The following is a 1,153,433-nucleotide window of genomic DNA, read 5'->3' as shown; positions in this document are numbered from 1 at the left end:
ACTGTAGCTTCTGGGAAACCATTCATAATTAGAACAGTTTAATACCCATAATAAGTATTTGTAGTATAAATTATTTGATGTATAATCCTGTTTATTATAAAATTATGTTCTTCATGCATTTTTGACTAGCTTTAGTGACAGTTAGAAACACCAAAATATTAATGAAATACAGTATGCTATAAACCAGCATGTTACACTGAACTGTACATTTCTTTGAGACATGGTCAGAGGCAACTGGCTTAGGTGACCCTACTTGAGCAGAGGATTTGGACCAGATGACCTCTAGAGGTCCCTTCCAACCACAATCATTCTGTGATTCTATGAATTAAACATTATAACTAATAGTCTAAGTAAAATGTCTTTCTGTTCATTTGTTGATTGAATTTCACAACCAGTACATAAAAGGAAAAAATAACTACATAGCAATGTAATGACAAGAAATAGTGTTTCAAAGAAAAATATGAAATTATTATACGTAGTAAATCAGAGAGCTTTTGCTTACCAAAGATACATTATTTTCACTCATCACCAAAGTTGCTTTATTAAGCAAGATTTTTCTAGCCACAAAAAGGACTACAACATTGCAACACTATGTTTGTGTTGGTATTGTATCCATATTAATTGTTAATATACTTTGAATGTTTCATATTTTGGATATTTGTGAAATGGTCCACACTTAAGTATTTGACTAATTTTTCTTGCTTCTTTTAACTTCCTTCTCAAACATACTGTCTGATTTGTTTTATTTCTTTTAGTGGAATATTCCATTTTGGTATCTAATTCAAAATACACGTTTTTATTTCTGTTCTTATTGCTTCTTCTTGATGGAATACTTCATACAATATTATTTTACATTTCAAATATATAGTTATGATTATTAATTGCCTTGGTGATGAATGTGTTGTGTACCTGAGGGACAACTGTGTATATTTTCCTGATGTATTGATGGAGATTATAATCTGTCAGGAACATGCTATATATAAGACCTTTACTGGAAGAAAATGCCAATAATGAACATTATGAGAACAGTAAAAAAATAATAATTTTAAAAATCTTTAAAGTTTCTATTACACATTTATTTTTTCAAGACAAGTTCATTAAAAGGTCCACTACAATGTTGCAATAGAAGTCTGCATCTTTAGGTCATCTTAACATTTCTTTAACACACCTTAGCAAGAGAAGCTCACTGCGAAGATGAAGGCACAAATACATTGATCACAGCAAACAAAGCTGAGATTTACCGTAGATGTCACAGAGGATGAAACCCCCAAAAGTTAGCTGTGATGATAAAACAGTGTTACAGCTCCTCAGTTAGGAACTGTGGAAAAGGTGGCTAACATATCCATCATTTATATTTCAAAGGAAAAGTACTAAACCATTTTCAGGTCTCTGGCAGATAGTCCAGGCCTCTGGACTGGCAGAGTTGAAATAATCAGGTGGCTAAGATTGAGGGAAGAATTTCAGGCACACCCTTCTACAGCATTTCTGTCTTAATTGGCTGCTCAACATATGTTTATAAGTTACATTTCTGAACAGTTAAACTCTTTCTTTCTGCCAAACAGATAGACTAGGGACCTAACTTTCTGCTCTGCTTTCTACATTAGGTCCAAGGTAGTTGAAACATATATAATTTTTGCTATCATAAAATTTATAATTTTTAAAATAATAAATATTTTCTCAGATCTCAGCTGCCATTTAAAGAATTCAATAATAGCACCCTGTAGAGACATCCCTCCCTTTTCTTTAAGGGTCATATAATGACCATATTCATATCAGAAAGCAGTTCTTTTCATGAGCAGTCCCCATACAATTAAGTGCTTACAGCCTGGCACTGAAAGAGGAGTACAACAACTGTGTCCTAGATTTTTCAACTAGAATTCAGTTTAGTTGTCTTTAAAAGAATTGTCTTGTGACACACTTCTATATTACTTACACTTTCTTCCCAAGAATCTTTAGATTTTATAGTGCTGGCTCTGATAATACTAAAAGAAATACAATAGATGAAGAGAGTCACTTGGTAGGTAATAAGTATGAACAGAAAAGCATTGTGAAAAACTGCACTCTTGTGTAACTGGCATCTGTTGCATGAGCTGACAGATCCACTGAGCAGAGCTCTCACCTGAGCTCGTCTCTGATTGTACGTTCAGATGGGTCAGGTCAAGTGTGCTCACCACAGCATGACTTTGCATATTTTGTGGCTCAGTTCTGGAAATCTCTCTTATGTCATGTCCAACTAATTTTATCAATTTCTCATGAAGTTTCTGCTGCATTTTTTCTTAAACTTTCGTCTCTTGCCTACTGACAGCATGTTCAACCTTTTAATTCTTGTAACTTAGGTCTTAGATGAGCAGCTTGTATTCTAACCATTAACAGCTAGGACAGTAGCACACCTTAGCAATTTCTTACAATGAAGTTAAGACTAATCAGTATCTCAGAACTGGCAACATCAGTGCTACCATTCTCTCAGCCTTGCACTTTCTCTGGCAGTAAGGCTTGCAGCTATTTCTGCCAATTCGGGAAGTATTGTGATGGCATTTTTTGTTTTGTTTACACAAAAATTGTTTTATTATCTTTTTATTTTCCTTGTCTTGTAACATTTCTTCCTCACATGTTACTGAAGATATAAATTAATGCTGAATACTAGTTTATACTGAACAGCTCAGCAGCTTATCTGCAAATTAAACTACAACACTCTTCCTTCAGAGATCCATGCTAAGGGGAACCACAGCCTGCTAATGAGCACTGAGGGACCATTTGTAGTGTCCCAAGAAAATCAGGGCACTCTGCTGTTTAAACTTGTGAGTATAATCTTCATAAAGCGTTATAAGCTGTTGCATGTATTGGGGCATATTAAATCTTAAAATAACCCTTTTTAAATCACTGGAACTACTCCAGGGATGCATGCAGTCTATTGTGTATGATTTAGGTGATTCATCACTTAAAAAAAAAAAGTTTTACTGTAATTTGTTTATTTTTTTTTTTAATTCACAGCACAAATATGCAAATGGGAAGGGATCTAGGGCCTTTATTCCTCTTTTTCTCCTTAGCACATGGTTTAGTATACAGATACCTGAAAGAGTTGGTAACATATTTATATAGTTCTTTATAAATTTTTTTTTTGTTTTAGATAACATTTTTATAATGAGAAAGTTCTGTTCTTAAGAATCTTTTTTTTTGTGTTTTGAATGGGAAAGAAGCCAATTTTGTCAAAACTTCACTAAAGAAACTCACTTTTGGATCCCAGATCCACTTTTGTTGAAGAAAAAGGGGTTAGTGGGGCATCCATTGGAAATATAAGAGAGGTAACTTAATTTTCCCTGCTATATTGTAGGATGTGTGTAAGATGTGAAGATCTTCTTCAGTAAGGAGCCACTGTGAACATGTCTCTTTCAGTCTCACTAACAGGAACTTTCATTTTAAAAAATCTTGAGTTACTTTCAGGCCATAGAGAGACCTTAAAACCAAATTATTAGGGCACCAGAAAAATAGAAGCTCAAGTTCTTTCTTAACCTACTACAGCACTACCATTTTGCCTTCTTGGATCTATTCAGTCAGCCTAGCCATGTGTGAAAGACCTCTGAGCAAAGTGATGCTTTAAGCTGGAATTGCTTGACCTGATCCCTAAAATGAGGACCATAAACCCCACCAAAATAGCCTCTAAAGGCTCCATTCAGTTTCCTAAATAGGGGCATCTAGAGCTATTTGAGATTCCCCAGGAACTTGAAACACCTACAAAGAGCCATAGAAAATATAAAACCATTATTTACTGGCTTTCACAGACAACATAGATCTAAAATTTAAGAAGCTATTAGCCTCATCATTATTGTGTTCACCAGTTCTGCTAAGGCATCTAAAGGGTCTTTGTTGGCCAGGCAGCCACCGGTCAGAAGAACCTCCACTGCTCCCTGGGATAGATCCACGATGTGGCTGAGTTGCCATTTTCCACCAACAAACAAAATTCAGCTGAAGCTAAGATGATTGAAGGAAAAGAAGGAAGAAGGGTAAAAAGAAGAGATTCTAAAGGTGTGTTAGTGGCAAGAAGTAGTCTAGGAAAAGTAGACAACCTAATGAAAGACAATATGGAAAAGGGTCGATTATTTGACTCTTTTTTTTCCTTAGTTTTCAAAAGCAAGTTATGCTCTCAAGTTATACTCTTATTTCACAGCAATTAAGCAGGGATGTAAGGCAATCATTTGGCATGCTGTCGTAGTTCAGCCCCGATCGGGACCAGACTACGCAGTCTCTCTCTCGCTCCCCCCACCCTCCGAGAGAATAGGAGGAGATGATATAAGAAAAATGGCTTGAGGTTTGAGATAAGGACAGGGAGAAATCCTTAAAGTTACCGTTACGGGCAAAACAGACTCGACTTGGGGAAAAATACTCATTTATTTCTAAAATTAGCAGGAGAATGAGACAGGGAACAAGATAACCTCCCCCCACCCCTCCCTCTTCCCAGGCTTAACATTATCTTTACTACCTCCCCTCCTGAGTGGCATGGGGTGGGGGAGGGAGGGAATGGGGGGTCGTGGTCAGTTCATCACACGTTGTTAAATGCCACTGTGTCATCGTCGGGGGAAGAACTCCTCGCATTCCTCCTCTGCTCCATTGTGGAGTCCCTCCCACGGGCCACAGTCCTTTGTGAAACTGCTCCAGCGTGGGTCATCTCTTCCATGGGGTGCAGTCCCTTCAGAACAGCTGTCCCAGTGGGCCCTCCACAGGCCACAGCCTCCTTCAGGCCTCCACCTGCTCCGGCGTGGGGTCCTCCACGGGCTGCAGGTGAATCTCTGCCCCTCCGTGGACCTCCATGGACTGCAGGGGGACAACCTGCTCCACCACGGTCTTCACCACAACCTGCAGAGGAATCTTGGCCAGGAGCTGCATTACTCCTCCCCTTCCTTTTTCACTGACCTTGGCGTCTGCAGCCATTCCTCACAACAGGCTGGCAGACCCCTCTCAGGATCCTTTTTACATCTTATTCACTTCAACTTGTCATCTCCTCTCCACTTCTTGCAGCCAGGCCGGGCCGAGTTGGGCCCAGTCGGCTGCCCAGCGGGAGGCCAGAGGGTGAGGCCTGCAAGGCCCACAAGGCTCGTGCCTCCCCCTCTCTGTCCCCCGCTCAGCTGCTTCACACCTCTCCCCCTTTTCCTGTTTTCCCCTACTTAAATACCTTATCGCAGAGGCATTATCACGGGACATTCTGCTACCAATCAGCTCGGCCTTGGCCAGCAGCAGGTCTGCCCTAGGCCCGGCCAAGTCCACTGAACAAAAGGGAGCAACTTCTAGCAGTTTCCTACAGAAGCTACCACCTTAGGCCCCCCCTCACTAATAAAACCAGAACACATGCAGAAGATTGAGGGCAGAGCCCCAGTTTTCCCTGAACTATTCCCTTAATTGCCTGGAGCACAGTTTCTGGGTCACTTTCATGTCCACAGTTGAGCAAACTGCCCCTCTGCCTATTAATTTGCTCTGTTGGTCATGCTCCCACTTACCAGTTAAAGAGATGTCCAGACAGACATTGCTGACAGAAAGTTAGTTTTTCAATAAAAACAAAAACTAGGAAAAAAAAATCAGATGAATAAGTGAACAAGTTCCACAGAAACTTCAGGATGTAGTGTCAGGGAAGGGGGAGAAAAGACGTGGAAAAACAAAGTAGAAAACCCACTCCACAAGAAAACTTCAGCTAAATAAGTAAATACATTAACAAAACACAAAGGAACTGATGAAATCCATCAGGAGAAAAAATATACCCACTCACCTCTCACCGCATCATCTGCTAAAAAGCAGAGGAATAAAAACCAGAAAAAGCTGCCCAAAACCCCAGTAACGACTTCTCCTGCCACAAAAAAAAAAAAACAAACCAAACAACCCTTTGGTTATTTTGCATAGTGGAAGAAAAAAAAAGTTTATTTTTACAATATTTCAATCTACTTCTTTTTCCGGGATAGACCCTATAACATTTCACTCTTAAGAATATATGATATTCTTTGTTCATTGCTTCAAAGGGTGTTTTAATTGTACATCATAAGCAGAGTATCTTGGTACAGCTGGTGTTCAATTGTTGTACCAAGCACTTGTTCTTTTAACTTTGATCTGTGGTAAATAATTGTTCAAGACTGCTGTTGACCTTCTGACATTGGTTATGCTTCTTCCAAAACACTAAATCTGATTCTGAATTCAGTCTCAGTCATTTCAGACCAACTGCCTACAAAAGCAGTGCTGACACTGCAAGCTGTCATCTTACACCTTTGGTCAACACTGAACAAAGAATCACATTGAGGTTTGTATGTACACAAACAAAATAAGCCAAAGTGTCAATAGTCAGTGGAGTGAAGGTAGGTCATGTAGGCAAAATGTCCCTGGAACTTCCTTATATTTCACATTAAAGGGCTGCTTAGGCACTTCAAGCAAAGCCTGTGGTGGATCTTAAATTGAACTTCGGGTCAACTGTTTCATTAAAGAGCTGCAATTTTATCTACAGAAGTTTTAGAGATAGATTTGAAGTTGAAAGACCCAATGACTGCAGTCATACCTAAGTAAAACTTATACTCAAATCTCAACTTTCATACACACACACACACATATATGTATATAAGTAGATGCACATATACATGTATGTCTTTGTAACTGCATATAAAAATATGTATATACATATATATTTGTATATACAGACATACCTTTATCTTTGTCTTTCAAACATTACAAGTACAGCAACATTAGGGACAGTCCTGGTGGTATCTGGGAAGATAATGTTTGTGGGTTTTAGTGGTCAAATGCCTACTCGTTATGTACATAATTCTTACTCATGTCCCAGAAACAACACAATAATAAGATCCAACATATATAATAGTCCCATTAACATGCTATGATATTAAGAAAACAATAGTTGTCACACTTCAGAATTTTCTGTAAAAGGTGTTCTTTAAATAATTTGCTTTCGCCTTTCAGAGTCTTTACTAGAAAACCTGTTTTGTTTAGATTTATAGTTGTTTGTGCAACATTTTTCTTTCATGTAGCATAGCATATTGACTAGATTGGTGACCAAACTCTTTAAGAAAAATGTTAGTTTGGGACTAGGTGTCTGACAGAAAGCTCAGTGGTAATTGAATGTAAAGAACAAACAGCAACAAGTAATTTAAAGATAAAAGGCTAAAATACATATTGAAGTCTTTCTACTCTTTTTGGGTAGTTGAAGAAATCTTGTTAAGGATAACCATTTTCTTCACTTTTATATACTCCAAAATTACTTATACTCCATGAGAAATATATGTTCTTGGTGCAAATGCCTCTTCTGCTATGTTGTAGTCATTTCAAATTTTATCTGGCTAAGGCTCTGTTTAGCAGGATTTTAACACAGAATAAGTGCTGACTCCCACACAGTAACTTTTTTATTTTATAAAATGCAATTATTGACAGTCTCATCAGTCAATGTGGAACTTCATCTACATGACTGTACTCTATAGCTTCATCCTCTATCTTTACCAATGTATTCATATATGCTGCTGTGTATGCTGTTAGCCTTGTCTTTATTTCCAGTTACTATTTAGATAAAGAGACAATGTATTTCAGGAATACATAACCATACCCATTTTCCTTTTAATAAATTATTTAGCCTATGTTGCACATATTAGAGGAACAGTAATCATTGCCCATCAGCACCCCTTGTGTTTTTGTGGCACTTAGAACTGGAACGCATGTTTTACTGCAGAAAACATTACAACAACATTTATATTTTGTATTGTCAATGTCCTTGGTGAGGAAAATTCTGCTAAAATTGCACCTTTGTAATCACTGGAGTGTAAAGCAAGAGATAAGTCATTTTACATAGATTATTTTTTTATTTAATTCACCAGTGCAATTCTTAATTACTTCATGATCTTTTGAAGTAATCTGCTTGCAAGAGTCAACAGCTTGTGCAGTGAGTGTTTCTGTGAAAGCAAGAGACCTATCTGGTAATAGAGTTCAGTAAATAACATTCCTATGATCCATATTTCTTCTTCTGAAAAAAGTCTAAAAATGAGAAAACTTACCCCCAAATCAGACTGCTTTTGAGATGTGCCTCAGAGGGATATTACATATTCTGCTCAGGGGAGAGCAGGGCAGGCACAGTGCATGACAACCATAATCCAGGCAGACTAACTTTTGGGGAATACATATTGTCCTCACTGTGGAACTATGCCTCCACCAGGACCTCTCCTTCTGCTTGATATTCATTCAGGGTTGCCTCCTGACCAGCACAGCAGCTTTGCTGCACTCCAGCCATGTTGAGATTCCTGACCCAGGTGCCGCAGCGCACACACGCACTCTGTTTATTCTGTGGGTTGCACACACAATCTGTTGGCTTGAAAACTGGAGTGGAAAGTAACAAGTGGGCTAGTTTTCTCCTTTTCTAAATTAGATCATCTTAATTACGAGTGTTTGTGCAGAATAAAAGGGAAGGCAGAAAATTAGGACAGACTTGGCCTTCAACATAATGTCTGAGTCTACTTCACTGATTTCCTCCTTTTTTGTTGTTTTCCTGTCAGTTCAGAAAATTGAATGAAGAATTATGGCCCTATGTGTGCTGTATGTACACTTGGCATAAGAATATTTTATGATGCTTTTTTTTTTTCAAAAAACAAGCATTCAGTTAAACTAATTCAAGTCTATCTGAAAATCAATATTTGAAAGCTTTTTGTCATTATAACAAGACTTGAATTATAAGGCATCTTTATCTTTATTTCGTATTAGTGTTTTCTGAGAACCTTACCATCCTTTACGTGATTTTATTTCTAAAATATAGCTGATGACACTATCAGGGCTGATGACACTCTTGCAAAAATCCTGTGATGGTTGTTTTGTATGATTTGTTTTTTCCTCATTACTGTCAGCTAAAGCTATTGAGAAAATAAACAGTTCTTTAAGCTCTAAATTGTCAAAATCATAGAATCATAGAATCATAAAATCATAGAATCAATATGATTGGAAAAGACCTCTAAGACCATCAAGTCCAACCATCAACCCAACATCACCATGCCTAGTAAACCATGTCCCAAAGTGCCATTTCTACAGGTTTTTTGAACACCTCCAGGGATGGTGACTCCATCACTTCCCTGGGCAGCCTATTCCAATGCTTGAGTCCTGCAAAGGGAGAAAGGACCTGGTCTAGTAGAGACTTTTTGAAGAGTTTCAGAGAATCACGAGAAAACACATTGTATTTTAGCTCTGTTAAGTAAAAATCTATTGAATTTTCATTTACTTAACAAAGGTAAAATGAATTCATATGTTCTTTCCTTATAACTGGGATACCCAGCTTTGTAGTGCAAAGTTCAATTTATACTGATCCCTGAAGTCTCTTCTAGCTCAGTCTTCACCCACATAATACAACTTACACAGATATGAAATAAAATCAATATTCATAAGAATTTATTTACTCAAAGATTTTTAATTGAATAAGAGTAAATTATTCATCAACTCTTTTGAAATATTATTTTTGCAATTTTTAAAATATCTTCTTTCTGTTTTCTTTCTGAAGGCATTAGACAAAATAGAAATAATAAATAATAAATGGAAATACAATAATACTGGAAATAAAAATTTCCAGTAAAATCTCTCTAATTCTTTACTGAAAAGCATGGATAAGCAGCTTATTGTGGTTCTTTTTGCCAGTTTTTCTCTTTTAAGCAGCAAAAAGGAAACTGCAGACTAAACTATATCAACTTTTAAATTCTTGCTTGTGAGACATTTTTCAATCCCTGCAAAGATGCTTTGTTCCATATAAAGTAATTAAAACTAGAAGAGTTAACTTCCACAGTATTAAGATACTTCAATTGTATTAGCTGCTGACAGGAGGATAATATTTTTAAGTAACATAAAATCAGCTCACTGATTGACAGAGCACACATACAATAAAGTAAACGTAAGAGAAATTCAAAGTCGAGGAAGTCATAACATTCAAGCAAGCTAAGAGGATTCTTTTTTTCTGAATAATCATCAAAACTGTAGGCAACTAGAAGGCTAAAAAGAAACATATAGCAAAGAAAGTATTGTGGAACATATTTTAATGGGATTTTTTTTTCATTTCTTCATTCTTTTCATTTACAATAGCAGTGTTATCCCTAAGACTTTCTCCTCCAGGAGACAAGGAATAGAAGTGTTTTAGTTTATATTGGTTCATCTTGCTTTGTCCTCACAGCAGGTAATGGGTGCGACAAGGCCAATAACTTGTAATCTTTCTTTCAGAAATTGATTTATTTTCAATATAGTTCTGAAATACACGCCTTATGCTCATAAGCATATCAGACTCTCAAAATCTCTTTGAAATCATGTAATGCATGAATAATTTTGTTTTCTTATGTGCTATCTCTTTGTTCAGCCTCTGGAACTCTGAAATTTAGAAAGATATTTGTAAATGAAAGCAAAACATCATTATGATCACAAATCCATAGGTCATAAATGAAATGCCAGGTCTTGTCAGACTAATGAAAACTGCAGGAGTTGAAACTTCTGATTTAGAGAAGTCAAAGGAACAACACATTTTGCCATATTTGATCAAGAAAAGTTACTTCCTTGAATGGAATGCTTACAAAGGCTTCTCCCAGTCATTTTTTTTACGCTAATCCAAAGGCCATCTACAGTCTGTCTCTGGTCAGTAAAATGCTGAAGCTGCCTTTTCTATGCATAGCACTGAAGTGTACATTCAAGATGATCAGCTTAGCAGGCTGAGAGTGGTGCAGGCTGCAACATCTTAGGAATGGCAATATCCATACTTTTCCTTACTTTGTCTTGCTTTCTGTGTGCACACAGCTTGATCCGATCATCCAGATCACTTATGAAGGTGTTAAACAGCATTGGACCCAATATCAGTCCCTGGGGGATCCCACTTCTGATAGGTTGCCAGTTTGAAAAGGAGCTATGTACCACCATCCTCTGGATGCAGCCTGTCAGACAGTTTCTCACCCACTGAACAGACCACTTGTCTAGACTATAATGCATCAGTTTCTCTAGGAAGAGGCTATGGGAAACCATATCAAAAGCCTTGGAGAAATCCAGGTAGACAATGTCCACAGCTCTCCTCACATCAATCGAGCAGGTTACTTTAAAGTTCTTAGAATCATAGAATCTTAAGGTTGGAAGAGACCTCCAAGATCGTCAAGTCCAACCGTCAACCCAACACTGCCATGCCTACTAAACCATGTCCTGGAGTGCCACATCTACATGTTCTTTTACACCTTCAGGGATGGTGACTCCACCACTTCCTTGGGCAGCCTGTTCCCTGATCACTCTTTCAGTAAAGAGGAGTTTCCTTCTTGTTGTAGAAGGCAATCAGGTTTGTGAAGCATGATTTGCCCTTGGTGAATCTGTGCTGCTCTTTCCCAATCATGTGCTTCATTTGACTTGTGATAGCCCTCAGGAGGATTCATTCCATAATTTTCCCAGAGTAAGAATGATGGTCCTATAATTTCCTGGATCCTTCTTTAAGCCCTTTTTGTAGATGGGGGGTGACATTAGCTGCCTTCTACTCTTCTGGGATGTCCTTTGATCTCCATGACTTCTCAAAGATGGAGAATGGCCTTGCAATGACTTCAGTCAGCTCTCTTAATACCCTCAGGTGGATAATGTCAGGGCCCATCAATTTGTAGAAGTCAAGCTCCTGTAACAGTTCACACACCAACTCTTCCTTCACTGATGATGGATCTATGCTTGCATCAACCTGGAATAAAAATAAAGCCCATTGATATAAATAAAAAAAAAAATACATAGAATAAAAAAAAAAAATCCCACAGACCAGTAGAGATAAAAGAGAAGAGTATACACCAGGGAGAATATCTTCAGTATTTTTATAATAACCATCTGAACAGAAGATAGCATATGCTAGCACTTGGGTTTTGTGCCAATGGAGATTATTCCTTCACCAAGAAAAAGGAGAGTTCCTTACCCTTAGTATCTGAGGGACTGTAACCTAAGGAAGTCACAAAACTTGAAATTTCAAGAGACCAGTCTGTTTACCTAACTCCTACATTTACTTGTCTTGGCTGAGGTAAATCATACCTCTACCAGTCCAGTTGCATTTAGAAAGGACAAGAATGACTAGGAACTGTAGAAAATACCTATCTCATTCTCATAAATCAATACAAATAAGTTGGTAAACAGCAGGGATTGGTAGTTTACATTAGGTCACTGGGACCTTGCTGACTTTTTTTAATTTAAACAGTTTCAAAACACCTATTGGTTAAAACAAAGCAATATTATAGATCTTGCCTGTATGCCACTTCATGGCCATGAATGGAAAACTGGGATTAAAATAGTTTCCGTACCAAGTCAGCCTTAAAATAAATGGGGACATTTCAACAAATTGATTTGGGGTTGCCAATAATTCTTTGTAGTCCATTCTATTTTTGCAGATATATGTGTTTGAATAAGACCTTTTCCAGCACAGATTTTGTCTTGACTTTATCCTCCTTGATCCTTCCACATACTATATTGATTAGCATGGCTTTTTTCAGTCTCTGCTTTGCACTGCTGGTTTTGTGCATCTTGTTACCTTAGGATATACTTTCAACAGTACTTCAAATTAATTTATCTCCTGCATTTTACCTTGTATCCAAAAAGTTTTCATTTACCTTCTGATTAGTTTTGGACACACCGTTCATAGGAATACATTGACTAGAAATAAATAACTAACATTTTTGTCTTTTAAGACTCTGCATTTCCTTATTTACCATGTTATTTTAAGGTCTTTTCAGAAGCTGGTGATTTTTTTCATATATTCTCTTGATTCATAGAGCCTAAGATTTGTCACAACTGGATATGAAATGAAAGCTATTTGACTTCTTAAGTTTCCAAATAAAATTGTACTTGACTTTCTATTCCATGTAAGAATAGTGTAGAAATTTCTGGGAAAATATTTTTAGGGTGTGTGCTCTTGAAACTTGTTGCTATCTTGATTATGATTTGTCATATAAGGTACTATTATTTCTACTTTCTTAACCATCTTTGACTTCCTTACTCGGACAGAAGATGCTTGACACCTTTACTTCAAGGTGTGGATATACTTCGTAAGCGCCATTCCCAGGCAGTCAGGGAAGACAATGTCCCTGTGCTAAAGTATCTCCTATTGACTGCAGATATGAGCACTCAAACAAAAAGTTCAATGAACTTAAATTAGCAAGACATTCACAGTTACAGAGAAAAACCTTATCGTTTTAAATGCATAACAAAAAGAGGTGATAAAGAACAGTTAAGTGCAGTTGAGACATGAAGAGTGAGATTTAGTTTCAGATTAAGATACTCATATGTATGTGTTGACATGTGAACAGGGTATCTAATGCTACCATGTACTATCTTGACCGATTGTTCTACGGCAGAAGAGAACACTGTACAACATTCAGCCAGCAGTCACTAAGGGGGCAGGGGAATGAGGGGAGAAGGAATTAAAAAAAAAAAAAAAGAAAATATTTAAGTGATTTGATAGAGTCTTTGTTGAAATGAATGCAGTCTGTTTTGTCAGGATGGCATGTGAGTGCATTAACCAAGAAATCATCTCTTTTGCTACTGCACTCGTATGCCTCTGCTTCTGCTCCAAATGAAGCATGAATCTGACAAAATCTTTCCCTTTGCAATCCTGATTCAGCCCCAGGGTGAACTGGGAGATTGCTGGACATAGTGGAACAATTAAGTAATAAAATCCATACACAGCACATGCACATTCACACAGAGTACAAGAAGGAAGAAATGAAAGGGAGAGGGATTAAGATTATATGCGTAACATTAATTCTGGTATTTTGAACCTGCTATACCCTCACTGGCATTTTTAACTTTTTTTTTGCTGGTTGTGTGCCACTGTTATTTGAGCATCAGCAAAATATCCATATGAGGTTAGCAGATCCCTCGCCAGATTCTTGCCACTTCAGTTAAATGAGTAGTAACAGCAGCAGGCAGATGTCACCAGCTACACCAGTCAGGCTTTCCTTGGGCTCTACAGGTGGTTGCTACTAATAGAGGAAGTAAAGAAAGAGAGACAGAATTTGTTTCATTCCAGACATTTGAATGAATGTGATTTTGTGGATAAAGAGCCTTCAGTCTATTCTCTTCAAGCTTGATCCTTCTGTTGTGCATGCCTTTTACTTAGCTAGGTACCACCAGACCTTTCCTGTATTGTGACTTCTTGGGTGTTTCCCTAGCTTCTTTTTCCAGTGATTACATAACCATCCTTCACATTTATTTCCATTTTTCTCTCCAGTCCTTTTATTTCTGGTTCTCTGGTGCCTTCATTTTTCCATTTCCTTTTCTCCTGGCTGTCTATTCTACTGTATCATTTCCCATGGAATCTTTCCTGTAGGCCCCCTTTAGGTACTGGAAGGCCTCTATAAGGTCTCCCCAGAGCCTTCTCTTCTCCAGGCTGAACAGCCCCAACTCTCTCAGCCTGTCCTCATAGGAGAAGTGCTCCAGCCCGCTTATCATCTTTGTGGCCTTCCTCTGGACCCTCTCCAACAGATCCATGTCCTTCTTATGTTGGAGGCTCCAGAACTGGACACAGTACTCCAGGTGGAGTCTCACGAGAGCAGAGTAGAGGGGCAGAATCGCATCCCTCGACCTTCTGGCTACATTCCTTTTGATGCAGTCCAGGATGCAGTTGGCTTTCTGGGCTGCAAGCGTGCATTGCTGGCTCATGTTGAGCTTCTCATCCTCCATCACTCCCAAGTCCTTCTCCTCAGGGCTGCTCTCAATCCATTCTCTGCCCAGCCTGTAATTGTGCTTGGGATTACCCTGACCGATGTGCAGGACCTTGCACTTGGCCTGGTTGAACTTCATTTTGCAACTGAACACTTTACTGCTACTAGGTGGGCCACCTTCTCTGGTAGACTAGAAAAACCTTTTACTTCTTGTAGCTTAATTTTCCCTGTCCTTTTCAAATATAAATTGGAAAGAAAATTTTTTCTTTCCTATACTTACATTTTCATCACTCTGATCCTGACACTGTACACTGTCATTCTGTTATTACTTCAGGGAAGCTGTGTAGTTTTTTGGGTTTTTGGGTTTTGGGTTGGGTTACGATTTGGTTTTTTTTTGGTCAGATGTTTTCTATGAAACACAAAGAGCAAAAAGAAATTGTTACTTTAATAACAATATTAAAATTTCAGATCCAATGACCAGAGACTTTTCTTAACAGATGTGCTACTATAGCAGGGATTTTGATTAACTACTCTGTTTTTTAAATTCATCTGCCTCCATATTTCTGAAAAAATAATTTGCAGGGTTCTATTGACTCTCCCCACAGTGTCCATGAACACTCTGTCCATGAGAATATTATTCTCTGCTTGATTTTCAGCTCTGTTTTTGTTTATCCCTCAGAAGCAAGCTTTATACACAACAGAATGGCAGCTAGAGCATGTGGCAGACAGCTAATGACTCATAATGACAGCCTCATAAACAAGCTAATGCATGATAGGGAGGGGTTTTTTTTCTTCCAGAACACCCTACCAGAGGCATGCCCTTCCCTATCCTTTTTGCTTGGTTGAGGTTACATGTATAAAGTAGAGGAAAGATACTTTCAAAGTCACTTAGTTTTTGAAGCATGTCCTCCAATTTTAAATGAACATGATACCTGACATATTTGATCAAGAAAACAAAATTGTGCTTTTGAGGTGTGAAGCCTCCCCTCCATCTGGAGTTTTGGTTGGTGGTGGAATAAACCAGCAGGAGAAATGGATCTCAGCCCTGCACAGACAGATCTGTGACAACCACAGACTCCCTTTGAATCTCTTTTGGAAGGAAGAGCATTGCTGCAAGAACACCTCACAGCTGTTGCACAAATATACATCATCAAATGATTTGCAGATAACAATTCCCAGAAATTCATGGACCTATAGATGCACTGAAACAGCACTGCTTTGTACAGTGGATGGAAAAACTGTTGAATATGTTTGTTTTCCATGTAATACTTATATTATTTTATGTCATGCAGTATTAAATTGTTAGTGGCTGAGTACCAGACAGGAAGGCTGCCTGTTTCCTTTGTTGTGCCTGCTGCAATCTGGAGTCCTCAGGAGGAAGGAAAAATTGCACCTCCCCAGGGTGTGATCACTTTGGTACAAGCTGAATGGGCACTGGAAAGCAGTGCCGAAGGAAAAGGTGTGCCCAGCACAGGTAGACTCACTAGCAGGAGAGATTTGTTTTACTTTATTTTAATCTGTGTCCTCAGCAAAATTGATTGTTCTGTCTTTAAAAGCTCTTTTGTGTTTGTGTTCTAGTAAAACATAACTTTAGATACTGAGAACACGATTTTGTTAGTTTTAGCATGCCCACTGTAATGAAAACCTGCAGGTATATTCACCTCAAAGCTTTTGCTCATTCAGGGTCCTCAAAGAAAGATGTCTGGGTACAAAGAGCAGGGAAGCTTTTAATTAGAGACACAGGGACTTGGGGTTTTTTTTCTGACAAAAAAAAAAAAAAGTGTTAGATACTGATAACTGGATCTATGGGCTTTCTTGGCATGTTGTTTCCTTCAGGAGAGCTAATACCAGTAGCCGTCATTCAGAGGAACAGATGGAAGTTTCAAGATGAATTTTGCAAATAAAACCCTCACTAAATTGATAATCTTGAGGCTTAACATCAAGTAACATAAATTCATGAGATTTGAGGTGAAAACATCCATGATCATACAAAAATATAACATAATAAAGAGACCTAAATGGCACAAAGGATTAATGTATCTGTGTCCAAATACCTTTTTATCTCTTTGAACAAGAGGTATTATACAATACACAGCCAGCTTTCCAACTCTTTATATGGGTAGTTTACAAGGGAGAGCCAGATGCTTTATCATGTTCTTTTGCTGAGAGCCAAAGCTTTACAGAATTAAGCATTCAATGTCAGGAAAATAACCTTTGAGCTATTCTTTTTTTTTTATTTCTCCACTCCCCCCCCCCGCCGAATGGAGCAGTTGATCTTGCATAAATAGTTATCAGTTCTCTTTTCCTTCGTTGGTGTTCTGACTGCAAATAAAAGATGCAGAGCCTCCTATCAAAAGCCTTGATGATGAAAAAAAAAAAACCAAGAAAAAAACCCAAGAAAATTAGAACCAGGGCTACAAAGAAGAGGAAAGAAAGGATGTGTTTTCTGGCTAAGCATGCAGGGAAGTCAAGTTCATTGGACATTAATATGAAAGACAGTAGAGGAAGAGGGAGGAGCTATGTTGGGGATAAAGGGTTGTAACGGAACTTGTGAGAGGAAACAACTGTGCACAGTGCTGTTTGGAACAGAAGACATGTGTGGGCAGCAATTAAAAGTGAAAAAAAAAACCAGCAGAAACAGGAGATAAATATCCTAAAACCCACACCCAAAATTATTATCCAGACATAGAGCATGAGAAAAAGAGCAGGCTCAGTAAACAACAGCAACTGAAGAGGCAAGAAAAAGTACCACAATATTTGAAGACCACAACATGAGAGGGAGCAAGATAGAATGTGGTGGTGTAGAAGAAAGAGAGGAAGGACAGAGATGTGGGGATCAAGTTCTGAGTTGTGATGGGACAGAGGAGGTAGTAAGATGTGTGTGGATGATACACAGGATGACAAAAGAAGGGAGCATCACAGTTGTAACATGTCACCAGAAGCATGAAAAAGATGTCAGACTTGTTTATGGAAGTGTAATGTGTGTATATGGAATGGGGAAAAAGGGGATAGACCTGGGAAAGGAAGAAAGCAAAGCTAGAAACAGTCCAGCATGGAAGGGGAAACAAATTAGGCAGTAAGACAGCAAGAAGTGTAAGGATACGGTGGAAGGTTGTGGTGAGTGGCAGGTGATATGAGATGGAAAACCAAAGTATGTGAAAAGTGCTGTGAAAATACAATTATAGTGCTTTACTACACAATCTTGCACTAGCTTAACCTGACATGGATGGGGAAAAAGACTACAAGTTAAGTTGGAGAACAGAAATATGTGCAGGGAGTGTCCTGCTACTCTCTCAGTTACCACTGTCTGGATCTACATAACTCAGGAGAAAAACAAATCCCATCCCACCATCACTGCTACCATTATCCTTCCTCTCACAGGCCATTTCATGGTTGAATGGCCTTATTTGCCTTAGAAAAGCCAACATAGAAGTCAATAAGTACAGTAAGACTTTTTCTGCCAGTGATGGACGGATTTTTCCTTAGTGTCAGTTTGCATTTATAAAAGAATATGAGACATTAAGCCTCTGTCTACTTGTTTTTCTGTAAAGAGAAAAATGATGTGCTTTAAAAGGACATCTCGGAACACCACACTTTTGAACTCCCATCTTTATTTTGAAGTAAGTATTTGCAACCTTAACTCTTCCACTTTCCCTACCTCTGTCACTTTCTGCTCCATTATATTAGCATTTTATCAATGTACGTTGACATTTAAAAAAATGCAACTTTCATGCTGCTCTTCAGTTGACATAGAGCAGACAGGGACAGGGATTAAACTGTAATATGCATTCTCACACAGTTTTCTTTCCTATGAAACAGCCTACACTTGCGCGGAAACAAGACAAACCAAACCCTCAATAAACCAGAAAACCATCCTCGGAGTTGGTAGTGGTACTGTTTCCCAGGGCTTACATGATTAGTACCAGTGTCTGGGTATGTCTAAGGGTTCCTATACAAAAGCCCAAACTATTCTATGATTCCATGATTCTATATCATAACCTCTATGATATTTTTAAGAGAGAATTAGCCTAAGTCTGGACTAATATTGTTTATAAATCAGCAGATTTATAAATCATATATAATCGGATATATAAATCATATACTGTGAGACTAAATATGATCTTACATTATCTTGATTACTCTGTAGGATCTAAAGTTGGAAAAATAAGCACCAAATAACACACTTAAGGGTAAAATATTATAGCTTTGTTTTAATTTCTTTTAAAAATCCTTTTGCACAACAGCTTAGGTGAAACACAGTGTAAAGTCAGATTCAAATAGCACATGTTCAGCATGTAGAAAGATCAGAGCCACCCACATGACCCTACTGAAATCTTGAATAAAAATATTTTGCACCATTAAGCTAAACACACAACATTAAATAAAGACAGAAGAAAAAATTAGACCTGTATAGCTATTCAAATTCTGCCTGCTATTACACTGAAAATCTTAATGCTGTCTCTTAGGAAACAGTCCCATGGTTTTCCATTTATGAGCATAAAACTACTTTAGCAAATTGGTTGCTTATTCAGAATTTGAGGCTGCTGAGGCAGCAGGGGCTTGTGCACCTGAGGAGGCAGTTCTGTGCGACATTAGTCAAGTCTGTCACTACCTGTGACAGTAGCACTATGTGGAGTGAGGCAGGGAGACTGCCTGTTCTAGCCTTTTGGTGTATGCCTCTGTACCTCTAGCAAACAGAGATGAGAGGAACCACAGAATAATAGGATTTGAAAAACGTTCAGAACACAAGCTTCTAAGGAAGGGCAAGCTCAGCCTTTAGTACTGATTTCCTTGTGAACATGCATATGCTGACAGGCCTTACCTGTATGTATGAGTGAATGACCCATACATATAGACTCTTTCAGACATGGAAACATCTGGGTTTCCTTAGTTCAATCTAAGCATGTATCAGTAAGCCTTAAAGCAAATCAGGAGTGAGTTTGCGCACGATCACTTTGTAAGTGTTATTAACGCTATTAGCACTAAGTTATACAACTAACGATGAAAAAAAGCCACACACACACAAAAGAATAAACCTAAGACTCTCAGTGGATTTAGATTATCTCCTCAGAAACAATTGAAGCCTTTGAACTAAGTCTCAGGAATTGAAGCCTGCCACTGCTCTACCCTTTGGGGAAAAACTCTGTATAGTTCAAGGATAAAACAGCTCATCAGAACACATGGAAGTTTTCCATTGGTTTTAATTGACTTCGGATTGTGTCCAAGGAATGAATTTTGTTGTCCTGGTCTATTGATGCCAGCTGTTCACAAATGCTAAGTTTGTTTAAAAAAGCTATGCGCAAACAAGAATATTATGGAATCCAGCTGGAAACCAGGCTTGAACCAATTCCTTTATCTGTTTTTCTCTCCATATATGCCACTGCTCATGGTGTCTTAGTTGTTACTCTTTTTCTTTTTCGAATCTTACTGACTCTATGTTTGCAGTAGGGCTCAAGCAAAACAGGTGCAGTTCATGGGGAAAAAAAAAAAGATTTTAGCATTTGTTTTCCTTCTACACTACAGCAAAAGACTTCTGGAGCTTTTAAAATTTTTCATGGGAAGGGGGATCAAGTCTCTCTGAGGGTAGCTAATAACTTATAGCTGGGGAATCACTTGTCTTGCTGACTCGCAGCATTCTCTAATACTGAACAGAGATCTAAATATGTGTGTCCTGTAAAGCACTCATCAAATGGCTATTTTCAGTAGATTTTGTTCTTGACCAGAACTCTCATCTTTGACTTCAGAAGCCTGATGAAATAATCTATCAACAACACCAACAGTTTTTCAAGAAATGTTCCTATTTCAATCAATTGCAATTTCCAGTTTCATCTAGTATAGTGAAAAAAAATAATAATAATTTTACCACAAGACAGAATGCAGAAGTAAAGAAGGTTTTGCTAGGGGTAAAATATAATAAGTATTGCATTTGATAGGTTTTATTTGCATTTTTGAAGTCCAAGATCTGACCAGTAAAACTCAAGACTTTAATAGTACTCCATATGTCAAGACACTGAGACTTTGAAAGAATATAAAAAGTTACTTTATATTCTTCATTTGCTTTTCTAATAAAATCTATAGTTGCATAGCAAGATATTTCAGCTTCAAAATACTTGCCTGAATTTTTCATGAACTTTTCTACTGATGCAACCTCCATGGCAACTTTCTTGTCATTTTATTTTTTTGTTTTCAGCAGCCTCCTCTCCAATTTATTTTTCCTTTCTCTAGTTCAGCCCTACACCTCTTGTCCACATATTTTGTTGTTCTTAAATATACCTCCATTGCTTTTAAACTGTTTTCCCAAAAGGATAAATTTAAGGTTCTGAGTATTTCCTCTTTGTATCTGAATTTGTTAGATAACTCAAATCTTTTCACAGCTTTCATCTCTAACCGTGTTTGTTCCTTCTCTTTCTGCTTGTCTATTTTATCGCTACCTTTTCACTGTGAAAAGCTGTCACTCTATACAGCATTCCAGGGGTGCCTTAGCAGTGCTGAAAGCAGGTGGCTTCAAACACATCTAATCTCACATTCAGAACTGTTCTTTAGATTATTCTTCTTGTCATCACTATATTCTAAACCCCAAAGGACCAAATCCTTAGCTAGTGCAAAGTGGATGTTCAAATGAATGTAGCTTTATGAATTACACTAGCTGTAGCACCATCTCTGTATCGTTGCCATTTTGTCAAACAGAGTTAAAAGCCCAGTATTCATAACTAATGGAAAATGGTATCTAAGCATATGAGCTCAGTTAATGCAGAATGGTGTCATCAATAATTTTTATCTTCGGAGAGACTGACCCTCAGCTAACAGAAAATGTGCAATGTAGAGAATTTAGAGCTTTCACATGGTTGTTCATTAAAAACTTATTCATGTGAAGTTTGCTGAGTGAAGGGGACACATGGTGATGGAGTATGTTGAGACGCTGATGAGTAACTGTATGCTGTCTGAAGGTAATTGAAGAAGCTGCAAATCTTCACAGCTTTGAGAATAAGGATAGATAGGATTATGACTCAAAGGCACATTCTGCTCAGTAGAAAGATGACAAAAGAACAAACTAAAGAATTTTTGCAGCTTTTGTGCTAGGAACAGGCTACAGAATGACTGAATTTCTAGAAATTTAATGCTGCTCCAGAATAAACTATATTTTGTGCTGAGCAAGTATTTCACTCTCTACATATTGTGACCTTTCAAAGGGCAGAAGCTGAAAGGAATAAAATTTGAGAAAATCTATTTTTCTCATTGCAGCTGTAGCACTATCACAAGGCATATTTTGGGTGATACAGACAAGACATAGGTAGCATATTTGTACAGCATGGACTTTCACATTCCTGCACTCAGTCTCTCTCTGTCTCTCTCTCTCATGCCTGATGAGAAAAATCTCTTCAAAAAACCAGATATTAAACTTCACAACCATGCAGAAAGTGACAGTAAAAATGTCAACAGCATTTTCTTTGGGTACACTAAAACCAAAGTCAAAATAGGATGGAAAATACTCCATGCTTTCTTTTAATTGTTGACATAGTGTAACAATGAACATTCAAGCCATGAAGTCAAATGCTTGACACTGAGAAAAATAAAACATGAGTGAGCCTAGGTACTGACTGAATTTTTGCCCTAATGACTGACAGCTTTCCTATAGTACTAATTACTCAGCTTGTTGCCTCTTGTATTTGAATAAGGCAGTGGTAACACTCTGAAGGAAATGTTTAAGTAATACCTTGAAAATGTTCCCATCAAACATGTCCAGACTTTCTCAACAGAGAACGCAATGGTTAGAAATAAACTGAATGTTAGAAATCCATAAACTCCAAAAGCTGCAATTCAATGTAAGAGTGAGAATAAACTGATTTCACTCAGTGTGGAATTGTTATCAGTATTGTTTTATTTTCTAGAGAATTTGTTTTTTCTCGAAGAGTTTTTAACTATCAAAGAATAAAAGCTTCAAATTGGAAATTCGGTTATCCTTGAATGAAAATGGCTGGATCTAAAGATACCTTTCAAACAAAATCCACAAAAACAACCCCAGGCCACTTGAAGCAGTCATACTCTGCATCTTTAGAACTCAGTATTCTTGGAACTCTCCTGAATCCTCATAAAAAATGGAATATCATGTGCAAATTTCAAACCATAGGAGCACAGCTACTAGAACTATGACAGTACTATTCTACAAAAATTTAGTCTCAGGCTGCCACAAGATTTTGAGACTTTTAGAACATCTGGGTTTTATTCAGAGCAATAGAGTGTCTGTCCTTCCATCTCCCATGGATTCTTCAGAAACGTGCCTGAGTGTTTAGGCATCCTGGAGAGAGGAAAGAGGATCAAAGAAAGAAAATTTGCCCTTCAGAAAAAGGTGCAATGTAGGATCCGTAGCATTATGGATCTGTGGTATGAAGGAACCTGAAGAACTGAGATGGCTCAAGGGAGATGTAAAAGAACCAATGGGCTTGCAGGATATGAATTAGTTTTGAACTCCTGTAATGCTTTACATCTAAAGAAATCACAGTGTTCAGAAACACTTGTACATGTCCACACTTCAAAAGCCTGTAAATATATTGTATCTGAGAAATAATTGGATCTGAGTGGAACACGACTAAAATCACACATCTTAGAAAGAAGTATCTGAACATAAATTAATCCTTATGGTATTCTTGATCCATATATCCATTTCCCAAAGGATAGGCAATGCTTCATACTTGATTTTGTAAAGTCAATGAAAGAGGGAGAGATTACAGCCTAAAACAAGCTCGCTGAACTACAGCTATTTTAAATTCAATTCATAGATTTAGAACTAACTTTTACATTCATCAAGTCAGTGAAAAGCAACTGTTTTAAAAAGGTATGAATCATGCTCTACATTTAGCTATGCATTTCTTGAACTGTGGGCAGAGCTAAGATGCTTCTTCTAATTTGGGTGGGATGTCTACATTTTAGACAAGATTAAGCACCGTGACTTAAACCCATAGGTGATTTACTCTTGGCCACAAAGGAAGTCTGAAACTGAGCTCTGTCCCACAGGCATAAAAAATGTTTCCTAAACATAAGACCATTTTTCTTCCTAACAGTATAGGTAAGAACACACAAGAAAACACATCTCTGGCACTACTTGAAGTTTGAGAGCTTAACCTGAAGTTAACATCTATCTTACCATAAATGTTGCACAGGATTTTGCGTGTTTTTTTTTTTTTTTTAAACATAGAAAAAAGAAAGTCCAAACACAAAAAGATGGGTCTGTACTCCCCAGGATCTGAAGCTTTTCTAGCTTTTGCAGCTTCTTAAGAGAAAGGATCCTTAGAAGGGATCCATTCTTTGAAGTACCTAACAAAGTGTGATGGTAACCCACCCAAAGCCTTTGTAGAGTAAAGAGTTCATGTTATATTTTACACTACAAAGCTGAGAGATACCACACACTGTATACCGTAGCCTTCCCTGTGATTGCATCTTGTTTTTAGTCTCAAGCATTCATACCATTCATTATACATTTACTATATCTGTGGAAAATATATTTAAAAAAAAATTATCTTGGGACAATTTCCTTCATAGGAATATACTTGAGATAAGTCATGCACACACAAGTCCCTTTCTTTTGTGTTGTAGTACATTGACTCCAAGGATTTGTACAAAATCTCTCTACTGGAGAGAAACCTTCACCATAAATTTAACAACTAGAACAAGGATATGTATTCTAGATAATTAAACAGAACACTCTGTACATTTTTGAGATAGGTTATCTTTCTATGCAAAAATTAAAAACAAAAAAGCTTTGTTTGTTTTACTGGCTGTTTTAAATATTTATTTTTCTACATATCAATTACTTATTTTACTCTCCACATCTACCTAAAAATATGGAAAAATGTTTTTCATTACTTTTCTGCAAGAAATTTCTTGCATATACTCTGTGCTTAAAATCAATCAAAGAGATTATTTTTCCAGAATGTTCCATTTTTAAACTTATATTAAATTAATCTTCAGAAGCAAATAAATCATTTTGTCAGAGACAAGATCTTTAATGATGAAACTCAGAATGTGCTATAACCACTAAATTAATTTAAAGCAGAAAGAGTTATGCTGTTTCAGCTATAGCTATTGCAGTCTTTCCTCCTGCACAGCAATTAACACTTGACAAATCTTTCCTGAAGAAAGTTAAATGTCTTTCTTTCTGTCTTACAGTTCAGGAGATAAGTCCAAAAATGCACTGCAATTTTTGCACAGTGAGGAAAAGTACTAAAATATTACAGTGTCAAGTCCTGGTTTTAATTACTAGACTATCCCTAAAAAGGAAAGAGTTATAAGCAGCAACATTAATTTTTCCTTTAGATGTACTTTGAAGATGGAAAAAGGGGCCAGATCCAGAATGCAGGGGCAATGGGGCCAAAGAACAGTGGGACATGGGCTTAAGACTCCCCTGGAGAAAGTGGTTCTACGCAGAAGTAGATGAGTGTGCAACTGGATCTGTCTGTACTCCTGAGCTCAAATGTGCCAGAACTGAATGGTTTTAACAGTAACACAGCTAATTCTCATCCTGTGGTAGCTGAAATTTTTAAGAGACAAATGTGTTTCCAGCCTCTTCAGTTCTAATTCAAAGAGACTGTCGTGAATTTTTCACCATACTTTGCAAACTCCAGGGAGACAATGGAGAGGTGCTAGGAGTTCTTGGAACTGTTGTTGATCCTCAGATATTCAGCATGTGTCTACAACTCTCACTTAGCATTTGAACATTCATTTTCAAATTATATTTGCCTTAGAGGTAAAGAAGATAATTCTAAAATACAATATCTGTCTGAAAGGTCAGTTAAACCCTTTTGCTCCTACTTAGACTTCAATTTTATGATAAATAAGCCTACTTGTAATCTGACAGTTCAGTGAAATTTACGAAAAAACAAGTCTTTATGAAAACTTCTCACGTGACCATCCCAGTGGATGTGAGTACTAATTGGATAAATCCCTGTGCAGTGAAATCTGTTAGCATTACCTTATTGTTTTGATCCCTCTCATTGCCATAACTAGGCCTGGCTTTCCCTCACAGCTAAGGTAAACTAGAAACAAGTGCGTTTACATCGTCAAAGTAATTAAACATCAATCCATGCCAATGGAATGAAACAGAATCTCTGGGTTTTTTTTAAGATCTTTGAGCTTTTTTTTTAAAAAAAAAAAAAAAACAAAAAAAACCAAAACCCCTTTTGTTTTGAAGACAATTCATTTTACTCATTGATTCATAGAATTTTCCTTACATCTTAGAAGCTACTCCAGCACCACTGCAGGATACAATGTGAATAAGCGGTGGTGGATATATTTGTCTCAAATGAGTCATCTTTGCTCCACACTGGAAGAAGGCTGTTCTGTCTTGACTTAACTCTAGACAAGGGCTTACTCTTTCTCTTGATTCTTCAGTAAGAAAAGATGCATGATAAAAGTGAATTAGACCTACACAGTCGTGTCATCCTGTGGACGGATAATCAGTTGTAGTGGGATTTTGTGCTGCTTCTGCCCTGGTAGCTGTATCTATATGTTTTTCATTTAATACAGATACACTCGGAAAAAAATCTGCTAGAATTTACTGGATCTTTCTCAATTCTGTCTTATCGGAGAAAACCTGTATGTCTACAAAAAAATACAATCTTTCAGTTCCAGGGAAAACCAAACTTCTGCCTTACACTGACTGCATTCATTAGGAGAAAACTATGTTGTGCTGCAGATGACTTTTCACTGTCTCATTCTTAAGAATCCTGGTTGTGATCTTTTCTTTCCTCATTAAAGTGATACTATCTCCTTTTCTAAGTGTGACCTATTTCAGTCTTGCAAATGCTGCTACTATTGATCTATTTCTGTTTTGGAGATAACAAGGCCTTTGCATCCAGTCCTGTGAGATTCTAAAACCATCCTGCAAAGTTTGATCTACAGCTGGATCTGAGTGAGTTCTGCCTGTACTGCTGTTTTTCCCAAGTATTTTTGTCAATTGCTGCTTTCAGAGATTTTCAGTGCTTTTAAGAAGTGCCTTTAGTTTATTGGTACTTTATTCCTAATTGTATGACCAAGCTGTATACCTTTGCTTTTAAAGCACATATATTGGCATCCTGTCAGGCAGCACATTGATATTTATACTTGAATTGTTTGTTTTAATGTATAACTTGGCCTTGGATCCAGTTATCTAGAAGAAATATTGATTCCTTCTGAACCCCGTTTTACTCCACAGTCTTCAGATACAAGCTTGTTAACTGCCCCATATCTTAGATAAACAGCTTTGACATAGTTCGCCTTACGGGGAAAAAGGAGGGTGTTACGGTCCTCACGTCTTGAATTTTGTGCCTTTATAGGTTACAGAAGCCTTAGCAGTAGTACTAGCTGTTTCTAAATTGCTGTAAAGATAACTCAGTTCACCTCTACTGAGTTGTGTTAAGAAAAAAAAAAAAAAACAGAACAAAGAAAAATCTCTGCATTACCTTGGATAATTGCAGTATATTTTCTCTTATTGTTACTGCATTGACGATCACTATAATAAAACAATAGTAGATCAAGTACTACAGTCTTTTCTGTCTAAATCAAAGTTATTTCAGGCTTTGACCTACAGAGTCATTGTCTTTCAACTCTGATGGTTCCCCCAGTATGTTCTGTAAGGGTATGCAGACCTGTAAAGGATGTAAAGGATGTAGAAGGTAAGAGTATCTGCTTCACTAAGATTATCTAATTGAGGACTTTTTCAATGCAAATGCAGAAAATAATTAAAGGGGGGAAGCAACAAACAAAATACACAGACACATAGACATGACAGACAAATAGAAACAAGACAAGGACAAGATCAAAACCTCCTCAGTCACACTAATTGATGGGCTATCAAGAAACTGCAGGCAAACTGAGGATTTGTGACCAATGAGGTAGCAAACTTGAAGGTCCACAATATTGGAAGCTGGAGAGTGGTGTTCAGTGGGACTATGCAAACTAATGAAGGAATGTGCAGGGGAAAATAATTGCAGAGAAACAAAGGAGGAATAGACAGAAAGGGGTTATTAAAAGGGCCCATTACATGTAAAATGGAACCAGTCAGTATGCTTGTTTCACTGACCCCTGCAGCTGATCATCGCTGTCTGTCCTATTTTACCAAATCTTTTAATTCTCTGTGTAATCTCACTCTCTGTCCCATGTGTGTGAGTGCTGCAAGGACTAGTGCCAGCTACCGGGGGGACCAATGTGAATAAGCTCCACATCAGCAGCTGGAGTCAGGCTAGGACTGTGGACATCCCTGGCCTGTGATGTCAGCTACTGAAGAGAGTGGAGTCCTGGTGCCAGCTACTGGAATGTGTGAGGGTCTTAGCTCCAGACACTAAACCAGGACTGGTGTGCATCCCGGAAACCAACTTGAATGAGTGAGGTAAATGAGGTGCTCAGTGCTGGTGGCTGGAGCAGGACTATGTGTCACAGTCCATGTGCCTGGTGCTACCTGTGGGTGAAGAACCTACCTGTTCAGTCTGTAAATGGGAAAGCAGCAGCCACGTCCCTCAGCCTGAGCAGAGATATTGGGTCTCCGGGTACCCCAGGCTGGACATCAGTGTCTGGCCAGGAGTAACCCCGGTCCTCAGAGCTACGGGAAGTGGCAGCACATCCTGTAATGGGAACTGTACAGAAACAAGATCCTCTCCTTGTGTATTTGCTTAGTAACAAAAAAAGTCTCCAAACATTGCTAATGCTGCTGTTAGTAATGAAGTGCAGAATTTTCTGAATTTGTGGACTTGTTTTGCATGTTTGAGTTCCCTATTTTAGTGTAATTTTAATATTATATAAAAAACAGAGCCTGAAAGTTCAGATGATATACAAGGTGCTGTAAGTGTACACGCATATTTACATTCTTCTGAACAGGTCCATGAACATATCATACTGTCATAAACTACAAGATACTAGCCAAAGATTGATTATTTTCCATGTTTCCACTCCTGTGACTTTTGGCAGATCCACCTTCTGACTAAAGGGGATTGTTGAATGTCAAGGTTGTTGAAGCAGTAGCGCTATAAAGTTGTCAGACTCTCAGCTGTGCTTTAAAAAATATACATATTTTACATACTCACATTTTGATTTTAACATAATTTCTCCTGAATCATCATTATTTTAATACTTTCTTGGATATGGCAATTTATTTTGTAATGTATTGATCCTAGTAAAGAATACTAAGTTATTTGTAGTTGCCAGATATTTTCATTTCAGAGAAGGAGGAGAAAGAATAATAGGCAAAAACACCACTTAACAAGAAGATAGTATCTTTGTGTGAAAAGATGTCCATATAGAAGGGGATAAGCATGAAGGTGAGGGATAACTGGAAATCCTTGCCAGTAATTTCTCTGCTATCCATTACTTGCTTCGATTCTGTCTTGTTTACTCTTTGAAAGAATGAAATACACTTATTATCTTCTGGTTTCTTTTCTTCTACCAGGTTTTTCTACATGTACACTTAATTAAAAGGTTATTAAGATAAGGTGAATGTATGAAGATCAGATTCTGCACATGTATGCCCACTTATATGCACATTGTAAATCGCATTTCCAGTACAGACGCAATGAAGAAGGGTTAACCATTTCATTGACCAGCATGAGAACACCAAATCAAGATTTCAGTTATATTTATTACACTATTCAGTTTTAGAAAAAGAATAGGTAGTTGCTACTAGAGGACAGGATAAACAATTTATACTGAAGCTTCCATGTTAACAGCAATGTTCATTTAGACAAAATGGATTTTACTTCTGAATTAAAAATTAGCATTTTAAAGCTTAATCTTTACACCTTTTTAAAGGCTAAATACTAAAGTAGGGGATTGGGATAGTCCAATTTGTGCAAAATAACCACTGAAGATTCTATGTGTAGTTAATAGAGATAAATCTGTCGGAGCGAGTCCAGAGGAGGGCCATGAAGAGAGGGGCTGGAGCACCTTTCCTGTGAGGACAGGCTGAGAGAGTTGGGGCTGTTCAGCCTGGAGAAGAGAAGGCTCCAGGGAGACCTTATTGTAGCCTTTCAGTACTTAAAGGGTGCTTATAAGAAAGATGAGGACAAACATTTTATCAGGGCCTGTTGCAATAGCACAAGGGATATCGATTTTAAAGTAAAAGAGGGTGGATTTAGACTAGGTAAAAGGAAGGAATTTTTTTTTATAACGAGGGTAGTGATACATGGAGCTGATTGCCCAGAGAGGGGGTAGATGCCACCATCCCTGGGAACATTCAAGGCCAGGTTGGATGAGGTTCTGAGCAACCTGATCTGGTTGGAGATGTTCCTGCTCCTTGCATGGGGGTTGAACTAGATGACCAGAGGGAATTCTCCAGGGACTTGTGAAAAGCCAGGATTTCATCTTTCTACACATTTTATCTGAAATGCAGGACTCTTGGGAAGAGGTTCATATCAGAAGGAAAACAGTCTCCCCCATTCTGAAATATGTGGGAATTTAAGTTTTGGGAGACCTAGAACTCTCTAGCTAGGAAAGTTAGACACCTGCAGAGGAAGGCAGTCCTGGAGAGACAGCATATTCTTTGATGGGGTTGCCAAAGTTCCAAGTTTCTGGATTCTGTCCTAGTTTTCATCACCTTCTTTTACCTTTTTGTTTTGTAGCTGAATTTCATTGAAGTTCTGTTCTGCATTCAAACATGTAGATATAAGATCTGTAGAATTTTACAATAAAAATACACACTTGTTAAATGTCTTCAAGTGCCATGTGCCATGTCAGTGTTATAATAGTCTGATGTAGTATTGAAAATTGGCAATACATGTTAAAATTTGAAGCAGATAAAGAGTCAGAGCATGATAGCAAGGCAGCAAATGTATTCTGAATGCTGGCTGGGAAAAATAAGCAGGGAGACTGGGACAATGAACAAGAGTGGGTAAAATAATATGCTTCCGGATGTTAGAAAAATACTTGTGGTGGCAACCTGGTATGTGGGAGTACTAAAGAAGCTATTTCTGAAATACCTCCGGGCTTATGAAGAAAGGGATCACTAGCTGAGAAACATCCAAGCATTATGTTATGAAGAAATACAATATTTAAAAGAAGTAAACTAAGTAATTAAGCTCCTATGGCTAAGGTTAGAATAGAATTTCCAGTTTTCCTTTTGGCAAGAAAATCTCAAGAAAATTACTACTGCTTCATTTCACACAATTCTGCAATACCTCTTCCTTTAATTTTTACCTCAATTTACCAAAATTTTTATTGTTACAAGGAAGCCTTCCAACAGATTGCATACACTTTATTTAAAAGCCTATCTTTGTATTACGGGCTGACTTTTATTTGCAAAATAGAATTACTGAGCTTGAAGGATTAGAGCACAGTGGCAGAATACTCTACAAAATCTAAGTGCAGACTCCGTAGGTGAGCCAAGCGTGATGGACTCTTCCCCATTTCTACATTCTGCACAACACGCTTGATGCTGGGACACATGGCAAGACTCTAGTCATGTACTAAGAGAACTGAATGTATGGTTGTGTGAATCATACATACCAGTCTTCCTGCTTATTTTTCCCAGGCATGTGGCATCATGATTCTGAAAACCAGAATATGAAGATAGTTAATGGTTCTACATGCCCAAGAAGTCATGGGATCTTCCTCCAATGCTTTGCACAGATGAATTTGTGAACTGATAACTAGGTACTAGCATAGAAGAGAGACTTTCCCACTACAAGCATTAGAGAAAAACCAAAGCAGTGAAGGCAATGCCTTCTATAGTGATAAATACATGAATTTATGACATTCAAATTGCAAACTTTATGCAGCTGAGATACATGCTTAGTGGTTTTGTCTGTTTCTAGGAGTTTAAGTTATTATTTTCTGCTAGCTAAAGGAAGGATATGTGCATTGACATTTAAGAAAATATGTCAGGTCTTAGTGTTCTTATTATTTACATTTATTGCTAAAAATATATATTTTACTTTTTTTTTTTAAAGAACCCTGAAATATCCCTTATTGAGTAGGTAACTTGGTAAATAGGGTACGAAAAAAGATGCCTGTAAAAATAGGAAGGGGTCAAAGTTGTCTTCTGAATAATTAATTTCTTGTTTGTAAACAAGAAATGAAGTATTTCTTGCTGCCTAGAGGAAAGTTCATAAGACTACAGAGATTAAAAATGCCAAATGATGCACTTTTTGAAGTATATGTGAAGAAGAAACTAAGCTGACTTTCTCTACAACAAAAACTTGATGAAAATGTACTATGAGAAGTTGAGGTCTAAATGTCAAATTAAAAATTTGGTTTGTTTGTTTTTTCCTCTCTCTCCTATTTTGTAGCATAATGCTGTGTCTTGATATTTGTAATTCCAACAAACATAATTCAAAATGATCTTGTTTGAAAAAGAAATTCAGGGTACTGATTTGATCTTAAATACATGTTTTCATAAAATACAAAGTGAGTAGAGATGAGACATTCATTCTAAGAGCAATTCTGTTATAGTAAAAGTAATAACCATATTCCTATTGACTTTAGGGATGTAGAATCAACTACAGTTGACTAAACTGATATCATTTTGTTTTTATTTTTCAGCTATTTCTAGATTTAAAACAGTCTTTTCAATCTGTAACTGGAAATAAAAGAAGCATAGTGACAAGGAGGTCAGAATGAGGTGTTAGTCTACAGAAGGAAGCATTGGCAACCCGGTTTATGAAAGCAATATAACTCAAGTCATTCTCTCCCCTCTTTTTTTTTCCACAAGGTGGTACCTAACACTTTTAGACAGGAAAGTGTTTCTGACTCACTTTCTTTATGTTGCAGATAAAGTGGGAAAATATTAAGAAAGAAGTTGAGGAATTGACTTTATTTGCAAAACATAATAAAAAGGGAATTTGAGGGGGAAAGACACGATCTTGTGCAGATTGAAGAGATACAGTGTCTTCTGTGGTGCACCAGAGATTGGTTGCTATAGGTGTAGGGTAAGGAAAATGACCTTTGGTGCAATGGGAGAACAATGGTATCTGCAAGAATGAACCATTTTGCTAAGATAATTTGGAGCTGATAACTGCAGGTGAATGTCTGGTCTCAGTCAAAAAAAAATCTAATGATTCAGTTAAGACAGAATTTCAGTCAGGGGTATTCCACTCAAGTATTTGCAAATTTTCTTTTCTAACTGCCTCTCAGGCAAAGATACAATCTCAAACCTCTAGACTGAGCAATTATTTTAGGACGAGGGATTGTTCTATCTTGAGGCTATGAAAATAGGGAAAGTTATGATCGTCACTGGGTAACTACCAGTACAGCTACAGACTTTGTGTCACTGCAGACTCCAGGCTAGGTAGGATAGAAAGGTTTCAATCCCCTTTAAGTTGCTTTTCAGCCCAGCAATTCTTCACGTACAGAGGTCTTGTAGGTGTGTTGTAGCCTCATATAATAAGGCATATTAATGTTTTGCATATGTTAACCAAAAAGAAAACTACTAGATATTAACCTGTCAACACTTTTCCTCTGAGATTTAGAAGTATCTTTTTGACACTGTGCTACCAGCTACTCAGATGATCAGACAAAATTGCTACGAGTTGTTCAAATACTTAAATGTAATTGACAAAACAGATGAAAGGAAATATCATAAATACATAGAAATAGAATGGATTTTTTACTCATTAACCAAGCACAGTCATTTATTTGAGGCATAAAAATGTTTGTAGCATATGTAATGACAAAAACATTTTGAAGCAAGGCATTTTCAAGAGAAAAGAAAATAAAAAGTGTCATCAAAAAAAAGAAAAATGAAAAAATGACACTGTCTAAAATGTGGAAAGAAAGTTTTGAGAAACTAGCAATAAGAAATAAATCAATAAATATGATAAAGACAGGAGATAAGATATAGGACCACTCCTTATTTCACATTTACTAATTGCTTATGTGTCAAGAAAAGATAGGGTCTAAGTTTCACATTTGGATTCCAGATAATACTATTTTCGCCCAACCCACAGGTGATCTACAGCATCATATGGTTCACCTGATGTCTTTAAGTGAATTTTTTTATTTATAATAATATTTTTATAATATATAATAATTTATAATTTATAAATCTATAATAATAATTAATTTATAATTTATTATAACAATTTTTATAGTCTTCTAAATTTTTTCCCATAGTCTTAGCTCTTGATCATTCTTTTCAGAGTTTGTTTCATTTAATTCAAGGCATCCATTAAAAGAATAACAGTGTTGCTACCTTGAGCATTTTTCTTCCCAAATGACATTGAATAACTCTCCAAACTGTTTTCAGGGTTGAAATTACAATACAGTTCAATCTTCTCAAGTTGATTATGAGAATTCCCTCAACAATTTGGGTAAAGAGGAATACTGTGTTTGCTTTGCAACCAAGTAAATATTCCTGCCAAGGGGAAAATGGTGAGTGGTTGCTCACCATTTGCCACCTTTTAACTAATAGGCAATTTAAACCTGTGCCAGTCAGGTGCAATAGTGTGTAGGAAGCCTTCCTGGAAATCATCTCTCAAGCCCTACAGGATGAGTGCAGTAACTCTGCTAAGACACTCTAGTTTCTGGGGGCAGAAGTCTTTATTGTGCCAAGACATGATGCTTAGTGCAGCTGATGTTCAGGCCAGCTGAATGACTAGGTTCTTATTTGCACCTTGCTCAGTCATAAGGACTTTGATTTTCAAGTTAAGATGGAGGATTGAGTTTGTGTTTCTGATACTACAAAACAATTCACAAGAGAGGAAAAGTATAACTCTTGAAACGTGTTAACTACTGTGTTACAACACAGTCCATACCATGAAGAAACTGAACAAATAAATCCTAACTCTTCCTTCTATTTTTTCACCAATATATTTAGAGCTGACCTGCAAACCAATTAAAATATGAGCTGACAATATCTACTGATGACACTAAGATGGTCAGTGTAGTATAAATGAGGGGTCACTGTAAAGAAGTATGGCAAGGTGGCACAAGCTACAATAAAAAAGCAACAATAAAGCTACAATTCAATATAAATAAATGTGATATATGTAAAAAAATACTAACTTTACTGTTATTAAGAACACAATGATGGGCAAGTCAAATGCTAAGAATGATTAGATAAGGATAAGGAAACAAGAGAAAACAATCACTATGTCACTGTATAAATTCATCATGGGACGGTACCTTGAACTCTCTGTTTAAAACAAAAAAAAAAGCGTAGAAGAAATAGAAAAGATACAGAGAAGATGTGCTGATTTTGGCTGAGGTAGAACTAATTTTCTTCCTAGTAGCTAGTATGGGTTTGTATTTTGGAGTTGTGCTGAAAACAGTGTTGATAATACAGAGATGTTTTAGTTACTGCTGAGCAGAGCTTACATAGAGTCAAGGTCTCTTCGGATTCACACCACCCCACCAGTGAGTAGGTGGCAGGTACACAAGAAGTTGGGAGGGGACACAGCTGGGACAGCTGACTCCAACTGACTAAAGGGATATTGCATATCATATGATGTCATGCTCAGCATATAAGGCTGGAAGAAGAAGGAAGGGATGGATGCTTGGTGCTTGTCTTGCCAAGTAACTCTTACACTTGATGGAGCTCCAGTAAAACTAGCAGGTTACACACAAAACACAAACTTGTTTCTGTGTAGCTAAGCTGGAACTTCTTTGCCACAAGATGCTGCAGAGGTCAAATGAGTACATGTGTTCAAAAAGAACCAAGTAAATTCATGTAAGAAAACCCCTACCAAGGGTTATTAAATATCACCAAACCCTCTGTGGCCCAAAGAGCTGCTGAACATTAAATCATGGGAACTGAAGGGAGTGTTTTGGGGATATATGACTGTAGTATTGCATTATTCATATTTTCTTTTCTAAGTATTTGTTGCTAGCAAATATTGGAATAGTTTGACCTTTGATTTGACCACTTATAGTCCTTATAATACTAAAATGTTCAAGCTAATAGCTTTTATCAACTGGAGATCAAAGTCTTTCCACAATCATAGAGAAACAGTAAGGAGTTGATTATTAGGACAGCTCAGGCTGTGTTGCGGTGACAAACTGAAATCATATCAGAATAATTTAAAGCACTTTGTCCTATTCAAGTTCATAAATATATCCAGTACTTAAGCATAAGTCTCTCACACTCTGGAAAGTTGGCGTCTAATTTAATTGGAAAAGTTTTTTACACATACTCTTCCTGAATTTCTGCAGTGACTAAAACTTGACTAGACTGACATATTAAAAAGTGTATTCTATGTGTCTGTATCACTTCAAAATCTTTTATGTCATGAACAGTTTAATGGTCAGTATTATAGGAAGAATGGAATCCATCATGATACAATGAACTAAACATTAAGAAGGTAAAGGATAAACACTTCCTCAGACCAATACATCTGTTGGATAATGTCCATTCTATGGTGCTGCACCGTAGTTCTTAAAATTCTTCACAAACAAAACCTGTAGTTCCTGCCTAGTGAAAAGCTGCTAGAGCATATTATCAACTAACTCTCCTCTCTTGCAATATAGTTTAGTATTTTTTCCTCCAAAACCTGGATAGACTATTGTAATAGCAATATATATCCTTCAGATTTACAAATATATGTCAAATACAAAATCATAAATCTCCTCCAAAATGTTAATAAAGACACTGTAAACATCTACAATTCTGTCAAAACTCATTAAAACTTTCATAAATATTTTGGAGCTCCCTTGAAATGTATGACCTTGAGTTAGTTGTAGCAATAAATACTAAACTACTGAATCAAATTCCACCTCAAAAGATCTTTAGAAGATACTTTTGGATTATATTTTTCATTAGGCTTATTAATATACAGTGCATATGTGGGTAATTATGAATTAAAAAAGAGTACTTCTACATCAACAATACTGAAACCATGTGTAAGAGAAAAAGAGAAGAAAAATGTCTTCAGCTAAGGAAATGTAGGCAACTTCAATTATTAATTCAATTAACCAGATTTTGACTGGTGTATTGTATAAGTAGCAACTTTACAGTTCTATTATGACTTTTCATAACACCTAGCCATGTAAAAAAAAAAAGGTATTATTTAGATTTTACTTAGATTTTAGAATAAATACATTTAGCCTATTGAATATTAGCCATCATTGCCGAAGGGTTTCTACTTAATGGTCAGTCTACTGTAAAATTGACTAAAATGTTCAATTTTATTTGAATAGTCTTTGCTTTGAAGTCAAATACATGATTCGCCTGACTGCGATATTTACTTTCTTGTTTTAAAAGGTGGAATAAATTCAGATAATCATCCTCAACAACTACTTCCTTAAGATTGAAAAGAAAAAAAAGAACAACAAATACATCACTGAAAACATTCAAAGATTTTATTTCTTTTGAGTGTGTTTCAGATAAAACTGGGGAAGTTAAAAAGTGAAAAAATATGTCTAGTACCTCTTTATATCATTACTTCATTTCACAGGGAGAAACGTGTTTTTATAATGGTTTATTGGGTTTATTTGATGAGGTGCTGGCAGTGGGGCTGCAAGGCGACCTCTGTGAGGAGCAGCCAGGGCTGCCCCGTGCTGGACACAGCCGGTTACAGCCGGCTCCAACCCATCCAGCGCAGGGCACGGCTGAGTCACTCAGCCAATATGGTGGCACTTCTTGAAGAACAGACTTAAGTGAGGCCAAAAGTGCCTGACAGACAGGAGGAAGGAAGAAAAAAAGAGTGAGAAAACCATGCAGATACCAAGTTCAGTGAAGAAAGAGGGGGAGGAGGTGCTCCACGTGCTGAAGCAGAGATTCACTTGCAGCCCATGGTGAAGATCATGGTGAAGCCATTTGTCCTTCTGCCACCAAAGGACATAAAACAAGTTTTCCGCAAGTCAATTCTGTTTTTCTTGTTACAATAATTGGTAAAAGTGATCTCCCTGTCTTCATCTTGACCCACATGCTATTCCATCTTATTTTGCCCAGGAGGGGGAGTGAGTGAGTGACTGAATGGGCGTGTTGGCAGCCAGCCAAGGCCAACCCACCACAACAGAGTAACCATAAACTGGAAACTTTAGCCTTTATTCTCCAGGGAGAAATTATTTGCAGCAAATTTCTTTACCTGTACAGAAAATATATACAGATGTTGGAGCAAATATAGTGTGATTTTTATTTCACTTTTCATAGGGTCATATTGAGTTTTTGCAATAAACCTCTAGTAAAATACTTGGAGCACTGAGAAGGTGTAAGAGTGAAATATCACTCTGGAAATAAGTGTGAGAATGCCAAGCTATCATGTATTTCCATTCTGTAAGGCACTGAAGTGAGTTTTTAATTTAATTCTTGCTAGTCTGTTAAGATAGCTAAGAAGCGTGTGCGTGTATGGGTGTGTACTGTATCATAACAGGCCTGATTCATCTAACACACTCGAGGGAGAGTTATGAGCTTTTGTGCTGCACCATTTCAAAGAGTTTTAATTAAAATGAAATATTACATGGATGCTGAGGCAGGAGCTGGACTTGTAAAGTACACAATTCTGCTCATTCAGCAATTGAATGTAGACAAAGGGAACTTTTCTATTACTGGTTACATATACTTGTATGATTTTTACCTTACAAGTAAAATAATAAAATAATTATCTCAAGTATCCTGAGTGTCATTAACAATGCTACAACTAGCAGCACAACATAAAATGAAATATTAAATCAAAGATTTCTTTTTCCCTTACTAATGTTTTCCACATGCAAATACTGGTATAAAAAGCAGACAAGGCAATATATGTATTATAGTTATTCAAACATGGATTGCAAATAAATTTAGATATTATTAGGAAACCCTAAGATGGTTTCTTTATTCATTGTACTAGCCAGTATATAGTGGGTGTGAAAAAATGTAGTGACTACAAAGCATATACTTTTATTGCTATGTAATAACATATAGCACAGTGAGCTATTATAATTCTTCTATGGTAGTTATCTTGATTCAATAAGTGACTGAAAATAGAAAGGAAATATGCCGAACACTATCTTAAAATGTTTGTTACTGACAGCTATGCAGGATGACCTATGCTTTAATACCATTCCATTCAGCAGTCATGAAGTGGTTGAGTGCAAACTAGCAGTACTTTAAATAGTAGCAAAATGTAAGGACGAGTTGAAAATTAGGCCAAGGAAAAGACTGCTCTGGGAGGTTAGAAAAGAATTATAGGGTTTCCAGTACTAATGTTTTAAAACCTGAAATTTTATTGAATGGTACCATGTGCCATAGTCAAAATGGTGCTTATTTTGGATGTAAGTAGTAGTAAGTCATCAGGCAGGCCCTCTGCATATGTGCAAAATTTACATAGCATTGTCAAACCTGTCAAATGAAATAAAGATTTTTCATAGAGCTATGAAAATATGTGTGCTGACAAAACTCACCTCTCAGAATTAGAATCCTACCAACCTTTGTTCATAATCTTAAGAAAGGAATTTAAGCCTGAGCAGGAACAGGGCCATTATTTGTCCAAAATGTGATACATATCTGAGGATGCTTTGGTTCTGTCAGTTTCTCTATAGTCTAAATGGAAGGTATGGGTGTGGCACCTGGAACTGCATATTCCAAGTTTCTTTAGCTATCAAGGCAGCAACTCAGGACACGGCATAAAAGAATTCAGCTGATTAAAGCATCACAGTACTATCAACACTTTTTCTGATTATTAGCACAAAGTGAAGCCTGTGATACCGTACCTTCACTGAATTTGCTGTTTGACCTTATTAAAGATGTGCCAAACTACAGGAGGCACCAACAAGTACAAAAATATTTATATGAAAAGAAATCAAATTTGTGAAATGTTTCCCTGATTTACAGGATGACCAAGAACTGCAGAGCATTGCATTTTTATTCTAAAATGGCAAGTTAAATTAGCAATATATACCTTTGAGCAATTAAATTCTTCAGAGGCAACTAAAAGAACACATCAGTGTAAAACACTCAGTACTAAGGCTCTTTTGACAAAGGTATAAAGACGCAAAATTTCTCCTCTTGAGGCAAGTGACCAATTTTACAACCTTACAAAGGCACTTAGAGAATCCCTTTCTAAATCAGTGAATCAAACCTCCAGCCTTTTCCCAGATAGTGTAAATATTTGATGTTCATAGAAATTTTGTTTGATTAAGTAACATAGGATTGGATCGCATTTCATTGACTGTTTCATGCAAAGAGAAGTTAAAGAGATGTTAAACACTGATGTAAGCTGAAATCAGTGAAGACATTACTCTGCAACTGACTGAAGAAATTAATCTATTTAATCTTAAGTGCAGATCAGCAACTTTATGGATTTACTAGTAATATTAAATTAACAATATATAAACCAAATTCAATAATATCAATACTAGTTTACTGATAACCATGATTCATTTTGACGTATATTGGGTAACATCTTTCATATCATTTATTGACCTTATTTTACATATTATTTTATTGCAGAAAGAATTTTTAATAGAGACTTTTTCTGATCTACCACTAGCAAATTAATTTATTCACAGTACAGGACCCAGTTTGTCACTGTTTGGTTTTGTTTCTGGAGATAAATTATTTAGTTCAAACAAATCATTGACACCATTCATGCTTGAAATCAGGGCATAAACTACATCTAGAGATCTTAGAGAACCATAATAAATCACCATATTATCTGTATAAATCTCCACTAATGATCTGATATGTAGAGATGACAGGTCATTCATACAGATTAGAAACAAAAACTGAGTCCAGTCAAGGGCTCTTAAAATCCCTAATAATTATTTAGAGCATCAAAGTCATTACAGATGATAGTATTTCATCTACACGTATTTAAATTACAGCATCACTGCCTAAAATGTAATAGTGAAAATAGAAGTAACTTCTTATACAATGAACTCATATCAGCATTTTTGACTCTATGATATTCAAATTTATTATTCATTATTTCTTTGATTAGAAGTAAAATGTTAAAGGAATTGTTTAATGATGTACTTGTTTGGAAGTTGTTATACCTCTGGACAGAAGTAGCTAAAATTGCTGCAGACAATATGTGTAAGAACTGATGAGAAAACGGAAAGCACTGCAAAGCACAAGGCATGGACAAGGAAGTGGGAGGTAAATCAATGGATCAGTCTCTGCTCTGATTTATACCCTTTGCAAACACAAGATGCTGGATTTCGGTGCTTGTAAATCATTATGTCTCTACTGGAACCAATGGAACTATCCATGTTTAGGCTACTGAAGCTCTGTGGAACATCTATAAGCAGAGTGTCAAGAACTAGTGGACAGAGACAAATTGGGCTCTGTTTATTTTATTGAAGGCCTTGGACATTAACGAAAATACTGCCTGGAAAAAAAAAATGCCTGTGTTTATTTTTATTCCTTTTAATTGGTGACCATCAGTGGATGTAAATGAAAGGCCTGTCTTTTTTTTTCTCCCAGACATTTAATATTACCTTATTTGTAAACTCTAGCATAGTCACTTAAAGTAGAAATACAAATTAATTGCTTAACACAATTTGCTCACTAAGTATGCCAATTCTGCTTCATCAGTAGTCTCCTTCTTTCAATATATACCTGCCAATGCATGCCATCTCCTTTCTTAAAAACTGGAAGGATTAAACATGAAAGAGAAAAACAAGAGATTATTATGGAGTGGCAGTTCAGAGCTGTCTCTATCAATAAAAGACATTATCTGTTTAGGGTTATTACTGGTTTACATCTTTTCTGTTTTACTTTGCAACACAAACACCTCTCCCACCATAAAGAATAGAAAGATTTATTTTATTCTTTCTATGTCTCTATGGTGAAAATAGGGAAAACAGCATGTTTCCACATTCTGACTGAATAGCAATTTGTTCTGAAGAACTGTGATCAAATTACAACCTAAAGTGAGGGGAGGGTTTTCTTTGCAGGAAGTGGCCATCCACGGAAAGAATGCTGATGCTTTAGCACAGTGGCAAAGACTTGTACACCAGGTCTGAACAAGAACCTGTGGTTTCTAAGGCAGTTCAAATCCAGGGTTCAGAGGTGGCTCTGGGAGCAGAACACAGTGAGACCTTTTAGGCTAGGTACAGTAACGAAAGAACTTCATACCCTCAGAGAAAAATACTGTGCCGATCAGGAGATAATGCAAAAATCCTCATCTGCAGATTCCTGGCTTCATTTAGTTTACTTATTGTAAAACTTGATCAAAAGCCAGTAAATAGCATTTTTTTGTGACCGTAGTGGTTTATGTTCTGGTCCCCTGTACTAGGGACCAGTATTTTATCAGACTGAAGGCCAGATAAACAAGAAGTGTTTATGGGCTGCTCTTTGTTTTGGAGTATTCAGACAAAAGGTCCACCCTGAATTACACTAAGAAGGGAACAGCAAGAGAAAATACAGATATTACAGATAGCAAAGGAGTAGTAATGTAAATGCAGCTGGCCAACCTTGACTAGTGGCTAAACTAAGATGACAGCAACATGAGAAATGGCAGAAATTAAAAACTGTGTCTAAAGAGACACATTACCTCACAGAACTGCTAATCAAGGTGGAATTTTCCAGGGCAGTCACATAATGAATAACAAATACGTGTAAAAAGTCAGCAAAACTGAGATCCCTGGGGAAAGAGTAAGTAGGACTAGCTGGCTTATTTTGGAGGGGATGATGGTGGCAAAGATGAAGAAACCAGACTGAGAGAAGAGCTGTAGAAGAAGTAGTAAATCGTGTGATTGGGGCTGATCAGGAGTACATGTCACTCAGCCCGGTGCTTGATCACCACAGTTGGAGCAGGACACTGGAACCACTTTTCACCCTGTTCATGTCTTATTTATCTCCATGACCATGAGGGACACGTGCGATTTTCCTTATCATCAGTGAGGGAATATCAGATCTCTTCCTAACATTAACAAGAGAATGCCTGGAGGATACCACCTACCAAAGTCTTTTCCTCTGCCTAGCACTCTTAATTGAGGAGTTAAACAGAAAATTTGGTGGGGAAAAATAATTAAAAAAATGTGGCTTTAAAAGTGATAATGATGTAGTGAGGGGAATTTAAGTGGTTGACTCAAACAGTTTAGCTTTGAATGTGTAAGACCAATACCTGAATGCTATTTTTTTAACCTGTCTTTTAAAAATATGCTTGTTCACACTCTGACATATTGTAGCATGTAAAAAAAGCTAAGTATATTTTATATTTCAGATTAACAACATGCATCTTTAATTATGTTCTCTTTAGTTAATAGTTTTGAGAATTTTGCTGTATTAAAGAGCTTTAGCCCATCAAAAAGGTTTTCCTGAGCTTCTCTGACTCTACATCATACCAGACACTAATGTCACAAAATCCCTAGGGGATTCTCAGATGCATATACACTAAACTTCCTCCCACAGAGATTTAAAGAATTACTACTTAGTACTTACATTCAAGCTTTGTTTTCCATGTAAAATGTTCAGCTCTGTACCACTCTGTGTTGCTGCACATCAGCTGATAGCCAGTGGGGCTAGATTTTCAGATTAATAGTTATTAGGTCTGATTAAAAGAAGCAGTATTCAAAAGAAGCAATTGCTATCAATGTTGAGCTTCAAATAAACTTCTCTGTATAACTATTGTTCATACCATGATGATCATGCTTTATTGCTACAGTTCTCCATTTCCAAATGATAATAAACTCAAAAGCTATAAAGCCCCCATGTTTATTCAGATCTGCTCTTCTCACTGTTTCTTGGTATACCCACATACATGCAGAGACTTTAAGAACAAGCTATTTGCTCAGCAGGTTCACATATGGAGACACGGCCAGAAATCACAAGTACCAGGTGGTAGACTGAGTTTGATAATGTTAGTTGAGCTTGGATTACAGCCTTCAAGAATGGCCTTGGCAAGCCAGAACAGATAGGAGGTAGGATTATGTTTGTTGTATGGTTTGGAACAGGAGGGATTTCTAAGGTCCTGCAAATTCAAACACCTGCTGAAAGCAAGCCTAACTCTGAAGATAGATCAGGCTGCTCAGGGCATGTCTTGCTAACTTTTCAAAATCTCCAGTGATGTAGATTCTATAATCATCATGGGCGTATTTTTTCAATGCTTCTAGTGCTTACAATAATTAACACTTTTTTTTTTTCCCCCTAATATCTTGCCAAAAATTCTGTTGCAAGTTTGTGACGGTTCCCCTCATCCTTTCAACATGCAGCTGTGATAACAGTCTGGCTCCATATTCTTTACAGACCCTCTTAGGCTGTTGAAGACAGCAATAAAACCCTCTCTTTTCCTTCTCTTCTCCAGGTGAACAAACCCAGCTTCCTCAGCTTTTCCTTGTATGTTGGCTTTTGAGGAAGGCCACTTTTAACAGGCTGCCAGTTAGACAGTGACTTTTATTCACAGGTCAAGCCAGATTTTCAATTACCTTCAAGAAAATAGATTCAGTCCATATCTTCCCAAGTCAGCTACAAGGATGCAATGGGAATTCAAGTATTCTACCCTCACCCAAAAATCTAGTAATCATGAAAGGCACTCATGCTGATTAGGCACAATTTTACCCTTGGTATTTCTGTGCTGGCTGTTCCCTGTCACCTTCTTGTTCTTTATGCATCTGGATATGTCCTTCAAGAGGATTAAATTCCTAGACTTCCCTGGTACTAGAGTGAGGCTCAACTGGGGGAACTACCTGCAGTTCCCCCAGCCTTCCTTCTTGCCTTTTTGAAGATGGAAATTGTATTTGCCTTTTCTAGGTCACCAGAAACCTCCTTATCGGGGACTTTCCCCAATTACTATCACTTTGCAAAAGTGATAGAGTGGCTCTGCAGTGACTGTCCTGGATATTAACCAACTTTCCCCTTTCCTTCCCTGCCCTGCCCTGTGCTCTCCTTCTCCCTTCTAGATTCTTCTAAAACAGTGAAGAGGAGATTCAGTTTAATACTTAAAAAGATTATAAGAATTCACAGAATTTCACTGAAATATATATTTTCTATTATCACCACAGGTATTAGATAAAGTATTCCACAAGTGATGTCTTTTAACACTGTAAAATGGAAAACTCAAATACCAGCTACTTACAAAATAAAGGCATTTGTTCAGTGGTACAAGGTATCTTTGTGTTCTATGTCATCATTAATTGTACCAATATTGCCCCAAGCAGATGTCTATTTTTATGTGCATATGTTTGAAGACCATAGAAACTATTCTTTCTAAAACATTGACTGCTGATATAATGATTCACTTCTGTCCAAAAATGTGTGCACGATAATGAGCTGCAGAACTAAGTCATGCAGTAGACCTGCATAATTGGATCTCATCTTGATAATTTGGCATACAATGCTAGCGACAAAAAAAAACGTGATCGTAATTGCCTTGTTAACTGACATGCTGGACAACTGGTGAAATGGATGGGTACTTGTGTTAGAATAAATATTTTACATATCACAGTGTGAAAAAGAAACAGGTGATGAGATTTTTGTTGTATCTTACAGTAGCAGTTTCATGCTGCAGTAATTCTACTGCACTGCATAATGTACTGCATTGTATTTATCTGGAAAAAAAAAAATGTTCCAGGCTACCATTAAATGGTGCCAGGACAACGGAAAGCAAGATTCAAAACCAGTGTGCAATGTGATATATGCTATCATCCACACATGAAAGCTTTCAATAGATTTCAGTTGACACAGGTAAAAGAATAACTTTTCTATTCATATTCTTCATATTCAATTTAAGTGGCTATATTTTTAATTGTCTTGTAAACAAATAAGCTAACATGAGAAAGATCAATCCTGGCTCTAGTGATATCAATGGAGAAAATTCACTTGCTACACCGCTCATTAATGCACTTTATATATATCCTAATATGAAATAAATCAGCTGCACACCAGGTTGATAAACAAGAGAAGTATGACCAAGAAAAATGAAGAGGCCACAAGCTCCATGTTCTGAAGCTTGTACTTAAAATCAGAGAATCACAGAATACTTTGGGTTGGAAGGGATCTTTAAAGGTCATCTAGTCCAATCCCCTGCAAGAAGCAGGGACATCTCCAACCAGATCAGGTTGCTCAGAGCCCTGTCCAACCTGGTCTTGAATGTTTTCAGGGATGGGGGATCAACCTCCTCTCTGGGCAACCTATGCCAGTGTTCCAGCACACTAATTTCAAATTTTTTTTCCCTTATATTAAGTCTGAATCTGCCTGCCTCTATTTTAAAACCATTACTCCTCATCCTATCACAACAGGCTCTGCTAAAGAGTACAACACAGTATAACCAGCTGGCCAATAGGGGTGATTACCCCACTGTATTCAGCATTAGTACAGCCTCACCTGAAGTACTGTGTGCAGGTCCCACAATTTAAGAAGAATGTTAAGGTACTCGAATGCATCCAGAGGAGGGCAACAAAGCTGGTGAAAGGGCTGGAAGAAATGGCCTGTGAGAAGCAGATATGGGCTTGGCTAGTTTGGAGAAAAGGAGGCTGAGGGGTTACCTCACTGCTCTCTACAGCTTCCTGAGGAGGGGAAGGGGAGAGGGAGATGCTGATATCTTCTTCCTGGTATCCAGTGACAGGACACATGGGAATGGTTTAAAGCTGTGCGAAGAGAGGTTTAAACTGGACATTAGGAAATATTTCTTTACTGAGAGGGTGGTCAAACACTGGAACAGGCTTCCTAGAGAGGCTCACTGGGAATATCAGTGAGATAAACAGTGGGGTTTTGTGTTTATGTCTGCTATACCACCTCCAATTTGCTGCTTTTGCTTCTGTAATGTACAACCGGCTTCTCTCACCTAACATTTTCAAAGTGCTTTGAATACAGTAAGGGGTAGACTAATGCCTCCTGTTCTGGTTATGTAGTGTTACTCAAACAATGGAAATTCTTTCCTAAATTATATCTTCAGATGTGTAGAATCATAGAATCATAGAATGGTGAGAGTTGGAAGGGACCTTCAAAGGTCATCTAGTCCAACCTCCCTGCAAGGAACAGGGACATCCCCAACTAGATCAGGTTGCTCAGAGCCTCATCCAGCCTGGCCTTGAATGTTTCCAGGGATGGGGCTTCCACCACCTCTCTGGGCAACCTGTTCCAGTGTTCTACAACTCTCATTGTAAAAAATTTTTGTCTTAATATCCAATCTAAATCTACCTCCCTCTATTTTAAAACCATTACTCCTCGTCCTATTGCAACAGACCCTACTGAACAGCCTTTCCCCATCTTTCTTGTAGGCCCCCTTGAGGTACTGGAAGACCACTATCAGGTCTCCCCGGAGCCTCCTCTTCTCCAGGATCAACAGCCCCAACTCTCTCAGCCTGTCCTCATAAGAGAGGTGCTCCAGCCCTCTTATCATCTCCGTGGCCCTCCTCTGGACCCTCTCCAACTGGTCCATGTCCTTCTTGTGTTGGGGGCTCCAGAACTGGACACAGTGCTCCAGGTGGGGTCTCACCAGGGCAGAGTAGAGGGGGAGAATCACCTCCCTCGACCTGCTGGCCATGCTCCTCTTGATGCAGCCCAGGAGGCAGTTGGCCTTCTGGGCTGCAAGCGCATTACTGGCTCATGTTGAACTTCTCATCCACCAGCACTCCCAAGTCCTTCTCCTCAGGGCTGCTTTCGATCCATTCTCTGCCCAGCCTGTATTTGTGCCTGGGATTGCCATGACCCAGGTGCAGGACCTTGCACTTGGCCTGGTTGAACTTCATGAGGTTGGCATGGGCCCACCTCTCCAGCCTGTCAAGGTCCCTCTGGATGGCATCCCTCCCTTCTAGTGTGTCGACGTCACCACACAGCTTGGTGTCATCGGCAAACTTGCTGAGGGTGCACGTGAACAGATCTACAGCTGATATAAAAGTCAAGTATAAGCAATGTCTATACTTAGGATTTCTAAATAGCCCCTAGTATAGGGGATTCAGATACAGGATACAGTCCTTCATGGACACAGTCAACTTATTTTGCAGAATGGAACTTAAGACATTTTGCAAGGTTGGTTATGAGCTATTTTCATATCATCATATTATTCTGCTGATAGTGCAGGTTCCTCAACAAAGGGAGACTATCATGCTCCAGTGCAACCAGAGGCTACTTCTTAGGATGCAAGTCTGCTTCTATGAAACAATCAGCAGAATGAAGGCTTTAGACCACATTTCTGAATAAATTGGCAACTGCTCAGCAGAATTCTCCATACAGAGTGAATCGCTACCTTTGTTCTGCCTCCCTGACCATAAAGATGAATATATTCCTACACAGAAACAATGTGAGCTTTGCCTACTCCAGAATGACTTCATAAAAAATAAAGAGGAATCCTTTATATTATGGAAATTTTTAGGATAATACTACTTCTTTTAATAGACTATATAGATGTCTCTTAGCTCTACAATTTCACCTCCTTTAAACGTAAAATTCTGATGTCATAAAATTTAGTGTATTGTTTAAAAGGGTAATAATTTCTATATGAATTTCAGTAATTAAAAAATCAATTATTAACATTTTTAAAATATACAATTTGTATTAAATTTAATTTGAAGATTATACGTGATATTGATAGGTAGCAGGTTTCTCTAATCTATCCAGATCTGTTTATACACAGAAAAAAATTATTTTTTCTGCTATTTCTGTGATGGGAATAAGCATTACAAATTCTATAACTTTTAAAAGATTTAGACAACTAAGATTTCAAGACATATTTTTAGACCTAAAACAAGACTCCTGAAGTGTGTGTGTACATTCTGTTAAATCTTTGATTACAGAATGTTTCAGTTAAGAATTTATACTTTATCTGTTTTCATTTTCAGAAACTATTGCCATTTCCATTTTTGGACAACCTAACTCAGTAAGTTAGGTTGCTTCAGGTAGTTGACTTTAAAATACAAAATCAGACATTTGAAATCTAATGTGTTTCACAGAATAAAATTCCTTTTTGATTATTTTGCTTGCCATTATGCAATTTTATGACCAAGAATTGTAGCAAATTCTTTTTTGTATATTAACATGTGTTAGTGCAGTCACAAACAACAGCACATGCAAAATCAGATAGCTGTAAGCTAAAGACTATATAATGAAAAACTATTTGCACTTTGTAAAAAAAGTCTCAGTATGTCATCATTATAAGGATTACTCCAATATTCCTAACTTCATCATACTTATCACAAACCCAGCAATTATGCAATTCTTATTAATGTAACTAAGAGTAATTTCTATAGCTAAATAATACTTTAAGATCATTGCAACTGGAGAATATCGAGTTAGCTATTTTATGGGGCATGCCTAACCATTTCCCTGTATTAACATCTGATAAATGAAATATCTCCTATAATTCTAAAACTTTTTTGGCAAATGAATAATGATCAGTGACTTGTGACTGCAAGATTAAATTATGGCTCACCTAAAGCTTACTTTTCAGTATTATGCAGTATATGAACGGGATAATTAACTGGAAATGTATTTATCCTCATTCCCCATTAATTTGTGGACAGAATTATGTCTCCTAAGTTTAGCAACAGAGTTATCATCCACAAATAATAACACTTTTTCAATGTTTAAATCATTTGACTGTAGTATACTGTCTATATTTTCAGAGTTCCAGTGCTGCTTCATTACTGCCTTGAAAATCAAAGTAAAGAATGGACTATTACACCTCCAAGTGGGTGGTGATTAAGAAACTTGGAAACATTTTGATATTTGCATGTATTTAAGGCATCAGTGATTACAGAGAAAATTACGTCCTTTTCATATAAGTCTCAATCTAAGAAGATGACCATTTCAACTAAGAGCTTATACATTGTTGGCAATACAGGATAATCTAGTCCTATCAAGATGTGTCATTTCAGCAATGGGCAAATCTTGGAACACAAGATCACTGTTAAGTGATCCATGTGAATGTCTATGGGTGACATTGCAGTATGCTGTTCCTCCTTTTTCTGGCACCAATTTGCTTTTTTTTTTTTTTTTTGTATTTTGGTGATTTATTAGAAATATAAAATATTTTAGTAATTTTTTTCTCAGAAGATGTGTTAGAATTATTTCAATAGTCTTACCCATTCACATGTTGTCTTACATCTGACAGTGCATTATAAGTAGCTGAGAAACTTCTACTTCATAAACTACAGCTCATGACACTTATTCATATAATCACTGAGCCATGCAAAATAATTTTTCTACTTATTCCAGGAAGTTCTTCCTCCTTTAGCAACACTGCCATCACAGTCACTCTCAGGGGCACAGCCTATGTGGGATGCGATCTACCAACTAAAAGCACACAAATGATATATGCAATCTTTGATCAGGATCCTCTTCCTGCTTCCCATCCTGTATTTATGTTATTGAAAGACTATAGTCACTGTATCTTCTTTAGTCTCTCATTAGCATATTATACTGTAAAAATAATCTCTGAGTATTGAAGGAGTGATCATAAAAATGAACTTAGCTCAAATTATTTAAGACAAATTGGGGCTGTTCTGGAAATGCATTTCAAAGTTGTATGGTTTTCTAATAATACAGTTTTTTAAATAATTACTATATTTGACTTTCTTATCTAGCTTTACAGTACAAAACAAGATATCTGGTACACTATTATATTTTAATAGACAAACTCTCAAACAGAAAGATACATCCCTGGTTTTTATTTCAGATGTGCCACACAGAACACTTTCGGTACAACATGAAGAGTGGGTATTTTTTCCTGAACTTTATGATTAGTTTTTATCTAAAGATTAAGGCTTGTATTATCAGATCTGTGACATTATGAAATGAAAGAATGTAAACTTGGACAGGCTTGCCCTTGGTTAATGAGTCTTTAACAAAGATTATCATGTTCAATTTAGAGAGATTTTGTGGGAGTTGGTAGTTTTTTTTAGTCAAAATTTTACAAGCCTTTTCAAATTCAACAGAGAGAAGCTATTTCACTCATCTCAATTTAGTAACCTTCAGCAGGCAATGTAGCACAATCTAGATGTTTTAGTTAAAACGTTGTGGCTCATTATTTTGACAGCTTCTGAAAAGCATAAAAATATTTTTTTCCAGGTAACTGAACAGCATGCAGGGATGTTCAGTATAAGCAAGTAGGATTATAGGTTGAAACAGAAACAAAAATAGAACAAAATAAAAGGTTTCCTGCAGGCCATGAAGTCTAAGTAAAGCTTCTGTACCCCTTTAGCAGGAACTATTTTCCTTCTGTACAGTGACATTTATTTCTCTGCTACCTTTTCCTTGAATATTTCTATCCTAAGAAGTCCCATGTCGTGCTCTATTGTCATTCAGGACTGAACTGGCTGTGCAGGTCTAGTTAATCTCCACTGCTGTTGAATGGCACCAGTTCAATCACATCTATGGCACTTCTTTCACACAGGTCAGCTTTGGCTTTAGATTAACAGCACTTCTTAAATTCCATGAGGATTTTCATGGACTATTGAAATATTGACTCTAGAAAGTTAAAATACATATATATATATATATATATATGCTGGCTGTTTGCAAACATTTTCCATTCATTGATTGTTATGTCAAAATGCTTGTAAGATTGCAGTCTCTGTAGAAAACTTGTGGTTAAAGGATAAATTAGCAATAATTTCTCAAGAAGCTGAAACCTTTAGTCTTCAAATGACTGCTTCTAGAATCTTGCCAAGAGCCATCTGGAAAGGATAAAGCTAAAAATATAATTACAGGAAAAAGCAATATTAGGGCTGTTTTACTGTTACTAGACAAGGTGATGTTAAGCTGTGTTACCAATCAGACTGAAGATGTGGCAGCTTGGGGATCAGATGGTTTAACAAATGAAGAAAATTGTTTATGTTAAAAACAAGATTAAAGAACATGAACTTTGAAGTGGGAATCCAAGTCTTAAATTCAAGTCCTTGATAGTATATGTATGCAATAATAAAAGGTACATAAAGTGGCTCTCAGTCTACAGTCTGGTGACGAACTACTTGGCAGGTACTAGTAGTAGCTTAGCAGTGAGCCAGTATTCTGCACCCAAAATATGGCCTCATAAACTAGTCCTAGGTAATTTTTCTTTGGGTCATTGTAATAAATGTCTTGTATTTTTTCGTGTAGAGATGAGTAGTCACACCCCTGGTGTAAAAACACTGGACTACAAAATAGTCCCATACTTCTTAGTTAGAAAAGTGCTCACAGAATGAGATTGATTTGGTGTTACTGGAGCCTAGATATGTCAGAGACAATGAAAGTAAAAAGGAATGTTAGAAGATCAGAGGAATATTCATGTGACTTCAGGAAGTTACTACTCTACACTTGAAAACTGCTGACTGCCACGGATGGGGTGAGACTGATGCTTTCACTCATAAAAGAGAGACAACAATATATTGTCTTGATATAAGATAGTGAGTCAACAAAGTTTGATAGTAAATGCAGCAGTAGTTTAACAAGATTCGATGACAAGCTACGCTGGATTATTTACTGCATAGAGGACAAGGTCAGACAAAACTGTCAAGGAGACCCTCCCATTGAGTCATGACGTTCAGAAAGGACTCCCTTGCTGTCTAAACAGCAGTTGGATCCAGTCCTAGTCCCAGGCCTGGCCAATTGTTTACATCTAAAGGATTATATGTACACAATCAATCCTTTATACCACTTAGCTGATATTTCAAAGTTTCAATGCTCTTATTCCCAATTCACTTACCAAGTATCTGATACAATATGGATTATCTCAACCTTGAAGAGTAACCTTGAGAGGCATCCCTACTCAAGGAGAAATCCTAGTGTGCAGCCCACTGTGGTGCAGGAGAGCTCAAAGGGCTCTTGGGCTGGTCAATGGAGTAAAGATAACTGACTCATAGTCATAGTTGTGTACCAACTGCAGAAGTTAGTTTCTTCCAAATTTGGACTGAGTTGGACATTGACTAGCTCTGTGGTTAGGTGGGTACATCACCATCCCTTGGCTATTGTGGTGTTATCTGTCTCCCTCAAATCTGCTTTGAGCCAGATGTAGCCATCACGACCAGACATATCCATTACCACCATCACTAACGGTTATCACATGAGCATGGGAAAAGTGGTTAGGTCAGGGGAGGGGGGTATGCACATCGTCAAACTGACCCTCATCTAAGCCTCAGTAACCCCTCCTATTCACATCTTAGTTTACTGTAAATGTAAAACAAAGTGAAGTTGTTTAAAAAACAATTGTTTCCCTCCAGTAAGGGAGCAGCCCTGAGGAGAAAGACCTGGGAGTGTTGGTAGACGAGAGGTTCAACATGAGTGGGCAATGCGCCCTTGCGGCCCAGAAGGCCAACCGCATCCTGGGCTGCATCAAGAGGAGCGTGGCCAGCAGGTCGAGGGAGGTGATTCTGCCCCTCTACTCTGCCCTGGTGAGACCCCACCTGGAGTACTGTGTCCAGTTCTGGAGCCCCCAACACAAGAAGGACATGGACCAGTTGGAGAGGGTCCAGAGGAGGGCCACAAAGATGATAAGAGGGCTGGAGCACCTCTCTTATGAGGACAGGCTGAGAGAGTTGGGGCTGTTCAGCCTGGAGAAGAGGAGGCTCCGGGGAGACCTGATAGCGGTCTTCCAATACCTCAAGGGGGCCTACAAGAAAGATGGGGAGAAGCTGTTCAGTAGGGCCTGTTGTGATAGAACAAGGGGTAATGGGTTTAAATTAGAAGGAGGTAGGTTTAGATTAGATATTAGAAAAAAAAATTTTTACAATGAGAGTTGTAGAGCACTGGAACAGGTTGCCCAGAGAGGTGGTGGATGCCCCATCCCTGGAATTGTTCAAGGCCAGGCTGGATGAGGCTCTGAGCAACCTGATCTAGTCAGGGATGTCCCTGCTTCTTGCAGGGGGGTTGGACTAGATGACCGTTGAAGGTCCCTTCCAACTCTAACTATTCTATGATTCTATGATTCTATGATTCTATAATCTCTGAAGGACACCTTAATCTGAACAACCTCTACCTTGTGATCATGCATACTTGCTCAAAATTTTGGCACTTTGAGCTTTGAAGCTCTACTTATGAACTAGTTTTTGTTCCTAGAAGTCTCAAGATAGATAGGCAGCACTGTGAGTAAGTGTCCTTCCATGACAGGAAAGTGTATTCATAAAATAAGCAAGATTTAACCGTACCAAGAAGTATTTTAGATAAATAATCTTAACTGCTTTTCAGCACTAACATCTGTGGTGATTAGTGAGAAGACAAATATACTAAAACAAAGGCAAAGAGTGACTCTTCAAAATGGAAACAGGCCTATTTGCAAAGACTATTAAATCTGAAAAAAATTACTAATTTGTGAGGGCTGAAGGGACATGGAGACAACATCCTGGAAAGAGTAGATTAATCCCTGTAGCCAATCTGTTAAAAAATAATTTGTTTTCTTGGATGTAATTGTTATATCTGTTACTGTTATAAGATTATTTAATGAGATTGGATAAAAAGTAATTTACTTCACTGGTTATTGTTATCTACATATTATTTCTAGAAAACCTAGATATTTAAAATGATGCCTAGAACTTCTGAGTTAAATACAAATGATGATTTTGGAAAGGAAAGATGCTTTAACTCTTGCAGGCACAAACACTATTAAAAACATTAAAGAAAGACATTTTCCTATCTTTACTTTAGTGACTCCAAATTTAAAAAGAAAAAGAAAAAAAGATTTGCATTTATTTTCATCAAATATAGTAATATAAATACACAAATAATAATACAATGTTGCAAACAGAAATGGAATTGGCAATGCTTAATAGCACTATGCATTCTCAAATTTTGTTCCTGGCTCAAAAACTCCAATTATTTACATGCATGGTCTATTTACATATAAAATTATTTTCTGAAAAAGTAAAATAATTATTTCAGGTAAAAGAAAATATTGTTCATGAATCATGTATAATAACCTGAGTAGAAACAAAAATAAAGCAATTAACCCCAAATCAGTCTGTTTAACTCAACCTGAGACAAAAAAAATGTCCTTGGTTTCTGTTCAAGTTCTCCACAAACCTTTATTCTCTCTCTCTCTTTCAGCTGCTTCTCTCAGCTTTGATGTAGTGATTTCCTCATCAGCATCCATTTGAAAAATAGAGAAAAAGCAAAAAATAAGTAAACATCAGTTTGAACAGCAGAAAATTAAAATCTGGGAAAAAGGAAAAGCAAAGACAGTAACAACACAGAATCTTGAAAGTAGCCTCTTCTGAAGCTAGAATACCTTTCAAAAATATATGACATTATCTTGAGTATTTTGCAAGTCATATCAGCAGTGAAAAAATTACATTTGATTTTAATATGAATGAACTGCATTCATTAGCAAGAGGCTGGAATCTTGCTTAAAAAGACAGCTCATGAAATTACAGTGTTTCAGTTCTGCTTTAGTCTGATCAAGGACCACATTTGGACTCTTCAGTTATTTAAAAAATGCGTCCACTATTATTGACAGAGGGGATTTAGGAAGACAAGTTCTATAAATCTTACATGTAAAGACGATAAAATAAGGAAGCATTTGAATATTAAGATAATTACTATTTAAAATTTGTTTATATTGTAACAATGTGCATATATGTTACCTGAATTTTGTTATGATTTTTAAAATGAATACACACAACAAAGCCAAAGAATTATAGAAATTGTTGAAGAACACACAAAGCAGCTCATTTTAGCACTATTCCTTTCTGTAAATAGTGAGGATCATGATGTCGCGAAGGTTCAGTTAAAATCCTTAAGTTGTATAAAATATCAATCATGACCATGATCGAGTCTCTCCACCTGATGAAACATATGTTCAGAAAACTTTATATGCCTTACAAGTGAAGAAAGAATTCTCTTTTTTACAAATGAGATGTGTATGTTTTAATTTTTATTTTCTAATAGCTTGTAAGTTTTAAAAGATAATTTCATAATTTTCTACTATTTTAAACACAGTCGCTCTAATTCATATTTCATCTTGCCCTTGGAGTAATGTGGGCTTACTGATATTGATCCAGCAGCTAAGTTAAAACAAACAAACAAAACCCTGTTCTGGAGATTGGTACCATTTTTCAAGTCTGTTTTCTGTGTTTCTGAAACTTATAAAAGCTACTTACATTTCATGTAACAATATGTATTGTTATGGTGAAAGTTGCTACTGTTGTAAATATTGTGTTCTCTTTCAAAACCCCAACTTTCATGTTATTGTAAAAACACATGCAGATATTTTTTGTCTCTCTTCAAAGGCAGGAATCATGGCAGGATCACTAGTTGATGCATTTAGGCATTGTCTGGCCACTTCTTTTTTAGGGCTGAGGAGATTTTTAGTTCAAGAGTTAAGTCTACTGATAAGAGCATGGAAGGGAAACTGCAAGCAACAAGTCTTTGAATCTTAAACTAGAACTGCTTTCTGGAATCTGGCTCATTTTTCTGCTTAGAACAAATTCTGTTCCACAGTTGCATGTGGAACAAGCTGTGTTGATTTATCTTCTCAAGGAGGGCAACTGTAACAGGCCATGGGCTCTGCTCTGAGAACAAGACTTTGTAGAGCCATACCACTCTTCCACCATTTTGCTGTGTGCTGTACCTACTGCCCACATATACTCAGAAGACATTGTAAGATCAATATTTTTCTCATAAATTGATTTTCTTAGTGAATTTTGACCAGTGATCTCTGATACTTTCATGGACTGCTACCTCCAGCTCCTTTTCCTTTTCCTTCTATGTTCATCAAAAAATAATAATGGTCAAATATATTTTACATTATTTACATTTCTATTATTTTTTAGACACATTATTTTGATAGAAAGGAATAATACCATCTTAAGGCGACACTGAAAAGATATACAATCATTCCTCATTTTACAAAGAGACTATTTTATTTAAAAATTGTATCAACAAGCTGTGTATGCATGGGGTAGCATATATTTTGTTTCCACTAAAATATCTGATTAGAGAAATTAACTAGTGTTGGATGGAAAGAACAGTTTTACATTATAATAAAAAGAGCTTAGCGAAACAAGCCTCTACAAAGGAATAGGCTATACAGGACTGTGAGTCCAAAACCCCATTCTCCTGAAGTAAATATATTGTTAGTGTTCTGATCAGCATAAACAAGCATGTTAGTTAACTGGCTTATTTTCTTTTCATCCTAGACAGATTCTTGTACTCGAACCTCATAACTGCCAATGAACTGATGGAGTGATTGTCAATGTCTGTATTTGTAGGGCACGAACTTCATAAAAGTAGAATCAACGCTTAGCTTATCCTTAGCTTAAGGATAACCTTACTCTAATGCAGTAATTCGTCCTCCACTGCACCAGCCCAGAGAAGGATCTTCACTTCTTCTAGCTGTGACAGCTCCTAGTTGCAAACATCTGTTCTGAAAAGCTGCAGCACAAACAGAATGGTGACAGCAGATGAAGAGGTTGTAGACTTCTTTGAAAGGCTTCAGAAGCACTAAAAGGAACATCAGAGGGAGACACAGAACTCATAAAACCAGCTATATTGATTCAGGTCAACGATACAAGTAGCTTGTCTGTATTAGCAGCTAAAAAATGAAAAGAAAAGAGACCAGATTCAACATGTACACCATTTTTCATGCATAGTCAATCTACAACCATTCGGTTCTTAGAGGTTTTCTGAGCCATACATCACTTCTGCGTACCATTAGAGTTCTCGTCCTTAAACACACCTATCTCATCCTTGAACTAGTTTAAACTCTTGGCTTTCCTCAAAACACTCTGAATCATTACTACTTGTTCTAGGAGGAATCATTACTTTTTATTTTTAATTATTTCTGATAACATCATTTGTTGCTCTTACTTTTTTGCACTTTGTTCACTCTTCTACAACCCCCTTGACTTTTTAGACCTGTATCGTTCCTCCCTTAATTGCTTTTTTTTCAGACTGACTAGTCCTAGTTTATTAAACTGTTTCTTGGATGCAAGAACGTCCATCCTTTTGATCGATGTAGAGATCTTCTTGAACCTTACTTTTCAATCTGCCATTACATCCCTGAGATAGGGAACCAGTATTTAAATAGCAGGTGAACCATAAATTTATTCAATGACACAGTAATTTTCTATGTTTTGCACTTCATTTCTCTCCTAATAATTCCTGACATGCAATTTACATTTTTTTTTTACTCAATTTGCTTTCTCTAGGACCAGTTGGAGAAAGGTTGACAAAGAATGAAGTTACTGAAAAGATATAGAAGAGAGGGGAATGAAGTCTTTGTTGCCTAACAAAGGTATCTTTGGAAGACAGTGAGATGTATAAATCTGGTATTTTAGTTTTCCTGGCAGAAAAAGAATTGGTGGTTGTGAAGAGAACAGATCATGTTCAAACTTCCAGATTACGGGTTGTAAGTATGTTTCATATTGAAGAAATGACAAGTTGTTGCATGATTTGAATGCAGAAACAAAGAGATTGCTCTATCTGTCCTGACCATGACAGTCCCATGGATCTACTTACTACATACTGATATTTCTTCAGAAGCTAACCCACACTAAAATTATATATTTGTCTAGATACAATATCGAAAAGTTACTGCATTCTAACGAGTTCAAGCCTGTTGACAAACTGATATAATCCAAACAACATCAGAGTTGAATCAGTAGTTATCCACCTTCTTAGAAAGGATGCTGCAATATTGATACCAGGTATGTTGAAAAATGTCCCAACAACTTACTATAGTGGTTAAGTTTCAACCGATATTTACAGACGGTTTCTTTCCCTCTTCAATAAAGAGGGGCCATGAGTTAACGATCTTTTGATGACTAAATTATAAATACCCTTTTGTTGCCCTAAAATTGTTCAGCCACTGTAAGCAATATTTAAAATAGTGTTCCTGGAATGCAGTGGTTTTAGCACTGTGTGTCTTGGAATAGCTGCCTGAAGCTTGCTGCTTAGAGCTCTCTCCACTTGTCTTGTTCCTAAGGTAACTTTCAGTAGATGTCCAAAAAAGGTATCTGAAAAATACACGGATTGAGAAATGTGATGCATAATACAATGCTAAAACAGGAGTTCAATTAGTATACTGTGCTGTTTCAGTTAGCCTAGCTTCTGCACATTTGAAAACTCAACTTCAAATACGACCTGGTAGTGACTAATAACTGAGCTTTGACTGTTGGAGAACTGGAATTGGTATTATTTAAGGTCTTCTTGTCTACATCTGTAGACCCAATAGGACTTGGTTACAAGAACTGACTATACAAATTTGACTGTAGAAATGGAACTTGAAGTGGTACTTAGAAACTCATTCCCTAGGTTTCTGTAGGTGCTTAACACCCAATGACTGTTTGGATCAAATGATATATAAACTGCTTTGGAACTCCTCTGATGCAGTATTATATGGTCTGAATGCAGCATTATGCCTTTGTAGACTTGAAATTATCTATTATAATGATATATTGGCAATAGACAGTAAAATAAAAATCTCTGAAGATGTTTGCCTACATCAAAAAAGTGCTAGATTTTAATCTTCTAAAGAGTTAAAGTGTTATTGTTTCTTAAATTGTTGCAAATAAATATGATTGTAGATATACTCATCAAAACATTATGCTATGGCTTCTGCTTAAGAAAATGTTTTGGTATATATTGCCTTCATGCTGGCTTTTTGAGGGAGATATCAGTATCAGAATAGTCAGTTGGAGTTGGATAGGTCAAGATAGTTTTTTAGTCCTAAATTACAACTTGTATTCTGGGTACTTCGAATTCTTGGAAGGTCAGGCAGTGACAGTGTCTGACATGAGCCTGCCTATGAAAGAAGGGATTGTCTTCCATGAGAGCACCAGCTGTCGGGATCTGAGCTGAAGACAAACTCATGTGAATGAGCTTGTGTTGGTTTCATTTAGTGAGGGGGCTACCGTGGCAGCTTCTGCAAGAAGCTGCCAGAAGTTTCCCCTTTGTCCAGTGACCTCTGTCGGGTCTAGGGTGGACTTGCCTCTGTCCAGGGCCGAGCCAATTGGTCATGGAATGTTCAGTGATAATGCCTCCGTGATAATGTATATAAGAAGGAGGAAAATAATTTTGAAAAGATGTGAAGAAGCTGAAGCAGGGAGCAGAGAGGGGGAGGCGTGAGCCTTGTGGGCCTTGCAGCCCTCACCCTCTGGCCTCCTGCCAGGCGGCTGTCTGGGCCCAGCTTGGCCCAGTCCGGCTGAGAGAAGTGAAGAGGAGATGTGAGGAAAACCTGAGAGGCATCTGCCTGAGCCGATTGTGAAGAATTTTGTGTGAGAGGAACAGCTGCAGATGCCAAGGTCAGTGAAGAAGGAGGGGGTGGAGTAACGTAGCTTCTATCAGAAATTCCCCTGCAGCATGTGGTGAAGACCACGGTGAAGCAGGTGGTCCCCCTGCAGGCCATGAAGCTCCACGAAGGAACAGGCAGATGCCCAAAGGAGGCTGTGGCTCGTAGAGGGTGGGCACTGGGGCAGCCTGTTCCTGAGGGACCACACCCCATGGAAAAACGACCCCCACCAGAGCAGTTCATGAAGGACTGTAGCCTGTGGGAGGGACCCTGCACTGGAGCATGGAAAGAATGTGAACAGTTCTTCCCTTGAGGAGGAAAGAGATGCAGAAAACAACGTGTGATGAACTGACCATAACCTCCACTCCCTATTTCCTCCCCCGTACTGCTCAGGGAGGGAAAGGAGGTAGAGAGGGAGAGGTAGGGGGGAAGTTGCTTTGTTCTCTTTCTCATTATCCTGCTTTAGTTTTAGTAATAATAAGAAATAAATAGTTTTCCCCAATTCGAGTCTGTTTTGCCCGTCAGGGTAACTTGAATGACCTTTCCTTGTCCTTATCTCAAACCCTGAGCCTTTTTGTTATATTATCTCTCACCCATTCCCTCAGAGGGTGGAGGGAGCGAGTGAGAGACTGTGCAGCTTGGTCTTGAGCACGGCTAAACTACAACAGAGCTACATTAAATGGATATGCCCCTCGGTCTCCCTATGAGCAATCTGACTTGATTAGCTGGAATACTGAACACAGATGTCTCTGCTTTTTTCAGAGCCATGTGTGATAGGCTACTCTCAGGTCAATCAGAAGGGCCCTGAACCTGGTGGGAAGCTTTCAGAAGAGTCATCTTTCTACAGGGTAAATTGCTTTTTTTTGAGGGAAGTAATTAAAAGCAATCACTTCAACAACATTGGAAAATGACTTTTTAAAACTTGATTGGTTAGAATTATGTTTTATTTAGCCTTATGAGGTTGGAAAACCATCTATAATTTGATATAAGAATCAGGGTTCTTCTTTGGGAGAGAAAGAAATAATGATTTTTTCAGACTACAACTTAGCATTTAGCTCCTGCTGCTGTTTTGTATTTTGTGAAACTCTCTGGGAAACTGATGTGTGAGAATACAAGAAAATGCTTTATTGTTTCACATTTAAACAAACATTACCTGACAGAACATAAAGGCATTACGCATTTGTGGGAAGTTTCCCTTTTCCTTATTTCTCAGTCTGCCCTGGGAGAAGATATCAGTGTCTCTTAATAAAATAGCCATGCTAAGCAGAATACACAGTTGACACTGGCATCAGATTATTTTTTTTATTGGCACTACAGAGGTATTCTAGAGTAAAAAAAAAAAGTATTTATAATAATAAGGGTTATATTACTGAAGTGCTCTAGTTTTATTTTATCCTAGACAGAATTTCTTCAGTGTTCCCTGTGAATGTAGATGCAATTGTTTATTCAAGCTCTCATAAACTGCATATTGCTGATCCAAACTAAGTAATTTGCGACTTGGCTTTCCACAGGGAATTGTTCAGGAGTTTCACTGTCCCTGTGTCGTAGTTTAGCCCTGCTCAGGGCCAAGCCATGCAGTTTTTCACTCATTTTCCCCACCCTCCGAGGGAATGAGGGAGAGATAATATAACAAAAAAGCTTGAGCTTTGAGATCACGATGGGGGAGAGATCATTCAAGTTACCGTTATGGGCAAAACAGACTTGCCCTGGGGAAAACTATTTCAATTTATTATTAATAAAACTAAAGCAGGATAATGAGAGAGAACAAAAACAACTTCCCCCCCGCCATGCCCTCCCCTCTTCCCAGGCTTAACATTTCAAATTATCTCTACCTCCTTCCCCTCCGAGTGGCACAGGGGGGAATAGGGAATGGGGGTTATGGTCAGTTCATCACACATTATTTTCCACCACTCCTTCCTCCTTGGGAGGACTCCTCACATTCCTCCCATGCTTCAGTGTGAGGTCCCTCCCACACACTACAGTCCTTCATGAACTGCTCTGGCGTGGGCTCCTTTTCCAAAGGATGCAGTCCCTCAAGAACTGGCTGCCCCAGTGCCAGCCCTCCATGGGCTGCAGCCTCCTTCAGGCATCCACCTGCCCCAACATGGGGTCCTCCTCGGGCTGCAGGTGGATCCCTGCTCCTCCGTGGGCCTCCATGGGCTGTAGGGGGAGAGCCAGCCTCACCATGGGCTGCACCATGGGCTGCAGGGGAATCTTGTGAGGCATGAATTCACTCCTCCTTCTCCTTCACTGACCTTGGGAACTACAGCTGTTCCTCTCCCAAGAAATTCTTCACAATCAGGCTCAGGCAGATGCCTCTGATATTCTTCTCACATATCCTCTCTTCACCTCTCTTGGCTGGGTGGGCTGTCCAGGCTGAGTTAGGCCCAAACAGCCACCTGGCAGGAGGCCACAGGGTGGGCGCCACAAGGCTCATGCCTCCCCCCCTCTGCCTGTACTTCTGCTTCCTCTCTCTTCTTTTTTTTTTTTTTTTTTTTTTAATTTTCCCCTTCTTAAATGCATTATCACAGAGGCATTATCACTGTCACCAGTTAGGTTGGGCTTGACCAGTGGCAGGTCCACCCTAGACCCGACCGAGTTCACTGGACAAAGGGGAAACTTGTAGCAGCTTCTTGCAGAAGCTGCCACCGTAGCCACAGTCTCACCCTCACTACAAAACCATCACACCCTGCCACCTCATTTTGGGGTATGAAATCAGGGTTGTGTACGCAGTATGTAATACATACTCATTATTTGGGTCTGTATACTGAGGATTTTGACGAAGTGTCTATAGGTTGACCTGTGTTAGTAGTCACAGCAACTTTTGGTGTAATCATTTTATTAGTATTTTTACCATTATCTTCTAAACCAGCTCAAAAGATTCAGAACAATGGGAATTCAGGCCCTTTAGCTAAGAATTGAGCTCAACATGGAATTATTTGGGATTAATATACCTTCCTAATTAGCTCAGCAGAGGATCTATGTTAAACTAGCACACTTCATCAAAAGAAGAGACAAGCTTAGTGGTTATGGTATAATAAACAGTGTACAGTCTTTAGCTGAGCCTGTTAGTGGCATGAAACAAAACTTCTGCTTTGCAAACATATTAACCAACTAAGCCTCACAACCCTATTATTTGACTTTGCTGAGAACAATTGAAATTAAGACAGTCATTAATCTAGAACAGTTAAAATTGTTTCTCTTAAAAGCAACTGCCACAACTTAAACTTTTGAAACAAGTTGTGTGTGATGCTTTGCATAGTTTTGATTAAATTACAGTAAGATACTAGTATTTGCTGTAAAGTCCAACACTTTGTGAGAGACATTTAATCCTGTAGTAGAAGAAGGTTCAATGCTCTGCAGCTCTGTAGTAATTATGCTGTTCCTATTGATATTCATGGACCACAACCTTGTGCTAGCTTAGCTATATAAGGCCTAAGGACTTGTCTGGCCTTGTCTAGACTTGTCTGGTCTTATTTTAGATATGCTTAGCTGAAGCAGAAAATTGTGCAAGTTAGGTGACTAGAGTTTAACTTGCTGTAAGTATCTTTATTTTAGCTTTATACAACTAGATAGTTTTAGCCTCAAGAAATTCTACCATATACTGCAAATGTCTAAAAACGCCGAAGTTGTGAGTCTAACTGTTAGACACAGCCCTCAGTATAGCCATTAGAGTTCTCCTCTGAGCAGATACCTTCAAGTCAACAAATATTTCACTTGTTCACAGGAATAACTTTGGTTTACAGGACAGTCTGCTAGGAAAAGTGCACAGCTGAAGCTGTTGTGTTGGTTGAATTTTGCCAGAGCACGTGTTCACCAGACATGGCTGATAATGCTTTAAACTGTGACTGTTGCTGAAATGAAATTGCAAAACTGCACAGCTGCTGATGTGTCCTGCCAAAAATACCACAGAGTCGGAACAGTGGGTCTTCTGGGCAGACTGGCTTTTTCTGCTCCAGTCCCTTCTCTTCCTCACCTTTGGGAGATCTCTCATCTTTAAGGGATTTTTTTTCCTGTGTTCTTGAGGCAGCTGCAAGTGGCTAAACATATTGGACTTCCCTGATACTGAAGAGAGAAAGAGGAAGACAGGGTCCCTGTGAGAGTAGGGCAGGTGGCAATGAGCAAAGCTAGAGCTTACTTTAATAGATTTTCACAGCCATGAAGGACTGAATGGGAGAGAAGGAAATAATTGACTCTGCTCTGAGCAGATGGGTTAAATCGTGTTGCCTTGCTCCCACATTTCTCAGCTAGGAAAACAAAATCCTGGACAGCATTGATAGCCTTGTAGTGCCAAGTGTAGCCAAAAGACACACTGAGGGATATTTGCTGCATGCACAGGATAGCACTGTGCCCAAAGCAAAATATACACATTCCCTTTGCCCCAGGCACACACAGCAATAAGTCTCTTCTGGTGAGATCTGAGAAGAAGGACTGGTGATGTAAGACATGAGTCAGATTAAATGGCAGAGCAGGAAGGAGATAGGTATATTCTGACCTCCTTTCTTACATATTTTGAAAAAATACTTATTTTGAACAAGGTTATTTCAATTTTCATTACATTTCCCTGCTCAGCTCTTCCCAAAGCACTGTATACCAGCCAGTAATCCAGGACTGACACAGATGCGTTGGCAAGAAACCTGAGCTGGTAGACCAGAGGTTCTCATGCAGACTCCTTCCTCTACCCTTGGACAGCTGTTACCCGTACCAGGCAATCTTGTACCACTGCTGCAGCCTGAAAAGTGAACACCTGCCTTCTCTCTCTTGCTGCAGAGGTCTTGGGAGCAGTTAGCTGTCCTGTTTAGCTCTCATTAATTCTAGCTTTTAAGAAATTAATAAGGAGTGTAAATAAAACAGATATAGTACAGACTGTCCACCAAGCAATTAGTTTTACTGTGTCTGAGAACTTCACCTGCAGAGGAAGCTCCTCTGTCTTTTAGTCTTCAGAGAGGCAAATGCACTTTACAACCTTTATTAATTTTCTTCCTGACTTTATTCCTTTAAGTGGTATACAATCACACCCCTCAGTGGGACATATTACCTACATCTCTCTGCAGCACAAGGATACAGAGTATTTGGACTCTGTCCTAGCTATATCAGGGTTTTAAAGATGCACAGTATCTCACAAAGTATATCCCAGGCCAGGTCTTCAAATCTGCAGAAACCATCTCTTTTGGCAGGAATAATTTACCAATTCTTTCAAATTATACTTCTATCCCTAATAATGAAGGACCCTATATCCCATGATAACTTTATTTGGTCTTGTTTTGCAGAGAAGTATTTTCTTAGAGTTTTCTTCATTTTAAGAATTTAGATTAATCAGTAATTGGTATTAATCACTAAGATATGAACCCCTTCCTATTTCTTTCTATGTCTTGTCTAAGAAAAACTTGCATTAAAATTTTTTAGGATTTACCTTAATCCTTTTCTTCTGTCCTTGTAATGTAATAGACAGCCCAGGAACTCTGGCACTGAAAGAGAGGTGATTTCTCTAGCTTTAGAGAGCGGAAATCAACTCTAGCCCAGTGTGGTGAACAGGTAACAAAGCCCTCCTGGACCTGCATCTACAACATTGGCGGTTTTGCACAATTCTCAACCTTATCTTTGGGAACTCTGTTTTAATCCTTTAACTTCTGCATGAGGCCCTTTGATCAAGGTATGCCATGATTCAAAGCTATTCAGAGCATAGCAGGGCATCCTGGGAGCATTCCCGTATGCAGCTGTATTGTGATATATTGTTATGAGATACAGAGCCACCCCAAATATCTCTTCTTGACTGGTAAATTTATGGCTATGCCTACATGCCCCTTTATGTTCTTCAGTAAAGTTAGCTGTGAAGATAAAGCAGATTACTGTCAGAACAGGCATCTTCCGCTTTCTCACTGGACAAGTGACCATGGAAGTACATTGCTGGTTGACACTCTGTACAACTTCTTCATGCCAAGAATCTCAGAGGATACCCTTGTGTTAAGTATATCTGAACCTGACTTCAAATTGTGACAGTAGGAGCTGTGAATTAAGCTCTTACTTGTGCTGGCTAGGTCATCTGTGCACATAAGCAGAAGCTTTATAAACTGCTCTGGAAGAGCTGACTAAACTGAAATGGGCAATGACAGTCAGGAACCTTGACACAGAACTCGAACCTAAGCTAGTAGTTTAGATATGATCTTACCTGAGAATGTGCTCTAGAATTCTTTAAAAGTAATGCTGTTTTCATGATCTAAAGCCTTGTTATTCTCATCTGTAAAGTTTTTTGTGATGCAGAAAGGACATCCCAGTGACTTTAGTTTCAACAAATCATTCTTGGTTTTTTTGTTTTCTGAGGACAGGGAGGAAAGGACTCCTGTAGGAATCAACAGCTTTAGGGTGGTGAATATAATCTTCTGTACATGATCCCAAAGTACGGACATTGGTTTTGAACTTAGTTGTGGTATAGAAAGAAAATCTTTCAAGACTGCTGAAACTACTTTTGAAAATGCAACTTGGTTATGATAGCAACTGGAAAACTCTTGAACTATCAAAGTTGTGGGTTTTTTTCTGTGATAAGAAATGCATAGAGGTACCCTGGATATGCTCTGAGTTTTGGTTTGAGTAAAGGGTAACAAAGGCATTCCTTTCTCCTCTGGGAAGAAAACAAACTATGCCTATCTGCCATAGAAGTAACACAGTATTAACCTGTGATTTTGGTTGCTTCCATCAGCAGCTGAGTCTCTTTTCCTGTTGCTAGAGTTTTTTCTTATCTCCTTTCTCACATACCAATTATAGTAACTTTCTGCACTCCAATGTATTGTCAAATTTCCTAATGCTTTTCTGAGTAGCTGCCCAGTAGGGATACCTGTTTTGAACATCTTAGATCCTAGAGTTCTCTGAGTCACTCAAAATACAGGTGTAGTTGGTAGCCATGCTATTGTCCTAAATAAAGAAATTGGAATAGAAAGCAATCTGAAATATATGTGAGTGAAGAAAAGAAGATAAGGTGAGGTGAAATTCTCCAGATACTCATACTGAACAGGTTGTATTACATTACAGGTATGCTGTGAATTACAATATTTGCATGAATTACATATACAATATTTACATTAATTACAATATTTGCACTAAATTTTATTGTTCAGCTTTCATAATTTTAAGTGTTTTTTTTTCTACCATGCAGAGAAAACAGTGAAGAGAAATATGAAAACACTTTAACTTTATTTAAAAGTGTCATCTTCCTCTTGCTGTGTATGTGGCAATAAACCAGAACTTATTCTGATGGTATTATCAGCCATAAGCATTACAAATTGATGCATTTCCTAGTATGCTCAGTGTTATAATGAACTTTAACATACTAAACATTGACATTCAGCCACTACAAAAACACTTTCATTACAGGACATTTTGTTGTGCCGTCAGTCATGTAGACATCTAACAAAAAACAATCTACAGACTTAAGTTTTATTTTGAAATGTCAGTTTCTATTCATAAACTTCAATACAAGATGTTTTTCCTAATAGCATTTGAAGGCAACAAAAATAAGTTCATCTGTGCTTCAGGATGTTATCATCAAGAAATTATCACTTAAAGAAACTACTGAACACACTGTATACTGTAGGTTTGCTCTTTATTTTAAGACATACTTTGTGTACTTTGAGCCTAACCTTTGTTGTTTCTCAAGACTCACAAAAATTGTTCAAATATAAAAAATGTATTGCATTATTTAGGCTACTTGATATAGCAAGACTCCAAGCAGAACTCATAGTCTTGATCTTCTCTCTTCTCACCTAATAATGAGTTCTGTTTCATCTTTCATGGCAGCGTGGTAAGTTCAGTTTTTACAACCTTTATGGAGGAAGAACAGTTTTGAAACAAAACTGATTTATTTGTTCGATCTAAAGGTTGGGATTTATTCTACAGTTACATGTCTTGAACTGGTGTAGTAACAAGCTGAACTGTGTAGGCAGTTTATGCCCTTACTGCAAGACTTTTTGAAAAAATAGGCTAATGACCACGTCTAAATTTGACATTAAAGTGTCAGCTGTTGTTAAATTGAAAGACATACTTTTAAAAATTTATTTATTTATTAGTTCATCCTCTAAAATAAGCTTGAAGATTAAACAAGAAGAGGTAAGGGTAACCATTTTACATTGGTACCTTCTTGAGAACACTAACAACTGACAACTACAGCCAAATTCCCTGAAATAAAAGTTTTGCCTTTTAAAAAATATTTTAATTACTACTTACAAACAAACACTGATTTCACAGGTGTCTAGAGGGTTATGTCAAGGATATAGATCACGAAATTTTTGTACTAGCCTAATGTGCAGTGAGAAACTGAATAAGATGGTGTTAACCAGAAGACTGTCCTATAATGAATCTGTTTAAAGAACCGGATTCCTGTGGAGGGAACGGGCGTGAAAGTAAGAACAGGGACAGTAGTTCAGCCTGGTAGGCCAAAAAGAACTATGCTGGGAGTGGGGATGCGGAGGGCAGAAACAAAGAGGAATGGGCTCATCACTATATCTTCTTCTCTAAATCTTTATTCTTTTACTGTTAACAGTTTGTTTCACAGCAACTCATTTCCTCATGCTGTTGCTTCAAAGGGAGATGCTAACCAGCTACTACTGGTACCTGTTTCTGTAGTTCAGACAGCAGAAATCTCTGCAATAGGTCAGAAGCAGGGAGAATTTTTAGCTATAAAAAGAGTGCCTCACACGGGCCTAACCCTTGCAGCACCTAAATGTATAAATAGAACAAGAAGCACAACCTCTGACTCCCAGTGGGCTGTCTTGAATACAGACACACATACTTTTGCTTGCTTGTCTAGCCCCAGTAGTTTTGAAAATGCTTCTCTCTGAGACATAGAGTAGAACATACTATGGTAATTTTATTATGAAGGTATTTGGCTGGCTTGGGAGACATACAAGTTTGAAATCCCACAAGATAAAGAAGGCCAAGAGCTGAAGACTGCCTAGATGCCAAGCTCCTTTATAAATAATAGACAGCACCATTGTCTCTATCACAATTTTCACCACAAAGGATTTGGTGCTGCTCATGTCCATCCAAGAATATTAGTCTTTCTCTGCCTTCAGGACATAATGCAGAGGAACCTAAATAGACTCATAGATCTCCCTCACATTCCTGCTGCAGATAGGAAGAAAACTGCAAGCTAAGCCCAACCACTATTTTTTTTTAATTACCTTTTATGATCATGGGAGTTTTATCATTCATTTTCTGAGATGCTTAGTTCTCTATCCGATGTAGGAGAGGTCCAGGTTTTGAACCCTGAGTCTAGATTCCTGTGTAAAGTGCCTGCTGATTTCCTTAGAATGTGGTGTTGCAGTGCCTTACTTAGTCCTAAATGCCCGGCAAAGCAGCTAAGTGGATCACTTTTGAAAAATATTAGAATTAAACAACTTTGCATGGTAAAAAGAGCTACAGAAATCTACCACTATAATGTTTAACTTCATAAAGAAAAACTACATCTGTATTAATAAAATAGTTACAATGAAGGTCAGAAAGAAACTGAAGAGTTAATACTTAGAATCATAGAATCATAGAATGGTTAGGGTTGGAAGGGACCTTCAAAGGTCATCTAGTCCAACCCCCCTGCAAGAAGCAGGGATATCCCCAACTAGATCAGGTTGCTCAGAGCCTCATCCAGCCTGGCCTTGAACGTTTCCAGGGATGGGGCCTCCACCACCTTTCTGGGCAACCTGTTCCAGTGTTCTATAACTCGCATCGTAAAAAATTTTTTCCTAATTTCCATACCTAAATCTACCCCCCTCTATTTTAAAACCATTACCCCTCGTCCTATTGCAACAGGCCCTACTAAACAGCCTTTCCACATCTTTCTTGTAGGCCCCCTTGAGGTACTGGAAGACCGCTATCAGGTCTCCCCGGAGCCTCCTCTTCTCCAGGCTGAACAGCCCCAACTCTCTCAGCCTGTCCTCATGAGAGAGGTGCTCCAGCCCTTTTATCATCTTCGTGGCCCTCCTCTGGACCTTCTCCAACTGGTCCATGTCCTTCTTGTGTTGGGGGCTTCAGAACTGGACACAGTACTCCAGGTGGGGTCTCACCAGGGCAGAGTAGAGGGGGAGAATCACCTCCCTCGACCTGCTGGCCACGCTCCTCTTGATGCAGCCCAGGATGCGGTTGGCCTTCTGGGCCGCAAGGGCGCATTGCCTGCTCATGTTAAGCTTCTCATCCACCAGCACTCCCAAGTCCTTCTCCTCAGGGCTGCTCTCAATCCATTCTCCGCCCAGCCTGTATTTGTGCCTGGGATTGCCATGACCCAGGTGCAGGACCTTGCACTTGGCCTGGTTGAACTTCATGAGGTTGGCACAGGCCCACCTCTCCAGCCTGTCAAGGTCCCTCTGGATGGCATCCCTCCCTTCCAGCGTGTCGACGGCACCACACAACTTGGTGTCATCGGCGAACTTGCTGAGGGTGCACTCTATCCCACTGTCCATGTCGCCGACAAAGATGTTGAACAGGGCCGGGCCCAGCACGGACCCCTGAGGGACGCCACTTCTAAATTATCTCAGGCAGGCAGTATAGAAAATGAAAAACCATAGGTGAGGCAAAGTCTCTACAGAATACCTATCTAAAAGGCTAAAAAGACAGTAAACTGTAGATTATAGGGGATTCTTATAAATCAATAAATAAGTTGTTCACATTATAAAAGTTGGGTCCAAATGAAGAACATAGGGGAAAAGAGGATATATGCAGGTGAGTTAAACATTGTAGATTTGAAAAAGTGTTTAGGAGTGACTTACTAAAAACATTAAAACTTCTAATAGAGTTTTTTTAAGCACAGTGAAGTCAGGAAGACTGCCAAAGAATTGATGAGGGTTCAGAGATGATGCAGGTGCTAGAAGAAATATCTAAGGAGGAAATGACCGCAGTAGAACTGCTAAAAATGTATTGCATTTGTGTTCTCCTAATGCATCTCCATAATGGTTTTCATTTCTTTTTAATGAGGGAACAGTCTAAGGAACTGTCTCAAACTGACGTGTCAGTAAATGGCTATTAAGATAAACCAATAAAGAGATTAGAAATAAATTGACATGAAGAGATGATATTCAGCCAGGAACTCTAAAGGTAATCAAATATGAAATTGCTAACTACCAGCTGAAATCAGAAGGATGGAAAGGATCAAAGAGGTCATCAATTTCAAAAACAGTGCAGGAGAGAACTAGAAAATGAACTGGTAAATCTGATTTAACTTCAGGCAAACCGTAAAGATTGGAACTGGCAGGGGAGAAGGAAAGAGAGAGAGAGATGGAAAAGGAGGAAAAATCAATGCATATTCTATAGAGAGCAGTCTTTCCATCCAAAATCAACAAAGTACTGTAAAAAAGTCAATGGCTACTTTGGGAACATTCCCAGGCAGCTGAACTTGATTCTGTTTACTGATAAAATGTTAGAATACTCTATGGCAGGCTTTTGACTCATGCCAACTATCTTTGTCCTGCTTACAATTTAGGAGCTAATGCAATCTGTAGACCATTATCAACATGGAGCCAGCTGGTTTGGAGAATATGAAACATAGACTGTGCCCTACTAGCAAGATCAAGTACCAGACAACAGTTATCGGCACATTAAATGTGTTGATCTTAAGGTATCCTTAGAGTTTGAGGATAATGAAGGGACAATCACTGGAATGTACATGCATTTCCAGGGTTTTAATAAGATCTGCCATCAAAGGTCCCTAAAGAAAAGGAGCCATCTTAGGGGAATAAAAAAATTTGAACCTGTACAAGGAGATAGTAGAAAGGATGGGAGAGGCGAAGTGCTCCTATGTACATATATAATGATAGAATTTAATTTCACTGCAACTGATGTAGGAAATACTTGATATTGTGTAGGATAGCTTAACAGGAGAAAAAAAAAAGATTTCTACTCCCTGAGAGCAGCCAAGAAGGCATGAAAAATTGTTTGGTGTTACTGTAAATCACAGAATCGTAGAATCTTTTAGGTTAAAAAATACATTTAAGATCATCAAGTCCAACCGTAAATCTAACAGTACTAAGTCCCACAAAACCATGCCCCCAAGCTCCATGTCTACACATCTTTTAAATACCTCCAGAAATGGTGAATCAACCACTTCCCTGGGCAGCCTCTTCCAATGCTTGACACCCCTTTCAGTGCAGAATTTTTTCCCAATACCCAATCTAAACCTCCCCTGATGTAACTTGAGGCTGCTTCCTCTTGTCCTGTCACTTGGTACTTGGGAAAAAACATCAACAATCACTTTGCTACAACCTCCTTTCAAGTAATTGTAGGGAACAATAAGATCTCCCCTCAGCCCCCTTTTCTCCAGACTAAACAATCCCAATTCCCTCAGCTGCTCCTCATAGGATTTGTTCTCTAGACCCATCATCAGCTTCGTTGCTTTTCTTTGGACACACTCCAGCACCTCAACATGTTTCTTGTAGTGAGAGGCCCAAAACTGAACACAGTATTTGAGATGCAGCCTCAGCAGTGCCAAGTACGGAGAGACTATCACTTCCCTAGTCCTGCTGGCCACACTGTTCATGATACAAGCCAGGATGCTGTTGGCCTTCTTGACCACCTGGGCACACTGCTGGCTCATATTCAGCCAGATGTCAGACAGCATCCCCAGGTCCTTTTCTGCCAAGCAACTTTCCAACCACTCTTCCCTAAACCTGTAGCATTGCATGGGGCTTTTGTGACCGAGGTGCAGGACCTGGCACTTAGCCTTGTTGAACCTTATACAATTGGCCTTGACCCATTGATCCAACCTGTACAGATCCCTCTGCAAAGCCTTCTTACCCTCAAGCAGAACAACACCCCCACTCAACTTGTTGTCATCTGCAAACTCACTGAGGGAGCACTTAATCCTCTCGTTGAGATCATTGATAAAGTTATTAAACAGAACTGGCCTCAATACTGAGCAGTGGGGAACACTGCTTGTGACTGTCTGCCAACTGGATTTCACTCCATTCACCAGAACACTGGCCATTCAGACAGTTTTTTACCCAGACAAAATATAGAAGAATAGTTGTAAATGTATAAATCTGTATAAATAATTCATTTTTCCTGAATCCTGAGAAAGAGATGTGATTTTCATCCAACCACTTCAAAAAAGGATAAAATATAATTACAAAAGGACAAGACAGATTGGTGTTTTCAGCCTGAAGACGAGAAAACTGGTAAAGGGAAACAACAGAGACACACACAAAAAAAGTGAATGGAATACAAAAGGAATACCATGTCTTAGAATGAAAGAACCTAATAGTATAAACATCAGGCAAAAGGTTTGTTTTGCAGTAAAGGAATTGCTTTCTCACAATTCAGAATGACACTGCAGAATTTCTTCACACAGAAAAATGCCTAGAACAAATTTATAACATTTAAAAGAGCTGAGACAAATTAGGATCATCAATGTGTATTAGAAAGGTTTTTGTCCAGGTGCAACCTCAAAGCGATCCCTAAAGTGATAGCTAACAAAACCTAGGAAGTAAAATTGTCTTATACATGACCTTTTCCCCATGCTTTTACCCCTGTACACAACTCTGTTTGGAAAAAAAATACCAGAGGGCACGAAGCTTTTTTTCTGGGCCAGTAGAGTCTCTGCTAATTTTGTAATGATCTGTCTCCAAAGGAAAAGTACGTAGGAATTTTATGCAAGTATTTTATTATAGTAACACTATTATCATTGCCAAATCAGGTATGGAGAAGTTAGGAAATAACAGATGTGAAACTGGAGTATTTGATCATATGTTGAAAATCACAGTAAAATTACATATACATGACAGATTGAATTAATTTTACACAGTGTCGTAGTTCAGCCCCAATCAGGACCAGACTACACAGTCTCTCTCTCGCTCCCCTCACCCTCTGAGAGAATAGGGGGAGCTAATATAAGAAAAAAACCTGCAACCTGCAGCTTGAGGTTTGAGATAAGGACAGGGAGAAAATCCTTAAAGTTACTGTTACGGGCAAAACAGACTCAACCTGGGGAAAAATATTCATTTATTACTAAAAACAGCAGGATAATGAGACAGAGAACAAGATAACCTCCCTCCACCCCTCCCTCTTCCTGAGCTTAACATTATCTCTACTACCTCCCCCTTCCCTGAGTGGCACAGAGGGGAAGAGGGAATGGGGGTTGCGGTCAGTTCATCATGCGTTGTTTTACGCCGCTGCCTCATGGTCGGGGGAAGAACTCCTCACATTCCTCCCCTACTCCATTGTGGGGTCCCGCCCATATGCCACAGTCCTTCGTGAAACTGCTCTGGCGTGGGTCATCTCTTCCATGGGGTGCAGTCCCTCCAGAACATCTGTCCCAGCGAGCCCTCCATGGGCCACAGCCGCCTTCAGGCATCCACCTCCCCCGATGTGGGGTCCTTCACGGGCTCTAAGTGGATCTCTTCTCCTCCGTGGACCTCCATGGGCTGCAGGGGGACAACCTGCTCCACCATGGTCGTCACCACAGGCTGCAGGAGAATCTTGGCCAGGAGCCGTATTACTCCTCCCCCTCCTTCTTCACTGACCTAGGCATCTGCAGCCGTTCCTCTGACAAGAAAAGGTCTTCACAACAGGCCGGCAGACGCCTCTCAGAATCTCTTCACATCATCCATCTCATCTCCTCTTCACTTCTTGCAGCCAGGCTAGGCCGAGTCGGGCCCAGTTGGCCGCCTGGGAAGAGGCCAGAGGGTGAGGCCTGCAAGGCCCATGAGGCCCGTCCTCCCCCTCTGTGCCTCTGCCCCCACTCAGCTTCTTCACATCTTCTCTTTTTTTTTTTTTTTTCCTGTTTTCCCCTTTTTAAATATGTTGTTGCAGAGGCATTATCACGGAACATTCTGCTACCAATCGGCTCAGCCTTGGCCAGCAGCGGGTCCGCCCTAGGCCCAGCCGAGTCCACTGAACAAAGGGGAGCGACTTCTAGCAGTTTCCTACAGAAGCTACCACCTTAGGCCCTCCCTCACTAAACAAAACCACAACACACAGTGTTTTTAATTCTAGGAAATCTTAATGTTTTCATGCTTGAATTCACAATATGAACTACTCTCTACAATTTTCACCTATAGTTTTTGGATGAGATATTAGATGCATTTTATCTTTCATTTCTATTTCTAGAATGTGAAAATATTTACTCATTATTTAATAGGAAATTTTATTTATTTATTAAAAGATCTTTACTACTGTGTATCATCACAAGATTTAACTTTAAATGTGAAGTTTTGTTTCAATTTTTTTGTGAATCACTGTTCCTCCTCAATTTTAGTTCAATTTCATGTTGCACAATTCAGCTGTACTTCAAGTACTAATGCATAATACTCTTTTTCAGTTTTCATTATTCTGCGGCTTTAGTAGCAAGTATGTAACCATCTGTGCTTGAAGTTGAAGTGGCACTACCCATTTAATATTTATTGAAGATGCCGTATTGAAAACAGCAGATATCATTTTCTTCTTGGTAATCTTTGTAAGTAGAGTTAATGATAAAGGCCCATTGGCCTAATAACCTTGTTATGTGCATCAATGACTTCAGGTTTCTTTGGAGAAACACATTTCTCATCCAGAAATGTTGAATGCTCTTTTATGTGCGATTATTAATTTCTTCTCAGAGGATTAACTCCTCCTATGAATTGCATTCAATTATATGACGAGAACAGAGCAAACCTTAAACCTACTCTTCCATTTTTCTTGACCAAAACTGGTGTGTCATTGATATTTTTGGGGGGTACGGCAGACGAGGATTAATAGTACTTAGTACCATAGATTTAGTTTAACCAAGATAATATAACATGGCATGGTAGGATTCTGTCATGAAAGTGTCTCTAGAGGTCCCTTTCAAGACCTTTTAAAATCACTGTATTTCTGTGAGCAGATGGTATGGTACTGGTTTGATCTGCACATGCACATACAGAGAAACAGCATATTAGTTAAGTGTATGTTTGTGTGAAAAGTGGTTATGAGTTCTCAGCATCAGTTCCAAGGACTGAAATGTGTCTTCAGATCTTCATGCCAGCTAAACCAAACAGGCCCTGAATCTTTTCAATTACTCTTGTCAAAAGCATTGAATAAGAACTATTCTCTCAATATTCTATGATTAATTTGTAATAAATATATTGAAACCCCAACAATCTTGAAATAAAAAAAACTTGCAAACTAAAAATTGATTGGACATGATATTCACAGTGAAAATACCTTTGCATGGCTCTACAGTTTTGTGGTCATATTTTACGAGCTACCAAAAAATATTTTATAAATATGCCAGGATAATTCAGAATGAAATTAATTTAGTGATATCCTAAATATTCCTTTACCCCATGATAGTAACAAGATAAATGAGGCAAAATTAACGTTTTTCATAATCATAGCCAGCAGGACTAGGGAAGCGATCGTTCCCCTGTACTCGGCAATGCTGAGACCACACCTCAAATACTGTGTTCCATTTTGAGCCCCTCATTACAAGAAAGACATTGAGGTTCTGGAGCATGTCCAAAGAAGAGCATCAAAGCTGGTGGTGGGTTTAGAGAACAAATCCTATGAGGAGCAGCTGAGGGAATTGGGATTGTTTAGTCTGGAGAAAAGGAGGCTGAGGGGAGATCTTATTGTTCCCTACAATTACCTGAAAGGAGGTTGTAGCAAAGTGATTGTTGATGTCTTTTCCCAAGTACCAAGTGACAGGACAAGAGGAGATGGCCTCAAGTTGTGCCAGGGGAGATTTAGATTGGATATTGGGAAAAATTCCTTTGTTGAAAGGGTTGTCAAGCATTGGAACAGGTTGCCCAGGGAAGTGGTTGATTCACCATTTCTGGAGGTATTTAAAAGATGTGCAGATGTGGCACTTATGGACATGGTTTCATGGTACTTGGCAGTATTAAGTTTATCGTTGGACTGAATGATCTTAAAGGTCTTTTTCAACCTAAATGATTCTATGATTCTATAATTGATTAGCAAACTGTGATGACAGTCATACAAAATATGCCTAGTTTCTTTTCAAAAGTTACCAACATATCTTATACTGACTGAATTAAAACCATAAGCACTAGGTATTTGTCAGCAATTTATTTTACTTCCTTTCGTGTGTTTTCATCTTACTGCAACAATGACTTTACATTGTGAACTGATCGGGGCAGGGTGAATTTGTAATCCAATACAATAGTGAGTCTTGATCTCAGAAATACTAGTAGCAAATCTTGCATTATTTTGCCTAAGTAGTTGACAGTAGCACTCTTCCTCCAGCGCATAAGCTGCCTTCACTTCATCCTCCTGGAAGCAGCTTCTGACTTATTTTATCCAGTATGCCACTAAAATAAAGCAAGAGTGGTTTCCAAAAATCACAGACAGAAGTGAGAAAAATGGAAACTAAATAAATGGTAATATCTCTGAGGCATGAAAGACAATGCAAGACTTGTCAAAGGTCATATTTCACATCATTACCCTCATCTCACCATATCCACTTCTCACATGTTCCTCAAGAATTAGCTTTAAGACTTTCAGATATTAACAATTCAACTTAGTCTTTAATAATACACAATGAAATTGCCTGAAAATATTTCACAGCTAAGAAACTTTGGGCTAATATCCTCTCTACTAATAACTTGTACCTTCTGAAGATATCGCATAAAGAGCATACTTGGCCCATTCTAGTTTTCTTTTCCTGGAGATGACACCTATAATTTTTCTAGAATTCAATGAACCAAGCAAAGACATCTACAAACTGCCTTGTAACAACAGCTCCTATGATGAGAATAGGAGCATATTTTGCAGTGATAAAAAATGACAGAACAATTACAGTGAGCCTTAACTGTTATAGGTAAATTACACACAACAGATTTTATTAGTTCTAAACTAATGATTGTTATCACCCTGTCCTTTTATTATCTCATGTCTGCTAAACTATCATTCTTCAGTTGATTAATACCTCCCAACTTTCATAGACAACTGTAATATAAAACATAACAGCAGTAACAGCAATTGTACTATAAATACAAATCTAGTACTATTAAAAGATGCTGAATTCATTACTTATATAATGTTTCAGCATTAAAAAAAAAGAATCAGAGACTCACCTCATGGTATAACAAATTACTAGAGCAAATGTTATTTTACTGTTGGTATAGTAATAAATTAAGCTTAGAAAGTATTTCATAGGTCACAAAATCCACCCTCTGCCAATGAAAGATTGTTCTCTACAGGAAATTATGTATTTTTTCCTATCCAATTTAAATGACATTTGTTCTTGAAAGATTTCCTTAATTCCATGGAAACAGTTCCAAAATACGGATGCGTGATCAAACAGGAGGGTAACGTGCATTCCCTAATCAAACGTAGTTCAACTGGCAATAAAAAAAAAATTATTATTCTTCATTAAGGCTTTCTTTGGCTCAGTTCAATAAGTCCATGGTTAAGTACCTAAATAGCAGGATCACAGAATCAATTATAGTTGAGGTTAGAAGGCGTGTCTGGACACCATGAAGTCCGACTCCCTTGCTCAGAGCAGTATCAGCTAGACCAGGTTTCCCAGATCTGTGTCCTCTCAAGTTTTGGATATCTTGATAGATGCAAACTCCACAACATCTTTGGGCAACCTCTTCTAGTGTTTGAATGGTTTATTGTTATGTTAATATAAAATTCTGTTTCTCAATTTATGTAAGAGAATCATAGAATAGTTAGTGTTGGAAGGGACTTTTAAAGGTCATCTAGTCCACCCCCCCCCTGCAAGAAGCAGGGACATCTTCAACAAGATCATGTTGCTCAGAGCCTCATCCAACCTGGCCTTGAATGTTTTGAGGGATGGGGCATCTACCACCTCTGAGCAACCTGTTCCAGTGTTCTACCACCCTCATTGTAAAAAATTTTTTCCTGATGTCTAATCTGAATCTACCTCCCTCTGTTTTAAAACCATTACTCCTCGTTTTACTACAACAATCCCTACTGAAGAGTTTATCCCTGTCTTTCCTGTAGGCCCCCTTTAGGTACTGGAAGGACTCTATAACGTCTCCTTGGAGCCTTCTCTTCTGCAGGCTGAACAGCCCCAGCTCTCTCAGCCCGTCCTCATAGGAGAGGTGTTCCAGCCCTCTGATCATCTTCGTGGCCCTCCTCTGGACTTGCTCTAACAGGTTTATGTCCTTCTTATGCTTGAGGCTCCAGATCTGGATGCAGTACTCCCGGTGTGGTCTCATGAGAGCAGAACAGAGAAGGAGAATCACCTCCCTCGATCTGCTGGCCATGCTTTGTTTGATGCAGTCCAGGATGAGGTTGGCTTTTTGTGTTGCAAGCACACGTTGCTGATTCATGTTGAACTTCTCATCCACCAGTAGCCTCAAGTCCTTCTCCTCAGGGCTGCTCTCAATTCATTCTCCGCTCACCCTCTATTTGTGCTTGGGATTGCCATGACTCATGGCAATCTTGCACTTGACCTTACTGAACTTCATGAGATTTGCATGGGCCCACCTCTCCAGCCTGTCAAGGCCCCTCTGGATGGCATCCCTTACCTCCAATGTGTTGACTGCACCACACAGCTTGGTGTCATCGGTGAACTTGCTGAGGGTGCACTCTATCCCACTGTCCATGTCACTGACAAAGATGTTAAACAGTAACAGTACTGGTCTCAATACCGACCCCTGAGGAACACCACTTGTCACCAGTCTCCACTTGGACATCAAGCCATTGACTGCAACTCTTTGAGTGTGGCCATCTGGCCAATTCCTTATCCACTTAGTGCTCCATCTGTCAAATCTGTATCTCTCCAGTTTAGAGAAAAGGATGTCTTGCGGGACAGTGTCAAGTGCTTTGCACAAGTTCAGGTAGATGACCATTGCTTCTTGGCCTGTCAGTGAGCATCACTGAGAAGAACCTGGCTCCCACTTCTTCATTACCTCCCATCAGATATTTATAAACACAGCTAAGGTCTGCACTGCCCTGTCAGGGCCCCAAACCTTCTGTTCTGCAGACTGAACTGTCTCATCTCTCTCAGACTCTCCTTGTATGAAAGCTGCTGGAGTCCCTTAATCATCTTTGTGGTTCTGCACTGGACTCTCTTCAGTATTTCCATGACTCTTTTCGGCTAGACAGCCCGGAACTGGACACACTCATTAGTGGTCAGTAGAGGAGAAGAATCACCTCCCTCAACCTGCAGGGAATGCTTTTCCTGTTGCTGCCCAGGATGCTGTTCTCTTCTTTGCTGTTGTGGTGCACTTCTGATTCATGGTCAAATTGTTGTCCAACGGGACCACTAGATTCTTTTTTGTAAAGCTGCTTTGTAGATAGTCAGCCTCCAGCATTTAGTGGTATGTGGATTTATTCCTTTCTACATACAGGATTTGGTGTTTCCCTTTGTTCAGCTTCATGAGGTTCCTCTTGCTCCATTTCTTCCGACTGTTTCTTCTTTCTGAATGGCAGCGCAACCCTTTGGTTTGCCATTTTGTATCACCTGTAAACTTGCTGACGGTGAATAAAAAGGTAGATTTTCAAATATTAGGAACCCTTAGTGATTTAGCAAGAGCTTGCTGAAAGTCTACACTCTTTTTGATTTAGGTCTTAATAGGGTAGGCACAATTTGAGCAAATCTATTCCTAGAGGCTTAGATCCTTGGATAACTGTAATCCAAATGATCCACTGCTTACCAAAGATCAGGACATAACTTGAGAATCCTACTAATAAAACTCCATGTGTACAGAGAAGTTTCTCTCTCAAGTCCTGAAAGTAAGATTCAGTTTCCCTGACAAATATTCATCTCCCATTTTCAGATGTTCAGTTGTTCAACATATTCTCTTAGGGCTGGCAGATATGACTCGAAATATCAGCTACAAAAGATCAGCACACTTATAGAAAGGCAAACAGAAATCGACTGGGACACTGTAGCATATCCAACTTGGCACTAAATACAAATACACAGGTAATTAAATCCCATTTCAGGCATCCAAAGTATCTCAGACTCCATGGTAGGTTAGATGGTATTTTCTCAAATCAGTCTTGAATTAGGCTCCTAAGCTTGGCCACCAATGTATCTGATCTTACCAAAGTAATAGAATTTTGTTAGAGCAGGCAAAGAAGTGTTGAATCAAGTGAGATGAGTCCTATGATACAAGCTTAGACATTGTTAATAAATGAATACTTGCGCCTAGGGCAAATTATCTATTGATTGCCACTGTGGAACAAGCCATATTTGAAGACAAATGGGACCCAGTGTTCTAGTTTTATACAGGCTATCTCCTGTACTCATACAGAGTCTGTTCTTCCTCATACCTTGCAGGCTGCAGGATGTGGTCTGTCATATTTATTAAATGCCTCAACAATAAAAATGTTTGTTATTAAAGCAAAACATAAAGCAGATATATGAAGCCTAGAGAGAGAGCAAGCACCTTTTATGGTAGTACTTTCAACACATTCCCTGCAAATGAATCAAACTGGAAAGCCATTTGAATACTGTTCGTACTAAGTCTCTAAGCCGGGAACATGAAAATGCATCTTATTTTCATTTTGGTTATAATAGCTTCAGTGTAATTCTGTTAACCTTGCTGTATTTCAGGATAACTAAATTAGAAGTTCATTTACATACATAATTAATTTGTTTATATTTGAATACTGGTCTTGTCACATTATATATTAATGAAACAGTAAGCTAAGGAGCAGCTTAAGGACTGTCTACCCTACACATCTCTTTCAGAGCAAAATAATCACTTTATTGATATTGTGTCTGTATCAGAGCCACACATATACTTTGGTTTGAAATTCAGCCCTGGTAGTCTCCAGACCTTGAGGGAAAGCAAGTTTGAGTGGTGACTGTAAGCAAAGTGTCAGGACAACTGCAAATGCAAGCTCAGCTGCAAATATGTCTGGTTAAAATGTCTGAAGTTCTAATTTATTTTTGCTTACTTGATGCATGTTTTCTAGCTGTACACCTTAACAGAGCAGTTCTGAATTTTACTTGCATTAGGTCAATTGAAGAAATAAATTTCTGCCCTTGAGTTCAAAGTGAATGGGATTTTAAATTTGAATATGGGAGTGGAGGAACCAACAGTATAAAACATTGGAGCCAGAACATCTTGTGCCCCAAAAAGGGACATGAAATCCTCAGGCCATTTCCTAGTATCTGGGCTCAGATTTAAAAAAGGCATAAAGGTGACCAGAACAGATCCAGCTAACACCAGCTGTGCAGTTAGTTTGTCAGTGATGTGATTATGATGAAGAAATTACACAGAAGCAAATTAAATAGAATTGTTTGCTTTTTGGACATAGCCACTGCTTGTGAATGTAGTCAGGTGTGATCAGTGAGGCCATCAAAGAGGGAATTAAATGAGCCAAATAGAGACTTGACTGGTCATTCGCAGTCAGGACACCTTCAATGATGTTAAGACCCACTCAAATAAAAACCCTCATAAAAATCAGAAGCCAAATTATGCAATCAGAGAAGACATAAAGCAAGAGATTTTATTAAAGCCATTTGCCCTATGTATGGTGATGGAAGTATTAAATGTACTTGGAGAGTTCACTCAGAATGGAAATTAACTGAGGCAGAGGAGGAAGAGGAAGAATTGATGCTCATATTTACAGCCTTTCAGAGCTTAAAAGAGCACTGCTTCTGCTTTTGCCATCTCTTGTGATGTGGAGAATGCTTCACAAACCTGGGTCAGAGGATCTCTTTAACAATATATGCTTTAGAGATTCCAAGCAATATTGAAGCTACAATCTTCACTGATAAACTGTATCAGCATTAATTATCATTGCTACTAGGAATTTTTGTCTTATTTAAAGTTGAAATTTCTAAAATCCCTTTCCACCTGACTTTTTATTCCTTTCTTAATAATGTCAAAAGCTGCCTTCTTTGCATCTCAACTTTTGCTCCATGTTTAAGCACCCACAGTGTTTGATCCAGTCAACTTCTTCAACCTTTTTCCTTATAATTTAATATATTGCCATATTAAGCTATGCAGCCAAAGTCTTTCTCACAGCTTTCTGGATAACTTCAGAATTACTTGGAATTTTTTCTAATGATTTGTTGAGGAGTGGATGCCATACGAGTACATGGCATTGCACCAAAAGACTTACTGACACTGTGGAGCAAGATAATTTCACTTTTGTAGTATTTTCTGCAGCAAATTTTTTTTCTGAGAATTGCACTAAGATTACATAATGAGACAGTAATCTAGCAAAATCACTAAATACTTCTTTGACTCACTCCTTTTTAAGGCTAAACATCCAATTGTGTAAACATAGACTTTTTTATTTGCTCCCAGGTACAACCTAACAGGGCACTTTTTAATGAAAAGGGAAGTAAGCATTTCTTCAAGAGCCTTAAGCACTTTTGTAGGTGTGTTGCACCTCATTATTTATTGAACCTGAATCTGTTCTCTATACATTTTACCGTAAGGATTTCAGTATCATTCTCTAGATTATTTGTAAGAAAGATTTATTAAATATAGTAGAGGACACTTATCTGGAAGTACTTATGAATAGCTCCCTTGTAACACCTTACAGCTTTAGATCCTTCAGTAAGACACTTTGAAGATGTATTATTTATACCCCTCTAATTTAAAATACTGTAATTTTAAATCAAGTGCCATTTTGTGCTAGGTCAGATACTCTAGAGATGCTGAAATATTCTACACCACAGTAGTAGCCTTTATTAACTAGACCTGTATTACTTAGAAAATGGATGGGTTATATTTTAGGTGATGTTTAAAACTTCCAGAACTGGCTCAGTAGATGGTAATTTTAGTCTCAAAATATTTTTTGGCAGAGCCCTGGATTAATCGTGTAATTAAATTCCTTGGGCTTGACATCAGGCTATCCCCACTCCTAATTAGTGTTTTTTCAGTACTGGAAAAACTTACTGGTGCCTTAATCCTTTGAAATTCTCTATTTTTTCAAGACTCATTAAAAGCTATAAAAATTATTTGAATAATTTCCAGGCTAAAGCTTTTAGGACTTTTAGGAGTACATTTTCTGAGATCACTACATGTTAAAATTATTTCAATGTGATTGTTTTCCCTCACATTTTTTTTTCTTTTTTTTTTTTCTTTTTTATGTAAGGTACAGTACTTGAAGTAGGCTTCTGCAGTCCAGGAAGGAAAAGTTCTATATTTTCTGCAGTACCATGTCTTGATTGTTTGATCCTTTATGATTTACACCTGGAGAAAAAAAATGTAAAAATCCAATGGTCTTGATAATCAAAGATGAATTAATGTGGAACAGCATGGATTGCAGATGTGATGGACTTGGAGAAAAAAACAACCAACCAGCCTGTTATTGTCTCATACTGCAGACTCACTACAGAATGCTCTCATTGGTGCAATCCTGTGCTCAAAAATCACCTTCCGTTAAGGAATATGTTTTCGTCTTATTCTGGAGCATTATGAATTATTGGTTTTGAGCTCTGGATTTTTGGTGTAATTTTCATTCTTCTGCCATGATGCTTATTATAGGGAAAAGTAGGAGAAGGGAGGGAGGAAGGGAACCAGTTTGGTGCTCAAATTAATGGATTTGTCTTTTCAATTGAGCTATTGCCTTAAGCAGCATAACTACATAGATTGCACTTCGAGCTCCTTGTTTTTGTATTTCAAGCTCATGTGCATTTCTGACCTTTGCCTGCTTTCCAGAGGAAACAATGTACTGTAATCCAGTTACTTTTCTCTGGTGAGAGAAGACACAGGGGGAGACAGGGAGAAAAGTGACTACAGGGTGAGAGAGACAAAACCAAAAGTGGAGTAGCCAGCTGCTGCAAGGATGTTCCTTGCTCTGGTAACTTCTTGTGTGAGCAAGCAATTCAAGCAAGTTCCTACACGTTAATGATTTTATGAGCTGTAGTGGTCATCCATGCATGCTCCTAGCTTATCCTACTTGTGAAATAAAACCTCTGAGCTTAGGCTACCCTCATCATGTTTCAAAAGTTGTTAACAGTTGAAGTTAACTTACGCACTACAGTTTATCAGGCCAGGAATATATGCATGATCAGTGGATTGAGAACAATTCAGTTTTTGGATCATGTGACCACAGGTTTCCAACAATAACATTTTTAAACAGTAGTGAAACATTTCACTACTTCAGAGGCATCTACTCTGTGGATGCCTCTATACTGTACCTAATGTAAGGACTTCAGATTTGTTGTGAATGAGAGGGTGTTGTACACAGCTGTGTTGTGGTTTAGCCCTTGTTACCACACATTTTCTCGCTCACCCTTCCCCTCCTCAGCGGGATGGGGGAGAGAAATTGGGAAGAAATAAAAACTCATGGGTTGAGATGAAGACAGTTTACTAGAATAGAAAAGGAAAATTACAGTAATAACAAAATATAAGAATACTAAAATATACAAAATGAACAATGTACGTTTTCTCACCACCAGGTGTCCCAATGACTGATACAGCCCGTCCCGAGCAGCAATCACAGAAAATGAAACTAAGCAGCAAGCAAGGGAGTGAAAGGAAGCCAGCAAGGTAGAAGGAATGATGCCAGCCAGCAAGAGAGAGATGGGATGGAGAAAATGGATTCCCCCACCATGGGCTCGGCCTTCATTGTTGTAACTTGTGTTTCAATAGTCTCATTAGGGAGCAAACAGATTAGCATGGAACTTTCTTTAAAAAAAAGAAAGAAAAGTGAGTTTTCCACTGGAAAAATATCACTTTGGCTGAAATGAATCTTACATTAGAAACTAGAAACCAGCTGTGTGAGGAGCAGGAGTAATTTGCCCCACATGTTATCACAGTGCTAACCTGTGACATTTTCATTCAGTTCCTCAAGAGTGTCAAATTTTACAACTTCCCAAGAAGAAAATGACATATGTAGACTTTCGTCTTATCATACTATAAGAATTAAAAATTAAATGAGAAAATGTTTTGACTTTTCTATTTTCCACATGCTATCAATTTTAGGGCACCAGACCTTGAGCAGCTATACAAGCAAATACTGAAATTCAGTTCAAGTCTTAAAGAGTTTTTAGTCAAACATCATTCTTCTGTATCAGCAAAAGAAGATTCTGTCTGAAGTCATTTAAGCCTCAGCTTTAATTAAACGAGACAGTAAGCATTAGTCTGTTTTCTGGTGTTGTAAAGTGAGATAGGAGGAAAGATGATGATATTGGATGAAATGAGAGCATATAGTGAATTAGGCATTAAGCCTACAGCTTTTAACAAGATATTCAGTGACCTAAACATAATGCTATACATTCATTATACATGACTAAGTCACTGAAAGTATTTTCTAGTTGAAGTTTAAACCAAGAAGCTTGTATTTGATATGTTTCTCTTTCTGACTCAATGACCACAAATTACTGTATATGTATTTGCCATTATTAATTTTGAAATCATCTTCTATGTGTTTTCTTTAACATTTGTAAAAAATGCTCTTGGTTTTTTCTTTTTTTTTTTTGCTTCAGCAAACACTTCTAGTCAAGTAGTTAGCTGAGAGAATATCCATAAAAAGTGAATGAACAGAGGTGAGAACACAGCTTAAACAAATTCATTTAAACCTTGAAACCTTTCCTCTCTGAATACCTGAGAGAAACCTTGACTGAAATATTTCAGATAGAAAGAAAATGCATTTACTGTCAGAAAATATTAGTAGTACAAAAGGATATAAATTTTTCTGGGTTACAGCTTTACATATATAAGCACTGCTGCAAAAAACTTGATCAATTAATATCATTTTAGGTAAAAAACGGAGAAATGTTGTGATCTCCAAGTGCTAAAAACAGAAACTCCAAACAAATGTATACTAAAACACAGCCAACCCTGCATGAGAATAATGCATGCAAGTTGCTAGTTAAAATCTGTCTTTTGCCTATGGTATATTTTGTATTCTGAATACAGGTCATATGTGTCCTGCAAATTTGACCACCCCATATTCTCATGGGTGCACATTCTAACAAGCATTGCAATTGAGTAGTTAAATATAAGTCAAATGTAAGTCTTTAATTGGATACAAATTGAAAAAAAAAATCACTCGCTATGTCTAGCTCTTTAGTGCAACTAGGAACTGGATTCAGTGGTAAATGAATCTGCAAGGGGAAGAGAAGACTTTCAGGCTTCACAAATTGAAGGAAGTTCCTATGTACACTCATTTTTCTTCACAGATGAGAAAGACAGAATTCACAAGTAAACAGAATCCGGTGTTTAAATTGAAAGAAACCAGCCATTAATAGTAGCTATTTGGAACAAGGCTGTGCAACATCTTGTATTGACATGGTATTGTGAAGTGAGGCAAGGGGCGGTAATGTTCATTCCTATTAAGTTGAATATTTGAAAGTTTTGGTCTGATGCTTTCCAGTCATCCCTTCATTTATGTCTTGTGGTTCTGTATGGCCTAATAGGCCCTGAGAATTTAATTTCTTTGCTTCATGAATTCATAAATGCTATAACAGAATTCAAAGGGGGTGTTGTATTTGTAATACTATATACCTGCCAAGGATTTTACACAAGAGTCTTGTTTAAACAGGATAATTATATGGGAAATTATTTAGCCTAATACACTTCTATGTCTCTTCATAATGGATTAATGGGAAATGTTATTCAGGAGAGCCTGCTTAGGAGATTTTGCAAATGTGAATTTTTAATTAAAAGTGTGTGGGCATTACTTTTCACTGATTGCTTAACCTGCCCCGCCCCCAGCCCCCATCATGTGCCACTGCATGTATAACATTGTTACTGCTTCTTACTTTCCAGTAGAAATTTGATGCCATTCTACTTGTGATGAGACAAACTATTTCAAGTATGCAGAATACTATTCAAGCCTGAACTCATCTAGATCACCAAGAACTACAATTAAACTAACTAAACTCCTACAATGTGGCATTTTAAATTACTGCAAATGGGTAGAAATCTTTATCTGAATGACAAGGTGTATAGCACAATGTCTTCTCTTTCACTAACTGCAGTTTATATTTGAAAGATTTTAATGAGCTGATAAACTTGTTCTCCAGCACTGTCCAACAAAGGATGCTGTATTTACAAGTCCATATGCTAGAAAATCCAGTAAGAAAAAAGCCATTAAATCCATTATATATTTTTCTTCTACACATTTTCATGAAAATAAGATCAACTACAAAAGATTCTGTTAAACAGTGATATCTATGGGGACAAAACTATAATCATTATTTTCACTTCCATATCTTCTTAAAGTTATATATGTAAGAAAAATATTGAGATATTAGTTGTGCTACTTAGGAATTAAATAAACCCGACATAATTTTCTTATGGTTAGGAAGTAACAAAATGCAAGAAAAGTAAAAGTAAATGCCAGCCATGCATAACACTGGTACAGGACAAGTAGATCAGTCCCTTTCTCCTTCAGCCTTATACTCTGTGGCAAAGCCTCCCAAATGCTGTCACTGTATTAGGGTTTGGGTTTTTTTCCCTCTTAATAGTACTCATCAATCCTATCTTACTTGCAGCCAACATGTTCACATCTCCATTGTAGCTCATAGTTGAACAGGCTTATCGGTATACAGTTTCTGAAGACTTTGAAAGTGTGAACTGACTGTTTAGCAAGACATAAGTGGTACACCAAGAGCCTGAAGCATCAGCTCTGAAATTACAGGCTGTTTCAGCGATTGCATGCAAAGTCTCAGATGTTGTGTTTATGTTACTATGTGGAGGAGCCCTCAGGGTAGCCTCAAGGCCAGCAGAACTGCCCATCTACCCTGTTTGCTTGTTGAAGCACCCCAAAGGCTAGCTCTGGGGCAAACCTGCTGGTATTCCTGGATGGTAATGGGAACTTGCGATGTACCCAATCCCTAGGCAACAACATTTGTATGTAGCCTTCAGCTATTCTATTTGCCATTTTAGTGACATCAAGTAGGGAAAAGAGAAAATAGTCTGGAGATTGTTCCTTGAATGTGCCCTCAGGTCCTTGCTGAGAGAACTTGAAATATTTGCTGTCTTAATAGAAAAGGGATTTCTGGCAACCTTAGTTTAGGTTGCAGACAAAAAATATAATGAATGCCAGATTGTCCTGGTTTCGGCAAGGATGGAGTTAATTTTCCTCTCGGTAGCTGGTGTGTTTTGGATTTCGTATGTGAAGAATGTTGATAAACACACTGATGATATGAGTTGTTGCTAATGAGACCAAAGACACTGTCCAGCTTTCCATGTCTCACTAATGTATAGGCACAAGAAGCTGGGAGAAAGACAGACAAAATAATTCACCCAAACTGGCCAAAGAGAGTATCCTATGCCATAAACATCATGCTAGGTATATAAGTAGGGATTGGTCGGGGGGCGCATCTCCCTAGCTGGCATTGCTCTCTCTACCTTGCTGACTCCTTTTCGCTCCTTTGCTTGCTGCTCAGTTTTGTTTCCATGATCAGGACAGGCTGTATTGGTCATTAGTGGTGAGAAAACGTACATTGTTCATTTTGTATATTTTAGTATTCTTATATTTTGTTATTCTTGTAATTTTCCTTTTCTGTTCTAGTAAACTGTCTTCATCTCAACCCATGAGTTTTCCTTTCTTCCCAATTTCTCTCCCCCTCACCCTCTGGGAAGGGTGAGTGAGAAACTGTGTGGTGACTAGGGCTAAACCATAGCAAGTGATACTTCTTATGGTGAGTAATTTCAAATATCAAATGCATTCAAACAGGACTATGACCTGCGAGGAGGTCATGTCAGTTAAGCTGTTATATTTAGCTGTAATCTGTAAAAACTTTTCCTTCAGAACAAAACCCAGTTGGTATCCTACAGAAAATTAAGGTCGTATTTCCTTTTCCTAGGGGTATTTTATTCAATTTAAGAGCAAGCTGACTTTTTTAGTACTAAAATACCTAGAAAATTCTATTGCTATCAACTGTTAAGTTGATGTTGCCTATGGTTCAAATAAGTCTACTCTTTATTCTGAAAAGAATGCTTGGAGTTACACATCAAGTTTTTAAGTTCATATGAAATAGGCATTTGTCTTTTCTCACTATCTGCAATAAAGCTAGTATAAATTAGTGTCTTTCTAACCGATGAATGTATTTCATTTCTTAAGATCTTTGACTCGTGTCAAGATCTTTCTTCAAAGGCTGTTATCTGTCTTTTTGTCATGAAGTGAATATCAAAATGAGAAACAGAAGGAAATTGCAAAGTATAGGTGAAAGGGGCAGTTACATTTTTGAGCAAGGAGGTAGATCTTTAAACTATCAGTACTGTAAGTTCAGATAAAAGTGGTGAATGGGTAGAAGAGACTTATATGGACTTTTTAGTGCAGTTTGACAGGAAATTAAGCACCTTTATAACTGCTCATCTATCATGCATTCACCTTTATCTCATGACATGTCCTTAGTAAATGGTGACATTTCCAAATGGTTCAGTTAAAGTCACTGTGTTCTGGATAATGCTGCAATCTCTGTGTATGAAATAAATAACAAGTAAATTGCATTGCATAAATATCACTTCTTCTCAAACAGCAAGTAGTATCATGGCATGTATAACAAAGTTGAATGAATTCTGATTAGTCACTTATTTTACAACTCTTCTATGGTCAAAGGTCATTGTAAACTTACAATTCAAGACTCATAAAATTTATGTCCATATCAGAAAGAAGAGTGGAAAGATTAAACTTTTGTGTTAGCTGAAATGTATTGAATGCTAAAAGAACAAAATAAATACATGCTGTTCTCATAGCTTAATCTCATAAAGGCAGAATTTTCCTTATTTTTGTGTTATTTTTTTTTTAAGATAAACTATACTAGAGAAAAGTGTTCCACTCCCTTTGCCTCCTTTTTCCAAAAAAATGACCTGTGAAATATAATTAGAGCAATGTGGGGGGAGGAAGGAATTTTCAGATATTAGTATTAGTATGTACATTCTACTCCACCAGATTTCCTTTCTTGTGATACCGGTAAGGTCTTGTCATTTGTTATGTTCAATGAAGAGGAAACACAGAAAAGCATTATAGACAGGGGTCTGACTAAGAGAATTAAATGGAAATTAAAACACAAGGCACATCAAACTAAAAATCCAAGAAGACACAGCTATGGAATTTCTAGGTCAAAGTATTTTATTTTTCAGTTCGTTATAAAAGACTTGGAAAGCCCCCAAGGAGCAGAAAGGAGGGGGAAGAGAGAGAGAAAGTTTCTTTACGATATTAAAAACTAGGAAGAGACATTTTCTAACTAGTGTACACTTAAAGAGTATTTGCAAATACATGAACAAGACCTTTTTTTTTTCTTTTTAATGTTCTTCAGGGGGCACATATTAAGATGTTTTAGTAAAAGAAAAGTCCATACTATAGGATTGCCAGTATATTTATTACAGAATCTTTATAACTTTCTCTGATGTGCTTAACTCTTGAAGAAGATTCTGGCCAGATGAAGAACACTAAATTAAGAGAGATTTTGAACTGAGCTATCTATTCAATGAGGAAACAATATTGAAAAGATTATTACGTATCACAGTCTGTAAAACTACTTTTCCAAAGAAAGTTTTCAAAGTACTTCCAGTTTTACAAGTATCATAGCTTTTTATTTTCAACCATAGTCAACTGTTCTCCGTCTATGCAGAAGATAGAAATCTGTGTTGTTGGATGTGAAGGTGATATTGCAGATTGGTATATCATGTATATATGGTCAGTCTTTTGGCTATTCAGTCTTCCCAGAATTTGGTATGGATATGCGCAGTAACACTGCAGGTATACTGAGTGTCACATATTAAATGTAAGACTCCAAACACTGGCTCATGACTCACACTGCCTTTCACAACAAAGGATATACCTTACACGTTAATATAGTTGTGCGACACTCCTACACCTTGTTTCCTGATGGCAATTTGATTGAGCTGACAGTCCTTGTCACCTGACTTGTCAGCGTGAACAGCAGGCACAGGGATCTACACGTACCGGCACAGAGCATGTACCAAGGCCCCAAGCTGATTGAGTCCTTCATTTTGGCAGACATCCCAACAACACTTGCTTGTCTTTGCTCATGTGACTTACTACCATCTAAATTAGGAAGTAGAAATTTGATATATCTTTGGTTAGAGCTAGAACTGATCTCTGTGGGGCTCTACAACAATAAGAAATATCTCCTCCCAGTCCTTTGGTTTTGTTAGCCAAGGAGGATCCTCCATAAGAAATCTTCCATTTTGCTCAGTTGTGCACATTGCAAGGACCACTTATATTAAAAAGTGTCTGCTGGACTGAATTCTTATTATCACCCAAGAGTTAAAAGAGGAGTAAGAGAAGCTGATGAGGTATAAAGATCAACACAGATGTGATGTTAAAGCCTGTGAGCTCAAATGTGACCACATTCAATAGTCAGTAGGTCCATGCTGACTGTGCATGTGCTGAGTGGAGATTACAAGCTGAAGTGAGTACCAATCATTGTACAGTGGTACAACATTTTAGCAGTAGAAAAAATATTCAGTGGAAAGTATATACTTGCATTGTTTCAATTGTGTCATCATGGCACCCCAATACTCCATATTATTATTCATAACTTTATGTAAATATATTAAAGGCTCTGTAACTCCATGCTTATACCAATAATTAAAACATACTTCTACCTTATGAAACATAAGATTTATACCTGATTGGTATGAACAAATAAAAATCACAGATCTCTGAAGAAAGCAAATAACCAGATATGTAGACCAAGACACAGTAAAGGAGACAAATCTCTACCAATGAGAAAGTGAGGGCGAGTGAGCTGACTGTCAGGGTCACACCTCCTCCACTACAAAAAACAAAAGCTGTCCAGTGACATGAACTGACTACATCAATTCAGAAACTGAGTGCTTTGAATGCTGAGTGTAAGGGATTACACTCAAAAAGTCTTGCTATATTTTCCAGGTCTTTGTAAGAGATATAATTAAAAAATCTGTGTCCTAGTACTCTGGTCAGCTTTTGCTCTGGTGGTGTGAAGGTGCCCATTATGACACTTCTTATCAGTTAAGTAAATTATAGAAAACTATTAATCAGAAAAAGGACAATCTAAATCTTTTATGTTTTTTGTTTATGTTTCCAGTATGGGTTTCTTATTAAGCTGGTTTTGCTGTTTGTTAAGAAAGTCAAACTGAGATGTACAGCAAGTATTTTTCCCTGTATGGCATATTCCTTCCTTATTATGCCTTTATATACACACCTCAGATCGCTTTTCAAGTGTACTGTTTTTGTGAAGAGGTATAAGTAGAGACTAATGGGTTGTTGTTTTGGATAACTGCCCTAAAAAGGAGATGCCACAGAAACATGGATGATGGTAATTTAGAGGGCACTTTTTTAACCTTCAGCCTAGAGGAAAGTATGGGGGGAAAAAAAAAACCTACAACAAAAACTGGGAGCAGATTTCTTGCAGAAAAATTACAAACCATGGGTCTTTTTATTTTTTACTATTAGTGTAACATTTTTCCTCCCTCACTCCTTCTCCCCTTATTCAGTTCTCATAACTTGCAGTGAGTTTAAAATTAGACTGTCTTCTAAAGTCAGAGAAAGTGTCATTGCATTTGATCTACAAAGCATCCAGCACACTTCAGAGTGCTGTATAAATAACATGGAGGTCTAATTCTGTGCTCAGCCTCTTGAGAGGTGTCAGAAGGAGCAGAAAGATGATTTTAAAGTTATTTTTATGCTGTTCAGATTTTGCTTTGAGAACAGATGACGTGTTTTAACTATTTTTTTCTAATAAGCTGAATGTCTACAGGTTTTAAAGTTTATGGTAAATCTTGCTATACTCTACATGAAGGAGTGCCACAGAAAGAACTGTGCAAGCACCATTTTGCACTAGGTGAATCCTTTGCTGGTGTGTTAAAACATCTGCACTCCACTAGACTGATTTACATGGGGAAGACTTTAAGAGGCCAGGTAGTCCTTTAAAGACCCAGATGGGCAGCTGGCCCTGTTTGCCAAGCAAAATGGGTGCCAGAGATGGGAAACCACATGGCAGCCTGTTTTCCAGCTGGCAGATTTAAAAGGCTTCCAGCTCAGAAAGACGATTAATGCAAAGAGTAGATTATTATCTACAGGACTAAAGAGACTAGCTGCCTGATTTGAAAGATTCTAGAAATTGTTTTCTTTTTGCCTTCTCTAGAGTGGATGGGATTAGTCTCTTTGTTAGCTTGGTGGCTAGTGAAAGTCATCTGTGAATTCATCTGAATTGCTCTGGTACTTATATCAGGCTTTGACAATTGAGCAAACATTGCACCACAGGGTTTTGAATCAATATGTTTTAACTCTGCAGAGATCAGTCACAGAGGCTGGTTTTCTTGGTTTGCTACTCTCACTGAGTTTTCTTTACAATCAACAGAGAAACAAAGCCTCTTCCAGGCAGGGCTTAGAATATCAAAGTTAGGCTGGTGTAGCCACCCCTGAAGGACTTTCTTTTCTTTCTAAAGGAGGTCATTAGATGACTTGTCACCGTCAGCAGAAGTAGGTTCTTCTGGATACCTTTCTCTGTGTAAAGTGCTCTAACAAATGTGATGCTAAATACTATGTTGATATTAAAAGAGCCATTGAAGCAAAATTCTGTGTGCTAAGCTTAACCCTTTAAACTGCCGCCTGTATCTTTTTGTTCAAATTCATAGAAAATCTTACATTTTGTCTAAAGAAAAATATAATTTAGACAAATCAGCAGCATCCAGTCTAGGATTATGAATATAGAAAGAGGTATCTACAGTCTATTTTAATATTCCATATAATCCACTAAAGAATTGTTTTGTGGAATTTTTTAGAGGGGTAGGAGTAGCACTAAAACTGTTGGTTTTATTTCAGTGTCCCAGTGATAACAGAAAACATCAAACCAATTCTGTTTTTTTTTAAAAAAACATACTTTGTTAAATGTCTTGGGTTTTTGTTGGTTCAATCATCTGGCTGGATTCAACTACATAAGGCTGTTAAATGTGAAAATGAAAGATGAGGTGTGTTTCTTTCAGCTTATAAACATTTGTTATGACCATTTTTGTAGTAAACATTTCAAAGAAGAAAATATATTATCCCCTTTTTTGTCTTATGTGGCAACTTGGATAAATCTATTACATTCTTTAATAAAAAGCTCTATCCTAGGAATATGGCTATTTGCCACAACTAGCTCATTATTCTTACCATGTTTACCCTCAACAGTAGACAGTACTTAAAGATTATGAGAATTATGAAGCAAGAAAAAAGACCTGGGGAATCAACAACAGATTACTTCATTCAATTTAACATAATTTCTTAGTTTAGAGCACTTATCTATGAATAACTCACAATCCCAAGCACAGATGTTATGACATTTGTCTCTCTCTTTGTCTTTTGGTAAGTTTTCGTTCTGTGGATGCCACACAATATTCCTATCATAAAGCCCTTCTTGTGAGACTAGTTCTTGTGTGCATGAATTGCTATTAATCTACTGTGACTTTCCCAGAGACCCATAAAAGCCAATACATGACTATCTGAACTTACAGATATTTTTTTGTATGTTTGTACAATTGGTTTCAGTGGAATTCATTGGACCTGTCCACTAGAATTCTATGGTGTAAGCCTCTATGCATGTTCCACTCTACTAAACTTCTTCATTAAAGAACTGTATTTGAATATGTGAACTTTACTCTTTTCACCCATTTCAATAGGAATCTGCTAGAGATGTTAGTTCTGACGTGAAGTATGTAATTAGCATTGTCTTCTAGCGTTTGAACCAAAGTTTTCTAAGTGGGAATATTCTCTGAGAACCATTTTGTTCTGACTGAACTCTTCTCATCTCAGACATTATCAGACAGACAACAAGACTCTTCTGTTCCCCAAATTTCCTTTGGCAATATGCCTTTTTATTTTTTTCCTTCGTGGTCACATGTATCTCCTGCTTCCTATGTCTGTGGAGTTCAGTTATCTCTCAATTCTTTCTTATTCTGTCTGTAAATGATTCTGTCTTGATTTTTCCTCCCTATACTCTGATTCTTTATTGTGTTCATTATCTCTTTTCTCCAGTGGGATTTTCTTGTTTGGTTTTTGTTTGTTTTTCTTCTAGTCCTATCACTTCAAGTCCGGCAAATTTACTCTTGAGCTGTTAGTCTTCTTACTGTCTCTTCCTCTACCATGCATTCATGCTCAATATCTAAGTCCAAAAGTCTGTGCTCTATAAATTTTTCTGCAGTCTTATATCCTGTATATCTTTAAATGTCAATGAGTTCCACAATCATTTTTAGCTTCATCTTTGCTTCCTGAATCTTTACTTTGCTAAACTCTGCCAGATGATACTAAAAATACAAGAAGCTTATATGTTGTCTCTGAATAGAAAATCTCATATCATACTGATTTTTTTACGTCAACTTATTTCTGTTCCTTTTTTTCCCTCCTTAGGTCCCTGCCAGCATTGTATGTGGACATCATCATCTTCCCTTTCTGGCAGTTATCTTTGAAGAGGAAAGATACCAGTTTTAAAACCTACCCTCTAAATCCCTGTTTTAAGTACTTTTTTTTCACCACTCCACATACCTGTATAACTGCATTATTGTACTGAAGCAGAAATTTTCTTCTCAACTTGGCTGGTAGTCATTTGATGGTCCAAACTCTGAGCCAAATTATTTTTGTGTGAACAATTTTAATTGCTTGTATTCGTATTATTCATCAAAATGACTTGTAATAGTAGCCAGGCATATATTAAAATTTCCTTAATGGAGCTTGTCAAGGAATCAACAAACATGTTTAAAGTGAATTTGGAAGTTAAAGGCACTCAGCAGTTTACCCAAACTGTTTGGCTTGAAATATTTATGCAAATTCAAAGTAACTCTTTTAAAAAATAAAATCCTGAGGATTTCACTATTCTTCACCTAGAGAGTTCTAGTCCAGTAATTTTGACATATAATTTGAGGTCAATGGAGCACAGTCCCTGGAAGAAGTTTCCCACACCAACTTTAAAAAATACATTCTTATTTTTCCGTGTATCAAACTTAGTTTAAACATCTTAGCAAAACTTAAGTTAATTTCAGATCTTTAACTAATTTTTTTCCATTTGATTTTCCTTCAAACATGGCAGATAGGTCTCAAAATAAATAAAAGAGTATGGCAACCATCAGTTTCTATCCACAATGCTAACTGATGCATAATCTGGTGGTGGAAAAGCTGGCATTCTCCACTGTGTTATTTAAAATAGTTCTGTTAGTATTGGAAGTCCTAATAAAAGAGCAAACTTATAACTGTGTTACACAAAGCATCACTAAATGAAGTTCAATGCAAATGAAATCATTGTGCATATATAAATATATGTATATATACATTCCTATACATATTTATATGTATGAAAGAGGCATTTGTTTCTCTGTGGTGGGCTTTGGTCAGCTGAATTTCATAGACTTTAAATAATGTTTGGAATCCATTAAAAAATCTAATCTCCTGAATGTAAAGCAAAAAAGAGGGGGAAAGTGAAATCAATGGCTATATTACACTTACTGAGAAAATTTATACATTGACTTTTGAGATTTTATCATATTTTTCATCTCTTTCAAAAAAATCTATATCTAGGATGTCATTGTTTTTGAAGAGGAATAGACTAATTGGGTAATAAAACCAGCTATGTACAAAGGACCGGATCTTAAATCTGCCAAAATCAAAATATATCTTTCCATTGATCTTCCACTTGCTGAAGTGTTACCAGGTAGTCACAGTACAGGTAGCAAGATAGCAGAATAAAAACAGAGATTGCTTTTCTTTTTTGTTACTTAAAAGTGCAACGTGTGACATTTGCAGGTATAAAGCTTTTCTGAGGAGGGGAAGATAGTACTTAAGCTGTCAGAAGCACTTTAATCTCAGCTACTCCTCTCTGTTTTCCCTTACTATAGTTCTAAAGATACTAATAAAATCTGAGAAAAATGTCATGCATTTACGAAAAGAAAACAGTTCTGAGTAAAGACTATTTTCAGTAGGAATATAGTTAAGAGGGATTATACTTTGCAATAACTCTCAGAAGCATTGGAACTCAGGCATGACTTAGTTCAGGTAAGTTCTGCTTTACAAAAGATAATTTTGAAACAAGTATCCTGTACATTACTAACACAATAAATTCAGGTACAGTCAGTGGAGCAAGACTACTTCATATCTTGTAATTAATGTTTTTTACCTTTTCATTCCTTTTTATTCTGATGGAAAGTAAGCAGAAATAGAAATCTGCTTAACAGCTTGTATATACAGAACTGTATTTTACATTTGATCTAATACTTGTGAAGACCTATTGATTTTGGAAACATTATACAAAACTGTAACTCACCTTAGGATTTGAGGTGATTTGATTTGAGATTATTTGATTTATACCTTCTCTACCCATCAGTGCATGTCTTGCCTGCTGGTTAGAAACAAGGTAGAAATGTTTGGAACTGAAGTCTTTTTGGCAATTAGAAGAACACATTCTCAATAAATGTGCTTAGCAGAATCAGTAAGCAGCTTTATGTAAGATATTTAGTTGGAAATCATTCCTTGACACCAGAATAATATGTTAGGCGAGTAAGAAATCCTATTTCAGGCAGTTTTTTGCCAGTGACACTGAATACACAAGATGGGAAATTTCTTTTGGCATGAAAAGCTGCAATAGTTTTACCTCTCCTCCCAAATACACACTCTTACCTCCTTAGCAATTACAGTGACCTTGGCCTGTTTGTTCAGTAGCAAGATACTCTCTCAGCTTGTGCTGAAGTGAAAGACAACTGACATCACAGGATAGATTCTGATGCTATGGAGTCTCTGACAGTATGCCAAAGATCAGTGATATTTAAGTGCTAGTACTCAGTGGTTAAACGGAGTTATTAAAGTAAGTTGTTAAATCTTCAAATCTAGAAAAAATAAAAATCCTCAGATTAGTTAAAATGATGAGAAATAACAGCACTTCGTACTGAGATTCATCATGCCACTTTTCACAAACAGAATGTTTAAAGTTTTTTTTTTGTCTATGCAACTCCTCTGCCAGCATGTATTTTTCCAACACTTTCATGGCCATGTGTCTGCTCTGTTCTAAGAGCACATTCATACCAGCACAGAACAATTTAAGGACAAAAAGACACACGATAAGATCAATTCAAATATCTTGACTACAATCAGATGGTTTAGTACCTGTGAGAAGAGCTTGACAACAGAGCTTTTGAGCACGGAAATAGAGGAAAGAATTTTATTACTATTTTACAGGCATGTTGTCAGGCAAAAAGAGATCTTAAAAATTCTTGCCTTTGTATCTACTTCAGCTGGAAAGCCTCATCAGAGTTTCATTAACCGTCATAGACAAAGTCATCCTAAAAAGTCAAAGCTCCAACTTCATGCCTGATTTGGAGCTTAAAAACCACCCATATTTTCACATGGTATTTGCTTAACATTTTTTCAAATGTTCTTTCTTCCACTGAGAGAGAAGGTCAGAGCTGAAATGTTGAGATGGATTTGTTAAAACTTTCATGGAGGAAACCTTGGTCTTATGCAAGGTCAGAATCAGAAATTTCATCTGCAAAATCCTAGTCAACCTAGGCAAAACTGTGGATTTTGAAGGGAGGGCTGTGAAAGGTCTTTTTGTTGAGGTACAACAGAACTTTAATTGTGTCTGATTTAGATGATGAATTTATTGGCCTGATATTAACTTTATAAACTATCAAATGAAAAAAAATTCCATTGTTGTAATTAAAGGAACAACACTGTAGCCCCGTTAGCCTCACTGAAGAAGCAAAGCAAGATTTGTAGATAAACTGAAAAACACATTAGTCCGAACAATGAAAACAGAATACTAAAATCTCAAACTACCTAATAGGTCTTTAAATACAACTGCAGAAAATGTAACTTCTTTATCATAGGCTTCACTATAGGGTAAATCGCATCTACATCTAAAACCATTACATGCCTCAAAAAACACTCTCTTTTATGTGCTATAAGAAAACAATTCCATGGGATTAAGTATGGTTAAGAAGCATATCAGTAAATCTGACTCAATCTTCAGTCTAGTAGTGTATTTAAATTGTTTACTGGGAGAACCCCAGGAGAAAAAATCAGGAAAAAAAGAAGAAAGTTTAAACTTGTAAAACTTCAAAGTAGTAATTAAGTCTGTTTCCTATATACTACAGTATCATGAACCTGATTCACATAGGACATCTCAGTCAATTTAAAAAGTGTTTGCTCTATCATCTCACAGGAACCATGATCCTCCTGTCAGCATCTTGTTTTTATACCAGTGTCTGTGAAAAATAATGAATTATTCATTTCTTAGCGAATATTCCATATCACCTAATTGTAGGTTTTTACACTGTAGAATAACTGTGGATTAATTTTCCTAAATTACTGTTTAAAAAGGAAATCCTGTTGAAAAAAAAAAAAAAAGTATTCTGAGGTCATAAGTTAGATTCCTCTGGGAGATATTCATTTATTCTGTTACCTCTGTAAGACAATAAACCTAGGCTAAGGCATACTGTACCTAATGGAAGGCAGTATAAATACCCCTCCTAACACTATGTGTACCTAAAACCAGAACTGTCGTAGACCCTCCTGGGCTCTTAAGTTCCCTCTCATCAGATGCAACCATACCATGCAATGCTTTTGATATGATGATCAGCTCCATTTTGTAACTACCTGACTACTAAAATGGTAAAAAACCTTTTTTTCTTACTTCCAGTACAAAATATAGAAAAAGTAACCAGTAGACAGTAAAAGAAAACTCCACCTCATTTAAAACTTGTGTGGAGAGAATGTTAAAACATGTTGAAAGTAGAATACTGAAGTTGTAGGGAAAGGTTCTCCTTCATGTAATAAACTGTTGTCAGGAGGTAACATTTACTGAGCAATCTGAGAAAGCATTCTCCTTACTGGGACAGGACTTATTTCAGCTAGCTTCAGCCATGTAAAAATTGGACAATTAGTCCTAAGCTAGCCAGTATATTCCTTGAGTAGCTACAACAAATAGGTATAGCAGAGTTAGGTTTCATTTTTGTGTTTGTTTTAAATGTCTCCCTTAGAATGGGCTTATATGGAAAATCTCACTCTTTAGAAAAGTTCATTGATGCCTCATCCCCGGAAACATTCAAGGCCAGGCTGGACAGGGCTCTGAGCAACCTAATCTAGTTCAAGATGTCCCTGCTCCTTGCCAAAGGGTTGGACTAGGTGACCTTCAAAGGTCACTTCCAACCCAAACTATTCAATGATTCTATGATATATCCCTTTATATAACAAGTATTTAGAGAGCCTGCTAGGCTCTCTAAGACTAGAAACTTACTATCAAAAAGTTGTAGATAGACAAAATGAATCCCATCATCATATACAAGCTGGCTTGTAGTGGAGGGAGGAGAAGCAAATATAACACATCTGTCAGTGGTAAAGAGATTTCTCAGCATGTACCACAACTGCTATATTCTGTTACATATGTTCCCACAGAAAGTAGAAGTTTCTTCCCAGCTTCTGGAGGTGAATTAATTACTCCATGAGACATATTTTCAATTAATTCCAATATTTCCTTAGATGTCAAAACTACTAAAACTTTATCAGCGAGTATTACTATATATAATTGAGTATTACTCCAGTATACCAGAGCCAAAACTCCACTCTTTAGGTGTATATGCTGGTAATATGTGAGATAAATGCTTTATATACATTAAAGTGTGAGATATCAGGGTCCTGAGAGCATCAAGAGGCCCCTGTGGCCCTGATCAGCCTCTCCTGGAGATGCTTACCCACATCCCTTCTCAGTGGGGCTGCCAGCTGCCAGCTCACCTACCCACACTGGGCAGCCCCTGTGCCCTACCCCTGGGATCCTAAAATATTGATTTCTCTTGCTTGTTTCTCTGAAATATTTGGGTAAATGTCTTTAAATGGGTAAGTTCTGAGGTCAGACTGTATTTATTTATGTGATGCTAATTTCCTTAGTTTACAGTAAAATGTAGCATTCCTGCATTTTCACAGGATGCTGTGAGATTTAAAACCCTCATGAGTGACACTGTACTTCAGACTTGTTCTGCATCTGAATCCTTGGACAGTAGCATAACACTTCACAGAAATGTTTTGTTTATTTACTTCTTAATATAGAAATACTTAGTAATGTAAGCTAGATATAAATGCCTTTGTGACGAAAAGTCACTAAAATGTCCCTGGCTGGTTAATAATGATTACAGTTGGAAAAAAAAAAAAAAAAAAAGAGGCTAAATTTGGGGTAGTGTGGCAGGTGGCAAGGGCCTCAAGAGCTTCACCTTGCATCTAGCTAACATTTTCATTCTGCAAGGGCATGTTAGTGAGAGTGTGTGCTCCAGGGAATCTTCCATAATGAAATAATCCTCTACAGAAATGAACGGAGTGTAATGAGGCTAGCCACTGGGAGATAAAATACCACTCAGTGTCTAATAAGGTTTGCTTGCCAAGATCATTCACCAGTTTTGGACGTCCATGTTGCCGAGTAAACAGGGTTATGGGAGAACACCATTCTTTATTGCATTTCCTTGCCTAAAGGCATTCCTGTCTCAAGACACACAGATCTCTGCTTGCTTGTTGATCCCTACTGACTTTGCTGAAGCCACATAAAAACAGTGCACAGTGTTGTAGCATCAGACTCTGCATAAGCAGAAATGAGTAAATGCTTTAGCCAATGTCAGGCCATATGAACCTTGGTTTAAGATATATGAGTGATCACAAACTCTTCTGAAGGCTACATCTGTGCTAGTGAATAAAATATGATGATTCTTTGGCACTAGAACAAGGAGCAGCACACAGCCCATGTCTATATCATTAAAATCTCATAACTTACAGCACAGAACACTCCTGTGCAAAATAGCCTGATCAGTGGTAGTTCCTGAACAGTGCTGAGGAACTGTTCAGAAACATGTGAGTTGGCTATGGTAGGGATCATCCTAAGAAAATAAAAGTGGCCAATAAGCAGCCTGCTGGACAAGATGCTCCTAGGTAGGAATAAGATGCAAAAGTAGCTCACAGTCTTGTACATCGGTCTTCACTTATTACATTATTTCCAGTAAAAATACTGATTATTTAATATATCTAGTTTTCAGATAATGAAGAGAACTGTAATTTTAAAGAAAAAAAATAAAAATACATGATTTATACCCTTAGAAGAGAAAAACAGAACCAATTTGTCATCACCCTAATTTACAGATTTTATATCTGACTTCTTGCAAGACTGTTCAGCTGCTTGTAATTTATTGTAAACATTACTTCTGAACTGATTATATACTAGTTACTACACAACACAAGTTAGTTTTAATTGAATAAAAAAGCAAATTCTGTGTGGAATTTGGTTCATTTTCAACAAATGCCATTTTTCTGTAGTTGAAGCGATAGTTCTCTTGCACTAGTATTTCACAGGTGGAATTTAGAGTTAAGATGTTGATAGACAGTTTAGTACCACATCTTCCTGAAATCATTTACAAGGTTTCCAATGAATCCTTATGCTTCAGCTCTAAGTCCCATACAAGCATAAAATTGGTTTATCTTGTGGGATATGACCCCTGAATCTCTCTGTTTTCTTTCAACACAACAAGGAGAGGCAAGCTTATTTCTTTAGTATGTTTTATCTAGCTAGCTAGGTTTAACCTTCCTAAATCTTATCCACATTCTTTCTTTGACATCAACTATAATCAAACAAACTTCAAGCACAGAGCTAAGGCTGGATTGAGTCATCTTTATGCTATTCTGGAAACATTGACCATATTTAAAGCTACTTCTTGTGTTTTTCATGAATGACTAGCTTGTCCTCCACCAGCTCCCTATGTGATACTCAGAGCAATGCACAGCCTGGGAAGTAGGAAAGTAATTTGGGTTGTGCTTGTGAACCAGACAATTGCAGTGCTGTGGTACAAATATCAATCATGTTTTGTAGTCTATGTTCCCTGTAGAAATTAATTTAATTAATTAATATAATTAATTTAATGTTATTAACAACAGAGCATGGGTTATATTCAAAATTCTTCCCTATTCTACACTGCAAGGTGCTGTGCAAACACAGATGCAGACATAATTCCCGATCTGGAAATCTTGTTTCACTGAAAGAGACTTATTAATTTACTTTTGTATAATGATGTACCATTATAGACAAAGCAAGTTATTCCATCAATTGGCAGTACGTTTTGGTTTTTTTTTTTTTTTTTTTGGTGAAATATCAAATAGTCTTCTATTTTCTGCTGATTTTCCTAAATATTTTTATATATTTTGGTCAGCACAAAACGGAAAGGCATTTTTTCAAAAAACAGGTTCCTCAAAACTATGCCTATGCTCAATTGTACCCTTTGGAGCTTCTGAACACCTTTACTGAATAAATTCAGTATGTGCACAGAATTTTGGTAAGAAATTCTAACAAATCATAAAGCATAGTTTAAAGGTGAGTGGAAACGTTCTGCCAAAACAGAAATTTTCCAAAACTACTAATTAACTCTAAAATATATTGTTTAAAAGAGTGAGCTTGGCAGAGGCCTGAAGGAACCACTCTAGACTCTATCCTGGACATCAGGAACTTAAAATCTGCAGGGAAGCCTTGGGCTAAGAGTAAATTAGGTAGATACATGAAAACTAAGACATATCCAGACCCATGAGAGACCAGGCTAGCTGCTTTTGCAGGATTTGGGAATCCTGGACATTGTGACTTGATGGGCTTGATAGCCAGCCTTTCTGTAGCCATCAGTGACATTTGAAAATTCACAGGGAAATTAAAAAAACAAATAATACAGCAGTTTGATTGATCAAGTTTAGTTTAAACTCAGCAACTGGAGGAGATAATTTTTCCTATTTCAACGTTATCTACACATACTTTAACCTTAAAACAAAAGGTTTACTAGATGTTAATGTTTTAACTTCTATGATGATACCTGCTAGAAATATTAATTAAAAATTAGTTCCCACTGTGCTGTTTTGCACAAACACAGGAAACAGCTCATGCTCTTCCTCACAGACAGACATAGTACTTGAGAGGAACTTCTAGGAAGTCGTCTTACACTAACGCTGTCATAGATCAGCCCCGATCGGGACCAGACTACACAGTCTCTCTCTCACTCCCCCTACCCTCTGAGAGACTAGGGGGAGATAATATAAAAAAACGGCTCGAGGTTTGAGATAAGGACAGGGAGAAAATCCTTAAAGTTACCATCACAGGCAAAACAGACTCAACTTGGGGAAAAATATTCATTTATTTCTAAAACTAGCAGGATAATGAGACAGAGAACAAGATAAACTCCCCCACCCCTCCCTCTTCCTGAGCTTAACATTATCTCTACTTCCCCCCCCGGCACAGGGGGGAAGAGGGAATGGGGGTTGCAATCAGTTCATCACGCGATGTTTTATGCCGCTGCTTCATAGTCGGGGGAAGAACTCCTCACATTCCTCCCCTGCTCCAGCGTGGGATCCCACCCATATGCCACAGTCCTTCGTGAAACTGCTCCGGCGTGGGTCATCTCTTCCACAGGGTGCACTCTCTCCAGAACGGCTGCCCCAGCGGGCCCTCCATGGGCCACAGCCGTCTTCAGACATCCACCTCCCCTGATGTGGGGTCCTTCACGGGCTCCAGGTGGATCTCTGCTCCTCCTCAGCTGTTCCTCTCACAGGAAAAGTTCTTCACAACAGGCTGGCAGATGCCTCTCAGAATCTCTTCACATCATCCAGCTCATCTCCTCTCCACTTCTGGCAGCTGGGCTGAGCCGAGTTGGGCCCAGTTGGCCACCTGGCGAGAGGCCAGAGGGTGAGGCCGGCAAGGCCCATGAGGCCTGTGCCTCCCCCTCTGCACCTCTGCCTCCGTTCAGCATCTTCACATCTTCTCTGCTCCTTTTTTTTTCCGTTTTCCTCTTCTTAAATATGCTATCGCAGAGGCGTTATCACAGGACATTCTGCTACCAATCGGCTCAGCCTTGGCCAGCAGCGGGTCCGCCCTAGGCCTGTCCGAGTCCACTGAACAAAGGGGAGCGACTTCTAGCAGTTTCCTACAGAAGCTGCCACCTTAGGCCCCCCACCTCACCAAACAAGACCACAACACACGCTTTAGTAAGTAATTTTTTGGAGTTAAGCTGAGCTGACAGAGTTACACACAAGTCAACAATTGACAGTTCACAATTATTTTTACACTATCACATACAGCAGCACTGTGAGAAATTTATTGCACTAGAAGTTTCTTATACTTCCTTGAGATATATCATGACTGCACAGAATCTCTAGCTATCAAGAGTAAGTACTAGCAAATGTGCTTGCAAAATTCTTAAGAATCAACATATAGGCTTTTGCAAGAAAAGCATACTTCATATTTTTGAATTTATGAATAGCATGACATCAATTTCTAGAAGGCTTTTCTTGCTATGTAATAGACACAAAAGCAGCTGCCAGACATAATGTATGGTGCTTAACTTGTACTTAAGGAATACAAATTTGTTACAGAAGTATATCTGGTAAAGCTGAATGGATAATTTGTATTGTGTCTATTTCCAGTTCTTAGTAGGCTAATCATTCTAATCATGTACAAAAGCATGTCAAAGTATAGATACTGTGTTCCTCCCACAAAAATTATTTTCAGTAGTGGAATTTTGACATTTAATCTCTGACTACAAACTTTGTTCTTAGATTCGTATACTTACCTTTTAACTGGATCACTCTTTTTTATGATCTGGTTTCTTACAATTTTTAATAAGTAAGGAATTAGAAACAGGAAAATGCAAAATAAGATAAAAATGAATAAAAATATTAAAAGCTAAATAGGAACTCGTTCTGGTTTTGTTGGGTGAGGGAGGGCCTAAGGTGGTAGCTTCTGTAGGAAACTGCTAGAAGTTGCTTCCCTTTGTTTAGTGGACTCGGCCAGGCCTAGGGCGGACCTGCTGCTGGCCAGGGCTGAGCCAATTGGTAGCAGAATGTCCCGTGATAACGCCTCTGCGATAACGTATTTAAGAAGCGGAAAACAGTAAAAAAAAAGGAGAAGATGTGAGGCAGCTGAGAGGGGGCAGAGAGGGGGAAGCGCAGGCCTCATGGGCCTTGCAGGCCTCACCCTCTGGCCTCCTGCTGGGCAGCTGACTGGGCCCAACTTGGCTCAGCCTGGCTGCAAGAAGTGGAGAGGTGATGACAAGTGAATAAGATGTAAAAAGGATCCTGAGAGTGGTCTGCCAGCCTTGTTGTGAGGAAAGGCTGCAAACACCAAGGTCAGTGAAGAAGGAGGGGAAGGAGTAACGCGTCTCCTGGCCAAGATTCCTCTGCAGCCTGTGGTGCAGCCCATGGTGGAGCAGGTTGTCCCCCTGCAGCCCATGGAGGTCCACGGAGGGGCAGAGATCCACCTGCAGCCTGTGGAGGACCCCACACCGGAGCAGATGGAGGCCTGAAGGAGGCTATGGCCCATGGAGGGCCTGCAGGGGCAGCTGTTCTGGAGGGACTGCACCCCATGGAAGAGATGAACCACGCCAGAGCAGTTTCACAAAGGACTGTGGCATATGGGTGGGACCCCACGCTGGAGCAGGGGAGGAATGTGAGGAGTTCTTCCCCCGGTGATGAAGCAGCAGCATGAAAACAACGTGTGGTGAACTGACCGCGACCTCCATTCCCTTTTCCCCCTGTGCCTCTTGGGGTGTGGGGGGGAAGTTAGTAGAGATAATGTTAAGCTTGGGAAGAGGGAGGGGTGGAGGGAGGTTATCTTGTTCACTGTCTCATTCTCCTGCTAGTTTTAGAAATAAATGAGTGTTTTTCCCCAAGTTGAGTCTGTTTTGCCCATGATGGTAACTTTAAGGACTGATGGCTTCAGGAAAGTTTAGGGAGATGGAGGGAAAAAATTCTAACTCAATTGAGTTATTTATACAGGCAATTATGATTTGATCTGAAGTCTGTACTTAACTTCCTTAATCACATTCTAAAATTCTGAACTTTCTAAAAGGTGACACAGATTCCTTCCCTCACCTCCATTTCTGTCAAAAATTAATTTGATTGTTACACTACTTTTGTGCATAGCGAAACCCAAAGATTATCCTAAATCGTATCCTCTTTTACCCTTTCTGCTTGCCTGCCTTTGTACCATACTGAAGGAAGTTTTGTCTGTGACTGTCAGCTTTATTGATAAATTATTCTTATAGATTTTAGCTCCAAGGGGTAAAATGAACTAAAACAACACAAGTATCACCATGGTCACTGTGATAAAGAAATATTCTGGAAATACCTCAAAACATCAAAAATGTGTAATCCAGTTTTTTTTTTTCCCTAGCATTAAAAAGAAGCTTTTTCAAATTTTTTATTGCTGTATGTATAGCAATCCACATAAGAATCTTCCCATTTGTTGATGAGTATTCTGATAATTCGGGGACTAAATTCTATGCATTTTATTGCTTTGTTAATGAGAAACCTACAAATAAATTCATTGTTCCAGTCACAATTACACTCGATCATTGAGAAGGAATCATCACCTTTTTTTTTTTTCTGAAAAAAAATGCAACCACTTATGGAACTTAATATTGCATTGTAGGTTCTATTGTTGTTCTTGACATTTTATGGTAAAAATGGAAGTTTAATTTAATGTAAGCATAAATGCTACTGACAGGAATGATTTCTAGGTTTCCTTTTGTCACTGAAAACACCTTTCTAATTTGTTTTTTTTTCTCTTGTGTCAGCTTTTACTTTTCCTGAAGTCAGTCTTTCCTGTCTGATATATGATCGTGTTTTCAATATCTTCTTGCTCACTTTTTACATTCATCTGTCATTGTTTGGTCTCCCACTGTAATGTTTTTTAAGCTGATATGCAGTAGGGTGGATAGTCCTTACTTAAAATTAGGAAAAAACCTCTGAAATTATACTGGAAAGATGCGGAGACATGGGATGGACCATACTTCCAATTTGACATCTCCTGTGATTTGAGTGCATGCACTAATTAACAAGATGCAGAGATTGCAGACCCTACACTGCAGCCTACACCATGTCCTCCTGTGTTAGTGCATAGTGGACCATCTTTTATAATATTCTCTCTGTTGGTATAGAAAGACATTCTGCCTGATTTGCATGAGCAAATCTTATCTCTGAAACCACATCTCATCGTAAAATGGGAAGTTACTCTTTTGCTTTCATGTAAGTCACTAAAGTCTGCAAAGGAGAAAATAATATTTTACTCTTGTCATCTATAAACTTTAGTTTGAAGCCACTAGTGAGCGAGCTGGTGGAATACAAACAGATAGAATGGCACCTTCCTGTCAGATAAGGATGAAAGCTAAGCTTGGCTACTACAGGGTGTGAGGGGTGCTTTGTTGAACCCAGTTCAATGGTATGTGTGTTAATTCAAAGATCAGTGACAAATGCCTGAGACTAAATAGCCTTTCTACCAAAGCTGTGCATAGGATTGTATTTAGAGAGGATATCATCTCCAGTATGACTGAGGACTGTTCTTCCTGCCAATATTCTGTCCTTGCCTCCTCAATTTTGTTAAAATAGCCATTTAAGATTGCACACCAAACACCATACCCTCCCTTTTCTAATGCCCAGTCCACTAATGTGTCTATACTCATGCCTCACCTCTGGACCCACTCTGCTCACCTGTGAGTAGTGCAGTGGAGAAGATGAGAGATTTTGTCTTCTTTCATGAATATTTTGACCAAGTACCAATGCAATTCTCTATTACAGTGGTACGAAGAGATCATGACTAGCTGTTCCCTGATTTCCTGAGCATTTCTGAACAATACAATGAGTCTAAAGTTGCTCAAAAGAGAGATTGATTGGGAATGGGGATATAGTTGGTTCACTCGCTCACTCTGTGGCTACTAGAATAACTTGTGCAGCTGTAGGTATGTGTGCATAACTCTGATTTGCTCTGTAGGACTGAATGGGTTTCCAGCCTGAAGCAGGATGAGGCATTTGGGATAATCCTCTTGGGATAAGTACCTCTTGGCCATTGAACTTATGCTAAACAAGACACCTGAAAGACCTCTATTGTTCGGGATATCACTTTCAGAAGGGGGAGCAGTACATAACAAGGAAGCATATTCCAAACCAATCCAGGCTTCTTTCCTCTTCCTTCCAGAAGGACTACTAGGTAGGTGTGCTCTGGAATTTACCATTTTTGAAAAACAATCTTTCTCAGAAAAAAAAAAGAACAGAATAATGGAAGAAAAAAAAATACACCACTGATGATGCTGCTTCCAAGTTAGTAAAATATATAAGCATGTACTTTATATAATCTCTGTTCAGAAATTTGCCCTCACCTACATACTTCCCCTGAAAGAAGTGTGCTTCTGTTTAATCATTCCTCTATGTTTTTTTCCTAGTTAAGAATGAATCACTGAAGTGGCATTTCAGATACAACAGTATGGAGGAAGATGATTATCTGGAGAAAAAAAACGAGGACTCTAAAGAGAGAAACTATTCAAACATCTCTGCATAATGTCAGTGTAGAACATTACTGGCAAAATTTCTTATGCTGGCCAAGACTCAATTCAGTGTGACAAGCAATAAACCCTATATAATATTTGAGCTCTAACCTTCTGCTAAAGCCCCCCTTTAATTACCCAGATACGTCAGGTGGTAAGTCTTGCCACTCTGAACAAATCTGACATCGACAGATTTCTCCTCCTAATTTTTATTTTAATAAGTAAGCCGTACAGCAGCTGTGAAGTTACTGATAATGAATGTTAGGAAATAGGATTACTCAAGTGAGTTAAATCCTTCTGCCTTTTCATTATATGCTATGTAATACTCAAAACTCATGTCCTGAATAGACAGAGAACAAGTAACTGGAACTTATGTATTTGATTCCTATGCCTCTAGCTGAATCACTAAAGAATTCTCAGTTAGCATGTGCTTTCCAAGGGCCATGTTCATGAGAAAATCTGGGATGACAATAGTATCTAAATGTGCTTTTCTGCATTGCTGAGATCAGAAGGTCTCCAGCAGATTGTGGGTGTTTGTGTGTGTACATGTTTATGTGTGTAAGATTACTTTATTAAGAGTAGGCTGATCTTGTTTTGACTTCATGTAGACTATTTTTTAGCATCTATTCACCAATAGTTTGGCACCCAAAAATCCGTGAGACATTTTTGACTACAGTTCTGTAGTTGCCATGGGGCTACTTTATCCACTTTCTGAACTGTCAAGCTGGCTTACCTGCTGCTCTGGTATGCTTTCTCCTTTTAGAGATATGCTGCTATTAGCCTTTTCTTCCCAAGCCTACTTGATAATGGCACTGGATCCAGTCTAACTTTGCTTCAAGTTTGACTACACAGATACGTTAATTTGCGGGGTAGCAGGGAGTCTCATTCCAATAAAGCAAATAACCTCTTTTCCTTATTAAGTTCTACTGAGTTAGGTTGTCTTTTTATCAACAAAGATCAGAGAAATATGATGCAAAGTTTGCAGTCCTATCAGCAACAAAAAGTAGAGCAGACATACAACAAATTACATTGGATCTGGTTTCGTAACAATTCCTGTGCTATTTATTTATTATCAAGAATGCAGCTCAGTCTGGTAAAAATTTCTGCCTTGATAAAGTTATCTTTGTTTTAGTATCATACTATGCCTTGATTTAAACTTGTAGATAATTAACATAGTACATAATGAATGGCTTAAAACTAGCTTGTAGACTGACCATACAGGGTATTTTTGAATGGACAGGGGTTAGTAAATGGGGCTGTTTCTACTGGGGTTCCACACACAGAACACTTTTATTAATTATCTGTATTAGACAAAGTTATGAACCCTATACTAGACATATTTAGGGATGGAATTGTTACTAATGAAGAGGACAAGTGATTGGTTATCTGAGTCACTCCAAAACAAATCATCACAATCTACCAAAATGTATTTTAATACACTTCAGTAAGGGTAATACCAAAGGGAACAAAGAACTACATCTATACCTACAGAACAGACTACCTTGGAAAGTAGTGATTCAGAAAATGACTTTAAATCACCACAGAACCTCCTTAATGTGACCTTTCAGTCTCATGTGGGATCAAAAGGGCTAACACTGTCCATGAATGAATAAAAGAAGAATGTAAATTTAAAGCAGGGAAATAATTTTGACTTAGTATGTGAGAAACACAAAGATGTCTACAAGGTTGTGTCTACTTCCAGCGTGCAGATCTAGACAAATATGGAAATACTGAAGATAGTTCAAAGAAGGGACATAAAAATGCTCTAGGAGTCAGGAAATCAGTCTTATTATTTGAGACCTAAAGATCTCAATCAACTAAACATATCTGCAGAGAAGGTTAAAAGGGATTTAATGAGAATACAGATGTCCATTCAAGTAAAAGAGATGTAATAGTGATGTTGCTCAGTCTTGCAGATAAAAACATGAAGAAAAAAGCTGAACCTGGATGGGTTGAAGCTTGGAAAAGGAATGAATTTTAAAGCAGAGTAATTAATATAAAACTAGATGTGAATAAGAGACACAGCAGCAAATAGACCATTTGTGATACCGTCTAAATGTTGTGCTTAAATCCATCCAGCTTCTAGAAAAACAGAAAGACAACTGACTTATGACAGAGTTTTTCCTTTCTGGGTTTCAAATCTAAGATACTTCATTACTACTTAAAGAAAGGGAAGGAACTCTATATTTTGAAAGAGACATAGGCCAAAAAAAATGCAGCACTTTGGAAACTAATTTTAACCAAAAAAAAAAAAAAAAGGAAAAATTCTTTCCAAAATTGATGTTGAGTGAAGGGAAAATATGGGTTCTTTGAAGTAGGAATATTATCCTTGTACTTCAGTCACAGATGTCAGAGGAGAAGAGGAAGTGGCTGTCCACCTTCTCCAGTGCATTTAGAAATGTCAGGCTTACATTTAAGAATCTAGTTCACTATTTCTTTCCAGTTCCACATTCCAGTCCTGGGAACTGGGAACGCAACCTCCTAAACATGGAGTGAGTATGAACTGATGCTGTGTTCCATCTGTTGAAAGCAACCAGGTAGCAGGAAGAGATGAAAGATCATGTTGGGGTGTTAACTCTGGAAATGTTTTCACTGGAAGATAACTTAAATGTCACCTATTTGCTTCAGAGGATGTTTTCTATATAATCTTTACCAAGAGAGTATTTTTCATGCAGAGTTTTATGTGGGAGAAGCAGACAGATCGTGTTCAGTCTGGCACAGTGTTTTGTAAATTCCCTTAACTTCATCTTTACCAGACTTTTCAGTGCTGTTTTGATTTATTTTATTTAACCAAAAAGGACTGATGTGAGTGTGTGTACTTTGTTAACAGACATAGTTCACTCCAAATTTGGATGGATTCTCACAAGGAAGCAGTGACACAATTGATAGAAATATAGGTTAGCAGAATTTATGTAGCTTGAGTATTGGCCTATCTCCTGTATGTACAAATCAGATTAATTTATCTGTTTTTCTTTATTTGCATTACACTATGGTTTTTATGATATAGGACAAATAGTTTTATTGTACGAACCAAATAGGGGCACTGGTCATTAGACTTTCCTTAGATATCTACAAAATCTCTCAATATAAAGAAGTACTATCCAGAAATGAATAATGAAAGAACAGAAGAAAGGTAAAAAATAAAATGTGGAAAAAGAATATTGTTCTTCATTAAAAAAATACCCATAGAGAGAAAAAGTAGCTCCTGAGGCTATTAGACTTCTCCGCAACCTTTAGTAGGGGTTAGTTCCTATATTCCTATTTGTAGAAGATTAACAGAAGACCAACTCTACTCTTTCCAGTTTCTCAGGCAGAACTCAGAAAAAAAGTAATTGTTCCACTTCTCTGACATCCCATTTCTGCAGACTCCTGAAGGCATTTAAATAGATGTTGTTTCTTGAAGAGTTTCTCACTCATGGGAAACACCATGTGTGAAATACTGTGTACTTAGCTGAATTCTGCGATGTAGCTAACTCTCATCTGATTAATCACTGCTATGATCACAGTAAAGCCATATGACATTTGGTTGTCAGATAGGTAAAAGAAGCTTTGAGACAATCTACCTAGCTATGCTGACTATCATCAATCTCCAGAAAGACTTGTTTTGGTGAAGATATTTGGAAACTTTACTTGTTCTTCCTGGAGAGAAGCTAATCTAGAATCTTTTTTTTCATGTACATCTTTTCTGGGGAAATTATTGGGTGATTTTGTTTGGGTTTTTTTTACAATTTTAAGTATAAAAAGGGCAGAGGCAAGGTAACAGCAGTCAAGAATGACCACTACAGATGATGAAAGTGCCCTACTAACTCAAAGAAAGAGTTAAAAATGTAAAGCACATAATAAAGCTAAAAATACAGTAGAATAAATGGTGTCCTAATTTTTAGGAAGTTTGATTTCTGGTGCTGCTGTGGCTTATGATTGACTGGCACAGACTGGTATCTAAGAAGATGGGAACTTTTCCCACTGCTGAAGAATTTATCTTCTATATGGATATTGTCATGCTGAAGAGGGTATGAAATCTTCCTGTGACCTTTCTATCAGTCAGGAGTGCTGTTCTCTATCTGTCCATTCAGTTTGGTTGAAATTTGCAAAAATTTTCAATGGTTATTTTTGAATATTAAGAAAATTAAAAGAGATGGTAGGAGAAAGAATTGGAACACAGCAATATTTATTTAATTTTTTTTAGAGACAATGTTGCCAGCAATCTAGGAAATGTTTTTCGGCTTCCCTCTCTCCTTCCCCAAACCAATAGTATTAGAAAATCTGTGAAGCATATGAGAGACTTTGCTGTTGATTTAATTTGTAAAATGTGAGATTGACGGGAAGATTTATAAAAAGCTAAGATAGATAATTGCTACCTTTCTTTTTGTTCTTAAAAGCTGACATATTCTCTGCACAAACAAATTTTGTTCACAGGGAATCATTTTCCCTTTCCCCCAACCACATTTACCAGAGTCTTTATTATATCTTCAACTTACGAATGCTTTACTCATGTAGCAAAATGTCAGATTTGGAGCTTACATAAAATTTTCCCCAGTTTTATTGCTGTGCTGACTTGTGTATTTCAGCTATGTCAACTCCAGTAGGTTGTATAATTATTTAAGAACTACTTACCTTATTTAGTTGTGGTAAACATCAGGTCTTTGTTGAACATCTGCAACAGAGAATATACTAGCAAGAAAAGTAAATTTCCAGCTACACTGTTATTGAAACTAACTATTGCTCATCTCAAAATTAGTGGCCTGGGGAATATCTAAATAATCTTGCTGTTAATACTTATTGATTCAAATTGAACCCAACACTAACAGTTGGATAGAAATTAAAGTTGCCTTCTCTATGCAACAACAGACATCTCACCTACTGTATGCTTGAAGTATGACAATTGTGAGTTTGGAATTGTTCCAGAAGATAGTTAATTAACATTACTTCCATTTGCATAATGTTGCTTTTTCTCATACTGCTTGCCTACAGTGCTCTGCTTTGACTGCAAAAGTCTACTCTGCCTGAACGTACTGAACATTCTGACTTTCAGCATATAAGTTCTTGCCAACTGTTTGCTTCAGCCATTTACTGCTAATATTTTATATGATGTGGCTAGTCATGTGAGTCACATGATATTCTTTCTGCTTGGTAACTCAATGAATTTTTCAGAAGAAGATTATATAATGAATTTTTAGTGCAAGAGTTTCATAAGAAAAGCTGCCATATTTTTAAAATGAATTAATATTTTCAGAATCATCTGGCTAGGTATCCAGGGAGTTAGAGGACATGCCTAACAATTCCAGGAATGTAATAGATGCTAAGTTTTAATTCACATATATGTATGTATGCTATGATTAACTTATTCATACATCTTAAGTTCAGCAAATTCAACAATTTATTTGTCAGTAAAAGATGAACCTGAAAAGCTGTTTAAATTCATACAGTGCAAGGCAAAATCCTTTATGCTTTGCCCAGAAACAAAATTTGGGAAACACCTAGCCAAGAACTTCTTATTTTTCCTTGCAGGGGCAATAAAGTGTTAAAGACTGAATGACATTCTTCTTTTTGTACTGCCCTTGCAGTTCATTTATTTTCTCTTAACCATGAAAAGCAATCATGGGTTCCAAGTATTAAGTGTGCAGATCTACAGCAATCACTGTGAATGGGTCTAAATTATTTTAAAAGATCAGAGTGACAATATGTATTTTCCTGATTAAAAAAAAAATTCTGCTTCCAGTAAAAATAAACATTGTGCTAGTGCCAACTGTATACTGAAATAATTATTCATAAAGGAAGGATTTTAAAAGACCTCAGAGTTAGTGAAGAAAAATAGCATTTTGCTCTGAAAATTCAAAGCCAATCACACACAAAGGAGTAAGAAAGAATATAATACACTTTTAGCTTCATGCTTTTTTTTACCTTGGCATTGTGTCTGCCAGAAATTATAATAGTGTGTTATGAAATATGTGCACACTTCTCCCCTTAAAAACTTTCATTTTACTCCAGCATACCTTCAAATGAATCCTTCAAAACTGAAATTGGCTCAACAGACCACTGAGCCTTTCAAAAATAATTGTAAAGTGAAGGTGTTTCAGAACACATTAACAGGTTCTACTGCTGCTCTCACTCAACTGGTTGATGCAAACTATTGTTGCAAGACAAATATTTATATATACAGATATACATGCATCTCTATCTGTGCAGTTATATAATCGTGAATAACAAGAGCAAAGTTATTCTCCAGTACTCCAATTCTGATTTGCTAGCATTTTACATAAGTTTTACATAGGGCTAAAAACTTTTCACTGTCAAAGAAAAGTTGGACCCAATGCCAAATTTAGTTGGTATACTTACATTTTTTTATGTAGGTAGTCTAAAAGAGATAAGTATATTCATAAATAAAAATGTATGCTGAGCAGCTAAATGTAGACTCTAGAGAACTGAAGGAAGGAGAATAAGTTTCCTTAGAGATATGAGCTGGTCTAGTATAGAATAAGATTTTAAAAGGTTATCCACTGTTACATTTAACACCTTTTTTAAAAAAAATATGACTTTGTAAAGTTGAATTTTAGAATCCAAAGAAAATAAAGCTTATGCAGCCATAATTATTACGTATCAAAATATAAAGATGCGCTCCTATCCATTTGCTCCCTTTTTTTTCTCTCCTTCCCTTTTTGTAAAGCTATTGAACATTTACCAGATTTGTCAGAGGAGCACATCTGAAAAATACTAAATTTCCACAGAAAGCCAGCAAAGAGGTAAAGTGTTTTGTAGCATTTACACAGAGGCCAAGAGCAGAAGTCAGACAGGCAATCAGCACTTCTTATTAACTAGCCAAATTTGTATGTGAAAAACTGGCATAATCCAAGAAAGGAGTGCAGAAGAAAGCTTAAAATGCTGTGATGGGAGAATATAGGAAACTTGAGACAGGAAAACATAATGTTGCAGTGCGGTCGTGAAATGCATAGCCATGCTACATTTCTGCTTCTATTGAACAAGTTTCTTGTCCAGTTTACAAGGCCTTTTTCCCCCCTGGAATACAGGAAAGCTACATATGAGAAGCTTTTCTGTCCGTAATCAGTGTTTAGAAAAGGAGGTATCTTTCTAGATTTATATAATACTGCTTATTCTTAGAACTGCGAGAAACTGTTTAACAGTTGGTTGTGACATAATATTTGTAAAGAAGTGTTTATATGGAACTTGTTTAAAATGGAGTTTTATTCATACAGAGAGGTAGGAAAGTATGAGGCAGATAATACAGAAGAATGTGCGTGCAACTTGCCTAGATTCTGGCCAATGCTGAAATACTTTTCAACAGCAGCCAAGAGCCCTCCTTGGAACTACCCAGTAGCACAGAGAGTTAATAATTGTAAGGAATCGAGTTTGAGAGGAAAGATAATACATTAATAAGAAAGTTCAATGAGAATAGCTCTACCTTAAGAAAGATTTCATGGCAATTAATCACCATAAATTTTACTTTTGCACTTAGTGTCCTGTCATCAGAAGAACATTCTGTAGAGGTGGAAGTGCAGCTCCCTTTTTGGTGAATGCATTGTCTGTAGAGTCATATTTCTAATCAAGAGATTACTTGCTTTCTCCTTTCTTGCTTGCCTATGCTTAAAAAAAAAAGCAGCAGAGCAACACAATTAATTAGGATTTAAATCTTGTCAAAAAAAAATGCAGATTTTTTTTTTCAGCTTTTGGAACATTGAAAAGGCAAGACAATGCTGAGCATATTGACTTCTTTCTGTTAAAAGTAGAATACAGTTATTATATTTAAGAGAAATATATTTTTCAAAAGCAACTCATGGCCTTGTGTAGTCATTCTATTGACCTTGGTTTAGGCTGAAGGTTCAGAAATTTGCAACTCCATATTCTATTTAGTAATGTAATGAATAGCATGCAAGATATAGATGACCACTGACAGGAGAAAATTTTTTTCAGGCTTGATGAAAGAGGGCCTATACTTAGTCACATAAGATGGCCACACTGGGTATGGAGCTTCTAAGTTGGAAGAAAAGATCACTTACAGATTTTAAAAAAGCACAATTATCTTTATTTCTAAAGGTTCTTATCTGTAGATATTAAGAGATTTGGTGTGCTGAATCAGCTGTTAGAATGTCAGACAATTGCATCCTGAATATTACTTTATGAAAGCAACCTGTTTTGTAAACCCTTTAAACATAAACCAGGATTGACCTTTGCGCAGAGGCAATCTTTATCTGCTACTGTCTATTCTTCTGAATAGCAACTTTGACCCCAACATATTTTGTATGATTTTATATTATTTGTTCTCAGTTGGGCTCCTGGACTTCAAGAAAAAACAATCCTGAACTAATTGAAATCCAAGTCAAAAGAACTTTTACCTCGAGAAGGGGGAATTAATTTGTATGGGTGACATGAAATTGAGGTGTTTTTGTGAGGATGTTGCATATGTGTTCAGTGTTTGGTCTCTCTTTACGTTAGGTAGAGACCTAGGAACTTAATTTGCCTAAACATTGTCATCTAAAAATATGTGAAGTGCCCCAGGATATGTGATACCAGAGACACTAGCACAGGACTGGTGGAAGAAGGATAGGGCCTACAACAGGCCCACACCTTTACGGGAAGACTGTTACAGGCCAGACCTATGTGGAGGCAACAGATTTGAGCCTACATCCCCATATACTGAAAGGGGAACTTTGATAGATTGCCCTGTAGGGTGAGCCAAATTTAGGTAATTTAATCTGGGGCTGAATCCCACTCTGCCTGTTTTCAGCAGTAGGAGTTACTCCATCTCAAAAGAAATACGTAAGTATTCAAATTTGTCTTCCCTTGAGTTAAGAAAAAATGAAGCACATACAAAACAGATAAACACTAGCAAGATAAAGGTAAACTAAGTGCAGTTTAATTGATTGTTCTGATTTCAATGTGACAAAGCCAGCATTCGATTTTCATTAAAATTTACAAAAGAATGGCAAAGGTTACAAACAGTTCAGAGCAATAATACACCCTCCTTAACAAATTCCTTTTGTGTATTTAACCATATTCACTTAGCATTCAGTTAAAAAGAACAGCAGGGTTCTCTTGAACCTGTCACTAGTGATTTATTAAGTTCATTTTATATTCATTTGTTTATAGATTAAACATGGGGAAGAAAGGCTCAACAATATTGAGCACATTCAACAAAAAAAAAAAAAAGGAAGACTGAGTATTTAACTTTGCATCATGCTAGGTTACACATTTTTAGGACGAAGACAACAATTAAATTTAAGTAACTGGTTTGATCAAGGATAAATGCTCTCTGCCTCTTAAATGCCTCTGAAATCAATATGCCTATTCAGAGCAAGACAATAGTTCCTGAAAAAACATGTCATTGTCTTGGTGGTGGACTGAGTTTTCCCTATGTGTATGGTTTGCAATAGTGAAAAGTGGAAATCAGTTCTGATTTCCTACATGTAGATAACACACGTAAGTGAATCAGACATTGTACATGCTGGAATCATCCCTTGGCTAAAGGCGCACAAATCAGTGTCTAGAAATGTTGTCTACTACCAAAGCATTTATGTCTCATACCAGAATTACTCCTTACTTCAGAGCAGCAGCTGGAAAAACTGCTAAACTACCATTTAAATGCCAATAGTAAAATTTATGAAAATTAATGAAAATATGTTCTTAATTTTACAAGGATTTTCATGGTAATGAAAAAAAATATGGTTCTTGAAGAACTTAAGATTTTAATTACTGTGAAAATATTTTCAATTGGAAAAATATTTTGAGCTTGAAAAATGTATAAATTTTTATTTGAAATGTCTGAAAATCTGGGCATTGCTTAAACTTTTCACAAGAAAAAATAGTTAAGATTTTTTTTATTTCCTCATATGCTCAGTTCCTCAGTGCTGCATCTGACAGTGAGTCCTGGAGGGAAAATGAACTTGCAGCTACAAAGGACCAACCCCTCCAGTGAGCAGAAGTTGATGATTCAGACACACCATTACAGAAACACGTCTGCAAACTTTCCAATTTATTAATTGGATACCAACACACTATATTTCTTTTACTATTCATGTGTAGACTTTTATTTCTCTGATTTTATCTTGTATAAATGTTTCCTGGTTAAACTAGAATGATAGCAACAATGGAACATCAGAGCAGATGTTGGCATTATGAGATTATTTTGCCTGTTTTGGATATTTGGACCATTTTCATATGATGTTTCCTCTGAGACATTATGGAAATGCAATCCTCTCAGCAATGAATGATCAACACTTTAAAACAAATGCTATTTATAACTAATTTTAATATATTGCTTTTATTTTTGTTCCATCTTTACTACCGCATAGAGTTAATTGTGCATTCAATTAGAAAATAAGTAGGTATTCTAGTATAAATGTATGGATATTATAAAACTAGTATAATAACAGATAATTAAAAATACCCTTCATAATAGGCTAAATTGAAACTTGTGCATGTGGGAACCTTTTTAAAAACCCCCATTTTTGGCTGGAGGCGGGATTTGACATGGGAAGAAAACAGTCACTTCCTGGCTAGCAAAAGTGGTCTTTGGGCTATATGTAGGAAACTCAAAGTAAGGTTACAAATTCAAGCAATTAAGGAAAGAATATCTTTGAACTAACTGGAAAGAAAACTCTGCATTAATTTTACAGGAGATACCGGTATATAGCTAGACTTTTCTCCTGCACCAGGTAATATAACAGAGAAAGAGCAAAATTATCTTGGAGTCAGTCTTTAAAAGAAATTCCAGAATCACTCGTACATGATTGCCTAGTGTTTCCTTATGACACTTTGGATATGATTGATAACCACCAACACATGCCTCCTCTACCCCTTCTGACATCTCCCCCTGCCATAATACTGAGATTAATGTTAAATACCTAACCTTAATAATTTTTCTCTCTCTGTCACCCCGTGTGTGAGAAAATCAGAAAAGAAAACATCTGTTCTGGCTTTGCAGCAGCACTTGCTTGAGAGTATGGCTTTGTTTTAAAGAACACCTGAGTCACCATGTTGCTCTCTCAAATACGCTTTAATTTGTTTTTACAATTATTCAGATATGTCCTTGTTTGTGGCTTTTATCTCTGTATTTCACGGGGATTCATAGCTCACAGTACAGTCATATGAAGTGTAATGCTTTATTAGTGTCATAAATTTTACAAACAAACGCTTCAAAGAGCAACTGCTAACAGCACAGAAGTATAAAAAAATGTTATGTTTATCTCAGTTTGAATTGCACTGTGACAGAAAAGAACACTCAGTGATTAATTTGAAAAGAATGAGATCTCCTGGGGAAATTCCATTTTTACTCACCCAATGGTAAAAAGTAAAAAAAAAAAAAAGGGACAGTAAATATAAATGTAAAATTTATGATCTTCAAAATATCAAAAAATACAGTGTATAATGCCATGAAAGCATAAAAATATTTTTAAAAGAGATCATAAGAATAAGTACTTTCTTACTTCATGAAAAATGAACAAGAGATGCATCATTTCATAACAGCACATTCAAATAAAGACTCGGGTTAAACACAGAGAGAATGGAGAATATACTGTTATTACACATGCTATTAAATACAGTCATTAGAAATAACATGAGCAACAACACATTATAAACTCAAACACAACAGGGAGTAGCCATATAAGAACCTAGGTAAGACTGGGTAAAAATTTAAAATACAAAGAAATATGAGATTCATGTCTGATGTCTGAATGAAATGAGGAGCATGGTTACAGCTTCTCAGACTGTCACATATAAAAGATGTACAGAAATTGAAAGGTTAGAAAATCTTTTGTCTTTTTTAAGGATGCTGCTAAAGTCAGTCAAATTATGCGTTCACTAGCTTCTGAAAAGGAGGATTAAAAGTTTCAGGATAACAGCATTGGTCTTTACAACTCTGGCTGACATTGTGGCAGTGGTGGAAAAGACACCTTCATATTCAGCAATTTCTGTTTGACTTCTCACTCTACTTCTAGCAAAGTTCATTTCATTTGAGGAGTTAATAGTTTTGGTCAATACTTCAACAGCTTCTGACCACACAATCATAAATAAATATATTTGAAATCTGACTTAACTCCCATAGTGTTATTTCCCATAGTGCACACTCTCCTTCCATATTTTCTAAATTGTCAATGTATAGTTAGTAAAATAAGGAGTTGCATTAATTTTTCTTCTTCATCTCAATAACTAGTAATTAATGATGGGGTAAGGCTGAGAGACATTTTGGCTAAAACCTTCAATCCTATAATTGGTTTATAATAATTTAATTCACCTAAATATTTATTTGTTTCTTTGACTGTGCTATTGTGTATTTTGGGAAGATGTATCCATACAAGTTAAATTATTATCTCAGAAATAGTTAAGACAGTTAGAAATGGGAAGCCAGAACTCTGCTCAGTTTCAAGGTTGCATTTATCCAGTAGGATTTAGCTTGAAGAGTTTAACATCTGTTAATGATATTTTGTGAATGATTTTGTGTTATCTACACTCAACTTCATTGCATAGGTAGCTTGGATCATTGACACTTGACACTGAAATACAGAATAACTTATCTTCTGATCAAACATTCCTGCAATAAACCATGTTATTATTTTGTCAGTAACTATGCACTCTCAATGACCATTTTTTACTTATGTTGAGGTGCTCTTCATTGCCATTGTTGTGTGAAAAAGTTTAGAACTCTGTTAGTTATTAAGTGAATTTACTTTTGTCTTTACATTCAAAAAGTTAAATTTTGTCCCAAATTAAAATGTGTATAGATGTGAAACTTTATACCTAGCATATTAATCTTTTTTGAGCTCAAAATAAAACCAAAAATAGATCTAAGGGCTTTAGAAAAAAAAAAACCAACCAATCAACCAACAAACAGACAAACAAGCAAAAAACCCCAAACCATTTGAACTCTGTCTTAGCTGAAAGCTTGATTTGACTATACATTGAAAGCCAGTTTCTGTTCAAAATATTGGCTAATTCACACTGTCCTAAAAATCTCTAATCCAGTCTAGATAAGATCTAAACCCTATCTTCATACTCACACCTCTGCACAAATAAAAGAATGAGATCCTGCCATTTTGTAGAGGCAGAAGAAAAATAGCTGGTTCATCTCATTCCCTCTTTTCCTTCCCCCCTGCCCCTCCAAGAAAGAAATTTCAGAATTTCCTCCAATAAATTTCAGAAACTCAGCAAAGATAAACTCAACTCTTTTGCCTTAACTGGGGATACCTAAGATAAGACACCATATGCACTATAGTGCATAAAAAATTGAACAGTATTAAAATTACATTGCTTGCTGCTAACCTGATGCCATTACTGGCCAAGCACTCTCTGCTTAATGAACACGTTTAATTGGAATTCATGCCTGTAGCATGTACAAAACTGTTGTGGTCGGGGCAATCCCATGCACAAATACGTGCTGAGTGGAGAATGAATTGAAAGCAGCCCTGAGGAGAAGGACTTGGGGGTACTGGTGGATGAGAAGCTCAACATGAGCCAGAAATATGCATTTGCAGTCCAGAAAGCCAACAGCATCCTGGGCTGCATCCAAAGTGTGGCCAGCAGGTCGAGGGAGATGATTCTGCCCCTCTACTCTGCTCTGGTGAGACCCCACCTGGAGTACTGCATCCAGTTCTGGTGCCCCCAACATAAGAAGGACATGGACCTGTTAAAGCAAGTCCAGAGGAGAGCCACAAAGATGATCAGAGGGCTGGAGCACCTCTCCTATGAGGACAGGCTGAGAGAGTTGGGGCTGTTCAGCTTGGAGAAGAGAAGGCTCCAGGGAGACCTTGTAGTGGCCTTTCAGTGCCTAAAGGGGGCTTATAAGACCGACAGGCAGAAACTCCTCAGCAGGGCATATTGTGATAGGACAAGGGTTAATGGTTTAAAAATAGAAGGAGGTTGACTTAGATTAGACATAAGAAATAAATTTTTTTACAATGAGGTTGATGGAACAGTGGCACAAGTTGCTCAGAGAGGTGGTAGATGCCCCATCCCTGGAAACATTAAAGGCCAGGCTGGACAGGGCTCTGAGCAACCTGATCTGGTTGGAGATGTCCCTGCTTCTTGCAGGGAGGTTGGACTAGATGACCTTTAAAGGTTTCTTCCAACCTGAACTATTCTATGATTCTGAAATCACAGACAAGTGATTCAATTTATGACAAGTGTCTTGTTTCCCTGATTCAGTAGGTCTGTAGAGTCTGGTCTTGTCTTCTTAATATCTTCCCTATATGTACTGGCAGACTGTTATTTTGTATGCCTGAAGCTGCCTCTTTCCATGCTGAAGAGGACTAGAATTTCAGCCTCTCCTCTCAGGGTCAGTGCTCCAGCTCCCAAAGAGCTTGTGGCCCTCCACTGAAATTGCTCTAGTATGTTGGTATCTTGCTTGAATTTTGAGGTCTAAAACCAGACACAGTATTCCAAATACAAGTGCCAAATAAAAGTGTTAAGTAATTAGTGTCAAGCACATCCTGCTTCCATCTCTGCTATACTGCCTCTTTGCATCAGACTTTGGTCACTTGTTTTCATGAATATAGGAGTGGACAGTATCTGCGCTTGGAAGACGTTGAACTCCTTCGTCCCTCAGAGGTGCTGCCACATGACCACATCCATCAGTTCTTTGGGAAAACACTGGTCTGATGCCATCCTGGCAAATAGAAACTGCTCTCAAATTTACTCAATCTACCATTTGGGTGGTCTGTGAAGTACTTACATCAAAAAAAAATTAGAGAATCCTTTTGTAAAAGTATTTTTAATATTTATTGGCTTTAAAGAAATCTTGAGTCATGACGCATTTAAATGATGAGGTTTATCTGCTTGATCATCTAAGCTACTCATAGCTGGATTTGCAGGAATGCGCATGCGACTGAGATGAATCTCCTCAGGCAACACAAGATAGTGTAGAGTTCATGACTGGCACAGCAAGATCCTCCTCCCACCTCCAGTGCGAAAATCAAACTCCATTCATGGGTCATTTAGTATCTGTGTGCAGAGATAAATATATTTTAAGCATCACTGAACCAAAATCTTAAGTAACAAAATTTCCTTTCCACTTCAGACAGCCTCAATCTCTTGAAACTTGCATTATGCACATTTTATTCTGGTTAATAACTGCAGCTGCAGGTCACAAACAATTAAAATAAGCCTCAGTAACTTCCAGTTCGTTAAAGCAAACAAAGTACCAGAAAAATATTTGGCTTCTTCACAAGGCTTAGACACTCCTAAAATATTTTTTTTTGCTTTGAACTCCAGTTAGTATTAAGAAACTGTAAAGCAACTCTGTTAGTTGTTTGTCACTGTATTTTAAATAATAAAATATACATGTGTGTTTTGATATATACAAATGCACATAGACACAAACACACACCTTTATTTGATAGCCCTCTTTTTAATTGAACAGCTGGTCAATTGGAAGATAGGTTTCCTTGTAAGATCTCATTTGAATTTGGCTCAAAGCTTGAAGTAGGCTTTAAATTCTCTGGTATTATCTGTGCTATTATCAGGTACCTAAACTCACAGAGTATTCTATTGCAAAGGAGAGGAAAAAGGAAGTAGAAATATAAAATTGAAAAACAAAGAAGTTTACCTACATAAAAATTATTATAGTTAGACTACATAGATATTGTAATGTTGGTTAAAAAAATCCTCAAAAGCTGTCTCTGGCTAGAGTTTAAAAGGTATGGATTTGTAAAACCTTTCCATTCATAGATTAAAATATTTTCTTTTCAGAAGGGTGAGCTGAGCTTTGAAATAAATGCAACATGCAGATAAGCACAGAGCAATCCTTACATCCCAAAGTCATTTTTGCAAGGAAATGCTAAAGAAAACTTACTGTAAGATTATTTCAAACATCCCACTCTGTCACGGCTGACTTCCTCACTTAAATAACTTTTACTTATAGATGATACAGTCACGTATTAGAAAAAGCATCTAATCCTGAAGAGTAACTTTTTATCTGCTTTTTGTCCATTAATGAAAATTTCATTTGAATGTAAATCATGTCATAGAGTTATATTTTCAACATATATGTTTAAATAAAATAAAGATTTTTGTATCAGTGGTCTGTAACTCATTGCCTCCCTCCCTGAGAAGAACTGAAGTAAAAGTGACTCTTCAATAGCAGGATGCTTCTGCTGGTCAATGCAAACCTATGTAGTGGAATACGGTTGTTTTTTTGAGAAAATACAGTGAAGTTTAATGAGTGCCCAGGACAACTAGAGAGTGCTGTGATAATTTCAAATAAATGTAGCTGTATCTAAATAGTTAATACAAATAACAAGATGTATTTTCAAATAATAATCTCATAAAATAGTAAACAATTAACCTTTTAAAGGGCTACTAAACCACAAGATCCTGAGATTGTTGTCACATACTACATAATCTTTTCTTCTTTGCAGAAGGGATCTGTTTTCAGCATTTAAGTAATTAAACAGGAAAAAAAAAGGCAATAATATGATATTGTATGCTATATTTTACTCTACTGCTAAATAATGCTGATCAGTACCCTTCATTAAGAAGTTTGCAACCTGTAATAAACTGTTCTAAAACACTCATAGCAGTGTTTGAACTTGCAGGACAATGAAAACTAAGGTGGTGGAACAAGCACTTTCTTTTTATGTTCCATCAAAAATGAGTTTTCAAATTTAGAAATTATTAGACCATCAGATGGACGGTCCCAGTACACATATACACTTCTTTTGGGGTTTTGTACTGTAGTCAAATACAGAACACTGATTTCAAGTTATATTTTTGCCTAGACTTTTAAAATACTAGAAGAATGGTTCAATGCATTATTCTCTTCATTCTCATAATTAATATAAGTTGCTTCAGTTGCATGTTGTTCAGTATTCTCTTTGTTGAGCACAATGGTTGTGCGAGTAGCTGGGTGCATCCACACTACGTTAAAGCCTCATTTAGGTGCAACCTTAGGCTTCCTAGGGTTTTCCTAGGATAGATGTCTATGAAGAAAGCAAGGGGAAAGATACTTTATTTCCCTATTCAACTTCCTCTTTCATATTATAGATCTTATTTTCTCGGTTTTTAATTATCTTAAAAAAAATTCAGAAGCTCACAAGCCAAGTCTCTCTCTCTCTCTCTCTCAGAAATATTATGTAGCAATAGAAGCCTAAGAGAGCTATTTAACAGAGTGTTTCTATACAATCAAATGCCAAAGTACATCTCTTTCCATCAGACAGGATGTTCAGCTTTGAGTTAATTTATTAAGTTAAATGCAATTTCCAGCTCTACTAGCATTTATCAAACCAGGCACATTTATCAAATCTGGATCTCCTAAGTAACTGGACAGCTGCAGTAAGTACTTTGTCTGAATCAGACCAGGATCTGACAGCTGAGGAGAGGGCTAAAAGGGCTTTACCTTTCCCCGTGCACCACCATCTGCTGCTTCCCCGCTGCAGCAGAGTGAACTCATCATTCCCCATATAGCATGCAGCTGCTAACCAGCTCCTTAGGATTGTCTGACGTTGCCAGAGTAAGAGAAGAGATGTGGCGCTGTGCAGCACACACTTCATCCTGTTTGTAGTTCTGTCAGACAGTGGGATGGTTCAGCTCTTTCATTCTGCTACCTCCAGCCAGCCCTGGTACAGAACACCTGGCAGCTTTTTGTCCTCTGTCTCTTTGCTATGTTACATAAGCACTCATTTTTAATAATGACCTTGCACATTTTTTGAATAGTTGTTTTTACTTTTATAACTATTTTCCTTTTTCCAAGACCCCCATTTTATCTCTAAACAAGAAATTAATTCTTCATCTTTTCTGACTTTAATTTCTTCTCCACAAAAATTAAGGAAGATTGTTATTTATTATAAATGTTATTAGCAAAGAACTAATAACACTTGATTTTAATTAATATTACAATATCTGCCAGTAACTTACAATGTCTGATTTTTCCAATATGTATTTTCTTTAGTTGTGTTATGGAGCGAGGTTTCTGGTATTTTTCTCTGTCTCCAATCCAGTTCATTGTGAGCTACGTGGGTATATTCTTGTTTCATAACTGATCACCAACCTTCTCATCCTACAAGCTGCAGTTCTCATGCGTATCTTCTCTGTGCTCCAGCACCGCTGCCAGTACTACTCATGGAAGTAGTGGTAGGGAAGGCAGTAGTAGGTGGCACTCACATATAGGCATAATCCTACAGTTTGTGAGACCCTCTGTTAGGGATCCTCTAATCTGATGGCAAGTGTGTCATAGCTGGTAGGCTACTTAAACTTGTTTTACTAGTTTGATCAGAGAATTTTTTTTTTCGTTGTTTTCAAAAGTGGCTTATGCTAAACTATTTGTTTTAACTGTAGGAAGAAACATGTGATATCCCCTCTCTTCCTTTAAGTGTTAGCACATATTTAAGTAGGCTCCTGAATTCCTCCAACTTGAATTTTCAATCTGCTAAGGAAAATAGGGTAAAAAAAATAAAACAGTACTCAGTAAAATAGTGTTAATAGTTGTGGAATTAATGGTTCACCTGACAAAAGATTCAAAGCCGTTGGGTTGGTTACATTTCAAAAAACCCTTGAATTTTCATGAAGGAAAAATATCTCTTCTTAATGCAGGAAATAGATTTTTCAGTTGTGGATGTTTCATTTTTGCAGCAATTTTAATATACAGTGAGGTTTGACAAAATAGTAAGATTAATAAAGCATCCTGCCATGTCTCTCAAGCTTTTTCTATTCTAAAGCAAAACAATTTCCTCAGAACTGTCATTGAACAGGAACAAGCTATGCTGCATGTCAAATGGAGTAAAAGAGATTGTTCTAATGCCATCCAGTAGAAATCTCAGTTCATATGCTTTCATTTGAACACACTGTGGATTAAATTTTGCACACAGCATTAAGCATGTATAGCAACCATCACTAACAGTTCCTATGTGATTGTAAATTGTATATGTGAATATTAGTAAATTGTATATGTAATTTGTATTTACTTTTGCAAGTAGACTGTCATGATATTTTACTGTGCACTATATGGCTTGTATTCTAGGTTTAATACTGACCTTATGCTACTCTATACCACAGTAACAACACTTTAGGATAAATTTCAGACTTAATGTAACCTTGAGCTTAGATCACAGGTAGATTAGAACCAGCATAAATACTATACATCTGTTTTATCAATTTACTGGCCAGAAGGAAAACAGATATTTACAAATTGAGTACTTCTGAGGTCAAACAATGCCTTAATAAATCAATTAAATCATTGCAGCTTACTTTTTTCTTACAAGTTTTCTTCCTAAGCCTAGTCCAATATTCTCTTATATTTCCTAAAGCAGTGCTGTATCCATTAGTCTTTTTTTCCCTATCAATTGTTGACAGATTTAATGAATTATTACCACTACTGTTTTTTATCACAGATCACTGTGCAATGACAAGCATCAGTCTAGAGTGCAGTGTGAAGGTCCATAGTTGTACTTTTTTTTAGAAACAAAGTGGGGAAAGAAAATTAAGTTTGCTTTTTGTCAGCAAAAACTGTCTATGATTTGAACTTTGTACAGTCATCATGAACCTTAGTTGCAGAAATTATTCTGCCTGTTGTCTCTTTGTCTAGATAAAATAAGATTATAAAATCTTAAATTTGGTGGGTTCAGCTTTGTAATAGTAATTCATCTAACAACAAAAAAAAACCCCAAACCTTAATTTTAACCTTCCCTGAAATTATGGACAGTCACAACTTCAGTGTTCATTTCACCTACATTGTAATTTCTTTTTATCTGCTGTAAAATTTGAAAATATGAATATTGTGTCTCTTACAGGAAAGAATCTGGATAAAGTAGTTGCCTAACACATCCTAGAAATGTAATCCGTACTTCATTTCTATGGTGACATTTATGATGCTAGTTTTTATCTCACTGCAGTACACCTCATGTTACAAAACAATATAACCCAAGCAGAGAAATCACCCACTAAAACAAAGGAGCAAAGCACTTACTGCATTAATTCAATTACATACAGAAGTAAGTTAAAAATACTTGAACACGTTTCTTCAACAGGACCTGGAACACTGCACAAACAAGTCACAAGTAGGAGTAAATTTAACATTATTTTAGAATTTACTGCATTTTTGAGAGATTTACTTATAGCCTCCCCTGGGGCCTCCCTCCACCCTTGCCCAAGGCCCAGAACTCTGTTTCAGCTCAGCCGGAGGCCATCAGCCCCTAGCTGAGGGTAGACAGAGTAGGTCTTCCCTGGTCCTACCACCTTCTGGACCTGGACAAGGAGGACTTGCCTTGCCCACTCCATGGGCAGCCCTCTACTCAAGAACTGACAAGATTATTTCAAGTGTATCTTTAAATACTGAAGACATTCAAATCTCATTAAAGATTTAACTTTCACATACCAGAAGTCTTCAGCATATGTATTTCTGCCTGACATATCACCACAATTAAATTGGGGACTTTTGACAGAAGCATAGCTGTAGGAGTTGTATCCTGAGTCAGCAATGAGAAGAAAAAGAGAGTGTGGAGCCCTGTTGTTAAGATTTGACCTTGTAATTATGCAATCGTTTTGTCATAAAGGCTAGATTTGGCAGTGCCCAAGGCTATCTAAACAATAAGGTCTTGTAAGATTTCCAGCATAAAATTCCCTAAGGTTAGAAAGACAGTATATGTACTGTTACATGGTAAAACAAGCAATGTGTTCCTTATGGCAAGCAGAATAGCCAGGAGGTTTCTGTATGCTGCTTACTGCCACTTCGTCCAGACTATTTTCTGTAGTTTGTTCTGAGGTTGTTTAATTTGTAGCAGAGCGTTGGAAGTGCCATTCCATCAAATTAAATGCAGAAAGGAAAAAAGCAGGGTGAAAACAGTCACTCTCCTTTGGTCTTGCACCAAGCTAAAAACAAGTGCGGAAGTTATTTATCTTCTTTCTCTTAACCTCTTTTAATTACAAAGGTGTTCTTAGAAGCATGCATCAGGAATGACTATCAAGAAACATGCATCAAGATTAATGTGAGATTTGAGATTAACATGAATGTACATGAAGCTTAGCATCTGTATCCAGGGTATTCAGAAATTTGTCCTTTAGGTAAATGAGACATATAGCCAAGAATGCTTCTTTCTACAAATCCTGAATCTAATTTACACGTGAAAATAGAAAAAAAAAAATCACAACAACTAGCAATTTAAGTACTTCACTTCACTGTAGATGAACCTGTGCATTAGTGATGAAAGGGTCGCTCTGTTGAATATGTAATAAACACTTTTCAGTCTCTACATCCCTCCTCATAAGCCTTGGTAAGAGGAAAACAAATGACAAGTCGACAAAGGCCAAGCTGCTGCTGCACACTCAATGGCTGTTTTCTGTGGTCACCTCATTACATGCTAGGAAGAGCATTCAGAAAATGAATAAGCCCAAACCTTAAGAGAGAGCAAACACTGAAAGCTGAAACCCTGAACTACATTTAGAACTTGGAAACAGTCTCCAAGTTTAATTAGGGATTAATCAAAGAAGAGTCTGAACACTTGCACTGCTGTTCAAAATACAGGTCCAAATGCCATGGTCAGTCCCAGCTGATTATTATATATGGTGGTTGGTCAGCCCAGCATCCTGCAAACTTTATGAGCTAAAGTATTGGCCAGGACATAGTCACTGCCAACCCCATTGCATAAAAATATCAAGAGCATAAATATCTTTATGGCCTTTTATTTGCAGTCTATAAAATCAAAAGAGCTTTATAACACAAATGAAAATTAATTGCACAATTACCTTTCTCCTGGGTAGGTTCCAGGGGAAAAAAAAAAGACAACAAAACTCTAATATCATTTAAATGCTTTTCTCTCATGTTCTGTATTGCCTTTCTACTTGCTTCATAACCAGGTAGGACAAAACCAAGAAATTTAGCAAAATTTTTCATTCTTTTTCATGTTGTCAGATGTCCCTTCTGAATCTCACAGTTGAGATTTCTCAGTCAACCTTATTTTTCTTGTGACAAAAATTACCAGAGTTCTTCAGGAAACAATACTAGTAACAAAGGCATAGTCTGAAGTCTTCAGTTTATTCATTTAAATGTCATAAGCTTTAAAGGCTTATATTAGCCGTGGTTTTCTTTCACCTTGAAAAAGTCAATACATCCTCAACATTTCATTTTCTTTACCTATCAAATAAAAATAATAATAAAATAATCTTATTTCAATGATATGGTGTCATGGAGCAGCAAAGGAAAGCTGCTTCTTATAGCCCTCCTCTGAGAGCCAGGCTAGCAAGGGAAGTGCCTGCATCAGCCAGAGTGTGGTCGCACCACATACAGCCAGCCCAGGGATCTCCCGGCAGGGCTGGGGGTCATGCTGAGAAGTCAAGTCCAGATCAGCAGTTACATGGCCATGCACATGCAAAGATATATATCATAGCTGACATAAGGACTAGGATAAGGACATAAGGACAGGGCCCGGCCCTGTTCAACATCTTTGTCAGTGACAGGGACAGTGGGATAGAGTGCACCCTCAGCAAGTTTGCCGATGACACCAAGTTGCGTGGTGCCGTTGACATGCTGGAAGGGAGGGATGCCATCCAGAGGGACCTTGACAGGCTGGAGAGGTGGGGCCGTGCCAACCTCATGAAGTTCAACCAGGCCAAGTGCAAGGTCCTGCACCTGGGTCATGGCAATCCCAGGCACAAATACAGGCTGGGCGGAGAATGGATTGAGAGCAGCCCTGAGGAGAAGGACTTGGGAGTGCTGGTGGATGAGAAGCTTAACATGAGCAGGCAATGCGCCCTTGCGGCCCAGAAGGCCAACCGCATCCTGGACTGCATCAAGAGGAGCGTGGCCAGCAGGTCGAGGGAGGTGATTCTCCCCCTCTACTCTGCCCTGCTGAGACCCCACCTGGAGTACTGTGTCCAGTTCTGGAGCCCCCAACACAAGAAAGACATGGACCAGTTGGAGAAGGTCCAGAGGAGGGCCACAAAGATGATCGGAGGGCCACAAAGATGATAAAAGGGCTGGAGCACCTCTCTTATGAGGACAGGCTGAGAGAGTTGGGGCTGTTCAGCATGGAGAAGAGGAGGCTCCGGGGAGACCTGATAGCGGTCTTCCAATACCTCAAGGGGGCCTATAAGAAAGATGGGGAAAGGCTGTTTAGTAGGGCCTGTTGCAATAGGACGAGGGGTAATGGTTTTAAAATAGTGGGCAGTAGATTTAGATTAGAAATTAGGAAATTTTTTTTTCCAATGTTAGTTATAGAACACCGGAACAGGTTGCCCAGAAAGGTGGTGGAGGCCCCATCCCTGGAAACGTTCAAGGCCAGGCTGGATGAGGCTCTGAGCAACCTGATCTAGTTGGGGATATCCCTGCTCCTTGCAGGGGGGTTGGACTAGATGACCTTTGAAGGTCCCTTCCAACCCTAACCATTCTATGATTCTATGATTCAAAGCACCTCCTGAGCAAAGATAGGGAGCCTGTGCCTCCCGCAGCTGTTTCTCAAGCTGTATGGTTCAAGACCATACAGCTACATCATTTGTTTATCTACAACTTTGTTGTTCCAAGTCTGTCTTTTTCAAAATCTCCACCATCTGTGAATGTACTCAACAGAAGTAGAAGTTCATATATATTTAAAATTTTCAGCACCATAAATAAACACATGTCCACTTATTTTCACTAGTTTCTCTAAATATGTTTGCTTGAAGGGAGATATAGCTTACTTTGGAACCATGTGTGCCATTCAGTTCTGTATTATACTGGAAAAGTTGCTGAAAGATCTAGAAAGGTTACATTGCATATCTATCACTTGTTCTGACCTAATAGATTACATTTGAAATATCAGCTGAATAATCTATTAATGTATTGACATTTGCATGACCAATTTTATGGAAATAAACTCTCACCGTGCTGCAATAGTTTTACCTCATACTAAAGGACTTCCATGCTTATTTTTCTTGGAAGTGTGTATGCATCATGGTTTAGCCCTACTCTACAGCTAAAATACCACACATTCACTCGCTCCTCCCTCACTGGTCCCTGTAGCAGTGGGACAAGGAGGAGAATTGGGAAAGAAAACAAGGCAAAGTCCCCCAGCCACAGCTGCCACCAGCTCCCAGCTCAGGTGAAAATTAACTCTATCCTAGCTGGAATGAAGATAGTGTGTTTGCTTGTTCTCTGCGGCTTTGTGTAATATTTAAAAACAACAGCAAAATTATAAAACAAGCTCAGCTGTTTCTTATAGTTTAAAACCACCCAGTAATAATCTTATCAAAGATTAATGTTATCAACATAGTGACTGGAATTCCTGGAAACCTCATGAAACGGGTATGTACCACTGCTAGTCTTAAGTTGGAGTCTGAAGGTTTGCCTTTACTGCTAGTGTCAACAGCAACAATACATTCATTAAAGCTTTTATATAGTTATTGTTATGCACAGTGCAAACATCCTCTACCCAGCTGTGGCTAAAAGATGAACAATTATTTAGAGTGAGTAAAAAATGGGATGGAAAATGATATGGACAATATTTCAATATGAATCAGTTTGACATTTTTATATGTATGAAATATGTAAAATATTATATTATATATATAAAACATTAAATTATCCATGGATACTGGAGAAACTGCTGGGGAGAGAAACTGAATTTAAAAAAAAAAAAATGAAGAGTCATGTTAAAAATATGCAAAATATGTAGACGAAAAAATCTCGCTATTCATCCTAGCTGCTTTAAACAGAAACACAGATAGAAAAATTAGAAGTATGTGTTAATAAAGCACTACTTCACAGATTAGATAACGTTCATTTGCCTCCTGGAGATGTTATGCCATTTGAAGTGGCCAAGCACATCCTGCCTGATCTCTAGCTGCTTCTCCAGGAGACTGCACCCACTTTGTGGATCCCAGTCCCACATGTTTGTCTTCAGTATATCAGGACATTAGAAATGGCATTAAACACCTGAGACCCGTGTGTGGAAGGTCACAGAAAGTGGTAATCAGGGGAAAGTCTAAAAAAAAGTATTGAAAGAACTGAAAATAATGAAAGAAAGCCAACTAAACTTCCTATTTAGTATTCAGTAAATTTATTTTACTTTAGATACAAGGTTATCACTCAGAATTGTAGTCAATTTTTACTTATAAAGGTGCTTATATATATTCTTATAAAAGCACTGCTTTTTTTTTATAGCTTTCCTTGAGATGTTCAGTGTTTGTCTGTTTGTGTGTCGGAACACATATCTAGATGGAGCTCTGATCAGATCCAGTGCAAACATTTCCATGTTTAGGTCCTGTTTTCTGTTTCCACTCCTTGAGATGCATTTCCTAATTCCTTAGGCTCTGACAGCAAGCAGAAGATCTTACTTGCCATCACGGATGGAGTTAACAGAAGTAGTTCTTCATCTTTCTAGATGACAGCAGAGAAGACTGGAGAAAAATTCTGTGTGTGGGCTTGGAATCTGATACAGGCAGTATACCCCTATGCTGAGTATCCAGCTGAAGAGTGACATTAATCATATGCAGTCTTATCTAAACTCAGCAAAATCTCTGGAAAGTCTTTCATGGATGTCAGTAGCTAAAATAAGATTTACTCCAATGAGAACAAAAAAAAAAATGTATAGACTGACTTGGGAAAAATATTTTTCTTCAGCTTCTTTGTCTGTTACAATTGGTCACATGCTTTGAAATGATACACCAGCATAAACTTTGTTATGTCAGTTGGGGAAAAGCAGAGGTAGATAGAGAATATAATCAGTCATTTTAAAATGCCATGTTATGTTGCTCTAAGAATACCTTTTATGTTGAAATGTTGTCAATTCCAAGCACAAAATACCCTGGAATTTGCATCAGAATGATGCTCTAAGATATTTTCTGGTTCATTGCCCTGCAATGTGGATGAATAGGTGTCTCTAGGACTAAGTCATGAGATGCTTTAGGATATTCTGCATCCTTATTTCCTCTAGCAACATAGGAAGTGATAATCCCATTGAACCTCAAGTAGACTTATGCCACACAGGTCTCATTCAATTATTTTTCTGTTATGCTATATTCAGATGCGGCTGAATTTGTTTTCCAAGAGAAGAGGTCTCAGGTACCAGCTGGCTGGCTGTTTTCACTTACAGAAATCTTTTGATTAGTAGTATAGTGTCTCTACACGATCTACTGTAATGCCCTGTAGATAATCAGAATGTGAGAGGGTTTTTTTGATATGTAACTTTTATTAGTTTCTTCTCATAAGTATATTACAGGAGTAGTGGAAATGGACTAATGTGTGCATATTTAAAAATAACACATTTTCTATAACTCATAACTCTCCTGATTTTTTTTTATTCTATACCATTCCATGAATGGTAACTGTACTCCTAAGAAACTATATAAATATACTTCATCTTTCAGGATCATCCATGAGAAGATCCTTTACTGTATTGAAGTACAAGAAATTAGCAAACTCTTGCTTTCAGAGCATGTCTTAATAGTAATATGAAGCATGAAAAAAAAAATTAGTTATGCAGTGTCCTATTTTCATATTGAGTGCTTGATAAAATCAGCTACTATGTATTTCAGTTCTGTTTCAATGTTTTGGAGTTTACAATCTGTAGTGACATTCTTATTCTGGATCTCTCACCATTTATAAACACATTCTGCATCTGACTCTTCCAGGCTGTGATCTGTGGATTCCACTGAAAGAAAGCAACCAGGTATTCATTGGCTTTCCTTGTACATAGGTTTGTATGTTCAAACACTGGTATGAAAGAGCACAAAGTCTCAAGGTAAGTTACATCAAAATAATTTGAAGTTTATTTATGTGAAACCAACATTTAGAGGTGTAGACACTGGCATGAAATATTTTAGTTGTCATAGAAATATGAAATATTTTATCTATCATAGGGATAATGACTTATTTTACGATACTATCAAACAGGAATGGTATTGTTGCACTACCTAACAACTAACTGTTCATAACAAATACTGAAGTTGCCACTTTTTGGCTACTAAATAGCTTTTATTAAGTAGGATTGCATAGGTGGAATCCACTGGAACACTTGTACCTGTATATATACATGTGTAATACCAGTATCTTAGTCTGAACTAGTCACTGATGGTTTCCTTTAGAAGCAGCAGAGAGGTATGAATGCTTACTGGGTACAATACATCTCATTATAAAACTGCAATTTAAAACACATCAGATGAATTGTCAATATATTTTTACACTTCTTCAGAGACTATAAAGGATGAGTAGCTCAAATGTCACCAACTGCAGGTCAGCAATTGGTGACAGGAATTGCATTCACACTGGTTTACACAAAACCCACTCAATAGTCTTGATTTTCCATACAAATGCAGTCAGGTGGAGTTACTAAGATCACTCATGTGCATAAAATTAGGGTGATGTTGATGAAGTATAGTAGCCCAGTAGTGTACAACGTAGCATAAGATACAAGGAGGGAAAGTATTAACTTTGTTATATAAGGGTAAAAAATGGAAGTTTATTCACAGTGAAATTTCTAGTAAAAAAAGAGATAAAGATGTACTACATGTTTTGTTTTGTTTTGGTTTTTTTTTCTGGTTTTATGCACTGCATCACAGGGAACATGAGTTAGATACTGTTACAACAAAAATTTCAGTACCTTTTTGCACCTGTCCCTGTACAGGTCATCCATTAACTCAGTATTAATTCTGTCTTAAAACACATCAGATAAAGTACATATTCTGTCACATAGCATTAAGCTCACAGGTGTTCAAATTCAAAATGGATTCTGAAATCTAAAAATATTACACATACAGTTTAAAAATCTGGTTTCGAGAATCTAAGAAAGTAATGTGTTTAAGATTCTGACACCTGAACGTTTGCATCTACATTTGAGTGTCTAGAGATCAGTTAGATAACATCACAGTCTAGGGGGTCCCACAGTAGTCAGTTGGAGATGCACTCAGTACTGTCACTGAAGCTTAGAGAGATACTGACTTGAGTGGTCACCAGATGTTTTCTTTAGGGTGAGGTAAATCTTCTTAGCTGAAATGATTGCATTGACTAAGGAAGCAATTTTATTGCCTAAGATAGATGTCTAGCGATATTTAAGATGATGTGATGTATTCTTCCTCACCCTCAGCTACCATATCAGAAAACCACAAGACTCCTTTTAGTCCTATTTCCTATCTATCAACTCCATGCAGATATCTCTGGAGGCCTATATGCATGAAATCAAGAAAAGTTGCAGATCTCCACTAAATGCAATGGAAGTTTAGATACTACCATATATGTTGACACCTACAACACAAGTTCCTAGATATAGGTAATTAACTTTATGTAATAGATCTTCAGATATCTGAGACAACGAACAATGGCTGGCAGATATGACAAAAGACTTACAAAAGACCTGTACTCTTCTGTAGTGGTTGATAGAGTCCAGATATAATGCCCTAAAAATTCTCAAGTGGCACTAGATACTGATATCTAGGCAACTTAGTCGTGTTCTCAGATTTAGACTTAATTTTGTATCTCATTACATTGCATTGTATTTGTAGAGCAACTATATTTCACCTGTAATGTCCAGTAAAGTCAGTCAGTCAATCATTTCAAGATTGAGAAGACATAAGATGGTATAAACTAAACCAGCAATGTTTCAGTTATGAATCACACAAGTCTGGATAATACAGTAAGAGGAAGGAGGACACACACTGCCCAAACAGTTGTGACTAAGGATAAACTGTAATTGAAAACACAGCTTCAAATTTTGGAGGTTCACTAAGCACAAATATGACCAACTAAATATATAGAATCTGCAGTAATAGGATGAGACCTCCACTATTTTGTTATATCCTTAACTTAACAGATGTCAGCTGTCATTGCAGCCTCAGAATCTTGTATGTCCACAAGCAAATGTAATACTATGTATTAGAAAATGAGATATCATATTAAGAGTGATAGGATTGCCATGATGATTGGATATGAAAAAAATGGTTAATGAGGTATGTAACTGGGTAAACTAAGGCATTTTAGGGTAGGGACGTGGAAGAAGAAGTACAGATAGATGGACATACACGTGAGGCAGATGCCCTACGGGACGCTATCAGGAGGGGAAGCAAATTAGATGAACATAGCTATTCTCCCACTATGGAGAGGGAACACTCTCCATATGGGAAAGAAAACACAGCTCAAAATGTTAGCAGTTCTATAAAGTGTAAGGAATAAACTATAATTCAGTGTTTAACTAACATAATTCTATAATCCTGCATTTCTATAGAATCTCTTCTCTTTCATAAAAAAAAAGTACTTACAAATTGTGTTTCTACTTTTATTATTTTCTTGGGAGAGTATCTACAGGTCAGAATGAGAATATGTAAATAAAAAAGATGATCTTTCTCATAGGGTTCTGTTTTCTTCCCATTAAACTTGTCAGTTGTGTTTACATCATAGGTTCTGCAAGGCAGGATGTGTTTTCTGATGGTCAGCTGCTCAGTATCTTGAGCCACTGTTTTCTGATCCTACTCAGACTTTCTGCTTGCTACTGGAAAATAAGTACTTTTAAAATTACATAAATAGGTAGATTCGGACAAACACAGGATATCTGCTCTGCTAACTGGAGGTCAGTCCCAGGTATCAGTCACAGTGTTCCTTGATATTCTAAAACTTGAGTTTTGACATCGACAAGATAAAGTAATGGACCACTGGGCCAAGCTTCCAGAAAAGGAAGCATGTTGCACTGATTAAATGACGTCCCTCTTCCCGTATTGTTGTTGCTACTTATTTTCACCACAGCATGCAGAATGAATCAGCTGCTGAATAAAAATCTGCTTTAAAGGCTTCACAAGACCAAATGGAGAAAGCGATAAACAAGATATACAGTGATGTGAGAAAGAACAGTCATTCACCTTTTAAGTCTTTTGTCAATTTAGCTTTAAAAAATATTTTACAAAAATCAGGGAAAATACTGATTCTCTTTGTGGAACAGATGCTGTTAGAAGAGAAGTACAACCAAGAAAGAAGCATGAGATATAGAAGCAGTAAAAGGAAAGAAAGATTCATGAGAAATGGGAAAGGAGGGTTCAGGAACAAAAAAAAAAGGGAAAAGGAATTACCTCATCTTAATGATTTCGATAGTAGTAGAAAGATTTTTCCAATCAGTGCACACCAGACCAGCTTAGAGTGACCATGCTTGACTTGTAAGGAGGACAAAGAAATACATGTTTTTAAAATCAGCAGTGTTGCTGGAACAATTTTCTAGGATTTCAACTTTCAATTTAACTCTTCCTTAAAATGTGCATATATTGTTTGTTCTATGCTAACATTTAATTCTAAAAAATAAAATACCAAGTTTCCCAGTGAACAACTCATGGATGTGAGTATGCTTATCAGCATTGGAAGGATGTTGAAATCAAGTCACATTCACATTAGGAATGACAGCACGTCTGCTATTATTCTCTCCCTTCCTCTTACTTCTTCCAAAACTTAACTAATTCTACTTGAAGATGTCCCTGCTCCTTGCATGGGGCTTGGACTAGATGACCTTCGAAGGTCCCTTCCAACCCAAACTATTCTATGAGTCTATGAAAAGAAGACGACTTACAATAATCTGACACTATCATCTATTCTGTTCTAATACCACGGGCACCAGCTGAACCAACAAAGATACAAGTCTGGCCAGCTTTGTAGTAATTATCTGTTCACATTATTCCACACCATCACCTGTTTACAACAAAGCACAGTAACCCAGAATATCTGTTATGCCATAATGTTTTATTTTATCAAAAAACAGTGAATCAAATTTTCTGGAAGTCAAGGCCGTGACAGAGTCTGAGGGAGTATCAAGAAACATGCTATTTCTTTGAGTATTTGCACCTATAAAATCACCCAACACACACCTCTCACAAAAACAAAAAAAAACAAAACAAAAAAAACCCCCAGGGCTGAGATTTGTGTTTTTACTGATTTAAGATTCAGAATTCTGAACTGAACCAGAAAACACCATAGCATCTTAAGTGTGTTTATATTTACAAGTAAGCTGATATGTAGGTAGTTGCATAGCTTGCTTACTTTACTGCACAAAAGCTCAGCTAGTAAAATTCCCACAAGCGATAGATTTCAGTGATACCAAAAACCTCTTCACAGGAAAAAGAACCGCAGCTTCTCAGGGAGGTACTTTCAAGTTACAGTACAAATTGACTGCTTGGTTACTCATACCCCTGGAAATTATAATGTCAAATGAGAAATACACAGAGATGCAGAGCTAACGGTTGAGAAACAATATATTAGAAGACTAAAGTTAGTTGTCTTTAGAATTCAAGTAGGATAATTTGAAGCTTTTGCAGAATAAATGAGAGGTAGATTAACTCTTTGTAAATGCCTTTAAAGCAAAGAAGATTTTAAAAATAAAATAAGATGCATATGTTGTATAAAAACTATGCCAAACATTCTTAGTTATTCTGTCAATGAAGAGCTAGCCTTTATCCCTAGGGTGGAAGTCATTGGCTCACAGAAAAAGCAAAGATTTTGTTCCAAGAAATCTGCAAGAATTTATAGAGAAGAGAAGTGGGAATACAAACATACACCTTCTCCCTGGAATATCTCAATCCCATATACCCGTGGTATGTGAAAAGTTTAACTGATCTGGAAAATTTAGAACTAATATTGTTAAATAAAAAGAGGAAAACACGGACTTCAGTGATGTTTTTAATATCGACTAACATTGAGGAAAAATCATACTCACAGATAATCATGCTGTTCTTAATATATTGTTATAATTTCTTTCCCATGTGTATTCACTATTGTATGGGTTAATTGATATATTTAACTTGTGTTACCTCCTAATTAAAATACAGTATCTGTTATTTGATTCTAAGAACTAGAAATTGCTGACTGTCTTCAGGCTTACAACTCAAGAGCAGAATGCAGTCCATTTTTCTGATGCTGCTGACAATGAAGTTCACTTAACTGGTAATGAAAACTATTTCTGATTTTTTTTAATTCACAATATGTAACAAAATAAAAAATTCTATAGCAAGATCATAATATTTTTACTTTTTTAGGAGTGCAGATTTTAAGAGTATTACGGCTATTATATATTTGTAACTTTATACTAAACAATTCAAACCTACTTAAGCAAAATTAACTGACTGACTTACAATATTTAATTTGTATTTTTGTTGTTCCTGTCAGTGGAGCTCAGCTCCTCTCAGGTTTAAATGCATAAGCATTACAGTTCTAATCATGGGAAGTAGCAATTTTTCTTGAATAGTCTAGCTTATGGTTAGTAGTGCATTCATTGAAGTTGTAGTTTTAGTCAATTCAAAATAATTTGCAGAAGTGAATGAAATTCAGAAAATTAGCTGAAAAGATAATTAAAATTCTGTATTGAGTAAGCTTAATTTTTTTCCCTTCATTTTTCCCTCACTTCTTTTTCCTTTTTTTTCTCCTCCTTTTTCTTTTTTTCTCTCTTCTAGAATCAAAGGAAACTGACAAAATGAGAAGATATATTTCTTGTGCACCACACAGGTTACAGCACAAGCTACGGTTAGGCAGCATATAAAAAGCTAAAGGTCAAAACCCTTATGTTGTTATAGAATAACTGATTATCTCACTTCCCAAGAGAATTTTCTGTGCTTCAGGGTATGTAGAGGTGGGTTTTTTTCCTATCACAGCTGTTGACTTCCATCTAAAATAATTAACTATTCTGTGGAGAATGGATGGGAGTCAAAATATGTCACTTATAACCACACATGTATGGAAGAATTATGTTTTCTTCTGTCCAGTCTGATGAAAATTAAGGTATTCTGAATTACGTAGTAGTATTTGTTCAGTATTTACTTAGCAAGGATTTTTATTCACCTAGTATTTATTTAGTAAGCAAGTACTAAAGTATTTCAACAGCTCTGGCTGGTAATTCTGATCCCAGAACATTAGTCTTTGCCTTGTATACCTTTGTAACAAAAGACAATTCAATTCTATTTCTGCCCTAACTGACGGAAAATAGAGGGTCTTGACCTTGAATTTTTTTAAGAGCGTGTTTCAGTTCAGTTGTTTCCACTGCAAGGGAAACAGCTTTGGTTTTCACTTAAGGAAGCCACCAGGCAGCAGTTCTCTGTGCCAGTTCATTGCAAAGCAGATAAAAGAGAGAGGCATTTACAACCTGCCCATCAATGTTAATTTCTATACAAGGTATTAGTATCTTACAAATCTTATAGAACCTTTTACTAAATGCCTGACTGACAGATGAATGTGGGATCTATTGAAAATTTTTGGAATTCATGTTCCAAGCCTTAATGCAACTAGGTTTGGTGTAGCATCTTTAGACTGCAAGATTATATCCACATATTCAAGGCCAGTTCCAAACAAGAGCTCAAGACTTTATAAATTATTTTGAGGAAGCTACATTCTCAAATATATAACCTAAAATGTTATTAAAAGGCCTGATTTTCAATAAGTGATGAAAATTTTCTTCAATACTCATCTGTTTTAGCCTGACAAATAGGCCAGCTCTTTGGTTTTTCAGACATGGTAGAGAAAACACAAGTAAACTGCTTATAAGAGATAAAGTTTTAATCATTTTTTGAAATTACTGATGATAATACACTTGTCCAAAAATGCTAAAAGGAACACAGAACTGGACAGGATCTCCTTAGCCAGCCAGTCTCTTACTCTTACATGAAGTTTTATCATTTTAATCCCCTGCATCACTTTGTCACGATCCACTTAAGAATCAGTTAGTTTCCTCACTTAAACTTTTTGATTGAAAGGCTATTCCATGCTCTGACAGCTGTTAGTTTTCTTCTAAAGATACTTGCTTTGCCACCGACAAAGAGGCAGCTATTAGTAAAAAGTACTGGGTATTGTGAATTACAAGAAAGCAACCCTCATTTGGCTGCTGCTTTTTCTAACAGGTGTGACAACTTTCATCTTGTCTTACCTAAAAAGTTTCTTTTATTAGATCCCTTCAAAAGACCCAGAAATCTCGTGGTTTTCTTTCTATGAACATTTGCAAGCAAAAGAAGATAAATTGGGTAGCTGAAGCATTTTCATAAAACTTATCAAGGGGAGGGATTGTTGCTATTTTTTATAGTGTCTAATGTCATAGTATCTGTTTAAGAAAATGCAAGATATATTTATGTTAAGACCTTAGAAAGTATTTGAACCTACACTTCTGTGTTTTCTGTGTAGAAGGTTGTGAAGATTATTTTCCTGTTATTACTCTTCTATTTAGATATCTGTCCTTGATATCAAAATAAGATTATTCCTTGGTGCTTAAGAAAACAAACATTGAAAAATTCCTGTAGAATCTGAATTCAATAAAAATGCAGGACAGGAACAATTTAATCTACAGACTAAGAAAAAAATCCCTTAAAATAACGTGCTTGCAGTTAAAGACTGAGAACTATGGAAATATTTTTCTTTAATAAATTATAAATTCAAGTTCAGCCTGGACAAATGGAAAATTCATATGATATTAATCTTTTGAGAAAGAGTTATCTTTTACTCTCACATCAGTGAAAATCAGAAATTCACTAAGGGAAATGACAGTATACACTGCTACTGTTGGTTTTACTAGGCAGTGACCCTGTCACTGCTCTTCTTCGAGCTGAGTTTCTTGGGCAGATGGCAGCCCAGTGAGACAAGGAAAATTATACTGGGGGAAGATCATCCCGCAGGTTCTCAGGACTGCCGTACTCAGATCTGGCTGCTGAACCATACAAGCGTGCGGAGACACCATAAAAGGAAGTCTGTGACCAGCAGTGTTCCATCATTTACCAATTTTTAAAAGTTCTTAAATGTGAAAAACAAAAAATATTGTACACGTTCATTTTTTGCCACTGACAACTAGAGATTGAATCTACTGTGTTATGGACTTGAGAAATTACATAAATAAAAATGACAAAATAAAATAGTTTTAACTTGGTTTTCAAAACAGCTATACCAGAGCTGATGACGTAACAAGAGAGTTCCTACTCTAACATACACATAAGAGATAATAAATATTTATTTTGCTGTTGTGGTATTACAATGTACTCATCCTATGTTTGTTAGAGGTAGAAAAGATATATCATGTTGTTATCACACATGCTGCCTGAGAAACTGCAAAAGGAAAATACGCTGTTTAATGTCCATAATGGCAGTATAATAGTCAGCATTGCTTTCTGTTCACTCCTCTATAAAGACTGGTATTTTCTTTCCTCTTTCCTTTTTGACTGACAGTATGCATTAAGAAGACATTTTCACTGTGCTAACTAAATGACACTCATTTCTTTCTTCTCAGAGATTACAATGCATTTACTTCAGCATTTATTTTATTTACATATGGCCAGAATCTTCATAATGAAACCACATATAATCAGAAAATGCCAATTCATTCAGCCAAATTTTAACCACAAACACTATCACTGAGGTCATAATGTAAATGCCTAACAAAAATAGTATTATCTATGTATTTAAGTTCCTTGACAAAATTAGACTTTTCTGATGCTTTTTCTTTAAAATTTGTATTGCCTAGGTTTATTATTTGAAAAATGCAGAGGATCATCACATTAGAATTTCCAATTAAATATTCAAGCAAAGAAATAATATAGTTTATCTTTTTTTTTTACTTTTATGTCTTTTTTTTAATACCTGAATCTTTCACATATGCGTGTTTGTTTCTGTCTGTGTCTGTGTCTATAAACGTAATAGTAGTTCTCAAAGAAAACAGCAAAATTTATTAAATTCCATTAAGTCCAGTTGACCCACCTCTTATAATCCTGAGTAAGAATATCACAGTTGTACCTTTGAAAGCAGATTATTCCTACACCTCTTTGTTTTCTTTTTCCTCTTTTTGTATAGTACATGATTTATGTTCCTTTCTTTTTTTTTTTTTCCAACAGGGTTAGGGTTTTTGTTTCCTGAAAAAAATTTCTTTGACATGTTGCATTACACATGTTGTGCAATTCACAGACTCCAAAGGTGCATGACAAGAGTGAAGAAAATATTGATAATCTAATCAAAATTATTATTAGTGCAATTAAACTGATGCTAATATCAATAGTCCAAATCATACAATTATTACAGCTAATTCATATTAATAATACAGTTAATTATTAGAGTTTATTTTATTCTCACCCTTCCAGTGTGTTGATAGAGCCCTGGTGTCCCAAGTTCAAATAGAGTATGATGGTAATGGTAATGGTAGATTTGGATTCCTCCTTGCTTTTGGGTCTACATGCAACTATTTTTATATGTTTGCCAATACCATCAGTTTGCTTGCTTTGCCTTCACTTGTGCTCAGTTATATTACGTGATTATTTATTTTATGTTGGATATTTCTTCTTTTTTCTCTTTGATCCCCTCAAGATGGTTTTACCAGCTGCTAAATGCCAGGCTGTTAACCATCTGGGGGCTGGGCCTGTACTTTGAAGGCCCTTGTCATTACGCTGTGGCTCCACTCCTCTATGCTACAATTATTTTCTAGTGTCATAGACAGCTCAGCTCTTCCTGCTGAGCACTTCCTGCTACTAATTATTTTTATCTATGTGCTGCTTTTGGCTGGGATAGAGTTAACTTTCTTCATAGTAGCTAGTATAGGACTATGTTTTGGATTTGTGACCAAAATCATGTTGATTACACAGGGATGTTTTAGTTATTGCTAAGCACTGCTTAGACAGTGTCAAGGCCTTTTCTGCCCCTCACATCACCCCACCAGCGAGTGGACTGGGGGTGGGCAAGAAGGTGGGAGGGGACACAGGCTGAGACAGCTGACCCCAACTGGCAAAAGGGGTGTCCTGGATCATAGGACATCATGCTCAGCAATAAAAACCGTGGGGAAGAAGGAGGAAGGAGGGACATTCGGAGTGATGGTACATGTCTTCCCAAGTAACCATCATGTGTGATGGAGCCCTGCTTTCCTAGAAGTAGCTGAACGCCTGCCTGCCGATGGGACATAGTGAATTAATTCCTTGTTTTGCTTTGCTTGCGTCTGTGGCTTTTGCTTTACCTGTTAAACTGTCTTTATCTCAACTCACAAGTTTTCTCACTTATACCCTTCTAATTCTCTCCTCCATCCCACCTAGAGGGGAGCAACTGAGTGGTTGCATGAGGCTGAGCTGCCTACAGAGGTTAAATTGCAACAAGCCATTATTTACATAAATATATCAACACTATGGTAACAGTAGGCATCACCCCACATCACTGGGCAAAGCAAAACCTAAAATAAATATCTAATGATCATCTGGTCATTCTCCAAGTGGATCAAGGAAGTGCAGAGAAAGCCTGATAGGTCCTGAGGCTTTCACTGTTCATACAAAGACTGTGACCTGTTACTAGCAGCTGCAAGACAGTATTTACTGGATTGTGGGTCTACAAATGCTTCTAGAGCTTTATAAGCTTATTATCAATTTCAAATTCCTTTTGCTTTGAAGCTGGGATGTCTTATAGGAATACGTTATGACATTTAGTTCAATTAGTAACCTCCTGATTATATAAATTTTGACTTTAGGATATTGTAAAACATTTTTTTCATCCAATTTCTAGAACGTTCATACATATTTGGCCATAGTCCCTGAGCAGCTAATGCAGTTCCCTATAAAACTCACATTTAATTTTTGTTTCTACTTGGATTTAATAGTAAATTCATTACCAGTTTTAAGGCTCTTAAATATTATGCTGATCACTGCCAACTGTAGTCCTAGGGACATATTTACATAGCAGGTGGAGAAATGCTTGGGCTTATTTTGTGTACTGTGGCCAAAAGAAAATTCAAGATGACTCCTTAGGCTGTAAAGGCAATGCAAAGGTCTTATGAGCTCCCTGGACATGATTACACTGTAGAAAGGTTTAAAGACCTCTCAGATAAAAGAGAAATTTGAAAAGGCCCAAGAGATGCATGGAATCAGAATAAGCCTTGTACAATATGTAACTACAAAATGCATTGAGAAAAAAAAATAAAGTATCACTGAAGTTTAGGAAACCATTTTGAAATAAGTCTCTGAAGAAGTATAAAAGTAAAAATATATTTCTAAGGCTGTAAGACAGTAATTTTCAGTTATACAAAAGACAAAAAAAACCCCCTAAAACCTAGAAAATTTTACTGGAAGCATATTCTTCTATGAAAATATAAATTATGCAGGTCTTTTACCCAGTATAGTTTGGCACATCAGAAAACAGAAACACCAGATTGTCTTATTAGGCATTTACTAATGTGTCAGCTTACACAATTTTGTCTTTTGAATACACAAAAAATGTGATAGGAAGAGGACCAAGGAGTTATTAAAATAGCTAAACATTGCTAAAAGGATCAGAAGCATGTTCATATAAGCAATGATGATAAAATATTGTACTGCCCTTCAAACAAAAAAGGGCATAGTAACATGCAACCTTTGAGCACCATATCATCTTGAATACATTGGTTATAAATACAGTACTTTGTGGAACTTGTTCATGGTAAATATGATTTAGTGTGGCCTACGTCCAGATTGCTTATTGAAATAAACCCAGTAATAGTCACTCCCAAGCCACAGCTGGGAATTTTCCAGATTAAATATGTCCCCAGTTAATCATACCAGGAAGCTTTTTTAAAAGTCAGCAGGAGTTCTTTCTCTGGTGTTGTATCTTCCTTGAATGTCAGATATCATAGCCTTTTCTCTAATCCTGTCTGAGGCATCATCTCCTTTCTGCTCCTCTGTGGAGTCCCTGGATGGGCCCTGGACACGGTTCATCTGTTGCTATGGCTTTGGCTGTTAGTGGACTCCATTACCATCACAGGGTTCAGAACCTGTGGGACTGTGCCTTTTGGTGAGGGCACCACTTATGCTGGGGTCACCTTTGATTTCTGGCTTGTCCCTGTGGGTGGAGCAATCACGTTCTTGCTTCTGCCTGACATTTGGTATCTGTATCAACCTGAATGCTGTGAAAATGGATTAAACAGATGAACTGTGAATGATTCTGAAGTGATGAACTAGTGCTTTTAAGGAACAAGCCTTCTTAGAACTAGAATCTAGGATTTATTACTTCTTTCCAGTTAGCAATTCTCATGTGTGCCTGCAGTGATAATTTTCCTATTCTTTTGGCCCAGAGAACAAGAGTAGAAAACTCAGTGGCTTGATGAGTCTGTAAACTGGCCAGGTTATATGAATATATAGCTATTTTCCTTTTGCATCAAGTGAATTCTTTCATAGATAATGGGGCTGCTTTAGAGCAAACATAATTGACTGCAGAACTTCTATATCCTTGAACCTTACTCATCATTTCTACTAAAACTGGTTCCAAAGTAAAAATTAGTCTACTTTTGCATTCCCATATATTTTTTATGATCACAGGAGGATGCACTGCTTTAAGTCAGAAGAGTGTTGCTGCCAGCAGTGTCTCAAACATAAGGAGCACCCTACATTCAAAGTTCCTTAGATAATACTGATGCTTGCAAGTGTTTGGTCTATGTTCATCTGTTGTGGTGAACAGCTTTCTTTTAGTATGGCAAGTTCTCATCTTGTTTCAGCAAGATTTATATATGAAAAGGGAATATGAATATGATAACTTCATGATCTCTTTGAAGAGCTGTTCCTTCAGCTGAAAGACTGGAAGCAAAACTGTTAGATGTAAATTAAATGGAAAAAAAAGAGAAGCCCCCCTATACTTACAATGAAACCTTAACTGTGTGAGGTTTTCTTCCTTTGGCACTGTCACTGACAGATATTTCTAAAGATAGAATATTTCTAAACAACAAGTTAATCAGAATAGAGAGAGTTTGTGGATGCCTTTAACCTTGAACCATCAATTTGACAGCATTTAGCATTGTCAATAACATTTATTCTGCAAAAGTCAGAATAAAGTGTTCAAGGAAAAGAAAAGTAGCATAAAGAGCAACTTGACATTTAACGCGTATAGGAAGCTTTGGCTCACCTGAACAATTAATATATATATATTTTTATATATTTATGTATTGATTAAGACGGAAATTATTTGAATGGGGTTTTTAAAAACTTTTGTGATAGATCCTTCCAAACAATCATACTTACCTACCTGAATTATAAGACTGGATTTGCAATGCTAACCAGTGCTTTCATACATAAATATCAAAAGAGAAACTAACAACTTCTCTCTTGCAAAAGTCTGCAAATACCAGAGTTTGTGCTAAAATGTAAGGTAAAATCTTACATGTACAGTAACTGATAGCTTGCCATGTGTGAGCATCTCAGTTTAAAAGAGGAAGAGATGCAGAAAGTTTACTTTCTGCAAGGCTTCTTTGGCTTCCAGTGTAAACACTTCAGTCTATTGTTCTACTCAAACAATAGTGTTTCATTTTTTAGGGGATACAAAAAACTCTTATGTCCACAGGCTTTGAAACTGGGCTTGCTGTTCTGTGGTTGGAGGAGTTGTACAATACTCCCAAATAATGAAAGTTGCATTAAAAATAACAGTTCTGTTGCAGGACTTCTTTTACTAGTGTTTTAGTATTTTTTCAGTTGTTTTTACACATAACTATGGTGGCATGGGTTATTTTTCTAATTTTGGCTATGTCATTATTCAAATCAGAAGAAATAAAGGAAAAAATCAGATAACAGTTTTACATTATCTTGAGGGAGGGTTTTGTGAAAGCATTCTTATTGTGAGTGTGAGACAGAAAAATGTGAGATTCTAACAGAGACAGTATATAACATCATAAAAACGATTATACAAAACGTGCTTCTGTTTTATGAAAGGTTCCTTACCTAAATAAAACAATGTCACTACATGATTTATTTAGCTAGTGGCTTTTCTCCCAGTTTCTCAGAAAAATACCAATTTTTTTTTTTATTTTCTGTTCAGTTTTCTGTGGTATTTGGATAAAAAAAACAGTAACATAGTCTAGAAAATAATAGCAAATTATTTTTGCACTCATACTTGAAAGACATGCTGATATTGTAAATATAATATTATTAAGAGTCATTATGAATTACCATGACAATTAAAGTCAGCAGTGAAACACCAGTTCAGGAGTAACTCTCTCATTTTAAAATAATATCATTAGCCCTTGTCATGCAGAGAAATGTAATTAATGTAAATTTAATTTGCATACTCCCTGCTTCATTTCTTTTCCTTCTGTAATCTTATAATCACAAGTAATTTTTCAAAAAGGTGACCTTAATAAATGATTAACATTTTTCTTAAACTCAACATAACAGTTGTTAGTTTATTATTATTAGTGTTACTGTAAACAAACAAAACCTACTTTCTAAAAAGAGATGTTGAAAAAGTAGAGAACCTTAAGATAATGATAAAAGGTGCATTATTTCATTTAGAAGGGTTGAGATAATAATAAACACATTAAAATATACATATGCAAATACAGCCAGACAGTTCACACCTACTGTGAGTCTCCTTAAATAGTTCTCATTGACCAACAATTACTATCATGCTGCCTTATATATTTTTTTTCTTGAGTCTAGGATTAATTATTTGTAATAGATGTATGGGCTAATTTTTCTTCCTTCTTCTGTATGAATTATTCATAATCATATTTCTCAAATATAGTAAATATTCAAAGACTATTTTCTGCAGACAGTGGTGAATAGCATGTTTACTAAATATTTATTGTGAGTGTATTTTAAAGATAAAATAAAAATTCTGTTCTAATTTCCATGTGCATAAATCTGTGGAAATAAATCTTCTTACAACAGTACATAGAAGACCAAAGCAACAGAAGCAACTGGGACACACTAGGAATTCTCTGAAACAGAAAGAATTTCCAGAGCCAGAGAAGCCCAGAATTGAAAGTATAAATATTTAAGTTTCTGAATTCATTATTCATTTTATTTGAATATTCTGTGATTGCTATAGGAAATTATTCTTGTTGGCACATCTTCCTTCCAACAAGTAATTTGCTAGAATATTCACAAAAAAAAAAAAAAAGGCAAAAATAAAGCACTGAGTACAGCACAAGTGAATGGATTCATTGAAAAGAGAATATTCACAGGAAATTATTGACTCAGCTGGCAGAAACAACTGCTGTAGCTAGAAGTAATTACTGGATATCTGAACCATATAGTTTTAGCCAAGACCCAAAAGCCTTTCTCTGCAAAATGAAATAATGGAGCTTGGGATGGTTTAAATGAGTTTTTGATATTTCTTCAGTCATAGTTGCATGTGACGTGGGGCTCCGTTGCTAAACTAAAATAAAAATTCACTGTCTGGATCCAATTCTGCTCTGAGATATATGAATGTTGAATTTATCAATGTAGTAGAGTATAATCACAAGTAACTACTAATGTTGATATGAACTACCAAGTATTTTATTTCTATAAGAATTGATTATCAATAAGCTTGAGAGCTTTGAAACTAGATGCTGCAGTCATAAATTTATACTTCAGTCATAATTTTTTAAACTTGTGATGTGATATATAATGGCAATAATTTGCTAATAGGAAGTTAGGTTTAACAGCAAGCTTCATCATACTCATAGTCAGCGTAAGTCAGATGTTATTTTTTACTTTCCTAAGTGTCATCAAAATGTCCTTGTTTGGTTGCTTTTTTATTTTCCCCAAATGATCTAGGATGTTTCTTGTGATCTTTCATGTTATAGATTTGGATTTTAATGTTCTAATGTTATATAATCCTCTTATAACATTCCTCTCAAATTGCCTGACTATTCCAAGGTTGTTTAAACTTCTTCAAGCAGATTTCGATAATAAGACTTATAATTATTCAGTATTAACATGTGCTTTGCAACAGTGTTAGACTATTTCTTAATGCAATTAGTTGGAGTGTTAACAAAAAAGACATCTGAGAAAAAGTTTTTTAATGAGTTGGCTTTAATTGCTTTAACGGAAAAGTAATATACAACTGCTTCATGTTTTAGAATGAGACTTTAGAATCATGATATTACATCCAGTGCATTAAATTAAGAAATGTAAGGTTTTCCTTTGTCCCAAGTTCCTGTCTTTCAAAATGTCATTCTGTAATCACGTCAACATTACTTTAGCATTTTACAGAACCTGTCTATCTACCTGAAAATTGGCTCTTATCAGCCAGTGTTACTGGTAGCTTATGCTCCAAAAAAAAAACAACCCAAAAAAAACCAACACAAAATTGGAGTAATAGAACTTGTTTAAATTGATACTGAGTTGCAAAAGACTCTCCCACAGTTCCTGCTGGCTTAGTGTAAAAGATGTCACTAAATTACGTCCAACTCAAACAGGTGAAGACCTACCCACTGAATTGCAGAAGCCCAGTTCCTGGACGCTTCTCCTACCACCTTCAGTGTTCTCCACATTCTCTGAATTTTTCAATCAGGACTTGATATCTTCTAGAATATAGTCTTTAAACCAATGAGACTCCAAGGGGAACAAATTCTGTTAATAGAGGGTGTGGCCTGTGTTATTCAAGAAGTCATAACCTCGAGAATCAAAATAGTTGTACTTAGTCACAGACTAGATAAGTAAAATATTTCATTCTGAACTTAAAATATCTTAATCTGAAATTCTTTCAAGATGCTGAAGTATTCAATTTTCAATCCACCAAGAGCGTTTCACAGTTAAAAAAAAAAATGCAGTGTTTACTAAAAGTACTTAAGACAGCTACCAAGGGCTCTTTATGCGCATTTTCTTCTTCCTTTTTAAATGTAGTCCTACATCTTTTGTATCGGATGGAGCTCATTGGTACAGTGTGTCATAAGTAATTTTGCAATAAAGTCTGTAATAAGAACTGGTTCTGTAATAAGCACATTGGCAATAGCTTGATCAGGCATCTCTCTGGGAAATAAAAAGGAAATGCAATATTCATGGTTGTCGCCAGTTATGTTATGTGTTTCTAGTCAAAAGTCTAACAGTGAGAAAGAGGTAAGTGAAGGTTAGATACATATGAGGAGCAGAGAGTGATCTAACTCTTCTCTAACGTTTGCTATTGTACAGAATTCTGTTTTACTGACATGGACACAAAAATAAGGAAAGAAATCAGTTTGAAAAGCCTGAGTAGTTCAGACTAGTAAGAATTTATAAATTCTTTTATTTATTACTATTCTTATTTTGAAATCTTGTCTACAGAGGAATCTTAATTGTTATCCAGATTACATTGGTTAATTCACTTATTGTTAATGTTTATGCAATGACATCACTGAATGTCATACCTAAAGGCTTCTACAGGCATTTGAGAAATACAGGTTCTGGTAAGTGTATTACCAGGAAAAGAGGGATTAATTATCTTAACCAAGGTGAGCATTAAAGACATGTAAGACACTGCATGCTCACTACCTTAATCATCTGGCTGGTGCAAAGCTGCCTACTATGGAAATGAAGTTTCCCTTGAAATTGGAAATGCCATTGCATGCTGCCATCCAAAATAAATTAGGTATAAGAAGCTATCTGTGATGCTTTTTATGAGGTGGGGGAAATAACTCAGACAATTTGTAACTATGAATTCTGTGAAATTTGCAATTTCTTGGTGTGATACCACACTGTGGAGTTGGCCTTTAAAGTTCTAATTCTATATCGTAATCTTATTTTTGTTCTCCTTGCCTCCAAGAATTAAATGGCCCACTGGCGAGCTCATGCCTTAAATAAAGAACTTGTGACAGAGGTTGACTCACAGCTCAGGAATAAGAGTCATAAGATAAATTGTTATTAACACATCAGGTACTCTATTGTGCTCACCCCAGAATTCACATAAGAACTATTTATCTCCAGTTTAACTAGCAACAGAAGCAATCCTCAGCCTCTGTGAAATATGTTTGAGCAGCTACTAGATAACCTTACTGTTTATTAGAAGGTAACCTTCTGCCTCAATGCAATTTTTTTTTAAAGAATTATAGCTGCCAACTATGAGAATTTCCCTGCTATATATTTTAATGATATTCGCAGTTAAAGGACTCATTTGTAAACTTACTGAGCAAAATTTTTATTGCTTTGAAAAAGCACTGTCTCTACAGAGGACACACAGTATCATGTTTTATGTGTAAAGCCATAAAAATCTATTTTACCTTCAACTAGTTCAGGTTAATGATTAACAGTTGTGAACAAAGTAAACTTTTCACTATATTTAAGTGCACAAGCACATTAAGCATTTCAGAAAATGACCATTTACTCTTCTAAAAAAACAGAAGTTCTTCACATTTTCATGTTACACTGTGTTTGTTGTATTAAGAAGCATCATTAAGAAATTATTCCTTCTGCAATAATCAGGTATCTCAGGTACAGATTCAGCCATATGTTCACTAATGAAATAGTTAATTAGTCACAATTTGACATGAATCTGCAAAGTTCTCATCTGATAAAAGAATGGGTTTTGGAGAGAAAAGAAAATACAGATGTTTAGGTCATCCTGAATCCCCTTCTAGGGTAGAAGAAATATTTAACTATGGTAGCAAAGAACATGCTAATATTAATTTTATTTTAATTTATGATAGAAAGAAGCAAGTATTTTATATTCTGTAAAACCGTAACACATCAAAAATAATATAGAACTTTAAAATCACTAGGTTTTCAGAACAACACTTCAATATTCCAGACTTTCAGTGAAGTATTTCATATATTTTGACTAAATTGACTCAGTTCACAGTCTTAAACATGATAGATGAAGCCAAAGTGTCAAAATAATGACAAATTCAGTTCTTGCACAATTGATAATCTAGTAATCTAGTTTTACAGCTTCATGCAAAGAGAGTAAGTTTTTGCACACTTACCACTCCTACTGCTTTCAGCTGTAGACTACGTCTTTTAGGATTGAACTGTTGTTCTATTAGTTTTTCAAATACTCTTGTGACTTTCTGAAGATTGATTTGGTGGCTGAGATCCCAGAACTGCACATTACTTCCTCCCAGGCTTCCCCTCACCTTTAACTCTATATTTCCCATCCACTTCTTTTTGTATACTTTTATGTTTTTACAGGACCTTGGTTGCTGCTGTGTGAAAACCCAAACTGAAGTCAGAGAGACACCACCACCATGCTGTGCAAATACAATTTCACCTGGTAATCACTACCACCCCTTAGGCTCTGCCAGAAAGCATTTGTCTTCAGTAGCCCCAGATAATAATTTACACTGCACCACAGCTATCAAACATAGGTTCTCAGGGTCCTGTCACATTTTAGGACGGGTTGTCTGAGTTTACAATCAAGTCAGGAGTTTTTCTTCACACACATATTTATACCAGAAGTTACAAAAGGAATAGTAATGGCAATACACTACATAAGACTCCTAACCATTCTATTCATACAGGATATATTGATTTGATCCTAAAACTAAAAAAAAAAACAAAAAACAACCACTGTACAAAAAATATCAATTACAGATTGAATGATTAGGTTATTGTTCATCACTTCACTGGTCAGGTTTCCTGCTGCAAGGCCTGGGGGTTTCTGTAGCTTACAAAAAAGTTCAGTTCCCACTTTGCCTGCTGTCCACCTCTGCTTTTTATGCATCCATATTATGCTACCATGTACATGAAATTGACTGTGTTTAAATGTCCTGTCATAAAACACCAGAAGAAACCTAGTACTTGTTTACTTTTTAACTTATTACCCAAGAAATTTTGCATCTGACATGCCATTTTTCACAGTATCTCTTATGCCTTTGCCTTACACTGTCTCACACCAACTGGCGTACAGTATGGCATCCATGGTGATCAAACATCTGAGCTTGATCTGAGCAATGTATTTCTTTGTATTGCTACTACAGAGTAAGAAAGAAAGAGAGGAAGTGCAGTACATGCTCTAGTCATTTAAGCAAAATACATACATAAACAACATCATTTCAGCCATAGTCTAGCCCAAAGAAATTACTGTTTCCTTTCAGTTATAGAAAGTAGCTTTATAGATAAATGTCAAATCTCATACTCAATTTCAAATATTAGCAGATAGAAGTTTGAATTGAGGATTCTTCACTGAAAATTCAGGGATTCCTTAATCACTTGTTATAGGGAGATAAATATTATTCCTTCTCTCCCTCCCTTGGAACAAAGTCTGTTGATGTAGATACAGGTAAGCTATTTTATCTCCTACATACTATGTATGCAATGATTTGTCACTCCTGATGGTTCATTTTACGGAAATTTTAATGGATATTTCCAAGAAACTCAGACATGATGTAGAAGAGCACTGTATAAAAAGCTAAAGGGAGCTGATTCTACAAAATGTATATTTAGATATCATTTATCACTTCCCTTGTACTTCATTTTACATTTTATCTGCTATGCTACAACTATATTACTATTTGAGGCTGCTGTGGCCATGTTCCTACATTCTTAATGGAATATCATAATTTGTTTGCGTTTTCAGGCAGTTATTTTTGGGTGATTAATTTGGGTGTCAATAATCAAACTATTGTCTTGCAGATACTATCAGATTAAGTGGTAACTTCCAGATACTATCAGATTAACTGTGTCATTATCCACAGATATGAGGTATTTCAATTCTAGCCCCTTGCTCAGTCTAGATAATTAAGTTGTCAGTCCTTTAAGCAATTTATTACAATATAGTATGCAATTGTTTTATAACACATGAAAGCCTGTAAAAGGTAGGTTCCTGTCAATGGTTTGCAACTTGGTTATGTGCATGACTGTCAAAAAAAATAAAATAAAATGCATGTCACTATGAAAAAGAATGGGGAAAAAAAAAAGTTAGAAAATTATTTGTAGCATTTCTAGTTACTTTTTTTGATGTTTCTCAGAATTACAATGTCTTCAGCTAATCCAACTTACAGAGATTTTTAAATTTACCCCTGCAGATAATTCTACATGCTAATTGTGAACTTAATAAGTTAACAGGTATTGATTAAATAAACAATTAATAATAGAATATTCAAAACCACTTCTCTCTCTATTGAATGAGACCTCCTTTGTTCAGCTAATTATTCATGAGAGAAGAAAGAGACAAAAAGAAGGAAAAGGCTTTCATAACAGAAGCCATTGTCTGAACACACTGAATTCAAGAATTTCTATTTTTCAGCAAGAATGTTGGCAAAGACAAGTTTGAATCCTATCTCTGCTTCAAATGCACTTTCAATTGCATTTGAATGTCTTCTTTCTCAACTTCTTTGGCCAGTGGTATTTTTGTATAACCAGGACATTTTTCTAGCTGACTTTCTGGAACATCATTTTATAACTGCCTATTTTAAAGTTCTTTTTCCTTCAGAGCAGATGCACGTTGTCATTACTACAGTCAAAAGATTAGCCACTTCAATACTAACTTCTTTACTTTCTAAAAGTTATGTTAAAGTGGGGTTTTTTTTGGCTGGTTGGGTGGGTGAATGGGTGAGTGTGTGGGTTCTTTTGTGCAAGACTGCAAGTTATTTTTTTATTCCAAAAACATTAAAGAATGTTTTGTGTTATCTAGGAATTCAAAGGAAAAAAAAAACAGTTTAATGGATTGTATCAAATCCTATCATAAAGGCATATTTGTGTATGTTAGGTTTTTTCCTCTATTTTCTGGCATTATCAACCACATAGTGGGTGACATTAATTTATATCACTTCAGAGGCTGATCCCTATCCTACATAATGGTTCCCAACACCTGCACAGCTTTTCAATAGGAGAGAAGATAAAGAATGAAATACTTGAAATGTGCAATACTTCAGTGACCTAAGTACTCCACTACATCTATTGGGAGCAGACAAACATGTTTTGAATCAATATTTGGAATAAACATATAAATCTGTGTACATATTCCACTGTTTATGATATAGATAAACACACACGATATTTGTCATTGCATCCAAGAACTATCATCCCTTTGGATGACCTGTAGAGTCTCAAAGGGTTTTAAATCAGTAAGGAGTCATATGAAAGTGGAGAGAAGTAGCAAATGCATTAGAAAAAAAATGTAGTCTGAAAAGACAAAATCAAAAGAGGCCAGGAATGAAAGCAAGTTATAACTACCATGGGACCAAACAAAGCAACATTATTAGTTCCACACTCACCTTAGAACAAAGAGGAAGACTAAGAGAGCTCAGTGCTATTATCTGTTTAAGGGAAAAGTAAACATGGATGGTGCAGGGAAAGCTGAAGTAGTAAATGCTATCTCTCTTCACTCTTCCCAAAAAGAAAAAAAAAAGAAAAGAGAAAAGAAAGAGATTAATTGTGACTAGACTCCAAGGAAAATTAATTTTAACATGCAGACAGGCATAGGCAGGATGCATAAAAAATAGCTTTAAAAGTGTACATAGATCAGATGTGTTCAAATCCACAGGCTCAGATGAAATTCTCCCCAAAGTACTTAAGGAACTAGCTAAAACAATCTTGTAACCATTAGTCATTCTCTTTGAGAAACTACTGAGCATGGGGAAAGTCCCATGGTATTGAAGAAGGCCAAACATAGTATTTATTCTTAGAAGGGGTGTAAGAAAAGAACCAGGAAGTTACAAATATCAGTCTGATTTCAGTACATGGAAAGAGTCTGATTTTTTTTTAAACCCAACATTTTGTAAGCTCCTAGGAGATAATTAGATGTGAAACAAACAGCCAGCATAGCTATGTCAATAACTATATAATTTCTTTCTTTAGCAGAATGACTGCTCTAGCAGACAAAAGGAAATAGTACATGATTTATTGTTTGACTTTTATCTTTCCGGTCATATAGGATATTCTCATAAGAAAATGAGGAAAATGGAGTTCAAATGAATTATTTCTGGAAAAAGCAAGGCTTCTTCTCAATTCTTTACTAAAATCAGGTTAATCCAAAAGGAACCTTATATGGGGATGTTTCAGTATGCTTTTATTCTATAGTTAAATTAACTTAGATAGGGGAATAAAGAGCATGTGCTTGAAAATTGTGAGTCATGCCAAAATAGGAGAAATCGAAAATACCCTTGGGGTGAGGATCAGATTTCAGGATGATCTTTGCAAATTGGAGCTACAGCAAAAATCATCAGGAGGCAATTCAGTCAAGAAAAGTGCAAAGTGCCATTTGCAGGAAGAAAAAAAAATCAAAGTCATCAATGTAGCTATAGGCAGTCGTATGTCAGGGAAAGGTTCTGTAGGACAAAGCTAATTGGGGTCAAGGCTATCATACAGTTTCAGAACGATTCTCTTAGAAGTATTCTGTATAAAACTTAAGAAATTATTCCTCTCAGTGCAGGGAAGGCTTCATCTGTGGTAATATATCGAATTTTGGGAACTACACTGATGCAGAAAAATTGGAAACAGTATAAAGCAGAGAAAGAAATTTAGGAGATATGGTCTAAGATTTGTTTTGCACGATTCTTTCATTCTTAAATAGCAGATTGTGTGGAGAACTTGATAATTATCTTTTGTTTTGTTGCATATTATGAGCAAGGTTTTCATCAAGGGGTTTCCATGTATACTTGGGCAAGGACAAAAGGATATTCTCTTTGATTAACAGTAAAAAGACATTCCTGAATGTCACAAACTTTCTAATACTGTGGCAAGCACTGAAATTTTCAAAGTATGGGAAATTTGTGAAATTTACTTTCATGGAGATTTTTAGCAGAGGTTTAAGGGATAAGAATGGCTGAAACAGGTGACTCGAGAGCTGCAGCTATCCAGGACTTCAGGGGAGACAGCATGACCAGTTAGATGGTTTCCCTGGGGTGAGCTGGAAATTGTTTGCATACTGTCCTGGGGGAGTGTGTGTGTGGCAGTGCATATAAGTGTCTGCCTTAGAATATACACAGAGTCTCCAGCAATTTTTGACTCAGTGAATCATAAACCAGGATTTTTTTGCTCATGTTGAATAGTCTTAGATGGGTTTTTCTTCTCTGGATTTTTCTTGCAAATACATTTAAAGTTTTTAGCTTGCACAACATCCAGTGCACTTTTCACAGCTTTATGTGAACTATCTCCTAATGATTGTTTTAAGCCTTCCACCTGGCACCTTCATTTAATGCCTATAGGTTCTTCTCCTGAAAAAGACCATGAACTGTGTTTTCCTGTTCACCATCCCAGTGTCACTCTCAGTACTCTCTGACATCTTCTCTCAGTTATCTAAAAAGACCAATCATGTTGGATAAATATTTGGTACGGATAGCCTAAGTCACAATGAACCCTCTCATGAGGCAGAGTGTTAGAGTATATGGATAAGTTGCTTGAAACCCTTTTAAAAATCCTGAAAGAAAGTGTTGACCTGTAAGACTCTTCCTGTTGTTGAAATATCATGCATGTTCTCCCTACTGCAATCCAAACAATCTCTTAACTGGGATGTAAATAGTCTGTTTACTAGGATGTGATTAAGAAAACTAGAGTGTTACAGAGCAGCAAAACAGTCTAAATGGCATAAAAATGCCTATATTTTAATCAAAAAACATAAAATATAACTAAAAATTAGATTTTTTTTTTTACAATCATCCAGTTTTCCATTCTGCAGAAAATAACAAGTTTGAGAGATGATTTTATAATAAGTTGGCAAAAAATCACATATAATGTAAACAAAAAAAATTTTTTTGGCAGATATTAAACATTTTCTTCTAATTTTTTCATCAATATTTTGTTAACAAATGTCTTTGTCCTAAAAAAAACCCCACTGAACTTCAAATAAATTTTCTATTTAATCAAGGAAAAAAAAGTTATTACCAAATTTCAATAAATCCTTTAAATTGCCACCTACAAGCTGAATAGAAGCAAAGGATTGATTTCACATACAAAAAAAAAAAAACAACCTTGTTCAGCCTGTATTTCTTGCAAGTAGGTTTGCAACAGCAATTGTGCATCTGAGGTTGCACCCTTAATTGCTTAACAAGATATGTGACACTAGAACTCTCTTTTTTCTCCTTTTTCCATGTTCTTTTAGTGCTAAACTGCATGTTTTACACACAACACATGTAATGAATTCCAACATGTTACTATAACCTTAATTCAATTATATTAATGGATTTTGAACAAATTGAATTGGCAATAGCAGAATGATCATACTATTTTTTTTTAATATTAGGAAGTCCAGAAAATACTAAAACAGTAAAGCATCCGGCTGAGCAAGAAAAACCCTCTATTAATAGCTTTTCCAGGAAAGAATTGGTCTTAGCTGGCATAATGTAGATTTGACAATAGCATTTAGACTATCCCATTGGTCTTAAAAAAATCAAATACATAACTTGTTTTTCTCTTGAAGAAAATAATGTCAATCATGGATCAGCCCCAGAGAGTCTTTCCTATGCTCTGTGGAACTTGTCATTCCAGAAAACATAATATTGTCTTGTTAGAGGCCTTTGGTTGACAAACATGGAGAGACATACAGAAGCAAAGCCTGTTAGTCCTATGTAATCAAAACTGAGCTGTAGTGTTTTTCACATAAGCTTTGAAGCCTTATGAGTGTCTATGAGCAAAGCTGCACTTAAAGAGAATTCTAAAGATAAAGTCTTTTGATTATCATAGAGGACATCAGGGAGACTAAGGCAACACTGCAGATCAGGCTGTTCATGCTTCCACAGTTGTGGTTTAGCCCCACTCAGCAGCTAAAATACCACACAGTCACTTGCTCACTCACTTCTCCCCCTCACCGCACCACCTGTGGGGCAGGGAAGGAGAATAGGGAAGGAAAGGCAGGCAAAACTCATGGTTTGGGATAAAAACAGTTTGGTAGAACAGCAGAGGAAGAGAAAACACAGAATGAAAACAAAACCAATAACAGAATATATTTAAGCATATAGTTTACAGTACAGTAGCTCATGGTGGATTCTGATGCCCAGCTCTCTCCTAAGTAGCAAAAACCATCCCTTACCACTGTCCCCACTTAATATACTGAGCACCATGGTATGGAATAGCCTGTTGGCTAATTTAAGTAAGATATTCCAGCTGTTGGCTAATTCATAAGCTATCTCCAGCTGTGTCCTCCAGCAACACATGCCACTGGCTCCAGTTCCTCTCTCAGCTCCAGCAAAAATTAACTCTATCCTAGCCTGAACCAGGACATCCACATAAAACCAGAAAAGATGTAAGAAATGTTCCTCAGCAAACAGATTTTAAAATAGTTACTATCTTCTTAAAAAGTAAAGCTTAATTTCTGTAAAAGCAAATAATCTTCAGTCTTTAAAAATTTTACAGGTCCTTTATGTACGTAGTGCTAAAACATCACGACTTCTCTCATTAACTCTTCAGCAGCTCTAGAGTATTGCTGCAATGATGCTGATGCACCATTTATTTATCAAATTTACTGCATCTTTTACTGTGCACATATGAGAGACATCATAAGGCTTATACACAGGGATTAAACTTTGCTGCTGATATTCTGAATTTGTTTTGACTAGGCCTATCCTTTTATACTTTTCCTTTAGTAGTATCTTGATAGTCTCTTAATAAACAGACTATTTTTAAAAATACCTTAACAGTATTCATGGTTAAGCACCTCGTACTCATTAGATTTTCAGTAACACACCTATTTGCTAGAATATCAAATGATAATAAAAGTTAATTTACATGAATCTGTAATAAGAATTATTTTTAAAACCCTGTTAGGAAAATGTGTGCAATAATTTTAATTCCTTTCGTTATTTAAATTACACGTATAAATATTTGTTTTTATTGGAAAATTATATTCCACTTTTTCTCTAACACTGTTTATCTTTTAAGAAACTTAGCCTGTTTGTCATTTATATTTTCATTTAAGAAGTTCTGTTCTCATTTATTTTGTGCAAAACCTCAGCTTTGAAACAATGTAAATGAGATCAGAATGTGACCCAGTGAAAATGGTTTGCCATCAAAGGCTTCACACTTCAAGCTGTGTTATGTAGCTTTCCAAAAGTGACATCTGGCCTCTTGGCAGGTTCCTCAGGCAGCTGTGCTGGTGGCTCAGAAACTGCTAATGGGTCTGCCATGTGCAGTACCTGCAGTTTGGCTGCTTCAGGCTTGCTCCAATTCATTGCACTACTGAATAAAATTTGCTCTGAATTATCTTCTATCTGAAAGTATTGGCATGCTATTCCTTTTTTTTTTTTTTTTAATCAGAGATGTGGTCAGAAAGAAGGAGGATTCCAACTTCTGCTACTTCTGCTGCTTGGCTTAGCTAGAGAAAACAACTCTGTGATCTAAGAACACCCCTATGCTGCCAGCTGCTATTAAAGAAATCTCCAGAACCTGACCAAGAGGTCTGTATAACTCACCTAGTGCTCTTGACTATCTGGATTAATTTGTTTCTCTGTACAGCCTATATAGCTCTGGAGTGGCCTGGAATCAGGTAATTTTTTTTCCTGTGGTGCACCTTTTCACAATTTCATGAAACTTTGAAAGTGAGGAAATGTCAATAATCCTGATAGTATTTATAAATATGAGTTGCGTTCAGTTATGTTAATAAGATGAAAAATAGGACAAAAGCTCCAAAGACTGACAAGCATGAGACCACAGAAGGAGTTTCATGTTCCTTAACAGGATGCTTTAATCAAACTGTTTTTCTTCTTTGTCTGTACACAGAAACAATAATTAACAGTTGTACTGTGTTAGCACCTAGAGACCCATACTTATAATAAGGTATCAATTGTGCTAAACTCTGTGCAATCATAGAAGTGAATAATAACATCAATGCCTAGTAACAGTTCGCTGTGTGTTAAGATCCTCTCCACTCCTGCTTCACTTTAAGAACTAGATTCCATGCCCAGATTAGCACAGCAGAGGTGCAGGAAGCAATACATAACTGCTTTGCAAGTGTTTTCAAAGTCAATAGTATAAGATCTGAAATAATCTTTCTAATCATTAAGTTCTTGAAAGATTATAATCATTGTCACATTTCCAGCAGTAAATGTATTAAACACAAAACCACAGAGAGAGATTACTTTCAAAAATTATTTTAAAGTCAGCATGTACTCAGATACACACTTTTTATAAATGTCTCTAAAATAGAGTAGATAAGCACACATTAGCAAGGAAATGGCAAAATCTAGACCATATGTAAAATATAAACTCTACCACTCTGAATGAGGATGACTGTACCGACTATTACAAGTAAGCCTTGCTTTCTGTGCATCTGTATGATGGATGGAGCGTTCTGGGTTGACCCTGGCTGGTAGCTAAGCCCTTACTCAAGGGCTCATTCTCCCCTAGCAGGATGGGGGGAGAACTGGAAGGACAAAAGCAAGAAAAACTCATGGGTTGAGACAGAGACAGTTTAATAAGTAAAGAAGAAACAAATACAACAAGAGATACAAAGACAATCACTCAACACCTCCCACCAGCAGATTGTTGCCCACCCAGTCTCTGAGCAACGGCTGCTTTGGAAAAGTTAGCATAAATTTACAATGAGCAAATCATATCTGACCAACCTGATTACCTTGATTGGATTTGAGGATTGGGAAAAGCAAAGGATGTTTGACTCTCTTGATTTTAGGAAACCTTTTCACATGATCTACTTACATTCTTGCATTCAGATTGGAGTGCTGCAATATAGATGGGTGGATAAGTGGATGGGTGAAAAACTGGTCACTGATTAATGAAATCTACTCTACCCAGTGTGGCCAGCAGGTCGGGGGAGGTGATTCTCCCCCTCTACTCTGCCCTGGAGTACTGTGTCCAGTTCTGGAGCCCCCAGCATAAGAAGGACATGGACCAGTTGGGGAAGGTCCAGAGGAGAGCCACGAAGATGATAAGAGGGCTGGAGCACCTTTCCTATGAGGACAGGCTGAGAGAGTTGGGGCTGTTCAGCCTGGAGAAGAGGAGGCTCCGGGGAGACCTTATAGCATTCTTCCAGTACCTCAAGGGGGCCTACAAGAAAGATGGGGAGAGGCTGTTCAGTAGGGCCTGTTGTGATAGGATGAGGGGTAATGGTTTTAAAATAGAGGGAGGTAGATTTAGATTGGATATTAGGAAAAAATTTTTTACAATGAGAGTTGTAGAACACTGGAACAGGTTGCGCAGAGAGGTGGTGGATGCCCCATCCCTGGAAACGTTCAAGGCCAGGTTGGATGAGGCTCTGAGCAACCTGATCTAGTGGGGGATGTCTCTGCTCCTTGCAGGGGGGTTGGACTAGATTACCTTTGAATGTCCCTTCCAACTCTAACCATTCTATGATTCTATGAGCAGTATACAGCAAGAGTCTGCCCTGGGACCTGTCCTGTTTAATGTCTTTGTCAATGATCTGAGCAAGTAAGAGTATGCACACTTGTCAGGTGTGCAGATGACAACATATGGTAGAGTCTAGTTAATATACTTGAGGACAGGATGAATATTTAGAGCTGGAGGAACTATCCAACAGAGACTTGTTTGAAAATCAACAAATTCAAAGTCATACATCCAAAATGGACTAATCCCCCACAACAGTACAGAATGGTGACTGACTGACTGAAGAACAGTTCTTCTGAAAAGGACCTGGGGATCCTGGTGGGCAGCAAACTGAACATGAGCCAGCAGTGTGCCCTGGCAGCAGAGAAGGCCAACAGCCTCCTGGGCTGTATGAAGGGGAGTACAGTTAGTAGATCAGGGGAGATGATTATCCCCTTTTACTCAGCACTTGTTAAACTGCTTCTAGAATTCTATGCCCAGTTTCGTGCCCCTCAGTACAAGAAAGACGTTGATAACCTGGAGTAAGTTCAGCAGAGGGCCTCCAAGCTGGTTGGGAGGTGCTGGTGAGGAGATGCTGAGGGAGCTGGGCTTGTTCAGCCTGGAAAAGAGGGCGTGACCTGGCAGATACCTCCCCAGCACCTATGGGGAGGTTAGCAAGATGACCAGGGTTTGGTGCATGGAGGGATGATGAGAGGTAAGGGACACATTTTGAAATGAGAGAGGTTCAGCTTGGACATAAGGAGAAATAGGTTCCCCATGAGGACAGTCAAGCAGTGGAACAGGCTGCCTAGAGAGGTTATGAAGTCTCTGTCGTTGGAGATTGCCAAGACCTAACTGGATAAAACTCTGAGAAACCTAGTAACTAACCCTGTTCTGAGCAGGGAGATGGAATTAAGACCGTCAGAGATCTTTTCCAGCCTGAATTATCTGGTGAACTTCTTATTCTGCAGAGACTGTCACCACTGAAGGAGACATCGAAAGTTGCTGTGTAGAAAAGCAAAATGACCACCAAGAGCTCAGTGGATTGGAAGAGAGATAGCTTTTCTTTTAACCACTCTTACTTACCAAACTGAGTTTTCTCTTTAAAAACTTTTTTCCCCTCTAAGTTTGTTACAGTAAAATTTCCCATTAGAGACTGAACACTCTTTTGATGGTTTTGATGTGGTTGTTTCAAGAAATCACAGGTAGATCCACGTCAAGGAACAGGATGTCATCTGGTTCTACAACATTTTAATGGAGATATAATGATTTATAGTATTTTTCACTCCTGTATATTCATAAGAGTCAACTACAGGGTTCTTGAGACCTCCTTTCTGCTCCTGCAATTGTGTGAGGGAATTCTTACCAACAAAATGTTCCTTTAGAAAACAGCTATGAGATTGTCTATGTCAGGAGTATAGTTAGAGGGGAGAATACACTATTTTCCTGAAAATGAGAGTGAAAAGCAGAAGTTTTCTTGTAGTTTCTCTGCTTCAATACAGATGTCCATCAGCTTAGTAGTTTTGCCAGGAATGAAACTGTGTATCAGACCTTGTTATTTTCCTTCATGTACCCAAGCAGAACATTTGTCTTACCTTTCACTTTTTGTGTAAGGTTCCTCTGAGTATTTAAATTAACTTTCTCTGTCTGCAGCGATGTATTATACACTTTCTTTTTACTGATAACACAGTTTTCTTTTAGTACAATACAGAAGATGAAAAGAAGCTTAATACACATATCAGTGGGACTATGTAACCTGATTGCTCATGATTACAGGGGGACTGGACCTAATGAATCTGATAGACCCTGGCAGCATTATGCTCTAGGTTCTTGCTTCTTCACCTCAATGACATATACCTGCTTGCATGGCTAAAACAAAGCCTTCCTTCCTTAAATCATAGGCAGCCTACAGGACTAAGTTTTCTGCTGGATAAGGTATGTATTGGGTCTGGCTGAGACGGCACTAATTTTCACCGTAGCAGCCCTCATAGTGCTGTGCTTTGTACTGGTAGCTAGAAAGGTGTTGATAACACACCAGTGTTTTGGCTACCGCTGAGCCGTGCTCACCCAGTGTCAAGGCTGTCTCTCCAACATTCCCCCTCTCAGCTAGTAGGCTGGGAGTGGGCAAGATCTTGGAGGGGATATAGCCAGGACAGCTGACCCAAACTGACCAAAGGGATATTCCATACCATATGATGCATACTCAGCAATAAAAGAAAAGAGAAAGGAGTGTGGGGGAGGAGGGCATTCGTTATTATGACATCTGTCTTGTGGAATAATGGCTATGCATGCTGAAGCCCTGCTTCCTGGCTGGACATCACCTGCTGGTGGGAAGTAGAGAATAAATATTTTTATTTTCTTTGCTTCCGTCTGTGGCCCTTGCTTTTGCTTTATTAAACTGCCTTTATCTTGACCTACAGTTTTTTTCTGTCTTCTTTTCTTCTTGCCCTATCCTGCTGAGGAGGGGAGCAATAGAACAGCTTGGTGGACACCTGGCATCCAGCCAAGGTCAACCAACCACGAAGTAATAATATATTTTATGTACCTACAAAACTTACTATTTTATTTTACGTTATTCAGAGTTAAAATACAATTTATGTGTTGTCAGTAAAATATATCCATTATACATATGTGTAGGTAAAATGCACACTGTGGACGAACTTTCATACAACCTCCTGTCCTGCACACCATTTACTTTGATATCATGGGCAGTATTCAGCATCTGAATATGCTATGCTTTTATCTACTTATCTGGAAAAGTGGTAAGATAATACAGTATTTTCAATTCATTATTAGTAATAATGTTTATGCAAAAAAAAAATCTAAATATGTATGCTCATTATTAATACATAGCACAGGTAAGAGATTTTTTCCCCTGTGTTTAACTGACTCTTGTTCTGTTCAAGCCAATAGGTTTAAATTTCTTTGGATTTACCTTACGCAACCTCAGTAATATAATTAAGCATTTAGTCTAAACAGTCAAAAAGGCTTAATCAGCAGTAACTGGAGAGCAGGTTATAGGAAGAAAATCAATTTTTAATTAATTTAATTATTTATCAGCTTGTCTAATGCATAAGATATATAAAAATAAAAATATACATGCTATGTTTTAGATAATCTATATTTTACATTGCACATAATGTGTATATATAGTTGCATATGTATGTCTGGATATGCAGCAATATGGACAGAAAGAGATAATATGCCTTCTGAGACACCTTCATGTTAACTCCCTATCAGTAGAGAAGACGGTTTGCTTCCTCAAAGGGACTGTCTCACTGGCCTACAGAGTGGCCTCATTGATTACAGAGAAATCTATATGCCTACTTGTACAAGGTGAACCTCAACATTCCTTTTCTTCTTATTCACATGCAGGATCTGTTTTCTAGGAGGGCTACCTTAAAGGAGCGGAAATTCATACTTCTGATACAAGTGATGATTTTTTCTGCCCCTAACCTGGTGCCAATGTAGAGGCACAATTGGTTGTCTCAACGTGAAGTATAACATACGATGGATATACAGAACTGTTCTTTCCTTAAATCACGAATTTCTAGTTTGCAAGCAACATTTCAGAAGCAAACATGACAGATGGTAATAACTGTAAGTAGCCACTCTGAACCTGCAGTCTCATTATTTTTAAACTAATCTAGCAATGGCATACTGAGAAGCTGTTTTGAGGTAGCTTTTGCAAGATAGGATAAAAATAACTTTTTAAGACAGAAGAATTCTTTCTTAGCTAAGAACTTTGCCTTTGTTACTGAGATTTTTTAGTTTTCTTTCCTATCTGAAGAAGTCTGTTCTTCATGGAGGAATGACTGTCTGTCAACAGAATTACCCCAGTTTGAACTGTCTGATGATCCTTCTGGATGCTAGTAAGCATTTATGTTTTAGGAAGAGTTTTCAATCACAGCAAGCACCTAGCTCTTTGTCCCAGAAGACCATTGCCAAAATTAAACAGCTTTCATGGACAATTATCAAACATTTTACAAAAAGCATAGTGATTTTTATTATTTTATTTGGTTCCATGGACCAGTTGCAGACCTCTTACCATAACCCTAACTAGTCAATAGTCTTTTTTTTTTTTTTCTCTGTATAACTTCTCAGAAGCAAATACTCATATCCAGTTAGGGCAACTAGAAAATACTGACAGCAAATAAAAAGCTGTTTTGAGGTCATATTTTATCAAACATGACCTAACCAACATGTCCTAACCATAGCTATAGCTCCATCAGTAGTACACAAAACTTTTCTGTGGAAAGTTATCATTCACTGAGTGCTATGAGTATAAAAATGGTAATGAATAATCCTATGTTGATTTTTACAGACTACACCAAAGAAACAACTATGTAAATACTGATGATGTAAAATAATGAAATACCACTATAAACCTACAACCCTGCCCATGAATACCACTCCTCATTAATTTTTACTTTCTTGTGAGGTGGGTTCAAGTCTCATAATAGACTCTAAGTTCTTACTTGAAAAAAAACACGATAAAGAAAGCTTTCCAGAACTCCCAAGGAAGCTACTCTGTCCTCCTGAGGCAACTCTGCAAGAGAGTTTCCAGTTCAAGAGATTAAATGAGAAGATGGGAAGAGAGAGGGGCCTGGGCTTTAGCCAGTGAACTGTACCCACTCTTAATTTTGCATAGTGCCTCTCATTCATCCTAGAGATAAACAATTCATACCACAGCCAGTGTCCTAATCCCTCCTAATCAGATATCCTGCTTGTCATCTTAGTCGGCTTTGTCTGACAAACAGCTACACTGCTTTTTCCATATTAGGCAAACATACGCATGATATATTCAGTCTTTATTAAATAACTCAATGATATTCCACCTCTTTGCAGATCTCTCATCTAGAATGTCTGAAATAGTGATGAGGCTAGTAATTTTCTCTAACCTTACCTTAAAAGATCTGTTGGTTTGTTTTTTTTTTTTCCTTCAGTGTATTTGTACAGCTGTTGCCAATGCAACGGAGAAGTTATATTCTAGCTACAGAGTTCTGCGATACCAAAATTCTACTGTAATCTAATGGGAGTTGGACAGATAAATTCTCTACAGTATTTAATGTATACCATCCATGTATAGTATTTGCCACTGCTGTTTCTCCTCAATATCTCCTCATTTGCTACTATTACGTTTACATTTCCTCCCAGTAAAATTGTATATTGTGTTCACATTTTTCCCTTTTAAGAAAACAGGGAAAATTGTGAACACAGGTATGGGTAAAAATTTCAGCTCAGCTCTCTGGACTAGCACAGTTAAATCATCTGATACTTTTCTCTTAAAAAAACACTACATTGGATTTTCAGCCAGTGTAATTTGCTATCAGTCTACAAAACATGAAGAGAGCTACAGTGACTGAGATATTTTGAAATCCTGGCCAGCTATTGACCTTTTCAGACTTTTCTCTGAGAACATGCAATATTGAATGCTGATATTCTTTTGGTTATGAAGAATCTCAGAAATGCTTCAGTTACAACATACTTCATTTAAAATGTAAAAATATTGTATCGTAAGTTACTGGATATAATAAAGTTTTGTATTAGAATATAATTTTTTTCTTATAAGGCAAGGAAAATTAGAGTGAAAATATGATGTTTTAACTTTCCTGTGTACAGAAAATAAATGTGAGTGAATCAATCTGACATGGGAAAGTATGGGCTATTTTTGTTACAGAACTGAATCTAAATCAAAATGTGATTGGTTAAGAAATATGAAGCAAATACTAGAAACCTTATGATCTAATTATCAGATAACATACAATTAAAGAATGACCAATGTGAACAAAATGGAAAAAAAGAGACCAGGTATGGCTAGAAAGAATGAGAAATTAACAACTAAACCAAACCAAAGCAAAAGAAAGAATTACAAAAAAAAAAAACCCAAAGCGTGACTTAATTAGTATCAGGAAGTTCTGGATAGATGCTGATGCCATCAGGCCTACAAGATGGTGACACCAGGGTGCTCAATCCATCAATCCAGAATCCTGCCATCCTACCACTCCTGTCTTCTAGACTACAGAATTGAGTTAATCTCACCTGCTATAGTCGGAACAATAGGCTAGGTTTCTTGCCCTGGTTTAGGCTTCAGTGATCAAAGGCAGGGCTGTCCAGCAAGTCCTCCAAAGACCATCAATCACATGATTTAGATACCTTACTGTCCCTTTTACCATTTTTGATGCTACATTTCACTCTTCCTTTTTTCTTCCCATTGGTTCTTCCTCTGTTCCAAAATTTGATATTTCTGTTCCCATTACCGTCTGTAATGTGAGATAATATCACTGATACTGTTATCTAGGTTGAGTTGGTGATGCAAGATTTTAGTCTTCAAAAAACACTCAGTATTCCCCTCCAATCATTCATGAAGTTCAATCATTTGTCATATAACTTCCTCTTAATCACCCCAGTAGTTTTTACACATTCTTTTCAGTTAGCTTAACTTCAGGACAGGCCCTAGTCACTGGCATGGACCATTTTTTGCAGCTCTGACAGTTACTAGGAGAACAGAAAATATCTTTCAATACACCTTGAGGATGTTCAAATTCAGCTATGACACTGCAATTAACTTCAACAACAGATGGTGTTTCTTCCATGCAGATCGTTGTCCTGGAAGAAACTAACAGTGGGCAGATAACAGTCATCAAGCCTGGACGTGGAAGAGTCCAGGCTTGATGAATAGTAATAGATAGCAGTAATGAATCATACTTAGATAGAGTCTGATATTATGTATCATAAATCACACTCAGAGCTAAAGAGGCATTGATTTTTCAGATAAGGCCTTTCCTTTCCTAGGACTGTCTTAAATGAGAAAAGGAGCACATATGATCCATAAACTGTAAGCTATGAATTCTTGGAGCACACTTTTCTAAATATCTCCCATTCTTATCACTAAGACATCCATGATCCAAAGTAAATTTTAGTCAGGGTGTGCATGCATAGTGACTATAATTTCTGTAGTAGCTAAGTGCCCCTTTTCAGACCAATTTCAGAAAAAGAAAAATACTACAAAGTTTAGGCTCAGTGGAAAGGAGAGAATAAAAAACTAATGACACATTATATCAAAAAGGATGTTTCTAATTTCTATGAATGGATATAAAGAGAGGCTCAAGGAGGAAATGATACCACAAGAAAGATTAATTTCTGTAGTTTCCAAAAACTTCTGAGAAAATAACATTCCTAAAAATAGAAACATGAACATCAGAGAAGAATCTTTCATGCTTTCAGCTATGAGAAAAAAAAAAAACAAAAGAAGTAAAAATAGAAATCTGAGTGCCAGGGAAAAAAAATTAAAAATTATGTAGCTACAGTGTATATACCCACGTCCATGTTTGATATATAAGTGCTTTCAGACAAGTGCACGATTCTGTTTTTAATAAAGCTATCCATAATTACATTAATTGGGAGGTTTATTTTCCAAGAGTTGTAAATATATTACAACAAAAATCTACAAGCTGAGCTCTGTTTGAAAACATTGTGGTGGCAGCCACTTTCAGTTTGATTTAAGGCTCTTTAATATAAGACTAGTTGGAGTATCTTCTACCAATCTGAACAAATATTCTCACATAAATAGTGTAGTCATTGAAGGACTTCAAAACGCTAATTCTAGCAAGACCTAGAAGACACAATTTACCACACATATGATGAAAAAATAATTATACACATATGAACATCCGAAATCTCGGTTGGCAGCCCAAAAAAAAAAGACAGTAATTGAGCACTTACTCCAGGCACTGCGCAGAAATATACAGTAGTAAAGTATCATAGTGCCATAGATCACACATTTTTCTTACCCAGGGGCTGCTCCTGTTGCTATAACCAGAAAACAGAGAGGATGCTCAAGCTGTGCAGTCGGCATGTGTCTCTCAGGAAGAGTAAATGGGACCTGCCCCACAATCTTGCCCTCACAGCTGCGTCACCAGATCCATCACCTTCACCTCTGAAAGGATCTTCCAGTTTGTCCCTCACTTTACGCTTCTTCCCTTCTCCTTTCCTTCTCACGCCCCAACAGAAGGACGATTTAGTCCCTGTGGATGACTCTGGATCCCGGGATGGCAAATGGCATTGCTGAGCTGGAGAAGATGAGGGGCAGCAGGCACCCAAGAAGGTATATGAAACCACTGTTTTCCTCTGATCTCCAGATACCTTGACCACAAGCTATCAGAGAAAACCCTCCATGGATTTCAGTTTCCAGTATGGAGAAGCATTTGTGTTCAAATATCATCTTCTAGGCAGGTGCACCAATCATAACTTTTTACTCAGAAAGGAGTAACAGCAAAACCACTTATTTTTCTTCTTCTAGACAGTGGGACACTCTATACCAGCTGTCACCCCTAAGGTGATATCCATGCTGTTATTCTTCATAGACAGGATTTCTAATGTGTAGTTCTGAATCAGCATGTGTGTCCCAGAGAAGGATGCTACTGTTCTCTCTCACTTATTCTAAAAGCACATCTCAGAAGATGTGGTTTTTCTGCATTGCTCTTCAGTGGTACCTTTTTCTCTGCATTGACTGCAGTCAGATGTATTTAAAATATTTTTATATTTTTAGCCTTCAGCAAGCTTTTCTCAAAATCTTTTTTTTTTTTTGTTGGACTTACACTAGTTTTATTATTACCTTGCAAGAAAACCTGCTGTGTCATGTTTTATTCATTTGAACAAAACTTCCATTTGTTGAAGGATGTCTTTTTTTTGCCTCTATTAACCTCTTTAACTGAGACATTTAATCATTCTGACTGTTTATTTCTCCCTCTTGGAGCCCTTTTCATTTGATGATTTCTGTCTGCTAATATTAGTGTATTAAATGTATGTAAATATTCAAAGCCCTTTAAAATGCAGGGTTTTAGCAACAAGCCTTTTCGTATTATTATAAACTTTATCATTCCACTCTTCCTCTTTAAACATAGGCATTTGACTGTGGTGCATAGAGTATCGTCTCCTCTGCAAACCACAGTTTCCTCTGTAACCAACAGAGACCAAGTGCCAGCTTCTGAGAAAATTAACATCTTAAGTGGGTGTATAGTTGTTTGAAGGTGGTAAGCCTTTTTTGTTGACTATGTAAGGACACTAGAGAGAGTATGTTCTTAATTTAGTCACTATGATTAAGCATGTACTCTTATGTGGCAGGAATCCAGGCCTAAGACCACAGATTTTCAATAGATAAAAAACAAATACAGAAAGTGACTCCAGCTGCCATAAGTATTTGATTCATTTTAGCCATTTTAAAGTATTAGTTTGAACATATAACCTACCCAACATACAAATAAGCTAGAATTATATATAAATTTGATTTCTGTACCATTGATGTTAGTATTTTCACAGGCAGATGATCAGTGTTTAGATGATGCATAGGAAATTTATCTAGTTACATTTAATATCACTATGATTTGTTGTATATATTTAAGATATACCATGACACAGTTCAAGTAAGGTTCAAAATATGGCAAGAATAACACGTTCTGAATCAATCCTGTACACAGCTTGAATAGATTTGTGGAACACTGCTTAGAAAAAAAAAATAGTTTTACATTAAACAATATTGAACTAATCAGATGTAAAATAGATATAGCAGTAGTGATGCAATGGCAGAATGAACAACAAAGAAATTTCATACCCGAGGAAAGCTGCTGAAGGAACTAGGTACTACTGCACGAGCCCTGCTGCTCTGTAATTATTACAAGTATTGCATTACTTCTTGTAGTCCACTTGGAATCAGTAACACAATGTTTCCAGATACAGAGCTTTCTTTAGATTTTTTTTCATACCTCTTTAGAGAAGTACCGGTAGAAAAAAAAAAAATTGCTATGGAAAATCTATCTCACTAAACATTTTGACACAAGACAAAACATTTCAGGATGTTTAGATCCTATTTTGCAAAAAAAACCCCAAACATTTAGGTTGGCTTGATGTTCCAAAAGATAGATGGAGAGCAAGCTGGATGAATTTTTACTAAAAGGAAGGCCAAGTAGAAGACTGCAATCTGTTTTAAACCATGTTGAACTTTTACAGGTCACATGGTTTGTCCTGATCAATCCAGAATGGAACAGCAGTGCACATAAAGGGTCGGCACTGTTGCTCTCAAAATGTGTTCACTCCAGGCAGTTCCATGGTAGAAGTTGCACACTGAGAAGCCACCAAGACAGCCCTAGACACAGCCCCTGTGTCAAGCTTTCAGGAGTTACCACACAATGCATGTGCTCTGCATGCTTAGTGCCAGCAACAGATGTGACCTTGCTTGCTAGCAAATATGCAATGTACACCCATAGCCCTGAGACCACATAGGAGCATAGAAATTAAACCCCAGTTCTTCTTACAACCAGACTGATCACTGGCAATGTATGCACAGAGTCAACCACAAGACTTTCTTCTTGCTGCACTGTAGTGAAGTATTTGTACTAATGGTCTATGAATTTATTGTTAATTTCTCAAAAAGGTACATGCATAATTTAAAGTTAAGGCCTTTGTCTTAATATTTAACATTTGCTTCTCTGTATTTTAACATTTTCTTTTTCTTTCATTCACGAAGCAAGTGGAGATCTCCAAAAAGAAAAAAGTTTTTATTTAGTCCTCAGTAGTTCACATTTCATTCTTCCAGAATAGTGACTTTATAATAGAGTAATCACAATGTAATGTCAACAGAGAGACTGAACATTTCAAGATGAAGGACACATTTCAAGTTGGAGGACAAGGAAAAAGATGTGCAATTACACAAGGATTTGCAAAGGTTCAACAAAAAATCCAGCACAGTTAAAAAAATAGAGTAAAACATGCAAACACCAGGAAAAAAAAACCTTCAAAAAACCTTTTTGCATTCAAACAAGAAAAATATAAATTATTGTGAAAACTAGGGCAAATGAAATATTAAAACATGTCAAAAATTATTTAAGAAGCAACTAAAAGCAAAAAGCTTTCCAGCACACATTTAAAATAAAATATAACTTTAAAAGAAAATAACTAAGTGTAAAAGGAGATCTTAAGGAAAAGTCAACTATATATCCTCCATTTATTCTTTTCTTATCTGAAGTATTTGTAAATGACCATTCTTGTATGCAGAAAAATCAGGCAAAATGGATGTTTAGCCAGGTCCATTGTGTTAAGTTTTTAGTCTGAGAGCTGAACTAGATCAATATGTGGCAAAGTCCTTAACACAGCCTAAAAAAAATCTGCACCAGAAAAAAAGCGAGATCTCTAGTTCTCATTTGAATCAAGAAAAACAGAGAAAACAGACAGAAACCTCAGAATAGAGTATCTCAATGCTAATAAGGTTAATTAAAAAAAAAAAAAAGAAAAAATATATATGCTAATCCAAGTGAGAAACAGTTGAATTGGAGGGCTGTGCATCCCAGCACTAGCTTGATCGTCCAGCAAACCAAAGCACCCTAACTCAGAGAAGTAGCTCTGGCCTTGTAACATCTTAATAACTTTACTGAGAGCACAAGAAATTGTGTTTATAGCACAGCAGAGCCAGCAAAACATTTTCTGGAATTCCTGCGTAAGGAACCAGCCTTTATCATCATACAATTGTTAGACTGATCTCCAAGTCAAAAAGTGCATTTACTTAAGAAATCAGTTTGCTTGCATTATCATAAAAACAATGCCTCTGCTCCTAGAATATGATCATTTTTACCGAGTATTTGAATGGCTCAGAGGGTTCTGAATACTTAATTGAATGAACATTTCATACAAATTCCCTGTGGTACAGTAATTTTCCCTGATAGCTACCAAATCTCCAAAATGAATGCTCAGTTTTTACAGATGTGCAGAGCAGGTAAAATACACTATTGACATGTTTTTAAAGCTGTTTAAGTAATATCTCTTTCATTACTTTTCTTAATTATTTTTTCCTATAAAATGCATTTAAACAATCTAATTAAACATAATGTTTTGCATATTCAGTACTTTTTCCACTGAAACACTGTCCAGCTTTCACTGTCCAGGTCTCATTAATGTGCAAGTACAGGAAGCTGGGAGGGATATAGACAGAACAATTAACCCAAACTGGCCGAAGAGAGTATTCCATGCCATAAATTTCATGCTCAGTATGTAAGTGGGGGTTTGCTGGAGGAGCATCTCTCGCTCTCTCCCTCTTGCTCCTTTGTTTGATACTCAACATTTCATTTTCTGTGATCACTGCTTGGGACAGGCTGTATTGGTCATTGGGACATTGGGTGGTGAGAAATTGGGCATTGTTCATTTTGTATATTTTAGTATCCTTATATTTTGTTATTATTGTAGTTTTCCTTTGCTATTCTAGTAAACTGTCTTCATCTTAACCCGTAAGTTTTCTTTTCTTCCCAAGGGGGACGGTGAGCAAGAAACCATATGGTCACTACTGCTAAATCACACCATACGTTAAAGTAGTGAAGAGCTCTGAGATTAGTTCCTTATCTTATGTTGCAGAAAATGCAAAGTACTGTCCCTTTTGGTCTAGTTCTTATTGCAACAGTTAGCAGACTGTGTGTTCAACATTACTCCTTTAAGCAAAAGTATAGTTTTAAGTTTTATTTTAGGCCCTTTGTGTTCAATTATGTACATGTATATATGGGTTTTGGTTTTTTTTTGTTCACTGAAGCTATTGCTTAGCACTTCTTCTGCCAAATAGGGGCAATATGGAACATATTCAGTAAACCAGCATCATCTTCTTGATATATTGTCACACCCACTGCACTGTTTCAGACTGTTCTTCTGAAAAGTGAAATGCCACATTTCAATTTTGTTCCTTAATCAGTTCTGGAAACAGCTAATGGTAGTACAATTCATTGCTACAAATAATGTATTCACATTTACATTAACAAAGACAAATTTGTTGAGATTTACTTATGTTACATGAAGATATCATTACCCAGCTTATATTCAGAAATGTCCTTCATGTGAATGTTAGAATCATAGAATCATTAATGTTGGAAAAGACCTCTAAGATCATCAAGTCCAACCGTCAACTCAACACCACCAAATCTATTAAACTGTGTCTCAAAGTGCCACATCGACACATTTTTTCAATGCCTCCAGGGATGGTGACTCCACCACTTCCCTGGGCAGCCTGTTCCAATGCTTGACCACTCTTTCAGAAAACAATTTTTTTCCTAATATCCTATCTAAACCTCCCCTGATGCAACTTGAGGCCATTTCCTCTCATCCTATCACTCGCTACTTGGGAGAAGAGACTAACACCCATCTCCCTACAACCTTCTTTCTGGTAGTTGTCGAGAGCTATATCTCCCCTCAGCCTCCTCTTCTCTAGACTAAACAATCCCAGTTCCCTCAGCTGCTCCTCGTAAGACTTGTGCTGCAGTCAGCTTCATTGCCCCTTTCTGGATATGCTCCAGCAACTCAATGTCTTTCTTGTAGTGAGGGGCCCAAAACTGAACACAGTATTTGAGGTGCGGCCTCACCAGTGTCGAGTACAGGGGCACGATCATTTCCCTGCTCCTACTGGCCACACTGTTCCTGATACAAGCCAGGATGCTGTTGGCCTTGACCACCTGGGCACACTGCTGGCTCATGTTCAGCTGGCTGTCTACCAGCACCCTCAGGTCCTTTTCCACCAGGCAGTTTTCCAGCCACTCTTCCCCAAGCCTATAGTGTTGCATGGGGTTGTTGTGACACAAGTGCAGGACTTTGTTGAAGCTCATACAGTTCACCGTGGCCCATCGATCCAGCCTGTGCAGATCCCTCTGCAGACACTTCCTACCCTTGAGCAGATCAACACTCCCACCCAATTTGGTGTCATCTGCAAACTTGCTGAAGGAGCACTCAATCCCCTCATCCAGAGAGGATAAAGATATTAAACAAGATTAGCCCAAAAATGAGCCCTGGGGAACACCATTTGTGACCAGCTGCCAGCTGGATTTAACTCCATTCACCACAACTCTATGGACGTAGCCATGCAGCCAGATTTTTACCCAGTGAAGAGTACATCTGTCTAAGCTATGAGCTGCCAGTTTCTCTAGGAGAATGCTGTGGGAGACTGTCAAAGGCTTTGCTAAAGTCTAGGTAGATAACATCCACAGCCTTTTCCTCATCCACTAGGCAGGTCACTTGGTCATAGAAGGAGTTCAAGTTGGTAAGGCAGGATCTGCCTGTCATGAACCCACGCTTGCTGGGCCTGATCTCCTGGTTGTCCTGCACATACCCCACGAGTGCACTCAAGATGAACTGTCCCATAATCTTCTCTGGTGATGAAGTCAGGCTGACAGGCCTGTATTTTCCCAGATCCTCCTTCCAGCCCATCTTGTAGATGGATGTCACATTAGCAAGCCTCCAGTCATCAGGGACATCCCTTGTTAACCAGGACTGCTGATAAATGGTAGAGAGTGGCTTGGCAAGCTCCTCTGCCAGCTCTCTCAGTACTCTCAGGTGGATCCCATCCAGCCCCATAGACCTGTGAGTGTCCAGGTGGAGCAGCAGGTTGCTAACTGCTTCCTCCTGGGTTATGGGAGGTTTATTCTGTTCTCTGTCCCTGTCTTCCAGGTCAGAGGGCTGAACACCCTGGGGATAGCTGGTCTGGCTATTAAAGACTGAGGCAGAGAAGGCATTAAGTACCTCAGCCTTTTCCTCGTCCTTGGTGGCAATGTTCCCCGCTGCATCCAATAACGGATGGAGATTCTCCTTGGCTCCTTTTTTGTTGTTAATGTGTTTGTAAAAACATTTTTTGTTATCTCTTACAACAGTGGCCAGATTGAGTTCTAGCTGGGCTTTTGCCTTTCTAATTTTCTCTCTGCATGACCTAACGAGATCCCTGTACTCCTCTTGATTTGCCTGCACTTTCTTCCAAGAGTGGTAAACTCTCCTTTTTTTTTTTTGTCTGAGTCCCAGCGAAAGCTCCCTGTTCAGCCAGGACAGTTGTCTTCCCTGCCAGTTCATCTTACGGCACATGGGGACAGGCTGCTCCTATGCCTTTAAGACTTCCTTATTGAAGAATGTCCATCTTTCCTGGGCCCCTTTGCCTTTCGGGATTCTCTCCCAAGGGACTCTCTCAACCAGTGTCCCGTAGAAGGTATAGCTGTTCAAGTGTAGTGGAAGCTAAGTTCAGAAACTCAGATACAAACTAGGTGCTACATAGTTATGTTTTTCATATCTTATTTTCATGGAAATTGATTGAGATTGTGCAGTATTTGTAAGAACAGTGCTGGTTCTTGGAGCTTACACAGATATCAAATGCTTTAATCACAACAGGTGCCTGTAGTATACTTAGTGCAGCCAAAGGAAATAATGGGTTGGCATAAGGAATGTGATTTTAGGAGACCAAGAACAAGAATCTTCCAGCACCAGCTCTTTGACATCCTTGGCTCTTCTGTTTGAAGCAATTGAATGCTGTATGCTACTATTTTCTTCATCAGCGTTTTCTTCATTGAGGTTTCTGTCCACCAGAGCGGGAAAGGTGTCTGTGATTTAAACAAATCTGTGCTCTTACAATTCAGATAAGATGTGGTAGCATACTTCCCTATATTTTAAATACTGGTGAATTCAAGCCCTCACCTAAGTAACAGAGTATGAATGCATAGAAATTACATCTATATTTTCACTGTACTTTCCATCGTATACAAGAAATCCTGGGTAAAGTGGAGAGACAGACAAAGTTAATGTACGTATTTGGTTGGTATATAATGTTGGGATATCTGTATACAGGTGTGTTTAATTGTGTAACCTACTTGCTTGTACAAATCAAAATGACCTTTTTTTCTCACTTGAACATAATTTCATTTAAAGGGAATTCTATCTTTTAAACTTACAAATGTTCTTACGTGCTATTAAGACACTTGAGTTAAAAAAAACCCCAGAAATTAAAGTAATTGTCATTTTTATGCATCAGATTTCAGCTTTAATCTACTGGCTTAAGCTTTAAAATTTAAAGGAAATACAAAATAAAACTTCTGATCAGGTTAGAGTTTTGACAGGGAAGGTAATACACTTAAACTAAAGATGTAAGTTGAAGCACAACGTAAAACAACCACTTTCAACTAGGAAGCTGAAGAAATGGAACTGTATATAAAATAGCTAAACACCTGAAAAAGGAATCAAAATCTTCAGCCCAGCCAACAACTGAATTCAAACTGTTGATGACGTTATGCAGAGGCTGAAAATAGTGACAATATTATAGAGCCTTCCTTGAATTCTTGTCACAAAAGGACTGTCTGATAAGGCTGGAGCAGGGAGATAAGTGCATAACGCTGAATAAGATATGGTAGTCACTGAAAAGCAGAAGCTAGAACTTAATAGTTAATGCCTGAGGGACAGTGCAATGCTTATTTGGAAGATTAATTACCTGAAAAGAAAGACCAAATGAGTATGCAGACACCCTAATGCAGGCAGTAACAAAGAAGAAAGAGAGAGAAGCTAGTGACGCACTGGACAGCTTTGTAGAAGAGGGTTCTCTGTGTAAGCAAGTTTCAAGATAGTAAATAAATTTAATGTGTATGAAATACCGCTGTGCACTTTTTTCTCCCCCTCTGCACGACTGATTTACAGAATCACGTTTAAGTGTCCAGCAAAGATTTTTCAATTTCATTCACTGTGCAGTACTAAGCTGTTCCTTGTGCACTACTAAGTGGCAGTAGGTATCATCACAAACCTCTATGTGGCAGAAGCAAGCAGCTGGGTGTTAATAGCAACGTATCAGCAGCTGATCTGTAATGAGAAGTTCCCTAGAGTACTCACTTCCCAGCACTGTAAATGTAGCAATTTGCATGTTGCTCAATTAATATGTCATTTCTTATTTATGTTTGCAATCTACATATTTTACACACATGACTGATGATGTAGATACAACAGTACAATAAATGCATTAGAAATACCAGATGGGTGGGTGGGTGAGATCAGATTATCATTGCTGTCATCGCCATCACAGATCAACCAGACACACTCTGATCAAACAAGAAATCCACTTCCACTTAATTAGCATAGCGTTACTGTACTATAGTTTATTGGGAGGTACTGTCCCCTGGCACAATTTATTAAGATGAAATGCTATGATGAAACGCTATGAGTGCAGGCTTCATCTGCTCTATTCTTAATATGCTTCCTAGGATGGTCAGACAGACATCAGTATTTTTTGTTTGTCCCCAGACAGTCTGTGTCTGAATCAAGATCCATCAGATTCCTGATCTGTCTCAGTGATGGCTTCCATCAATGCAAATGCCTTCCCAAAATAACCCCAAAAACCCCCACCAATCCATACACTAAATAAGCATACAAACTCTAGGTTCATCTAAGACAGAGAGATGTGAAAGACCTCTCTTGGCCCATTAGAAGGAAGACTTCAACATTTAAGTTGTATATTGTCTTTTTGGCAGGGATAATGACTCAAGCCTTGCACAATTATGCTAGGTAGCATGTTAAATCTTTTTTTTTGGGTTCTACAAAGAAGCCAGTAATTTCAGTAGCACTGCTTCTTGCCATAAAGTGTCTTCTGCTAGCTTCCTGCTAGATGATTAACCAGATCAAAGGAGAGCATGGTATTAACATGCAAAGCTGTGTATGAAAGACTTAATAAAACTATATCAGATTCCAGCACTAAGGTATGCCATACTTGCTAGTCTAAATCTTGGCAAGTGTTCTAAAAAATTGGCCATAATATACAATAATCATTTCTCAGGATATGTAATATTTTTTTCCCCATGAAACCTGTTTGTTTGGTTTTTTTTTTAAAAAAAATCTAAGTCTAGTGATATAAACTAGGCACAGAGATTCCTTTAATAGAGATTTGTGGTTTCTGTAATGCTTTAATCTTTGCTTCCATGGTTTCCTCTCTATCGCATCTTCCTGTTAGAAACCTGTCAACCCATTTCATTCATTTCATTCTCACATTTGCTATAATAATAATCCTATATATATTTAATAAATTGGATGTATGGGAGTGAGAAATCTCCTCATAAGGGGTTGAAGAGAGCTCTTATATCAGACAGAAGATTATTTCTGTCTGTCTCTGTGGTTACAAATATATACCCTCCATTTTCTACTAATACATCTAGGTAATGTACTTGGTTCATATTAAAATATGCAGTATTTTTTTCTCAAATATTTTAGGAAACTTTCCAATTTTACCCATTTCCCTTTCTATCATAAATATTGAGGTATCAACTTGTCTGAACCAAAGACCTATCTTGAGCCAAAATTGTCAAGCCAAAAAAGTCAATTTATTTCAAGATTTCTACATTAAGAGGTATAATAATTTTTGCATTGTGCTAGTTCTGTGTGTATTATAATACAATTAATTATGTGAGTGCATTTGTGTAAATATGTTGTTTAGATATATTTCAGAACCGTCTACTTCTTCACCAGCCTCCTATATATGACCCATTTTTCTGTTAGTAAATGCTGAGGAGGTGAGGATTGGATCCTTTGAATACTGAGCATGTGCCAGGCTAGCAATTTAATGCTAGATGCAGTGGACTCAATCAGAGCATCAGCTGTACGCTATTCAACTCATTAAGCAGGAGTTGCACCTGCCTCACTAGAAATCAATAGAGAGAACAATGTGTGGAGAAAGGCAGCACTGTTGTGTTCAGAGCAACATGAAACCCAGTAAAATGTACCGGGAACCATCATCAGGAAAATGAATCATATTTTTAACATTCTGGGGAAAACATTTTCTTTTTGCTATAGTTCTAGGGTACTGTAGGTGTTCAGACTCTAACAAAAAGTAGGGCTTTTAGGTTTTCTAGGGAAGATGCAGTGCCAAAACATCTTCAACACTTATATCAGCAAAGCCAGCAAGAGAGCTCTACTGTAACGCTGCTCCAGGTAACTTTCCCACTGTGCACACAACCGTTCATAGGCTTAGAAAGACAGATGTATACCTACCATGTGTTAAAGCTGCTATAAGTGGGCATTAATAAAGTAAATATCAGCTCCTACAAAGAAAGGTAGGTTACTGCTGTAGTTATGAACAAAAGGATACTTATCCTTACTGAGTAAAGGTACTTCTTCAGCAGTTCAGCATAATATGCCTTGGCTTTGCTAAGTACAGGAACTTCCTAAAACTGCTGACTGAAGCGGTATGACACTCCGACATACTGCTGAAAGGGAACCCACAGGGGAATTAGCAGTTCCACCTACACACTACATTGATGGCTCTTGCCTAATCCAGGGTACATGGTTATTCCTCTAACTGGATGCCTAAATATCAAATGTAATGAGATCTGATTTTTTCTTCCTGTGAAATAGAAGTACTCAAGGGTTTGAGAAAAAGATGAGGATGAGAGCTAGAAAACTCAGTCTTCTATTTCTCCCTGATGCATTTTCAGTTATACTCGGGTATCCAGTCCTCTTTCTACTCACAGCAATTGGTAGCTGTTGTGATATTGCTCATATTCTAGTTAAGTTAGTAGGAGAGTCTCAGGTTTTTTCAATATGGATATTGATTAGAAGCTGAGATAACCACATATGATAGGCTTTGGAGCCTTTCTAGAACCTCTCCATTACTGGAAAAAAAAAAAAAAGCCACCACTCAAGACAATAAATTACATCTTTTCTGTGCCTCTGCCTTTCTGAGTTAATGGTTCTGCTTTCATACCATCTTTTGGTCAGTTGTGCAAATCCTTCTTTTTCTGCAGCTGTTTCCATAGTTGTTTTTTTATAAGTATGTGAAACTACCACAATGAAGTCAGGTTTTTTTCTCACTCTCTTTTCTCAGATATCTTTTTTTTTCTCCCCTAAAGCAGACAATAAGCAGAGGAAAACTGATGCACTGAATTCGTTGTCTGTCTTTCCTCATTCCAAAATTCAAAAAGTACAGAACAGCATTACATTATGAATTCTATTCCTTTTTCTCTTCTGTTTCAGTTATGTATCTCCTTCAGATAAATACTTTTCTCCATGCCAACTATATACACGTGTATAAAATTTTAACAGATTTGATAACAACCTTAATTTCAATAATGTAAAAAGTGTATTAATGATAAGGCAGCAGATACTGCCCTACCTCTTGCTAACTCAGCATAGAAAAATGCAATCATAGATAAGAAACCACACTTTATCCTATCTGCAACAGCACATTACAGAAATGCTCATTAAATAAATAACTAAATAAATAGCCCATTTAGCAAATAAGAATAGAAATAAGCTCTCTGAATTCCAAAAATACTTTTCTGGAATTATTAGAAGGTAATATATGCTGCATGAAGATAGTGCACTTATCTCACTGTCTCCCCAAACTCCTGCCTTTTGAGTAAATCCTTCAACTTGATGATACAAGCTTGACTTCAAACAGGAGACTCAGGTTTTGCTGGGAATAAAATCTACTAATTCTGAACATGAGATGATGAGAGCAATATATCTAATTGCATTTACTTTGAATATTATAAATTGGCTGTTAGAACGGTACTGAAGTTCAAATCCAGCAATTTGTCATAAGCTTTAGCGAGAATGGTTAAGGGGGTTACATTGTATTTTTTATACACATCGTCCTGAATTGTAGCGAGTGTTACCTTAATTGATTTAGTTGTACCTCTCTCATCCTCATTTCATACTCTAGTTATACGCTTTCACCTTACAAAAAGTGAGCAGTTAAAAACTCCTGCCCTTACTTGTTGTTTGCAGTCCAGAAGGATCCAACCCATTTTGAATTCTTATAGTTTCTTTTGCGACAAATGTCCTTAAACCATCTTCAACTTCCCAACAAAAGAACAGTATAAGGAAATATAGCAGAGCACTTCTACTGCGCTTTGTGTCCAGTTCCCAGTGGCAGCGCACTAAGTCAGTAGGCAGAGAACGAGACTGTTCAGCATGGGTAATGGCATTGGACCCAGGCTATGATTTTGCTATCCTGACCCTCAGCATAAGTTAGTGATCATGGAACATAATTAGAAGTGGCAGGACTAGGCTTTTAATGTCTGTAAAGCTCTTTGAAGCTAAGTGTTCACCATGGCTGTGTTCTACTGATTGTAAGAGTCCTATTAAAGCACAACCAGAGACTGAAAACAGTTTGAGTGTTATTGCCGCTGGTCAAATAGTGCCATAATGCTAAGAAGATAAATGTCTAATGTCTTTCAAATATTAGCCTGGAAGTAATAGGACTTCTGTTAACTTTATTCGTTTTTACTAGCTAAATGTGGGCTTTCCCCAACTCAATGTGACAGATTTTTTGCTTTAAATAGTGATCTGCCCACAGCACCTCATGTAAAAATTGATTTTTCAAGTTGGAATTCTCCCCAACATTCTATAAGCATATTTGTCGCATCCTCCCACTTTCCCAGCTGTTTCATCTACAAGTAGAAGACCATGATTCCCAGCAGTAGCACTTAGACATCAAGCTGACTGAACAGGTTGCCACTACCTAAGCCAGGAGAGTTTACTCATTCTCCTCCCTTTTCTCTTACCTTTTCTTCTCTCTGCCTCACACCTTTGGTCTTATTCTATGAGTCTGGTGCTTGTCAAACTCCCTAAGAGCTAATCTAGTGAAAAAGGAAAGAAAAGTGGTTAGAGAATACGGTCGTGGAGGCTTCTAATACTTTTCAAAGCTGATTTCAGGGAGCTGACAGGACAGGATGAATGGAACTTGTTGGGGTGTAGGAAGGTAAGGTTTGTGAAGAGACAAGACACAAAATCTTCCCTCTTCCATGGTAGAGAGGTTGTTTTGGCTGCTCATCAAAACACAGCTTTTGATTGCCATGATCTATTTCTGTGACCTGCCACAATCCTCCTCCTGTGAATGGTGAAAATTTCTAAATATCTCTGTAACAAGCATCTATTCAGCTAGATATTGAACTGCAGTAAAAGTATACTTATTCCAGCTTTCTAAATACAATAAAATAAACATATGGTCTTTCATAGAAATATATAGCTTCCTAGGCATACAGTATTTTATGCCAATACAAACACTTTGGCAATACAGAGTTCTAGCTTAGGACAAAAAAGAAAAATTATTCTTTTACCATAGAATTATTTGTCTTTTGGAACGTACAAATTATTGAAGTCAATGACAAGACTAAACCAAAGTCATCTCCATTTGGGAGTGTAGACATCAGATGTGTCATGACAGCTAGGTCATTTAATGTCTCTCTCTATCAAATGGGAAGAAGTGCCTTCAGACTATGATTTGTTCTCCCTGTCTTTGGTAAAAAGTGCTACCTGAAAAAGCTCATCACTTCCCAGTCAACATAGAAGAATTCTACATGACGTGCTTAGGTAAGACGCCTAGTTTTTACAAAACTGAGGTGATTTTAAATGACTTCCCCAACTTCTTCCTGTCTGTCTCAAATTCTTTCTGTGACATTCAGTTGACTTCAATACCTTCAGCAATTTCATAACATCAACTGGAATCCATAATCAGAAAACTGACAGTTCCTCAAATTTCCAAATCTTCCTCAAATTCTCCAAACATTTACACTCTTAGCAACCATTATAAACTTTGGATCAGGCCCAGAAAATAGGACATACTTGGAATAAACATGAATGAGTCTTTAACGATGAAAGATAAAAACGTCTTTACTAAAGGTTTAAACACATGCCAATAAATTCAATAACTATTGTTTTATTTAAATTGTTATCCTTTATTTGATTTTGTTTTGTTTCAGAGACTACATAAAAATAAATATCTTGGCACCCAAGTGTCTTCATTACATGTGTATCCTTTCTTTCAGTTTAAGAACAATATGGCAAAGTGACTGTTCACATTAAAGAGTATGTGTCATAAACCTCAAACACTACTGCTTATCAATTAAGACTAAACATACATATTCAAAAAATAGTTTGAATAATATTGTCAAAGGTTTTAGCTAAAACATGAGCTACAGGACATATTTAAAAAATACAAGATGCTGGCAAATAGAGTGGAAACTTGGAACTTCCCAGCCATTATAGATTGAAGCAAAGCGCTAGTGTGCAACTTAGGACAAATATCATTATGCAGCAGTAGAAACAAATATAACTGAAACATTTAAACACACACCCATGCACCAGTTTTATACTCTAAGAGGTATTTGAAAGTTATCTGAACATGGTTTCTCAACTCTCTTTCTGCATTTCTGAAAAGGTAAATAACCAACTGAACATACCGGTAAACAAGACCAATAACTGGCATTATTATGTAGTGGTTAGTAAGGCATAATTAAAAACCTAGATTCCAAGTTTCAGTTCCTGGCTAGGCCACTGACTTTGTGTGAGACGGTTTTTGCCATGTTTTAGCTGATCTAACCCTAAAGCAGGATAAGAATTGTTCCCAGGGCATAGTATTTCAGAGTATAGACTGGGAATTAACAAATTCTCGTGTGTGTGTGGTGTGTCACATTCCTTGAAAGTCTACAATACACTGTTAATGTGATATATTATTATTCCACTGAGGGATTCCATTAAATGATGGCAGGATGCATAACCATGGAGAGCTCTTCAAATCAATGTCTCCCCTGAGCAATTAGGTGGTAAGCAGTGATCATAAATATCTTTTTTTTAATCTCCACTTGGCAAAAACATTATGCCTTTTCCTTTTGCATGTAGATCCAGTCATTATGATTGAGATCTTTATTATTTTTAGAGTGGATGGTTCCAATAGTCGTTGGCTTAGGCTGACACATAGCAGTCAAAGGCACAGTATGACAGGCAAAATCATCACTGTGGTGTTCAGCACTCAGAATAGCAGACTGATTATAAGAAGGTTCAAGTTTTCCCCTGAAATACACTCAAGAATATTAACAACAAGTGATAAAATGCAGATACCAGAATAGATTAAAACTTTGGAAGTAATCCTGATTTCTCTTTGCTCAGAACAGTAGTAGGTTACTCGTGCAGCTTTTTACACAGCAAATTCTGCCTGTTTGACATTTTGTAAAAGAGGGCTGTTGGCATAGGCCTTTTTCAAAGCCAGATACTGATCTTTTGGACAATGAATGCTGTAACACTCCAAACAAACAAGAACACTCTAAATAAGCATCTTAAAAAAACATATATATATATATATATATTTGAAATTTATCTAAACCGCACAGTGGAGAGGAGTGTTGAACTACCCCAGAGGCTACCAGGTGCTTTGATTGGTATAGAATTGTCTCCGGACAGATTTATTTGTGGAACAGAAATTTTAAAGCTAAAACGCCACAAATAGCTCCTTATTACCCACAGAATGATTCTGATTCTTAAGCTGCCTTTGATGAGGGTGTTTAGGTGGCTCCATGAGGTAGCAATATGTGGTGTTGACAGTCTTCTGCACGAAATCAACATTTGAGGTGTTATAATTTGGATGTATATCAGGATGTATAATCTAGTAACACACATACATTTTACAATATCTACACGTTGTGAGATGAAGTTGACTGAATTTTCACACAGTGTTCCTTATTGAAATTTTAGGTGTGTAAACAGTCTGCTACTTCAAAAAAAAAGAAGTCCTTAATATTGTGCTATAATATCTATTAATAAAATCCTAATATTAATATTAATTTTAATATTAATAAAAATTAACTTACCACTTATTCAACTGCTTACTAAAAATATGAGAAAGAAGGGTTTTTAGACAAGTCATCACTAGAAAATTGGCTGTCAGTGAATATAATAATCTCTTTCAACAAAAACAAGTACTTATTAAAAAATGTAAATTACTTCTGCATCACACAATTTTATCCGTGTTGGTTTGAAAATACTAAGCTTTCATGAGCACTTTTCTAACAATCACAAAATTACCTTTACATAATATATTAAAGACTACAAAGACTATTAAAATAAACATTTTAAATTTTATTCTTAATTGAAAATATATAATAAATTTACAGAAGACAGTATTTCCTCCAAGAAAGTCCTGTACGACTCGCAACATCCATTAATCCTTTCTGGTTTTGGTTGCTGTATTCTGAATTGAAGGTCTTTATTTAATTATTCAAAATCTAGATTAAAAAAAATTAGCATGACCTGTATAAAATGTTAATCTCTTCCAGTGTAAATTGACTTATAGGAGGAAAAAAAAGATTCTTCTTCAAAAGGTGGAAAGATTAAAATAATAAAAATTCCCCCTTCAATTCTCCACAGCCACATGGGGTAGGAGAGGGAGAAGCCAGGACAGGTGAAGCCAGCACTTAGGAGTGGGGAGATTGTCTCCAGCAGCAGCTGAAACTAGCAGGAGCAGCAGGATGATCCAGGCTCATCTCAGATCATACACCCCCTCCACGACTGCCACCAACAAATGAAAGCAGTAGCTTGCTGTTGGTTGGCAACTGAATCTGTAAATTATCCTTCTTCCACTGCTCTCTTACCATCTACCACTTCCTCCTTCACCTCTCGGTTAGTCCCTGCCCTCCTTAGGGTGGCTTTTGTGTTGCTCCCTACTGCATGCATAATTAGTTGTGATTCATGAAGCATTCAGAAGATACTTCACTCTTACCCTAGAGATAAAAGCACTTCTGAACTAGAGGTACAGTCTGATTTTGTATCTCTTGTAAAGAAAAAAAATAGCATTTGATTGCAGCAATAGTCAAGACTGATTGTGTTTATAGTCCTTGACCTGGGATAGTGCTGAGCTGCTCCCTCCATGGCATCTCCATTTCTTGGGGAAGAATACTTTTTCCAGTAGCGGTGCAGCTGGTAAATCTGTACTAGTCATAGCTCTGCACAGTACCTCTTCCAAGGGTAGCTCTGCACTTCCCTGGGCAGACCAACTACTAATTGTTCTTAGAATTTCTGCTCTTGGCAGTGAAACTCCTTGTACCCACACACATAAGTTAAGGTCTGGCCACTATTTATTTGTCACATTATCTTGTCTTTCATCTTTTGGCTTCCTTCTTTACATGCTAAACTTGGACTTTTTAGTGTTATCTTTATGTGCTTAATAGCCAGCACAACAGGTGAGGTTTCTAAGCACTACCAGAATAAAAATGAAAGTGAAAGGTATATTCCATAATCTTGTACAGAAACCTTTAAGTTCAAGATTCATGACCATTTCAAGTTAGATGTCTTATTCCGTTAGGCATATTTGGCAATCCTTGTCTTAAAGTATTTCTGGATCAAAGGACCTTGTCTGGCAAGCAGCTAAATGTATAGCCTGAGCAGGCTATTGATAAGAAGCTGGTAATTAAACAGTACAGGTGAAACAAAACGATTATGTAAGACATTTAGTGGTTCATCAGACATTCAAACTAATGTGTATAATTTGCCTTAAGCCCCACACGTCTAGTAGGTTTAGCTTTAAGTTCCAAGCTCATTTCACCTTAAAAGATTTGCTGGCAGTATTCCCACTTTGGTTTTAAGTTAATGCGCTTGTGTCAAAGGAATTTAAAAAAAAAAGAAAAAAGAAAAAGAGGAGGCAATTTGACAGGGCTTTACAGACTAGTTTTACACAGGAACTTAGCAAAAGACTGGATCATGGTGCTTAGAATCGCTAAGTAACTTCCTCTTTCGGGGAGTATTTTTGTGTGATAATGCAATAATTTTAATGCAAAAGATGCTCAAACCGCTCGGTTTTGTATTGGCTGCTTCCCAGCAAGGTTCATTCAGACACTGTTGTAGTAATTTCTTGGTGATGTCTGAAGCTCTTTGTGACTTAAATCTCAAATTTTGTATCTAAATTACAGGAGCATTTTAGACAGAAAGTCTCCTATTGCTCTTTGCTAAACATATATATGTGATGAAGAAGTTGATCTTTCAGAGAAAAAAACGTTGGAATCTCTTCTTTTGTTAAGGTTATTGGCATATAAGCCCTAGTGAATAGTATAGTAACATTAAATGAAAGAAGCAGCTATCTGTTTCAGCAGGAAAGGACTGAAGTGTGTCTCTAATTATTAGAGAAGGAAAGTAAAGAAAAATACTAGTCTTTCTTAGGTTCCTGCCGAAAGCTATGGAAAGCCTGGAATCATAATTTCCTTTTGTTTCAAAGCCTATGAATGGTCAGTATCATAAGTTCATGACAAAGTGCAAAATTGATGTTTTTTCTTTAGTACTGCTTTTCTACAAGGTCGAACTTGAACCAAGTCCTGCTACTGCAAGCAGCATGACAGGGAGGGGTGTTCCAGAAGAATTTTTCCACATCAGCTCCTTGAGCTGCATGGAAGACATTACACAGAGCCTGTTATTGCCATTTTGTTTCTTTGCACATCCAAACGACCTAAAAGAAGGTGAGAAGAGGGATTGGACCAACTAGTTAGATGCACAAAGATTAGATATTGCCCAGTTATTCCCTCTAGCAACATCAGAAGATTTAGAGGGTAGTATTTGGAGGGAGTCTGGGGTCTCCCTCTTTTTTCATTCCTTTCTGAGATCTGTTCTGCGATCCCATGCCCACCCCTGTGCATCAGGTAAGGGATATCAGCTGCCTCAGCGAAAGTTACATAAAATTCTGGTCAACCAGAATGAGAAATCCAGACTGGAACAGATGTAGAGTTATGGGACCAAAAAGCCTTCTGAGGGAAGACTAAATAATAGGTTTGCTTATCTTAGCCAAATATGGAGAGAGATAAAGCATGTTATGCACATTAGAGTGTCATCACCATGTAAATTAAACACAAGTGTGGAAAGCTGGGAACAGAACAACCATATGCAATTTAAAAGAAAGGTTCTAAACCTCAGAGGAAAGAGGTTTTCTTCTGAAACAACCTGACAGTAGTAGCAATGTGAACAAAAGAAAAAACCCTACTGGATTTTAGGGTGGAGTTTATGACTAGGTCATTAAAATGCCTCTGATACTACAAGATTGCTTTTGCCAATCCTAATCTAATCCTCTACCTCATGTTCCATTGACCTAAAGGAAAAGGTGTTTCACAGAGACTGGAAGATACCACAATGCAACCAGCTGCACTCACTGCAGGCAGGAAGCCTACCTGGCACTGCCACTGATGTGGAGAAGAAAAGTACTGGTGGCCCTCGGGGACTGCTCAGCCACCACATAAGGTGAGGTGAGCACATATACTCAGAAAATCAGTAAAAACAGACATGGATAAAGCGCCTTTCCCCCCTCTCTCAGCCAGTAAATCTCAGCCTGGCAGATATAGGCTTCACAGCATTTTTAAGAAGCAACAAGCAATTCCAGTTACTTAATGTTTCATTAAATGAAGAGGTTGTTTTGTTTTGGCTTGTTTTTTTTTAAGAGATGTACTTTTACAGTGCTGGCTGTGTAGAATTGTCCATACGTCAGAGGTAGCAACTTGTTAGCACAGCCAACAGCAGACAAATAATTTTCCAATAGCAAGGAAAAGCAAAAGTCCTTCAAACAGACCTTTCATAAGAAGTCTTAATACAGAAGTCAACAAAGACAGAGGAAAATACAGCAAATCGGAAATAACTTTTAAATGTAAGCATGTGCAAACTGGAAGTCTTGCTGTGGTCTAAACATCTCCCAACAAACGTGTATTTGTATCAGCTGGAAGGGATGAGTCTTAAGGGATAATCAGGCTTTTAAGAGAACCAGATTCCCACTAAAGCAGGCAACAGAGTGTTTTGTTTATTGCAAAGCAGAAGGGTACAACTGGAAGGTTCCTTTTGTAGAAATCATGTATCTTTCTCTCAATAATCTTCCAGTCACTCTCAGCACTAGGTAATTAGACAAAGTGGAAAAAGCCTCACCCAATATGGACCAATTACATGAATTGTTAAATAACAGGATATATAGCTAATATATTTTTAGAATTATAGGCAATTTTTCAAAATGCATTTCCTGAAGAATCCTGGGCATTCAAAAGTGTATTTTTCTATGCTCTTGTTTCTGTTGTGTTCTGAATAAAACGTTGCAGATTTTCTGTCCCAGGTGGAGGCTGTTCCAGCTTCTCAATCAAAATTTTTCTAGATTTCTTAGTCTTTACTGACTGTCTCCTTATTGTTTTCTGCTTCATCCTGATAATTCTGTCTTGAAACTTATCTTTGTCTGTATTTAATGTGCCTACACTGCAGGGAATACTTATCATATTTATCATACAACTGGAACCAAAGATTATAAGGGTAAATGCCTGTAAGGGACATGCTAGGATTTCAATGTTGACTGTCCTGTTATTTCACGCCAAGCTTAGGAACATTGTGTGCTGCCTCGCTTAGGTTCTTTAATGATCACTGCTCTAACAGTGTGAAACTGCCTCCTAAATAGGCATAAAATTTTCCCACTTGGAGACCTCTCTTTGCAATCATTCAAATCAGAGCCAAAGTATAATAGATTCAGTGGAATACAAATACATCCTTGATTTTTTCTGTGAAGATTGAAACTGAAAATAAAAAATACCCAGTGGATGCAAACATACATAAATTATAATAGAAGAAAATATTGTTACTTCCAAGAAAGATAACAGAAGCCTAAACTTGTATTAGAGGCTAGGAAGAACTGCATAGCTTTAGACTTTCCCCTACAGCTGGGAGATATAAGCCATCCTTTGACTAAGTCTGATGACTCTGACTGGTTCATGAGGAATAATTTTCAATTAAGATTTTTCATCATCATCCTACGGGGATCACTTACCCTACTATGTGCTCTTAGTGAAATATGGAAACAAACATTTGTTTTGAAAAATTTAACCTTTTTCAAAATTATTTTTTTCTAACTAGAAAAAGAGATTAATTAAATGTTTCTAAAAACTTATTCAGACATAATATAATCAAAGCAAGCCATTTAGAGCGAGCGTGTGAACTGAGACTGAAGCGTGGCCCATGATATACTGTACAAAAAATGAAACAAAACTCTTTAAAGTTTCAATTTTCCTCATAATGCCACATAAGTAGGTCTTGCAAGACTTTCCAGGCTGCAGTCTACTGAGTGTTGCCATCTGTCACTCGCTGAGGTATTTCAATTGAAGTACTTCAAGAAAGATTTTTCAATAAGTATTTCATTAAATATGAAACATGAAGGCACCTGGATATACTATCATCAGCAAAAGTTTTTTAGTTTATTAAAAAATGCATTCCACATGTAACAAATTTCAGTGATGTCTTTAATTTTGGACTTTGCTGTTATGAACTCTCATGCTTCCATGGTCTTTCACTGAAAATAATGTAAAGTCTAATTTTTGTCTAAGAGATGCAGCAGTAGCTGAAATTTTATATTCATCTCAAGAAAAACATTGGGAAAATTTTTGTTAAAAAACACAGAACAAAATGAAGTTATAAAAATGCATTACTAAGCATACTGTTTGTTTGTTTTTTTTTTTTTAAATAGATTTCTTGTCTCTGTCTCAGATTTTTAAAAAATGTTAGAGTTCTGCTAAAAGTAAAATAATCTGTCTGAAGGAAGGACATCTGAAAGAACACATGAAAAAGAAACATTTTGCTACTGAAAAATGACAGTCAATAATTTCTTCTACATGTGCAATAGGCTCTGCAGGTTTGATTTGTTGTCCTGCACTGCCAGCACATGTATTTGCAGCTGCTCCAGGAGGATGTTAGACCATAACCTTGCACAAGAAAGAATCTCTACAGACAGAGTAAATACTTGGCAATATCAGAAAAAAATGTCAACTCAGCCTTTCTCACATTGTGTACAGCATTTCCATATCCTTTTGGGTCCCAGACTTTGCCAGTCCTTTGGGCACTGTCCATCACTCCAGCAATCATCAATTCCTTCCTGTTTCTGCTAACAATACTACTTCTGCTGGCAGATCGTTGCTGTTAGCAGAAATTCAGCAGATTTCCAGACATCTAAGAAACCCAGGCAAATGGCCAGGACACACATTGCTGCCAATGTAAGCAACTGTACATATCCCTTGCCCAGATTCCCCAGGCTCCCAAGGACTGGAGTCCTAAAGATTTTGCTGCTATGAGAAAGCCATTCCTTCCTTTAAGACATGAGACCACATATTGTCTTATTTTTACTGACTTTTAAAGTCTTCTATGTTCCCCTCTCTCGTCCTGCTACCACCTCTCTAGGCACATTGGGAATTAATAATGTGAACTGGAGGTGTTCCCACCCTCACTTTTCATTCACCTTGCAGTCTGAGTGTAACTGACCAGGGAGCAGAAGCGCTGATGCAGCCTATGCTCACTTGGAAAGGGAGAAAGCAACCAGGTGTGTCAGTCTATATTAGCTGCCACAAAACACTGGAGCTACTCAGTTGACAAAATTTGAGGCGACAGCTAGCCATGAGGCAAAAACCAAGTAAATATGTGTTGTGTGTATCCCCAGCCACCCTAAAAAAAAAAAAAAAAAAAAAAAAAGAGAGAGAGAGAAATAAAGAAATAATATCTAATGGCAAACTAGAGACATTACATACTCAGTCCTCCAATTTCTCTAGCTATTCAGAATTACAAAATAACCCTAGGAAAACAACAGATAATTTATTTTCTTTCAACAAAAATGACCCTCTTTTTTTTTTGTCTTATGTTTGCTCTCTTTGTTAACCTGCAACTTTTATCTCTGCAGTCTGTTGCATTCTTCTTTTCTATTCCTTCATTTCATGTCCTGACAATCCCAGGTGTCTGAAGAGATGTCAATGCTGTAACACTTGGAATCCAGATCCTGAGCTTTAAGCACTCAACGATGCAGTGGAGCGTGTAGGGTCCATATATGAGTTGTATATCTCAGAACAGGGTTAAAAAAGACTTGTATCTTGAATATAGAGGGGCCTAAATTAACATATCACAATGTTGAGAATATTGGCATAGCTTAAATCCTACCCATCTCTAAAGCTTAAGTAGTGAAAGTCATTTGCCTTCCCCTCAATATTTTCCATCCCAAAGCCTCTAGAAAACAAGGCTCTGCGCCACATGATTCTGTTCTTTCAAAACATGAGCAGATGTTGCACTGACTTTCAAAAGGATAGAAAAGATGTCCCTGGTGCTTAATGCAGTATTTTGAATAACTCATCTGAGTTTAGAGCAGTCCTACAGGAAAATCTCTTTTCTGCTTTCTTTTCAGGCTGAAGGTATTTCAGTCTTCAGCATTTCAATGTAAATACTTGTAAGCGAGCTCAGGGTTTTCTCAGACACCACTGTTGAAGGTGGTTACTCATGCCAGTGTAAGTAGGGGAAACCTGAGGGAGAGGAGAATAGAAGATGGATGTAATATCTAGGGGAGAAAGGATATTTTTTTCAGGTACAGAACAGATTTTCTGCGGCCCTGCTGCCAGGGCAAAATATCCACTGGAGCAAGACTATTTCCTGGTGGTTAGGACACTTACTTTGGGGTAGATAAACCTACAGCCTAGTCTCAATTAAATGATTCAAACATGTCTGTATTTCATGTGAATTAGATAAAATGCAAAATTAAGCATCATAGACATGGGAGAGGAGAATACACGTTACAAAATTCTTACGTATTGTGGGATAAGGGTGACATTTCTCTGCTTGGGTGATTTTGAGCAAACCGAATACATGTGTTCAGGTAAACTGCAAAAAAAAATTAGGTTTCTATGGAATTTAGATGCTTCAGGGAACACACGACAGATGTGCAGAATTTTTGAGAATCACCTTTTCAAATTAGATATCTAATGCAGAATTTAGGCAGAGCCTAACTTTGTCTCGATGCATGAATCACATCTTTTCTCATCCTTTCTCTTTGGCAGAGCTGGTTTGTTTGGTTTTTTTTGTTTGTTTGTTTGTTTTCTCCCATGGTTATGTTTCTACAGGAGATGGTTTACAAGGACAAACTAGATAGTGGCTCCATTTTCACCAGAAATTGCTGAAAATGGCTGCTGTGAAAACCACTGACTAGGGGTGTTCCATCCATTTTTTGATGCTTATGTAAGATCCTTACTATTCACAGAGATCATGGTTTCCTCTCCAGAAACCCTGAAACAAGGATTATTCAGCATGACCTGAGCAATTATGCTTTCGCCCACTGTATAACAAGAATCTCTGTTCTAAACCTAGATCTCTTACGTGTATGAGAAAACAGTTTTCTCACGAAGCCAATCATCTATTGAAAGAATATCCTAAGACATTCTATAGTAATAAGTTCCATTCCTGAGAAAAAAAAAAAAAGGCTACCTGAAATTAAGTTAGGCAAAAATAAATCTATTAATATATAGTGTGTGCAGGGAGGTGCAAGAAATAAATGTTACATTGCTTCATTTGTGATAGGAAAACAAAACTAAGGTTAAATCAAACTGTCAAGAATTAAAATTAACACTCTTAAAGGATGTTTGTATGCATCTTTTATGCTGTCAACATCTAAGCGGGATTTCACCTTTTCTGTGTAAGAAGTGAAAGAGAGGAACAAAACCAGCAAACCACCGAATTAATGATTGCTTTTATGTAAATATATCAGCATGTGCACTCATGCACAAGAACATACACACACTGAGTGATAAAAGCATCTAGGCCTGTCACAAATACAAAGATGATATCATTATTGTCCATCTGCACTTAAAATGTGTTTTCTGTTAATACAGAAACTCCCCCAGTACTGACAGTTACAGTACAGCCCTTTCAACAACACTCTAGCTGTTTCTAAAGGTTTGCAAGCAGCCAGGCCTTGCAGAAAATTGTGTTCACAACTTCTGATTTCTGAAAATTCTTTCTATGCTTAAGGTTATCTTGTGAACTTAAAAGAGGTAAAGATGTATTCGGATAAAGTAGTATTATTTACACTCTTGTGTAAGTTTTATTTCTGAGCATCACCGTGTATAGGTCTGACAGGATTATTTTTTAAAATCTTCAGTGGTGTTAGGGAGTTTAATGAGGATTCAAGAAAAGATTGTCTAAATCCCAATAACAGTAGCAAGCTGTGACATTCTACTGCTTCTTGATATTAATCACTCTACCTTTCTATATTTCAAACGAACAATTACAGCTGGCAAAAAAAAAGTAAATTGTAAACCAAAGTCAGGAGAATTATTGTAAACATAAATGTTATACCATATTATATCAATTTGCATGGCAAAAAGGAATACAGGAACTATCATAAAGTCAGGAGTAGAGCTCATTAAGTATTGCAAAATATTATCTCTGAATATTAATTGATTTATACAATTAATCCACATCGTTTCATGTCCTTTTCAAGTATGCTTCCCATTAATATTCTAGCAATGATGTTTGCTTCAGGTTAGAAACTCTTTGTAGATCTATGTATATTTCCTATTCAAGGTTTGAATAAATAAATTGTACTGGGTGAAATATTCATGGGAAGACTTTCAGGATTCTTTTATAAAAAATGAGAGTTTATAATTCTGAACACTCATAGAGGAAATCTAGATCTCAGTCTTTTATTGCTATGCCAATCACTCTGTATCATTCAACCTATATAAATGTAGTGAACAGACAGTGCTGAATTGCAGAAGTATAACATTCAGGAAAGTCACTAATGATGCATCCACCTACAGACTATTTTTTTTTTTCTGTCTGAGGAACTGCAGCCATCACACAGGCTCTGAGTGAACCCCCATAACAGTACTCAAAAGCCTACCCACCTGGACAAAGGAGACCTCACTGTAAGTCCTCAGCTGGAAGTGACTACCTGAATCCATTAGGAGCTAGATAATCCATTAGGTAACACCAAATTCAGAAAGCAATAAATAACTGCCCTCACCAAGGAGGAACATGGAGCTCAGACCTCCAACACCACTTAGAAGCTGCAGTCTGAGAAGAGGAATTGCCACATGAAGGAGCCGAGCTGTCAGCCACAGTCATAGCAAGCCTCCCATTCACAGGGGTCATCTGGATTGCGCTGAGCTGTGATTTGTGTGTGGTCTGTATTTACAGGGCAGGCATCACTGTCTACCTGCTGTATTTGTCCAGCCAACCAAATCAACTTTAGTTTGTGTGTCGCTGACTGCTGTGATGCTTGCTTGAGCAGCCACCATGCCAATCTCTCCATGATATCCAGAAAAGTATTTCACGGCTGAAAAGCAGACAAAACAGATGAGATATGCAACTTCTGGAGTCAGTGACTCAGTCTGCAAAAGACTTAGAAGAGCTTTTTTGTCCCTGAGTCAACAGAGACCCAGAGACAAAACACTGGAAGGAAGTCTATTGCTCATAGGACACTGAAACTAAGGCTAAGGAGTCACAGGGAGCCTAATCTAACACCACAATGGATTACATGTTGCTTAACTGGCAGTGTCTCCCTGAATTATTGTAGAAAATATGTAGCCTCAAACTTGCCATTTAGCACAAGGAATCAGGAAATCCAGCCTTAAAACCTTGCTTAACTACATCCTCTGCAAAGCTTTAGGCATTTCAGTAAAGATAAATGCACAAAACCATGCAGGTGCCCAAACCCTGCCTATCTTCCCCTAAAAATTCATCAGTTCAAACCTTGGTATCCTTAACAACCCAGCTTAACTGGTGTGGACTTTATCAGACTCCACCAAGCTATTTACACAGTAGTTGTCCACATCTGAGCTAGTCATTCTCAGGCCACTTTACAATCACTGGAGAGAAATACGGTGAAGTAGACATCTTTTGGTCTGGTGAAACATGTTTTGGAAATGTCTATTTCCCTCCAGTGACTACCATAGGATGTCTGTCTAACTAGGGTAAATAAGTCCTGGTAAACAGCTAAGTTACAAGCACTAAAATATCTTCATGTTTTTACTGGTCACTTTAAGTGGCTTTCTGTTCAACATGCATCTGTTGAAGGCATTATTCTTTAGTGCCAAGCTAACTGCAAAGACAGGCAACAAAGATGCTGAACATAGGGCTGAGGATGACAAATTAGCTTTCTATCATAAAGGCAGGTGTTAAAACATTGCTGTTAAAATGCTGAGATCTGCCTCTTTGTCTCTATACTCCTCAGATCCTGATCTGTAAAATAGTGACAATGCACTTCTCTGCCTTTCAGGAAACTTGTGAATATAAATATTGTAAAGAGAGCAAAAAAAAAGCAAGAGAAACTCCACTGCTAAGTAGAGACAGAGATATAGTAACAAGCCATTCTCTATTGATAAGTCTGTCTGCTTTTTCTAAAAAAAAAAAAAGCCCTTTCAGTCTTCAGTAATTAGAATAGTCTCTGAGATGATGATAAAACAAATCATTTTCTTTTTTTGCTATATTTTCATTATAATAAGAGTTCAATCTGAAAAAGCATTCAAGCCCAGTTCCTCAGAGGTATTGAGATGGATAATTCATCCTGAAACCAGCCAGAGCTTCCTCTGTAGACCCACGTCCAAAGTATGTAGATATGTTCAGCAGAAAAGCAACTTAATAATTAGTAATGCCTTACTTACCTAACTGAAATGCACTAAAAACAATAAAACGTTAGCCATTTTTTCCATTTACCATTTTCTTCTGCATAATTTACTGAAAGAGTGATCAGGCACTGGAATAGGCTGCCCAGGGAAGTGGTGGAGTCACCATCCCTCGAGGTGTTCAAAGAACGTGTAGACATGGCACTTCAGGACATGGTTTAGTTGGCATGGTGGTGTTAGGTTGACAGTTGGACTTGATGATCTTGGAGGTCTTTTCCAACCTTAAAGATTCTATGATTAGATTCACTGCTATATTTACCTTACATGATGCAAAGTATTTGCATTTTCCAAGTCCAAGTACAGTCAAGCTTTCAAGGGTTACTGCAACATCAGTTATGTAATGCTCCTAATACCTTCTCCAACACCTGTAATGGAGAAGCAGAAATTAAGTGATTTGACCAAGGTCACAGCATAGCTGTTCTACTCTGAGTTCTTACACAGCCAGATTTTTTTGAAAGGTAGAATGGCGCAGTTTTCTTGAAATACATATTGTTTTCCCAGTTTGGTAGCAATGTGTCAGAAATCATGATCAAATGAACCAATATTGCCTACTTTTAAAAACTGGCTAAAGGAAATGAAGGTGAAATGCTACTCAGGAGCTGAGTAGCTGCGTGGCACTGTGGGCACAGGGAGAAGATTCCCAGGTCCCAGATATCAGGCCAGTAGCTACTGCCAGGGAGAGAGAAGGGAAGAACTTAGGAGAAGGGAGAGATCACACTCCCACCAAAGATCATCACATTTCAGGCAACAGAAGGATGGATGAGACTTACGTCTGGGTATGAGTCTAATCTTAATGGAAAGAATAACAAGATACACTCTGTTTTTCCTCCTTTAATCTTCCAGCACCCTTTCAGCAAAAACATCTTAGATCAACAGGTTTTTGAGATCTTGTATTCCTGCCTACTGTCAATTGCCATATCTGTTTGTTAATTTCAAGTTCTAGAGGAGATTTCATCTTCTGGCATTTATGTTTCCTTTTCAGAAGACTTCTGGAATATTTCCTCTCCTCTGGAGCTGCCAGTGCAGCAGACTTTAAGGGAAAAGGTGAGTACCTCTGACTCCTTCCAGAATAAGATCAAACACAGGTGGTCTAAGAAAAAAAAAAGCAAAGAGAAAACTTCAAGAGAGAAAGAAGCAAGGCAAAATAAATTCAGAATATGATTTACATATTTTATGTAACTTCACAAATCATTCAGAAGTTGTTACAGTCATAAAGAGCTCTGATTCATCTGAAGCATTTTGGCAAGTTCTCTTACATTTGTAGGGTTTAATTTCCACCAATTTTGTCCAGGATTCTGGTAAATTTACTGCTTTACCAATTTAAAAAAAAAACAAACAACCCAACAAAAAGAGCTTTCTGTGCTTTTGAGGCCTTTCCCTTTTCTGTGTCTCAAAATGAATCAGGAGTATCAATATTTTTCAACTTTTTCTCAGAGGTTTCTTTGTCTTGATAGGGATAATGGATTGGCCTCATAGGTCAACTTCATTCTCACCCACAGTTTAGGAACCCTGAAGGCTAAAGATAACAAGAAAAAGAAAACCAGCACTCTTTAATCCTGTGGTATCACACAGAAATCACAGTTTCATGTTCAGACATAACTAGGTCATTTTCTTCCAAAAGAAAGATAGATTTGGCATACTGTACTTTCCAAAATAAGTCCACCACTTTATTCATTAGTAACTGCCCTTTTTATTTTATTATTGGCAGTCACAAGGACAAATTATTTCAAAAGCTACCAAGCACTGATGTGTTAGGAGAAAACACAGGATGGCCTCTTCATTTGGTCCAAATGCAGAAGGCCTGCTTTGAAATTACATTACTTTTACAACTTCTTCAATCAAGGAAATTGAAACCAGCTTGTAATGCATCCATTACATTTACCAGCAATCCTTGTCCTAAATTACTTCCTTTCAATCTCAGTGAAGTCAGTTAAATTCTAACTCACAACATTAAGTCAGTTATAATGCTAACCCAAGATTTTTGCTTTCAACAGTGCAATTGGTTCTGCAAAGCATTGGAAAGCTCTCCCAAAACTCACAAGATCTTTTCTGGCAGCTGTACCTACTGCAGCAAATGACTCTTGACCCTGTTAGGCATACAGTGTGTGAAAGAGTGCGTGTGTGTTGTAAATTCACATTTTCATGATAAGGAAATGAGTTGAGATGAGATAGAGATCATAGTAATATTTATTGGAATATATTTTATTAGGCTGTTGTTCTTCAGGGAATCATGCCAATATTATTAATAAAAAGCAGATAATTATTCACACAACATATTTGCTTATTCCCTCCCAGTGTTCTCACACCAACAGGTACGTGCTATCACACAGACACTGACTCACAGGCAGTCACTCACCGTCACTCGGATGGAGGCCAGCCCAGCTGTTTACTCACAGGAGAGAGCCGCACTGGTGTGACATGGCTTCTAGGCAGGTGTGCAGAGTCCCTCACGAGATCTCGTTTCCTCAGCAGCACATGCAGTCCTGGTGCCTCTGATAGCACACAGCTGCCACTGCTACCTCAGATGTGGTCTGAGTTGCACAGCCCCTCATTGGTGCTAGCACGTCCTGGTGGCCTTACACGTGCTGGGCAGACTCTGGGTCTTCTTCCATTTCTTGAAAATACAACAGCATGACAAATCTCCATAGCTTGTTAGTATTTGGTTGACTACCACACATTTCCTCTCAGCACACACTTTTCCTCTGTTCAGCTTGTTCTGTTCTCTTCCACAGGTGTAGGTAGGACCCATTCACACCTGCTTGTGCAGAAGGGGCCTTTATGATACATGAATGGGTGTTTGAGTCCTGACTTCAATCTACTCTCCTCCCTTTAGCAGAACAATCCCATAAAAGAAGCTGTGTCTCTAGTGGACCCTATATTGAAATAATTAACACACCTAACAGGGATTAAGTATAATTGAGGGGGCGGGGGAAGGGTGGAGTTGCGACTCCCAAACTCCTTATTTTATCCTTACATCTTAAAGAAGTGTCAGTAAATAAAGCACCAAATTTTGATGGCAAGTATTGTACTGTAACAGACACAAAAAATGTCTCCTGTGTTACTTACAGAGCCAACTGCACTGTTTGTGATTAAGAAAAAAACTGAGCCCAAGCCCCAGCTGGTGTTTGACACAGTTGCCAAAGTGGAGTATCTGGCCTATTGAAAAAGAAATATTGCAATAGGTCCCCATACAGTAATCTGAAATTATTACTCTGAAAATTGTGGATGTGATAATGTGAAATGAGCAAAAAATTCTTGGTTGAAACCAAAGCACAGTGGATTCTCTTGGGAGAGGATGAGAGAAAAGGGGCCGCAGCTCCATTCGTTAATCTGACTGCACCTAACCACTTGGTACAGTCACAGCCAAGCTGGCTCCTCAGTCTTTTTCTTCTCTGTCCCCTTCCCATCCATGTAAGTTGCAGAGTTTCATATCCAGAGAAGTAGACTGGAGAATGAGCAATGAAATGAGTAATGTAATTTGGTGCTTATTGTCACAGAAGAGGCAGCACGGTGTTGGCTTCTTCCATGTCGACAGCAAACAAAATTCAATTACTGTTTGGATATGATCAATAATTGCCAAAGTACCTGCCAAATCTATTTGCTTTGTTGGCATGAAAAGAGCAACTCTTCCAGAAAGGATGTCAAGTATTCCCATGACAAAGAGTGAAGGCACGGAGAAGAGAAACAGACTATTGAGAAGAGGTACTGAAGGACAATAAGACCATTTTGGGCCATAGTTTTGCTGTGTAAAGCCTCTAAAGTGTGACAGGGAAAGTAGTCTCAGAACAGATCCCAGATGGAGCTGAAAAGGCTATCAGCTGTGCTTTGCAGGCGCTATGCAGTGCCAGGAGAAAAAAATGCCTTGCAGCTGGTCAGTGGAAAAATCACTGCGATGCTTAATGTAAAAATGTCACCAATATTCTATCACTACCACCACGATTTACACACACAACAAACTTTCTCTGAGCCTTTTCAATTGAACTAGAGAAGAAAAGCCAACTGCCTGTGGAAAAAGGCATTCATGTGTACCGAGCCTTTTTAGAATCTGACTGTTTCTCTATTCAGTCGCACAGGGCTGCGAGCCTACTCTACTTACCCATGCAAATATATTTAATCTTCATTTGTTAATTGACATAAACCGGCAAATATCCCATGGAGATACGGTTATATATAGTTTTATTTTAGTAATCTCATAAGTGGTGGTTGCTATGCAGCTTCTGAACTCTGGAAGTTTCAGGTAATGATTTTGTTATGGGAATGATGAATCAAGAAAACAGCGAGAGTCCAAACAAAGACGAGAAAATATAGGTGCTTGTCACTTTCTTACTTTGAAAACAGGGAAGGGATTGAATTGTAGATTATTTTAAGGTAATAAAACCTGAAATACATAGGCAAATCTATACTTAGTCATGTCATTATACGCAAGTGCATCATACTAGAAGATCTCAATTTTGAATAATTTTTTTTTAAAGCTACTGCAGTTGATACTCATGTTTTCTGCATGCATACTGAGGATGGGCTCATATGAAAATTGTAGGTATATGAGCATACTATTTTATCTGACTTCAACATATATGATGTGATTTTTAGAAAGTGACAAGGGTTATAACTTAGAACTCAGAAAAAGTATTATTTACTGTAATGAAATTTTGCAGAGAGCAGTTCTAGAAAAATGAGCTGAAGGCATCATTAAGTAAGTGGTAAATAAAAAGGCAATTTAGCAAGATCATTTATTTACCAAGTAAATGTAAATCTACTGTTGCCTCTATTTTCTACTTCCCATCAGCCTCAAAGAGGTTTTTTGAATATTTAGCCAATTACTTTTATTAGGCAATGATTGGGAAGATACTGATGCTGCCAGACCTCGAACAAGCACTAACGCAGTGATATAAGGTCGCATGATCCGTTAGTCCAAGTTTTCTCCTGCAAGTTAGGGACACCCTTCCCAGCCTCCTGTTTGCAGAAGCAGGTTTGACACTCATGGTGTGGCCATAACAGCACGTTGATTCATTTTCCTAATTTAGACTGCAGTGGTCAAGTGCAGGGCTGCTCAGCAAGAACCTTCTAAGAGTAGTAATTTTGATGTGCAAACATTATTATCTCTTTTCCTGTTTTGTGACCCTCCTTTTCCCCAGCTTTGTACTAGCCTTTTTCCACTTTCAGTCCCAAAGAAACAACTTGCTGATCATTAGTTTATCTCTGCTGGGATATTCCTGTTATCTAGGTGATCTCTGCCTCATGGGTTATCACTGATACCTTTACACTAGGTGCTGCTGGCCTTTGAGGATTTTAATCCTCCAAAGACCACTGGACCCCCAATATCTGGCCATCTCTCCCATAATTCCCATTTAAATACCTGTGGACACAAACAGCCTCGTAGCACTACCTGTAATTTTTTTCAGCTCTTCACCATATTACTGCCATATGCAGCAGTTTCTCATGTTGTGTCCAGTGATTTTCTACACCCCATTCAGTTACCTCAGCCATTAGGCCCAGTCAGCGGCCTGATTGTTATTTGCAGCCCTAACGTCTTCAAGCAGTAGGTATAGAATGACCTGTGAACAATATGTAGTCTATATTGTGTTGTATACATACACTGCATAATGCATTTCTGTCTGCAGAGGATCTCAAACTCCTCCACTGCGTGAAGCAATGAACTGCAGTTTGTATTCCTGTTTTATGTTGTATTGTCATTAAACTTCTAGGCTGGGCGTTATATCAGTTAAAAGAAAATACAGGATGAATCAGAATATAGGGGTTCCTGAGAGTTTGTTCAGTTGTACTGAAGTATATCTTTGTCCACTGATGCTACTATTACCATAGTACACGAGTTAATTGCATTCATATAAGGTAATAAAGAAGACAAATTAATGTTCTAACAAAGCAATTGCTTTTAAGGAAACATGTTTCAGAGAAGCAAACTCCACTGTAAATCTCATAAGAGAGAAATAATTCCATTTCTACTGCCTTGCCTTGCAAAAGAAAATGACAGTATATGACAATGTAATGCACTTACCAAAATAACAGAAAAGCCATGCTGGGCCAGACGAAAAATCTGTTCAGCCCAGTTTTTCAATAATAGACAAATTATGGTTGCTTTTGCAAAACAAATATGAAAACAGCACAAACAAATTCAAATTCCAGTGCATTGTCTTCATTTTCAGCAATTCAAAGCTTAGGGACTTCCTGGGTCCAAGCTTGTATCTTTGTTGCTGTGGATGTTTATACTGATAGATTTTTTTCTTCCCCATGAACTAGCTCTTTAGGGGGTGGAATCAAATACTATCACCATTCCAGCCTATGCATAACATGATAATGTCCTGTTTACAAACTTCTGCAGAGAGTAAAGTGATCCTGAAATGATGATACTCAGTAAATGAATCAGAGGGGAAAATGGTAAGAATCTTCTGCATATAGGAAGTCATTTTAAAAGAAAAGTCCTTAGAGCAACACCACAAGGAAAAGAGGATTTTTTCAGTTCCTTTTTTTTTATTTCCAAACCTTTGTTTGCTGAATTTTTAGTTGTATAACTGATTACAAACAACGTAATCTATCATTTTATGCTGCTTAAACAATATAACATAACTTTTTAAATTATCTTTATTAATACAACATATGGTGACAAGAAGAAGAAAATTGATTCATTTGATGTTATTTTAAAAATTATTACCGTGATAGCAGTAATTTCCCCCCACAACCCAAAAATATATTAAGCATAATCACAAAGTGAAAAATTCTTATCCGATAGATTTTAGATTCTAAAATAAATATGTCCATAAATAATACAAAAGAAGAAAACAAATCCTTAGATAGCATGGAAAAGAGGAAAAGAAAATAAGTTAATTGAACAGGAGATATTTGGCCCCATCTTGATGATAGAGATATAATGCCATGCCATGAATTTTGGGTTAAAAGTCATTATACACCCATCCACACACCTGCCCCCCACACACAGATAAAGAGAAAGGGATGCTGAAATAGTGTTATTAAGATTACAAAAGCAAATGCTAAGATATGAAGATATTTAAAATACTATGGTGAGTTGTACCTGAATGTCTTGTTTTTCCAAAATATTAGAAAAAAAAAAGTCTCTGAAGATTAATCAGAGCTAAATAAGGAGATAAATGTTACCTGTTTATCACAAAATTATAACTGTGAATTTAGAGAGGCAGGGGCCTGTACTGTAGTGATAGGAAGGATCTCTCCATGATTAGGGCAGGTGAATAGTTCTCACTAAACTTTTAGCAGGTAGATGGTAATTATCAACTCCTCTTTTCAGGAGGTTTGACTTGAAAATTGGATCCAAAGTGCTCAGCTCTCACAACTGTGACAAAGTCAAAGGTCATCCTGCTTTGTGTGAAGAGCTCCGACGAGCCAGGTCCGATTTGGTATCTGAGATGACTTGCTTAGAGAAGAGTTTGATGTCGCCCTGTGCGCAACAGCAAAGCTGGTTAATTGAGGTCCCTGACCTACCCTCTCTCTCACTGTTTGAAACCTCCCCCATAACACATTTTACTACCCACTCAGCTAAGCTGATTCAGCTGTGTATGTGGATTCATGCTGTGAGCCAGACCAATGAAACCATCAGTATTAAAAAAAAATAATAATAATACCTTTTTGGCAAGTATTTAGCATTTTCTGTTTGTTTCTCAGCCTCCTAATTCCCATCAGCTGGCTTACAGCATAGCTTCACAAGGAACTGAGGGTGTGACAAATTCAGGCAGGTGCTAGGAATGACTGATTGCACTGGGAAGGGAAGCAAATCGGTGTAACAGATCAGCCACTGGAGAAACTACATAGCACGACGACACCTCACAGTCAGGCCTGGTATCGACACTGAAGACAGTTAGCCCTGCTGGGCTCTGAGCAGTCAGATGTGGAACTTGGTCAGCCGCTTCTCCATTGCACCCACCCGTGCTCCCATTTCCAGGGAAACACGTGCACTGACAGCCCGTGTTGCTGCTGCACGTACTGTGGGGTTGGCTTTCACGGCCTTTGCTGTCCGTGAGCTGAGCCTGAGCTAGCTTTGGAGTCAGCACCGTCTGCAGGCTGCACTGCCTGCCCCGAAGTCCAGCCAGATCCATGCTGGCTCTGCACAAGTTCAGCTTACACATCTGTACATCCATGTCATGCTTAATCTGCAACTGTGATGATCTATCTGTGGAGAACTGAGAGCTGACAGGTATTCAGTTCATTGTTTTGAAGCATTTAGTAATATTGTACAGATGGATGCCATGAAAAACCCAAGAGGAAATGAATGGTTCTGTCTTCAGATCACGATTTGTATGTTTTGCTGTAAGTAAGATGTCCAAACGTGTAGGCGAAAACACAGTGGTGGGTGCTTGCATTTTTAGTTAGTACCAAAAACATATTAATTAAGATTACTAACATTCCCATGACATAGGAACAAAACAAGGTAAGTGAATATTTGCAGGCAACCTTAATTGCAGCATCCTCTGACTTTTAAGGCATCACCATGGCAACCATGATGAAGTTCTTTATATAAGCTGTTTCGTGTTTTTTATAAGCTTATATAGACAGCATCACATTCTGTCATAATCCTGCCATTATATGTGTAGCTACCTGGCTAAGAGTGTGTTATCCAGAAGAATTTTGAAGCATGGAAGATTGTGGTCTGCCACACTAGAAGTAAATTAAAGTTAAGGAAGAGTTTCAAAAACAATATGGAAGAGAAAACAGAAATCTTTTTTTTTACAGTGTGCATGAAGAGCATGTTGGGGTAGGTTGAGCCAACTGAACAAGGAAAAAGGGAAACATTTTTTAAAAGGGTGTCTAAGCACGAGTATATAATTATATATGGCCTTGAGTAAACCATTCAATGGGGATGACATAAGTTGTAATGACAGATTAAAAGATATTCACGCGGAAGGACATGTCATCTACTAATAAGGAGATAGCAGAAAGGCAGGATATAAGGACTTCATTAAAAATTTAAGTTTAGAGGGAAAACATGAGAACGTTTTGAGGCAGAGACAGCAGGATTTAGCAATGCGTTACTTTTGAAGGGGACAAAGGTATACACCTCTGAGGCAGTGACACCAGCAAAGGAGAACAGGACAGCAGAATTGGAGAGCCTGGCACTTTCTAAACTAGCTTACTAGAAGTTAGCTACTAGGCCTATAAATATTCTCTTAAATTAAAACAGCCTGATACTGGAAGGTAGTGAGTAGTTGACATCCCTACTGATTCTGAATGAATTAAGCGGTATCTGCAATTTATTAATCTCAAGGCTAGGATAGGAACTCCGTAAAAAAAAATAGTTGTATAGTTTTCAATGATGTAATCTGAAAGTCAGACAGTGAGCTAGAAGAGAAAGCCAGAGTGTAGTTTGGAGACTTGCATTCAATATATGCTGAAGGGAGAGGAATCAATCTCCTGCACTGTGATTCCTGTGTCAAAATATTACCCAAACAATAAGAAGCACAGAAAAGAGGGCTATGAGATACAAAAAGCATGAGAAAAGAGGCAAGGAGGGCTTCCAACATGGTGTAAAGTAGCAAAGATTTCAGGTGTACAGCTGAGCACTTTTACGAAACTAAGATGTGCAGCTTTCTGTTCAATTTATATCAGGATAAAATAATTAAATCTTGCTTTCTCCATACCTTTAGTGAGTGTGCTAACCTCCAAAATAGTTCAAGTGGTACACTACCATTTATTTCAATCAATGTTTACTGAGAGAAAAAACTTTTCATCATCCTCTGATGGAAGGTTATTCTGATGGCTTGTTCTATGCTTTGCCCTGATCCCAGCTAATAACCAAAGGATGATTAGCTCAACATCAGAGGCCCAGAGAATGACTAAGACTGGTGAATCCTGATCAAAGCACATTTTTTTCTTGGTAGTTCAAAGTAGGACCCATACATCATCCTTAGTCTCCTCCTTTGTAGCATATGTATTTCCTTATTTCAACTAGTGGCTTTTGCAGACGCTCCTCCTGGGTACCATAGTTTACCTGTGACTGACTGGCTGTTGTCAAGGTTTTCAAAGCCTTCCTGAAATTTACATATATTTGTTCTTAAATCTCAGTCACATTTGCTTAGAGATAATGATCTAGTTTACAACCGATTCTGCTGTACAATAGGCAGCCAGCACTTCTCTTTCTAGTAACCACTTTCAGTACAGTATCTATATTTATAGTTTCTATAGCTATAATTATAAGTTCATCAGCTATTGTGCCAGATGTTAAAATTCATGGGCTAGCATTACCAGGAGATATGTTATCCTTGCACTTAAGTACCCCTTCTACTAACCAATGTAAAACACATAATCAGTGGCACCAAGGGATATCTTGCTAGTTATCCATAGGATTTTGCTTACAATAATGTGTATTCATGGCCAACACCGTGTGACTCTGTTAATAATCTGGGATATTTTTTTGTTGATATCTGTTTTAAATCTACTTGAAGTTAATTTAGTATTTTACTTTGAAAAAAGATACAAGTTACTGAATGTGAAAATGGGATCAAATAGTACTATCACCTGAAATAATGAAGTATTGTACGCCGTACTTCATAAAGGCCCCGTGATATATTCTAATCCCATGTACATCCACCCTCCTGTCACTGAACAAAAGGCCATCATATATGATGAGTCATTATAGCTCTATGATCACAGAGAACATTTTCTACAGATATTCAGTAACCTTCAAAATTACATATTTCACAGAAGTAGGTCAAATTAAGCAGTGATTGAAGACTAACATTTCTACAAGTACCCAGCTATTCAGACTTTATCAAGATAATACTGAAGAGAAGTGTTCTGCATATTAAGAATGGGTTAGCTTTTTGTAATAGAGATCTAAAACTGCTGTGGGTAATGCAAAGGTCTTTTCTTTTGTGCCCTCTTTTTTTCTGTTCTTGCTCCCTTCAGGTGCTGTTAACTCATGTTGTACAAGATCAGGGTAAGATCTGAGTCACTGAAGATGTTCATCAGTTCTGCATTAGGTCGAGAGGAAAACAGTGGGGGGACTGAACAGAAAGATTCCTGTGCATGTGGGATCATAGAATCATAGAATGATAGAATGGTTTGGGTTGGAAGGGACTTTAAAGACCATCTAGTTCCAACCCTCCTGCCCTTCCACTAGACCAAATCCTCTGCACACGACGCAGAAACGCACTGGCATTATGCAACTAGATGGTATTAAAGGGTCTACCAGCACGTCAATCAATAGATTTAGATCTATTCTTTACTTCTTAGTTCTATTAAGGGACTTAATTTTCAGACTTTTTTTACCTGTGCATGAGATCACAGGAATATATACTGTAGATTTGTTTCTACTTTTTATATTGCCCTTTATATTATTTGTTAGCCATTTCATTCCACGCTCACATTTCCTTCTAGAGTTAAACAAGTCAATAGTTACGACCTGAGCCACAGTGCTTATGCCAGTAGAAACCTGTAGAGTAAATACAGTTAACAATAGACTTGACTGGATGCACCTGCCTTGGGAAGATGATAGTCCTGGCTCCTAACAGGTGTCACTGACCAGCAGTGACATCTTACATCAGAAAAAGAATTTGGTATCCCAAGAAGATGCAGCTGCAGCTTCCATTACTTAACTCAGACAGTGACTGCAGATGAAAGCGCTAGTGTGGAAGGCTATATGCAAAAAAAAAAATCCAATCAAAAATCCCTGTGAACTTTCTGTAAGAATGCAATACAAGGAGAAAGAGAAGGCTTAAAATAATACAGCAGAATGATCACAAGATAATATGGCACTGCCGCTCAGCTAAAGAAATAGAAATTACAAAACATTAGCCGCTGAACAGTGATCAGATTTTTTGTAGACCTATTAGAGGTGGTCGAGAAAAGAATTCCCATTTTGCAGGAAATTTTGACATTTTGGAATCTGTTCTTATTGTGATTAAAATGAAAAATCCAAATGGAACATTTTCTAAGATACATTTCCAGGGAAATATTTATTTGGAAATGTCAGAATTTCATCACAAGTTTCTTGTTAACGATGTTGAATCATTAAGCTACAAGAGATTATATGTATGTAGATACATCTGCTACTACTTACAATCCATTAAATAGGAAAACATTATTCAGAACAGTCAAAATGAAACCATGATTCATAGTATAAATGAAAGATGATGAAATTGTAATAGTGTTATCATACTGAAGTGAGAAGTCTTCCTGTGACAGTACTTCAACAAGTTTCAGTAATCATGTAGGAATAATATTATGTTTAATGATATTGTCATCTCAGTATGATGGTTAAAATTTGTAAGTCCATTTTATACAAACAAGGCCCGATTGCCTGATTGCCTGATGCCATTTATTTATTTATTTATTTATTTATTGTTACCTCTAAGGCATTCAAACAGTTTCACAGTCAGTGTTTCATAAGCCACTCAGATATGTTTTGCATTGAAAAACCCAGAAATTTGTCTATTGGCAATTAAAATAAGTTTTGATTCCAGTACAATAACCTTAGAACTGAAATGGAATTACTATTAATTTAATTACAATTGTATTACAAGAGTGATTAAATTCTTGCTTTTATATGTTCTTGCATTTATATTTTCACAGCAGCACTTATGGGAATTTAGCTATACAACTCCCATAACTGCACTAAAAATGAATTCCTTGCGGGATTATTTTGTAGTCTTCAATAAACAACAACCTTGAGGTTTATGGGTGAAATATACTGTATCCAGGTTTTTTTTTTTGTCTGCTGGGAATTAATTTATAAAAGAAACAATAGACAATACTTCTTGCGCCTTGTAGCATGCTTAGATGTTGAAAGAGTCTTTTACTGTGGATTTCATTGTTTCTGTGGGTTTTAAAAAGCATTTATTAAATTTACCTGTTTTTTGAAAGGAAATCACAAGATATAGGAGACAGAAATTTCACTTTCCTAAAAGCAGTCCAGTTTGTTAAGGTCCCTCACTGTCCTCATCAGGGCTTATCCCCGATCTGATAAAGTGGTGAGGATCCATCAGACTCGCAGAGGAACTAATTTAGAGCAGTGAGTGTGTGTGTTTGCGTGTGCGTGTGCAAGTGGGTGATACCATTTTAGTCTGTCACTGGGTGCAGGGCAGTGCCCTTGCTGGGTCTGCGCATGGCCAGCATCCCACAGGCAGGCCTTCATGCAGCCAGTGAGACCTGGATGTAAGGTCTCAGGCACAATCTTTGGGTAGTGCTGCCTCATGTGGACAGTCTGCAGTTTGTTCAAAAAAAGGATAAAATTATACCCAAGGACTCAGTGGAAATTAATAAAATCACCAACACAGCAGCCTCCACAGTATTTTTTTTTTTTGTTAATAAACTCCATTTACTTTATTCTATTTCTCTTGCTTTTACCTATGGTATAGAACTGAATGCCATTTGTTAGGTCACACTTGAGACCTCACCACTCAGTTTCCTGAATAAGCCACCAAATGAGAACTCTTGGGCCACTCATCCCATCAGAGCTATTTTTACCAGCCTGTCTAGAGATGCACGCTCACACGTGTGTGCACACACACACAGAGCACTTTTCAAGTTATGTTCCAGTCGCAATTTCAGAATTTTTTTCTGAACCATAAAGGCCATTCAATTTTAGAAAGACTTCTGAACACCAGTCTTGTTATGAGCATCCAAGATGCCAGCAAGTGTCTCTTGTAACTACACCTTGAACAAGCCCTGCTTCCTTTGTACCTGTCTCACCCGCTTTTAGCTTGTAGTACCTCTTCGGAAGTCTAAAGAGGGACATTGCTGTAAATTTATCACCAAACCCCCTTCCTTGTCTCCATGCTGAAGGATGGGGAGAAGCAGCCAGCCCACACCTGTATTTACGTGTGGCCTTTTCTCTTTCCCATCTCCATTTCAACCTCTCAGATGCCTCCATGTACTTCAGCATTGGCAGTTTCATTTACATGCATGTTTCACAGTAGCTCGGTATAACCCTTGTGTTTCTCACAGTTCCAGGGCTTTAACATCCACTTCCCTCAAGAGCAAAGCACAAACACTCCCATTGAGGCTCTTGTCCCTCACTCAGGTTCAGGAATTCCTCGTTAGAGACAGGCAGATAACAACACTCTCTCTGGTTCCTTGTCTCACACAAATACATGCGTACCACGATACTGTCACATAGCATTTGATGCAGCAAATTTTCTCCATAGTTCTCTTGAAAACATATTTCCACTGATTTATTTTAGCCAGTTATCTGACACATCTTTACAGATTTTCTCAGTCAAGGCTTACTTGTGTGTGGAAATTCTGTCCTGACTGTTCCTTCTACTAGTCCTGGCTGGTTTATAACAATTTAACAACATAGTACCAAATTAATCTTTCAGGTTAGTGTCTCCATTTTCCTTAAATCCTACTCAGTGCAGCATGGATAATAAAATCAGTTTATGCTACTGCACAATTCAGAACTGTAGCATTTAATAAGCCCAAATATTAATTTGACTATTATAATACTAGATATCACCATCCTAAGTAATTACACCTGAATTTTTAAAGTATCATTTTTGCAGACAACATAATTATTTGCAGGTTATTACATAGCATAGAGGATTTGTCTTTGTCAAATACTTGTTTTATTTGCTCCCTTTAACCAGTCTCAACAGATCTGATTGCTACCATGCAGAAAAGTAGAAAAAAGCAGATAGGTGAATGACTTTTCAGTTCATCCTAAGTTCAAAAATTCTTCAGGCAAAGATATTAAAAGTACAGATAAATTAAAATGTAATTTAGCATTTTCTTCCACTTCAGAAATTAATGCCTGTGTTCTTTGTTTAGCCCCTATTATTCATATAATGGCAAGTTCTAGGTCACTGCATACAGACGTCTGATATTTAGCAATTGATCTTAGTGGGGTTTAATTGGTTGTCTTGTGAGAATTGTGTGTTTCCTAAATAAAGATCAAAATGCATTCCTACTAGCAAATCCTTGTTTTCCAGAAAAAAAAAAAACAAACAAAACAAAAACATCTATGGGGGAACACTTCAACAAATACAATGAATGCTGGTATTGTTTCTCAGTTTAATTTTTCTTCTGACATAATCCAATTTTCATTAATATTTATGGAAATGGCTGCCATGGACTTCAGGGATAAGTGCATAAAATCTTGTTCCTTTATTTGGAATTTATTTGTTAGAATTCTTTTTGCAGAGTTTAGGTCCTTTATAATAATGTGATCACTTGAAGATTCCAGTCTAAAACTGGTAGGACAAAACAAAACCAAAAATTCTATACAAAGTATAGGGGTTGTTTAATTGCAAAAAGTCAGTATAAAAATCTTTGAACATTCATCTGCCCTGACACCATCTTCTGGAATGCCTCTGGATACTGGCTCCATAAGGTAGCCTTTTGGGAGGGGGCAAAGGGGAGTTTTGTCATTTTGTCATCTTCTCTTTTTTATCCAAGCCAAAATATTAGAGATTTCTCCAACTTTATTTTAGAAATGTTTAATCAGTATAGCTAAATTGACTTATTTCATTTCTATGGACAAACATTTCTTGCTAGCTCTTTTATTGAGAGCTGCAGGTCAGGATCCTCACCCTGTATATCATCTTCAGCTAAAACCATTCTCTCATTCTATATAAAGGATTTTCTTAAGACCTGGAGCCTGAGTGACAGATCTAAGAGACAGCCTGTCATGTCCATTCACAAAGATAAAACTCTCACAACCTTGTATCTCAACATATGAAAGGATTTTTTTTTTTTGTTTCAGATTAGAAAAGACAGTCCTCCCTACTAATAGCCATAGAGATGCTGCTACAAAGATTCTGTTTCTACTCCACCAAATTTTAACAATTACCCATCTCTTCCTCGATTTTGCCTCTATCTTCCTGTTCTGTACTGTGTTAAATATATTTCCCTTCTCTGTATCCAGTCTGTATCCAGTCTTGCCATTGATTTTTCCCTGACTGGACCACAATTTCATTCCCTGTCACCCACCTGGGAAAATTTTAAAGCAAACACCTCTGTACTTGACACTCCCCTTTGTCGTTTGGGAGGAGCTATTTGTACACTATTGTATTTGTCTTTATTTTCTTTTACTAAATCCTTTTTTTTTATTAAATTGCCTGAGGAAAAAAAAATGGCATCAGTCAGGCAACAGATATGGTAGCAGGACTGCCTGTCATATTGATGCACATGGTCTTTTTCTGGCGCTTGTACCTATCTGATGTTTCATCCCTTGCATTTAGAATACTGATTCTTTGCAGAAGAGACCTTTTGTTATTTTTGTTATTAGTTTCTAATACAGTGGCCTACTAGCTCGTGAGCAAGACAGATGCTAATACAGATAATGACAATAACAACATCAGGAATTTACTCAGAACACTCTTATGACTGGAGAACTACAAAAATGAACTTTTTGCTCTCTTTTCCTTTACAGTGAACTCTGGCCTGTCCTCAGTTTGCAACATATGCACCATAAAATTAATTAATATTCTGGTCCAGTGCAAGGTATTACATGTTGCCTACAGGCACTTTATGAAAAATTTATCACAATTTTTCAATTTTCTGTCATTTACAACAATTTACAACTTTCTGTCATTTGTGTTAATGCAGTGAAACCAATATGAGTTACCTACAGTCTTCAGGCAGTCTCTTCTGAGTCACACTGATCTTGTGTACAGTAACAAGACACTGCAACCAGTCATCTGTGCTGTGATTGAAGGATGAGCTGGAGAGCCTTTACACTGCAAAGCAAACCAGAGTAGAGAATATGTAGCTCCATGCTACGTACTGTAGTATGCCACAAGGCACAGCCAATGAACTCTTTTAGTGTATGCCTGGAATTATTTCCGATGACTCTAGGGTAATGTGAAATGTATCAATGGTCACATAACAAGGTCCAAGCATTACAGTGAAGTTCTTCTTTACAGTGTGTTACCACTTTTACTTATTTCTTTGGTGTTGGTGCATCTGACTGTGAACAAAGTAATAAGAATGAGGAAAATCTGTAGTCTTAGGTTGGTTTCTGGGATTGTTAAACACAGGACACGAAGAGGGCACTAGACTCACAAGGCAGACTAAAACCATACAAACTTCAGTAAAATGTGTTAACTTAAGTACCAAGGTGCTTGAGGCAGGCAAAGATTTAGATATATAGGTGTCATCTAACTTCTAGAAATCAAAGGGCATGCTACTACCTAAAGGCCCCTTTGAATATAGGCAAAATTCAAAATTTAAAAATGCTAATTTTTACCAGGAAGATCACCTTCAAGAAGCTACTCTTATTTTGTGTTTAACCTATGTTGAAGAATGCAGGCAGTGTGATAAACAGACCATTTAAGGAGTAGCTTTTACCTTCAGTGAGATTTGCAACATATATTTTTCTCCATGTTCAATAGAATATACTTCAATTCCTTCTCTCAGTACAATGAGGAATGTGAAACTTAAATTGAGGTATGGGAGGACTTCCAAAACCCATTTTCTTACAATGTCACAGGTCTCCAATGTTTAGTATAAGGTTTCTCAAGAGCAATTGCCCTATAGTCCTGTGGTGGTTTAGCCCGAATCACCACACAGTTTCTCACTCACCCTCCTCCTACCCAGCGGGATGGGGGAGAGAAATTGGAAAGAAAGGAAAACTCATGGGTTGAGATAAAAACAGTTAACTAAAATACTAAAAACTACAAAGATAACAGAATATAAGGATATTAATATATACACAATATACAAAATGAACAATGTACGATTTCTCACCACCTGATGTCCGAACAATCGACGCAGCCCATCCCGAGCAGCGATCATGGAAACAACACCGAGCAGCAAGAAAAAGGGGGAGAGCAAGCTAGGAAGGTAGAGGGAACAATGCCAGCAAGCAAGAGAGAAGCAAAGGATGCCAACGGTGCCGGAATGGGTGCCAGAAAGGAATGGATGCCTCCTCCCATAGGCAATCCCCACTTATATACTGAGCATGACGTTTATGGCATGGAATACTCTCTTTGGCCGGTTTGGATCAATTATTCTGTCTGTCTTTCACCCAGCTTCCCACATCTGCACGTTAACAAGACATTAATGAGACTTGGAAAGCCAGACAGTGTCCTTGGTCTCATTAAAAACAACTCATATCATCAGAGTGTTTTTATCAACATTCTTCACACAGGAAATCCAAAACACACCGGCTACTGAGAGGAAAATTAACTCCTCCCCTGCCGAAACCAGGACAAGTTCTTAAAGGCAAGATATAAAAAAGCATTCCAGTATCTACAGTATGTTTTAGGTAGGATTTAGAAACATAAATGCACAATAAAGATCTGTAAGAACACTGATTAACCTAAGAACAGCTTAAGTGTCCAGGAGCCCATGTGGGATTCATGATCTAGATACCTAGATATCTACAGTGTCCATAAGAGTTTCCTCTCACATTATTTGGATCAACAGTGTCAGCATTTAAGACTGAGCTGGTCATTCAAACCTCTTTATAATGACTGACCAAAAATACATAAGGTAAAATTTCTTATTTGGGGCCATTTTAGGCATTGACATTAGGATGAGATCTATTATGCCACAGAACTACCTACTTCACTGACCATAAGAGTCTACTTTGTATACATGCATACTTGCGCAGATGACTCTGACTCGGATGGGTCTGTATTTATTTTTAGGAAAATTAATTCGATGCCTATTGCATGTGCCCAGATTCACCTTCATGGAGTGGTTCAGCAGCTTTTGAGGGCCTCACTTCTACATTAAGCTGTTTCTAATTCAGCAGTATACTTGGATCTCCTGAGATGAGGACTCTAGTAGGCACAATCTGAAACTATCTATGCTAGAGAGACAACAAAGAGCAGATTGATGACGACAGAAATCATACAGACTCCAAGATATGAATGAGGTACATAAGAAAACTTCTTTAGACTCTGAAGTTTTGTCGAATGTAATAAAATAATTTCCTGCTAGATCAGTGGATTGCTTCTTCAGCATGAGGACAGATGTAAACACCCTCTCAGCCACTGGTTTTGTTCTGGATAATCATATATTTCACGCTGACTTGTGACTTCCATAGCTAGGGTCTGGCATGAAGGAATGATAATACTCCTTACTTCTTGTGAAATTTATTTCTTAACTCTCAGTGCTTAATGTTTGGTGAAAAGAGGGTTCATCTACTACAAACAAACCCACTCATGTTCAGTATTACAGAATAGATAAAATTCTTTGAGGGAGGAGGAAGACCCTCATGTGAAACTAACATAAGGCAGTATACTTTTCAGATCTATTAGAAAAAGAAAAATCTGTGGTGCCATGTGCCCATATGCCTATAAATATATGTTACATCTGTGTAGAGTTATCTTTATTTTGAAAGCATTTATCTGACAGAACGGTTCCTGTTCTGGTAGGCCCACCTTCTCTCTATGGAGTCTCATAGTTGTAGTACTTGTCTAGCATAATGTTTTGAAACTACAGATGCTCTAATAGCAAAAACATACTTCTGGGACACCAGAAAGTGGATACAAAGCCAAACATGAAGGGATATATTTCATTTTAAAAACTGAAATAGTCTCCTGTGAAAATTACAAGAATTTTAATGTGTTTGAAATTATTTTTTTCATATCTCAACAATCGAGATAACAGAACAGACACTACATTCATAAAGCAAACAGTAGGTATCTTATCTGTAGGAGTACAAATATATGTAGTATTTACATTCACACTTTCTGAGGCAGCTTTTGCCTGAGGGAGGCTCTCAATTATTCTAGCTGTACCAGCTCCAAGGATCTAAACTAAACCTAGACATGAGGGTAGCATGAGAAAGAGGTATGTACCACTTCTTTCTGTGCCCAACAATGGTAGCATTGCAATACTGGTAATAATGTTGAGTCTAACCACTTGCTTGACACTACTATCTGGTTTACTGTGAAATGACCACGTAGGTAAAAGATGCATTTCCCTTTATCATTGCATTTCATCAGCACAAAGCAATATCAAGAAATCATTCTGCCTAGGAAAATATTCCATCATTATTACTTGCTCAAATTTATTTTTGCATTTAAAGGAACGGGAAATAACCTGTTCATGCTCACTTTTCAAAAAAGTGTGTCAAACATTTGAAGATGCGTGGAGTATGTCATTCACAAAAAAAAAAAATCCTATATGTCACCTGTTGTTTTAAGATTTGATCGTTCCCCTAGTGAATTAATTTTAGTTTACAGAGGAGAATCTCAAAGATAACATTCAGTATTTCCTTGAGAAATTACTGCTCTAAGAGTGATACTTTATCCTGTGCAGTTCAAACAAAAATTCCAGTGGGAAAAGGGCATCACAAATGAAGCCTCCTAATTGCTAATCAAAAATATCAGATTGCTCTTAAGCGATAAGGGAAAAGAACCATGAAAAAAGAGACTTCAGAATCAAAAGAAAATAATGGAGACTAAGGACAAAGGCTGACCAAATTATCTAAGACACTGCTTCCTTCACTGTGATTTGCAGACACAAAGTGGTCCAAGTGTACTCATTAAATTGCTCAGGAAATATTTAAGTTTTATAGTAGCCCACAGTTCAAAATTTCTGAGGAGGATATTCCATGCTGTGGAGGTTTTGGCTTATGGCATGAAAGTAAAATAGAAAAAAAAAGCAAGAAACACACAAGGAAAAATATAAAATTGAACAGAAGTTTGTCTGTAGAGGTGTAATGATTTGAGAAGTGAAAATTTAAAAATTGATAAATATTCCCCACTACAGCAAACTTGCAAGTGTCCTCCATCTCCTACAAAATTCCTGAGGAAAACATCTTGTTAAAGCATATATTCATTGAGTTTCCCCTCCACACAGGATTGTCAGACTAAATCAGACCAACTTCTTAGCGGCACAGTAAACTGGCTAATGAAGGAAGAATCTTATTAATCATTAGGGAAACACTCTTCCGTAAGGTGATTTTATAAATCATTTATCTAGGTGAAATACTAAAAACTTTAGGTTGAAAGCCTGTCAAGGCACAATCGTGGTTTATCTGGGAATCTTACTAAAATGTTGTCTACTAAGAGTACGTGTGTGGGGGATGAGGAGGATTTAACTGGATTTGTGCCTTCTTTCATTTCTGTGAGATGTTCAATAGATCTTAAAGCTTATTAATTTTATCACCTCAGAATGATCTGCATTAAGGAATTCGGTTTTCTCTGGTTTTGCTAGAGGAGACTTGATCCTCATGTCTTTGATCCTTGACATTTGGTCTCAGAGCCAGAAAACTATTTTCTGATTGGATTTTTCCACATTTTGCTTAAATCACTTGGCACTTGCATTTATGTGGTCTCTGACATGGAGGTGGGCTGGGTGGTCTCTGTCATTAGTTTTCAGCTGAAAGAAACAAATGAACTAGACCAATGAATTCTGTAATAGTCTCCTTGACAGCTATAATCTAATTCAGCAGCTCCTAGACTTTGCATTTTATTCACAAGGTCCTATTTGAATTTGCTACTGAACAGTCATGCATTCAAGTATAATTTGTTGTCTAAGGTATATAATTTCTTTAAGCTTCTATTGAGATAATTGGTAGACCTCAGAGAATATAACTTCTGGATGGGAAGCTCGCCTTAAGAATGACATTGTGCTTATGCCCACAGGAAAAAAAATATTGAATGTTGTTCTCTGAACTGAATAGCTAGGTTACAGTCCTGGTTTTCACTACAAAATCTTGACATTTATTGTTTTAAAAAATTCTATTTTCTATGCATCTCTTCACTATATGCAAAGATAAAGATTCAGACGTAGAGTCATCCTATCCTTCAACAGTAATTTTCAAAAAAGCTCAGCAACAAAAACAGACAGAAAACATTCAAAAAACTTTATTCTATTAAAAAACCTGAATTTAGTTCAGACTAGAAAAAGCTGAGTGATGTACATTTTCAAATGTTTAAGATCCTGAATGCTATAATAAATTTTATATTTTCTATGCACCCAGAGCATGTATGAATATGAACCTCTTGGATCATTCAGTCCAGTAATGTAGTACTGCAGGCAATTATATCATGCCTTATATAATAGTTATCTAAATACAACACGACATTTCTGCATCCATTAGGGATGCAAAATCCAGAGGTTATTTGAGATTTGCCCATTAGAAATTTATCCTGGAATGGTAAATAGCAGCTCTGCTGCCCTCTGCTCGGAGGCCACTGGAAGCTGATCCACTGATGCCCTGCAGCAAATGAGAGGCAGCTAATCCCTCTTCCACTAAACGAAAAACTGCTTTGCTTTGTCTTGATTCTGCCAAGAGACTGAGCCTAAATGTGGGCAGACACAGTGAGTGAGCGACCCCTTGTATATGTGGGGTGATAAAAGCCCAGTTGCCTTCCGTGGAAGTAGAGTAATTTAGCTTACATTTACCACTGGAAAGGAGAAGCTTCTTATCAAAGTGCGAGTATCCATGCTTTTATACCTCATTAATTTGGGACAATGAAAAGTACCTTATTCTGAATTTATTTAAACCTGATCTTGTGAATTTTAGAGTCATGTCCTTTTCAGCTGGGTTAAACACAATGATCTGACATCTACCTTAAAATAATGATTTGTGTTCCTTTATAGGGAATTCTTTTCAGAAACCAGATCTCTGATGATTAGATGTTTGGTTTTGAATTTCCTCTGAAATTTATTCATTATGAGTTATCCTTGTTTGTTCTGGGGCTACTATTTCCCTTCAGTTTATGTAACATTTATTCCCCAGTGCATTTACAGGTAGCAGTCTTGTCCCTTCACAGCTTCTATTTTGCTAGACAAGATGAAACTCATTTATCTCACCCTGTTTGTTAGATTCCCTTCTCTGATACAGCTAATAGCCTTTCTTCACATCTACGTTTCAAATTCATCTGCCTTGAACATTTGTACAATGGGCACATTATTACCAGTGAAGCTTCAATAGGGTCTTTTAATAAGGAATTATTATGATCCTATTACATATTCTTCCTAAAGCAACTTCAGATAAATTAACTTTTTCAGTATCAGAGTGTATTAGTTGTCCATAAGTATCTTGTGACTATCCAATACACTAGGTGATTGTCTTCCTGTGTTGCTTCTGCTTACTGATCTCACAGCTAAATGCAAAAAGTCATGGATTTTAATTTTTCTTCTTAAATTCCTGCTTATTTCTATTAGCTCAAGAATATCTAACTTTTCTCATACCATATTCCAGTCCTTCTGTATTGACAATGTCCTTGAACTTGTGTCATTGTCAAATGTCAGTGATGCAAAACAGTTTTCATGCCAATATCATGAGCTCAGGAATGATTACTCATCTCCTCACTTTACATCCTGTTTTCATCACAACCAACTACCTTCTTAACAGATTTCACACTCGTTCACCAATTTCTCTATATCAACCACAAACATCCCTATTTTAATTGTTTTTCCACAACACCGTACAAATTTTTTATTTTCTTTTTTTTTAATCCTACAAGACCAGGCACTTTATCAAAGAAATAGAGAAGACTAGTTTGGCACTCCTACCATGGTAATTTAATTGCTCTTAATCAATTTTTCATAATGCAGTGACTTTGGTAAATTCCTCCTTTAGTAACTGTTCTGTAGCCTGGCATACTATGACAAACTAATGAAGCTATGCTCTTCACGGGCATCACTGGTGACAATAAGTTGATTTTTTTTTTTTTTTTTTTCCCTGAAGAAATAATTCCTGCCTTTTTTCCTGTTTATAGAAAAGTAGAATTTGGTCTTCCTTGGCTTTGCAAGAATATAATCTCAAAAATGTTTAAGATCATTCTTTAGCTGAAGAAGCTCCATTGTTGACATTTTGACAAAGATTTTATGTCGGACAAGGGTGTGTAGAGTACTAGAACTAAACAGATGTTAACCAAACTCCAAACAGTTTAGTCAATATGACTTTTCCTTTTTCAATCATGCAGGACCATTCTGTCTTGTGATTAGAAAGGTAACTCAAAGACTTACAAGATGTGAATATATAACAAGATCCAATAACATTGACTACATTTGGGCTAAAGAACCATTTATAGTGCACTTAAAAAAAAAATTGACTGTTTCTTTTTCATATCACCTGTAGTAATAAATCTGAACAATACATAATGAGGCAATATTAGGTATCAACAAAAAGATTCCCTTGTAAATATCCTATATGATCAGGCAACACTGTGAGAACAATCCATCCAAATACTCTAAGATTTACTAGGTCTTTTAAACTTTGGAGACACATTTGGGTTAACAGGTATATTTTAGATTAATAAACTGTATTTTTAAAGTGAGATAAATTACTGCAAAGAGCTTGGATGGCCTGACCTCTTATCTAGCAGAAACCAGATATTGTCAGTGATCTAACTCCATTAGGTTATACTTGGTTTCTACACTTACATGCAGAATCAAAATCACACTCATGCAAAGCCACTCCACCAGTGCTGGATGACCCAGCTGGTTATAAGGATAAAAGGAAATAATAAGAGGTCAAGTAATTACTCAGTGAAAAGAAAAATGTTGAAGACCCTAGAAGGAAGCTAAAGATGAGATCAGCATTTCGTCTTTTTACTGATATGACATATTAAACATGAACTTAGTGTCTATGATGAAAGCTATCGTAATATCACTGGTAGACACAGAAGAGGCAATTTTAAAGAATGTTTTGAAAGAAAAGCTTAGTTTACAGTGTTCTACAATTCAAAGAAATGAAGTAACATTTCAACTAGTACAGAAAAACCTCTAATGGGGTCACTGCAACAAAACTACCCTTTCTTTCATCATGTGAACCCCACAGACTGTCACAGGAGATACTGGCCCCGGTCATCCTCTTCCTTTAACTTGGTTTATGTCAAGTAAGTAAAGCAAAGAATTGTAGTGCTAAGCTGCTCGACCCAATCTATTCAGCCACAAGTGGAGGCTGTTTATTGCCTGTACACAGCTACTTTAGTTTTACTGACATAGAGAATGTAAACAGGAAGGAAGATGTGTCAACATTTGGCCCTCAGAAGAATCCTTTCTCAGAAAAATGGAGAATGAAGAAGACCGGTTGGTTATTTCTCCAAACAATTGGACAATGTTAGCTAAGGATGACCAGGTTGTCTATGGGCTGTAGCAGCAACTGTCCTCCTGACTTAAGAAGCTTGTAAGCTGACAACGGGACACCCAAGAACAGCTTATGTACCGCATATGGTACTTTCTGTTCTGGAACAGAAAGGAGGACACTGGTTATCCCCAAGCAGGATGCTCAAACATCAAATTGTCCTGTTGGAACAAGACGATGTCAAATCGAAAACAACTACAACAATAAATCCTGCCATCTTTTTAAGTTCAATAGAAGAAGAAGTTCTAAGTCATGACTGTCTACAGACCATCAAACAAGTTTATTCCAGCAGAAGTAACAGAAGAGTGAACATACCTGACCCAGAATTCAAGATATGTACTGATGGAAGCAGCCTCGTGAGAAATGGAAGAAGATTGGCTGGATATGCAATAACAATAACAAACTCTGTTATTGATGCAAAGCCGCTCAACACCTCAGCACAAAAGGCTGAATTGATAACTAGCCCTCATAAAAGCCCTAAAATGGACAGAACATAAAAAGTGAATATATGGACTGATTTAAAGTATGCTTTTGGAGTAGTACATGCCCATGGAGCCACATGGAAAGAAAGAGGAATGCTGACAGCACAAGGAACATCCATTAAACACCAAAAAGAAATTCTGCAATTGCTCCAAGTGGTGCAGAAACACAAAGAAGGTGCAATAATGCACTGCAAAGCCCACCAATTTGGGAATTTCCCAGTGAATATTGGAAATAAATTAGTCAATAAAAAGGCAAAGAAGAGAGCAGAAAAAGGCATCATGACAATAATACCAGTTAAAGAAGTGAAATTTGAACAACAAACCCCAAATTACAGTAAGGTTGATTTGGAATTAGCTAAATCAATTCAAATAAATATGAAAAATGATCATTAGTCCTAAAAATCAAGTTGTGGTCTCACCACAATCAAAGCTAAAAGCATAGAAAAATTCATTGGGAACTAGAGGCAATGATCAGTGATTTAAGAAGACAGGTGATTAGTGTTAGGATGATAAAGCTAATAAAATCAGTAACAAAAAGTGTGAAACTTGTTTAAAGAATAACCCGAGAAATATTAAATAACCACCCCCAGGAACCATATATATGGGAATCTTGCCTGAAAATTATTAGCAGATTGATTTTTTTTCAGAATTGCCACAACAAAATGGATATAGATATCTATTGGTATTAGTAAATATGGCCAAAAGATTTTTTCCTGTTGCACCAATAGGCAAGAGAAGTGGCTAAAAATATGTTAAAAGAAATAATATAATGGTTTGGAATCCCCAAAAGAATATAATCAAATAGAGGTCCTCATTTTGTGTCTGAAATTATTCAAATATTGAGCAAAATTCTGGGAATCAAATTGAATTTACATACTCCTTGAAGGCCACAATGTAATAGACAAGTAAAATTTGTCAGAAAATATCTTTAAAATGGCCTCAAGCTCTTCCTTAAGCACTTCCGAGAATCAAGATTCAATCCAGATCTAGGACTAAAATTAGTCCATATGTTAATGTATGGAAAATCTTATCAGACTCTAACCCTTGTTCAAAATGTGACTGCTACTGGGGATAATGAACTGGAATTGTATTTGATATCCCTTGGAAGAACTCTGATATGGATATGGAACTGCACAGAGCCTCTTTCTTTAGATTCCCCAGTTTGTAATTTTTAACCAGGAGATTATGTGTACCTGAAAATTTGGGAATCAGAAACTCTTCAATAAAAATGGAAAGAACCATATCAGGTGCTTCTAGCAATATATACAGCCCCTAAATTTGAAGATATTGATTCTTGGATTCATTATTTGAGAGTCAAGAAGCACAGCCTCCAAAACAGAAACAATGGATTTCTAAAGAAACATGTCATTTAAAGTTAACAGTCTCTCATTTTTAATGAATTAGACAAAATCATATCAAAAACAATGAAATCTATCAAAGGAATTTTATTAGTAATGTTAATAATACTTTTTGTTTTACTGATTATGGAGATTAGTTATAAGTAAATAAGACTTATTGAAAAAAAATTAAATAAGTCTCAAAGGGGGGAAATGTTACATGACATAAACGTTGAAAATTAAATATCAATATGAGGTGATTCTTGCTAACTGTAGAACTGTAGTCACATAGGTTAAATCTTCATAAAATTCGTTTGTTCCTAAAGGGAGTGGGACCCTAGAGATATTATAATACACATTTGTTAGAAGCTAGCCTAGCATATCTTTAATACAATGGTAAGTCCCAAACACCCCCAAACACCACCTGCAGAAATAGGCCCTGAGCCATCACTTTGGAGCCAGGAAAATCAAGGAGCATCACGACCTGTTCTCAAGACCGTATATGGAGATTTCAAGGAGGAGTTTGACCAGTGAATTTGAGGAGGGGGCGTTTTGACGACCACCAAGACCACCAAAAGACCCTCGACTCAAAAGACTGGGCATGCGCGAGTGGGTGGGGAAATGATGTAATGGTTTCTCAGAAAATTTATGTTTATGCATATTATTTCTTGGAATTTAATGAATATGTATAATTAATGTGTATTTAACCCGTGCTGTTGATCAAATGGGTGTGCACGCTAGGTGGAGCGATCCCCCGTGCGCCCAGTGCTGCAATAAAGAAGTGCCTGCTTCTTAACTTCTCATTGCTGTTAAGGAGTTTTATTCCGGACTTCGGTAACACGGTCATTCTCTTCCTTTAACTTGGTTTATGTCAAGTAAGTAAAGCAAAGAATTGTAGTGCTAAGCTGCTCGACCCAATCTATTCAGCCACAAGTGGAGGCTGTTTATTGCCTGTACACAGCTACTTTAGTTTTACTGACATAGAGAATGTAAACAGGAAGGAAGATGTGTCAGGAAAGCTGCTGTATGCTTCAGTTGTCCCCAGAAAATGGAGCAATGTTTCAGTATCAGTCAGAGATATCCTATGAAGTGGAGCAGCCATGATCTTCCTTAATCTATGTTAGCAGGATGATGGGCTGCCTTTGCTCTGTTTGCTCATGTGGCATGTCCTAGTTTCACTCTGCCCCTTGGCTATACTATGTCAGAGAAAATCCTTGGGACAGATTAATTCATCAAGCAAAAGGATATTAATGGACTTCTGTTAGGTCATTTCCCTTCAGAAGTAAATATCCACAATGTTTTGTAGGCCAAATAGCATATTTTATATGGTTGTTGACAGCATCCCAGGAAAAGTTTTTGTCAGTTGAAGGAGTCTATTATCAAAGTACCCAGTACAGATAAACATATACTTTAATTTCTTGAAAGTTATATATCAGAAAATATTTTCCAGAAGAATAAAAACATCATTCTCAAGGCAGATAGAAAATAAATAAGATAATTTGCTTTCCATCAAATAATAGGAGTATAAAAATACATTAAAGTATTTCTATCTGGAAAGACATTTCAATATAAAAAAAATTTCCCATTTTGAAAAGTCTATAAGCATGAAATGTATGAAACAGGAAAAAAATACACCATCTTGAACATTGAATTTAACTTTCCATTAGCTTATGTTGATGATTAAATTTTGCTGATATGAGGGTTATTGTGCCCTTGAGCCAAAGTTTAACAGTCTGCTTACAGTCTAGTAATAGAGATTTTAAGGAATGATGATTCTGTCATACTGCTGGTGTTATAATAGATATATTTGGATGGCTGTTCATATACAAATGTATTTAAATGAAATAAGCATCGTATCAATCATGATCTGCAACACATCTTGGATTTTTTCTGGCACTTTACCTATTTAAATTGCATCTAAATTATATCTAAATTATAAATACTGTTAATATCAGCAGTTAAAGTAATATTAGCCTAACAACAAAGGAGGTAGATAGCAGAAATATCTTGTTACTTCACTATGACCTATAACATCATTGCATTATGTGATATTACTGCCAGAACCTGCCTCACTATTTTCACTTTGTAGAGATGTCTGCATCGTCCTTAAAATTCATTATGCTGCAGAAGCACAGATCTTTGTTGAGAGGTAACATATCATGTGTCTCCAAACATATACTTAGTGACTGCATGGTCTATAATGCCCTGAAATAAGGTGCCCAATGTTAATAATTTTCATGTAATAATAATTCAACTTTAACATTACAAGGCTTTTTAAAGTCTTTAACATCATAGATGTGAAGAATTTCATTCACTTCACTTGGTTTGACACCTTACCTGCTTGTATCCTACCCTGGTAATGTTTCCTTTAACAAATTCTTTCGAGGCAAAGTGACAATGACTGCACTTCAAAACTATATCCAGTAGCAGGTATATGCCTTGAAATAAAATCTCCTCTTTTCCTAAAGATGTTTTCTATTTTTTATTATTTACAAAACTAGGGGCGGGGGGAAGATCTACAAACTCACAATGCTTTTATTAACAAAAGCTCTAGATAAGTAAAAATGATTCATTATCTAAGTTTTCGGAAAATCTGTCAGACTAAATGTAAGTGTTTATACACAAGAAAAGTCACAAAGTTTTGGAGTAAGCCAAGCTGTTCCTGCTATCAAGTGTAACATGATCTGTGAAACTCAGCAGTGAGAAAAGGGTCAATTGCATATTCTAGATATGCTGAATGGCAAAGAATACACATGGAAAAACAGTATACGTTGGTCTCACTTTCACGTCTCCCTGATCTGAGACTAAATACATATATGAAAGAACAGGTGTGGGTCCCAAAGCCCTGTAATTAGCTAAAACAACCACTGGAGCACAAGAGCAAAATATCACTCTCTCTCAATGTTCTCCCTCTGCCAGTGGCTAAAAGAGGATTCTTGGAGAAGAGTACAGGAAGTATGACCTGTGCAAAGTGATCATTTCTAGAAAACAGTAATTTAGTACCTTGAGCCAAAGGTTGTGGTTGAACCGTAACGTTAAATGTTCTCCAATGGAGCTCAACTTTATTAATTTCTTTTTGAACTTGTTTATACTTTGACCTCCATGAGACCTGTGGCAATGAGATCCACAGTTTAATAACAGAGAAATAGTAACAAACTTTTCCCAGTTTACCTTCTCCACACAATATATGCTTTTATGAATTTCCATTGTCTTTCCTGCCAGCTGTCCCTTTCCAGTCTGAAGCCTCACAGACTGCTTTGTCTGTCTTGACACTTCTGCGTTTACTGCACCCTGTGGCAATGAGTTCCACAGTTAAATAAATGAGGAAACGAAATAAAATAATTCCCATATTTTTTCTCCGCACTATTTACAATGATACAAATTCTTACATTACCTTTCTTTAAATTGTATTTTCTAATTTGATGAGTTCTTACCCATTTTATTGGTAAGCGTCACTTTTTAATAGGAGGTTCCTTCAAGCCTTTAGTAATCTTTGCTATGCTTCTCTGTGCTTTTCTTAGTTCTTCATTTCTTTTTGATGAAGGAAGACTAGAACCCACAGAAGATTTTAAGTTAAAGGCACACCATGGATTCTTACTGATATAGTGATTGCTCTACTTACTTTTTATTCCTTTTCAAATAATCCTAAACAGTCTATTTGCTTTTCCAGCCACTGTGGAGCATGTGATGAGCTTTTCAGATAGCTATCTAACAAGACTTATTTTTTTTTTTGTGTAATTTTAAGTAAAGTATATCATTATGCATCCTTTTTTTTTTACAGCATTGCTTCTCTCTCATCCACACTGAATTTCATTTGCCATTTTTTCACCTAATCATTCAGTATTGTGAGACTGTCCTGTCTCTCTAGGCAATCAGTTGTAGTTTCTACAAGAATATTATTTCAGAGGCAGATAACAAGGGTCAGTTATTTATATCTGTTGTCATGTGAGAGAAGCTAGTTATTGTCTTTTCTGACCTGTATTCAAGAACCAATGATAAGGTACATATAGATATTTATATATATCTTTATGGACAGATTGATATAAAATATAGATTGATATAAAACATATATTTTTATTTGAGTTACACTTTATAATGAAATATACACAATGAGTTAACAAAGCCAGGGTGAGGAGGGAGGATTTACTTCTTGCTAAGGCAAAAGTTGTTTATTAGCTAGGAAAGTAGACAAAGTGACATCTGATTTTAAAAAGGCATATAAGCATTTCCAAGGATGTGAATGAATCCACTTCTTTGGATTAAGAGACATGACAAGCTGTCTGTCTCTTGCAGAAGGAAGATATAAAAAAAAGTTTAGGGGAAAGAGATTATATGTCTGGAACCTTGGAGGATTTCAAAGGAGAGATTGGCTATAAAAGCTAACATGCATCACCGAGACAGGGTGCTCTCTACTAATACAACATGAGGAGCATGACAAGCAAAAATAGAAAATCCCTGACAATCACCTTGTCTGGACAACTTATCACAAATCACCTAAATATGAGGAAAAAAAAGGAAGAAAAAGATAGCTGTTTCTCACCTTAACATTAAAGCAAGCAAGTTAAGCACAGTTTTTCTTTCTTTGCCTCCTTTCTTGTTTTGTAAACTTTTGTAGCTGTTTTGCCTCCTTTGTATGTTGCAAACAAAATAATTTATTCTGCATTTTACTTACCATGGTTTGAGTTAGATGTATGGTAGAGTGAAATACAACTGGTAAGTGGGTAACAATAAGGCATTCCTTATTGTGAAATAAATCTGTTAAACAAGCTTCCTAAGCTGCCCATGACAGAACTCAGACTGCCAGGATATTATTCCGAGGATCCAAAGCATAAAAAGATGTGCCTGTTTTTGTCTACTCAAAGCAGATAGAGGAGTGGCAATGGAAGTGGGATGGGAGGAGGACACTCAGGAGAGGGATTAGTGTTCCCTGTAACTATTGGTAATCAGGATAATTTTCTGTAATGGGGACTCTGGCTGGACCCTGTAAACGTCTTGTAAGTTTTCTTCAGCTGCTTTTTATGACTAGTCACAAGAATTTTTCGCTCCATTATTCTTCACCCTTGTGACTTCATTTAATGAGCTACTGAACAGCAGAGATCGAAGCACAAAATCTTGGGTATAACTTTTCTATCACTGAGAAAACTGTTCATGTATACCCATCTTATGTTTCTTGTTCTTCAGTCATTTTCTAATCCTTAAAAGAGGACCTTCCTCCCCTCTCATGCTTTCTGAGGTTTGTTTAAACCCAAGTTGAACATCTCAGATGCATCAATTTCACACACACTCCGTGATTCCTTCTGATACAGCTGTGTAATGCATCTTATTTCAAAGTCACCTGTTCCACAGTGTGGAACATTATTGCATATGTTTATTCATGCTGTTATTTACTGTGGTTTATAACAAGCTGCCTGATATGGAAATCCGGTCTATAATCCTAAATTAATTATAAAAAAAATTTCATTATTTAGATCCTATTTTTTTTCTCTCAATTCCTTGATTCACGTTTGCTATAAGCAGTAGATTATACCTCAATTCAAAATTTATCAGTTTAATTTTTAAGTGACTCATGAACTTTTTGGATAAATGTCATTAATTCTATCTTTCTCTATTTTTGTTTTCAGCAACATCACGGAGTCCTAAATATCCAAGACAACAGTCACAATTCTGGTCAGAGGAGATCTAATGACCTTTCCTTTTGACCACATTTTTCAGGCTGGTTGCTGACTAGATACATGCAGTGACCACAATATTTCTGTACTGAACTATAGTATTTTATATTATACACCACTTCATCTGAATAAAACAAAAAAAATGAATGTGAATTAAAATGTTATCTTAATAGCAATTAAAGGAAGCTTCTTTTCAAGCAAAGTGGAGAGTAAAAAGTTAAACTAAAATATCATGATCTCTGAGTATAGATGAATTAAATTCTTCACTGCTTCTATATATGCATCATTTAAAGTTGTGAAATAAACCACCGGCCACCTCAGCAACAAGCTTAGAGTGCCATTCTCTTTAATGTCCTAAAGCATCACCAAAAGATGATCCGTCAAAAATCTGAATTCACAAAAATATCAGCGTTCATTATGAAAGCCTAACAAGTTCTGTCTTTCGCTAAAGAAAGATATAGATGCTTCTGTATGGTGAGTTATTCTTTTTCTTGCTGTAGTAGTACTGTTTCCCATGAAAGAATATAGTCCTCTAATTTCTTCTTCTTTTTATTGCCATCCTGAGGTGAGATAGTGGGGTTGTTTAGGAAATTTAGGAAAGGGATTAATTTTGCTCCAAGACTGAACTCTCAACAATATTTTTGCTTCACCATATCTCAGTCTTCCTACATGACAGAGAATACTTTGAATTTTTTTTTACTCTAGTCAGAATGACACAGTTACCAAAAATAACATGGTTTGGAGATGAATATAAAATAGTGAGTCACCTTTCCTAAAATGAATGTCTCTGACAAATCAGACTTTGGAGGTCTATATCAGTCCGGTGAGAGCTTCATTCTCTTGAAGAAGTCATCAGGTGGCTCTGTCTAGTCACTGAACTTCCAACTGAAGTGAGATGAATGGAGTTCTACTCACATAGTTCTGATGGATAAAATGACAACTTTTTCACTTTAACCTATCTGAAGTATACAGCAAGAGGATTGTTTTCTGGCCATACTTGACACCAGAAAAATAATTTCAAGCTGGATGAGGTGAACTGTCTCTCTATTGACTCATAAAAAAAAAAAAAAAAGCTTAACATATTCATGAAGATTTGATGACATTTTTACAAAATTAATTCAAACGATAATCCTTTCACTAGTTGCTAACCATGAATAGTGGCATAAACTGAAAGAGATTTTAGAATTAGTACGAAGAGAACATTTGTATATCAGCTTCTTGCCAGGTAAATGGGGAGAAGTAAAATGGCATGCAAATTGGCAGAGAAACAGCCAGATTAACTGTGAAAATTAAAGCTTTGTAGAACAGTCCTTAGACGAGAATTTATTTTCTCTTTTTTTTTTAATCAAAACTGTTAATGAATTTCTAAGCATTTGACTAAAATACAAATATAATGATTAAATATACAAAGCAACCCCTCAGATTAAAACATTTTAGCAACCAGCCGAGACAGATATAAACAGAAGCATTATAATCACTGATGTAGTGAAGAAAAAAATATTCAGTTTCCACTTTAAAGAAGATTGTGCAATGCCATTGGAAACTGGCTGATGTGGTGCACAGGAAGCAACATATCATCCTTCTAAGCAGAAGGATTTTTAAGCATGTCTGTTTTTTACACCGCCATATATCCAGAGCCATTGCAACACTCAGTCCTGTATGAATTTTTCCCATAAGGCCTCATATAATTTTGTGGAAATCCAAAATTATCTAAATAAATTATTTCTACCTGGTCTTTCTCTCGTCTCAAAATTCAAAGTGCAATTACTATACAAGTGGTATTTTTTTTCTTATGCAAAATAGCTAAAATAGAACAAATAGCAATGAATACAGATATGAGGTAAAATTCATTGCTCTCATGAAAATGTAAAGATACAGCTGGATCCAACCAGGATCCAGTGGTCAAGGAGAGAAACAGGAATTACCAGTGGACAATTTTCTTGGCTGAGGTGGGTATTTGACAAAGGGTAGCTCAATCTCACTTTGTGGTATCCATTTCTCTGCAACAATTACACTAGTAGCCTAAGGAAATTACCTGCACCTAGCTTTTAGATATCTGAATTTAGGTGAGATGAAGCATGTCCTTATTGACTGTTACACAAAGACACTGTAGTTTAATGAAGCGAACAGATAAAAGTGGGTCAATGGGGACAGAGAAGATAACAAGTCTCTAATTCTTTCTTAGGTCACTTTATAGATAGAAGCAAACAAAACAAAACAAAACAAAACAAAAAAACCAATGACTACACTCCTGTCATGGGACTGTGTTACCCTTTACATATTTTGCACTCACATGATGCCTGTTCTGCTTTGATTTTACTGGTGTTGCACTACTACAAAAGTATATTGCCTTTCCCTTTTCCCCATCAACTGAACCATGTTCACGCAGATATTATGTATTGCATGTATTTTACTGGGTATGTGTTGTTAGCATGGGCCTAGTGACTCTGCTTGCAGATGACAAGCAGGGAAGTAACACTACTTGCCTAAGGCCAAATATCTTCACTGCTGTGCTTCTTGGGGGAGAAAGCTGTTTATCATTATATCCTCAGAATAAATTTCTGTAACATGGGGTGTATATATTACAAAGCAATTTATTTACAAAATAACCTTCCTGTCTCTTCTCATGTAATTGCAAACTTCCCTTCTCTAAAGAAGAAGTTGTTTATATATAGATTCTCTGTTTTAGCCGCTGATCTTCATTTTATCCAACACTGTGCAAATCTTGCATTTTGTCTTCCATCACTTATCTCCAGAATCTTGTCCCCTCTGCCCTCCCAGGTTCCTTCAATCTCTTACCGTTACAGCTACGAAGACGTGGAGACCGCAGCTAGAGAGGAGACAGGAACACAGATTTATGCTAAACGTTCAGTACAACTGCTATTTAGACAAAGAATTTGCCTGCAGCTAGTAGGAGAATGAGGTAGATTAAATTGGTTTGATGTTGTAAAGAAGTGAGTGACATTTTTATATTTTAATTAAGTGAGACTAGCAACTAGGAGAGGATAGGAATGCAAGAGCAGGGAACAGAAAAAAAAAAGAAATAAAAAGGCAACTTGCAGGAAAATATGAATAAATAAGATTACTTTTTAGATTCTGTATTGTAAAGCAGGGGCTTATAACAGGATGAATATGAGAACTTGAAGCTAACAGGAAACATAAGCAGGACTTCAATTATAATATGTTTGAAATGACCTTTTTATCCTAGCGTCTGCAACAGAGAATAATCTGTCAATTCACAAAGCTAATTTTAAAAGGACATTCTGGGTATTACTCTTATTTAATGTACCTTATTTAACATCCTGGTTTTTCATCAGAAGTGATATATCATGGGTCAGATTCCACTTCACTGCACATGCTGAATAGTCATTCTTTACTCAGACTGACTTCGAGGAGATAGCTTAGCAAGTAAGATGCTATTTAGTAAAGCTCAGACCTGACCAAATGTTTTTGTACGTCCATCCAGTCAAGGTGCTAACTGTAATACAGGAAAATATTTATTAATTGTGCCCCAAAACCTGACAGTACTCTATTTGACTGTTTTATACAAAGAGGTGCTGGTGTACTTTGACATTAAATCATGGAGATCATGGACTAGATTATTTCTATTCAAATTTAGGCGGGTACAGGAGATCATTGAGCTGAAAAACCTAACAAACCAAAGCTTCTGCATTATTCATATAGGGACAAAAGTTTCAAAAAGGGCTGATTCAGATGCAGTGTAGTTGGACCTCTTCATATTTTCAGCGTGATAGTACAGGCACTGAACTATGCCAAATGGTGTCTGTTGAATGTCCATAAAGGTACATTCTTTCTTTTTAGCATACTACAATTCTGTGTTGGTTTTAATATAAGCTTTTCTCCAATATCTTTGACATTTTTAATATCATAAGCTAATGTTAAACTTTACCTATTAAGTATTCATAGTATTAATGCCGAAATATTCTAGCTTTCTAAGTAGTTTGTTACAAAAAGATCTACTACATTTAATTGATGTAACCAGAATATTATCCATCCAGAAAGTATGAAAGAAAAAATTGCCTTCTGAAGTGCCTATCACTCTCACTACTTGAAGAATAAACTTAAGATGACCCATTTAAATTAATCACCTAACCTGCTGAAGTTTATGTGTGCATTGAGTCTTGCATTATGAGGGTTTTGAAACATCCAATTTTGACAGCCATACAGAAGAAGCAACCATATACAGCATTTAACAGTATCTGACAGATCTGTCAATGGACTTTCCTATGACACAAAAGCTTTGGAACTTGTGTAATGCGAAATGTACTTTTTGCAAGTATGGCCAACTTCTACTCTTCATTTCGTCCCTTATTATCACTGTCAAGGCAAAGACATTCATTTATCAGCACTCTGACCAAAGAGGTACTGAAAGTGCCAACCTTGCACTTTAATTGATCTGGCTTTTGTCACTCCTTCCTCTTTTCTAAAATGTATTTACATTCCTTAATTCTTATGGTAAGTCATATCTCCAAATGATTTCTTGAAGTTGGAACCTTAAATTCAGACATTCTGCTTTAGTCAGAAAATGTGTTAACTTTGACTCAAGTTAAAGTGAAATTATCATAATGTTTTCGATGTAAGCACCACTAGCTAGATTGTAAACACCACAAACACATCTTTGTGCCTTTATTTTATATTTTAGGTGCAGAGACAGAAAGTAATATTTATTTTTCAATACTCAGAGTTTTCAGGGACTTTTTATCCGAATACTTTCTGCAGCCAGAATAGACATTCTTATGACAAGATTATCAGTCTTTCTTTTTCAAATTATCTTTAATATCAGTGTCTGGAGGTAGAAGGAATGTAGATATGCAGATGCAACTATTTATCGCCCTACCGCTACGTGTTTGAAAATTTCTCAGCTACCAAATCAACATAGATTAAACCATGTAAAGCAAAGTGCATTTATGAGGAAGATTTGACCTTCACACATTAATTACAGAGTTTCCTAAGGCAGTAAAACATAATACTGTTTTAATGGTCTTAAATCAATACATATGGTGGATATCAATACATATAAAAGAATTTGTGACAACAGACTAATGGTGGTGATGTTTTTCAAGCTAACATTGTTTATTTCCCCGGCTGGTATATTTTTATCCTTGTAATCTCCACAGTCACGCATTGTGTCTGTGTGCCTGGCTTGTTCTCACAAGAAGATTTCTGTAGAAACCAGACAGTGTGAAGTGCTAAAGGCTTTCTGATTGACTAGACTTGTTTGAGCTTAACTTTCAAAGTAATATTGTACTCCAAAGTTCTTCTACCTCTGTAAGGTAGCATTAGTGCTTTCTGCTGGGTCACAAGCATGTGATTATTTGAATATTTCTCAGTTATTTTGTAAGCTCATTGTGGCAGAAATGTCCTTCTTTGTGCATATCCATACAAACAAGCAAATAGTCATAGCCATTTGTTATGGAGGGTTTTTTTTCCCCCACACTCTTTTTTAATTACAAAGTGATGGCAATTGGTTTGGACAGGATGAAACATATTAGTTTAAGTAGCAACAATAACAAAAGTGTTAAAAGTATTCTTCTGTATGCTCAAATAGGGGTAAGGCATAACGTTTTACTACTTTGTAGAGAGTTATAACAACCATTTTAAATGTAAAGCTGCTGTGAGCTGTTTAGCAACTATGTGAACTCTAGAGAACAATAAAGTGCTTGTAAACTCACTTGAATAAGTTCACAACCTAAAGGGAAATAGCAAAAGTGAGAAAAAAATTTTGAAACATCACCCCAATTACTACAATTCCTAAATGCTCACAGATGTTACTTGCGTTTAGAAAGTCAGTTCACTTACTCATGCCACTTAATATACTTCCTAGCCCTCTCCTTTTAGAATCAATGAATGCAGACAAATGTTTGCAAACACTTACACAATTTGAAATGTAATTTGATACATCATGTTATAATCCTCTGGGAGAATTCAGTGATAGAATAATCCTATTACAGTGCATAAACTGACTGTTTTTCCCCTTTTGATCAATGTATTTCCATCTGCATTCACCTATAGGACAGGAAATAATTGTGTTGCACAGGCATGCAGAGAGTTTGTTAAAAGCTAAAAAACTAATTGTTGTGAGTTAATGCCAGCAGGCAAATAAACACCACAATCTGCCAGTGTCTTTCTTGAATTGTGGGGACCAGAACTGGGCACAGTACTCCAAGTGTGGCCTGACAGGTACTAAGTAGAGTGGGATGATCACATCTCTCTCTCTTTGCTAGGAATACAGCCCAGGATCCAATTTGCTTTCATTGCTGCAGCAGTGCACTGCTGACTCGTGTTCAGCTTGTTCTGCACCAGGACCCTCAGGTCCCTTTCAGCAAAGCTACTCCCCAGCCACATAGATCCCAGTCTGTACTGTACTTTGGTTATGTTTTCCCAGGTGCAGGACCTTACACTTTGCTTTACTCAAAAATCATTGATCACCAGCCTCTGAGTGTGGCCAATTTCCTCCACACCTCACAGACCACCTACCCAATCTGTATCTTGCCAGGTTGTCTAGGAGGAGGCTGGAAAATAGTGCTGAATGCTTTGCTGAATTCCAGGTAAACAACACCCACTGCTCTCCCCATGTTGACAGAAGATGCTATTTTGCTGTTGAAGGTGATCAGGTTAGTCAGACATGATTTGCCTTTGGTAAATCTGTGCTGGCTTTTTCCAATCACTTGCTTCATTTGACTTCTAATAGTTTCTAAGAGGACTCATTCCATTATGTTCCCAGGGATCAAATTAAGACTAACTGGCCTGCAGTTTCTTGAGTCCTCTTTTGGGCCCTTCTTGTAGATGGGTGTGACATTTGCCCTCTTCCAGTCCTTAAGGATATCTCCTGACCTCCACAACTTTTCAAAGACGAGAGGCAATGGACAGCCTTGCAACAAGGTCAGCTGTTTCTCTTAATACCCTGGAGTGGATTTCGTCTGGGCCTATAGATTTATGTGGGTTCAGCCCTTGCAAGAAGACGCACACTAGCCATTCCTCCCCTACTGCTGGGTGAACACATGAGTTGTTGTCGCTACTTAATCCTGTGATCTATGGGCCAGCTATGCCGGTAAAGGCAGAGACAAAAAAGTTATTGGGAACCTCTGCCTTGTCAGCGTTAGTAGTAACTAGTTTCTCTGCACTGTTCAGCAATGGACCTATGTCTTTCCTGTACTTCTGATTACTGATCATGTATCTGAGTAATCCTTCCTTATTGTTCTTAACACCTCTGGGCAATTTCTGTTCTAGCAGAGCCTTAGCCCTCCTGACTGCATCTCTGCAGGCCCTGCCAAAGTCCTTGTAGTCCTCACTGGGACAACAAAGGGACTACTGATTCCTAACATTTAACTATGAAGGCAAAGAATCACCTAGTCAGAAGTTGGTCCAGTGTCTCTAGCCAGCCTATTATGTCATCTTTCAAATGACTGCTTGAGAAGTTCCTGAACCATTAATGGAATTAACAGCTTAAAAACATTGGATGTGTGTACAGACACAGCCTTGATATCCAGCTGTATCACAATTACAACTAAAGAACAAACTTGATTTTCATACTTACAACTTAAATCCCACTGCTCGTCACACTTTGTATTACCCAAATTGTATATGAGATAAAAATGGCTTTCACAGAAGCATAGACTTATACAGGTTAGAAGGGAACTCTGAAGACTGTCCAGTCCAATCTTCTATTCAGAGTAGGTCTAGCTAAAGCAGGATGCTCAAGGCCTTGTTCAATTTTATGTTGATTCTCTCTAAGGATGGAGACCCTACAACGTTTTTGACAGTAACATTTGACTTCCCTCATTATTATTTTTTTTTTTTACTGACATCTAATCAGAATTTCCTGTGCTGTAACATTTTACCATGGCCCCTTTTCAGTATCACTTTGTATTTCTGAGAAGAGTCTAGCTGGTCTTCTCTGCATCTCCTACCATGTAGTCAAATCCAGCAATAAGATAACTGACTTAAGTTTTTCTTCTTAAAGTGGAACAAACCCATGAACCTTCTTGGTCTCCCTCTACGGGACTCATTCCGATATGTCAAAGTCTTTCTTGCACTGAGAAACACAAAACTGGATGAAGTACTCCAGATGCAGTTGCACAAGTGTCAGAGTAATAGGAATAATCACTGCTTTTCCCCTGCTGGCTACTCTTTTGGCAATATAGCCCAGTATGCAGCTGGCCTTCTTCGCTTCAGGGACACACTATTGACTAATGTTGTTTGATGTCTGCCAACACTCCACAGTTATTTCCTAGACAGCTACTTTCTACCTCGTCAGCTCCCAACTGCTGACAGGGTTATACTTCTCCAGGTGCAGAACTTGACATTTGTTCTTTTGAACTTTCTGAAATACCTGCCAGCCCATTTCTCTAGTCTATATAGCTCTCTCAACACACAGCAGACCTGCTCTCACATGATCATCTACAAACTTGTTAACATCCCATCCAATCCCATTGTCCAGACCATTAACAAACATGTTAAAGGTCAGCAAACAACATATCAATCGCTGAGGGATGCCACTGTCCAACCAGTTTTCTACCCAGTTATCCAGTAAATATTTCGTCAATATGGCTCTAAGGATACAACAGGAGAACATGTTGAATGCCTTGCTAAAAGCAATGTAAACAGCATCCACTGCTCTCCATATGTCCACAAAGTCACCTATCTCATCACAGAAAGCTGGATACTTCACCGGTGTTCTGCCTCTTGAAAAGCCACAAATCCACAAAATCTTCTCTTTATATCTTAGAATTCATTTTTCAGTGATCTCCAAAATGATAGGCAAAATTTGATGAAAACACTAATTTCCTTCAGTTTCCAATCATTTTGTTTTAGTTAATTGCCTTTTTATGCATAGGGACCTACTATGATATTGGCAATTATGTCATTAAAAAGATTTAAGTAAATTATAATATGTGAACTATTTATTTAAGCTCCTAATTGAAAAAATATTACCATTATTTCTACCAATTATAAAGCATGCAGTCCATCCTGTAAAACTGATTAGTAATATGCCAAGAAAGACTAATGAGTTTCAATATCTTGCAGTATTGAAACAGATGTGACATTACTCTATTCAGCAAATTTAGTTAAATACTTGCTACTGTTTTGGAAATAGTTCACATCAACCACTTTTTATCATATTTTAATGAATAAAACAACTTTAACTTTTCTGTCGCTGTATGTGCAATAGCATATTCTCATCTTTTTGTTAAGTTTTTAATCGATAGTATAAAGGTAGTTTTGGAAGTCTGGACTATTATTTGTCCAACAGGATTAAAATTGAAAAGTTCACACTGTATCTCCATTAAAAGAAAAAGGTTTTTGTAAATAGTCACCTTGTTAAAATTTTTTATTCTCTTGGACAGCCCAATGTCTTATAATTTACATTGCCTAGTGTAAGAAGAAATGTGTACATGTGTCTTGGAAAGACAGCCAAGCAGCCAGCTGATATAGTCAAGGAATAATGATGGCTGAGTTTAATTCATAGATTTTAAAATTTGGCTTTTGATAATTATTCAAAGCATCTGTAACCCTAGATGTCTATGTTTCAAGTGGAAACAGAAGCTCCTTGCTGGATAAGAGTAACTTGAAAAAACCTGTTTGGGCTAGGATACAGAAGGCTCTTATAAGCCAGTGTTATAAAATTATAAGCCAGTGTTCTTCACCTTAACCAACATACTGTCAAAGGTGAAGATTGAGAAAATCTGAATGAAGAGGACATACTGGTGCTTTTGGGTATAACAAAATTTATTAACTACTATTACAATGACAGGCATGAAGTAATAGATCTCTTCATTCAAACTACTCTTTCGTATGGACATTTTGCTACCAAATGCTCCATGTGGAAATTTCCACATACTCAGATACTATTTTGACACAAACTGAAATAGGTAGATGCTGACATATCTTTGATATTTACATTGTATTTAAACATGTAGTGGTTTGGTTTGCTTTGCAATAAAGAGCTCCTTTTCTGTAATCCAGTCAACTTCTAAATGGTAAAAAATTTTAACAAATGGCCAATGGCCTTCATTATTAATTTCCCCTATTTTTTTTTCTTTAATATCTGGAGTAGTGCTGTCTGATAACTCCAGTGAAGTCACAGCCACTGTAACAGTTTTCCTTACATATATTTTATGTAGCATACATTAAACAAAATCTAAATATCACAGTTATTTAAAACTCTGAAAATACATTCAACAACTATTGCTTTTATTTTCCATTAACTTGTGTTGGCATAGATATTTGTTCAGTTTTTCTGGTTCACAAATCACATCCAATGTACAAAGTTTCTGTTTCATATGATGTCTCCAAAAAAACCTATAATATTATTTTGATTGAAAATTTTTCCAATTTCTGAAAATTAGATTTTGATAACATCCCACTGTAGTGCGCAAATGCTTAGCACATTTACTACAGAGCTGTAGAATTTCTTTCACAGTAGATAAATTTGCTGTTACTGTTCTTTCCCTCCTTCACAGAATGAAAGATATATTCCTTTGCAACTGTATAGAATTCTATATCTTTACATACAGGACACTTGTTCTTTGATTTAGAAGTTGATTTTCGTTTCACAGCTACTTCTTATTTAATCCGCTGCACTTCACAGAGCTTTTTAAAAATGTGTTTCCAATCCATGTTATACATTTGCAGGTGAAATTATTTTTTCACCTACCTATGTGAATTTGTAAAAGAGAGAGTGCTTCCTAATGCCATAAATAAACAAAGACATGTACATGATTTAACTGTTCATATTACTTGAAAAAAAAAAAGAGGCAAAAGCTATTTTTTACCAGGCAAAGTCTGAAGAGGTTAAAGTACATCATGTTTCATTGAGGAAACAGATGTGTTTACAAACACATTTAAACTAAAGACAGAACTAGATTTTGAGAATTTTTGTTTACACTTGAACTTTATAAGCCTGAGATTTCCTAAAGGAACTGAACTACAAAGGCCTGAAATATATCAACAGCACTTTCCTTTTAGCTCTGCAGTGGTACTCACTGAACACCAGAGGGATAGGAGAGTAAGGGTGAAAAAAGGGAAAATCTTGTAAACAGAGTCCATTTGTGTTCTTACACATTTGTTCAACATAGTGCTATAGCTTTGTATGGAACAACTGCTTAGGAGGTGAATACCGGTAAGCTTTTTTAAAAATTTCCTCCCTTTTACAGAATATTTTTCCTAATATTTCTGCCTCCAAATTTTGTATAAGCAGATAAAAAAGAAAACATGCACACTCACTCTTTCTCTATAAATGCACACATAGACACACACACTCACTCACAAATAGATAGACTATGTGTATATATATATATATACACACACGCACGTGTATGTGCAGAGACATAATCAGGGAGAGGCAGACAAAAATTATATTGAATTATAAGTGGAGTTAGTAGAACCAAGAGAATTGCTCAGCTTTCTGCAATATGATCTGAAATCAATGTACAGCTTTCAGTAGAGCCAAAATTTCACCCTCAAGGTGAATTTTTACGTGTCAGGGATTTTATTTATTTTTTTAAATTTTACTTTGATCTTGAAACTGGACTTTTTAAAGAATCTAGGGAAAATATGCATACCCAAACTTGAGAATTTTGCTATAAACATTACTATCTAGCCAGTTTGAAGCAACAACTTTAAGGTGAAAGTATAGTTTTCTTACTAAGGATGTTGTGTCTTTTGTTGATTGCATTAAAATATTCCCCAAGTTGGTTAAACATTAGGACTTTACAATGCACTACCTGACTTTCCAAAACAGAAGTCCAGTTTGTAAAAGTAGGGTAGCCTTTCTTGATCTTTCTTTGTTTATTGAAAGTAAAAAAAATCTAAAAATGTTTACAGAATATTCTGACCACTATTTATTGTCCATCATCCCACAGATCCACCTGTCTGTGACTACTTCAAAGTATCCATATTTCTAAAGACACCAAACATACATGGTTTGTCAGCATCAGAAGGAATGATAACAGTACCCTCTGAGATACTACATTAATTATCCTCCTAGATTTCTAACTATTTCTATTCCAGGAACTTATATCTTTAGCTCCAAAACAGTTCAACTTTCTTCCCAAGTGTCAAGATTATTCGCTATAGGGAACTATAAACTATTCTCTTTATTCCTCCTTCCTCATTATTTTATTTGAGGTAAAAGAATTGAAAAAAAAAAAAAAGAAAAAAAACCTACAAAGAACAACTACTAATTAATATTGCATGTCAAAGATGGAAGAGTTTAAATCAGTTTTGGACAGGAAGGTATGTCACATGGAGACATGTAAACTACTTTAAATAGTGTTTTCTGGAAATAAATGTCAATAAGCATCAATAATCTTTCCTTACTAATTGTATTTCCTTAAAGATTATTATGATTGTCATTTTCCATTTCCACCAAAACAAGTGTTTGTAATGGATGGTTCCTAACAAAATACACCTATTTGGAGTCACCTATACTTCTTACAAAAAAATGACCAGGTAAGGAAAAAAATATTCTTCCCGAGCAAATAAATTCAAAAGTCTACTGGTAAATGCTCATTACGTACCTCTTTTCCCAGATGAACTCTCCACTTCCTTCTCTCTTTCCAGTAGCAGATTTCCATAAACTATGGCTTTAACTGTACTTGATTTTTACAGTGTTCTAGGAAACATGATAGCTCAATGACATTTAATTTGCCACTGTGGGGAACAGGAAGACGGTGGATTCAGAACAGCAGATCTAAATTTAGATATCCCTGCTGAATGCCATATAAAGACAACAGAGGTTTAAGATCTCATTATAATCAGTAATAATCTAGTCAGAACATTTAGTAGAGCCTAGAGGTAAATTCAGTCCCTGCTTAGCTGTCTACAGGTGTGAAAAAATAAAGGCATGTACTGCTGTCTGAGGTGTCCCAACATAAATGAGGCATCCATATGATTCAGCCAGCTATGCCAAAGGCTCTACAAGACACCTACATCCTTCTGGCACAGCAGTTGGCAGGCAGGCAGAGTACCCTTAATCATGAATTAAGCCAGACACCTGCATTTGGTCAGTAGAATCCAATCTGACTGGCTGATAGGATCTATCCATTTTCTAGGGCCTCTATTCAGTGGCCTAAACATAGGCTGTAGTGTCATTTGAGTCAATGCTGGCTATCTACAGGTACTGCAAAGCAGGTTTCTCAGAATCACAGAACATTTGAGGTTGGAAGGAACCTCTTGAGATCATCTAGCCCAACCCTCTGTTCAAGCAGGGTCAGCTAAAGCAGGTTGCCCAGGACCACATCCAGTTGGCTTTTGATTATCTCCACAGATGGAGACTCCACAACACCTTCAGGAAATCTCTTCCAGTGTTTGACCACTCTCAAAGGAAAATAAAAGTGTTTTCTTGTTTTCAGATGGAATTTAGTGTTTTTCATTTTGTGTCGTTACCTCCTGTCCTCTTGGTGGGCACTACTGAGATGAGTCTGACTCCTTCTTCTTCATTCCGTCTCATCATACAGTGATAGACACTGTCAAGATCCCTTCCCCCTCCGTGACCCTTCTGTTCCCAGGCTGAACACTCCGAGTTCTCTCAGCACCTCCTTGTACAAAAAGTGCTCCAGTCCCTTAATCATCTTCTTGGCGCTGTGCTGCACTCCTTTCAGCAAGTCCATATGTTCCTTTTACTGGAAAGCCCAGAAATGGACACAGCACTCCAGATGTGGTCAGTGTAGAGACATTTAAGAGAGGCATACAAGTATGCTGATTCCACAGAACAGCCTTGAGAGGTTTCTCATAAGGTTTCCCTATAAGGTTTCTCATAAGCCTTTGGGTCATTTCTACCAACCCATCCAGTTATCATCTATGAGACTGATTGAGTCAGTAATTGTAGTATCGTTAAGTGCAGGATGTGTTTCTAGAACTACTGAAATCCTCTTGTGCTGGCTGTTGAAGAGACTTTTAGAAGTCTAACAGTCACACTTGGCAGTGCAATCTAAACATAAATTGATGGATAAAAATAAAGGTATATTTTTAAAAGGTTGAAACACTATATACTACTAGCTACAATGAAATAGCAGGCACATTTTTGTGAATTTTGTGGTGCTCCTGAGATGTAGACTAAAAATGCATCTCAGGAATGTATTAAGTACATAGAAAAAAATATTACAGGAACATGACTTAACTTCTACTCAAGGTCATTCAAGGTACATGCTGAAACATTCAGCTGTCTCAAAGACTTCTTTGAACCCAGACCTTTCATTATGCTATAAACACTTTTTTTTTACTCTCAAAATTATGTTAGAAAGTAGAAAATTTGTTTCTTCACCTAGAATATTCTTCCCAGAGGGTCTGAGATTAAAGACAAATTGTGTGCTCTTCTGTCTCTATAATATACTTTCCACAAAACCAATACATGCAATACATGCTTCAGTATTATTTCTAGGGTATTTATGTGTAATATATTATATTGTTGCCAGATAATGCCTTAACATTTGAAAAGAGTAACTGTTTTTCAAGTTCTCTGAGTTGATGAATGTGTCTGAAGGACTGTTTGCAAAAATAGTCCCTCCTTCTCATGCCATGCAGCAATAAAATTCATTGGAGAAAAATAAACACATTGATGTTCTAATGAAATGAGAATGCTGTGTGAGCCACATGAGGAAATAGTCTTGAAAATACATTCTGAATTATCCTATGTAGCACTCACTCAGACAGATGCAGTCCATCATCAGACTTTATCTGGGAAAGACAGGAGCTGAATATATTAAAACTGAAAAGGCACATTTGCAGAGAATATGTAATGAGTTCAAGAAAGATGATTGCAGTCAACTATTGTACAGAACATGTGTAATGAAAAAATCAGAACATATTTCAGGAAGAGATAGAAGGAGTAAAATCTTTATTAGTACTCATAAAATCTAAGTGTCAGAAAGCAGGATAGAAATCAATTAGGTTAACCAAAAGTCAAAAGGCAGATGTCAGGAATATCAAATGCAGATGTGATAGCATAAATGGAAGAATGAGAGGAGAAGGACTTAGGGGTACTGGTGGATGAGAAACTCAACATGAGTCGGTAATGTGCGCTCACAACCCAGAAAGCCAACTGCATCCTGGGTTCCATCAAAAGAAGCGTGGCCAGCAGGTCGAGAGAGGTGATTCTGCCCCTCTACTCTGCCCTGGTGAGACGCCATCTGGAGTACTGTGTCCAGCTCTGGAGCCCCCACCATGAGAAGGACATTAATCTGTTGGAGTGAGTCCAGAGGAGGGTCATGAAGATGATCAGAGGGCTGGAGCACCTCTCCTATGAAGACAGGCTGAGAGAGTTGGGGCTGTTCATCCCAGAGAAGAGAAGGGAAGACCTTATGGCAGTCTTCCAGTACCTAAAGGGGACATACAGGAAAGATACGGAGAAACTCTTTAGCAGTGCCTATTGTGATAGGACAAGGGGTAAAGATTTTAAAATAGAAGGAGGTAGATTCAGACTTGATATGAGGAAGAAATTTTTTACACTGAGGGTGCTGGAACACTGGCACAGGCTGCCCAGTGAGGTAGTCGATACCCCATCTCTGGAAACATTCAAGGCCGGGTTGGACTGGGCTCTGAGCAACCTGATCTGGTTGGAGATGTCCCTGCTCCTTGCAGGGGGGTTGGACTAGATGACCTTTAAGGGTCCCTTCCAACCCAAACTGTTCTATGATTCTATTATTTCTAAAGCAAGCAAAGCAAGTGACGCAAAAAGGTGTATATTGCTAATAGTTGGCAGTTACAAGTTTACAAGGATAAGGAGAAGAGAACTAAATACTGTTCTTCCCACATATAAGCTAAATAAGAACTTGTTATATGGATGAACTTTTGGATAAGGGGTAGAGAGAACATGGAGATAATTAATAAAAATACAAATTTAAAGATAAAAAAAAATACATTTCTAAAATGAGGAACAAGTTTCTACTAGAATGAATGTATTAATCTAGGCCTTTAGTATGTCAATGTAGTTCCATTACCTATGTTGGACCTAGGCACTGATATGGAAACGTGACTGGAGAAAAAAAGCAGCTCTTTCCCCACCAAGTCATGTACCACATCTGCCATCCTGGCAGTACAGGTATAGAATGTCAGCTCTCTTTGCCTCTCTTGTAGGTTCTTATTTGCAAAGATATATTACTTGTATCTAAGGACTTATTTTAAAAAGCTGCATGTATCTTGAAAATAATGTGGTAACATTGAAAGGAAGATAATATCCTTTGCACATGCAAAAAGATTTCAAGCAGAACATTAAAAAAATAAAAAATAAAAGTTGATCAGGATTTTAATGTCAGGAAAACCGAATTCTTCCTTGTCCAGAATTGTCAAGAACAGACTGAATAACATTACCTTTACGTTCCTTTACCTAATATAAACTATTTTCCCCCAAAGAACAAATATTTGACAAATGGAAGAAATTTAGAGGGCCAATGGTAGTATATATAAATATAAACTTATTATAAAGAATAATGGATTATAAAAGAAAACAGAAAATTCATTAAAAGAATAAATAAAATGTTACAACGCAATACCAGTAGATAATAGTACTTTTGACCAGGAAAATATCCCAAGGCCTCTGTCTAGTCATAAATACTTGAGCCACTCTCATTTTTGCATGATACTTGATACGGCAGAATGAGTGCATTGGCTGCATGCTGTTCAGCAGTAAAAACATAGACAATCCGTAATATTCATCTGGAAGACCTGGCAGACCATGTATACAAGGGTAGATTTTAAATATGAACAGGCAAGCTGAGCAGTCCATTTTACTATGGATATTTGTGCGAGTGATAGACTGGGTCAGACTCTGTTCCAAATGAAATCAAAGCATAAAAGTCCCTAGTATTTAACAGACATAAGATCAGGTTTGCTGATAAAAAGAGCCACAGCATATGAGACTTTTCTGTAGAAACTCGTGACAGACTGGTGCCGTTTCCTGCACTGCTGGAAAATGATGTCGCACAAAATGCGACACCACCAAAGACTGCTCTATGTCTATATTATATTAGAGATACAATGCCAAGGAATAAAGGACATTATTCCTTCTCTTGAAAACATGTTTCCAAAAATAGCAAGATAAATGACCTTCAGATTTGCTTAGAAAGGGTACTAGATGGTGAAGATCAGCTTGAATTTAATCCAGTATCATACTGGCAGCATTATAGGGAATGCTACTCAGTAAATAGGCAGAAATTATATCTACTGCATGGATGTGTAAGCAGTAAATTCACACTTGTAAATCACTTCAGGATCTAACATTGTAAGACCAAGTGATAAAGTAAAATGTTGAGTTTCACCAAGTTCAGAGCTGCAGGAAAGGGAAGTTAAAAAAGGTGTGCTCTGATTCAAACAGTATTTTGATTTTAACATATTCTGAGTTTCTTGTTTCTGTGGGAGGTGAGCTCCCCAATATCATAAGAAACCAGTATCTTGGGAAATGAGTTGAACATGTGGCTTGACATGGTTTGAATGAAATACAATTCATATAGATGTTTTTAGAGAATAAAAAGCTCATTTCATGGAATTCTATTAGCTCTGAAACGTCTGCTCACTTTAGTAAGAGCCTGTCATCAGCTTTCTCTTGGAGATTAAAATCAATATAAAAAGCTTAGGCTTTGATGCATGGCCTATAGGGGTAAATATTGCAGGCCTTCTCCACTTTTTATTTTTGTGAATTTAATTTGTAATTGGAAGATAAATTCACTGATATGTTTTGGTTCTTTCATACTTCAGCACTGACACAAAGCAATTTTGAAAAATTCTCTACTGACAAACAGCCATAAACTTAGTTTAAGTGGTAAGTTGTGGTAGGCTTGCAGCTGGTTTTGTACTGCTGAAGGACAGCAATAAACCTGACCCTGTGTTTCTAATTACTGTGTCAGCTCCAAAAATTTTATAACAAAGGCTGAAGAGTACATATTCAACTATACCACAACCTGTGAAATTGTGGTAAATGTCAGAAATAAGAGAATCTGAAAAAAAAAAAAAAAGAATAATAATTTAATCAAGTGTTTCTGTATAGCATAAAGAAATATTCTGTCACATTATTATGAAACATAAACAGGCTTTCCTCCTTTCTCCTCCAGTTTTATCATCACAGCTACCTGAAGAGTTTCTGCTTCTTCAGAAGAATGTAAGCTAAGTGGTGCCCCATGAAACTGGCAATGGAGCCGATTCTTATCTTGACTTTGACAGGAAAACTTATTGAGAATTTTAGAAAAATTTAAGATGAACCAATGCTACTTCATCAATAAATGGAGAAGGTGCTGCTGAAGAGCAATTTTTAAAGTACCTTTTTCATTATGATTCCTTAAACTAAGATAACATTTATAAGCATTGCATTAATCACGATTCCTAGAAGTAGACTTCTGAATAAATTATCTCTATTATAACATGGTGCAGAGAAAATTACTCTGAAATGCTCAGTAAATTATTTAGTGGCAACCTTTAACAATGTGGTTGAAGTGATGACTTTTAAACAGTTTTCAGTCAGAAAAACTTCCTTTGGAAGAGGAAATGCCATCTTTTGCAAAGATCCAACCTTTGCATACAGGTTTATGATGTATATCCTGGATGTGCTCAACTAACATTTGCACATGCAGTCAAAGCTGGAAAAATAAGTGGTCCACCCAGGATAGCATGGCACCATGCCTGCACCATCTGAGACCAGATGCAGTGCCACACCACTGCTCTATGAACAAGTTTTTTTTAGCTCCAGAAGCTGTCAGGTCGAACTGATATTTGTCTGCTACATAGAGCAAAAATATGCTTATTGTTAGGCAGAAATCATATCAGATATGCTACTACATATCCTTTCTACACTTTTTCCAATTTAAAAACATACTCATTAATGAATGATTTAAAGTAAGTTAAAAACTTGAGGCCTTTTAAGAATTTTGGCATCTGTGTCAGTCTTTATTTTGTCCCAAATGATCATAAAGAGGAATAAAACAGATGCTTAGACTTTCTGTCATTAACATTCATTGAAATTTTGTGCACAAACGATATTTGATGAAATTAGCTTGTAATTTAGCTTCTCTCTAATTGTTATGATTACATAAACTATAGACAGGTCAGGCTAACAGCACATGTAACTCAGCAGTGTGACTACTGTGACAACAGAGGTAGTAGCTAGTCACCCTTGCCCTCTTTTAAAACTAATTTGCATGCAGTAATTCAATTTGCTTCAATGAATGACTGCTACTAATGTGCCAAGAATTCTGATTTGGTTTTTCATTCAACTGTTACTGCTTTTTAACGGTTCTGTGGCCAATTGCTTTTTGGGCACCTGGGTATGAACAACACTTTACAGCATTGCTGCCTTGTCAATACTGCTTAAATTACTCAACATCAGGGAAGGAACTGGAACAGCAGCACAGGGGAAATCCTTTGATGCAAGAGGCAGTAAACCTGTTTGCAGAGACATTAGAACCATCTTTGCTCTCTCTTTAAACTATAGATTACCCTAAAAGTCTGGAGAAATAATATGAGGACAATAAAAATGAAAAATCAGATTAATCCCACTTGGGACTACAAACAGTAAAATAAATTAGTTGTCTTGCTGCTGGTATCACAGAAATTAGTTAGGTGAGCACTTCCAGGTTATAACATGCTTGGTTTCCTCTAAAGGTCATTAAGTTTGTCATAATTATAACAGCTCGCCATTAAATTAATGATGAGCATTTCCATTCTAAATGAAATTTTCATTAATTTTTGTTTCTTGAATGATATGGAGCAACACGGTATGTTAGATTCATTATGTTACACAACGTCATATTACTTTCTGTTTTCACTAAATATTTATTTTATGTATAGACTTATGCATTATATATAGCCATTTATATTATGTATGCATGAATCCATATACAATATTTATACACTAATTCAAGTTGCACCCAGAGAAATAGTTTAAGATTTTTCTTCTATTCAGTATATATATTTTCTTAGAGGAAATTTTTACATTTAATTACATTTTAAAAACTTAGAGTTAATGAAATAGCAGTCTGGGAGACTCAAATAAAAAGGCTGATAATTATATAGTTGTTACTGCTTGATAGTCCAGATGGTGCTATTAATTATTATTAATCATCTATATAGTACTATGAACATAAGTGCCATTGTATGAAAGATAAATTCTCTGTACTGTGGAGATCATAATAACAAGTCATACAAAAGAAACAAAGACAAAGCATGGCACGCATGGGAAACTGAAGAGAGAGAATAGTGATGGGTAATAGAGGGAAGATTGCCTAGAAAAACGAATTCTCCGAAAGGGTTTAAAGGAAGAGATGAAGGTATATGGCCTGTTCACAGAGCTGCCAGAGACCTCTTGGGTCAGCTCCCTGCAGACAAATCAAACATGAAATCACTTTCATAAACTCTCCAAGTTCTGTCTTTAAAGCACTTGGGGGTGCATTGCCCTCAGTACTTGTGCCTGGAAGACTGACCCAGAACTGTGCTCTGAGAGTTAGAACCCATCTTCTCATTCCAGTTTCAACTTAGTCATAGCCAGTTGATAGCCATCTGTTCCCAGGCCAGCCTGGTCTTTTATCTTAAAAACCAGTTCTCTCTCAAATACTTGCCCCCATGACATACTCATATACAGTAACAATATCTTCCCTCATGTTTCATTTTGCTGGATTAATCTCTTTTCCTGAGAGATATGCTCTTCGTTCCCCTGAAAAACCCTACATCCCTTCTCTGCAGCTGTTGTGATTTCAGTTCATCTTTTCTTAATACGTTGTCCAAAATGAACTTGGTATTAGAGTTGAGATCTCACCAGGGCCTTTAAAATGACACAGAGGTTTCACCCTGTCAGTTCAGCTCCTGGGACCACCTCTCCAGATACACTATAGAATCACCACTGGATTTTCATGGTCATTTCTCTGTGATAGCAGATAGCTATTCTGTAATCCTGTCACTAGCTAGTAGTACAAGCAGTCATTTCCCAGAGGAAGTATCTCCTAGCAGAAATTCTTGTTACTCCATACATTAAAATGCTTCAGCAAGTGGACAAAATCAGCCTGCAAGAATGCTGTCAGACACCAGGGATGCTATAGTTCCCAAAAAAGCCCTAACATCTGACTAACTCCTCTATATACTGCACACAACTGCAAGAAGATGCATGATTCTGTTACCTCATCCGAAAGCATCATCATCAAAGGGCAGGAGAAACTCAGAACTGAATAGAAGAATCATCATATGCAATTTTCTGTTAGCATGATGCTGTACTGATCTGGTTTTCCTGACTTTTTAGTGTCGAGATTTCATTGTTTGCTAGAGTCCAAGTATTGCTTTCACCAACATGAATCCCTCCTTTCCATTGCATGACTCTCTATTTCCTCTCTTCTTTCTTAAGGAAAAGTTTATTTCCTCTACTGGGTCTGCATCCCTTTAAAAAGTTGTTGCTCCTGTTCCTTAAAGAAACAGGCTCTCATGTCCCTTATCCAGTTCACTTCAGTAACCAGTTTCCCTCAGTGTATCTAATAAACTCTATTTAATATTTAATTTTAGTTACTGGAATGCTCCTATGAGTCTTTCATTTGATTTGCACTCAAATCCAAATCTCATTGTAGGTGCTTTTAGCAGTCGCAGCGTTATCACAGTAAAGCTTCTATTAGATTTTTACACTGTTTCTTTCCACTGTTGGTTTCTCAGATTTTAAGCCTGTTACCTAAATCAGCTCTGCTGCCTCATTCGAGGGTAGCAATTGACTGCTTCCTGCACTCCCTCACACACCTGCTTCTCTGCTACTCACAGCACACGATCTCCAACAGTTTCTGTAAGCTGTGAATTGCAGCCATGCTATCCTTGCTAAACACAACCAAGTCCTTGAGTGTCACTCTTACAATGGAAGACACAGGAAGAAATTTGACACAGAAAACAAAACAGTGTACAAAGTTTACTACAGTTCTATGTCCATACGTCAAATTGTCCATGACACTGTCACCTCTAAGAAATAAAGAAACAAAAACAATATTGGGAGGGGAAATTTTGTGCAGTTACAGAAGACATATCTAAGAGAACACCTAAAGAAATGAAACTGGAAACAATTTGAGGATCCTACACAGAATGTTTTTCATGTAAAAATAAAATTCAAGTTATCATATGATGAAGCATAAGAATTGTCATAGATGAAGCATTCTACAAGCGGTTGGCAGAAGTTTCACAATTGCTAGCCCTTGTTCTTGTGGGAGACTTCAACTTACCAAACGTCTGCTGGAAACATAACACAGCAGAGAGGAAACAATCTAGGAGGTTCCTGGAGTGTGTGAAAGATAACTTCCTGACGCAGCTGGTAAGTGAGCCTACCAGGGGAGGTGCCTTGCTTGACCTGCTGTTTACAGAGAAGCACTGGTGGGAAATGTGGTGGTCAGAGGCTATCTGGGACTTAGCGACAACGAAATGATAGAGTTCTCGATTCTTGGTGAAGTAAGGAGAGGGAGTCAGCAAACCACTACCATGGACTTACAGAGAGCAGATGTTGGCTTGTTCAGGACACTGGTTGAGAGAGTCCCTTGGGAGAGAATCCCGAAGGGCAAAGGGGCCCAGGAAAGATGGACATTCTTCAATAAGGAAGTCTTAAAGGCATAGGAGCAGCCTGTCCCCATGTGCCGTAAGATGAACTGGCAGGGAAGACAACTGTCCTGGCTGAACAGGGAGCTTTTGCTGGGACTCAGACAAAAAAAAAAAAGGAGAGTTTACCACTCTTGCAAGAAAGGGCAGGCAAATCAAGAGGAGTACAGGGATCTCGTTAGGTCATGCAGAGAGAAAATTAGAAAGACAAAAGCCCAGCTAGAACTCAATCTGGCCACTGTTGTAAGAGATAACAAAAAATGTTTTTACAAACACATTAACAACAAAAAGGGAGCCAAGGAGAATCTCCATCCGTTATTGGATGCAGCGGGGAACATTGCCACCAAGGACGAGGAAAAGGCTGAGGTACTTAATGCCTTCTCTGCCTCAGTTTTTAATAGCCAGACCAGCTGTCCCCAGGGTGTTCAGCCCTCTGACCTGGAAGACAGGGACAGAGAACAGAATAAACCTCCCATAACCCAGGAGGAAGCAGTTAACAACCTGCTGCTCCACCTGGACACTCACAGGTCTATGGGGCTGGATGGGATCCACCTGAGAGTACTGAGAGAGCTGGCAGACGAGCTTGCCAAGCCACTCTCTACCATTTATCAGCAGTCCTGGTTAACAAGGGAGGTCCCTGATGACTGGAGGCTTGCTAATGTGACATCTGTCTACAAGATGGGCCGGAAGGAGGATCCAGGGAAGTACAGGCCTGAAGGTAGGAAGGCTCTGTAGAGGGATCTGGCCAGGCTGGATTGATGGGCCAAGGTCAATTGTATAAGGTTTAACAAGGCCAAGTGCTGGGTCCTGCACTTGTGTTTCAACAACCCCATGCAACACTACAGGCTTGGGGAAGAGTGGCTGGAAAGCTGCCTGGAGGAAAGGACCTGAGGCTGCTGTTTGATAGCTACCTGAACATGAGCCAGTAGTGTGGTCAAGAAGGTCAACAGCATCCTGGCTTGTATCAGAAACAGTGTGGCCAGCAGGACTAGGGAAGTGACTGTCCCCCTCTACTCAGCGCTGGTGAGCTGATATCTTTAATAATGTGTTCAGTTTTGAGCCCCTCGCTACAAGATGGATGTTGACTTCTGGAGCATGTCCAGAGAAGGGCAACAAAGTTGGTGAAGGGTCTGGAGCGCAAGTCTTATGAGGAGTGGCTGAGGGAAGTAGGATTGTTTAGTCAGGAGAAGAGGAGGCTGAGGGGAGACCTCATTGCTCTCTACAACTACCTGAAAGGAAGTTGTAGTGAGGTGAGTGTTGGTCTCTTTTCCCAAACAACTAGTGACAGGATAAGAGGAAATGGCCTCAAGTTGTGTCACGAGAGGTTTAGGTTGGATCCTAGGAAAAATTTCTTTCCTGAAAGAGTAGTCAAGCATTGGAACAGGCTGCCCAGGGAAGTGGTGGAGTCACCTTCCCTGGAGGTGTTCAAAAAACATGTAGACATGGCACTTCAGGACATGGTTTATTACGGATTCTGTTGTTGGGGTGACGGCTGGACTTGATGATCTTGGAGAGCTTTTCCAACCTTTTCCAGCTTCTAAAAAGTAAAACAATATGGAGTATGTCTGTTTATGAATATCAGTGATCTCTAGACCTTGTTTAGGTTGTCATTACATACATATTTAGGAGTTGCTTAAATGTGCGAATATAGAATCCCTCCATTAATAAATTTTTAACCCTCTAATAAGGTCTTGATTTAGGCAGAACCTTGCAGGAATTCGTTCCAACCAACCTAAGAGTTGTAAACCACATTTACACTTATTTCTACAGCTGCATCTCTGGTCTATCAAAGCATTTCTCAAACATTAAGGGACTATCCTTTTGCTACGTCACTGTAAAAACTCTCAGGTCTCAGCCCAGTGCCTTAACTGCAAATCCTTCCATAAATCAGGTTGGATTATGAAGAGCTTTCTCAAGCCTTTGATTACAATTCAAATGAAATGGGTCATTTAAAAGGCACTAAAAATTCCAGTTAGTTTAAATGTTTAATTCCTTGCTTTCTTGTTTCAGTTAAGGTCAAAAGCAGAAGCACCACATTCCTGAAAGAAACATTGTGATTTTATTCACCATTTGATTAAATAAGTTCCTGACATGCTACTTACAGTGTTCAGCTTTTCCCATTAGAAACAAGTTAGTGGTATAAGCACATACTGTTACTGATTTTAAAGGGTTAGATGTTGCCATTAGATTTATCTGAGACTACCACTGTGCCATCCAAGAGTTATAACTATATCTTCCAGAGATTTCTAACAGCTATCTTTGAGAACTTGGCAGTAGGATGTGCTAAATTTCTGCTTTACAAACAGAATAGTACTAAATATTGGCTAAAAAAAATAATTGATTTTGTTTTAAAAGTTTGATACTTATATGGAATAGTATTTATTTTCCTTACCAACCACAATGTATGTGTGTGTATATACATATATATATCTACACACCTACTTTTGTATCTAGATCATACTGCCGCCACCCTAGACAATGGAGAAATTAAATCAGACTTCCCTCTAAGGACCATTCAAGGGACACTACTAGGGAACTTGCTCCTTGAAGAATGCCTTAGTTTATCAGTTCTTGATTATCTTTAAGGGAGGATATTCTTCCAGGGGATTTAGGAAGAAGACAAGCTGATGGTTTAGGCCATTGTATACTGAAATTTGGTCTACTTTTCATTTCTTTGTTTATTTTACCTTGTCATTGGTAGTTATTTATCGTAGTTCAGCAATACAATTGTTAAAGCAAATCAACATAGCTTTAGCTTTATGGCCCAGAAATTTGCAAACTTCTAAACTTGTTGTGTGCTTCAGCATTTGTGAAAATGCTACTGAGATTTTCCTGAGCAGTTTGCCACGGAAGAGAAATATCATAGCTAGTACAGATAAAATGTCACCAATAGTCATCTAAGAGCGTGGTACAGCTTGGCCTTTATGTTTGAAGGCCTTCCTGGTCTAGCAGCTAGTGATCTGTGTTTTCAATAGAAACCAGAGTAAATGTTGTCACTGTAAGTAACATGGCTGTGAATCAATGCCAGTAAAATCTTTATCACATCAGCTTGTGTTTTCTTTCTCTTTGTTTTGAAATATATAATTACATTTGGGTGGATGCATACAGTCATGCAATTTTAAAACTTCATAAGAAATGTTTACACCCTCAATAAAGGCAAAAAGTGTAATATTAATTAAATTTATTGTTGCTATGTGACAAAAATGTGACTGACTATTTTTATCATGGTGCTAATATTTAATGTTGCAGCATTACAATGGCTTGCATATAGTTATCACATATTAATTGCCATTTTACTTTGTAGGTGAAAACAGTCAGTGCATCATGTCACACTCTGTTTTAATTTCTGAAGTACATTGTTGTCACCAACTTCCATGTTGAAGCAGAAGTTCAGTGGGAATTTTCTGTGCCTCAAAAGAAGTTATGACCTTGCATTTTTCAACATCAAGTTATTAGGATTCAGCTATCCCAATGAACCAGAGATCTCCATTTGGAGACATGTTCAGGAGTAATCATACAAAATATATTGATATTACAAGAAACTAACATCAGTATGACTTTGCAACTCAAAAATGAGTGCACAGTCCATGAACTTCACAACCAGGCAGGGTGCTATATGATAATAATAAAAAAAGTAATTACTTCTTCTAGAAATGGTGTGCTGCTATACATTTTTATAGTAAGATTTTAAGGAAAAAAAAACCTGTATCTATTATACAGTACCATTCAATATAAAAAAGACTCTCAAAATTCATAGTTATATTTTATCATCAACAGTTAAACATGAAACAAATGAATATATTTTTTCTTTGTAGAAATAGAACACAATGTTTTCCTCCACTTACTCTTTCCTTACCATCATTTTTCATGTAAGAGCTGCCATTTTTAAGTCAAGCTCTGTAATAGAATGGCTTTACATTTGACATAAAACTGCTTTTCATCTATTTTTTTTTATTATTATTAGAAAAGGACAAAGCAGGTTAAAGCTCAACCATCATTAATTAATTTTGTCATTGTAAGTTAAACAAAAAAAAATCTTCAGATGTTATCAAAATAGTGCAGGTAAAATTTTGCATTACAGTACTGTGTTCTACATACATTCACAGACATAACAATTAAGCAAGGTTTTAGAGATATCTGGACTTCACCTTGAGATCTGTGTTTCCTTAAACCTCTGTATCACATGGGAATGCCAGCCATGTAGGACAGGAAATACCATACCATTCAGGGTATTTAGCAATCTTGGGGCTCTAGAGTTTTCAGTAACTCCAGTTAAAGCAGCTGTGTATGAAATGTGAAATCACTTTGTGTATCTGTAGATTAACAGCACATGTATATTCATCTGAGTGTGGGCAGCAGCCCTTTGTGGTGGGTTGACTTTGGCTGGATGCCAAAGCTGCTTTATCACTCCACCACTTCAACTGGAGGGGGAGAGAAAATGTAATGAAGGTTTGAGTCGAGATAAGGACAGGGAGATCACTCAGCAATTGCTGTCACGGGCACAACAGACTTGCCTTGGAAAAAATAATAATATTATTTATTACCAATCGAATCAGAGAAAGGTAATGAAAAATAAAAACTGAATCTTAAAAACACCTTCCTCCCACCCCTCCCTTCTTCCCGGGCTTAACTTTACTCCTGATTTTCTCTACCTTCTCTTCGCCAGCAGTGCCGGGGGATGGGGAATGAGGGTTGTGGTCAGTTCATCACACATTGTCTCTGCCGCGCCTTCCTCCTCAGGGGGAGGGCTCCTCTCATTCTACCCCAGCTCAAGCATGGTGTCTCTCCCACGGCGGCCAGTCCTCCACAAACTGCTCCAATGTGAGTCCTTCCTACGGGCTGCAGTTCTTCACAAACTGCTCCAGTGTGGGTCCCTTCCACAGGGTGCAGTCCCTCAGGAACAAACTGCTCCAGCCTGGGTCCCCTGTGGTGTCACAAGTCCTCACAGTAAACCTGCTCGAGCCTGTGCTCCTCTCTCCACAGGCCCACAGGTATCATGGCAAGCCCAGCTCCAGTGCAGGTTTCCCGTAAAGCCACAGCCTCCTCCAGCATCCACCCGCTCCTCTGTGGGTCTCCAGGGTCTGCAGGGGCACAGCCGGCCTCACCATGGGCTGCACCACCGGCTGCAGGGGAATCTCTGCTCCAGCGCCTGGAGCACCTCCTGCCCTCCTTCTTCTCTGATTTTGGTGTCTGCAGGGTTATTCCTCTCACATAGTCATACATCTCTCTCCAGCTGCAGTTGCTGTTGTGCAACAACTTTTTATCCTTCCTGACTATGTTATCCCAGAGGCGCTACCCCCGTCACTGGTGGGCTCAGCCTTGGCCAGCAGCAGGTCCGCCTTGGAGCCGCGTGGTGTTGGCTCTGTTGGACATGGGGGAAGCCTGTAACAGCTTCTCACAGAAGCTCTCACCTCTGTAGCTCCTCCGCTACCAAAACCTTGCCGCACAAACCCAATACACTCTTCTTTGTGTATTTCTTATTGGACAAATGCCCCATATTTAGCTATGCAGGACAGGAAATACCGTACCATTCAGGGTATTTAGCAATCTTGGGGCTCTAGAACATCAAATTTGACCTATAAGTAGAAGGTAGCATACTCCGTACCATACAATGTCATGCTGAAATTCAGGCCCTTTCATTCGACTTAACCCATTTCCTTTTCTCAAATTTCTGCCTCCCTCAATGCATTTTTCAAATCTTGATGTAAGAACTTTGCTGGGGGGAAAAAAGTGTCAAAGATGAAGCTGTGAGACAAATTAGCATGTTGTATAATTTTCTGTCCTAAAAACAATCTGGTTTTGCTAATATAGTTGCACTTTGGTGAGGTTCCTTGACATTAGGCCCTAAACATGGAAAATCGGGTTTTATGCGTTAAATTTATGGGGTTTTTTGCAGGCTTCCTGTGCAAGTCATTCAACTTGAGTCGTCTTCTGCCACATCTTTAATATATGTATTTGAAAGTTGGGACATTAAGGTTTGCTCATTTTTGCACAGGCAGATACTAAATATTGCAGGTACAAATGTAGGAACCTAACATAAAACTAACATTTTATGTTTCTTGCTATTTTCTATTAGCTGTGATAGTTGTTTTTCCATAAATAAATGTGTTGATTCAAACTTCACATCATTCTCTGAATCATTTATCTTCTATAGAAGATGTCCATTTTGAATGACATCTTTCCATCATCCCTCACTTACCTGTTACTGTAAAACAAAAATAATACAAGACTGAGAAACAAACCAGCCAAGAATCCTTTACACCACAGCCCTTCCAAGGAGCACTCTAGAGGACCCAAAGAAATTTTGACAAGATTGTGTTCCAGGCTGCTTGATCCCCTAGTTCAGGCAAACAAAAATATGGGCCATTTCCGAACAAAATAGTAGGCCAATTTTTTTCACCTCAATTTAGAACTGCACTGTGGTCCTATTTGTATGGAGGTGCAGCCTAATTCAACATAACCCAGTAAAGTGCCCATGAAACTGCTGTGTGGAAAGGTCCAGGCTTGCTGGACCTGAGCCAGATGAGGCTCACGGTAGTGTGGCTACATGAGGTATACCACAGCCAATAAGCTCTGCTCAGAACAGTATTGTCTTTGTTAATGTAAGGTGCCTCTCAAGAAGAACAGATCTTTCTCAATCCTTCCAACAACCATGTGTGTTCAAATTCATTTTTGGAGTAATATTTTTACATTTGAAATTCTATTTTACAGCGATGTCATTACTGATGCAATTTCCATGTATGTAATATTCTACCTGATATGGTCATCCACTTCTGTCCGTTTCATTTCAACTTTATTTTCATGCTTCTAATTGCAACTAATAAGTGTGTCTTCATTATTTCTCCAGGTAGTTCAAACTGTAAATTTCACTGGTCCCAAAGCCTTTCTTTTAACTACAACTTAGCTGTATTCCTCTTTATTTTTAACCTGTGCTTTTCAGTCTGATCATAACAATTGTTAAACTTAATTTTATTATTTTCGTACCATGATATTTTGTATAACTTTTTGGTTCAGTCTGATCTAGAAACAACAAACATAATTACCACCCAATGAAAACATATTTTTGTTGATATCCCATGTGTTGAATTATTTAATTAAAATAAGTTTTTAATATAATATTGTGAGAATTATTCTCTTTTTTTTCTTGCATTTCTGCAAAAGTTTGTACAAACCAGACCCTGTGTCGTGGTTTTGTTAGTGAGGGGGGGGCCTAAGGTGGTAGCTTCTGTAGGAAACTGCTAGAAGTCGCTCCCCTTTGTTCAGTGGACTCGGCCGGGCCTAGGGCGGACCCGCTGCTGGCCAAGGCCGAGCCGATTGGTAGCAGAATGTCCCGTGATAACGCCTCTGTGATAACGTATTTAAGAAGGGGAAAACAGAAAAAAGAAGAGAGAGAAGAGAAGATGTGAAGAAGCTGAGCGGGGGCAGAGGCGCAGAGGGGGAGGCGCAGGCCTCATGGGCCTTGCAGGCCTCACCCTCTGGCCTCTTGCCAGGCAGCTGACTGGGCCCGACTCAGTCCAGCCCGGCTGCAAGAAGTGGAAAGGAGATGAGAAGTGAATAAGATGATGTAAAAAAAGATCCTGAGAGACATCTACCAGCCTGTTGTGAGGAACGGCTGCAGACGCCAAGGTCAGTTCAGAAGGAGGGGGAGGAGTAATGCGGCTCCTGGCCAAGATTCCCCTGCAGCCTGTGGTGACGACCATGGTGGAGCAGGTTGTCCCCCTGCAGCCCATGGAGGTCCACGGAGGAGCAGAGATCCGCTTGGAGTGCTGAACTACGACACCCTGTATATTTTGTAACATTATCTGGAGTCGACATGGGCTAACACCTGCGTTTTTATCTCATTTCCACTGAGAAATATCTTTAATCTCTCAGAAACAGATTGTAGATCATTAACCATAAAACTAACTCTTCAGAAACGACATGCACTTTCAAAGTGAAACTGCTAAAATGTTTTATCAGGCGATGTGACTCCTGTCCAACTTGTCTGAGTAATAGTTATAGCAAGTGCATCGCTGCTTCTCCCTGACAGCCTCCTTCCATGAACCCCATGGCGGCAGTCTGGACCTTTTTCCAGTGGGTACCAAAGAACAAGGTCCTGCTGCCTAATTCCTTGTGGGACAGAACCAGAACATTTTAATTCCTCAGTTCTTTAGATACAATTTTGTTACAAAGAGAATGGAACAAATCAAGGGACATCACAGTATCTAAAAATTCAATTAATTTTAATGTGGTCTGAGCTTTCCCCCAGTATACCCCAGTCCTCCTAGAGCTCAATGATGAGTACAGTCTAATTCCCTAAAGAATATAAACTTTCCATCTCCACCATCTCTTGCAAACTAAAGCAGCTTGCAATGCAATTAGAAAGATGAAGCCCATTATATAAGATAGCAAAGCTGGACAAATTTATCAAATTGACACAATTTCTACTTAGTTTCAGTACAACAGTCCTGCATCTGTTCATTGCTTGTGTGATGAAAAAATGACTGTGTTTTCTTGAATGCTTTTCTCTGAAGAGATCCATAATGCTCAGACTGCACTTTTGTTTGGAGTAGTTTCTATCAAATCAATTCCATCTTCATCGTCAGTGATTTTCTTGTTGCAACTTCAGATCCAATTAAACCAATCATGCCTTTTCAATTAACTACAATTACCTTAATTAGATGAGAATAACAACAAGAAAAAAAAGGAAAACAACTTCCAAAGTTAATCAAGTTAGTGTATCCTTATTTACAGACTGCAATCAAGCCTCTGCATGTTTCAGTCCGGTTTCCAACTTCTGCACAAACCAACCTCAAAGAGCTTTGAAGAACAGTAGCAATACACAGTCAGCTCAATTCAGAGAGGGAAATGATGTGGGTTTTATTAAACCTAGAGACAAAGCAGTGTTTCCTGGCAGTTAGTTGTAAAGCAGGTAACTTTCCCTACCCAGCCAGTGGCAAGAAACCAACCTCAGAGCTACAGTCTGGTCTCTGGAACCTGCTGTTTATTCCTTTGGCAAAGATCAATGGCATATCCAGAAGGATACCTTGTTCCATTTTAGGCTCAGGTTAAAGTTATTTAAATCTTTTGCAACTATGAGAATAAAACTTATTTTAAATGAAAGCCAAGAAGTCAGTCATACTCAAACTCTCCGAAGTCTTATCCGTTTATTCCAAGATTGTAGCTTGCATCATGCAACTCTTCTGTCAAACCCACTATGTGAACCTGCCACTTCCTTCCCACTTTTTTAATTATCTTTCTACAGCATGCGTGACTCTATCACACACATCCCACTATTCTTTCATGGAAACTACTGCAATCTTCTCAGCTGTCTTTTCTTTCTGCTTTCTATACACCTGAAGCGCTGTTTTGGCTTCTCTTGACAGCAACTTCCCATAGAATATGTAATATGTCTTCTACTGAGTTGCCCCCATCAAGTTCCCTGGAGCAAAAATTACTTCCTAAACCTGTTTCAGGAATGCTCTTGATGACTCCTGTGTTTTGTCACAGTAAAAAATTTTAGAGAAATTTTAGAAAAAATTTGCCACAGTGTAAGACAGAATTTTTATTGGGGATCAACTCAAAAGTTGTTGAACATGGTCCAAAATTAACCCATTATCCAAAACTGGATTTTTCTTCCCATGGTTCAGAGTGATGGCATTTTCTTCCCAAGTAAACATCACACATGATGGAGCCCTCTTTTCCTGGATATGGCTGAACACCTGCCTGACAATGGGATATAGTGAATGAATTCCTTGTTTTGCTGTGCTTGTGTGCACAACTTTTGTTTCACCTATGAAACTATCTTTATCTCAGCCCATGAGTTTTCTCAGTTTTACCCTTCTGATTCTCTCCCTCATCGCCCTAGGGGAGCCAGCAAGTGGCTGCATGGGACTGAGCTGCCTGACAGGGTTAAAACACAACACAAGGTGACAAAAGATATGACATACATGCAGTGGGGATGTTCAGTTCATGAGACCAATCTAAACCTAGGCTGGAGCATAACCCTCAAATCATGTATGAAGCAGATGTAAGAGGTGGGTCTCAACACCAACAAAATCAATATATAGATCCATTGAAATGCATTGGATCGCTAGCTAATGGAGACATAGCCCAAGTTTTGGAGTAGTTGGACTGATGAATTGGATATGGCATTGTCTCTTTCCCTGAATAAAGAATGGGAAGTTATGTGAAATGTAATCCAGACTAATACACTAAACCTGTAACACATATTGATGTGACAACGATGAGGCGTAGTGACATTTGTGCGTATCCATCTTTAGACTATCCTTTTCTCATGTGTGCCCTTTTCTCATTTCTTTCCTGGAGAACATAAGCAATTTCCTTTGCCAGCGCAGAAGCTCTCTGAAGTCAAACTGAGAAACAATGTTTCCCCACATCTTTTCACCTAGGATCATGTTCTTACAGCATGTTCCATTAGCCAGTATTGGGCAGATTTTACAGCACAGCTGGTAGGATAATAAAGCTGCAGAATTTTCAAAAGATTAATTTGTTACAGTTGAGATTAAAACAATTAGCTTCATACTACTACTGACCCAACTAGTATGCTGCAAGCATGTAATTTCCCTCCATTAAACATAATTCTTGACAAAAAAAAAGTGAATGGAAGACTGAAAATACATGGATGCCTTTATGAACGCTAAAAAGTGGGCAGAAAGCCTATGAAAAACGCATTCTGTATTCCTGAAACACCTCCTTCATTCATGTGTGTAGAGAAGTTTTGCCTGCCTTTCATTTTAAACATTTTTAGATCACTAGCAATTTATAGCAATTTATAGCCCAATACCAAGTGCTAATTTTTTTAATAACTCAAATTAAATACAGTTGCTTTCATAAATTTCTTCCATATTAGCGTATACTTTACTTGTAGGCATTGCTCATAGAATGGGAGGAGGAGGAGAATGAAAATCAGTCCCTAGCCTGATTTGAAGTAATTTGAAGCAATTTCAATAACCCATTCTTTGTAACTTTCTTAGAGCTAGGTTATTGGAATTACTTTTATGCACTTCTACTTCATTTAAAGAAGAAACTTTATTAACTTTCAGCCATTTTTTTTTTGTTTTCTGTGTAGCTAGGACTCCTTACAAGAGTGGCTAGGAACTGAATTAGCAACTCAATACTCCCACAATGTAAATATAGGTAAAAATAAGATCTCAGGAAAAAAAAAATTGAAAAATTTATTTAGATACCTGTGTTCTAGTTAAGGGAAGGAAATTATTTCTAGGTACTTTGTGGCCTAAAAGGGAGGATGATAAAACCTATTTATTTTGCAAATGTTATTTTTCTTCAGCTCAGGTTATTCTGTTAAACATGACAATGAAGAATTAACAGCACTAGCTAAAGTCACATTTATGCCCAAATCTCTGCCATCAGCATTCAACTCTGAATTGTTCTTCATTTTTATTTTAGTTCTTGGCTTCATCTGAGCAAAGATGAGTAAACTGTGCCAAATTTTATGTTGATATTGAGTGGAAGACAGATGTTCATGGGAAACTAAGTTGAGACTTCCAGATTTATTTCAATGGAGAATAAATTTCATTTTCATTGTTTTCCCAGAGCAATGGTGCACTGGAAGAGTTCAGTCTATAATGCTTTCCCTTCTGCTTTATAAAATATGGCTCTTGATGGTGACACTTTAATAAATAAGTGTAAAATATACCATAGTGATGACTCACACCATCAGAAACTGAGTAGAGAAATTTGGAGTAAGATACATATCAAGTATGCGTGTGTGATTATCTGATAGCATAGTTTATCATAGAGCTGTAGAAGTGAATTTGTTTTTCCAAGTTTCTTTACAGCCTCTGAGAAAAGGGAATGTACCACATATGTTGGTTGGTTGGTCTTCTCCAAATACATGGCTTCCACAGATCTATTTTGTGATACTACATGCCTTGTGCTGCATTAGTGCACATAAAACAAATTCTCACTCCTCAAGTGCCCAGTCAGCCCAGGTTGATTTCAAAAGTAGAGGTCAAAAAACCTTAATAATTTTTTTGTGTGTGTGTCTATCAAAGCAGAGGTAAGCATTCAAGCAAAACAAACAAGGAAAAATAGTTAAAGAAACCCAAGGTCACACAAAAGGCATATCTACACTTTGTGTAGTATAGGTTTGTGTACTTTAGCTATTATTATTGTATTAGCTATTATATAGCTATTATTGTACTACATCTTGTGTAGTTTATATTTCCATATCCATTTAAGCTCACAGGAACAGACAGCTCAAGAAAGAGGGAGGAACTATGATTTCAGATTAGAACATACATATGTAAATGTAAGCACACATCTCTCAAAGCTAATTAGCAGCTTCTCATCAGCATCACAGAAATCACAGGAGTACCTCCCTAATGACTATGTGCTTTAAAACACAACAAAATCTCCCGTGTGCATGGGAGAGTCTAGACAGAAAGAATTGGTAACTCAGAGATTTGGCAGAATTATCTCCTTGAATCTGTAAAGCAATGAGTTATTGATCACTTAGAACTAATATCCTCCTTTCCACTTGTCCTTAGTTACATCTGAGACAAAGAAGTCCAGTAAGTAACTCAGTGAAAGAAAAGGGACAATGAAATCACTAATTCTAGGTTTTGTCTCAGGCAGACATGCTCTCTAAAAAATGTCCCTACCTCTAGGTAGGTTTAATAATTCAAACATCTACATTTTTCTTTCTCTTTTCTTTCCTTGTGTAGAAGAAATGCATGGACTGTTTTCCCTCAAGGACAGGCATAGTATAGTTTCCGTGGCACTGTTTGTTTAAAGTATAAAATGCATTTGGCCACACTTCAAACAGCATGTCATGTATTTCATCTTTCAGTCATTCTGAAAAATGGAGTGCTGATAATGATGAGGACATTTTTGTATATCACTCATTCAGGTGAAAGTTGAAAAGGTGAAATCAAGTGCATAGAGATTCGGAAACGCCAGAGTGAGTAGATGTAATCAGGCTGACAAAATGTCACACCTCAGACCCATTTTTAGGTTGTTAGAGATCAAAGATTGGCCCAGTGCAAGACTTGACAGATAATAAACTAAAGCATGTTGACTCATTTTGACTGGTTTGCAATATCTGAAGATTAGAAATCAATTTTTCATTGTATTCTCTTTTCTTTTGATTCTTTTTTTTTTCCTCAGCATCTGCCATTTAATGCAGGCTACGTGCCAAAGTCATCTTAGAAAGTCTGCTATGCCAGATGTCACCCTTTTGCCCTTTTACTCTATCTGCAGATTTTCTTTTAACAGCATTCGAAACTAAGTTAGTGAGCATACATTTTCCAGTAAAAGAGGTATTATGAATAACACCTTTTGTGTTTCTGAATAACACTCACAAAGTGCAGAACACATTATTCATCAACTACATCAACTATGTCTTCAAGAAAGGTTATGCTTAACTCTTAGCTATGTGGAATGTATACCTTAATGGTGTCATTTTTTTAAATATATAAAACAGCTATGAGGAAAGTTAGTAAGAAGGGTTAATAAAACCCCACAGAGATTAATTTCACAACATTACTTTGACCTGTGCAGAGTAAAGATGAGCTATTTCATTTTTCATATTTCTTGTAAGTTTTTGAGTTTTTTACATGCAAGAAGTCTATTCTATTATTTCCAAAGGAGAAGACTATTCCTACCTGAAATCCTTATACAGGAATAGGACTGTTTTTCTAAGGTTTTGTTCCTTAAAATGTGAATTTCTAGAGAGTAGAAATTCCCATTGCTTCTCAAGTTATAGGCATGAATAAAACCATTTTATTCTCCTTATAAGAAAAAGAGATCTATATAAACTCTAATTTTCTCAGGCCTCTCCCATTCTTCAAGTACCAAGCACTAATCAAACAGTTAAAGACTATTTTAAAATGGGGGAGCAGGAGGGGTGTCTTTCTTTGTAGAAGATAGAATTTTAAATTTTTGTTTGAATATTTAAAAAGATCTCTAAATATGACTGTATATCTGGTTACATCATAGACTCAGACTCATTTGGTCTGGCCACTGCAGATGACCTTTATATGTTGCTGTGAGGAAATGTGTGGGGTGACTTGCTGTTCAGGCTTTATTTCAGTAAAGGCTGGGCAGAGGTTGACTGCCGAGGTGACTCCTTTAGGAGTAACTGTGCAACAAAACAAACTGAAACAGCAACAACAACAACAACAACAAATAATAAACCAGCCAATATATTCACAGGCTGGTTCACTGAGATGAAGGGATGGTAATTTAAATAAAATATCCTGGTGATGCATACACATTGGTGGACATGGGGCTTGAGAGCAGTCCCATGGAAAGAGATCTGGGGGTTGAACATGAGTTCATGTTCATGAACTCATGGCCTAGAAGCCAAAAGGGCCAACCATGTTCTGGGGTACATCAAGCACACTAGATGATCTTTAAGGTCCCTTCCAACCCAAACTGTTCTATGATTCTATGAAGCACATCATAGTTAGTCGGTTGAGGGAGGTGATTGTCCCAGTCTATACTGCACTAGTGTCACCCTACCGCAAGTACTGTGTGCAGTTTTCGGTGCCTCAATATAAGGACATCAGTTTACTGAAGTGTATCCAGAGAAGGGGGATCAAGATGGTGAAAGGCCTGGAGGGCAACACTTACAAGGAGGGGCTAAGGTCAGCTTGTTCAGCATGGAGAAGAGAAGGCTGAGAGGTAACCTTATTGCAGTCTGCAGCTTCCTCAAGGAGGGCAGTGGAGGGGAAGGTGCTGATCTCCTTTCTCTGCTGACCAGCAATAGGACATGAGGAAATAGAATTATGGGAGGTTCAGCTTGGACATTAGGAAAAGGTTCTTCCCTGAGAGGTTGATCAGTTGCTGGAACAGGCTCCCCAGGGAAGTAATCATGGCACCAGGCCTGTCAGAGTTCAAGGAGCATCTGGACAACACTCTTAGCCATATGGTTTAAGTTTAGGCAGTCCTGCAAGAAGCAGGGATTTGGACTTGATGATCCTTATGGGTCCCTTCCAACTTGAGATGTTCTATGAAAATATTGAAATACTCAGATAAATTAAAGGCATTGAACTGTAATTATGTTATTGTTCATACCAGGTCATGGAACTAGTGGTATGAGCTAGCTGTCGAAACTCCCTTTCCACTTAATGGGGAGAAATAAGCACTTTAAGGGCATGCTTTATCTTAGCTTAAAGTATTGTTACAAAATAAAACATAAAAATTATTCTTACACATGTTTATGTTTATTGACTTAATTGACACCTACATTGGCTAGTTCAGATGTAGCCATCTACAGAGTAATGTCCAAAGCTATGTGTGAAGACATTCATTCCTGCGTTGGGAATCCCACAAGCAAAGGAGCACAAGTCAGCACCACCAGTGACACACTCACAAATACCAAAATTGAGGTGCTAGGGAAACTTAACTGCCATATGTATATGTACTTGGGGAATTTAGGACACCACAAGGTTAAGAGTGGTTTTGCACATGTAAATTTTTAGTTAGGTCTGAAAAAAACAAATCACCATCTCTTCCTCTTTATGGAAACAATAACTACTACCCTCTATTGACATAAAAAGATTACTTTACATTGACTAATTTCAAATAAGAACACCTATACTACAGGTGTCTGTAGATGAAATGAATCCAGCTTTTAATGTTCAAGTTAAGCACAATGAACTACCTCAGAAAATCTTTCTGTATTGATAAAAGCAGGAACCTTATTCTACTGAATAAAAAAAAATGTGTGCTGTTCAACCTCTGTTAATGAAATAAGAACAAGTACAGAATGATGTCCAACATAAGGCCATCCAGAGTGTTCCTGTAAGGCTTCCATACAGGCATGTGCAACTCTTATCTTGTTATTTCTGTTACTTTTATTTTTATTCTTTTTATATTACATTTTAGTGGATTTAAGAGAGCAAAGACATGTAGAATACATATGAAAAAATACATAATTTACGCAATGTGTGAAGACAGCCTGCTTCAGGGAAATAAAGCCAAATTTAAGTTCTAAATAGATACAATGTTATATTTTTATGTAAAGTAAAAGGATATGTTATTAATAGAATTACCTGTAAAATAGTCTCCTTTCCACAAACACCTATGATCAAAAATTATCCTTAGGTAAACGTATGGAATTGCTGACTTAAGTAAATTTGTATTTGTTTATAGAATCATAGAATCATAGAATGGTTAGTGTTGGAAGGGACCTTCAAAGGTCATCTAGTCCAACCCCCCTGCAAGAAGCAGGGACATCCCTGACTACATCAGGTTGCTCAGAGCCTCATCCAGCCTGGCCTTGAACGTTTCCAGGGATGGGGCCTCCACCACCTTTCTGGGCAACCTGTTCCGGTGTTCTATAACTCACATCGTAAAAAATTTTTGTCTTAATATCCAATCTAAATCTACCCCCCTCTATTTTAAAACCATTACCCCTCATCCTATTGCAACAGGCCCTACTGAACAGCCTCTCCCCATCTTTCTTGTAGGCCCCCTTGAGGTACTGGAAGACCGCTATCAGGTCTCCCCGGAGCCTCCTCTTCTCCAGGCTGAACAGCCCCAACTCTCTCAGCCTGTCCTCATAAGAGAGGTGCTCCAGCCCTTTTATCATCTTCATGACCCTCCTCTGGACCCTCTCCAATTGATCCATGTCCTTCTTGTGTTGGGGGCTCCAGAACTGGACACGGTACTCCAGGTGGGGTGTCACCAGGGCAGAGTAGAGGGGCAGAATCACCTCCCTCGACCTGCTGGCCACGCTCCTCTTGATGCAGCCCAGGATGCGGTTGGCCTTCTGGGCCGCAAGGGCGCATTGCCTGCTCATGTTAAGCTTCTCATCCACCAGCACTCCCAAGTCCTTCTCCTCAGGGCTGCTCTCAATCCATTCCCTGCCCAGCCTGTATTTGTGCCTGGGGTTGCCTTGACCCATGTGCAGGACCTTACACTTGGTCTTGTTGACTTTCATGAGGTTTGCATGGGCCCACCTTTGCAGTCTGTCAAGAGCCCTCTGGATGGCATCCCTTCCCTCCAGTGTGTCAACTGCACCACACAGCTTGGTGTCGTCGGCGAACTTGCTGAGGGTGCACTCTATCCCACTGTCCATGTCGCCAACAAAGATGTTGAACAGGGCCGGGCCCAACATGGACCCCTGAGGGACGCCACTCGTGACCAGTCTCCACATGGACATTGAGCCGTTGACCACCACTCTCTGAGTGCGGCCATCCAGCCAACTCCTTATCCACCAAGTGGTCCGTCCATCAAACCCATGTCTCTCTAGTTTAGAGAGAAGGATGTCATGTGGGACAGTGTCAAAAGCTTTGCACAAGTCCAGGCAGATGATGTCCGTTGCTCATCCCTTGTCCACCGATGCCGTCACCCCGTCATAGAAGGCCACCAAATTGGTCAGGCACGATCTGCCCTTGGTGAAGCCATGTTGGCTGTCACCAACCACCTCCTTGCTCTCCATGTGCCTTAGCATGGTTTCCAGGAGAATCTGCTCCATGACCTTGCCAGGCACAGAGGTGAGGCTGACCGGCCTGTAGTTACCTGGGTCTTCCTTATTCCCCTTTTTAAAAATAGGGGTTATGTTCCCTCTCTTCCAGTCATCGGGGACCTCACCAGACCGCCACGACCTCTCAAATACGATAGCCAGTGGCTTGGCAACCTCATCCACCAGTTCCCTCAGGACCCGCAGATGGATCTCATCAGGTCCCATGGACTTGTGCACCTTTAGGTTCCTCAGATGATCCCGAACCTGCTCTTCGAGTACAATGGGCGGTTCTTCATTCTCGCAGTCCCTGCTTGCACCTTCTACAGCTTGGGCGGTGGGACAGGAACTCTTGTCGGTGAAGACTGAGGCAAAAAAGTCATTGAGAACCTCAGCCTTCTCCATGTCCTGGGTAACCAGGACACCAGTTCCCTTCTGGAGGGGGCCTACATTTTCCCTGGACTTTCTTTTGTCCCCTATGTACCTATAAAAGCTCTTCTTGTTGCATTTTATATCCCTGGCCAGATTCAGTTCTGCCAGGGCTTTGGCCTTCCTTGCCTTATCCCTGGCCACTCGCGCAGCCTCTTTGTATTCCTCCCAGGCTACCTGTCCCCACTTCCACCCTCTATAGGCTTCCTTTTTTACTTTCAGTTGGTCCAGGAGCTCCTTGCTGATCCACGCAGGCCTCCTGGCCTTTTTGCCCGACTTGTTTTTCATCGAGATGCACCTCTGCTGAGCTTGGAGGAGGTGCTCCTTGAATATAGACCAACTTTCCTGGGCCCTTCTTCCCTCCAGGGCTGCCTCCCATGGCACTTTGCCCATCAGGTCCCTGAAGAGGCCGAAGTCCGCCTTCCTGAAGTCTAGGGCAGAGAGCTTGCCATGTAGTTTCCTTGCTGCCCCGTGGATCTTGAACTCCACCAACATATATACATGTTTATATATCAACAGTCTTTTTTTCGTAACCACATGCACCCTTCCTCATCTTGAAATTGTTAAAAAATGTTTGTGACAAGATTTTGAAAGTTTTCTGTGAACTCTGCCTTGAAAATAGATGTGATAATTAGTTCTTGGAATTCGTGTTTTGAATCATGAAAAGCAGTTTAATAGAGCAACAAGTAGTTGAAAATATTTTTTGAAAGGTCAGATCACTTCTGTGTCTGCTTCGTCTTTCTTTTTGTAAGGATAGTCTAAAAAATGAAAGACGTTAGAACACTATTTGCCATCCTAAGAATAAATGTCAAAGTCATATCTAAAGGAAGAACACTAAACTTTTTACTGAAGGCCAGCTGCCAAAATGCAAATTAACATCTACAGAGAAATATTGGATAATGGCTTTTAATAGTAACAAGACAAATATGAACTTAAAGGTTGATGTCGCATGGAATGTGCATTAAAATAAGCTGAAATACGTTGCATGGTAAGGAACAGAATTTTGATTTTGATCTTCACAGATAGGATAATTGTCCCTTTTCACCTTTTAGTGTTATTCACTTCTTTTAATACTTTGCTAGGCTTCAACACAAGTGCTTTGTTTTCTGTAAACCTGTCATATTCTAGACATCTAATACTGGCCAGCTGCCAGAATGCAAATTAACGCCTACAAAGAAATATTGGACAATTTCTCTTTCCTTTGTAATTTTGCATTATTGCTATGGAACAATGTTGAATTTTCATCTGTCCATTAAACTTCAGGCCATTATTCTATTAAAAAAAAGGGGGTTTTTGTGACATAGGCCTTCCCACAGCATTTTGTCTTTCAGGATTTTTTCCTGCATCAGCTGTAACTGAAAACATATTCTTGTGTCAGTTTGAGGATTAAGACTTTCACATATATATAAAAATCTTGTTCTCTTACAAACTCAGTAACAGATTAATAAACATTACCCTTTAATTATAACTAAAACAATTAAATCTAAAGCCAATAATCTTTGTTGAAAAATGTAGTAATTTCCAAAGTTCAGACTTTCTGCAGCAGGACAATTTAAAAATCTCTTTCTAGTTTACAATTACAGTAGTTTAATTTGTAGTTTCCTCTATGCAATAACAGCTAGTGAAGGAGGCGGTCTTTAAAATGCTATCAAATTCCATGGTTCCAATGTGTGCTTGTTTGACATGCTCTGCTGCAGAATGGAAGATGGTTTCCTTTGATGACTAAATCGCTTAATTTGATATATTATTGCATTACCAGAAAGCTAGCAAAAAGAGAAAAGCATGAAGACTAACATTCAACTGTAGTTCAGTAGAGACATATTGATGTGAAGTCACGCATCTAATCATTCCACATGTTACCAGGTGTCTCTGAGAACAAATTCAGTTATTATGTCACCAGATAATTTAATTGTTTTGACACTTTTTTCTTTTCAGTCACTAAAATTTAACTGCAAGAACTGAATGACCTAAACTTGTATTTTTATCCTATAATAAGTACATCTAGCATAGGATTTTTTTTTCTTTGTCGTTGTTTTAAAGCACCTGTGATATGAAATTTTGGGTATTAGGGAAGATTACACTAAAATTCCAAATACAGAGTATCATTTGCATGAAATCTGATTTGTATATTTTTAAAATTACTTAGTCGCAGGCAATAATCCAGAATTTGGCAGACAATAGAAGTTCTTTCTATCCAGTTCATACAAAAGAAAAATGTCTGAGTATTTCCATCTTTTGGGGGAGGAGGAGAGTGTGGTGGTGGTGGATTTTTTAAATTAATTGTTTTAATTATTAAAATCTTTAATTTTTATTTATTCTTTTAGACTCCTGAAGTCTAAGTTAATTTCAAGGAAGCAGATGTCAGAATTTCATTCACCTAGGGCTATTTCAGGAACATACTCTTATTGCACCTACCAAAATAAAGGTGTATTTTCACACTGTTATTTATTTCTCATTACACTATCACCTTTGTTTATAATATTAATAGTTTTTAGCTGAAAAAGTCAAACAATATTCAAAGACAACTGTATTTCTTTTGAATTTGGAGACACAATTTATTCTGTATATCCTTTTGTTTTCCTTATAGCTTTCTTTTGCTCTCTCTTTTTTCCTTTCTTCTTTTCTTTATAGCAAACACTGGTAAAATGCCAGTCTAATTGAACAGTAAATACAAAGAGTAAGAAGATACTTCTTCTAGAGTGTCAACTAATATGCTAAAGCTAGCTTTAATCATATTTCCTAAAATTCTTTTAGATGCAATGACTAGTAGAATGTTAAAAATTAGATTCATTATTTAACAACTCAGTGGGAGTTCTTCGTTAATTAACTTCAGGAGATCTATCAAAGTCTTAATTTTAAACTTATACTCCCATAATACATATGTTTATTTGCATAAAATACTGCAAAAAACCAAAAGGTACCTCAAATAATAACCTCGCATTTGTTGTTATTCATGAAATAATGTTATGAAAAGTTATAATCAAAGCAGTAACATTTGACCTTAGTGATATTCTCAAACTGTCTGCCTAATTTAGTAGATATCTACTTTTCTTCCACAGAATTTATAGGTCTCACAAATGAACTTTATACCATCATCTCAACAGCACTCACCTGCTCAGCACTTGTCTTCTGTCTATCATATAACAAATGGCTTAATTTACTCATATCACCTCTTGCAGAAATCACTAGAAAATATAGCTGGAAAAGGTGGAGTTGGCAGTGGTGCTTATGATGCTCCAGCCTCCCTTAATCCATGACTTTAAAGTTTACGGTATTTATCAGGAATGGTCCAAATCACCCCTGTCAAAAGGAGTTTGAACGCCTGCTCCAGGGAATGCCCTCATCAGCAACCACGTGACCTGCATAAGCAGAACTCTGTCCTTCCTCTTGTGGCTGTTCCACTTTACAAGAAGGATACATCAAAATACAAGGAGAGATCATGAAAGAATCATTTCATAGCCTGATGGTAATAACTTTGGTTGGAAGAGCAGACCTAAGTCAAAGTTACTGCTTTGGTGAATATGGTGTATGTAATTCTAAACGGCCAGCTGGTTGCATTTCTCTATGAGATAAAAGTATCTCGGCTTGAGTCACATCATTTTCCTTGTCACTTCCAACTATTTCATTAGTCTCAACAAAACAGTTGTTGAGAATTTAAAATTTAAAAGTTTGCAACGTGATTTTCCAGTATGTCTACTTACACTACATTGAAAACTGGGAAATATTGTATACAATTATTCAAATTCCATAGTAGAATATAATGAACTTTTAAAAAATTTCATAAATAGCCTCCCTGAAATTCCAGGAATTGAAGAAAACCAGGAATTAAAGCCTTTTACATTGTGCAACAGCCAAACTTTTTTTTTTTTAAGACAGTCTTTTGAGGCAATTTTCTCTTCCAAAATGGAGTTTTAAATTTTTTTTTTAAAACAATTTCAAAAAAATTACTCGTTAGCAAATCACTTCTTTGATTTGACACTTAGAATATTATAATATTCAAATGTAATGTTTTGATAGAATATTTTCCAAATAATACTTGTATGGGATAAAAGCAGTTAAATTAATTCAAAATATTTATATTTATATTTTTTCATGTTGATTAAATATACCAAAGTAAATGAAATTAGTTTTACCTAGCAAAGTTTCTAAATAAAATACTGAAGTGTTCTATTTATTGTAAAAGATAAATATTTCTGATATATTCTGACTTTTAAAAATATTTTAACTTCTATATTTTATGTTCAACATCACTAATGTGATAGAGGTTTAATTGCTCATTACAAGCATTCATATATTCCTTTGGCAACAACAGTTATGGGAGATATTAACAGAAATTTAAAGACATACTACAATATTTGTTGTATGCCTACCAGTCAATAAACCTGACTGTCCCACTCTGAGCTCAGGGAAGGTTACGCTGCCATATGTCCTGCCATAACACTGCCAAGGTCACCAGGCTTTGTGCTAGAGCTGACAGCTGGTTGGCAACTCCTTGGAAGGAGTGCAGGCTGTGAGTAAGAGGTTTCTTATTAAACCGTAGAGACATGAAAGTTTCTGTGTTATAGGCTAGTCAGGTTTTGTGATAAATTACTGAAAAAAAAATAGATTTAGATATAGAAAAATATTTTAAATTAGGAAGGGTTGCTAAAGCATCCACTAGCAAGAGCAAAGCCACCAATAGTGTACACCTCATCCTAGATGAAGCTAGGGAGCAGAATGGAATCCTAAAATCATGTTTTGGGTTGGAAGGGACATTAAAGATTATCTAGTTCCAAAATCCCTGTTAGGGACAGAGATACCTTCCACTAGACTACATTACTCAAAGTCCCACCCAACCTGGCCTTGAACATTTCCAGGGATGAGACATCCACAACTTCTCTGGGCAACCTGCTCCAGTGCCTCACCAGCCTCATAGTGAATAATTTCTTCCTTATATCTGATCTAAATCTACCCTCTTCCAGGTTAACGCCATTACCCCTTGTCCTATCACTATATGCCCTTGTCGAAAGTCCTTCTCCAGCTTTCTTGTAGGCCCCCTTTAGTTACTGTAAGGCTGCTATAAGGTCTCCCTGGAGCCTTCTCTTCTCCAGACTAAACAATCACAACTCTCTCAGCTTTTCGTCATAGGAGAGGTGCTCCGGCTCTCTGATCATCTTCGTGGGCCTCCTCTACACACGCTCCAACAGGTCGATGTCCTTCTTATGTTCCAGAGCTGAACATAGTACTCCAAGTGCAGTCTCACAAGAATGGAACAGAGAAGGAGAATCACCTCCCTTGACCTGCTGGTCACACTTCTTTTGACATGGCCCAGGATGCAGCTGGCTTTCTGGGTTGCAAGCGTGCACTGCAGGCTTATGTTGAGCTTCTCATCAGCCAGCATCACCAAGTCCTACTCCTCAGGGCTGCTCTCAATCCATTCTCTGTCCACCCTGTATTTGTGCTTTGGATTGCCATGACCCATGTGCAGGATCTTGCACTTGGCCTTGTTGAGTTTCGTGAGGTTTGCACGGGCCCACCTCTCCCGCCTGTCAAGATTCCACCGGATGGCATCCCTTCCCTCTAGCATCTTGACTGCACCACACAGCTTGATGTCATCAGCAAGCTTGCTGAGAGTACACTCTATCCCACTGTGCATGTTGCCAACAAAGATGTTGAACAGGGCTGGTCCCAATACCAGCCCCTGAGGAACCCAGCTGGTCTCCACTTGGACATTGAGTTGCTGATCACAACTCTCTGAGTATGGCCATCCAGCCAATTCTTTATCTATCCATCAAATCCATGTCTCTCCAATTTAGAGACAAGGATGTCATGCAGGACAGTGTCAAATGTTTTGCACAAGTCTACACAATACAGAATCACATCTCGGTGTAGGTACACTAGAAAACAACTTTGACTATCTTTTCATAATAAACATGTATCTAGACATTCACAATGTTCTTGTCAGTAATCTGAACTCAGACTGAGTCAGTTTCAGGCTGCCTGAAAGTCTCATATAGAAACTAATGTCACCGTGTTTTTTAGGAAGGAGCTAATAATGTTGAAAATCCTCTGAAAGAGTTACAGTTGGCTTTTCTGCCTAATTTTGACTTTGCCATTTGGTTAAATGAGTTTCACAGAAGCAGCTAAGCCAGCCTCAAAGTGATTGATGCAATCTTCAAGTGTAGATTACACATCATGCCAGAAATTGTCTCTCCTTTCCTCTGGCATTACCAGTGAATTCATTTCTAGAACAACACTGAAGGTTACCAAGACGGTGTGCAGCTGGATTAATTTATTCCTGAACAAGGTATGAAAGCAATTCTTTACTATGTTATAGTTAAAAGATTAAAAAGCAGTAGCATCTGTCATCATTGGAGATGCAGAAGTTTTCCGAAAAGTGAATGTTAGGACTGAGTTAAGAAAATTCAAGATTTCCCATGAGATACACTGCTGAAGACTGCAAGCTATTCAACTACAACTGTAATATGAGATCAAATGTGAATTGGAGTCTAGCTGCAATGTATTTTTGACTACTTACTAACAGTAACCAAGGAAATTGGATCAAATTTATTCAGAGAAAATGTGTTAATGACTTCAAATGACATGAATGTGTTAAATGGTAGTCAGATAAATTTGTGGCCAAAAATGGGGCTGTTGTAACCAGATAGTAAGGATCTCCCAGGAATTAAAATTCCTGATGATATTTTTGTTGCAATAGAAATAGTGGTCAAGGAAGAAGCAATCCAGAACCACCATAACAAACTGAAATGACTACTAAGCATATTCCAGTAAGAGGCTGCACGCTGACAAGCTGAAACTGAGGACACCTGAACTCTTCTGTTTTGTTTATGTTGGTACCTAGAGAAACTAGAAGGCTGAAAGCTGAGATACAGCATAAGAAATAAATAAAATTCAATAACTTATGGGAATGTTAAATTATTTTTTCCAGTCTACCCACCCATCATATTAGAAAGCATCAGGAGAAAGCCACTACTCAGTACTCTAATTCAGCCTACAATGATACAATGGAAAAGTAAGTCAAAGAAAAGTGGTGTGAGAAGATGTCACATTGCAGACCAAAACACAGACACTTTCCAGACGGCAGTTCTGTAGCACAGGAGACAAGCTTTATCCATGTGGTACAGTTGCTGTGCAGCTCTCCAGAAGGCCCCAAACAACCCCAAAAGACTTTGATGTGAAACTGCTCCATCCATTTAAAAAGTGCATGCTCTAGAATTTAGGATACAATGCTAAAGGCAGTTATCACCTACTGCCAGATAATTTGCAGATGAGCTGTGAATGCAAGATAGCCCTAACCAGTAATGTGGGGGCTGACGTTGAGACAAGCAAACATTTCATCGTTTATTTAAAACAATATGCACGGAGCAAGCCAAAAGTCATGACTACAGGCCATTAATTTGTTAAACATGTATATTGAACAGAATGAAATGCACAACTGTTCAGACATCATAAAACTCTCCAATCTTATTAAATCATGACTTGGTGCTGAAGTGACTAAGGCAGACATCATTTTTACAGGCAGGAGCTCCACTCAATGTTTAGTAAACATTTGTGGACTCAGAGTTGGGAATCAATTGAGAAACTTCAGGCACATTTTTCAAGTGTTTGGCATCAACAACAGAAGAAAACAGAAATTTGTAGCCACTATGTGTGCTTCAAGATAGCTACACAAGCACTCACACAAGGCAATGATGAAAGATTAATCCTGGGCATATAATACGACTAGAACTCAGGGCAGTGGAAATGAAATCAGGTATGCCTGCAGAGCAAAGGCAGGTCAAAAGTCAGAGTGAAGTCAGTGGTTATAACTCAAACAGTTATTTTTAGGAAATAACAGTAAGTTGTTCAGCAAATATGAAGAAACAGTGGTCATGTAGAAATTTGCTGCTGATAAAGGTCATGTCCATATGATACCATATTTGCTAACAACTTCTTGCCTGACTAAGTCAGGAAACACTCGCAGAAGATACAAGATAATTACAGACTTTGCTAAAATAAGGAGGAGTATCTAATTCAATGTAACTTGGAAGAAAGAATCCGGGACAAAAGGCAGCACCAAGAAATCAGCCTTATATGCACATAGCCTGAGTGCTAGCTGCGGTTTTCACCTCTCTGTTGAAGGTCCTTTTATAAAGAGCATATTCAATTCTAAAAATAGTGTAGAAACGTGAGGCAGAGTATAGGCTAGTACTAGTTGTGTGTTAAAAAGTACACAACAAAAAAAAAAAAAAAAAAACCAAACAAAACCAAATCTTAAAGGAATTCTCAGTGTATTACTATGAATTATATGAACATAAACACAACATGAAGCAAGGTTAACTCAGTTTGAAGGTAAGCTATTATTGCAGCATAATAATCATTGCTATTTATTATTATACCACAAAGACACTTACTGGTTCCTGTGGAGATTAGAGAAAGGAACAGCATTATTCCCAGAATATTGAAATTTACACGGTCTAACAGCAAAGTGTTTTAACATGCATTTTAGGTAAAGCCAGCAACCAATCTCCCCTTTTATATTTCTATATTAGTAACAGTCGTAGGACAGAATTACATCATCTGTGAAATAAACTGTTACTGTAATCAATGAGCATTTGGATATTCCCTGGCATCTGCACTGTGCAAGTCTCAAGATACTCCCATATGTTTAAGATAATGGGTGTGAAATTACAGCAAGGAAATAGTCATGCTTAAAGTTTCCTTTTTGAGCAAGGTTCATTAGGATTGGGTAGAAGAATGTGAAAGTATAAACTTGTGGGTGTTAGACAATAAAAATCATTTGCAGTCTCTAGGCAGCAGGTTGAAAATAACAATTTCTGCAATACCACATTGTGTCAAATAATCTACCATCCATAAAAGACACAGTGCTGAATGCAAACTAATGAGGAATGCTGAATCTGGGAATAATTAAACCTGCCAACTAAACCTCACATTGCAGACATGAAAGGTACAATGCTCTCCAGCACAGAGCAAATGCTCTGTAGCTTTTAATGTGCTCCCTCGAGATGAATTTGGTCAATTAAGTAGAATAAATAGTCAAAGGCTTTCAGAAATTTGGTTGGTTCCTGGACTGCAGCCTTCTCAGTGAAAAGTTCAAATAGTCACTGTTTGCTACTTGTTCATCAGATAATCGAGTTCTATAAAAGGGCCTCTATCAATAAAACATGCTTAAATCTGGCAGCAGTCCCTGGATCTAGGAAATGGAAGTGAAGAAAAAGCCAGGTCAGGGTGACCATTTTTAGAAGCCATGCCTCAGGATGTGGAGAGGATGACCAGCAATACGACACAAAAGGCTCACAAAGATTTACTAAGTCTTGGTTAAAATCTTATGTAAGGTCCTGATGAATTTTCTATGGATTTCTATAACTGCACAGTAACAAAACAGATCTTTTTGAAGAAGGTGTTATTTTTGCTATGTTACAGGGCCAAATGGACTGCTTATTACCTCTAATCTGTTTTTTGACAAGTAAAAATGTTTACAAAGTTGCAAACTATAAAGAAAGTTTCTGTTGCAAAGAAGGCTTCTGAAATGGTTTACCTGTAGCTTATGAAAATAGTGTGTTACCTGCTAGTTTATAATAGCAGGAGTCTAGAAATGACAACCCAGAGATAACACCGCAGGCCTAAATTCTGATTTTGTGTTTTACCTGACGCTACACAATGCTCCCCATGGGAACAAATGTGATTTGAAGACAGAGAAGTTGGCTGAGAGCTGGGAAAGAAGTTATTGTCTCTGGCTTTGTCTCTTTAAAAGAATAATTCATTCCTAAAGAAGAATTGTATGAGAGAGTATCAAATAATGCCCTGCATTTTCTGAATAAGCCATAGCACAGTTTAAAATGAAATGTATAAATTGGAAAAACAAAGGCAGCCTAACCTACCTTGGGGCTGTTTCCTCCCTAAAAATATGCAACATGAATGAAAATGAGAGATTTTTGGAAAATTTTATTTGGAAAATCAAAGCCTGTGCTTCTTTAAGCCCACGAGTGTCATTGTGAATGGGTACAACTCGAGCATTTCTAACTAGATTAGGCAGAAGAGCAACCTGAGGTAAGCAGATATGGCTCTCCTAGCTTGTGCTAAGGGGAAGCTGTAACGCTGAAGAAGTCAGATATACCAGCAGAAAGATGTGACCTTGTTGGAATGGAGGTCAGTTGATTTTTCCTGCTCAAAGGAACTTCCAATTACAATGTTTTAACCACTTTACTTAAGCAAGGAAATAACAAACATTTATGCCTAGTTCCTGGGTTGAATCAAGCCATTCTTCTGACAGTCATTCAGATCTACAGAAGAACTTCATCTCATACACAAGAATACTATTAAAATTGCTTTCACATAACCTTTTCATTTCTGGGAGTGGAGAGCAGGATAGGAAAACACTATGAGAAAGGTGTGTGTAAGGTCTGTCTTTTTATCTTACTAAAGGAAGGAAGTATTCAAAAACATGGAAAAGCAGATCTCTGTTGGGTTTTCCTAGTTTTGTATATTACCATTGAAATGAGATTGTCATGTCCTGTGATGCAAAAGATACAGAATTCAAAGAAATAAGCATGAAATGGATTAACTAGTTTGAATCTCACATGCATATACTGTGATGATTTCTGCATAGCGAGGTTCCAAGTTGAGGAACAGTCAGCTGCCTGATGCCCTCAAGCAGGCTTGACAATCATGGGTCATACATTAGGCTATGTTATATAGAGGAGAGTGGTAAGTTTCAAAGAAATGTCTGTGTGCTTAACTGCTAATCAGACTAGCATGAAATGCTTACAATACAAATGAAGTCACTAAACCTTGTGGGCTCCTTAAGGAAGGACATGACCTGTAGAAAAATTATTGATTGTTTAGAATTTTCAGTGAACTTAGAACAATTACTTTTCCTCCATTGGCAGCATTTGATATTTGTAGTTTCATATCATTCTGTTATGAAACTGGACAGTACCTGACTGAGGTGGTTTTCAAAATTTTCCTTTCATTTAAATAAGAGTACCTAAAGAACATGAACTGATATGGGAGAATATTAATACCAGGAAATAGTACTATAAACCCTTGGGAGGCAAAACTGCTGACTGTCTTCCAGCTCAACACCTTGATCAGCCTGAAATGATACTTTGACATTAACTCATCAGTCATGTTAAAATTTAGTCGGATTTATGAAATTCAAGTTTTCTTTATTCCACAAGAATAAATGCCCTTTTCTCAACGTTTTAGATAGAGAATTATTGTAAAGCTCTAAAACTTTGTTTCTATTTTGGAGAACCATGATAGCATTAAACATGGTATGAAACCGTCATTTATGGTAGACTAAAAGGTATTAGATTACAAATGTGTTAGTGCCAATGAAACAACATAATGCAGCTTGGCAAAATGAACAGTCATAACACATCTTCGACAAGAGTTTCCAGGTAACAGAGAAAATAAATCTACTTTAGGGGCCTTACGAAAGACTTATAATAGATAGGTAAATAAAATATGCAAGACTAATATATTTTTTTTTTCTGGAGGCAATCTCTGCTTGCATTGAAATGGAAGACTGCATAGGATGCTACAGTGAAGAAGGAGAAATACGACATCTGGGGAAACAAGCCCTGAGAACCTCACTTTATTAACATTTATGGCTAGGAAAAGCATTTTTTAAAGATAGCTTTACTTAGTCAGCTACCTGTGTATCTTTTCATACTGCACATAACATTTCCTTCAGAAAGATGCATCAGTACAAGCCAGGAAAACATCCTGAGAGTCCTCACAGATAACATTTACTGACTAGCTCTAATCCTTTTAGTTCCATGCAGAATGAGTTCTCAGAACCCTTACGACCACTGCAAACATTATATAGGGTCCAATGGAAAGAGGTAATATGGAAGGGATCTATTTAAATTAGGTCACATTATAGTCTAAGTACTATCAATAGTAATTCTTTATTTAAATTATTCTCATATTTGCACTTATCTGATGAAGGGCTAGAGAATATACCCTACAAAGAAAGACTGAAGGAGTTAAGTCTCTTTTCCCTGGAAAGAGAAGTCCTAGGGGATCATCATCACAGTATTCCAGTACTTAAATGGCAGCTAGAAAGAGGACAGAGGCACTCTCTTCACAAGACCTACATGGACAAGACAAGGGCTGATGGGTAAAAGTTGTACCGGGAGAAGTTTCCTCTCAATATAAGAAAGACAGTGAGAATAATCATTCCCTGGAACAGCCTCCTCAAGGTCATGGTAGAGTTCTCATCACTGGAGGTTTTCAAGATGCAATTGAATAGGGTGCTAGATAATCTCATCTAGGCTTCTTTTCCAAAAGGTTGAACTAGATGATCCTTCAAAGTCCCTTCCAACCTGGGCTTTTCTATGATCCTGCGATTCTATGATCTTCAATACAGATGTAAAATTGAGTAAGTTTTTGAAAACACAGTAACAGACACATTATATTAATATCACAAGCAAATATGATTGCTTTAACCTTCTTAGGTTAAAAAAATCCCCGATGTATTTTGTTTGTGGTATGGGAGGTCCCTTTCCTTTCATTAGTATTTCACCACTAAATAATAGTATTAAGGGTGCCATTATGTAGCACTGAATCACTTCAGAAAAAAACCTCACAAGTATGGTAATCCCAAAATGTAATAGAGGTAACAGAATTTTTTCAAGCAGTTCTATAAGGACCAGAATTTAATCCATCATCTTCTTAGGTGCTAATAAGTGGCAATTAATGCCATCATTTTTACCAACTTGTTTTAAAGATATGCATAGACATTCTATTGCCAATTGAGAAAACGCACATCACAGATGACCCAAGATTTTCTGCCTGCTCCTCAAGAAAATGAATGCAATTTTCTTATATTTTGTAACTTGTAAAATTCGTATGATGGCCTTCCAAACATTTCCATCTGTTCCTGATGGGGAAGAATTTAATATATATCTGAATATTTATACATTATTTAGCAGATAATTTAATAGGTGATTATATTAAATTTAAAGAGGAATAAGCTCAACAAGAACAAGATAATAGATTTTGCCAGCCACCTGTTATAAATGTGTGTAAGTCTACACTATAGGACAAACTGTGCAAAATAAACTACCAGGACATGTGCAAAACATTTGATACTGTCCTGCATGAAATCCTTGTCTCTAAATAGAAGAAAAATTGATTTAATGGATCGACCATTTGGTGAGTACGGAACTGGCTGGACAGCCGCACTTAAAGAGTTATGGTCAATGACTCAATGCCCAAGTAGAAACCAGTGACAAGTGGTGTTATTCAGGGGTCGGTACTGGAACCAGTCCGGTTTAACATCTTTGTCAGCGACACGGACAGTGGGATTGAGTGCACCCTCAACAAGTTTGCTGATGACACCAAGCTGTGTGGTGCACTCAAGATGCTAGAGGGAAGGGATGCTATCCAAAGGGACCTTGGTAGGCTGGAGAAATGGGCCCATGCAACCCTTATGAAGTTCAAGAACACCAAGTGTAAGGTCCTGCATATGAGTCGGGGCAATCCCAAGCACAAATTTTGGCTGGGTGGAGAATGGATTGAGAGCAGCCCTGAGGAGAAGGAGTTAGGGGTACTGCTGGACGAGAAGCTCAGCATGAGACTGCAATGCGTGCTTGCAGCCCAGAAATCCAACCACATCCTGGGCTGCATCAAAAGAAGTGTGGACAGAAGGTTGAGTGAGGTGATTCTCCCCCTCTATTCTGCTCTCATGAGACCCCACCTGGAGTACTGTGTCCAGCTCTGGAACCCTCAACATAAGAAGTATGTGAAGCTGTTGGAATGAGTTCAGAGAATCATAGAATCTTTAAGATTGGAAAAGACTTCCAAGATCATAAAGTCCCACCATCAGCCTAACATCACTATGTCCACTAAGCCATGTTGCGAAGTGCCATGTCTATGTGTTTTTTTAACACCTCCAGGGATGGTGACTCCACCACTTCCCTGGGCAACCTGTTCCAGTGCCTGACCACTCCTTCAGGAAAGAAACTTTTCCTAATATCCATTCTAAACCTCCCCTTAAGCAACATGAGGCCGCTTCCTCTAATCCTATTGCTAGTTATTTGGGAGAAGAGACCAACACTCACCTCATTACAACCTCCTTTCAGGTTGTTGTAAAGAGAAATGGGTCTCCTCTTGTCCTGACTAAACAATCCCAGTTCCCTCAGCCACTCCTCATAAGACTTGTGCTCTAAACCCTTCACCAGCTTCACTGACCTTCTCTGGACACACTCCAGCAATAAAATGTCCTTCTTCTACTGAGAGGCCCAAAACTGCACACAGTATTAGAGATGCGGCCTCACCAGTGCCGAGTACAGGGACATAATAATTTCCCAGCTCCTATTGGCCACACTTTTCCTAATACAAGCCAGGATACTGTTGGCCTTCTTGGCCACTTGGGCACACTGCTAGCTCACATTCAGCTGGTTGTTAACCAGCACCCCCAGGTACCTTTCCAAAGGGCCCAGAGGAGGGTCATGTAGATGATCAGAGGGCTGAAGCACCTCTCCTATAAGGACAGGCTGAGAGAGCTGCAGTTATTCAGCCTGGAGAAAAGAAGGCTCCAGGGAGACCTTATAGCAGCCTTCCAGTTTCTAAAGGTCTCATACCAGAAAGATGCGGCGGGACTTTTGACAAGTGCATATAGTGATAGGTCAAAGGGTGACGGTGTTAAATGGGAAGAGAGTAGATTTAAATTTGATGTAAGGAAGAAATTCTTGACTATGAGGATGGTGAGGCAGTGGAGCAGGTTGCCCGGAGAAGTTGTGGATGCCTTGGCCTTGGAAGTGTTCAAGGCCATGTTGGATGGGGCTTTGAGCAAGCTGGTCTAGTGGAAGTTTTCCCTGTCCACAGCAGGGGGTTTGGAACTAGATGGTCTTTAAGGTGCCTTCCAATCCAAACCATGATATGATTCTATCATTCTCTGAAACTGTAGAGAAAACAAACTTCACCCAAAATAAGTGTACTACTATAGGATTTATAAGTGACAGTGATGAAATAACACTTTTTCCCCAAACCAGATGCAGAACCTTGTGAAAGATAAAAAAATCTTCTGAATTTTACAATTTAGGTTGCATGTTTATAATTCTGATGAGTTATTTCAATGTGTCTGTATGACTCACCCTACACTTGATAGAGTTCATATATAATTTAGAAAAGAAAGAAAAGTAAGACATTGGAGAAAATGAACTACAAATGTGATTTTGACAAGAACTTCATGAGTTATTACCTCTGAGACAGAATACAATAAATTCTTGGAGGTATTAAGATTGGAATTGACAGCATCATTCAGCAATATGGAAGTTACTACACAATCTTTCAAAAGCTTGTTTTTTTCAGTGGAAGCTGCATGAAAATCCACAAACTAAGCTAACTAGAGAGAAAGAAGATAATAAAATCTAAGTTGAGTGGATAGATCTCAATGAAAGCTGAAATAAATCAGCATGGATTAGATGACTCTTAACACTGAATATTAATGTCACCTTGATTTTCAAAAGGAACATGACATAAACAACTTTGGGATAGACTACTTCACAAGGAATTTTCTTTATGTCATTGTCTTTCTAAACCTTCTATAAGACTATTTACTTTAGCAAGAAGGAAAATGCCAGCAAAATATAAGACCATCTGATTCCAGGGAGGGATTAGGCTGTGTGTATATATTTTTTATAAAATAGTATCCTACAGAATCATGAAAATGCTTCAGGAGGTCTAATTTAGATTACATATCTTCTTTCATAGCAGCAAATAATATGCCAAGTAAAAACCAAAAGTTAATTCTATTGCTAGCATAATTGGTGTGTGAAATGTGTAAAAGTAGAGTTATGAACATTGTTGAAACTGTAGAAACAGGATATCTTGAACAATCATTTGTCAGCATTTTTTAATTTTCAGTAACAACAGCCTCAGACAATGTGTTTTAACAGGCAGGCGTAGTACTCAGGAAATGTCACCAATTTCAAAGGTTAGCCAGAAAGAAATAAAGATAAAAAGAGGGAAGCAATCTAATGCACACTGAATTTTAGAGATTATAAATCATATTGAATGCCGTTCTCTTTGTTCTTCGATTATCAGATATCAATTGACTACCAGGTCAGACTGTGTAAATGTGTGCAGAATGATAAGAATAAGGCTAGAAGTTCTCTTCTTCAAATGAGGTAACTATTGCAAGAAAGCGACAATATGCATCTTATGCTACCATCTTCAGTAACACCTGTGAACTCAGAAAGGACTGTAAAATTGTATTTCCTTAAGAATCAGGTCCCATGGACTTGTGTATATACAGTTTCTTTACATGTTCCACAGTCTGAGCTTTCCTACAGCATGGGTAAGGCTTCCTTTCTTCAGTTCCTCTAGTTTCAGTGGCCTGGGAGTCCTGAAAAGAAATCACGGTAGTAAAGACTGAGCAGAATAAAGCACAAAGTACCTCAGCCTTTTCCATGTCCTTTGTTACCAGATCCTATTCAGCACTGTGGTCCCATTTCCATTAGTCTTCATTTTCTGGTTATACACCTGGAGAAGTCCTTATTTCTCTTCATGTCCCTCACCATATTCAACTCTAGATGACCTTGCTTTCCTAACACCATCCTTTATCTCTTGGACACTATCTCTACACATCTGGGTTACCTGACTCTACTTCCACTTCTCATATGCTGCTACTTGATAGTAGGAGATGTCAAGGAAAAAGTTCAATTTAGGATCTCTAACTCCAAGGCAAAGATTAAAATATTCCCTCTAGTAAGGATTCACAACCCTGAGTCAGGAATCAAATGGGATGCTTATTCCATGAGATATGGTGTAAAGGCCCGTTAGCTAGGTCTAGTTAGGCTGGCATAAATATATGGTGGAGGGCAATGCCATGCAGAGATAACAGCTTGAATGCCAAGAGCATCATAAACAATTAACGCAGCAGTAGATGAAAGCTTGAAAACCCTACTTCTAAATATGGTTGAGTAGCGCAGGTGCCACTTTACCTTCATATGCATAAATATTATTTCAGCTTTGGGAGCTAGCTCTATTGGCACTAGCTTTGCAAATATGCTATATTTGGTATAAATATAGTACAAGGAAATAACTTCTTTTTTTTTCCTTCCACAAAACAAAAGCAGAAGAAAGACAAATTTTCATACATATGCATCCACTTATGCAATGCTTAGAGAACTAATTTCAGAAATACTCAAGCTCAAAACTTCCGACTTAAGTGATCTGGAATGAGAATTTGATCCCACATCCTTTTAGCATGCCCTAGATTCTAGACAAAAATACACAACAGGGTTAGGTTTTTTTCCTAAGTTTTTCAGATATTGCTATGTCAGAAGAAAAAGAAGTAGCTGAAGCCTGGTTTTGAGGGTCTTCTAATAGCACATCAGATCACTTTAACTAGCTTGAAATCTGGCTGCTGAAAGAGTGTTTCTATCCTAAAAATCCATGTTAAATTCTCTTTCCTGATGCCTCTGTTCTCCTGCCATTTGTTTTCACACCACTGTGTGAATGTCTGACCAAGTTAAAATTAGAATATTGCTTTTAGGGACAGGCAGTTCCTTCATTAAGCTCAATGTCTAGGCATAGTTACAGTCACTGTAATCTTGCATCAATCTGTCATTCTGCCAAGTATAAACATCCACACACAATGGTCTAATGTAGCTGTTTCAGCCAAGACAAGAAGGAACTAACCAATGCTATCTAGGTTAGAAGTGCAAGTGGGCTGAACATCTCCCGGGGAGACACGACAGTGTTTATTTCTTTGACTTCCACAGGATACTCAGACTTGCAGCTGACTATCAGGAGTAACCAGAAACAGGACTAGACTAGAACATATCCTGCCTCACAGTGAATGGAAAAGAAAGCCACAGTTTCATCCATGGGTAGGGAATGGAAACTCAGGGAAACCAACTTGGGCAGCTGCTCCTTAACTCACAGTAAGTTAGATTTACATAGAAAACTCACAAGCAGAAGTACTTCTTGTTGTGCCTAAGACCGATATTCAAGACTTCAGTAGAAAATCCTTTGTGTATAACAATTTTATGTTTGCCCATATTCCTCTGGTTTATCGCCTCTTTGTCATTTCTGCTACTGCCCATTCACCTATGTACCATCAACTAGCTAGACATCTAGCTTACTCAAAATGTCCATCCATGGGCTAGGATTTTTTTCTCCCTTCCTCTTTTAAGTCTATAGAGTCTGATCTGGTAAACTCACAAAATATGTTATGAAGGAGGGAAACTCATTCATATACAAAGTAAAAACCATGGAGGGATTCATCTGGAAGAGAAAGGCTTCCAACTTGCTCCAATAGCTATTTAATATTCATATGTGAAGCAGAAATTCAGCAGACAAGATCCATATGAATATACTTCATCTACACAATACTCACTAGTTGGAGAAGCTGGAGTCCAACCGTTGCTACAAATCAAACAGAGCAGGGAGTTGCACTGAGTCTTCTGCATTTAGTAGTACTGAAACTACAAGGAAGAAAATATGCTCTACAAATATATGCAGCTGCTAGTACTGTGTGTGAAAAATAAAATATAGCTTTTAAAAACAGTTTTGTAGGCACTTCTAATGCAAACACTCTCACTGGAATTTTTTACTGCTTTGCTCTCTGTGAACATTTGTTGGAGCTCACATTTACCTCCTTAAATGATTATAAATAAAAGTGGTGATGAACACCACCTCCAGCAAAGCAAATTACCAGCTTGCATGTAGAAGAATCACTCTGCTGTTGCGTTTCCCAGCCCTCTTCCACTTCTGCTTTTAAAGACATCACTGTTCTCACTTTTCTAGTAGTAAGAAATTATTACAGACTGTACTCTATAGTGCAGGAGAACTGATTGAGTAGAACTGTTGGAGAGTAAAACTTAGCAACAGGCAGCTGTGACTGTGCCATTTACCTGTCCACTTTTGAAGTCTGTTAATCTTTTCCTGTAATGTCAAAAAATGTTAGCAAAATACTGCTGGTACACAATTTCCCTCTCTTTCTCAGTCTCAATCAGTCACATACCTGTGCACATGCACTTGTACGCACACACACACACACAGAGCAATTCTCTCTTTGTTCAGCTTTGATTGTGACAGTTTTCAGCTAAATTCTCCACAGTATCTTTTTTCCAGTTAAAGGCTTTTCAGGAGGAATTTCATTTGTACAGGCTGAAAACTGGCAGAAACTGTTGTCAGTTGACATCCACAGAATTTTCTGATCTTATTCATCTTTAAACCATTATTGTGAAACCAGTTAAATGGCTTTGAAATTGAAAATCCCAGTCTTTACAGTTCTTCTCCACTTTTTATCTAGTCATTGGTCTCATCGGCATTTTCTACTTAGAAATAAATGCTTTCATTAAGAGGGAATAGATTTTTTTTTAGCTGACTAGAATCTTTCAGACAGTAATTTTAATATACACCTTTATTCTAAGAAGTGAGTTTTCTTAAATAACATCTATTTGTTCTCTGAAAGCACACTAACAGTTTTATACAAGACACTCCATTAGCATGGAAATGGATTTTTGTGTGTAATTTACTTTTCTGCCACTGTATTACATTATAGTTGCAGTTATCAAAAAGAGACTGGAAAACTCTTGTTGTCCTTTAAAGTGTGTAAGATTCCAGCTGTTTTTATTGTACTTGTAATGTGTGTTCTGACTAACAACACACTTTGTAATAAATATAGGAATATATGTATATCAATACACAAATATATTTATTTTTTTTCACATTTTAGAAACATTTAAAGAAATTCAAAGTCAAAATTTTGCAAGAAGTATGTGAATACATAAGCATATCTGACAGATTCATTAACATAACATGTAAACATTAAGAATTAATATTCCAGGAATTATGATTGAGTAGATCATAGAAACAATGGCAGTAAGTATATAGCTACATGACCAAAGGAGGTTATTTCTTCAATGAGATTGCTGAAAATAGTTCCTAATGCAAATGTAACTTCAGAGAACACAATGCTTGGTTCTAACCTTACCAAAGAATCACATTACACTATGTCCTGTTTTTGGCAGGGATGGAGTTAACTTTTCCTCTCAGTAGCTGGTATGTTTTGGATTTCGTGTGTGAAGAATGTTCATAAACACCCTGATGATACCAGTTGTTGTGAATGAGACCAAGGACACTGTCCTGCTTTCCAAGTCTCTCTAATTTGCAGATGCAGGAAGCTGGGAGAAAGACAGACAGAGTAATTGACCCAAACTGGCCAAAGAGAGTATTCCATGCCATAAACGTCGTGCTCATGGGGGCAGGCGAGTGTGGGTATCTGCTTTCCTGGCATCCATCTTTCCTGCTCGTTTTGCTGGCATCGTTCCCTCTACCTTGCTGGCTCCCTTTTGCTCCTTTGCTTGCTGCTCGGTTTTGTTTCCGTGATTGCTGCTCGGGATGGGCTGTATTGGCCATTGGGACATCGGGTGGTGAGAAAACACATATTGTTCACTTTGTATATTTTTAATATCCTTATATTCTGTTATTATTGTAGTTTTCCCTTTTTATTTTAGTAAATTATCTTTATCTCAATCCACGAGTTCTCCTTCCTTCCCAATTCTCTCCCCCATCGCCCTGGGGAGGGGGAGGGTGAGCGAGAAACTGTGTGGTGATTTGGGCTAAACCATCACACACTAGAAAAATACAAATGTGTTGAGGTAAAAAGTGCTAAGCAACTGCGCTTTTCTAGCACTGGTCCTTGATACTATGATAAAATCCTGAATGCTAAAGTTGACTCAGAGGCAGTTTTGGACACTCTAGAACTTTCAGAACACAGCAGTATGCTAATTCAGTCTTTTTTTGTGGCTTTTTTTTTTGTGTCACAGACATCAGATAAGTCTACCATGGCCCGATGACATCAAAAGTATTCCTACTTACCACGTTATTCCATTTTAAGGCTAATACAATCAGCTTTGCTGGGATCTTATTGAGAACCAGAAGTCATGGATATAAACTGGACATACTCAGGAAGCCAGACAGATAATGAATTTGTATGCAGAGCATTCACTGCATGTTGTTCTACTACTGTAAACAAAAATTAAAAGGGTTGGGTTTTGTTTTTTTTTTTCCCCACAATGCTGGTTGAATAAGCTCAGTACTCGCTGTGCATGGCTTAGGCTAATTGTACCAGGCCCTCAAGAGACAAAATGTGTGACTATACCAGGGTTCATAAGCAAAAAGCACCTGGGTTTCAGCTCTCCCATGATGGCAGCATGTCAAGGTGCTAGAAGTTGCAAATGATCAGTCACTTGCTTCCCAGCCTATACTGCCACATGGTGCAGGCTCTGCTCCAGGTGCCGAGTTCTTCATTTCTCCCTGCTGACTATCCTGGCACTGCTGTCATTTGTCCTGAGATTTACAGAGACACTTCCAAACTGGAGCTATTCTCTATGTCAATGACTCTTCAGTTTAGAACTGCCTATGAATTTGCTAATGTTGCACTCTGTCACCAACCTAGTAATCAAAGAAGAAGCTGAACAGTATGAGGCCCAGTACTGACCTCAAGGTACAATGCTCATTCACAGCTATCAGGTACATAATTGGATCTTCTGAGCCTTTCTCAGCCTGTGTACAATTTTCAAGCCACTTAGTAGTTTATTCTTCTAGTCCAGTACATTGCTTCCAACTTAGCCATTCCAGCCTAGTTTCCATGCCATCCTTGTATTGCTCCATTAGATTTAGGCATCTAAATTGCTCACCTACTAGTGTAATAATTATTTTAAATTTTGCTACCTGCAACAACTTGCTGTTTAGGACTTTCAAATTCCTATGCCACATCTGTCTGACTCAGTCATCTCTGATCCTTAAATTTGTGACAGAAAACTGAGGTTATGGTATTTCCATGTGAAATACTGTTGTAATACCTGCAGAAAAAAAAAATATTTCATCCGTTAATTTCAAGAGATTACCCTCACTGAAGAGCTATGTGTATAAACAGTTCACTGCTTTAATCTGCCTTGTACTGAGGGAGGCATACCTTCCACACTTCATGCAATGATTATGATTAATGATATTGCTTCTGAATTTTCCAGTAGCTAAGGCATTAGTTAGACATACAAGACTTAAAGTTTATGAGATACAGCTACTATCTGCAGATGTGTGAAATAAATGCCTAAGATACAAGAGACTTCCAAATATCTAGTCTAACTTAAAACAAACATTTCAGTGTTGGGTTTCTTACAGTAAGCAAAGCTTCAAGAATTTCCCCACTCTTAACCTTTAAGGAAGACAAGCTGCTGCATAATATCTGCTGAGAGCTTTGCATAGAATTTAATAAAAGCAGAGTCAGGCTCGTATGAAATGTTCAGCAGCTGGTAGGCAGAAAGTGTTCCAGAATGGTCTGCTTTTGTTGACATTCCTGATATTTCTATTTCTGATACGTATAAGGTTGCTGTGTATACATCATGTTTGTGCCACAAGCACTCTTAGGAGATGGAGCCAGAAGCACACTCTCAAGCTTCGTATGCCAAGATGAGAAAAATCAACTAATTTCCCAGCACTCTGTAAAGCTGCCAAGGTCAGGAAGATCTCGAGTTATATGCTGCTGTAAGTGACAGTTGCATACATTAAAGGTATTTGCTATGGCAATACATAGTTTTCATATTCTGTTCATAGAGACTAGATTGCTTATATAAACAGAAGGAAAAAATATTGTTAGCATTCCTACTGATCAATATTTTTGTTGCTCCTTCTGCACCTTTAAAATTTAATTACCCTTGAGCTTGTTCACTTTGAACCATATGCAAATTAATGAGACAGAGGCAGACATAACAATTGTTGTTCTCTAACCAGTGCAGAGTTCTGTACAGGCCATGGCATGCACCTTTTCAGTTCAATTCTCTATGCAGCTGCAGACTCCTCAGTGCAATGTGTTTTGAGACTTAGAAGCAGAATAAATATTAGTTTCAGTGGAGCATCCCCTTTAGCAACTTCAGAAGGTGAGAACTGTGTTACAAAGGAGTTTTATTCTAACACAGATGCAGAGCAGGAACATCGTCAGAGGAAAAGTCAGAAGTAGGGGCTTGGGTGGGATGGAGTCATCTTTATTAGAAAAAAAAAAAAGAAGACTGAGAATGCCTTAAACTTCTCTGGATCCAGTTGTGTCATCCCTGTTTGTTTTCCTTCCAGCTCAAACATGACTTGCTCTTCCTCTGTGTCTCTACCACTGTTGAGATAGCCTGGAAGGGCTCAGTAGCTTGGGTTCAGCTTTTCACATGCGCTGCTCCCTCGTAGCTCATTGGGAACCTCTGCTCTAGGAACCAGCAATTCACTCCCAGAGATACCTACTGCTGCCTCATCAGCACAGTCCCAGTCAGGATCCAGAGCAGACTCATGCCCGTGCCTTCACACAGGAGTGTGTGCATGAGTGAGAAGCTCAGTAGAAGCTCTGGGAAGAGCTGTCCCTTCTCCATCCCTTTTCTCTGGGGGTCAGACACTGGAGTGAAGAGCACGTGCAAGAGGAATTAAAAATAATCTTTTGATTGCAAAATCAAAAGGTAGAATCTCTTTAGTCTTTCAGCATACTCTCCACACCATGTCCTAAAGATGGAGACATGCAGCCTGTTTATAAAAGGGCTGCAAGCAGACCCATAAAGTTGAGGCACTTAACCCAGCCCAAAGATACTGAGTTTTCTTGAATATAATCTTAAGGGCTAATTGACATTGCCTTAGGCAGTCTGTAGTGATTCAAACACATTTTACTGCTTCAGTGTAGGACACTGTAGTAGCCTACAAATTCTAACATGGCTTCAAAGACTTTTTTTTTTTTTGTAGTCCATGGACTGTGAGTCCTGTGCTATGCCTGACAAAGGCAACAGGCTTCACCTTGCAGTTCCTGCCAGACCTGGGTTTGTGTTCACAGCACAGTCTTGTGCAGGCACTAAGGAGCAAGGTGGTGCTGACAGGTAGAAAATGTTCTCAGGAAGAAATGGAAGAAACGTTCAGCCTAGAAGTTGGTGACTTTAGCAGTGTTGTAGTGGTGACAGTCAGAGAGGGTGGGGAGGCTCACACATTGGAAGTGCTATTGCAGATATGTAGCAAAGGGAGAAACACTAATTTGTAACATAAGGACTTCATAAGTAGATGAAGATAATATCAGGAAAAAGAACACATTCATTTGTGAAAGGCTTGAAGACCAGGTGTCTCACTTCTTTAAATCAGCATGTCTACATAGATTTCAATGAAACTACATTGATTTACCTCTGTTGGGTACCTAGTTATTTCTACAGTAGAAGAAAGGCTTAATAAATATTACAGATTGCCTTTTCTGTATAAATTGTTGCATTTCTCCTGATATCAGTGGAACTACACTAGATTATAACAGACAAAGGTCAGGCTCAACTATACCAAAGAGCATTCACTCAGTGCTTACTGAGCTTTTGTGGTTCAGCTTCCCTGCGTAGGCACTCTCGCTGTGTGAAGTGCTTTGAGGAGCTGGGCTCCCTACATGAAAAAGGGCGAAGGTAGTCTGCAAAAGGCATTTTAAGATCTTTATGGAAGTTTGGTGCAGAGTAGATGTTGTTATTTAGTCATGCAAATGTAAATCATAGAATAGAACCATAGAGTCTTTAAGGTTGGAAAAGACCTCCAAGATCATAAAGTCCAACCATCAACCTAACACCATCGTGTCCACTAAACCATGTCCTGAAATGTGTCTGTTCCATGTAGAACAACCTGATGACTGAATGTCGTAGTTCAGCCCCAATCGGGACCAGACTACGCAGTCTCTCTCTCATTCCCCCCACCCTCCAAGAGAATAGGGGGAGAAAATATAAGAAAAATGGCTCAAGGTTTGAGATAAGGATGGGGAGAAATCCTTAAAGTCACTGTTATGGGCAAAACAAACTCAACTTGGGGAAAACTATTCATTTATTACTAAAACTAGCAGGAGAATGAGACAGGGAACAAGATAACCGCCCTCCACACCTCCCTCTTCCCAGGCTTAACATTATCACTACCACCTTCCCCACCACAAGCAGCACAGAGGGGAAGAGGGAATGGGCGTTGCGGTCAGTTCATCACGTGTTGTTTTACACCACTGCGTCATCGTTGGGGGAAGAACTCCTCACATTCCTCCCCTGCTCCAGCATGGGGTTCCTCCCACGGGCCACAGTCCTTCATGAGACTGCTCTGGCGTGGGTCATCTCTTCCACAGGGTGCAGTCTCTCCAGAACGGCTGCCCCAGCGGGCCCTCCACGGGCCACAGCCTCCTTCAGGCCTCCACCTGCCCCAACATGGGGTCCTCCACGGGCTGCAGGTGGATCTCTGCCCCTCCATGGACCTCCATGGGCTGCAGGGGGACAATCTGTTCCACCATGGTCATCACCACAGGCTGCAGGGGAACCTTAGCCAGGAGCAACATTACTCTTCCCCCTCCTTCTTCGCTGACCTTGGCGTCTGCAGCCGTTTCTCTCACAAGACAAATTCTTCACAACAGGCTGGCAGACGCCTCTCAGGATCTTTTTACATCTCATTCACATCTCATCTCCTCTCCACTTCTTGCAGCCGGGCTGGGCCGAGTTGGGCCCAGTCAGCCACCCGGTGGGAGGCCAGAGGATGAGGCCTGCAAGGCCCACAAGGCTTGTGCCTCCCCCGCTCTGCTCCAGCTCAGTTCCTTCACATCTTCTCTTTTTTTTTTTCCTTTTTTTCCCCCTTCTTAAATACATTATTGCAGAGGCGTTATCAGGGAACATTCTGCTACCAATTGGCTCAGCTTTGGCCAGTGCGGGTCCACCCTAGGCCCAGCCAACTCCACTGAACAAAGGGGAGCAACTTCTAGCAGTTTCTTACAGAAGCTGCCACCGCAGCCTTCCCCCACTAAATAAAACCAGAACACTGAAGAAGATATTATTTGCATTTAGTTCATTGTGTCTGATATAGAGTTAAAGAAAAGAAAAAAAGTAACTGCCAGTTTGTCAACCTGACATTTTGTTACGACTGTCAAGGTTTGTAAGCTACATCAGCTGCTCAGTTTGAAAAAGCAGCAAAAGGCTGTTTGCAGATGTACCTGGGCTCAAATGTTCATCCCTTGTGACTTTATGTGAGCTGGAAATGTACTGACACAATCACATTTCTTCATCTCAGTTCACAGGTACATCTGCAAGAGTTAGGAACATTTCTGTAAACTTATGAAAACTGTGTGTTCCACCTTGAGATATTACTTGAGGAAGTCACTCATATATCAATTCCTGATGTTGCTGGTTTTAGCAAGATAAGATTTCTAATCCATCTGGTGAATGTTCCTCTGACAAAGATTAAACAGCTTTCATGCCCACCCCTCCCCAAATTAAAATAGAGAAAAAAAGAAAAAAATAATTAATATGTTGACAGATTAAGGAAGCTCTCTTTTCAGAAACAAGCAAATAGCAACAAGACTATTGTTTTCTGTGTCAGTGCCAACTTCTGAAGCTTAAAGACCACTTCTGTCTACAAAGAACAATCAAAAAACCCCAAGTGTGTGGCATAACTCCCTGTAAAACCAGCAAAAATTCACTCAAATCAAATGAAGGGCTTTACACACCCCGCTCAGAGGTGCAGGCTGTTAGCCTACTATGTTTCTCCTTCTCTGTTCTGAAAGCAATAATGCTACTGTGAATTTGAAAGTCCAGTTTGCTCTGACTAACAACCATGAAAATCCAGAACACTCCTTGATAATGAGGAGGTTGGGTCAGCCTGAAACTAGCGTAAGTGAGCACACTTTTGCTTGTTCTTTCAAAAGGCACTGAAGAAACGAAAGTATTTTAGAAGGGACAGTGGAATCTCAGGAGAGAGAGGAGGAGAGAAAAGCGTTACTTTAAAGCCTGGGAAGAATAAGAAAATATCTTCAGCAAGGAATATAAGAAATTTTAAGTATCCAAGGTAGGGAAGAATGCTCATTATCTTTATCATATTTTTTTTTAGTTTTCCCAGTGATTATGGAATGAAAAGTAATGTTTTCAGATTTCTCTGTCTCATGAAGTAAGCATATGAAATTACTTTGTATGATGAATTTGCAGTAATGGATATTTTTATACATAATACATGAATATGTTTTATGCACATATATTTCTTGTTTGCTGACCCTAGTTGGACGGAAGTGAAATAAAAACTTTATATGATTGGTGAAAGTGGAAATTATACACAATAGGAAAAATAAAGAATTATAAAATAGCTGGAGTTTCACATCTGCTCTAAAATGATCTTGAAGACCTTTATCCTTCTGGCTCATAAGTACTTGTAACCATTAATATTCAGAGATATAAACTTTGCCTTTTAAATAGAATTGACATCATATTAAATCAGTAGAAGAGTTCCTATTGACTATAAAGGTGTGGGATGAATCCATATTGTGTGAGCATGAGAAGCCTAGCAAGGTCTTCCAAAACTTAAAACTGGGTATTACTAACCCATTCTAGCCTTGCTGTGGCTTTGGTTTTTACCTTGTAAGAGATTCCTTTTTCAATGTGTCCACATCAAGATTATTTTTGAAACAAACTGATCTTTTATTGGTATACAAGTCTGACTCATCATAGAAATTCTGATCTAGACAACAGCATTTCTGCTGTTTCTGAGGACCTCTCATTTATTAATGGGCTTTAACATCCATATTTTACTCTGGAGCAGTAAAGAAATATTTCACAAAGATTGATACTGAGACAGTAAACTGAGCAGCTTGTTCGAAGAAGGGTCTGAGTGAAGGGAATACAAGCATCCTGATCATCTGTCCAGTGACCAGTGCATTATCTGGATGTTATATCCTAGGTTTCAGGACTAGATTTGGCATATGAATGCCAGCCAAAACTGAAGGAATTTCAGATTAAGATGGAGTTTTGATTTATTTTTAAGACTGTAGTCTGCGAAATAGCACCTTTAGCCTCCAGGATGAGAAACTGAAGAATAAAAAAGAAATCCATTTATTACATCTATGCTTTATTTCTGTCGTAGTTCAGCCCCGATCAGGACCAGACTATGCAATTTCAAAGATTTATGTCCGATTTTCCACAAGTTCTTCTGAGTATAAAAGAAATAGTAGTTAATGGGATATGCAAGCATAAGTAACTACGCAATTATACATTAATGCTTTAGAAAGACTGTATGTGAAGTCATTGCGTTAATAATATCACTTAACCTGAACATGTTTCATTCTCTTACTTTAACCTTCAGGTGTGTAGATTTAATATAACCAACTTTATCAACTACCTCTAAGGTCCTACTTTAGGTTTCTTGTAGACACTCGGGAAACTGTTATGACCCCTTTTAGTCATAAAATAAATTTCTTTATACCAGATTATGCTGAACAAATTATTCTCTGGTTTAACATGGATAAGTGTAATAATTTCAGTGGTACTGCAGTGAAACTAGAGTGTAGCTTTTATAATTTAAACTACAATTATAATTTCTTTAATATAAACTGAGATAAAAATCCAAGAAAAGGTGAAATCTTTACATCTTTTGATTTTTTTTCCCCCATTGGTTTAAGCCTAGGGGAACACTTCAGACTGTAATTATTTTGTAGAGCACTTGAACATTTCTATTGCTTGAAAAGACAGCAATTCATCTTTCCTAACTATAGAAAGTAATGCTGCAGTTTGCATTAATTAAAGTCTGCTGTAGTTATGCATTTTATAATTAGTCTTATTATGGTTCATAGAGTTTAAATTTCCATGTTTTGTTCAGCATCCAAATGCAAAAAGCACCCAAATAATGCAATACTCTATTAAATTATCTTTACATACTAACACTTACTAAAGTTCACCAATATGAATTCTGCTTCAGGACTAAAGCTGACCTTTCCCACATTCATATTCAAAACAAGTAGACATTTAACTAACAACAGACAATAAACCCTCTGGAGTCATCCAAGAGGGTTTTATACTATAACAGGGGAAACAAACTTTGCCTTGTCATCAACATATGGAAACCTGTATCAACCTTCCAAAATTTACTCATGGATTCTAGGATAAGAGTGACTCCAATTGGAAGGCACAGTAGCATGTAGATGTGTCACAGGCAAAACCTGGGACAGCCTGAAGGCGTCTGTGAATTGTGTGTTTTCTGATCTTAGTTTTTAATTGTGTTCTTGTTTTCTTCTGCTCCACACTGAAGATTTTTCAGCTCATGTATGAGCAGCAATATTTATGTCTCTCGAGGTCATTAGAATAACAGAAATTGTTGCCATCAAAGTTTGCCTTGAGATATAAGTTTACTTTACATACTTTAAGATTAGCTTTGAGATCATCTTCCTAAGGTTTCAGCCACCCAGCTCTGCACTTTTGTCTTTCTATCAAAAAAAAAAAAAAGGATGCTCCCCTCATGCACATGAACTGTGTGACTGCTGTCTCATCTGGGATATGATAATTACAGTGTCAATGTCAGTGCTTTTACAGACCAGCAAAGCTTCAGTACTAGGTATTGTATTTTGCCTGTTGCAACTAGGTATTTGCTGAAAACAGCACAGGTGGACATGAACAAGGCATTTACATAGCAATCTGTCCAAATTTTGAAGCCATAAAATTATGACAACAGCAGCATAATATTCCCATGCAAAAACTATTTTTGAGTTCAGACAGTGGCTGGCACTATAATTTGCCAAAGTATTGCTAGCCATGCTTATATACTTCGTGATATCATCAGCAATCACTGCATTTCATTACTAAGATAACAAACCTTGTTGGCAGCTTGAGTCACACGTTATCAGTGGACACTAAGGGACTGTTACAAAGCTACCCTGTCCTGTGGAAAGCATAAATTCTGGGCCTTGGAGTTTTTTGATAGACTGTGAGATCACTGCACGTTTTAGCAAAGCAATCAGTGGTCAATAGGATATCTGCAGGGTATGAGCCATTTATTTTGCATTTCCAGGTTTCAAGAATATGCTGGTAGCTCTCCTTAAATTTATCCATCGACACTGCATCACACACAGTTTCAAATACAAAGTCAATTTAACTTATTTGAAAAAGAAGTAAAGATTTCAGAAAACATCTTTGCTCAGTAAGATGAAGCCTTCTTTCTCATATAACAGAACTGGATACTGCTGATCTACTAATTAGGGCAGTCAAATCAGAACAATTCATAGTATCAAAGGCTTTAGAAGGATTGTGAAAATCACTGAAAAAAAAATTTGGTTTTTGTCAACATGCTTCATTCAAAAGAACAATATCACAGAAGTCTGTCATGGCACTGTTAGAATGGAATCCATGCTGACTTCTACATGTACTTTGACTTCTCTGCAAATTCACTAGGCAAACAGTTTAACAGAACTGACATGCATAATTCCAGCAGCTACTGAATTCTACCACTCATCAGAGAGAGAGAGAGGGCGACATCTGAGGGAGACATCTCCCTCTTTCATAAGCCAACAAGCAGGATAGATTCTTGTTTGGAAGAGGTCAAGGAAGGGACAGAGTGGGCATCTACTTATGAATTCTAAACTAGTCCAGCTTAATTTCTGTCAAAACAGTGACCTTATTTTGCTACCAATGTTCCAAAATGTGTCATAAGATATATACAGTCTATATACAGTCTATATATCCTTTGTTTAGAATCATGCTGCCCTTAGCCCTGAGTCATCTATTCTGTAGTGTGAGATGCCATTAATCTACCATATTTCCATATGGCATAAAAATGAATACAGGTATAGATTAAAAGCTACAAGATCAGTACATTCAGATCCCCTCTAAAGTAAAGGAATATTTGCAAAAGCTATTGTTTGCAAGCCTTGTATCTAATTAATAGGTCTGGGGTCAGAAAATGAAATACACACTGAGCCTACAGAGTCATCTGACCTGGTGGAAATCTGTCCAGGTTAGGGTCTCTTCTAGTGCATTCTAATCATGCTGTGACGCTATGACCACTTACAGGACACTTCTGTGGGAACACACCACACTCAGTATTGATGCTCAGAACTACTATTTCTACAAAGAATGGAGAGAAGACAGGATCCCAGGGTGGGGTTTATAACAGCTAGAATACTTAGTGGGAAACACACAAGAGAGTAAATAGAAACCTCAGATCTTTTGTGCAGAACTTTGACTCTTAGGCTTTTACTTCTGAATTGTATAAAAGTGGGGTACAGAGTCTGATATTCTCTTCATGGCTAAAGCAAGGAAGAAAGCATGAGAGAAGAACTTTGATTAATTTTACAGAATTTTACATTTTATGTTCACTAGATAGAAATTTGAAATCATTTACAGATCAAATCACTAGGATTCCTGTTTTGGAACAAACTCTTCTTCTTGATCCTGTCCAAAATTCTGACCTGATGAATTTTGTGTTCTTGCCTGAAGAGTAGGCTAAAGAAAAGGGTTGTGTTCTTACTTCTAATACCTTATAGTCTAGTATCAGTGCAATAGTCTGATGCAGAAAGAAATCAGGTCACCCACTGCCATTTCCACTGAGCTTTCTGAGCTTTTAAGCTTTCTGAGCTTTTAAGCTTTCTGAGCCAGGAGTTATGTTTGTTATAATAAGTAGCACAGGTTTAGGTACCTAGGAAAATCAGTGCTTGAAATATTAAGCAGTGAAGGCATTGTAGGCATAGTTTTTCTGCACTGCTCTCTTGAACTTGATTTCCCAATTTCCATCTCAATGTCAACTCTAAGATCATTGATATTTTCTTGAAAAAGTCTCCTGAGCTCCCTATTACCATGTTTTTAAAAGATATCAGCAAGCATCTTGAAAAGGTAGTTAAGTTTAAGGGGATTGAATTTATGTAGAAAAGAAGATATAAGTATCTTAAAATTGAAAGTTGAATTATTTACTTACTGGAAAATCAAGACTTAACCTGTTTTGCTGAAATAGGATAAAATGATGTTCAGAGGGAGATCAATGTGCCTTAATCACATTCTGAACAGGGTGTTTTTTTCTCCCTGTGCATGAATGTCAATGGGAGCGTGAGCTTATTGTTTCATGTGTTCTAAGTAAAACTCCATTGTATAAAGGAATGCTTTCAAAAGTTAATTCAAAAAATACATTTCACTTTAAAACAAATATGTCATTAATAACCTTTTTTTTTTCCTTTTAATCTCACAGTGAGTCAAACTTTTTAATACAATTAAAATAAAAATGTGGAAAATACAGGCTCATAGTTCTTTTTCTCAAAGCAGAGCCTTAGGGCAGTGACACTTCAATTTAAGAAGACAGCTATAGTGACACACTGTAGGAGCAAACAGGAGCTCTAGCAGACTTATTTGGTGATCAAAAGTTATATTTATATTTATCATTTCACTTTTATCTGACCAATGATAGGCAAAGTACTCTAGGGCAAAAGAAGTTCAGTAAAGTAAAAACATTACTAGACAAGTGCTTTGCTTATTTTTCTTAGTTTTCCCTACATTTTATATTTAATTGTACTTCTCTATTCTTATATTAACTCACTATCCAACTCAGTACACCCCAGATAAGCACTAGTAGCAGATGTTCAACATCTTGCAAATCAGATTCCCAATAGAGGAAGAAATATTGACAGAGTTTCCTTTTTTTTTTTTTTTTTTTTTTTTTCCCCCATGGGTAACCCTTTTATACAAGTCTTCTAACAGAGATGGAAAGAAACAGGACTCTTTCACAAATCAAAGCAAAAGGCTTCTACAGGATTTGACCTCCATGGATGAATTATGACTTGGGAACAGAGTCTTGCTAGCAACCAAAGTACAGTGCAAACCCTTACACTGATCATATAGTTTCCTCTATCCAGAAATTTTTATAATTCTACTAATAAGAACACAGCTTCTCTATAAAGGGTGAACAGCGGTTACACACCTACAAATATCAACTCAGACACCATCTTGTAATGGCTCCCAGAACATGCATTTTCACAATGTTGCCTAAGAATAAATTGGGTGAAGTGCAGCATCTTGGGAAATTAAATATAGATACACATTCTGAATACATCTGTTACTCCCTTTGGAGTTGTAATACAAGTGCCCTGACAAAATTTGAGTTTGGACATTTAGCTGGTAGGAGCAAAATGAGCACTGGAATAAAAGCATTTACAGATGTTTGCAAATAGTTTGGTTATTTTGCCTAATTGCTCTGTATCTGAGCTATTAGACTTCATACAGTCTAAAGGGAAAAAAAATCCTGAAGCATTGCACGGGAAAAGAAAAAGCCAGGCACATTTTATGTACTAGTATCCTTCCACATAAGCCTAAATCTGAGCAGTCCCTTTACTCATACTAATAAAATAATTATTTAAGCAAATACTGGTTAGAAGAGTCTAACTGTGAATGAGAAAATATGTTGTAATAGTTCAGCCCCACTCGGAACCAAGCTATGTAGTCTCTTACTCACTCCTCTCACTCTCTGAGGGAACAGGGAGAGATAATATAAGAAATAGGCTCAAGGTTGTGAGATAAGGACAGGGAGAGATGCTTAAAGATACTGTTACAGGCAAAACAGATTTGACTTGGGGAAAAAATTGTTTATTTCTTATTATTAGTAAAACCAAAGCAGGATAATGAGAAATAGAACAAAGCAACTGCCCCCCACACCTCCCTCTTCCTAGGTTTAGCTTTATTGTCAGTTATCTCTACCTCCTTCCCCACCCCAAGCAGCACAGAGGGGAAGAGGGAATGGGGGTTACAGTCAGTTCATCACACATCGCTTCACACTGCTGCTTCGTCCTCAGGGGAAGAACTCCTCACATTCCTCCCCTGCTCCAGCATGGGGTCCCTCCCACGGGCCACAGTCCTTCATGATCTGCTTGACTTGGGTTGCTTTTCAATAGGGTGCAGTCCCTCCAGAACGGTTGTCCCAGCATGGGCCCTCCATGGGACACAGCCTCCTTCAGGCATCTTCCTGCCCCTGCGTGGGGTCCACCCCAGACTCCAGGTGGATCTCTGCTCCCCTATGGGCCTCCATGGGCTGCAGGAGCACAGCCGGCCTCACCATGGGCTGCAGCACGGGCTGCAGGGGAATCTCTGCTCTGGCACCTGGAGCACTTCCTCTCCCTTCTTCTTCACTGACCTTGTCATCTGCAGCCATTCCTCTCACAAGAAATTCTTCACAATCAGCTCAGGCAGGTGCCTCCCAGGTTCTCTTCACATCTCCTCTCTTCACTTTCTCTCAGCCGGGCTGGGACGAGTTGGACACAGACGGCTGCCCAGCAGGAGGCCAGAGGATGAGGGACACAAGGCCCACAAGGTTCATGCCTCCACCTCTCTGTCTTCGCTTCAGCTTCTTCACATCTTCTTCTCCTCCTTCTTTTTTTTCTGATTTTTCCCCTTCTTAAATACATTATCACAGAGGCATTATCAGGGGACATTCCATCACCAATTGGTTTGGCCCTGGCCAGCGGCAGGTCCACTCTAGACCTGGCCAAGACCACTTAGCAAAGGGGAAACTTCTAGTAGCTTTTAACAGAAGCTGCCACCGTATCCCCCCCACCCCACTAGACAAAACCAACATGTATGTATTGTTAAAAAATTATTTCTATATGCAGTTAATCAAGAAGTACATTCTTTTGTTTATGCAGATATATTACCTGTTCAGCACCCTTCAGCTCCATTTCTCTGACCTTTAGTCTGCAGACCCTCCATATAGAAATCATTCTTGACATTGTGTTTATGAGAAGTTCCCGTATAGAGTGGCCTCTTGGGCATAACTCTGCTTATGTGCTCTTTACCTGTAAATATTTGCATAGAATCATAGAATATTTTGAGTTGGAGTGGACCTTTAAAGGTCATCTAGTCCAACCCCCTAGCAAGGAATGGGGACACATCCAACCCAATCAGGTTGCTCAGAGCCCCATCCAATCTGGCCTTGAATGTTTCCAGGGATGGGCCATCTACCACCTCTCTGGACAACCTGTTCCAGTGTTCCATCATTCCCACTTTAATTTTTTTTTTCCTTATATCAAGTCTAAATCTACCCCTTCTATTTTGAAAACATTACCCCTCTTCGTATCACAACAGACCCTGCTTCAGAGTTCCTATCTTTCCTGTAAGTCCCCTTTAGGTACTAGAAGACTGCTATAAGGTCTCCCTGGAGCCTTCTCTTCTCCAGGCTGAACAGCCCCAACTCTCTCAGTCTGTCCTCATAGGAAAGGTACTCCAGCCCTCTGATCATCTTCGTGGCCCTGCTCTCCACTTCCTCCAACAGATTCACGTCCTTCTGTTGGAGGCTCCAGAGCTGGATGCAGTACTCCAGGTGGGATCTCACAAGAATGGAATAGAGGGAGAGAATCACCTCCCTTAACCTACTGGCCATGCTTCTTTTGATGCAGCCAAGGATGCAGTTGGCTTTCTGGGCTGCAAGCACACATCATCAGCTCGTGTTGAGCTTCTCATTCACCAGCATCCCCAAGTCCTTCTCTTCAGAGCTGCTCTCAATCCATTCCCTGCACAGCCTGTATTTGTGCCTGGGGTTGCCTTGACCCATGTGCAGGACCTTGCACTTGGTCTTGTTGACTTTCATGAGGTTTGCATGGGCCCACCTTTGCAGTCTGTCAAGAGCCCTCTGGATGGCATCCCTTCCCTCCAGTGTGTCAACTGCACCACACAGCTTAGTGTTGTCAGTGAACTTGCTCAGGGGGCACTCTATCCCTCATATCCCTAACTTAGCTAGGCTTTTTTTTTCCTGAATGATTATTTCATGGACATTATGATGAGTAATAAGATGATGGCTTTTTTAATTTCAATAACTATTTTTCATTAGAGTTCTTAACCTATAAAATAGTTATTCCATATGTGAAGTATGTGAAGTGTTCCTTTAGTACGCTTTATTTAAATGCACTAATACATACAGGAATGTCATTGTTCAATATACCATATATCGTTTGTCCATAGAGCGATTTTTAAACTAAATACATGGATTTTCAGATATTCATTTTGACAATCCAGTGACATTTCAGTGACAAAGGAAGTTAACATCATGAATATTGTTTGTGTGCCTCGCAGTATTGTTCACCATCCGTAATAGAGCACTGAGCATTGATTTCGAGCATTTGTAGCCCAGGGATACATATTTTTCAAAGAAACTACTTGGTCATGTTGAATAATTTCCATTCCACCTACAGTATCTGATTTGCTTTAGAGGCACTTACAGCTCCGTCTGTAAAACTGAGATTGATTAGGACCACAGCATAGGAATACTTAAGGCATGAAACCATGTAATATACTAAGTCTTAACCCTTTTATCCTTTAGATTGTTTTCTTTCACTTAATTTGTTTTCATCTAGATAAAAATCAAACCAATCCATACAAGACCTCTCTTAACCCCAAAGTCTCATTCTGCCCTTCAATTAATTCCTTCTTCAAAAATTTATCCAGCTGACTCTTCAGTTAATTTAAAATTCTTGTTAGAGTTCAAATCTTTGACATGTTCCATGTTTCAACAATGTGTTTATAGACAGACTTGCAGGTCAATGTCCTATTTAACCACTTTCTATGACCTTTCAGTTCTGACCTAGACATTGATTCCAACTCTGCTTATCTGAACAGCCTGTTCTTTTACTCTCAGAATTTAAGCCACTTTATGACATTCCAATTAGTCACCGTTTCATTTCAACTATTAAGGCAAAATCTGTCAAACAAGATATTTTACCTTTAAAAAAATCAACAACAACAAAAAAAACCCTGTTGCAGTTTTTGCACTTTTCTTAGATCATTTTGATAAGATGAGGGAAAAAATTGTGACATTTTTAAAAGAGTAGAAAGACACAGTCTACCTTGTCTATGTAAATTATTCATGGAGGGATTTTTCCCCCGCCATCACATTCCGAGCGTGCTCTAAAACTCAGCTTGCTTTGTTGCAAGTACCACATGACTTATAACTTTGCAGCATTTAACTTTATGATACATTAATACAGAGATGAACAACATCAGGTTAGGTCCATCATGTAACTAGATAATTATATTTTCTTACATGGATACACAAAAATTGAATTTTAAAATGCATTAATATCCAAAAGTACCAGCACTGTGAGAAGAAAAAAAAAAGAAATAATGTTTTATATTTTATTTTGTTAAGAATATTTATTGCTATTTTCAAACTGTTGAATTGTATAATAACATTCTTAGAAAACTCAGAAAATTATTTGAAGATTATGAAAAAAATCAAAGACACATGGTAAAGGAAATCATGTGGGTGCTAAGCAACAGAGTGAAAACTAGGAATATTGAGAATAAATTTTTTTAAAACGGAGAGAGGATTTTTCACCAGTGCCAGTGAGAGTGAAAGTTTGTCATGATCAAAATGATCAGTAGAGTGAAAATAAGAATTATGGACTGTGGCTAATAAACAAAAACTAGCAAAAAGGTTACTAAAATACAATAAGTAGAAGCTAAATATGGGCGTAGGGAGCTCAAAAGCTGTTGACAACTATTTGCCAATTGAATTGCAGTATTGTTTTGTTTCCAAATCGGTGACTGAATTATTTAAAATATGTATTACAAATAATCATAGATGAACTGGTCATAACAGAAGTCACTCTCATGACACTCATCCTTCTTGGTACACTTCCACAAGCTCTCTCCTTAACAATGTTCACAATACAAACTTGTTCTATCTGAAGAAAATGAAGTGTTCCTACCTGAACTGACAAACATTTCCAACCCTAACTGCTGCCTCAGCTCTGGTTCCCCAAGCTTAGTGAAGGTGCCAAGTACTTTTATCAGTTTAAATTTGTTTTGTGCAGTGTCAGCCTTGCTCATTTGCATTTTTGTCATTCTGCAGAGAATCACATCTCTCCAATAACCTGTCCTCAGTCAAGTGTGCAGCTAGTTGAGCAAGAAAGCTGAAGTCTTGGCTGAAGAGTCAGGTTCTGACTAAGCCCAAATGCAAAAAGAAAGTATAGATAAAACAAAAGTGTGACTAGGCTATGCAGAAAAACATAAATTATTCTCCCTCTTCTTCCATGACTGTGGTCAGGGTTTTTTTTTGGTCCTCCTACTTATTACTTGTATCAGTATTTATTAACTGTGTTTTTCAGAGATTTCCCCATTCCTGATTTATATGGGGGTTGTATAGTGTGACCTTCCCTTTTCCCTTTGCCTGGATAATCTCATGCACAAGTGAGTATTCACTACAGTGTCTAACAAGACAATTCACAGACCTATCTCTGTAGCCTAGATCTATCTGCTTCTGTCCATATTAAATTTCTGTCCTCTTCCTCTAGTTTTCTTTTGTGAAAGGCTATCTAAAATTGATGTAATCAAAATACAATGTTCAGCTGTTTTGCCTCCAAGATAACCCTCTGATCTGCCTTCATATGGACAATTGCAGCATCCTTTGTCTACATTCTCAAATCCAAGCTATCTTTAAATCTTAATTTTATACTTTTTGTAATGTCAAACCGCTCTCCACTGAACCCTGAACTGGATCCTATGTCTTTTTCAGTCTAGTTTAAATTAAATTTTGTTAAATGCAGATGGGACATATGCTCAGTTAAATACAAGTTCTCACATGCCATAATTAATTTAACTCTCATAATCATTGTTAACTAAAATTTTACCTAAATTTAGTGAAAGTTGTTTCACTGTGAATTGTGAACAACATGATAATCTTTGGAAAGTCAGAGAACAGACCAAAAAAATCCCATCAAAGTTAATTAAATTATTCAAATAAAATTATAAATATCCATTTCATAGCTATTTTCTTTTCCCTTCTTGAATGATTCAAATTTCAACATTTTAAAACCTTATATTTTCCCTTAAAAATACTTTTGTCTGAAGTCCTCAATGAGAATATAACACTAGAATGGTTTTTCTATCAACTGCTTTTGTGTCAGAGCAAAGTAAAGACTTACATACTGTTCTCTAAGCTTGGGTATTAACCTGTTCTTCTTGATGCCATGCACAAGAAAAGGTACTTAGGAATTAAAGGCCAAATACAAAAATCTTACTTATTAATTTAGTATCTGCTCTGCACTGTAAGGTACCTTACATTTAGCATTACAATCATGCATGCTGATCATAAAACTTGTTCATTATATTTATCTAAATACTCTTCTCTCAGATTCTATTTCAGTATACAGAATTTGTTATTAATTTACAGGACAATCCTCTTGAAATGTCACATACCATAATGTAAAACTCAGCTTCAATTCAAGCAAGATAAACTGAATATAAAGAAAATAATCATAAAAACAAGAGCAACATTGTCTAACACACTTAGTCAAGATCAATACTGTAATACTGTACCTGCTATTTCAGGCAGAAAATCCTTCAGCTTTATGTAATCCACTCTTATTCTTCCTTTTTTTTTTTTCCCCCTAAGCTTTTAGCATGGCAAAATTCCAGAAAGTCCATTTCTTGTTCCATATGCTTCATGTCACTTTCTTTTCATATTTGATTTACATTTACAGTCTCTTCTTTTGCTATACAGGTTCTTCTGTTGCTATAGTGAGTTACTATACCCACTGCTCTTTATTTCTGTTACAACAGACTTATCAAGATAGAATTTCACGTGAAATAAATTTTCCTCTCCAACATTCCTCAGTAATTTTCTCCTGGCTTATCCACTTCCTAAAACTAACCTTTAGTATACATGGAATATTTTGTCTCTTTTGAGCTAATCTGTCCAGGCATTTAACTTTGTCAAGATCATAAAGTTTTCTGAGGTCCACTGGAGTAGGAGATACATTCACTCCTGAACTGTTTTACAATATGCCCAAATGAAAAGGAGGTAAGAAATCCAGATGCCTCTTCATTACTCTCTCTCTTTTTCTTCCCTGATGATTTTTCACATACTTCTTTCTCACAGCGGTGGGATTTAAAAATGTTTCTCTTTTATACATGAGATATGCTCCTGTCTTGAAGAGTGATGGCCACAGTAGGAATATGAAAAGTATGACAAATGAAGTGAAGGACAAGGAATCTAATACCAAACAATATTTCTGATATGTCAGTAGACCACAGTCCACTACATAAGAAAGAGACAGCACAGTAGAAAGCTAATGAGCTAGCAAGTGCATCTTGTATTGGTATCTCAAGCAAAAGCACTAGTCTAAGTCAAACTTTTCTCCTAAAGTTTAAATTAAATAAATTTCAAATGCAGTCTTCTCTGAAAGCATTAATTCTTCCAGAGTTAACTATCTTTTTTTCCACAGGTTTCAGCAAGGGTTGAGATCTGGCCAATGAAATAATAACACATTATGAAAATACAGTTTTATAAGTAATTAAAACAAATATTTACATATCATTTTTCAAATATATTTAAATGGTATTATATTATATATAATATGTGGAACAGAAGAGAATAAAATAATGTGTGCATAGATACATAGGTTAGCCAGGGACTTGCTTGAACTTGAAAACCTGCTGACTTCAATGATATTCAATAGCATGCTTGCCAGTGGTGAAAACTGACAGCACATATCCAGTTTAAAAATACAGGAAACAGCTCAGCTGAAAAACCTGGTAGGAAAATTTTGAAACAACAACTATCAATTGTTGACTGAATGTTACAGATTCAGACGTTAGTGTTTCACAGTCTTCTGAGCTTTTCTTTCCCACTAGGCACCCTGCAGATCTGATCAAAAACAACCTCTTCATTTCTAATTTGTAATCTTTCCTCTCCATATTTTCAGTTGGAATAAAACACTGCAATCTTTTGCAGAAGAATAAAGTTTAAGTATTTGCATACATTTATTTGTTAGAATTGTGTGCCTACTGTATTAATTATGTGATTAAAAAACTAAGGTATGTTTCAGTGGATAAAAAGAAGCAGTATTTGTTAAATTACCCCCATCATTTTCTCAGCTAAATAGTACACACACAAATCAGGGATTTTGTAACATTTCATGTATTCTGACTCTCACAGGTCATTTTAAGCAGAATTTTACTAAATACGTAGTTCTATATATTCCAGCACAAATACTTGGGGAATATTTAATTGCTCAAAGTCATTAAGGATTTGAAAAGTTGACTTAAATTAAGTAATAAATCATAAAAAACTAAACAGAGGGCAAAATTTTCATAAGAAATACATGTCTATAGTTTTCAGAAAATTCATATTTAAAATGCACTTTGCCAGTTAATATCCCAATGCCATCCTGAACAAGGGAATTTTTAATAAATAAAACCTGTTATGTTAGACTTATGAGATATGTGACTGTCAGCATATTTACATAATTGATCACACGAGCTGTGCTTAGGTTCCCAGTGACTATCTGCTATCCTCCAACACTGTGATGTGGAGAAAGTTAAAAACACAGCAGACAACACAATTGAATTAGGGTGAAAGTTTTAAAAAGTAACCGGATAAATATTTCCTGAAGTTAGAGATAAGCATACAGAAGACTATTTTTCTTACATTAACATTATGCTATATATTTTTCCTTTCACTGATCATTTATATAGAAACAATGAAATAATATGTCAGTAAAGTTAAAATGTTTAGATTTGAGTACGTTTTTTAAAATATACTTTTCATTCAAATCACAAAGCTACAATTCAGCTTGCTGTGTTGGTTTTGTTTAGTAGGGGGGGCTATGGTGGCACCTTCTCCAAGAAGCTACTAGAAGTTTCCCCTTTGTCCGAAGGACTTGGCTGGGTCTAGGGCAGACCTGTCGCTGTTCACGGCAAAGCCAATTGGCAATGGAATGTTCCCCGATAACACCTCTGTGACAGTGCATTTAAGAAGGGGAAAAATAATTTTTAAAAAAGGAATAAGATGTGAAGAAGTTGAAGCAGGGGCAGAGAGGAGGAGGCATGAGCCTTGTGGGTCTTGCAGCCCTCACCCTCTGGCCTCCCACGGTCAGCTGTCTAGACCCAACTTGGCCTAGCCAAACCACAAGAAGCGAAGGTTGTTTTTTGAAATGTAAATGTGTATTCAAGCAAGGTGGCTTCTAAGATAACTATGTGATTTGTCCTGTCATTCACAAAGTACCATGGTAAAGTTTACATCAAGATTTAGCACTGATTTTGGGCTTTGTGTTCCCAGTGAACCCCCATGAGCACACAGATTTAGTAGTGAAGACAGCACCCAACACATAATTTCCAAAATCACTGTTAAATACAAAAAAAAAAAAAGAATAATGTTTGCACATGCAAAAAGCATAAAATACTAACACTTTGCCTCTAGTTTACATGCTAGATATAGCTAATTATTGCCAGAGTTTAAAGACTGGTAAAATTACAGAAGAGATATGATGAATGGGAAAGACAAAATGAGAAGCTGTATGTGCGTAATGAAGACACAGTGTAAGCCAAGGCAAGGGATGAGGCAGTGAAACAACTCCCCTCCTACACATGGCCTTCATCTACTCCAAGAGGTAAGTCATTCTGCTTTTGACATGTTATTATTTTTGCCAACAAGTAAAATAAACTTTCTCTGTATATCAACCCTCCCAAGTGTTGCCCTTACATTGCTGGGGGTTCTACTGAGTGAGGACAAGGGCATGGAGCTGTGGGGGCCACAGGTGGTCGGGCAGTAACTCACCCGCTGCGGGCTGGGAAGAAGCTTCAAGCAGAAGCAGTAAGGATTTTTATTTATTTATTGGGTTTTGCAAGCAGACATAGGTCTGCTTAAGATTCCAGGAAGTTTTAAATTTTTTTACATTTATTTCCATTGGACAAGGTGCATTATTCCATCAGACAATGTGCACCCTCTGTAGTTTGCAAACACCAATTTGGGTGGGAGTGTTGATCTGCCTGAGGATAGGAAGCCTCTACAGAGTGATCTGTCTGGATCAATGGGCCAAGGCCAGTTGTATGAAGTTCAACAAAGCCAAGTGCCAGGTCCTCCACTTGGGTCGCAACAACCCCATGTAATGCTACAGGCTTGGGGAAGAATGGCTGGAAAGCTGCTTGGCAGAAAAGGACCTGGGGGTATTGGTTTACAGCCAGCTGAATATGAGTTGGCAGTGTGCTCAGGTGGCCAAGAAGGACAATACCATCCTGGCTTGTATCAGGAACAGTGTGGCCAGCAGGACTAGGGAAGTGATTGTCCCCCTCTACTTGGCACAGGTGAGCTGACACCTCTAATAACGTGTTCAGTTTTGGGCCCCTCAGTACAAGAAAGAGGTGCTGGAGCATATCCAAAGAAGACCAACAAAGCTGGTGAAGTGTCTAGAGCACAAGTTTTATGAGGAGTGGCTGAGGGAACTGGGGTTGTTTAGTCTGGAGAAAAGGAAGCTCAAGGGAGACCTTATCATTCTCTACAACTACCTGAAAGTTGATTGTAGCAAGGTGAGTGTTGGTTACTTTTCCCAAGTAACAAGCAATAAGACAAGAAGACATGGCCTCAAGTTGTACCAGAGGAGGTTTAGATTGGATATTAGGAAAAATTTCTTTACTGAAAGCATTGTCAAGCATGGGAACAGGCTGCCCAAAGAGGTGGTTGAGTCACCAGCCCTGGAGGAATTTAGAAGATGTGCAGAAATGGCGCTTAGGGACATGGTTTAGTGGCGAACTTGGCACTGTTAGGTTAATGGTTGGACTCAATGATCTTAAATGTCTTTTCCAACTTAAATGATTCTATGATTCCATGATTCACTAGCCTATGCTTCCAATACTGCAGTTACCCTGCTCCAAAACCTTTCAATGTAACAGGACAAGGCAGTCATCATCTTCAGTAAATAAGTAGTGAGTATTTAGATGATTTACCTAAATATTACTGCATTTATAGCACAATTACTTTCTGATAATGTTAAACATGAGCTAAATATATGAAATTTTTATTGTGTCTCTCCCTGGAAGACATAGACATAGGAGTTTCTAAATGAAACACAGAGAAACCATTAATTCTTACATGTTTTATATTTTGTGGCTATGAAATAATGATTTCTTGAATATGCATAACAGAATTATTGACAATTCTGTAACTCCAGAATCTTCTAAAATTAAATACAGAAAGTAGGTCAAAATACATGTCTGTGTCTTGTCGCAAATGTCTATATTTTCCTTATGTCGGGAAAAGAAAGCTTCACTTTTCTATCATTCCAGTTCTTTCTCTCTAAATAGAACACTAACTGTCTGCATTAGTTAATGGAATTATCCTATTCCTGTTCAAGCATTGGCAGCTCCTGTAATATGCTAAAACTTCGATAAGGCCCATCAATTTTGATTGCAACGTAAAAGTGTAGATTTTCCCTTGGTAACTACTTAGTTTTATTCATACAGGCACCTTTCATCCGTGCAGATAGAAATAAGTAAAATGTGTATTTGAACCCATTCGTAGGCTTAAGGGCAGATTATTGTAAATAAACACTGTTCATCAGTTCAGTTTCTTCAGTTTCCTTAATTGGCTGCTGTTTAAAGAGCTGGAGCAGCATCAATGCTGAACGTGTGCTTTCTTAATTAATTATCTATAATTTTGAACTTTGCAGTCTATAATTAAAGAGTTTGAATCTATATGCTAATTTAAATTACATATATTTCTATATTTCCATTCTGAAGTTATGTGTTTATATTTTAGACATCAAGTAGGCAGCACATGGTAAGTTTTAAAAAATATAATGTAAAAAATCAGAAATTCCAAGACACTTACATTATTCATATTGAATTTACTTCAGGGAGATGCCCCCAGAAACCATGTCAAGCCCTCCACCATGTAACACTGAGGGGGAAAGAAGGACCCTGATCTGTTACTCAGGTACAGGCAATTCACCAGTCTGTGGGACAAACAGGCATTATGTTTCACCAGCATCTAATGGAAAAATGCAGAATTTCTCCCTTGGTCAAGGCTCTTGTTCATCTCTACCACTTATAAATGCACAATATGATAAATAGTGTATCTGTCTCCAACATATTTACTGATTTTTTAAAAGCAATATTGTAAAAGCTTTCAAGCCGTTACAGCTTTTACTTCAAGGCTGTTGCTGGCACTGCTGATGAGGGAAACTACAGAGACACTCACTGTTCACGGGAATGGGTAGCAGAGGTCAGAGGGCCTGAGGCAGCAGTGGGCAGAGGTTACCTTTTATTAAAAACATTTGCATTCCTCCTCTGTGCAGATGTGTCCAAGCTACAACTGTGCATTTGAGGGTTTTGTGGGGAGGGGTTCATTTGTTGTTTTGTTGTTTCATTTTGGTTTGCTCTTTTTTTTTTTTTTTCCCAAGCAAGAAAAAAGAGATAAATAATCCCAAAGGAGAGAGGGTAAGACTCTCGGAGCAGGCTAGCAAAACCTGCAAACACACAGATCAGAGAGTAGAAATGGCTTTGGCTTTGTAAACTCGAGGAAGGACTTTTTGAAAGGAAGTTGTGAAGGAAAAGTAAGGACAATGTCATTGAGTCTCTGAGGAAATACTCATGAGAAAATATTCCATATTGATTTTTAAAAGTGTAGAGATTAAGAAAATTCTCAGGGAAGAAAAAAAAAATACTTTTACTAAATAACATTGCAGAGTGGTAAGACATTGCAAGGAAAAAGAAAAGATGATATGAAGACAAAATCAAATGCACAGATCATCTATACCAAGATCCAAGAGTCCTGTGAAGGTTACAAACAAAGTTTCTGCTAAAATGCAAAAAAGATTTCATACGTTTTTTGGACAATACAGATTCACGTCCTTCCTGTGGAGCAAATACCAGCTTTTCTGCAAACCTTACAAATATTATAACAGAAGAAAACTGGAGTAGGAGTAGGAAGCAAGGAAAATAGCTATGTTTAGCAACTAATTCCAGCAGATGGTGCAAATAATAGAGAGGCGTCTGCACCCCAGAAGAGCAATGCCTACAAATTGCCTTATCTTTTATCTATATAGGTAAATAAACTGTGTCTAGGACCATTCATTTTCTGACATTGATACCAACGGCCTATATTCACATTATTAAATAAGTTATTATTCTGCAAAGCAGAGTCACTACACTCAAATTGTCTATAAGAATGGTCACAGGCACATGTAAATTCCTGAACTCTGAGTGTTGCTTGAAGAAGTACTAATTTTCCTGAGACAAATCTATGCTTGAGACTCCTCCTAGGCACTTTTAATTTACTAGGATTGAAGGAATCTTAAAGACTAACTTTCCCGCCTTTGTACAATTTGGATATTTCTCTGTTCAGTGTCCTTCAGAAATCTCATTCTTCCATAGTCAATACTTCTTCCCTTATTTGTTGTATAGGGAGCCTGAGTATTCAGATTCAAGGCGTTAACTCAATAAATAAGTAGTGTAGAACTTGAAACTTTTTTGTGATTGTAGCTTTCTGTACCTTAGATATCTACAGGATTAACTAACATCCATGTGCATGTGTGTATGTGTGTGTGTGTGAGAAAGAGAGAGAGAAAAATAAATATGCAGCAGATGTTAGACTCACTGTGCCTAAATGGCAGGCTAAAGAAATTGTGCTAACTGTTAGATGCCCAAATCACTCTTTGGTTTTATCCCAAAATTATTCAGAATAAAAAGTTCCGGTACTTTTCAATCAAGGTAATGCATTTATTTGTGCATTTAAGTATTTTTAGAAAATCCCATCAAAAGTTTCCAGTATGTTTTAAGAACTTTCATCTGTCTGCCCCTGAGAAGAGTTTGTTTCAAATACAGCTTATTAATAGAGAAAAGGTAGAGGAAATAATTTTTTTATTCTGTTAGAAAAAGAGCAAATGTGTTCAGACTTAGTAGTGCACTCTTGCAGTGATTTTCAGCAGTGGTTAGTGATTCGTCAAGTCAAGCATATCATTACAGATGTTTTACAAGGAGAAAGTCCTGATTTTCAAACAGTATTAAAAAGTCAGTCCCTGAAGAACAGACCCTTTCATGCTTGGTACCCAGTTATTCAGGACTGAATGTCAGATTTGGAATTGTGCCATAAGAGAACAGAAACTCTTATTTTTGTTAAACTTGCTAGGTACTACTGTGTTTAGCACAGATTTTAAAAGATTTCACTTACTTACATAATTAATTTTTTATTTAATTGCTGAGATCTAGAACAAATCTTTTTATTTTTTTTTCAGTGAATATTTAAGAAATAAAAAAGTACATATTGTTCCATTTTATCAGATAAAACTCCTGCTAATTTCAAAAGTAGGCAACATGAATGAGATCTCTTAATGATAAGCTAACAGTAAGCCACGGTAGAGCTAACACAAAGCACAAGTTATCTGGACTGTGAACTTTTAAACTCACCTGTAGAGTGATGTTATTCAGATGTTTTCCTTGGGTAAAATGTGATGCAATCAACAGATCCATATAATCTGGCTGATATATGTGAGTTAAAGCAAAATGTCTAATTATTCCTTTCAACACTTCTGTAAAAAAATAAGGTTTGGTGGAAATTACTTTTAAAAGTCTTAAAGTCATTTTCAGCCTGAGTACTCTCCAGCTGTGAATAATCCATCAAGAAAGAAGTCAACACTTGCAGAAACCTGCAGCTACATAATTGTTTGGGATGAAGGGAAGTTCAAAACTAAGCTGTGTAAAATTCAAGCAAAACCAGGAGATAATTCAGCATTAATTTTGACTTATCTACGTTTTCAGATGGAAATCTGCTGTGCAGATTATTAAATTATATAAAAAATCAAGTCTCAGATTCATGGAACGTAACTGAGGCAACAAAAGGCTATTTTAGAGACACTGAAAAGACACTGGAAACTTCAGAGAGTGACTCAATCCACTTAAGTCCTGCAGCGTGCTCTCAAGGGACCTGTCTTTAAAGATCAATTAAGCAGGGCCCTGCATATGAGTACAGCCTTAGTTAAGTTGTTGAAGTTCAATAAGGGAATCTGAATTTAGAAGTTCTATGGAGGACTTTGTATTCTTTCTTCATGAAGTAGCCCTAAAAAGTCCATTTAGATTAGAATCATAGAATCCTTAAGGTTGGAAAAGACCTTCAAGATCACAAGTCCAACCATCAACCTAATACCACCATGTCAATTAAACCATGTCCTCAAGTTCCACGTCTACACTTTTTTTAACACATCCAGGGATGGTGACTCCACCACTTCCTTGGGCAGCCTGTTCCAATGCTTGACCACTCTTTCAGTAAAGAAATTTTTCCTAATATCCAATCTAAACCTCCTCTGGCACAACTTGAGGCCATGTCCTCTTGTCTTATTGCTTGTTACGTGGGAGAAGAGACCAACACCCGGCTTCCTACAACCTGCTTTCAGGTAGATGTAGAGAGCGATGAGGTCTCCCCTCAGCATCCTCTTCTCCAGACTAAACAACCCCAGCTCCCTCATCACTCCTCATCAGACTTGTGCTCCAAACCCTTCACCAGCTTCAATGCCCTTCTCTGGATGCACTCCAGCAACTCAACATCCTTCTTGTACTGAGGGGTCCAAAACTGAACACAGTGCTGAGTACAGGGGCATGATCACTTCCCTACTCCTGCTGGCCACACTGATGGAATCAAGTGGATCTGGATCCTGCCATAAGAGCTGAGGTCTTTCCTTCTTCAAGGGCAGAACCATCTCCAAGGGACAATTATTGTTGTATTTCAGGAGAGAAAACACACAGCTTTATAGTCAGAGAGTGTTAGTCTGCTGTTTACTCAATGCTTTATGTCAGCTAACACCTGATATGAATGATTAAAAGGAGGAAAGAAGCAAATGAGAGATAAGACATTAATTTTATCCCAAGTGTTCTCTGAACTTCAGGCACAGAAGATATCTTTTTATTATGTCGTAGTTCAGCCCCGATCAGGACCAGACTACGCAGTCTCTCTCTCACTCCCCCGACCCTCCGAGAGAATAGGGGGAGATAATATAAGGAAAAAAGGCTCGAGGTTTGAGATAAGGACAGGGAGAAATCCTTAAAGTTAGTGTCACGGGCAAAACAGACTCAACTTGGGAAAAACTATTCATTTATTACTAAAAACAGCAGGATAATGAAACAAAGAACAAGATAACCTCCTTCCACCCCTCCCTCTTCCCAAGCTTAACATTATCTCTACTACCTTCCCCTTCCCTGAGCGGCATGGGGGGGGGAAGAGGGAATGGGGGTTGTGGTCAGTTCATCACACGTTGTTTCATGCCGCTGCTTCATGGTCGGGGGAAGAACTCCTCGCATTCCTCCTCTGCTCCATTGTGGGGTCCCATCCATACGCCACAGTCCTTCATGAAACTGCTCCGGCATGGGTTATCTCTTCCACGGGGTGCAGTCCCTCCAGAACAGCTGCCCCAGCGGGCCCACCATGGGCCACAGCCGCCTTCAGGCATCCACCTCCCCCGATGTGGGGTCCTTCACAGGCTCCAAGTGGATCTCTGCTCCTCCGTGGACCTCCATGGGCTGCAGGGGGACAACCTGCTCCACCACAGTCGTCACCACAGGCTGCAGGGGAATCTTGGCCAGGAACCGCATTACTCCTCCCCCTCCTTCTTCACTGACCTTTGCATCTGCAGCCATTCCTCTCACAAGAAAAGTTCTTCACAACAAGCTGGTAGACGCCTCTCAGAATCTCTTCACATCATCCAGTTCATCTCCTCTCCACTTCTTGCAGCCGGGCCGGGCCAAGTCGGGCCCAGTCGGCCACCTGGCAAGAGACCAGAGGGTGAGGCCTGCAAGGCCCATGAGGCCTGCTCTTCCCCCTCTGTGCCTCTGCCCCCGCTCAGTTTCTTCACATCTTCTCTTCTCTTTTCTTTTCCTGTTTTCCCCTTCTTAAATACGTTATTGCAGAGGCGTTATCACAGAACATTTTGCTACCAATCGGCTCGGCCTTGGCCAGCAGCAGATCTGCCCTAGGTGCGGCCGAGTCCACTGAACAAAGGGGAGCAACTTCTAGCAGTTTCCTACAGAAGCTACCACCTTAGGCCCCCCCTCACTAAACAAAACCACAACAATTATTATTATAACAATGTGAGAAGATATTACCCGTAACACACATGGTTTTCATGAAGAAGTACTTGAAAGATCATGGCGTCTCTTTTCCATTTACCCTCTATCGCTCTAGACCTCTGTCAGGAGGAAAGCACATCTTGATAATTGCCGAAATAAAGTCCAAGGTGTTTTGTTTAAAGCCTAAAAGTGGAGGTTTCCATCTTAGTCATAATTTTTGTCAGTATTTGAGAGCTTCTCTATTTCAAGCTTCACCTTGCTTCTATTTTTAGATATAATTGTTCTTTCCCTTTGGAGACTTAACAACCTTGTTTTCACTGAAAATAAGCTTTAAGAATCAGCTAACCTCTCTACTAGTCCTTAGGTAATGCTACTCTAAATTCTGACAGGCATTTACAGAAATTTATTTATCCCATTGTGGATATTCTTTAAAAAGGTTTATATCTTATCTTGGTCAAAAGTTTAAAGATTCTGTAGTTGAGAGCTCTGTGGCAAAAGATATTTCAGCTTTCCTCTAGCACTTTGTTCCTCACAGCTTTATGTATTTCCCTGAGTATTATTTCTATGCACAGTATCCACTGCTCTCATCTACTAAATCAGTCATTTCTTTGTAGAAGGTTATCCGGTTCATGTCAGCTCTTCAGACTGAGAAAACCTTGAGCCTGAATGTTTTATAGGTGAATATACTAACCATTCAGCTGTCATGCTGAAGATAGTCAGTCTCAGTAGCTTTCTCTCAAGATGTGTTTTAAAATAAAACGAACTCCTGGGACCAGAATATGGTCCCAGGCAATAAATTCCAGTAAGCAGCACTTCCTAGGACTGTTGTAGCCCCACAGAAGCCTAGAGGCCTAATTTCAGTCTTGCCTCCATCAGCTTAGGACACAATTATCAAATACTGCCATTCTTACCCTGCTCCTGTTTTGACTCTGGCACTCCAGAGCATGAGTCTTCCTGTGCACATTTCAGGGAGTCTGAGAGGCATAGATGACAATCTATTTCAAGGCCCATGCATCCTAAATATTAGGGTTTCATATATGTTGACTATAGTCACTACATTTGCACACATGAATCTTTGTACTCTTTAACAGTAACATTCATAAAGTGTAAAACATCATGATAATAATCATTAATATTGGTGTCAGTCTTAATAGGTACTTCTCAAAATGTTTTATGAGGGTAATGTTTTTCCCTCCTTAGTGTGAGTGAACTGAAAGAAAAACATTTCCATTTACCAGATTTGTCAGATAGTGTGGGCCAAGAATCCCACAAACTGAAGCAGCCAACAAAGGGAAGATTACTCGCAACTTAACACAGGAGACAGCACAAACAAACAGAAGTTAAGGCTAAAAATGTCAGTCTTTACTCAGCTGTTTGCTAATTACAAACTGAGACTTTTCAGATGCTGCTGTTAAACTGGGCATTAAACACTTGTATAGTAAATGAGAACATTTAGTTACATTAGAAAGGGTGTAAGATAAGTAAGGATTAAAACTGTCATGTTGCAGGGCATAACATTAACATTAACTGCCTGGCATTGGAAGGCAATTTCCTTTATGCCACGTTATTCCAAACTCTTCATTATAGGAAGTATAACTTACTGACCTTGTCAGGAACAGGTTACTGGACAAATGGACTACTCATCTCAACCCTTAGAGATACTTCATGTCAGATTCAGAAACCATCCATTCATAATGAGGGAAGAGTGCAGGAGAATAAAGGAAATGCATTTCTTTAATTGCAATCTCATCAAAAGCAGGTTAAAAAGTTAAGTATTACAGCCTGATCTTATGTCCTCAGGCATCACATTCCTATGGAAAACTCAGGACCATTTGTGTGATTAGCCCTTGTAATCAAATGGGTAAAACTAGAGGGAGTGCTAAAAAAATGCTGTTATATGTTTCATTTATTAATTGAAATATGTATAAGAAAAATATGAAGATGGTGCATTTTAGCTCCCAAAGGATGTAAAATTCAATTTTGACATTTAATAGAAGGATATGAGAAAAGGTTAGATGTTAAATGAAATGCTGAGACATTTGTGAGTGGGATGAGGAAGCTAGTACATGATGTGGTGTGTTAATATAGTTTCAACAAGTTATAACAAATTAAACACTTTTTTAAATTAGAGGTTTTGTCACTGTATGATCAGGATAACCTGATATTCAGATATAGCTGCTACATTTTTTTAAAATATTCTACACTTTCAGGTTTTTAGTTACTAAATCATCCAAAGGTGAGACAGTCATCCAATAACACTCTTAATAAATTCCAATCAAGAAGATATTTGGGATGCTGACATAGTTTGAGTATTGGCAATATTTTCTGTCTAATGTTCTGCTTAAAAGTGTCTTGAGGTGCAGTTACATAAACAAGCTTCTGGGGCATAATAGATAATGCCAGAACTTCCACAATAGGCTGCACAATATATTTTAAATTTAAAAAGCACTGGAAAAGTTTGTAGTTGTGGCACCAGATTTAATAATCTGCACATTTACCTCACACAAATGAATTACCAAAAAAAAGAATGCAGATACAAGGATGAGGACTTCAGCTCTGCTGTCTCTGAGGTTCCTAGTCTATCCTCTAAGTCATCACCATATGGTTTTCTTGCAGTCTTTGTCCTCCAGTTTCTTTTCTTTTTTCTTAATTGATGAATGAATCAATGAAGAACCACTTCACAACAACCTTTCATGAATTTGAAGATTGTGCCTCAGACTCTCCAGACTAAATAATAAACTCAAGTTCTTACACCATTTCTCATAGGTCCTATGTTTCTGGTTTCTCTTCACTTTGTTGTTTCTTTCTAAAGAATCTAGTTGTCCCTCATTTTTCTTTTAATGAATCTGGTGCCTAAAATCATACCATAGATGAATGAAGCAGAAATATTGTTTCCTGTGTTTACAGTCTGTACTGTACTGCTGTTTACAAAGTGTGGTATTTTCCTTATTCACAACAGCATATTGTTGATTCATGCTCAATTGCAATCCACCGTAATCTCCACATTTTCTTTTAACTTAATCCAGCATGTGTACTGATAATTATTTCACCAGACTGTCTGCTCATCATTATTTAATTCAGATCACTGCAATCTAATATCAGTCTCCAAAATGATGGCAATCCTTACAACCATTGTAACCATTCAAACTTAATAGGCATATTCTCTATTCCATTATGTATATCCCATATAGCAATATAAAGTCATAAATATTTCTAAATATAAATATGCAAATATAGATGAATAAATATTCCTTGAGGCATGTCACAGTTGACTACTTGGGATATTTAAACTTTCATAGCTTGTATAAGGTTATGTGATAAAGTGCTGGTCTCCACACAGACAAAGGAGCCCATAGGAGCAATGGCAGCTGACGGAAGCCAAATAATACCGTGACTTAGTTCCTCTGTGGCTATTACAGGAGCCAGCAGACTGTGAAAGTCTCCTCCTCAAAGCCATGAAGGAGCATGGAAGCATGATGGTGAAGGGAAACTCAGTAACCCAGTCAGAGGGATAGGATCCTGCACCAGCCCTACAGGAGACAGTCAACACCAGGAGTCAGTGGAGAGGCTCTCTGGGTTGCCCCACAGGCTGGTGACACTGCCCAGGGGTATGGAGTTTGCTGTGGGCTGCAGAGAAGAGCATTCAGTACTGCGCAAGACTTGTGAGATGTTTAGGAGACCAAAGTTAGGGAAACAAGGGTGGCTTGAGGAGGATCAAGAATGGAAAAATAGAGGGAGAATGGTATGAAAAGAGCCCGTTGCTCATAAACAGGTGCTGATCTGTCAGTGCCTGAGCCTGATCAATGCAGTCTGTCTCGTCTTCTCATTAAACTCCATTTCTAGTGATTTTCCTGGGTGCAGAGCTCCCTGGTCTGTGTGCATATGTGGGGAGGATCAGAGTGCCAGTGGTTGGGGTGGACCAGGGATGGAAGGTCCATGTGCCTGTGGTGCCAGTATAGGGTGTGATGAGGGTGCGCTGTCAGTAAATGACACTGGTCAGCATGAAGCCAGACCAGCCAGTGAGTGGGGCACATGGCCTACAGGGTGGGGTGAGGGTGTCTCTAGAGGCAATACCACAGATGGCTTTGGCTAACAGAGGCACCATGGGATCCCAGCCAGCTGCCGAAACTGCAGTTCAACTGGGAGACCCATTTGTGTGTGCATGTGTGTGCACAGGGAGAGTGAGGACCCAGGTCCAGCTACTGGATGGACTGGGTGTCTAAGCTCAGCTACTGGATGGATCCACTGGAGGATGGCTGGGGGCTTGTTCGTCCAGGTAGCAGCAAATGGGGAGATTAGGATTCTATGTACTGGGCAAAATGAGTACCTGATGTTGTAAGCATCCACTCTCTATATATTTGTATATATTTCTCACTTAGGTATTTTCATCCTGATTAGGCAGCACGAGGAATAAGATAAGGCCACTGGTGCCACTAGTGTTTATGTGAATACCGAGTGGGTTTGTCTGTGCTCATGTGTGTGGCCAGTCACATGTATAGGGATGTAACACACTATGTCTGCATGTGTGCCTAGCAGGAATGCATGGTTGGCTTTGCTTCTGGATGGACCTGGGGACATGGAGCTGCAGCAGCCTCACCTCTGTTGGGCTGCAAGATCTGACACCCACTAAGAGCTTGCACGCAGCCCCAGGTTCTACCTTATCTGTAATTTTATTCTTACATATCTCTGGATCCTTCTTCTCCATTGGAAAATAAGGTCTGCAGTCCTAAAGAATCTTTTTGGAAATGTAGCTGATACAGACACATTTGGCTGTAGCTTTAAACAACATTAATAGAAAAATATAATTAAGATAATAACTGAGAAACAAATGCCTTTGGTTTTGTTGATAGCTCTCTGGCAATGGTTTTGCAGAATATGTACCAGTAAATCAGAACAGCCAACCAAATTTTCCAGCTTGTCAAAATATGTAAGAATTTCTGCCCGGTTGACACTCAAGAGGCGGAGGAGGGAGGGACTGAACTAGTGGAAAGAAGGGAAGTGAAGATCTGAACAACCGAGAGAAATAAAGCTGATCTAATCTGGTTTTGTTCCACTTCTTTTTATGTTTATCTCTTTATTTCTCCTTTCATGGGTGTCTGTTCGTATCTTTGTCACCAAAATTAATTATGACTGCAGTAAATTTCCTGAACTTATTTCAGTTTTCTTAATTAATTTGAAAAAAAAAAGAAAGATTGCAAACTACTGTTTTCAATCATCCTATACCAATCAAAATAATTGTGAATTTACTGCAATTAACACCCAAACAAACTTCATTAGCTTTAACTAAGATGAGTTCAGAGACCTATGGAACAGCTTTTTGGAACAAAGAAGGATCATGGCAACATAGACAGTAAAGTGTTCAGAGAGTCTGCAGAGCTGGAGCGTTTAAGAAGGTTAGACAGTAATAAACAGTTTTTACAGTGATTGAACCTATTGTCTAACCAATATGCAGATGTGTGTCTTCAAAGAGTGTCGTAGTTCAGCCCTGCTCAGGACCAAGATACAGTCTCTCACTCACTCCTCCCACCCTCCAAGGGAATAGGGATAGGTAATATAAGAAAAAAAGGCGCAAGGTTTGACATAAGGACAGGGAGAGATCCTTAAAGTTACCGTTACAGGCAAAACAGATTTGACTTGGGAAAAAACATTTATTTCTTATAAAAACCAAAGCAGGATAATGAGAAAGATAAGAAAATCACTTCCCCACACCCCTCCCTCTTCCTAGGCTTAACTTTATTTTCAATTATCTCTACCTCCTTCCCTCCACCGAGCGGCACAGGCAAGAAGAGGGAATGGGGGTTATGGTCAGTTCACCTCTTGTGCTTTATGCCACTCCTTCCTCGTTGGGGAAGGAACTCCTCACATTCCTCCCCTGCTCCAGCGTGAGGTTCCACCCATGGGCTACAGTCCTTCGTGAAACTGCTCCAGCGTGGGGTCCTTTTCCACGGTTTGCAGTCCGTCAGGAACCAGCTGCCCTAACATGGACCCTCCACGGGCCGCAGCCTCCTTCAGGCATCTGCCTGCCCCTGCATGGGGTCCTCCATGGGCTGCAGGTAGATCTCTGCTCCTCTGTGGTTCTCCATGGGCTGCAGGGGCACAGCCGGCCTCACCATGGGCTGCACCACGGGCTGCAGGGGAATCTCTACCAGGAGCAACTTTACTCCTTCCCCTCGTTCTTCACTGACCTTGTCATCTGTAGCCGTTCCTCTCACAAGAAATTCTTCACAACAGGCAGGCAGAAGCTTCTCAGGTTCTCTTCACATCTCATCTCCTCTCCACTTCTTGCAGCCAGACCAGGCCAAGTCAGGCCCAGTCGGCCACCCAGCGGGAGGCCAGAGGGTGAGGCCTGCAAGGCCCACAAGGCTCAGGCCATCTCCTCTCAGCCTCTGCTTCTGCTTCTTCACATCTTTTTTTTCCTAATTATTTTTCCCCTTCTTAAATATCTTATCACAGAAGCATTATCAGGGGACATTCTGTCACCAATTGGGTCAGCCCTGGCCAGCGGTGGGTCCTCCCTGGACCCAGCCGAGTCCACCAGTCAAAGGGGAAACTTCTAGCAGCTTCTTGCAGAATTGACACTGTAGCCTCCTCCACTAAACAAAACCAACACAAAGAGCTATAGACTTATTTTCATCTTCTCTGAAGTTCTGATAATTGCATGATTTTAGCTGAAATGTTTAAAGATCCTTTAAAGTACTATCCTATCTGAAGTAAAGTTCAATAAATATGAAAATAAGCTGGCTCATATTAATCTGCAGCTGAAAATATGTAATTTTTCAAGTTCTTTTCACTTACAATATGTGCAGAAAATTTTCTGCATATTCGCTGAGTGTATTCATAACATGAATTATATATGTATAGTATTAATTGTATAGTATTTATAACCTAATTACATAGTTTCAAAGAAATGTAGCAATCAATGCTAACAATGATTTACTATACTTGAGAAATGAATGAAACGTTGCATTCACATACTGCAATATAATTTGTCTACTTTCACTGAATATCTACTTCAGTATAGTCTAGAAGGAATGTTTATATAAAACACTCCTGAAAGATAAATTAAAAACAAGTTATATGTTTAACAATAAACACAAGCTCCATTAAAAGAAAAAAAATATCATTAGCTTTTTTTTTTTAAAAAAAGTTACATATATGATTAACTTTTCAGAAACAAAGGTACCAGTTCTTCAGTATTATCATTTATATGACAATCCAAAGCATATTAAGTGTTTAGTTGTTTCTTTTTCATATGCAGTCAATGATAATAATAAAGGTTCCATTCAGTTACTAAAGAAACAAGCTGGATGTAAGAGATGAAAGTATTTTATTGAAGGTTTTAATGATTTCTTATCCAGGGAAGCACAGGTACAGACATAAGTTGTCAAGCATTTTACTACTCCCAGAAAAACTGAACATTCAAACCTTCTACAATCAATTATTTCAAATCAAAATAATGCACAATGCTCTACTGTTTGAGATTTTTAAAAAACACCAAACAACAAAAGAAAAAAAATAGAAAAACTTTACATTTAAGGTGGCATTTTAACATGAAGATGTCTCATGTATTTGCTGATATGGTACCTGATGTTAAAGCACACTTGTCAAAGCTCTTACGGGTGATGGTATAGTCACTGCAACTCCTCCTGATTAAGCTTCACTTCAGTGTTTTTCCATCTGAACATTTAGATCACTCTTGCTCTCTCTGGAGTGGTTTGCGCTCCGGAGGTAGCATTGGCTGTAACTTCTGCCAGCGTTGAGGAGGCCAGAGGATATGAGTAGCTCGAGCATGTAGAAGTCCAAGTGAAACCTGTAACCAAAATATAAACCAGAGAGATTATTAAATACTGCAAATAAAATAAAATGTGGAAAATATAAAGCACATGATGATTTGCTAGAGCAATGAGAGAATACAAAGCAGAGAACTTTGCATGCATGAGGAGTGTCGTAAGTATTTCCCTGAGGATGGAAATATATTTCTGATTGAATTATTTGAAATGCATCCACAGATCAAATATTTTTGAAGTTCTAGGACAAATTACAATTCATTCAAATTATTTGTAAACATGTTTTAACATTTTATTATTTATTATTGTTTTACTTCAAGAATTTTACTTCACTAATGTTTTACTTCAATTAATCAAAATAAAAATCAATACTTATATTGGTAACAAATAAATCACTTATAGGTGGCGTAGTTTAGAAAACTGAGTTGCTTAGAAAATGTTAAGAAAATTACAAACAAAGCTCTCTTTTCCAATATGGTATGAAATGGCCAGACTAAGAACAACTGAGGATAGAACAGTCACGTTTTCAGATTGAGATAATAAAACAGGCCTTCAATGTCCGTACTTAACATTGACATTACATAATTTGGTATGGAGTTAATCTCAATTCGAAAAGCCTGCAGGACAGACTTCTGCATCTTGAATTATTTGTTCTTCTGGAGACAATAGTGAGTCATAAGCTTCCCATCAACTATAAAGTATCCAGTGCCAATAGAAAAGTTACAAACAGGACAAAAACAGTTAGAAATACTGGAATGTCTCTATACGTGAAAAGATTAAATGATTCAGACTCCTAAAGAGACAACAAGGTCTATAGACTTCTGTCTATAAAATTATGAATGGCACGGATAAAGAATGGATAGGCTGTATTTGCCCATTATGTCACCATTTCTCATAAGAATGAGGAAACATAAGATGATATTATCTTAAAGAATTTTTAAAGCCAACAAAAAGGAAATGCTTCTTCAGAGTGTGCATAATTACATCACACTTGCATACATTATGCAGGATACTGAAGACACCAGAGAAGAATAACAAACTGATTCAGAAAATAATAGTAGAAGCAAAGTCCATCACACATAATTGAACATAAACAAAATATAAGTGTAGTCTCTATACTCCACATTAGGAAACAATGAGGGAAAAATTATATACTTGTTTTGTTCTTATGCTCTAATGATCTGGGACTGGCTGTTGTCAGAGCCAGGGGTTAAATGGATTTCTGGTTTGAACCTGTACATTCCTGCTTAAATTTTTTATGTAAACTCAGTTCTTCAGTTCCATTCCATTACTCATCACAAAAAAAAAAGTGATTTCAGTAAGCAGGTAATTCAGCATTTTATGCAAATAGACACCAAATAGGCCCCTAGGAATATCTTCAGCTAATTTTCTTGATTTAATTTCATAGGATTAATGTATATTCACCAGTCTCTCTCTACTACACAATCAAATCAGTGAAGCTGAAGTGGTCTATATCTAATTTCATATTCTGTAGCTTGATGAAGCAGGTGCTGAATTACTTGAATATAAATGGATTATTTAACAACCCACAATATCTAAAAGGATCTGAAGTAGATCACCAAAATTCCAGTCTAGCATCATATTTCACTTGTTTGATCCCTTGCAGGGATCACTTGTTTCCCTGATTCACTGCAGCTTTTTTCCGACATTTAAGCAAAGGATAGGCCACTAATCAACAACTCTGTTTTGATAAGATTTAGCTACATTTTTTTTAAGTCTTGACATATTCCTGTGTAGTTTGTTGGATATTTATGGAATTCACAATATTCTTTATCTTAATTATCCCATAAAGTGGTCTGCAAATGTAGTATTGCCATGGGGATTTGTTCCCTGAGTATACAGCATGATGGCACACACATTATAGGCTGGTGCCAAAATGTAAAACCACAGCAAACCCCATCACTGCATATAAAATGTGACAGCATTAGTACAGTGTTAAAACACAGATAACATCAAATTTTCAAAGCTCTATGTTTTTCTCAGAGCATTGCTTGTTACTGATGTCAGTAGGAGGTCTACACGCAGACTGAGAATATAATAAATGAATCAAAACTCGTTTGAAGTTGAGGCCCAAAGGATAACTTCTACTGACCATCATCTGACTTGAAATTAATAAAGAAATATCTTTTCTATAAACCTGATTTACAGGACAACACGATTAGTGTTAAAAAGGAGCACCTTGATGTTTGACTTCTGCAAGAAACCTTAATAACTTTTGTCTATTGACTATTATTATTGTGTAGTTACCACAGCAGCCATGAATTTCACTGAGGAAGAACAGAATTGTTCAGAGAATAACCTGCCCTTGTTAATGGGTTTACCCTCATCAAGGTTAGATAGGGACAAACGATGAACTGCGATGCCACACTTTCTGTTGCAACAGTGAAATGCTGAAATAATCTATTAAAAAAAGAGATTAATCATTTTTCTTACAGACATTATTTCCCCTCTTTATTTAAGAAAATAAGTTTATCCCCTTGAAACATAGCCTTAACTATAAGAAAAATCAGTACTTTACAAGCACAAGTTCTTTGAGAACATATTTCAGTTACAGACTTGAGTAAGAGATGCCAGCAACCTAAATAGTTTATATTTCTACGTTATGACCTATTTATTATTCTTGCTGTGGCAACAACAGACACTGTGTTGAATTGAATCCATATTATTCTCCCTAATCTGAGCTGTTTAGGCATTAATTCTGTTTTTTTTTAAATCTTTGAATATTTAATGGAATAACTGAGAAGTCATTCTGTTAACATAGCAATTTTATCTGCAAAATTAGTTTTGAATGAATAATACTGTTTTGACACTGTTACTGTGATAAAAGCATATTTCCTCAGCATCTGCTTGTCGTTAGTATGTTAAATGTATGGAGGCTGATTAGTTCCGGCACTACATTGGGGAAAAATAAGCCTAAGCTTGATAGTGCTATCTGCAGTGGTATTTACAACTGTCTTGCTCATTTTGTCCTAACAGATCAGAATAAATGCACATTTATTCGTATAGAGGTTTATATTACTATAATTTCTCCCAGTTCTAAAACACGTCATTTTAAAATACTCATTGATTTACAGACTGCACTCCCCACCTCTTCTTTCTCTATTTGCCTTTTGACACCTTCACTGTCTTTCACCACAATGCCTTTTCTAATCCCAAATCACAATGGTAAAAGCAGCATTCAGACTGTGCATAAATGCTGTATAGATGTAGTATGCGGTGCACACATCAAAATTTCAATGGAAATCCAGGTCTTCAGTTCGAATTTTAAGAAAAGAGAAAATCCAGATAAGGATGCGACCCTAACAAGGCTATCCTCAGCTTTCTCCGGATGTGTAAAGTCCACGCAACCTGCTAAATTCAGGTGCTACTGCTCCTAGTTGTGAGTTCACTTTATGTTAGGTGCATTCCCTGCAGATTTCTCTTTGCTTCTTTTGTCCTTGAACCTTTGGTGATTTTGCTCTAGTTTAAACAGCTAAGATTTCAAATTAGAAGTAATAATATGACAAAGAGACAAAAAACAATACAAGAATGTTTGTTCAACTGTTATTGTAGCCCTGTGAGACAGTATTGCCATTGCTAGTAACAAAGTGTAGGCCTTGTACCAGCTCTGTAAGGCCTCAAGATTAATTTCTCAGGCTTTGTCTGAATATTCCTTGCCTGCCTGAGTTTGGATTTAGCTTCTTTAGCTGCAATTTTTTTTTCTCGTGATAAAGTCAATATTGGCGAATTTGTACAGTTTTCCTTATGTCCCTTATATTATCTGTTTATATTTGCATAATGTTGTGGTATAATATTTTTTTTTTTTACATATAGAGTAAAAAGTAACTATTCTGCATAGAATGAAATATATATGAATTTAAAATACTGTGGTTTACAAGACTGTAGAAATGGATACAAGACTATAGAAATGGAATAATAAAGGTAGCAAGCCTATAAGAAACTTAGCGATGGTCATTAAAAACAAAAGCTGTATGGGGAGCTGGACAAAAAGAGTTTAAGGCTAACAAAGAGAAAAATTTTTAGAAGAACAAGGAATGTACTAACATAAGCCAAAATATATAACAAATACAGATAAATAAGTGATGTCACCAGTCAATGAAGAAAGAAAAAGGCAAAATCAATATTAGAAAATATACTATATTAGCCCCAGATGGAAGTTAGAATGAGGAAGAAGAAACCATCAACACCACAGACTTCCTAGTGAAGAACTGAGGATGCTAACAGCTCACCAGACTACCCTCTCTCTTTTTTTTTTTTGAGGAGAATGGGTGCTGCCAACCTTAGGACCTAAAGGGGCAGCATAAACACTGAGAAAAGGGCAGATATGTGAAAGTATTTGTGTGACATTTTTAAACTATACTTTTACTGAGACTTGTTGTGCATTAATTTGATAATTGCAGTGTGAATGGTAATGTCATTGTAACTGGACTAACCATATTAAGTCTAAGTAAAATACAGTAAAGAGTTACAATTTTAATGCAACTAACTATGAATTGGTGGCTTTCTGTATCAGGTGTGTTCATCTTTCTGCTCATAAAAATGTTTTGACTCTAACATTACTGCTTTTTTTTTTTAACTGAGATTAAATAAACTGTCATTAAGTGGTGCCAAATACAGAAAGATTATCTTTTTTTTTGGTCACTTAGTATTTCTTTCTTATTTTTCCTAAACAAAAATGGTGATTTTTATGAAATCTTAACAAACACATTTTGGTTTCACTGTTTCTTCAACTTCCAAAAATTAAAAAAAAAAAAAGAAAATTCAAAATTAAAAAAAAAGAAATTAAATAGACTCTTTTATTATTTTCTTACAATATATTTTAATCTAGGGGGAACTGTGAATGAAATTTTACTTAGTTATTTCAATAAAAACATGAAATATAAATTTACACCTTTGTGACAGAATGTCCTGTAATAATCATATTACAATGTATAAAATATTATGACAACTCTATGAATATCTAGGTCAGTTACAGAAGATGGTTTCTTTTTCTATTACTAGAACAGTAATCCTTAACACTGGATCAACACAACGATCCTCTCTGAAGGTGTACTTGAACAAGTACTGGAATATAAATATTCTTCTTCTGAAGAAGAAATACTAAAAAATACTGTCTAAAAAAGATCTTGTTTCATCACGTTTAAGTTTAGAAAAATGTCAGTATTAATTTGTACTTTGTCTCCTAGTTTCATTACCAAATTAAATTGTGCAAATCCTCTAAAATACTACTGGAGGAGAACAATAATAGCTATCTAACAAACTAGAAACAGAACTAAATTACAAGTGGAACAGATTATAATCTGTGTACTTGAGAAATTTCATCAGCAACCATAAAATCACAATTTTAAAGGCATATATCAGCCTTTGGGTTTGAAAAGCCACTTTTGCTTTAGTCTCCTAGGTTGAGTTATATTCTAGATATATTGCACAGGCCTTCCAAATGCTACGGGCAATGATAGACATGCAAACACAAAAAATCTAAATTCTCCCAAACTAAAAAGAGATAAAACAATATGAACAATCAAAGTGTTGCAAATTATGTTTTCTGTTCTCTGAAGTAATACATTCTCTTTTTTTTTTTTTTTTTTTTTTTGTTCATATGCAGGTTAGTAAAGAAGCTTTACATACAGCCTTTCACATGCTCAGCACTATGGAATATCAGCTGTATTCAGAATTTTTTTCTCTTTTTTTTTCGTTTCATAACACAAAGTCATTGCTGATGCAATTCTGTAGCAGTAGAGGTCTATTCAGACTGTATTTTGCTGGCTGGATACTTGCTAATCTCTACAGAGGTTCTGAAAGGTGCAAATACATTAGGTGAAAAATCCTCTAATATGGAGAAATCCTGGGTGATTTACAGTTGGCATCATTTGAGCAGACATACAGCTTTAATGAATTTTTCCAGATCTAGTAGTTCATAGCCCTGCTACCTATATCCTATTAGCCAATTAGCTAATTGACTACACTGAATTCTGGAAGTTTGGGAATGTCAAATTTGTGTAAAAGTTGAAAATTGTGTGTAAGTGAGAAAGGAGAGAAAAAACTTCTAGAATATTTCAGCCAAAATCTCAAAGAAAATCTCAGGATAGAAACACTTAGGCAACGGTGTAGTGGCTCAGCTATAATACTAACAGAAATATATAGCGTGGGATAGCTATCTGTGTCAAATTAGATTGCTTGTCTTTAAGAAAGGTTGTTGCACTGGGTTTTGATATTAGATTGTAAGTGTAAAACGGTCTCACAGAGAATTCTCCCAGTAAATTAGTCTCTTCAAAAAAATCCATACTTTAATAGAAAGTAAACATGATTGCTATTACATTTCATTTTCTGTACATGGTTGAACTTTGAAACAAATACTATCAAGTGCAGTAGCAGGAAAAAGGCTCAATAAAAATAAAATCTTGTGGATTACAGTCAAATCCCAGAGAAACCACTTCCTCTAGTAGAAGTACCTGGGATAATGAACAATGGCAGAAGAAACAAATATCTTTGACCTCCTTCTTTTATGAATGTAAGAATAACACAAAGATGAGAGTCAATAAATTGTTTTGTAAATAAAGCCATACCGCAACAGATCTTCTTTAACTTATATCATTGAAGGCTAGCATAACAAGACGCTAACTAGCTCATGAATACAAAAAAAAAAAGTGACAGATTCTTTTCAATTATGTAGCAGAATACTAGCGTCTTCATCATTCTTTCTTCTCATCCCTGAACAAATCAGACCTAATGGAGCCATACAGATCTAGTGACAAAGAAAAGAATGCAGCCCATTAATTTTGTTAGTAAGTGTTCCATTACGGTTCCATTAATTTGATAGCTGAAGCAGCAACTCTAGCTATGGATAAAACATCCCGTATGTGTTTTCGTTCACAGAGCTACTGTATAATCAGTAAAGGTCCTTATTAAAGTAATCAAATTCAGAAGTGTTCATTTAGATAGAAAATATATTAAAAAATATGAAAACGTATAATTCTTTTATGAAAAAATTCTCTTATGAAAGTTTTAAACAGTGCAAATAGACACTCAAAAGGGATGCACATATACTACACATATATGCGCAGACATAATCACAAAATAAGATGTAAAAGAAATATATTTCAAATGCAATGGATGATTCCCAGAATGAATAAAATTTGCATGTTAGTACAGAGTAGCTGTCTGAAATTAGTATAACAATTGTGACTACTCCAATCCAACATGTTTCAATTTAAGCTATTCTTATCAGAAGAGGAGAGGACAGCCACTGCATTATAGTAAAAGCTCAGGCTATTGATTGAATTGAAAAAAAATGTTATTTACTAAATAACAAAATAACTGAGTTGCATTCTCATTTGTTCTATCATGTCTACATGTCTATGTTAAACCTAAAGTTACAAAAGAGGTAAAGGAAGGAAATGGTCACTGAAAATAGAAGATTTTTCACATGTAAGATTTTTCTACAGTTAGATGTACAAACAGAGACTAGTTAATGTTGAACTATAATTTACATTCATAAAAGTAGTACAGATTTAAAGCAATTCAGTATAAAGTAGTGCTTTTTACTCAATTTATTAAGAAATCAGCTGTCAATGCCATTGACTAAATAAAACACAGTAACAGGCTTGGGACAAGTATTCTATGAGCTGAGTTCTATCTCAATTCATTTTCTTGGAATTGTCAAGGATATATTATTGAAAGGCGCACTATAGCTAATTAACTTTTTCACGCCTTCCCAATTTCTTCTTCTATGTTTTCTAAAGACATCTTTTTAAAATAGAGATTAGGATATAACACAGCACTACTACTCTTTTACCTTCAGTAACTATAGCATTCTTAGAAATTATTCTTTCTTGCTTATGATTAAGAGAACCATTATGCTAAATAGGTCTACAAAAAGATTTACAAACCTATTTATTATTTATTTTAGATTTCTAATAAGAAAAGTGGTGAAAGAATTTGCTCAGTGCACAGTATGACGTGCTTTGTATGCTGCATATACATAAATATCATTTAATAGTGAAAAGCTTTTTAATATTTCACTGGGTGATGCACAAATTTCCTAAACTAAATAGGATTGTCACTAAGTCATGTAACTCAACAGAAGAACAAAATGTACTAACAGCTTTCATGAAAGAGCCCTACATTAAAAAGCAGCAATATATTTGCAAATCAATATTTTAAGAACTGATAAATCAAGTAGCAGAAAAAAATTATTAAAACACATTCATTATCTTCACCTAGAAAGCATTAGCTGTATCCCAAATCTATACATATTAATTATACAGGAATACATAAAAGCCTTCATAGTGAATTCCTGTTTAGCAACATATTGTGTCAGTGCCAAGGGAGTCAGAAGAATGTCAGGCTTAGTGACATTTTTCCGCTTACTACACTGATATTGATTACGTGCATTGTCTTTCTTGACTAAATACTTAGGACACTAAGCAGAAATGCTGTACATTGATTTCCATATTTATTCTGTTGTATGTCATTAATTTAGAGTTTCATTCTAAAGCTTTGGCAAACACAGCAGTAGAGTGCAACGAGTACAAGGGAAGGAGTCACAGAGCAGCTCTGAAAGCTCACACGCTATCCCGGGATTGCACTCATCCTCTCACTACGCTGCTCCTCTGCAGACCCAATTCATCCCTGTGTGCTGGTGCTTGAGCAGGTGGAACCATGCCCTCTGCTCTGTCACACCTTCTCTGCAGTGCTCTGTGTTTCCAGGAGAGCTAGACAGAAGCATCCTGGCCCCGCTCTGGCCGTGGATATTTCCTGCCATGCTCTGTGCAATATGAGGGAGAGCCCTGGCATATTGCTGCTCTGCTTCCACCGCATACTCAGAAATAAAGCAGGCCCTAATGATGAGTTGCTGGTATTGCAAAGCTGAGCAAACAAGCTAAGAAGATAGATCAAATTTCACCAAATTTCCAGAAGTATGACTGTGCCAGGGATCATATGCATGCAAGCTGAGAGAGGTGACATTTCAGACTCATCTAGGATAAATAAAAGGAAAGGAAGGAGTCCTAATGTCAGAAGGAAACAGTTGGCTTTGATTTCTAGATACACTCAAATTCTGCAAGACAAGTGATGTGAAAAAAAACCCCACATACTAGTTACCGCTTGCATCTAATTTATATTCTTCATACACTTTCCAAAAGCTCAGAAAAATAACTGATCTCACAGGTAAAAAAATCCAGGGCTATTTATGAGCTTAGAGAAGTGGCAGCACTAAGGTATGTCATGGAGGACATCTTATCCTACTGCTGCCTTGTCTGCTCTGTTAGGAGCGGCTCCAGCCTGAGTGGCTCCATCAGTGAGCACTGTGATGGGACAGCATTGGGAGCAGCAGACCTCAGATGCTTGGGAAAGCTCATTAACTTAAATTTTACTTGGCAGATGCCTGGCAGTCAGGCAATATCATGTTACAGTAATTATCAAATGCTGAGGTAGGAAAAAAAAAAAAGACAAAGAAGGCCAGCAGTAGCCAGAAAAGTTAATTCAAAGGAATAGATGAGAAAATATTTCTTAATTAAAACAAAATAGTGCAACACCTTACAATATTACAACTGTTATTCTGCAAAGCAAGGCTTTTCTAAAGCTGAGACAGAAATATTCAGAATGTTCGGTGACAATAGCCTGTATGTTCAGCAAATAGATCTGTCAACCTACTCACAGCTTCTCCTTTTTTATCACACATTTCAACAGTTTTAGTCTGATACAAATGAGATGTTGAAATAGTGTTAATAAAATAATTTTTATTTTCTCTTACCTTAAAAAGATGACTGTTTAATAGATTATACCACCTAACTAAATATTTCAAGAAATCTTACTGTGAGGCTTGCTTATATTTTCTTCTAAAATGGCATACAGAAACAGTTTGACTTACAGAAAACATGCTGTTGGCAATATGAGCTATGAAAAGCAATGGGGAGTAAATATTCAATGAGCAGCTAGGATATCAAAATGTCATTAAATAGCTGCATGATATGTTATTAAAATTATAAAAGACTTTTTAATAGAGGTCTTTGTGTGAGGATGGCTACAGCTCATCTAAAATGGTAAATTTCATCAAGATAATTGTGTATACATAATCTTCTCAAGCTGATTTACCAGAAATAAAACCATATAAAACCATTAAATATATAGAAAGATTTTTCTCCCCCTTATAGCTATAATAATAGCTGTTAATTCAAGAATGTTTAAATACTTCCTCTCTTGTCTTTATCTGATGTATTCTGTATTTTTATTAAAACTGTGGAGAAGAGATTAAATGTACTAAACCCAGTTTTTACTTTACTTGGAAAAAACTATCTCCGAAACATTATTTTTTCCCTAGTCAATCTTGTTATTATTCAGCATTCTATGTTTTTATGATACAGTGACATTTGTCAAAATACAAGGCTTCTTGGTATAATTAAAATCATATAGCTATCCTTTCACTTGTAACAGAAATTATGATCAAATAATTGACACTATATGCTTATGATTATAATTTCTACATCCTACATAACTAATCCTCCTCATATTCATATTTTTTCTTTAGTTCACTCCTGATCAGCTTAAGATAATGGCATAAAAGGTTTTACTGGGGAAAGAGGCTTCACAAAAATAAATCAGAAGTATAATAAGATTCATATCCTTAATCAAATACTGTTGCAGTTCTTCTACACAATCTTGAGTCTACAAGGCCAAATCTCACATGTGAGATGATTGTTTAATTCCCCACAGAAAACTCCTTCAGTAAGGAAGTATGTGTGTTTATGGAAAAGGTAATTTCACAGAGAAGTGACATGATGGATCAAGTTTCCAGGTCTGGCCCATGTACCTGGTATCCCAGGTAGGGTTGACTGATCCAGAGGAGAGGCAGGGGACTAGCAGTCAGGGTGATGCAGCTCCCCATCCTTATGGGGACATCAGAAAAACTGGGAAGGACAAGAGGGGCGCACATATGACCTTCCTGACCGTTACATTAGAGGTCCAGAGGTACCTTCTGCCATTTGAGATGTCCCAGGAAACCTCTACTGGCCACTGTGCCTCCTCATTCAGAGAGGCACAAGCTTCTTCAAAGCCCTGTGCTATGTCTTCCAAAGGCACATAAATGTCTCAGATTCACAAGGATACAGCCAGTAGACAGCCAGTTCTCCCATTGCTCTCTTCAAGACTTTTGTTATTCTTCTTGGCATATACTCAGTATTTTTTTCTTTATACTGACCATTTTTTTTTTCTTTTCCCCTTGCTTGCTAGCTTTCTTTAATGTATCCTTGCATAAAGGACAGTATACGATAAAACAAATAACTGAGTCACAGACTGCATACTTTCAAAATACAAAGTTACCTTCCTCATTAGCCAAATACAGTAACTGGATTTAATCCACTATTGTACCATCAAGGGCTGTATTTATCTCAAGGAAATATTAAGGCTTGCTCTTAAGCTATACAGCATGAGTAACAAAGTAGTGGAAGACTAATGAATTCAGTTGCCTGCATATTTAATAAAATATTCTCTCATAGTTGTAATCAAGCCATAGTTCAGCAAAGCATGTGCTGAACTTTAAATATTCAAGTAAAACACTTGAGCACATCATTAAAATTAAGTAAAATAAAATAAAATGAATATAATTTCCAGTGAGCCGATGATCCAGATTTATTAACTCTTTAAATGACTCAATTTTTCAGATTCTATGTGGCTATTAGGCTATTTTAGCAAGATATAACCACACAGGACTGCTAGGTCATCAGTACAGGAAAAAGATTAGCACATTTAGGATGTGAAAGAACTAAATGTTAAAACTTAACATCACTAAAACTAATTCATTACATGGAGCTTTTTCACTTCTAGTAAGAAAATCAATGAAAGTAAAATTCATTTTAAGTGCTTACCTTTATAACATAATCTCGTTCAAAATATGCTGCAAATCCAACATTTATTTTGTACCTCAGTGGTTTGGGGGACAGAAATAATATTTTTGGTCAGTAGCAGACTGCATATCCATCACCATTGCTACAATGCCTGGAGATCCAAGTACCGTCTCTGAAATTAGCTGAGGAGACAGCAGCAGTGACGTGTGTAGACAGCACAATCTGATACATTTTCATCAGTTTGCTCTGGAGAAAATATAGTTCTGTATGTTTACTGAGTTGTTTTTTCTGCTTCAGGATCTTAGTACTCAAAGCAGATGAAAAAAAAAGGTTATCCATATTTTAATAAGACCATTATGAATAGTTCATCTTCTAGCTTGCTTTAGGCATTAAATTTCTGTCAGCTATAGGTAAAGGCTATGGAAAGATGGCTGTTCCAGTTGCTTTGCAATGGAGGTTTGTCAACCTCCCTGTAGCATCTCTGTTCTCCCACAGCTTAAGCAACCCAGTCTGAGCTGGGACTATTCATTCTTGTGTACTTTCTTTTTTCAATAAGTCTAACGTTTATTATTCTTAAATAGAAAAAAGCCACCCCCAAATCCACAAAGAAAGGCTTCCTTGCTTTGTTACACATTTCCCACAGTAATCTAAGTCCCCATGTTGTCTGGAGTCATGTACGGCCAGAAGTGAATCTGAAGCTGCCTTGTCCTCAGAAGTCTCATCATCTGGTGGCATGCACCAGTTACCCGTTTGAAGAGCGAACCAATCTCAAAGTGGAGGCTGCCACACTGTATGTTTGTAGGCATGAGGATGGGATTTTAACCATGAGTCAGATACATATAATGATTTATATGTCAAAATTATAATACTCTAAATGCAGCAAGTAAGAAGACGGAAGTTAGTATCTAATGACAACGGAAAGTGTAGTTCTTAGGACAAGTGAACAAATGCAGGGCTGGATTCTCAAGAGACTTAGTAAAAAAAAAAAAAGAGGAAGATGTAGATAGCAGTAAAACATTGGATGGGAATTCAGAGTTGCTTGAATAACCTGCATCCTAGAATTAGAAAAAAAGACTTCACTTCAAACTTCAGTAATTATATAAATTCAGTGAGCATTATCTGCAACTGGAAAACATCCCCAATTAGTAATACATTAAGAGGGTGAGAGCTTCAAAAGTCTATTGAGAAAGAATAACCTTTAGCCTACATTGCAACAGGAGAGTCCAACACAGCACTTTCTACGTTCTACAGCAAAGCAGCTCTTTCTACAATCTCAGAATAATTTTATATCATCTTTTTCATAGTCTCTGTCAGATCCCTGCAGAAATTTATTCACAGCTATTGCATAGCTCTCTAGTACACATTTGTGTAAGGAACTTTTTATATATAGATCATATCTGGATAGGATCCTCATGCTTTCTGACCTGGTAAGTCTAGCTACAACTTCTGAGTGACTTCTCCTCTGATACTATTCTGGCAGTCCTGTTACTCTTCCCACATGTGTGCCAAGAAATGGGGGAACCTCCAGCTGGCCTCAATTATGAATCTTCAGGGTTTCCTAGTTGCTGGCTGGTAGCATTCCCCAGGAAGAGGATCCCACCAACCTTCCTCCACTGCCAGGCAGGGCAGCACCCAGCGCTGGTTCCCAGACTCTCTGCTGTCTAGCTCCATTATACCATGGGAGAGGGATCCACTATAAATCCACAAACACTCTTTTATGAGGAAAACTGGCGAGCAAGGCATAATTACAAGCAGAATCTGGATGACAAGGGATACAGAAATAATTGCCAACACAGATTAATTTCCAAGTTCAGTGAAAAGGTGAATTTTCCAACTAAAAAGCTACATTCTGTGGCATGTGAACAAATATTTTATTCTCTGGCCACAGAACACCACCTAGATTAGACCTTGATTGAGATTAATGGGGCATGTCCTATCTCCCTTTTTCTTTTTTAAACATCATCTAGATTCAGGAAAGCCATCTCACCTGTCTGATTACAATGAAAGCAAATTGCTATGGTCATCTTTTCAATCATAAAGAGTAAGCTTTTTAAAGAGAACTTGAGATTCTCCTCAAAAGAGAGAGGAAATAAACATGAAATTTATAGAATATATATCATACAGGCTATAGCAATTACCCTGAAAAAAAATATCAGAAAATAATAAAAGTGGTTTATTCTCAGGGATTATATTTCAGCCGGCTTCAGCTGTTAGATTTAGTGCTTAAAGAAGCTTTAACATTTCTTTGGTTTTCAAATGTTAGGGCTATAATACATCCAATTTCTTACTCTTGCCCTGCCCCTATGACTCTGTCTTTATCTAAAGTTCTTACTACCCTGTACTATGGCATTACTATCAACACTTCTTAATCACTTATATTCATTTCTGAATATGCTAAACCAAGCCCTTGAGACGATGAAAATGCTAGATGGGGTGTACATTGAAATAGTGCCATAGTTTAGCCCCGCTCAGGACCAAGCTACGCAGTCTCTCACTCACACTTCTCACCTTCTGAGGGAATGAGGGAGACATAATGTAACAAAAAGCTTGAGGTTTGAGATAAGGACATTTGAGATAAGGACAAGGAGAGATCATTCAAGTTATCGTTAGGGGCAAAACAGACTTGACAAAGGGGAAACTTCTAGCAGCTTCTCGAGAAGCTGCCACGGTAGTCCCCCTACTACACAAAACCAGCACAAATATACATTCACAGAAAGTGAGACTTTCTTTTAAAAGTCAACATCTCAAAGCTATGACAATCAAAAAAAATTCAGTCTCCACTTACCCTTCTTTTGTACATTATACATACTAATTTCAATTAGTCCAAAACACACATAAAATGTTCCTTTTGTTGAGCATCATAGACATGAAGCTACTAAGAAAGAGATATCAGAATCTCTATTATGTCAAAATGAATCTTAGTTTAACTGAATTTATTGCTGTTACACAAACAAGGTTGACCCTATTTGATGATTATCATTTGAGATTTCTTACTTAGAATCATGTCAAAATAAATCTCTATTTAATGAGGTTTTTTAAAAGGGGTTTAAAATATCACAATTATGAAACATGCTCATTAAAACTATTTGTAAGTAATTAAAAATGATAGCTTACAAATAAGTTGTGATCGGATTGTAAAGCCATGTCAGAAATAGTGTTCAGATGACAGCTTGTCAGATAATTTTATGCTTGATACATGGGCCTTGTTGATAACTAAATAGTCACATTTTTATTATTCTCTTGAAAAAGAATGTTAACATTTCTGCTATCACAAGTACTTTTTCCTTCCTTTTCTCTCCTACATCATGACACATTTACAAAATCCAACTGAACACCAGAAAATCATTAATTACTCAGTTTGTGTACTCCAACTTCTTCATTATCAAATGACACTGTTACAATGTAAGAGAGCCATAAATTGAACAGAAAAGATAACCAACATGCTCATGAAGCCTTAATTTTTCTCTTTGACAGAGACACTAACATGATGAGCTATGGCATTTATGTGTAAAATTCTGTCTGGATTTGGAGTGTGTCGCATTGTATCAGTCAGAAGTCAACAAGTTTCTCATGACATCTCACCCATAGGGAAAGCTTGGGTGCTAGTTTTTGTTTTACTTTACTATTTTAAGAATATGGCAAGGATTACAGTAAAGGTTCTGAAAACTTCTCAGCTTTAAAGTGTAGTACAAAAACTGTATTTAAAATAGATATTCAGAAATATGAAGTGCATTTTATTTTTCATAAATAAGCCACCTGAAGCGTGGAGTGTTTAAAAATGTGCTTGCTAATAAAACCATCAAAATTATTTTTGTTAATAATATTTATTTTTTATTCTACAGAAAGTCAATTCAATGACAACAAAACAAATAAATAGTAAATGTCAAAATATAAATAAGAGTATCTTTGTTAAACACTCCCCTATCAGGGACAGTGATAGAAAAATAAAAATTAAATTTGCTATTTTTAAAATAATTTCTTGATTATTATAATGTTTATGGCTTTTTAAGAGACTAATTCTTGCCCTTAGTGTTTCCTACAGAAAAAAAAAAAAAAAAAGCTATCTGGAGAGGATAACATGTATCTTTGTCCTTTTTAAATAGTGATACATGTTGCATTTTAAAAGCCACCCTGAGCTGTAAATTTCTTAATTTCTTAATTTCAGATGTAATTTGAACATTGACTGGAGTCTGGAACCTTTCCTCAAACTGGTAACTAACTTATCTGAAAGCTAGATGCAGTAAATTTGACAGGACTGTTCCTGTAAACCAGTACTATTCTTCATGTATAAGGACACCTCAATCTAACATAAGATTTATTTCATTTCCTCTGTAAAATAAGAGATTATAAAAAAAAAACAAAACAGATTTATGTAAAATTGTAAAATATGTATATGTCAAACTTCACTTCTTGAATCTTACTGGTTTTAACTAGTAATTTATAGAGCAGTGTGAGCAGCAAGGCTGAACAGTATTATTGCTCTGACATAAGTAGATTACAGTCTACTATTGCACTGCATTTTGCTTTTGATAAGGACTATTATTTCCAACAGGCATAATATGTAACAATACCACAGCTTGTCATGATTTATCTGAGAAACATGAGAGCTTGCAGCAAAGAGATGAGATTTATGAATGTCACTAGTCTCTCATGGTACTTACTGAAGTGCTAGGTAAACATACTCCTATTCATAGGAAAAAAAAATAGCAGGAAATATTTAGTGGAATTCTAGATTTTCCAAGGGAAAAAAAAAAAACAAAAAACAGAAAAAAAATTCCTCAAATATTTTTTTTTCTGTTACAGAAATTTGAATGCTACTAAAAATTATTTTCAGCATTAAAAAGTGTTCATGACTCTTGAGGGACTTAGAGAACTTGTTTATCTACCGAAAAAAAAAAAAGCCTTATGCAAACAAGGAGGAACATTCGTTCCTTCCAAAATTCCTGAATCTCCTGTCCATTTATATAAGACAAGATATGAGTAGTGAGCAGCCAATTGCCTCACAGGCATTACAGTCAGACAGCTATTAGAATACAGTGCAGACTACTGTTGAATTTACAAGCCTGACACAGAGCTTATAAGATTTAAGGGATATAATTTCATTTGTTTCAATGGACACTGGATTTAACCCTATTGTTACGATTCAATGTCTAGTGAAGCATATGGAAAAATACCCACAACAGAAATCATATGCAGGCCTTATTCAGAGCTCCTTGGGTTGTTAGAGAGATTCTGTTGTGGTTTTGTTAGTGAGGGGGGGCCTAAGGTGGTAGCTTCTGTAGGAAACTGCTAGAAGTCGCTCCCCTTTGTTCAGTGGACTCGGACAGGCCTAGGGCGGACCCGCTGCTGGCCAAGGCTGAGCCAATTGGTAGCAGAATGTTCCATGATAACGCCTCTGCGATAACGTATTTAAGAATGGGAAAACAGAAAAAAAGAGCGAGAAGAGAAGATGTGAAGAAGCTGAGCTGGGGCAGAGGCATAGAGCGGAAGGCGCAGGCCTCATGGGCCTTGCAGGCCTCACCCTCTGGCCTCTCGCCAGGCAGCCGACTGGGCCCAACTCGGCCCAGCCCAGCTGCAAGAAGTGGAAAGGAGATGAGAAGTGAATAAGATGTAAAAAAAGATCCTAAGAAACATCTACCAGCCTGTTGTGAGGAACGGCTGCAGACGCCAAGGTCAGTTCAGAAGGAGGGGGAGGAGTAATGCAGCTCCTGGCCAAGATTCCCCTGCAGCCTGTGGTGACGACCATGGTGGAGCAGGTTGTCCCCCTGCAGCCCATGGACGTCCACGGAGGAGCAGAGATCCACTTGGAGCCCGTGAAGGACCCCACACCGGGGGAGGTGGATGCCTGAAGGCGGCTGTGGCCCGTGGAGGGCCCGCTGGGACAGCTGTTCTGAAGGGACTGAAATCCGTGGAAGAGATGACCCACGCCGGAGCAGTTCCACAAAGGACTGTGGTGTAGGGGTGGGATCCCACAACGGAGCAGGGGAGGAATGCGAGGAGTTCTTCCCCCAACCATGAAGCAGTGGCGTGAAACAACATGTGATGAACTGACCGCAACCCTCATTCCCTCTTCCCCCCTGTGCCGCTCGGGAGGGGAAGGTAGTAGAGATAATGTTAAGCTCAGGAAGTGGGAGGGGTGGATGGAGGTTATCTTGTTCTCTGTCTCATTATCCTGTTGTTTGTAGTAATAAATGAATAGTTTTCCCCAAGTTGAGTCTGTTTTGCCCATGACGGTAACTTTAAGGATTTCTCCCTGTCCTTGTCTCAAACCTCGAGCCGTTTTTCCTTATATTTTCTCTCCCTGTTCTCTCGGAAGGTGGGGGGAGTGAGAGAGAGGCTGCGTAGTCTGGTCCTGATCAGGGCTGAACTACGACAGATTCAAAGATTTTTATTACTATTATCATTGGTTTATACTGTTGTATTTTTTCCTCATTCAAGGATACATGGTTTTACACAGGAAAAGTTCCCAGACAATCACCAGAGAACAATTTCAAGTCATTTCTTGGTATTTGGAATACATGCTGTAATCTTGCCTTGTTTAGAGAGAATGCCTACATTAATAGTTCTCTGACCCAAAAAAAAAAAAAAAAAGGTGCTTGTATGCTGAAGGGATAATAAATCAAATACCTTAGGGTTTTTAATAGCCCCAAATTGACATAATTCAAGTCCTGAAATGAGACATAAGAAAAAGATTGATTTATCTTGGCAATTAATACTTTGTGCTGAAGTGCTCTGCTGTCCAAAACACAAATGTGAGAGAGCAGTGATCACTGATCAAGATTATTTGGAGAAGTTTAAAATACATATTAAATATAGGAAATTAAAGTAAGAAAATTGTGTTTGAGAAAACATCTAGGTATAAGACTTGAGGTTACATGAAGACTGATTGAATTGTTTGTTTACAAGCCCCTCTGTCAACATACCTTTGAAATCCAGTGAGAAATTCAGCAAGTTTGGATTCTCTCACCTAATTCAATAGCCTGAACTGAAAAACATGCTAAACCCTGTAGACAACCAGTGCAAAGAGAGGACCTTGTCATTGTGATGTAGACCTGTAGTAAGCTGTATCAGTCTTCCCCATTTCTCTCGATTGACTGTACAGAGAGGACAGGCAACTCTGCTATTAATTTATGTGTCTCTGTTCAAGGCTTACAATTAGATTAAAAGAATCTGGGCTTTTATACTGACTTAAAAATCATGTAATGTTCTCCATTAAAATCCATCTGTTCAAAAGATATGCTCAAAATAAATGCAAGACATCATCTGACATTAAATTAGCTTCCTGAATTACTTGATACTAAATTTAGAGAGGACAACGGCAAAGCTACCTTTGGACTTCACTGGTCCAGGACCACTATATGGGAACAGATATTCCTTTTCACAGTTTCATGAATAATTTGGGTTTGTTTTTTTTTTTCACAGAAAATTCTCAGAAGTCCTTCTTTTTATACTACAATGCTGAAGGAGAGCAGTAATTACTGCAGGTGGATTACTGAGCGTAGGTTACAGGGCTTGAAATCCTGGTGATCTTGAGTAGAATCAGTTTCCAAATGCAATTTGTTAAATACCATTATATTACATGACAGCGCTGGGAGTAAGGGAATATGAGAATAGTAAAGCCAAAGTCCCTTGGGGTAGTCAGATAAAATGTAGCAGAACCTGTCTAAATAACACATTTGTTATATCTATTTTGTTGCTTTAAAATGCTTTCTCAGGAAGCTGCCAAGCTCAGTGGAAGAAATCACCTCGTCTCAGCCATCACAAAGGCATTGTTGTACACTGCCTCTGTTCTAACCATGGCGACATACTGCCACCAAAAAATAAATTAAAAAAACCCCAGTGATAGTAATTTCAGAATTAGAAGATAACACATTAAAAACAAAGACTCCTTTTCTATCATTAAATCACCCATTTTTATATATTTTTTAAATTGTCAATTTAACCTCAGTTCCTAGGTTTTCTTCTTTAGATTCCACTTCCAGTTCAGTAGATATGCCATGTTTTCTCTATGGGACCACATCTGAAATGAATCAGTCACTCTATACGACTCACAGTCAAAAGAACTTCATCTAAAAGTACTTTAAGATTGGATCTTTTGTGTGAAGCCCAAGCAATCTGCAGCCAGTGAAGAGTAAAAATGTATTGAGGATTCACTGCCAGAGATGCAATCGTGAGATGCAGAAATAATTGCTGGAAAATATCAGAAGCTGGTGTGCCAGTGAAAGTCTGGATTTTGTCGACTTTTAGAGGAATCTATGTGTCCAGCCTGCATACTTATTTCATACGCCAGGGTACATAGATAGTAAAATAGTAAAATTCATCAAGAACTGTTCCTACCTAAGAAATGGCTATTTTTTACAGGAAAAAAAAAAAAAAAAGCATGGCTTATAAAGATACATTTTTATTTCATTTTTAGATATGTGGTGAAGTCACTGTCAACTTCCTAGTTGACAATGAAGCCTAGTTTTATTCTAGGTTAGTTAACATGTAATGCTTGTAGCCATTTATAGTTGTAATTGTTGTGCATGATTATATTAAGCTACTAGGGACTATAAGTTTCATTCTTCACAATATTTGTTAGCTTTAAGTAAATTAGAGGTTTCTATTTTCAGTTTGAAGTAGAAAAAAAAAAACCCAAGAAAAACAGAAAAAAAAAGAAATAGTTATACACAAAGATTTATGCTAGAACTGTTTCTGCACGTAGTGCATGAATATTTTCCCTGAAATGAAGTGTCCTTGATATACTCTTCTTGCACTTTATACTGATCTATGAATTATAGAAGAATCCACATTGGCTGTGTATGTTATTTTGTAAAAGTCACTGCTCTCCTTAGAAGCAGACTGAAGTAAGAAAAAAATGAATCAGTCGATCAGTTGTCACTTGGTACCATCAAAGACTTGCCTAAGGGAAAAACAAAAGTTTAACCTGAAAATTATCTTGAGAAATGAGCCTTCAGAAATAGATGTTAAGCCAGGTTAAAAAGGATCAGGACACTATTCCTATGAAAACAACAACAATGATCAAGCACACCAGAAACTGAGACTTTTACAGCTAATGGGAAGAAATTATGAAGACACAGTTCCTAGAATCATGTAGCCTTTCCAACTGAAGACCAAAGAAAGATTTGTACCAGCATGTACTAAAAGTAGATTCAGATTTTGAGGTGAGTTACCATTTCTTTACTAAGGCATTAACACACACTAAAATTCCCCTGCCCCCCCCGCCAAAAAAAAAAAATCTATAAACTAGGTCACTAACCTTGATATGTACAGAAGTTGTAACATTTTTAAAAGAGTAGTAACGGCTAAAACATTCAAGACTGCAGAAAGGGTGGCACTGTCCAGAGGATCCAGTGCAGACCCTCAGAGTTCCTCAGCTGGGGAAGCCTCAACTTTCTGCAAAGAGTAGCCTGCACAGGAAGGCAGCTATCACTGTTCTCTGTTTAACAGTGCTACTTATCTCTTCAAGGAGGCACTAATTTTAGGATAATTTGGAAGTGCTGTTCAATCTGCAAATTAACTTGCACTTCCTAGTTCACAAATACCAAGAACTAGAAGTCACCTTCACTTTTTCTATTTAATGTTACTCTTGCTGGAAGAGGTATGTAATCCACAGCTTTCTTGTTGTGCCTGAATGTTTTTATTTCTATCTGGTTTTAATACACTGTAACAACCTGTCTATGAAGACCAATTTCTTAGACTAAAGATGACTGGCATCTCTAGACTCAACCTCAGCGCAACAAATTGCATGACTGCAAATTTTATCATTTCCTGTGTATCTCCATGTCACTCACTTTCATGTTGTCCCAGCTTTTATCTTCATTGGATACACATCTTTGCTCTTATACAGAGGAAAATGTAACAATAAATTCAGCATGACATGAATGCATGAATCATTGCTTCCATAGTAAACCAGAATTGGATATAATCTGCTGTCCAGGGAAAAATATGATTAAATACTTTTAGCTATTATGTCCCCAAGAACAATCTTGGAAACTTTTGTGACTCTCTGGACTAAAAAAAAACCCTTCAGTTTCACAGAAATTCTGAATGCCCCTAGGAATGACATTAGGACACCCTAATAAAATAATCTTTTTTTATTAAGCAAAGACAAGGCATAAGTTATATCATTCCTTAAGATATAAACTAAAGATAGGATTAAAAAAGAAAATGACTGAATTCTCCTTTTTCTAACCTATTGGTTTTACCTGAGTCATTGACCTATGCACCCTTTCAAACAAATTTTAAGTTTTACAAGTAAAGCACTGTTTCAGTAGATTTGCTAGATTCAGATTCAACACTTTTATGGTAAGGTGATGAAGAAGGTCTGTGTGTAAAAAGAGGTTCCACTAGAAATGTTTTCTCACAAACATTACATTACAATACATGTCTATACCTAGAGGTAAGAAGCAGTAGCTATTACACTGGCTAAGTCATAAAGTGTTATGAAACACACTCTATTAAGAGCTATAGCAAACATTAATATTTTCTTTTTTATTTTAAACTATCATGCAAAGTTGAAAGCTTTTTCTTTTTTCTAAACTGCAAGAAAGAATCCTTTCCTTTGTCAAAGCAAAGCTCCTTTAAATAGTAATGTAATATTCAAATCCGAATGCCAGCATTGCTAGCTTCTACGCAATTGGTGGCTATCTGACTGCTGATATGAGGCCAGTTGCAATATGCCTAATAAGGACTGATGAAAATTTATTACAGTTTCCTGAATTATTTTTATAGAAACTGCAGGAAAAAAAAAAAAAAAAGAGATACTAAAGATAGATTTCCAGAATATCTGCAAACACCAATAATGTATTTTTAAAAAATTTCCACAAAGTCATACAGTACATCCAGAACATGCAGCATCCTCTCATTTCACATTTAGAGCAGAGAGTGATCCAATCAAAGTCTGTAGTTAGGGACTAGATTTTGCAACCGTGTGGCCATGATGGAATCATATGACTCTCAAGTGGCTACTATAACAGCTGCTAATTGCCAATGTCAGGTTTAATTAAATATCTTAGGATTTTTTACAGACATCACAACAAAGCATAAGCAGTGCAACCTGGCACAGCAGTCTAAATCCTATTAAAGCATTCAGGAATATATTTTTGTAATTTGAAAAAAATAAATACAAGAACATGTGTGCTGTAGCTAACTCTAGGTGCTAACTACATAGTTATGACTACCTTTCCTGTTAATGGTGGCAGAGGTCACCATTGCTGAATCACTGTCTACAGAACCTCTTTATCTTTCGCTTTTTCCATTCACCATAGATGCACCCTAAGGAGATAATCCTAAAGTTAACCTTTGGGAATACTCACTAATGCCTTTTTTAGCCAATTTTTCAAACAGGTGATTACAGCCAGAGGTTCAGCTGTTTCGATACATTGCTATGCCAATGTAGAAAAAAAAATATATATATATTGTTCAAAGATAAGGTAGATAACTACCTAACATTGGCTGTGATCATAAAGGACTAGATATCCAGTAGGCAGGTTTTGGAACAAATTATGTTACTGCTTAATGAATGCAGGTATTCAGGAAGGAAATTGTTGATCTTCATCTGCTTACAGTTAATACACATCCCCACAAACCCTCTGTACAAGTTCTGTTACAGTTAGTAGTTCTTCTATGTCAGTTTTCCCTAAAGCTAATTATTCTCCAAGTATTGTTCACCTAACGGTTCTATATGAGGCTATTATAACTTACCATGTGTAGGCTAGTTCTTGAATATTATTCAGAAGCTAAAATGTGCAGAAGCCATACATGACCCTTATACACAGCAGTAGATCAATATGAAGTACATGCTGTTTTCATTCTGTGTCATCCTTGGGATCCTGTTTATTTATCAGTGCAGTTAAAAGTGTGAGTTAGATTTCATAAACCTAGAAACGATCTTGGGATGCAGCAATTTTAGCTGCCGCCTCTCCCTACACTTCTCACAACTGTTGCAATTCATTGATGATTTTACCATCTATTTCAAAAGCTAAAATACTTGGTTTAAATATATGAAAGCCAGACAAGCAAGCCCATTTTTACATGCAAAGGCATCTCTAGCACCAAAACACAAGCTTAAAATTTCCCACTGCCTTTGCAGTTCTACCTGCGTTAACAATTGTGAGACTGTAATGAGCTTGACACCAGAATGGCTTAATCTAGGCTTTGTCATGGCGGTGCAAATTACTAGAAAATGCCTCCCGGATATCTCTTCCCAAAGGAACTGCCTTACTGGTTGGTACATCCCATTGAAACATTTCAAAGAAAACCTGGGGATTAAATCATCAGTTGCTGTACATCTTACTACTGATTAATCTTTGGCTGAAATTAAAAAAGATTCTGTATATGTGAGCCCCTTTGCTGCTGTCTCATCTGTGTAGAGATTTGTCTTGTTAACACAGTCCTGTAGGTCTGTTAAGTTAAATAAATCCTTAAATCCTTATTATTACATTCTTATTCCTGTATGCTGCAGACAAGATTTGATCAATGCAATATCTGATAGACAATCTATATACTGAATTTCTTTGGGTTTGGATACTTGGAATAAAGTTGGTTTCTTCTTTGTTCCTCCTTCTTTTCTTTTTTAATGCTGTAACATATAATTACATTTCCTGCTATAATGTCCTTCTTTCCCAAATTTTATCTGTAATTAGTTTTATTTAGTTAGTTATAAATATTAAGGAACAGGCATATTTGAATTTGATTATTTTAGCACATTTTACTGTATTGTATGGGCTCTGTTACTCTGATATATTTAATTCTTCTCTATTAGATAAAACATGATCATCATACTTTAAGTCAGGTTAGTATAATCAGAAAAGAAATCAAAGGAATGTGCTAAGCTGCAAGACCTCTAAAGTATCATTTCTCTTAAAAACTCTTTTTTGTACAAATTTTCAGTGTTACACTGGGCATTAAAGCATACATAACTTTTATACATATTACCATATGATGGGCACTCGTGATATAGTGTGCCAAAAAAAAAGAGGGATAACACTGTATGGAAAATATCTACAGCATTTTTTGTGATCTTGTTCTAGCAGCACAGAAATGCAATCTAAACTCCTACATCACAACTTGACAAAAATACATTCAATCCAATTTTAGAATAAATTGTTTCTGGAATAAGATTATCTGCCACATTTCAGCTCAGAAACATTTATTGATATTTAAATTCCTTCTTTTCACAAAAAGGCACTCTAAGTAAGTTTGGCTGGCTTTTAATTACAGAAGCACAGATATGCTTCTAAAATAAAAGTTTTCAGTATTCAAACTTTGCAGGGACCACTTCATTTAAGACTCTGAGGGTGATATCAAATCTGAAATGACAGTTATGATTTTCAGGCATATTTCCCTCTATAACACATACATTCTTCACACTTGAAGAAAATGAAGGCACGGTTACAGCTGCTGCCTACTGATCTGTGTGCACTGAGCAGCACATCAACATATTCAGCTTATCGGAACCATTTGCAAGAGCATGTTTGTCAAGCAAAACTATCTCAGAGCATTAGGGAACTGACGTCTCAGTTGGATTACTTCACTAACTCTTTTATAATAGCGTAGAAGCGTTATTTTAACTGAGACTATGCAAACAAACAAAAAAAAATTCTCACAGACTGTTAAGCGACTCAGAAACCTCAACCCTGTGAAATCTAAAATTGTTTCAGACTTCAGGTTCAATATGCAAATAAAAGCTAGAGCAAGTCAGAATACAACAGCAGGAAGAAAATTATAAGCTTTGATACTGGCCTTTTTCCAAAGCACAGGCCATATCTCAAACTGCAAATGGGCATTTTTATGCAGAATAAATACAATAAATTACTAATAATTCCTATGGTTTTATAGTGATATTTCTCAGTGAGTCACAGTGAACTTCATAAGATGGTATCATTATGCTCACGCTGTAGGTGTGGAAATGGGCACAACAGGGCTCTCCTGGGCTTTAAGAAAATACGTCTAATAATCAGAAAACACTGATTGTCATGTACAGATTGGGTCTGTTCATTTGTCACACTAGCTTGGCTCCAGACAAAATTGCCTCCTCATATAGGACTTTCAGCTTGAGGGCAGCTGGAGAACAAATTCATTATAACAATAATCTCTCTGTTGGTCAACCTTTCAGATCTCTCATGCCCCAACCTAAAATCCAGTGTGCTAAGGGCTGTGCTTGCCTAAGGAAAAGACAGCTTTTCCTGAATTACTTTGAAGTGTCATATAAGCATGGGCAAAAACAATAGACTGGTAATTTCACTTTTTACTGTGCATTGTTAAAAGAATTTACAGCATTCCCCGGGTCTGCACAAAAACAAAACAAGTGACATAACTATGAAATGTTTTATATGAGGTTTGTCTAGCCCTTCCTAACTAAGCTCTGTCTACCAGACCCATTCCTTTCCTCAAATTTAGTCATCAAGCCATGAGGAAACAAGAAGAGACATTCAGAAAAATAAATATAGATTATTGGAAGTAGAGAATCTAATACTCTTAGCAATTATATGACTAGAAAATTAATCTCTGTACACTAGAATATTCCTAACACATTACAATACATTATAATTATATTTGTATACAATGCATCGTAAGTATATATATATATAAGTAATATATAATAACATCTTTATCATAGAGCAAACCGATGACAGAAAGCTGCTCAGAATGCTTTATTAAAAGCACAAATCTGTGAATCCTTTTTCCAGCTATGTTTGTGGAAAAACTGAGCAATTTCAGTAAGGCCAGAGGTTTGGTAAGGTTCAAAGGAGACAATCATTTTGACTGGACTGTGACCAAGTAAAGACTCTTGCTAACTTGTATGGCACTAGCCAATTTTTCAAGGGGTAAAACAATTGACATTACCCATTTGAGGAATATAAAACGTGAGGACAAGGACCCATATGAGTTCACCTTTTTTCCATGACTGCCAAGTTATTCTGATCAAAAAGTATCTCATCAAAAGCTTCTGCACTTTCTCAAGTATTTGCAGCCCCTCCAGCTGTGGCTCTGGTTGGCCTCTACTTAGCACAAATTACTCCAACTGTTGTAGTGCCATGTAGAAAACATTGGCTTCAAATTAGTCTTTTCTGATATGAGATACCAGCAAAATCAATTGCTCAGTGCAGTCATAATGGCCTCTCACTTCTTTGGGCTTTAAAATTCCCAAACTGTGATGAATACTGAAGGGTTTTTACATACATAAGGAATGCATTCAACTACCCTATCACACACATACATAATTCCCAGCTAAATTCAAGGAGTGTATTATGCATGTTATTAAGTAAATAATCTCACGAATATTTCAAAGGGCCAGATTCCCTTCTCAGACTAGGCAGCAAACAAAGATAGCCAATAGAAAATGCTAAGCCCAGGAGCCCCTATACCCTTGTAGTAATTAGAGACTTAGGTGTCTGCAGAGAAACTCAGATAGCTGATGTCATAAATAAAGAAACGTAGATGAAGAGAGACGAATAGACATGCCTTGTACATAACCCTTTGTCCTGGTTCTGGCCAGGATAGAGTTAATATTTACCTGAGCTGGGTGGAGAACTGAAGCTGGTAGCCCCTATGGCTGGGATAGTTAACTAATTAGCTAACAGCTGGGGTTAATTTACCCAAATTAGCCAAAGGGCTATTCCATCCCATCTGACATCATGCTCAGTATATAAGTGAGGAGGGTGCTGAAGGGAGGCTCCCTGCTACTTGGAAGAGACTGGATGTGGAGATCTGTTGTGAGCTATTGTACTGTATTTGTGTTCCATCACTGTCTTGTTTTCTTCTGTCATTGCTGTTAAATTTACTTTTTGTTCAATCTCAACCCACGTGTTTGGTTTTTTTCCTGGTTTTCTTTTGTTTGTCAAATCTCCTCCTATTCTCTCGGAGAGTGGGGGGAGTGAGAGAGAGACTGCGTAGTCTGGTCCCCGTTGGGGCTGAACTACGACACCCCTGTATGTGATGAGACTGCTAGCCTGAGAGGCCAAATGTCTTCACACAGTCAGAGGAGATTAAAGCTGTATCAAGCACTTCTAGAGGCATTCCTGCTCCAAAGGGCTACAACTGTGCTGTGCTAACCCAGTGAAAGTGAACATCACTGGAGGAAGAAACAAATATTCCCATGGCCATGGGAAGAAAGTCCTGTGAATTGAGGAGGAAGAGACATTAAACTGAAGGTTTGCTACACAAAATAGAAATATTGCAGAAAGCAGGGAGCAGCAGCATCACATCTATGGGAGCTCAGAATCACCAGGTTATATAGGCGTGCAGATGGGAACATGGATGTTCCCCACAACCAGAACTTTTTGGAAGAAATGTGCTACAGCTATCTCTTATGTGGAGACTGACCCTGCGGAAGATGCCTACCAGGTCATACTTTTCCTCTGTTTTCTGGATTTCAAGAAGCCTTGAGCTGGGTGGTGGCACTGAACTTGCTAAAGCAGAGTACTCATAAGATCGCTTATACATGCCTAGGACACAACAGTGTGATTTGTGCAGGTCCCCACCAATTTCAGTAGGGCTTCCCATAGTAACAGTTATCCTTCTACTTAGAGTAAATCACAAGGCCAAGATGTAACAATCTAAACAGCTTCACTGATTACGCACACATTGCAACCATAAGCACAAAAAAAAAAAAAAGGTGGGAGAAAACGAGCTATTTTTTTTCCTACTAATTTTAAGCACAGACTAAGACAAGCATTTTCAGGGAGAAATTTCATTTACAAACTTTAGTGAGCTATTAATGGAGTTTCCGTAATGATTTTAGGCAACTCTTTTCCAATATACATCATATTATAATGTGGACAATAAATGCCTTTATTAACAAGCAGATGAGCTTGTCATTCCTATGCCAAGCAAGGATTCCCTCATAATAAGAAACTTCCATTCCCTAGAAGCAAAACTCTTACTGAGTACTTAGCTGCAAGGAGCCTCTGTTGTCGCTGCACCCTGCTTCACTCAGAAGAGGTCCCTGTGGTGTGGAAATTACTTCCAGCAGTGTTATAGAAATAAATGCAGAGTAGATTTTAAATATATTTCTAGCTTTTATTTGGAAACAAGTTACATATTGAAAGTGCAGTTACAAACATATTCCACCCATCTCTTTCTTTTTGGCCCTATGTTTAGCAGCAGTATGTGTGATTGAAACTTAAAAGAGGCACTTGATGGAAAAAAACCAAACAAACTGTAAAACAATAAGAACATGTTTTAATTAAAGTGGATGCAAAGTACTTTCAAGGAAAAGGATAAGTTTCGCAAAAGATAACTCAGAAGGCAGCAATGGCATTGTAACTAATGGAGGGACCTCAGGCAAAAGCAACCCTCTCTTCAGGAGGGTTCTGTTGAACCTTCTGTCATCCCACTCTACCAAACCCAGCAATAACTCTCTCATAATATCTGCTTAAACAAATTCCCTCATATCTATCTCATCTAACAAGAGTTACAACAGCTTCTTTTTTTTTTTTCTTTTTTAAAATAAAAATTTGCTCCCAAGCTGGTACGTGAAGGGGGCTTAATAGCCCACAACCATGGCAACAACTTTTGGAGCAAATGGTCTACCTATACTCTTCTAATTAATACTCTTCAGGCCAGACAGACCATCCTGGCTTTTAGCTAGAGATTTCTGCTTTTTGCACCATATCGTGTTTGCAGCTCTCCAACACCTTATCCAACTCCCACTCAGCCAAGTGGCAACAAAATGCTCAATGTTGAGACAATCTGGAGATATTCCCTTGCTTGTCACAAAGTTTGTTGAATTTTAAAGTGTAAATCCTTCTTTTCAAACACTTGGGAAACTTATCTGATTTGCTGCCCACTAGGGTATATCTCATTATATACAAGTATCTATTTCTAGAATCTAATGTGAGCACATTTGCAAGGTAAGATGTGAATCACAGGGAATCTACAGCTATATTTCTCTACTCACAATGCTGTCAACTTGAATTTTATATCCAGGAAGCATGGTGTGAATATGATCAAGAAGGTCATCTGAGGGCTGTCCTATCATTTATTTTAAGGGTATCAGAATCTGGGGTAGCGTGCAAAGAAAAAGATAAAGTCAGACAAGTTAGTAGCTTAAAACTAATAGTTTATTTACCAAAATATTTAGCTTCCAAGTGCTCTTTACAGTGCACACAGCATTGATTCATAATCTATGTTAAAGATAGTTTGATCTTCTCTATTACCTTCTCCAGAACATGTCACTTTGAAGAGTGAAGTACTCCCTTTAGTATCAGTAGACGAGGGAAGGCAAATTAAAAACTCTAAACTATCATGTACTCAATATAATCTCAAAAATTGCTCAGATTTTTACATCCAAATCATTTTTTCTCTAACAAGTAATTCTGACCCAAGGTATCATCTGCCTTCTGAATCTGTCATGGCAACAACCACTTCTACTTGTATTGTCATCAGTCACTGCAAAAGAAAGTTTCTGATGCAAGTCTTCAGAAATGCTAATTTAGAGTTCAATTAGATAAAGGGTAGATTTTCTTCTAAAAATGCTGAGACACAGTCCTTAGGTTTTTTTGCAGGCTCAGATGGTCAGTAAATAGAAATATCTGGGAGAAATATTACTGTATTTTACTGTAACACTTAAAGTAGAGATGTAGTTCTGAACAGTAATAATATGTCTATTTTTTACTGAATATCATAATGAATGCCTATGATCAAATTACACCTACAAAGGTAGTTTATTAATATTTTTGTATTGACTACGTTAAGATACCTGATTCAAATTTATACTTGTATTTGAATAGGTTATATGGACCTTTTTCTCTAAAAATCTTTATATAAATAAACAAAAAAAAATCAGTTAACTCATAGCATCTCACACTTTTGCAGACTCCAGTGTGTACAGTTCCATTTTCAGTGCAGAGAGCTACATATTCAGGAATAAGAATGAAAATTTAAGAAATGACTGAAAATTAAACCCTCTCTTTTTCAGTCCTATTAGAAAACAAACTATCACCAATGAAGGAAATCTGATTTACAGATAGAACACAAGCAAACACATGGCAGTTGTAGGATTTTACTCTATCCAAACAAAGGGCTGAAAAGCTGTCCATAACATAATTAATGGAGCTTAGCAGCAAGTGAGAAGTCTGGCCTCACATTTGTGTTTATCGGTATTCTTGTCAGCATGTTAGTTAGATATATACAGTTTTGTTGTGATATGCTGACAGATTTGGACTGTATATATTGCTCCCAGTGGTTGTGGGCTCAGTTTGCAGAACATATGCCTGCACAAACTGGGTTTCCTCTAAGGAATAAATGAAGGGCATACAGTATACGCTACTTCCATTATTTGATTACTTTTCCTGTAGTCCTAGTACTCATAACAGTTACTCAAACATTATTATTGTAAACTCCTAAAGCAAAAGAATTCCTGGTAAAAGGGATTCTTTTTCCCAGGACATATGAAGGATTCAAGTAGTAAGTATTCAATCAAGAAAAGATTCAATTATAAGGACCCTCTACATATAGCCATCATCATTCTAGCAACCTTATGTCATGTCTTTCTTTTGGTTTCTAACAAGGACAGCGATGTGTCCTTCTCTCATTGACAATTCTGCCCTTTCTGACCTACTGTAGCATGGGCATGGAACATTTCCTGACTTTGCATTCTTTTACAGGGCTCACAACAGCAGACCCACAGTCCTGAAAAGTCTAGGACATATCAACACTGCACAGAAGGTGAAAAGAATTCTAAGAAACTACTGGAAATATTTAAAAGCATTTAATCTTAGTTTATGTAGCAAGTTCAATTCAATCTTTTCAAGACTCTTTGTTTATCTTGCCTGTCTTTTATATTGAGAGGCAGTTAAAGAAAGGAATATTTTATGGCCTGATTCAACAAGATATTTAAGAATATAAATTGTCACGCTTGCATGAGGGGAGTTTTTCCATGGTTTAATACTTTCTGAATCACAGTATATTGTGTCCACTACAGAGCTGGGAAGGACATTGGAGTTTTCTGCAAAAATAATAATGATTCAAAATGATTAAAAAAAAGTCAATCCTATAAAACTGGACATTATAGATTTATAACGTAGTGTCCTTGCAAATATACACTTAAGACCACTATGTAGTACTAAAAAAATAATTAAAAATTATATAATGTCAAAATTCATTACCAATTAAACTGAATGAAGCATTCTGAAAAGTGTATTTAAAAATACAGAAAATACATGTCAGATTTTGTCAGTAACATAATTCTGAAAAGGAATTTGTTTTTCTTCTATCTGAAATATGAAGTAAAATTGTTTTGAGTCTCATACTTTCCAGCTCCATTTGCCATGGTATTATACAATAGTAGTAGAAACACACCCTTAAGTATAGTCTAGTAATCAGACTGCTATTAATCCATGTTAGATCATTATTTATTTAGCTACTCAATTAAGATTTTTTCATTATAAATCCAAGTAAAAATTATATCTTTCCTACAATGAAGAACAATGCAAGAGAAGGAAACTAAAGCAGAAAATTTGAACAACTACATGATCAAAGATTATTTCGTTTATTAGCTAAATCATATTTTATTTTCTTCTGTTTTTCCCTTTCAATTATTGGATATGCAGATCTTTTGCAAACACTTTATTCAACACTCTTATCCTACTTGATTGTATGCTATGGAGTAACCATTCTGTCTGTATGGTAATATTTCCATGGTAACAGATTATAAAACATATGCACAGGATTGTGATCACTATTTAGAAAAGAAGGTGGTTGAACATGGGGAAATTACACTCCCAAGTCATTTCATTTCCTTGGGATTTCAACAACAACATTTAAGGACTGGAATGCACTGTGAATCCTTAGTGTTTCAATTAAAAATATTAATTAGACAAGTTATATAAATTTATACTATAGAAATAAACCAGAAAATAAACTAATAGCTTGCTCTATCATATTCATTATTCTTTCTTTAAGGTAAGAACAACCTTACTTATGGTTAACTGTGAGAAAAATCATGCAAATAATTTAATATTCCCATTGAAGTCAACTTGTCTGTGGGACCATTTATGCTCTTAAGGGGAAGCACCTATTCACAGGATGTATGCCTTTAAAGTGTGCTGCATATTGTGTTTTTGATCTAAAGTAAAGTCACACAAAAGAAAGCAGCAGAGTTACCTGAATCCATTTAGCTTTCTGAGAATGCATGAGCAAGGAAAAGGATCTGATCAGACATTCTCTTAGTTACAGTTACAGGCTATTAATAGGAGGAGTCCAAGCACAATATAACTTCAGAGGATTTTTAGGAAAATTGCCTTTATGTATGTCACTTAGCTCTTTGGAGCATATTAAAGCAGGAAGAAAGAAAGGTGTCAAAGCTTTCTCTTCAATTCATTTCCTCTCAGCTTCTCCTGTGAGGAAAGGACCTACCATCTTTTCCTAACTCTGCACTAAAAAAACCTGCTGATGTTTTGATCAGTGATATCTACTCCCTTTGATTCCGCAGAGCACAGATTACAAGAATTACAGAGGGAATTCTTTAGATGAGTTTGTAGGAGGAACCTATGCATTACGCCAGTTCAGTTGACTTTTAGGAAAAATTTATTTAGATATATTATTTATATTTAATGAAATAATCTGTGTGAGAAGTTCAGAGTAAGTACCTAACTTTTAGATGCATATGGCCAGATGAGCAATTCTATCATCAGAAGTGAATTCATACCATTCTAGGACATGTTCAAGGCAAGAAGGATGATGAAATAGTCAGGAATGACTATTTCTCTCCACTGGTGGGGGAGGGAGCTGACAAAACCAGTTCATTTTACCAAACTTTGAGTTACATGACATAAATTCCAACTCAAATTGCACTCCAGTCTTTTATTTATCTACAAATAAAAAGGACTAGCTTGCAGAAGAGCATTCCTCTTTTGGCACTTCATGACTGAATGAGTTTGTGTCTAAATATCTGCTATTTTGTTCCTGCTCTATCTGTTTCCCCACAGACCCAGAAGTATATGATCATTGACCAAAAAACAGACAGTCTACCAACGTTACATTTTTCTTGCCGTAGCCTGCTTGAATTAGAAGCAGTTTGAAAGATACACGGTTTCAAACGGTAGTTTATTTGCATTACTCGTGAAAGACCTCCAGCTAAATTTCCACACAGAATGCTGATTATGTCCATGCAAGTGTGTCTGTGGAGCTTTTAAGCTTATTGAGACAAATAGTGAAAGTAACAGACAGTAAGAGCTTCCTGTACTGGGTATAACTAGATTTCCATCTTGGCTTATTCTCAGCTCCCTCAGTGAATGATTCTTTTAGCCATCATAAACTCCTCCTAAACTCCATGTGTCAAAGGTTGAAGGGCATTACAGCACTGATTTAAATCTCTATTTATCAGATATATATTTTTTTTAATTAAGTTTCCTGTAAAATTATAAGTATATTACCAGTTGTAATCTTAGAATGAGAAATGCCTTGGGCTCAACAAGAAGTAGAAATTATACCAGACTGCATTGTGTACATGTTGCATTTTCCATTTAATGAAATAACTTTTCTTCTGTCTGAAAAGCATTTCTGATCTAGGAAATAACCTGTCTGAAAGCAAAAAGATCCTCAGGCAAAATTCTATGGACTTCAGTACTCTAAAGATCAGACTAAAGGATCCAATGATCCCTTCTATCTTCAATGGAACTTACAGAAACGACATGATCTTAATGAGTGAAAGTGTACGTATTTAATACTCTTTAATAGATTCACAGATTTTAAAGATTATTATGATCATCTGCTATGACCTTCTACAGTAATCACTTATCAAAACTTAACTTAATGAGATATAGAAAAATTCCTTATTAAGAGACATATTGATTTTAAAATGGCAAATTATATGAATCCAGTGCCATCATGCAAGCTATCCTGGAGATTACTGCCCTTCATCATTATTAATTGTAATTATTTTTTTATTTTAATTTGTCCAAATTCAGCTTCCAATCACTTGATCTCATTAAGCTATGTTTGTTAAATCCTCCCTTCTATCAAAAATCTGCAAATAAAAGTCTATTGTAAATAAAAACCTACCACATTCATACTGACATTTTGTTATCAGACAGTAATTCCTCAATCTCCCACTACAAAGGAAATCCAAATTGTGTCTAGTATTTTTCTGAAAAAAATCCAAGTTAACATCACTCTTAAAAACAAAGTTAAAAACTCAACTTACTCTTCACCAGCTAGTTCTCTAGTGTGTCAATTTGCAATAGTTCATTCATTTACACAGGTGAGTTTTCTTTTACTTTACAGACATGTGTATGTATGTCCATGCATACATATATATATATATTTGTATATATTCTCCTTGCAGGATCTCTTTGCACCCATTTAAAGATGTGCAAATAAATAAAAAACCCCAAAAGGGGTCTCACAATTATTTTCAGATGAAACTAAACTGCCAGATGCATCTAAAGGTCTCCAGCTGCAAATGATCTGTAGGATCAGACTAGAGATAATTTGAAGATAAAAACACTGCAGTGTGTGTCATGTGAGTAACAGGTCATTTAGGGCTTTCTGTATCACTGTTCAGATCAGCTCCTATTGGTCCACTCTACTTTCTAAAGCAGACATAGTAATAGTTCCACTGTAATAGACATGGTTCATAAGCCTCTCAAAATCTACCTAAAGATGCTTTGGTTTCCAAAATTATATGTCTTGGTTTTTTTCAGACACACTGGGAGGCTTATTATGTTCACCTATCTTATTATGTTGGCTGTTTTCACTCTTATATCTCTTTCAGAGGAAAATTACCTTTGACATTGTACTGATATCCTATGGATCTAACCTACATTTCTCTCTGCAAGATCCATTAAAATACATTTCGTTAATATTCACATTAGTCAATTAGCCCATATTGCAACCTAATCCAATATTTTCATCCTTTGCCTCCACTGGGATTACACTTTCACAGGTGAAGTGATAAGAAGATAGAGTAGAAAGACTTCAGCAATTCAGCATGGCTCTTCTACTATGTAAAATTTTGAAGCTGTAACAAAAAGTTCTTTCACTTTCAGGTTTTGCACAGCTGAGTACATAAAAGCTTCTTTTTCCTGGAGGCTGTTGGTTGTTTTAAATATTTCAAAGGCCTTTACTTTTGTATTTTATCATTCAGAGCACCAAACTATCCCACTTGTTTGACACGTTACGTCAATTACGACCAAGAGGTGAGTTATGGCTCAAATTTGGAAATGAGCAGTAGGAATATGGAAAGGTCACCACATCACTGAGCAGAAACCAGGACTATTCTTTCTCTGCTAGGCATTTGAGGTTTGCAGTGACAGCAGCTTAAATTCAGGCTTAATTATAAGGAAGATTTATTTTAGTATTCCTCCTTATTTCTCTTTACTTCCCACCTTTACATTATTATGAAAGCTGCCCACACTTAGGGAAACTCACCATCTGTCTATCTTCAAATTCAAACATCCATCTGGACTGAACAATGCACTGCAAAAAGAATCTGTCATCGCTTCCTTTTTTTTTTCCTTTGTTTTTAAATAAAAAGCTTGATAGCATTGACGTTTTCAAAGCTGGATGATATACTTTTAAAGCAAAACATTATGCTTTGGTTTTGAAGCAAAAGCTATGCAGATTCCTAAGTGCAGAGAATCACATCACTAAAACGTCTCATTGTACTGTCACCATCTGCAGGCATACAAGAAATAGGTGACACATCCAGTTTGGCAAAAAGAGACAAAGAAAAAAAAAAAGATACCAATAATGAAGAGAAAAGAAGGGTTGATAAAATATGAGCTTTTTACTCTCAGGAAAGTGGGAATCCTCACTAGCTGTATTTATTTTCAAAGATAGTATGTGTGAGTGCAGATAAAGCTTCTGGCCACTGCTAATTAGTAAAGAGAAGAAACAAAATGTAATTTGCATCTCTAAACACAGGAACATAGAAATTGCCATGCTAAGTCAGTCCTGAGGTCTGTTTAGGTTCAGCTGTCTTTGAGGGTATCTTAGATGCTTCAAAGGAGGAGGATGCTTACTGTGTACTGATCAGTAGCTGTACCGACTGCAGACCTCTGAGAAAAGCTATGGATGGAGAAAAATCTACAATTAATATCCTTGTGTAGGTAGCTCCAATACAGGAAATCAAATCCTTTATTATGTGGCCTCACTTCCTAGCAGAAGCATTGGACACATACTTGCATCCATTATGTTTGAGTGCAGCAGTTAACATGAGTTAGGCCTGGTTAGCACAGCTGTTAGCATAACCCTGTGAACTTTAGCCAGCTTTTAGTTTCAATAAAAGTAGAAAAATTTAGGAAAAGTTTTGTGTAAGTAAAAGCAATCACCTGTCCCAAAAAACAATCTGCACTTTGAATAATTTTTGTGTGCTCAAGTGAGTAGATACCCAAACTATACCAACAATCTGTCAACCATCAAGAAGTGCAAAAGCATTAAAGAAATGTTCAGACTATGAACACCACTAGCAGTGACAGCAAAATAGAAAAAAAAACAGCATGATTTGAACAGATAAATCATCAACAAGTTATTTTCAGTCCTATAACTAAGAACAGTTGGGGCATGTTGAGGTTAGGCAAGAGTTTCTCAAAAGACCGCTGGGAGGGAAATCTCCTGACCTTGCACCAGCATCTGGGACCACCAGGGAACAAGGAAGAGTCCAGGGGTTCCCACAGCTGGCCCCCAAGACCGTGCACAGTGACTGGCACTACTCACACACCCAACATCTCTGCAGGACTGCAGCATCTCTCCTGTGGATCAGGGAAGTTATGTACAAAACTGCTACAGAAACCTGGCCAACTTCTATGCCTCACTGCACCATCTCCTTCATAGCACAGGGAAGTTGTGCAATTTGTACAACTGCATGTATCTGTGACTGAAGTGCTGTGGTATCTAAATCCATTTAGCCTCCACATTTTCATTGATCTTTAACCATGACAACAAAATGGCAGATCAAAACATTTTCCTGCTAAACCTCCAAAACTCTTGTTTATTTTTCATAATTGGGGTAATAATATATTAACAGGTGCATATTGCCTTGGCTTTCAAAGGCATATGTGCTCCTGTATCACACAAATCTAAAGACCTTGTTATCATACACAAACATATATATACACACTGATAAGAACGAGTGTTATCTTTTCTGATTTCCCTAATGCTTCATAGGAGGGCACTTGCATTTATGCAAATTCATTACTGAACGAACCTACTCCTTCAAGTGCAATATGTCTGTCAAAGTAGTGCCACTTATTACTGCATTTGCAAATACTCCTATGAGTGACAATGTCATTGAGGATAATCAGGGGGTTTTTTTTGTAATTGAAAACAACAGTGATAAAATATTTAACAGGTAAGTTAAGTTAATATTTTTTTTCAAAAACAATCTTGTGCTATCTTAATACCCTGCAGCTTACACAATAATCAAAATTCCAAGTGAAGGAAAGCATTAAAAAAGGGAGAGAAAACTTACTACTCAGTCTTGTCTAAGTATTGTCAATATCTATTATTTTATGCCAGATAGGTAACCAAAGTTTTCCAATTTGCATAATCTTTTGAAAACTCCAGCTGTATCCAATCAATCAACCTTTCACATCAATAAAAAAGCTAATGAAATACTCAGTAAAACCAAATTATCTCAATTTCAGATAAATAGGTATACATCTCTATATACATTTACCTATGTAGAATGAGCTATGTAGAATGTCTGTTACTGAAGTTTCATTTCAGGTCCGGATGTACACATGGTCATGTCTTGACTTCTTTGTAAGGTAAGATCTAACCAACCATCAACTCTTCCCCAGCCCTGGGAGAATTTGCCAAGGTAATCTTGGTGCAGCAGGAAATGATTCTCAAAGTTTCTGATTGTACATATGTATCATTTTAGAGTACACTCAGCTCCAATCTTAACATCTTCTGTAACTAAAATACTTCAATAATTTTGGGGGGTTGTTTTTCTTTTTTTTTCCTGAAGAATTACTTTCAGCACGGGAGGCTGAGATTTCTTCATCGATCAATCAGAATGGATAAGAACCAGGACCCACGCTGCTGGAGGGCAACACAACAGTGATTCAGAACACCTCACTGACCTCAGCTTAGTAAAAGTTGTTTGGGAGCACAGGAAGGTATTTTGAATGTGGGGAGACAACCTGCAGCACTGCCACACTTTATTAAAATATGTGCTTGGAGGCTTTGTATGTTCCAAGTGAAAAGTTTAGTTTCCTATCAAATTAAATGTTTCATCTTGTCCTAAAGCACATTTCAGTATTTTCAGTGTAATAAAAGCATATAAAAAAAATAAATTAGATTCCCTTTTCCTATATATTTTTTAGTTCATCAGTTGAACTAAAAATCAGTTATTCATACAGTCCTACTTGCCAGTTCATTAAAAATATTGGATGCCATAAAATCCATTATATTTTGTATAATCCCCAGCTGATTGGCATTATTTTAGGCAGACTGGTTAAGTCTATTTATCAAGCTTTGAACAGCTATTATACTATTTTACCTAGAATCAAAGTTAGGCTGATGAGCCTGGATATAATGGAAGTAGCAAGGTACAGTGAGTAATGCTGTATCTGTTTTTTTAATCAAGTTAATTTTTTACTTCATTTGATGCTAAGATAAATATAGATGAATATAGCATTTTTTTTTCAGTGAAACAGGATAAAATTGCAGACAATTTAGAAGTATTAAAACTAAAAAGGACAACATTTCTATGCAAGATTTGGTAGCCTACCATTGGGAATTTGGTAAAGCTGTTAGCAAATCTGAGGACTTTATCAAACTGAGTAGGAAGCTTAGAGGTATGCTTAATGATTCTATTAATCTAATGTACATTTCAGTGTTTAAAAGTTGAACTTAAAGGACTGAGACACATTTCTGGCTTCCTTTCTAGTTACTCTGCCCAACCAAAACTTGGCTGAGATCTATAAATTTTTATCCTGAGATATATAATTTCACTCCCAGTATGAATTTTCATGTGGGATACCTCTCCTCCTCACTGACTGTACAGGTAGCCTTAAGTCAGTAACTCAGACATATGTGTCTAATTTTTGGATAAGATTAAACCTAATCTAGGAGTTTAATTTTTCTTTTTTTATCCTATACTAATTTATAACTTTAATTATTCAGGTCTAAAGAAAAAGAAGCACATTCAGGCCAGCATGACTACAGTAGCCATGCATGATGATGGTGTCCAAATTTTTACCAATTTACATATAATATTATTTGTGCAATGTTTTTGAAAATAAATTCCAAATACAATCTTTTAGTTATTAGTTGCAGTTTTTCATCTCTTTATGGACAAGTGCAGACAATTTTATGTAAATGTATCGTGTGTAACATTAATAAGAATAAACCAGAAACGCTCTGATTTTTCCACTGAAATGTATTTCATTTTATATTTCTTCCTCAGCCATTCAAGGAATATATTTACTAACTTGACAACTGAATTAAAAAAAAATCACAAATCCTTTTTTCTAAGAGCATAGAACTTGTATATTCATTTGGAGTATCAATGTGGGCGAAAATTCTTTGCATACTCTCATTTGTATTTCTTCAATGTTTAAGTATTATTAAATTGTAAATGTAAAATATGTTCCTTACTAGGTCTTTCAAAAAATATAAAAGCTTACTTACTACATCAGATTACAAATTTTGAACAGATTCATATTAATTTTTACCTTTGAGATATGTTCGAAAATAATGAAAATAAGTGCAAAATAAATTCAATAAGGGCACGTACATTAAAGGTAGTTTATATGTAATACTGCTTTTTCAAAAGGAACTTCTCACAAACATCCCACTTACACATATTTAATGAAAACTCTGGCCTTTTTAAAGGAAAAGTGAAAAATGTAGTTGGTAAAGCAGATTTTTTTTTCTATTTTGGAAATCGGGGTTCAAAACTGATTTGCCTGTACATAAGATTAATTTTTTTTCTTAGTAACATATGCTTAAAATACAATAAAAATAAGAGTTACCGCAGCTTTTACTTCAAGAGCTATACTGTGCTATGTGTTACACAATCAAATCATGGGAGCAAGGGGGAGTAACAACACTCCTTACACCACTCAGATGTTCATTGAACCTTGTACGTGGGCAGAGAGGTGTGTGTAATCGGTGTCCTTGGAGGCTCATTTTCACATTAATGAAAAGTAATAACAGCATGTTCGTAGCTGTGTAAATGCAATCTCATAACAATGAACTGTGGATGCAAAGCTGAATGCTGCCAGTAAGCACACCTCTCTGTGGGATAGGTAAAAACTGGTCAACATGCTCTTATAATCCAGTTTCCATAAGACCAATTGTTTTACACGCAATTCCAATGCTTCTTACTGTTCTTCCATCTTTTTTTCTTCTTTACTTCTTTTTCTTCTCCTGGCACTTTTTTCCTAAAATTGTTCTGTTTCTGTTTTCACCTTCCTTTCATCTGACCTCTGCTTCTTTGTATCTCAAATAAACAAAATAAAAGATCAAAGAACTCAATAAAATTCTTATTGAAGCTGGAAAAAATAATTTATGAGAGACATTCAGTTCAAATAGCATACAACAAGCAGGAGGAGGAGGTAAAAGTCAACAGTGTATGAGTTTTTAAACAGGAAGCAGTAAGGAATTAAGAAGTAAGACCCAGCAAGCAAATGGATACGTGAAGTATGACTACAGCTAGCACAGAGCTCAGGAAGACAATCTTTCTGAAGAACAGAATAAAGGGGAGCTGGAAATTCAGAGCCTGTTGCCTTGGAAGCATGTTGGATTCAGACTGGTGGGTTAGAGGCAAGCACATGCAGGCGTTTTAGGCATCCATACATGTTCTTGTATTCTGTATAACAGAGTAATATCTCTAAATCTTAAAATTTGTTTATAACAAAAGTCAATTGCACAACTCTATGGCAATTTTTCATAAATTTACTATAAATTATGAGACAAAATAGTTCACCAAGTACCTTTTACTTTATACACCTTTGATAATCATTTTTTCTTGGCTACTTTTAGTAGCTACTGAATATGATATTTAGCTTTTCAATTATTTTTCTTTTCAACTTTTTATCATGCTCTTTTTTTCTAGTCTATCTGTTCTCCTCTTCCACTCACAAACTGTTCCCATTCTTAACTGCCCTTACTTCATGCTCCCATTCAAGCCAGACTGTGTGAGCCATTATTCCATCTTTCTGTCAGTTTACTATCTGTTGACAGCAAGAATCTCTCTGCCATCCCTTCCACCTAAGGCTGAATTTTTCTTACTCAGAGTTAAGAGAATGGAAGAGGTAACTCTGAGCAAAATTCTGGAAAGCTTTGGCATCACTGTTTTTTTTTTTATGTAGCACAAAAAGGAAGGCATGTATAAGGGAAAAAATTGGGGCATGATAATGCAAAATTCTTTACAACCGTGGAAGGCTTGGATTTGAAAAAGTGATCATAGATTAATTTGAATCAAATTATTTCAGAGGTTTCTTACTTGAAAAGAAATGTGTCAAATAATTTTCCAAGTATATCGCTTGAGTGCCAATGAAAAGACAGTAGGAGTCAGGCTATATTCATAAACATAACAATGATTTTAGGTGCTTCAGTTCTGAACTGCTCAACAATATACCCTAAAGGGAACTGCATTCAAGTAAAACACTAAACATCCAGCCATTGAGCTACAATACCTTTATATTCTTCAGCTGAATTTTCAAAAAGAGAAATATTAAAATTCAGTTATTTCCTAGAGTGCAGTTTAAAGTTTATATAAAAAAGATAAGGCCTAATGTCTTGTATGCATATATGAGCTTTACTTGTCAAAATGTTTTACATCATTACTATAATGTGTCAATCTAACTCTTCTGAAAATAACTATTAAACAATAATGTTGAGGGTACTGGTGGACAGGAGGCTCAACATGAGCCAGCAATGGGCGCTCGAAACCAACCACATCCTGGGCTGCATCAAAGAAGTGTGGCCAGCAGGTTGAGGGAGGTGATTCTGCCCCTCTACTCCACTCTGGTGAGACGTGACCTGGAGTACTGCGTCCAGCACTGGAGCTCTCTACATAAGAAGGACATGGACCTGTTGGAGTGAGTCCAGAGGAGGGCCATGAAGATGATCAGAGGGCTGGAGCACCTCTCCTATGAGGACAGGCTGAGAGAGTTGGGGCTGTTCAGCCTGCAGAAGAGAAGGCTCTGGGGAGACCTTATTGCAGCCTTTCAGTAGCTAGAAAGATGAGGACAAACATTTGATCAATGCCTGTTCATAGAATCATAGAATCATAGAATCACATGGTTGGATGGGACCTATAAGATCATCTAGTCCAACCATCTTCCCACTACCATTGCTGCCACAGGTACTAAACCATATCTTGTAGCTTCTTATCAAGCCGCCTCTTAAACACTGCCAGGGATGGCGACTCCACTACCTCCCTGGGCAGGCCATTCCAGTGCCTGACCACTCTTTGGGAGAAAAAGTTTTTCCTCATGTCCATCTAAACCTCCTCTGGTACAACTTGTGGCCATTTCCTAGGGCCATTTCCTGTTGTGATAGGATGAGGGTTAATTGTTTTAGTAGATTTAGATTAGATATAAGGAAGAAATTTTTTACAATGAGAGTGGTGAAACACTGGAACAGGTTGCCCAGAGAGGTGGTTGATGCCCCATCCCTGGAAACATTAAAGGCCAGGTTGGACGGGGTTCTGAGCAACCTGATCTAGTTGGGGATGTTCCTGCTTCTTGCAGGGGAGGATAGATAACAGTTAAAGGACCCTTCCAACCCTAATTACTCTATGATTCCATTCTATAAAGCATGTAATCAATGTTTCTTAAACTTCATTGGATTGTTCAATGTATTTAACTATAAAGTTGATGAGTTATAATGAAACTCTAGGGCTGTTTTTAGTTCAACATTAGTTGCCTGGTATGTATCTTGTAAGTTAAATTAGATCTTAATATTGGCTGATAATGAAAAAATGGATCACAATAATAATAACAGGAAAGTCATTATGATAACATTAATTACTGTAATCATCATGTCTGTCAGTATTAAAATCATACAATGGTATTAAAGTGCTACCATATTAAGGTCAGCTTTATTCTCTTATAGAAATCTCTGTAACATTAAATTTAAAGCAGCAAAAAGAAAGTAATAGTGAAAGACATGTCCCAAGCACATAAAATGTTTTTAAAATAACAGGTAACTGGAGATGAAAAAGTGACTGATACATATTTCCTAAGCATTTTAATACTTAGTTAATTACTCTGCAAAAGAAAATGTAAGAGAGAAACTCTTCCAAGCTGCAGTTGTCCTGTCCAGAGTCTCTGAGCTGCTCAAACTAATTAAAATCTCATTATGTAACATATTTGTTTAAGGAAATAAGAGTACTAAGGTGCTCTTTAAGCTAATTACTTTTACAGAACACAGAAATTTCCTCTAAGTAACATAATGAAGCTTTATGAAATAAATCAGACTGAGACAGCAACAGAGGAAAAAAAAATCTAGTTACAAGAAATGTCAAAGGGAATTAGTTTAAGTGGTAGGCATGATCTAAACTACTCCAAATGGAAATGTTGCAGCACTACCTGAATATCTAGAAGAGGATAAAAAAAGGACAGCAGATAACTTACTCTCACTATGGCTTTTGAAGCAAACTACCTTCTACCTTTTGCTGATACTATTTCTTCTCTCAAATAGCTCACTAATAGGTCAATTTTATTTCAAGCAAATCTACAGAAAGCACAAAACCAAGTAGGAGTCCAACCTGGAACTGAAATTTCCTTGTTTTTTGGATACTGGGTGCCATCTCAGAGTCAGCATCAGAATTCTTTCCAATCCTAGGCCCTTCATTCTGTAGGCAATAGAATCCATGCATTCCTCAAGTTTATTAGACCCATAGATGACAGAGTTATAATATTGGTATGGGTCTTTTTCCCTTCAATATTAACTGATGGAGCTGATGAGGGCAAAGCAGAAAGCATATTGTGTCCTTCCTGAGGCTGCTCAGGGAGGAGCTATAATGGGGAGCTCCACTAGTAAGGCACAGGTGAGCCCCTGTTGTGTATATTTAGAGTAAAAGTGCAATTCATTGTTTGAAATATATATTTTTTTTTTTAAAGAAGTGAGGGGTTTTTTTTTTGCCACAACACCATCCAGAGTGCAATACTGCATTAAACTTTTCACATATAAATGTAGCATAATTATAATTTAGGCAACATTATGAAAAACAAATACATAGTATATAAGTAAGGTATATACATTTTCACATTTCACATAGGTTAACAAGAGCAAATTAGTTGTAAAATAATACTACAAATCAGCAAGCTACAAAGATATCTCCTTTAAATCTCAACATAAAGAAAAAGAAGATATGCTTTCTTATTTCAGTAACAAAGGACACAATATGGCTGTAAGATCTTTTGTTCTAAAATTACTCTGGTCCTTTATCGCTTTTAGTTAAACCCATTGTTAAGTGAAATTTAAATATATCATGACCCATTGTACTTGCAATACAGCATGCAAATATAAATAAAATTACCACAAATTGGTGAACAATTAATGAGATTAATTTCAGGGACATTTCATCACTAAATGCTGTTTTCCTGCCAATCTAGACATGCAGTATTTAACTCTAAACGACACCACCTGCTCCTACCTATAAGTGAAATGAAAAAGCCGCCAAGGAGCATGTTGGGAATTAACTTGCAGCCTTCCCTTTAATCAGGCATTCCTCCATAATATTGGAAGCCAGCAACCTCATGGAATGAAAAATACCGTTGTAGTGTATGTCTGCGATTCAATTTCAAATCCTCACTGTGATGTCTGACAACACATTTTTTCTTTATTATTTTTCTTTAGCTGCCAGGTGGGTCATCAAATACTTGAAGCAAAGACATACTAGATAAATGCCAACACCTTATTCTGACAAGGACAGTACAGTTAAGCAAACTTTTATAAATAAAGGCTCCTCTGATTTTAGCTGGTTTTAATTTCAAGGTCTATCCTCAAACTTTCAGAAATATGAGACTGCAGTGACATCAATGAAAGACCAAAGACGTTTTAAGAGTTTAGAAAACATGCAGTTCAAAAACCACATAGGAACTTGCTCATACAAATGACTTCTGCTTTGTACAGCAAATGTAGCTTTGGAGAAAAATGCATAAGGCTGGTTTTGGGGGACATTTTTGTTATCCTTGTGCTTGAATGTTCCCTTTTCCTCTAACAAATGCTAATGAAAAGGTAAAATCCAGTACACTGTCATACATTTCGTTGTATGTCCTTAATGTCACACTTGATAGTTAGTCAGACTAGGTTTTATCATCACATATAGAACTGCCTTAGTGAAAGAAAAAGTCATCCTTCAAGCATTTTGTATGATAGAAAATAGCAACATAACAATCCTTTCACCTTATGATTACTGGCAAGAAAAGCCATAGTGATGTTTTGCAACAAGCCTTCAAACCCTGTTTCTATCTGGCTCGCCTTATTGAAGCGGCTATGAATACTTCAACAGCTACAACAAAGTCATTTCAACTGCTAAAGTTCCTTGTCCAGACAACTGCAGTAAGTTTATCAGGTGTGCTGCATGTTTAAACAGCATGCTTCCTAGGTTTTATGCCCGGTATTTGTTCATGTACAGTATCTGTTTCTGACAAAGTCATAGCCTTTGTGTCATAAACGTCATGCTGTTCTGCACTGAAATCAAAGGGAATAAGGGCAAAAAGTATCATGTGCTGAGGAATTAGAAGAATAGGAATAAAAACTTCCTCTTTTCCTGAAACAAAACACAGTCTCCTCCACAAAGGTTAGATTCGCTCCCTACACATGCTGTGTTTTCAAATTCCCGCCATTAAAAGTGTGATCTGCTAGCTCAGCATAGTCTCCTAATAAAATATTAGCTAAAGTTAACAGCTGTTTTCCCCAAAAGAATTAGTACTAGACAAAGTCAAAGTTGGGTCTGTAGCAATGATCCTTTCTTTTACTACTGTGTAATCGCAAACTAATGAAAGACCAAATTCTGGATACCTCAGTGCTTATTCAGAAAATGTTACTCATAATAAAGTAATAGCAAAAGTGAGACAAAAAATTTCCCTTAGCAATTCCATTCCAAAACCACAGGATTTTTTTTTTTTATGTATATGCAGGCTTAAATGCAATGCATAGGATTCTCTCAGCAGAATTCACAGTACTAACTCACTCACTTAAAGTCCCTCCAAGAGGCATAAAAGAGAGCGGAGTTCCTACACTGTGATTCCCAAGGGTCAACATGCTGAGCATGGAAAGTCTAAATCACAAGCAGGAAAATGAAAAGCAAGTATGATGGGAGTTCTGCCTTCTACATGAAATAGGGCATCTATTCCATGGTTGCATATCTAAGACTCCACACCTGAATTCCTCTGTTTTAAAGCTCAGTTTTAACCTGCTTCCCATACTTTAATGCCAAATTTAATTTTTCTGGCTGTGCAGAGGCCCAGAGGGCCTCTGGAGGGACACGCATTAGGCGCTTCGGCTCAGAGTAGCAGATAGCTCAGCAATTTAGACATTCACAAGATGTAGAAGTGAAGTATTCAAATCTACTTAGGCTGAAGAGAGCCTTGAAACCATTGATAAGTGTTTATTTTACGTTAGACATGCTCTGGGCATTTAGGATATAAGGAAAATAGAAATTCTTGAAGCCCTAGATGAAGGGAGCACAGCTCTCTGTATCCACAGAAGCTTTTGCATGAAAAACTAGGCACCAGTAGTGTTTTAGGCATCCAAGCAGTTTAAAGAGGACTCTCTTAAATCTTCCTCCTCCACTCTCACAGCATCTAAACACATTGAATACCTGCTGCTGCCTAGAAAGTACCCTCAGGAAAAGCCTAATGTTCACCATGCTGTGACACAAACTGTAAATGATTTTAGCATTCAGCTTGTCAAGGGGACAGATGCTGCCATGAACAAATAGGCACTGAAGTGCTACCAAACTTTTAGAACATTTGAGGTTAGGAATAATTCAGGAATTTGTAACAGCAAATACATTTTATCATTAAGCAGAAGTTGCATGGTCTCTAGAGATGGTGCATATGCACTGACTATTTCTCTCCCTTAACAATCACTTACAAAGCTGGTGCATTACATGGAGCCCATCTATACTAGCACCAGGCAAAAAAGCTTGGGGAAGTCAGATACTAAAATCACAGAAATTTGGTATTATGTTTGAAGAGGTGGGGGAGTTGAAACTGATAGCTCATAATTCAGGGTCAGACATTTCTTATTTTTAACCTACAGGCTGAAATTCTACTTTATGCCATGGAAAAGATGAATAGTTCCTTCAGGGGGTACCTAAAAATTGTTTACTGTTCTCATCACTTTGTCACAGTTAATACTCACAGCACATAATATATTACCTAGCAGTCTAGAATTATTGCTTTGCAGCAATTTTGTAGTGCTTACTTCAAAAGAAAGCATGATACATGCCACATAGATGATGAATTATGACAACGACAAATAAAAGATATATTAGTAGTATTTTGAATTACAAAAAGTTCCAGTCTACTCTCTTTTGTGCTGCACTTGTCAACAATATATTAAGGCCTTTTCAGTAATTGCCATTTCTAACTATAGAAGGTATTTAAATGGATCCCTCACCATACTTTAAAGTATTTCAATATTTTAAATATACTTATGCTGAAGACATATGAAAAATTGACATATAGACCCATTAACTGACCTTCTAAAGGTCAAATAGAAAATCTATAACAGAGCAGGACACTGAGTGCAGCTTCTCCAGCTTCTGCTTTGGAGCTTTCTTTCATCTACCCTTGCTCTTTGTTACTTGTTTCATTTTCCCGCTTCTTACCTTTCAGCTTAGAATTTGTCTGTCTCTGAAAGCGATTACAAAAAGATGCAGCTATATTAAATGATTGCAACCAGCTTCACAACTTAGAAATTCAAATACTGAAATTGTTCTCCCAGTGAATTTCAGATATTAAGAGGTAACTCTAACACTTAAGACTAAATCTCTGTTTAAAAGATATGAAGTCTTTTAACTCTCTATACTATTTTTTTAAAAGCAGTCAAAAAGCAGCCAAAATTCAGTGTCTTACCTGATTTGAATCTTCATCAACATTATATGGCATGCTTTGTGCAAAACAACACTGCTCTGAAATACTTTCATGTTGATATTAAGAAAAGAAAGGCAATTAATCATCCCCTGCATGAAATGTTCTGCAGTCACTGTCATATGCAATTTTGTCAGCTGTACTGAAGCCAAAGTACATTTTGAATTTCACACTTCAGGGCAGGAAACGGAGAACCTATACAGCTGTCTCATTATGATGAGCTGTATTCTGATCCTTTGTGTTCCAGTAAAGGTTTTAAAACTAATACGTTAGTATAATCCAATAATTCCTGATTATCGGTTTCATATTTTATTGCTGTTTCAAAAGTGTCTTGAAAAAAGCCCTGGAAAATCTAGGAGGGGATTTTCTGATGGCAGGTATAGTCAGATTTCCTACCTTTCTGATACCTCTGGTTTATAAGCTCAGTTTCCATTAGGAACAAAATCTAGAAACTGCAAATAAGTAGGGTTGGAAATTTTCAGACTTGACAGAAAAATCCATATAATGTCTGATAAACTATAGGCTATGTTAACCAATATCTCTGATCAACACTGTTTACATATCTTCTGTCTTACATGTGTCATATAAGAATAGGCCTAAATAACATCTGAACAAGTAAAAATTTCACAGATAAGTATAGCTAAAGCACATGTTTAGATGTCCTGTTAAGACTCAGATTTTCTAAGCAGAAGAACAGTTCATCATCCCCTGAAAGATACATACAGACCTATGAACAGAAATAGCCAGCTTTTTAATATCTATCACTTCATGAGCCTAAATGAAACACTAGCATCTCAGGTAACTGCATGGCTATGATTATATTTAGTTCATTAACTAATTCACAGTTAGTAAACTCTAGTAGAAAGCTATGCTTGAAAACTAGGGGTTTAGAATTACGGAAAAATTATTGATTTTTTTAAGAACTAAAGGCTTAATTTAGGGATACAATATTCAGGCAAATACGAAGTCAAACCTTACCTTCATTTAAGTAATTTACAGAAACTTAAAGTACTACACTGCCTGTCCTAAAGGAATATTGAAAACATACTATCCAGCCAACAAGAAGTAAAAATATCCCCAAACAGAGGTCATGGAGCTGAGAGTAAGAGAACATACTGGTTTGACAGCACCAAAAGGAGATTTTAGCTAGAGCTGCAATAAGACAGGCAGGCAGGAGAGACACCACAACTAGGACAGATCTCCCAGGACCGTAATTACATCAAGGATCTCAAAGTAACTTGAGACTAGGGAATATGAAATGTCTTAGAACTTGTCATTTCCTAAAGCCTTGTATTTTGTGTTGTGCCTTCTAGTTCTTCAGTTCAAATTTCTACCCTCGTTTCATGCAGGCAATTATACTGTATATGAATAAAGAATTTTTTTCTCCAGAAATACACAATCCATATGCATGTGTTTCGCAGAGGCAACTTTAACGAAATACCTGATTATGAACTAAAACTCTTTCTGAAGTATGCTGGGAAGATATGCTTATCTAGACGGCATTCACAGTGAGAGGTTTTTCTTTGTTAACTACTTTGCTGTTGGTTTCCTAGTAGCCACAATGCAACCACTGGTCCTCACAAAACACTAAAGACACTTCATGAATGTGGGCATTGTAGACACTTGGAAGTTCCAAGTTTTACAGTGGCAGAGCGGATCAGGGGACTAGACTTTGAGAAGACCATGATTTCTTTCTAGCCCATTTGCCACACTTTTTGTCAACAGAAGACAGGGTAGGAGGGTTGAGGATGATGTGCATGCAAGTCTCATTCAAACATCCTGTTGGGATGTGGCTGGGCACGCACCCAACCCTATGATCTGGAAATAGCTGGCATCCCACATTCATTAAGTGACTGCCAGCATTCAGCCCTTCTGTTGTCTAAACCTGGCCAGATTACATCTCTCTCACAAAGTGCTTAAAATGCCAGTGGCGTGAGGAGTGAGGTTATGCTGGTGCTAATTCTAGTGACCTGCTTCAGAACTACGGACAATACGAAACTGATAAGGACTAGAAAAAAAAATAATAAAGACTTTCAGGGGAACCTAATAAAGGTAGGTGAAAAAGAAGCATGATGGCAGATAAAATTCAATTTTGACATAGCCACAGTATTGCCCATGTAAACTACTTATATATAGCACCTAGTTCTAGCAACTGTAATACTCACAGAAAAAGAAAATACAACTGTAAGGTAATGAAAAAAAGTTTAAAAATTGGCCTGCTGAACTCAGTACTGACAAGGACATAGAAACAAACAAGCCTGTATGTCCTCAGAGAATAGCTTAAGTCACTGTACTAAGAAATAAACTATATTTTTAATGTACTAGGTGAATCTCATTTCAAAATCACTATACAGCAACAAGTACAAAAAGACACAATTTTACAGATCTTTATCTATATCACAACAAAATCTGTCCTTAGCTTAAGTATTAGCTAATCAATGTTGAAATGTTACTGGTGTAGGGTATAAAAATAATTGCATTATTGAAACCTGCCTTATTTAGAATGGTGTCATCTCCTGTCTGGTCTCCTTACCAAGAAGCTACCATTTCCTTTTAAGTACGATGATGTTATGAAAAACTTGGAAAGGGCCTACTGATATCCAAAAAAAAAAACCACAGCATACTGATAATCTGCTGGGAGATCTGTGGTTTTATCCAGTAATTCAAGTTAAAAATGAAGGTACATACATAACGATATACTTGCTGAGAATGAAAAATTGCTCACAGGATTAACAAAATCACTTTTCAATTGTAAAGAAGAAAAAAAAGCCAGCACAATAGGACAGGAAACTAGTCGTGTGTGATTTTCATAATGCCTTCAAAATCTATTTCTTTTCTCTCACAGCTACTTCTGACTATGTTTTAAAAAAACATCTACATGTCCTAAGCAAAACATTCTGGATACACATTATATGTTTTGGACATACTTTTCATCAAATCTCATCTAAACACCTTTTCTGCCTCTGGGATAGATCTGAAAGAAAGAAATGTGAAAGGATCTATTTCTCATACAGTGTTTTCAATTTGCTATATTGCTTTTTTGTATTCTAATGGAGCAAAAAATATTGCTAAAGTCCACAGGACACTTCAAAACCCAACCTACTACACTTGCAAATCTCCAGTCAAATTCTATGGCTTCTGTGGATTGTAGAGCAGGACATATCTTTCTTCTAACAAAGGCAAGCTTGCCAGATATGCAACCATAAAATCTGAAGATGTGCAGAGTTTCTGCGCACTACCATAGACTCCCTATAACTTTAATAATTTTTTTCAAGCTTAATCACACTTCTAGACATGTGACTCTGTTTATGCATTTTTTCAAACTTCATTTTCCTTTTAATCTCTTTAATTTGGGCAATATTTAATTATTTCATACTCTTCGATACAGGTAACTAGTACTCATCCAGGCAAATATACTTCCTCTACATATTTCCCAGGAGCATAAGACGCCATCTCACTGCGATTGCTATTAAAACATAGCGTTTGGTTTTAGTTACCTATCAAGCAGAGTGCACTCTAATAGAAAACAATGACAACAACGACAATAATAATTAAGGTTTATTAACTTAAGTACAACTTATTACTCAGTATTGCAGGAGCATCTGTGTGTAGTGATTTCCTGCAGGCATATAAATATAAACAAAGAATCCTCAGTTGTGCCTGGACAATGTAGCTATGGCAGAAAAATCTATTCAGGACACTCAGTGTTCAGCAGAGTGTATTATAAGAAAGGATTTGAGATAAGCAAATTTCCAATTTTAGAGATCTGGATTGTCGCTAATGTGTATACAAGTTCAGTGCTTCCCTGAAACTTAACTAAATAAATGAGTCTATGTCCAGTCCTGGAGCCCTCTACATAAGAAGTCCATGGACTTGTTGGAACAAGTCCAGAGGAGGGCCACGAAGATGATGAGAGGGCTGGAGCACCTCTCCTATGAGGACAGGCTGAGAGAGTTGGGGCTGTTCAGCCTGGAGAAGGGGAGGCTCTGGGGAGACCTGATAGTGGCTTTCCAGTACCTAAAGGGGGCCAAGAAAGATGAGGACAAACATTTCACCAGTGCCTGTTGTGATAGGATGAGGGGTTATGGTTTTAAAATAGAGGGAGGTAGATTCAGACTTAATATAAGGAAAAAACTTTTACAATGAGGGTGGTGGAACACTGGAGCCGGTTGCCCAGAGAGGTGGTGGATGCCCCATTCCTGGAAACATTCAAGGCTGGGTTGGACGGGGCTCTGAGCAACCTGATCTGTTTGCAGATGTCCCTGCTCCTTGCAGAGGGGTTGGACTAGATGGCCTTTAAATGTCGCTTTCAACCCAAACTATTCTATGATTATGTTCACAAGGATACAGAGCTTTTCAAAGCTGTATGAGTTGGTTTGTTGCAGTAAAACCATAATAGGTGAGAACAGCCTCTCAGGCAGAACTTTTTAGAAATTTTGGTACTAGTTAGAACTGAGACTGCAAATCAGAAAATGTAAAAAATAACATGAATGCATCTGAATGTTTTTGATCTACACAGAAGACTCCTTGCAATTCTATTTTGCATCTGCAGAAAGTTTCACGTAGTTCCTGTTCTCATCATATGGGCATATACTTACAAAGCTAAATTTCAGTTTTGGAATAAATTCTGACAAACAAACCTGAGTTTGTAGATTGTACATTAGCAATAGTGGTTTATAAATATTTTTTCATTTATTCAACAGTTAGTCTAAAAACCTAATCTTTCTATCTTCATGATTTCTAACTCTCACTTAATACACAAGGAATTCTATCTTGATGAGAACATGAAATGTCCTTGTGAATTGAAAGATTACAGGAAGTTCAGTCTGCGTATGACAATATCACCAACATTACACCCAAAACTCATGATTCAGATCCTGAAAATTAATTTTTAGTTCTTATATAACATAGGGCTTTTTATCTGCCTTCTAGCTTTTGAACTGTATTTACAAGTCAATCACTGTAATTATGAGTGCTACAGCTTTCCTTTTGATAATTTTTATTGTAGTTCTATTAATTTTCTCTTATCTGTCAATATCTTTCTAGTACTATATAGACTGAAGTAAAGAAAATAGTACTGAAGTAAAGTAGATTCTGTTCTATGATGTTGCATATAGTATATGTAGCCTGAAAATGAAAATTAGTCTGTGGTCATAAATTGGATACTATATTCAACCAAAAATACAGACCTATTTTGTTTGTCAGCTTCACTTCTAGTTCTTTTCCTGTAACTTCTATTTGACCTATTTCTCTCTAACAATGTATATTTACTCAATGGCTATATATCCTTCTCTGCTTCCATTTTAAAGCTGAGTTTATTTTTTTTATTTTCTGACTATTCTTTGTCTACCTTTGCAGTTTGTGTTTTGTGATGCAAGTTTGGGGAATCAAGTATCACCTGCAGTGTAATTGATACACTCTATAACTTCTCTCTCATACAATTAATGAAGAAAACAGAAATAGTTTGTGGAGGTTTTTTTTCAAGTCTTGTTTTCTTCCAAGAAAAGGCCTTTCTTTTAGAAATGCAATAAAGAAATATGTGATAGCATCAAAAACAGTTTTAAAATGAAAATTTTGATAAAGTTCTGTATTTAGTACTTCATCTCTTGATATATACAAAATATATACTATTTCCTTCTTTCTTAAGTGAATCTGATCATGAATGAACATCAGTCATAACCAAGATTTACAAAAGCTCTTCTCCACAGTGGACATTACCAGAGTTGCATTTATGTGCAGATAACAGAAGTAACATACTCATGATTGAGATCATGCATTATCATTATCTCCATATAAGCATATTCGAATTATTTGAAAATTAAACTAGAATTATGGAAGCTTATTTTTCCCTTTCAATTTCTATGTAATCCTTTACCATTCACTTAGTAGTTTTATGCAGATTTTACCTAGTAGAGTGGTATCAGCGAGGCAAATCTCTTCAATGTATCTTTCTAAATGCCCTGTAACTATGAACTATTTCCAGTTTTAGATTGAAATGCATTCTCAGGATGTGCCTGTTATTATATTCAAGCACAGGTCTCTTTAGCAACCACTTCAAGATCAGTTCTCATGCTCATGGAAACAAATTAAATGAAAATGTTAAAATTAATTAACATGTATTAATTTTAATGTGTAAGCCTACTGTTAAAAATCAGAGTTGTTACATTGCTCATGCTTTTTGCAAGTTACAATCTGAGAATCATATTTCTTTATGGAATTTTCCTTTATGACACTGATATATTTTCTTCCATTTGTTGATATAATTCACTATTTTCTGTCAGGTAATACTTTGAGGTAACTATCAAAAATTGATGGGAATAAAATATCTAGAACATGGGAAGTTGTGTCACAGTTGAATTCATTGACTCAACAATGAAGCTCGGGAGGACAGTATTCTTAATAGCTGTTCTACATTTCTGAACTTCACTCTCCATAGATATTTACTTAGGAATTAACCTGCTCAAAGTTAGAAATGTATGAATAGTCCATATACTGATTCAGATCTCACTGGAACAATGAAATCCAGGATTACAATTAGTCAGACACTTCAGCTTGTCTCATAGGTATGGATAGTAGAAAAGTTGTAGATTTTCCTCCTGAATCTGAAGAAATGTTTCATTTTTGACAAAAAAACAACAAAAAAAAAGAGTTATAAGGAATGAAATAGAAGTAATGTGGCCAGAAGATCAAAGTCTGACATTAGGATGATAGTACAGAACATCATCCCTCTATCTTAGCCTGCTAATGTTACTTATATTGTTTCTTATATAGTTTAACATACAAGTACCTTCAATAGCTTGTCTTGCAGATAGACAACAGAAGTACAGACAGCACAGAAGCAGATAGCATCCCAGAGGGTGGAAAATAGATACACAGAAAATGACCCATTAAAGGATGTCTGAACCAACCTGGTTTTCTCATGCACAGGGAAAAATAATAGTCAATTCCTTGTTCTGTGCTAGGGGTGGCAACTTCACAGATCACATGATTACAAATACCAACTCTGACTATATCACAAATAGCACTGGTGGATTAAAAATATTAACTCTGGACCATAAGTAAATTTTTGTGTCAAGATTGCAATTAATGAAGTATAGACTAATTAGCCACTAAAGCAAAGTGTTATAAATTTTATTTAAAAATAGCCAAATTTTTCACAGAGAATATCTTGAACAATTTGCATCTCAGGAAACTTATATTGCTCCCTTGGAGAGACTTTTCCTTTAAAATGTATGCACTTTTCTCTTCTGGGCATAAACAGAACTATCATTGTTAGGCTAAAACATTTATCACAAGATCAGGTGGGATGTAGACCTAAGAGGGGAGATGGCTATTTGTTTTGAACCTCACAGTGCATAGAATGAAAAGCAGTAACAAAGAAGGGACAATGATGCAGGCTACACCATGAGAAAGAATTACAGTTAACTTAGATTAATATAGCATTCTATCTTTAAGAAATGTGCCAATGTCAGTCCCCAGTGGATGACTAAGAATACCATAGATTAAAGAATATCCTCCTTGACAATGGGACTAAGAAAAAAAAATCATTAAAAGACAAGATGGAACAGATCTAGGAAATTACCCCAGATCTTCTTTGGAATGCAAAATTCAGGCCTTCAGTATTACTTTTTGTGGTAAATCAGTTTTCTCTTTTACCAACATAGATTCTGTTGACTCTATGTGAAATTACTTTGCCAATAACAAATCACAGATTGTTGCTAACATTTGAATATAAATTTTCTGGGTTGCTATGTACTTTTCAGTAATACAGAGTGAAAAATATAACATATATTTGAGATGTCATTTTAGCTGTCTTAATAAGTCCCTACCTACAGCGAATAGATGTTTGATTGCCTCCTTGCAAGTTTATAAGAAGTATTTGCAAGACCTGCAATATGGAGTTATGCAAAAGGCATTCTTGGCTTGTTTCAGAAATATCTATAAAACACATCCTTACTGATGCAGTGATTGAGAAGATAATCTCTTTCAGAGTCCTAACTGGTGTGGATATATTGGATATACTGTCCACACATCGAGCAGATCCCATAAGAAGCACACAGATTTCAAACACATTTCTTTGCATCTCAGATGAAGCCAACAGTTCCAGGTGCATTTACCTCACTCTGATGGCATCTGATCTTAGATCACTTGCCAAAAATTGGAGAGAAGCTGTTTCTTAGAAGGCAGGCTCCTGTCAGCAGGTTATGGATCATAAGCATCTGCCATGCTGGAGGAACTATTTTGTATAGTTCATGTATGTCCTTGTAATGGTCACTGAGATAATAGAAAGAATGCAATGTGAAACTATCTCAGTCTTCCTTCAAGACCTACATCTGATTCAGGTAGACATCAATTCCTTCATTCATTGAAAGTGGTGACAAAACTGCCATGCATAGGTATCCATCAACTGGCTGCTTCTGTAAGTTGACTGAATAACTTCAGGGTAGAATGCAAGTCTTGCAACTTAGGAGCTGAAAAACTCTTGAAAAGATTGTTGACAGATGCAACACTGAAGAAAATCACCATCATTTTGTATCTGAAACAGATCTTTATTGAGACTCTTTCAGGGCTTCCCTTTTTCTTAAGAATAAAGAAATTGCTGAGAATAAAGAAACCTCTTCCTCTGAAGTTTAATAAAATCTCTTCTATCAAATCTAAAGTAAAAACAACATTCACATCTTTAAAAGGCTTTCATGAAAACAGAAATGATGTTAGATGTTATGAGAGAAACTATATAGCTGTGTTGCTACCGTACATAACTTTGGCTATTCCATCTAAGCACTGATTGAAATGTACTCTGCCCTTTTGACCCCTATTTCATTTCCTGAGTAAAGCCTCTTAAGCTCTACTTTGCTAAAGAAAAGGTGCTACAAGCTTTAGTGCAATGAAGGTCTGGAGGACTGGCCCATTGCTGGATGGACAGAACTTAAAAATTGCAGAACATGGCAGGAAGATCCACATTAAAAATGGACCTTTAACTAAAAGCATTCATTTCAAAGAGCTGGAACATTTGATTGTGACTGACATACAAAAAATAAGTTGTGGGGTTTTTTTCTTTGGTGCATTAAGGCTAAGCTTGAATGAATATTCTCAACATGCACAGGGCAATTAACATTAAACTGCCACATACACAAATAAGAAACTAATATTTCCACTACTGTATTGATAAATGTTTTCAGATCAGATTAAAACTTCAGTTTTCTTGAAATCAAATTAATTAGACTTCTTTTGAAGGTTTTACTTTTCAAGAAAAGTTGCAGGATCAGACCATAAAAATACAGTGCAATAAATCCTGGAAAAAAATACATGACAGATTTTAAAACATTCTAAAGAAGCACAGCTACTAGATGTTTAACAATATTCACACTGATTGTTTTTTTAACAGAAGCACCTTTTCCATATGTAATATTTATTTTCTAAAATGCAAACAATCCTCCCTATGCTACCCATAGCTATCTAAAAGTTTAATTTTCAATTTGTCTTTTCATAAGATGCAGTTGTACATTTTCACTTTAATAATTTACAACATTTTGGAGGTTAAACCAAAGGCAGTACGAAATGTTCTATTTCAGTTAAATATCAAGTAATACTACGCTCATTCAATTAGTATGGTATTCAGCAGAGCCTTCTGTTTGTCTGGATCTTCAGTATGCTGCACTGCAATGGTGTGGATTCAAAAGGTCTTCATAAGTCCAGGTGAAACTGAGCAAGTCACACAAAGGGGCTGATGGAAAGGGAATCCTGCTCTGTATTGCTCACTGTGTCTGTCTTAAAAGTATTAACGAATTGCAATATTGAATACATACAGGAATCTCTTCTTTGGGAGAGAAAGTAAATAAGAAGTACTGACATTCCGAAATGTTTTGTGACATAGAGCCTGTTCAGACATCTTAGAAGATCAGTTTCACACAGGGAATGCTCTAAGTCTTCAAGAAACTTGAAGACTGTCACCCAGTACAGTTCTTGTTCTTCTCAAAGGCAAGAAATGCATGTGTTTTTATATTAGTAAAGTTATACTGCAGTAAGTGATGTATTTCAAAACTATTGGGTTTTACTGTAAAGGTTATGCTCATCTGTTTGCTTGATAATCTTTTAGATGAGTAGTTCCACACAGTCAGCATAGGATAGCAGAAATCCCAATAAACAAGGTTGATGACCTTTCGTTACTTGTAAACATAAGGCAAACTCTATCAAATATTCAACAAATTCTCTTACAATAGCACCTGTGTTCTAAGCCCAAGAGGGAATTTGAGAGCAAGCAGATGGATGAGGTACTCATATCAAAATGCAGTCCCAAGAAAGAGATCAGTGCAGAAATGCCAACTGAGATTTTATTTACTGTTCACTCAGTGAGGTGCACAGAGAATAGGAAATTGAAAATACAGATGTGATGGGAATTATACATGAAAGCAACCAATAATGCAATATGCGATGTACTCAATTTCATTTCTCTGTATGCTTATAATATACTGAGTTATCAGCAACCTCAGCTTTCTTAAGATACTCTACCTATCAAGGATTGATTATACATCAGTTTCATCATCAGACCTCCTCCTAGAAAATGTCTCCTTTCCAACAAAACAAGGTAGAATTTATACAGCTACATCTGCAGCAAATAGCTTTTTAAGTTTCTATCATTCTAAACAACTCTAAATTGAGAGAAGTAAGAAAACTTCTCTAAGGCTTCTTTTGAAGTTCCTGAATTTCACTGTGGACCTTCTCAACTAAAATGGATACGGTTTAACATTTATAGCCCTTTATCAAGACCAGAATTAAGAAAAAGCAACCTTTTAAAATACACTGTTTTACTGGAAACCTCCTCTACCTTTGCACTTCAAGTCTGGCTCTACATAGCTCTTATGTGGTAGATGTCTCAGGATTTTTTTCACAGATAGTTGCAGACCACTGTGAATTCAGTAGTCACTGGCACTAAAAAGAGTCTTATGAAATTCGATATTAATCAGAGTTTGTGCATGCAAATTTTAACATTCAGGTTTTGTCCTCAGACTTTAACTACATAAAAAACATGTACTTTGTGCTAAAGAAAAAAAAAAGTTTCCATCTAATACCTATACTTCAGTCCATCTCTGCTAATCAATATCTTCAAAGAACAAAGGCAAACAAAAACGTTTTATAAAAACCTCATTCAAGAAAAAAAAGACGTTTGCAATCATAAATTTCAAATTATTAGAATGGCAGCTCCAGCGTGTTTTACTTTTCTTATATGAATTAAAAAAATCACTTCATTTTCTTCTGAGGCATTATGGGCAAACTCACTTTTAGAACTTTAAGCTCAAGAAATTACATGTGTTCGTAGCCTAATTCCAGTGATTATGATGAAACCTCTTAAAGGGAAAATTTTTACATGAGTAATTTCTGGTTTTGCATTTCTCTAGATACTCCCTCGGAAATATTTTTGTGAACTAGGATGCTCCTCCTATCTGAACATAATCCTAGAGTCATAGACCAGTTAGTGTTGGAAGGGACATTTAAAGGTCATCTAGTCCAACCCCCGTTCAAGAAGCAGGGATATCTCCAACCAGATCAGGTTGCTCAGAGCCCCATCCAACCTGGCCTTGAATGTTTCCAGGGATGGGACATCCACCACCTCTCTGGGCAACCCGTTTAAGTGTTTCACCACCCTCATTGTAAAAAATTTCTTCCTTATATCTAGTTTACATCTACCTCCCTCTATTTCAAAAACATTACCCCTCGTCCTATCACAATAGGCCCTGCTAAAGAGTTTCTCCCTGTCTTTCTTATAAGTCCCTTTAGGTACTGGAATGTCACTATAAGGTCTCCCCAGAGCTTCCTCTTCTCCAGGCTGAACAGCCCCAACTCTCTCAGCCTGTCCTCATAGGAGAGGTGCTCCAGCCCTCTGATCATCTTTGTGGCCCTCCTCTGGACTCACTCCAACTGGGGGCTCCAAGCTGGACATAGTACTCCAGATGGGGTCTCACCAGAGGAAAACCGAGGGGGAGAATAACCTCCCTCCATCTGCTGGCCACTCTTCTTTTGATGCAGCCCAGGATGTGGTTGGCTTTCTGGGCTGCAAGTGCACATTGCCCATAAACGAGAGGTTGAAGCCTTGTGGAAAAAAGCTTGTAATAATTTATATAGCGCATACATAAAAAATACTTTATTAGAACAGGATCAAGAAGATTATACAATATTCTATCTATTTTTTTTTCACTTAATGCAATGAAGAACCTCTCCCTATTGGCAAGTCTTAGCAGATCATTCCTGAAAATATTTCCTACTTTGAGAATCTTCACTAAAGACAATGGAAACATGTGAGATAATTTCAATACTTGTCCCATAGACTAATACCTGTAGGAAAAAAATCAACCAAAAAGTGCCCAAAACCCATGCTTTCCCACAACAACCCAAACTTTTCTGATAAATCTTGTTTATAATACTCCAGTAGCATAAAGTGAAGTATATTTATAATATTTGGGGCTGATAAACATTCTTCAGTACTTTTGTAATGTGTAACTGATCTTTCAATTATTAGTGGAGATGCAAAAGATTAAGAGAGGATTAAAACCAGGATAGCACTTAAAATCTTGAACTGTTTCACTTAAATAAGTGCAAATTTTATAATTTCTGCTTTTCTTAGCACTCCTCAAACCCTAAAGCACTACAAAAAAAAAAAAAAGAAAAAAGATAAATACATAGATACATTGGATTTCCTGCTGAAGAGCAAATGTAAAGGTAACATCATTGCAGCTGCAGTGCAGATGCTTTTTCTTACACTATTTCACTGAGTATTAGACAGATACTCAAAATATTTGAAAGCATAGTAAACAAACATCTGAGGCTAAAAACCCTCTCCATTTATCAAACAGAAACATTCAGAATATCTGGATGCCTACTAGATTTTAAAAGATGAGAAAACAACAAAGCTATATTCAGGAAATCACTGAAAATAATCATTTTGAAATTACACATAATTACATATTTACATTCTTACTATGATTAATAAAAAAAGGCAAGAGTCTGATGGAAACCACTGAGGAAGAAAAATGGAAAGAATACGATCACTTGTGTGTACTAGTAAAATGATTTCTTAGACTGTGCAGAACAAAATGAAACAGGGATCTACCTTTAAAAATGTACAAGACTTGTATTTACTAATAGGTCAGAAAGATAAGAAGTTTCATTGAAATTCATGCTAGAATGAATTGATTTAATTTTTGTGAATAGTAACGATGAACTAGGATTGCAGTATCTCCTTCCCCCAGTTAGTGTGCATGCTTCCAAAACAGAAGTGGAAAGTTTGCAACTTAAGTGGCCTATCATTTGGACAACAGTGAGGCATTGCATCATAGAATCATAGAATGGTTTGGGTTGGAAGGGGCCTCAAAGATCATCTTTGATCTTGGAACCTAAAGTTCCAAACCCCTTGCCCTGGGCAGGGACACCTTTCACTACTCAAAGCCCCATCCAATCTGGCCTTGAAGACTTCCAGGAACGGGGCATCCACAACTTCTCTGGGCAACCAGTTCCACTGCCTCAGCATCCTCACAGCAAAGAATTTGTTCCTTATATCTAATATAAATTCACTCTTTCAGTTTAAAGCCATTACCCCTTTTCCTATCAGACTTACTCAGTTTCAGATATTTTGCATGGTATGATACCAACGACACAAAGGAAGCACATGGAGGCATCCTAAAGCACAATGCGGTGCTACATGTTATTTTGACTTCCCCTGACCTTTTAAAGCTTTTAAAGTACAATGAGATCAAGTTATAAGCATTCATTTATAACAAAAACCTGACCCAAACTCCATATGACCCACTATAACTATCAGAAAGAATGGACTATGGAACCACAAGTTACTCAAAATTTCTCATTTAAACTCAGCACATACAACATGACAGAAACTCATCGACAAAGTGTGTACAAAAAAAATGTGGTTCTGTGCCTCTGGCATATGAGCTTCTACAACATTATACATGGTAGCTCAGGCATAATCATTAGTTATCTTGCAATTCTTTTCAACATTTCAAATTTAACTCTTTCTTTACTTTTCAATATTCAGAAGCAATCAAATCACATAGTATTTTACCAAATGTAAATTACGTCTCTTGAAGAAAAAAAAAATACTCTCTCTTAATAAATCAGTGGATTGTTAGTTATTGCTGCAAATAGTTTTGGTTTGCCTTAATGGTACCTTAATTTCTTCAAGTAATACTTGTAATTACTATATTTTTGAACAATCATAGAATCATAGAATAGTTAGGCTTGGAAGGGACCTTTAAAGGCCATCTAGTCCAACCCACCTGCAAGAAGCAGGGACATCTCCAACCAGATCAGGTTGCTCAGACCCCTGTCCAACCTGGCCTTGAATGCTTCCAGGAATGGGGCATCTACCACCTCTCTGGGCAACCTGTTCCAGTACAGAGGGGAAGAATCCCCTCCCTTGACCTGCTGGACACACTTCTTTTGATGCAGCCCAGGACGCGTCTGGCTTTCTGGGCTGCAAGCGTGCATTGCCAGCTCATGTTGAGCTTCTCATCCACCAGTACACCCAAGTCCTTCTCCCCAGGGCTGCTCTCAATGCATTCTCTGCCCACTGTGTATTTGTGCTTGGGATTGCCCCGACCCATGTGCAGGACCTTGCAGTTGGCCTTGTTGAATTTCAGGAAGTTTGCATGGGCCTATTTCTCCAGCCTTTCAAGGTCTGTCTGGATGGAAATCTTCTGATGTACTCTTCCTTCTTTTGCCAGAGAAATTATACATCTTATGTACATGGTTTATCTTAAAATATTTAGAGTCTTTTAGCCACTGAGGTAAGGAAGCTTTAATTTTCTTTGGGATTCTAACTCTCACAAGGAGTTACAACTCCAGAACAGGTCAAATGGGGATAATTTCTTGTCAGGAGCATTAATGACCATCCCATTCTTAAACAGTGCTGGCATTTTGCTGGTGCTTTGTTAGAAGAAAAACTGCTATTTGCTGCTCCTTGTTCTTAAAGGCTTTGCACAACTAACAGCCTTTCTCTTGCAGTCAGTGTTTGGAGCACAGGAAACTCTGAAGATTATCACATCCCTGTTCCATATTATGTAAATGACTGCTAGAAAACTCACAGTGCCTCTGCTGTCTTCTTAAAATATGACTTCGAGCCTGTAGAGCAGGGCAGAAGACTTTTCCGTGTGTATAAATTTACAAGAAAAAGAAAATGTAGAATTTGTCAGATAAACTTGTACATAATTGTCTTTTCTGAAAAATGGTTTTTTTGAGCCATATTGATAAAATACAGAAGAATCTAAGGACAAGGAGCCAGCCTAAGTAGAAATGAGAAGCCTTGAGTAAAAGCAAGTGTGCAGTCACTCTGTCCCAGAGCAGATTATGAATCAAACATTGACAAAGTGAAATCCTTTAATGCCTCTTACTCCCAGCATCAAGGCAGATTTAACCTACCTCAACCCTGTACTAAACAGAATTTATTTCCCTCTCTGTTCTGCCACAGTTATACTCACAGTTGCCCTGAACAAGGCTAAACCAGGTTCACACATGTACTACAGATCTGCGCAAGAAGATTACCTGATACCAGAGGGACTCCTGAACTCCCACAGACTATGAATGAAGCATCCTGTACAGCAAAGTTAAAAAGCCCTAATCAACACTGACTTTCCAGTACAGGCAGAAAAAGGCCTTTAAATGTACCCAAGGTCATGGGTGATGTTGCAGAGGCCTTTCTGTCTGAAACATCTTTCCAAAAGCAGTGCTTTAGCAGATCTCAGGTGTGCTCATGATATATATTCCATCTGATAATAACACATGTAGCCCTTTTACTCCTATTACTTCCATTTATACTGTATAAATAACTGGGAAATACACTCTAGGAAATATAAAAAGAGAAATAATAACTTCAGTTGTTCTTTTTCCAATCCCTAAATGATTTTAAATTACCAAGACCTTTACATTCTATCTACATACTTCCCTTTCACATTTCTATTCAAACAATACTTCTCTTTTCTTTAACGCGGAGCATCCTTATATACTGTTAACAACTAGGAACAGGGAAAAGATGAGCTTCACAGCATGACATAATAACTAAAATTACTCAATTCAGATATGTGAATTGCACAGTCTTTCTAAAATACAGAGGAAAATACTAGAAATTCTTCCTGGAGTTTCTAGAAGTGTAGTAAGGCTCTATAAACACCAATTGTCATTTTGCAAATATTGGCATAGCTTTAAGGGCTAGTAAAGAAAGTGTCACAGAAAAACTTGAAACTTGAATCTACAGGGTCTTATTGCAAAGTACTATTTTTTGGTGAGAAATGTCGTAGAGGGTAATATATTAATAAAGTAAACTAAGAGGTAACAAATTATAAGAAAAAACTTTTTGTGATTTTAACTGAATCCTGGCATGAATAAAAGTTTTAAGCAGAGTTTTCACTGTTTACTACAATGCTTGACCTTGTTTGCTTACTTATGTATAACTGCAATGTACGTAGTTTTCTACTTGCTGTGGTATTTTTACTTGCTCTTATTACTTTTAAAAATTTACAATAATACAATTTACATATAAGCCCCTGAGCATTCTAACATGATTTGAGAGTAGCCTTAGCATTATTACTACTTTGAAGCCCTGCAAAGTAGTTGAATGATGTAAATGGTCATTCATAGACTCAAAACAGTTGAAGAACTTCTTTACATTTCTTTATTTACATAAAGAAAGCTTCAAACACAGAAGACTTCCATTCATCATCTCATAGGAGAAGTTGTTATTTAAAGACAGAAAGAAGCTACAAAATTTATAGCATTAAAAACTAATCTGCATATTTTTTTTTTCATTATTTAGACTAATTAAGGAGACTTTAAGCAAATCTCATATAATAATTCAGTTAAGATCCTCGAAAGACCCTTTCTCCTCCCTAAAGATCCAAGAAAATATAAAGAAGCACAATAAGCAGGTTGCATCCTTGCTAGCTATTATGAGTTGCGTTACACTAGACCTGGATTGAAGGCACCCACACTGCGCAATCATTTCCTCTCTATGCCCAAAACACAAGTGAAACCTGCAAGTTACCCCTGAGGTTTTCATATTCCAAACATGCACATAAAATTATGTCACTTTAAACTGCTATTCAGTATTTTTCCTCTCTCTATTCAGTTTAATAACTCTTTTATCAGCTCTAACAGAATAAAAAAAAATAGAAAAAATAGAGATATTTCCATGAAGTAAATTATTTCAAAATTCTCCCAATATTTCACATCTGTCCATGTTTTTGAGGTAACTGCACTACAAGAGAAATACATAATCAAACAGCAGCTGGGGTAGAGACAGACTTATGCAGAAGCTGAAGCAGCTTCTGAAAAACAAGCCCTTGACAACATGATCAGGACTCTCTGCATTGCGTTAGCAATTCACATGTCTACCTGCACAGATAAGTTGTGCCCTGATTGGATACTCCAGCAGTTCAGATCATGCAATTATGTCTTGATAAGCAGAACAAATCCTTTAGTTGTTTGCCTTTTTTTTTTTTTTCTCTAGAATACATGGGGAATCTGAACTTCACCTTAATATAATGCTAAGGTACAGTCAAGGTATACACCTTGACCTGAGAACTGGAAAAGAGTCTAGGGCTCCATCATTTACTGTGACTGAAGTAATTTTTCAGGACTTTATGTCATCTACTTTCAAACAATGGGCAAAGGCTACAGCAATGACATTATCACCTTGTATAAAATCTCGAACTCTGAAGCCTTTTAGAATATTGCTGTTGAATGTATTTGCAGTTGCCATTGTTTCTCATAAAATGCACTAGTAAATGAAAGTCCTAGTTGTTTCGAAATAGCTTGTCTTGAACTCTACATCCACACCCTTTTAAAGCCTGTCTTGTTTGCATATATTGCTAGGGAAGAAAAGGAAGGAAAATTCAATGCTCAGAAGTTATTTATTTTATATAGTCACACAAGAACACCTAAAGGACAAACTTGAAGTCCAGCATCGACCATTATATAGGAGTTAAAAAAAAAAAAAAAAAAAAATCGGTTTCCTTACTCTTGTTTTGGCCATCAATAAAAGATCATTGCATTATACCTAGACTGCTGTGTACTTGTAAACCCTGTCCCAAAACACAATTAAAAAAAAAAAAAGAAAAAGTTTTTTTCTTCACTTTAGTAGTAGTCACACAAAGATAAACGCATACATTTGTAGTTAACTTCAGAAATGCCTGTAAATAGACCTTTATTAACACATCTATTGCTTCAAACTATTGTGCTTCCTATTTTAGGAGAGAGACTCAGTCCATTTTCTTCCATCACATACCTTACAGATCTTTTCTTTGCCTCTTGTATTATCTCTGCTCACTGGACAAGAGTACGAATGTAAGTATGAACTTACACTATCCCAAGTAAAATCAGAATGTCAGCTGTCCCTTTTTCTCTGAAAAGTGTCCAATGACTATATCTAGTGCTGTATAAATGCAAGCAATTAGAAAGACAGGATTTCTGCCTTGAGGATTATACAGTGACGAATAGAAAAGACCAGAAATGAAAGCAAAATGAGGGGGAAGAGAAGGCAAAACAAGCATTAAACACACTGGGAAAATATGAGACGCATTTTAGTGGCAGCTGAATAGTACTGATAATACTTTGAAATGAAAACAAATAGGGGAGTAAATAAGACGGAGCTGGAAGTCTGCACTGGAAAAAGAGAGAAGGAAGTGGATTTTGCAGGAAGAGATTGATGATGTTCTAAGTGTTTTATGAGTATGGACTATGAAGTTTAAAGAGGATTTTCTACAATAACATAACTCCCAGCTGGGCCAATCTTCTAAATTCATGAAGGACAATCGTGTCAGTTTGACTTGTGTTGGTCTTGATGAAAGCTTTTTTCATCAAAGCATCCCCTACTTTACTGTCCCAGTTCCCCCCCATGACCACTAAAAAAAAGGCTATGAATGTTTCAAAGAACTAAATGGCACGGATGGATTAATATTTTAATTCAAGTTATGCTTGCCTTTTATCGAGATGCAACTTTGAACATAATAAATTCTATCTAAAAAACCAAAGGCTTTCATATTCTATATTTTGCATGCTTTTTAATTATTTATTAAGTTCTTTCTAAACACTGGAATGTTTATGGACATAGCCAATGGCATGCCAAAAGCAGAGAACAAATCTAAGATTGTATCCAGCCTAGTCCTCTGATAAATTTTCAATCTAAAACAAAGAAAAAAAAAACTATTTTCCTTTGCCTACTGTAAACATTTGTGCCATAACTTTCTTTACTTCAATTGACAGATCCATAAAAAGAACACTGTACAGTATTTGCCAGAAAAAAAAATGTGAAGAAATATTTTTTGAGACTGGCTGCAGGCGACAGCTGAATTACAGCAGTCTGGCCAGTGAACACTACTGGGAGTGTTCACAAGACTAGAATTTAAAAGGACTGAGTGGTTCACTCACCTCCTTCTGTGACATGATCACATTTATTTCAAGGAATCTATTGATAATAAAGTGCAAGCACATCATCATATAAAAACAAAAAAAAATTGAAGACGCTGCTGGCCCACAACAATTTCGCACTTCCATGCTGCCATGCTTTATACTTTCCTCCTTTCATTAAGTTGCAATATTCTATAAAAACTGGATATTTTTACGTCTGTCAACCCAAATTCTTACTTCAGGTAGAAATAATGATGAGATAAAGGTGAAGCAGCACAGACCTCAACAGGGCTGTGGAGATTTGTCAAGAAATAAGTTTCTGATTGTCCTTTTGAGACTGAGTATTATGCTATCACTACATATTTCATCTCATTTCATCAACCTTTTTTAACTCTGAAGTCTGTACTAGAGACACTACTTTTCTGGGTTTTTAAAATATATTTCCAAGCTAATTTGATACATAAACTCTCTTGTATTAAAGAACATATATAGCACTGACTTCTTGTTTGCTACAGTGAATAATAGATATTCTTGCAGCAAAAAAAAAGTACTTTCAGAATAAAAAGTGGAAAAAAAAAAGATAACCTTTTTTACCTTACAAGGGTAGATGTCCAAACAGTCATGTATCAGCAGCCCTGGTTAACAGGGGAGGTCCCAGATGACTGGAGGCTTGCCAATGTGATGCCCATCTACAAGAAGGGCCCAAAGAAGTATCTAGGGAACTACAGGCCTGTCAGCCTGACCTTGCTGCTGGGGAAGATTATGGAGCAGTTCATCTCAAGAGTGCTCACAAGGCATGTGCAGGACAACCGAGGGATCAGGCTCAGTCAGTATGGGTTTATGAAAGGCAGGTCCTGCTTGACCAACCTGATCTCCTTCTACAACCAGGTGCATTGCTGCTGCCTTCTTTCTACTCTGGTGTAGTCCTCTAGTGAAAACTACTGGTAGATCCTGTGGGAGAAAATGTACAGATCTCACACCTCAGCTGGCTCTCAAAATCAGGATCCTCATTTTGTTGTGCCGTTATTTAGAAGCAGAAGCAGTACTTTCTCCCATTAGACTTTATTCAAGCTGATTGTAAATTCCGGTGTCATCTTTCTAAATACAAAGTTGCAATATAGCCATTAATATCTGCTATTTGTGTGGAATACCTTGCCACCGGACTGTTCACAGAGTACAGTGCTGACTACCTCTTCTGTTAAAGCTCTTAATCATAAACTATTGTCTGAAGTTCAGACTACAAAAAAATACAGTTATGTTCTCATGGCTCCCCGTTCTGCTACTGTTCTTCCTTCACTAACTGGATGTTCTCTACTGAACACTGAAAGGTCAGTTAGAATTAGTACTGTACTTTGAAGTAGCTCCTCAGCCACTTCAGCTTATGCAGAGCTGGGCATGGCCAGCCCTGTTTTCTCTCCCATCCAAAGCCCAATGCAAAAGAAGCTTCCACACCCTTTGGTGTGGAATCACTGCACGAGTATTGCTTAGATGCCAAAAGGAGTGTAGAAGGCTTGGTTTAAATATCCTTTGATCACAGCTGTCATCTGTTTATTTCAAAAATCTTAATTAAATAATTAACATTGTTTACTGCTTGTATACAAATATTTCTCACCGTATTTAAATAAAACACAGGGTGCTTTAACTTCTCCCACAGTCATTTGAAAGCACAGGAGAAATAACTGCACATGAAAGTGGTCTGACAGTTGAAACAAGTTTGAGAAGCACAAGGTTTAACACTAGGTTATCAGACTTACCTTAAATAAGCAGTAAAAATGTTTTTAAAATTAAATACAAAATCTACAGAACATTTCAGTTTTTATTGTGCTCTGCTTATTTAGAATAAATAAATTAATACAAGAAATTTTGAATGTAATTGGAGTGCAGCCTTTTCACTCATATTTCAAAAGTCAAACATGAAAATATCAGGTAAAAATGGGAAAACATTGTATTTTCATCTGCATTACAAGTATTTCCTCCATTTTCACCAGAAACCTTTCCTACATAATTTGAACTTAAATGATAGACAAGTCTTTAATGTACATGGTACATTAACCATGGTGCATGCACATTAAAGTTGACTATGCGAGAGAAAATTATTAAAATCCCCAGGAAAGTGTCTGAGGGTGGCAGTCAATTACAACACTGTAACACCTGAAAAACAGCAAATCTCATTCTTGTCTGTTTTAAAAATGGAATTGTGTATGACACACAGAAGCCAGTATTTTTTCTCCATGCAGCACTCATGAGGCTTTCCCTGGAGAAGCGTGCATGGTTACGCAAGTGTTGTAGTTCAGCCCTGATGGGGACGGGCGCAACACCGGGAAGCGCCGTGGTTTTGGCGGGATTTACGATTTCTCCATAATTTTCCACTCACGGAGAAAAGAAGTGGGGAAGGAAGTATGCAGTAGATGACAGCAAATGATAATTTCTTCAGGACTTATAAGAAGGCCTTGAAGGAATTGTGTTTGTTCAATTTAGAAAAAAAAAAAAGAAATCTGAGGGAAATACAGCAACAGTCTTTTAGTAAGCAAAATCACACACAAAAAGGCAATAATTAACTGTCCTCCATCTCCGCTAGAGGAAGGACTAGAAGGAATCAGATGACTGCAATGAAGATGACCTTTGTGAAGAAAAGCTAACTCTAAAAATAGTGAAGGACTTGAAAATACAAGGAAATTGTCAGATCTCTTTCACAGAACAGGTTAGACAAGTATTCAAGGAGGTCTAGGTATACTTAGCCTGTCTCCAGGCAGACAGCGGTCTAGGTTGTCACTGAGCTTTCAAACAGTTTTGCATTTCTGTGCTTCTTTGATATCACAAATTTGAAGCAGAAATATATACAGCATTCAACTACATATTGGTTGTGAAGAAAAAAAAAAGGAATTTATAAGAAACAAAATAGTATAAATGGTAACACAAACAGTAACTTCAGCTCAAAGAAGTAATAAACTTTGACTCATAAATATAAATTCTATTTTGCAGTATGCAATTTTATCTATGGTATTTTCTAAAAGAACACATTATCCTTGTGTAGTTTGGTTTGAAAAGGAAGAAAAATAAAAATTTATAGAGCAAACAAGCATTTGTGTAGAGCATTTACAAAAATAGCAAATGAACTGTTTTGCCTGGGAAACTCACTGTGAAACCTCACAGCCAAATACAAAACTCTGCTGCTACAGGAGTATGTTAAAGCACTTGCTGTGAAATCCTCTGTAAATGAACCATACCCAAGATATTATGAGTACTTGCCCATCTATAATCCCAAAAGGACTCTAATTCAGGACATACAGAGAAATCAGTTATGCTGTATGTGATAAATAGCCTTTTCAGTGCTTTTTAAACCACTCTTTATGCACATTATCCTATATCTTTGAATCAGTTGAATAGGGACTTGCTGGTGAAAACATTTCCACAATTAATTTCTTGTTTGTTTGGGTATAATAACATGTCATGAAACACTCACTGAACATAATTAGCTCCTTTACACTACTAATCCAAACCTTTTTGGATGAAAATACTGGCTTGCCAGATGGCGAGAAACAGCATGTTATCTCACCAACCGGGAAATCTTGAGTTCAGGTTCACAGGCCACGGAACAGCAATGGCTGTATGTGATGGATACAGGAACCCCCCAAGGGCAGGGAGTGAAGTCTGCCAGTTAGATGATGGTTTTTGCTAAACAAGACAAACAGTTCTTGCTTCTCTCACAGTAAAGAGTTATAACAACATGAGGAATGCTGTTAGGTAGGAGACAAAAGCAAAGGTATCCAGTAAAAGAAGAGGGTCAGGTTAAACTGTTCTCAGCTCACAGAGGTGGTCATTAGAAGACTATCACAGGTTGCATATTGTTGCCTTTTTCCTTTTCCCTACTCTTGCTTCCCTCCCTTTGGCCCTCCCCTGTCCTCTGCACAGCCTACCTGGTGCTACTATGGACAACTAAGAAAGGAATCGCTACATGAAGAACTGTTCACTTAGATGTACACACACACAAAAAAAAAAACGAAACACCAAAAAAAAGTTAAAGACATACAAAATTTCTGCTAAAGCAAGCTGGCAGAGATCAACATAAGAAAATATATTGCACTGCATATTTGTTCATTTATGATTTTGTACTATGTTTTTTAAACAAAGGAAACACTTTCTGTGAGTCATTTTGTTGCCATGCAGCCTCGCAGCCGAGGTTCTGCGAAGTGCTTAAGGGAAGGCAGCTTTAACCAAGGCAGGTGAGGGAACAAAACTATAACTGAAAATCATTATGTTTGTCCTGCAAACTACAGCTCCTGGCCAAAGCAGGACACTGAACTTAAGATGTCTTAAGATATCTTAAGAGGTTTTGCAGCCAGAAATTAGAAAATATAAATCAGGAGGACTGAGTCAGATTGAAACTTTCTCTGAAAATCCTTCTACCAAAATTTTCTGTTTCTGTAAGCTGCATGTTATTTTTTTTAAGGCAGGTAGGAATAAAACTGCTTCTTTAAGTAAGGTAAGACAGCTCCGTGAGGGAACAGAGAGGCTGGCTGCTTCGAAAGGGCAGGCAAGTTGGAAGTCAAGGAAGGCAACACCATGGGTGGGAGGTCTTGGTGAGGGTGCTCCGAGCCAGCAAGTGCACTCAGGGAACTGGCAAACCCAGAAATATAAACGCCAGCATAAGATCTACATATACTGCCTCATTTAAACATAACTTTCACCACAGATGGAAACTAGCAAACATATTGTTACAAGTCATTGCAAGTCCTTTAAGATAACCAGATAAAGAGATCTCAAAGTGTTTCTTTTTATCAGTATAATAAAATAAAATAAAATTTTAAAGTTCAGAAAAACACGTGGTGCAATTAGCTGCCGAAATCCTGAACAGAAAGTCAGCATGGCTCCTGGCCCAGGCCTAATTCTGGTGTCCCCTACGAGTTGACGAAGTCCAGGTCTGCACTCAGATGCACCTTTGCATCCTTGCCTACAAGTCCACTGCCCACCACTATAATGGTGGGGCACCTGTCACAAACCCGGACCAAATCATGGTCTTATTATATCTGTCTGTGAAGGCCTTATTACATCTGTGGTGCTATAATCATAAGAACAATAACAACTAAAATATAGTTTTGCACAAGGCCAATCATAAACCTCTAAAACTCTTGGTAGAGCATGGCATTTTGCTAACAGACAGCAGATTTCATCTGTTTCCCACAAAGAGACCCCATTTAACTCACTTCCGCATTTAATTATTTATCTTTTTCCACAATTTGGTATTCTATCACTGAAAATGTTTTTTCTCCAGCCAACGTGTGGTGAAGAAGAATGTAAATTCTACAGCAGCAGTAGCAGCAGCAAGTAAATTAAAACATGGGAAGTTTTATGAATTAAATATGAAACTGACTAATGCAATCAGTTCTGTACTGTGTACATTATTTATTTTATTAAATTAATTTGACTCTAGCTCAGTTTCCAGGGTGCTACGGTTTTCATATCAAAGACACAGTAGGGCACTGTAAGAGAAACTGAAGAGAAGCTGATGTCTTTGGAGCTGAGCAGAGTGCATTTTGAGATCTGGCAAAGGAGATTACTAGGGGTTTTGACATACACACATTTTGGAAATTTTGGCTACTTCAATGAGTAGGATGATAGCTTACCAGTGTTGACATTTAATCTCTGAGCATTGGGCTACGAAACTAACACCTCAGAGAAGAGGAGGAGCAATTCACACTTTCTGATATCATGATTTCAGTCTTTCTGTGAACTAAGACATCACTGCAATGGTCACATAGCATTTCCATTTTGAAATCTCCTTTTGATGTATTATCCCCAAGGGATACTGTAACAGATGGCTATTCAACAAACACACAGTCTTCCAACCCATATGCCTTTATCCCCAGCTACTCTTCAGAAAACAGTAAGAGAAAGTGTAAAAAATTACACTAGCAAGGGTTGTAAAATTCTGCTTCAAAATAAAGACAAATTCTTTTCATATTTTTAAAAGCATTCTACTCAGTATATACTTTCTGCTTTTTCAGGATTATCTTGCATCTGATATTTTGCTATTCTTTGGAGACTGGCTATTTCCAAAAAAAAAGCTACTTACAAAATTAATCTGCTGACTGTCTATCCATTGTCCTCCCCCAAACATAAACTTCTCAAAATGTATTATATAGAAAATATGAAAGTCACACTTCCTGTTAGATAATTGCTGCTAATAGATTATTCATATTTCTTATGAGGACTAATGGGACTATCACAGCATTTCTCCTTCCAAAGAGAGAAGTCAGCTTCTTTAAGCAGTTTTCAAGGAATTGTAATCAGGATAAAAGGTATCCCAGCAGGAAATAGACTGACACAGAAATATTTGAAAAAAAAAGTTGGCTGTGGGGAATAGAAGCAAAAGAATAGATGGTTGCAAGTTAGTACATTTTAATGTGTAATATGTGTGAATGCATTTATTTCTAAAGAATAAGGATCATTTTCAGTGATCACAGCTTGTAAAGTATTTGAACATTCTTCAGAGGAAGGCATCAATGATGTTAAGTTTTCTGAGATTCTGGACAGCTATTTATGGAGATTTGGATAAATTTATCCCAATATATGATACAGAAGTGTATTTCTTTTATGATCAATTAAGCAGAAAGTTTCTTGAAGAGGATAATGATTTTCTTCATATTTTTACAGCACATACTACAGCAATGACATAAACATGTATTGCTTAATCTGACAGAATTAAAAACGGGTGCATATAGTGAAAGAGCTAGCTGTAGGATGCTTATAAATCATGAGAATAACATCACACTAAAACTATTTCAGATTGTCTTAAAAATATGACTTGAAAGCTGTCTGAAATAAAACAGACAAACTGTATTATTGGATGGCAGCATGTCCCAGTAGGGGAGGGTGCTAATGGAGCTGGGAGAGGCTCCTGTGGGATGGTGTTCGCTGAAATTCTTCTGGAGAACTGAGGATCTCTGCCTTGTACAACACTGACTGCCTTTCTATTTACATTTACAATACTTCATTCATAATAACGTCATCCACGATTGCTTTTTTGTATATCATTTATGTACTTCCATAATGAGTTCTTAATACATAATTAATTTATGTAATTATTCTTAATTTAAGTAATTATTATAACAATAATTACTCAGGAAAAATAAATCATATCCTAGATAGGTAGTGCTGCTGGACAAGAAGCTCAACATGAGCCGGCAATGTGCCCTTGCAACGCAGAAAGCCAACTGCACCCTGGGCTGCATCAAAAGAAGTGTGGCTAGCAAGTCGAGGGAGGTGATTCTCCCCCTCTGCTCTGCTCCGGTGAGACCCCCCTGCAGTACTGTGTCCAGCTCTGGAGTTCCCAACATGGGAAGGACATGGAAATGCTGGAGCAAGTCCAGAGGAGGGCCATGAAGATGATCATTGGGCAGGAGCACCTCTCCTATGAGGACAGGCTGAGAGAGTTGGGCCTGTTCAGCCTGGAGAAGAGGAGGCTCTGGGGAGACCTTATAGTGGCCTTCCAGTACCTAAAGGGGGCCTACAAGAAAGATGGGGAGAAACTCTTCAGCAGAGCCTGTTGTGACAGGACTAGGGGTAATGGTTTTAAAATAGAGGGAGGTAGATTCAGACTTGATACAAGGAATAAATTTTTTACATTGCGGGTGGAGGAACACTGGCACAAGTTTCCCCCATCCCTGGAAACATTCAAGGCCAGGTTGGACGGGGTTCTGAGCAACCTGATCTAGTTGGAGATGTCTCTGCTTCTTGCAGAGGGGTTGGACTAAATGACCTTTAAAGGTCCCTTCCAACCTAAACTATTCTATGATTTTATGATTAGAACATTCCTCCAAAATAATAGCTAAGATTCTAACCAAAAGGAGCTCCTCAGCTGACTGCTGAGAATATGGAAAATTATCAAACCTAAGATCAAAGGACATCTGATCTTTTAAAAGGTCTGCCCTTCAAAGAGAAAAGGGGAAGCTGTCAGCTGCAACTGGCAGGCAGAGGCTGAAAAAAGCAGATGCATACAGTGGAGAAATGGAGAGCACTTAAAAATTGCTGAGAAATCCTAAGCACAGTTAGAACAGGATTTATGCATGTCTCTGTATTTTAGCTGATGTGGCATTAATAGTAAAAACTGACAAGTTGTTACTAATAAATCCTAGTTAGTTGAGAAGAAGCTGCTTCTGTGTCCCCACACTACTGTGAATCCAGTGCCAAATGACAGGGGTGAACTCAAGGGACTGAAAGATAATTTTGAGTCTGGGCAGTTTCCAACCTAGTATTTCAAAGTAAGTCTAAGATACGCAAAATCCCATTCTTATGGCCATGGCTTTACAGACTCCAAGGAAACTGCAACACTCCCCACACTGGATGATCTGGAGACCACGAATACTGGGATGCCCTACATTCCAGCTGCAATCTCAGGTCACAACACATAGAAAAGCCCGAAGAGTCATTATTAAAATCAGATCTCAAACTACTTTGTGCTTTATTGATTATAAAGAATTCCCAAGTGTGTTTGCTGCTTATAAAAGATGTCAGACACTTGGAACCAAAGTTCTGTGATCCAAACTACACATTGGTACTAGAATTCATGCCTAATATCAGTTATTGTAAGTTTTATAAAGCATAGAAGTGTAGAGTTTAAAAAAAAGATGTCCTCATCTTAATTTTTGTTTTCTAATTCATTATTTCCTAGTTAAAAAAAAAAACAGATGTTTTTGTAAGACTGAGCATAAAATAACATAATTTGATTAAGAGTCTAAACAGACAATGCAAAGATTTTGCCAGAGTAAAAAGAGATGCCAAGGCAGAAAAGAAGGCATAGCAGTACAGAGGAAGGAATGGAATCAAACATTGGAGGTGCACAACTCTGAAAAGCAGAGACAACCAGAGCTCAGCAGCATGCAGCAAGGGCAGAGAAGGTACAGAGAGTTTTGCACTGAAAGATGAGGAGCTCCGACTTAACAAAGGGAAAAAACACAAATAGAGATCAAGAGTATTGATTCCATATGATGTAGACCTCAGTTGTTATTATATAGTATTTGTTAGACCACAGCAGTGTATTCTTTACCATACTCAGGATAAGATTCCTGGCCTTTAGCAGTTACAATTATAGAAAATGTTAACCGAGACTGAGACTGCAAACAATATTGACCAAATTAGTTCAGTTAAGTTTTGCAAGTGCAAACAGATAGTTCAAACCCTTGCATAATCTAGGAAAATGGGCGAAATACAAGAAAATGTGAATTTAGCCTTAAAATTGCATCAAATTCCCTCTGAAAAACAGAAATAAATACTTACTGAGAATGACCAGGAAAGTGGTAATATGGAAAGGAATCTAGAATTTGTTTCTGTTAGATAATTACATTGAGTTTACCGAAAATGCAAAAATGTCAACACAATTTTGCAATTTTCGGTGTACACAAATATCCACCCTTGCAGCACTTAACAGGGAGGGATCTCCCCTACTTAACTTTTGTATAAGAACTGCTAGAAAAGTGGCTGCAGATGTCAACAGCTTGCCAGTGGAAGAGCTGACAGTGCCCTAGAGACCGGATTCCTCTCATCTGACGGGAGCTGTCTAACCTATATTAGTCACTGAGTGTCCTGTATTGTTCATGGCACTTCTGAAGGATGATTCACCCATCCATCTAAAATCCCTGGGTTTTGATGGGATGAATCACCTTCTAGAGGTTTCATAGGTGAAAAGGGGGTCCTAGATGAATAGTTGAACTTATTGTTCAACCTCTAAACAGCCAAAGCAACGTAATGTAGCCAAAGTAGAAGCCTGTGACACCTATAAAGTATACATTATAAAAAAATAAATCAGGATATAATTAACATCCTTTACCTTGAACCCCGAAGTAATCTAACTAAAACAGTGTAATCAGTTACAGCGTGTAATTCTTTTGTGACTCAGTGAATGCACAGCAAGACACAACGTGTACGCATTTTACATAAGTATGTGAGTGATGTGACTACCAAAGGGGCAAGAAGTGGACATAGGACATAGGATATAGCCAAATGATGCTAGACAAAACAAAATAAGAGCAAAGGACTGCAAACAGACATCCTGCTGAATATACAAGAAAGATGAGTGGCAAAACAAAATATAAGACAAGCATGATGGAATCTCCCTTTTGGGAGCAAGACAAATAGCATTAAAATATCAATCACAAGGAGAAAAGATGGAAAAGAAGGAAGACAACCCCACTAAGAAAGTGTAAATATAAATACCAACAGTTTTGCCTATTTAATGCTGATTATTAATAATGTGTAAAAATGAAACAATAGCACGAGGTGTCTTGTTAATGAATTAGTTTAGTGAAGTTTTGTTTTAAAGTTTAAAACTGGCCTGATGCATCAGTCTTAAAAATATATCATAGCAATCTCTCTGAAGAATACAGACATACATATATCTATATTGGAAACTGGATACATAGTCAGTTGCAGCAGTAATGTGCATTATGCTAGATGACTAACAAAACTAAACACTCAAGTTCTTAACTGTAAAAGTTGCATACAGGCTTACCTTATGAACAATTTGGCATTTTAAAAAATATAAATATATCATTATAACTATTCAAAACACTTTGAAATTCACAGTCTAAGTTATTACACCTTCCTTACCCTTATAATTTTTATACAGTAGGAGTAGTAGCAGTCAGATTAGATCACTGTACAAAATCTCACTCTGTGCCAAAAGTGACCACAGAATCATAGAACATCCTCAGTTGGAAGGGACCCACAAGGATCATAGAGTCCAACTTCTGACTCCACACAAGGCAATCTCAAAGTTAAAACATATATCTAAGAGCATTGTCCAAACATTTCTTGAACCCCAACAGGATTGGGGGCTATGACCACTTTCTTTGGAAGAGTGTTCCAGTGCTTGACCACCCTCTCAGTGAAGAACTTTTTCTTAATACCCAATCTGAACTTCACTTGATGCAGATTTAGGCCATTCCCTCACGTCCTATCACTGAGCACCAGAGAGAAGAGATCAGCACCTCCCTCCACTCCCCTCATGAGGAAGTTGTAGACAGCAATGAGGTCACCTTTCAGTTTCCTCTAAGCTGAGCAAACTAAGTATCCTCAGCTACATCTCCTAAGTAACATCCTCTAGTCCTTTCACCAGCTTTGTTGCCCTCCTTTGGACACATTTTAATATTTTCATACCCTTCTTGTATTCTGGAGCCCAAAACTGCACACAATACTCAAGGGGATGCGGTTCCAATGCTGCATAAAGTAACACTGATTTGAATTGGCAAATATATGAAAATGTTAAGAGTTGAAAAACATGACTACAAATTATTCCTAAAGGTAGATAATTTTTACAAGACTGTACCTTCCATACCCAGCAATGTATGCTATTTTTTTATTTGTGCAAGAAAGAAGATGAATATTTGTAAGCTTGCTAAACAGAATGGTGAAAATGTAAGGTGTACTTCTCCTTGGAAACCTCATCTTACTCAAAGGTGTAAGCAAATCTGGAACCATCTAGAAATTTAATTGCGTTAGTTTGGAAAAGAACTCAAAAAAATCTCAGAAGGGATTAATACAGTCCTAGATAAAACATCTTTTCTATCAGAACTTACCTATTCTGATATTTGTAATAAATTTAAAACATTGTTCTAAGATCTTTCTTTTAAAAGTTTTAGAAGACAAACAAAAAGGAAAAAGTGGGAAAAGTAGTATGTGATATTTTACTAAAATACTACTACTACATATCTCCAAGTAACAGAATTTTGCAAAGCATCTTAATATTTATATCAAGCAACATTGCCTCTCTTATGTTTTCATTTTGCTAGGAAACATACTTTTTAAGTCTAAACTGAATTTAAATAGGAAACATTTTCCAATATATGCAAATCCAGTATTATCACACTGTGCATTGTTAAATAACGTTTCAGTAGATCTTGTAAAACTGTAGCAATAGCAGCATAAACCACTTCTATACAACTGAGATAAATAAATCTCTGGAGAAGGCAGAATATTCTTTTCTATTGCAGTAAATATGGAAGTGTATTAAATTTCTGAACTGAGATTTGGTTTAGGAAAATGCAAAGTGCCTACTTTCACTATCAGCTAAGATAAAGGTTTAGTATGAATCATGTGCACTTTAAACAGTACTGACAAGAACAATATATTATTAAGCACTGAACTCTGCCACGGCAAATAATATTTATCTGACAAAATATAACTAGTGACTGACATTTTCTGTATTAATGTCATGTTTCATCATCTTAGAAAACGTATTTTCTTAATTCCTACAAAGTGCCCAAGGTGTATGAAGCTTTAGTAGATGTGTGAACATACACTCTGTTCTGAATATCTCACAGACTGGCTCACATTGGAGAATATAACATTCAGAGAGTCAAATGTAAGTGATACAAAAAAGGGGAAATTAAAAAGTAGTCTAAGTATCTGTAATGTAAAGTCATGATGCAAAGTAGAGACAGTTTAGTGGAACAAACTGAGAACCATAGGCAATATTTGAAAGTTAGCCTACAAGCCCCCTGAACCTCTAACAGCCCAAACCAAATTCCTAATCTCAAAGTCTGAGAACTGCTACTTCCATTAGGAAGAATGAGAAGTGTTCCTCAAGGAACACTTAGACAACTGAGTTCTCTGCCTTCCTGTGGTTCAAGATCTGTGATGGAAAACTGACTGTGCTTCCATTTCAGCAATCCAAAGCACTGGGGGAACAAAAAAAAAAAAAAAAAAAAAAAGAAAACAAAGATCAGAAATCTGTTTACTAATATTACTAATAAAAAAGTCAACTAATGCAATTCATATGGTTTAAAAGAAAAAAACATGAAGTTAATTGTAAAAAAAAAAAAAGTATTTTCTTTTGTTCCTGGGAAAAAAAAAAAAAAGCAAGGGAGAAAAAAGTGAAGAGAAGGAGACAAAAACAGGGGAAAAAAGTAAAAATTAGTTAGGTGCTTTCATAAATGCAGTACTTAAGAGTGGATCTTTGGTTGAGTTCATTAGACTTCAATAAATGTCCTGAACTTTTTTCGGAAGATTCATCAATGGAAAGAATAAAGTATGCAGCATTACTGAAAGTTAGACCTCTTACTAAGTTCCTTCTTACAAATACAGATTTAAATGCACACCTTACCTTACCTCTCCATTATTTGTAAAATCTTTTTGCACAATTTTTTTTTAAATGGCATTTTTGAGCTTTTGCATAAAGATTCTCAAGTATTTTTAGTTTATCAAGATTTTCATCCCTACTAGAAAAATAGGACCTAAACATTTCAGATGTACTGCTGACCACGGTGCTTGCCTTGGGACAGTCTATTAGTCAGCACTTGAAAGCAAACAGTAGGAATTTGACAAATGTGTCAGAAACAATCAAGCATGAAATCATTAAATATATAGAGATCCATATTTTTAATGCAAGATTAATGTGGAGGAAAGGTGCTAATTTGACCGTTGTCAAGTGTTAGCTCCACAAAAAGCTAGAAAACAGGCATTACCAATGCCAAATCTGTCTGGAGTTCATACTCTCGAGATCATACAGAAATATCCACATTCAGTAATGAAAAAGAATTCAATACCTGCAGTGCTTTACTTCTTTGTCTTCTCTGCCAGGATGGCTGAGAGTGCAACATGATGCTAGTGTTACGTTTTCAGTGATCTGGAAAGTTTTATGGAACTAAGTTGACAGAGCAGGGGTTATTTAAACAAGAAGATACCTTCAGCATGAAACATCTTGCAATCAAATAATTTTTTATACATGAGAAAAATGTTTTAAAACATGCTATGCCTCTCACAGAGTTTTTGATGGTTTTGTCTGTTTGCCTGTTTTTCCACAATGAAATCCTGTGCACACATTTTCACAATCCTTTCAACATACCTTCTATCGTTATACTAGCTGAAACATCTGTCTTTGTGCTGTTACTAAATATGCAGTCCTGAAGGGCTGCTGCAACTGCCTCCTCATTGAACTCAGTCGGAATGTTTTTTCAAGTGCTTTGAAATACCTTGAAATAGAGAAGGTATTATAGAAAAGCAAACTCTTTTATATTTCATCCATGTAAACAGAAATCTATAGTGTCTTCTGCTGTGAACTAACAAAGGCTTCTGGGTGTGACAGACGAAATGCCTTTCAGAAGACCTATCATGAGAGCGAATATTTTCAAATGTACCTAGGGTTGCTCAGATGCTCAGGAAAAAAAAAAAAAGTGGCCATGAGTATTCTTACAGCTTATTTTTTAAAAGAAAAAGAAAGTTAGGATGAGTAAGGCATCAAACTAGATGAGACTGCACATGACCTGAAAGATACTTTGGTACTTCATATCAAACAATTCTCTAATCTTTACCTCAGTCTGTGACTAAATGTGAAAGAGTGTATACTGATAAGACTGAATTAGCAGTGAAAATATAACAAAAAGCCATAATCAAACTGAAAAAAAATTAGAATGGATTTTTTTTCATAATGACAAATAAACTTTTGAAAATAATAATAATTTTTAAAAGCATTTATCTGAAGAGGCTCTCTGTGAGTATTATTCAGGTAGCCTAATGTAAGTTGTTAATATTAGAAAATATTTTTTCCCTTTATATAACTGGATTAGCAATATCACACTAAGTGTACTTCTGGTTAATTACTTAGAACTCTGAGGGACTTTCGGTTTACAGTTTCATACTTGATATTGTACCTATAATCAAGTAAAACAACTGCAAATGTATTTGCAATTTGCCAGTTGTTTTCATTTTTAGCTTGCGATGCAGAGAGGCTGTGAATTATAACAAACAGTTCAGAAATTACAAGCGTTTGTCACATATACAATTGAAAGGACCCCAAGGAATGTATTCCACTTGCAGTACATAATCCTTTTTCTTTCTGCAAAAACATATGCAATCAGTGGTGAGTTTCGGAATTAGCCCTGAGTGCTGGGAGATGCCCCTCACTGGCAAAGTGCTACCTCTGACTAGGGTAGTTTGAAGGACAGGTTCTTACTATACAAATGGGAAGAACAGTCCTTCATCTGTGTATTTAGCACTTATGTGCCACAAATAAATATCAGAATAACAGAGGAAACCTCTAAATATAAATCAAGAACAAGATTCTTCCAGTGCATGATTGTGTGACAAAGATATGATCTCTTTCTCTGAGGACTCTGCCAGCCCTGGACAGATGGAGCATGGCAGGGGCTGGAGAAAGGCATAGCAGGGCGAGCTGTGTGCCGTCCCTTGCTGGGGAGAATCTGTGGTGCAAGCAGCCTGCAGCATAGCATCAGCAGGAAAAACCTGCTGGGGGATGAAGTCCTGACCTCTCTGAACTCTCTGGCAAAACTCCCAGTTAGTCCCACAGGGACAAGATTTTCCCCAAGTTTTTACTGTTTTAACATATTGTACAGACCAGACACAAGATCAACCCATTCTAGCTTACAAAAGGATTTTTTTTCCTGACTTAGGTAATAAAGCTATTGTAAATGTCCCAGACCTCAATGGAGACAATAATTAATTTTTAAAAGTGAAATATATCTTTATATCTATATAGGACAGAAAAATGCGATGCAAAATTCTCTAAGAGTTTGCTCAATGTCATTAGTATGCTGTCACTGAAAGTCCACTTAATGGTGGAGTTTAATTTGCACTTTTACTGAAATCTCAAGATGACAAAAATATTGTAAAAAAAGCTGAATCTTTTGTCCAGTTCCAAATTTAATGGAAAACATTGAAAAGCTCTCTGCAACACTGGTTGCAGAGAAGACATTAAATCTAAAGCTGTCAGTTATTAATGCTATGTAACACTTATTCTATGAAAAGTATAAATTAGTCTCCAGAAAGCTGGCACCATTCCATTTTAAAGACGTAATTTAATTTTTTATTTCAAAACCTATAAGCAGCATCTCTATATTCCTTTTTTTTATATGAAACTTTGATAGTTTTAGTCCCTTATGAATCTCATTTTAAAGTACATGCATTTAAATACCAATTGGGACTTTCTCTAGAGAGCTAGGAAGAAAGGCTTTAAAGTGGAATTCTGACAGAAGAATAAAGTTAATTTTTTAATTCCCAAGATAACTGAATCTTTTCCAGATATCACTGGTATCTGCTAATGTCTTTACTGGTAGATAGAAGTATTTCTTCTTAGATCATATAGTTTTCTTTTCAGAAAAAGCAGCTAGCCGTTATGACAAAAAAAAAAATCTCTGAAGAATAATAAAAATCCTTTTTTATCAAATGTGTCAATGTTTTGTTTCACCTAAAGGTGTTATACTATTGTTTGTTTTGCATCATTAGTGCTTGTTTCTGCAGAAAGACACTATCAAGAGCACAAGATCATAACAATCAATAATGAAACTTATCATGTGCTACAGAAGGTAGCATATTATTAAGTCCTGTTGAAAAAGGAATATAATTTCAAATACATTCAGATTTATAATGTTGATGTTTACTAAGTTTCACTGAGTTTGGAAGATATTTATCACTGAGTTGGAAGAATTTATTCACAGGTTTTTTTTAGATGGTAAGTATACTAGTTCTTTAATTATGCATAATAAAGTCAAGTCAGATTTTCAACAGATCAATCACACCCTTTAAATCTTGAATTCTGTTAAAATAACACGTCTGCTCTGTCCTCACATATTTTGAGAAGAAAGGTAAAAATTCAGATTTACAAAACTAAAAGAGATGGTACTTCTTTCCTTCCAAACTTATAAAGTTTGATACTTTATAACTGGACCTATCTTGAGGTAACAGTTCTCAAGGAACATTTACTATTTGTTTAACAATTGCTTTATAATGTATCATCTGTCTACCCTATCTCAACTTTTCTGTCTCTGTAGAACTTATCACAGGAAAAGATTCAAAATTCCAATTATTTTCTGATTTTTCTGGGTTTAGGTGTTTTTTTTCTTTTTTTTCAAAACCTTTGTTGAAAAATAAAGTAAGTAGGTGTGCTCTTTTCTTGTGTAACTCCGGGAATATGTTAGACTTCTCCAGAGTACCAAGAAGATATCCTCTTAAGAAACACAGATTTATGCTAGTAGGATAAAAGCTAGCTGTAGAGGTTAAGTTTGGTTTCACAGGATTTGTCTCTCAGGTTATAATTTCAAAGCCCCAGTGTGCTGTTTGGGTCAGAGCTGGTTTTGATGGATAAAATCCTAATAACTTGAGACACAGCAACAAGGGTAAAGCTAAGGTTACTGTGCTGTTCAAGTTCAGGTAGTGTGAGATTCACTAAAAAAATCTGCAAGTCAGAGAGAATGTGAAGGCTCAGCTGGCAGTCGATAATTTCTTTTTTTTTTTCCTCTGTGAAGTTTGCAGCTTTTTTCTATATATAAGCAATCTATTGCAATATGATGAAGAACAACGATTTCACACACTTAAAGACAACAAGTGATATATTGAAATGACATTGTTCTGTTGCTAGTTTACTGCTGAAGTAATCCAAATACCTTTTTCATTTTTATTACTGTCAAATTAATTTGTGAAAAATGTGCCAGGAGAGAACTTTGAAACCAAACTAGGGAAGATAGATATCCTAGTATATTTTTCTTCTTTTTTAGTGCATGACTTACTTCAGGCTCCTGAATTTCCTAAAACTTCCAACTAAAACATAGATGTGAAATAAAGCCTTCCATACAACCCACACTGCGTGTAAACGCAAATATAAACGATCAAGACAATATCTTCATTATTTTCTTTTTTAAATATATAGTTCAAGCATGAGATGAATGCTACAACAGAAATGAAAGGTTTGCTTCTGCTATCACGTGAACCATACCTTATCTACTTGATTAATTTATCTGAAAAATAATTTTTTTTTGGCATAAAGAATAAAGTTAGAATCTTTCTCGAAATTAGTTTTTCTAGCCACAACAATCCTTTTCTATCAACAGGAATAAAACCTTTCTTTTGGTACAACCAGGAAAGGAATTATAATTACTTCTGTGTTTATAGGGAAGTGAGAACTTCAGTTTACCAGTTCAGTACCATCCTGGATTATTTCTTCAACTTAACTCAAACAGAAGAAAACAGAGAATGACACTGTTACAAAGATAAGGAAAATTATCCAGGAGAGTGAGTATAGCCTCAACACTTAGTAAAGATGTCTGGGATACCAAAGGAACATTTTCCAGGTGCTAGTTTTCCACAAAAGAACAGCCTTAGAGGTCACAAGGCCCACACAGTTAAAGATATTTGCTAGAGGAGGATATTTAGGAATACCCTGATAGATCATTGGCAGCAGCATCTCTGAGAAAGAAAGGTGGCTAAAAGCATACTGATACAGCACAGTCTGCTTTTGTCTATGTGCATTCGAAAGTAGACAAAGTTTACTTTTTTTCAAGGGAAGACTGACTTTTAAATAAGGAAATAAATATGAGCTTTATGGTACAAACTTTTCTGTCTGGTTCCTACAGACCCACTGAATATGTGAATAAGAAGACTTTGGTTTTTAAACATTCAAATCAGCCCTAAACTCCTTAAAGACAGCCTGCTGGCTATCATATGCTAAAAAGAATGATTGCAGCCCATCCAAGAACATTAAGATCACCAAGTTTTTGAAGGCTATATACGAATATATCAAGTTCTTAACGATTGACATAGAAGCGTTATGAATTCATACTAACATTCAGAAATACTTACATGCACAACAGAATTATAAAGATGGAAGTTTAAATTAATGCATTTGGGTAATATTTTTTAAATCTTGCTGGAATATTAAATGAATTACAAGGACATGAATCCTAGCTCTGAGAGCAAAGACTTCTAACATCACAGCCATGAAGCTTCTAGGGCCCACCCTGGGCAAGGGCTGAGTACCATTTCTCCTGAAGTTAATAGGCTTGGACTGCTCAGTATGACAAGGAAAGTGACTTTGTACCTGGCAGACAAGTTGTGCATTGTTTAAGAACATTAAAAAAGGCTTTACTTTAAAGTTAGGCTTGTTTCTGATTAGATAATTACAGAACTTTTTTTCTAACTTACATACTAAATCCATTTCTTGGACAAGAAAGTTCCGTTGTACAAACATCCTGGTTTGCAGTGATATGTGTACAACTTAATTGGCTAATAGTGTTGATGACTTCAACACCACCAGTAATTCCTAGCACTCAACAGTGTAAGGAAAGAATGAACTACAGATTTTAAACAAACACATTTACCACTGCTGCTATTTGAAACTGAGATACTGTGACTTATGAAATATTTACAGGAAAACTCTCTCTAAGTGTAGCTGACAGTAGACAGCACATAGACAGATGCAAGACAGTCCTGAGTGGGATCCAAAGTGAATTAAAGACATTTCTTCCTAACTTGCATCATTCAGTGTAATCATTAAGACTGCATTTTTCATTAGCATTTTTTGTCTTGTTCAGTCTAAATATTTGTCATTTAAGAGTAATGAATGCTTTAGATTACTATCAAACTCTTTATCTTTACTCAGAGGAGGCCATGAAGACAATCAGAGGGCTGGAGCACCTCTCCTATGAGGATACGCTGAGAGAGTTGGGACTGTTCAGCCTGGAGAAGGGGAGGCTCTGGGGAGACCTTATAGTGGCCTTCCAGTACCTAAAGGGGGCTTATAGGAAAGATGGGGACAAACTCTTCAGCAGAGCCTGCTGTGGAAGAACGAAGGGTAATAGTTTTAAAATAGACGAAGGTAGATTCAGATTAGACATCACAATAAAATTTTTTACACTGAGGGTGGTGGAACACTGGAACAGGTTGCCCAGAGAGGTGGTAGATGCCCCATCCTTGGAAACATTCAAGGCCGGGTTGGACGGGGCTCTGAGCAACCTGATCTGGTTGGAGATGTCCCTAACAGAGTAGACTTACTCTTTACATGACTCCATTCATTAAGTATAATCAGACCTTATGTTAATTAGGAACTGTTTTGAGTTGTGACCTTATGCCTTCATTGAAATAAGTAAGATTGTGAGAACCTCCAAAATCAATCAACAGTAAGTAACAGCTGAAAATGTTATTCTGGTTTTGTTTAGTGACGGGGGGCCTAAGGTGGCAGCTTCTGTAGGAAACTGCTAGAAGTTGCTCCCTTTTGTTCAGTGGACTTGGCCGGGCCTAGGGCAGACCCGCTGCTGGCCAAGGCCGAGCCAATTGGTAGCAGAATGTTCCATGACAACCCCTCTGCAATAACGTATTTAAGAAGGGGAAAACAGGAAAAAAAAAGGAGAAGATGTGAAGCAGCTGAGTGGGGGCAGAGAGGGGGAGGCGCGAGCCTTGTGGGGCCGACTGGCCCCAACTCGGCCTGGCCTGGCTGCAAGAAGTGGAGAGGAGATGAGAAGTGAATAGGATGTAAAAAAGATCCTGAGAGGCGTCTGCCAGCCTGTTGTGAGGAACGGCTGCAGACGCCAAGGTCAGTGAAGAAGGAGGGGGGAGGAGTAATGTGGCTCCTGGTGAAGATTCCCCTGCAGCCTGTGGTGAAGACCATGGTGGAGCAGGTTGTCCCCCTGCAGCCCGTGGAGGACCCCACGGCAGGGCAGGCAGATGCCTGAAGGAGGCTGTGGCCCGTGGAGGGCCCACTGGGGCAGCTGTCCTGGAGGGACTGCACCCCATGGAAGAGATGACCCATGCCAGAGAAGTTTCACAAAGGACTGTGGCCCGTGGGAGGGACCCCACGATGGAGCAGGGGAGGAATGTGAGGAGTTCTTCCTCCGGCGACAAAGTAGCGGCGTAAAACAACGTGTGATGAACTGACTGCGACCCCCATTCTCTCTTCCCCCGAGTGCCGCTCGGGAGGGGAAGGTAGTAGAGATAATGTTAAGCCTGGGAAGAGGGAGGGGTGGAGGGCGGTTATCTTGTTCCCTGTCTCATTCTCCTGCTAGTTTTAATGAATAATTGAATTTTCCCCAAGTCGAGTCTGTTTTGCCTGTGATGGTAACTTAAGGATTTCTCCCTGTCCTTATCTCAAACCTTGAGCCATTTTTTCTTATACTATCTCCCCCTATTCTCTCGGAGGGTGGGGGGAGCGAGAGAGAGACCGTGTAGTCTGGTCCCGATAAGGGCTGAACTACGACAAATGTATAACAGCTAACAGCATATTTGAGTACCAATGTCATGTATATATGAAGCAGTTTCTCAAGTCTTGTATTACAGGACTTATCAGAAAACAATACATATCCAAGCAACAACAATATATTGAGTTTGGCAAAGAGGATTCTTTCATCTGATTGTAGCTTGAGGAGACAGAGCACACAGTGGCTGCAGCAATACTGGGAACCTTTAGAGAAGCATGTATACTTTCTCTCCAAAGTGCACGTCCATTTTTGTATTCAATTTGGAAGAATAATGCAGGCATTTCTGGTTTATCCTGTATGTGGAAACCTGCACTAGCAACCTTTTGAGGAACAGTTTTGAATTAGTGGACCATGGTTGTGACACCATTACAAGAGTCTGGAATGTTCTTTCTTCCTGCCAAAATCTCTGAAATGTGAAGGTAACTATTACAATAGGTGGAGCCATAATCTGCCAAGCAGCAGTCATGGAGAATTTTGTAGGCAGTTACTTCTTCCGATCCCTCTCCATTTTCAGTGTATTACATCTTGTTTCGGTCATAGACTTCCCCTGGCTTTCATTAAATACAGCGTGTATAAGGCCAAAATTCAATGTTGGATACCAGTTTCACATCTGTTACGGAGTAGTCCAAGAGTCTGTTATTTTGGCATCAAAACTATACAAATTCTGGTTCTTAATAAGTTGCAAATTAAACTTGAATTTTAAATGGCTTAAGCACAAAAAAAACCCCTGAGTCTCACTAACGTGATCCAGAAGTAAAACTGGGAAGGATTGTAGCTCTTCAGTTTCCTTTCTCAGCTGTGTACCAAGTCAAAGCTATATTCTACAAAAAATAACTCTGGCAACATTGACTACAGGTTTTAATAAGCTCTAACAATGTGCAATATTGCATAAGTACCACTTAACATACATTAATTCAATGGCTGTAAAGCAGTGATTGCAGCTTGCAGGGACCATTTACTATGCTCTTAAGAAACACAATGGAATTACTATTTAAGAAAATACCTGATAACTCATGGTACCATCATAAAATCCTGAAAGGGTTTGGTTTTTTTTCTTATTTCTTTGATTGGTGCTGCACAGATTTTCATTATTAAAACTGCATGACTTCCACCAGAAGTGGAAGTGTTATATTGTGAACAGTAGATTTCTCTTTCTTCCTCTTTCTTTCTGATTATTGATCGATTATTGATCCAATATCCATGCTTGTAAAGTGCAAATTATTCATCATCTCCAGAATTCTAGCTTTGGTAGGAAAGAAATATCAGACTTTACTACCACATCATGCTAACTAATACCTTTATTCCCTTCCACTCTCATATTAGCAACCAATATCTCACAGATATGAGCCTTATAAGTTAAGATTTCCTAAAACTTGCAATCTGGTCTCCCAGTTTCAAAAAGATATCTTTCAATGGAGAATGGTATAAGCTCTAATGGTATAAGCTCTAATATACGCATATTTCAGAACACTATTAATTAAAATCATATTGGGATAGATGAACTGAGGGGAAAAAAAAGCAATTCTCCAATTAGAAAAAGTAATATTGAGTTACAGATTTTACTGCTTGCAGGCATTTTTATGTAACAGTGGTGTTCAAACTTTTATACAGGAATTGTCCTCACAACCACAGAGGGCTACTTGTCACCTGATGAGAGATTTCTGTTCTGTACCAAATATAGTTAAACATATTTTCAGTAAGTACATGAGTACAAATACTAGAGTTACATCAATGGTACAGAAGTATAAGTGGAAGAGGAAGCAGTATATATTAACTAACTACACAGGAAGTACCACAGAGTTATTGCTGTTTCATGCTGTTACTAATATCCATTTTTGTATTATGTACAACTCTTTTCTAAATCTCAAGGTTTACAAGAGAAGAATTTAAACAATTGTACTGGTTTCTAGATCTCACATTGAGCTGCAGTAGCTCTTAATCGAAACCAACATAAAATTTCAAACCCTAATAAAAGCTAATCTGCAGTGCCCAAATCCTCAGAGCAGGTAAATTAAAATAACTATATCCAACTTTAATTAAGTTATGTTGACTCAAATATTAAAGGAAAAGGAATTTTGTAAAAATAAATTTTGTAAACACATTTGCTCTTCTGTTAGTTGGCATTATTCCTCTCAGCAAATGTAACATTCTGTGGGATTTACCTCTCAAGAATTATTCTTACTTGTCTCTCCTGCACCAAAAAGGAGAACAAATAACTTTAAAATTCTGCTATCAATCTGAATGTTCCTCTAGGAAACACCATGATTATGTTCATCAGAAAACTATTTCTACACTTTTATACTTTGATTTCTTAAAAAAAAAAAAGCATAAATAAATCTCTCTAATCTGTGATTTTTTTAATAAGAAAACATACAGTTTGGAATATGCTTTGATGGCTTTGACAATATTCAGGAGTACAATTATTGCCACAAAAAATAAGTTATGACTATTTAAAAAATTAAGATATTACTGAAATAGCTATCATCCTAATGAACCACTAAATCAGTGTTGTAGTTCAGCCCCAATCGGGACCAGACTACGCTGTCTCTCTCTCACTCCCCCCACCCTCCGAGAGAATAGGGGGAGATAATATAAGAAAAAACGGCTCGAGGTTTGAGATAAGGACAGGGAAAAATCCTTAAAGTTACCGTTATGGGAAAAACAGACTCAACTTGGGGAAAACTATTCATTTATTACTAAAACTAGCAGGAGAATGAGACAGGGAACAAGACAACCTCCCCCCCACCCCTCCCTCTTCCCGAGCTTAACATTATCTCTACTACCTTCCCCACCCGGAGCAGCACAGAGGGGAAGAGGGAATGGGGATCGCGGTCAGTTCATCACGCGTTGTTTTACGCCGCTGCGTCATCGTCGGGGGAAGAACTCCTCACATTCTTCCCCTGCTGCATCATGGGGTCCCTCTCATGGGCCACAGTCCTTTGTGAAACTGCTCTGGCATGGGTCATCTCTTCCATGGGGTGCAGTCCCTCCAGAACAGCTGCCCCAGTGGGCCCTCCACAGGCCACAGCCTCATTCAGGCATCCGCTTGCCCCAGTGTGGGGTCCTCTACAGGCTGCAGGTGAATCTCTGCCCCTCCGTGGACCTCCACGGGCTGCAGGGGGACAACCTGCTTCATCATGGTCTTCACCACAGGCTGCAGGGGGACAACCTGCTTCATCATGGTCTTCACCACAGGCTGCAGGGGAATCTTGGCCAGGAGCCGCATTACTCCTCCCCCTCCTTCTTCATGGAACTTGGTGTCTGCAGTCGTTCCTCTCACAAGAAAAATTCTTCACAACAGGCTGGCAGATGCCCTTCAGGATCTTTTTAGATCCCATTCACATCTCATCTCCTCTCCACTTCTTGCAGCCGGGCTGGGCGGTAGAAGGCCAGAGAGTGAGGCCTTAAATACGTTATCGCAGAGGCGTTATCACAGAACATTCTGCTACCAATTGGCTCAGCCTTGGCCAGCAGCGGGTCCGCCCTAGGCCCGGCCGAGTCCACTGAACAAAGGGAAGCGACTTCTAGCAATTTCCTACAGAAGCTACCACCTTAGGCCCCCCCCTCACTAAACATAACCAGAACAATCAGTGCAATGATTCAGTTTAAACTGAGGTGCTTTACTCAGTAAGTCAGTCTTGCAAAATAAGAGAAAGAAAGTGAGAAAAGAAGCAAAGTAAACAAAAAGGAGCAATATGAATCATGGAGTCCCTCAACTTCAGTAAGAAGTACTTGTAGATTTTAGACTATATATACACAGACATTTGCAAGATCAGGATCCTAGTGATTTAGCTCTAATTGAATATTTCTATTTGCTCCATAACACACCTCTAGATCTTGAAGTGCTGCTTCAGGAAAAAAAAAATAGTGTGTACTGTTAATATATTAATAAAACATTTGAGGAAAATCTTTCTTCTCTGCCCAGGCTGAACTTTAAACATGGCCGAGTTAGGAAGATTCATGCTACCTAGTATACTTTCCAGACTCTGCCTTTTAGAAGAGAGGGAATACAGAGAAAGGTTTGCAAAAAATACTTGCACAATCTGAAATGAAATTTGATGCAATTTGTAATCCTCTGACAGTATGCAACAATAGAAAAGTAGTACTACAGTAGATAAACTTACCATTTTTTTCACTCTTGATATATGTGGCTCCATCAGTGTTAACACATAGGACAGTAAACTGATAAAATTTTGCTGTCCTGTGTCCTAAAAAGGACAGTTTACTGTCAAAATAAAAACTGCTTTCATGGATGTACAGAAACATACAGGTAGAAAGGGACATCTGGAGGTCATCCAGTCCAACCTCCTACTCAGAGCAAGGCCAACTCGGGTTGCTCAGTCAGAATTTTTTACTGTCTCCAAGAATGGAGCTCTTACAAACTTCCTGAGTAATCAATGCATTACTTCCCCCATAATGAAAAAAAAACTTTAAAAATATCCTAATATCTATTCAGAATTTCCCGTGTTGTGACTTGTGCCTATTGTCTCTTGTCTGCCCCTGCCTTCCCTGTACACTGTACTGTAGCTGAGGACAGCCATGAGCTTTCCTCACAGCCTTCTCTGCTGAAGGCTGAACCAGCCCTGTTCTCGAAGCATCTCCTTTACATTGTGTGTTACAGGTCCATCAAGGGGACCTTTCATGGATCTCATTTCCTTATATCCTTGCAATTCTTGTGCAGAAAATCCACAAGCACAGTACTCCTGACCACACACCCATGAAGTAGACAGAAAAAATAACTTCCCTCAAATAACTTACAAAAGTATTGGTGTTTCTATTAATATTACTCATCACAAGTGATGAGTGTGTCTCCGGCACAGTCGGGTTGGTAAGACTCTCGTAAAGGGAAAACAATACGCTAGTAACTGCTTATGCTAGGAACTGTAACTGCTTATGCTAGTAACTGCTTATGCTAGGCTATAACAGAGCAATAAATGCCATTGTCTTTTTAAGACATCATATGTTGGGTGAATTTTGTGCATAGGAATCCTATGAATCGGTTACATCATCCCTGGAAGTGTTCAAGGCCAGGTTGGATGGAGCTTTGAGTGACCTGGTCTAGTGGAAGGTGTCCCTGTGCATGGCAGGGGACTTGAAACTAGATCATCTTTAAGATTCCTTTCAACCCAAACCATTCTATGATTTTACAAGTCAATGTTTCTATGATTCTATGTAAACAAAGTGCTACAGTAAAATAGTCTTATCTTAAGATTGTGAGACTTAATGACATGAGTACTTATTACATCAAAGCATTTAAATTATAAAAAATGGAATCAGCTAGATAATAATTTTCTATAATTCTGCAAACTAAAATTTAGAACTTTATTTTTGTAATCATTGACAGCTTTGACAATGTTCCATGTCCAAGGAAGTTAAAACAGAAAGTAACAAAAATATTAAATGGATTTTTAAATGGTGTCCTGGCAAATTGTAATATGAATGCCAGCATGAATCAAAATTCCCTATACAGTTAAACCATAAAAAAGCCAGGAAAAATTTCTTTGTGTCTCATTTCCATTAAAATAACTAATTTATGCGATCCTTTATAGAGAATATAATGCAATCCTATATAGAGAATAAAATGCTGAAGAATGGCTATCAAATATAAGAGTATTTCAGGTTGTAACTTGAGAGAAATAGAATTGTAAGGAAACTGATGAATAGGTATACAGGGTTCAGCAAATGATTATATTTGAATGCAGAGCTGTTTGAATTAGTTATTTACAAATGATAGTATGAATTTGACAGCTCTCTGATCTCTTCTAATATTTCATTAAATCAATCTAACTTTTTTTCAACTTTTTTTTTTTCCTGGTTTATTTCAGTGTAAGTGATGTTGAAATAGGTCTAGGCTGTTCAGCCTACCATTCTTTCCAATGTGGTTGGAAAATCCGTTAAAGGTATACGCATCACATATTTGGATTAATAATTCATTGTGCTTGAGTTTATTACATAAATCCTGTTCCATAAGGAGGATGACTGAAGCTTTATTACTGCTAAATAACAATATTACTTCCAAGTACAGTCATAGAGAAAATTAGCTAGAATGCATACAGTGTTTAAGATTTGACATAACTAAGACAAAAAACCCAAACTTTCTGCTACTTTACAAGTCTTCATGAGCATTCCATTGCTAAGAAATAGAGTAGACTTAACTGAGACTTTTTAGTCACATGATGATAGCCAGGCTGCTTGAAAGATTATTTTTTATGCATTGGTTCACACTACAGTCAGATTAAACATCTTACTTTCCAAGAGAATTAGGACAGCCATAAAGGACTTTTTATTCCTATACTGCGAATTCAGTTAGTCATGATAATTTAATGGACAGTGAGACCACAAAATCTTATTATCAAGGCTCCCCTTTAGCAGCTCCTGGAGTGAATTGTCATTCTCAGTAGACAAGCCACCATCCCAGTTTGCATCTCACATATAATATTCTCTCAAACGAGACAAGCATATTTACCCTTCGATGTTTATTTTTCATCAGTCATAACACATAATGTCCTATTTGTTTTATTCATCATAGACTTTTACAAGTTCAAGCTGTGCACGCTATTTACTACTAGTAACTTCATGCTCCATATGCAAAGTCTTTTTTCTGATTGTAAACAATTTTACCTATTTCATTTTTGCCAGTGGCCAGGGAGAAATATTATGGAATGTAATTGATTCTGTATTTGCATTACACATCCTATTTAAATACAGCTTCACTTCTTCTTTAATACCCAAGAGAAAAAGTAGAAATATCACCAACCCCATCAGAGTCATCTGCTTTCCAAGGCTACATTTATACAGCAAAGTGAAGATGCAAGTACTGCTCACAGTGGTAGCAAAAAGAAAGCAGAAAAAGCTGCAACACCAGCAAGAAAACTGATGCCTCCAAGTAGGTCATTCCCAGGCTTCACTGACTACTTTGCCATTGCTGTTATCCTCACCCACATTAACTTTATGAGTGTAAGCACAGATAGGTGTTTTCTTGCTAAAAAATCACACTTTTGTTTCGCAATGCTTGACCATCTCCTCTTGACTTGGTCTAATCTAAAAAAAAAAATATGGTTTGAGACTCTGCTATTGAAACTATTTGTCCTAAGCCTCTTCAAATGGCTGGCTGGAGTACGGGGACACAAACACGGTCACCAGATATTTCAAGACCTGGCAGAGTTCTCTGTGGGAAGAGTGTGCCCTGCCTGCGTACCTCACTGTGCAATTTTAACACGCTGTTGTTCAGCGCATTGCTGTGAGCTGTTAAACTCTTCCTACCTTTTGCCTTATAGGCTGTTCCATTTCATGAGGATACATGATTCTTGTACTAGTTTACGGCTCACAAATGAAAGCTTCAGCACATGGCAAGATCATCACCAAGATGATGTGCACTTGTAGAATGTGTGGCATTTTTTGTTTGCTATTATATAAGTCATCTAGAACTATAGAAAGATATCTGCTTTTTCCTTCAACTGCCATCTGAACCTCTCTTAGAAGAAGACAGAGCATATGAAGTGGGGCTATTCTCACACGCTGCAGACCTCTTGGTTCAAGTATTTCCTTTACCAACAGTCACACATTGCACTTCACTAGAAGTGTCTTATTTCAGTCCACCTTACTGGCTAATGAACTTTTCATATTTTGTGGTTTTGACTACTTGTATTCACTAACAGCAGTTACAGAGAGAACTATTGGATCAGTTTAAGAAAATAATTATAATAGGCCACACTCCACTACTGTTGTTAATTGAATTTCCCCATTGAGGGTTAACAGTTAAAACATTTCCGTCTTATATCTGAAAGAGATGATGATAGCCTTTGAAAAGCAAATTAAAATAACTAACAAACTCAGCATATTCACTTATTGTGAATGTCATTCTACTCTATAGAGTTTTCTAGTTACAGTCTACAGGTTTGGGCTGCTGAAAGAAAAAAACAGTAACAAACAAGAATGTTTTTCAGGTAGTTTATTGCATGAACTTACAGTACGGAATTGCTTATATGGACAATCATAAATATGGCCTCTACAGTAATGCTGACTAAAAGCAATTTACTCATTTGAAGCTTATAAATGTAAAACTTCTGTAAACAAAAAGCCGGGCTCAGGTCCAATGGGATTTATTTTTGAGAGTAAACACTTTAAAAGATAGATGAAAGAGGACTAGGATAGGGACCTGGTTGAGCCAAAAAGATGTTTTATGCCAAGGTACTTAACCTACGTGTGTCTCAGATTTTCCAGGAAGATAAGGAGGATAATAATCTTTTTGCCCTTACACTGGATTGTGAAGCTTAACTCATAGAGTCTTATCTAAACCCATTGAAGTCAATAGAAATCTCTCACTGACTTTAACAAGTTTTTGTTCAGGTCCTTTACAAGGCAGCTGAAAGACTGCCATTGACTTCAAGACCTAATTTTATAAAACTCTTTCATATTCTTTTCTTGGAGGCATTTGGAAACATAGAAATGTAGTAAGAAGAGTATTATATTTACCAAATAAATCCATAAATCCTCATAAGATAAAATGGAACTTTTTTTTTTTAACTCTGAGAGTGCTATTGAGTGCATATGTGTATATCCAGAATATATATATATATCTCAGTTATTCTATGCACTTATAAATAACTGTTTCTCAGATATTCTTACATGTTGTTTGCATAATAATTTCTGCACTGCTGGATGCCAACTCTACACATCTGATCTGGATGAAGTACAGCTTATAACGACTTTTCCCTCGATAGCCGGAGTGTCAGAACCAGAATATTAGTTGTCACTTTGTTTTCACACTGGTATTATCCTTCCTGTGTAAACAAAGATAATAACTAATCTCACACGAAATAGCATGAAGTCAACCCTTTAAAGTCCTTAGGAAATGTGAAGCAGTAGAGGAGTTTTATACTGGGTCAATTCTTTATAATATGTCTCCTGCACTTCTCATCTAAGAAAGAAGCAGCATTGCAAGGAACAGTAATGTTCTGTTTCCTATGCTGTCAAACTACAACCTCATAGCAAAAAGGCCTCCTAAACCAGAAAAATTACCAGAAGTTAAAACAAAAGGGAGAAACTTTAAAAAGTGGTATAATAAATATATAAGCTATTAATTATTACATTCCTGTAGAACGTTAATTAATGAATGGTAAGCTAATATTATAAAAGCTTGACTTCATTCTGTAAGAATTTGAAAGCAGTAACAGCTAAGTGAGTAGAAATCTCTATTCTAGTCCAGGTAATTCAAATAAATTTCCAGCTTTATGTAATTTTTTATCGCCTTAAATAATAGTAAAAAGGTGCAAGTTCTCTGAATATTTATTGGCTTCTATTAAAACCAGCTATTTTCAGCATTATGAATGACTGACATGACATATTTCCAAATCTGAAACATAGCAGTATCAAAGCAATAGTATTATATAACACCTGCCACTCCATATTGCACAAGATTTGGTTTTTATTTTAAAGGCAACATACAATAATCATACACTACTTAATTTAGTCCATTACTCTGCAACGATAATTAATTTTAAATTTTGATCATATAGAGAGTTAACAACATTTCTAATTCAGCACTACCCACAGGTGTTCTGTTATTTTTGTAACATCAGTTAAGGTATTAATTTTATTCAAAGACAAGACAAAACAGAAAGGAAATATTAAACCCTTACAAATTTTAGTTAAAACATTTCCATTTTATTTACACACTTCAGGAAAATGTCTCTCTATGCCTTAACATTCCAATTTTAGTCCTATAAAAACCATGCAACAATAAAAGGTAATATAATATATTTTATAATAGTCTTATGAACTAAGTAAAGATAATTTAATCTGCAAGGTTTTACATTTTAGAAATTCATATCTCTCTAAAGGTGCATCTAATTTAGAACTTGATTGGTATCAGGGTTTTTTGTTTATCAACCTAACCCATTAGGCCATTACACATATTGTTATTCTCCAAGAGAAAAAAATGATTCTAACATCTGTTCTCAATCTACTTTTCATAAATTCTGTTTATGTCCCTTGTAACTCATTAAGCTCATCTACAAAACATTACTGAGTCTGACTGTCTACACTATATATGCCTTTCTACTATAAGATTGTATGAAAATTGAAAAAATGGTAGCCCAAAACATAATCCACTTTAAAAACCACACTATTTAAAAAAAACTTTTGATCCAAGGAAATATATCTGGGTTTGCAAGTCAGAATTGTGATACATGAAACATTTAACTTAATCTCCTAAGTAACTTATATTCTAAAAAAACTAGAAAAATGGGTTAATGTCTGACCGTTGTGCAATCTCTTCTTATGACTGCTCTAGTCTTATGAGAGAAAAAGTGTTTAAATTAAGAAGAGTATAGCTTCTGAATGGTTTGAAGAGAGTGATTTTAATATTTTAATTCACTTGTGCAAGTGATCTCAAGAGTACAGCAGACAGAGTGTAGAAATCACCCCAGTAACATGAAGTCTAACATGTATGTAGAATGGAAAGAACTTGGAGTCCAGTATGTCCCTCTAAATGCACTGTCCATTTTCTTCTGCAGATGAAAATTTTCAGTATTTTATTATTGTCAAGCTAATTTCCAGCCCTGTGATCTCTTCTGCCCCCTTTTGCCTGTATTTAACAATTGCTGCTCTAATTTAATTTCAGAGGCAAATACCTATTACCCTGACATATTAATCAACACAATACAAAGGTCATTCTTCCTGCAGAAGCTAAAGGATTCACTGTCAAAATCTGTCTTACTAGCTCTCAAAAGGTGCTACTTCTGTAGGAAAAGTGTCATACTCTCTGATGTTAGCTAGTAGCTGATGACTAATGTGAGGTCAAAGCCAACCGAGGGCGATCATCTCATATTTGTAAACATCAGCGAATTGAGTAAAACCTTAGGGTATTTAGATTTACCCCAACATGCTATCTTGTATGCAAGCTGCACGGTGTCTACCTCGACGATTTTACTTTGTATTAACTTCTGTGTGAGCTGCTGTAAATCTGAAACCAATGCCCAACTGCTAAAGTTTCCTTATGCTCTGAGTCTACCCTAGCAATATATTTGTAAGTGAAAAGAAGATTAGCGGCTTTATGACTAAGATTTATCTTAGGAACAGGGAGTGAGACAGAAAAGGAAAAGCCTACTAGTGGAGGAAAGACATACCTGCACAGGATAGACTGAATTATATCCTGCTGGAAAGAATCTCTAAAAGTAGATGTTAGGAATCTTAGAAGATAGTAGCAGGAAAATAATAATGAAAAATAGCAAGAAATACAAGCACAAAAATAGTGAGACAAAGCAAAAGAGAGACAATGGCATCACATACTCCAAACTAGACAGTAGGTCTTTTTTGTCTTTTTTCCTGAGAATAAATTCTTTCAAATTAATAATTGGGCTAAACTTCCAGAAGCCCCACAAACTCATATGGTCCTTGCTGTAATTAATTCAAATATATTCAATGGGACAACTTCTGTATGAAACGGTTATGAAATGCACAAGGGTGGAAAAATCTAGCCTGAAAAACTTCCTTGTGACAACCAGTGAGTTTCTTATAATATTAGAAAAGTATTCTTTCTTAAAGACACATGTCAAAGAACTGCATATGGAACAGGGCAAAAAGGATTTGTATTTCCACAGCAGGATGCACAGCTTATGCAACTATTTCCTTCAAGCCAGTTTAACTTAAAACAAGAACAGGAATCCACACAAAGTGTAACAAAACCAAAACCAAACCAAAACTGGAGTGCAGAGAAAGCGTTTACTGTCTTCCTGATGAACTGATGCATGCTTTTACCGGACAAGAAACAGATGTTTCAGGTTACATTTTGTCATTACCAAATATGAAAATAACTCTATGTAAAAAAAAAAAATTATATATTTATTTTTGTGAAAGTTTTGAAATATCCCCACTGTCGTCCACAGACCAATTTAAAAGTTAACACTTACTAAGCTCAGTTCCGGTTTCCTAATTCTTTATCCCAGCACTGACTCTAAAGCAAAACTGAGCTCCCAGGAGGGACCCATTTCAACTTATATCAGCTGGCAACATGTCCTCAGGGTTTGCCCTCTGGCTACTCCTCCAGTACATCCCTCGAAATTTAAAATCTCTACCAGTTGTCCTTCCATGTGGGAGAATTAAAAGGAGTCTTTATTCTTTTTATAATAGTTAAGAGCAAACTCAATTTCCGTTGACCAAGATAGTTTATAAAGTCTAATAGTTCTTCACAAAAATAATAAAATAATAAAAATACAACCACAATCAATTCATACTTGCTGTATTGCACAAATGACCCAGGAGATATGCACTGCTTTTCAGTTGTAAAGTGTAAATTATATACAGAGAACTGACTTACGGGGCCAAAAGCATTGCTGTCAAAGCTGTGTCCATGGTGATCACCTTCCACCCAAATATGCCCATGTGGAACTTTCACATACTTCTTTTTGTATCCAATGGTTCTAAAAAGAATTGCAAAAAATGGCTAATCAGTGAAAAAGAAAAATTTACAATGTTTCATTAGGAAAATACAGAGATTTATTGTTTTGGAATTTGACCTTGCATACCATCCAACACTTGCTTAAAAAAAAAACCTGCACTGAAGTCCTTCAGACTTCAAGAGTCCTACTCAAGTGAAAATACATAACAATTTTGTACGAGCTAGTTGCACTATCAGGATCTCTTTTCTATGTTGTTTTGGCAGAAATCACATCACAATAGGGAACAAGAGAATTTTAAATTAAATATAATTAAGGGACTCTGATTTCCATCTCTATAGTAACAATTCTTTCAAACATCAGATTTTATCTCAGGTAAATGCCAGTGAACACATGTTACAGTCACATAATGATATTGCATTAAGAACGCTTTTCTTCTAGGGTAATGTTAGGTACTCATCAAAAATAGTCTGACATATCTGAACTGGCCTCAGATTCAGAGCTTGGATTCCTGTAATGCTTCTGTCCTGGGGACAGGATGTCTTCAGTTGTAAAAAGCTAAACAGGATAAACTTAAAGAAAATCACTAAGAGAAGGCCAAGTGCTGTAAAAAAATTACATTGATGATTCAAGCTATTCTCCACAGAAATTAATACTGAAGCAGTGTCTCAGCATGCCCTGATATTACGAAAATTACAAACTACAGATGAGTTCTAAAGCTGAAGTGCAAAGTATGCAAAATTCCTGGATTTAGTTCCCAAGTAGCTGTCGTTTTCGCAATTCCAGTCTGCCTTCTATTATACACATTTGCTTTCTTTCAGATGGGATCTGTTATTCTGCGATCATTCATGCAGGGATATGATTTTATGCACACCAAATTATTACCATGATGAAGCATTTACAGATGGGACTAACATAGTGATACCTCTTATTTTGTTTTGGATAACTAAGTACGTCCATAGACAAAAACAGACTTTTGATCTAGCTCGTTGTCTCCAGCCGCTCGTCACTTTTCACCATCTGGAAGATATGCCCCCAAAGCAGGAGGCAAAGAAAATAAACTAAAAAAAATCAACTGAAGAGAGAAAACCACCTTCACCAGGAGATTCAGCTGCACTGTGCAACAGCACTGATCAGAGATGTTGACAAGTCAAAATGGGAAAACTGTTTTTGGTGAGGTTTGTTTGGCTTGGGGGCATGTGTGTGTGTGAGGAAGTTATATGGACAAGCTAATTAATAACCTGGAGACCATGAAATCTTAGATTAATAAGGAATCCTCAAAAGTGCATTTTATTAATTTTATTTGACTCTATTAGACAGAAAAAAAAATATTTATTTTGCAAGTCACAAAATCCAACCAGTGATTTTTCAAATAGCTTCAGTGGCAACTGAAAGGATGAGAGTGCCAGAACTACATTCTAATGGAAGTTCTACTTGTGTTTTCATTGTAACTGAAAAAAACTATAGCCTATTTGCAGAAAAAAAAAAGACTCTGATTTTCATAATTCTTTAGAAATGTTCCATATTACACAGTATTCAAGACTGAGTTTCTAAACCATTTAAAACAAAAATGCAAAAGTATTCTGCATTGGTAAATATTTTTTCTTAAATATTATTTCTTAAACACAGAGAGTAGTTCTGCAATAATTTAATTATGCTAAAAGAGCAATTTATTACTATGTAATTTCTTCCTCTTTTATTTTTTTAAAAGAAATATGGCATACAGGCTGGACAATAACATTATTTATGTTTTGAGTTTCCATAATGCTTTTTCTCACTGATAATTTCTTTTATAAAGTATTATATGAGAGACTATATTTTACTAGAAACATGTTTTAAGATACAAGTTCAGAGAAGCCGTCCATTAATTCTGTTCTGTGTGATTAGACACTCTGAATATTATTAAATTAATATCTTCAATCACAGTGATAAGAGCAAACAATAGCTCAAAAAATACTTAATTTTCTCTTCTATTGATCTTCCTGAATATAGAAGAGTAGACTGTGATAAAGTTTTGTACCTTTACAGACTTCATGCACAGCATTGAATCTCACCCAGAAGGGTGAAAGGATGTGAAAGTTAATTCTGCTGACATGTTTACGTCATAAGTGTCAGGAAATATGGCAAATGTCAGTCAGTGACTTCATCTCAGACCAGACACAATCTCCTACCCTTAATAATCTCCTCCTTTATTATGATTAAGAAACCACTAACAGGAAGGAGAAAAAAAAAAGAAAAGAAAAAAGCTTTTGCAATAAGTACTTGGAAACATAAATGGAAAGATTTTGGCCTTCATGGGTAAGTTCTGCACATGTTTGCAGAGACCCTGTGAAAATGTAAAAGTTTAACACAGGTATATAGTGTGTTCATTAAGGCCTAAAGCAAAAAGAAAAACATTAGAGTGCAGTAATTATAATTGGTTCTTCTTATTATTTCTACAACATGGGAAAATACGTATTTCCTTTCCTTTTGAAACAACCATCATAAACCAGAAAAATTTGCTACAATGTCATAGTTTAGCCACAATCAGGACCAGACTACGCAGTCTCTTTCTCACTCCCCCCACCCTCCAAGAGAATAGAGAAATAATGTAAGAAAAAAGGCTCGATGTTTGAGATAAGGACAGGGAGAAAATCCTTAAAGGTACCGTTACGGGCAAAACAGACTCAACTTGGGGAAAAATAGTCATTTATTACTAAAATCAAAGTAGGATAATGAGACAGAGAACAAGATAACCTCCCCCAACCCCTCCCTCTTCCCGGGCTTAACATTATCTCTACCTCCTTCCACTCCCTGAGCGGCACAGGGGGGAAGAGGGAATGGGGGTTATGGTCAGTCCATCACACGTCGTTTTACACCACTGCCACTGCTTCATCATCGGGGGATGATGAAGCAGCATTCCTCGCACTCCTCCCCTGCTCCAGCGTGGGGCCCCTCCCACGGGCCACACTCCTTCGTGAAACTGCTCGGGCATGGGTCATCTCTTCCACGGGGGTGCAGTCTCTCCAGAACAGCTGTCCCAGCGGGCCCTCCATGGGCCACAGCCACCTTCAGGCATCTGCCTGCCCCGGTGTGAGGTCCTCCACGGGCTGCAGGTGGATCTCTGCTCCTCCGTGGACCTCCATGTGCTGCAGGGGGACAGCCTGCTCCACCATGGTCATCACCACAGGCTACAGGGGAATTCTGGCCAGGAGGGGCATTACTCCTCCCTCTCCTTCTTCACTGACATTGGCATCTGCAGCCACTCCTCTCACAAGAAATTCTTTACAACAGGCAGGCAGACGCCTCTCAGGTTCTCTTCCCATCTCTCCACTTCTTGCAGCGGGGCTGGGCAGAGTTGGACCCAGTCAGCCGCCCTGCAGGAGGCCAGAGGGTGAGGGCTGCAAGGCCAAAAGGCGCCTCCCCCTCTCTGCCCCTTCTCAGTGTCTTCACATCTTCTCTCCTTTTTTTTTTTTTCCTATTTTTCCCCTTCTTAAATTTATTATCACAGAGGCGTTATCACGGAACATTCTGCTACCAATTGGCTCAGCCTTGGCCAGCAGCGGGTCCGCCCTAGGCCCAGCCGAGTCCCCTGAGCAAAGGGGAGAGACTTCTAGCAGTTTTTTTACAGAAGTTGCCACCATAGCCTCACTAAATAAAACCAGAGCATACAATTATGCAAAAAAGTCTTTTACAGTGATTAAAGAAGAATTATGTACAAATTCGCATATTGAAAAAAGTAGATGCTTGTACACAAGAAGTTCTGACTTACAGGAAATAGAATTAAAATTGATGCTGTTAATAAATGTATTAAGGGAATAGGGGAGAGAAAAAGAAAAGGAACAGAAACAGAAGCAGTAGTTCTAATTACTTGCTTTAGTAGATCGGACTGATACTGCATGGATAAATCATTTTGTAAGCTCAGCAGATAAATCTAAAACCTTCTGCCATTTCATGTATGGGGTATATAAATCATCAGATTTTGCCTACATATAGGTCCAATAGGAGAAAAATCAAGGTATATTGCAAACAATAATTACCTGTATACCTGTGAAGAAAAGACAGGCAAGAAAAATCTATTTTTCTAATTCCTTCAAAATCTTAGTGTAAGATTCACACTGGGCAGTTATCTAGGGACTTCAACAATCCTTTTGGAAAAACTGTCCTGTGATAGCAGGTGAAATTTGAAAAGAAAGTTTTACTTGAGGTTTTTTTCTGCATGAATTAGTAACGAACTGCAGCAATAAGGTCATGTTACAGTAGATTGGATCATCCATTACTTAATATTGTTTTTAATTTTCAAGAAAATTTCATTGTTGAATTATTCCACAACAGATCAATAAACCATGCATGCAAGCAAACCAGGCTACAGAGTTCAGAAAGCCATATTCAGTTAATGAGAGTAGGTTATTTTAATTACTGTTGCAAATACTATGTGACTTCTTTTAAGGAAAAAAAACCAACAGCCAGATTTGTAGTTTTCTCTCCTATGAAGGGAACACAAATTGTTTCATAATGAAAATTAGTCACTTGGTAACACTGTCGCTCTCTTACATTAATCTTGCAAAATTAAACACTTCAATCTTTGGCCTAAATTGCAAGGAGATCACATGTGTGTGCTACATACGTAATACAGCTCTTGCTCTAAATGTACAAACTACCACTCATTTATCTCACCAAATAACCATTTTAGCTAGACATGCTGAAAGAAAACTAATACCCATCTTTTTGTGCAATCCTACAGGGCCAAAACCAAAACTTTAACCAACAAGGCCAAAATAAATCCTACAAGGCCGCTAACAAAAATTGTATGACAACATTCTAAGAAGAAGTGTTGACTCAACCCTTTTTCTTAAGGATAGCTTTGCAGACAACTGGCATCTGCTGTTCAGATTCAGTACCATGTAAATAAATAACAGTTATAAGCGTAGAGATCAATATTTCTGCGAAAAAAAATAATACAATATAAAGTGAAAAATGACTTTGGAATGCTTCTAGCACTCTTCAACAACAGCAGCAACAACAAAATCTAAAATCCTCAAGCCAAATAACAAGTAACAGCACAATTAGCTCATCAGGAATTTTACATCAAGTCCTCATGAGAGGCCTTTGCTGCAAAAGAAGTGCAGTCAATAATGTACTGTATATTTTGAAAGTAATGTAAAAACCTGTTTTTCTTTCTTATTTAAGTATTCTTAGTCTCATTCCTCTGACTTTGCCTGTAATCTTGACCTCTTTGTTAGCTCTCACACATGAAGAATTTAATTAAATTTAGAAGACGTCTGAATGAATTCTTAGGAGAACAATTGGTGTAAGTAATAATTAACTTAGTATTTATTAATTTCATATTCAGCTCATTAGCATGAGTTGTAATTACTGAACAATCTTTTAAATTTCACAAAGCCTCTACTAATAAAGAGTATTCTTGCACTTTCTGAAATTTACTATCTCTGAAAAAAAAAAAAAAAAGATTGTTTGACACCTCGTAGCCTTCCCATTTTAAAGGTTTGCATTAGGAATAGCATAGGCTAAGACATTAAAATACCCAGATTTTGATACATTCAGGCATCTGTTAACAACAGGTGTGTGGGAAAAAAAAATACTTCAGGTTTTACTGAAGTATTTGATGGGCAATAGCAATAACTACCTATGCTACTGTTGCTCAAACTATAGTTAAACTCTCTCTGGCTTAAGAACAGAGTCTACAAGAATTGTGGTAATTTTCTTTATTAGAATGTAATGGAATTACATTTATCTTTTTAGTATTTTTCACAGAAATTGTAAATTGTCTGAAATTTTGATTTTTTTTTCTTATATTTGAGGTACATTTTGAACCTTTGCAAAGATTTTTTTTCTCCATGATTTAATAGTTAACAGATGTAGTTATATCTATCCTTGGCTGAGAAATAATTTAAATACTGACAGTCAAAAATGAGCTCTATATGTTATTCTAACCACCTGCCCAAAAGCAAGAAAAATCTGCTTTTTTAGGATGTCGGTACCAGTGCCAAAAGAAAGCAACTTGGCTGAGTTTAGTTGAATGAGGAATGATTGCCTTCAGTTTGATTTGACCTTGAGAAATCAGAAGGTCTCAGTAATCTGCATACCTTTGGGTGTCATCAGGGAACAGACACTGTAGCTCATTTCCTCTGTTTGCTCAGGAGATAATAAACAAATACAAACCCCTTTGTAAAACAGATAGGCTATATCATACTTAAGAACAACTTTTTCCAAATAACATAAATTGCTGTACATGGAAGTTTTTCACGTATATCCATCTTCATCAAATTCACAGAATGAAGAAATGGTAAGATATTAAATTTCCGGTGACATCCAGATCGCAAGACATGAACCTTATTGTAATACATCATGTAAATTGTATTAGTAGCACCATAGGGAATCTGTCATATGGCGCTAAGCAACTTCCAGTCTCTAAGAAATCTCCTTTTTCTCTTCCAACACACACATACAGCCATTTGTGTCTTTTTACTTTAACTCTTCCCTTACATATACTATAGTCCTTTGACCACAACATGCTATTTCAATCAGCTGCCTTTAGAAGACAGGGATATGTATGTGAAGCAACTAAAAATTTTCCCAGAACTGAGAAAGTGCCAGTGGAAACCCCATGCTTGTGATACTGCTTCTTGGAGCATTGCCAGATCTGATCTATTGAGAAGGGAACCTCCAAAATAAGACACGTCAGCATGACAGACGCTGTTTTGGTGAGAGTAGGAGCAGCCATTAAGGAGGCAGAGATTCCAGGCAAATTTTTGAGTGTCTGAACCCTGTAGGTTTCACCTTTTGCAATGAAAGATTTTGAAGTTTCAGGGAAAATGAAGATTAATTTACTGTTTTCCTAATTCAGAACAGAAATAGGACAAAACCACAGCCTTTTGTGATAAATAAGCTAATCAGTTAAAGGAAGCAAGATGTCAAACTGCAAATGGCGTATCTTTTTTTTCCCAGCTAAAGCATTCCTACCAAAGCGATGCATCAGTGCACATTTGTATGACTCAGCAGCGCTAAGAATAAGTAGAAATTTGATATTTAAAGTATAGGAGATGTTTGTAGCTCTGTTTTATTAATTAGATAATTTCTCACAAAGTATGTCATTCTAAACAAAATAATTAATTAGCCATTACTTGCTTCATCAGCTTCTTCAAAGTAGCAGTTAATCACTTTTAAAACACAGTATTCAGGAAAATTACTGGATTTCAACTTAAATTAAAAAGCAGTCTAATCAGATACTGATATTTACACTGTTTGCCAATTACCTGCTGTGTGAAAGTTAGTTAAATTTTCACATGCATGCATCATGTGCTGCATCAAGTAGCTTTTAAACTATATTTCTACCAAATGGCCATACTGCACTAAGTGAGGTATGCAAACATGATTATATCACTATTTTGCAGGACAGTGTAATGCTGCCAAGTACAGTATAACTTTTTGAAATCAGAATGATCAATGTACGTAATACAATATAACCTTTATCTCAGTGCCCTTCTCCTTCATACCTCTCTTTCTGGAGAAGTTTTTAATTATTTTTGACATTCACTAAGAATTTTTCCCAAAGCTATAATTTCATTTAATCTTTCATGATAACTACACGAGGTGATAACGTTTCTAAATAGTATTTTATTTTCTTTACATATTCTACTCTGTGCTTTAAAGATATGTGGCATATCTAGGGCCTGGGTTTTGCCCCTCTTCTGATACTTTTACCCATACATATATTATTCACATCACCGGTTGAATATACACTCTATGATCTTAAACGTTTTTTCCAACCTAAATGATTCTGTTGCCACAAAGGTCTGTTACAAAGGTGCCCGTAAAGACTCTATGAGTTGAGTTTAAAAAGCTACAGCTACTATAAGGTATTTTCTAGGTCTCGTGAACAGTAGGGCTGCAGCAGCAGTATCGATCAGCAATGCCAGGTTACCTGGATTTTAAGCAAATAATTTCTCCTTGGGTAAAATTTCTTTCTATTCATTTGCAGTCATTTTTTATGATTCCCATTTCCACCTCATGTTGCTCTTCTGTATTTTTTTTAACTCGTCCTACCGTCCTTCAGAAACTACATAAAAAACACTGCAGATCACCATGCATGTAATACTTAGCAGCACAGGCATTTCCCTCTGTTCCTGGGAGTTTTATGTACATAGTTAGGAGGCATGAGGCTACCTGAAGCATTTAATATTGCTTCTTCCTGCAAAGCAGAACTCATTTTGTTCCTACTGCTAAGAACAATCAACTAACAGTAGCTTCCCTCCCAAAGATGATGTTATGCCTTTTTTTTTCTGTAACATTTGTGTGTCATTTTGTTCTTGGGTCTTCTACACTATTCCCTTCATAACGTGTGCCACTTTATTCTCCTCTATGTGTGTTTTGTCTGTTCTAGCACTAGCAATATTCTCATCTTTTAATCCTTTCCTCTCCTCAACCCTTTTAGGGAAATTTTATTTTGGTGAATTTTTAATGAAACTATGCATTATTTCTGCTAAACTGTACTTTAATCACACAGAGATAAATTTATAATCTGCTCTTTTCTGTTTTTTTTTCTTTTCCCCCAAAATTGTTTAAAACTATAGCAAAAAAACTGCTGAGGTGATACTGTGGAACACGTATTTAAGGATCATATTCCTTTCAAGGTACATATATAATTTGCATTACTGCCTCTAACTGTATTGAGAGTATTATTATTTTAAATGAGTATTAGAAAATTCTATATTTGATGTCAATATGTATTTTGCAATTTTTTCAACATTGGAAACTATCTAAAGATAACTGCATATACTATATGTATGTGAAAATAAGTATTCCTACACATAAAAACCTGTCACTCCCATTTGGGAACCTGAAACTACTTCATTCTTTTGCTCAGCACATTCTCTTAATCAGAAGAATTATAATTATTTTCCGGATAAACTAAACCAAAACCACAACAGTAATTCTGTGTTGAAATAAAGAGCAACGTTTCATCTGTCATATCCATTGCATTTAAATGGCTAACCAGCTTACTGATTCAGCAACAATACACTACATCTCATTTTTCTCTACTACAGTGTTTCACTTGTGAATCTGTCTGATTCCAATTGCCAACACTGTGCTCTTTCAAGTTAAGATTATGAAAATTATTCAGTTTTCTTCTTTTGATAAAAGTCCCATTAAGCAAATGAGTGTATCATTTCATTATCTTCTCACATTTCCCTACTAAATTATATTGATAATTAACATGATAGGTTTTTGCTAATATAATTAACAACTATTAACAATATCATATATATAATTTATTAGATGGGAATAATTTATTAGATTCATTATAATTAGCTTCATAATTTTACCAAGGTAAAAATTTACTAGTTATTCTAGGTCATTTAAGTAAAATTACCAAGCACTACCATTGTTTTCAAATCAGAAATTTTATACCAGTAAGAACAGGAGGATAAATAGAGATGACAAAGTTACTGCTATCAAAAATATGAATTCTTGCACCTCACATCCTCTTTTTATTAATATTGAATCAACTGGGAAAATGATGGGGTAAAATTTTAGCTTTAGACACATTTCAAGAAACTGAAAACAATTGTTTTGAAGTGAATGGTTAAGATTTACAGTACTGTAAACAAGACCAAGATTTCTCCTGATACATACGTAATGTTTTGATCTTAATCACATACTGCAGCAATATCTTCCTTTTTCCCCTCTTTCAGTAACAGATACAGAATTTTTCCTCTCAGTAATGTCTATGCCAACCTAAGAAAAGAGGTACTCCAACTTTTTTAAAGATTAAAAGTTGTGAACTTTAAAGTTGACTCAGTAGTTAATCTCCAGCCTGCAGAATCTGCAACTATTAAATAAAGCTCTCTATAAACTCTTCTTGCTTAAACTCACTTTTTCTCCTCATCCATCTCCTCCTCCCAGTCTATTTCTTCTGCCACAGAAATTGTCAAGGGAGAGGCTGCAGCCTGACCTTTGGTCACCTACCCTGTGTGTTTTCCCAGCCTCAGGGTAGAGGTCACTGGCCATGCCAGCCTTCCAACAAATGTGCTCTATCTGTGTAAACGTGAGAGGAGAAGGAGGGGATGAGAGAAAAATGTCTAAAAATTCTTTGTATCCCAGAGGGGGAAATCATAGTATCTACCGCCATGGACAACCCTGTTGGCCTATTCCTCTTCTGAAGGAATTGCTGAATGGAGAATAGCTGTCTTTTTTTTTTCAAAAAGTGGTGATAGACGTAGTCAGCAGCAGTGCTTCTTCATCACTGCTGGAGGTTACTGGTTAAAGCTCCTGTGTTCTGATTTCTGGATCCTCTTCAGTTTAAGGCTGGTTGAAACCCAAATACTAGGCATAGGCAGAGGATGAAGAAAAATGTCAAGCCCAAGTGTTGAGGCCAAATCATTGTGCAGCTAGGGAAAAGTATACAGTCAATGATAAATACTTGCTTGCACGGAGGTGTCATTCCAGACTTCTGATTTAGGTATCAATTTTATAATACAATAAAATACAGACAAACCCTTCCGGGTTATCACAAGTCAGGCCTTTTCTCCTACTGGGAAGGGTCCCCTAATAACTGGACTGGAACCAGTCTCTCTTTGTTGCCTGCTCTTTTTCTGAGTCTCTTCCAATTAAATTTCAACCAGCTTTTTCAATCCTTGACTCATCTCCTGGAGGAATGATGGGCCACAGAGTCACGACAAACATGCTTAGAGCTTGGTGATGGTTGCACTCTCCAGCAATAAGAAAGAACGGGGTTAAACTCCACTCAGACTTTACAAGATGTTAGTTGTGCTCTTGATTGAATCTAACTTGGTGTCTAGGCGTTGTATGCTAAACTACCTGACACTTCTGTCCATGTGTAGATGCTTATAATAAAGTATCAAGAAACTGCTGGAGTACCAGACCTCTGTCTAGGACAGAAGTGGAACTGATGGCAATGAGTCTGCATTTATCTGAGATTCAGATGGTCTGGACTGTACTGAGCCCATGGAGCCTGAAACAGGGTACTGTGCTATACAAACGGAAGTGTTGTTGAAGCACTGTGTATAGAGAGAGTAACATTCAGCACAGTCTTACCACTCCTGCCAAGACTGAAAACATACTTGCTTGTTGATGTAAAAGGGTCTTTCAAAATATTTTTTTAAAGCTATCTACTCTGCAAAGACTCTAGAATAACTTACTCAGGACTGAGTAAAAGTAAGATACATTACTCTGTAGAGCTTATTTAATAAATAGTGAAGATAAATTCTACAGAGTTTCTCATGTCAGAGCGGCATTTGCAACTGCTAAAAGAAGTTTTAACACACCACGAAGAACAATACCACATTTGGTTTTTTTGGAACCTTGTAAGAAGGTCAGCATTGTGAACAGCTGTCTCAGTTAAAATCAGATTCTTGCAGACCTGTGACTGCTAAAAGAGTCTGGCAATATCTCTGTCTAGCTCCAACTATAAGAAATAATTCCTCACCCTCACACCTCTCATACAGAATCTAATTGTTATACCTTCTTTATTGCTTAGCACTAACTAAAGGTATTAAAATTTCCTAATCTGCCTTAGGCAGCATATAGAAAACGTGGAACCTTAAATTAGCAAGTGCTTTCAAGGTGGGATTTTTTATTTTTTTTTTTAATTTATGGAAAGGGGAGAGTTGTTATTCTCTGTACAATGGAAGGCTGAAACTACATGTTTCCTTCTATTAATGTTTCTGTTAGGAAAAAAATATGAAAAGATGCCTTTTATTGCTTTTCCTTTAAAAGCATTTTTTAAGGGCATTACTATCAAAAAGATAATTGAGAAGCTTCCAAGTAAGCCGTAAAAATTATTAACTTTGTATTATTGAATAAATATATATTTTTACGATGCAAGTTATGATTATGAGTTTTAAAACTCCCAAATATTTTAATTATTTTATCTCAAATATGTAAGAAAACTTATTAAATAGTAATGAAGATATGTTAGAAATCAGAATGATATTTTCTGCTGGGAAAAAAAGCTGAAATAACTTATATAAATTCAATGAAAAAGAGTTACACAGATAGATTTTATAAACATAATGTGACAGTGGTCATAATATAGGAAATATAATGGAAAAGAATGAAGAAAAATATGAAATTCCATATAACATTAATCACAAGTTCTTCTGAAATAGACTAAATGCAAGAAAGAAGTGAGGTGTTTTGTTGGGGTTTTTTTCAATGTTTGTCTCCTGCAGTGATAGCTGTTGTCATAAAAGCTTCATTTGGCTTTAGACTTGTCTCATTTTAAACTGAAAAAAAAAAATACTCAAAAAAAAAATCTAAAAAACAATGGGTTTCATATAGCTTCTCTTAAAAGATTTTTTTTTGCATCTTTTGCTTGAAAGTCTGTCAAATTGTTTGTGTCTGATACACAGTGCTCCAAATAATTCTGTCTGAATAACGACAGAAATCACGTCTCTCTGGCTCTCTACTCACTTGCTGAGTGCTTTACAGGACTGTAGTGCAAGACAAAAATTTTCTTCAGTGGAAGGAATTATTAGAAAAATTATCCAGCTCATAGATTCCTCAAAGTGGCTATGCTAGCCCTCTGAATACACATATATACATTCATATGTTCATTCACACACCTGTATTTAAGTCATAATATCTCGGAATATGAAAAAGAGATTTCTCTCTCTCAATTTTCTGTTTCAGCTAAGATTAAAAATAGGAGGAAGAACCTGAGTTAATGTTCAGACAGTTGGCTAGAAATTAAAACCAGCTGTTGTGTGCTATGATCTCTACATTCTTTGCTTGTACTAACTGTCAGGCATGAAAGCACCAACATCATTTATGTAATAAGTTTAATTAGAATTGTGAAGAAATCATGGAATTAGGCACCTGCGACTTTAGCTACAAAAAAAAATGCTTAGAGATATCTCTTTTTAAAATTTGAAAGCTGAAGTTACTGGTATTATTTCAGTCTTTTTAGACAGTAATTTATGTCATGATTACTTTAAGGGAAAAATAGTGATAAGCATGAATGAAACAAATATTCAAGTATTTTTATTCTTAAAGGAGAAATTTTCTAGGAGGTTTCTACAAAGAATTATTATTACTGAAATAAACAATTATAATTTGAAGTAAGAAACATGCAAACTCTTTTATTTATATTAGATTCATACCTAAACATAGATATTAATACTTCTTGGTGTTTAAGATAACATTACAGTATTTCTGAAAAGCGTACTCATCATTAATGAGAGATTATTTATGAAGAGCATAAGAAATGCCTTATTTCTGGATCGAAGTAGCAGTCCATGTAGCCCTATAGTTTGTCTCCAAGTAATTGCAAAAGCATACACCATCCAGGAAAAGCACGTTAGCCTGTCTACTGTCCATGAACATCAAGATTTACTGTATCAGAGATGTTTGATTGTACATTGTTGTCTACTTCTTTTAGTATCCATTTATTGATCTGTTATCCATGAATTTGTCTAACCCATTTTTGAACCTGCTAATACTGTCTGCCTCCACAGCCTCCTGGGGCAACAAATTCTAGAAGTTTGCTATCTGTTGCATAAAGAAGTACTTTCTTTTCCTTGTTATATAGACTGATCTCCCACCAGTCTCGTCAAGTGCTCTCAGCTTCTATATTGTGGGATTTGGTGAACAATTCAGCTCATGTGCTGCCTTCCTAATTTTGTAAACCTTAGGTATTTCTCCCCTCATCCTCTGCTGAAGATATCTCATCTATTCAGTTGCCGATGTCAGACAACTGCTCCATGAACATTGTTTTCATTGTTTTTCACTTCAAACTCTCTCTATGTCTGTCTTTAAAATCATGTCTCAAGAAGCAAGAATTGACAGATCCTTCAGGGGTTTTATATTCCTAGCCTGTTAAGGCAGACCTATATTTGCTGAATATTTTTTTAATTTTTCAGCTTTGGTATTACAATTTAGATCAAGAGAGGAAACCTAATAGGTAGAAATGCTTAATTTAGGAATAGTCTTATACTTCTTAGAGCAGCCTTCTATTTGCCACATGCACCCATCTTTAAACATTTTTTTCTGAAAGAGTTCAATTACACACAGTCTAGTATTGGACAATAGTAAAGAAGTGCTTCATGGAGACTAAAAAGATTTAGAAAGCTGATCTTTGCTCTTAGGAGTAGATGTTAATAATAGCTTCTTTTTTTTTTCTCACAACACTGGAATTTCATATTGCTTTGTTAACAAAGAAACCCCGCAAAGCAGTAAAAATTTCAGACCAAAGATCCTCAAAGAAACAATCTGAATCACCTAGGAAAGGAAAGGGCATAGTCCTCATTAATACTTCCACAGCATTCAGTAACCTCACAGCACTGAGTCAATTGATATCTCATTAAATGGATGTATTTCTCCCATTCTTCTTTTCCCGAAGTCTGTTCTTCCATTTGATGTTACCAAACCAAGAAAATATTCATTAAATATTAATTCTTGCAAAAAGCCTTCAGAATTATTCTTCAACCATTTTAAATACCAACAGAGAACATGTTGTCTCATTATAGCAGCAACTTGGTTGTCATTGCCTTGTACATTAGTAGGAACACAACCATGGTGAAAATTTATTGAGTCTTGTATCATTAAGAAATACTTGGCAAGTACAGGAATTTTTTTATTTCTTTTTTTTTGAGCCACAAAGTGCTACATAGGAAGTATTTCTGATTTTGCTTTACATACTCTTGCAATATGAGTAGGAAAAAATAGATATTTTTTTGTACAACAATGGAGAATCCCAGAATGCTGGTATTTCTGGAAAGAAAAGTGCTATCAGCATGATCCGATGGTTCTAAAGAAGTGAGAGTACAGTGGCAGGAAGCCACAGAAAAGATTTCTAATCATAGTAGCCTGAGACAGACATAAAACTGCAAATCCTTATTTATAAATCACAGAAAAGAAGTAAAAAAATCAGCCAAAATCAAAACTGTTTCTACTTAGGATGGTCAGAAGAAATGTATAATTTAGAATCAAAATACAACAAAGTTTATGTTACTAAACATATTTTGAAGTGATGGATATCAGGCTCTGCCTGCTTTAGCAAAGTGTAAACAGTCAATCATCACCAAAAGCTAAATCTGAGGTACATAAAAGAAGAAAAAAGGATCAATATGGAATGTGTCACTCCTTGAACATTACTCAGAACATTGACATTACCTTTTGCCAACATACATTTTAAAATTTAAATTTTATAGACATTGTGCAAAGCAAAAGGATCAAGAATAAGACTTTCAGTCTAATTAATTGAATTAATGTAGATAAGATTGCAAATTTCAATTTTACATTTTTAACATCAGATTCCACAGGTTAGTGACTCAACCCAGTGGAAAATGTTTTCATGTCCCCACCGAAAGTTTACTATTTCAATGGCTTTCTCATGTGCATGAGGTTGAAACAAATGTCTTTCACCACTCTCACAGAGAAGAATGTTAGCCATGAATAACAGCCATAACTAAAATTTCACCAAAACCTTGGATGTTTGTCATTTTTTTTTTTCTGGAAACAGTATAATTAACTAGAATATAACTTCTGTCTAGAAAGCTTTATTGTCCATACAGAGAAACTGGCAAAAGGTAGGGAAGAATGAGTACTATTATGTGTGTTTAATAGATTGATCTGAGATGAAGAATGGTTGGTTAGTGCAAAGCTGTTCAACAAAACTCAGATATCCTAAATGACAGACAAGACCATGTCTTCCTTATTTGACTGCTCATATGTCTTTATTTATAAAGATTGGTTTTAACTGTAATTTTTCTCTTGAGTTTTTCCATCAGTAGTTGTTACTATAATACATTAAGAGAAGATAACTTCTATACACTATTCTAATAACTTAGCTGTACAATACCCAGTCCCATCTGTTCATGTTTGTTCTTCAACACTGGAAAAATGAGTTTTGTCAGAACCAGTGGCAATGGACCACAAACAGAAAAACAGAAATACTAATATCAATGTATTTCCACAGGCTGCTTCTTCAAGGTCATAGATAAGTTGAATTTGCAGGGGTTTCTCCCACAGGAATGAAGGTGCATCACAATAGAATGGGAGCTAGGAGAATAATAATGTAGTTTTGGTGCCACAGACACCGAGCCAGTCACAAGTATCACAGCAAGACCTTCTGTCTCAGATGTTGGCCCGTGCTCTCCTCTTCATTGCCCAGACAGAGATGCATTATGGCCACTGGGAATGTGTCCACATTAAGGAAAAAGTACTGGCATATACCAGAGGAGCAATCAAAGGTCTGCATATGTTGCTGGAGGGTAGGGCCAGGATGGGGAGACTCCTATCCCAGTTGCCATTTAAAAAACACAAATTTCTACTCCACAGCAGTGCAAGGGGAGCCAGGGGAGCCAAGGGAGCCAACCTTCCTTGCTTTTCTTTCAGATGAGCTGCTCCAGCACAACTCCCCATCAGTCATAATCTGTCACTTCCCCTGAGCATTAAGTCTGTAATTAATTCCTCATGCTTAGCTATGCAAGGAAGTGGCACTGTATAATCCCCAGTAAGTCCTTCTCCCTGTCATAGAAGAGAATCTTTACAAGAGAAAGAGAAATAATCTGACAGACACGTGACAGCTCAAAAAGCCCTGTAAACATTTGCTTCAAAGCGGAAAAATGCACATGTGAATTTAAATCTTTAGAGAACATCTTTAGAGCTCTATTATATTGCACTGGCTTTTGAGAGAGAGCAAATCGGGAAGCGTGGCATAGGAAAGTGAAACAGAGTTGCCCGCAGGTAATTGCCAGCACTTCCTCCTATTCAATGAATTAGTTAATATTTATTTTAGGACAGAGACAATCATACTTTGTTATTTCCTACTGGGAAAATTCCAAAGACTTAAAAGCATGTTTTGTGCTTTTCTCTTGCAGCACATACCCAGTTCAATCTTCAGCTTCTCACCTGAGGAGTTGCAACAAGCGCCTCACCATGGAAAGTCAGTAGAAAGCAATAAGCAACAATACAGCTGGAATGTCTGAAAAAATTCTCGTATCTAAAAAGTTAGCCGCTATATCGCTGTGGAAGTACTACAGCACTTGGTGTACTGAGAAAACGCAAAAATATTAGCAACATCTAAACTATCAAACAGCCCTTCTGTAGAGCCATGCTCTTAAGCTCCAGGTCATCTCCTCTCTCTTCATGGGATGTAATTTACTCACAACAGTCAGCAAAAGATTCCTCCATACCTCAGAGACGCAGCCACTCCATACATTGCATTGAAAATATTTGCTTTGCAAAAGGTACATTAAAGCACATTCTTTATCTGCAAATTCCTCTGTAAACACAGCTCTCTGCTGCTCTGCATACCTGCTCCTCTAGAATGACAAGCTTGCAGATAATAAAGATAGTGGCTCTGAGAGGAGATGAGTAGAGGCACCAACACATAAAAGACAGGTGATAAGCCATTAAATTGTCAAAAGCATTGGATTTTTCAGGCTGAAGATATTAGGAAAAGGAATTTTTTTTTTTTTCCCCCCCCCGGGAAGGTACAACTCCAGCCTTGCTTGCTACTTCAGTGGTCAGAGAGTATTAGGAAATAATACACACACGATGCATGATACACATACCATAAATAGACTTAAAGTGCAAATAAATGGATAGCAGCTTTTGAACACAGTGAAAAAAGATAATGAAAACACTATTAAAAGTCTGGAATGAGTAATTCATAGCATAAACTATCAGTAAAGGAACATTTCCTGAGACCATAAGATTAGCATTAGCATTTATTACCACTACTATATCACATAAAAAATAAAGTACAAAAACCTAAGTAAGACAGATAGTAGCAAAGAAAACCAGATGCTTCAGAGTGAAATTTCTAGCTCTAGATTAATTGTAAAATATGCGATGTTTTGTAGATTGGTCAGTATCACGAATAGACAAGTACAGAACATGCTGATGTACTGAACATTTGTATTCAGTTGATACTTAGATGATACACAAGGTACAATTACAATTCTTAGTTTTCTGAAGATTTCCATGAGATGAAGTTTTCTTAATACAATGACTCTTTTCAGTCTCATATTTCAAGGTAAAGCATTTATGGCAGTTATGAAACTCAACATTCAGTCTGTGAGTCTGCCTCCTGTAGATTTTGAAGATGGATCACATGGAAGTCTTTGGTCCCTAATCAGAACATACAACATATGGAATGAAGACTATACATTGCTTTAGTTTTCAAAAAATATGGAATTAAAAGAACAGGAAAATAATTTGCTCCATAACAACCAGGAGCAACCATTTATTACAAGACAGCAAGCAAAAAAAAGCAAGCTATGCTCTGCTGCATCCTGTTGCTACAGGAGTCCCAATAGGTGCATTCCTATGAAGCATGGTGTTATTACACCTAACTCTTTAAAAAAAAAAAAATTGGAATTCAAGAATACTGAACTCAGTGAGAAGTTTTCCTCTCTTATCTACTGTCTACCAAATCACAGTGTTTCCTGTACATTTTTGGAAGTCCAGAAAAGGGTTCTTCAGGGCTTGGTTGGACCTACTAACCTGCTAGAAGCAGGAGTGGCGGAGCAAAGAAAAATCTCTCATTAGTCCATGTGTGTTTTCTGAGGAGATAATCACTAAAAATCATGAGACAAATATTTGACTAGTCTGGTTATTAATAGCTAATACATCTTCAGTGAGAAAACCTCTAAGAAAAGTCTGATTTTCATATTTCATCACCTCTCATATAACCTCTCCATTTTATGCCTGTTTGATGCATATTATTAATCACAGGGTTATAAGAGAGAAATGACAGAAAAAGGTAAAAAGATAAACTGAAAAAAAATACCAGGAGTGTAAACAAGGTACTTACTTGTTTATATTGGTATCATATTTACTTTCAGTACTGTCAGGTACATGCTCAGCAATGTACAAATATGAAGACAGTATCTTTACTGCAAAAGGTTTAAATCCCGTACAATAATACAACTTCCTTGCAAAGCTGAATGGTTCAGAATATTCCTCCTGACTTTACAGATTTGAATCTGGCCTACAATCTGGGCAGAAAATAATTTTTTATATTTTTTTCTCCTCAAAAAAGTCAGTACCATGAGATGTACCTTTATCAAAGGTCTTATCATCTATCAAACCCTGAATAAACATAAAGCCTAAAACATTATTCAGATTATTGTCTTATCTTCAGGCCAGCAATATCATGGTTTGTGGGATATAAAAAGTAAACAAGATAGTGTTTACTCAATCTTAAGAAAAATGTTTTAAAACTACTGAAGAATTTAAATACACCAAAACAAAGAAATTCGAAGTTATAGACTGCATAGCTCTTTCTTCTCATACATTACATATCAAATACTTTTTTATTACATTACATACTTTTAAAGGACTGACACCTTACTAGAAATGCGCAGTGTGGTACAGTTATTGTTGCTATTTAGACTTTCTGATTTATATACACACATTCTCAGATATAATGCTGCTTTCATGTAATATTTTTTAATAAGTGTTCTCTTTCCCCACCGGTATTCTATGGACTACTTCCTCACAAGAGGTAGATTGCTCTCCCTGGGTGAACTTTTGCCCTGTTTTAAGTCAATGGGAGTCCTACTGTCAGTTTCAGTGGGGGCCATCATTTCAACACAGACCTCTGATTCAAATATAGTTGCTTAGGAATATGTCCTGAATATCTGATTCTGATCTCACTTATGCTGAACAGAAAAAAAAAAAAGAAGAGAATAAGAAATAATAAAAAAAGCACGAATGCAAGAAAGGAACATAAAGCAAGAAGGCCAGAAAGCAAGAAATTAAGAAACCAAGAAAATCTTCTGTTCCTTTTCAGATTTATACGCATTATATGATTGCTTTGGTGAACTTCATGTCATTCAGCTTAACAATATAAACCCAAACGTAATATAATCAGGATAGTTCTTATGTCTCAAGAACTAACTCATCTGGTTTCTGTCAATGACCCTTTATCGGTTCTTTTTAAAAATGAAGTCAGGCTTTTATTAAAGCTCTAAATGAAAGTTCAGATGTGATGTGATAGCTGGACAGATCTAGAGGAAATAGTGTCCAAAGAGAGTGCATTAATAGCAAACATTTTTACATCGAAATTTATGGACCTGTCTGCTTTACTTCTCCATTTACAGACTGACATGGAATTTGTCTACTTCAATTGAGCATTTTAAGGGGCTTAGTCACCTTCCAATTATCTGTGAGTGCTGTACAAATGGACATGCACTCAAGCTTCATGAAGGCCTGCTCAGGTCTGATAAGAATTCTCTGTCCTATAAATGTGTGCGTGTGTGTACACATATATTCTTATATATGCACTCCTGTGTAATGCACAAGAATTATATATTCCTTGGCTATCCTAGTCCCAAATAAGCCCAACTAACAGATAGTTCCCTAAACAGTAAGTAAGGAGATAGAGGTCTAAAAATTCGGTATGATTTTTAAAAAAAAACGTGAGTTTGTTAACATGATATTCAGATATTCATCACTTTTGAAAATTGAAGACTATATCAATCTCCAAAAATCATGTTTCTTTTTCATTTATTTGGTTTTTACATGTCTCCTAAAAGGAGGACGATGAGTATTGGGGTTAAAGTAATGGACAAAGGAGAATGATAAAACTTCTACTTTCTCAGCCTTATCTGGCATACATAAGAAACAGCCTTTCAGTAGACACTCCCCTGGAAGACTGGTGTGCCTGCAAAACACACAGTAGTTCAGAGGATCTGAGGTGCTAAACTCTTTGCTGAACTCTCCAACATATAATTGAACAGTATCTGGTGAAAGAGATATTTTTAATATTCCTGAAGCAATCAGTGAAAGGCATACAGTACAGGAATAAGAATAAAATTAGAACTGTTTCAAGGAAATTTGTTTTATTCTTCCATAATGTTTACAATACATAAAGCCTTTAGAAAACAACAAAAAAAAAATAGATTAGAACCACTGAAAAGTTAAAAATTAACCCTCTTCTCAAATCTATAATGAAAGCCAACTTTTTTTTTAACTTTGTGCCTCCTGACAATAATACAAATCTTACAACCTTCAAATATCCATTCCATTTACACACAACTCACTACATTTAAACTGCTTGAAAAGAACAGATAAACATATCAAAGGTTCAAAAAGCTGACAAGATTGCATCATCTAATGTATGTCATACTTAGTGGTATTTTAAAATCTCAATATCTGTAGTCTTCTATTGTACACTTAATAAACTGTTCAATGACAGCTCTTAGCACAGTTCCAAAGACCCTTTTGTTAGATCATGCTGCTTTTCCTTCCTAGGTAAACCCAGATGATTCTTTATTAATGTTCTTTAAAACTTACTTGTAAACCTTAGGCATTTTAACTGCTTATTTTTTGTTATTCTCTTAAACATTTACTCCTGATATATGGTAATGGATTCTTTCTTCATTTGCCTGACCTCTCACACAAACTAACTTTTGTTGCCACTGTCTGAAATGAAATGTCCGTATTATATGGTTTTCTACTGATTACATGCATATGATATTTAATGCCTTTCTAGGTCAACCTTCTAAGAAGTAATTAAGATACAGTATACACAGTGACATATATTTACATGTAAGCAAATTACAGCATACCAACATCTCACTGTCCTGATGTTATGTCCTGATACATTAAATAAATTCTCACCATTACTCTTCATAAGCATTAAATGTTACATTTTTCTTTCCTTTTTTTTGTTTATGAGTTTGGGCCTCCCATCTTGTCTCAACACTATTATACATACACATACAACGTCCTCAGACCCAGACTCCAGCTTAATACACAATCTGCATTTAATAATTCGTACCATTGAAGTCCTTGTATTTTATGCATCAGCAAAGCAAACACTGAGCTGCCTTACATCAGCCAACATCACGGAGCCTGTGCAGAACCTCTTTGCTGAGCTTTGACCCTATCACCTGTTTTGTTCCTCTGGGCTCAAAGTCCTCCTGCCAGATAGTAAGACAAAACAGAACAGACAAAAGATTTTTAATGGTACTTCTTGAGTCACTTCAGCCATCCAGACCAGGCTCCGTGGATTCCAAATCCCTCTTTAGGATAATCTGCTCTTCTCTTCACTTTGCTGGAAGGGAGGCTGGGTTCTACAACAGGGAGAACTGGGTTGGTTCTTAAACCCAGTTTATGAGCCACTGAGTTGAGGCCCATAGTACAGCTTTCAGTAGAAATATACTTGTGCATAAATTGTGTCTGAATTAGGAACTTTTAACAATTAGAAAGTCAATGTTTAATTGTGTAACACTGTTCAGGGATCTATATACAACCCTTAGAAATTCTGAAGGTACCCAGGCTACTGTTTTCTGCCTACCATTTGCCGTAAGAAGGTGCACTGGTGATATCTGTCTCCATTCAAGGTTTTTCAAAATAATTTCTGTTTTGTCTTGGAAAACTGGGAGATAAGTGGTGTAGGCTAGCTCCAGATGTATGTCTCCACTGATACAATTTATTCTATTACAGTCCAACTCATCTGGTCACATTGCACTAGTATCTCTGATTTTTGGAGGACGTGCCTGGGTTTTTCCTCAGATGTTATCGCACTTCACGTGCCAGCAAATTTTGTAAAAACTGATTGGAAGGTCAATAGCATATATTGGGCATATACAAAATAAATCTTAACAGGTTAAATTTTTATTACATCATGGTGCTTGACATGCATTTTATTTAATCAAAATCCACAATTTTTTTTTAATTTGTTCAGTATTTTGTCAGTTATTTCCTTTATTATGTTAGTAGCATTACTAGTAGCATCAAGTGCCAGCCAGTAGATCAAATACTAACAGAATATTTTCCTATTACTGTGTATTTGCTAAAGATTATAGTCTTATAATATATTTTTAAACTTTTACTATCTTTAAAGGCTTATGTAAATATTCTCCCCCCAAAATCTTTCTTATTTCAAAGATTATTACTAGGTAATATGTTATAGGAAGGATCATCATCCTCACAATTATTATTTTCCACTGTGATTAGTTTAAACTTATTGTACTATGAAATTAAATCAGGCTATATTTTAAGTAGCTGTATGAAATAGGATTTTTCCTTCTAAGATTATAAATGGTGATATCTTTTACCAATTATCTGCTCAGACCTACAGTTGATGACCCTTAAACTCAGGATTTTGTAGTCACTGTATGTTAAAATAAAATTTATGCATTTTACAGTTCTTGTTCTCTAAGATGTTAAAAGCAGCAATCAAGATTGGAATCCCATTGTTAGACATTCTATAAACCCATTAACTGAGATTCCACTTAGCTAAGTTTAAAGGTTACAAACCTATTCTAAACTCATTACTATCAAAGGAGACCTATTCAGATGAGTTATCATTCACTACATCTATCTCAGCAACCTATTTTATGCAACATAATTTTACATATCAAAAGTAGGAGGTAGACTTGTGATTTTCAGAAGCAACTCTCAATAGGCAGGGTAATTGGAAGGGGGAATTTCAACTCCTCAATCAATGGTTGCAGCAGGAACAGGGTATCTCACATACATTCTACCAAAGTCTAAGAATGTATTTTTTGTTACATAGAAGAAATTAGAAAGGAGGCACAACACTGTTCATTTAATTCTGCCTTGCAAGGAGCAACTCATGGTAAAATTGAAAACGAAATGTGTCTCTGTTAAAGTAATCAAAAAACAACAGAACATGCGTTACAGACGGGAGGAAAGCATCACTTTCAGAAAAGTGGAAACAAAGATGTATAAAGAAGAATAACTACAAAGGAATAGCACAAATTTGTAACCTTAAATTGGTAAGGGCAAAGAATTAAATGAGTTGAAAGAAGAAAAGAGTTTAAAAGGTACAACCAAACAGTACAACTTAAAAAAAAAAATAGGTAAAAGTAAACAAAGGCAAGTATATTTCAGTTACTTAGCAGTCATTATACTTACAGGAACAAAAAAAAAAAAGATTTTTTTTTGCCACAGGGCAGAGAGAAGGCTGAAGGGCTCAATACCTTATTTGCAACAACCTTCACAAAAAATAATTCATGATGAAACACTAAATTAAAGTAATTTTAATGATGGGTAAGGATGACAAACCAGAATACAAAGAGGAATGTTATATAAGATATAGACTCCAGATGTATGCGAGAAGGTAATTTAGAATTACATTCTTTAAGACTAAGTAAGTCCATGTAACAATAGTGATTATCTTCATGAATTCATGCAAGGCAGAAGAGATCTCAGAAGTCTAAGAAAAGTAAGCATAACACTTATGTTTATATCAGATAAAAAGGAGGTCCATTCTATGATTCTATGATCCAATGATTATTGAGCAGTTGGTCTAATTTCTGCAGCCAAAATAATGTCAGAGGAAATTATGATTGGTTCAATTTGCAACCATCTATACAATGATGAAATGATAGAATATCCAGAAGGGATGTTAAAGAGTAAATTGTGTTAAATTGATCCAATTTTATTTATTTTTCTGACAAAACACCTGACCTACCAGACAAAGGAAAAGCAATTGAAGTGTTATATCTTAATTTTACTGAGGCTTTTTATGCCCTCTCAAAAACAGTCTCATAATGCTCAACTAGGAAATACAGTCTACATCAATGACATCTGATTGGCATCCCATAAGTGAAATGCATTCTCCCAAAGCAATGTATCCATTCATCAGCAGGGTTTCTAAGGAACGTGTACCTTTTGGGTTTTGGGGTTATGTTTCTTGCAGACATAGGAATAAAACTGGCACGTGTAGTAGGAATACAGCAGGAACATGTAGTAGGAATACACAAAGTTAAGAAGGGTAGGGATAGGTCACAGGTTATTACAGCACGCTGTATCATGCCATACCCTTTTTTTTAGATTCTGTGAGAGGCAAGAAAAATGAGGCTGCATTGGGATTACCAACCCTTCCAGAGCACAAAAGAGTACAGTTTATATTCTCTGGGGTGGTTCTGCAAAAATTAGCCTCCACTTGAGCAGCTTAACGCCAACTGTATGATCACTAAGCAGACCCAGAGATATTTTGTATTTGAATAAAGCTCCTTAGTGCATTCCATAGTATCTGAATTCTCTGTTTTTCCAGTATCTTTAGTATTTCAGCTAATGAAAAGTACTCACAGGAAACTGGATGGGTAAAAGACTCTAAGTGCAGGCTTAGTTCTTCTTTGCATTTTTACTATGGAAACAGGAGAAGGAATAGAGAGTACTCTAATGACATTTGCTGAGGAAACAAAATTGTGACGGGTTGTAAACACTTTGAAGAGAAGTATTCGAATTTTAAATTATTCCATTACATTTTAAAGATAGTCTAAAATACACCACCATGAGATTGACTGAAGTTGTGCAAAATACTGTCATTAGGAAGGAGCAACTGAATAACATTTCTGCAACCATTCTGCAATAGAGATGTCAGTCATTACAGTTGGTCACAAACAAAATACAATATAATGTTAATGGACAAAAAAAGACAAATGTATTTGACAGATGTAATACAGAGATGTATTAACAGACATGTTGGGCGAAATGGACAATTCATTTGTTCTTGTATCAGTTGCTGAGGTCCCAGATGGAGTACCACACCAAACTTAAGAAAAAGAAGAACCTACTGGAGAGAATCCAGGAAAGAGCAAACAAGTTATACAAGGTTTCAAAAATAGATGTACATCTCAGTGCAGGTGAAGTAATGTTTCTGGGAGAGGGGAAAAAAATCTTTCTTAATTTTATGCACATGGGGATGGGTTCTGATCTAACTGTAAAGTTAGATCACAAAGTAAAGGTATAATTGAGAAAATTATAGATAGTTTGAACAAAGGCTAGCTCTATTTCTATTAGCAGTCAAATCCGATGTCACTCACAGTAAGTGGTAAAGGAGAAAAAAACAGAAATAGTCATTCTGTTATTATATAAACCATGGTGTATCTCTGTTTGAATACTGTGTGCAATTTTAATATAGATGTCTAAAATGACAGATCTTGATAGAGGTTGAAAATGGCACAGTAAAACTGACAAAGGTTTAGAGAAAACATGCATTTGTTAAACAGACTTGGATTATTCAACCCAGGAAAGAGATAATTGGGTGGAAGAGAGTGATGAAGAACTGAAAAAAAAATTATGAACAGCACAGAGAAGGTAAATAGGGAACTACTTTTCTAAAAGGAATATAAAGAACACAAAATAGAAAGTGATTCAAAAATAACTGGTTCTTTTAACAGTGAACAAGGAGGTTTCAGAACTGCTTGCACAGAGTGTTGTGGATGCTACAAGTTTCAAAAGATTTGAAAAGTGATTGAACTTATTGAAGAAAAGTCTAGTGAAAAGTTTATTCAGTGGCATCATCAGCCTCAAGATGTTGCTCAAAGCTAGGAGAATATTCTGGAGAAGTGTCTCTATGCACCTGCCTTCTCTTCAGATTCTCCTCTGATGTAATAGGGTGATCCTGTGATAAATAAGATCTGCCAGGAAAAATAGAAGGCTCTTTTAGTCTGGAAGAATTAGACTGTGAAATAAGTAGCACATAAAAACTGCAGTACCCTATGAAGTTCTTTAGAAGGAGCAATGATCAATTTCTCCAGTAACTTTAGAAGAAAAAAAAAAAAAGCTTAATTTCCACTAACATAATTGACTATTATGAATTATTATGAAAAATATTCTGGCTACATAGATAGCAAAGCACTTGGGTACTCTTTCTAGGGAGATTGTGGGATACCTTTCAGCAAGATTTAGAAGATGGAAAAACATTTGTTAGAGTACAGTTGATCTTTCTTCTTTGCAGGAAAATTGGTTAGACCATTCTCCCAGTTTCATTTCTATTTTATGACTAAATTTTCCACTGAAGTAGATGAAAGAATTAAAGATGTATTTCAATAAAAGGTGTCCTCTTAACTAAAAAAAAAAACACTTCAAAGTTAATTAAGTAACAGTTTGAGACAACACATATGGTACTTCATTCTTTCAAAGGATGTGATGAACAGAACTGAAGGCTTTATAAGAAAAATGTTCTGGCACTTTTATAAAGTCTTTTAAAAATCTATTAGATAGGAAGAGAAAGGAAACCTGAGTGATGGAAAATTAAATATGAACATAGAACTGAGCCTTAGTGGATGAGTATCCGCAGAAGGTCACCTCTCAAATAAAGAGAGAATGAGCCCATATATAAACCCCTGTTATCTTGTATAAACTCAGTTTTGTGGATAAATATCACATGCTTCAGACTCCAGAACTACCCAGGCAGTTCTTTTCAGTTTAAAAGATCTCCAAGCACCACCAAAAAATTAAATAAGAAAATATTATTCAGCTTTAATCAAACCTAAATTTTTAACAAGAGAAAACAAAGAAATAGTAGTTTTGCAAATCAAGATGCTAAGTTCAAAATCTTTTATTTTGTTTAGAATAAAGCTTAAAAATGCAAGGCAATGTGAGGTCCCTCCAGTGGAATTACTGTGCTCTTTTCAGATGGGAATAGATGCACTTCCAACAACATCTTCTGATCACCCTGTTGTCCATTAACTGAATCCCTCTTTCTCTTCCCTCTTTATCTCAATTTATCTTCTCTGTATGGAGTGGGATGAGGGGTAAGGATCTGACTTCCTCCGGTGACTGCTGCTGTAGCAGACTAGTGAACCATGATACCAGGGAGTGTTACATCACTACTTTTGTCCTGTTTATACTTAGATAACTTTTCAAAAAGGATGCCGTGCAAATGAAAAAAAAAATGTACAAAATTAACTTTACAAAGAGTAATCTCTTTCTCATCATCACTGGGTTCTTCTTAGAGTTTCCAAATCACTAACTTAAAAGTAGAAATTGGTGAGAGCTAAAAGAAACATACACACACGAAAAGATAACTGAGTAGATTAATCTGTACACCAATGAAATCCAGGTCAGGCTTAATAACTTTCAAATTCAAGCTGACACAATGAATATTAAGCTAGTCAACCATGAGAGATGCCTTCATGAAGCCAAACCAATTTAGTTGTTTTAGAAGAAAATTCATTACAACATACTGGTGTTTATGTGATTTTCCCTGTACAAATGTGTTTTACCTTTTCTAGCAAACTCGTCACAGATATTTAACAGTGTTTCTCTAGCAGCAATATTTGTACATGCTAAAATAATCTATCAAGAAGGCCTAAGTTAGATATTTTTATGAGCACAGATTTTTACCAAAAGATGGAAAAAGGAGGAATGAAAGGAAGTGAAGCAATTGCTTTCCCTCTAAAATGTAATCAGAAGAAGACTTCTGGTAAATTGAGAGTTAAAGAGATTTATCTTCTGACAGTACTACTGAGTAAAATTTCTCACAGAAAACACTAATCAAAAAAAGGTCTTGGTTAACTGTTTTCTAAATTCAATACATTTTAATCATGTTTTCTTTATCCCATCAAGACAAAATTTTTATTTTCTGGAATATATATACACAAAATACTCCACTAAAACAAACAAACAAACAAACAAAAACAAAAAAAACCAACTAAAATGTAGCAATAAGCAGCACTGAACTTGTCCCAGGAGGAGAATTGGCTTGATAATCTGTGGTTTACTTGGTTCTGTCATAACCATGTTATGACATTTATTAGAAAAGGACATAGAAAGATGATGACTAATCTTCTCTACTCTGTTTTCTTGTACAATATAATAAATATTCAACAAATAAAATGCTTCATAAAAAGTTAACATTGCTTCGAACAGTAATTCCTTAAATCCAGATACCTGAGCCTTGGTGGGGCTGGTCAGCGGGGGAGAGGCCAGCCGTCCCCCATAACACATCCTACTGTGGGATTTCTTCTTCAGATTTCATACCTAAACAGACTGTCCCCAGTGCTCGCACCTGATAATTTTTTTAGAGTTTTCATACAGTTGTCCATTCTCACAGGATACTGTGTCTGCTCCACAAACATTTATTTGCTTATGGGGATGGGCAACCTGCTGTAGCTGACACGGCTTGAGCAGGGAAGCTGGACTAGATGATTTCCAGAGGTCCCTTCCAACTTTGTGATTCTGTGATAATCCAGTTCTATCAGCTCATGAATGGGCTCAGAAGAGATTTACTAAAAATACTCAGATTTGAAAGAATGTGCCACTCTTGGCTTCTCTTAAAGACCAGATAGAGGACATGCTACTGTTCTAACCATATTCCCTCTTCTCCTCCCCTAGGAATTTTAGGAAAAGAAAATTATATTAGACAAAACAAGAACAATAAATCCACTGTTCAAAATGGATTAAAGCCTCATTAAGTAGCAACTGGGACTGATGCTTTCAGTCAGTATGATTTATGAATTTTGTTTGCTTTGTGCTGTACATCAGCAAACACAAGAACTGCTCTGGAACCATTCCCTGAGGGAAAAACATGTATGCAGAATGAGTTCAATTTGAAGATTCTCAGGCTGCTTTTAACAACAAAACTACATAAAAATATCAGTTAATTTTCCTTGTGTCTTAATTGAAATACTGTAATGTAATTATTCATACTTACTGAAGTGTTTAAGTTCTGCCCAACATTATCTCCACTAGTTATTGATGTTTTGTCAGACTGATAAATTTGAAAGCAAAGAATTTTTAGAAAGCTTATTAACTAAGGAACTGGTTTCATTAAAAAATCTGGGGTTTACATACAGGAATCTGCATCAGATCTACCTGGTGTCTCCTATTCCAGCACCACTTGTGAATTGATAAAAGTAATTCTAGCTCTTTAAATATTTGATGCTTTTGATATAGAAGGTGTTCTTATGTCATCCATAGACCAACTTTAAAAACAAAATACTGTCCTCAGCTTCTCTCCTAAATGTAATGCTAAAATAAACACAATGTTAAATGAGTACTCGTTTTCATTTTAAAACAATGAAAATACCACCTACTGTACAAGAAATCAATTTTGTGTATCTTAATAGAAATAATTCAGGCTTGCATATGCAGTATCTTAAAATTGTATACTTTGACTTGAACACCACAAGTATCTTCTGTTAATGTGGACATAAGCAAGTAGTATTCTCTTTTGGAAGACTGATCAAAGAAGTGGCTATCAAAGGGTTATTTGTTATTTAGAATCCAATTATCTGGCCATTAATATACAAAAACTCTCCTTAAAAAAAATCTCTGAAGGTACCTTTAATTCTGATTGTTCTGACAGCTCTGATATTCTTTACCAGAAATATGGTGCTCATGTCTTATAAGCCAATAATTAAATACAAAAAGAATGGTATTGTTATCATCTAATGCAAAATGTATCTAGTCATTTGACAAAGACCTAAGAAATTGCTGACAGGATTCATATACATATACTGCTGACATGATTAATGTCATTCTACCTTTTGCAATTAGGCTGGATCTACATTATTTCTGAGAGATAATTGTCTATCCTATTTCTTAAAAACCTCTAAATATTCCTCTTATGAAGAGGTTAAAATTCTTAAGCACTTAGCTTGAAAGATTGTATGAGGTTGGAACCAGGTAGCTGAAAGAGTAATTATAAAGAGACTAACTAGATAGCTGCTAGATATTATAAAAGGAAACAGGGTTTGCATTCTGTAGTTTATAGTGAGGAAAACTTTTCTGTTGTTGTTAAGAAATGCTGCAATAATAAGCAGATCTTCTGTACAACATTTGATGGAGAGCTTTTCTGTGAAGTAGAAGAATGTACCTTAAATTAAAACAGAGATTTTGTATTTTGCATATGTAAACATCACAATTATATGTCTAATTAGGCATGCAACTGTGCTTTTAAACTATAACAGGTGATACCTAAGAGCAAGAGAATAGTTGCATACTTAAACAAAAGCCTAGAGAGAACTGAATGAGCCAGAGGCACCAGCATCTATTTAAATATGCTATGCCATTTTCAACATAATTAGTTATCTAACTGCAAGTCCAAACTTAGTCAATGCATTTGCACATGTAATTAATTACAGTTTGTTTAAAAGCACTTCATTTGTAGTGCTTTATTTCTTATTTCCTGCAAATCACATTACCAAAGGATAGACTTGATTTTCAAAAACAACAAAGACAAATACATAAAATGAAGAAAGGCGTCAAGTACAAGAAAGCACGATAAGTTAATATATCATTAGTGCTATCTAGAATTTCAGAAACACAACTTTTTTAATTCTGAAACTATTTTAACTATCTGAAGTTGCAATATATCTAAATTCTAACAGTTATGTGTTAGAAGACTTTAAGCTTTCTGTATAAACAGAGCATCAATTATACAGGCCAGATTAATGTTGTAAACATCATGCAGGCAGGTAAGTGTGACCAAATAAAGCCCTTATTTATTGATATTTATTATTTGTGTCATACTAGCATTTAGAATCTCTACTAATATTATTAAGACAGCTTTTCTATCATTAATTCCCAATAGGTTTAGAATCAAAGTGTAAAAGTTGCACTTAGATGCAAATCAGTATACAGGTACATAAAGAAACAAGATCACCACAAAGAGCAATACAAAAGCGTCTTCTGTAAAGTTGCAAATACTATAAAGATTGTCACAAGCAGCAGCTAAGCAATTTAATTTACAGAGGTTTACCTTTTTTTTTTTTTTTTTTGGTGTGAGAAACATCAATGAAACTAGATAGTACTTACTTGAATTTTTATATCACTGGCCAGAGGAAGTTCCTCCTCAGGCTGAGAAGAGGCAGAAGCCAAGTTCTGTGTGCTACAAGACAATGCAGAAAATAATAAAGGACTGAAGATGAAGAAAGAGCTGAGTCCAGAGAATGATGACTTGCAACTTGTGCATGACAAGATGATTTATGGGTAGACCCAAAGAAAAAGAGATTACAAGATAAATCTATGAGCAAGAAGAGTCCCAAAGTCCCCTCTCTAATATCCCCAACTCAAAAAAATAGTGTATTTGCATTTGTAAAGACCAGAGAAGTGAGACGTACAGTAATCAAGTCTAAAGATACTCAGCCTTTATTAGACTTACTTCTGAAGAGACAGCGAATCCACACACACATTTAGAGCTATGGAATATTATTTATGATGAGAGCCTAGAAGGCACAATTGTAGCCTGATATGAGGACTAACAAAATCACGCAGTGGATTTTGGCACGTTGGCCCAAGTGAGATGAAATACAAGCAGATATAGTGTGACACACTCTGAGAAAGGAAATAGCGAGACAGGCCTGGATGTGGGGCAAGTAAGAGCCTTGGAACAGATGTCGAATGGGAGTTGCTGATTGCACATCCACAAGAAGGTGTCAGGAAGGCAGAAAAAGATTTCACTTTGGACAGTTGGAAGTAGATCTGGAGTAAAGATAAGTCTGTCTTTCAGTTACATGAATGACCTCACATAAGATAAACTTAATGATGGTGACAGCACAATATACACCCAAAATCCTGGACATATGCTTAAGAAAATAACTTATACAGAGTATCAGGTCACAACTTAAACATGATTCAGTGATGGGGAAAAATAATTAAAAAAAAACCTCTTGGATTTTATACTAGAAATAAGCTTTGAATGCAAGGAAGATAATAAACTGTAGCTGATAGATCAAGAAAAATAAGAACAGAATAATGGTCTTGAAATTTGGCTAGGAAGAAATTGGTGAGAAAAGTTTCACGTGAATGGGCAAATCAAACTAGAGAGTGCCTATGGCAGAAGACTAGGCCAGGGACATGAGATATTGATCATTTAAAAAAAAAAAAAAACAAACAGCAAAGCAAACCTCCAGTTATTTTAGAGATGGAAAAAGAGATTAAGCTAAATGAAACACATGCTAAAAAAGAGAACTGTGATCAAGGACAAGTTTATTTAAGACAGACAAGAATAATGAGTTAGAATGAGGGTAAAGAGCCAGATTAAAAATTCAGAAGACTAAATAAAAGAGGATGAAGAATAAAAATTAATGAAAGAGCAGAGAGGACAGAGAAATAAAGTTTAAAAAAAAAAACCTGTTGCATCTGTGACTAAAGGAAGAAGGAATGAAAGTTGTAGAAGAATAGGAGGTAATAAGGGGGAAAAGGAGGGAACCAAGAATCACTTTTAGCCCATGGAAATCACTGTATTTGAATAAAAACTAATAGAGTTGAGAGAAAAATCATATATCTGTATAGAATTTATGGAGATGCTTTTATTTTATTTGATGAAATCTTTAATGACAGAAAAATCTTGAAATGCAGTTGTCTTCTGATGGTTCATCATTGTCTCTTTTAAAAATGGTGTAGAAATTGAATGGAGTGTAGAAGTGCTAGAAGCTACTAACAGCACAAAAGAAGGAAAGTTACTAGACAGAGAGATGTGATGCAATTGCATGCTCAATTAGCCCTTCTGTTTCAATGCACAACGTGCCCTTTCCCAATCACACTACTACTTATTACAGTTATTACTGTCCAGAAGGAATTTTCCCTGGTTTCCTTGTCCAACAGCGTCCAGGACAAAAGAAGAAAAGGGGCAGTGCCTGAGGAAACAACTGACACGCAAAATCTCTAAGGAAATAGAGGGAAAGCAAGAGATAAGCAGGTTCAGAAAATGTTCAAATAGCTTACATTTTTCTCATCTCTCCCTTGCCTGCAGAAGTGCTTTTCATGTATGCATATAAAAGCACTGAAACATTTCTAAATAGCTATGCTGCCTCCTTCTCCCAGGTAGGAAGAGAAAATAAAATTCATTGGCTGCAGCAGAGTTAATTCCATTCTATCTAATTTTGACTGTAGTAGCTGCTGCATTTTTGTCTCCAGTGAGACTGGACTCCTTTTGAACTCTCCTTAAAATGGCAGTGATAGCAGTAGAGAGCCATGGGTACCACCAGGTAACTATGAACACAATTTTATGTATATATATATACACACATATATATAACACTATATATATATATGTAATTATACACATATAAAAGCATATCTAATAATAAAATATATTTTATATATTTTATACTTCCTGATTATATGTCTCTGTGTATGTACATATACTTTTACGCAACAAAATCTCCATATGTTTTGAGGTCAAAATAAATAAGGGGAATTGGAATTTAAGTTAGTAACTTGCTTCCCAAGATTACATCTAGACCCTCCTCAAATGGCAGTGTGCATTGCCAACTGCAGTCACTGAAAACTGATGAAAATTACTTAAAAACCACACAACTTTGAAAGGCTATGTTTGTGGAAAGAAATTACTTTATACTTGAGCCTTCTGGTTTCACTTCATGACCTTACTATGGGAACATAGAACTAATGCAGTTCTGTATCTCCAAATTTCAGTTTCCTCTGTGGTATCTAGCAATTTAAGTTCAGGTCTTCCAACTAGCCCATTAGAAATAAGAAATTCAACCTATTGCCAAAATGTAGGTCTCAGGAACAGTCAGGAGTACACTCAGGAGCACTTCCTGGCTTCAGTACATCCTATGTCTCCTTCTCGTCTTCCCTTTGATAGGAAAGTGTACAGAGGCTAGAAAGAAGGCACAGCACGAGCTACACAGAAGCAAAGACAAGGGATATATTATGGCATAATGCATGTACATACATGCTATGTAGATTAGACACCATTTCTTTTCTAACTCTTCCATACATACATTGCCAGAGCTCTGATGATTTTAATGGAGTCATAAGTTTCCTCCTAGAGAAGAATTTTTAGGTCAAGTCATCTTGAAAATACAGTCTGTTACGGTTTTGTTAGTGAGGGGGGGCCTAAGGTGGTAGCTTCTGTAGGAAACTGCTAGAAGTCGCTCCCCTTTGTTCAGTGGACTCGGCCGGGCCTAGGGCGGACCCGCTGCTGGCCATAGGCCAAGCCAATTGGTAGCAGAATGTCCCGTGATAACGCCTCTGCAATAACATATTTAAAAAAGGGAAAACAGGAAAAAAAAAAGAAAAAAGAAGATGTGAAGAAGCTGAGTGGGGGCAGAGGGGGGAGGCGCAGGCCTCCCCTCACCCTCTGGCCTCTCGCCGGGGGGCCTACTGGGCCCGACTCAGCCCAGCCCGACTGCAAGAAGTGGAGAGGAGATGAGAAGTGAATAGGATGTAAAAAGGATCCTGAGAGGTGTCTGCCAGCCTGTTGTGAGGAACGGCTGCAGACATCAAGGTCAGTGAAGAAGGAGGGGGAGGAGTAATGTGGCTCCTGGCCAAGATTCCCCTGCAGCCTGTGGTGATGACCATGGTGGAGCAGGTTGTCCCCCTGCAGCCCATAGAAGTCCACGGAGGAGCAGAGATCCACTTGGAGCCCATGAAGGACCCCACATCAGGGGAGGTGGATGCCTGAAGGAGGCTGTGGCCCGTCGAGGGCCCGCTGGGGCAGCTGTTCTGGAGGGACTGCACTCCGTGGAAGAGATGACCCACGCCAGAGCAGTTTTACGAAGGACTGTGGCGTATGGGTGGGACCCCACAATGGAGCAGGGGAGGAATGCGAGGAGTTCTTCCCCCGATAATGAAGCAGCGGCGTAAAACAATGCATGATGAACTGACCGCAACCCCCATTCCCTCTTCCCCCTGTGCCACTCGGAGTGGGGGGAGGAGGTAGTAGAGAAAATGTTAAGCTTGGGAAGAGGGAAGGGTGGGGGGAGGTTATCTTGTTCCCTGTCTCATTCTCCTGCTAGTTTTAGAAATAAATGAGTATTTTTCCCCAAGTCAAGTCTGTTTTGCCCGTGACACTAGCTTTAAGGATTTCTCCCCATCCTTATCTCACACCTCGAGCTGTTTTCCTTATATCATCTCCCCCTATTCTCTCGGAGGGTGGGGGGAGCGAGAGAGAGACTGCGTAGTCTGGTCCCGATTGGGGCTGAAGTACAACACAGTCACGAGCAGCTCACCCAAAAAAAGACATAGGATGTGACTAATCTCTCCACATATCTTTATATCTTTTTATCTTCAATATCTTTATTGATGATCTGGATGAGGGCATTGAGTGCACCCTCAGTAAGTTCGCAGATGACACCAAATTGGCTGGGAGTGTGGATCTGCCTGGGGGTAGCGAGGCCCTCCAGAGGGACCTGGACAGGCTGGAGAGGTGGGCCCGTGCCAACCTCATGAAGTTCAACCAGGCCAAGTGCAAGGTCCTGCATCTGGGTCGTGGCAATCCCAAGCACAAATACAGGCTGGGCAGGGATTGGATCGAGAGCAGCCCTGAGGAGAAAGACCTGGGAGTGTTGGTAGACGAGAGGTTCAACATGAGTGGGCAATGCGCCCTTGCGGCCCAGAAGGCCAACCGCATCCTGGGCTGCATCAAGAGGAGCGTGGCCAGCAGGTCGAGGGAGGTGATTCTGCCCCTCTACTCTGCCCTGGTGAGACCCCACCTGGAGTACTGCGTCCAGTTCTGGAGTCCCCAACACAAGAAAGACATGGACCAGTTGGAAAGGGTCCAGAGGAGGGCCACAAAGATGATCAGAGGGCTGGAGCACCTCTCCTATGAGGACAGGCTGAGAGAGTTGGGGCTGTTCAGTCTGGAGAAGAGGAGGCTCCGGGGAGACCTGATAGCGGTCTTCCAATACCTCAAGGGGGCCTACAGGAAAGATGGGGAGAAGCTGTTCAGTAGGGCCTGTTGTGATAGAACAAGGGGTAATGGGTTTAAATTAGAAGGAGGTAGGTTTAGATTAGATATGAGAAAAAAATTTTTTACAATGAGAGTTGTAGAGCACTGGAACAGGTTGCCCAGAGAGGTGGTGGATGCCCCATCCCTGGAATCGTTCAAGGCCAGGCTGGATGAGGCTCTGAGCAACCTGATCTAGTCAGGGATGTCCCTGCTCCTTGCAGGGGGGTTGGACTAGATGACCGTTGAAGGTCCCTTCCAACTCTAACTATTCTATGATTCTATGATTCTATGATTAAATATCTATGCTATGGGTATTTACACTTAATCAAATAAAAGTCTAGTTAAATTTAACCATCTCTTCAAAAGTTTGTTTAACCTGTATTTACCATCTTCCAGTGGCAGAAATACCACAACTTTCTTGCATAAAACAATATGCAGTACATAACAATTCTTTACTTATGAAATTATTCCTATTATAGGAATATATTACAGGAATATATAGATATATATGAATTTATTATAGGCTCCGGGGAGATTTTATAGTGGTCTTTCAGTACCTAAAGGGAACTTACAAGAAAGATGAGAAGAAACTGGGTCTGTTGTGATAGAATGAGGGGTAATAGTTTTAAAATAGAAGGAAGCAGATTCAGTCTTGATATAAAGATAATTCTTTTTACAATGAAGGTGGTAGAACACTGGCACAGGTTGCCCAGAGAGGTGGTTGATGCCCCATCCCTGAAAACATTCAAGGCCAGGTTGGACAGGGCTCTGAGCAACCTTATCTGGTTGGAGATGTCCCTGCTCCTTCCAGGGGGGTTGGACTAGATGACCTTTAAAGGTCCCTTCCAACCCAAACTACTCTGTGAATCTATGATTCTATGATTTAATATAGAACTCTTAACAGTTTAATCCAATCACATCTTCTAATCTCATATGTCTTCTAAAGCTGTGGGGAGTAGTTAATTATATCAATTATGTAACAAGCTTTTACATATTGAACATTGTTATCACCTCTACCACTCTTACATTTTCCAAATATTCCTGTTCCTTCAGCCTTCCCTCACCTATCCACTTTGTGTGTACCTTTTAGGTGCACTCAAAAAGCAACCTGCTGTTCTTGCTGAGGCTTCTCCATTTCTGCACTAAACAGAATAATTATGTACTGTGTCCTAAAATGATGTTTCTGTTAAGTAATTGAATTTAGTTTCTGTAAAACTATCATATTCCTGCTTGCTATTCACTTTATGTCGTACAAATTCCCCCCACTCCAATCTCTTTTCTTTTCTAACAACTCCTAGCCAATTATCTTATACCTTGCAATTTTCATGACAAATGTGATGACAAGAACAACACCTCTCTGTGAAGTAAAAAGCACATGACAAACTACCTTATCATTTCTGACAGGCTACCTATATTCATGCATTAGTACAGGAAAGACATGGTCTGCACTGAATATTTATTTTGTTATTTTTTTTGTTTTAAGAGAAGTTGGATTCTTTGACTGGATTTTTTTTACAGAGGTTCTTTGGAAAAAAAAAAAAAAGATTTGTCCTGTTCCATGCTACAGACTGGGAAAACAAAAATATTAATACTTTTTGTATTGTCAGATACTATTATACTTCGTTTTGCTTTGAATAGCAACTCACTGAGATTATATTGAATTTAGCATCTCCAATTCCAATATGATTACTGGTAACATATATGTACTGCAAGGAAGCTATAGCTTACACAGATGTCAGCACCATACATTAATCAGCTTACTGACAAGAAGTTCCCTAGTTTGGGGATCAAATCTACTTAGTGTTCCCAGTGCAAAATCTTCACAGAATCACAGAATCACAGAATTATCAAGATTGGAAAAGACCTAAAAGATCATCCAGTCCAACCATCACCAATACTTCTCAGCAAAATCATATCCCTCAACACAACATCCAAACTTTTCTTGAACACCCCCATGGTCGGTGACTCCACCACCTTCCTGGGCAGTGCATTCCAGTGCCTGACTACCCTTTCCGAGAAGTAATATTTCCTAATGTCCAGCCTGAATCTCCCCTGGTGCAGCTTGAAACCATTGCCTCTAGTTCTATCACTGTCTACACGAGAGAAAAGGCCGACCCCTAGCTCACTACAACCTCCCTTCAGGAAGTTATAGAGAGCTATAAGGTCTCCCCTGAGCCTCCTCTTCTCCAGACTGAACAATCCCAGTTCCCTCAGCCGCTCCTCATAAGGCCTGTGCTCCAGACCCCTCACCAGCTTCGTAGCCCTCCTCTGAACGTGTTCCAGGGCCTCAATGTCTTTCTTGCAGTGAGGGGCCCAAAACTGAACACAGTACTCGAGGTGCGGCCTCACCAGTGCCGAGTACAGGGGGACAATTACCTCCCTGTTCCTGCTAGTAACACTGTTTTTGATGCAAGCCAGGATGCCGTTGGCCTTCTTGGACACCCGGGCACACTGTCGGCTCATGCTCAGCCGAGCATCAATCAGTACCCCCAGGTCCATTTCCTCCACACAGTCCTCCAGCCACTCCGCCCCAAGCCTATAGCGCTGCCTGGGGTTGTTGTGGCCGAAGTGCAGGACTCGGCATTTGGTCTTGTTGAACCTCATCCCATTGGCTTCAGCCCAGCTCTCCAGCCTGTCCAGATCCCTCTAGAGGGCCTCGCTACCCCCAGGCAGATCCACACTCCCAGCCAATTTGGTGTCATCTGCGAACTTACTGAGGGTGCACTCAATGCCCTCATCCAGATCATCAATAAAGATATTGAAGAGGACAGGCCCCAGCACCGACCCCTGGGGAACACCACTTGTGACCGGTAGCCAGCTGGATTTAACTCCATTCACCACCACTCTCTGAGCCCGGCCCTCCAGCCAGCTCCTTACCCAGCCAAGAGTGTACCCATCCAAGCCATGGGCTGCCAGCTTCTGCAGGAGAATACCGTGGGAGACAGTGTCAAAGGCTTTGCTGAAGTCTAGGTAGACCACATCAACAGCCTTTCCCTCATCCAACAGATGGGTCACTTGATCATAAAAGGAGATCAGGTTGGTCAAACAGGACCTGCCCTTCATGAACCCATGCTGGCTAGGCCTGATTCCCCGGCCATCCCGCACATGCCGCATGATCTCCCTCAAGACTATCTGTTCCATAACCTTCCCTGTAACCGAGGTCAGGCTAACAGGCCTGTAGTTCCCCGGATCCTCCTTACAACCTTTCTTGTAAATGGGAGTCACGTTGGCAATCCTCCAGTCTTCCGGGACCTCACCAGTCAACAAGGAGCGCTGACAGATGATGGAAAGCGGCTCGGCTATCACCTCCGCCAGTTCCCTCAGCACTCTTGGGTGGATCTCATCCGGCCCCATGGACTTGTGGCAGTCCAGTTGGAGTAGTAAGTCTCTGACCGTTTCTTCCAGAATCACAGGGGGGTTAGCGTGCTCCCCAGCCGAGACTACCAGGTCAGAGAGAGGAGTACCCTGAGGATAACTGGTCTGACCTTTAAAGACAGACGTAAAGAAGGCATTCAGAACCTCCACCTTTTCCTTATCCTCAGTGGTCACATTCCCAGCCTCATCCAGCAAAGAGTGGATATTCTCCTTTGTCCTCCTCTTACTGTTAATGTATTTATAAAAGAGTTTCTTATTCCTTTTCACCCCAGTGGCCAGGTTAAATTCAAGCTGGGCTTTTGCCTTTCTGATTTCACCTCTACACATCCTAACGACTTCCTTGTATTCATTCTCAGTTGCCCGTCCCTCCTTCCACAGGCGGTAGATTCTCTTTTTCTCTCGGAGCCTCAAGAATAGTTCCCTATTCATCCACGCTGGTCTACTTCCCTGCCGGCTCATTTTGCGGCTCAGGGGGACCGCCTGCTCCTGCGCCCTTAAGACTCCCTTCTTGAAGAGCAACCAGCTCTCTTGGACCCCTTTGTTCACTAAGACTGAATGCCAGGGGACTCCCCCTACTACTCTCTTGAACAATTCAAAGTCCGCCTTCCGGAAGTCCAAGGTAGCAGTTTTACTATTCCCCCTCCAAGCTCCACCATGAATTGAGAAATTTATCATTTCATGGTCACTCTGTCCAAGGCAGCCCCCAACCTCCACATCTTGCATCTGAATCTTTCATTTAGACAAACAATGCGTGAAATCACATACAGATTGGTCGTTCCCCATTGAACTTATATCTTGGAAGACTGATTTATATTGATTATATCAACAAAAAAAAAAAAAGGAACATATCAGAGTCATACAAAGTAAGACTGATTATCTAGTTCTTAACAGGATGCAGGTAGTTGAGAGATGTGTGGAACTAAAAACTTCTCCTGTGCATTTGGTCAAATATGTTTGTATACTTATTGTCATAGGCTATAGCATATTGGATATTAATAATTACATTAATTCACTTCTAGAAGTCAGTAGATGCTGGTAGAAGATCAATCTCAGACAGATATTAGAATCATAGAATCATAGAATGGTTAGGGTTGGAAGGGACCTTCAAAGGTCATCTAGTCCAACCCCCCTGCAAGGAGCAGGGACATCCCTGACTAGGTCAGGTTGCTCAGAGCCTCATCCAGCCTGGCCTTGAACGTTTCCAGAGATGGGGCCTCCACCACCTTTCTGGGCAACCTGTTCCAGTGTTCTATAACTCGCATCGTAAAAAATTTTTTCCTAATTTCTAATCTAAATCTACCCCCCTCTATTTTAAAACCATTACCTCTCGTCCTATCGCAACAGGCCCTACTGAACAGCCTATCCCCATCTTTCTTGTAGGCCCCCTTGAGGTACTGGAAGACCGCTATCAGGTCTCCCCGGAGCCTCCTCTTCTGCAGGCTGAACAGCCCCAACTCTCTCAGCCTGTCCTCATAAGAGAGGTGCTCCAGCCCTTTTATCATCTTCGTGGCCCACATACATATTATCTCCCAGTAAAATGTTGTATAAATCTCAGAAAAAAACATAGCTCTAAATTAATGGAAATAAACATAAATTAATTACTTAACATATACTTTCTCTAGGCTAGAAACTCCATTAAACTGGTTTAATTTATTTTTGTGTAGTTCCACTGTAATAAAACGGTGAAGACATTAAAAAAAATTACTTAACTTGAATACTATGTCAGAGAAGAGTCATTGATGTATTTGCAGATTTGCTACTGGGATTTTCAAGATTACTGCTCAACATTTTTTTAAACCAATGACCACAGAAAATAGAAGGTTTTAGAAGGCCAGCTATGAATTATTTACCGCTATATTAACTGTATATTATAGAATCCTATATTCAGTAGCATATCAAAATCCTGAAACTACTGTTTCATAATATCTATATAAATCAAAGCATGTTGTCAAGACTCAAGAGAAAATTGTAGTTTCTACTGTTTCTGCTACAGGCATTGCCCAAAAGATGTAATACAGTGGTTGTAGAGATGCTCCATACTATGACAAATCTCCAGAGCCTCTTCCAAAGAAGAGCAGAAAAATGACATCTGCACCTATTACTTTTACTGAGTTGTGTAAATGTGTCAGGTTTTCAGTCCCTCATACTGTCATTGTTGTTGAGCTCTTCCTTTTTCACAAGGACAAAATTACATGTACTGTTCCTGTGAGGAGAGAAGAAACTGTGTTTGCAACAGGACTGAGACAACAGCGGCACAGGTTTTTCACTCTAGATTTTACTGACTGATTTAGTACTTTCTTGAATTTTTGTGTCTCGTAATAGCCTTATAATGTGTGTAATCATTTCTAAGATAACTGAGCCATAATTTTTAAAAGCCAAAAGTGAGATTTTTCAAAGCTGTACCAACATATCTTGATCAAATAACCTATAAAAGCTTGGTCAATGACACCTCTCATTCAGGTATCTGTTCATTAAGTGTCATGCAGAAATTCCAGTGCTTACTGTAATATAGAAATCTGGTCCGCAATTCACTCAAAACAATGGAAAGGTTTCCATTGATGAAAGTTATTTCAGATCTGTTTTTGGTTAATATTTATATTAAAAGTACTGAGAGACATCCTTAAAAATGTTACACTCCTAGGCTTTCCATGATATCCTGTGCATAAAAACATTTTTAGTTTTGTGAACACTCTTTTCAGATAAGATATTGATGACAAAGGCCCTGAAGAGTTTGAAAGAGTTTCGTTAGGTGTTTTGATTTCCAGAACTGACAAATAAAAGGAAGAGTTAATTATTTCTTTGCTGAAATGGGGACAAACTCTCTTCTACAAAACTAGACAGCTTATTTGCTTTCATAACTTTGTGGGTCAGAGTACTTGTTATAAAAAATCCTGGTCGGGTGATCAGAAATCCACTGAAAGTTTTAAAATAAAAAAAAAAAAAATCAAAGTACATCATATGTTCATTGAAAGTCAGTGTGATTGTTACTATTAAAAAAGCTTGGAGAAAATGACAAAATACAAGATTATTAATTTGGGGACTTAATAAGACCTTTCCTAACTTTCTATCAGTCAGTGTTCTCAGGAATTCTCACTAGCTTTAATGCACATTAAATACCGCAACTTAACAATAATTTCCTGGTATTTATGTCTATATACACATTTGGCTTTCTTTCATTTTTGGTAACGGGTTCCCTTCTTCCTTTTTACAGTCTGAATGTCTGGGTTACAGCACAGCCAGACAGAGCTTCATGATAATGCAGTTCTTAATTGGATTGTGTGTGTCTGAAATGAGCTCATTTTAAATGTACCCAGGGTCTTGATCTGCTGTAGCCAATAATGTGATACTAACAGGATTCTGACATTATGCTGATGTGAGTGTGGTTTCATGACTCATGTACTCATGACTTAAGGAAACTTTTTAAACAACATTAAAAGTAACTGATGGTGAGTTGCTCAGAAATTGAGACTCATTTTATTTTAAATATCCAAAGATGAGTGCAATCAGAAAACAGCTGAGATGGACTGGAGATAAATCTGTGTAAACTAGAACTTCATTCTGTTTTGCAAACATTATTTCTTCAGTGAAACTCCAAGTTGAACAACAGGTTTTATTTTGGAATTCAAGACTCACACTGTATTGCATCTTCCACTGGGGACTACAGGCTCCCTTTGGTGATAAGATCTTCATACCTAACTTAATTATAGTATCTGAAAAGCTGACAGGGAATAAACATGACTAATGATTCTGATTATCTCTCAACTACTGACCTATCCAACAATCTCTGCACAGAACCTAACAGGGTGATCACAATTGATGATGTTTTCATGTCTGACATCAGAAATAACTGTTTTAGCAAATCACACTTGTATTTATGCAATACTATAAAACTGAGGTAAAAACTGAAAATGAAATCATTATGTTCAATTTAATATGAATTTCAGGGTGGATTTATGGTAAATTTGTAATTTTCAGAATAAGTGAAACATTTCATTCTTTCTGCAGGTCTGCAGGGATGTAAATCCTGTTTTCAGAGATGTCTTGTTCATGACAATATTATTGTTGTGTATGTTTACCAAACAAAGTCCACTAAGAGGGAAAGCAAAACAATATAAGTTCTTCAACTTAATTTGTTGTCAAATTTGTATTTATTGCCAGCCGCTCTCACTGTCACATGGAGAGTTTCAGGTACTTCAGAACACCAGCTTAGCAATCTTTCCTTGTTTTAAGAGACATGACATTTATTCCTCCAGTCTAGTTTTATTTAGTCTAAGTAGAATTTGTCTCCAGTGAGTAACGGATGTTTTGAGTTTCTTGTAATTAAAATCAGTGTGTTTAAGCATATATTATACACTTAATTTATATTTAGACTGAAAGCTTCAGCTGCTTGTAAAGTGACAACACAGAATCTAGGTTTGAATACCTGAAACATGATTCATTTCAATCTATTTTTCAGTTCTGTTCCCAGCAGATCTATCTTACACCTCTTGATTCTTGACAAATTTGGCAGGGTTTTTTCCTCATTCATGTATACATCACTTACACATAAAAATACACTTTTATGAGTAGATATATGTATATATATGCAAATTGAAAATCCATGTACACTACATGAAATATTTAGAAAGTCTTATAAATAGCAAAACCAGGGCCTTGCAACTTTCTGTCCTTACTGTAGACTGTCACAGCCAGTGCTCTAGACAAATTTATTCTCCAAAACAAAGCAGCTCTCTCAGCATCATCTTTTAAATAATGTCTACAAGACAGTTACACTGGAAGCTGGTCACAAACATTAACATCAGGGATACTCTTCTACTATTGACCATTCTTCAAATATTAACTAGTGAGGATACTTGGGAGACAAGGAATGATTCAAATACAAATAGTTTTCACTCATTTTTAAAAGCATACTTCCTACACTCCAAAGATGTACACTATTCTTAAGCTAACTTCATGTACATATAAGGAAACTCAAAGAACAATTTCCATACAGTAAAAGACTCAAAGACTTAAGCCCCAAAATGTTGCTGGATGTTTGCTGAAACTTCAGATTGGTATTTTTAATTGCCTCTCATGAACCATGTAATTTGTTATGAAGAGTGACTCGTGTGCCTACACATAAGTGACTGGTGCTATTTTAGATATTCTACTGAGACATCTTCATGACAAGGGCAGCTATAACACAGTGTTCAAGAGAACTGTGACTTTCTGAAACTGTAGTTTACAAGACGAGACAGGATAACTGGGACATCTAAAATGCCACTAGACAGGTATGTTTAAGCAATTGAATTCCAGTTATAAAGCCTGTAAAATTTAGTTTTCCTTTGGAAATTAAAGGTTGTACAGAAAGACTTTTTTAATTCATCACTCATCTTTCAATGGTTTATTATAGAAGACCTTAGATTCAAAATTTCAAATATGAATCACATTATTCTTTCAGCACTGGTTATACAACATGAAAAGTGTTCATAGTGGGAAATACTTTATTTCAACTCCTAAAGAAGTAGCCACTAAGAGAAGAAGGAAAAAACATCCTTCAGCAACATATGCTAATCTCTTGCCCTTGTCCTGGCAACAAGTCAGTAGCTAGCAGTTAAGTACAACAGACAGAATTGAGCAGCTAAAAGATGAAACTTGCCAGAAACTTTGGTAAAAGACAACTGTGGGCCAAAGAATAGATTTCCAACACCTCTCGGCATGTTCAAAATGATCTTCACATGCCTGTGTACGAAAGGATAGTATATACAGAACTGTAAATATTTCTAAAAGACTTCTCAAAATCTGTTATGTACATCAAAGGATACACAGGAAGAGAAGGCAATTACCTATGCAGAGCTTCTTACAGACTGACATTAGCACTGGTACAAAGACACATAGAGGATACACGAGCACAGGGGGTGAGGGCAGCAGAGGAAGACCAGAAACATAATTTCCTAACATATTCTCAAAAAATTTTTAAAAAAGAAGGGAGAGCTATAGAATGAGTTACACTGCACTGCACTACATTAGCTGATTAACTGTTGATGCAGATATTTATATTGTAAATTGTTAGTTCTGTCTGTGCAGAACTTTTAAGTCTTCACATTAAATAACATGTCTCAAATTACCTTTGAAATGGTCTGCCTTTTTTTTTTCATCATTATCTTAAAAATTCACCTTATCCACAGAGAAATGAAAGGTACAGATGTTGCCCTGTGCTTTGAGATTTGTGTCATTAGGGGCTTTCCCTTTATAGCCCTGTAACCTTTCACTTGTAGCACTGAAGTCTGCTTTTGACTTTGTAGTCTTTCACTGACATGCCCGAAGGCTGCTGTGGTAATATTTCTACCTTGTACTCCCAAATGCTCTTGCCCTCATGGCCTTGTGTCATTGAATTGTAAGCTGTTGATATGTCTCTGATATTGGGTTTCTCGTGAGAAAGGATTTTGACTGATGTTTGTTACCCTTTCTTCTCCCGTCTCTCTTTCACCTCTCATTTTGTAGCTTTTGGTTGATAATGTTATGGTCAGGAATATGTAGAGCTTAGTACATAACATTAGTAGATAATTATTATTTAAATAGCCCAGAAGCAATATCCAGAAATACACATGCACAGACCTTCACAGCCAGTTAAATGAGTGCAACATCTGCACCTGATCAGTGTGCAGCACCATCAGCAGCTATGTGTAAGAGAAACCAGCAGGGAAGCCACGTTGGTCCTGATGTAACTGTATAGTCACTGTGGGAAGCATTCAGGATAATATATGTGGCACTGGAGAAAATGATGGGAAGATGAGTCTTGCCTGGAGATATTTCAATCTCTTCCTTCCTGGCTGGCCACTGGTGAAGCTTTCTCTTCCTTTTCTTTTTGTCACTGTCTTTTAATTTTTTTTTTTTAATTTCAAAGAAAGTTATATTTTTCATTTCATGGACCTCACAGGCAAGCCTGTCTGCTTAGCCTTTGAGTAACACAAAGAATACTTCAGATTTTAAGAAGCCTTCTACAAAAATCAGTAGACATGTATATAACATTCCTGATGTATCTGCTATTTTTGCCTGTGTTTGGGTAATCTCAAGCATGAATGATGCAAAGAAGATTAAGGATGCAACTAATTATAACAGTGAAACAGTTTAAGTCTATGTGATGCAGCCAGAAGGAAAGTAATTATGAAAAAAAAATCAGTATTAACTATACTTTTATATTCTCTGAAAAAAAAAAAGTATTTGAATTGACAGAGGGAAACAGTTTGGGTTAAAAGTCCTCAGGCATTTGTTATCACTTCAAAAATTGACCCAAATTTTCAGTTTCTATGTAGCAGAGATCCCAAAAGAACATATCTAAAGCTAACTGAACCTGTTCAAACATCATCAATATTTCCCAGCAGAAGAAGACAAGAATTAGAAGAATTGGTAATCTGCCAGGAATCTAAGGCTTTCTTTAGAGAAATACAGAAACTCAACCAAAGAAGCAATATCCTAACAGTTTTATCACATCTCCCAAATAATTAAAAATGTTCAAGATTTTTTAGACAAATAGTTTGAGGAAACATAGCAAACAAAACTGCAGCCAAACATCAGAAAGTGCTCTCAACTTAACTATCTAAATCTGACAATGTAAAAACATGTAATTGAGTTTTGTCTTCATATGGAAGGAAATGTAGCGGTTCACTAATTCCCTTAATTGCCTTCCATAAGTATGACAAAATTTATCAGTCTTCTATCCCATGTGAGAGAGCTCTTGATAGAGACCAGCAAATGTTCCATATTAACCTCTGTCTCCTTTCAAGGAAACTTGAATTAACATCAGCTGAACAGAACTTACAGGAGTGAGAACTTTTCTGGTACCTAAAAATCCCTTATGTGATTTTAGCCCTTTTCTTTTCATAAATTGGGCTCAAAGAGTTAATTGTGCTGAAATAAACATTAGCATACTGCCTAAGGAGACAGTTTTTTTACCTGGCTGTGGAGTCTTGGCAGCATAAATGCTGAACCTAAACTGTAGAATAACTCATTAGGAAATATGCAATAGCTGTGGCAAGATTTACTACAAATATGCTTGAAGTGTTTTTAAAAATTAATATTATGCTGCTACGCTTGGCTTAATTAGCTTTCTTCTTCATTTACAAAGCATATCTGTCTGGTTTATGAACTTAGTCTCTATTCTCCATTCTTGAAAACCTGTTTAATTAAAGTTTTAACTACTGCATAAGCTTTAGAAACAGCAGAATAACTTTTATTACTAGAAATCTAAATCCTTCTTTTAAATATGATCATACCTACATATACTATATTGGAAATATGACAAGACATGCTCCATTATACTCCTGAATAAACACACGATACTACTACTTTTAATTATACGTGCCATGCATTTCCACTATGTTGCATACAGGTAATTTGGGGTTTTTTGTACAGCAAGTTGCACTAGCAGTGGAACTGTGATTAATTTAGCAGATCACCAAGTCAGTCCCCTGAAATCCATTAAAGGTCACCTTTCTTTTTTAGGTACATACCTATTCCTAATCTGTTCATTGATTTCCTCATCCATTATTCTATTCAATCTCTTTCAGAGGTCCATCACTTATTAGACTCCCACCTCTACTAGTAGGGCACTATGCTTTGGTTTTCAATTATAGCGAATTCTATCACAATCTTTTTCAGCATTTATCACTTGCTCCCCTTCATGCTGTAATAAATGATTAAATACTAATTTATTTTTGCTATATATACAAAATTGAAACCTAGTCATTAGAAATGCTATCTGGGATACACCTGAAGTTCTAGAAATACATGACATACAGTTTATCATAATATATTTTTGGCTGCATATTTAAAAGCTTGTGGCGTAATGGTCAGCAAGCAGAAATTATTTGTGCAATCACTGCCAACAGACTCCAGTAAAGCAGGAAATATTTTTGGCTCCTCTATGCACAGATGCTGGAGATCCCGCTTAATGACTTGTTACCCATTATAACCAAAACACACTACAGTTTCATCACACGTTTTACTTCACAAAAGCAGAATGTCAACAATAGTCAGTTTGATAACAATGAAAGAAGATAATAGTCATTTTCCCTCCTATTCTCATTTGAATCTCATAACCACTGGCGTGATCAATTTCAAAACCTTATTACTTCTGCTACTGGGAACTATTCAGGGCCTCACCTCAAGATCAGTTTAAAGCACAAAACTATGGAGGCAATCTTTTTACATGAACAATTTACGATTAATATTTCTGACAACATACATTTGCAAGCTTTACACAATGACTTCAAAATTTTCAAATTAAGACATGGACAGTTATTGCGTATGGCTGACAAATTGGCACTGAAAAACTTTGTCAGGCTGTAAATCTAATGAAGAAAAGAAGCAAATACATGGGAAACTTTACATTATTTCTCTAAAATAAAAGAAGAAAGATAAAGCATCATCAGTTTTTTTTCTGTGTAGAATTCTGTATTCATTACTCTAATCAATGCAAAAACATGACGTATAAAATCAACTATAAATCCTTGAAAAGACGACTTTTTTTTTTGTATTCTTGACATATGTTCTTATGTCAAACAATGTTTTCTTTACATATGTTCTTACCCCAAAAAATGTTTTAACTAGATTTTTATTTTGACTAAATTGGTCTATTTCCCTTAACATTAACATAGCTAAGATGGTTCATACCAGCTGAGACTCTGATCCTATGAGAGTATGTTCAGATGATCACAAACGGTAGTGTTGGTGCATTTTAAGAAGCTTCTGTGTTTCAGCTGGCGTTGATAACAGGCAACATGTGGTCCCTGTCAGCTCATTGCAATGCCAAGTACATGGTGTTCACATAAGCTGCCTTCTGCAGTTCCAAAAAGGAGCCCAGGTGAAAGCATTGGAAAGATGAGCATTTAGGAAGAACACTTTTGAGGCCAGCTATGCTTTTATATATATATATACAGTATCAAAATTGATGCAACTACTGTTGGTTCCCTACAAATCAGATGGAGATTAATCTCCTTCATTAGAAAGGAGTAGTATCATGCATGTGGTCAGCTTAAATGAATCACATGAGGAAGCAGTATCTCCAGTTGTGGGGGATGGAAGGAAGGAGGGAAGAGTGTATGTGTGCATGCAGAAATGGAAGAGGAGCAGAGAAAAGCAATACCTTTTAAAAATCACTTCCAGTTACCTGACCATTATGTGATTTGAAATGAACAGAAAGTCTGCTTAGTTCCTTCAAAGGAGACAAAGAAACTGGGGGTTGGGGGGGATTAAAAAAAAAAAGGTCATAATTTGGGACTCTGAAGCCAAGATAATGATGCAGATAATGAAACAACCCCATACACAGTCTACTTCACAAGATAGTTTTCTACTCATTGGAAGGTGGACACAACTGTTTAACTATGTCACTGGCTCTGTTCAGCACCATAAATATATTCAAGATAGTAAGAGGACTTTTGCCCCACTGTAAAATGAAATAATCAGTAAGATTTATTTACTTTATGCAGAGTAGAGTCTTCTATTTCAGCCTGTTTTCCTTCAATTTGCAAACATAGCAATATCTCTGATTCTAATACTGCTTAAGCTAATAAAAATATCCTTTCAATTTACAGGAGGAAAGTGCACAGCATTACCAGGTTCTGAACCTTGTTTGCCTTGCAGTATATCTACAAAAATCTGCTGCTGACAGACACGTGAAATTATTGTTAATTTACTGAGATGAGGAACCCAAGGAGTTCATTTAATGGCTGTCTCACACACTTCTTGTATGAGCATAAGCCTACCACACCATCTTTCATCATTACTTCCTCTTCTATAAAATTTGTTTAATACTATTTCCTTCCTCCTACCTCCATCTTTGTTCTTGTCATGCTGAACTTTTAATGCAATACATATAGATGAGCATCAGAGCTGACATGGAGCTCAACTTCTATCCAGAAACTACTTAAGCAGCCATCTAAACGTTGAGAAGATGAAGTCCTAAATTGCTCAGGACAAAGTCCATTTTTACTGAAGACAACCTTTATTCTCATGTGTAAGTATGGATTTCAGTGCCAAATTTCAGACCACTAATTACACTTGTATCTGTAGCTTAGAAAGCAAAAATGAAATAATTTGTGAAAACTAAAATACCTGAAAGCATTTTATTAACTATTGGATTTAAAATGTTAATGCATTTTATTCACTTGCTGCTCACTTGTTAAAAAAATTTTCGTAAAGACAACCTATTGAGCTTCTTATTGAGATTATTATACTTGAATGCATGTCTTCTCTAACAGTCTGATGTCTTGGAAGCAAATTGACTTTCATTGAAACAGAAATCAAATGTATTTTTTTAAAGAAAAAATGCCTACAAAAGACATTCTATCTTAAATGAGATTAATAGAATCATAGAAATATGGAATAGTTTGTGTTGGAAGGGACTACACTCCATTTGTTTAAGCTTCTAATAAAGATAACATTCCTCTAAATGTGGTGTAATGCCTTTGAAAATTGAAAAGATATCATAAAATCATAGGATAGTTCAATATGAAAGTGCCTTCAGGAGGTCTCTAGTCAAACCACCTGCTCAAACCAGGGTTAGCTATGTGATCAGATGAGGGCATTGAGGGCTTTATCCAGTCGGGTCTTGAACACCTCCAAGGAGGGAGACCACAGCTTCTCTGGCAACTGCCCCACAACCTGACCATACTTATGGAGAAAATTCTTCTTCCATCTTGTCTGAATCTCTCTTGTTTGAAGTCATGCCCATCACATCACTATGCCTGGCTCCACTTTCTTGCTAACCTCCCCATAGGTACTGGGAGCTTGCTGTTAGGTGACATCAAGGCCTCCTCTTCTCCAGGCTGAACAAGTCCCATTTCCCCAGCCTCTCCTCACAGGGCAAGTACTGCAGCCCCTGACCAGCTTGATGGCTTGGGGCCCTCTGCTGAACTTGTTCCAGATTATCATTCTCTTTCCTGCTCAAAACTGGGCACAGAAAAATCTGTATGTGTTCTATGACACAACGGTATTTTTCTTTTCCTGGAACAGCATTTGTGTGTATCACAGCCCTGTTCAGAATATTTGTGTTTAAAACATATGAAAAGGCCTCAACATCTTAGAAAATAATTTAGTAGAAAATAAAGACCTACTTAGTAGTAGAATTACCCATTCTTACATTGATCTCTACTCAGTGTCCAGCACATGTAAGCCAGTCAGGAGAAGTAAACTGGTAACTGTAACTGCTGGATATTCAGGAGAGGTAAACTGGTAACAATAACTCTGCTGGGTGTTTGTACTACAAAGAACCTCACAGCTGACCAACAGTGGGATGAAAACAGCAGAAGTTACATGCTCTCAGATGCTGGTGTAAGCACAGTCCAGACAGGACATGGTACTTTTCTCAGCTTTTCTCCCAAACTCCTATTCTCCATTCTTGTAGTTTCCAATGATAAAGACATCAAGTGCTTGCCTGCCTCTTTTCTCTTAATTCTAGAATATGTTTTAGCACAAGATAGAATGGTGCTTCACACAGCTACAGCAAATGCTGGCAATAAGAGTCTGCAGTTACACTTCCTCCATATACTGGTGTATACTTCACAATAACCATGGGCTACATAGCTACAGGGATTTACTGAAAGCCATCAGAAATGTTACTCCAAAGTGCCCACAGAGCATTTTAAAACCTTCCCCACTGTTTATTACTCTGGCAGATTAAAATAGTCTTTTAACATCACAGAGACTTGTTATGCATAGTGTTTACAGATAGGTCATCTTAAAAGAGACGCTGCTTTTCATATTTTAGAGTGTTGCTTCTCCAATTAAACAGAAAAAAAAAGATAAAAAAGGAAGTATAATAATAAAAACTTTCTCCCTCCTGTAGATGCAGCTGTCATTTGCGTTTTTGTTCAGATGCACACTAATAGAGAGTAGCTGAGTACATATTGCAGTTGCAATTGCGTACTCAATTTGCAGTACTTTTGAATTTAGCCTGAACAGTAACTCTGTGAAAGCTAGTGTTATTGATGGTCTCTCTTTTATTGTCTCTTAGTATTGTCCAAATCAACCCTCCTCACTTCAGAGGTAATAGGATGTGTTGTTTCTTTTTTTTCTATAAGCCAACACTGCAAATTCTGTACAGTCTCAGAGAATCACATTATGCTGTCTTTTTTTCCTTTAATATTAAGAGTTCCAGAGGTCACAATGGATCTACATTGTAACTCTATTGCTTTCAGTGAATTTTGACAAATGAAACCAACTGACATATCACAGAAACGGTATTGATGATATACATGGTCTTTTAGCAATCTCACTGCTGCTATCTGTGTTTTTCGAAGATAATATATCTTTAAAATGTTATGGATATTAAAGGAATGAAGATCTTACTGCATGGAGTGATGAATAAATACTGCTATAATATTAACACTCACACTTTCCAATGTGGAAAAAAAAAAAGTAAAACATTAGTCTGGAAAACTATATATTTTCGTTTTTGCATTTTCATATTTTTTTGCTTTTGTGAAAAATTATTTTATGTATATTTTCTGAAAACAAAAGATAGAACATCGGTACATTTTTTTTCCTTGAAATTCAACCTTCTATTCTTAATCTTCTTGTCTCTTCATGGACCTTCTGCAAACATTAGGCAAGCAGAATGTAATGCCAAGCAAAACCATTTCTCCATATTTTCTAATGAGTATGAAGAATTACAAATTTTAGAAATTCAACTTTGCTAATCTTTATTACTGGGCCTAAAGATCTATAGAACCTTATAAATTCATTATGGATACAGAAAATCTTCATCTCAGGTTTGTCAGATTGTTTTTGTAGTTTAAAGTCATTGTACCAATGTACATTCCCAATATATGCATTTACATAAATGGAGTCCAGCCATGCAAGGACTCTGTATATGGAAATAGAATAAAAATCAATGGAAACTCTATTTAGGAGACTTGCAAGGATACGATCAATGCTGAAGAGTCATGACAGAGCAGTATAACTGGAACATAAGAAAAGTTTTCATTGGCTTAAAAAAAAATCCTATTGGTACCTAACAACAAGAAGCGCAAAATAAATTGCACAAATCCTATGAGATATGCATTCTGTGCACATGGCCACAAAGAATATTTTGGAAGACAAAGAGGTTTTCATCTAAAGAGTAGATTGACTACTGCTACTTCCTTTAGGTACATAAAGTACAAAGACAAAACAGTATGAAGACTGCCATTAGTTATTCAAAAGGAAAGACGTTCCAAAATTTGTAATCTCTGAGGACAGTGCTGTGCCTTTGTAGAGTACAATCAGTTCTCATTTCTGTCGATCTCAGTAGCACTCTTGTCAATTTGGATCCCCACACTCACAGATTTATACTCACAACCCAAAGACAGAGACAGTGGACTTTGAGGAAGAAGGAAATAGGATAGAGCCATAAACACAGCCTGTGTATCATGTTCAGCTGTGCTTCCTACTCTTTTGATGTCTTTTACTGATATTCCATTTTGCTATCCCAACTTTGAGCCATAGCAAGCAGTACTTCACCACACCACCACTACCTCAGAATAGTTGCCAGAGGTCTTTGTGTATGTGTCTGGATGGTGGTGGGAGGTAGAGAGGAAACAAGATGACTTACTACAGCACTAGTGAACATAAAATTATTTCTCTGTGATTAAATGGCAAAGGTCTGGATGCAATTCCTGCCACTTGGTTGCCCTAAAGCTCATATGTATAGAGATATTCTTGTGCCACAACACTGGCAAAGTATGAGTTTTTTCTGCAGGCTATTCTGCTTCTTAGAGGCAGGTAGTATTTTTTTTTTTTTAATAATTTAACACAAGTTGCTATCAAGTAGCAGAGTCTCTGCATAAAGACATCTGTTTTGTTGGGCAACTATCCATGATTCTCAGTGAAAAACCTAGAAGTCACAACCATCTGATGAAATTGATCTGGTTCAGTGAAAACAAAAAGCAAGAACATTTCTTGATTGTCCTTTTTCACACTGAAAAGAGACAGCAACCGAACACCTGCATAGAGTAAGTGAATAGTTTGTTTGAAGCTGAAAGAGTTGTCCAACAAGTGGACAGAATGACCAGATTTTTGTCCTATTTTAAGGCAGTATGGGATCTTTGACAGGAAGAAGTAAAACAACCTGCATGAACATGACAACAGGAGTGCATGAAGTTATACTGCGACTGCTGCATTTAATAGCTGCTGATGGGCTTTATTTTTATTCTCTACTACTTTTTTGAACTTGTTTATTATCTCTGTCCTTCCTAACATTCTATGTAATAGTTTCTGGAATTTAATTATATACTTTGTAGTAAAAGTTGGAAAGTTACTGAAGTATGGTTTAGACCAACAGCCCTAATAATATAACGATCTATCTCTGCATTGTTGTGCTTTGAGAAACAAGGAGTATTTCCTTATTCACACCTTCAGAGCAGTTTTGCAAGATGCAACAGTTAAATGCAACATCATTTTGCTGAACCATTCAGTCCTCAGAGCACTGACTCCTAAAAAGTCTAACAATATCCCTGGACAAAACTTTTTAAAAATTACCCTTCCTAGAGACTCACAAATCACTCTTAAATCAGGTACAGTATTAAGAAGCAAACAATTAAATGAAAGAAACAGAATTGCCACACTAAGCTCCTGTGGACCTGTGCAACTGTGACAGAAAGAAGGAAAACAAATTAGTTCAGCAAGTTACTGAACAGATTAATTTTAAATGCTACTACTTTAATCTCAATTTTAATATTGTTTTACTTCACATAAACCTTAATTTATTTGTGTTCCTGAAAGCATACCATAACTCAGCCCTGATAGATTACTATAGATTTTTAAATTTCCAAAAGTGTGTTTAATATAAATGAGTTTTAATAAGTTTAATTTTAAGTTATTCAAAGTGTTTTATAATACCAACATTAATTTTTAACAAATTAGATTATATTGACTTTTAAAAGAAGGCCTCCTTTGGAAGAATTATATTTTAAATAGTGTTCAGGAACCATTGTAATGATTTCCTACTTAAAGCTAATTCTCCTGTGAATCCATGGAAAACAAGACAAAACCTGATCTATGGGAGATACACTTTGCAATATGGTCCATATACAAGCTGACCTATAGATTCATTCTCAAGGGCTAAATGGGGATTTTCTGTCTGTTTTACAATTCTTTTGAGGAGGAAGCTCTACTAGCTTATCCAAATTAAATTACCTGTTACAGGTTTGCAGCACAGATTGCATTTGCCACGGCAGCCAAGTGGGCAAACTGCTTTATGGAGTACATTAAACACACCATAACCAGTCGATCAAAACAGGTGATTATTCTGATGTATTCAGTGCTGGTGTGGCCTCACCTACTGTGCATAATTCTGGGCCCCACAGTTTAAGAAGAATGTGAAGGCAGTCAAATGCATCCAGATGAGGGCAACAAAGCTGGTGAAAGGGCTGGAAGCAACATCCTATGAGGAGCAGCTAAGGGCTTTGGGCTTGTCTAGTTTAGAGAAAAGGAAGCTGAGGGGTTACCTCATTGCTCTCTACAGCTTCCTGAGGAGGGGAAGTGGAGAGGGAGGTGCTGATCTCTTTGGTATTTGGTATCTTCCTGGTATTCAGTGATAGGACACGTGGGACTGTTTCAAAGCTGCACCAGGGGAAGTTTAAACTACAGATTATGAAGTATTTCTTTACTGAGAGGGTGGTCAAACACTGGAACAGGCTTCCTAGAGAGGTGGTCAATGCCCCAAGCCTGTCAGTGTTTAAGAAGCATTTGGACAATGTCCTTAACATGCTTTAGCGTTTGGTCAGCCCTGAAGTGGTCAGGAAGCTGGAATAGATGATCATTGTAGGTCCTTTCCAAATGAAATATTCTATTCTATTCCCTTCCAGGCATTCATAAGACACTATCAAACTCACTTCACTCACAAACTAGACTGGAAACAAGATCAGAAAATTGAAATGCCAGAATTTTTATTCAGTGAGTTTGTAGCATTTTTCAGTCCCTCAAAGCATATTTCAAAAGGTGAAGTACTATGTAGTCCATAATGTCTGACTACCTGAAAAATACAAAATTAAATGTCAAAATGGACAAATTATAGATGTCTCACCTATATTTATTTAAAAAAAAAATAGAACGCAGTCATTATTATTTTCAAAATGGCACATTTTTTATCTTATTTAATGCTTTTAGAAATGAAGAACTGAAAAATAGGATTTTTCTGGTATGGAGTCATAACATCTGAACTCAAGTACCAATGGCTCTGTCTATTTGATCTTTCATTACTTTTCAGTAATAAAAAAAAATCATAAAATACTAACTAACATATTTTAATTGATAACATGAGAAAATATACCAGTCTTGTGACAAATTAGCCCTAATTGTGCACCAAATAGATCAAAAAAGATAATTAATTCATTTATGAAAGCATAACTACAGACTCACAGACCATATTGTCTATTACTTATCATGTAAAGCCTCAAATGAAAATATCTTCCAACTCACAATTATTTACAAATCTTTCTTCTCAATGGAAGACTGGAAGACTCATTGAAAACACGTATTAATTAATTCTGGCACATGAAACCAACTAAATTTTGCAGAGCAACAGATATGCTTTTTATATTTTACTAACCTTCCAGATAAAATGTCCAACACAACACAACTCTTTATATAACCATCACCTCTCTGCAAAACTATTATACCCACAAATGGCCTAGTAAGTGCTAGAACGCCACCATGTCTAACCAATGATGCCCACTTTTCTGTACCCTGGATGTGAAACAACTGCTTCGTAGTGAGACTGGATGTTTTCTCAGCAAGAGGATTTCTGATTCATCAATAGAGAAGTAAAATGCTTAAAGAAGTGGGTTTTGTCAGCATATGGGCATGTATACTCCACCTCAAAGACTTGATATTAAGAAGGAGGATGTTCAAATGTTCCTCTAAGGTCAGTATATATTAGTTGTGCATCACGTTTCAATCACACCAAAAAAAGAGCCAGAACAACAGGGTAGAGTCCCATACTTCTAGAAACATTTTTGTACATGATCCTTGTTGCTTTCAGTTTTCTTTTCATTCAGAGCATCATTTTATGCTGATCAAGAATAATTCAATATATTAAAATATATAGACATAAAATCTTACTATATCAAACCCAATTTTTCTTAGTTTGTAATAAAGACTGTCTTCAGACATCAAATAGGAGTCAAAATCTTCTATTTATGTTTTCTATACATGCTTCCATTACCAGTTTATTTCAGTCACAAATACCTTCTTGCACTATCATTACAGATAAAATATATATTTTAGAAAAATATTGCCAACTTTGCTGTTTTATCTTATTGTCTAAGCTTTTGCTTTACCCTAGTGATATGAAAAGTGGCAAGTATTACTTACATTTCCTACACATACATATACACAATTAAGGGACAATAACATGTAATAAAATCTTAACAAGTTATAATAGTCCAATAATTTATTCTTTAGCTAAAAACTATTTTCTGCAGTTAAAGCAAAAAGCTCTGGGACAATTTTAATGTATTCAAGTAGAAAAAAATGCACATCTGAATTACTGAGATTAATATTTCTACCAATAAACTAATCTAACCTGTTTTACCAAAGACAAATTAGGATCATTGTACAGACTTCTGTACCCATGAGTGATTCACTAACTTACAGGCTTGTCAATACTCTGCACACACTCTCATAGCTATTAGGCTCCACACCTTTGTCCATTTGGCCAAGAAAACACTCACAGAAGTTAATGAAAAGTTCAGAGTCTTAAGGCATTTGAACGGACAGCATAATTAATTTCCTACAGCTGGAATTTAAGTTATTAAATGTCTTTTTCATTATCATAAACTACATTCCATTTCAAAAATTCAGACAAATATGTTAATAATATAGAACAGTGAAAAGTAACAAAGTTTCTTATATTGCTGTCTCTTTCTGACATTGCTACAGAAATTAAGGAAGAATACGGAATCATGAATAACAGTCTTATATGAATTACAGCACTAGTATCTCATACATCAAGGACTAAGTATCTTCTTAAGGATAAAGGCATCGCTCCGTAGCACACACTGTTCCTATGTTTTTTAAAGTGATAGCTAGTTTTAGCTGTAGATGTCCATAGGTTTCAGACAGCAAATTATCTTCTTAGTGTCTGTTATTTCAGATATTTTGCTTCAATAGAAATGTCAGAACTTCATTTCTCAAATGGAGATCATTCAGAAGTTTTCAATAAAACAGAATTATATCAACTGCAAGAGGAAAAAAAAAGACCCAGACATATTCCATAATGCCCAACAGCCCTCTAGTGCTGCTATTAACTAGGGCTCATTGAGACCACACTCAAATCCTTGATTTGCATAGCAGCTGCCAAGTACTTTTTAAGTATTCACTACACCAGAGCAAGAATCATTATCTAAATGAATTGAGTCTCAGTCTGCCATATTGCTTGAGAGCTCCCAAGGTCATTCATATCTTAGTGTGGGAAACTAGGGATTTACCCTCCCAGCTCTATGCCAATTCTCTTCTGTACCTTGGAAAAATAAATCTTTTCAAACAAGTATTTTCATCAAAATAATACTGTTCCCACAAAAACTTTTGATTTACATCTACTAGCAATTTATTAACAACCAGCCCCAGTAGGAAGGTGTATCTGTCAGAGTAAACCAAGTCTTGAAGTACTCTAGAGTCTACTCTTGCTACTTTTTTTTTTTTTCTGATCGAATAATTTACTCCAAATCAGTTTGACCATATTCCCTACAGATTCCTACAAATTGCAGTGAAGGCAGTCATCTATAAGGATTCTTTGTCTCTAGAATAAAATAAAAAAAAATTTTAAAACCTCAAAAATCTAAACGAACAAACAGAACCCCCTTACTTTTATTTGCCACAGTTTGAAATAGCAACTGAACTCTCTAAATAAAAAGTCGCAGCCCTATAATCTTACTGAAAAAATGCTGTACAATTACCTGCCTTGATACTTGGCAGAGATATTCTAAGAAACAAGCATTATTTGCACCCATGTACTTTTCATGAGAGACTGAACAGTTTTGTGTAGCATTTCTCCTCTGATTAAAAAGGAGACAGGTACAATGCTGACATCCCTGTTAAGAACAGATAGAAAGAAAATACTAGAAAGTTCTCGTTGTCTAGGATACTGATTTAAAATCCACTGAAAAGCTGCACTACTCCTATAAAGACTCAGAGACTAAGGCTTAAAATACTTACTTGATAATGTCTCCTTCAAGAGCAATCACTCGTTTAATGATCTTCTGTTCAGGGTTTCTAGGAGACCTGAGACAAGGGATAAGGTTATAGAATCAGTAATGTTCCCATTGTTTTAAGAAAACGAGAAGAAATTCCACAAAGAAATAGATACTTAAAGTCATTAGGAGATTCTATGTTCTCCTTGATATAGCATCAGTCACGATGTTCCACTCTGACGTGAAGCTGCTGTAATCATTCACATTGCATATCATCCTTGAAAAGCTGATGCTGAAAAATTACCCACTTACAAACACCTCAATAATCAACATACCTTTTATCATTAAAAATACATTAACAACATTGAAAGTGGAATGTCCCACTACCAATGAAGAAGGTACCTTTGCAAATAGATTGATGTATTAAAACCTGAATTCCCTATCAAACGTTAACATCATATTGGGTTTAAACATTCATGTCATTCATTCACTTTGGGAAAAAAAAATCTCCCTATGTTATATTAATACTTATCACTAATTTAGGTAAACCTTGCCTAGGGAATTGTGGAAGTTTAAAAAATGTCATAAAATTTTCTGAAAGTTTCAGCTTTATCTAAAGTTTCTTAATGAAATACCATGTTTTCACTTCAAGTTATTTTCCTATAGGTATGTTTTATTGAGTGGACTTTGATCATGCATTACAGAATACTATGAGAAAGCACAGCTGAACTTGCATGCCCAGTCTGAATACTCCAACTCCCTGGAAGCACATTAGATAGGACTATTAAAAGTGTTATTCTACCGTAGTTTTGACAAATTAATGTAGACATACGTGCACCCTAGCATTTCTTTCTTTGCTATATACTTTTTTTTTCATTCTTCACTTTTAATTTTTTACCTATGCAAACTTAGTAGAGTGTTTTCATGTTATTTAAAAAAAATAATTTTGTTTTCTGCTTGTATATAGGAAAGTCAGTAAAGGAACAAAAGGATTTGATTTTATGCTGATGCTTGGGTTCTGTATATTAGACTCCATGCACAGCCTACTAGACATGTAATCGTAAGAGCTACATATATTACAGTTTTCACGTGTAAAACTTTGGCCATGACATCCTCACAACAGACCACTACCACTGAGCACGTCTCTGGTCAACTTGTAGCATGCTAAGATTAGATTTTCTTAAAAAGCAAAGCTGAGATGAATCTGGATTAAAACCTTGTTGACACTGTTGCATGACTAAAGGAATTTGCTGTTCACTTTCAGTTCAGAAAGTTTAAAAGAAAAATATTTTCAGGCTTATGCAATTTTTTTTTAATATGAAGCTAAAAAAGTATTCAAAATTTTTAAAAGTTATTTGGTTGTGTGTGTGTGTGTCCATATATTTGAAATATATTTATATTTCAATGTAAGAAAACAAAATTCAAAAAGGATATTTTTTAATTTCAATGTATCAAATAGTTTCACTTTACAATTCACCAAGCCTGAAAACCCTATTTTCACAAAGCAGTGTAGAGCAGTGAACATTAAGGACCATACCCTGCTTCCCTAGTCATCACTAGAATTTTCAAGTCATTATGTCATTTACGGTAATATTTTATTTAACATTAATTTTACCCAAAGGGTTGTATATTCCAGTTCAGTCTTGTCTTTCATGTTCTTTATCAGGCCGAGAATACACATTTAAATAATATTTTACATTTAAATCTTGGGATGAATTAATCAAGTTTTAGATGCTTATATGAGTCAAATATCTGGAATATCCACAGCACTTTCTGATGCTGCTCTCAAGCAGGCTTCAATGCACACTCATTCGAGCATTGATCACCTCTCATTCTCAATCAGAGCACAGCCTAAGAAAAAACAATTCACCTTTATTATTACAAGCTATTATAAATTTGAAATATTTGCAAAAATTACTTTACTGTTGAATAGTTTCATTTTTAATTCATTTAGGCTCAGATTGTAACATTTTCATGTAAATTTTAAGTAATGGAAATAATAATACATGATATATGTGATGAACCGTGCATTTCTTAAAGAATGAATGAAAACAAACTCTAAGTTCACTCTTTCAAAATACTGTTCTGGTTGAACACCTTACTTTCAAATGTCCTTTGAAATTCCCCACGTACGCCTTTTCACTTGATTACTATGTATATACTGTAATGTAATTACTGACCTCTCCCTTAATTTACCTTCCTTGTGGAAAAAAAAATTAAAAAAGTAATGAACATTACTATATACATCATTCTAAATCTGAGATATGAGTTTTTGTTCTAAGAGTGGTTACTTTTCTGCCAGTAATTACCTGTTTAACCAAAACACATAATTTATCAGAAATACTTCAAGGAATTTCTTGTGGAGAGTTATTATAAATCAGGAATATTTTTAATATTTGAAGCCAGTATAGTTTAAAAATAAACTTTATACTAATATTCTGATTATAAACCATGAACATGGCAAACAACGGTAAGAGAGGGAGCAGTAGGTTCAAACCAGCCAAGAACATGGGCACTTTTAAACTAAGTATTTTCAAGAGTGATCAGAATGTTTTGTTCAAGAGCCACAATGATTGAACAGGAGGTAAGAGAGACTAGTTCTGAAGTGATGGATATTGATACTTTCCTGAAAGGTATTTAGTGCAACACTGGGATTTCATTGATTATGGAAATCACAAAACCACATAGATATAGGCAATTTCTGTCTTTGAAATTTCACGGCTGCTATAGAACAAATTAAAGAATGAAGGACAAAAAAAGCCCCGAATACTGTAACCAGTAATTGTGTAGTACTTCTCTGTCGCTGATATCACGGTGAGGTAACAAACAACAACCTTTGAAAATGGGATTTGTTCAAAACAGAAGGAAATAGAAAAACAGAAGAAAGTGTTGGTGTACCTGTTTGCACCCCTCCTAAATTACACTGTTTTTTCATTCTCCTTATACAAAAGGTCATATTCAGGCATGTTCCTTTTAAGTGATATTGTGTGGGAAAATATTAGATTTCTTAAACACAATGAACATACTGTTTCTCCCAAATATGGCATTCAGAAGACATAAATATAATTAATATGAATTAATTACAACCACCTATATATTTACCAGCCAGATCCATACTTGGTGTTTCACAGAGAAGTCACCATTCCTTCACCATTTTCTAAATGAGCCTCTCAACATGTTAAGTATACATTTTCCTCAGTAAAAATATTTCCTTGTCTGCATATAACTATTTTTGACTATGCATGAATTAGGGACAGTAGTGCAAGCAGAAACAGAATGAGTATGAAAATCTCAAGCACATTACAAATATTAATGCACAAGTAGCACGTAGCAGCACATCAGGAATACACTAGGAAAAACAACTCTGGAAAATAAGTCTGACTCTTAAATGTAGATTGAATTCTGCCCCACTCGTAGTCACTTTTCCTTTCTGCATGTAGAAAAGTGGAAAACAGGCAAGTCTAGGGGTGTGTCCATTGAGCCACCAAGTTTGAGGCTAACTCATTGTTACAAATTTATCTTTAAATAGCAGTATTCTTTTCTCAAGCACCTCAGGAGAATGACCACTTTATAATACAAAAAGAAAGCAATGGTCTGTGTGTCATCCAAGACTGATAAATATTTTTATTTGAATATTTTTAACAATTCTTTAAACTTCTTCTACAGATCACTCGATGGCTGCCTGCAAATAATAGAACAAAAGAGCAATATCCTCTCTGTCTGAAATATCATTTGATAACGGGACGTTTCACTCTGCCTTTGCAACAAATTCTAATTTGTTCCAAAATTTAAGATCATGCACAGTGCAATGCAGAAATCTCAGCCTCATGCACAAAGACATGTATCACGACATCAAAATCTAGATTCAGAGTTTTAAGATTAAAAATTTACCAAGAGAAAACTAGACATTTTATATGTATTTGTTTGTGGTTTTCCAAATGCAGTCTTAGCAAATCAGCATAAGTAACCTGCCACAGTTAGTTAGTTTCTTCTGGTAATAATACCTAGCTCCCTCTCCCAAGCCTATATGTTTGTTTAATTCTGTATTGACTTTCAACAGTATAGTCCTCATCCACACCCAGCTTTCATTAAAAATTAATGAGCAATTCCACCACAGTAAAAGAAGAAAAACAAATGCCCATGTCATTGGGACATCATTAACTTTGTGTTAAAGCCTCTCCCATTTGGCCATTTGTTTGAGAAGGAATTGAGAGAATTAGGTTAAGCAGAGGTGAAGGTGGATCACCCCAATGATTAGGGCAGATTCAAATTATTTTTAGATCTCTAGCAAGCACTTCAAGATATAATATTCTAACCTCCAGCCTACACACTATTCCAGGGCAAGTCTCCCTTTATCTAGCCAATTGATACTGCTGAAAAAAAATTGCAGAATACATAGGAACTCCCCTCTCACTACACACATATTGAGTTCTAAAGTTAAAAGATATGCTTCAACAGAAGAGCTGGAAAGAGTTCCATTTCCTTTTCACAAAAAAAAAAAAGACCCTGCTTTTCAGAACTGAAGACACAGAGCACGTCATGGAGAGAAAATTTTGAGAGGATGAAGATTGGTCAGATAGCTTCAGCTGGGTTTTATCAGTGATGCATTCCCAAAACCAGTCTGAAATAAACTAATAATTGACAAGTTCATAAGAAGAGGCAATTTCTTGAGGAGGCACAGAACAATAGTTGAAGCTCTGTTAGAAAGTGACACTTTTCTATTTCAGGAAAGCACTAACAATGTTTCCTAGTTATTACCTCAATATCGCTTCTCCAATAAAAATGAAACATTTACTTATGGTTTTATTTTTAATTATATGCTCTTACAAAACCCATACATATATACGTACACACACATATTTATATACACATACATAAATTTATACAAGCATCCATTCTTCTGTGTTCAACTCTGTATTGAATGGTATGAGATTGCAGTACTACAAAGCATGTTTACCAGCAAAGACAGGAGGAACGATACAGCCAGCAGGAAAATACACTGTTTAGAAAGTGATTGTTAGATACAAATGCTGACAACTCTCCAAAGGCTTTCTCCTTTCCTGATTGAGCAACTGAGTACTTCAGCCACCATACTGCTTCTAGATTTTTCCTTTCTATCATTTGAATTATTTATTTACTTTTATGGATACTGCTTAGTGCAATTTTAAATAACTGCTCCATAAGCTAAATAACATTTGATCAATCATGAAATGTTCATATTTTAACTTTTTGTATGTGTTATTTGACAATTATTACATTTTTTGAGTTGTCTAACTATAGTCTTCTCAAAAGTGCTCACAGCAAACCATGGTTAAGAGCTTGAAACTGAAGTTTCCACAGGCTTTTCTAGAGAGAGAGAGTGCTTTTTAGGCTATATCCTAAGGTCCCAGTAAAATAAGTGAAGGAAGACAGTTGATTCATTTTTAATCTCCAGAGGGATATATTAACATGTATCCCCAAATGCTATGTGGTATTCCCTGCTGAGCATGCAGTCCCTGTAATAAATTTTAAAAAGTAACCTACCGATCCTGGATAATGATCAAACACAATGTTTGATGCTCAGACACACAGCAGACACACCAAAAAACAATTATATCTTTCAACAGATATTAGCACAACAGCTATCACGAAAAGCAGTAAGAAGTTAGACCTGAATAAGAGTGAAGTCCAACTAAATAAATGCTACGACATACATTTTTTTTTTTTTCCTTGAATGAGCACTCTGATCTTCTGGATCCACGCATCAGAAAAATAAGATAAGACCTTACACCGTGAACTTATAATGAAAAAGCAGCTAATATGTTTCAGACAGATAGCTTGAATTAGATACTTTTATGATCTACATACGTTTAATGTTACCCATCCATTATACTCATCAACCTGTATGGGTTCTGTGCTCTCTTTGGAAAATTATTGGAATCTTGATAGTAACTGAGCATTTTTTAAAACAGGACAAGTAATAGATGTTTATTAAAAAATTGCAGTGAAAAGTGCCTGAAGTTTGCACTGTTTATATGTATGTATCTATGCATATGCATGTATAAGTATATTACTGTTAGCACATAGCTTTACTTTTTACGAGACTGAAGCATGATGTTTAGGCAGCAGCTGGAAGTTTGCCTTCAGATTATTTTTAATGTACTTCAAATTGGGATTTATGTGATTTGATCATCATTTACATGGAGGCAACTGATAATGAACAGTGTATTGTTATAGCATGAACAGAATGGAATAATGAAGGCTACCTTCTTCACAAACATTATTTCTGCTTTTATTTGTGTTGTTAATGGCAAATATTGAGAAGGATTTAACTCCATAAAACAGGATAAGGGGGAGCTGTCGAGATCTTAGTCTAACATTGTGATCCAAAGCCATTCACTCTTAGTTTCCCAAAACTAATTCCTATCTGATCAAAAAATCCAGTATAGTTATGTTTTACACTTATGGGAATTTCCAGACTTGCTGCAGGATGAAAAATTAGTTGTATATCTCCTTCTTGAGCCTTTTGGGGATCCAGAAAATAGCCAGAGCAGTAATTAAAATGTAGATGGAGGCCAGAATAAATGGCATTAAAATACCCACAGAATTGGGAGCCTCAAAGTACATTTTTGGTGGCTTTACTTTTAAAATATGCTTGGAGGAAGAGGAAATAGAGAGGCAGTGGAGCTACTTCATCCTTATTTTCTGGTCTTGCATAGTAAGACAAACAAGGAGTTCAGCCCCGATCGGGACCAGACTACGCAGTCTCTCTCTCGCTCCCCCCACCCTCCGAGAGAATAGGGGGAGATGATATAAGAAAAACGGCTCAAGGTTTGAGATAAGGACAGGGAGAAATCCTTAAAGTTACCGTCACGGGCAAAACAGACTCGACTTGGGGAAAACTATTCATTTATTTCTAAAATTAGCAGGAGAATGAGACAGGGAACAAGATAACCTCCCCCCACCCCTCCCTCTTCCCAAGCTTAACATTATCTCTACTACCTTCCCCTCCCGAGCGGCACGGGGGGGGAAAAGGGAATGGGGGTCGCGGTCAGTTCATCACGCGTTGTTTTACGCCGCTGTATCATCGTCAGGGGAAGAACTCCTCGCATTCCTCCTCTGCTCCAGCGTGGGGTCCCTCCCACGGGCCACAGTCCGTCGTGAAACTGCTCCGGCGTGGGTCATCTCTTCCACGGGGTGCAGTCCCTCTAGAACAGCTGCCCCAGCGGGCCCTCCACGGGCCACAGCCTCCTTCAGGCCTCCACCTGCTCTGGCGTGGGGTCCTCCACGGGCTGCAGGTGGATCTCTGCCCCTCTGTGGACCTCCATGGGCTGCAGGGGGACAACCTGCTCCACCATGGTCTTCACCACGAGTTGCAGAGGAATCTTGGCCAGAAGCTGTATTACTCCTCCCCCTCCTTCTTCACTGACCTTGGCGTCTGCAGCCGTTCCTCACAACAGGCTGGCAGACGCCTCTCAGGATCCTTTTTACATCTTATTCACTTCTCATCTCCTCTCCACTTCTTGCAGCCTGGCCGGGCCGAGTTGGGCCCAGTCGGCTGCCCGGTGGGAGGCCAGAGGGTGAGGCCTGCAAGGCCCATGAGGCTCGCGCCTCCCCCTCTCTGCCCCCAACTCAGCTGCTTCACATCTTCTCCTCCCTCTTTTTCCTGTTTTCCCCTACTTAAATACGTTATCGCAGAGGTGTTATCACAGGACATTCTGCTACCAATTGGCTCGGCCTTGGCCAGCAGCAGGTCCGCCCTAGGCCCGGCCGAGTCCACTGAACAAAGGGGAGCGACTTCTAGCAGTTTCCTACAGAAGCTACCACCTTAGGCCCCCCCTCACTAACAAAACCAGAACATTCCACCCCTCGCCTCTGTGAATTACGTATTTAAGTATTATAACTAAAATACACACACATCAACAGAAGAAAATAGAATTCCCCGCACCAAAATCAAAATAATATCCTCACAACACCAACAGTGGGTAGACAATTAACAAACAATTCACCACTTATCCCTTCACCACAATCAGAACATAAATTCCCCATAATCATTTTGCTCTTTTGTCAAGTTCAATCCCTGTTTTGCCCGTTACTGCTCCCAATTAAACTCAATCCTTATCTCAAATTCCTCGAGCCCCACGTTGGGCGCCAAAATAACTGTCGTAGTTCAGCCCCAACGGGGACCAGACTACGCAGTCTCTCTCTCACTCCCCCCACTCTCTGAGAGAATAGGAGGAGATTTGACAAACAAAAGAAAACCAGGAAAAAAAAAAAACCAAACACGCGGGTTGAGATTGAACAAAAAGTAAATTTAACAGCAATGACAGAAGAAAACAATAGAGTGATGGAACACAAATACAGTATAATAGCTCACAACAGATCTCCACATCCAGTCTCTTCCAAGTAGCAGGGAGCCTCCCTTCAGCACCCTCCTCACTTATATACTGAGCATGATGTCAGATGGGATGGAATAGCCCTTTGGCTAATTTGGGTAAATTAACCCCAGCTGTTAGCTAATTAGTTAACTATCCCAGCCATAGGGGCTACCAGCTTCAGTTCTCCACCCAGCTCAGGTAAATATTAACTCTATCCTGGCCAGAACCAGGACACATGGCTGCATCATAGACTAGATAAAGATGTTGACTCTTAAAAAAAGTTTTGTGCCCTGGTCTATGATGAACAAGCTTCCTGTTGCCAGTGTAGTATTTGATGCTCAAACTCTGTACAGTACAAACTATGTAGCAATATCCATTCTTTCATCCCTCCCAGTACTATAACTACGATAAAACAGATCCAACTCTAAATGGTGCATAACAATGTAAATTTACTTAACATATGTACTTATTTTCTAAAACAAAATATTTTCAATCCAATTATTTTATTTTTTTCCCTGTGCATAACTTTTATCTAAATTGCATACTTCTTTATGCAGATCATAATGTTTAGCTAATTGCATCACAGGTTCGAGACAATTTCCACTATTTATATTCTGGAAAATAACACACATTATAATAGTGGAGGAAAATAAAAAAGACTACGCTTATTTTATCCTTTTTTTTTTTGCTGTTATTCCTATTGTGAATTTCTATTATATGGAATTGCTGTATTAAATATATCCAGTAACCAGGTCCAGTATCTGTGCTCAGTTTGGACCCACCAGTACAAGAAAGATAGACAACTGGAATAAGTGACAGACCACAAAAATAATAGTAAGAGAAGAGTAATGTAACATCAGTGGCTAAAGAAACTGGGTTTGTGCAGATCAGAGATGAGACAAAAGGTTTAGTTGCTACTGTCAAACTGGTGACTAGGAATTCATATATTTCAGAGAGGTGCATAGCAGAAGGAGGTAAGGAAACAGCATGAATTGCAGCAAGGGAAATTCCAGTTAGATATCAGAAAAATTTTCACACTGCATGTGGCTAAACAGTGGTGCTGATTGCCCAAAGAGGCTGTGAATCACAGAGGTACTCAGAACTCGACTGGACAAAGCTCTGATCAGCCTGACCCAGCTTCAGAGTTCAACCTGCCTTGAGTGGTTGGTAGGACGAGATAATCACCAGAGGTGCCTTAAAATATCAATTATTTTTCACTTGTAACTATATACACCCTTTAGTCTCTTATTAAAATATATGAAAAATCATTATGTTGATACCTTAAAAATCAAAATATTTTCTCTGGGGTGGAGGCTTGATGCCAGAAGAGATCATACTGATCACCTTAATTAACTGCTGTAGCCCACAGACTTTTTTTTTATTATTATTTTCTGTCATTTTGGATAGTACCTAATTCTATTATAAAGCATTTTTAGAGAAGGTTACGATATCTTGTTTCAAACATTATGAGTAACAATAAGACTAACATCCAGAGAAATTAGTCCAAAGTTTAATTATCCTTGCTATTAGGAAATTGCATCTGCATTCAAAATTGAATTTATCCAACTTCATCTTCAATTTCATGCTTTCTCCTTTAAGGCAGAAAAACCTTCAACATCTCATTTCTTCTGCAGAAAGATTTGGGCACAACAGTTCTTCTTAAATTTCTCTTGGATTTATCAGCTAGAACTCCTTAACTTCTTAGCATACAGTTAGTTCTGCAGTTCCAGGACCGCTTTTGTGACCATACTTCAAATTTCCTCCAGCACTTACATTTTCTTCTTGGCACACAGATATGAGAACTTAGTATTATTCAGCTTAAGTTATTAATATATTTAATAATAAATTAAGTAAAATAATCTGGTTTTATTATGCTGACTCAATGCAAAAATCTCTTTTTTATTTCTTAATATTCCTTTTATTTTGTATATTCAGGTAAAAAAAAGCTCATCCTTTTCATTCGAGCTGATTTCAAAAGGATACAAAAAAGTAACATCTAAACTTTTTAGCAGGGCCTGCTGTGATAGAACGAGCAGTAATGGTTTTAAAATAGAAAGAGGTAGATTTAGATTAGGTATGAGAAAGAAATTTTTTACAATGAAGGTGCTGAAATACTGGAATAGGTTGCCCAGAGAGGTGGTGGATGTCCCACCCCTGGAAACATTCAAGGCCAGGTTGGATGAGGCTCTGAGCAACCTGATCTAGTTGGAGATGTCCCTGCTCCTTCCAGGGGGGTTGGACTAGATGACCTTTAAAGGTCCCTTCCAACCCAAACTACTCTGTGAATCTATGATTCTATGATTTAATATAGAACTCTTAACAGTTTAATCCAATCACATCTTCTAATCTCATATGTCTTCTAAAGCTGTGGGGAGTAGTTAATTATATCAATTATGTAACAAGCTTTTACATATTGAACATTGTTATCACCTCCTCTATCACTCTTATATTTTCCAAATGTTCCTGTTCCTTCAGCCTTCCCTCACCTATCCACTTTGTGTGTACCTTTTAGGTGAACTCAAATATCAATCTGCTGCTCTTGCTGAGGCTTCTCCATTTCTGTACTGAACAGAATAATTATATACTATGTCCTGAAATGATGTTTCTATTAAGTAACTGAATTTAGTTTCTGTAAAACTATCATATTTCTGCTTGCCGTTCACTTTATGTTGCACAAATTTCCCCCACTCCAATCTCTTTCCTTTCATAACAGCTCCTAGCCGATTACCTTTAAAGGTTCCTTCCAACCCAAACTATTCTATGATTCCATGATCTAAACCCAACTCTGAGTAAACTCTTTGCTAAAACAGTTAACGAATAAAGTTTTGATTCCTACTTGCACTTCACATTCTATAAAGCATGTTTTTGGACAGTAACCATGTGATTCAGGTCATGCTGTAATTACATGGTCACGTTATTTTTTACTGCCCTGTCTATCTCTGTATTGTTTGCAAGCTTACCCAATGTTTATGAAGATAACTGACAAAACCAGTACCTATCTTTGGATCACAAAGCAATCTGCTGGAAATGTTGCAATTAACAGATGTCTCTCCAACCATATCTACGTCTTCACAGCTGAATGGAGCCTGTTTATAATCCATCTAATATGGCCCACATTAACTCCATAAAAGATAAGCTTCTAGATTAAGACATTATGTGGTAGTAAAAAGAATTCTTGAAGAAACCAAATACACTATACTACGGCCTTTATCAAAATTATATTTATGTAATTGTTTTGTAATTTTATTGATAAAACATATGTTTTGCCTGACAAAACCTATTTCTGAATTGATTAACCTTGACCATATTTTAGCTTCTACTGATAGAACGAGAAATAAATCATGTGGTCATTTTGCTCAGATAAGATGTTTCCAAGGCAATTCCCTTTGGTTTAAAACTGGAAATTTATTGGAAGTCTTGAAGTTATTTGCATTTTCTCCTTTGTCTTTCTTCCCCTTCAACTGCTAAGGAGGCATTTTCCAAATGATATTCCACACTACAAAAACCGTTTGAGTCCATTCTCACCTGTCAGTAGCAATTGTTGAACCAGTTTTGACCTTAAAAAGTGTTATAACTTTAAAGGAAGTGAAATAGATCAGCAATTTTTTTCAAATAGACCTATTATGCAGAAATTGTATAGAATTTTGACAATGTTAGCAGATAATGAGAGCAACGGAAAACATTATTCGCTTGCTCCTGGATTCCCTCTGGGCTAAATTTGACAAAGCAGGCCCCAGCCCTTATAAATACTGGTTTAGTGAACCATTTTGAGCATTCACCATTTTTCATCCATAATTTACAAAATAAGTACTTCAAGACAGCATTTGCACCAACTGGTTAGGCATAAGTTCCAGCGATGCTTGATTTGCTCAGCAGCTTCAGTGGAAAATATGTACAAAGATATAATTAAAAATATGAGGAAAACTGTACTTCTAATAACATCCTGTAATTCTTAATTTAATTCCGCATTACATTAGCATTTCTTAGTCAAACCTCTTCTAAAAAGCAAAATCACTCACTGCCAAAAAACTATTTTGATTTTACTGAAAGAAGTGTTTTATAATAATTACAGATTGTAAGCACATACCATTGAAAAGGTAGTATTTTATCTTTATTAAATTTTAAACTGTTCGCACATAACCTAAAACAATGCTTCATTGAAATTTCATGGAGAATTCTGAGCAATCTCTAAACAAAAATAACAATCTGAATATATCACCTGCATAAAGCAGAAGTCATACCCTTTGCCGTATAGCTATGCAATTACAGTGAGAGTGGTGGAACACTGGAACAGATTGCTCAGAGAGGTGGTAGATGCCCCATCCTTGGAAACGTTCAAGGCCAGGTTGGATGGGGCTCTGAGCAACCTGATCTGGTTGGAGATGTCCCTGCTCCTTGCAGGGGGGTTGGGCTAGATGGCCTTTAAAGGTCCCTTCCAATCCAAACCATTCTATAATTCTATGAATAATTGGAACATGCAAACAATTCTCTCAAGCTCTGCAATTCTTGGATATCCAATCTTGTTCCTCTCTTCCTTTCTCACAGGCCTCCATTCTTTAGCTCCTCTCTACATTCTGATTTAATCTTGAGTTTTCAAACAGAGCAGGAAAGTATCTCTCTAAGAATAATATGTTCAGAAAAAAAATACTAGCTTCCACGGTAGATATCCATCCATAATACATCTCCTGATACAAGATGCTATTTAGCACACATCTCCCACACTAAGATGAAGAAGGAGTTGAAGTGATAAGATTAAAGATCCACATACTTTCAAAGCAACTGAGCTTTACTGAGCTTTCCCTAGTATATCTACAGCATGGTATATAGTTGCAGCCTCACTGTTAGATGAGACATCAGTAGTAGCAGATTTTCACCACTTTTCATAGAAGTTATCACAAATAATTTTGATCTTTGTCAGTGAATAACTATGAACTCCCTGCAGCGTAACCTAGACATATAATTCCTATGTGCCAAAATTAAGCAAGCCTTTCTACACTTTGAATCCAGCAATCAAAATTGTGCATCTGAAAATCTTTCATAATTACATCCAAGACAAAGTCAAGAAAAAGACAAAAAGAAAAAAATCAAATACATCTCCATTAGAAATTGTCATTTAAAAATTTCAGCTAATTAGCTAAAGTGAGGCAAGGAAAAACTAAAAAAAAAAAGAGGAAAATTGAAAACTCTAATTAAAATGTTTCACTGTAATAAAACTGATTGGTACTGCAAAACTATATGACATCACTCTGAAAAAACTCAAAATACTATAGTAATTCAGAAGCATAACTGCTATTTTGAAGTAAAATCTCATTTAATTAGTTCTCAGCCTTCCAAAACACTTTCAGGTTAAACGACTCAGTTGCTTGTAATGCAGACTGTGTAATCACAATAGTTATGTGCACTTGACCTTCTTCCTGTTAACAGAGAGACTCAATTAATTACTTGCTGTTTTAACCAGCCATTTCACCTTATCTTCACCTTTTGCAAAAGGGTTGAAAAACTCTATACCTTAACCTTTGACTTTGAGAGTATATGTAAAAATATTTATGTACCAAATAGAAAGTAAGGATGATCTAGGAATGAGAATATCTGGGATTCTACGCTTAAGTCAACAATAGTAATATTTCACAGTTTCATTAACCATTATGCTGTAGCATAGGAATCATATTTCATCTTTACTATAGCTGCCCAAATATTCTCCTCTGTAATGGAAATAAAATATTACTTACTTCTGTTGCAACAGACAACAGAGGGAAAGGAACAGAAAACTGTAAAATGTAACCACATGCTTGAAAATCATTCTCAGGGTGTCATATGCAATACTAGATAGAAATACTGTATTTAATCTATACATAACCTATTATGATTCCTAAAATTATGCTTATTTTTTAAAGAATCTCACATGCTGCAAGATGCACTTCTATACCTTCTTTGATCCTGGGATTAGACTTCTGTTCAGTGACAACGTTTCTAAGCATACAAAATTAAATAATCAGTTGCTGTCCTGAAATGTGACTACACACTACACATTGTGAAGCAATTTTCAATCATTATTCCTTTCTGATGGGGTTCCAGAAAACTTTTTCAGTTATATAACACCACTACAATTATAAAAAAAAAAAGTACTGGATGCATATTTAGATGTTAAAAGTATCAGTGACTTCTTAGGAACCAAAACATTGTCTCAAAACAAATTTAGAAGCTAAGAACCCTGGTTCTCACATTGTTTCTACTGGAGACCAAGTTTAGCATTTTGGATAGGATTAACACAATATTTAGAAAACAAAACTGTGATTCTGAAGAATCCAAAGTCTATCTTTTAAACCACCTAAACCCTATAAGTACATTGCTTTTAAAGTTTTTCTATATGCTACTTCAAGCACCGTTGAGAAAAATCTCTTTCCTGATATTTCTGAGTATCTTGACACTTTTTCAAATTTAACCTCTACTACAGTCAAGAAACTAATCCTTTCGGACAAGTCAAGTCTGTGCATAGAAGCTAACCTACAATTAAAGTGGGATGAATCACCTTTCGAAGGAGAATCTGTCTCCTCTCTCCTAGACTACCAAGGAAGCCAGACATCAGCTTTGTCTAGCCATCTTAACATTAAATGATTAAAGACAAACTGCTTAAAAATATTGTTTCATCTACCTTAGAAGTATCTGTAAGTAAAGTACTAATGGTGAGGTAAAGGGAAGAGCAATAACAATATAATGTATACTTTAAAAATAGTTGTAATACACTTTTTTAGTAAAAAGAAATTTAAGAATAGAGACATTATGTTAATGTAAATTCACAGAAAAACAAACAAACAAAAAAAACAAGGAATGATTTAAAAGATCTCTACAGAGGCCAATAGAAGTTTTGAATTTGGAATTATTTGTAATTATTTTTGTAAAATAGTGCCACATGCAATATAAATATTTTTTCCATATTTATGAGATAGAAAATGACAATCAATTGTCTTCCAGCGGCTTAATTAAGAAACAATTTTGCATCTCTATTCATGGCTATTAAAAAACTTTCCATAGGACATAATCCTAAAGATCTCTACATGCACAGTAAGCACACAAGGAAATAAATTATTCCCAGAGTGTATAACATTAAATTCACTGGAGTTTGTATACAGTTATATGATAAAATAACATTTGAGAAATAGGGAGTGATGCTGAAGATAACTTATTTAGGTAGTTGAAAACTTAGTATTTGTTATAATAGAGTACAGAAAAAAATGAGAACTACCATTAGCAAAACAAAAAAAAATTGGAACATTTCCTACATATTTTAAATCAACAGTTGCAAAATGTAATTTGCAAAAGTTACAAGATATGCTTTAAAAAAAAAAAAAAAGAACGGTAATAAGATAATTGGATACAGCTCAAAACTCTCACAATGTAAAGAAACCAGGTTTTTTTTCTTCACAACTTCTGCTTTTGGTTTCGATAGCATTTGGGGAAAATGTCCACAATTAACTGCTGGTGTCCACCCTGCAGATGAAGGCAGGCTGAATTAGCCATAGATTGGCTACTCTGACAGAAATTCTTATAATAATAAGTGTCATGACCTGCTTATGAGGATTTGGCAAAGAGCAGCAATAGGAAATTTAACAGTGAGCATTTTTCCACATGATACTCTTTCTTGAAAGCTGATCTTCTGTGTCAGCAGGCCATCAGACATTGTGCTCCATTTGATATTAACTGCATTATCCTCTACTTATGTGCTTTCACAGATAGTAGAAAGGATCCTGTACAATAACTGAGGATATTGCTCTAAGAGCCTTTGATCACTTGAGCAGGCATGCAAGAACTTTGAGGAGATTTTCAATAATAAAATTATGTCCTGTGTTGGTTTTTGCCATGAGATTTTTAGGATTCTGAGCTGCAAGACACATCCTCTCTTGTATGATGACAAACACATTTATTCAAAAAGTTTTAAAAAGAAGATGAAATAAACCAGAAGTGTCACCAACAGTGAATAGCACGAATGAGTAAAATATCTGTACTTACAGACGATTTTCCCTTCACACAAAGCAGTTTACAAGCTTTTTAGACAGTGTTCCCCTTCTCTGTGAAGGCCAATCTGCTCTCCCTCTCTTCCCCAACTGTACACACAGCCTCAGGGTTGGTCTGCACACTTGCTTCCCAGCTCTTCCCACGCTACAGTCCGCTCTGGTTATTCCACCCAAAATGAATTCTTCAGTCTCAGGCAGCAGCAAAACCATCCACAGCCCCATCCAGACTGTCAAACCCAATCCTGTGTGACAGTTTCCCACAGAAGGTCCCTGTCACCTTTTTCTCCAAGTAAATGATATGCTGCTCAGAATATTGCTAGAAAAGGGAGAGATTGGCAGAAGCAGCAAGAAGGGAGGGGGAAAGGATGAATTAAACTTTACAGACACTTTTCACCCACTTTGATGATGCATTCCTCACTCTCCTCCTTCTGTCCATGAGGCAAAATTTCAAACAAGTTATTTATCATTTTTGTATCTTTCTTACTTTTTTTTTTCAGAGTGGATCCATGTTAGAAAAAGGTGAATTCTAGTTTTGTTAAATTGCAAAATATTTACGCCAGTTTGTGTTTCCTTTAACCCATCGATCCATTATTTTATTTTTAAAAAGCTTTTTTTTTTATTTCTGAAATTTGCTAGAGAAAAAGAAGAAAGTCATCTCATAGAAAACAGAAGACAGTCAGAGGGACAGTAAAAATAAAATGAATGCCAGAAGGATTGATGATACAGGCTAGTTTTAGAAGCGAATAAGAAAGAAAGTAATTCTTTAGTGTTTAGTGTCTGGAAATGCTTGCAGTATTAGCAGCTTAAAAACTGGGAGGAAGATATGGTGTGGGATTAACCAAACTTTTCAGACATTCTATTGGCTCTACTATTGAATATTGTAAATATGTGTTTCACATATTATTCTGTATAATTTGGACAGTACTGACAATTCTGAAATGTATTGACACTCACTGCATGTACTGGGCCTTGTTGACACAGAACATCAGTTGGAAGCACAAAAAGATTAACTCGGCTAATTCAAAACTTGGCATTATTGCTTTGCCATTCTAAACTTAAGCCTGCATATTTTCATGAGAATTGCATATCTAAACCAGGTTTGAAACACAAACTTTAAAGCAGCTAGGTTTGAGAGAAGCGCTTTCACACCCTTACCTTAAGAATGCAAGAACAGCAGCTCAAATTAGCGGTGTTACAAAGAGAGAAATATCAAGAGCAAAAATTGTGGGAACTCATACAGATCTTAGCAACACTGGTGCTCACTGCATCACAAATTTAATCATTTAGAACAATCTACATTTTCATTTTGATTCTGTTAGTAATATTCTAACATCCATTCCTGACAGGTATTTGTTTCAGACAAAGATCATAAAATATATACTGGAATATATTGAAGATATTTGGCATATGCTTTGACATACTAACTGTATACTTCTGCCTCAAAATCTAAAATATCTTTTGCATATATGCTCCAAATGATGCATCACTACAGAAACAGTTACTAACACAATTCCTTAAAACTCAAGCTGGCAATATGCTTAGTAAATGGTACCGTAGTAGGGCTGCTGAAGCCACAATGGTGCAAGTATAACCTTACTTCTCTGAAAGAAACAGTACAAGAGTATAAAAAGGTGTCTATGAGTTTTGGTTAAAGGATTGTGTAACTCAGAAACTTCAGGATTAGGCTATGTTTCTAACTAAGACATAGCAGTACTAAGACTTTGCATTTATGTAAGTCTGTACATTCAAGGACCTAAGTGACAATATTGCCAAATTTGTGATTTATAGTGTTTGATAAAAACCTACCAGTGCACTCGTCTCTTCTATTCAAGTCTGTTATGCAGACAGTATGTGATGGAAATAATCTTTACAAATGGATAATTGGAACATAATCAAAATGTTGTTTGTTTTTTTTTAAATAGTTGTCACACTTGGAACAGAAGATATTTCCCTGCTTTAAGTTGTAATCTGTTCAAGTTGACAAGATGAGTCACCAGCAGCAAAACAACAGGTAGGGAGTGCTCAGCAGGCAAGGGTGTTTGTGATATAAATCTGTCATATAGTAACAAACCGGGAATCCCTTAAACTCCTGCCTGTTCACCAGCTCCTAAGAGGAAAAAAAAAAAATGAAAGCTGTTCTTTTAGATTTTCATAAGCATAGTGTTTGCTAGGATTAGGCAGTATTAACTCTTTGAGTGCAGTGAAGAGCAGGTACCTCTAGCCCCACCCTGAAGAGGCATTCCAATTCATTCCCAGGGGAGAGGAAGTTTTGCGCTGCTGGCACACTCACAGATGTCTCTCCACAAAGGGCAACACCTGCTACCTCCACAGTTGGGTTACTCCAGCCAACACATTCACTAGCTGAAATAATATATTTTTTTTAACTTTCTCTTTTATACTTTTGTTTCAAAAAGGAAGTATGGGGAATTATACATAAAAGGAGTAGTTGAAATACCTCCCCAATATCATTATATGTTGTCTTCAACTGAGAGAGGAATGCACATTACACAACTTCATTGTATACAGACCTCTTTAACCCACTGATAATTAGTTTATACATTAACTGTGACTGCAACAAAATCACCCTTGTTTGAAAAACCTTGGAGTGGCTGTGGCTAATTCATGCTTTTTTTCAGTTCCTATGTTTTATAAAGATAACTCTGCATCATTTCAGGAATGATTTTCTTCATGTACTTTCTACCATGAAAAAAAATAAACAATAAAGCTTATAAAGTAAAAAAAAAAAAAAAATCCAACCAACATAAATCAAGAACTATGAATTCATTTCAGCAGTCACAAGAAAGGAAACACTTTTAAAAAGTTTTCAGATCCCTAATTGCTCAGCGTTGGTCCATCCAGACGACAGTTGGCTGAGTAGACAAATTTCTACAAGCTTGTCTGGCAGACCTCAGATCATATTTGTTCTTTTAAATATACTGTCAACTTTGACAAGATGGTCTGTAGTAAGGTCTTTGCAAAAGTCAGTACAGTTTTAACTATGCTCATAAAAGCAAAAAATATTTCACAGCTTATGGAAAATCCCAACCTACATTAATAAAATGCTAAATATAAATAAATAGAAAGTATATGGTTTACATTTAACAGTTCTTGGAACTGTTTGCACCTAAGAACAATTTTGTAAGCTAGAGTAACAGTTAATAATCATATAATGAACACAAGTGTATTTTTTTCTTTTCTTAAAATATTAATGACATCAAAAGATTGGTTTTGGAGATAAGGTGCAATAAGAGAATAAAAACTTGTATAAACTAGAATTTTTACTGCCAAGTTCATTCGCAAATAAATGAGTTTTAGACTGCTGGCAGCAGTTCAATGAGATGTCATGTACCTTCCAGAAAAATTTTACACTGTACATATCTGAATGAGGCAGATGCAGTCTTCTCCACAACTGCTGAATCACAATTTCATCATTCATATAGTGGAGCAGAAAATGTAAGAATGAAATTAGAAAGGCCTTCTCCACTTTAATACAACAAGCCCTAAAAAGTGCAATAAATTTTGGAAAGAAATTTAGTTACATAAACTCTAGTGCATGCTGTGTATTTAATGTTTTTTATTATGTGTGGAAATGCAGCCCTGTACTCAACTGATCAGTTTATAATCATACATAATTTAGAAAGTACTAACATAGTTCAACTGAAATTTTGCAAACTGAGCAGTGACTGGATGCCAAACTTAAGACACCTGTGGGCCTCATTATTTCCTTGGTTAAGAGCTCCTTTTCTACTTAGTTCAAAGTGAGTACAAAATTCATTAGGTATATAGGAAAAAATTTGAGCTTGTCAACTGATGTCTATCTGGAGGACCCTTAACGGTGAGCTATATATATGCTGTAGGTGCTTCTGTCACTCTATCTTGCATTTGTGAATTGGCATGATCTGCAAATGTGTGCATTCAACAGCAAAAACAAGGATGGGATAATTATTAGATCTCTGATTACCCAGAGATATCATCACCTTCACCCTCAGGAAAAGCTCTAGAACCTTTTTGGAATGCTTTACAGGCAAATACATTCTTTTCTTTCTTATAGGACATTGCCAGTCCCGACCCACAAATTTGTCTCCCTGGCTTAACCTTGGATCTGCTTCACCCCAAGAGACTTGTCTGGCAAGCTGGACTCCAAGTTGCCCCAACCACATCACTAGCCTGGTCCCACACTGCTTTTCATAGAATCACAGAATATCTCAAGTTGGAAGGGACCCATAAGGATCATCAAGTCAAACTCTCTGCTTCTCACAGGACTACCTAAAGGAGGAGCTCCAGATGCTCCTTGAACTCTGACAAGCTTGGTGCCATGACCACTTCCCTTGGGAGCCTGTTCCAGCAACTGATCACCCTCTCTGTGAAGAATCTTCTCCTAATGTCCAATATGGATTTCCCTTGAAGAAGCTCATTCCATTTGCTCATGTCCTGTCACTGGTCAGCATTTTCACCTCCACTGGCTACTGTGAGGAAGTTGTAGACTGTGATGTGGTTACCCCTCAGCCTTCTCTTCTCCAAGCTGAACAAGCCAAGTGACCTCAGCCCCTCCTCGTAAGTCTTGCCCTCGAGGCCTTTCACTATCTTTGTTGCCTTCCTCTGGACGTGCTCTAATAGCTTGATGTTGTTCTTACATTGAGGCACCCAAAACTGCACACAGTACTCGAGGTGGGGCTGCACCGTTGCAGTGTACAGTGTACAGAGGAAATCACCTCCCTTGATCAGCAAGCTGTGCTGTTCTTGATGTACCCCAGGACACAGTTGGCCCTTTTGGCTGCCAGGGCACACTGTTGACTCATGTTCAAATTGCCATCAATCCAGACCTCCAGATTTCTTTCCGCAGGGCTGCTCTCCAGCTTCTCGTCCATCAATTTGTATGTATAACCAGGCCCACACCAACCCAGGTGGAGAATCTCGCACTTGCTTTCGTTAAATTTCATACAGTTGGTGATTGTCCAGCTCTCTAGTCTATCCAGATCTCTCTGCAAGGTCTCTCTACCCTTGAGGGAGTCCACAGCCCCTCCACGTTGCAGCACTACATATTCCCATATAAGAAATGCATATGTTTGATGGGACAAAGTAGGGCCTCACATGTTCTTTTAAAAGGTCTATTTATGACACAAAATATTTTCTTCCAGGGGCTGCAGGCCTTACCCTCAGGAAGTGAGGGACTGCCTTGTCACTCCTGTGTCCCCAGCTCCCTGTGCCCCTTCTCTTTTTGCCTTCTCCTGTTACTCCCTGAGAGTTTTCAGTTGCGACTCTTTAAGCAGTCAGGCAACCCACTAAGCCAGAATGCCTTTGTCGTAATTCATACAGCACTAAAGCACTACAAGGACCTGATTAGCATTGACAAAGTGGCTTCAACATAACTAAAATACATTTTTAATTATTTCAATTAAACAAATGCAAATTCCCACATGTAGAGGAGTTTAAACCAGTTTAACAAAGCTCTAGTTCATTTTCACGCATGTTCTTGATTCTTCTCTGTGTCACAGAAACAGGTATCCCTTGAGGACCACAAATTAATGAAAGCTTCCAGGTGCGGAGTAAAACAATTGCATCTGCCAGCTGGTAAGACCATTCCAAAAACTAGATGAGCAGCTCAGGGCAAGAAAGGAAATTGCTACTTTGAGCAGGAAAGAGGAAACTTCAGAGGTTGTGACACCTGTGCCAGCCAATGAGCAACCACATGCTAAAAGTTGTACAATCTAGCCCATCAGTGGGCAGGAGACCAAGTTCCACTAAACTGTGGGATGGACACATGGATGAACAGAAGGACTGAAGGAAAGAAATAATTTTCTCTTGCAGAAACTGGCAATGCTGGCATGGCTGGACAATTACAAATGGGGTGGTTTAAGAAGTCACCAAACTTCAGGGAGAACCTACTAGCTTTGGCTGGAAGACAGTAATTGATGGCATTCACAAACCTAGTCACAAATAAGTTGGTGGGTTGTTTTTTTTTTTTTGTTTTGGGCTTTTTTTTTAATTATCACTGAGAGTAGCAACTTCTGTAGAGTGGTAGTAACTTCTAAAATTGCTATAACTCAGTTCCTTGTAACTTCTTGATTGCACTTAGACCTTAGTTAAATCAGTTTAAGTAAATTTGAGGTTTGGTTTACTCTAGTTGGTGTGCAAGGTTAAAAGTGAACAACTCCAATAAAAAACAGAGCCTATTATCTATCAAGTGCAATTTCCTATTTCTCCATCATGAGGCATGGTGATTATGGTAACAGCAGGGGAAGGAATGGGTCCTGATAGCCTCCTACATCAATGCCTCTGTGCTCATCATCATTTGTGTAGAGCTTAACAACACTCTGTCTCAGATCAGCAGCCCACTCACTCACCCAGCCACATTCCTGCTATTTTGAAGTACTCTGCTTCATTAAACCTTAAAAGGACTCTGATTGCAGGCCACAGTTGGGAAGTGGTTATGCACTTTTTCCCCTCTCTGTAATTAATACAAGAAAGTCTTCAGAGTCTTACTCTCACACTTCCAAAGTAGTTTCATTTCAGTTCACTTTTTTTTTCTACGAGGAAAAGCAATTCTTGCTTTCTCTAACTTGGGCAGAGATTCAGTCTGAGAGATCTCTCTGCCCTTAAATGTGGGAGGGGGGATGTTTTTACACTATTTACTGTAGCGATAAATGGCCAATGTGCCCACAGGAGATTTAGCAGATTACACAAGGCAATGAGACAGTTCTAAATAGATTTTCTCACTTTGAATAATACTTGCTGAAGTGAAATCCTGTAGGAATAAACGGATTTGACAGATAATGTATATACAATGTCTTACAGCACAAACCTATTGTTTACAAACATAACTGCATATTGGATTTTTTGACAGTTGAAAAATCACATAAAGATATTTACTGTTTTCAAGTTTTTGTAAAATAGAGAATATCAAGCTACATTTAAATATTTCAAGAAACAAAGTAATCACATCATAAAAAAAAATTAAATAAATTATATAGTAAAAGCGAGGGTCAGCATATTAGTAGGTTTCATTGAAACCGAAATTTCAGAGATCTCTGCAATTAACTGCTCCTTATATGTAAGCTCACTTGTCAAAGAGACTCACCAGGTACTATAGACCAAGTACACTTCACAATATATTCAACTGTGCAAGTGCTAACAACTCTGTCCCTCTTCCAGAAAAGGTACAATCACATAAATAGACCCACTGATATCTAGGGCTGAGGAATGACTTCCCTATTTAAGAACAAATTATCTGCCCAGCCCCATTCCTCTTGCACAAAAAGGCAGCAGAAATGATTCTGTCCTGCCAGCTGACTTTCTGAGAACTTCCCTTGTGACCCCCAAAGCAAGCATGAAACTAGAGTACCATCACACCAACCCACTCCTCCTCTGGACAGAGGAAAAGAGCTCAAATGCAATATGTTCTGCCTCTCCTCAGGTGGAAGGCAACCCCTATAAGCCTCTTGTCCGTTAGTACACACATATCATCTCCAAAGATGGGCAAAAGGTAGGGAGAATGTTAGCAGGAGCTATATATTCTCTTCATCAAGAAAAAGCTCGTGTACATGGAACAAGACCAAGTATTTTCTGTCTTCTAAAACAAAACCAGTGAAAGAAGATTTCTATTCTCTTGGGTTCTTATTTGATTCCTGACAAAAGATATTACTCAAAATCTATCTCCTTATTTACCCACAGAGCTTTCTGATACTAATATCTGCTGACTGCTATGTCCCAAAAAACTAAATTGTGATTCCTTTCAGAAGCCTCTGTTTGCTGCTTCCTGCATCATCTTCTTCAGGGCTCCAAACTACTTGGTAACATTTGTTATCAAGCATTTTAGCAAGAGCTCCACAAAAATTAATTGCTACTGAAAATGGGCATGTGATTTCTAAATAAAATTCTTGTTAAATCGTTAACAGCTTGACTGCATATAGGAAAGGGATTGAGTATGTGAAAATACTGAATTCTAACCAAGTAAGTCTTAAAAGTGAAAGGCTGAAATGATGCCTTAAAAGAAGTCATACTACCTAACCTTGCTTGAATCATTTAAGACTGGCTTTTCTCACTGGGGTTTATTACAAGGCTTCTGATTAAAATATTTTCTTTTGCAATGTAATTTTTGCTTCTTTAGTTTCACTGAAGTAAATATATTTTTTTTTCCACATACCAGCAACTGCCTGGGCTTTTCCCTCTTCCAAATATGCTGCTTACTGAGAACTTGCATTCAAATCAGCTTGTTTCTAATTTTGAGGTACAGTGGGATTTTGCTACGTTGAATGTGAAACAACAGGACATGCTAGAAACCAACAGGCACCAAAATGTATTTTGTATTACTGAAAATATTTGAAATTGAATTTGCAACTTGAAAATATTTTCAGCAGCATATGAGATCACCAGAATGCACAGGAAAAAAACTAATTAGCAATAATACAAAGAAAAATAAACAAGTCTTTTGTTTTTTTAATTATAAAGGGATGGAGAAGACTGACAATGGGAATTATGTCTCTATTCCTGATAAATTAGCTGCTCTTTGAGAAATAAAAATCAAACAACATGAAACTACACAGGCCCATTATCCATGTGAACTTTGGCTCCTCAGCTCCAAATAACCACGTTTCTACTGTTAATTTTAAAAGTTAAGGTGAATTTGCTTGCTTCTACAAAAAAAAAAAAAATCAGACCAATATAGTAGTCTCTTTTAGGTTATATCAAGCTTAATACAAACTAAGTTACAGTACTTGGTAGCTCCCACAGAAATAAATGGTAGAAAAAGATTTCCCTAGATGAAGCTAAGCCAAGACCAAGCCTGTGATTCTCATTTGAAATTCTTATGACTAGAACAAGGAAACCTATAAATATCTACTGAACTGTAACCTATAACCTTGTCTTTAAATGCAGCTCAAGATTTCAAGTTTAACCAACCAACTCATGAATTGTAAAGAGTTTGGTATAGGTTTGGTTTTTTTTCCATAGGATATTTACCCTTGCATTCAAAAACTGAAAGGTGATTTTCAAGACAAATGTTGGCAAAAAATAAATCATATGAATCCTGAAGCAGCCTTCTTTGAAAAGAAATAAAGATACTTTTAATTGCTGCCTTTTCCAAAGAAGAGAGTTTTAGACCTCTTGGGGATCTACCTGAACAATCCACAAACACGCAAATGACACTTGATTAATTTTGGTAACAGAATGGGAATACAGCAATATGTTACAGCATTGGAAACCACAGACTTGCTAGTTAGTAATAAGCAGGGAATTATTCCTTCACTATTATTTTAAGTATGACACAGATGTTTTCTTGTCATCCAACCACATATCACAGTAAAGCATCTTTAAGGCAACCAACCACCACCAATGCCTTTAAGAATGAAATTTGAATAAAACAAACATATTATTTTTCTGTGACAATAACTTATGTCATTACACCTTTCTTTTAGTTAATTGTATTTCTAAATGCCTTGGCAAGAATTTCATAGCATAAAGTAGATTCATGAGGCAGCATTAATAAGATCATTCAAGCATTTGTTCACATGAAAAGTTCATCTAAAAGCTTCAAAATTCTAAGCCAATATCAAAATTCTTATGATTAAGGCATAAATTCAAGCGTATTACTACTTTTTGTATTTTTTTCAGATTGACAACTTTACAACAAATACAGTAGTAGTGTTGTCCTTGTATGTCACTTGCATTCAGTCCCTGGAATTAAACTAATTTGGCTAACATCCAGCTACAAATAATTTAGTTAAAATTATCATTCCCTTGGTGAATATTCATTGAATGAGAAAGGAAATACAAAATGAAAGATGATTACAGACAAGTTGTTGCTATTTGAGCTTTAACCTAACCTTATTGTTATCCACAAATATCTGGTTATTTTCCATTCATGGGCAATAATCTCTGCACTGTTATTAATTAATATATAAATAAACATTCTATGATGAATGATACTTCACAGGCCACACCCACTAATAGCTGTGAGTGAATTTTCAAAATTAATTCAGTGAAAATTCATTGAATTAAAAAAAAAAAAAAGCTGAAAAGACTGACTAGCAAAAAAGAAAGTGAGGAGGATGTAACAGTCTCTCATAAAACTCTCAAGGAAAACAAAAAAGTTTTTAGCAAATACTTTGTCAATTAAATGTGTAATCCATGAAATAGCAACTGAAGAAAACAACTGTAAACTCTGGTAGCCTACTCTGTTCTTAATTCAAATTGTTGAAATGTCATCATGTCTGAACTTACTAAATCATACCTTCTGTTTAGCTCAAAAAGGACAAATATGAGTGACATTTAGGCAGGAGAGTACAAGAAATTTAGCTGCATATTTGTCCTTCGGATGCCCCTGAGAGAGGGTACATTGCAGAGGCAATGTGCTAGAATTCTGAGTACAAGAATGTCAAGTACTGTCTGTTTCAGATAAAATTGCATGAATAGCTGGGATGGAGTATCACCACCACTGCAGGTGAGACATTTGATTCTTGCAACATTTTAATGTGAGGCTTCCTCAGATCCAGGCATAAAACCACCTCCTAGACAATACATCCCAATGAAGGAGGTTGTTATATTTTTAAAAATATAATTTTTGCTATATTTAAACTTCTTAAACAAATAGTTCAGAAACAATTTTTAATCCTGAAAGAAAACTGGTTACTTTTATATGCAGCACTATTCTGGTGAAAGACATTTAAGGACTGCTACGAATAATAGCTCTACCCAAGAAACAGTGTCAGTATACATTTCATCAACTGCAAGAGATCATCTTTAGCACACAGAAATTATACAGATACTCCTTTTTTGGTTATAGCTACTATTTGTGGGTTGTTGTTTGTGTTCAGTTTTTTTACTTTTTATTATTTTAGTAAGTGTATATTTCTGAAGGATTGAGGAAAATATATGACAACTTATCTTCAGTTTACACATCTAATTTTTGATAACACTTTTAATGTAGGTCTCTGTACTGATCATACTGGTGATTTTAGATTAAAGACTTAAAGGTAACAAACAAAGAAAAAACAAATCTGAATCTTTCACCACAGGGTAGATTATATTTCTGGATAAGTTTCCAAAGGCTTGCATTTAATATTGTGAAAATAAGTGAAAAAAACGAAATGGCAGTATCTATGCACAGCACCAACATCTTAACCAAAACAAGCCAGTGATGACTCAAAGATTAACTTCCACACAATTTAAATTAATTTTATCAAGTAATTACATATAACTACTGTACTTCCCCTTCCCTTTCTCAGCATCTTCATTTCTTTTCCTTGCTAAAGAAGAAGAAAAGCTTAAGTCCTAAATACCAGCTCCGTAAGTGTTTTGAGCTATCTAAAAAGGTTAACAAAACATGTGGAAAACAATTAGCATAACAGTGAATTCAGATCTTCATCAAAGGAAGTTATTATATGGGTTTAAAAGGTGATAAGAATAAAACAAACCTGTTGAAATTAACAAAGCTAAAAATCATTAACTCTTGCAGAATTCAGTTAATACATAGATTAAATCCCACAGTTTTGAACTTTTCTGCCCTTCTTGCAAGCCATTATTGGATACAGATATTGTGGATGGGACATTATTAAATGCTACATCAGTAAATACTTGCAAGCAGAAACTTGATATATACTGAAAAAAAAATCAAAAAAAGCATTAGATTTTTCATTTCAAAGCACTATCGTTTTAATTAGAAAATCAGACAGACCATACTTGTAATATTGTGATGTTCAAGGGAACAAAGATGTTGTCCAAACTTGTTCTGTCATAAGCATTTCCAACAATAAAAATCTGCTTGTCTTGAGACTCAGCATTTATCATTATTACAGTTTTGTAAAGGAAGAATTATCGTGACTCTTTTCATCTTGCTTTCCTCATTTATTATTTTTTCTTCCATTTGTGATTCTCTAGTGATTTTCATCATTAATACCATCCCTCCATATTAGCTATTACAATTGCATTTAGTACCTGAACTGCTCACCACAATAAGTAAATATATCATTTCACAATGGCAGCATTTGCCTACTCCAATTCTGATACAGAATTGTTTAATACCACACATTTCATACAATAGAACTGTCAAATGACAGGGCACTCGGAAGTGGAAATCACACAGTTTCAAAGTGACTCTAGCAGTACTCTTTAGCCTGTAGCTTTCATAAAGAGAGTCCAAATGTACTAAAATATATTTATCTATAACAAAATTTTGTTTTTAACATTTGCTAAGTATAACTGACTGTCATGTAGAGATTATTACAGATTTAATTAATTTTTGTTAATTAATGATTAATTAAAGAAATTGAGTTGGTCACATCTCATTTGGGTTCAATCAGTTTGGCTTCACATGTTACTAAGTATTCAGTCTACTTATTTACATAGAAATTGCATTTTATTCCAGTATCTAAAATCTTCTTGTCTAACTCTTCCATTCTAACTTCGTATCTGAATGATGAGATGTCTCATGTGGATATAGCTAACTGTCTTTTACATGCCAGAGGCTAAGAGCTATCCTGAGTGCCCATTTGAATCTCTGTCAGAGATGGGCCAGAAGTTAGATTACACTGATTTATAACACAAAAAAACCCCCACATTTGTTTACATAGTTCAATAGAAAACTCACATTCCACTTAAATGCCTACCTTTCTGTTGACCAGAATTAAATTATTCTGCTTGTACTGCTAACAAAATGACAACGGAGGAGAATCTTCTATCTTATTCTCCACCATACCCTGATTGTTACATCTTTCTCAGGATATGTATTTTTTAAAAAGATGAAAATTGAAAGATGGTGGCATTCATAAATATTTTGACACACAAAGATGTCATGGGTCTTGCTCTTGCAGGGTTTTGTAAAGGTGTCATGAATGAATACAAAAGAAGAACACAATACTGACTGAAGTAAAAATGCAATCATACAATGAGGAATATCACAAGCAGGTTTTTGTGAAATGAAGTGAACTATATTTTCAGTTTTGGAAAACATTATTCAGGACTTTACTTCTTAATGAATTTGCCCAAACTAGTTAAAAGTAACATCTACTGTCTTTATTAAAAACAACTTATTTACAGAGCTCAAAATAAAGGCAATGGTTACTGCATTTCAAGAGTTTTCATGGGGCAGTGGAAAAGGCTAACATAAGTAAAACCAATCAATGCATAGCTCTCGATGTACATGTTTTTCATACCTTAGATTATTACATTCAATCATGTATGAAAATGTGATGAAATATCCCTGCTTTCTGGAAACTCCTAAAAATCTACAGATTTATTGGTAAAGCACAGAAAATATAGCCACTCAGCAATAGCACTCATCACACTCCTTTGCTGAGGTTGACTTTGCTCTCACTTTCTCCCACTCTCACTTTGCTCTCTTCTTTCTTCCCACTCATCCCATTTCCCCCTAAAATACCTTCATATGTCCATAGTTTCCACCACTTTTCTAAATCTCTTCATCCTGATCCATTCTCTTAATCTTCTTTCAGAATACAGCTGGATATCTTAGTCTCCTTCAAACTCCAGTAATATGTCCTCCAAATATGCCTTTCTGCTCCAAACATTTTCCTGATACCATAACTCTACTCTTGATAATACCTCTGGTGTGGTTGTGCCAGCTGACAGCTATCCAAAGTCTCTATATACCTCATTCTTTCCAAATTGTTGCCCATTCCGGGTACCTGGACCTTTCAGTGTGATATGACCTCCTTACTTGCCTTAGCTTATAGAGGCCTCCCTTTGTGAAATAGACTGTAAGGAAGATCTGTTGAGTTTCTCCTCCTTCAAGTCAGCTCTTTCCTCCCTTATCTCTCCTTCTAGAACTGTGCAGCAAACAGTGACTTCCCTTCTTTTCCTCTCTATCTCTGCCATGTAGTTATGTTCAACTGTTTACTATTAGCTCCTTCTTCAATTATTCTTTTTACATATTCTCATGGTTTTGCTTTAATTTCTCTGTTAATTAATCATCTTAGAACCATAGAATGATAGAATGGTTAGGGTTGGAATGGACCTTCAAAGGTCATCTAGTCCAACCTCCCTGCAAGGAGCAGGGACATCTTTGACTAGATCAGGTTGCTCAGAGCCTCATCCAACCAGGCCTTGAATCTTCTCCCTAACCTCATCATATATTTGTCATTTCCTTGCTGACACACTTCAGCTCTTCTCCAAGTCCCCCACTGCACCTGAAAAAGTTCATCAGACTTCATCTTCTCAAAACACTGTTCCTTCTCCAATTATTCTGTTGCTGTGTCCTGTTCACTTGCTTCAGCACAAGGTTATGATCCTTACATTATGGCCCTTACATTACCTTCTTCACTTTAAAATAGGATAAAGTTTGGGTCTCTCTCTTCTTCAAAAATCTTCTCCTCCTTTTAAGAGATGGTTTTTTTCTCTTCCTTATTACTGTTATCTCTGGAAATTCACACTTTTAAAACTCCCAGCTGCACACTCAGCATCACAAGTCTCATTTGCTGCAACATCAGTTTCTCTGCCCCTAGCAAATGCAATCTTGTTCCACTCATACCCACTCATAATGCTGCTACAAAAATGATTCTCCTAATTTGTCACTTAGATCATATCTCTACCGCCTCTGTTGTATCGCATCAAGCAAGTTATCGGTCTACATTTTATAGGTTCCCAAAAGAACTACACGTATTCAGTTTAGCATGTATGTACTATTAAAAGCATGTGGCTGGACAGCAGGAGGAAAAACTGCTGGATTTTGTGGTCCTGGTCATTGCACACTGATTCAATTTGAACTCCTTGAAATAAGATTTTCCCTCCCTAAAACCAACCAGATATTCCAAGAGACAGAAACTTCTGAAGTACTGGATGGGGTCCTTCCTGCAGCAGGTCTCTCTTACACATGGACCTCAGAAACTAAAAATAACAGATTAAACCTTTTAAAGACAGACACAATACATGTAAGTCATTTGTGAATCCTCGGGGTTTAACTGGGGCCGTGACAGGGGTGGGGGAACAGATGGGGAGATGGAGAGGAGTGTGTGCTGCCATCTGTTTTAAGGAGTCTGTGCAAAGTGATGGTGAAATGCAGGCCTATTTTCAATAGACCAGAAACACTATTCTAGGGTCTACACTTCATCAGAAAATTGTAAAAGGCTTTTACATTTTTAAAAAGCAGGAAATCACCAAGCTAGCCAATTGCAAGATGAGTGTTATGGGTTCCAGGACACATGTGACCACGATATATCTCGGTATCCTTGTTGGAGTTACTTAAGAGTCTAACAGGGTCCAAGTGAACCTTAGAAGGTAAGTATCATTGTTTGTGAAAGTTAGGCAAATAGCAGAAATAACTTAAGGAAAATCTAATTTATGTAGATAAAGGACTCAGCGCAAATTGAAAATTATGTGGTTTGTGAGCACTGCAACAGGCACTGAAGAGAAATTAAAAATAAGTCCTAAACTTTGTTCGTGCACTGTGTCACCACTTTAAGGCAAAATTTATTTTTTAAAAATATTCTTTCATTTGTATAGGAAATGAAGAAATAAAATTTCTATATTATCATGCCCCTCATTAAATCAATGTAGCCATAGGCTGACTAGCAATTTACCTCTAATTGGACAGTTACAGATTTAACCATACCATCATGTCTCTAGCTTCTGCGGATGAATATTCAATACATTTTCCACAGATGTAAGTGGTAAAAAGAGACAGGAAATATATTTATTTTTTTAGGAAGGCTAGATCCAGCATAGCATAAAATATCTCAATTCACATAAAAACAAAAGCCTGCCACAAAATCATATGATTACCATTCCTTAGTTTATTAACAGTCTCTTTCAACAGAACAAGAAATCTTACTGGTATGCTCTTAAGAATTTCTCAATAGAAAAAGTACTACTGTTAAAAGTTCACTGCTGTGAAAAAAAAAAAAGATGTCCTTAATAATATTATATGAATTATAAAAACTGATGGTTTTAAAAACTCACCAGTAACCACCAGTTTGTTTAAAGATGCACAGGCTTTTTTATTACAGTTTATAAATTGCACATGTTTACAGTTTTATCCTACAAAACATAGCAAAGAAACTAAAAACTTACTTTCACCCCTATGCAGGATGAACGTACATCCCAAAAGTACAAAATAGAAGAAGAATAATATGTGGCATAATTGTCTGTCAGGGTGACTGCAAAGCATCACCATGATGCAGCTGTGAAACAGACCTCTGTAACCTATTTGCAGTAAGAACAGAAAGCATCACTTTGACACCACATACAGATCCAGTCACCCATTCTGAGGCAATTCAGAACACACAACAAGGAGAGGTAATTGTGAGACCAAAAGTCACTCTATTTCACAAAAATGTCTAACAGAATTTTGTTTGTCTGACAAAGCAAAGACAGAAGACCATATGATATTTCTCTATATATACTGGGGGGCAGAAATTGAAGCAAAAAGTGGAAAGAAGTATTTATTGGTCTGTTTAAATACTGTGAAGATAAAAAATGTTGACACAGGACTGATGACCATAAACTTATCATGAATAAGCTTAGCCTGGGATTAAGCAAATGCAATGATCGTTCCCAAAGAAGAGAACTCAAATATGAAAAGGCAAAAAAAAAAAAAGACTAACCATTTACAGGATAAGACTTGAGACTTTTTTAAAAGTATACAATGTTGATGCAGAAGATAGCTGGAGACATCTTTTTATGAAGTAAAAGTTCTATTTTAGCCTACTTTTTCCAAATGTATGGGGAGAGAACTTTGTACTATTGCTCTAGAAATGCCAGTACGTTAGTGATCAACACACTTTGTGATAGTAACAAATTGCGTTCATTCTCATCACTTCCTTGGAAATGCAGATACTATGTTATTTGATGAGTACAATTGCAGCTTCCCTAAGTGCTCTATTCAGACAGGAACTTAAGGAAGAATATCCAGTTATTTCATCAAATAGTAGTTCATCTGCTGGATTCTTAGATAAGTGAAAATCAGCTGAAATATTCCATTCTAAGAAGTGGAGGCGAGTTTTATACAGCTGGCATCTCACGTAGCAAACACACAAATAATGAACTAGATACAACTGTCACTCCTGAGTCACCACTGTACACTTCCCACATATTTTTAGACACTGCTGATTTATGATACGGTAGACTAACATACTGCAAGTCAGAGGTAGCTGCAGTATCTTCCTGTAATCTGATCACATTGGCAAACTGCAAAACCTGTATCAATGTTGATGAGCAATTATACTTGTCTGCCCAGTGAAATCAATCTCTTCTGAGAATGAACACTCACCAGCAGCACAAGCACTATACAGCTGAACGTAGAACTGCAACTGTAGTACTAATGTCATGTGCTTTTGAGCAAACGGCAATGTAACGTAACTCCGTAATAATTTCCATCAAACTTTTCATGTTTTTCCCTCCAACTAAAGAAAAAATGAAAAACATATGGTGCGTGACAACAGTGGTGCTCTTCTGGTCCCGACTTTGAAAAAAAGGAAAAAAAATAGTATATAGTAACATATATTGTGAAAACAGATTGTTAATTCACTACTTTCGTTATTGAACATTTCCTCTCCCAAGCAGTCATTTTTAAATACGTGAGAGCATCCCTGGGAGCTTAGAAGGGAAGTCATGATTCCTACTTGTTTCTTGGCAAGTAAGCTTTTATGATTAATATGGCCCTACAAAAAGAAACCAGTAAAATCATTGTTTAAAATAGTGCTTTTTAGGAGGTTTACAGCGGTAATTTCTACACAAAAATGATCTTGATGTTAACAGTTTGTTTTTACTGATATTATCTTCAGTATGATTTGACTGGATATTGAAGTTGTTACTTTTCAATATTTATGCTGAAACATCCATATTTCATCATCTGCCAGTTTAGTTTTCAATCTGAAGGAAATGGACATGAATTATACAAATGCAATATATGCAGACATCCATCTCGCAACACAGATTGTTTATTTTAATCAATGCCACCTAGTGATATGTCCACACTTGTCAGCATGGTTTTTTTTCACCAGCTTCAACTCTAGTCCAGACACCTCTTGATTACATCCTTGCTCTTTTTCTACAGTATATGCCATGATTAACACCATTTTATTTCCAGGACTAGGAAAATGCAGCACATGTTGTATGGGGCCACATATAAAAAATAACTAGTGCTACAGTAGGTCAGCTATTATAATTCAGTCTATCACAAATGAATGTGACATGCAAGACTTACAGTGATTTTATTCTCCAGTCACAGTCATAACAAGGGTTACAAAAACTTGAATCTCACGACAGTGGGATGACACATGGGATGACACATGGACACAATGTCTGCTGTTATGGTCACTTTGACAAGTTATTACTAACTGAAAAATGTCTACTGATAGTATAAGGGAGTAAAGTTGGTATTTACACCTACAGTTCCTCTATGAGAAGTTCATATAATAAAGCAGTATTTGGTGTTCTTTGCTTTATCAGAGAGGCTACCAATAAAGTACTTGTAAAAATGAAACTGCTCTCAGGGATGATCATGGCCAACATACACACAATCCAGTGTTAGAGATGCTGTGAATAGAGAAATACAGCCTCCAGTGACATCAATATTCTTTTACAAATATTACATTTACATACACACAGAAATTAAGAAAAAATGCATGTATAGATACTTAAAGTGCACATCTGAGTTGCCTCTTTCAACTAGACTATTACAACAGATTGAAAGGCTAGCCAACCTCAACATATGAAAGTGAATACAATTACTACAAGATTACTTTGCATCAGAATACAAAATAACAGACAATCTTTCCCACTTATAGATTTAATTTATTTTTACACTTGTCAGATCCAGGTTTGATCAAAATTGCTGCAAACAAAAGACTAGTAAATCCGCGGTCCATTGAACAGTTTTTGAAATGTCAATTTATTTCACTTGCTCAGTTCTATTAGTTATATTCACAATACTAATGAGGAACACTAAGCTATGTTCTGGAGATAACTGCTTCTGCATTTCTAAGTGAATGCCTAAGTAAGATAAAAATAAAATCACGTCATTTAAGTGTATTTATATTTTCCTAGATTTTAAAGAAAGGGCAATAAAAAAACTTGATGCATCCACATTAACTACTCTTCCTAAAGTTTTAGGAAATAAAGTATTAAGTTAGAAATAACATATTCCAGCGGTGACAGCATTTGAGTTGTTTCCAGAATGATTTATCTATTTATAAACATATATTGTAGAGGACTTGCAGGACTTTTTATTTGACATGAGAGACTCAATATCTAGCTATATTTAAAACAATGGTTCTCTGTCACATTCGCCTTTTCTCTAAACATTCAGGAAGTCATGGATCCAACTAGCTCTCAGATATAAGGGATCAACCTTTCTGCTTTTACAGCCTTCTGAGATTTCAAAGTGGGCCTTTAGATGCCAATTAGCCAAAAAAAAAAAAAAAAAAAAGCAGCATACTGGTGCTCTCTGGTCAGCCTTTAACAGAATTCCTTTGCTAAAAGAAAGGGAGAAATTATACTGGTCTCAGATCTCTGGAAGATATGTCTGGCCTAGGTGAATTCTGAGCTTCCTTCTTTAGGCAGCTTTAAGCTGTGCTGTGCAAAAACCACAGAATGAGCTGAGACATACACCCCACTGTTACTAAAAGTGTTCAGTAAATGCATGGATGCTGTATTACATTATATATATGCATACATTACATTAATTTTAAGAAATATACATATACAGAGATAATGACTACAGCATTTCAGAGTCTCCGTGTGTTTTTCTTGGGAAGTGGCAAACATATATGAAAGCAGAAGCATCTCAGGCTTATGTAAACCTCTTACCAGATCTTGAAGTCTACAGTGAACAGCTTGCATGTAAAAGAAAATACACAATGCTCGAAGCGTAAAGATGCTTTGAGAGTCTCACATGATAAGGCAAGGGAGAGGAAAAGGGAGAGAAAAAAAAAAGAAAAATTAAAAAAGAAAAACAATTTTTAAAAGAAAAAAAGGAAAATAAAAAGAAAAAATAAAGATAAAAGAAAAAGATAAAAAAAAGAAAAAAGACAAGCAAGAAAAAGAAAAAAGAAAAAAGAAAAAAGAAAAAAAAAGAAAAAAGAAAAAAGAAAGAAAGAAAAAAGAAAGAAAGACAAAAGAAAATAAATTTGCTGCAGACACATAAACAGACTACCAGCTGAAAAGCTGATGATTCATGAAGACCAGCTCATGCAAGTGTTGAGCCAAACAAGAGATGACAACTAACTTCAAATCTCACAAGGCCAAAATTGGTAAGTTTTTCTCCTTTCATCATAGTTATGAATAAGAGTTAAATTTTAAAATCTTAATAATAATTTATAATTACAGTTGGTGACTGAATATTTTGTTTTATTTTAATTGTAGTGTTCCCAAGACATATCAGACTTCATTGGACTAAAATAGAAGATATCTTATTCACCAGAGAGCTTTAAAATAAATTATTAAGATTTGGTTTCTATTACTTCTGCTGTTTATCATTTTGTTATCTCTAAACTATCTATACATGTTTACTCCTTTAGTATTATTCTAAAGAGAAAATAATTCAACTCCCTTTATTCTGATACGTCCTTTCTATATTTTCTCTATTTGAATGGTGCACATCCAATTAGTCGCTCCTGTATTGCCTATGTAAAATGAAATTACTCCCACAATCCATTTGTTTTGTATAATGTACAGTTAGTCCTTATTTGTAACTTTTGTCAATACACTATAAACTGTTCGACACAGAGAACAAAGGCTTTTCCTTGCTTGAAGGGCTTCTAGTCTCAGAAGAAACTAGGATGATTCGACTATGAAAGCTATGAAAGCAAAACTGAAGAATTATTAGTACCACCACTGCCTCAACATAGACACAAACACACACACACACACACACACTTCTTGTGGACACTGCAAAACCAAATTTTTTTAGTGCCACCGAAGCAGAAAAAGGACAGATTGCCTTTTATTTAAAGATACTACTGGGAAAATGCTTTCTGCCTCAGACAGAGTACCTATGCCTACTCCAATACAGAATTCCAGACAATGCTGGAAGAAGGAATCGAGGGCACTTTTGAGCATATGAATTTGCTTTCTTTTTTCCTAAAATCAGGCAGGGAAAAAAAATCTTTTCAGCCTGCACTACAGAAGTAGATCCATATGCATTTTTCTTCTCTTCAGTATTTGGAGGGTTTATTATTATCTGGTTTATTATCAGACACAGACAGAGGCATATTTGGCGTGCTCATTATGCCTTCTGGTATTCTGATCAAGACTGACAGCTCTTGACCACAAGGTCTAGAGAAGGAGAGGTGCCCTCTGAAATGGTCCTGGAGTTCTGGTCTCCTGCTCATCTACAGCTGGTGACACGCAGATGTCCCCTCTGGCACAGGCATCCCGATTTCCTTTCCAGGGAAATTAGGACATGTCTAAAACAGAATGGGGACGTGGCTGGGATGTGTGCCTCTGTTTCACAATTAGAGACAGTCCCCATGACTCCACTTTAAGAACAAGATTTGACTAAGCAGCACATCGTGCTGAAAGTAGAACAGATTGCAACTATGCAAACAGTAAATTGAGTCTTCAGCAAGAAAACAATGTTGAAGGGTGATTTTTGGCCCTGAGAAAACTTGCACTTATTGGCATTAAGGCCGGCATAGGATAGAAACTGTGGCAAATGAAAGGGTAACAATATTTCACTGGGAAGAGGAAGAAAATATTTCCATGCAGTGAAGGCTTCTAAAGATAGTTTTGTGGGTTTGCTTGCATTGTAACCTTCAAGGAACCAAATGCATTTATTTTAAGGCAGTAATGAAAACATTTATTTCAGTGCACTGAAAGAGCAATCTCATACTATTACTGTACTGTAGTAAAGTTTAATCCACAACATCCTCAGCTGTGGCAGTTCTGATAATACATAGAAGTATGTTATCAATGCCTGGAAAACAGCACGGAAGCAACTAGTCAAAATAAAGCATGTCAGTTCTGCAGTTTACATGCAAACATGATTGAATTTCTTTTCCTATGTTATTATAACTGCTCTGCTATAGCAAGTGCTCTGGTCTTATAATGACAACATGGGCAAGAAAAATGAAAAGAAAAAAAAAAGGCAGGACAACCTCATAACAAGAACCATAAACCTCCTTCTCTCTATGACTAAAAGATGATATTTAATCAACAACTGTGTGCTTTGAATTTGAGTCAAACTACCTTGAAAGGTCCTTGACCAAAGACAATTATAGTCAGTGAATGGCAGTTATTTTACACAATTCAGTATTTTTGAATTTGAATCACTCTTTTCTGTTCACCCAGAGCCAAATAATTATATATTAAAATAAAGTGCTAAAAATATCATCCTAAGTACACACCAGCTTAAGGCCAGGAAGTTCAAGAGTAATAAATGTTCCTGCTTCCTATTTACCTGGCACTTAAATTTAAAGTTCTGCATTGTACGTACTATTCAGCTCAGATAACATGTTACAACTGCACACTAAACTCTGTTCTGAGTTTCCATCAAAATTCTCTACTACGATGGGATTCAGAATTCACCCATGAAAATATATTCCTGGGAGGCATTGGGTCTTATCTCAAGAATGGATTTTTTTTTTTTTCCCTGCATAAAGTATCTGAGGACAATTTTTTTTTAAATAATCTCTGAAAACACAGAATGAACTAAGTATTGATTTGAAGAAGATTAGTCTGACAAAGGAGCCCTGTGTGGGGTGCAGAACCTTCACTCACTCCAAGCACTTGCTGGGAGGTGGCTGGAGTCCCTGACAGCAGCAGCAGCCTTGGCTGCTGCCCAGTGCAGTCACAGAGCCCTGATAACTCGTCTGCACGGTAGTACAGAAGGATGCCCTTCAAGCACATGTCCCTAATGTGAAAGGCTGCAGTCCTCTTATACTCTAACATAAGCTTTCCACATCCTGTTCCATTCTACAAAGAGGAATCAGATTTATTTTGCTTCCTTCTGCCATATGTGCTTCTGTAGAGAAAAAGGATTTGTACTAGTAAATGAGCACATCATGCAAAAGAAAAAATATTAGTCTCATTTCTCTCTCTCTCTCATGCACAGACTTGATAGAGAAAAAAAAAAAATCATTGAATATCAAGTGTTTAATGTGGAATCGTGCTTCTGATATTTCTTTAAATACATGTTCATGCTTAAAATTTCCAAGCATTTAATACAATCAGCAGAATTTTGTACTTTTTTTTGTAGCCATCTTAGGCAACATAGTGAACAAAAAGCAAAATATTTCTGATCTATGTTCCGAAGCCATGTTCTTGCAGATTTTTCTCCAAGGTACCATTTGAAGCCATGTTGTCACTTCTCTTTAAGGTTTATCAAGCATTGCAACTGTCTCTTTGGAAGCTAAACATTGTTGGAGGATAAGTAATTACAGAAAATAGCTCTAACTGTTGCTATAATGAACAAATTTTTCCTAGTCAGAATAATGTTTTCAAGTTTCTATTGGTAAATAGTTGCATGCAAACTGCTACTACAGTGAAGCATCTTTGAGACAAGTGATTTTGATAGATTCTTCTAACAGTCTCACCACAATAATTTGTATGTAAACTCAGTTATTTGCTTACTTTCTTCTGGAAAGGGTAGGCTACAATGTGAGGAAACTGAAATGCACAAAATTATTTTCATATTCTCTTAATTTGCCTATGCTTGAAGGCAGCTTTAATTTATTTTATATTACAAGAGTACTCAAAGTCAAAATTGGTGTCATAGAGCACTTTCTAGTTGTCTTCAGGACACTGCTTCCTCATTAGATCAAAAATAGTGACAATGTCAGGGCAACAAGTTGGCTTCATACCCTGGGAAAATAACTTCTTGACCTGAAAGAAGTGTGCTTGGACTGATTAAACTAGCTTAAAGGCCAGATTGTACAGGTGTTTGGCACAAAACAGCTACTCCACAGGATCTAGCTAGGAAGGCTTTCGCGGGAGAAAGAACAGAAGGTAGTTACCAGATTGATGACAGAATAGAAAAATGTCTCACATGGATAAAAGTCTAATGAAATTTTGGCTGTGTACTATTCAGAAAGCAGTGTGCATGTTTCGGTGTTTGAAACGCCAAGCATCCATCCAGCCTCCAGTACTACCTTTTGTGCAGTCTCTCTGACTGCTGAATCTGACACAATTTGTTTCGCAAGTACAGGAGCTGGAATGTGAAACATCAATTACCAGGACAGGAAGATACCATTGGGAGTAGTTATTAAATATGCATGTATATTCATGAATACTTCACACTTCTCCACTGACCACACTACATGAACATTCACTGAAATATGTAAGAGTTCATGAAAACTACATGAATGACAATGAACATCAAATGAGACATTTTGTATCACTTTTTGATATGTGACATCTAGACCTTCAGAGATACTATCTCACTGTCAGACTCTTCAATATCTGCTTTAGAAGCTCTGAATTACCCTCTGCAGGAACCTGCATTGCGCCTTAACAGGCTGTATAGACAACACGCAACGCCTAAGATACAAGCTTGTAACAGGTTAATATAAACAATCATGAATCTACATACACCAGCACAAGGTATCATCCTTGCAATCAACATTCAGGCAATCATTTCTCCAAAAATTTCCCATTCTTTCCTGTGTTTTTTCATCAAAGAATACTCTCAATATATTCTGGGAAAAACTCAACTTTCCCACTTTTCAAAATGTAAGTAAAGCTCTGCTATTAGCAATAACACATTATTTCCACCCTGTTATAGCATATACACAAAGTATTTACGAATAACTCCTCTTAGAACACTGAAAGGCACCAAATCCACTAAGAGTTCTAAAAGAGAGTTCTTAGACATGACCAATAAAGTAACTTGAAATGACTCAATAAAATGTCTCTTCGCTTGGTAACACCTGGAAACACAGGTCTCCTTAACTGGTCTACTTTTATGCCTATTCTGAGACCTGAAATTGTTTTCTTGTTACACTGATCTTTCCTCCATCTACCCTCTCAAAAATATTTTTTCGGCCTTCTACACCCAATGATCTTCCCAGAGGAATATAACTGATTTGTCCATAAATTCCCAACTGTACATACAAAATCACATTGCAGTATCTATACAAATCACACAAATTAGGCAACTGAACATATTGTAAACTTATTTGCTATAGATCACTTGCAATAGATTCAAATTCATACATGGAAAAACTTGCACTGATCTAACCACATTGATTTCAACACCAATGTAATTTAGATCATTGTCATTTCTTTTTGAGGGACAGCCTTAAAGAGAAATTTCTTCCCATGCAATGTAGGCATTCTCTGGATATAACTGGACTTTCTGTTTGTAGCAGCACAGATATCCTTTACATAGGTTTGATTTAACTCCATCAAAGTGGGTGAAAGCTCCCCACTTATTCTGAATAGCTTTGAATTAGTTCTGTGGTGAAAGATATGCCTTCATGAGCTAAATACAAAAAATATTACATTCCAAAGTTATTTATCTGTCTGATGTTCAATATACTGTTCTTGGTCTCTCATCTCAAATAAATCCCAATTACCTTTCTTTCCTCTTCCTCTGCCCATTTGAAGCAAACAATTTTAATCCTTTTTTTCTTTGCATTTAAAAGCTTATTTTCTGCTGTGCCATGTCTAACACTGTATGCTATTAAAAAATACCTGTATTTAATTCTTAAAACAAAGTTTCTTTTCTTCTTTATTATTACACAGGAAAGTAGTGTTGACAGATGGATCAAACTGTTTGCCCTCAAATGCCATGAGTGAATAAGGAAGAAAAAAATGTGCAACTTAGATGAGATTACTGGGCTGAAAGCAGGCTATTCTAGTAGCAATTACAGAAAACTTACTTATTTACATATAAATAGCTAAGAAATTTCAACACAAAATATACTTTAAGACATAAAATAAGTTCAGTAAAACAAGGCTTAGGTGCATCTCAGTGCTTGGTGAGGCGATTACAACAACCATGCATCTAATAAAAGACAGATAAAAAGCCATTATAAAGTCTTTACTGGAAGAGAAAGAACCATGGATTTTTTTTTTTTTTTAAGTACTCTGACAACAATCAGAGCTTCAATATCATGAATGTTTGACTTTCCATTCAGCTGTTTTTGGAAAGGCTCAGTTCTAATATCAGCCAAACATGTTTATATAGAGAAAAATATTGAAAATACGGTTTGAACAGACTGTATCTCTACTTCTGCCTAGGAATACCTTAATTACAGCCCAGAGCTCAGTCAGCTGGATACCTACAAGTTAAGTGAATGGTCCTTAACTTTTTGTAGATTCACTTGAGAAAGATGGCAATAATCTGAATCTCTCCAACATCATCTTCTTTGCTCACTCTTGAGACCATGGCTGCTGCCGCCTCGGTTCCTGTTCACCTCAGATCGAGAAGTACAGTACACAAAGTCAGGGTAGATGCAGAAGTGTTTATAAATGTGGATTCCACACTGTTTTATTCCATGCCATTGAGATGACTTCACCAATTATGAACTATTAGGTTAAGCTGTACATACTGTAAGTAAATGCTAAACATATTTAACTGTGGTATGTGAAGGAGGGCAAAGAGACAATATCTTGCTCTAAATATGACACATGACTCAAAGATACTAATCTCAATCAGAAATACAACACCAATACTGCCATTATGGTATTTCTGTTTCCTTATTTTCTTTTAATTTTATTAAAACTGGACTAATTTTTCAAGATAGAAATTGTATTATGCTTTTGGTTTTCTTAGTAAGTCCTGAGATCTGTGGTTTAAGAATAATAATTCCTTCCTTGAAGAAATAGCCCTGAGACAAGGAAAAATCATTTTGGGCATATGTTCTGTGAACACCCAGCTTGAATGTTTCTCCTCAAAGCCAGGAAGAATGATATTTTGAAGTGAATTTGAAGAAAACATTTCATATCCTATTCTCCAGTTTCATAGAGTTCGTTATTCTACTATGGCTTTTAGTGAAATAACATCGTTCCATATTCTTCCTGAAGCCATTGTGGTAGAAACAGGAAAACAGAAAAAATATTGAAAGGTCCCGTAACATCCCACTATATCTGAATGTCTTTAACTCACTTCCGGAATGCATGAAATAACAACAACTCTTATGAACATGTTATTTTCAGTGACATCTTACTGGCAAAGAAAATGAGTCCTATTGGCAACAGTGAATAACGTAATCAAAAATACATTATTTAGAAGCAAGGGTTTGATCAACAGTTGTCTCTACGAAACCATTCCCTCACTCAATGATCAAGACCATTCCGTTGTCAGAGACATAGGTGGGCTTTGCAGACAACCCAGATTGCAGACATGACCAGACGCCAACTCCTATCTGTTGTTTAATTACTTTGAACAAGAGTCTCTAAAGGATGTTGAATTCCGTTATTAGGAATGAGATGACTTATCTTTGGAAGGCAAAAATATATTAACAGTGACTTGATATAATAATTTGAAAATTAATAGCAATAGAAAAGGTCACAAATGTAAAGGAGTGGGATATAGAGAAGAAAAAGAAAGCCTGAGTCCCATGAAAGGAAAAAATTCTGCAACTAAACTGTCTGAAAAGAAAGTCGGAGAAGAAAAAGAAAAAATACTTTCTATAAATGTAAGGTATTTTTATTCACTGTAGCTAAACTCCAGGGACATCTATCTAGACGAGCTTCACAGAGTGTCAGGCTAGATATGCTATGCAAAACATTTCATTTCTTCTAATCTTGAACAGCTTCTGTGCTGTTAATAAATTCTGTTTTTAATTAGACCACTTGAGTCTCAGACTTTTATAAGGAAAATTTCATACAGGTTGTCTCAGAGAGACAAAACTTTCAGTCACTAAAAGGTAGTGGAAGAAAGGTGGCCGACTGGGATTCCTAGTCAAAGAGGACAATTTTGTGCACACTATAGAGGTATATTACTACTGCAATGATAAGGTCATGGGCATTCTTCTTCCACTGACCAAGAACAAGAAGCAAATTCAGAACAAAAGGTGAAGAACAGAACATTTATGCCCCTTTTTCCTTCATCAGACTTTAAATACCTAGGCAGATAAAAGAAATAGTAAGTACTTGCACTGCTACCAAATGACAAAATCCCAAATATGAGATTGCAATTTCACATACTAGAATTGCAAAGATTTTCAAATGCAACTTTTGATTTTATCAGTCTTATTTTTTTATCCCAATATGAAATGAATTAAATGAATCAGCTTTTTTGAAAGCATTGAGAATGCTTATTTAGATTACATTAAGATTAACAGTGTCAGTTCAAATAACAGACCTACAACAAATAGGAAAAGTACAGAGAGATCTACAGTCAATAGAACAGTTAAAGGCATCTGCTTTAATAGCTAATGAAATTTAAAGTTAAAAAATTTGAAAGGTCAGGAATTTAAAAACTTTGACAAAATGTGTGACAAGTAGCTAGAAAGCTGATGGAAGTATTCTGAACAACTACTCTCTAATCTCCTATCCACTCTCTAATCTTCGTTCCTGCACAATTGTACAAACACTCCTGAAGGAAAAAATAATTAATGTTTTAATATTATTTGATAATAAATTAGTGAATGCAACTCTTGAAGTACATCTTGTAAACATGAAAAAATACTTTGCCAGCTATAATACATGTCTTATTGTTACTGTTATAACAGTTGCTTTCTAGTTACTCCCTACTTTGCATACAGTTCTGCAATAAAAAACACTAGCAGCAAGTAATAGTACAGCAAGCAAACTGTCACAATATTTTAGGACATATTTAGTCTGCAAATTTCACACACTAGCTGTGGCCATCAATACAGAGGCATCGCAGCTGTCATCACCTTTGAATCTGCTTAATAATTACCCTCTAAAGAATACACAAATAAACCAACACCAGTAATTAACCACAAAATCCTCATGCAAAGAGAGCATTTCAAAATGCATCTACAGTTTTCTGCAAGCATTGCTGTAACTACTGACTCTGAGGCTCTTCCAAAGGGAAAAAAAGCATTAAATACTTAATCTCAAATTTGCCACATATATCTCATTCTCTCAGGAAATCTTCCTCAGTTTTTTTTTCCTTTTTAAAGATTGTAAGATCATCTGTATCAGTAATATAATTCTTTCTTTTTTTCAATTTAGATTTTTTTTCTTTACCTCTGAACTGCACCTGTTATTTGACACACTGCTGTAGCAAAAGCTGTGCAAAGAAAGATTGTAAAAGGTATGTCCAACATGAAAGAAAAAGAATGATCTAAAATGGGAAGTCAATGACAATAGTCTGACTCAGTAAAAAATAACTTGAGGTTGAGGCAGGGAAGGATGGAGGAAAATCAAAGCTTTTCATGTGTTTTTCTCTTGACCTGAGAAAGAACAGGTGGGATGCTTAAAGACTCTTATTATAGCTAATGAAGACCTTCATGAAGAATCTCAGGTTCAACTGAAATAGCAATCGACTTGGGAAAAAAAGCATTTGTCTCCCTTTCTTCCCCATCCTATACATACTCTGTGGATCTGAAGACTGTTTCTTCTGTACCCATTTAACCAGGAAAGAATTATATGTAAAATACATTCAGCAAGAGATAATGCAGAAACTAAACACAAAAACTAGGGTATGATGTTACAAAGATATCACATTACAACTTTAGATCAGGAAGTGACTGAGGTTATGAACTGAAAGTCATTGATATGTGCACGACATTTTGGCAAATTTCAACATTTCAAAGGGGACTATGTAGAAAAGTTTAAATTATCTTACCTGAGACTTTCAAGGTCTAGCCCAACTTTTTTTTTTTAATTCAGTAACATGTTTGAAAGAGAGTCCACATACAATGAACACATGGTGTGAAAAAACCAGACACCATAAATGTCAATATTCAAATAATAATGCCTTCAGCTATTCAGGCAATATACCTCTAAAATAGAAGTGTTAAACATATTGTGAAAACACCTGAATTCACAGATAAGACTACCGTTTTGAAATTATGATTTTGCACGCATATGAAGATTATTTGTCATGGAAATAAACTAGATTTAAGTGCCTTTATTTTCACATTAGAACACCCATGATAGTTTCAAGTTTATATATTTATAATGTATTTGATTTTTTTTATATACCATAAGGCTTACCACACAATATGATCACACTAAAGACTTGCACTGTATTAAATCAGCTACTTCATTACTTTTAGAGACCAAAACCACTTAATTTTTCTATTTGTACTGCAACATCAATCATTTAAAGTGTATTTTCAATTGTGTTTATATTATGAGAATGTACAAAGCACATGAGGAAATACATTGTAAATAAATTATTATTACATTACTAGATAGCAATAAAGGTTGAAGGCAAGGAAGAAAAAACACAGAGCACATTACTCTCTGATGGTGAGACTGCAGGAAACAGCAAACTGCTTAATCTATAGAGACAGGACAAATGTCAACGTAAACTCCTGAGCAGGACTATATAGCTCCAGGGGAAGATAATGGCATACTGTGCTCTTCAGCTTCTAGGTCACAGCCTGGCACCAGGCTCAGATCATTCTTATTTTATGCAATGATCCACTGCTTGAATACGCAGACATCAGAGTTGTTGGTTAAAGGCACATGAGGGACACTGCTAATAAAACTCACTACTTTCATTTCTCATAGCATCATCAGTAATTCACAGTGCAAGCTAAAAGGTTTCTATCATGTTTGAAAACCAACCACTAGCTAATGGTACAGGCACAAACTATAAATGTTTAAATAGGTATGAAACTGCTACTGAAAAGAGGAATGTAGATTTGCCCAGGACATCTGATGGCTGTCTAGTGGCCCATGTGAAATGAGCACTTGACACACTTTTTCCTGGTTCCCGGCGGACAGAGAAGAAGCAATACCCACAGAAATCAGTAACCTTGGCAATAACGCCAAAAACAATGAAAAACTCTGTCTTTCTCATCACACCTAAGAGTTGAGACATGTTACTGGAATACAGAATAGAAACATGCACTATCACCAAATACAACAGTACTGTGATATCCCAACTTTAGTGTTAATCAGCGGACGGGATAACAGGCACATTACCTTCACATTCAAATTAGAGGGTGGAAGTAGCTCATTTTCACTGCTACTAGAGTATTGCTTAGTACAGAGAATTTTCAGAGAAGTGTCTACTGATTTCAACATTAAAGTATGCTCCTGAGAGGCACTAGAAAGAAGTGCTTATCTGCTAGTGAGACCTCTATAAAATATGTTATATATGTCAAAGAAAATAACTTTTCCACAACCATCAAAATTCTTGAAATAGCATTTCTGGCAGTTTCTAAACACAGTTATGCTGGCCAGAGTTTCATAAAATAGGATTCATGATCTAGCACACACCTGACAGCTGTTGTTACCACCACTGCTGCTAAGGCTGTTAACTGTTGTCATTTTCAATGGCAATAAATCCCTAATTAGGAAAATCCTTGATAGGAAACTATATCGGCCTACTCTCAGGATATAGCAATACACTTTGAACGAGTCATGATAACAAAAATTTAAAAAAAGAAATTAACATAGACACTGGTGTGATGAAGTGGATGAAGATTTTTGCCAGACAGCAGCTAGCCAAACCAAGAAAAGCAAAAGGTTTGGTGGAAAGTCCACATGCTAACAGGAAAGACATTAGGAAAGGAACACAGGAAAACGCATAATGGCAAGCAAAGTCTTCAAAATCATTGTTGACTTTTCAAAAATATTATATATTTTTAAAGATTAAGTACTATTACCTATATTTTATATCTGTAGTTGAAAAAGAGCTAGAAAAAGGAATACGAAGAAGGGCTCCTCCAGACGGGATATTAACCCCAAGGAACAAGCTGGTTGAGAATGCGACAGTAGGTGAAAGACAATTAGGGTGAAACTGATGTTTAATTTATATAATCCACATCCTATTAGAAGAGGAGAGATAAACAGTAAAATAAAACAATGAACTTCAAGAAGGCAAACAAATTTGGATGAATCAGTGGAAAGACAGGAAAATATGTTAAGGAGATAGAGTCAAAGAGTAACTTTTTCTAAAGGAGAGAAAGGCTGGAACGGCACTAAATCAGAGCTTTCATTTATCTTAAACAAGAATGAAATAGGACAAGTAGAAAAGAACATATAGTGGTAAAATAAGAAAGGCCAACACACATTATGGAATACAAACAAGAAAAAGCAGTAACAAGAATAATAAGAAAAAAAAACCCCTGTAAATACACTAGCAGTGAGAGAAATACAAAGAAAATATTGACCTGCCGTTCAATAGAGAGGAAAGGCTATCGACACAGAGTGTGCTGAGAAAGGGACCAAGTATGTAATAACCTTTTCTACCAGTTGTCACTAAAACAGTCAATCGCAAGCAAATGGCCAACTCAGTTTCTACCAAAGACAAAAGAAAGCTCAACTCTCTCAACACTGGTCAATTTGATCTGAAGATGTGGGCTAGAATCATGACTGTCTTGACAATCTTTGCGATCATTCAACTTCCTAAGAAAGGAAGGTTAGGGATAGAAAGGCCATTGGTAAATTTGAAAGTGAGACTTGAGTGGGAAGTGCAGTTGAGATTCAAGTGTGAATATCTGAGGAGACTTATCTTTTTTTGCTTTACATAGTAGGCTACAAACAAACTTTATTAACAATAGATCAGTGTCCAAATCAATAATAAGGCAATGAAGAAGAGCTGAGCCATTTTAAAGCTTCAGTGAGGAGCATCTGTTCACAAGAAACATCTTTGCTATTACAGAAGCTGTCAACTGAACTGAACCAGATTAATCTAACCCATGGTTACATTTCTTCTCATCAGAACCCAGTAGATGCTATAATGAAACAAACAAAAAAATATTTCTCTCACTCAAATCCATAGTCTAAGCAGAAAAATTCTTTATGGAGCAATAATTCCGATCCACTATTTGATTTTTACCATCATTTCTCTTCACTGTTCCTTCTTGGTTCTTTATCGCAGGTTGTTCATATACAAATTAGTGATGATAACACAACTGACATAGTCAAGACCAAATGAGATCAATCTTAAGATACGCAGGATCATAGGATCCACTGAATAAATAGTACTCCGAGTATAGGTCTAAATCTCTACTTCTTTTTACTCTTCAGAGTAAAAAATTAAAAATACTGCTGGGAGAAGACATGAGACAAAAGGCTTTAGAGGTAAATACACACAACTAAACACAAGTGTTCAGAGCTGATTCTGAAATCTGACGGAACAAGAAAGCTTGAGGACTCTAACTCCAGGACAAGAGCTCTGTCTCCTCAGGAACAAGCTACAAACATGAACGCTGCACATGTAAGATTTGCTGAGAATTCTTAAATATAAAATGTTTTATGTTACAATGTCATAATCAGAGATCTATCATGTTGGTAGCTGCAAAATTTTTGTTTGCTTAGTGAACAAAATTACACTATAAATATAGTCCCTCAATTTAAAAAAAAATATTGAAAACAATAAATTTTAAATCAGAAGAAACAGTTTTCATATTTTTTAAAAGAATAACAAGTAAAAATAAACTCATGATTAATTTAAAATCTATATAAATGAGCAGTCTGCATTATCCATTACTTTTATTACCCTCAAATAAGAAATACACTGTGTGGGTTTTGCAATTAGAAAGAAAGAAACATCTATTTCTAAAGTTTACTTGTGTGACACGGTGTTTTGTGGTAGAAAAAGTATGCATGTAGACTAAATGAAAGGGAACATTAATAAGTACTTACAGGTAGGAAGCAGATATTTAGCTTTCAGCTAATAACACTGTTGTCTAGATTGAGTCAGAGTGAAAACTATTTTTTTAACATAGAAAAATTAAATTAACATTTTGCAGTCCTTACACTGTTCTCCTGGAAGTTAATTTTCTTGATCAAGCTGTTAGTTGCTTTAAACAACTAAGATATCCTCAATTACTACACACAGCACAGAGCATTAATCACATTCCTGACATTTTCAAATCTGGGTGAGTCTATTTTGTTTTGTAAATATGTGCTGTATCAGATGCATGTGCTTAGATTGCTTTAGAATATCACCAGGAGGATATGGAAAAATCATAGAGGAAAGAAAAGGAAAACCATAAGAAATTGGAGAATCATAAGATGTAATTGAGGCCAAAAGCAGAAGCCATTAATTTCACAAGAGAGCCTTGGATGATATAAAAACCCACTTCAGATGCATTAGTTGGATATCATTTTCTGTTTCAGTAAGAGTAAGATCAAATCAAGGCAGCCTCATAGTAAAAGGAATCCTACAGTTACACTCTGCAAAGAGGGGTCATTTTAATTTCAGGGTCTTTTATTACACAGCAAGACAACTGATTGAACTGTGAAATAACATTTACAACATAAATAAATTCTGATGTCCTCTTTTTAATGAATTCAGAAACTACAGAAGTATTTTTGGCTTTGTGTTTGCAGAAATTACTATGATTCTTCAATTACTTTTGCACAACTTCAAAATATTTATATGAAGACTGTACTATTGCTAAATCCTCTACCACTACTAAATTTTGAACTAATTATCAAATTAACTTTTTTAAGGGTTTTGATGATTAAATGGCTTCAGGGGTTCAAAACTCTTGACCAAGAATGAACTTGTTTGTTAGAAACCCATTACTTTTTTCTTACTTCTGGAAGCCTTTTCCTAGAATAAAATATTGTTGTAATTCAAAGCAGAAAAGTGAAAAATGATGGGAATTTCTATTATAGTAAAAATTGCTCAAAATAGGAAATTATACAGCCTTCAGAGAATCAATTGTCAACAGAAAGACGGCTTGATACCTGCAGAAGAGTAGTGTTTTCAAAAGCCAGGCAAGCAGCTTCAACTTAATATGCAACTTGTACTAATACATCTACAAAGGTGGTTTCCATGAAGACAGATGTTTTAGTGTTATAGTGTTATTTAGTTTATAATGTGCAAAGATTTTGAAAAGCTTAAAGAAACAAAGCTGATCTGTTTTTTTTTTTTTAATGCATATTCTTTTAACAGAAGACACTACTGCTTCAGTTTAATTTTTGAGAGTTCCTTTTATGCCAAGGACATTAAATTAAATAGCCTGTAAATGTTTCAAGTCCAACAGGTACTTGTACTATTTCTAATATAAATACACACACACACAAAAAAAAAGCATTTTTAAAAATAACAAATGCAAAAGCCTGCTTAAATTAGTGAAGAAAGACAATACCACCAGGAAAATTTCAGGCCTTAAATCACAAATAATCAGCATCACCTATAATCAGCATCACCTCCTCTTTACAGGCTGGTTGAAATTCTATTCCCCTCAGTTATAAACCCATTGGTTATGAACTACTATCTGAGTAACTAAGGGCTAAGGTGTTTTTTTTTTTAAATATTTTCTTTAGACAGATACTGTAAAAATAAAATGACAAATCAAGTTTCACCTACTGTAAATCTGAGCATCTTTGTGATGTAACTGAATTTCCAGGTCTGTATTAATCTACATCAGTGGAGACCTAGCTTAAAATAGCATCATTTCATTAAAATAGTTTAATTTTATGCATTTTTTTCTAAAATAGTAAAATTCTACATAGCTATATAATGTGTTAACAAAGTTGGCTAAATTGTAAATTAACACAGAGCTTGTAAATTAATAAAACTGTAAATTAACACACAGCTTCAGTTCAACTAAACTAGCATTCATTCAGAGAAAATCTGAAGTGTGTGTTGATGATACTCTCATTCTGGCTAAATTGTGTATTACATCCAGGCCTTTTTATGAAATTTTTAGGAAGATAAGCCTGCATAGGCAAGTGATATTTGTTCACACTCGAGCAACATGAAACTGAATCACTTTTATCCCAAGACTCATGAGATCCTGCCTGTAAATTTCTAGCTCATCTGAAGACAATACACAGGGCTTTTTTTTTTAATGGAAAATCTCCCAAGGTTGTCTGATGACAGTGTGTACTGTGTGTACTGTGATGGCTTAGCGTCGGTGAGGCTTTATCCCTCTCCTGCTACACCCCCACTAGTCTGCACTAAGATACTGATCCCAGATATTTTTGGCAGATATTACACTTCTTTTAATCTTTGCTAAAAACTTCAATGCATAAAACATACTCTATTGTTTTTATTTTAAGTTCTTAGCCAACTACGTGGAAGACCTCTCACAAAAGATTATCTATTAATACATGAGTATGTGTTGAGACACTATGCTGTATGCCAGCAGCTTAACAGTTCTGAATGTACTTAGCCAGAAACATCTTGACTCTTTTATTTACATGCTACCAAAAATACCTTCAGGAAAATACATAAACATTAAATGAAATGCAAATTTGGCATCTGTCAGTTCAGACTTACCCGTTGCAACTTTGAGTCACACAAGTTGGCTGAATTGAATATTCTGAATCCAAGTAACCTCATCTTTAGTCATAGACTCATTCACATCTCACCCTGAGTGCCAAACCACCACTGAGTAAAGGACAGATTTGTCTACCAGAAGAATAGCAGATTGTAGGAATGAGGTTAAATACATTTTGCTGTTACCATAAGTACTTACAATTAACAGAACATGGAATACATTTATTTTGCAGTTGAGAAGGAATATTTCTGGACTACAGCAGTCAATCACTATCCAGGTGAGAGAAGTGAAAGTAAAATATTATGAACACAAGAGTTAGTAGATATATTATTTTTAGTTTGGCAAAGAAGACCAAGAGGTACTTTGAAACTTTTGGTGCAGGCATAACACTGCAGTATGTAGATCAGCTATTGTGTTTCAATCACAAGACTAACAATAATGGTAAGTATGTTTGGATTTTAATTAAACTTTCCGTAGACTTGAGCATATATTACTAACAGTATTTAAATTTCTTGAGTCCCATAACACATACATCTTCACCACTCTTCCTTTAAGCCAAAAGTAACTATGCATAATCAGTGCTTTTCCCTCAAGGAAAGAACTATATGTATTATAAACAACTTTGATTATATTCCATATATAATTACCATCTACACTTCAAGATTATTGTCGCTAGTCTGGATCAAACTATTAGCATACTCTAGCTCTGAAGTTTTTCTTATCTTCAAACATGTTACCGAACTTTGAAATAAGAATTCCTCTCTCCTGCTTTAACTCAACAATTCGTTTTCTCCGTGTGTCTACAGTGATGTTTATATGCCTTCATTTGAAATAGTCCAATTATATTTTAATGTTACTTAAAGACTCTTTAATCTTTTCAGTTCTCTATGTGATTATTAACCATTTCACTGGGTCATAATACTTTTCCCATGTTTTCACTCTAGATTTTTAAGTTTTAATTTGCCTGTAGGAATCACCACTCCTTCAAAACCACTCAAATATCAGAAAGAACTGTTTATATTTTTAAATCATATTTTTAAAAGAATGCATCCATTATCTTAAAAACTTCCCTTTTATCAGAAACATTCTCCTTCTTTAATGTTTTGATCTCAGTATCACCAGCTATGCATGGCCTGAAATTAATTAATTGATTTGTGCTTGGAATTCTCAAAGTCACTCCACTTGGCTGTAGGAAAACACATGACTATTTACAGTAAAGTTTTCCCTACTGCCCCTTTAAGCCCGGGGGACAACTAAAGACAGCACTGGCAAGAAGAGCCATGTGTGCTAATATGGAATTATTGTTAGTCAAATAAATTTTTGAATCAGAATAGCTGCATTTATAAGTCTTGAAATTCAAGGAGTAAGATGTGTTATCCAATTGTTAATCCACTTATGCTTAACAGTAACATAATTAAGCTCAAACTTAAAAAAAAAAGCAACTCATGAATGACAGAACAGTCACTAATCAGAAGAGAATATGATAATCTCCCCTGCTATTCTATTTATGCAGAAGAAAAAATAATTAAATTCAGTGGTAACCTTTTTATTTGTAGTTCCTATTCTACCATTAGTTACTACTTCTGTTAATTAAGCTGTAATAAGCGAGCAGAATAAAACATATTTTAAAACCAGACAAATTCTTAAACTTAGAAATTTAGGTTCAACAAAACCTTTGTGATTTCTCAAGGAATATTTGATTAGATATTACTGCTGAATTAAGGAGGACCACCTGCCAAGTAAATTAAATTTTTAGGAAGTATTAGTTCTAGATGAAACTCTGGAGTAGACACAGAATGAACTCTGTTGATCAGCTTAGAGCAATGCCCTCTGAGGTTCAGAAGCTGAACCTAACACAGTTTCTCATGTGGAATTCTATTAGGAGTGAAAGACATCAAAAATTTCCCAATATGATTCTTCCTCTTCCATTTTCTAAGGCAGTTACTCACTGACCAGCCATTCTAAGTACATCACAAAGCCATTCTCTACAGAGATTGAATTATTTGATCAAATGGCTAAATCAAATTATGTGGCAAATATAATTGAACTATACTTTTGTTGAAACTGCCTGTACTCTGACTTGAAGCTTTATTTTTCCCCCTCACCTATAAGATACCGGATAGCACCGCTGAATACTTAAGATCTAAAAAGAAAACCAAAAGGCAAAGGTTGAACTGATTTGTCAGGGTAAATGCAACAAAGAGGAATACACATCCTACTGCAAATAACTATGAAGCCAGTCTTCTGAAAAGAAAGAAGAGATGCCTGCTGCAAACACATTTTTGCATCTTTCCAAAATATAAAGAAGGTAGCAGTACCACATCATACTGTCAGGCAAACATCTTACTAGATCTGAACAATAGCTAGTGGGCCCCAACGTACCCAAACACTTGCCTTACATCAACAACTTATTGACCTACTGAAATGAATTAAAATTCTTATATGCTTAAGGGTAGATAAATTGGCTTAATCTCTTACCGAATCACAACTTTAATTAAGATATTCTTTATACAGTCCCCGTAGCGTCTTTTTTTCATGTGCAGTCCAGTAACTTCCATTAGCTCATATTAAAATATCTGTATAAAAGCCACATGAAAATTTTTCCTAAGGATCAAACTCCAAGCAAAGCAATGTACTGTGTACATAAATCATTTTTTCTTATTTCCCATTTTATCATCTTTGCCTCTGTGTAGGGAAGCCACAGTATTTTTCACTGATGGGAAAGTACTAACATACTGGTTGCATATTTGATCCATGTGCCTGAAATGAACGGTGTCTTTTTTCTACATTACTTCCTTTTCCCCGTATACCCTTCTAGAATAGTGTCTATAGAACAGACCTTTTTTAAAAAGAGGAGCTTAAAATCTGAACAGAAAAAATTGAATCATATGTATAACAGATAAAAATGTGTAGAAGGCAAACTATTCTATCACTGCAGTAGAGCAAGATTGTTCTCTGTGGTACATTTTCTAGCATTTTACCAGTAAAATTTTTAATGTGCTAAACAATAGAACTTTTACTGTCCTCTTGGGAGATTATTTCCACTTAAAATATAGTTCTGAAGAAGCTTTTTCCAAGATACTATACACATTTTCTGTCTTTTACCATACAATGTCATATTGAACACCCTACATATTCCTTCCTATCTTTAGTCTTTATATATACAAAATATTTCACAGGTCACCTTCCTCAATCCTCTCCTAATCTCTTAGCTGATACATAAACATTTACTTTATTTAAAAAGTGTAGAGGCATCATATATAAATATAATTTAAACATATGTATAATTGGAATAAAGTCCATGATGTTCATAATTGGAATGTCTATAACTTGGACATTATACACACACACACATAAACATAAATATATTTATGTATAATATAAACATGTATTTAATGTTTCCCCCTTAAAATAAAACTTCCATCATACTCATTTTTGTTCATCACAGAGTTACCCTCAACAACTTTTTGCGATATCGATTTATGTATGTTTGGATGTCATTGCATCTACAGTTTGATAAAAAATGTCTTGATTTCTACCATGCAACAGTGAAAATCTGTGTCTAATAGATCTACATAACAATGCATCATCTACAAAATGCTAAATTATAAACTATCTCCATTATATAGGAGTCAGAATCGTAACAGATTTCACCAGAAAAGACAACTTTTTCTTTTATTCTCATAATGGATAACTGTAATCTCACTCTTAAACATTAATAGCAACTGTTTGTTAGGAAAAAAAAGAAAAAATATTCCACAATTTAATTAATTTAGACTGACTCCTGTGCTACCACATACGGAAATTCAGGAAATACAGTCTAGCGTAAGCCAGTCAGTCACTGAAATCTATTAAGAGTGGTTTAAACCAAAAACTGTCAGATACAATTTAGATAAAGCTGATTCTACATTGATGAGAGGTAGCTATATTAGAAGCAACTTCAGGAGGTCAGGTAGTCCTGTTTTCTATGGTTCATTTAATGAAATTATAACAACTGTAGCAATTAATTCTAACTCATTAAAAAACTGATTATTTAGGCTTGTTAAGGATCAGTAAGTATATACGTAGGCTAATCTAAAGAATAAGTACAGAATTGCTAGACATACAAACACAGAAGTCAAGATCCACATTTCCTCTACACACATACAAAGTGATGCCTGGTATTACACAGGAATATTTGCTTTGGAAATAACACGAGGACAAATGTTTTACGCAGTTTCTATATATTCTTACTACTTATCTTAGCCAAAACCAGACTACATGAATTCATACAAAATAAGTAGGCAAGAGTTCTTAGAGATATCTAATAATTTAACTGTTTTTTCCTCTTCAAGAAACATTTATTATTGATGGCTACATTAGACCACATTAGTGTATTATTTTCTTTCCTTACAAAAAAAAATTCTACCTTAACATTGTTTTTCAGTCCAACTGTTAAAATTGCCATTTCATGGTTCTGCTTAATAGCTCAGGCCTGCTAGAAGTTAGTCTCAGATACTTTTCTAATGTTGTACAGAATTCTGAAGATCTCTTATATCACTTATCAGTTGCACAACAGCAACTACCTGTGGAACAGACCCTGTACAGTATTAGCCTGATAGTAGATAAACTGCAAATTACCTGCTACAAAGCAAAGCCCAAACAACACAGTCCTTAGCAGACTGAAAATACATAGTTTATTCAAATATGAAAATTACCATATATTGACCCACTATACAACTGATCTTATGTCTAGTTAAATATTTCTAGATTTCAGACAGTAAGGAAAGTGAATAATTACATTATCAATCTATGGAGGCTTAAAACACTTAAATTCTACTTAATGGTGTCACATTTGGTATTGAAAACTTGAAGTCTTTACAGCTTCTGATGTAAAGTGATCTAAAAGCATTTCAATTTTAGAGTGAAATGAGATGTCATCTATGGATCTTTAGTATCAGCAAGAATCAATGAAGTGGCAATTTGCAGTAATAGGCAAAACCTAAATATGGCACACCTGGGAAAGGAGCAGCTCTGAGGACTACAGCACACTCAGCCCAACTGTCTTTATTCTAACCAAGGCTGCACTAAGTCAAGCTCTCTCACTCTGTTAAAGTTTTAAGATGCAATAAAATTAATGTTCCTCTACATATTGATTTTTCACTTCATAAAAACGTAACACTCTGCAAAAGAAAATTTCATCTCATTGCAAGTTTTTGCATTTGTTTCTTTGGCCTAATCTCAACTGATAGCCAAAGTATCCCGTTCCCAAGGCTGTCCCAATGACACTGGTCACCCTGTCATGATAAAGTAACACATTGCAACTGCCATGTTATTGGCATATGCAAAACCCAACAGCAAAACTCCTACTTTTAGTGAAATGAAGTCAGTCTGAATGCACATTTAACAAAGTACAAAGGACAGCTTCACTTGAGTACAATAAAACAGCTTTAAGCCTGGGATTCTCCAGTCCTTTTGAACACCAATTAAATATTACATATTGAAAAGGAATAAATCATAACTTAGCCAGACAGAAAAGCTAGTTCTGGTCAATTTTCTGCCTTTTGAATAATACTGAATTATTGTATGTATTTTGGAGAATTTTGGAATGTAAAACAGGGAAAATAGGATATTAAGCTTGGAGTATCAGCAAAGGGATCAAATAACTACAATAAATTCAGAGATGCTGCCTTGAGATGAAAGACATCCCACCATTAAACATAAGTAGTGAGATCATTCTTAGAAAGATTCCTTCAATGGAGGGTACATCTAGGAAAAAAATTAAACATAGTGACTTCTCCCTCTATTGTAAGACACACAGAGGATTACCAGCCCCACTGGCATTTTCAAATACAAGCTAAATTAACTGCTGACTTATAACAAAACTCAGGTACTATATAAAATGTATATATAAAAAAATACAGCTAGTTTGAATTTTATTGTATTTGGCCAAAACTATCTGCCAAATGTGACCCAATGAAGCATTAAAAATTATTTCCTCTGTCTCTCTTAATCTTTTATATAGTTATTTTTATGGTACCAATATTTGTCTTAAGAAAACTGTAATACAATTTCTATTCCATCTTTGCAAAATTTCAATTTTTTGAGAGTTTGCTTGGCTTCTACAGAGTTTCTGTGGCCTGTTTTTTCCATTGCAACCTTAGTGAAAGGTAAACCTTAGAAGTAAATTGTTTACATTTCATATTTTCCTTCCTGTATATAATTATAATTGTTTATGACAATTCATTTAGCATTGATTTTAACAAAAGGTAGATCAGTAATAACATAATTAGGAATGCTTAAAATTGTACACATCTTAAAAATCAATTTGCAGAGAAATAAAATTGAAAGAAAAGATTATTTCTATGTTACAGATTAAAAATTTAAAGGTATAAATTGATTAAGACAGAAAACAATAGCTTACACATCTCATGGTGTGCATAAGGACGTGTGACCAGTGCTCTAAGTCATGGTAGAGCATGCTAGCAATAATGCAGGTGGTCACTGAAGACTTATTCCAAATGGCTCAGCCACTGTTACTACCACGGCTGGAAATATGAATTCCAAAGAGTAGGACAAGACCTTTAAATAAGTAGACAAGGCTTTGCCTTCATAAAGCAAAATATGTTTCTCAGTGGTACATCCATATTCACCAGTATTATCAAGCTTAAGAACTTTTTTCCGTTACCACAGAACAAACTTTATTGTTTTATGTTCATGGTAATGTGGCACTGTGTTCTGCAATTCAATTACTTAGCACCATCTGAACTGAAATCTTTCTTTGTTTAGTATAAAATTATTTTGTCAGAAGCTTCTTCTCATCAGCCTGTTGTTTAATTGTTTTTGTCTTTAACAACCCAAGCATTCACAGTTTTTTAATTATTTGTTTGAGTAGGCCCTAAATCACTGCAACAGACATGGATAGGACAAACATAATTTCCTTCCATGGTAAAAGAACTGACTGTGGCTAAACACTGTAATCTGTAGAATTTACATAAACACATTAATTAGCCTTCGTTTGTTTCTCTCCAAAACTATATTAAAGTACCAGACACAGCTGTCTCTGTGAGAGATTAAATTCATGTCCTTTCTAATTCATGATGTCACCCCAGTCACAAGCAATTTCCAGTAGTCTTACTTTCAAAAGAAAGACAGCTAATGAAAACATCACTATAAAATTTTACATGTGTAAATTGTGCAGACATTCTACAAAAAAATTTAGTATTCATTTGAGGACCCTTTCTCACACCACTGGGCAAAGATCTATAGGCCAGCACTCCTGAAACTAAATCAAACTTCACTTCCAATAAAATAGGCAGCTATTATGACACAAGCTGAGAGCTTCAGCTTTTATTTCCATTAGAATATTGCTTTCTCACATACACATAACAAAATCATTTGACAGAGTGTAATGCTTAAGGATGAGCCAGATAATCGTGGTTTTACTTTTTCTGATACAAGTGATCAGTACTAGCAGAACACTTTATGGAAATTTATAATATGCAAAGTACCATATGAATTTATGGAATAAAGTAAATGGGTTGATGCGATGGCCAAAAGGGCCTTTCTGGTGTTTTGCAGGAGACTGAGAATGAGAAGCCCTCAATCTGAAAATAATAGTAACATTAGAAGAGAAAAAAAATGAGTAAAAGTAGAAGCCCCTATGTGAGGATACATTGATACAAGGAAGACCCTGGACTGCAGTAGCAAGATCATGGAAAATGGTCTGAGTGTCTGGAAGCGAGATGAAAGGAGGAATGAGAAAAAGAGATTTACAGCAGTAAGCAGCTCTGAAGACTGACATATAATATGCATAAATTGTGGCTCCTGCATGAGTCCCACTTTTTGACTCTCAAACATGTAGATTGGGTTTGTGGACTGTTTCTGAGAAACAAAGAAAAAAAATAAATTGTTTTATTGCTACTGTTATGATTTCTGGCACATGACAGTCAACAAGCTTATATCCACAGTGCTTCAACAGCTGAGGACTACAGGAAAAGGAAGGAGATAGACATAGAAAGTCCATCATCAAGAGACTGAATCCACCTGTCCTAGTCAAGTCCATATCTATTAGATCGTCTTGAAATTAATACAATTCTCTTTATTCCTTACCTAATGTTAATGAGAACACTCAGTTAGAATTAAGCACCACTTACACATTGTACAGCATTCTTGACCACGGCTAGAACACTTAGAAGGTAAGAAAGCCATGCTATTGTCAACATTCACTTTTTCACTTATTCCAGTATAATACTATTTAAAAAAAAAAAAAAAAAAAAGAAACAAGCAAGATAAAGTTCATAAGTGACAAAAAGAATTATAACAAATTATTATTAAGAAACTACTAATGAATCTGCATTTTTGGCATAATATAGCTTTAGCTTTTTATCTAATGAACCAAAATCTCTTTAACAATCAATAGTGACAGGCCTAGTACTGACAATACTTAAAAAAACAAAAGATGAACACTACACAAATATTATTCAGATTAATTTTTTCCCAAGACCAGGTTTTAAGTCTCTGTCCACAAAGAGTTATATTTGCACTTCTGTGCTCATAAACAAACCCTTAAAATGCATACAAAGGGTTTATTATACTATACACAAACACTACAGTCAATATTATCTTTCATTCCCACTATGGAATTGTGAGTCAGACCTCACTCTGGAATGGACCCACCTCTCTGTCTAACCTCCAGAGACACAATATTGGCCAGCATTGATGCTTAATTAAACAATTAGATCAGAGGTTTTGAATGCTTATCATAAACTAATGCTCATCATAAACCACCTTCACTGTGCTGCCAAAATACATTTTAAATACAGAAAGACAGTTCAAATAAAATATTAATTTTACAGATTTAGATGCACTATAGCAAGGAAAAAAAAATAAACAGCCTTGGTCACCCAGCCTACACACTTGAAAGATATTTTAAATTACTAGTTAGATTACTATTAGCATGTAACCATAGAGGTCCAAAATGAGGACTAGGGTCCCTGAACTAAACAGAGAAAGCGTGCAGTGTCCTAAATAGCTTATGAGTTAAAGGAGCTGCTTTGTAAAAGACTCCTAACTGCATGCTAGATTTGTAGCAGTAACTGAACTAAGCAAGCCTACCAACTGCAGCGAAGGTAGATGAATGAAAGTAAGAGTAGACTATTGCTCAGGACACAATCTGCTCTAACTGGCCATGCTTCAGCAAAGCATTTAAGCATGTGCTAAAGGGCTCTCTTGGCTAGGAATACTGTCTTGAATTGAGCCTAAAGTGCTTTGCGGAGTTAGAGCCCTATAAAAACACACATTATTCCTTTTTGTGCACAAAAATTTTCAAATACAGAGTGCTAAGAGAACTGATGTGTTCAACTTCTCTATCATTTAAGAGAAAAAAGAACAGGATGTACTTAGCAACTATAGGAATTCATTACTTTCATATGTATTGACAATCACACCTGAAGTTGACTATGAACTTCCACACTGTTCTCTGCAAGGCTGGACTGATGAAGATATAGTGATGCATGCTGGAATGAGTGTATATTTATAAAAATGAATGTGAGAAGCATATTTTTATTATAAATAAAACCTTAAGAGTATGTACAGTTTGGTGGAAACTTCAAAATGCAGAAAACCATGCAAAGGTATATTTGCATTTTTAAGGAAGTTTTTAGAGAAAATTAATGCATTTTATATATGTATGTTCTTTACGCTGGTCACTTCTGAAAGCAACAGTCCACATACCAGTGGACTGGAGCCCCCAACATAAGAAGGACATGGACCAGTTGGAGAGGGTCCAGAGGAGGGCCACGAAGATTATAAGAGGGCTGGAGCACTTCTCCTATGAGGACAGGCTGAGAGAGTTGGGGCTGTTCAGCCTGGAGAAGAGGAGGCTCCGGGGAGACCTTATAGCGGTCTTCTAGTACCTCAAGGGGGCCTACAAGAAAGATGGGGAGAGACTGTTCGGTAGGGCCTGTTGTGATAGGACAAGGGGTAATGGTTTCAGAACAGAGGGACGTAGATTTAGATTAGATATTAGGAAAAAAATTTTTACACTGAGGGTGGTGGAACACTGGAACAGGTTGCCCAGAGAGGTTGTGGATGCCCCATCCCTGGAAATGTTCAAGGCCAGGTTGGATGAGGCTCTGAGCAATCTGATCTAGTTGGGGATGTCCCTGCTCCTTGCAGGAGGGTTGGACTAGATGACCATGGAAGGTCCCTTCCAACTCCAACTACTCTATGATTCTATCTTAGGGAGGAAACCATTCAGTGGTCACTATTATCTCGTCTTTCTTCCAATACAAAAATGTCGACATCTCTATCTGTCTTGGTTTCGGCTGGGATACAGGTAATTTTCTTCCTAGCAGCTGGTCTAGTGCTGTGTTTTGGATTTAGTATGAGAATAATGTTGATAATACACTGATGTTTTAGTTGTTGCTAAGTAGTACTTAATATTAAGTCAAGGATTTTTCAGCTTCTGGTGCTCTGCCAGCAAGTAGGCTGTGGGTGCACAAGAAGTTGGGAGGGGACACAGCCAGGACAGCCAACCCCAACTGACCAAAGGATATTCCATACCACATGACATCACGCTCAGCATACAAAGCTGGATGAAGAAGCAGGAATGGGGGACGTTCAGAGTTACAGCATTTTGTCTTCCCAAGTAACCATTATATGTGATGGAGCCCTGATTTCCTGGAGATGGCTGAACATCTGCCTGACGATGGGACATAGTGAATGAATTCCTTCTTTTGCTTTGCACAGCTTTTGCTTTACTTATGCAACTCTCTTTACCTCATGAGTTTTCTCATTTTTACTCTTCTGATTCTCTCCTCCATCCCATTGCGGGGGAGTGAGTGAGAAGCTGTGTGGTGCTTAGATGCCAGCTGGGGTTAAACCATAACACTATCACAAATGCAAAAATATTCTGTAATAAACCATAGAAAAGACTTATTTTTGTGTGTAGACGTGTAAACAATTCAAAAAAAAAGCAGAAGATATCAAAGGGAACATGGATTTCCATCTATTTTTTAGTGTAAGTGTTAAATATTAATTGAAAACAGGTATATTATTTATTTTATCAGTTTTATAGATGCTACAAGCTACTGAACAAATTGCATCTTTTTATTTGATCACAGCTATTAAAGAAGACTACATTGCTCATTATACATACCCTCACATAGCCTGACTTTTTGTACTTCGAAGGCTTAAGAGAGGAATTATTGCAATATAAAACTTTCACTCAGAAAAATCTGTCTTTCATGTCTTAGGAAATAAACCTCAGCCTCACTAAATACAATCATTAGAAGAAGTATAACCAATTGCTTTCCTCTAAAGAAAGATACACGTTCCTAGTTCCTCCCACTTTATCTCTACCCTCCAGTATTTCTGGTACTGGGGGAAAAAAGATTAAAAATTTTTAATTTTGAAAGAGCCTTTTGATTCCTAAGTCTATTTTCCAGCTTTTACAATTATGTATTTTATATATCCCATGTGACAAATTGTCAAGTTGCTTCCTAGTACTAGGACAAAGAACTAACCCAGCACATTCACTGACAAATCTAGAATCTCACTCCCAGATGGTTATTGTCTCTCATTTCTACAAAGTAAGTAATCACTGCCAGCATATACATGTTTTTTCCTTCTGCTAACATTGTTCTACAGCTTCAACAGACAGTCTCACTCTGCTAGTGCTTTTCTTATTGAGGAGAATGAAAAGACAGTACAATTTCTTTATTCTGAAGGGATAAATAATAAGAATTTTTTACAATACCTGTTTAAGAGTATCTATTTCCCCAACTTTAGCTACCCGTCTTGCATATCATCCCTTTAGAATTCATACTTCAATCATAAGTGACCAAAACTACAAACAGAATTCCAGATGAGATCTCACTAGTACCATGTACATTGCCTTTAATATTTTCTTTTCACTCCTAAAAATGCTGTAATAAATCATGATATATCTTTACACTTGTCTTTTTTCATTGTCATGTCACGTTTATTACTTTAGTCACCCTGAGACTAATAAAGCCAGATCTCTTTCTTCCTCTGACACTTTCAATTATAACTCTCAGCTTATAACAGAAAAATCTTATTAGCTCCTAATTAGACTTCATACTACACAATTTTGTTTCACTCACCCTTGCTTCTCTGACTTTCCTGACCTGACTTTCCCATCTTCTATCAGCCAGTTTCCCAGCCTTTACTTTTATACTCAGAGAAGTGTTTCGTATTGCCTGCAAGTTAAAGCCACAGTTCAATACAAATTTCTTTCAGCAGCAGCTGATCTGAATTAAACTAATTCAAAAGTGGGATTTTTTTTTTCTTCCAGCCATATAAACTCCTCTATCCAGTTTATCATACGAGTTCTTCTGCCAGCAGTCAACATCAGGGTGAAAACAAGCCCTAGACAAGAGGATGAGCTGCTTTCAAGCTTCTTTCCATCTGTAGACACATCAGCCTGCTCCAGAGGCATTACTCTGTAGTTCTTCACCAGCCTCAGCCTGTATAACAGCTGATTGCCACAATCTTCTCTTAGCTATTAGCCTTTATCTTTTCCTGGCTCCAGCACTTGTTGGATCTATCACTCATTGCACTGGTTCAGGATGCTAGGAAAGTAGACCACCACTCACCTGTTGCCAGTATCAATGCCTGGCATGCTGACAGGGCTGAGCAAAGGGTCAGAGGAGGAGGACAGCCCATGGAGGGGCTGGGGAATGTAGTTGCTGATGGCAGAAGGCTGGAATGACTGTAGCCAGCAGGTTAATCTGCAAAGGTCATTTTACAGCCCAGTGCCAGACTGGTAAGAGCTTGCTCCTCTCAGAGGATCAGATCTTTTTCTCGTTGTTCCTTTCTCTACAATTACTGTTGCTCTTCCCCACCCCCAGCCATGCACTCCTACCGTGGGCATTGTTCAGCCCCTTCGTGAATTGCTTGCATGCACTTCAGAGCAAATAACTGCCTGAAACATTGAGGTTCTGTATGCAGCTATGCTCTGTGATGGGGATGCTCAGCAAGGAGGAGAGCAGCATGAAGGTAGAATTATGCAGCTCTTTTCTTTTGTGTTGCTTCTCCCTTTCAGCTGTTTTATCCATAGACTCCTAATACAAATAAATAATTAGTAGTATTAATAACTAATAATGAAGCAATGTATTTGAGTTGCTGACTATAAACCAAGTGGAATGCTACTCAGTGTTAAAAACAATATGCCAATTTAAATGTTTGAAAGGTATTTAGAAGTTCGGAAGATTTAAATCATTCAGTCAGCCAGATGCCACAATGTGAGCTCACAATGTGGTAATTTTGATTGCCCAGTGGGTCAGTTAGAAAAGTTTGGGGAAAATTATGCCTTTTCTTCAGAAGAAGCCCAAAAGAGAAGAAATATACTGGGACACCACCCTACCACATTGAAATAGACATTCACCATCCTGTCGTATTACAGTGTAGGCAAACTTGCTGATTTAGAAATATATCATTAAATAAGATGTCTTGTCCAAATATTTATGACTTAATTACTTATTTGTATAAAGATAAAATTCTGCTTTAAAAAGTCATGAAATTTTAATGAGGACAGAAGGCAGTAGAGTGAGAAGACTTGTGAAATGAACTCTATGTTTATCTCAAGGGTAGCAGCTGAGAAAATGTCCCAGAGTTATTACTTGACTTGAGAATGGAGAACAGGTTCCAACACAACTAAACTTTTGGCCATATAGAAAAGTTATTTTAAAAAGTAACTGGTGTTTCTTGAAGGCCAGAATTTGTACAAATTCCACTCCAATCAGTGCTTCTTCAAAAAAAAGTAGTTACAATTAACTTTTCTTTTCAAAATAAGTACTAGAAGTACCAAAACACATTCTAGGCCTGCTTATAAACTTCCTTTATTTAGAAGACATGATGGGAACATACAATACAGAAGCAGATGATATAAAAAAAAACGGTAATAAAGGGGAAGGTAAGGAACTGAACTTCTAGAAATAACAAAGCTAGTTTAGTCAACCTGGCAGATGCATTTTTTTGTGCACTTAACCAAGTAAGTCTTCTGTTACATGCAAAGTATAGTTGTGAATCTGTGAAATGGACTCCAGGATTAAGACCTAACAAATTTATCTCTTCCTGAGCCACTAATATCCTTAAGAAAATAAATATTTATTTCTATTTTAATGGTAGCATTCTACCTTTATAGAGTATATGCACTACAATTGCTGCTTCAGGTAATTTTGCAAATAGCAATCAATGGAAGTTTTTCCAATGAAAATGTTGTTGTTGTTCAATTGAAATTTAAAATATTTCCAGCACATTTGGTAATTTAAAGCTCCAATTAAGTACTCCAACTTTTTTGTTCTATTCTGAGGTGCTTTCTGCTCAGGGTTGCTTAATTGCTTTATGAAAATAAAAAAAAATAGATTAGATATTAGGAAAAATTTTTTTACACTGAGGGTGGTAGAACACTGGCACAGGTTGCTCAGAGAGGTGGTGGATACCCCACCCCTGCAAACATTCAAGGCCAGGTTGGATGAGGCTCTGAGCAACCTGATCTGGTTGGAGATGTCCCTGCTTCTTGCAGGGGGGTTGGACTAGATGACCTTTGAAGGTCCCTTTCAACCCTAACCATTCTATGATTCTATAAAATCATTTTATCCACCTTAAAAAAAAAAAAAAGAACTCCTTATAGGGGGAAGATCAAGCAAGCAAAGTTTCAGACCTGAAGCTTAAGTGCTGACAATGCATAAATACTAACTGAAGACAGAAGTCAATGAAAACATCCTAAAATTTTCAGCTAGGGCGGGGTTTTTTTGTGCCTCTGCATTTTTTATCATTTAAATCCCCTAACAACTCATCTGCTTTACGTATTCTCAGCAGTGCTATCCATTGTTCATCTTAGCTGTGAACTGCAAGTAAAAAAAAAGAAAGTAAAGGAAAAGTTTTGCTATTCTATTTATTTGTCCATTCTTATAGAAGAATAAGCACAAGGCTCTTCTCTAATACAATGGTACATTTTGAGCATTTGCTTCCATAAATTCAAAATTATTTGTCTACACTGAATGTGTTCCTGGTTTAGAAATCAGATTACTTTATACAAGTATCTTACTCAGTTAGCATTTTCATACTGTAGCTCCTTCTTTAATTTCTTTTAAAAAGAAATTTTATAAACTGCCCAATAAGAATCCTGGAATAAACTCTAGCATCAGCTAGAAAATATATTGCATAATTTTGTTGCCTTCTTTGTCTTGCCATTTTTTACTACTTTCTTCACATTTTTGTAGTTCAGACATTCATATGCAACTTACCTCTTGGAACACTTTATCACACCTATTAATTCCATGTAAACTAAATTTTTCTACAAAGTCAATTTTTAAGATGTCAAAATATAGTACTAAAACCAGCACTATAGGTTACATGTTGACATGTTAACCAAAAGACACTTCTAGGATTATAAATAAAAATCTATGAGGAATTAGATATCTGATATGCAGTGACTATTGTATCATTAGAAAACATTGCATTTTTACATAAAAGATTGATTTTATCTGCTTAAAGATTTTGTGTAATATCCATCAGAATACAATATACAACAGTATATAACCTACCTGAATACATTGCCCTGTAGTCATACTTTGTGTGTCTCAGCTGTATTAGTTTAACAAGACATTCATTAAACCTTCAGTAAGTTCTTGACTCTGCATGTAGCATTTACTTCTTGTGCACAACGTACAGAGCAACAAAGAGAGCTAGGGAGGTAAGTTATATAAATCTCATTCAAGCAAAGCAATGTGCATTGTAAGAAATCTTCAGAACAGTACTGGAAATAACATTTTCTACATATGTATAGCCACATTTATTTAAATATTTGAACAACATTTTCTTTGGCTATGTTTCAAACAGATGAACTAAACAGAAAAGACAGAAAAAGACTACTCTTATAATCCATCTCATAATCCAGAAAACTTGAGAATCAGGTGTAGGATAATATATTATCAAATTTTACATAAGGAAATGAACTGCAGTAAGAAACATAAGTGAAATGAGGACAGTTTTAAAACTGTCTCCATTAGATGAAGGTAGATTTTTCTTCACTGCACTAAAACTTACAGAATGGTTTAACTGACCAGATTGGCAAAGAATGTTACCCCAAATCACCCCTTTTCAATAAATCTTTCAAGTCTGAAAAAAAGCCTTTTCACCACACTGAATATAGCATCTCAGTGTTCTGGCATAAAAGTAAGGTTAGAAATGGAAATACAGCTAGAACATATCTGCCCCAAACCAACTTTTTCAAAAGGAATTCTGTATTTTGAAAGAAAATTCGGAAAACAAAAGAAAAAATGTAATTGATTGAAGAGATATGTTATAAACAGGGGGAAGGCTATAAAAATACATGAAATGAACTGAACATGGATTTTAAATAAATAAGCAAGTTGATGCTAATTGTTACAAGCCTGATACTTAAGCTACTTGGTTTTGTGCAAAGGTGGCATATTTGTGCTCTATTTGTGGTATAGTGTCTTTTGTTCTAGAGTATATTTAAAAACAAATCCATTACAGGTAATTTGTTTTCAAAGTGTATAAAAGTAGAGTTTACAACAACCCTTGGAAAAGTGATCATGGCATATGCAGTAATTGCTACCATGAAAGCCACCATTTCATATTTTTCATGACTTCAAGAAAATCAGTAGTAAATTTCTCTATATAAAATTTTAATTCTGGACTCCATAATGTAAAACATTTTATTACAACATCTACCTCATTCCCTACAAATATGTCTGGGAATGATTTGTCAATGAAAGTGAGAATGAGTCCATGCTTCTTGGAGATGTTATCAATAAATTACTGCAAATTAGCTATCAAATAAGCCCCATGTTGCTGTTGCTAAATGTTTCATTTCCACAAGCTCTTTAGAGAGTCAGTACGTTATCCCACTGAACTACTGAAATACGGAATTATGTGGTATTAAAGGTGAGGTATGTGTTTATAGAGCCTATTGAATGCTTTCAAAAATAAAGACCTATAGCCTTTCATTGTTTAAAAGCAGTTTCTCTCTTTCTTTAAACCCTTTAAAAAGCCTATGAAGATTTTAATATTCACAGGATTTACACTCAGGTAAAATAATAGAAGTATGGTTCTCAGAACAAAAAGATTTGCCATGTATTATAGAGCTCTCTAATACTGGAGCTCTTCTGAAAGTGTTGATTAATCATACTACTTAAAGGTTGTGACACATTTATGCTCAAACTAATACAGGCAAAGCTAGCAATTCACAGTTACAAACCTGTGCAAGAGACAGTTCGCATGTTGGAACACTAGGTTTTAAATTCTATACCTTTTTGGACCCTGTCTGTTGCTTTCTGTTGAAGTCAGTTAATTAGCACATCTTAACTCCTTAGTGATTTGTGTGTTAAGGAAAAAAAAAAAAAGGCTTCATTTGTTTTTATTTGGATTTGCACTGAAAAGCCTTTGTCATTTAGGTTGACTCAGAAGAATCATAAAACCTATAAAGAATAAGGATAATAATTCATATTGTACTTCTCCTTAGCCAAGATCATAAAATTTTAGACTCACTTTAAAAAAAAAAAGCAATCTGCAGAGCATTTATTTAAAACATAGAAATAGGTGTTGACTATAAATACACTGAAGTTGTCAGCCTAATTTATAAATAAATATTTAAATGGGGTTTAGTAAATTCTGAACATAGATCTTCAAGCTTTATAGAGCCAAAATTTATTCAAAGCAGAGCAGTATGAAAATTTGCATAGAGAGACACTGGATATTTGGTGCCATCAACACCTTAGAACCCTTGGGGTACAGCTGTGCTGATCATGGGCAAGGAAAAGGTCATACTGGGACATGCCAAGTAAAAGCTGTTCTCACCAGTTCTCCCAAGCCAGAATACTGACCTTTCAATTTATTTGCCTTACAAGCTTTTAAAGCACTTATCCATGACTTACATGCCTTGCTGCATCTTTTTCTTCCCCTCCCTTCCACCAAAAAAAAAAAAAAATGGAGTGCACCCATGATTTCACCTCCTCATATTTTAAACAGAGAAATGAGGTTACAGCAGCTGACGCCAGGAGCATTGAAGTGAGGGGGGAAGATGTTGATCAGGTAGCACTTATCCATAAGTGTGTCCCCTGCCCACCTCACACACACTCTGTATGGAAAGGGAAATCCGTCTATGAACCAGGTCTTGGGCTGACAGCTGTGTCCTGGGGTCAGAGTGGCCATGTGTTGAGCCCTACTAAAGCAAACCACTTCAGAAGGGTCTTTAAACCAAGAATATAGGAGTCTTCCTGCAACAGCCAAAGGAAGAAATAGATCTCATACAAGCAGCAAGGGCCAGCCCTCCCTCTGACATCCTGAAAGTGGCTGATGCAGAAGACACCTTGAAGAGGAAGCAGAGGACTGAAATCTCCATCCCTCTGGACAGAAGCTAGCAAGGACAAAGACTGGAGCAGTCAGCAGGGAAGACTTCAAAGAAAAGAAAGGTGAAGTGCTTTTTTTTCACAATTAGGAGCAAGGTGGGAGAAAGCAACTGCATGTTCTTTGCACAATCACAAAGAGGTGGGAAAGACTGGGCGCAGGGAAAATGAATCAGTGGAAGGTGAGATTCAAAGCCTGAGGTAATTTATAGGTAGCTCAGTTCGGAATATTCAATTAAAGGCTTTGAAATGCAGTGTAGGCAGCAATGAAGAGTTTGGCTTCTCTCCAAAAGCAGCTGTACTCATACCCAGGACTGGGCCAGTCTCAGGAGGGGTTAGTGGAATTAATGGAATTACTAGAATTTCCTCTCCTGGTCAAAAGTTAGTGCTCCTGCCTGACATACAAAATTATTCATCATTTAGTTTACTCTTGAGGCACATTTGTAAATGGCAATATTGAGGCTCCTTTATGTTCAGTTCAATACTCTCCATTTGATATAACAGCAGCCATGATAAAAATATGTGGCCTGAGAGTACAGTTAGGAAAATATGAGAATGAATCAGCAGTTTGATTTCTCCCTCTTCAACCCATACATTTTAAATTGTTGAGTTTCCAGTTTGAATGTTATTACTATTTAATTAAGGCCATAACTGTGTGTGTTCTGGTTCCTGAAAGCCTATTTGGCATAACATTCGAATTAGCAGTAATGAGAAAAACACGCTCTTCCATCATCAAGTTTGTTACCTTGATGAATATCTCTCTGTAGGAAAATATGAAATGAGTTAATGTACCTGCCTATTAAAGCCACTTCAGGAGATGGCTGAACATATAGGTGGCCTATTAGCTACAGAGAAATTCAACCTAAAGTCCAAGGAAGAAATAGAGATATATCTAAAAAAGTGGATTTATTACAGCTATTTCTTACAGCTACTCATAGAAAAAGTAGATGTCAGCAAAAAATTAAGTGTGCTTAAAAAAATCACACTAAAAAAAAAGTTAGGCAATTTTGGGGCATTTGGATTTTGCATATAAGATGACAGGGAGGCTTATATCAATTTTTTTTTGTGCATACAATGCTTTTGTGACTTTCTTGTAGCTGAACTTAGATTATCTGTCACAAAAAACGTCTCAGCAGAAGATACTGAAAACATTACCTGAACAACAGAGTGAGGTTTCTATGTAAATTACTAAACTTACATTTGCTTTGTTTATACTTGCTGGGGTAAATATTGAGAAAAGTTGTTTTACTGCTGAAAAATCAGTATTGCCACCAGTTGGAGTGTTAGAAATTCCCAGACTAGCAAATATTCAAAAGTATCAAAACCAGTTTCATAGAATTTAGAACCTCCTAAGTAGGGTTTATCTTTGATAAGTTAAAAAAGACTAGAAGGAGATTTCTAAAATGTTAAGTCTAGCTCCTTCTTTTGTAGGCATGAAGTCAGCTATTTGTAAAATATACCTCTTTTATAAATATACCAATCTATCTTTAAAGATGGCTTTTGTTAGTGGTTGGTTTCATCTGGGTTGTGGTTTGGTTTACTCTTGGTTTTGTTTTTCTACCCAAAGTATTTCCACTGGAAACTTGTCCAGGATGTGATGACTCAAACATGAAGAAAAAAAACCCAAACTTTTCTAATTTCCAGACTTAAATTTAATCAAAGTCACTTACACATTTTGTTCTTCTGCTAGCTTTACTGTGTTATGTACCAGCAGGATGTATTTATCAGCAGGAATCTTATTTTCTCCCTGAGTGTCCTACACTACACAAGGCAAAGCTTTATAAACCCCTCAGTAATGTGGGCTCCACTGTCATCTGAATAGTATTTAATTGCATGTGTTCCAGTTTGAGTCCACCTTTTTTTTCAACCACAAAACCACAACCGGTGGTTATTCTAAATGAGGTGTCCAAAGTGCTACTAATTCTTTACTGCTACTGGAATAACTTTCCTGCTGCATCCTAGGATTATATTTGCTTTTTTTTCACAACTGTGCCATGCTGTCAGCTCATACTTCTTGATCAACCAGCAATACAGGGGTATGTTATCCTCCTCAGTTATTTCTATAGTAATAAGCCCACAACTTAGAGTAGAATTGCATGTTATTGGCTCTAAATGACCTTTCATCATAGACTACTTAGAGTGTAATCCCATTTCTATTATTAAAGTTCAAACAGCCTTTCTGAATGATATTCCTATGTTCCTCTGAGCTGATTATTGTGGGAAAATCTCCCTCCTTCTCCTACTCTCCCTGTCCTTTGCCTCCTCCTCACAGTGATGTCATAATAAAATTTACTTGGCACTAAGCTATCATTTATATTATCCACTGCATTTTATATTATATTTTTTACCCATATATTTAAATTAAGTTATTACAAAATATTGGTTCCTCTTCTCTGGTAACTAAAATTACTAATTCAATTATTAACTCTTAATTGTCTCTCAGTAGCAAATGGTCTTGGTCCTCACCAGGTAAATTGACAGTCTTATTTGAAAATAGATGTTAGCTTTTTCTGAGAGTACCTATCCCAGTTATTTTATTTAAAAATATAGTTTTCATCTCTTTTATGATAATACTGATGGTAGTTGAAGGCTCGACTCATTCTTTTGGAACCATACTAGTTACATCGTAAAGAAAATTTTCAGTATTACCAAACACTGAAGATCTTCTTTCTTGCTGCAAGCATAAATTTAAGGATAATGAATAGCATGCTTTTAGTGTACCTTGAGACATGTTGTGAATCCTTGCAATAAGACAGTAGAAAGAAAACATAACCAGTACAGGACTGAATAAACACAAATACTCCAGAATATTAAAAATTCATATTTCTTAGTTAAGACAAGTGAGTTCTGATATCTCTATGTAATCTAATGACATTTATTTTATTTCACCTGAAAGTATTCAAGTAAGTCAAGCCAAGGACATGTCGGCTTTACTAGAGCTGTGATTCTCCCTCTCATTTAACAGTCAAGGAGTTAAAGAAGAAAATCTATATGGGACTGGCTGCTCATTAATCGCGCACATAAGCACACATATAAATCCCTTTGAAGCACATTAACTTTAAAAGTAATCTCTTGTCTCCTAGAATGGCACATGAACTATGCAACGTATATTAAGAATAATTAGTCATCAGACATATCAGATATCAGCTGCTGACGACATAAGGCTCTTCATTTCAAAATAAACTGGCTTTAACATAGACAAAAAATATAGAATGTATTTCTATTTCCAAAGGAAATTAACTTTCTGTAGTACTGTTTTTGTTGACCCTACAGAGTCGTGGGGTTACTAGGCCTTAAAAATGAGAATTTCCATCCTTGTCTTCACTTTTCTATCCTTTTTGACAGAAAAACTGACTAATAAAATAATTCATATGTTAGACATGCTGAATAAGAATGCTTATTGGCCAAATACTTAATTTCCCCACAACTCTCTGGCAATCTGTTAGATTTCAATATCTCTCTGACACTTCCAGCCTATTTGTGAACAATTCTGATCTTTAAGGAATAGTTTTGAATCAGTTCCAAGTTATTTGAATACTTGTACTTTAAAAACATATCCTGTCAAACCAGATTCATTTGTCTGTACCAAGGCAACCTTTTGTTTCTGAGCATATCAGTTGAGCAATTGCTAATAGAGCAGTTTTTAATTCAATTGTTAATATAAGTGTTCAGTCAGCACAGAATACACTTGCTATTCATGTGAGGAAAATGTGCTGGCCATAATATAATGTAAGTATGTTTGGGTGTGTATTTGTAGTCATACCTTAAACTTAAGCAAGGAATTTTACCAAAATAGACTCACTTTCCAATAAAAGATTTGGTTAGCTATTAAATAAATAGCTGATAGCCATCCTCACAGCCTTGTTTTAGCCATTATCATGGGATAGGCACTTCTTTCCACTTCAATCTGATACCACGATTCTCTTCAGCAAATGAAAATCAGAACTCAGTTCTGGTACACTGGATTTCTCAAGTGTCCTTACAACAGAGGCATGCAAATTGTAGGACAAAACAATATCTGCTTTCCCTGTTTTCCTTATTAATATTTTCATTTTGGTTTTAGTAGGAAAGAAACAACCAAAATGCATATATATACATCCCTCAAATATAAACAGATGTGTACACTTTCATAAGCATGTAATACAATACTCTTAGACTGTATTCCTTAAAAATGCCATGGTTTTAAGCTTCTTTTTGTTTCCTTTGCCTCTTTCTCAGTGTTATAATGCACTCCTCAGTGTCTGAGCACCAGACTTCAAATGAGAGATCTATTCAAAACATGCACAGACAAAATAAGTGGTTTCCTTAGTAATGGGAACTATGCGAAAGGCTCTGAAACAGCTCCTCCGCCAGTAAGTCATTATGTACATGATCCTTTCTACCCCCAACTTGTTAACGTAAAGATAACTTTACTTTTAAAGAAAAATACCTAATGTGCACCCACAGTTTTTGGCACACAAGTTACAGAGGGGAATCATTTACTGCATTCCTAATTAAATAGTTTGGTTTTTAATCAGTAAAGATGTTATATGTTCCACTGACATTTTAACTCATTTTCTAGATCTGTAAGTTGAAAAAAATGAAATTGTGTAGCTAAACTACTAAGAACTTCACTTCAGTACCCATTACACTACAATAGTTTAGTATATTTGATTTAAACTATCACAAGGTAAACACATTCTGAACACACACTGCACATATCCATGCTGCCCCTTGTCACCACCAAGACAACTTCCTAACAATTACCCATGACCACAATTTGAGAGTGCTATTGATGGCATGGAAAAATTACTATGACACTTCTCTTAATCTCAGACTAAAAGTAACTAAAAGCAAAATGATGTTCTATTTCTAATACTTAGCTTAGTGACTCTGTTTGTACAGATTTCTAAATTGGCAATATAAGTCCTGTGCAAATAGTTATGAGAAGCAAATAATCTAGGATTACTACTGTTGTCCATCTATTTTTAATGTTATACCTCAATAAAATGTAGTAAAATAGTTTTTGTTTAGTTTCATCAAAAAAGGTAAGAAACTCAAGTCTGAAGTTCTGCTCTTCAGAAACACACTGAGGCTTGCCATATACTTAAAAAAAAATAAATGTCACTGTCATTTGACAGTGGTCAAATTTCAAAATTTGATTAGTGGAGGAAGAAGGTTCCTTCTCACTGTTCATGTACTATTCACCACACTGCACAGTGTTCATAGAAAAGGGTAAATCTGTTTCAGATCAAAAAATCAGTTAATTCTCCATAGAAAGGGAAACAGATATGAGCAAAGAAATGGAGAAAGTCCTCTCTATAAGGACAGAAAGTTCCAGATTTACCATCACCCATAAGAAATACAACAAATTGTAATCGGGATGAAAATTCTAGGCCCTATATTAAATGATTACTAGCACCATATTTTTCATCAACCTCAGATACAGATCAACTCAAAGAGCCATGACACTAAAAGGTATATCCCATGCACATACTGTGTCCCATTAGCAACAAGAAGATCCTTATGAAATCAACCAAGGCAACTCAGTCTTAAAGATCTACCGTTGAGAAGATTCCAATAAATTATATCCAATTACTCTAGTTTACAAAAACTGAGATGTCATCACAAGTAAGGCATAAACATACTGAGATTAAATCAGTTTTAAAATGAAATACATACACTGAGCTTGAAAAATCTCTTTACAGATCTCGTATTTCTTCTACCTAATCCAGCTGTACATAAGGACTCTCAAGCTTCTTTTCACTACTCCGTCTTCATTAAGTTTCCCATATGGCATAGCAAGGTTGTGGTTGCTATGTGTGACTCACTTCCAGCCTTCAGCAGATGCTGATATGGCAGAGATTCTTGCCTATTACATAGACCCAGGGATGAAAATTAGAAGAACTGCTAAACACTCTGAGTAAGACCCAATAGGTATAAAACATGTTAAGATTTTTCAGACCTCAGGCCATTCCTGAGGAAGGCTGACTATAGCTCTGGGACCTATAGTGAGGAAAGAAAGGATAGCTCTTGCCTGGGATCTTGTCCTTTCTGTTTCATAGAACACAGTTGCTACATGAATAGTCAAATTTGGTGGAGTATGCAAAATCCCCTAGATCACCAAGACAAGGATCAGCTCATCACCACCACTTTCCTTCATCCCCATCACATTTCATTGCATTTGCCTGTACTATACAATCCTTTTACTATGAAGTTCCAGATTTTGCTAAGTCATATAGCACCTACCACCTATATAGCTTTTAAGGAAGTAACTGGTGCTTTGTGTAGATGTGAACTTTTCCTTATGTGAAATTCTTTACAGGTTCACGGTCTAGATTTGTTTCCATCTACTTTATCTGTATCCTATCAACACTAACTCTGCAATCTGATAAAAGAAAGCTGGTAGCAGGTTAAGTAATCTGAGCTTAACATTTTCCATTTAGAAGTACAACTGTATTTAGAAACTTGAACTCGTTGGCAACAAGCCTTTCATCTTCAAAAAAGACAAAGAACTAGAGCTAGAAATATTGCTTTTGCTTATCATTGTAAAAATGATTCATTTTTAGAGGGATACACATTAACAAAAGTAACTCCTTGTCTGTAAGGAAGCACAGCCCTTAGGAAAATGTCAGTAGTTAGTTGTCATAATATCTAAAAATGTGCATGACAGTGTCAGGTTGACAACATTGCACTGAAAATGCTGGCAGAACGGGGTTACATGAAGTAGTGGCACTTTTTTTTCTCTCTTCCAGGCAAATCACTCAATGACAACTGCCTACAATTAATAAGTCAATTAATAACTAATGAAGCCATAAGACAGATTTCTTTTAATCCGAGCAATTCTGGACCTCGATTGAGAAAGGAATACCCCCCTACCCCCCCATACCTCAAAAGGAAGATACACCGAGGCTATGCTTTGTAGAACTGGTGAGAATTAATCTGTCAAACACCAGCTCCTTTCTTTTTTACTCTGAGGGCTACAAGAAGAAAGTGCAAAGATCCGCCACTCAGCCCTCTTCCTTGTAGTTATCGTGCACCAGAAACCAAGATAGGGGCACATGTAGTCATAAGCAATAAAGCTATTCAAAGTGTCTGCTCTTTTACATTATGACATAATCTGTATGGACATGCACTTAGAAATAATTTTTTAAATTGGCAATTTCTGATATAAAGTGTGTCATCTTAGAGTTTAAATCAAATACTTGTGGCTTTTTAACTTTAACTGCATGGTATTTATTGCAGTTTTTAACTATACTTGCTACATAGTAAACACAGCTGTGTTCTCAGAGCCTAAAAAATACTAGAAATGGTCACTGTTAAGTCCCTGAACCACAACAAATCTACAGGATATTAAAGCCAAAGGATGCTTACATAGAATGTAATAAAAAAAAAAAGAAAAAGTTCTCAAATCCTCTTCCAATTTTGAGGAAAATGCAGACATAGAACCACTGTATTTTAATAACTGAGGGTTTATGCATCATATTAATTGTCCATTACAAATAAATAATTACTTAGTTTATTTTCATGTGCACTCAGTAATCAGATAACATGCATGCTAAATAAATATCTGGAGTTAGCCTACATTACTTTCATCATCTCTCTATCAGTCTGAGAGATTTTTTTCTACCCTGTAACCTAATAAGCTATATGTATAATTCTGGTGAAATAGATTACATTGCTATTTTAAAACCACCAAGCATCATAGTGAAATCAGCAGGAAAATAACTTAATGAACCTTAATCATCATAATTGTATTTGTTATAAAAGATATTTTTCTCCTGCAGATAGTCTGAGAAAAAAAATTATTCTTTAGCATTAGCTAAAGTAAAAAAATTCTATTATTTCACTTTTTTTATGAAACAGAACTTTATTATGATACAGTAACATTTTAACTAATATGTAAATGTATGCCTATCAAGGAGATACTTTAATTGCATATATAGTCTATCATAAGAACTCACTTTCTTTATGCAAGTATACTTTAGCTGATTTAATTATTTAGCCCTCTAATTACACAGTCCATACCAATCAACCAAAATGAAGCACTTCTATAATCTTAATTTCACATGTCAAATCACTGAATATGTTTTTGCATGATTCTCATGTTAAACAGAAAGCCAAATTTTGAATGAACCACAGTGTGTACATGAGGTTAGGGTCAAAATCCAAGAAAGGTTTCATATAGGGCAATAGTAGTCCTTACCTATTCCCTTTTCCCCAGACCTTCTGTTTCTTCATTGGCTGAGATAAGAGAAATAGAAGTATTTTGTTGGCTTTAACAGCCATATTCTTACTTTTAATTTTGCCCATTTTTTTTTAAATTTTCTTCTCCTTACTCTACATACCATCCCACCCCTGTAGCACAGGTTTACATCTTTTGTTTGGGACAGGTGTGATTAATGGCATCACTGGGATCAGGAAGGATTTCCATTTTTCCTGTAGGGTCTAGCATGGCAAGATGTCTTACTTTTGGGCTTTTGGCTGTGCTTCCTTAATAAATCCTGAGCATTGTCCCATTAGACATTGGCCGTTATGTGTGCAGGAAGGAAGGCTTGTAGGTTCACTTTGGAACATTTACAACAGTTCGTATTTGCAGCTCATGGTGGTGAACATTAAGTACTATCAGAGGCTCCAAGAGCCACCTCTTCGGGGCAAAGGAGAGACAAGGTTTCACCAGTGAGCCCTGAGGCTACAGAAAGGCGATGTGACATCTTTCTGGCCTGAGGTATTCCCTGGCCCAACCCCAGGCCAGAAGACCTGAAAGGTAAACAAAGATGAGTTGGTTCTACCTGGTTTTGTTATACCCCTTTAACTCACGCTAGAAAAAAATATAATGCCCATAATAGGAGAATGGGAGAAAATGGGAGGACTATTTGGCCTTCCTCCCACCCTAGAGTATTTCACGTATTTGCAGTCTGTCACTTAAATGCCATTATTTTATATATGACACAGTCCTACTCTGTTGTATGAAAACTGAACAGCAGATATCTTTAAAAAAAAATAAAACATTGCTCCCTGTACTTAGTTTAAATGCAGTACTAAAAAAATTGAGGCAGAAAGGAAAAAGAATGCTTTATTACAGCCACAACAATGTAAGTACCAGTGAGTCAAACAAGACTGGTTTTGCAAAATTAGTCCTAACCTATCACAACAAACTGTAATTTATTCAAGAAGTTGGCATTAATTTAATTCACTTTTCACAATCAGTGATTTTATGAAGTGTAAAATCATCTTCTTACAGAATAAAAACAAAAATAATGCAATCCACGATCTCAGATTCAAAGTGAATCAAAATGATATATAGTATTCATAAAATAGTAACCACTTTGTAATAAAATTCTGATGCTATTGCTGTTGCAAAAAGTACATTAATTTACATTGTTTGCTAATCTTTAGAAATTTTTCATACTATTATTAGACAGGACTGTGAGCCTTTCCTCAAACAAAGCAGAAGTGTGAAATCAGAACCACATTTCACTTCAATCCACTAGAGGGTGGCCTGCCTCAGTCAGGGCTGTAGCACGGAATTTGTGCAAGATATCCAACATTTTCCTCCTTTTGACCTGTTGATAACCAACTCTTTGTATTTCACTATTGTTCAGCTTCTCTTACAAAGTACTTTCCTTTATATAAAACAGTATGTACAACTAAAAAAAAAACCTTTTTCTAACAATATCTATCTCATTCATTGTTTTGTATACCTAGCAGAAGGGATGACATATTTCAGTGTAAACTTCCCTTAAATTGAAAAAAAAAAATATATATTACTTTATAATTTTTAAAGCCTTCATAGTTTGTATGGTCTTTGTTTATAGATACAGAATAAACAGAAAAATAGGTGAATTCTTCACCAAAGATTGTGGTACAAAGGGAGAAGGATGAAAGAAAGGAAGAAGGAAGGGAAGGAAAAATCTGTGCAGCCTATTGTTTATACAATTGGACAGCCACAAATGAGAGACCAAAGCAGACAGAGATTGAAAGTAACTGACTTCATTTAATCAACACCTTCCTCATTTTATTCTGAATTTTTATTTCTCAGAAAGATGTTTCACTGCTCTTACTTTCTACTAATAAACATATGTAATAAAATTTAATATTTTATAAAATTTGGAAAAGGAGGAGTGTGAGAAATCCTTTACTTTCTTAAACTAAAAGAAAAGCAGCAAAACTGGAGGGGAGGGGGGGCATTTTTCCTGAATTATTTCAACATGCAGTACCCTCTGAACTACAGCAGCCTCTGCAGAACTTCAGTGATCTCTAATCAGTTGTTCTGAACACAGATAACATCCTTATATAGCTTTAAAAAAAAAAAAAAAAGGTTTAAACCTCCCAAGCTGTTCTGTACAAACACAAAGCATGCCCTGTAACTCCCACAAATCGGAAGAGATCTCGGGAAGCGTGCAAGGCTTGTTTCGTGCATCCGTACTCAAAGCAGCAGTGTCACGTAACAGACAGCTTCCCACGGCCAACCAGGCTGGCGCAGCCGCGCGTACTACGCGGCATCTGGGCACGCCAAAGCATTGGCTCCTCTCTGGGGAGTGGAAGGGGCTCAGTTATTAATGACCGTTGAGCAGGCAGCACCATGTCAGTGTGACAACCGAGCGGGTGAACGATGCACCACTAACCGCCATGGAAACAAGGAGAAATAAGAAGAGCTAGCGAGCATCTCTCTCTCTCTCCCCCCCCACCCCCCGGATTGTGAGCCTCAGCCAGCCAGGCAGCAACAGCGCTCTGGCAAACGTAAGGGATCTCAGCTGGCAGCACAGAGAGTCTCTCATGTTGTAGGATATCAATAGATACATCTTTGTATTATATACCATTAGACACACGCATGCACACCGACTCACACGCATACTTACATGCATGTACATCTATTCAGACTCTGGCTTTAATACAAGCATGTGGCTACTTGAACTAAGGAATCAAAATTACCGAGACGCAAGAACTCCTACAGCTCTGAAACTACTCTTATTTTAGGGTAAGTTCCTCTTTATTTTCAATTTTATCCCGACTTTCATCTTAACGTGTAAACTCTTTTCCCTTTTTTCTTTTTGTAAAGTTATTTTATTAGCGTATTTTCACATTTTACTTTCTGAACGGAAATGCAAATGCAATTTGCTTTTTGTGCCAGAGATAATGTAAATATGCTTGCAAGAGTATCAGATCTGTGCATTTGTTAGCTTGACAGAACATCAAAGGGTAAAAAATTATAAAGGGAAAACGTTTCCCCTGATGTTTCAGATGCAAAATCAAATTACACAGTTGCTCTGTGTTTTGAAACCAATAAAGCAAGACACAGGACAGCCTCCTTTCTTCTCTCCAGTGCTCGGATTAAGGGAAATGCTGTTTATGTCAGGACCTAAAAACCACTGAGCAGCAAGGCTGAATGAGCATATCACGAGCAGTTATTGAATTTCTGCCAGGCTACATCTTAAGGATTGTGGCAAATGACTTCGCTTAAAAACATCCCCTTTCCAGTCAGAAGGGACAGTGTGAATGCCTGATTACTGATGCAGCTGGAACGAACGCATTAGGTAAAAGGATCGCATTAAGCAGAAGAGTTCTAATCTTCTTTGGTAATTAACAGGATCACAGCAGGGTGCCTCTAAAGTATATTTTCATGTAAGGAGACTGTTCAAATCCATCACTATAAAAGCTTTGCCTGTTTTAGTACAGGAAGGCTCAGAATTGTTTGTCTTTGCTTTCCATGTCTTTGTTTTCACATGTCTAGTTGGAGTTTTTGCCCAGCACTGCTGTTCAAAAAGAGAAGAACCCAGCATAGGGCGATGGAGGTGGCAGTAAATGCAGAGGGCTAGAAAAAAGACAGTAATTTTCTATCTAACCAATTTAATCAATGTAAAATTCCATAGTAGCACTACTGCTACCTAATGTGTTTGTGTTTATGCATGTGTATGTCATTTCTTTCATGCAGTATAAGAGTACGTCAGTATCCCTTCAGATGAAAACACCTTCAGTAAAGTCCACCAGCATGGATCTGTGATTCATGCACCAGTGCAAGACAGAGATTTTACTTTGCACCATGAAAAAGACAGATTAGCTATCTAATGCATCCTCCAAAGTGGAAAAATACAACTAACATCTTCCTGTATGTTTTGCTTTGCTTTTTAGAGTACTATTCCTGTATTAAAAAGAGCTTAGTGTTTAGATTATTTCTTCTACCTCTTTTTCTTCCCCCACCCCCTCATTCCTGTACACCTCGGAGAACATCTTAAAGATCTGTTCCTTTGCAGCAATTATTTGCTTGTAATTTCAGAGTTACTGTGTTTTGAGAAACAAACATTGTGAAGCAACCATCAACAGATAGCCAATGGCTGTAAGCCTGCCACCTTTCCATAAACATCAGGAAATGGGCAGCTTAACAATATGTATGGTAAGAAGTCAATTAATTCAGGTGACCTTTGTAAACGGTGACAATAAAGCAGGTCTGACAATATGCCACAGCATCCAATATTCCCTCTGGAAAATGAATGAGCTTAAGAAGAGGTTTCCTTTTCAGAGTACAAAATGAAAGGTATTGAAGCATTAGCTCCTGCTATTGGCAAGCTTGCTTCCTCTATTTCAGATGGTCTATGAAATCTAGTTAAAGCAAGCTGGCTTATTTTATTATGTGAACCACAATCTCTTGGTCAATTAACTAAATATGCTGTTTTCACCCACACTGCATGTGCATATGAGTTATGAAAACAAGAATTTCAAGCTACTGTTTTTGATTTTACACAATGTGCTCTACAATAAGTGAGAAAACCTGATTCTTATCTCTTCATGCTATATGCAAAGAACTACTCAGATGAAACTTTTTCTATTATATACCACAGTACATACTCAGCTTTTCTGAATCATTATCCTTACTCATTTTTAATGTAAAAATTAAGTAAATATGCATAATTTTACACTGATGCATATTGGGTTTTGTCACATATATTCTAATGTGCTACTTTAAAATATTACATAGATATCCCAAAGAGTTTCAGAAAAATGTGGTCATTCAAATCATACATGTACAGAGAAAATATGCTGTAGGTGCATCATCTGAGTGCACAGCATAGACATTCTTAACCAGCAAACTAGGTAAAATATATGGTGACTGTATTTTGGTTAATGCTCCCTCAAAGCTCCTGGAATAATGTTGTAATGTCAGACGACTGGCTGATGTTGTTATGGCAACCCCAAAGTACCGCCTTTCAGGGTGGTAGGTCTGAGCATGACATCACAGCATGCTTGTTTGGAGTACCCAGAAGTAGGTGAGTATTCCTCTTTTGCACCAGAATTAGACCAAATCAACTAGGCAATGTTGCTGCCCGTAACGCAGATCAAAAATATCATGTGTAATCTTTCTTAACTGATCAAAAATGAGCAGCTTATGAAAATACTCCTGTCCTGCAAATCACTCGTCATCACTTGTTCCTTGACAGTAGAAGACAAAATTAAGTGTTTGCAAGTGAAAGCAAACCATTTAGCAGTTTTGGAGCCACTTTCTTTGACTCTTACACCTAATATTTATTATATCAACAACGATTCTACAAGCAAACCAAAAGCTTTGCTGCTTGGTGACAACCACTCTAACACTAAATAGCTGGTGTTCAATAGCCACATTTTAGAGCGTCTAAACCAATAGAAAAAGACAAGAAGTAGGAAACAAAAAGTTTTTCAAGACAAGATCTATCTTTCTTCTGAAAGAAAAGTCACCACAGAGAAACAACTAAACCTTTTTTTTGAACTATAGGTATATGTTTTTTCTGAGTTATGGTACATCAATGTTTTAGTTAATACATATCTGCTTCCTTCAGATAGTACCACTAAAAGCTGAAGGAAAAGAAAACTCTTGACAGAGACATTGTCAGAAACTATCTTAGTAAACTCTCCCACTTTAAATTCCACAACTTGTACTTAGTATCAACTAGCAAAAATTGACAATGAAAAACTAATTTCTTATGTAGCAATCAAGGAATTATTTTCTGAAGACCAAAAAATGGACAGCTTCTAAACACAATATTTTGTTTGTTTGTTTTTTTAAAGAATAAATCTTCAAGCTCTCATACTACCTCAAAAAGAATATTAATTCTCATTCTAACAATACAACAAGCAATTAAAATACTTTACTTTACTAAAGGAAAAATGCCAGTAGAATTTGAGAAGAAACAGTAGTGACAGATGTCATTAGAAAAGTCATTAAACACTTCAGTATTAAGAGAAAAATCAATACTTCTCATTACAACTGTAATGTAACTGTAAAAACAAATTACTGTGCCTTTTACTTATGCAAATGACCAGTTCATGAACTGTTAAATGCCGTTACTGTGAAATTACATTCTTCATAAGGAACTTTCCTTAATATTCTTAATGCCTAAAACTTTCCTTAAAAAACAGTATGATCTTCAGTGTTAAACACAAAACCTACAAATGATGTCATCAATATTTCTGCAATAAGTTCATATCCTCAGCTATCCTGAACCAATAACATTTTATTAGCACAGCACATGGAGCTATACTTATCTGTGCCAGAGAAATATCCAATATGGATGTCAATCAGATTATTCCACTTTGGGTTCTTTGTGGATTAGCTGAGTATGTCACCTGGTGAGAAAGTATTTTCATGAGGGCAAAATACTTACTACTTTCACAATTTTGCTTGATCTAATTACCCTCTCCTGACAGGATTTCCTATTCTTTATGCATGGAAGATGGTGCTATATAATAAATCAACCACAGTAAAAAGAATAGCAAAGAAATAAAAAAGGATAGTCAACATTTGCATGTTTTCTTCTCTCAATATTTAAAGACATGTTCTAGTAATATGAGCCAAAGGAAATATCATTTGGTAAATACAATTATATTTATCATGCTCATTTACTTCTATTTTATGATTTCTTAGCTTTAATTTGCAAACTGCTTGGAAGAACAAGCTATGGATACGCTCTCACTTCTGGCATTCTCAAACTTGCTTACCGGTTTTCTGCAAAGCACAAACAAATACAAAGAAATAAAATGAAGGGAAAGTTTAATTTCATAAACACAAATATATACAGTGTATCCTTGAAACAATTATTCTTCATTTAGAAATATTATTTTCTTACAAAAGATTTATGTCAATAAAATTCATTATTGTTCAGCTTGCCTTTTCACTGTAACTGCTTGGCCACAAGCAGTAATGCTCTAATTCAAAGGAAACAAGAAATAAGATCTCTGTATTCCCATTATTTCTATTCAGCTGCTGTATTTCTAGACTTCATTAAAATACCTGCCCCAAATTTAATGGTAGCTTAACTCTACTGACCTCTGAATTAGAGTAGAAAAGAATTTTTGCCTCTTTCTGCTCTCAAATCCCACAATCTCTCAAACTGGGAAATGCTTTTTGACAACATTGGCACAAAAGAAACCATTTATCCGTTCCCGTTCCTTCATAAGCATCTGTATTTAGAGGTAAACACTGAAAAACTGATTAAAATGCTACAGGGAATATTTCTTCAAAATATCTACTGATTATTAGTATTACCCCAAGAGAGTCTTACTAGAGGGTTCTTGTTATGCAAATAACCACTACTCTGCCAGGAAATACTTTAAAGTCTCTAAAACATTTGGTGTAAGAAAGGTAAAAATCTTAAGTTTAGCTGTACCAAAAATTCCCTGGACATCCAGCTACAAGTCTGAAAAAAAAAAAAAAAGAAAAAGAAAAAAAAAGATTGTTTATACGATTCTCTGTCTAGAGATCAGGCAATTTCAGAAATTGCCTATTGAATAAATTACAGAATAATAAACCAGAATAGACATCAGGTAATAGAACACACAACGAAGAGCAAAGTTGTGCACTGAGACATTTTTAAAATCACCATAGAATAGCCACCATCCTGGATGAGAGAAGATGACGCTACTGATATTCGTTACAAAGGCAATGTGGTGGCAGTACAAAGGTCAGAAATTACTAGGACTCTTCTAGTGTGGTCTTGAGAGGTTAGAGGAAACCACATGTGACAATCAGGTTGGTTAGCTTTGTCATCATGGTGCTAAAACAAAAACTCATCCTTATTCGAGACAGCACAGGAAATATATCCCTAACTTGGGAGGAACATAAATAAGTGCAAGTGTTTAACTTGTTCCCTGAATAAGGATGAACACAAATGTCTCCTACTTGTGCTTTACAACAGTGGCACATCTCTGCTGGAAATGGAGATATATATGTGTTGCTACTTACATCATATTTATGTGATTTATTCTGTACCTGAAGTCCTAATAAAATTGTTCGTCTTGACAGGAACGATTTTTATGCGGAAACAGATACTTTTCTCAAAGATTTTAGCAGGTGTCATGGTAGCTGTAAATCGAAGGACTAGAGACATTTGTTTCTTCACCTCAAGCCCATTCCTGCTGCCAAGTTCTCCCAAGTCCCTGAATTTTCTCTCCCCTCTGGAAAGCAGCTTTCTCTAGAGGTCATGTCAAGCACCAGCAATTTTTGCAGATGACACTTAACAGCGAGCTAATTTACACTGTTTCTACCAAAGTGCAGAATTACATGCTGAGTTCCCCACACCAGCTGGCTCCATGCTGCTGGCCGCAGAAGGAGCAGAGAAGCAGGAGAGCCTGCTCTGACCAAGGCTCACATGGGGGCTGAGCCTTCCAGAAAAACATCTTCCCTGTGCAATGACAGCTCCTCCCTCCTCACTGCAAAAGTATGTTTCAGAAGCAATACAATGAATTTATAAAGTACAACATTTTCTCTTGTTGAACTCTAAACAAACAAACAAAAAAAGCCTTTATTTGTATGTATGAAAAATAAAATCACAGTCAAGTGGTGCTTCATTATCACTGTAACTTGAGGGACATTATCCGCACAACTCCCATTTAATACCTGTTTGTAACAACACAGAGGTACTTAGGTTATCCTCTAAGCCTCACACTGCAAGTTTATTCTACATGTTTTCATTGTATTACACCTTTTTGAATATATATTTCTTTTTACACAAGACACACTATGTTAACTTTGAAAAAAGACAGCTGAGACTGCATGACACTCCCAGAATACAGTAATTTCACTACTTACTTAATTTTAATTTGCCCCCAGTTACTTGATGGTAAGTCCAAATACAAGGCTAAAACTCTACAGCACTTGAGAGAAATGGAATGGTTAATGACCATTATATCAGTTTATAGAGGTATCCTTATGAGGTGAGAGAAGATAAAATGAGGTAATGGCAAATATAATGATCTGTAAAGCTAGAAATGTTTGTCTGAATAGCAATTTCACCCAGCATGTATAATTCAGGTAACATATTCTTCTGAATGTCGCTTTGATATAGATTATCCAGTCATCAATATTGTGTCAGACAAACACGTTTTTGCTCATTTCATTTTTATTGTGCAATAAGAGACAAAGGAGATGTTCAGTATTTCACTCTAGGGTTAGACTCTAAACTCCAAAAACACATAAGGAAAAGTACTCTGCCCTCCAAGAGCAGCAGCTGAGCTCCTGAACTCTATCTTTCCAGGGCAGAAAGAACAGCTAGCAAATCTGTGGAACTGCACAGAAATAGTCCTATATTTTTCACTTCCACAGACCCAAGAATAATTTGCATGTTTGGACACACTTCATACAAACCCTATACTCACTCTGATAGGAAGCAATCCCCTGAGATATTAGTGCAGTGAGTAATTTTAATACTATGAATTTAGCTCTACATTTCATTGGTGTTATCTCTTAAATAGTATATTCTCATTCCTAAACTTGCTACCAGGGATGCATGGTTCAGAACAAGTCTCTGGATCATGCCCTCACCACTGCTCTATTTCAGCAGCAATCAGGGGAGCCAATGCATTTCTGTTCACATTGGTACAGATGCTTCCATGCCTTTAAAGCATAATAAAAAACAAATACCAGTTCCAGTGTAACAGGTACACTGCAATTTTGTAACACACATTCTGCTATTGCTAACCACACCAAAAAAAAAAAAAAAAAAAAACCACATAAGGGTATATTAAAGTACCTTCAAGATATAAAACATATAAAATCTGATTAACTACAACTCACACAATATCTACAGTTTTGCCTCATTAGCCATAGCTGGTGTATATTGCTGGTGATTTCTGATGTGTTCAAATACCTCAGTAAAACCAGGCTGGATCAAAACCATCGCAGGAGCCTCAACTGAAATTGTTATCTTTTATTCCTTCTTGATTCTTTGCTAATTGTGTTTGTTTTCACTTTCCCATTAAGATTGTTTTAACAGAGTTCTGTGTAAAAGTAATTATAAGAGAACTATCTGCTAAAAACAAACAAATGAAACTATTACCATTAACATTTCTATACTAGACCAATCCAGAAACCTTTCACAGATGGTCCTTAGAATTACCATCTTTGAGTGTAATTTTACTTCCATTTCTGGTAAATGGCAAAATTCCCATTGATGTCAACAAATGCAGAAGGGATTCGTAAATGCTTTTTCTCTTTGCTTTTTGGTGTTTTCATCATTTTTCTGTCTAGAAATACAAAATTCATAATGTTGCTCTATTTCCACTCATGCCACAGAGTAAAACATGAAAATAACTCTTGAGAACTTTTCCTCTTGTTTAGAGTAATACTAATTATTACATGTTACGATACAGCTTCTTTATCTAAAAATCTAGATGAAGATCCAAAACTTTCTGAAAAACAAGATTTTGCATAAAAGGAAATCTACCTAGCCAGTTCCAAAAAAACTTGAAATCACAATTTATATTGCCTAGGAAAGTTGGCTAGGTAGTTTTTCAAGTACTACACTCTGAGAGACCCTGGAAATAAAACCAGTTTTCAACTTCTGGTCAAATGAATTTAACCAAGCAGAATTATAGCAACCATTTGGCAACTATTGCACATTCTGGTTCACCTGTGTGACAAAACAGTAATATTCATAAACAATGAACAGCATATAATCAGTCTTGATGAGAAGAAGCAAATGTCTTCAATATCTAATATATAACCTACCTCAAAGTATATCATAGACGTTAAAATGATGTTTTAAAATGGAAACCTATGGTCCTCACTGTAACTTTTTTCTCCTAGTTATATTTTGCTTGTCTTTACTAAACATTTTTCCATGAAGGAAATCAATGTTTATATTGTTATTTTATCCCCTGCGAGTAAATGGAATAAGATTATGCACTTTTTAAGAGCTGTAGCAGTAAAACAAAAATGAAACCAAAATAAATTTGTTTTATACTTCTATGGCTACTTGGCAAATGAATGAGGAAAGTAAAATTTTTTCTCCAAATAGCATGGATATCAAAGATGTATTCCTATCCCTGACACTAGTAGCAGTAAGAGTTTAACTTAATTCTCCTAAACATTCAGAGGAGGGACCTACCATAAAATTTTGTCTTTTTACTCTTTAGTCATAACAGTTCACTTGCAACTTAGAATTTTTTGCAACTGTTCATATTTGTGTCCTGTTTTCTCCAGTTCTATTCTAGACACATGTACCTTTCTCTTGTCCGTTAATGAGTTATAACCCTTGGAAAGGAAAAGAATATACTGTTATCCTCTGACACTCAGATCTTCCCATTTTTGTTCCATAAATCCATCCTCTCTAGCCTGTAAAAAAGATATCTAACATTGGAGTCTGACTATTCTTAAAGAATGCTCCATTCACCTATAGTTAGCATGTCTCAATAACTCTTTTCTGTTTATGATCATTACTGTCACACTGGGGAATAAAAAGGAAATGGGAAGGAAAAAAAAAAAAAACCCAAACAAAAAACCTAACAGAATTATTTTATTTGCATATTTTGACTAGTGCTTTCAGGCCACTAGCCGAGATGCCACTGATGTTATGAAGATAATATAGTACATTTTATTAATTTTTTTTAAAAATATATTTGAAATAGGCAGACTTTAATGTCTACATTAAAGGACATTAAGGACATTTTCAGTGTTAATTACAGTAATGCTAGATTCTTTGTTGCTCCATCTTAATGACAGAAGTTATAGTACTTATTCCTCTATGTCCTTCTATGTTTTGTTTTAATTTCTAACTTTTATATCCATTACTAATCCTGTTCATAGTCACATTTAGAAACTCCTCTAGAAAGGGTTGTATCATTTACATGATTTACCAATTAAAAATGTCTGATTTAATTGGAAAAGTATTGATTCAAATATAATAGAATGCATTCTCTTGTAACTGTATTTGTCTTGAGGGTTTTGAACATGGAAGTCAGATAAAGGTTTTTCAATTTATGTTTAGGTACTTAGATAAAAGAACTTCCTCTAATAAAGTTTACATTTCAAAGTTGCTGATTGCCAGTGCTTCCACTGCCTTCAGAGGCTTCTCAATGCAATCCTGATCCAGGTATCTTTTCTAGGCATTTAAATATTGCCATCAGTAGGTATCATTTAATGATAAAATATAACTAGAATAAAGAAGCAAAATTACATGCATTTCAAAAATTTAATTGCTGAAATATTAAATTACCCATACATTGTCAAAATTCTCAAGGACATTCAGGGCCCTTGGTCACCATCTCAGTTGAAGTATACAGATTCCCATACTTGGAGGTGGCATACTTGGAGTTATCCCAACATAGTTCCTGGCCTTCCGTTCCAAACTGAAATATCTTTTGCTCATTTAAGGGTTGGAAAACCCATAAACTTTCTAATTTTCAAGTTTTATTCTTCATCACCGCTCTGACGGTCTCTGAAGTTTACCAAAAGTTCACAGAAAGCAACAAAAAAATCTTTCCATTTACCTCAAGTGAATATGGATTAAGTCTTTGTAGTCTTTACTTTGTTTTAAATTTGTTTTATGTATCAGTACTTCAGACAATATCTTGCATTGGTATGTCATTATGTCAGCCCTAGCAACAGCACAAAGACATAGAAAACACTACCAAAAAAAATTAAGAAAAAATCATAAAGAGCCCAAAGCTCAATTTTACCTTCCATAAGCTGGTCTGACATAACAGCTGACTTCGCTTTGAGCAGGAGGTTGGACTAGAGACTTCCTGAGGTCTCTTCCAACTTGACTATCTTTGGTTGTATGAGGGGATACATACTAATACTAGTACATACCAGCCATACTAGAGGATGCTATGATCCCCTCAGTAGAGAGGCTCGCTCCTTTGCCAACATTGCCTTATGTGATGATCTACAGCACCACTGTCCTCATCAGAGCCTGCTTAGATGTCTTAGTATGACTGCATTGGATGAGAGGAATTACGACGTTACCAGAGGTGAAAGGCACTGTCCAATCTATCTTACCATATGTTTTGAGTTTGGTCTCTGAGCTAGTGGTATGAAGTTGAAAATTTTGAGAAGACGGACAGTTTGATAGACTATAACAGCTATAAAGAAAATAAAACTCCATTTAATCATGAGGCAATGTTTGCTTTGTTGTTAGCTAACAAGAGAAGGGTAATTTGACCACACCCCAGCAGCATAGTAAAAATTCTTTAAATGTCCTCCTATCTTGTTTAAAACTTTTAAAATAACACATGACATTTATTCAGATAACAGAAAACAACTATTTTCTAGTAGAGGATGGGGAAAATTCCCTGAAACATTACCATCTTAATTTGTGATTTGTGTATTTCTTCTCAGCCAGTTGTATTCCACAGATCTGAAGCTTAATATACTACAGTTTTATATACAGTCTTGAAAACATAGCATTAGCAACCGTGAATTTGAATTAGCATAATGACCACTTGAAGTTCTAAACTTTGGCTTTCACTTCCTAGAGTGGTACTTAACTTCATGTAGTGAATATACTCAAACTGTTTCACTCTTTGCATGATATAAACCTGCAACGAGTTTCATGAGGAGTGATTCTGCTGAGAAATCTTGCCACTTTGGAGCTATTATTTGTGCTGTGTTTCTCATAGTTACCTCCAATATCAAGATTCATCCAGCAATTACTTCTACCAGAGTAATTCAAGAAACAATTAGAGTCACCTAGAATTAGCGTACCCTTATGTAGATGATTAAATGAACACCATTTTTTAGTACTAGTCTTTAAAAAAAAGACAGCAAGGTGCAAAAGATGACAAACTAGAACCATGCTATACTACTACATGCAACTTCACTGAAGCCATGGAGTGTAAATTAGGGCAGAAATAAGCTGCAGCACTGTATTCCAGCATTTGCTGTAATGTTATCTGTGGATAACACAGGTCTTTTCATTTCTAAGTTCTGAATGTGCATAAACTTATTGTCATGAGATTTACTTAGTACTAAGTTTAGAGGGAGGGTCAGAAAGCCTTTATGGTATTCTTCTCATATAAGAAAACATTTTGCGCAGACAGTTTGCATTTCTGTTTTTTAGCATGAGTAGGAGCTATAATTTCATATTTTTTTAAAGAAAAATGTTTCTGAAAAACATAAATTATATTGCTGATATTAATCAGTGTTATTATATCAACTCCCTCAATCAATATTCCAACACAAACATACTCTAAACTCAAAAGTATTAAGTACAAAGAAGTTTTAGAAGTACCAAGCATTTCACCATAAAAATACTAACATAGTATTACAGACTCTTGCCTAGCTATGATCTTTACATTTACCAAAGTCTGCTTGTTGCCATCCACTAGGGTTAAGTATTTGAATGTAATTAAATTCAAATGTTAATTATACCTTATTAAAATATTTCTTCTTATAATAAAGATGCTTTTCTCATTATGTAACAATTTGCAGAATTAATTACCAAACATTTTTCAAAACAAGCACAAAAAAGTATGCCTTAATAAGAGCTCCTGTTCAGGTCCTAAAGTGGACTCTTGTGTGAACAACGAAATCTCGTCTTTTGAAATGCCTGCAGACACTCCTATTCAAGATAGATGCTTAATGGAATTTCACCAATTACAGAAAGTCATATTTAAGTGCACAAGACAACTTTTGAAACTTGATTTTGTTTCTGCTTACACGACCTGATAATCACACCCAGCAAACATGATCCGCACTTACAGTAATCACAGCTATATCTTATTGAAAGTAAACATACATAGCTTAAATGACTTCCTAGGCCATGCAAAATACAAGTGTATGGGAGATTCAGGGTAAAAGCTGAAGCATATCTAATACATTGTTATGTAAATACTACAAAGGAAAATCATAAAAAACCAAATTGAGAATACGAGACTGTATATGATCCTGCTTTCCACACTGTCAATTTACATGTGTTTTATTCTTGGACTTTTTCTGCAAAATGCAAAAAATGGTTACCCTAGCAACTGCCACATGTTACTCAGTTTATTTCTGAGACACAGAGCAGCCTATAAAAGAATAATACTGTGTACTTTTATCAGGATCTCTCAGCACCATAGAGAGTTGGGAACTAAGTGTCACAACATGCATGCATATTTTCTCAAAGTTTTAATAAGGCATATCAAAGAAAGAGTAGTTGTATAAATTTTGCACGTATCTTTTTGCAATCTCATTTTCTTTATTGCTTTATGTGTAAATTAAAAACAAAGATTAAGAGCTGTATGGAGAAAAACGTATACTCTGTCCAGTCTGACAGTTGCTTTCTACATTCTCTTTTTATTATAGTTCTAGTAGACTTCTATACCAAACACATAAAACTTCCAAAACTTCTTTAATGATGTAGGGGATAACATCTTCCAAAGCATAATCATAAGGCAGATCTCCAATTCCCAACATCTGCCAAATGTTAAAGTTTAGTTCAAAGTAATAATTAAAGGATTTCACAGTTAATCATTAATTATCTGTCCTCCATCCCCAAAATTAAGTGAAGGCTTTGTTACGTGCCTAGGCCCTACATAATTTATAAGGAGATGTCTTACAATAATAGTACAAAACAACCAGCATGGTAAAAAAAGGAGTCAACTGGGGTTAGCCATTAATGAACATGCTGTAAGGAAAACTCTGTCACTGTTTCGCTTTTGAATTCTTGAAAGAGGCCTCTCTGTCCACCTGAGATCCACAGCCCATGTCCTAGAGATAGACCTTTTTCCAAGCAGTCAGCACAGGAATCAAGCCAGGACTCATAATTTATCATTTGTAGATCAAGTCAAGAATCTTAAGCTCTTTTTTTCCCATCTCCCAGTGCATTTTTTTTCTGGTTTCTACACAAAAAAAAAAGTTTTTGGATAGAATAGAGGAAAAGACTTTGTTAAATCCTGACTCCTCATTCTAAATACATGATTGTGCCCATTCAGATAATAAAAATATTTCTAAATTTGTACTTGAAATAGAGCCATCAAAAATTAAAAAGTCTTTGGATTTAAATAAGCATTTGTATGTTTAAATATTCTTGCCACTATCTGTTTTCATAAGCTCTAACCAGTAAACAGTGCTCTGCCTATTTTACTTGTCTCTGCTGATTTCTTCTATATCATCATGTCCCTTAGGAAAGAATACAAAAGCTGAGGAACAGCTGAACAGAAGGAAACAGAAGCCCAGATACTTTTTTTTTTTTTTTTTTAATGCAGTGGGGATTTTGTAAAACTTAGGAAGAATGGCATTCAGCTAAAAGTGCAAATTATAGTATTAGAGTGACAAGAAAAACAGCAGCACTTGCAGAAGTCCTGAACAGGTTAGAAGTTTTGAACAGCTCTAGCAGCATAGGAACCTTTCCGATTGGGAGGGTAAACTAATAAAGGCTAACTCTGTACTCAGGCTTTGGGAAGAATTCAGGCTAAAAGTGCCCCAGATATTAATGAAGGCTTAAGGACTAAGAGTAGCACATTGATTTCATACATGCCACATATACCTACATATGTTGGGCAGCCCAAATGCTAAAAGCACATGCATTCCTTTGGAAGTACATATACTTCAAAAAATTACTACAGATATATAAAAATAAACACAATATATTCAAGTGCACTGCTATCCTTGTCCAGAACACACACACACAAATAAGTGATTAGATTCTTACAAGTTAAAATAATTTACTTTTAATAATACATAACATAAATTATTCTTTTGATGCTTAGTTTAATCAAACAACAGAAACAGAATAGGAGGGAACATACAAACAGACTATTTTGCATTCCCTTGGGGCACAATATAGAGTAATCAATTGTAAATTAATTGGGGAAAATTCGTTTTGCATAGCATAGAGAGGCACAACATTAATTCAGAATCATTTGCTTAATGGCATTTCTAATACAAGCTATGAATGTATTCAGCCTACTTCTTTATAGTGAGATGCAAAACAACTACCAAGGATGTAAATACCAATAAACCATAATCTACATCTCTATTAAATGAGTAAAACTAGAGTCAAAATACTAGACAATCTTTAATTTCTACCAAGGAATATTCAGAGTCCTTGTTTGAGTCTTCATCAATTAATGAGAATTTATAATGATTTTATTACATGTAAGCACACTTGCTACAAATATGCAAAGCCACTCATGAGAGCAGAGAGGTTGCATGCTGTACAACCTATCTGTATGTAGGCATTCAAGACAGTGCTAGCTCTGCATATGTTACTTACTTTAGTTCTTATATAAAAGTAATATCTGCTCTAAGTATAATCTCTATAGAAACCAATACTGGTTTTTAATGTTATAAATATATATCTCTAGAAATTGTTCTCTTTATTTTTAAACAAAATTCTGCTTGTGGTTTATCTTTATTGACATAGATAGATAAATAGATAAAATAAATATATGAAATATACAAGATAGAGAGACACAGAGAGACAAACAATTTTTTTTAAAGCTACTATATGGTTAAAGTCCTCCAACACATATCTTCAAGGGAAAGGACAAGAATATAAAGTAATAAAAGAAAAGTTTGTATAAAATAACAAGAATTTTGTATTTCACTGGCCTTAAAAAAAAAAAATTAATTTATGACTTCCTGAACATGAGACTCAATAAATGCCATTCTTGCTCTGATTAAACATCAAGGCCATAGACGTGTTGTTTCAAAGTGAGTGAACAATAATTTGATGTGTATAATGAACTTTCCAGATGATTTATCTCCACAATACTTTTCTATTCTTATCAATGAAACTTCACAATCTGGTGTCTTAAACTGTAGCTTCTTTATTATGACATGTTTTGGTTTAATAAAATTTCATTTTTAAGAATAGAAGCAAACTGATGCAAACCTAACCTAATTGTGATGAGATCTATGTCAGTAGGAAGAGAGGAAGGAGCAGTCAGAAATCTTATTGCTTATTTGGAAAAGAGTTGCTTGTGATAATTTTTAGTTTTCATATAACAAATGAGATTTGAGAACCCCATATTCAAGTTCCTGTCCTCAAATCCACCATTTCCACAGGCAGAAGCATTCTAGGTCAATGTGGTTATCTTAGAAAGATAAGTTTTTTGTGACTCTGTACAAGCCTAAGCTCTAGAGGCACTCTAGGTCCATGTGGTTATCATAGAAAATGAAGCTCATCACCACACTATTCTATAATCTATGCCTAACCAGACACAACTGAGCCCTTAGGAATTAATAGACTTTTCAAAGTGGCACAAAAAGCACCTCTCAGCAGAAAAAAACCCCACCACTGTGCACTGGACCATTCTGTACAAGTTCCTTGTATATAAGAATTCAGGAAGAAGTTTACAAGTATTTCTAGAATATTTCTAATATTTTTAGAACTTACACTTATGTCTATAACATAGGAAGATAAATCTGGGGAAAAAATGAAAAAAAAAATTGCAAAGGTTACTGAGACATTCTGAATGATATCTCAGGAACGTTTTTCAAATTTGTTTGTATGAATAAAACTATGTTCACAAAAAAAAAGCTGTGCAAAATGAATTTTGGGTCTATTACTTGAAATTGTTCAGCTGGAAAGCAAATTCTGGTCTGGGTTCAACAAAGTTTGTAAGAAATATTTTAGGAAAATGGAGATATTCACTCAGGAAGTAGCTCCAACTGAAAATACTACAGAGAGTAAACATTCAGTTCAGAATGTCAAACAACAAATATGAATTACTGTATTTATTCAAATTGTTTACATGAAAAAAAAAGTATTAAAAAGAACATATTATGAAGTCATAACCTGTTTTCATTTCATTGCATACAATTCATTAATGGAAAGATCAAATTTACCAATTAATCATTTGGTCACCAAATTCTATAATCCAGAACTGGTAAGTGAAATCTAATATATATAGTAGCAAACTGCAGAAAGTAGGAAACATTGATAACTCAAAGAGACATAGAATTAGGCTAGAATTAGATATAGGCTAGAATCTGAGATCTTTCAGATTATGTGTGATAAAAGTTGAGCTCTTGTAGCAGGCTGATGGCATGGTAATGGCTGTTTTCACTTGTCTCTTTTGGGCATAGAAAGGACTGGGAAGTCTAATTCTTACCACATAGGTTCCTAAGCATAGGTCCCCGTTAGACAGATAGTTTTAGCCTGAGTAACAAAAAAGCCCTCAAAGGACAAAGCAATGAAATTTTTTTCTTTCATACTTCCTTTTTTTTTTGTTTTGTTTTTTTTTTCTGAGAAGTGCTGGACTTCATTTAGTAGAACAAAAGTAGAATTAAGTTAACATAAATTAGTTTTACTTCCAACTCAGTTAATTTCCAAAGATGGTAAGCAAGAGAAAAACAAAAGAGGAAAAAAAAAAAATTTTAATTTATTATAATGTTATCACTATAAATTGTGCTCAGAATTCTAGCCATAAGGGAGGAAGTTAACAAATTCCTTGTAGTTCCACAGCTGTTTTACAAAGCTAAGCTGCAACTGAAATAACAACAACAACAAAAAATCATAGACATGCTGAAAAGTTTGATAACTTTCCTTATCAAATACTTTTCTTTCAAAATCTGAAGCTGACTGCAAGGGAGACTATGAATGCTACATATCAGCATCCCCTAAATAAGGATGTGCAAGGCTGGGAGATATGGATGGAGCTACCTTAAGTTTATTTCCAGAATAAATATTCAGAATATTTTCCAGTCACATAATTAAATGAGACCACAGTTAACCTCAGTTGGATTCTAATATATGTCCAAACTACAGAATACTTAATCTGCATCCTTTCCTATGGCCATTTTCTGTAACTTCATTTTTAACTCTACTGACAATATCTATTTCATGAAGATACAGCTATGGTATTGCAGCAAGTGTCAGTGCCCTCGTTAATACTGTCATATCAGACAGAAGTCACTGAAATCTGATTATAATAATTTTGGACATAAGAAAGGATATTTAGTAAAAACTGTATTACAACAACTGTTGCTTTGAAAATATGTCGCTTGATAGAGTCAAATAATTACCTGCATTTGTCTGGTACCTATTTGTAAAATCCATCTAACCCTGCAACATTCTTTCTACAACATGCAGAATGGAAGTCTAACACTTCTAAACATTGAAATACCAAGCTAGTATGTGTAGCCTCTGGAATTAAGGATTTTTTCCAGAGAAACAAATTCTTTTCATGCATCTTAGCTACTGTTATTTTTAAAAGAGAAAGAAATTAAAACCAGGGTGAAAAATTCTTCGAGAGTTAACTTCTGTAACAAAAATATTATTGATTCAGTAGCAGCAAGATAGGAATGAGTCTGTTCCAAAACAATCTACCCAAACTAATTACCAAACTAATAAAAGCTAATCATTTCAAACTTTAATAACAGCTTGGAAAATATGCTATTTCACAATTAAGTAAATGAAGTAAAAAGATATTTTTTTCACTACAATGTGCAGATTTTTCTTTCCATTAGATTTCAAAGATCATATTTGTATATAATCTACTATTTTGTCTACACAATAAAGCAAACTAAATCAAAACAAACCTTCCTGTTCACCAAATATAGTGGGTTGTAAGGTTCTTTTATGTTCTGTAACAAGTTCAGAGAAGAGAAATGTTGCCTTTCTTTCCTTAACAGTTACAGAAATTGAGTCCATACATAGGGAAGAAGTATTTGGAGGCATCAATAGGAGCCTTTCTGCTTTAACAGAATGGAATTCTTATTTCTCTGACATAGTCACAAAGGAGAAGTCCTATAGCAATTCCTGAAAGCATTAAAACCCTGAAAATAGCTTGGAAGACCACAAAGAGGAACAAATGAAACTCAAGACTCCTTCAGATTAACATTTCCTAGGTTATAACTTTGGCATGTACACAGTATTAAAATGAGATTTCTCAGCCTAAGAAAAAAATAACTATGACTGCTTATCAGCTGAGCATAGTTAATAGTTAACATTTTGATCTGCAAACATTAAGTGAGCATTGTCTATATCCAAAACATCCTTAATATCATCTTATTTATTAGACTATCGTAATGGATAGCCATGATAAGGAAAAGGATATACAGTCCTTCTGGAGATTCATTCAAAAGACCTGTTAACTCTCAACAAAACAAAGCATTTCAAAGCAGGAATTCCTTTGACGAAAAAGGTTTCGGTAGTAGACAAAGTTCCTAAATAACACAACTTGCTCAACCTCTTGTGAAACCTTTTTGGAGTGGTACAGATCCCTACATGACTATTTTCAAAGGAATACCAAGCTTTGCTTTATCTTAATCAATATGTTCTCCATTTTTATTTCTTTCAAGGTAATGCTATTTTTTTTTTTTGTAACTAAGTATCTACGTCTCCACCTGCAGTATATTCACCACCTTTCATTAAAATGTTAGACTAGTGAATATTTGTTTTCTTTGTCCATATGGTTCTATAAACCACAAAGACATTAAAAGGGATTTAGACATCCTGACTTGTAAAGAGAACTCATCTCAATAATTCTTCAGTATTTAGTTCCAAGATAGGCTTTTATTAACTAAGGTGGAACATAAAAATGTTTTAAATGTTTTAAAAGTTGACCCTTGAAGAATAATTATTTGTAGAAAAAAGAGCAACTGAATAGTTTATTTGTAACACGTCAATTATAATTTTCTAATCTTTAGCAGCAACATGGGAAATACAATGAAACTAAACCCCAGTTTTCAAGCCAAACATTTTTATAGCCTTTAGGGTATTTTTCTTACTGCTTGTAATGCAACTCTTCATCAACCCTAAAAGCCTGCTCCTAAAGGACTGTCAAACAAAGCTATTTCACTTCATAACTTTCAACTCATTGCTTCTATAACTTTCAAATTCTACTTCATCTTTCCTGGATGTGCCTCACATTATTTCTCATGAATGACAGGAGACAGAAAAGAGCATTCTGTCACCTTCAGGGAAATGTTTTCAGGACTTCTCAAGTTCTCAGCCATTCAGACATGTTGCCTTGCCAATTCCCTTAGTTCCAGAATAATCTCAACCTTTAATCAACTGAAAGTCACTAGATAGTACTGGAGATTCAGAATTGGAATTTCAGGAATACAACATGATCATTCTCCACAACCAGTAGTGGAAACTGAACCTAATTGATCAGGCTTTGAAAATATTGGAGTTAGAATGCTCACACTGTTCTGTACTTCCTGTTCCAAATGATAAATGTTAAATCTGGATTTATTTTCAAAATTTCCATTTCCCACACACAAAAATATACTGTGATAAGATATACTTACATAGATAAAGTAAACTTATCCATTTTAAAGTATACTAACACAAGCTTAACAACTGGTATGGATTTTGAATTTCAAATGCTTTCCATGCTTTGTTTTCTTTGTATTAACAATGTTAAAGCCATTTAAGGTGACATTTCCATGCTCATTAACAGAGGACATAGAGTCATTTGCAAGGAGACAGACAGGTGGTTTATAACTTCCATCATTATGATATTGAACAAGGTGACAACCATTGCCTGAAGGAAGGATAATTACACTACAAGGGAACTTAAATTACATATTCAGTTCACATTTAACTGGCAGAAAAAGCCACACGTCAAAGCTAAATTATCCACACTAACTTGCTTAAATTGTGATTAACCAAATTAATCCTCAATGCACATTTATTGGTATTGGTTTGTATATTGCATCAGCTAACTCTATCAAGTGAATTCACTAACGGTCTTCAGAAGTTTCCGCACGACCTGTAACACACTACTGCAAGAAAGCAGGCCTACTTATATTTTTAGAGAATTACCTTGTCACTTGAATTTCTTTTTTAAGATGGTGGATCAAACGCTCTTGAGACGCTGTCTGCCTGGTTTTGACAAAATGGCTGAGAAAGACCCAGTTAGGAGGTAAATCAAGCCCTCCAAATGTTAGAGAGTTGATATGTGTCCTCTGCTTTAAACTCTTCCATGGTATATGTGCACTTTTTTTTTTCTGTGAACTACAGCAACATGTATAGCTTTAAATATTGCAAATTACATGCATGATTTCAAAGAAACTCAGGCAACTTTGGTATCTCAACTGCTTTTTTTTTTCTTGTAGAGAACAGTGGAAAATTCTAAAACCCCAAGAGCACTTTCTGAAAAGGTTATTGAAACATCTATATCCCTTAAAAAAAATAGATACCATTCTACCCTTTCATTTCTACTTCCTTCTATTACATTATAAGATGTACTCTATAAATTATGGTATGTATCCAGAAATCTTATTTTCTTCAAATGCTTCAGAAGCATTTACATAGCACACAAACCGTTCTATTATGTTTGCCTGTTAGGTTTTTTCCATACATATTCCTAGTACTTTCCATATATGTTCATATGTATTTTCCATTAGTGCTAGTTAGTTTCCATACATACTCCTAGTTAACTGGGGAGAAGTTTATTAATTCAATGAAGACAAGCAGCAACACGATGGGACAATTTCTGAGAATATTTTTAAGCACGGAATAACATTTTTGCAATTAGATCTTCACATGGCCGTTCTTAGTCGACATATTTTCTTAGAATTATTAGGTACATACACGGAGAGAAACAATCCCAGTTTTTTCAATATATATGACTATTCCTCATCTACCTGTAAACGATATATCACTGTACTTAATATTTGTACAAACAACTACCAGCTATTTCTCCTCTGTTGTCAATAAAGCTAAAATTGTTTAACAGAGCAAGCAACATTCTTTTTACTAGTTTCCTTTCAGAAAAACTTATTATAATTTTACTCATACTAACTGATTCTGCCTTAGTTCTAGTTTGTTAACTGAACCCCAGTGACCAGAACCACACACAGCGTTTTATGAGAGTTCTTACCTTTAGCTGACAAACAAAACTAATGGGTTTTGGTATATGCTATGGTTCATATTTGCTGTTTCACAGGCGTTCTAGTGCCAGTGGTCCTCCTATGACTCAGCAAGCATACAATGTCTTTCTCCTTACTTCTGATACTCCCTCCGATATGTTCCAACTTGCAAGTAAAAATCACTACTAGACCTTGAAAGAATCATTTGTCATTTCATACTACTGAAATATTGGAATATCTGTCTGTCTTTATTTATTCAAGTTGTTTTACTGATGGAAAAAAAGAACCTTGCCATTGTCTAAAAGCAGAAAGGCTGAAGTCAGACTTAAAAATAAATGTCTGTCTTACAATAAAAAAGCAGACTACTTCAAATTAATACTATCATTATTACAAAATTATGCCTAATCCATCTTTGGAAGGACAAACTGGAACAACAATTTGAAATGGTTCATCTATCCTACTTCAACACCAGGGATGAACAAAACTGTTCATTATATCATTCTATAATCACAACTAAAAGGATCTTAGAATCATAGAATCATAGAATAGTTAGAGTTGGAAGGGACCTTCAACGGTCATCCAGTCCAACCCCCCTGCAAGAAGCAGGGACATCCCTGACTAGATCAGGTTGCTCAGAGCCTCATCCAGCCTGGCCTTGAACGATTCCAGGGATGGGGCATCCACCACCTCTCTGGGCAACCTGTTCCAGGGCTCTACAACTCTCATTGTAAAAATTTTTTTTCTCATATCTAATCTAAACCTACCTCCTTCTAATTTAAACCCATTACCCCTTGTTCTATCACAACAGGCCCTACTGAACAGCTTCTCCCCATCTTTCCTGTAGGCCCCCTTGAGGTATTGGAAGACCGCTATCAGGTCTCCCCGGAGCCTCCTCTTCTCCAGACTGAACAGCCCCAACTCTCTCAGCCTGTCCTCATAGGAGAGGTGCTCCAGCCCTCTGATCATCTTTGTGGCCCTCCTCTGGACCCTTTCCAACTGGTCCATGTCTTTCTTGTGTTGGGGACTCCAGAACTGGACGCAGTACTCCAGGTGGGGTCTCACCAGGGCAGAGTAGAGGGGCAGAATCACCTCCCTCGACCTGCTGGCCACGCTCCTCTTGATGCAGCCCAGGATGCGGTTGGCCTTCTGGGCCGCAAGGGCGCATTGCCTGCTCATGTTGAACCTCTCATCTACCAACACTCCCAGGTCTTTCTCCTCAGGGCTGCTCTCGATCCAATCTCCACCCAGCCTGTATTTGTGCTTGGGATTGCCACGACCCAGATGCAGGACCTTGCACTTGGCCTGATTGAACTTCATGAGGTTGGCACGGGCCCACCTCTCCAGCCTGTCCAGGTCCCTCTGGATGGCATCCCTCCCTTCCAGCGAGTCGACGGCACCACACAGCTTGGTGTCATCTTTTCAGGTAATATCAGTGTACAGTATCTTAATCTGTCTCCTTCAGTTTGAAGAGCCATTTTCCCATAGCAAGATGCATTTCATTGCACAAATACATCTGTGCATCTCTAACATTCTTATCGTAATACGTGAGGTAGTGTTCCTATGTGTCTTTACATATGCACCTACAGCAGATATGTCTACACATAGTCTTTGAATCATAAGCAGGAATCAAAACAAAATGCAAGAGAAATGCCTGTCAAGGAAAATCTAGTGGAAACTTCGAGTACAGTGATCACTATCTGGTTGATTGACTTGAATACTAGAACAGTAAATACTGGACAAAATTCTCTGGGAGTCTGGAACATTAATTTTAACACTGCTGTCAGATTTGGTATCCAACATGCAGACAGGTGATGTAAAAGGATGAGAGATGCTGAAGAGCTAAGAAAGAAATACAAAATCAAGATGTGGCTACATCATGTAAGTTTCATAATAGAAATAATACTGTTCAGTGACATGGTAATGAGCCAAATCATCTAACATTAAGGGACTGCGTGAATTTTTCACTTTAGACAAAATATAAAAAATTATTTTAAAATAATAGGAAACACTAGAAGGATTGTATATTTGGAAAAAAATGGAGTGGGGAAGAGGGCTACGAATCTACACATGCCAGAGAGGTACAATGATTTAAATACATTTGCAATTTTGAAAGGAAAAGAAACACACTTGAAAGGTAATTCTGTTGTTCAAGAAACTATATTATTATTTAGCTGTAGTGCCATACACAGTAGAAGGGATACTGTACTTAACTATAAGTGTTGCTACTTATTTATCTTGTATTTATCCTCTTTCTTCTGGTCTTATTTTAAAAAGCAAATCAGAAAAAGAAAATAAGATCAGCATTTTAATATATTCACTTCTGGGGAAATAAGAAACGAACCACGATAATCCTATAGTGTGGATTAGAGCTGACAAATGGGTCATAAAAGCACAAAAAGCAATAATTTCTGGTCTGAAAATAACATTAGTTTTGCAAATCATATAGAAAAAAATAACATGTAATGTTATTAATGAGATGTTCAGCTGAGCAAAAACTGTAATTAAAATTAAATACAAACCAAAATACTTTTTGCAGTCAGAAATGACAGTATCTCTACGAGCTGGTAATTTATGAGTATGCATAAATCACTCCAACTGATATAAAAACAGCATAAACCAGAACTTTTATTTCCTAATCCTTACAACAATATTCTGTTTTAAGCATTGTCAGGTTTTGCATCCTGAAATTGTTTTTTCATCAATTCATTTCTCTACACTGTCTCAAGCAATATTTAAAAAAAATATCCATTTCTGCTGCACAATGCATTGTGAACTTGATTCCCCAGGTGGCTCAGAATAAAAGTAATCACCCAATATATTCACAATTATAAAGTTGAAGCAATTCCTCCTCATTTGGCAGGAATATTCGTGACATAGACAATATTATGTCATCCAGTACTAGTACCTCAAAAATAAATTATTTTGATTTCTTATTAGGGAATTTCTGCTTACTATAATGACAAGCAACATTCTTTTTTCTTCACAGATCTCAAAACACATTTCATGCAGTATATTATAAGTATACATCAAGTACTGGCTGGGATTGTAGCAGGATTTCCTGATATAATTGCATCCATTAAGCCCTTTTATATCCTTAGATGATTATAGTTGATAATCAACACAATGCACACTGGAAATCATTTTTTTTTTAATTTTTATAAAGGCATTCACCTTGACATGACCATTTCCAAAACTAAATCATATATATACCAAAAACTAAAAGGTGAAATCACTAAACAGTAGGAGTTTGCCACTAAAGATTGATTACTTAAGTTAATTTAGGTCTTTCAAGTCTAAATCTTTGTTATTGAAAAATTCTAGAGTAGAAATTGTAACTCCTAAAATGATCATGTTTACTATTACGCTAATTTTATTGCAGTGACCTTTTTCCCATAAACTAAAAAAAAAAAAAGTCAGTTCCCAATGGGGATATTACGTGCAAAGTGCAGCCACTATCTTTCTCTGTCTTTATTACAAGCACCTGAACACACTTATTTCTATGTTTTCTGCATGTTTCATATTTACATTTAAGAGATGCAAAAAAAAAAAAAAAAGAAAAAATCACAACATGCAGATTTTGCCAATAGCTTTGCTAGATTTTGGCTAGGCTTCTTTCCTAATCAAATGTACTGTAGATCCCCAGAATTGGGATGGTAACTTTCTAGAAAATCAAGCCAAAACTGGTCTCACTCATCTTTAGTTCTGGCCATCTGCTTGAAGCATCTGGTAACTGGGTACATTCACCCACATCCAGAACGTGACTGCTCTCTTGCCAACTAACTGCCAATATGTGCTCCTCCACTACTAACATGACAACTTTCAAAAAGAAGTTGAACGTGTACGAATAAACCTAAATTAAACTAACACATTACTTTCCCAAGTTACAGCAATTAGGTTTTTTGTATAGTTGCTTCATAACGACAATGATAAATAAGTCGCTTACACAGGGAAACCATTCTGAGATTAAGAACTATAATAAGGATACTAAAGAACTAAGTACTTTGAAAAGTTATTTTTAACATTTAATACTTGTTATTATTCTCTGACAATTAGAAAATAATATATATAATGCAGTTATTATTTAAGAAAAAAATCAAAACAAGTAATATTAGCAATTAATTATTTTTTTAGATAAAAATATCTGAATTATACATTCAGTATCTGATATAAGAAGAAGAAATTAAATAAGATACCAGTTCAGAATCTTTTCAAAGTTCCTTTTAGAATTCTTCAAAATTATAACATGTAGTCTAATAGCCACACATTAAAAATATTGCAAGAGGATTTGGAACGCCATATTAGAAATGAGAACTTAAATGACAGATTAGAACACAAATTGCAAAGAAATGTGCAACTTTCATTGAAATTCATCTTCTTGTCATATAAATATAATTTTCTAATATCTCTGCTCACTCAAAAAGAATATGTAAAAATGATTTTGTGCACTTCATGTTAGGAGAAGTAAAAAAAAAAAAAATGAGGTAACAGTAATTACTAAAATGATTAATTCCTTTACCAAGTATCATCAAACAAACTTTTCATCTTCTTTTGCTACACCATTTGTGAAAAGGTCAGATGTATTTGATGGCTAGGGAGTGTGCAATTAAAAGTCAAAAGCACATGAGAGAGAGAGATCTACAGGCAGATAATCTAAAATCAAAACCTGGAAAACTAACGTAGGGTCATGACAGTAAACTACTAGACTATGGTTAGAGGAAAAGAATAAACCTGAGGACATTCAGAGATTGTCACAGTGACTTCTTTTTTTTTTCTTGCCCTGTCTGAATCACCAGTTGTCCTTCATCTTGTATTTAAATTTTAAGCTCCTTGGAATAAAGGTCACAGTTGTGTTTTGCAGCAAGTTATCACACAAGATGGCATGGTCCTTATCCACCACTATGCCTCCAATGAACAATGCTGCTGCCACCAAATTAATAATAGTAATTGTTGTGGTTTAGCCATAGTCACAACAGTTTCTTGCTCACCCTCCCCTTCTCCAGTGGAATGGGGGAGAGAATTAAGAAGAAAGGAAAACTCGTGGGTTGAGATGAAGACAGTTTACAAGAACAGCAAAGGAAAATTACAACAATAACAAAATATAAGGATACTAAAATACACCAAATGAACAATGCACGATTTCTCACCACGTGATGTCTCAATAATCAATACAGACCACCTCGAGCAGCAATCATGGAAAACGAAAAACCAAGTAGCAAGCAAAGGAACAAGAGGGAGAGAGCAAGAGATGCCTCCTCTGGGCAACCCCCACTTACATACTGAATATGACATTTACGGCATGGAATACTCTCTTTGACCAGTTTGGGTCAATTATTCTGGCTGTATCCCTCCCAGCTTCCTGTATCTGCACATTAGTGAGACCTGGAAAGCCAGAGAGTGTCCTTGGTCTCTTCAGCAAGAACTCATATCATCAGGGTGTTTATCAACATTCTTCACATACTAAATTCAAAGCACATTGGCTACTGAGAGGAAAATTAACGCCATCACTGCTAAAACCAGGACAGTATCAAAACTACATACACATTTCCATTAAGCATTGTGATTTTGATTGATAAACACCTTAATTCACAAGCAGGTGGTCCCATAGTTATCTGCCATTCCATGATCAATCATGGTTATCCAGTTAAAATAGGTTAGGAAACAAGTGCTATATCTTTTCCAACCTCCAATTCTTAAAAGAAGGTTTTACCAAATGTCCATTGGAAAGTTATTCTAAAATAGCATATGTAATAAATTATCACATACCGTATGTAAATATTCCTTCGGCTTCCATTTTACTTTATTGTTTTCATGACATCTATCTTAAATAGAGCATTTTCAAAGCTTCACGATTTATAATATTGCAATGCTTTCCAAAACACTGTAATGTAATTTTTGTTTGATACAAGAAACAGAACTACAGCAAGTTCTTAATTCATTGTACATGGTGATAATTCCTCTGATGTCTGTTAAATTGCATTAACATATGATAAACAAGAGCACAAGGAGAATAGACCAGACTCAATTAGTGAAAGAGAAAGGATAAATCTCATGTAGATCTAGATGGTCATAATGTTTTTATGACTCTATCTTTATTTTTAGATTAAAGTAAAAACAAAACACATGGTGACCGTGGATAAAAAGAACTTCTAATGATGTATAAAGTTTTGTCATTCTTGTAATGGCCTAAGGTGTGAGAATTTGTCCTGGTTTACAGTCATATTAAACATAAATTTATTCCAAGAAAGGAAAACAATGATAAGGAGGTGTAACAAGTTCCCACAATAAATATAAACACATAAGCTGCAATAATTAATCAGACACTGTAAATTGCCTCTAGGGTTAAACACAAGTAGCTTTGCTATTTCCTTTGCATCTTTCACTCACTGCTATTCAGGGCCAGCCTGAAGTTCTAAAAATCAATAATTGGAAAAAAAAAAATAAAGTAGATTTCCAAAATTAGTCAACATCCCAACGGGAAGCCCTAGTAAAATTTTTCAAATGTCCAGATATTTCAGACACTCAGTTTTGAGGTCTTCAACCTAAGACTTTTAAAATCTAAGTGTCATCTGATACTGTCAGCTTCCCAAGTTGAACATCTCAAAATTGAGATTGCCAGAAACACACTAATTTCCAAAAATCCTCATTCATGTTTTAATATGAGACTGTATGTTAGCTACATGTAAGAATATAAAGCAGTTACAATATATTATAGCAAAGTGTTAATTTGTATTTGTAAAAAGAAACAGGATTCTGTATGAAACTCTTTGTTCTAGAGAATGGAATGAAAGCAAGACTACATATGCCAGCAGAAATTTTTTCCATTTTTACAAATATAAATTATATATAATTACCAGCAACTGTATCAGACCAGCCAGTAGAACTTACTTCGAGAAATATTTTATTTCAAAACTGGGTCTGTTAGGAAAAGCTATTATCTTTTCATGCTTTAATGTAAACTCCTGTCTCAGTCACAAACTTCCTGTACATATTTCAACACAAACATCCCAGTTACATTTTAATAAAAAAAAAGAACACAGCTTTTTGTAACATTTCTTGAAATCTGTCAAATAAGTAAGTTGTTCCATGTTTTTAATCAAATGTGTTGTAACAAAAACATTCCTGAAGGATACAATATTTTAAGATTTTGATCAAAGAACAAACAAGGAAAAATAGCCTTATAAAATTATCAGAAAGATACTAAATGTTCAAACAAAGTCTGCATATATTCATAACTAACACTTTAAAAACAAAAACAAAAACAAAACCAACAAAACAAAACAAAATAAAAAAAAAAAAAAACTAAGTGCTGTACCTAGAATCAAGTGAGGTATGAAATGTCTCATGCTCAATTTTTGGTTAGTGACATTTCCAAATTTCTGTCCATAGAACTGCTCAAAGTGGTTATAATGACAAGAATTGAGAAGTGGCTCTTTCAGTTGATGTGTTTGAAAGGTAGCTTTGTATGAACAGCTGTGTTTTCAAAATGCTTGCTACCTCTAAATTGGTCCTTGTGAAGTGAACTGTTTGCCTTATTGCCAGCAGGGCTCATTGCAGCATAGCTGCTGCATTTTTAGTTTTTATCACTGTCTCTCTAACTGCTGAAGTGGAAAAGAAAGATTGCCAAAACCTGACGTGTTTCTTTTCCCTTCTGCCTACTCTGACTTGGTTCTTAGCTGTCTGTTGCTCCAGTGATGAGAAACGTTGCTCAGTTTATTCATTCACTGAATGTCTTTTCCAGCTCAAATAATGGTGATACCCTCTTGTAAACCAAGGCTCCAGCTGTCAATAGCAGTAAATGAAAAAAAAAAAAGCTAATTAAGACATACCAATCATTGTCTACACAAGAGATAACAAGGTTGCAAAAAGTCACGCAAAACAAGCGCATTTTTCCAAAAGCAAGAAATAACACCTTAGAAGTAAGAGGCACATCATATTTAGTAAGACAGTAAGTATGGATTGCAACGGTGATGGATTTCCAGAAGAAATTAAATAATCTGCCCACAAAGACTTAGTTTTAGGACAGAAATTCTAGTACAGGAAAACAATAATAAAAATACTGAATATCATTACTAATAAGCAACATTAACTTTTTAGATGCAGACTATATTTAGACTTTTTAATTGCAGACATTAGGAGGCAAACTATGCTATTTTATCTGGATGAGGAAATACATGTACACATGTGCACACAGAGAGCACACAAAGATTTATAAGTGCAACTGGGTAAAGAATTACATGAACGACTCCAAAACTACAATTCACAACTCCTGCTGCTGCTTGTGTCAAAACACCTATCCCACAGCTCAGCTTACTGGTGATAATCTGCTGCTGAGCCTCATCTCTCCAAGCTTTTCTATTGTACACCATAGTAGGTACAAGTTTTAAGAATCACTTGCATCACATCAAAAATCTTGAGAGGTCACCAAAACGCACTAACAAAAGAGCTATAATAAAAATAATATTTTTTCTTAACAGTTAATGCAGACATAATTGCATTATTTGAAATAACTTTTTTTTTAAAGAAAATATCTACTTTTGCACAGAAACCTCTGTGTATGTAAATCTCAGATACTTTAAATACTACTCAAAGGAATAGGACAAATAACCTTCAGGTTCTCTTCATCCTTCTTAGTACCTTTAAAACTGGACATTTGAAATGCAAAACTTTCACATAAAACTCCAGATAGTACAAAACACTTTAAAGCACTGGAACTCATTAATAAAAAATCTGAAAATCACTCTTATTAAGAGTATTTAAATTTAATCTTTATTTAGTGCTATCAGCCCATACTTACTAATATCAGTACATTAACAAAGAAAGGGAATCAATGCATTCCCTAAGTTCAAAGTATCACAAAGTTAAATGCTTATTTTCCAATACAAGCATTTATCTCTCTGACACTACATTCTTCAAGGAAATTGAACTTCAATTACAGTTTATAGTGTTCAGTGCAAGCTATCAATTTACCTGAGGTTTACTTTCTTACAGTAAAATGCTGTTCACTTCCCAGTTCAAAATGGTTTCTACATATCTCAAGGTTACATATTAATTACATACACACAGACACACACACATAATCAATACAACCACTTGGTATAAGCAAAGTCATACTGCATAACTTGATTCTGGGTTTGATCGCTTCAAGTGGGACCAGAAAACTTAACATCAGCAACCTGTTTTCTTACCTTCTTTGTCAACATTGTATATCAGTCACACAATAATACTATTATAAACAAAAAGACCAACAAAAACGTTTTACCACTCAAATGATTCTATACAATTTTTGCTGTGCTTTTCACTACTTCACTTTTTTGTGTACTATGTTATATGATGTGTACTGCAGTCATATGATTCAGTTTTAGGTTGTCCTGTGAGGAACAGGGAGTTGAACTCGATGATCCTTATGGGTCCCTCCAACTTGAGGTATTCTGTTCTATGATTTTATGATCTCATAAGCCACCATGGATGTTCATACTACTACAGAAACATTTGGTTCCACACCTTGAATGATAGTTTATACCAAATAATTTTCATGTAAAATAATACATAGTTATGACACAATTTAAGCCAAAACTCTTGCTGAAGTGGAACAATGTATTTTGGGACGATGACTCTGCAAACTGAGAGAGAGTGTGAAAATTATGCTACAAAGTTATTCCATGCACTCAACCCCAGTGAATACTTTATACAAGGCAGAAGCACTTTAACTGGAAAGATTTACACTAGAACACCATATGAGCTTGAGCTGGTGGCTTATTATCTGGAGCATTCACCAGAAAGAGAAAAGACATCAGATTAAATCATAAAGAAGAATTTCAACTTGGCTCTCCCACCTTTTCTATTTTGCTGTCTTTCGTGGAAAGCCCACTCTAATATATATGACACGAAAATGTTCACTGGTGCCATTGTTTTTGGCTTGAGAATCCCACAGAAGCTGAAATACAAACTTAAGAGGAGTATAAAATCAAATCCAGCAGTATGTTGGTTTTATGTACACAAAAATGTAGTTGTTTACATGCTTTAACTGGTACAGCCTCTCAGGTACCTAGGACACATGTGAAAAGTCCATCTTGGTACATATCCTGTGTTTAGTGGTGGCCAATAGCAAATGTCCAGGGAGAAGCAGAAACCAGGTAAGTTATGTAGTTACACTTCCCCAGAATACTTTCGCGGGACCTCTACTGAGCTGAAGTCCCTAAGCATCCCAGGGGAATCAAAATGCTGAGATTTGACAGCTGCAGCATTTCCAAGGACCTTTCAATTATTTGAAGCTTACATTTTGTACTTGCCACATTTACAGTTACATTTTTAACACGCAATCCAAACAAAATTCCAGAAGTCAATGGAAATGTGCTTTAGAAATTGTATAAAGAACACGACTCAAAAAATCCCCCCTCACCACGCATCCCCTTTTCTCCCTACGTAGTAAATTACAGCTGTACATTTGGTGTAGCATGATTTCTTCTGAGATCATTAGTAAATGGGACAGTACTCCGCATAGGCATATCGCTTTGCCTCCTGGTAGTAAAATTAAGAGCAAGTTATAGGCATTAACTATCCACTTCAAACCTTTATTTTCCTGCAAGTCTCAATGTCTCATTTCTTAGAACACAGGAATAGATTACATTTTCACTATGTCAGTCAGTATGTCTTTGCATTTCAGTATAAACTGGGCTATTTGCATAAAAACATATTCATCCTCAAAACAGCAGAATGTTTTCTGTATGTTTATCTCACACATTGTCTGTTCACTTTATTAATACACTTACATGTTAAAATAGAATATTAAATGTCCTTAAATGTACACAGCACAAACAGCAGCCTCAAAGATTTGTCAAATGTACTTCAAATTGGCCTAATGCTCATGTCACTCAACATGGTCCAAAACCTTTCCTCTGAGCTGATATGGAATGCCTTTGTGGTCAATATGCCCAATCCTCCTGGGCCTGGAAAGGAAACCTAAAATACAAATCCTTGACACTTGACTTTTGCAATTCTGTCTGTCCATACCAGCAGCACTTCAAAAGTTATTTATCAATGTCAATGAAGAATTGATCTTATCTTACAGTTTGTAAACAATGCCACTGTGAATTTTAACACTAGAGGCAAGGGGAGAAAGGGCATCAGTGTGTATCACATGAGTCTTCGGAGGTAAAGTCTGATTAAAGTTGGTGCAAGCTGAAGTAAATGAAGCAGTTAATGTGTAGTACTTCTTATAGGAAAACATAGAAGCTTTTGAATTACATGGCTTGGAACACAATGTGCACTCAAAGTAGGGGTTTTTCTTTCCCCAGAAAAAGCAAGTACATACCAAAAATCTGGAGAGGACATATTTGATGCTTCAAGATGCTAAGGTTTCAGTCTTTAGTATAACATTGAACACTCTGCAACTTCATAGCAGATTTCAGGTTCTTACAGAGCTACAGACCAAAGAAGCAATTGCTACTGTAGATTTGTTTTCTTCTTATCACTCTTTAGACACTTTTCTGTTATTATTATTCCTTGCAATTTAAGTTACTGAAGTCAAAATAAGCAAGCCAGTAATTAGCCTGAATTTGTCAAGATGACAAGCTATTTATAATGGGGTAAATATTTCTTTCTAATCATCACTTTAAAGAAAAAAAACAAGTTTTCTTCCTAAACACCAGGTACAAAAAGAATTAGAACATTATAAAACGTGTAGATTATCAATTTTGCATATTTCTGTATAAATATCTTACAGGCTTGCCTAAGAATGTCATTATCAGGAATGTGTACCATTCCATTTTCCTTTGATTACATATAAATTATGTTATTTATAAACTACATGTTCAAAAGTTAAATATTCATGCTCTGTAGGATTTTGCCCAGTGTGTACATTTTCAAAGCCAAAAGAACTCAGTCTGCTTCTACTGATAATGAAAGAAAAAAGAAAATATTTTAAAGGAGTATAAAATACGTAAAAAAATCTCACTGATATATTTTGCTTTATACTTTGTGGATCTTCATCGTTCTGTAAAGCAATGCTCCACTGGATATATGACAAGCTACAAGTCTAAAGACATATTACTATATTAACTTCATTTATGCTATCTGAATACCACTACAATACTCTAGGCACCACAGTCATTTTCTTTTCTTACTTGCAATAATTAACATTAGAGAGTAAAAGATGACTAAATTAATTTATAGCTTTATAGTTTCTTATACTAATTATTTCCTCTTCTTATATTTTAGGTCATCCTGTCATTCCTGCAAACACTAATCAATCATGGGATTTGAAGTTAATACTACTAAATAAATGAATTGCTTAATCTCCTATGACCATCTATACATACTTCATCTTCACAAAGCTTATCAAATTTATGTCATCAAGGACAGAGTGACCTTCATTTCCACAAAATGCCTCTTACTACTGGACAAGCTGGTTGCAAATTTATCACTTATCCTCAGGAAGAAAGTCCTTCACGATCATCATTTGACAAATACAAGTGTGTGTTTTATCAATTGAACGGGCCATATTGAATTCCAAAATCATAACTGTGGAATACTAAAGGGTCTGTTACTTTTCTGAACACTTGAGCTAAGATGAAGGACAAGCAATTCAAAATTAATGTTCTACTTGGCCTAGTTATTACTGCACTAGTACAAGCTGTAGAAAAAAAAGCAGACTGCCCAGACTCATGTATATGTGAGATCAGACCATGGTTCACCCCCAGGTCTGTGTATATGGAGGCTCCAACAGTGGACTGTAATGATTTAGGCCTTTCTAATTTTCCAGCCAGACTCCCTGCTGACACACAGGTTCTGCTTCTACAAACTAATAATATTGCAAATATTGAGCATTCTGTAGACTTCCCAGTGAATTTAACTGGTCTAGATTTATCTCAGAACAATTTATCCTCAGTGACCAGTATTAATCTTAGAAAGATACCACAGTTACTTTCAATGTACCTTGAAGAAAATAAACTTACTGAACTCCCTGAAGAATGTCTCTCTGGACTCCACAATTTACAAGAGCTTTATATTAATCATAACCTGATTTCTGTGATTGCACCAGGAGCTTTCATAGGCCTCAATAATCTTCTCAGACTTCATCTCAATTCAAATGGTCTGCAAATGATCAATAGGAAGTGGTTTGAAGCTACCCCTAATCTTGAAATTCTCATGATTGGAGAAAACCCAATAATCAGAATTGAAGATATGAACTTTAAGCCTCTTATCAATCTGCGCAGCCTAGTTTTAGCAGGCATAAATCTCACTGAAATACCAGATAATGCTTTGGTTGGCCTTGACAACTTGGAAAGCATATCCTTTTATGACAACAGATTTGTTAGAGTGCCTCACATTGCTCTTCAAAAGGCTACAAATCTTAAATTTCTGGATCTAAATAAGAATCCCATTAACAGAATACGACGTGGAGATTTTAGCAACATGCTGCACCTAAAAGAGTTAGGAATTAATAACATGCCTGAACTGATTTCTATAGATAGTCTTGCTGTTGATAATTTGCCAGATTTAAGAAAAATAGAAGCTACTAATAACCCCAGATTATCATACATTCATCCAAATGCATTCTACAGACTTCCCAAGCTGGAATCACTCATGCTCAACAGCAACGCGCTGAGTGCCCTGTATCGCAGTACAATAGAATCCTTGCCTAACCTCAGAGAAGTTAGTATACACAGCAATCCCATTAGATGTGATTGTGTCATCCGCTGGATTAACATGAATAAAACAAATATTCGCTTCATGGAGCCGGAATCCTTGTTTTGCGTAGACCCTCCTGAATTCCAAGGCCAGAATGTGAGACAGATACACTTCCGGGAAATGATGGAAATCTGTCTCCCCCTGATAGCTCCTGAAAGTTTTCCATCTACTCTGGATTTAAAATCTGGCAGCCATATTTCCTTACACTGCAGAGCAACAGCAGAACCAGAACCTGAAATCTACTGGATAACACCATCAGGACACAAACTTTTGCCTAATACTGTTTCTAATAAATACTACATTCATTCTGAAGGAACTTTAGAAATAAGTGATGTAACACAAGAAGAAAGTGGATTATACACATGTATAGCAACGAATTTAGTTGGGGCAGATCTAAAGTCAGTCATGATTAAAGTGGATGGCTCCTTCCCTCAGGACAGCAATGGATCTTTGAATATTGTAATAAAAGATATAAAATCTAATTCTGTTTTGGTTTCATGGAAAGCAAGTTCTAAAATTCTGAAGTCCAGTGTTAGATGGACAGCCTTTCTGAAAGCTGAAAACTCTCAGGCTGCACAGAGCGCTCGAATACCATCTAATATAAAAGTATATAATCTTACACATCTAAATCCATCAACAGAATACAAAATTTGTATAGACATTCCCACTATCTATTCACAGAATAAGAAACAATGTGTCAATGTAACCACAAAAGGACTGGACTTGGCTGTGAAAGGCTATGAAAAGAACCACATAATACGATTCCTTGCCTGCCTTGGTGCTTTTCTGGGAATCATCTCTGTGATATATCTCTACAGCTGCATCTCACGAGAGATGAACTGTGACGCTGGACACAGCTATCTAAGGAATTACATGAAGAAACAATCCTTTTCACTCAATGAGCTTTATCCTCCTCTAATCAGTCTTTGGGACACGAGCAAAGAAAAAAGCACAGCAATGGAAGTAAAAGCAACTGTAATAGGTGTACCAACCAATATGTCATAAATATGTCAGTATATCACTTAATTTCTGAAATAAAAAGCACATGACTGCATTTGTGCTGAATAAAAAGGCAACAAGAAAAAGTATTTCTTTCAGGAACTAGATGCCTCAACTTTGCTTCTTCTGACAAACATGAATACATACTGACTCAGCAGAACAAAAGAATTTTAACTAACTGGCTTCTAAGGGTATTCTACGAACCAAATAAAATTAAGTTCATTTTCTAGAACTTTCATGGAACTTTTAAGTCTGGAATACAGTGCAAGTAGCCACGAACATTTTCTGTATTTTTTTTTTATTATTATATAAAAGTAGTGGAACTGAGCAATACCTCCTCCTGTGCTGTATTACACACACTAGCCACGAGTTTTCGCAGTGAACAGATATACTAGGATTGACACATGGTGTAATGAAATGGACAGATTCTGTAGAGTAGACACAGTGAGTATGTGAATTTTTTTAATGAGGAAAATACATTTTTGATTAAAAACAAAAGAGTTTTTTGCTTGTTTATTTCTAAAAAAAAAACATTCTGGGAGCTCTTGTCTGACAATAAACAAGGTCATTCTAACATCTGATAAAATATCTCCTTACATATTCTCCTGCTAAAATGTCAATCTGAGCACATAGGATATTCTTGCTGGTTTTAAGCTGTAAAACTGCAACAAACCACACCACAAATATTTTTATAAAGTACTTATCCATATTAATAACCATATTTTAAACATTGCTAACTGGGGGAGGAAGAAAAGAAAAGACGGCCAGGAAGGAGACATAAGACTGATAGGGAAATAGATTGTTAGCTACAGATAACAGCAAATTTTGAGCTGCTTTGGTATTTTCCCAGAAACCTGAAAGCTAAAAGCAATGTTTAGACTCAAATAATACAAAACCAATACTTTGTCTTCAGTCAAAAGGGTAATTCAGTTATTAATAATGTCTAAACTTTAGGCTGGCTATACAGGAAAATCAGATAGCTTGAACAGTTTAAATGATATTAAGGTTTTCTTTCTGAACGTGCACGCTACTGTTCAGAAATAACAACAATTGACTAGTTTATAAACCTCCTCAGCTTTCACAACGTAACAAGCAATAAAGACTGACAGAAACATTATTAATAGAAATGAAATGAAACAAAATGAAAACAGGATAATGAATACCTGACTACTCATATTGAAGCTAAAGTTCTCACAGGAGTAGGACGGGGCCTGTAAGCAGCAAATGTGTACAAGAAGCTGCTCATCAGAATGTTGATTACAAGCTAAATCCTTTTCTGTTAGGATGGGAAAAGTGACTACCCCTAAGCCCAGTAAAGAAAAGACATCTGATCATTAAGATACCTGATGAAAGGATGTTGTCCTCCTGACAAAGAAAGCAACAGCAAAATCGTAATGTTATTTTGGTTCACATATATGAAAAGAAATAGAAAAACTGAAGAAAAAAAAATTTATTATCTCTGAATATTGTGCATAAAGAAAGTAAATATTCATAGAATGCACAGGTAGCTTGAATTACAAAGTAAAAATAGGAGTAATAAATACTTCTGGCAAGTCTTTAGTAGACTGATATTTTTTAAACTCTACAATAATATATATTCTATCTTTCTAGATGTGATTGAAGTAAATATTTCTGTGGCATAGCTGACAGAATTTTTGTATGTAGAAGAGTTATATCCTGTATTTAGACATTAACAGAAGAGTTAATTCTAGTATTTAGAAACTAACTTTTCCACTTCTTCATAGTTTGCTGCATACTTTCAAAATATTAGCAGGGTCTGTTGTGATGTGACAAGAGGCAATGGTTTTAAAATAGAAAGAAGAAATTTTTTACCATGAGGGTGGTGAAACACTGGAACAGGTTGCCCAGAGAGGTGGTGGATGCCCCATCCCTGGAAACATTCAAGGCCAGACTGGGGTCCTGAGCAACATGACCTAGTTGAAGATGTCCCTGCTCCTTACAGGGGGATTGGACTAGATGAGCTGTAAAATTCCCTTCCAACACAAACTATTCTATGATTCTAGGATTAGTGGTCTATAAACACTTATGACATGGAAAAATAATTTCATTTTACCTAGTACTAAAGAATAGCTTGGCTTTATTTTAAAGATGTCCTTCTAGTTAAATTCCAGGATTTTTATATTATGTAAATGTAATTTTCAAAGTAGTTAAAGGTAGAAAGAAAAACCTGATACAAATTTTAAACTACCAAAACTTATGATATTGTCGTAGTTCAGCCCTGATCAGGACCAGACTACGCAGTCTCTCTCCCGCTCCCCCCACCCTCCGAGAGAACAGGGGGAGATGATATAAGAAAAATGGCTCAAGGTTTGAGATAAGGACGGGGAGAAATCCTTAAAGTTACCGTCACGGGCAAAACAGACTCGACTTGGGGAAAACTATTCATTTATTTTCTAAAATTAGCAGGAGAATGAGACAGGGAACAAGATAACCTCCCCCCACCCCTCCCTCTTCCCGGGCTTAACATTATCTCTACTACCTTCCCCTCCCGAGCGGCACGGGGGGGGAAAAGGGAATGGGGGTCGCGGTCAGTTCATCACGCGTTGTTTTACGCCGCTGTATCATCGTCAGGGGAAGAACTCCTCGCATTCCTCCTCTGCTCCAGCGTGGGGTCCCTCCCACGGGCCACAGTCCTTCGTGAAACTGCTCCGGCGTGGGTCATCTCTTCCACGGGGTGCAGTCCCTCCACAACAGCTGTCCCAGCGGGCCCTCCACGGGCCACAGCCTCCTTCAGGCCTCCACCTGCTCTGGCGTGGGGTCCTCCACGAGCTGCAGGTGGATCTCTGCCCCTCCGTGGACCTCCATGGGCTGCAGGGGGACAACCTGCTCCACCATGGTCTTCACCACGAGTTGCAGAGGAATCTTGGCCAGGAGCCATATTACTCCTCCCCCTCCTTCTTCACTGACCTTGGCGTCTGCAGCCGTTCCTCACAACAGGCTGGCAGACGTCTCTCAGGATCCTTTTTACATCTTATTCACTTCTCATCTCCTCTCCACTTCTTGCAGCCAGGCCGGGCCGAGTTGGGCCCAGTCGGCTGCCCGGCGGGAGGCCAGAGGGTGAGGCCTGCAAGGCCCATGAGGCTCGCGCCTCCCCCTCTCTGCCCCCCACTCAGCTGCTTCACATCTTCTCCCTCTCTTTTTCCTGTTTTCCCCTACTTAAATACGTTATCGCAGAGGCGTTATCACGGGACATTCTGCTACCAATTGGCTCGGCCTTGGCCAGCAGCGGGTCCGCCCTAGGCCCGGCCGAGTCCACTGAACAAAGGGGAGCGACTTCTAGCAGTTTCCTACAGAAGCAACCACCTTAGCCCCCCCCCTCACTAACAAAACCAGAACAGATATTCATAGAGTCGATATTTTTCACTGAAGAAGAAGTTTGCAAACTTGATGAATCACTATCGCACATAAAAGCACACTGAAATTTAGCAGATAAATCATGTGATGGCACGACAGAGTTCAGGACCATGGGCATTTCCCGTGGCTGCTCGCCAAGAACTGGTATTTCAAATGCGACCCATCCCCAAGCAGATATTGTATCTGTCAGCCAGAACTTGTACGTCTATCTTGTATATTTACCTTCAGAATCATGCCACATTTAAAACTTACAAGTCTTAGAGCTTAGAAATGAGAATCTCTTTTTTTTTTTCAGGCAAAAATATCTCTCCACAAAGTACTAAAACCACACACAACTACAAACCTAATGGGGACCATTGATAAGAAGACTTTCCCCTCACAGAATAAGTACAGCCGTTATTTATTTAAATGTCTCATTAAATTTTTTGTTGACAGACAAAATGTATTTTTATATGGGAGAATTTTAATACCAAACTTCTGAGAGCTGAAATGTAACTAGATATATCTCACAAATATTTGAATCGTTCTGTACTTTATACTGATATCAAATGAAAACATACATTACATTTTAAGATTAAATACATTATTCTGTTGTTAATTATTACAATGTAAATAATTTCCTTTATATCCCAAAAAAAGGGAGATATAATTGCATTTTCTTAAACTAGCTTTGCAATTCTCCTCACGTGACCTCGATTAAGACATTTTACAACTTTTTACCTTCCCTTCTCTGAAAGTATCTCTGAAAGAATATGCTGAGCTTTTGTTTTCAGCATACCAGCCAGATACATCTTCTGTAACTAACTATCATTCAGTAACATTCTTTATTTGTGCAAATATGTCTTCACTGCTATCACTCAAAAGGGAAGCTTTAAGAAATACTAGGAAAATGTCCATAAGAACAAGGTCAACAGTGTCTCTACAATAGGCTACAAGATCATAGAATTTTTAGTGACTCAGAATAAAAATATTTGTGATTTGGTAGGGGTGCTTAACTGATGGGCTACAAAGAAGGAATATAATTGCAATAATGAGAACAGGGATATCGCTTAAAAGAGTTCTCATTCTCACCAAAGGATCTGCAGAAATGCTTACAAACTCAAAACTTTAAGAAGACATACTTACCAGCACATTCAAGTTAATATCAACATCCATTTATTAATAAACATATATGTCAAGAGCATCACAATTCTTCAGTATTCATAGAATAGAATAGAATCATAGAATAGTTTGGATTGGAAGCGAGCTTTAAGTCATCTAGTCCAACCCCTCTGCAAGGAGCAGGGACATCTTCAACTACAACTTCATTCTACTGAGGTTTTAAATACTATTAAATTGAAAATTTAGATGTTTCTAACAGAAATGTAAATTTAGTTATATTTTTTGCTCAAATACATTTTGAGCAAAATTTACTGTAAGAACACATTAAAGGCAAAAAGCATAATGGAAGTGAGGCCATTAAAATCCATTTAAATTAGATTTCAACATGCATATTGAGTAATGAATGGTTGTTTGATCCTTTTGTTATATAAACTTCTATGTGTGTGTGTGTGTGAAGTACTTCTCTCACATTAGCTACATGCGTGTCTGCAAACTTTTATTTCATTGTATCTGTATTACATTATTTGATGTACTATACAGAAGTAGTATCTTGTGGAACACATAGAAATGCTTTCAATGGCAATACTGTGAATCACCTACTAACCATATAAACATAATATCTGTAATATCTACACAGAAACATCTCCAGTATATTAGCCTAAAAAATCTCTAAAAAGTTTCATTATTTCTCCATGACTAAAGACATTCTTCATGTTAAAAGCCCTACAGAAGCTATAGGTGAGCAGTGGGATCCTTGTGTAGCTGTGCGTAAAAATGGACAGCTGTTCCTTCCCCAGCTATACTACTCTACAATGCTGAGGATCATTAGGAAGTAATAAATCCATCTTTTAGCTTTAACAGTTTAGTGTATATTTAACTTGAATCACTTCACAGATATATGCTAAAAAAAAACCTAATAATTTTTTTCAGCAAAGTAGAATCTGTGAAAAAAGTATAAGAACTTTCTAGTAATGGTATAGTATAGTTTTCAACAAGCTCTTCATTTACAGGAAGGTTGTTGTTTCCACACAACAACAAAATTTTTCTGTCTTTTATTAATTGGGATTCTTTAATGGAGGTAGAAACTGACAACAAACTACATTTAATTTCCTCAGAAACAGAGAAAAGCAGTGCTATATACCTGTGTTTCCACTTCTTTAATAGTTTTATCTCAGGAATCCAATGCATTAAAAGCAGTACTTACTGATGATTCAGATTAGAAAATAGTAGCTCAGAAATACATTATCTTGGCACTTGACAGCAAACCTCCTTCTGAAACATGTTACTAATGAAAGAGAGAAGGTAAATATGAGTGTTCAAAATGTCTGTCTAGGCAATACCCAAAACACAGGACTGATAAGACTTTTGAATTCAATTTTTTAATTAAGTTACCTAAAAAGTAATGTTCTAGTCATAAAAAGACTAAGCATTTACTTCTTAGTAAAATATTTACAAAAATAAATTCCAAAATTCCATCAGCTAACACAGTCAAATGCTAACTTACATATGTACATTTAAGTTTCTGGTTTAGCTACAATGACGTGAAAACCTTACTTAGGTTAAAAATTTCAATAAAAGATCACAGAATAAATGTTGATTTACATTCTAAAAGGAAATTTCCATTTCCAAAATTTACTAGTAAAATTCATTCTGCTTGTGAAATCTTAAGCACCAAACTCAAGATAACGTAAAAAAAAAAATAATTGAGATAATTCCCTCAATCTTGTACCGGCCAGTAATAGAAGAGACATGATTATCAATAATAATCTTATATATTATTCTTTTCTATCTGAAACATGAAGACATATTTCAGGAAAAGGTTCCTATACAGTCTAGAAAATAAGTTCACATACTAGACTGTAACAGAAAAATTGAGGTTTTAGAGAGAAAAAAAAATGAAAAGCATCATTCTATCACACTTAAGGAAGAAAACAATTCTTATTAATGAACTGAATGGAGTAAAACTAGAGTGGATGTGTGGCACTGACAAGACAAGAAACTTTACATAGCAGAAAGTGTACAGTAAGAATTAAAAATTCAGTATTAAAAAAAAACTATGACTGTGTAATTTCTATTTTTAGGAATTATAATGACAAAATTAATTTTTACATTTAATTTATGCCAAGAAAAGAATATCATTTTTTTTTTCATTAAAAAAAATGAAAGTATATTCACCTAATGAAAAGTCTATACACTTTGCAGGTAGTTATTCTATTTATTATTTGGCTAACCATTTATATAACTTGTAAACTGCAATGATTAATGACACAAACAAAGCTATAACATGACACAAATATCCAGTTTAATTTTGAAAGCTTTTGGGTGCATCTGTCCTGACTTTCAATTGTTGCTCTAAAGGACATACGTCCTCCTGCTTCTCATAAGTCTTGTCAACTCTGTATGTCAAACTCTGGTATCCCAGGGCATGAAAAAAGAACTCTAGATGCTTAGGTTTAGGAATAAAACTGTGAAAGAATAATCACATATAGAAAGAAATTCCACTATATTCCAAAGAAAATTAGCTATTTGATAGGAAGTGATCTTTATCTAAAATGTTGGTCTACAGTTAATGAAGCTCATTTCTATTCAGGAAAAAAAAAGGGATAGGGGGAGGGGGAGAAAGTTCCAATGTTCTTGGAACATTAAAATGGTTTCATATGATTTCTTAAGACATTTAGGAAGAAAATCTTCTGTTTTCACTTGCCAAACTGCCATGACAGAAAAACAAATACAGGTATTTACACAACATGACAAAAAAAAACTGAAATGAAATGCTGATATGTTGACATTCTTGTAGAATATTTGATATTCATTGAACTAATAATTTCAGATTTTAAAAGCTTTCATTGGAAAATGTTTAATTATTTCTACAGCTCATCCCACAAAGACATTCAAGTATAATGCTTATCCCACAAAGATTCATACTATAAATCAACAGTCTTCAAAGCAACTGAATCTTTTATTAAGTCATTCCTCCCTTCAGACGAAGCTGAAAACTACAAATGAAATTCCTCTGGCAGCTAAAAAAATGAATTTTACAAACCTCTCTCACTTGCTCTTTCTTGTTTTTTGTCTCTCAGCTTCAGTTATTTTTAGACTTGTTTTCCCAAAGCCCTTTTCTTTGCCTTGATGCAAGCACTCTATTCCTCTCCCTTCCATGATCCATTACTCCTTTGCTTACTTCCTACTACTGTTGTTGTCAGACTGTCACACCATGTCCAACACTGACAGTAAAGACAGATGTCTGACTTAATAAAAAAATTATCAAGCAAAATATTTGAACAGTAAAACAGAAATATTAAAGAAAGACTTAGAATTCTTAAAAAAAAAAACAAACCCTGGCATAAAACTAAGGAGCTAATGAGATGATGTATCTTTCAAGGAAACAAAGTATAAAAATGTAATGACATTCAGATGAAAATAATAACAATAATATGGGAGTAAGATAAAGCTGAATGGGCAGGCAATTTGGGCAGATGGTCTATTCCTGATCCTAAAATAGCTGATGTTCTTTAACATTACAGTTTAGAAGGGTGAAAAACAACTCCATCTGCCTTACCCTTACGTAGCTATTGTTTGTTATTTGCATTGATGACAATTTCATGCTGTGCTCCAAATAGCCATAATGCATTTGGGAATCACAAAGCTACACTCTGTATGTATTCAGGTGTGGAGAGCAATTTTGAATAAATGGCCAAAAGAACAAGATATTAAATATCATAATTGTAGCTTCTTGATCCAAGACCATTTACATTCATAATTCTACAAAATATACTTCCCTAATACGGAAATTCAGGATTTCCCTCACAAGTTGAATACACTGAATCTCTCCCACCGATTCAAAGTACAGTCACATAACATTTCAATTATAGAACACAATTTCCTTTAGTAGGAATCCTCTACTAAAACAGAGAAAGGAAAGTAAGGGAAGTATAGGGAAAAATACTTCCATACTGAAATAACTTCTTAGAAGAACATAACAGCCATTGTAAATACTCTTCCTTCCAAGAATTATCCATTAAAGAGACTATCAAGACCTCAAGATTATTGAGTTGTAAGCACTATTCTGAATATAGGACTGTTCTGGCTACAGCTCAGGTGAAAACAGAAGTGCTGAGGACAGATGTACATACAGGAGACAGCCTTCCACAGCTCTGTGCTAAATTAAGGGTCACGGGAGGCTACAGCTCCTGTCCCAGATATTCCTTTCTGCTTCAAAATGTCCACACATAAGACAAAACTGCTTTCCAAGCCACCATCATTAAATATACAGGTTGATTCCTTTTGACAGTCCAACCCAACTTTACTCTTTATCTCCATATGTCATGCAGATTTACACTCTTCTCCAGAACCAATGCAAGGATAGGAACTGTCCATGACATTTGGCTCATTATGTCACCCTGACACTGCCTGTGAGTACTTGCACAGTGTGGATTTGATCAGACATCATTGTTGCTAGCCAGATAGACAGCTCTCAGGTCCACACAGATAAGAAAGCAAACAGGAAGAGTCCCAAGTTAATAACAAGGTATTCAGAGGTGACCCCTTCAGTTCAGGCTATTGCAAATAGGAATTGGACTCCTATGGAAGTCTACTCACTTCACTCTCCAGCACTTACGATGGTCTGAAAGCTACGTGCCAGAAGAAGGGCCAGTAGGGCAATCAGAATGTCTTCTGTCAATAGAAGACAGAAGACAAGGAAAAAAGCAAGATGCAAAAATGAACATATTTATATTCTTTTTAAAGGACTACAGTAATTAAATATGGTTTCTAGTGACATCACAACAGTGAAAGAAGTCTTTTGTTCACCTTTTGTAGCCTAGTTATTACATTGTCTGGATCACTAGACCTTGAAGGACAGATAAATAAATAGGAAGCTTATCTCTCCAAGACAAAAAACCCAAACTGAGGTGTGCAACAGCATAGACAACATGAAATTGGGTAGAAAATGAATCACAGAGTCATAGAATCTTTAAGGTTGGAAAAGACCTCCAAGATCATCAAGTCCAACCATCAACCTAACACCACTCCATGTCCACTAAACCATGTCCTGAAGTGTCATGTCTACACGTTTTTTGAACACCTCCAGGGATGGTGACTCCACCACTTCCTTGGGCAGCCTATTACTGCTTTTCAAGCTAACCGAATAATTAGGAAACACAAAAACAAATCTCAAAGCTTTCCTGATAGTTTATTAGCTGTGCTTCAGAACCGCAACAGAGAAGAAGGAACATGCTCTTTTTAAAAGTAGTATAAACACAGGCTTTGCACTGGTTACCTTAATATTTACTATAAAATGGGATAGGTAAATATATATTACTTAGGTAGCTATTTTAATAATGCATTTTTGTCTAGTTAGCCAGACTCCTGTGTAAACAAAAATACAGTGATAGCTTCTGAGAAAAATTAAGTTATATAAATCCATTTTATTTTACTTTGACTGGACACGCTAAAATGTGATCATATGCATTTTACCAATTTACTACTGGTTTTGTGCTTTACAAAAATTAAACTGTTCATCAATCTTAAGTGTTAAAGTCTTACATAATTTATTTCGCAAATGCTCTGCAGGTATTTCTGAGAAGTACACGGCATTTTCAGCAAACTAAAAGCTATATTGAATATTCATGTGCTATACAATGTATTCAAAATATGAAAAAATGCTTTCTCCTAAAATACCTGCTTGCACAATTTTCCCTATCTATACCTAAATTATATAACATATGCACACCAGTAACTCAATTCCATTTCTTCTACAGTCATGTAAGACAATTTCAGTACTCAAGCTAGGATGAACTGTATCCCCATGGCTTTCAGACTCTTAGTCTGATAAGTCAAGAACAGCACTGTCCAGTCTCACAACACTTATAAACGTATATTTACATTACCATGTCCTAATCACCTTGCTGCCTTTCAGGCTGTTAGAGTCCAACTCAAAATTACTTAATTTTCTTCCTTCCAGGAACTTCAACATATCTCTCACCCTTCTCATTTCTTCCATTCATTAATCTACTGTTTGCTCTCACCAAAATCACACTAGCATGGGCATGCAGCCCTCCTTTTTAACTACTTTCTACTTCATTAATGCTTCATCTTTTTCCCAGTCTCCTACAAAATGTATTTCCAGAGTATCCTTCTCCATGCTATTTGTTACCATTTATAATTTTCAATTACATGAAAAAAAAAAACATAAAAAAAAAGTTGAATTATTCTGTGGATTTTAGTGCAAATTTCAAGTGCAGTCAGAGGAAAATTGCATCCTTAAAAACTCTGCAGTCTGTTCCCTCACCTACTTCAGCAGTCAACTCTTCTTAAACTATATTATGTTAATTAAAGCTCTATTTCTCATTTCTCTCCATTGGTCTTAGAGAAGCTGATTAAAATGGAGGACGTCCACTAGAGCTAGACTAATTTTAAGTTATTTCTAGCTTGTGTAATGTCTGGATTTTAGAAAGAGAAAACAGAAAGAGAATAATCTTTTCATTAATTCAGGCTTTCAAAAGCATATTACAATTTATAAACATACACCAGTAAACATATTACACCAAAGCACACATACCAAAGAGAAAAAGAGAAAAGCCTTCTGCTGCCCTGGACATGGGTTAACCAAATAGTTTCAAATATAAGAAATAAAAAATGTATTGTCAAAGTATTGTTGGTTTTTTTGTCTACCACATCAAGAGGTAGGTAAGTGCACACCAGTACTTCCTCATACAGCAAAAGCATTGAGGTCCATAACTTCCACTGACTTTAACAGGTACTACACTCCAATCTGATTGGGTGTTTTGGACATTACTAAGCATGTCCCTGACTCATCAAAAGCCCAGCCTCATGAACCTAACCATCTGACTCACAGCCCTCAAAAATTTTCATGAGCTTGGCTCTGCTAAAGACAGCATAAAAGCAATGTACATCATTCATTTAATTAAAAACATTACATATATTTTTAATTAAGACAAAAAGGAAGAAGAACAATATTATTTATTTAAAACGCTTAGAATAGAATACTTTGTGGAGAGCATCTGTTTTAGGATTAAATAATTAAATAACCCTCAAAGAAATATTGGATAGTCTAGAATTTCAAGTACCAGCAAAGGAATGTTCTGTATGTTCAGATATTATCTAATTACAAACAAAAGTAATATGCCTTACAAGATATTCTAAATTACTTTATTTGAAGATACCACAAGTAATATAGGTTTCCCTCAGATTCTTACTCCTCCTGACCTAAAAAATTTGCAAGACCCTGCACCTGCTATTCATCTCTAACTATCAATTATCTTCCTACAGGATTTCTTAGGCTTCAGCTTGTCTTCCTCCTCCTTTTGTCTCCTTCATTTGAAAATTCTTTTTGCTTCAATTATCTTACACGTGATAGTTCCCTGTCTTTGTATGCCATGCAACATCATTCTCCCACAATCAGCATCTCTTCTTTTGTTTAACATTCTGGCACAGAGCTCTACTTTTGCCTTCCCAAAATTACTATTCCATCACACTGGATGTGTATAAAAGAACAGACATTCTTCTTGCTAGGACCCTTACATTAAATACACCAAACTGTATATATAATGAGATGCCTTTCCAGTGAGTAGGGCTTTACTTTAATCAAGAGTGTGGAAACTCTCTCATAAATATTCAGAAAAAAAAGAGAGAAAGTCTAAGTAAGGAAAAAAATATTTAAAACTGAAAATAGTAGATTACAAACCTTATCATATGTTGCTAACAAATCAAGTGCAGATCACGTAATTACTACAAAAAAAAAGGAAGGAAAAATAAGAAACCATAGACACTCAATGGCAGATAAATCAATGACAAAAAAAAATTAAAAAAAAAAGAAAAAGAAAAAAAGTAACATAGGATGATAGAAGTATTTTAGAAAAACTAGAAAAGAAGAGAGTCAGAAAATTGTGTCCAATGAGGACAAAATTTCTAAAAGATCAAGTCTGCAACAGCATCAGGTCAATAAATATGAGGAAAAATAAGTTGAATGAACAAATAGGTGTTACAAGTATTTTCAATGATGATGAAGGAGAAAAGTAGGGTAGAGGAAAGGTATAGGAAAGATTGAAAAGGAACAAGTGAAGACACTGAGTCTAACAGTCCATCTTGGTTAACACAAGAATTAAAGGTAGTAAGAGATGAGTCAGTAGTTGGAAGCAAATTTTGAACAAGAGGAAATGACAGAAAAAATAATGATAACGAGATGAAAGAATAGCCAGGGAAAACAAGTGAGCTTGTAGACATCCATGAAATACACATATCCAGACGTTTCAAATGAAGATAAGACTTAATAAGAATGGGGGAGAAGGACAAGATAGCAGGAGTGTGTGCTTTGACTTGGCCAAAATATTTAGTACAGAAAAAAAGCTATAAGAAGCCTGTCCTTACGAGTATTCCGAAATCAACCGGAAACAATCATGCTTAGGAGACAAATTATAATTTCTGCACCTTAAGAGTCATAATTGACCAAGTGTCAAAGAAAAAGTTACAATACTAATGGTAAACAAGGAGTACAAAAATATTTATTAGAAAGTGAAAAGCAGTAAATGTTTAAGCAATGAAGAAGAGCATGCCTGGGAATTCTGGCTAAAATGAGAAAGACATATACAACAGGTAGTGTCATTTGGGAGGTTTCATCCAGAAGAAAATTGAAAGCTCATAACCCTGTGTTACCAAGCAAAATACCTTCATAAAGAAATCTCAGAGGGAAGGAGACACTACTGTCTCTAATTAAAGACAGAGCTCAAGGTCCAGGAGCTGCTTAACAGTATCAATTATAAGAACACTAATAATGAATTAAGGTTTGTGATTTTTCTAAACATTACCAGAGCAACAGCAATTTTTATTGTTGCTTTTAAGAAGCCTCAAAATTCTTTAAAAATAATTATTTCTAAAGGATTAACTAAAAAAAAAAAAAACATGTAAAGGTAATAACAAAAGACACTGGAATGTATTCAAGTTTGTTCTAAATTATATCCAAAGCATGTGTATTCCACTAAAAAAGAAGCCAATCATTGTCACACAGAATAAAAGCCTGAAGAAAAAGAAAAGCGAAGAGCAGCAGTAAAGGGGAGAAAAAAGAAAACAAACCTAATAAAATTAAGAAGAGGAAAGATGGAAGACAAGCTTTATTCATTTGATATTAAGTTATACAAGTTTATATATTTATGTTATACATGAAAATGGTGAGGCAAAAGAGGCAGACAGAATACAGTAACAGAAACTTCTTTTAAAAAGGATTTTTTTAAACCCATTTTAAAACTGTTACTAAACTAACTTAAAACTCAGTTAAAACTCAGAATTAAGAGAGACTGAATAAGTCAACTCTGTGTATATATATAAAAACAGATCTGATCTGTTGAGTCTCTGAGGATATATCTACACTTCAAAATGCCTCTCAGATGCAATTTGGAGATATATGAATTAGCAAGTCCATAAAGTGCTATGCAGCACTTCAAGGCTTTCATAGCTTGGGTCCAAGTGTATTTGAACATTATCAGTCTGTCAGAAGAGCACATTAGCTTAGTGTAACTTTCCACCAGCCCTGATTAGCTTGGAAAGACCTCACATTCATATAGCTTGATTGTATACACAAAAATGCTAAAATACACAGTACTAGCCATGGTAGGTTGGACAACAGCACTCCACACTCAATTGGTAGTGGTTGATGATTTATACTCTTCAGAGATCAGTCACAAGTGGTGTTCTTCAGGGGTCTATTCTGGGATTTATGCTGCTCAGCATCTTTATCAATGACCTGGAGGAGGAGACAAAATCCTTATCAATCTGCGCACACTAATGTGAAGGATGACGTTACTACATTTGAGAACAGGGCTGTCATGTAGAGGGACCTAGAAAGGCTGGAGAATTAGGCCAACAGGCTGTCATGAACTTCAGCAAGGAGACATGTAATGTCCTGCACCTAGGATGGACTAACCCCTGGCTGGGTATAAACCTGGGAGTGGCTCACTGGGGAGCAGCTCTGCTGAAAAAGACCCAGGGGTCCTAATGACAGTTGGCTAAATGTCCCTGGTAGTGATGTAGGCTAACAGTATACTGGCCTGTATTAACTTGAGAGTAGTCAGCAGACTGAGGAAAACAAATATTCCCCTTTCCTCAGCACTTGCTAGACCACCTCTATAATACTGTGTCCAATTTTGGATCCACATCCCCCTGTACAAGAAAGACATTAATCAATTGAACTGAGTTCCGTAGGAGGCTTCCAAGCTGTCAAGGCCTGAAGAACTTGCCCTGAGAGGAGATTCTGTGGCAGCTGGGCTTGTTCAGCCTGGAAAAAAAGGATTGGAAGGAAGACGTAGCAGCCTTTCAGTATCTAAGAAGTGGCTACTAAGAAGACAGATCCAGGCACCTTACTGAGGTGCACAGCAGAAAAATGAGTGACAAGATTAATAAATTGAAATTGGGGGTGGGGCAGGGTGGGGTGGGGTGGAGGGGGGGCGTTTTAACTAGATATAGGAAAAATAATTAATCATGAGGAAAATAATATTGGGAACAAGTTGCACAAACATGTTATAAAATTTCTTGGAAGTTTTCAAGACCAAACTGGAGAAAATCATAAGCAACATGATCTTACTCATAGTTGACCCTGTTTTGAGCAGGAGGTTGAACTATATTACTTATCTTCCAAGTGGAATAATTCTGGAGAGGAACTATATCCACAGAGATTATACATGTGATGTAACCTGCTCAAAGAAATAGAAATATTTTAGCTGAAATAAGTTCAACGTTTCAATCAGGAACACCCTTTTATTCCTTTTTAAATGATTCAAAGAGCTCTTCTTGCAGAGACACTAGTTTGGGTAGGTTGTTAGGCCTTTTAAATTTCTACATTTTAAAACTGTATTCATTATCCAAACAGATATTACCACACTTTTTCAGTACATGTCCATACTTTATTTCAAATATACTTAGTCTACTTTTCTGGACTAAATTCTTAGGAATTTCTTACACATCTTTTCTCATATTCTACCATTTTCATTATGATGCTCCTTATACCTACCTGAATGGCATGATTTTGCATAAATACAGAGCAACAGACTGTGAAACTAAATATAAGAATGTTTCCTTCCTTTTTCCCAACGCAGACATGAGTAACTAGCTATAACTAGCATCCATTTTTCTGGAATATAAAAAATTTAAAATAAATCTATCAACATGAAAAAAAGATTCACATTACCTTCCTCCTTCCAAAAGAAGTATGAAACTTTGATGATTCAGAAAATCTTTGCTCTTGCACTGTTAATTATTTTGAAATTTCATTTCTTCGGGGCATGGTTTTGTTCTATACCTTCAGTCCTTCCTTCTTAACATTTCACTCTGTCTTCAAGCTTGAAATTTCAGTGTGATCAAGGATAATTCTCTTAGAAGTAAGGTAATGTCCCAGACTGTATGCCTAAACATGCAGTCTCACCACTATCATGATAGTGCCATGGAATTTAAGAACTTGGAAAAGTACTGACTACTTTACAACATAAAAATATTTCCAAAGTGATTCAGAGGAAAAATTCAGGCCAGACAATACCTTGCTCAGAATTTTAGACAGTCCACTGGAAATGTTGTAATTAAAGGCAGAAGGAACGAATCAAGATGGATTTGGTAAGATTTGGTGTCTGAAAAATTGGACATGAACCAGCAATGTGCACTTGCAACCCAGAAAGCCAACCATAACCTGGGCTGCATCAAAAGAAGCATGGCCAGCAGCTTGAGGGAGGTGATTTTCCCCCTCTGCTCTTCTCTTGTGAGACCTCACCTGGAGTACTGTGTCCAGCTCTGGGGCCCTCAGCACAAGAAAGACATAGACCTACTCAAGTGGGTCCAGAGGAGGGCCATAAAAATTATGAGAGGGTTGGAGCACCTCTCCTATAAAGAAATGCTAAGAGATTTGGGGTTGTTCAGCCTGGAGAAGAGAATGTTCCTGGGAGACCTTATTGCAGTATTTCCATATATAAAGGCAGCTTATAAGAAACACAGAAAGAGACTTTTTACCATGGCCTGTAGTGACAAGACAAGGAACAATTGAATGTCTAAAACTCGTGTTGTGGATGGATTTGGATGTGAGCAATAGCAAACTGTAACTAAAGCAAACAACCTTTGCTTCTACCTTTGAGATCCTAATAACTCACTATTCATGCTGACAGCACCAAGCAGGGTCAAAATCTTATTGTCTCCTGAGGAACACATTTAGAAAAGCCACACCTTAATTAGTCATTATACATCTGGAGAGAGGATGTTAAAAAAAAACAACTGCTTTCATTTTACCTTGTGATACTATTGTGCTCTTTCACTTAAAACAATAATTAATTAAAGCAATTTGAGTTTGGTATTCCTCTATCACAAAAAAAAAGACAATTTAGTAATAGGTTGTGTGTTAGGCTGATGCTTGTGATCTTGACGTTCACTCCTATGCACTTGCCAAATACTAAGCCAGTTACAGACAGTCTAAGCTCTGCCTTTATCCCCGTCCCTGATATTTTCTTAGCCTTCCTCAGAAACTCAATACTAGAGTATTGAGAAAATACTAGATGCACAGACTTAAGTTGTACTTAGAATATCAGTCTCTTAAAGCCTTAAGGCGTATAGGTCTCCATTAATCCTTGTTCCTCAGGCTAAGAAGTCAATCATGCTACAGTAGCACTAACTCCTTTCTTTTGCCAAGTTGCTAATGATGGAAAAACTTGTAACATTTAAGTTTAAGTTTGTACAAAATCTACTTGTGTTTTCTCCTCCCTAGAATGTACTTTTAATTCAATATGAAAGTATCAGATAGGTAAGTGAGAAGGAAATCTCCATTCTCTTTGCAGCTTAAGGTTCTTTCTGCTCCATGCTAGTCAGATCAGCAAATGCAACTTATTTAATGTAATTTCATACTAATCATCCATTTAACTGAATCATTACCTTAATGCCTTCCCTTGATTCAAATTTCACATTCATCTTGACTTCAAACAAGCCACTATTTTTTTCTTTTAATACTGTGAAAGCTTGAGACTTTGATAGTATATAAAAAATAATATCTATAAAATGTACGGGCTAAATTCTTAACTTTATTCTAGGAAATTTTGAAACTTTTAAAGATTTTTCATAGGTCTTAACAATTTATTTAAACCAGTAAGGCAAAATATTTAGTGGTTTCTAATATTTTATTCTATTTACTTCATCGTTACAGAGATTTCAAACTTCAACTGGTTTGTAGACACTGGTAAAAAATCATCTTGTGCAGTTAAGACAGTCAAGTTTCACTTTGAAAATATTTTCCTATTAAAACAACCACTTTAATGTGAACTTTAGACATAAATTTTAATAGCATATAGTGCAATGAATGCACAAGTCTCCAACCAAGTCTACAATACTGTAAAATCAATTGTTCTCTGAATGACTGCTCATATCCACTCAGCATGAATTACTGCTTCATAAAGTACATGGATATTTTTCCCTTGTGTACAAAACAATACATGGTATCTAGTTAGAAAAAGGAGAAAAATATTCATATTTTTAACTGCTCATTTGTGGACTAGAAAACTCATTTTTCTAATTGTCTTAAGTTGTTATACTGAACAATTCTCAAAAAAAAAAAAATTATGAGCTACTAGTTAGCTCATACAGCCTTGCTTTCTTCCTTCTATTTAAAAACAAAGGATTCCCAGTAATTTCACGGTAGAATGAGTCATTCATAATCCTACATATTACATATAAAAAATTATAGATGCATATGTCCTGTAGCATATATTACTGTTTCTTATAATAACCATCAACCACTACAAACAGCAGAAATTACAAAGTTGGTTCTCACCTTAAAAATCAACAAAAATCAGCATTTAGATTAACATTATATTGTAAATTCATATAAGGACGTGTTTGTAATTTTATAATCTTAGTCATTGACTTCAAGACTAGACACTAGAATAAAATTTAGCACATACTAAGGCATGTAAGTGCCTATAAACTCAGACCCAGAGTGCTGTGGTGGTTGCATCATTTGCTCTATCTGCTTCTGTTCAGAGTAGAAATCAAGCATGACTATATTCAATGTGAGATATTCAAGTGTTCAAAAGATTCTGAGTTCCTAAATGCACATGCAGTGTTATCAATGGAAAACTTTACTGAATACATTTCTCATACCTAAAAATCAGGAAAGGCTCTATTTCACACACACCAAACCCCCCTGATTTACTTCAGATAAAAGCTTCTTATGAACTATATGCAACTTAGAAATGCATTCTGGGTAATAAGCAACTACTTATTACATATGTATTGCTAGATTCAAGATTAAATTGAAGAAATAATAGCTCCTATATTTACAGTCAGTTAAGCTACCATGAAACACTTTTTTTTTTTCCTAGATATCAATATCATAGCATGACATAAAATTTCTGTATAAGTAAAGGACAAAAAGCAGGAAAAAAAGAGTCCATATTAGCAATTAATTATTATTATGGAAATTACATTAGAGAATGAAGTTTTTTTTTTCTAGATTACAGTGTTTGTAAAGGTTAGTAATATGGCTAACAACAATAATTATAAAATTGTCTGCCTTAATTACTAGTCTAAAATTGAATGCTACAAAAAAGTCTTACCTTCTATAGCACCTAAAAGGATGCTACGAAAATTGAACTAGCCTTTGGAAACTATTTCACTAAAATTTAAGTACACAAAGGTATGAATTTAGTGGTATCAGTTTAGCTATCAATATACAAGCTAAACAACACAGACACATTAAAAATGAAATCCACAAAAGAAGCAACTTCACGAAATTTTTCAGGCTTAGAATTAAAATTAACTTAAGCCAGAGGCCGATCTTATTATAGACAGCAAGGTTCAAACCCAGCAGAGTTTTATACATGTCCCCAAATCTTTTCTCTGTTGTTCTGATATAGTGACATGCAATGGCTGCATAATAAAACAGAGCTTTAGAACAGTATTGCAAAAAACTCAGTGTCTATTGTCATCAAGATGACACAAAAAGATGATGGGTTTTTTTTGTTCTTGGGGATCAGTCTCAATTATTCTCCTGCATCGTCAGTGTTTCATTTATTTATATTCACAGAATGACTACTTTATTGCAGAATCACTATACAGACTACTCTTACCATGAAATCAGATTACCACCTTTCGTATAACAAGGAAAGTTAATGGGAATGTCCTACCAATCAGAGTTTATCTTTTATTTTAAAGTACTTTATTAAAGAAAATCATTCAAACACTTGCTAAGGACTTTATATTAATAAATAGCACATGTATCACCCAGAAGATGTGCTGAGAAACCACTTCCATATTTATCACCTAGTGTACATTTAATTTATTCTTGCTTTCTTCTGATGATTGGCATTTATGCCACATCTAATGTATTTATATTAATTCTTTTTGTGTATGTTTAAGTACACATAAACGCAGCTTCAATTCAACAAGGGAGATACACAGGCATAATATGTCTACTAAGGGCCCCTAACTTTAGAGTTGCCAGTATACCTGCACTTGAAAAGTAAAATCCTTGAAAAGAAGGCAGGAAGAACAAGCAAATAAAGACAATATTTTATATCTGAGTAATTCTCCTCCATATCAGTGACGCCCTGTGTTCCAGAAGCTAAATATACATACTGTGAAAAGAAAGACAAATTTAATCCCTACAGTGTTCATAATTTTGCAGCTTTTGAATTTCTTAAAGGTTTCTTGGCTCTTGTGTTTCCAGAAGCAGCAATCAGTACAATTCAATTGTACCAATCATTATTTTTACACTTCTCCAGAGAACATTTTTATTCATGCACTGACCAAATGAAATAGCTGTGTTTTTTAAACTCTCTATTCTCAAGAAAATCTCTACCTGTATTCATCGTTCTACCCGACTATACGTTAACAGTAAATGTAATTAATTCACTTAGGAACTCTCATGGTAACTCAGCTTACTACTTCTGTTCACCTTCCATCAGACTTCTGTTACATTCCATTAGACAGCCTACTCACCTTGGCTGTTTTTCTGGAGTTCCTCAGTCTTACAAGGTATTATCTCATTTCAATATTTTGATATTACATATGAAATCTGTCTCCTCTTCAACAGTATCATTCCTAAACAGCCCAAACATTAGAACAAGATATTAATTTACTGAATTTACATACTAAAAAAGGACCCCTCAGCCTTACTCCTTCATTTATTTGATCTCTCTGGTTTCATCTTAGAATTACTACCACAATATCTGTGTACCATCTGTACAAAATCAATAGCAATAAGGAAATTTTAATGCATTCTGTCACATTTACTTGGGAATTCTTAAAGGTATCACTTAGTTCTGAGAAAGTCCTACAATGGAATGAGTTTGACGTTATTTTTCTCAAATAACGTCAAAATTTAGATCTACTCTCTCTCTCTTCTGGAAGATTAAAATCCGCATTATTCCATTTTTCTTAATTTGTAGCAATCTCATAATCTTCAAAATTTCATAGCATTTTATTACTTGAAATGTCTGTGTTCATACAATTTGTGCTGGTCTGCTAGCTGCATCTGCAAAAGGCCAAATCTTGTTTTTCTGCTGCAGCTACAACTACAGTTAGTCAAAGATAACTGTGGTTATCTGTTAGGATTTTCAGTATCGAAAGAATAAAAGTTTTTCATGAAGAAACAAGGAATTATGACACAAAGTATTCTGCAACAATAAGTAGCATGAAATTAGTACTCTGATCATAAACTAAAGCCATCACTACTGTTCTATTCTGTCACTATTCTGCACAGAAATTTATAATACAAAATAAGATGCAGTATGTCATATACCAGTGTCATGATTAGAACAATAAATTTCAGAACTGCAAATTATGTATACATCTCTTTTATTGTACAGAACAGCTAAATGAGAAAAAGCATCTGATGAAGGAAATAAATAATGTGTTAAATTCTTGTGAGAAAACAATCTACTTGCTTCCATAATGTATGTTATAACTAGGCAGCCTAACTAATTACAGAAGCAAAAGGTGACCCCAGTTTACAGCTGTCACATTTTGATTAAGCCAAAATATAAGAAAAATCCTTTCTAGCTGCTATTTAATCTCAACTGTAATAGATATTTTCTAGCTTAATTTCCTGCAAACTTTTCTTGAATTACGCATTTTTATTATGGGCCTATACATGGTTAAATTAACCCCAATATAAATACTTTAATTCAATCACTAAAATGGATGTTGCCTCAGTGGAAAAAAAAAAAAAAAGTATGTTCTTTTGATCTAAATTTACTGGAAATGAATCATGGAATAATTTTCATTGGTAAGGACCTGTGAAGATCATCCTGCTCAAATCATTGCTAACTTCATAGATTGATCAGACTGCTCATGGCCTTCCCTAGACGAATTCTGAAAAATTTACAAATTTATTGCATCACACATTCTTTGAATCCTTTATTCTCATTTTAAATTCTTCAGGCTAATTTGGATCACCAGCCATAGGACTTTCCTGTATCATACCAGTGCATAACTTGCTTTTTTTTTTATATATATATTGTTCTGAAGGACAGTATTGTATATACACTAAACTGTTAGTAACACTAAATATTTTTTTTTCTGTGCACAGGAAAAAGAGGCTCCTTCTGTTTGGAAGTATTGGAAAATTCAGAATTCAGCTTCCATTTTTCCAAAGTGTATTACTAGTTGCCAGCTTTTATAGAAAGCAAAAAAAGAATTCTCTGTGATGCTGAGAACAAAAAAAAATACTACAGAGCATGATCTAGCTTTAAAAAAACAGCTGTTAATTTATTTATTTACATCTTCAAGTGAAGAAAACTAAATAGTAACATGGCTATTTTTATAACAAATTCACAATAATTCAGAGAAAGTTTTCTATCCAAAAATGTCATTTTAGCTAAATAGACTCAGCTCCAGTAGAGATATTTTTGATACTGAATTAGGTAACCCTTCTCAGATAGTAGTAATTAAAACACTAAAACCAGCATCATATTTATCTGCTCCACCTTTGCTTCATGAGTGAAGACAAACCAGTAGTAACATGAAGGAAATGTTGGGGGAGGGGGAATAAAACAAGGTAAACTGAAGACACAAATTTCACATTTATAGTGTCCATGGTCCAAAAGTGACGGCCAGCAGGTCGAGGGAGGTGATTCTCCCCCTCTACTCTGCCCTGGTGAGACCCCACCTGGAGTACTGTGTCCAGTTCTGGAGCCCCCAACACAAGAAGGACATGGACCAGTTGGAGAAGGTCCAGAGGAGGGCCACGAAGATGATAAAAGGGCTGGAGCACCTCTCTTATGAGGACAGGCTGAGAGAGTTGGGGCTGTTCAGCCTGGAGAAGAGAAGGCTCTGGGGAGACCTGATAGCGGTCTTCTAGTACCTCAAGGGGGCCTACAAGAAAGATGGGGAGAGGCTGTTCAGTAGGGCCTGTTGCAATAGGACAAGGAGTAATGGTTTTAAAATAGAGGGGGGTAGATTTAGGTTGGAAATTAGGAAAACATTTTTTACAATGTTATAAAACACTGGAACAGGTTGCCCAGAGAGGTGGTGGATGACCCATCCCTGGAATCGTTCAAGGCCAGGCTGGATGAGGCTCTGAGCAACCTTGATCTAGTTGGGGATGTCCCTGCTCCTTGCAGGGGGGTTGGACTAGATGACCTTTGAAGGTCCCTTCCAACCCTAACCATTCTATGATTCTATGATTCTAACACCTCTTAAGAGACTTCTCAAGCATAGTCAGTTCTCAGTCATCCATGGGGAAAAAACAAATACTCTGGATAATCTATAACCTAATCTGGATAATCTGCTGAGGTTCTCCAGTTATATCTTCTGGCTTCCTCACAAGGAAATCTAAGCACTGAACGTGGCAGTGAACACAGTCTGCAGCGAGGGCACTGTAGGATACAGATGGGACAGACATTTTGCCTTTTGACTCCATGCCAAATGAAAGCAGCCCATTTTCAGATCCGAGTAGAACTTCAGAGTAGTACACATATCTTTTTCCAGCACTGCATATAAGATAATATTGACCTATAGTCCCAAACTGTTTGTGCATGGAATGAGCTTGCTGATTATCTCTCACCAATACAAATAGATTTTCAAAGTGACATTAAGTTACTGACATAATCTAGACTAAGCTCCTACAAATCACTCAACTTCAATCCCTGAGGTCAACTTACTGTTGAACTAGCACATATAGCTCAAACAGCTTATTTTCTTTAATTAAAAAATTAAAATATGGAGAACCTTCTGCTGCAATGTTATAATGCAGTGTCAAAAGGCTACAATAAAAAAGGGGTTGTATTTTTAGTTTAAGTGATTTATGTACACGTTATGAAGAAAAAACTAATGCAAATGACCTCCAAACAATGTCTGCCACTATCTGTTTCAAACTCAGCAAAACCTCTCATTGAATAAATTTGAAAAAATAAGACAGCATATCTTTTGAAGAAAACAAATTGAGATGTGTATCTAGGAGGGAGATTTAGAAAGAAGACTAACCAAAACTTAATTTAGATTTCAACTGTCATAAAGTATTACCTCCCCATATATAAATAATTGATTTGTGTTTTGATTTATACCTAAGACATCACCTAAGACACCACATAAAATGTTGAAAGACATTTTTCCTTTGCAGGGATGTTTTTTAATTTAGTGGGCAAGCTCATAGAAAATCTTTATTAGATAGCAGTTTTCTTGAAAGACTGACAAACAGAATCAAGGACATCCATTATCAGCAGAAATTCCCTTGCTTATTTCTGCCAAGCATTTTTTTTTTTTTGTCTCCTCAGAACTCACTTATTTTACTTTCAAATGCTCTTTTCATCCTAGATAACTTCATTAAACAAAAACTTGGATTGGGGAGGGGGAAAGAAAAAACATTTATACTTTTAAGATAATAAAATGAACAAAGTTTACCTCCTTTTCTTTACAGTAAGAGCTTTAAAGATTTTATATGAACATCTAGAAAGCAAGTGAAAGAAAAACTAGGAAGGAGCTGTTTCTGTGCAAAAACCACACAGTTGGTAATTTCTTCTTTTCATTTTTTCTCTACCCAAACTGTTGGTCTTCCTCTTCAGCATTCTACACTCTTTTAGCTCTAAGTCTGAATTCCCTATGGGTCCATTAAGTATGTTGCTAGGCAAATAGTCCAGCAGCAACTGTAAAACAGGAGGTTTGGATGGGAGCCAGTTTTATAGGTCACTACACTGTAAACCTTCACATAATTAGAGAAGAAACTAGTCTTGCTAACTGCAACTATTAGGATTGGTATTTTTTCATTTCTCTGAAAAGACTGAGAGTCATTCATAATACACTAAGTTTTCATCAATGAGAATTTCTAAATCAAAGGTATCAATGAGTATAGTATTTTTCCATATACTAGAAGAGTATAATTTTCTATTAACTGAATATTTTAATACTATCAAGTGTTTAGAAATAATACAGTCATAGCCATGTTAAACATATAAAATTACCATGCAATGGACTTCTAGCTTACTAACTTGAAGAGCATATATAACATAACAAAGGGATGAACTCTAAAAGTAAGCAGTATGTATTGTGTTTTCTTTCTTTTCTTTATTTTAATGACAATAAATCAAAGCAGCCATGCAGCCATATTACCACAAAATTAGCCAGCTGCCACATAAACTGATTCAGAAACGTGCCATCTCTTAGACCGAAGTATTGTTTCTTTGCTGTAGTGTATCATTACCTTGAAATTGAGCTCATAAAATCTTCAGAGTGATCCTTACATGAATTCAAACACTGAACACTACTGGCGAATTACAAACTGCAGAGTCCTGCTGATGTGACCACACTGCATTACCAGTTGGAAGAATTGCTGCTCCAATTAGTAAGTTCAGAAACAAATAAATATGGTCCCAGAAACTAGGAGATTTCAGTACCATTATTCTAACAGACTGGAAACGCAGCAGTACAAGAAAGCAGCATGCAAAATTAAAAATTTGAGGCAGATTCACAAGAAAAACATATGGCTCAGATATGTGTATCTTAAAAATTCTTCAGCTACTAGTTTGACATTGGAGCACTTCTGAGCTGAAGAAATAATGTGAAGCAGAGTAAAATGAAAACATTTCCTCTGTGAGTTTTATACACTTAGTGGAAAAAATACGCCTTAAAATATATATTGTCGGAACTGTATCACCACAAAGGAAAAGTCATTCAGAAAGCAAAGTACTCATGATATCAACTAGCTCTCCAACTTTCTCTGTCCTTGTTTGTTCATTATCAGCCACATTTTAGCTTTTACGGTAGTAGAAGTGCACTAATAATCTCCAATCTTTATGTTTTCAGGTACAAGAAAAAGAAAAATACTTTTGGATATAATAAATGGAAATGCATAAGCTGAAAGATCACCACTGTCAAAGGTATAGAGATTTAAGGAATGACAGTAATGCCAGGGATTTCTCATCATAATCAAGTGCAGGGAAAATAGTGGCAACATGATTCCCAATTAAGGCCTAGATAATCTTCTGTACCCTGTAATTTGTTGGTCCTTGTATGATTTTTTTTTAGTCTTAACACAATACTCTGTATGTATTTCCTTCTCCAGAAGTGCAAAAAAAAAAAAAATTCAAGCAAATAAATTGATTTTTATATTACTATAATCTTGAAAGAAGGTTTAGAATTTGTCTACTTACCGTGTCAATTCTTGAGGAAAAACATAATCAGAAAAAGCTATCAGCGTTATTTAAAATCTCTGATGCATATATGTTTGGGCTTGAACAGGCAAGATGGTAACTTCCTTGTGCTATTTGGGCTTTTTTTTTTTTGAAGCAAGATTAGCAGAAGTAACTCTTGACCTCTCACAGATTCTACTTAAGCAAATTCTTATATCTGCCTAATCTATGTACATAAACAAAGATGCTGGATGGGCTCACTAAAGAATCTCCTTTTACAAAATCCTGAGTGCTTTAAAAGTCTGCTTGTACTAACATCATGTCTTTTCAACTGCTCTTAAAAACTTGGTATTTGAATTCAACAGACAAAGATTAGGTACCAGATACTAGTAAATCCTATGTTGATATACACCTCAGAACTACCAGCAAATTGTTAAACTGAAGGACAAAGCTTGGTACCTGACATTTGCTACTCTTATGGGAATTCTCTTAAGAAATTCGATTTACATGTCGTGATGGAAAAGCAACATGGTATTTGTCTTTTATTGTGCACTTCACGAACACAACCGTCAGACTGTTAGTGGTGCATTGTTTCGGGGGTTTTTTTTTGGTAGACAAATATCTGGGCCCTGAAGGCACACAGAGGCCTTAATGTGCCTGCTTGTGTCTCCTGGACTTGCTCCCACTCTGCCCTCAGCCCAAGAGCCCCATTTCACCTCAGCGATGCTGCGGGCAGATGTCATACTAGCCCTCTCACTTGAATGGACTATGGACCCCCACTGTAGCCTGTCTCCCCCCCTGTCTCTGATCTCATCAGCTTTTGCTGCTGATGGGACTCCTGTGATGGTATCTGGCCCTGGTTCATCACTTTCTGCATGTGGGGCTATTGACAGACCCCAGTACCAGATCCTCTGCTTCCATGTTTGCACCCCTTGGTGATCCCCTTGGCTCATCCCCATCATGGACCTGCCCTGCTCTTGCTGCTCCCTGACAGCAGATACAGGAATATGCTTGTGTGCATTCATTTTACAGGAATGATGAAGGCTTTGCTCTTAAGCCTAGACACGGGGTGTGCTTCCATAGTCACAGTGAAAGCTTAGAAAGCTCATATGCAAACAGCAAACAGGTGCCCATCTTGAACTGAACCAAACACTATTTTCTTATTCATGCACTTAGATACCAAAACATCTTCTTAAACCTGGCGATCAATTATTTGCTAATTCATGGTTTTTAATGATCTAAATAATATTAAACATTCTTTGGCTGAGTTTTCTTTAAGTTCACGGATATACTCTCTTGTTTCATTAATATTCTTGTCTCCACTGTTGTTGCATTAAGAAAAAAAACAAACAACAAAAATTCATAAACATGAATTCATGAACAGAAGTTGTAAGTTGTAACGAGGCAGTCCATTTTGTCACACGAGAAATGTGTGAAGTATGTCCTCATTGAAAATCATACCAATAACTAAGGAATTAAACAACCAATTTCTGCAGATATGCAGTCTACTTTCTTCAGTACACATTTAATATGCATAGACAAAACCCATATAATGAATTTTTTGCAAGTGATTTTCTGCTGTCAGTGCATCACAGAGATGCGTAAAGTAGTTCTAAATGGGCTAGCTTGGTTGCTGAGATAGCATAGTCATGTTAGCACAGACACTGCATAATGTACTCAAACCATTAGTTGTAACACATCTTTGAAGATAGCAGTATATTTAGAAATTATTTTTTATAAGCTGTATGAACCTAAAGAATCTCAGTTGCCTCAAAAAGGCAATCCCAGTCTGGAACACAACAGTTCAGGAAGGAATACGATTTGGACTTGTGTAAAAATATACCTTCTCTAGACAAAAAGGATAATGAGCAAAACATACTTTAATAAAGCATAATAGATTAAAACCTTTACATGCTGCAACAGTAAATGAAATACACTGCTACTGTCTAGTGTATGCTGTCTAAATCAATATAATCTAGAGGAAAATTAGCTTTCTAATAACAAACAATCAAAAACACTCATCTAATCAATATCACAAGTAACAAATTTACCATGCACTTCATATTGCTAAAATGGTCTTTAGAAAAGTTTAGAATTATGATACACTTTAAAACAAACCACAGCCCAGTATTTTTTTTTTTTTTAAAAAAAGGATACTAGCTGGGAAGACTGAAGATGCGTTAAAACAAAAACAACACACTCAAAATGTTCAAACCAAACACAACAGTTTATACCACACAATTATATTAATGCCCTATCATTTGAAAAAATTCCATAAAGATGCTACAAAGTTTAATGGAAATTTAAAGAAAAACAATACCATACCGCACACACTCTTGTTGGATGTTAAGAACAATATTAACATTGTGCTTTGTGTCCTAAAGAATGTAACAGTCTCTCTTCCTTAATTACATTTTTAGATATTTCCTTCATCAATCACAATCAAACCAAGAAAAAACACAAATTTGTTTACTCAGCCCACCAAAAAAAGTAAACTTCACTACATACACAATACTCACTGCTGATTAAATGGTTAAATTTGATCTTCTTCTTCTTCTTAAGAGGCCAAATTAAAATCTTCATCTCACAAACGCTGGCCATGTGGTAATATGAGGCAATAAGTCTATCACTAAGTGCTTTTACGTACAGATGCAGCTCTGAAGATCACAGAGGTTAAGCTGAGTTAAAAGTTGGAGACCTGTAGCCATGTTTTATAAGTTTCAAATCCCACCATAAATTAGATTTTTAAAAAATTATGCTTGCCAAATGAATTGATAAAGTTGGCATACCAGACAGAAGTTATTTTTAATCTGTGGCTGTTTTCATTTTGGGGTATATTCAGTGTTTTGTTTTATTTTTCAAATGACAATTTTTATTTTTACCAATTTCCATATTTAGTAAAATGAAAACACAGCAAATGCATTTATTTGTAAAGCCTTGAGGTCATCCTGACTTTGCCAGCTGCAAGGGAAACTTAATCCAAGCAAAAACTGAAGTGCTTTTAAATGTAAAATGTGCTTGCTTTCACATGAGCAAGCAGCCCGCAGGTAAAAAATGCCTGCCTCAGACTCAAAAGATAATGGTGGGATTTCAAGCTCTCTTTTCAGAATATTTGTAACTCAATTTGTTGATCAGAAGTCCACTGAATACCGTAATGAACCGTATTATAATATGTGATGGGCACAGATGTGAGATCTGACAACGGGATGCTATTTTCCTGCTCACATTTTTTTTTAAATTAAAAAATGTAACCATTTCCTCTCACAGCTGACATTAGTTGGAAAATTTATATCTTGTGAAAACACAGAAACAGGAGAGGGAGGAACAATAGAATAATGATATCACATTGCCTAAAGAATGTGTCTGGCCTGAAAATATTAGGATATTTTACAAGAGTTGCCACCATCACTGAGCATAGCTGGCTTGGACTGAGCATTTCTGAAACTGAAAGCTCTAACCACACAGATTTCAGTCTACATAAAATTAGACTAAGTGGTACCATCAGTCAGGAAAAAGTGTTGCTAAAATCCTACAAAACTTCTAACTTAATTGAGAATATCCAAAAGCCCCTAATCTTTCTAGCAAACAGATGGATGCAGAGGGGTAGCAGAGAGAATATACAGCCATTAGATACTGACAGGCATTCATGGTTTTCTGTGCTCAAGACCTGAACATCACATGATATTGCATTTCCAGTCCTGCATCACTGGAAGATGTCAGCCTATAAATATGTAAGTATCATATTCTATGATTCTATAATTTTTATGGCATTAAAAGCCCTTTTAACCTGTCAGCATAGTACAGACATTTTTAGTGTACGCATACATTAGGCTTCAAAGATTTTGACTGTCTGAAGGGCTTGGGTTTTTTTTCTTGAGCTCCAGCAAGAAGACACTCTAAGGTTTTCTTAGGCATTTACTACTCTTATCTGAACTTAAGACGTATTCATTTGTTAATCTGTATTTTAACATCTGTATAGTTGGTTGAATAAAACAGGAGCCTTCGATATTGTCCCAGTTTCAACTGGGAGGGAGTTAATTTTCTTCTCAGTAGCCAACAAGTTTTGGATTTCATAGAATCATAGAAACACAGAATCTATAAGGATGGAAAAGACCTCCAAGATCATCAAGTCCAGCCATCCACCCAACACCACCATACCTACTAAAACACATCCTGAAGTGCCACATCTACACGTTCTTTGAACAACTCCAGGGATGGTGACTCTACCACTTCCCTAAGCAGCCTGTTCCAGTGCCTAACCACTCTTTCAGTAAATAAGTGTTTCCTAATATCCAACCCAAGCCTCCCCTGCCACAACTTGAGGCCATTTCCTCTCATCCTATCACAAGTTATTTGGGAGAAGAACCCAACACCTGCCTCCCTACAACCTCATTTCAGGTAGTTGTAGAGAGCAATGAGGTCTCCCCTCAGCCTCCTCTTCTCCAGACTAAACAATCCCAGTTCCTTCAGCCACTTCTCATAAGACTTGTGCTCCAGACCCCTCACCAGCTTCGTTACCCTTCTCTGGATGCGCTCCAGCAACTCAACGTCCTTCTTGTACTGAGGGGCCCAAAACTGAACACAGTATTCAAGATGCGGCCTCACCAGTGCTGAGTATAGGGCCATGATCACTTCCCTAATCTTGCTGGCCACACTGTTCCTGACATAAGCCCAAATGCTCTTGGCCTTCTTGGCCACCTGGGCACACTGCTGGTTCATGTTCACCCGGCTGTCTACCTGCACCCCCTGGTCCCTTTCCACCAGGCAGCTTTCCAGCCATTCTTCCCCAAGCCTGTAGCACTGCATGGGGTTGTTGTGACCGAAGTGCAGGACCTGGCACTTGGCCTTGTTGAACCTCATAAAATTCACCTTGCCCCATCGATCCAGCCTTTCATATGTGAAGAATGTTGGTAAACACACTGATGTTATCAGTTGTTGCTAAAGAGACCAAGCACACTGTTCAGTTTCCCAGGTTTCATTAATGTGTGGGTGCAGGAAGCTGGGAGGGATATAGCCAGAACAGCTGACCCAAACTGGCCAAAGAGGGTATTCCACACCATAAACATCACGCTCAGTATCTGAGTTGGGGTGGGCTGGTGAGCTGTCTTGCTTTTCTCTTGCTGTTCAGGATCGTTCCAGGATCATTTTCAGGTTTCTTTCATTCTGTGATTGCTGCTTGGGACAGGCTGTATCAGTCATTGGGTCGTTGGGTGGTGAGAAATTCTGCATCACTAATTTTGTATTTTTTAAATTTATTTTTTATTATTCCAACTGTTATTCCTATTATTATAATTACTTTTATATATTTTAAAAATCGTCTTTTTCTTTGCTATCCTAGTAAACTCTCTTTATCTCAACCAACAAGTTTTCTTTTCTGCCTGATTCTCTCCCCCATCCCCTGGGGAGGATGAGTGAGCAGCTGTGTGGTACTCGATTGCTGACTGGGGTTAAAACACAACAGATATTTATGGTATCACATAATTTTTGTTCACTAATACTGGGACAGACACCAGGAACTAGCAGATATGGTTGCAAATCAGAAGTGTATCAAGAATCAATTAATTTCATAAGTCTTGATAAATGCAATTGCTGGAATTCTTTCACCCATAGTTCTTTGCCTTCTGTTACTTAGCAAATGTTAAAAAACTCAAGAAACCCTAATAACTGACTGAAAACTTAATGATTACTAAATATATTCATTTAAAACTATCTGGACAAAGAATGAAAACACACATTTAAAAAGTAGTCCATAAGTAAACTGATAAAAATATTTAAGAATGTTTTAAAATTAATCAACAGTTTGAAATATATACCTTCATCTCTAGATATCGACCTTTCTCCTACTCATTTGTTCCACCTAGTCAAACCTAATGCTGAGAAACAGATCAGTAAGTAATGATTCACCCAGGTAGAAACATGCTACATGGATGAGTGTGTGTTTCACTATACTAAATTCAAGGGTTAGTTATATCTGACTGAGGCATGAATTCTATAAAAAATGAAATTTTTCCCACCATTGATGAGAAGGATAGCATGTAATTTAGTCAGGATATTCTCTATGCACTTACACTATTCAAGCAGTATATTTAAGTCTTGCAAGGTTGAGAAAGTCAGACACACACAGATGGAAACTAAGCAGCTAGACAGAAACAGTAAATTTCAAAGGTACACTCAGGTTACATCACAGTCTTCCATATAAGATCTCTACAATACATAAGAAGAAAAATTTCTCTACTAGGTCACAATTTTCATTTACTTCAGTGGGACAGCATTTCACCCTGAAAAAAATAATATCAGAGGAATATACAGTTCCCTGGTTAGGAAGCTCAAGTTCTAAACACAGACTAATTTCCCCTCAGCTACAATTCCCTGTTAGTCAAGCATCCTAGCTGAGCCATCAGTAAAAATGTCAAAAACATTTCACTTACTCTGCTAAAATAATTCAAAACTGGATCTCTCTTCACTAACCTGTTCAATTCTTCACACTCTCTAGCCTCACTCTTCCCAGTCCTAACAGGCCTCAGCCTCCAAATCTAGCCAATCCACACCAAATAAATTTATTTGTATTTAAAAGGCTGGTTTCACACAAACCTTAGATCACATGAAAAATTAATTGTTTAACCTTTTGGTAGCAGGTATTGGCAGCACAGTAAGAAAGTTCATTCTGCTTGACATATGCTTACTATGACTTTACAAGAAATCAATTTTCAAGCAAGACTTCAAAAAACTATTGCTACATAGGCATGCATAAGGAAAAATTGCTATCAGTTGGACAGTGTAGTCTTATTCTGTTCACTCACTACAGTTTTTTCTGTGGTTATACTGAGCAGGAACGCAACTGATTTTCTAGGAATCTGGGTATTCAGAAACTTCATATGAAGACAAATATGAGTTCAGATTAAAAAATTCACATTTTTTCAAAAAATTATTATCATGCTGAGTATTTCTGCATTAGAGACTACAAAATTTATTCTGATCTAAATCCAGGTATAGAAAAAGTAAAATAAGAATATGTTTAGTCAGAGTGAAATTTGTCTGACTTAAGGTACTAGCAAATTGTCCATGTAGCCATGAACATAATTGTCCTAGTAAACTTAAAACGGTTGTTTGGGCTTTTTATAATTCATTCCGGATACTCTACCAATAAGGATCTATAGTTGCTATGTTTTCAATAAATTCCAAGGGAATCACAATTGCAAAGCAAACATTCCCCTAGTGTTTGCAATCCAGTTCTTGCATGACAAGGAAAAAGGACTATGAAATTAAAGCTTCATAGCCAGGAAAAAAACCTCCAGTATTCTGTTCTCATTTTCTGATTTGAAATAAATATAAATATGAAAAATCAATAATAATTTATGAAGAACAAAACTTAATATATCTTTGAGTTTTAAAACTATTTTATCCTGATGTTTCAATTTTCTTAAAATGAACAACAAAAATATTTTAATAGTATCTTGTGAGATACTATGTACTGTACTAAGTACTGCAATACACCTGCTGACAGAAATGAGATTCCAGGGGTCACCAGTAAATAAAAAATTTGCAGTATGTGCTATCTATAAAAGTGTAATAAAAAAGAATATTAATTACAGTCAGAAATAACTTCTTAACATTTTGCACTCAAGCGAAACAGTCTAAGCTTGTATTTTCTATCTTATAATGATTCCTGCCCAATGCAGGTAGTTTTATGAAAATATGTTAAAGCTACTGGGTTAAGTCACTTTGTAGAAGCAGGAAGGACCACAATCAGAGTAACAGCTAAGGACAGCAAATTAAGGATATGTTTATTAGGTTACCTCTTCTTGTATTCTTTTATAGGCCACTATAACATTGAAATAAAACAGGAAGCTGAAAGTTTCTGAATGAAATTTTCTCATGATACCTCTCTAATACTGTCATTCAATATTCCCTCCCTGTGACAAATTAGCAGATTTGAGGGTTTTTTAATATTAGCCTATATAAATGATAAACATAAGTGATTTAAATTATTTTCACTCTTTTCTATACAGTGCTCAAATATGATTCTCATTATTCTATTTGACTAAAGACAAATACTTAAAAAAACACTGAAACCCCCACTTGAAAAAAAAAAAAAACAAACACTATTTCAGTTGTAGTATATTTAGTAAAGCAGCCTATTCCACTTCTGCATCAGAGTTGTTCCCTTCTTAAACACTTTTATTTCTTTTAAATGAGGCCTTCTAGTCAGAAGTAACCTAGAGAACAAAAGACACAACTAAAGATCCCTAGAATAAACTTCTTTCTCCAAATTGTTTCAAGCCCTTTTATGATTTCTGTCCTGACTCAGTTATCACGCTATTAATATTAAAATGTATCCCAACTTCAAATTTGAGAATTTTTGAAGTAACTTTTATAATAAACCAGGATAGTTTTTGGAAGGTGTATATATATAGCTTCCCAAGAGCAGAAAACAGTTGTGAAGTAGCTCTGCAGGTTAAGAATAAATTTCAGAACTTTAGTAGTTCCTTCATGGCAGACAGGAAGATAAAGCTCAGCAGTCCTTCCTTCCATAGATCAAGATTGTTAGCTTTGTAATTAACACCAAGGAAAATCAGCTAAGGCAGACAGGAAAAGACGAGGAACCTAAGATTTCCTTACTGTATTTCATAGATATCTTGGGAATCATACCTGTAACTTCTTTTTTAACCTGACTAGACTGTCTGGAGGTCAGATGACAAGACATCGATATGAATATCACTAATATTATTTAATCTAGAGAAAGATGATACCTTAAAACATATTACTTCAACAATAGCAGGAATTTACTTGTTAGCAAGGGAAAAAGAATAACGTTAACTATTCAACGATGATCATTGTCTCTCTGACTCCTTTTTCTAGCAACTGTCACTGTTTGGGAGAAGGAGATCTCAAATATCAAAACACCATGAAGCGAACATGCTAAATAGAGTTAAGTCTTCCTCATTAAGAATTTTGTGATTTTTAATGATCTTGAAAAATATATCAAAGAAAAATACTAACATACTTAAAGTGGTGTTACTGGAGATGGGTTTATTTGGCCAAGACCAGTCAATTTTTCAATATGTGTTTCACATTTGTGGAATACAGAATTTAAATAAATAAATAAATTAAAATAAATAAAATTAACATTTTAAGGTGTTGGTTCCCTTGGGCTACCATAATTATCTGTTCCTTTACACAAGAGTATAGCCTCCCTTAGAAAGAAACTGCTTTTGTTTAGAACTCAGTAAAAAAAAAAGTTTTGCTTCAAGACCGGGATAATAGGCATTAGCACAATATTAATATCAATACAAATACTACAGGTTGACCCATTGGCCTTTCAATATGTCCTGATTTTGGTGGGTTGAGGAAAGCAAATAGAGGACACACAGGTGCTTTGCACATTAGCTAATATGAAAATCAGATAATGGTCCATTCAGAATTAACATAACTTTCTATTTACAGCATTGATAATTTAATATTCATTTTATCATGTATAATCTGATTTTTAGAAGACTAATTATTTAAACTAAATAATGAAACAAAAATTTCAGCTTTAATTTTAAAAAATTCCACTCCTGTCTCCCTCAGGAAGATAATGTCACACTTCTCTAGGACCATTCTTGTGATTTTTGAATGGCTGGGGCATACAGTATTCCCACAGTGAGCAGAAAGGCACAAGTTTTGATTTATGGCTTGTTATTACTAGTTGTATAGACCCTAAGAAATAGAAAATTAAATAATCACCTGCATAAACACTTACAATGTACAGATGTTTAATTTCTGTACATTAGAAAGCTGCTAAGACAAAACATAGTCCAATAATCTAAAGCCTTAAAACTCCCTAAAGTTATTTTTAAAAAGGAAAATTGATGATTTCTTAAAACCAAATTATTTTTGTTGGTCTTTTTTTTTAAAAAAAGAAAAAACTAAATCAGCACCCATAGGATTTCCAGATGGTCTATATCTGCTACTTGAATTATCATTCAGATTTTCTACCTAAAGATTGATGAAGAAAGTACAACACTTTAAAGATCCAGATATAGTCACGGTGTTGTCTGAGAGGGAGAGGAGAAGGCTACAAAGTCTCTTCCTGCCTTGTGATGTAAAGCAGGTGTGAGCTAGAGCAGAAATAGTGTGGAGCAACTTCTCCCGCCCTCTGTACCTTAGTATGTCTGCCCTGCAAATACAGTTGTATCAAAAAATACAAAGTGGACATTTGCAAAGCTAAGAACACTGCCAATGCAATGAGGTAATGAAATAATTTTTGTTTTCCCTTGTATATAGCTCGACAAATTATTTCAGAAAATTAAAAAAAAAAAAAAGCGCCATGCTACAAAGGTTGAACAACCTTTTGAAACGCAGAGCTGAGAAGAGGTTATTGTTTTCCTGTCATTATCACCAAAGTAATGGTCTCTTCCATCCATTAGGATTTAAATACATCTGCAACCTCTCATTTCAGAAATTCATGAAAAAAGGAACACATAAATCAGTAAAAAAACCTGACAAGGTTAAGAAAACAGAAGGAAAAAACCAACTATGGAGAAAACGCAAGCTGATATAAAGATTTCATGCCAACTGAAGTATCTGGATGACTTAGTTGAACATCAAACTGCTATTTGCTCATCACTCATAGTTTTGGCTCCCTGTATTACTAGCACGAAATGACAGACAAGCACACAGCAACAAACATGCACATACCAATTTACAATGCATACCAGCAATCTAGCTGTATGGTGGCTTGTTTTTTTTTCCCACCTAGTGAAATTTATTTCTAAAATATCCACTAAATACTTTAACTGAATGCTTAAACTGCTGGATTTTCACATATGTCTGACCAAAGTTATATTTAGCTGTCATCAAAGAAGGCATTACTCAGGCTGTCAGGCTAGCAAAGGCAACAAAATACAGCAGGAGGAGAGTAGATCTGAAGCATCATCCTCCCTAAGCAGGGCATAGTACTGATGGTAATGAAACTAGCTGGCGGTTACGGGGCACATGGTTGTGCAGTTGCTCTCATCTAGTCCTTCCATGACCAAAGGAGAGAGATGCTGAGCAGGCAGGGAGTTGCCTGGTGGTAACAGGGACAGAGTGAAGCACCTCTTATGTCCCCTTCTAATCAATGTACCTACATCATTCAAACACATGGGGTACAAATACCTGACATTTGCAGAGGCTGGGATACAGGCAAGCACAGATGGCTTGTTCCTGGGGCAGTGAGTTCACTTAAAAGAGGCCATCGGGCCAACGGGTAGGGGAGGGAGGACAGAGAACAGCAGCTGTTCTGCTTCAGCAAAATTTTACTATTCATTAGATGAAGGCAAAATAAAGCACTTTAGCTCTGCTCTCAAGGGGGCAAAACTCTGTTTTTCCAACACTGCTCAGTAGCACTAAGATGTGACACACCTAAACTAATGAAATCAAGAGAACTGTTGCATTTTTAAAGCACACATTATCTACACTTGGCTAATATCTTATTCAGTGATACTTTGTAGCACTGTATAATTACAAACCTATAAAATCACCATTAAATTCACACCAGTAAACATTTCTTTGAACTGAGTGAAACAAAGCATTTTGATGCATGCTACTCTCAGCAGTTATCATAGCTATTAGAAATATATTCAGTAGACCAGATTACAAAAGAAGTCGTAATTCCACAAGAATCAAAGTAACAGGGTGCTTAATTGCCTCAGATCAATAAAGGAAAAATGATGGCAGAATCAATTAAAAATGTATTAAACAAATGTATTTTAGGTGGCAGCATCTCACCTTCATGTTAGTGTATATTTCCTTGGGTTTTATGAGCTTGCTAATTTTACATCAGAAACTGTGGTATATAAAAAGATGAACTACAGTCATTGCCTTATGGATTCCAATATAGGCTAGAAGGTAAAATCAGCAAAAAAAAAAAAATCTCATAAAATATATCATATACATTTTGGAGGGGATTTGAATTTTTCTTCAGAACTACATTTTACTTTTCTCTACCCACAAAAATTTTGATTTTTAGAAAAATCTTCTTTAAATGAGAAGCATTGAAACAGCTGTTTCCTAAAGCAATTAATATTTAAAATATTCCTAGAAAGTCCTGATAAATGATAGGGACCATTTGTGAGCATCACATCTTTCTCAGTCTCTTCTGCTGTAGAGACTTTGGAACCTGATCTTTTAATTGCTGTATGCCAAAAAAAAGGCCCTCTGACAAGAGCTTAATGATCCACCCAAACTGCAGCTAGCTGTAAATTAGTAAGAACAAAGAGGACTGGAGGACTTAGGAAACCTGCCTGAGTTTTTTTTTTTTTGTGACTGTGGCACAGCAAACCTCCAGGTTTGTACTTTTGTTGAACAGATGTAGACAGATGTTCTAATTTCCCAGCGGATATCGAGTCCATGGACCCATTTTCATTGTATCACAGTCACAAGCTACAAAATTTCAAAAGTTCTGGCAGATCTTTCTCTGATATGCTCTCTCAGCATAAAAAAACACACAAGACGGAACATTAAGAGTTTGTGCAAAGGGAATACTTGGAATCGAAAGGCTCCTCACATACATCTTCACGTCATCAATGACAGATGGCAACTTCTAGCTTCCAAACCCTCATGTATATTAAAATTGAGGCATTATTTTCCTTTTTCTTTAAGTCACACTGCATACTAAGAAATCAGAGCAAAAATCATATGTGAGATTGTTATGCGTAAATGCAGAAACTATACACATTCAACCAATGAAGGACCTGTAACTTTATCCAGTAAAAATATAACTGCAAAATAATGATTTAGTAGCACAGCACAAATCATAGAATCATAGAATGGTTAGGGTTGGAAGGGCCCTTTAAAGGTCATCTAGTCCAACCCCCCTGCAAGGAGCAGGGACATCTCCAACCAGATCAGGTTGCTCAGAGCCTCGTCCAACCTGGCCTTGAACGTTTCCAGGGATGAGGCATCCACCACCTCTCTGGGCAATCTGGTCCAATGTTTTATCCCTCTCATTGTAAAAAATTTCTTCCTTCTATCTAGTCTAAACCTACCTCCATCTATTACCCCTTCATCTATCACAACAAGCCCTGCTAAAGAGTTTCTGCCAGAAAGCTGCTATAAGGTCTCCCCGTAGCCTCCCCTTTTCCAGGCTGAACAGCCCCAACTCTCTCATCCTATCCTCATAAGAGAGGTGCTCCAGCCCTCTCATCATCTTCATGGACCTCTTCTGGACTCTCTCCAACAAATCTATGTCCTTCCTATGTTGGGAGCTCCAGGGCTGGACGTAGTACTCCAGGTGGGGTCTCACCAGGGCAGAGCAGAGGGGCAGAATCACCTCCCTCAGCCTACTGGCCATGTTCCTTTTGATGTAGCCCAGGATGTGGTTGGCTTTCAGGGCTGCAAGTGCTCATTGCCAGCTCATGCTGAGCTTCTCATCCACCAGTACCCCCAAGTCATTCTCCTCAGGGCTGCTCTCAAATATTGAACATTGAATACTCAGCCTTCACAAGGAAACATTCACAAAGAATTTGATTATGTTGTGTTACTAAATACATGTAGGGAAAATGAACAACCAAACAATTGGTCTATTTCACAAGCAGGAAAAGAGGCCACATTTGAGAAAGACACAAGGATTCCTTACTATTCATGCAGACATCATTACAATTTAAAACAGGAAATATCAACATGTAAACAAACAAACAAAAGAATGAGACCCAAAAGCGCGGGAAATAAAACTCATCGATCTTGTTTAAGACCTTAGATTTAAGCTAAAATGAGTCAATGCAAGACTTTCCAGCTTTCCTGCCAAGAAAAACGACCATCTCCAAGCACACTCCACCCCCTTCCTTCCCTCCCTTCTCTTCTTGCCTCCCCAAAAAAAAATCCTACTCCAAAAGTCCAAATACATTCTAGTAGTAAATAATTTTAAAATATAAGATTATGTCCGAAATCAGTGTCAGTTATGCCACAGAGGTTTTCAGCAACCGATGTAGAAAATTTTGGCAAGTGTAGTGGTATGATAGCTATTCAGCTGCCAGCTACAACTTCTCAGTCCATGAACAGGTATGTTGGGTGTTGATCACAGAAGACTGATGCCTTCAGAGCAATGAGTACGCAAATACTGCTGTACTGCTCTTGACTATTTTATAGAGCAACAATGGTACCACTTCTAGCACAGAACACGACTTTGCTCTTCCAGCTAAACATCAAGGAATACAATTGCAAGACAGAAAGGGGCACACACTATTTAGTAGATAGCAACCCAAAGCATTATGGTATGTAATGTAGAATATGGTCTCCTTGCGCTTTACTGTATACATATTGAACCACTGAGTTGCAGGGTGTCTCCTGCTTCTTATTGATAGAAGAAAGGAACTGTCTGTTTTCAGTGTAAAAATAGGTTTTCTTCTTCTAAAAAGGAATAATTTTTAATTAAATTAAGATACTTTAAATTTACAGAATTACCCTCAAATATCAACAAGAAATAGAAGCATTAGATTTGGATGAAAATGCTTCATAAGAATATATATAATTTGTGCTATAGCTAAAAAAGTAACTCTTCTATAAAATATATATATTAATTGTACATATATAATTTAGTTTTCCAAGTGTAAATATTGCAGCAAAACATTTTACCCTCTAATAACATACCAAATGCCAGCTTGGAAATTAAACATTCACAAGAATACAATTAAAATAAAACCCTCTCTCCCAAAATTAAAAAAAAAAACAATCTATGAATCTATCATAAATAAATGAAGCAAAGAAGTATTCCTGCTGCCTTTGTCCACTTCTTTTTTCCCATATGGTATCTTATTTGTCATATGGAGACTGCAAAAATACCCTTCTAGAGAATAAATTAGAAAAATAAAGCATAAACAATAAAGCCTGCTCAGCAGTCATGTTTTCCAGTGCTCTGTAGGGTAGCTGCAGGAATTTTACATGCTGTGAGTGTTAATGAGACCCTCCATAGGCACCATTAATACATAAAAGCAATCACCTATAACTCACCTTTTCAAATCTGTATTTCTTGAATTTAGTAACTGGAAGCAAAATAGGAATCATCATGTAAATACCATCCTCATTTACTGATATAACCATTAGCCAAAAAGGAGTTGACAACAGAAAAGTTACTGCAATACATAAATGCTTCAATAACCAAGCACAGAGTCCAGAAGCACTTGGAGAACAAGTACAGTTTTGAAGACTACAGAACTATCGCTGAAGGTATGGTTTTCCTGATGGAAGAAAACATATTTACAGGAGTTACTAATTCGATAAAACTGGCTGGATTCAAGGTATACTTAGGCATTTAGAACAGAAGGAGTATCTGACCAAATTCTATAATGACAGTAATCTGGCATGAAGCAAACTCACACAATTTTTTTACAGCTTATTTCCAAGTTCTGGTTTATCTTTCATAACATTTATTTAAATGGAAGAGGGAAAAAATTCAAATTTCCCACGTGGATGCCATGAAAGTTCTGGCTAACAGTTGCACACACGAGGCAATTGTCACTAACCAGTACCTCAAACAAGCAAGTTTCCAAACCAGGTGCTGGACTTCAGCCAAAGACAGTTCCACCAACCTGTGAAGGACCTCAGACTTTTGGTAGGAAAAAAAAAAAAATCCATTTTTAAACTGCCAAGCCCCTTGGCAAAGACATGTGCAGAGTACTTCAGTCCCTAATACTTGAAAAATTTTGAAGTGAAAGAATATCAGTTATTTCTGCCAAAAATGCACAGCTTAGGATATTACTTGCTATATTTAGTGACAGAAACATGAAACAATAACATGCCTGATAGCTATCTTGCCCTCTGGTCTGGGTTCAAAGTGATTTCTCTGTTCCAGTTATTGGCAAGTTTCTACATAATTTGAACACATACTCAGAAATGAGATGCATTTTTTTAAACAAGACCATAAAATGGACACCGACTTGTACTAAAAACTCACTTTAGGTCATCCTTTCTCAGCTGCATTTCTGCTTCTGATGATGTAAATTAACCATCGGGTTTCCTGTAGTTCTCATTACCTATAACTGATTCAGGAAGGACATCCTCTATCAATGCAGTCCTTTTTGGTACAGTGATATCCATTGCCAGGTAAAGATACTTTTTAAAACAGTACTACCTGCTGGACGAGCCCAAGCATGATCTAAGCTGAACATACCAAATACATATCAAAGATATCCCTCAAAGCCAGCTTTGCTAGAGGTTGGGTTTGCCTTTACCTGTCCTCTTGCTGGCTCTGATGCCCATCAGGCCCACCACTGAGTAATTTCAGCATGCTAAGTTACCAAAGATACTTTTTTTTTTTGTATCCAGGTTGATGTCTTAGTGTGCTGCAAGAGCTCTTTCAGTATCTGATGTGAACTGAGGCACTTGAAAGAAACAGAGTAGTAAGTGAATAGGATGAAAGAAAACCACGGCCAGCAGTGAAAGGGGCTTGGCTGCTGACACGCTTATTTAAATAATAAAATGTACTTCCTGAGTGCACTGATTTGAGATTTTCCTTACATGAGATTTTCCTTAAATAAAATATGACTTCAGAAATACTCATTATGCAAACACATAACTGAAAGTAAGAAATGTACCTCATTAAGAGCTCTTCATAGGACCAAAAAATGATGATGGACAATCTTGCAAATACGATCAGTAAGGGGTCACATCCTGATATCTGTTAGTTTCAGTGAGTGGTTCACATAACTGAAATATCATTTCCTCTCATTTGGATTCCATTAAATAACTTAGAAAAAAAAGTAAATTCCATCACTGATCATGTTCTCAAACAGCAGTAGCTGAACTGCAGTTTTCAAAGAAAGAAGACTTTATACAGTTTCCCAGTGGCATATTAAAACACTGTGTCAATTACTATTGTAATCTACATCATCTACTACATCTCCTTCACTTTTTTTTTCCTCTCTCTCCCTCTCTATTTTTAATGAAAAAGTGAAATACTGCCAGTGCCTGCCAGACAGGAAATTAGCTCAACGTTAAGGACAAGTAAAATTGCACTAACACTCACTAAAAAGAGTATAGCTATTTTCTGAGGTTTTCTTATTGCTTTTCTACTATGCTGCATAGACATTTGACTAAACCAATAAATAATCAAAGTTCAAAATGGCCTGATCCAGAGCATAGCAAAGTCAAGGGAAAATGTCTCAACATACTCAAATTCAGACATCTGCCACTAACTCCCATTTCAAAGTAACTTTGAATGACTGTCAACATCAGTGGTACAACTGCTATTACCGTGAGAAGCTCATTGCCACAGGATGTTTTATAGACCAAAAGTCTGAAGAGGTACTGACCTGGTTTTGGCAAGGATGGAGTTAATTTTCCTCTCAGTAGCTGATGTGTTTTGGATTTCATATGTGAAGGATGTTGATAAACACACTGATGTTGTTACTTGTTGCTAAAGAGACCAAGATCACTGTCTGGTTTCCCAAGTCTCACTAATGTGCAGGTGCAGGAAGCTGGGAGCAATATAGCCAGAATAGTTGACCCAAACTGGCCAAAGAGAGTATTCCATGCCATAAACGCCACGCTCAGTACTTAAGGTGGGGAGGTGAGCCAGTGAGCTCTCTCTTTTTTTTCTCTCGCTGTTTGGAATCATGCTGGAATCGTTTACAGGCTTTTTTTTGTTATGTGATTGCTGCTCAGCACAGGCTATATCAGTCATCAGGTCACCGGGTGATGAGAAATTGTGCATAATTTCTTGTTCTTGCTTGCTTGTTTGTTTTAGATTTTTTGTAATTATTTTTTTTTCCCTACTAGTATTATTTTCTCTCCCCCATCCCCTGGGGGAGATGGAAGGTGACTGCGCAGCTGCATGGTACTTGATTGCTGACTGTAGTTAAACCACAACAGGTACAAAAAGGATCACCAGAATTAATGGAGGGTGGATATTAAATTAGATCAGAGGTATTAAAAAAAAAACACAAATGCAACCTATGGCTCACATAGTCCCTGAAATCCTATCTGTTGGAAGCCATATTTACCAGGGAAAGAAACACATTATTCTTCTTCCATATGTTATACTTTGGGCAGATTTATGGGAGTCTGTTGTTTTTAAATAGTGTTTACGTATTCATTTTGTCAAGAAAATTCCTTATTTCTTAAAACCCACTTACCACAGGGAAAAAATAAAAGTAACTGACACTGACAAAAATAAACATGTGAATCCAATAAAATACAACATTTGTGATGCTTTCTTTTTAAGTTATGTTGGGTTTTCATTGATTGTTAGTGATACGGCACAAATAAATGCGGCATTCTGCTAGTAGTAGACTTTTTTTCCCCTGTAACAGATTCAGTAAACAATGTTCCACATATTGTGACACCAAAAGCACTGGTGCTCTTCATCTGTTCTAACACTGCTTCAAAGAATTATACTCAAACATCAAAGGTTGTTTTTCTCGACCCAAATTTTGCAGATATAAACTGTTACGGTAGATTAACCTCAACATGTCAAGTTATATACATGAATCATTAGGTTTTATTTAGTGGACATTTCTAAATATCAGCTTTCAGTGAGGTCTGTGATGATAATTTTTTCCCTGTAATTACCCACTGAATTTATTTGAACTCATTTATTGCTAATTTGTCAAAATAAAGAATGACACTAGAATCAGCAATTTTATGCTAAATTATACATCCATTTAACACCTATAAATGCTGATCATGCAACTCTATTTCTTGTGTTCCCAGAAACCATACTGGGAGGAGTTCTAAGGACTTCAATCTTAAAAGACCATCGATAGCAAGATAGCAGTATGTGTTTAATCTGCCTCCATTCACAGGTATATAACATAAAGTTTATAGATCAGCAATTCCTTTGAGCTTAAATTATGGGTTCTGTGATGGGTGTGGCCTACTTTACTGTCTGTTCTGTATTGCCTATTTTGTCTCTTCAAGTAGAGTGAGTCAGGTAAAACCTGGTGTTGCCTTCATAGTGACCAACTGAGCACCATGGGACAGAAGATGCCAGAGGCAGCAAGGGATGGCAGAGCAGGGAGTGCCAAGGGGAGCAGGGCACGTGCAACCAGGCTTCAGAGGAGAAAGAAAATAAGTAAGGATCAGAGGGGATAACTCAGAATTTTCTTCATCCCAGAAAGCCATGCAGTAGCTGAAACCAAGCATGGGACGAATGAAGGATCTACTTGCAAGGACTCACTGTACATGGGAAGAGTAATATTGAAACCCTAGTTATTCTGTTTTGCCTAAGCTAGCCATGTGGGATTTTTTTTTCTATTTAAAAATAACTAGCCAATATAACCAGGTTTTATGAATTTAAAAATCTTTTGGTCTTTTCAGGAGCTCCCTATAAAGAGAAGGTCAAGGCAGATCCTCTTCAAAGCTCTCACCTTCTCAAAGAACTACAAGAGCTTGCTAGATTTCTGCTATCAAATCTCATTTCATTAACATTTCAAGAATACACTTTTATAACATTTTGTAGATTTACAATTTATAGATTTACACAATTTATGGACAGGTATTTTATATAGAGATTTATAAAAATTATAAAGATCATTTTATAGATCTATAAAATTTACAGACAAATCTTCTTGAGGTAATTGAGAAAATACTTTTTTTTTATTTATTTGATACCTAACACTTATGCCAGCTATACTTTCACCAGGCAGAATGAATTTCAGTTTACATTAGATTTTCTCTTTGTGCAGATTTTGCCCAGTAGGGATTATGTCTGTATCTGACTTAATAGATCAATGCTGAATGACAAGAAAAGAAAATATATAGTTATCCAAATTTCTTTTATATTCAAATGAGATATTATTGAAAGGTTACAATTATGATTCAGATTACTCTTTCTAGACAAGATATCACTCTGATGGAGAACTAACATGAATGCCACCTGAAAGCTAAACAGAGGGGCAACAATAGTCTATACGTAGCACTAAAAAATACATAGCAAACATACAGCCTCTAAAAATGACAAACCTATATAGAGTGAGCTATATCTGGTGTTCATTGAATAACTCGAACAAAGTATGAGTGCAGGTCAACTTTCTAGCTCTACAGGAAGAATTTAGATACTCAAGGAATCTTCAAAGTGAATCTACAAGGGCATAATGTGGGAAAATAGGTTAAGAGCAGGTAGTATTACTATATTTAGGCACAAAGAAATCTAAGAATGGATTCACATGTGAATCCCAACAGAGAGAGAGCAATGTCAAGAAAATAAAATAAAGAAACCGAACACGCACATAGAATAAATGCTTTTGCCAATACGTGAAATGACTGAGAACTACAACGATCAAAATAGCTCTAAAAAAATACTCCTGTAAAAAAAAAAAAATGAACAACCTAACCTACACGTTTGAAGGACAAATAATCTAATAGGGTTTTTTTTTATAATTTCCATTAGTGTTAGAAAGTGCCAAAAATTGAATAATTTACCTATCACACTAGGGTTTTGTGAACAGTGCTTAATGTTTACAAAGCCAAAACCAGCTGCTCAGACACTCATATTGTTATTAAAATGCTTCTAACAGACTGAAATAGCAAAATGGTTTTGAGGACTCTCAAGTCAGATGACCAATCCTCCTAGTTTTGAGGTCAGTCTCAGAATCCAATTCTGTATTTATTTGTAGTTTTTAGTACTAGTTTATGTACAATCTACTGATCCTGTTCTGCTTGCACGCCTCTTTTCCTTGTATTTCCCTAATAGTTCTTCAGTTCTGCTGTTTTGGGGCCCATCTCTAACAGAGTATGCTATCACAAGATTACATCATTTTTACCTATCTGTCCACCAGTCTCCTCTCCAATTTCTATCAAAATAAAATCTCTGACCTATCAATCTCATTGTAGTTTAGTTTAAGAAAGTCAGGATAGTCCACCTAAACCAGTATCCTGTCTGACAATGGCCAAAAATGGATGCTTAGGAAAAGGCATAACAGCTTAGCTGTGTATTCAAACTAACCTAGAAAATGTTTCTAGCTTTGAGTAATTTTCAGTCCAGAGAGTCCTGAGCCAAAAGTGATATATTTATATCTTGGATTTTCTTCATGAAGTAAACCAGGAATCAAGTCTGTTATAATTGCATAGTTTATTTCCACAGATCCATCTCTTTGAAAATTTTCTTTTAATTTTTTGAACAATTTTCCCCTACTTAAGCAAAGGAGTATGAAGGATCAATATATTAAGCTCCACAGTGTTAAGTTTTTGCAAATGTAAGGAAAATCAGCAGTGGGGGAAAGGAGCTACTTAAATTAATGACCCTCATGAGAAAAGACTATAATCATTCTCAGTTCCACATGGCTTGTGCTGTTGGCAGAGGATCCATGGCATAGTTCCTCACCTTCCGCAAACCTGGGTAGGAATTTATAACATAGTGGTGGGTATTATACAATGATGTGTTAGATGGAAACTAAAAGTACTATGGAGTGACAAAGCGGTGGTAACCCAGGGAAAACATGGAGTTATTACTGTGGGAGACAGCAGAGAAAAGAACTGAACATACCAGAGTGGGAAGGATAATGTGGGGAAACGGGAAGGAAGCTGAGATGTCTAGAGAGATATATCATAACTTTGCAGGAATCTTGGCTTCCAGCTCTGTGTGACATCTGAGTGCAACAAAGACAAAGGTGAACCTCAGTCTACAGTGGAAAAGGTAGAAGACATCAGTGCAGAAAGGAGAAGGGAGGGAAAGCAAAACAAAATGTAGTAGTGGCATAACACAGAAGGCAAGCAGTCTGTACAGTAAGACAATTCCAGAGATACATTTTTCTACTATTTGAAGAAAAGATCTGCAAATTTAAGTGGATGGGAAAGTACTTAAATGCCAAATTCTTCATGTTAGGATTTTCTGTCTGTTGCAAGGCTTTAGCGCTACTTTGTGACAATTTTTAGAATAACAACAAAAAAAAAATCTAAAATTCCAGCTAAAATAGCAATCTTTCCTCACATTTTGTTGTTCAACACCTGCCTGTATAAATGGCTTCCCCAGCATAAAACATAGATATAGACCTATAGCACAGATGACGATAAAAGCTGAAATATCTCTCAGTATCAACTTCCAAATTGCTATCAGAATTTATTAGAAAAAAAAAAAAAAGAATTTCTATTGAAAAGACATTTCTAGCTTTTCATAATTTGTTTTCATTCAAACAGGAAAGAATAAAAGTTCTCACAAAAAAAAAGAAGTCCAAAACTATTTCAGTCAGAAATACAAGAACTTAACCATTTTGTATTATTCTGATAAAGAAATAAAATTAGCCGGAATTAGATAGGATCAGAAAATTGATTCTAATCTGAAATTGCTATCTTTTGATATAAATTAAATGTTTCTTTTTTAAAAATCTTTTTTAGGTTTTAGAAAATAACCTCAGATCTACATGCCATGAGGGCTACATGGGAAGTTCTAAGAGCCTCCAGACAATAGTTTTTTGATGCCAATAGTTTTTTGATGAACAGTTCTTTCATTGCATAGGGGTGTTAACTCTTTTCATTAAAGAGCACAGTACAAAAATTTACATTTGTACAAATATTTACAAAAAAATTGTGCTTTCTTTTACACACATTTTGCACTTGTGAAGCTTCTGTACTCCAGAAGTTTGCAAATATGCCAGTCATCTCCTGAATCACCACTTATCACAGTTAACAAAGTGTTTGGGCAGAGAACAAGTCTTGGACTGCCAAGACAAGAGGTAACTCAATTTTGCCTAACCGGCTTCCCTGCCTGCGTCTGAAAACTCTACGTGGCTCCTACCTATTGCCAGACCATTCTGGAATACATTTATTGCCAGCACTACAGAGAACCCAGAATGCACAAGGTTGAAGTGGAAGCAAGAAATATACACTGTATAAGGTAGAATTTGGATAGAAACTCCTTGATGGGCATTACCTGTCAAAGGCATGAAAGGTTTGCAGCTGAAATAAGAGAGAGCACAGACCCTCTGACTTGACACACAAAAAGTTATGGATGTCGCAGTGCTTTTTCTAGAGTATTCAGTAAAACAGACTAAGAAACGGACAATCCATTACTAGAAAACACAGTTTGGAAGAAAGGATATGCATCCTGTCTCTCAAGATATTGAGAATCACACTTTGCTATTATTATCATAGGAGGTCTTATCCCTTAGATGTGGACAGAATTCCTGACATCATGCAATACTTACTATCTTCTTAAACTCCAGTAATACTCAAATTACTCCTTATATTACTTTTTTCACAGCTGTAGATACTATACAGAGCCCTGCCACTACTTTTACTGTCATTCCTTAGTAAACAATTCCATACCTCGTAGCCCAAACTGCTCAATACAATTTTTAAATTTTATCCATTGTTTTCAGCCTCCTATTTCACTTCATGCCAATTTGTTTTAAACTTTAGATCCACAAGAGAACGAATCAAGTACTAAACCACAAGTCACTGCACTGTTTTTTTCAACACACACTTGTGTGCATCTCTTGAAATTATACCATTTTTCTTCAGCAGCATATATCCAAAAGCCAAGACGGCCAGAATTTTGAGAGTGCAATCTGATTCACCTTAAACATGCTTAATTTTCAGAAAGGGCTACTTCTATTCTGAATCATCCCATAATCATTCATCTCGTGAAAACATTGTCAGAAATTTTTCACTTCATAAATATCACCTTTACAATTATTTCCAATGTTTTCGCATGTATAGGGGAACAATATAAGGCTATCTTTCTCTTGAGTTTCTTTGCTGTTTATTATCACAATAATAATCTACATGTATGAAATTATATTAAAATAACAACATATAAACCAAAATGATACTTATTTTGCTTTTAACTTCTAATAAACTGTATTTTATCATATTCACAATGTCATACTCAATTTACTAAAGCAAGTTAGCTGTAGTCACAAAGCTGTGTGTTCCAATAAGAAGTGACTCAAATTTGGAATATCAGCTAAGGAAAACAGTAGCGAATTTCACATAATAACACTTAATATACTCACTGATTTCATATTGAAGCAGCTAATGATCCACATTAGGAAATTATATCTAAGAGAATACTTTGGTCACTATTTTTTTGAGGTTCAATAGCTACAGATGATAAATTTTAGGTAACTTCCTTTTCACTTTAATGAACCATGAATATTTCTGCACTGAGAAGATCTAAACATAAATTTTCTTTTATCTGAAAGAGACTATTTTCCTAGCCAGTACTTGTTAAAACAAATCAGTATTTAATGGTTGTCGTATGTCGTACATACTATGATGTACATATCAAAGGTGCTGTCGCTACATCTGTCTGTTTGAGCTTATTTACTGTAATATTAAGTGATACAGACAGGAGGAATTGAAATCCCATTATTACCTATGGAATCTCTGATGCATTTTGGAACCCCATCTGTATTTCATCTGACAGCTGCTACTGTTCATCTTGCACAAACTGGGTTGACAGAAAACCAACTGACTCTGAAGACTTATTTCATGACAACATCAAGTTTCTATAAATGTTAAAAGACACAGCAGACAGTTTCTAAGTTCTTCTGACGATGGAAAATGAGTACTATATTAAATAATGATAATAGACTCAACAATTTACCAGGTTTTTTAATCAAATTTTCTTCACCATTGGTCACATGAAAATGCACATTTACATTATTTAATTGATTACTTGAATGGTTATAATGATAGTTCTGTGTCTTATGTTTTATTGTTTACATCATGTTGAATTAAAAAGAAAGCAATTTTATTCAAAAGTAGCATGTAGAACATATCCAGTTATTTGCTAAATTTCATAATGAACAGCAAAGCAATTTGATATAGGCTAATTAATAGTCAAAAATTCCATTTTCTGTGTAATTGCTGCACATTTGTGACACATGGTTTTCTTTGGATTTTTGTTCCTATATTGCTCTTTATAAATAACAAGAGTGTTTAAAAGAATGTGCTTGTTGCAAACTTTACAGTCATAAATACCAAAAGCAAAGAGTACCACAGTTGGTGATACAGTTCTCGTCACTGGAAAAAAAAAAAGATCCCTTCTGCTTTTCATGTTATGTGATAAACAAGCAGATCAAAAAGAATTTTGTGTATTTTCTAAAATATATTTTTTCTTTGGTCACTTTATATACACTAAAATATTTTGAAATGTGCAGCTTTCAATTACATTACTTGAATGCCATAAAAGGAAGACTTCTGACTATTTAAGTGGTAGATGTCCGATCACTGACACGGAAAAGAACTTTTACTACTGTTGGCTGATACATAGTGTTATTCTTAACTTTCTGTGCTTTTCTCTCTTTCAAACCAAGAAAAAAGTTTGTCCTCTGGATCTCATTCTCCTTCCTTTCAGACCAATAAAGTGCTGCTTGTACACTGTGGTTGATTCTTTCATTATTTGTTCCATCTAAATCAGTCTCCTCCTCCCCATCACTATGCTGTTTTTCCTCTTTCCTTGTCTGTCACTGTAACTTCATTATAGCTTGGTCAAGGTATATGGATATGCAAAGGATTAAAAATATTCAAAGGATTAGTTCAGCCAGTCATATTAATGACTGGAGACACCACTGCTGCACTTACCAATTATTGTGATGATACAATGCACTTCATTAAACGTGGACAAAAAAAAAATCCTATTGTGGATTTGATATATACAAAATATTTTCACATTTGCAACTAGTTTCATCTTTTTTTTTTAATTTGACCTAACATTTATCCGTTTAATAGATCTAAAAATTGTTTAAGTAAAAGCACATTTCAAAACCAAAATTCTAATGAATATTAAAATCCCTTATGTGAAACTTGAACTAGCCTTGGTGGGGATATTTGAAAGACTGATATAGAATCATAGAATGGTTAGAGTTGGAAGGGACCTTCAACGGTCATCTAGTCCAACCCCCCTGCAAGGAGCAGGGACATCCCCGACTAGATAAGGTTGCTCAGAGCCTCAACCAGCCTGGCCTTTAACATTTCCAGGGATGGGGCATCCACCACCTCTCTGGGCAACCTGTTCCAGTGTTCTACAACTCGCATTGTAAAAAAATTTTTCCTAATATCCAATCTAAATCTACCCCCCTCTATTTTAAAACCACTATCCCTCGTCCTATCACAACAAGCCCTACTGAACAGCCTCTCTTTCTTGTAGGTCCCCTTGAGGTACTGGAAGACTGCTATAAGGTCTCCCCGGAGCCTCCTCTTCTCCAGGCTGAACAGCCCCAACTCTCTCAGCCTGTCCTCATAAGAGAGGTGCTCCAGCCCTCTTATCATCTTCATGGCCCTCCTCTGGACCTTCTCCAACTGGTCATGTCCTTCTTGTGTTGGGGGCTCCAGAAATGGACACAGTACTCCAGGTGGGGTCTCACCAGGGCAGAGTAGACCTGCTGGCCATGCTCCTCTTGATGCAGCCCAGGAGGCAGTTGGCCTTCTGGGCCGCAAGAGCACATTGTCAGCTCATGTTGAGCTTCTCGTCCACCAGCACTCCCAAGTCCTTCTCCTCAGGGCTGCTCTCAATCCATTCTCCGCTCAGCCTGTATTTGTGCCTGGGATTGCCATGACCCAGGTGCAGGACCTTGCACTTGGCCTGGTTGAACTTCATGAGGTTGGCACGGGCCCACCTCTCCAGCCTGTCAAGGTCCCTCTGGATGGCATCCCTCCCTTCCAGCGTGTCAACAGCACCACATAGCTTGGTGTCATCGGCGAACTTGCTGAGGGTGCACTCTATCTCACTGTCCATGTCGCCAACAAAGATGTTGAACAGGGCCGGGCCTAACAGGGACCCCTGAGGGATGCCACTCGTGACCAGTGTCCACTTGGACATTGAGCCATGGACCACCACTCTCTGAGTGCGGCCATCCAGCCAACTCCTTATCCACTGAGTGGTCCATCCATCAAACCCACGTCTCTCTAGTTTAGAGAGAAGGATGTCATGCGGGACAGTGTCAAAAGCTTTGCACAAGTCCAGGTAGATGATATCCATTGCTCGTCCCTTGTCCACCGATGCTGTCACCCCGTCATAGAAGGCCATCAAATTGGTCAGGCATGATCTGCCCTTGGTGAAGCCATGTTGGCTGTCACCAACCACCTCCTTGCTCTCCATGTGCCTTAGCATGGTTTCCAGAAGAATCTGCTCCATGACCTTGCCAGGCACAGAGGTGAGGCTGACCGGCCTGTAGTTGCCCGGGTCCTCCTTGTTCCCCTTTTTAAAAATAGGGGTTATGTTCCCTCTCTTCTAGTCATCAGGGACCTCATCAAACTGCCACAATTTATTATAAACAAGAAAAGATCTAGCAGGGATTATGAAGCAACATGGATATAAAATATGAACTGCATTATATGTGACCCAGAGTCTTAGTAAACAAAGTGCTAATATGTTACTTCCAAAATGCTAGTCCTTTCTCATTCATTAATCAAAAGGTAAAAATAATTCTTTGCCAATACAAACAGAGGCAGAATGATGTTATGAAAAGAAGGTGCTCATGTTAAACTGGGAGTCATAATCTTACAACATAAAAACTCATCCATTAGGATTCGCATTAAAACAATCGATCTAATTTCAGGAGACCTCACCTTAGACATAAACGCCATAAAATGCCACTGGTTTATCCTCTAAGTAATCCAGCTCCATCAGGAAACTGGATAGTAGTTTTAATAAAATGGGACTCATAAGTTTTTATTACTTTTATAATGAACGCTTTTCAGTTTTATTGGCTCTTGGAAGGAGTAATTTAGCTTCTCTATTTAAACATGACTTTTTTATCCTTCACAATTGCTGGTTCCAACGTTATGTTTCTAACATTATAAATATAAATGCAGATACTGAGGTTTTAATAAAGGTATGGAGTTCTTTTCATCGATATATGCAATATATGATTCTGAAAATCATAGGAAAAGGCAAAAAGATTTAATCACTTTTCCAGGCTGATACAGCTAACACGATTTTTTACAATATAAGCTTTACAAAGTGGTTATCAGTGATCACACTGAGTTAGGTAATACATACTGTTACACATCAATTTCGATGCTTCTCTTGCTCTTCAGATTTTCCTGGAAAAAGTATTCTAATACATTTCCCACATATTAATATCATGGCCCTTACTGACATCAGTAAGAGTTTTACCATCAATTTCTTAGATCACAAAATGTAAGTATGGGACATCAACATTTTTCTATAAGGTGAGCCAGGAGATTGATACTGATTTCAAGGGGAAGAAAAAAAAAAATTCTATTCTGTCCTTTTTTTTTCTTTCAGTGTGGTTTAAATAGTTAAATCTTAGAAATTTAAAAATACTGCTCCTGAAGTACTGTCTAATTTCTTTCTAGGGTTTTGGAATAGACAGGAAAAACGTGCTCTGATACCACAAAAGTGTTTTTTGTTCTTTTCTCATTGTACTTGTTACAGAGGAAATGGGAAAAGAAAATACATTTGTACAGTCTGTTTTTAAAATAATGAGAAATCTTGAATAAGTAGTGAAAATCTGACATCACCAGATATGTCCTAGTAAACAATCAACTGAAGTACATTGGCAATCTGAAATTCTACTAATTAATTTATAGAAGGCAAAGCTGTCAGAGCTGTCAGGTATAGTCTTCTGTTATAAAAACCATGAAAACTTATTTTACCCCTTGCTCTTTCCTGTATATCTGAGTGACATAATGTCAGTTATGTGTTTATAATAAGCTGAAGAAATGTTTACACACAGCTTCAGCTTTAGCTTTAAAAAACTAAAGAAAAAAAAAGTTTTTTTCATTTTGTTACAACTAAAGCGGACACGACGGAAAGAAACAGCAATTTTCAACAACTGTATGCATCCCTCTATTTTGGAAATAGACCGGTGAGTTAAAAACTGAAATTAGAGTGGCATTCACAACTGCACGAGTTGTAACAGGAGTTGGCAACGGCAGCTGATGCATCGATGCTTGCCAGCTGCATGTGCAACCTCCATACAACAGATCAGAATACTCTGGCATTCATGGATGACACAAGAGCAGAGGGTCATTTATAAAGTACTCATTAGCTGGTTATTAAACTTCTAAGATTATAGAGTGAGAAAGTACATAAGAAAGAAAATTATTAAAATCAAAATTTAGTAAAGCTCTACTCTATCTGACTTCATCAGAAAATCCTGAATTTCATACTTTTTTTTTTTTTAATTCATAGCTGGCTGTAATTGAAATTTGGAGGTTGCTAATATGTAATCATTACTCAAATAATTAAGCTTGGGAGCAATAGATTTTTTTTAATTAGCTATCTCAAAGCAAGTGCCATTATAACCACCTAATTATACTTTGAGACAGCTTTATGTATAAATGCTTTAAACATTCATTGCCTTACTACTGGGGGCTATGCCTCAGTTTATATACTCTGCAAGAAAACAAAATTAGTGTTATGCACTGAAAAACATGCATGAACAGAAAATGTCAGAATGCTGAATTGTGCAATTTTATGTTTTTCTTTCAAGACTTTCTAAGGCTTAAAGAAATAAACCAACTTGTCCATTTAAATTAAATTAATATTTTTAAACAATTATCTTTGTTTTTCAGTTTGATTTACGTCATTTACACTGTCTACATCTGCTTCTTCCCCATCAGCCTGGAAGAATGCCACTTCTTAAATGATTGAGCTATACCACTGCTAATGAGTAGCCTTTAAGACATTAATATGCACCTGCCTTTCATTTCATAAACCAATCTTTTAGCAAAACTACTTCCAAAAAAAGTCTCTTAGAAATTTTCAAGAATTGTTGGTATATCTCCTCAGCAAAAAGAATGTTGAACTGCAGCACAGGAAAGTACAACCTAGCTAGAGGGGGTATCAACAGTGAAAATACAGAAGCACCCATTAGCAGCAAGCCTGCTGCAGACTTGGTACACATTAGGGATACTGGCCAACAACAAAACATGTGCCAGCCTGTTTTTATTAATATTGCTACTTTCAGGAGATTCAGGAAAAGTTGAAAGGAATATAATAATTAGTGCGGCAATCAGACCTTCATGTTGTTATATACACCCCTAAGAGGGCAAGTTTTACACAGTCTCATTTCACTTGATGAATAATGTCTTGGGTAGCTAACACGGATTACCATGGATTAACATGCAACTGGTACCTGTTTCAAACAAATTAACCCAAATAAAATTTTAGTACTCAGTTTGCATTTTTAAAGACTATATCCAACAATATCTTTATGAATCTATAATTTGACATAGCATCATCATTTCTCTATATTTAATATAATGCTTTCTATCTTTGTATTTCTTTCATACATTTTAAAAACTCATGGAATTGAGATACCAGTAGATGTTAGAATCATTTAAATATTCTCTTTTAAGATTAATCATTAGTTTCACTCTCACTATTTTTGATTAAAGTGTCATCTAAATATGAGAATTAGCTTTGGTTTAAAAATTACTTTCTTCCTAACTGTTTTACTGTCAGTAAAACAAGGCAAACCTTCCTAAATAACAGATACATTAGGATATACATTTTCTTATTCTCAGTTCACACTCATTATATCAACTTTGCTCACAAAATATTTGTATTTTTTTCTTATTTCTTTACTTTTCACCAAGACCCTGTCTAATGAGTATTCCTTCTCCACTCTAAGAATTTTGACAGAATTCATTCAGACCTAGGAAATTCACATCCTTTCACAACCAAACTCCCTAATCTGCTTTTTCTACAACTATCACTCTTGTCTCTTAATACTAACAGCATATTTTAAGAACTACATTGGGTATCAGATACAGCTCAGAGCTCCAACATACTGGTAATCAAAACAAGACAACTACTTTTTCTTACTGGCTGTTCTATCTATTAGAAGGGTCTCCCCGGGAAAAGCTTAGTCTAAAAGATACACTCTGAAAATCTCAGCGCTATCAGGTTTGGAAGTAAAAATGAATGTCTATTAATGTCTTATCTACTATCCGCCTGAAAGTTAATTCTGAGGATAGAAAAATAATCCTAGTTTTATTAGCTGACATAGAACAGCTCTAGAAATAAAAGAGAAAGAATTGTGATTTGTGAACAGACAGCTTATGATACAGCTGATACAAAAAAAAAAACACATCAAAATCTATCTTTACTATAAATGTATTTTCTGCCTAATAATTTTACTCATTACATGTATTCTACATAAAGGGAAGCAAACACTTCACTATAATCAAAGAACATCTCAAATTTTAAAAAGGTCTATCAGAAAAAAGTTACTCAGAAGAGAGATCATTCAACTTCAAAATGCTTAATTTAAACATCTAATATCCAATCACTTAAATAAGAAATTTTAAAATACACAGTGGAAGAGGTTGCCCAGAGAGGTGGTAGATGCCCCATACCTGGAAACATTCAAGGCCAGATTGGACGCAACCTGATCTGGTTGGAGATGTCCCTGGTCCTTGAAGGGGGGTTGGACTAGATGACCTTTAAAGGTCTCTTCCAACCCTAACCATCCTATGATTCTATATAGAGTCAATTGAGTAACACGGTTTTCTGATTTGTTATTTTTACAGAGAAAAATATATTCTTTACTTAACAGAGACTTATCTTCTGCTGTTATTATTTCTATCAAGTCTTTATAATACTGATAAACAAGTGTACATAAATTGCATTTGAAAAGGAAGTAAAGTAAGGCAAAACTACAGAAGATATTTATTAAATGTGATTATTGGATCATAATTATGTAGTTTCTGTATTGAGTTAGAGCAGTAAGATAGACGAACATGCCCAGCATTTCAAAGTATTAGATTGATGAAAACATTTCCTCATCAATTTACCGTAGTACCAGAAAAACTGATCTGGATCTATTCCATGAACATACAAGTCTTCGCTTGATTCAATTTGACAGTATCCTAAAAAAGTAGTTTGGATGTAACAGGAACATGTTGTTGACACATTCTATCTCTGGATTTTCAAATAGAATAACAAAATAAAATCAATAATAAACCGTATTTTGTTCAAAATCCCAGGTTGTAGGCAATATTGCTAGGAAAAAAAAAGAGGAGAGAAATAATCCATATCCAAATCAATTTCATTCTAAAAGATTTATAAAACCAAAGCAATGATCAAAATCATATACCAGCATCTGCAGGATTTCTATTTTTTTTTACTTCAGGTATATTCAGGTGATATTTACTTCAGATATGCAAGCAAACCAACTATTTTTAAAGTTTTGGTCTCCATAGTTTCATCTCTTAATGAAATAAATGTCCAAAAGCAAACATTTGTCAATGTTCTGTCACTTCTCTATTTTAATAAAGAATTTTTAAAAATCCATCTTTTGCTTTAATTATCCAGCAAAGAGAGAAAAGCTTAAATGCATATCCATTTACATTCAATCCATATAACTGTCACAGCACTTCATGAAAATAAATTTATTTCTTATGAGAGAAACACAGATCTGTTGAGGCTGGGTCTGTAAGGCTTACATGTTTAACTGTATTTCCTAAATCCTGAGAAACAATAGAGGGGTGATTCTTCCAGCAACACATGTATAGGTATCAGAACCTGAAAAATAACTCCCTTCAGAAAATAAATAAATAAATAAATAAATAAATAATATTTTTCTTCAATATCTTAAAATATTTTTACAAAACATTGTATCTCTAACTCAGATAGACTTCTGATACACATCTCAATCCATGAATGAGGTCAAATATCTAATTAAATAACTTAATTTGAGAGTTAAAATCTGCTACACACAAATGCCTGAAAACTGTCAAGCTTGGTTGGCCAAGGTGCATGGAACAGGAAATAAAAGTCCTTTTTTGTATGAGATGTGGATGCAAGATTAGATGTGTCTATACTTATTTAATTTTCTAGGTAGCCATCATATATATAGAAACAGAATGTATATTGAAGATTCAGAAATATCTTTTAAATTTTTTACTTTTAACTAAGTATTTAAAATATATGTGAATACAGAAAAATAATTTCCTGAATTCTTTTTTTTTTAAACTAATTGTACGATGTCCATGTGATGCATACTTAAGAGATTAGTTTGTTGCTAAAGGTCAAATACAGGGAACTGAAGCAGCTGGAGAGAACACAAATGCCATAGTTTACCATGGGTTTACCTGGACTGAAGAGCTTCTTGTGACTGAAAGCTAGCTCTCTTACAGCTAAGCACAGCTTTTTTCTTGATTAATTGAATTGGGAAAAACAGTACACTGGAGGGGGTTTAAAACCACCTGCCTTAGATATCTGTTCCAGGCTGGGACAAATTGCCCTTTCGGTGACTCCTCCCTCTTTATAAAACAAACCTGGATGATACTCTTAGACTGCTTTGGTCATAAATAAATATTCAGCTGGGTAAGGAATAGAAATGTCAGAATTATTTGGCTACTAATTAAAAACATTATTTTTGTTAATATGCAAAAAACGAGCATCAGAGCCCTGAGAGGACCCACAAGCTCTGCTACTTCTTTCCCTCTCATATGGGTATGGCTGCCCAGAAGCATGTCCATGGACACACCCAGCTCTGATGCAGTGCCACTGTGCCATCATGGGTCCCACAGCTATGGGAAGCCTTGTGGGGTTCCCCCTTGTCTGCTCCTAACAGGGGCTGGCTGCAGATAAGCCTTCTGCCTCAAGGCTACCGACTCACCCAGCCCCATGTTGCTCTCTTTGGACTGCTGAAGTGTCCTCCTTTGCTCTTTAATCAACACGATAGTATTCGCTTTTAATGGGATTCCTCAAATGCTCGCATGTATGCATATGTTAAGATTTACACTGGATATACACACTCTGACCAAGTTCAAGTAAGAATTGAGGTTGCAGCATAACCTACAACTCATTAAACTGAAAAAAAAACCAGTGGAGTTGTTATTTTTAATATCTTTATAAATTTTCCTCCTCTAATCATTTTCAATGTTAAGATTTTCACACAAACCTGCCATTGCACTTCAGTGATTTGTTCTGTTTTCATTAAATCTATATTAATCATCCAATTACCCCACTCCCTACTGTTAGTCAAAGTAGTCTCAACTAATTGACAGCTTTTTTTTCCAGCCTGTATGTGCTTCTGGAAGCTTTACATCTCATGAAGTGGAGGTTGTCGTTATCTGCTTCACTGAGATTAACTACAAGCTGTAAGCTATTTGTGTCACTGGCGCACCACAGGTTAAAAGTGACATCCACCACTAACACTCTCCTGATGGATTGTCCTGATGGATCATTTGGGACCTCTTTGAGAGAGTCAAGGGCAAGCTGACAGACAAAAATTCGCAGCAATTGATTTCCAGCAGAATCTTGAAAATCGGAGACATACATCTCACTTGTCTCTTCAGATACACACAATGTTTTTCCTAGTGTGCACTGCAAAAGAAAATACCCAGGAAGGACTGGTGGATTCACTCAATACTTAAAGAACCATGAACTGCTATATTTTATCTTTGAAAACAATAGCCTGCTGTGTTATAGAAGACACACACTTCATAAAAGAGTACTCAGCAAGAACTAATTTTTAGAAACTGAAATGCTGGAGAATGTTCCCAATAAGAAGATGTTGCCCTGTATTACATTGCTATCACATGCTTCACTGGCATAATTTAGACATTAAAAATCAGACTGTTAATTCTATCAAAACCAGAGAGACTGCAGGCAAAGAAATGTTAGGCCCTGCCTATGCACTTGTAATTTTTCAAAGCAATCCAGACCGATTTACAGCTTGTTTCGTAGTAACTGTAGGAGTCTAGCAAGCAATCACTGTTCTATGGCATTAAAACATCTTCTCTAGTAATGGTTGAGGCTGTTAAAAATACTAATAACATCCACTCAGCAGAGAAGACTCAACCTACTTGTAATGCCTAGAAAGGAGTTGTTCTTTAAAAGTAATAATAACACAGGCAAGAAAGAAGTTTCTTGTGTTTTTTTTCCATCTTGAAATGTATCCTCTAAATTCATGTTATGTTTCCCAACATGCAAAAAGGAAACTAAGTTATTAAAAAGGAAAACTGTCTATGAAAAATCAAGATTAAAATCTGGAATCAGAACTCTTAAAGATATTTTTATGTAAAATTCATATTCTTCCAAAATAATAATTTAGAAAGAGAAAAAAAATCTTCAAGATGTAGACATTTCTTTATCTTTGTATCTGAGTACGTATTACTTCCACAATAGCTGTTCCAGTATGTCACATCGTTCTCTTATTTCAGAGTAAATCTTAAAGTTTATAAAAATAAAATAATAAAAAGAAATTCAGAAATCCATATGAGTAAAGGCACAACACAAAATATATTTTATTCTGTTGTTTTCTGTTGAATAATGACTTTAATAATGTCATCAAAAGATATGAATTCAACTAACTGGGCATGCATGACATTCACATGGTATAATACTTTCTGCTAGAAACAGAAGCCACATGTGATGAACTGTAAGACCTCTAGATGAAAAAAAAGTAAGCCAAACTGGTCCCCCACGGAGGGCAGAAATAAGCACTAATTGAAGTTACACAAGATGAGGAGTCATGTGTGGAGGCTCAGCCAGAAAGCTGGACAGAGAGGTTCCTAGCATAAATATATTATTGGTGCAATCTTTAAGCTTTATAATTATGGGATCCAGGAAATTACTTTAGGTAAATATACAGTACCATGGGATTCAACAGAAACAATAAATAGTCAACGTGCTACTAAGAGGCCTCATAGACCAATTTCTACTGTGCCTGTAGAAGTCTAATAATTTTGACCCTGCATAAAGTTTCATAGTAACAAAGGGAATTAAGCAAAAGTCTCTTCATAATATTTAGCACATTGGAATAATGTAACCACATTAAGTGCCTAATTCAGAAATAGGCATAAAAGGCTTTAAATGACTAAGTGAGAGCACAAGCTCTCTCATTCAAAGACATACCCAAAGTTAAATCCCTATACAAACCCATATTTGCAGAAACTCTTGCTTGCCATGTCCAGTAAAATATGTCAAGACTGCTGTGACAGGTCTGTGTTATACACCAAGGCAGCCTCCAAAAAGCTGAACAGCTGAAGCACTTTCCATGCTGACGTTGAGTTTAGCTGATGAGCAACAGTGACTGTATTGAGAGGTCTGGTTACTAGGGCAGTGAAAAGCCTTCATAATGGTGATTTCTCAGGGACTGACTGCTTTTGTAACAGGGTTTAGGAAATTAGATGGATGATGAAGTTTCCATAATTGTGGCTCCACTGTGGATATTAAACAATTTTTAAAATCTAAGTTTAAAGTTGTACTACAGCAAAGAATGCAGATCCCTATGTAAAGAACATTGTTTATACAACATAAACATGCCTAAAGTATAATGTAATACACTACATTACAGTTCAAGAATGTATTTATTCCAATAAATAAATATCAGAATGCTATTAATGTCAACATAAGCCTATTCACTAACACATATTCAGTGTGAGATACCAACAAAATTATTGCAACGATTTTCATATTTCTTAACTCAGCTGCACAGAGAAGAAAAATCTTGCCATTAAAATAACATTATTGCTTAAAGGATCACAGGTCTCTACCCTTCATATTCTTATAAAATTATTAGAACATTGAATCTCCATAATAAAATATATCTCCACAATATGAAGCTTTCATCTATCAAGTTACTATTTATTTCAACAGTCTACAGGAGCCTAGGGAAAAATAGAAAAACTAAAATGATGGGAAAGGCACAAAGGATTTTGAAATTATTAAACTTACCTAATATAAAATGGCCAGAGAACTATACAGCAGAAAGTCAGAGCGGCCAGCCAATGTGCAAGTTATACTCCATGGCACATGGACAATATAATTCTAAAGAAATAACTCTAAAAATCTTCAGTATTAAATTTTGCATTTATTAATTTTGCTTGATATATGAACTCTACATCTTACCTGTACAGTTAGAAGTTTACATTTGTAGAATGTTCCAATAAACCTACAATTCCATCAATACAACATTACATGTTTAGAAAACAACAGAAGAAAAACTCAAGCAGAACTACATCTCCTTATAATGTGTTGCTCCTTTTGGGGTAGCTGGTAATTAGCCTTTTAAACATCTGTGTGTTCAAGCAGTTTACAGCAAAAAGTGAAATTGATACAACATTTCATAGAGAAGAGGACTAAAATATTACTGGATATAGTTTATACAGTCATTCTCTAAAGCACAGAAGAAGATACAGGTATGAATCGCATTCTAGAATAGTGGCAGGAAAAGATGTACTGCTGTCATACAGAAACACAAAAATAATGACATTAGAGCAGAAAAGCTTGGTCCTTAACAGGGCAAATACTGACATTATATTAGTTTCATGTGACCAAGGTGAAGAAATGCAGGCAGAGTAATCTTGGTCTGCTATGGAGAAAGAAATGTTGTTAGAACAAGTAAAATATAATTGCTGAAGCAACTTGTTCTGATCAAGAGCATTGAGAACTTTCAGCAAATTCTTGCAAGATATCTACTCAATTTGAGGGAAAAAATACATTCTCACAGTGATGGCATGATAAGCATCAACAAAAGAATTTTCAGGGTTTTGTTGTGAATAAATCAAATAACATATCTTACGGTTTGACTCATAAGGCAACAGTTTCTCCCTCATTAGACAGGTGAAACAGAAAGAAGCTATTCCAGTTACTATTTTTTTTTCTGAAAATAAGGTATTTATCTGTTTCCAGGTACTTTCCAAGAGAGAGTCATATGATAACAGAGAGCAACAACCACATCAGAACCCCACATCACAGTGGGAGAAATTAGTACATCGCTGTTCTTTTTTTAACCTCATGAATTCTGAATAAAATATAATAACATGAACCTATCTGAGAAAAGGCAGTAAGCTTTTCACATCAATTGACTCAAAGGCCTATTAAGATTAAGTTGCTCTGAGTCAGCTGTCACTATCTATATTGCACAGGTCAAGAAATGGAAGCAAAATATTAGTTGTCTATGGAGCTTCATAACGACATCAAGGGAGAAAGGGAAACCAACACTCAGAACTTGCTGACCTCAAGCCTTACTCCTCCAGATCATTCTGCCCATCCCATCTTACCACACAGAAGAGTCAAGGACCTTTACTGTATATTAAAATACATTTTTTAATTATGTACTTAAAAAAAAAGAAGTTTGATAACTAAATATCATGGATATTTAGTATACACAATACTCAGTAAAAAGTAAGTAATTGTCACTACCTTCAGTGAGCACCATAAGGATCACAGGCTACGTGAAGAAAACAGGAGTATATAACATTCAGAACAAATTTCTGGTTTCTTTTAATTATACAGAACAATTAGTCATAACCACATATAACAATCTTACAAGGTAGTAATACTAATAAAATTAAAATAAAATCTGCAATTTATAATTGAAATAGGAAAAATCCCATCTTTGTACCACATGAATAACACAGCAATCCCTTTTAAAAAGTTCTCAGTGTATTTTTTTTTAAACCATCCTGCTTCTTTTTCACAATAATAGAAAGATTTTTCTCTATGTAACATATTTAATTAATAACAAGTACTGTGGAGCATTTAGTGAGCCTATGAAAAATTCACTATGCAATTCCACTGAAATCCTCTCCCTTGGATTCGGTATTTCCTATTTAATTTTAACATCACACTGTGAGGAAAACAGATGGCTGCTTGCCAATTACACTAAAGTACCCTAACTGGAACCCATCATTATTTTAAGTCCACTTTTCAGGGAGGAATAATTCAATCATTTTATATTTTGTAGAGCTCTAGATTGATTCAAACATGTAATAAGCAAAGTTTTTAAAGGTATCCTTCCTTCAATTAAGAAGAAAGAAACTTTATTTACATTTCTTACACTACCACTGAAGAAACAGAACTGTGTGAACTTCAGTTAGATAAAAAAGAAATTCTCACCTGTTTCCTCTCATACTTCAAACTAGCAGCTTTAGTAAGGGAGTCATAAATACAGAAAAGTTATTGGCACTCTGCCACAAAAAAAATACTGTTTATTCTGATAGCATTATGATGATAAAGCAGAGCTTGGTCCTCAACCTCTGTTTGTCTCACTTTGCAGTGACTGTGAACACTTTCCTCCACTCATACAGCTTACAAAGCTATCTGTTGGTGACTTAAAAACCTACCTGCCGCACCAACTTATCTCCTATGCCTGGCTAATATCTCTTCTTAGGCATGCCACTGTCACTTTAAACAGATGATTCTCCCATTTTCACTTTCAAACTCTTTCTGTCCATTTTTCCATCACTATTACGACTACTACTCTCTCAATCTTTCAAGACTATGGGCTATATTTTTTTCCTTCTTCTTTCCTCTCTATCCCATCATTAGTTATCCAAAACATCTCTCTAGTACCTATCATTTTATTTCCATACACATTTCAGCAAGCACTGACATTCAGCAACTCATCACTTCTCTTCTATTAATAGGGTCTTGGTGTGGCCCTGAGCTATTCACTCACCTATCCTTTCTGTCGCAGTGACAAATTTCGTGTAACAATGTTGTTGTCAAACCCTATGGCTTCAACTCTTTCTGGTGAGACCTTCTCTGCTGCCATTTCAAAATTAAAATTTATAGCACTGTCCCAAAATTTTCAAAAACACCATATTTAGTCTACTTTGCTGTGACCAATTCCTCCCCATCCAATTCACCACAGATTGGACACATAACATTCAAATCCCTTTGTTAAGCTCCTCCATCAAAGGCTGCCTCGTCTTTGCCTTCAAGTTGCTCTTTTGTTAGCATCTACCTTCAGCCTACATACGAAACAGCCAGCTGATTCATTCTGAGATGTGTATGCACTTACATCCAACTCTAGTTATCACACTCATGTGCAACCTGACACATCGGTGAGATGGTTTATATCACAAATGCAACCTGAGCTATACAAAGTGCAACATGGCAGAAGAAAGAAAATTTGTTATATATACTGCTTTTGTAGTTCATTTACAGTACATTCATACTGTTTGTAGTGATAAGAGTATTTGTCGCTCTTGCGCTCATGTTCACATACGATGCATGACAGGATTTCACTACTTCTGAACTACTGAAATACCATATTACAAACCAGGTGCAGCTGATAGGTAATGCCTGTGATCACGGGTAACGTCAGAAAAGTAGCATTTCATCTGACTAGCTGCCACTCTGCCCATCACATCTAGTAGTCATCCTCAGCCTTGGATTTATATTAACGGCTTTCTTGGTTATTTTTTCCTAAATGTTACTCTGCAGTGGAGAGATTTGATATTGTCAATTAAAAGCCCATGCTTGCATCTCTTCAACAGCACACCATATACCTGACCACATCTGAGCCAGAGAGAAACTGTGTCTTATTAGTTTTCTAAATGAGCCCCATATACATTGTGCGCATCAAAAATTAGCTCATTCATCAATAAATGGTTCTGCTATTCTGTTATTTTAGCATTTCACATAAGATTTAGACAGTATATCATTTTTCACCATCCTTCTACATATAAGGGTTTTTTTTCAGATGAGAAATAGATCAAACACAAAGACACTCAAAATATGAACATGCCATCTATTAAACATGCACAATGCCCTACTTACATGTAAAGATTTAAAGCTTGCTACATTGTGGAAATCATTCAGTTCAACTTTTATCATTGGGATAGTTATGTAATCCCATCTAAATGAAGTATAATTCAGACTGCTCAGGATGATTGGCTGTGTGCAGAAATGGCTAGATCAGAACTATCATACTTTTGCAGATGTTGCTCAACCCATTACACAACCTGCAGAAGGTGGCCTGGGAAAGGTAGAGATTACGTTATCACACGGCCAGCACCCCAGACATCTCAGCCACAGAGCAAAGGAGTTTCCATTTGCTTTTGAGAAAGAAAAGGAAAAGGGTGCACTGAAATTGAGAGCAAACTCCTATAACAAAGTAAAAGAAATAACTGTAAAATTCATAAATTAACATGTAAAGGACATTTCCTGCAGCTGATAAAGGCACAAAGTTAAATTTCAAAGCGGCCTACCGCTGAATGTGAAATATGAGTATTAGAAGACCTGACCATGGAAAATGCCCTTAACCAATCTATGAAATGGCTTTTCTCTCCAGATCATGAAGAAATATGTGCCAAAAGAGCTGCGTGTCATGGAGCTGAAAAAGAAAAAAATTGTGACAAAGAATTAAAAAAAACCTGGAAAATGGACTAGTAGTTTCTTTTACCATAAACTTTGCTGAATATGCTTTAGGGAAATAGAGATGGATACAACACAGGAGAACAAGGACAGGTGCATGCTGCTCAGTGATCATTTGGCTGAGCAATAACTCAGTGCCTTTAAGAAGCTATGAGTTTAACGTACAGCTGAAGTACATCAGCAAGGAGAGAAATCCAATCTCCTCAGAAATTATTTATGAGAAAGTGCACCTAACTGAGGCCCAATTTGTTTGTGGAATTGCAGTCATTCCATTTCAACTAAACAACAAATGAATCTGCCTTGCACAGGATTGGTTCAGGGTACAAAAGAAAACAAGGGAGAGAACAGATACAACACTTCATTTACACACCAATTTACAGGCTCACTTACAGAAATTATTGATAAAGAAGTTTTTTGGAAGCAGAAAACTATCTGAAACAGAAGGCCTCTGAATCACATCTAAATTTTTTCCCTCTATAGTGAGCACTTCTTATTTCAGCTTTATTAATGCATACTCATTGGCTTAAAATTCATACTTTGTCTCATTATTTTACTGTTTCCCAATTCACTTTACACGGTTAAATCGCAAGTTTTGTCAAACTAAGAAAACTAACACAATGCTTGTTTTAGATACAAATAAAACACGCTCCAGGATTAAATTTCAGACAGGAATAAAAAAGTCACAGCACGGTGTGAGCTGGCAGCTCCCCACGGCCAGGGGCACTGGGGGAGGCTCCCCAGGGCATGGCCGTGCAGCCAGGGCTCTTCCCACTGCCCCCAGGAGGGAGCCGGGCAGCTGGGGGGCAGCTGGGGGTAGCCCTAGGCATCAGGTACCTCCATAGGGAAGTGTTTTTCTAACTAATAATATTTAGATTTTATTATATATGCTATTTGAAAGCAAAGTATTTGAAAAAGCTCACATTTTACACTGGATTTGCTATGAAAACACTGAAGTCACATAACTTTGGCTAACATATCAATCAATACTTTATCACTTGGCTCAATTTTGTTCAAATTAATTTTAAGTACTGCTGTGGTTTAGCCCTAGTCACCACACAGTTTCTCGCTCACTCTTCCCCTCCCCAGTGGCATGGGGGAGAGAATTGGGAAGAAAGGAAAACTCATGGGTTGAGATGAAGACTGTTTACTAGAATAGCAAAGGAAAATTACAATAATAACACAATATAAGGATACTAAAATATATAAAATGAACAATGCACGATTTCTCACCACCTGATGTCCCAATGACTGATACAGCCCGTCCCAAGCAGTGATCATGGAAACAAAACCAAGCAGCAAGCAAAGGAGTAAGAGGGAGAGAGTAAGGGATGCCAGAGATGCACCCTCCTTGGGCAACACCCACTTACATACTGAGCATGACATTTATGTCATGGAATACTTTCTTGGTCCAGTTTGGGTCAATTATTCTGTCTGTATCCCTCACAGCTTTCTGCATCTGCACATTAGCGAGACTTGGAAAGCTGGACAGTGTCCTTGGTCTCATTAGCAACAACTCACAACATCAGGGTGTTTATCAACAATCTTCACGTAAGAAATCCAAAACACGTCGGCTACTGAGAGGATAATTAACGCCATCTCTGCTGAAACTGGGACAAGTATGTTCACTAAAAATTAAAATCTGTAAAAGAATTTGGGGTCAATTTCTGCTCCTTTTTCATTCTTATCATCCACAGCAAGATTTTTCATTTCTCCATACCAAAGCTTATACAAGTATATCCTCAGCCACTGAAAATCACCACACATCAAATAGTAAACCCAAATGTTCAAGGACAGACTGGGCAACATTACCAGATGGGCAGTGCTGCAGTCTTGAAATTACAGTAGGAAATTGTCTAGAAATGGTAATCAGTGGGTCCAGAAAAAACACACAGGTCCACAGAAGAGGGGTAGAGAAAATAGTCAGTGTTCACAATTAAACGCAAACCTATGATTTTACATGCACCTAAAATGAATTCTGAAATCCTAGGTCTTAAAAAGCACCAAAACCAGCAAAGTAGCAGTGCACACAGGATCTGTGTCTCAAAAAACAAGTACTGAAAAAATACTTCCTAAATAAAAAAAAAAATGTACAGAAAATACAAATCAATATATATTCCCAAGTAGAAGAGAGAACAGTTACAGAAAACATTCAAATGAAAGAAAGGCAAAAGGTCAAAAACAAAGAACCAGACAATTTAGAGAATCTGTATTTGAAATGGATAAATTAGCACCTATTGAAGAGAAGTGCAGAATGACTTAAAAAAAAACCAAAAACAATAATCAGGCTCTGCTTGTCCAAAAGCTGAACATGAAAATACAAATCTCTATAAAGCATAAAAAATGGTTTTACTGTCCTGCTGAATGAAAGCAAAAATACAAAGGAGGGAGACACTTCTATCAACTCCTCAAATGTGTTACATAAGAGAAGCAGAACAGGTGTATGGCATTTTTTGAGAACTTCCATACAATGATAAACAAACTTTGGCAAAAGAGAAGGGAACTTTCTGTGTTAATGATACAATGAAAGTGGAAAGCTGTATGGAAAGAATACAAAGATTTAAATGAAGCTAAAGTAAAGACAAGACTGCCAAGATTGACCTGAATATGAGAACTGCATGTTTGCACCTATCATCCCAATATCTTATTTTTAATATTGTGATTCTTATCCAACTACCTGTTTTATAGACAACGCAAATAAAATATTACTTGCACCACAAAATTTAAGACAGTGCAAAAGTAAGTAACAATGGAGCAGCTTATGTCAGAAAAGGTAAAAGAGCAAAGAACCTGACCATCAGTTTAAGTGACACTATGAAAGATGTTTTAACTTAATACTTCCTTGTTTCACCAATTATGCAAAATCTTTTGATTGTGTGATTATGAAATATTGCGAGAAGTGATGTGTGAAATGGGATTTCGTCGACATGCCATAGACTGATAAGCAATATATGTTAGCTGTAGGGAAAATATCAATAGATGTGACAGAACAGTTTAAACTGAGGAATGTATTTGCCAAAGATGTGTACAATTTGATTTGGTTTAAACATATACGTCTACTCAATAATGTGAGACTCATGGAGGAGTCATATAATCAAATTACAGTATATAAATTACATTAACATAGAAAAAATGAAACATCACTAAATAAAAACTAACGACAAAACAAAAATATTAGCAATTAACAATAAGCATAGCCCCAATATAATGCAGTTACCGAGCCATTAAGGGATTGGTATTAACAACAGGAGATAAATTTTGATTATTTTGGATATATCATAAATAGTAAGGAAAGGTGTAGGTTTGAATGCTGCATACTGTCCTGAGCAGGAGGATGGATGATTCTGTATATATTCTTCACATGTTTCTGTAGAAAGCTCTGTGAAGCTCACTATCTGTGAGTGCAAGTTGGGAAACTATTAATTTGTTTCGAGTCTGACAGTGTTCTGAGTAACTTCTAATTTGAAGATGGGTGTGAAAAGGTCATTGATGGGTGGAGGCTTTCAGGATTTGATGCTATCTAAAGATTACTATAGATATCTCAGTACACAAAGAGAATTTCTTAATGTTTATTTCTGAATATTACTGTAATCTTACTTTACAAAACTTTCTCTAATAAAGATTTCATACTTGTTGAGAAAAATCAAAGAAAACGGGAGGTTTTGGAGGTTATCTTCTTTGGCTACAAGAAAAGTAAATAAAAGCATTTTGAGACTGTGTTCACTGTTACACGACATCTAGCTCATTGGTAGGAAATGAAGAGTCATTCTGAGTCATTTGTAACTATCTGACTCAAACAGTCACATGCAAATGTCATGATCTCCACTAAGCAGTAATACATTCACTTAGAAGCATATAAGTCTCTTAGCCAAGAAAATAATTTGTACTATAAGAAAAACAGAAATATTGCCTTACTAATGTAAAGAAAACAGTAAGGTCCTTGATAAAAACCTATGATTTAATATTTTAATTCCAATAATGCAAGATAATCGCTTTTCTTGACTTCACATGTTTTTGCCCTATTATCTCCCCACCTATACTCTAACCAAATACACGATCTTTTAACTTCATCAAGAAAATATTGCACACTTGAATTTTTTTTAAACATATTACGTATCATTAGTGCATGTATTTCAAAGGGATCAGAAGTTCTGTCTCTACTGATGAATGCTGAAAATGTAGATGCTTAGGAGACTCTTATAAGAAATGCCAGTTCTTTGAAGATCTGCTACAGAAAGACTTTCTATGTGTCCTCTTAATAGTCTCCTTTTCTTCTTCCTTCCCCTTTCAAGGCTTCTTTTCATCTTACATTGCCCCTAAATTAAGGATGGATTTTATTTTTTATACTAAGTATCATGGTTCTGTTGTTTATGTGACTAGCTTGGTTTAGAAAATACAAGATACATAAATATGCTTCCATCACTAATTCACCCATATTTTTTATCTGGCAGTATAAGTTTCCCTCGTAGTAAGGCTTCTGAAAGTATGGGAATACTGCAGGTATCTTGACGGACATTTGAAGAATAAACTAGAAAATAATATCCCTAAACAGGATAGGAAGCTACACAGTCAAGAAATTTACTCAATCTGCTGGGTGTTATAGGGTTTATCCACTCTACATTTGTATCAAAAAGGGCCTATCTGTTTTTTGTTTTGAGTGTATGATTCAACTGACATAGTCAAGTCTTTGCAGTATAATGGTTCTGGTGAGAGCTGTTTCATTTTTAATTTTATTGACTAAACTATGGCAATTTCTTATTCATGTTTCATCTTTCCTGAGTTTAAAAAAAAACCAAACAAACAAACACAAAAAAACCCAACTGGATCTAGTCTGGGAAATTTTTTCCAGAATAGATCAAAAGCTAATGGTTACTTAAAATAAAATTAGCTCATAATGTCTTTGTGAAGCTGCACATTTCACACCTTTGGAAAAGTGTATCATATAGTGCTAAGGAAATTCAGTTGACTAACATGGTAAACATATGCAGTGTTCCTTTGTACTTTTCTGGCCCTAATGCTGTTGACATCATATTGTTAAATTTCAATGTCATAATACAAGTTTGCAGTAGCAAGTATCTTCAAAATGGGGTAACTCTACAAGGAATCTATTTCTTCTCCATTGCAAGTAATTCTAAAACTTGCCTGCTGAAACACAGTTTTAAATACAGTTATGACCTGAGATTTCTACAGTAATTTAATTTCCATACTAGTCCATACAGAATCCATTGTTTTTATATCATTGTGTTGGACTATACCAGGAAAATTATGTCTGAGGAAGTGGCAATGGTGTCACTAGGATATTCCTAGTGTAAATGTCCCTTTTCAAGAACAACTTCAGCTTTATAACTCCCTTAAAAATCTAAAATATGTTAATGAAGGAAAACTAAATAGGATCATGCCTATATCAATAATAGAAAGTGAAATCAACAATTAACAAATTGGATATTGTAAAATACAATTTTGCATAATATTCAATTATCAATACATGTTTACAGACATGTGCACAGAAATCATGAACATAAAAGAATTTTTTTGAAACAAAGAGCAAAATTACGTACCAGTTTGCTCTTACTTAATCTAGTTTACAGATTCATCCATATCTGACACTGTTTCAAAAAAAAGCTCTATTTTGTAACATGTAGGAACTTAATGTACATTGGTTTGAAATTTCCTATTACACGCATTGATTTTAACACATATTACCACCAAGATCCTCTCAATGCTTCAGTCTTATATGTATGTACGTTCTTAAAGTTTGCAGGATCTGAACTCTCTAGTGCTTGGTCTTGAAAACGTCTTATAGAATATGACTCATTTAGCATATGTTTTCCTTCATTTCTTAAGTTATTTATTATTTGCTTCCCTCGCTACCAATCAAATTTACCTTTCAAGTAATAAAAATTCCAGAGAAAGAGGCTTTTGATCTTTGCTAGTAACTTGTCCTTTTGCCTGAGGTCTGCATTAGAGGAGTAAAAGGGCTTCCCAAATGCTTTTTTGTCAGAGCTCTGAACGTATCCTCCCCAAGAGTGTACTTTTCCTCCCATTATTTCCCTCCTCTGCAGACACTCTATTCTGCTTTTGATCCACGTTTATCTAACTCAGAACAGCCTTTCACTCCACCTGTCACTCACTCTTCACCTGAATTCTTTGCTTTTTGGCTGCATTTATGACACACCAAATTAATTGTCCTTTGCACTTTTTTTTTTTCTTGATGCCTCACATGTCAGTTCTGAGGTATCTCCCAGGAGACTTCATTTCAAGCCATAAGCTGTGCAGACTGTAGTCAGTCTCTGGACTGCTAATCCCAAGATTCCTTTTAGTTTTCATAGCACTCATACAGCTGATATAATATCACAGAAGAATGTGAAGGATATTAACAGATAAAATTTCAGTTAAATAAAAATTTATGCTATACAAAACATTTCAGAGATCCTAACTTACGAAAACATGGAAGATCATAGCTTTAACTAAAAAATATAATTAGCCCCTCAAATGAGCTTTTATTAGTACTTCTTGATATTCAAAGCACAGCAATAATAAACAGATCTGGAATAATTTACAATAGATATGACTGAATATACTCCCTTTTCAGATTTGTATCTCCTATATCTTCCTATCTTAAACTATAAAGTTATCTTCTCTTGTAGGATTGTTATCTCAGATCAATAACAACCTGAAGAAATATTTAATAGAGTGGGTTTTTTTAAAAGGTTAATTCTAAATCTTTTCTCTTTAGTTCATATTTGTATTCATTACCACAGAATTAAATTCATGCTCAGATGAAATGTACTGCAGGACAAGATTGAGGAGGATACTGTTGAATAAGTATTTTGCTGAACTTTGTGATAGACTGCTTTTAATGTCTTTTCAGGTTACAGCATTTAAAAGGCTTATAACAGTCAACTGCAGGATATAAAACATTCTTTTTGTAAACCGCAACTTAAAAGACATTTAATCATTTTATTTTCTTCTTGAAATATATTCAGTTTTAACTACTCACTAATAATTTCTTCTATGCAGTTTGAGTAAGGAAATATAGAGCAAAAGCTACATGAAAAAGCTATTTCACAGATGACAAAATTCTTTGAAGTAACAGTTATAGAAACAACTTATTGTATGCAAAATAAAACAAATCTGTCTTCATGGAGGACTGTCAGAATACACAATAACTTACTGATTAGATAACTGATGAGTCTAACATATTGACATTTTGTAGCAACCACGCAAATCTCTTACTCCGCTCATCTAGAAATTGGCTAGTTCTGTATCAATGAAGAGTTCTCATCTCATCTGGTGTTTTCTAAATTGGTTGTGGATTCTTCAAATAAGAAGACACATCTTCCATTCAATGAAGAGTAAAAATAATCTGAGAGGCATTTTTTCAACAGTTTTGTAAAAGAAATATGCTCCAATTATCTACAAACATATGAAAGCTTAAAATTATTCAGTGCATCTGCCTTTGCTAAGGTTACCTCTTCTCTACACAGTTCTTTATACAGTTCCTTTTGTGTACAAGAATCAACAAAAGGAGTTACAGTGTAACCAAACAGCTTCGTTATAGCCAAAAGTGTAGCCCCACATTGTTATAAAATGTTTCATCTGGAGAGGGCGAGGAGCTAGAAGGCGTCCATGAATAAGGAAAGCGCTTAGTGATCCAAGTACTAAAACATCTCTACAGCTACGATTATGGCTCTTCCAACAAATTCAGGAATTATCTCAAGTACATTCCTTCCAGTACTCCTTGCTGAGAACAACACATAATACTGCTGCTGCTCTGATGACCAGAATACTATTAACCCAGTCTGCTTAACCCAGGAGGAGATAAAAGTTCTCTAGAATAAAAAGGAGAGGGAGCAGACACAGCCCATCCTGCATTAAGCAAGCCTCTGATTAGTAGTATGTTTGACAGCTGTGGGACAACTGTAGGAAGTATCTCTGGCAGACACATCTCAACGAGTCTTTAAGATGATGTTGTGCTACCACCTAAAAGCCTAAGTCAGTCACCGCTTTTACAGTTTTGAGGAAAAAAAAAATGCCTAGTCTTCTTGATTTAACTTTCCTCTACATTCTCTGAATCATCAGCATTTGGTACTTAAATAGTAATTAATGAAAAAAAAATGTTAACAACACCACTAAGCTTCATTCTTCCAGCAAAGCTGTGAGAGATATTTTTCCTTTTTATTTTCTCACAAGGCATTAGGAGAGCCTATTAGTAGTCAAACGTACAAAGCTTATTCCAAAGGGTAAAATAAGTATGTACTGCTGAAAATTACATAACAGAATGCACAGACAACAGTAAGACAAAGTTGATTTTAAACATTTAAAAATATGAGTTATTGAGATATACATATATATATATATATAGTACTTGCATCTTCTTGGAACTTTTTGCAATGAGTCTATGAACTCTCAAAATAAAAACAGAAGACTTAAATGATTTAGAAAGAGAAATTGCCTATCACATTGATCAAGAGTCCTTTAGGTTGAAAAAAATACTGTAAGATCAGCAATTATTAATCCAAGAATTTCAAAGTTCAAATCTCCAAAGAGAAAAAAAAAATTAGCTTTAAATGATTAAACCTCACACTGAACTTACAGTAAATCTCTGTTTTCATTTGGCAAAATCGGGCCTACATTTCATTTCTTGTTCATTCAAGAATAAGGCTGCATGTAAACATAAAATATTGTCTTTCTTGAAGAATTCTCATAATTTATTCTAAAATTCTGAGTCCAAATATAAGGAGAAATGTTTTGATTCAAAATATTTTCTTCTACTTAGCATCATACCGAAATAACGAAAAGCCAGCACCATAAATGAGATGCAGAGTTCACAGATCATTGAAGGTTACCAAGGATGAGAACACAAGCAAGAGAATGTAAAGTGCTGAAACATATGACCAGATCTAATGGAGATCTACAGTCAGAAAGGCCTATGAAAATGTAAACTGCCAGCCACAAAATTTAAGTGTTCAATAAAATAGGAACAAAACGTCGAGGAAAAAGTGACAGAGTATGCTAGAAAACTGTACCATGCATCAAGAATATTGTTGAAAGTATCAAACTTAGCACTGAACCTGCCCAGATGAGAATCGAAAGCAAAAATTGGACCTCACCAAAAAAGGCCTTCACATTTACAAAGAGACAGTACAGCAATCATGAAAGTCTTTTGAATAAGGTAATTATTGGTTACACTCTTTGGTTTTAGTTCTAAAGTAATTCTGTCAGGTTGGTAAGTCCATAGAATAACACTCCTTAACCCATTTGAACTGAGTAATTTATCGACTAACTCCACATGTCTAGTCACATTTCTATCTATGTTTTCAGTATTCCTTCATTAGTGATAACGTCTCTCCTCACAGTGGTTACACTTTTTTTCAGGTAATATATGCAGAAGTTAACTTAGTGGAAACCTAAACTTATTCATTCTGAAGTTATTAGAAAAGTTTCCAGAGACTAAATAAAGATTTAAAGACTCTGCTCATGATTACATAAGTGTGATGTAACAAATCAAACTAATACTCACTGAGATGCAGTTTTTTCACTAAGCAGAAACAAAGTAAAAGGAATTTGTTTGCTATAATAACTATTAAATTATTTTTAAGTAAAAAATAATTTAAAAGGCATATCATTCTGCAAAACACACTGATTTAGGTAATATAAAAACTACACATTGTCATTTTCACACAGTCTCACTACATATGACAACGCAAATTTAAATAACTCAGTGCCTTTACTGGAACAGTTAGCAATTTTAGTATTGTTTATAGCAATCTAATTTGATATAGAATAGTTCAGGCAGCATAGATTTCAAATTGTGCAGAACTATTCAATTTTAATACATGCACAATTTTTTTGTCCAACAAAAGCTTGGTTTTTTGGAGATTTTACTGAAATAATTCTGAAGTTATTATGTGAGGCAAATTCTATCTCTTTTTCACCTCACTGATTTACTTATTCCTAAATTAAAACATTATGTCTTTTTTTATATCGGCTTATATATTTCCATAAAACACTAAGTGTTTTATGGAAATATATAAGCCGTGAGAGATTATAAGTGTGAGAAATATGCATGTATACTGGGTTTTTTAAGATCATCTTCCTGCTAATAAAACATTTTCTCTCAATTTTTCTAAAACTTTAAAAATGCTTCATATTTTTAAAAGAATGTTGATAAATGGATAACTTCATCTGTAAAATGCATCAAATCCAAACAAACTGAGCAGACATGTCCTTTAGAAATCTGGAACACACACTCAGCTCTTTTCCCTTCCACTTTGTAGGCTGGATTACAAAGATTTTTACTGTAAAATAAAAAAGAACACTAGATCTCTAAAAATGTCTTTAAAATTCTTCAGTTGTTCGTAGGGCTCTTTATAAATATAAAACTCCTCACAAACAAACAAACAATACCCCAAACCAAAATAAGACATGCAAAGCAAAACAAATACAATTGTGTCTTCTGTCAATTTGCATGACTTATTTTCCTTCTTGTTTCTTCTGCCAATTTAAAAACTCTGAAATCTGCATGGCCTACTTTCACTGCCATTTCAGGCAGGATGCATGTCATGTACTTTGGAGATGTCTGTATCTCAGCCAGTCCCCGTATGCTCTATCGTGAGTAGAGATAAAATGGTCACTTTTAGGACCCAATTTGTGTAACTTATTTTAGATGTCTGTTTCAAAAAGAGACCGTTTACTCACCTGGGGGTGTCCATTTCTCTCCACTGACTGTAAGAGAAGTCTAGACAATAAGCTTCAATTTAGACACTTCCATTTGGCCAGAAGAATCCCAGGCTTCCCATCCTTCCAGATCAATTTCTAATTCGCATGCCCAATGGGCTTTTCTTTTTTAAAATCCTGTATAACAGAACCCAGTTTCCTAACAGAGTCCCACTGTGCTACTTGCTGAGATGGTCACTGTGGTAGTTTGCTTATAAACTCTGTAAAATATGGTATTATTCCAACAGTGGCAAGGTTTGCTTCGTCTTGTCTGTATGTTTTTGTTTCTGATAATATCACATCATACAGCTTAACTTTCACAAAAATTCAGACAGACCTAGCACTAGCACTTTCCCCTCCTTATTTTTTTTTTTTCCCAAAATTTGTATGGACGTTGGTGTACTATTGATTTTGTGCCTTTTTTTTACATCCTCTTTAAAGGGCAACCCATTTAGTTTTATTTCTTTTAATTAGTTCCATCCTCTGAGCTATACTGTACTTAGGATAATTTTAGTATCTTCAACTGTAGAAATGTCATCCTGAACCATATTCTCTTCTGTAATTTGCAGCTTTCTTACAGTCCCTGATTTAAAAACTTTCTTGCAATCTTCTTGGTCTTAAGTGTCAACAGCTTGGTTTCCTCACAGTTTAGATTAGGTCACTCCGTCTTACACAGGTGTCCTTTATTGGGAACAGTCCTTCATATAATGTTTCCTCCACAAAAAATTAAAAATCTTCATATATGAGTTTATGAGTTTAAACCTCAGGTTGATGAGCAGACCTAATAGCCAAAAGCAAAAAGCTTTATACTTTGCAAATTTCTAACTTATTTTGATTTTTGGACAGGCTGCTTTTGGACTCATTTACAGTCAATTAATTATTTAGTTCCTAGAGTAGCATTTTCTAATCCCTTTGCAGGACATAGAACATTATCTACCATTCCTCAAAGGACTGTCAGACTGGTACTAACAAGCATTTCAAATTTAAATTGCTGTTATTTTGCAATTAACAAACAGGAATAAACCAGTGATATAGCCCTATCCCAGGAACCTGAGATGAGGATGTTCAAGTACACCACAGCTCTTGTTTTCTTAACAACTCTTCAACACACTGGACTCAAAACCCAGTTTTAAAGCAAACAAATATTTCGTCCAAGGGCTAGGAACAAAAATAGAATATTATTTCTTGCTTGATTCCCAATACGAAGTGTACAGGTATTATTATTTCAAGTATTATGCTCCACAGACATTAAAGATACCAATTTCTCCCCATCACTATGTAAGGCACTTGCACTCTGTCATTTGCAGCATTGTCTGCTTGACACTAGTTTCATACACCGAAAACACAAAACCAAGGGACAATATTGTTTCATTGCATTGAATTCATTTGCGCTGATACTCTAAATTTGAGAAGCATCAGAAATAAAACTGGCATTCTTCCAGTTTATTTCAATCTGATTACACTAGGGAAAATGTCCTTGGCTTTTAGCATCCTAAAAACTCTCAGAAGAATCAAAGAAATCTCTCCAAACGAATTGTTAGCAACAAAACCTACTACGCAAGGTCAAAAAACATTGCTGACCGCATATGAAATTTTTGTAAGGAAGGTAATGAAGAAAGACAGTAACCTTGATAATTTTCACTTACTTGCTTTGAGAAATCCCTTTTGGAGGATCAGACACTTAGTATTTAAAAACACTATCTGCACACTAAGACATATACAGTACGCAGACTTCACTGATTTCAGCACAGTTGTGTGGAGCAAATGATCTGTTAGTTTCTTTCTACAATTACATCATTGTATTTCAAGTCTAATGTACATTAATTCTAGTGTTACACTTTTCTTGAGTATAAAGTGACAATAAGTGAAAAGGTAGGGGCTGTATTATTTTCTCCCTAAGTTCCTATCATGAAGTTTCCTGGAGAGAATCCTTAGATTCCTTAGAAAGAAAGCTCAGCTTCACTGTAGGGACACTCAACACTAGAGACTCAAAATTTACATAATCCTTGCATGCAAAAGTGAGTCTAACAGGATGACTATGATGACCTATTTATGGCAGTATACTTTCAGCAGCTTTAACTCCCATTATTACCCATCTCTAATCCTTTGATTTATACATAAAACTTTTGGGGTTTCTTCCAGCCAGAGGGCAGATAGAAGAACCTGGCTGTTTAAACAATGATAGTTGCTCTGTCATGCGCAGTTTTGAAATAAGAGAATTAGAGCCCATGAGTGTGGGTGCCAGGTATGCTGGAGTTCCAGGTGAAGTTTGAGAGCTGTCTCTAACCTGTCTCCCTTGTAACCTAGGAAAAGGTGACCTGTTATTTTTTTTTCCCCTGTGACTCAGCACCACAGTAAAACTCATTTTACTGTAATGATGTGGTCTATATACACATTTAGATGGAAAGCAAGGCAAAATGAGTATATCCAAAATTGACCCTGCTTACAGATAGATGACTATGGAAATGATGAGACAGAAGAAGAGGATGCGGGCCCTACTGCATCCATTAGTCAAACCCTTGGCAAACTACAAGCACCAAAATAAAGCTGGCACTGGAAGCTGTAATTTCCCATTGGCAAACACGGGGAAAAGTATGTAGCCAGTACTCCCCGTGCTCACCCCAAAGGCTGCCATTCCTTCTTGAGAAGCTAATGGCTAATGGTGGTTACCTGTGATTTTTTCCAGAACTGCCAGAGATCTTTCAGAAACTTGCAGTACATGCAAAACTATTCAAGGAGCATCAGATTGTTTCTTTTTTTATTATTATTTGTACAGAGACATGTCCATGGCCATACAGTCATGCTAAGTATCTTTTAAAAAAGAAACTTATGGTTCAAGCACTACTGAGATAGTAGGATCTGAGAAAGTAGAAAAAGCTCACTTTTATGTAAGTAATGCAACTCTCCAGTGAGCAAAACACGTAAAAGGCTATTGCCGGAGAACAATTTCTCTTCTAATTTAACACTGAAAAGGCCTTCGAGAGAATCTAAAGACTATACAGTGTCTTAGTTACATTAACTGATGCCTCTTGACCTTAGCAATAGCTCAGGACCTGTTGTGATGGCTGATTACGAACGGGTCATGCATTTTAGGTTCATCTTCCTTACTTAATTTAGATTCTATGAGTTGATACATGATGTTCTATTATCTAGTTCAATTTCTTTACACTCCTTCATAATTTAGTTGCTTCATATGCTGTGGAAAATTCAACAGGCTGGAAAAAACGTCATGAATACTTCTAGGCTACAGTACAATGTGCCTAATGAGAAACTTAAATTTCAGTTTCTAAAAAACGAACATATGTAGTACTAAAAGTCCTTGTCAGTGTGTAACTATAATTGTACTCTGCTCACTTATAGGACTGTCTAATTAGTCATTAGTCACATTGACAGAATGCATCCCCTATCTCCCAGAACCAAATATGACACAGCAAAGTATTTTAGGTTTGTGTTGCTAACTATGTATTTTTGACATACTGAATATTCCAGGAACACAGCCATGAGAGACCAAGAGTTTCTGGTCTAATTTGAAATTGTCTGGCAAGATGGAAAACTTTAGAATGAATCTTTTTATTGTCTTGCATTCAGATTAACAGATAGAAATCTACAGCAATGTCAAGCTCAGACTATTCCCAATTAGAAATACGATTTCTACCCATTATTTATTTTCTTTGGGTAGTAAATAGCATAATGAAGAAACTAGCATGAATACTTACGTCTGGCATTTAGCAGGGCTGAGTAATCTGGGGAGTGCAGGAAAGCCGAGACTGGCTGATGGGTTTAATTTGGACTTGTTTTTACACTAATTTAAAGTAAATTTAGCTAAATTGTTATGACACAAAAATCTGAATGCTTCATTTTCAAAACGTTTATTTTTTTTCAGAATGTCTTGCTGGTTTGGGATAAACTGTTAGACAAATAAAGATTTGTACATAATATCATTTTCTTAAAAGATGCAATTCTAATGACTAAAAAACTTGTCTGCTATTAAACTTTGTTTTGAAGCAATATGATTTACAGCCTAAGACTGGGAAGTTCTGAATAATTTACATATGTGACAGAAACCAAGTTTACATTAAAAGGTGGCCAAGAAGCTCCTTGCCATGAGACGTAAATCATACTACCGTACTTACAGCTGTCTTCCCAGTACCGTCAAATCTAATGCAACTTCAGCGTTCCACATACATTTGGGTCTTTCATACAACTATACTGGGCACAAGAGAGGTGACAATCTGCAAAACATGCAGTCCTTTAAGTTTTCGTAGACAACAAAGACTGTCCTACTCCCAAAACTTTCCCTTAACCTCCAACAGAAGGCTCCTAAAAACCTGTGGCAGGCATTTACAATAAGTTTTCACTCCCTTTAGGCCATCTAATTGGTACAGTTTGCTAACAGCCTAAGCTTGAAGATTTCCTGGCAGGTCTCAACTCCCTTCACACAGCTTGACCAGCGTAAGAGTATATCTCCAGCATCTACTTTCCCTAGATTCTTATGGAAAATTGTAAGAACATAGCTCATGACAATTTGCTTTTGGCCACTGGTCTAACCCAACATGAGCATTTTTTCATGTTTTACTATATCCTTTTGAAACACAGCATCTAAAACTCCAGGTAGTCAACAAGATGCAGAAAAACTATGGATTTATACAACCTTATAATTATATTCTCTGATGTGTTCACTGTTGTTTTGTTGAGAATTCATACCATGTCCTTTTTTTTTTTCATTTACCTACATAGATTTTCATTTGCCAGCCACTCGATTCAATAAAGTCCTCTGACAAATTTTCATTGTCCGTGCTACCTTAACTAACCTGAACAAGTTATGAAGTCAACAGGAATTTGACTCATATCATGGCTTACTTTTTTTTTCCCCATATTATTGGTGAAATAAATATAAATATATAAATATATCTATTTAAAAGTCTATACTCAATAAAGGTCTTGCAAACTCCACTGGAAACTACTCTTCATTGACCATAGCATCACACATTTTAATCAAGTATTTATCCTTGTAAACTTTTCCACTTACACAATAACTATTTAGTTTCCCTTATAGCATCTGGTAAAGGACCAGAGTGAATACCTTTCAGAAATCTGTCAAATGTATTAATTAACAGAATCGACAAAACAACCGATTCTCTCAAAGCAGCAAGGTATATCTGAAAGGCAAGATTTCCTTTCACAACAGCCAAACACATATGATATTCATCCATCCCTTCATTAATTCTACTACCCATTCAATTTTCACCAATTCGGCGATGTCTGTACTTCTGGTCGTACCTGAAACCTATTTTTTTTTTAATTGCAATCACATTTGCTACTTCCAGATCTCAAACTCTAAACTAGATTTAAGCAAGAATAATCCTCACTGAAGGCCATCAGAATAATGAGTTCAGTGCACTTTAATCCCAACTTCAAATGTACCCATGTGGTAATAGGAAGAGTTTTTGTTTTGCAGTCATCAATTGCATAAAATCACAGAGGCGAGTGAATGCTTTTCTTAGAATAACAGAAACAGGACAGATATATTCAAAAAGTGTTTTATTTTCACACTCAATTTCCTCAGTCTGTATTTCTGCATAAAGATTATGTTAGACATTTGTAACAACTGCGTAAATGCTCTGCATTAACGAATAGACATTTCAGTCATTTATAGGACTGCTAATATTTTAGCCTATGAAATCATTATGTAAATTAAACTAATTTCCACGGTAGCCATTCGACTTCAAACAGTTGTACAAACTAGGATTTTTCCTTTTCTAACAAAATGTGTATAACATTGCATTTTGTATCACAGTTACACAGCACCAGAATTGTCCTTTACTGGAACAAAACAGACCTTCAAGCCATGGTCCATATTTTAGGCACTGCTGCGATGCTCACCTTACCATCTGTTCACATTAATCTCACGAACAAATCTGCTCAAAAGCATGCCAAATAGAGTTAGGTTTACAGTAAAAAAAAATATTTGTAATTAGGGGCAGAAAGAAGCACTTCATCACTAGAAATGTTGCAGCTCCGTGTATATCTATAGAGTCAGTCACCTTTAAGCTTGTATTACCATAATTGAGAGTCTTTCTTCTTTTGAAAACATCCACTTAACAAAGTGGACAAGATAATCATGCTCCTCTATTAGTTCAGTGGCTATTCTGACTGAGTTTGCCTACAGAGGCAGAGTCAGTCTTGGCCCCTCTGTTTCCTTCTCCTTCCCATCACCCACTACAGCCAACCAGCAGGACCAGCTACATCTCTGGAAGGAATTTTAAAATGCTATTACTTAATGGATATGGTTGAAATAAACATAATGAGTCTCATGGATTCTCAACATCGAAACAATAAGAAAAGACAAAGGGATTTGAGCAAAGGAAGAGAGGAAGCAACAAAAAAGAGGGCTCCTGTCCTCCCAGTCCTTTAGGAGCCACAGCTTCTCTTGCCCCTGAACACCCTTAAATTGTCCTTCCTAGCTCTCTCTCCTGTCCAGAATGCACTTTGTAATCATTATGAACCTGAATTTTATCTGTCTCAAAAGTCTTGACTCACTTCTAATTATATGTATTCTAAGTTATAAAAATTGTGGTTACAGATGAAAAAAAATGGGAGAAATAGATAGTTTGTTGAATATACAGAAGTTGAAAGATAAGCATGAACAAAAAAGCTCAGTGAAAGATGGCTCATGCTTCATGTAACTGTTATCAAAGTTATTAGTCTCTTATCTGCTAAAAAAAAATCCAATAAAGTAACTTTTAATTGAAGAGCAAGACATATGGTAGAAAAATATGACTAAGCAGAGACCTATATATGGGCATAAGCATGTGTTAAACGTTGGTTATATTTGGCAGAAGCATAGATTTCAGTACCTCACACTTAGCCAGATGGATGAACACAAGCAGGTGCATATTAGAAAGCAGGACAATATAATACCAAAGTCGCATTTAGAGATCATACAAATACAAATACAAAAAGATATGATGGAAAATTCTCTGTCTTTAGATGAAAAAACAGCTCTCAGTGTTTACTAAAATTTCCAGTATTGCTTCTGATGGATTCTTAAATTCCTTAATTTTCTATTTACAAAACAACAAAATAATAAGCATATCAAACAGGAAAATTACTTTCTAAAGTAGACTGTGTATATACAAGGGGGCTAAATTTACATACAATATCACAATTAGAAATAACACTAAAATCATAATATATGTGCAGGTTATCTTATTCTTCAGAATTCTTTAGAAAGAATTCTTTAGGTTATCTTATTCTTTAGAATTATCTGACCCATGGTCCAAACAGCATGTCCAGCTTGCAATTTTTGAAAATATTTAATGGTAATCAAATGCAGATACCCAGAGAATTCACCTGTTCTCTTTAAAAACCTATGTAGATGTTGTGCATCTCCCCCCATTAAAAAAAATGTAGAAAAAAAAAAAACCAAACAAAAAAAAATCAGTCTTAGCACCTTTACTTGGTGTTCTGTGGGATTTTACAAAGACTTTCGGGAGAAATGTTCTCATTTTCTGGGTATGCATTGGAGAAAAACAAACAGCTCTTGAAACTACAAAGTCATTTGCTTTCTTCAGAAGTAGAAAGCAAAGAAATGTCTCCTCCACAACTCTGTTGTTAGTTTCACACAATACAACAAACACACGCAATTAAAGGTGTAATAACATGTAAAGGATAAGGACTCAGTCATTCTGTTAGGTACCACACTAAAACGAATCATTCAAAAGCAATAACTGGCATTTAGCAAATACAGCTACTAAAATGAATTTAATCATCAGAAACTGTTTGGATTATTATCCTAAATTAAAGTAATGAGAGGATGAAGACAATGTTAACAGAATTAGTAGTTTTCCTTAAATGGAAAACTACTATTTCAATCATGGGATCAGACACTAGTGTTTCATACTAAAATTCATTTGATGGAGACAAAAAGGGCAGGAACAATTTTTAAGAATGGAAAATAAGCCTAAAATACATTACTTCTCCACTTACGGTGGCATATATTTAGTACTGATTTAAAAAAAAAAAAAAATCTGTTGTTGCTGTGTCAGTATTTTCTGCCTATATACTGCAGGTACTTTCAACACCTGCAGTCTTTCAAAATTCAGTTTTGTTTTTTAGCCTCATTAAGTGATAAACACTTGTCAATAAAAAAATATACAGAAAAGATATGCATTAAAACCATTACTTGGAAATGATTCTTCATATTCCTCTCATGTCATTTTGTTTAAAATCTCTGTTAACCAGTGAATTATCAAATAGTAAGAAGATGGATGCTTAATCATTGACTAACTCCCTCAATCCACTCATATAGGTATGCCTTTAATGTCAGTTATATTGATTCTTTGTGTAACTTAAAGATAGGTCTTGCAGGAACCAACAAGCTACAAATTCATTCTATACACAATATTAACCAACTAGTAATTGCTGATTTGCTCAATTTTAAACTCTTATCAAGGCACCACGTACTATACCAATCTATGTATAACTGATGCAGTAGGATTCCTCTATTTGGCAGAAGCCCTACTACAGTCAGACTACTTCAGTGAGCTTTAAGGCAGGATACAGAATGATCTCCCATCTTGCTTTTAATGTTAAAGGTGAATTTGAGATTATTTTACATACCAACAAATGTGTAACAGATTATTCAATTAATAGGACGCTATGCAGCTCACCAAGAATATCTGGAGATTCTGATCTGACGGCTGGCAAGCAGATACTTTGGACTGTTAGCACCTAGGTGAATTTTAATTTTGCATAGTAAGGAAAATAATTTAGTTTTGGAAAAGATAATACTATTTATAACACTACTAATCAAGACACTAACAGGACACACTACAACAACAACAACAAAAAATAAGCCTCTGCTTCAATAATTTACTTTTGGACTATGACAAGAAACGTCGCATGAGCAAATCACAAATGAAGAAGATAAAACCACAGTAAATTAAGCAAATTATGTGTAATAAAAGAACATTGTACTTAGTAGGTGTTACTGCTTTTCTTGAGATCTTTTGTAAAGAGACAAGATTTGAACTCTGATTGTTACTTAGGAGAAGAAACAAGAAGTTCCTGTCAACTTCACATTTAATTATTGGAAAAGAAAAAAAAGGGAGTTAAATCTAGCAAACAGTAAAGAGTTCCTTCTCCAACAACTCAACACAAACAGCAAACTGTTTGACAGCAAACATTTGCCATTATGAATGGAGAGAATGTTAAGACAAAAATCACCCTAAAAGTTTTCAGTTGGGAAAAGGTAAAAGTGCTGACATCTTAAAATACTGCACTTGTTACAGATACAGTTTAAATTGCCTCAGTGTCAGGTGAAAAAACAAGCAATCACAAACACTGAGTTTACATTCATGTATTTCTCTTTCTCAATTAACAGTACTAGCCTATACTACAATCAACAGGTTTAAAAATTTTATTTGTAAAAAAAGGAAGTCTTAGGTTTCATAGCACAGCTATACAGCCATGCCAGAAAGGATGACTTATTTGCAGCAGGTTTTTAAGGCACCATACTGTCCCAAACATGACAACTCATGTTCATGAAATGAATGCTGCATAACATATTTCTAAACTGGGCCTATGCCTATTTCAGAGGCCTCAAATAGGTGAACAGACAAGGCCACGTGAAAAATAGTTCCACATCATCCATCTTTATCCATTTGGCCAGCAAACTCAAATGCCATTCAGAAGGATGATGACTCAAAATATTTCATTTAGAAATAGTATTAACTCCAAACTATTTTAGAAAGTAATCTATATAACAAAATAAAGGTCAAGTGTCAATTAATATTACATACAATTTACACTGTTATATTTGAAGAGAAGGTACTAAAATAGACTTGATTTATTTGTGATGGCTTTTCTCAATACGTGAAGGATAATTATAATGGGCAGGACCAGGCCCAAAAAGGGTCACTGTGCAAAGCCCTCTGCAATGGCAGGTCTGCCTTTGCCCAGAGAGCTGGCAATGCAAATGCTATTATTCTTTGTGAATGAAATACAGACAAGAAGGGAAAGGAAGAAAAAAAAAAAAAAAACAAAAAAACAAAACAACCCAGGGCAAAGCAAAGAAAAGAAAAGAAAGGAAAAAAGAGGAAGAGGATTTAGATCGCTAAGAAGCCCTCTTGGCTAAAGATGCTTTAAATATCCTGTGGTAGTCTCCAGAAATGCTAAGCTCAAATTGATTCAATGTAGCATCTGCCAGTGAAGGTATTTCACTCCTAAGTCACTCTACAAAACAGACTACAATGATTCAAGTATTTGTTTGAACTGTGTCCCAAACTACATCCACATCTATGTGTGACTGACAGCTTTTTACACTTCAAGCCTGGCAGCAGCAGCACACAAGTGATTAACTGAAGGTATCAGTCTAGATTGGCCACTCTCTCTTCTAAATATCCTGCTCCAAACCAATGAGAGAATTTATCTGAAGTGTTACTACAGTACCATTTTCTGCTGCAAAGGGACTATTGTTGACAATTGCTTCTAAACTGTTTTAATTGGTTTGATTAGCTGCAACAAAAAGCAGGTCATCTGAAATATTTCTTCCCCGCTTTCATACCTAAATTATTTTATCCTTAGAATCATCACAGACAGCACACGTACAGTGACACCTATTGCCTAATCGTAAGATCCAACTTTTACAGTCTCCGCTATTCAGACTATAATTTTTCATGTTGGGCATTTGTTAAAAGCCTTTTCTTTTTTTTAAAGTTTCCAATTAAATTTGCTCAACTATTATTGGAAGCCAGGTAGAGGTAGAATACATTAATCTACCAGTACTATGAAGATCCTGAAAGGATTTGAGAGATTTTAATGACACTTTCTTTTGCACCATGATCTTCAAATCTGTCCAGATACTGAATTTCTATGAAGTTATAGTGTCTTTTGAGACCACAAAAATCTATTTAAATCCTGCAAAATGACAAACCTTTGAGGACTGCTTTTTGCCTGTACTCTCTTGATGTCATCTACTTTACAACAATCTTGTTTATACATAGAACCAGAACAGTTCATAGAATCATTGAACAGTTAGAGTTGGAAGGGACCTTCAAAGGTCATCTAGTCCAACCCCCCTGCAAGGAGCAGGGACATCCCCGACTAGATCAGGTTGCTCAGAGCCTCATTCAGCCTGGCCTTGAACATTACCAGGGATGGGGCCTCCACCACCTTTCTGGGCAACCTGTTCCAGTGTTCTATAACCCGCATCGTAAAAAATTTTTTCCTAATTTCCAATCTAAATCTACCCCCCTCTATTTTAAAACCATTACCCCTCATCCTATTGCAACAGGCCCTACTGAACAGCCTCTCCCCATCTTTCTTGTAGGCCCCCTTGAGGTACTAGAAAACTGCTATCAGGTCTCCCCGGAGCCTCCTCTTCTCCAGGCTGAACAGCCCCAACTCTCTCAGCCTGTGCTCATAGGAAAGGTGCTCCAGCCCTCTGATCATCTTCGTGGCCCTCCTCTGGACCTTCTCCAACTGGTCATGTCCTTCTTGTGTTGGGGGCTCCAGAAATGGACACAGTACTCCAGGTGGGGTCTCACCAGGGCAGAGTAGACCTGCTGGCCATGCTCCTCTTGATGCAGCCCAGGAGGCAGTTGGCCTTCTGGGCTGCAAGAGCGCATTGCCTGCTCATGTTAAGCTTCTCATCCACCAGCACTCCCAAGTCCTTCTCCTCAGGGCTGCTCTCAATCCATTCCCCGCCCAGCCTGTATTTGTGCCTGGGATTGCCATGACCCAGGTGCAGGACCTTGCACTTGGCCTGGTTGAACTTCATGAGGTTGGCATGGGCCCACCTCTCCAGCGTCATTGTAAAAAAAAATTTTCCTAATATCCAATTTAAATCTACCTCCCTCTATTTTAAGACCATTACTGGAAAGGTGCTCCAGCCCTCAGATGTTCCCGAACCTGCTCTTCAAGTACAGTGGGCGGTTCTTCATCCTCGCAGTCCCTGCTTGTGCCTTCCACAGCTTGGGTGGTAAGACAAGAGCCCTTATTGGTGAAGACTGAGGCAAAAAAGTCATTGAGTACCTCAGCCTTCTCCATGTCCCGGGTAACCAGGACACTGGTTTCCTTCCAGAGGGGGCCTACATTCTCCTTGGACTTTCTTTTGTCCCCTACATACCGACAGAAGCTTTTCTTGTTGCATTTTATATCCCTGGCCAGATTAAATTCCATTAGGGCTTTAGCCTTCCTCACCCGATCCCTGGCCACTCGCACAGCCTCTTTGTAGTCCTCCCAGGCTACCTGTCCCCACTTCCACCCTCTATAGGCTTTCCTCTTCACTTTCAGTTGGTCCAGGAGCTCCTTGCTCATCCACGCAGGCCTCCTGGCCTTTTTGCCCGACTTGTTCTTCATCGGGATGCACCTCTGCTGAGCTTGCAGGAGGTGCTCCTTGAATGTAGACCAACTTTCCTGGGGCCCTTCTTCCCTCCAGGGCCACCTGCCATTGCACTTTGCCCATCAGGTCCCTGAAGAGGCCGAAATCCGCCTTCCTGAAGTCTAGGGCTGAGAGCTTGCCATGTAGTTTCCTCGCTGCCCCGTGGATCTTGAACTCCACTGTGTCGTGGCTGCTGCAGCCAAGGCTGTCCTTCAGTTTCACATCCCCCACCAGTCCCTCCCTGTTGGTGAGCACAAGGTCGAGCATGGCATCCCTCCTTGTCAGCTCCTCTATCGCCTGCAGGAGGAAGTTATCGTCCACACATTCCAGGAACCTCCTGGACTGCTTGTGCCCTGCCGTGCTGTCTCTCCAACAGATGTCAGGGTGGTTGAAGTCCCCCTTGAGGACCAGGGCTTGTGACTGTGAGGCTGCTCCTATCTGGCTATAGAGCACTTCGTCTGCTCTGTCCTCTGTAACAGACCCCCATCGTAACATCCCCTGTCTGTCCCCGTCCTCTAATCTTGACCCATAAGCTCTTTGTCAACTCCTCCTCCATCTCCAGGCGGAGCTCCACGCACTCCAGCCGGTTGCTGACATAGAGAGCAACAGCCCCTCCTCGTCTCCCCTTCCTGTCCTTTCTAAAAAGCCTATACCCCTTGTTCTGTTTTTTTTAGTGAGGGGGGGCCTAAGGTGGCAGCTTCTGTAGGAAACTGCTAGAAGTTGCTTCCCTTTGTTCAGTGGACTCGGCCAGGCCTAGGGCAGACCCGCTGCAGGCCAAGGCCAAGCCAATTGGTAGCAGAATGTCCCGTGATAACGCCTCTGCGATAACATATTTAAGGAGGGGAAAACAGAAAAAAAAGAAGAGAAGATGTGAAGCAGCTGAGCGGGGGGCAGAGAGGGGGAGGCACGAGCCTCATGGGCCTTGCAGGCCTCACCCTCTGGCCTCCCGCCGGGCAGCCGACTGGGCCCAACTCGGCCCGGCCCGGCTGCAAGAAGTGGAGAGGAGATGAGAAGTGAATAAGATGTAAAAAGGATCCTGAGAGGCGTCTGCCAGCCTGTTGTGAGGAATGGCTGCAGACGCCAAGGTCAGTGAAGAAGGAGGGGGAGGAGTAACGTGGCTCCTGGCCAAGATTCCTCTGCAACTCGTGGTGAAGACCATGGTGGAGCGGGTTGTCCCCCTGCAGCCCATGGAGGTCCACGGAGGGGCAGAGATCCACCTGCAGCCCATGGAGGACCCCACGCCGGAGCAGGTGGAGGCCTGAAGAAGGCTGTGGCCCGTGGAGGGCCCGCTGGGGCAGCTGTTCTGGAGGGACTGCACCCCGTGGAAGAGATGACCCACGCCGGAGCAGTTTCACGAAGGACTGTGGCCTGTGGGAGGGACCCCACGCTGGAGCAGAGGAGGAATGCGAGGAGTTCTTCCCCCAACGATGTTACAGCGGCGTAAAACAACGCGTGATGAATTGACCGCGACCGCCATTCCCTTTTCCCGCCTCGTGCCGCTCGGGAGGGGAAGGTAGTAGAGATAATGTTAAGCCTGGGAAGAGGGAGGGGTGGAGGGAGGTTATCTTGTTCCCTGTCTCATTCTCCTGCTAATTTTAGAAATAAATGAATAGTTTTCCCCAAGTCGAGTCTGTTTTGCCCGTAACGGTAACTTTAAGGATTTCTCCCTGTCCTTATCTCAAACCTCAAGCCGTTTTCCTTATATCATCTCCCCCTGTTCTCTCAGAGGGTGGGGGGAGCGAGAGAGAGACTGCGTAGTCTGGTCCCGATCGGGGCTGAACTACGACACCCCTCCATGTTGACTCTCCAGTCATACCCCCAAAGGAAAACTGAGCATCTTTACCAGCTTGATTCATTCTCCTAATTAAACTAATCATTCCAGAAATGGAACTTCTAGTCCTTGATTCAACATTTTCTGTGACTCCTACACTGAAGACTATGCGTGTCATGCTAGGCAATTAGTACCACGATCTGCTTCAGGGCTATCAAGTACGCAAGCTTCTTTCTGAAATTGCTCCTCAGGCCTGGTATCAGATGATGCAGGGTTCAGCATGAGGACCAAACCAAGCAGAATGTATGCCTGGTATCAGATGACGCAGGGGTTCAGCATGAGGTCCAAAACCAAGCAGAATGTCTCTCCTGTACTTTCAATAGCTTTACCAAAGGCATCTAGAGAAGTCAGAGAAAATAAGACTAGCTGGCCTTGCTGGGAGATGAAAACAGAAGCAGACTAGATAATAACCTAGGGCAAAGGAGAAGAGACAACAGAAAGACAGGATGAGACAGACACACAGAAAATTGTCTTTGCAACTCTACATATTCCTTTTCAGAACAGAACTTGTGTTTCCAAAGTACAAAAACCAGTCTTATGCCACCAATTACCAGTGAAATCACTAGCAAAGTACATGTCTTATCCCTCTGTGCTGCTGCTTATAGAAAGCCTAACACTAGCTTGGTATTACTAAATAGCTCAATTTTCTTACTGACAACATAAAAGTGAGTAACTAAAACACAGGCTTGTATTTGCATGTATTTTCTATTTTTCTATAATACTTTCATAAACAGTAACTTTTCTTTTGTGAGAAAAGCCAACTAATTTAATTTCAACACTTATTTTGCTCTCCTCTATATTTAACTGTGGTCTGTAAAATAAATAAAATGAACAAAGAGAGACATCACTGTATCGCCCTATTATTTCAAACACTAATGTCGATTTAACTGATTAGCCCATTTGTTCAGACAATTATGGTAATAAAGTAATTATTTTAAAATAATGTATTTTTTCATTCCAAGGCTATTTTTCAGAACTATATTTTCAGGACATACGTGTGCAGGATGATGGCATGTCAAGATTAATCCAGAGCTGTAATACTAAGTAGACACATCATCTGTAAAGGATTTTGTTATCTTTTGAAAAGATCACACTTTCTTGCTTGCAGGTTTGATTGATGGGATGTTGTTTCTTTTTACAAGGAAAACAGTAATCAGATCTCAGAAAAGGAACAACCACTACTTTTATCAGAGGCACTTCATTTGGCAGTGTTTCAGAAACTTAAGATTAAAATTAATTTATGTTGGCCAATACTGTGATGGTGTGATCAAATCAGAGCATCTCAGTGCTTTCACTGTTCCACCAAGAAATTATTGAAATACACCTGCTTTTACTGATACCATATCATATTACAATCATCAAAAAGGAAAATAAAAGAGAGCACTTCTGGAGCTTACAAAGTTTTTGTCACTGGAAGTTTTTTGTGGACAGATTAAACTGTTCCTGACAGTGTTTTAATTCTACTTGAATAAACATCTGAGGGACACGAGGGTGAGAGGCTATCATTGCAGACAGGAAGGCAAAATCTGGCACCTAGAAGAAGAAGAGTGTATAACACCATTAATGTGTGCTTGTGTGTGCATGGGCTCAATCCATATGACTGACTGAAATCCAGAAACATCCAGAGAACAAGAGGTTTTGATTCCCTTGCTTATCCCACTGGACACAAACCTGCAGACTGCTTGCCCTTCCTTCTGCAGGCAGGAATCTTGCATTGAGTACCCAACGGCTTGTTTCACAGGTTAGATGAAGGATTCTTCTCCCCAGAACAGTGGTTAGAGCACTGGGGTGAACTACACAAAGCCACTTTGGCTGAAATAAAGCAGAGTTTGTCTCCTGGGCAATTGTGCTAACTAATAAGCTACTATGCTGAAGCAGGTATTACCTAATCCTCCAGCTACATACTATCAAAGATTTCACAATCTTCGCAAAGTAAAGTTTTATCATCCAATTATAGTGCTCTCCACATGAAGTAAATATGCTCTACATTTCAAATAATTTATAAGCCTTCTGTAATTTCATGCCACTCTCCTTCTAAAGTCCCTGCCTTTCTCATGATAAGTTAATTTTTTTCATTTATTGTCAGTGCTGTGGTCCTAATTTTTATTTCTTTCAGTATTCTTCATTGTTAACTATCAGTAAATGTTACATCATGGGTTTTTTTCTTTTTTTCTTTTTTCTTTTTTTTTTTTTTTAGAACTAGAGATTGGCTCACAGTATAGCCGAGCTCATCTGCAACAAGATGAGTTCGGCTATACAACGCAGTGTAATTATATAGCCAATGAGTTTTATGTGCTAGTATCCATTTCTGATGCTGGTCTGATTCAGTCATATTTTGTTTGAGTGGTTGTAATTTTAGGACTTGGAGACATTTGATAGGACAAGGAGTACCGTTTTTAAACTAACAGAGGGTAGATTTAGACTAGATATAAGGAAGAAGTTATTTGCTATAAGGGTGGTGGAACACTGGAACAGGTTGCCCAGAGAGGTGGTGGATGACCCATCCCTGGAAACATCCAAGGCCAGGTTGGATGAGGCTCTGAGCAACCTGATCTAGTCGGAGATGTCCCTGCTCCTTGCAGGGGAGTTGGGTTAGATAGTCTTTAAAGGTCCCTTCCAACCCAAACGATTCTATGAGTCTATGATTTCTAGTAATGATATAGTCTGTCTTGCCTTGCAGCTATCCAGCTGAATTCCTATTGCAATCACGTCACTCAACTCACTCAGTCAGTCTTGCTAGAGTACTTCATAATCTTCCCAATTGAAGTTACTGAAATAGCATTGAGTCTTCTGCAAAATTTTCTACCTCTCTTTTCATCCTCCATTTTCTGGCTAATAATAGCACATTAAGTAACATGAATCTTAGCAAAGAGCTGAAGCACATTGCACTACCAATATAAAACTTGATCATACATTCTCACTGCCTACTTTCCTTCCGTCAAGGACTGTCCATTTGAGAAACCTCATTTCCTCCTTAATATCTTTGCTTCTACCTAGGCTTTTCTACAGAAAAGCTGGAAAAATACTAAAGGAAACTAAGAGACATTCTTTGTGTAAATTTCCTCACCTCCTTTCCAGTGCATTTTGGAACAGATTAAATGTTTTCCTTCTGCAATTTTTTCCACCTATTATAGCAGTAAATATGAGAAATACTATTGACAGCTTAATTATTACAGACCAGCTTGATTTTTCTTGGAATAGCTGTTAAGATAAGCCTTTCTCCTTATCACATCTTTTCTCACCACTCAAGATTGCTTATAACAAAAAAAAATCCTCCTGCTTAGTCTGTTCCTACAATGCTAAGATACAGTATGCAAGTTAAAACTGGAAAAAAAGTTCTACAGAAGACCTGAAGTTTCAGAACTTAAGGAAAGGGTGAAGACTTTTAACAATGCTTCATCAACTATAGAAATGTAAATTTAACTCTCCCCAGGACAAAGACTGTAGTCTTATCAGGGATATTACATAAGTAATACTATTCATTGTTAACACATTCTTTATTATTTAGTACTCACAGGTAAAGTTTTTAATTTTCACAGCTGAAAACAGAATCTGATAAATATAATAACATGCACCGCTGCCTTTATGGAGTTTACTCTGTATGCCAGATTAATGCCAATAAAGTCAAAAGTCATGACGTGATTATAGTTGTGAGGATATAAGGATATAAGTGAGTCAGGGTGTCGTAGTTCAGCCCTGATCAGGACCAGACTACGCAGTCTCTCTCTCACTCCCCCCACCCTCCGAGAGAATAGGAGGAGATGATATAAGAAAAAACAGCTCAAGGTTTGAGATAAGGACGGGGAGAAATCCTTAAAGTTACCGTCACGGGCAAAACAGACTCGACTTGGGGAAAACTATTCATTTATTTCTAAAATTAGTAGGAGAATGAGACAGGGAACAAGATAACCTCCCCCCACCCCTCCCTCTTCCCGGGCTTAACATTATCTCTACTACCTTCCCCTCCCGAGCGGCACGGGGGGGGGAAAAGGGAATGGGGGTCGCGGTCAGTTCATCACGCGTTGTTTTACGCCGCTGTATCATCGTCAGGGGAAGAACTCCTCGCATTCCTCCTCTGCTCCAGCGTGGGGTCCCTCCCACGGGCCACAGTCCTTCGTGAAACTGCTCCGGCATGGGTCATCTCTTCCAAAGGGTGCAGTCCCTCCACAACAGCTGTCCCAGCGGGCCCTCCACGGGCCACAGCCTTCTTCAGGCCTCCACCTGCTCCGGCGTGGGGTCCCCCACGGGCTGCAGGTGGATCTCTGCCCCTCCGTGGACCTCCATGGGCTGCAGGGGGACAACCCACTCCACCATGGTCTTCACCACGAGTTGCAGAGGAATCTTGGCCAGGAGCCACGTTACTCCTCCCCCTCCTTCTTCACTGACCTTGGCGTCTGCAGCCGTTCCTCACAACAGGCTGGCAGACGTCTCTCAGGATCCTTTTTACATCTTATTCACTTCTCATCTCCTCTCCACTTCTTGCAGCCGGGCCGGGCCGAGTTGGGCCCAGTCGGCTGCCCGGCGGGAGGCCAGAGGGTGAGGCCTGCAAGGCCCATGAGGCTCGCGCCTCCCCCTCTCTGCCCCCCACTCAGCTGCTTCACATCTTCTCCTCCTCTTTTTCCTGTTTTCCCCTCCTTAAATACGTTATCGCAGAGGCGTTATCACAGGACATTCTGCTACCAATTGGCTCGGCCTTGGCCAGCAGCGGGTCCGCCCTAGGCCCGGCCGAGTCCACTGAACAAAGGGGAGCGACTTCTAGCAGTTTCCTACAGAAGCTACCACCTTAGGCCTCCCCTCACTAACAAAACCAGAACACAGGGTCTGGAGGGAGAAGTACTAGCTTTTATTAAATAAAATTATACAACTGGACTGCCTGCATTTAAGATCTGGGCTTGTATGCCCAAAAGCCTGCCTTTTTTTTCCTGACTCACAAGAATCCCAAGCCCTTTCTGTAAGTCTTGCCTTCCTGATAGGGAAAAAAAAGATCAAAGCAAGACTGGGAGCACAGTTCTGAAGAAGAGCTTAGTTTTGGAAATCTCAACAAACTAGCAGCACACAGCTGAACATGTTTCCTGGCCGTTGTTTGGACGGAATAAAATAGTACTTCCTTCTTACATGAACATCAAAAATCAGGAAAAAGTGGTCCTTTGGTTGCCTTTTTTACAAATCACTGTGCAAGGAGAAAATCTTTCAACATTTTACCACATAAACTTATGAAAGAATTATATTTTTAAAATATTATTGGCATATTAGGTGTTTTACAGGCTGAAAAAGACCTCAAGAAACTGCCAGTCTAATAGCAGACAGTGTTCAGAGTGGAAGAAAGAATACAAAGGTATGTTAACTCAGACATGCAAATGGCCTTAAAATTTATACTCACAGGTGACAATTTAGTAATTTGTCTATGTGCATCAGAAAATTTACAGTAGGGTTCTGAAAGTACAGAACAAAAATGCTTTGCAGACAGACTGAAAAAGGTACATACAAGGGAGCATGAGGGAAGACACGGAACATTAGGACTAATAAATGCTAACCCTGAGAGTGAACGCCTAGAAAACGATGGCACTCAGAAGAGCTAGTATTGAGGGCTGCCTGCCCTTCCTAAAAAATAAGCTATGAAACAAAATGCAAAACATGTAACTGAATTAAAGAAACTGGCATTAAATATTTTTGCAGACATAGAAGAAAAAAAGAACAAAGTAAGTTAAAAATTTTCTGAGGCAATGTGTTTTTCAGAGACAATATACCCACAGCACTTTACCACTTGGCATAATTTCCTGTTGCAAAAATTACATTTTTAAAGTAGTTATTTTGTAATTTCATATATTTTGAATCCCCATGGGGTTTCTTATTTACTACTGGAAAGAGTGTACTAAACTATAAAAAACATTACTAAGGGTGCTTATCTCTAGTGCCAAACAAATAGATGAGTAAAACCTGACAAAACTATTTTACAGATCTGGTTTCTACAGAATTGTAAGCAGTCATGTCCCTTTATAGCACGTAGAGTACGAATGGGCTCTAGTGACATACAAAAGAAACTCTTACTTTGCTTACACTGGTATTAATTATATAATACAATAGCTCCTCTGAGATGAATAGAATCATTCTAGCTTGGTGAAATACTTAAGTATCTTTTACTACTGAGAAGCATCGCAGAAGTGTAATAATTAAATTAACAAATCAGAAGGACTGCCAAGCACTGACCATGATTTATGTTTATGGATTAGAGTGAATTAAATTATAAGATTAAAAGTAATTTCCCCTTTTAATCTGAGACTTTCTGTCATATATGGAAACAAGCATCCTATACGTTTGAAAATTCAGCCCCAAACTGAGCAAGTCACAACGTTACAGATTTTTCTGTTGTTATAAAAATGTTACAAGGTAATTACTATCTGCCAACTTTCCCTATTCCATTACTGTCTATATCTTATTGTGAACACAGTTTACTTCACATTGTTGTCAAAAGCTAAATCACTTTTTTGTAACTATAATTCTTATATTTTTTTCATATAACGTGATCCTAAAATACTGTATATTAACATTGTCAAAAATAAATTTGTTCTTGAAAATACTGTGTTTGACCACAACGCTTTTCTGTGTAATTTCATCTTGTAGTTACGCTTTTGTTTTGGCCATACGTAAGGGGTTTTTAACTTCTTTGTTTCTTCTCCTGTTTTCATAAATGATTAAAATGCAGTAGTGGTGAACTATATTCAATGTTGCATTTAGGACTCAATTAATCAGGAAATTTAAACTTTTATTCATGTGCTTTAAAATTACAAGATGCAAATTGCTAACAGATTTTTTTTTTTAATAGAGAATAACAATAAAGAAACTTCCTAAGAATTCAGAAATACGCTTTTTGGCAACTTGTCTTACAATCTTTCCTAACTCTTCTGCCAAGTTTTCTGGGACATGTTCTCATTCCCAATATATGAATATAGAGCAAGTATAGCACTCACATAGCAAGTAACATTTTGGTTATGTAACAGTGTGCAACATTTTAAATAAAAGCAAAAGTACACGCAGAAAGATGAACATGCACTGGAAACACCTCAAGCAGCAAAAGTAGAATCTATTCACTAGTCAATGGAGGGATGTGTGATGACCAGGTCTTTCCGAAAATAACTAATCTATTCAGATTATAGAGAAGTGATTGAGGTCACTTAAGATTATGCATAAGAAAAGTTAAGTTGATAAAAGCAATTTGATGAAGATGGAACATACCTGCTGTTACTTTTTAGAAGTAAAAAAATCACTCACATAGTTGGGGCATGACTGGTGGAGTTATGGGAAATACATGTCTTGTTCCCTATTCTCATATTTCTCCTTTGAGCAATTTGTTTCTATCCTACTCGTGTTTTTGATGGATGAGCTACAAACAATGTACTCCTGCAAAATAAGCTGCCAAGAAGTTGTGATGGCTAGTTACTTAAAAATTCTTGAAAAAGTACACTCGTAACAGGCACTTCTCCCATTTTTCCCCATTTGATACGATACAAGCATTCTAGTGCTTTGTGCGTGCTTCTGTCCTCAAAGATCTGCCCCTGACCCCTCGTATACAGGGAATGAATAATTTCCAGGGCCAGGGAATAACTTATGAAACATCTTTCTGTCAAAAAAAAGTGAACGATAACTGTGTGGTGGTTTGTCTCCCTTCCAGCTATAATGCGAACATGAAGATCTCTAATTTTAAAGAGCTACACTTTGACACAGTTTAGCAATCTTTTCCCTAGTACCTCAACCCTGCACTGGACAAATACGAACCTCCTGACTGTTCTGAAGTTGAGAAAAACAGAATATTTTCTTCCTTCTCTTCAGTATATTTTCCAGGACAGAATATTGTAGCTTGTGCAACAGTAATGATGGGCAAGGCTCTGATAATCCTTTACCACCATTTTTAACACTCTCTCGCAGTGAACAGGTCTAGTGTACATTAACACTGTCATAGTTATTTTTGGTAACAGTGCTAAATTCTAACTTAATTTCACCAATTACCAAAGACCTTTGCAGAGAGAAAGTGATGACATGAGCTGTTTTGTCAGTGTCTGTTTAGTATCCATTCCTTACCAAAGAAAAGAAATTATTACATAAGGAAAATAAGTTATTTCTTGAGTATCACTTGTTGAACAAGGAGTTTTACTCACTGGGTAGCAAATAAGTGGACTTTTCCATTTTTAATTACAAGTAAAGGAACTTAGCTATATAAGCTAATAATATATATAGCTATAGATAATATATATAGCTATATATTATCTATATAATACACTGTTTAATTGTTTATGATGTTAAATTGCTTAAAAATTACAGTTTTCAAGTAAAAGCACATTATTGCAAACAATTCTCACAGAAAGAAGAAATAAAGCTGCAAAACTAAAACTTCTGCAGGTCATCTTAAAAACTCCCTATTGGCTCCTGAATTTAAGAGACAATACTTCATTTCACAAATGAACATAAAACAACCGCAGAACAAATACAGCCTTTATCTTTTCAGATTGTAGAACACAGAAATCCACCGGGAATAATCACAGCTATTTCACTGAATTGCGTTTTAAATTAAAAATAAAAGTAAGAATGAAAATATAGGTTATTTTTTTATCTCAAAATACTTCCCTGTTTCAAGAGTTACTAGCATTATAGGGTACCAATTACAAAAGCATCAATAAAAGTAATAAACAAGGAATCATCTAGTCCTGGTTTTGAATAATCTTGAAATACTGACCTAACAGGAAAGGGTGAAGTTAAATCTGCATAAAGAGTTTGATGTTTTGAAACGGACAAGATAAAGTGTCATGTTGTTACCTGCATACATAAAGATGAAGGATGTAAACATACAGAGGCTATTACAGTTTGCTGCTCATTATAATCTTCGAAATGACAAAGTTGTATGTCACATAGCAAAAGGGAGCAAAGGAAAAGGCTGCTCACCACCCTGGAGGTATTTCAATATCTGAGTTGCTCTTTTCTACCAACTTCAATGAATTTAGGCAGCAGTTACTGTAAATTATATCCTTCTTCTCCAAATCACCACAAAGACAGCTTAAGGTGTTTCCCCTTTTACAAGGGCATTTCTTACTTTGATATCTACGTGATAAGCATGACCATTTCTGTATTTCAATATCTCTGCAAAACACATGCTGCATATAAAACATCATTTGGAATACTTGAAGATAAAAATCTCAGATATTTCAGTCTGAATTATTTTATGAACACAATTCGGGTAACAGATATTATATTTTGATACCAGTATTATTTTAGAAATTTAGACTCAAACTAAATAATTACTTACAGAAAGCCTAAAAAATTACTGAATGTAGTGGGACTAGATTAACACAGAAACTGCCCTTACCTTCTTCAGTCTTCCAAAAAATGAAACACCTTACAGTTCATGAGACAAAGTAGCTGGACAAATGAAGATTTAGCTGTTAGCTAGAAATCCGGATGACTGAGGTCAAAACAAGAAGTGGAGAGCAACTCTTCAGCAAAGCTTTTCATCACAATTGATTCCTTTTAAGAAATGAAAAAGCAGCTATTTCTAGTGATTATATAGATGTATATTGTTAATTTTCTCCCCACTATTTAAAAAAAAATGCAAAGTCAGTCTCTTCTTTGTGAGCAGATAAAGACATATTTTATTTTTAGTTTTTACAGGCGTTAGCTAAATTTGAGATTGACATTATCTCCAAGAAACTGGACTGATATTTCTATACCACTGACAACTGATTTAAGATTTCTACTATGTTCAGGTAAACAGAAGTGTCAAAATGCATCACATTGTTAGTCTTACATGTTAATTCTACTAAGAGTTTTGCTTGGTTCACATAAAATAAAGACTGGGAAGGATATGGCTGCATTTTCAAATGTATTAGGAAGGAAGATGCTGAAAGACACTAGTACTAGCAGAACAAATAAATAGAAACTTAATATATACACACTCTATGTGTGTGTATAATAATCAACTGAGCATCAACAAATTTAGGCTAAAATGATAGTATCTGATCCTGCAAGAACAGATTCTGGAATAATCTTCCAATTAAAGCACTGGGCACACAAAGTTACAAAAAAATACTGTATCGTGTGATAGTTTGCAATGGGAAGGTACCGGCTGAAGTGACGAATTATTAATTTTTCTTTCCTTGGTTATTACCTATATATTCAACCATAGAAAACTAAGAGAAAACTCCTTGAATTCTAAGTCTCACCAGGATAAGCCAAGAAAAATATCTCATATTTTGAATTATTAAAAAATTGCAAGATTAATAGTACCTCTCAATAAAGTCAACTTGCAAGTAAAAAAAAAAAATCTTTACAAATGCATTGGAAATGTTGACTATAAATGGGCTACTCTATAAATTAAAGGAATAGCAAAGAAAATTCCAAGTGAAATCAGAGACCCAGTTTCACTAGAGGGAGAATTTATTTCTTGGAGGAAACAGGGAGTCAACAGACAAAAATACACCCTACAGAAGAAGTGTATATAGAAATAAGGTATATTTATCTCTTTGAGGAACTGCATATCTACTCTTAGATCAACTCCAAACTTATGCAACTCAAAATGCAAAAATGTTTTTAAAATGTTAGAACTAAGCTAAACAGCACAGCAGTCTGAAAAGTTTCTATTGCAATTGCAGAATAAAATCTTTCAATATAATTTTTTAAATTTTAATTAAAAGTGTTAAGTAATAGCAAAAATAAATTTCAAGACAACATCTAATGGATTTACTGACTACAATATTTTTTTTTTAATTACCACAGCATCCTAATCACTAAATTGGTGTAGAGCAGCATGCAGACTTGACATCTGTTTTCTACATTCACATTCTAAACAGGATCACATAAAAAAAAAATTTGGTTCTCATGGCAAGAACAATTTACTCACACGTGAACCACTTAGTATGATGCTTTATACTACCTAATGTGGTACTGCTGCCATTCCAAAACCTCATACAAAAAAAAATTCTGAAACATACCTCACAGGATAGTCAACGTCCTTTACAGAGCCAGAAAACTGACTTATATTTAGGTTCTAAATTCTTGACTGCTGTTTTACATTCAGCAGAATACTTTTCCAAATTTAGACAAAAAGGAAAGCAAATGGATTACAGGTCAAAACTTCTTTTAGTATCCAATTATCAACTTTTCTATATTTACACTCTCTTTCCATATGAAGATACATTTTTCTAGAATCTAATTATGTTTTTGGCAGGAACATTGCCCAGAGCATTCTGGAGTTGTGCAGATTCTTAACACCAGAACTCCTGGCATAATCTCTATCCAGCAGATAAAATTCTAGTAGAAAAGGAAAGAAAGAAAAAGCAGTAAAAATGAAAAATCTCCCCTCATCTCTTTCATAATTAATCTTCTTTCAGCTTATTTTGGCCCATTTGGCCAAAAGTGAAAGGCTGTAACAGGGCTCAAAGGTACAATTTCAAATGGGTACATTTTTCATTGGAAGCAATCTGAAGTTTCAGCAGTCAACTGTTTCAATTATTTTTTCATACAATAAGGAGCATCCTTTGAGAGAAAAAAAATAAACTAAAAAAATTAAAAAAAAAAAATCATTACAAAATTTTGGTATTTCATTACTTTGTAAAGTAATGAGAAGGCTATGAGAACAAACCTTTAGTTATAACCCCCTTTTCCCCAAACTGAACTCCAACATATGGAAATCTAACAAGCAACAAGAAAATTAAACACTAGAGGCAGGAAACAGAAAAGTTTATATTAAATTGCAAAGAAATGCAAAGGATTTGTTAAAGAACATATGAAAAGAATTTGAAATATTCTCTCTCTTGATATCACTTCCACTGTATAAAAGAAAACAGTATTATGAATCATCAGCATACAGAATGAGTGAATGAATAAATCATATTTCTGATTTCTCCCAACTAATCTTTTTACAATAGCATCCCACATAAAGAGAAAATTACTTAGTATTCATAAGAAAAGAACATCATAAACACTGTACATCATATTATAACTTCATAAAAGAACTGTACAAAGTCAATGTGAGTTCTTCAATAATAATGCAAAGTATTCTTAAGACATATATTCTTCATTTCTGTAAACTGTTTTGCAGGGACTATGGAACATCATTCCAGAGAAATTCTTAAACAGAATTAGAGAATAAGGGACTTTAAGAGGTCTCCAAATTCATCCTTATGCTCCAAAGCAGGAACATCTTTACCTACAGCATTCTTAACAGATGCATTCTGGTCCCTTTTTATGCACCATCAAAGTCAGATCTACAGCCTCATCAGGCAATTTAAAGCAGTGCTTTTACTTTACTGCCAAAAATGGTCATCTCACATGTTGTTTTTTTCTCCCTAATATCCAGCCTAAAAATCTCTCACACTTATCTAAATACACAGTTTGAAAAGCAAGTCAGCATTCCACAACTGGGATCATTATGCTTAAGTTAACTGATTACAAATTTTATAAATGGGTGCATTGTTAATTTAACAGCTGATTCTAGGAGCTCTATCAGCAAATTATCCTAGATGGGTAACTCCAAATTTCTTTGTGGGATTTTCTTAAATTTAGCACAGAAATATTAAAGGAAAATATCATAAACTATTTCCTAGTTATAATATTCACTGTGTATACATATACTTCTAATATATGTACCTCTAATAATCCAGTACACAACAAAATTACACAATTAACACCTCCTTTTAAAAAGTATAAATATACTTATACTAAAGAAAGTATACTTAACATAAAGAATAATTGATGTCTTGAAAGAAAAAAAAATAATAATCAGAACTTACTTGCTCTCACTGTCAAATTATGTACTCTGTGGCTCAAGAATATGTAAAAAGTACTTTTTAAAAACACAATGAATGTAAAGCAATTTTACACAGTTACCATACAGAAAGTTATATTGGGTGCAAGGAAGAGATTCATATGATGTAATTATTCCTAGAAACATTGTGGCCATTTTGGGCACCAACAATGGATTGAATTCAGAGCTTGTGGAGGTCACAGGAGCTCATAAGAAAGAATACAATATGATCCCTTACGAGGGCAAGGAACAAGTTGAAAAGTTGAAATCCCATTCAGATCTAAGTTTCTTTGATGTAAAGAAGGAGCAAAGAAAAGGAGAGATACTGCTAAAGATACTCAACGAATAAAGAGGTTTAGATACCAGAAGGAGTACATTTGCTGTTTATTTTTACTGTATTTAAAGAATGAAGACTTGCACTACAGAATTTGCAAATAAACATGATGGCACACAAGTCACGCATATTCGATCTATTCTCCCACCTTCTGGAAAGAAGCCCACAAAGCTTTGAGTATCATCTCACATCTGTAGGAGAACAATGTATTTAAACAATCTAAAACTTAGACAGAATAAAAGGTTTTTTTTCTCAAAAGCTTTTGAATAAGCTTTAAACACCATGAAATGTTTTTTAATGAATAGCTCTTCCTGCTGGATTCAGTTGGATGAGCATTTATTGAAGCACTAATTGCCACCACTACTTTCAGATCTCCATCAGTTCTCATAAATGTCCATATGTTCTTTGGTTAAAAAGTGCAGCTTAATGACACAGGAAAGTGCAAGCCAATTTATCAACCTTCCTTAACCTTTTGAAAAATAAATTAGTTTTTATGAGAAACAATCATGGTAAATAAAGTAAAAAGCATTTCAATTCTATCATAATGTGGTGCCATTTTGCATTAATCTTGATGCAACTGCTTACCTTTAAAATTATTTAAATAACTAATTAAATCTTTTCCTGACCTAAGTGTATAGTACCTATAGAAGGGCAGAGACATAGACTGATTTTGTAAATAGCTATAGATGTTTAAGATGTGACTACCCACCAGATGTTTATACATCCCTCTCAGCTGAGCCATATTTCCACAGTACAACCTCTACTTTCAACATATTTACGCTAGTATAAAATTCTTTGTGTACAGGGATTTATCATCCTTTAAACACCTACACTTATGTAAAGGATTCTAACCATTATAACTGAATCCACACTAGAGGGTGCTACTATTTTAATTGTAAAAGGTTTTTACAGTTAACATTGCAGTTTAAGAGCAGTATATTTTCTAATGTTTCAGTAATGCTTTGTTGCTATCTGGGACAGCAGATTGCTACCAAATGAGAATTAAACTTATGATCACACACATGCTTTTGTGCTGAAGTTCAAGTGTTGCTCTAGCCAACTGTATATAAAATAAAAGAAACTCATTACCAACCTCATGTGGTACACTGGAATCTGTACTTAATGCTGCAAATAAAATATTTTTTCTTCAAAGCAACCAAGCTCATAATAAACACTGGAGAGCCTGTTTTCCTTATCCGTGTCACTATAGACCACCAGACACATCACTGGTACGCATCAACTCTCGTTTGAAATCCGGAAGTCCTTTATTTTTTGCTATCATAATTGCACATCAGTGCTTGTATTACGCATTTCAATACATTAGTTAAGAAGAGGATGAAGAATTTTTAGAATCAGAAAAACAATTTATAAAATTAATACTGACAGACTTGAAACTTTCCAAAATGTCACCAACCCTTTCAAAACAAGGATAAGTACTTTTCCCATGTTGCATTTTTTGTGAAATGGGAATAATTAGCTTCTACTAAATAAAAAAGTGAGGTCTGGATTTTCAGTAGCCTCTGAGAAAAAGCAATCAGTATCTTAAACACATCTATTTACCCCTTTATAAGCATATTGCAAGTGTTATGGAGTGTCAAATGTGGTTCCTTTCATAAGGAAAAAAGAATTACCTAAACGAGTATCATTTTAATCTATTAAAAAGTTATTTTCTCAAAAAACATTTCTGAAGTTTGCAGTTCCCCTTGCTATGTGATAGTCACTGTTATTCCAAAAAAAAAAAAAAAGACTAAAAAGGAAAACCCACTTTACAAAATACATACAACTTGAAAGCTTCAAACAGAATTTTGCCTCAGGTTGTAGAATAGCCTTTGCAGGAGCCGCAGTGTTTCTTGATCCATATGAAGCAACATTAAGTAATGTGCTGCCTCACATCTGATCTCTCTACCTACAAGTGTAGATGAACTTTCAGTGAAAGTGAACTTTCAGTGAACACGGGTACTGCTGGAAGGTCTTAAATGTATCACATCAGGGTCCATTCATCTTAGTCTACATTTTTAAATTACAAAAAAAAAAATTACTGTTGTCCATTTTTACTGTTGTCCACTGTTCATCCAATACCAAACACACTCCAGAATCCATATTATAGATCAAGAAAGAATTTGAAGAAATAGTATATTTTTTATTTAGCTTTTACTTTCTTAAGAGATTTCTGTCTCTCTTACCTGCAGGTTCTATCCAGAGAATAAGGGGAGAGAAGATATTACTCTATCTTCTCTCTTCTAGTTTTTCCATAGGACAAAAGAAAAAACAAAAGGAAAAGGAAAAAATTCATAAATGCAATAAAGGGAAGGGAAAGATTTTGGTCTACGACATGTTAAATAACAAGCATGATGCCACAGAAGGCATCATGTAAGAAAATGTTCTGCAAGATAAAGGATATAAATCCAGGCAATCTGAACTGGACTGAAAGTAAAGAAAAGCTTTACTCTAGTTCCAACTCCTGTGCAGAATAAATAAACAAATAAATAAGGTCAAATCACAACACAGGAGACTAGAGAGGACAAAAAGATCTCAGGTGAATGAAATGCATAGATAAGTAAACTTCAGAAAACTATAATGAACACACAAACTGATCAAGGGTTACTATGTACATTGCACAGTGAAACACAGTAGAGATTAAAAAAAAAAAAAAAAGGCCAAAAAAAAAATCCCCCAAAACAAATAGGTAAAGTTTTAAGAGTTCGAAACATTTCTAAGCCTGCTTGATTTCTGGTTTGTCTCCTCGCTCTCGTTCTCTTCCTTCCTTTCACCCTTTCTCTCCTTCCCCTACTCCCTGCCTCCCTCTGTCTTTTTCTTCTAGGAATAAATAGGTAATGAAAGTGCTTCACTAAACTGTCAGAAGGGTATAAGCACTACCTAAAATTTTCAGGTGCATCTCCACTTTGAAAAGCTTAGTTTATTCATCCAAGGAAGAAGCCAGTAGGTAGAACTTTCAAGTAACAAACAGCAAATATTCATATTAGAATAGGTAGCAAAATCTTTTACACTAGAAACCACTCATTTCAAACACATATTAAAGATTTTAAAACAATACATTTGTTTAAAAATAATGTACTCTGGTTACTGACAATTCTGTAAATCTAATATAATCTTTTTACAAATATATATTGTGAATTGTTTACACAGCTGCAGGAACACCTGTAATAGTTAAAATTTCTTATTTATTTTTTCTGAGAATATTTAAAGAACATAAGATTTTCGTATCTCATATGATTATCAGGATAACTTTGACAATTAAAACAACTAGCCATAAGCATAACTGTTATTAGTTTTCAAAGATCTATTTCTGGGCAACAGGATGCAAGGGAAGACCAACATTACAGAGCCCCTAAGGTCCAATTTCTTGCCCACTTTTGCTGTTCAACAACATGGGTTGAATGAACATGGCAACGGACAGGTTATGAAAATTGTTATTTGAGGCAACTAAAAGAATTATTTCAAAATAATTATTTTTAAGATTATCTCAAAAATGGGGTAACTTCAAAGCAGTGTTTCCTTTAACATTGTATTGTCTCTCACAAAGTTCAGGGTAAGGTACTTGTTTTATTCCACGTACAAATTTAAACCCTGAGTTTAAAATAAATCTATCACTGAATATGGCTTTGTTATTTAACTGTTTACAAGAAAGCAAATATGTTTGTGGTGAGTTGATCCTGGCTGGACATTAGGTGCCCACCAAAGCCACTCTATCACTCCCCTCCTCAGCTGGAGAGGGGAGAGAAAATTTAACGAAAGGTTCACGGGCTGAGATAAGGACGGGGGATCACTCAGTAATTACTGTAACGGGTGAAACAGACTCGATTTGAGGAAAATTAATTTAATTTATCACCAATCACCTCAGAGTAGAATAATGAGAAAATAAAAACGAAATCTGAAAAATATCTTCCCTCACCCCTCCCCTCTTCCAAGCCTCAACATTACTTCCAATTTTCTCTCCTTCCTCCCCACCATGGGCTGCACCACAGGCTGCAGGGGAATCTCTGCTCCAGCACCTGGAGCACCTCCTGGCCTCCTTCTTCACTGACCTTGGTGTCTGCAGAGTTGTTTCGCTCACATATTCTCACTTCTCTCTCCATCTGCAGTTGCTGCTGTACAGCAACTTTTTCCCTTTCTTAACTACGTTATCCCACAGGCGCTACTTCCATCGCTGGTGGGCTTGGTCTTGGCCAGTGGCTGGTCCGTCTTGGAGCCGGCTGGCGTTGGCTCCATCAGACACAGGGGAAGCTTCTTGCAGCTTCTCACAAAAGCTACTTCTGTAGATCCCGCTACCAAAACCTTGGCATGCAAACCCAATATAATGTTTTACCATTTCATAGCAATTCAAATGATATTCCCAAGAAAGGGTTTAGAAACAACAGGTCACTTAGCAATTCTCTCTGCCACTTAACCACAAGCACTATAATAATACTGTAAAATGTTATCAATTGTCGTAGTTATTAATATTAATTAATTTACCACGCATTATATTTTTAACACATATAATTTGTACCACTGAAGGCATTCTCTTTCCTGCAAGAGTAATGTTAGTGTAACGTTAGGTAAGAGCTGCATGATACAGTTTGCATGGAGACATGCACAATTGCATGACTAAAGTGAGAACAGCCTTATAAATGTACCATTTCATTAATAAAATCTTTTCCTCAGAATCAACTTTTAATGCAGTGGGAAAAATGATGTCCTTCAAAACCTCTTGTGTTTACAAGCAAAAACATTTGTGACTGATATTTATTTTCTTCCAGTCTGTTTTACTTCAGTTTGCTCTTAACCTTTCCCCAAAACACTTGAAACTTCTATATGCACAAACTTCTATCAAGTTTGATTAATTCAGAGAGGCTTCTGTGGACATGCAATCTTGCTTATTTTACTTGATCTGTTTGCACAGCTTCATATATACTGATGTCATGTGGGAAAAGAAGGAGAAGTTTCCAAATGGCTGATATACAATCAACTAGCATGGATGAGTTGATCATTTTATAGCTGCAAATACAGATTTTGGTACAATTTGTGTCTCACCATTGAAGTATATAATGTATTTTTTAGATAAGAAGAAAGATATTCCTTTACTATAATAATGGAAAAAGCACAACACAAAGGCTAGATGACAATACTTCTGAGAAGGGAATGTTGAGCTAAGCAGACCTTGGTTTGAGCCAGGATAGTCATTCCTCTACTCCTAGTTAATGTTGCTTTGGAAAAAGGTCAGTTCCATGTATACAGAAAAAAATACAGTAATGATAAAGAAAGCATGCTTGGAAAGAAAGAAAGAAAAAAAAAGATTTAAAAATGCAAGCTACGTGTAGTACAAAGGGAAAATAAAAGTATGAAGCTTAAATTTTATCTTCCTTTCACTACTCATTATAGCCATTTCCAAGATAATTTAAAATAATTCTGTACATAATATTTCTTAATTAGCCACAAATTTTGACAAAGGCTGCAATAATTCAAATACTATTATCAGATTTCAGCCACATTAGGATGCTATGCCCCTCATCACATTGCAAATCTAGCTTCCCCCGAAAAAGGGCAAGCTCAAGGAAAACCATTTGTAGGTGTATTGTCACAAGATTCCACTTTCTGTTCCTATTGCCATGGTTCTTAGGAATGAATCACTCTAAGTGTTAAGAAGCTTCTTCTAAAAGCTTTCCACTCTGGTAAAAATACTCGGAAATATATAAAATGTCTTTAGATTTGTCTGATTCGTAATTTCCAAAACCAAGAAAATGCAGCCATTACTAAGACACAAGGATTGGAGTTGTACGACCACACGCTGTGCTGAAGAGGATACGGTAGTATTTAGAGACGTATTTTACCTGCCACAAGAGAGATCCAAGGACTCGTGAGTCACAAGGCTAGGCTTATCTACGAAACCAGAACAGGAATTTACTCCTATGATGTCAAAGAGGTCAGAAAAATGTTGAAAAAGCCATCTCATTGTTTCATTCCATCCACGCACAAAGAGAAAGAAATCTAACTTGGAAACACTCTCTTACCTCAAATTTGTCTAATTTACATCTTAATGCACATGTGGCACTGAACTGAGATTTTATTTAGCTTGGCAATTGCTAAAAATGTTTAGAGATGTAGGCAATTACAGCTAGTGAAAGACACATCAGCTAATAACCATCCCATTCAAATGTGTACAAGTTGGTGCTGTAAACAAGTACCTAAAGCTAAGACAATGCCTTCTGGGTAGCCAGGAATGGGTAATACTTGTAAACTATTAGCAAATGTAGGGACTCAAGTAAACAGTAGATACTCTTTGTTTCCAAAACACATCCTGATACATTACATTCATCAACTTCATTAAAGCACTTTGGTTTATATTGTTATTACAGCATTATTAAATAGTCACACTGAAGTTTGTCTAATATACTCCCTTGCCTAAAAACTTTCTAAAACATTTAGCTTTTCATTAATTTTATTTTGGCGTAGACATCAAAATATCCAATATTTCTTTTTTAAAGTTCTAAACTCAATGTCAATAATAAAATGTAGCACAGAACAATGAAAATTATATGTAATAAAAAGAAATGAGAAATTAAGTCTTCTGAGATTCTAAGGAGAGAAGTTTATTGCCAGAATTAAAAGAAGGAAAAGAAAACAAAATAATTATATTTTGTACACAAAATAATATACAGATACAGATATTGTAGCTTCTTCCTTGAAAACATCAATGCTAAGCATGTTCTCACTTTACTTCTACTTATACTGTCAACAGTGGACATTTTATGCAATGTTTCTCCCACAAAGGTTCACAACTATACGCGAGCAGGACATTTCTTTAGTAGGATCTAGGATTACATGTCAGTAAGTATTTGACTAGTCGTGCAATGCTAACACTCTAATTAAGGAAAGAAAGAAATACTGATTTCAAAGTTATCTGATATTTAGGTACCATTTAAATTAATAGCATGTATTAGTTTTTTAATCTCTTAGAAGTTTTTGAGATTTTCTAGAGATCTTGTATGTGACTTTACCCACCACTTAGCTAGTGCAGTACTAGACTTTCTGAAAACAGTATTTCCTCCACACACACTCTGTATTCTGTTCTACACAGCTTCTACTTCAACTGAGTGGCAAAGACGACTAATATAAGAAAAATATTTTGATAAGAGACCTACATTCTGGACGAGGTTACTACAGCTGCACTGACATGAGCTCTCTTCTCAAGAGAAGAAGCTTGCTAGTGCATTCTGCCATGGCCCATTCTTTACCCATGTTTGTAGGATCCATTAAAAAAAAAAAAAAAAAGGAAACATTCATTATCAAAGTGGGCACCATGGTATAGAATGAAAGCATATGAAATCCAGTTAAAATTGTATTTTCATCTCTGTAACCTTAAATAAGTACATCTTATACATACAAATGTGTGTTTCACATTAGTGACCAACTCCACAAACCTAGCTTTACTTTCTATTTATTGGTATTGTCACAATATGAAAAATAAATACCATTTGTTAGGAAAGCAGCCATTATACAAAATTAACAGATATATTCTGCTTCAGGGCATGAATACAATAAAATTGTCAGACATTAATAATGTAGACAGAGCATTTTCCTGGGAAAATGAGGATCCAATGGAACAACAGATAAATCATACCCAACTGCTCACTGTTTGTTGTTTCACAATCTGTTGTATTTTATCGAATATGACTAGAACAAGTCTGTTACAGCCATAAAAAAAACATTAGCAGAAATTAATACGTAAATTACTGTAGTGCTTGTGTGGGATGCCATTTCATTAATTTGAATTCACTGACATGATCACGTAATCTAAATTTATGAGTTTTTCAACTGCCACTCCATGGAGAATTCTGGATTTATTGAATTTTGCTTTAGAAGTATTTTATGTATTAAATAATATTTGCATGGCAGTAATGTACATTAATTGCTTGGAATTTAATATATATAATATATAACAGGTATTTTGCCTCTGTGCAAAAAAAAATGCATGCAGGTATTACCTTTTAAAACAATTTTAGGTAGAATGAAAATAAATTGTTGGAAGAGGGAACAAAAGCAGTTTTTGAAGTTCTCAGTAAAGTAAATATTGCTCATAATTATTTCGTTGAAACAAATGCAAATCTGCTTATTGTTAATATAAAGGGTTATGATACATAGAACTTCTTGCGTCACCCATTAGAGTTTAAGAAGAAAAATGCACAGTCTAAAAAGCACCTAAATCTAAACAAGACACTTTATTAATACATGGGGTAGCTTGAATGTTCAATATGAAGTTTTGGAAAAAGCCAGCAAGAGAAGAAATTATAAAATTCTTTACCATTCAACACTTTTCTTTAACTAACATCTGGACACAAAGATAGTAAATGCTTTGCCATAATCTTGGCTTTAATATTCTCTAGTTTTCTAGATGTAAAATGAGGTACCCAAATAACATACTATCAAAATGTTTCTGAAGTAAATATTGCAAATATAATGTTAGCTTTCTGAAGAAAACAGGGAAAATACTACAGAAAAGAAAAAAAAACTTACTAAAAATACAGCAAAACATTTACTCAGTTATGAAGATCTAATTTAAGAAGTGTGAAAATTTGAGGGTTAAAAATATTTATATGATCAAAAAGTTTTATTCGTACTTATTGGCAGTATTGTAAAGTGGACTTTTCCCACTGTGATTCTAAATGTTTGGACATCACCTATTTGCCGGTAGGACATGCTATGGGATGATTATTTTGCAAATATGCAATTTTGTTAAGAAACAGGATTGTTGCATTGCAATGCTTCATAAAAGTATTAACCTAGGAGTGTCTAGGGTGCCATTTGACCCCTAGACACTTAATCTTTTTCACATCGAGACTTGTATCCAAAAACAAAATGTTTTTTTACATACAATCTAGGCTTTGAATGTAGAAATTCACTTTACAACAGGGGTTTCTTTTGCAGGTGAGGAAAGGGAGGATTTAGTATCAGATTTGTTTAACTATAACACAATGAGGAATATATTCCCAGTCAGCAGTGAATGTTTCGCACTTGTCAAATCCTCCTGTCAGCATCCCCTATAGCTCTGCTGACTACCAGGAACACCTGTCTGCTCCAAGGTCACTCTCATTCAATGTCACCTTGCAGTGAAAATGCTCACACACAATTAGGATTTCAGTATCATCTTGCAGGGAATTCTGATATCTCTGTCATTTTACTTAAAATTTATTACTAGGTAATTATACTTTGTGAATTGATACGATCTTATAAATCAGAATCTTGAATTAGTTTGTCTGAAGAGCAGAGGCATGCACAGATGTGACACAAAAAAAAGCATATACAGACCCAAGTGTTTGTTAGATGCAATGGCTACAGTTCATTTATTTATATCAATTATATTGAGATAGCATTTTCATACATTTCATTCCACTGATTTCCTACTAAAGGAACTTTTTTTTTTTCAAATTGAGGTAGAGATATGTTTTATAGTTAAAACATCATCTGTTTTTTGCTTCTTAAAACATTTCCACCTACTTGCTACTTAGGAAGGTAACTATTTCATGGTAAATACTGCAGAGTGCTGGGTTTGGTTTTTTGGGTTTTTTTTTTTTTAATGCTCTATTTCCTAATATTGAATACACTTACAAATCAAACAGCCATCACATGCCCGCAGACTTGCATTAGGTGTAAACAATAAGAGCAGGTAAGAACTACAACAAAAGTATTTGTTTTGACTTGACCTTGGCATTAAAATGAGTGTAATACGTAACTTTGTTCTGTTCCCCTGAGTAACTGTAACTTTTATTAGAATCCTATCCTCCGGTTGTTCTGAGATTGAAACCTCTTCATGTCTGTAACTATGATTTTCTAGCCTAAGTTTTAAAAAAAAATAGCAAGCAATTGTCAGGAGACAAACATTCCTCTGCAGCACTCAACCTACTTACCAGCCACCTCTTCCTACACTCAAGTAGGCCAGAGAAACATTTCCTTTCTGCTATCTCACATTAAACTGTTCTTTCCTTCTATCCAAAAATGGAATAACAGATTTCATAGGTCAGAAAAGCAAAAGGGAATGACTCAAGTCTCCAAATGCCCAGAGGAATATCGATGCCACTGCTGTCCCTCATGGGAAAATTCCATTTGTCACTGCAGAAATCAGTACAGAATTTTTAAAGACCCAGTCGTCATGGATCTTGTAAAACTATCTTCTCTGCATTTCTGTAAGCGCTGCCTGGTTCTGCATGTACAAAGGCAAATATGTTTCTACTGAAAAATGACAAGGCTTTCCACTGGAAAATAAACAAACACATACATCCTAGACTCAGCTAAAACACAGCTAAAAAGATACCTCAAGCATAAAAATCTGCTAAACCTTCCCCATGCATTCTTTGGACTGTTGACTGTTCTGTTAGCATTGGCTAGCAGTTTATTAACTCCAGGATGTTTAACTACTGATAGTCAATACCAATCAGAGTTACTAAGAGTGCAGATATTGAAAGGCATTACAAAAGACCAATCACGTATTGGCTGCTGTGACTCTAAGATGCTTTCCAGGTAGACCCCTGGAAAGTGACTTCTGATGTTTGCTACCATGGCTGGGTGTCTCAAGTCTCCAGCAGTGACCTAACAGGGCTACCTAGGTACAGGCTCTGCAGAGTGGAGTTATTTCAGTAAAAAGTGATCAAGTAGAAGGATGTTTATTGGCAGCTCTTTCTCAAGGATCTTTATAATCCTCATTCTGTAGTCACCACCCAATTTTGCACTTGGCAATCTGCATATACTTTTCATTTCAAGTATGGCAGCTTGTTAAAGTTTCCACTAAATTTTTTTTAAATGTACTTCAAAAGCTATTCTTGTTTCCAGGAAGCAAAAGGAAGAGGAAAGAAAATAACATCATGCCCAGAAATTACTTATTTTGCCCATGTCTCACAGTTTCTTTCCCTCTCAGTTGGAATCTCATAATGTGAAGAGCTGAAAAGCTAATCTTGCAAATACACAGGTCCATCTTCATACCTGATCTCTCTCCTCCTAAGCTTGTCTTTTGTCTGCTGATTTAATAATCACAGCCAAGGACTTTATAGATTTTCTCCAGAGGGAGAAAAGTCACGGTGATGGCTGGTATTGCTCGTGACTTCATCACTCATTCTTCTGCTGAAGTCAACAGAAATATGTGATATTATCATTATAAACTGCAGCAACAACCTATTGACCTCACCTGCTACCAGGTCTTAAGAGAGATTCTGCATCCTGTTTCACATTATTGACTATGACATAAAATCCTATCGTCACCAGCTCCTAGAATAGCTGTACAATCTGTACTGTCACTCACAGATCCATCATATTTAAAACCACAAGGAAGAAGATTTTACCACATTTGTATTACATGCAAGAGAACACTCTCACTGAAGAATCAGTAGAATTCACAGATACCATCATCAAGCCTCCAGTTGCTCAATACTTTTTTGGAAAACATATCCGATTTCTTTCACACACACACAAAATAGTAAAACCAACACCATCTTGGCCAATCCCACAACAGTAAATCATGGTGTATCTTCAGCAAGAACAAGGTCAATACTCAGATTTCTGTTCTAACATAAATTGATTCCATTCTCATCCACAACTGCTCCACCTGCCAATACTGACTGGTCTACAGCATGCCAAGTTACAAATGAAACCATTTTATTACCCACGCAAAATACACAGATAACATTCTTATCTACTGGGCTCCCTCAAAATTCTATAAGAAGATTCAATAACCACTACTTCTCCATCAAACTGAATCTCAAATACACCTATAGCAGTATCAATTTCTTAGGCACCACACTCAACATAAAAAAAAAAAAAAACAACACCTGCAAAATACTGTACATAAAAAAGTGCAAACTATCACATCCATCATTATAAAACCAGGTGCTTCTGGAAACACCCCAAGAAACCCATAAAATACACTAAGCCCTCAGACACCACTAACATTCACTGGCGTCATACTCTCATGATGTCTAGCTCAGCAATCTCAGACACTTAACTAAATAAACACACCACTCTAGAGGAATCCATCAAACCTTTCACTGAGTCTTTTAAACCCCTCAGTTCTGACTCTGAGGGAGACTCAGAAAACCCAGATGACTCTGAGAGCTAAAACAAAGCTCCAAAGGATGCTAAAAAACACAACAGAGAACATTAGGATCCTGATGCTTTATAATTCTCACTCATCCCTAACACATTACTTCATATTAATAACGATCTCCCTGCCTGAAAGGACTTAATGACTCTATTCTCTTCTCTGGATAATATCCTTTCTCCTTCCTCCACCTCTGCTCCATAGATATCCTCTATTTTTTTCTTTCAGATAATGCAGCTCAGCAAAAAAAGTTAAACTTGTAACAACTTAACAGTTGCTCTTCAAGACACCTCCTACTATTTCAGACTTAAAGAGGCTCACATGCTCAAAAGGTCTCTTTTCCAGTTATTACAACTAGTCTAGGACATTACCACTTCCTTACAGAACCTATAAAGCTTTTATTCTGAGAAAAATCATAGTTACAATGCTATGAGTACATTGAAGTATTTGTTCTTAGCATAAAGGCTTTTTTGTGCTAATGTCTAGGGAGAAAAATAAAACAAAATCATGTAGGGCTTCAAGATGCCTGATTACAATGTTCTTTTGTCTACAGCAGAAAAGGTATTTCTACACTGCACATAAAATTAAGATAATTATCTCGTAGTTTAATTTAAGGAAGAGCATACAGGCCTCAATGCAGTAGTAACAAGGGCAATTACTTTTGTAGAAAGTTAAATATTAGATTTGGAATGTTTTCAAACTAAGCATAATAATATTTTAACAGCAGTTTATGCTATAAAAAATTCAAGCAGTGTCCTTTTATGCATCTGCAAATTTAATTTTTAACGTCCTAAAACTTTACAGGTACCGCAGTACAGAAGTTACGCTAACCAGCTGTTAGTAAATACACTAAGAGTTATATTACCACCTATGCAATTATTAGGTATAATTTATGTATGCATTTAAATTACACGGTACCAAGGGATAAAAGTAATCTATGTAGTGATTCATCTAGAGGGAGAATTGCTGTTTTGAAATGTGATCTGTTACTGGTTTCTATACTTGCTTTCATTAAGTCAACATTACTGCAAATACGGTAACGAACTATTCCAATTTGTTCATTAATAACGTTAGTAGTTTTGCATAAGACTGTTAAACTTACATTGTATTTATTTTATTATGTAAGCAAACAATGTTTCTTATATTTTAATAATTGTCATTTGATTTTAACAAGGACAGAACCAATTTAAAAACAAGTTTTCTAAACTGTCCAAGAGATCACCACCATATGAGGAATTCCTAAGTACACAGGCAATGCTAGCTGAGTTTAATACTATCATGAGACATTTGACCTACACACCAACCACATCCTTTGAAATATTGCTTCTCCCCCTCGCAAATAAAAAAGTAACGTTAATTCAGTCACATGACAACAGCACTCTCTCTATGAAGTGTGTGTGCTACTCACAAAGTTTAGCACTATGAAGTGCTACAATGATTTTATTTACATATACTGAGCCTACACAAAGTTAAAAAAATTAGCTGTATGCATGTAACACTAAGAATAAAAAATATTTAATGCAAAGAAATTCAGAGATCTTCTAATATTAGACTAACTCCTCAGATAAACTGTGTATTGCTTCCTCCAGAATATTTAAGGTAAAAAAAAAAAAAAACCCAAGAAGTTTTAGTTATGTCAGGTATTTTAGTAACCACTTACTACTCAGGATCATTTCCCTGTTTTAGTTTCTATGTTTTTGACATAATAATTATTTTCAGGCTGATGTTTGGCATATTGTTCAAAATCTAAATCTTGGAGAGCTATAGCAAATTAAAGTTTGAAGGGGAGGAATCAGATTGATTTTATTGCTCATTTAACTTAAAAATAAAAAAATCCTGTAGCTATTGTTTTCAAAGTCCTTGTTATGCCTTTAGAGCTCTTCACAGGTCATTAAGTCCATGATGTGGATTATTGCCTTTGGGTATTAAAAACAACCTATTTTTAAAATGCTATTTTATTTACAAAGGTAGAACTCACACTAATTTTCTTCAATGAAGATTTTACAAAATTTTAACATGTCATTTTCATATTTCTTAAGTAGCTAGATTATCCTGATAAACCTAACAGTCCAGAGACAGCATCACACTCCAGTACTGCAGTAATAATCCATGAAATGAGACATACTGATTCAATGGAATACAACTCAAAGCTCTCTTAAGTTCAATAGGGGGAAAATCCACATACACAAAGAAATAGAATATGAAAGCCCTAAAAAGAGAGACTATGTTGATACACAGATTTTCAATGCAAAGTAACAAAGACATTATCTGGAAATCGAGATAGTCTATTAAATGAGGCTTTCCAAAGCAAAAGTAAACATGTTCATTTGTTAAAATACTTGGAAAAAGGAGGAGAGGAGAGACCTGAAACGGTTTTGTACAACTTATGAAAATCTCATTGTTCCCACATGTGCTTATGTGAGAATTATAGAACAGTTTGGGTTGGAAGGGACCTTTAAAGGTCATCTAGTCCAATCCCACCTGGAATGAGTAGGGATATCTTCAATTAGATCAGATTGCTCAGATTCCCATCTAGCCTGACCTTGAACGTCTCCAGGGATGGGGCATCTACCACCTCTCTGGGCAACCTGTTCCAGTGTTCCACCACCCTCAGTGTAAAAAATTTCTTCCTTATATCCAATCTAAATCTACTTCCTTCTATTTTAAAACCACTACCCCTTGACCTATAACAACAGGCCCTGCTAAAATGCATGTCCCCATCTTTCTTACAAACCCCCTTTAAGTACTGAAAGGCTGCAGCAAGGTCTCCCTGGAGCCTTCTCTTCTCCAGGCTGAAGAGCCTCAACTCTCTCAGCCTGTCCTTAAAGGAGAAGTGCTCCAGCCCTCTTATCTTCGTGGCCTTCCTCTGGACTCCCTCCAACAGGTCCATGTCCTTCTTATGTTGGGGGCTCCAGAACTGGACACAGTACTACAAGTGGGGTCTCACAAGAGCAGAGTAGAGGGGGAGAATCACCTCCCTCAACCTGCTGGCCAAACTTCTTTTGATGCAGTCCAGGATGCAATTGGCTTTCTGAACTGCAAGTGCACATTGCTGGCTCATGTTGAGGCTTCTCATCAACCAACACCCCCAAGTCCCTCTCCTCAGGGCTGCTCTCAATTCATTCTCCACTCAGTCTGTATTTCTGTTTGGGATTGTCCTGGCCCATGTACAGGACCTTGCACTTGGCCTCGCTGAACCTCATGAGGTTCTCACAGGCCCACCTCTCCAGCCTGTCAAGGTCCCTCTGGATGGCATCCCTCCCTTCCAGTGTGTCAACTGCACCACAGAGCTTAGTGTCATTGGTGAACTTGCTGAGGGTGCACTCTGTCCCACTGTCCATGTCACCGACAAAGATCTTAAACAGGGCCAGGCCCAATACCAGCCCCCGAGGAATGCCACTCACTACTGGTCTCCACCTGGACATCCAGCTGTTGACCACTACTCTTTGAGTGCAGCCATCCAGCCAATTCCTTATCCATGGAGTAGTCCATCCATCAAATCCATGTCTCTCTCGTTTAGAGAGAAGGATGTCATGCAGGACAGTGTCAAATGCTTTGCACAAATCCAAGTAGATGACATCAGTTGCTCTTCCTTTACCCACCAACGCTGTAATTCTGTCATAGAAGGCCACCAAAATGGTCAGGCACGATTTGCCCTTAGTGAAGCCATGCTGGCTGTCACCAATCACCTGCTTATTTCCCATGTGCCTTAGCATGGTTTCCAGGAGGATCTGCTGGAGGAGGCACAGAGGTGAGACTGATTGGCCTGTAGTTACCCAAGTCTTCCTTTTTTCCCTTTTTAAAAATGGGGGTTATGTTTCTCCTTTTCCAGCCAGTGGGAACCTCACTGAACTGCCATGCATTCTCAAATATGATGATGGATAGTGGCTTAGCAACTTCATCTGCCAGTTCTCTCAGGACTCATGGATGCATCTCATCAGGCTCCATGGACTCGTGCACCTTCACATTCCTTGGATGGTCTCAAACTTGATTTTCTCCTACAGTGGGCAGTTCTTCATTCTCCCAGTCTCTGCCTTTGCCTTCTGTGACTTAGGCAATGAGGCTAGAGCCCTTGCCAGTAAAGACTAAGGCAGAAAAGTCATTGAGTACCTCAGTCTTCTCCATGTTCCGGGTAACTGAGTCTCCCGTCTCCTTCCGGAGAGGGCCCACATTTTCCCTTATCTTCACTTTATCTGCTGTGTACCTATAGAAGCTTTTTGTGGTGTCCTTGATGTCCCTGGGCAGATTTAATTCTATCAGGACTTTGGCTTTCCTAACCTGATGTTCTGCTCAATCTCACAGCACCTTCTACCCAAAGCAGGAGCCCATCTAGCAGATGGGCTGGCCAATCTCAAACACAACTCATCTTATTCTTGGAAAATTAAAGTTGTTTCATTAAAACAATTTTGTGTATGGATTTTTTTGAAGAGATGAGTTTTAGGTTGTTTGGTTTTACTGTCATAAATTTACAGAATAGATGCAAGGTAATTTCTAATGATAACAGCTGGAAAAAGACTGGACCTAGAGCCCATCAAACTTCTCACAGCAGAGGTATATAATATAAATTGCAGCTCCTGGCAGCATCACATAATCCTGTACTGCAACAGATAGCTGCAAAGGGCAGTTAAGTTTCCATCATTCTCCAACAATTCTCTACTTGCTCTCTTCAAATTGCAAACGCTGTTTACCCAGCATCATACCTCACATGCCTTCACACGGCCTTTTTATTCTCTGTAAATAAGTAGCAGCTGCTTTGCATATGTCAAAATAGTGTCTTGGCAGAGATTACAATACCAGGATCTATGCAAGGCTGTGGTAACAAGGATCCTTAAATTCCAAATTATTTCACAGGATATAAAAATGTTTATCTGAAATTCAGCTTTAACCATTAGACGTATGCTGAATAATTAAATCCAGCAACACTTAGTTCTTAATCAGAATATATGTGTTGAGTAAAAAACCAATTTGCTCTTCCAAGAGCAATACACTTCCAGCAGCAGTATTTTAAATTTGTGAGGAAAAAAAAAAGCCAATTTCTCTAAGAATTTATAATCATATTTTATGTTACTTGACTATTTAAACCCATGTAACTACACACATTTTAGTTAGACTACAGATTAAAAAAAAAACTTCTATCACGTACTATACACTTCTAATATGGCTTTTTTTTAGGTGGCTTACAAATTAAAGAATAATTTAAATGAATTTTATTAATTATGTGTGACATTACCATATTACAAGATATTATGCATTTTCAAACAGACATCTACAATGCTTTTCAAAGCACATGGATAAAAAACAAACATTTTTTCTCAGTAAATACAATATTTAAATACAAAACTTATGCAGTTTTCAACAGGAATATAAGTAAGTGAATATATTATTCTGAAGTGTATTTTCCCCATCATGTGAAAATATACCAAGTGAATGGAGTAGACATTGTCAAGTACTGATCAATACCCTAAAGACAAAAACTATTGCAACTTCTCATTTCTCAGTCACTTTCTTTAGCTATTTCAACACAAATCATCTAAAGCAAGCTACACCTAAAATAAAACTCCTTATGTTATTTTATAATATTGTATTTATTAATATTAAAATCGAAATAATATCAAAAATAATATTTAATATATTTAATATTTTGATATTAAAATTTATTTTTTTCCCAATGTGTTACATTCATTATGAAAAGATTCTTATTCCTAAAAGCGAAAGATAAAGCAAGAAAAAATTTTAGAGGAAATCCAAGGGCAATTTCTTTAAAGATTAGGAATATTCAGATTTTTTTTTCCATAATATTTAATATGATCACCTATTTCAAGTAACTCCTGGTTAAAGTAAGAGAAAGAAAATGAAGAACCTATTATTTGAAAGGCTTTTCAGATAGGACTTTGTTTTCTTGAATAGAGAGGACAAAAGGATCTTTTTTTGCTCTAATCAGAGGCTGCACTAAGCCTTTCAAGCTAGTGGGGATCTCAACAGTGTGTATAACTTACAATATTTTACCTGTGACTTTCTGACTCTAAATGTAATATTCAGTAAATTAAAAAAGGAAAGACATAGTCAGGAATATAGTTCAAAGAGCACTACCTACTGCATCAGCAATTTGGACAAGAGAAAGTGAGCATTTTTGGACACAGCTAATGTCATCCTCAATATACCTAGAAGCAATAAACCAAATCTTCAGCTTGTGTGAATCTGTACGGCTCCTTCACTTTTAGAGATAACAGGCCAATTTGCATCACCTGAGAATCTGGCACAAATCTGTTAGGAGGTTTTCAAGCTTTATTTTTTTGACATATAACCGGTTCTCAGAAGAGATGACATGTGAACTGAATCAAGCATAGCATTTGTAATGCTAGATGTCCACTAAAAGTATACAGATCTGAAAAATTAGTTTGAGTGCCAGGGTTCTAAAATCAATGGTTTAAAGATAACACACTAACCGCTCATAAAACATAAAAACACCAAGATGGAACAATGTAAAAAAAAAATTGCATTTTTTTAAACTAACAGCAACTTATAAATACGTAACTTCATATTTCCTTGTGTACTCACAAGAAAAATTTAAAGTAAGAACACAGGAGACAAGGCACCTCATTGATTTTAAGTCCAACACTTAAACATTTCTGTTGTTCACAAAGCCCTTCAGGCACCTCAGTTCACTCAGTATCTAAGATTATGTTGCTAAAGCTTGCAGAAGAAAAGAAATCCTTATCCCAGAATAGCCTATGGCACCGCAGTCACAGCATATTCCTGGGTATCAAATCTCCACTGTCAGATAAAGCGTGAGCTGCAGCCCCCACAAGGCAGAGGACCATTAGGGAAAGAGTCCACTCCCTCTTTACCCATCCTTCTTCCATTTTTGAAAGGTGGACTTTTCTTTAAAAAAAATGAAAAGTTTAAGGCTAAATTTAGGATCTTGATGAGACACAGATTATATCTACCTAGCTGTTTAGACTGGATTTCCAAATTCCCAGGAGTTAAAGGTTTATGCCATTACTGACCAGTTTAAATCTTTGCCTATCTACTGTGCCAGAACTTCATATCTCAGTCCTGGTCTTCTTCACATGCACATATAAAAATTGGATATCTTATTTCATTTGGCAGAGGATACCTAAAGATTATAATTTAAATGCATATTATAATTCTTCAATCATTGTCTGAATCTAAGTTAAGTCTTGCAAAGATCTGAATATAGACTGGAACATTCTGGAATATATTCTTTTTTTTCATTGACTTGCTCCTCTGGCCTTTTTAAAAAACTGTATCTGAAATTTTATATTGAAATAGAATTTAATCACAATGCACATTTATATGCCCTACACTGCTGACCAGATTATTAACCTAAAATATTAATCAGAATGGAATACCTCATAGTTCTTCTGACATGTTAAAGTCCCACATTGAGCCTCCTGTCTCAAGCAGGAATTGGAAAATTGGTGAAGTGTTTACATGTCTCAAAAGTAATTCAAAACTCAGGGACAAGCAAAGTCTTCCAAATACCACAGCACATCCCTGAAAACCCCAAGAAAAAAAAAAAAAAAGTCCAAACAAAACTACAAGCAGTATTGCATATATCTATGACTTGTGTCTTGAATTGATACAGATAAATTAGAAATATATTGCTACTTGGATTAGATAACAGTTGGATTTTGAACAGAATTAATGTGTGTCTGTGGGTGGGTTCTATATAATACTGAAAGGCCAGACCAAGATGTATAGCTTGGGAAGTGATGTGTGTAACTGTTTATCATTAAACAGTGGAGAAATTACTGCAACAAATTCCCATATAACTGTTTCATAAGCAACTTTGACATGCCCTTCAACTTGCTTTACGTATATATTTATCCAAGATGAACTTTCCACAACGAAAATAAATGGTGTGCAAAAAGATAACCACTGATTCTGCCTGACAGATTCAGAGGTGTCCCAAGTGGTAGTGTATGCTATACCTCAACTAGGCAGCAGAATGATGTTTGAAATTACCCAGAGTTATCTATTTTACAAACAGATAGAAATCAGAGATCATTATTAGAGGAAGTCAGTAGTTACAAATTTCCTTAATTTCCTGTGGCAGTAAGGCACATTACCCTTTTAGTGCCTGTTTTAATCAACAGAAATCTAAATATTTCCTAATAACTTGATATGCATAATTTGTTTTATGTCCTGCTTGTGAGGTTACACAAATACAGTCAATACTATAACCCAGGTATCACTTTAAATAAAATCACAGGAAGGATTTGGTGTGTTGATCAGAAATAGAACTCTAAAGACATACTGATTCACATCCAGTCTCTAGTAAATGTTTAGCTATGACTTATCTCATTTTCTGTGATTTCCACTTCATTATACCCCTAAGATAATGAAGACAGAGCATTTATAAAGGACTAATATACTGGTAGAAACAGATAGAAATCTGAAATCTTTAATTCTCACACCTTTCAGGGTATGCAATAAGCCCTTAAAAAAAAAAAAAAATTCAGACTTCATTATCACTCCTTACTGGCAAGCAAAGCAGCAGAAGAAGATAAAAGATATCATCGTGCCAGGAGCAATGGTAAACAAGTATCACCTCCTCAGAAGTTCTCTTGAGTCCAAGTTCTTATTTCTTTCCTTCTTCACTATGCGTAAGAAGTTCTCAGTAATGAGCAAACACTGGCTGCAAAATTAGCCTGACTGAATATCTGAAATTTTCTTTTATGAACCTATCTGCTGTTTTAATTGTTAGAAGCATACTTGAAGAACAGTTTATTTAGGATCCATCATAGTTTCTTGATCACCACAATGATTTTCTGAAAAAATAGCACCAGCTGACGTGAATTTAAAACTGGACATAATAATGTTCTTAAATTGTGACCCTTCTGAACAAATACCCAAAACTCTCACAATGAGAATATTCCCCAAATATATAGAGACAATACTGAAAGTGTCCTTAATCTGGCACACACAACATGGCATATTCTCCAGAAGTGTATATTTTAATGTTATCAATAAACAAAAATATTTAGAGAATCTGTTTGCATGTGACATTACTACACACATTTAAATCCATAATCTCTCTTTAAAAAAATAAATTGATAGAAACTTCATCACAATAGAGATATTTATACTATAGCTACTCTGGCTTCATGGATGTTTTGTAAACAATTTCTAAACCACCCGAGGATTTCTCTGAACTGACCTTAAGCACCTGAAGTCGACACATAGTTTATGGTAGAGATCTAAATCCCCTCTTCAGTCAGTGAAGAAAAAGAGAAATATCTTCAAAATTATTCATGAAGCTTTACTTAGCAATCTTACAGGGTGATGAATTAACCCCTGAAGGTGGTATTTCCTCTCTGTTGAGTATTACAGGAACCTAGATGACTACCTCCAGATGTCTAGAGCTACTTCAGATGGATTCCATCTTTCATGACCTGAATGTCATTACATTTAAAACATCAGCTAAGAAAAACTTCTAATTGTTTGAATACTGCTTACCACTGGCAATTCTTGCTCTGAAAAGGCTCAGCAAGTAAGATAACATAGAATGATTTATCTTGTGCTCCAGTAATGCCTGGAAACATACAATTTACATTGTAAGAAACACGTTCCTGTCTTTGTTTCTTTCAGATCATACTTTCAAGTTCTTTTGTATCTACAGTCTCCTCTTCAGCATCATATTGTTCAAATATTAAAGTATAAATTCTCTTTTACAAAGGAGTGGGTGCTTACCATCACAGATAAGAATTGCCAGCATCCATTTGAGTAGAAATACCATTTCTCTCTGCAATGGGAAAAACACAGTATTTGGGGTAGAGAGTTTTACAAACTGAACATGAATCAGCACTGCAATGTTGTTTTAAAGAAGAAATACATTTGACCCCTTAACAGGGATATTTTGGGACATACTGTGGAAAAAAAATAACAAGATGCTGGGATTGAATTGCTAACAGAGTTGACAGGCAAACCATGTGAAACAGAATCATAGAAATTCGTCTGGATAGCTGCAAGGCAAGACAGCCTATATCATTACTAGAAATCATAGACTCACAGAATGGTTTGGGTTGGAAGGGACCTTTAAGGACCATCTAACCCAACCCCCCTGCAAGGAGCAGGGACATCTCCAACCAGATCAGGTTGCTCAGAGCCCCGTCCAACCTGGCCTTGCATGTTTCCAGAGATGGGGCATCCACCACCTCTCTGGGCAACCTGTTCCAGTGTTCCACCACCCTCAGCGTAACAATTTTCTTTCTGAATGTCAAGGAAGACGAGGAAAATCAAAGAAAGAAGTGAAGTAAGCTCTCCAGAATGTACTACATTGTAACATTCTCATTAGACATTGAGTCATGCTTGTTTAAAGGTGTCATTCTTGTTTAAATTCAGGAAACTAGTATATTACTAGCAAAAGTTGTTCCTATCCATACTAAGCCTGGGTATGATCAGCAATTATTTGTCTTACTAATAGCGACAGACAATCTCTTTTTAGATAACATAATCTGCTCAAGGACAGGTTGGATGAGGCTTTGAGTAACCTGGTCTAGTGGAAGGTGTCCCTTCCCATGGCAGGAGAGTTGGAACCAGATGGTCTTCAAGGTCCCTCCCAACCCAAACCATTCTATGATTCTATAATCATGTACCAATTTTTCCACTGTATTCAATACTAGTAAGTTCTTAGGTGAAATACGGTGTCCTATTTTGGACAGTACCATTCAGGAAAAAAAAACTGGACAAACTGCAGAGAATCCAGAAGTCCAGAAAAGAGCAGTAAGAACAATCAGAGGTCTATAAATATGATCTACAGGAAAAAATACCTAATTAGTTGAGTCTGTTTAACATAACAAGATGATTGAAGCAAAGACTTCAAGTCTTCAAATAAACACAAAGATACGGTAAAGAGGAGGGTAATAAACAGTTCATTTCCATTGTGGATGGGATAAAAAGCAGTGGGCTGAACTGGCACCAGTGGACATTAAGACAAGAAACTGAGGAAAAAAAAAAACAACACATTTATATTTGTAAGGATAAGTAAGGTTTAAAATAGTGTGCCTAAGAAGCTAAGGAATCATCAAACCAGCATATTTTTCAAAGTAATTTAAAACAGTAGTTTACAAACCAGCAGAAGTACTGGCCAGATCAGATCACCTTATATTATCCCATCACCTCACATCATCACCTTACATCATTTGCTGCTTCCTCCACCACCCAATGGGAAATGCCTGCTTCTGTTTCTCCAGTTTCATTCCAAGTCCCTTCTCCAGATATTGTGTCAGGCACCATAGGTTCTAGAGCCCTCTGTGTCCTTAGTTCCTTGTTATTCTCTTCTCCTATCTCTCGTTCAAAAAGAATTTGCATCCATTATGCCTCAGTAGTGTACACAGCTCAACATATAAGGAGTCCTTTGGATGTGGTGAGGCACACCTCACAGTTTCAGTAACCCTTAATATGTTCTCTCACAGTCTCTCCAGACATATTTTGCTAAAAATCTATGAATGCCATTCCACTGATGGGGTGACCTTTCTTTACAAAGCTTCCTTGTGGTCGGAAGTTTTTCCTCAAAAATGCATGAATATATTTGATTGATGGCAGCTGATCTACTGAATTTTATATCCAAGCCTTCTGTACAAAATCTGAAAGGATCTGTAACATGTCATACAAAACTGCAGGCCTCTTCAGGCCATCAGTATACAAATGTCTGTTTAGATTTCTGAGCCTTTTAATAACTGCCAGAGCTTCCTATATTGGGTCAATTAAATTAATTCTTTCATATTAAGATCAGGAAGCCTTCATAGCCATTCTTTATCTTCATTATGTGCTTGTCTTCACTGATGCATATCCTTAATTGTGAACCAACTGATTATATGAAGCAAATATCTAACTCCAGAAATATCTAGCTAGCCATATTTATAATTTACCTTATTTTGAGACTGACTATTTGGACAATTTCATTACTCAGCCACTCGCAAATGTAATTCTTTCCAAATTACACACAATGTCAGTAAAAACTGTTCAGATAAGAACCAGACTTGGAGTTTAGTACTGCATTCTTCTAAGTATTACAAGAAACACATAAAATGTTAAACTGTGAAAACAGTAATCATTCTTTGGAGAATATAGACCTAGAGAAGTGAAGAGAGAGAAGCTTTTCCTTTTTCCAGCAGGGTATAGAAGCTTTACCCACAAAGTAAATCAGAGTTAGAAGCATCCTCCTGTTCTTGGCTATGGTCTCAAATAAAGGGACATGGACAATTTCTGAAATAAATACTCCTAGGATGTTGCCTCAAACACCCTCAAGCTGAGGAGTGCCTATGACCGCCAAACCGAGATGATCATCAGCTTCCAGGCTACTACAAAAGACCGTATCTGCTTATGTTTTGGATCAAACAACAACTTTTCATTGGACTTCAGAACAAAAAAAAAAGTATGTTTTCTGGATCCTAAATACCATCAGATTGTAAAGAAGCACACTCAGCTGAAGAATTATGGCGTTACTAGACATGTCTGATAATATAGATTACGTCTAAAGCTCTGTTTGTTAAATGTGTTTTGCTCATAAGTTCTAAAGTGCCAAAGATCATTGTACATGATTTCCTGAATTTAGTGCCTAATTCTTCTTCAGGATTTTTGGCGACCAAACTCTTTTTTGAATTTGCTCTTCTCTCTTAGCCCCAGTAGAATAGCAACAGGCCATGTATTTTACTTTATTTTTTTTTCACAGAATGAACATATCATGTATCAGTATATTATTAAAATTTCATATAATTACTGTCTCTTTAATGTCTGTCTTTATTCTTCACACATGGAAGCATAAATTTTAAATATATGGAATTCTAAGACTTAACTGAATTAAACCTGAAAGGGTATATTGATAATTTATGCAGAAAAAATATTACAGACATGTTGCTATTTTCTCAAAACCAAACATATTGAAAGAAGAATGCTGTAATTAGACAAATAATTCCATTACTTTTATAATGCATTAATATTTGTTATTATTCTTAAGTAATTCCCAAAGTTATTTAGTACTATCTTAATGGAAAATTTCAATTGCAAGAAATACATGCAACCACTCTACATTAATCAATTCAACATTTGCTGAGGTATAACAGCATTTATTTGAGATAGATTATTACTAAAACATAAAAACACTATGGTATTTTTTTTTTAGATTATTAAAAGGTATTATGGAGTTTCCCAGATGAAAAACATCTTGAAGGATTTTTGGTCAAGTAAAATCTTACAGGTAGAAAGATTTGCCACCTTTATCCATTCTTAGCAGGTGATGATGATAAGGACAAAACAGATAACCTTACTAATGTGTCATAAATATAAAAATACTTCTTTCCTGAAAACTGAATTACTGTGTGCTACATATTCACAACATTGCCTCCTCCTTCTTATTGCAGATTGAGCTTTGCATAATACTACTCAGGTGCTACACATGGCTCAAATATGACAGAAAATAAGAGAGTCCCACTTCAAAGAACTGATACAGAGGTTCTATCACTGCATCTCATTTCTGTTGTGTATTGGGATTATATTGAGTAACTAATTCATTTTAATGGAGATTCTCTGAAGTCAAGAAGTGGTAACAATTCATGCAGTAATCAGTCCTCAAATTCACAACTTCCTGCACCCCGAATTACAAATTCAAGAGTTTCCTGTATATTTGAACAGTTCTACTTTACTGTAGTTCAATAATGACAAAATTACTTATATCCCCTGCACCTGTGCAACTGTCTTCATGGCAATCAGTTTACAGTGTGGTAAGCACTTACAGGTAGGTTAGCAAACAGAATCCAAGACCTGATGATGGGTAGCTGCAGACTAGCAGCTAAGCTACAAACTGAGATTTAAAACACAAACAAAAAGGTTGCTCTTTGTGGACAGAATTCAACTAGTGGATTGGAAAGGGGTGGGGGGGTGGGGGTGGAATGTGATCCCACTTGTTGAAGTCAAGTCACAGAAGCCTGCACCTTTTTGTACAGACATTTCATCAGGCAGTGTGTTTAATCTAGTTGAAAACACAAATGTGATTTTTTTTTTCAAATTCTTGTATCTACTTAAAAATAGGAAACACAGAGACATACATGATACAGTCAATATTACAATAGATACACCAAAGCACAGAAGTTTGATATTTTCCACAACTAAAACTTCATGGTATCTTTTATAAAAGAAAAGACTAATTCACTTATTAAAAAAAAAAATTAGCATCAATTGCTGTTCTGACTTGAAACCACTTTAGTTTTGTCTAAAATATGAAAATGTTACTGAAAAGGCATACACCCAGAATATCTGACAGGCTAGAAAAGTTCCGCATAGATTAAGCACATGCCTGAGTCAGCACAGTCAAACAGAAAAACCTGGGACCATACTATTAGGTACAGAACTGCTGCCTTGCCCTCTATCCTAGCCTGTTGTTTTTGTATGCAGGCAACACAGTCAGCTGCGTAAGATTACCAAGAAACAATGCTTCAAAGCACAGCTATTCCTGTGAGGTCCCATTCAATGCCCACCAAGAGAGAGAGAGATGGTTTGGGGATTTATCCATGCTTCAGAAACCCCTGGATGTGTCTGCCGTCTTCTGTAGTCATTAACAACCAAACTAATTTTGTCTTTCCAACAGTCTTATTGATCCTGGAAGACTAGTTCCATATATTGCCAGAATCAGGAAAAAAAAAAAAAGAAAAAAGATTCAGAGACTTAGTGCATCTTTTCTTCCCAATGGAGACCCAGAGTCTCATAATGGATTGAAAAGAAGTTCATTACAGTTAAAAATAGGACAGTTTTAGTAACATTCTTAAATTGATGTGCCATTACATTAGACATCTCTTTTGGGGGACAGGGCAATATTCTTCTGTTATCTTTTGTTCCTCATCATTCCATTGATTTTACAGGTAGCAATGATCCAAAATACAGGCCTAGAATTAAACAGCACATTGATTGACTCAGTATGGCAACATTTCACTTTTATTAACAGCTGAGACATTTACTGCATTTAGCCACAACCGCATTCTCTAAGTTTTAGTATCCTGGTTGTTTTACAGGCATAGAGGTATAAAAAAGTTAAAGTAAGCACACACTAAGAGAAACATACAGCCATAGAGATTTGTAATAGGAATGTTAATAGTGATATGAATGGAAAATTAATGGGAACACAGGGGAGTGGAAGGAAATAACAAAAAGGAATGACAAAAGAAGGCCTATATGAATGCATGTATTGGTGAAAATTACATCAATAGGCCTTAAAGACCCTCCACACGCAACTTCATAGCTCACACCCATTAGAAAAACAAAGAACAGGCTAAAATGAGGTACATTCTGCTGCAGATTACATCAAAGATCTACAGATTCAAACCATTAAAAGATGATGGTGGACGGTAAAGATCGGGATTGGAGTCACCCAGGTAAGGAGATGAGATAGTGAGTACATCCTAAGGACTCAGAGAGGTGCAGCACGATGGAAAGACAACAGATCATAATCATTGTCAGCTCCTAAAGAAAACAGAAGGCAAATCCCAAACCACTACACGGTCACCAACCAAAGAAGTAGCAGGCATAATGAGAACTCAGTAGTTATGGTCAGTGTTAGTACAAATATGACTACAGTACAGGTGTACCAAAACTAAATTGAAAAGCATTAAATAAAAATCAAAGAATATTTATAGTTTAAAATTTGTTCAACTCTTCCATCAGTCAGATAAATGATGGCTCATGAGTCCACATTCACAATATTAATCTTTGTTTTGTTCCTGTCTCTTTATATCTGACCTTTTAAAACAGCATGTAGCGTATACTCCTTTGAAAGAGGTATACAGATATTGTATGCTGGTGTTCAGACTGCATATAAATCATTTAACTTGAAACAAAGCCTTCTGGTTGAATTTCAAAGTCCTGAACTCCTTCTATGTTAACTGCATTGTACTAATAAAAATTACTTTTTACATACCTATTAGCATACTTCTGGCCAACTCTCTTATTAATTTTTAAACCTATAATATTAAGGTATGCTTACAGCAAGTGACATCAGTTTTTATACTATAATTCATTTAAAATTGGAGTCTGAAGCTTGGTAGATGGGTGGGTGGAAGAACGGAAAGGAGCATAGTGCCCAGTCAGTCCTGGGGTTTGCTTCTGAGTTGGTAGCTGTTACAGTTCCAAAGCAACCCACACCCCCAATTCTCCATTCAGTGTCTCCACGGGAACCATTTTGCTCCATCCCTTCTTGCAGAAAGACTGAATTCCCAGGCGGTAACAACCCTGTTCACTAGATGAACTTTGAGTAGATCCAACGGCATTTCACATCCTGCTAGAGGTTTCCATTCCAGGGCACACCAATGCTTTCAAATGGCTATGAGAGAGAATAGGTTGTAGCTTAAAAAATCCTCTTCTGTATTTCCTAACACAGCAAAGACAAAAAGGATTAAGATACAGGATGATATTTAACCTTAACTTTTGCACTTCTTCAGAAGTTTTATAGATAACTTTTCTCCTTTCTTACCATGGCATACAGTTCCAGAGAAGACGAACTGCACTTTGCTTGTTACTCTCAAATGGCATTCCCAGTTTACAAATCAGTCTCTCAAAAGATATTTTGTGCTCTTAAGCTTGCACTTCATAAAGCTTTTGACTCGTATCTCCACGAACGCCAGTGGTAGAACTTCAGCAGTACATTTACATTTCAAATCAGGAAGTGCACACAAGCCATTTGCTGACCTTTTTCATCTGCATTTCCTCTGACAGGAATTACCCTCTAGAACAAGGGCACCCCATTGAATCAGTCTTGCCATGCTCCAACAAACGAGAGAGAAACCAAATACCAAATAGCAGCCACACCACAGATTTTTGTTTTCATTACCTGATGGAAGTAGAAACTCAGTTTCACAGATAAGCTGTGGAAGGATACATTATCTAAACACAAAATCAGATAAGAATTTTCATATCTAGAACATAATTGTTCCAGTTGTCCAGCATGTTTAAAAGAGAAAAAAAAAAAAGAAAAGAAAATCTTTTTTGTAACTATGCAAAATGAGGAAGGTATGACTCTTCAAACAACCATTGTACACCATTTTTATCTCAAATATTTCAAAAGATAGGAACAGCCATACTGAACCTGATCAAAGATCTCATCTAGCCTGGTATCCCGTCTCTGACAACAGTTAGAAAAAGAGCTGCCTTCAAAAGTGTTTAAGACAGGGAAAGTCTATACCCTGCTTCCCGCCTACTTGACTCCATATTCTCCCAGCCTCCACTATTTTTATCTTAATGATTTTTGGAGCCAGGTGTTGTTTTTCTAAAACTCCATTCAATCTGTAAAATATAAACCAAGCGTGGTGCTTCATCACACTGATGTCTTGTCATACTGATTTCATCCTCGATCTCAGAAGATGGAATACTTTCACTGTCTTAAGCCAAACAACCAGACAGAAGAAAATAAAAGCCATTTACAAGTGGTTTGGTTTTTTTTTATCTTCACAAGAGCAATTTTCATGTAATGAGAAAGGATTTTAGTTGTCAGAATTAACAGCTTTATTTAGCATTAACTCAACAGAAAACTAGCAGCTTCCATCTGAAAATAAAACCTGAAGCAGTTATATTTTCAATAGGTGATCAAAAAAAACCCAAAAATTAAGAATCACTCAGGAACCTATCATCTCCTTTGCACAGCTGACAGTAGTCATAACCATAACATAAATAGAATCATAGAATCATAGAATAGTTAGAGTTGGAAGGGACCTTCAACAGTCATCTAGTCCAACCCCCCTGCAAGAAGCAGGGACATCCCTGACTAGATCAGGTTGCTCAGAGCCCCATCCAGCCTGGCCTTGAACGATTCCAGGGATGGGGCATCCACCACCTCTCTGGGCAACCTGTTCCAGTGCTCTACAACTCTCATTGTAAAAAATTTTTTTCTCATATCTAATCTAAACCTACCTCCTTCTAATTTAAACCCATTACCCCTTGTTCTATCACAACAGGCCCTACTGAACAGCTTCTCCCCATCTTTCCTGTAGGCCCCCTTGAGGTATTGGAAGACCGCTATCAGGTCTCCCCGGAGCCTCCTCTTCTCCAGGCTGAACAGCCCCAACTCTCTCAGCCTGTCCTCATAGGAGAGGTGCTCCAGCCCTCTGATCATCTTTGTGGCCCTCCTCTGGACCCTTTCCAACTGGTCCATGACTTTCTTGTGTTGGGGACTCCAGAATAATTTGTATATACAGGCATATAAAGAAAGCACTGATGAGATCCACTATTCAAGTATTTTGGTTGCACTTCATTTAAAGTCAGGTCCAAGCTGAAGCCCATTTCAGCCTATACAGGATCATTTTATATCTGGACATCAGAAGCATATTCTGCGGTCCACTGCTCTGCAATAAACAGATGTTTGAAAACACCCTATGCTACAGATAACATTAAATTTGTCTCCTAGGATTTACAGGACATTGATTCCTAATGAGCAAATGTAATACTATGGCAAAATACAGAATGTGTGAGATAACATACACAAAAAATAATGCCAAAGACTATGATTATCCATGCATCTTTAACTATACTTAACTATGGACTAAAACCACACCACGAAGCAAGTATTACACGGGAAGTTTGTCTCAGTATTATGCATTGTAAAGCACTAGTTATGTATAAAGGAAAAAATGAAATATGTTGGCTACTCTAAAACTATTATGTTCTTCAGAGAAAAAAAAAATAAATTATACATGAAATCCACTTTATGGCCATAAGGTTAAAATTAAGGTAAAGTTAAGTTAAGGTAAATTAAGTTAAAATAGGTCAGAGGATCAGGAAAATTAAATATAAGTAACAGGATGTCGTAGTTCAGCCCCAATCAGGACCAGACTACGCAGGCATTGTACCAGGTGGGTCATTCCACTCACCCTCCGAAAGAATAGGGGGAGATAATATAAGAAAAACAGCTCAAGGTTTGATAGAAGGACAGGGCGAAAATCCTTAAAGTTACCATTACGGGCAAAACAGACTCGACTTGGGGAAAACTATTCATTTATTACTACAAATAGCAGGATAATGAAACAGGGAACAAGATAACCTCCCCCAACCCCTCCCTCTTCCCGAGCTTAACATTATCTCTACTACCTTCCCCCCCCGAGCGGCACAAGGGGGGGAAAAGGGAATGGGGGTCGTGGTCAGTTCATCACACGTTATACGCCTCTGCTTCATCATCAGGGGAAGAACTCCTTGCATTCCTCGCCTGCTCCATCGTGGGGTCCCTCCCATGGGCCACAGTCCTTCATGAAACTGCTCCGGCGTGGGTCATCTCTTCCACGGGGTGCAGTCCCTCCACAACAGCTGCCCCAGCGGGCCCTCCACGGGCCACAGCCTCCTTCAGGCATCCACCTGCTCCGGCGTGGGATCCTCCATAGGCTGCAGGTGAATCTCTGCTCCTCCATGGACCTCCATGGGCTGCAGGGGGACAACCTGCTCCACCATGGTCATCACCACAGGCTGCAGGGGAATCTTGGCCAGAAGCCGCATTACTCCTTCCCCTCCTTCTTCACTGACCTTGGCTTCTGCAGCCATTCCTCTCACAAGAAAAATTCTTCACAAAAGGCTGGCAGACACCTCTCAGAATCTCTTCACATCATCCAGCTCATCTCCTCTCTTCTTGCAGCTGGGCCGAGCCGAGTCGGGCCCAGTAGGCCCCCAGGCGAGAGGCCAGAGGGTGAGGCCTGCAAGGCCCATGAGGCCCGTGCCTCCCCCTCTGCGCCTCTGCCCCCGCTCAGCTTCTTCATATCTTCTCTTCTCTTTTTTTTTTTCTGTTTTCCCCTTCTTAAATATATTATCGCAGAGGCGTTATCACAGAACATTCTGCTACCAATCAGCTCGGCCTTGGCCAGCAGCGGGTCCGCCCTAGGCCCGGCCGAGTCCACTGAACAAAGGGGAACAACTTCTAGCAGTTTCCTACAGAAGCTACCACCTTAGGCCCCCCCTCACTAAACAAAACTACAACAGAGGATCAGGAATAAGAAAACTAAGCTTTTTGGCAGGAATAGATGAGTACAGGGTCCTGTTAGAATGTGTATTGTAAGAAAATAAGTGAATCTCTGAGCTTGGAGTAATGTTCACAGCCCACCTGAGCCACCAGCAAGATACAGCAGAGTTTAATCTGTCCTTCCCCAAAAACCTGCTCAAACAGTCTCTCAGCCTTTTTCCAGTGTGCAGAATCAGGGATATATCCAGAAATTATTTCTAGGTGTGTTTTTGCATGCTTCTTAAAATAGCATTTGGAGAGTTTCATGCATTTTCCGTAATAGTGTGAATGCCAGTTTTAGGTTTTGTTTATCTAAAGCAGAATTAGTATAGGAATTGAATGTTATTGTTTAAGATTTACAAACAAATGTTTTCAAAGCCACATCACTAAATATATGGTTTAAGAAGTGCTTCATATCTAGACAGCAACCAACAGGTAAGTATGACTGAAAAAAACATGCATATACAGACTGCACCACAGATCCAGAAAAAATAACTAGCATCTAATATCATAAAAATAACACTTTTTCAACTTTTTCCAGATAAAAATGTCATTTACAAAACCTATAAACTCTTATTAGTTAAATGGGTTTATGATATTCAAATATTAAAGCAAGTGATTTCTATACATATAGAACAAAAGCATACTGAAGTTTAATACATACTTATGTCAACAATCTTTTAGCTGTCTTTGATTCATTCAATATTTTATTCCATTTTTTGCTACATAGAGTAAGCAAGTGAAGAATGACAGCTCTACCTCATATTTGTCAGAACTGTATCATGCATCCAATATACACCATTTCATACTTTGCAGGTTTATGTCTTTTGAGAAAGCTGTTGCGCAGCTCCTCAGTATATCCCATTTGATTTATTAATACAAAGCAGAATCTGATTAGACTACCACAACTCAGTGAAATAATGTTCAGGTACATTAGCACTGGTTTCATTTCAATAAAATGAAAGTTGACATGACAGCTTTCCTTCCATCATGTCACAAAATGTCTTTGATATCTGCACATATTACTGTTTTATGCTCTCGCCTACTACATCTGTAAAGCACTCTCTGTATCACTTTTCTGCATGGATCCAAGCCTTTGCAAGTGTGATTAATGTGAATGCAGCACGCAGGGCTGACTGCAGTCATTTGTGTGCCAGTATCATTGCTAGTACATTGCTCTGTCTTCTAGATCTCCAAGGATGCTGTGATAAGATTTGAGTTCATAATATCTGTTGTTAAAATCTGAGCTTATTTAGCATTTCTTCACCTAGATAACATTCAGAAACTTCACAGTGTCGTAAACAATGAGGACTACTGTAACAGAAATATCCTACAATGAGAGTTCAGGAAACAATGTCATTGCATTGATACTGAGATTAGATTGATTACTTATTAAGTTGTAATTATTTCAGTGGGGAACTAAAACTGAGAATGAGGACACTTGTCAACTTATTTCTATTCAACTACAATTCAAAATTCACATTGAGGCCCCCTGATGGGGGAGGTGGCGGGGGGGGCAAACCACAGTTACTTCATTTAAATGTGATGGACTAAAAACATGGACTAGTGAGAAGTGTTCTTTTTGTAGGTGTGTTTACTGTGTCCGTAGAGAACAAAACTTTTTGCTTCTATTATATTTTCTGATTTGGGTAATTTCTTGATGCAGTTCAGTTGCCTATCTATTGCCACCTGAAATGAGTTTTCAAAGAGAGATTAGTCCTGAAAAAGATCAAAAGAATATTTATACACTGGCAAAAGTAATTAGATAAAATGGCAGTTCTGAGAGTACCTGCTCCTTGTTGTTCCTCTCACCAGTGTAGATGTGTTTCTGTATCTAAGCTATCTCCTGGCTCTCTAGTAAGTATTCAGGACAAAACTATTAACTCTTTCCACAGAACAAGGCTACTGAAAATCAGATACAGACCATTTCACCCACTCACTCTCTTTGTCACCTCAAGGTTGCACTGTCTGTATTTTAGAGCCACGAAGAATCTGCAGCTAACTTACAGACAGACTGCAGGACACACATTAAATGTTGCTAACTGATTTTCTGACTAAGGATGAACTACTGCTTTAAAGTGATGGTTAAACTTGTCCTTCTCAACTGCTTTTAGCTAACCCTCTAGGGCTTTTATGAGATTTTGGTCCAACCAGAGCCATCTGCTGCAATTGTCTTATAGAATGGGTCCTTTAACCCTCATCTAACAAGAAATCCTAATCATGGGCAACTTCTGACTTGTCAACAACTTTCCAAAGTATTCAAAATGCTGTTAACAGTTCAATATGTTAATTAAAACAAAACCACAGAACATAAAAAAATATAAAAATAAATTAATTGCAAGTACCATAATAGTATGTAACATTACAACAGACTTCTCTGGATTGGAAGAAAGGGGGGGTCATGGTTTAGCCCCAGGTGGTTTTTGTGTTACTGAAAGGCTCAAGAAGAAAGTTTACTGTATTAAACACTGTGCTTCTGTTTAGGTAGACTACTCCTTTTTGTCTTTCCAAGGGCACATCTTTTACATAGATTGCCCTTTAGCTATCAAAAAAAAAATTGCACAATTAAATTTTAAATTGATTATTTATTTGCTATTGAGCTGCTTCCAAGGCTTTCTGTTTGTTTGATAGGTTTTTAACAAGTGTTAATTACCTTAATTTCTCCTGATCCAAGTCACTTCCCATTTCATTGCTGACTTCCTTAGCCTAGCCTAGTGTAGCCTATCCTTGCCTAGCCATAGCAATTAGCAATAATCTGCCCTGATCTGGTTCTTCATACAGGACACAAAAGGTAGAAATATTCCTACTGTAGAAATATTAGGGTAACAGCAGTTTCATACACATCCATATTTGCACTGTCCCCTTGTAATTTTTCAAGTTGTAAAACTCAAGGTATTTTAGAGTCGTAGAACGATATAGGTGGGAAGGAACATCAGGAGGTTTCTGCACAAAGTAGGCTCAGCCAGAAAGGTCAGTTTGCTCAGGGCTTTATCCTGTAGGTAACTTCGAAGGATGGAGACTACACAATCTCTCTGGATAGCTACTGATGAAATATCTTTCTTGTTTCTGTACTTTTAGGTCAGCATATCCCATTTCACTTCTCTCAAGAAAAGCTACTTCTCTTAATTCTAATGAATTTCAGATACCCTTAATAAATCCTCAGTTCCCGGAGCTCTCTGTCTGTCATGTGTACAAATTAATCTCCCAAATCTGTAGCATTTGATTATCTTGGCAGAGCCTCCTACTAAGCCTACCCTGAGGAAGAATAAAATACAACGTCTGTGCCCTCTGAGGCTTACCTAAGGCTCCTACTAGCTCTTTCCATTTGCTATTGATTTATTTCAGATACCTCATACAGCTTTCTAAGAAAGAAACAGCTAATAACTCAGTAGCATTAAGAAAAAGGAAAAAAAAAAAAAAAAAACAAGAAGATAAAACCCAACAGAAAATCCACCTCTATTTACCCTGACGGTAAATGTGATTACCGCAAAAAAAAGTGTTGTTCTTAGCTACTTTAAGAGAAATCCATCTTCACATAGTACTTCTATAACTTTTAACACCTTTTTATTATTGAACTATGACAAGGTGAAAAGAGAGAGCACTGGAAGCATAATGCTTTCAGTAGTCTTCACTTTTGAAGTGCTACTGCAAACTCAGGTAATGTGTATGGTTAAGCATACTATTGTGAAGAGTTGCTTTTTGAGTGAGACAGCTAAATTAACTGAATTTGGTATAGAACCTAAAGATAATATGATATGCACTTGAATAAACCTATTTTCATTTGTTCTGCATTGAAGTAAGGAATAAAATAACATCTTAATAAGGGATAAGATGTCCACCCAACAAATAACAGAAATGGAGAACATACCATGTATGCATCATGCATTTGTTAAAATAATGTGAAAAGACACTAGAAAATTAGTACATTCTGAAGCTTAGCATATACTACCTTGATAGAACACTGAAAATTACTAAAAATGTTTAAAATTTTTGAAAAACTGATCTATGACAGAAAAGTTCTACATATTTTTTAATTCCTGCACAGAGACTACTTGGGACACCTTCTTTGAAGAAGTTCTTACATTGGTTTACAGTATCTTTAGTGAACTCTTCCATTCATTCCAGCAAAAACTGACATAGTATGAATCACCATTTCCTACTAACAAAAACCAAAGAACTATCTATCCATAACTGACAGTGAAATTCAGTCATCCATATTGAATTGTGATGACCATAAATGCCATTAAAAACTTGCTAATTCATATAGCTTCTAATCATGTTTAATTGCAACATTAGAACAGTAAATGCAGTAAAATGAAAAAATCAACTTGCTTGTTTAAGCTCATTTTCTGAAAACATATTTTCAACTTCACTTTATCTGTGAGAGAGTTAAACTGTTTGGTACCAGAGGCTCATTTGTATACTTGCACTACAAAATTTAAATCAATTAGCATAATCAAGTCCTACCAAGTGTTTGCCACCAAGATGAATTAAGTCTTTTCTTTCAGTTTACCCTTGAGCTATTGTGATGAATAAATTAAACACAGTAGTGCTAGATAAAATTTAGAGTTCTGACAGAGTGCCTTAAACTACTCCACTGAATTAGGAATGACCACAAATGCAACATATAAAGCCATCATACTTTTGCGCAGCAACTGTTTTATTAGGATAGATTTAGTGTCTGTATGTATCTTAAGTACATAAACACTTGTGTATTTTACGTGAAGAATACCTTATAGGCAGCACTAAGTAGTTGTGCCATGTCCAGCCCAAATCCTTTCTCTGACTGTGATTAGTATCAGGAATTCAGAAAAAAAAAGTGCAAGAAATCTCAGATGAATTCTATTAGCTTCTGTAATAGAACATGGTTTCATCACTTGGTACTATTTTGAATCTTAATAAATTCTTAGTTTTATTTCAGTAGTTTGCCCTGATGTTTTTACATATGGCTTCCAAATATATGTATTCTGATAAAGATACATAGTTTATCCTAACTTTGTTAATAAAAGGAATGAAAGTTTAAGTTAGTATTGTTATACTCACCATCAGTTTCATACAGAGTATTCTAACAAAATTGGTTTTGAGAGAGATGAAGTGCATGAGATACTTGGCCCCTTCTTGCATATCCAGATTAAATACATATCTTACCCAGTCTTTTCTTTTTACCACATAACATTATTTTTCAACTTTTATTTTTCCAGATGTCTTTAAATTTCAAAGCAAGATAGTCACTCTACCTTTTACTTCCCTATTACGTTGACACAGAGAGCAGAAATGTTCCTAACGAAAATGACTACTATCCACTGCAGATTGTAAAGCGCAAGTAAAAGGTCTTCTCTTTCCCAAAGAAAATATCATGGCCACTAGGAATTTATGCTGATTGTTATTGGCCATGAGGCAGGGTGATCAGTCTCAGTCTTTCACGAGAAAGAGAAGCTAAGTGCATGGGCTCTTCAGTTCATGAACGTAAAAATAATTTTATCTTCATGAAAGACTGAAAAAACCTTCAGTGACACCAAGGCAAAAAAAAAATTATTGCTAAATAAATAAAAGCAAGTTTTCTGACAAGAGGATTTTCAAAAATTGAATGTAACATGATACTGAAGTGGAAATCAAATTCAGTAAGTCTGAAGTAAAAACTATACTGAGAGCACAAACCTTGACATTTCAGTGGAAGACATACATTTAAAAGGATCATATTGTTCTTATAAATTAAAGATAAAACAGCAAATTAAGTAAATCAGCTGGAAGAAATCCAGAAGATTGTAAAGTTCAAAATATCAGAAATAGAGTTTCAAACTTTCCTGAAATGAATAGTTTACAGAAAGCATTAAAGATTCTGTATGAATGTTCTTAGTGCACTTTTCATTCCTACGATAATAATACAGGGAAAATGAGTATTTTTACAGCTCATTTTATCATTAATTTTCTAATATTCTGTAAATCACAGAAACTCAAAGAGGAAAAGGTTTCAAATTGAGAAATGAGCTCAACAGGTACAAATGAAAATTGTTTGACTAGGCAACCAGAGATGTCCTCTCTTCGACATGTTCACTGGTCATTTTTGATTACAACTGTGTAAACAAAAAGTATTACAGAAAACCCAAACAATCCCTCTTGAAACTAAGCTGTTAAAATACATTTTTAAGTTGGCTACTCCTAAAATGCTCCAATAAGAGCAGAAGGTTCAACATCCTCTCTTAAATACAAATTCAATTACGTATGTGTATGGCTTTTCAACAAAAGAATAATGATGTTTGTTACAGGTCTTTTTTTTGAGAGAAAGACTAAGACACTTCAGTTCTGAGTTCAGAAATCTGAATTCAGGTGTCTACATGTAAGCTTCTATTGCTTTCTAGCCTCTACTGATAGACAGATTTTTTTAAAAGGTGAAAAATATGCAGTACAAAAATTGCTGCTACATTTGCTACTGTATTCTCGCACCAGTGGTAACTCTGAGATAAAAGTCTGATGCTCCAGAATCATTAAAAGGAAGATACTTGAGGATTTCTTTGAAGTTACCCTAGGAATTTCATAAGGTGTACAAAATGGACTACTACCAGAAATGTCTGCTTTATCTAACTATATTTATTAGTTTATTTTACTCTCATTGTCACTGTTACACTACCACAGTCACTTCAGTGAGTTCATCTGAATGATCAAATCAACACAGCAAGGAAATTAGAAAGGCCTAGAGACCAGTTCCTGAAGCAACATGCATAGCAATTTTATTTTAGTAGCAGATACAATTAACAACATTGCAAGAACAACTAAGCAGAATATAAAGAAACAAACCCATGCAATTATAGAAGCTGACATTTGTCTCACAGTGACACAGACAACTACGTTAAAAAACCACAGTTGAGGAAGGCTTTATATGAAGGTAGGCCACTTGTACCTATTTTTGTACCTTACTTTGCCTAAACAGACTTATCATTAGCCTTCTGAAAAACCACCTGTATTTCTCCCCTATATTCCTGCTTCCTCCTTAGTTCAATTATCAACTTAAATTTATGTCCCTTTAAAAAAATGTTGTCAATGAAAGTATAAAAATACTGTAATGTACCTTGTGGTATCTTTGCCATGTACCCAGCTCAGAGAGCTCATGCATCACTTCTCTAAAGCCCGTGTTTGCTTTCTCATGAAGAATTTACATTCTAAAAATATCTTTCAAGATATATTGCTCTATTAATAGATGTTTCCACTTCTTACAAGAAAGTAACCAAACTGTTTTGCTAACTAGGAGCTGTGTCTTACTTTCAGCCTAAGGAAATGGTGTTAACTATTTCCAGGTCTTTCAACCAATAATCTTACTTGCACAAATATGAAAGTTTAATGTTGACAATATACAAAATGCTGGGTCAACTCCCAAGAAGGCTGTAAGAAATTTCTTAATGTAAACAGAAGACAAAAAAAGTTTTAAAGGCTGACAGATCTGGTCAAAATTAATGCAGACGTCAATATGAGATATTTATAGCATTCTTATACAGACAAGGCAACAGCCCAACTACTGAACTAATAAGGAAGGAAAAAAATTGGATATTTTAAAGTGTGCAGTTCATACAAACTTCAGACAGTAGGCTGCATATATCCTGCACAAGTCTCCCCCACACTGGTTCTTCTTGACCTCCATCATTCTTATCAATATAGGGGAGTAACGATATACAGCGTGAAGGCTTGAATAATAAAAGGAAAGTGGGTGGGCTCTGAAGAATATCTTGGATATCACGGACAGGCTGAAAAGAAGACCTGACGGTCATTAATTATAGTGATTTTAATCCCACATAAATAGAAGGTATTGTCTAAGAAACAAAGGTCATGGCATTATGAAAAAATAGTCAACATCCTCCTTCACACTTGAACTGGTACAACTGCAAATTGCTCCATAATCCTCCTGTTTTCAACCTGCAAATGACAGCAGAAGCCTAACAGGCTTTCTGTTCATTTTTTGGACTAAGCACATAGTTTTCATCAAGCTCTTTTCCTTACAAAATAACTGGCTCTGCAGTCATGAGAGGATGAAACAACTGAAAAAGTCTGCCATAGCAGATTCCTGTGAAAGGGGTCCTGAAAAGAAAGATGGCAAAGACAGAAGATACTTTACATTGGATACAGTGGCCAATTCAGGAGTTTGTTGTAACAGCTCAACATGGAAAAATTTCAATAAGGGAGTGAATAGGGAAGTTGAAAGATAGAACAAAGAAACTTACATCTTCCATATTACTCTGAAATCTAAGTTGTTACAAATTAATTAAATCCTCTTCCTAGTCACTGCTAATCTTTTATAAAATTGGTACTGTTGATTCCCTGTCTATGTGCACACATGCATGTGTACGTATATATATATATATATATGTGTGTGTATCTGTCTATATCAGAGACTGCAAAGTCTGAGCAGGAGCATATCTCCTCCCCATGCCCCTCTTAAACGAGGCATAAGATCTGGACATTTATACACTCTTGCTAAAAAGGGAGGAGAAAACTCGCAAAAGACAAGCATCACCTTTGAAAGCATCAATATGTTTGGAAGCTGCAATCCGAGAATCAAAACACTGCTTGAATTAATAAGCATCCAAACACAGCTGTCATGTCAGCAGAACAGTCCAGCTGCCCCGAGATGGTCAGGTTTTCAGTTAGAACAACAGGCAGAGAGAGTCTGGCAGTTAAACTCTCTTATCCTGCCCAGGAGTGCAGTAGAAAAGCACAGACCTTCCTAAAGGCTTCCACCTTTACATTACCTGACATCAGAACTGAGACACTTCTCTCTGCAGCCACCACTATCAGAAATTATTTTCAAAAAAGAAAGAGCAGAAGAACAACTGCTGGAGGGGCATTCTGTGAAAATCCATAGAAAGCAGAACTCAGGATGAAACAAACCGAGCCAATAGGTGTGGTTTAATTGGCAAGACCTTGTGAAACAGAATATGCAGACACCTCAACGCCATTTTAAGGTTAAAGAGGTTCAGTGTAACAGGAGTTCTGACATCACAAACACACTGGTATATCTCTCTCAAACTTTAAGCCAAAAAAAAAAAAAAAAAAAAAAAAAAAAAAAGATAATTTAAAACTACGGTAGCTTTAAAAGGAATTCAACAGAAGAGTACTGTTCTAGTGAACTAGACTAAAGTTACAAACTTGTAAGTGAACAAAATTAGTAGGTCTTTAAAGTACAAGGAAATAATGCGCATTCATTTCTAAACAATAAGCCATACTTTATAAGTAAAATATTTAATCTTCTAGAAAGATTCTTATGCTTATAATTTTCAGCAATCCTACATAATATTGTTTTATTATGTACACTTTGAATGTTAACACCTTTCCCATAAAGTCACTCATTTCACACTACACTACAGATACCACTGGATTTCATGGACCTTAATAGCCAGTCCTCATATAAAAATAACACAAGGACATGCATAAGAGAGTTAGGCAATACAGAACTGACACATTGTGTTGTGAACTGTGACTTATAAATCCAAATGACAAATGAACTACTTGAATACTTTTGCAAATATAAGTGATTTGCCTGAAGTTCCTAACTCCTTTATTAAAAAAATAATGGAAAACAAAGAAAAATAATAGGAACAGAAATCTACAGGCAGAAGATGAGTGAAAGATACATTTCAACCATGAGGTATGGGGATTTTTAGAGGGGGGAAAGAAAAATAGCAAACGAGGCTAGTATCAGGATTAAAGGGAACATTATCAATGGATCTAAATTTAAGTTAAACCACGGAATTGAAAGAATTATTTATTAAAATGCAAAATAGACAGAGACATGCACATGTATTCTCCTCTACAGAACAGATACTGATACATAACTATCTAGATGCAAGACAGCTGAAGTAATCTAAAATATTTATTACCTAAAATTTAAAATATAAGTTATTTTGCTTCCTGAAGATCTCATGTCACTGAAAAATGAGCCACTGTGCTTTGTGAGCCTTAAGAATCTAAGTTGGTGATAACCACAGAGGAAAGAAAAAACAAAATCAGCTCATGTCCCTGATCTTACACACAGATGGTGATGCAGGAGTGATTAAAAGTAACACTTCAGAAACTCTCTAGCCACTTATATAAAATGTGCGCTTTTTTTACTATATGAATAACTGAGTTAGAGAAACACATAGGAACTTTGACAACAAAGCCCATAAAACTGAGGAGTCAGTGAGAAGGCTAGAAAAATTCAAACCCAAGAAACAAGATTATAGACCGTGAAAACAAAACACAAAAATACCTCTAGACATAAAATGTAAGACAAGTTTTAAGATTCTAAATATAGTCAAAGACTGAAAATGGACACCACTTGCAGCATATTCTGCTCTTCCTGATGGTCTCTCTGAAACTGTCTGAAAACATGAAGGAGGAAACAGTGAAAGCATGTAGGTCTTCTGACCCAAAATAGACACAGTGGGACCAATATAAGAAGATATTAGTGAAATACTTAAGAAGACAGTATGCTAAGTAAAATACAATTAAGGGAATGACAAGTCTCACCTACTCAAGTTCCAGGCACTGGATAGATGTGTAACTCAAAAAAGAGTGTCTGGAGCACCTCTCCTATGAGGACAGGCTGGGAGAGTTGGGGCTGTTCAGCCTGGACAAGAAAAGGCTCTGGGGAGACCTTATAGCAGCCTTCCAGTACCTCAAGGGGGCTTATAAGAAAGATGGAGAGAAACTCCTCAGCAGGGCGTATTGTGATAGGACAAGGGGTAATGGTTTTAAACTAAAAGAGGGTAGATTGAGACTAGATACAAGGGAAAAAATTTTTTTACACTGGAACTGGTTGCCCAGAGAGGTGGTGGATGACCCATCCCTGGAAACATTCAAGGCCAGATTCAACGAGGCTCTGAGCAACCCGATGTGGTTGGAGATGTCCCTGCTCCTTGCAGGGGGGTTGGACTAGATGACCTTTAAAGGTCCCTTCCAACCCAAACTATTCTACGATTCTATGATTCTATTATATATTTTCTAATATATGGGGGAGGTCCCGGAGGACTGGAGGCTTGCCGATGTGACTCCCATCTACAAGAAGGGCCGTAAGGAGGATCCGGGGAACTACAGGCCTGTCAGCCTGACCTCAGTACCTGGGAAAGTTATGGAGCAAATCATCTTGGGTGAAATCACTCGGCATATGAGTGGCATCCAGGGGATCAGGCCCAGCCAGCACGGGTTCACGAAAGGCTGGTTGTGCTTGACCAACCTCATTTCCTTTTACGACTGGGTGACCAGACTGGCGGATGAAGGAAAGGCTGTTGATGTGGTCTACCTGGACTTCAGCAAGGCCTTTGACACGGTCTCTCACAGTATTCTCCTAGGGAAACTGGCTGCCTGTGGACTGGGTAGGTATACCCTTCTTTGGATAAAGAATTGGCTAGGGGGCCGTGCCCAGCGGGTGGTGGTTAATGGAGTCAAGTCCAGCTGGCAGCCTGTTACAAGTGGTGTCCCCCAGGGGTCGGTACTTGGGCCCATCTTGTTCAATATCTTTATTGATGACCTAGACGAGGGGATTGAGTGTACCCTCAGTAAGTTTGCAGATGACACCAAGTTGGGTGGCAGTGTTGATCTGCCTGAGGGTAGGGAGGCCCTTCAGAGGGATCTGGATAGGCTGGATCACTGGGCTGAGCTGAATGGCATGAGGTTCAACAAGGCCAAGTGTCAGGTCCTGCACTTTGGCCACAATAACCCCATGCAGCGCTATAGGCTCGGAGCTGAGTGGCTGGAGGACTGTGAAGAGGAAAGGGACCTGGGGGTGTTGGTTGATGCTCAGCTGAACATGAGCCGACAGTGTGCCCAGGTGGCCAAGAGGGCCAACGGCATCCTGGCCTGCATTAGAAATAGTGTGGCCAGCAGGAGCAGGGAGGTAATCATCCCCCTGTATTTGGCACTGGTGAGGCCACACCTTGAGTATTGTGTTCAGTTTTGGGCCCCTCACTATAAGAAAGACATTGAAGCCCTGGAACGTGTCCAGAGAAGGGCAACAAAGCTGGTGAGGGGTCTGGAGCACAAGTCTTATGAGCAGCGGCTGAGAGAGTTGGGATTGTTTAGTCTGAAGAAGAGGAGGCTCAGGGGAGACCTCATTGCACTCTATAGCTTCCTGAAGGCAGGTTGTGATGAACAGGGGTTTGGCCTCTTCTCCCAGGCAACAAGCAGGACCCGAGGAAATGGCCACAAGTTGTACCAGAGGAGGTTTAGATTGGACTTGAGGAAAAACTTTTTCTCTCAAAGAGTGGTAAGGCACTGGAACGGCCTGCCCAGGGAGGTGGTGGAGTCTCCGTCCCTGGCAGTGTTCAAGAGGCGGCTTGATGAGAAGCTACAAGATATGGTTTAGTAGCTGTGGCAGCAATGGTAGTGGGAAGACGGTTGGACTAGATGATCTTATGGGTCCCATCCAACCATGTGATTCTATGATTCTATGATTCTAAATGTGGGACACTTTGCAGACAAAAACTATTTAATAATCTATTAAATAATTTTAAGGTTCATATATCTGATGAATAAAGGGCAAGCTAACAATTTCCAGGGCATAAACTTTTATTAGTCCACTTTAGTTTTCCTCATTCAAGTGAGCTTTTTGAAAAGTATATGCATATAACAAATCTAGACAAAGAGTCATGTATATCTTCTTCCCACCTGTTTAATATTCCTTTGTCTAAAGCCAATGCATAACCTTATGTACTAATTACCAAATCTTCTGTACATATACCTTAGAGATCATTAGAGCAAGCAATGAAAACCCTAACAGAAATTCTTCATTTGGCTTAGTCACAAGAAGAATCACCAACAAACAATCTGTTTAATTGGAGGATTGTAGTCATTGCCTTCTTCCGTCAATATAAGTTTCATTCTCATGCAGCTACACTACCCTTTTTTCCTCATCTTTTTATTTCGCCTTCTCACCTTCTATTTTTATTGTCCATCTGCTTCTCCTTTTCCTTGCATAACTCCCCATCTCACTCCTTAGCAGTAACATGTGGGGCAGAAACAGATCTTGAAGGCCACTATGAAGATATTAAGTCACTGCAGCACACAACAGCAACCAATACTTTAGTAGAAGCAGAATACTGCAAAAAATACAAAGATTACTGAACACAGAAATATTGACAGAAACCAGGAATCAGCACAACAATGAACCTCCCACAGCCTTGTTTCATTTTGCCCATTTTTATTATTATATTATCTGGATTTATTGGGAATATAAAGTCTACAGATACCAACAGACTGACTATTAATGCTGCAAAATTATTAATGGATCAATTTTTACAGAAATGCATTAATTCTCTCATTCCTTGATCTTCCCAGCTGTTACATAAGGAAGCAAAATATGAACTATCTGGAAGAGGAAAATGGCTTGGAGGGGGGACAATAGATAAAACCATAATACAAGCTTGAAGTAAAGCAAGAAAAAAAAATCATCTGCTTTTACTCCTTTCCTTCACTTCTCTGCCCAGACTCGTTGCACAAAACCCAAACCAATGTATCAATAAAACAAGCCAAAGATTGTGCACTATGAAACAGAAAGGAATTTTTGCCAACCTGTTAACCCAATCAGCTAGCAGTTAAACAGGCTAAATATTTAATCATTTCAGAAAACAACACAGAAATAGAAGATCCGTATACCATTACAATTGTTTGTAAGTTGGTATTTAGCTCAAGTCTATGCAAATATAATGGACAATAAAACTGATCACACAAGATCGAAAAGTTCTGTTGTAGTAATACTACTAGCTTCATTTATTTCTGTGATTCATTCACTGCAATTTTTTGTCTTCAATACTAATTAAAAACACTGTAAACTGGTATGAGGTCATCTGCTTTCTTTAAAATTCTCATCTCTGCTCTTAAAGATTAAATGAGGGCTTAAAACATTTCTGATTCTATTCTCCCTCTAATAATCTCTCATTAGCTTTAATTACTTAAATTCTACATAGCAATGTTATTCCTGTAAAAAGTCAAGCCTACCTAAAGTTACTGTTCTAGAAATAACCTAAGGAAACTTATACTGCTGCTCAATTTCTCAGTATGTGAAAAAGTATCTCTTTTTATCATTTATTAGTTCCATATACTTGTGCTCCAAGTCTCTGAAAACAGAAGATGCCAATGTACTACTCCTGCAGTATTGTTAATTCATATGTTAGCACTGTGTTTGCCACAGTGGAATCTGCACCTTTTCCAGGATGAAAGGCTGTTGCTTTTTTCCCCTCCTCTTTCTTTCAAGAATCTCTATTAACCATGAAGCTATGATTCAGGAGAGATGCTCATTTTCCTTTACCACACAGCAGCAATTCAAATGTTTCTTCCTTGTGTGCCTTATTATGTGCAGAAATCAATTCCCTTCAAGCTAATATGTTATTCTCACATCTTGGTGAAATGTTCTAAAATACCTAATCTATTTTACATATTATTGTCTTTGTGGAATTTGCATACAACTGCCTACACACAGCTCACTCCTATTTTCAGACTGACAGTAGAATTCATTATTTTGTTAACAGAAACTTATACACGATGTATCCCTCAGAAAAACTTACAGTCATTCACTGTAAGTGTGTTTGCTCGGATGGTAGCCTACATGTCAAATTCACCATGCTTAACTTCAGCTATCTAAAAGATATGTTTGTCTAATCTAAGCTAATCTAATCTCATCATCCTGATCGTCCATCCAATTCCTTGGGACAGATATGCACGAAAAGAAGAAAATTCATCCCTTCTATTTCAGATGTCTTTTAAAATGGGATAAACTGCTCTCTCAGGGTGCCTGCTTGCCCTGTTAATTACAAAGGAAGTTTGGGTGACTAAGTTTTATTAAAAATCTAATTTTCAGGCAGATACATTTAATTAAGATATAATTCAGTCATTATGTGGCAACAGGAGTATTTCTGATAGTATAGTTACATCCCTTCCTCAGAATGACACAGGCTAAGCAGATGAAAGGTACTTGCTGTCAAAGTCAAATTCAGACTAAGAGTTGTCTGCACAGCACCTTTAGTTGGTTTGCTGTTCTCCTACCATGACCCAGCACAACTACACTGGCAAAACTCCATACGACAAGCTCAGCCTGGAATGCAACTACAAGAAAGCTGAGTCAATAAATTAATAAACAAATTAGTTTAATATTATAATAAGTTCACAGCTAAGTATGATTGCTGAGATGCAAAAGAATCCTGCTGGATATTAGTGCTTATTCTGCACATTCATAGTTTATAATCCTCTTTAAATGAAAACTAGCAGTACAGTTCACAGGAAACATTAAAAAAATGTTATAAGACATATACTGAAATACAGAGCAGTGTGTGCTGGAACAAACAGGTTTTTTTAGATCTGTATACAAATATCATACCCCAGGTCTGGGTAGCGTGGTGGGAAGGAAGCAAAAAACAGTATAAGTAAATTTCTTGTGAATTTAAACAACTCACTTTGTAAAGCCAGACCTTTTCTTCTGAAGTCAAAGCAAGGAAAAGAGATTCCAATGTCGGCTTAAGCATCTGTTCGTGTTTTCACATTTTAGAAGTTTTCTCCTTACCAAATGTACTTACAATAAAAATCATACAGGTATATTCAGGTATTTTTAAAAAAACCTAATCCATTCAAACCAAAATAGCAAGAACAAAAAAAAAGCTTTATTTAAAGCTAATACTTATCAGGCAAACACAGAATGAAAAGATGGTAACAAACTTATGCTCTGCTATGCCTACTGAACTCATAAATACTGCTTTTTCTTGCCTCCTCTCAAGTCTGTGATCAAAAGACAGAACACTCTTAGCAATAATACATTTAAGATTAAAGAAGAAAAACAAAAGAAGCCTCGAACAAAAGAAAATTGTTGCTGTGTAGTCAGTATCATACTTTTTATTAAAATTTTTCCTTTCAAGGACTATATGCTCCTGACTGAAAAATAAAGGTCCAGAAGAAAGTAAAATATTTTGGAAAGGAATTCAGAATGAAAACACAGCCATATTGACTATATGCAACACTCAGACCATGTTAGTGTCATACTGTACCAAGTCTTCAAAAAGCTTGCTTTGTCCCCTCACATCAAGATGGCAAACTCCTGAGTGTTTAACTTCCCAAGCCTCTTGTCAACATTCTATTACTTTTTTTTTTTTTACAGAAACACACTTTTTCTGCTGTGTTTTTGAACTTCTATTTTCTGTTGTTCACAAACAGTTTGAGTTAGAGGAATCAGAAACATTCCCAACATGTATGCAATTTCCAGAAAGACAGTACAAACACCTGATTCATTCCACTGGTTCACACACAATGGTTTAGATTATTTGTTTTAGACAGAGCTGTTTCTCACATCTCATATATAAATTAAGCACAGCTTTGAAGTATACAAATTCTAGAATGGATTTGTTACTCTTGTTTTGATAACTAGCTTTCTTAAAGCAAGCCTTAAAAAGTCCATACTGCTAAGAACTTAATTAAAATAGGTATACTGAAAATTCAGATTTTTCTCAGTAAAAATGATAATAGCTTGTTCTTTTTATGGCCAAAGAATTTATACAATTCCTGCTTTGGTTCCATTAGGAGTTATATACATGTCTCAAATATTAATGAAGATTAAAAACTTTCCTTCTTTTTCTGTCAGCTACACTAATAGATGTTAGATTTACGAATAATGTAAGATGAAGTCAATAAAATATTAAAAGAGTTTCCTCCATAACAGTGACAAAAGCTGTAGGTTGAGTTGAGATTAAGATGCATCGAGACACGTAAAACATTTGAACAAGAATTGGTATTAATATATAAATGTATTATTCAAATCCACTGTGAAATACTTTAAGTCAATTCAGCAGCTGAGACCTGGCTAATATATGTAGGTGATTTTTAAATTTGTATACTATTTATCTGAATTATTGTAGCTTTCCACAGTTATGTAGTTGAACACGAGAAGTTTTGTACATTTGCAGTCATCATACAGCCTAAACATTTTTGTTTTCATTTCATTTTATTACACTGCTCCAGGCAAGCAGATTTCCATTAAGTAACAAAGATTATGTGGTTTAAAAATCACTTCTAAAAGCTAAGAATTCAAGATGACATCTGTCATGTCTTCTATTGGAAAATAGTTTTAACTACAAAATCTGACACTGAAGATTCACCCTGCCCCATATATTGGGAAACAGAAACCCATCAGCTAGCAATCAACATGCGCTTCTGCCCCGTTCCAACTCTCCAGGTTAACTAAGGGGAACTACATCATTAACAAGAGCAGGACTTAAGTCTCTCTTGTCAAAAAAAAAGTTTTGTTCTTAGACAGTTATGCAGTTCTTGTGGATGGAAGAGCAAAGCAGTGAGTTAAGATCAAAGAAAATTAGGCCTGGAAAAGAGGGAGATGCTCCAGTTGAGCCTTCCTGCACTGAGGTGGAAACAATAATACTTGACTTACGTCTGGCAGAACTTTGTCCAATTTGTTCTTTACATTAATAATTCTATGTTTCCTCTTCATCTTCTTTGTTTTCCTATACTAATTAAACTCTGGTTTCCTGTCTTCCTTCACAAGGCTTTTTAAAAAAAAAAAATTTTTTTTTTTTGTTCCTCTAAAATCTCTCCAGTCTACCGCTGTTACATACTATGAGTTTCCCACATTTTCACTGGAACATGTGCAATGTGTAATAAAAAAGTAAATCTTTCTTCTAAATTTTATTTTCACAGAATCAGAATCACTGAATGGTTGGAAGAAACCTCTGGAGGTCATCTAGCCCAACCCCTCTGCTCAAGAAGAGTCACCTACAGACATCTACCCAGGACCATGTCCAGACAGCTTTTTGTAATTCAGAATTATCTCCTCCATTACTTCACCTGTTTTTCACATTCACATATTTTTTTCAACTTTAATGTAAATAATAAATCAATTCTTTCTAAACCAGCACAATGACATCCTAAATCTGATTTTTATAACACTTATGTGGAAAACTACAGAATTGATTTCTTCACTGCTACAGTAAAGGTAAATTCAATATATTCAGGCTAGCTGGTTGATAGACCTGAGATCTTAAAAACCGCATCAATACAATGGTGTGGATTTGTATTTGTATTTTGTGGGTTTTGCTATTGACAGATTTATGTCCAGCCCCCACTGTAGAAAGAATATGATCACATTACTGTGATAGCGCAGTAACATTATGGCTCAATTTCACTTTAATTTACCCTATTGCTTAAGAAATGGCTAATAAAGCAGTTTTCAATATGGGAACTAAACTAGTACAACATACATTACACAATAATGGATAGCAAATTACCACCGGGGGAAAAATGTATGGCAAATGATACAATTTGAATTTATTAAATTTTCAAAACTCCAGCAGAATATTTTTACAGGAAGCTTGTATGAACACAAATTCCCTTGTGAGGGCAAGTAACGTACCATACTGGCCACAAAAAAAGAGCTTTGGATTTCAAAGAAGAACTCATTCTAATTCTTTAATAAGGTATGCATTACTCCTTTGGGTCACTTTGTTCAAGTACTATTAGCCAGCAAAAAGTCACGGCAAGCAGAATAAACCTTAAAATACCATTAAAATACAACACTTACTTAACAATAAACATGGTATTTAAAACTATTTGTTGGCTAATGAACACAAAATTACAATTTCACAAGGTGACTAAATATTAGTATTACCATCACGTAGGCAAGACACACAGAGCCCTTCCCCTCAACTGCTATCACTCATGTTGGAACGGGCCATCCTTCACTGCTACCTGGAAATGATCCTTAATGGCACTGACGTGACATCTCTCTCTGACTCCATTTTTGCCTTTATGTTTCTGTACCTTTTCATACTGGTGTTTTCTAATTCAAGTTACTGTTGATTCCCGTCTCAACAATATAACCCACATTTCTCATTTATCTTCCTTGGGAAGATAAAGAGAAGGCTTCCTTGGGAAGCCTTGATCATGGCTGAATACAGAGTGACAGGGGAAGAGAAGAGAAAGAGACTTTTGGCAAACTGCTTTTTCCTCATGTAGAACATGACTGTTTATCCACTCTTCTGTTTCTACAAATAGGATGGGAGTAAATTTTGAACCTGCTGCCAAGGAGTGCATTGGAAGTGTCTAACACCCAGACAACATGCTGTACCTAGAAAACCTGAAACAGTCACGCTGCAAAACTCCATCTGCTCAGCAGTATGAAGGAAGGCAAGTATCAACACAGTTCAGCAAGCCCAGCACCCCATCCTTCAAGCAGAACTCAAGGGATCCAAGTGATTTAAGGACACATATTGATGAAAATGCAGACTTTGAACATGTTGCCTATCCAAAGACAAACATGCTGGTATCATAACACATCCCAAACAGTAATTTCAGGCTAAAATGTATACACAACAAAGAACTGGAAAAATTAGAGAACACATAATAAAAACTTCTGAAAAGCCAGCTAAATTGCCTTTACATGTAGAATGCTAATTAAAATTACTTTCAGCAATGAAAGGGTTCATTGTTCATGTAATAAAATATTTTTAAATTTATTACTTGACAAACATTAAAGTATGTTTACTTGATAAATGTTTAAGTATAGTTAAAGAAAACAAAGTACATCCTTCTGTTGAACCATGTCATAACATTAAATCATATTAGCACTAAATCATCATCAGCTGCCTGATTGACATGTATGCTTAATTTTAGATAAAGTCTTGGTAATTATTTATGGCACTTAATTTTTATATTATCAACATTGTGATTATTTGTTTTAATGCTTACCTAGCCTCACATTTTATTATTCTTTCCCCAACATGTATTTTAACTTCATAACACTTGAAAAAACAGGATTTACCTAACTAACTCACAAAAGTCTACTATGATTCAATAGAAAATGCACTTACAACGCTAATAGTTCCATTTAAATCAGGATAGTATGAAAAAGATCTGTGGACAAAAAGCTATAGGAGTCAAAATTAATTTGTTGTTGTTGGTAGAATTTAACAGGGACATACACGAAATTTCAGAAAGAAATTATAAAGGCAACTAGAATGCTACAAAAAAATACATAGATTTACTCCTTGTCTGCAGGGTGTTACCCTTTTTTTTTAATAACTGCTCTTTCACTCGAGATAGAAAATTGAAATATTTAGAATGTTTTCTATTTATATTGCCAATTAAATGTAACTATCTCACTTCATCAAAAAAATTCAATACCTTTCCTCATAATTGAGTTAGACACTGAGCTTAAATACACATTTTGCTGATATAGCAAAATCAGGATAGCAGACATCACATGATGTTTTATAATCTACCAGCAGGGTGATAGCCTTCTATTTGTTAAATACTATCCTTTATAAATATATCATAAGGAAAGTAACCATATAAGAATGACCTAACCTATTCGGCAAGTTAGTCTCTTGGTTTCCAATATATGTTTTTTAGCTAAGGAATGACCATGTGTTCAGGCTGCAACCCAGATGTTTTTGTAAACTCCTACGAAATGACGTATGAAACTCATGAAGTTCAACAAGGCCAAATGCAAGGTGCTGCATCAGAGGCAGGGCAATCCCATGCATGGATACAGGTTGGGTGCTGAGTGGATAGAGAGTGGCCCTGAGAAGGACTTCGGGGTGTTAGTTGATGAGAAGCTCAACATGAGCCGGCAATGTGCTCTTGCAGCCCAGAAAGCCAACCACATCCTCGGCTGCATCAAAAGAAACATGGCCAGCAGGTCAAGGGAGGTGATTCTCCCCCTCTGCTCTCGTGAGACCCCATCTGGAGTACTGCATCCTGCTCTGGAGCCCCCATCAGGGGGACATGGACCTGTTGGAGCAAATCCAGAGAAGGGCCATGAAGATGATCAGGAGGATGGAGCAGCTCCTCTATGAGGACAGGCTGAGAGAGTTGGGGCTTTTCAGCCTGGAGAAAAGAAGGCTCCAGGGAGACCTTATTGGAGCCTTCCAGTACCTAAAGGGGGCCTACAGGAAAGATGGGGAGGAATTCTTACGAGTGCAGTGATAGGAAACAGGATAACGGTCTTAAACTGAGAGGGTAGATTTAGATTAGATATTCGGAATAAATTCTTTACTGCAAGGGTGGTGAAAGACTGGAACAGGTTGCTCAGTGAAGCTGTGGATGCCCCATACCTGGAAGCGTTCAAGGCCAGTTTGCATGGGGCTTTGAGCAACCTGGCCTAGTGGAAGGTGTCCCCGTCCATGACAGAGGGGTTTAGAACTAGATCATCTTTAACGTCCCTTCCAACTCAAACCATTCTATGGTTCTATTACAGGATTATATGCCAAAGAAATTAAATTGGAATCCTATTACAAGAAAGAAAAATAGATAAGAGTTAACCATTGTTCAAATAAGGTTTTTTCCCCTTTTTAAAATCTGAGTTTACAGAAAAGTAATTTCTTTAACTGCTGTTCAGCTAGACAGTTAAGTATCAATAGAAGACTTGCCATCATTACCATTGTAAACAGATATTTATATGCCTTTTTTTAAATATAAGTATGGAAAGCCAATAAAGAGGAATTAAGTGTGTTGATATTCAGCAGCATAATGACTACCTTCAAGGTGCCTCAGTCAGAGTACAGAATCCAAAGTACAGAGGCAAAAATACAAAGTCAAAAAAAGAAATTCCTTTCATATTCGTTTTTCATCAATAAAAGCAGGTGTTACACAAAGCCAGTCAAAAAAATCTGCATTTCTTATTTATTATAATAACAAAGCAAAATGGAAAATATTCAATTAATTGGGTAATCAGGTGATCTCCTGGAACAATTTATCTTCAATAGTGACTGAATATTTTAACAATATATACGATAGAATGATAGAACAATTCAGGTTGGAAGGGACCTCAGGAGGTCATCTAGTTCAACCTCCTGCTCAAAGCAGAGTCAACAGTAAATTCAGATGACTTGAAAACACATATCTTCATGTTCACACATGTCTTGTTATGCCATGTTATGCCAGTGTTTATGAGAATAAGAGAGAAGGGTTATAATTTTTATGATAGCAATCAAATCTAGAAATCAGATCTGCCTTTTGCCTGTGATAAACTACTATTTTAGTAACTTCTAGAAGAAGTACAGAAGGACAGAAAGCAAACTTCTGATAAATTTCATAATTTTCAATTTGTTAAGATTTCTGTCCCAAAATTCCCTTTGTACTGAAATTTTCCATATAACTTCTCTGCCATGAGGCAAACTTTAAAAAATGAAGGAAAACATTGACAAAATAAATTTACCAACCTTTCAGTTCCAAGGCTATATGCAACAGCAAAGCTTGAAGAAGGGAAATGATCAGATAATCCATTCAGTAATTTCACGCACATGTAATCTAACCACTGAACAAAATCTAGCTGTGTATTTGTTTTTAGGATTTCAGTGAAAACAAGTCAAGTTCCCAGAACACACATACTAGATCTGGAATATTGATTACTAGATCAGATCAGTCCTAAACCTGTTTTATCATTTTGAAACGGAAGTATCATCACCTTGATTTGGTTCTGTTTTATAGATGAACAGAGAACTCAGATTTCCATATATTTCACGCATTAGTAACAAAGAAACAGTAAGTTATTCTTGTGACCAAACAACATAACTAGTAGGAAAGGGACAGAGGTGTGATATTTTGAAATATGAAAAATCAGATTTTTGGGAAAATGCTATTAAGACTGTGCAAGAAATCAACCATTGACAAATTGTTAAAATTCAGACAATAAACTTGAACCCCATCTGCCAGGTATGACATTTGTCAAACAGACTGAAAATTTGTGCAGATGAGACCTCTTAGCCAAAATACACCTCGGGAATTAGACCAGATACTGTGAGAGTTAATGTTATCTGTCAACAGCTTTCAAAATGAATGCCAGCAAGTGAGACATATATACATATTTTAAAGCAAGTTGCAGCTGATTTGGATTAAAGGGACATCAACTCAGTATTAAAATAACAATACAAAATAAAAAAAACAATACAAAATATAAACACTCCCCCTCAAAAAAAGTTGTGAACTCCACAGGAAAAAATGTCCTGTGTATGCCACTTCTCATAGTCTCTTTTACATTAAGAAACAAATTAAGTGTATATGCCTGCAAACTACTACAATAAAGTAAGTTTCTATATACAGTAAGGTTTTCAGAGATAGTATTTATCCAAAAAGTTCAAGACAGTCCCTCATAGCACAAAGTAGTCTGAAGACAGTTACAAAAGCAACCACACTGAAAAGGCTTTCCTTCAAGCACTTTTTTCATACACTACAAAGCACACACATTTTGTTTCTTTACAATAAAAGGAGGAAATTACAGGATATTCTAGTATGCAAAGATGCATAGTGATAAGTATAACTTAAGAAGCTGCTCCAAATTAAAAAAAAAAAAACCAAAACACCACCAATTTTGTGTAGTTGGTAAGAAATTTATCAGCTTAGAAATGCATTTATAATTTTACAGTATTTCATAGTATTATGTGACACTACTAATAGTTTTTACATATATATACACACATATATATACATTCATATCACATATGCTACTTTTTCTTGCTGTTGGGGGAAAAAAGCTATGAAGTTCAAGAGGGAGGTTATTTTTCATTTTTCTTTTTTTGTTTTCATACTATGAAATATATTGAGTTCCTTGAAGCTGTCTCAGGCTCAAAAAGATAAAGAGTTGTAGCACAGTGTAGTTGGCTGAATGTTTGGGTTCTTTTTTTTTTTCTGATGAACACTACATACAGACACAAAACCCTCTAAAAAGAAAAAGAACAACTATTACTTATAAAGTGTATTTGGAAGTTGCACAACATTTCTCAAAGTTATACGATACATACAATCAAAAGTTACATCAAGACTCAAATCCTCAGGCTTTCTTCTAAGCCTATGATAATGCACGCTAACTACACTGAAATTATTTTGTATTTCCATTTGGATATTCTTGCGCAGCACAGTCATTTTGCCCCTCTGGTTCTGTTCCTGTACGAAAACAGGAGGCAAAATGTACCAAGTTGCAACTTTTGAAATTTGCTAAAACAGAGAGGAGCCCTATGTCATCCTCATGATTTTGGGACCTAAACAGATTTTAAAAATCCACAGATTTTTCCATAATACAAATGTAATTTTCCAGTACTTGTTACTACCACTCGCTATCCTGTGAACTCCAGGTGCCATGCAATAGCACAAGAGCTACCTGACACACTGCTGCCTTGAAGTTAACAGTCCTTTTTCAGTTACACTGGCAAACAATGATTTTTGTGATGCAGTATGTAATGCATAACATCCCAGACTACACCAAGTAGAACAAGGTTTTTTTTCTAGGTTTTGCTGATTGTGCTTACAGCTTAAAATGTCAGCCTTCAGATTTCACAACTTTATACAGAATGAATTCTACATCGTTTCATAATGTAGTCCTCAGCATTTTCTCCAAAGAGAACAGAAGCAATCAAGCTACAAAATCATGCTGCCTCCTACACTAGTTCCATCTGAAGGGGAAAAGGGGAAGTGGGAAAAAAAAAAAAAAAATACAACAGAAAACCTTCTAACAATCATGTAAACATGCACCCTAATGCAATCATTTGATTCTGTCTTCCTTATGTGCTAGAAAAAAAAAATCCCATGTAACTAATTTACTTGAAGTTATATAAGGAGTCCAGTGTTCTACTCACGTTAAAACCAGCAAAGATCCTTACAGATACTGATTAGTGGCTTTCAGGTAGAATAGACCACTGTTCTCAATTTAGAAAAACAAATGATACTAAACGCACAATTATACTACATATTGGTTATCAGTCTTTCAAGTCTTCTTTATAGACTAAAACTTCATTTTAAATAAACATACTTTTTAGTCTGGCTTTTTGACAGGTCATCTTCAGGCATCCAATTCAGAAAATATTCATTTTAAAAATCTGCTAATATTTGGAAATTAAAGCAAAGATCTATGAAGACAGAAAAAAAAAAAAATCACAAGTATCTCCAAGTCCAAGCAATACTTATCCTCTATTTGACTTTACTGAGTTTAGGTTAATAACTTGTAACTTAGTCATCTAAACAGGAGAGCTATTTTAATTGCACTACAAAATATATTAAACTACTGTATTATACCTGCAAGTCTTAGTATAATAACATTAACTTAAATTTTTCTAACTCTGAAATAGAACATGAAAGTCTATAATGATCACGTAATTTTCCTTGTCTCTCACAATATTCCTGTATCCATGTCAGGACATTGCAGTCTGGAAGGGTGGAAAATCAAACAGATCAAAAAAGAAAATGGTTGGATGATCAGGTTCAGAGGGTAGTTGTTCATAGGCGGTACTACAGGTGTCCATCCCATCCTGTTCAGCTTCTTTATCAGTGACCTGGAGGTAACAGAGTACATTCTCATCAACTTTGCAGATGACACCAAGTCATGGTGATCAGTTGATACACTCACAGACAGGCTATCTGAAAATTGTCTCCAGTTTTGAGCTGCCAAGAAAAAGAAAGACATTGATAAAGCAAAGCATGTTTGGCACAGGACCACAAGCTGGTCAGGGGCTGGTGTACTAGCCCTGTGAGGAAAAGCTAAGAGAATGAGCTTGCTCAGCCTGGAGAAGGGACAGCTTCAGGTGGGCTTAGCAGCATGTCAATACCTACAAGCTTATCAAGAATACACAGCCAGGCTCTTCACACTGGTACATGATGAGTGGACAAGAGATGATGGGCGTAATTTGAAACAAGACAGGTTTAGACTGGATATAAGGAGAAACTTTTTCCCAGGAAGGACAGACAGGCAGGGGAAGAAGCTGCCCTGACAGGTTATACAGTCTCCATCCTTGTAAAGTCTTCAAGACCTAACTGGATAGGTCCAGTAGAACCTGGTCTGACATCATAGTTGGTCCTGCTTTGAGTAACAGGTTAGACCTCTTGAGGTCACTTCCAACCTGAATTACTTTATGATCAAGTATGTGACCCTATGATCTACGTCTTACAGTTTAGTGAACATACAAAGACACGGATACTTGGCTTAAGAAAATGTCTAACTTTAAGCATAAGCCTACCTATATATAAGAAATCTAACAGAGTATGGAGTGTTTCAAGTAATTTCCACTAACTATAGTAAAAGAGATGGTCAAAGAAGTGGCTACTCTCCCCAGTTCTTTGCCTTGACCTCACATCTAGTACAAGTCAAAACTGTCTGCAGAATTGCTATTTAATTTCAACAGCCGGACAGGCTGTCTGAAATACACGGCAAGTAAGTCTCAAGGTATCATTCTCTAGACATAAAAGGCAGATCCATCCTTTTAAGGCAGCATCTCAAAAGAAGAAAGATAAAGAAGCTAGTCCAAAAAATTTGCATCTGTGGGGAATTCATTCAGAGTAGGCATATCACCAAGAATGCTGATAAAATTCACATGTAAATTCAGTGTTCAGTCTGAACAATACAAAGAAAGTATTTCCCTCTCTCCCTCCCTCCCTCTTCTTCCCTCAACTGGTGTTAGCTTTTAACCCATCATTAACCATGTAACCCAAAAAGACATATAAAACAGCTTTTAAAGTTTAGCATAAAGTAGTTTATGATATCTTGACATGCTATGGGCCATTACAAGCTTCACATGCTCACAATATTTTCACAATAAGTGATTTCTTAATTCTGGTAACTTCTGTATTAGTCCCAAACAAGTTATTAATTTTCAAGTAGACAAGATGATGTTAGAGGGTTTCTGGAATGGAGGACAGGCCAAAGACAGTAACCCTCCTTTCAGACTCAAAGTGAGTATCGAGTGTCACAATTCTACAAAATAGAAATTACCATTTTATAAACCTCAGTGCACAAGGAATACAGAGCACTTGCTGACAAGCCATTAAGCGCAGCACTGCTACTGGGCAGTGTTATAATTAAGTGACAAGCCTATTGTATTGGTTAATTATCATCTCTCATCTACAGTGCTCTATTTTTGACTGTATGATGGAAACAGAACGCATGTCATAAGTCAGCAGGATAGAACAAATACCAGTACCGTCCAATAGATCTTTCCAATCAAAAATCACTCACACAAATAGCTTTGGATAACTTATTTTTGGCTGTTTCTCTTCCTGCATTTAGTTTCCCTACATCTGGACTGAAAGAATCTATTAGTAGTATTTAAACTTCCACTTTTGGTTTACAACAATCAACTGCAGTTGTTAAGTTTAGTGCCAGAAGTGAGGACACCAATCCCAGTTTTCTCTTGAGAGTTAAACATGCAATGACAGTGAAAAAAACTCTAGAAAGCCTATTTCCATCTATTAGAATTTAAATGCTAGAAAAGTATCACTTGATTCATGTTAAGATCTTTCAGTACTACAAATGCTTTCCCTTCTAAAACACTGAATTTCTACATTTGTGCTGGAACATAATATAAAGCTGCAACTTACAACTCCCTAAGGCAATCATGTCAATTGGCATTTTAAAAATTAATTCAGTGACCTACAATAATACGAGTTTCTTATGCACAATATTTGTCAGTAGGCAACATGGGAAGTTCAGAATTCATTTACAGAGCCCGAGCTTTATAAAGGCAAGCAAAAAGATTCTTGAACTGCTTCCTCTAACTGTGAATGTCTGTAATACAAGAATAAGGAAAAACTGGATATATGAAAGGGAACTCCATGTAGTATGGTTAATATTTAAAACAGGAAGAGAAAGGGGGAAAAAATGCCTAGCAGTATATGCCCATTCAGCTACATTATTGACCTGGTAAGACACTTAGAGCTTGTGGAAATTTTTCAAATCTTCTGGATGCATGGTAGGTCTCATACATATTTGCATGGCTCATTTTTAGTCACTATAAAGAAAATTTGAAACCTTAAGTAGGTCTTTGGGGACAGAAGGCCCCATCTAAAAAGGCTTAATATCTAATTATATCAGCAGTCCCTCCTTCCGGTCTTACACTTCACTGAAATGTTAGAGCAGCACTTCAATGAACGGCTTGTGTAAATGAACCAAGCACAAAGAGTTGCCTATTGTTTCCTTTTTAAAAGTGATTCCCACTGTTTCTTGAAGCTTGTTGTACTGTGCACATGACTTCGGTTTACCAATAACACAGAGTTAGCATGAAATAGAGTTACCAAAATTAGGGTTTAGGCATAAATGTACAGGAAAATTGAACATGTTCTAAGCGAGGATAAGACACTCATATAATTATAATGCATTCAAATATTGGAATATTCAATATACTCAACATTTACAACTAAATCAAAACATTACAGTCACATGAAGACAGAAGTAGTCACTACTGAAACCTTAAGGAAATAAGTATCAACTGTTAACTTCAAAATTATGCTTATAAAGCTACTCTCAAACATTTAAATGACAGACAGGAACCAATGCTTTTTGTTACCCAGACATTGTAACTTACATCTGAATTATCTGTGTAAAAATAAGTAGCTATAGAAGCTACCTGCAAGAAGTGATTATTATTCCATGAAAGGATAATACAGTACATATCGTCAACTTTCCTATTTTATCATAGCGTCTGAGGCAGCAAACTGTTCAGGAAGTGCTTTGTATGCAATTGCAATCTGTCCTTCAAGGATAGTCTTCATTTCCAAACAGTACTAAAAATACTTGAAATGTTGGATGGGAATTATTTTCAATTCCTACATAGCATTTATTAACTCTCCATACCTATCACAGGGTAAACAACACTTTCTTCCTCAAAGAAGTATAAAGCTTCCCCACTCAAACACTATTCTCCATGTTTTTCCAGACTATATATATTTTTTTAAATCAAAGAGCCTTGCCATCCCACACCATATCTCTGCATAACACCAATTTTCATTTGGTCAAGCATATAACATCTGACTGATAGTCTGAAAATTAAGATTCGCAGTAACACTAGAATAGTTAAATTGAATATATTAGTTCAAGTACAGCAAAACTATCACAGAACAAACAACTGAAAAAAAAAATCTAGTAATATAGTAAGACAAGAACACAAAGGGATTGATTTCCTACCTAAGATTAGTTTTGTTTTGTTTTTATTGATATGTTCTTTACATAATGGTCATGTTCTAGCTGTACAGTCCATTTAACTCACGGAGAGTTGTATTCTATCAGCCATACCTACATTTCCATCAGAATTACTGTCACTTTCTATAGAGTCACATCAATGTAAGCATCTTCAGAAATATGAGCCAATCCTTCTTGAACAACTAGCTGGGAAAATTAAGACATGGTAGTCAGATGCAGCATCTCCCTACATCATGGACTCTCAAACAGGGGGTTTGAAACTTCAATAACACTTGCTATTTTAATACTACTTCTGTTCTCCTCTTAAACAAACAAACATACATCACAGTGCTACGTAATACCAAACTAGAACTCAACACAAGACTATGTGATCTTCATTACTAGAAATACTCAAAATACCTGGTTACTTCCCTGCACAACCTGATCTAATATTAGCTCTGCTTTAAGCAGGTGTTTGGACCACAAAAATCCAAAGTTATAAGTTCATAACTCCACAGATAGGAAATAAACTATCAGAGAATATACTATCAGAGAAGTAAGGAAGCCAGACTTCTAAGAGTTTTTCCCCCTAAGACAGAGGGAAAAATAGTAGTGCAGGAACTAAAGGCCACTTAAACAAGCCAAAACTTGACAGGAAGAAAATCTAAGAAGTATCTGACATCTGTAAGGGAAAAAATGGAATCCATGTGAAGTAGAAAATAAATTTCACTGATAATTACTTTTTTTATTTTTGCTGAACCTTTACCTACTGATGACTTAACCACTTTCCAGAGCCAGAGTGAAAGTGCAGACTCTGAACTGAAATTGCAATAACACTGAACCCCCAAAAGAGACACTTTTGAAAGACTGCAAATGAAATTGCAAACAGTGAAAGAATTCTTTGAAAAATCTTTTATTCATTTAAAACTAATAAGTCAGACTTATAATTAAGGCACTTGGCAGATTTCATTATAACAGATCAGACACTAGTTCAGTTCAGATATTGTGGGGTGGAGGGCGAGGGGCAGGGAACTAACAAAAAATATGACTTCACGCTTGGAGAAGAGTGATACGTGGTATGACAGGCTGCAGAAATCACTTAGGACAAAAAGAAAATGCCGTAAAGAAAAAGACTCCACAAATATATTTACTTTGGCTACAAAAGGAGATTAAAAAATGGAAGAATACAAAGTAGAAACTTAAGAGAACCCTCATGTCATGCTTTAAGCCCAGGCGGCAGCTAAGCCCCACATAGCCGCTCACTCGTTTCCCTTCTGTGGTGGGATGGGGGAGAGAATCGGAAGAGTAAAAGTGAGAAAACTCATGGGTTGAGATTGTTTAATAAATAAAGCAAAAGTCGTGTGCACAAGCAAAGCAAACCAAGGAATTTATTCACTACTTCCCATCACAAAGGAAATACTGCTAGAACTAGCTTAAGACCAGAAGCATATGTGATGTAAGGCCATGCATGGTATTTGCAAAACAACGTACAACTGCAGGTGATGCAGCCAAGAGCTGCCAACTCAGAGTAAGGAGAAAAAAAAGTCCCATCTAGCAAGCATACATATGTACAGTACCTCAAAGAATCATTAGAAATAGCACTGTAAATCTGCTCAGAGGTCATGCCTACAATATCCAACCTGGAAACAAATACTTCTTAGAAATAAAAGAAAGCTATTGTGAATTTAGAACATCTCAGGTAAATGTTATTTCTGGAAAAATGCTTTAAAAACATAACTAGAATCAAAGCATTGATATAGAAGACAACTAAAATCAAGAGCTTAGAATAAGGAACTAATGTTAAGGATTATGTTATTCCAAATGATAATGCCTAAAACAGAACTTGGTAAGCTTTTTTTTTTTTAAATTATTTTTTTACTGTCATGATGAACAGAGACAATGCAATCTTTTAGAAATTCTGAAGCTTTAAATCTTGTTCAGTAAATACCAGTACAGAAAAATATAAAAGCAAAAGATTGTGTTGATATATCAAGATTCTAGTGACCCTTTATTTTTAAAGTATGTTTTCTCAAAACTAGCATTATACTTTCTACTACTTCTACCTCTGGAAGAGAAAGGTAAATTGGGATGAAATGTACCAAGAGTTGAAGGGTAAAAGAAGGTCCAGAAAAATTCTGTCTCTTCTTTCCAGGACAGTAGAGTAGTATTTCAATCAATGTATAGCAGCAAGTAAGACTAAAGACTGCAACCTGTACTTCCACTGTCCATCTCATTAAACCTAGGCTGGGTTTTCCTGATACATGCCCTTGCTATGGGAAATGGAGAGCTGAGAAAAGCCTGAGCAATGCATCACAACAGCTGGTAGCACAGATAGTCCTTCCTTCTCCTTGCAGATCAGGGTACAAGGAACAAGGCTGTCAAGAAACAAGGAAGAAAACGCTTTAGGAATTTCTATAACGAACCAGTGGAAAAAAGAGGAAGGTTCTTCACTTCAGGTGCCAGAGACAAAACTACTCATCCGCCCACAGAGACAAAGTGCTGCCTAGGAAAAAGGAAAGAACTGGAAGCCTCTACTGAAAACAGATATATATGATTAGGAGAAGGGAAAAAGAAAAAAAAAAAAAAAAAAAAAAAAAAAGGTGGATTCCCCGCAGAGAATCACAGGGAGGTGGGTTTCCTGGAGTATGAGATACAAAGGTTATTGTGAGAAAGAGGAAAAAGAGTAGACTGGTTTCAGAGCAAGATATCCATAGACAAGAGAGGAGAGGTAGTTCAAGTTCTCTGAACTTTTGAGGGGTGTTTCAAGAAAGCCTAATGAGTTGGACCCCACAGGAAGGAAACGGACCTCACAGGAAACTGGGAGAGTATCTAATTCATTCATCTTGAGTAGCTTTTATTATGTTCAATGAGCCTTTCAGTACACTAGTTTCAGATGCTAGGGAGTTTTGGCTGTGCTACCAAATGTGGATATTCGCAGGGAAATATAAATTATAGAAATTAAATACCAAGGAAAATTATATTACACCAAGATGGATTTTCAGAAGACACATTATGGAGATAAGCACTACAAGAGAAATAATCAACCCACTGGCAGTTCTAAATGATCTATCGGAAACCTACATGATTCCATGATTCTAGCTGTCTCTCTGTTAACAATTCAACACCAGTAGCACCACATAACCACTTAATATTCTACTCTTTTCTGAACAAAGGACTTCATTTTTTAACCTCCATTGATTGTACCAACTTACATTAATAGCAATGTGATTTCACTTTTTACTCTTGTTTACTCTCTGCATTATATAATAGTGTATTATTCTACAGGTTTTATTTCAAGACATAAGGATACTGACAAATAAAAGGTAATATGCAAAATTTAAGAACTCCTTCAGAGAAGATTTGCATAAAAATAGGAAAAGAGCAGCATCACCTCAAATCTCACCAACTTGGATATTCTCTCCCAACAGAGAGCTTATTTTTACTTGATTTGGTGATTCTCCTAATTGATTTTTTTTCCTATAGAAACTAAAGACTGTGGATGAGCAAAGCTACTGCATACAATGTTTGATACTATGAACTTCTGTTCTTGCAATTGTTTCCCAACTGAAATGTGTTTCTTCCAGGTTTATCAAACCTTCCAATGTAGAAGCATGGAAGTTGAACCTTCCATCCTTCTCAAAGCTCTAATTCTTGGAGACATTGTAAATCCTGGTTCACATAACAGAAGCAGACACCTGAATCAAACAATTACACTTCATTTCAGTCCCATCATATAAAGGTGTCACATGATGAAAGAAATAATGGGGCTATGTTTACAGGTGGGGTTCCTTTGAATGTTGTGTTTAGAGGTATATTTGAGCCACTGCATAATGGTGTCTGTCCTCCTTTATAAATACTCCTGTCAATAACTGTTAGTCAGACCACAGCCAACTCATCTATCATACGTATCAAATTAGATGGCATGGCAAATAAAAATGCTCTGGAAAAGCTTAAAATGTCAGCATAACAGTAAGAAAGTATGGAGAGGTATATTGTCAGAATAGAGATGCAGGCACAGCAGTCAAAAATACATTAGTAGAAATGTTTCTGTCAATCAAAATTCAAATGGTAAAAACATTATAGGTACTGTTTTCATTCAGAAGGTATCTATCTTTCCACATCTATATGCAAATCTATAATTATAAAAAGCTTTTTTTAATATGCAATATTTACAACATATATCTACTTTCATATAGAGACTCCAGTTTCCATTTACTATGCTTTAAACTGAAACATGTCTTATTTAGCAGGAAATAAATTCTCAGCCTTAATTCTATCAGAGTATGAGCTGTCTGCCTAGAAAGCAATACATCAACTGTAAATTTATGGCTCAATGCGGATATCAGCCCACAGGTAAAAATTTGCAGATCTACACAACCAAGCACATTAAAGAGTCCTCCTGGGTAACGTATAACCAGAAGTAACTCTCATAATTCAGTACACACTACGGGAAGAGCTATTACGACCACGTCTGTTCACCTTTCTTGGTCCAATCCATTTTCAAAAGAAGCTGTGCATATTGTCAACATAATGAATGAAATCACAAGACTCCTCATAAATTTTAAGTGTCCTAAGGGGTTTCTTCACCTTCATGTGAAATCTGAGTACTGTAAGCTTAAACTGATGTGGGGTTTTTTTAAATTAAATTATGCATTTTGAGGAATGTGTCCTTTTATTGGCTACATTAGCATTCTGTAAAATGCCTGAAAGTGAAAACATTCAGTAATATTATAGCTGTGTTTTCTTAGATTAATCCTGTTTTACTGTATAATCCCTTCAAACTGCACCAGTTTTCATTACAGAAGTTCTTCCCATGTATCTTCCAACAGGCCTTAGAGATTCTATTATTTATTTCAGTATGAAGAGCATTATAAAAAGAAAATATTTTTTTAAATGTACCATGAAATTCCTTAAGGAAGGGGTTTTTATATCATTCTAAGAAAATAATCTCTGTATTCTACTAATAGAGAAAGAGCACCACTTCATTGTAAATATGGGATAAGAATACTGCATGTCTTCTGTTCTGTCAAATGTAGTAACACAGAATATATTTTATTCTTCGTAAAGCAAATGTTCCCTAAAATAATCCTTTTATAGAAGGAAGCTTTGCTGGGTTATTTTTATAACTGAACTAGAAAGCAACCAAGTGAGTACGTCAGCGTTGGTCAGAGTTTGATATATTTAGTAAAACAAAATCTTTGTGTCTGAGTGACCAGGGATCAAGTAAGGGAGGCTAAAGCCCTGACAGAATTAAATCTGCCCAGGGACATCAAGGGCAACAAAAAAGCTACAGCTATACTGGGGACAAAAGAAAGACCAGGCCCTCTCCGGAAGGAAATGGGTGACCTGGTTACCTGGGACATGGAGAAGACTGAGGTACTCAATGACTTTTTTTCCTTAGTCTTTACCGGCAAGGGCTCTAGCCACATTGCCTAAGTCACAGAAGGCAAAGGCAGAGACTGGGAGAATGAAGAACTGCCCACTGTAGGAGAAAATCAAGTTTGAGACCATCTAAGGAATGTGAAGTTGCAAAAGCCCATGAGACCTGATGAGATGCATCCAGGAGTCCTGAGGAAACTGGCAGATGAAGCTGGCAAGACACTGTCCATCATATCTGAGAAAGCATGGCAGTCCAGTGAGGTTCCTACTGACTGGTAAAGGAGAAACATAACCCCCATTTTTAAAAAGGGAAACAAGGAAGACTCTGGGAACTACAGGCCAGTCAGTCTCACCTCTGTGCCTGGCAAGGTCATGGAGCAGATTCTCCTGTAAACTATGATAAGGCACACAGAAAATAAGGTGGTGACTGGTCACAGCCAACACAGCTTCCCTATGGGAAAATCATGCCTGACCATTTTGGTGGCCTTCTATGACAGAATTACAGCATTGGTGGACAAGGGATGACCAACTGACATCATCTACCTGGACTTGTGCAAAGCATTTGACGCTGTCCCACATGACATCGTTCTCTCTAAACTGAAGAGACATGGATTTGATGGATGGACCACTCCGTGGATAACGAATTGGCTGGATGGCCACACTCAGAGTTGCGGTCAACGGCTGGATGTCCAGGTGGAGACCAGTGATGAGTGGCATTCCTCAGGGGCTGGTATTGGGCCTGGCCCTGTTTAAGATCTTTGTCGGTGACATGGACAGTGGGATAGAGTGCACCCTCAGCAAAAAAGTTTGCTGATGACACCAAGCTGTGTGGTGCAGTTGACACGCTAGAGGGAAGGGATGCCGTCCAGAGGGAACCTGACAGGCTGGAGAGGTGGGTCCGTGTCAACCTCATGAAGTTCAACCAGGCAAAGTGCAGGGTCCTGCACACAGGTCAGGGCAAGCCCAGGCACAAATACAGGCTGGGCAGAGAATGGATTGAGAGCAGCCCTGAGGAGAAGGACCTGGGGATACTCATGGACAAGAAGCTCAACATGAGTCGGCAATGAGCGCTTGTAGCCCAGAAAGCCAACCGCATCCTGGGCTGCATTGCAAGCAGCATGGCCAGCAGGTTGAGGCAGGTGATTCTCCCCCCTCTACTCTGCTCTGGTGAGACCCCAAATGGAGTACTGCGCCCAGCTCTGGAGGGTCCAGCATAGGAAGGACATGAATCTTTGGGAGTGAGTCCAGAGGAAGGCCACAAAGATGATAAGAAGGCTGGAGCACCTCTCCTGTAAGGACAGGCTGAGAGAGTTGGGGCTGTTCAGCCTGGAGAAGAGAAGGCTCTGGGTAGACCTTATAGCGGTCTTCCAGTACCTAAAGGGGGTTTATCGGAAAGACAAGCAGAAACTCTTTAGCAGGACCTATTGCGATAGGACAAGGGGTAATGGTTTTAAAATAGAAGGATGTAGATTCAGACTCGATATAAGGAAAAAAAATATTTACTCTGAGGGTGGTGGAACACTGGAACAGGTTGCCCAGAAAGGTGGTAGATGCCCCATCCCTAGAAATATTCAAGGCCAGTTTGGACAGGGCTCTGAGCAACCTGATCTGGTTGAAGGTGTCCCTGCTCCTTGCAGGGGGATTGGACTAGATGACCTTGAAAGGTCCCTTCCAACCCAAAGTATTCTATGTTTCTATGATTCTTTGTTCCTGTTGTACAGCAGCCTTCAATATTGTGATGACATTCTTTCATCAGCAAAAGGAAAATATCTGCAAGGCTCGAAATTCTAAATTTAAACCAGTAACTGTAAAAAAAAAAAAAAAAAAAGGAATCCATTGTGCCATAAAAAGAACAAAATCATATTTACTTAAGTTTAAAGACTACCATTTTCTTCATTATATCTTGCTCCTCTCCCTGAACCATTACTGTTTCCACTAATTTTAACACACAGCAGAAAGGTATCACAGCATGACTTTGTAAGCAAGAAAAAAGCATTAGGCACATTATGAATCACTAGTATGAGAAATTAAAAAAAAGAGTAACACAGGTGTGGAGTTTGAGTTTTTTTCTTTTGTCATTTGGGAAAAAGCATTTTTTGTATGTTTCATAATAAACTTCTAAGTTTGATAGCAGAACTTGAAACCATAATTAAAAAAACTACATAAAACAAATACATCTGGATACAGACACATTTCACACTACAGTACAGCAGTGAATTTTAATTTTGAAAGTACCTGAACTTTTCTCCTGCTTTCTTATTTTGTATAGATTTCACAATGATGGTCTCCACAGATAGAAGTTGGAAGTATAAAAAAATGGCAGAAGTACCTAAAAATCAAATATTCCCTGGATTAATAACAAAAAATACCCAATAATTTTTGCAGTTTCTTGCCACAGGAAGTTGTAGATAGAGGTAATATTTAGGAGTCTATGGATCAGCTGTCCCTGAATTTGCTTAGTTTTTAAAAGATGCTGGACAGATTCAGGGACTATATTAATGGAAATAAGTATATTCAATGGCTGTCAAAGTTGAGGAACTACAAGGGGAATTGATCATATATAAATTCCTACTACAAGGGGAAGTCACATGACATCTGCCACCTCTTTTTGCCAGTTTTGGAAACAGATGCTGGAGTAAATGTTTTCTTTGTCAGAGATTTCCAATAAGCAGCCTTGTATTTCATTGAACTTACAACCTCCACACTCCAATTTCTGTCTGTCCATTTACTTGGGCAAATGCTGTGTGAGAAACTTAATTTATAAACCTGTGGTTTAAAAGATCTCCCAGCTACTCTTCTACCAGAGCCTTCACTGAAGGACTTCATTTCAAGATTTACTTTGGACACGCTAAGTTGTTTTTTCAAGTAAAATCTGTCGGGAAGTTTTAAGATGCATACAACACAATGTCCTTACAATCACTTACTATATTTAATGGAACACAAGCCTTGTGTGACACTGACATCTCCATAAATTCCTATCAGTTATTTCATTAAGTTTTTCAACTTTCTTGCATCAATTGACATTCAATTTATCATCACTTGTGCTCACTTCACAGGTCTATACTGCACTTTCCAATAGCCTACCCTACTTAAATGTCCAAAAGTTTTAGCTTAAACATCTCAGAGATCATTATTGCCTGTTATTTTCAGTAAAGCTTATCAAATAGGAAAGAGTTATAATACAGTGCTTAGTAAATTTACAACCAGGTTGGCTATTAATGGGGATAGGTAGCAACCAAGAAAGAACAAATTAAAAGGCATTATCTGCTTTGACAGGTTCAGAGATAATTGACTATCCTAGCCACCTCATTCACTTCTGAAACTGTGCCATACACCATGTTAAATGTAGGTATCAATAAAGGAACTAAGGGTCTGAAGTTCCCATTATAATCAATACTATCAATGGAGCCTGGATTTTGATGTCCCACTTCTAATGTGCCTACTTAAGTACAGCTGAATCTCTCTCTGTTATACTAATGCACTCAGTGTTAATGCAGTATGCTATCAATCAAAGATGAAGCTTGGGATTGTACAGAGCCCAAAGTACCTGTACAAAACACTGTTTCAAAACGTAAGAGCCTAAACACTAAGTATTTAGCTAAATATACGTGTATTTAAATGAAAATATTTCTTTCAATGCACCACCTGTGTGAAAAAGTCAGCATTCTCTTTTAAACCCTTGTCATAAAATACTGCTTGAAAATCTTCTTAGATCAATGTGATGAGAATCTAATTAAATCAAGTTACTGAACTGTATCCATAAACAGTGGTTTTAATTCTGTCAACTTAGTATCACTAATGCCATCCATAAATTTTGTCATGTTTACAAAGAAACCATGAAAAAGTCACTGTTTCACTACATAATAAGTTATGCTCTCTTGTGTGACTTTAACGGGCTCTGTTAGGACAACAGCAGCCAGCCAATTTAAAATTTTTCATGCTTCCTTTTATCACCATCTGTGATCCAAGGGGTCATTCACTAAATTATGACCTTTTTTCCTTCTGTGTGGTTTGACAGACAGAGAGGAAGGAAGGGAAAAAAGAAAATATTGATGTAAATACAAGAACAGAAAGGAAGACCCCCAATATTATTTAATTACCTGCAAGTGTAACTCGTTAACCAATGCTTTATCACAACAGGATGAAAATTTGAGTGTAACACTGAAGATCCTTCTTGCTCAGCTATTACTCACAAAAGGAAGTTTCAAGATATGTACAGTGAAGGGTAAGAGATGTCACCTTGAAATTTAAGATAAAATGTGGAAAATATTTTTTCTGAGTATAAAGAAATTGCATGTAAATAATCCTTGAAATTGTATGGTGAAATAAATCCAAATAATTTCATTACTATTTGGTCGCCTAGTTTAAGGTCAGCAGAGGAACATTTATACAGAAATACGGTTTTAATCTAAATTACAATCCATGGTATTTATTTGGCCCATCATTTATAACAAAATGTCTAAGGATAATGGAGAAAAACTGATTTCTGGAAGTGCTCATTTTTCCCCATTGACTACAGAGAAATTCTGGTGAGTAGGCTTGATTTATGGTATCTAACTATTAAGACAATAGAGATAATTGGAGTAAGTTTAATGCGGAAACCCCCCTCAAGGCAACAAAGAAATCTATGTGGAATTTCTTGAACAAATATGCTCTTGCCCAAAATCAACACCGGTAGGCATGAAAAAATATAAAAAAATAAATAAAAGAATACCCTAGAGGCTTCATCCTTCAGGCTTCATTAAAGATTCTTGAAATGGAAAAAAAAAAAAAAATCCAAGCCAAACGATACTATGAAGAGAGGAAATAGATTTGCTTGCTGGCCAGACTTTAACTGATTAACTAGTCTTTTGCAAGAACTGAAAAAGTAAAGTAATAAGGTAATCTGTTTGTTTAAGGAAGTCTGCAATGATAAAATAAAACATAACAAAACCAAATCAGCAGTACAATCAGCATGTCACAACTCCTTTTCTAGAATCTCTACTAGAGAATAGAGACTCCACCAAAACACAGCTAGGATCAACAAAACCAGAATAATCTCATGAGGTGACAATCATATAACTTTGTTCTCCATCACAGGCCTCTTCTCAACTTCTTTGTTTCCTCTCTAATCTTTCTGAACGTGTTTATTAGAACTGGTTGAAAGTCACATAATTGACATCCTAAGATTTACACACTCAAATGGAGTGGGGGCTGAAAAGCAGTTCATTGTCCGCTAGCACAGCATCTGTGGCCTGGGTAGCACCTTGGATATAGATGCAATCTAAGCACAAAAAAAACATTAACTGGAGACAAACCTAACTGTGCATTTCTTTAGTATCCCTCTGTATAAATCCCATAATCACACTGGCTGCAGTGCTACAAATTCCCGTCAGCTTATTAGTATTCTCCTGAACGTAACAATACAAAGACAGTCAGAAAACAACTTTAGAAAGAGATCTCATTTGCCTGTAAATATACAAGTCAGAATTATTTATTTTTTTTAAAAGGGCCTGAAATTGAAAAAAACCCTCACATGTATTTCCTGCTCATTATTAAGACACTGAATAATCCCTGTATCTGACTAGAAGCCTGCCATTCTATGGGGAGGACCTTCAGCTGCTACACACACAATGCATACAATCTGATAACAGGGATTTTCTTTTCAAATACAACACTATGTGATTCTAGGATCTAAAAAATTTACATACATTGTAGACCATAAGCATTAAAAGAGTGTAAATACCAATTTTAAAGTTTGATTTTTTAATAAACTGTAAAATAAATAAATTTAACATTTTCCCTTTTACTATTTTTTACATCTTCCGCTTTTCTGAACTGGTTTAAAATATATATTGAATTTGGACCCTAAAGAGAAAAAGTTCAGAGTAATCATCTGGGCTGTAGGCTGAAAGAGTCAGAAACAGATTACAGTCTCTCTTCTCACAGGCAATATGAACCTCACACGCTCCAAGGAATTACGACAACAGGGATTTCAAATTCTTTCACAATCTGGCTTCTGAGCAGCACCAACCATTGCTTTTGTTCCAAGTCACCCAGGGAAAGGAGAAAATGGCTGACTTTCATAAAGAGCATATACATTTAAGAAGTTTGAAATGGGTGTGAGTGATATGCTGCAGTCATTCTGCTACTGCATGCCAACTGTTTCCAAATACAACCTTTGTGTGTCCATAATTAATACTTCCCAAGTGGATTATGCAATCTGAAAGTAGTTTACAAATATTGAATATGCATAATAAGCATTACTAAATTATTATGCAAGCCTGTTATTTGACAGCGTGTATATCATAGATACTTTTTAAAATTATAATCTCACAATTTCCAACCATTAATAATTTTGCTATTACAGTTCACAAACTCCTAGCGTGCCTAATTTTCCTCCTAAGTTAAAGATCATTTTGAATATTAGCTATTCATACTAGTTTACATTTGTTCATCTTTTGTACTTGGATTAAACTTCCATACTAATCTCCAAAATCAGTTTATTCTTAGAAAACACATGGGAGACCTATCAGGAATATATGAATACAGGAATCATAAACCTGTTCTGTTCAATGTGCATGTTTAACAAAAAGAAAAAAAAAATAAAGTTATTCATGAGATGACATTAAAAATTGTAAAAACTGTACGACTTATCTTCATGTAGATGAAGCTCATGACGAAAGCAGTATTGATGTGTTTTATTTGTTCACTTTGTCAACTACAAGTATGAGACAAAGAAAAATAGCAGAATCTTTCCTGAGCCCCTTCCAGTATCAGTCATATTACTATTAACATATATATAATAAAGCAGGAGTATAACTGGTAGATTAGAGATACCAAAATGGATTATTTTTAGCCTGAAGTAACACTTTGTCCTAATAAGACCAAATGCTTTGTACATGTTGTCGGAACACCAGGGGCTGACACATGTTTGCTAGCCCTGCTGCTACCATCTAGAGAAAGTACTTGTGCCCGCAATGGAATACCTCATGAGCTTTAACAAACACTATACAGCTGCACATAGGAATTGAAACAAGCCACACAGCAGAGCTAAATGTAGTAGCTAGCAGAAATTTCTAGAATAGCCCAGGAGGGCTTTTACAAATCAGGACATGAAGAGTCCCTTCAAATTTAAATTTCCCTTGGTGGTTAGCTGCTGCTGCATTAGCAAATCTTGTGAACTGAAAAACCCTGCTGAGTTGCCTTGCATATAGTTATAACACTGCTGAAATCCTAAACACAACTGTTAGAGGCTTTGCAAGCTCTAAGTATTCTCACATGTGTCAATTCATCCACATACAGACTAGACAGACACATTATGTTGTACCTGATTACTAACCACAGGTAAAAGCTGATTAAAACATACATAAAACAAAATATACATAAAAAACCTGTTAAGAGTTATAAAGGAGAAAAGTGGAAACTAGTTAAAATTAGACAGCTGGAATAATGGTGGCAGATTTTAGAAAAGTGGGAGACAACAGCTACTAAGCTGCAGACCACAATCCTCCAGTTTTAAGGTAACAGAGCACAGAATCAACTATCACATTGTCTAAATACTTACATAAACCTCAACCCACTCGATGCATTCACAAACTCTGTAATCTCTTCAACATCAGTAATAGCCACAGGATTACAAATAAGAATTTACCAGAAGAAGTGGAAGACCAGCTACTCAAAACTCTAACAAAGATGAACACTGAAATAAAGCCTCAAAAAGGACAGATGAAATGGGAAATAAAGAGGAGAAAACATTCTATATGTACGTGTTTAGCTGTTTCAATTATCAAAACTAAGAAGCATCTAGACAAAGTTTCGGTTATTAAGATGCACTTCAGATATAAAGATGTAGTTCTTTTCTGCTACATTTGGGTTCAGGCAGAGTTCCTTTGTTTTGCTAAATCATTTAACTTAATGTTAGCTAACACATTTTCACAACATCACAAATTTCTCCCAGTAAAGACTAATCCTAACATCACACCTTCTCATCACTGTCAGTTTTAAAACAAGCAGAATGAGGTGCCCTCTCTCACTTAAGCGGTCGTACTGCCATCCTGCTGATACACAAAAAGCACTGTCTGACCACAGGAAAGCATAAGGTTTCATGCAGTAAGGCTGACAAGTGTTAAGTCGGCTTATTTAAAAAAAAAATCTAGCTAACATTCAATATTACAGTCTGGATATCATGGGATACCGTAAAGGTCAAACATTATCTTAGAAGGTCAGAAAAGGCACATAAAAGATTACTGTTCTTACAATTTCCTGGTTTTGCAAAGTATATTAAATATGTTATAATAAATATATGTCAACTATATCAACAGCCCCCTTCAGTTCTCAAAGGTGTGCATGCTGTTCCTATGAAATAGTGGTTATCTTGACCTAGAACAATCTATACTCTTCACAAGTTTTACAAAGAAATCACAGCTTACAGTGAGGAAAATGTAGTTAACAAAGTCACCATTTCATGTTCTATGGAAGCTATTCCTATTTTAATCAGAACTCTGAAACTATCTCATCACAAGCTGTTTGGAACAATGAAGCTAAGTCTCTAATTCTGTATCATGGATTCAGCTAAGCTATTATCAGTTAAGGATATGGAATATAATTCATAATTAAGTTTTCCCCTTTAATGTTAAACAGATAAGCCTTTGAACTCAGGGAAAGTGCAAACTAATAGAAATTTCCTGTAAAAAAAAAAATACTACTGTCAGTGTCTTATAAGACTGAGGGACACACTGTGCATGATCATGCATTTAAATATCTTCCAACAGTATCTCTTTACTAAGGTCAAACTCAGCACTAGTTTAAAAATAGATTGTTCTGAGGGCAAAAGGGATCTTATGCAGACGCAAACATCACAGCAGGCCTTCTGGGTGTACAGGATGCTATTATTTTTTCCTTGCTGACAATATACTTCCCTTTATACGGCAAGACCACACTTCTCTCATTACAGTTGCCCTAGTTCCTGAAACATCAAAGTTATTGTTCTGAGAATGCCACTAATTTGTCCCTTAAAGCAAACATATAAAACACATAACACAAGGAATATGCTCACTAGGTATCTCTTTTTTTTTTGCCTTAAGATATACACTATTCATTACTGAAACCCTAAAAGGCATTATGCTATGGATCTTAGTTTTTAAGTGAACTACAATTTTAAGTTTTTACTTCCACCTTTTTCCTTAGTCCAAATTTCTGTTTATATGTTATTTTTTTTACGTTTCACAAAGGTAGCCATAAAAGAAGACACCTACACTACCAGGGGAAATCTGACCTGACTGCTAGAGAGTAGCAGACGAGATCATTCTGCTCCATATTGGCAGAGGAGACAGGTCAAGTTTGAATAAATTTAAGTTCTATGTATGAAATAAATGAAAAAGATTCTTGTAGATTGGTCCTATATCAAGTCATTAAATTACAGTCATGATACTAAAATTTGTAGGTAACCCCTCTCTTTGCTTTCAGTTTTCTATCATATTTTTGTTTTTTTGCCTTCATTTTAGGTGTCATTTATACTTTATTCCTGACACACTTGTCTCTGATTTACAGTCAAAATGTTGACCCTCTCCCTCATGAATGAATCTGGTCAGACTTAATTGAAAATTTAACAAGTGAGCAAACAATTACTTGTGTACTTTTCCAGGCTCCTCTTCTCACTTGGGAACTGCTCTCCACATATATTTGCAAAGCAGTTCCCTTTACTGTAGTACATTAAACATCACCCAACATTCAGCCATGTGCATGCAGACTGCCACCCACCCTATTGATTGTTCACCATACACATCGGCCTGAATCTACTCATTGTTTCTCCTTTACAGAACTGACAATCTAGTTATAAAACCCAAATGCAATCTTAGCATTCTCTGTGTGATCAGCTGTTAACACAACAGGCTTCCAATGACTGGGCCTTTTGGAAGCCACTGTAAGGCAAATATCTCAACCACACCTACATTATAAGAGGTTTTTAGAAACTCCACTTCTGTGCTATAAAACAAATTAAAAACATCATAACACATACAGTAAACACTAACTTGTAATGTTGACTTCTAACTTTGAAAGTTTATATACCAATTATGTCTCATATCTTAAAAGTTTCATTGCTGAAATTCCATTTGATGTAGACAAACAGAATAATTAAGGTTGGGCAGGACCTCTGGGAGTCATCTACTTCAACTGCTGGCCAAAACAGGCACAACTGCAAAGGTAGATCAGGGTGCTCAGGCTTCTGCTAGTCAAATTTTAATTACCTTCAAGAATGGAGGTTTCATAGTTGCTCTGGCTAAGGACTTAGCCATTCTAATTGCGCATTTTTTTTCCTTATATCAGAATGCCCCTTGCTGCAATTGTGACCCATTGTCTCTCCTCCCTTTGCTGTGCACCTCCGAGAAGAGTTTGACTCCATTTCTCTACAGTTAATCAACAGACAGACAGCTGACAGCAGCAGTAAGGTCCCCTCTCAGCTAAGCAAATATATATGCGTGTATTTATAGCTAAATTTTGTTCAACTGCACTTTCCAGGAGCAGCTGATTGCACATAAAAAACTAATGTTACATTCATGAATATAGCCTAACATAATTTCCCTAGAAAGTACAGTGATGATAAGGTTAATTATAATTTTAAACCTGATAATTTGCCATTCCCTTGTTTTTGCCTTTGCTAACAGGCTGAAAAAAAAAAAAAACCACAGAAAACAAGGCCAAGACTCTGCTTATTACATGCAAAAATATTCATGTCCACAATATACTCAGCACAGGTCAAGACCCATGTTTTTTCTTCCAAATTCACCAATTAGATTGGAAATAAATATTTTTGATGTGTAAGCAAACTTACTTTGTCAGCATATGCATAGTTCATTGAAAGATTCCTAGAAGTAACACTCTGCAGTTAATATTTATGGTTGCTCATAATACAACTGACTAAACTGGCTTAGGGGAAGTTACTACTAAAAGAGATTAAGTCAGCTGTGGCAGTATTTAAACTATAATTTGTCCAAGAACACAGTGTATGAAATATCTCGCATAATAAAATATCACCTCAGTATTTCCCAGACTGTACACAAAATAAAAGCAGCCTAACTGCACAAAAGGCTAAAATGTATTTAGATATCTTTTTGCATACTCAAAAACTACAGAACCAATTTCATTGGTTTAATAGCTTATGTCCAAGATTTAAAAAAAAAAATAATAAAAATAAAAATCAAGCTTCACTGCTTAAGAAAAATTGCTGCATTTTAGGTTTCAAGCATTACTGACATCCTACATACCTTTCTCTGTTAAAACTTTCATACTACTGCATGCAACAGAACTCAGCATTGGAACATACAAGCGTTTATGTTAAGGAACTGGATACCTTTGAAAGAGATTGGTTTAACATGGAGAAGAAAGGGTAAGCAGGTCTCCAAAGTTATTCTACAAAAAATATCTTTCATTACTCCCTCTAAGTATAAAATAACTTCTTCATAATAAAAGTTGATACAGCATCTTTAGACCCAAAATGCGAATTACTCTTGAACTATTCACAATCCAAGTAAAGCAATATAACAGGTAAGATCTTAATCTAGGGAGAAGTTTATCTTAAACTGAATCTAGTTCAGCAGCTAATCAGTTCAGCACTCTGAATTTCATCAGTTCAGTGGAACCTAAGTATTTTGATATCTATCTTCTTTAAGAATCATAGTTAGTGTATTGGCTTCCTCACAAGTCCTTTTGAAAGTAAAGGGAAGGAAATTACTTTACTTTCAACAAACTATCAGTTTACTTGCAGTTTAACAGTCCTCTAAAGTTTCAAGCTATCTGTTCAAAAGATTGAGTACACATTAAAAAATTACAGTCCATCTATAATTATAACCAAAAATACATCTGATATTATTGTACAAGGCTAACCATATGAATACCTATTACTTTTTCTTTATCCTATATCATCACAGACGTTCAGTCTGAATTTCCTTAAGAAGGAGGTGTCTAATCTGAACAGCCTATAGAGAATGAGCAGTGGAATTCTCCGTTAGTTTCCTGAAGCAACTGTATTTCATGCCTCTTCCAGCAATGAGATTGTGTAGACTATTTCACTGACTTGTAAAACCTTTCCTAGCTCTAGGTACCTACAAGCAATGCCAGTCATAAATAACCAATAATTACTTCTCAGCAGTTGGAAATGTCCCGAGAAAAAAAAAAAATATATCAAATATTTCCCTATCAAACTTGTCAAATTTTGTTAAGGTTAAAGAAAAAAAAAAGTTTAGGAAAAATATACTGTTACCTTTCTGTACATACATCGCAGCAGGCATTTATATCACCGGATTTTGCTGAAAGCAAAGCAAGTTTCTAGCATCCAAATTATAAATATTTCAAAAGGTAGAAGTGACATTTTTCTAATCTAAGGCAGGTTTCAAGCTCCTTTTGCTCACCATGACCTTCGAAGGGCAGTCAGCCATCACACTAAGGCAGAGCTGCAGGCTCACAGGCAGCTTTCCAGCCAATCAAATAATGGTTGTAATTTCTGCAATATTTCAAGCTGCTGTCCAGTTAGACCCAGGATCTCTAACATACCATGATTGCACATCACCAAGAACAGTAGAAAAAATTAGTCTATGCTGTTCCCTTTTCTATTGAATACGGACAGGTAAAAGTTATTTCATTTGTTAGAATACGTTATCTCCCCCCCCTTCTAGTCTTCATATGCCTGGTCACTAAAAAATGAAGTAAATGAATCAAATGAATGAATAAATAAATTTTGAGATTTAAAATCACTGTTAACAGTCCTCTTTCAGCAGAACATAGGTCCTCCTTATGTATTAATTAGCTGCTAACATCTTATCTGATCATCTTACAATTTAAAGATTACAACTGAATCCATTTTTCTCCCATCTTTCTTGCTTTCTAAAGAATCAGACATACATATATATTTGAATGAAACGTCAAATGTAACTTGCTTTTATTATTCACATCCTAATCTGGATGAGTTGCAACATAATGGTAACTCACAGTTTATTCCAGTGTAAATACAGATGGGCCAAGAAGAAAAATACTTAAAACAAGGAGCACTGATCAGTAGATGATCCTGTATAAAAAAGGTTTAATCTTGATGCTATTGAATTGGTACTGAGGTTGGTAAGATTGCAATTTCCCTCTACTTTCAGTAGAATAGGTCTTAGTGAAATTTTATGCTACTTATTTCAGTAGTAGTTTCAACCAAATATCACAGACTCTGCATCTGATTTTAATTATTTTTGTCAAGTCCCGCAATGCTGAATTTTAAATGAAAAAAAAAAAAAAAATACAGACCTCGAAACAAAACAGCAAAAGACACAGTAATAGTGATTTATAGTTCTTCCAAGTTCTTTTCAGCCACAATAAGAGCAATACCTCAGATAAGAACTGATGGAATTATCTTAGGAATAGTCATTAAGATTAAACTATGTTCTAACTAATAGGAATTCACATTTTAAACAGAATTTCTGACAACCACACAGATGCCCATAAATTTTTCAAGGGATGCTAACTGGAATTAAAAAACTGATTCAGGTAATGGTCTTCTCTTATTAAATCTCATTTGCTTTTAGAGTCAAAATTACTGATCTTCTAGCAAGGCTCCAGATCCACTTATATCCTATCAAGTACCTGATGTAGATTTAATAAATTTATCTGACATACGTCGCTGTGACAGAATGACATTTTCTTCTTTTTTAATTACCAATTGGCCATATTTTGGTCTATGTCAGCTTAACGTATGTAAGCTTAATGTTCGCTTTTGTCTGATCAGCTTAACTTGGTAATCAATGAAGTGTTTTTTAGTAAATTTGCAACGTATAGTATTCTAATGGATACTCTAATAAATATTCAACAAGCAACAGTTTGTTTTTCAATTGAATAGCAAGATACTTAATTCAATAAGAAGCCTGATAAAAATCAAAATCAAGTAGAATATGAAGTTCTCACTGGCACCACTTATAATAATACAGTACTCTTCCCGATCAACTAACACCTCTTTCAGAAATGGCCCAGGCCATGATGACTTCCACATCATTCACTTTTTAGAAAAGAAAAGATATTTATTTTTAATTTTCCAAATTGCAGTTTGACCACTAAAGAATCCGTAAGCCGTAATGTTAACATATGTTACTTTTTGGCCTAAAGATTCATAACAGACTCTCTCCAGCAATGATTCTTGCAATCAGATCTTATAAACTTCCTACTGATATCCATAGACTTTAAATTAAATAACCATAACTTTAACTACAACAACTTCTTTCCTCCACAACTGCTCAGTTTCCACAGTATTACAATAATTGCCTACTTAAACCCATCCTGAGCACTTCATAATAAAACCGGGGATCATCTACAGTATCTGCAAACTTTATTTAGAAATTGATTTTACTTACTTTATAAACACAAGATGTGAGTCTTTCTTTCATCAATAGTGTCAAGACACTCATATATAGTATGATACCTACTCTAAAAATGGATTGTAACACAGATAATAAAGGTAGAACTACATATTTTATTTTTATCAGGAGAAGACATCAGATTTTTTTTCCCAGCAAACAGAACAGAATAGGAAAAGATTTTCTGAGGTCACTGAGGCACAGAAAGTAAAGTGATTATTTAGCTTCTATGTCAGCACAACCTCCTTTGCAGTGTCCTGCCTGCCAGAAGACAGATGACTTGGTACAGGGACCTAAGTACAAACAAAAATAGAATAGAAATTGGAAGACTTAAGAAGGTCAGGCAGAGGTATTTGTAAAATGTTGTAGAGTACTTTAGTCAGAAAGAAGCCATCTTAAAAATAATGCAAGAACCATTAAATAACTATTCATGTTACATCTATCAGAATACAGTTGAAACTATTTTCATAATTACAACTACTGATTCAAATTCAAGGCAGTTCCTTCAATAAGTACCTCCTTACTGATTTTTATTTTACTAGGCTAGTCTGATTAATGAAATTCCAATTAGTGATGTATTATGAAGAGTATGTATTCACTTTGCACCATTTGAGAACTCTTTTTTTTCCATCAACTGAGCAGGACTGCATTTCTTCAAAATTTTGATTATACAGATTTATGTGAATAGGCTGAAACTTGTTGAAGCATCACATAAAATGATCACAACTATCTTTTCCAATTCTCATTTCTGAACAGCAGAAGACAGGAGAGACAACCTCATGCGCAATACTTTGAGTTCTGAAAAATCCAGTGCACATCAACACTCTGGAGGAAGAATCAAACACATATAACCTTACACAGAAATACAAAGGTTATTTACCAAAAATAAGGGAGTTTGCTGCAAGGCCTTAACATAATCTTATAGTCAGAGGAAGCAGTGACAGAAGCTACTTAATATCCTTCATCAGGATAGGAGATAGGAATTAAGCTTTATTTTTAAATGTCAAGGAATTTTCTATGTAAAAAGGGGGTTTTTTTGTACTTAAAGCAATTATGCTTTTATAGACGAACTCACAAGAAGCTGACAAAATATACAATATTTATTTCCTTATTATTATAGCTGGCCTTTAAAAACATGTTTTTAAATTTAAAAAAAAAGTTTTTAAATATACTGTCCATTTTCATTTAGTCTTTATAATTCAAAACTTTAGAAGCGTGTTACTGTTCAGAATGTAGAGAACAAACAGCATTGGTTCCAGATTACATTAGCACAGCCATTTTTCTTTAATGCATAAGTACACACTCTAAATTAGAAATGGCTTATTACTTGCTGGCAACCTACCCAGCAAGTAGGTTCCTGCTCTCAGACATACACTACCGTCTGCATCTGTACACAGTAGAAATCAAATTACGTACAGGTAATTTGGTAAAAAATGTCCATTAATATGCAATAGAAAGGCACTATCTCCATTAGTACCATGAAGTGCAGTTGCAGAATATATTCCCAAGGACCTGTATGAGCTGTACAGCCCACACTGTGATGCATATTGCTACAGCTACAATGCTGTTGGCATTCAAACTTTACAGAGTAAAACCAGATGGGAGAAGCCTACTCATCCTATAACTCATTCTGCAATATCTGATAAAGTTCTATGTAACTGTTAGGATCTACCTCAGCAGAGCTCTTGGGGGTGATGGGGGGGGAAGTCTATTTCACTACAAAAGTTACTGAAAGATCAAGATCCACCTGGCAAAAATACGCATTCGTTTCCTTTGAAAGATGACCTCATGGGCTACATGACTAAAGTTCTCTCTTTGAAGAAAAATAAATGCATTTCCAAAACAATGAAAATAGCAGACTTTTTTTTTTTTAATCTCTTTAAGAGATGCAAAGGTAGTATTCTGGAACACACAATAATGGAAATTATTTAATTTACTGAAAAAATATTCCTGCTTTGATTTTTAATTTAAGTCACAGTAATATAGCAGTATCTAAATTAAGCACTCAAGCAAGTGATCAAATTAAGGATGGTATTAATTTCCCTTAGTTCTGAATCAGCTAAAAATTGTGAGTTCGAAAGTTATAACATGTAACATTGAGCTCTCTTAAATCTGGTATCAATAAGGATGAGTTAAGCTAAAAGAAAAATCATTAACTTAAAATAACTCCTAAAAAGCTGAGGTAAGATTTAACTGTTTGTAAAACACTAAACTGCAAGTAAACAAATCATTCTTTGCTACCAACCTATTCTCCCCATTGGTTTTATCTGACTTTAATTTTATACTTTTAAGGATTAATGCCATACTAAATATTATGTCTAAAATCAGGTATATGCACGTGTGCACACACAGTGGCTAATTTCACGGCTGTGGTTCCAATGCATAGTTACATCTACATCAGATGCAGAGGTAGGGATGACACAGACACAACACATTTCCATAAACATGTAGTCTTCATTTAATACCTTAACCAGGCATAAACACCATCAAGTGCTTGGGGACAGGGTGCTCATTTGTAATCAAAGTCAGCAAATCACAAAAATATATATGTTCATCAAGAACTAGATTGGACGACGGAGGGAAAACTTCTGCATCTGCAAGCAGCATCATAAGCATAATCACAGGCTGACTGATACTCTCTTGGGGCGTCCAGGGCCACCAAGACTAACTCATCTCTTTGCTCCAAGGCTTGGCTCTTGGCCATCTACTTACACTGAACTTTGCCAGTTGAGATCTCAAGAATCTCTTTAAGAGTTGTGATAGAAACAGCACCCATCCCGAATGCCACAGTACTTCTGATAGTATGAAGAAAGCAAAGAGCTTGGATGGTCAAGCTGTCATGAAGGAATATTTGACCTCAACTCTTGTACCACAAAAGACCACCCTCCCACAATCTCATAGCTATCTTCTACTATAACTTGGCAAAGAGGAGACAGTGGAAAAACGTTAAGTAGACAAGTAGGATATGAAAGAAGGTTTACATATCCATCCACCTATCTCAGTCACACCAACACTTTCTTATCTGAATTGCTGAGAGGAAAAGAAAAAGTAGCAGTCGATGCAAGACCAGTCTGCCCTGTTCATGCCTTGCCTAAATCAGCCAAATCCTCTGAGAACCACCACATAAAATTCATACATATACATAGCATATCCATTCACTAGTGAGTTACAGAAATCATAAGTACATAATCAAAATGAAAAGGATAAAAATATTAACCCATTTACACAATAAAAGGCTCATGTACCAAAACGTGTACTCAAACAACTCGCATGGGTACAAAATCACATTGAGGTACGATGTCCTGCAAGTATTTACAACACAATTACAAACTTCACATTACAACAAGCTAGTACGCCAAAGCTGCTTCTAGCAAACCCATACTTAACAACTTAGAAGTTGTTACTGATGTATAAAATATCCTTCAATATTTTCATATCAAAACTATTCAATAGATTATTTTACATTGTTTAACTTCATTTGTATTGTTCTTCAAGTGCTTTTAAAATTCTCTAGCTTAATTATTCAGTGTACTTCCCCAAAGACTAAGAAAAGCTTCAGTACATTGCATAAATGCCATGTGACTTCTTTTGTGGGTGTACATAAGCTCCAACAATAAGTAAAATTTTCAAAACATACCAAAAAAACACAGCATCTAAAATATTAGTTATCATGCCTAAACATACAGCAAAGTGAAAGCAATCAATGCAGATGGCTCAGATGGTACCACAAACCTTCAAGAAGTATAATAAGAATGAAACTATTCATTCTGTTTTCTGATCAGACAACATATTAATCTTCTGTTCAGTCTATTAATTACTAATCAGTTACATTCACTGTTTTAAACAACCACCAGAGCATGACTTAGGCAGAGGGATGCACACACAGGCAGAATCAAGTTTTACAAGCCGCCATTAAGGGACTGGAAATTGGAGTCCTTTTGCAATATTAGGTGTCATAACCATGAATAAATTCATATTTGTATCTAGACCATTTACAGAAAATCTTACATGCCAGACAATAAGACAGATCATAAAGTAAATTTTAACTTTCTAACAAAAGAATATTACATGAGAGAGTTTGCTTTAAGAGCTGGTAGTGAAAACTGTCACACAAATTACCGCTACAGTGAAGAAGTAGGCAAAAAAAAAGGGACAGTCAAAAGATATATATGACAAAAAGGAAGCAAGATAAAATAGCTTCCAAAGACAGTTCTGCTATAATCTACATATTGTGCATTTCACTTACAAAAGTAAAACCTTAAGCTTAAACCATCCAACATGTAGTATGAGTATGTATTGTATCGCTATGTCACTTATGCACACTTTGACATTCCATTTCTATATTACATTAAGGCTGAAATGGAGTTTCTGTCCCCTGTCAGTCTTGAATATTTTCAACAGCGAAACACTGCCACCTTTTGGCTTGATACTTAGACCTCCCCATTATAATGTTAAAACTTTTTTTTTTTTTGCTATATTTGTTCTTTATGGAGATGGTTGAATTCTTGTGATCTTATTTAAAATTTTATTCAGTAGCCATATTTCTCCAGAAAAAAATAAGTTAGTATTAATTGGTAAAGATACATAGTTTTTCTCACAAATATGAGTGCATAGCCAAATTTAAAAAGTATACTCCATTAAGCCACAAAATGTTTTATCTATTTTCTCTCTCGATCTCACAGCTCTTTTTTCTTGGCAATTTTGGTACACATTTATACTCTATCTCATAATATCTCACACTGCATTCCTTTCAAGTAAAAACTTAGTAATGCATTCTTTGAACATCTGAGTTTTGAAAACGGATTATAGGAATAACAATAACACATTATTAAAAATTATATGATCCTGTTCATATATAAATACTTATAGTATTCTATATTAAATACTGATGACAACATTTATATAAGCATGTATTGAAACATAAGCAAAATTACTTACACCAATGACACAATGTCCCCACGTTGTACATCATAATTTCGAATGCTCCAGTGGTTTAAGAGCACTACATCAGACGCTTGTCTTCCCCCAGGATTCAAAGAAGGCTGAGAGAGGGGGGAAAAATAGCTTTAGAACTACATTTCCTCTGTGAATCTTCTCCATAAGTCTCACTCCATCAATAGGTGAAATCCATTAAAACCAGTAAAAATGCACCCGCTTTCTATAAGAGGACCAAGAATCTGTTGCATTGTGGCAAATATATTTCTTTATTAAATGCTATGTTAAATGTCATTAATTTATGGCAATCTGTAGTTCACATTTTTCAATGCACTACTGCATGCAAATTAAATTACACAGATACATACTTATGACAAGCCTGATGCAAATAAGTAATTGCCTTTACTGTATATAATCTAATATTTAAAACAAAGGAGAACCAAGAACACTAATTCCCAGAAAAAGCAAGCTTTCTGCAGGCATCTTACTGCTTCTATAAGCATAATGCACTAAAACCAAAATATGTACTTGTAACATCACTAATCTCAGCACCCTCTGCAAAGGGGAAAACCAAACCCTACACCTACAACATATACTGTCACTGCCAGTAAATATGGGCCTTCCGTAACAGGATACAAAGAAGCATGAACTCTTACAGAACTATACAGTGAAATGAGACTGTTCACTAACCTCAGCATTAAAATAACTAAGTAATCAACCAGTGCAGAGTATTAGGAGGTACACAGAACCATCATAATTATTTTGTGTGACATGGGACAAAACCAGGGTACCTGGTCGATGCTGGCTCTGAGTTAACCCATCAGAAATGGCAGAGGAAGGAAGAAGCCCCTCACAGTACTGTCTTCATTGATTTTTGCAAGGGTTATTTCAATACAGATACTCCTTTAACTAGACAGAAAGTATTTAAGAGTACTCCACAGTAAAATCTTTTGATAGCTTATTTTTCAGTAACCTTTTTCAGACTCTTCAAATACAATTACGGTATCTCCAAGTTGGCCAGCAGATGACCTCTAATTTAGACTCTAGAGTTAGGTGACATATGTAATAAAGCAGAGTATCGAGACCAGGCAGCCCCTCATTTACTGTTGTGATAGCTGCAATACTTGCTAAAATTTGACTTTTTTTTTGGTTTTTTTTTTTGTAGAAGAGGTTTTCAGTGTTCACATTACAATATAACTTGGCCTTCCACATGTACCACCAGACTTTCACTGCTGAGATTCCCCTCCCCCGACTGATGTACCAAACCAGTTAGGGTATAGAACTGAACTTAACTGTTCTCAACACAAGTAATTTCACAGTGTTAAATGTCATTGTATTTTTATTCAGTAAAAATATGCTCCCAAAGCAGGATGGATACTTAGTATTTATTTTTAACTTCAAAAGCAATTGAAAAGTGCTGATTTCTCTTTATCACAGTTTCCTCATTCATCTTTTCTTTGCTAACCAGATCAGTTGATAAAGATGTATTTCAAATGGGACTTGTGAAAAACTAGCTTTTCAATGTGCAAGAAGAAGTAATGTGCTGGGGTCCTGAGTAGATGTAATTCACATGAACATTAAGGAATATGATAAGTCAAAAGAATAAATATGTTGGGATGGGGGGAGGGAAGTGACAAAATATGTTTAGTTAAACAGCAAACGAGGTTAGTTACATTTTGACCTGTGGACTATAGGGCAGATTTCTAGTCAAGTAAGTCTGCGGATCAAAGCAGATTACCTTAACTTTCATAGAGATATGGTTCAAATTTAAGCTATAAATATATTAACACTCATTGCTACTTTATCTGCTAGAAGCTATGCATTGCAAGAGCCATATACATGAAAATCAGAAGGTAATTAGCAGATATTTATTTTTTTAATCACAATTTTCCAGAATGACTTTCTACCTTCGTAACATCTTACATGACAGGATAGCATCTTTACATACAAATTATTTACATACCAACTCACAAACAATTCACAGTCATACTTATTCTACCAAACGCAGGCATGTATGGGCCAGAAGCTAACCACAATACTAAATCATAAGGCAAAGAGGCCGATCTTGCAAGGCAGGAATCATACATATGGTATATTCTCACAAAGAAACTGCTTGATACTTAAACGTACCTTAAAGGGCCAAAAGACAACGTCAAAACAAATAGAAATTTTAAATCCATTGCTCCAAAAGATAATGTATTTCACAGCTAATACTTAGAAAATATTTACATAAGCGTTCACAAACTTTTCCTCTCAACTAAATCTGTAACAACTTAACTTTACAGAGAAATAGACAAGGTTGTTTTGCCTTTTTTGCATTATCCAAGTGACTCCTACCATTCTTGTATTTAAAAAACGGAAATGCTTTAGAGTTTAAATATATTTAGATATTGCATAATCTTTTTAGCTTAAAGCATCTAATACTGTAATACTGCATTTCTTGCTATTTTTAACAATACATTGTTCATGTGGTTTTAATATCCAGTATGGATATCTAACTCATTACACATTAGAATTATGTTTGAGAGAAATGTAACAATGCAGAATATTATTTTTCTTTCTCACAAAACAACCTGACATACTCAAAACACAGACAAAAATACTGTTTTGTTAGAAGAAATGTTAGGAAAATCAAAAGACAATTTTCATTTTACATCAACAATTACATTTCTCCATTAAAAATAAATCTAAATCATTCTCCAAGTCTTTCTCTAATGTAAATAACAAATTGTTATAGAAATAATTTAGAAAAAGTATAGAAATAATTTAATGTATAGAAATAATGTATAGAAATAATTTAATTATTATATTAATTTAATATAAGAAATAATTTAATGCAATGTATTCAGACACAACTTATTCCCCATGACATTTTTACTAGTAGTAAGGTCTCAGGTCTAGCAAAGCAAAAATACAGCTTCTGAAAAAGCAGGCTCATAAGGGTTCTTTATTTTCATAAGAAACAAAATAACACAGGGGCTTCTTTCTTCCTCTATTTTGAAGCATTATAACTTGTTTGCCCAAATTCTTGGCATAATAATCTGCTACAAATGAGACACACAGATCTTAATTTAGAACCATGGTGCCGAAGTCGCAAAACATTCACTCTTTCCAATTACTAACTAACCCAATGCTAAAAGCATGCAAATTGAGATCCCCAGCCATATGATGAAGCTTCACAGGACATGAAGTTCCATAAGTAAGAGGGTAAAAACATGCCCTTTTACTGTAAATAAGTATTACCTTGATAGTTGTTATGCTGCTAGTGAATACCAGAAGGTTACAACTTATTTGCTTATAGCTTGGGGACCAGAAAGAATATTCACATGAGCTCACAGGCTTAGGTACAGTAATCCTAATAATAAAGTTACGAGAAACTGCCACAGAATAATTACAACTGCTATTATGCATAATGGAATAGAACATTCAATAACGTTTGCTGCTGAAAGAAGTGTGCTTTGTCAGAGATCGCTGGTCAGGCTACTTGCTATAATGCTTGGTATTGTACTGTTTGCAATAGAACTTGCATATAAAGTTGCACATACGCTGTCATCTTCTATCTCACTTGAAAACAGTCCACTTGATTTAATGAATTTACAAATTTATATATCCACGGGGGGTTCCCATTTCCACATCATTATGTATAAAGAGTTTGCAATACCAGACAAGCAATGAAACTCAACAGAAAAAAAAGACATAAAGAGATATCAAGATGTCCATATGATAAACATTTTAAAGTATACATCCTGCATTACAAGAAAAGTAAAAAAATCCACAACAGCCAATTAAGAAATCATAGTACTAGTTATTTGTGTCACTTACATTCAATGGTGTAAACAGATTACAACTCATTTGAAAGCCACTATTAGCAAAATGCTAGATGAGCACATCAATCTGTAAAATCCTAAGCCACAAAACCACCTCATGTGAGGATTAAAAAACCTAGTAATTTTGGAAAGAAAAGAGAAGGCAATGAAACAATTAAAAAATGTTAAAATTATAAATTGCAATAGTTCACTGTTACTCCCTATTGGTTTAGAGTTAATACTCATACGCTGAAGCCAGCACAAGTGAAAGAATTATGACAGGTGGCTGAAAGCACTACAGAAACACAAAATCAGCTTGAGACAACAAGATGCACGAAGTCTGTCCTAATTGATTAGAAATAAATCAGAAAATTTGTATTTTCATTAGAACTTTTATTCAGCATGCTTGCCAGGGTGTCAAAAAGTACTACCATCGTCAGTAACTATGAAGCAGCACCAAGGCTGGTCCGAAACAAAAAGAGAAAGTGGTGGGGGAGAGAGAGCACACAACAGAGAACGAGAGTACAAGAGCGAGCATGACACAGAGAGATTTATTCCTTGCTTCTTGTCAGAACTTTTAATTTCAGGCTCAGCAGGAGCCACAATGATGAGTACAGAAAGCCAGCTAGACATTTTAGAGGTCTATTATGAACAAATTCTTGGGAATCATACCATGATATCTTCAAATTGAGACAATAAGATATCACTGGAAGCATGCAATTGATGAATATATGACTACATGCCGACTGAACTTCGCTCTCCCTCATACCCATAGCTTTAAGATACATTCAGCATAGATCATTCTTCAGAGAACACAGTAAACAGACGGAATTGCAAAGCCATGGCCAGTACTCCTTCAAGCTACTCTGCAAGAGGGGGATATATTCCCTGTAATTATGTCCCTGTCAGGCTTAGTTAGGTGTCCAATAAATCTTGGCAAGGAAATTAGTATCTTATTAAAAGCACTAGAAAGGGGTTTTTTTTGGTAATCTAAAAAACATCCACACAGAAGTTTAAAACAAAGTTTTATTTCAATGCTACAGTCCAGAATAAAACCAGAGAGAATTTTACAGGCACTGAGGTGTCAGTAAAATTAGAAATGTCAGCTTTCAAGCTACCCATACTTCAATCAACAGAGGGAATGCTTAGTCAACAGACATATCAAGGAAAGAGCTTAGATTTTAATCACCCACTGAATATATACTGCTTTCCCTAGCCACTACGAGGACTGCATATCCTTCTTTGTCAGGTTGAATAAATCTGAGCAAATAACTGTAGTGTTTTTGAAATCTTCTACAGATAAACCACAGTCAACTATATGCCCTTTAAGTAAGTGGAGAAGCAACACTCCAGAACAACACCAGAGTACTCCCTAACACTTGAGACTTTGACCTCAAAGGAAACATAAACCTGAGGTCTTGAACAGAGTGGCTCAATAGACTTGTGGAGTAGGGAAATCTAGAAAATTTTCTTCCAGCTACCGAGGTAAAAGAATGGATATCAAACCAAACATTATATCAGAGATAGAAAAGACCAAACAATGAAAGGCAATGTGGCACGCTAAGAAAATAACCCCTCTGTCTCTTTGGCCAGTTTGGATCAACTGTACTGGCTATACCCCTCTCAGCTTCTTGCACCTGCACATTAGCAAAACCTGGAAAGCCGGACAGTGTCCTTGGTCTCTTTAGCAACAACTCGTATCATCAGTGTATTATCAACACTCTCCACATACCAAATCTCATACTAAATCCAAAACACAGCAGCTATTGGGAAGAAAATTAGCTCCGTCCCAGCTGAAACCAGGACACCTTCAAAAACTAAACACCATGCTCACCAGTAGGAAAAAAAAAAAAAAAAAATCCAAATAAAAAAACCAAACCACCACCAAAAAACGTACGAAAACCATAAAATCCAAGATGCAACGGCATCTTGACTGCTGCATGTGGCTCTAGATCTCAACAGAGGCAAAAACCAGGGAGATTGAAAACGGAAGAGTTTTATTCATCTGGATGATTTCGCACTTACCTAGACGCTGTGTTAGATATTTTAATTTCTCCTGTCTGAAGATAGGAGAGAATTAAGAGAATGGAAAAAAAAAAAAAAAACCCAAGAATGAAACTGTTTTTCCCAGTTTCCCACTCCTCTCCTCCTTTCTAGAGAAAATTTCTGTTTCTGCAACTGTAAGCCCTGAGGTTCTACTACCTTTAACTGGTCATCAGTGATATTCACATATTAATGAAAAGGGCAAAGGTAACTTACATTACACCTAACTTCTGACCTTGGATTGCAGAATTACTAGACTACGATGATTTTAGTTTGGTCCCTGTTCTTGAAGTGAGAGCTGCCTTCTAGACCAGCTAAGGTTTCTTTACAGAGGTTAAACATCAGATTACAGACTGCCACAAAAGGCACAATGCCACCTTGCCATTCCGTCCTCCCCATCGCATGCTTTTTATAGCATTAAACACAAATCAGTCAAGCCCAAGGTCCAGCTCAAGCTTTGTCTGTCTGAATGCTGCACAATTCAAACTCCAGTAGCCGGTCTTGACTGCTGTGAAACTTCTCTTCAAGGTTCTGAGATTACTCAGATAATCAGAGAAGGCGGCTTGGCATCTGAGGATCGAATCCTTAGTTTCTGCTAATTGGAATGTTGCAACATTGGAACAAAATAAATTATAGTTATCAGTGGTGATGCACAGCAATATGCAGTACATATGATTTAACATGCAAAGTAACTACAAAAATTGGCTAACTACATTACAACATATATTTTTCAAGTCCCAATAACAGATGAAACAAAGTAGCTGTTCAGGATGATGAGTATTTATTTATCTTCTAAATGTTACACAGCCTATTTATTTGCTTACACTGTATAAACATTCAGTATGACAAAAGTAAAAACATCAAACTGATATTTATGTCCTGATAAGCATACTTATTAATATTAGGTTAATGTAATTTTCAGTATTCTTCACTGAAATGGTACCATACTTGTTCATTAGTAAGAGCAAGTACAGCAAGAGCCGGTTTTGCCTTACAATTACTAAAATACAGCTACTAAAAATTAATAAAGCCTCTTTGTGAGTCATCAATTCAATCCCAAGAGTAGTGTTCAAAAAACCAAATCTTTATTTCTAATTACTAGGAAGATATTAAGTATATATATCTTTATCACTACTCATCTATATATTTTCCTTTTACTAAGACAAAATTTTGGCAAATTTTGTTCTCAAAAGCTTTTCTTCTCACATCATATAAGGATTTGTTCAACAAAGTTGAAATTAAACTATTCCACACTACAGTATGGTCATTTAATAACAATTGAGAAACTTTTTTTTTTTTATCTTGCTATTCTCAGTAGACAGTCGCTTTTTAATTTCCTGACAGACAAAAGATATTTCCAGCAATACCTGCATTGATGCTCCTTCCACCCTTGCTACGCAGGCAACTCTGTCCAGGAAAGTCACCGTTACTGGAACGGCAACAAAGAAACCTTTAAAAAAGGCTTTAATGTATCTCTTCCCCAAACCTTGAGCCTGTGCCATAATCTGAAAAATATGAAGAAAGTGGAAAAACAAAGTTGTTACATAACAAATTTTAAGTAACAATATTGTAACAATCCAATAATAAGCAATTAAGAATAAATTAATTATATTACCTATTGGGTTCTCCCAATATCCACAGCAAAAAAAAAAAAAAAAAAAAAAAAAAAGAATGTGCACATGAGAATGAAAAAGAACACAAATCTTCATCAGAATTTAAAAGTCTGCTCTACAAAAGAGAGCTTGATGCTTGACATTTACCCTTTAGCTAATTTGACCATTTCTTGTGATCCTATGCTAGCAGAAGTACTTAATAAAAATGACTCAGTTCAACTAAGCAAAAAGCAAACCAACATAAGCAGACAAAATCTAATTACGTTTTTCTGACAAAAAAAAAAAAACTCCATCAACTACACTGAAATAACCAATTACAGAGCTCCAGTTGGAGTTTACAATGAAAATTCTGGAAATAATTTTCTCTCCATACACTGGTAACTATTAATTTGTGACTCCCAAAGATGGATTGTTGTATGTAAGGAAAAGCTGACTATTTGAAACACATTACCATTTCTTTAGTAAATATTTCCACACTTGCAGTAACTGCAAACATGTCAAATCAATTCAAATTGTGACTTATATCATACGGACACACAGTAACACAATGACTCACAAAGTTAAAAGCATATTGGCAGACTGGGCAGCTAAGTAACAACACATGAGACTATTCCACTCCAGCTCACCATTTATTATGCCATCTCCCATCTATTTATTTAGCCCTGAACCACTGAACACTCTTGAAAAATACCTGCAAAGTACACTAAAACACAAGTTGTCTGATCATATCAGTCTTACCCCTGAAAAGCACGCTGAATATCCAGGTACTGCTGCACAGGTACAAGACTATTTCATGTAACTGCAGTTTCATTATAAGAAATGCTGCCCTTTACCTATTGGCAAATCCAATTAAAACTGTTGTTTCCACCTAGTGAATCTCTGGTAGATCCCACACAAGATCAGTTTGTGGAGTCCTTGCTCCCTCTATCACATCCTAGCTCTGACAGACAGTAATAGAAGGCAAAAACAGACTGTGCCCTGAACTTTTGAGTCTTTCAGTGCATTTACATTCAATGAAACAGAATTATTTTTCAACTAAAATAACAGAAAACAAACACATGCAGTTTTGTTCAATCCTCTTACAAACAGAGTGTGTAGAATGTCACAATATAATCATCTTCGTTGCATTTTCAGAAATAGGGAAGTGATGAACTATTTGTCTGCAAAATACAAATTCAAATCACTCTGATTAAATAGTACTGAAAGCAGTATTTCTGGCACAGATATGGATTCTTAATTCCATAAAGCGTTACACTTTTGAGAGAAAACCTAATTCTACAAAGTAAGCCAGCACCATATTCTTCACTAAAATTCTTTATTGATAGCTTTGCAATGACAAGATCTGTTTTCTAGAAGACAGGAACACCTTTACTATTACTTCTGACATTGACCTTCACAAGGTTTTAAATCTCTTACTTTTTTTTTTTTAATTGGAAATCCTTCATCATCATCTGTAACTCTTGCTCACAAGTTTAACTAGTTAAAAGTCTAAAGTACTTAATGCTTGCTATTTGATTATATTTTCTTTCTGCACATTTCACGAAAACATTTTCAATTTGCATCAACAGCTTTCCCAAAGAACTTGAAGCAGGCTGTGAAATAGAACAAAAACTCCATCAATTCAGGACAAATGTTAAAAAGCTTTACCTTCAGTTTATTGTTTAAGAGCTCTTTAGTGGAATCAGTCCACTACAAGAGACTATTGCCTCAGTTGGCACAGATTTACTTTTAGAATTATTCCACATTAAAAAAAAAAAAAAATCTCTAAAAATCAGGTCTTTGTTTACCATTTAACAAACCATACAATTTCATACACTTTAACATCTTCCACTCAACCTACTGATTCTGAACTTTTGTCTCTCGAGTTTTCTGGCTGGAATTCTACTCCTCTCCTATGAGGTCTGCCCTGTCTCAGACCTCCCCTACTCTAACAGTAATGTCAGCCGAAAAAAAAATATTTTGAGACCTTGCACACAAACATATCCACCATGTTCTCTACAGTAAATTTTGAGCTGAAAGACATTGCTTGACAGATGTATCATAGTATTTCTGATTTAGGAAATTAAAAAAAAAAAAAAAAAAAAACAACCAAACATTAAGAAATCAGATTAATTTCCTTACTCTTTACATTCCTCACAGTCAAATCTATTTTTCATTAATAATGAAGCATGAATGTTCACTTCATCCCTTCTACTAAATCCATTGACAGATCTTGTTATAAACTTCTTGCAAAAAAAAAAAAACCCCATGCTGGTATCTACAGAAAAATCTAGTATTTGAGGAAAAGTAATTGGTCAGACAATCCACAGGAGACCAACCATATATGCTCCTGGAACTGCAAACTAATTAGTAGTGACACAGAATCTAGTAGCCAGGTTAAAATAGTTAAGACAAACTGCTACATTCTCAGTACACCTCTTGGCCATGGCAACACTGGGAGTACTAAGCGGTTGTGGACAAAGCTGGGAGTTCAAGCTCTACCTTTGTGGCTTTGGACACATGCAGTATTTCAAGGTGCAGTATGAATAAAGATGAGGGGAAAAACACCAACAGCACCCCTACAAGCAATCAATCTGCAAAGCCACCACAGCCAACAACAGCTGTTGTGCTGAAGGACTTGTCTACTTGCCCTGATTTTTTTTCTTTCCTCCCTCTCTCCCTTCCTTCCTCTACTAGGCAACTAATCAAACCACTGGTTTTATCTTCCATCCACACCAAGATGAATCCTTCACTTCCAGTCACATGCTACATCCTGAACAACTTCCCAGTTCCCCACCTCCCACAGTAAAAGACAGCTTTTCCCCAGGACACAAACTGAGCAGGCCTGTAGACCACTCAACTGTAGAAGCCCTTCTTCCCAAAAGATAGTAAACATACGCCCACACATTTTAAATCATTTGAGAAGAACTACTTAAAAATAAATCTGTCTTTAACCTTAAGTCCTTCCATATAACACTACATTTTAAACAAAAGGGTAAGAAGTTACCACATGTCAGCGTCTCACTGAACAGCGTGCAAATTTTTGCCAGGTCTATTTCACAAGCTTTCCCCTCCAAAAAGCACAGGCAAGCATTTACCATTGGGTAAGTGTCTGTACATGCAGTTGCCAGGCAACTGCTGTCACAACAGTTCATCATCCAACTGCCAGGAAGTGGAAGGTCACCCATCGCTCTTTAAGTAAGAGGGGCTTCAAGTTGTCTTGCATTGCCACAGGGGAAGACCTTGAATGTAGGCAGCAGAAAGACAGTTTCCAGCATTATCTTCTACCACTAACTGTACATGTGAATGAATAATCCTCAAGTGATAAATACTGTTTGATTAAAATGTGCGGTGTTTTCCTACCTTATCCTTAGGAGGTCTTTGGAGAAAAGAAGGGAAAAAAAGTAATGATAAGCATTTACTGCCGTTGCAAGAAAGAATTTAGTGTAGTAAAGGGCAGATACAACAAAAATTCTTACAATTTTTTTTTACAAACAAATGATTTTCTACTCGGAGTATTTATTTAAAAATAAAGAAAACATTAGGTAACTATCACTCCTGGAGATAATATTCTGCTCTTAGGGATTATGTTGCATAACCTCAATGTGCTCTAATTAACTCTTTTTCTTGGAAAATATATTCAATTTGAGAAAAATCTGTGAAAACTACTGAAGGAAATATTGCCATAACTTTCTAATATTTCAGTTTAACACAATTTTCTCTATATTACAGAGAAATCTTATATTTACAATACAGAAATGTTATCAATTTTATTCATTTTAAATTTATACTATAGGTATATTAAATATTTCATATTTACAATAGAAATATATTTTTCTATATCAAATTGATGTGCAGGTTCATTAAAAATGCATAAATGTCACATGCTTGGCATTTATATATAAAAACACTGATGTCCAACGTTCAAAGTGAATTACAAATTTTAGCAAGGTTGAACTTACCATTTCCAAGTTTCTAATCTAGGCATTATTTTTTTTTTTTTTAGATTTTAAAGAATAATATCCTCCAGAATGGACAGTCAACTTTTTTAACAGCTTTAAATCTAAACATATAGAAATTTGAGGAAGTGTTGGACAGCAGTATCCAACAAAAATGGTAAAGGCAAGAAGCTAATTATTTCACAGGTACATAAAGATACTCTCACAAGTCTGAAAGGCACAACATGATTTCCTAGTATATAAACACAAAAAGATGCTAATCATATATACCATTTTTAAATTGTAAATTCATTCAACTATAAATCAGTAAGTGACAGTTGGTTTGAATGCTTTGTAAAAATAAGATCTCTGTGAATTACCAATGTTTAATGATACTGGGTGGAACTCTCTGGTAGTAAAATTCAAAAGATTTCTAAAATATCTGTAGATTTTCAAAGCATCACGCTTCCAGAGTGAAATTCTGAAATCCAGTGCACTGTCTGGTTTATGCTGACAGCAGGTTTTAATGCACGTCAGTGAAGCAAGGATTCTTTGCTGAAAAAAAATAATTTCACCAACACATATGTCTGGATCTCTGCCCAGTCAGTGAGACCTTGAATAAGATCAACAAAACACAACACAGAGATGGTGCAAGAAAACCAAACAAATAAAACAGAAAAATATTTTACAGATGCATACACTTTTCAGCATTTGTAAATTACACTTGGTTTAGGGGAAAAAAAAAAAGCAGAATAATTCAGTACAATTGGCAAACTTCAAAACAGCAACCTTGAAAACTTGTTTGAAATGGCAACATGGACAAGAAAAATCCAAGATCAAAAATGCTAGCATACAGCAGGTCAAAGCATTAAGAATTTCACATTGTGCAGCTCAGAGATTAAGGCAGATGGAGCACAGCATTATCTGGACTGAAGTATTTGGTGCACAAAAGATCCAGGGATTATAACGAGCCTCTCGTGGGTACTACAACATATGGAGCAGAGATGCTATTTAGATAGCTCTCTATGTACAAAATGCTTATTTTTTCTTATGCTTGCCATCACATTAGAAGACACTGTTCATCAAACAGCCTGCAGAAAATCATCAAGTAACATTCAGAAAGCCCCAGGTTACAATATATTTGCAAATCTAGGTACTTAATAATTACCCACAGAAGTATGATAGCAAAAATAGCTGTAAAAACATGGCATTAGCAGTCATCCACAAAAGAAATAAAATGGCCCCTGATGTGCTTCTACAAGAAGGCACGTGAGGGAACAGGAAGGAGGAACTACAACCTGCACACAAAACAACTACCCAGCCAAGACTGCTATGTTAGTTTGAAATTACCTATTTGATCTAGTTCCGAAATCAGTAACTATACTACATACAGTTCCATAATCCATAGAAATAACCAACTTCTTGTCAATTGCAATATGCATTTTTTCTATAAATCAGTGGCATCACACTACAATTCAGTCATCCATGGTTTGAAAACAAGGAGACTTTCATAACAGAATATACCAAAATATATTAATGACCCCAATTCTATTGCATCCTATGAAATATAAAATGAAACACAAAAGCTTTTGTTTTAAGTAAGACTGGTAGAACTCGGAGACAATGTTATACCTGCTCTAACAATTGTGATGATCAGGATGCTGCTCAGTATGAGAATTCATGTGATCTTTTTAATATGTTCCTTTTCTACAATCTTTCATGATACAAGGCCAGAGCAAACTACTGCCGTGCAGCCTGACCCTCATTTCCCACCCCAGATGTACATTTCAATAACTTTTACATTACAGCAATTTTTGTAAGGGTTCAAGCATACAGACTTTTTAGTAGACTAATTTAATTCATATAAATTTATCCAAGTACAGGCTGATGCACACAGATATGATGGTGATGAATGCCACAGAAGAACCAAAATAGATTAGTCCATGTAAGTTTTCTGTTAAAAAGAATCAAAATAGATCAGTCCATTTAAGTTTTCACTTTAAAATACTGTCTAGTTCCAGAAGGAGTTCTCATTTATCCTTCAATAAAGACAAGTCCATCCTGGTATTATTCCACCACAGTGGTGAAATTTCTATTCCATCCATGTATTTATACTCTACACCCAGTTTTCCCTCCCAGTATTCCCCCATCATATTAATCTTCCTATATCTTCCTGGCACATAGTTATTAAAGAATACTGCTGTACTGCGAGTTTGGAAATGTCACAGATCACAGAAATGACTTGTATTACTGAGGCAGCAAATCCTAACCTAATCAGCAGTTTCAGTAACTACACATATACGTTCTGTAATATTCTGCTGTTCTGTTTCTCCCAGGTTAGTCATTTTGTCCCGATACTTAGATGCTCTGCTTGTTCTAAATACAAAGCAGCAGACTTTGTTAGCCTCCTGACTCCATTATACACCATTTTCTTATGCCTTAGCTTGAATTAAAGCAATTACAATTTCCATGTAATAGCTCCCATCACTATGAAATACATGATTTTTTTTTCCAGTATACCACAGTACGGAAAAGCAACAATAAAAACCCAGTTTTGTAATCTTCTTAGAGGTATAAACTACACAGAAGTTCCCAGAAGTAGACAAAAATAGATCAACACAATGAACTTTCAGCTTACAAACCACATCAAAACAAGTAAGTTTAAACCACAACAATCAGCAATCTGATCTGTCACAGAATTATTACTGGGGGGAAAAAAAAAAGTTCCATGTGGAACTGATTCTTCTTTTAATCCAATATTATTAGATCCCAGTGATGGGTGGTATCTCATGTACAAAGGCTCAGTCCATATATTGGTTGCAACGGGACAGAAATTCATAATGCTTACTCTTACGAATTAATTTTGTGTCTGAAGGACACGAATTTTACCCTCATGGACAATCTTGTGTTTCCAAACAAAACATTCCACTCTTCAAATATAAACAAGAGGGGAAAAAAATGCAACTGTAGGTGAAAGTCACTCTCAGCAATGAAAGTAATAACTCATTCAGAAAGGAGAGTAATCAGCCACCCCTCAGTTCTGACAAGTTATACAGGATTCCATTTTGCACACGTAAGCAATCCAGAAAAGGATCAGCACTATGATCACATTTCTATAGGTGTTGCAATACCAAAAAAAAACCGATCAGTAATTGTTATAAACTAGATCTTTTCAGAGCATTTAAACTGAAGATGTAATGCAAAGATTTCAAGTGCTACCACGCAGGTGACTGGAGGGTACCAGCTGTTCTAACATAAAAGATACAATAATTGTTTTTGCTCATGTTTCTGTATCTTCAAAGAAACTAATCATCATTAACACATATTGTACATAAAGGAAAGGACTAAATTACATCCATTTTAGAACACACTTAAACGAACAACACAACATGTACCCTTATTGCCTTGCAACTGAAAGTTCTGTGTTGCCTTTCAGCTTAAAGATTCAATGCAATAATGTAATGCAAAGTTAATTTTATAAATTGATCTGAAGTGCCCTTTACAAACAAATACCAGCTGCTGTGATGTTTTGGTCTTGAGCAGACTGCATAAATGAGATGTTGCTTCCAAACTCACTAAATTTGTAAATTATATTTACAGTAAACAATAGCATAACCTTTGAATTGTAATTCAGTTGCACGTTTACCTAGTCAACTTTCTGGATTCTTTCAAGTACCATGAAACTGTCATGTTAGTTGTGGTTATCCAGAATCAAACTTAGGCAAAAACAACAACAAAAAAAAGGGAATATTCAGTTTTGACCAAAATATATAATATTCAGTATTCATATAACAATAAGCAGACTAAGAATAACAGCATCCAACTCAAAACATGAATATCATCAGAAATAAACTCTTGTAGAAGTTTTTGCATTTGGATTAAGAACAAGTAAGCTCAGTACAGAACAGGGAAGTTTCTTCTAGCCTAATGGAAAATGAAGTCTGTACAAGAAACAAGCTTCTCAGCTACGAATCTTTCAAGTATGCACGGAGTATATAAGGAGAGAACAGTAACTGACAATAATATTTATCATGGCATGAATGAATAATTCCAAAAGAAAGACTAGAGAGAATGTAGTTAATATTTGAAAGGTATTTTCAATCTTCAACATACTCTACAAAAATAACTAGATTTCCCACAACTACTGTAAAGAAAGCTTTGTGCTTACTTGCTCAAAACAGGGAGGAATTAGAACTGACTCCCCAACATAACATTCCCAGGAAACCTAGCCGTAAGACCTGAAGAACCAACTACTTACTATCTGCTGCCTGTGGCATATTAAAAAATTAAACATACAAACTAATATGCAAAATTGTGCCTTCAAAAAATAACTTCCTTTACTTTAACAACTCAGGTTTTATCCTTGAACATTAGAGGTCACTGTGGGACTTTCTAAGAGCGTACCTAGTGTACTGTGTAATAACCATTCACCACCATATTGATTTTGAGTCTGAGATTTGTGACAAGTTCAACTATCACGCAAATTTCTCAGGTCTGAGGAATCAACTAAACTCAAATACTCTGAGGAATACATAATTAATAATTTTATTGAAAATAAAAGATTTGGAAAAACATCCATAGCTACACTATAAAAGCAAAAAGTTATTTTAGTATTTACAGATTAATTAATTTCTGGCATAAACTGATAACTTTTTCACAAAGCAAGAGACACAGTATCCAAGGGGCCATTCCCAATTGTGTCTAAGACTCTAAATAATAGTTTGGGAACACATCAGTTAAAAGTACTAAATCTCTTTGATAGAGATGGCAACACACTACTTATACAAGTCAGTATCTGGTTTCTCCAGCAGGACTTGCAGCGTACATTCCAGGCAACTACAACTGATATTTCTCCTTTAATATATGAACAGAATCATATTTATCATTTTCAGAGACTAAATAATTTCAGTTGAAAAACAAACAGAAGGTCACCACACTTCTGTAAAGCTACTAATGTTCATTCTGCACTGATTCATACATTTTCTAGAATTATAACTAGAACTTGTAGCTTTCAGCTTGTCCAATCTTTATAATTTATACAATCGGATCACTAAAGTATACATTTTTCAACTGAACTGGGTTCTAGAATGTCATTTTCAAGTGTCAAAATAAAATTATTTTCAACAGAGTGACAAGATTTCAATGAGAATGAGAAACCTCCAAAAATTTTAAATTATTTAATAGATAAATTTATGTTTTGGTCGCTATTTAGAACTGCATCTAAATTTAATTGGTCTAGAAGGATCTTAAAATCATGCAGTGCATATCACGTGGAATATAGAGTCATTGCGTTAAAATGATAATGTACTGTTGAACTAAAAGCAAAGCGTAACGATCCAGGTATTCCAGAAACAGCTGGAATCTGTGGCACACTGGTCAACTTATAAAGATCTCAACACAAAATTCCAACTGTGACTGAGAAATCTATTTGAATCTTAAAATTACTGTTCAGCACAATTCAAATATTGTTCTCAAGGACATGGACGCCACCCACTACTATACAATGTGTCCAGTTATTTCCCATGAATTCCAGGATTAAATTTCTTCTGGTAACCAAAAAGTTACACAGAAGAATCTGTCACCTTAGAAGTAAAAGAAATGAAAGATTCCTAGCAATCTCCCAATCACAGTAGTTAAAAATGTTAACAGTTTTTACAAAATGCGTGTGCATTCAGTTACAAAGCTACATATTGTAGAAAACAAGTCTAATTCTGAAGTCTTCTAGAGAAATTATTTCATTTAACCTGAAAATCCCCAAGAAGTCTTGTCTTCCAAGCATATTCTGTCGACAGTTAATCGCTATTTTGTTCCTGACTGAACAACGAACAAATATGTGTGCACATGCAGTCTTTGGGGGAGAAAAATAAAAACGTGCTGGTACAAGAAAGTTACATAGAGAGATCACCTTTCCCCCTTTTTTGTTATCTCAATGCATTCGAATTATTTCCAGTTCAGTGGAACAAGAATTATACGATACAAAAAAAAAATCACAATAGAATGCTGGCTAATTAAAAGGTGTGACAAGGTTAGAGTCTACTTGGTGTGCAGCCGCAGTTTTTCTATCTAAGCTTTTAATTGACTTCCAAAAATATTAATTTGCCTTATAAAAGGTAAGACCACCACAGAGGCATGTCTCGGAACTGGCTGAATCTCTTCAGCTGCATGATGGCCTTTATGCAGGGAAACATTCACGCCCCGGCCCCTGCTCCCTTCCCACCGGAGCAACGGCTGCGGCCCTCTCACCCCGCGGTGCGGCCGCCCCTTCCTCCCCTTGACCGTTACCGAAGGTCGTCAGAACAGAGGGAGAGGAGCAGAGCCCCGCGCTGCCAGCTCAGCCCCTTCCCTTCCTCCAGGGAATTAACACACGGGGAGCCGCGGGGAGAACGGGACACGGGGTGAACCCTGCGCCAAACCGGCAGAGCACGGAAAGGCGGCTGAAGGACACCCCACCGCCTCCCGCTGGCCTCCCGCCATGACGTCACGCTTCCGCCAGCCCCGCTGCCGCAGCTTCGCCACGCCCCGGGCGGAGCGCCTCGCTCTGCTCCCTCCCCACCCAAGATGAGGCGCCCTTCAGCCCCGCCCCGCCCCCGCCCCCGCCCCGCCCCCTCCGCCCGCGAGGCCGTTGGGCGGGGCGGTGCCCTGCGCCTGACGCGTGCCTGGGCGGGGGCGGGCTCGCGGCCGGGCCTGCCGCGCGGGACGTGTCGCTCCACCTCTCCCCTCCAGCCCCTTCCCCTCACGTCCGCCTCCCACCCGCCCCCCGCCCCCATGAGGTTTCGACCACCGCCCCGTCCGCCGCCGCCTTCTCCCTCCGCCGCGGGTTCCTCGCCCCCGCTCCCCGCGCTCTGAGCCCGCCCGGTTTCCGTCGCTTCCCCCGCCCCCCGCTCGCCGGCTGCTCTTGCCCGCTTACCCGTTCCTCCCTTCCGCGGGGGGGGGGGCGGGACGACCGGCAAGCGCGAGCTGCCGTGGTCACGTGGGGTAGCGGCTGCAGCGGCGCTGGGCGCGGCGAGAGGAGGCTGCGGGGCGCGGCGGGGCAGGGCCCGGGGGGAACCCCCGCAACCGCGGCCTCGGGCCGGCTGGGCTGGCACCGTGCGGGAGCGCTCCCGGCGCTGTGTGAGGGACACCCGGGTGCAGGGGGAGCTCCATCGAGCTTTGAGTTCGGGCCTGCGCGGCGGTGCGGCCTGAGGGGTTTGCCTGAAGGCTGGCCTACGGCAGGCTAGGCCCCTTACAAAAAAATGCGGACGTCCTCGGTCTGATCTTTTTTTGACCTCTGTATTTGCAGTTGGTGTAAGAGTCCCCGAAAACGTGAGGCTGTTGGATTGCAGCAGCCATGATTCCTTCAGTGGCGATGGACTCTACCATTGCGGCTATTTTTTGCAATGGAATAAAAATTGCAAAATGCCCTAACAAGACCAGGTGTGAGTATAGTGTGAAGCAGGAGGTTTTTCCAGATACTTCACGTACCTTCAGGAGTCGATGGACAAGTTAATGGCGGAGAAATCCTCTCAAGGATACTGTGCACCTAGAAACTACGTCTGGCTCAGGGCGTCCCTAACTGGATGCTGGGGGATACTCCCACTAGTCAGGGCAGTGTTAGAAACAATGTAAGATGACACTTGTCTGTGCAGTTATTTGTAATGTATTATTAAAATGTTATTTTTGAGTTCAAACTTTTTTTAATGTTTATAGTTGAAATTATCTTGACTTTGAAGCTCAGCTGTGAAAGCAGGAATGCATAGTTGTCTGTAGTCTGACCACATCTTTTTACAGAGGTAAAATATTCTTTCCACCGTTTTTGAAGTAGGAATCAGCTATGTTAGAAGACAATACTATGGAGTTCTTATTAATGAACTAACTGGATGACACACTCTTAAGACCATTCTTTAGTAGAAGGCTCTTCAATTACGTATTTGTAAAACTTACTGTCACACACTACTCCAACCACAACATTCCCAGCCTCTTGTGAAATCTGAACCTTGCAGCAATGCTTACATCTTTTAATGCTTAAAACAACATTTACGCAGAAAATAGAACTAGCTTTGTTGCAATTTTGTTTGCTGAACTAATAATGTGATGCCAACATATTTGTTACCTACTGTAAACCAGTGATGGTTACCCTATTTCATTTTTTTGTTTTTCCTTGACAGGTTTTTAAATAAGCATTGCCTTTACAGTCAAGTAATTCTTACTAACGTCTTGTTGCTGATTACTTAATGCATTATTTCTTCAACACATTTGAGTTGTGTGCTCACTGCAAGATTCTACAATAAGCATTTCAGTGCATTGTGCAGCACTGAATATAGTATTCGGCTGCTGGTATTCACCGTCTTCATTTTCATCACCCATAATGTAAAAATTTTAACTGGGAAATCTTCACAAAATGTTCGAAAATACTGCTGCAAAGCACGCTATTACACTTTCAATTGTAACATTAGAGACTGGGAATGTGCTTCAATGTTTCCGGGCATTCGAAGCTGACAACGTGAACTATTTCCTGCTGAAACTCTTCTGTGATTAAAGATTTTTGCTGTAAGCCTTTAAAGATCAAATGATGGCCCATCAGCAGTTTTATTCCTTTTGAAATGATGTGTGTGCTAAACAACTAACAGGAAGTACCCATTCTTCATTTATTTGTAGATAAAATGGTATTTATCAAAGTCAATACTGAAATTTCCAGCTGCAAATGATGCGTTACCAATGTTCACACCATTTTATTTTTTCTTTTTTTTAATAAGTATTCCTATTGCAGTTGCATTGCTACTAGAAGTAGAGAATAGTTTATTTTGCTTTCAACTCTAACAAATAGCTACTGAAAATGTTTTGCTGCTTCCATGCTTTGATGCCTCAGTGGCTGAAATAAAGAAAAAACATGCCCTTTTCACCCACCTCTTCAATTGCTTTTCAGCTGAGAGTACCATTAAAGCGTTCTTGGCAATCCATAAAACTTTTCTACCATAGTATCCACTTAAAAGACTCAGCAGACTGCCAGCAAGCTTTATGCTAAAAACACATTTAATTCAGTTTCCCCTACCTTAATTTCATTTCGTGTTTTAAAAGCGTGGAGAATCTATAGGAGATACCCAAGACCTACTTCGAGTTAAAATCAAGTACCACACATTTGCAAATACAACTCTCTGTAGGGCATTTGAGGTCCATTTGTCTTCCTCCACATAGTAAAGGAATGGATGTTTGAGTGGCATTGAGTGTACTGTTCTGAAGAGGTGTGTGTTGGAGAATACCGGGCTGGATCCGACAGCCCGAGAATGCAGAAAAGGTGCCGTGACAAAAGGGCATGGGCGCTGCAGGCACAAGATGAAGAAGTGGGTATTGCAGATGAAGGCTTCGTACCATCCAGCTGTGGCCCGAGGGCAGCAATGAATGGTGTGGCGCAAAAGAGGGCAATAAATCTTAAACTTGCTATTTACAAACTTGCTACTGGGGAAAAAAGTTGTCATGGCATCTTCAGTATTATTTTGTTATTACATGACTAGGCTTGTGATAAAGGATTACACACTTTTTTGTGGGGTGTTTTCTTGAAATGCAAGTTCATATTCAGTGGGAGTTATCTACCCACCTACATATATATAACATAGCTAGCTGTATATGAACTATTTGTCTAAATTTCCTGTGTATCAAGGAGGTTATGTAGGGCCCTTCTAGGACAGGATTAGTTTCAGTCAAGGGTGGATGTTGCAAAGAAATCAGATCAATCACGTTTTAGAAGAGCCTGTTTCTTCTCAGTTGCTACTGAGTGCATCTTGATGATTCGCTATGGGATGCTCGCTGTGGGAGAAGAATCCTGCCCTGCCTGTGCCAGAGTTCCCAGGGACCCAGCTGAAGGCTGGTACCAAATATTGACAGGAGCACAGGCCAAAACTCCCTGACTGGTGTTAGTACCTGTGCACTTACCCGTGATTCAGTGGTCTCCACTTACACAGAGAAAAAAAAAAACCTGATTGGGTTGATTCTGATGCTGTGTGAAAGTTACCGTATGAAGATCTTCGGACAAACATTTTTGTTCCTTGGTGTTGATACTCTTGACCATCAGATATTGTATATGTTATGCCTCATACATACCGAAACAGAATCCACTTGGAATAAAGTAGATTTTGCTTCCAGTTGGTCAGGCAGGCAGCAGAGCATAAAACTCTGTAGTGTCCTCTACATCATGGAAAAATAAAAGACTTGAAACACAATAAAATTATTCCTGAAGTCCTGACTGTGGTCAGTGAAACTGGCATATTCTTTGAAGGGCGGAAAATACATAAATAACTTACAAGAGTCAACTTCATTGCATGGGTTTTCCTCAAGGAATGGTTATCATCCTCAAATGCTTGTAGGAAAAAAAAAAGGAAAGAAACATGATTTGCAAAGTCAAGAGTTTATTGTCAGTGTAGGCAAAATCTTGACAGGCTAATGAAAGAATTACCAGTCTAGATCTAATAATTACAGAAAAATAAAACAGTACTATTGCAGGGGGAAAAAAAATATCAATACAGTCAAAATTCTTACACAAACTTCCTAACATCCACCTCTCTGTCTCTGGTGTTATGGTGACTCTTCTGTTGTCTCCATGGGTGCCAAGCTTGTTACAAGTATTATGAGTTAAAGCGAGCTGATTATTAGTTTGCTGCTCCGCCCCTCCTATCTCAATCTGGGTGTCAAGGACTTTAATCAGTAGAATTATAATCAATGATATTAGCAATGATTGATAATAGGAAAATACGTTATCAATATGATTCTGGAATGTCGATATGGGGTGATTCTTTCCAAGAGTGGTAGAATGAAGCACCAACTATGCAGCTTGGGCCTTGAGCCATCACTTTCAAGCCAGAAGATTCAAGGGCAAGGTGACCTTGTTCTCAAGACTATATATGGAAGGTTTAAGGAGGAATTTGACCAGCGAATTCGAGGAGGGGGCGTTCTGATGACCCCCAAAGCCACCAGAAGACCCTCGAGTCAAAAGACTGAGCATGCGCAAATGGGAGGAGACATATTACAATGATTTCTCGGAAGATTGATGTTCATGTATAACATTTCTAGTAAATCTAGTGAATGTGTATATCGAATGTGTATTTAACTGTGCTGTTGGATCAGACAGGTGCGCACGCTGGGTGGAGCGATCCCCTGTGTGACTAGCGCTGCAATAAAGAAGTGCCTGCTTCTTAACTTCACATTGCTGTTAAGGAGTTTTATTCCGGATTTCGGTAACAAGCTGGTTTGCTTCAGTTTGGTGGGGACTCTTCTCTTTGTTACACCTAGAACTGGTTTTCCCTGACTCCCAGGTCTGCATATTTTTAACTGACCGCCGATGACTTTTTTAGAGCCCTGGAGTTTGCAGTGTCATCTTGCGCCTCCCCTTACTCCTGTCATTCTATGACCGTAATCCCCTGCATTACATTATTATGGTAAGGGCGTAAACATTTCATGCTAACAAGTAACTGCTTATTACCACAGTCTATACAAAAACACATTATGGTTGTATCACACCTTTATATTAAATTACTCTAAAATATATTGGACAATAACCACGTGATCATTAGAAAATTACTGTTGCATGTTCAAAAAAGCTAAATCAGAGTTGCAGGCATGCTAAAGCAACCTTGGCAAAGCCTGACAAGTTCTAAGAATTCACAGAGTCGGTATGAAGCTCGTGTTCTGCTGCTAGCCATAGCAATACTGTATTTACTGGGCTACATGGCTCCTACATATTTTGAAATGTGAAAATAACTCAGCCTGATATTACTTATCACTTGATAGTCTTCAATATATTTAATCAAGAGTAACTTGATTAAATAATTCAGCATTCCATTCTTATGTGTAATATGTAAATTTTTATCTTCCTTTTAAGTGAGGAGTAAAGGTTACAAAGGTTAGTAGCAATAAACAAATGTAGAGCCATCATTGTAGATTAGTGCTTATTAAATGCTTAGCATAAAGCAGCCAACAGTTACTTTGCTATTTTACATAGAGTACATTCTTTCGGCGCTGTCAAATTCAAAGGGTTACATTTACCTGAGCGGAGTCAGTATTTCTGTGCTGTCCTTTCTCATTACAGAAGCTGATTTCTGAACAGTTTCTCCTCTACATTCATTTTTAAGGTGTGTAATTAGCTGTTTGCAAGTTGTTAGGCAGTTGATGAAGTGTGAATGGGGCACTGCTTTGTTTTCTTTATTTACATGGTTCCCATAATACTCTGATGAGAGCAGGATGTTGAGGTTTTTTTACCCTGTGCATTATTCCTTGGTTTTGCTTGTTTCATCAGATTAGGAAGTGATTTGTGAAGCCATTCACAATTCTTCAAATTCCTATAAAAATTAGTGTCCAGGGAAGCCTTAATAAAAAAAAGAAAATAAGTGCTAAAACACAAACACAAGCAGCGCTCCTGTCCCTAACTCAGCTAACCAGCCTAAGGAAGTGTCTGCTTTGATCTGAAGTGTACTGGTCCATCTGATGACTCTCAGTTTGTGGTTTAAAAATATGCTGGTTTTGAAGACCAAGGCAGTTTAGGAACTTTCTGTTGTTCGTTACTCAGTCCTATGCCACCCATACGCTTTTAACCAGAGAGAAGAATGATTGTGTGGGGAGTGAGAGAGCAGCTTGGTGGGCGTCTGGCAGCCACCCAAGGTCAGCCCACCGCAGTCCCACTGGCAGCGCTGCCAGTTTGTGTTTGTGTTCACACCCTAGGCTCCTCCTGGTGCGCCGCCAACTGCCCATGACCACACTGTATCACGGATGCAGCGTCCTCAGGTGTGAAACCCAGCCTTCATGCCCTTTGATGTCCCGCAACACGGCTCCCATAGCTCTCTTATTGTGCCCTGCTGCCTTCTTTGTGTTCAGACCCAAGATCTCCCTTGCAGCCCTTCATAGGAGAGTGGCTTCATGGCTGACGGCAGAAGTTGGCACCCACACTAACGATGGAAAGGCAGAGGTACAGACCTGCTGTCTGGAAGGTGGCTATTCCAGGTTCGTACAGATGTGAAGCATAGCTGCTTAAAAATAAAATAATATTAAAAAGAAAAAAAAAGCAGCTCTGCAGTCTCTGTAACATTCATGTAAGACTACGAACTAGCTAGTTTATGCCAAAAAAAGATCACTGCGGTCAAGATGACACAGCATGCCCAGCTACTTTAGCGGTGTAGGCAGAGCACAGGTTCTTTCCCTGCGTTTACTGAGGGATCAGTAATGGCTGTTGTAATCAGCACTCTGAGCCTTGCTGATCGCGGTGGGTGATTTGTGCCTGCAGAGAGGTCACGCTAACTCCAGGAGTTCCAGCCGTGCTTTCAGAGTACCCGTTTACTTTCTCTCAGCCTGCTAACATTTACCTCCTGGAATAAGCTGGCACTCTCTTTACCCTACACAGTATTGACAGGTCCAGAGTGAGAACTGCTGTGCGGTTAGCTCTGTGCTGCAGGAACGTGTCTTCTTGAGGGGAGAGATGGATGGGACACGATGTGCATGTACACAGAGTTGCCTTCTCCTCCCTCCCTCCTAGGTCAGTGGCTGCCGCCACACCAATTTCTTTTCTTTCTCTCTCCCACCTGCCTTCAGTCATTGAGGCAAATTTTTCAGCCCTTTCCTCTTACAGCAGACATCTCACTCTGTTGCCCTAACAACCGCCTCGAGGCAGCCAGAGCTGGAGTTTTTCCTTTCTCCTCCCACTGAAAACAGTCCCTCACACTTTGCACCTATATTCTTTACCATCAGCCCAAAATGCTGATGGCAAAATGCATCAATCTCAACTATACCACATCGTGCTGTCCTGCTGGAAGAGCTGAAAACAGGATGGAACAGAGAGCTGATACTATGCGTAGTAGCTAGCGTAAAGGAAAGGGGAACAGCTGTCTATGTACTAAGGCTCTAAAGTTGCTCAGTGGCCACTAATTGTGTATTTCACAGCTTTCCTTCCCATGCATCTCTCCTGGCTTCAAAGCTGGATTTTACTGCATGCTCTGAATTCTTGCATCTTTTCTATGCATGTGACTTGAAGATGCTTTTTATCTTTTGAGTGGTTATCAGCTTGCTACAAGTTGAACAGATGTTCCTGGCCCGTGTCATCATATCTAGGGACGTGACACAAGCAGGCAGTGCTTGTTCCTCTCAGGGTTTGCTAAAAGGAAAGGAAATAATAGGACCAAGAACCTCCTGATTACTTTTTTCTAAAGAAAAAAAATATATATTGCAATATATATCTTGCAAGGTAAAGTCTTCAGAGCCACCAGCTAGAAAATATTTACAGCTAGGCACCTCCTGTTCACTGCTGCAAACACAAGTTAAGAACAAGCACGCGTTTCTGACACACAGACTCTTTAGCTTAGCGTGGACATTTGCAGTCCCACAGAGTCTATTCAGACCACATGTCTAAAACTCCTCCAAGGAGCATGGACACCTGCAAAATACTTGGAGGAAAACACAGCCCATAATCTGGGCTAGATTTATTGCAACAACCTATGCCCATAAAAATATGCATGGTGAAGAATTGCTGGGTCTAATTGCCGTGAAACTTTAGGCCTGGAGTTCAGACTTGAGCTGTTGATCTCTGCCCTCCGTAAAATGTGTTATCACAGATTGAAAAAGATCTCCATAAAATGAGAACTCTAAAGAACAAAATTAAACCAAAAAGGCAGCCCTGTGCACCTTGCTTATGCAGAACCTTGCTTATTGGCCACTTGACACACAGGTCTTTCATGTCGCCACCTTCACTGACTGCTGCCAGAGCAGCTGCCTTTCACTGACAAAACGGCTACAGATGCTTCCCACAGATCAGACCAGCAAAGTTATTGCCCTGAGAAGATTCCCTTCTAAATTAATGAATTTGTACAGGGAACCTAGCAAGAGCTGATACCCACGCTGTACGTGTCAAGCCTATTCTGGAGGAAGAGTCAGGTCCAGTGACTTGTCAGCCTGAACTGTTTGATGAGGAATATGAATAACTGGGGCTGGAAAGTGCTGACCTCCTTGCTGCTATTGGAGTAGGACTCACGTAAATCACAGAGGACAGCAGATCAAACGGCAGGAAGAATTATGAATCTTGTGTATTGGGGAATGGAGGTAGGGGACAGACTTGCGCAAGCTGCTGGTGTTCATTGGTGTAGATGATCCCGTGAGGAAAGCATGGAACAAAGCTGGTGTAGCTTGTGTGCTCTGGTTGGATGGAGGGTCATGGCAGGCAATTGCTGGATGCATCTGGTGTGTTCACAAGGTCCAGGGTTGCTAGTGCAGTGCTGAAGGCAACATTATGTTACTGCTGTTCTAGTTAGCCAGTTAGCTTTGGTCAGGTGTCCTGATTTTGGCAGAGATGGAGTTAATTTTCCTCTCAGTAGCCGGTGTGTTTTGGATTTCGTATGTGAAGAATATTGATAAAAACACTGGTGTTGTGAGTTGTTGCTAATGAGACCAGGGACACTGTCCAGCTTTCCAGGTCTCGCTAATGTGCAGGTGCAGGAACCTGGGAGGGATACAGCCAGAATAATTGACCCAAACTGGCCAAAGAGAGTATTCCACACTATAAACATCGTTCTTGGTATATAAGTGGGGGTTGCCCACGGGGGGCATCACTGGCATCAGTCTCTCTCTCTCTTTTGCTCCTTTGCTTGCTGCTCAGTTTTGTTTCCGTGATCGCTGCTCAAGACAGACTGTATTGGTCATTGGGACATCAGTGGTGACAAATCATGCATCATTCATTTTGTATATTTTAGTATCCTTATATTTTGTTATTATTGTAATTTTCCTTTGCTATTCTACTAAACTGTCTTTGTCTCAATGCACAAGTTATCCTTTCTTTCCAGTTCTCTCCTTCATCCTGCTGGGGAGGCGGAGGGTAAGCGAGAAACTGTGTGGTGACCAGGGCTAAACCACACCATGAAGGTACTATCATAAGGTTGGAAACACAGAGTATGCTGGATTTCCATTATGGAGTAAATGCATCAAAGCCATCTATGTTACTCTATCTGGAAATATATTGGAAAGACCTTCCCAGCCACCACTCAAACTGAAAAAAACCCGAAAACAGACGAACCAGCTCTCTGCACCTGCTTTCTCTGGTAGCCCCAGTGTCAACACCTAGAGCAGGTAATCTGGGAAGTGCAAATTCACCTCCTTCATCAGCCAGGGAATTTGGGGATGCAGCTGCTCTGGGGGACCGGCAGCCCTTTTGTGGGGAGTGGTGGTGATATGCTTGGGCTAAGAGACAGTCCACAATCGTGCCTCTGTGCCAGAAGTTCCAGAGCCAAATTCACTGACAGCATCCTCACGGACCTCAAAGGACCTCCTTTTCCTCTCTGTTTTCTTCTCCTGGAAAATGAAGGACTTATCACACTCCACCACCACTGGCAAACATTAACATGATAAATTCATATTAGGTTGCTTCATTATCAAAACCTTCTTGGAAAACCTCGTCTGCAAAGCAGGAGCGCCTCTGCCATCATCACAAGTGAGTGGCACAGGCATCCTTAATTTCCCTTCCTTTAATGCAGAACAAGTTGCCAGTTTATTTTGTGAACATCCTGGGCCATCCAAGCAGTGCTTTCCTCATAAAGATGTCAGATTCAGAAGAAGGCCTCGGTGACGTTCATATGTGACGTCTGTGTAGAGAGGAATGAGTAAGCTTCCTGACAGGGTCAGGTGGAGCTCTACATTACCCACCTTATAGCTTAGCTGTTATAGTGGACTGGGCATGTAGTTAAACACGAGACCGCCATGTAGTTAAACATGAGACGCCATGCACATTGCTCGTGCCGCAGTTAATGAAGGTTGATGCTACGTGCGATAATTCAAAGATAACAGGCGAACATGGCAGCCCAAGTGAAGTTGCACAGAGGTGTGGGAGTAGCATTAGCAGATTCCAGCAGATCTAGCGGATCCTGCAGGTTGATCAAGTAAGGATGTGCCCTGCAGAGCTAAGTACTTCCAGGTCTCCATCCTTTCCTTCGCAGCTGCCAGTCAGGATGCCAGAGGCGGTGCTCCAAGAGCTAATCAGTGTCAGGAGGGCTGGAGACTGGCTTCAAGGATGCACTAGAAGTGGTGGAGGGGCAGCCATTATTAAAAAAAAAAAAAAAAAAAAAGGTAGTAGTTTTATTATTTACATTGTTTGTATACAAATAGTTACAAAATAACATTTTTTAAAAGCCATCATACCAAGCAAGCCAAAGCCAAATCCTTCCCTCAATACTAGTCTTCTGTCTCTGCAGCTTTTTTTTTTTTTAAGACAAATTTTTTAGGTGATGCTGGCCTTCAGGATGGTCCTCAAGCAAACACAGAATGGCCCATACCAATTAAAAATAAACAATGGCAAAACCCCACAAAAACTCGAAGTGAAGAGACGTTGTTTGACTTGTCGTCAGGATCTGAAAGTCTGTTCGCAAGGTTTGATATCATCCTGTCAAATTTTCCGTTCTGCTCTGTGGAAAGTGGCATTTTTCCCTCTGAAAAACCCTCCCTTAATTATACTGCATTAAGTAAAATCAGCATGAGCGGTTTTCAGTGAGCGAGTGGAAGCTGAAATGGAAGTAGGGGAGCAGGCTGAGAGCTACTGAGACAGAAACATTGAACAGCAGAGGCACGGGGAAATTAAACCGAGGCGTGCACAGTGAACGGCGTTGAAATGGCAAATAGGAATCTGGAGGGATTGGTAGGGGACAAGAGGGGGACAAGCAAGCAGAAATGTAATGGAGAGCGTGGGTGAATATGAAAGACAAATGGCAAAAACAAAGAGCCATTTATAATAGGCAGGAACAGTTAAGCTGTGTAATTACAAAATCCTGCGGCGACTGAACTCCTGTGCATTTCTGGATGGACACGTGCCCTGAGCACAGCGCTTTGAAGGGGATGGCAGCGGTTCCTCTCTCTTTTGTTTCCAGTTCGCCCCCCACCACACCTCAGTCAGCGGCGGCATATGCGATATCGTTGTTGTCTGCGTGAGCGGCAGCGTTGCCGGCCATGGTCGGTCACAACAGCACAAAGCCCGTTAATGAAATCCTTCCTGCGAGCAAACGCAAGGCTGGAGGGGCAGTTTTAATTAGTTACTCAGCAGCGCAGCACTGGCAGTGGCAACATCAAATCGTTCTTAAAAGGTTTTTCTTTACTAGTGCTATGTGGAACTTCATTTTTTTTTTCCCATTTCTTGTTAATTTAGAAAACAATACATTCTTTATTAATACATGTAAAACAATTAGGTGACACAATGTTCCAGGAGAACATTAAGAGCAATTGGCATCTCTGTTTGCCTCTATTTAATTTTTATTTTGGGGGCCTTATTACAGGTTGTCAGGTCACCATGTTCTGAGCACGTCTTGTTTGCTGAATCAATTTTTACTTCTAATTGTATAGCCTGGGCTGAGTTAAAATGTTTTTAAATTAGATCAGCACCTTCTGAATCCAAAAATCTGCAGAGAACAGCTAGCTGCACTCTTTCAGAGCTGCGTTTCTAAACCTCCCTTGGGAAAAATCCCTTCCAAACACATGAAGTTAGAGCCAATAAAGGACTAAGGCATCAGATGCAGAATTGAGACACTTAAATCTAGAGTTATGGTCCAGACCCTACTGCTCAGCTGTTGTATAACCTTGTAGATAATTCCTTGTTTGACCTGCAAGTTCTTTGTGAAATCCTGCTTTCCTGCAAGCGTACAGCTACGGTTGCGTGTATCTAAATCAAGGCACCAAACAGAGCAGTCTTTTAAATCTGATGTGAATTATCAGAGCATGACTTACACGTACCCCAAAGGATCGGGATTCTCAAAAGATCTAAATATGGCTACTTGGTTTTAAATAGCAGCATTTAGTATACAGGCACAATGTAGCCAGACAAGTCTATTGGGAACCAGAAGAGCTTGATCCCAGTTTCCTGCTCACCTTCTGGTTTCAGTTTCTGGATCTCGGGAGTTCCTAGGGTTGATCCATACATCCCAGATGGAATGTGCAATCTGTCTATGCAGGAGACACACTGACTGCTGTTGCTGAGATGTAAAAGAAAATGGTGACTTACTCCTGCAATTTGTACAGCTCCTACTTCGTTCAGCATGCTCGGTGCATATTCTGAAATCGCCTGCTAGACCTCAAGGACTGCAGACAAAATGAAGAGTTTCCAAAACCCAGTCAGGTTGGCGTACAGTTTAGGCACTGAACCATCTGCTGCTGTAAAATTCATGCTGTGGTACTTTGTAGGAAGCAATTCTCAACTTTATAGCCTAAACTCCTACCTCTGAGGCACATCGTATGTTCTTTGGAAAGAAATTTTGAGCCCTTAGGGGCTGTTTTTGTAAAACACTCCTGAGAGTTAGTGAGTTTAGATGGGGTTACCTGAGATAGCCATGGTTATACGGCTGACTGAGTGGGTTTTGGTCTCTTCTCGCTGTCTGTTCCCTCAGTATCTTTACACACAAACATATAGAAAAGTAAAATTTCTGGATGTAAATAATGTGGCCATTCATCTGCCTGATCACTTTTGTCCACCCTGGTCTATCCATTCTGCATGGGTTGTGTACTCTGGCCAGGCAAACAAAGTCCATTGTGACAACCCTACCTGTGCTGGAGGGCAGCGACAGGCAAAGGAGACATGAGAGAGTGAAGACTTTAAGCTCACTTTTCCAGCTGCTGGTCACACCTGCATACTGAACTGCAGTCCTTCATAAAGCCACCAGTAATACAGCCTGTATGTAGTTTCCAAGGGCACATAAACTAGTCAAATCTATTACTACTCTACATTTCAGTTCCCATCACTCAACCCTGAAGACATGATGAAAGGTTTTTCATTCAATACTGAGAAAGGGTCTGTGTTTTTCATTGCCTACTTGATCATTTTTAAACATTTTCTAAACTCATTTTTTGGGCTCTACTTCTTACATTCCTGTATGAGCCACTGAAGCTGAACCTCACAACAGCCTTGTCAGGAGCTAAAAATGTGAAATTTAGTGGTAGAACTTAGGGAAATCCATGGAAATGACCCTAAAGCTTTTCCCAGAATTCAGTTATACATATGCATATATCCTTTTACCTGGACAAATGAAGTCATTACATTGCAGGTTTGGGGTCTTTCATTAGAATGAACCTCAATGATAGCATTCACGTTAAAACAGTCATGTTTTTAATTTGCTTGTATTTCTGTGTTCACAGATAAGCTTACAGGGCTAATTTTCTCCCTCAAAGCTCTTCTCAGACCTCCAGGAAAATCTGTACACAGTGGAACTTTTAAGGCTTAGCAAAAAATAATTGGAACTTCATGATCAAAAGATTATCATCTGAATATAATGTTTGCTGATACGCGTCTTAGAAAATTGTGTGAAAATGTGTTCAGTTATGGCCAGGTGAATTCTTCTGCAAACTGGTCTGTGACAGAGGATTTATATCCCTTGCAGGGAAACAAATACTGTCATATACTCTAGGTTTATAAACTTAGGGCTAGCTCTAATGCCAGCTATGAGTACTTAGCCCTGTGTTTCTGCTTTTCTCCATCTCTGTCCCACCCCTGGGAATGCATTGCCCTGAGGGAAGCACCCAGGGGCAGCTGGTCCTGGGAGTGGCCAGCCAAAGCCACCTAGTTTCCTTAGTCAATACTAAAACTGCAAGGACCGCTGTGGTTAGAGCTCCACCATTGCTAAGGCTTGCGTGCCCCGGCGTACTCAGGTGAAAGAGTCCCAGGTGCCGTCCCAAATCCAGCGCTGAGGACAGGCATCTGGATTACCTCTTTTAAAGAGCTGTGTGTTGTAGTTCTTTGGTGATATATGCAATGTCTTATTCACCAAAATGTTTATCCAGGGAGCTAAACAAGTTGTGCGAGCTGCTCTCCGATTCTGCTTCAGCAGGCGACTATTAAACAAGAAATTAAATTAGCTGGGCAGACTGGAGGCAGGTATCCTGCTCCCCACAGAAATGCACGAACAGAGTCACACTGTGTTTGACAATATGGCAAATTGCTGATTATGTCACCCAAAGTGGGAGAGCTTTACCAGGAGAGCTTTACCTTGGGCTGGTAGTCTATTAAGGAGAGCACTTTTGTGTGCTGGGGAAGCTGTAGATGACAAAGCGCTGCAGCGTATTTTCCAGTGGAGAGCAACGAACACACCAGATGCCCAACGACTAACTACTGAGGCAGAACAAGGCACATGAGAAGAAAGAACAAAATCACCTCTTCATTCTGGTGGGTTTGACTTCATCTGGGTTTTGTTTGGGAATCTGGGTCCCAGGCTCGCCAACTAATATTTAACATAATTAAAGTGTATTACATATAACATTAACACATGCATACTAATATTAGCATAATTAATTTTACATCATATTTGACATGAAATTTGGGAAGAGACTACAGATATACTACATGTTTTCCCCAAAATGTGGTGTGATCTCCACAGCTGTAACCACCTTGTGATGGTCTCCATGGTGGTCAAAGATTTATCTGGAAACTACATATGGATCAGCCACATACTGACTGAATGCTTTAACCATGGGACTGTGGTGTAAAAGAGAAGGTGCTGCTTCTTCTGATCATATTTTTTTTGTGTCTCCCTTTCTAGGAGGAAGGCCATGGGAACTCCTATCAGGTTGAGCACCACAGCCTTGCATGTGAGATAAATGCCTAGCTACTCAGAGCAGTTGTGATACAAGCATGCCTCAGTCGTGGCTGTTTGCAAACCTACAGAATGCTAAATGCAAAGATATATGTTCATACAGTATATGTTCATACAGACCTTTAAGTATCAGCAAAGAAGAGTGTGTGAGGTCAGGCCTTGACCTTTTGGATCTCATATTTTATGACTTTGGATGACTGCATACGCCGGGCGTCTGTTGGATACCTGTATCCCTTTGAGTGTATGGCATTCCCTGTACTGTATGTATTCAGTTAGATTCAATAGCTCTCTCCAGGGTAGGCTCTGTTCCGTTCCAAGTTACATTGCTGTAAAGCCAAAGGAACTCCACTGAATCTACTTGTTAAACCTTTTTTTTTTTTTTTTAAATCAGATCTGGATGATTGACTTCAGCTTTGTAACTAAGCCACAGCACAAACTATTTCTCCTAACAAGTAGTTTGCATTTAGAATTTATAATACGACTTTTTTTTCCAGGTGCTCGAGATCTAGGATTTAAGAACAAAGGGAAGAAAAAACCATTAAATGTGAACCTTCAAGCTTTTAACATACAGTAAAATATTCATTCTTAATAAAGAATAGTGCATCTGTTGTGACTTAGTTAAACTAATTCGCAAACACTAAGCAAGTCAAAAGCCTGGAAAAACATCAAATAACATATCTTCTGTGAATGCTAGTCAAGCTTTGTTCAAGTATCACAAATACTTTGTGCAGTTAGTATAATGATGGCAACCCTTCTGTATACGTCGTGGTTGAAAAGTGAGGCAAGAACATCCAGTTGTTTTGTATCAGCTATAAAGCCCAGCAATTATAGCATGGACTAAGATCACATATCAGGTAAAATTCCTGTATTTTCTGGGAGCACTGTGGATCATACGTGCTAAGCCCCACTACAGCTTTGGTTAGGGGCTTTGCTAATACATAACCCATCTGCTCTACCAGGGCAAATTCTGTGTGTGAGAGGATAGAATATAGATTAAAGGTAATCACTCTAAAATGTTTTTCTCTATGTTTTGGGTTCAGAGCATATTGGTTTGGGGCTTGGGGTTTTTTGTGGATTTTTTTTTGTTTGGGGTGGGCTTTTTCATTCCATTCTATGTAGTCTGGTGTGAAATCAGCATGGGAAGGTGAACAGTTTTCTGAATTTATGACTGGAGAGATAAAGGGAAAACAATTTTCATTATTTATTTGGCTCTTGCAAATTAGGAACAAGTACTCTGAAATCTGTGGAACAGCATCTGGATGATGCTGTAATCCAAACTTTTGTTTTCAAAAAGTTACTCTGATAATCACTTAGTGGTTTAAAACATTTTTTTTCCAGTGATGTTGTATATGATACTTCAGTGGTAATTATTAAATTTGGAGGATTTAGTACACTAGCTGTGCTTTTAGACTCATCAATTTACTTCAGGTTTTACATTTGACAGATTTTGTTCAAAGACAAAAACAAAAAAAAAGGAAGATTGTAACATGCCACATCATTGCTATCATTTATTTCTGTCAGTTTTGAAAGCATTTGAATGTTCTAATGTGTAGCATCACTTGATTTCAAACGACATTACAGAAATAAAACACAACTACATAGTAATTGGAATTTTATTGCTTCGATTCTCCGTCACATCAGCACATTCCAGGATTAGTCTGTTGAAGATGATTGCCTCTGAACTGTCTAACTGTAAATGCTTTAAAGACCTTCCACTTTCACCCTGAGTATGTACCAGACCATATATATTTTTTTTCATACTCCTATTAGATACAATACTCTTAGAGGAATGAACTTAAAGAAAATTATGTAGGTTGCAGTCTTCCTAAAGCAAAAATATTTTAGTGAGCCAGTCTTGAAGTTTAAATAATTTTGTTCCAATTGTATGAAGAATTCAAATTATGCACAGAAATAGGCAGCTAGTCCCAATTGCATAATACATAATCCTACAAAGCAAATCTTGGTAATAAACCACTAAATGTAAAACAGTCTTTAGTCTGAAGAGATAAACCAACACAAAAAGTGTGAATACAAACACTGGAAAACTGTCGTTGCTTAAAAAAATGTTATGATGTCATTAAAGTAATAGTAAACTGTTATTCAACACATCCTCCTAACACCTTTGTTATCCACCACCAGTTTCTGCTATTTATTCCAAACCCATTTTTAAAAAAATCACAAACCAGGGTCCCATCACAAGCTGTTTGCAAAAAACATGCTTTTTTGAAGAACTCAAAATCTTTTTGACCTGAATGTTACCTGCAGCATTTTTCTTTGGGTGCTGAGAACTCACACAGCAACATACGCAGCTTAATAACACTTAATAACCTGATCGCCCAGGATCGGCATCCCCTATGGAGTCAGTATTTCAGTTGTTCTGACCTGTTGTATATTCACCTATTTTCTGGCTCTACTATGCCATTTTCTGGCTCTACAATGCCCCCTTCCAGTACCTAAAGGGGCCTACAGGGAAGATGGGGAAAAATTCTTCAGTAAGGCCTGTTGTAATAGGACGAGGGGTAATAGTTTTAAAATAGAGGAAGGTAGATTCAGATTAGATATTAGGAAGAAATTTTTTACGCTGAGGGTGGTGGAACACTGGAACAGGTTGCCCAGAGAGGTGGTGGATGCCCCATCCCTGGAAACATTCAAGGCCAGGCTGGACGGGGTTCTGAGCAACCTGATCTGGTTGGAGATGTCCCTGCTCCTTGCAGGAGGGTTGGACTAGGTGACCTTTAAAGGTCTCTTCCAACCCAAACCAGTCTATGATTCTATGATTTTCCCCTGGAAAGCATGCTGAAGGATGGGAGCCTGCCCTTTTGCTTGCAGTGAGCTATTCTGACTGTGCTGTGCAGAAGCATCGTTTAATAGGTGCTTACTCAAATGCAGGCAAAGCAGCCAAGGCAGATCGCTCATTCTTCCCTTGACTGCTGCTCAACCTTGGCAATATGCTGCTCTCCAGGCAGGGCGCACAGAATAAGACACCTACAGAAGACTCGAGGAGGAGCCACAGCAATTTATCTGCCTCAGATAAAAATAAAACCAACTGTAGCAATACCCTTTGCGAAGTGCTGCCGACTGAGGATTCAGCAGCGAGATTAAAAACCTGTCATTCTCTGACATGGTTAATTAATTTATTTTTAGTGACGCAAAATTCCTTGGGCAAGGACAGCACGACACAACGCTTTCTTGCCCGCGAGCTCCTGCCTCACCGCCAGCACCCACACACACTACAGAGCACCTTGTTAAACCGGCCCCTCAAAATAGAGACGGGGAGCCAGGCAAAGCTAGCCTGCTAGGGGAGCACGGTGTTCCTTCAGGACCGCAGCACGGATAAATCCATATAAGGTTAATTTATTGTTTGAAATTTGTCAATATGATGTCAACAATAAATTCATAACATGGTTTAAACTAAGTCTCTTCTATTTGGGGAGGTAGACTCCTGTCTATTGCCTTTTTCTTTAGAGAAATCAGGGATAAACTTGTGGTTTTTACAGCAAACTCTAGCTGCGGTATTTATTCATTTACGTATAATCAGTTTTTCTAGAAAGAAGTGTTACAGCTCTAGGCTCCACAACACACAAATTATCAGAGGAAGACCAAAACAGCAAACTAGCCAGATGTTTTGTCAGCCCAGCAAACCTTCACAAAACAGCTTTCCATTCTGCCGACAGCAGCCCCAGCTTTGGTCCCTTTCATCACCCAACCAAAGGAACTCATTTTGGCATTCGTTGTTTGCTAATTAGTTTGAGTCACGCGATCATAGCTGAGATTTTGGCAGCCTGTTCTGGAACAGATTTATTAATGATGATCAATTATGACCAGGTGGAATTTCTGACAGATGACTTTTTTTATTGTTACCTGACAATATATGGGAAGTCTTCAATTAGATAAATGCAGTTAACGAGCTGACCCTGCCATCTGCTGTCATTTCTGCTGCTGCTGCTTCCGCAGTTTAATGCCTGCTCAGAGTCTCCCAGGTCAGTCCCTTTCCTTCAGCTCAGCATGGAATACAAACCTCTAATGAGCCAGCGCGGTATTGAAGACCTGTCATTCAAGCTGTGCCTGGTTCCATCTAGCACAACTGCTGAAAGCTTCACTTGCAAGATGGGCTGGTGAGGTCTTCAATAAAAATAGCACTGAACCAGAAAAGGTTCAGGAAAAGAATTTGCAAAATCTGCTAAGTTTCCCAGTTCTCAAGCTAAATAAATGTAGGGTTGGTTTGTTTTGCTTATTTTATTCCCCAGACCACAGGAACAGTAACACCAAAAGAGAATGACAAATAGTAATTATTTTAGAATTTGACATCTTCCCTTTTTCTCTGTTCTTCATCTCATTGCAGTTTATCATTCATACGGTGCACCAGAGCTCACCAGTGCTGATGAACAAACCTGCAGATACTTGGAAACCTAACTGTAACCTAACCTTCATGATGCTGAACGAAGCTGAGCGAGGGGAAGAAGTAAATGTGTGAGAGGTCAGACCTGGGCTTGCAGTAGAAGACAACTGCATGTAACACCATGCTCTGCCAGAGCTGTGTGGGAAGCTGCTTCATCCAGGTCAGTTCAGGAAGACCTGCTTTCCCCACGTGTTAGCTCCTGCCTGCTAACTCCTCTCCTCTCACTCATCCCAGCCACATAGCCCCCAGGGAGATCAAGGGGTATGGCCAGCACAGGTATGCTGTGAGGTTCCTTCTGAAAAAGGAAACTGTTGCCAAAGTCTAAACCATTTTGTGATTACAAGACACTCATGGAGAGATCAATACAAGAGAGATATGGACATACTGGAGAAAGTTCAATGAAGAGCCATGAAGATGATGAAGAGACTGGAGCATCTCTCCTGTGAGGAAAGGCTGAGAGAGCTGGGACAGTTTTGCCTGGAGAAGAGAAGAATTGGGGGAATCTCATCAATGTATGTAAATACCTGAAGAGAGGGTGCAAAGAACATCAGGAAACACTTTTGCACTCTGCGGGTCACCAAACACTGGTACAGGTTATTCAGGAAGAGGTTGTGGAGTCTCCTTCCTTGGAGATACTTGAAAGCCATCTGGACATGGACCTGGGCACTGTGCTGTAGGTGGCCCTGCCTGAGGGGTGGGTGGTCCAGATGACCTCCAGAGGTGCCTGCTAGCCTCAACCACTCTGTGTTTCTGTGAAATAATTTTTGTGCCCTCAGCCTGGCAGATTTGGGCATGGGGGGGAAAAGAAGCAGAAAGTTAAGGAACAGCATGTGAACCCCTAACTCTCAGTGGCCATCCTTTCCCATTCAGATACTTTCTGGGGTGTTACAGAGAACGTTGCAGGTGCTCACAGGCATAAACACAATCCTCTCTATGGAGTGCTGTTGGCTCTTTTCTAGGATTGGGAAGCTATTTTTAATCTACATTCAGACAAGCAGTAGATTCACAATTTAGAACTGGTCTTTACCCTTTGAAGGTCTGGGATCAAGGGCCAGCTAGAGAATTTCTCTGAATACAACGACCTCTGAGCTAAGAGATAACATAGCACTTATCTGTTGTCTTCTTTCTTCTGTCCTACCATTTCCCTGCACAGGATTGAGAAAAAAAAATCTCCTGCAGGTACAAGAAGAATAACATAATTCAAACCTACATGGACACCAGAGAAAACCACCTCCCAGCATTATCTCACACAGAGGGGAAAAACCCAGTAAAGTATGTGGTAAAAATCCAGATTTTGCAGAAGGCAAAATAGGTCTTTATGACCTTAAAAACAATTTTCTCTCCCTGCTTGCTCCCCTATAGACCCTGTCTGCATCTTCAAAGTAGCAGGATACAACTTGCTTTGATTTTGCTTGCTTATCATCATGCAGCTCAGGTTCTACAGCTATAAAAACTCCACTGAATTATAGCTGTAGGGGTATTGACAGGATGTGCTTCAGTTCAGAGACAGAACTTGGAGAGGGGACTGCAGATGCAGGAAACCTCTCCTTGACAACATAAAAAGAGTCTGTCCAGTGTGCACAACCTTCCTCAGCTGCACTTAATGGCCCGAGAAGCACGCAGCACAGTAATATTTGTTGCTTCATCTCCTAGTATACTTGCTGAAAAAATGGATCTGGGTTTATCGATGTGTTTTGTTCATTGTAAAGTGTATTGTGGTTAGTGTCAGGCTTTTATTTTCTTCAGGTGAGACTAAATTCATTACGTATTGGCTGCTTTCACCCAGCTCCTCTTGAACACATGCCTGTTTCAAAAAATGTCGATATGAACCTTTGCATTCATTTTACTGGGTGTTGCGTCACATCCTTGGATTTAGCTCAGCACCACATTTACAGAGGTCAGCCGAGTGCCTCAGAACCCAAGCACGGTGGTTAGGCCGCAGCAGAGCGGCTGCTCCAGACAGCACACCTGCAGCAGGCCCTCTTGCAACAGATGGCAAAAATGGGACTGGCACAGGAGTTCAAAGAGTGCAGGCAGCTGGCTCTGCAGGGCTTTGTGCTTTGGCTCTACCAGAGCGTGAGGAGAAATCATTGCGCAAAGTGCATCCCTTGAGTAGCAGCCGGCCCGAAGACCTGGAGCAATGGTCTCTTGGGTCATCTTAGGCTTCACATACGGATTCAACATTCCTCTGCTCCCTGTACTGGAGTAATTTGTTTCCCCTTATCCCATGCTCAACAACTCTCTTAAAAAAAAAGTATCTACCTGGCATTACTTTTTTTTTCTGTGAAAAGAGGAGGATCAGGGAACAAGGCAAAGGATTTCCATTTACAGGGTGTGCTGGGACTGAGTTTCACTCTCTGGCAAAGCTTAGTCCCTGCAGGATGCTACCTACACCCCACCTCCTTGTTTTAATAAACTAGTTTAGTCCCTGTCCTTGAGCTGTAGCTGTGTCTGTGAACACAGACTCTTACAGATGCTCTACAGATAGATGTCCCCGCCAGATTTTCTTCTGAAGGCCCTCCTGATCCTCCCCCTGGGAGCTGATGTGTGCCAGTGCCACGTCCCCTTCGTGCTGCGCTTCTGAAATATTCCTCACGGGAAAGGCTGAAGCAGCCCCTCGCCCACAGCCTTGCTTTTGAAAAGCAAGAGGAAACACTTCAAGGGAAGGCAGTGAGGTCAAGGACAGCTAGCAGTGATAGCAGTCTGTCACAAATAAGCAAGAATGTAATGGAGAGAATCCCTCTGCAAAATAATTTCCAAGGAAATGGAACAAATTGAAATACATTAGTGGATCTAATACCAATAGCAAAACAATGATGTAAAACATTTAAATATATGAAATTTTCAGCACTTTATGAGCTATCAGAGCAGCTATTTCCTATGAAATTTGGACATGGATTTCCTCCCTAAAATACAGAGATGGTCATTGCAAAATACACTATCAATTATGCACCATGAGGTAAGAAATAAAACTGTAGCAAAACCAGGGAAATATTAAAATATTTTGCAGAGCTTTGGGATTTAGAAACTCTTTGCCCTTAATGATTCATGGCAGTCAGACTTCTCTGTCCTCTGGCATCTTTCCTTTGGTAAGCCGTAGTAAAAGAGGAAAAAAAAAACCAAACCTCAACGCATTTGTAAAGTAATAAAAAAAAAAAAATCCTGTATTTTGTTAGGACTTTCAGTTTCCCTTCTGCTGCCTTCAGCTCAGTCAGCAGTTAAGCTGTTAGAAAATGATGCTACAATAGCTTAAAGAAATAATCTGATGCTTCAATTTCAACTAATATTTCAGTTTCTCCCACTATTTTTCCTGGGTGGGTGTAAAAGACTGTGTTGAATATTTGTCTCAACATTGTCAAAAACCAATGGCTTCCCGTTATCTTGCAAGCCAATTCCTGTTGTCCTGAGAACCTGAATGCAGAGCTGATTCTGAGAAATTTAGCCCCCGCCACCCCGGCATGCTCCTAGAGATGATAATAGGCATGCATGTCACCCAGTGATGGGTGTGCATATCAGCGCCAGGTGAGGGGTGTGGCTAGGAAAACCAGCTCTTGGACTACAATGAGTACATTAACATAAAAGGGGAACACACATCGATAGAATCAACATCGATGGAACCAACATCCACGGAATCAACATTGAAACAACCAACATCGGACGAATCATTCCCCCATCAAGTGAACTGGACTATCGGGACACCGCAGCTCCATGGTGGTAGCTATTGCCACTCTTTCCCCGCTTTCCTTTCTGTCTCTCCTTTCTCTTCCATTTACAAACTTCTTGTCGGGTTAATAAAGTTACCTGGCGTTTGGCTCTGTTTTGAGTCTTAATTCTGTTCCCAAGAATACGAGCAAAACCATGCACCGGTGTGTGAGAGGTTGGTCTAGCCGCCCCTCGCCTCCCAGACTCGTCTGAGGTCGGCTAGAATGCAAGGGGGCCTTCCTCTCATCCGAAATTGGAACGTGACAGTGGCTGAAAACACACATGGATCAATTATCTAGCCATCATGGGTTTTGCCTTGTTTTTATTTGCCCCACCCTTTCCCCCTCTCCAACTGTTCACCTTCTCCCTTCTTCTCACAAAATCTTCCTGCAATAAATACAAACCCAGCATCAGTCAGTTAGAGAGGAGCTATGAACTGTATCCCTAACACAAGTTCTGACCTGGGTGAGTTTGCCCAGGCGTGCCTGGGAGGTTCACATCCCAGGCTCCATCCTCACTGAAGTCTGCAACGTCATCAGCCTGTCATTACAAGCATGCTGAGCTCCTTACTGAAAAAGCCGCCTTATTTTACCACCCAGGAAGGGTTACCCAATCCTGACGCTTAGTGCTCACATGAGATATCCAACTCTAAACCTTTCATATTTCTAAGGCTTGCATATTTTTGCTGTTTAATCACAAGATTTTTTTTGTTATCTGAAGCAACTAATCATCCTAGTTTCCTATATGAAACATATGTCAAAAGCTGAATTAAAATTATAGGGAGACAAAAGACAAATTACATTAATAGGGAAAGGTCTTTCTCCTACAGAATCTGGTTCAGGGTCAGGATCTGAAGGGCTCAGGTAGGGAACATCCTCTCATGCTGTCCCAGATGAGGCTTTGCTCTTCCACAAGTACATGTCCAGGCTCTACCTGGATCATCAGTGCTGTGGGAAAACCCAGTAACCAGCAGAGCTGTGGAGCAAAAGAGCTGCATCTGTCAGCACCTGGGGTTACTGATACAGCGCTGCTACATGCCTGACTGATCAGAGCTACACTCAAAACAGGGTGCTTTTCATCATTTATACCTCAGGCATTGACTCCTGCCTACCGGTAGGTTTTTGCTCAGTCACTGTGCTTTTTGCTGATGCTGTGGGACAATCTGTGAACAAGAAGAATGGTCAGGCATAAAGGCAAGGTGCCACTTTCATAGAGAAGAAAAGATTTACACATAGCTCCACCTTGTTCCATGTGAACAGGGCCATATCTGCACTACCCTGAAACCCTTACTATCAGGGAGTAACTTCAGCTTTGTGTTTCTTTCAGGACAGAGGCTACTGGCTATGATCTGACTTGAGACATCCTCAGAGTGGAGTTCACTGACAGCCCACCATGAGAACCAGTCTGAATTGCATCATTTCAACGCCAGCCAGCTGAGTTGGCAGTTGCTTCTGTGGCATCCCAAAGGTACCAGCATCTCAAATGCAGTATTTGAATACAAAATCTTCCCACCTATTACACACATGTTGGCTAACATTCAAGCTATTGACTAGTAACAGCAACAACTTCTCCTACGACTTCTTGAATTACTGTCATCTAGAAAAGTGATAAAACTACATTTATGAGTAATACATAAAATTCAAACAAGACCTTTATTTACATTAGGTTTTCAAGCGCTGGGTGTTGCAACATACATAACAAAATTTCATACTACATTTTTTTAATAGGAAATCAGGTTGAAAAGCTGATCTACAGAATCAATTTGTCAAAAGTGGCTAAGCAGAAAATGTATCAGCTCAGTTTTAGAGTACTCTGTCAATTTTACACCGTCTGCTATCGTTCAGAGTATTCCTGATGTCATGGTTATAAAAACAGAGCACTCATGCAGGTTAATTTACAGTGAACTCTCCTAATAAATTTTACATTCTTCACTTGTTCAGAAGAGCAGGTCAATACTCTCTGCATTGTCTCACAAAGCAATTACGGCTCCAAACAGGGAGAAAACAAGACCCATCAGGAGATTTTTAACAGAAATAAAACTGGATTTAGCAAGACAAGGAGTCAAACTTTAATTCCATGACAAACTGAATTATCATCTCTCATTCTGTAGAAAACAAGTTGTACTGTAAAGATTAATCAAGTCCTTTTATTCCATATTAACATTATGCAGCAACCAATACAAGTGTCTAGGTAAACAGAAACTTCATGAAATGTTTTGCTGCAAAGTTGACTTCAGTAATGCACACAAATGATAAAGTCATCAACTCTGCTCACTGCCAGACATAAAAAAATGGCTTCAGGAGCCAATAACACTGATTCATACTGTGCTCAAGCACTAGTCAACAAATCTATTAAACTACACAGGGGTGAAAAAAAAAAAAAAAATCAAAGCAGCTTTGTTATCTTACTTGTGACATCTTATTTAAATCTCAGGCATTATCTTTTTATATCAGCATAAATACGTAGCCTTCTACACCTTTTATGACATGGTTACTGACACAAAAATGTTATAGTAGAAAGCAAGAGCTAGTTCAAGGAATTTCAGACTTTGAAATCAGCAAGATACAAAGCTAAAATTCATACGTTCCTTTTCAAGTTATGAATACTTTCACTAAAACATAAATATTTTAACATATATTAATTTTTCTGACATTCAAAATTGTAAAGTCAATATGGCAGAATTATTGTTAAAAGCACATATTTACAAATAGTTTTTTTTTCCATACATAAAGTATTTGGCATAATTATAACAATCTTACTGCATACACAACTGCTTCTTTTTCACATAATGGTACACGCCTTATTAAAATTTACCAATTATGTACAAAAATACTCGAACATTTATTATAGAAAACCTCTATAACTACCATCAACAGCTTGTAACTGCTGAAGGTTTAATTGAGAGAATATAAAAAGTGGTCACTTTCTTCCAGTTAAACTATCAACAAATCAAGCACAGCTAAAATCAACATGAGCTTCCCAACAAAAGAGGGAGAATATTTTTAACAGCATGATTTAAAATGTAGTTCACACATCTGTTCCCAAGCACGTTAAAAAGTCAGTAAAAGAAAGAGGATACAAAAAATACATACAGAAGGTGCTTTTTTTTTTTTCTTTTTTTTTTTCCCTCCACATTCCTACGGCTTGGCATTAGCTTTCCACAGCTCTTCAGATGCCGGTCTCTAAAATCCAACCTAAGGCCAAACACCATTCTCCTATAATAAAGATGATGGTGATGAACTCAAGCTAAAAAGCAAATCCAAAACCTGACTCCACTGGTACATACACATCCAAAGAGCTGTCCAGAATTTTTGCTAGGTTTTTACAGAATTATTAATGACCTTTGCAATTAGCTTTTGGAATTTATTGATCAATATCCAGCAATTTGTATTTTTAAAAAATTGTTCATTTAGTGTATTGCCTTGGTAGGAGTCAGTACTGATTCTTGTACACAAGTTAAATGAACAATTCATTTGTATCTATTTCATACGCAGATTGTAGTTTAGGGTGAACTTTCAAAAACAGCAGAGAATCTCCACTAGCAAGCTGCTAGCTTTTTAAAAAACAAAACCAAAACATGTGAAAAACATTAACTGGAAGAATAAAAGTAAATTGCACCTCAAAACGAAAAGGATGCATCAGGTACAGTAATACATTAATGGCACAAAACCTTATAAAGATTCACCAGAACGGTGTTCTACGCTGAATGTAACGCAGGCATTTTTCCATCTTAAAAATAACATAAACCAAGTGTGTGTTTCAAAAATTCCAAACTACATTCTCACAGCATTTCTCTGCAGTATAACTTGCATTATAATTCCGCTTTTTCCACAGACATTTGAAATGACCAACCTGTTCATTGGGTAAGAGAAACAACTTTCAAGCTACTTGCAGAAACATCCTAGTCTACAGACTACTTTGTTAGAAAGCGTGCATTTATCTCTAGTAGTAAAGATCCAGTCAATATATTCTGTATCTTGTAAGAAGCATTCAGCTAACTCAGATGAGAGTTGTAGGGTTTTAGTTTAATTTTTAAATAAAAATAAGGTACAAATAAAAGCATTTATTCACCACCATGAAATAATAAAAAAAAAAAGATCCTCTCATTCATGTTTCCTGTAATATCTCGCAACCTAAATTAGTAGTTTCATTTCAAATGTGCAACTTAATATTAATAAGCATTTCAAAATTACTCAAAAGAAAAGGTGGGCAAAACATTAAAGTGCCTAACTAAATGCATTTTACCATTTTTAAAAAATATTATTTCTTAAACGGTAAAGAACTGGTTGCAATTAAATATAAAAGTGGCTTCTCATAGCTGAGAGACTTTGCGGGGCAGAGGCCTGGGCCGGGGAACCTGCTCAGTCCTCCTGCTGCTGTTTTCCAGATTGTTTGGCCGGACCAGCTGTGGCTTGGGCGGCAGTGCCGGCGGGTCTGCAGCGGGCGGGATAGAGAGGCTGTGAGGTAGAGGAATGGGGCGTTTCAAAGTCCGCTCATACACGCTGTAAGGCGGCGGGGTTTTACTTTCTTTTCTCACAGGCTCCTCAGAAACGTTGTAGCTTGGGACAGTCACTGTTGGTTCACTGCCTTGGCTTTCGAAGCCTGACGTCTCTGACGTGCTACATCGGCTGAGCGAAGAGATGCCGCTGCTGTAGCTCCCCGACAGCACCGGGGAGTTGGATATGAGCCCCGAGGAATGATACTCCACTGGAGACGGTGTGAATGACTGCACAGACCCCTGTTCGAAAGAAAGGGCAGAAGAAGAATTCACTTGAACTAAACAAGAAAGAGCATTTCTGTGCTCAGACTGAAAACACACAGATACACGGCACAGATTCTGAGGCTTGATAAACGTAAATGATTGTGTCCCTGTTTAAGTAAGATCCAGTAAGAAACCAATAAAAAGCTGATTTCAAGAGTGCCTAGCTACACCTTAAACAGTGCTCACACCAGTAATTCATGTAAGTGGAAGTAAAACTGTATTTAAATGTTATCTTACTATCAAAATATCCTGGAAAAATCTGGAAGCCCTTAAAATGAACCCTCAATTTTCCTAGCTTTGAGTGAAATGCATAACCCTGCGTAGTGAGTACCTAGTGGTGTCCTGCCCCCTAACGCCGAAGCACAGGACTTGCATCCCAGTCACTGATGCTACTTCAGTCTCTCATGTTCCAAATTCAGTTTCCAAAGCTTTTCCTCACAGTTTTAGTGCACTGTCATGCAATGGAAAGTGCAATTTACATCGTGGCATCCTTTCCCAGTGTGCCATAATACCAAGGTTGGAGGTGAAGCGCAGAGCAGATGCCAAGCGAAGAGCCGCTGCTGGGCGCCAGGCCCGTTCGGCCCGCAGCTTCTGTTGCTATTCAGGGGCGGCAGCGGGAAGGCAGGAGGTGAGGCATCACGGCTGCTGCAGATGACATTTTGAACCATAGTTGCTCCACCCTTCCTCTCCCCCATCTCCCAAGCATTACTTGAACACACCGTGCCGCTCGGACGAAACACAGAACACCACTGTGAGCCCCAGGGATGAGGGTCCAACGAGGGGAAAAGGTTGCCAATGGCTGCACCAGCAGCCTTGCAGGTCTGTGAGGGAAGGTGAGGGATGGGGAGCTGAGGGCCCAAGCGGCAACAACAGTGCTGACGAAGAATAGAAGGCAGGGATGGTAAAGCCCTATCTAAAGAGCATTGAGCTGTCCTATTCTAGTTAAGCAACTTCAACTGGAAACTGTAAAAAGGTTAGACCATACTTTGCAAGTTGAAAAGTTTTTGCAACATATCTGATTTTGACCAGAGCCATCTGAGACAATCTAGACTTACTGGCCTCAAGCACAGGCTAAAAAAGGGATGGAGAAATCACGTGGGATGGAAATACATTTCTCACCCCAATTCTTGTTAGACTGGTTGGCGCTGAGCTGCTCAGCTTGAGGTGAGAGTGTGAGCCATGCAACAAAGGGTGCAGAGGGGAGGAAAAGGAGAGGGGTAGGGATGTATAGAGCTGGCTGCACTGACTTTATGCTGTTGAAATAATCTTTAGTTATCCGTCTAGGACTGGATCCACAGTGCACTGAAAGCAATGGAAAAAAAAAAAGCTTCACTTACAACAGTGGGTTTTGTAGTACTAAGATGGCCTTCTCTGGCAGCACGCAACAGTTGGAACAAAGGTTAAAAACTGAGCCCTTTATATGGCTAGGGAAAAGCAGAGCAAGTTTTATTTAAAGCTCAGTACATGTTGAAGATATTTCAGAGACTGCGAGGAGCCTGTTTAACTACTTGTTTCAGCTTCCATTCCTCTGCATGTGAGGAGGCTGCAGCTGCGCTCCTACGCCAACAAACACCCAGGGTCAAAGTTTTCCAATAAATTATGTAATTGGTTCGAGTTCCAAATGCTTGACACTTGGATTAAGTGACCATAGATAAGATTTGGGACCTTTGCTTTTGTCATTCAGAACAAGAGCAAGTATGTGTAAACCCTGCCTGCTTCAACTTAGGAGCTGAGCAGGGTTAAGCACTTGGTTCCTCACAGCAGTGCAGACTGTTTGTACCAGTAGTGAGTAACAGTCTAGACACCAAAACAGTCTGGAAATTCATGGATGCTGGAAGTGAGATCCAGCAACTCTCAGAAGTATTCTGGGCCAGCATTCCTCTCCCAAGCAGCAATCCAGACTTTGGCTGTAAAATGCTTAAATTCTGTCCAGACCCTTAGAAGAAAACATCCATTCAGGAGCAAAGGAAGAGTCGTGCACCTTTTGTGCAATATCCTAATGCTCTGAAGAGCTTCCTAATAAGCAGCCAGTGCAAAACCTGGGATCAGTGCTCCTTTCAGCAGAAGGTCCTATTACTATGGTAATAGGACTATGGGGCACTCTGATGGCCAGCACAATTGCTCTCTGTTGAACCTGGACCACCGTGCAGCCACAAGTGGAAATGTTACAGGCTCATGGGACGACAAAGAGGAGAATGACTGCAGACTTTTGATTAGGGACCTCAAAGGGAAAGGTGGCATTCTGGGGAGCCACTGTGCTCCTCAGGAGATGCGTACCTCTGAAGCATCAGTTAGGCACTGGGTAGCTGAGGGATCACTTTGGCAGGGCTGCCTCCCTCTGCCCTGGCACCTGAAGCACCAGTCATGCTCGTTTCTACTTGCTCTCCTTCCAGGTTGTTGACCCTCGTATTTCTAACCACAGAATTCTCTCTGCTTCAATAGGGTAGTAGAAGCTATGCCAAGACTAATAACGTGCAGTCTGTCAGTACCAGGGTTTGACTGAAATATGCAGGCTGCTTGTTCATGTCCTCCAGTGCTGTGGAAGACACAGATTTCCTGGTCAAGCTTTCCAACCAATAAGCTGTTGTGCAATAAGTGGGGATTGACACTTTCAAATATCTTGAAATAGAAATGAAATCTGCCTAGTTTAGCCTGGATCCTCAGTTGCTATGGGTGTTTAACTGCCAAAGAAGAACGAATGCTTATTCACAGCCTGTGCTTAATGTTTCCTACTGGCAGGTTTCAAACTACTTCCAGTTTCTTACACAACCTCCATGGATCGTTCTGCAGAGGAAATGGATATTAAAATGACTGAAGCAGGGATTACTCACTAACACACCCTCTAATCCAACAGCTCTGGATGCTGGAGGAGTAAGATGAATGGGTTGCACAACAGGTTCTCCTTAGCTGGCCCTTTTGCCACTGTTGGAGACAGAATTCTGGACTAGCTGGAACATCAGGCAACTCTTCCATTTATTTCTTACGCTCCCTTCTGTCCACTGACTCAGGCGAGCTTGATCACTCATGCAGGTGAGAAGCCTAATACTGAGAGGCTAGAGAGTCTGAAGATGAGGTTACTTGTGTGCAGTTTTGAAAATCTTCAGAGCTGCTCTAATTGTTATGGCTACTTACTCTTGTGAATGGGTTTTGTACAGGCATATGATAATAAAAGGAAAACATAATATAATCCCCCAAAATGTATACTAAATATATACTATCTACCCCACATACGACCTGTCCCACAGCGGCGATTCACTGCAATAAGACAGTACCTTCATTGGTGATCTGCCAGCAGGAGAAGGGGAAACGGAGGCTATGTGTCTTGCTGGTGATGCTGTAAAGTCAGAAAGATTTCAGTGCACTCTTGGCATTACAATTTTCACTAAGAAATCTTTTTAAGTGGATAGGAGATCATTCTATACACAAGCATTATCTCTGGTTCCCACTGGGTACTTGCCCGAAATCTGAAAACAGTTTTAGAGATTTTGTTTATTTTACTTTGTTCTCATGATTATCTTGCATTACAACCAAGGAAGTATAAGAAATTTCTGCATCTATCTTCTCTGACAAATTTTGTATCATTGTAAATCAGTTTATATGCTCCCCAATGATAACAGGATTCAAAAAAAGTCAGCATAGTAACTTTTCCCCTCCTCTTTTTCTTCTTCTCTTAATTATGTATTTGTATGCCAAATAAGAAAAAAAGACAATACGTAATGTACTTAATCAAATGTTTACCTGTAAATATACTGTAAACATGCCTGGACATACTTTAAGGCATAACACACAAAGTGTCCTCTATCCCTTGAGAACAATTATATTTATAGTGTCACTTAAGCAGCCTTTCCTTTAGATGGAAATTAATCTTTTGAAAGGCAAGTTGGTAACAGTAACAGAACTCACCTACTTCCATGATTGCCTGTGCATTTTCTGGCCAGTAAGATTCTCTGTGGTTAATGATCATTCCTGATTACTAACCTCCAATTATCATAAGATCAAAAGATTAAATTTTACGATCTTCCCTAGTACCAGCATGAAGTGTCTGAAACTACTCATGAAGGGGCAGAGTACTGGAAACAGAATGCTACAGAAAACATTACTGAGATGAAAATACCTGTGGAGGCAGTTCTACAGCCTTCCATGTCAGTAACCAAATAATAAATTAACCTGCTCAAGTAGTTAAACATTAATTAGAGTGGAAAGAATCTAAGCCCTCCAGTAAATCACTTTTTTACTGGATTTTAGCCTGAAATATCCATTAACTCACCAGTCTGTGCAGGTCTTGGTGGTACAGGAGGAGATATAAGCTTTCCACTTTCTGATGTGTTTCTGGCTTCCTTCCCACTGTCCAGGCTCCAGCTGCTGGGGGTGGTGTTTACAGCTGGAAGAAAATGAAAAAGCTGCCATAAGCATCAACACTTCCAGCTCTCTAACTTGCCTTTATCCATGAGCGTAAAAATACACAGAGTGAAAATGTTAAACAACTTAACAAGCATGCCTGAAAAGCTCTCATGATTACATCAGCATTTGAAAAGCTCTTAAATAATGGCTGTCAATCTTCTAGTTGCCTGATGTATGCATCTGGCCCTCAGGTCAGTTTGTGATTGTACAGCAGCTGGGACCATCTACAACAGCAGCAGCTGAGATAGCACTCTGGTGCACTGCAAATCCAGCCTCTAAAGGAGATAAGCTTGAAGCCTGTTAATATAATCAGTTTATCTTTGCACCAGACTCTTATTTAAAGGTTTCTAGGCAGAGGGGAACAGACTATTCATAAACACTTTCCATTAACTCATTTTATACACAGAAGGGACTAGAGAAAGGAACCCGCCAAATTCCAATCAACCTCCCTCAGAAAGCTTTCAGTGCTAACTGTCTTTTGTTGCCTGCATAGGCTACAATTTTAGAATTGAAAGCAGGTGGAAAGAAGGGCACAAAATGGAGTAAAAAGTGAAAGAAGTGAAGATGTCTGACAAAAAAATCAAATGAAAAAAATTCTTGTGAAGTAAGAAAATTTATATACGCTATTTGTAGCCATGGTCAAGGATCTCTGCTTGATCATATAAACTGCCACTTTGATATGTATAAAACTGGCTGTTGTATTTGTCTGTGTGACTTTTACCAAATTCCACGACTTCATAATTGAATGATCCCATAAGGCCTGGAACAGCTTCCTTAATAGAACTGGATTATCTCATGTTATCAAGGAGCCACCAATATTGTAAAGAAGTCAGATAGAAAGACAGGGCATTTAACACGGACAGGACAAAAGCTAACTTAAACCTCAAAATTTTTCTTACACATCTTGTAAAAAAGTGGAAAACAACTGCTTCAAACATCCCCACTCCCCCCCCTTCAAAGCCGCAAACCTCTTGCCTTGCCATGACAGTTTCCTTCTTGTCTGCTTATTTCATAGTTGTGAGTGGAGAACCACATCCAAGAACTCTGTGCTCATTTATAAAGATGAAGCAAAAAGCAAAGTATTGTAGCTAACTGATGGTATCAATCATTGCTATTATAGCAACACCAAGGGTTCTCAGAAGGACTGGAATCCCACTATACTAGTATATACCAGACTTAATACAAAAAGTACAGTACAAATGATATTTGTTTCATATCTGTAACAATATTGTTACAGTATAATTGCACACTAGTTGACCCCGAGAACCATGCACAGCATGATCTATTTTCTAGAGGATCATTTTGCTTTTTTATTGCCAAGATATGCAATACATTGTTTGCTTTTTATTGTAGGCCGTCACCTAGCAGTATGGTTTTGCCCTCATCCTAAAAATGACTTGGCACCAGACCTGGGTACTTCAAATGCCTGAATCTCTTGACAAGCCATTTTTTCTTTTAAGTCATTCAAGCAGTCAGTTCTTTGGACTGCTGAAGTCTCCAGGAGAGAATATTTTATTTTAACAATTCTGTAATATACTTGGCTGCGTGGGTCAGTGGAAAAATTTTGCCATTTCCATGTTAAATTATTTCATATGTTTTTCGGCCCTGTGAAAAATTCCACACTTGAGCTCTCATAAAAACTTGGACACAAAAATACTTATAAAAATCAGCTCTTATTGATGAAAATCTGATTCCTGGTCAGTTCTTGTTACAGCATATTCTTAAAATACTTATTTTGAATACACCTGTTTTAGTGTATCCTTCAGTCACAGTTCCACAAAGGGCAGAGCATAATGAAATGAGCATATTATGGATGTGGAGCACATAATGAAATCTTGGCACAATAACTGTGTCAACGATATTGAATTTCCCCATGCACAAAATTATAAAAGGCAATATTTTGTCTGTGGAAATTCACAGGTTTCTCATTCACCCTAATTAAAAACAAAACAAAACCACAGAAAACCCCCAAACCACAAATTGATCTTTTCTCTTCCATCAAAGTGTAGCTAAAAGTACAATGACTTCTATTTGGTAAAGAGGACTTGCAGTTACCGAACTTCAGGACTCTGTCCATCTCTTGAGCTTCTCTCTGCCCCAGTCTCTAGAAGTTCATCTCCAGGGTTCGTCACCCCATATATATCTCTCTTGAGAAGCAGAAAGGACAGCTCTCACAGGCAGCCGCCTGCTGTGACTTGCTGCTCCATTCCTCCTTCCTGCAAACTCCTGGGCCCTTCTGAGTGGCCTTTAAAACACTCAGTTTAAACAAATGCCATGTTCCCTGCTTTTTGGCAAAGTATTTTGAAACTTAGAGTTTTAGCATAATTTAGTTAGTTAGAATGTTTTGAAACTTGGAGATGACAGTAGAATTAGCATTCTACAGGAATATGACAGATTAATGATATTTTCATTACTTCCAAGATTGGTATGATGCAGCATTTCCACTCACCTTTGTCAGGGCCTGGCAGATTGGAATCACTTCGTGGCAAAGCACCATCTCCAATATGATTAAACAGCATTCTCTGTAAATTGAAAACAGCACAGTTTATGCATAGCTGCTGTTGTATTTCAGTAGCCTTTAAGAAAAAAAAAATATTTTTTTTATTATCCCCACCACACAAGTCTACTTTGGAGGCAGAGTGATAAACATCACCTAAGAACATAAATAGTTCAATAAAAATGGTATACAAAAAGGGAGTAGACTAGTTTTCTGAAAACTGTACACACTGGAATCAGAGGGAGGACTATTATGTACTGAGTTCTGACAGTTTCCAGCTCCCTAAAAAACAAAATAAAGCTCATTCCTCAAGTGGTATCTTGATAGATTACTAAACAAGTGCAGGACAGATTTGCAATAATTTCATTGTAGAATCAGGATCTGAACAAGGTGTAATGTCTGACAATATTCAAGTTATGGCGGTTACCTTAGAAGAGCATTGTGTATTATTTACAATCCTGAATTTTTTGGTAGCAGCATTCTTACTTCTCTTGTGGATAAGAGCTGACTCAATGTGTGTCTGTCTTTCCTTTTCTGAATATTCATTTTTTAAAAAAAAATCACAGTAAGTTTAAGAAACAATTTTAAAATTTCACCAGTTATTTCTTTTGGCAGCATTCAAATAAACTGTAGGTCACTAGTTTATCTTGATAACAGATGTAACAACAGCAACAGCATACAGTTAATCCTACAAGTAATTCTGATGTACTTTCCAAAGGAAATGAGAAAAGATACACTTAAATTTTTTTCTTCCCTTTTAATTTAAAGTAAGATCAGACAATCAGTGGAATCCAAATCAAATCAAATCTCATTCTTGTATCTCCTTCCATTGTTCAGAGAGGAAGGGCCACGCTGAGTTAGTGAGGCACTATGCTATGGTTCCACAAGATGGCAAACCCAGCTGTAAAGTAATCATCATCCATCTAACATGTTGCAACTCCACGTTACAAAGTAAGGAACAAATACTTGGCCAATTCAACTTGATTTAAAACATCTCATAGAGAGAATGCTTTGGTAGACTTTGAGCTACACTAGGTTTGCCTATCTATGATGCATTAGAGTCATACTGGATCAGGTAGTATCTGTATCCCCAGTGTTACCAATTAAACTGAGGTGGTATAACCCCACATGTACTCAAATGTGACAGAAAATCTTATCGTATGTTCCTGTCTGGTCTAGATTGCATGTTCACTGCCTAGTGAATCCGCAGTGCACTAGGATCTGGTGGGCATGTGTTGAAGTTTGTTTTCTGTTGTGAAGGTAAAGAGCAAAGGCTGAAAAAGCAATTGAAATTGGAGGAGATAAAGAGACAAAAGCTGAAAGAGACAAATACAGAGAAACGAGGACAGACTAAAATAATGAAATATAAAACCATATGGAAGAACAAGAGCAATCACAGGATGTTTAATAAGATGCAAAAAAAACCCCAAAGCTGTGAAACCCAAAAAGCTCCATTAAAAAGAATAATAGCACAAAAACTAAGGAGGCTTGTTGACCAGTCAATGACCGCAGGCATTCCTCTTCAGAGTATGGGAAGAGCTGGAGAGACACTGTACAATCGCTCAGCCAGAGATCAAAAAGCAAGCGTAAATGGATGTTGACTGAAAACGGCTGTACATAGATAACCTTGAGCATCAGTTTCAACAAGGGAAGCGGATGCAGTGCTGCTGTGGTCTTGTTCTATGAAATCCATCAAATGTCCTTAAATGAGGTAGCTATGGCCTGAAAGGACTCGATTTGGACTTGAAGTGCAGGAATTGGCCTGTACATCTTATGTTTCCCAGTTGAAAAACTATTGTGAAAATTGCATTTGTTAAGCTGTAACAAAGACATTCATAAATGGGTAGTCCTTTCCTTATTAACTTAGTGTGAAGCTCCAACCAAGACTTTTGAAGTTAACTGGTGTTAGAATAAAAATAGAAAGGGCAAGGAACAGTTTGAGCATCTAAATTCTAAAAAGAGTTGCAGGTATCTCTAAGATATTTCCTTACAATTATCCTGACTATTTCTTTTCCCCTTCTTAATCAGAAGGCAGAGAATCATAATCCTGATCATAGTCCATTTTTACTGCTTGGGGAATACAGTACGAGAAAGAAATTCCACCTTTCCCCAGAAAGATACATCCTCATTTATGGTTATGAGAGTAGAAAGAAACTGTCAGACCTTCTCACCTTTGAAACATGCTTCACTTTACAAGCAAGTTAATTTTCTACTTACCCTCTCTTGGGACACTGAGGGTAGAGACAGATTGGGAGATTTTCCTGCTGGGCGAGTCTCAGAGAGAGTGGAGACTGGGCCTACGAGCTCCTCAGCCTCCCTTATGGAATCTCGGGTAGAGTTGGGGATAGAAGTCACATTCCACTTGGCAAAGCAAGAGTTTGCAGTCTGGGAGCAAAAACGGGATATTTTTTTCTTTGCGGCAAACTGTAAAACCGCTTTATTTAAAGAGCATCTCCTGGTCTTTCCTGTATAATGGTTTGGCTCCACTACCACTGAGAAAGTGCCCAGTAGATATATCAGTAAGTAGTTTCTGAGAACTGCCTTTAAGTCTGGCTAAGCTTCAGTATTACTTCTTAAGCCCTCAGGTAACAGCATGAGGACTTAAATAGAAAAGAGGAAAAAATTAAATCAAGAGCCAATTCAATAACTGAAGAAGCAAGGGACAAGAATACAACTAACAAATCATTTCTAAAGTAAAGGATCCCAGACTAACAAATTGTTTTTTATCAGAGGCACAATTTCTGGTGGAAATGAGAGTGCTGAGAGAAGGACCTTTCACACTGTATTTGTGTTCTCTTCTTTTTCAGCTTCAGCAAGAGGTGCATTGTGTGATGGCATGGATTAAAACAGCAACTGTGTTTAAGGAAAGCACTTTAGAAAAGCAGATCCATTAAGAAAAAAAGATGAAATAAGGATTCAAAATTGGCCAGCTCAACCAAGCTCATTTTGCATTTCAGATACTTGAAAGATACAAATTCATATAGGCCTATGCAACAGTAATTTTAAGGTAAGAAATCAACTCATTCTTTTATCAGGAGTAACAAAACATCTATCTTTCTTTTCTGAAACTACATTGAAAAATAAGAATTGCCACATGGAGCGTGTTATTATCTCACAGTGGCTAGGATTAGCTATTTCAGAAGAAATAAAGGGGAGGTCAACATGGACAACTGTCATGATAACAGTTTTTCTTTCTTTCTTCTTCCCTAGGTTGAACAAATGCTGATGTTTCACACAAGCAGGCTGTGTTATCTGGTACGTCTTTGCATCGCTTCCTCACTGTAGTGAGTAAATATCAAAAACCAGCTCTAAACCTAGACAAAGTAAGCATCGATTCACATCTCTCATATAAAATATTTTAGAGTATTTGCTTATAAAACCAAAAAAACCTCTTGAAAATTAGCAGCAGTAAGCAAACACTGAATCTACTTGAAGTTCAACAAGCGATTTTATCATCATCTTAGCTACTTGTGTTTAGAGGACTCCCAACAAGCTTCCTACCTGCGAGGCTTCCGGAAGAATAGGGTAGATGGCACTGCAGGGCCTCTCTCTGGGGGACAGGCAAGAGTTTTCTCGGGAATGCTTATGTTTGTCAGACAACAGAGGAGAGGCTAGAATATAAATGTGTCAAGTGATTAAATTAATGCAGTGAAACTCAGACATACCAATTCTATGCTTATGATGAAGAAATTCTCTGTCTTCAGTAATTCATATTCCTCAAACAACTGGCTAAATTTGATGTCTGACCAGTGATATTATGCAGAAATTCAGCTGAGTAATGTATCAAGAATCATTTTAATACGATTTACCACAGGAGACAAGCACTGACCTCTGGCACTGGATGGAGCAGAACTGGTCACATTAGGTGAAGCAGAATGAGTAGAACTCAGGCTTGAGGTAGACGGACTAGGCTGTGTAGAGAAGAGATGTTGTTGTTACCACATCACACTTAGTGGTTTGGAAAACAAAAATGTATGACACACTTTTCACTAAAACAAACAACTTGTAATTTCTTAGACTAATTTCTCAGTATTTCAAAATAGCAAACCAGTATAAAAAGCATTAATGTAACTACACAAAGATGTAGTAAAATATCAAATAAATAGAAATGTAATTAACAGAAATAATTACATCACAACTGTGACAACTGGGCAGAAAAGTCTACGACTTTGCATCATAGTGCATTGCTGCTTATTACTTTTGTAAAAAATTAATGCTCTAAGTTAAAGAAAAAGAAACAGTTACATAAAAAATTGTTCTAAATTCAGGAGGTTAACAGTCCATTTAAAGATTTGTTTTTTAAAGGAAGTATCAGCAATAACTTGAAGATTTCTGAATAAAATAGAAGCATTATTTTAGTAAATAGCCTTGTAAGAAAGATTCTGTTTAGTTTGAAGAATTACAGTAATTTGTACCTGCATGTTAAAAACTTCATCAGAACTTTCTGATTGCCCAGTGATATTGCTGACTTCAGCAGAAGCTTGCGATGATAGTGATGAGGATGAATACCGATTGACAGCTGGGTAACTCAAGGGACTGTTATAAGAACAATGAAATACAAAATAGTTAACTCTAGTTGCCAATCATAGTTTTTCAGGTGAAAACAGCACATGTTCATTAATCTCCACAGTTTAATTTGGATTTATTAGTTGAGAGAGAGAGAATATATATATATATCAGCTATTCATGCCTGAAGATACTTCAGGTGGACTATGGAAGCATGCACACAATAAAAGTATTCTATGGGTGACCTTCTGTGAGCAACAAAATCTACCAATTTCTAGAAATTTAACTTGCCTGCGTCGTGGTATTACCCTTGCACCATCAGGGCTCATAGAAACAGGTATGGAATTTCGGCATATGCGAGGACTTCCATTTGGAAAATGAACAGGACTAGCCTGTACACAGGCAGAAAATTCCTGCAAGTTGTTAAAAGAAGATTAAAGTGAACATAATATCATTAAGCATTTTGTAAAATACAGATAGCAATTTGAATAGTTGCATCTGCATTTTGGATCAGCTTCACCATTAGCAAGAAAAATATTTTAACTTTTTGCTGATTATAGTTTCCCCTTACTAAAACTTGACTATTTTTCTCTGCACTGCATGGAAGGTTTAACAACTTTCTCTTCGCTTTGTGGTACTGTAAGAATGCTACAAGATGTAATGTGGACAAACAACCAAAAGATGTCACTGTTTGTCGCCTTGGAAAATTAAACAACCCTTACTGCAGCTAAATGGTCTCCCGGTTTATCTATGCACCTGCTCACGTACCTGTATTCCCAAGCTCGACTTCATCACAAAGAACTGATCCACCAGCTTTTTGTGCAGCGGCCTCATGTCCTGCGGCACCACCTTCTCATGTACTGCCAAGCCAAACTCTAGAATCTGGGCCTGCAGAAGAGATAGGAGGAAAGTGGGGGCGAAATATCATTTTGATTCTTTTTGTTTAAGCTTTCATCATCAATTATGATAGTAATAAAAAAATTCAAGAAAATGCACATTGTATTAAAATCACCTGTCAAAATCCCTGACAGACCTGTAATCAAACAAGGCCTAAGACCAAAACCAGTAACACACAGGAAGGTTTATGCCCCACTCCCATTTTATTATTTGACTACAAAAGATTTAGCCCACACAAATTGAACTCTAATATAAAAACCACTATGGATAACATAGTGAAAATTCTAGCTAAATGGTAACTGTACAAAGGAGCAGCTCTAACCCCCTTAGAAAAAAAAGCATTTTTCTACAAGAACATTTACCATTAAAAACATGAAACTTAACAGCAGTGGTCACATCCACCAGAGACCCTGGAATATATTTTCAATGAAGTGCACAGTTCCCAATCCTATTCCAACTCTCCAGAGACCTAAGTAAGTGGTGCCATTATCCATAATCCTGACATAACGCCCAGCAGGCTTCAGAATAACATTGCTAAAACTCTAATCTTGCTCAAATTTGGTCACAGGCTTTTAAAATACTGAATTAGTTACAGGAGGAACCAGATAAACTCAGATTTAAAAACAAAATAGCTACACTATGCTGTAATATCTTTGGATGAGAGCTACTAGCTGACGTTTTCAGGCAGCCTGCGAGCGGGCACACAGCTGCACAGCATCACTGACCCAAGGTCAGGACTGCGGGACATCTATCTGCAGACATAGCCATCCCGCCCCTTCTGAACGCTCTGCGTTTTCTGTTAAATCATCCGCGGGTGCCAGACAGGGTTTAACTGCTACCAGTTGTAATTCACATTGTTGTCATAGGAAGGTATTAACTCCAGTTTTAAATTGTAAGGGTTAGTGAGTTTAACTATAGCTTGAAAAACTGAAAGTGCAATGTAAATTACTATACATTATCTAAATGAAATTAGAGTGAGCTCAATGAAGCTATTCTGATTTGTACTGTCTGAGGATCTGTCTCTCTGGCTGATCTGACCAAAAGATACCACAATGCTGAGGAAAAATGGAATTTCCGTCTTGCCAAATTCCAGTACTCTGACCTCTTTATCCCAAGCTGGCAATAAAGTCTGAAATTTCAACATGCTGCATAGAACAAAGATAGGAAAACGTCAGTTTAAAAAGCTGAAATACTTAGAATGATAGAATCATAGAATGGTTAGAGTTGGAAGGGACCTTCAAAGGTCATCTAGTCCAACCCCCCTGCAAGGAGCAGGGACAGATCAGGTTGCTCAGAGCCTCATCCAGCCTGGCCTTGAACGTTTCCAGGGATGGGGCATCCACCACCTCTCTGGGCAACCTGTTCCAGTGTTCTACAACCCTCATTGTAAAATTTTTTTTCCTAATATTCAATCTAAATCTACCTCCCTCTATTTTAAAACCATTACCCCTAGTCCTATCGCAACAGGCCCTACTGAACAGCCTCTCCCTATCTTTCTTGTAGGCTCCCTTGAGGTACTAGAAAACTGCTATAAGGTCTCCCCGGAGCCTCCTCTTCTCCAGGCTGAACAGCCCCAACTCTCTCAGCCTGTCCTCATAGGAAAGGTGCTCCAGCCCTCTTATCATCTTCGTGGCCCTCCTCTGGACCTTCTCCAACTGGTCCATGTCCTTCTTATGTTGGGGGCTCCAGAACTGGATGCAGTACTCCAGGTGGGGTCTCACCAGGGCAGAGTAGGATTATTTAGTAAGATTATTTGATCAAAATAATTTATTTCAGCATTTCCAAATGGAGACGCTTCATATTTGAGGCTGGTAGGTCATTATCTTAAGAATAAATTGAGAAATAATACAAAAAAAACATCTAACACATAGAACACCTGTTTAATTTAATAATTTGGTGTTTATTTTACTGCCTACCTACTTTGGTAATTATTATTGCATATATTCCAATGTAATAAGATTTTTCAAGTTTTTTTTTCTCTTATGCTAAACCATTAACAAAAATGTTTATTCTGTAGTCGTGGCAAAATATGCTGTGCAAATATTTGCATATGATCATCACAAGACAAAAACTTGCCTCTCATTCAACCTTTAATTTAGAATAGTTTGAAGTGATAAAGATGATGATGAAAAGGACTAGGGAAAAATATTAACATGACCCAGAAACCTGCTTCTATAGGAAGTTGCTGTCTACTTGGAATCTAATTCAGAAGATACTGAAGACCACTGGGCAATTATTATTAACCTCTGAAATGTTATATTTTATTTTGGGACACTTTTAGCTAGAACAGCTGAGCAGGCCACTGAGTCAGTCTCTTCCCTACTTTACCTGCTCGAGCATCAGCTCTCTCAAGCGTGTGATCTTCTCTCCATCCTCTGGATGGTTCAAGATGTATTCTTTGACAAAGAATGCCTAAGCAGAATAAAATCACAAAGTAACATAAAGTGAGTAAAAACACTTTTTAAAACAAGTTTCTAGATTATATTTTCTAAACAAAAGCTCCTTTCTACTGCAACAGAGGATAATAAATGTTAAATAATTATTCAAAAATGCATTGGTGGACACTACGAGCAAATAAAATGTGGCCACTCTTGAATGGAATTTGCCAATATCCAGAACAGATCCTGAATCAAATGTGGAAACCTGCAAATCAGAGTTGAAACCAAACACAGATCACCTGAACTAAATGTCTCTTCCCCATTATTGTGACATAGCGGTTTCAAAAAATTACAAAGAGTTAGATTTTCCTCTCTTTTCATACTAGGAGTTTCATTACCCCTTAAATATAAAGATTGCTTAGGAACAGTGTGAAATCATATCCTATTACATGTATCAGAGCTGTGAGATTATCTTCTTATTCACTCTCAATATAAATAATGTTTTCAAGAACTCACAGTGACATTGATATCAAAAAGGTACACTTTTCACTTCAGGAGCATCTGACCAACATCTAGGCATGTTCATGAGCTTACATGACTTTCCAGTTGTACCAATGATCAAAGTCATTTTACCCACCAGCCATGGCCTGAACATAGCACTTCCTTGTTTGTTCATGATTGCATCTTTCTTAACATGGCAACTATCCTACCCTGCAAGGGGATTATATTGAGTTTACAACAATTCTTGACACTATTCTGTAAATAAAAATGCTCAGCTGGTCATTTGAGATTTCTAGACCTTCTCAAAACTGCATTTGTCACCAAACGTGTCTATATGCTTACCTATACAGACACGTGGTTTTCTATCCATAGAGCTGAAAGGATAATAGTGGCTGCTCTGTGCTGTGTTTTCCTTTCGCACCTGTCTTAGCTTTTCCCTCACGTACTTCTTACAAGGTTCTCCATCCAACTTTAGCTGTTAAAATCTTTGCTATGCAGAATAATTTGTAAATATGGGGAGCAGTGGGCCTGGAGATAAATAAACCCCTTCCTCTGATTCAGATCTAAAATTTCATGCTGTGACAACCCATAACAAGGAAGTGCTGAGACCTGTCTAGAAAGCTGGTACTGTAATGAAAAAAAAATTATTTCACATGGTACTTTCATTGCATATAAGTAGAATTATAAGAATTCATGTTTAAATTATTAAAAGGAGCCCTCTGATACTTGCTAAAATCCCAAACTTCTGCCAGCTGATGGGTTTTTTCCCTCAGCTACAAGCTTAATGTTCTTTCAATATCAGGCAGGTGGTGTCCCAGTGGTTTTAGGCTGAGATTTATACAGATCAGTAATGAGTCAGAGATGTAAGAATCTTAACTTCAAACAAAATCAAGAGTACTTTAAAAAAATAATCAGAATTTGACTACATTCTTGGAACCAGTGGTTTCCTATAATTAATCATGAAAGTGCCTCTACTCTTCTAGCACATGTAAAGGAGCTAAAAGAAATGTAAGTTATAGTACAAATTACAGTTTGAGAGGTGTTAGTGGGCACAAAACACAGTCTTTGTGCTTTTCTAACAGTGTTTAGAAAAATTTTTAAAAAATCAGTAGTTCAGCCTACAGCTATTTTTTTTTAGCACACATGACAGTGCTGTATAATAACTATTACTTCTATAGATTTTCCTAGAATCTGTTCCTGTATTGAAACCAGTGGAAGTGTAGCTTTAACACATGTAATACTGGCCAAAGTGCTGAATAATTAGAAACAGCTGCTTTTTATCCCATCGGGAGGGGAGGGGAAAAAAAAAAAAAAAAAAAGGAAGGGGGTGAGGGGAAGGAGGGGGGAAAGGAAAAGGGAAAATAAAAGGGAACCAAGAAGGCAGCAGCTGGCCAAAGGATGTTATTTGCTGGGTCTTATTATTCTTAAAGCTGGGAAGTTGCCTGAAGGGAAGGAGGATATCTGCAAAGGTATGGTCACGCTTACCTCAAGACCACGTGCTCCAAGACTGACTGAGTTTTGGGCTTTGTACAGGGCAAAAGGCAAAAGCAAGTGAAACAGAAAGGCAGAGAAAAGCATTTACGGAGGAAAGGAAAAGGAGGAAGGTAGAAGGTAAGATGTGGCAAAACAGAGGGAAGACATATAAAGGCTGAAAGAGGGACATGCAAAGAGAATGAGGGTGAAATAGAAAAAAAACCAAAAAAACAACAAAACACCCAAGTCTCACAACTATTCCCATCAGTTTTGCTGTTTACAAAGCAAATTGGTGAAAAGTCCTATTTTGGATATACAGCAAGAGAGAGAGGGAGAGGACAGGAGGGAATCAAAACTGTCTAGATCAAGAATGGCAGCTAAGAACAACAACAAAAAAGGAAGAAGCTAGAACCTTTAATATGCTTGTGAAGAATGGAAAGCTATGCAGAGACACCAAGCTAGCTCTGACACCGCTAATTCAAACCAGACATAGCTCTGACATGACCGTATTTCTCAAGGGACTCCCTTCATGGCCTTTTACTATGTTAAACAGTTTTGTTGTTGTTGTTTAAGGGCAGCTGGGAAACATCAAACAGAGTATTGCTTTGCTTTAGTCTCACGATTTTCACAACCTTGCTGTTCTGATGACAGATTCTAACACTACAGCGGACTCAATTTCTTGTAGTTTAATTTAGATGCATTCCTATAAAATTTAACACTCTTGAGTGAACACTGAATCTTGCAACCTTTGAGACAAGTGGATAAAATATTATTCAACTTGGCATTTTCAATGGAAACAGAACAACTAGCAGACAAGTATTTAATAAGACTATTAGGAGAAAGAAGATGATAAAGCTGGGCTGAAAAAAAAAAAAAGTACTTCCTTTCTTTTTACTGTGGTTTCAAAATTCCACAGAACTTTGTGGATATACAGCATCCCAAACATATAAGGTTCTCCTAAGGTGATTCAGAGATGGTAATAATGAGGAACAACTTTTGGGAACAAATCCAGTTCTAGATATTTCTTAATTATAGGTATTATTTCTTACTATTTTTTTTTTCAAGAAAATAGTTTTCCTTAAAAACTTAGACAATAGAAAGAAGAAGAATCTAGAAGAACATGATTTTTCAAGATAATAAATTTCTTGTTAAGAATTTTATATGTATATACACACATATATATCTTTCTCTATACCTATCTTCAAATTAGAATGTCAGCACACAAAAGTAAATTTGCTGGTCAGCTAAAAGTAGCTCCTGACCTAGAAGAGTAGTATGGAGGGAATATATTATAATAATATAGTTAAAATTAACTACTTTATTAAAAATCCCCAAACAAACCACAAAAGAATGCAAGGTAATTGTGCATCAGCGCATCGCTGGATTAAGTTTATAGGACTATCTGCAGCAAAATGACTGTTTCAATGAAGCTATACATATTTAATATCACCTCACCCAAAACTGCAATATAGGTATAATTAAAACTATTATTGATGTAGCACTTCCCATCCTCAATTCATACAGAAGAGCTGCATCTGTTCAGAGAAAAAATCAGTAAGAAACTGTCTTATGGCAAATTCTTAATAAACAGAAAATAAATTGCTTACCTCTTGGTATCTAGCAACTCCACCATTAACTGCTGCATCAATGACCCCATTTAGACACATTGTGAGGGGGTTAATATTTTGCATCTGTCGAGTTTGACACTGACTAATCAGTGTTCTCAGCTGCTGGTTTTTATTTTCTAAGACTTCAATGGCATTCTCAAGGGGACTCATTTCCACCTGAAAGGGGAATAAGGAACATTGCGAACATACTTAATCTTCAGCTGAAAGATGAAATATATCCAAGGTAATTTTTTATTTCTTAAAATAAAACAAAGTTTTTCTATGTTCTAGTGTACTGGGGTAGAAAAAAATTCTTCTCTCTTGGGCTACCCTCTTAGCGTACACTCTGAGCACAGAGAGAATTAATTTTTTCACTTAATCAAGGACCAAAATAAACAAATGTGTCCCTCTCGTAGATTCATTATCTGACATTGAGAGATACTCAGCCTTTGCTGCAAAACACACGTACTTCAGCCTGTGATGGAACTCTTGGAATTGAGGCCTACACTATCATTGGTAAAGTTACTTAAATTGAGCTTGAAGTCAGGAGCTTCACCATGCTTAAGGGCACAGAGCAGAGCTTAAGTTTGGGCAAGCTAGTTTCCCCCACCCAAAGTGAAGTCAACAACTAGGCTTTATGGATGAGGAGTTTGAATGAAAGCTTTGAGCTAAGTTGATAATCAAGATGTAGGCAAGGGCAGTCCTCGACTAGGATGTGCCTGTCCTCTCTGGAGGGTGAGGAAGCTTTTCTCTCAAGTAGCATGAACTGCAGGAAAAGCAAAAAGCTAAGCAATAGGAAGAGTACAGGCCTGCAGTTGCCATAATTTACCAAAACATACAAACACAAATCAGAGTCACGATCTAGTACATGCCTAGGAAAAAAAATTATTACAGTTAACTTTTGCAAATGGTGACTACAGTTGTAACGTGATAGTAAACTTCGTATTAGGTTTCATTAACTTAGTAAGGACTCAGTAGGAGGCAACTAACAAAATCTGTCATGTTGCACAAATTTTTTTAATTTTTATTAAATTCCATTTTTTGTTTTCTACAGGAGAATATGAGGGCAGTGAACAAATGATATTTTATTGCTATTATAAAAGAAAAACACAATAGAGTTTTAAAGAAAATCAGTTGTACAATGGTACCCCTATATTTAATGGGACAATTGTAAGATTGGCTTTGACAGGAAGGAAAATAGTTACAGATGTTGTATTCCTGGGCTCAACAACTGACCAATTACTTAGAGATCTTTATATGAGAAGCACTCCTACAAATACATTTGAAATGTATTTAAGGATTTTCTAAGAACTATAACAACAAGGAAGGAGAAGAAATTACAATGTGTCAGTAGCAGATTGCTGCATTAGACCCTATTCCTACAGGTTCTGCGTAGGCATGCTTCCCTGCCCATGCTGAGAACCCAGAACTTCAACAGAGCTCTGGGCAGAACAAAGTTATACCCACATGGCATTTATTGTGGTACAGGAACTTGGAGAATGTTTACTTCTCAAGAATACAGAAAGACATGTTAAACTAGAGATATTGTAAGCATTAAATGTTACATCATGGTGAGTTTTAAAAAAGTAATTTGCTGACATTAAATGTTGCCTTTGGCTCCCCATTATTGTTCTCATATTTTTTCCTCAACTTTTTAAATGAATCATAAAGTGGTTCTTAATAATACTTTTCAAGATAAGAGAAACCAGACAACTCAAAATACTTTAAGTAATTTTGTCGTAGCTAGCTTGAAAACTTGCTCAAAGAAATTAGATACGAGTAATAAATCTTAAAACAGTTCATCAAATAACATATGGATAAGGAAGTAAACCAACCTACAATATGTATTGCAATCAGACTCATACTCACTACTTCACGTTTTTCCACTTCAAACCAACGAGATATTCCAGGTAAACTCTGCACCAAGATCAGTGTGGTTCTCTCCACCCACAGACTCTACAATATACAAAACCAATTTATGTCCTGAATTTGCCTACATATTTTTATCAATTATTCCTAGTTTTCTTTATGAATACCTTCGTTTAAGGTACATTAAATACATTTTAAAAAAAGTATTAACATCCATCTTGCTACTGAAATGCCAAGAGCAGAAGCCCATGACATTCACTTTTCTCCTTACTTTCTAGGACCTACTACTAAGCAGTAACTTCTGTGGATTCTTCACTCTTAAACATGGCATTATTCTCTAATATATATGTCCTCTAATCTCCAAAAGTCACTCACAACTAAATTAGCATTTTACTGTTTTCCTTTCTGAGATAACATCCAAGAAGAAGGAGAGTTTGGAAGCAGAACAACTTACAGATCACAGAGTGACCAGCTCTCCTCCGTGAAGTCCTACCTGAGATTCCGCAATGCATGGCTGATGGGATACTCAAATGTACTACTGTTGAACACTTCATGCAAGAGGTTTGTAAAATGAGAAATCAACACATAGGATAGCGCTTAGACAAAATATATATAAGCTGTACTATTAAAATAACACCCTAAGCTTTAAATAGAAGACAACAGTGACTTAATTTAGCTAATTTATTAGCCTTACAGTTCTTTCCTCTAACTTTATACAAAAATTATTATGTGATAATTTTCTTTGTGTGTCTTAATACCAGAATATATTCTGTGTCAGGATGAAAGTGTTTCTAGTGCGTCAGAATTAAAATTACACCAGAAGAATGTAAGAGTGTAAGAAGAATTTTCAGTGTGACATTTTTATTAGGTGGAACAGAAGTCATTTACATATTAGGGAAAGAACTATTGCCCTGAGACAATCTCTAAGTTCAGAGGTAGTTTTTAGTCTTGATATCACAGGAATAGAACATTATGCTGCAGTTTAGTCAAAACTGTCTCTCTCTTGTTCTAGGGAGAGAGAACTTTTCGCAATCCTATCCATACCTTAGATTACCTACTTAATGTTTTCCAATCTGCCTTATAAACTTCTCTGGAGGCTGCTCTGCTATCTCCAGTTCTGCCTTCTATATATCACTAATGCAAAAACAAATGGGTACTTTTTTCTCTTCTGTGCCCATATACAATGAGACCTTCCCATCTCCCATGTATTTTTTATATTATTTTAAAATGAGAAGTGAAATAATAAAACCTGAGCTACCATCTCCTCTAGAGAATTTGTTATACTACACTCATTTGAATAACACTACTGTAGATGATGTTTCAATAACACAACTATCGTTGATGTTACACATAAATCCATAGGTCTCGGTGGCCTGGGAAAGGACATGATACTTTACCTTGAATTCATTTTCCTTGTCCTTGGTCCCTTTGTGAAATGGTCTGTCATATCGGAATCGCCAGATGTGATTTACTTTGTAAAAGCTCTTGATGTTATCGGGAATGCCGTCTCTCTGCAGGACTTCCTGGTTTTCTGGAATTGGTGTCACTGCATAAATCTGTAAATCTATATGTAAAAAGTTAAGGCTATCCCACTTCATTCAAATTAGCAAAGTATATTGACTCCTGAAGCATGACAGAAGGAAAACTCTTCAAAATTCTGTATCATTAAATGCTTCTAGACTATTAATGGCTTGGAAAAGGAACTTAGGAGATTTTTTTTTGATGGTCTGGGATTTCTTTGTACTATCTTGTTGAAAATTTCATATTTATTTTGAAATAGAGCTACTTACACGGAACAGTACATGGAGTAAGGGGATTTAATTAAATATATTCTTATACATAATGCGTCATGCCATGGTAACATTATGTTGTATTGTAAGAACTTGAATGACTGTAACTTGAACTGCTACATCATTATCACAGCGGTGATAGTTCTACAAGTATTTTTGGCTGAGGTAAGAATCTTAATAACCTATACAGGGATTTTTAAATAAAACCAACAATTGCACAAAAAAAATTAAAAACATAATAGCATGACTGGGACAAAGTGCAGGGGATTCTCACCTACCATTTATTTCAGTGGAGGCACATTCTGATTGAAATTTGCTCTAGGTGTACCTACATTTTTTTAAAAGCATGAAAGACCTAACTGCAGTGTATGGGTTTGTGATTATGTGGATACACTGTGCTTCTGCCTGAAAGATGGTCTCATCTGGCTGATTAGCATGTTGCATAGCAATAGCATGTGGGAACTCATTCAACATTCGCTGCTGGAAGGCCTCCAGCCTTTCATAGTCATGTCCTCGGCAAACAAATTCCTTATTCTGAGCAGAGTAAGAAAAAAAAAAAAAAAAAAGAAAAGACCAAGTTATGTGAAAATAATTGGGTATCATTAGATAGATCCAAACACACACTCTTAAATATAGACTTAAATAAGAAACAAAAGACAAGGATGAAAATTAGAAATCTAGAAAGAACAGGTTACTTAAAAGAAAGAAATTTTACCATATAAAATATGTTTTATTCAAAAGTCTGGAAAAATCAAATGATTATACTTTAAAGCTTTAATAAAAATCTGAAAGGAGAAATTGTTCTTATTGGATTAAAGCATGTAACAAACATTACATATCAGATTGTACAAAATATGTATCAAAAATGTAATGCAACAAACAGTTAAGAAAATGAAGTGGGCTGCAAGTCCTTTCCATGAGGAACAAAGAAACTTTGAAGTTATACAATTCTGAAGAAAAACAATGCATAAGAAAATGGTAGAATGCATTCAGCTTGCCTTATCCTCTAAATGCTTACGAATTATCAGCCTCATAAATTAGAATTATTCAGTTTTTGCAATATGAAGTAAAAGAACACAGCTCCAACATAATTTCTTTTACCTGAATGCCCGCTATAAAGTTGCACCATTATTTTCCTGAGATTATACAACATCAGAACAGATAGAACACACAACATACATTAAACATGAGGTGCCTGGCCGTTGGAACTAGTTATTTGCCATGGTGGTGCTGAGGGCTTCCTGCAGCTGTGGACAGCACTTTTGGTTTTGATTCTGCTTGCACACACGTTTGAAATAAGGAAATATCTTAACCATTTTTATAAAACACTGTTAAATTATTTTCCTTTTAAAATCCGCATCAGAAAACTCTAAAAAGTCACTACCAACGTATTCCTCTTGAAGCAGGCTTAGATAGAAACAGTTTTTGTCTTTACAGTATCTTGTCAACAGGGACAGGAAGTATCAGATTCTGAGAGCCTGGACTTTCACAGGAATTCCTACAAGAAATCAACTGCAACAGTGTTATTGTGCAACTACAAATTAAAATGTGAAAGCTTTATTCTGAAGCTTTATTCTTTAGTCCTTCTATAGAAAACATGACCAGGCTGCTTAAAAGAGTTACAAAATGCTTTGCCGTAAAAAAATTAATTCAAATGTAGTTAAGTTTTGAGGTGTTCCTTCTTGGTGCTGCAAGCATAAATCTGTACTATGAACATCTAACTTGGAAAATGCATAAATGCTTCTTGGGCAGATGCATAAGCAGTTAAAGACCTACAGGTCTGAAAGTACTGCACTACTGTGCACCATTTTCCAGTACTTTTACTTCATCAGTAGATGTATTTTTAGTAATCTAAACATTAAATGCTTTCTAATTAACATTTCCAAATTGGTTTATACAGCTGTTATCTTCAGACGACTACTAGGTAATATCAAAAACTACGTGCCCATCATACTTTTTTTGTGCAGTGCTTCTGAAGGGAAGAGTTTCATGCTATGTTCACCATTTGGAATGTGTCATTTTCCCCAGTACAAAGGCAAAGAAAAATTAGGATTTTCAGGCCTCCGCTATACAGAGGAGGTTTCTTCATCACTTGTTTGAATTACCATAGGAAGAGGAGCTTGGATTGCAATTGCAGCAGCTCCATGAATAAGATGAAATCTGTTCTATTTCTAAGCTGACAGCCAATGCAGCTAAACCACTGCAGACTGCGGAAGAAGGGAACAGGCTAAACACAACTAACATTTTCAAGGGCACTTCAGTAACTTCAGAATACAAGACTAATGTTCAAATGTAACTTTATGTATCTTGTCGGCTTTAGTGCACTGATAATCAATGAAACTCAGCATGTTGAGTTTCTAAGTCATTTTAAAAAAATGGAACTTGGGAATGTAATTACTTAAATGCTAAATTACTGATGTCCCACTGCCAAGGGATACCTCTTCTGACAGAGTTCTCAGTGACCGCCCACAGAAGCGGAACAGGATAAATGAAGCAAACTACCATGAAAAGGTTATGTTGGTTTATGGAATAGAACAGATGTATGTTTTCCAACATAAACAGGAATGTTAAGTTTGTGGGACTCCGGACACCTAGTATTTCTTTTTCCATTAGACAAACCTTTTTTTAACCCTGAAAATATGAGGATATTTCATTAACTACCAGAAAGAATTCCCTGTTTCTCATAGGATAAGAACTTGTATGTGGCATGATCAAATTCTCACACAGAGAAAGTGACTATGAATGACAGCAGGAATTCCAGGCATTACTCCATTCTGTTTATTTTCAATTCACTTACTCTCAAGAAGAATGGGAACTTTTTCCCGTAAAATCCAACTCTGAAAAATTCTGGCTCCAAACGCTGTTGATCCATAATTTTATCATACAAAGATGCTTCCATCATCTGGGTGAGATTGATAAGAAATGCAATTAGTCTTTTTTTTAAATTTATTTTTACCTTAACCTGTCACAGAAGGGAAGCTCTTTCAGCACACTGCCCTGGAGTACTGGAATTGCAGTGCACCTCTAAGCAAAATTAAGGACATCTAAAAGTCCCCAAATACATCAGATTAAATCTTTGTACCATTTAGTGACCTGAAAGTTTCCAAGAATTAAAAAAAATTGCTATTAAATAGAAAGTTCCTATAGTAAAGGGGTATAATATTAGATTAATGACAAAATGTATACTTCTTTAATGAAAAATGGAAGTAATAGAAACACAGTTTGAAACATATGACCCAGTAATCTGCTGATTATCCAAAGACATGGCAGTAATGTGGTCAGTTCAGTCAGCAATGTCCCATTTCCATATTCAAAAGAGTTGTTTCCAAATGATACCAAATTCCAATGATGTAAGTGTCTAATGTCAGTTCCTTTTAAAATTTCACAATAGCAATTAACATCATTTTTGATCAATACATCCTGCTTTTATTTCACTCAAAACACTGACACAAAGTGATCTTAATGTCAAAGTCCCCTTTTTTTTCTGATTTCAGCAAAGCATTCTCTATTCCTAAGTTTTTAATACTGTGAAAAAACCCCAGTGTTAGCTCTATTTTAGGTAATGCAGACGGCTATTTAATGTCTGTATGATATCAATAGCTGCCTAGTTATATTGCTTTGAGAAATCCCCACACTGCCATTTTTGGATTAATATAGAAGGATATTTCCTAACTCAAACACAAAACACATTAAATATAATTAATTAAACATGCATAAACAAATTCACATGATGATAGTCAGTTTGCTTTTACTTATAGGATTCTGCCACTGGGCTATGTAAATATACAAGGAATAAGCAGATCACAGGGAATACTGTGTTGAGAATTTTGCATAATGCTGTTAAGCAGCTCTGGACTAAGTATACTTCAGTCAATCCTAGCAGCAAGCATCCTACACACACAGAAAATTTAAAAAGGAAGCTGTAATATAAAATTGAATCCATCAGAAGCAGATAATAAAAGGGAGGACTGAATAATCTTTGAAACACAGTATCAGAAAGAATGAAGAAAGAAACAATGCTTAGAGTTCTAAGAAAAATGAGAGAGAAAGCAGGAAGACTGCATCAGAAAAGATTCATTTTGGCTATGTCATATTAAAAAGACAGTACTTTTAAGCTGTAAAAAAAAAATTGCCAAAGTGTACAATTGCTTGCAATTACAACTGCAAAGATACATTGCTGCTCTTAGTGAAGGACTGCATAAAGAACATTCCCCGGATAAACCATAGCAAACAAATGAAAGGGAATTTGCAATATAATTTTTCTGCATAAGCAAGCACATAAAATGGGTGCTGTATAGGTACAAACACTGCAAGATCATTTATTTTCGCATTTGTATTCAAAAAGCTCACACTCCTTTTTTATAATCTTTATTGTAGAAAAAAACCCCACAAGCTAAAAAATAATGTTTGCAAACCAAAGTTAAGGACTATTCCGTGGCAAATTTAATTTTCTAAGTAACATTTTATAACCCAAACTAAAAAGCTTTTGGATCTCTGACTGATGAAAAGTACCCAGGTACATTACCCTCATCTTGCTGAGGTTTCTGTAGTCATAGTAGCTCTCATACTGTTCTGCAATTTTCCTGCATAAGATAATGCCATTTTCCCAACACTGCAAGCAAGTAAAAGATGTTCAGTAATTTGAAAGAAACTGTTTGACGATTCATAATTTATTAGTGGTCTGTTCTTCCTATACTAAGTCACACTTCCAGTAATTGAAAATACTTAAACATATTGCCCACCAGATAGCTGCTGAGTAATACTGATGAATTCTTTGGAGGATCAAAAATATATTTAGAAACTTATTGATTAAATGATTCTTACAGGACTATCACTGCACAAGACACGACTCACTGCAAGAGTGATACACATCTCTAGTGATACTATACATGAGATTGGTTCAACACAGTATGACTTTCACATTTTAAAACTGTATTCTTATCCTCCTTAATTTTTGTAGATTGGAAAATATTTTATTGCACCATACAATTTAAACTCTATAACCTGATGACAGAATTTTCTGAAAAAAATGATGATCAACATCAGTTTGATTACATTTACAAGGCTTACATGGATATTACACTAGCTACACAAAGTTGCAATGAATCGCTTGTTTATGAGCAAGACAAATCGTCACACAAAGGATACATAAAATTTTAGACTACAGGATAATTACTCTCACTTAATTCAGAATCAATATTCTCAGTGATGACAATGAACTGTGATCCTCAAAATCCATTCCTTTTTAGATATTCTGCAATTGCTATTCTAAAAGATACAATACAATGCAGAAGGCATAAACATAGTCATGACAATCCAGACCCCTGAATTTTTCCCTCACTAAGTGAAATTTCATAAGCTTTACATGGCTCTTTTTCACCATCTTCAAAACGGGGAGAAATTATACTATCTTTTATAAATTGCTTTAACAGTTACAAAGTTACAAATTGCTACACAAATTATTCTCACATCTAAGCTACACAAATTATTCTCACATCTAAGCGTGGGATTCCTAGGATACAAACACAGGATTGGAAGAAACCTACTGTGTCGCTAACTGCTTAATCAGGCAGTGACAAACAATTTCCCTCTATGTGAGAAAAGACTGAAACCTGGAAGTAATGTCTTAAAATGACTAGACTTCCAATTCCAGCTCCACTCAATAAAATAGGACTATTTTACCTTTCCTCTATCAAAGTTTTGAATGATGGTCAGATGGAGACACTCTTTACGTTGCCACTCTGTCTGCATGGGGTAGTTGAGAAATTCTCTCAGTGGCCGATCAGACCACTCCAGCAGCTCATCGTACAGCAGGAGCGTGTAGGCAGCCTCTAAAAGACAAATTATAGCACGGTACTTATGAACACCAAACAAATAAAACAGCTGAACAAAGTACACAGAAATGTGAACGCTCCTGATGAGATGCACCTTTTTAATGGGTAACTGATTTATTTCAAGTATAAGACAGATGGTAGTGCTGGTTTTGGACAGAGCTACTATCTACAGCTGTAATAAATTCAGCACACAATTTTCACACACTGGGACAGTTTTCCTGGAGTCTGACAATTGTTAAGAAACAATTTCCTGCTTAGCCCTTGTCTTCCCTGCTTCTTAGGAGAAACTCTCAACGGCTCTGCAATCTGAGCAAGAGAACAAGGCCCGGAGGATGAGGAACATCAATAAAGATAGAGGAAAGGAGGTAGATAGGACTGTGGACACAGTCCAAACCAGATCAGAGGTAGGAGGGAAACGGAGAGGCAGATGTGTGCTTAATAGACTCCTTTATTTCTGTAACAGAAATAAATCCCTCATAGCTGAGCCTTAACACTCTACCATAACAAATAATTTAGAAATGCACACACAAAATATTTTTCTTAATTTTTAAATTTTATTTATTTTTACGTATGGAAGGATCAAATCTATTGTTGCTCTTTGGTCAGAGAGCTGTGTAGTAATCTCTAGATCATAGGTGGCAGAAGTTATCTGGGAATAGCAAAATTATTATTATTATTATTATTATTATTATTATTATTATTATTATTGCTTTGATTTAAAGAACACTAAAACTAATATTAGATGAATCTCTCTCTTGCAAAGTGAGACTTTGGCCAATTATGAAACACCAGGATTACTACTGGTTATGACAATTCAATTTGGCTAACTGTGCATACGCATTATTGTTTTCCAAGTTAGTGTTCACAGTCTATTTTTCCACTCACAGGACGGCTTTGCATCAGTCAGTACAAAGATGGGCCACGTTCTGGAGATGTACTGCACTGGCAAAAGAAGTTGCTGACTGGACTCATTTTATTGCAGGTTTTATAGATTGTATAAAAGACAAAAAATAACTATAAATTACTAAAGTACTATTTATGCTAAGGTAAGGTTTCCCCAGACAACCATATCCTACTTCTGCCTCTGCCATATGAATTCCCATAAGACAGGTGACTTAAACCAAACTGTACAAAGTTTTTTCTAACAGTAGTGTTCCTCTTACGTGTCCAACTTTAGAACCCATGGATGAAAAACCATCACTGCAGCAGATGTTTGTGGGAGAGCGTGCTTTGACTCCAAATGTAAAACGCTAAGCATGGTGCAAAACAACGCCGCACTGCAACACATATGTGCAAGAGAGACGGCTGAAGTTGCAGAGACAATCTTAATTCTGGCATCACACAGCTTTCAGGCTGGTTAACTGGTAACATCCTTCGTCATAGTTTCAAGCTACAGTTTGGCACTCAAAATATGCAGCACATTTATATACATTTAAAAAAAAATCCATTAACTTGATTACGACAAATTATTCAAAATCATAAGGCAGCAAAGGACAGCAGAGCATAAATACATGTTAGGATAGCTCACTCTGACACTTCCTTTCTAACTTGGCATGCAAATCCTTCGTTTTAACAGATTTTTGTCTGCCATACCATTTCTTTTTTTAAGTTATCATAAATGAATATAGAAGGTTTCTAAAATAAGAATGCCCATAATGGACAACAGGTCTGAAGAGTCTCTCTACCCAGCATCCGACGACGTCTGGCAGTGGCCAGGATAACAAATAACATACTGGAACCTTTGAGAGAGGTCTGTAACTATTGGCTCTGCACCAAAGCAGTAAGAAGAGATAAACAGGGTTGACTCATGATGTGGGAAATTCAATTTATACAGGAAAAGAGTAAAAAACCTAAACATTTCTATGATGGATAGACACAAAGACTATCTTGTTATACTTTTCAGGTGACTGAGGGGACACAAGAGGAACCAGTGCATTTATGTGCTTCAGCCTCGAGAGAGTTATATTTATAGCTGTAACTGAGTGCTGGGTAAAGAAAATTTGAAGCTATGTTTTATATTAAAAAAAAACTTTTTTTTTTTTTTTACAAAGGATTATTAAAAACAGTCTTGTAAATCCCACTATGAAATGAGAGAAAAATTATTTAAAGGGCAAGCTCTCTTCATCCCTAGAATGAAACTACGCAGTTAGTGAACTGATAATGCAACTGAAGTAGCAAACTTCTTTTCCTACTCCCATAGATCAGCTGATTGACAAAAGGTCTGTGTGTTGTCACTGATTGACAAGGCAAGGCAATGGATTACGTAAGACTGTTTTGTAGTGGAAAGACTGTCTATCTCAATGCCACGGGTGTGAGATAATCCTTCCTTAAGGCTCTAATGGAAAAAAAATTAAAATAAATCAGTCTTAGAATTTACCATGGCAAAGAATGCAAAAAATACATTAATAACAATTACACATGAAGTACAACAAAGTCCTGGAGATAATTTTTGAGCAAAATAAGAAGAGATGGCAAACCTATTAAAAAAACTAGGTTCTTATCACTGCTGAAGGTAAACTGGACACATATTAGCAGCCAATGTGTAAAGGGAACTCAACATTGCTTAAAGAGTTGCTAAGATCTATTATGTAAAATCAGGAAACAAATAGTTTGGCACAAAAGCCAGCTGTGGCAAAGATACTGCTTGATAATCAAAACTCTCTTGTGACTCACTACTGCCAGGTCATATGAGGAAGTGAAAATCTCTTCTTAATACATCCTGCTATCTAGCCTACACTTTAAATCATGAACTGCAAAGGGACTGTGGAAATTCCAGGCTAAGGATCTTTCCTATGGATAGCAGTAAAGCATACGGAAATTTGCTGTGGCAGTAGGTACCTGTAGCCTGTTTACTAGTGATCCCCAGTCAACTAACCTGCTTTTAAGAAGCAAAAATTTCTGGAGAGATTCTAAGCACATGCAGTTGCAATTGCAAACACTGGGGAAATGAAGGAGGTATTATAAGGTCAGTTAAATATTCTGGCAACCAAAGATTGTTTAATTTAAAGAGATACTGATTTTATCTTCTCCAGCAATTATTGATAGCATATAGTTACCCAAGTGCATTTTATGTCGTACAAACAACAACCATGCACATTATCTTCTTATATCATTATTTAAAAGCCAGCCCTGACTCTAAATTTGCATTGAGAAATCTTGGACAATAGTACTGCAAATGTGGTATGTGAAGATTCAGAAAGACATGAGCGAAGTGCTGTACTTGTTACAGGTTAGAGTCTGTGTGAGATGGGTCTTCCTTTTTTTTTTTTTTTTCTTTAACTTAAAAAAGTTAAGGTTCTGAAACACAGTTGTGTAGAAACACCACACCAAACAGCTAACCAGCAGGATTACAAAAAAGTATATAGGCTCAGATACTATCAAATGGACTCATAAAAACTTCCTCTAATCTTTACTCCTCTTTTGTGAAGAATGACCATATCACACATTTACTGATAGTGTGTATCAATAGTAGTCATTTACATTCAACATGGCACAGCAAGTAGGAGAGTTGTGAGGCTGAAAAAAAAGGCCACACTTTGAGAAAGAGATTAATTGTGCAAGGGAATTCAGCTGTTGCCTGGGTTGGTATGTTCTGCAGTGAGGATTTAGCTTTCAGGTTTGCAAAAGACTGCAAATCATGGACCAGTTCTAAACATCTTTTTCTAGTTCGTACTCAGTTACCTGTGAAGTTTTGTGCTTTCAGATGTAGGTCATACAGCTTATGAATATAGCGAATATACATCTCTTCCTTGTTCAGTTCAGTCTTGTAAAAATTCTGCAATAAAATTGAATTTTGTAATGAAATGTAGTAATTAATAAATATATGCTAATGGTTACAAACAAATGTCTTCAAACATAATGCTTTAGAAATACGTGCACAGATTTGAAAGTTTCACATATACAAAGTCATTACACAGAACTACCATAATACAGTAAGAAATAGTAAATAGAATAGTAAATTTTCAGAGAACAAGTCAACATGCTCCTAATTCTTTTAAAATTTAAATTCTCACAGAACATAAGAGAAAGAACCTGATAGAAGTAAAATCTGAAGGTTCTTTCTTCATAAATAATAATCCATCCAAAAAGTGCACCCATATATCCTTACTGAGGCCATTTAACATCTTGCTGAAAGTTCTATCTTTATTTTAAAATATTGGCAGCACTCTGAATTTTGCATTCATATTTTAATAAAATATCTACTGCCTGATATGTCTACTCTTCCTTCTGTAGTAACAAAGTAACAGGAGGACTTTGGTAGCTTTACAGAGAACTATTCAAGTATTGTGAACAGCACAATCCTGAATGAAAAACATTCTTCAGCCCTAACTGATGCTTAGAACAGGTAACTGATACATAAATATCACATTGCATGATTGAAATACACAAAGTTGCACTCTGAAGTGATATCCAGGACAAAATTTCTAGAACTGGCTGAAGATTTCTGGATGTATAACTGCTATTTGTTGTTACAAGTCTAAACTAATTATCACTAATGTGAAACTTACTCCAGAGGATCCAGAGGGTGAGAAGAGTAGGAAAAAAGTTCTGTCTTCGCCTTTCATCTAAGTTACTGCTGCTAATGCAAATCCCTTCTGCATATTTCATAATGTGGCATAATTCCAGTTAATTTGATAACTTGGTTAACGTGGACAATTCTATTTTCTGGAAGAACAGCATATACCTCTATGGCAAAACGTAAAATTTCTTTTCATGCCAACCAGTCCTCTTATCTTTGGAAGTCAGAATACCTCCAAAGTAGTGGTGAAAAATGAAATACTGCTTCCTTCTCTGGACATCAAATAATTTTAACATCACACATTTCTCTGATTACTTGTTGCATGAAACATCTTTTGATATTACAATCAGTTCACCCATCATATGGGCAAGCAAATATCTTAGAATTTGTGTGCTACTTCTGTAATTCAAATTTCCTTTTCAAAATTTAGTATTTGTTGTTTTTGTGGTGTGCAAATAGTACTAAAATTTGTCTGAGAACTATTAGGATATGAAATCCACCTTAGCCTGTACAAGTAATTGAAAATCCCATTAAAAAGTATTACAGCGTTTTGGGGTTTTTAAAGATTTGAATTTTCTTTTTGTGCAAATCTTGGATGATTTGCTAATAATATTTTAAAAACTCCTTAGTGATAGGATGAAAATAATCCAAGTGCTTTACAGAATTCAGATCATGCCAGATACTCTGACAGAAAACCAGCTGCTCTACAACTACGTAGTAAACATCATCCCTATTCAGAGAGCACTATTTTCCTACTGAAGAAATCCTTTATTCTCTTATGTATAACTGCTACTTAGAATTGATATAAAATTGTTTCACTGACGTCAAAACCGCAGAATTACAAGTCAGCTTATTCTGGTTTTTTTTTCCCTGTCTAAAAATATAGCTTTCCAAAACATTCACCATGAAAATGGAAACTTTCCAAGATTAATGGAAGTCAACAAATTTGTCAGTGGAAACTGGTCTAGAACCAAAACGCATCTTATAAACAAAAATGAAATCTTTTTCATACTACAAATTTGCACTGTTAGTTTGTTCTAATGATGGTAACATGACAAGAGGAGGTTTTCAACAGCACTTCTTGTTCTTCTGTTGGGAAGCCTGCAGTTTTCAGAAGATATTCCATATTCTATGTCATAAGAACCAACTTGCTTCAGTTATTGGAGAAGAATGGAAACAGGAGAAATCATGTAAGTTTTGTTGGATTTGGGGAAGGAGGAAAGGCTTGTTTGTTTCTATGAACTCAGAGACCAATTAAACTTGGAAAATACTTTGGTGAAGTTTATCCAGTAGGAAGAGACTGAAAACTGAATAAAGCAGTATTAGAGATCTCTCAGAGCCCAACTATAAAATGACAAGGAAGACTAACTCCCCACTGTATCAATTTCACCCTGAAAAAAAAAATAAATTAGTGATCCTAAGTGCAGTATTATTTTGTCAACTTCTGCTCAAATGCATCAAGAAGCAAGGTATCTCCTATTCAAATGTGTAGCCATATACTAGAAAATGCTCAGCTGAAATAAAAAAGAGAAAGGAAAAAGTATTATACAAACCAAAAGGCTAACAGTACAGCCAATCTTTTTGCCATCCACTTCTCCCATTTTCATGCAGTCCCTAAAACAGAAAGTAATGCAAGTCAAAAGGAATTATGTTTATCCTCTTATAGTGAAGCACACATCAGAAAACAGACATACTTGGCTCAGCAAGCTGACTGAAATGATGCAACCCAAAGGCATTTGGGTGAACAGCTGACCCAGGTGTGTAAGGAATCTCATGCCTCCTTTTCTAGGACATAGAATACCTCAATCATCAAGAATGTCAGTGTTTTTTTTTTTTCTGGCTCTATCACTGATTTGCTAGGTGAATGCTGGAGATCGTTTGGTTTCTTCAAACCTTGTGCTCAAATCATGCCTGCAGAAGCCAGCATGGCTGCCGGAAGAGACAGTACCACTGCCCTCCTGCTCTCAGGCATTTGTTCTCAGTCTTGCACTGCTGCCTGCACACACCTCAGGAAGAGATACAGGTTAGGCAGCATCTTTCTGGGTTAGTTTTAGCCCATGTCTGTCAGATCAGCAAAGTGCAGCAGATACATTTATGTTGGCACAAGGAAGAGGGTGATGTGAATGAGGGAATGAGCAGGGATGAGTCTGCTTTCTCCAGAGACAGTGTATATCTACACTGGTCATGGAATTACAGCATTAGCTCCTCCTCTGTGAAAAAAAAGAGAATGATACTGACCTCCTGTGTAAAATGGTCCAAGATTCACCAAATTTGCCTCACTGTCACTTCATAATTAGTATCATTTATTGTTTGGGGAGGCAACAGATCTGACCCCCAAGTCAAAAGTTAAAATGGAATCACACAGTTTAATTATCACAAAGTGAAAAACAGTGTCAGTCTAACCATACTGGAGTGAAAAAAATAAGAGGCAGACATCACCACGCAGTCACTAAAAGAAATTTTAATGTAATTTTAAAACATTCTTGTATACATGAACTAAACCATCATCCCAAATACACTTGTACATACCACCAGTATGCACAATTATTTTGAAAGATGTTGGACTGAGAGCCCTGGAGGCTGTAATCCAACCAAACTCTGAACAGGAATAGCACTGCCAGGCTTCTAGAAATTAAGAGTTCAGCCTCTTTGTTGACAATATAGCTTTCCTTTCAAACTATCAGTGAGGATAGCAAGTGGAGTACCAGGTCTTACCATGTGTCCCCCCATGGAATCAGGAGGAAAAAAACACATAAGCTCTACAAAGTGCTACAACTGATAGCAATGAAGAGGACTAAGTTAAAATCTGAAGTTTCTACACGGATGTCACAAGTGACTGAGAAAATCCCTCTTAGTCTCCCACTGCTAAAAAGGGAGTATACATCTCTTATTTCCTTCTCCTTTGTTCACATGGTACAGTCAGATGTGAGTTTCTCACCCAGAGATCCTATCTTTGTATACATACTTACTGTGCTGGCTGACACTACAGCTACATGATTGACATAGTGATAAGAATTTTACATACTCTGTAAAACAACTGTCAGGTGATTAGTATTGAGCTCTGTGTCTTCAGGCAGACTTGAGTCACTAACCTACTACCAGAAGTTCCCATATTCCTTGAAAGGAAACTCATGCAAGCCACGGGATTTTCATACCATGGGGAGGCTACTTGGTAGGTTTCCAGGCAGCTTGCCTCATTTTCCTGTTGACTAAGCAGCTGCAGATCCTGAGCACGTACACTTGATGTGTCCATGTGTGGCCACTGTTTGCACAAGATTACCACATTTGCCTCCTAATATTTTAAAGATGACAACCCTACTTACAAGTTGTGACAATCACTCACCTGTAGTCCAGTAACCTCTCCATGAGGCGAGTCACAGTGGCGATTAATGAAACGCCACTTTCCCTCCATGTTTCCCGCTCAATTTTCTTTAGTAGACTGAAAAAAAAAAGGCAGAACAATTTCATCGTTTATTTTTAACTGTCACTATGACAACCACTCTGCTTTTACCAGTACCTTAATACCTTAGCAACATCTTCGATAGTTAGGTTTTCTTTTACAAACACCCTCCCAAGAAGTACAATTTGCAAACAATGTCTTACCTAGGATAAGGACCAAAAAGTGGAATTCTAGTCCAGGAAGCATTGATAAAACAAATGATTTTAATATTAGCTGCATCAGGTTAAAATAGAACAAATAGCTAATTTTCAGAATATATTAATATCCCAAAGACTTAACAGAACTCTTACATAGAATTTATATATTAATTTCATGCTGATATGTCAGAAAATGGGGACTTTAAAGATGTACCTAGAAAAGAATATTAACCAACTCAGTATACCTTCTCAATCAGACCTCAACTTTAACAAAGATTTTTCCTCCTCTCCTCTAATATTTCAGTATGCATGAAATTTAAGAATGGGGAAGGGATTTTAATAAGGTGATTGCCCCTCTTCACTTAACATTTCCTTCTGAGAACTATCATGCACATGAAAAATTCCATTAGCTTAAATGGTCATAAAATTCTTCATTAAAAACTGTTGTGTTGAGTTCTTACACTAATGTAAATGCAGTTTATGCATTGAAGTGAAAAGATTTCAAAATGGTGTTGTAAGTGGAGCTGTCAGTAAAATTACTATTTCTTTCTGTTACAGGCCTCTGATTTTTACTGCTTAAGTTCATCAAATATTCATCATTTGGGCATAAATTTCTAACATTTTCTCTCTGAGAATGAACAAGGAAATATTTATCTCCAGAGCTGTGTTACTTGTATGCTTTGGTGCAGGACCGCAGCTGGATGACACATCCATGGAGATATTTTAGCAGTCTCCCTGAAAATACACTCAGGTATGGTTTACACAGAAGTCTCTGAAAATTGCCACATCAATATACTCAGGGCTTATTAGAGAGTTGTTAATAGCATCTCCAAACCTTCTGTCTGCAGTGGGCAAGCTGTCAGCTCCACTGACCATCATCTATACTGAGCATGTTCAGTCCCATAAAACTCCCACGTCCGAATTTCACCAAACATATAACAGCGCCCAATAACTCCTACATGCCAACTGCACTAGCTATACACTCCAGCTCTGTTCAGCTCCTTACGTACAGCGGGATGTCACAGATGCAGTTCTCCAAACTAATTTGACCTAAATGAAGCTGTGCTCTGCTGGAAGCAAGGAGGAAACACTGATCTTCATTCTGCACCCTGGTATTGATCTTAGACTCACTTCTCTTTTGGAGGCAATCAGATGCCTTTCCCTCACATTCAGAGACTGGCTACCTGTCATCGCTAGCAGAGACAGACGACAAGGCCATCCTTAACCAGAAGCGGCTGAAGCACTCATCTGGCATCTCTGCTTTGCATACAGAATCCACAAGCTAACTTAATTCGCTTTTAAACCCCTTATGTTCCTTTCAATACAAGTTTTTGTGTCTAACAAGAAATAAGAATGGAGCCTGTTATGTTATTAAGCACCAATTACTGCACTGATTTTTCCTTTCTATTGCCTTTCAACTCAGTGTTATACAGGAACATTTCAACCTACATTTATCAAAATAATTACCTACAGTTCCTGGAGAAAAACAGAAGTCTGACTTCTCTTTTAAAACAGATGCTTTTCATCTGTATGACTTATGCATGTTCTTTATAAATGTATTGGCATGTTCATTATAAATATACAATTTCTACAAATGGGTTGTGTAGATACATATTCAGACTGACATCAGTGTCGTCAGATGAACAATTTTATGACTTGCCTTCTGACGCATGCCTCCCCCTCTCCACCATACATCTTTCCTTACAGTGCATAGAACAAACACTCTGAATGAAAGAGCTACTTAAGTATATCCCTTGGCTTCCTTGTAGCTATATCTAGATAGAATTAAATTCCTATTACTTGCATGTCCCATAGCCAAGACGCTATGTTCTACAAAGCACTAAGGGGGATAAACAACACAAAGAAACAATTAAAACATTTCTGCCTTATCCATGCTACTACAGCCTAACATCTGGGCTCACTTGAACAGTTGTGGGTTTGGGTTGTTTTTTTGTTTTTTTTGTTTAAATTTTAATCTTGGGTTCCAAAGAGTAAGAGAGTAGAATGGGGACCCAGAGGATCAGAGCTTTCCAGGGATGAACATCAGGCTTAACCATGTTCAGGCTAGCTCAATCATGTAGTAAGTGGATTTTATATGCCTAAGCCACAGAGTTAGTCAGGCCACTAACTCACAGGCATCTAACCCTAGAGGTGCCTTAAAACAACTGGATGTCTGTTTTGGAGCACAAAGCCCCCCAGGAACCTCACTATAGCCAGAGGTTTCCTCATCTAGACAGATGGATTAAAGTCAAACTTTGCTGCAAAAGTTCAGAGATCAGTAAGAAGCTACCCAAACCCCACAAAACTATTCAGAAGGGCTCTGAAAGACTCAATCCAGATAGAGCCTAATGGACCGGGCAGTGCTGAATTCAGTTATGCAACTAGGGGAAGAAATTAAGAAGACTGAAGACAGCATGGGAGAGGTAGCAGTCATGATGTTTTATAGAATAGGTTCATGGCTTGAGAAATCACCCACAACCTGTCAGAGCTCAGTATTAAACGTTTGCTCTGCTTAAATGTCAGCTACTGTCTCTTCCAAGAGAAGCTTCATCGGCAGGCCACCAGTGGAGCTCACTAGCCCAGGGTTTGTGCTTCAATAATGTGGCCATCTAACCTCCAAACCTGAAATGGCTTGTGTTAGGCCAAACTGGAATACAGTTACAGGAGTAATAAACTGGCAGCATCCACCGGATTCAGAACAAACAAGCTACTTGAGTATATCCTTTGGCTTCCAAGGATTTTGTTCTAACCACCAACTGTTTAATAAAGTAAAATAACTCTTTTCCCTGTGCTATTAACTCAGGAATTCAAATGCAGTGTTACAGTGTAAATGTAGATCAGGATATCTTTCATACCACAATTACACTGAGTGGCAATTACAACATCTAGTTGTCATGAAAGCAAAATGTTCACTACTCCATGCTTTGCAGCTCTCCAAATGACATCAGGAGCTAATTACTGAGCGGTCACATTCAAGTCCCTAGAAAGACACTGATTCAAAACAAACAGCGGTCATCTTCTCCTTACTTTCACTATGTCTTTTCATTTGATAAAGATCATCCCATTATAAGCAGTAAATTCTAAACATATAATATTTTAGATATGTCTAAAGACATTTATAATTTGTCCTTTAAAACAGAAGATGTTCAAAGGAAAGATGCAGTGTTTGTCTCTGGAAAACAAAGCAGTTAACGTGGAAGTTGAGAGATCTAAATTCATTTTCCAATTCAGACAAAATAAACAAAAAGCATGACAAAACCTGGAAGTGTCACACTCACTGCAGGTACTAGACTGTATCCAAAGTAGGTGTGTGCATTCCCTCGGCTCCTAACTGTTCAAAATCAGCCATGCTGAGTAATATCGCAGCATTTGCTTTCATTAAAGACTACAAAACCTCTGCTTGCTGCAAAACTGTATTACTGTTTCACATTCCTTGGGTACCTACCACATCTCTGCCTTAACAAGTCTGCTTTCTTGCGTTGTGTAAAGACACTCTAATATTGCTTAGCTTAAATGACCCATAGAAGAAATTAAAAAAAAAAAAAAAAAAAAAAAGACATCTTAAGCTAACTGACCCTGTCCCTTGTATTCAGCTCCCTAAACTGTCCACCTGATTTTAACAATTTTCCTTCACATCCCCTAAAACACTATACTATCCTCCATTTTAGATTAGGATCTTCTGCAAGCTTTCCTCTTGAGAGTTGTTAATATATGGAGTCAAATCAAACTCAGATAAAAAACTAATGGTAAATACTAGGTAAATACTATTTTTTCTTAAGCTGGAAGTGAACTTAAGCAGTTACTCAAAAATTTCCCAAAGAGTTTCGTTTTAACTTCTGTTATATCAGAACAGAAACAGCAAGTATAGTGATGCTGTGAGACATTTTGCAATTCAAATTACTGTGACTACGTCTTCAGCATTCAGATTTATAAAAGACACTCACCATTTTTCACTGTATCTTGTTTAACATCCCCCCAGTTTAAATCTAACCCAAAATTATAAAAAAAAATAGGAACTGTATTTCTTATGGAATTTTAAGATATTTCAGTGATATTCTGATGTATTTTGCACATGAGAATGCATTTAGACTTCATTTTATAATTAGAGCTTTACCCTTAACTTAATTTTGAGGCTAGAATACTGTTTTATTGACATCTTATCTTTTATTATCTTTACTCAGAGTATGACAAAATTCATGAATAATTACAAGAAAGTTCTGCTTTAGCATACTGTACTGCTGTTTGTCATTATTAATCCATTTCCATAATATTCTGTCTAATCTCTCCACTGACTTTTGCTTCTGTAAATGATAAATATCTAGGAACTCTATTTTTTCAAACTCAGTACAATTACAGATAACTATGTGTTTGATATTCACGGACAGCAAGATCTGAATGTTTTTATTTAAGCAAAGATAGCAGAGCTAAAAGTAATACCTAAAGAAGAAGGAATGGTTAAGAAGCCATACAAACAGAAAAACATCATGGCTTTAATAGTACTGAAGAAATACACAGCCTAGACTCCTGAATAGGAACAATTCCTCTCCTACTAACCACACAGAAATAAGTGAAATCTTCCACTTAGGTGAAAATGAGTTCTGAGGAACAACAAAGATGGACTTCAGTTAGTTATTTTGCACCTGTACGCTGTGACAATCATTTATTTCAGTCAATGGAAAAACTTATGGGCAATCTTAGGAACTAATTATTATTAGTTTTTCTTACTAGCTTTCAGTTATATGGTCTTTATTAAAAGATAGTAAAACTTTAACAACTAATTTATAAAAGAAAATAATAAGAAATAATCTTATCAGAATAAATAAAATTGTATACATCAATCAAGAAATCAACAAGTGACATTATACAGATGAGTACAAGTTTCTGGCAATAGAAAATGACTTATTTAATAGCTGTTTGTTGAATTCTCATGCCTTGTTTTCAAAATGCTCTGTTTGAGCTCTACCTGCACCCTATGCAATTAAGAAGTATTTCTCGCTTCTTTCTTTTTAAAAATAGTAGGTAGAGAAAGAGAATGTTCTGTGATATAACAGATTTAGCCTTTCCCAATTATAGCTGTATGCAAGAAATACAGCCAGACTTTACAGATGCCATCAAACACCATAAAATGTTTTATTCCTCGGATTTTCAGGGGGAAAAAAGAAGAAAGAAAAAATGAGATTCACAACTGTTTTAAGCATTACTTCTCTACAAGGACATTAGCATCTGGTACAACCAACCGAACTCAAGGAATTAGAGTAAGATAAACATATTACTCACATACTGTTGAAGAGCTCTCGGTACGTTTCATCACCTTTACCTTCCGACATTAGGCTGTCCAGTTTGTCAATCAGTTTTGCTTCCACCTGCAACATATAAGTGTGGTGTAAACTGCTTCTTTCTCCTTTAATGAGATTAGAGAAAATTGAGGGAAGATTTGTTTTTATGTAAGGGACTTTACTAAATGCAGATCTTAGAATTATTGGTCAATCATGTAAATCTGATGGTAAGTCACTTCATCTCTTTGAAGCTGTTATCATTCCCAAGGTTTGTGGGTTTTTCTTTTTTTTTGTGGGGTTTTTTTTTTTTTTGAGGGAGGGAGCTAATTTAAATTGAGCAACGTGACTTTAAAACTACAGGCTGAGTAGCATTTGCTGCTGCTAAGGCAGCTATCTATTTATGGAGTCAGACAAAAAGCACACAGCCCAAATAAATTGCCTGAATTCTGACTGTAGGGCTGTAAACACAAGCCATTTTCTTAGACTTCAATAAAAATATCATATTTTCTGACCTGCAATCCACTTTTTATAAATTAATTGTTATAAATGTCTGTACTGTGCAGAACACTTAGGGGTTCAGACTTTCTTTCCCAGCCTTCCTTACCTGCTGCTGTATTTGGTTAGAAATCCAATTTGATGGATTTACATATCAGCTACTAAAGAAACTTACAGAACATATCTAGTGACTAATGATTCCTTCAATGCTTATTTTTAAGTGTATTGATTATACAAAATATAGAGGTGAGGCTACACTGTGTGTTAATATTTCAAACATCCTTTTTAGCAGTAATATATTAGCAACCACAAATCTAGGGGAGGAACCAAGCTGTTGTCAAGATGTTTTATTAGAGAATAAATCCATTACAATTTAGATTTAAATCCAAGCTGAAAACACAGAGAAGCAGAACAAATGGATTTTTTCCTTCTCACTCCTTGTTAACATTTCTATGGTGATTTTTAACAATAAGCTTATATATTGATAGTGAAAAGCTACCTACTTACATCATACACACTCCTCTGTTTTTAATTGTTTGTTTTGTGTTTCAGATACAGTTCCCACCCTAAGCATTATGATTGCCTGGAAGTAATACTTCTGCTTTCCTTCATTTGAAGCAGCAGGAAGGAAGGCACTGAGAAATGGTTTGAAGCAGTCTGAAAGAACTGAGTGGGAGCTGCAGGAGCAGATGGCACACTTAGTTGTTCCTTCTTAGCCTGTTAAGAAGGTGTTTGAGCAGCAAGAAGACTTGGATCCTTACAGCAGAACATTCCTCAGAAGGACTATCTGATCTTTTTTCATACTAACTGGAAGGGAAGCTAGTTGAATCCAATCTAACCAGTAGCGTGTACTGCTGTAAAGCAGAGATGAAAAACCACCACAACAAAATCCGCCTTGGTGAAGACAACTCAGGTTTTGTTCTTCACTTCAACAGGCCATGGATTTTATCCCTCATCTTACATTACTAACACGATAGCATCACTTGGAGAATCTTACTACCCCTGCAGAGAGCAAAAAGGGAAAACCCTGGTCATCCCTCTCTAACAGGTATAATGTTGCGGCTACCTTCTCCACCCTGAACCACCAATGGTTGGGACCAACACTCTCTAAGTGCTTGAATTTCAGTCCTGTTTTATACACAGCTTCACACACAGTACCTGTTTAAAGCTGCCACTTCGCCTTTGCTCCCAGTCCATCATGTCATGGAAAATGGGAATCATTACATTCCTCAGGTCTGGCTGAGGGATCAAGGTCACTTCCAGGAAAGGGCCAATCAATGCTGGAATGAAGTGAAGCTTGTGTTCCCCTAAAATGAAAACGAACATGAACTTGAATGTGAATTGGCTGTCTTGTGAGCTATCAATCCAAATACTATCTTTTGGCTTCCTTAAGCCCCAAAAGTGCAGAGAAAAGCTGTAGGCAATAGAAGAATATAAGGCCAACATAATTTATCAGATTTTATTATGCAATACTGAGTTCAGAAGTGACAGTGGGTTATCTGTATCCCAAGTTAGTCTTCCAGAAGGAGAACAAAGAGAGACAAAGTCCCTTCTAAGCATTTAATTTATTTTTCACAGGAATGGTTTGGTTTCTAAACTCTACATTCTTGTGTCTACAAAACAGGTAATTGTCTGGTCTTAAATGCTCATCAAAAAGAGGCAAGTACTTTGATTTTTACCTATCTTTAGTTTTGTGAATACAGAAATGGAAGTACATGTTTTGACTGCAGGAAAGGGAAGATGTGACTCAGCTGTTCTCAAAACAACTCACTTTAAAATCAGTGCTAAAACATCTTCCATTAACTCCCCATATTCTACTTAGCAGAAACTACAATACTTACTTCTTGTCAGGAAAGCTAGAAATGCTTTTCTAGATTAACAGTCAAGACTGATCATTCTTAATAGAAAAGACCGACCATTTAGTTTCAGTTATCCAAGCGTAAGACTTCCGATATCTTCAGAATAAGTGGATTATGAATCGCGATGCACTAACTTTCCAAGCTGGAAATTCATTTTCATCCCAGCCTACCTCTGGATATTCCAGTGGGCAGTAACCTCTGTCTGCTGCTTTGTTTGGTGTTTGTGCAAAGGAAATCCAGAATTCCCTCTGCTGAAAACATCCTGGGATGCATATCCATATGAAAGCAAGGTGACTGTACAAGGATCAAGGTTTATGATGACTCCTACTGCTAAGAGAACTGTAAATGCTGACTAGCATAACACCAGTTGTATGAAATATCCTGGCTACAGTATTTAATTGGACATATCACCAGATGAACTCTGGTACCCCATAGAACTCTTCCTTATCGAAAGGCATCCTGATTCCCTCCTTGCTTGCATGCTAGTTTTCTGTTCAGCACCCAACAATGAGAGAGGGGAAATGATGGACACTAATGTCTTACCCTAGCATGCAGAAAGGAGATGGGACCCGGGAGTAGATCCTAGATATGCCAGTTTAGAAATATCTATCATGTACCCCAAAAATTTAGAGGGATGCCGTAGAGAGAATACCAAATACCAATACCAAATACTGTAAATAAGTAAAATATGCTATATAGCAAATGTTAACAAGATATTTATAAGCAAATATTTCTTATTTCAGACATTTTTCTTTCTAGTATAGGCCGATCAGACAGATCAGGTTTTTTACAACTACGTATCTTGCTGGGGAAGAGATTTATAGAATTGAGATGATAGTATCTCAGTAATCACCGATGGTCTTCGTATCCTTAATAAGCCCTTTAATGAAGTGAACTATTGAACTACTGAAATATAAAGATTACAAACATAGTGCCCAAATGTTCTACTCAGTTTTGATTTTCTTCCCAAACAACATTTAATTACATTTCTCTGAGGCTCATACTTTCAAAAAATTTACACAGTTATTGCTTATAAATATAAAAGTGTTCCTAAGTTTATATCCAAGCATATATTTTTCTCTTGTTGTCCAATGTGTCATTCATACATCAGTCACTGATTTGTTTATGCTTTTATATTTTAGTGCGACTAGGACTTAGGGGAAGACTTCATGTAAATCTAGCATCTCAGGAGAGCTTCAGAATCAAGATATATGGCTGTTCCTTAAACTGTTTGGCAACAAAGCTACAATTGTGAACATATTTCCAGGCATAGTAATTCTGCCTAAAAAGAGCAGTACTTTCTTTTCTGATTTTCTCTGACGGGATTCCTTCAGTTGTCTTTGAAGAAATAGAGATAGGTGAGATACGGCATCAAAGCTTAGAAAGCTGAGTTCAGCTATAAAGGAGCAAACTACAAGTGACTAGGGTTTTCCTAAACTTAAACAAAGACTTAATGTGAACTTAATTATCATCAACTCCTCTATTACTGGCAAGTGTATTTAACAGTCAAAGAAATAATAATTGGTTTTCATTTTGTGAGGTACTGACAATGTGCTTAATTACTTACCTAAATTTTGCCACATGCTGAAGATTTCACATCCCATTGTTACCCGCATGTCACCATATCTGCAATGTATTTATAAAAAAAAAAAAGGCAAGACAGTGAAAGATCATATAAAAAAATCAAGTTCATATTCCATTCTGTGCCATTTTTAAATGAAATGTTTCATTCGTAGACCATAAAAAACTACTTCAAAAGTGATGACTTCTTCCAAGTTTTTGCTCTTTCCATTGTACCCAGCTAAAACTAGATTCCTAATCCCAGGTTATTTGTAATATTGTCAAAAGTATCAGTTCTTTCTAAATGCTATACATCAGTAATACAGCTGTGAAGTAAAAACTATTTTTTGCAGTAATATGCTACAGTTCTTTGAGAACAAATTGTTTCGCTCTAGCTTAAAGAAATACAATTAATTCATACAGACAACAGCGCAGTACCTGACAAAAACACCAGAACCAGTCTGAATCAACTTACGCATGAACTAGAAATTTGTGTTGGCGCTGCTACAACATGCCTATTTTTCTCCCAACATCTGAACCAATCTAGGCCCTTCTAAAAAGGCTCCTATCAGCCCTGAAGACCTATACAGAGGGCCAGAAGCAACTCTCATTCTAGTCAGTGGAAATATTGTTACTGTTATCTTTTGGTAAACCTTTTTGCAACCTCCCATGTCTTGAATTTTGAGAACTGTTTGATCTATTACAGTTTTCTAGAAGCTGACAGCAGTACTTACTTTTCTAAAACCTTTTTCTTCTTGGAAGGTGTGAACATCTCCAGTTGCAGACATAACTGGTTTATAAAAATGACAGCAAGAAAAAAGTAGGAATCCCATATCTACAATAAGCATATGGCATTTGGTTATTTTATTTTCTCAGCAGCACCATTTTATGACCACTCAAGATGCAAATTTTCAAATCACATCACTAGTTTCAGTCTCAACTAATAAATCAGTCAAACTGTTTTTGACTAAATTTTTTTGCATCCAAATATACTTTTCACCAGCCCCAAAATGTTCAGCAGAAATACATCTATTTTACATAATCTGTATCTCTTAAATGTAAAGGTTTCCAAGTTGCAGATAATATTTTTTCATCCTTCCAAACCAGAAAACCATACCTTCTAAATCTGGAAACTTTTTTTGGTATATGAAAATAGAAGATTACAAAAAGTTATGCCTTTAAGTCCAAAAACCAAACATTCTGACACCTGAAAAAGTATCACATAACAGAATTGTCTTTGTCTGGCCCATCCTACTTTATATTATTTGCAAGTCTCACTTGCTGCAGGCTTCATTGGACAAAACTGAAGCCAGGTTTTGTTAACATACTGCAAATATACAGATATTTTGTGCACCAGCTTTATGAATCAGATATTGAATCTTCTACTTAAAGATAAATTTAAAGCTAAATAAAAAATAAATTGAAATATTAATTATTATAACCCAGTTATAGATGCTCCACGGCAGGAGGAAGGAAGAGATGTAGGAGGAGCCCTATTCCAGACACTGCAGTTCTCCAGCATAGTAATAACATTGCTAAGCAAGTCTAAGGAACACAGATGCCTTGTCTACAGGCAATTCTTTTACCAGCTTTAGCCTCTGAACTCATAGAACTGTATAAATGATAGGGTTCTTCACATCCAGTTATGTCAAGTAGATAAATCTGCATTCCCACCAATCGCTCCAACAGGAGTCTGGATTTTCAGAAAAGCATCCACAACTCTGCTGGAAGTCAACAGGAGCTCGCTGTCTTCTCTAGGAAGGAAATTCTGCATTTTTTATGATGAAGTAATTGCACTAATGTCTCTTGGTTTGGCAGAATATTCATGCAAGTTTCCATGGGAATGGGTCTTTTAGACACATTCCTAGGTCTTCTCATGTGGCTCCTAAAAGCATCATTCTGTAATTCACAGTTTATCATAGGTGCCATATCTCTCTCTGTGAGGTACTCACTAACATCTTTTAACTACATTCACCATGCAGTGTCATAGTTTTCTAATTTTAATTATGCAGCATGTCAATTAGTCCTGAGACAAATTACAGAAATGCAAACCCATATTTTTGATAAATTTGCATTGATTAAAAAATTGAATAATCTTCCCTTCTGTGAAAATTCCAAAATAAGAGAGAAATAAAAAAATTAGTTTCTATAATCCAAAAAATTGCTATGCAAAAATCCTGAGTAAGCAGTCTAACATAGAGACTGAAATAACAAAACAAAAAATAAGATGGAATTAAAAAAACCACAGGACTCTTGATTTTTAACACAGTACTGTATTTAAGAAAAAACTTAATCTCTGAGTACTTGAAATTGCTGATTTAGTATACATTCTGGCTGTTTAGATGCTGGAGCTAAGTTTAATAACAAACAACCAAGCCACGGGATGATGTAGCAGCTATTGCATCTGTCTTATATTAAAAACATTTACTCTACCTTGTAATCAAAGTTTTCATTTAAGAAGTTTTTACGAAGGGCATCCGAAAGGTACAAGACTGTAGTAATGATCACACTGGGAAGAAAAGAATAAAGACAGACAGTAGTTTTCATTATGTGGAAATTCATATTTAATACTCAAAAGTCAGACAACTTTCCAATGAAGAAATAGATGTAGCGTGTACAGTGGCATTAAATATCAGATTTTAAAAACATACGAAAATCTGACCACTAACAGCACCTATTGACAGAAAACACGCACATTTAGAAAAAAAATCATAAATATAGGTGTGATGTAAGAATGTGTGCTGAAAACAGATGTGTACAGAAGAATATAATTGATCAAAAAGACAAACCATAAATTTTGTTCTGCAAATAATGCTGATATCAGATTTAACACACACTTTGTCCTGCTAGCACTAATGTATACAGTTGGGCAAACTGCTTTCAACTTTCTTGGTACTGAAAATACGTGCATATAGACTATAAATATATCTAGTAATTACCAATGCACAATATTAACAGCTCTGTGGACAAAAAGTCTTTTTAGTAACAACAGATAAATGCAAAATTGCATGAGCTGTGCGAGAAAGATCTGCTTCTAAAGATCTCTATTCTGTATGTTGCAAATGCTCATACACTGCTCTACATGACACCTGCCTGAATTATATTGATCTATCTTAGACAAATATACACAAACAAAATCCTTTCACAGTGGTTGTCACCAGAAGTCAATGACAGCCTTGTTTATCGCAGCAACAAAGTTTGGTAATCTACAGAAACAGAACATCCTTAAAGGTTATTTAAACATAATTCTTTTCAATTATTCAACCCTTAAGCTAACCTCTGCAGCACTTGTGTCTATCAACATATTTAGTAAAACCAAAAATCCATATAAACCATTACATTTTTTTGAAAGCGGTCAGTAGTGGATACTCATGGGGGAGCGAAAAAGATAAACACAGAATGTTCTTTTTGCTGTTACACTCACGTATTTTTCAACAATCAACTGTTTAAAGACCTTCTGAGAACAAGGTTATATCCACACATTTAATTATCATCTATCTACTATTAATATATCTAGTACTTCTCTGAACACGGTTCTTGACCTGTATGCTGTTACAATGCTGAAATTTGTTTCCCTTCCCATCCTTTGGATTTCCTTTTTTACTTTTTTTTTGCAATGCATTCAAGACAAAATATGTTTTATTAAATATAAAACCAGCAATATACATATTTCAAGGGCATAATATTTTTCATCTCCACAACGCTGAACCAACTCAACTAGGAGATAAATTATGTTTTTCTTCTGACACTTTTGACAGATTTCAAGTTTATATATACAAAATGGCTATGTATCATTTACCTTATTACTAGTTCAAATGTTTGCTTCCATTTCTCTACTTTTAAAATTACTGTCCCTCCCAAGCTTTACCTTCTGGGTTGATGTGTCACCTGTAACAGCCACGTCTGAGACTGTTTTCAGAACACTGCTCGACTCTCAAGTTTCATTCATTCCTAGTTCCATCGCTCAAATGTCATTTTCATACATGTTGTTTTCTCAACAACTATACTGTAGCTTGCCTATCCAAGTAGCGTTCCACGTTTAGCACTCATCTGTATCGTTTATCCCACTTTTCCACCAACAGGGGGTTACACTGTCTGTACAGAACTCTCCGTTGCAGCATGGAAGACAAAGTGAAATGCTAACAAACTGTAATATAAGCAACCTAAGAATCAAGGCATGGATACGAAAACAGTGCTGTCATTCTTGTTATTGTGCATGATTTAATTTGCAGCCCATATGTTTCACAAAATTGAAATAGTTTGCATATTTCAGGGGGATGTTCTGATAGAAAAGGTCAGTTCATTGGAACTATCACTATGTAAAATTTCAACCTAAATCCAAAGTAATAAATCTCTGAAAAATCATATGCAAGAGAAAATTCCACAAGACCTCAAGAACCACAACCATATTGCCAAGTTTACATTACATAGTTCTATTTACGTCTGAGCCAATTCCTTTCCTGTCACATTCTTCCCATGGCAGGTGAAACTGAAGAGAAAGATCTGCTTAAATTCTTATGAGAAGGTGATCAGAGCAGAAATCTTAAATGCAATTTTTAATTTTTTTTCCAGAATTTTCCTAGTATAACAGAATAACTGCAACACAGGTATTTCTCACTACAGACAACATAGCTCAGGTTTCATTTATCTGGTAAGTCAAAGATATGATGTGAATTAGTTGATAAAATGTGGGTCTGCAGAGGGAAAACATGTATGTTGTAGACAAACTTCAAAACATCAGACTGAACATACGAAGATGAAGCCTTTGGTTTTGACCCACAGTCTGTTACTCTGAATCCACAACAAACTAAAGTCAGGTAGGAGAGAAAACACTGCTAAGGTTGGGGGGTTCTCTTTCCTCTTTTCCTACAGGTAATAAAGGTTTTATTTAAAAAAAAAAGCAAAAAATGCATAAAACAGAGACAGCAGCCAGAGGACAGATGGACAGCTGTGTGATTCAGTACAATACTCGCATTCCAAGTTACTTCCCAGCCAATGATTTCAAAACAACAACAACATTTATTTAAAATCCATTTGAGTATCAAACTAGAAAACAGAGAGCTTGTGACAAGACTTGCTTTTCTTTCTCTTACCACCCGCCACAAATTCGTTGGCAATCACTGACTGTTTTACAGGAGAAAAACCTCTGCTTTTAGCTACTAAATTTTTCTGGCCTCTAAATTATTCTGCTAACCCAAGGTCCAGTCAGGCTGTTTTTGACAGAGTGGCTTTTCCGTGAAATTTTGATAGCAAACCTCTCTGCAATAGCCTGTCTGAAAAATCCAAAGCAGCCCCTAGAAGCTCCACAACTGGTTTGCTGCCCGGACTGTGCTCTGGCAACCTGGCTTTTACCAGGGCAGCCAATGGTAGGAAATGAAAGCTTTCTTTTTTCCTTTCTGATATTAGCTTCTCATTCCATCCTTTGCTATTTCAGAGCGAAATCTTCCCAAGCACAGAGGTGTCTGAACAGAAAAAAAAAGTTTCTTTCATATTTTTTAAATAAATGAAATAAACCTAGAGTCACATATACGTGTATATATCTGTTGTCATATCTGTATAAACCTATTCATACACCCATGCCTATGTATATATGGCTTTTTTTTTTTGCGACAGACTGAATGCCAGGTTCAGTTGTCAGCAACATTTTGTATTACATAAAAGCAAGAACGTTGTTAGCAACACTGTGTATTACATAAAAGCAAGAATTTTTGTTCATTGTAGGAGTCTCAAACTCCCACACCATGAGAGCTAACACGATTATTCAAAGCATCCATAATGGTGAAACTAATGCTAATTCGATGTCTTCCTTTACTGTGTATTCCATTTAAGTTACTTTTAAAAATATGTCTTTCAGTCATTATTGAATCAAATGACCAAAAGATTCTCTGTTAAAAGTCCCTATGCCCAACTGTCAGCAGAAACATTTGGAATTTTAGTATAAGCAACACACTATAGTAAATCTTACTTTACAGATAAATTATTTTACTATAAATAATAATATTCATACATCCATTTGGTATGCTTATAAAATTCAAATTGAGAATGAATTGAGTACGATCTAGCACCTCTACCATTCAACAAAATACTGAAAGGATATACAGTTAATCATACTGAGATCTTTAAAATCAAAGTTTCTTGCACAACGAGAGCAGTGGAAAATTAGTTCATTGTTCAATAACACACAGGCACAGTATGTTATAAGTATCAAATCTTTGCTCAGCAAGTAATAGAAACTCACTTTGCTCTCCAACAGCCTCCTCAGTTGTTAATGAAACATGACATACCTGGAGTTCAGCTGAGTCTGTTAAATGCTCTCAAAATATGCTAGTCAATTAAAGCATTAGATAAGTGACTCTTTCTGCGACCTTAGAGTAACTTAAGCAAGTGACCATTACACAGTGATTTCCAGTTGAGAGAGACATTATGAAGGTGTTATCCAGAAGCTTTAATTTTAGTCTGCCATATTTTATTATAGAATTTTGGACTGCTTTCAGGTGCTAGGCAACTGAGTCAGACATGTTCCCTATATTATGTGGTATTCATTTGCAGTTACAAATAGAAGATTTATTTAGAGGTCCAGCAAACTAGTTTACTACCTAGTTGATGCAGAAAGTAAATCTATCCCTATAACAAAAGAAATTAAAATTATATTTTCCATAGTATATATAAAAACGTATTTTGCCACTCAGTAGTAACATCCATGTTGGAAATATTAGATAACCATAAGCAACTATTTTGCTTTGCTGATTAGCTCACTACAAATATTACATGATTACGCAGTTTTAAACAGAGTCAATTTCTTTCATTGCTCTTTTTTTTCGCATATTGTTCTCCTTCCATCACAGAACACAACTTAAAAAATACCTATTTCTCTGCCTTAGTGCTAAGTCTGCCTTTTTCCACGTTACTTTATTTCCCAAATTTTAGAAGTTACTTGGTAGTTTTATAATGCTTTATAATGCTAACTTTTTCATGTTGAGCATCTGGACATTGAGAATTATAGATCATGCATGCGTCATCATGAAGTATCTTAATTTCTGGATAGTTACAGATTTCTCTTGAGCTCACAGTATCTTCTGGGGTTTTTTTTTTATCCCAGACAGCATCCAAGTATCAGATGCTACACAATTACCGAAAACACTGCAACAAGAAAGAAAAAAAAAACAACTAGAAGCCTGTGGGTAGCAATATTTTTATATATAAATATTATATTTTGAAAGAATTATGGCATTTTAAGAACTAAACATCCTTCAGGTAATTGAAGTTCTGCATATATAACAGAAAAAAAAGAATTTCTTTTTCCCCCTCAGGAAAAGCTTATTACCTGATTACATCCTTGCTAGGACTCATTTCTTCCCTAGGCTCAGACAGACTAAATCTCTCTTCCTGTAAACACCAGACAGTTTGAATTTTTATACCACTCTAGGGACAGGGGAGAGAAAAGACAGTGCTGCTGCTGATGTGACAGCAGTGATGGGTGAAGCTCCCAAGACACACACTGCCTTCAGATTAGCGACCGTTTCTTGGGCTGAAGCCCAGACAGCTGAGAAGGTGGCCATCTGACACTGGAAACACGACAGTCATTTTATTCCTGGGAAGCAGAATTTAGAAAAGATCCAGACTGTTAATGGATAACTTGATCATGCTCCTAAAAAGATGGGCTTGACCTTCTAGTTTTTCCTTTTAGACATGAATGGAGGTGCAAGGAGTTCACGTTTTGTCTTCAGTCCTGAAGAGTCTCAGATCATTAGGATCGCTCTGGCTCATTGAGCGAAGCTCAGGGAGAACGGCTCACAGCCCCTTTTCTCTGTGGTGCAGGTAGTGCCCTAATTCCTCATCCTGCCTCTAGGCTCTTCCCTTTGCACTTACAGACTTTGGGCTGGGACAGTTCTAGCAAAGCTACTGCTCCGTGGCTCTGTGATTTTGAACATCCTCAGGAAGCTGAAGGAAGGCAGCCACTGTGACGGCAGTGGGGAGCACAAGTGCAAGGAAAGAGCTCCTATTCAGAAACAGCTCCAGAAAAACTAGTGCTCCGCAGCTGAGAAGAGAACACAAGCGGATTTTCCTTTCTGCTGCCTCAAAAAGGAACAGAAACTCAGCCGTAGATACATAACATAGGAACAATGAGTCTTCAGTTCACACCATGCTTTTAAGTACACCTGGCCAACCCCCTGTTTCATAGCAAACAAACACTGCCTCCACAAAGGAATGAATGCCTAGCAAAGCAATTATTGAATGTTGAATTGGTAAAGATGTGTTTACATCCCATTTGCTCGCAGAAATGCTTATGGAATTGTGTGTTACCGGGTTCAGTTAGCTGATCTGACTGGCTTCTTATGGCCAATTCCCACCAGCAGTTACTGTCAACTTCTACCTATCTTCTTTGCTTGGCAGAATTGGATACAGAGTCACCTCCCAGACAGTCAGAAACAACATGACATGGATTAAAAAAAGGAGATGTGTGATGCTAACTAAAATACTGGTGCAAGTAAATATTCCTTTTGCAGAACTCAATATCATCATCTTTAGGACATCTGAACACCACCAGCCCGAGGAACATGTGCCAAGGTCGTTCCTAAATCTTACTTTTGTATATGTCAGCTGTTGCAAAGCCATCTGCCAAGCCAGCTGTTTCTGGAATATGTAACAATTTCTTAGATTCTATATTTAGTCTAAAGTTCCTATGTTTTTTTCCTTTTTTTCTTACGTTTCTCAATTTATTTCTTAAGCATGATTAACAGATGCAGGCTGGTATCAGCTGTATCTTCTTTAATATCATACACAGAAACAAGGATCATATCCATTCCTTGATTATTAACTATTTTTCTCTGCAATTCAAATTTGGCAAGATTAGCAACACTAAGATAGGTAACAAAAATGAGCAGAAAGTATTATTTTTTTCAAGTCATGACAAAGTTTAAACAAATACTATGATGCTTGCATATTTGCACACATACAGAACAAATATAGATCATGAACACAAGTTTTGCCAAACTTAATTGTAACAATAATATTGTTACTAGTAGTCTGTACAGCACCATGAATTTAAATTCTCTTTGGAGCCAGCAGGCACAAAGCAGACTAAAAACCGATTTCCATTAGGCATTGCAATATGTACCATGAAAGTTTTAAGTCAGTCCTAAATTCCGGATTCCTATGTCCACCCAGTACAACCCCACTCCTCTGCCGACACTGGTGTTTGTATAATTGTATTGACTGTTCAACTGCCTTATCTGACCTAAAGCTAAGCCTACAAAAAAAGATACCTGGTGACATTGGTGAAATAAAATTTAGTACTTTCAGACCTGTTGTAATGACTTCTCAGAAATGCTGGGAACTTGTTTCTCTAACAATAAGGCCCAGGGACAGAAAGACTAGCTCAAAGGCAGGTTACATCTCAAAGTATCACTAGGTAATGCTTAGAGCCCTACCTTACTGTGGCCTGTGCTGTACCTCATTTCCTGATTTGCAATTTTTAATTTGTGATTTTTTCTGGCAAACACTAAATTAGTAAACATGCAAAAACATTGTTAATGATATTACAGCAGATAATTTCTTCCTGAGAGCAAACAGATCTTTACCAACTCAGCATTTCAACAAACAGATTTGAAATTAAGTTCTCTTGAGACTTGTCATTTGTTACTTGGAAAACAAAGCTGTTGATGCAAACACTCAAGTGTTTGAGTTCCCAGTTTTATGTGCTTACTGAAATTCAGAATAGAAAGAGGTACAGGTTATATTATGAATTTGTCATGTAAAATAAGTCAAAAGATGTAAAACATTAAATTAAAAAAAAATAAAAACTGCAGTCAGCATTATAATAGATATTTTGAATTTTTATTATATACATCATATAACTTTATTTATTTCATAGAATCATAGAATGGTTAGAGTTGGAAGGGACCTTCAAAGGTCATTTATTCAAAGGTTATTTATTTATACTGTGATCTCCACATACTGCCCATATTTTTTATTAACATTAAAAATGCCTTACTTGTTTGCAACCAAACGCATCACCGTCCAGTCTTTTGGAAACATCTCTGGTCGTATTAGTATCCGAAATACGGTGAAAATCTGCAGCAGGAAATCCTTTGAAAGAAAAAGAAGCAGTCATATATTTTTGCTGCTTTAAAAAGAGTGGTGAGCTTTAAAAATATTTTAATCAGAGAAAAAAATCATTATAGAAATAGGAGAAATGCATTTATTTTCAACATAAATATACCTCTGAATATTTTTTATTTTTTTTTATTCCCCAAGAAAGCTTCAAATAGTGATTTAATACATTTTTCTTAAAAGCAGGAAAATAATTCAATGTGCCATTTGATTGACAGCAATGCATAGGAGAAATGTCAAAGATACATTTGGTTTCCACCCATACACTTCCACAAATGTGATCCCGAGAACAATTTGCAAATCAAAAAAAGCACTTTACAAACACTACAGATTTCTGAATATCTCTTTAATCATGCCACATTTTCATAACTTTCAAGATTTATTCTAAACGTGGCATTATTTGTTGGGAAAGAGAAAGAGAGAGTTTAAGGACAGTTTTACCATTTGGTTTGCAAAGATCAGTGAATTCAATAGTGATGCCCAGGCCCCTGGACTGTTATTGCAGCTGTCTGTCTGTATGCAAGTCACTTAATCATTCTGCCTCATTTGCAGAATCCATAAAAATAGTGAACACATGCAAGCTTCTTTGAATGTAGAAAGCACTGCTTAAGAGCTTTTAGCATTATCATCTCCTATGTCATTTAACTCACTAATAAATAACGGAATTAAACTACTCTTCTCATCACACGGTTTTGCACATTTCCTTTTCACAATTAAAACTACCAACAAGGGTAATATTTCTAACAGCCCATCTTGATTGTGTATGGTACTGTCAGTATTTTTTTAGTAAGCAAAATGGAGCTTTGACATCATGAAGAGCATGAAGCAGGTGATATCACATGCTTAACAGCATCAGCGTGGTACCCAACCTTGACATGTTTTGCATTGATTCTACCCAGGCCACTTGTGAAGAGTTAGCCTGAAACACAGATGAGATGAAGATACAATCAAAGGATACCAAATCATTCTGAACACCAAAAGATATTCTCAAGTGCATCTACCAAAGTATAGATCACAGGCATTGCACAACAGATGTCTTTCAATGGAGAATCACTGTAAAGGGGGATGAATGCAGGCGCCTGGAAAGGCAGCTGAGATCCCTGCGCCCACCCACCAGAGAAGATTACATAAACGCAACAACCTGTTTTCTGAGCAAGATGCCAAAAAATTCTCTGTATTAAAGAGTATTAATGATACCCATTGCAGCTAACATTGTGTTTGAATGCAGGTGACCAGTTTACAGATAAACAACTAGCTCTACGAGCAACACATTTATTCCAGACTGCTTTCCTATAGCTTTGCACCTTGTAGTTAAAATTTCAACACTTCCGCCTGCTCCTTTTTTTCTTTAGCAGTTACCTCCCTTCCCTGTGCTGTAATCCCTGCAGCTCTGTGCCATAATCCCAAGAATACAGCAATGCTGCTGTATGTCACCTCACAATAATGTCCCAAATTCTCTCATATTCCATTTTTATCCCACCTGTTGTCCAGACACAATATATGTTGCTGCTGTTAGGGAGCTAACTGACCGACTGCTGAACTGAAGAGACCAAATGGCTGCTGTTGGGAAACCAAGCAATGGTTTAAGGATTTAAAACCCAAGGGCTGCATGAAGTGTAAACTTAGTGCCTTTGAGACCCATGGGCCACTGCCAAAGCCTGCTGAAATTCATCAGCTTGTTCTAAAGTCTCTAAGAAAAGAATGACAGAGAGGAAGATCAGATGTCTTTAGGTAACTAGGCTAAAACCAGAATAAATCTTTTATTCCAAGCAAACTTTAAACCAAAGGAAATGTAGACCCTGGCATTAAATTTTGACTCATTAACACCAGGCTAATTATTTCTAATTTTAACAGAAAAAAAAGAGAAAATTGTGTCATCAGTTTAGTGATAAGTGATATTAGATACAAACTGTGGATTTGAAAAGCCTGAGCAAGAGTGAAGATCTCTTTGTTACAGCACATGTTAAAAACATGTAAACAAAATGCAGTATAATTTCAAGCTGAAATATAATTGAAAGAAACAGATAACTCAAAAAGCTTTAGAAAAACTAGTGAGTTGTACGATTTTCAAGACATGATCATTAAGTTTCTATTAAAAAAATTAATCTGTATCTAACTCTTATTTTTCATGATTCATTTTTTTTTTATATTTTGTAGTACATTTCCATAGGAATCCATTATAAGCATAACCAAATAGTATAACCAAGAAAATAACGCAAGTGTAAAATGCCAGTTGACTAGCCTGATACTTTGCCAATGGCAGAACTGCTCAATGCCAGTGTTCACTCCCAAGGGACCCACCTTCATGTAGCAATTCCAGAAAAAGTTTTAATCAGCATTACAACGCCTGGCGTTTTGCACAATGCAATTGCTCATTTTTGTTCCATGGTTCAAACATCACAAGTCATTACTATGAAGTACCATTCATAGAAGATCAGTTTTGTAACTATATTTTGAACCATTTCCTTTGCACTGAACTATTGTCTTTCATAGTTGTATCTGCTCTGCTGAACATATCATAATGATTTAGAAACAGATTTTAACATTTAAAAAACATTTTTGCCGGCAGTATAAGTGAACTAACATTTGGTTGGTTGAGTACAGATATAATTAATGTCTCATATGCCTTCTACCTTAAGAGATAGCAAAGGAGTAATTTTGCCCTTTTACGTACTCTAAATACCATCTCTTAATACTCCTACCTAGTGTACATAAACTCGCGTACTATCCTACACCACTTAAATAACATCACAATATCACAGTTCAGTTTCATCTAGCAGCAATATTTGCTTGATGAAATTACCAAATTGTGATTAAGTGAGAAGGATGGCCTTCTGAAAGACTGAAAACCATCTATTCACTCAATCAAAACTTGCCTTGGACTTTCATTCACATTTCCTTGTACGCAGGTAAAATTATCTGTAACGCAGGTCAGACTCTTCACTGGATCTCTCAGGGTACATCTACATTAACATTTTAGTTTGGGTCAATAGATTATTTTGAAGCTAAATGCTTGATCATCCATTGCTTTGCTTTGCACTGCAGAGTTACTGAGCTACTTGGTATCAAGTCTTCGTAGAGCATCCTAGAACATTTTTGCAGAGTGCCAAGGTGCCCATACGAAAGAGAACAGTTTGATGGCGAGTTGTCTCTGCCCAGGTAACTCACCCATCCTGTGGCCAACTCCTTTCCCAGATCATCTTTCCTTCACTGCTTCCTCAATCTACATTAGAAGCCACCCAAATATTTGTTTTAGAGCTATCCTTCTGCCCCAGCACTCACCCCTTCAGAAGTCACATACATGAGCGGATGTCCCGGCACAACAGGGGAAGGATGGTGGCTAGAACTGAGCTTCTCCACCAGAGGCATTCCCCATGCCTACAGATCTCACACAGCCTGTGTCCAGGAGGTTATTAGAGAAAAGAACACTGGAATAAATTGCACTAGGTGGTAGCGTTCAGCACCCACCTTACCCTGCTCAGGCTCCTTTTGCTGGAAGAGAGGGATCAGAGAACTAGTAAGGTTTACATCCACCCCCATGAAATATTATATTTTCCTCCATCAGATCTCTCCTGTAGATCTATTCTGTCACACTATGTAGGGGTACACTGCCAATGGATAAAAACTAGGCCTTCTGGCAGGTGCTTATTTGTTTCTTTTGTCTTCTTCTTTTAATTTATTAATTAAAAAAACCCATACATATCAACCAAAATCACCTTGCTGTGGTCAAAGCCGCATTGTGCTAACACATACTGTTTTTCTCATTCACTTTCCCACTTCTCCTATTTATAACTTCTGCAGTTACCTTTCATCATAAATTATATCTGAGCTTTTTTGTGGCAGTAAATATCCGCCTACAAGGGTGTCTCTGCTCTATAAATTGTTATAAAATATATTTACTGGAAGAAGATGGTATTTTGTGGTAAGCAAAAGTAGCATATCTTTAAAATAATATTGAAAGATAAAAGGAAACATTTAAAATTACTGCCTCATTAAATTCAATGTTTCAAAAAGTGAGTGAAGTATGGTCTCTGATGCTACCACTCAGCCATGAATCCCCTGTCATTTCTTTCTTACTTCATTTGCATGTTTTCAAATATAATTTTTTTTTTCTCTCTTCTGCTTTGTGTGGAACAAACCCGACTCACCTGAAAAACTGATTAAAGTAAAAATAGTCACCATGTCAATTACTTAAACTAAATATATTTACAAAATAGAGGAAATATCAATAAACAAGCACTTGTTCAAAGCACCGCTCAGATGTATGTCATATAAAAATGTGTAGATATCTTTCCTTCAAAGCCTCCATTTTGCTATACTATGATTAACAAGCTGGAAACAGTCTTTAATAATTTTGGTACAGACTGTTACAAAGAAAAAATAAAGAATAAGAACTGCAAGTATATTTTGACAGAATGAATGACAACCTTTATACCCTTTTTACAAGTACTTGCATGAGTGAATTTTTGTTTGGAGAAGTAGTTTGGTGGGAGTATTTTTTTAATAGTACCACAAATGCTATGTAAACATGTATTTGTGCAAGCACTTGACATAGTCACCTTGAGAATTAGTCCAGAAGAAAGAAGAAATACCTTTTGATACCAGTGCCTAATCTTTCAATATAGATGGTTAATTATAAACAGAGGTATGCAAAGCCAAAAAGCACAGCAGATAGCGATACAAAGGCCTGGGTTACACTCAGGTAAGTCCCTTGGAAACCCCGTATCAGATTTGTAACTTGTAATGTGGCTTAGGAAAGACCTAATCCACTTTGACATCACTGACCAGGGGGCAAAAAGAGGATTAAAAAAATACAGCAGGCTGATGGTAGTTACCACTGAAGCTTAAATCCCAAAGTACATACTAGCCATAAGATTAACCACAGCTACTATTTCAACTTCTTAAAACACCTCACACACACACACACACAAACAAGTCTTCTCACAAATATTTGCACCTTCTGAATCTTCATTACTCATACTGATATAATTTCCTAAGAAGCATATATTAAGGCAGTATGAAATACGAAGGAAGTTACACACTTCGCAAACAAAGCACAAAAATACAGGAGGCAAGATGGTTTAGACAGCCTAAGTCATACGCAGTCACCTCACAATTAACAGCAGTGTCAGCCTCACACACTACCTTCTCATCTTCCCCTCTTGCCTTCAGTTATACATGTTTCAGTGATATGTGATATTTTGAAGTGAAGGAAAAAAAAAATCAATATATTATTTAAGATTCAGAAAAGAAGGAATACTGCATTAATTATGATCAACCTACTGCCACTGAATCACTGGTGAAGCTGTTGCCGATTAGATGAGATCTGAATGGGAATAACAAACTCTGGACTTGAGTTCTTAAGACCTCTATTTTGATAGCTGATGGCACTGACTACAGCTGCTTTCCATATGTCTCTGCATAATAGTAGGATATGTGCATGGGGAGGAATATAAATGCGTCAAATCAAACACCATTCAAGCATTAATTATAGAAATTTTTCATGTTCTAAAAGCAAGAAAGTCTGAATAAACTCAACACTCTATTTCATCAATAGAAACTGAAATCAAGCTTGAAACCTCTAGGAAATATAAAAATCTAAACCTAGGAACACAGACCTCTCAGAACTCAAACAAAAGTGTAAATATTTTCAGTAAAAATGCCTACTTCCACAATACATTCTAAAAATTGCCTAAGGAGAGCACTTATGCTAGGTGAAAACAGATGCTGTAATAGTAGTATAAAAATCATCCACTCTATATAACTCCTAGGCAGTACTCTGGATTCACGACAGAGATAGCTTCTCAGCAGCATTTTCTATCTTCAGGCTCAATATGACCATCTCACTACAAAGAAAAGGCACTCACAAATGGGATGCTCTCTTCAGAACAGCTCTAAACAGGTATCAGGAATTTAAGGAAACTTGAAATTGCACCATGACTAGACTCCCCTTTTCAGGGCAGTACTTAAACGGAGTGCATTTAGATACTGAAGTGTTTCATCAAAGCACAAAAATAACTTAAAGAGAGATAAATGAAAAAGAGAAATACAGAGAGACCTGAAAAAGTGCAAAGACAGTTCTGTTACATACCCTCAGATCTTCCTTTGTGTTGAAGCTATCAAGAAGCTGTTGATAATGTCTATCAGTCATTTGTCGCAAGAGTGACAACAAACAGGAGACAAATTCCCCCTGTTCAGATAAGGTAAGAATAGAAATATTACAAATTATAATGTCTTCTGTAATTGAGCTTAAACTGTCATATTATAAACACTTAAAAATAATTAACAAATGCAAGGGAAATTAATCTACATTTAGGCTTAGACTCCACCTTTTGTGAAAATATGTTAACTTAGCTATGAGCTTCCTTCCCATTTAACTAATCATTTTTCCCCAAATGTAGTTACTTACTTAGCAAAATCTCTCTGAAATAATTTCCAGATGAGCTAAAACCAGTAAAACTTTGATTTGTCATTTGTTTTTAAATAGATTATTTAGACTGCTAAAATTATAACTTCTTAGTCAACTCAGTTTTGAAAGAAATATAGACAAAAATATTTTGCAATGATTCCAGGAAGAAAGATTTTTTTTTTCCTTTAGGGAATTAATAGAGTTAGCTGGGAATGTTTCGAAACATTTTTTTTCGCCACAAAACCAGTATTTGTCAAAAAAGAAAACTCCTTTATAGGACCACTGAACAAACTTTGAAAATGTTTTCATCAGAATTAGGGCAAGACCACTCTCTTCCATAGTGCTTATTCCTGGATTCACACTCCACCGTGGCCCAGACTCCAGAAAAGGGATGCTCTGGGGCGCAGCTGAGGGACTTACTGGACTGCTACACAGATTCCCCGCTAGCCTCTACTGATGCATATTCACCAGGCTGTCCTTCAAACAGGACAGCCTCTCCCTTTCCTGTCCGCTTGCTCACTTTTGAACTGGGAAGAAACACTGAATGGTATCAGTCTTGTCCAACTGCAGAATGGATGGGGACAAGAAAGAGTGAAAGGTCTGGATTGGATCCCAGTGCTTCAAAAGAACAATTCTGAAACCTTACAAGCCCGTTAAAAAGTGGGAAATACACTGTTGGCCTGTATCTACCAGGAAGGAGGAATAAGACTGGGAGAACAGACAGGTATGATAACAGTACTTTAAAATGGTGTCTTTCATTAGTTTGTCAAGTCAAATTTTGGGAAGGTTTTTCCCTGTCTTTCATTAAAAACAGAAAATAAGACCAAAAAAGGAATATGTTTTCACAAAAGCAGCTGTTCTGGATTTCCCTCTGGAAGGCCTAATTCACTTGTGATTATACCTTGTATACCTGGCAGTATGTGAGGTGTTGCTTTCACTGGCAACATGGTGATAAAGCAATAATTAGCTTGCCCATAACAAGATTCTACGCTGAAGTAATGATCCCAAATTAATTACCTCCTTGTAAAACCATTGGATTTTACAGTGAATATAGCATTCTCAAAACAATATCCTAAGGCTACAAACTTTCTTAATCTTCATGCTCTGGGCATAACCATCAAGGTTACAGCTGCTATCCTGTAAACATCAGAAAATTTATTTCCAACCCTATCAGATTCTCTTCAGAAAACAAAAAGACTTTGGTCTTTTATAATTATTTTCTAATATTTTGAATTTTGTTATATCTAGCCTCAACATGATTTTATAGTGCCATTTACTACAATGTAGGTTCATTTAAATAGGCATAATTTTTGGAGACTTTTATTCCAGTTATAAAATCTGAGACCATTCAGATTTGCCTAATTAGCCAAAACTAAGTAGAGTAAATAAATAAAGGTGTAAGCTTACCTGATTGCTAGCCTGAGTGACAAAATTTGAATATGAACCTTTTGAATACTTTCCTTCTTGCTTAAGCATTTTCAGCAGTTCTTTCTAGTCACCTTCCTCCTATGTTCTCACATTTACTTTGACTTACAGTAGTGTATTAAAAATCACAGTCTATTACAGAAAGCTGTACTATTATAGTTGACAGACATTAGCTATAAAAGGGTACCAGCTTTAGCTAATTGTTAACTGACTTCTAAATTTGAGCTTTTAATTCAAATGTAAGCAGCTAAAAAGGTAACTAGTTTTAAAAATAACAATGAACATTCAGTTGCATTTGTTGAACTCAACACAAAAATGTATCTTGCAAGATTTCTGCCAGTGTTAGCTGCAGACTAACTAGTCAGGATACATGTGAATCATGCAGAAAAGCAAACTCCACATAACGACCTTGATAAAAACCATTTAGGATCCAATTCCAGTGTCATAAGTCAAAGTCAAACAGTATATCCAATTCACTCAGGTAGAATCCTGTAGTAATTTTTTGTGTCTTATTTAAGGAGCCCAACTATTAAAATACACGAAGCTCACAATTAAATTGCAATTCATTTAGATTCTGAGGGACTGAACTTCCAAGATCTGAAATCAATAAAGGTTCACTTTAATTGGATTGCTTTCTGCTAACTCTTTACACGCAAATGCATTTTTCTTAAGGAAATCCAAAGGTCTAAATCACTGACATCCTAAAGAAGTTTCACATTCACCTTGCGTTAGGTTCAATGTTTGTAAGTGCAACATCTGTAACACTGACACCCTGAAGAAATGTCTTCTTTGTACTCAGTTTAAAGCATCACATCTATCTTGCAGGTTACCCTCTAACAAGATTCCTCACTGCAAACTGAAAAGGTACCAAAGTACCAAAACTATTTGAGATGAAAGAACCAGTGCAGTCAGAGCAGCACACAGCCCGACACTACCTGATTTTATGCTGCTGCTTTGCACAGAGAAACACTGACATGTGGGCCTAGAATACACTGAGATGGGTTTGGGACCACTTCCACAAGTAAGACTATACCTGATGCAAAAGTATGACGGAATTTTATCCAGTGTGCTGCCATGATACATCTCACAAAGAATATTTTATGATACATGCAGCTCAAAATAACAATAACATACTGGAACAGATTCTGCTGCTGTACTCACATTGAGTACTTTATCATACTCACTCTACAAATAGTTCCAAGAATCTGGCTTCGTGTGTTGCCATAATCCCATATTGCATGATGTTTTACATAAATGTATATAATTGCCTTATGCTGTGCTGTGAGTCACCTCCACATTAAGTATTCTTTGAGATGCCTGTGGTGACAATGACATGGCTTTTCTGATGCATAAAAAGAAAATTTTGCAACTTGAAAGCACTTTCAGAGCCTAATTTTTTGATGGTGTGAAAGAATTAGGCTGTCATAGTGTTTTATGAAAACTTAATCTGCAAGCAAGCGGATATCTCAGAAAAAACCAATAAGCTCAAAGCTTTGCTACACTAACAGTCTAATACTACAACCCTTAGTTCAGCTGAGATTTTCTTGTGATGGCCTGATATGCCACATGGAGTACATTTGTAATTTTGTAATTTAAAGAAAAAAACCCCAAACTCTTAGATGTATAGTCCTGCTGAATCACAGTGATTAAAAGCACAGTGTTATCTTACGACAGAGCTTTGTCGGCTTCATAAAACACTTCGTATAACATTTGTTCTCTGTGGGATGAAGTAAAACAAACAAACAAAACCCCCAACAATACATTTCTTCCACAGCTATTAAATGCTTTTTGAAATGTTTGATCTCAGAGGAAATTCTCGTCTGAAAACGAACCATCTATTCATCAACAAAAACTTACAGTGTAAAAATTGGGCAATTAATTAATTAAGCATATAATGAGATATGCACACAAATTCTCTGCACAAAATGTTACCCCTCATCTCATATTGCAGTTAACAATACTAGAACTGATTTGCCCTTCAAAAGCAAACTGGGAGCCTTGCTGAAAACAAGGCAAAATAACACTTAATTTTGTTCTGTCAAAGCTCATCATCAGCTTTCCTTTAAAAGTCTGCATTTCAGCCTTCCAATTTGCATGAGTCGTTATAGCAGATTGACCAAAATATCATTTGCTAATCTTCCTCTTTGCTTTACTTCATGCGATAGAAATGAAGCTCAAATGCTCAGCCCAGAGATCAACAAATTGTCTTTCAATTAATAAATTTGGATTTGTACAAGTTAGAACCCCAGATCCTGCAGGCATTTTAGAGATGTTTCATCATGTAAAAATGTATGAATTTTAGGAAGTAAAGTATTATTGACTAATACTCTGCCCATTTTCAAGAATCCAAAATTAAAGAGAGTTTCAGAAAGCTATTAAATATGTCAACAAAAGAAACATAATGAAATAAATATTGACCTGAAACGATTTCAAAAGAAATTTTATCCTTTGGGGTTCTTTTGTCCCAATTTATAAATAAATTTTATGAGAAGAAAAAAAAACACCATTTCCACTGAAAAAATCAATAAAATGCAAGAAAAGTTATCTTTGTTCTCCTAATTCTGTTTTATATACAAAATCTTAACACTGTGAATTACAATATAAAAACAATACTGTTACAAATCTAGCAGTCCAGCCAGTGACAGCTGTGAGCTATTTCACAATAAGAAACTTACAGTCACATCTTGAAACTGGAGGCGCATAGCAGAGCCTGATGGTTGTGGTCGGCTGGTGATCTCTAGTATGGTCCTTAACAGAGTATCTAGGAGGCTGTTTACAATCACATCAATTTCTTCCAGGACAGATTTCTCCTTAAATAATAAATAAAATATTTAAGACTTTAAAATAGAAAGACGACCACAGGCAGATCTCCTTTGATGTTGTTTTAGGAACAAACAACAGTTTTACTATGAATGTTACATTTGAGAAACAAGGACTATTCTCTAATTAAGATATTGTTTAATTCTATTAATTTTTTCTAATAGTGTTCAACTAATTATATTGTACTGAAATACAAAGGACAGTTACAAGGATGACTTTGAATATGTAAGTGTTCATCAAATTAGCATAGCTCTATTTTAAATTAACGTTTAGAAGAAAACACTAAATAATATACTAAATAATATAATAATATACGAGCAAGATTTTTATAGGTAATGCCCATATATTTTCTGGGGAAATTGCCAAGAGGCTCAAATTCCAAAAAGTAGAATTCTGTTTTCACACTTTGAAACTAACACCAGAAACAAGCAGATGGTGCTCAGCCTTCAAGACCTGCTTCAACAGTAAGGACCAGCTACATTGCTTCCCATCAACTGAGTAGCACAAACAAATTAGTCATTTATGTAAGCCTACAACTGCTTGTACGCAACATCAATACAAAGCAACCAAAATGTTGACCGCCCAAAGAGACCATGAATACCTTAATTACATGCATGAAAACACTTGATGGAGTCAAGCTGTAGTTACCTTTCCTTTTTAGTTCAGATGGAAATACGTTTTCCCTGCTTCTACAACATTTTCTGTCTCCACTGCAGCAGACAACACCATCCTAATCTGAGCAATTTTATTCACGATTTAAGATGACATTTCTTCACAGAAAGAAACACTTCATAATCAAATGCACACAATAAAATTAAAACTCAGCTGACAAACAGATCGATCAACTTTGCTGACACTGTGGGGTAGGAGTGTTTTTTTGGGTTTTTTTTTTTTTTTTTTTCCCTTCCTCCATACCAAAAGCATATGATTTGTAACAAAACTCAAAATTTCTGTTTGGATTCAAGATGAGTCTAGCATCATGGCCATGTTCATAGAATCATAGAATGGTTAGGGTTGGAAGGGACCTTCAAAGGCCATAGTCCAACCCCCCTACCAGGAGCAGGGACATCTCCAACCAGATCAAGTTGCTCAGAGCCCAGTCCAGCCTGGCCTTGAATGTTTCCAGGGATGAGGCATCTACCACCTCTCTGGACAACCTGTTCCAGCGATTCACCACCCTCACTGTAAAAAAAATTCTTCCTTATGGCTAATCTAAATCTACCTCCTTCTATTTTAAAACCATTATCCCTTGTCTTTGTGCTCCCTGTGATTTCATCTAGTATCAAACAACTGTTAACTTTGCTAATTATGAAGGCAGACAGTATATAGTGTATTTAGGAACCATATAAACCATGAGGACTCATGTACAAACTACTATTAGAATCGCGAATAACCTTACTTTTCAAAGCTGCCTAACTGCAAATTCACTTGTTCCCTCAATCTCTAAATTATCTTCATTACCATGGAAAGAATGAAGTCTGAACTGATCCATAAAAATCATATCAAAGCCACCAAGTTGTTAATACTGTTAATGATTCAAAGACTACTAAAAATAGTAGCTGCATATCCTGAATATTGGAGAGTTTTATGTGGACACACACTTGTTATTGTGTACACCTCTGGCTTGTTGACTCCAAAAGAAAGATCTCCTGAAATTAAGACCAGACATGTAAGCTTTTCTCCCAATTCAAAATTACATCTATGCTTTACCATCTCTCACTTTGTGTTGTGATGAGGTATTATACTAATTCAGAAGCAGCTGCAATGAAAATGTTGTTACAGTGCCAAAGGTGCAAGCTGCATCAAATCATATCACTGATGGAGCAACTTTAATTGGTGACAGTAGTACGAAATGAAGAAACACATAAGACAGATCTCACTAATGTGTTACAATATAATGTATGCTGGCCTTGATATATATGTACTGCACTAACTACAAGCAATGTTGGTTTTTGTTTGGTTTTTTTTTTAATTATCTTGTATCCCTTTGCCTGTCAGAACTTATTATCATCTTCATATTGCAATACACCTATCTAAGCTAGCTCTCATACACACCTTTCACAGATGAATTTGTAAACACAAACATTAGAAACTGGCCACAAAGTTTATCAACTAACAACACCAAATGCAATCTCCCTTGCAATACACATATCAATCTATTTACCTACAGCACCCCTGTGTCCCCCATGACTAAACAGTGCACAATAGAAAATGCCTCTAAAAGGAAGTGGACATTTCTTTCTGTGCAACATAACACTCAGAGAGTCAAAGCTTGGCAGAACACTATGCGCTACAGTTAAAATATTCTTGCACGGGAAGCAAAGGCTCATGAGAAATCAAAATGACACACTTATGCAGAATCATCACACGGAGAACGCTTTAAAATGGTCTCGGTCAAGGTCCAATTTGTGTTATTAAATATCATTGAGCCATATAAAGAAGTTCAACACCTTGTGGACGTCACATGGTGTTTACTTACTGAGCTGTTCTTCTTGATGAGGCAAAATATGTTGCTAAGGATACGTGCACACATTATAAGGTCCTTCTGCTCTTGCAAATGCATGTGGAGATGATGTAAAACTACCGGAAGAAGAATATATCGAGAATCTGGAAAAGATGAAAAAAATTATGAGTAGGAGCTTCTTACAGAATAATTTAATTTTAATACAGCCACAAAATGTGTCTTCAGTCCAAAACAGTATTTCTGATAAGAAGCAGCTTTTACTTGCTTTAACCAACACTTCTGATAAGCAGAGGCTTTTACTTCATAATCATAATATCCTAAAGCAAATATCTGAAGTATAAACAATATGTCAAAAGTCAGTATGTTGTATCATAGACAGAGAAAAACACCACTGTGTGGAATATACTATGTATAACAGAAAATTCTAAGTATTTATTGAACTGTCATGCAAAAAAAAACCAAACCAAACTTAGCACAGTAATACTTGTTTTCATAATGATGTGAAATTATGCTTTAGCATTGCCTGCCATGTGACAGGATCCCTTTGCAAGCCAACGTCACAAGAGACTTCATCTTAAATTTATGTTATTCTACAAATGAGTTCTACTTTACAGACTAGCAGTACTTTCAGACTTCTTTCAGGATTTTTAGTTTTCCAGATTCCTCACTCCTACTGAGTATGAGCAATTTAGACTACTGGTGTCTACATAAAATGATCTGCCTTTCCTCTACTTCATTTTCTAAGCACAGTTCCGGTACTATTTTCAGTCCTGAATTCTATGCAAGAACTTCATCAACACGCTACTCTTTCTTGCTTCTTTTTCTTATAATTAAAGACAATGTTAAATGGAAGAGCCCTATTACTTACACTTCTGGTAACACATTAAACACTTATTTTCAACTTGCTGAACGGAATGGGCGTTATCTGTTTTCATTTTGTTGTTGGTTTTAGATCTTTTCCATAATTGAGAAATTATGTTCTCATAGAAATGTACTTTAATCATTTCCTCTATTAGAATTTTAATGATGATTATATACTATATTATCCAAATATATTAATCTACTCTGTTCCTTTGTTCATTAATGTAGTTACTTCCTAAAAACTGAGTTTAGCTGCAAAATTACTCCTTTAAAATCATTTTGCCAACCAGGAACTGTTCATGGATTAGTCTTTATACAAAAACTTCCCCCGCCACCACCAATATTGCTGTGTTTGTTTCAGAAGGGATAAAAAGATAGATATATTCTGAAATTTTATTTGTTGAATGCTTCTTTCAGTCACTGAAACACAGCACTAATCTTGTTTTTCTCTATTATTTCCTTGTTTTCATTGTCTACTTATCTGTATAACACAAGACAAATCATATAGACAAGTTGATTTGTACACACTATTTAAATATGTTTTTGCTTTTGAAAAATAGATGTTTCATGCTTATTCAGGTCTTCCGCTACATCTTCCTACTAAAGAAAAACAAAGAAAGACTGCATGGCAATAGGCAAAAGGCCAGCAATGAATCTAAAACCAGTGGTACTGAAACCCAAAATGGGGAAACAAACAGCCTCTATCCAGCAACTTCTTACTTCTGGAAGTGCCTCAGTTGGTTTTTATCAGGACTGGCCTGAGAGTTTGTATCTGCCTGTAGAACTGCAGCTGAGCAGCAATGTCTCAACGAAACAAAAAAAAAAAAAGCATTTTCTTTTTTGTCTACCTAAAAACAGAAGCACAAAGTGTTGCCCCAGGTAGTCTGAGATGCCAGGTGCGCAGAGCTGCCAGTGACGTATCCACTGCAAGATCTATAAGGTCAAAAGGAAAGCAGGCAGGAGGTTGGCTAATGCACAGATTTGTGGTTAGGAAAGTGCCAGCTTCTGATCCCCACTGCTAAATTTGTTTATTGATCACTGATAGGTGAAAAAGGAGCTAATGCCTGCAGCTGAAGCAACAAAGAAAGACTCTCCATTCCTATAAAAAATACCTCTAGGTTACAGGGGATGGCTCCTTTTCACTGCTTTCCATTAGGCCTTATACCTACTGAATTCTTGACTATCAGGTAATTAATCTCCAAGAGAAGAGATGAAGGGTTCACTGGGTAAACCAGCCTGTGGCTCTGTGGCTGGGGTACTCTCCTGGCAGGCAGGTCAGAGGAAGCTGAATGCAGGGTGACAGAGCACAGAACCTGGTCTTCTATTCCCAGGCAAATGCTCAAATCTCCACTCCACTCCACAACTGTGTCACAGCAGTTATAGTAGCTCTTTCACACACTACTGGTGTGAGCCTTATCCTTGGGGCCATAGGTCCTCTGAGGACAGCAGGTCCTCTCTTGCTGCTACAACTCAAACCCCTCAGCCCAGAAGGTGAAAACAGGGGCAGCCCTGTGCCAAGGTGTTTCTTTCTCACACAGGATTTGAACCTTTTCTGAGATGCTCACTACTCAGTACACTGCTTACATGTACACACAGCATTATGAACTCAATTTTGAAGACCAGAGAATCTATGTGTAGCAACAGTCGAGTTGTTAGTGTTTTATATATATACAAATAGCCAACTTTTACATACCACACGGCCTGAGGCATCTCAGTCAAAACTGAGCATTGTCATTCTGCAATTTCAAACATCCCATTTTTGCAAAAGCTCCATAAAACGATCAGGAACTTTGCTCTACCAAGATCAAACAGATTAGCAAAAAGCATCTTACAATGACTTACATCTATACATGGGAGGGAACAGTGCCAGTTACTGAATTAACCACAATATATAATGCAGCTTTAGATATATTCCTCCTAAGTCCATAATCTAAATACCTGTCTGTCTTGACCTGTTTAGATGGAGAGATGTAGTGGTATTACAGAAGAGGAGAGCTGGCATATTCACCTCTGAGCAAAACCAAGGACTATATGAGAAAGTTCGGAGAAGAATGTAGTGTAGAGCATTTGTCTTGGGTTACTCTTTTTCTTAAAAATTGTCAGCTGCAATGTCAGCCACTGTATATAGAAAAATTAATGAGCACACAGAATGGTGCAATAATAAGAACTCAGCCATCAGTCATTGTCCTAATTTTTCTTCTCTACAGGAAGCCAAATTAGCTGACTGTTTAAAATTCTAATACTTGTCCTTTACAAATATTATACAGAAAGTGAGGGAAAAAATCATGACACGGAGCTTCTCAAGTACATGCCTGGAATAATTAGAAAGAGCTGTTACTCTGGGCAATCCTTGTGATTTTTCTAAGCTACATTAACATCTCCTATTTAATCCACAGCACAACTTTCCCCTTTGCTTTTCAGTTAGTGGTAAAGCACCTGCACAGATGTACAAAACTTTATTTATTCTAGTGTGTTTCAAAGATTAATTTCAGAAAGATGATATTCATGTCAATGACTATATCTGAACAGATGGTCAAAAATTCAGTCTGCTTGGAAAGAGAATTAGTGTAATCGAACATTTTAAATAAATAAACAGCATTCTTCTTGAACAGTGAGAAGCAAAGCAGTTGCTCTCATTTTTGATAGTTTTACTTGGACCTATTCAATTTACATCATCTTGTTTAGAAGAACCACTGGACTTGAGGGTGCCAGGAGAAGAAAATGATTAAGCCAAACAGTTATCACTGCAATTCCAAAACCAAATATATATGCCTGCTCTGTAACTGCATTGACATGTCAGTCTTCTCAGAACACTCAGTTTCAAAACTTTTATGAGGAACCATTTTTAGCTGAAAGAAAAAAAATGCCTGTAGCGCAAAAGTAAAACACAGGTATGGCTGAGATCCTCCCTTAGGCTAAAAAAGAGACACAGATGTGAAGCATCACGCTTTTGTAAAATATTTCCTGCTCTCTACTCTAGAGGCACTAACAAAGGCTGAATTTTTGTATGCAATATACACACATCCAACCCCACCAGGTGTGTATAGAAGCACACATACACAAACAACTCCAAATAATAATGTATTGCTGTGGAAGACAACTTAAGAAATACTAATTAACCTGAAAAATATCCCAGAGTACTTGAAAACAGTCATATGGATTAATGTGTAAAGCATTTATTTTTGAAAAAAATGGCCTCTTTTTTTTTTAAATCTGTGTTAATATGTAAAGTTTAATGCACTTTAATAAAATTTAATTCAGAATTTGTATCAACAATTTCAATAATTATTAGCTTTATGCCTTTTAATAGAAATCAATTAGCTTGCAGTGAAGGCCGGGTTGGATGAGGCTCTGAGCAACCTGATCTAGTGGGGGATGTCCCCGCTCCTTGCAGGGGGGTTGGACTAGATGACAATTAAAGCTCCATTCCAACCCAAACCATTCTATGATTCTATGATTACTGAGGTATCTTAAAGAGAAGTTTTGAGTCTTTTAAAAAAATGATGGAATGAGAGGGAAATCATAGAATGGTTAGGGTTGGAAGGGACCTTCAAAGGTCATCTAGCCCAACCCCCCTGCAAGGAGCAGGGACGTCCCTGACTAGATCAGGTTGCTCAAAATGAAAGCAAATAGCTAATTATCACTTTTCTAATCTTTAATAGTAGGTTTCAGTGTAAAATAAGGAAAACAATAAAAAACAGGTAAGGAATAAGTTATATAATAAATTATATATAAAATAAATATATAAAACATAACATATGAAATAAATAAAATGAACATATGAAGATGTCTTTAAAACATCAACTCAGGATTTTTCCTAGCTTCATTATATATATATATAAAATATAAAAAAAACAGAATCATAGAATAGTTTGAGTTGGAAGGGACCTTTAAAGGTCACCTAGTCCAACCCCCCTGCAAGGAGCAGGGACATCTCCAACCAGATCAGGTTGCTCAGAGCCCCGTCTAACCTGGCCTTGAACGTTTCCAGGGATGGGGCATCCACCACCTCTCTGGGCAACCTGTTCCAGTGTTCCACCACCCTCAGTGTAAAAATTTTTTTCCTGATGTCCAGACTGAATCTACTTCCTTCTATTTTAAAACTAGTGCCCCTTGTCCTTTCACAACAGGTCCTGCTGAAGAGTTTCTCCCCATCTTTCACATAAACCCCCTTGAGGTACTGGAAGGCCGCTATATATCCCTGGAGCCTTCTCTTCTCCAGGCTGAACAGTCCCAACTCTCTCAGCCTGTCCTTACAGGATATCATATATGATATCTGTAGTGTAAATGGTCAGAAAATTATACTCCTCCTATATTTGTTTTGAACAGATTGCCTCACTAAAAGGAAAAGTCCTATGCAGCTACTCTTGCACAGAGGTGCAAATCCTCATATTTTCAGAAGACAAAGTTCCTCGTCTTTTTAGAAGATTCTCCACGTGGTAAAGAGCTGCACCACAGATTACAACTCGGCTAAGATACAGGGTTTATCAATATAAGGTTTCCTTTTATTAGGACTTTACCTACTAATGTAATCTCTTTTCTGGTAATTGACCTGTTTGATTGGTGGTGATTCCAACTATTACCCAAAGCAAGCTATAATAATAATTAATGCAAAAAAGACAACAAAGAAGAGCACTAGAATACTGATGTATCAGAAGTGTCAAAGGTACAAAATCTTCTGGGTACAGGCATATCTAGGTCATCAGTTTGGCTGTTCTACAAGTATCAACAGGGATGCATCCAAAGAGTTACACCCAAAATATCAAGAGACTGGAAAAAAGGCCAAGAGGAAAATAAATATTGCTAGTCTTTAATCAGCAGGAAAATGGTCATGTATTTCTTTAGAGACCCAATGAAGTGTACTGCAAAGATGCAGGAGTAAATATGTAAAAAAAGAAGTAAAGTAAGGCCTTAACACCCACTAACTTTTCACAGGAGCTAGGCAGATAACTGCTGTTGACATCTCTTAACATCTCTGTAGTTGTTACCTATTGGAAGAGCTGAAGTTTAAAATCACTGAAATAAAAAAAGCTTCTAAGCAAGTTATACCAAAGCCTCAATACAGAGCTATTTCAGACATCCTATCCACACAATATATAACCTGCATTCTCTAGAGAGGCAGGCAGAGATCAGATGCATCAAATACATCTGAAATTGTACTAAACATCTGCGCTTAGGCACCTTAAATCAACCCCTGCATATCTGATGTTTCTGTTTTCAACAATACACCAAATATATCTCCCAATTTTAGCAAAAACATTGCTTGAACGTCAGTTGATTTCTGCAGCAGTTGGAGCTAATGTGTTAGTTGTTTGGGCTCTTGCAGCACAAAATGCGTAAAACTCCCATCCTAAACTACTCTCTCTTTTTTCCAAGCAAGCTCCAGATAACAGAAAATGTTATCTAAGAAGTGTCCTCCTAATTTTCAGACATTTGAATAAATGTCTGAATTTCCCGTGTTCCATCTAGTTCCAATCTGTAAGCTAGCACTGCCGCTTGCACCATTCATCATCTTCATCTGGGAGACAGAAATCAATTATTTTCACAGCAGCAAGCCTCAACGTTACATTAGGATGTACAGTTTACTCTGCATATTAACATAGTCTAGTGCAACATTTATTTTCCCAAGAGGTTTTAAAAAGGACTTGCTTCTAGGGATTGACTGATGGAAAGTCTACTTACTTTTTTGTATTTTAAAGAGCTAAAACATTAAGGGCAAAGAGACCAAGATGCTGATCTCTACAACATCCTTCAACTTAACAATGACTGAAATTATACTGTATAACTGTTTGCCTGAGTTTCCTATCATGGACACTGGGAGCTTATATTACTGCCTGATGTCTTTCACATCAGTTTCCCTGTGGTCTGGGAAATTTGTATTCCATCGGTGTATAACTCGCACTCCATGTAAAATGTGACATGTTATTTTCATTGCTTTTATAGCCAAACTAACTCATATGACTTCTTAATAATTAAATTGGATGTGAATAAAAAGCTAACACTTCTGCAAAAGGAAGTAAACAAAAAAAATTTCATAGGGCTGAAAGTAGACTTACAGTTCCAAGAAAGTCCCCAAGAGTCTCTTACATGGTGTTAAATAACTCTCTTTAATTACATTCATTCATTTGGATCTTCTGGTTAGGCTGACCTAACGAAAATAATGGAAGGAAAATGGAAATGATGCTACCTAGTCCCTAAGTAGTTTGGAAAATGAAAAATGTAAGTTAGAGCATCCTTAAGATTGCTCCATGAATACGTCATCATCTACCCAGAGCACCAAAGGTCTGATCAATCAGCTGTAGGCAGAGCTAACTGTTCTGGAAGGAATCACCAGACACTCACAAGGGAAAGGGTAAGCTGTTTTTGCAACCAGAATGAAGCAAAGTAGCCAGGATCCAATATTTAACCATTTATTTGAGCTCATACTTTTAAAGTACAATCACTAAAGACATTTTAAAAAAAAAAGAAGTTCTAAGATCTCTTCCTTTATTTTGCACATCTCTAAATATTTATGTATATCCTGGTGTTTTTTGCAGAACCTTAGTCACTGTAATGTGTTTGTCTTGAATGCCTCTAGATAGTAAAAGTTACTGCTTCTACTGAACTCCATCAGCTAATATCCAAACAGCTCTCAAGACGGCTTTTAGTGAGCAAATTAACACTTATTAGAAGTCTAAGTCTCTTCTAATTCCTTAATTTCTAAATTATTTTAATCTCAAATTTAATATTCGGTCACTTCTATGGGTTTCACTTACAACAGAAAAAAATGTCAGGCTGGCCACCACACAGCAGTTTTTTCTCCCGTATATCAAATAACTATGCCATTACATACTTTATACACTGCGTATCACTTGCATTTCTGTATCCTTTTAATGCTACTTTAAGAAATGGAGGATTGAAAGTGCTGAACTAGCAAGAGTTACACAAATAAGACTTAATGGATAAGTGACAATCTGTTTGCTGAACTGTCCCCAAAGGAGAAGAAAAAAAACCAAAATCAATTTAGTAAAGCTTTTTCCTTTATAATTACTTAGAAAGTTTAAGACAAGCTTCCTTCACAAACATATTGCCAGCAGTATATCAAAATAAAACTATATTTTAAGAGTCTTTGCCTCTAAAAACCAAACCACTAAATTTAACCAACTACATTCTTGTAAATGAATGGCATGTACAGAGCAGCACTTCAAGAATTGTTCATTAGGAAGCACTACGCTGAGCAACACCATTCCCTTCAGCACCTGCTGGCCCATGTACCAAGCAGACAATTTGAGTTCCTTATCGGCAGGCAGCCCAGGGTAACCTTACCTGGGTTAGTGTACAGGTGACTCTCTACAGTTTTCCCAATACTCTGCAGTTTAACAGCTTGAAGGGACTCATCCCCATGCATGACTGTTGGCAAGCTGCCCAGAGCATCGTGAACCAAATTTGCCACTTCTCTTACATCAAAGAGCTTCAAAAGTTCAGAGTACACCGACGGGAATGAGCTGAGAAACACAGCCTAGGGGAAAAGCGCAAACACGGACAGTCAGATACTGCAGTATAGTTTTGACATTTGTAGAATTTAAATAACTACAGAAATTTAGGTAACTGTAGAAAAATGCCACATTTTACATTTCAAGGGTAGTCAGTAGCTTTAAAAATGGTCATATTTTCAGAAGAAATATCCTCACATTCACTCACAGGCTTATAATTGCGACTACTTTCCTTTAAGTATTATCTGTTCTTTTCTCCCAGGACAAAGTGAAAGTAAAAAGTTCAACTTAGAACAAAAATATTCATACTTTACAGATTCTTCACAATATATGTGTGAAAGGAAATTTTTAAAAGGATAACAGAAGCCAGCTGATACCAGAACAAAGAGACTTGAGTGGAGTTGGTTTGTTTGCTTTGCTTGAAGGTAAGTAATGTAACAGCTTCCATATCTTCCATTTTTCAAATAATTAACTTGGTTTTTTTGGAGTGAGATAGCACTGGCAGTCTTGGTTCACTTCAACAATACTAAAATAGGGCTAGAAATTCATTGGTGAAAATAATGAATATATAAACAAAACACTGGAAAAGAAAGGAGGGCAACGCCAGAGAAAGGAAGCTAGAACTGATGTTCCCTTCTTCCTCTCCAAATCCTGCTGATTGAGAAAAGCTACTCATACCTCAGACTTCCTTCGCACTGCTGTCAGAACAGATGACATACAAGGTTAAAGATACTGAAGAAGAATTCCAATATGGTTGTTTATGTAATTTTGCTATTACCTTTTCACTCCACCTGCTTATATGATATGAGACAGAAGAATCACCTCTCTTCTTTGTTCTCTCTGATTTGCCATTTTCCTAGAAGAACAGTCTTCTACAGACCTTAAATTAGTTATTCTTAAGAGGTCTTAAACACCTTTGGTTACAGAAACAGGGGAAGAGGACAGTCTATCTATGAGCTGTAGAAATTGCTAAGTCTATGGAATTTAATGTAGAGAGCTGTCTCCTGTGTGTTTTGCTTCTGCGCGTTAGCACTAGTTAATTTTAGTAGTCTCAAAATAAAGATACCAGCTGAGTATTACAACATAGAGTTCAGCAAGACTTAAGTTTTCTGCAAAGCATGAAAACTCTGATAGTCTTTCATATGGCTCAAAATCTTCAGTTCAAATGTGGTTAAACTAAGCTGTAAAATGCCCAAACTAGAAATTATTTCACTTGTATCCAGCAATATAACTATTATAATTATAATATACTTATAATTCAAAATTAAATAGTAGATTTAGAATTATCTTTGTCAAGCACATTTAGAAGCTGCTGGTATGAAAATTTCAGAGTATAGGACAAAAGATTTGAGGATGAGCTGAAAATGCCATTTTGCTCTAGCAAAAATACATTTTGTATTTCCTGGGAATATAGGTAAGGACACGCATACATTTTCTATACTGGATGTGGAAATTGGCAATATGCAAGGCATGCTTGAAAACTTACTTGTAGTTGGGATAAAGCGCTAGCTCCTTTGCTCTCTTGGGAAAGGAAGAAGCGTACTGACATAAGAAGTTCTTGAATACAGCAGCGAAATTCCTCCTCATTTTGTCCACCAGTGGCAATGGAGAATAACCTTCGAGACTGAACTATATATTTAAAGATATATTCCTGTGCCTACAAATGTCAAAATCAGAAATAACTAAAAAATGAACAAGCTCATTTTCAAACAGACCACATGCAATGATTATATCATTCAAATAATGACAAGGGTCTGAAACAGGATACCATGTTACTTAATATTAGCAAATCTTTTTCTTGAAACCGTAACAACATTTCAAAGGCACATTTTCAGAAATGTTCTTCTCTTGCCTTTCATAATCTCTACAAACCAGAGAACACTTGGGTTTTTAACAAAGGAAAAACTACAAAAATCTCAACACTGCCTCTCTACCATTCCTTGAATGTCTTTGGCTACAAAAACATGTACTGCATAAATGTACAAGGTCAATACAAGAAATAGGATCAAACTTTTGAGTTGTTCTTAGAATTTCTCTGCCTGTTAAAAGTTGTTTTCCTGTCAACTGTTAGACAGATAATAATTTTTTAAAGCGCTTAAATTAAGTCGCAAAACAGTTGGACTGAAAATTAAAAATATAGCCCTTTCTTATCAGCAAGACAGCAGCATAGAGAAGCACAAAAGGGTACCACATTGATATTTTCTTTCCAGACTAGCATCTCTCCCAAATAGGATTACTGTGTTGTACAATCCAGTCTGACTCCACACTGTGCTTTGCTGACAGTACAGAACAGGACAACCAGAACCACCAAAATCACCATTTTCAGTAGAATTCCCCGGTGTCAGCCTTGATCCATTAAGTCAGCATGCATGTCTGCCGTTTAGATTTAGTCATGCAACTGACATTAACACTACCAATGCCACCTACATTTGATTTCTTAGATCTAAGTCCTATTCATGTATATCCTCATTCAGTATAGAACATAGAGCTCCACTCTAGTAGTGGGAAACTTCATTGATCAACTTACTGATAAAAGAGAATGATGAATAAACTGACTGCACTGAAAGAGTCTGTAGCCCCCTAAAATAAGTACCACCATTCCACCATTTATACATACTATACTTAATTTCTTAAGTTAAACCTGTTGGTACTGTATGAATACATCCTTCAAATATGTAATTGCCTTCGAAGATTTTTATTACCTTTAGTACTTCCTGTATGTGCTCATGCAGCTCCACTTCGGTGACTCGATCAATATGCCACTTTAGTACTTTTATAAGATCCCTAGAAAACCACATCATGAAGTGTTATAAAATAGAAGTGAGAGAAGGGTTAACTTTGCATTTAAAATGCAAACCAGTATCTGTCATATGAGAAAAAAAAAACATGACTAGATTTTGCTAATCACTATAGGCCCAATATTACATTTACTTTTCAAGTGGAGACCGGTCACGAGTGGAGTCCCTCAGGGGTCCATGTTGGGCCCAGCCCTGTTCAACATCTTTGTTGGCAACGTGGACAGTGGGATAGAGTGCACCCTCAGCAAGTTTGCTGATGACACCAAGCTGTGTGGTGCCGTCGACACACGGGAAGGGAGGGATGCCATCCAGAGGGACCTTGACAGGCTGGAGAGGTGGGCCCGTGCCAACCTCATGAAGTTCAACCAGGCCAAGTGCAAGGTCCTGCACCTGGGTCATGGCAATCCCAGGCACAAATACAGGCTGGGCGAAGAATGGATTGAGAGCAGCCCTGAGGAGAAGGACTTGGGAGTGCTGGTGGATGAGAAGCTTAACATGAGCAGGCAATGCGCCCTTGCAGCCCAGAAGGCCAACCGCATCCTGGGCTGCATCAAGAGGAGCATGGCCAGCAGGTCGAGGGAGGTGATTCTCCCCCTTTACTCTGCCCTGGTGAGACCCCACCTGGAGTACTGTGTCCAGTTCTGGAGCCCCCAACACAAGAAGGACATGGATCAGTTGGAGAAGGTCCAGAGGAGGGCCACAAAGATGATAAGAGGGCTGGAGCACCTCTCCTATGAGGACAGGCTGAGAGAGTTGGGGCTGTTCAGCCTGGAGAAGAGGAGGCTCCAGGGAGACCTGATAGCGGTCTTCCAGTACCTCAAGGGGGCCTACAAGAAAGATGGGGAGAGACTGTTCAGTAGGGCCTGTTGTGATAGGACGAGGGGTAATGGTTTTAAAATAGAGGGGGGTAGATTCAGATTAGAAATTAGGAAAAAATTTTTTACGATGCGGGTTATAGAACACTGGCACAGGTTGCCCAGAGAGGTGGTGGATGCCCCATCCCTGGAAACATTCAAGGCCAGGCTGGATGAGGCTCTGAGCAACCTGATCTAGTGGGGGATGTCCCTGCTCCTTGCAGGGGGGTTGGAATAGATAACCTTTGAAGGTCCCTTCCAACCCTAACCATTCTATGATACTATAATTCTATGATTTTGCCAAAAGCCAGCTAGTAGATCTCTAACAAACAGGAAATAATATCAGCAGTAGATATGCAGTAGAATGATTTTGACAAGGATACACGAGCTCAGTTGTGAAAGCCAGAAGAGTCCCTGCCAGCATGGACTATCCCTGCTATTTTATGCAGCAGTTTGCAATGCTATTAAATTGCATTGGTTTTAGTGGAAGTCTAGTGTGTTAGTTTTGTTTAGTGGTGGGGGGGCTACAGTGGCAGCTTCTGTAAGAAGCTGCTAGAAGTTTCCCCTTTATCCGGTGGATTCCACCAGGCCTAGTGTGGACCCACTGCTGGCCAGGGCCGAGCCAATTGGTAGCAGAATGTTCCCCGATAATGCCTCTGCGATAACGTATTTAAGAAGGGGAAAAAAAAAAAAAAAAAAAAAAAAAAAGATGATGATGTGAAGCTGTTGAAGCTGGGGCAGAAAGGGGGAGGTGTGAGTGAGCCATGTGGGCCTTGCAGGCCTCACCCTCTGGCCTCCCGCTGGGCAGCTGTCTGGGCCCAACTTGGCCCAGCTCAGCCTCAAGAAGTGGAGAGGAGATGAGATGTGAAGAGAACCTGAGAGGCAACTGCCTGAGCCGATTGTGAAGAATTTCTTGTGAGAGGAATGGCTGCAGACGCCAAGGTCAGTTCAGAAGGAGGGGGAGGAGTAACGCAGCTCCTGGCCAAGATTCCCCTGCAGCCTGTGATGATGACCATGGTGAAGCAGGCTGTTCCCTTGCAGTCCATGGAGGTCCATGGAGGAGCAGAGATCCACCTGCAGCCCGTGGAGGACCCCACGTCGGGGCAGGCGGATGCCCGAAGGAGGCTGTGACCCATGGAGGACCCGCTGGCACAGCCTGTTCCTGAGGGACTGCACCCCGTGGAAGAAATGACCCAGGCTGGAGCAGTTTCACAAAGGACTGCAGCCCATGGGAGGGACCCCATGCTGGAGCAGGGGAGGAATGTGAGGAGTTCTTCCCCCGACGAGGAAGGAGCAGCAGAAAGCAATGTGCGACAAACTGACCGGAACCCCCATTCCCTATTACTCCCTGTGCCGCTTAGAGTGGAAGGAGTTAGAGATAACTGAACACAAAGTTAAGGCTGGGAAGATGGAGGGGTGGGGGGAAGTAACTTTGTACTCTCATTATCCTGCTTTGGTTTTAATAATAAATAAATAGTTTTCCCGAAGTCGAGTCTGTTTTGTCCGTAACAGTAACTTTAAGGATCTCTCTCTGTCCTTATCCCAAACTTTGAGCCTTTTTTCTTATATTATCTCTCCCTATTCCCTCAGAGGGTGGGGGAGTGAGAGAGAGATGGCATAGCTTGGTCCCGAGCGGGGCTGAACTATGACATCTAGGTAGCAAATAAATAGAGTACGGCAGAGTAAGTTATGCTTATGCTCTACACAGATAGTGAACACAGTTGCAGCTGGATGAATGTATGCAGCTGCTAGGTTTTTCAAAGTAATTCAAATAAAGAAATTCATTGAAAAAAAAAAGATTTAAAAATGAAGTCAATGTTAGAGCACTAGCAAGTAACCTTACAGTTAACTGAAAGTTGTTTTACTCTTTTTTAATCACCCAAATGTGGCCACTCATATAAGCATTACATTTTATTTCTAATGATATATTTTAATTTAACCTAATTATTGATTTCGGTTAGTTTACCAATAACTGTCAGTATACAAATCAGATAGAAAAAGTACAGACTTCACCTGTACGCAAGTGCTCCTGCAAAATGACTTTCAATGTAAGTGTCCATTACTGGCTTAAAGTGGTGAAACTTGCTGTCCTGCAGCAAATTTATTATATGAACCTAAATGTGAGGAGGGGGAAAAAAAAAAAAGCTTTATTTATTATCTTTTTTTTTTTTTCCTACTTAGTTCTTAAATTGTGGTAAGCATCATCACAAAATGCAAAATGAAACTTACCAAACAATCAAATACTTTTGATCCATATTTTTGAGAGTTTTCATCTAAAATCCCAAATAAAGTGTCTAGTGTATCTTGAAGAAACTGATTGGAGAGAACAAGAGACATTTTGTTATTAAATAGGTATATTTGTGATACACAACACACAAATACATTATTTCTCTCATATTATCTAAAAGGATAGAACGGTATATACCTTCACTATTTCTGAACCATCAATTTCTTTTAATTTTGAGAGGCAACCTGCAATTTTGTCTGGGTGGGTTCTCCATTTCAGAAGGTCAAGCATATCTCCTGCAAAAACAAAATGCAAGATTAAAGCTGGAAGCAGACCAGCATTTCAGACTTTAAATTCTGCTATTACAGTCCACTCAGCAAGACTTGGCTTCATTATAAACAAAATAAAATATCTTAAGATTTGCTATAATATGATCTGCCCAACAATAAATTTTAATTCCATCCCATCATTGCTTCACCAATAGAAGCATAAGAACTAAGTACTGGGTCACTAAAATCAGTTTCCTATGGCAAATATATTGCGCAATCTTGTTCAGATACTTGCCAACTATCATCTTAAGAAAAGGAACTATTTTGCTGTCCCTTCTCCCATGCAAGGATGCCTTCCAGAGCCATCATCTGATGGCTAGAAATAGTCTCTTAATTACTAGTTTGTATGTATGTAAAACATTCATCTTCCTGTGTCTTTTTAGAGAACAAACACAATGCCTCTACGATCCTTCTTTATTAATAAGCAACACAATCTCTTCTGAAAAATAAACTCTTCTGAGCTAAAACATACCTGAGTGTCTTCCCAATTCCTCCACTTTTAATTCATTCTCCTTCAGCTTTCTTGACCAAAATGGTAACTACATTACAGACGAGATTACATCACGGTTTTCTACATCATTAGCAAGCTCATAAGTCTGCTGTAAACATCGGACGTGTTTGTTCTAGAATTTGGAGGTTTTTTTAGACACATCATATTGGTGACACAAACAGGTTTTTCTCCTCTTTAATACCGTTCAGCACGCTGACTACAGCAGAATCCCCAAGAGTCTCCATTAGGGTATGATCCTGCCTTTGTACCATTACATTTAATCTAGTCTTTCTTATTAATTATTTAAATCAAAGTTACCTTGTTTTGCCTGTATCAGATTTTGATTTTGTCCCTCTCAACTAAATAGCGCTTTCAACTACATATTAGCAGCAAATTACATTAACAGGCTCTATAGTACCCCAGGTTTTAGTGAAGCAATTCCCATCCCCACCCCTCCGAACAAGAGATCAATCCCAGGCCGAATTCATCAGATCTAGTAGTATTTTCCTTCTACTCAGGAAGGAAATTCCTTCCATTACAGCATAACCTGCTAGTTCCTTTTTAGCCCTTATTTACCAGTGTTAAAATTAGTATTCTGATTTGTATCTTTTCTAATTTGCCATGTGGTGTTATTGAAGTCCAGATGGTTTAGATCTGCTGTTTCCTCTTAAGAATAATAATAATAATAAAACCTTTGAAAAGAAAGATTAAGAAGTTTATTCTGGCATGAAATTTCTTTGATAAACTTATAGAATCATAGAATGGTTTGGGTTGGAAGGCACCTTTAAAGGTCATCTAGTCCATCTCCCCTGCAAGGAGCAGGGACATCTCCAACCAGATCACATTGCTCAGATATCTTAAAGTACATTCCATTTAGCTACGTGTCCATTTTTTCATTCATGATTTCTTGTAAATACTTGCATAAAATTCATTGGAGGGTGATGGCCCAGTTAACATATCTGCTTTTCCACCTGTCTTAAACATAGGTACTATATTTATTACTTTTTGGTCATGTGTTATTGCTTTCAGCTTCAGATATGTACTAAAAAAACCCACTTTGCTATGAATTTCATGTCCCTAAAATAGAGTTTTGCCAACTTGGCTTGGCTTTTCAGCAGTTTTCACTTGATCTTGACCCTTGCTGAACTCTGACAGGTTGCTGTTATTTTTCTCTCTTCTGTTGCAAGTTCTCTGCTTACTCCTTATATTTTCTGCCCGTAACTCACTCGTGGCCACAGCACTCCTTTCAAGTTGTCATCAGAGCACAAAGTTCCACATATTTTATATTAAGTAAATCCCAAAGCTCCTTTACATTCACATTTACTACTTCCTCATTTCACTAATCAGCTTTTCAGAATTTCTCAAAGCCTGGTCATTCGAAGCAGGAAACCTTAACCACCGTCCAATCCTTCCATCAGTTTAAGATGAACCACTGGTCTAGTTGATCACTATCAAGCAATGTCTTAGAAGGATCCAGTTCTTCTGAAATGTTCTTAGTACTTATCAAACTAAGTAGCTAAGTGTTCCTCTTGGTTCAGCAGCTATGTGGGTGATTTCTACCACAGATTGCTTTCACATCCAAGTAACATTTAAGCCACACCTATCTTTGCATCATTTCCTTCCCAGTTTGCTCCAGGAAAGCTGTTCTCTCCCACAACAAGAAATTATATTTCTGTCTTTAATAACATTAAATAAATCTCATATTCAAGTCTCGACAGAGGTGCTAACGGCCAACACCCTACATGCTATTCCACTAATATTTTGCTGCTTATTTTGGTGGGCACAAATTGTTTTTATGCATTTATGCATTTATTTTTTGTTTTGCTTCACCCTGTGCTAGTATGGAATGATTTGGATTAGAAGAGATCCTTGAGTTGCACTAATAGTGCTGAAGGGTCCCACACATGCATCAGAGACACCACCCAAAGATGAAGGACAAATTTTATGTATTATTCCTTCTGTCAGTAATTTTCAAGAAACAAGCATTACAAATCCAGTGAACTGCATTTGTCTTTTGGATAATTAAATTGCCTTCTACATTTTATTCTGTTTAAGCCTCAACTTAAGCTGAGAAGTAGCGAGACTAGCTAAAGCTGTCAGTTCATAGCAGGCAAAATATTTCTTTACAGGTTTGCTGGAGGAACTTGGTGGGAAGTAGTTGACAGTCAATATTAGGGATTTGTTGGGGGATTAAAAAAGAACGAGAAAGCAAATGTCAGACGCTCACTTCAAGGCACTTATTTCAAGGAATATGCTAAGGAAGAAAGGCACTGCTGAGATAACATTAGCAAATAGCCCAAGCATAAATGACAGGAATAGAAAATTTAACATGTGAATCACAAGGGGAAGGGATAGTAATATGTCATGTATTAAGAGAAATGAGAATATAAATTTATCCCCAAAAATAGGCCCACTAGGAAAACAGTTTTGGAAAAGGGAAAAAGTCAATACTGTTGATAAATTTTGCTGAAGACAAAAGACATTTCCAATGTCTTCTCTTATTCGTGATCAGATTTGTACATTAAAAACAGGCTACACCTGACCTACTATTCCTACAAAACAAAACACTTCCCTTCTCAAAGTCCATAAATTAAATCCAAAGTACTAGGTTTAAGAAAACATTTAGAATCAAGGAAGTGGCTTGAGATGATCTTTCCATCTCTCTCCTACAAAACCTGAGACATCAGAAATTGGCCTGTTGTAGCACAACTGCACTTTAAAAGGAAAAAGCCAAATTCCAGCACTGGCAATCTGCATTCCTCTTCCAATTAGGCTGCTAGTGTGGTTTCCAACACTCCCTGCAAACTGGGGTCACTCTGGAAAGCTGCCCCATTACTTCTATTAATCATGAGGTTGGGTTTTATTTAAATGCAGATAGATGGATTACAACTCTTCCTTGCAACAGACATGCTGTATGGCACGTCGCTCTGCCGATGAACAGCTGCTTACTGGGGATGTGCCGATAGGGCTGAGAAATGAGTGGATGCCAACTTGCTAAAATATTCTGACTTGCTGGATGGATACCGATTCTCTGGCAAGCAGAGATCACTCGTATACGTCAAAAACTAAGTAAGACTGTATTGATAACTGCTCAGTAGAAAAATACTGTTTTCTCTCGCTTTTTGGGTTTTTTTTTTAGGATAATGAAATATAACTATCCAGCTAAGAATGTAACATATAAAAGCTGGTATACCTTTTTTTTTTTTTTTTTTGTTAACATTAACTGATTAACTCTCCAGGATGAAAAGCCAAGCTTAGGAAAAGGTAACTAACAAACAGATTAGCTAAGGACATGTTCTTATGAGATATGTTGATGAACACAGACACTCCCCTGGTTAGAAGGTCTCTGAAAACTGCTTGGAAATAATCCTAAAATCCCCTCCAGAGTACCCAGGGTAAGGAAGTTACAGATCCCAACAACTGGGAGTCAGCCTCCTTCCCCCAGTCCCCATAATTTTAATATGCATGAGAGCTGATGGCATGTGGGAATAATCAATGAGAGAATGACAGCTGAGTAAAATTTCCCAGCAAGCTAGTAAAGCTGTGGCCTAATTCGGTCACACCCTTTACAAGTCTGAGTTTGGGGTCCTCCCCCACCCCATGGCCAGACCAACAGCATAATTTTCGGTTCATTTCCAGACTGGACATTTGTAGACACAGGCAGATCACTGAGAACTTCAGAAAAATCTCCAAACTTAAAAACAGATTAAAAAATAATCAGCAATTTTCAAAAATAATAGTACAGATGTTTACTAAAGAGTCAATATACAGATTTTTTTAATCCTGTATTTTTTAATAGATACGCTACATTCTCTCAGGGATAACTGAAGTAATGCTCACATGACCAAATATCCACATGCTTTGCTCCATGTTCATTTTCTGAGCATGCAACAGGTTTTGGCAAATTTTTGTTTAAAAGAATGGGGATTTGGAAACTCACCAAGATGAACTTCCCAAAGAAGATCCTTGGAGAAATTATGAGCCTGTCTATTGAAAATATTTCCACCCTCTGAAGTACTGCTGAAATAATTGTTAACTCTTTCAGAGCTGAAAAGGGGATCAATATTATTCAGAAATTCTACACCCTCTTACTCAGAATATGGTAAAAAATAAAAAAAAAGGAAATTTTATGCCGTATGTCACACATCTGCTTACATGAAGTATAAAATAACTCCTGTACTGTGAGCATAGAATAGCGCAACTATTTATCAGTGAGACACTTAAGTTCCAGCTAGCACTTTCATACATGTGTAAGTACTAGTAGATTCATATGACTTCCTAAATCAAAGCCTTTAACTGAAACAAATTTAGTCTCTTGATTACATATTAGCAACCTTTGGGAAAATCTTTTATTAGCTAACTTTTATTACTTTGAAGCTAATTGCTATGAGAATACAGAATGGATGTGCACAGTGAAACAGACCACATACTATCTGCACTATTTGGGAGACTTGCTACTAAATACTGAAATTTATTTTAATTTTAAAAGCTGCTCTAGTTGTTGTTAAACACCTATAATCAATTTGCAAATAATTAAGAATTTTATCATCATACATATAAGAAGGGTAAACACACAGTCATTCACACACAAGAGAGCTGAGCAAGATCTTAAAACTGTGATAAACAGCCTAGAGAAAGTAATATAAAATTGTGAGGGTATCAAAGAATGGCCAGAAATACATTACCAAACAAATACACAATATTTAGAAATTTATGAAAAATGGTTTCAGTTACAAAATGTAGTTAATATGGCAAATAAACAAGAATCTTAAAGATTTTATACAAAGCAATAGTAAAGAGCACAAACACATGTATTTTATCTGTCGCTCCTTATATCTAATGTATAAGATTGCTTTAAGTAGTAGTAAATGTTTGTTGGCTTAAAGGAAAAGTGGTACGACAAAAAAGCAATATGTGCCTAATTAAAACCAAACTGCCACAGCCTAAAGCCTACAACAAGTATTTCATAAAATCTCTACAACAAACAGATTAAGAGGTTTTGTAAAGCAGCTGGGTTTTGATAGTTGATTCCAAGAGTGCTGCATTTGATTCCAACATGATGTTAATCTAAAAAGCATTCCTGAGCTACTTCAAATCAGTGGTTTATCATGCTGTATTGGTTTCCATCTGGATATAAAAAATTATGAAGAAAACCAGTTTGTGAAATGGATAGAACATAAACTATTTTTGAGTATATCCATGCTTGCTTGGCACAGAAAACGCTAGCTACCACACTCATTTGAATTCATCATGTTTTAAATAATCAACATATCCTACCATTTTGTGTGAGTTTAGTGGAGCAGAGAAAGGATGTAATCCAGAAGGACTCTTTAGTGGTTTTTACTGCTTGGCTGTTGTTTCCTAGGAAAATTCCCTTTGAAAAGGGGAGTTTGAGGTAGCGACCAGAATCCTGAAGGTTTGTGTTTTCTTCACACTGTGAAAACAAACCAGTTAAAATAACTGTACTGCATGAAAACAAAGGACCAAATCCCTAAATTAAATGAATTATTGTTGTTTATCTGCCAGAAATTGAAGCATTTTCACTATGCCTGTTGCAACTTTGTTTCTGAATCATAGCTTCATATCTGACATTGAAGTCTGACAAATTTGGACATGTTATGTCAAATGAATAGCTACAAATTTTGGTGTTAAAATTTAAAATTTATCTGGGAGCATATCAAATCCTCTGAACAAAGAGACAGCTGTTAAATATGGAAACAAAAATTCAACAAAACTGAAATATCTCTAAAATTCATAACATTGAGTAGATCTGCATAAATGAGCTTCTATGATTTTCCAGCTTCAACGATTCAGTGACAGCATATCACGGGGTTCACTTTGTGTGTTTTCACTGAACTTACCTCCATGAAATCCATGGTAAATCCATGGTAATATAATAGCAAGACTTAGTAAAACCAGTGCACTGGAACGCTTAACTAGATTCAATTGCAGTTTCTAACAGTAAGCTTAATACTAAACAATCAGCAATGGATATCTTAATGCTGACAAGATTATCACTCATTTGCTAATGAACACAAACTTTCTCAAGCTAATGTTTCTGGCCATTTAAAGTATGTTCCAGAGGAATCACTACAGCTAATCATTACTAATTCAAATTACCTTGTGTACAATGAGTTCATGGGTGCCATCTGGCAGAGTCCTCCCATTTTCCTGCATCAGGGGCACGAAAGAAAAGCCAAACAACTTCTTCTCACCCTTTTCTTTTGCTGAAATACATATGTAAACAGCAGCATTTAAAGTTCATATTATACATTTTAGACAAAATAAATACATGTAATACAACATAAGAAAGTACGGTGGAAGCTATTTGCAGCTAGTCAGACTAAGATTATTTTAAATGTCCTTTCAGATTTGCACATTCTCTCCTGTAATGGTTTCTTTTATCTCACTGTAAATCAGAAAGCAATATTCTGGAATGACTTGCTATTTATTAACAACAAATAATGGAAGCCACCAAATATGCAGTCTTAGCAATATACAGAATGCCAGAAAATGCAAACAAATGTGACCTAGCCAGTCCAATATGAAGAGAAAAGAGGTGTTTTTGTGACTATTATCTCCTACGGTAGTTTCTACCGACTGGTCTCCATTTCAGGTCAGCCTCAGGCTACACTGCACTTCTATTTTCAAATAAGGCATCTGCCTCTATAGGTCTGACTGAAGATGTCACTGTTCCTTACATGAATGTCAGGCAGCAGGTAACATTTTTTAACTAGGATGCCTAAGCTCAAATTCCAAAACTCACCTATCACCTAAATATGAAGCAGACTACAAAACACTGAGATGACACAGATTTTACTGAAGATAGTGAGTGCAGATGCTGAACACTTTTGAAAATCAACTCATTTTTCATCAAGTACATATATATATATGACTTGAGTCTGGGCTTAGCACAGTTGGAGTGGTGTAGGCAATCACAGCAAAAATATCCAACTTGCACTTCATGGGAAAGATTGTGCAAAAATGTATCGTCTGTTTGAAACATGCCACTAATGTTTTTCCTTTATTACTTAATAGCTTATAAAACAAATGTTAAGAAGAAACCAATGAAAATTTCTTCCTATATTACCCGTTCCTTACATTTTGAAGTTTATGTACACACTTACTGTGTGTGCCACTTTCCACAATGGCAATCTAAATGATCAAATCTTGCTATATTTACATCACCAAAAAGAGCCAAACACTAGTAGTTTAGAAGATGTACAATTATATCCACCTTCCTCTACAAGCTCAACAGCAGCCAGCACCATAGCTATGAAACATGTCTTGCCTACCTCGGTATGCAGAACATGGACCCAGATATCAATTTTCACATCAAAATAATCTCTAAAAATTTTTCAATGTTTAGAGAATTTGGGAATTTTATTTTCGAAGTTAAAAAAAAAAAAAAAAAGCAATGTTAATATGTTAATTGACCATGATGTTATCTACATATGTTTCCCATTGGCTAGGTTGCTAAATATGCACTAAGGAACAGCTATAATTTTGGATAATTCACCAGGCAAACTCTAAATTTGCATTTTGAGTTTACCTGAAATTCTGTCTACATTTGCAGCTGCAATGTTGTCTGTTTCTATTGAATAAAACTAGACTGATTTCTCCTGGTATTTAGGCTTTACCAAAGCATTGAGTTCCATCAAATAGAGCTGCAAGCCTGAGAAGCTGTGTCATGAAAGTATTACAGAGAAAGTTTGTGCAGCTGTCTTTTCCCTGAGGTATTATGGAAACTCATGTGCTGACTGCAGCTGTAACGGAGAGCACTAGCAGAAATCGTGAACAGCACTTACTGGAACAGTGCCGGAATTCACAGCGGATGTGTGCTCCTCTGAATTTATCCACAGGAATAGGAAGTTTCAGCAGCTCAGCCCATCTGGGACCGTTGTTATGATAAAGCACAAATGAATGGTACTCGCTGGCTGGTGGCTCTCCAGAGCCAAATGAGATAAAATCCTAATGAGGAAAAAGTATTGATTAGAGATTAAAGGTAGATTAGTTCACTAGTAAGATGTCATCAAGGACTGTTATTACAAGGAAGACTAATATTTACATTCATATCATAAATGCCACATGTGCTACATGCTCAGTATCTTAAAACTCACAAAAATAGTAGCACTCTGTTAATATTTGCTGATTAGGAAAAATGGCAAGAGTCATCCACACCGGTGAGGATCAAAATATTATTTAGGGGGAACTGGGTGATTGGGAAGGCTTAAGCCACAAATGTGACATGGAGTCCCATGACACAGCATGGTCCGTCCAGTGTTATGCCCAAGCAACAAACAAGAATTTAACTGTGACAAGAAAAGCCCAGGTCTTTAGTCCTCTGAAATAATCCTGTAACCCTGCTGTTATCAGTGATAAGTCCCAGCATGAAAAAAGAAAGAACTCTGGATTCCCTGATTAGGAAGAAGCAAAGTGTTGGTTGCCTTTGCAACACCCATGATGGTCCCTCCATAGCCAAGTAGGCAAATGGATTTTTCTAAATCCTGACTTAGGGATACCTATTTAATTCTCTGTGGGAAAGATAAGCTGTAGCTTTTCTCCTTAGCAATTATAAGGGAACAGCTTTGCATCTTGATATCCTTTATTTTTTATGTGTATATATGTATAAAAGATATATCTATACACATACAAATACACTTTATATATATAAAAATATATATATATATATATAGGATACCATGCATTTATATACACAATCTCAGTTCCCATGCATTTATCTCAGTTCCCATAAACGCACACACACATGCAATTTGCACTAGACTATTTGGGTCAGCTTTTCTTCATTTTGTCACCCCACAGCCCTCAACATCAAGCAGAACTTTCAAATAAAAGGAAAGAAAACTATGCTAAACATATATGGAAAAGGTCAAAGGTGAAGAGCAATCGCCTGATAGAGAAAAAAAATCTGAGAAGTCATCATCTATCAGTAATGAAAATATAAAGCACTGCCTGTTTGCAAGCTATCACCAGCAGTATGCAACCAAATTTGAAGAAGGATTATTAATTTATTATTTTACTGAAACACAGTGAGGCTTTTTGCATTAAGGATTTCTGATTTATTAAAATCAGAGAAAAAATTGAAAATGATAGCGACACATCCTGTGTTAGATGAGAAAATGCATATCTACTAAGAAGAAGAATTATGAAACAAAAAACTTTCCAACACCCGATCTTACTTTAACATTTTCCAGCAGCTTAATGGAATCATTAGTTATTTGGTTGGCAATTATAAGTGTTTATCCGAGTCACAAAATTTATCACAGAAATAAAACAAACATAAATTTTATAAAGGTTTTAGGCAAAGTAGAAATACTTTGAATACCTAAAGAGAGCAAAAGAGAAACATTACCTTTCCAAAGCAATTTTGCACTCTTCAAACAGTACCACAAAAAAAAAATATTTACATCTAAAAAAGTGTATCAAAATTAACTAGAGCAAAGAAAAATATATAACAAAGATACCTTTAAAATTTGACCGCTGCTGTCCACAACATGCATTGTCACTTCCACATTTCTGGCCACACTTTTCCCTCCTTTCTCAAATTCTCCTCTTTCTACAGTGATATATAAATCATTCCTCATTTCACCTATTAAAAAAACAAACCAAACCAAACACAAAATGTGCAAAAGTCAGTTCAACCTGCTTACTTTTTGGTTTTAGTAATTAAGTAGACTTTCATCTTCTCTTCCAAACAAGGGATAGTATCACATCCACAATTTATCACTCTTTTCAGATTTTAATACCAACAATTGTTTCCATAAACCATGAAAACCAACAAAGCTTCATCCCTCTAAAAGCCCAAGAGATTATCTGCCATACAAAACCAATTCTGTCTTTACAGTGGCATCTCCAACTATACTGAAGGTGGTGTTTAGCTTCACCTCATTTAATTCCTCTTTTAATATAAGGCAATATTAATGTATTTTCTTTCATTTGTAATGTTTACGTTTCTCTGTTTAATGTCTCCTTGAAGAACTAATTACAACTTTTTTACACTTAATCTCAAAAGAAAGTGTATTACATTGAAGACGCAAACCCCAAAAGGTTGGTGTTCTTTACATTAGGACAGGCTTCCCAGATTGCTAGCATTCAAATCCGGCTTTCTGATGCAAAAGATCTCAACACATTTTACATTGACAGGATGTTCCAAAGTTTCCTAGCAAAAAATTAGCTTAGTTAGCTTATTTCTTGCTTGTTGGAAAGGCTTCTGAGAAATTAAAATATTCAAACTATCAATCCAATACAGGCAATACCTAAGTGTTACATAGTATGTACAAGTTATTAAATACTGCTAGCATGTTTAAATTGAAACCCTTTACACATTCATACATTAACATGCTAAGTATTCTATCAGATCTGTAATCAGATCTCCTGGACGAGATCAATCGTAATTTTATTTTATCCGCAATTGACATAAACCACGAAGTTCATAGTTCATGAAACGAAGAAAGATTGATTGGCAGTTTGGAGGCGGGAGGTGGGGTGAGAAGCAGTACTGGTGGTGACTGGAGTGGCATGGTAGGGAAACTCTTATTCTGTTTGAAAGTGCTAAATCTATTTCTAAAAAGTGTAAACTAATCTAGCTCTGAACAAACATTACTATAACTACTTGGAAGTAATTGGACTTTCTTTGTGAAACACCAGAAAAATGAAGGATGAACAGCATCATAACTAGGAGCATCTTCTAAAATTCTAATTTCTAGATTTGATGGAGAAAGAAATTGAGAATATATGCTTTCATCAAGTGAAATGCAAGTTTAGCATAATGGGAATATCCTTTTTTAATAAAGCACATTTTCACTGAGCACTGGTGAAAATAAATAAACTATGACAGTTTCATGTATATATAGGTATACTACTTGTACTGTGAGGAAAATTATTTAAAAGACTTGTAACTGATAAATAATCAGTGCATCTTCAATTTCTAATTTAATTTTAATATGCAAGGGGAATTGAACCTGCTTGGACTTTCCAGGACAGTGTCAGGTTTCACATTTCTTGCATTTATTTTACTACATGAAACTCTCCAGTGATTTTTAAGTACCAGTAACATAATCTTGCTACAGTCTTCTACAATTTTTATAACATTATTCTATCACTGTATGCAAAATAATTAAATGATTCCTCCAAAGCACAATCTAAACCAGTGCCAAATGAAAACAAAAAATGGTAAAAGAGGAAAGTGCTATATTATCAAGCCCTCAAGGACCATGCTCATTAAAAAACACAAAGGGGGAAATTACTATTGTGTTACCTTATTATCAATTATCTTCTGAAACAACTACGGACAGAGGCTAAAGTACAGTTAGAGAGAACGAACAGAAACAAATACCAGGACAGATGGTATTCACTTAAGACTTTTGTGTGAAGTCAAGGATGAAAGAGCTGAATTACTAATGAGCATGTGCATTCACTGAATCAATCTTTGGTTACCAGTGAGAAACAGGTTCAAAATAAGCAAAAGGTGGTGGTTATTCTGGTAACAGACAGCAAGACTTGTAAAAAAAACCCCACAAAAACAAAAAAGCAACCCCAAAACAAAAACTAAACATAAACCAAAACCTTTCCGAAGGATATTGTGAAAGTGAGAAATGTGTAAGGGTTCAAGGGAAGAATGGAGAAGACATGGAAGGAAGATCCACTAAACGATATGAAACAGAGGATCACAAGCAGCTCAGGAAATCCCTTGAGCTGAAAATAGCTGGAGGCTGGGAGAGCATCAGGGGGTAATTACCATACATGCATAAATGCATGCTCAGTTCTTACTCTTCCTCAGGTGTCTTTTTACAACACTGGCTTGATGGGCCCTTCATCTGAATCAGCAAAGCTGTTTGTATATTTACACATATCACAAAATTACTCCTAGAGCTACTAGATTCCGATTATTTCCACACTGCAATAATATTTTACTATAAAAGTTTTAGAAGCCAGTACAGCATGGTTACCAAAGAGAGTGCAATGTATTGATGTGATACAGTTATACTGGGATCGGTTCCAGTTAGTGCTGGCAGTGGGTCACTCCCAAGACTCTTACATTCAGAAAAAAATGACAACACAAAATGATCAAAAAGAGCAACTTCGCTATGTAACTGATTTTAGCACATAACTTGTAAACAATTTCACTTTAAAGATTAACTTGACTTCTACATGCATTTGTGCTACATTCAGTCATTATTTTTATTTACTAACAAGGAATTATTTCAATTTTCCATGGGGTCTTCAGAGAAATAAACCAAATAACCCTTTCCACCACAAATTTCATGATCTAGCCTAGATCATGATCTAGGATGAAACTCAGTGAAAACTGTATTTTTTCCTTTTTAAACAGAGTAAACTGTCCAGGATTGAAATGTAAATGACACTGAACAGGTTGCCCTGAGAAGCTGTGGATACTCTGTCATTGGGAGTGTTCACAGTCAGGTTGATGTGGCTTTGACCAAACTGATCTCATGAAAAATGTCCCTGCTCATGAAGGGGCAGTGATAACAATCTTGATTTTTTTAAAGATTACATTTAAAGGTACATTCCAACGCAAACCATTTTATTATTCTATGCAAAAATCAGAAAGCACTTCTAAAAGAAGTAATTAGAGCTTCACAGAAGTGTGCTTTCAAAAAAGGTATCTGCATGTTAAGGTTTTAAAAAAAAAATCCAAATTCACTGAGTTTCAACTTTTTAATTGCCAGAAGAAATCAAATCACAGGGAAAAAGACAAGGCAGTATGATGGAGTTTCACAAATACTGTCCTTTTCTTCTCTTACAGAACTTTGGCACAGTTTGTAATCAGTGATATGAGAGCATAGTCCAGATGAATTTTGTCCTGATCCACATCCAGTCAGGAAGCTCTACTCTGTTTTCAATGTCTTGGAGCAAATCAAGACACGTGGGTCATTGAAAGAAAATTCCAGATTTTCTCCATTATCATGCAAGGCAAATTAAATCCAAGAGGAGACTAAGCCTCTTATGCTATATGAAAAATAATGATGCTTTATACGGAAACAGATAGAAAAGCAAAAGGGAGATGATTGAAATAGACTGGAAAATTAATAAAAAAGAATGTAAACGATGGGCTATCCGTCAAGTCTGCATCAGGCAGATATAACAGCAGCTTCCTTTTCTCAACCTACGTGGCATATCTGACATTTTATAATCTTTACAAAAATGTAGGGTTTGGTTTAAATTTGGCCTTGTGTCTGGACTTGTACTCACACATATTTCACTTTTGGTTTAAAAAAGATCACTACTTGCAACAAAAATGTAAGAAAACCAATTATATTGAACTTGAACAGTTCAGATAAGTGTTCTGGAATATAAAGAACTTAAAGCCATACTCCCGACAAATCTTTAGCACAAAATTTGTATGAACATATTACAAATAAAAGGTCATAGGATCAAAAAGTCAATGAGGCTGTAAAAATCAAGCACAAAGTCTTATCAGAAAATAGTTGACTGTAAAAAAAAAAATTGATTTGGAAAGTAAACCTCACTCTGGAAAGGAAAAAGGAAAGAAAACTGTAATAAAGACTTAGACAAATACATGTACATCCAAATTTAAAAAGACTATTTCACTCTTAATGTATTGCTCTGGAGATATCTTAATCACTTACTTCCTCAATGTACAAATACCATTGCTTCAATCTTCCTTAACAGAAATTCCCTCTCCAAAAACTGAGACTGTATAGAACTCTGGGCATTCTTTTGTGGCCCCTCTTCCATTATAAACAATTCCAACTTCCTCTATAAAACATCAGTAAATTGTTGAATTTACTTACATGCCTTTAACTGATCTTTTAAATTTACGGTAATTGCAATTACACAATTGATTAGAAGAATATGCACCATTTTTCTATGAGATCTTTGCCTTAGCCAGTATTACCAGATAGATAATTTTGACAGATTAAATCACCTTGTTTTCACTAAGAGGGGCAATTACAGCCATAAGTAGCACTGAAAGGGAAAGTCCTGCTGAATATCTGAGTTCTGAGGTAGACTTCGGTGAGTACAATCTCCACTAAAACATCTGCATGGCTCAAATAAATCTCTCCTAGGTATATGTGTACTGAGATTATTACACAGTCATCTGGTTGATCAAATGTGAGGAATTTACACAGAAACAAGAGAGGCAGATGTTAGATAGTACAGTACATCAGACTACCGCTTGAAAACATGCCTATAGTATTGAATCTCAGTCAGATACAATGAGACTTTAAACACGCTGAAAAAAGCAACAGACTTATTCCAGCTTATATCTATGTTTAGAAATACAAAGTCCTCTTTTCTAAGTCTGTTTCAGTGAAAACATCCAATGGTTATTTTCAGCATGAAGTCCAGTACAGGAATAAGCAACTGAAAACAATATAAAAAATGATACTCAGCTTTAAGGTGACAAACCTACCTCTACCTCTAATAAAATTGTGTGGTGTGAAAGATCTAGATAATTTGAGAGCAGTTTTTTAAAAAAAGAAAGGCCATTTTTGTCTGTTCTTATCTCCATCTCCTGATTCCTGTTGTGACAGCTTCTTTAAGCTTCCTGAATTCACCACAGGGCTTCTGCACTGTGCAATGCGCATGTGGATGCCAACATCCAGTCAGTAACACTGTTCACCATTACAGGGTCAAATCCCCTTGTAAGTCAGCTTTGCCTAGGACTGACATACAGTTTTCCGGGTAAGAAAAAGACTACAGAATGGTGAACTAAGATCATTAAACATGTTTTGTGACGCTAAACCACTTAAGTCTCCTTAGATGTGAAGGGCATTTCTAGACATGTGAGTTATGGGCTGAGTCAACAGAAGCTGGAGAAAAGCAAACTAAAGAAGCCATGTATTGCATTTCTGTGTTGTTTGCATCATTTCACTGCTTTAAAGCTGCTTATCTTGGCACAGCTACTTTCAATCCACTAACCTAAACAAAAAATGAGGTTAACATGTTACAACCAACCATAAATAAGGCAGAAGTGTTATACATTGGATGTGAGATGACCAACAACAAAGCAGGAAGAAAAAAACCAAACCAAACCAAAACATTGGTGTTGGTCCCTGTGAGAGCAGGAAGTCATAAGCTGCCTCTTGGAAAAACGGAAGAACTGTAAGGATCAAAGAGTGCTTCTGGGGAAGCTGTTTGTTCTTACTTCAGACAACAATGCAATGTGTTGAAAAAGGGTAGTATCAACACACTTTGTCCTAATTACAGAAGTGACCCATTAACCCCAACACTTCGGCACTACTTAGCACCCTATTATTTCACCTATTTGGCTAATCAAAACGTGATTTTTAAATATTAAAAGCTACAGACTGAAGCACTCCTACAAGAACTTCTACTACGAAGTGAGGGCAAAAGCTATTTGGAATTTGAATGTACACATATTTGTACACAGCACAAGTGTTCAGTGCACATCCTGCAGGGACATTTACTCTGCCAAGTGAATTTAATTGTATGTGAAATGTGCTGAATTGAAATATCTGGGTTGCTAAACCAAAATGTGTACAGCACAGCACTGGCAGTACCTGCCTCTTCATATGGTCCTGCCAATACATTTCCGCTTTGACCTGACAAAAATATCCTGAAAGCTTTATTTATAGGCTGAGAAAGGAAAAACTCCAAAGCCTCCTTACAGCTCAAGGTTTCTGACCTAAGAAGAAATAGAAGAAGCTTCACTACTTCAATCCAGCTAGTAATGAAGTATTCAACGGCTGAATGGGAGCAGAGGACAGACCCGATCAGCATCAATTACATGAAAGAGGCGATTACAAGGAGCAGGAGGAATGGCCAGTTAAAGCTGGAACACAACCACAAGACAGACTGCCAGAGGACACGCTTAGCTAATGGAGGTCAGCCTTCCAGAACCTACCAACTATAAACCACCAATTTTAAATAACCAGTAAAGAGCAAGAAGTTATTTGCAGATTGGAGATGACAGGGGTCCCATTATCTCCACCATGCAGTTTCATTATGGGATGGCTCTCCAGGCTCCCCTTCCTTGACAGATAAGAGGCTGTATCATCACTATACAGGCCCCGCGTACAAGCACTGATCTGCTGCTGCTCACAGGGTGCACCCACAGCTATGGGACCTAGGGCTAAGCTGCTCCCAGCTCCAGAGGCTTGAATGCTCCTGCTGTACCTCAAGTGACAGGAGCAAGACAGGTTATCACTGGTAAGGAGAAAGTCAGATCAGGACAAGCATCAAGAGAACATTTCTATGAATGTTCTTTTATTTTCCTAGAAACATTTGTACCTAACTGAAGTGCCAAAGTAATGATCCTTCATCACAAAACTGTTTTTAAATTTGCACTGAGGAAGCTGTGAGTTACAATTGCAACACAGATATTACAACAAGACTTTCTCATATTCCAACCACATTTAGAACTGTAGAATCTCTTGTAGCATATTAATATGCAACAAGGTTTTCAAGCTGAAGACAGTTGTCAAAGATCAAAGGTAACTGTCTTTGTTAGAAAGGAAAGAGTTTAGTTTGCCAGGTATCCCTGAAAAGCTTTTTAGTGAAATAAATTCCAATTTGATTATTTAGTACTGTAACAAAACACAGTGTGTTTTTATTTGAACATCTCTGACACTTATAGCTTTCAGTGTGCAAGTCTAAACTGTCCTGACAGCAGCCATTAATTTAAAAATAATTACACAGAATTCACTAGAGGCTTTTATTAGGAATTGCTTTTCTGAAAGCTTTACTCAGAATTACAGGTCCTTTAGAACCATGAATTGAAAAGGAGCACAAAACAATATTTTGTTTAGAGAAAGTCCCTGTTCATTTACATCTCTGTAAAATACAAGCTAATGAGTTGCTTTGTTTTATACCCTAAACAGGACTTGAACAGCTCTTAATTTCAGTTGTAGGGACTGAAAATCTCTGGTTGTGGCATAGACAAAAGGGTATTATCAAGGATGTAAATCTTATGGATGCAAAATGTTTTTGACAAAAGCTCCTTAGAATACATTGTAGACTGAGACAAGAGCTTTCAGTTGGAGGATCTCAAAAAAACACATAGGAGGTGATTTTAACCTGAGGAGAGCGCTAGGGACCCTTAGTCTGCCCTGTTTTCTACCCTTCCAGTCAATCTATGCTATGCCTTTTAGCAGCCTAGGATGTTCTATGATGTTACTATCCGTGCTGATATACTGACAACAACAAGCAAAACTGGAAGACAATAACAAGCAAAATAAAAGACAAGGGCAGGATATCTTCCACTCCCTTTTTAGCCCAGTAAACTTGGAAGTAGCACAGCTGAAGTTACAATAAGAAGTAGTTTACAGAAACACAGGGACAAGGCAGAAGGGCTCAATTCAAAAGTAGGTGGCCCTATGTCTGGGTGATGCAGCACTGACCATCAGCATAGAGCCTAAATGTTAACAAGTTACACTACAAGCTGATCATATTTGCAGCAGTCACAACCTGGAGGTTGTAAATACTTTAACTATCCAAATACGTGTTTATTAATATATACACTTTGGGCAGAGGAGAAGAGATTAAGTCCTGGAATACTATAGCAATACTAAACTCCTGCTAATGTCTTGCTGTCACTTGAACTTTGATGACTTCATAGAATCACAGAATGCTTTTGGTTAGATTGGACCTTTAAAGGTCATCTAGTCCAATCCTCTGTCAAGAAGCAGGGACATCTCCAACCAGATCAGGTTGCTCAGACCCTCATCCAACCTGGCCTTGAACATTTCCAGGGATGGGGCATCCACCACCTCTGGGCAACCTGTTCCAGTGTTCCACCACCCTCCTCATAAAAATTTCTTCCGTATAGCTAGCCTAAATCTACCTCCTTCTAGTTTAAAACCATTACTCCTTGTCCTATTGCTACAGGCCCTATTAAAATGTTGGTCCTTATCTTTTTTATAAGCCCACTTTAGGTACTGGAAGGTTGCTATAAGGTCTCCCTGGAGCCTTCTCTTCTCCAGGCTGAACAGCCCCAACTCTCTCAGCCTGTGCTCATAGGAGAGGTGCTCCAGGCCTCTGAACATTTTTGTGGCTCTCCTCTAGAGCCACTCCAACTGGTCCATGTCTTTCCTGTGCTGAAGACCTCAGAGCTGGACACAGTGCTCCAGGTAAAATCTCACTAGAGTGGAGCAGAGGGGCAGAATCACCTCCCTCGACCTGCTGGCCTTGCTCCTCCTGATGCAGCCCAGGATGTGGTTGGGCTTTCTGGGATGCAAGCATGCAGTGCCAGCTCATATCCGGTTTTTCATCCAAAAGTACCCCTAAGTCATTCTCTGCAGGGATGCTCTCAATCCCTTCATCCTTCAGCCTGTATTGATACTGGTCCCATGTGCAAGACCTTGCACTTGGCCTGGTTGAATTCCATGAGGTTCTCATGGGGCCACCTCTCCAGCCTGTCAGGGTCCCTCTGGATGGCATCCCTTCCCTCCAGCATGTCAACTGTGCCACACAGCTTGGTGACGCCAGCAAATCTGCTGAGGGTGCACTCTGTACCACTGTCCATGTCACCGGACAGTTAAGATGTTAAACAGGGCCAGTCCCAATAGCACCTCTGAGGAATGTCACTTATCACCAGTCTCCACTTGGACACTGAGCTGTTGACCACAACTCTGAGTGAGGCCGTCCAGTAAATTCCTTATCCACTGAGTAGTCCATCCATCAAACCCATGTCTCTCCAGTTTAGAGACAAGGATGTCATGCAGGACAGCGTCAAATGCTCTGCACAAGTCCAGGTAGATGATATCAAGTTGGTCGTCCCTTATACATCAATGCTGTAACCCCATCATAGAAGGCCACCAAATTCATCAGGCACGATTTGCCCTTGAGGAAGCCATGTTGGCTGTCACCAATCACCTCCTTATTTCCCATGTGCCTTAGCATGGTTTCCAGGAGAATCTGCTCCATGACCTTGCCAGGTACAGAGGTGAGACTGACTGGCTTGTAGTTCCCCAGGTCTTCCTTGACTGCTTTCCTGAGATCACCTCAAGAAGCTACAGGCACATTGCATTTCACAAAAAAATGTCATCACTGCAGGAAGTGAAATCCTATTACTGAAACAATTTCTTTTTTGTTTTCCATTGTAGAAGATAATGAAATAGTGGCTGGCTGCTTATCAGCGAATGTATTCAACACTTAAAGAAACGAGGCAAATCTCATTGACATGCTTGAAGCTGCCAGTAAACATATGTCAGATTTAAAGACCATGAGAATCACCAGTCAGCTGTCCAGAAAGGAGTGCTTTCTCCCCATATAGCAACACCTTGGTTTCTCCATTACTGTGGCAAAGAACCACCTTGTTATTTGCCAGAACCTTTGGCTTGCATAGACTCACAGTAATTACTATTTGAGTAATATTCACATGATTCAAGAATGAGAAAATGTACTCTGTGCTTAAACATATACATACCAGCAAAAGAGCTGAGATTGAGACCCTCTGGTGATACCCGACAAAAGCTTATTTGGGGTGGGGTGTGTTTGCGTGTAAGTATATGACAAGGGATGGGCAGAAAAAAATAATACCATTTCTATCATTTATACACTGCTAGCTAGTTTTTATATTATTAATTATATAGAATCACAGAATCACAGAATGGTTAGGGTTGGAAGGGATCTTCAAGGGTCATCTAGTCCAACCCCCCTGCAAGGAGCAGGGACATTCTTATTTACATAAGACAAACATTAAAACAACTCTGCATTTGTTAGAATTTTGGGAGCACTGGTGAACTTTGGTAACACTACTGCCTTTTTACTATTGGATTAAGTGAGCTCTGGCATTTAAATCAAAGACAAAGATGAATAAACAGATTCCTTTTCTCAGTTACCCTACTGTCCTTTTTCAACAGAATTTTATTGCATTTTCAGCTTTATTAGAGAAACTCTCAACATGTCCTAAGAAACTAATCAGAAAACAGCTGATGAAGCAAATGAGATGTCCTTTATGAGGGATTCTCGAACTGTAATACTTTCAGATTTCAAGTGGATTGTATATCTACCACAATTGCACTGTGACCCAATTGCTCCGTGACTTTTTTTTTGCTCTTCCTTTTAACAATGAGATGTAACACAAGTTGCTCTGAAAAAGTGGTGAATAAAAGACAAGCTTTTTTAACAGAAAACTTTGACATATTGATTCTGTATAGCTACAATATAAAGAAAATATTTCCAATAGAATTTTGAAATATCATTTATTTTTACAGAACTAAAGCATTCACTTCTTAGTTTGCCAATGCTCTTTACCCAGTAATTGAAGAAAAGAGTTAAAAGCCATAACTATCCCTGTATACACTTGCCATGCACCACCGCTACTTATTCTATGCTCAGAAGTAAGCCAGCTTACTCTGCCAAATGCTATAAACAGCAGAAGACCCTTTTCCCCATTCTCCCCTTCCAAAGACTTTAAATCAAGGGGCATTCAATTAAATTCTGGCTTTTCTTCCCTTTCCATAGTTCTCTTATTTATCCTTCAGCTCCTAATAAACTAAGAAAATAAGACAGAGGAGATGGGAAGGAGAAGGAAAACAATACAGAAGTTACTTGCTCTTGCCTAACCAAGTATGCAGTCATGTATTAGTATCTTTGTTTTCTCCGGTGACTTGTAGAAATTATAATCCCTTTGGTAGATAGGACCAAAGCTTTAAAAAAGTATTAAAATAGGATTTGGAAAGCAGAGGATATTCCCCATAGAGTACTATAGTTTCATGAAAGGTCAAAATTCCGCGTGTCTTTACTCCACAATATTGCTTAAACATATTTTGTGTAACTAATATATCCAGGCAATATTACTTTCAGTAATTAAAAATACATATTTCTGGATTCCTGGAAATCAGAATGGCAAACAGTAGCAGGTGTTAAATTTAGGCTGTTTGCACTCCATAAGGGATAAAGGAGGTTGGAAAAATTCATACTCCTCGGAGAAAAATGCTTAAGTGTGTCAGACATATTTATTTTCCTAGAATCAACAGCTCTTTACTAAGTCCAAGCTCACTGACAGATACAGACGCTTACCATGATGAAGAGAGCAGATTCCATAGCTTTCTTTGAATTGTTGCTCTCCAGAATCTTATTCTAAGCTTTGAAAGAGGGAATATGCTTCTAGTCAAAATCACATCATTGAAAAATGCATCTTATCACAAGGATCATTTGTACAAAAAGAAAAATATTCTAGCTCTAGTTTCATTTTAAAAGCTTCTGAAAACAGAAAGTAAGAAAGATTGGAGAGTATGTGCTTGCACATTAAAAGAACAGAAGATCTTTTAGTAATCCGGATGAAGGAGTAATGAGTATATTCAGTAGCTTTCAAAGACGCAATTCTGATGAGATTTGACTAGACAGCTAAAGGACACTTAATGAAGTTAAAAGTTGACAAATGCAAAGCAGTGCAGATATGACAGTAAAAAACTCTAAGTTATTTTTCCTAAACTAAGCATATGAAAGCTTAATGTGAGAAACTTAAAAGCACTGCAGCATCCTAGGCAGCTCATTCTATCTGCTACATGAGCAGAAATTGAAAAAAAAAATAAAATAAGAAAGACAGAACACTGAGAAACAAAATTTGACTTTTATTGTTTGACAAATAAGTCTGAAAGTATGAAAATTCCATTACAGAAATTAATACTGCAGCTTCGTGCAGAGTCTTTAGCTATATTATTTGCAAAATTATATCACAGGATTAGAAGGGGACCAAAAAATTCAGAGTGAAGGACTACAAGCCAAGAACTTTACAGTCAAGACTGACTTGCTCAGTTATAGATACTAGTGTTATAGACCCTCTAAGCTTATGCACAAGGGATACAATGGTCAATGTAATACTGTTGTACTTATTTGTCAATTCTTTAAGCACTGAGAGTCATAAGAGTTTAATAATTCGGATGGACAGGAAGAAATCTAAACTCCGATCTTAACTCAGAGCAAGTGGTGGTCAGATCTCAGCAGTGGTAATGTCATCAGTTTGGAACATAAGCTGAAATGAGGTTGCCTACAGCTGATAGGTTGCCCAGAGAGGTGGTGGATGCCCCATCTCCAGAAACATTCAAGGCCAGGTTGGACAGGGTGCTGAGCAATCTGATCTGGTTGGAGATGTCCCTTCTCCTTGCAGAGGGGTTGGACTAGATGACCTTTAACCCAACCTATTTTATTATTCTATGAGTCTAATTGATATCCATCTATGAAAATCTGTTGAGATGACAGCCAACAGGCCAATCATTTATACATTCCAGTACATTTTATGGACTAAGACATTTGGAGGCAAGCTGCTTTCCTCTGTAAGATACAGACACTTTCAAAATCATATCTATAGCTGTTTTAAATAAGAATAATCTTCCTATTACAGACAAAACTGCGTAGAGTGAATTTGTAGGTAAAATTCCAGGAAGTAAGGGTTGGACCTAACTGAATTGCTTAGTGAAAAAAGCATTCTACAAAAAGACATTAAATTACTTTACTTCATGTGCTAGTGTCTCACGCAGAATGGATTTTGGCTTTGAACGTACCAAGTAGTCAAGACAACTACTACCAGTACTAGACTTAGCACTATTAAGAACAGTACAGCTTAAATAAAGTAAAGCAGATGCAGTTCTGGTCTGATAAGCACAAGAAAGGAAGATGTGCAGCTACATGGATGCTTACCACATGACAGTTTAGTGTCCGCTTACAACTGGCAATCCTAGCAGGGAGCTATGGCTCCTCCAGTAAGCCCTCATTTAGACAAACAGCTGTGCTAGAGTTTACTCCAATTCTAAAAACCTCACACAACACACACTAATGATAAGGCTTATTTATGGAATTTGATATCACCTACAAAGATGCAAAAGAATATGTACATACCTGTGTGCTAAAACACTTAAGTGTACATAGCACTGAAGTTATGCACTGATACAGATGCGGTAAGTCAAATTTGGAAACAGATTCCATAAGAACACACTACATAAAACAGCAAAAAAGGTTGGTAAAGGTATGTACAGAAAAATACAAAAGGGCTTTCATTTACCATCACCTATTATGTACATTAATCTAACTTAAAGTATTACTCAAAAAGTATAGTATGTTTGTAAATATTAAATGTTAAATTTATATACTAAGTAATGATGTGGTTGTCTGTTCTTTCAGGAAATGGCGAACATAGAAATTCAGGATGTAAGCTGTTACCCTTCGATGCTGCACAAAGCTTTCCCAGAATATTGGCTTGTACATGTGCAGACTACCACACTAGGATGCTGGAAAGGAGTTTACTAGTGGTTACGTGAAGTCTGCCCTTAAATCCTGGTTAAATCTAAAAAATGCACATTGATTAGACTCAAGATGACGCTTTCACTGCCCTTCCTTCTTCTGTCAGCTAGAATGAAGTGAGTTACTTCTCTCACAGCATTGTTGAATCATATATGCTTTTCTCTAGCCATCTACTTCATTTCCTAAAACACTTGCAGTTCTTCATTAGAAAATTCCACAGGTCCTGCAAAGAGCATTCTGTGGCTTCACTCCGTCAGGCTCCAGTGACAGAAAAAGCATTGCTCTATAAAAACATGCATTATTATTGTCAACAAAATTCCAGCTTGGCATCTATGCTGATCCTAGTTACTTTAAACGGCAAAATCTCCAAAGAGAAAAGGATTGATATGACAAAAAATGAAGGTCAGAGAGAGTTTAAATACACCAGAATAGGAGAGGGACTTAAAATATGGCATTTATAAAAGAGATACTGTAGTTTAGCAGCATGAAGTATTTCTTACTGAATAATTCAAGAGAATCTGGTTCACAACCCTAACCTAAGCACTAATTAGCCACTGCAAGATACTGACTTTCCACAAAAATATAAAATAAGATCTAATTAATGACTATTTCCAGTGGCAAAAGATTAAGTTCTCTAATTTATCTCTGAAAGAAGACACTAGAAGAGAAACAAAATGAAAGGCGAGCTTTAAAAGAAAAAAGCATTTCAAAGGCTAGGTTCCTGCGGGCATTTCGGTGCCTAGGGCACACTGCTCTGGTTAGCCCTTGGAACTCTGCATTACAAGAGTAAGATGATTACTCCTCTTGAGAAGAAATCTCTATGCCAATAAACACAGAATAATAACAGTACATTTTCTAAACTGAGGTATGCACACATTTGGACTAAGAAAGCAGCACACCAGAATCCATAGGTATTTTTTTTTAATAAAAAAGTGACAAATTGAGACTGTGCAATTCTTTGAAACTGAGTTGGGAAACTCCTCCAGCAGCTGATTACACAGTACTCTGCTATAACATCTTTCTTGCAGTTTAGTAGATCACATCATTTCACAACTGGAAAGCGAAGAGATACGAGAGCTATTTATAGAACTCAGAAAATTTGATAACACAAAACAGAAGGTCACTAAATCACTGTTAAATGGAGAAAGGTTTCTTAATGGGAGTTATAGCGTGCTCATTAAAACTGCTTCCACTGTTATCAGCCACATTATCTACAATACTTACTGAATTCAAATTACAAATTCAATAGCAATACAACAAATAAACCCTAGCTAATAAGCCATAAGACTTCAGTTGAATGCTTCCATTAAACATACATATGTAATCTACCTTTAAATTAAATGGCACCTGAGTCTTGCATTTTATTGTTCTAAATCTTGCAATGACACCAGCAGAATATTTTCATAATAATGCTCAACTAGTTTTATTAACTTGTGTTCTGTGCGTGTTTTCAGAAATAAGTAGTACTGATCAAGGATGCAGAAGGACAGATGTTTAATTGGCAGTAAGAACACAAGAGTGAATTCTCAGTTGTCAAGTTTCAGGCAGAAGTTCAAGAGAAATACATGCCCATAGCTAAAGCTGAGTCTCATTACTGAGTTTTAAAAGCCTATTTAAGAATTCCTTGAAAAGTGAAACATTGAAGCTTATTTATTGTTGCCTCAGAACCTTAGTTTACTTCTGATTTAGGTACAGAGGAATGCAAAGACAGATCTTTATATGAAGGTAGTGTCTATTAAAAATCTGCAAGTCATGAGGACAATTTATGTTTTATAGAGCAAGGCATTGTGCCTGGACTCAGCTAAAACTAAGATGTGAGCTCCACCCTGCAACGTTTCTCAGCAACAACACAACATTATAATCATGCCAAACTAGTCTGTTTGCAAGCATGCTTTTCCTTTAAAGAGCTATTTGCCTTGTAATTTCTAGCAATCCATTAAACCTTTAAAGAAATTTCATTTCAGGGATAGAACTATAGATATTAGTGCTTTTATATATAGATAGATAGATAGATCTTCTTCCTGTATTTGCTTCTTCACATTCATACTGACACAATATTTCTACCTTCCTTAGCATCTGTTGAAGGATTTGCATATTTAGTCATACAATATAATAAAAATAAAGTCTCTACATCCCTATTATTATCCATTTCCAGTATCTTCATTTCCAGTATTTGAGATACAAAACTGGTGAAACCAGAAGCTGTACAGTGTCAGTGAAGTTCTGTGAATCCTTATTCAGAAAGCTACCAGCTCCTAAAAACAATGTTCTGCTGGTTATCTCTTTCTCTGCATAGAGCTCAGCAGTCTTGCATTCAGTCATCTTCACTTCTGTAAAGTGGGGTTCAATCTCTCAAAAAAGGTTGCTATGGCTGTTTGCCCGTGTCGTAGTTCAGCCCCAACGGGGACCAGACTACGCAGTCTCTCTCTCACTCCCCTGACTCTCCGAGAGAATAGGAGGAGATTTGACAAACAAAAAAAAACCAGGGAAAAAAAAAACCAAACACGAGGGTTGAGATTTGAACAAAAAGTAAATTTAACAGTAATGACAGAAGAAAACAATAGAGTGATGGAACACAAATACAGTATAATAGCTCACAACAGATCTCTACATCCAGTCTCTTCCAACTAGGAGGACCTCCCTTCAGCACCCTCCTCACTTATATACTGAGCATGATGTCAGATGGGATGGAATAGCCCTTTGGCTAATTTGGGTAAATTAACCCCAGCTGTTAGCTAATTAGTTAACTATCCCAGCCATAGGGGCTACCAGCTTCAGTTCTCCACCCAGCTCAGGTAAATATTAACTCTATCCTGGCCAGAACCAGGACAGCCCGTTTGACATTAACATAGTAACTATACAGTGTATAATGCAATGGGGGCACGGGGACAGAGTTTTCTTCTATCTGAAAAAAAAACCCCACAAAAACTAAAATAAAAGTCTCTGGAAAAGTTCAAGAATTTTTAGAACACAGTATTTATTTGGAAAGCAGCTAAAAACTAAGTAATTTCTCATTAGTTCTTTCTTCTACTGCTTATTGAGAGTTTTTTCTTTTTAACTTACCAGGCATTATAATATTGGAAAAACCTAGTTTCCTTGTTATGGATACTCCATGGGTAAACATGGATGTATACTCTCTCCTAATTTGTTCTATGTCTCCATGAAGCAACTGAAGAGAAACTGCCAGACCTGAAAATGAAGAGGAAAAACAAGGAGAAATAAGGTATTCAAATAGATCATGGTCATGACTACTTCTTAAAAATTATATATACCTGCAAGTATATATATGCATTCCTGAGAACTCAGAAAATTCAGAGGAAGTTCAATAATACCAAGCCAACCATTTGAGAAAGGTACCAAGATACAGAAATCAATAAAGACTTGAAAACAACTACTCATGAAAAAGCATTAGTAAATTGTTACTGATATGTAACTGAACTATGATGACATGTCAGATCAAAATTATCTCAGTAGTGATGGACTGAGTCCTTGAAAGGAAAACAAGTTAGAAAAATGTCAATTCAGAGAAGTGTCAATCAGTAATATTTGCTACTATTTCATTTTTTTCACTTCCTTCAACACAATGCTGTCTTCATTGGTATGCAAGAAAAGGTGCAAACACAATGGTCCCTATCTACGGGAAAAACATGGAAATCTCATTACAATGCATCACCTAACTTGATACAAAGTTATACAATTTATTAATCCAAAACCTGAAGAAAAAAACTCTAACAAACCAATATACCACAATCAATATTTTTTTACTTAGGCACAGTAATTTCATAATGATGGAAATTACAACTTTTTTTTTCAATATTCAGATTTAACCAATCATACTCCTTCCTATGTTTGCTAGAAGACATGTAAAATACAAAGGGGGCCATATAATAATTTTCCAATATTTATTCGTCTAGAACCAAGGAAGAATAACTTCCTCTACTATATCTGCACTACACAAATAAATTGTAAACAATGTACTACATTACAGCTGAGATTAACAATAGGCATGCCTTTTGGTGATTTCAAATATAATCAGAGGCAAACGTCAGGATGATACAGCTTGGAAAGATTAATCTTTCCTGACCTTCATCATTACTGCAGCATATTATGTGTCAACATACAGATCAAGGAGAAGATAAGAGCAAACTCTTCATATACACTGAACAACTGGAGATAAATAGACAAGTCAGAAGAGTTATAATTAACTTTAGATTAAGTTTAAGTAAATAACATGTACACATAGACTGAACAACAAGGTCATTGGTCCTTTGAGCTTTGTAAGAAATTTCCCCGACAACCAATTTGGTGGCCTTTTATGACGGGGTAACAGCATCGGTGGACAAGGGACGGGCAACGGATATCATCTACCTGGACTTGTGCAAGGCATTTGACACTGTGCCACACAACATCCTTCTCTCTAAACTAGAGAGGCATGGGTTCGATGGATGGACCACTCGGTGGATAAGGAGTTCGCTGGATGGCCGCACTCAGAGAGTGGTGGTCAACGGCTCAATGTCCATGTGGAGACCGGTCACCAGTGGCGTCCCTTAGGGGTCCGTGTTGGGCCCGGCCCTGTTCAACATCTTTGTCGGCGACATGGACAGTGGGATAGAGTGCACCCTCAGCAAGTTCGCTGATGACACCAAGCTGTGTGGTGCTGTTGACATGCTGGAAGGGAGGGATGCCATCCAGAGGGACCTTGACAGGCTGGAGAGGTGGGCCCGTGCCAACCTCATGAAGTTCAACCAGGCCAAGTGCAAGGTCCTGCATCTGGGTCGTGGCAATCCCAAGCACAAATACAGGCTGGGCGGGGATTGGATCGAGAGCAGCCCTGAGGAGAAAGACCTGGGAGTGTTGGTAGACGAGAGGTTCAACATGAGTGGGCAATGCGCCCTTGTGGCCCAGAAGGCCAACCGCATCCTGGGCTGCATCAAGAGGAGCGTGGCCAGCAGGTCGAGGGAGGTGATTCTGCCCCTCTACTCTGCCCTGGTGAGACCCCACCTGGAGTACTGCGTCCAGTTCTGGAGTCCCCAACACAAGAAGGACATGGACCAGTTGGAAAGGGTCCAGAGGAGGGCCACAAAGATGATCAGAGGGCTGGAGCACCTCTCCTATGAGGACAGGCTGAGAGAGCTGGGGCTGTTCAGCCTGGAGAAGAGGAGGCTCCGGGGAGACCTTATAGCGGTCTTCCAATACCTCAAGGGGGCCTACAGGAAAGATGGGGAGAAGCTGTTCAGTAGGGCCTGTTGTGATAGAACAAGGGGTAATGGGTTTAAATTAGAAGGAGGTAGGTTTAGATTAGATATGAGAAAAAATTTTTTTACAATGAGAGTTGTAGAGCACTGGAACAGGTTGCCCAGAGAGGTGGTGGATGCCCCATCCCTGGAATCGTTCAAGGCCAGGCTGGATGAGGCTCTGAGCAACCTGATGTAGTCAGGGATGTCCCTGCTTCTTGCAGGGGGGTTGGACTAGATGACCGTTGAAGGTCCCTTCCAACTCTAACTATTCTATGATTCTATGTTACTATTTAAACAAATAAATTTACTTGAAGTTTGACGGTTCTTAAGTTAGAGCTTGAAAAACACGTACTAAGTACTGCCAGTCCAGGCTATTGCATGAAAGAGATCAGAGATCTAATTAGCATGACAACTTTTATCTTTTTCCTCTTACCTACACTTACATTTTATTATTTTGGCAACTCCAGAGAATGCAATACTCTGCCCACACTTCCATTCTCTTATGAAAAATAGCTCACTTGCACATCTCCAAATGAGTACATAAACAAATCTTATAAGGAACAACATCCAGTGAAGTCTATTCCATTTTAAGGACTGTATCTAATGCCATGGACATTAATTATTTCGGTAATGAGAATTTGCTCTCTAGTTATCCAGTTAACTTTTAGGAAGTAGTGACATCTAGCCCACATCTAATCTTGTTTCTTTTCTGTTTTAAGAAACTGTTACACATACATACGTATACTCATACCTCTATAGGCCCCTATTGCACTGTTTCCTTGGAAACTAAAAAAAAACATTTGCCATTTCTACAGATCACATCAACCACAACGGTGTTAAACCAGACATTGTACACCGCCTGGTGTTGAGTAAAGTTATTGTGTTTTCTAAACAAAAAGTTGAAGACCTCAAATCTAATTAGTACTACAGTTTTCTTTGTGTACAAGTTTCACAGATTGCCTTCAAGAATTTTATTTAGTTCAAAAATCAGATAAATGTAAAAAAACCTCATCAATGGCAAAATAGATTTAACTGGAGAAATAAGCTGCCTGTCAAGGATTTTAAGTATTTGCTCATGGAAGGCGAGAAAGGTGTTAGAGCTCTGCATTTCACAGCATTCACTGTCAGAATATGAAAAGTCATCCTTTTATATCCAAAAGCATCAAGAAAATCTCTCTGGGAACAGACTTAAAACACGGTTTAGTCATTTTACCTATAGTTTAAACATATCTTCAGAACATAAGTGGTATACATCCCCCAACTCTTCAGAATAATGAATAACATTGGCTTAAAGACAGCAAAGTGACTTAAAAAAAATACACAGTGTAAACAGTTCAATACAACAGGAAAGAGTGACACTAAACTAGAATGGAAACAGTAAAGATGCACAGGGAAGGAAGTCTGAAGGAATTCCAAAAAACAAGGTTTCAAAGTTAACAGTCTTGTCACTGAGGATCCAGCTGCCAAATGAAAAGGGAATTCACAAGAAGGGAAGCAGATGATCTGATAAATCTGGCAAAAATGCTGAAGTTAAGAGCATAAGGACTTTATATAATCAATGAAAAGACGGCAATCCCCAGTTAAGGGTTCCAATTCCTCTCTCAAAGCTCCACTAATTTTCCAAGGAAATGCTGGGGGGCCTAGTTACGGACCTAAAATCAGAAGATGCGAACCTCTACTGAGGTCTGATACCCAAGTTACGTATTAGGTTGCTTGAATTCCCACTGATTTGTTACATTCAGGATCTTGTGACAGGCAAAAGGAACACACTGTATATGAAAAGCCAGGAAATTATTTTTAGTTCTCATGAAAGTTAACAGTCTAACCAAGGAGTTGTTATTAGTCTATTTACAAAGATACTAACATACTCCAAACAAAATACTGTCAAAATGACATATATACACAGAATCTTTCCAGTATCTACCCCTTGCTCATCCTTCCACTGCCCCTCTAGGGTCTTAAGGTCAATTGTTTCAACCTGGGAAGGTGGTATATGGTGACCGCGTTATCAGCATCCCAAGTCCTTTGCCATTGGAAGTGGGATTGTTGCCTGTTTCTTCTTCTTCTCTCTCTAAGCTCCTCCTGGAGTAATTTTAATGTTTGTTAACGTGATCTACACCCTGTTATTTCTTCACTGGTCTGCAAGTCTGCATTACGTCGTCATTCCTCATATAGGTTGTGTCTTACGTAGGTCACATATTTGTTCTTTGTTGCTTTGTTTCTCCTACATCTGGTTTTATTCTGCTCTCAAGGTCACCATTTGATGACCAGTAATTGGCCACTACTGAGTCGTTCATAGGTCTGGGGCCTCTAGTATCATCCCATGCCAGTACTTTCAAGGCCTCAGTTATGGCCACACACCTTTACTCTTCTATGTTTCCCTGTAGTTCTAGGGTTATAGATGGCTAACTCTACACAGAGTAATAAATACATGTTGTAACTATCTATTAAATACAAAACATATATACCAAAGGGGGTTACACCACACAATTGTACAAAGCTAAGCAAGAGCTAAAACAAAGTAGATATAATTTATTATTTTGTCATTAGATGAATGCTTTTACAAGTCAGAATAAATCTCCAGGCAGGCTAAGACAACTCCAGCCAGCCAAAGCCAGGTAATCAGGATTGTGTTGTCAGCTAAACACAAAGCCTGTGGCCACTTACAAGCCACAGCAATTTCATATTTCTGGGTCTATAAAAATACAATATATTTGCCAAAGAAACTAGACACCCACTACAACTAAGGAACCATGCATCTGAAATAAAAGTCATGGAGTACTTTGAAAAAAATAGAATAATTCACATATTACAAGGGATTAAAGTTTATATCCTTATTATAAATCAAGTTACCTGACTACCAGAGTTAATTAATGTCATTTAAAACATACTGATACATGACAGAACAGTTCATATTTTCAGAAGGTTGCACATTCAACTGAAGTGAAGGACGACTCCTTCAGATCCACTGCAAAACACAGTGGAATGAAGACGAACCGACTAGGTGAAAGACACCATCTTCCTCACCAAAATGTGACCAGAATTTTGCATACTGTAATGGCCAGAAAGCCATTGAACTCAATTTAGAAGTTATTAAACCTATCTCTATGGAGAAGAAAGGAGGGCATGGAAAGGAAATGTTATTGCTGCCAGAAAGGAAGGTTTAATCGCCAGACTGTAATGAGACAGGGTCAAGGTGGAGCCAGTTTCCAAAGAATTTGGTCATCAGCCAGTCTGGAAGAGATGGAGAAGACACTCAAGGAAAAGGAAAGCAATCAAAAGAACGCACAGGTATTATTTTTGTATACAGAGATAGAAAGCAAATTCATTAACATTTCTCCTATGGAAACATGAATACCTTTTCTGTCATATAACAAATATCTTCTAGATTTCATTTACTCCACTCTGATGATCTATGTCAACATCAGTTCTTTCTCACCTCATTTCACGCACTAGACAATACAATTATCAGCTTTAGAAAATATTAGAGCATTCCTGCTGGAACAGCTGTGCACGGACAAAGCAAAACAGAAAACTGCAACATGCCACCACATACTGCATCTGGCTGCCGTTTATTTGATCATTACATCATCTATGAGACCTAGAATGTATCCAAAACTTCATAACTATAAATTTTCCATTTCTCAGACGTCAGTAGTTAAAATGTAACAATGAAAATTATTATCCAGTCTCTGAAGGACTGGCACATTCTCTTTAATTAGGTACATAGGGTAGCTTTGGCCCCTCAGAAAAAATTTCAGTTACATCCCTAGTGCTAATTAAAACCTCTTATGTTAGTTATTATTATTTATTTACTCCAGTTTTGAAAATACTACTACAACATTCTGTGTGGTACTGCAAACAGACCTGCTATTATTTCTTTTGCAAGCACATGGAACTTCTCACAACTAATTCGTACCATAGTTCACCATAGATTATTTTTATCATTCAGATGAAAGAGAATACAGAAAATTAACAATGTTGCTGAATAAAGACACCAGATTTTTTTTTTTTTAGATCTCTCATTTCACCTTAAAACAGCTTTTATACTGCATTATTGATTTCTGCATTTAGTTATGACAAAAGGCAACTGTTCATTATGCTTCCAGACCGCTTATTTGCATTTGAGCTTCTAGGGGGAGGGGAAAGCATTTACATTCAGCTTCTATCTACTGGTGGCAGACAATCCTAGATCATATTAAGAAGAAAATGCCTAGCAGCTGCTCAGGAAGCTGACAGGAAAAAAGAAAAAAAACAAACAAAAAACCCCACAAAACACTCGGACAGAATGCTATTCAGCACTGCTTTAAGAAAGGTAATAAAATAAGGCGTCTATCCAAATAAAGCTGCCAAAGGGTATTAAAAGTATTCTGACAGCATACAGGTGTTCCCATTTCTGGCGGTATTTAAAGTGTCTAAATTACCACTGCAAAGATAAAACCCATAGATTTCCACATTGTTATTGGCAAATAAATGATTTATTGATTCAATGTGATCTGAGAAAAAGAATTGTATAAACCTTGCACAATTTGGTCACAGAAAAATCTCTTTAGTAACTCCCACAAATTACAGCTTAGGAACACAGAGAAAAAACAGAGAGGTAGATTAAATCCTCACCAACCTTGTTAAAGACCCAATTGTAATTACTTTGAATTAGCAAAGGAAACTCCAAACTCTTTCTCTTTTCCTCAGTCTTAAAATCTGGGTTTTAGCTCAATAAAAAAAATGCAAGAATAATAGCTTTTGCGAAACTTTGACAACTTTCTTGCAGCTCATGAATTAAATGAGCTCTTGTACCTAAGGCTTTTGTCAGAAATGCCCTCAAATGTGGAAAGTTGGCAGATTTTTATTCTTCACATAGAACATAAACACTCAAATGTAAATTGCATTATACTATCACAAGAAAAACTGGCTTGAAATTTCTTTACAGGGGAGATGGCAGAGTCTCAAGTATTTTGTGCCAGAATCATCATAGGAAGAAGGTTAAAAGACCAGAAGGCTAAGTGACAATTATAAGCATCTAGTCTAACCTCCTTATACAGACAATAAAGATCTCAGCAATAATTTCTCCAATTCTTACCTTAGTGTGCCCATTGATGCCCTTTTCTATTGACAATGCACACAGCATGTCAATGCCCATTTCCACACTACATTGTTACACTGCGAAGGCCAATCATGTTGCTCAAAAATTTTTCAAGTAACATTTTCACCTACTGTTTTGTTAAGTAGAATATTAAGCAGTGCACAAAATACACGATTTTACAATTACAAGTTATTTATATTGCTTCTAGTACAAATAACAGACAAAAGGTTCCAGGGAAACACCTGTTATTTTCTCCTCGATAAAGCGTAGCTCTCCCATGCAAGCAGCTTTCAGACCATTGTATTAGAAATTCAGCTAATTGCATTCCAATTTTGTGCCTTATTTCAAATAAAGAAACAGGCAACGTTTAACTGGGACCTAAAGAAAGTGTTAAAAAACAAATCCCCACTGCCATAAAAGCCTAGGTAACATTTGTAATTAACTTGTACATATAACCCTAGAAGGAGCTAAAATCATGCATGTATGTTCCACAACTTATCACTTGAAGCATTCTTAGGAGTTTTTATTCTTTCAGTAGATAAAAGTAATAGAAGTCAACAACACTATTTAATAATAACAAGCAGAATTGAAAAGGCTTATTAAAACCTCACTGCTAAGACACAACCCAACTCCAAGACGGAAATACGAGCCAGCTGTTCTCATGAAGTAGCCTTAGCTAGGAGTTTCAGGGTTTAAACCAGGTGCCATTTCAATCACACGCATAATCACCGTACTGAGAAGAACAGGAAGTCACTAGCTTCTACTGGATATAAGATGTTCCTGTCTGTATCACAATGGCACATTTTTCATTCTTCTCTAAAACCAAGTCTTTTAGCAACACCCAAGAGCACAGTATGAATTTAACTTCATTAGAGCCCTCATCGCCAGCATAGGTGACAAGTCATGCTATATGAAGGACACTTACAGATAACTACACCAAAAATATGCCTCGAACTTGATTTTTGAAGTCCTTCTGGTAACACCAGAACTTTCACAGACAATGCAAGCTTGAGCTGCTGTAAAAAGGTACAAAATGACATATGACTGGTCTATAAGTCTGCCACCTTTAAGGATCAATATCTTTTCCCAAAACTACCATAATTAATATTACATGCTAGACTAGGCTACATATTTTAAAGATTCAGTTACTCCTGAATTTGGGAAAAGGGTTTAACATTAGATTGCTGAACTATATTATCCACTTTGTAAAAAGTACTTGAAAAAGTAAAGTTCCACAAATCCTTGTCTAAAAATCTACTCTAAAACTGGCTTTTTGTATGTCAAAGTTGTCATTTGGGGACAAATGATCTTCAGCAACAGTTTATGTGCAAAATTCTCTCTATATTTAATCTTTCAGCTTTAGCATTTGTTGAAAACAAAAAGGAATGCCTTAATTCATTGTGTACTTAGTGAAGCACATATGAGCACTATTCTTATTTTAAATGTATTTCAAATAGCAGCCTTCAGTGACAACTAATTCTTAAACACATCAAAATGAAATACAGACAACCTCCTTGTCACAAAATGCAACAAAGATTAAAACTGACAGATTAATAAATTGTCACAGAACTAGAACAATTAAACAAAAGCGCTTGCTGTTTAAATGTTAGCGATGTGTAGATACAAAATAAATTTCAGAGCAGCACTGAGACATCTGTGAGCCCAGCTGAGAACAGACAAACACCAGAGATCTTTTCTTCAACATGGAATTCTTGGCAAATCTGTCAACAATACGGGCTTCGAGTCATCCATGCTTCAGTCAGTGCGTTATGCAGTTTTGCCCATGTATTGATCAGCCTCCTTTTGTTAGGCAGCATCACTGTGGATGACCTTCTGCCTGCAGATTCTGCACGCATACATGGAAATAAGTTTGAATTTATTACAGACAGTAAACTGTTTATTTGAAAAACCTACTTGTGTATCTTCCTCTTTTAAAGAAATTAACAGTTTCTGGCTGACAGACTTAGGACAATCTTTTACAAATCAAATCACAACCTGGATTTGTCTCAAAAAAGTCTCCCAATTCAGGTCTTGCCTCCACAATATTTAAAAATTCATATTCCTGCCTGCTACTAGATACCATATAGTAATTTCTGATTTTCTTCTTTTTATGACCTAAACTGCATGCAAGAGGGTATGATTTATGTAAATTTTTCAAGAGCTGTCTTTTGACTCCCTAAGCAACAGCTTAAAAATTAACACTGCCATCATATTAAAACCAAAACAAGGAAGAAATCATGCTTGAGCCAAGAGTGGCAAGAGAAATCTCACCATTTTGAGTATGTTTCCTCTAAAGCTTAAGGGCTCCTATCAATTAAAGTTAATGCGTAATTAACAGAGTTCCAGTGGAGTTGCAATGTAGGTTTGGCATTGCTACCACAGAACACACCACACTGCGTCCAGTAAACGTGCAATTAGGTTACGTCGCTCCTGTCTAGGTCATCAGAGCTTTCCAAGATAATGGCACAGAACAGACCTTCCCACTACTTTTGCTATTTTTGTGCAACCCACGCAAGACTCTAAAGACTGGATTTGGATCTAGACTAAAACTAAGCTATCCAGTCTTTCTTCTCAAAGGAGGGTGAGGAAAGAGGAAGCTGTAGTGCATTTTTCAACAATTTTAACTTGTTTTTTGTAAGATAACTCACTGGGGAGAATATTCACATGTAACAAGAACAAGGTTTAAATCTCTCCTCTCTAGGATTTTCTAAGAGGACATGAATACAGATTACACTTAGGAAAATCATTAGCTATTTGGCAGACTTCAGAGCCACTTTCACTTTCCCCACGGTACAATGAATATTTTCTGATTGTATACGAAGTTGAATAGTTGCTGCAGGGTAGTCTGAGAAGCCAAGTGATTAGCATGCTCATCTGGGACATGCGAGACAGACTGAAAATCCTTTTCCAAATCAGAGACTGAACCAAGACATTTTCTGTCTTTGAAGAATGTCTCAAACACCAGAGTAAATAATTTATATGGTAAACTCAGGGAATATTTACATATTCACTGAGATAGCATGGGCACAAGAGTCGCAGCAATCGTCTCCAGCAATTCTTTTTCAGCCTAGTGCTCGGGAAGCTAAATCTACACCATCTATATCCTGACAGTACACGTGTCCTGGGTGCGCCCCGCTACACACCTGTTCTCAACTTCAAGCAGTGGCAGAAAAGAAAGCTCCCTTCTCTTTAGGTGCCTAGAGGAAGATCTTGTGCCTAAGGAAGTACTCTGAAGATGCTGATGGCATTTAAGTAAGAATCATCATTATATAACTGTGTAACTTGCTCACAGTCATAAGTGGGTAATTTTTGTGGACAAGAACCCTGTACCATCAGAGACCAAAAGGACTGCTCCAATTACTAGACATTCCTTCCACCATCATGTACTCTTCTAAAAAAACTACATTTCAATTTTGAAAGTCTAAGGCCAGGCTGGATGACGCTCTGAGCAACCTGATCTAGTTGGGGATGTCCCTGCTCCTTGCAGGGGGGTTGGACTAGATGACCTTTGAAGGTCCCTTCCAACCCTAACCATTCTGTGATTCTATGATTCTATAAGACAGTGTCACAGGCAAGAATACAAAGTTGTACATGATAAATTCACACTAAAAATCAGAAGAAAAAAAGAAATCCATGACTCTGCATAAGTAGCTACAATTTGAGCAGCATTCTCTGATTTTTCTTTATTTTTGTTCAAAACTATGTTTAATGACAATCAGATTTGTCCTTTTTCTCTTGTCCCTTGTCCTTAAATGCACTTCAAACCGTTTTAACAGGTTCGCAGTAACTCTGTGGGCAAATGAAGCAGCTATTTATATGATCAATAACAGTTTACAAGGCACTTTGTGCATTAGTGCCTGCTTTATTAAAGAGAAAAGTAGCCCACATTCAATGCTATTTGCTTATTTTAGTGCCAAGAAAGGTCCAGAGTAAGTTTCTGTCACACTCAAAGAATAAGATCCGCAACTAGACCCACACTGCAAACCCTACTAAAAGATTTTGACGTGTGACAGAAGCCCAGGCTTTGATACGAAAGCGATGACTTTGAGTACACTTCACTGTCTAAAATATACTATAAGGGGATAAAGGATGATTTTGTATGGTCTGAGATAAGCCAGTAACTGGGTTTTGTATCTGTAGTATACGCTTCACTGATCTCTGGTACTACAGATAAGGGAATAGAAATGCACAAGACTGATGTAATTAGGTGCGATCTCTATGTGGGAATATTATTTTTTTTCCATAGATTTTTGCATTTTAAAACAAAGTAACTAGCTTCCAATTCTAAGAAAAAAATATTATAGGAAAAAATAGTTTTTACAGCCAGCTCCAGTCCAGATATTACTGAAAGCTGTTTTGCTTAGTAACTAAGAAATCATCTACATCTAATAGTACTTATCCTACAAATACTACAAAATAAATATAAGAAATGACAATGCTACTAAATGCAGCGAAGGCTGTAAAATCTGCTCTTTGCATTAATGGTTTGATCTCCTACACAAGCAACCAGGTGTCTTCCAGTAGGCCGATACCTGACACCAGCTACAGAGACTAGTGGTGAATGGGAATTTGATCCACTACCTCTAGTCTTCATTATGCTGGAAATTCATGCAGAAAACACATTCCAGTTTCCACTCCAGCAAATAATGCTAAATTATCCATGACACCGAGTGTCCTTCCATTCCTAAGAAAAGAAAAGGGGATGAGCATCTGTCCCCTGTTCCTTTCTGGGATGTATTACGAAGTGATGGTCATTTGCCTTTATTTGATCTTTTTTAGATACAATCTGAGAGCAACATGCAGGAGGATTCTGTAGTTAAGAATTTTCATAAGCTGAAGTAGAAAAAGTACTTTTTTGAGGAGTGGGGGTTTGGATGCTAAAGACAAATGCTATAGTCTGGCAATACACGTTCTGCACGCAAGACACACAGTACATTTTGAGTTCCTTTACAGTTTTCCCCAAAAGACTGGGAGAATTTTTATTATGAATTATCTGATAAACTATTTCAGCAGTGGGACATAACAATTTGTGGAAACTGAAGACTTTGTGTGAAAACCTCCTGAGATGAAATAAACTGTACAGGACAAAATCTGAAGAGGGAAGAAGCCTAGAGGATAGATAATAGTTTTAAACACTCTTGCTATTGTTTGTTTATTGTGTTTCCATTCTTAAGTCTTTTTAATGTGATTTGAAAAGGGCAAGTGCAATATAAACCAAAAATTCAAGTTTTCCTATATTTGGCTTATACCCACAATGGTTCCTAAGAGACAGAAAAGACCCATGACTTCTGTAACACAAGATTATCTCCTTTTTTGACAACAGTAAGGTGGCAGACAAGGCTACTGAGGCTTCAGAACCAGCCATTCAATACTATTACAGAAAAAGACAGCAAAGGAAAAATACAAACTAGTGTAACAACAATATTTTCCATGAGGTGTCAGCAGAAGTATCTGAACATATGTTAACTTGCTAAAGCCTTGCAAGTGCTTTTTCAGGCTGCTAAGCAATCACAGAGGAACAAATTTTGCGTGTGATGTAATAACCGTTCATAGTTTAGCTTATAGTTGCTCAGTACTCAAAGTGGCATTACTGCTCACTTCTTCTTTCCCCCTCAGCCTTCACATGCACTACTGGAATTCTGTGCTACCCTTCTCTCTGCCTGCTTCCCCTGATAACACTTTTCAAAATGTAACTGATCCTCAGTTTGCTAACTTTAATTTCCAGCCCCTTGTAAACTGGAAAAAAAAAAATTCATGTCCCACATGTCTTTCATGTTGAATATTCACATAATTAAGAGTATTCAAATTTACCCAATGTCTCCTAGGACAACTTGGTATTTAACTGTGAAGTCTTATTTCATGAGATGGAATAGGATAAGTGATGTATCACAGAATAAGCAGGTATTGCATGGACAGGCAGAATAATCAATAATAGGTTGTTTGTCATTAATATTGTTAACATATTTAAGCAGCCCAACATTAATTTACTCAGCAATGTGCTCTTGTGTTTTCACTACATGACTTTTATATTTACTGTCCAATAAGATGCATGATATTCTACACCTTAAATATTTGTATATATGTGTCTAGACTCCATATGAGAAATTAACAGTATTAGAAATGATTAAATATGTAACTTCAGTCTTGATAAGTAACAAGCTTTTATGTGCTTCTTGGTTATCCACTAAAGATTGTTGAACACACATTTTCAAGATAATCATTATGCTTGAAATCAAGTTAAAGGAGCATGAAGTCTACTACATGAAATGGAGTGCAACTACAGTATAACCTGGAAAACAAGTTCACATATGAGATTTTTCTATAGTCATAGTTCAACTAATTAACATTTCACAGGGACAAACCAATATTTGAATACAAGGACAATAGACTCATAAATGTCCATTTCAAGTTTGAGAGCATCCCTGGATGACAGCATTGAGAAAAAGTTAACAAGTTGGTATTTAAAAAAAAAAAACAAAAAAACAAAAAAAAGCAAATCCAACATCTCCTATGAGTCAAACCACGATCGCACAAAAACAAACTCTAGTTGTCTCCCATTTCTTAAGTCTCAGCCCTGACTTTCTCACTGTAACTATCATCATTATATAGAGCCAACTATGGAGGACTGTTGGTGGGTTCTTAAATATCAACTCTGCATCTTGTTCAGCTGGTCAGTAGGAATGCAGAGCACACTGACAGCTCCCCTTTTATTTTTTTTTTAAGTTTAACTAGTGTACAATGTCAATGGCAAATTTTATATTCCTGATGAACATGTGAAGTAGAAATATCCATCAATAATTTGACCAACCCCACATGTGAACAGAACTCCATCACAAACTGTGGCTTCTCAGCACAGAATAACATCACATAGCTCCTTGAAGAAAATTCAGTGACTTTTTTTCTAAATGTGCACATGAACAGCAATATCATCCATTTTCACCTAATACGGGTATTTCTCTCTGTGTGAAAAAAATACTTATTTCATAGACGTTACTCCTTCTAAAATACAGCCACTTCATTTGCAAACTAAGAAAACCCTAAGAATACAAACAGAAATGTGTCAACTTACCTGCATTGGAGCCTGTCAAGTTGTAACGTGCATTCAGCTTTTTAATGATATTTTCATGGATCTGATACCAGTCACTTTCTGTGTTGCACCTAGAAAAATGACAACCTTCTTAACTCTGAAACAGGAACACAAGTTTTTCCAATCAGCTTCACCATATATCTCTAAACAAATCTTTTGTTCATTAAATAACACAATAGGAGCTAATAAAGCCCTATGAAACTGTCTGTCTCAATGGAAAGGGTGAAAGTGCTCTTACCATTTGAAAAAGTCACTATGGAAATACCTGCTTCATGTGGCAAAGGGTGGGAGAAAGATAGGAGCAATTATGCTCGGGAACTCAGCCGTGACCGAGTTCATCATCTGTACAGATCTATCCTTCAGTGCTAAACCACACAGAAATCTATCTTGTGACGCTCCAGAGGAGACACAGGACTCAGAGCTGGTCTTAGCAGATAGAAAAATCTGTGCTGTACACTTCAAAGTTATTTAAAACAGAATGCGATCTTCAGGAGGTAGTCAGTGAAAGCAAATTACATTTCAGTATACATTTAGAAAATAGCTACTTCTCCATAAGGAAAACCTGACCATGTTCTAATTATCAGTTTTCATGGTTTAAACTGGAGTTAGTCTTAGCATCAAATCTTGTTTTGAGTGACATTTCCTCTTCCATCGTTTTTCTTCTTTTAAAACAAACAGGCAAGATAAAAAAAATAGAATGTAATAGGCAGATAATCTCATAATTTGTTAACCAACAGTGAATTGAATTTAACATCCTGGGAGTCTAAATAAGAGCCAGCCCACATGTCCACTGTCACATTAAATTGCTTTTCTCCAGCACTGATTCCAGCAGCTCTAATTCAGCACTGAAGGGTACAGAGGAGAGAAGAAAGGCTGCCTGGAAGACCTCCATGCCTTCAAGAGGCATGGGGGGGCAGAACTTCCTCATGTGCAAGACAATGTGTGTCCCAGGTTTATATACTTAGACTACACCACTCCACAAAACAGTTCTTACTGTAATGTCCAAGATAAGCAGGAAATTACACGCACTGTGTTGCTACAACTAGAAAATTGAACTTCCAATTACTATCAGCCAAAATTCACTCTTTAAACAATGATTCATCTTAAAATCTATTTTTAATTTTTCATTCTCCAGCATTAACTGCCTTTTGCACCTTTGTTATTCTTATTATATAATTGCATCATTTCACAAAATGATACTCTGCCCGCTTTTTTCTGTAGATACAAAGTACTTCCACTAGCTGCCTAGGCAGCACAAGATGTTTAACCAAGTCCTAAAAGCACTTCTTGTTGCCATAAAAAGAGAGCTCTAGAAGCTCTTATAAAGATGTGAAAAATGCTGAAACATATACAAAGATCTAAAAGGACAGAACCTTTATCTTTAATATCATCTCATTTCATAAATGCATCTGAGAACTAGCCAAAATTTCCAAACTGTGACAAAAAAAAAAAAAAAAAAAGAAATTAGCTGCTACTACACTTTTTTTGAACAGAAAGGTGCCTCAGTTATTTACTCACACTGCATTTAACACCACTACTTCTGATGCAAACTGACTCTAAGATACTTCTAAACATTAAGAAAAAAGCATTCCTTACATGTATACTTTTAAGACGAGGTCATCCTTTGAATCTCCTGCCAGCAAATCTGCAATACTGAGGACTGCGCAGCCAAAGGGCCGTCTATATTGTACGTTGCAGGCATTTTTCTTTTCTCCAGCTCCCATTCGTCCTGCCAAACAAAATCCATATTTGTTACATAATCCATGGAACTGTCTCTCAAAACCACAGAAGAGAGGCAGAAAGCAATCCAGCTCAGTATATGGTGACAGGTCTGAGTAGGCGACGCCAAGTGTACTCAATGCAATCTGGTCCATCTTTATACTACGTTAGGATAACAAATAACCACTAAAGATGTGGTGATCTTGAAAGGTCTCAGACTGGAGGTACCACTCATCCTCTCACGACCTTCACTCAACAAACACTTTCTGATACCCAGTGACAGCGCACTCATGGCACCATCAAATTTAGACACGACAGAGTTCAACATTTGCTACCCAGTAGGATTTTGTTGTGATTGTTGACTTATGAAAGGTGTTGTGATTGAGCCATTACAATTTAGTAATCAAATGATGCTTCCAAATAAGCAACTGGCTAGCAAGGGGATAATAGACCAGCTGCAGAAAAATCAAGTAGAGATGAAACACTGGGAGGAAAGATGACCAAGGGCAAAAGAACAATTTATGATAAGGAAAGAAAGAAGGCAGCCAAGGAAAACAAATTTGAAACAAAGTATTTTTCTAAGCCTTTTCTATTTGATTTAAATACAATTGATCAATCTTCTCGCTGTGCTCCTGGCATTTGAAACTGCCCTCTTTCTAACCATTTTATTCAATTGTGCACTGGCAGCTATGCATCTTTCCCACCAGGTCTTAATTTCTGACAAGAAAAGCCTATGGTTGCAGTCGCTGCAGGGCAATGCCTCCTCCAAATATCCCTATGCATCATAGCAGCTAGAAGAGTAATTGTTCATTTTCACATCATGCAGCATATAAATCTTATTTTAGCTCTTTAGTATTTCAGTGGTTCATTTATAAACTTGACTGAGAATATATCTGAAAACTATACAATAGGAAACATTCTACTCTTTATTCTTCTTTAAAGCATTTACTCTTACAAAATATACTTGCATTACATCAGAGTTTACCATACCTTTTCCCAGTCCTTGACAATAAATACAAAATGCAGTATTTTAATATTCTGATGAAACACTAAACTAGCATGAAAATGCAAGGAAAAATTATCCCTCAAAGTTGAAAAATAGCATTTAGTTTGTAACAAGTTGTTTCTGAACTCAGCCCAAGTTAAGAGCAACTATATTTCAAACCAAAATATCTTTCAGAAAAAGGAAGAAAAGTTATATTTAGTTCTGTACTGATGCAACTACAGAGACAGTTTACAAAGAAAACAATATATCTAAGAGGTCAGAAGCAGACCCAAAGATTATTGTTTCATATCAGTACCGCCCAGAGGATAGCTTCCTAAAATAAATACCTAGCACAAACGTACACTTCTCTCTTCTGCTTTGTTCTAGAGGACTTGATATCTGTCTATAGCATCAGGGATTAAAATTATTATGAGACTTTCTTCATTTCTTTTCCTTTCCTCCTTTTTAAAGGAATCCAAGAGATGACAAAATTCATCTGAACAATTTCAGATACACATCAGCTATTATATACTAATTAGGTACATTAAATTTCCAGACAAGTTTTTCTGTCAAAGGATGCTGGAAATAACTCTATTTAGAACAAGAATGGACTCCCTAATGACATCTCCATCATTTTAAGACAGTTCATTTTTGACAATTTTGCTTTGTGATAGTAACAAAACATCCTGCATCTAAACTCAGTTACTAGTACACTTGAAAAATAACAGAAAACAACGCTGAGAAATCCAAAGCAATTTTTCCATCAAAACCTAGGCATTTCCTTTTCCAAAAGTGTATTCAAAAGCCTAGCCAATCTAACAAGTCCCAAAACTGACCAAAAGCAGTTTTATTTTACGTACTGTCATATGCCTAACAAAGGTAAGACTCCTACTCACAGACGAGCATACCTACCTATTCGGATAATGTGCACGGTGATATAGATGTCCTTCCTGAGTTCACTGCTCCCCAAATCCTGCGCAAGATCAGAACCGCATTATTTCTGACTCCTGATTAAAATGTGACACTTAAAGAGATCTTTTCACACTGCTTTCACTGCCAGTGAAAATGATAAATGAACAGCGAATTCATTTATACAGCATTGAGAAACTATCCCTTTAACACCTGAAATTGGTGGTCATGCACTCAAAATGACTGTCCTAAAATATCACGGACTACAAGAAGCTGTAATGCAGCAAAATCAGTGTGAGGATACAAGAGACTCACTGTGTGCCTTGAACAGCAATGAGGCATTCGTGCAATTCCTAATATTCTGAAAGTACAGAGTGCTGCACAAACAATCTTTTGGGCGTAAAATGCACAAAGAGAAAAACTAACTGGTCCTTATTGCAGGGAGAAAGACTAGTACATACACCCATGTGGAAGTTTAGATGAGTGTCCACATAGTGCCAGAAAACATTGAACTTGGGAGTTCAGCAATGCACTTCAACGAGCCTTTACAGTTGATGTTCATAACAATGTAAAAGCTTAGGGAGCAGTTCTGAACAAACCACAGAATAACAATTTAATCCAACTTCTACTTTCAATACTCAGCACAGCAAAGATTGAGAACAGGAAGAACTCACCACAAAGAGAGAACAGTGTCTTTCAGGCTTTTCTGGACATTTTGGCAAACCATTTCTGTTCAGTCTTAAAAAAAATCTTTCACTGTAAGAAAACAAATATGACAGATATGTTGAACAACACTATAGAAAAGTAGATCTCATTTTCATCTTATTTCCAGATGCATCCTTCCTCAAGATACAAAAGAATTAAATAACTTCTTTCTAAAAGTCCCAGTCGTATCAATTTTAAAAAGGGAGAGAATAGTGAAGGGCAGCAATTTATTTAATCATCTTAAAAATTACTAAAAACTCAATACAAAATAGAAGACTGTGATTTGGAAGAATTATATTGTATATCCTAGTACACAAACACAAGCAATAAAAACCATTTATCCTAGAACTGAAATTAGATGTGTAAGTATGTTGATATTGATTCTTGCTAAACAAATGTTAACATTGCCATGCTCGTATTCAACCAATATTCTTTTTTACAGATAGGAAGATGATCCAAGGGGACATTAACTCTATCAAAATATCTCAGTAGAGTACACTGATTTTTACAGTCTTCTAAGAGTTTTGGAAGTTCCAGTAGCACAAATTTCATTTTTGGAATTCTGTTTTGCAATCTACTGTGGGGTGTTAAATGCTGCAGCTGATATAAGTACTAGTACCGCGAGCAGGGAGATGCAGAGAATTTTTATTTCTTCTATTTCAGAATAGAAGAGGGCATAAGACTCCACTGAAAGAGAAATAACTTGTTGAAACATTCCTATTTGATAGCACATCCATTATGGATAATCTCTGAGCAAATGTGGCAATTCATGCATGGGAACTTTATGAAAAACCAAACTTTCCATGCTTTGGATAATTTTCTCCAAGATACAGCCTCAAAGGAGATGTAACAATCATGTTTCTGCAGTAAGAGATGTGGAAGATAGGAAAAGAAAATAAATCAGCAGCATTACATATATTTATCTTCATCCTCTCACCCTCTGCCCCAGCTAGCCAGATATTTGAATCCGGATGCCCTATAACGTTCAAATCAGAAACAAAATTTCCAAAGTGCAACTACTTTTTTCTCAGCTGTATCCACCTCTTCTGCTTATCCCAGAGGCTAAACATGGTTTACCCCTGCTCTATATGATCCACAGTTTTTCAAAATGCATCTGGAAAATAACTAGGAATATGTGGGATAAGATCCAACTCAATAATGACTAATTAAATCTTTATTGCACCAGTATTCGCCTTGTAGAAAATCTGCATCGATCATTCACAGCATCAGAGTCATTCACATTCAAGGGACCTCAAAAGATCTCCAAGTCCAACCTTCTGCTCAAAGCAGGGTCAGCTCTCAGGTCAGATTAGCTTGCTCAGAACTGTAGCCAGTTGGATGTTGAAAACCTTCAGTTACGAAGGCCACGCAGCCACTTTGGAAAATCCATTCCAGTGTCTGATTGTCCTCAGTTTTTCCTTTATATCCAGATGGACCTTCTCTTGATTCAATTTATATCCCTGGTCTCTCATTATCCCACCATGCATCATGGATGTTAGCGATCTTCTTGTAGGTACAGGCAAATGACTCAGCTCCTCACGAATCCACTACTTCTACATCCTGAGCAAACCCCACGGCCTCAGCCTGGCCTCCCAGGGCAGGAGCTCCTGCCGGCAACTGATGTGAGGCTTTCTGCTAAACTCATTTCAGTTCATTAACATTGATCTTGTTCTGGAGAACCCCGAACTGGCATGGTCTAGCCAACACTGAGCAGAGGATGATCACTTCCCTTCGGCAACTAGCTATGCTCTTGTTGACACAGTCCAGGATGTCGCCAAACTCAAGAGCGCATTTCTGAAGAGCCGTGTCTGGAGAATGCTTTATTTTTTTATGTGCCAGCTATCCAGGCTGAACCTACAAACACTTAGACTTTTCACTGTGACTATTTGAAACACTTGTGCAATCCTCAGCTATGCACCTTTTTTATCAGACAGCATAAAAGGCTGTCTGAAGAAGCTAAGAATAGTAGAGTTGAACTTGAATTCCACAAAGTGCATGAAAATGCTATTTTCTCAGAAACATTCATGTTTTATGATAACAGCCAACTTCTGCAGCTTAGGTCTCCATGGAAACTTTAAAATTGAGTTTTAAAGACTGTTTATGTGAGTATATTTTTACAGAGAAAGAAGTTGGTATTTTGCTGTTGATTTAAAAGTGGTTTTCAAAATAATTCTGCCATTTCATTTGGGATTTAGCTCATTTGCAATATTGGAAAGTACAGCAAAAAAAAGTGCAGAGCTCTGTTTATAGGTCATACACAAAGTTATTGTACAACGAGCAAGAATTATTATTTATATTGCCAAAGCAGCTAAAGCTTTAGGACTGCTTTGGCAAGTATGCATTTTGCATTATATTGGGCACCATGCAAAACTAAATAAAAAGAAAAAAAGTCTCTGTTCCAGCAGTAACAACACAGCTTCGGCGCACTAAAGCCTGCAGTACCTTGGTATGTATCAATACAAAGTTGGCCAATACAAGGTGATTCTGAATTTCACCACCTTGTCTTCAATCTGTAGAACTATTTAAAAGTAATACATACGTGCACATGACATTTCACTATGTTTTTTAATTTTTTAAATGACCACTAGAAATGTTCGTTCCAAGAAAAATACCACTCAACAAGAAACTGTCTTGCTGTGGATAAGCTATCTTCATAGTTTTCCTGTGAAGTGACAAATACTCAATTTAACTGGGAACGTATTCTATACTTACAGAAGCTTACATTCTGCAGAAACAAAAGGCATGTCTTTTGAAAGCTTCCTACTCACTATCCACTAAGATAGGAAATTTTCAAGCTCTGCTTATACTCACAGACCATGAGATTACCATTCACAACATAAATAAAAGCCACAGACTTTTGTCTTGCCACAAAGAAATGCACTGATTGCAACATGAAATGCTTATGCAGATCTAATTTCCTCATTTGAATTTGAAATTTTGTTGGACCGAAGCATGAGACCCAATGGCAATGAAAAAAGCAAACTGAAATAAGTTTTTTAAAACATCTTAACCCTTGTTCAGTGCTTTGATATATTTTTCTGCTTGAAACATATCACAGTACCAGTTACAGGTCAGATTAAAATGGTTATCTTTGAACATTACCAGGGAGGCAATGCAAGCAGTTAGACTTGTAAGATTGAGGAAAAAAAAATGGCAAAGTTATATTTAAGTCCAGAGAGTATGTGCATTTATATACCACTTCAAAGGATTTCTATAGAGACAAATAGGTTAGAAAATGGTTGAGGAAAGTAAATAGCCTTCCTAAAACAAAATTAAGACAGAATTCCCAAGATCTGAAAGCCTGGCTTCAAACAGCAGCAAAAACTCCAGAGGGTTAACTCTAGAGCTAGTATCTTACTGAGCAGCAGCTTTCTCAGCAGTTACACATACGTACATACGGCAAATACCCACAGCAGTACCCCAAAGCAGAAATACCTTTCCTTTGTATTAAGATGACTTGATTCTACTTTAGACTGCAATGAATTTTTTATGAGTGCCAATCTTGCCAGTTAAACGTGCTGTATACATTTAAACTCTGCTGTCTTCCCACTGAAAATAAGGAAATAACTAATGCTGGAGGGATTAATTTAAGAAGGTCAGCAAGGGATTTTTGTACTGTAACTTCCTGCGTATTAGTGAAGTAACAATGTGTTCTAAATCTGCAGGCTTAACACAGGCATTTAAAAGAAACACGGCCACAAACTGTTCTATTTTCATAAGTGACCCCTATTTCCTTAGCATTAGCAGCAAAATGTTACCAGTCACATGTTACCAGTCTAGACAGATTGCTTGTTGTATGATTTATAAACACACTATCACAAAAAGAACCAGTCAGATTTATACCACATGGCATATTCTTGTGGTAAAGCTATGCCATCATAGTTCTCGGTATAGCTTCGCTTTCAGACACCTTTATAAATGCTCTCTACTGAAATACAGGTTACAGTGATTTCTAAAGTAAATCAGGAGAGATAGTAAGAGAATACGGCCACATAATTCACCAGCTCAAGTTTATCACATTTCGGAACGAACACCAGTAACGGATGTTAAATGTTAAATTAAGAACCTGAATTGACTTCGTTTACAGCTACAGGCTCACTGATTTCATAAAACCATGATCAGATGCAAAATGTTATCCTCATACTTGGTGGTGAAACGCAGAGAAATGTGGTACAACATGTCATATATTACTGAAATAAAGATAATAAAGCCTTAAAAGTATATCCTTAATCAGAGAATAACTGAATGATGGACATGCCAACATGACTTAGCAGTACAAGCTGTTTCACAGTAAATCAGCCCCTGTATTTTAACTGTTATGCACTTACAAAAGCCATACCCAAATTTCTAACTGTAAAGTAAGTAGCAATGAGCAAACAGGGAGAGAAAAAGAAGAATGAGTACTATAAAAATAATTTTGGCCAATTTCAGGAAAAGATCAAAGCATTAACACTAACAAAAATAAATCAAAGTAATATTATGATGCTATAGCAAAGCTTATCTTCATGTCTCCTAGCCATGCGGACAACATGGGGGAAGGAGAAGAGAACACTTTCAAACACTAGCTTTATGCTGTGGAGCCCAATTTCCCTCAGTTAGATGTATAATTAATAAGGGGAAAAGGGAAAGAAGAACGGGAGATGGAAGGAAGATGGGTGGGAAAGAAAAACACATATATGCAGTTAAGTCAAGCTCCTGCTCTCATCTTCTTCTATCTCTTTACAAGCTGAAGATAGCCCTAAGAAATTAGTTTCTATGAACACATTCTACGTTACTGTATTTTAAGTGAGAGGTGGCATTACACACTTCTTGAAAAGAGTAACAAGTTACTTAGGAAACAGTTGTGGGTTTTTCGGTTTTGTTTGTTTGTTTTCGGTTTTTTGGTGGTTTTGGGAGGGGGGGTTGTTTTTGTTTTGTTTTGGTTTGGTTTTTTTTACAGGAGGTACCAGGCATCAAGAGACATGGAGTTTTAAAAGACAGCCAGCAAGCTGGAACCTATCAGCAGGTATTTACAACTAAAGCAGCAACATCCACCAGAAGCTGGAGCTTTCAGTAATAGTGAGCTTAGTCTGCCACCATGGATAAACATTTTACAGCACAGCATTATCAGTGTGCAGACCTACAGATCCTTTAAGCTGAATTACAGTCCTGATTATTATCCCAGTCACTGACTGAGGTAACAGCACAGATACAAGTAGATTTGTTGTATCTTTCGCCAAAGATGGAAATTAAACTTGAAGACAGCAGGAGGAATTGGTAAAATTGAAGGGAAACAAAGGCATTTAAGAAAATCCCCTCCCTCCAATGCCACCTGGGCTCCTGTGTATTCACCACCACTTGGGCATTTACAAATGGCGCGTTTATTCTTTTGTGCCGCCGCTGAGAAGGCTTTTGTTAGTAGCCAGTGCGACTGCAACATGTTCTCCATAAACCTGTAAACCCACCAGAATACCACTAGTGTCGAATACATCTCATCATTACCTAGATCTATCACAACTATGTCACGGCTGGTGCACATACCCCTATTCTAACACTGCACTCATTTCTGAATGTAACTAATTGTTTAAGCTCCAGCAGCTACAAGACAGGTCACCCCTTGCAGTGCTTTCATCATTGCAATTAAAAGCAATTATTTTTCCTGTTACTTTTCAATTCTTACATCACAAACAATAAGAAGGTTACTTGTTTCGGTTGGTTTGTCTACTTTAAAAGCATCTATCTACACAAGATCAGAGCAAAGACCTTATATATGCTAGCACCCTTACTCGATAGCAAGTAGAAGATACTTGAGACAGAATTTTTAAGCAGGTACATTTGTTTCATTGAATATGGGTATTCTTGAGAGGAACAGAGTTACAACATGAAATACAACTAACTTGTAACACGCCCTCACATCTGCAAATAACACATCTGTGCGTGTTGATTTGAGGGCATATGAAAGACATGATTAAAACCAGGCTCCGTCTTCCCCATAAAATGAAAAACCAAACTCTTTCAAAAGCATTTTCTTCCTAGACTACACTCGTGCCTTTTTTTAGAAACTCATTCCTACCATATCTACCTCATCTTACTTACCCACAAACGCAGTTATTTTGCTGCAAATTCACATTCAGCTGCTGCCATACAACTGCTGAGAAGGACAGTCTGGGTAGTCAGGCCAATGCAAATACGCTTGCTGAGATGCCAGCTCCTCAAAAAATACTTGGAACATTACCCTGAAGTAAAATGTTATTCTCTTGGAATTCAAGAATGGTCAGTATTTAAAGAGCAATTTATAAAAAAGTCTCATTAATAACAGCAAATTATACAGCATTGCACAAAGTCAGATTAAATGAACGATTTGTAAAAAGAAGTATAATTAAAACATCTAGAGCCTCTTAAAGCCAGGATGAACCCTTTTGATCACCTGGCAATGAAGGGCAATATAAATCTGTAGAAAAGACATTTATTACAGAAACTACCATAATGCCAAAAACATTTGGCAGGAGGATGCAGCTGTGCCAAACATTCCTTTCCTACACATTCTTGCCACTACATAAATCACCTCTGCTTATACTATTTGCTGCTGATGAATATGTAAAACTAAGCCACCAAAAAAATGACTTACTTGCAAGGGAGAAATAAAATATATTTTTGCTATTTATATCTGAAAGAAAAAAAAATATTAAATATTAATATGTACAAAGGAGAAAGAGGACAGACCTCTAGAATCTTTGTAAGATACCACCCATTAATTTTGTAATTTCTCATTGGTCATGGCATGTACCTGTGAAGAGTTTCTAAATCCAGAACAGAGTTTTCAGGCCAAAACCAGACTCAAAGAAAAAAGAAAAAAAAAATAATAATTCTCCAGAATACTCATGGCGTACCAAAGAGGCTCAAGTTCCAATGTTTGATTACTGTATGTTGAGTACTTTATGGGTCAAGCTATTAGTTACAGTGAGCCTGTCATTTACCGTACTTTCAGAACAGTTTTGCTTTGTAAAACAACAAATGAAAATGTAATTAATAGGGCACACTGACTGGGCACTTCAGTGTTCTTACCTCTGATGTAGAGGAACTCCACAGCAGGCCATTCAAGCAAACAGTATTCTCAAGCAAACAGTATTATTCACTTGAGGCACATGCTTCACATTTCCAGTCTGACTGGGACCAAGAAACGACTTTTTTGCTAATCTCCCCTGGCAACTCCTACGCTAGAATTTCTCCTCGTCCAGGATCCAAGCAGAGGAGAAGCCCTATGACTTTTACTGCTTCACTACTCCCGCCAAGAAAAGGCTGACTGACTATATATGTCCTGACTATATTCCTGCACGTAGGAATCTTTCTGCTCACAACGAATAACTGGAAAAAATGAGGCACACTTACTGAAGGGAAGCTTTTGAAGTTTTTATAACTTCAGGCTTCTCTTTTAAGCTGCTCTTTATAACCCTGTATTTACTTCCAATTATAATCACATCAAATGTATCCTTGTCCACAAGGTCAAATTACCAGGTGTTTTGTCTTAAACAAAGCCAATAACAAAATAATTAAGTCTGCTTATATATTGAGTCTGTATATACAGATCTCAATATAAAGGATGACATAAAAAAATTTTATAAATTAGCAACCACATTCACAAATATACATACAAAGATACTCATTAAAAGAGGGATTTTTATTCCAAAAACAGAGGATTGTTAATAGAGCAGTGGCTGCTCTCCTGCCAAAGTGACTTTTACATTTCCTTCAAGATGTTTCAACCCTCCTGCTAAAATTAGGACTAACTCCTGAATGAGTAGGAAGTAAATAAAACCAGGCTGGTGTTGTTTTATCTTGTTTCTGAGGAGGGACAAAATAGAGCAGTAAGTGACTAAACTAGAATGGATGACTCTTAAAAGAGTCTACTAGCCAGAAAAACCAAGATGCTTCATCTCTTCTGTATCTATGAGGTATAGATATATGTGCATTTATTTCATGTAATTTGCTGTAGCACAGTTTTAATACTGAGCAAGAAGAGATATTTTTTGCGCACACTGCACAGGAAATTGAAAGTAACAGTGGGCTACCCTGCATTGTGATCCAGTAAAAGTGCAGATTATGCTTTTGTGGTAATACTATAAAGAGAAAGTAGCCCTGAGCTAGCTCATTGCTTCTGCTTCCCACAGGTTGCTCCCTCTACCAGAAACCCTGCTAGCTCCTTTCACTCAAATCCTTGCTCTGCACAGTAGGCACATTTGCATGGCAAAAATCAGGGTCCAAGACGACTTCAAGACAAAAAGCATTCATGGATAATGTGGAGGTATCTGACTAATAATTTCCAAGGAACAGTATTTATGAAGTGAAGGTTACACATGTCAAAAAAAAAAACAACAGTATTTTAAGGGGAAAATGCAGAGTAGTCTATCACCTAATTATAGATTAAAAATTATAACGAGGACCTAAATTGTGTGTAGCATATGATATGGCATTGTACTAAGTACACTTTCATGTACATACTTTTTTTTTTTCTTTACAAAAATCCTATATTGCTTGAAAAACTACAAAGTCCAGTCTGAACTCTGCCTCTCTAGTCAGCGGTTATTCCTCCCAGAAATTCTGTGCCATTGAGATCAGGCAAATTAGTCTGAGATACAGTCCTGCACCTGAGGAACAACCCCATGCACCAGTACATGCTGGGGGCCACTCAGCTGGAAAGCAGCTTGGCAGAAAAGGACCTGAGGATCCCAGTGGACACCAAGCTGAACACGAGCCAGCAACATGCCCCTGTGGCAAAGGAGGCCAGTGGTAACCTGGGCTGCCTTAGACAAACTTGCCAGCAAGCTGATGGAAGTGATCCTTCTCCCCTCTACTTTGTGCTGGTCACACCACACCTGGAGTACTGTGTCCCATTCTGGGCTCCCCAGTATAAGAGAGACATTAACATACTGGAGAGAGTCCAAGAAGGGCCACAAAGATGATTAAGGGACTGGAAGGATAGACTGAGAGAGCTGGCACTGTTTAGTCTAGAGCAGAGAAGGCTCAGAGGCGATCTTATTGTTATACATAAAATACCTGAAGGGAGTGTGCAAAGAGCCAGGCTCTTCAGCAGTGCCCAGTGACAGGGCAAGAGGCAACAGACACAAAATGAAGCACAGGAGGTGCACCAAGAAACAACTGTCTTTACTGTGAGGGTGTGTGAGCACTGGCACAGGTTGCCCAAGGAGGCTGTGGAGTCTCCATCCTTGGAGACATTTAAAAGCCGTCTGGACATAGTCCTGGGCAACTAGCTCTAGGGGGTTAGATCAGATGACTTCTGGAGTTCTCTTCCAACCTCAACTATTCCATGATTTTGTGATTATGTCTAAGTACCACATAAAGGCAGCACATATAGACAGCCAAATCATTTGGTTTTTTATGGAAATAGGGTTCTTTACACACTCTTCTCCACCTTCCACCTCTGTGAGTTAATAACTGCCATGTTACAACACTTTACCACTTGTCTTTACTTTCCCTAAAGTACAATTAATGAACTGGAACAGTTCATTAATATAATATTAATAATATTAATAGAACACAACATTAATAATAAAAATTAATAATATTAATAGAACAAAACAATGTGCGACATATTCTTCATTAGCCAGAGGGCCATCCATACAGGATTCTTCTCCTGTACTTTTTAAGTAAGTTGCTTAGCCTTTGTGGTCTAGTCATCTACATTATTTAGGAGAAACAAATAATTTAACTATTCCAGTCTTCTGCATTTAGAGTTCTGACGTCTGGAGCGCTGATCTTAAATAAACTAGATATTGAAACTCAAGTGTAACTCATTTTCATGCTTAAAGTGATACTGAATCTTAGAGCTCTCGGCTCAAGAGAGGCCACAGGGATATCTTCTCAGCCTGTAAAGACGAAAGACATCTCAGGTTCTCAACAGAGAGCCCTTTGGGTAACGGAAATGTATTATCAGCTTGATTCAAGAGGTATCCAAGCCCTTCCTTGCTGCTGTTCTGACTATTAACAATTAATAGCAGTCACTTGTGTAAACTTTCATTAGAGGGATGGTTACAAATCAGGTTCTTTGAGCTGTGCTAGAACAGAGCGCATCTCAGGTTTGAAGATGCTGGGGTTGCAAAAAATGCCTTTAAATAAACATTCTCTTACTACACCAAAATCCTTTCAGATTTTCACAGAATAAGCAGGGAGGGGAATATTTGTTTCCTGAAGGGAGAAAAACTGACATTATGGCTTTTCTTTGGAAAAAAAAAAAAAATAGAACACAAAGTCGTAAACATTTTGACCCACCAAATACGGCTTTCAGCTTTTGGCAAGTGATTTAACTGATTTAAAGTAAGAGCAGAACTGAAAGAAGAAAGGTATAAAAAGACTGATGATGTGTACAAATGTCATTAAAAAAATGAGGTTGGAAGTACAAAAAAGCAAGGGTACTCTGATTCTTTGATATGGTCTGGAGTCTCACAATCATTAAGCATATAATTAAGAGCTCACTGAATACAAAATGCAGTCTGCTTTCACTGGCATTGGATAAAAGGCCTATTCCTCTTTGTGCTGCTTAAGAATCTGTGCTCATTTGAGGGCAATATGATAGTTACAAACAAGGCTGTTCAAGGTGATTGGAAAAGGAGGATTAGCACACCAGCTTATCTCTGCTCCTCACACAGATGGGGCCAGAGGCATCAGTCATTTGTGATAAGACTTTCATATCATATTGACACAGACAAAGTGTGTATCAATGAAAGAAAGTCTCACTGCACTTCATCTTTCTGAAATATTACCTTTAAATTGTCCTATTAAGAGCACTGTCATTTGGAAAAAAAATAACATTAAGAAAATGGTTTAGAAAAGACACTGTGCTACACAAGAACTATGTGTGACATTGCAGGTTTAAGAAAAATAATTTCTACAGTAGTATGTTGGCATAACACCAAGGCACAAACTCTACATAAATGTAAAGGTCAGCAAAGCAACTGGAACTTTGGGCACAAGATGATGCAGAATTCTTATGCACACCCATCAATGCCAAGAACAGGGTCCGCAGTCTGAATTAAACAAATATGGGCAGCAGGCTTAATACTCTCCACTCCTTTTCTCACAATACACCACCCAGACGATGGTTGCTGGTGTTTTCAAAATTCTCTTAAAAAAAAAAAAAAAAGGCAAGATCTCTAGATAGTAATGTGCTAGAAATACAAATACAGTTTTAGAGTATCTATACTGGAAAGGTAGGTATTTCAGAGGACATAGGTATATTTGATTTTTTTGAACACAGTCATCTGGTAAATATTTTCTTTGGGGTTTTGGTTTTTTTGATCTATTTTTTTTTGAAACAGCAAGAACTGAAGTTAACAGTCTCAGTGAATAATGCACATAGTCTGGAAAACAGCTAAGTTGTTACTTTGTCCCTTGCAGCTTGTTAAACTGATTCTATTAAAAGCTGATAAGTGAGATCTTTCTGAGATCTGATTAAAAAAAAAAAAATCAATATATTTTTGATTAAAGGATTGGTGTCCTTAGAGCTCCAGTGTAAACAAGCCCTCTGGCCACAGTAAGGTCATCACTGCTGCAAGAAACTGCTCTATTCAGTAAATGACATGAGCACACGTGGGTGAAAAGCATGCACTATCATCAGATGTCTTTTATTTCTCAAAAAATCTGCCAATAGAAAACTGATAACTGCGTAATCTGTTGAAGTACATACCATTGACTTTGTAAGTGTGATCTAACTGCAGGAATAGAGGTTAATTTCATTACCTTGTGGGCTGGTAAGAGAAGATGATATTCCCAAAGCGAACAACCATCACCACACGCTTCAGTACTCTACATGTTGGGAATCTAAGCATCTTTATTTTCCAGCTTTACAGAACAGAAGCTACTGACAATTTCTCAGGAATAGAAAACTCAAAAACTTCACAAATCTCAAACAATCACTCTGCTGAAATGTTGAAAGCACACATTTCCAGTCTTCCTTTGGAGCTCCAACAATGTCCTCTAAAGTTTAAACTTAGTCGTTTTCTTGGACATGCATCTCACGTTTAATCAACTGCATACAAGTGTCTAGAATCCCTTTCAATTCTGAAATTGTTTTTAATTGTTTTTATAATGTGCCTGTAATGGCTAAAAATAAAAAATAATAATAATAAAAAAAAATCAGTTCAACCCCAAAGTAAAAAATTACATAAGCACAGTGAAGTTACTCTATACTGTACAGGATCTCCCCCCCCATTCAAACTACAATCCTCTAATCCACCTTACATACACTATTTTGCATACACTATTTTTGCATACACTATTTTATGATCTATATGATTGGGTTTGTTTGAGTCAGGCATTTGCTTTTGAAGAAAAATCTTCTGGTTGTCTCTGCGTATCACGTTTTGGTTCACCACCCAGAACAGTCTAAGCTAGTGAACCAGACTTCTTCTGCATAAAACTAAATTGTTGCCACTTGGTCCACACAACCACAGAGTCAGTCCAAAAATCCTTAAAACATTTCCAGATGTTAACATTGGGTTCTCAACCTGAACTGCTGCTCTACAGATCCATTCCTAACGGCTAGCACTACTTGCTGAAGTACACAGCAGTCTTAAGACTTTCAAACTGTTTATCTAGTTACAACATAATGTGATGATATAAAAACAAACCACGAAAGCTCAGTACTAAGTCATTCTGATTTTGCTTTATTCAAACATTTGCTGAGCATGTCAGATTCAAGGAACAGATTTCATAAAAGCATTTCTGAACACCACCGATTAACTGCTGTCTGGCCTCTCAACAGATCTAGATAGAGTATGTTTAAGACAATATACTTTAGAAACAGACTAAGATGTTGTACAACTTTAAGTAGCCAGTAAAATCTCAGCAGTGGCCAGGAAAACAGACTGAAATGAAAGATGAAAAAAGTCTCAAGAGAAGATGTGTTTATGGACCTCTTTCATTTTCCAAATACAGTAACAACACTACTCTAACAACTGTGTATGCTGAAAATTTTGTGTCTGTCTTAGGATTCTAATAGTGCAATTAGTTCTACAAATTAAAGTGTCATCAAGATAGCTTTTTACTTGCTTAAAGAACAAAAAAATGAAGAATACACGAACACGGCTTGTGATCTTAACAGAAATAAAAGAGGAAGAAGAATGTAAAATCAGAAGATGTAACAGTGCATAAATCAAATAATTTTACAGGGACAAGCTGTGTGGCTGTACCATGGCAGTGCCATTCACACACTTGCTCTGCCCCACTCATGGGCTGTTACTGTTCTAAGGAAGAAAACTGCAAAGTAGAAAGATGGGAAGGCAAATGGAACAAGACACAAGAAAACATCAGGGAAAACTCTAGGAATCATCAGGGGCTGACTTCAGCTATTTATTGTTAATTGAAGTGATAGCAAAAATTACACCTAGCAGCTAGTTTAGCTAGAAAATATGGATATATACATATGCATACACAGCCAAGTGAAATTAGCATGCATCTAATTAAGTAGAAAATGAATGACTTGCAACTGTCATCTTAATGCGTCAACTGCATAAGCGTATCATCACTCAGATGTAAACACCTGACTATCAAGACTCAACTTTATAGTTTTCTTGCTTCCATAGGGAAAGTAGAATATTCATGGCTACAAGAAACCTTTTAAAGTGAAGACACACATTAGACCATTATATCAATATAAAAAGTCTAAAAAGTAATATTAATTATTATTGTTTGTTAGCAACAACAATAAAGTTATAAATAAACCTGTATTTTATTATTACATCTACCTTAATACAACACATTTGATATTATCATGGACATCAATACAATTAGAAAAAGTTATTTTTCAGCAACAAAAAAAAGTACAGTCTCACACCATCCCAAACAAATGCCAAATGATCACAAAAGAACATTTCTCTCTAGCTTACTGAAGTTGACAGAAAAAAAAAACCCTGCTGCCCAAAATGGGCACTGATCACCCTACACTAGCTGCAAGTGATACATCACGGCGGCTACCAAGCTAGGGAAATCTTCAGTTAGGAAGTCTGAAGGTCAAAAAAGCTCCAAGCATCACACTGATCTTTATGTCACTACATGACACCAGATTTCTTCTCTGGGTGAGTCACTAATTCATTTGTACATCAGTTTCTCACATCTCACCTAAAAAACATATTATTATCTAACTCTTAGTACATCTTGGGAGAATTATGAGTATTTATCCATGCTGTTAAGACGAAAAATTATATAATTGACAGTAACATAGATATAAATTTCCCATAATTTTCCTTTTATTCAAAGCACTAAAGGTATACTAAGACACATTATCAAAACCACAGTAATTGTTTAATGGTTTTATGGCTTAATTTCCATCTCTTACTTATTTTAAAAGGTGCTATCCTAGAAATGCACTGGTAGGTGACAAAATGAGAGCACCAAATTATATGTTAAATTAGAAGAATATTCCTTAAACAGGTACATTGCCTACCACAACATAATAACCAAAGAGACACACAAACCATGCTTTCTTTTTTAACAAAATAATTTCAATATACTGAAGCAACAATACTAAATTTGTACATACATATATCACTTACTTTTGATCCATCTACTCTAAATGCTTTGCAAATATTTTAAGAGCAAATTCAGAGTGCTTTTCCTCACGGAAAAGCATTACACTCTGAGAGGGTAATGTCAAGAAGTCAGATAACTGAGTACCTATATGCTTTATGAATTCAGTATCAGCTCTTTCTGAACTTTAGATCTCCATAAAGCTTGAGCCTTCAAGTAGCGTAACAGAAAAAAAAAAGAAAAAGAAAAAGGAATAGGATGGATTCAACTCAAAATTACTTCCGGGTATGTTGAGCAGCTCTTTAATCAATACAGTCTATGGATTCTAAAGAGCTATCCAACATGTCCTAAAGAAGACACAGACATTTAATCGCTGAATTGCTTTTTAGGTTTCACTGACTATAACTAGGTCTCTGCAGACTGTAACAGGACCCTAGGGATGCAATTCACACAAAAATCTTAAGTTTAGATGACTTTGGAGCTGGATTCCAACCCTAAAGTCCATTTATTCACCATGAAACCTCCTAAAATTGAACTAAACAGAAATGTTAAGCATTGGCATATGTCTTAATATTAGTATCTTACTTGTGACTAGAGAAAGCTACCTCCACCTACTCAACTTCCAGAGCCTGATCATGACCCCCCACCCTGAAGATAACTCTCATGTTCTTTCAGGACTGATTCTTTTCTAACGAAGCACAACTAATCAGCGAAAGAAAGGTGATGAAGAGAAGCAAATGCTAAAATTAAAGCATGCAGTGATCACTTTGGATTTATTTTTTACTTTTAAAGAGGAACAAGTGTGTAGAGCAGGTGAAGAACAGATTTATATTAATAGGCTTAGTTATTCTTTGAGAAAACAAAGACCCATGCTCAGTTTCTCGCTCTGCCTTTGAATATTCAAACTTACATTTCCCGTCTTCCTGGGAGACTGGACTGTCTCTTAAGCTACAGCAATCATCATTAAGATACTGTATTAAGTGTAAAGGGAATCACAATTGTTACTGTTCTCCTTTTCCTCCACTGGTTGTCTTTACAAAGTGGCTAACATTGCATCATGTTAGAACCCAGCCATGCCAAGAACACTGACTGAACCAAGTTCTCGTGGCAAAACACGTGAGTCACAAGAATTAAAGAAAAGTTGTGTGCTGACATTCAGGATCACAGTTTTCACTTTGATATTTAAATTTCTTTCTACTTTATACATCTATATTCCTTTAATCTGTTCTTAGCATGTAATGATGTTATATTTTCTTATCAGACACACAATTCTAGTCCCACTAAGTCAAATGCAAGAACCGCTAACACATTGTGCTTTCTGTTTATAACTTGGTTTGTCTCAGTTACTATGGCATGTGTTTTCAGAGAGAATCTATAACTACAGCAACAACAAGTTTCATTACTTTTCATTGTTCAATGATTATAACTCTGATCAGTTAGTAATGTTGCTTGAGAAAACTACAACTTTACAATGGCCTAAGGACAACTTTAATATAAAGCTCAGCTATTAAACCATACCTTCCCAACATTATCAAGTACTTTCTTTTTTTGCTTGTTTTTCAAAGTACAGACTTTTCCACATGGTAACACATCATACACGTTAACAACTCAGATATTTTCAAAATAAAGGAACAGAAAAATCAAACCCTTTCGAAGTATTTGACCCTACAGTTGATCAGAAAAAAAATCAGTAATTTTAAATTTGCCAAGTCACTATCACAAAATCAAATTGGTTTATGTATGTTAGCAAAAATGAATCCTCTTATCAGCAATGTATAAATACTCAAAATTTAATTAAAACATTCTGTATAAACTCTGCAGCAATACACATATAGATTTATACTAATACATTTAAAACAATCTCACTAAGAAAAATGCCACAAAATACCATTCACATGCTGTGGTTTCTTGCAGGCAGGAACATGAAGAAGCCATGTGAGCTGTGAGCTGGAACATGGTATATTTCTTTGAATATTGTTAACTATTTTGGATAAGAGCATCCTCTCCAGAGGCTGCTTTTTCTTGCAGTAGTCTGGAGCTGGACTAGGAATGGAGCTGCTTTACTCAGGCTTTCTAAAGCCTTATTGTTCCTTTTTGTAGATATTTGCCCCACCTTACTATCTACAATTGCAATTCAGTTTAACCATGATACTTGAACAAATGTTTCTGTTCAAACAGCTGAATCTATAGAGCAGACAACACAAAATAAAAAAAAATAATAATAAAAAAAAAGGCTGTGGAAAAAGATATGCAGTCAATTAAAAAAAAATAATCAGATAATGTTGCTTCTAGTCCTCCAACAATCTATTAAAGCTGCAATTTCAAGTGCATAAACCTGAGGTTACGAAAAATGAAATAGATATATAAAGAGATCTTACATTTGCAGGTCCACCTGATACGAAGCTTAGTCTTAAAAATATCAGAATAGAAATTCTATCATTAAATCTCAATTCTGCTATTTTTACTCTCTCCAAATGAACTCTTTGTTTAAGAGACTACAGAGATCACTTGCTTTATGCTAATTTACATCAGATGGACAATGAACACTATATTATAATCCACAGTGCCACATTTTTGGAGCAATTGTACCTGTGAGCTTATACTTAACATTACACATTCAAATGGTCTCATTAAAACAAGCTGGATTACTCATCTGAGTGTAAAAAGCAACAAAGCTCAAAGAAACAAAATCCTCACATTCTAATACCACAAGCAATGAATTGAAGAAATACATTTTAAGTCATGTATATTAATCTACTTCTGTTCTTAATCAAAGATCTTTTCTCTTTAAGGAAATAAATTACCATATTTAGTTCCTCAAGTTCATCTATGCTATTAACAAGTTTCACCCATTATTTTCACTGCATTTTTTTGTACTGGACCACAAGATGACCACTTAGGAAACCAATGGACAAATGACACAGCTACGTTATGACAGACCTTAAGTGTGGCCACACATAGTTTTTGACCTGCACTTTCATGAGAAACGAGCAGAAGAGTCTGCGTATCCAGGCTCCGCAACTCTATTACTGCTGGTAGGCTTCGGCATCGTTGCAACTGCAGCAGCTGGAGAGCGCAGACATTGTCTCCTCCATTACATTACCCTTCTGAGAGACGCTGTTCATTCCATGCATGCATAAGCCAGGGCCTAAAGACCTCTGAAATATCCCATCCATTTGTACTGAATAAAAATTATACTTCATTCCATACTGTGGTGCACCAAGACAAACTAGCTTTGGTTTAACTCTGTGACAACCCTGTTGTGTTGCTTCCAGGTCTAGTCCAGAAAGACCATATAAATCTCCAGCTTGGACGCCTCTGGAATGCAGAGTTCATTCTGTGATACAGATATACCTTCTATTTAACTTGTTCTTGCAAAAACTCTCTTGGTTTCAGCCTTTTCAACATGGTGAGAGGTTTCTTGTTTGTTGTGAGGGTTTTCTGTTGTGTTTTTTAGGTTGTGAAGGTGTGTGTGTGTTTGTTTTGCAGATGGCTGCAATCTACCTTCAAAAAGTTCATTTTGTCATTCCCCCTATGCCCTAGAACACAGTTTGGATTCATGGCAGCATGCTTCTTCAAGGCTTGCCAGTAATGGGATGAGGAAGTTCACACATAATAAACCAGCTGCAAACAGACACTGGAGTCAGCAATCAATAGCTAAAGGTCAGATCACAGCAAGCATGTGACAAACAGCTCTAAAATTTGTGCTTTCATGTGAACACGAAATCCAATCCATTTGCTTTCATGCCACCACTACTGCCATAACCTTGTTTTCAGCAATCCATAACACCCAAATTGTTTTCTGTCAAGGTCTGAAGCTGTCTCCTAAATCTATCACCTGCTGTGCCATTCACTGAAGCGAACACAAAAGATGTGCCCTGTTGCACATTTAATTCTTAGAAATGACAGCTAACTGCATTTTGGTAACTAATGTCCAAAGTGCAGGCCGGAATGAAGTATTAGTATTTAGCAGCTAATACTGTAACAATAGTTGCTTATATATGATTTCATTACCAATAAAAATCATTTTACTCAGTATAATCTTCATTCAAAGCACTGGTTAGTTATCTTGCCCAACTACAAAGCACAGACATAATTTTGTCGAATTCAGTCCACACAGTTCCCCAAATTCCTATTGCCATATGTAAGACAATAACTAGTAGTCATGGCTTCATACACATTTTAAGTAACACTTTTTACCCTACTAACAGGCTTAGAGCAGTAGTTGTTTCTTTTAGTGTATTTATGAGCTGTCTTATCTGAAGTGTTTACTGTTTTGAAGACTAGTCTTTCATTTCTCTAATGATCGGTCTTAAAGCAGATTATATTTGTTGCCTCCAGAACACATTCTTGCTATGGTGAGGACAGCAGACAAGAATACAGTGCCAAAAAACCAGCAGCAAATTATGAATGGGAACCTTCGGTCCAGAGGGTGATCTCCCACCACCACTGCACAAGCACTTTGTGGTTGAATCTTCCTGGCATATTCCTCAAACAGAACTTATAAGGCTCTTGCACCAACTCTGTTCTCCTCTTGGGCTCATATTTATTAAGTGCATCGTGGTTCCGCTACTGTACATTCCCATGTTCCGTCTCTTGGCCAGAAGTGTGCTCAGAGTAGAAATAACCACTGAATATTTAAAAATTAAAAGGTCATCAGGGGTCTCATAGAATTTAAGCTCTCAGACAAATAGAAAAAGAATGGTTCCAGGTTCATCTCCCAGCTGAAAAAAAGAGGCCAAACAAACCCTAAACGGAAGTGAGATCAGGTTTGACTGTTTCACTGAAGAACAGGCACCTCTTAATTGAAGTACAGTCTCCTTTTATAAAAAGACTCTTCATTCACTGATTAAGGACAGCCCTCCAGTCTCATGCACTTAGGAGAATTCATCTCAAATATTACAGAGCAAGCAACAGTTCTAAGTTTTGAATGTACATTGATTAGGAGAGAGGAAAATAGGGACACTGAATAATGACCTTTAGGCCACAGAGCTAATATTCACTCTGTATGCAGAGTGTAGGAACATACAGACATGTATGTATGTTCCTACACACACAAAAAAAAAACCCCTGAAAACTGAAATAGGTAAACAAGAGAAACATACATTATTTAAACCTATAATGATACTACAAACTATTAGGTGTAGAAAATTAACTTAAAAAAAAATGTCCAGACTATCTTTCAAATGTGAAATTTGTTACCTGGATCAAAACATACAGTGCATACTGACAAAAAAACCTGGGTAAAATCAACGTTCCAGTGAAACATCATGTAGTACCTGATGGGTCGATTTTCTTTACTATCAAAAAGTGAGAAGATTACTTCCAGTTCCTCTCCCAGATTGGAGCACATCAGACTCTTCATCTGAACAAAAAGATGGTGGCTGCTAGCTGGTACTGGTGTGTCTTTTTTTCGATGACGATGCTCCATCTAAAAATACCACAAACAGCACAGCAGCCAGTTTATATTAATGGTAAAAATCTCAAAACAAAAAGAGATAAAAACGTAATGTCAAACTATGTTCTTAATCCAAATTTATTTTTGAATAAAAATAATTTATTTTACTGTTAATTTGTAATATGGGGTGGTGGGGTTTTGGTTTTTTGTTTTTTTTTTTTGTTTGGTTTTTTTAAGTCTGAGAAGTCGAATGCAAGGAAATGACTTTCCCAGTGTTGCACTGCATCATAATTATCTCTACAAGAAAAACAGTAACCTCTAGAAGTTTACCTTTTTTCTACTCAGTAAATTCTAAGTCACTTTAAAGCTTTGTGCTATAACAATATAGTATTTCATAGCTGGTTTAAATAGTTAATGATCTGATATTCTAGTACGCAAACACACAAAAAAATGCTTTTGCAAGAGTCCAAATACCAGGTTTTTTTTAAATTGGAAAAAAGTTACATTCATATTTTATAATCTTTGGCAGACTGCTATGTAGAAGCTACTAAATTATCTTGATTTGACTTCACAGTATCTTCCCCATTTTAATCACCCATTAAGAGCAGGACCATATAAAGTTGTACTATTTCTCTCTTATATTGTACTAAAAATAATTTTGAACAGCAATCTTTCTAATCTACTTAGCCTTTAAACTGAAGTTATCTCAGGCTCCCCTCCCCTTTATTTTTGAAAGTGCAATCCATGAGTTCCATCAATTGTTTTCTGGGTTATTTTTCCTCTGTATGTTTCATCTTATGATTAATGGTTCCTCACTAGATTTCATCTAATGCTTCGACAAGATTCTGTAAGACTACATATGACACTGAAGTTGCCCAAAGGTATACTGACTCCAGCATGCAGAAATCACTATTAGGCCTGACATCAGAAGTTACCAACATAAGCTGTTAAAAATTATCAGAAACATATTATAATTTCAGCTCCACAGCAAATTGTAGCAATTTTGTTTTTGCTTTATTCTATATTTAAATACATAAGCTCACATAAATAAAATTTAGTCTAAATAAAAGCTTAGTCTTAAGCAAGTAAAGCTCAGAACTATATCTGTAACAGTTGCAGAACCTAAATACAAGCCAAAGCCCCATAAATTAACTGGCAAGTTTTCTTAGACCTCACTGGAGATTAAAGCAGAATAAGAAATATCAGCACTGGTTTTAGGAAATCAAGATGGGCTTTCATACCCAAAGGAGAGCTTTTCTATGCAGTTTAACTGCTATTTACATTAATATATTAGAAAAGACCAATAGCCCAGTATGATTAATTGTGACAATACTTGTACCATGAGTACATTATTTCCACAAATCTTATCTAACAGGACTCATGGGCCAGTTAAAGCTCTAATGAAAAAGAGTCTCATAAGCTCTAATTGATTATTAAATTCATGTTAACAGTCACTATTTTAATAATATATCAGAAAACAAAACTTTTAACATATTACACGTAAAATGAGCACGTGTGCATGCACAAATTTGGTATTGCATCAAGGCATTGCATATAGATGTAGAGATGACATAACTGTTCAAAATAAAACTTCTTTCCCCATGTTAAAACACATTACATTAGGAAACGCCAGTTTATTTGATCAAAAAAAGTACTTTTGGTTAAGCAGAAGAAAGCTGCTATCAAAACATCAGTATGTAACTGAACTGCAGAAATACTCAGTATTTTATTCACATACCAGCCTGTAAAGCTCCGTAATGCTGATTTCTTCAGGATCCACCATAGCGTATTCTTTTCTCGGAACTAAGTCAAGTCCCAGTTGTCTGTATGAGAAATGGAACAACAGTAAGTAGTTTTTACATATGAAGGAAATAAATTAACTAATTGCTTCCATTTACATTTAACAGAAACATTCCAACAAACAAAGTAGATGTTAACTGGTACTCTACAGTTGGTTTTGGTTTTGTTTTAATGTATTTTGGTTGTATTCACCATTCACAGGTGATTCCTCCTTTTCTTCACTTTGTAACATTAACAGAATATTTTTTTCCACAATTTTTAAATCTGTTTCACATTGTGGGCAACGTACAATGAATACTGTCCTGTGCACTACTGCAGACATTGTACAATGTGAATTGCAGTAGGATTGTCAATTTGAATGACAACTGTGGAAGAGAAGATGACAAGAAAATCCATCAAATGCCAAAACATCAGCTTATTTTTAATTTGGGCTGGATGGCATCAAAGCTGCTTGGCTGCATCTCCTGAACAAAATAATGAAATGAACTTGAATCAACAAGAATAAAACTTATTTTCAGCACAGCAGCAAGCAATAAAGATTAAGAAGAGGTATGGGGCAGTCACGTTGAATTTAGAAAAACTTGAAAGATTAGAAAGATTTTTTTTTTAAGTATGTTTTTAAAGAGTAGGAACTGACCACTTCAAAAACCATCACAATTCCACTCAGCACAGAAGTCTAAGCAGCTAATCATACACAGTTAATGACAGTTCTTCCACTACATTAGGTATTTAGGCTTTCAGATAGCAGTAGCTACAGAAAACGTTGAAATTCAGTTAATTCTACCATTGAATATTGCTGCATTTAGTCAGAGGTTAACTGAATAAATATAGGCTAGATAAAAGATTTTTGAAACAGCACCCAAATATCAAGAGGTATTTAATCTTTTTCTCACTTTTTTTTTTAAAGTAAGATAATACAATTTGCATTGGCTCTTATTAGTTATTCAGATAAAGAAAGATGTAAAGCACAGTAGCAAGATGTATGTTAGAGATGCCCATGTAGGAATTGAACTGTGCTACGCAAGTCAAAAAGGAAGCAATGTCAGCCAATATAGTTTCATTCAAGACAACAAGAGGTATGCTAACTGCATCACATAAGAGTCTGGCCAGGTGTATTTTAAAAAGACATAAAAGGATGCTGCAGATATTCCAGTGCAATTCTCTTACAGAAAGTACAACTGCTATGTAAAATAAACTGAGAGAAAAAAAAAAAAACAAATTAAAATGACAAGTCATTTGTCACGGTTAAAGCATAGTGCACAGAAAAATAATGAAGGTGAAAAGATCATTAAAAAAGGTAACGCATCTCAGAAACTCGGTTCTTAATTCAATATTCTACAATGAGTTTAAAGTTGTGACATTTCAATTAGATTACTCTATATTCATTTGTTATTATATTTACTCACTCATTGCCCCAATCCAGACGAGCAGTGATGTGTCGCTTGACATCCTTCATTCGATCATGGGTGAGATGGCCGACAAGGACCTGCCTTCGCAGGTCTAGGATTTCATTCATTATGTGCCACAGTCGGTGAAAGAGATCTCCCTCATTCCTCTGTGAGATAAAAATATAATTGCTTCTACATCAACTGTACAAGCTGACAAACCTAATAAATACAGATATGGGAGGGAAATCAATAAAATTCCTTCCTTATTCCCCTACTTACTCATGATCCTTTTTCTCCCCATCATCCTGTGACTATTTTACCCGCATGAGTTTGCATACAGAATAATTTCAGAGCTTACCACAGACCCTGTCTTTCCACCACACTCACTCCAAACTTTCACTCCAACTCCTTATGCCTCGTGTTAACACACTAGTTTATGTGATAGTTATGACAGAAATTCAACAAAAAAAAAAGTTTCATGACATAATACTATTTTATTCCAAGAGCATATTCATTCTGTGCTGTTGTCTCATCCAAACGTGATCATTTAATTCAAGACTACTTGAACTCATACACATAAGGGGATTAAAGGTAATAGCTCCTAACATTCAAACACTGAAACAGAGTGTTAATGTCCTATTAACTTTTTCCTGTATGAATATAACTGTACACACTATTGTCTAACTGTAAATATGTAGTATCACATAGACAGAATCTCGTCCCGACAGTTGTTCTTCATCCAACTGTGAAGTAGGAGGAAATATGTGACTGTGATTGCTTTTTAAACCACATCCTCCTACTCTAATTATACACCAGTTGAGGACATAAACAATTTCCCATAACAGTTTCCTCCCAAAGAAAAGTTCTTTTAACTCCTCTTTCACCAGTTCTCAGTGGTTTTACTTGACATAGTTTTTCTGAGAAACTTTGGCTTGAGGAAATTATTGCAACCTCCATGTAAGTGATGCATCACACAAAGTTGAAAAAACATTCCTATTCAGATTTGTTCTGCTAATTCTTGCCAAAAACCCTAAGCCCATTTCCCGTTTCCTTCTTCCTATGAACAAATAGCATAAAACCAAAACTTCGGCTACTTCTGCTGCACAATTGCTATGAAAAGCTAAAATTCGCTTACAGGCACCATTTCACTTACAAACACCACTGTCAATAACTTTTGTATTCCAAGGGCTCTGACACACTGCCATTTGATAAATCTACTCTTTTTTATTTCACATTCATTCACTTCATAAGCTGACTAAAATGGGCATTAATTTATTGTCTGTCTTGGCTTTCTCTGCGGAAAAAAAAGAAAGCTAGTGCATTTTGAATACACAATAATAACAGTAGTGAAGAAAAAAGTTGCCAAAAAATAAATAACTTCCATAAGAACAATAAGAATATATGAACTTTGTAAGTAGAAGAACACAAAAATGGTCATACAGTAGCTCTTGAATTAGGATCAAGAGACAATAAAGACTTTATAGGAACATTATAGAGAATTACGCTGATCGTACATTTTCATTTTTCCAGACATTCGTGTATAAAGATTTCATTGCTACAGTTAAAAAAAAAAAAACACAACTAATTGAATAAACACTAATTCAGGTGCATCTTTGTTTTTGGAATCTGATGATAAGCTCTACTGAAGTAAATTATTCATGTGAATACAAGAGATATTCTAGTGTTTAACAATACCATTAAGTTCAAAATAACATTTTCAGGTATCCTTTCTCTTCCAAAGCTTTAGATTTTGAGTTGCGTGTATCTCAAAGTGTTAAGTGGATCTGCAAGCAACCATGCTTGCTTTCTTGTTTCTCAAGAAACAGTTCACATTGCTTAATTACAATTTCACTGTCAAGTTTAAAATGGTACTGTATTACTTAGAAACCAACAGAAAGAAATACTTGATTTTGTAGGTTCTTGTATAAAAACTTTCACTAAGCAAATTAGCAAATGCCCCCAAAGGTCACCTGATTCGGAACAGCCTCTCTGAACACAATCCATACAATCACCTCAAAAAGGTAGGAGCCTGGCTACTTCTGCACCATGCTGACTTGCAGGAGGTCTATTGGCACCACTCATGGTTGCTTCTTATGTAGCAGAAGCAGCCCATGTACCAGCAGAAGGCAGCTAATCTTCTCACAATTTAAGTCATATTTATCAATTCAGCCATGAGCTAAGACGAGGGATTGGAGACTATGCAGATGCAAGTGAACAGGTTTTGATTACATTTAATGTGTGCACATGCTGCGAAGTTCAAACCATGGTTTGGTTTTAATGTAGTAGATTAGAAGGTCAAATGTTAAAAATCAAAGACAATCACAATGCAAACCACAATTTTAAACTAAAATATCTTAGTTAAACCTCTAAAGACAGAACTGTACAGTAAAACAAAATTTCAGCTAATGGAGGAAATAGGCATAGGAAAATGAAATTATAGAAATTATTATGGTTTAGATTATGATGTGCAAAAAAAAATAATGTTAAAAGATCAAGAACAGTCAGCGAAGGCTGAATTCAGTCAGAATAGAGAGAGAGTGAACAGGTTTATTTCTGTGTGTTGTAAGTACAGCGAAACAAAACAATTTCTACCTGTGATGGTAGCCTGTTAAGAGAAGGAAATGGTGAGATTTCTTACAGAAAAAAAGTCAGTCACTAGTCTGAAACCTCTCAAAAGAATCTCTCTCAGTGAAGAGCCTTCAGCAGGTTCATAGGAGACAACAGAGTGAAAAACAGTTTAGGGAGCTTGTATCAAAGACCCTATTGATATTGCACAACATTTTGATAAACAAAGAAAAAATCCACATCGGTATGATTTATATAATGGAGTAACAGTTGCTTAAATGACTGGTGACTCAAAGCCAGACTATAAATAGGAAACCATCAGGTGGCTGAGTTTGGAAGAATTTTCTCCATGCAAAAATGTTCGCCTATCCTAATTTAAAAAAACACACATTTTTATTGATATAATCTTTGCTTCAACTGAAGTTAAGGGAGGTAATTAGAGAACTGGAGAGGCCACATTTGCGGAGTGAGCACAACAGAGCAATGGAGTGATAAATGGAAGTCACAGAAATAACACACACCATGGGTGTTCTTTGAGAAAGAGAATAGTTGGTTATTGCTACTTTGTGTTTGGAACACTGTATTCAGTATATTGGAATACTGCTACTGGAATACTGTATTCAGTTCTTAGTCCAGAAATGCAACAGAAAATACAACATGGCTTCAGAAAATGGGAACGGTTAAGGCTAAAAAACACAATTTAAAGGTAAATATGAGAAGATTACTCTACTAAAATAGTTAAACAGAAAGCTAAGACTGTAAGTATCTATTAAAGTGGAACAATTTCATAGAGTAGCATTCTGTAGGGAGTTGCAACAGAATTACTAAGACTGGTATGAGCAAAACAGAAATATATGCTTAAGTACAAGAGGAAATGACAGAAAAAGGAAAACTGATAGCTATAGAACACTATAAGTACAATTTAATTCAAACAAGGAGAGAAAAAACTGACCTGAAGATGTCAGGGAGAGGGAGAGAAAGACCAGAGGAAAAAAATATTCAGATAAGGAGAACAAGAGAACCACGAAACATGAAACTTTTACTTATGAAATGCGAGAGAGGAAAGAAGTTCAAAACCAGAATCCACTTCTGTAATGTGTGGTAGGTAATTCCAAAATAATTTCAAATCCAATCACTATTGCTAATCAAGAACCATTCCCCAGCCTCCCTCAGCAATGAGGGCTCAACATCCCTTGATGTCCGTGTCATATACAAGTGAACCTGGTCAAGTAACATGTAGACATCTCAGTGCTTCCGAGTGTGTGGATATGAGAGGAAATAAAAATCTATAAGAAAACGAGTATAAATCAAATCAACTGTCTGAGAGATTTTCCATAATATACTGTGTTTCTGTATTTCAATAAAATACCAATATATTTTTCTGAAATACATACTTAAACTAAACTAGAGCATCTAAACAACAGTGTGTCTTTTGAGTTGGCATTAAATCAAAGCAACATTATTCAGGGTACTTGCCACATAGAGTTGTTTCCACATCACTCCCCAGTCTCTTAAAGTTGATGTCATTTCTGTAATAACAGAATCTTCTGTTGGAATAACCATTTCAAATTGTCTGTAACATGCAGAAGAACACATGATATTACACAAGCATTACAAATCCCATTGTAGTTACTAATATAAAGACTTCCTCCTGCCAACAGTGATATCTATCAACCTACATGGGTGCTCCTTAGAACCAACGACACTTTTATTTGTATATTCCATTTAATCCCCATGGAAAGTCTGGGTTCTAGAGAAGTCAAAGTGAGTTTCTTGCTATGAGATAAGCATGTCAAAACCTACTTTCATAGCAGAGTAACTCCCAGTTTCCAAATAGATCTTGCCACTTTAGCTTAGACTCCTAACCAGTGACTGTTGCCGCTCTTTTTCACATCTCTGTTTACAGAAATAAGACAGAAAGTGGTATTCCTTCAACTGAAAGAGGATATAAAAAAAAAAAAAACCAAAAACTAGTACAGTGTGAGTGAGTTCTTTTTTATCTGATGCTGTCCAAGAAAAAGCTAGGTTGGTTTGGTCAAGACAAAATTCTTCGCCACACCATCATTTTACACGCTATCATCACTACCACTTGGTTCTCACGCACAGTACATTTCAAAGGTTTGCATTCATACCTGGATTACTCTTCTCATAATATAATTTCTCTCTTACATTTCAACATAACAACGCGACAGCCCCTAGCCGTGACATGCTGTAGGGTATGTGGCCTGAATGGGAAACCCAGACTAACGAAGAAAATAGAGGCAAAGATTTAACTGTTTCCAAGTACCGTCATGGTGTCTTCTAATAAAAATCATTCTATCTCTAAGTTTCGTTTTATTGTCATGGTTTACAACAATTTTATTCCACTGAATCTTCAGTTTTATCTACAACCGCTTTTAAATGAGAAAGGATTGTAGGTTATGACAAATGACATGTGGCTTGAACTCTGTAGCAAACAACAGACTGTTTAACAGTAATGTGGAGCCATTTTCACATGTGGCAACCAGTCTTTTTTTTTTTTTTTTTCTTCTCTTTAATATGATTACAGTCTTCCCGATTATTTTTGCCCATCACACAACATGGACCTTCTACACACACATTCATGTTTCCAAAATAAAGGTCACCTACACCAGATGTTTAGGCCTCCAGCTATTATGAGGAGAAATGTCTTTACTTAAACAGGTTTCAAAGTGTTATGTATGAGGTCTATTAATACATCTAAATAAATGATACAGTGTGAAAATAAAACTTTGGAACAAACCATGTTGAAGTAAGATTACTGAAAAAAACCAAAAATTTTAAAGTGATACTGTCAAGGTAAGTATTAAATCTGAAAAAAAAAAAAACCACAAAAAAAAACCAAAATCAGTTTTTCTTTTAGTCAAGACATTCGAGTTCCAAAACAAACAAAAAAAAAAATTTAACAGAGTTTTCTGAGTTTTATTAACTCTTCTAAAAATGAAAAGCCGTTCTAAAAAAAAAAAAAAATATATATATATATAGGTTCTTCACCACCTGAAAAGAATTAAAGGGGAAAAAAAAATCTCTATTCATTCACAGTTTTTGTGAAATCTTTTGCCATTGAACTGAAACATCATTTTAGCATTTTTTTTTGTAAAATGCCAGCTGTCAGCCATGGTACAGCTGCTGTCCTCAAAGAAAACAACTAATCTTAAATGGCAGGTTAATAGTCAGCTTCTGTACAGAATAACAACTTCTAATTAAGCCAATACCTTTTTCAAGCCAAACTTAACACAAGAAAGTGAAAACATGCAATCATTCTCTCTTTCCTCTACATAATACAGACTGATATTCCCAATTGTGCTCTATGTCTTTTCAGAATATGTCAGTCCAACTTTATGACCATGCAGAAGGTTAGCTAAGGACAATAATTTCAAGTCCTGCGGCACTAAGTTGAAGTTAAGATATTATAACATAACAAAAATCACCACTTAACGTTATAAGCAAAAGATCTTTGGTACAAGTAACTGACCGTGTTTAAATATTTGAATCGAGAACATTGCACTCACCCTTTGTTCTTAACACATGCATTTTTCAAGTGAATGTAGTTGGATGGAAATATGCCCTGAAAAATAAAATAGTGTAGGTAAAAACAAAAAAAGCTCCCCTTACAAGAATTTGTAGTATCATTTAGCATCATTTAATATGCATATTCGTGCTGAATTAAAAGTCCTCTAAATAATTACAAAACACACACCAAAAAAAACCTGCAATATAAATTCAGTATAGATCTAAAGGAAGCTAAAATGCCATATTCTGTAGATTTTTAATCCTTCAATACTTCCAAAAATTAGAAGATAAACATGTGTAGAATATGGAGAAGATTGCCTGAGAGCTTACTTATCCTAAATGTTTTTATTAATTATTCCCATCCTGACAAGAAATGAACCAACTGTGAGGGGCAATGTCTTACCAACATCTTAAAAATAATATCTTCCCATAGGGATTGTCAACATAAAGCAAAACAAAGTTAATGAAGTTCAATAAAAATAAAGTTAATAAATAAAGTAAAAATAAAGTTTTATTTGGTGGCTACTATGCCCTGCAATGCAGGGGTAAGTGGTGGTAGATGCCTACCAAAGAGCCTCAGTGTCCTGACAGAAGCAGGCCTTTCCTAGTTATTTAAACCTCTCCACTGTTCTTTTGAACAGATAGCATTGTTGCAACAGTCATACTGCTCTTACAGAGCACTAACCTTCATAAATCAGAATAAGCAAAACGAAGCAACTGAGCTTCAAGCTTCTGGCTGGGAACACAATACGCGACAGCTCATTACACAATGCAGCGGGGAAAAATATATCTATGTTCTCCCTTACAAACACAGCTGCATACAGCTTTCATTTGGGATGACCATGCTCCATTTTCTTTTAATATAAACAGACATTAGATCTTTGACAAAAATGCATTTACTATGTAGAGGCAACTGCCTTTGTGAATGCTCCTACTCCTCGGTAATGTGAAGTAGTTCAGGAGAGCCTCTCCCAAGGACAGGAAGACGTACGGCCTTGCGCTTGTAACCACGTGCCAGAAAGCAAAGATAGCCGCACATGCATGCTTACTGCAGACCAGCTGCCACAGATGATTTCTTTGAACATCAAAGCTGGCAGAATAACAAGGGAAGAATCTTGACAGAGCAATACCAATAACAAGCGGAGTTACAAGGTGCTTTTATTATGTTACTTTTGGAGAGACTCCCTTCCAAAATCCAATTCAGAGAACTGTTTGCATTCACACTAGAAAAGTAGAAAATAGATCTCATTTCTTCACACATCAAGTCATGTTTAGAAAACCTATTCATAACTTTTATCAACACATTTGACAGACCACAAAGCAAGACTGACAGCAAGCATGTGGTGAGAATTGCAACAAAAGACACAGAAGATGCAATAACAAACTGCTCATGTTTTATAAATCAAATTGCAATATATATCAATGAGGTCAAAGTAGGAAACATCAGATTAGACTCTGTGGCTAAATTTATTGTTCACAATGACCTTCCACACAAAGCAAAGAAAATTTATGCGAGCAGACAGCAGGCCAGAGCACAAGAGGCCAATGACTTATGATACAAGCCTCTAGAAACTTTAAATTAACGTATATGTGCCCTATTTGACAGCTGAAGAGGTTTGTAAATGAAAAGAAAAAAAGAGTGATGCTAACAACGCAGGTTAAAGGAGCAATAGATAATTTAAGATCTTTCTACAAGGGCTTTAATAAGACTAAAAACTCTTGTAGTGTACTGTGGGGAGAAAAAAAAAAAAAAAAAGAGGAAAGCTTGAAATGGTTTCCCATAGGAAAAAAATCTTTACAGTCACAGAGGCAAGTCAACAGGAGAGACTAAGAAAACAGAAAGACAAATAAGATAGGTAGAGTTTATTCAACATGAACAACTGCTGAAATGTTAATTTCATAATATTTCATGTCTGAATGAAGGAAAAAAAAACAGTGGAGGCTGGTTTAAAGTGCAGTCAGCTATACTACTATGAAAATCAAAGACTACATACAAAAGAAAAGTAAAATGAACCATATATTCTACATGACAATATGTATCAACTCAATTGATATAACACATGTGGCTCCTATAAACTAGCTGTCTCCAGTGGCTGCTCTAAATTAATTCGTAACATCAAGAAATATACACAGTCTAACCAACTTTTCCAATAGTATTTACAATCTATATTCTCAGTAGTCTTTTCCCTTTGACTTAGCTTCCTCTGACTTCACAATCTAAAAGTCAGAAATAAAAGGAAATTCACCACAGCCTTGGATTTGTGAAGTGTAGCATCTTCATACACAGCAGCATTTCAGTATTGTAATCCATATCCAAATCTAATTAAAACAATGCCAATAATACACTTAACACTAAGCTCTAGTTTTAAGAGTAAATATCATATACTTCCAGGGAGACTAAAAGCTTCTAAAAAGTAAATACACATTTTTGCCAAGAATGTAAAAGTGCAATTGACCTTTACCTTAACATTGGGGTTTTTTAAGGCAAATCCTCTGTACCATCCTGTGAAGAAAGAACACTTTGTTTTTTAAAGTATGCAAATCATTTCCACATGTAAAACAGATTTCATCTTTCCCTTTTGGACAGATATGACAATTACACAGTCCCGTCAGACTGCACTCACTTAAAAGACTTCCCATACAATGAAAGACACTTAGCTTAAATCAGCTCATATTCAGACGACTTAATTCACACATTTTCAGGAATTACTCTTTAACCTTGTATCCCCAAATGTTTTTAACAGCGTAACCCAGGTATATTTTGCACCAGACATTACAGCAGATAAAAGGAAAATGTTTTCATAGTCACTGTAAACACTTACAAATCATTTTTGGTCTTCATGTTCTAAATCTATCAACCACATTACTATACAAAATTCATAATGTACCTGATTCAAAAGAACAGATTCTATCCCTTCTATTAGAAAATTTCTTACAACATTGACAGTATATAATCCTGATACGAAAACAAAAAATACCTATATAAGCTTAACCTAAACGACAAAAAAAAAATCACGTTGACAGATAAGCCTTATGTAATGTGTTAAGGAGGTAGATTATGAAAAAAAAAAATTAACTATTTCTCTCACACTAATAACAGACATTTGCTAAAATCGTATTAGTTTTCTCTGCCTCAGAATAGAGGCAGAAGAGAACGTTTACACTGCTTTAATATGTAAACTTATGACTTTGAGTTCATTTGAAAGGGTCCTGATGGCAGCCAGTCTCTGCTTGCAAATACCAAGAAAGTAGAAGAATCAAAATGAGAACTCCTTGCTGCTTTAACTGTTATCTTCTGTGAATGTTTATTATACTGAGAGATTAAATAATGAACTGCAAATTAATTAATACAGGGATTAGAGGTCATTGGACTTGTAAAAAAAAAAATGAAGAGGCTGGAATGTGTTATCCTATTGACTTCAAAAATGTGTTAATTTAAGAAAATAAATGAATAGTAATGGGGTTCAAATCAACAGTATACAGCAGTTCATTATCACTGCATTTCCAACCTGTGAACTCACCATCACATTTCTCTAATATCTGAACGGTGTCTCCAATCTCCAGTGATAGGCCATGTGGGACTGTCCCTCGAAAACCAGCTATTACTGAAAAAGATAGTAAGTTCCAATTATTTATATCATTAAATTATAAATTATTATTCTTCTTGTTAACAAAGACAGTATATTAACAAGGGAACCTGGAACAGGTTGCCCAGAGACGTGGTAGATGCCCCATCCCTGGAAACATTCAAGGCCAGGTTGGATGAGGCTCTGAGCAACCTGATCTAGTAGGGGATGTCCCTGCCCATAACAGGGAGGGTCAGACTAGATAACCTTTAAAGGTCCCTTCCGACCCAAACTATTCTATGATAAGTGTCAGAATGAACAGGCTTAATGAAATTTAACAAGCTGTAGAAGGAATCTGAGGTTAAGCCACTCTTATAAGCAGAAAATTTTAAATGCAGGACTTGAAAAAAACCCAAAACACTTTCCGATGTACTATACACGAATGGAAAGCTTGTACTGGAGAATGTTGTTAGCTAGACCATAACCACCCTGCAAGACAGACACTGCTCTATTCCAAATGCTCACACTAACACACATCAAACCTCGAAAGTGCCAATATTTTTGTTACCATCTATACCACCCACATGCTACAAGAGGAATTCGCGTTTGCTTAATGGATGCTATAGACCCAACACTCCATCTAATCCCAAATGTGAGGAAATGGTTAGGGGGTGGACACCAGTAAAGTGCGCTGTTGACTAAAACACATTAAGTGCATATGGAGTCTTCCCTGCAGCCTCCCCCCAAGCTGGTGACAGCCAGGTCATGACCTGAGGCTGGGACGAGCTACAGAAATGGGCTTCCCTTGCTGGAGATAAAATGGGCCTCAGAAACAAAACCTCCACCCAAGCAGTGATGTTCCCAACTACTTAAAATGGTCAAATTTTAAGTCTTATACTGTTAGGGCTAAAAAAAATAGCCAGCTATTTTTCACTCAGAACCAAAATATAATACTCAAAAGTCACTCAAAATGTTCATTCCTACAAATGCTTAAAATCCATTAACGTGCTAGATAGCAATAAAGCTACTCAACCCTATGCTTACTATATTCAATATTCTGAATTAAAATACTGCCTAATTCAGGCTATGAGACCAAGCAATAGTGGTTTTGATTCTCTGTATTGTGATATTCTTTTGGGGCTTAATTTTGAAGTTGAAAAGGAAAACAGCATCCTACCAACATCAGCACGGCACAAGGCACAAAATTACTCAGTGGCCTAACAGCAATCTTGCTGCTACCAAATATCTATCAATCTAGATCAGAAAAATCCAAATCTCACAGCAAAGTAAAAAAAACACCCACTCAGAGGCATAAGAACAAATCTTCACATGTGAAAGCCAGAAGGAAGCCCCATGCGTGCAGATATGCATATAAAGTAACTGCTCTTCCACCAAAGGACCTGCAAGATTTTGAGGCACAAAAATCCATCTTAGTGGCTCTTGCCTGCTGTCGGAGGTCTCCCTCGACATAGGCAGAGAATCCCCTCAAACACAATATAACCTGTCATCCACTGCCCGGTGCTTGTCACATTGCTCAGAGGCAGCAGGAGAGATTAGCTGTCAGCAAGCACGAACGCTGAGAATTTGTTTGTGAATCTTTGCCAGAAAGTTCCAGATTTTAAGAGTAAACCAATAGGATACGTTTTATACTACAAGATGGCATGTACAAAAACATAAAAATACATTTTTGTGAAATCTTTCTTCAGAATCTGAAGGCTTCAAAACTCACTGAATTCAATCACCACTTCAATTATCTCTAAATCATCACAGTGCATAACCCACGGTCTTGATTTATCCCTTTGAAAAAACGCCTGTGAGATTACGTGCCTGGTCAGTCCCTAAGAGTTTGATAAAACATGGGACCAGTATTTGTACCATTAAGCTTTTTTTTTCTTTCCCAAGGCATGTGTATTGAATCAATATCTATTCAGTTTGCTGCTCCTCCTTCTCTCCAAAGTATTTACATAAAAATAAAATACCCTTAGATAAGCACAAAGAAATAAGTTACTTTGGTTCCCCCACCATGATCAAGTACATTTTTAAAGAGAGTTAGTTACAAGATAGAATTTTTACATTCAAAAAGTTTGTCTAAGAGTTGAAAAATGAGACTTTTTAATTCTTACACAATGATCTGAAAATGAAAGCAGCTTATTAACTATGAAGAGATTAAAATAGAAACACACACACACTCTCCTTCCCAGAACATCAATACAATGTGCATCTGAAGTCCTCCATAGCATTGGAATGATGGATGTCATTCTGGTCACCTTTCTAGCTTGTAAGAAACAAAAGTGAGTTTTAAAGCCTGACAAAACAGCACGCACATACATACAGCCACTCACATACATACAGCCACTGAAAAAAATAATTAAAGAATTAACAGAACTAGCATGCAAAACCAAACTAAATCCTTGTGTCTTGTTACACTTGTGAGATGTCTTATTTTTAAACTCCATGAGATAGAGAATGACAGTAATTTTCTCCTTAAGAGCCAATATATCCTGTCACATTGTTATGATCTGACTTTGCTGTGACATTCAGTTTTCATTACTAAGTTACTAGATCTGTTGAAGTCTCTTTTTTCTTAAGAGAAGGTTTTTTTTTAAAAAAAAAAACACTTTTAGGACAAAAAAAAAAGATTGAAATCTGATACAGTGTAGAAAATAGCTAGAATTCATTTTAAAGCACATATAGGAAAAAAAAAAAAATACCCTGAAATACCTTCTAGAAGGATGGCCTGCAGAGTACCAGAAAAAGAAAGAAAGAAATGAGGGCATCACCTGTACCTGAGCCAGTACATTCACCCAATCGACTTGCAAAACTCTGGCTGGATTCTTGCAGAGGTCTTGGGGTGAGGTCAGGCTCAAAACAGGCAGCCCGTGGTCTTTAGCTGTGCCACTCAAAACAAAAGAGCACAGTACAGCAGAGAATTTGGTGCAAAGCACAGGAATCCACAGAGGAACTTCTCACACAAATTTTTACTCAGCTAATTTTCTACTAATCAAGTCATGTTACAGAATAGGGACTGAAACAGAAGGTCTTTTCATTCAAGTCTTTTTAGATTATCTGTGGGGTACGTACATAAGACGACTACATGAAGGATAACACCAAAGTTGCGGAAGGAGGTAGAGTTCCACCAGAGAAGATCCCAGGGTTCAGTGAGCTAGGACATAGAGTTCTTAACCAAGTCCTTATACAAATTTGATGTACTGAACATCTCACCCTTTTTACCTCCAACGGTCACATTGTTCTCCAATACTTTGCAGATGCTCCTTAATTCTTTCTCCTTAGTAGTAGTAAGTAAATAATTAATCAATCTGTGGTGATCATGGCTACAGGTGTTCTCAGTCTAACTCCAGAGCAGTACACATTTACCGTATTCATAGAACTGGACTATACAGCCATCAGCGAGCCATATCCATCAAATCTGCACCATTTTCATTCCGATAGTGACAGCGGCTGGTGTGGTTATCACATTCCCTCACTCGCATTGCACCTAGATAGCAGAGAACTTAGAAAAGGACAGACAGGAAAAGATAAAACTACTCTGAATATAGCTCACCTACTAATATCTGCAGACTTTGCAGACGTGTTGTCCACATACTCGTCCCCAGGGAGGTATGTATCAAAAGTATTTATATCTTGATAACATTTTTTTGGTCATTTCAGTACCTAAAGATCATATAAAACATCCTGTTTGTGTTTCAGGCACAGGCACAGTGATTGATGCCCTTTTCAATCATCTCTCAGCCACAGGAGAAATGTGGAACTCCACAATAAAAGTCTGTAGGATATATTCTCAGAAGTAGTTTGGAAACTGAGTTCAAATACAGCAGCTGGGTGGCATTATTAAATATTTTCTTGCTGCCAAAGGGTACTCGAAGGACAGGAAAGCAAGACAACACCACAAAAATCTAATCCATACAGAAGGCAAAATTATATGGTGAGAACTAGAGTGGCATACAATATTAAAGCAGCTTTAGGTTTAACGCCAAGTTTAAAATTATTCCAGAGTATCACAGGTGCAGTGAACTGCAAGCAATAAACCAACCCATTTCCGTGAGAATTATGGAGAGAATGAGAAAGATAAGGACCTGTATGAGATAATAAATCAAGTTACTTATTTATGATTAACTGTTAAAATTATTCAAAAGTGCTAATATTTTTCTTAATATTCTTCTTCTATATTTCAATAGAACAGAGTCAGTCTAGTCAAGAACATGGCATAAGACCTCAGAAGACATCCGTTCACTACAAGGACACAGATCTGTATGAATAATTGGAAAGAGGTTTCCAATCCTTACCTTCATATCAGATCACCATTACAGCTGGGAAAAAGAGGAAAGAAGGAATAATCTGAGGGAGCTCTGATGTTCAGCTTCTCAGAAGCAACTTCACCTTTCTGCTTTCATCCAAATCACTGCCTGACTGTGCTCGCTGCTGGACAGTTTCACATATGCAAGCGCCTGGTCTATAAAAAGATCAATCCAAGCCCAAGGCCTTAATTAAAGCCTAAACTAACTTTTTTCGGTGCAGCAACTCACCCTTTGCTCATCTAAAGCATAGATAGCATTACTGTTCTAAAAAACAAAACCAAGATTCTTTTTCTACTTGAAACTAGCGCATTCAAATCTTACATGTGACTTGGCATTATAAAGATGCATTTGGGACTCACCAAGAGAATGTTGGGCTTCATGGCTGCCTTTTTGTTTATAAGATGAAAATGCCTTCCCATAAAGGGTACAATGTGACATGGTGCTCAAGATGCTCCCTTACCACAAGTTAAAATTAAGCTCAGCACTATGACAGGAGATAGGCAGTACAGTGCTGCTCCTGGATGAGTAGCAGGACGTACACCTCCATGCAGAAAGGAATCAATAGTAGTAGAAGCAACATCTACTGCAAATAACACCTCAAAAAAGAGTATTTGTACCACAATAGCAGACTCAGGTTTCACATAATAAAACCAGTCCTTCAACTGAAGAAAGGGGGCAGCGGGGAAGGATATGGGGGAGAAAAAGTTTAATTATTAAAGCAATTATTAAAATAATTTCTTGCCTGAAATACCTAGAGATATGCACATAAGAACTAATAAGGCACACATTGTTGTTCTTTCCTCCTAACAGATGACCAGAAGCTATTATTGATTCCAGATATTATCTGCTATAGTTGAAATCAGGTCCTCTGGGTGGAAAAAGCAATTTTTAAAGTTTTTATTCTGAATTTAAAGTGTTGTTCTTTCACCAGATTGAGAGTTTCAGGTACAATCATCTCAATCTTTTCTATTTAACAGGTGAAAAAAATAATCAGAAAAGTTGCAATAAATATAATTGGGAAGTTTCTAATGGTAAAAAAGACAGCTTTGAGTTTAGTTAAAATTTACTGCTGCTTATTTTCTTTATGATGGAGAATTGAGCTTGTTTTCATGCAGTTATTTAGCTACTAGAGTAATGATGTATATATATTTCCTTTGACAAAGGTTCTGATTCAGTGGTCTTTATTGCAGAAATGCAAAAAATATCCTTTGATATGTACTTATGGACAGTAAATACAACAGACATTTGGCATTGTGAGCAGTTGCAGAAAATTCAAGATCAGAGAGCACGTCATCAGGACAGTCATGAAAAAAAAATTATCAGACCAGCAACTCAACCCAGGATGCTGTTTGCAAACTCACTTCTGAAGCTACTGACCACTGGCAAGCAATGCAAACATCTGGTGGTACAGCTGTCAGTATTTTGTGGCACAAGGATCTCATGAGCCAAACACTATATTTCTGTGTTCAACAACCATTAATGGGTATTTCTTCTGTGGATTTGCCTAAATCAGGTTTTATATGCATCATAATGTCAGTGTCCACAAACTCGCAGTAAGTTTTCCTGTTTAAATACGCTTCATGGAAATAAAAGTCTTCCTTTTGTTTTACAGTGCCACTTAAAAATTCAAGTCCATGTCCCCTTGCTCTTGTGGGAAAGTTTGAATAAGCAATCTCTTATCATCCTCTCCACACCTTAGCTGTACCTTTTCCAGGATGAAGTTTTTTCTCCTCAAAAGAAGCTGAAGAACCTTTTGAGATTTCTAAACAGGCAGAATTTATAGAAGCATAAACACACACAGGCAATGGCCAAAGCTTACTGTACAAGGCTGTCATGTGCACTGAGCTTTGCCTACATATGAATTGATCTGGATGGAGTGGCATGAGAGCATAGCTGCATGCTCGTGCTTCTAATACATGAGTTAATTCAGGCATCAGTTCAGTAATGCGTTGTGTTGCCTACAGATAACCTAGGAGGCTTGCTGCAAACCAGAAAGGAGCTAATGAAAACAACGACAGAAAAGAGTGGGGGCTGGGGAGGGGGGGCAGGGAATCAATCTAACCTCCTTTAAATGCACACAACACATACAAATGTTAGTTTCAGTAACAGAAGTGATTCTTAGATCTCTTGCAGGTTACTAAGAATAAACACTAAAAATTTATACTGAAATGAAAGAATGTGAGTTCTCTCACTTGTATGTGCACATACACCACAATTAAAAGGATCAAAGGCACAGCTCAAGGTGACAGTCCAGAACTCCTGAGCCATGTGTGGCTTCTGAACATCTCAAGTGCTGCTCATGTGCAACTATCAATAACTCTTAAGCAATGAGTGCTCACTCCAAATTTTCCAAATAAGAATATTTATTGAATAGCTATTCATGAAAATACCTCAAGGCACTTCAAAAATCATTAAAAAAAACCCTGTATCAATGTCCAAGCTTTGAAGATACTAAGTGAAGTAGACTATTTCTATACAACTGTTCTTTACTTATCTGAAAAAAAAATAAAAATAAAACCATCCTGGAATTCCTAGGTACCTATACAGATAAAGCAAATGCCAAGTGTGAAACACACAAAGAGCTGCAATAGAACACATTCTCTCCTGCGCTGGTGTCAACATTTCAATCCAGCAAGGTAATCGCTTTCAAATCCCTGATTACAATCCTGCCAAAAATCATACAACTATTCTAACATAGATAATCAGTTTAATCTGACTGTCTGAAAATTTGTCAAGCTCTCCCCGTCCTGCATCTTGGCTACAGGCAGGAACCTTGGCATTCCACAGAATCACAGAATGGTTTGGGTTGGAAGGGACCTTCAAAGGTCATCTAGTCCAACCCCCTTGCAAGAAGCAGGGACATCTCCAACCAGATCAGGTTGCTCAGAGCCTCATCCAACCTGGCCTTGAATGTTTCCAGGGATGGGGCATCCAACACCTCTCTGAGCAACCTGTGCCAGTGCTTCAACCATCCACATTGTAAAAAAATTCTTTCTTATATTAAGTCTGAATCTACCTACTTCTCGTTTAAAACCACTACCCCTTGTCCTATCACAACAGGCCCTGCTAAACAGCCTCTCCCTGTCTTTCCTGTAAGCCCCCTTTAGGTAGTAGAAGGCCGCTATAAGGTTTCCCCAGAGCCTTCTCTTGTCCAGGCTGAACAGCCCCAACTCTCTCAGCCTGTCCTCATAGGAGAGGTGCTCCAGCCCTCTCATCATCTTCGTGGCCATGCTCTGAACTCACTCCAACAAGTCCACGTCCTTCTCACGTTGGGGGCTTTAGAGCAGGACACAGTACTCCAAGTGGGGTCTCACTAGAGCGGAGCAGAGGGGGAGAATCACCTCCCTCAACCTGCTGGCCACGCTTCTCTTGATGCAACCCAGGATGCGGTTGGCCTTCTGGGCCGCAAGGGCGCATTGCCTGCTCATGTTAAGCTTCTCATCCACCAGCACTCCCAAGTCCTTCTCCTCAGGGCTGCTCTTGATCCATTCTCCACCCAGTCTGAATTTGTGCCTGGGATTGCCCTGACTCATGTGCAGGACCTTGCACTTGGCCTTGTTGAACTTCATGAGGTTTGCACAGGCCCACCTCTCCAGCCTGTCAAGGTTTATTTCTTAGATAATAGCTTGATTGGTTCCCCCAGCACCTGCAAACATTTTTTGCTAACTCTTTCCTTTGGGTACCCTAGTTATTAAGTTCCATATCTCAGGAAAGAGCACTAAATGAACAAGCGATGGCTTCCTGGGGTACTTATTTGCTGTTGAGAATCGCTACTAACCTAGAACACCAAAATTGGAATAACTCAGCATGTACCACCAGAGTCCTTGTCCTTGCAGGTATAAGATTCCACTAATTGTTCTTCTTCTTACCAGATAGCTAGCTAAGCTCTTTATATTTCTAGAACTCCTGCTGCATCTTGTTATGTCTACATCTCATCCCTGCTAAGAGTAATTTCTTGACTTGCATTAGTTCTGGAACCAGGAATTTAAATGAAAAAAATAATAAAACAAATAGGTCTTCACAAGTCTAGAAAATCTAGTACACCTTACAGTCTACGAATAGATGATACAGCTCCTCCCTACATATTTGCTCAGGAGTTTCCTCCTCTAAAGAGAAGAAATTTCAATGTAAAACCGGTCAGAGGCATCATGGTAGAAGGCAAGCTGGACTCAGTACGAACAGGTATAGATTTCATCCATTCAGTCTAATTATAATAAAGGAACTAGTCTACATGCAGTTCAACCAGTTGGTCTCACTTACAATTCTCTAATGTAGAGCTACAGATGCTGGATCGACTGCCATCTTGAACAGTTAGTGTGGATTAAGTGTCAGTTTCCTTCATTACTTGGAAATAGCAGCAGCTTAAAAATCCAGCTAGTAAAAAGAAGTAAGTGGAAAAAAGTAGATTATGTTAAGATGACACTATCTATGAGAACAACCTTCTTCAGTTAAAAATAACTATGTTATTCACTATGACTTTTATTAAGACTAAGTCTTTCCAAAGTTCTAAGCATTTTCAAACTTTGTTAAGTAATTGCCTTGATGTTTAATAGCACAATCAAGGAACAGAGTTATTGCTATTTAACTCTAACTTGAAAAAGTCTTCAGGTTTAACTCAGACTTAGAGGAACCAAAGTTTCTGATTTAAATCAAATAAATCACCAGGGTTTTTCGTAACTTTCTGTAAGTGTCAGTTATGGTAAAGAAGGGACATTGATGTATTCACAGCACAAGTGCATCATCTGAGGTCCATCAATGCCAACAAAGCCCTGTGACTGCAGATATCAGATCTCATGACAACCCCTCAGTGCATTTTGGACCGCATTAAAGCATGAGGTGGTGCTTACCAAAACCCCCAAAAGTTAAATTCAAGAGACAAAGTTCTATATGATTTAAAATCTAGATCCATGGTGATACTTTTGACATGGTGGAAGGTTTGCTGGCTATCTGTAACACCCCTTCACAGCCAGCCGAAACTGAATGGGAAAATTAGATGCCTCACAGTTATAAATACAGAACATATCTCCCAGAAAACAACTTAAAATTTCAAGGTGATTTAAGGTGATTATTTTAAAGTAGGCCCTGAAGAGATGAATATGCCCCTACGATTTCATGATGACTTAATGTGAGAACACTGGGTATGGTCTAAAGTCTGATGACCACACATTTCCTCATTACTCTCTTTCCTCTCCACATTATAGCACAACATACCGCTCCGAACTTGCACAGCATAATTCACAGCCTTTAACAAACTGCAAGCAGCACCGTGCAAACCCAGACTCAGAAGATTCGTAGTCTTGCAAACTGTAAAGAAAACAAGACCGCTGTGCAAGCTTCAGCATTATTCTTCAACTATCAGAGCTGCCCAAGGGGAACGCTGTTAGTCAACAGTACAGCAGGTGAGAAAATCCAGGTGTTCGGTATCAAAGAGTTTGGCAAATGAGACTGTTTCCCCTTTAATATTCACTATTTACTCCTGTTCAAGTCATAAATAGCATTCAAGGAATATGGGAAAAGCAGAGCATAAGTTTTCTTCACTAATACAAGAGAGACAGAGCACCCATCTTCCACAAAATTTTTCTAACAGACAAGTCCATCAAACAACTTTATAGGTGAAACACTGCCCAGTTTTCTTCTATTTCTTTTGGAACAGCAGATTCTAACTCCATATTGGACCTGCCACTGGTGGAAGACAATTAAAAAAAAAAAATCACTGGAAAACCAGTGGAAGTCAAATACATACACAAAAAAGACAAACAACAACAACAAAACAGTCAACATATCCTGCAATTTTCAATGCCATTACTTCTCAGCTTGTCCGGTATCATTATATTTCAGATGAGTTTTAGTCTCCTGGTAATTTTTATTTTTCTGGCATTCAACCATTTCATTATAAATTCATTTTAAGTACTTTCATTTCACCACTAAGAGTTCTGTTTATTTTGACTTTAACCTACTCGCAGTGTTCTCTCCAGCATTTTATAATTCAGGAAATTATTCTGCTCTTGTAAGCTATGAGCCTTAACCACATTGCTACTTATGATGCATTTTTACTAAAAGTCCATTTTTTTGCTACATATCAAAAATTATTCAAATATGGTTTTAATCGTGAGTAGTCATTTATTCAGTAACTAAATAAAAACCCTACCAACTTACACAATAAGCAAATTGTCCCATTTAGCTAAATTGAAAATAAAATAATGTAATTGTGAGATTCTGAAGCCTGTTCTACAGGTCAGCCAGTTCCCTGCAGACACAAACTCAGTATCAGAAAACCTCTTGAAAGATAGGACAGTTTGGCAAAGTGTGGAATTAAGTTGCAACTAAGGAAAACAATGATTACAAATCACTTACAAGTACCCTGGCACATATTTTTTATCTTAAATGAGGTAGAATTTTCTCAACGTAGTGTAATTGAGAAGTATTTCAAATATACTGGAATACAGCTATCAGGACTAGTAAAGCAAAACTACTTTCTCCTGTGAAAATCCTCAGAGGCCGCTGAACACAAGTTTAAACATCCCACTCTGGCTTTAAGCTGGTTTATTAGGTTTAATGGCTGGAAACAACCACTGTACTTTTTTCAGCCTGATTTCAATAGTTGAGCTAGCAAAATTCAATGTATTTAGTCCTACAGAGTTTCATCACTAATCCATAATCTCTGTAAAGTTAAAATTCAGGGATATTTACTGTAATCCCACAAGTATCTTAAAATGTATGACCAAACAGAAATATAACAAGTGCATACACTTTTGTCCTTATCAAAGCTCTGAAAAATAAAATAGTAATAAAAAAATAATCTATTTGGATGTACATTTTTAACAGTATTTGCGGAGCTATGGTGCACTTTCAGAAATGCAACTGTAGGAACCTCTTGAAAAATCAGAACCTTCACATTCTGCTCATGCTTGCTTAGGAACTGTGCCTGTTCCCCCAAGAGCACGGGTGAAGGGAGTGGAGGTTCAGTGAGTGGCTGTTTATAGAAGTGCACAAGAGCATAAGAAAAATGTAAGTAAAAATTTTATCTAACCAATTAGGATAATGAAGATTGCTGACAAGGGGATGATTGTTCTGTTTGATGTGATGAGGGGAAGGAAGTTTGTGAGTAAACGGTCCTCTTTAAATGTTTACATTACGATTCATTCCTACATGTGAACATTTATCCTTTCATGTACAAGTACTTCAAGAGACACAATGATTCTTCTGTTTTTTAACATACTGGGAAAGACCCTAAAAATAACTGCCCCAGTAACAGCTCCCTCCTTACCTCTAGATTTGGCACAGAAGCCTAGGAATATGTTTGGGATACCATGGGTTCAGGAAAGCATGGAAAATAGTGATGTATCTCTGAGAAATTAGTACTGAGAGACACATTATTATCCCACACCATGAAATCTTCCTGAGTGAGTCAAGGTCTTGACAAGAAGAGTATTCCCAGGCAAACTGGACACAGGTACTTCTTTTCTTTTAGTATTGAGGAGTTTTCCCATCCTTCTCCAGATGAAAGAACTTACAGGACTCTTTCCTGAAACTATTTAAAAAACAAAAAAAACCAAAACCACAGGTAGCAAAAACTCTATTTTGTAAATAAGAAAAATGAGCAGAGAGAGGTAAAAAGATGTGTGAGCCTAGTATCTGCCAGCAGGTTGGGAACAAAGCTGAAATAAATTAACTCAAATCAAGATTTGTAATCTATCCACTTGACCACTGTCCACACCACAAAGTCGTATTATATACTACTTCTGCACTGAACTGAGGTATAAAACTCACAGAATTAAAAGGAAAAAAGCCACCAAACTTCACTTGAAAGGTGCATGGATGAGGCAGGGAATGAAGGGAAATGGAAGTCAAGACAAAATCAGCAGCAAAGCAGAGCCTCCTCTCAGGGAAGGGTGGAAGGGAGGGCTCCCAAGGAGGGACAGCAAACAAACAGCAGCTCCCAGGGCTAGACAGGGCCAATCGCCACAATCCGTCAAGAGAGCCATCACACCACATCACACACAAGTGATATAATTATTACACTAATTTAAAATCACTCATTTCCTTAAATACTACCCCCCCACACCCCCCAGCTAATAGCCTCCTGGGAATCCAGATAGATTAACAGAGGCCTCATGGGTTTTAACTAGCATCTGAGGTAAGGAGAGGAAAAAGTTGTATTTTCCTCCTATGCTTGAAAAGCCCTTCTGAAATAATAATATTACTTCAGAATATATAGAGTTGGAAGGTCCCTTCCAACTCTAACTATTCTATGATTCTAATACGGAACTCAAGCAGAAGACTCCTTGCAAAAAGAGATTATAGAAATAAGTAAATTTTATGCACATTAACATTTTCTAAGTGATAAACCACAGTAAACATACCTTTGGTTGTGGTTAAACAAATTATTTGGTCAGGTAATGGAGTGTGAACAGATTTTTTCCATTGCACAGCCTTTACAAATTTTTTTCAACATCTGCTTTCAGGAATTTATTGAGCTTTTTGCTTTTTATTTGAATATCCTTAAAAAGGGCATATAAAGTCTGAAACTAATTGGCAAGAATAAATCACTCAGAACTTACCATTGTCAATTATTAAGACCAAAACAATAATTACATATGTGACTGTACCATAACATATCTTATCAGTATCTTGCCATTAATGCACAAAATGGCACCATCCACAGAGAAAGTAAAGACAGATTGTTGCAAATTACCCTGAAAATTCCTTATAGGAGGTTTTCCTCTCTGCTATGAACAGTAACATCTCAGAAAGAAATTTATTCCTTAAATAAATGTAGATAAAAATTATTTACCACAATTAAATATACAGTTTCCTTCTTTCAAAGAGCAAGTCACAGCTGTATTGTCTAACACAATATTGTCCAACAGCAATGACAGTGCTCAGGAATCCACTAGGGAAAAAAAAAAAAAATAAACGAGTGAAGAAACCACAATTGCCACCAGTCTACCCTAAGAAAAAAATTTATTTCAGGGTCTGGCAATAACATTACCCATAGAAGCAGGAGCAACACACACCAAACACGTAAGTCGGAGTTTTTATCTGCATCAAGAGGACTACGTCTGTCCTATCCCACACTCTACCTCAAAGGTCAATGCTTCAGGTAATGGCTGTAGCTGCCTCCACAACGATAAATAAGGAAACAAAAAACCCCTACAGTTAAGGTATGAGCAAAACTCCGCTTAATCAGAATCCGTTTGTGGCAAGCCACACTTGAAAACCAATGCCTATACATTCAATCTCCAAAGCATATATAAAACCAATTGCTGCAGTACTCAGAAATTCTGCCAGTACCAAAATCCATGGTGAAGCCCCCGTTTGCAAAAAATTATCTTCCACATTTTTGGAATAAATGGAACAAGAAGAGCCAGAACAAATCTGGTTAGAGAAAGACAGAAAAGCTCATGAGAAGCATGTATCATCTTCCACTGCAGTAAAGAAACTGAGCTTGGAAAAGAGATCTAACTGACAAGATATTACAGAGATACACAAATCACAAACAATATGGGAAAATGAACATGGCATTATTATCCTCTTCACCTCAAAGCACAATAAATTCAAGGAATGAATGCTCTGGCAGCCAATTTCAAATGAACCAAATATTTTCACAAAGACACCATCAAGTTATGGAACATCATTGTCACAGAATGCTGTGACGGTCAAAAACAGGAGACATTTTTAAAAGGAGCTACAGACATAGGAGAACTTCAGTGTAACAGTACTAATGCACCCTTTTGCTTTGTAAGTCTCTAAAAACTGTGGCTAGATCTATACTTTCCTTATTTCTTACCCACTTTCCCGATACAGGATTAATGGACATGTAAGAGACATCTGTGGCTTGATCCTGCTTGATAGTTGTACAGTTCCTATACTCCACCAACCAGTTTCTGCTACCAACTTCAGCTTAAATAGCAATATACCGGCGTTGAAAATTCGTGAAGCAGACAATCAGTAGACTGCAAGGAAGTTTTTTAAGACAGAGCAAAACAAGCCCTTAGGACTGGTAACATGAACATCATGTGTCGTGTCTACTAAATAGAGATTTCTTCTTTTTAAAGGAAAGATTTTCAAAACCACTGAAAAGAATCAGCTGCTGAGAGCCAAGCCAAATGCTGAATCTGAAGATGGGTAAGCACAAACATACTTTAAAAAACCAGTAACTTTCCTTAGACTTATCTGGCTTTAAAATAACTGCATGATTTAGTGCTGCTGCATTATTTCCTTCCCGTCTCTCAAAAAAAAAAAAAAAAAAATCATTTTCCCGAGACATCTATATTTAAGCAGCTGAGGTAGCAACTTTAATATAGAATCACTGGGAGCATCACACATGAATAAACACTGGTTTGGATTTGATTCAGCAGTAGGTTTTGATCCATATCATAATCCTACTCACTAATTAAACTACTACAGGTGTATAAATAATCAATAACACACTTAGCCTGTAATGAGTTTACTCTTCCTAAAAACAAATTGAAGAGATCAAATCAAAGAAAAATTACATTTTACGGAGTACGAAATTATTTGCAATCCAATACACAGTTAAGAGGACGAAGAAAGTAAGAGGCACACCAAGGCTTGCAATATTGCTTCAAACTTTCTTAAACAATTTAAATATAGTATATTCAACCCACTTACAATATATGCAGTTTATTGACTCTAAAATTGTCATCTAAATTAAAAGGAATCCCTTTTCCACTTCACCAGGATTATCTGAAAGGTCAGCCAACAATCACTGCTGGGCTCGCACTGAAATTCATTAGTTCCAACCAGCAGCAATGTTAATGAATATGATAATTAAAACTCATTGGTGGTTTGGTTACTTGTTGTGCCAGAAAGAGATACCATTATGTGACCAACACAGTCCTACCTAATCCTTGAAGGCTTGTATGTAAACCACCACAGTGTCACAGAAGGGAAAATATATATCAGCAAAATCAGTGAAGTAAAGGGTTACAACTTTCATACCTGTTTTCTAAAACGTATGGAAATTTGCTTATTTTATGCTTTCAGTCTCCAAAAGAATTGGAGATGGCAAGTGAGCTGAAACAGAAAAGTCTTGTTCAAGTACATCTTGTGGAGTTTGCAGCCTTTATATTTCAGCTGGATTAGACATGAGAAGAGACAAACTAAGAAAATCATTTAGAAATACCCCTAACAACACTTCACCTTTTCTGAAAAAAAAAAAGCTGGCATACTGATTATGAAATTAGATGTGTTTATTTTCACCTGCCCTACCATTTCTATTTTACTGTTTCAATTTCCTCCTCTCCTTTTTTCTTTTTAAGGACTGAAATAAGCACCAATATTAGCACATAGCAAGTAACAACCAGTAAAAGGAGTGATCAATCAGTGATGGATGAATTAGAATTAAAAATTAAACTGAAGAGATCTTTAATTTGTGCCTCTGTAAAAGCAGGACAGTAGTGCCCAGGGCACAGAAAGGGCTTGATGGTAAGTGCGGAGATTGGTCTCCACTAGAAATACTAAACTGATCAATGGAATCATTGTAATGTAGGGCAAGTACATGCCAAATCAAGACTAAAATATCATCTTAATGATTAAACCTTGCAACTTGCTGTGCACAGGTAGGCTTTTGAGCTATGAATGAACTCCATCAGGACTCGGGATTTACATAAAATATTCATGGTTGACCTGGTTTTATCAACATTAACCCTTTTTAAAATTTGTATGGTTAGCACTAGGAAGGGGAATTAAGTGACAGAATAATGGTGTTCTGGCTTTTATGTTTTATAGTAGATTTTTTTCCCTTTAATAATTCTTAAAGTATATTTAATTTATTCCAAAATTAATGAAAAAAGGGAAGGTCTCTGCTTTTAGCAACAAAAATGCTTAGCAAAGAATCATAGAGCAAAAACTGGGGCAATTCAGATAGATGCATTTTGTCTCACACCTCCTGGATTTAGCATAGTACTGAAGGAGAAAGATGCTTTCCAGTTTTGACTCCTCCCTTATTAGAAAAACCTGTCCATTTGGAAGCATATCTTTTGCAATTTACAACTTCATACTTAACTCCAATTTTTTTTTCAACTATGAAATTATTAATGCACAGGTGTCGTGGGTTAATGACAATTTATGCTTTTAAAAACTACAGATCATTCATAAATTTCAATACAGGACCCTTGCAGAATTACATATGCTGATTTTTAGTGAAGTAGCAGCACAAGCGGGAGAATAGCCGCTACTAGAATCGCAGAATCATTTAGGTTGGAAAGGACCCTTAAGATCATTGACTCCAACTGCAAAATATAGTACATTATACCCATACATACTATACTATACCTGCTTCTCAGCAGACTAATTAACTCATGTCTACTCACCACAGTCTTAATTTTGGTATCCAAGAGAGCACTTTCAGCGTCACTTCGGTATTTTTGCAAGACACCGCATTCTGCCGTACAACCACAAATACCCAAATGTCAGAGTGGCTATGGTTCATATATGTGGGTTATGCTTTTCTCATAATTTCCAGTATAACTACTAAGAGGAGAAAAGCAAAAGACACTACCAGACATTGTCATAGCTGTGGTGACAAAAAGAATACTCTGGCAATGACTTACAAAATGTTGGCACAAGACAAATGTTTCCAGTTGGGATTGCCCTGGAATTCATAACATAAAGCTGACTGCCAGAACAGCTGTTGTGAACCTGCATCTGAAATATTTTTCTTGATATAACTTAGAAATTTTAAAAACACAAAAGCAATACAGTATTCTCTTAAATAATAACAACCCAAAACAAACAAACCAACCAACACAGCAATGAATCACAAACAAAAATAAAGCCACAAAGAAAAAACAAGAATCAGTAGAAGACATTAATCAAGGACTTAATCAAAGGCTTATGACAAGAAATTGTGTGTTATTCCCAGTAAAACAAAAGTGGTAATGTAAACATAAGTGCTAAAACTACTGTAGCCTGCAACACAGAATTCACTGGAATTCTTAATCTCATCATAAGACTTTTAAGTAGGTCACAGCAAGCTTAAAATTTGACAGAAAGCAAAGACTAAGGGGTAATAGTATGCAAATCACCCTCCTTGCAGAGTTGATACTTCTTCCCTCTCGCCCCTTGATTTTGACCAAGTCTTAATTACAAAAGAAACCATTGTTTCTGCAAACAGAGGAATATTTCTGTACACACCCTTAAAAATAAGTATTAATTACAAACTATGGGCTTTTAGAGCACTTCTAATTGATCTAGAATTCTTTCAGTATTTATTTTTTCTTAGGTAGCGATTTACAGCTGCTCAGTATTATCTTAAATGCAATGATTAGAAGGTATTAAAGAGACTGAATACATTATACAGAAATCCTGGTTCAAAATATACACATATTTATAAACTTTTCATTTTCATTATACTCTCAGAACTCAGGCTTAACGGAGAATTTAATCTAACTTGCAGAGAAATATTTCAGAACAAATTTCAGTTAAATTATGTACTTGTGCAAGGTAAAGAGGAAAACACCACAGTTACTTCTTTGTGAGCAACATTTTTAAGTAAAGTTTATGCAACCACATTTATCTTAATGTTCACCACATCCTGCAAATTATGTTTATTGGATAAACTAAGAAAAAATTACTCAAAAATGAAAAAGGTCCACAAAGTGTCTGGCATCCTTACATTACAAACTGCAAACATGACTTTCAGTACTTAATATTATAACATTTAGTAAGTTAAATAATTTGGTGAAATTTGTCTCTTCCCTATACCGAATGAGTTAACTCGGACATTTAGGATACTGGAGCTTCAAAACATTTTTGTTCTGCCCAACGGAGCCAACACTTGACAATAAAACTTGTTGTAAGTAAAACTCTTCTAAGCTGCTTCCAAACCAGATTCTTAAATCTGAAAGGTATATTCTAATAGAGAGTTATTGCATCTAGAGATTTTGTTTCCAGCTCAGTGTTCCAGATTTCACCCTGGGAACAGAGCACTGCACTCATGATATCATCAGTTACGAGCGAGATGCTACTGCACCAACACAGCACTCAACATGGCATGTTAATCCTATTCTAGATTATTATACCCAGGAAATAATCTAGCTGACTCCTGCCAGGCAGTTTTATTTTTTCTTTAACTAACATGGATATTGTTTCTCTTATTTCTTTACACGTTTTTTTTAAAACTACATTTTCAGACTTAAGTACTGTACACTTGAAGGGCTTTGATACAAAAAGGAAAACCAAAAATGGTTATTGTAGGGAAAATTAGACTGGCTATAATATTTTAATGACTTCTATCTGTGGAAACCAGAACAAGTTTGTTGTAAACAGGGAAAAAAACCTCTAAGACAGAATCATTTTTGTCAATTATTAATGCAGATTCTTGCAAATCTTGGTCTTGGATGGAGGTGGAGATTTGGAAAACAGCAGCAAAAGGAAGTGGAAGAACTGAGGAATCTGAGGAAGTCGCAGAAAGGCTCTGCAGGAGAGAGAAAGATGGGAGCTTATTCCCAATACAGGAAACTCCTAGGAGGAGGACCAAGGGAATGAGTCAATGATTCAAAGCTGATGCAATGTGAGGTAAGGGGAAATATAAGACCGAGCCTTTCAAAGACTCCAATATAAGCAAAAGAAAGACAGCACCAGAGAAGTCAGGAAACTGAGGCAGGAAGGAAACACAGAAACTTTGTACCTGTGAGGAACAGAGCAATTAGGTGGAGAAATCTTCCAAAAACACATATATTCTTAAGTATTTTTAATATCCTTTTAGTATAACGTTTACCTAGACAGGTAACTGTAAACACTCAGTGCCAACAAGGTCAGAGCAGCATCTTTTCAGGACAGAGTTCTTCTGAGATGGCAACGGCCCTGCCAAACCAGAGATGGCTCCAGGACCTTGCTTTCATGGAAGGATAGTGTACAGGTAACCCTCCTGGGCAAGCGCAGCTGAAACACGAGATGAATCTACCGTTACCTAAGAAACTCTTAAGGCACACTCTCATACGGAATAATGCCAACAAAAGCCTAGCAGCTCTCACACAGCTGGATTTTGATATTTATCCAGAGACAAGGCTAACTGCTGGCATAAAAGGAAACTATAAAGAATTTTAAATCTTCAAAGAACTGAGAGGTGCTGAATTCGGAAATGCAGGAAAAAAAGCATTCGGTTCTTGGCTTCTCAGACTTCTTTACTCAGAGGATATCAGCAAGTCTTAATGTTTTGGTGTGGGGGTTTTGGGGAGGGATTGGAAGGGGGGGCTTGGCTTTCTTTTTTTGGTGGGTTTTTTTTTGTTTGTTTGGGTTTTTTTGTTTGCTTTTTTGTTTGTTTTTATGATCTGGTCATTTGTCCTCAGAGATTGGGACTTAGACCAGAAGAGTCATTTCATGTAAGCCACTAAACAAGCAGCAGATTGCTATGATTTCTGGATTACACGGACCATTTCAAAGGTGAATGCCCTTTCTGACTAGCCATCAGCACACTTTCCTATTTTAGAGCATTATTTATGTCTCTTATGTAGGCACAGGTTAAAAAAGACTGGCAGCATTTCATATTTGACAGTTAAGGACTTCAGTATGAAATGACTTGATATTAATTACTGTGCATGAAAGCCTCAGTATTGTGATTTATCACAACAAAAGCACTGCAATAAAAAAATTGGTGGTGGAGGAACATCACAAATGTTTGCAACTGCTCACAGTCGATGAACTGGCTTGTTTACAGTTCCACAAAAACAAAATAGGAAATAACACTAACCTGTAAATACAGGATCTGTATTTACACAAACAGATGAATTAAGAAGATTAATTAACATTCTGATGTGTCAGAGAAAGTAATGTGTCAGGACATGTGCAGAGTAGGAAAAAAAAAGATTTAAAAGGTAAGAACTAACATTTCTGAAAAAACTAATTAGCAGCCAATTTATCAAATTGCAACTACCAACCAATTTAACATCCTGAGGGGGTTTTGACAAGCTAGAAAGGGAAAATTAAAGAAATCCTCTGAACCAGATCTAGGGCAGTATTCTAGGTCAGTATGCCGAGAGAAGCGGTACTGCAGAGGGCTGGGCAGCGGTGGCACTGCAATCTCACAGCTGCCAAGGGGGGTTGCTATGGGCACAAATCCCACACAGGAAGCAAGATAGGAAACCAGCTCTTTCAACACACTGACCTCAGTGGCAGAACAACCCATCCTGTCTCCTGGGATTCGCTCAGGCTGACCACGAGGCATTAGATTCCCCCATGGGTTCATTTTCCCAACCATGGCTGTAATACAAGTGTTATTTTTGGAAGAAAACTTACATAATCACAGAGATACTGCGATAAACAGACTTTTACTCTTCAACTTGATGACAAGTTGGAGCTGAGATTCTCTTCCCCATGAGCAGCAAAGCGCTCGTCAAGTTCCGTGAAGTACTGTTTGATTAGCACATTGGTGCCAACAGTGGGCAACGCTCCACTTTGATTACTTGAGCCCACCATGGCAAACCTCCTGCTCTAATCTCTAGCAGTTATCTGGCTCCTCTGTCCTGCTCTAAAACTACTGGTGGGACTTGGCCATCTCCCTTCAGAATAGGCAGTTACAAAAAGTATTGCAGAAAGACAGCCAAGGTAACTGCAGCATAACCAGCTGCTACATAGTTTTAGGACACACAAAGGAAAAAAGAAAACTAACAAAAAAAACCCACTGTCAACACTATTCACCCCCCACAAGATTTGCATTAGTATCTCAGTTCCAAAGGATGACAACGTGTTTCTTCAGTTACCTCCCCCATACTCTTCTCCAAGTATGGGTTAAATAAGTTTGTCACATTACACTATATTTTAAACTCAAGATGAGTGAATCAATTATACTGCCATAAATACAGAATCACAGAACGGTTTGGGTTGAGAGGGACTTTAAAGATCATCTGGTTCCAACTCCCCTGCCATGGGCAGGGACACCTTCCACTAGACCAAGCTGCTCAAAGCCCCATCCGATCTGGCCTTGAACACTTCCAGGGATGGGCCATCCAGAATTTCTCTGGGCAATCTGCTTCAGTGTCTCACTGCACTCATAGTGAAGAAATAACTGTCAAAATTAGCTAGGTAATCCCAAACTGTTTTTTCCAAACTAAAAAAATTGCAATTTACCCTAGGGATCAGGCTAGACATGTCAGAATAAGTTACAAATATCTGTAGCCTGGAACAAACATTCCAGCAATATCCAAACTAGCAATTACAAAATAATTAACTTCTTTATTTTACAGGACAATCGTCAACTAGTATCTACAGAGGCATTCATTACTGCAACAAGCCTTCCATTAAAAAAAAAACAAAGAAATGGTCCTAATGTCTAAAAGACACTAGTCAACAGCACAATATGCATCACACAGGGGTCAAAAGTGTGTTTGGTTTTATATTTACAAAAATATATCTGAACAGCTTTAAAAGTTCAGGAAGGAAAAGGAGGAATCTAAATCAATCTCAGGAATGGCTGCACATTCACTTAAATGGAGCTCAAGTGTCTTCTTACCTAGAAATCCAGTGTTTGAACAACTAGTCAAAAACATGAATCTCTAAAATCAATTTTTTAAATTCATCTGACAGACCTGCAACAAAACATCATTCTTAGTTACTGTACCTGGCACAAACTAAAGGCACGGTCACTACTGGTGGCATTCATGTTCATAGTCAAAGCAGCCTATGTGAGATCAAACTACTAGAAGTAGTAAATGAATGAAGCATTTAGTATTTTTTAATTAGTTTACCAGTATTTTTTGCTATAACAACTATGGCTTACACATACATCATGCCTGTGGCTACAGTTTTCCACCCAGCTGTATTAAACCTCAAACATTGTGGGAGTTTGCCAACTCATTTAAAGTAAGAGACAAACATGAGGATATCCTAGACAAAACAAGTTATTTTGCTTCCTTATTTCCAGCTTCAGCACATTCGCCAGTCTCTCCATTTAATTTTGATACTGTACCCAGTACAGGATCAGTCTTCCAGGCCTGGAGACTTAAGTGAAAGATGGAAAGTGAGCCTACACACAGAGAAGTTTGAGTTACTTGCTTCTGTCTTTTGACAGAAACAGAAGTGGATTACATATGTTATATTTCATGGTGTATAAACAACAAGCATTAAAGAGAAGAATGCAGATGCGTATCTCTGTACCCTTGTGCTTGAAGATGGAAGCCTGAACGTCATACATGGGCCATTCCCTCCAAAAGGCCCAACTGCGTTATCCACCAGCTCGCTGCACACTTGGCACTGCAGCCACTGCTGCTCACCTGCTGCAGAAGCAAAGCTCCCAGAAAATGCAACTTAAAAAGCTCCTGTTAATTCTTCCTTGCTAAATTGACCAGAGTATTCATGGCAAGTTCTTACTCCAAATACTTTACATACCCCGTAGTTACTACCAAACTAAGGTGTAGCGATTGAGGTAACAACTCATTTAATGCTCTTGGGGACAAAGAAATGGGGAATTTCTCACTTAATAACTACCTTATTAATGAAACACAAAAGTTCCTCTACTGTATAACAAAGGAACAAGAAATCAAACAGTGACAGAAATTCAAACTACTTCACCATATCATTCCTCTCAGGTCTCCCAATCCTCCAGTCTACCTGAGAAAACAGACAGAAATTTGAGGTCTGGCAAGAGAACACCATTAAGAGCCACTAAAAACCATCATAGCTGCTTAAAAACAGGGAATTATGATGTATCCTGTAAACCACACACTTCATTATACACACTATACATCTCCATTACAGTAGGATCTACACAAACACCTAGTTACAAACACCTATCAAACTTCAGCAACAGTCAAGAGAAAAACTAGGAGGTACAAAGCAGAGTTCAACAAGTGGAAGACCAGTCTGTGCAATTAATATTAAGCAGACATTGCCTATTCAAAACCCAAAAGTACAAGGAAGTACAAAGGGACTTTCTTCACTTCTTAAAATTTATTAAAGGCTTCTGCAAAACAGCAATGAGGATAAGCATATTAACTTGAGCCTCAGAAATCACTGCACACACAGAACAATCCGTTACAAAACTAGAAATACAGAGCAGCACACATCTGTGATCTACTCTTTTATTAAGTGTGCCTTGTGTTGATAAGGACAGGGTTGCATGCATGTTTTCCACTTATCACCCTGGTTCTCTGATGGCAAATTTTCCCCTATTCTACAGGTCAGTACTTCTTAAGTCTGTTGAACCTTGTTCCCTTCTGTATGCACTTCTAACCCCATAACATTACCCCTGAGATTTTTTGAGCATAAGTTTTAGTGCAAAAATTGTAAGAAAAGAAAAAATATATGTATTTCATATGCTAAGCATCAATAAAGCCAAAGATATCTGCCTCATACTCCATTGGAAAGCTGCTCAGCTCAGGCGACTGCTGAAATTCAAAATTTTCCAAGTTACGTCCAAAATTGTCTTCGTATTCAGGAACCAAGACCTTCAAATGTTACAAAACCAGGTATTATTAAGAAATGGTAGCATTTATACAGTTTCCAAATGAGGGAAACAAGCATTTTCACAAATATTTGGGCAATCACATGGTATGTTCCCATGAATGAGACTAGAGTACCCTTCTCTCCACACAAAAAAACCAGCAACATTTAACTTTCCAGTCTGCTTTTTGTAAGATAATTTTCCTCAACCAATTGGTTTCCACCAACCCACTACTGGTTGGTTCGTGTTTTTTGGAAAATGTACATGCCCAGCGTTCTAGATGCATAACTTTCTTGTTCCTTTTTCCTCAGCTAGGAGGCTGGTGAAGTTAGTCGATGGAGCGGGCATACAAGTAGTGTTTGCCAGTATTCCTTTGGTGGCAGGGACAAACACTGAGATAAGCAGAAAAAGCCATCTTATAAATGCATGGCTGAGAGGCTGGTGCAAACGCAAAAATTTTGGATTCTTTGATCACGGGGCAGTCTACTCGGCACCTGGCCTGAGGTCGGCTGATGGGAATTGCCTGTCTCCAAAACGGAAACGGATACTTGCCCAGGAGCTGGCGGGACTTATAGAGAGAGCTTTAAACTAGATAGGAAGGGGGAAGGGGATAAAGCCAGGCCTGCTAGAGATCGGCCTGGGGAAGTGGTATTGGGATTAGGAGAGAGGCGAGGGGCTCAGCTGAGGTGCGTCTACACTAATGCATGCAGCATGGGGAACAAGCAAGAAGAGTTGGAAGCCATAGTGCAGCAGGCAAACTATGACCTAGTTGCCATAACAGAAACGTGGTGGGATTGCTCCCATGACTGGAGCGCTGCAATGGATGGCTACAAACTCTTCAGGAGTGACAGGCAAGGAAGGAGAGGTGGTGGTGTGGCTCTCTACGTTAGGGAATCCTTTTCTGCTACTGACATTGTGACTGGGGATGATAACATTGAATCCCTATGGGTAAAGATCAGAGGAAGGGCTGACAAGGCAGACATCCTGGTGGGCGTCTGTTATAGACCGCCAAACCAGGATGAAGAGACAGATGAGGTATTCTACAAGCAGCTGGCACGAGCTGCACGGTCGTCAGCCCTTGTCCTCATGGGAGACTTCAACTTCCCTGACATATGCTGGGAATACAGCACAGCACAGAAGAAGCAGTCTAGGAGGTTTTTGGAGTGCATAGAGGATGCCTTCCTAATGCAGTTGGTCAGAGAGCCCACGAGAGGAACTGCCCCGCTAGACCTGCTGTTCGCAAACAGGGAAGGTCTGGTGGGAGATGTGGAGGTTGGGGGCTGCCTTGGACAGAGTGACCATGAAATGATAAATTTCTCAATTCATGGTAGAGCTTGGAGGGGGAATAGTAAAACTGCTACCTTGGACTTCCGGAGGGCGGACTTTGAATTGTTCAAGAGACTAGTAGGGGGAGTCCCCCTGGCATTCAGTCTTAGCAAACAAAGGGGTCCAAGAGAGCTGGTTGCTCTTCAAGAAGGGAGTCTTAAGGGCGCAGGAGCAGGCGGTCCCCCCGAGCCGCAAAATGAGCCGGCGGGGAAGAAGACCGGCGTGGATGAATAGGGAGCTATTCTTGAGGCTCCGGGAGAAAAAGAGAATCTACCGCCTGTGGAAGGAGGGACGGGCAACTGAGAATGAATACAAGGAAGTCGTTAGGATGTGTAGAGGTGAAATCAGAAAGGCAAAAGCCCAGCTTGAATTTAACCTGGCCACTGGGGTGAAAAGGAATAAGAAACTCTTTTATAAATACATTAACAGTAAGAGGAGGACAAAGGAGAATATCCACTCTTTGCTGGATGAGGCTGGGAATGTGACCACTGAGGATAAGGAAAAGGCGGAGGTTCTGAATGCCTTCTTTACGTCTGTCTTTAGAGGTCAGACCAGTTATCCTCAGGGTACTCCTCTCTCTGACCTGGTAGTCTCGGCTGGGGAGCACGCTAACCCCCCTGTGATTCTGGAAGAAACGGTCAGAGACTTACTACTCCAACTGGACTGCCACAAGTCCATGGGGCCGGATGAGATCCACCCAAGAGTGCTGAGGGAACTGGCGGAGGTGATAGCCGAGCCACTTTCCATCATCTATCAGCGCTCCTTGTTGACTGGTGATGTCCCGGAAGACTGGAGGATTGCCAACGTGACTCCCATTTACAAGAAAGGTTGTAAGGAGGATCCGGGGAACTACAGGCCTGTTAGCCTGACCTCAGTTACAGGGAAGGTTATGGAACAGATAGTCTTGAGGGAGATCATGCGGCATGTGCAGGATGGCCGGGGAATCAGGCCTAGCCAGCATGGGTTCATGAAGGGCAGGTCCTGTTTGACCAACCTGATCTCCTTTTATGATCAAGTGACCCATCTGCTGGATGAGGGAAAGGCTGTTGATGTGGTCTACCTAGACTTCAGCAAAGCCTTTGACACTGTCTCCCACGGTATTCTCCTGCAGAAGCTGGCAGCCCATGGCTTGGATGGGTACACTCTTGGCTGGGTAAGGAGCTGGCTGGAGGGCCGGGCTCAGAGAGTGGTGGTGAATGGAGTTAAATCCAGCTGGCTACCGGTCACAAGTGGTGTTCCCCAGGGGTCGGTGCTGGGGCCTGTCCTCTTCAATATCTTTATTGATGATCTGGATGAGGGCATTGAGTGCACCCTCAGTAAGTTCGCAGATGACACCAAATTGGCTGGGAGTGTGGATCTGCCTGGGGGTAGCGAGGCCCTCTAGAGGGATCTGGACAGGCTGGAGAGCTGGGCTGAAGCCAATGGGATGAGGTTCAACAAGACCAAATGCCGAGCCCTGCACTTCGGCCACAACAACCCCAGGCAGCGCTATAGGCTTGGGGCGGAGTGGCTGGAGGACTGTGTGGAGGAAATGGACCTGGGGGTACTGATTGATGCTCCGCTGAGCATGAGCCGACAGTGTGCCCGGGTGGCCAAGAAGGCTAACGGCATCCTGGCTTGCATCAAAAACAGTGTTACTAGCAGGAACAGGGAGGTAATTGTCCCCCTGTACTCGGCACTGGTGAGGCCGCACCTCAAGTACTGTGTTCAGTTTTGGGCCCCTCACTGCAAGAAAGACATTGAGGCCCTGGAACACGTTCAGAGGAGGGCTACGAAGCTGGTGAGGGGTCTGGAGCACAGGCCTTATGAGGAGCGGCTGAGGGAGCTGGGATTGTTCAGTCTGGAGAAGAGGAGGCTCAGGGGAGACCTTATAGCTCTCTATAACTTCCTGAAGGGAGGTTGTAGTGAGCTAGGGGTCGGCCTTTTCTCTCGTGTAGACAGTGATAGAACTAGAGGCAATGGTTTCAAGCTGCGCCAGGGGAGATTCAGGCTGGACATTAGGAAATATTACTTCTCGGAAAGGGTAGTCAGGCACTGGAATGCACTGCCCAGGGAGGTGGTGGAGTCACCGACCATGGGGGTGTTCAAGAAACGTTTGGATGTTGTGTTGAGGGATATGATTTAGCTGAGAAGTATTGGTGATGGTTGGACTGGATGATCTTTTAGGTCTTTTCCAATCTTGATAATAATTCTGTAATTCTGTAATTTAAGTTTCGATTCCAAGTTTGATGCATTACGTAACTAAATTTTAACTGCCACAGTGGATTTAACTTGCACATTCCAGATGACAAGAAAATGAATGGTTACTCTGATTTTAATAAAGTTATACATCCTCAGAAAGATAGATTCTCATCTGTATTAAATACTACCCCAAACAAAGCCTGGAGCTCTCATCCCCTTCCTGTAGGTCATATCTTATTAAGAAAAGCCCATTCATTCCTAGAAATGACCTTTGCTCAGGATAAAAAGCTTGAAAGCAGCTATTCTTTATGCTGACAGTTTTGTAGGAAAAAAAGTGGAAAATAAAATTTATATTCATATATAATATTCATACTATTCATGTAGTAAATTCATAATTTACTACACCATGAGGGGGACCACAGGTTACTTGCTACATTTGCCTTTCACAAAACCAGATACAATTATTTCCTCAGTGTATTAAACTGTACGGAATGACCCGTGTGCTGATTTGTTATGAAAGACTTCTAAAAACTTTTTGACGTACCAAACCACTCATTACATGAGCTAGTTTCCTTTTTTTTTTTTTTAAATTTCTGGATAATCTCCAGATTTTCAGGTTAGATAAAATGCTTGCTGACCATGTTGTTTAAAGCACCAGCTACACATTTGGGAAGTGAAACTGCCCTTCAGTTTCAAATTAGTTCATGGCTTCTCTGTTATTTCATATTGTCCCACTAAAAAAAATCTGCAAAGAACCATTTTTATATATTTTTCCTATCTGTTTTCAAACAGCTGAAGAACCCTATTTGCTTTAAATTCCTGTTTGGAACAGGATAAGCTGTCACTAAACTACCAAAATCTGCCAATATCATTCTCCCAACCTACAAATGCGGATTCTGTACTTCAGAAAACTATATGAGTAAGTTGTTTTTTTCTTAATATAACTGACTAGTGCAAGTTAATACATGTGTTTTCTGGCTGGCTCCAGTGGTCTGAGGCTCTGGTAGTATTTCACTGTGTTTTTATTAATGTGAACAGCAATGAGCCAGCATTGGGCTGTATCACCTTACTCCTACAGCCTTCCACTACATCACGGATGAAAGCCTGTGGTAACGCTGCAGCATTGCTCCCTCGAGGTATCAGCTTATTGACTTTATGTCTAGAGGAACTCTGTCTTTATACCACACAATCAGTTTTTAAATTCATTAGACTTTAGACATAAAATCCATGGTTACTTTTTTCAAGTCTTTCAAGGGAGAGCTTAAGCTTTTAATATTCTAATAACTCAATAAATTCCATGTAATCATCTTTTGAAACCCCCTTCTGCATACTTTGGTATTTTTTCCTGTTAGATTGATTTCTGATTTTACATCTATTATTCTAACAAAAACCAGTATCTTTGCTATTAATGTCATAAAATATCCCTCTAGGTGCAAAACTGAGGTTCAGCTCTGGGATATTACAAGAAAAAAAATTATGTTTTAACCAAAACTCTAACCTACCAAAATTGAAGGAAAAAAAAAAAAAAAAACCAAAAACAAAAACCCACAAAACCAGAAATAATAATATGCACATTGTTACAGTTTTCCTAATGAAGCAGTGCGTAGAATATAGTATTTTAACATTTCTGAAAAAAAAATATTCTTTACATCATAGCTTCTGGTAGCATAATCTTTCAAATACATTGTCAACACATATTATGCTATCCTTAAACAGAAAAGGAAAACTGCAAAATAACTGTAGCATATTCTTTTGCTTATCATTTGTATCAGGCTTTGAGTGTCAAGAATGCACTAAGTTTTTAAACATAATGCTACTAATAAAGCATTTTTTGGCCTTAATTTCCTTTTGTGGTAACTTCTGTCTTCATCTTTACAAACTTTTAAAGAGAAGTGCTTGTGGGATATTGAAAGGAGATGTATACATCAAATCAGTGACACTAGGAGAGGTAGTAGAGCTGAAGTTAAAACAGAGGCTAAAGAGAAAAATAAGAGAGAAAAGGTTACAAATGAGAAGAACAGAGGTAGGAAATGTAAGACAGACAGATTCCTTCCTCGTCTTCCTCTTCATGTCTTAGATTTTCTATATCTGGTTTCTGAGCGGATATAAAGAAAACCTTTGTCACCGTAAGGCAGTGCAGCAGTGCAAAAGGTTGCTCAGGAAGGTTGCACAGCCTCTAACTAGAGGTTTTCATGGCAACCAACTGAATAAAACACTGAGTAACCTGGTCTCATCCCTGCGTCAGGCAGAAAGCTGGATGAGAGACTTTGAGGTCCCTTCCATCCTGAATACGCTGTGACTTATTCTCAGTTCTCAAGCTGAGTTTGTGACTACATTTCTGAACCATACATGAAAAGAGAATTAAAAAAACCCCAAACTATCAAGTAAATTCTGAAGAGCCCTTTTACTCTGTTTACAGTCTTCCTGCTTGTTGTCATGTTCAGAGGCAGCGTTCTGTGTAATCTGTTTGATCTTCAAAAGGCGGAAGAAAAATTATTATTCAATATTCCTACAAAACTCTGTTTCCTTTAAAAGCTATGTAATTGTACATTTTGTACCCAGCTCAGATGAGACTACAGTGAAGACAGCTTCTCTTTAGATGAAGATAGACTTGTCTAAATAAAGCCTGAAGCTCTGGTGTTCTTCAGAACAGAGTTCTTCGCCTGAGCCCTGCTCTCAGAAAAAAAAAAGGGGAATTTTTGATGAATCTAGGATTAACAGCACTCTCACATCTTGCTCAAGTACATCTACCTGGGTTGTAGACCCTACTGTTGGTGGCAGTGTTGGTATCCAAAACGACAAGGACGTAACAACAGTCTAACTACTGAAAGCTATCTAGGAAACCATAAAGCTATGCCCACAACAAATCCCCCTCTGAAGTAGAATAAAAATATAAATAGTAAAAAGGTATTCTGTGAAAAAAAAAAGTTCAAGATAAAATATCAGCTATTTGGATCTGCACATTCCTGCACATACTGCAACAAAAAACAGACACATGTTACAGATAAAGTAGGAAGACATAGTTAAGAATTATTTCATTACAATGAAAGAATAAATTATGACAACCACATTTGTCACCTGAAATGCAGTAGGATAGACTGCAGGTAAAAAGCAAAGGAAGAGCGTCTCCAGAAAAATCTTCAAGTTGTGTTTAAAGATAAATAGAACCAAAGTTTTCTAGAAAAGTGTGGGTATGCTCTGCTCTGCATTAGCGCAAAACAAGCATAAGCACAGCCTTATTGTGAAAAAAAAACAGGCCCCTAAAACCAGGGAGGTGGATAAAATCATTGGTACACTAAAAGCAGAAGACTGAACGACAAACTTTGACAAGCAGCATGCAACCAGACAGTTGGACTCCAGATTTCAGCTTTACATGACAACCAGACAGAAGCACCTTTCACCTCACTGCATTATAGTTGAAAGTGCACTCTCTCTCCTGCAAGACTAAAAATTAAAGTAACAATAGGAGAGACTGCACCTATTACCTTCAAGGGGAGGATGGGAGAAAACGCATGAAAAGAACATCTATCCCTAAAAAACCATCAACAGAACCAAAATAACAAACATATACAGTGAGTGGAAGGCAGAAGGTCCTTCACTTTTGCTTTTATCAGATACATGTAAATATTTGTATCATTTTGGCAACGAGCTGAGTCTGGGAAGTTGAGAGATTAAGGTAACAAATCCATTCACTAGGAGACTGAAAAAAAATTAGGCCCATTAAGTAGTCAGTTTTATTCAAGTTTAATGTCCTTTTCAAAAAAGCCTCGCAAATATATTAAAAAAAAAAAAGTCACTTCAAACCACAAGAACCACCCCCATATCACACAATCAGCAAGTTGTACCTATGAAAAGGTAAGAAAAAAACAAACAACAACAACAAAAAAAACCAACCATAGGATCATAACCAAATGTTTCTCAGAGCTGGACACGAAGGAGCTGAACCTTTTTGCTAGCATACAAAGAACAGTACATTTTGAAATCCCTACTGATGCAGTTCTACAAAGACTCAGCTGTTGCACAGCCCAGCAGCCGTGTCAGGGGAAAAAAAGGCGAGTCTTGCTTTCTCTTCTACCCAAATTACTCCTCTGTGAAAAATTAACATGTGTCGTAGTTCAGCCCTGATCAGGACCAGACTACGCAGTCTGTCTCTTGCTCCCCCCACCCTCCGAGAGAATAGGAGGAGATGATATAAGAAAAAACAGCTCAAGGTTTGAGATAAGGACGGGGAGAAATCCTTAAAGTTACCGTTATGGGCAAAACAGACTCGACTTGGGGAAAACTATTCATTTATTTCTAAAATTAGCAGGAGAATGAGACAGGGAACAACATAACCTCCCCCCCACCCCTCCCTCTTCCCAGGCTTATCATTATCTCTACTACCTTCCCCTCCCGAGCGGCACGGGGGTGGAAAAGGGAATGGGGGTCGCGGTCAGCTCATCACGTGTTGTTTTACGCCGCTGTATCATCGTCAGGGGAAGAACTCCTTGCATTCCTCCTCTGCTCCAGCGTGGGGTCCCTCCCACGGGCCACAGTCCTTTGTGAAACTGCTCCGGCGTGGGTCATCTCTTCCACGGGGTGCAGTCCCTCTAGAACAGCTGTCCCAGCGGGCCTTCCATGGGCCACAGCCTCCTTCAGGCCTCCACCTGCTCTGGCATGGGGTCCTCCACGGGCTGCAGGTGGATCTCTGCCCCTCCGTGGACCTCCATGGGCTGCAGGGGGACAACCCGCTCCACCATGGTCTTCACCACGAGTTGCAGAGGAATCTTGGCCAGGAGCCATATTACTCCTCCCCCTCCTTCTGAACTGACCTTGGCGTCTGCAGCCATTCCTCACAACAGGCTGGCAGACGTCTCTCAGGATCCTTTTTACATCTTATTCACTTCTCATCTCCTCTCCACTTCTTGCAGCCGGGCCGGGCCGAGTTGGGCCCAGTCGGCTGCCCGGCGGGAGGCCAGAGGGTGAGGCCTGCAAGGCCCATGAGGCTCGCGCCTCCCCCTCTCTGCCCCCCGCTCAGCTGCTTCACATCTTCTCCTCACTTTTTCTTCTGTTTTCCCCTCCTTAAATACGTTATCGCAGAGGCATTATCACAGGACATTCTGCTACCAATTGGCTCGGCCTTGGCCAGCAGCGGGTCCGCCCTAGGCCCGGCCGAGTCCACTGAACAAAGGGGAGCGACTTCTAGCAGTTTCCTACAGAAGCTACCACCTTAGGCCCCCCCTCACTAACAAAACCAGAACAACATGTTAGGTCTGCATTTTAAGGGAACAATAGTTAGAAATAAAAGCTATCTGTTGGGTCATTAGTGAATTCCTCTACCACTGCAAAATTACAACTTGCAGTATACAACAGTGGTTTATTCAGTCTAGTTAAGATACCAGTCAATAGCACTTTCCAGGGATGATTGACTACATATATCCCACTGGAAATAGCTGTGCTGTTTAGTCCAAATATTCTGTATTTAATTTCTAGCCATCAGTGGCTGGGAAAAACTCTCAGAGTAGCAGCATAGATGTTTGTTCTTGCTTCGTGCTACCAGTCATCTTCCAGCAACCTCCACAATGCCCCAGGTGAAATTCTCTCCCCCCAGTTTTCCTCTCTCACACCACGTATCTTGAGAGAAGGCTGATAAAAGCTGCACAGCCCATGCAGCACTTTCCACTACAGCACTCTATCCAACATTGATTCAATACAGACCATCCAAAGCAAGAGACAATTCTAGAGGCCATCAACGTCACGAGACTCGGGAGTCTTGGAGAGGCTGCTAACAGCGGTTACAAGCAATTACAGGGAGAGAAACAGGATGAGAAACTGAAATAACAAACAGCTCAGGAGGCCTCAGCAACAAGAACAAACAGACCAGGTGACAAAATAAAATAGGGTTTACAGACAGAGTTCATAACAAATCTTGAAAATGCTCACGTAGAGTAAATATAGCTCAAATCCTACTTAAACCTTATTCGTACCTACAACTCCAAGGCTTTCATTAGCTGCACATCAAAACTTACATGGCCATGCTGGGTTTTCATCAGACTGTTCTTCACCAGAAAACAAAGGTTTATGTCATCCCACAGGGCTCCAGACCTGCAGCAGACTCTGCCTTCAACCCATCTGAGAGGGAAGGTGAGCCTCAATTTTAACTTGCATTTTTAGCGCTGTAACATCGCTTCATTCATCTTTCAACATTCATTGCAGGTCCATACACAACAGCGTGTTGTGAGCAACAGTGTTTACTTCAGTCAGGTGCTTGGTGGCACCTCTGGAGCAAATGGATTTCAGAGATGACTGCTGCAGCACAAACTCCCTGCAGTTTGGTGCTTAGCAGAACTGTAAAAAAATAAACCAGACAACAAAACTCCAAACTGCTGACTTGCTCAAAAAGAACCTCTGCCCTTGGGATCAAGGTGAGGCATAAGCACAGTAACAGAGATTTGTCCCTTCCCTATCTTACATTGAAACAATAAACCTGATTTAATAAGATTAACCCTCAGAACAAACCCACGCAGTTTAAACAAGATGTGCAAACTACCTGGGAATATGCAAATTGAGAGGCTATGGAATTTGCATAAAATCTGAAGGAGAAAAGCTATGAAACATTTGGCACTTAGGCTTTAATTCCCGTGCCGTCTCCCCCGGCAGGCAGAGAGAAGGCTCTCTCCAAATCATCACAAAGCTCAGCACTATTAATGGCCACTCGCCTCAGAGACGCTTCTGTGGAGTGGGTTTCCATAGCTAACATTAATATCTACGCAGCAAATCATTTTTATTTCATTTTTCTAGTGCAGTAAACTCCAATGCCTCAATTATGATTGCTTCACAATATTGCAAGTCTTACGTTCCCAGACATTATCTCATAGAAAAGAAATAAAAAAGGAAAGACAAGAGAGTGCAGGAGAGGAAAGAGCTTACTTACTGCAGTTACATACTTCTGCGTGCTGTTACAGGGTTTAGCTGAATGGAACCTGCATCTTTAATTGCTGATATAACACCAATACTGAAAATCATAAAAGCCCTTCTGGTCCTGGCCGAAAAACCACCACAAGCAAAACATGTTTCTAGTATTATAGACATTTATTTTTGGACTACCTAGTCTATCTGGCCTAAACTGAAAATAAAAAGCATTCTTACCTCTAACTTTACTTCCTTGTGTGGACACACCTGACGGAAAAAGTTTTCCCTGAGAATGAACAGACAGTCTACTAAAAAAAATTCCCTAATATCCCTTAAGTCAAAGAAAAATAAATCAGTGTTTCTCTGAACAGAGGGCCCTTTTCTACCCCTAAGACATTAAAACTTTAGTAACATAGCTTTCCTCAATGTCTAGGGGAGTGTGTGTGTCACTAAAACTCTGTGTTTTCAGCCATTAAACATATGCACATCAAGTAAGCTCTTTCATTCCCAGGGATCTTTACCATGTCAGACAAGCTTAGCACGAAGGCTAATACAGAAAGAGTATTTACTTGTCCTGTGCCTAATGAAATAAAATTTTCAGTTATTTAAATCTCCAAATAGAAATGGATAGACACTCAAATACTTAAGAAAACAATAAACAGATGAATTGGTATCACATTTAAAAAAAAAATTATTTGCAAGATCTAAATATAAAAATCTTTAGCTCATATTAAAAAAAAAATAAGTAGAAGCATTCAATTGAAGCATCAGATTAGACGATTTAAAAACTGTGACCCATATTTCTGAATGCATGTTTCTAATTTTGAAAATAACGAAATGCAAATAGCATTCTTTCTAGTAAGAATTAGATGTTTCCTGCAGTTGAAGAACAGAAATCAAAAAGAGTATGGGAAATCTAATACTGAAATATAAGGCTGCCACTTTATTTCTCTAAGTATTGAACAAATCTCAGGTACTTTTCTGTTTTGATAAATGGGCCTTGGACACTGCACATATATTTGATTTTGCTGAATGTGAAATTTCTCAGGGAAGAGGCAGCAAATGCAGTCAATAAGCCAGCGCAAGGAATGATCTGCACAACTGAACCCTGTCCCACTTTCCAGCTGAATTAGGTTGGCTCAGCTGTCAGCCAAACAACCAGGCCCTTTCAGGGAGACCGCCTGGCACACAGTATGGTCCTTACCTGTCTTCAGCACATTTAATAGCCAAGTGCAAATTCCATAATTTAAAGAAATTACTTATATAAAATAATATTTTTAACACTACAGCTGATAATGCTACCATTTTATTAAATACTTGAAAATAATGTTTAAGCATCCTACTAACCTATGGTTGTAACACATAATGCCAGTGAGAAAGAGTTGCACAAAACACATTTATTATTTAATATGTCATTTAAAGAAATAGATTTCAGACAAAAATAGAAAAATTACTTATTGTAAAATCTAGAAATCTGGTTGTACTATCAGAAAGCTTTTAATATAGCAGAAAATTGAAGACTCTTGGAATGCTGACAAAGTGTAGCACGCCACAAAGTACTGGCGATGCCAAGCAGGTACAGCGTTACCCTCAGGTTGTGTCAGCGTTACTGCGGTATCTTCAATCAATCTTCAAGTGTCACCACAACTGAAATACAATTTACAATTCTGGTCACCAGCTAACCAATCTACATCTGTTTAGATCAATCTCTAAAGGCAGGAAACACATATGAAGTACTTTGTGTTGCACAACATTTGAGTCTTTCTAGTAAGAGAAATCATTTTACCCATCTTAGGAAAAGAGAAACAGTTGCAGTATAGACAGCATCTCTCTGCTACTTCCTACTACACAGTAGAGCCCTATGGAAGATTTTACTCAATACAGTGGTGTTTCAGACCCTGAACAGCTGGGAAAAAAAAAAGAAAGAAAGAAAGAAAAAAAAAACCACCTGGATAAAGCATAAGCATTCAGTTCAAATCCCATCCTTCAATGCAGAAATATATAAGCTTAAAAATAACTAGTGCTACAGTAGCATTTGCCAGGCTTTAAGCAGTTGTGTCTCTAATAATCTAAACAGTTGCATATAATTTATTTTCAACAATGCATGGCACAGGAAAGAGAAGACTGACAAACTATCTGATCCAACCCGAAAGCTAAAAATGTTTGCTACACCACTTTTCAGTATCAGATGCACATAGCGTGAGTCTTACTATTTGCAATTATCGATTCCACGGCACCACGACAGTTTTGACTATGAGCAGCGTACAGCATTCATAAAGTGTTTTCAAAGTGAAAGACATACATTGCCTGGACATAACATCACAGTTCATGACATGTTTAACAATCTAAATGATTTGATACAAGAGTAAAGCTAAGATAGTCGTTTATTTTCAAGTAAGAAATTAACAGAAGCCTTGCTTATACACTGTTGCCAAACGTTTACAGAGCTCTCACACACACGCTAACCATCTCTCAGTTTCATGTCTGATTCCACAAACTGACCATAGTAATGTTCCCAAATGAAAGTGTCACCAAAAAGATTTTCATTAGACAGTGAGAAATTCTGAACTCCATTACAATAAATACGACATGTAACCTAGTTGATAAGACCTTGAAAACTAATTAGAATTTTCAAATGCAAAACAATAGTAATCTTCAGGTATGAGGAGGAAGTGGAAACATCAGCCACAACTCTTGGTGGCAGTCACTAAATCCTGTACCTAAATTTCTCAGACTGTTTGCATTCTTAGTGTTGGGGATTCATTTAAAAAAAAAAAAAAAAAAAAAAGACAAAAGACTTGTAGGGGCCTGAAACTAAACCTGTCAACAGGATACACAAACAACTGATCTACAATTCAATTAAATGGACTGTTCAGCTCATTTCCTGTCATTTGGGATTTTGAGTCATGGGAAGACAGTTATGATAGATTTTTTTTTTTTCCATGTCGGGCAAGGGAGGAGTTGGCCAGAAGAGCTGGGCAGAGGAGATGGTGTATTTTCAAAAACCAGCAAACAGCATTTAATTTTTGCTCTCCCCTAGACTGTCAGGGATGATTTCACAGAAATCTGCATGAATGTTATAAACATAATGACTGTAACTTTAGTGAAGTATCAAAAAAGGGAAGAAAGGGTAGAGAGACTTGCATGTGTTTTGCAGTGTTCTCCCATTCATTTTTTCCACATCAATCAATCGCTGTCCTTTTTAGCAGAACACTAAGCTAGTTCAAACATCTCATTCACTTACTACTCAATAGAAATAACATACTCCATAGTTGACTAAAATTGATCTGTTGTAGATTAAATTAACAGTCATCATATAATTAATGGAAAAACTGATACATTAACACTGGAGCAGAGAGCAATGATGGCTTCCAATTGGACCTTTGATATAATCCAGCACCTCGAGGAAGGAGAGTAACTTGCTGGAGGATAAGTGCATCTTCACTGGCATTGCGAGACAGCAGTGCAGTTCTATAAATGGGATGCTTTACAAGCAGCAGACAGCTTTTTTACATTAATAATTTACTTCTAAAGTATTACAGTATGTGATGCTTTCAAGTCATGTTCGAAAGAAAAAGCACCCAAGTTTGCCATTCCAAGAATTAAGCCAAGAACAAGTTGCTTTTGCGTGTTTCTGCTGAGTTCTCATTTTGATTTATCTGTTTTGCATGGAGATACATAAAGCAGGGTATGAACTTCACATCTTTGATCTTCTCATCAGTGTTAATTACTCCCATGTGCTGGCAGTGAGAGTGGCTGCAGCAATTAAATTATCACAACAGCAGTGGTAGCAGCTGTGGTCATGGCAGCAATCTCCTCTTCTTATTTTCCTCCTCTCATCCCAGAAAGGAGTCAGGTAATGGGAGGGAAAAGCTCTTCACTCCCATTTCAAACAGGAGGTTGATGATCCTGTTCTTATTGGGTTTTATCCCCAGAGGATTCCACAGCAAGGACAGCTCCAGACCTTATCCTATAAAATTAAAAGCTCTGCTGGGAAGGCAAAAGGGGATACAATCAGCAGAGCCAGAGAGTAAATGAGTGTAAAATTGAGGAGGTAGGGAATACAGGCAAACAAACGGAAGGGAAGAGGAAAAGGCAGTGAGTCAAAGAATTTTTTGTGAGTGTGGGTTGTTGTGGGTTTTTTTATTAAAGAAAAACAAGAACCCAAAAGTATAACAAAAAGGGACAGAGTCCTCCTGACAGCACCCACCAGTTTGTGAAGAAATGCTGTGAGCTAGTGCAGACTCCCAAAGCATATCCTACCCAGAGGTCTGATCAACATTAGAGACCAGTCACAGGCCGTGGGGTTACTGTGGACCTCCTTTTCAAGTCTCCTCTTCCATCCGTAGAAGTCTGCCTCAGTTGACACACAAAAAAAAATCTGTAGTGTTTTGGAGTGTACAATATTAGGCAAATGCAGAAGTGCCACTGAGTCCTGGGAGAGAGAGAGGAGACTGTACTTCACAGGACAAGGTCCCCACAGCACCTGATTTTGTAGCCTCAGGTATGAGCTGAAGTGCCCCCAAGAACAACAGAGCATCCTCTCTTCTCCCACTAACCATGATCAGACTGGTGGGGCAGCAAAGGCATCCTGATCACCTCCTGCCTGTACCCCACAAGTTCAAGAACCCTTCCATTCATAATCCATCTTTTACTCACAAATTATACTATTAAATTTAATAACTGAAGCGAGAAATACCAAATTATTAAAGATTTACACCTCAGGCAAAGAAAATATGTAGATCACTTTATGGAAAGTAACTCTAAAAATAGGAAACGAGAAGGCCATTGGAAAGTATGTCTATTATGCTCAATTACAATCAATAGATGATTTCCACAAACTAAATTTATTGTGAGTATCTAAGCTAGATGACTACTGTATTGCAGATGTTACTTCAGTTTCTTTAAAGCAATAAATGACTTCAGGTTTTGGAGGCTTTGTTGAGAGTTTTTTGGAGGGATTTTGTTTTTTTTTGGTTTGGGTTTTGTTGTGGCATTTTTTTAAGTTTAGTTTATCTACAGAAGAGCATCCAATCTTTACTGTTACTGGAAGTGTACTCTAGCATTCAACAATATAATGTCTTCTACCACAGCAGGAAGCACCCAAGAGGAAGAAAGAAGCCTGTTCCCAAGTCTGACAAGGGAGCATGAAGAACTGGAAGAACTCAGCTGACTTCAGCTTAACTGAAGTGAATCACTTGTTGAAATGATTCACAGATGGTACAACACAGCAGCACCAGTTCTCTGCAACTGATCACACTCTGTTCTCTACTCAATTGCTCAGTGGCTGAAGACTGAAAAAATTAATGGAAGTAGATTTTCTTAGTTTTCTTCGAGGATTTCTGTGTTGGTCAGCCTGGTGCTAAAGGAATCCCCTACCTACACTGATAAATCCATATTGACTGAAAAGCCTCGTAAAGCTCAGGGCTCTCTACCAGTTATAACAAAGCAGGAATGCTAAGCAGTACTTCATTAATAATGCAGTAGGAAGGGCAGCAAGCACACCACCTACTGTATTTCCATTTTCTCTAATTGGTCATGTTACAGGTATATTTTAAAAGATCTTGCAGAATATAGTAATTAGGTGATATTTGTGGATGTTTTCCACACAGAACTTGCAGGGCTATACCAGATTTCTTTTCCTCCTTCAAAACACTGAATAAGGACTAAAAATGTCAATAAAATTTTGCTTTCAGATGTTTAACTGCAAGCAGAACAAGTGAAACACAGTCACACCCAGTATGAGAGAGACTGTATATAAGTATACATGCAAAGAACAAAGTGCTATCAAAGTAGAAGTAAACACATTAATACAGGGTTCACAGCTTACATACATTACAATATATTGAGATGTGTGTGTACCCAGTCACTAAGTGTTGAACTACCACTGTTGGAATATTACTTCTGAAGTGATTATTCCCTAAACACTCCAGTTAGAAGGTGAAATAAATTTCAAGGATTTTATTCCACACCTCTAGGCTCATGACCAATAAAAAATGGCAAAGCAGTTCATGTTAATGGATTCTTAATTAGTCTGGGATGCACAAAAGAAATTTAACATAAGAGTAACTTCTAATTCTAAGCTTTAAAACACCAGAGAGCTTCTCAAACACAGCAGCAGCAATGTCTGTTCCAGTGTCACACTAAATACAAAAGCTGGAAATTGAAAGTTGTAACTGCAGAGTTCTTTCTTCTGCAGAAAAGGAAAACTAATTTCAGAAAACAGAACACAGCCCCCATTTTATAAATCAAATGTGAAAATAAAACCATTTATTTTGCAAGTATTTGCAGCAAATTAAGTTACATGAAAACAGATTTATATATGCATTTATCGATGTTTTAAAAAATACAGAAGGATGAACCAAAAAAAACCCAACCTTAAGTTTGTCCAGAAGAAGGACCCACTCATAATAAAAGGGGAGCAGTATGTCCCATTCTTGCCCCCTAAGCCAGTCAAATGCAAGCACCAAATGTCTGAATTTTACTGCAGCCACATACTGCAGAGTAAACTAGAACTGACCTGCTTCTCACTGCAGCAAACCAGAGGCAGAAGTACTATCACATAACATGTTTCAGCCTAGGAGAAATGGACAGGTATGAGAATGTTCTCCCATGTGATGACTTACAGTCATCTGAGTATGTTCTAACATAAGAATTTGAAATAAGGAATTAGGATAGTCTACAAGCATATCTTTGACAGATTTTGGTACACTGAAGTATCACAAAAATATAAACATCTTCCACAAACCGTACCACAGTCTTGAGAAGGGTATACACTCTGCTACAAATCTGAACTGTAACCATCTTTAACGCTCTCTTGTGCTAAGACCTTCTGTGGTAGCAAGCATGACTCATTATACACCATGATCCCAGCTTTAGCTTCCATCATGACCAAAACAGAGCACTATCATAGTTAACTACACTGTCTTTGTGATCGGTGACTACTAACAACTAAGGGAGGTCTCACTGGTTGGACACAGGGATCTGAGCTCATCACTTTTGCTGCACCCAGTCTTGTTCAGAGACATGGGAGAAGGAAGCAACATTTCTTCTCTAGGAATCAGACAAGAAAACAGAATTCAGCAAGATGCAGAACATTTTCTTAGTAAGTCTTACTGAGAGGAAGTGACAAAGACTGAAAAACATTGTGCTGCTCCATGAGCCCAGGAGAGAGCACAGCAGTCATCTGCAAGTAAACCTACTGCACCTGCATAGCTCCCCTACCACAATAGATTAAAAGAAAAAAAAAAAAAAAAAAAAAGGAAAGAAAAAAAAGTGGGAGTAATGCTGGGCTTTAAGCTAGACTGGTAACCTACAGAAGCAAACAAAATTCATATGAAAGCCTTTAAAGAAGTTGGGGTACCAGTTTGATTAAAAGTGGGGTTTTTTTAAAGACTAATTCAAACAATGTAATAGAATTATTTTTACTACTGTATTTTGCTTAGCAGGAAATACGCTTTTCCCATATGTGCATTCTTCATCCTTTATATCTACACACCAAAAATTAAGATTTAGCACATTGAATCAGTTAGAATGGTCTCCAAATGGTCTCCAGGGCAGAAACTAAGGTACAGGTAGATGTAATTAAGTCTTAATTTTGATGACATTCAAACATGAACAAATTCAACTCTCTCCCATGAGCTGTTTAAATTACATGTGTCCATGTTTGTGCTTAAGGCAGCCCAATCAAAGTTAGGAAATTCAGTTTCAAACAAAGGTTTTACCTAGTATTTAAAGATGCATCGGTAGATCCTAGGACAGTTCAATTTTTATAATCCCAGCTAAATACAAGTGTATTTATTGCTGGCAACCAAGAAAACTTCGCTTAAATGAGCCTTTACTTCGGCTGCTCATTGTACCCAATGAAGCTAGCATCCACACGAAATCTCTAGAACAGCGTCGTAGTTCAGCCGCTCAACTGTAATTTTACCAAGTTCATTTTGTACTAAAATTGGAAGCACCTTACTCAGTTTACAATCTGGAAGTGTTAAGCATTAGTGGAATTCATAAGGGCGGGGAGGTGGAGGGAAAAAAAAGTAAATTCTGCATACTTCATGAGAACTGAACTTGCAGGATTTCTGGGTGTGTAACAGCAAGAAACTCAGAAGATGAAAACAATAAAAGCCCAGGGCAGAGCAAAACTCTGAAGGAGAACACAGAGCACAGAAAGTAGTAGCGACTGGTAGGCACAAACAACTGAATTTTTTAAAAGTGCTTTGAACCAAGTGTTATCACAAAATGCAGACTCTGATGTTATTTAAGGAGAATTGATCATTTTTCCTCAGACTGATATAACTGAAGCTGAAATTACTCGAGAGGAAAAAAGTCTCACTTCTCATTAACACCAGCAGGCTTTGAACAGCTGAAGAGCTACAGAAAGCAATGTTGAAAATTACTGATGCAATTCTAAAGATCACTTCAAGCAAAGGTGTAGGCAGGTATTAAAAGGATTCTATGATAAAATTCAAACTGCTGAAATGAAAAGAGACTTAATTCCTCTGAAATCTTTCTTTTAATAACTCAGAAACCTGTCCTCTACCACTAGCTCAACATCTTATAAACAATAATCATTTTAACTTCTTTGAAGTTAAAATCAACATATGACAATCAACATTTATTATACAACAAATACTAGTCCCAATCATGCTGTTTAATCACCATTTACCTGATAAAAGGATGTGACATCCTATCAGCATTAACAGGAACACGGGACCAGCACCTCAACAACCCTTTTACCTATAAAGACTTCAGATTTGTAAAATGAAGCTATCATATGCTTTCAAAGAGACAGCTAAAACCAGATTTGTCATATTTAAAACTATCATGGTCAGATCTAAAAAAAATAAGTGATTGCGATGGTGGCTCAGAAGTCTTCAGCACATAAAACAATAATCAGAAAAAACACAGCTTTATAGCAGTAGCTTTCGAAACTATTTACTCCAAATATTTTTGTTAATGTTAAAGCCCTCCAAGACTGAATTAAAGCAATAGAGCTATTTAACAAAACCCATACAATCCTAAGAAAGGGTAAGATATTAAGTCAGATGTCTATATTGATTAACACTAATTACAGAAGTCATCTAGGCATGGATGCAATATAGAACAATGCATTTCTTCCTTCTACAACCAATTTAACCTAGATCGTTCTATTTGGTTCCCATAGACTAAAAAAACATAACTTGAACATGCTGAACACACAATTAAAATGTGAAGAAATTTTAATACCTAGTGTTTTTTAATGAAGCCTTTCAATCTTCAAAAATTTCCAAACTTCATCAAGTACAAATTCAGATATAAAAACTGCCATTTAAAAAGTTAATTCATCAAATCTTAAGTTCCTATTTACCTAGGGAAACATTGAAATAATTTAACCTAAGTTTCATGAACAGAAAGCACATGCTAAGTACATCAGCTAATGCAGATACTGCCTTTCCTCTTCACAGAAATATGACTGGCTACAGCAAGTCTCCTAACGTTAACTAATACCAAATTCAACAGGACTTTTGCACCAGTAGCATATAAAAATAGTTAAAGCATAGAATCTGATGTTTTTAGTGTTCCTTCTAGATGACATACATTTTACTATTTTGCTTCTCATTCATCTTTTCAACAGTGAAGTTCACAGTAGGGACCACAAAGTAGAACAGCAATTCCACAGGCAAATGAGATCCAGATGACTTTCTCAAAATGTTTCATAGTGGTTTACAATATGCTGCAAGATTTGTTTTTATCTGCACCATCACACACAGCGAAAAAATCCTGGCTACAGCTGTGATCATGGAAAACAAGGCCAACTTCTAAAACAATTAACATACTTTACATAGTCTTTTTATACTTCTTTCCCCAATATATAAATAATGGCAATACAGTCATATATTTTACTGCCAACAAGACAGTAGCATAAATGTTATCATAAAAGTGTTGGAATTACACCCAAGATACTACATCAACTGCTTATTCATTTCTAACAAGGAACTGACGATGGCAGAGGCTAGTCTTCCAGCTCTCATAATTGGGAAAAGGAAAACATCATGCAAATACAGATTAATGAGACTGTAATTTGTCTTACAAGACATTCAGAAGCCTGTTACTTAGGGACTTAGAATGGTAGCTGAAGACTAGGTAGTTTTCAAAAAGATTACTATAAAGGGAGAAGTGCCTTTACAGAGGCTTGTTGCACTCAAGAAGCTTCTTGCATGTCCAAAAATACAATATTTTCGTGTCAGAAGCATACCTTCAAAAAAAGCAGAAAGTGGAAAAAACTGACCACATCTAGTAAAGCTGTGTCCTATGTACTTGAATCCATGCAACAGCTATCTCTCACAAAAAAAAAAAAAAAAAAAAAAAGGCATTTTGCAGGGAACATAAGACAGAATCCCAGAGCAGTAGTATTTCATGTCATCCAGATGCGTTTCAAAAGGTTGGCATTGCTGCTTTTGTCCCCCACTGACTTGCACTTGTGGTTCAGGTTCCATGTCAAAATTCAGCAAAGCCCTTAAGTACACAAGCACTATTTAAGTATTGCGCTGAATCATGTCTCTAAAAGCTGCAATTAGGGAAAAAAGGACAGGGGTACAATCCACAACTTGCATAACTAACCATTAAAAATATATATATATATATCTCCTTAGATGTTGAGATCTCACGGAATGCAATCAAGCCTATAGGAAAGCAGAATTTGGTCAAAACATTAGTGGTTTTGATAGTCTACAAAATTAAATACTTTGTGAACCAAGCAAGTAGCAGGATGGGACCATGTGGAGAGAAGAGGCATGGAAAAGAAAAAAGCAGGAATCAATGAGTTGCTGCAGTAGGTAGAAAATCCTGAAGAGAATTCTCTTACAATGGGCAGCAATTGGGAAGCAGTACAGATGAAAGAAAAGAAGTAGAAGCAGTGACAATTTCTTACAGGTCTTCTTTTGGCTTTGGTTGAGTTTTGTTTTATAATTTTAAACACAAGCCATAAAGGAAAGATTTAAAAAGAAAAAAAAAAAAAAGAAAAGAAAAAAAAAGGCCTGATTTAAACTTCTTGCCTTAGCTATGTATTGGGATGGCTACTTAATCACTGGGGTTTCAGTTGCATACTTCTGTAGTATTTCTATTGTATTTCCCCCCTTAATATTCCTGTTACTCTGATATGTTACTCTCTAGCACGAGCAGTTCTTTTAAAGGAAAAACATTAGTAGCAAATCAGAAAAAAAATAAGGCTGAATAATTTAGGATCCATTGTGCAGAACTAAATAGCAAGCTGAGACATTTATGATTTCAACTTTTTCTTCTTCATTTTTGTAAGAAAACTGATGAAAAGGCTAGAGAACTTCAACAACAGTCAGCTTTCAAGCATAGCAAGTTTTCCCATGACAAAGCAGTTATGGCAGGGGAGGCAGAGACAAGAATGATCACAGGTCTGGCTGAACAGCTGTATCACTTCCAGTACGAGCATGGATCTGAAGAAGTTACTACCCACTTTGGTAACAAAGCTGAGCTAGTTCTCAGGTGTATTAAGACCATAATCCTTGAACTGTGACCGCGGTGGACTACATGCTGCAGAATCCACCAGTTCTCATGTCCTATCTGAGCGTAGCCAAGGCTTGTGAACTTCAAGGCGCACAAGTTTCAATACGGCTTTGTGCTGCATCCCCTCGTTCTGTGGATCCTGGGAAGGTTAATTCGCCAGGGCACCGTGCCAGGTCCCTGCTGGCCCCCTGGCACTTGCTGCACCCATGCAGAACCTGAGCACTGCAACAACGCTTGTTTGGTTTTGGAGTCATTTCAGGTCCTGCATGGCTAATACTAAGCTGAAGTCAGTAAATCCTGCTAAAAACAAGGCAACTATTGCAGAGTCACTGAAGTGTTCCTGTACTACATTCCTAGCATCGCCTAGGTTCTCCCCTTCTTTGGGGCCATACACATTTTACTCACTCCATTTAAAATAAATAGTTACAAAAATATTTTCCAGTCTGGAGTCTTTACTCAATGAAGAACAACACTATTTCAATGCAAGACAGAAAGTTAGTCTGCTGAAGATATTATCTTTCAGCTGAAATCACAGCTAATTAGCCCAAGCCATTTTACAGCCTGCCTGCAATTACTGCTGTTCAGCAACCTCCTCCTTCTTAGGAGCTGCACAGCAGAAACCTTCACATGGCCAGAGGCTACAATACACTACTCACCTGGAAAAAAAAAAAAAAAAAAATGAAGAAAGAAGAGCAGACTTTAACATATTAATGAACTATGTTGGAGTTTTTATTATTGTTATTATTTACAAATGCTGTCAATAACTTCATCTGACATTGAGAAAATGCGTACCTTAATTAGGACATGTCTGAGAGTCACATTAGAAGTTTCTGCTACAAAGAGAAACTTAATACAGTTTAATTTTTCATATCTAACATAGAAAAAGTGTAAGAAGTTTCTTTTTCAAGCTTTTCCTATCAGCTGTAGACATGAATACGTAAAGGAATTAGTGTCCCAAGGACCTAGACAGGATTAGGTTCCATTAGTCTGTATCTATATAAGCATACCATAACATCTGCTCCAGATTTACACATCAGCAAAGCAAGAAGATGATTATGCAAATGGAAATGTAAGTAATACATATGCATTCAGGCAACCGGAGGGAAATATTTCTCCAGCAGCTTCTGCTCTTCCATGAAGAGTGTACTTCAGGAATGTACTACCTTGTTAACAACAAAGTCACAAGCTTAAGTAGTATTGATTGTAACACAGTACATATTTAACCAGCTCAACTGTTAACCGCAAAGAACCAATAGTGTGGACTCCTGAAAGCATACAGAGAATCAGTTTTGAGGAGGGAAAAAAAAAAAAAAAAAAAAAAAAGTGCTTTTCCCACCATAAGTTTCTGCTTCTTCTATAATTCCTAATATTTACGTAAAGAACAATAAATAGTAATCATTTTTGAGATATTTTCCGATGTATACAAAGCACTCTAGAATATTTAAAACTACCACATCCACCAAGTCCCACATTAATATTTTAAAGAAGGAGAAGAGACACCATGTGCCCTGATTGCTGGACAGCTAATTCAGATAAAATTTAAATAGCTGCAGTTACATGATCTTCTTCAGAGAACCCCACGTTTTAAAGCACCTACCACGAATCTATGTTTTACTTCCAAAAGATTTAAAAAAATAAAAAACAACCCTCCTTTTTTTGTATGCTAGCTCAATTTCTTCTGCCTCAAATCAGAAAGAGCTCTGCGTAAGAACTCAAGCACTGAATGCATGTGATAAATGTGGCGCACAATTCCCCGCCTGCATCCAGGCATCCACCTTAGGACAAAAACCAATTGCTCCTTACAGTCCATCAAGTAAACTGGTTCACACACTCACTGTCTTACACCAAAGCTTCTGCTAAAGCCCTCAGGTTTTAATGGAAGCTTGTCAGGGCTTGTCCTATACAGGCTGTTTCAAAAATTCATTCTATTTTTGATCAGCCATTTAGTATTATGGTATGTATCTTAAGGTGTCTCACTCAGATGTCATTGTAACTGTACACTACGCCTTTAATCAGGTTTCTAAAGACACAGGTGAAATCTACAGAAGCCTTTAACAGTTTTTGCAAAAAAAAAAAATATTTCTCCAGGTTCCTACAGTTTATAGCTGCGTTGTTGCTCAAATTGCTGAAACCTCCGCACATTTCTAGCCCTAAACCTGGCTGGCATTCAGGGATCAGGGAGGAGAGCAGGTCTCCCCTCGGCTCCCAGGGCCTTCGTCCAGCAAGCACGCTCCAACAATCTATAATTTCACTAATGAGACTGAAAGAACGTGCATGTACAACTTTCTGGCTCTGCTTGAGAAAGGATATTCCAAGCTTTATTCCCAAATATGACTAACGCACAAAAAAAAAAAAAAAACCCAAAAAAACCCACAAAGCATAAAATCTTGGCAATCGGATCAAAACCTAGGACTTTGCTCAGCTCCTCAAGCTGAAAACACTCACTCACAACTAGAAGCTCACAGGCCTTTTTCCACAGAAAAATCTGGTTTTTGAATGAATGTCATTTTTGATCAGCAAGAAGCCAAATTTAATGACGCTCCAGACAGGCTGCAAAGTCCAAATCCTATTTTGGGTGAAGATAAGAGTACAGAATTTAACAAGGTTTTAAATTGGAGGCAGAGGGTGGTGAATTCCTTCTCTTGGTTTTTGAAGTCTTATATACATGTCACGAGAAAGAGACATAAAACTACAGTCTGTTTGGAAAGGGCTGGGTAAGAGTTTGGAAATATTTACATCTATATGAGATCCAGTATACGGTCATAAATATTTCACACTTGTGCAAGGTCTCTCTAAAATTATTACTTATTAAATCACATTAAGCAAGTTTTTTCATAGAGGTTGGAAAAGCTGGATGAGGAACACTGAGTTTTAAATCCATTTATGTACTGACAGGCTCAGTACTCAGATTTCACTGACCCTTAATTCAGAGTTGCCTGGTCTGTCCTGCAAGGTGCCCTGAAAAGCCCCAGCAGGAAATCTACCATGTAGGATTTGTCAGTCTTTTAACATACCAAAGGAAAGTCACTTATTTTGTTGGTGGTGGTGGTTTTTTTTTTTTCTGTTTGGTTGGGTTTTTTTCCAATTTGACAGTAGCCTTTCCGAAAAGCTGACCCACCCCACTGCACTGGGTGTCTGTGGTGAGGTGCTGGCAGCAGGGGCTGGAGGGCAGCCTCTGTGAGGAGAGGCCGGGGCTGCCCCGTGCCAGCCACGGCCGGTTCCAACCAACCCAGCACAGGGCATGGCTGGGCCCCTTGACCAAGATGGTGGTCCCTCAGGGAAAACAGATTTAAGAAAAGGCAAAAGTGCCAGACAGAAGGGAGGAACAAAAAAGGAGTGAGAAAGAGCCCTGAGACACTCAGGTCAGTGAAGGAAGAGGAGGAAGTGCTCCAGGCACCAAAGCAGAGATTCCCCTGCAGCCCGTGGAGATGGTGGTGAGGCAGGCTGTCATCCCCCTGCAACCCACTGAGGACCCCACACTGGAGCAGGTGGACATGTCCTGAAGGAAGCTGATGCCCTCGGAGAGCCCACAACAGAGCAGGTTTTCTGCAGCCTGTGGGAAGGACCCACACTGGAGCCGTCCTTAAAGGACTGTACCCTGGGGAGGACCCACACTGGAGCAGAGGAAAAGCATAAGGAGGAAGAACAGCACACTGGCTGTTACAGACTGACCACAAACCCCCAGCTCCCCATTCCCCTGCACTGCTTGGGCAGGCAGAAGAGTTGGGAATGAATCACAGAATATCTGAAGTTGGCAGGGACCCATAAGGATCATTGAGTCCGACTCCCTGTTTCTCAGAGGACTACCTAAAAGTAAACTATATGACTAAGTGTCATCCAGATTTGCTCCTTGAATTGTGACAGGGTTGGTGCCCTGACCACTCCCCTGGGGAGCCTGGTTCAGTGACTACACATCCTCTCAAGGAGGAACCCTTTCCTAATGTCCAAGTCTCAACCTCCCATAACGCAGCTTCACTCCATTTCCTCAAATCATATCACTGGTCACCAGAGAGGAGATCAGCACATCTTCCTCCCCTGCCCCTCATGAGGAAGTTGTGGACTGCGATGAGGTCACCCCTCAGCCTTTTCTCCAAGCTGAACAAACCAAGTGATCTCAGCCCCTCCTCATAAGTCTTGCCCTCAAGACCTTACACAGTCTTGATCACCCTCCTCTGGACACACTCTAATAATTTTATCTCCTCCTTACATTGAGGCACCCAAAACTGCACAGTTCTCAAAGTGGGGCTACACCAGTGCAGTGCAAAGTAAAACCATCAGCTCCCTTGACTGACTAGCTATGATGTGCTTGATGCACCCCAGGACATGGTTGGCCCTTTTGGCTGCCAGGGCAGATTAAGAAATAAAGTTGACCCTGGGAAGAAGGATGGCTGGCAGGAGGTAGTTTAGTATTTGCCTTTGTTTCTGACCCTCCTACTCTATTTTTAATTGGCAATAAATTTACTTTCTCCAAGTCAAGCCTGTTTTGCCTGTGACAGTACTGGCTAAGTGATCTCCGGTCTTTATCTCCATATGTAGGCTTTTGCATTTTACCTTCTCTCCTTGTCCTACTGAGGGAACAGGAGTGACAGAGCAGCTGGGTAGGAATCTGGCCACCAGCAAAGGTCAAGCCACCACACCACTATGTGTGCTCAGCCTTAGCACTAGTTTTCTTCAAACTATAATCCTCTGTATGACCTACCTGAACCAGTTACTAGCTGCTTCTATCTGCTATATATATACAGAACGACTAAGATTCTGTTCTTCTCTTGCCATTGCAAAGAATAAAGAATAGTGAGTTTGAATTGTAATGGACATATAGTTTTTAAATAATGTGATAGAAAGCATTATTCAGGGTTACAGGCTAAACTTTTACTTCATGTAAATGGCTCAAAGCACCCATCATTTAACTTTTTATAGAACTTATGTGTATGCCTAATGTACTTGGAAGAGCCACTTACTTTAAATCTACTTTTCCTTGAATTCCTTCTCCATTATGGAAATTATGTTGAACAGCCAGTTTACACAAGTCAGCTATGCCTAAACATTAATTTAACTCCTTTTAGCTCAAACTGGTACAGAACTTTATGATAAGCACCAAATGATTTATTTCACATACACACACTTCTAGTCAAGACCTGTTTCATCTTTGAAAGTAACTTTTAATGTCTCAGTAATTCTTTACACTAAGTGCTTTTTCTGGCTTCTACTCTGCCATAATCTGACCAGCATTTTCCTCTGGGCATCCCTTCTGCTTGTGGATGCACAAAAACACATATTTCCACTCAAAGACAGAAGAGAGGGGGAGGACATCCTAGACAGCTTGTAGGTACACATGCATGCACACACACAGATCAAGCCACAAAAAAGTGCTTCTGCAGAATGGTGTTGTAGTTAGAAAAGCCGAACTGCAGGAGGGGAGTGAACATATGTCTACATACTGTGTGGAATTTGCAGGAGAAGAGGTGTGTGTCCACAATGTTTCCATCATTTATTAGATTTCTGCTTTGAAGCTAAGTTTCCTTCCACTGCATTCCTAATATTTTACTCATTAATCTAGCAGGACAGCAGGAATAGGAAGCTCTTTTCAAGCTTCAGTTTAAAAGATCCATTTAATTGGAAACCAGTTTCAAAAGATGCACATAATTTTTTTCCCTAATGTCAATGTGACAGAAAATTGAGGAAGCACTTTCGGACAGCATGTATCCAGCTTGTGACAACATTTAGTTCAGATTTACAACAAAGTAGGAGTTTTTTACCAATGGCTGTTTGCATTACCAAAACAACTATTTTAGGGGTAATAAGCTTCCAGTGAGGATCAAAATCATTGCTCATTGAACAAATGGATTCAAAACAGTAATGTATTAGGGCAATTCCTTAATAACCTTTTACAAGTAGCTGTGCATATGTATGTTCCTGATAGACATGCACTGCCCTCCAAGCAGACAAATAACAAAAGATCAGCATGAGATCCTGCAATCTAGTCCAAATCAAGATTCTAGAACTGTAGTGTAAACCTCTGAAAAACAATTGCAATAAACATTCAGCACACGAATCATTGTGGTACAGTTGCTCTTCTTTTTTGTTCTTCCTTTTCAACCACAACAGTTTGTTCACTTTAAAATCATAGTTACATTAAGTGTGCAGTAGCGTAGTACCTCTACCCTAATTTTCTTTTTCAAATTAGGCCTTAAGCCAAGGAAAGACATTTTGGTGTTTGTCAGCTTAAAAAGTCTTCTCAGTTTCTAGAGCATATCTGGTAACTTGACACTTCTATGGAAAAAAGGTGGCAGTTCCTCATAGTTCTCATTCAGCACTTCAGTGGTTGTAAATAACGAAGTTCACAATCAGTAGTTTTGATTTTTTCCTTTCTAAAACAGTTATTCAATTATCTTCCCACATCAGATGAAGTGTCCTCCCTTTGTAATTTGATTTAGCTGAAGAGTTGCAAGAAACACTCTTATTTCAAGCCAAAGTTCTACCCATCTCATCAATTATTCAAATCAAATTTCTAAATTCTTCAAGAGCTTTTTTATTAATATGTTCATCTCCAACTCTCATGTCTCCAGTTAGCCACATCGAGTCATTCCAGCTCAATTCGCATTTGACAGTAATTAGTTTGGTCTTTCCCCTATTGCTGAAAATGCAGGAAACTATTTGGTCCAAAAGGACTGTAACTTCTAAAATACTTGAGACGCAATTACTACCCTGGTAGAAGAAATAAAATTCCATTTCTGAGACTGAAACCAAGTGTGTCAGAGAACATCCAACCAGATTTCTCAGACTGTGTCAATACGTTTCCCCTTGTGCAACATTCAGAGCTGCTTTGAACTGCATGTGTTTTTTTGAGTGCTCAGCAATTGGCACAGCACCCAAGGCCACTGCTACTCAAATACACAGCTCATCACCAATGTATCTTGGAAAAGGCATAAAAAAACCAAAAAACCTGTTTCATGAATGAGACAAGTACATTCCACACACACAGCTAGTAAGGGCACAGACATTCTTTATTTTAAGTCTCACTGTCATTCAGTTGAGTGGCTTTATGCTTATGTACATGCTTTTTACATCTTGCCTTCTTTTCCATATGCACAATTATTCTAAATTTGTAGATTTCACAGAAGTCTTATTGTAAAAAGCAACTCTGGTAGTTGTAGAATGAGTTCTGTCCCAACAGCTTTAGCTTTTTCAGATTTTAGAGGCTATTTTCTGCAGGAAACAAAATGAAGACAGTAATAAAATAAAAATTAAAATTACCCACTTGCTTTCTACTTCCCCCTCCCCTTTAAGGTTATTTTCCACAGCTCTAAAAAAAACCGAAAGGACTCCAGTGTATATAAATACAGTTACAGGTTCCAAAAGGGATAGGGCTACATTCACAAAGAATGCAAGAGGAGTGGTTTCTATAAATATTTCTCCAGTTTCAAAATATGCCATGATGAAGAAAGAGGAATCAGCACTGTCAGTGTCACTCCTGTGAAGGAGTAGGAAGAAAGAAGAAATATTTCACAACCATAAGAGAAGCTCATTACGGCTGAGGGTTGAGCTGTACCCCTGACTTCTCCTCTGCTCTCTTCTGTGGAACTATATTGAAGTGACAGCTCTATAGTTGCATTCTCTCCAGCATGAAATTCACATTTCACCTAATTCCAAACTAGATCTCTGCACTATGACATCCCATTTCTTCGCATCCCATCATGATTACAGGGCAAACGATAACTGATACTGCCTTGCAATCTCACATACCGTGGTAGGTTTCCATCATGCCCATCTCTCTCCTCTTGAGGCGAGCTGCTCACCTTTATCATTCAGCATAGACCCACGATAGCAACCGCTTGCTAAATATATTAACATACAGGTTCACGTATGAACTGGTACAAGGAACATGAGTGCTGCTCAGAGGTCACTAAATTTCTCTTTGCAAGATACCCTTCTTCCAGAGCTTGCAACACCTAGGTTGCTTAAAGTGACCCCAAGCAGCTGCTTCTAGATTGATTTTCCGTATTTTCACACAAGTGTAGCACCAGCAGAAAGGAAGCGTCACAAGAGACACGGTATGTCTGCCTCTCTCCATAGCTATGGCTGTAACTACAGGCTAGAGGAGCCTGAGCTAGGTAGCCAACATGAATGCAGGCAGACATGCAGTGAACTCCTGCGCCTGCATGGCGGACATCTTGCAGAGCCCCTGCTTTTGTTGTACTGCAGTCTCATGCTCCGCTGATTCCTGAGTAGTGCAGCTGCTGCAGTTCCTTTACTCACACACATGTTGCTGTCTCAGAATACCTCTTCCAGGCAGCAAATTTGAATAGCTTAATATTCTTCTTGATCCTAGACTGTGGGAAAATAAAGCTACCTGATAACTGCCTAGAAGGCATTTCGCAATGAGTAGCTTACCCGTAGTTTCCTGGAAGACACTCTAGACAGACTTTTTAAAAAAATATTTGTCTATTTTCTTGATCATCTCTTTTTATTTAATTTCACACATGCAACCAGCCAAAACGTAATTACGGAGTTAAACTAAGGCACTGGGTATCTCTCTCCGCTGCTTCTCTAAACATCTCCTGAATATAGAAGCAATACCCATTTCTTCCCTGTTCATGCATTTCTTTTGGAAAGCAAGACGCTTGCTTTTGTACGTGAATTTCATTTTTAAATTTTTAATCCAATTTAAAATCTACACTCTCATACATACCTTCTAAAAGAAAGAAAAAAAAAAAAGAAATAAAAGAACAGCGGGTCCAATCCATGATCAAAGATTATCCCCATGACTAGCTTAAGGTTTCCCAATACATGTGGAAACATTCAGGGAAGTCTGTTTTCCAAACTATCCATGCCTGTTCCCACAAACATAAGTAACTTTTGTCCTGAACAGCGAGAATTTACACAAAAACCAAAAGAAATGCCATGCTTTTCAAAGCTTTTATCCTCCAGTAAAGCATTATTCCCCCATCCAGCCCCCATTAAGTTATGTATGGCAAAGCGTAACTACTGTCCACTACCAAAAAAAAGTAACAGAGGGCAACTAAGTCATTAGAATTTGAGATAGCTAACAAATATCCACTGAAACAGTGCTTTAAATTAGAGTGAGTCAGTGACTGAACAAGATTCATATATGCTAACCCATCTGCAGGAAAGAAAAAGCAATTTTTTAAACCAGTCCTGTAGTTGCACAGTTTAGATAGCCACTGGCAAAAAAATATCTGTCTAGAGAACTGAAGCAGTAGTTGAAATAGCATAGTAAATAGTTGTTCTGGATGAACCACCAAATTCAACATTAGCCATTGCCTCAGACCAATCCAAGCGCTCCCTTTCCTAGTTGTGAACAGCTGTTTGAAGACAGAAAAAAGTTTATAATTCCTTAACCTTTCTACTGCAATAAACTCATGAAATAAGGAAAATAGTTATAAAGTCAGAGCATGCTGTGATTTTTAGGTATGACTGATCTTACCTTGAGGGCAGAAGGACAATTGCACACATGTAATTTGGTATCTAAATACAGGAAAGCTCACTCCTCTGTCCTGGAAAAAAAAAATCTTTATCTTGCCAGAGGGCAAGAGGAACAGTGGTAAAGTATCTGGAAGTAAGAGAATCAATCCACCTACAGCAAGGTACTCCATCTCATAACAGCAGCATGTTTTGTCAGTGAATTATGAAAAAGGCAGAAGAGAATTTCCCTGGGGAAAATAACTCCTTGCAAAAGCTTTCTTACAATATCAGAAAAGGGGGGAAAAAAGTGTTCTCTGAGGACTGACAATACAGAGACTACAGCTTCTTAATTTTGGCTAAACAAGTTTTCGATTAGAGCAGTAGATATACATCCTAATGAAGGGATATTAGAAGGAGTTGTTCCCCCTGAAAAATGAAGTCCCTAAAGGGGTAACGTGGTAGAGATATACAATACAATGAACAGCACAGAAAGCAGGTCAGGAACACCTATTCAATCTCTCATGAAATTACAAGTAGACAATGCAACTGGAAGGCCTCTAAACTAAAACTGGTAACAGAAAAAGACTTTTTGTATAGAAATTGTTTATACAGTAATTACTGTGTCTAATTACAGCACGAAACATAAGGCAAGTGCTTAGTAAAACTGCCAGAAGGAACTGGATATTTGCAAGGGTACTCAACACCATTAGAGGCAATATTTAAAATATGAACTACTTTGAAAGGGCACAAACCCACAAGCTGTAGGTGACATCCATTACCCTGTGATCGAGGGGAGCCCTTCCCCACGGGCAGGCTCTGTGGCTCCCCAGCAGCTCTTTTCACACCTCCCACTGAAGCAGACGCCGGCCTCTTGGAAATGAATCACTCCAATTAAAAATGTGGTTTCCATATTCTTACAAGAAAGGCTACGTGATCCATCTGTACAACAATTTTCCATTTTACAATTTAGTTATGTGCAAAAACCTCATTTGTTTTTAAGTACAGCTGAAATACTGTTAGTTCTACTCCAGCCCAATTTATTTACAGTTATTGATAGTATTATCAGTAATGCCAAACGTTGCATACCTATATGATTAACATTCATTTTCTAAGTGGAATAGCTGGTTACTTGTTTTTCGTGAAACCTAACACCCCACTCCACCACCTCAGTAATAATCTATTAGATAATTATTAGCATTTTTTCTTTCACAATAGTCTCAAAGAAAAAGCTGAATTTTCTACTTGTGTGTTGACAAGAAAAAGATATTGAGAAGCTGAGGTAAAATATGCATATGACAATCTACTTGCAACATAGTTTGATTAATTGTCTTCTGAAGCTAAGTAACAGAATGAATGCAGTTGTACAAGTCAATCCTCCCAAACTTTCAGCCTTAGACTCCAGATGTTTTGGACACAAATGCAAGCATTTAGTGTTTTCTACGTGTTTACATTTGGAAGTGAAGCAGTCTGTCCATAAAACATTGATGGATACTTAATTCCCTGAACTCCTGCTAAGTGCTGCTTGATCTTTCCGCACTTTGGTTGATTTAAAGCAATTTACTGCTGTTGCAATACCCAGACCCTTAGCTCAGGAACAGCACACGAGATTTATGGCCAACAGTTCAAAGCTGATCAGAGACAATGCTTCACTTACCTGTAGGAAGTTATTAGGAAGGGATTGTTGCAAATGAATAGCCAGGTTAAGGCTCCTTGTATCAAACAGAACAAACTGAACAGCAGTTGAAAGATATTCAACTGAGCAGCAGAGATGTTGTGAAAAAAAGATAAATTACTTTTGGAGAGTTATATGCTTAGATTCATTTATTATACATTACACTATATTTTAAACAGTTAACCTTTCCCAGAATTACATACTTCAAGTGACACAACTCAGTGTTCACCAGTAAAATTTGAAATAAAACTCCTCCACCATACATTTTACCATATGTTATGCTGTAGTCCAGTTTGTATTAGCCACTGTTGTCATGGTTATCAGTCCCATCAGAATTCATAAGCGAGTTTCTCATTTCCTATCTCCCCATACACCATGAATAATACCAGCTATCTATTCCACAAAGTTCATACCTTACATTTTTATTGCCTGGCTTGGTCTTTGTCACCTTGCAAGGTATTTTAATGTTTGTTTTAAAAACATTAAACATGCTCAATGTCATGAGAAATAACACACCATAGAAGAACTGCACTTGAAAACAGACACTCAGGAAAAACTAGAGGAAGTAAAAAGAAAATTCTGCTGTCATTCTAAAGTTTCATCCTTGTAGAAACTAAACCTAAATCACAAAAACCACACCTGAAAGTGATTCTTCAAAATACACCCTACTACCCACCAACTCCACATGCAGCCTATTCCACTTTGTCCTATACACATCGATGAAACCACAGAAGCAGCAGGGATACACTACTGCTAGAACTGCATGCAAGGAAAGGCACAGCAGGATGTCACTTGTATGGTCATGGACTGGATTTTGGCATTTTATACTTTCCACAAGACATACAGAATGTAGTCTATCTTACCACCAGTAAGTCACAATTCCTTTCTAATAAATTAAAAAAAACAGGACCTTCTATGAAGTCATCTGCTTCATCACCAAGTAAATATCCTAATGTCCCACCTGCACTTGTCCTCAGTAATCTGTTTCCCAAGGTAATTTTGTTATTCAAAGCCTTTAGATGATTATTTATTCAAGCTGAACATTAAACCAAGACTTGAGTGGTCACACACTTCCTCCCAAGCTCAGTCACAGCTCAGACAAGACACAAGCTCAGTCCCTCCAGGGAACAAAGCAGCAGCCAGAGTAATTGGGAAGAGTTAGGATATTCAGCTGCCCAGCCTCTGTGAATTGTTATCAGCAATTAAAGGCATTTAGCAATTCCTTTGCTGGAATAATATTTCCAACTTGCAAGTGCAATTTTGCTGTGTTTTTTTCCTGAGCTGGAAAAAAGTGAAATACTTGTGTATTTGAGAACCAGTATGCAACATAGCAAGTAGCTTTAAGAAATCCAGCCCAACTTTCTGCTACTGTTTATAGTCTTTGATTTTTGTTTTTCATTGTATGTAGAGTGTGAGAGTAAGTGTAAACCTAAGTTAAAGTAGTTGTCTGCTAAGTGATTGCTTAATCATGGATACATTTGAAAGAAATGTGGAGCTTCAGTATAAGCTTAATGAGTGGTAAGGAAATAGGGTGAAGTTTCACCCAGGAAAGTAATGCAGAAAAAGTCAAAAAGTAGTGGATGAGATGATGTGTTACTTTCAAGGAGCACTAGTCTGCTAAGTCACTTCCACTTTTTAATTAAGCTTGGCAGCTTTTGAAAAAGTGTATCTCGATTCACATACTTGGACTCAAATAATGTATTTAAGTCTTTCCTTTTATTATTTCCTTCCATTCTTTATATTGTTTTTCTTTGGATTATGATGTGGCCAAAGATTCAATGTGTTCAACTCTTACTTAATGTCCTAGAAACTGCTCAGTGGTAAAAATCTGAAAATATCTTCTCTCCAAGAACATCTGCCACAGTAATTCTTCAAAAATCGCCCAGAGGTACTATTTCCCTCCATATATATGCTCAATTCTTTGTCACCACCAGACACTGTTTGATGTTAAAGAGGACAATAGATCTCCAAGACCATACCATTAAAAAAACCCACACACAATTTCTACAATTCAAGAAGTCTTAATATTCTATGGCAACTCAGTATATGTTATAAACCCAAGTAAGTGTTTATCTAAGAAAGTAAGTTCAGCATTTGAAACCAAATCCTTCATAGGAAAAAGACATTTCTCATTTTCAAAGAACAAAATGAAAACTAAATGGCTAGGTATGGTACCTTTTACTTGTAAGCAAGTAGCACAAAGATTAAAGTACAAAGCACAGGAAAATAATGCAGTGTGCTTTTCTCCCCAATCTCATAAAAAAAAATTAAGTATGGAACCTATATTGGGAATTCTACTGATACTAGCCTACTGACATCCTGACCTATGTAACTCACTGCAAAACTAAAATGCTGCTGAATATCATGAGTTATAGAAATAAGGAAATGGCTCCCAATACCACTAACTAAGGGTAAATTTAATTGTGATATTTCCCTTACTGTTCTTATCACTTGAGAATTATTGCTGCTCCTTATTTCAGATATGAATAGTCCAAATATCAGTCTATAAAAGTTTGAAAAAAGTCAAAGGTTTTGACTGAAGTGTTATGAAATCATCAATAATTGCTTTGTTCAAAGAATAAAACTAGGCACAATGAAAACCAGGAAGTTTGTTAGAAAGTAAGTATCATCACCTGAAGTTACATAGTCTTTAAAATAATCTCTCATTCCATTATTTAACTCATTCTGGTTTTCCTAACAGGAGCAATCTTAGAGAGCAGAGATACACCTTTGAATTGTACATTTTTAACTTCTACATGCTGCCTCTTATCATATCTAGTGAATTTTTTAAACATTTAATAGCACATCATAGAACAACAATGCACTATTCTTCTCTCTCACCTTGTTCTCTTCAGGCACAAGTGCCTGATTTCATAGTCTGCATAAAATGTGTTTGTTTTAACAGGAATAAACATTCAGTCACTGAGACTTAGTGAACAACCCGGAACACTTTTGCTGAAACAGCTGTTTTGCCTCAGTGGAACCAAAGAAAGCGAGTATTGCCCAACGTTCCTCCGCCATGTGAGGAGGCACAGGTCTGCCACTCAGCCAAATCATGGATGCTGTTAGTTAGATCAAATTCAGAAGCATATGTTCCCCCCCAACTCCACTTCTTATTGATGACTCAGGAAAGAAAAAGCTATTAAGCAACAAGAAAACACTCTACTACTTCCTCACATTTAAGGGTACCACAGGAAAATGAAGGCTGGCAGTGAAGCCTGTGACAAAGTCAGGCAGAATATAGTCAGAGAATAAATTTAAATGGGTTTTACCTGTGATGTAAGTAGCCATATTAAGAATTCCTGTACCCCATTCATCAAACATTGATCGAACATCTTCCAATAAGAAAGAAAATCCCCTGTTCTATGCAAAGCTGCAATGCCCATGCTCATTTTAAAAAACAGAAAGCATTAGGGCCACAAATGTTTATCATAAAAGGATAACTTTACCACAGGAGAAGCTCAAGTTAATGGAACTGTGCCCATATACAGCAGCCAAGAGGCTGACCCCAATTAACACTGCGAGTTCAAAATATGTCTTTAGAAAAAAGAATTACCATGTAAATACAATGACTTCTTGTATCCACATACAGCTGGGGTCTATTCATGGCAATTATTTCAATATTATAGACTCCCTAGGTAAACATTAATATGCTGTATTTTATGCAGTGATCTGCACTCTCTTTAAGTACTTTTGCCAGATGACAGCTCCTCCCTGTGAGCCAGGCTCCATGGCATCACACAAAAAAAATCTCCTCCTGTTGTTCTGACCAAATAATTCCATTTCTTCTGAGCAAGAGTGAAATTAAAGCCTTACACTGGAGTGACCGAAATATACGGAAAGCAGGTCTGTACAGAAAGTTATTATTTTTTTACTCCTTCCATTATGCCCAAGTATCTAAAATTAATAGAAAACACAGAAAGCCTTTGACTTACCAGTTTATCTCCAAAGAACTACAACCTACCTTGGGAATACAACATGTTTTACCAAATCTAATTTGCTTTTTAATTCAATTATGATGCTAACAACTTATCACATTTCATTTTTTCTTGGAAGCATGCCTTCTCCGTGACTCCAGCTATTCCAAAAACAACCAGAGGACACCATGGTGCATACAGTTAAATAAACTTAGTACCGGGATAAACTTTTTTTACTTCTATATTGTAAAAACGGAACAGAAGAACAGAACTAACAGGTACTAAACACTGCTTACTACTTCAATTATTTAGCAAGCACAGCTGCTTTCACACACAATTACATCTCAAAACTTTGTTTTACACATATTTACACTATCTCAACCATGACATCTCGTAACTCAGAAACTTCCTTTTACACAAAAATATACAAATTAAGTTAGTTTAACTTATTATTTCTATTAAAGTTCAGAGGAAAATAAAGATATTTAAGTATTTTAAAGCAATAAAAAAATTACAAACACTATAAGTCAACTGTCTGAAGTATCTTCAAATATTTCACAAATGTAAGAACAGAGTTTTCTTCTTAGGCTTAAGAAGTGAGCATACAAAGATGTTTGGTGATTTTCTGCACATCATAAAACAAAACTGAGGAGGTGGAAATGAAACAGTTTCCCTATTCCCAGCCCAGACCTTGTATATTATTGCATGATTACTATGGCTAAAACTGTACTGCAAGAGATTTGTGGCTGACAGCAGCCAGAAGGTAATTAAAGGACATAAGTGAACAATGCAAATCCCACAGCTGAAGTCCTTAAAACACATTTTTTAATCCCTAAAGAACTCTATTTGGGTTTTGTTAAAATTAAAGGCAAGTGGAGCTTTTGCCTCCATTAAATACTAAAACAAGAAGCCTGTAATAAGGACTTTGAAGTTTAAATATTAATTATACATTATCTGATTCTGTACTTGGTCTACAGTTACCAGGAGCCCCAGAGCAACTATAAGTATCTCCCCCAAATCAGTCCTGTACATGTTCTGTTTGTAAAGGGAAAAGATTTCAAACAATTCCAAAATCTGTGTGTTAAAATATTGCATGGATACTTGGACACATGCACACCAAACCCCTTCCTTCCTGGGCCTTTGTTTCAACTACAGTGATGTCTGACAGGATCCCGCCCAAGCCTTTTCCTCAGACCTGTCCTTTAGGAGCTCTGTGCGCAGATATTTAGAAAAGTCAGGCTCTTCTTAGCCCATCACCCAGTATAGAAGTAAAGACACTAGAAGGAGCCAACGAACATCAGCTAAAGCAGAACTGAAGAAAGCATCTGTCCAATTGCATCTTCTGCACTGTGATTCCTAGGCTGCAGCATCTACTGAAGACATTATGGTCAGGATAGAAAGAGATAATCCCTCCCCCCAACATGAATTTTTTTTTTTAAAAAAAGAACATTTTTTATAGTTACATAAATGCTTGTTCCCTTCTGCATCTGATTCTAGAAAGGACAGCTTGTTCACTGTGCTAACATCACATTATTTGCCGAGTGTGCTATCAGAAAAAAAGTGCATTGAAATTTCTCAGTGACTGAGGTAAGAAATTTGGTCTTTATTTCCTTCTATGTAAACAAGGATACTAGATGTTCAGTGAACCATGCATCACTTCCCAAGGACATACACAAAACCTGAGGACAAGACTGTGGTGAGAGGTAAACCTTGTATCCCTGTGTGCTTGATGACCACCTCTTAGGACCAAATGTGATTTCAGAGACGTTCTGTATCTTTGCTATAGAAGATGTCACCATGTGCCACAGACCAATACTCACAGACTGGCAATCTCACCTACAATTGTAAAAGGCATTCATTTCTACACAATAATGTGAATATTCCACAATTACCTAAATCTTTCAGTTTTGCCTCATGTGTCCTTCCACTTATTTATAAACTCAGTAGCTTACTACTGTGGCAAAATACCTGACCTGAAACGTTTTAAACTAAAGGTTCCTAGTTTAGGAAGTTCTCCTTAGTTTTATTCCTATAAATTCAGGTAATAGACATACTCCCTGAAATAAACAAAGCTCATATCATGAAATGACCCAAGAAAATTCATTGAATGCTCTACTGAGCATGGTACAATCTCCTCCAAAAGTACTTGAGCTTGTCTTTTGTCATTCACTTACAACTTCCAGAAAAGCAGGTAGCCAAAGTTAGAGCAGAAACTCTTGTTCTATTGGACAAGAACACCAGAAAGTCAATTTAAAAACCTCATTACACAAAATGTCTCATTGTAAAGATTTACACAAGAAATGGTTAAGCCATAGGTTTAAGGTTACCTTCACATCATTTATTTACCATTACTTTTGCTGCAGCTGAACCAGTTCAAATGTGTACATAAGACACATCCATTTCCGAAACAATACAGTGGAAACTGAGTTTTGATGGCAATCTGACAATTGTGGGATGCTTCGGGGGGTTTTACTGCTTTTTAACAGATGGGAGAAAAATATCGTAATGTTGTCCCAAGCTTAAGTTTCATTTCAGAGTTGCTTATGTTAAGCCTTAAGGTAGAAATTTGTGGTAGAACTTCTGGCAATTTCATCTTTGAATTGAACAGTGCAAGGCTTGTTAGAATCAGATAAGCTTCATCACATAAGATGAGACTAAGCAGGGGACTAATGGTATCGCTATAGTGGATCACTCCTTAGTTACTTTTAATGACGTGTCTTTAAAAAAAAAAAAACACACAGAAATAATTAAAGACCTTCCAAACCTTAGAAGTTCAGCTTGAAATATGTTGTTAAGGTATTCCACAATTAACAAAATATATTTATTTTCAATTAGCATAGCATTAGTCATTTATCTTAAACAGAAGAGTTCATAACTTCAAATGTGAAAACCTAGGAAGATATTTATGGTCTAAATAGTACAGCTCCGGTCAAAGCAACACTTCAGGAGTCACAAGTTAAACACGCATCTGTACAAGCACATAGCTACATGATACCCTTCTACAATGATGGGACCAGTCTGGCAGACAAGGGGAGAGCAGCAGGTAGTGGCTACCTGGACTTCAGGAAAGCCTTTGACACCATCTCCTGTAAGACTGTCCCAGAGAAGCCAATGAAATACAGGCAGGATGAGTCGACAGTGAGGTGGCCGAAAGCTGGCTGAACAGCTAGCATCAGAGGGTGGTGATCAGCAGCACAAGGTCTGTTGGAGGCCTGTAACTAGAAGTGTACCCCAGTTACATACCCTACATACAATGCTGTTCAACATGGGCAGAGTGTACACAAAAAGTTTCTGATGACACAAAACTGGGAGGAGTGCTTGGTACGCCAGATGGTTGGGCTGCCATCCAGAGGCATCTCAGCAGGCTGGAGCAACGGGCTGACAGGAACCTCCTGAGGTTCAAGAAGGGGAAGTACAGTCCTGCACCTGGGGAGGAACAACCCCATGCACCAGTACATGCTGGGGGCCACCCAGCTGGAAAACAGCTTGGCAGAAAAGGACCTGGGGGTTCTGGTGGACACCAAGCTGAACATGAGCCAGGGATGTGCCCCAGTGACAAAGGAGGCCAGTGGTAACCTGGGCTGCCTTAGACAAAGTATTGCAGGTTGAAAGAGGCGATCCCCTCTATTCGGCACTGGGGAGGCCCCACCTGTACCCAGATCTGGGCTCTCCAGTACAAGAAACATGGACATACTGGAGAGAGTCTAACAAAAGGTCACAAAGATGAAGGGACTGCAATGAAGATCTAAAGAAAACTTGCTTGCCACATTTTTTGCTGCAAGCTGTGGTAACTGCACATTTAAACAGCCTTCCATGGCAAAATGCTTGTCAATATTCACTAAGCACAAAGCTTTATAAGACATGTAGTAACGGAAAGAAAATTAAAAGTCCATTGAAGTCTAATCTATGCTTGCACTTCTTTACAGAAAGTGGCAGGGGAAAAAATTAAGACAACAGAAGTAATGTTTCTTAAAGGATATCCTATATATTCGCTGGGGTAAGTGGTCACTTTAAACATTTAAGTTCTACTCTGGTTCTGGAAAAGAAGAAAGCACGCATCACTTTCCCTCTGGAGTAGCTCAAAAATTTAGGACAGCTTCCATGTTTCATAAAGAACAGTCACACATCATTATACTGAGTGCTGTCTACTGCAACAGAACAATTGTTCTCTGCAAAGAATTTGTAAAAAACAGAGACTGGCATTTATTCCTCCATAAGATAAAGGCATTCTCATATCTTACAGAAATATTGGCACAGATTAATAAACCCAGACAGGGAAGATTTCCAACAGGGCTCATCTCTATCAGAGTTCCTGTTCCTAAAATACAAAGGCTCTGCTTCATTTTGTCAATCACTTGAATCATTATAGGCACAAACAAGTCCAGTACAAGAAAAATGACAGTACTGTATGTATATTGATACAGCAAGAAGTGCCAGACCACTGGAAAAAAGTTCACTACAACTGGTTCTGAAAACTAGCACATAGCAGTTTATTCTGTCCATGGAGAGAAATGCAGGCACAGTTTAATTTTAAAAACAAGTCTCAAAGCTCTTTTTCCAGGAGTTTCAGAAGCAGTCATTAAAATTAACTGAGAATCTACAGTATTCTCCTCAGTCTTTGTAGCTCTCAGTAATTATTTCTTTTCATTAGCCTGCTTTTATGAGCTAAAGTGTTTTTGATTAACATTACATTCATTAATATCAAAAAAGCAATTTATGCAGGAAAGAAACTGTCTGCTAATTACCAGAGAAGCTGCCAATCAGAAGTTACAATACCTTCTCAAAATGAGTTGTTAAAACAATATATCTACGTGAAGTAACACCAATTTATTCCAAAGAACCAGTTTTTATCATATATTTATTTCTATGAATTATTAAAAATAAATATCAACTTTTTGGTTAGTTACTACATTTGTTTTTACAGTAAAAAGCCAAGTTCTCCTCTTTTTCTCTGGTTTAGGTAAGGTCTTAAGTATCTTCAGTAGTATTACTTCAGATTCATAAGTCATTAATAAAGTTCAAAATTCACCCCATTATGTCCACTTCCAAATTAATTTAAACTAGCTGAAAATTGTAACACTGTTCTGCATTATGTGAAACACGGAAAGGTGACCACTTCTTACCAGTCAGATGGCCCACGCTAAATCTTGATGCCTCACATGCCAGACTGCCATAAGGCTCAACCAGGGCACTCTCACCCAGTAAATTCCCACCTCCCCCACTACAGCAATGTTCCAACATTTGCATTACATGACACACGCACCCTCAGCCTAGATACACGTTTATTAGATTGTATAGGCAAGTATGCAGTGGAAGTTAATTCTGAATTGATTGCATGTAGCTTATACAAGTGCTTTGACAGCACACTCAAAGCATTCTCAAGTTCAAGTCTTCAGTTCTCTCACATCATGACTCAGATTGTTTATTTTTCCTAAACTTTCTCAATAATTACCCTAATGCAGCCTCAGGCCAGACTGTCCACACTGACACTTGTAGATGGACAGAACTGAAGTAGCTCTCAAAGCGTGCTTCACACCAGTCCGCTAATGATTGTTGAATGCGGGTACAAGGAACTTGTACGCGAGACGCGTGGCCAGTTTAAGGCATACATGTTGGGTATGGATGAGGGTGGAGATCTCTAGCCTGCAACAGAGACGATCATTTCTACTCCAACAGAACCTAAAGGCCTCAGGAGTCCCACATGCTAGACACTAAGTATATTTAATGATCGCTTTTAAGTCACTGCTATTGATGTCCTCCGGGAACTCTAAAAACTATTATATGAAAATAATATGCTATATTTGAGTTAATTTCAAACCCTTTTCATACTTTTTGAATCAAAAGACATTTCAAATGCTTTTCTTGGTACAAGCAGGTATTAGAAAAAACTGCCTTTGCCACTGCTTTCCACCACCTTCCAAGCTGGTACTGAGAGGGGCCTGAGGGAAGGCAGGCACACGTACACCTCCGTGCCTGCCAGGCAAGACAGAACCAAAGCAACAGGAGTACGTCTGCATCAGACCTGAGCTCCTGTATGTGCTCACCAGAGTGGTGAGAGCATGTGAACAGAACAGGAAAAAAAACCCAGACAAGTTAGCACAAGGAGTCCTGAACAGGCATCTGCCTGTTAATCAGTGTTTCCACTTCCCCTCCTGCATCTCCTGCCTGAGATGCTTCCACTTTCACAGCTCCAAGCTTTGACTTCCCCAAATCAGTCCAGTTGACTTCTTGTCATTGGCTCTCTCCGCAGTGACCTGCTGGAAGGCACACAAGGAGGACTTGAAGAGGAGAGCTGGAAACAAGGACACTTATTGGAGATTAACTGGGGAAGAGGTAACAAGAGGGCTGGGCACACCTGCTCAGCTCAGGCTGAAAAGGGCAACAGCAGCCCAGGACATCAGCAGTGCACAAAGAGCCTGCACAGAGAACAAACCAGAGCATCTGCATTCCTGGTTGGTCACTGCCAGCTGAACAGGCTGGATATTACTCCCTCTGTGAAAAAGGGGAAATGATATATCACCTCCACTGTGTCCAGCAGAATCAGAATTCCTAGAATCATAGAATGGTTAGGCTGATAGCTAATAAAGAGGCTGGTGCTAAACCATAGACAATGGGTGATGCTCACAATTCATTTATCTTCCCACATTTGTGGGCCTAAACAGACTTTGACAACTCAAAGGCCCCTCAGTACAAGAAGAACATTGAGGTGCTGGAGCACATCCAGAGAAGGGCAATGAAGCCGGTGAGGGGTCTGGAGAAGAAGTCTTATGATGAGCAGCTGAGGGAACTGGGATTGTTTAGTCTGGAGAAGATTTAATCTGAAAAAGAGGAGGCTGAGGGGAGACCTCATTGCTCTCCACAACTATGTGAAAGGAGGTTGTAGGGAGGCAGGTGCTGATCCCTTCTCACAAGTAACTAGTGATAGGACAAGAGGAAGTGGCCTCAAGTTGCAGTAGGAAGGTTTAGATTGGATACTAGGAAACACTTTACTGAAAGAGTGGTCAGGCACTGGAACAGGCTGCCCAGGGAAGTGGTGGAGTCACCATCCCTGGAGGTGTTCAAAAAACATGTAGACGTGGCACTTCAGGACATGGTTTAGTAGGCATGGTGACAGTTGGACTTGATGATCTTGGAGGTCTCTTCCAACCTTAAAGATTCTATGATTCTAACTGCCAGAGGCAGAGTTCCCCTATACATCATCTTCACAAATCCTCTTTCCATTGCCTCCAAGTTTCCTCTCTCAAATACCTCCCTTGACACAGTTTCAAGCTCACACTGCTAAATGTCTGCTCTCTCTTCATCTTACTAAATTCAGATTTTTTCCATCACTTTTCCCTTATAGTCTGTTCCCACTTTGTATCTCGAAGCTATGTGCTGAGTACAACTTACAAGTCCTGGATGTAGCTAATGAAGAAGTTTCAAGGATGCAAAACATCTGAACTTGAGTAGTGGTGGACTTCAATGTCTCTTATTCGATACATCAGCATCAGAAATAATTGTTAAGTGTAAGAAATAACTGTTGAATGTTGCTCAAAACCAATAAACCTTTTGCTATATATAGGGAACATGTCTAATTTTCAAATCAACTGGGAGAGCTAACAGGCTGTCCATATGAACCCTGAAGCACATAGAGAATCCCAGTGCCATCTGGAACATAGGATACTGTTGACACCCTAATAAACATAAGGAAAATGAGTTATTTAAACAGAAATGTCAATATTTAAGCCAAACTATTAATCTTATAAAAGCAGATGTTTCTACAGAAGATACATACATGCTAGAGCCCAACAAGTAAGGTTTCTAGACTTACTGCCCAAAATATAGAAATAAATGAAAGTATTTTTGTTAAAAAAAAAAATAATCTGGTCTTGCTGAAAGTGTTAATCCCAATTAACATCTGTAATCTGTATTACAGATACTACTGAAATCTTCATGTCAAGCGGAAATATCAATAGGAAATAAAAGCATTTCAGAAGTACCTTAGGATAACTGGACATTTTTTAAGAAACTCCAATTTCATCTTACCTATTTCCCCTTCCCTTCTGCTTGCTCCTCTCTCCCAGAGGCTGACAAGCTTCTACTCTGATTGACAGAAATGGGTAACTAGAGTTTTGTTCTGTTTAGGTACTTCAGATCTGTCTGCTATGAAGTCTGCCTTTGATAACAAGGCTTCTTCACCTTAAAGAAGCTTAAATACTGACCAAAAAAAAGAGACTTCACAGCATAATCTTTTTTTTTGCAGCAAGTATTTTTAAAGCCCTCTTACCAGTCCCCATCCCTCTCAACAAGTTGCTGGCTATTCACACCAAATACAGTTTGTCACAGCAAACTAACACAATGAAAATTTATTCATACACTTAAGACACTGCTAGAGCACAACAGCTTGACAACCAAAACCACTCTCTCCAGACAACACAAAAATTATCAATAGCTCACGTATGGCACATTCACATCATGTCTAATGTGGTGTAACAAAGTCAACTGTCAAATCTTTAAGCCAAAATAAGCCTAAGTCTTTCTCCAGTGGCAGTGTCTGGAGAATAGCAAAGAGAATATTGATCCTGGTTCTTCTTTCAATAACCTAACAAGGTAGGGCAAACAAATGGTCAGCTCTCAACACAACTGTTACTACACCTCACTGCTTTTGACATTGATAGTATCTGTTGTCAAAATGCCTAAGACTGAAAAGGTTAAAAGACAAAAAACTACACATCGCATCACAGAATTACCACTTTTCTGCATTTACTATAAGAAATAAGGCCCTAAATTTTAGCCACAAAAAAACCATAACTAAGCTTTATGTTGATTACTTACAATTACAAATTGGAAACTAATAATTTTCCTCATCACCTTTTAAACTCTTCCTAGCAGACATGTCAAAATCCATCCAGGCTAAAGCCCACATATCCTGAGTACATAGCCAGTTAAAAAACAAAGTAAATAAAAATCTCCGGAGAGCTTAGATGCTCTAACAACTCTTTAGGGTACACCAAGAAAAGCTGTTATTTGTTATCTTAATCCAGATACTGCTACTTCAAACTTGCAGTGGCACATCACTGCCATACAGCAAAATCCACCACTTGGTGACACAGTCTGTACATCACTGAACAAAAAATAATCTTCATTTGGCACTAAAAACCAGCTGACAGCATTTGATTTGCATGAAACACTAACAGCAAATGGTTCAAATAGGTAATGTTCTCCTTAATCAACTGTTATAATACACAATTATTACACAATAGTTTGCCACTTGGAAGTAGAAACTTCTATGAACAGGACATCACAACACAAGTCTTCCTCTGTATCAGATGACACCAAGCCAGACCTTCCCCTCCCCTAACTCCAAATGCTCACAACTAATTAGCTTTAAAAAGAAAGTTGCTTCTATGTGCATTGTTTAATTTCTTGGTCTAATATCCTTAAAGTGGAATACCACACACTAACTGGCAGTAATTTGGACTGGTTTGTATTTTGCTTTGGGAATTCTTTGTAGGTGAGGTGTTTTGTTGTTGGGGGTTTTTTTTGTTGTGTTTTTTTGTTGTTGTTGTTGTTTGTGGTTGTTTTTTTTTTTTTTTAGACAAAGGCAATAAATCTTGTGGGCTTGTTCTGTTGTAGTTCCTTTTATGAAGCAGGGGATGAAAAGGAAGGAGTGAGTAAAGGAACACTGGCTCTAGAGTACATCCTTCATACCCAATAGTGAAAATCAAATGAGAACATAAATATTTACTGCAGAAATACTGGGACCTCAAGTATTCTCTTTCTGTTAAATAAGTTATCAAAAGCAGTAAGCTATTCTTAAAGAATTCTTAATGTTTCTGTTGAAGCCTCTATAATATGACAGCGTAAAGGTAGTTAAGTTTCTTGACAACTTCCACCATCTCACGTTTAACTGGGAGCCTCATGACAGTCCTCTAGGATGTCAGAGGGGAACGTCGGGACCTCCAGACACAACACAGGCAATCCAGCAAACTTCTAAACCCAACACCTACATGGACCCCACGCAGGCCCCGCTATACATCTTGCGGGGGAGTCTGCACAATCGCGTCCTGATGCCAGATTCCATCATACTAACGCAGCAGATACTTTTTCAAATGCTGGAACATGTAGGTATTCAACCCTCCTAATAGACTCCGTGCCTCACAGGCCAAAGTTCCCACTTCAGCAGTGCCAAATCACTGTAATCTGTCTAACGAGCAATAGAGCCAGCTAACAACATTGCACTTGTCCAGCCGATATTGCAAGTATGTGCATAGCTGACTATTCTGAGCAAATCCATAGCCTGTGCCTGCTCAGCCTGCTTTCTTCTCCTGCCCAAGCAACCAGCAGAAGACAGCCCAGGTAGTCAAGCCACTTTTTGAAAGATCCTGTTTCTTGCAGGTATTACAAAATGCAATGGAAGCAAGCACAAAAATAAAAGTGAGTGTTCTTCAACCATCTGCACAGCTTCTGGGGTATTCCATTCTATTCACTCAGGCAGACCAAGCCTGTTAGAACACCAAATGCATACACTAGTCTCCAGAGACAGAAAGATGGTGCAAGCTGAAAAGCTGAGACCCTCTTACTATGAGGCGACAGTGAGTTACACTCAGCAACATTTATGGATGGCAGTGCCAGGTACAGATGCATCCCGAGCAGCATGACACCACTAACATCCTGAACAGCATGACACCACTAGGCATTTGCAGAGATGCAATGTGGCTTCACACAACCAATGCTATGAGCTCTCACTGCAACATGGGTACTGTCAGGATGGGTTGGAAGCGTGCCATGGCCTTGCAGACTCGTGTTTCAGCTACGTGGCTTCTCTAGGGCCGTCTTCAGATGCAATGGAAAAAAGCAGGAGACAACTTTTGTCCACATGATTAATGCATTTTTAAAAGTACAAGATAACAATTCACTGGCATTTGTACTGATACACATTTGTACTGATATCAGAAGTAATTTAAGATTTTTCTATTTTAAAATTTAGTGCCTTAATATCCATGTGCACCCAAATCACTGCATCATGGTTGTATCTGTCAACAGGACAGAAACTTTAGAAACAGATAGCAGTGTTTAACAGTGAGAAATCACAGAACAGCCAGCCCTTTTTTCTTCAGTTTTCATCAACCAACCACAGACGTAACTCCCAAACTATCCCAGCTATGTCAGAGGACAGAAGTACACAAGCTTTCAGTCAGCAGCGACAGCCTGCTTTTCAGCATGCTGCTTTACAAACCAGGCACTGAGGTAATTTGGACATAGTCAATGAGCAGATCGGTAGATGTGGGAATGTAACTCATTACTGGAGACTCCCTACTCAGCACTCCAGCCATGTAGTACTATTAAGGGATTCATACTCAAAGGCATTTACCATTATGTCTCCAAGACAGATTTATGATCCACGTTTCCCTTTTCCTCCATTTTTCATGTTGAAAAGATATGAACAGAGACAAATAACTTAAACTGCGTGTTTTGACAGTTTAAGGAATACCATCACACCCCAGTAGCATGTCAGTGCTACCTGGATGTTTCCACTGAGGATGACCACCAAGCTCATGCAGAGGAGGAGAGCTACAGTGACTGAGCAGAACTACATGGCTGCTGTTCTGTCTTATGATCTGAAGCATATGAGCTAGGCTGCTGAAAGTAAGCATGGAGGTGTGGAAGCTATCATCCTCTGTTCTTTTCCGACAAACCCATACTTGAATGCCTAATGAAAATTCAAATGACTGCAAGAACCGCAAAGACCTCCAAGCGGTCTACAGCATAGACCTTATCCACATGATTCCCTCCCCTGCCCCACCCTCAACAAAAGGCAATGCTGAGATGCCAGAAAATGAACAAAACCTACATTAGCAAAGGGAATGGAAAAAACAGAAGCAGGTGGTCAAGTAGCTAAGCTGGCAGAGCATTTGGACTGTAGCCGAATGGCCTGAATTCGGTCTTTAGTAAGGTCACCAGTGTCTCCCACAACACATACAGCTGTATCACTTGAACTCTTAAATCATATTTGTGGTAAAAAAAAACAGAAGACACTTTCAAATACACATTTAAGATTACAGAAATGAACTACAGAAGAGAATAGGCAATTAAAACAATTTAATGTTATCCATTGTGATCCGTTAATAAAAAGGCCACTTCACAAGTGTCATAGGCGCGTTATAGTACTTTTGCTGTGCACAGTTCGTGATAATACACGTTCAACTCCTATCATTCTCTGCAAGAGCCCTTTGTGATGGTATTTTGAGCAGTACTGGTACACGTGCTCTCATACACGCTCACCCTGTTTTCTAAGAGTCCTGTAGTGTGCAACCAACCTCAGTTCAACAAAATCACACTCATTCATCACTTTCTACACTTCTGAACAAATACATACTCTTCATTTGATTTAACAAATGGTATTTTCAGTGCACAAATTCTACTAGTCTTTACATTTCATTGAGGTGAAATGAGGTGGCACAGACAATACAGGGAATGCTAACATTTTGTACAGCAAACAAAGCTTTTTTAAAAGCCAAGTGAACATGTCATTTAATCAAGATTGTAAGTGAACTTTCATGTGGCAAAAACAAATGAAAAACTTGATTCTCATAAGCAAGAGGACACTGACACAATCCACTACCTTGGAGAAGCAGCAATAACAGTAACATCTTACAGATACACGATCTGTAGTGTCTACATCTTTCAAAATCAACCACTGTCTGTCATCTGCAGGTCATGTAAGGGAGCAAATCCTCCAGTTGCACCTAAATACCATCTATTTCTAGCTAATGCCCTAGCACCTCAAAGGCTAGAGCCCATAACACAAACAGCATTACCCCATGAGCTCCCAAATCAAGCACTCTTTGGTCACAAATAAACATTGAGCCAAAGATTTCCAAGCAGCCTTCTGGAAGTGAGAGTTTTCTACGTTCAGCTCATTCAGAGAGCAGCAAGCCCTTACTTAGCACCACAGGACAAGGACTTTTGATTAGCCCAAAGCTCATTAGCAACATTCAAGATTCTGAGTTGCTATCTAGCGAACTAAAACCTGCATGACCTACAAACCAAGATAAATACAACTGATTACAGAAAGCTCAGATCTGAGGTCTTAAAACCTTACCTAAAACCACACAACTAAACAAGATATCATGAAAATACAAGCTGAATTGAATCAAGCACAAAATCTTGAAAGGGTATTGTTTCTGAAGCGTGCTTTCATAAGGTCCAGTTATCACCACATGTAATGTTATATATCCTTTCTAAACCATAATCCCTTACAGCACATTGTCCTTGAACAACTGCCCAGAAGGCCTGCTCCCGGCACAGTCTTTATTCTGCAAGTTTTGCAGCAAACCTCAATGATGTCTTCCCTACAGGACAGGCAGCAGATGACACAAGAGGCCATCAGTGGAGTGTAAAGAAAGCTTCCTACACTTTTAATATATTTTTGTGCCTTTCAGTATAGTCATAACTCCTCTTTGCTCTGTGTGCCTGACTACCAGCTTTCCCTTCTGTCTATTCACTAGTAAAACCTTTCCACAAGTTCCACTTCATGGCCCAATAAGAGCACATCGCAAGTCAGACCCCTCTGCCCTGCCTGTCACTTCACTTCAGCTCCATAATCCCTCATCCAGTGTCTTCTTCCCAAATCCAGTATTCACCACTCTCTATTGGGTTTGCCAAGCCTAGGCACACCTCCATCCAAGTCTCCCTTCATTTCCTACTGAAGCTGCTGCAACAACGTGCAAGCTTCCATATTTAAAAAAAAAGCCCCTCCAAAAAATTACAAATAATATATACTCAACATAAGTGTTTTCAGTTCCGTTCATGATTTATAGCAATTTACCTTTGCAAGATTAACAAAGCAAAGTTTTTAGGTAAAAACAGTTTGTAAGTAACCACAAAATAACTGGCATAAGATCTTCGTATATTTTTCCACACAACTTCAGATAAATTTATTTTTCTTACTATCAGAAAAATAATTTAGCCTGAAACTAATGTTGTACAGAAAGGATCATGTTATTTGGAAGACGCACATGAGTAACTTAAGTAGGGGGAAGGGTGGAAGTTCTGGTTCTAAGGCATTATTGTAGGAGATGCTAGAAGAGCCAAGTGCCAGCAAAGCCTGCCAAGCGCTATTCACCCACACAGGCACGAGTGTGTAACACGGACTTGAAGAGAGCGCAATATGAGATTACAAAGCAAGTTATATGAAATCCTGCTCCATCTCTAAGCTCGGGGAATTTGAGGTATTTAAATCAGGTATGCTGTACTGTTTATGTGGTGCAACACTTTACACTAGCAGCTTCAGTGGGGCATCTGAGGCCGCAGCATTCCTCTGGCTTCCCCCAGGCCTGCCCAACATACCACTGGCTGCAGGAAGGCCTTCACATGTCCATTAAGTCAACATCCTTACAGAACACAGATTTCTTTTTTAGCTAGAATGTAATAACTAATACTAGGAAAAAGTCAAAATAATTTTATGGCTGAACTACACACTAATGAATTTCTGGAGCTGAAGTCCTCTACAGAGGAAGAAAAATGACCACATGATGGAATTACCTGGTATCCAACTTTTGGAACTAAAAAGAAGCAAAGCCAGACCTGCCAGAACAGCTTTCCTATTAAATATGGATCCAAGGAGACTAAGCTATTATTTTCCATATCACTGATGTATTTTATCATTACATTGTCTTTGTATTTACCCTTCCATACAAGATATCACCCATGAAGCACTTTCTTCTGCAAATTGATTTTGTAGATTTGTTAAAAAAAAAAAAAACCACAACAATCAAGTACCATGTATACAGATGTGAGGGCTAAGGTTTATCTAAGCTAACTTTGCAAAAAGCAACAGTAATACCAATGCCTTGTAACAACTATCCAGCCCTTAAATTTTAGGGGTGATTCAGGACTTCAGGGGGAAAAAAAGTAAATATTGACGTTTTTCAGACAAGTTACATATTTTAAGATCATGCTATGGAACTCTTCATCAACCAAATCCTGGATCTGAGCCATCCCAATGATTCAGACATATGATAGCTCTTTTTTCTCCCCTTCACCTCCTAGTTCATTGCAGTAGGGCTGAACAGCAGCGACACACAAATTCAAAAGCTTGTGTGAAAACTGGTTGAAAACACACTCAGCAATTGGAAGTGTCACCAGCAAGGCAACTGCCAACTTAAAGAAATTCAGGAAAAAAAATACATACACAGGTTATGTATCATATTCCAGTTCCTATTGTCATACATTTCTGTACATCAAGTACACCCACTACACGCTCCCAAGGGGTGTTTCAGATTTAAAGAGTACTTTGAACACAGTAAAAGTCAGTTCACAACTACTCTAATTAAAAAGGGGGAGGGGGGAAGACACCTAAGAAAATGTCTCCACTATGATGAACATTACATGTGTGATCCCCCTGCTACCATGCCAGAGAAGTTGTAAGGATGCTGTTTCACATTTAAAAAACATGTAACTGTCTGGTATCCCCGTAGATCACAGGTAAATCAAACAATTCCTCCTGTGCTAAAGGTGCTCAGTACATGCCCAAAATGTATTTTGGTACAAAACAAACATTGCATAATTAACAAAGGAGTACTTTCTCTAAGCTTGAGTCTCAGTTTTGGGCCTAAAGAAGTGACAGACGGAAGTCAGACAAAGGAGCCGGGTGATGGGGAGAACAGCCAGAAGAAGGGAACATGACTGGTGGCAGTGCAGGATGCCCCAAGCACTCCACTGGTTTCTACGCAGGCTATCAGAGATAGTCATAGCAAAGGAGAAAAAGGGGCAAAACTACTACAGACAGCTGGAAGGAAAAAGTGACAAGACTTTTTCCTCAAAATTATCCCCAGAACTATCCTGCGTGAAAAGCAATGGCAATGCTTAAGAGCCATCATTTCATAAGAAGCAGTGGTTCTGAGAGTATTCAAGTTCTCATATCAACCCCATCACTATATGTTATTATAAAATATGTATTTTGACTGTATCAGGCAGAAGTGTCTATTTTTCTTCCCCATATTACTATATTGAAAGGACACAAAGTTTACCTATTTAAGTTCTGGATGCAGATTCTCAAAAGGATGTTAGAAGTATTACATCTGTGCTCATTTTACTTTATTACTTACATCTCACTGAACTCCTGCTGTACATTTACCAGTTCTCACTTCTGCCATTGTTCTTTTTCCAAGAGTTTTGCTCCATGGCAAAATTAGACTAATTTTACATCCACAGAACTGAAACTGCACATTCAGAGCTTTTAGTTTCTAATCTTGTGACACTCAAAACTATTCTAGCAGCCTGCTCAGAGCTGACAGGAATCGATCCCAACTTGATGTCCAAAATATATGCTTGGACAGCTCTGCTTGTTGCTGTGAGGAGACAGTTTGAGATAGCAAGAATGGACAATTGCTTACCCAGCAGCCTCTACAACAGGAAAGCACTTACTGCCATGCTAGTGAAAGTGTTCAACTTAACACTTTATGCAAATAAGAAAAGCAAATAGGAGTAACTTAAAACTCGCAGAAGAGTTTCAGACCTAACAGTGGGTTCAAGTAAACAGCACACTCATGAAACCAGATCAAACAGCTGGATGAGAAGACATACAATTAAACCACCTACTTCAGCTCTTGATTTGTTCCTGCCATATGAAGACAGCCATATGTTCCTGACAAGCCCACTACATTTCTCATTAGGCCATAGCTTTCTACTACACCTCACTTGATGTGCCCGTGCACTTAACCAAGCAAGGCAGCTTCAGACTGGATATAAGGAAAAAAATTTTCCACTAAGGGTGGTCGAACACTAGAACAGGTTGCCCAGAGAGGTGGTTGATGCCCTATCCCTGGAAACATTCAAGGCCAGGTTGGTCGGGGCTCTGAGCAACCTGATTGAAGGTGTCCCTGCTCCTTGCAGGGGGGGTGGACTAGATGACCTTCAAAGGTCCCTTCCAACCCTAACTGTTCTGTGATTCCTCTGCACCAGGGCTAGCAGCCACACAGCAGCAAGCCAGTCGCCCCTCACCAGCCCAGGAGGCCAGTGCCTTCAGAGCCAGGCAGCAGCGGGCTCATCCTGCAGCCAGCTCCCATTCAGAGCTGAAAAGCCCCGCTGCTTGGCTATGCCAGCGCAGCACGAGGAAACACCGGTACACTGCAGCTGCAAGGCACTTTGAGCAAGACACGTGAAGAGCATTGGGGTCCTGCCATCTTTTGTACTCCCAGCTGCACCCTCCCTCACCTTCTCCATGCTGGCATACACACTTTAGCAGATGATCCCAGCCCAGCTAGAGGGTGCTGATCCTGTAGAAATCCCTCCGGGCCAAAAATGTGATTAGTTTTCTGCCAGATCAGCTCTTCTCAACTGTTCATCACAATAGCTGTTAGAAGAGAGGAGGGGAAGAGTGCATGGCCAGAGCTGGCCTGGCCTGACCACAGTCACACTGGTCCCCAGATAATTACATGCTGCTTGCCAAAGTTTCCCCCCACACACACAAACATACTCAAGACAATGCGTTATTCTGAGTTTCCTGAATTACTTTAACATATGGTACTGTAGCTCTGCATATTCCTATCCTACACAAACCCCATATTTTTACATAAAACCTGCTATTTGTAGTCTGCAGAATGCTTTTGAGGTTTTGCATAAGGTATGTAAAAACATAAATAGCATTTTACAGAGGTCGTTAAAAAGCCAAACTTATGACAGTCCTGCAAACGATAAATCCACTTCACGGATTAACCAAAAGATTCTAACTTGCTAGTTTAAGAGAGTCCATTCAACACTTACCAGCTAAATAAGTTTATTCTGGAGCTCTACTTCTCTAAAAGTGAGCACCTCCCCATCAGTTCAGTCCCTTTCTACTTGGTCATTATTTTGCTGCGGAACTGACAAAGAGAGGCAGAGCTCACTGACAGAGATCACAGATCTTCTCTGCTGTACCACCGCATTTACGCGCCAGTTACGATGCTGTTAACGGGCTGCTCAAAAAAAAAAAAAAAAGAGACCTAGAGGCAGCATTTATCAATATAAATTCAAACAGTTTTTTAAGTGTCATCATGAAAACCTATGTGATTTCTCCCATGTTACAGTTGCACTTTTTCTGTTTACTAGGTTACATTTTTCTGATTACATTGGGAAGAAATGTTTAATATTCAAACTAATGTCTGTACTTTATCTTAGCTATCTTCAAAACTGGTCTGATTTAATATACTTAAATACACATTTTAGAGGCATCGCTATTCAAGCCTCAGCCTACTCAGTAGATCTGAGTCTTTGCAGAAGTGAAACAAAGGAACACTTACATTTGCGTGCCAATACATTAAAACCCAACATTTTTCCAGTCTTAAAGGCTTCCCAGTGAGTTTTCTGGAAGTAAACAAGCATGACTGCACTTCAGCATGAAGACAGAAGAGCAGTGGATGCAGTCTAATGCTGAACAACAGACAGGCAGCAGCAGCATCTCTCATGCTGCCAGGAAGCCAAGGCTTTTTCATCAAGGGAACAAGTTTTAAATACTGCTTCTTAAAGTACATTGTATTTGCTCAGGTCAAGATAAAGCTACTATTTATAAAGATTTTTTTTTTTTTTCAAATCATGTTTTCCAGAAGCAACCACTGACAGTAGCTTAAAAAGAAAAACCTCTGCAGGTGACTGCGGAGTAAGGGATGGCCATACTACCCTGTCTCTGAAGTCAGAGAGCCCACTACCTCAGATTCTTCTGAACATTGTTTACCATGTTACATCTCCAAATACCACCTCCAAAGAAGATTAAACTCCAAAATCAACAGTTGCCTCACGCGCAAGAACACACATTTTCCTGGAAAAAAAACAACCACTTATTCTGATATTTTACTTATTTTCAGTATCTCTTACTATGCTTTTTCAATTGGTGGAAAGAAATTGTTCAAAGTCCTTGGACAATTAAATCATTACAAAAAGCCTAACGTGTATGCAGAAAAGACAATAGACAAGTCTTTTGTTTTCCAATCTGATTTCAAAAAAATAAAACCAGGTTTTAAGTTATTGAATTTAGCTTTCCAGTTATGTAAGCAACTGGAGCATCTGTGACTTGAGATGCTTACTATTATCACTGACATTTTTCCAAGACAAAGATAATGACAAAATACACACAGGTAGATATCTCCACCCTTACTTTACCTATTTAACCTGGCAAGTGATAGGAATAAACCCATTTGTTCAAAACAGCTGAGCACACAGAACTACACCTGGCCCAATGAGAACTTGAGCTTTTGGGTCTTGTTATTTCAAGTGGAAGAAAGGATATCATGAAGTAATAGCATTTTCGCTTTAGTTATAATTAGCTATTCATTTTTTTCTGATATGGGTGGGTGGAGGAAGAGAAGTATAGCTACAGTAATGAACTCTGTACAGAACCAACACATGCTCTCTTACACGGAAATAGAAGAACAAGGATCTTCTGTTTTCCACCTTAGGATTTCCTCTTTTTTTGTCTGAAGTTTTACAGACCAAAAAAAGGAAGGAAGCTGAGGGCAGGGGGGGACAGTAGAGGAATAGGGAAGAGACAGATAAGTGAAGAATGCTTAAGAAGTTTCCACTATTAACCATGAGTAACACAGCAGCTCTGCCAGCTGTTTTCCTCTAAGTTGTTTCAAAAGTATGTGCTCAGATTTATTCTTTATCAGAGTAAGAGAGGAGATGATTTTAATACCAGGAAGAGCAATTCTGAGTCCCATGCAAAGGCAGAAACTGCACATCAAGCTCCACATCCGCACTGCACTAAACAAACCTTGTACAGATGCTAGGAAAGGAACCACACAGTCTAGGAAAGCAGCATATTCCTTCAAGTTACAAAATACCATCCAACTTTATTCCTTAACTACCACTGTCACAACAAAAAAAAAAATTAGTATTTACAACCTTGTGACCCATCTCTACACTGCTTAGTTTCAGGAAGCATATCTCACAGTTGTACCTATGGAAACAGAGGTAACATTATGAACCACTAATAACATCTAAATTTCTCAATGTTATTTTTTCCCCACAAAAATAAGAAAGTATACTTAAAATCAAATAGCCATTTTTATACAGTGCTTTTCCTCAGAAAAAATAATATTTTGTACTTCATGGGTAACACTGTCTCCAAAAGCATGAATGCTACTTCATATAAGTACAACTATTTCATACTTATATAGTCTATAACAGATCCACAGCTTGATTAGTGCTCAAGCTGTTACCCATTGCTGTTTGTATAATAGAATAACAAAATAATACAATTTTTACAGCTAACTTGCGTTTAACTTATGTAACAAAACAAAGCATCAGAAGTACTGGTTCCCCCACCTCCAACATCTTGCACATGCTTAGCTCACTGCATCACTCTGGAAAAAAATTTAAAATAAGGCTTCACGGAGTAATCATTTGCCTTCTGCACCACAACCTATAATTCCAAAGAGTTCAAAAAAAAAAAAGAAATGTTATCCTATTATATGTGGTCAATGATTTATGATAGTGAAATAAAATGCTTTGGTTTAAAAATAACTAAACAGAATTCAGTAACTTCTATTACTGAAGAGCTCCTATTGTGCAGTTGGAGCTCACCTCTTATCCACAGCGTACAGAGATTCCCAGACACTCAACGTAAGTTATTCACAGAAATGTGTCAGTACACACCTTTTAGCTGAGAACTCATTTTGCATTTCTAAATAAAATTCAGAAATCATAAGTCCAGTGCAAACAACAATAAAAATCAAATCCAGAAGTCCCAAGCAATGGATTGGAAAGGGCACTTCATTTCTTTTCTGCTGCAGAAAGGACCGAACAAGCTCAGCATTTAGCTACTGACTGCCTGAGACCAGCCACCCCCTGCTTCCAGAGCCCTGAAAGGACACACGCGCACACCTGAAATCCAGTAACACAGAAAGCAAGGCAGAGATAAATTTAAGTTATTCCTCAAATGCCTTATTGTGAGTTCTGCTAACTAACAGCCCTCAGGTTTATTACCTCATCTATTTGTTTTCCTGCACACAAACTATCAAGAAAAACAAACTCAATGTACTAGAGAGCTGAGTAAACAAACTTTACCCACTTTCGGTTGTAATAGTTTCAGCTGTTACTATTAGCAAAGTAGATAAATAATTGCATGTTAATCTAAAAAAAAAAAATAAGTTTGTTTCCTTAACCACAGAAAGATGAAAGATGCAATCAGTACTAGCAGGGTTCCCCCCCCCGCCTTATATTAGCTCTCCTTCTAGAGCACACGAGCACATTTTTCTGCCTCATCCTATAATAACTTAGTTTTTTAATCCTGCAAAACTGATTCAATTTTATCCTATTTTCCTGCTCAAAACAACAGAAATCAGCAAGCACAATGCATTACAAGCTGCAAATCCAAGCTTCTTTCTTTGTCCCTGTAGCACAGGTGACTTTCAGAGCTGCACTGTTTGCAGCTCTCCTACCCACCCTTGAGCATCTGGAAGTTAAATCAGCATTATTTTCCAAACAAAACATTTCAGGTGCCCAAGAATGCAAAGCTGACAAGTTCTCATATCATCTTTAAACTATATAACTAGGAACATGCATTCTGAATAACTAGAAACATGCATTATGAAGAGAAAACAGCTATCACTTCAGCCTCTTCTCATTATGAAGATCTGAAAAACACATTCCTTCAAACATACAAAGGCAAGCTAACAGCAAATCATTCTGGCATCTAAATGACTTTAGTTATCCATCATTCATTGCTTCTCTTAACAAGCTCCACTTCTGTTAGCAAGTACAGTTCCTAAATTGCATCTCTCACAACAAAACTGTCAGACAAGGTGTTTCCAACAGGCTTATGTGAGAAAGGAAATTTGGGAGCCAGTCTGGCTGACAAATGGGAGAAATAGTATGGAAAACACATGCCATTCGCTGAGGACACATAAGCAGAAGTAATCAGCTGATGAATACAGGATAGGAGAATGACTGTCTAGACAACAGTATTCCGGAAAAGGGTCTGAAGGATTGATTAACAGTTCCCAATTGAACATGAGTCAACACGACGCTACTACGAAAGGAACAAACACCACACAGGGAATGACAAGCAGACACATTGCCTAAAGCACACGCTAAAAGATTCTCCTGCTTTGGCTGATAAAGCTTTCCCTGTCCAGTTTTGAGCATAGATCAATTGGTCAAAGATAAGAGCAACATCATCCCACAAGGAAAGGATGAAATAACTGGAGCTGCTTCATACAAGGAAAAGGAAACAGTCTTGGCAAGTCTTCACATACACATAGCAATACACACAAGAGGAAAACTACTCCAAGTGCTGAACACTTTTTGGTAGTAAGATTGCTAAGCACTGACTATAGAAGTTGCAGATGCTCCATTATCAGCATTTTAAAGAACATGCTGGCAAACCTCCTTCAGAACTGACAGAGAAGAGCTGACTTGGCCTTGAGAAAGTAGTACAGATTAAATCTCTCAAAACTCTTCCTAAACATATTTTTCTATGTTTCTATTGATCATCTCCAAAAAAAAAATCAATCCCTTGTATAACATATTGTTAGACACATTTATGACAAGTTAAATGCATGCGACTAACAAATAAAAAGGGACATCTCCCTCCAGGTTTGTCTCCTGGCTTCTAAATCACTGGGAAGGGGACAGTGGTCACCTCAAAGGCACTCTGCCCAGCTCCTCACAAAAGGACAAGTAGCAAGGAAATGGGGAAAAGCAAAACAAAAGGTTACTCAATGATGTACACAGTTACATGCCAAAACCCCACAGTAACAAAAGGAATTCCAGACTGAAAGTGAAGCTGAACCTTTGCATTTCACCCCCTCTGTGCAGAACCACAGACAGGCTTGAAAGGACTTTGAGGGGTTACCTAGTTTGTTCCCCTGTATCCTCATAGAATCAACTACATATGCAGTAGAAAAAAAAAAAAAAAAACACACACCAAAAAACCACCCACACACAACACTCAGTCTCTCAAAACTAAAGAAATGAAGCAACACATCTCCCAGGGGAGCAAACCCTGCTGAAAGTGCCTTGTCTCAGTCGCTGAATACATTCAAGTGCCACAAATGATCCAAGCAGTCAAAATGCTCTCCTCAGGATTTTCCCTCATCCCAAGACTCAAATTATGGAGAACTTTACAGACCAAAACCTACACGGTGAATTGCACTCAGAAATGAACTGGAAACTATGGAATGTGGTAGATAACATGTTCACCTTGAACCAGTCTGTAAACATGAAACCTTATTGTATTCTGAAGTTTCATTTCCTGGCTGCAGGTTAAGGAAGCAAAGAGGTGCAAAGGCAGACACTCCCGCAGCCGTGCAAAAAGTTGCTGATATCTGCGTGGCAGGAGTAAAATAACTAATTATAGCTTCCTCGACAGAGAAGTTGGTGACCATCACATGCTGTCTGAGCTCTGAGAAGTAATCACAGATTACAGTAACCTATACTATATAAAAAAGCATTGTCCTGTTCAGCAGGGAGACCACATTCTCACCTTCACTCCTTACATAATTTAATTCACCATTGTTCCATCATCTTTTGGCTAAATCTGACCCTGCTAGTAACCACACAAGTCCAACACCGAGGACGCTGGCAAAAAAACCCTCAAGACAGCAAAAGAGGAAGAGAAACAGTGTCACCAGTATACAGCTAACCGTGAAGTAACATCAGCCTTCAGAAGTCTTCCCCAGTTGCCCCAGATATGTAGCGAATAGGAAAGATGAGATCTCTGAAGAGCACTATGCAAGAAGAGGCAAACGAACCAGCCAGCTCTAGATTGTCCTTAAGAGATTATAAAGACATTCAAAACATCACTTTCATACTAAAGATTCTAAGTTTTTGGACACAGTTGTTAAAAAAAATCAATTCAGAAAATCTTGACGTAGTCTTATTTTAAGGCAGTTTCACCACTTTATCAACACTCGTTTAAGTTAAGCCTAGTCTTATGACCAAAGTGACTTTAAAATGTCAACCTTCATGTTCTGCTCTCCAACAGAATATAGTCACTGATTTTTTTTTTTGTCCAAAAGCTGTGAGTTGAGATAATCCTATTTTTGAAATATGCTGAGAGTTACTGCTTATATAGAAGACCAGGAAAATATCAGCTTTATCTGACTGACATTGTAAACTTATGTAAAAGCCTCCGTAACAATGTATCATGCATCAAAAAACTTCCTATAGCAAAGACACACACATTTTCCATCTCAGATAGCTAGAATGCAGGGAGTATTTCCTAAAATGAGAATGGGCTCCCATTGCCCCAGTGAAGTATCCTGCCAACTTCACTCTCAGTGCCCTAGGTACCTCACGTTCACCTACTTGCCAAAGACCAGCCCCACAAAGAGTCACAGGCTGTAACAAGAAAACAAAGATCATCCTCCAACTGTTCATAAGCCAAATGGGGTTCATAAGCCCCAAAATGGGCTATGTTTTGCCCTGCCTCACCCCTAAATAGTTTTAAGGCAGCTTGACAGAACTTTTGGATAGAGATCATTATAAATAGTCATACTAGCATAAGGCAAAAGTACAAACTGAATCCCATACAGAAACATGAGGCGAGATCAACACAGGAGAATGGAAGAAATAGCATTGAAGGCTCCACTTGTACTGTTTGGAGATGGATGAAGAGAAGCTGATGAAGTGTTTGTGTTAAACGAAACATTATATTAGAAGTCTAGCATGGTCATTGACAGAGATACAACGTGACATTAACCACACAACCGTCTTTGTCATTTTGTTGTTGAGCTAAACAAACCAAGCTCATTCACAGTAAAGTTAGCTTGCAGTCAAAACAGCTATTACAGCACGAAGATAAATATGTCCTAGCTATATTTCAAGAGGATTGCTGGCAAGACAAGCCTGGCTGCAACTCAGAACAGGCTACAAACCAATTGATTTGGCTTTTGTCTATGCGTTAGTCAATACTGCTCCTGTGATCAACTAACACACCCCGTCTTCTTCCTCCTATAAGCCTCAGCTTACAGCAGAGTCATCCGATCTTTCCATTTCTCACCTACAAAATAGGAGATGGCCACACTTCATACCCCCTTGGGAAGGCAGATTTATGGCTTAACCACACTAAAAATACCAAGCACTATTTAAACTTGTCTTGAGTTAAATCGGTATATTTTGCTGTACAGAATGGCTTCAGGATCTGGAATACCATTCTGCTTATAAGTTACATGATGCATTCAGCAACTGTTTTTAATTATTCTCCTTAATTAACCTTTCCATCCTAATTAAAGAAAAAATGCCTTCCTGAGAGGCTTTGTGCTCAGTAGAAAGAGGTGAATCGCCTACATTCCAGAAAGCATAACTGCATCCTTACAGATTCAGGTAAATCTGCAGATATGGTGAGACAAAAACAGAAAGCCTGAATATAGAGGATTAGTTTTTCTAACAGAACTTGTACCTGTACTCCAAACAGCAACTACAAGATAATTATGTAGTCCTGCAACTGATTTATTTATTAAAGCTAAAAGTTTCCAGTTTGCACCAACCAGTAAGAGCCACCTTTGAAAGCTACACTTAACGTTTTCTGCCTGCAGAGCATCCACAGCTATGCAGTCTTCAGCGACTCATTTTAACAAAGGGCTTGGTTATTGTTCTAAACAATATTGTTCTGTTATGTTCTAAATTCACATAGAACAGCACACAGCATTTATGGACACCAGTGCCATTTGACATCTACCAGATTTAGGTACTATTAACAATAAAAAAAAACACCTTACCTCTCCTATTATTACATCAGCATACTTGGCGCTAAATAACTCCACCTAACTGACCATGGGATCCTTTGTGCGATGCCATCACTAGTTTGACACAACAGCTGAAGGTGTGATTCAAAACATATGGAATTGCAAAGTGAAATACAGAAGTTTAACCTTCCGTTCTGAAAATAAAGATACCAAAACCCAGACAAAGTAAATTCCCACAGAAACAGAAATATGCTTATTTCACCTTTAGCGTCCTGAGGGATAATAGATAGATAACAGATAACTGACAAAATCATAGCCTTAGAAATAAAAATGCATAACTGCACAGTACAAAGGGTGCCACATAAGTGTAATCATGTTCTTCATTACAGCAGCGTGTCTGTCTACCAGAAGATGAACTGGCAGTGTGCCTGCCTACTAGTAAACGAACTCAGAGTAAAGCAACCTGCTCAGTAAAAAGCAATGAGGTATTATCAGGGGCTAGCAGGTAGGAGTTTAAAAATGGGAAGGGGAGATTGTTACTTGTATTAACTACCCCTCAAAAGTGGGAATCAGGCTGTGCAAGTAAGCAACAGCCACCTGGTTACCAGCAACCCTTCAGTGCAACCAGGTGGCTGTTGCCTGGTTATTCATCCATTTTGGCATGTTACAGTAGACATGTGCAGCACAGCATGTGCTGCAAAATTCAGATTGAAAATGCAGATGAGGTCTGATGTTGATGCAAGCCCTGAGCTCTTTATACAAAGGATACATATGCTTGATACAACTAATCGGCATTCTCCAAGGGGTTTTATAATGCACTCATTTTACCAGGGCAGATAAATACATCAGTATTAAAAAAAAAAAAAAAAAAACCTGTTTGGAAACACAATAATCCCATCACTAAAAAATAAAATATATAAGCAGGTCTGTGGTGCAAGAAGGAAGTTTGATCTATGAAATTCACTTTACATGAAGTTTGAAGAATTACACAGCAAGATACAACTCCTTCTCCTGCCTCCTCTATCACTGCTATAGAACATAATAGCTTATACGGTAATTGGGTGTGAAGATTTTGCAGACAGCCCTCAACATGCAGGTGAGTGAGCACACAGCATAAAACGCAGTCCAAGAGAAATTAAATTACTTTAGGTGACTATTTCAACATTTTGCAATGAACTCCGGTATCAGCCCCATCCTAGGGGTATAAGAGCCCAAAGTGAACAGTGGCTTTTTGTTATGATCTTGAATAGCCTTTGGAAGGCGAATCACAGAAAACCATGGAATGAATTTAAATAAGAATAAGCATCTTTTTGTGACTATATTATATTTACACAAATAAAGAGGATCTTTGTAATGAACTACATTTTCTGGTGGATCCAAAGGAAGCCTGCTATTGAGAAATCACAACTGTATCTCTTCAGCAGGCGTAAGATTTCAGCAACACCAGCCCTGGTGAGCGAGGGAGAGCTGGACAGTGATTCGTGTGTAAGTACCCGAAAAGGTTTGCTAAACAGAGAATCTTATGTAAGGGATATCACTTAATTGTTCAGCAACGAGGGGGTAATCATTCAAATAAGTGTTTGGCTGCATTTTCAGCATTAGAAAAGATGCTCCATAGTGATTTTTAGCTCCTAAGTCAAGAAAAAAAAATGCTTCTGTTGTAACATAGCATAAAAATAACTCAAAATTAAAAAAAAAAAAAAAAACCAAAAAACCAACAACTAGACCGAGAGGAGCTTGAAATACTTGACTGCTAATATCCAGCATGCCATTCCAGGGAGTCCCAGAGTGGTTTTTAAGCCTCTGCCCACCCTCGTAAAGAAAGGCGGCTGGCAGGACTAATCAATATCTCACAACCCAGCTGTGACCTGGCAAATAAAGAAGTCAGGAAAATAAATCCCATCGATGACGGCTCTAATTTTAATGTTCAGAGGACGGCAACATCTGGGACCAACTCCGAACGGGATGGAGCGGCTCCGGACCAGGCTGGCGCTCGCAGTGACAGCTCGCCAGGCCGCTGCCATACAGATACACACACACACAAAATCCCACAAAAACAAAAACAAAGGGGGGGCTCCGTGCTCCGCCCGCTTTTTTCCGTAATATGCACAACTCCGCGTTCAAACACGACGTCCACAGACGGAATGCTGCTCGCTACGCTGGTACCGAGTGCTGGCGGGTTTAAGAGGTGGTGTCCAAAAAAAAAAAAAATTTAAAAAAAATTACAGTGAGCCTCCCTGATCGCTCCGTACGTCGAACTAAGGGGCTTGAGAGCAGCCCTGCACCGGGCAGGGCTGAATAAATCGCCGAGGAAGCGCGGCTCCCACGAGTGACACTTTTGTCTGGTTCCCGCTGAAGCCGCAACAAAACCCCCCCACACGCGAACAATGCCCGCGGCCCCGCTCCCGCTCCTCCCCAGGGCCCCGCCGCCTCCCCGCCGGTTCGCCGCTCCCGGCGGTTTTTTCCTTTTTCTTTTTTTAAAGGCTGCTTTGTTCCCCGTGAAGCACCAGCCTTTCCACTCAGCTCCGGCGGGGAGAAGCCGAGCGCCCGCCTCAGCGGCGGGGAAACCGGCCCCGTCCCCGGGCACCCGAGGAGTGGCCGCCCCCCGCGCAGGGATGGGGACGCGGCCACTGACACAGCGAGGGCAGCAACGCACGCCGGCCCCGCGGGGAGAGCCCGCTCCGCCGCGGGACGCGCTCCTCGCCGCCCCACTCCCCCCAGGCTGCCCCGCTCGCTCTCCCCCTCTCTCACTCACCCACGCCGTACTTCTCGTGCTCCGTGGGTATCCACATGTTCACGGCGTGCGTGTGCCTGCCCCCTGCCCTCCTGGCCGGCAGCCTCTCCGCTGGCACCAGCGGTGGCCGGCAAGCGCGTCCGCTGCCCGGCTGCTCCTGCCGCGCCTCAGCCGCGGCTGCCCGGCCCCGGCGGCGAAAGCATTGTTCAACCGGGCGGGCGGGCGGACGGACCGACTGAGGCGCGCTCGCCGCCAGCCACTTATATGCCCCGTCCCGCTGCACGCCGGGGAACGTAGTGCCTGGGCGCGGCCGCGCCCCTCGTCGCCCGCGGCTGGGGGAGAGACTACGAGCCCCGGCTGGCCCCGCGCTCCCCGCCGGGGCGGAGCGGGGCGGAGCTCGGCTCCCGGGGGCCGCCTCACGCCGGGGCGGGCGGAGAGGTGCGGTGACGGCATGGCAGCGTCCGGTGGGCAGCCGGTGCGGGGAGGTGAGCGCGTTGCGGGGGGACCCTCCGCTCCCCTCCAGTCCTTGGGGGCGAGGAGCGCGGGCCGCGCGTGGGGCAGGCGGGAGCCGTCGGGGCGCGGCGCGATGAGGGCCCCACTGGTCTCTCCCTTCCGGGGTGAGCCCCGGGCAGCCCCCTCCCTTGGTGGGTACAAGGGGCCTGAGTCCTGCTGGTGCCGTCCGTCTTAGAGGAGCCCCGAGTGGGGCGCAGGAAGCTGAGGGGACAGGGAGAGGCTCCACCGGTGAGTTGGGCTGGAGGGGGGCTCGGTGCCGGCGGCGTGCCGGAGAGGTGGGCGGCTTTGTGGCTTCTCGCAGGGATCCGTGTCTCAGCACGTCCATGCACTGGTGTACAGCGAGGAGCCCAAACGGACTGTCGAGGGTGGCAGGGAGGGACAAGTCAGGCACCTTAAGCAGCAAGAACAGCGAGGCGCTATCCTGGTCGAGAGGCCTATCTGTCTGAGCCCTACTAGGAGCGGCTTAGCTAGAGCTCACCAAAATCCACGGGCTGAGCTGATCCTTGTGAGGGAAACCTGGGCACTGCGAGGCGGGAGCAAGAGCTCGGGTTACACCTCCTGGTCCTGAGGGGAGGCACAGGCAGAAAAAAAGGGGGAGAGCTGCAGTGATAGGATGCTGCTCTGCAGGCCTCACCACGTGCAGGTGGTCTCTAAGATGAGTGTGTCTGGTTTTAAAAGTGTTCTGCAGTCAGAATTGGTAACTAGAAATTTTATGGGATGATTTAGTTTGAACTGAACAAAAAAAAAAAAAAAAGAGAGATTTTAATGGTTTCACATTTAAGAGAGGAAAGTGGCTTAATTTTTTTTTCAGTTCAGGTTGGCTTTTAGCCTCTACTGTCTCGTTATGTTGAATTTTTAAGTCGCCGGTAGCGTGAAGGACACAACCGAAGGAAGTCGTGTGCAAGCAGTCAGTTTCAAACCTAGGGTTAGAGAGTACCTACTCTGTGCTGTCCTAGTTGTCAAGCTTTGGCATTGAAAGATCTTTTACATGACCTTTGGGTTGTTTCTCTAGTATGTCCTCTTGCTTCTCTTCGTAAAATTATTTATGCCAGTAGTTAAAGCAGTACTCTTATTTTATTTATGTGATGCAGTGTGTTGGTCTAAGCCCCTCCAACATGAAAAGCCAGACCCTTCTAGAGCACTCCCACACTGGTGTAATTGCACCCGGAGGCAAAGCTCTGCCATTTTAACTGTTGAAAAGGGTTGTGCACGTTTGTCTGTGAAAGTCTTCTGTGCGAAACCGTATATAAGTCTATGGATTACTAGAGATGATGAGGTTACCCTGAAGTTTTTCCAGGTAACTCTTGTAGAAACATTGGCACTAGTGTGAAAAAAAGTTTGTACCATTGGAATTCAGACCTATGGTGTTTTCCTATTTTTCCTATCCTTCCACTCTTTGTAAGGATTACTGAACTTTCAGTATCTTTGCTCCCAAATTTGCTTTGCATCACCTGGCAGGTGCAGATCACTCCAGACTTTGATGTCTCTGGGTGACAAAATGTGTAAAAGTCACCACTGAAAATCAAAATAATAAGTGCCAGGCTAAATTGACTTCCACCTCAGCCTATAGACTTCCATGTCCATGCAAGCTGTCTCTGTCTCCATAAAAGAGGACTTCGAACACGCTGGCTGGGAGTTGTGAAATTCTGCCACAGCTTTTTAACTGCTGTCCGTCATGTTAACCATGACTGGCCTGAGCATGTTTGTATTTGGCTCTGAGCCCGTCTTTTCTTCTTCCCTTGAACAAAGGCAAGACTACCCAACAGCTGAAATAGCCTTTTCAAAATTATTCATTTAGAGCTCAGTTGTTTAGGGTAAACAGATCTTATACGATAAATCGCATTGTCTGTGGGCAAAGAAAACACCTCATCCTAATATTTATCATTTCTCTGTCTCTGAGCAAAATCCCTATTCCTCCAGAGGTTTCATTTCTACAAGGCTATTCACTTAAGCAACGTCTTGTGCTTGCACGTGCACCTGAGAAGATGTGTCACTTCTTTCGAGACAGTATATAGGAAAATTAAATAAAATACTTCTCCCTGTCTTGCTGCATCCTATTTACAGGAGAGCCTGTGCTTGTATATTCCAATCTGGAACTGTGTTGCTTTCTAGTTAGTTGCCTCCAGCAGCCTTCACCAAGGGGTTTGTAATAAATATATCACTGTCCACAGTACAATTTCTTCAGTCTACATTAATAATGCTACATATCAACATTTCTTACAGCATCTGTTGCGGATTTTAAAATGAGGTTTCTTCTGGAAGTGTGTCTTTTGTAGCTTCATCGGCAGTCTGACAGTTACAGTTTCATACTCAGGGTCTTAAAGTTCCCAAATACTTTTTAATACCATCCTGCTGGAGTGTACCACGCCAGAGCACAGCAGGTTATTCTTATTCCTTCCACGTCCATCTCTCGGGTCCAGCTTTTAAGGGGATTCAGTTTACTGTGGAAAACTAAAGTTTAACTGGTCTTGCAGAAGTCTACCTTTTTTCATTGCTACCTAGAGGACACTTTAGTGAAAGTTTTGTTCCTGACACTGTAAGCATCACTTCTTTAGCTCAACTCTAAGTTCCCTCTGTTAAGGCTGCTATGAGAGCCGCTCAGCCCAGTGGACTCTGGGATCCAGGGGTTCCTCTCTCCTGGTTGCGGAAAGCCAGTCCCGCATGTTCTCAGACCCGAGGGGTTTCTCCATCTGGGTTGGTGGGTGCAGCCGCTGCTGTTCCTGCCTGCAGGTCCGGCCAGTAGCAAGGCTGAGCATGCTCCCAAGAGAGGCGCGCACAAGCTGGAAACTGAAATGGTCGGCCATGCAGGCATCCGCGGAGCAAGGCCTGTATCTTATCCTCGTGAACACTGACAGCACTCGCAGAAACAAGAACACAGATAGCCCAGTCTTATTCCTCCGTCGTGGTTGATGAGTCTGTGTCCTTTGCAGGATTTCGCTTCTCAAAAGTTCCCAACACTATACCCCCAAGCCTTTGTGAAGCCTGGCCACCTCTCACATAACCCCCTCCTAACTACCTGAAACTCAGCCCTTCCTCACCGTGCTCTTGGCAACTTTTTTCCAGATTCTCACTCTGTTATTTATGTTCACCCATTTCTCGTGTCCTGCCCAGCAGTTTCTCGTGTCAGCTAAACCTCAGGCCAGGACCCAGTCACTGGCCTGTGTATCTTAGCACCCTTTCTGCCTTGTGTTTGGTTTTGACTGGCAGAAGTTGGGCTTACCATCTCATTGCCGTGCCCTTGGGGTGTCCCCTCTGCTGCTCTGGCCTCCGCCAGCCCAAGGTTTTGGGAGGCATTTTAGCTTCCAGTTAATTTTTGTCATAGACTTCTTCATGATTTTCCCCATCTGCTTGTGTATCAGCAAAAAAAGGGCTTGATCTGGCTTGTGTGTTCACTTTTGCACCAACCACTTCTGTCCTTCGTGGCTCTCCAGCCTGTCTTCTCCTCTGGTTTGAGCCTGCTTTTCATTTCTCACTCATTGCCTCTGTTCCTCAGCTGTCGTCTGCCTCTGGAAGGCCTCTCTGACTCTCTAATGGCAGTTCCTCAGCCAATTACTCTTCCACATTAATTTGGTCCCTCCTGCCCCTGCTGTGTCCAGCTTGGGTGCTCCTTCTGTGCTGTCCCTTTCCCTTCCCTACTGCCAGCCTCTGCTGCCCACATGTCTTCCTTTTGTCCCATCACCCCTGCCCTGTTGCCATGCATCTCACTAGCTGTCATCCACAAACTGCTTGTCGATTGTATTTTCACCCTTGCTCTCCATTCTGCTGCCTTTTTTTTACTTTATTTTTTATACTTTTCCACGTCTAATTCCTGTATATCATCCTCTTTCACCATACCACTGCGCGCGTGTGATCTCTCGTCGTAGTCCCTGCACCCCCTTCCCTAGGATTAAACTTCATTAGGCCTCATGGAGTCACAGCTGCACAAAGGTTGTGAGGCAAAGCGTCAAAGCACAACTGCCACATGAGGTGCCTGGCTCTCTCCTAATCTCTGCTCTTAGGCCGGAGCAAATTAGGAGTCAGAAAGATGAAGTTGCTCTGTAGCTTTCTGCCTACTAAGCTTGGTAGCTGAAAGTCCACCCAAAAACTTTTGGGAGTGAGGGAAGTGTGGCACTTATTGGATCCCATGTGCTAAAACGCAGGTGGGATTTGTCCTCCGTGTAGCTGCTTCACCTCTGTTTTGGAAGCTGGGAAGTGAGCAGAAGAAAGGACGAGTGTTATATCCTTTGGTTACCGTAACTCCTGACGATAGCGTGGTAGTGACAGCTTCCTTCATGTTTGCTACTCCAAGCTCTGTTAGCAGGTACTGTGCTGAAGGACGCCTTAGGTAAAGCTCACACATGCCAGGGTGGCCTGGCTGAAGGAGTGATTTAAAGGGATTCCCTGGCATTGGCCGCTTGCCATTTATGGCACTTCCAGAAACGGAAACTTCTTATTTTACTCCCTTTCTGATCCCCTTTCACTTGGAGAGACAGGCAGGAAGGAAAATGGCAACAGCAGTGATATATGGGGCTGCACCCTGCCAGTTCTCAAGGTGTGGAGGGTAAGGACGATGGTACTTTTGAGTCCCATTTGAGGTGGCAAAGATTGAGCAGGATTGGAATGTGAGAACAGACACCCTCAGTGTCTGATTCAGAAGTGCAGCCACAGTTATGGATTTCTTGAACGTTACCATCCCCTCTAAACCTATCTGATATCTGTGCCTGGGCCCTCTTACCCAGAATGAGAGTTTCCTCCTATTTACTAGCAAATCCAACTTGGTATTGACTATCAAAATGGATACATGCATTCATACTTGTCTCACATGTACTCTGCAGTCATGGATCCCTCAAACCCTGGCAGAGTCTCTGAATGCCTTGGCTGGACTGCTTTGCCCAGCATCAACTCTGCCCATGCTGGACCCCAGGCCCCTTGCCCAGCCACTGACTCAGACCTTGAGTCTTTCCAGATACAGGTCTCCTTCTACTCACTGGCTAGTCCAGTTTGAACCTTGCTAGCAAATTATGCATACAAAGTTAAATTCACTAGGAAAACATAAACAGACCACGTTCCCTCTGGTTGCTGGTTCCTGGACATGCAGACCTCGTGACCAGCAGCTTCTTCTGCAGTTGCTGGCACTTGGACCTTGCAGCAATATCACACGTAGGACAGAGGGTGAATTACACAAAAAAAAAGAGTTAAGAAAAGGATTTAGTAAGAAGAAAGGAAAGACTGTGGTGATCAGGTGCAGGGTTTGACCAGGGAAGTTACCCACCAGCAGCCTGTTTGAATGCAACTGGTACTTTTTATTCCCCCCACCTCCATTTTCTGGTGTTTATTCCCCTCTGATCCTTCCCTTTCTCTGCCTTTGGCCCTTCCTCTAAATTTCCCATAATAAGGTATACGTAATCCTACAGGCCCCTTCTGATATCTTTTAGCAGGTTTCACAGAGTTCCATAAACACCCTCAAATACACCATAATATACACGATAACCACATTTCCCCTTCCTTATCAGTGACAAAATTCAGGTTGAACCTGTTCAAGGCTGTCTGAGTAGTTCCTTTAATGGCATTAGTTCCTGTGGTGACCAAAGATGACTTATTGTCTCTGTTACCACCTGTTCATTAATGTTTGTGTGTAATCTACCACTTTCCATGTTATTTGTTACTTCTTTTATACTGGATAGTCCTTAACCAAATAACGTAGTGATGAAGATGCCCTCCCATCCCACCTGTCCTTGTACTACCCCTCCTACCCACATCAGCCCTGAGTGAACGAGTTACCTCCTTCCTCTTCAGACATCCACGGCCACCGCGTTTCTGAATAGTTGATTGTGAATAGGGAGCTGCTGGCTGCTCGCTGCCATGGGCGAAAACCCCGGCAAGGTGATAGAGCAGCCATTGCCCCAAGCATACAGCTGCCACTTCTTGTCTGTTTGTTCAGCAGAGTTTGGGAGGTTAGCCTGATGGGCAGTCGGTCATATCTGCCCATTTCTGTTTGATGGTTTTAGAGGCTGGTATTCTGCTCGGTATCATTCCGAAAGCCCCAGCCAGTTCCAAACATTCACCTGGTTGCATCCTCCGTTGTTCCCCCACAGGGCACTTCCACACATCGAGAGTACCACCAGTGAGCTGCTTCTTGGGTTAAATCTTTGCGTTTGGTCGAGGTTTTCCAGGCCTGGAGCTTCACTGTACCATAGATTTTGGAGAGGGGGAGAAGGGATTCCTTCTGCCAGTAGGCACCGTAAGCTCTGTAAAGGATCTTGGTTTGACACAGGTTAATCATTGTGAACTGAACAGCCAGCAATTACACCTGGAGGACAGGTTCACTAATTAATTCTGTACGTGCAACACAATTTATTTTAAGATGATTTACAAGAGTGAATCTCTTGAAACAGTATTATTTAAAAATGTTTTAAGACCATTTGTTATGATTTTTAATTAAAAATGCAATCTCATAGTCATTTTAAATGGTTACCTGATAAGGAAATGGATCTTGTGGAGGACTGGAAATTACTAAGTTCCTTTTAAATAACCTTTTATGTGCTTCTGTATTTGAAGAGTAAAAAGCCAAAATCCTTTCATGTAATGTTACAGTAGGAGTTTAGTGCTTTTAGCTTTCCACAGCACGTTTCTTAAAAAAAAAACCTAATGATGGGGGAATATAAAAGTGGAACTAAGTATTTCATTAAATGCGTAATAATAGATTAATAAAATAAGTAATGGATTGTATTGCTTGGTAATTCAGATCTGAACTACCTGTGATCTTGCCATAATTTTACAAATAATTGTGTTACAAATGTGCACTGTATTTTATCTGAAGAGAAAGGGGTGTCCCCGACACCTCAGCATGAATATGTAGCTGCCAGTAGTACAAGATGCAGGATATTCCCCAGAAATACGCAATAAAGGCTTGATGTTTGGTTTTCTCTGAGTTCAGAAGACTTCTATAGCTTGAAAAGAGAAGATGCATGGCCTTTATCTTTTTTAGATAAAATTTAACTGTTTACTAGTAGACATAGAGCTGCATTTAATTCCAGTAATCTAAGCCAATTCTTGCTTGCTCAGTAGCAGGTAAAGGCTTTGATACACGAACAAGCTACCAAGAATCAACTGCCCTGTATACTGACTCTCCGGAGCTATTTGAGATGTAAGCTGCTTCAGGCTACCTGGTGAGCATCTGCCTGTGGACCACAGAGCAGGTTAAGCATGATAACTTGTTTGCCTGTTAAAGCCTTTAAGTTGTTTGAAATCTCTGCTCAGGCCTTCTGTTACCTGCGGTGGAGCAACAGCGAGTGGTTATTCAGTAGTCCGCAGCTTGATGAAGTCCTTTAAACTGTCTCAGTATTAGCAAATACCTGCTTCTTACCTGAAAGGCTTTCTCATTGCCTAAACAAATAATAGATGTGGACATGCTTTATTGAAATGTAGAGGTGCGTCAGGGCAATCCCAAGCACAAATACAGACTGGGCAGAGAATGGATGGAGAACACCCCTGAGGAGAAGGGCTTGGGAGTGCTTGTAGACTTTCGATGGTTTGACCTCCATGTTGCTACTTCACCTCTGTTTTGGAAGCTGGGAAGTGAGGAGGGGAGCAGACGAGTGTTTCCCCAGTTACATCCCTCAGTTATTGTAACTGCCAACAATAACGTGATAGTGACAGCTTCCAGGATGAGAGAGTTGGGGCTGTTTAGACTGGAGAAGAGAAGGCTCTGGGGAAACCTTATGGTGACCTTCCAGTACCTAAAGGGGACTTACAAGAAAGAACGGGGAGAAACTCTTTAGTAGGGCCTGTTGTGATAGGACGAGGAGTAATGGTTTTAAAACAGAAGGAGGTAGATTCAGACTGGATATAAGGAAGATATATTTTACACTGAGGCTGATGGAACACTGGAACAAGTTGTCCAGAGAGGTGGTGGATGCCCCATCCCTGGAAACATTCAAGGCCAGGTTGGTTGAGGGTTGACTGGGGCTCTCAGCAACCTGATCTGGTTGGAGATGTCCCTGCTCCTTGCAGGGGAGGATGGACTAGATGGCCTTTAAAGGTCCCTTCCAACCCGAACTATTCTATGATTCTATAAATGTGCTAGATACTACAGAAGAGTACAAATGTAATGCATGTCGCAATTGATACAATACAGTTTCATGTTAGGAAGCTTCTCTGCTTCACTTGGTAGGGCAGTAAGTTTATGCTCTGTAGTATAAGCAATAACAGTTTTTTGCCATACAAATGTCAAGTGCTCAAAATACTTCATACAGATGTATGATATTTTGATTATGGTAGGGAGCCAGGAGTGCTGAGCTGGAATCTTTACTGATTTTTCAAAACATGCTACTTATTATGGCAGTTAAATTCTAATTATGAAGTAAATGAAAAGGGCATTGCATTTTGCTTGAGTTTATTCTCTGATTATAAAGGATTTTAAATCATCAGTGTACAGCAGTAACTGTCAGCTTGTGAACTTTGGTGCTATGGAGAACAGTATAGCTGCAAGTCAGGTGTCTGATCATTGATATCCAGGCCTGCTTTCCCGGCAGGTAATTCCATATTCACTGCTTGTTTGCCACTCTGTCCTAATATTTTGCTGTAGTAAACCTGTAAATGAGAAATTGTAGTAGGTGTTTTTCAGTGCCTTTAGTGGTCCAAAACTCTCAGACAGATACCTGTCTGTTCTTAGTAATGCATTTCAACTGGATTTCTTGAACTTTCCTTTTGATTCTTTTGCCTCGTGTTTTCACTGGACAATTTCTTCCAAATGGCCTTTTTTCCACTTTCCCATATTTTTCTTTGATTTTTATGACTGACAAACAGGGACCAGTGTGAAATGGCACAGCTGCTTCTGCTTGATTCTTGCTCTTTGAGATGTCATCTTCCCATTTGTCATCGGTGGCTCTGTCCCCAAGGAGTAGCTGCTCCTGTTTCTTCTCCTGTGTAGTCGCAGCAAGTTAAAAGCCTTCTCTTTCTCCCTCTGGTATAGAAGCTTTATAACTGGATATGCCATCTACTTCAACCTCACAAGCTGGTATGGTATGGTGTGGCTCTGTCCACACGAACAAATAATAAGACACAGTAGATAAAGACAATTGGTGCCGCAGTCCCTGCAACTATATTGCACGGTTTGGCATTTTTTGCTTTGGATTATGTGTAGTCAGCCTTCCCACACCAAACAGCCTCAATGTGCATGTGTTTCAAAGCTGCCTGAAGCAGTGCCCCTTGATTTAGATCCAGATGTCTCTGGTAGGGGTTGGGATGCATTTTGCATGTATCTGGACGAATCCAGTTCATGTGCATCATAACTGCTCTCTAAACCCAGCCAATGTGCAAAGCAGCTGGAGGATGATCAGGGACAGCGGGAGTCCTGCGTGGGTCAGAGCTGTGCTGAGAGATCCAAGGAGACAGAGAGGTCTGGTGGGTAGCGCAGGGAAGCGTGGCACAGCATCCCACAACCCAAGACCCATGCCAAAGTTTGTTGCGTGTGCCCCAGGTCAGCCCCGACAGTCCCATGGTGGGAGTGCGCAAGACTCACAATATGAAAACAGAAATGGTTATGAAACAAATGGATGCAGTAGTGCTGTGCCCAGTAAGTGATACTGCTGTCACCAGAGAATTTTGCTGGCATTTGTCTTGACCAGTGTGCCAGTACGGAATTTTATTATGACTCAGTAATGCATGAATAAATGAGATAGAGCTTTTTTTCTCTGAAGGCTGGTATGTAACAGAAAACATCCTGCTTGAGGTTTTAATTTGATTTTGTCTTATATGGGATGAAAACATGCAGCCTTGTTATTACTGTGGTAATTTAATGTTCAGGAGTCTGCATGTATTTATACAGCTAGCAAAATGTTGCCTGAAAAACATAAACAACCTGTATCACTGATTCTAACATTCTAATTCTGTTTCTTGAGGAAATTACATTCAATTATTTTACCATCCATGTCCATGAGCTACATTAGCAGTATCAGTTAGTGGATGTATATGGTACTTAAGAAGTCAAGATCTGTGTCATATGTTTAAGGAATGTGTGAAGGACAAGAAAGTCCAGTATCACCAAAATATTTCTTTCAGACTCCAGGACAAAGTCAGAATATGCTCATAGACATTTGGTACAGCCTGCTGTGAGATGTCCCTTTGATCTATAAGGCATTAGTGTTTGAGCTCTGACTTGAAAATACTTTCCTCTGAAAATAGTTTTCAAAAATTTATTTATAAAGAGTATAAATAGTGGATTATTTTAAATACAGTCAAAGCTTTGTTTTTCTGAGCTGAGATGTCAATTAGGCTGAACTTTGTTGATCCACATCACTGCGCACTATAATGAACTGTCCTTTTCAGCCATTGTTTTTTCCAGTTTGAATACCAATTTATGGAGGTTTGATTCTAAAAGTAGAAACAACTTATTTTGCTGTACTCCATCTGGAAAAGCTCCAGTTAACTGAGAAAGCAGCAACAGACCATAGAGCTTCTGACACCACAGGGCCTCTTCCTCGTACTGATTCTTCATTAAGTACGAAATTCAGTTGAATGATTCAGCCTTGAAGGCTTTCTGAATATCAGGAAGCTCCATCGAAATACTTGAGAGAGACTTCAAGTTCTTCTGTCAGTATGAAACCCACATACATCAGGATCCCAGATATGGGACTTCTCAGGATGCACTTTGAGGTTAATTCTAATTTATATGAGTCTGAAAGAAAATAAAGCAACATTTTAAATGAAAATTTCACACTATTTTTAGTTTTTTCTCTCAAATAGTTGCCTTTTTCAAGGAATGTCTACCAGTGAAAAAGGCTTGGAAACCTTATGATGCAAAAGTTTTAGTTAGGAGCATGGTAAAAATTCCTGTCATAATGACATGAGGGTGTCGCATAGGAATGGCTAAAGCAGACTTTAGGTTTTTAAAAGAAAATCACACAGCCTTTCCTTTAGCTACAGAATGTAAAGCAATAATGTAAAAAGACCACTATGCAATCCTTTTAACATGAAGAGGATAAACGTGCTTGGGAATTGAATCCTGTTATAGGAAAAGGACAGGTAACAAGAGAAAAGATAAGGAAAATCCTTGTAATAAAGAATTATTGATCTCTACTTAATAATGATAACAAGAAGTAAACTAATTAACACATTTTACATAGCCATGCTGGCATAAAAGGATACAACGCTGGCATAAAAGATACTAGGCTTAGTACAGTAGTTGTTAAAGGCACCGCTGAGATAAATTGTAGCAATGAAGATGTATTACTGTCATTTTTAAACACCCTTTTAAGACTTCTTCTTTGTGGAAGGGCTAAGGTCGCAATCACAGTAAATGGAAACTAAGACATGCCTGTTTCCAGCTTGCTGATGTTTGCAGAGGAGTCAGCAGAACAGTGGCATGGTAACGTACACAAGTACTAAATTCACATACACATCTTTACTTCTGACACCTTTCAGTGCATATTTTTAATAGTTTTAAAATTATAGTCTTGATTAACTTGGCACAAAATTGTACACTTTTTTTTAGAGTAGTTAATTTGCATGTGAAAATAGCTGAAATTTATATCTCAACTTTAAAACAGCATTGTGTATGCTTTATTATGAAATTTATATCTCAACTTTAAAATAGCTGAAATTTATATCTCAACTTTAAAACAGCATTGTTTGTGCTTTATTATGATGCCTTTGATATGCCTCTATTAAATAGCAAGTTAAACAGGAAACACCTACTAATTTGCATTAATTATGTTTGGGTGATAAGTAGAAAAGAAGAACCTAAATGATCACTTCTGTCTTGCCATTTCAAATCCTTGTGTGGGATATATTCTTCCTCTTCTTTGTAACGAAATAGTCAGGGTTTCAGGCTACATAATTACCTTGTTAATCTTTCCAGATAATAGGGTAAGATTTAATCATTGCTTCCTAATCCCTGATTTTAGTACATAATATGGGTCTCAGCTCTCCATGTCTACCATGTCACATGATCATACTAAACAATAGAAGGTCAGTATTGTTTACTTCAAGAATGTCTTTCTTGCTGAAGCATCCTGTTATTCTGGAGATCAGTATAATAGCTCATACAAGCCTAAGTGATTCATAAATATAAACTTTTAAAATTAAACATGTAAGTACAGAGAAAATGTCAGGGGAGACCACTGAGTATTGCGTACCACTTCAGAGTCATCTTGATTTGCTTTATTGCTTTTCTATTAAAAAAAAGGTGTAGTTCTTTATAGATATTCTTTAAGACATCCTCTGTGTGTTTGTGATCTACAGTTCTCATCTTGCAAATACATTGAGGTGAATAACAAGTCAAATAGCCCACTGAACTGAATAAGGTAAATAATAATACATAAGTAAAGAGTTTGCACAGATAAATATTTGTAGAACTAACCATGCAGATTGCAAGAAAAACTACATCCAAAGACAAAATTCAGGAAAGGAAAAGCTTTGGGAAGATCATATGACAAAGGTAAACAAGTGTTCTTGGAAGGAGGGAGCCGGGGGACGAAGGGAGACTGATGGCTGGTGGTGTAACTCGTATGTGTTGCACCTCTGTACTGCAGGGGTTTTGGGTAGTGAGCGGGGAACAGAGAGAGGGGTAGAAGGAAATGAAAATTAAGTTTTATGGGTAATTGCATAAAGTAATTAAACTGAACTTGGTTTCCTGATTCCTGTCACATCTGTAAGGAGCTTTGAGTGCTGAATGTGTTCAAAGGAGGAAGACTCTGGTAAGGGCATCCTGGAGGAGTGTGCAGAGTGGGCTTAGAAAGGAAGGTGTAGCCACTAGTGTGGAAGACTGGCATGCTGAAACTTGAGAATGTGTTTTGGCTGTGGGAGTAATGAAAAACTGTGTACCCGTCGCAGTGCAGGTCATAGGGAATAGACACAATCTGTCCTGCAAGCCCAGAGCAGCACTCGTAGCTGAGGAAAGCAATATGAGTAAATCTTAAGGCACTCCAAAGGAATTGGTAAGAATTTATTGACTGGCAAAAGTGTATGACAGCAGATATATTAAGGCTTGGGAGGTATTTTGAAGATGTTGCTAAAATCAAGGAAATACCTGCTTTACGTAAGTAAAGGCCAGACTACAGCTCTCACTGTACAATGAAAGAGCAAAGCAGAAGTCCTGTTATTAATCATCACATGGGTTGTCACTTGTGGGAATTACTGTTGCTGTGCATTTTTTAATTCCAACTTTTGGACAGGAAAGATGGGGAAAAAATGGGAAGACATGCATTAATTTAGTAATTAGGGTAAGACATGTTTTCCTAGTTTGACTAAGAGTAGAAATTGGCTTTGCATTTTGAGTATGACACGGATGTTTCTGCAATGCTACCATTTCACCCGTTAGGTGTTCTGTAAATAGAAACGGTACTAATTTTGCTTAACAGCAGTAGTAAGAAATCAGAGTATCTCTAAAGGGTGTAATGAAATTATTCACAATTTCATTCTGAAGTAAATAAATATCATTTCATGTTTGTGACCAAGATCTCAAACCCCGCGTTTAGTTTCACTAGTGTAAGTCCATGCCATTTACCCAGAAATTAGGTATTATGTGGCCCTGAGCTTGCACAGAACCTGTCTGTACTGTGTTAAATATTTATAAATTGCATATTAACATCAGCACTTAAATGTTGTTATGAGTACTGGTTAGGGTCACTTTCATTAGTGTCTGTGTGCATCCCCCTCCGCCTGAGAACAGTGGGTTTGTTCTGGTCTTTACTTTTATTGATGTAGAGGTTTTCTGGGCTCAAGCAGAAAGATGACAAGCAGTGTCATATATCTACTGGTGAACTGGGCGATAATGTAGCCTATTGTTTAAACATGCTTTTATTGCAAGCACATTGGTTTTGTTTTATTAAAATTCCAACACTTCACATTTTTATTAATCACTTTCCCACTCCTTGTAGTCACTTGTATTCTGATGCCTGTGCTCTGGTACCCATAGCAACACTTGTTAATGCTAATGAAACTGCAACATCCTAAGCTCCCCGACAGAGCCGCCCTGTTAAATATGGCTATTAAGCACAGTTGTATTTCTGTTAGTTCCAGCTCCCAGCAGACACCTGCTCTATAGAAACTCTGTCCTGAGATATTAGGATTTGGTAACTCACAGCTTTTCTTAAAGCTGTCATTTGACTGGAGTGAAATTCCCATATTCCCAGACAGTGGATGGTACAGAATATGTACGGTTTCTGTACAATTCACAAGGTTTAGCCCTAGGATTAAGTACTCTTTTGAAGTGCTCATTTGCATTCAATGTAAAACCAGGCAGGGCTGAGACTGACTGATCTTGGGGGAAGCTACAGGACGTGTTGTCTCCTAGAGCACATGGACATTTTAACTAAATATCATTCATAGCGTGTTAATGAGCAGAAGTAATAGCTAAATAATTCCTTGTGAGTTTGGACTCAATTCAACTTAATAGAGGTACCTGAGCGCTTTAATATATAGCGATAGGAAATTATTATGTACATTGATTCTTCTTTCACTAAGGAAAATATTTGCTTGTAGTATTTGTGAGGATGGTGACAGGGTGTTTTATTTCCATTATTCTGAGTTTTGGTTTTGCATACTGTTTATTTGGCAAGTCATTAGTCATCCATCTTTTATACTCCAGAAAACAAAGAAAAAAAATCCTGTAATCAGTATAAAATCTCTTCCAAGAATATGACCACAAATTAGGGAATGCTGCTGTGCCAACAAATAGATGCTTCGATTCCAAGGCTGCAAAACAGGGAAGCTGTCATGTGTGTATTTCCAGTGTCAAGCCAGTGCTTCTCGAAACTCTTTTTCATTATAGCTCAAGAAAACTTGCATACTAAACAAAGCTTTAAAGCTACTAATGAGTTTTAGATGCAGCACCGTTTGGTGCAGAATTACCTGTAGGAATCCAGCTTGGTTCCCTGATGTACCATATCTGGCAGTTTGGTCATTTTGATAACTAAATGGTTTTGCCATGTAACCAGTGTGAGCTTGGGGGAGAATGTTTTCCTGTTTTGGGGTTTTTTTTCTGTTTTCCAGTCGGCATCTGTTATGCTGTCAGTGTGGAGCGCCAGGTTTGCTAGGTGTCTTTTGTTTTCCTGTCATTCTTTCTCCCCTTTGTTCTTTACAGGTCTAAAAACCTCGCTCTGTTACTCATTGTTTAGACTCCTTTATTTGCCTGTGTATCTCTGTTGTGTTCATTTTTGGTTTAGGATCATTTCAAGTTCTTGTGCTAATCACCTCATAATATTAACCAGCTGTATTAATGAGATAATAAACCAGACTTGTTGATAATTAATTGATTCATTCAACTACTGGATTTAATTAGAAAGACACTTAACATTCCAGCAGATGTTCTTATTTTGTTTCATTATCCTTTTGTTACCAACAGTGGGCTTATAAATACATACTCTGCATGTCTATATTTACATAATGCTCTCTTCAACCTAAAGCTGTGTTGTTGTGCCATAAAATGCAAAAATGACATGAAACCTGTAAATGTGTGTCTGAAGTCAATTTGTATGAATTCCTCTTTCATTATTTCATTTCTCAGACTGTGTGCAGTCTCGAATTTTCAGAATATTAGAATCACAGAATCATAGAATCGCTAGGGTTGGAAGGGCCCTTTAAAGGTCATTTAGTCCAGCCCTCCTGCAAGGAGCAGGGACATCTCCAACCAGATCAGGTTGCTCAGAACCCAGTCCAGCCTGGCTTTGAATGTTTCCAGGGATGGGGCATCCACCACCTCTCTGGGCAACCTGTTTCAGTGTTCCACCACCCTCAGCGTAAAAAATTTTTTCCTTACATGAAGTCTGAATCTATCTTCTTCTAGTTTAAAAACACTACCTCTTGTACTATCACAACAAGGCACTGGTAAAATTTTCTCCCCATCTTTCTTACAACCCCGCCTTTAGATACTGGAAAGCCACTATAAGGTCTTCCTGGAGCCTCCCCTTCTCCCGGCTGAACAGCCCCAACTCTCTCAGCCTGTCCTCATAGGAGAGGTGCTCCAGCCCTCTCATCATTTTCGTGGCCCTCCTCTGGACTCGCTCCAACAGGTCCAGGTCTTTCCTATGTTGGGAGCTCCAGAGCTGGATGCAGTACTTCGGGTGGGGTATTCTTCATCTGATAATAAAATGCTTAATCTTTCTAAAATGAGTTAAAGGAGTTCTTCCCTGGTTAAAAACCCTTGTCTTTGAACTTAAATCATCTCCTTTCCTTCTGGTCTCGTGACTCACTTTCCTTTTTATCTGATGACAAAGCTTCAAAAAGAAGGGTAAGCGTGCCCCTCTGCTCAGCATTCCCTGCGGACTGATTTAGGGAGTTGCTTCCTCAGCTTGCTGGTTGCCTGCCGGAGGGGCCTGCCTCTCCCTGGGCTCTGGCACTTGAGTCACGGCTGCAGGTTCCCCAGGGCCAAGCCATGTGAGTTAGGGGTCGTAGCAGTGAAGTGATTCCATTGATCTGAACCCCAGTACCTCTGCTTGGCCCCAGATCTAGTCAGAGCGCATAGTTCAGATGTGCAACTGAGAAGAATTGAGCGCAGCAGCTCTTACTGCATTTAGTGAGTTACATAGGCCTACGCTGACAACAGGAGGCTTTGCGAACTGAAGCCAGTGCTGGATGTCCTTGTTAGGAGGGACAGTGATAAAATCCTAGTGTTTTCTTTTCCTTTGTTTGTAATGCTTTTGAAGGAACCTTATGCACTTTATGAGGCATGCTTACGGTAAAATTACATGAAGCAGTTGAGGCTGTTAGGCTGAGAAAAGAGGAGGAAGGTGTGATGAGAAGTGGAAAGTCCTGTTTCATCCTGGTGCTTCTTTCCCTGCACTCCTTAGTTTGCTCTTGCACATGGTGGACTCTTCTGTGAGCATTTTCAACCTTATGGAGCAAAAAGAAGGAAGGGAGTAGTTCTGTCTGGTTTAAGAGCTGAATTGACTCATCAAAGGATTCAGCAAGCATAGGAGCCAGCACAAGCAGAAGGGCAATCAATAGTAGATGGTTAGGAGCAGTAGGATAAGAAGACATCCAGTCACTTCTTGGTGGCAGCAAGCTGTTACACTGGCTAAACCATCTCTGAGAACTTGGCCTTTCACAACTCACCTTCAAATGCTGAATCTTTCCTTCCTTTTCTTTCTGATACATCTATTGTATTGGCCGTAAAATTACATGGCATATTGCTTTGTAATAATTGCATGTGTGATTGTGCAGGTGGAGTACATTGCCTGTGCTGCTGTAGCCTGTATTGTAACTGTGTGGGCGTAACGTTTACTTAATGTGCAAACTAACACTAGTTTGGAGTTGAGAACAATTGTATTTGAAAGTAAAAATGTTCCAATAACAAAAATGAATCCATTTTGAGCCTGTTGCTTCATTAGCTCTGAAGATTAGCTAGTCTATATTATAACAACACTTAAAATAAAATAAAACCATATAATTTGTATAACAGGCAGACTTTTTTTACATCTTCTTTTATCACTGCTGTAATGGCAAGGATCAGGATTCCATTGCACTAGGTATCCTATGGGTGCTTATAATGAAAACCAGTGCTTATTCTAGTTTTCAAAGTAACTTCTGTAATCCAGATCATTTTCTCTACCATCTCATTGTCAAATATCTTCAAAGTATTCGTTTTATTTTCCTCTGAAGAACCGGGTATACTTCTTAGTCTTTGTTTTCAAAGAATATATTCCTCTAGTCTCTTCTTCCTACTAATCTAAATTTTTTACCTCTGAATTAGCTGTAAGAGACCACAATTTCATCTGTCCTGTTAAAGGTTGAGCGACATGGTGTTAACTGGCAATTCTGTGAATGAGAGAGGGATTGTCTTAGTTCCTGAGATTGGTGGGCTTTCTGTGAAGCCTTTGGGATATCTGCGTAACAGTCATGCTGTTTTTCCATTAGGCAGAGGAGGAAAACTCAGTGGTGACAGGGTCATTTGGCAGAAACCTAATGGATGGATTTTGTAGGGCCCTGTTCTCATAGGGAGCTAGGTCCTTTACTGTTCTCCACAGATAGAAATAGGAAGGGGGTTATTTTTGCTGTTAAAGCATATTTTTTTTTTTCTAAGTGGTAGGCAGGAGGGCCAGCTGAAGCATTGCAGAAGAATCTGACGGTATTTGAGTGAACTGGACAATAAAAGTGCTATTCAGTGTTAACAAATGCAGAATAACACACATGGGAGTGAACACAGAGAATATGTCCACTGTCTTGTACGTTAGCACTTGATTCACAGCTTCTCTGAGACTTTGAAATCACTGAAGATAATTCAGTAGTTAATTCAGTGATCCTAAAAGCAAGCAAAATGCTAGGAATAAAAAAAGAAATAGAGACAAGACTGAGGAAAAGCTGTGCTGATTTAGATCCACACTTGAGGTGTTTTCAAACCACCCCCACCCCAGCACATGAAGAAGGGTGGAGTAGACCCAGCCAAGAGCTGAACAAGGGCAGCAGGGAGTGAAGGACCTTTAGGAGAACGTGAAATGTTGCTACAGGTTTCTGTAGGTGTTGAAGACCGACAATTTCAAACAGTGCTGAAACAAATCCATGGAAAAAAGGAAGCCATAAAATGCTGTCAAACTGAGGTACATGTACAGCCTGTGACTTCTGTCACAGATTTCTGGAAGACTATGCTTTTTGTGTGATTAGTGTTTGTTTACGCTATTTTTATACACTTCCCTAGGTAATTGCTTCTTGCCATTGCCAGCCAGGCCACTTGCACTAGACGGATGTTTAATCTGACCCTGTGAAGTCATTCTTGTGGCAGCAGATTTTAAGAGAAAAGCTTGCTGCTTTTCCCTTATTTTCAAGTGTCTCTGCGTGTGGGAGTCCTGGTAGAGTCCGAGAACTCAATCTGAGTGTTTTTATTTCCCTGTTAGCCCTTAGCTGTGCTTTAGTTAACAGCTTTTCTTCAGTACCTGTGGCCGCTCTGCTCCAAATATAGCATCAAAATGAGCTGCTGTTGCAGGGATTTCAATAATATGCTTAGCTTTATTTTGATGTTTGTGTTACATGTTAGTCCATTAACTGCTACGCTAAAGGCTGTGCATCTTTGTTCAGCTCTCTGCATTTATTCTCTTGTTCAGTGTTTTTTGCAGCAGATGAGTACAAAGATACTTTCATGGATTCTTTTTTCCCTCACCTCCTCCTTTAAGTGCCTTCTAAATAAATTGCATAAGCTTCTGCAATTGCCACACTGGTCCAATAGTCTATATTTAAGTTCTTCTCTTTTAGTATTAGCTATTCTTTTTGGGCAGCAAAAAATATCTTCACCCCAGTTTATTCCTTTCTGCAACTCACCGCTGCAATTAAAGATTAATAGCTCTCTTCTTCCAACCTAAACGATTCCTGTTCCCAGGTACTCATGCTAAATAACTGTATCGACTCCTTGTTGATGTTGAGCAGCAGTTCCTGCCACACACACCTGTCTTTTGAAAATTGGTTTGTTGACGCAGATAGGCACTTGTTTATTTGGACTTCTAAATGTTTAAATAGGTCATTGCAAGAAATCTAAACCAAAAGATAACAAAAAGCAGTGTAGCTGCTTACTGGGCACAGCAGAACTGGCTGACAGAGTATCTTCTTAGTTCTCTTGGCATCAGTGAGAGTCAGCAATTACAAAGGAAATTAAGTTGCTCTACTTTTCTCAGTAAACATGTTTTAATGATTCCTCAGGCTACAAACTAATACAGACTGTAAGAATGCACAAACCTAGAGTCTTGCAGGTAACATCAGTTTTGCTTGGGAGAGCTGACCCTTTCATGAGGGTTGCTCTAGCGCCAAGTGTAGCAGCTGCTGTTCTTAAAGTCAGGAAAAATGGAACAATTCATACAATACCAGTTTAATAAGGACATGTCTGGGGGAAGGGAATGGACTGAAGTGCAGGTAAAATTACGAGAGGAAAAATGGTACGTTGTCAACAGCAGTTGTATTGCTCCAGGTAAAGCTGTGCTCTGTGTGCTGCCATCTCTCCACGCTGCTTAGTTTTATGGGATAAACTAAATTCAGTGTAACCTGACCATCAATCTTCAACCAAGGCACTGCCTTTCCAGGAAGTTTTATTTTTCAGATGTCGTAAGTAGAAGCCTTAACAGTTGTGCAGGGCAGATGTGTTGTCCAGGAGCAGCATGGAACTGATGAAGCCATATTTCCTATGGTTTTGTACCGTTTCCCACCTGTGGCTCCCGGTAACTCCAGCTTGTTCTCAGTCCCCTGCATCACCCTCATCGGGCAGCCATCGGCACACACTGTGCCTGCTCTGGAGCACTACATGTCCACACTGGCTGGGCAGCATGTGCGGTGGATGGCAGAGTCCCATTCCCCTCTCCGTGCCTCTTCCTTTTGTCACAGAACTTTTAGAAACTTCCCTGTTCCGTCTCTGTAACTGCAGCCCTTCTTTGGTTATTTCAAAGTCTTGGCAGAGGCAGAGGAGGAAGCACTGGTCCATTAGCTTATTTTCCTAGGAAAAAAAAAAGCTAAATGGCTATGATTTTTTAAATTATTTTTCAAATTTTCCATGTGGACAAGTTAGCAAATTACCATATTTAGTGTGCTTGCCAATGTATAATACATATATGAGAATTTTGTAGGGTGAAAGTTGTCATGCATTCATTCTTCTATCTTGTAAATTTGTTAGTTAAACTTCCTATAATTATACACGTTTTTAAATTCTTGCATGACAAAATGATAGACTAGGGAGAAGGCCTTTTTCTTAATTCTTTAGATATCTTCAGAAACTGAAACACAGGAGGTTCCCTCTGAGCACCAGGAAATGCTTTTTCACTACGAGAGTGACCAAGCACTGGCACAAGTTGCCCAGGGAAGTTGCAGAGTCTCCATCCTTGGAGATATTCAGAGGCCATCTGGACATGGTCCTGGGCAACCAGCTAGGTGGCCCTGCTCAAACAAGGGGATTGGACCAGATGACCTCCGGAAGTGCCTTCCAACCTCAACCATTCTGTGATGCTGTGAAATTTAATTTTTTTACAGAGATGTTCATGTCACTGCAGGAATACAGAGATTCAGAGTTTATTCTCCTGCTGCACAAGTTAACTTCATATCACACAAGATAAACCATTACCAAAGACTGAGAGATGATTTGTTTGGAAAACAAACACCATGGTTTATTTCTGGACAACTGGAATTTGGTTAGGGTAATAGGGCCAGCTGTTGAAATCTGTTGGTCACACAATGTTTCTTAATGAATTACACTAATTTATACCAGTGGAAGAGCTTCGGAATTTGCACTGCTATTGTTTAAATCGGGGGGGGGGGGGGGGTGCACGACACATATACCCTGGGTCAGTTTGCAATACTACTGCAGTGCTGTGCAATCCACCCGCTTGTTGAACTACAAACAGCAGTGAACCTGGAGAACATCCACCGGTGACTCACCTCTGTGTGCTGTTATTTGAGCAACCTACCTCTGACTGGTGCTGTACAGTACAAACACAGGCCATTGACCTTTTCATATGGGGCGTGGCTGGCCCCTCCTCAACATCTATACAGTTAGGAAGTGTTTCAGCAGGAATAAGTTTCCATGTGGCAGTAATCTTTGTCAAGAATAGTCTTTTCCTTTGTCACAGAACAATAAGTGAAATGCTAATGGGGAAAAAGAAGGCAAGACAAATACATATAGACCTTCAAGAGTCAATCAGCAAATGATAGGAGTATTGTGCAATAAATAAAGGTATAATTAGAAGAAATCAACATACAAAATAGTTTGTGCTATACAATCTAAAGCCTTCCTGATAGTATGAAGAGTGTGGCAAAGAGTAGTTTCGTTCATATCAACAGGTAGACTGGGTAGTGAGAGGAAGAAAAGCAGGCTTCTTATCATAAAATTCCTTTAGTAATAAGCAGAGCACTTGTGTCTGTTTCACTTAGTGTCAGCTGGGAGTTTCAGGTGGAGCAGGTACTTGAGAACAGTCCTGTGCTAACCTCCCACCATCCTTCTTGGAAATAATGCAGTCAATGTGCTTCCAAGCACCTTGTTGCTGGAGTGATCCCTGTAACAAGACTGGGACCCAAAAAAGCAGGTTTTACATGTGCTGTCTAAAAGTACTACAAGTGATTTAGATTTATTCACTTAATCAAAATTAATTATTATTTTTATTTTTTTTAGATACTGAGTGTATTTTGGAGCCTCTGTGTCTGCCAGAAAGTCCAGGTGGTGTTGCTGCTGTAGAAAGTTCTCCCTATGTGCCCTGTATTTTCTGCAAAGAATGCTATCTCTTAGCAGAACAAAACCACCTCCTGAAGCACATGATTATTGAACACAAGCTCGTCATAGCAGATGTGAAACTTGTAGCAGATTTTAGAAGGTAAGGGTCATGTTGTTTAAAATTAGTGGGTGTGTGCAGATACTCTTGAAAGCTTCTGAAAACTAGAAATTATCTTTTTAAAATACTTTCAAAATCAGTGGGGTGTTGTGGGAGGTTTTTTATTACTTTTTAATGAGCTTTTTGTTGCTGGATTGTAAGGTTGTTTTCCTGTTCCCCTCCCCAGCCCCTAAATGTTGCTGGGACCAGGGCACTCAAGATTACCATCCTGTGCTAGTCATTCTTTGACATGTCCTAGGGACTTCTCAGGTCCTGTCACTAATCAGCAAGCTGTGTACAAACAAGAAAGCTGCTTATTTCGTAAAGCACATTCTAGACAATCAGCTTTCACAATTTTGGGTTTTATTCACGTAGGACAAAACTATTTCTGCCACTGTACAATGTCTTGAGGCTGTATATTGTACACAGAAGCTGCTCAGTACCGGGTCTCTCACATTCTGGGATGAAATTAATTTGCCCTATTTTAAGGATGCCGGTATTTCCCCACAGAAATCACGTTTAATCCTTAGCTATACTTTACAGTACTGTGATCTGCATACAACTGTGACTCCTTCTACAGCTGTGTCATTGATCATCTCAGCAGGGTTACGTTTGGCTTGCTTTCTCTCAGCTTCCCCCAGTAGCTGGCACGGCCCCAGCTGGCTTGTCACGTCAGCGACTCGGCACTTGCTTGGCATTTTGCTTTCACACGCAGCAATGTATGGGCCAGGCGGTAGGCTAGACGATACCTGCCAGTTTGTAGATAGTTCTGTTGCAGTGTTTAAATGTTCGCTGGATAATTTCTCAACTAAAAGGAGAAGTTTTCTGGTAGGTATTCAGTGATTAGTTACTCCACCAAAGCAAGTAACTTGTGTCTATCAAGATGCAAAAACATGAAATATTAAGATGAAATTCAGGAAAAGAAATGTAAGCCATATAAATCCTTATTCAGATGTATGAGCTTAATGCTGCTTAAAATTGAAAACTGATGCTTGTTTTTGTTTGGTTTTATGCTGAGAGCAGGCAGAACAAGAATGCAGTGTTCTTTGGAGATAATGCTAGTTTCCTCAGATAAATAAAGGGATCAGAGCTGCTTGGTCATGGACCACCAGTTTAAGTGTGCTTGGGGGATTACTTTGCATTAATAGAAATGTATTTTAAAATCACATATTCAAGAAAATGTCCATTTAGATTCTTTATGCTGCTAATGCAATTGGAAGGTAGCCAAATTTTATAGAAAGTGGCCTCAGGATGTGAAATGATGGAGATGTTACTGTGAAGTGTGCCTTCTCTTATTTGCTGTACTGAATATTAGTAAAATAGTGTAACATGGTGGGGACTGGAGCACCTCTCCTATGAGGACAGGCTGAGAGAGTTGGGGCTGTTCACCCTGGAGAAGAGGAGGCTCCAGGGAGACCTTATAGCAACCTTCCAGTACCTAAAGGGGGCCTACAAGAAAGATGGGGAGAAGCTGTTCAGTAGGACCTGTTGTAATAGGACGAGGGGTAGTGGTTTTAAGATAGAAGGAGGTAGATGTAGACTGGACGTAAAGAAGACACTTTATATAATCAGGGTGGTGGAACACTGGAACAGGTTGCCCAGAGAGGTGGTGGATGCCCCATCCCTGGAAACATTCAAGGCCAGGTTGGATGGGACTCTGAGCAACCTGATCTGGTTGGAGATGTCCCTGCTTCTTGCAGAGGGGTTGGACTAGGTGAGCTTTAAAGGTCCCTTCCAACCCCAAACTACTATATAATTCTGTAATGCTATTATAATCTGAGGTGTGAAACTGGAGTGTGAAAAATACAGGGAAACAACTATGAAAACATAGTATTTTTTTTTGTACTTAGCAATGAGTTACAATCAGTCTTAGGAATATATTCTCTCTCCCTTGATGTATGACAAGGCATTGGCTTTATTTGATCATTGATTATTTGGATTAAGTCCCTTAAGAGTAAGTAAGCTTCATAGCACAGTGTTTATGGTTAGGTGAGTGTGTTTGAACAGTGTTCATTTATTTCAGTGCAGGGAACAGACTAAATGATGTCTTGAAATCCCTTCATTTGCACATTTATGTCCTCAAAGCTTGAGGATGACTTATTCTGGAAGACTTGCTGTTCTGTGGAGCAACAAGACTGTTTCATTGTGCGTTACAAACAGTGGCATGGGTAGAGGGACAACAAAACGCTCACCTCTCACTTACTGACATCTAATGATACCTGAATGAGCTTCAGGTATGCATGCTAGCTTCACTGTGCTTAGGTGTCTGCTGTACCGGAGGTTAATCCTCTCCCTGTCAGAGTTATCAGAAACAAATATGTGGGGATTCCTTGCCTGCTGCAATGAAAGTCCTCATATAGTAAGAGAGATGGTAAATGGAGGTAATATGAACCACCACGGGATGTGATAGCTGAGGCAAGTGAACTTTTAGATTGTACAAGTATTAAAAGCTACAACTATTTAGAAATGTCCTCATAATAATGATATCTGATTTTTTATTATTCTTTTCCTAGTTTGATGGCATGTCAATAGGAAGCTGTCATTGGATAATTAGCCTTTACCTTACTGACTCTCCCATGATTTATATCATGCACATGAGTCATTTTCAGATTTTATTTTTTTTTTAATAGTAAGATTCTGAATAATAAGCACAAGGACTGCTTCATTCCCTTCATCATGTAATTGAAGGTGATGATTTCTCCTTTGTTTGACAGTAGCTGCTAGTTCAGTGGGAGCCTGACCTCGTTGGGAGTCTGCTGATGCTGCTGTAATACAAACAATGATAGTACAAAAATATGTTTAAATAACTGTAGTTGACGACTTAAACCTTCAAGATGTGTTTAGAGCTTTCTTTATTCTGTCTGCTATCCCACCCCAAGTGTCTGGGGACTTCATTTTTCTGTCTTTCTACTTGTCTGCCAAGCTACAGCTTTCACTGTGACTCCACAGGAGACCTGACAAAACCTCAGTTTTGACAGGTTGGTGTTTTTACTGAGTTTCAGATTCCTGCCTGAATCTTGCAGAACACAGAGCACAATATTTTGGGAATTTGAGAGTACTCTGTAGTATATCGTTTCAGTAAAGATGCATCTGAGTCGTACTTCTGTCTGAAGATGTGAATAGGTCACAGTGTTTATGTAATACTTAACACAAATTGAGTTCCTCATTTTGAAAGGACAGTTAAACTCAGTTTTAATAAAGCTGAATTAATTTAATTTGAAAACTAGATTAAAGGAAGAAAAAAAACAGGGACAGGAATTTAAAAAATACACGAAACTCTCAAGAATTTAGAGGATGGAAAAAATCAGAGCAAATCAACTGTTTATTCAACTTTTTCCTTTTTCACTAATCTTCTCCCCCTTATTCTCAAAGATACATCTTGTACTGGAAGAAGAGATTTGCAGAGCAGCCCATCACAGACTTTTGTAGTGTGATAAGAACAAATTCGGAAGCTCCATTAGGTAAGTCTGCTGCTTGCTTACTCTCTGTTGGCCAGATCATGTGATAATTTCTGGCATATACTGCTGCTTTGATCAGCCAAGCGTGAAGTAATCTGACACTAGGTCAGAAAACCGCATAAGTAATACTTAAGTCTTAACCACATGTTTAAACTTACCTTTTCCAAAGATTGCAACCCGTGCTTCAGCACTGTGCTGAGTGAGGATGAGCTCAATACTTGCTTAAATGCCGTGCTGAATTGTGGCCAGTTGCAAATCAAGGTGTAGAAGCAGTGCTGCTTACATCGTGGCTGGGGAAGCCACCGATCAATTGGTGACAGTCCTTCCAGAAGTGTGGAGAAACATTCCCAGTGAGCTGTTTTTTCTGACTTCACCTTGATGCTGCTGTCTATTCCTGGGCAGCAGGGCCATAATCACCCTTCCTTTCCCCTGCCACAGTGCTTACTGCCCCAAGAGTATTAGGAGACAATATCTTCATGGTAGAGGTACAAAGTGCCTTTTTCTGGGCTCCAACACAAGACCAAAAACCATACTTCATGGTTCTGCCACACTGGCACAGTGGGACATTCCAACATAAGGACGGTGGCGACTGTGCAAAGGAAGTGTTTTTCTCAGAAATAGCTGATGTATTTCTTTGGCTTCCCCTTTTCTAACAGAAAAATATGGTTTACCTAAAAGCAGATAAGAGGACATTAGGACTTTTTCATTCTCCGTGGAGAGGAGGAAATGCACGCAGCCAGTGTCAGAAAAGGGTGGAAGGTGAAAACTGAGTATGAAATGGATGAAAATAAATTGTTTTGATTATTCAAACTAATTTTAAGAAAAAGTCCTAGAAAACATGAAAATCACTCCAAAGACCATAATTGTGTTTCTCTTTCATATGTATATTTTTACTCTGAAATTTTAACACTTACGACTCAGTTTGAAAATTGCAAATCGAGCTCCTGAATGCCAGAGCTTGCCAGAATTATAAACCATCAATACCCCTTCCAGAGGACAATGACAATACTTTGTTATTTGTTTGTTAATGTATTTGTTAATTTTAATGGCTAGATCCTTCAAATTTGATAGCTCAGAAATCAGGGGTTTTGTCTTGCTTCACACAGGCTTCTGTATGAAAAGAAAGGCTGAAAGGCTGAAATCTAGTAAGTTTAAAATTGTAAAAGACTTAATGCTTGTCACTTCAGTTCGTCAACTTCATAACCATTTGAGTAATAAGGGAGTAACTTTCAAATGCAAAATATTTTGTGGTTTTATATTTTCTTACATGCTGAGTAATTTTAAGGTAAATCATTTGAATAAGATTTCTTTTATTATTAAGTTGGATATGAACATAAATAGTAAAAAGTAATAGTAAACATAAAATGTAGGTAAAACATGTAATTAATTAGGTAAGTCTCAATGTGTGTTACTAAACAGTTGTGGTGGACATGTACAGATGGAATGAGATCTGATGGTAAAAAGTAACGTGATTTGTCAGGGTAACAGGAGGGTATGCCATACGATAATAACTACTGAAAACTGCTAATTACTTAAGGAAGTAACTGAGAATCCCACGTGCAAAATAAAATTAAAGATGATTTCATGTTTCTTTTATTCTGACCTTATACTGTAACCAATATAAATTATTAAAATTGTGTTTTGTCTCCAGAAGAACCATCATAAAAAAGAATAAAGCCGGTAAGGGGGAAAACCTATGCAAGACTTTTGTCTTTGTACTGCAGTATAAATGTTGTAAAGATCTTATAAATATGTATGTACAAATATTTAAGCATGTTTCATTAAATTATGAAATTAAAATAGCTGATGCTGATTAAAAAACAATTCTTACATTCTTCACACATTGCAGAGGTTTAGCAAATTATGTGCCAGAAATATTCAAAGCAACTGCAACTTCCCATCCCTTACCCACACTTCCTAATCTCTTAACAGAAGAACAGGACAATTATTTTCTTCTATGTGATGTTTTACCAGAAGACAGATTACTTAGAGAACAGCTTCAGCAAAAGAGACTGGTAAGAAATTACTGTTGTTTCATTTTTTTGAGGTAAACAGTTCTGTAGTGTAATATATGGTAACTTAGTCGGCGTTTTAAAGCAAAAGCATTTTTTGCTAGACTGCAAAATCCTGATTTTTTTTTATATTTTTTTAAGCCCATTTCCCTAGCTGCTACACAAACATACACAAGCTCCTTGTTTATAGATTTTTTCCTTGGGATACATTTACAAGTTCTATGTCAGTCTTCCACAGGGGTGGAAAATATGCCCAGAGCACTGAAAAAGGCTGAGTGTGCTGAACATTTTTCTTCTTGCGAGAATCTGCAATGCATTGGCACACTTTTTTGTAATAATATACATGTAGGGAAATCAGCAAAACAAAATTCAGTGTGTGATACTGTGAAAAGGGAAGGTGATATTTATTTACAGAATCTTTAAGCAAGTTATTTTTGTGCATTCACACTCTCTTACCCAGATTTCATTAATGCACACTCGCATACTCACAAACACCACAGTACATGAGTGGAGGAGGTCTGAGCAGTGTTGTTTCCATGACATACAAAGGACAAGAAATGCCAGCTGTTGAGTCCTCATGAACCACTCTGGTTCTTCTTGCTTGGTGACGGCAACTCAGTACTTTGGACAGACCTCTTATATCTTCTAGGATCTGTCAGTTCTGAATGGGTGGTCCTTCACATTAAGCTCTTGCTGACTTCAGCTTCCTTGAGTCTTAGTTCAGGTTGCTGACCACTGGGGATTTTTTGTTATTTTCTTGTTTGAAATACACATCTGTAGTCTGGTTTTGCTGTTGGACTAATTAAAAAATGAATGTTATGTGGTACAGAGCAGCCTTGTTGCCGGTCTCCTCGTGTTAGGATGCAAGGTCTTCTGCAGCAAGTCATCTGTACTGTGAGGTGTTAGAATGCAAGCCTTGTGGTCTTTACATAAGTCTGTTCCTCAGTTTACTGCTGGCAGCTATGTCCTGGGAATTGTCAACACAGGCCTTTTAACCCTTTATTATGCTGTTTCTTCTGGTGTATTTCTATTACAAGTCTGTACATACAAGCATACAACTAAAGACACCTTAAATCATAAGCATTCTAAGTGAAGGGGATGCTTACAAAAAAAACCAATTCTAGTCCCCAGGAAAATTGGGATTGGCAGGCAAAATCCATTTGGTTCAACTACCCTGTGAGTGCTGTTTCAGTTTGCCACCTAAAGTAATGTTCTGCAGCTCGCAGCACATGACTCACAAATCCCCAGAACCTGTGGAGTATGTACAAATCTGTATGTACACAGTTCTCCACAGGATCCCAGCTCCAGCAAAGGAGAGTTGTGGTAGTTCTGCCACTGAGGATTTCCCGTGGAGTTGGAGTTGCCTCAGTTGAAATCTTCATTCCTGTATAGGCTCATTGGATTGGCACGTCCTCAGAAAAAAAGCAGCTGATGCACTCATGCCTAGCATGCTTCTCTTCCAATTTGTTGTAAGAGAAGCCATCCTGGATCAGTAAAAAAAAAATTGTCTAGATCAGTATCTTATCCTTGATACCAGCAAAGTGTCTGTGGTATCTGCCTTCTTCTGATCTGGTTGTGTATCTTTCTCAAAATATTCTCCTAGTCTCCAGCGATTGTCAGCTCAAGAATTTCCAAATTCAACAACAATGTATTTATGTTTATTAACACAATACATTTTTCTTTCCTGAACCTCCAACTCTGGACCCACACAATCTTTCAGTATCCACAGCTTCCTGCAGCAATGAGTTGCGCAACTTAACTACACACTGGGAGAGAACCATCTATTTGGTCCTTTTGAACCTGTCACCTGGCTGTTTTTTGTATTAGAAGAGATAGTGAACAATTCATCCTTAATCTTATCCATACCATTGATCATTTGTCTCCTGATTTATTTACCTTACGTTATGTCTTTCAAAAGTCGCATGCTGAATTGCACCCTCATGGCAAAGGTGCCCAGCAGCATCCTGGGCTGTATTAGAAAGAGCGTTGCCAGCAGATCAAAGGAGGTGATCCTTCTCTGCTCAGGGGAACTGCAACCTCAGTGATTCAGTCATTTGAGGTTGAGGATGCTGTCTGTTTGGTGGTTCTTTGCTGTGCATCATAGTTGCACTTCTCTGTACCTTTTCCAGTTTCCTATAATCCCTTTGAGGTTACGAAAGACATCTTGAATATTGCATGTGGGCATGCAGTGTCATAATGATGTTCGTTTCCCAAGCATCTATCACGTTGCTTGTGGCTTTGAGGAAGGAAAGAGTCGTGATTGAACATGCAGTTAATGTTTTCATAGCACTGTCTATTGTAATAGTAACTCCTGCGTGCTACACATTGGACTGTAGGTTGGTTTTTTTTAGAGGGTATCTGTTTCTGCTTTTGTGGTGGTTTGTGCTATGCAGTCCTGTTCCAGCTAGGCCTTCTCTCTGCTGCCGGTGTCAAGGGATTGTGGGGTCTGTTGGTGGGTGAACTGTCTCACATCTTCTGCAAATAGACACTTCCTCAAATTCAGAAAAGACTGCAGGATTTAGCCCAAAGCCAGTGCTAGTTTTGTTTACAGAGTAATTAAAGAAAGACATACGCATTCTTATTATGGTGTGAAATAGCCTTTGCTATTAACACCATTGTAAATACCAGAATTTTATCTTCGGTTTTTACTGAAGGATTTTGTGAAATCAAGCTGCAGCTGTAGTTGGGGCTAATGGAGACACTGCTTTAGTTTCAGCAATAAAGTCTGTTTATTTTTTTCATTTCCTTTTGCTGCAATCTGAGTGTTGACTTGCAAGTTAAATAGTTATTTTGCTTTGCAAAGTCTTTTACCTAGAGACAAGTGCAGCAATTAAGAGTGAGCTGGCAAATGGGCTCATGTGAGTTGCGCAGAATAGAGACCAAAACTGTACAACTTTCTGAAGCCTTTGAATCCTAACTCCTGTTTCCAGCGGCAAGCCCAAACAAGGACAAATGTTGTCTTTAAAATGTGCTAGCTGAAGCATTTCATTTTGCAGTTTTGAAACTGCAGTTTTGGAATATTTCAGGCTGTATTGCAGCAGGGGTGCTAGCCAAGGTGGATGTCGTGCAGAGCCATTATGGTGACTGTGATGTATTGAGAGAGGCCAAGGCATGAGCCTGAACTAGGTTAGAGAGCACAGCTTGCTGAAATAGCTGACAAGGCTATGTAATACAAAACAGATACCGTCTTTTGGAAAAAACACAGTCTTGACAAAGAATTTATAGTTGTGAAGCGGTACCAGGCAAGGAAGTCCTGGTAGCAAAACTGGAGATACTGGGAGGGGCAGTGGCACTATAAACCACTTGGGCTTATCCTTAAATTTTTTCTTAAAAAGGTAAAAAGCCTAAACCGATTTTTTGAAAATACACACTGTGCTGACCTTGTCTTGCTGTCGTGTTTACACCTATTCTCCTGTCACGTGACCGGTAGGTTTAGGTGAAGAGGCTCTTCTTCCTCCCAGTAAATAGAACCTGAAGAGGAGTCTTCACCAAAAGTGGAAGAGGGACTCAGCTATACCAGCTTCCTTGGATGAGCTGTTTGTATGATCCTCAGTTTATCACAAGCTTAAGCTTGTCACATGTTGAAGCTATGCACTGGAAGGCATCTAGATGCTAGCTTGCTTTAGTGTAATGCAACATTGGAAATGCTTACAGAGTAGCTAATAACGTCAGCATGTTAATATCTACATCTGAAATTCTATAGGTCCTTCTCTGCCTATGTTTGGTATTTAATTGCTTTTCTCAAACACTCTGGAAGCTTGTCCATCCTCCATAGGTTTTAGAAGACTTGTCACACCAGTGGTCAGAAATCATTTTACCTAATTGCATAATGACTCTTGGGTAAATTCTGGCAGATCTTAATACCTATGACATCCAATTTTAACCCTTTCTTACTCTTTTATGGTCTTGGTTCTTTGTTTTAAATGCATTTCATTAACAATTGTGACATAATTAAGCTTTCCTGCAAAGACTGAAGCCCTGAATATTGCAAATATTCCTCTTTCTTCTGTGTTTAGTCTCTTCCTACATTAAGTAATGAACCTCTACTCTTCTTTGCTGTTGATTTCTAATGTATTTGTGCATGAGGAGAGGTTGTTTTTTTGCTATTCCATTTTACTGTGTTAGCCTGTCTCCATCTTCTTTTGGTTGTCCTAGTTCAGACAAACTTCACCTTCTTCCTGCTTCAGCTTGGCAGCCTGTGGTACATGTCTACTGTAATTTCAACCCTCTTTTTCTTTTCATGCATCTTTGCACAGTTACTTGGTTTTCATCATTTCGTGAAACTCTTCCTCCCTTTTTTAATTGCCTCAGCTTCCTGAACAACTTGTAAGAATGTCATCTACGTCAGTGTCACAGTACCTTTCAAAGCCTGAGTCATCTGACCTGTCATTGATTACAGCTTCTTCAAGTGTAGGTTCTAGCCTGTATGACTTCAGTAGCTGAGTCAACTCAAGAAGAGGAGTGATAGGGAAGAACCTAAGAGCAAGTGCGACATACAGCTACATACATGCCTTATAGCCATCCCAGTTAGTCATTCCCACTGTTCACTTTGAACTCAAGCTCTGCAGACTAGACTGGAATCAAGGATAAGGTACAGGAAAAAAAAAACATTTTCCCTGTTTCTAAGAGGCAATTTGCCATACAAAATAAGAGTCAGGAGAATGTACTTCAGAGGTTTCACAATAAATTTATGACACTCATATTACAATCCTGAGACTTTTGCCAATTCATCATAATGCCAGTTAAGTTATAATTTGATCTTTGTACTCATTCAGGCTGCCTAGGATCTGTGGTTCAGCAGATTGTCCAGCTTGTTCTCCTTCTTATATCCTTTTCCCCTCACTACCACCATTTTCTTCACAAATTCCTATTTTTCCAGTTGGTCACAACTCTTATTTCTCTCTCGGTTTTTTTTGTTGCTGTCCTTTGAAACCTGGTTTAAAGTCTCCCCACTTAACTGAAAAGCTGATGTCTTAAGATGTTCTTCCTCTTCTTTGTCAGAGGGCACATTGGTAGCCTTTGTTTCCGCAGCCATACAACAATATTCTTAAATGCTCCCTATTTTGTTACTGGTTCCATAGCTTTATATTCCTCTCCAGAAGATGTTGATCTATGCCTGTGCCTTAAACTCAAAACAAAAAGATTCAGGAAAATGCTACCCATTCCTTTCCCTACTTCATTCTTGTTCACGGTGTTTCATGGTAACATCTTGTCTTATCTAGTAAGATGTCAGGAATACCCACTTGAGTGATCAGCCTGTACCAGATGAAGTGAAGTACTCTGTTTCATCTCCAGATAGGCAGCATCCCTTGGAAGACAGTAGGTCAGCCCTTTTGCTTTTCTCTCTTCTCTGTCCCAAAAGTGGGCCTCTAATGCCATCATCTTTCATTCCTTAGTGACTAGGCTTTGACATGCCAGTACGTCTTTCCATCTAGCCCATGGGGTTCTATTTGTGACATTCCTGAACTGTGTATGAATTTTCACATTCAATGGATGAAAGGGAAAAGTGCACAAAGTAGTCAGCAAACACAGGTATTTTGGATGGTGTGACACTTGGCTTCAAAATTGTTGAGTGTTCTCCAGACTGGATATTGTGTCCTAACAATTTTGTTGTGTTCCCGTGCATGTTACAGCTAAGCTGTTTCCTGAAGGGCTTCTCCAGCACGCAGCTCTGATAATACTAAAGAAAAGGCACTCTTCTTCAAATAACATTGGAGAGGACATAATAATGATTACAGAGTTGGAAGATATTTTTTTTTCTGTACTCAAGAGGCAAGAAAGTACTGTTTGAAGTGGGAGAACTGAATACAGTGATCAGTAAGGAGAGAAGCTGAGTATAGAAGTTAGGAGACGAGTTACTGATACTCAGCTAAGATTGCAGGTCTTTAGAGAGACATGAAGTTCCTGACACCATGATTCTTTGTAAATATTTTTCCTTTTTAACAGCTACAAGCGTGATCTAAAGATCATCAGCCAATCTTTGAGGAAACTGTAGGCATAAAACCAAATGTAATTCTCTTACTCCAAGAGTAGTGTATATAATTGTCAAATAATGTGCTTGGCAGGTTTTTAGAGACTGTAGTGCATCTCAAGTGTCATCAGTCCTGGTCTTTGTCTCAGTGTACTGTGCTGGTTTGTTTTATTGCCAGTAAAGTGTATAAGCAGTTTCTTCTTGTGATCTGTCAGCAGGATTTTGTTTTGTTTTGTTTTTTAAGACAGAATCTGTTTCACTTGTTTCCTTTGCCTACAGCAATAGTGAGTTTCTGTGAGCACTCAGCAGGGAAATGTAACTCTTATTTAAATTAGAAGAAACTACAACTGAAGATACAGACTGCGTGTTTGAGAGATCACATAGGAGAGCTTGATAAAATACATATTCTTATTGTGAAATCTCTATCTTATGTTACTTAGATCCAAATTCACACCCACATTGCTATCTCTAGTAGTACCTTATTTCTCAGGCAGACACTCTGATTTCAGCGGTATTAATGAGTCTGTTATCGTAACAGGAATGTAGCCTGTGATCATGCGCTCTTCACAACAGCATGACTGAGTGCTCGGATGTTTGTGTCCTTCACACACTAACATTCGTGAAGTTTCCTCTTCAAAGGAACATTAAGCAAGCTACCTCCTCAGAGGATATAGAGCGGGAGAAATACTTTCTGCCTTAATTTCTTATGTATCAGGAGTGCTGTGATTATAAAGAGACAGAGTGTGGAGAAAGAAGTAATATATTTTTGTTGGACCAACTGATGTAGTTGAAAAAAAAGGGCAAAATTTTGACCACCAGTTCCTTCTTCGGGTTGGAATCAAAAGCGTAAACTTTGTGCCAAGTACTGGTTGTGAGTTGTTGTTCTATGTCAGTGATCCAAGCCATGCATTTAAATAGCTACATAAATTATTTATGAGGGCCTTGTTAGTAAAGGAGTTTATGATTTTAAAAAGCAGTGGTCTGAGAGCAATAAAGACAGACAATTTAGCACCTGGAATACAGTGTCTCTTGGAGGGAAGGATAGCAGGAATTACAATATCAGAATGTATGTGCCATAAAACCAACTATCCTGAGTCCACAGCTTTTAGCATTCAATTGAGTTAATTTTTAGTCTTATCTTTTGAAGGCATTTTGTATGTCTTGAATGTCTCTTGAGCTGTAGCCCAGAGTCATAGTAATTGTTTAGGGAAAAGTGCTTACTAGCTGCAAGTATTCATTTTTCATCTTTACTTATTATCAGTGTGAATTCTTGCTGATGCGTAGTGCTTAAGCTGGAAAAAATATGGGTAATTTGTTCCAAAATATTGCTTCCTAGGAGAAGAACAGGCACCATTTTTTCAGGCACATTTTAAATTACCACCTCCTAGGACAAAGTCTGAACTCCTTAAAACCTCAAACTGAGCATCATGAATGTGCAGGGTGTTTTTCTAGACGCCAAATTACAAATTGTCATGCAAGTGATCAAATGTCTTTTGTATTAGCAATTTAGCATGCTGGTATATTTAAGGATGCTCATCCTGGTATAAGCACTTGCACATCCTTACCATGTTTTTTGTTTTATTAGTTAAAACACAGAATAGATAGTATTTTGTAATTTGGTTGAATTTTTCTATGGTAGATCACCCATATAGTAGAAAGTATACGACTAAAAGCTGTAGAAGAAGGTTTTTTTCCAGACAAAAGAAAGGGGAATTGGATTAAAATGGAATTTGATTTTACTGAATACATTAAGTACTCCTGCAAAGCAACTACATTTTTGTTGCATGCCAGTATGATCAGTAATACCCAGCTTCTATTGGCTATGTTTGAAGATGATCAGCCATTTATGTCCTATAGAATTTTCCTAAAGCTATTCCACAGGAGGCTGCTAACTGCCACAGTCGTATCTACTGCTTATTTGAGCTAGGCTCTGTCTAAAAATGTGCTTCCAAGAACTTGTCATCTAGCGGTACTTACTTTTGACATTGCCTGGTTGATCTCATAAGCTTCATGTGGCTTGTGGGGACAAAGAGTTTAGACTTAAAGCCTCTGTAATTTAAGTTCTGCTTTGTATCAGTGGGGATGTCTGTTCTGTCAGTGGTTGTTTCACAACTAGTTTGACAGTCTTCAGTAAAGTTATGGATTTTGGAGGGGGAGGGGGTAGCAAATCACAGAATATGGCAGAAAGAGTGGAGGACAAATAGCTGTCAGAACATCTCACAAAAGATAAAAAGAGATGGAGGTCTCTTATTCAACAAATTATTCAACATTATTCAACAAACTGTATCAATATTGTAAGCTATTTTCCTGATATCCTATGGCATTTGATTCAGTTAGTTTTGTAGCGGTTTGGATTACCTTTTCTATCTGTGCTTAATTATTTTATTCATTATTGAAAAAGAAAACTAATGTATGTGTCTTTTGTGATTTGTTTTTTTTTTTTTCTCAAGTGACTTTGCCCTCTCATTCTCTGACACTTTCATATAACAAAGTATCCTAAAAAAGTTTTGGAAAATATTAATGGCTGAAATGTTTGGGTTTTTTTTTTGTCTTAGTATCAACCATGAATTAATGCTAACAGCCCCAACAATTGCAATGGGTTGGAAACTGGTGCAGGTATTAAAGTAAATTACTCAATTCCTGCCTCGTAACTTCAGTTTAAGCTTGACTTTCATTACCAGCTGGAAGTTTCCACTCAGAAAAATTTCCAAATTTTTATGGAAGTTATTGTAATTACTTTTCTCCCTTCAGAGTTCCAGCAATAGAGTGGAGGTGGAAGGGTGTTTGGGAGTGTCGGTAGGGAAGAAGAACAGACCTCTTGCTTTCGCTGTACTTGACTTGAACCAGTGCTTTTAATTCCTCACCTGTGCAAGTACCAGTACCAGATTTGCTTCCTGGCTCAGAAAATTTCCTCTAACAACGAATGATACCAACATTTGATCAAAGGAGTGTCTACCTTGGAAAATACTTTTTAAATTCTGCAGAGTATTGATGAAGCAACGATGCTGGGTTAGTCAAAGCTTCCCAGCTGCTGAGCGTGCTGGTGTAGGGGCAAACGGGAAGGGTGAGAGAGCAGAGCAGCAGGAGACTGTTTCTGTGGAGGATAGATACAGTGTGCTTCTCCTTGCCGCTCAGGCGTGGCTCGTAGTAGCAGCACATCAGGGCTCCAGTAAGCAATTTTTATGAAATAGGAATCTGGAGTTAGGCAGATTACAGAATGGGTTTTTTCCTGCCTTGTAGAGTACAATTAGGAAGCTGCATTGGAATAACGTTGATGGGAGGGTAGGGGTGTTTAAACTCTTACTATCTTAATGTTTTAATTGTACGTGGTATGTTTTTATTTCCTTTTAGCTTGTTTCTAGTGCGTTTTACAAAGCATGCAAAAACTATGCGCAGACATCTTAAAATTCAAGGTTAGCCAAACTGTGTCAGACGTGCTGCTGAGCGGAGAGAGGTGACAGCTACGAGTACCAGAGAGAGCCCCGGTTCTTGCTGACATGCTGTGGGATGTTCGCTGCCCATGTGGAGCAGACAGATATCCTTACTTAATTGCCTCTCTGCTGAAGGGCTCTCACAAGATGTGTTATGCTCCATTTATCTCTTTCAGGAGTCAGCCCTGAAAAACAGGAATTTATATTTCTGTTAGTTGACATTTTGCATAACGCAGCAGGACGTGAGCGGATATGGCCTGGAATTTGAGTAGGCACTGCTGAGCATAACTCCAACAGAAAATGTGCACCTTATAGTATAAAACCAAACAACAAAGCCTCAAGTTCTGCCTTTTCAGGGCAGCTGATGTGCAACAGCAGCAGCTCCCAAATTGTGTGGTTGAATATGAGCCGTGGAATGGGCTAAGGCACGGTGCGCTCGTCCCCCACAGCAGTCACAGGCCCTAGGCCAAATGTAACTCAGGTGTGGCACGCTCCTGCGCTCTCCTGCAAGCAGGCATCCTTTTCATCTCACTGCCGCTTGCTGGGTACAGCATCCTGCTCTTGTGGTAAAGAAATGAACAGGACATTTGTTGCCCAATATCAGCCTCTGGCCATCTCTCAGTGGGCAACAGGATATGGCGTGGTAGGCCCACACCAGCTCATCCATGCATTTGGGCCTGTAATGACAATAGGTCAAGCCTTACTCTTATTTATTTATTTTTTTTCCTCTTTTCTTTCTTTTTTCCTTTACTTGTCTTTTCTGCCTTCTATGGAGCTTACTCAACAGGCGTAGCTGAATGTAAATTTAGATGTAGACTGTGGGCAAGTTCGGGCCTTAATCCACATAAAAAAGATACTAAAGAGGTAGGTGAGAAACACAAAGCTCCACTGTTGCAGGCTCTAAGGAGATTAAGAGATTGAGAAAATCTCCTAAGAAATTCAGTCAGGATCCAGAATGTCAAGAAGCAGACAGCAGCACCTCTATATTACAGAAAATAAATCCTTTACCAGTTATCAGTACTTAAAACACAAGTCCGGAGTAGTGTACTGCCAGGCTGAAAATATGCTGTTTTAATCCAAACACCGATTCTCCTGTGTCCTGGATGATTATGGCCTTTCCATCTGAAGTGTATAGTAACTCCACGGCATAGCTACACTGCTGCGATTACAGCACCAGAGAAATCACCTGCTACATGATTTTGTTGTTGATAGGAAAATTGTGGTCAAGTGTTGTAAAGTGTCTAGCCTGGCCCGTTGCTCTAAATTAAACAGGACTGGTGGTGAAGGCAATCAGCTTCTCATTTTCCATGAGTTTATTATGTGCCATAGCTCCTTGGAGAAACTGCCAGGGCTTTTGTCATCAGTCCCATATTATGAAAAAGTCTTCTAGATTGCCTGTGATTAGACATGTAAAATTGAGTTCATAATTCCACTGGGCGTTACGTGGTTGCCCATAAACTTGCTCACTGATACCAGAGGTAAATCTGAACCTAACTGGAAACAATAAACTGATATGTTATATACAGAAACATTTAAATAGCTGCATAAAATCTCACTATGGATTGTATTTCTTTCTGTGCACCTTGTGTAATGCTGGGAGAATTTTAATGGAACTGGACCGGAGCACACACTACCTTTGAAAAAACGCGTCATTTTTGTGAGAACCCACTCTCAAAAAATACTAACTTCTGGTTTGTGTCAGCAGCACATTTTAATTTTTTATATTGATTGTTACCAGTAAGGATAAAGAGGTGTAATAAGCTTAAGTGATGTCATAGTTGTTATTTTTTATCTGAATAACTGTATCTGTTTCTTTTCATAGAGAGAAATTCTAGAACAGCAACAGCGAGAGAGATACGACAAAAGTTTTCATAGTATGTGTATGTTCTGTGATCAAGAATTCACAGGAAATAGGTTTGTTTATTGACTTGTTTGCTTTTGGTTTATTTTTTCATATCCTTTCAGTGTCTTTGTTTATGGTTTTAATGTCATCAAACCAGTTAGTGCCTTTCGGTAGGACTCAGAAGATAAAATTCATATTAAAGTATAGTACAAGTATTTCTTTCAACTGCAGTGCCATTTTAAATAGACCTCCTCCCACTTCTCCATTTTTTATTTATTCCAGTAGAACTTTTTGTAATACACAGTAAGATGGAGTTGGGAGCTGAACTATTTTAAAGAGAGATAATTTTTTTGGCAGTTGTTTCAGTGGCAAGGAGAGCTGTTTAAGCTGTTTAAGCTGTTAAAAAATATTTCTATCCAGTTACACATTTTCCTGTTTTAACCTCACCAAATCAGTGTCAATTTGAAGACTGGATGAAAAAGAAGGGAGGAAGATCAGAGTCAGAATGGAGTGCTTTGCAGCATCAAGTGTGAGCGGAACTTGCATTCACGCGCTTGCTCCAGTGAAAATTTGGTTTTACACAGTACCTCAATTTCAGCTGAAGAGACTGAGTCTTATCTCTGAATGTCTGTTTGTGTGGGTAGTTCTGCTACTCTGGAAAGATAGAAGAACCTGGGATCATGTCCCTGCAGGTCATCCCAATGTTATGCAAGTGTCCTTTTCTCTTTACTGCCTGATGTAATGAAATTCACATCATTTAGCCCCCAAGAACTTCATCCTCTGCTTACTCTTGGGTCTCACATAATATGTAATTTGAAAATTGTGCCTGGACTGTGGTAAAAGCAAGGCTCAACAGTGTTAACACTTGGATGTTTCTTTAGTCCCCAGATGCAGAAGTTGAGGCATATAGAGATGTTAGGCACCTAAGGAATTAACCAGTTTACCTGTTTTAGAAAAATAACTTACTTAAACATCCATTAGGTTTGTTCATGTGTATTTTTGAGTGCTGTTTTGAGTTGCTAGTGCTGTGTGAAGCAATACTGATGTAAAAGCATATCACACCCAGGAATTTCTGCTGTGTTAACTAGCATAGAGAAAACTGTCAAATGGCTTTTTAGAATGTTTCTGAAGACGGTTGTTTGAGAAGTGTGATTTGCTTATTCAAGTTAATAAATGAGCCTTGCTAACAGTAAGGGACAAAATAAACTATTTTGTCATTTTTGTTTAAAGGATTAAATTTCATGCATGCAGATTAAGCAATTGAAATGTCTGGATGTTCAGCACAGCTGAAATTGAAAACTTCCTATTTCAATGAAGTTGCATTCTTTTTTTCTAGCAGTGGCAGTAACACTATTATTGTTTATTTAATATTGGCTTTTCTGCATTTTTAGAGCAATTGGTGTATTTTGAGTCACTAATTGAATAATTCTCTTATGTGTTCAAAAATGTGTAACATTCTTTTTTAATATCTTGTAGATCTGTCCTTCTCAATCATATGGCAAGAGAGCATTCTTTTAACATTGGGCTGCCAGATAACATTGTGAATTGCTGTGAATTTTTGGCTGTATTACAGGAGAAGCTCGACAAGTAAGTAGGGTTTGTTTGTCTGGTTGGTTTTTAATGGACTCAGGTCATATTTCTTTTAACCTTGGAAATAAGTTGTGTTAAAATTAATTCAACATTCATGGTTAGTTAAGAAGAATCAAAGTGAGAATGTGAGTTTATAGTAAGTGCTTTCAGAAGGCTTTTTGTCGACTTACAGAAAGCTAATCCGTAACAATTGGTAGTATACGTTTGCTGGAAAAATGGAATCACACACAGTGTTTCAGTTGTTAAGCATTGCACAGTTTCCATTTACATCAATAATAGCATGTCCCTTTTTCTCGTAACTGTTAGAGTTAATGTTCTTTTTTCACATCATAACAATCTTTTTTGCTAAACATCTTTGTAATCACTGAATACAGAGTTCTTATGCTGATCTTTTGTTTGCCTTTCTGTATATTGATAACGTGGGATGTTTGGTCTCTCCCTTCTCTACTGCTTACAAGAGTACATCCCAGAGCAGAAGGGGAAAGCCAATGTATATGCTGCCTCAGAAACATATAAACCTGAGATGGCTGAACAAGTTAAAAAAGGGAGTTTGGGAGAGGAACTTGAGTAGCAAAGAGCAAGAAACTCTTTGCTTTGAGTTTCCTTTGCAAGTATCTAAGTGCCCTTTGTGGATTTCATAAATGGGACAATATGAAGTATGCTGCAAATATAAATTAGGCACTAGCAGAAAATGTACTTCCTTAAGGGTAAAACCAGCTTTAACAAGCTTATTATATTTTAATATAATCTGTAATCAAAGACTATGGGAGAAATTTGCCTAAATCTTAGACTTAGTTATGAAAAGCCACAGAACACTGGGATTTGTGAAAACTGGGATATGGAAATTAGATTAAATACCTTTCCAAGTAAATTTGTGGTCTATTGGTTTGTACATCTGGAAAAAAAAAAAAGGAAAAAAAAAAAAAGAGATTCAAAGGATCAGAAGCCAACAGTGCTTTCTAATTTAGTCTTTGGCCTGACAAAGAAAGTGCAGTCACAATAGATATACATTCACTTCTTCCAGAAATGAAGATGTGTTAAGAATGCCTTTTGTGTTATCACAGGTGTTGCTTAATGCACTGAGGTAGGTACCTTGCTTACTGATAAATGGCAGCTTTATCAGTAGGACCTGAGAGTTTCATTTAGATGGAGATTTCTCAAAGCCAGGCCTCTCTTAGTTAATACACATGCTGAATTTGCTTCGAAAACAGGGAAAGGCCACTCCTTCTGCTATTTGCAGTTAACAGGTGGAGCAAAGCAGATACTAAAATTCATAGACATATTCTGCCATCAGACCTATGATTCACCAACAAGGCAATATTTAGATTTTGAGGCTGCAAGCACAAGAACTCAGTACTTCCTTAACAGTAAGCCTAAATGTTACAACAGTTCTTGGAAGGCGAAAAATACTGAGAATCCTGAATTGCTGCTCCACACACAAGAGCTGAGGGAATCTGGATGCACCTATGCTGAAGGAGTATGAGGGTTTTCAGGGTGTATGTAGAGACCTTCTAGGCACAATATTAATGGTTTTTGTGAGGGCAAATGCTTGAGTAAGGAAATAATTTATTTTTTAACATCTATATCTTAAACCCTGGGGAAATCACAGAAAGACCTGACCCAGACACTGTTAAAATTCCTTCTGACTGTACAATCAAGCATGCTTTCATCTGGGTAAAGAAAAAAAAAGATTATCATTTTAATTCAGAGCTGCTACATTTTTTTTAATATCTGTGGGTTTTATGTCTTAAAGTGCTGCTGTTTATCCCTCCTTTCAATTTCTTTTTCCTGCTATCCAGCATCGCCAATACAAAGATATAATGCCACAGTTACAAAGTTTTTATTTCATGACAACTTATTTTCTAAGGGTTTTCCCCATCCCTCTGCAGAGATAGTTTTTCACATGGCCCAAGAAACTGTCTCCATCTTGGTAGCACATGTAAGCCATCACTTTTAAGAAAAATGTTTTATCACCTTGGCTAACTAGAGGCTCAAGACCTGCATCCATTAAACAAGGATATTCCTGTAAGCTCAAGGCTCTGCTACGTCTCTGCCAGAAAAAAAAATGACCATAATCTGTTTCAGGGAGAATGGCCCATTTAGGCTGAAATGCAGATTGCTGTGCTCGTAGTCCACTAGCTGAGTCAAGAGACTTGACTTAATGCTTTATAGGCTCAACTTTAAGATGCCGGTTGATATTACACTGGAGAGAACAATTATTTTATAGTGCTCATAGTAGGGAATTTAAGACAGCACATATATGTCTGTTTTGTTTGAATTGCTCTGGAAGACATACTGTGGTAAAATTCTCATTTGTTAAAGAATGTTTTAACCTCAAGAAATGTCTGTGTCTGTATAATTCATGTCTATATATGTGTGGACCTGTATGCATGTATATACATATACATGAATTATGGTATATATACACGTCTGTGTGTGTATATAAATTTATTTACTAAATTTGATTTCTCAGGATTTCAAAACCCATTGATCACCCTGGCAAACTTTTATCTAGCCTCCCTGTTGAGTCGGAAGTATAAAACTTTCTATTTGTAACTGGAATTGTTTTTAAAGCTTTGTAGCACATTCAGAGTTCATTTTTTTTTCACACTAAATTACTGGATTGGATGCCAGTGTAAGTGCATGCTGAGTTAAGAGTTCACATGTTGACCAATCAGCGGCACTCCCATGCCCTTGGTAGGACAATTTTGGGTAATCAGACTTTAGTCTCATTTTGCATGTGGAGCAAACAGTAAACTTTTTTATTGTTTGTATTTTCATTTTATGTAATGTTTGTAATCTCTATGTTTGATTGACTCTACTGTGATCTAAAATTGTCTTGTACTTTTTTTTTCAAATAAACTTTCTTTTTCATTTCGCTTGCTCTCACATGCTTAGGATTAATCTTGCTGTATGTATCTCCAGCTAATTTAAGGATATTATCTTATACTCTTTTTCATTTTAACATGTTGACCTTTTTACCTTTAAATCTTAGTTTGCAGTGTTTATACTGTGAAAAAGTCTTCAGAGACAAAAACACACTTAAAGATCACATGAGAAAGAAGCAGCATCGCAGAATCAATGCCAAAAACAAAGAATATGACAAATTTTATATCATTAATTACTTGGTAAGTGGTTCTATGAATAATTAGTAAATTTACTAACGAGATACAGACAGTATCTTGTTAAAAGTGAGTAATTCCAAACCAGCAATTAGTGCAAATGTCAAAAATCAAGTGAAGGACTCGAAAGAAATATGCTTATTTATGGTATGATATTCTGGATAATTGTTAAACTAAGGAATAGTAAACATTCGTTGTTGAGAATTGATTTTGAGTGGTGCAAGAATGCAGCTTGAAGAGATGCTAATCATCATGTCATTAGTGCTCAGTCTCTGCTTTGATAATCAGAAGGGAAAATGAGACAGAGTAATGAAGTAAATGGAGGCCTAACTTGAATGCTATTGGCTTTGAGCTTGTTTTCTTAAAACCTTAAGCTGGAAGTGCTCTTCAGAGTATAAATTAAATGCAAAGAGGAGGAAAATGAAAGATACATAGATGAAACAAAAAGTGTTTGTTTTTAGTCTCCAGGTAGGTGTATGTTGCTAGGTATTAATATATTTTATCTCAGACCTTTGAGAGTGTGTATGCATGTGTGTGTAACATTTTCACTTGCCGTCTTCAACTTGTGAACATAGAAGCTGCTTCAAAAGCTGCTACGTTCTGTGCCAGAAATAACTATATTTCACCTGCCTTCTACATGTGTTATTATCCAGATTATAAATAGGCATCCTTGACTTTTACCTACTTTTTCCCTTTAATTTATCTCCCTGAGTTTTACTCTAATACTAAAACCAAAAAATCATATGCTTAATGCTCTGCCAAGTCCCTTCTACCCAAGATGAAATGAATTTCCTCTGTGATCCTATTTACTTTCCTTCCAAAGATCGATTATCTGAGGCCTGTATCATCTTTTCTAGATATTCAAATACTACTGCTTTAAAAACTGACCTATATTTGCTGCACGGTGGGGAAAAAGTTGTGAAGTTCTGTAGGGTGGATGTTCTCAGCTTCTCAACCGAATTGAGCATTCACTTCTTCCTTGCAAATTAACAGACTTGAATTTAACGCTGTAATTGTTTTAAGTTATTTCAGTAGTTCCATTCTTCTCTGCTAGTCCTACAGGTAATCTTAGGTTTTCAGAACTTGGCATCCTGTTTAAATTACCTCCTGTCTCTAATTTGCATTCATTGTTCAGATTTGAATCTATCCCAGCTTTGGTCGGGAAATTGAGCTAGATGACTGCCCAGAAGCACAGAGAACCTTGTGATACTCCTTCAGACTTGCAAGGAAGTCATAGCATCAGTGCAGACACAGTGGCTGTGTCATGTTAATAAGCAGAATATGCCAAAGTAAATATAACAGCAAGACTAATACTTGTAAACCTAATCTCTTTCCCCACTCTTTTCAGTTGCTCCAAAACTGGTGGCCTCGTCCATGCTGTCTACTGAGAATGTTCTGTGGCCTGTAGACTTTCTGAACCATGTCCAAGTATTGCCTGGGTAGCGGTGCTGGCGTGGCCACAGAACATGCAAACTGCTAAACAGCATGAGCAATCAGAGGGCAGTGCTCAAGTCAGGGCCTTGGTCCTCTTTATTTATTGCTGGTATTTTGGGCAGGACTTTGCAGAGTAAATTCTTATGCCAGCCTGATCCAATTCAGGTATGGATCACTTAGCAGCATCACTTAGACATGTATTTTTCAGGTCCTTGCTATTACAGACAGAGGATGGTAAATATAATTCAAATAAGAAATGTCAAATGACCAAAATGTTTAAAATTGGGCAGGGGGGTCTGCATGCACAAGGCTTGTACCAGTGTGCTGCCAGTGTTTCCTCTGGGGCATATTTTGAATGATCACAATTCTTTGTCTGGCTCTGTATGCTCTGCTCTATATGCTCTATCTGCTCATGTTTTCTTTCCACACGTTTTCAGTTGGTCTTTACTACGTTCTACCCAGTGGACTGTTTGTAGTCAGTCTTTATGATCCTTCAAACTGTAGCCATATAAGAACTTCTGATGTTTCTTCTTTTAAAGAAAGGATTTTTTTTTAATAAAGGATTTAAAACAGACTACAAACTCCGTCTTAAACACTTATTAAATAGTTCGCTATAAAACGGGTATTTTCACACTAATGTTGCATGAGATTAAATTTTTCATTAACATTATATTTTTAGGATAGTTCCTGTATAGTAGAAAGTGTTTGCTTTCAGAATAACCTTTGGTAAACCCTTAGGTTTTGCACAAAGGAGAAAAAGATTAAAGGGAGGAACTTTTAATTTGTTCACTGGAGGTTCAGTAGATTGGCCTTTACATGTAAGGAGAAATAACATTATTCTCTGCCCCACGTATGTAGTCTACAGTAGATTGTATTAATATGATAGGATTCTTTTTTTTCAAGCTGGCTCTTCAGTGAATTCTAGATGTTACGCAAGGTCTGCTTCCTGTAATGACCTGATATAGTGATTTTGCTTCCTCTCCCCCAGCACTTCACAAATTACTAGAGGACTTTTTTTTTTTTTTAAAAATGTGTACTGTCAAGCTTTACTGGCTTCTCAATGAGTCTCAAATATCTGTGCTTCGCATTGCTCTAAATGTCCAGAGGAATTATACAGTTTCACAGACACAGACATGGATTAGATATCTTGTCTGAAATTACAGATGTACTGTTTCAAATTTACTACTGAAATCATCTTGACCTAAAGGTGTAGGCATACAATTTATCTATTTCTTATGTTTTCACAGAAGATTTTAAATTTTGAGAATGTAACAAAGATCTTTCTGTGTGCCAGTTTGATCAAGTTTGCTTTCATCATAAAGAGACTGCAAGACTAAGTAGGTCCCTAATGATAAACATCAATATTATCACCATCTTATCCACTTTACTTTTAGGATGTGCACCATAAAGCTTTTCTATCAGCAACTGGATCTTAAGCTATTTAAATGAATAGTTCTTTAGTAGAACCGTCCTACAGACATTATTGTCCTTTTTTTATAATTCTCCATTGCATATTATCTTCACCAAGCACTGCGTAAAATAGTCTTATTAAGCTGGAACTAGCAGTTTCCTTTATTTTGTGGCTTTTGTACTGAGACGTTTTAAGGGCTTTTTGTTCAGATGTCCTGAGAATGCCTGCTGAATTGCCTCATGATCTCCTGGCCAGTTCTTACTTGTGTTTTTAAGCTGATGGCAGAGCTCCCATTGATTTCATTTAGAGCAGTAGGCTTGCCTGCCTTCTTCCTTTCACTCCATTCTGCTTTTGGCTGCACTTGCGGTTTTAGTGCAGTTGTGAGAATCTATTTTCATAACATAAGTTACATTTTATGTCTGTGTGTTGGTAGTTCACTCCCCTAAGTTTCCAATTTGGCATAGCAATGAGTAATGTAAGTGCAAATTCCTTTGTAAATGTTTTGGTATTCTGAGACTTTCTATGACTTCTGTCATGACCTACAGGCCCCTTTGATTTATCTACCTCCATATTATTGACATATTCTGTTGCTCACAGTTTAATGTTAAGGGTATTAGACATGATCTTTAGTAGGAGTGGAAGCTTTTTTTGTCGTGTGCACGTGTAACAGATTTCTTTCATAAGCAAGTATCAAAATTTTATTATTAGATAGTTACATTAAATTAGAGTGGGAGTTTTGCAATTATGCAAATGACTTGAAAGGCAGCGGAGTCATTTCCCCAGTGGATCTAGAGGTCTTTTGTCAGTATGGTGTGAGTATGGAAGATGATACCAATCCTGTTTGGAAAGGCTTGAAGTATAAATTGAAAAAGACCAACTGATAGTAGAAGGTGAAGAACTGAGCAACAGTGCATCTGAGATACATAGGTAGCTTATTTTTCTTTTCTCCAAAGCCTCCAACCTAATTTTTTTGTTTCTGTGCCCGTGTTAGCCTGTGGCCTCATGACTCACCTTGCACAACGAGTCAAGTAAAAATGGCGAGGGAAGAACTTTTTAGTCTGTGGTGCCTGCTGGAGGCTGTAAAGAGCAGAAGACAGTATTACAACTCTCTTATTCCCAGCCCAAGGAACAGAGGCAGATCCAGACTGACAAGGCCTTTCTGTGTTCACCTGATTGTTACCAGTAGCACTTTAAGAACAGAGTACGCTTTGTAGGAAGCACAGACATTTATTTTCAGATTGACTAATGACATGTATCTGTAGTAATGTAACTATCACTATGATGAATGCACTTATGACTAAGCTAGACAGCTGAAAATGGTACCTGTTACTTTCTAGGAAACTTGCTTTATAAAGCCTTTACTTTTCCTCAAAGAGAAAAAGATGTTTTATCCTTATTGCCAAACCTTAAATAATTGTTATTTTCTGTTGGGGGCTGGGGGGATGTTTTGTTATGGGGGTTACTATTAGCCTGTTTTGATTTAAGCAGGATATATTTTGTAAAATGGTAAAGGAAAACAATTAATCAGCTGGTGATAGTTCGAGACTTAATAAAATCCTGCAAGTGAGGGAACGCTCATATTAAAATTCATCCAATGTCTGTCAACTAATGTTGAGGTAAGACCATCTCTTCTATGTGATAAAGCATCTCTTAAGTTCTGCAGCAATATAAAACAACTCAGTTAATCGCAGTGAGGCAGGTGAGAAGAAGAGTGAGAGGAAATTTGCAGGGAAAAGCAGCATCTGTTTCAAGTTTCTGAGCTCCACAGGCCTGGAACTTCATTTGCATGCAGTTCAGTAACTGCTGTTTTGGGAAAACTGCTTGAGGTACCAGCTGTTGTTTCTAGTTTCTCCCATCTCAGCACTTCTCAAGTTGAGGTGTGTTGCCTCAGTGAAGCACACAGACCTTCTCCCTGTAGAACCCTTAAAAATGTGCTCAAGTTGGGAAGATAAATTATCTGTGAAACAGTTTATCTCTGTGCATTTAGAGGAAATCAAACCACACACATTTGCATACTCTTCTCACTTTTCTTTAGGATTGTCCTCTCTGTAAGGTACACAGGAGGTATTTTTTTTTTAAAAAAAAAAAAGTTGATTTTACTTGGATGTATAGCAAGGCCTGCAGTTTTTTTAATTATACTTTTCTACTGTTTGAACTGTTAATAATGTCAAGTCTAGTTTTTCTTCTGGATCTGTTAAGAATTTCTTGAGAGTCTCTAGAGGAGATTGCTGGGAGCTCTTGCATCTTGGATGAAAGAGCAAGGGAAGCTGAATACTTAACAAAGGTACTCTTGGTCCCAGATGCCCTTCAAGCTGTAGAACTGGAAAAGTGTTTTTTAAAAAAAAGAAAAATTAAAAAACTGAAAGAGCTTAAAGAATGTTTTGAAGAGCTTTTTCCCACCCAATTGCTCAGCTTCAGTCTCTCAGCACTTTCATTACAGTGTCCCTAGTTGCTCATTCGCCTGCAATTTTCCAGTGATACAAGACCTGATTAGCTATTTCCCTTTTCCTTTTTTTTTTTCTTCTCTGAATATAAATAGATGAGGGAAATAGAGACCTCTTACAAGATCACTCTCTGCCTTTGCAGAAACACCATAAAGAAACAGCAACAATAACAAAGCTTATGTGTTATTTTCCTCTTTCACCTTTAATTAAAAGGTGAAGCTTAACATTGGCTGCTGTTTTGAATATACTGTTTTGGGCACATGTACTTCAAGGTGGTAAGGGGAAAAATTGTGAGCATTCATCTTCATTTTGCAGTTGTGAGCCGCTCTCCTTTCATTAAGGTGTTAACATTAGCAGCCATAGGAAACTAGTGTGCAGCTGGGAGAACATGTGGTGAGAAGTGTTAATGGCTTCATGTTATCTCACTGTAATGGTGACATTAATGAGTCTCGCCTGTAACTCAGAGAGTTTACACGCTACCGTGTAGCATCACTGAATTAATTACTGAATTTTCATTTTATAATGTATGATGACATTATGTTTAGAGCTGCCTAGAGACATTTGTTTATCATGTACCTGATAGACACTAACAGCTTTGAAAATTCTCATTAAAATGTTAAATGATGGATATCTTTTCCTTCTTTTTCCAAACAACCATAAGGCAATAATATACTTGTTACTAAGGATGTTATTAAATATATTTATCAAAAGGAATATTTGAATGAAATAAATGAAAGAATGATCTTTTTATTAGCTGCCTTTTTTTTAATGGAGACAAGATCGTCAACTATGATCTTTGTGAATCCTTCACAGCCATCAAAAGGATGAGTTCAAAAATACTATTTTGATTATTGGTTAGTTTGCTCTGGTTTATTTTTACAGGCAGGAAGAATCAGAGGAGAGAAAAACACTAGCTAAAGATCACTGCTGGTATTTCAGTAGAGCGCTTCAGCTTTTTATTGCCTGTTATTTATATCGCAGTCATGCTGAGAGTGCTTGCCGTTGTGCTGAATGCTGCACAAATGTATTGTGATATACTTTGTGCTGAAGGTCTTTAAGATATAAATAAAAAGCACAAAAAGTAAAAGGAAAAACAGAACACCATGAATAGATGTGCTTACATTCATATCTGAGAAGAGGATGGAGGAGAAACTGGAGTCTATCTCAGAGATGCGTGCCCTGGCTCATACTGCTTTTCTGGAGTACTCCCTAGCTAGGTTTACACCCTGTGTTTTTACTGACATAACCTTGTACAAGGTACAAGCGCTGACTGATGTAGCTATGCCAACTAAAGTCTCAGGTGTGATAGCTGCATTGTTTAAGCATCATATGCTGCATGGAGAGCAAGGTAGGCAGATTGGATTGAGCAAATGTGATGGCAAACTCAAGACAGTGATAACATACCCACCTCGGGGACATCTTGTTAGTGTTGCAACACTCCAGTTTTACACAGGGCTTGGATCCTCTTCTGGAGAGCTCTGTGCCAAATCATCTTACTCTGAGACAAGGGTGGGGACTGTCCCATTAAAAGGCAAAACAAATTGTCATTTTAAAAATAATTACTAAAGCAGTGTTGTATGACTACCTTTAACTCACAGAAATACCAAAGTGATCCAAAATAAGATGTCCCAAAATAAGATGTCGATTGTGACTTCCCAGATGTTAATTGAGTTGATATATAAAATGTGATCTGAATCAGGAAATGTTTTTTCTTTTTCTTTTCTTTTTTCTCCCCAGGAATTTGGAAAGTCCTGGGAGGAAGTACAGTCAGAGGACGACCGGGAATTACTAGATAACTTAGAAGAGTAAGAGTTACTTATGTGCTTATGTGCCCATTATAAAGATTTGCAAGACCATTATTGTTGAAAGTAGTTACAGGGAAAATGCTATGCATAGTTAGTACACAGTTAAAATACATTTAAGCCAATCAAATCAATTCCAAATTGTTTCATCAAAGACACTTTTCCAAAACAAGAGCTGTAAATTTTGTATTTCAACCACAAGCCTATTTTTTGTTTGCCTATAGCTCAAACAGCAGCCTTTTGGGTTTGTAATGATGTAGGCAAAACATTGTTTGTTTTTTTTACTTTTGTACTAAAAAACAGTTGAACGGGTTTTGCTCAAATTTAAAAATCAAGAGTAAGCATCAAAAATGTCAGCATGAGAAAGAAATGGTATGAAAACCTCTGATAATAGGATTTCGAGGAGAATTTCTCAACCGTGCTGATTGAGGGCAACACTCACGTCTCCTCTGCATTCTTCTGTGGGCCAGGCCCTCAGATCACTGCAGAGGTGGCTTCCCTGGCTGCAGAGAATTGAATAAGCAGGAAGGAACTTGTGCGTATCAGGGCCCCTGACCTTCCTGGTTCTGTCTGTGACTTGAGCTTAATTTTACTTGATTACACCTGATTGCAGTAATATTTCTATCGTGCAGCAGTACTGGAGTTCTAAATAGATGTGTTGGTAAAGTATTCTCTGTGTACATGTCTAAACATAGCATAAATTAGTGCCTCTTTCAGGAGTAATAATATTTGATAAGTAAATAACACTTAGAGTGAACTCTGCCTGATGATTATATCTTTGGCTGGTGTATTGAAAGATCAGAAAGGTATAAAAGAATTTTTAAAGACCTTATAAAAATAAACACTGAATGCAATATTTGATGACTTGCCAAACTGGATAGAAACTGAAGTTAAGAGCCTGTTTGTTAGTGCAGGCAAATTCAAGCAGGACTTACTGCCTGTCTGCACAGGAATTGCCCAACAGTAACTGCTCAGTTATTCTTGAATTTGTAATTTTTTTAGACTGTAAACCAGATTTTAATCACGTATCCAGCTGTAAATCCACATTGTCTCTTCCACCCCTTAAAGTATTCAGTTTCTCTGGATTTAGTTCTAGTGCTGTGAGTGCAGAATCTGAGTGCCCTTTTCACAAAATCTCTCTTCTCTCTGCCACAATTAAATTAATCTTTTGGGCTTTTAATCATAAGAGACTGGTCTGACTGGGAAGAGCACCCTGTGTGTGCAGTTTGCCTGTTCTGTGAACAACAAGCAGACACCACAGAAAAATTGTATCTTCACATGCAGGTAAGACTTCTTTTAAGTATCAGTTCTTTCATCACTGTGGAATTAAAAAGTGAGATGGTAGCATGTCCATTAAGATCAAATCAGCTGCTGTGTTAGAATGCTGTCTTTAGTGCAGGACTGAAGTGCTGCATGCATCTCCAGCATCTGTTCTCTAAAATACGCAGAGGAGTCAAGTTTTACATGAAGACTATGACTAGTTATTACTAGTGAGTGTACAGACTGGTACAGACAATAAAGAGGTAGCATCTTAAATATTATAGTGACTTGATGATTTAATACATTTGATGGTTAGTATCTGTGTTTCAGGTTTAATAAACTATTTAGCAGGAGCTTGCAGTTTAACAGCATACAAAAGTTTCTGATGAAACAAATGGTTTGGGGGTTTGTTTCGTGTATTAGTGTTTGTATGTCTATATGTATATGTCTGTGTCAGTCTATGAAAAGCTGAGCTGTTTTTATCTTGGAATAGTAGAAGTAGTGTAAATAAGATATTTTATTCTTTCCTTTTTTTTTTCGTCCAGAAATCACATGGATTTGACTTTCCTAAAATAAAGTCAGAGCATGGTGAGTAAGAGATGCTGTAATTGTCAGCATTTGCCGCTCTTGTGGAGAAAAACACATCATAAGAATAGTGGAAAATAACTGTATCAATTTGATTTTTGTTTGGTCATTTAACTTTTCCATTATGGAAACTGTTTCTGCCAGCTTACAAAAGAACTCCAAGAACACTTTATTTTTTTGGAACTGTTGTTAGTGCCAAGAATGTGTGATATTTTCTTTAAAACCACTGGATTCTTTTGCAGAGTAGCTTCTGCAAATACCCACTCTGTGAGTCCCAGGTCTGGCTGCTGGAGCCCTGGAAGAATTATTATTATTATTGTTGTTGTTGTTATTATTCCTGTTAAGACTTGCTTGCAAGTTAGAAGGTTGTGCTCTAAGCTGTGTTTGGCCAACGTTTGCTTTCTGCTGTAGTCTGAGAGGAAGTAAGGTCTTTGCAATTTTTACATTAAAAGAAAGGCTAGTTCCCCTGCAGCTGTGAAAAAAAAAAGCATTTGTTCAGTTAATTTGCTAAGTTACAGCATTCAGGCAGTGCTGGTATTCAATGAACCCTTATCAATCTTTATGCTTAATCCAAGAGAGCATTTGTAAATTAAGTCTCATATTCCTCAAGTGCTTATTCACTACCATCTCTCCCAGCTCTGAACTTTTATCAGCAAGTAAAGCTAGTGAACTTCATCAGAAGAGAAATCCATCATTGTCGTTGTTACAACTGCCAGGAGAAATTTCAGTGTAAAGGAGAATTGATAAGTCATATGGAAGAGACCAAACACATTACATTCCTACCAGCCAAGTCTACGTGGGATCAACCACAGTAAGGGCTTACATGTTTCTTCCAGCATTCATGTTGATAATGTCTGTAAAACAGTAAGTTGAAACTTCTAGTTTTTGCCAGGGCAACAGTGCTCTGAGCTCCCCAGCTCTACTGGCCCAGATTAAATAATAAGTGGTCTCAAAACTACTCAGAATTATACATCCTTGTACTGTCTGCTAAAATGAACATGTGATGCTGCCTTCTAGTTGCATCCAGGATGCACTCTCCCTGTAAATTGTGTCTGCACTGTCAAGTCAGTATGCTAGAGAAGTTTATTGTTGCAAAATTGCCTTTTGCCTGTATTTGCAGTTGTGCAGTGAACAGTGAAAGGCATACACGGTGCACTCAGAGCACTTTCCCTCCTGGTGGAACCAAGGTTGAATCGGCGCACCAAAGTGACATCTCAAATGCCTCACTCGTAGGCACGAGATTTTTCCGGCCATTAGCTCTCTACACAGATGCAGACAGTGCCTGGCATGCGCATCTGGCACATATTTCACTGCTAGTAAAGACATACTCTGGGCATATAGCTCTAGAACCAAACCCAATGCCTTCTTCTGCATGTGTAATATAGATAATATATGTATAATGGCTACCTAACTTTAGGCATCAAAACAAGTTGGCTGTTTACCCTTAGTTTCCTCCATAGCAAATAGAGAGAGAGCGTAACATAACAGTGATTCAGACTGTAAGCAGGCTGAATAGGTCTGGGGGAAGATGTCATAGTAAAGCACAGGGAATGTTCTAACTCAAGCATCTCAGTTCGGCATTTGTTGTGGGACAAATCTGGATCTGTCTGGAGCTGTGAAAACATACAGGTGAAAAAATGGGGGAAAGGACTTGTCTGTTGCCAGCTCTTCTATATGACTCTTCTAAGATGTACCTGCCAGATGATTTTCTGGCTGTGCCATTTATTCTCATTCCAGACAACTAGACTTTCTCATTTTTCCTTTTTTAAAATCTAATCTCGTAACACATGGTCTGCCTCTTTCAAACAAAATATGTGACTGTCTAGTAATTATGCCTTGTTGCTTTCAGGTATTATTTTCCTACCTATGAAAATGATACACTCCTGTGTACGCTGTCAGACAGTGAAGATCTGATAACTGAGGATCAAAGTGAAGAGATCCCTGTTGTAAGTGAAGATATATCGAATCTAAAAGCTCTCAAACAGAGCAGTGTTTTAAACCAGCTCCTGTATGAAAAGAAGAGTCAGGAGAAATTTTGACCTTGAATTACAGTTGCTGACCTTTGAGTGTTTCTTCTGCAAGACACAAAAAATACATTCTTTCACTAATATTGGAATATTATTTAACTCGTAAATGTTATCACTTGAATGTTACCTGAATGAGATTGCTAAATAAAATTTAAGTATAAACTTTTTCGGTTTATCTTTCTTTAAATTCTAGCTTTATTTTTAAATTAAATGCTGGATTTTCTGCTTGGCTTTCTGAATACTTTTAGTATTATTTAAAACTAGTAGTTTTCATCTTTTTTTTTTTATTGTTTTTTTCTGAAAACATCCGAATTGGAGTTCTATTTTAAGGCCATCTTCTGAAAGGCTTGAACAATTGAGAAAATGTGTCTTGATATATAAGCCAATGAGTGAATCTTCTATCTGTTATTGCTGTTAGCATGCGGAAAAGAGCCTGAATTTAATTCTTGGTCTGTTACATAAAGCAAATACTGCTATTTTTAACCGTAGACTTTCTTCAATGTGAAAACAGATCTGTATCTTTCTATTATTCATCATCAATATATAATATTCATGGTGCCTGTTCTGAAAACTGGCTCAGAAATACCAGTAAAGCCCATGGATGTCTGACTCCATGGAAAGCTGCCAATCCAAAGCTTTAAAAAAGCATAGGAACAACTGCAATCTCGGTTTCATCAAAAATCCAAATAATTTAAAGTAGA

The 1,153,433-nt window shown here is 37.2% G+C and overlaps 4 protein-coding genes across 9 annotated transcripts; 2 read left to right on the top strand and 2 right to left on the bottom strand.

Annotated features, from left to right (window-relative positions):
* Positions 1-331,271: 331,271 nt before the first annotated feature.
* IMMP2L (inner mitochondrial membrane peptidase subunit 2) lies at positions 331,272-819,530 on the bottom strand. The gene is made up of 6 exons (XM_086747793.1): positions 819,386-819,530; positions 808,941-809,078; positions 801,728-801,831; positions 493,341-493,406; positions 433,330-433,432; positions 331,272-331,771 (listed from the first exon to the last, which is right to left on the bottom strand). The coding sequence occupies exons 2-6, from the start codon at positions 809,073-809,075 to the stop codon at positions 331,652-331,654; spliced, it is 528 nt and encodes a 175-aa protein (XP_086603919.1). The 5' UTR covers positions 809,076-809,078; positions 819,386-819,530; the 3' UTR covers positions 331,272-331,651.
* On the top strand, positions 529,834-611,446 carry LRRN3 (leucine rich repeat neuronal 3). Of its 2 annotated transcripts, none has more exons than XM_086747782.1 (2): positions 529,834-529,882; positions 608,483-611,446. In XM_086747782.1, the coding sequence occupies exon 2, from the start codon at positions 608,834-608,836 to the stop codon at positions 610,958-610,960; it is 2,127 nt and encodes a 708-aa protein (XP_086603908.1). In that variant the 5' UTR covers positions 529,834-529,882; positions 608,483-608,833; the 3' UTR covers positions 610,961-611,446. The 2 variants fall into 2 exon arrangements, with proteins under 2 accessions (XP_086603908.1, XP_086603899.1); XM_086747773.1 differs by lacking the exon at positions 529,834-529,882 and adding an exon at positions 575,010-575,248.
* Positions 819,531-844,394: 24,864 nt separating the features above from the next.
* DOCK4 (dedicator of cytokinesis 4) lies at positions 844,395-1,097,845 on the bottom strand. 4 transcript variants are annotated; one of them, XM_086747731.1, is made up of 54 exons: positions 1,097,601-1,097,845; positions 1,008,507-1,008,590; positions 1,007,448-1,007,488; positions 1,004,985-1,005,040; positions 1,002,931-1,003,027; positions 998,908-999,056; positions 997,440-997,524; positions 995,583-995,734; positions 975,753-975,834; positions 975,082-975,142; positions 973,062-973,194; positions 971,448-971,536; positions 957,122-957,247; positions 940,330-940,454; positions 938,653-938,815; positions 936,965-937,071; positions 936,122-936,278; positions 930,224-930,321; positions 930,028-930,111; positions 929,812-929,912; positions 926,849-926,930; positions 925,633-925,803; positions 923,980-924,172; positions 915,829-915,956; positions 913,205-913,339; positions 908,787-908,885; positions 902,577-902,671; positions 895,016-895,091; positions 893,317-893,417; positions 892,590-892,648; positions 890,322-890,470; positions 888,670-888,755; positions 883,399-883,425; positions 883,139-883,234; positions 881,349-881,409; positions 878,958-879,051; positions 875,125-875,273; positions 873,968-874,054; positions 872,240-872,344; positions 869,835-869,976; positions 869,050-869,216; positions 867,653-867,739; positions 865,784-865,960; positions 862,153-862,236; positions 859,696-859,815; positions 859,219-859,340; positions 858,837-858,957; positions 858,251-858,332; positions 857,923-858,032; positions 856,639-856,806; positions 854,374-854,446; positions 851,791-851,904; positions 850,796-850,857; positions 844,395-847,499 (listed from the first exon to the last, which is right to left on the bottom strand). In XM_086747731.1, exons 1-54 carry the CDS (start codon positions 1,097,635-1,097,637, stop codon positions 847,074-847,076), a joined length of 6,075 nt encoding a protein of 2,024 aa, XP_086603857.1. In that variant the 5' UTR covers positions 1,097,638-1,097,845; the 3' UTR covers positions 844,395-847,073. The 4 variants fall into 4 exon arrangements, with proteins under 4 accessions (XP_086603857.1, XP_086603875.1, XP_086603867.1 ...); XM_086747749.1 differs by lacking the exon at positions 856,639-856,806; XM_086747741.1 differs by lacking the exon at positions 883,399-883,425.
* A 171-nt stretch (positions 1,097,846-1,098,016) lies between these two features.
* On the top strand, positions 1,098,017-1,152,898 carry ZNF277 (zinc finger protein 277). 2 transcript variants are annotated; one of them, XM_086740007.1, is made up of 12 exons: positions 1,098,017-1,098,064; positions 1,120,147-1,120,345; positions 1,123,715-1,123,803; positions 1,125,733-1,125,815; positions 1,137,037-1,137,128; positions 1,138,534-1,138,644; positions 1,141,643-1,141,775; positions 1,148,796-1,148,863; positions 1,150,048-1,150,144; positions 1,150,666-1,150,708; positions 1,151,342-1,151,516; positions 1,152,555-1,152,898. In XM_086740007.1, the coding sequence occupies exons 1-12, from the start codon at positions 1,098,031-1,098,033 to the stop codon at positions 1,152,742-1,152,744; spliced, it is 1,314 nt and encodes a 437-aa protein (XP_086596133.1). In that variant the 5' UTR covers positions 1,098,017-1,098,030; the 3' UTR covers positions 1,152,745-1,152,898. The 2 variants fall into 2 exon arrangements, with proteins under 2 accessions (XP_086596133.1, XP_086596134.1); XM_086740008.1 differs by lacking the exon at positions 1,098,017-1,098,064 and adding an exon at positions 1,105,138-1,105,240.
* Positions 1,152,899-1,153,433: the final 535 nt, after the last annotated feature.

The sequence above is a fragment of the Chlamydotis macqueenii genome, chromosome 1, assembly GCF_036417535.1.
Source record: "Chlamydotis macqueenii isolate bChlMac1 chromosome 1, bChlMac1.mat, whole genome shotgun sequence".
NCBI classification, from domain to species: domain Eukaryota; kingdom Metazoa; phylum Chordata; class Aves; order Otidiformes; family Otididae; genus Chlamydotis; species Chlamydotis macqueenii.
This window is presented reverse-complemented; position numbering and strand designations above follow the sequence as displayed.

What these genes read in the sequence shown, in the direction of transcription:
- LRRN3 (XM_086747782.1), top strand. Translation starts at nt 608,834, where the DNA reads ATGAAGGACAAGCAATTCAAAATTAATGTTCTACTTGGCCTAGTTATT.
- IMMP2L (XM_086747793.1), bottom strand. Translation starts at nt 809,075, where the DNA reads ATGGCACAGGCTCAAGGTTTGGGGAAGAGATACATTAAAGCCTTTTTT. An exon ending in TGGAAGGAGCATCAATGCAG is followed by an intron (nt 801,832 to 808,940) that starts GTATTGCTGGAA and finishes CCCCTCTCTCAG; the next exon opens with CCTTCTTTGAATCCTGGGGG. An exon ending in CTTGAAGGAGACATTATCAA is followed by an intron (nt 433,433 to 493,340) that starts GTAAGTATTTTA and finishes AATTCTTTTTAG; the next exon opens with AACCATTGGATACAAAAAGA.
- DOCK4 (XM_086747731.1), bottom strand. Translation starts at nt 1,097,637, where the DNA reads ATGTGGATACCCACGGAGCACGAGAAGTACGGCGTGG. An exon ending in TCATCAAGAAGAACAGCTCA is followed by an intron (nt 913,340 to 915,828) that starts GTAAGTAAACAC and finishes TTATTATTTAAG; the next exon opens with GAGAAATCTGTCCTGGAAGA. An exon ending in GAAACCTCAGCAAGATGAGG is followed by an intron (nt 872,345 to 873,967) that starts GTAATGTACCTG and finishes AATCTCACCCAG; the next exon opens with ATGATGGAAGCATCTTTGTA.
- ZNF277 (XM_086740007.1), top strand. Translation starts at nt 1,098,031, where the DNA reads ATGGCAGCGTCCGGTGGGCAGCCGGTGCGGGGAG. An exon ending in AAATTCGGAAGCTCCATTAG is followed by an intron (nt 1,123,804 to 1,125,732) that starts GTAAGTCTGCTG and finishes ATCTCTTAACAG; the next exon opens with AAGAACAGGACAATTATTTT. An exon ending in AATTGTATCTTCACATGCAG is followed by an intron (nt 1,150,145 to 1,150,665) that starts GTAAGACTTCTT and finishes TTTTTCGTCCAG; the next exon opens with AAATCACATGGATTTGACTT.